Source organism: Geotrypetes seraphini, chromosome 2 (genome assembly GCF_902459505.1).
Source record: "Geotrypetes seraphini chromosome 2, aGeoSer1.1, whole genome shotgun sequence".
Lineage (NCBI taxonomy): Eukaryota > Metazoa > Chordata > Amphibia > Gymnophiona > Dermophiidae > Geotrypetes > Geotrypetes seraphini.
The window spans coordinates 228,878,697-229,985,585 of NC_047085.1; the positions used below are offsets into that span (position 1 = coordinate 228,878,697).

Genomic DNA, 1,106,889 nt, shown 5'->3' on the forward strand with positions numbered 1-1,106,889 from the left:
GCCCTAATCTTAGCTGGACAGATTCAGCTTCTGTAGCTGGATAACAAGGCCAGTGCCAGGCAGACTTCTATGGTCTATATCAGTAGTCTCAAACTCAAACCCTTTGCAGAGCCACATTTTGGTTTTGTAGGTACTTGGAGGGCCTCAGAAAAAAATAGTTAATGTCTTATTAAAGAAACGACAATTTTGCATGAGGTAAAACTCTTTATAGTTTATAAATCTTTCCTTTTGGCTAAGTTTTAATAATAATATTGTAATTTATAGCTAAAGAGACATAAGATCAAGAAACTGTTTTATTTTACTTTTGTGATTATGATAAACATACTAAGGACCTCAAAATAGTACCTGGCAGGCTGCATTTGGCCCCCAGGCCACAAGTTTGAGACCACTGGTCTATATGCTCTGATCATGGCTGGAGAGATTTGGAAGGGCTGGAGTGGGGCTTCCATGACAGTTTCAGTAGCTGGAGAACAAGGCTAGAGCCGAGCAGACTTCCTTAAGAGTAAGATGTCTAGTTATCAACCAACAAGATCACTGCATTCAGAAAGGTCTGCATTGTTGAAAACAAATGTCAACCCAAAATATGCGGAAACCAATGCAATGACCTTTTCATGTGCATGGGTGAAACTATGGAATGCCCTTGTTGGCCAAATTCAGAAATGCAGTGACAGGAGTTCATTTAGAAAACTGTTAAAAACACAATTATTTGTTGATGCATTTTTTTGTGTATTTATTGTTGTTAGAATTAATGCTGTCTGTTTCTACTTGTCCTGATTTGTTTTAACATTTTATGTATGTAACCATTTTGTAAATCGTTTTGATATAATACGGTATAGAAATTTTTAAAAATAAATAAAATAAAATAAATATGGTCTGTGCCCTAAAATGGCAAGGACAAATCAAGATCAAATATGCATATGAGTTTATCCTGTTGGGAAGACAGGATGGACTGGACAGGTTTTTATCTGCCATCATCTACCATGTTACTATGTCATCAGTATATTAAATAAGTAAATACATAGGGTTTCTAACTCCTATTCCAGGTAGGTAACTAGGCTCAGGGTTGGAGTTCCCAGGAGTATCAAGAGAGGAAAGACCAGAGATGATAAGCAATGAGATGGATATATATGGGGTAGGGGTGGAGGTGGGAGGGGCCCATACTCCTTGTTCCATATAAAAGATTGCCTTGTATGTCTTAAGAAGTGGGTTTACATGCCAAAGTTATCAGGAATCCCAGACTCTTGAAACTGTTACATAGCTGCAGCATAAGAGTAGCTCATCTGTGATGGTTCAGGAGAAGTATTCCAGTTCTATTAGAAGGAGATTTGCAAAAGATTAGCAGATATTTTTATTTTCTGAATAGATGGCATTGACTTTCAGGTCCTTCATTTGCATCAAGTATCCAAGCATACTGTTTAATTTTTTTAAATAACCCTATTTTGTGTGATTGTGTGTGTTTTTGCTACTGGGAGGTACCAAAAGACTTCTGTAAACCTTGGAGTAGAGAGCTGCACAGGACTGGGGACGACGGGAATCCCGTGGGTTCCCCCTTCGGGTTGCGGGGATCCCATGGGGAACCCCCTCGTGGTCTTGGGGATCCCATGGGGTTCGATGCAACTCGAGCCGCGAGGCTCATCTTCTTTTCCTACCTGCCCTGATGTTTTCTATTTCCTGCCTGCCCTGCGGCACGTAGCCGACCAAAAGTCTTCCCTGATGTCAGCGCTGATGTTGGAGAGAGGGCTTTGTGTCAGTTATGTGCCAGCATGTAGGTCAACGAACCCTGCACAATGCATGTGACTGACGCAAAGCCTTCCATCCGACATCAGCGCTGACCACGGGGGAAGACTTCCAGTCGGCTATGTGCTGCAGAGCAGGCAGGAAATAGAAGACATCAGGCAGGTAGGAAATAGAAGACGAGTCTCACAGCTCGAGCTACCTCTCAGAGAAAGTTGCTGAAAGGAAATTTGCTGGAAGATAAGGGCTGGACACGAATGTGGGAGGCAAACACAGGACAGAAGGGGGTCGAACATGGGAGGCAAACGCGGGACACAAAGGGGGGGAGGGAGTGCATTTTTGGACACAAGGCATGAACTTGGGAGAGAGGATGGAGGAACGGAGGAAAAGAGATGCTGAGGTGGTGGAAGGAATGCGTTTTTGGACACAGAAGACATGAACTTAGGAGAGAGGAAGGGAGGGAAAGAGATGCTGAGGTGGGGGAGGGAACGTGTTTTTGGACACAGAAGGCATGAACTTGGGAGAGAGGAAGGGAGGGAAAGAGATGGTTGTGTACATGGGGAATGGAAGAAAGGAGAATTTTTGGTCATAGGGAGGGAGTGAGGTACAGATGATAGGAAAGAGAAAGATGAGAGGGAGAAATATTGTGGTGGAAAGGGAACAGTGAGTGGAACAAATTGAAATGGATGCAAGAGGGAGGAATGTTAGACATAGTGATGAAGGGAATGGAGGGAGAGATGTGGCATGGTGCTGGAGAGGGGTGATAGAAGGAGAAATGTTGGGCATGGGGCTGGTGAGCAGGGGCAAAAGATGAGAAAGGGATAAATGCTGGACCATGGTAGAAGGAACCAATGGACAGCAACAGAAGAATTTACAGAAGATGGGAAAGTGGAAAAAAGAAACTGGGACCAACTTTATGGAAAAATAAGTCTCCAGACAACAAAGGTAAAAAACGGAATTTATAGACTAAAATATGTTAGCTTTGGGAAATGTATATAGCAGATGTCTTTGTATTGTGTTCAAAAATACTTGCTGACCCTTGCTGTGACTGGTGGGGATCCCCAAGCACCGCCAGCAGAGGACCTCCTCTAGAGACAGCCAGAACCAAGCACAGCAGTTGCTGGCAGCATCCATGAGCCTCTGAGGTGCCAGCATCTGTGACTCAAAGTCGCTACTGCTGCCTGCCAAACTTGGCAAAAGGGACCCCCGGCCAACTGCAAAGGAAGTCTTCAGCTGACAGCTTGGGGGTTCTCATCAGCTGAGTATTTATATTTTATATTTACATTAGAGGCTCTGGTAGAAACCCATTTACAAAATATGTATTCTTCCCAATTAATATTTCCAAATTAATAGTGTCTTTGCTTATTTGTAAATGGGTTTCTACCAGAGCCTTTAATTCAGTAGCATAATTAAATGAAATAACTATTTCTGAAGTTTCTAGGGACAGGCGGGGACGGAGGGGATTCCTCGCGGGGACGGGTGGGGACAGGTGAGATTTGTATCCCCGTGCAACTCTCTATCTCGGAGCTTTGAAAGACTATCTTTTCCCCTGGTAATCATGAACTGAGAAGCTTATGTAGTATTTAATGGCATATGAGCCCCCAAAAGTGCTCCTAATTCAGACCTATAAGTGGACAAGAGGGTTTCATAAAAATGATTATAATTTTTCTGCTAAAATTAGCATGTGTATAAATTTGAGGCCCCTTTTGCTTTTGATGTCAAGGCTAAATGACCCCTCATGAGCTCTCCCTCCCCTCCCCCACTCCAACTGGCTCTGAGCATTATACCCCTGACTCTTCCTCCCTACAGACCTCTAAGTACTGAAACCATAGAGCTTCCTACTTCAGCTACCCTGAAGGGCAGATGTTGAATATGGGTACTGAGTTCCCCTACCTAGAATATTTTATTTACTTTTGAGAAGAGAGAAGCCTCACAACTCAGTCTTCTATTTTCTTAAATGTCAGCCACTGCTTTCCAACCAATGACCCCTTCTTGGAGGTATCTAAGTTTCTTTCTGTCTGACCCTTTCTTGTCTGTCAGGGGGGTACACAATCAGACTACCACCGCACAATAAAGGAGAGTTCCAACTGCAGAAAGCAACCAGTTGTCCCTGTCGCATAAAGCTGTGACTTCAAGATGGAGATTCCAAGCTCCCTGTCTGCTGCCATGTTCTGACCTGGAGAAATGCAATAGAAAAGCTCAGGCTCATTGCTGCTGCAGAGGAGAGGGGAGGCAGAGGTCGTCATGGCCAGTGGAAGAAGCAGCTTAAGCAGAGAGAGCAGGCACTGCATGACACAGTGAAAGTTCTATTCCTACTGCTATATCAGTGGTCTCAAACTCAAACCCTATGCAGGGCCACATTTTGGATTTGTAGGTACTTGGATGGCCTCAGAAAAAAATAGTTAATATCTTAGTAAAGAAATGACAATTTTGCATGAGGTAAAACTCTTAATAGTTTATGAATCTTTCCTTTTGGCTAAGTCTTAATAATAATATTGTAATTTATAGCTAAAGAGACATAAGAAACTGTTTTATTTTACTTTTGTGATTATGATAAACATACTGAAGGCTCAAAATAGTACCTGGCGGATCGCATGTGGTCCCCGGGCCGCGAGTTTGAGACCACTGTGCTATATCCTCTTCCTTGTACCTCCCTATTGCATGAGCTTGCTGATTAGAAACGGCTGGGCTTAGCAACTGTGCAGACCATTTCAGTGGGGGCCCCCAGCCCAGCTCCATCCTACCCCTGCCTCATCTAGCCTTGCCCAGCCCCATTCCCTGCTGCCAAGAAACCTTTTAATTTGTTTTGTAAATTTTTTTAATTTATGAAATTTCAGATAAAGACAAACCAAGAAAAACTGATTCAAATAAGCGCAATGCTAGCATAGGAAACAATATCACCTCCCCCCCTCCATTAGCTGGCTATGCCGCCTCCAGTCCCTCCATCACTCTCCCTCCAGACTATGGCTGAGTACTTCTATGACGAGGTTCACAAAATTAACCTTGAGTTCTCAACTGAGCCTCCTCCCCCAGCCCACTCTACCAACCCCCTGGTCCTCGCCACCTTATTTTCCTTTCCTGAAATCACTGAGGAGGATATCACACATTTTCTGTCCTCCTTAAAACTCACCACCTGTTCCTCTGATTCCATCCTCACCCATCTGCTTACCACTATCTCTCCTACTGACAAACCCCTCTATCTGCCATATCCTCAACCTATTACTCTCCACCGCAACTGTGCCTTGACGCCTTCAAACATGCCATCGTTATACTGATCCTCAAAAAAACCACTTAACTTCATAAGTGCTGACTCTGCCTCAAATTAGCCATTTTCAGCTTAGAGGTTTCAGGTTTAGGTTTATTAAAAATTGGATACACCACCTATCATACTTGTAGGCCAGGGGTAGGCAACTCCGGTCCTCGAGAGCCGGAGTCAGGTCAGGTTTTTAGGATCTCCACCATGAATATGTATGAGATGGATTTGCATGTACTGCCTCCTTGAGATGTAAATCTATCTCATGCATATTTATTGTGGATATCCTGAAAACCTGACCTGGCTCCGGCCCTCGAGGACTGCAATTGACTACCCCTGTTCTAGGCAGTTTACAATATAAAACAAGTCAACAAGCATGGTATTAAAAACTAAGGGCAACAGACAGGAGACTAATGGGACTGACATAAACGAAAGGGTAAAGGGACAGAAATCCATTATCATAGTACAGTAATTCAACAAAGGAGCAAATACAAGAGGGAAGGAAAGACTCATCTGGCAAACCAGAGCTTGGCGGAATCGTTGGACAGAAACAAGTAGGATTGAAGGATTTTTGAAAGCATCCTCACCTGCATAAGAATTGCTGCTTCTGGGTCAGACCAATGGTCCATCGTGCCCAGCAGTCTGCTCATGCGGCGGCCCTTAGGTCAAAGACCAGTGTCCTTTTTTAGTATAGCCTTACCTGCGTACGTTCTGGTTCAGCAGGAACTTATCTAACCCTTTCTTGAATTCCTAGAGGGTGCTTTCCTTTATAACAGCCTCTGGAAGAGCATTCCAGATTTCTACCACTCTCTGGGTGAAGAAGAACTTCCTTCGTTTGTACGGAATCTATCCCCTTTTAACTTTAGAGACTGCTTTCTTGTTCTCTCTACCTCGGAGAGGGTGAACAACCTGTCTTTATCTACTAAGTCTATTCCCTTCATTATCTTGAATGTTTCGATCATGCTCCCCCTCAGTTTCCTCTTTTCAAGGGAGAAGAGGCCCAGTTTCTCTAGCCTCTCATTGTACGGCCACTACTCTAGTCCCTTAACCATTTTTGAATCTCTTCTCTGGACCCTTTCGAGAAGAGCTGTGTCCTTCATGTACAGCGACCAGTGTTGGAAGCAGTATTCCAGGTGGGGGCGCACCATAGCCCGGTACAGTGGCATGATAACCTTCTCAGATATGTTTGTGATCTCCTTTTTAATCATTCCTAGCATTCTGTTTACCCTTTTCGCCGCCACTTCACATTGCGCAGACGTCTTAATTGATTTGTCTACAAGCACTCCCAAGTCTCTTTCCTGGGGGGCTGTCTCCGAGTACAGCACCGGACATCCTGTATCCGTGCATATGATTTTTGTTACTGACATGCATCACCTTGCACTTATCCACGTTGAACCTCATTTGCCAATTCGCGACCCATTCCTCGAGTGTGTTTATGTCTCGTTGTAGGTCTTCGCAATCCTTCTGTGTCCTCACTACTCTGAATAACTTTGTATCGTCTGTAAATTTAATCACCTCATTCATTTTTCCTTTAAATTTGTCAAGAGAATTTTTGTTACGTAGATCGCTAGGTAATGCATTCCAAACAGTCTCTCCTGGCTGTATAAATCATTTTGAGTAACATCCCCTAAGTTTGTACCTGTAGCAATGATGTGTGAAGTGACTTACCCAAAATCACAAGGAGCAGCAGAATTTGAACAAGGCTTCCCTAGGTACAAGCATGATGCTCTAAGTCTAACCATTAAACTACTTCTCCACTTTGTCTGGTGATTGTTCCCGGCATGAGCAGCATCCCCAACCTGCTGCTTGTGCCAGCATCAACTCTTTCTTTGATGTCACTTCCTGGACTCACGCCTAGGAAGAAACGATGCTGGCAATTTTTGAGGCATTTTTGTGCAAAAATGTCCTTAATAAAATTCCCCTCTAAGTGTACCTGTGTATTTTATAAAATAATATGCATATGCATTGCAACTTTGCCTCCGCTCTGCCCACCCCTGTCCCCCATGCAAATGTGGCCACATAGTTGTATAAAAGCCCTTTTCTGAATGTAAAACAGGCTTTACACATGGAAAACCTATACAAAGTTACTCCCATATTGTTTGTCTTTTCCCTGCTTTGTCTAGATTGCAAGATCCTTGGTAAATTGGTGTTTTGCATTCCTGGTTGTCTACCTTTTGCTTTCTTTATATCCTCAGTCTTGAACAGTGTTTCTAGAATGCCAGAGAAAGAGCGGAGATTGAAAATGGATATCCTGCAAAGTGACTCCACTGTTAGGTTCATCTGTGGCTGTCAGAAAGGGTAGCAGCTACAGCAGGGAGCTCAATTTCTTGGTCCTCTGGATCCATACACAGAGGAAGCTGTGGGTTCCTGAGGCACTTTGTCAATCCTATGAGCTAATCTGCAGGATACACACAAGTACCCATTGGAGTCACATGAGTGCATCTCTTCTTTGTAACTTGAATCACAAACCAATGTGCCCTTCATACTGCACAGGGATATGACTCTTTGGCAAACTAATACCTTGAATCTAGATGTGGGCAAACTGAACTAGAGATATCGATACCATGTCCCCCTCAGATCCTCTGCAATACAGATTTCCCCAGACAAGACAAGTACAGGCTCACTTCAGAGTCATATATAGATTTCTTTCCAGCAATGTATATCACCATTTATGGGGGGTTTTCTGAACTTTGCAATAAAGAAATAATGCAGATGAAGACTGACACCAGACTACACAAAAAAGTGATGGGGTGACAGGTATCAAATGTGGACCTTACCTCCCTTACTGTATCATCTTCATCAAATCACTTAAATTAAGGCTGCCAACTGGATCCAGGTTTGCAGGATGGAGTTGATCCAGGCCTGGGCTTACTCTGTTGCATGCAGGGACTTGTAGTTCTGATTTCCCTATCACATTCTCTAAGTCCTAGCATGTACTGTGGTAAACCCAGCCCTGTCCTGTGAATCTGGATCCAGTTGGAAACCTTAAATTAAATTGTCTGGACTTGTATGTAGACTAATCACATATGCAATTACTTTATATAAAGCTGTCTACCTTCATGGTATTAAACTATCATTATAAGGAAAGGAATACAGGTACTCGTCTAACTGACAGGTCGTAAGTTGATCAGGACGTAAGTCGGCCTATGTTAGACTAAGGTAAGAATACTGTATTAGACTGGGTAATGATATTGTAATCATCTTAAAGTAATATTTTATCAACATTTTCTTTCTAAGTCAAACACAGCACAATCCCTTTGTGGTGAACATTCGTTGTGGCGCCTCCTCCTCTTTATATTATTACTGCTGTGTAGTGAGACTTGGGAATGTGGGAGACTGGGGCTGCTAACAGCTGGCGGGGGATACTGTCGTAAACGCATTGTAAAGTCGAACAGTTGTAACTTGAATAGGTCGTAAGTCGAAGAGTACCTATAGACACTTTAATTGCAGAGTTCCAAAAAGTATCAAAAGACATTAATATTCATCATTTCAAGATCTATTATCTTGTTTTCTCACTACCCTTCCCACCACAGCTCACTCTAGTACAATTTCCTAAATCAGAAGTTTTCAATCTTTCATGAGTTTAGTACCTAATTCAAGCAGTTGAAATGTTTCATGTGCCTCCTGGTTCACAAAAATGTAAGGTTATTTTTCCCTTGGACTTGGCTGCTTCTATTTTGTCTGTTTCCTAACTTTGCTTCCTAATTCTCCCTTTTCCAGGATCTTGGAGACGAAGGTTGGAGACAGGTCTGAAGTTACCAGGCACATTAGGGTCAAGCGTGTTTTTTTATCAGGATTGGTCTGATGACCGCCATCTTCCAGTTTGCGGGCACTCTGCCTGTTTGTAGATAGGTATTGATGAGAGGAAGGATAGTGTCTACAAAAGTGTCTTTCACTGCCACCAGGAGGTGAGGCAGACAGGGGTCAAGTTTGGAACAGGAAGGGCAAATAGTGTCTAGTATCTCGGCGATGTCACCATGGGAGACTGATTCGAAGGAAGTTAGGTTCCCAGTTGTAGTATTAATTATTTTTTCTGAGTCATGGAGGGATGATGTCTGTTGCATGATGGAGTCAAGGTGAGACCATATTTTGTCTACTTTATCAGTGAAGTAGTCTGCGAGTGTTTCGCTGTTGAGTTCAGTGTTAACTTGTATGAAAAGGCTGATTGCTTCCTTAGAAATCGGACCAATTAGACTAGAGTTATTTCTAAGGTGTTTAACTATGTATCTTTCAAATCCAGTGTCTAGTTCGACTGAATGTTCATAATGTTTAGAGAACACTTTTTTTTGTCTTTTCATGAGACCTCAGAACCACCACTCCTCCGTCCCACCAAGGTGTATATTCGGGGAGTACAAGCAGTGAAATCCTCACCGGTCTCTTCAAATTTAAATACCATACATTTCTTAGTATGTTATTACTTAACTTAGTAATGGTGAAATCTTGTTTTTCATACTGATTAAACAGTAAGACCCGACATGTTTCACTGAAGTTTCATCAGGGGTCTACCCACTACCGCAGCCGTGCATGGTGGTTACTTTTCACTTGAGCCTGAATAGAGTTCTCAACATGAGAGGGATTGGAGGAAACGCATATAGAAACAGGCCCGTCCAATCTAGGAGAAAGGCATCTGCTTCCAGACGGAGAGGAAATTAAAGCCTGGAGCAAAACTGGCTGTGGTAGTGGGTAGACCCCTGATGAAACGTCAGTGAAACATGTCGGGTCTTACCGTTTAGTCCGTATGAAAAACAAGATTTCACCATTACTAAGTTAAGTAATAACACACTAAGAAATGTATGGTATTTAAACTTTGAAGAGACCGGTGAGGATTTCACTGCTTGTACTCCCCGTATATACACCTTGGTGGGACGGAGGAATGGTGGTTCTGAGGTCTCATGAAAAGACAAAAAAAAAGGGTTCTCTAAACATTATGAACATTCAGTCAAACTAGACACTGGAGTTCAGTGTTAAGGCATTGGATGTCTCCTTGTGATATTGTGAGTATCTTAGTTGTTAGTTTGAAAAAGATTTTTTGATCTATTGGGGGTCCTTAATAGTTGCTCATAGAAGTATTTCTTTTTAACCTCCAGGATGGCTTTTTTATATTCTTCATGCAGTTCCTGCCGTTTGGACCTGTCACTGTTAAGCCTGGATTTGTACCATTTCCTTTCCGCTCTTCAAATGAATATTAGTACCAGGACGTGGGTATGTGTCACATAGGGAAACTTATACTGCAAAATCTTGCACAGTAACCTGTAAACTGTCTGTGTGTCAAATAGGATAAAACTTGTACACTGAAAAACCTGGACTGTAAGGATAACTATAGCAAACTGTAATGGTAAACTGTATATTAGTATTAGACTCTAGTATGTGTTAAGTTGTGCTGAAGTTATGGCAAATCCAGTGCAAATCGTAACCTGTAATCTGTTCTGAGTTCTAGGAGGACAACATGATAAAAAAATGAATTAACTAAATAAATAGTCTATGTTGTATTAACCTCAGCAGCATATCCAAACAGTTAAGATGATGATTCTGCCCGTGGTTTGTTACCAAATGGTTGTTTTTTCAGGGGTCCTTTTATAAGAAATTAAATAGTATTCTGACAAAATGTATTTGGCTGAGGAAAGCAGCAAGAATTGCTATGGTATCTCTACAAAAACCAATTGCGGAGGGTGGGGTAAATTTTCCCAACTTTTATAGGTACCATCAAGCCTATATTATGCGTCAGGATATGTACTGGATCCCTCCTGAGCTCATGGAAAATCTCCCAGACTGGTTATGGTTGGAATGGCAACTCATGTCGTCTTTGAGGTTGAATTGGATAATAGGCTTAAACAGTGAATTTTGTATAAGGAGAAATCTCAAAAGAATGTAGCTTAAGGTGATGTTTTAGGTCACCCTAATTACCTTATACCCATACTATTCTCACAATTATTCTCAGCCCTCAGAGATGCCACCAGGGGATCAAGAAATCATATCCTCTGGCTTTATGCACCTAATCGTCATAGGGTTGGTACAATGCTTTAGCTATTATATCTTTTTAAGTATTTTCATAGTTTTGTTATTTTTTTCTTTATATATATTACTCTTGTGATAATATATAACCTTTGAGGTTGAGGCATGTGTTGAGTATTAAGATGCCTAGATTATTTATTATATATTATATATATATATACTTCGCATGTGGAAAGCTAACTTAAAGCAAGACTCTGTTTGCTGGAACTGTTTGAAAGAGGAAGGAACTCTCGATCATATGTTATTTCATTGTACTCTAGTCCGCTCTTTTTGGACCTACGTCTGGAACACCATACAATCTATTACTAACTGCTCAGAAGAAATCTCTATAGACATTGTAATCCTTCGCTCTCAACACCCATGTTTCACACAATCAAATTGTCCACCCAAACTCATTGATACCATGTTGGTGACTGCCCTCATGCACATTCTAAAAAATTGGAAATCACCCTCGCTATTAGATTATACCTTTTGGTGGAACTCTCTGAGTATGTACCATAGATTTGAATCCTACGCATATGAGAAGAGAGTTACATTCCGAACCTGCATGAACTTGAAATACAACAAATCTCCATGGTCATTCTTAGACTCCTATGTACGCTCATCTTCTTAGACACTCCTGTTATCCTTTTCTTCTCCTCTCTTCTCTCTTTCCTTTTTCTTTACTGCTCTCTCTCATCTTCATCTTATATATCCCTTACATACATTTTTAATAATTGGAACCTTTGCTCCTATACAGTTAAACATAGATTTATATATTTTATATACAGGAAGCTTTATTTTGTTTCTATGTACTTTAAATGATTCTTGTATCCTTTAAAATACTTAATAAAAATTATTGAACTGAAAAAAAAAGAAAAAAAAAAAGATGCCTAGATTATATAAAGATAATAGAATCCCAGTAGATACATTGAAAACCTTAAAATATGTGAATAATTTAACACCTATTTTGGTTCATAAATCAACTCGTCAGACCCTATGGCTGAACTCCAAGATTCAAATTGGCGGATTTAAGGTCATCTGGAAGTATTGGATGAAGGAGGGTATACGTGTTTTGGATGATATTATTTCAGATGGTAAGCTGCTTGATATTTCACAATTGTAACACAAATTCGGTCTTAATAAATCACAAAACTATAGATGGTTGCAGTTGAAGCAGGCCATTCAGGCTGGGTTCCCTGAATGGAAAAATATCAGTAATCAGTATAGTTTGCCGCTCTTATGCTTTCAGGTGGACTTCCTGGGACATCAGGCTGCTCAGTGGTATAAATTAATATCTGGATTTTTAAATAAGAAACCAAAAACTGGTCTTTGGGACATTTGGAGCATTGAGATCAAGCATTAAATTACTGCATCTCAATGGCCACGTATTTGGGCTTGGAGGATGAGATGTACAGTGTCTGCATCTATGAGACAAACTTGGTTTTTTCTGTTACATAGAGCATTTTGGACCCAGATTGTTTACAGAAGTTAGATAATTCTAAATCTAATAGATGCTGGCACTGTCATCTTGAAGCTGGGACATTAGATCATTTGTTATTCTATTGTCCATTGATACTTGCTTTCTGGAAATCAATATGGGGGTCAAATAAATAATTTGTTAGATAATCCGGTGGCATTATCCTATGGCACCGTATTGTTTGGCATGGCAATGAGGGCTAAAAGTCAAATATCCTCTAATAACAATAAGCTTCTACTCATTATGATAGGGGTTGCCATACAACAGATTACAAATAACTGGAAAAATTGGGAGAGGTTGAATTACAGCTTTTGGTGGAACTCTTTGTGTCACATTTTCAAAATGGAAAGGATAATTGCCAGCAGCAGGGAAATTTTTTAAAAAATTTCAGATTATTTGGGAGCCATTAACAAGATACTGTAAAGATTGAAATTACTGCATAGAATAAATATTATTATTTTTCCCCCCTTTTGTTCATACACGTCCAGGGTGGGGTGGGGGATGGGAATATTTTATGATTTCTTTTGCTTATGAATAACTGCTGGATATAAGGGAGGGGGTTATTGATGCAAGTTAGAACTTGATGATATATTAAGTGATGTTAAAGTATAAATGATTGTATTATATGTTACATTTATTGTGAGCTTTAAAAATGAATAAAGATTAATTAAAAAAAAAAAAAAAACCCCAAAACAGCAGCATATCTAAAATCTTAAAATCAACAGGGGAGATCTATCTTTTCTTTTTCAAAGAACTGTTAAGTCATAAGAATGTAGTGACAAACAATTGGGTTTTTAACTGTTTCTTGAATTGAAACCGATCAATACATAGTCGCAACTGACCCACCAAAGCATTCCACATCTTAACACCAACTATGCAGAATGTCATTTCTCTAGTGTCCAAGATGAAGGCTTTATTAAAACATGTGGAAAAAGTTATGGTTGTTGGATGTGAAATGGTGAATGGTGCCATATACTAGAGAAATAGTGACAGTGTAAGTGAAATATGATTAGTGAAGGATAATTGTCTTTGATATCATGTTTTCACTAATCATATTTCACTTACACTGTCACTTCAAGAACGTAAGCCAAGACAAATATCTTTACTATTTGCTAGGATCAAAATCTAATGCTTATTTTGTTGCTTCTTCTGCCACTTGATGGAACATGTGTCAGTAGCAGCCAGCATAAAAGAGGCACAGGACCATTGGCACTGCATGTACCACTTCTAGCTCTGCCAGTCTTGCCCCTTCGGAGGACGCAGGATCAATAAAGCCAGGAGCGATGTGCACACAGGCAACCACATCTTGCTTCATTTCTGTTTATGACACCACTACAGGTCTCAGGAAGCAGAAGTAGCCGAGGTAGCAGTGGAATGAATGACACACAGAGAATAAATAACATACAGGACCAAGGTAGGCTTTATTACAGCAGTAGCAGAAAGATTGATACTGGAAAATTTTAATTTCTAAAGATAATTTTTCAGCAAACAGATCTTGTTGTAGTTATTAATGTCTACACCTGAGTGGAAGAAGAATGAACATGCAACCACTGTAAATCTGTGCTTTAGCAATGTTATCAGTACATATGTTTCTGAGTATGGCATGATAAAAAAATCTTGGTTAGAGGGTCTAAAATTATTTTGCCTTAGTTTGGTCTTCTCTCCTACCCATCATCTCCAATTCCCACCCAACCCAGGCACATCTCTTAAATTACATATAAACTTTGTATTCAGCTAGCAAATGCTTCATCTAATGTAAACAACAAATTGTAATTCATTGAGAAGCACACATAAAATAAAAGCATAAAATATAAAATATAACAAATAACACTATGCAAAAAATTTTTTTATTTTTTTTTTGTTCCTGGGTAATAAGTGTTCTTTCTTAATTGCCTATGCCACAAAAGTATAGAAAATGACTATCATACCCCTCAAATTTTGCTTTCCTGACCAGGACATTGATATTTTGGGGAAAAAAATGTTTTTTCAGAACATTCCAGATTGATACCAAGTGAGTAAACTTAGGGGTCCTCTCACTGAGATGCAAACATCCCGCAGATGCATTTTGCTATGTCTGCAGCCAATTTATCAAGACAAGAGGGAAAAAGTACTCCACAGAAACATCTGCACATCAAATTGGGCCTAATGAAACAATTTGTCAGAGCTCTAGGTAAGGAGTCAGAAGCCTTCAAGTACCTTCAAGACCTCTTCCCTAATCGGTCTGAGGTAAAGATCAAAGTTGGTGTTCTCATCAGACCACAGATAAAGAACATAAGAATAGCCTTACTGAGTCAGACCAATGGTCCATCAAGCCCAGTAGCCCATTCTCATAGTGGCCAATCCAGGTCACTAGTACCTGGCCAAAACCCAAGGAGTAGCAATATTTCATGCTACCGATACAGGGCAAGCAGTGGCTTCCCCATGTCTTTCTCAATAACAGATCCTGGAGTGCAAGGAATTTCCCAAGAAGCTAACTAGGAAGGAGAAAATGGCTTGGAACAGCTTTGTCATGTGGTTTGGGGCTTCCTGGGCAATCACAAGGTCGAAAACTACATGGAGTTGGATGAGAATCTGGTGAAGAATTACAGTAAAATGTGCTGTAGGATGTCTCTCAAAGTTCATGTCCTTGATGCTCAACTTGAGACATTCAAGGAGAACATGGGAACATTACATTACATTACATTAGAGATTTCTATTTCGCCATTACCTTGCGGTTCAAGGCGGATTACAAAAGAATTCTAAACGGTGGGTTACAATGGAAGATTATTTGTCATTTCTAGAGAGGTAAAGAGTAAGTCTGGTAGTTTCAGTGTGGCGGGAAGAGGGAGGGAGGAAGGACGGTATATGTGATGTTAGGACTGTTTCAGGAATTTCTTGAAGAGTATAGTTTTTATTTCTTTTCTGAACATCTTGTAGTCTGGGGTAGTTATCAGTAGATTGGAGATCTGGTTATCTAGTTTTGCTGCTTGAGTGGCTAGGAGGCCATCGTATAGTTTTTTCCGTTTTACTTCTTTGATCGGGGGGAGTGTGTGAATGGGGTGTGTGTTTTTCTATGATTGATTGTGGTGGTTTGGATGAGGCGGTTGTTCAGGTAGGTTGGGCTGTCTCCATTTAGGGTTTTAAATAACATACAGTAGAATTTAAATAGTATTCTTTCTTGGATTGGTAGCCAGTGTGAGTTGATGTATGCTTCTGTAATATGGTCGTGTTTCCTCAATGAGTAGATGAGTCTCAGGGCTGTATTTTGGATTGTTTGTAGTTGTTTGGTTATAGCAGCAGGGCAGGGGAGGTAGAGGATATTACAGTAATCTAGTACAGTGTTCTTCAATCACCGGTCCATGGACCAGTGCCGGTCCACAGAAATGACCTGCCAGTCCACAGGGCCAGCACATGCATCAGGCCCAAAACAGTGTTCTTCAACCGCTGGTCCATGGTGCGATCGATGCGGCGTTATCTTCAAGCCAGCTCCCTCTTCCTAACTGATTCAGTGCACAAAGCCACGGGCAGTGGCTCCTACGGGTATTCTGCGCCTGAACCGGAAGCCTTCTCTCTGACGTTGCAACGTCAGAGTGAAGGCTTCCAGATGAGGCACAGGACACACAAGGTGCAATTAGTACTATTATGGGGGCGGGGTCTGGGGTGGAGATTGGGTAGAGATGGGTGGGGTCTGGCCAACAACTGAGCCCCGGGTTCTTCAACCGCCGGTCCATGGACCAATGCCAGCCCACAGAATAATTCTTTTATTTCTGCCGGTCCATAGATGTAAAAAGGTTGAAAAGCACTGATCTAGTAGACCTAGGATTAGGTATTGTACTAAAGGATCAAGGTGAGCGCTTCTATCAGGATATACTGGAATTCAAACGCTGCTACTAAGAACAATATAATGAGAACATTATGAGAGACTACATCTGGAGGCTGATTTGTGAAAGTAACTTACAATATTTTTGCAAGCCTTAAAAAACTACTCACTTTTAAATCTTCTTAGTCCAATAAAAAGCTGATACTTTATCTTGAGGGAAAATTGTCAAATATAAAAGAATATTAAAAAAAAACCACAAAAAATCTTTTGGATAAGAGAGGCTTCTTGTTATTAAACAATAAAAGAATGCCATTCCTCACCTTTCCAAACACCAATTCAAGAACAGTAGGTGGTTTTTTTTTAAACCCAGAAGGCTTACAATCAAGATCTATTTACTAATCTATGTTAATGCGTTAGTAACTAGATTCCATTGACAATAATATGTCCTGTGTTAGTTAACAATAATATATGTGAATGCATTAACACTGGTTAGTAAACTTAGCCCTAAGGTAATAGATTGGCCAAGTTTACAAGAATTAATAGGATTTGAATCCTGGCTTTCCTGGTTTTTAGCACACCACTCTAACCACACCCGGCATTTGGCTGGAATATCTGAAGATTATAAACTGGCATGCGCATGAATGTTAGCATTTCATCAGAAATATGTCAGCTATGTGTTAGAAGGCATTCTTCAGCTTTTTTTTTTCCTTTGGCAATTTTTTTATAGAAATATTGTAGTATCTAGAGCAGTGTTCTTCAACCTTTTTACACCCGTGGACCGGCAGAAATAAAAGAATTATTTTGTGGACCGGCAAACTACTAAGACCGAAATAAAAAAAACACATTTCTGCCCCATCTCCGCAAGCTCGGTCCCCACAAACCATCTGATCCCATCTGCACAAGCCTCAGTTATGATTTTATATTGAACGTATTTTATTAAAGTATAAAAAGAAACAATATTCTGTACAATTGTCATTTTATAAATATAAATATTCATAGCAAGGACCAACAAAACCCCTGTCTCTCCTCCCCTTCACATATATCCCCTCTACTATCAAGAAAACTGAACAAGCCAAATTATTACAGAATGCTACACAGAAATATCATGCTAACAGAATACTGCAGTCACACATGACAGGAATAGTGTTAGGCTTTGCAGCCCCCAGTTATGTCTCTAGCAGGATATATATTTCAAATCTGATATATTGTAATGACAAAATAGAAATAATATGATTTTTTTCTACCTTTTGTGGTCTCTGATTTCATCTTCTTTCCACTCTTTTCCTTCCAGCATCTGCCCGTTCCATCCACTGTCTGGCCTCTCCCCCTTCCATATGTATCTGACTTCTTTCTATGCCCTTCTCCCCTTTCCATCCAGCCTGTGCCTCCTCTCTCCTTTTTACATCATTCATTCCAGCTTCACTGCTTTCTTCATTTTTCTCTCTCCTACACCAGATCTAGCATCTTTATCCCTCTCTCATTTCTCTGCTGACTCCCTTTCCAGCATCAATCTCTCTCTACTTTCTCATTCCTGTCTCTCCCTCCTCTAATCTCCCTGCCAGATGTTTCCTTCCTTTTTTCCTTCTCACTCCCTCCTCCCCCCTATCCAACAGTAGCTCTCTTCCCATCCCTTTCCCTCTTCCCCTCCCAGAAGCATCTCTCTTTCTACCTCCCTCCAGGTTCAGTAGCAGCTCTCCCTTTATCCAGCAGCTTCCCAGCCTCCAACAGTGGCTTCCTCTCCTTCCAGCAGCTCTCAGTACATGCCTGCAGCAGTGATTTCCTTAGGCAGCCTTGGGTCCGTTGCCGCCTCTGAGGAAACGGGAAGTTGCCAAAGGGAATCACAGCCCTGGTAAGTACAGAGCTGCTAGGAGAGGATACAGCCACTGTTGAAGGCTCCCCATGTTCTTACTCCTGCTGTGCCCTGCACATTCGCGACCCCCCCCAAGCCGGCAAAAACAGCTTTGCACCGCAGGCCCTGCCGCCCAAGATGAGCCGGAGGCCCCTACCCACCGCATCCTGCATGTGGGCAGACTCTCAGCACAGACGCTGCTGATGGCCCCAATCCACACGCTGCCCCCCACCGCGCACGCTGACCATCTCCCTTCTACTTGCAGCTTCCCCGCGGCCCTCTTCGGCGACTCGGCAGGGGCAGCGATCAAGACAGGCTGCCAACGTCGGGCATTCCCTCTCTGAGTCCCGCCTATTTTGTTTCAACTTCCTGTTTCCGCATAGGCGAGACTCACAGAGAGAATGCCCGACGTCGGCAGCCTGTCTTGATGACCTGAGGCTGGGAGGAACAGAAGATTTCCGCGAACACCACCGGGGCAGGAAATTTAAGGGTGTCCATCTCGCCGGCCCTGCGCAGACCGGCAGGAATTTTCTGCGGACCGGCACCAGTCCGCGGACCGGCGGTTGAAGAACTATGATCTAGAGCATTGCTATATCCATTTGGTAAACGCACTACTGAATATACACAGAGAGTAGCAAAGGCCCCTGGCAGTGTGGATAGCAGCAGTATTCAGTCACTCTCTGTATAGCTATACAGTTCAAAGTTAGGACAGACTTTCTGTTGTCCCACAAAAGGATTCCTAGAATAAGCAGCCCCCCCCAAAAAAAAATGAGCACTAAGTGCTATTCTATAAAGAGCACATGCGTTATATAGAATAACATTTAATACAGATCCTGCACCTGATCCTGCACCTAACTTTTGGGCACCACACATGCCTGCTGAAACGTGGTATAAATGCTAGCACCCAAGTTAAGCACAGTTAGACGTATTCTGTGATTTCACACACAATGTTTTAGAATGCCATATCACACCAATGGCCATGGCCTCTTCTGAGATACATGCCATGGGAGTTAAGCGCCATGTCTTACATCCAGAGGCACAGGTTTCAATCATTGATGGTTCAGAGCTCATTATCCAATTTATTTGCAAGTGTATATTGGAAGCATACCCAAAAGTCGGGCTTACAACTTTTGGTCCCATATATAGAATCTGGGTATCAGTGTGTAAACATCCATTTCTCCTGTATTTCAGAACGGGATGTACGTCAGCAGCTTCAGTTCTAAAATACTGGTGAAACTTGAGGAAAGCTGACCTGCACATCTCAGTTCCTACTTTCGGTATATGACCTGTTTAAATGGGCTGAAAATCTCACACCCTAAATAAACTAGAATGACATTGCCAGGCAGACTTCTATGGTAAAAATATTGAAGAAAAAAATAGACAAGTGTGTAGACTGGATGGATCACATGGGTCTTTATCTGCCGTCATTTATCATGTTACTAGGTGCTCCCTTTTCCAAATGGATGATGCCTGAGGAAATGCTATAAATTCTATTTCTCTAGCTTCACAAGGATGTTGTTTTGCACTATGGATTTTCTGTGCTCAGCAATGCAAATGGAAACCTGCTTCTGAGAAATTTCCTAGGATTGATGTAGTACCATAGATTTTTGGTGATGATTTATTTATGTCGACGAGGATGAAACAGCATCCACAAATATGCAGCTGACCTTCAGTGTCATTCACTCTGCCCTCTTCCATTTGTCCACTTATCAGTCCTTAAGTGGATGGTTGGCAAAGCAGGACCTCTTTGAGCCTTGATCACTCTCTGACGTAGGTTAGAGTTGTGTTCATCAACTTCTTAAGTGGCAAAGGAGCCAGCAGGATACCATGTGGTATCAGGGGAACTGTCCCAAATGTATCAGCTGCAAAGAAGAGACAGTCTCTCAGAGATACCTCTCCATCAAGCTGCAGTGTAATAGAATGACTATGGCAAGGTGCATGTTAAAAGCAAAAGACATCCAGGGGAGGGAGGGTGGAGGGAAAGATATTTTGTTTATTAAAATACTTAATTATAATATTATAATTACATAATTTGTCTTATTGTAGTAATTTGGTAAGAGTGGGGGGGGAGAAAATGATTGTTCTAAGTATAAATTGTATGTTTAATAATGCGTTTTATGAAATATTTATGTTCAGATAATTGTATTGCATTGTCAAAGTTTAAAAATCAATAAAGATTTATTTAAAAAAAAAAAAAAAGCAAAAGATTGTGGGTAGGATGACTCAGTGGCGTACCAAGGGGGGGGGCGGGGGGGGGCGGTGCGCCCAGGGTGCCAGCCCTAAGGGGGTGCTCCCGGCCTTGCCGTTCAGTCCCCCCCCCACCCCCGAAGGATCGCTCGCCCCACTGACCTTCCTGCACCACCTGTGAAGCAGCCCGCAGCAGGATCGCGAAGTCAGCGTCAGCGATCCCTGCGCTGCTTAGGCGCTGCTTCCTGCGCCGCAATCCCGCCCCTCCTCTGACGTCAGAGGAGGGGCGGGACCGTGGCGCATGAAGCAGCGCAGGGATCGCTGACGCTGACTTCGCGATCCTGCTGCGGCTGCTTCATAGGTGGTGTGGGGAGGCCAGGGGGGCGAGCGGTCCTTCGGGGTGGGTCGGGGCATCAGGCCTTCAGGGTGGGGCGGGCGGGCAGGCAGGCAGGCTTTCAAGGGGGAGGGGGGTGACAGGCAGCCAGGCAGGCCTTCAAGGGGGGACAGGCCTTCGGGGGGGGGGTGCAGACCTTCAAGGGGTGCAGGCAGGCCTTCAGGGGGGGTGCAGGCCTTCGGGGGGGGTGTAGGCCTTTGGGGGGTGTGCAGACCTTCAAGGGGGTGCAGGCCTTCAAGGGGGGGGACAGGCCTTCAAGGGGGGAAAGGCAGGCAGGCCTTCAAGGGGGGGACAGGCCTACAAGGGGGGACAGGCCTACAAGGGGGGTGGGACAGGCCTTCAAGGGGGGACAGGCCTTCAAGGTGGGGTGCAGACCTTCAAGGGAGTGCAGGCCTTCAAGGGGGGGTGCAGGCCTTCAAGGGGAGACAGGCCTTCAAGGGGGGGAAAGGCAGGCAGGCAGGCCTTCAAGGGGGGACAGGCCTACAAGGGGGGGTGCAGACCTTCAAGGGAGTGCAGGCCTTCAAGGGGGGGTGCAGGCCTTCAAGGGGGGGTGCAGGCCTTCAAGGGGGAGACAGGTCTTCAAGGGGGGGAAAGGCAGGCAGGCAGGCCTTCAAGGGGGGACAGGCCTACAAGGGGGGGACAGGCCTACAAGGGGGTGGGACAGGCCTTCAAGGAGGGGGCAGGCCTTCGGGGGGGTGCAGACCTTCAAGGGAGTGCAGGCCTTCGGGGGAGGGTGCAGGCCTTCAAGGGGGTGCAGGCCTTCAAGGGGGGACAGGCCTTCAAGGGGGGGAAAGGCAGGCAGGCAGGCCTTCAAGGGGGGGGAGAAGCTACAAGGGGGTGGGACAGGCCTTCAAGTGGGGGACAGGCCTTCGGGGGGGTGCAGGCCTTCGGGGGGTGCAGACCTTCAAGGGGGGGACAGGCAGGCAGGCCTTCAAGGGGGGGACAGGCCTACAAGGGGATGGGACAGGCCTTCAAGGGGGGTTCAGGCCTTCAAGGGGGGACAGGCAGACCTTTAAAGGGGGACAGGCCTTTGGGGGGGACCATGATTTAGAAGTACACGGAGGGAAGGGGGTGTTCAAAGAGATGTGCATATGCCAAACTTTGGGGGGGGGGGAAGAAATAATGGGTCTGAAAATAGAGGAGAGGGAGAGAGATGATGGACCATGGGATTTAGGGAGGGAAGGAACAGAAAGGGAGAGAAATTGGACACAAGGGATGGTGTGGAGGAGGGATAGAGATACTGGATAGGAGGGTAATTAGGAAAAGAAAGGAAGAGATGGTGGACTCTGGGGTGGTGGGGAAGGGTATTTAAGAAAAGGTAGATCTGTGGAGGGAGATGAAAAAAAGGAAAGATACCAGACTTCCTGGGAAGGGAAGGGAAATGGAAAGGGAGGACAGAGTTGGCAGATGGATGGTTAGCATGCAGAAAGAAGGAGACCCTGGCAAGCAAGTTATCAGAAGAAAACCAGAGCCTTGGGCCAACAAGATTTGAAATATAACCAGACAACAAAAGGTAGAAAAATTAATTTTATTTTCTGTTTTGTGATTATAATATGTCAGATTTGAAATGTGTATCCTGCCAGAGCTGGTGTTGGACTGCAAACGTGAGCTAGGATTTAACAGAGAGAGGAAAAGTCCTTTTTGTTTCTTTATTTTATTTACACCACAGCGCCAGTGTGGTTAGGAGAAGCCAAAGGGGGTGAAAAAGCTATAAAACCCACCAGGAGTTTTGAAAAAAATCACCCAACTGGGCAGGAAAATCGAATTGAAAAACCAATTCAATAGGGCTGAATCGAAAATTTTTTTCCTGTATCTGGCAGCATTAGTTTGTGCTACTGTCTTAGACTTTAGGACCTGGGATTGGGGAGAGATGGCATCCTCAGTACTTTATAATACAAGTGAAACGAGGATTTGGTCAGACTTTTGAAGGGTCTGCAGAAAAAAAATATTGTATAGGCCGGGGACATGAGACAGCAGGAAATGGGAACTTTTCTTCCTTCTATTTTTGTGAATGGAAAGGCTGAGGATGTCAGAGAGTTCAGTTAAAATATGTGCTTTATAAGAAAATATAATAATGTGTTTTATAAAGTTTATAGCATAGCTGGCCTACCCAGTGAGGTGTTCCTAGTGGTGATGGTGGCAGCGTGTCAATGTGTTGAGAGAAAGAGGTGGTCTGGGAAATTCTGCTGAGCAAACTCCGGGCCCATTTCCACCCCCCAGTTAGTCCACTCCACTCAACTGGTTCACACACTGAGTGGGTCTTTGGGTGTTGTTTTGGGATCTCTTCCAGTGGTTTATCTCCTTCTGGTCCAAGGAAGGAAACTTTGTTATCCTTAGCATTGACCTACAGAATATGTTTGTAACAGCGCTGCTTGTGTGGCATTAGGCTATGTAGTGATCGAAAGAAAAAAACAGACCTTTGCACATTTTTGCACTATACGGTGGGTGTATGAGGAGATTCACATTTCCTGCACAGCTAAGTCCATTTGAAGTTACCTTGTGCTGTATTTGACATCTAGCAAGGTCTCTGTTTGAAAGGAAAGATCTAAACTTAAAAATGAAGTGGCCAGAAGTTATGGTAAAAGCAGATAGTGTAGCTGGTTTTAAGAAAGATTTGGACAAATTCCTGGAGGAAAAGTCCATAATCTGTTATTAAGCCCTGGATCGGTAGCATGGAATGTTGCTACTCTTTGGGTTTTGACCAGGTATTAGTGTCCTGGATTGGCTACCATGAGAATGGGCTACTGGGCATGATGGACCATTGGTCTGACCCAGTTAGGCTATTCTTATGTTATGTTCTCATCTGTAGGGGCCTTTGTTTTCACTTCTTATTTTAATGTATTTTTTTTCTGGGAACTTATCAGTGTTTTTTATAATGGGAACAAAAATGGAAGAGAATTAATGTGTGTGGGATGAGGGGGTAACTAATTTCTTCAGCTAAATAATTCAATCCACTTCAAACAGACATAGGAGAACTCACGCACCATTCACACACCCTCCAACCAAAAACGTCAAAAGAAAAAAACTGTTCGACAACCTCCTAGCCATTCGAGCTGCAACACTCGACCCCCAACTCTACAACCAATTGACATCGACCACAGACTGCAAAACCTTCAAAAAGAAATAAAAACCCTTCTATTCAAAAAACGCATAAAACCGAACTAACACAATCAGAACTGTCCCAAGCATCACCTGCAACTACTCCATATGTACTTCTGATGTCATGACAATTCAGACATAATTTATGTTATGTTTGGAATATAAGAAAATTTTCACTGCCTGTTTCTATTCTGACCATTTATTCCGTTTCATGGTCATTACAAAAAATATTTTTTTACATGGGGGGGGGGTGTCAAAAAATGATGGGCCCCGGGTGCCACATACCCTAGGTACGCCACTGGGATGACTGCTTACTACTGCTACTATTAATTATTTCCAGAGAACTACCAGACATATGCAGCGCTGTACAGAATTACAAAGGAGACAGTCCCTGCTCGAATAAGCTTACAATGTAAACAAGACAGACAAACAGGATGCCAGGATGGGGGCGTTACAGTTAGAGGGGATGGGTAAACTGCTAGCTAGGGGAGTGAGTCAAGAGCAAAGGGGAGTGGGAAATGAGTTGAAAGCTGTCTCAGAAAGTTTAATAAAAATATTGAAACTAAAAAAAAAAGTGTTAATGCTGATTAGCAGAAAGGAAGGTAGCAACTGCCAGATACAACTGGATTTTTTTTTAATGTCTCATTTATGTTGTAGAGCATGACATGTTGGCCCAGATTCTATAAACGATACCTGAAGTTAGGTGCCTAGATCGATGTGCTTAGTCAATCTTCACTTTCTTAATTGGCCCAATCAGCACTGATAATTGAAAGTGCCATTACAAAAAAAAAAAACCCATTTAAAAATTAATTAGCTGCTAGGCAACTAACTCAGTACATAAGAACATAAGCAATGCCTCCACTGGGTCAGACCTGAGGTCCATCGTGCCCAGCAGTCCGCTCACGCGGCGGCCCAACAGGTCCAGGACCTGTGCAGTAATCCTCTATCTATACCCCTCTATCCCCTTTTCCAGCAGGAAATTGTCCAATCCTTTCTTGAACCCCAGTACCGTACTCTGCCCTATTATGCCTCTGGAAGCGCATTCCAGGTGTCCACCACACGTTGGGTAAAGAAGAACTTCCTAGCATTTGTTTTGAATCTGTCCCCTTTCAACTTTTCCGAATGCCCTCTTGTTCTTTTATTTTTCGAGAGCTTGAAGAATCTGTCCCTTTCCACTCTCTCTATGCCCTTCATGATCTTGTAAGTCTCTATCACAGGGGTGCCCAATAGGTCGATCGCGAACGACCGGTAGCTCGCCAAAGCAAAGTGAGTCGATCACCCAGGACTCACTTTGCCTTGACGATCTATCGGGCCGATCAGTCTTCCTCTCCCCAACGTCAATTCTGCCGTCAGAGAGGAAGTTCGGGCCAGCCAATCGCTGCCTGGCTGGGCGGAACTTCCTCTCCGACGGCAGAATTGACTTCGGGGAGAGGAATGCTGGTTGGCCTGAATCAGAAAGAGCTTGGGGCGGCGTCAGTGTCGGCTTTGGAGCCTGTTATCCATTGGTGGCGTTTTGGCTCCTGTTCCCCGATGGCAGTGGTAGTGGAGAAGATGTAGATTTGAAGAATGGAAAATGGGCAGAGATGAGGAAATAGGCAGAAAGGTGCTCCAAGTTTCAGAGTTGAAATGCTGAGCTATTTTTGCATTCAGTTAGATAACTTAAGGTGAAATGCTGGTGCTTTGTTGGGGATATAGCCATGTGCTGAAGATGGAGGCATAAGAGTGACAGGAGCTGGAGTCACCCAGAAAGCAGGGGAGGGAAGAGAAGAGACCAATAGGGACAGAGCTTGGCAACAAGTAACAGAGAGAGGTCTTACCTTTGCAGACCCATCAGAGCAAAGTTGTAGAGATGACCAGGAAGTACTGCAGTGAGACAAAAGGCCCAAGCTTAAATGAGAAGAAAAGAAAAGGGAGGGGGTCTTAGGAGAAAGACCACTATAACAAAGCTTATGCAGGTAAGCAGGATCGGCTGTTGTATACATGAAATTACATTACATACAATGCCTTGCTCACACACTGACTGCAGCATAAAGTCCCATGGAGTGAGGGAATACATTAAACACATCTTAAACTAGTGTAAGGTTGCTGGGGACAGAGCAAGGACAGCAAAAAAATCAGTCTTAACTTTGGTCAGTTTGCTAACAGATTGTTAATAGGCAGTGGAATGCTTTTTTGTTTGGGGGGACCCCTAATAGCTCTGCCCTAGTCCCCGCCCCAGACCTGACCAAGCTCCTCCCCAGACTTAACCCCCATAATAATAGTACTAATTGTAAACACCATTTCTTCCATTCATTTTTCATATACACACAATATAATCTTATTAATAATACACAATTTTAACCACAAAATTAAACTACTCAAAGTGCACTCTTTTTCCCCTCTCCACCACAGCACAGCATTTCTTACTCTCTCCTCCACCCCAATGTGCAACATCTTCCTCTCTCTCACTGTCCACCATCTCTCTCTCTCATTCCCTCCCTTGCTGCAAAGGGAGTGGGGAAAGAGAGAGAGAGAGGGAGAGAGAGAGGGATCCAGGGTACCTCTCTCCCACACCCTCTACTGCTGCATCCACTATTTTTCCTTCTCTTATCCGCTGGACTATGTGCAGCATCTTTCGCCCCTGCCCACCAGCACCATGTCCAACATTTCTGCTACTATCACCCCTCTCCAGCTCCATGCCACATCTCCTCCTCCCTTCCCTCCACCACCATGTCCAACATTCCTCCCTCTTGCATCCATTTCCATCTGTCCCACTGTTTCCTCTCCACCACCACATCCAACATTTCTCCCTCTTATCTCTCTCTACCTCATTCCTCTCCCATCATCATGCCAATAATTCTTTCTTACTTTCCCCATGTACACCATCTCTTTCCCTCTCGTTCACACCCATACTTAACAATTCTCCCTTTCTATTCCCTCTACCACCTCAGCATCTTTCCCCCATCCTTCCATCCTATGTCCCGTTCATGCCCCTCCCTCCCTTCTGTGTCCCAAGTTAGTGCTCCCTCCTTCCTTTCCAGCCTGTCCCAAGTTTGTGCCCCTTCTCTTGCTTCTGTGTCCCAAGTTCATGCCCCCTTCTCCCAAGAGTATGTACCTGTGTTCTGGCTGGCTCTAAAACATCCAAGTAGGTCTTTTCCTTCTTTCCAGCTGCATTTCTTTCTTCACAAAGCCACAGGTAGCAGCAGCAGCAGCAGAGTATGGCCAGAGGTCTTGGTGTGCTCCCAAGTATGACATCTCTCACCTCTCCCGGTCCCCATTCCATATCCCCTCCACCTTTCCCTAGCTATGTCTTCTCTTCCTTCTCTGCTTTCGCTGAGTTGTCCATCTTTCCCTCCCCTGAATCTCTTTCTCTTTCCCCTTCCCTATCTTGCCCATCTAGTCTGCCCATCCACAGGAACCATTATCTCTTTCTCTCTCTGAGAGATCCCACGCCTTCTTGAATTCAGACACAGTCTCTGTCTCCACACTTCTTCCGAGACACGGTTCCATGCATCTATCACCAAATCTCTCTCTCCCTCTCCCCATTTTGCCCCCTCCACATCCATTTCTCCCTTCCCCCTTCCCTCATGTCCATCTCTCCCTCTCTTACTCCCTCTGTCCTTCTCCAAATCCATCTCTTATTGTCCCTCTTCTGCCCTACTCCCTGTCCTCCTTCTACCCCCTCTGCTGTCCCCAAATCCATCTCTCCCTGTCCCTCACACATCTAACATCATTCCCTCCCTTACATCTCTCCCTCCTTCACTCATCTGAGTCCAATATCTCTCCCTTCCCCAATCCCATATGCTCCTCTCTACACCTAGCTACCGGCCAGCATGCCTGCTGGTCGGCATTCTCTAACGTGCAACTTCGCCTGCATCTACTCCTCTCCCCTCCTGCCCGCCCACTCACCCGCCTGCCTGCCTGCCTGCTCACCCACCCGCCGCATTTACCTTCTCAGAAAAGCGCTGTGCCGCCCAGCCGCTGGCCCCGGTGTCTTCTCTCCACTGCAGCCCCTCCTCTCTGACAACGTCCTATTTCCACTACGGCTGGCCGCAGTGAAGAGAAGACGCTGGGCCAGCGGCAGGGCAGCACAGTGCTTTTCTAAGAAGCTAAATGTGGCAGGCGGGTGAGCAGGCAGGCAGGCGGGCGGGAGGGGGGGGAGGAGTAGGTGCAGGTGAAGGGACGTGTTAGAGAGTGCCGACCAGCCTCGCAAAAAGTGGGCCTATGAATAGAATCATGCTAATATTTTGTGCCTGATTCTATTAACAAAGCCTGTTCCTTGAAAATCCCACCCCTACAAACACATGATCCTAGTCTTCTCGACCCCCCTCACACAACATCCATGATTATAGCCTTCCTGAGCTAAGGTCCAGGATGGGGCTCATGTTGAAGGGAGAAGTTCAGGAGGGCTTTAGTTAGTTATGTGTGCATTGGGGGAGGGGAGAGAGCAATGATCATGTGAAGGAAGTGAAGAGGGTTAGGATTCTGTGTTTGTGGGGGGAGAGTTGATGCTTGTGAAGGGGAACAGACTTTATTAGCAGAATCGGCCACAAAGATCAGTTCATACTCAGCCCTCTGTCGGGTTAGCAAACCGAGCAGCTGGCTGAATATCACGCCTGGATGCCTGGATCTTGGTCATGTCCAGAACCCACAGAAAGCCCTGATATTCAGTGCCAGTACCCAGGTCCGGCTCAAAGGGTTATGGTGGTCTGAACTAACTTGCCTCTGTCCCCAAAGCTTGCTTTCTTCTCTTCTCTCACCAGCCTCTAGTCCAGCATTGATCCCTCTCCTCTCTCCCCTCCCGTGGCCCTCTAAACATTACCTTGCTTGCCAGTAGCAACAGCCTGCACAGCAAGCTGCTTTTTGGCCAGCTCCGAGTCTTCACTCTACTGTGTCCTGCCAACAGGAAATTGCAGGCAGGATGCAACAGAGTGACAGATAAGAGAGCACATATTACAAACATGTTTGGTAACTTTCTTTTCTTTTTTTTTTATGGTTTATTGAAATATTCATGAACCATATAAACCAAAAAATTAACACACCAGAAAAAGCATTAGCTTGCCTAATGTTTGGTAACTTAACAATAAACTAAAGGCCAGTCGTTCTGAAATGTCGTTCTCAAATCTGGTAGGCGTTCGGCAACCTAACAAAAGGCAGTCATTTTATGGTCGCCAGTAACTATAGGATTTCCGTTCTTGTGCTGCCAAACATAACAGTTCATGTGATCAATAGGAAGACGCTGGTCTGGGGGGTTTGGGATGACTAGGGTGACCATATGGCTCCAGAAAAAAGGACATCCGGGTTTTACTTCCATTGAAAGCAATGGAAGTAAGGAGAACAGATTGAGACATCTTGGTTGCTTTCAATGGAAGTAAAACCCGGATGTCTCAATCCGTCCCCTTTTTTCTGGAGCCATATGGTCACACTAGGGATGACTGGGAGCCAAGTGTTAAAAGTACCTGCACATATTTCTAGAATTAAACAAAAAAACACCTTGAGGAAGGGTCATTTTCTGGCAGTCAATTAACATAGGTAAAATGCTTTCCCCCCCCCCATGTATCCTACTTTAAAAAATGACCTCTATATTTTCTTACATTATTGGCCCTTCAGGGAAGTATCTGAATAGAGAAACATAGAAACAGGATGGCAGATAAAGGTCAAATGGCCCATCTAGTCTGCCCATCCACAGGAACCATTATCTCTTTCTCTCTCTGAGAGAACCCACGCCTTCTTGAATTCAGACACAGTCTCTGTCTCCACCACTTCTTCCGAGTCACGGTTCCATGCATCTATCACCCTTTTTGTAAAAAAGTATTTCCTTAGATTACTCTGGAGCCTAACTCACAGGGATCTACTACTAAAAAAGGCATGAGTGAAATCCAAATCCCATTCCCTCCCAAATTTAATTCGGATTGTATACAGTATTTGATTACTCAATGGTTGTATTCAAACTGCAGCTTTATGTTTTCTAAGTATCTATTGATTGATAATGTCTATAGTTGTGAAACAGGATTAAAATTCCATAAGGATTTATCTCTCAGCACTGTGTATTGTATTGACTTTTATCACTTCAAGTATTTTGATAGAATTTATTTTATTTCTTTCACATTGCTAGCCCACCTATTAATTAAGGAGCCCTTTAACTAAGCAGTGCTAAAATATGGCCTGCATTAGCCCCAATGGGTCTTTTCTGTGCACTGAGGCCACTTTCTGTGCTGCTGGTAAAAGGCAGATTTTTCTATTTTTCTGATAATTGCCATGTGCTAATTTCCCCATTAGAATGTGAGCCCATAGACTAAAGTATTTCCTGACTTGGCATGAGATACACAGATAAGGCGACAAGCCTTCTTGGCCTTTCGGGCTAGGGTTCAAGCTTTATCTGCTAACTTTGTGTTAAGATTTCCTTGTAGTTGTTATATTGTTCATGAAGGCAAACAGTTTCAAATCTTTGACCCTAAGCAGCTTGAGGAATTTTTAAGTGCTAGAGAAGAAATTAATGTTATAGTGTAAATTCCATATGTTCACTATAGGCTGGCTAAAGGCAGGGTTTTGGAGCAGCTTTTCAATGCATTTGTGTTCATTATTTATAGTTACTTTTTCCTAATTTTGGATCACAATTACCTAAATGTTGTGGACGAAAGGTGTTAATTATTTCCTATTTTATTCTCAGTTTATCTTACTTTATTTCAAGGATTTCTGTTTATCTCCAAAGTATTGGTGATGTAAAAGTGAAATTAATAAGAATGTGAGCCCTTAACTACATCTATTTTTACGTAGTATGGGCTCATGCACTAATCAGTTACATCCACAAACACGCCCCAGCACTACAAAATAAATTTTATTTTTTAGCATGTGGGTAGCATATTGTGACCAGTCAGGCTTCGTGCCTGCCATGATCCCATTTAGGAACCCTAAGAAAGGCAGGGCTAGGGCTAAAAATATATTTTCTAATCCCACTTCTGACACCAACTTTGTTACCACCGGACTACGGGCTATGCAGCAGCACCCCTAGTAGTCAACAAAAAAATAAAATGGCTGCATCCCCCTGTTTCATCCTACCTTCTCCGACATTACTGCCCAGTCCCATCAAAATTCAGCTTCACATGCCAGATGCCACAAGGAGGAAGGGCCAGTATCAAGCAGTAGCATCACAGAAGGGAAGAGGGAAGCCCTGCACTTCCCTCCTCTGATGCTGACACTGACCCTCCCCCCTCACGGCAGTGGTTTATGAAGCCACACCCTGCCAGGACCAGGCAGAAGTGTCAGAAGAGGGAGGAGGAGGCAGCTTATGGCCAATGACATCATGACCTTGGGCATTTAGCGCCCTTTAATGCTGGCGTCCTAGGCCAAAGCCTCACCTGGTCCATAGCTTAAATTGGCACTGGTCCTACTGATGCATTTGTAGCCTACAGGAGATCATTGCATAGCAGTCTAGAAAGCCTTCTACTGGGATTGGCACATTATAGAGGAGAGGAAGGATGCTCCCCTGGGAATGATCTTATATCAAGTTTTATGTTTCAACAATATTTCTCTTCAACCAATCTTATATATATCAATTTAAGACATTTGTATGGACCTTCTGTTTGTAACTAGGCACCATACTGCCGGTTACTTTTTATTCTGCATCAGTCCAGATTTATTAAACAACTTTATTTTATTCTGTATTTTTTCATTTATTTAATTTTTTTTAAAAAACGATGTATCTATCATTTTTGTATATAACTCAAGCCTAATAGTTTTCATATTCCTATTGGCGCTGTGATTAAAAGGAACCCGTCACTTATCTTAACAGTAGACAGTTCCGAGGCTTGAGTTATGCAAAAATGATAGATACATCGTTTTTTAAAAAAAATTAAATAAATGAAAAAATACAGAATAAAATAAAGTTGTTTAATAAATCTGGACTGATGCAGAATAAAAAGTAACCGGCAGTATGGTGCCTAGTTACAAACAGAAGGTCCATACAAATGTCTTAAATTGATATAAATAAGATTGGTTGAAGAGAAATATTGTTGAAACATCTTTGGAAATAAAACTTGATATAAGATCAAATAATTGAGGAATCAATAGGTAATAACCCTGGGAATGAGCCATCTCTATTGCTGAATTCAAGGACTCTGCCCCTACAATGCGCAAGACAAATATAGAGCAAGTTCTAGCAAGACCAGACCTTTACCTATAACAGACACAGTCAGGCAGCGAAAGAAAGGCGGGCTGTTCTCAGCACATATAAAAGGAGCAAACGTAACCATAGTAACGAAAATGTATTCATGTGACTTATATTCACTTATATGCACTTGCAAAACACCGTCACGTTTACGTGAACATGGGCGTGATTCGTTTACGTGAACATGCACTGATTGTGTTGTTAACCTTTTGTGGCAAGCTCCGCCATTTTGTGGTGCGCTCAATTGTCTTGCACTGAATTGTGGTTGCGCTCAATTGTCTTGCACTGAATTGTGGTTGCGCTCAATTGTCTTGCACTGAATTGTGGTTGCGCTCAATTGTCTTGCACTGAATTGTCGTTGCGCTCAAGTGTCTTGCGCTCAATTGGAGTAGCGCTCAACTGTCTTGCACTCAATTGTCTGTGCGCAATTGTCTACGCGCTTTTGTCTTAAGCGCATTTGGCTTGCCACCCCGCAGTCATGTGTGGCAAGCTCCCCAGTTTCTGTGAGATGGCATTCAGAGCGGGAGTAGGGAGACACCCAGACATCCAACAGGAAGGAACATCTTTCACAGCAATGTGGCTCCTTGCTAAATCACCTGTAGATATATGCTATGGATATACGATCTAAAAGGGACAATTTTCCTGCTACCATTTAAGGTGCTGAGGGCAGTTTGTAAGTACTAAATGAGCATTTAGCTTCTCATTTACCTAAAACATTAAAAACTAGACCAGAGGTGATGGCATTTGGTCAGCAATTTCAGACTTGCCCAATGGTTAATATTTAACCATGCAAATGAAAGTATTGGAAGTCTTATAGACTGAGATAAAATTGGAAGGAAAACCTATGAAAAAACTGTAACCCAATTTTGAGCGATCCAAATAACCATTATTAACAATACAAACAGGATTAAAGCAAAGTTGGAAACTACTGTGAACTCTCAGGAATGTAAATTTGAGGTTTGTAAGCTTTCTTTGCAATTTAAAAGTTCCTCCTCGGGAAAAGGTTAAATAGTATTTTTTGGATGTACTTCAAGTATCTCTGGACCAAATGCCAACAATTTTGAAAGCATATTATCTACTATTTAAACAGTGGGGGCTGCCTTTGTCAGCTGGTGAATTAACTGATGATTATCTGGAAAACTCTTAAGAAATGGCTTCTTTTTCAGGATTTACTGGAGCAACATTGCTTCACTGGAGGATTAAGTGACTTGCCCAGGGTCTCAAGGAGCAGCACCGGGATTTGATCTCACAACCTCTGGTGCAGAAGCAGCTTACAATGGGCTCCTTTTATCAAGCTGCGGTAGGCGGTTAACGCGCAGAATACCGCGTGTTCAACCGCCTGCCGCGCTAGTTGCTAACGCCTCCATTGACGAGGCATTAGTTTTGGTGTGCCACAGGGGTTAGCGAGTGATGAAATGTCCGACGCGCTAACCCCCGTAGCGCACCTTGATAAAAGGAGCCCTATATGTTCTTTTAAGAATAGAGTGAAATTATAGGAACTAAGGTATCTATTTTTCTGATCTATCTCGAGAATCTCAGAAGTAGCGAAGGCGGTTTCTTTTGCTGCAACCTCTGGTTCATCAGATACGAGGAGCTATATTCGGTACTTAAAACTTCCTGTAAATGCCACAATAATACATTAGTCCTCTAAATGTGTCTTTTGGGATCCTACACACCTAACTGCCTTCATGGCTAAGAGTGTTAATAGGACCTCCAACCAGATCTCATTGGGGGGGGGGGTTTGATCATTTTTTATTTTTTTTTTTTAGTTTCTTGAAAATCATGTTTGTTAAGGAGTCAACAAGAGAAACAAGCGAAGTACAGGAATAAAATAGGCATCAAATGAAAAAAGGATACAAGTCCAACAATAAAAGCATTTAGCACAGCAATAGCCACGAAGATATCCTGAAGTAAGAACAGGTCGTTTCCCCCGTCAGCTCCATAAATTTTTGCAATACAACGTAACCCCCCAAAAAAATCCCCTGCTCGAGAGACAACACACACACCACACTACACAATCCAGTCACACCCCCAAACATACACCACCCACACACCCCATTCAGTCACTCCCTCCCCTTGATCATTTTAATATACTCTTCTACACTTACATGTGGTTTCTGCATGTTTCCTTTTATATTTGTGATTATTTTCATTTTTGTTTTCTCCTATTGTTTCTCCATATTGAAAAATACAGCTGGATACAAAGCTATATTTCCTTCATTCTTTTATAAATACCTAGAAATGTTTTTTGTTTTCTATCTTTTACTTCAGCCTTTCTGTACAATGCAATTTGCTCGATCTGTTAGTGATATAATTTTATAAATAAAAAAATTCAGAAAAACATAGGGCTCCTTTTATTAAGGTGCGCTACGGGGGATAGCGCATCGGACATTTCATCACGCGCTAACCCCTGCGGCACACCAAAAAACTAACGCCTCGTCAATGGAGGCGTTAGCAACTAGCGCGGCAGGCGGTTGAACGTGCAGTATTCTGCGCGTTAACCACCTACCGCAGCTTGATAAAAGGAACCCATAATCCAGATGTGAAAAAAACAACCCCCAAACATCAGCATTAACAAATAATCTGAGTCATGGTTTCCAAAAATCTACCAGCTCAAACCAAGTCAGATAAATTTATACGAGTAAGTCTCTAAGCATAGTGTGAATATGAAGAAGCCCATTCAATTCCCATGTCATTGCATGAATATATTATTGAGAACCATTACAGTAGTGGTCTTCATTAATTTTTAAGCTTGGACCGTTTTTAATTCTTATGAGCTTAAGGAGAGTAGCTAAATATCTTCCCATGTGGGGCTATGATACTGCTGACTAATGTGTGTCAGACATCCATCCCCACCAGTCCACCTTCAGACTTCATGGGGGAAGGAATTGTATCCTCAAAGCTGTGAGCATTTCCAAATGCATTCTCTTTTGTCTAGTGTCTTTCAATCATGCAGCTATTCTCCCCATCCATTTTCCTCTTTCTGTCCAAAGTCTAGGTGGAGAGGCAGAGTAGAAAGAAAATTCCAGAAAGACCATGAGGGCCACCATTGACCCCCGGGCCCTGCATTGAAGAACATTGCATTACAGGATCACAATACTAAGGGCCTAGGGAAAAAGAGCTCTTTCTACTATTATTATTATTTATAATTTCTTTAGTGCTGAAAGGCATACGCAATGCTGTACATTCAACATGTAATATAGGGGCTTACAATCTGATCTTTAAAAGATATCATCACAAAAGGGAAGACAGAGTATCTTGATAGTGAGATTGCAATATAGGCCACAATAGACCAGGTTTCCTTAAATACAGAGCAGGCTAATTTTAAAGATTGCAAATTATCCATGCCAACTGTTGAGCAAATTGTAAATAGATATGACAAATATTGTTTGAAATGTCTATATGCAAATGCCAGAAGCCTAAGAAACAAGATGAGAGAGTTGGAATATATTGCACTAAATGAAAAGATAGATCGGCATCTCTGAGTCCTGGTGGAAAGAAGATAACCAATAGGACACTGGCATACCGGGGTACAAACTATATCATAGTGATAGGGTAGATCAAATGGGTGGAGGTGTTGCGTTATATGTTAAGAAGGGCCCTGAATTGAATGGACTAAAAATTTTACAGGAGCAGAAACACACCTGGAATCCCTATAGGTAGAAATTCCAAGTGAAAGGAGGAAAAAGATAATGAAAAGAGTGTACTACTGTCTGCTTGACCAAGATGAACGGACAGATGCTGAAATGTCATCAAAAATTAGGGAAGCTAACAAACTGGGTAACATAATAATAATGGGTTATTTCAACTACCCCAATATTGACTGGGTGAATATAACATCAGGGCATGCTAGGGAGATAATCAAGGTTTCTTTATGGAGCAGCTAGTTCAGGAACCAACAGGAGGTGATGCAATTCTAGATCTAGTTCTCAGTGGAGCGCATGAATTGATGCAGGAGGTAATGGTGCTGGGGCTACTTGATAACAGTGATCACAACATGGTCAGATTTGATATAATCCCTATAATAAGTTTGCACAGGAAATCCAATACAACAGCACTTAACTTTAAAAAAGGTAACTATGATAACATGAGGAGAATGGTAAAAAAGAAACTTAGAGGTGCAGCTGCAAAGGTCAAAAATATCCTTCAGGCATAGATGTTGTTCAAAAATACCATCCTGGAAGCCCAGACTAGATATATTGCAAGCTTTAAAAAAAGAAGGAAGTGGATTTATAGCTTGGATTTGAATACTGCTAGAAACATAGCTTGATGTATTGACTCATGCAGTCTGTTCAAGGCACACAGTGCAGCATGATAGAAGGGATGGTCTGGAGTTGGCAGTGGAGGAGAGAGTACCTGAATGCAGGTGTCCAGGAGTAAATTGAGAAGAATGTGAACTAAATGAGCACTCATGGAGTTGAGAGTTCACCTCAGGTGTCTAATACCTTGGTGTGATTATTATTATTTTTTTTTTGTACACTAATTTCTTTGAGGAGTATGATGTACTATATTGCTGTAGACAAGACTGGATAATGACCAGTTGGCAAGAGTCTGCACCTTTGCGCTTGAGCATGTAAAAAAAATAGCAATTGAGTTGTCTATTCAAAATGAGTGGCATTGTGGAATTACTTGTAGTTGCAGATGAAGAAGGCCAAAGACTCTTGACTCTGTTGAAAAAGTGGTGTGATTTACTCGATGAACGGAGTTTAACATAACATAGTTTGCAGGAGGAATCATAGGGAGAGATAATTGAGGAGAGGTATTGAGGGGCTGTTGAGTGAATGTACTTGTTGGTCAGTAAAAGGAGTTTGAACTGTATTCGGAAATGGATGGGGAGCCAATGAAATGATTTGAGGAGAGGGATAATATGCAAAATATAAGTCATATTGCAGAATTTTTAACAGATTGAAGGGGAGAGAAATGGTTGAGTGGAAGACCTGAGAGAAGCATATTACAGTAATCTAGGTGAGAGATGATGATCTTTGGAACAAACTCCAGAGCTGCACAGGGGTATGTTGGCTTAGAGATATGTAGTACCCCTTTTATTAGTTTTGGGATACAAAAGGGATGGAAAGAGGTTGCACACATATTCCTTTCTAGTGTGGTAAATCGAAACAAAAACAAATAGGAAAAGCATGCACAGTATAGCCTATTAAATTCTTTCCAACTCCTCTGCATGTGTGCATGTGTATCTGACCTGGAAAGAAGAGATGTATTATCATATCAAATCATCCCCTCTCAGGTGACACCACTTTGTGGTGGAGGATTTGTGTGTTTCGATGACTCCGAGGTCTATGCTGTAGGGCTACCCATATCTAGGGTTACTAGATTTTACTCCCTGGCCGACTAAATACCCCTAAGCTAGCTAACCGCTGATATTCTGCTTGAGATAGCTGGATATCTCCCACTGAATATCCTGGTCAGCAGATTGGCTGGTGACTGGCTATGTCGTGCAACATAACTGGTCACCTTCAATATTCATTGGGTCGCTGACTAAGTCTAGCAGCCAGATAGACCCATTTAAAAAACAGGTCTATCTTTGGCTCCTAGGCCTTGGTCAGCCAGTGATGAATATTTGCTTAGCCAGCTACATCAGACACAGCTACATTGAACCTGGAAATTCAATGCCGGTGGCCAGATATGGCCCTGGCATTGAATAAATGGGTTCACCGCTGACTGTGGGAGGAAGCCATGCTGCCTCCTGTGGTCTGAATATCGGACCCATAGTCTTCACACAAATCTTGCAAAAAAGCTGAGTCCCACAGCACAAATTCATTAGCACGATTATCAATTAGGTACATGCACTAGTGCAGATAAGCATAGTGATGATACTGAGACAAGGAATAAGTATGAGACAATATGTCAGACTTTATCAAGATCTCATAAGAACATAAGCAGTGCCTCTGCTGGGTCAGACCAGAGGTCTATCGTGCCTAGCAGTCCTCTCACGCGGTGGCCTATCAGGTCCAGGACCTGTATAGTAATCCTCTATCTATACCCTTCTATCCCCTTTTCCTTCAGGAAATCATCCAATCCCTTCTTGAACCCCAATACCGTACTCTGTCCTATCACACCCTCTTTTCTGAACCCTCTCGAGTAACGCCATATTCTTAAGGTATGGCGACCAATATTGGACGCAGTACTCCAGATGTGGGCGCACCATCGCCCGATACAACAGCAGGATAACCTCTTTCGTTCTGGTTGTAATACCTTTCTTGATAATATCTAGCATTCTATTCGCCTTCTTTGAGGCCGCTGCGCACTGTGCTGACGGCTTCATTGTGTTGTCCACTATTACCCCCAAGTCCTTTTCTAGAGTACTTTCATCCATAACCAGCCCTCCCATCATATAGCTGTACTTCGGGTTTCTGTTTCCTACATGCAAGACTTTCTCTACATTAAACTTCATCTGCCATCTCAATACCCACTCTTCTAGTTTGTTCAGGTCCCTTTGTAAGTCTTCACTGTCCTCTTTTGTCCCAACTCCACTAAATAGTTTGGTGTCGTCTGCAAATTTTATTACTTCGCACTTCGTTCCTGTTTCTAGATCGTTTATAAATACATTGAACAGCAGCGGTCCGAGTACCGACCCCTGCGGAGCACCACTCGTGATCCTCCTCCAGTCAGAGTAGTGGCCCTTCACTCCTACCCTTTGCTTCCTACCCGCAAACCAATTTTTGATCCATCTATGTACATCTCCTTCCACCCCATGGTTCTTCAAAAGGTTGCCCCCAAATGCTACATTTTACAACATTTATCTAAGTATTTTAATTTTTCTGAGCACTTTGGTTCCAGCGTCTCATTTCTGTTTTTCCTGTCTTTGCAGGGTCTCCTATACATTGAAATTTCTTCTCTCTCTATGTCCACTATCTATCTTCTCTCTGCATCTCTATCCATCCTGTCCAGCATCTCCTCTCTGTGTTCCTGTCTCTATCCTTCCCCCATGTTCAGCATCTGCTCTCTCAGTATCACCTGTCTGTGTCCCCATCCTTCACCCCTGTTTCCAGTATTGGCTCCCTATGTCTCTATTTCTCCCCCATGTCCAGCATTGCTTCTTTATCCCTATCCCTCACCTTGTATGCAATATTACCTGTCTGTGTCCCTATCCCACCTCTTTTCTAGCACTTCCCCTCTATGTCCCTATCCCCCTGTATCCAGCTTCTCTCCTCTGTGTCCCCCTGTCCCTATCCACTCCAAGTCTAGAACTGACTTTTTGTGCTTCCATCCCTCCCTACCCCTCTTGTATCCCTGTCTCTTCCCATCCTTCTGCACTCCCTGGGCTAGAATCTGTTCTTCTTTCCCCCTTCCCCGATCCAGTCTCTTCCTCTCCTCTCTCTCTTCCAACCCTTCTGGGTCAGCATCTATCTCCCTCTCCTTGTTTGCTCTGTCTTCCTCTCTCATCTCCCAGTTCAGTGTCTCTCTCTCTCTCTCTCTTCCTCACCTTCCCCGCCATCTTAAGATTGCCTTCTTCAGTGGCCAACAGCTACAACACTTACAATAGGCTGCCTCTGGCTGCCCCATCCTGCCCACATGGAACCAGGAAATTGCAATACAGGAGGTAGGATACTGTAGAGAGAAGGCCCTGTGGCTGCCTAAAGGTAGCCTGACCCAGTTGCTATTGGTGAAGGAAAAAGGCAAGCTTAGAGGACCACAGGAAGGGAGAGGAAGGTGGAGGGAGAGAAACTGGACATGTGGAGTGGGGAGGAGGAAGGAGAGTGGAAAGAGAGGGAGATTGAACTCAAGACTAAATGTACTGATGAGTAACCTTGCCACCTTTATGCAGGGTCCCAGGACAGCTGCCCCTTTTGTCCACTGATTAAAGCGGCCCTAAAAAGACAGACCCATATGGCAGCACTTTGGAGGTGTCCATGGTGGAAAAAGTATGTACAGCATGCTTCCTGGAATTATTTTTAATACCTCTGTGTGTATATGTTTTTGTTTCTATGGGAGTTTCTGGTTATGTATGTGTCTACATATGAGAATGTATGTTTCATTTATGAAGGTGTATGTCTGTGTTATGTTTTGTGTCTTTGTACATGTATGTTTTCATTGTGTGGGTTTAAGAACGAGGGGCTGCTTAAAAGTTCTCAGCTCAACCAAGAAGAGAATGATTTGCCATGAAACTTATAAGTTTTCTTGACACTTTTCATTTCAATTATATGAAATGAAACAAAAAGTGTCAAGAAAAGTGTGGAATAACGTGTAAATTTCAAGGCTCCGCATCATTCTCTTCTTGATTGGGCTGAGAACTTTTCAGCAGCCCCTCGTACGTATGTATGTACGTGTGTGTGTTTTATTTGTGAGGATGTACATATGTATGAGTGTACTTGCATGTTCTGTTTGTGTGGGTGAGCGTGCATCTCTGTGTCAATGTATGTTTTGCTTGTGTGTATTAGTTTGTGTATGTGTTTTTGTCTCTATGTCTGTGAATGTATATTTATTTAATTCATTTTCTATCCCGTTTCCCCCAAAAAGCTCAGAATGGGTATATGTATGTTTTGTATCCGTGTGTGTACCTATGTGCATCTACATGGGTGTGTGTATATAACAATGTAAAAGTGGGGATTATGTTAGATATGCACAGGCCCAGGGTGGAAACAGGGGAAGGGGCCCTAAAGCCTCATTCAGGCTATGTTTCCTTTAGCTTGAAGCAGAGTTGTGGCCTCCCTGGGGCAGGAGAACCCAGGAAAATTGCTCTGGTTACTGCTACTTAATGCTGGCCCTGAATATGTACATAAGAATTGCCATTCTGAGTTGGAGCACGGGTCTTTCAAGCCTAATATTCTGTTTCCAAAAGTGGTCAATCCAGGTCACAAGTACCTATTATAAAGTAGATTGATTCCATTCAGTTTGCCCAGTGGCATAATAAGGGGGTGGGGGTGGGACGGTCCACCCTGGGCACCGTCTTGGTGAGGATGCTGGCACCTGTCCCCTTCCCTGTCCTCCCTCGCTGCCGCATGTGTGCTGCTTCCCTTCCCCTGTACCTCTGTAACATTCCTGGCGCGAGCCACAACCCCCAAGCTGTTGTGCTAACTTCAGCTGTTTCTGACGTCACTTCCTGACCCGCACCTAGGAAGTGACATCAGAGGAAGAGCAGATACTGGTGTGACAGCAGCTTGGGGGTTGCTGCTCACGCCAAGAAAGTTACAGAGGTACAGGGGAAAAGAAGCAGCACGTGTGCAGCAGGAGGGGGCGGGGAAGGAGCATATGGAGGTGAGGGGGCAGGGAAGGTGTGCCATCGCCCCAGGTGTCTCTCACCCTCACTACGGAACTGACCTTACCCCAAGGGAAAAGCAGTGAATTAACCCCAAACCATCTTAATTACAGTTTATGGACTTTGCCTACAGGGATTTGTCCAAACCTTTTTTAAAACCATAAATAAATAAGCAATACTAAAATGATTTTACCATATCTTCTAGCAACACATTCTAGAGCTTAATTATGTATTGAATGAAAACATATTTTCCTAATTTGTTCTAAATGTGCCAATTATTGTTTATTGCTGCTAATGACTGGGGGAGTCAATTCATAGTGTGCCCCCTAGTCTTTGTACTTTTTGAAAGAGTAAACAACCAATTATATTTACCTATTCTACTCCACTCATGATTTTATAGACCTCTGTCACATCTCCCCTCAGCCATCTCTTTTCCAAGTTGAAGATCCTGACTCTAACCTTTCCTCAAAGGGGAGTCATTTCATCCCCTTTATCAATTTGGTCATCCTCCTCTATACCTTTTTCCTGTAGCGCTATGATTTTTCAGATGCAGTAACCAGAACTGTATACGAGGGCAGTTCAAAAAGTATCAGACCTTTATTCATAAAAAATACTTGTATTCAGTAACAACAATCTTATACTAATCTCCTTCAAAGTAGACCCCTTGGGCTGCCACACACGTCTTCCAATGGTTCTGCTACTGTTGGAAGCAGCGCTGGAACGCCTCTTTGAGATTGCTCGCAACTGGTCCATTGCATTCTGCATGATGTCTTCTCTTGACTGAAATCTGGTCCCTTTCAGCAGCATTTTCAGCTTGGGGGAAAGCTAGAAGTCACACGGAGCCATGTCAGGAGAGTAGGGAGCCTGAGGAATCCCAGGTGTGTTGTGTTTGGTCAGGAAACTCCGTATCGAATGTGAAGAATGGGCAGGTGAATCATCGTGATGGAGCTGCCAATTGCCCGCTGCACACAGGTCCAGCCGTTTGCGTCTCAGAGCATTACGAAGACAACACAGAACTGCTTGGTAGTACCCCTTGGTGATGGTTGGCACCAAGGTAGTGCGTACTCGTGATGAACCACGCCACTGGAGTCAAAGAAGACAATCAGCATGACTGACATTGCTGCGGACCTGCCTTGCTTTTTTTTTTGGCATTGGGGATGTTAAATGCTTCTATTGTGATGACATCAACTTGTTTTCTGGGTCGTACCCATAAACCCAAGACTCATCGCCAGTGATCACTGGGCTCAGGAAGTTGGAATCATTTCAGTCTCCAGCATGTCCTGTGCGATCTCTAAACGGAGTTGCTTCTGCTCAATCATTAGCAGCTTTGGCATGAACTTCACTGAAATTCTCCTGAAGTCCAAATCCTCAGTCAAAATGGAATGAACGGATCCAATTCAGATGCTTGCCTCGTCTGCAAGTTCTCTGATGGTGATTTGATGATCCTGCATCACCAGGGTCCTCACTTAGTCAATGACGATCTCATTTCTGGATGTTGAGGGCCTACCTGAACGTGCTTCACTCTCCACTGATGTGCGGCCATCTCTGAAGTGGTTGTACCACTCCTTTATCTGTGTGGTGCCCATTGCTTCGTCCCCGAAAGCCTGATGAATCTTGCGGATCGTTTCCACTTGGGAACCGCCATGCTTTACACAAAATTTAATGCAAGAGCTTTGTTCAACTTTTTCTGTCATTTTGTCAAAAACGAAAATCCGACGGTGCTCACTTACACTTTCTCACTCATTGGCAATCTGCCGATGACTAACAACTTCTGTAGGCGGGAAAAATTTCAAGCATGCACATTAGGGTTGCCTACATATGTGCACCAAACCACGCCTCCCTAGCTTTGTTTGCATACGAAAAATTAAGGTCTGATACTTTTTGAACTGCCCTCGTACAATACTCAAGGTGCAGTCACACCATAGAGTGATACAAAGGCATTATAATACATTATATTTTATTCTCCATTTGTTTTTTTAAAATCCTAGCATTCTATGGCTTTTTGGCTGCCACTGCATAATGTGCAAAGAATTTGAACATTTTTTCCATGATGATGTCTAGATCCTTTTCCTGGAGAGTAACTCCTAATTTGGAAACCTTGCATTGTGTAGCAATAGTTTGAGCTGTTCTCACCCACATGCATTACTTTGCACTCGACCACATTAAATTTCATCTGCCATTTGGATGGCCACTCTTCCTCTTGCAAGTTCTCAAAATTTGTTTGCAATTTAACAACTTTAAATGTCTCATCTGCAAATTTGATCATCTCAGTTATTTTATATATTTATTTATTTATTAAAAATATATATACCACCTAAGCCAGGGGTGTCCAACCTGCGGCCCGAGGGCCGCATGCAGCCCAGTGAAGTATTTTGTGCGGCCCTGGTCGAGGGCGATGCAGTGTTTTACTCTGCTGCCCCTGGGTGTTTACCGTCTTGCCGGCTCCCTCCTTTGTCTTGCTGCAGCATTTTCGCATTTGTGCAGCCCCAGAAACATTTTTTTCGGCCAATGCGGCCCAGGGAAGCCAAAAGGTTGGACACCCCTGGCCTAAGCGGTTTCCAATATCAAATAGTCATAAGAAATTTCCATAAAACACATAGAACTAAAATCAGCAACAGATATGTTAAAAAGTATCAGTTCTAGTACAAATGGCTGGGGCATTCCACTATTCACATCTCACTCCTGAGAAAATTGAGCATTTAGTCCTGCTCTCTCTAACTTAGAGACCTTCACAAACATACACAAAGAATCCACCTTAACTGCCAACTCCCTTGCTGACTTCTTCAACACCAAGATTCAAAAATTAAGATCAACACTACCCACCAGACCCAATCCCCTCGAGCTGTTCCCCATTTTCCCAGACATGTATTTATCAAACCCAGACCTAGGAGCCAGAGTAGACCTTAGTTGGAAACAATTTGCAGTAATCGACTGGCAAACCTTCAATACTTACTACAACAAATATACACACTCCCACTGCAAATTGGACACATGCCCACCAAATATCATGAAAACTGCACCCCCCCCCCCCCCACTTCAAAGCAAAAATGATGACATAGGTTAATTACCTATTATCCTCAGGAAACTTCCCGTCTAAGCAAGGTCATATTTTGATCACCCCTATTATAAAAAACGCGAAAGAACCACCTAATTCCCCATCTAATTATAGACCGATCGCCAGTATCCCCTTATTCACCAAAATAGCGGAGGGGCTGGTAAAGGCGGAACTCTCTGCATACCTAGAAAAATTTAACATTCTAAGCGACTATCAATCAGGCTTTCGCATGGACCACAGCACTGAAAACATCTTAGCCTCCCTTCTCGACCACCTCCACACGCTCTTTAGTCAGGGCTCAAGTGCCTTGATCATACAACTTGACCTGAGCAGCGCTTTTGACCTGGTAGACCACACCATTCTCCTTGAATGCCTGGCTCACATTGGCATCTCAGATCAGGTCCATAACTGGTTTCAGGGGTTCCTAAGAAATAGATCCTACAAGGTATGCAAGAATAACTCTTTCTCGTATAGCTGGGACAACACCTGCGGGGTCCCGCAGGGCTCCCCCCTATCCCCCACCCTATTCAATATCTACCTGGCCTCCCTAGGGAACCTTCTTCATAACCTCAAGCTCAAATTCTTCATTTATGCAGACGACATCACAATATCCATCCCACTAACCAATCTCTCACAAGAAATACTCGACCACATTACAAACATTCTCAACCAGATTGAACTCTGGATGCTATCATTCAGACTGAAACTAAACCCCAACAAATCAAAATTCTTCCTAGCCACCCCCAATGACAAAATCAAGGAAGCCACAATTCAACTGCAAGGAATGACCTTCCCCCTCGAACCGACCTTAAAAATCCTGGGAGTCACGCTGGACAAAAATCTTTCCTTAGAAAATCACACCGACCTCATCGTCAGGAAAAGCTTCTCTGTACTTTGGAAACTTCGCACCATAAAAAAATACTTCAATGACACTTCTTTCCGCCTTCTTGTACAATCCTCCATCCTCAGCATTCTAGATTATTGCAACATCATATACCTTAACGCCACGAAGAAAACAACCAGGAGACTAAAAATAATCCAAAATACCGCCGTGAGCCTCATCTTTGGCCTAAAGAAATGGGAACACGTCACCCCTTTCTATCACCAACTTCACTGGCTGCCATTCGAGTCTAGAGTCCTTTTTAAATTCGCATGCTTCTGCTACAAGGCTATAAATGGTTCTTCATCAAGTTACATCAATCCCCACTTCAACCTCTATTGCACCAACAAGAAATCCCGTCGTATTCAGCTGTTCGCCTTCCCTTCGCTCAAACTTTGTCACCTCAAAAGATTCCTGGACAAAACTTTCGCCTTCCAAGCAGCTAAGCTAAACCCATGGCTAGCCCAAATGATACTCGAGGCCCCCACTTACCTCAGCTTTAGAAAATTACTTAAAACCTACCTATTCAGCAAACAAGACCCGAATTGTCGTCGTCCCCGACAATAACTCCCCGCCTCCCCACTTCTCCTCCTTCACGAGGCCATCCCTTTTTCCCTTCTTTCCACATCCTCTGTCTAGTTCGATTAAAGCTATAATTCTGATAAATAATTGTAAATCTGCCTGTCTATGCAGATCCTAATCTAATTGATGTAAACCGCCTAGAACTCGCTGGGTATGGCGGTATATAAGAATAAATTATTATTATTATTATTTTCTATCTTTAATCTGTTTCCAGTCCACAACAGAATGTATGTCTGTGCTTTATGGCCTCAATTCTATACGTTTCCAAAACGTCAGTGCCAACTAGAGTGGTACTAAATGCGAATCTATAAAATGTAGGCACACTGTATAGAATCGTACTTAGTGTTGTTTAAGTGGCTTTAGGGGACAGTAGGGGCTCCTTTTATGAAGGTGCGCTAGTGTTTTTAGCACACGCACCGGATTAGCATGCGCTAGCTGAAAAACTACTGCCTGCTCAAGAGAAGCGGTAGTGACTAGCGCGCGGGGCATTTTGGCGTGCGCTATTCTGTGCGTTAAAGCCCTAACGCACCTTCGTAAAAGGAGCCCTAGGTGTCATTTTAGGTTACCATTCTTGGCCTAAATGCTTGTGCCTAAGTCAAAAACAGACACCGAACTCGAAAACGTGCCTATGATCTACCTCTAATCATGCTCACATCTAACTACATGCTTTAGACTAGATGCCTACTTTTTATGGTAAAATATTTTTTATTTTAAAAAAAACTAAACAAGCCAATGAAGATAATATATATCAAGTCAATTCTAAGACCATATCAGAATAGTAGAACATCACTCCCAGTCCGAGGAATCAATCCAAATTCAAATCATTCAGGAAAGCAGAGCGCATTGTTGTTGTTAATATGTTCAAAAAAGACAACTGTTTACAAGTTTTATGACCCCTTTCCCCCACTGATAGGTGTTCATGCATCTGGTCTCGCCACTGAAGCAAAGTAGGAGGTAAAGGATAGATCCAGTGAAGCAGAATGAATCTTTTGTCAATTAATCATGCCTTTCTTAGAAATAACACGGAGATCTGCATGCCCTCCACTATATCACCCATCATATCCAGTAGAGTAGACAATAATGAGGGACAGCCTCCCACTGTCGAGAATACAGTGTGCCCAAGCAGGTTCAGATAGAGCACCAAAAGGATAAAGCAGCAAGACACTCCCAGACGCAATGTTTGTAAGATGCCATATCTACGCCTCATTTTACACAGTTTCTATCGGCAGGAAGGTGCATTTTGAAAGCTCGGGCTGGGTGAATGTACATTCTCAAAAGAAATTTATAATACAATTCCTGCAGCTATACAAGACCCATCTTTCAAACTCTAAAGATTTTGCAAGTTATAGTCCCCAAAGTCACAATTCCAAAGATCTACTATCTTCGTGAGAGGCATTCTATCCAATGGGGTTTAAAAAAAAAAAAAAAATAGACTTCGTAATAACGACCAGTTAACCCCTTAGTGACTGCCAAAAGGGGCCAACTGTCATCAAAATCAGAGTCCAGGAAATCAATAATGTGACAATTGCACATAAGAGTACCAATAACTGTGACGTAACATATATGTAGGTGCCTACTTTTTATAGAATCACGCTTTAGAAGTTGCGCACCTAACTTTCAATTATATCCAATTAATGCCAATTAAGAAATGTTACATGCCAATCAGTGCCGATTAAGCCTATCAATCAATTAAGTTAAGCACCTACATTGGCTAGGCAAGCCAATGAAGGTGCCTAACTTTAGGGGATCTTTATAGAATTTGGGATATGTTTCTATGAGAAAGAGAGATGAAGCAGGAAACTATTGAAAAGGGATGAAGCCATTTGAAAGGAGAATTCCCTTACTGCAATGTTTCAGTGTATCAAAATTTCTATGCTGCAGAAGCTATTGACTGTTTATTTCACAGAAATGCACTGGGACCTTTTTTTTTTTCTCTGAACCCCCTAGTCCAGGGGAGTCAAAGTCCCTCCTCGAGGGCCGTAATCCAGTCATGTTTTCAGGATTTCCCCAATGAATATGCATTGAAAGCAGTGCATGCACATAGATCTCATGCATATTCATTGAGGAAATCCTGAAAACCCGACTGGATTGTGGCCCTCGAGGACTAGTCCAATCTGGCCTATTTTGAAATTCAACGTGTCTTCTCAGCAATTGTTCCTCCATGCTAGGTTCGGTCCTGTTCTGTTAAATTTTCAGAGTTGTTTCACCCCTAGACAAATAGACATTTTTGAACCTTTATGTATAATTTCTTACCAACAGAATTAAGAAGCCACTATGCAATAGTGGAGTCCTTCATTATCAATGCACAAAACTAGGCCCTTCCCTCCCCCCCAACACATAAAACTGAAATCTTTTTTTGTCTATAGCTCAAACAAAATTGGAACCTCTTCCCAGCACTTCAACCACACAGAATCTGATCTCCCTTTTATAAGATGATATTAAACATTCATATAATAATAAGCTGAGCAAGGAGAGAACTAGCATTCTGGTAGTCAGGATGAAAATCTTCACTGCTCTTCAAATTTCTTTTCTTTAATATAAGTAAATGTTCTGTGTGGTATCCCCTTCCATTCCCAAGAGGATAGAACACATTCATATTGTGTGCCAGTCTACTTATACATCCCTCCTGGCCTGCCTGTTTCTTGGCTTCTGCACTGTTTACAGAGAAAAGCTCTTAAGCCACATTAACATGCTTCCAAACTGAACTGGCGAGAAGAGTCAGGTTTATTGCCAGCCCTCTGAGAAGCGTGCTACTACGTATAACTCAGGTGCATTCCAAGGAAACAAAAAGCAGCCCAGCTAAGAAAATAGGCAGGCAGAAAGATGAAAAGGAAGAGAACCTGGAGAGAAAGCAGTGAAAGAAATGAGAAGAGTGGTATACAGAAGAAATACATAAAAGACGCAGTGGACAGGAGGGTGAAAAGGAGAAGATCTTTTGTTTACCATCAGGTATTGGATGTTTATATTTATTTAAAACTTGTTATACTACCTATTCTGACCAGCAGGTCTAGGCTGTGTACAATCTATCCAGACAGTAGCTGAACTTTTGCCAAGAAAGAGGGTTTGTTTGCTTTTTTGGCTGCTTCTGATAAGTGACAACATAAAGCATATAAACTACAGGTATTTGAAAATCTAACATAAATTAGAAAGGCTAACAAATTTAGTAGCACAGTAATAATTGAATATCTCAATTGCCAACAAACAACAACCCTGCTCACCTTCACCTAATGCCCTGAATTTTTATTATGTAACTATTCACAGGGTTATGACCTTAATGCTAAAAACTCCCACATAAGAATATAAGAATTGCCACTGCTGAGTCAGACCAGTGGTCCATCATGCCTAGCAGTCCGCTCACGCAGCGGCCCTCTGGTCAAAGACCAGCATCCTAACTGAGACTAGTCCTACCAGCGTACGTCCTTGTTCATTATGAACTTGTCTAACTTTGTCTTGAATCCCTAGAGGGTGTTTTCCCCTATGACAGCCTCCGGAAGAGCGTTCCAGTTTTCTACCACTCTCTGGGTGAAGAAGAACTTCCTTACGTTTGTACGGATTCTATCCCCTTGTTCTCCCTACCTTGGAGAGGGTGAACAACCTGTCCTTATCTACTAAGTCTATTCTGTTCAGTACCTTGAATGTTTCAATCATGTCCCCTCTCAATCTCCTCTGTTCGAGGGAGAAGAGGTCCAGTTTCTCTAATCTTTCACTGTACGGCAACTCCTCCAGTCCCTTAACCATCTTAGTCGCTCTTCTCTAGACCCTTTCGAGTAGTACCGTGTCCTTCTTCATGTACGGCGACCAGTGCTGGATGCAGTACTCCAGGTGAGGGCGTACCATGGCCTTCTCCGATCTGTTCATGATCCCCTTCTTTATCATTCCTAGCATTCTGTGTGCCCTTTTCGCTGCCGCCGCATACTGCATGGACGGCTTCATTGACTTGTCAATCAGAACTCCCAAGTCTCATTCCTGGGAGGTCTCTCCAAGTACCGCCCCGGACATCCCACAGAGTATCCGACCATGCAATTTCATCACAGGTCACATTCACCTCCTCTTTTAGTTATAATACAAAAACTGTGGAGAAAGAAAAGCTGAAAAAAACTCCACTAAATAGTCCAGTTATCAAAAGAACTCAGTTACAATAGGTGAATGATATGAATCCAACCAAATTCCACAGCTCAGATTCCAAAATGGTGTATTATTCCAAAAACGGAAAAATGTTCAGTGCTAAACAGTTACTTATCTGGACTCCATTCCTTTATGTGCATCCATGCACTGAGTCAGACTCAACAAGGACTCCTTGTTTCACCTTTGCTGCATCAGGTTTCCTTCAAACTGAAACTACAGATCCAATATGGCCACAAACATGGCATCATGTATACAGTATATAGAATGCCTTCATTCAAATCCACCAATCAGAATGCATTAGCCAACAAAAATCCACAGACCCACTAGCTGAAGACGCCCACAATTTGCCAACCCGTGTTTAGAAAAGTGCTTCAGTCATAGACAGTGCTCTGAGCCACTGAAACTAGCAACCCAGGCATGCTCAGATTTGACGTTGTAGATTTGTCAAAATACATATGACATACTGCCTTCAGAGGATGACTTTGCCACTTCTTGCAAGGTTTTCAGGTGATCAGATGTCATGCAAGCAGCAGCAGAGGAGGGAGTAACATTGTGGTTGGTCACCTGTTCTGCCAGCCAGGCCTGCCATTGCTGAATGGGCCTGGGGAGAATTTGGAAGGGCCCAGGCCCATCTGTCAGGCAGCAATCTCTTCCCTACTTCGAGGTGATGTACTGCAGGTAATGGGTACATGTGTGTACTAGCACTTTCCTCCTCCCTCCTTTGATGCTGGCCCTTTTCCCTCATGTCAGAGGGAGGAAGGAAGGAACTGGCTGGGAATGGGGCATGGATGAGTATCAGGGTTGTTATCTCTTGAGATGGCTGTGGATTGGGGATTCAATGACTTCCCCAAAAGCTCCTAAGGGCATATCCCTTTTGCTGAATGCAATTTGTTTGGTTGAGCAGGCAGCATGCTGAAGCTACTGTATCTTCTGCCAACTGTCTGCTCAACCAATCAAATTCAGGGCCTTTGTTGGACTCAGCGAGTCCTCAGTCCTACAGCCATGCTTTTCTGCTTGATGCAGTTTGATTGATCAAACTGTATCAAGCAAAAATTAAACAAAAAATATCATCACTGTGGGATGGAGATTCACTGAATCCCCTGAAGGCCTTTATGGCATGCCACTAAAGATAAACACATAGGACAGTGTGCATAAGAAGGTGTTTCTAACATTGCAGAGTTTTGATGACAATGTAAAACCACAACGATGAAGAATGAACCAAATAAACTGTGAAAAGGTTGCATAAGGCCTGCATTTCCTGATGGTTTATTTGCTAATCCTAAGTAAATTATGATGTAAAATAAGATGTTTTCTCTACCCTGCACAGATAGATCTGTTATACCAGCTGCAACAGAAGCCTTACTGATAGCTAGGGAAGTACATTCTGGAGTAAAATTTCAAAGGCTTAAGTGGAATCTACCCACCTAATATAAGGAGTTATGTGAATAGATCACCTGAAACCACATTAGTGAATTCTCACTTGTCCAAAAGCATGCATATGGTAAGGAAGTAGCTAATACGCTCTCATATCGTGCTGTAATCCTGGCGTGAAGTAGTATAATACAAAGGTCAGAACTGAGGAGCATTTGGCAGGTATTTTCAGCCTGAGAATAGCAGGAGGTGCTGCCGAGACAAATTATGGCATATTGCTAGACTTGTGTGTCCTAGTACTAGAATACCAGGGTTGTTGCAGGGCAGGACAGAGTTTCAAGTTCAATGTTTTTCACATTTGAGGCTTGTTTTTCTACATTTATTTTATAAAATTGTTCTTCATGATATTGTTTATAATCTTTTGTAAACCGCGTTGAACTTACGGTTACGCGGTTAAGAAGCACGATGTTATGTCATGTTATGTAATCACTTTGGGTTGTCTTATATCTAGGGTTACCATATGGCTCCAGAAAAAGAAGTTTGTGCAAGAAGGGCAAATTTAAAGTCAACATATACTGGTATATCTACTGTGTAAACAAAGTCATAGAAAATGCAAAAGTTAAGATTTTTATGGGACTTTCCAATCTAATGGAATATAGTACACCCAATATCATGGTAATTGAAAATATTACTGCGATTTTCATTGACATTGCAGTACCAGGACACACAAGAATTAGCAAAATGTACAAAATATTTAGACCTGACAATAGAAATTGCAAGACTCTGGAACAAGTCATGTCATGTTATCCATATTGTTGTAGGAACTTTAGGCTGGATAAATGTATACAAAACCTTGAAATTTCAGATTTGATAGTTTTGCTTGGTTCAAGTTACATTTTATGAAGATATCTTGATATTTCCAAAGCTTCTGGTGAAGCTTGAAACCTCTAGAGCAAGGGTAGGCAATTCCGGTCCTCGAGAGCCGGAGCCAGGTCAGGTTTTCAGGATATCCACAATAAATATGCATGAGATAGATTTGCATCTCGAGGAAACAGTGCATGCAAATCCATCTCATCCATAATCATTGTGGATATCCTGAAAACCTGACCTGGCTCCGGCTCTCGAGGACCGGAATTGCCTACACCTGCTCTGGTGATACCACACAAATCTTTTTATTACATGCCATATATAATAATAATTATTATGATGATGATAATATTATTATTATTCCCATGTTAATTGAAATTGACAAAGAAAAATTGCTGGAAACATCAGAATTGAAAATAAAATATAGCAAGCAAGAAAGAACAAGGTTCAAAAACTAGAAAGACAAGCTACCGCATGGCCAATATATAAGATATCAATGAAAAATTTTCAAAAACCTATCACTGCAGACAATTGTACAAGATGCAGGCCATGTTTATTTAGACAATCTTTTTGTTGCGCATAGTTAAACCACCTTTTTGCAAACCAAGGGACCTGACACGGTCCGTGTTTCGATAAACACATCCTCTTCTAGGGTCCCTAAGCTGTACAGTATTTTTTGGGGACACTCACCTTGGAACTTTGAACTTTAACATACAGGCTCTTGCTTCTTTGTTGCGGCTTTTCCATGACCAACAAAGCTCAGGGACCCCTGAAGAGGATGTGTTGATCGAAACACGGACCGTGTCAGGTCCCTTGGTTTGCAAAAAAGGTGGTTTTACTATGCGCAACAAAAAGATTGTCTAAATAAACATAGCCTGCATCTTGTCCATTTATCTACAGTTTCTTTTTTGTTTTCCGTTGACTATGGGCTCCTTTTATCAAGCCACGCCAGCGGGGTTAACACGCGCGATGTTTCATCACGCGTTAACCCCCGCGCTGGCCTAAAAACTACCGCCTGCTCAAGGCTAGCACAGCCGGCGATGTAGCGCGCGGTATTACACACGTTAAACCGCTAGCGCGGCTTGATAAAAGGAGCCCTATGTTTCACGGCAGACCTGTTGGATTTTGTTTTCGTTCAAAAACCTATCACGACAATGCCTAAAAATTGGAGTTCTTATATGAACTGAAGGAATTATTTTAGCAACCCATGATCAAGCATTGCAAACAAATGTGAAAGTTATGACTAAAAAAATGTCAAATGATAAAGATGGATTATGTAAAGACAAAGATGAACTGTGGACTATCTAAGCAATGCCCATAGCAAAATAGCTCAAACTGACTATAAGCACCTATAAGTGACTTCATTAATCCATTGGAATCTCTGCAAAGAGGGGTTTTTTTTTTGCTGTGTACCAACAACTATTAGAATCACACCATTGAAAATGAGTAGGACAAGATCTTCTGAGACTTGGAACGCAACACTCCTGACATCTCAGTCTTAGAAAAGAAATATGTATGGTTTATAGTTCTGGCAATACCAGTGATAGCAGAATAGATGAAAAACAGCTGGAAAAAAAGAACAAAATACTGTGACTTACAATTTGAAGTAGAAAGACTTTAGAAGGAAAAAAAAATGACAATACCAATTGTGATTGGGGATTCTGCAGTGATACTAATAGGACTCCCAAACTACTTAGAAATTTTTAGCTTAAAAGGCATAATCCCCATCAATTTTGCAAACAAATTACCCTAGTCAGAACAGCATACACTTTATGACAATATCTCTATGTTTCCCAAGTTAAAAAGCAGCCAACATTGGCTCTGATATGCCATACAAGACATAATAAGAAAAGTAATAATAACAGCTGCTTCCGTGGTGGAGGGGCTTTGGTGCTTCTGTGACTCAGAGGGGTGTATGCTCAACTGTAGACTAGCTACTCATTTCAGGCAGGCTCCTGGTGACAATCCAAGCTAAAGGCCTTTTTTACTTAGCATGTCTTACCAGAGACAGGACTTTCCTGCAAACTAAGTCCATTTCTGTTGTAAAATAGTCACTTTTCCATTTGTTGAATTTCTGGCCATATAGTAATGTTAACATTAGCGTGTGGCCATTAAAAAAAAAAAATTAAAACAGGAATACTTACCCCCGAATTCTATAAAAAGCACTAAAAATTGTACACGTAAACTTGGGTTCATAATTAAGTTAGGTGCCTAGATCAGGTGCGGTTTATAGAATCTGGGTCTTAGTGCATACAGCGAGCAAAACTAGTGCAGAAAGCAATAGTGTTTCTGCTTTAGGCCATTTTTCCTGTAATGCAGTTTAATAAAAGGGCCCCTAAGATTGTGTCAACAAAGTGGTTGAATCTCTAAAAGCAACAATTTTAAAACAAGCCAACCAGCTCATCTACAGTGCAGCAGTGGGGATCGCAGAAGAACCGGGATACGAAGTACAATGGCCTGCTAAAAAAAAAAAAAAAAAGTCAGTGCATCAGCAAAGTGAAAAATTTTATTTGAAAATAAGATCAACAAGTTGCAATTACCAGTCGATGCAAGCAAACTGCAAGACTTGAAAGTAAAGATGTTGAAAACCAAGAAAATTAGGAAAAATCTGGTCAAAGATATCTCCTAGACATTAAGAACATAAACGAAGCCTTAGAAATTGAAAAATAGCATGAAATAAGGAGATCCAAGATGGCTCTGCGTTAGGATGTGCTGGAAGGAGCTCCTTGGACCTATTGCATTTGGCAAGACTAATCTCGTTACTGTGGAAGAGAAAGGAAGTAAATCAGAACAGTTTCTCCACCCCTTGGAGTGCACCACAACTTTACCAGATAATGCTGCTGGTGCTAAGGGGCTCCCAGATTCCTACCTCTAATCCTTCTTCCATTCACATCATGGTAGCAATGGAGAGCAGTGATAATTGGATTTGTCTTAACCTGACTGAAATAAGTACCTCCACCATGACCTGGAAGCAGTTCAGCCATGGGAGAGAAATACGGTTTGAGCCAGGTTCAGGTGAACAAACTACCTTCCATTGGAGGGGTTCCCACAGGCTATGTCAAGGTCCCTTTGAAATGATTTCTGAAACCTGTCTTGGTGCAGGGAGCCAACAGATTCACCATATTGTAAGTGACATTGCACAGTATAAAGGGAAGGATACTTCATATTTGGAGGTCTGTGAGATACCTCTCTGGGATGCCATACAGGGCTTGAATGATTCCTTGCTGAACTGGTCTGGAAAGTTTGTTACTGATTTGACAGTGGTTGTTGAAGCTGTGGTGGCTTACTTGGAGAAATAAGATCAGCAAGCAACCAAGATGAATGCTATAGAGCAGGGGTGTCCAACCTGCGGCCCCGTGAAGTATTTTGTGTGGCTCCAGTCGAGGGCGATGCAGTGTTTTCCTCTGCTGCCCCTGGGTGTTTACCGTCATGCCGGCTCCTTCCTCTGTCTTGCTGCAGCGTTTGCGCATTTGTGCGGCCCCAGAAACATTTTTTTCGGTCAATGCGGCCCAGGGAAGCCAAAAGGTTGGACACCCCTATAGAGAATGGTGTACAGCAAATGCAGTATGTAATTACCACATTGGTCAAAGAAAAGAACTATGAACACCATCGATTGGAATATTTGGAAAATCAAATTAGACACTGTAATTAAGGCTCCTTAATTTCCCAAATTCATCACTGATTGCCCCAAATGATATGTTATTACACAGAGAATTACCTTAAGATCATACGAATAGTCTTACTGGATCAGACCAATGGTCCATCTAGCCCTGCATTCCATCTTCACAGAGGCCAATTCAAGTTACATTTACCTGGCAAAAACCCAAATAGAAGCAGCATTCCATGTCACCGATCCAGGGCAAGCAGTGGCTTCTCTTATATCTGTCAACAGCAGTTTATGAGCTTTTTCTCCAGGAACTTCTCCAAACCTTTTTTAAAACCAGCTACACCATCCGCTCTTACCCCACATCCTCTGGCAATGCATTCCAGAGCTTAACTATTCTCAAAGTGAAAAAATATTTCCTCCTATTGATTTTAAAAATATTATTCTGTAACTTCATCAAGTGTCCCCTAGTCTTTGTAAATCTTGATGCAGTAAAAAAATGGATCCACTTAGACCCGTTCTACACCAGTAAGGATTTTGTAGACTTCAATCACGTCTCTTTTCCAATCTGAAGAGCCCTAACCTCTTTAGTCTTTCCTCATACGAGAGGAGTTCCATCCCCTTTATCATTTTGGTTGCTCTTCTTTGAACCTTTTCTGGTGATGCTATATCTTTTTTTAGATAAGGAGATCAGAGCCGAATGCAATACTCAAGGTGAGGTTGCACCATTGAGCAATATAGAGGCATTATAACATTCTTAGTCTTACCATCCCTTTTCTAATAATTCCTAGCATCTTGTTTGCTTTCTTGGTTGCTGTCACACATTGGATGGAAGATTTCAGCATATTGTCCATGACAACACCCAGATCTTTTTCTTGAGCGCTGACCCCCAAGGTGGACCCTAGCATCCGGTAACTATGATTTGGATTATTCTTCCCAATGTGCATCACCTTGCATTTGTCCACATTAAATTTCATCTGCCACTTGGATGCCCAGTCTTCCAATTTCCTAAGATCTTTCTGCAGTTCTTCACAGTCCACATGCGTTTTAACAACTTTGAGCAGTTTAGTGTCATCTGCAAATTTAATCACCTCACTCGTAGTTCCAATTTCCAGATCATTTATAAATAAGTTAAATAGCACAGGTCCCTGTACAGATCCCTGCGGCACACCACTATTTACCCTCCTCCATTGAGATAAATGGTCATTTAAACTACCCTTTGTTTTCTATCCAATAACCAATTCTTAATCATTAAACCATTGAACCATTGAACATTGCCTCCTATCCCATGACTCTTTAATTTTCTCAGAGCCTGGTCTCCTTTATTTTTGAACTAGACTGCAATACTATTTTGAAACTTTCTTTAAAGCATTTGGATTCCCAGTTTTTAGGGTCTAAAATAAGAGTATTGCCTGATTTGGCTAGGGATACACAGATGAGACGGATAACCTTTCTGGCTATGAAGGCTAGAGTACAGGCTTTATCTGCTACTTTTGTGTTAAGATTTCCTTGTAATTGTTTTATTATGTATGAAGGTAAACAATGTAAATTCTTTGACCCTAAACAGCTTGAAGAATTCTTAAAAGCTAGGGAAGAAATTAATGTCATAGTGTAATCCCATATGTTCACTGCTTGACTGGCATGGGAAGGGTATTGGAGTGTCATTTCATAATTTTTATGTTGTTCTGGTGGGATTTTTCCACCTATTTTTGGCTTGAAATTGCTTTAATATTGTGGGCAAAATATTATTATTGTTTCTTTGTATTCTAGTTATTTAATCTTGTTTCTGGAATTTCTCATTTATCTCCAATTTTGGTGATGTAAGTTTAGAAATCTAACAAAAAAAAGAAGAATCTGTGGGACAACAAGAGAGATTATAACAAAAAAGCTACATGGCTATGAGAAGTAGAATCTGAAGTGCTAACCCCCTGTGGAAGGGTTAGCAATAATATCTAGACTAGTTGAAAACAGAGCAAAGAAAGTCAGTAATATTCAGTATTATTTTTAATGTTTTACTTTTTATTTATGGGTGAGCAATTTAATTTAATGCAATTTATATACTGCTAAATCACCATGTAGGCTTCGAAGCAGTTTACAATTAAATTGAGGGCTCCTTTTACTAAGCGGTTTTAGCATGCGCAGAATTGCCACGCGCACTAAACGCTAACGCCAGCATTGAGCTGGCGTTAGTTCTAGCCGTGTAGCGTGGATTTAGCGTGCACTAAAATTCTGTGTGCTAAAAAACACTATCGCAGCTTAGTAAAAGGAACCCTGAGTTATGTTCAAATGCTTTTTTTTATTATTTCAAGTATAACAGGCAAGAACAAGAAAGAGCATCAATCAAAAGTAACAGTACAAACATGTCCCCCCTCCCCCCCCCCCCCCCCCCACCCCGGGAGTCCAAAGCCATGCCAAAAGTTGAGAGATAACCTTAAATGTTCAAAAGTCTGCTACGAGCTCGGGGTGTGAGGTCCTGCCAAAAGCATTCCCAAGTCTGACAAAATCTACGACCCGGGCCATGGTCCAAGTCACCCACCAGTCTCCGCTCCAGCGTGGCATGAATTATCATCAGGGATCTCCATTGTGCATAGGTCGGAGGATCAGACGAAAGCCAGTTAATAAGGATAGTTTTCTTCCCCAGTAAAAGCACTCTGGTGATAAAAGCTGACATTCCCCTGGGTTTAGGCGTGGCTATGTTATAAAAACCAAATAGCGCTCTCGGTTGTGGGAGCCAACGCCTTCCCCAAAGCGACGTAACATAGCGTCCCAGGTGACTCCAGAACTGTTGAATTTTGGGGCATGTCCAAAACATATGGCTCAAAGAAGCGTGAGCCTGGCTGCATTTCGGGCAGGAATGAGAAGCCGTAATTCCCATCCGGGCAGCACGTTCCGGTGGAATATAAAGTCTCAGAACAATCTTCAATTGCATTTCCCAGTGGGTTATGTTAGGAGACACCCTTTGAATGTTCTTCAAAACCCGCTGTAGCTGCTGGGCTGTTAATTTACACTGCAGGTCCTCGGCCCACGCCGTCGCCAAAATGTCCAGATTAGTGCCCGATTGACAGTCCCGGATCCCCACCACGTGAAACCGCAGTGGGATCCGCTGTTGGGCTGAGAGACTAAAGAGTTCGGAAAGTGCTTCTCTGCTGTCTTCTGTGAGAACAGACCCAGGTAAAGACTGGATATAATGTCGAATCTGGTAATAAGCAAACAGATCAGTAGGCGGTAAGTCAAAGGTGTGTTGTAGCTCCGCAAATGTGGCCAAGTTCCCCTCCTCCGAGAACAGATGAAAGAGATATTGAAGTCCTTTTTCCCTCCACCTAGGAAAGGCGGCAGTCTGCATTCCCGGCCGAAAAGCTCCATTGCCCTGTATAGGTAAATATAATGACACCCCAGCCGGCAGTTTAGCAGTTTTACAGACCCACTTCCAGGTTCGCCGAGCTGGCCCAAAGATCGGATAGTGCGACACCAAAGGACGGATCCCTGGATCCGCCACATGCAAAAAATAGCTCACATGAAACGGAGCCAATAGAGATAGCTCCAGAGGTGTAGCAGAAAAATCAGAGGTCCCTCTAAACCAGTCATTAATATGACGCATCTGACAGGCCATAGCATACCAACGTATGTTTAATAAACCATAACCCCCCCTATCCCTAGGCAGACACATCCGCAGAAATGTCATACGGGGTCGCTTACCGCCCCAGAGGAAATGTTGTAAGTTTTTCGTTAATCGTGTGTTATGGGCGTAAGATAGGAGCAGAGGCAGGACCTGAAAGCGGTACAACCATTTGGGAAAAAGCACCATATTAAAGAGAGCTACCCGGCCTGCCACCGATAAGGGGAATGTGGACCAATTCTGCAGATGTAGTGTGGTGTCACGAAGCAGTGGGGTGATATTGAGGAACCCTGAGTTAAACAAAGGCCAAAAATCTAATTAGGTACTTTGAACTTCCCTCTCTGTCCCAAACAGACTCACACTCTAACTATATTACCTAGGAAAAATATTTAATTACATATAAGAGATATATAATAAGAAGAAAAAGGGAGAAGAAAATACTTTAGGTGAGAGCTACAAAACTTAGAATCAAAGAACCCCCAAAATATCCAAAATTAACTACCCCCCCCAAAAAAAACCTAGTCATTCTCACTGCCCAAAATCAACTCCAGTTCCATGTCCCTGAACCGGCACCACAACTTGCAAAGAGGGCAAGGAGGAAGCACTTCAATAGCAAGGCCACAGCAAAGTAAATCCTTTGCTTCACAATTTTCTGCTCCCAAAAGGCAGGAAACACACATCACAGCTCCACTGGCCCACTGCAAGACCGTTTGTCCTCTGAAGAACTGCAGGATGAAAGCCGGATGAAAGCAGAGGCCCAAGGTCAGAAGATGAGCGCAAGCATCAAGGCAGCGCCACAGCAACTCCAATCTCTCCAGTCAGGATCCGACCCCAGGCCTCACCCTCGACAATGACTTAAAGACATCGCAAATCATGATGCAAGCAGGGCCCGATGCAAGCAGCAGTCTCTGCAGTACAGCCACCCAGCGAAAGGAGTCACCACAGCAAAATGGGGCAGAATTGGCGCCCAAACAAGATCATGAAAACAAGCCACTCCACCAACATCCACAATGCCGATCTCCAAAATGGAAGAAAAGGAGAGCTGCAATCCTCCAACAATCCCCACTTCACTTCAAACAGAGACAGATAGGAAGGCCGCAGCAGAAGATCAGTAATTTAAGGCCTCCAGGTTAATTGACCGTTCAACTGATAACCTGATTTAGGTTAGATAGCTGAAATATAGCCATATCAAGTAATTTTTTTAAGTATTTTTAGTTCTGTTTTATACATATATTTAAAAACAAATCCACTCTGGCTAAGGTTTTGTTTGTATTTAAGAACAATGTAAAATAAATTATTAGAGATTTGGCCAGGAAATGGTCGATGGATTTGCAGGTGCCTATCACAGCCGACATGATTCGAAGGGGACTTTGCTTGGGGAATGCCCTCCGCCTATCTTCCGTGGAGTGGGAACGCAATTATAAATTTCTCTTGCGAGCTTTCTATCCCCCCAAGAGAGCGCATATGATGGGGATTAGTGCGGAGCACGGCTGTGGTAAATGCGAACAACCTATGGCATCTTTTGGACATATGTTTTGGACTTGCCCAATGGTGTCTGCCTTTTGGTTGCAATTGGTATCTGCTGTGGCCCGGATATGGGGGTGCTCCTGGAGACTCCACCCGAGTTTCCTCATTACTCTGCAGATTCGTTTCCACCCGCCCAAGCCGGGCTGTTCGGCCTTTCTCAAGAGGACTATCCTACTGGGGAGGAAGTGTGTTCTGTTGCAGTGGCTTTCTTCTCAACCCCCGACTATTCAACAGTGGAGAGCATTAATGCTGCAGCAAATGTTGCTGGAGCGCAGAGACATTGTGGACATGTCAGCCAAGACAGGTAGACTCTTCCGTCAATGTTGGTATTCTTTTAGTTTGACCTTTACTTCCTATGCTCGTAGACAACTCTGGGATATTTGAGATGTTTCTTGTTTGTTTTTTTTATATTGGTTCTGGTTGCTGCTGCCTGGGTGGGGTGGGGGGGATGGGGGGGGATTGGGAACTGTGATGGTATGGAAGAAAACGTTTTGATTCATTGTATACTGTTTTTCCATTATTGTTCAATAAATATATTTACACATAAATTATTAGAGATTCGTCCTGGTAGAGAGTTGAATACCTTGGCAGCCAGATAGAGTGAGGATTTGTGGGGATTGATTCATGGGGATTGTTTTGGCTAATTTAGATTATACCTTAATTAGTGGGAAGTGCTGATCTAAGAGAGTATCAATACAGATGGTATGTAGACCATATATATCCCGATCAAAGTTGTATAAGATGGAAATACCAATCTGTGCAAAATGTAATAGGGAGGAATTACACTTTTTATCATGCAGTTTGTATATGTTCAGGTATCCAAAGCTTTTGTAGATCCATTATTAGATTTCTGGAAATAATTATTAAACATGGACCAGAGGATATATTACTGGAGTCAGATGTCCTCTGTGAGTGTCCAGGAAAGAGGGCTTTGTTTTTGGATATTGAAGGCTTGCATAGTGGGGAGGCAGTGTATCTTGCCAAATTGGACCCAAAAAGAGTTATTGTCATATTGGCATTGGCATAATAAGCTACATGAGCTTAAATTAATGAAGCTCGGGGATGTATAGTTTGCCTTTAAAAATTGTACTTCTTCTTAGTACTGGGCCCTATATTCAGTCTCTTGCTCCAAAAGCACAGAGCTATGTTCTAAATCAGTTGGGTGACTCTCCTATGCATACTGGATTAATGACTATTCTCGGATGCTCCTAGTCTAGTACTGTGTTCTGATGATACAAAGGTTGGTTAAGGGTAGGGGGATGGGGGGAGAGAAAGGGAAGCATTTGGGTTTTAGGGGGGGGGGCTGTAAGAGTCCAGGTTCCCTATAATGGTTCTATTGGTGTAATTCGGAAACGAGAAGTTAAAAAGGGAATTTGTTTATTACTTGGTGGTTTGTACTTTGTGATTTCAATAAAAACCATTAAAACGTAAGAGTAATATAATACATTTTTCCCTCCTTCACCCCTTCATTGCCTTGAAAAACCTCCACCCATACTACAGTGATATGAGAATGTAATGATTTATCATGCTTTAATTTTGGAAGGGAAACAATACAATTTTTTTACAGTTGGGCTTATGGCCAGTATTTTATAAACGTCTCCACATGTAAATAGCAACATTTGCATGTGTCAGAAAGCTGCTAATCACAACATGGAGATGTTTCTAAAGCAATGGACAGAAGGGCCCTGATTCTTTAAATGACACCTGTCATTGAATGCAACTGTCAACCATCCACAAGGCGCCATTTATAGAATCACACCTAGTGTCACCTAAGTGGTCATAGGCAACAGAAGGCATTAACAGTTTCAGTGCACTGCCATTTAGGCTAGAGTTTTCCTAGCAGTGCCTAAGTCAAATCACACCCAAAATCTGCCCTGAATCTGCCCCTAGTCATGCCTGCTTGCTAGTAGGCATATCAGTGTAGACGCTGACCTCAAATAGATAGACACCTATTGAGTTAGGCGCCTACTGGCTAATTAAATTTTTTAAATCATTTTTTAATGGCACATTCAATTATCAGTGCCGAATAAGACAATTAAGAAAATTAAGTTAGGTGCTTAGATTGCTAGGCATGCTGATCTAGGCCCTTACTTCAGGTGCCAGTTACAGAATCTAGGCCAAGGTGGAGAAATGACAAGGAGGCGTGGTTTGGTCATGGCTTGAGTGGGACTACACATATAATCATTCGTAAAATAAGGCAGCTACAAGTGGCAGCGATGCCACTTCCATGTTTAACTACTTCACGTGGAAGCTGCTGGGTCCATGCCATTCATTTATTCAACATGTAGACAAATGCACTTAAGATTCTGCATTGGAAGATCATAGAGTCATGATGGCAGATAAAGGCCAAATGGCCCATCCAATCTGCCCATCCGCAGCATCCACTATCTCCTCCTCTCCCTAAAAGATCCCATGTGCCTGCCCCATGCTTTCTTGAATTCACCCCTTAAACTGCTAGTTTTTTGTAGCCCAAATGCATGATCTTGCATTTCTTAGCATTAAATCTTAGCTGCCAAATTTGAGACCATTCTTTAATCTTCACTAGGCCCTTCCTCATCTTATTCAGACCATTAGGGGTGTCTATTGCAGATTTTGGATCATCTGCAAAGAGACAAATCTTACCTGACAGATCTTTTTTTTTTTTTTGAAGTACCACTGGAACTGAGCATGCCCTGACTTGGGTTCCTCCATTCCGATTTCTGCATTCTAGGTAAAATTGGGCTTTGCATGTGTGTATCAAAGCTTTTTTGTTATCAACTTTTCTTCTTTCCCACTACATAATCAAGAAAATGTCTTCCATGACGCCATTTTTAGTGACTTATGCCCTAGCTTCTGCAGCAGCACTGATATCTGTATGGTCTTTGAGGTCATCTTAAACTGTTTCTACAATACACTCACGTGTTTTCATTTTGCTTGCATACATGCACCATCACCATGAGTGACATTGTAGTCTAAAAAGTAAACTTATCAAATAAAAAGGTATGAGAGATAGCTCATAAGTAATGACACCGCAGAAATTTGTACATCCTTTTTTGCAAAGAGGCAGTCCTTGGGTTAAGAACAAGTTATGTGTTTAAGTTGGATTTGTATGTAACTCAGAACTTGTAGATTTTAAAATTCTTGCTGCTTATCTCTGCTCCCAGATGACAAAAGGGTCAACTGTCCTACAGTGTTCCCTCTAAAGTACAGCATGCACAACCACACACTGTTCTTAATGTGGCCATGCATAATTCCTAAATCTGCTGCAGTAGAAATGTAGGAGTCTATGCCACTGGAAATAATGCTCAGTGAAATCAAATGAAGTTGCAATTGCGTTTTTAAGTACGAGTCATCCTTAAAGTTGGTTGTCTGTAACTCAGGGACTGCCTGTACAATAGTGGAATAGGACGATATATAACTAAAGGAGAAACAAGCTACCCTGTTAGTTTATTTCAATACCAGAAGAGAAAAATGATTTGGGCCTATCTTCAAAGAAGTCAACTTTTCAAGATAATTGGGGGCACTAAACCCAATGGAAATCATCCTTTCCTGGACACAATTAAGGAATCGGCTCAATATCAGGGGTGTTCAAGCACCCACAGCACCCACAAAACTGGCACCTATGTCCTTATCCATCAATTGTTTTGCTGCTGTAAGTATAGTGTTGGGCCAGAAATCCCTCAACCAGCTTGGCACTATGCAGTTGAGGATGGTGCCAAGAAATTATCGAGATAGCAAGGAGGATTTTCATCTCCTATTAGAATAAGCCATACATTTAAGGGTAATTTATTAAGGTGCATTATGGTTATAACACACATTATTTGTCCTTTAACACATGTTAAAGGGGAATATCATGCATTATTTAAGACCTAGTGCACATTAATTTAATGTAACCAGTGGTTACAAATAATTAAAGTTAATTAAAAGTTATCAGGGAGAAAAAGAAAGAAAAATGTTTAAAGTTATCTGAGGGGAGATTAGCCTGTCTCTCTAGCTTTAAGAATTCAGAGCTGCACATGTCACCTGAGGAAATCAGAACAGCACAGCTCTCTCTCCAGGCGAGTTCCAAACTGCCAGAGTTCAGTTGGGTGGTTTTACTTGTGAAGAGAACTTGGTTTTAGAGTGTGTGTTGCAGAAAAGGATTTTTGTTAAGGGGAAAGTTATGAAAAGGTATTTAAGCAGTTAATTTTGATTGAGTTCAAGTTAACTAGACCTTTGGAAAGAAGTTTTTTGGGTTAAGTGCTTCTGTATAGACACTGTGTAAGGTTTGTGCTCTGAGATATTGAATCTATGTACCTTGATGGGTGATAGTATTTTTCTTAGAGGTATTATTTAAGAGTTGTGCCTCTGAGGCTGTATGTTTAAAAATAAAAACAAAAACTAGTACTAGTATAGGGAATTTCTAAGTACCTATCTTACTTTTAATTTTAATTGTTACCGTTACTGGTTACTTTACCTGGTTAATCCGACTCTGCATCTTCGCTGTAAATGTACAGTCTCTTCTCCTGTAAACCGCTCTGAACTGTTTTATGGTATTGCGGTATACAAAAATAAAGTTAATATTATTATTATATTATTATTACTGGGAAAATTAGTGATAAGCAGTGTGACAGCTGTTTTCTTTCAGATTTCAGTCTGTTTGGTTTGATTGGTTTTGTGACACTTTTCCAATGTTTCACTAGAAATATTTGAGAACTGCTGAAATTTAGCCTTTGACATTTGAATTTATTATCTTCATCTGAACTGTGAGTGGGTAAAAAAGCTTAAGGAAAATTCAGTTATCCATTTTTCCCCCTCTGGGGTAGCTAGTAAAGTAAAGAGACAAATACAAATTTCAGGGTGTCAGGGTCTTGCTTCCTTTGAGGTTTTTTTTTAGCTAGGGAGTAGGTCTTGATTTAAAACTTAAGAACATCATTTATCAAGGAGAAAAAAGAAACCTGGTACCCAACAGATCCCAACGCTGAAGATAAAGAAGAGAGAGGAACTGCAAATTGTTGGCACCTGCTGTGAAGAAACTTCTGCAGTCTTACCTGTTTCTACTGTGTCCAATCCAGCATTCCCTGGTTATCTGTACAATATGCATATGCAAGCAGTGTCTCACTTCCGGTTCACCACAAAATTGTTTCCCACGTACTCACTTTTATAGGACCCCAGGGATCCCTGAAGAAGACTTTTTGTCGAAACGCGGACCGTGTTGGGTCCTGTATTCCTAGCGAACTAGGTCCTTTAAGGCTCTTATGTGGATGATTTACTTTTATGTGGATGGAATTATTTTATGTGGATGATTTTAGTGTACCTTTGGAACTTTGATACTTTCAAATAAAGTCCATTTGGGAACATCGTCACTCCACAGAGTTTTTTTGGTTTTCTCTGGATTTTCTTCTTTGTGGATATTTTGGGGTCAATTCCTTTTGTTTTTTTCAATAAAAAAATAAACCACAAAGCATAAAATTCTAAAGATACTAATTTTTAACTGGTTATAGTTTAACTAGTTACAGTAAGGGGCTCATAATCAAAACCCAAATACGTCTAAAAACCAGCCTAAATCGGTACTTGGACAATCTAAAAGACAAGTCGTCCAAGTGCTGATTATCGAAACGGGTTTTAGACGTATCTAAAAACAGCTTAGGCCTTTTCAGTGCTGCTGTATACCCAGAGCTGAAATGGGCATTTCAGGAGGAGTGGCGAGGGCGGAATTTGGGCGGGATGTGGGCCGACCTAGACTTAGTCGTATTGCAAGTATAACCGAAAGTTTAACCAGACTGCCTAGACCGGGGGTCGGCAACCTGCGGCTCCAGAGCCGCATGCGGCTCTTTTCCACCTTTGCTGCGGCTCCGGTAGTGTGTCACGCAGGCATGCACCTTACAAGTCCAGCGTCGCGGCGGGAAATAGCCATGCTGAGCAGTGAGCTCAGCACATACACAGATGAAAGCCTTGCTTGCTGATTGGTCCGGCGGCGCCGTGCCGCCGGACCAATCAGCAAGCAAGGCTTTCATCTGTGTAGTGCTGAGCTCACTGCTCAGCATGGCTATTTCCCGCCGCGACGCTGGACTTGTAAGGTGCCTGAAAAAGAAATCATCCTGGCCGGGGTCGGTGTCATGCTCCGGAGATCTACAGCCTTCCTATCTCCCTCTCCCTTCTACCTGCTTCCGGCCACATCCCCTGCTCCGCGGCTCTCTTCGGCAACTCAGCAGCAGCTTCTGACGTCGGGGCCTACCCTCTGCGAGTCCCGCTTGTTTCAACTTCCTTTTTCCACAAAGGCGGGACTCGTAGAGGGAAGGCCTCAATGTCGCCAGCTTGTCTTGATCACTGCTGCTGACGAGTTGCTGAAGAGAGCCGCGGAGCAGGGGGGTGTTGCCAGGTGCAGGTAGAAGGGAGAGGGCCAGATGCAGGACTCGTGGGTGAGGGAGGAGAAGAGAAAGAGAGAGGGGAGGGAAACAAAAGGAAATCTTTCATACTGGGCTGGGCCGGAGTGGAGGGAGGGTGGAAAGATTCTAGCTACAGGGTGCAGTAACAAAGGAAAAGGGGGGAAAGCTGAAAATGGAGATAGTGACACAAAGAAGAGAAAGGGTAAGCAGGACCTACTGAATAAGGATAGAGATACAGAGGGGACATGAAGAGAAGGTGAAATAGAGACATAGAAGTAATGCTGAAAAAGTGGGGGGGGGGATAAAGACATTGAAAGGGCAAATGGTGAACATGGGGTAAAGACAAGGATAGAGACAAATGAAGATTCTGAAAAAGTGGTGAGATAGGGATATAGGTGAGATGGACACAAAGAAGGGTGATGCTGGAAAATAGGTGGAATGGTAATTCTGACAGACAGAAGGGAAATGCTGGATCAAGGAGAGATGGGGCTCAGGCTGGATGGAATGAGGAGAAATGCCTTGTTGGCCCGGAACTTCCTCTCCTACGTCAGAATTGACGTCAGGGAGCGGAATGCTGGTCAGCGCAACACTTCTGCAGGGAAAGCTTGGGACGGCGGTGGCTTGGGGGCTGTTCCCCGATTGCGGTGGCAGCAAACCGAGTGGCTTGGGGGAGGGCACGGAGACAGAAAGAAGGGGGAACAGGGAGACAGAAAGAAAAAGTTGGGGGAGAGAATGGGGTCTGGAGGAGAGGAAACATACAGGAGGCTGGAAGAAAGATTGGCTGCACAGTCAGAAGAAGAAAGTGCAACCAGAGACTCATGAAATCACCAAATAGCAAAGGTAGGAAAAATGATTTTATTTTCAATTTAGTGATCCTGTATATAGCATTAAGATAAGAAACAATATATGCAGTGTTAGATTTGTTTTATAATGGTTTTGCGGCTCCAAGTTTTTTTTTCTTTTCGAAAACGGGTCCAAGTGGCTCTTTATGTCTTAAAGGTTGCAGACCCCTGGCCTAGACGAAGCTTATACGTTGTGACTTAGGCCATCTAAAAACAGGTCTAAGTGGCAAAAAGGTATCCAAAGTGACCAGATAACCACTGCAGGAACAAAGTATAGACCCCCCCACACACTCCCCCAGTGATCACTGACTCCCCCACATTGCCATAAAAATCAGAATGAAAACATACATATCTGCCTCCAGAACATCAGCACCTGGCATAGGAAAGCCTAATAGATCTGCACAGAGGTGGCTTAAGTGATCTGGGGGGTGGGGGGTGGGCTAGTGAAGCATAGAGAGGAGGACCCAGGTCCATAAACCGCTCTAAGCACTGCATTCATGATAAAATATGTGCACCCTTCAAACCCCCCAACACTATTGTACTGCCACATAGGTGGCACCTGCAACCTTAAGGGCTATTGGGGTGGTAGACAGGTGGGTATAGTAGATCTGGGGTTTTTTTGGGGGGGGCTCACCATGACTTATAAGGGAGTTGTGGTGAGATGTCTTTTTGTGAAGTTTGCAGCAGTGCCCTGTAAGGTGCCCCACTACCCTGGTGCCATGTCTGGGTGTCCAGTCCATCACTTTGCTGATCCTGCCCATGTCCAAAAGGTCTTGTTCTAGGCGTTTTTGACTTGGATGATTTTTTGGACAAGAATGGAGTATAATGATAGACGACTTAGCATTCTGGACGATCAAACAGCTGGTCGTACAAGTAGACAGTTTTCGGGGGGAAAAAATTTGGGACATATTTTTTGAGAATGGACTTTATACACTGCCAACTTTGGGTGACTAGAACTTAGGCCCAAAATGGACTTTGATGTGTTTTTTGATTATGCCCCTCTAAATGTTTAGATAACAAAGTTGAATTTTTTTTCTTATCTGATTAACTTCTGGTTTGAAAGTGTTGGATGGGAGAAAAGTTTGAATTGTCTTGAAATCTGTGAAAAGAATGTTATTATACATTTGATCAAACAAATGTTAATTTCTCATTTATTAGATAACAAAAATTGTAATATCGTTATATTCATTTAGCTCTCCACTAAGTGGAGGATTTTATTTTAAATAAAATTGTTGAAATGCTGAAACTTAGGGCTCCTTTTATTAAGGTGCGTTAGGGCCTTAACGTGCGGAAAAGTGTGCGCTAAATTGCCATGTGCGCTAGACCTTGATGCCAGCATTGAGCTGGCATTATTCTAGAAGCGTACCGTGCAGTTTAGCGCGTGGTAATTTCGTGCGTGCGCTAAAAACGCTAGCGCACCTTAGTAAAAGGAGCCCTTAAACATTGTTCTGTTTCACCTGTATATTTTATTTAGGTGAAGGAAAATTTTTATTTGTGTGTCTGCTCTCTTGCTTTGGAGAAAACATAAGAACATAAGCAATGCCTCCACTGGGTCAGACCTGAAGTCCATCGTGCCCAGCAGTCCGCTCACGCGGTGGCCCAACAGGTCCAGGACCTGTGCAGTAGCCCTCTATCTATACCCCTCTATCCCTTTTTCCAGCAGGAAATTGTCCAATCCTTTCTTGAACCCCAGTACCGTACTCTGTCCTATTACGCCCTCTGGAAGCGCATTCCAAGCAGAGATACAAAGAAATGCATGCAAAACACTCAAAACTATGTAAACTGAGCAATGCTGCTTGTGGTGAACATATGGCTCCAGAAAAAGGAGGAAGGATTGAGACATCCAGGTTTTACTTCTATTGCTTCTTAAAGGCCACTTCTTAAAGGGACTGGACAATCTAAATCAGGGGTGTCCAACCTGCGGCCCCGTGAAGTATTTTGTGCGGCCCCGGTCGAGGGCGATGCAGTGTTTTCCTCTGCTGCCCCCGGGTGTTTACCATCTTGCCGGCTCCCTCCTCTGTCTTGCTGCAGCGTTTGCGCATGCCCTCCCAGCATATACCCCCTGCCTCAATGATCCCCCAGTCTATATACTCATCCTGATGTCTACCCCCAAAGGTCTCCCTTCCCATGCCCTCCCCATGCAATGGGGAGTATGTGGAAAGGGAGGTCTTTGGGGTGAGGGGAGCATCAGAAGAAAGTATTTGATGAGGCACTGGAGAAAAGGCAGTTGTGATGAGAAACTGAGAAGGAGCAATTCAGCCATTAAGGGCCAGCCTCTTGAAGATGCAGCCATAGCTTTGCAGCCCTGTGTTTTCAGGCAGTATAAACAACATTGCTTGCAAGGTTTATTGCAAGCAGCATTATTCATGAACTGTGAGAGAAATTAACCTGTGCTAAAGGGCTCAGTACACCAATTTGCAATACCAATTGTCTCACCTGCTTAGGGGTTAACCACACTGTAATAACTCCAGGGGTAAGGATATGGCTCAGACCCTATTATGTCACAAAAAAAATCCAAGGAAATAGTTAAGTAAGAACTATAGAAAACACTTAACTGGGAGTTTTACACAAAATTCGGAATCAAGTGCTTCAACACTCTCGTTTTCTTACCCAAATCTGATGAATCACATTTCATGTAGACTACAGGAAGCCAGAGGGATGAGCTGCTTGACAGGTTGAAGCAAGCTACGTGTATTTTGAATCTAAACCTAAGCAAAGATTATTGGCAAATCTCTCCGACATCCAACTCTAGAAAGGGAAATAGCATTTTTCACTCTCTCTCGATGTGAGTTTTGCATCCTACTCTTTAGGCTCCATAGGACCTCAACCACATTTCCACACTTAGCAAACAAGTTTTCAATGCGGGGCAGTTCTATAACCAAGTGTCTCCAGTTAGGCGCCCTCAGAGCAAGCAATAGAAACCTATCCTATAAAGGAATTTTAGCACTGCTCCTTCTAAGCTGCACAGCTGCATGGTCATAAACCTTTCTTTAAAAGTGCCACATAACAGTTTTGCACTGCTGCACAGCAAGCTAGAGGCCCATCATCTCTTCCCTCCCCACCCATGATCCAACATCCACCCCGTATAGCTAAACCCCCCTCTGATGCAACTTCCTGTTTCCAGCAGGCAGGCGCCAAGGCTGCCAGCAGGTGGGGTGTGTGTATTGCTGCCACTGCTAGTGATCTCTGCTTTGAAGGTACATTGATAAAGGGTGGAGGATGAGAAAGAGGGGGGGATGCTGGATTACAGGCAGAGGAGAGGGAGTGGAGAGATGCCAAAACATGAGGGAAGGAATGATTTGGGATCATAGGGGTTAGCAAACAGTAAAAACATCCCCTGGGAATTTTACAGAGAAGGCCAGGTTGACTTGCAACATCTTTTGTTGAAGCAAGGTTGCTATTTTTTTCCAGTTTGCCCCGATATCTTGGCTTTTATACTATTAGGGGTAAAAGTGTAAAGAAGGGTGCTACATTGGAGAAACAAGACAGATGCTAAAGACTAGATCAATCTTCACAGATATCATATTAAACATTGACGTGCCGGCCAGGATATCACCTCTGTTGGAAAACACTTCAGAACACTGCATCAATTATTTTACGGTGAGAATACGTAACAGGAAATTTTAAGATCATCCAGGAAAGAAAGTAAGGCCTTTCAAATCAAAATGATTTGACACCCTACCAGACAGGACTTAACAAAACCTTGGTTTTCTATGCATTACAAACCATAAAATTATACTGCTTTGTTGCCTTCTTATCACCCATTCATATCTCTCTGTCTCTCACTCACCCACCCCTTCCCTCTTCCTATGAGACTGCCATTGGAATGCTTTTATGCTTCACTTTAATATACTTATATTTGTCAACATTTGCTTATTTCTAAAGAAGAGTTACCGTTGAAAGCTACAAAAAAAAAAAAAAAATGCATGAAGCTAGTCCAAAAAAAGGTATATTTCCTGTGTGTTTTGTTTTATTTCTATATATTACTATTAGGAAGTAATTCAGTATATATTGCCTAAAGTTAGGTGCCAGGATGATGTGTGCTAAGTATGAAATCAATACTGGCAATTGCATGTGACAATTGTCAGTCTGCAGTTACCCATCAGACTATTGGTGCAAGCACTTACAAGTGGAGGAGTAGCCTAATGGTTAATGCAGGTGCCCGACAGCCAGGGGAACTGGGTTCAGTTCCCACTGCAGCTCCTTGGGACTCTGGGCAAGTTAATTAACTTTCCATTGCCCGGGTACATCATAAGCACCTATAGACTGTATAATTTGCACACTGCTTTGATGGTAACAACAGAAAGGTGGTATATAAAATCCCATCCCCTTCTCTCGATGGCTGGTGCAAATGCTCGTGCTTAACATCTGGCAATTAGGCATGTAGCTGCCAGTATTCTATAGCCTGTGTGCGCACAAGTGCAGGGCCCACCTTGACCCTCCCAGGCCCATACCCCCTTTGGATTTTGCACATACAGTTTATAGAGTACCAACTATAATTGCTAATTACTATCAAGTAACACAAATTATTGCCAACAATTTCTTGTTAATGCAAATTAGCAGCTCTGTAATCAATCACATTCTATACATAATTGTCAGTATTCTACAGATTATACAAAAAAAATTAAAGATGACAGTGAATTAGGGGTTAATGGGCTCAGCTGGCACCTTCTGTGCGTTTCAGTCATGCCTGCATATTCTTTACATTTTGGATCTCTGAAGAATTCAAGCATTAGACTTCTTATTAACTTTATTTGTGTTGGGTAGCACATATCTCTCTTATACAAAAATTCGAAATACTAAAACGGAGATCTCTTTTCTTTTTGAGTCAGCATTTCAAATCTCTTTAACTAAAGTTACGCAGACATCCCCAGTTTTCAGGGATTTGTAGGGATGCGAACACAGCAAACACACACACAGGATACGAGTTGGGAAGGAGGCGTTGCCAGTGGCTAGCTCCTAGACCCTTTTATTATGCTTCTAGGCTAATGACATCATAGTAACACCCTTAGGTACATCTCTAATGATTGGTTGAGACAAAGGTACATGCTTTTACATTGTGTCACCCTCAACTCTACACTAGGCATATCCTGATTAGCACTTAGACAAAACCTGATTCTCTGCATGTATGCAATGCCTGTCTGATGTCCTTTCTAACTAAGGACTAGTCAAATTAAGATAAGGGTTAATTTGTGCCAGGTAAGGGGGAGAGAGGGAAGGAGTCTACATTCTTTCACAGGGCCTCAGGAAATCAGTGTGCCGATCTCGCCCTGTTTTAGAATGGCATCCCTTCAGGGATTGGCCTCACAAAATTCACCCTGCAAAGAGAGAAGAAGTGGGGAGTGGGATAGAACACGTCAACCTTGGAACAAACAATCTTTTATTTTTATAAATTCAAAATAAATACAGAAGCACATGAATAAAAACACATGTATAAAAGTCCTATGGATGTGATGTCCTTATATTGAAAGGATCCAGCCAATGACCCATATTAGTATGCATTCTTGTTGCTTGTGTGATCATGGGTTATAGGCTATGTACTTTAGCTTTAAAATATGGATACACTGTTCCACACTTGTAATCATCTTCATCTCTCCTGAATTTTTGTTGCTTTATAGCTCGAATGTCCTGACAGAATTTGTTCAAAAGTCTGTTGACATCTGAGAGGATTACATCAAAACTGGGATCCTCTTCTTTCAATGTTGATAGCTTTTCTTCTGTTACTGGATGTAACTCCAGGCTCCTCTCCTTGGAAGTCTCTACTAGCAGAATCATTAAATCCAGGGAGAACTTATTGAGGATGGTGCACCATTTGTCTAAAAAAGTCTGATTGTCAGTACACATGTTCAGTGCTTCTTGATTCTCAAACCTCTAGGTATTCTTTTGGCTCAACAATAATTAATCATGCCAATAAAGTGTTGTTCATAGCACGTTTTGTCTTTTTTTATTGTATGATTTCAGACCAATGGCCTTCTCTTGAGGATATATGTTGATCCTGATTGTCATCATTTAGAAATAAAGATTCTTTGTATAAATCCTGTAAATGTTGCTCTGAAAATCTTATCGCCTGGATCCTTTCAATATAAGGACATCACATCCATAGTACTTTTATACATGTGTTTTTTTTCATGTGCTTCTGTATTTATTTTGAATTTATTTTATTGATGCTGGCATTGTAATCTGGATGTAGGGACTTTGGATCATCTTTTGTATTACTGTCCCCATATCTTAGCCTTTTGGAATTAAATCTGGGATCAAATAAATTGTTTATTGGAAAACCATGTAGCGTTATCTTATGATACTGTGATATTTGGAATGTCTATGAGAAAAAAGAGTCAGATATCATCGTGTAATAATAAACTTTTATTGATCATGACTGGAGTTGCATCCAACATATTACTAATAACTGGAAAGACCATAGTAGGCTTAATTTTAATTTCTGGTGGAATTCGTTATGTCACATATATAGAATGGAAAGATCATTGGCGGTACAGAATGGAAAGTATAAAAATTTTATTAAAATATGGGAGCCATTAACATCTTTTTGTCATGATTAAATGTCATTTTTCTATTAATTATACACCACTTAATGTTGGGTGGGGGGAGGGTTTCAAGTGTAGGGTTTATGATCTTTTAATGAATAATGGGCTTTGAGGGAGGGGGGAGGGTTATATTTATATTTATAGGATATAATGATAAGATGTTCAAGTGGTCTAATTAATAGTGTTTATTATGAATTTTTATACACTGGATGAAAGTTTAAAAATGAATAAAGAATTAAAAAAAAAAGAATTTATTTTATTGTACGTGGGGTTTCTGTTCTCTTTACTTTGTTCTATATTTGCTCTTACTTGGACAAGGGATATGTCTTTCCAACCTTGGGACGACATCTTGAGCTCTTCAGAGAAACATTTACAGTATTTATACAAAGAACCTTGACATGCGATGACATGCAGCAGAGGGAAGGCTGTGAAGCAGCCTGTTCAGAGCGCTGCCGCTATTGATGCCTCAGAGATATGTCAATCTCACGGTGGGAGGGTCTTATTTTCGGGGAAACATGGTGTGTTTATATATATATATATATATATACATATATACACACACACACATACACCAATCTTCAAGGACAAGTAGAGAAGAGCTTTCCAAAAGGAAGCTTTTATTTGTGAAATCATCAAATGGAGGAAAGCAGACTCGACCCAGCCATGTTTCAGCTATATAGCTTGCTTCAGCTTTTTGACAATGGTACTGATTAAAGCTTCCATCATCATGAAATCATTGAAAAATGCATAAGAGGATACCTAACTCAACCTCCATGTCACGCTCATTGGGCACCCTATACTTACTAATTCTGCTCCAGTCTCCGGCTTACTGTCACTAGTAGGATGTGAGTTAGACGAAGCCGTGCTGTAGCAGATTGCAGCAGTGTATGACAACTGGCATCTAGCCAGCTCCAGGTCCTAACTCCTGCTACTCTGGAGATAAGGGAGGGGAGGCGATGCTGCAGTTCTAGCCCAGCTTCTGAGCCTCATCATACTAGCAGTAACAAAGGCAGCTCTCTGCTTGCAGGACCAGGTGAGGCTATCCTGGTCTTGAGTAAGAACAGAGGAGAACCATACTGTAGCAGATCAAAGAAACAGGTATAATTCAAAATTATGTGAGGGAAAACTCTAAGGCAACAATGTACATATACTGCCTGAAGTAACCAAACTATCCACAGACCCAATAAAAAATCCCATAGGAGGAATCACGTGATGCTGTGAGCTGGTAGGCAGCACGTTGTGCCGGCTCCGGAGCCCTGTCCCTCCTCACGCAAAAAACGGAGTTTAAAACAGCGAATTTTCGGCCTCCTTTTGTCAGCATTGGTGCTGGCCTCATATGGACAAGTTTTTGGCTAGGTCCCCGAACGCGATGGCTTCTAAATCAACGAAAAAAGATCGGGAAAAAGCAAAACCGAGCGAGGAAAAAATGGCGGACGCCACCAGAGCACACAGCCCGACCTTTACCCCGGCTATGATAGCGGACCTGGAGAATGTAATTTTACAGGCGCTGGGACCGCGAATGGAACTGATCTCCACTCAGTTGACTAGGCTGGAATCACTACTTGAGGATAACTCTACACGTGTCACTGAGTTGGAGACCCGGGTGTCAGCGGTGGAGGACGGGGCTTCTACCCTGGAAACTGAGGTGGCTACCCTTTCCTCGCAGTTACGTTCCTGCCAGGACAAATTGGAAGACCTAGAGAATCGATCACGCCGTGGGAACTTAAGATTTATAGGATTCCCGGAAACCATAGCGGAATCAGCGCTCCTCTCGGTGGTGGAATCATGGCTGGCTAGTACACTGCTGATGCCAGCCTCCTTGGGCCCGGCCCGATTTGAACGGGTGCATCGGGTGGGCGCCCGGGCTGGGGCTGACCAGCGCCCCAGGGTTGTCATTGGAAAGATACATAATTATCGCCATAAAGTGGAGATTCTCCGGGCGTACAGAGCAAACAGAGACTCGTTGGTATATGAGACCCACCCGATCCGCATTGGACAAGATTATTCAGCTGCATTAACGGACCGGCGCAAAGTTTTCTACCCTCTTTGCTCCAAATTGGTAGAAAAGAAGCGGCGCTTTATGTTCATCTATCCAGCCATCTTAAAAATTCAACATCAAGGGAAATGGCACGTGTTCGACTCTGAAGCGCTGGCAGGAGATTTCATTAATAATTTGGAGTCCTCTTCCTCGCCAGCCTGACCTGTGATGCCTGATGGGGACTTAGCTGACACGGGCAGTGGATTTGCCTTTGGCTTATTTCATTTATCATCTTAACTCTCTGGACATGTCTTTGTAACTGTTTAAGAGGACAGGGCCCTGATGGCCTCATTCTCGTGATTTTGCTTCCCTGGATCCGGGTGGGTCCTTGGTAAGCCAGATTTCTGGTTGGGGGATTGGGAGAGGGAGGGGGGGCTTGGGGGGGTGTTGGGGTGTGTTGGGAGGGGGAGGTTTAGGGTTTAGGGAGGGTGGGTTAAAGTTCAGAGCTTTGTTCTTTTCCATTCCAGTGCAAAATGTGGCTTCCCATAAAATTACAAGTGTATTATCTGAGTGTGTACTTGAAATGTTCTTTCTCGGGCCTGGCTGGGAGCTTGGGAAAGTTTTCTGTGGTACTGGGCAGGGCTATTCTCCTACTATAAGGTATAAGTACTAAGACTTTTCGAATTCTGTCTTGGAACGTTTGTGGTATAACATCTCCTATTAAGCGAAGCAAAATTCTGCAGCGCCTTCAGTATCACAGAGCGGATTTGGCTTGTCTCCAGGAGACCCGCCTGACTGATACTGAACATGCTAAATTGCTGAAAGGTTGGGTGGGTCAGGTGTTTTCCACCTCTTCCCCGAATAAGAAGGCAGGGGTGGCACTGTTGGTCCGCAGGGGGTTCCCGGGGAGGGTAGAGCAACTTTACCAGGATTCATTGGGGAGGATTTTATTGTGTAAGGTGACCATGTCAGGACTTGCTTTTCATTTGCTGGCAGTTTATGCCCCTAACCAATACGACCATGCTTTCTTCACAACACTAGTTTCACTAGGGCTCAGGGATACGACAAACCCCTTGGTTTTACTGGGGGACCTAAACCAGGTGCTTGATCCCCTCCTGGATAGGACGGGCCCGGGTACTTCACAGACTCCCAGTCCAACACGGGGTGTTCCATTTCTTTGCGATACCCTGGATCTTATTGATCCTTGGCGCTTGCTTCATACTACCGAAAGGGACTTTACACATCAATCTCGGGCACACAACACATTTTCGAGAATAGATTACATTTTGACCTCTACTGCTTCCTTATCTCAAGTCCACTCAGCGGAGGTGGGTCCACTGTCCGTTTCGGATCATTGCCCAATCTGGATTGACTTTTTACACGGTGATGGCCCGGCCAGGGGGGGGACCTGGAAATTTCCAACCTATTTGGCTTCCAGTTCTGATTTCCAAAAATACCTTGCCCAGAAATGGGAGGACTATGTAGCTTTTAATTCACAACATCAGGAAACACCGCTTTTATTTTGGGAGGCAGCGAAATCGGTCCTTCGGGGAGATATTATTTCCTACGTAGCGGCGCAGCAAAAACGCCTTTCCAGGGGCCTGTTGCACCTAGAGAGAGAGTATAGGAGGTTGAAACGTGCATATGTTGCGAATCCAACCCCCCCTTCTCGGGAGGCTATGGTGGCTGCTCAAGTGGCATTGAATACTTTATTGCATGAGCGTGCTTTAAAATATCGCCATTATTCTCGCTTTCACTATTATAAATTTGGCAATAAAGCAGGCCGGTTACTGGCTGGTCTGACGAGACCTCGGCGACCTCCTCGTTATATTCCTACTCTTGTGTTGCCTTCGGGCAGGAAAGTGACCTCCACTGATGAAATTGCCCATAGTTTTTTGAGTTACTACAGGGATTTTTATGCCTCTAGAGACCCACAGGGGGGACCTGAGGTGGATGATTATCTCGCGGATGCTGGGGTCCCTCGCTTGACTTCACCTGACAGGCTTACACTGAACCGTCCGATTCAGGGTAAGGAACTCCAAACCGTGATTAAACAACTCAAATGCGGAACCTCCCCTGGCCCCGATGGTTTCTCTCCCGAGTTTTACCATTTGCTCTCTGCCTCTCTTTGTGGCCCCTTGGAAGCTTATTACACTGCTGCGCTAGCTGCGGGTCACTTTCCGGTGGGAGCTAATCATGCATTCATAACTTTAATTCCTAAACCGGGTAAATCTGGAACGGATCTTGAATCCTATAGACCTATCTCGTTAATTAACGTGGATATCAAAATTCTTGACAAAATTTTGGCTAACCGACTGGCCGCGTTGTTGTCTGCCCTGATTATCCCCGAACAAGTCGGATTTGTCCCGCACCGACACTCTGTATTGAATGTCCGTAGACTACTTACGGCAATACAACGATCACGGGATGCTGGTATTAGGGGAGTTCTGGTGGGCTTAGATGCAGCTAAAGCGTTTGATCAGGTGAACTGGGTCTATCTTTTTCGAGTACTTTCCTTTATGGGGATTGAGGGGTGGTTTTCAGATATGGTACACCTGCTTTACACAGATCCCACAGCTTGTGTGTTGGTTAACGGTTCCAGGTCACCTACTTTTCCTATAGCCCGGGGTACCAGACAGGGTAGTCCGTTATCCCCTCTGTTATTTCTTTTATACTTGGACCCTTTTCTCCGCACGCTTTTGAGGGATGATATATTACAAGGGCTGCCGGAGGGTGACACGCAGTTGCGGGTCCTGGCATATGCTGACGACCTCTTGTTGACTCTGGGGACCCCCACTATATCTCTCCCAAGAGCGCTGGACTTACTGGACGAATTCAGTATGTACTCGGGCCTGGCCTTAAATAAACAAAAATCTATGGTACTGCCATTGTCCCCTGAGGTTCAGGCTCAGTGGCAGGGACCGTTTCCGTTGACTTGGGCTCCAGGTGCTCTTGTATATTTGGGTGTTACAATATCCCCTGACCTTTCAGCATTGTATACACTTAACATAGAACCATTGGTTCGCTCCACTTTACACAAATTGGAGAACTGGAGGGTGTATCCACTATCTTTGTTAGGGAAAATAGCATTGTACAATATGGTTCTGGTGCCTCAATGGCTGTATATGTTTCAGATGCTACCTGTTTTGTTAACAGCTAAACACGATAAACTAATTGGAAAACATCTCCAAAAGTACTTATGGAATGGAAAGAGGGCACGCATGTCCTTGACACATTTGGCACATCCGAAAGATCTGGGGGGCCTGGGATTGCGCAGCCTTCGATTATTATCCCAGGCGTGCCAGATGAGACATATCAACGACTGGTTCCGCAGGACTAGCTATTTCTCAGCTTCTCGACAAGAAATCATGCTCTGCGCTCCCTTTCATTTCAGCTATCTGCTCCACGCACAGAGTCTACCGCCAAGGACTTCCTCCGCGAGGGACCTTTTCTTGTGACCCCTGCGTCGGGTCTGGAAACTTCTCTGCCATCAACTTCATATTCCGCCACATGTGACTCCATACTTGCCCCTGCGGGGAAATGGGGGTTTTCCCTTGGGTCTTGCTCCTGCTCCATCTAGTATATGGACTGCCGATGCTAACTTGTACATTTTTCAATTGGTCAGTTCTGATGGATCCTTGAAATCTTTTGCTGATCTCCAGAGGGACCACGGATGGAGAGCTTGCGATTGGCTCTCATACTTTCAACTATCTTCTTATATCCGCACCTTGCCCCAGAATTTTCTTACTGATCGGTGGATGGAGACCATATCTGAGGCCTTGAGTTTGTCTGCTCAGGTTTTGATCCCGATGAGATTTCATTACCGGCACCTTCAGGAGAGTATGGGCGAGATTTCCTATGAGACTTATGCTACTAAGTGGTCCATGGAGCTGGCTTGTGTGGTTACAGCCCCTATGATTAAGAGAGCGATCTCTGCAACAGCTCGGGTGACACTTAATGAAATATTGATTGAAATGAACTATAAATTTTTGCTGCATCTTTATCGCTCCCCATCATATATGTTTCGGGCAAAGATGTGTACCTCAGCCCAGTGCCTTAAGTGTTCCCACTCTCCAGCTACACTTGGACATCAATTTTGGACCTGTGTGAAAGTGCAGACATTTTGGTTACAGCTTCAGGGACATATCCGGAAAATGTGGACCTACAATTTCACTTTTAGTCCAGTCATGTTATTCACGTTGGATCGCCTCCTGCTTGCTTCCCCAAGAGGGTTTCGGAGCTTCATGGCCCGTGCAGTGTTGATGGGGAAAAAAGTGATCTTACATTGCTGGATTTCCTCAGATTCCCCAACTTTATCTCACTGGCGCACCTTGATGTTACAGCAGGCTTCCATGGACCGTTTGCGAATTGCTTCTCTGGATACATCACTTGGCCGGACTTTTAGGCTTTGTTGGGAACCCTTCTGGCTTACATTGACTTCTAGAGCTCGAAGTCATCTGCTTAATGCCTGATTTATTACCCTGACATTGTTCTTGGAATGGAAAATGTATGTTTTGTACTGCTTTGTAAGTTTTTTTTGTTTTTTTTTTTGGTTCATTGGGATGGGATGGACTGGGGGGTGGGAGGGAGGGGATTTGGGGTGATGGTGAAGTTCGGAAGATTGTTGGTATTCATGTATTACTGTGAACACCATGTTTTTCCTTCTGTTGTGTTTTTTTCTGAAACTTTAATAAAAACACTTAAAAAAAAAAAAAAAAAATCCCATAGACAAAATCTACTACCAAATGTCCAGGTCACCAAAGGTCCAATTCAATGTATAACAGGGGTGCCAAATTTGGCCCACAGGGTAATTAGATTTCATTTGAGATTTGGCCCTCTGTTCATTCCCTCCTTCCATCCCGGTCTCACCTTCAAAGCAGCCTGCAGAGGATCACCAGTCGGCTGTAATGAACCTAGCAGGCTACCGTAAATCTCCGCAGCACATTCCCTCTGCCATGGTCCCGTATGTCAGAGGAGGGGCGGGACCATGGCAGATGGAATGTGCTGCAGAGGCCGACGGCAGCCTGCTAGGTTCGCTACAGCACCGGTGACCCTCTGCAGGCTGCTTTGAAGGTGAGACCAGGAAAGCCAGAAGACCTAGAAAAAAGGTGTGCCCTTGTGTAAAGAAGGGGGAAAACATGCAGGCCTTCAGGGGGGAGGCAGTGGGGGGCCCTGGTGTAGAAGTACACAGAGGGAAGGAGGGGTCCAAACAGACATGCATATGCCAGACAGGGTGGGGGGAGGGGAAGAAATAATGGGTCTAAAAACAGAGGAGGGGAGAGAGATGGTAGACAATTGGATGGAGGGAGGGAAGGAACAGAAAGGGAGAGAAGTTGGACATAATAGATGGTGTGGAGGGGGGCATAGATATACTGGATAGGAGGGTAGTTGGGAAGAGAAAGGGAGAGATGGTGAACCCTGGGGTGGTGGGGAAGGAGGGAGAAATGCTGGATGAAAGGGTAGAGAAAAGGGGAGATGGTGGATCTGGGGATGGTGTGAGGGAAGGGAAACGGAAGGGGAGGACAGAGATAGAAGATGGATGGTTAGCACAGAGAAAGAAGAAAACAACAAATGGGCAGGAGACCCTGGCAAGCGAGTTATAAGAAGACAACCAGAGCCTGGGACCAACATGATTTGAATAATGAGCAAACAACAAAAGGTAGAAAAAATAATTTTATTTTCTGTTTTGTGATTACAATATGTCAGATTTGAAATGTGTATCCTGCCAGCGCTAGTGTTAGACAGCAAGCTGTCCAGGACCTAAAAGAGAGAGGAAAAGTCTTTTTTATTTGTTTTGTTTACATCACAGAACAGGCATGGGGTTGGAGAGGTTGTAACCCTATACTTCTACTAAGACTAAGGGGGTCCTTTTATTAAGGTGCGCATTTAAAGCGCACTAAATTGGTTAGCATACCTTAATAAAAGGACCCCTAAGTACCTTAATTAAAAAATTTGGCCCGTGACTTAGCCTATGTTTAAGATTTCAGCCCCTTATGTGATTGACAAATAAATCTTAACTAAAAACCTTTTACCAGACGGGGGACCTCGTCTGGTAAAAGGTTTTTAGTTAAGATTTATTTGTCAAAATAAAATTTGCCTGCACCGTGTACAAATCTGCAGTTTTGGTTTGTTTGCTCTGGTCTGTTTTTTCACTGCAGACGAAGTTGGACCTCTGGTTCTTTTGTTGTTTTGAACCTTAAGATCCTTCCTGAGGTTCAAAAACGAATGAAGAAATAGCTAAAGCTAAGTACATAAGTTTTAAAGTTGTATAAGAAAAGCTTATTGACTTGCACAAATCAGAGTATAGAGTACACGCACTTAAAAAAACCTAAGGTCTGATGATGAATAAAAACCAGAAAAAGAAACAAGCCTTCAAATAATTTGGCTGATGGTTGGCTGGAACTGAAGATCATAGAGACACTTAGAAACGCAGTATCAGAAAAAAAGATTGCTTAGAAAGTAAGCACTTTGAAGTTTATTATATGCCGTTGTGGAGTGAAGGTGTATATAACATAGACAATGTCATAAACAACATTGGGCTATTTTAATACATCATTCTCCACCCCTGACACCCCCATCCCAATAAATAAATACCACTCACTCAGATGGCAAAACTACTACTGCCTTAGGCGATTTAACCTGCACTAAATGAGAAGTAATGCTTTAACACAGCTTAGAACAGGGATCCTTCAAGTTTTACTTTTTTCCTAGCACTCATCATGTGGCAAAGCCTCAGAATTCAGTGGTGTACCGGGGGGGGGGGGGGGGGGCGGTCCGCCCCGAGTGTAGCCTTAGTAGGGGTGCACAGCTGGCCAGGTCAATTCTGCCGTCGGAGAGGAAGTTCGGGCCAGCCAATCGCTGCCTAGCTGGGCAGAATTTCCTCTCCGACAGCAGAATTGACGTCGGAGAGAGGAATGCTGGTCGGCCCGACGCAGGGAAGGAGAGCTTGGGGCAGCAGCGGCTTTGGGGCATGTTACCCGATGGCGGTAACTTGGGGGGCTGTTCCCCAATGGTGGTGGCAATGGCTTGGGGGAGGGCAGGGAGAAAGAAAGAAAGGGGGCAGGCAGGGAGACAGAAAGAAAGAAGGGAAACAGAGAAAAAGAAAGGGGGCATGAAGAGAGAAAAAAAGAAAGGAAGGCAGGGAGAAAGAAAGGGCAGGGAGAGAGGAACAAAAAGTTGGGGGAGGGAATGAGGTCTGGAGAAGAGGAACCATACAGGCTGAAAGAAGGGAAGAAAGATTGGATGCACAGTCAGAAGAAGAAAGTGCAACCAGAGACTCATGAAATCACCAGACAACAAGGTAAGAAAAATGATTTTATTTTAAATTTAGTGATCAAAATGTATCTGAATTTATATCTGCAGTCTATATTTTACACTATGGTCCCCTTTTACTAAACTGCAATAGCGGTTTTTAGCGCAGGGAACCTATGAGCGTCGAGAGCAGCCCTGGGCATTCAGCGCAGCTCCCTGCACTAAAAACTGCTATTGTGCTTTAGTAAAAAGGGAGGGGGGGATTTGTCTATTTTTGTATGGTTGTTACTGAGGTGACAGTGCATAGAGTCATCTGCCTTGACATCTTTGAAAAAAACCCAGAATAGGAATAATAATTAACATTTTCTCAGCGTACAGTGTGCTTTGTGGTTTTTTTTTAATTTTATTGTTGATTGATCATTTTGACTTGGTCATTTTAAAAGTAGCTCGCAAGCCCAAAAAGTGTGAGCTAGAGTGTTGAAGCTGCGTGTTTCTGCCGTAAAGGTCATCTCTGATGCAACCGGAAGTTGCATCAGAGAAGACCTTTACGGCAGCCATATGCAACTATAACGCTCCGGCTGCTGTAAGAAGGCAGTTTAGACATCGACGGCCACAGGGCAGGGAGGTTTGTCGGACCGGGCCTGTTGTCTGGGCCGGGGGAGGGGGGGGGGGGAGAAAGCACCACGAAGGTAAGGGGCAGGGAGGGAGAAAGGGAGAAAAGGTGGGGTGGAGAGGAAAACAGGGTAAAACAGAGGGGAGAGAAGGACGCTGAAAGCACATGGGGAAGACAGAGGGGGGAGAAGGACGCTGAAAGCACATGGGGAAGACAGAGTGGGAAGAAGATGCTGAATGGAAAAGGGAAACAGAGAGTGGGGAGAAGATGCTGAAGGGAAATGAGGAACAGAGAGTGGGAAGAAGATGCTGCAGGAAAATGGGGAAGAGAGAGTGGGGAGAAAACGCTGAAGGGAAGAAGACAGAGATGCCAGACTATGGGAGGAGCAGAGGGAAGAAGATGGGTGCCAGACCAATTTGGAAGGAGAAAGGGAGAGGCACAGTAACAGGGCAAATGGAAGATGCAGAGAGAAGAGAGACAGTGGATGGAAGGAAGAGAGTAACAAGAAGATGAGGAAAGCAGAAACCAGAGAAGACAAAGGTAGAACAAAAAATTTTCTATTTATTTATTGCTTTAGGAGACATGTGTCACTGTTTCTGTGGTGTTGCATTGTATGCAGAGTCCAGCTTCTTGCTGGTTCAATTTAACCTTTGTCTATGTATTTCTATTTTATCCCCCCTTTTACAAAACTGTGGAGCATTTTTTAGCGCCAGCCATGGTGATAGCAGCTCTGATGCTCAGAATTCTATGAGCGTCAGAGCTGTTACCACCGTGGCTAAAATCCACACTACAGTTTTGTAAAAGGGGGAGGGGTTAGTTTGTGATGACATATTCCATACTAGGAGAAGGTGTTTTCTGTGTGTTCGAAAGACATGGTTTTCTGTTAGGATTGACGGTGTAGGATTGATCTGTACTAGTCTGGCTTGTTTAGTTTTACAATGGGTGTATTGATGTTGTACTGCTCACTGCAGTATGTAAGATGCTGCCTTTTCCTAGGTACTCATGTGTGACGTGTGGCTTGTTACTAAAAATCATGTTTTTTGTACAGATGGGGGGGAGTGCCAAAAAATGATGGGCCCCGGGTGTCACATATGCTAGGTACGCCACTGTCAGAATTAGAACACATATTGATGTTGTTGACAAGTGCGTGAATTTTATTTGTTGCAGAGGATTGCAACGACAACAGTGTAAATGATTATTCAATCAACTCGAATCGCAGTGGGTTGATTTGCACCATTTTATTCATATAACAGAGCTATGTTGTGAGAGAGTACTGAAGCAATTCTTTCACATGTGTCAATGCAGAATGGGGAACTCAGTGATCCACTGTGGCTCATGAATCTTATGTTTCTTGTTGAGCTCACTGAACAAATTAACATCTTAAACCAGAACTGCCAAGGGCTTAAACAAGTTATGACACAAACGGACAAAGATATGACAGCATTCAAAGACAAGCTGAATTTATTACAGCCATAGACATCAAAAAGAAAATTTAGCTGCCTTTATTTCATGCCAAGGAATTCAATACATTTATAAAGATTCATAAGGAGAACAAGACTACAGTATTAAAAAAAAAAAAAAAACCCCAAAAAACAACTAGCAAATTTGACTAAAGAATATGGATGTCGCTTTCAAAACATTCAGTCTCGTCAAAACATGTTTCAGTTATTTACAATTCCATTTACCATAGATTCTACAACAACCGCGGCAGATTTTCAAATGGAGGATGTTCAATGAAAACAAGAGCTCATAGATAAAGTCAGTGAAGTGCCATAGCAGGAATACTACCAGTATGTTCCAAAGTCCTTTTACTAAGATGCGCTAACAGATTTAGCACACCAAATGCCATGCAGTCCATTGTATTCCTATGGGCTGCATGGCACTTAGGGCCGGATTCTGTAATTGGCACCTAAAAAAGATAGGCGCTTAAAGTTAGGCACCTATTGCATATCAATCACATTTAGGTGCCTATTACAGAATCGCATCTAACTGAAAACTTAGGCCCCGGTAATATAGGCCTGGGTTTTAAAGGCCTACATTTACAGTCACCCAAGTCCTTTAGAGCAGTGTTCTTCAACCATTTTACATCTATGGACCGGCAGAAGTAAAATAATTATTTTGTGGACCGGCAAACTACTAGGACTGAAATTTAAAAAAAAACGTTTCCTCCCCATCTCCGCCAGCTTGGTCCCCGCAAACCATCTGATCCCATCCGCACAAGCCTCAGTAATGATTTTATATTGAATGTATTTTGTTAAAGTATAAATAGAAACAATACAATTGTCATTTTATAAATACAAATAATGCAGAGCAAGGATCAACAAAACCCCTGTCTCCCCTCCCTTTCACATAAATCCCCTCTATCAAGAAAACTGAATAAGCCAAATCATTACAGAATGCTACACAGAAATATCATGCTAATAGAATACCGCAGTTACACATGACATGAGTAGTGTTAGGGAAGTGCAAATAGGGCAACTGCCCCCTGGTCAGAGAGAGCCCTAAGCCAGCTTTACAGTCCCCAGTTATATCTAACACCAGCTCTAGCAAGATATATATTTCAAATCTGATATATTCTAATCACAAAATAGTAATAAAATTATTTTTTTCTACCTTTTGTTGTCTCTGGTTTCTGCTTTCATCTTCTTTTCACTCTCTTCCTTCCAGCATCTTCCCTGTCTCTTCAATCCAGCATCTGCCCCTTCCATCCACTGTCTGCCCTCTCCCCCTTCCATATGATATCTGTCTTCTTTCTATGCCCCTCTCCCCTTTCCATCCAGCCTGCGTCCCCTCTCTCCTTTTTATATGATTCATTCCAACTTCACTGCTCTCATTTTTATCTCTCCTACACCAGATCTAGCATCTTTGTCCCTCTCTGCTTATTTCTCTGCTGACCCCCTTCCCAGCATAAAACTCTCTACTTTCTCATTCCTGTCTCTCCCCTTTCCCTCATCTGATCTCTCCATTCTACCCTGACCCCTCCCCCTACTCTAATCTCCCTGCCAGCTGTTTCCTTCATTTTATCCTTCTCCCTTCCCTCCTCCCCTTGTCCAGCAGTAACTCTCTTCCCTTCCCTTTCCCTCCTTCCCTCCCAGCAGCATCTCTCCTTTTCCTTCCCTCCAGGTCCACTAGCAGCTGTCCCTTTATTTTCCCTTGTCCAGCAGCTTTCCAGACTCCTTTTCCTCCTCCCCTCCCAGCAGCATCTCTCCTTCTCCTTCCCTCCAGGTTCAGTTGCCACTGTCCCTTTATTTTCCCTTGTCCAGCAGCTTCCCAGCCTCCTTTCCCTCCTCCTCCTCTCCCAACAGCATCTCTCCTTCTCCTTCCCTCCAGGTCCAGTAGCAGCTGTCCCTTTTTTTCCCTTGTCCAGCAGCTTCCCAGACTCCTTTCCCTTCTCCCCTCCCAGCAGCATCTCTCCTTCTCCCTCCCTCCAGGTCCAGTAGCAGCTGTCCCTTTATTTTCCCTTGTCCAGCAGCTTTTCAGCCACCAACAGTGGCTTTCTCGCCTCCAACAGTGGCTTTCTCCCCTCCCAACAGCTCTCCATACTTGCCAGTGCAGCGATTCACTAAGGCAGCCTTGGGTCCTTTGATGGGTTGCACCGCCTCTGAGGAAAGAGGAAGTTGTATCATCAGAGGTGGGCCACAACTCAGCAAAAGCCCCAAGGCTGCTAAAGTGAATCGCTGCGCTGGCAAGTACCGAGAGCTGCTGGCCGGGAAGAAAGCCACTGCTGGAGGCAGTAAATTGCAGACCGGCAGAAATCGCGGACCAGCAGGAAATTGCAGATCGATCTCGCCAGCCATTAGCACACTTTAGAAAAAGGACCATAGAAATGTCCCCAAATCAAAAGAACATTTTGGCAAAATACTGAGTCTATTTGGATGTACTTTCATTTGCGAGCAGCTTCTCTAGACAATCAACCTAGATAAATCAAAACATTGAGCAAGGTTTATGGATGAACATCTGGCTACTGTGTTGCAAGAGACCACATCTAAGACATAACACTTTTCAGAGAAAAAAAGTGCCAAGTTTCCAGACAGAAGTCAAAAAGATGAATTCCTTACTTTTCCACTAAAGTTTAAAAAAATGCAATTTAACAAAAAAAAAATTAAATATGGTGATACTTGCTTTACTCTGACATCTGCTTTATATCATTTGAAATGTATATTAAAAGTAAAATCAAAAGAATGATCTTAAACCTTTGGTCTGGTGAGTCCTCTTGCTCAGCTTTGTTCTTGGATCGAGGAAGGATCTACAGGGTTCTGTGTAGAGGTGGGTGAAGGGGTGGCAGTGGCGTACGTAGCCTATGTGACACCCGGGCCCCATAATTTTTTGACCCCCCCCCCCCATCTGTATGAAAAACATGATTTTTTTAGTAACAATCCATACGTCACACAAGAGTGTACCTAGGAAAAGGCAGCATCTTACATAATGCAGTGAGCAGTACATCAACCAGCTCACCTTTATCCATATGTTTATTCACACTTTTAAAGAAGTCAAGCAAATTGGTGAGGCAAGATCTCCCTCGGCTGAACCCATTAAATCATGTTTATCTACGTATTCCACAATTTTATTTTTTATAATTGTTTCCACTATTTTTCCCGGCACTGAGGTCAGGCTTACCGGTCTGTAATTCCCTGAGCTCCCCTGGAACCTTTTTTAAAATTTGGTGTAACATTGGTCACCCTCCAGTCTTCAGGTACTACGGACGATTTTAGCGACTGGTTACAGATCACTAACAGCAGATCAGCAATTTCATGTTTAAGTTCTTTTAGTACCCTTGGATGCATACATCGTTGGCCCCATTGCCACCATGAATTTTTGGGAAGGCCATGGCCCCTATGGCCCCCCCCTCCCATTCCGACACCTACGTGATGAACCAATGACAGAGTTTGATCAAGGTATACTCCCAAGATCTTTACAACAAGTGACTGTATATATGTACTCTGATCTATGATGGAAATGTGCCCAGGCACAATCTTTTTGGGGAATAAATAAATAAATGTTTTATGGTATTAGTGGAATACAATTTTCATTTGTAACAAATTGTTAAGTAAATTGCACATGCAATTTTGAGTGCTGTATAAAGAATTAGAGGGATACTGTACTGAAAAGTATTAATTGCTGAGGTACGCTTTGAACTATCAAGAAACCAGAAATCCATGCTGACCCCGAGTAGGGCCATGATATACTAATACTGTACTGAGTAAGTTTAAAGCGATGACACATCATAAACTATAGAGATCTGAGAAGTCTTGGAAGCCTTTTAGAGTCTAGGCCTTAAGGAACATTCAGGGTGAACAGAGAGTGGGAGAGTAATGATGTAGGGAAGGATGGATGAGAGGGGAAGAAATTGACAGATGGTGGGAATATCTCCTATGAGGAACGCAGCTTTTTTTATGTCCTAGTGGCGGCCCCCAGGTCAGCATCCAAAACCTCACCTACTCATTTGGTGGCAATGCTGTTAGGCTATTAAACAACAGCCATTATGTGGACCACTGCCTGGTGGGCCACCCCCTGGTAGACCCGTGCCTATAGACCTAGCCAGTGGCCCTTAGTGTGGTCCAGATGTGGTTTGGCTGTTTGTAATAGTAAATATAATTTTTTATGTAATTCTTTACATTTTAAGCATCAACAACAATTACAGTCTTACAAGTCTTACAGTCTATCAAGAGATTGTTGTGATGAAGATTCCTTTCAGCTGATTCCTTGGCTATATTTATCTTCAAATCATTTTATTATTGTCACTTCAGAATTTACATAAACAACAAATCACATCACATATCAATCATTTGAAACCCACCCTTAATCCCCAATTCCTTGCCTACATTTTAATGTGAGATTATTTGTAATTAAAATTTGATAATAAGGGAACTTATAGATGAGTCACCAGCAGGAATCATACTGTAACTATTACACAAACTTGGTTGCAGGATAGTAACGAACCATTATTACATGACTTTTGCCCCACTGGCTATATCAACACCTAGGTAAGAAGGGTGGAGGTTTGCTTTAATATACAAAAGCTTTGTTAATATCTCATTAGTAAATTCTGTTATTAATGTGGGTTTAGAAGGATTGGTATGTAGCCTGAAGGAAGCTGGATATTTTGAACAGGTAGTTTTCTTGTTAGTTGATAGGCTACCAGGCAGTTGGACTGTAATACATTAAGAAGACTCTGTGAGAGGACTTCCAGAGACAGAGAGATCTTCACTGGTAAGACTTTGCTAGGAAATCGCTTACAAGCTTAGGAAAAAGGAAACCTAAATCTAAATAAGTAAACTTGGGGATTATTTTATTTTAAGTACTCTGCTCACTTAGTACTCTGCTCACTTAGCAAGGGAGTTTAAGGGATAGTTTTTCCTTAGCATACAAAGTCTCTGTTAGAGCATTTCAAGGGGCTATTTTAAAATTACTATAGTATCAGTATAAAGCACAGCTAATAGGCACAGGCTGCTTCTGTTTAGACTTAATTCCCTCCCTCCCACTCCAACAGGGGTCTCAGCCTTGAGGGCTGAAATCCAGTCGGATTTTTAGGATTTTCCCAATGAATATGCATGAGATCTATGTGCATGCACTGATTTCAATGCATATTATTGGGGAAATCCGAAAAACCCGACTGTATTGCAGCCCTCAAGGAGGGACTTTGAGATCCCCGCACTCCAACTTCCACCCATCCCTGGCCCTTGAACCAATTAGAAGGCTAAAAAAGTAATTAGCTAATCTCTATGAACAAGTAATTAGCTCTTAAGAAATAGTCTAAGAAATCCTTGGAGGATAACCTACCAATTACAACATTACAAAATAATAACCAGAACTAAACATTACCATAACCTAACATATAACAAGCAATCTTAGGGGACCTTAGTGTACATATCCAACTCCCTTAGCAACTTAACAAATAAATCATCAATATTAAGATGGGGCTATCTGGTCTTTTGAACTGAGTGTCACATGTTTGATTATCTCCCAGCTGGTGAGAGGTCATACATGTGTGCTCACAGAGATCCTAGCACTCAGGGAACGGGTTTGATCTCTAGAGGCTAGAGTAGCAGACTTGGAGAAGCTGAGGGAGAATAGAGAGGTACACATAGAGTTGACCTACAGGGATGTTGTAAAGAAGTGCCACCTCCAATCTGGCAGCTTCTGTGCTGCCTTGGAGGAGGCAGGTCTTCTTAAAGGAGAGCATCCTGGTGAAGTAGGAAATAATCCTGTAGCCAGGACCTGCCCACCAGGGGATGCAATATCCTCTCACACTAAGGATATGTTTTCATGGGCTTTTGCCCAGGAGGAAAGGGGAGGACTGACATTGTAGTGGGAAATTCTATTATTAGGCATGTAGATAGCTGGGTGACTGGTGGAAATGAGGATTGCTCGGTCACTTGCCTGCCTGGTGGAGGACCTCACGAATCACCTAGATAAGATTTTAGAAAGTGCTGGGGAGAAGCCTGCTGCCTTGGTAAATGTTGGTATCAATGACATAGGGAAATTTGGTAGGGAGGTTCTGGAAGCCAAAGTTTGGCTTTTAGGTCAGAAGCTAAAATCCAGAACCTCCAGGATAGCATTTTCAAAAGTGTTCCCTGTTCCATGGACAGAACCCAAGAGACAGGCTGAGCTCCAGAATCTCAATATATGGATGAGACTATGGTATAGGGAGGAGGGATTTAGATTTATTTGAACTGGGCAACATTCTGGGGAAGATGGAGCATATTCCGCAAAGATGGGCTCCACCTTAATCAGGATGGAACCAGGCTGCTAGTGTCAACATTTAATAACGAGATAGAGCAGCTTTTAAACTAGAAGCTGGGGGGAAGGCAGACAGTTACTCAACAGAGCATGGTCCGGAACAAGGTATCTTTAAAAGATATCACCATAATAGGGAACTCAGGGCATTCCGATAGTGAGGTTACAATAGAGGCCACAGTAGACCAGGTTTCTTTAAATATAGAACAGATTGATTTAATAGATTGCACATTATCCATGTCAACTGCTAAGCAAATTGTAAATAGGAATCAAAACATTGTTTGAAATGTCTGTATGCAAATGCCAGAAGCCTAAGAAACAAGATGGGAGAGTTAGAATATATTGCACTAAATGAAAAAATTAAAACTATCCTTCCCCTCACTAAAAGGCATTTACCACACAGGAAAGCTAGGGACCTCCCTCCACTTCAAAATCACTGAGCTCTGGAACAACCTTACCTCCCCTCTTCGGAACTTGAACTCTCTCCAAGTTTTCCGCAAACATCTGAAAACCTGGCTTTTCTCAAAAAATGTAAGTCTCCCTCCAACTTAGGAATCAAAGAAACTCTTATATCTTGGCATCCCAAGTCCTCTAAATTTTCTTCACACTTCTACCTCTAACCCTCTGTTGTAGTTCCTTCCTATTTCTCCTACTGTAAACCGCGTCGAGCTCTACGAACGTGGAGATGATGCGGTATACAAACCTAAGGATTAGATTAGATATAATAGTCATCTCTGAGACCTGATAGAAGATAACCAATGGGACACTGTCATACGAAGGTACAAATTATATCACAGTGATAGGGTGGATCAAATTGGTGGAGACAGGTGGAGACTGGTGGTCCACAGGTGCAGCGGATTCTTGATTGGGAACCAGTCAGGAAGATGCCCAGCGCCGAGCAGCAGCGCCAAAGCACATTTCTGCTTAGTGCCACTCAGCGGCTGAAGAAAACCGATCTTATGGCAGCCAGCACCAACTGGGTTAGCAGTGGGGCAGGAGCACGGAAAGCTCACGACTGCCCACTGCACGTCTGGACCATCAGGAATCAGCAAAGGAGGTACGAGGGCGGAGAGAGGGGACAGGATGCAGAGGCTGGCGGTGGCCTGCAGTAATTCTGCGAGGGGGGTGCTGGCCCAAATATAAACCAGGACCCTCAATTTTGGGCCAATATTTTGGCCCAAAAATCCCAGTTTATATTCGAGTATATACAGTATCTGAAGAAATGCTCACAAAATTTTTGCTCAAGTCACCTCGGTCTTAATGTTTGGTTTTCTGTATGCACTGCAGAACCCAGGCCAGCATACCTCACAAGTTGTACTTTTATTGATGTTCTTTCAATCAAAACAGAAGTTAGAAAAAAACCCCAAAAACATCCACTATACTATAGGCTTAAAATATTTATTTGCAATGCCTTAGGCTCATAAAATAATATTTCGGCTTTGAGCAGAGAGATGCGAGGATAAAAATTAAGACTGCGGGAACGGTAAGGGGATGGGGATGAAAAATGCAGGAACAGTGAGGAGATGGGGTTACAAAGTGTGCTTCGCTGCAGGGACGGGGTGGGAACAGGAAAAATTGCTGGTTGCGGGGAGGAAATGGGGATGAATCTTAGTCCCTGTGTCACTCTAATTTGCAAAACTAGAATTTGGTAAGAAAACTTTAAATCCCCTTTCAAAATCGACACGGCACTCAATCAAAAAATCATTATTTAATATTTAATAAAAGGACAAATCAGACAGCAAACTCATTGGTGATCAGTACCAGGTTAATAACCTAAATAAGTCCTGCCCCGTACATCATCTAGTCCAGTGGACTCTAATTTGCAGCCATGAGCATCATCAATCTAAAATAACATGTTAGATTGTATTAAGGTGTTGAGAGATCAGTACCTTGTTATGCTTCAGTATGCACAAAGATTCTTCCTTGAAACAAAAGCAGATTTGGTACTGCATGTTGTTTCATGTCTGTGAACTTGGCATCACTTATTGGAATAGATTTTCTTTACCTGTCGTATTTCTAGACAGGCTTGGATAAAAGGTTTTGGTAGCTGTGCTAGTCCTTTTTAAAGGTAATAAATAGGACTAAAACAAAAAAAAAGTTTTATTTATTGCCTAGACAAGCTTGGAACCTTGTGAAAGATCTGGTGGAGCTATGCTTACTAGCATTTTTAGAATAAAAGGTTTTGAAATGAGACTGGTAAATAATTGTTGGGAAATTTGTAAGATATCTCTACGGTGAAGATGATGGGGTTACCGTATTTTCGCGGATATAACGCGCACCCGTGTAAAACGCGCACACGGGTATAGCGCGCAGAAATCACGATGATATGTACAAAAACTTTTGTATACCGCGCTCACGGGTATACCGCGCATGATGCCCGACGCTCCTTTCGCCCGCCCTGACTTTCCGTGCGCTGTCCCGACTCTCCGTTCACCCCCCCTGACTTCCGTGCACTGCCCTGACTTTCCGTGCGCTGTCCCGACTCTCCGTTCACCCCCCCTGACTTCCGTGCACTGCCCTGACTTTCCGTGCGCTGTCCCGACTCTCCGTTCACCCCCCCCTGACTTCCGTGCACTGCCCTGACTTTCCGTGCGCTGTCCCGACTCTCCGTTCACCCCCCCTGACTTTCCGTGCACTGTCCCCCCTTGAAGTCCTGTCCCCCCTTGAAGGTCTGTCCCCATCCTGAAAGCCTGATGCCCCCCCCGACGTCCGATACATCCCCCCCCCGGCAGGACCACTCGCACCCCCACCCCGAAGGACCGCCGACTCCCCAACAATATCGGGCCAGGAGGGAGCCCAAACCCTCCTGGCCACGGCGACCCCCTAACCCCACCCCGCACTACATTACGGGCAGGAGGGATCCCAGGCCCTCCTGCCCTCGACGCAAACCCCCTCCCCCCAACGACCGATCCCCCCCAAGAACCTCCGCCCGTCCCCCAGCCGACCCGCGACCCCCCTGGCCGACCCCCACGACACCCCCACCTGCCTTCCCCGTACCTTTGTGTAGTTGGGCCAGAAGGGAGCCCAAACCCTCCTGGCCACGGCGACCCCCTAACCCCACCCCGCACTACATTACGGGCAGGAGGGATCCCAGGCCCTCCTGCCCTCGACGCAAACCCCCCTCCCCCCCAACGACCGCCCCCCCCCAAGAACCTCCGACCGCCCCCCCAGCCGACCCGCGACCCCCCTGGCCGACCCCCCCACCCCCCTTCCCCGTACCTTTGGTAGTTGGCCGGACAGACGGGAGCCAAACCCGCCTGTCCGGCAGGCAGCCAACGAAGGAATGAGGCCGGATTGGCCCATCCGTCCTAAAGCTCCGCCTACTGGTGGGGCCTAAGGCGCGTGGGCCAATCAGAATAGGCCCTGGAGCCTTAGGTCCCACCTGGGGGCGCGGCCTGAGGCACATGGTCGGGTTGGGCCCATGTGCCTCAGGCCGCGCCCCCAGGTGGGACCTAAGGCTCCAAGGCCTATTCTGATTGGCCCACGCGCCTTAGGCCCCACCAGTAGGCGGAGCTTTAGGACGGATGGGCCAATCCGGCCTCATTCCTTCGTTGGCTGCCTGCCGGACAGGCGGGTTTGGCTCCCGTCTGTCCGGCCAACTACCAAAGGTACGGGGAAGGGGGGTGGGGGGGTCGGCCAGGGGGGTCGCGGGTCGGCTGGGGGGGCGGTCGGAGGTTCTTAGGGGGGGGCGGTTGTTGGGGGGGGAGGGGGGTTTGCGTCGAGGGCAGGAGGGCCTGGGATCCCTCCTGCCCGTAATGTAGTGCGGGGTGGGGTTAGGGGGTCGCCGTGGCCAGGAGGGTTTGGGCTCCCTTCTGGCCCGATATTGTCGGGAAGTCGGCGGTCCTTCGGGGTGGGGGTGCGAGTGGTCCTGCCGGGGGGGGGGATGTATCGGACGTCGGGGAGTCGGCCGGGCAAGAGGGCTTGGGCTCCCTCTTGCTCCGATCGTGGATGCGGGTGCGGGTGGGAGCGCGTGCGAGCGGTCGTTCGGGGTGGGGGTGCGAGCGGTCCTGCTGGGGGGGTGAATCGGGCGTCGGGCGGGGTGGGAACTATGTTTAAAAACTTTTGTATACCGCGCTCACGCATATAACGCGCGAGGGGTATGCGCGGTACGTAAAAACGCGTATAACGCGCGCGTTATATCCGCGAAAATACGGTACTCCTTTTACACCAATCTTATATGCTTTCTTACCTGTAAGGATCATTTCGCTCTAAGGATCCTCTATGCTTAGTCTTTGTGTTTATTAATAATCCATACCATATGCTTGGAAGATTAAAATTATATTATTAAAGAATAAAGCATCGGGACCAAAGAGCATACAATGCACCATATATATTCAGGAGCTCATTGCCATTAAAGCTTTTGTATCATAATTTGTGGACCAAGTTCAGCAAATTGTTCTGTAGCAGAGTTCCTATAGCAATTCTAATCTCAGCCTGTTATCCTTTCCTTTTTATAATTGCAGGGCAATGATGCAGTACAAACAGTACTTCATGCAGTAGTGTCCAGCCTGACATCTCAAGGGCAATCTACAATGTCAAACTTCCCTTGGTAGAGATGGATCTTGGGGATCAAATGTTGCAGATGAGACTGTCAGTGATAGAAGAGAGAGATGGATTCCTGTTCTAGGACACCACCTCCTGCTCATTTCCATAGTCTAACCACTAGCTCATACCTTCTTTGTAATTAAAACAAAAAAAGTGTCAATACTGTAGCCTTATTGTTATGGTTGTCTCAAGGGAGACTTTTGAAATGAGATTTGCAAATACTGTTCCAAAGAGATAGCACCAACTGTCAATCATGAATACACATTTCCAACACCACAAATGTCACCAGTACACTTGGACCTCTCCAAATGGCATGTATCGAAGTCAAATTGACCACATCTGGATAGGACAGATGGAAATCTGCAGTTTTGACTGCAAGGACTAAATCAGGAGTTGATTGTGGAAATGACCATGAGCTTTTTACATGCAAGATCAAAGTAAAGCTTCGCAAGAAGATCATTAGAGACCTCCCAAAATATGACATTGAAAATATTCCGACAGTACAGCAGGAGAGGCAAGGATGGAGTTCAATCAGCCAAGGAAAACTGTCTTTATTCAAAAATACAAGTCCCAACAAGGGTCCTAGTTTCATTGTCCAAACAACACCTTTCTCAGGGGACACACCTAAACATTAATAAAAAGTTAAACAAAAGTGAATATAAAAATAATTGTAAAATACAATCTAAAATATATAATATATATAAAAACACAAAGACATCAAATAAATAACATGCAGAAGTGAACAAACATATACATGCACATTAATGGCTTGTATTCTAAAAATATGAAGTAAAAACATATGTCAATAGATATGAAAAATATCACAGAGCAAGGAAATAAAAAACCTAAAGGAACCTGAAGCACACGTTAACAAAGCATATATACCCATATCAATGTTGTGTATAAAAAAAATAATGTCAATAGAAATGAAATTAAAAATAAATTTAAAAAAAATATCACAGAGCAAGGAAATAAACCTTAGAAAAATAGATAAACTGAAACACAAAGCAGAAATCATAACAGACAAAAATAAATAAATGGGCTGTCCCAAATAATGTGTGAGAGAACACAACGAACTTAATCTAGCATAAATGGGAATACCCAAACACATAACTCAGCTGATAAAGGGCCTCTACGAAAATCAAGAAGCAGCAGTGAGATTAGAATATGGCAACACTGATTGGTTTCCAATAAAACGTGGCATCAGGCAAAGATACATCTTGTCACCTTACCTGTTCAACATTTACAGCAAAGCTGTTTTCAGAAAAGCAAATTTGGAAGAAGAAAGCATTGGTTTCAAAGTTGATGTCCAAAACATAAACAACCTGCATTATGCAGATGATACAACGCTCATCACCAGCAGCAAAGAAGACATGCTGTATCTATTGAGAAAAGTCAAAGCCAAACTCAAAGAAACTCTTATATCTTGGCATCCCAAGTCCTCTAAATTTTCTTCACACTTCTACCTCTAACCCTCTGTTGTAGTTCCTTCCTATTTCTCCTACTGTAAACCGCGTCGAGCTCTACGAACGTGGAGATGATGCGGTATACAAACCTAAGGATTAGATTACCGTAGGTTAGATTAGATATAATAGTCATCTCTGAGACCTGATAGAAGATAACCAATGGGACACTGTCATACGAAGGTACAAATTATATCACAGTGATAGGGTGGATCAAATTGGTGGAGACGTTGCGTTATATGGTAAGGAGGGCCTTAAATCAACAAGACTAAAAATTCTACAGGAACCGAAACACACCTTGGAATCCCTGTGAGTAGAAATTCCATGTGTTAAGGGGAAAAGGATAGTGATAGGAGTTTACTACCATCCGCCTGACCAGGATACTGAAATGTTATCAGAAATTAGGAAAGCTAACAAATTGGGTAACAATAATAATGAGTGATTTCATCTACTATAGTCCATACACTACATGCTTTATATACTCACTGGAGCCCCTCTCTCAAGCCCATCCATCCAAAACAAAAACAAAGCATGGTCAAAAAAATCCAATAACAAAATGGAGAAAAAACTGTTTATCTTCATGGCTAATGTCAAACGTTCAGATCTTCCAGTGTCCATCTAGTATAGTAATGACAAATCTCACCAAAGGTTTATCAGCTTTCATGAAAAGAATCAGCTCCATATAGTATTCACACATAATACTCAGTTCACAGTTCATACACCACAGCAAGGAAAAAAAGTAAAATAAAGGGGGACACTTAGCTGCATTCCACATTCCATAGCATGTGCCAGTCCATTCACCTCACGAACTTCACTGATGCACTGCCGTGTCCCACCAACTGGCACATGCTATGGACTGAACTCTGAGGACTTACTTAAGTCCTTCCCCTCCCACCTCCACTCCTCCCTCTTTTCTCTCCCCTCCCCTTCCTCACCCTCCTACCTATCCACCTCCCCTCTCTCTCTCCTCTCCTCCCTCCCTCCCCATCCTCTCCCCTCTTTAAAGTCGCCTTGAGCCTCTATAGGTATGAGCGACGCACAAATAGAAGAATAGATTACATTAGATCAGACTCCACGTGACCCTTGAGGAGAGGGAATGCTGGCCTTGTGCCTAACTCTCAGTAAGCCTGGTTCTAAGAGAGAAGTTGTAGAGGATCAGCATTTAAGACAGTTTTCACAGCAACTTGTGAACTACATATATAATTTGCATATATTTGCTTGAGAGAGCATACAGTTAGTTTTTAAAAAAATCTAGAACCTTTACTTTTGAATGTGCCCTCTCTATACCCATCTTAATATTAAACCATATCATGCAGTGATCACTGGATGCCAGATGATCACCTACTGTAATATCAGAAATACTTTCCTCGTTTGTAAGCACTAAGTCCAGTATGACCCCATACCACATATGTTCCATTACCAACTTTTGGAAGAGTTCTCCCTACTTCTAGAAGACCCCTCAATAAGTATACCCTAATAAACATCCAACATGTTAAAATCACCTATTAGTAGGACTGTCCCCTTAACTCATGGAATTTCTACCCATAGGGATTCCAAGATGTGTTTCGGTTCCTGTAGAATTTTTAGTCTTGTTGATTTAAGGCCCTCCTTACAATATAACGCAACGTCTCCACCAATTTGATCCACCCTATCACTGTGATATAATTTGTACCTTCGTATGACAGTGTCTCATTGGTTATCTTCCATCAGGTCTCAGAGATGACTATTATATCTATCTTTTTTCATTTAGTGCAATATATTCTAACTCTCACATCTTGTTTCTTAGGCTTCTGGCATTTGCATACAGACATTTCAAACAATGTTTTGATTCCTATTTACAATTTGCTTAGCAGTTGACATGGATAATTTGCAATCTTTGAAATCAATCTGTTCTATATTTAAAGAAACCTGGTCTACTGTGGCCTCTATTGTAACCTCACTATCGGAATGTCCTGAGTTCCCTATTATGGTGATATCTTTTAAAGATACCTTGTTCCGAACCATGCTCTGTTGAGTAACTGTCTGCCTTCCCTGTCTGCTCTATCTCCTTTTTAAATGTTACATCAAGGAACGTCTGGAAGGAGTAGAAATGTGGTGGGCAAAACTGAAAGGAGTTATTGTAAGGGCGACAAACTTTTTTGTGAGGCAAGAAAAATCTTCTGCTCTGTGTTCACGGCTGAAGTGCTGGGAACAGGACCGCAGAAGATAAACACAAATAGGGATGGAGGAGTGGTAGGCCTTGATTGATTTTCAGAGGGTTGTGTTTGTGAGGAACTAGCTAAATTAAAGGCAGACAAAGCAATGGGGCAGAATGGTGTATATCCGAGAGTGCTGAAGGAACTGAGGGAAGTTCTGGTGATACCGGAGGACTGGAGGACAGATGTGGTCCCTGTCCAAAAAAGTGGAAGAAAGGAAGAAGCAGGGAACTACACACCAGTAAATCTGACTTCTACGTATCCAGTCAAATGCGCATGAGACAATCGCAAGCGGACAAACCTGCCCAGACAATCACATGCAGGACTTCAGCATGCTGGATTTCAATACTATTTGAAAGCGCTCAGAGGGAGGTATGTGTGTGGGGGAACCCCTTCCCCAATGGGAGCACCATTTCTCACTAGAGTGGGGGTGGGGGTTCCCCCCACCTCTTCACAGCGCTTTAAAATAGTGTTGAAATCCAGTGCACTGTCGTCCTGTGTGCAATTGTCTGGGCGGGTTTATCCGCGTGCGGTTTCATCTATATACTGACTTCTATGGTAAGTAAATTAATTGAAACAAGTTGTAAAACAGAGAATAGTGGCGTTTCTGGAATCCAGTGGATTACATGACCCAAGGCAACATGGATTCACTCAAGGTAGGTCTTGTCAGACAAATCTGATTAATTTCTTTGTCTGGGTGACCAGAGAATTGGATAGAGGGAGTGCGCTAGATATGGTGTATATAGATTTTAGCAAAGCCTTTGACAGTGTTCCACGCAGACTAAACTAAACCTTAGGCTTATATATTGCATCTTCTCTATAACAAGAGCTCGGCACAGTTTACAAAAATTAGAAAAGAGAACAAGTACAATATGAATTTGGAATAGTATGGAGAGGAGCGGAATTTACAACTTTGAAAATAGCCAGACATCTAATAAATAAACTGAGTGCCCTCGGGATGGGTCCCAAAGTGATGGGCTGGGTCAGGAACTGGTTGAGGGGAAGATGACAGAGGGTAGTGGATGATGGAGATCTTTCTGATGAAAGGGATATTACCAGTGGTGTGCCTCAAGGTTTTGTTCTTGGGCCTGTTCTTTTTAACATTTTTATAAATGATATTGCTGATGGGCTGTCAGGTAAGATTTGCCTCTTTGCAGATGATACCAAAATCTGCAATAGATACTCCAGATGGGGTGAAAACATGAAGAAAGACCTAGTGAAGCTTGAACAATAATCTGAAATTTGGCAGCTAAAATTTAATGCTAAGAAATGTAAGGTCACGCATTTGGGCTGAAAAAACCCGAGGGAACGGTACAGTTTAGGGGGTGAAGAATTTATGTGCACAACAGAAGAGCAGGATTTGGGTGTGATTATATGTGATGATCTTAAGGTGGTCAAACAGGTTGAAAAGGTGACAGCGAATGCTAGAAGGATGCTAGGGTGCATAGGGAGAGGTATGGCCAGTAGGAAAAAGCAGGCATTGATGCCCCTGTATAAACCCTGATGAGACCTCATTTAGAATATTGTGTACAATTCTGGAGGCCATACCTTCAAAAAGATGGAGTTGGTCTAAAGGAAGGCTGCTAAAATGGTGCATAGTCTTTGTCATAAGGCGTATGGGGACAGTCTTAAAGATCTCAATCTGTATACTTTGGAGGAAAGGAGGGAGAGGGGACATATGATAGAGACGTTTAAATACCTACGTGCGTAAATGTGCATTTGAAAGGAAGCTCTGGAATGAGAGGGCATAGGTTGAAGTTAGGTGATAGGCTCAGATGAAATCTAAGGAAATACTTTTTTTTACAGAAAGGGTGGTAGATGCGTGGAACAGTCTCCCAGAATAGGTGATGGAGACAGAGATTGTGTCTGAATTCAAGAAAGTTTGGGATAGGCACATGGGATCTCTTAGAGAAAGGAAGAGATAATGGTTACTGTGGATGGCCTTTATCTGCTATCATGTTTCTATGTTTCTAAAGCTTCATAATGCAAATCCTATGTGTATGTCATGTGCCATGACTGCTGGAACAGTTATGACTTGAACTGAAATACAGGTCAGGAGAAATGAAGGAGTAAAGGAGTGAAATTAGTGAGTTAGGTGCCATCGACTTGCACTGAGTCCTAGCAACTTGATGAATTACAGATTTAAAAAGAGATTGGTTTTGTGCATCATCCCTTGGTTGTTTTCAACATGTCCAGCCATCTGATTGTAGACCTACACCTGGTTCCTTCGATCTTCCCAAACAATGTCTTTCTCAAACGATCTTTCTCTTCTAACAATGTGACCAAAATAAGACAGTCAAAACTTTTGGGCTTCGAGTGACATCGCTAATTTGATCTCTTCCAGAATCGATTTGTTAGTTCTTCTGGTGGTCCACAGCATGCATAAAATCCTTCTCCAGCACCAAAGCTCAAAAAAGTCAATCTTCTTCCTGTATTGTCTCCGTAGTGTCTAGCTTTCGCATCCGTAATTGACCACTGAGAAAATTAGTGCATGGACAAGTCTGATCTTAGTTTGGAGTGTTATTTCCTTGCCTTTAAATACTTTGTCAAGAGCCTTCATTGATCTAGTGCTATTCTGTGGAGTATTTCTTCCCTGCTATTTGCTTCTTTGTTTACAAAAGAGCCCAGGAGATAGAATAGAAGTTGTAAAGGATTTCAATCACCTTCAAGATCTTTGTCTTATTTATGTTTTGTTTTAATCCTAAGTTAGGGATGCCCACTCACTCCTGCCATCACGACTCCCTCTGCATGAGAAAAAATTGCAGGAAGGATGCCCATTCTCTCCTGCCAATGGAGGCCCCCACACACCAGGCAGCGTACCCCAAACCATCCCCTCTTTCCCCCTTCCACAAAAATAAAAGGCAGGATGGATGCCCACTGCTTCCTGCCACTGGATTCTCCCCTGAACACCCACAGTACCTTTCTCACAAGTTGGGAGCAGCAGGGATGCAGTCCCACATGCTCCAAGGCCTGTCATGTCCAAAATGGCGGGCCTTCTCCTCCCTGGTTTACAGAGGGCGGAGCCTAAGGCCCTAATTGGTTCAGACACTTAAGGCCCCTCACCTTACAAAGGGCCTTAGGCATCTGAGCCAATCAGGGCCTTAGGCCCCTCCTTATGCAACACATGAGGAGGAGAAGGCCCAGCATTTTGGCCATGGTGGGTCTTGGAGCAGGTGGGACTGCATCCTTCCTTCTCCCAACTTGTGAGAAAGGTACTGTGGGTGTTCAGGGGAGCATCCAGTGACAGGAAGCAGTGGGTTCAGGAGGTGGGGGGTTTAGGGAAGCATCTGGTAGCGGGCATCCCTCCTGCCTTTTTGGGGGAGATGAAGAGGGGAGGTTTGGTGGGGTGGCACCTGGCGCGGGGAGCCTCCATTGGCAGGAGGGAGTGGGCATCCCTATTGCCAATTTTTTCTCATGGGGGGGTCGGCAAGGCTAGGCAGGAGGGATTGAGCTTCCCTCCTATTGATTTTTGCTGGTGGGGGGGAGGTTCGGCAAGGCAGGAGGAAGTGGGCTTTTCTCCTGTCAAATTTTGCTGGGGGAGTTGGACCCCGGTACCAGTTCGTTAGGGAAGGCTGTCATCCGGGGGGGGGGGGGTTCTTTTTTTTAATGGGGTAGATATTGTGTGCAACATACACACAGCATCTGTACCCATTAAAAAAATAAAGGTTTCCTGCCCTGAACATCTGAGTGGCAGGAAGTTGCTTCGGGGTTTCCCCTGCAGGCTCTGTGCATGTGTAAGAGTCGCTCTCACAGCGATCAATCAAATAGGGGAGATGGGGATTATGATGAACCCCTGTGCAAATCATTTGCATGCAACATTTTTAGTGCATTAATAGCTCTTATAGAATCAGCCAAAAATCAGATCGGAGCGAACCCATGCAATCTTACCGATCCTGTTTAGTGCATCTGGCCCTTAGTGCAGTTTAAAAGGAACACTGTTTCCCCCTGTATGAACTCTACTCTTAAAAAATGGGACTGTACTTGTTACTGATGGTGTTATGCATACTGTAAGAACTCCAGGAATTATGTACCAAAAACATTAAAATACTGTACAGAAAAACAACAGATTGAACAGAATAATATTTGCAGTATTCTGGAAATATATGGAGGTATTTTAATACATAGCTTGCCAGTGAAGTATCTTCCTATTGGTCATGTAAACAGTGATATCACTATGTAACAAACCTTTTTTTGTTTTGTTCCTGGGTAATAAGTGTTCTTTCTTAATTGCCTATGCCTGGTGAGTTTCCTTTACCAATTTACTCTCCTTTTTATCTTATGAGACTAGCTACTGCTATTTCACAAACCTCACTAATATTTTTTGCACCATCATATCCAGGATAATTCTCACTGTCCAATTAGGAGGCACTTATTACTCATTCCTTCCCCTCCCCGATGACCCCTGTATATCAATTCCTCTTCCTTCTACTGACATTCTCCTTCCTCCATCCCAAAACACTTAAACCCACCACCACCATGCCACTCACTTTTTGACTTCACCCCCTCACCCTCCCTCTTGTCCTCCACCCTTTTCACAGCCCTACAGCTAATACACTTTCTCCTTCTCACTCAAGCCATCCCCATTCTACCTGTATGCATCTCAACCATGACGTAGCCTCCATGCCTCTCCCACATTCACTTGTATTCTCCTACTCCTTCTCTTGCTCTCTGCTGGGGACATCAATCCTAATCCCGGTTCTCCCAATCAGCCCTCAGCTTAGTCAAGGGGATCACATCACAATGTAACCAATCTCATTTCTGTTCCTCTCCTCCTCCTTCCTCCCTGTCCTTCTATCTCCAACAAACTTCATCTCCTTCCCTCATTCTCAGCGACTTCAACATCCATTCCAATGGAGGAGTGACCCCCTCTGAGCAGATTTCTCACTCTTAACAGTTTCATACAGTCTCCAGCTGTGCTCCACCAATCCTACACACCAGAAAGGCCTTAACCTTGTCTTCTCCTCCACCTGCTCTACCACTGAATTCTGCATCTTGACTCTTCCCCTCTCTGAACATCATCTGCTAACCTTCGCAACTCATCATCCTTCCCCCACCCCTAACGCGGCTGTTGTGGTAAGAAAAAAAGAAGAAGAGCACCTCGCCTCACAATATAGACAGTCTAACAAAAGGCAAGGGAGGCATCTTTTCAACCAATGATTAAGTCTTTATTTGAACTGATCGGTTGAAAAGACTGCCAAAAAAAGAGATTTACCACGGAGCAATTCAAGCAGGAAGGCTTACCGTGGATGTGGGTAGAGATGGGCAGAGGGAGGGGTATCTTGTGGTCATGCGTACCCACAGTACACTGGCATGTTGCAGTAAAGGCATGCGGTGCTTCTTACCACTGGGTTAGCACATAAGCCTATACCACCTGCAAAAAGGCAAGCGGTAAGGGCTTCCCAGATATGCTGTTACCACAGCGTGTGTCGACAGAAACCTTCCTCTCAGCAGACATGTCTACAAGCTGCTTTTTTTAACCCATGGTAATTCCTGAATTGCCATGGGCCAAAATTGGCGGTAAGTGCCTGCTGAGTTTATTTTGGCCATGGATCTTAGTAAAAGGGCCCCTTATATTAACTTCAAGAACTTTCCATCAATATAACGTGTAGTACAGTATAACTATAGATATCTTAAGCCCATCAGCTTGGTTCAGTTCCAACTGCCTAAGTGGTAACATATCTGCATTATTTTAGATGGCATCCAGAGGCTGCCAACATCTGACAGATGCATTTTGCTATGAATGTGGCCAATTTATCAAGACAAGAGGGAAAAAGTACTCCATAGAAGTATCTGCTAAGATGTGCAATGCCTAGATGGCTGTTGGGTATCAAGACAAACCTTGGTCACTTCACTTTACATGCGAACACTGCCAAAAAAATCTGGAAGGTAAGACAATTTTGTTTCTCATTAGAATGCTGAAATTTTCTGCTATAAAATTTCATAAAATATTTAAATTTTAAAATTTTCAATGTCATTTGAAAATATATCAATTGAAATATGTTGTGAGAATCTCGTACACATTAGTCAGAGGTGAAATAAATTTATTATTTTCATTACTACAATTGCATTTTGTTCTTCTACAGGATGGTACAGAGGGGAAAAGAGAGCCATGAAGTTTGCTATCTCAAGAATTTGGTTGGAACCCACTGACCACATAATAACTCCTATTTCTGTGTGGTAGACCTCTCCAAACATTGAACTGAAAAGCATGCATCTACAATCATATATTTGGACATTTCTTCATCCATCACCCCAATGTCACATTGCCCTGAGCTCCCCGTACCCACTCCCCCAGAAGAGAACAGCAAGTCAGAGACGTTGTAGAGCCAGGGAGACGTTGTAGAGCCAGTTTACAATATCAGTGATGCAGCTGATGAGAGAAACCCATACTATCCAAACCAAAAAAACCTCAATTACTTGATTAGAGATCTTGGTCTCACCAAGGCCAATGCTGACCTTTTGACATCTAGGCTCAAGTGTGCAAATCACAGATCAGAGGAAGTGTCATCAAGCTTTTTCCACCTTCTCCACCCATCAAGATAGGCTCTGCTTCTGCCACAATGTGACCAATCTGTGAGATAACTGGAATCACCTGTAAACCAAAAGAGTGGCATCTATTCATTGTCAGCTCATCCAAGAACATAAAACCATGCTACTCCATAATGGGAACAAATACCCTCCTCCACTGGCTCAATCAGTGCACCTCAAAGAGGAATACAACAGCATCAAGAACTTACTAGGTACTTTGAAGTATGAGTACATCTGGGAGGTCATCAGAGACTTCAAAATGGTAGCATTTCTAATGGGTCTCCAGAGTGGTTTTACCAAGTTTCTCTGCTATCTCTGCCTTTGGGACAGCAGGAACACAAATGTGCACTACTAATGGCAGGACTGGCCACAGTTCTTTTGTGGGGAGAAACAACGTCAAAAGGGAACCACTGATGGATTCCCGGAAGGTGCTGATGCAACCATTGCACATCAAATTGGCCTAATGAATCAATTTGTCAGAGCTCTAGATAAGAAGCTGGCAGCCTTCAAGTACCGTCAAGACATCTTCCCTAATCTGTCTGAGGCAAAGGTCAAAGCTGGTGCTTTTGTCCAACCACAAATAATGAATATCCCTGGAGTGCAAGGAATTTCCCAAGAAGCTAACTAGGAAGGAAAAAGTGGTTTGGAACAGTTTGGGCACAAAGGTTCAGGGCTTTCTGGGCAATCACAAGGCCAAAAACTACGTGGAGTTGGTTGAGAATCTAATGAAGAATTACAATAAAATGATCTATAGCATGTCTCTTAAAGTCCATGTCCTTGATGCTCATCTTGAGACATTCAAGGAGAACATGGGAGCATAATCAGAGGAGTAAGGTGAGCATTTCCACCAGGATATACTTGACTTTGAATGCCACTACCAAGAACAATACAATGAGAACATGATGGGAGACTACATCTGGGGGCTGACTTGTGAGAGTGACTTACAATAAAATCACAAATCTCTAAACTAAACTAAACCTTAGGTTTGTATACCGCACCATCTCCACAAGCATAGAGCTCGGCACGGTTTACAGGGTTAGAAATCTCAAATCTCAAGAAACTACTAATTTCTAAATCTTCTGCATGGTCATCTTTGTATAACTTCAACATAAAACATGTTAATTGTGATTCATATGTTGCTTTTTATTACTTTATAAGAATGAAAAGATGAAAATACAGTGTTTCCACATTTTAAATAGGTAAATTGCAAAATTTGACTATCCTGGTCACAAATGAAATGTTTTATGGAAATAACAGACATTTTCTATACTTATTATGCATTAGCAATTCGAAACTTACACTTACTATCCAGGAACAAAAATTGGATGGAGTCAGTTCAGAGGAAGGTTACTAAAATGGTATGTGGTCTTCATCATAAGGCGTATGGGGACAGACTTAAAGATCTCAATCTATATACTTTGAGAAAAGGCGGGAGAGGAGAGATTTGATAGAGACATTTAAATACCTATGTAATGCAAATGCGCTTGAGTCGAGTCTCTTTAATTTGAAAGGAAACTCTGCAATGAGAGGGCATAGGGTGGTAGATGCATGGAACAGTCTCCCAGAAGAGGTGGTGGAGACAGAGACTGTGTCTGAATTCAAAAGGACCTGGGATAGGCATGTGGGATCTCTCGGAGAGAGAAAGAGATAATGGTTACTGCGGATGGGCAGACTAGATGAACCATTTGGCCTTTATCTGCCATCATGATTCTATGTGTTACGTGGAGGGGCATAATCAAAACATACATCTAAGTCTGATTTGGACATAGGGTGCTAGTCGCCCAAAGTTGGCAGGGCACAAATGATCATTCTCGAAAAATATGTCTATATTTTTTTTCTGAAACCATCCATCTGTATGTCCAGGCGTTTGATTGGCCAAACCGCCAGTATGTCTATCTTTATATCACATTCTCGTCCAAATATTCATGACAGTCTCAAACTCCCAGAACAAGACCTTTTAGACATGGGAAGGACCAGCAATGTGATGGACTTGGCACACAGACACAGCAGTGGGGCACCTTTCAGGGCACTGCTGTGAACTTTACAAAAAGGGTGCCACATCTCACCACAACTCCCATATAAGTAATGTTTAGCCCCCTAAAATCCACTATACCCACCTGTCTACAACCTCAATAGCCCTTATGGCTGCAGGTGGCACCCAAATGGCAGTCAAATAGGGATTTTTTTTTTTTGGGGGGGGGGGAGATTTGATGGGTTCACATTTTCTACCATGAATGTAGTAGTTAGAGTGGCTTATGGGCCTGGGTGTTCCTCTCTATGGTTCACTAACCCACCCCCCCAGACTACTTAAGCCACCTCTGTACAGCTCTACTAGGCTTTCCTTTAGCAGGTGCTAATGTTCCGGAGACAGGAAGCACAGTTACTTACCGTAACAGGTGTTATCCAGGGACAGCAGGCAGATATTCTTGACTGATGGGTGACGGCACCGACGGAGCCCCGGTACGGACAATTTTAGAGTGATTGCACTCTAAGAACTTGGAAAGTTCTGGTAGGCCGCACCGCGCACGCGCGAGTGCCTTCCCGCCCGACAGAGGCGCGCGGTCCCCAGTTAGGATAAGCCAGCTAAGAAGCCAACCCGGGGAGGAGGGAGGGACGCAAGAATATCTGCCTGCTGTCCCTGGATAACACCTGTTACGGTAAGTAACTGTGCTTTATCCCAGGACAAGCAGGCAGCATATTCTTGACTGATGGGTGACCTCCAAGCTAACAAAAAGAGGGATGGTGGGAAGGTTGGCCATTAGGAAAACAAATTTTGCAAAACAGATTGGCCGAAGTGTCCATCCCGTCTGGAGAAAGTGTCCAGACAATAATGAGATGTAAAAGTATGAACTGAGGACCAAGTAGCAGCCTTGCAGATTTCCTCAATAGGAGTGGAACGGAGGAAAGCTACAGATGCTGCCATGGCTCGGACTCTATGGGCCGTGACAGAACCTTCCAGTGTCAGTCCGGTCTGAGCATAACAGAATGAAATGCACGCTGCCAGCCAATTAGACAACGTACGTTTAGAAACAGGACGTCCCAATTTATTCGGATCAAAGGACAGAAAGAGTTGGGGAGATGATCTGTGGGGCTTAGTACGGTCTAAATAGTAAGCCAGAGCCCTCTTACAGTCCAAAATATGTAGAGCCTGCTCTACAGAATGAGAGTGAGGTTTCGGAAAGAAGACAGGCAGAACAATGGATTGGTTGAGATGAAAATCAGAAACAATCTTAGGGAGAAACTTTGGATGTGTACGCAGAACCACCTTGTCATGATGGAAGATTGTAAAAGGTGGATCCGCAACTAGTGCATGTAGCTCACTGACCCTCCTGGCAGAGGTAAGAGCAATAAGGAAAAGTACCTTCCAAGTGAGGAACTTGAAAGAAGCTGTAGCCAAGGGTTCAAATGGAGGCTTCATTAAAGCGGAAAGAACCACATTGAGATCCCAGATAACAGGAGGGGCTTTAAGAGGTGGTTTCACATTAAAAAGACCTCGCATGAACCTGGACACCAAGGGATGAGCTGAGAGGATTTTTCCATGGACTGGCTCATGAAAAGCCGCAATAGCACTGAGGTGGACTCTGATTGAAGTGGATTTGAGACCAGAGTCTGACAATGACAGAAGATAGTCTAACAAGGTCTCCACTGCAAGGGAAGTGGGATCATGATGATGAAGGAGACACCAGGAAGAAAAACGTGTCCACTTCTGATGGTAACATTGCAGAGTGGCCGGCTTCCTGGAGGCATTCAGAATTGAACGAACAGGCTGAGACAAAAGCGAATCACTCGAAGTCAGCCCGAGAGATACCAAGCTGTCAGGTGCAGAGACTGGAGGTTGGGATGCAGAAGGGTTTCCTGATGCTGTGTAAGCAGAGAAGGATACAGTGGAAGAAGAAAAGGTTCCCTGGAACTGAGTTGATGTAGAAGGGAGAACCAATGTTGCCTGGGCCACCTCGGAGCTATCAGAATCATGGTGGCTCGTTCCCTCTTGAGCTTGAACAAGGTCCTCAACATGAGAGGGAGAGGAGGGAAAGCATACAGGAACAGATTTGACCAATCTAGGAGAAACGCGTCCGCTGCCAGACGGTGAGGCGAGTAGAGCCTGGAGCAGAAAAGGGGCAGCTGGTGATTGTGAGGGGCTGCAAAGAGGTCTATCTGAGGAGTGCCCCATTGAGCGAAGATGGACTGAAGAGTTACAGGATCGAGTGTCCACTCGTGAGGTTGGAGAATTCTGCTGAGTTTGTCTGCTAAGGAATTCTGTTCTCCCTGAATGTAAATCGCTTTCAGGAATAGATGGTGATTTATAGCCCAAGTCCAGATCCTCTGGGCTTCCTGGCATAAGAGGCGGGAACCCGTTCCACCCTGTTTGTTGATGTAGTACATCGCAACTTGATTGTCTGTGCACAACAGGACAACTTGAGGAAAGAGAAGATGCTGGAAGGCCTTGAGGGCATAAAACATCGCTCTGAGTTCCAGGAAATTGATGTGATGTTTCTTTTCCTGGGCTGTCCAAAGGCCTTGAGTTTGGAACTCGTTCAAATGAGCTCCCCATGCATAAGGAGAGGCATCGGTGGTGATGACTAGTTGATGAGGAGGTTGATGGAACAGAAGACCTCTGGATAGATTTGAGTATACCAACCACCATTGTAGAGATTGACGAAGAGATGACGTCACAGATATGTGACGTGAGCAAGGATCCGTCGCTTGGGACCATTGAGTAGCAAGGGTCCATTGAGGAGTGCGCAGGTGAAGACGTGCGAGGGGTGTGACATGAACCGTGGACGTCATGTGACCCAAGAGAATCATCATTTGCTTTGCTGAGATGGAACGCTGTGGAAGCACTTTCTGACATAGAGATTGAAGCGTTTGAAGACGGTTGGATGGCAGGAACGCTCTCATGAGGACTGTGTCCAAGACAGCTCCTATGAATTGAAGTCTCTGAGTGGGGATGAGATGAGATTTGGGTAGATTGATCTCGAACCCCAGAAATTGAAGAAACCTGATGGTTTGGTTGGTGGCCAGGAGAACAGTCTGAGATGTATTGGCCTTGATTAACCAGTCGTCCAGGTAAGGGAAGACCTGAAGGTGATGAGATCGTAGAAAGGCAGCTACCACAATCAGACATTTGGTGAACACTCTCGGAGAGGAGGCAAGACCGAAGGGCAGCACCTTGTATTGGTAATGACAACGATTGATCATGAAGCGTAGGTACTGTCTGGAGGCCAGATTGACCGGTATATGAGTGTATGCTTCTTTGAGATCGAGGGAACATAGCCAGTCGCTTTGATTTAGAAGAGGATAAAGAGTGGCCAGAGAAAGCATTTTGAACTTTTCTTTGACCAAACATTTGTTGAGATCGCGGAGATCTAAAATGGGTCTGAGATCTCCTGTTTTTTTTGGGACTAAAAAGTAACGGGAGTAGAATCCCTGTCCCTTTTGATCTAGAGGAACCTCCTCTATGGCGTTCAGAAGGAGGAGGGATTGCACCTCCTGGAGAAGGAGGAAAGACTGAGGAGTGTGCAAAGCAGACTCTTTTGGTTGACTTGGAGGAGGTAGAGTCTGAAAGTTGAGAGAGTAGCCGTGGTGGATGATGTTCAGGACCCACTGATCTGACGTGATAAGTTCCCAACGGCTTATGAAGTAAGTAAGGCGCCCTCCTATAGGCTGTGGAAGGTGGGTAGAAGGAACAAGACTGGCTATGTTCTGGAGAACCAAGTCAAAAGGGTTGTGTAGACTTTTGTGAAGGTGTAGGTTTTACCTGCTGCTGTTGTTGAGGCTGTCTAGCAGCTGGTCGTTGTTGTCTCTGACGTCTAGGTTGTTGTGCAGCTTGAGGCAGAGGACGAGCCACAAATCTACGTTGGTAGGAAGATTGTGGACGAAAAGGCCTGGTTGGTGGAGGCTTCTTAGTTTTAAGAAGCGTGTCCCATCTGGTCTCATGAGCCGATAGTTTCTGAGTAGTGGAGTCCATGGAATCTCCAAACAGCTCATCTCCCAAGCAGGGTGCATTGGCTAGCCGATCCTGGTGATTGACGTCGAGTTCTGAAACTCGAAGCCAGGCTAGCCGTCAGCTGCTTAAGATAGAAAGAGAAATGAAAGGCGTAATTTCCTGACCGATTGGCCAACATTGCATTTTGGTATAGCCTTTTTCCAAACTTATCCATAGATTTGCCCTCTCTGCCAGGAGGGACTGAAGCATATACACTAGCTCCCTTGGACTTTTTTAAGGTGGACTCAACCAAAAGGGACTCATGAGGCAATTGGGGTTTGTCAAACCCAGGAATAGGAATGACCTTATACAAGGAATCCAATTTTCGGGGAGCCCCAGGAATAGTTAAGGGAGATTCCAGATTCTTATAAAAAGTCTCTCTCAAGATGTCATGGAGAGGTAACTTAAGGTATTCCTTTGGAGGTTGGTCAAAATCCAAAGCATCTAGAAAAGCCTTGGATTTCTTTGACTCAGCCTCCAAAGGAATGGAGAGAGAGTCACACATTTCCTTTAAAAAGGAAGAAAAAGAAGACACTTCTGGTCTAAAGGAGGGTCCTAAAGCAGACTGGTCCTCATCACCAGAAGAGCATTCTCCCTCAGAAAGAATAGGATCCTCTGAGTCACCCCATAAGTCAGGATCCCGAACCTGAAAACTCCTGTCTCGAGACTCCGGTGTGGAAGGCTCTAAATGACGGGATTTGCGAAGAGACTTCCCTGACCTGCCTGACTCGGTACCGGGAGATGTCACTGTACGTACCGGAGCCGAAGTCTGTACAGCTTGATGGTGAGCTCTTGGCTCCGGTGCAAGAATCGGCATGGACACCGATGAAACAGATTGTACCGGTACCGACAAAGTGGACGTCGATAAAATAGGACAGTCCACTATCGGTACCGGTGGCTCAGACCGAACTGGTACCGGCAAGTTCGGTGCCAGGAACGAAGGCAGGAGGTGCTGCAATTGTTCTTTGAGTTGCGCCTGCAGAACAGCAGCTATACGGTCCTCGAGGGAAGGCACCGGTACCGTTTTTTTCTTTAATGGTACCTGCGGTGCCGCTCTACGCCCCGAGGATGAAGACCCCGATGTAGAGGGGCTCACCTCTATTGGGGCGGAGCGCTTCCGTGGGCGCCTCGAGGTCGGCAGGATTGGGCTCGCTGCCATCGAGACCGGAGGACGCTCCAACGGGGAAGGCTTCTTAGCCGGCTTACCTGCAGGAGTCGACACCGACGCGGTATCGCGTGGTGTCGATGAAGTGGGAGCCGACTGCGCCGGTGCCGGTGTAGAATCAGACATTTCGGCACCAAACAGTAATTTCTGTTGAATTTCTCTATTTTTAAGAGTTCTCTTTTTTAAAGTAGCACAGCGGGTGCAGGTAGATGCTTGATGGTCGGGACCAAGACACTGGAGACACCAATTATGAGGATCAGTTAGTGAAATTGGTCGTGCACACCGCTGGCACTTTTTGAAGCCGGGTTGAGGGGGCATGAATGTAAAGACGGCTTCAGCCAAATCGAAGGCCGAGGCCTCGATGGTGGCTAAAGGCCCCGCCGGGGCAAAACCGAAAAAGAAGGAAAAAAAAAACACAATTTTTTTTTTTTTTTTTAAAAACAAAGAAATTAAAGAAAAAGGAAAGGAAATAATATTTCCTCAACAAGTTTACGCGAGCGGGAAGTTACACAAAAATTCTCTCACAACGGCCGTTGAAAGAGATGCGTCTTCTTAGCTCCGCAGAAACTAAGAAACTGGGGACCGCGCGCCTCTGTCGGGCGGGAAGGCACTCGCGCGTGCGCGGTGCGGCCTACCAGAACTTTCCAAGTTCTTAGAGTGCAATCACTCTAAAATTGTCCGTCGGTGCCGTCACCCATCAGTCAAGAATATGCTGCCTGCTTGTCCTGGGATAATATACATTTTTATTCCAATTTTTATGGCAGTCTGAGGGGGGTCAATGATCACTGGGGGAGTGTGTAGGGGTCTGTTCTTTGTCCCTGCAGTGGTTATCTGGTCACTTTGGATACCTTCGGGGCACTTAGACCTGGTTTTAGATTGCCTAAGTCACAATGTATAAGTTCCGTCCAGGCAGCCTTGTAAAACTAGGTCGGCCCATATCTGCCCAAATCCTGCCCTCACCTTTTCTCCAAAAATGCTCCTTTCAGCTCTGGGTGCACAGCGGTATTCAGAGGCCTAAAATGTCCTTGGATAAGTCAAAAATCCGTTTTGATTATTGGCACTTGGACGTCCTATCTTTAGGTCGTCCAAGTGCCGACTTGGGTGGATTTTTAGACGTATTTCTGTTTTGATTATAAGACCCATAGTGTATTCAACAACACTAACAAAAATCCTGAGGTTACTAGCAGCTATAAACCTATCAGTGTTTTTGGTAAACTGCCAAAAGGCCACCAGACTTCAGCTCTGATAGCCTTTAGTAAGGAGACAAACGGGGAGACAAAACATTTTTTAGATATATCAGTGATAGGAAGAAATACAAAAGTGGCATTGTGAGACTCAAAACTGAAGGAGAAGAATATGTAGAAGCTGATAAAGAAAAGGCTGAATTGCTTAACAAATATTTCTGTTCTGTATCCACGGGTGAAGATCTGGGAGCGGGACTGCAGAAGACATGCAAATAGGGATGGTGGAGCAGTAGATCCTGATCGATCAGAGAGTTGTGTTCGTGAGGAGCTAGCTAAATTAAAGGTAGACAAAGCGATGGGGTAGGATGGTGTATATCCGAGGGTGCTGAAGGAACTTAGGGAAGTTCTGGTGGTTCTGCTGACTGACCTTTTCAATGCTTCTCTAGAGTTGGGAGTGGTGGCGGAGGACTAGAGAAGGGCAGATATGGTTCAGCTACACAAAAGTGGAAGTAAGGAAGAAGTAGGGAATTAAAGGCAGGTAAGTCTGACTTCTGTGGTAAGCAAATTAATGGAAACACTTTTAAAACAGAGAATGGTGAAGTTTCTGGAATCCAGTGGATTACAGGACCAGAGGCAACATAGATTCATTAGAGGTAGGTCTTGTCAGACAAATCTGATCAATTTCTTAAACTGGGTGACCAGAGAATTGGATAGAGGGAATGCGCTAGATGTGGTGTATTTAGATTTTAGCAAAGCCTTTGACAGTGTACCACACAGATGGCTAATAAATAAACTGAGTGCTCTTGATATGGGCCCCAAAGTGACGGGCTGGGTCAAGAACTGGTTAAGTGGGAGATGACAGAGGATAGTGGTCAATGGAGATTGCTCTGAGGAAAGGGATGTTACCAGTAGTGTGCCTCAAGGTTCTGTTCTTGGGCCTGTTATTTTCAACATTTTTATAAGCGATATTGCTGATTAGCTGTCAGGTAATATTTGCCTCTTTGCAGATGATACCAAAAACTGCAATAGACACCCCAGATGTTGTGAATGACATGAAGACAGACCTAGTGAAGTGTGAAGAATGGTTTGAAATTTGGCAGCTACAATTTAATGCTAAGAAATGCAAGATCATGCATTTGGGCTGCAAAAACCCGAAGGAACGGTACAGTTTAGGGAGTGAAGAACTTTTATGCATGATAGATGAGTGGGACTTGGGTGTGATTGTATGTGATGATCTTAAGGTGGTCAAACAAGTTGAAAAGGTGACGGCAAAAGCTAGAAGGATGCTAGGGTGCATAGGAAGAGGTATGGCCAGTAGAAAAAAAAAAGAGGTATTAATGCCCCTGTATAAGACTCTGGTGAGACCTTATTTAGAATATTGTATACAATTTTGGAGACCGCATCTTAAAAAGAATGGAGTCGGTCCAGAGGAATGCTACTAAAATGGTGTCTGGTCTTCAGCATAAGGCGTATAGGGACAGATTTAAAGATCTCAATATGTACACTTTAGAGGAAATGCTGGAGATGGGCAATATGATAAGAAATGTTTAAATACCTATGTGGCGTAAATGCACATCAATAGAGTCTCTTTCAATTGAAAGGAAGCTCTGGAATGAGAGGGCATAGGATGAAGTTAAGAGGTGATAGGCTCTGGAGTAATCAAAGAAAATACTTTTTTACAGAAAGGCTGGTAGATGCGTGGAACAATCTGCCAGAAGAAATGGTGGAGACAGAGACTGTGTCTGAATTCAAGAAGGCGTGGGATAGGCACATGGGATGTCTGAGAGAGAGATAATGGTTACTGTGGATGGGCAGATTAGATGAGCCATTTGGCCTTTATCTGCCATCATGTTTCTAAGTTGAATTACCAAAGATTAGCTACAGCTAATATATGTGGTTTTCTGTTAGCATTAACTGTGCAAGATGGATCTGTACTAATCTGGCTTCTTTAGTCTTCCAGTAGGTTTATTGATGATCTTATACCCATTGCAGTGTTTGGTGCTATGTTTTCTTAAGTAGGTCCTTTATTACGTGACTCGTGAAAGTTACTGCTATTATTATGTATGGTAGATTTATGGTATGGTAGATTTGCTCTTCGGATCCTGGGTGACATTTGTAGTGTTCTATATTACTTCACCATATGCCTGTTTTTGGATTTGGATTTAGATCACACCTTTCTCAGTAATAGCTTATGGCAAGTTTCATTCAGATACAGTAGGTATTTTCATCATCCTGGAGGGCTTACTATTTAAGTTTTATACCTGATTCAATGATAAGTGGTTTGTCCAAGATTTCATGAAGCAGCAGTGACCTCCCTGGTTCTCAGGCTGTACCTCTATTAGGTGCAGCTGTTTCTTTCATATATGCAGAACACAGACAGACCCTCACCCAGTATAACCACAAATTAAAAATACAAATATGTAGAAAAATATAAAAATGAACCAAGAAGCTACAGTGCAACACCAGAGAAAGAGAAAAAGTGATGCATGTTCCCGTGTACTGTGCAAAATACAAAGATAGCAGAAGTAAATTAAAAAAACTGACATAATCCAATCACTACATTAAAAGTTAACAGATATAAATAAAACAAAGGTGGAAAAATATAATGATGATATTTTATTGGACTAAATACATATTTCAGTTAGCTTTCAGAGGCCAGAACTACCTTTCTCAGGTCAGGACAGTATCCTGCAGTTAGGGTATCTTGTTCTGACAGGAGTAAGGAGGGTTTGCTCTCCAAAAGTTAGTCCAATAAAAATGTATCAATTTATTTCCATTTTCTATATTTATGTTAAATAACACAGCTACTACACTACTTTATCCTATACTAAAAATAAAATCCATTGTTTTTACCTTTGTTGTCTGTCTATTTTCTCTTTCTAATTGTCTCTCCCTTTTACTAAACCACGGTATAGGTTTTTACCGTGGCTCAGAGTGCTAAATGCTTATAGCGCCTTGGGCCGCAGTAGATAAAACAAAGCTTAATAAAAGAGGGCTTGTTTTACTCCCGGTCTTTGGTTTCTGCTTTCCTTAGCTTCTCCTTAACTCTCTTGCCATGATTTCCTGTCCATTTGTCATTTTCCTCTCCTTTCAGTTTATTTTTCTGCCTCTCTCTGGATTTAATTCTTTCCTACTATAGTTTTCAATTTTCCTTTTTTTTTACTGTGTCTACCTACAGTTTGCCATTTCTTTCCCTTATTCTGGCTCTCCTATTTCACTTCCTCAATCCTCTTTCACCTCCTCCCCCGCCCACATCAGCATTTGCCTCCTCTTTTTCTCTTCCATCCAGAGTCCCTTCTCTCCCCCTTCTATTCAACACCTACCCTTCTCATGCCTTACTTCCATCAGTGCCTTTTCCTTTCTCTCTCCAGTCAGTCTTTCTCTACACAGTCAGTCTTCTCTCTCTCCCTCATACCATCTACCTCTTCTTTCCTCCATACCATTAATTGTGTCTGCCCCTTCCCCTTAAATTCAACATGCTTGTTCCCATGTTCTCCTTTTTTCCAGATTCTGCCTTCCTTCCCCTCTATTCAACCTGTCTGTGCCCCTGTCTTCCCATCTAGCAATTCTGTCCCCCTCCCCTTCTATCTACTGTGTCTGCCCCCTCTTATATCCAGACTCTGCCTCGCCTCCCCTCCCATCCAGCATATCTGTCCCTTTATCCAGATCCTTCCTCTCCCCTCCAGTGTCCCCCCCTCTCCTCCCTGTATCTAGAATCTACTTCTCCCCTCCTACATTCAACACGTCTCTCCCTGGTATCCAGACTCTGCCTTCTCTCCTATATTCAGCATGTCTGTCTCCCCTTCCATTCAGCATCTGCCCTCCTCCTCCCCTCCCCTCGTATCCAGTCTCTGCCTCCTCTCCCCTCCTACATCCTTGTCTGCCTCCCTTTCCCCCATGTATCCAGACTCTGCCTCCTCTCCTTCATTCAGTGTCTGTCTCCCCTCTTCTTCCATCCAGCGTGTCTGTTCACTTTTCCTCTTGTATTCAGATTCTGCCTTCTCTCCCCTCCTATATCCAGCATGTCTGCCCTTTTCTCTCCAGGCTCTTCCTCTTGCATCCAACTACCCCCTCCCACCTGACACCCTAGCCACTGCCACAACCATTGCTGCTTCTCCAGACTAACAGCAGAAAAGATAAAACCTTCACAGGGCTGTTCTGTTCAACCTTGCGGCTGACGGACCTACCTCTCCCTGACATTACTTCTAGTTCTGGGGTAGAGATGGCAGCTGCGAGGATGAATGGAGTGTTCCTGGAATAGCTTTATCTTTGTTTTGTCACACCGCCACTGCTGCTGCTGTTAGTCTGGAGAAACAGCAGCAGCTGCGGTGGTCAGGTGTGAGCGAGTGGGGTGATCTTCATGTGTCTGGCTCTGATTTTTGGGGGTGCCATGGCATCCGTGGCCCCTCCTTTTCTGATGCCTATGATGGCAGCGGCATACTATGGCTTACTGCAAAGATCCAGCTTCCCTATTACCACAGGAATACCATGAAAACAATTCCTGTTCGTGCAGTATTCCCATGGGATTTTCCAAAGTTTTTCACATTATCGCAGTAATGGTTCCTGTGTCACTTGCTAGTACTGATATAATATACTGTACAAGTTGGTAGATCTTCTTTCTAAAAGAGAATCTTCAGAGAGAAGATGAAGAATGTAATTACTCTGTTCAAGGAGTATTGCAAAGTGCTCATATTCATTCAAAACAACTACTGTACTTTAATTTTCCAGGAAATATGCCCCTTGAAAAACAAGCAACTAAAACCTGCTTGCCAAAAATCTTTAAATAGTAACGTGTTATGGCAGAGTTAATCTATTATAAAATTGAAATTAAAACCCATACTAAAATGTGCATAGAGGACTGAAAAGAAAACCCCCCAACTTTTTAATATCAAAGACGTAGCTCTAAAGCAACACCACTACCAAAATAAAGTTAACGTATAACAACACAACTTTTCTCCCAATCAGACTCTTCCAGATATTTTAACACTTAATAATACCCAAGGCTCTGCTATAGCTCTGTTCCCCTTTATTAAGCCATTGTACAGTATGACCTGCTCTATCAAAGACCTAAATTACATACCACTATCCCTCCCTTAACACGGGACGTTCCATTAATAACCGCAAGCCGTTGGCTAATTATACTGCCATTCAAATAATCGCTAATTGCACTGGAGAAAGTCCCTGGAAACAAAACTCCCTGCTAGGCGGGACCAAACTGGTTGAAGAGGCAACAAATGGTAACGCAGACGAACGAAGCGTAGGGGTGGGGCTATTTCAGGTGTGCGCGCGAGCCAAGGGCGTTAGCGGACACACGGTCCAAAGCTTTGCTGGAAGCGCGGAAGTGAGGAGGCGGGAAAGACGTAGAAACCCCGCCTCGTCTGTCGGAGCGCCCTCCCCTCCCTCCTTGCCGTGATTGGGTGAATGACGTTCCGGTCCCGCCGTGATCGCCTCTGGATTGGAGGAACTGGGGTTGACGTTGGAACAGGCGGGGCGCTGGGTTCGCGCGGCCGCTCCCAGAGCCGGCTTCAAACCTTCTCAGGCTGGGCTGGACTGGACTTTGACGCCAGTTGCCGGTTGGTAGCAGGACGTTGTCTAAAATTATTATTATTTTTTTTTTCTTTTCGTTCCCTCTTGTCTCCATTTACAGGCCAGGAAATAACTCTGTTTCTTCTCTCTTACTCATCTACCCGCCGAAGTGCGGCGAGGCGAAGCTGAAGAAAAGTCGGGTGAGTTTTGATATTGTTTGTTTCCCCCCCCCCTTCTGTTTGCTCTTCCCTTGCTGAGAAAAGTTGCGCATAGTTTTGTGCTCTGGAAGTGGGGAGGAGCGTTGGCTTCAGGTAATGCCACCTCAGGCTATGCCGCGCCCGCCACCTTCGGTAAGGGCCTCGCCTTCCTGACCAGCCGTCTTTCACTGCACATTTTGGAGCTTCCTTTTAAGAGTAACGTAATGTTAAGATCGTCTTTAGTTGACAAATGGTGTTTTGTTGTTGTTATTTTAAATTCTACTGCTTCTACCTTTCAGCCTCTTTTTTTTTTTCTCTCATAATGCGGTTAAAGCTAAACTGGTTTTCCGTTTGTTTTTTGTTTTTTTTAATGAACGTGTTTTTGCTATTATCGTTTAGGTAAACAATGTGTCTTTTATTTGTTTGAAATCTGTGGTGGTCCTGTTCTACTTTTGTGCCTGCTGTGGCGACTCGGAAACGTTATCGAAGGCTGCCTGTTTTATTTCAAGTATAAACTTCAGTTCGGCCTCGGCTGTTTGGAAAAGTTCGGATCACGAAACTGTGCCGCTTTCTTTTCTCCTCGTGGGAGTAGGGAGCGAGTATCGTGTAGCGTGCTCCATTAAAGGTGTGGCAGGTCAGTCTCCCAACCGCCAGAGAGTAGTCAGCTGGTTCCGTGAAGTTGCTGAGGTGTGCTTTCTTCTTGCCTAAAGCTTGACAACCATGAAAGGTTTTGGCAAGTTACAGTATTTAATCCCCCCCCCGTACCAGCGTCCATCTCCTGACGTACTCGTCTAACAATTGAAAGTAGTTTTGCAGGGAGTAAGCATCCCAGTAGCAGAACGGTAAAAGCTGCTCAAGAAATGAGTCTCACCTACTCTGTGTATTGAAGAGCACCATCATGGAGACCACTCCACTTCATGCAAAACCGCTGTTAACTCTTCTGCTTATTTTTTTTGGAAAATCTAATCTCGAGTCGACCTTTTTTTTCAGGCGTCAAGGATTTATCAGTTCACTTGGATGGGGGAAGGGCCGGGGCAGGGTGAGATCTCGATCCGTTAGCATAGGCTTAGTTTAACGGGTTCCCGCGGTTAGGCCAGTTGCAAGGCAGTGGCAGGGAAGTATTGGTGAGCTCGGGCACTTTTGGCGTTTCTAATACAGGGCTTGGCTTCCGCTCTTTTTCATCTCATTTCCTCATTCTGGCTGTGTCTCTATTCTTTCGTCTAGCTCTGCACTACTAGAAGGGAAGTGTGGTGAATTGACAAAAGTTTGCTCTAAATCTTTTTGAGCTACCCTGCTGTGTAGCACAACACTGACCATTTTTTTCCAGTTATTTCAGATCGGTTTGGGAGCTGGACGATCAGTTTTATTTTATATTCATAAGTTACATATTTTTAAGTACTTTTGTACTTAAGTTCAGTAATTGTGTTACTATATATGTATAAATACTGTATCTTTGGGATGAGAATGTTTTATATCTCAGTAGAGGCCTAGACTGGGTGACTTCATCAGGGGCTGAGAACTAGGGAAGCCAATGTTCAAATCATGATAACACTTGTGACCTTCAGCAAGTTTTTTTTTCCTCTGCTGCAGGTGTAAGCTTAGATACCAAGGGGAAGATTCTCAAAACTAAAATGTGCCTTTAACATGCTTGCTAAACTGGTTCCAGCTGGTTTGCATGTATTTTAGGTGCGGATTATCAAAAGGGCTTAAAGTGGTCTTTTTGAAGTTTCCTAACAGTGTCTACTACTGCCTTGCAAATGTAGTACAACAAGGTCATTAATATTAAAATGAGTACTCGGAGTGATTTCCTAACTTCGTTGTGTCACATATGTGGCCAAAATTTGCTGACGGGTCTGAGCTGTCGTAGTCTTACTTTCTGATCAGTGCATGAGTGCTGATTGGCTCAGGCACTGACAGGAAAGTAAAGTTTGACAACTCAGACCCCCCAACCAAAAAAAAAAGAAATAGGAAGATCGACAGAAGAGATGCCCGCCCTTCCCTACCTTATTCACGAAGTCCAGCCAGAAGGACACCTACTTTCTCTGGCTGGCAGGCCTGACTCTTACATCTCTCCCGCTGCATGGTGGGTGGGGGTGGGTAATAGTGTCAAGGGATTGTGCAACACGGTGAAAGAGTGGGCATTCTCCCACTGCGGGGTGGGTAGTAGTTTTGGGAGTTTGCTTTACGACGGGAGAGAGTGGGTGTCTCTCCTGCTGCCAGAGGTGGGTATCTGCAGGTTGTGTGGTGGGGGAGAGTGAGCATCTTTCCTGCTTATCTTCAGTTTGGTGTTTTTTTAATATGCGGATGTATTCTGCACATATGCTGATCACTACCACCAGCGACTCATCTCAAGTAAATTTTGCGAGCCTATATTAACATCTGTGAACCTATACAATAGTGACTTTGGTAGCAGCCCATCAGATTTTATCGTGAAGTTTTGAGAATCTTCCTCTCCTTCATTTAGGAAGAAGACATTTGTCTACTATTTCTGAATGTACAGTAATTGCCTTGAGCTACTACTGAAAAGAGCAAAAACTAAATCATATCCATACTAAGTCCTGTTTTTTTTTCCCTGTTATGACCTGTAAGTAAGTTTCTGGTGCTTCTGTGTTACTGCTTTAATCACAGCCCTGAAGTCTTCCTGTTTATGATCTTTGTAGTACATTGGCATTTTTTTCTGACACGCCCTGCTGTTTCATTGTGCAAGAAAGCACTACTGTCGCATATACTGTATAAACTGAGAAATCAGTAGCCACTTCTGCTGGAGAGCTTGATAGTAAGTTTTTAACTTTTACAATTGCTCAAAAGCAGCTTCTAGTTTTTAAACACAGGTGTTTTATTTTTTTTTTTAACTAAGTTATAAATTGCTATGACTTTCCACATAGTTAATTGGTAGAAGTGGGGATAACATTGTATTGAAGAACTAACCCCCTTTTCTATTAAACTGCGCTAGCAGTTTTTAGCGCAGAGGGCTGCGCTGAATGGCCCGTGCTGCTTCCGACACTTATAGGAACTCTGAGTGTTGGGAGTAGCGCGGGCCATTCAGCGTGGCTTCCCGTGCTAGAAACTGCTAGCACAGTTTAATAGAAGAGGCCCTAAGAGTTTTGAAGTACAGGTGGCTTACCAAAGGAGTTAAAAAAAAAAAAAGTGTAGCTATTCCCATAGATAATTAATTTTTTTATTTTAAAGATTCCCATTTTACTAAGCTATCACTTTGGATGCGGTAGAGGAAAGGCCCTGTCGGGGCTGGCTGCTTTGGTTAAGGAATGTGGAGGGTTGGCGGGTCAGGACTGCTGCTACTGCTTTGGGACACAGAGGGAGGAGGGGTTGGTAGGTCAGGTCCGCTGCTGCTGCCTCGGGTAAGTAATGGGGGTCCAGGAGGCCAGACCCACGCGAAGGGAGGGAGGGCAGACCTGTGGGGGCGGTGGACCAGGTATGTGTGTGGAGGGTCCATCAGGGTGAAGGGCTGGGGAGGGGCAGCCTGCCCAAAGATTCAGTGCAGTGGCCAGGGAGGAAGGAGGTAGATGGGGGAGGGGGGTGGGGTTTGAATTGGTGTAGGTGGTGGTGTTGGGGTGCGATTGGGTGAAGAGGGTTAAAGTAATGGGGAGGGATAGAGTTGCAGTACCATGGGGAGGGGCAGGGGAGAGACAAAAGAGAAATTGGTCCTGGGGTGGGGTACAAGAGAGAGGGTAAAAAAGGAAGAGAAGCTGGATAGGGGTGGAATATAGGGACAGGAAGAAGGTTCATAGACAACGGCGCGAAAGACAAAGGGTTCCCTCCCCACGCCCCCCCCGTCGGAGCCCTAAAAACAGTAATTTTGAGCGGCGTGCGCCTCCGCGCTGCGCTCAGTTGTCTGGGTGCGCCTTTGTCCCAGCGCGCTTTTGACCTGACACCCAGGAAGAATGGCCTTGGAGGCAAAGGAAGGATAGATAGAAATGGAGCTGGGACTGAAAGAGCGATAAATGCAGTGGAGGATTGATGAGGGTCATAGGATACAGAGAACTAAGGAAATGGTGATGAATAGTGCCGGAAGCCAATAAAAGAAAGAAAGACAAAGATAGACAGGGGCAGGGGAGAGAAACAGACAGAAAGAGAGAAATTCTACACATCTATTCTAGCACCCGTTAATGTAACGGGCTTAAACACTAGTTACTTTATAAGAACTCTGGAGAAGATGCTACTGAACCTGAAGAATCCACTATGATCTAAATTAATAATAATAAAATAAAATGTGAACCTGGTATTGAAAGACTTCACAGTTTGTTTTGCATGTTGGTAGAGCCAGCCTTTTCTGCTGATAAATCAGGATTGCATTTCTGCCTCTAGTTTAGAGCAGTAATTTCCAAGTTTAGTTAGGTTTTTTTTTGTTTTTTTGTGAGTTGGGATGCACCTGTTGGACAATGCTCACACTATATATGTAGGTGAGTCAGACCTTTGGTCTGATAGTGTACGGCTCTTCCACAAGCATATGCTGTTAGTGTTGATGACGATTACATTTATATATCTCAATCTAATTTGACTTTTGATGATTATTTGGTAAGGAGTGTCATCATAGTCTACACGATGGCAATGAATATGATATGTAATTGGTGACAACTTGTGTTTTGAAATTGTATATTCTTTTGTATTCTGCTTAGCATGGTAGATAATTACAGAACACAAATGTATTTCAAATACTTAATAAAAGAGTTTGAGATTGTTCTAACCTCCATGGACAGATTTGAGTGTTGAAATCCCTTGATTGCAACGTTGACATGATCTCTTCATTCCCTTGATTGCAGAGTCGACATGGTCTCTTCATACATTTTGCAATCTTCAATACAAGAAGGAGCATGAGTTCTAGTTGCTTCTGGGGCTGAGCTTATTCTAGCAGGAAGTAGAATTAAAAAAAAAAATAATTTTTTTAGTTTAAACAAATTTAAACTAAAAAAATACAGTGCCCAAAAAATAATATAAAGCAATCATTTTTAAAGGAAACCTAGGCACTTCCTCAGACCAATAAAATGAAAAGGGGGAGGACTAAAAAGAATTTGAGAGAATCATGAATACAGGAAAATAGCAAAGACGGGCATCTCGGGCTTTACTTCATTTCTCTTTACATAGTGTCTGTTATCTTCTTGAGATCTAAAAAAGACTTCAGGTGTTCAGGCTGAAAGAAGAAATATCTTAGGCCTAGATATTTGATTACATATTTTGTATGGATATGCTAATAAGTAATTAGCTTGTAATTTCCTTGTTTCCTCTCTCATTGCCAGGAATTGCTTTCTTCTGGGTAGACTTGGTTACATCTGGATATAACCATAACCTCTGTCCACAATAGTAAGAAGCTGACGTTTTAAAATACATCCTCATAATCGAATTCAAGTCTTGTTCAAAGACAAAATTTAACTAAGTGTAGCCCGTTCCTTGACTTGGGAAAAAGATTCCTCCAGGATTTTAGTAATATTGTCAAGTCTTTGTCAAGCCGTATAGCATTCATTGGGACTAAATCATTTACTTCAGTGGTCCCCAAACTTTTTGACACCAAGGACCGCTTTTACAGCGTCAAACTTTTCCAGGGACCAGTACAGGGGGAGGATTCAGGACAGGATAGTAGAGTAGTTTTATACACAATGTACACTACATTTCTATCATCCGCTATAATAATTCCCTTGGCGCGCATGCACACTTAAAAGTTGGTGGATCCGTGGCGCTGTGCCCGCGATGCGCCTCAACTGATTTCTTGATCTCCGACGCTGGCTGACTTCTGACTACGCTGTGCTTGCCGGCTTCCTGACCCTATTCCTCTGAAACCGGAGACGAGGAGAGGGAGGAGAAACAAAGCTGGCAAACACAGTGTTAGAGCCCCCGGAGCATGGCTGAAGTCGCTTCTTGGATAGGGTGCCACTGAAGGAAGATATGGCAGGGAAGGAGGCTTCAACTCGGTGCTCCTGCTTGCTTCAGGCCTTCCTCACTGCTGGGTCCTGCCTTCGCGGAAACAGGAAGTAGGTGGGACCCGACAGACGAAGGACTGAAGCAAGCAGGAGTAGCGAGTTGTGAATGCTAAGCTGCCGATGGCTGTGTGAGACTGCGGGGGGAATGCTGCAGCAGCACCCTTTTGGAGAGACTGAGGAAGACAAGGGGAGAAGAGAAATGCTGCTGTTGCACAGGGGGGGAAGTAAAAGGAAGGGAGAAGGGCTTATGCTGGACAGGGGGAGCAGGGAAGGGTTCCTATTGGACAGGGGGAGAGACAAATAAATAATACAGACAGACAGTGGGCAGGAAAGACAGACAAGGGGGCTAGGGAGAGAGACAGAAATAAATACAGACAAAAATAAAGAAAGGGGGCAAGGAGAAAGAAAGACATACAGAAAAAGAGAAAAAAAATGCCCAAGTCTACACATCTATTCTAGCATCCGTTAATGTAACGGGCTAAAAAACTAGTTAAGTTATGTCGTAATAGAAATTATACAACTTATCATACCAGTGTGAGCCCTGAACTTGTTTTCCTGCAACCAGACGATCCTATCTGGGGACAATGGAAGACAGTGACACGCTGGGCTGCAAGAGATCCCCTTGTGCAACATCTTTCCATTCCTCCTTCCCATCCTGCACAGCAGAACCCTGCCAACACTCCCACCACGAGGCAGACATACCTCTGTTCCGAACAGCGGTGGCAGCATGGCACAGGCTGCTTCGCTGCCTTCCTCGCCAGGGCCTTCCCTCTGCTACCGCATCCCTGATGTCATCAGGTATCTTTCCATCTCTTCCTCCCAACCCCGCCAACCCATCCCCCCTGCACAACACCTTTCCATCTCTCCCTCCCATCCCCCCCATGTGCAGCAGAACCCTGCCAGCCCTCCCACCGTGAGGCCGACGTACCTCTATTTCGAACAGCAGCGGCGGCAACATTGAACAGACTGCTTTGCAGCCTTCCCCGCTGGGGCTTTCCCTGTGCCGCCGCATTACTGAAGATGTTGTCAGTGATGCGGCAGCAGAGGAAAGGCCCCGGTGGGGAAGGCAGTGAAGCAGCCTGTTCAGTAATGCTGCCGACGCCGCTGTTTGGAACAGAGGTAAGTTTGCCTTGCGATGGGAGGGTCGGCGGGATTCTGCTGTGTGGGATGGGAAGGAGGGCTGGAAAGATGTTGCGCAAGGGGATCTCTTGTGGCCTGGCTGTCAGACAGCCATTGCTCATGGACCGGGAGTTGGGGACCCCTCATTTACTTGATCTCCTGTGTCCGCTGCCTTGAATTTACTATGTTTCTCCAAAAATAAGACAGTGTCTTATATTAAATTTGGGTCCAAAAAACGCACTAGGGCTTATTTTCAGGGATGTCTTATTTTTTCATGTACAACAGTCATCTCTCCCTTCCTATTCTCTACCAGCATCATTCCTCCCCTCTCACCCGTCCCCTTGTGTAGCAGAACCCCACCAACCCTCCCACCATGAGACTGACATACCTCGGCTCTGAGACCTCCTAAAGCAGCAGGGGTGGGGGTTATTGAATTGACAAGTCCTTTTTTCCCCCCTCCCAGTAAATCATGCAGCACTAGTGTCAGGGATGGAGTCAGGGAGTGTTGGGAACATTTGGGGGGGGGATGGCTTTGGGGCCTGATCTTAACTAGGGCTTATTTTGGGGGTAGGGCTTATATTAGGAGCATCTTTAAAAATCATGCTAGGGCTTATTTTCAGGATAGGTCTTATTTTGGGGGAAACAGGGTAGTAACAGGCAAATAATAAGCTTTATTTATTGGAGGAATAGCTTCCAAATGATACTTTAAATTTTCCAAAAGAGATTTTTTTAAAACTTCTACTGGTGACAAGCCCAAAATTTTGGGGAAGTGAAGAGATTTAAATGTCTTATTATAGTTCTCAAATTGCTCAATTTTCCTTAAAGTAAATTTTTGATCTTTAATAATTTCAACCAATGTATCTTTCAGTGAAGTAGTCTTGGTTTGAATTTTTTCCATGCAGTCCCTATGAACTTTATTAATATTTAGTGAAAAGGCATCAACTTTGGAAACCTCAAGGTCTTGAGCAGTCTTCCCAACCGTTGCATTCAGTCGTCTTATAGCTTCAAGAAATATCCCCAAAGTGATATCTGACTCTAATGCTGGATTTCCAGCTTTCCCAACATTCTCCTCTGTCTGATTTTCTTCAGGGAAGACACTGCCTCCAGAGCCACCTGGGGGGTCTCCTCCTCTACTCTCTTAAGGCTCGACTGTGGTGTAAGCTCCTCAGCTGGTCATCGAGGAGCGCTTAGTGTCGGGGGAGACAGATCTCCGGTTCCTCTAGGTAAGGGATCTCAAAGTCCCTCCTTGAGGGCCGCAATCCAGTCGGGTTTTCAGGATTTCCCCAATGAATATGCATTGAAAGCAATGCATGCACATAGATCTCATGCATATTCATTGGAGAAATCCTGAAAACCTGACTGGATTGTGGCCCTCAAGGAGGGACTTTGAGACCCCTGCTCTAGGTCGAGTGTTCCCACGCTTGATCCAGATGCAGAACTTGACCCCTGATTTTCAGCTTGAAGGTTGGCGGTGGCTGTTGATCTCTCCAAAAGCTGAGGTATTGTTTGTTGCAGTTGGGTTGACGAGAGAGGCGTCGTCGCAGCCCTCACAAACCCCTTCCTCTTAGTGTGCGGCATATTCACTAGAGCGAAAACAAGAAGAAAAGTCTGCAAGAAACTTGAAAGAGGTAAGCCGCGAGGAAAAATGCGGGAGAGCACAGACATGGAAGTAGAAATTTTAGATCTTTATAATTTTCTTTCCTCTTCAGTCCTACCAATCCTGATGCCCTCCTAGTACATCACCAGCTTTTAGACTGCTCTGAATTGCAGTAATCTTGCTTTCTCTGGTTGGAAAATTATTTTTCTCCTTATCTAACATGTAGCTAAATTGTGCTGCCTGAATCAAGGAAAAATTTTTCAATTTGGCCTATTGAATTGATTTTTCGATTCACTTTTCTCACCCAATCAGGTGTTTCGATTCAAATGTCTTGGTGGGTTTATTTTGTAGACTCTTTACCCACGACTTTTTTTTTTTTTTTTTTTTAATCTCTTAGATCCTAGCTCATGCTCACTGTCTTAACACCAGCTCTAGCAGGATATACATTTCAAATCTGACATATTGTAATCACAAAAAATAAAATTATTTTTCTACATTTTTGTTGTCTGGTCATTTTATTATTCAAATCATGTTGGCCCAGGCTCTGGTTTCTGTTTCTTTTGTTAACTTGCTCGCCAGGGTCTCCTGCCCAGTTGACATTTTCTCCATGCTCACCATCCATCTTCCATCTCTATACCTTCCCTTCCACTGCCATATTCAACATTTCCTTAGCAACAGCAGCAGATTAATCCAGAGTCTAGTGGGATAGCAGACATCTACCAGCATGTGGAGATAGAGAAACTGATTAACAGGTGGTCCTATTGCCTGGCACGCCTCCTGTATCTCCCAGCAGGTGATGGTTGCTATTCAACTAGTTAATTGTCCATAGGACAATTAACTTTCTCCTGTTGGCAATTTCCTTCAGTGAGACAGGGGTGTTCGGCTGAATGGTGCCGGCTTTAGAGGTTACACCTGGCCCCCGCAGGTCCTACCTAACCCTCCCCTCAGATGGTTTGAGGGGTATTAGTTATTCTCTCATTTTTTCTTCTTTCCCCATTAAAAAAAGTAAAGAAGAACAACATTGTTATAGATGGACTGGGCTTTGCTGACAGTCTACAATCTACAACTACCAGTCAGTTTTGGTAAGAGCAATTTTAATTTTTAGTTTGTTTGGTATATGTGCCGGTTTCTGTCAGTTTCTGCGGGTTAGGTATTCTGTCAGCTGTGTTTGCCGGTTTCTGTCAGTTTCGCGAGTTTGTTTATTTTCATCAGCTGTTTGTGTGGGCTTCACGCGTTCTCTTCTTCGGCATGGCTGCAGAGGCAGTGAAAAGGTGTTTGTGCTGTGGGAAGTGGCAAACGCCATCGGGCCTGTATATGGCTGGCTGCACAGACGCTGTGGGTGAGGAATTACACTTCCAGTTCGGTGATTGTTTTTTCCCCACACAGTTTAAGCACGGCCCAGTTCTTCAATCGTGGCAGTGCCTGCTTTGTTTTAGTGCGAGTCGGAGGCAGGAGAAATTTCAGTGACAGCCAGCACTTCAGCTGTCATTACAGCGCCAGTTTTATTGCATGACAATGTGCAGGCAGTGCCGATAGGGGATAATTGTGTGTCATTTACTCCTGAGTTTGTAATGTTGATGCATAAGGCCTTGACAGAACGCTGGCCTTCCAAGCAAGCCTACAGAACGACTGGCTAAGCAGCACCATGATGCACTCCTCATCCTACCTCAACTTCTGAAAACTAATAAAACCAACCTGTTCAACTGATTCTTGACCAGGAATGCCTAAAGTCTTCACTGCTTTCCCACACTGTATGACCTACCCTCCTTTGTAAATCTCCTCGACTTCCTTTTGACCAAAATCTCCCAAAGCCTTCACTACTTACCCCACACTGTACGACCTGCTCCCTATTGACTCACTCTTATTGCAAACTGTCCCTACAATGTTACCTTACTCTATACAAACAGTCATGCACTCAAAAGCCTTCTTTCTGTTTTTTCGCTGTATGTCCAGCTCTTCTTTATTGTAAACCGCCTCGAACTAACTTGGCTTTGGCGGTATATAAACAATTTATTGCAGAGCTCTCAGCTTGCACATAAAAGGGATCTAAACTTGCCTTTACTCCCTGCTAATTTCCCTCCAGTGGAGTCTCAAATGGCTAAGTGTCGCAGAGTAACTCCCACGGATGTACTTCCAGAGGAGGGGAAGTGCCAGATTAGGAGGAAGCACTAGGTAGGGAGGTGGATGATCCTACAGCGCTCCGTCTTTTTAATAGGGAAGAATTATCCTCTTATTTCTAAAGCATTGCAAGATTTAAATATGTCAGGTGGATCCACAGGTGACTGGGGAACCTAACCCTCTTATGGCGGGCACCAGAAAACCACCTAAGACTTCAGTCCGACGGGTTTCGGAGTTGCAGGCTTTGTCCTGCAGGGATCCTTTTTTGTGCATTTCAGATTCAGGGGTGTCAGTTGGAATGGTACCATCATTTCTTCTTAAGGTGGTATCTTCCTTTCATGTTAACCAGTCTCTTCCTTCCTGCTTTCCGGAAGGAGGACTGTGGGGGAACGATTCTCTAAACGTCGTTTCCTAGATGTGCGTAGAATTCTTTTCCATTATCTACAGGTTACTAACAACTTTCGTTGTTCAGACCACCTCTTTTTGTTATTCGTGGGACGCAACAAAGGTATGGCAGCGTCCAAAGCTTCAACCGCTCGTTGGGTTAAACAGACCATTGCTTCCGCTTACTTGATGGCAGGGAAGCAGTTGCTAGAAGAGCTTCATGCCCATTCAACCAGAGCGATAGCTACTTCTTGGGCCGAGTCTAGAGGTCTTTCCTTGGAGGAGATTTGTCGTGGGGCTACTTGGTCTTCTAAGAATACATTTTCTAAGCATTACTGGTTGAATGTAGCAGCGCGTGCGGAGACTGATTTGGTGCTTCGGTCATTGCGGAAGCTGCATTTTTTCCCCACCCAGATTGAGGATTGCTTTGCTATATCCCACTAGTCTCCGGATTTATCTGCTTTTGTTGCTAAGGAAGGAAAAATTATATTCTTACCTGTTAGTTTTCTTTCCTTTAGACGCAGCAGATAAATCCAGAGCCCCACCCTTCCTGAATGTTGACTGTCAGTTTATCTTTTCCAACTTTCAGAAGTTTTGTTATTATTGATAGCTGTATTCTGTATTACCTTTCAAATTTGTTATGGGAAAGAAGTTTGTTTTTTTTTGTTTATTTTTTTTACATAAGCATATTTATTCTGGATGCTTGGGCAAGGAGCAATGCTGAAGATACAGGAGGTGTGCCAGCCAATAGGATCACCTATTAATCAGTTTCTCTATCTCCACCTGCTGGTAGATGTCTACTATCCCACTAGTCTCTGGATTCATCTGCTGCGTCTAAAGGAAAGAAAATTAACAGTGAAGAACATACCAGTAATTTTTCCTTCTGTTTCTTTCCCACTATTCTCTTGTGTGTGCACTCGCTCGCCTAGGATACCTTTATATCACGCTATGGTACCTGCTGCACCTCAGATGCTGTGTTCATTTCTCATCATATTTCAAAAAAAGATATAGTGCAGTGGTCTCAAACATGCGGCCCGCCAGGTACTATTTTGAGGCCCTTGGTATATGTATCATAATCACAAAAGTAAAATAAAACAGTTTTTTGATCATATGCCTCTAACTATAAATTACAATATTATTATTAAGACTTAGCCAAAAGGAAAGATTTATAAACTACTAGCTGATGCCCCGGCGTTGCACGGGTATTTAATTATAGCAATAACACTGTAAATGGATTCAAATAAAGATACTTTATAGTGGTGAATGAATGCAAGTCTCACTGGAATTAGCAATCTCTTAAACTGAAAAGGAAGATCTGTTGGAATAAGTGGCATCCAAAAGTTTCAGTATTGATTTAAACAAATCAATATGTGGAAACTTAGGTTGAAAAGAAACTCCATGCAGTTTTTTCCCGGTTCAGAATGGAACCTGTGTGCCTAGTTCAGCATATGTGAGTACTCATGTAATGTAATAACATTATGAACTGGGGTGCATGAAGGAAACAGTTACAAACACAGTTAGAAAATACAAACTCTAGGTGTGTGGATTCTGGACTGAGGTCTTTGATCGGGTGTCCCGGATCTTAGATGTCCAGATACCGGCCGATTGGCGACATGCCTTGTTGTTTTGGCATCAATTGGAACTGGCTGGGGGTGACTCTTTGTTTTGTAAGTTGGCATTCACTGCTGCTCGATTGGCCATTGCCTCTTTGTGGAATTAGGCGCTCTCTCCCATGTGGGCCCTGGTGGAGCAACGTTTGCTTAATTGGCAGAACCTTTATCATTTAACGGCCTTGCGGCATGGTAAACTACATGGCTATGCTCATGTGTGGCGCAATTTTCGGGCTTCTGTGGGGGTCTGTGGTAGGGGTGGTCAGGGGCTTTGAGTTAGTCTTGGGGTTGGAATAGATGGGCGATGCTTGAGGGGATCTTGTAACCATATTCCTTTTCAATCTTGGGTATCTGTTTGGAATTGACTATCTCTCAACCATATTGAGAGCTGTAGGTATTGTGTTTTGTCCCTAGGGGGTGGGAGGGGGGATATTGGCTGTGCTTTGGTGGGTATTCTAGACTGTTTTTATTAGTTTGTAGGACTTGCACATGTCTATGCTGTTGATTTTAATTCTGTGTGCTATTTTGGAGTGTGGTATTCAGCTTTATGTATTTTTGTTCTTGCATTTCATGTGCAATTGTTATGTATTATTTGGAGTGTTTTTCAATAAAAGCTTTTCAATTTAAAAAAGAAAAAGAAAATACAAACTCTATATGTATGGTGTCCGTGGTAGAATAGAAAAGATGTCCCTAGTGGTTATAGTGTCATATAAAGTGTTTTATAGTTGGAATTACTGTGAGAATGGCAGCTTTTTACATCCTTTCCATTGACATGAATGGGTGAAATCTGATTTTCTGTTTGTAGCTCCGCCCACGTGTGCAGGTGGGCCGCGAGACCCCCAGAACATATCACACCAGGTAGTGAGGGATCTGCATACCAAGTATCGTTCAAATCGGTCAAGCCGTTTTTGAATTACTGTGAGAATGGCAGCTTTTTACATTTTTTCCATTGACATGAATGGGTGAAATCTGATTTTCTGTTTGTAGCTCCGCCCACGTGTGCAGGTGGGCCGCGAGACCCCCAGAACATATCACCCCAGGTAGTGAGGGATTTGCATACCAAGTTTCGTTCAAATCGGTGAAGCCGTTTTTGCGTGATCGCGGCACATACACACACACACATACATACACACATACATACCTCCGATTTTATATATATAGATATATAGATATATAGATATATAGATAAAGAGTTTTACCTCATGCAAAATTGTCATTTCTTTAATAAGACAGTAACTATTTTTTCTGAGTACCTACAAATCCAAAATGTGGCCCTGCAAAGGGTTTGAGTTTGAGACCACTGATATAGTGGAATTAGAAAAGGTACAGAGAAGGGCAACAAAAATAAGTGGGACAACTTCCTATGAGGAAAGACTAAAACAGCTAGGGCTCTTCAGCTTGAAGGGGAGTGGAAAGGGTAGATGTGAATCACTTGTTTACTCTTGACAAAAATACTAGGGACTAGGGGGCATGCAATGAAGCTACTACTGTATTTTTTGCTCTAAGACGCACCCCCTTCCAAAAAAAAAAAGTGGGTGGAAATAAGGGAGCGTCTTATGGAGTAAATATCTTCCTTACCTTAATTCTTCCAGGCAAGCGCTGTAGGGCAGGAGCTTTTAGCCAGGAAGCGAAAAGCTTATGCCTGTCTTCTGCACCACTCTGACTCTGCCACTTGGGAGTCAGCTGGAGGGAAGGGCAGGAGGCTGAAAGCTCCTGCCCTACAGTGCTGGACCGCCGGAGGAATTAAGGTATGGGGTGGGGGGCCCTGCCTGCCACTAGGCCTGCTCTGCTGGCCACTGGGACACTAGGCCGGCCTGCCTGCCCTGTCCCAGCCTACCACTAGACCACCAGAGGGGGGCAGCGTGCAGAGCCTGGTAGGGTGTATGGGGTTGGGTGCAGAGCCTGTTTTTCTTGTTTTCCTCCTTTAAATCTAGGGTGTGTCTTAAGGTCAGGTGCGTCTTATGGAGTGAAAAATACGGGTAATTAGTAGATGTAAAACAAAACTGGAGAAAATTTCTTCACTCAATGTGTAATTAAACTCTAAAATTTGTTGGAGCATTTGGTGAAATTAGTTGGCTTAACAGGACTTAAAAACGATTTGGATAACTTCCTAAAACAAAAGTCCATAAGCCAGTATTGAAATGGCTTGGGGGAGCTCCACTGCTTTATTCCTAGGATAAGCAATGTAAAATGTTTTACTCTTTGGGTTCTTGCCAGGTACTTATGACCTGAGTTGGCCACTGTTGGAAACGGGATACTGTGTTTGATGGACCTTGGTCTGTCCCAATATGGCAATTATGTTCTTGCATCCACTCTTTCTAGCCCCTCTATTCTTCTAATGCACTTTTTCATCTTATATGGTTTAGTACAGGGATGCCCAGACTTTTTGGGCTTGCGAGCTACTTTTAAAATGACCAAGTCAAAATGATCTACCAACAATAAAATTTAAAAAAACACAAAGCACACTGTACGCAGAGAAAATGTTAATTATCATTTATATTCTGAGGTTTTTTCAAAGAGGTCAAGGCAGATGACTTTATGCAATGTCACCTCAGAAAACAATTATACAAAAATAGATAAATATATCCCATACCTTTTTACTAAAGCACGATAGCGGTTTTTAGCGCAGGGAGCTGCGCTGAATGCATCGCGCTGCTCTCAACACTCATAGGCTCCCCATGCTAAAAACCGCTATCGCGCTTTAGTAAAAGGGGGCCATAGTACAAAATATAGACAGCAGATATAAACTCTCAAAATGGACACATTTGGATCACTAAATTGAAAATAAAATCATTTTTCCTACCTTTGTTGTCTGGTGATTTCATGAATCTCTGGTTCCACTTTATTCTTCTGACTGTGCATCCAATATTTCTTCCCTTCTTTCAGCCTGCTGTATGCTTCAGGACCTCATTCCCTCCACCAACTTTTTCTTCCACTCTCCCTGACCCCTCCCCTTTCTTTCTTTCTTTGTCTCCCTGCTCCTCTTTCTTTCTGTCTCCCTGCCTGCTCCCAAGCCACTGCCATCGGGGAACAGGCCTCCAAACCACCACCTCCCCTCCTCCTCCCCCTAGGAGCCACAAACACTACCTTTCACAAACTGCTGCACAGAACGGGAGTTTCCTCCATGTATTTCCAAGGACGGTCCCCCCTGGAGACATCAATGAAGCAAAGAGGCGTTTGATCAGTTCTCTCCCCGCCCCCCCCCCCGAATCCTTCCTTCCTCCCGCTTTTACCCTCCGCACCGCCGTCTCCGAGGGTGCTCACGCTCTTTGCCGCTTCCTGCTCCCCAGTCCCCCCCCCCCCACTTGACGCGACTTCCTTCTTCCGGTGGGGCGGCCTGTGGCAGAGGAGAAAGCTCCAGGGCTGGCCTGGGAATCTCTGAGAGGTAGGGGGGGAAGGAGGCTGACCGAGTGACTAGCGCCGTTCCGTGCAGGTAGTGAGTAGAGCTGCTGGGCGCGCGAGATCCGCCAGGATGTTTCGGGTCCATCTGGTTCTTGGGAAGCAAGTAGAATGCGAAGGCAACGCGATCTACCGGTCGATCGCGATCGACCTTTTGGGCACCCCTGGTTTAGTAGTTCACACATAAAACTGCCATTCCAATAAAATTATAGGATAATGTCTGAGGTTGAGTGCTACATAAAATTTCTAGAGCGTGAGTTTGTTCGTCTGGCCTTTTCTTCATTTGTTCCCTCTGGCTCATGGTTGAGTAGTGCATGTCTTTAGTGCAATGGCTGTGATTATGTGTCAACAGCTACCGGGAGTGGGCCAATGGATAGAATTGCACCTGCTGTTATTCTTGATGAACAATATTGTTACTGAATAGGCAGTATATCTAAGCCAGTGTTTCTCAACATCTTCAAGCTAAGTACCCCCTAAGTCTAACAAATATCAATCTAGTACCCCCCTCCCAAGCTCTATCCCAGACCCCACCCCCGTAATTGTAATGCAATTTTTTCCATCCATTTTTTTATATACACACAATATAATCTTATTAATACATTATGGTAACCACAAAATTAAAAACCCCATAAAGCACACTATGCAGAGAAAAAGTTAATTATCATTTATATATATCTTTTTTTTTTTTCCTCCCCAAAGAGGTCAAGACAGATGACTAAAATATGCAATGTCACCTCAGTAACAACTATAGAAAAATAGACAAATATAGTGCAAAACATAGAAAGCAGATATAAATTCTCAAAACTGATATCTTGATCACTAAATTGAAAATAAAATCATTGATAATAAAATCATTGAAAATAAAATCATTGATTTTTCCTACTTTTGTTGTCTGGTGATTTTATTACTCTTGTTGCACTTCCTTCTGACTGTGCGTCCAACATTCCTTTCTTTCTGCTCCTGCATGCTTCCTCTCCTCTGGAACTCATTCCCTTCCCTAGCCAACATCTTTATCTTTTCTCCCGTATCATGTGCATCATTTTTCACCACTGCCCACCAGTCCCATGCCCATTTCTCCTTCCCTCTCCAGCACATGCCACATCCTCCCCCTTGCATCCCTTCAGTCTGTTCCCTCTCCACCACCATATCCAACATTTCTCTCTCTCATCCTTCTATTGCCCTATGCCCAACAATTTTCCTTTCTTCCTTTCCCCATGTGCGCCATCTTTTTTTCCTTTCTCTCATGCACCCACTCATGCTCAACAATTTTCCCTTTCTATTCCCTCCCTCCTATGTCCCAAGTTAGTGCCCCCTCCCTTCCTTCTGTGGCCCGAGTTCATGACCCCCTGCCTTCCAGCCTTTGTCCCTTATCATGTCACCTCTCTTCCTTACTTGCTTGACACACTTGCTTCTTTCAGAGCCTCCAACTGGGCTTCTCCTTTTGCCTTCAGCGGCACTTGCAGGGTCGCACAGGCAGTGGTTCACACGCACAAGGCTGACCCATAAGCCTTCCCTCTGGAGAGAAGGTTTCTGGGTAGGAGGTAACTGGGACCCCCTGCTGACCTGGAATGCTTTCCTTCGATATAAGCTCTGACATTGGGGGGGGGGGGTGGAAGCCTTGTGCATCAGATTTGGTGGCGGGCTGCAAGGAGGGATCCCTGGTGGCAGGTTCAGTAAAGGGGGGTGGGCAGGAAGGAATCCCCAGTGGTTTTGGAAGGGGCAGGCAAGCCAATATCATCGTCGTTGGCCAGTGCCATGTGTTGAAAAACACTGATCTAAGTGGTTTACAAAGTTTAAAAAAAAACGTGTGTGTGTTTTAGGGGGTTGCGGAATGATGAGACACAAGGGAGAAGGAAAACTAAATTCAGCATAGCACAAATTGGGGAAAATGGGGATGAGGAAGGAATTCATGAGAGAAATCTCTAGTTGGTCACTGATAATGAAGTAGACAAATTTGACACATGTAAAAAATACAGTGGCAGGAGTGTGTTCTCCCCCCCCCACTCCAAACAGCTGATGCTCAGTACGAATAGCATGCAAATTATATGCATGCTATTCATGTGGAGCAATGTCGTTAAAAGAGGGAGGAACTGTGCCTGCTCCTCCCTATCCTTCCTGTCTAATGTTTTTGCTGCTCTTCCCTGTCCACCGATCAGTGCAAACATATTGGCAGGGTCGGCTATCCTAGTCTTACTTTCTTGTCGATGCCTGAGCCACTCGTACTCAGGCACTGACTTGAAAATAAGACTGACAGCTCAGACCCTTCCAGGGAAGTTTACATGGGAAACAATGTATTTCCTTGCTGTACATTACACAGAGTGCTCATTAGAATCCTAATGAGCTCCTTGTAATTCATTAGCATAGGATACTCGGTGGCTGCTATGATCGGTAGCAGCCAAGGAGAACTCCTTTTGTGCATTGTCGGGAGAGTTTTTTTTTTGCAAGTAAGTTAAAAACATTTTGTGCATCAGGGCCCCAGAATGGACTAGGTTGACCCCCCCTAGTCATGCTTTTTAGCATCCACTTGGTGAGGCTTGTGAATTGTTCTGGTGGGTCACCATCCACCTACACCTCCTTGCCTTCTCAACTGTTTGTGTGTGCTCCATTTTTTTTTTTTTTTTTTCTTTTTTTAAAATCAAAAACTGATTTTTTTCCAGTGTAGTAGGGATGATATGCTGAACCAAGGGTCTTCACCTGCTCTTTAAAGTCCATTGTAGGAGATACTGATCACTGTTTAAAGCACACCTCCTTCTCTCTGCTGCCCCCAGTCAGTTATTTCTTTTTTTTTTTTTAATATTTTTATTTAGTCAGTTATTTCTTATGCAAGTGAGCCTACAGGAACAACTTTGATCTGTTCGGTCTTCTTTTTTGTTTCTTGCAGTTTTTGCGCAGGACTTCATGTTCCAGTAAAGCTCCGGTGACCTGCCTAGCCACCTTGAGAGGAGCAGACTTTGGTCTGCAGCTAACAGGTGGATCCTGCAGGGACTTGCTCAGCTAGCCTGCTTGAACTATAGAGCTTTGGCTTTTCCCTTATATGATCGCTCCTTGAAATGATCAGGAGTGCTAGAACAGGCTGTATGGACACCAATTGCATTTCTTCAGAGTGCACACAGTGTCTGCTGCACGTACTTCCCCTATCCTCATGGCGTTTGGATCCTGGTCTCAGGATTGAAGCTTAGTCTGGCAGTGGTCCGACTGTCAGCTGAAGATTCAGAAGAGGCAATTTTCTTGGTGGCAGAGGTCCTCTCTGTTCTCCTGATACCCTTAGAGGAGCGGAAGCAGGCTGTAGCATTCCTTCCCAGTGTGTGGTCTTTTGAGTAGAATTATCACAGCCCACAGGGTGGTTGGGAGAGGGTGTCTGAATTTATTTTTGTGGGCATATTTTGATGTAGCCTTGTTCCCTCACCGTAAAATCCTAAAATTGCTGTTTTGGTTGCCTCTGTTGGAGTTATAGCTGTTCAACAGGAGAAATCCTGGCGGTGGCCATCTTGGATTTTCCCGATTTTGAATTCTAAGTTCTCAAATTTTCTTAAAAAGCCTCTTTTTTTTATTCTAACCACCAGGGATGGAGTCTTCAGACTCTAGCATCATGAATTTATATGAAGTTTATTTCGGTTAGGCACGAGAAGAGTGCCCTTGTGCTGCATGTTCCGCCTTGCATGAAGGGGAGGAGTGAACCTCAGGTTTTGCCTCTGTCTATTTCATTAAGGCTGCCAAGAGATTGTTGGGAGAATTGGGGGGAACAATTTTATTCTCTTGGAGTCCCTGAGTGCGGCGCCAGTGCCTAGTAAGGGCGCTGATTACCCCAAATAGAAAAGAAAGCGCTCTATACCCTCCTCTTGAAGGGAGCTCTGTCCTCTATGCCCTTCATGCTTGACTCTGTGAACTTGCTCTGGCAAGCCTATGTTGGTGGCACTAGTGCATCTTCTGGGTTAGCTGGAGAGTGACAGGCCGCGCAGGCTTCCTATGATCCCACGTCTGTTCTTCTTAAACGACCTATGTTCTATATATGTTTCTATGACCTGTTCTCCCTTGGATTCCAGCAGTTGGTTGGATGGGATCACTGAGGAGGATGGCCTAGATGTGTTTCCTCTTTCCCAGAGTGAAGCATCTGGCAAGGACGATGTGGTGCTGTATGAGGTGGATCAGGGACTTAAGTGCTGCTGCGGACCAAAGTGAGGACCCCTCTATTTGTAGACTGTTCAAGTCTGCTGCTCTGATGGACCTTATTATTGAGTCTCTGAAGGAGCTCAAAATTGATCACTCCTCATCCAGTTACCCAATGTTCTCTGCTTAGCAAAATCCACTCTCAGCCTACTGCCTTTCCATGGCATCTGGATATAAAGATCCTGATTTGTGAGCCATGGGAGAACCCTGAGGACTCCTTTTTTGTGATGGCAAAAGCAACGTCCAAGTTATATCCTATGGACCAAGAGTTCCAGCAGATGTTTGCCATACCCAAAGCAGACACTTTAGTGGCTCAGGTGACAAAGTGCATGTCCCTACCCACAGAGGGAGGCATGGTGCTCGAGGATCAACAGGATCATAGGCTGGACAGGCTGCTCAAAATGCAAATTGAGGCCATGACTCAGGTGGTTAAGGCTGCTACAGCAGCCTCCTTTTGTTGCTCAAGCATGCCATTCTAAACTGCGTGATCCAGGTGCAGCAACTTCAGAACCACCATCTCAGCTGTTGCTGGTGGGAGTTGATTATGTGGCTGATGCTCTGTAGGTTAAGGTAGTGGGCAAGGTCTCTGCTTATTCTGTGTCTGCCTGCGGGTTTTGTGGATCAAACATTGGGCTGGGGATGCCACGCCCAAAGCCAGTCTCGGCAGGCTTCCTTTCAGGCGCAATATGCTATTCGGCTAGGGGTTGGATGATCTCATGGCTAGCATCCAGGACCACAGTCCAAAATCACTTCCGGACAGCAGGCCATGGGCTGCGAAAGGGCAAACCCATGGGTCGTTTTGAGGCTCACACTGTTTGCACCTATTCTCTGGATCCTCTTCCCAGAGATCCTTTCAGAGCCCACAACGGAGGTTCATCGGGCATAGAAAGTCCCAGGATCCCCCCCCCCCACTTCTCCAGTGAGGGGGGGGAGAAAGCCCAAGAAATCCCAGTGATGCTAGGCTTCCAGTCCTTTCGTGCAAAATTGGAGGCAGGCTGTAGGATTTCCTGGAGGTATGGGAAGCTGCTATGACCGCCCAATGGGTGCTAGATGATATCAAGGATGGCTAAAATTTGGAGTTCACCCTCTCCCTCTCTGCCTGGTTCGTGGACTCCCCAGCGGGCCAACTGGAAAGAGCTGCCTATGTCCAGGTGACCCTAAACAGATTGTTCAACATTCAGGCAATTGAACGGGTTCTAGACGCAGATATTCCTTATACTTTGTCATGCCCAAGAAAGGCTCTAAGGATTGGAGGCCAATCTGGATCTCAAGTATATCAACAAGGCTCTCAAAAGTGCCTCGTCTTTGTATGATGACGCTTTGGTTGGCCATTGCCAGGGGAGTTCCTGGCAGCTTTGGAATTGACTTAGGTGTATCTACATATCTCTATTTTTATGGATCACAGCCGCTTTCCTTTTTCATGCCCTAGAACAGCATTTTCAGTTCAAGGCTCTGCCCTTCAGTCTTGCCCACAGCCCCATGAACCTTCAAGGTGCCCACCTCCACAGAATGGGTTGGCTTGTCTGCCCTTACTTGGACCACTGGCTCATCAAAGCCTCCTCGAGGGAGGAAACGGAGAGAGCTGTCCAGGCCATCATGATGACCCTTCACAGTCTAGGCTGGATTGTCAACTTGAAAAAGAGTCAATTGCAGTCGGTTTATTTGCTGGAATACCTGGGTGTCTGATTCTGGGAAGGGCTGAGTGTTTCTTCCAGAGGCACACAAATAGAAGCTTTGGGACCAAATTTAGGCTCTCCTGGCGCAACAAAGTTCGCTGGCCTGAGACTATCTTCAAGTTCTGGGTTTGACTGTCACGATAGAAGTGGTGCCTTGGGCAAGAGTGCAAATGGCATCCCCTACAACACTCCCTTCTGTCTTGCTTGTTCCCACAGGGAGATGCTGCATGTTCTAGAAACATAGAAACATAGAAATTGACGGCAGAAAAGGGCCATAGCCCATCGAGTCTGCCCATATCAATGACCCGCTCCCTGATTCTTACTCTCCTAGAGATCCCACATGAATATCCCATTTTCTCTTGAAATCTAACACGCTGTTGGCCTCAATCACCCGCTGAGGCAGCTCGTTCCAATGATCGACCACCCTTTCGGTGAAGAAGTACTTCCTAGCATCACCCCGAAATTTCCCTCCCCTGATTTTCAGCGAGTGTCCTCTGGTTACCGAGGGTCCTGTAAGACTGAAGATATCATCTTTCACCTCTATACGCCCAGTAATATACTTAAAGGTCTCAATCATGTCCCCTATGTCTCTTCGCTCCTCCAGCGAGTACATCCGCAGTTTCTTTAACCTTTCTTCATACGTGAGATCCCTGAGCCCCAAGACCATTCTGGTAGCCATTCGCTGAACCGACTCAATTCTCAACACATCTTTTCGGTAGTGTGGTCTCCAGAATTGAACACAATACTCGAGATGAGGTCTCACCATGGATCTGTACAGTGGCATTATGACCTCAGGTTTTCTGCTGACAAAACCCCTACGGATACAGCCCATCATTTGTCTTGCCTTAGACGAAGCCTTCTCTACTTGATTGGCAGCCTTCATATCATCGCTAATGATCACTCCTAAATCACGTTCCACCGTGGTCCTGGACAAGGTTTCACCATTTAGTGTGTAAGTTCTGTGTGGATTTTTTTCCCTAGGTGCATTACTTTACATTTTTTAGCATTGAAGCCTAGCTGCCAAGTGGATGACCACTGTTCAAGCTGTCTTAGGTCCTGCGTCATAAAGTCAGGCACACTGCTTTTGCCAACTATGTTGCATAGTTTGGCATCAAAACAGTGATACTTTTCCTCTAAGTCCTTGGGTCAAGTCTCCTATGAATAAATTGAATAGAATCGGCCCCAAGACGGAGCCTTGAGGTACTCCACTCATCACTGCTGACGTTTTCGAGGGGGTACCGTTTACCATCACCCTTTGAAGCCTACCATCTAGCCAATCCCTTACCCATGTAGTGAATGTATCCCCCAATCCCATCGATTTTAGTTTGTTCAACAGCCTGCGGTGTGGAACGCTATCAAAAGCTTTGCTGAAGTCCAAATATATCACGTCAAGGGACTCACCGGCATCCAGATGACTGGTCACCCAACCAAAGAAGTCAATCAGATTAGATTGGCAGGACCTTCCCCTGGTAAATCCGTGTTGATGTGGATCACGTAAATTTTCTTCGTCTAGAATTTTGTCAAGTTCCTGTTTGATCAGTGTTTCCATGAGTTTGCACACTATGGATGTAAGACTCACCGGTCTGTAATTTCCTGTCTCTGTTCTGCAGCCCTTTTTGTGGAGTGGAATTACGTTAGCTGTTTTCCAGTCTAGGGGTACTTTTCCCTTGTGCATGGAAAGGTTGAAGAGTACGGATAGTGGTTCAGCCAGAACTTCACTCAGCTCTCTGAGTACCCTGGGGTGTAGATTGTCTGGCCCCATGGCTTTGTCTACTTTGAGTCTTGAAAGTTCGTGGTAGACGCTACTAGGTGTAAACTCGTAATCACGAAACAGGTCATTTTGGCTGTCTCTTATTTGTAGTTGTGGACCATCTCCCGGTGCTTCACAGGTGAATACTGAGCAGAAGTATTCGTTTAGCAGTTCTGCCTTGGTAGTATCAGATTCTGCGTAGTTTCCATCTGATTGCCTAAGGCGTTCTATTCCATTTTTGTTTCTCTTCCTGTCGCTAATGTACCTAAAGAAGAATTTGTCCCCTTTTTTAATGTTCCGTGCTAGATCTTCCTCTGTTTGAAGTTTGGCTTCCCTGACTGCCTTTTTGACAGCCTTAGATCTGGCCAGATAGTCTTCTTTTGCCTCCCTTTTCCCAAGATGTTTGTAGTTGATAAATGTTTCTTTTTTCATTTTAATGAGGTCCGAAAGAAAAAGAAAAAGAGAAAACAAATGTGAGTCAAGGAAAGATTGTGTTTGCCTGTGTGCTTGCTTGCGTGTGATAAAGGAGAGTATCTGTTTTTTTTTTTTGTGTGGGAAGTGAGGAGTGTTTCTGGCTGAATGTGGAAATGCTCTGTTTAGAGAAGAGAGGAGTGTATCTGGATGAATGTGGAAGGGCTCTGCTTAGAGGCCCTTCTTGAGGCCCTTCGCAAAGGCGCTCTCGCTAAGGCGAGCGCCTTTGCCGCTCGCCTTCGCCGCGCGCCAAACGGCTGTGCGCCGTTGGCTCGCCCCCTTTTATGGAGCCTGGGCGCACGCTACTGATGCGGTGGGGTGGGCGGAGCTAACTCGCCGCTGCCCCGAAGTCTTCCTTGCCTGTGCGGGCGCTTCTCCCTTCTCCCAGCGCCTCGCACAGCTCTCCTGCCTCTCTGCTCCCCTTCTCCTGCCTCGTGCTGCAAAAGAAACAAAAGTAAGTCTGTAGCAGCGCCCGTTGGCTCGCCTCCTTTTATGGAGCCCGGGCGCACGCTACTGATGCGGTGGGGTGGGCGGAGCTAACTCGCCGCTGCCCCGAAGTCTTCCTTGCCTGTGCGGGCGCTTCTCCCTTCTCCCAGCGCCTCGCACAGCTCTCCTGCCTCTCTGCTCCCCTTCTCCTGCCTCGTGCTGCAAAAGAAACAAAAGTAAGTCTGTAGCAGCGCCTGTTGGCTCGCCTCCTTTTATGGAGCCCGGGCGCACGCTACTGATGCGGTGGGGTGGGCGGAGCTAACTCGCCGCTGCCCCGAAGTCTTCCTTGCCTGTGCGGGCGCTTCTCCCTTCTCCCAGCGCCTCGCACAGCTCTCCTGCCTCTGGAGTTCAGCTGCCTGCTGCAGCATGGCCTGGTGGGTACATCCCACAGTCGTTGACCTCTGGAATGCCTCTTTGCATTGACTCTTGGACCTTGCTGATAATGGATGCCAGCCTCGGGCTGGGGACCATGTCATGAAGACTGTCTAGTTCAGGGGCGGTAGCCTGCATCTCAACTCTGTTAGCCCCTCAATGGGCTGGAGCTCTGAGCCATCCAACTAGCACTGAAGTAGTTCAGCCCTGGCTTATGAACAAGGTGAGATCCTCAAAGTCAACTCAATTGCTCACATGCCTAAGTGAAGGAAAAGATCTCAGAATACCACACCATGGAACATGTATTGTTCTCCAATGGTAATGAAGTGGTGGTAGATATCTTTCATGGATCAAAAACCTTCACATTATGTATCATTTGATTTTTAATCTTTATTTTGTTCAAAGAAGTTTTTGTATATATCTGTTTTTTTTCCAATTTTTATCCCAAACACCAATATTAAGAAATAAATATGTATACCGTATATTTTTGTAATTGGCTTGTGGCCACTAGTTCTTAGATGGAAAATTTTTAAATAAGGGCAGTATCCAAAACACTGCTAGAAATGCGTGATGTAATCAGCATTTATTATGCTCCTTATTACTGTATCAGCCTTTCAGATCCTCATCGGGGGCCACCACACACTCAAATCATTCTCATAGTGTGTGGCTTTATGCTCCAAATCGTCACTGGATCAGTTGTAGTAATTTTTTTTTATTTATTTATTTGTAACTTACTTTTATCCCAGGACAAGCAGGCAGCATATTCCCACACATGGGTGACGTCACCGACGGAGCCCCGCAGCGGACAGCCTCGAAAGCATCTTGCTTGAAGATCTCGAGCTTTCGATTGCTGCATCGCGCATGCGCGCGTGCCTTCCCGCCCAAACTAGGGGGCGCATCTCCTGAGAGGATCCTCAGTTCAACGTTTTCCGCGGAGCCGAGAAGACTTGTCGACTTGGTTCCCGTAGCGTTGTGCCTTCTCTTCACCGCGGCTGAGTACTCTTTATTGTTTTCGGTCGCTGTGTTTGTAATTCTAATTCTATTTCTAATTCTATTTTATTTCTAAAAAAAAAAAAAAAAAAAAAGAGACATCTTTTTGTTTTTCTTTAGCGTCGGGTTGGAAGATTGAGGCCTAGGCCTCTCTTCTCCGTTCTCGACACGGACTTTGTCCTATCTATGTCCCGGCCTGTTACCGGGTTTAAAAGGTGTTATCAGTGCGGTAGAACTATTTCCATCACTGATCCACATAGTCGGTGTATGATCTGTCTCGGGTCGACTCATCGCCCCGAAGATTGTATTCGCTGCCTCACTCTTCAACCTCGTGCTTTTAAACGCCGCTGCGACAGATTTTTGGAGCTTTTTCCTCGTATGGAGCCTGAAAAAGCTGTGGCCTCGGTCGAGGCATCTGTAAAATCCTCGACTCCGGGTCCAACCTCGAGTACTAAAACCTCGACCTCGCCTCCTCGACAGGCCTCGGCCTCGAAGACCTCCGGGTCCTCGGCCTCGAAGGCCTCGACGATGTCCTCGAAGCCTGGATTGGGGGGTAAGTCTCCTGCTTCCTTTTCAGGTACCATCTCTAAGAAGCCGACAGAGTCTACCTCCATTCAGCCTGGGGCCCCAGGTTTGACTCCGTCTTCCAGACCTTCAAAACGTGCTTCCAAGTCCAGGGAATACTCTCGATCGAGGTCGCCCTCCTTGGAACGCACGAGACCTCCTGTGACTCCGAGTCCTTTGGTCTCCGTCCCCATGTTTGAGGATATGCTGAAGTCAATTCTGACCACGCAAATTTCCTCAATAGTGGCTCAGTTGGTACCGGCCTCGACTCTGTCTGCGCAACTCCAGCCTGAGCATAAATCGGCACCCTCTCGGCGATCTCCTCGTCGCAGGTCTCGATCCAGGGTTTCCTCGTCGGACTCCTCGTCTGAACATGGAGCTAAACAAGCATTACCTCGATCCAAGCACAGGTCTCGATCTTCGAAGCTTACCTCTACAAAGAGCTCGAAGCATTCTGATATTACTTCTAAAGCTCATACTACCATTGCCTCTTCAATATCATCGAGGCATTCGAGGTCGAGGACACCACCTTCGAGGCATTTGTCTCGAGAAAAATCTCCTCTTACTAAGCCTCGTACTCCGCGCACTTCTCCGACTCGGAGCCTTAAGCGGAAACATTCAGCCACTCCTCCTCTGACAGGCAGTGGAACATCTTCCATCACTTTACATCTTGAATCTGAGCCTCTATCTCAGTATTCACGCGAGGCTTCTCCATCTTTTTCAGTGACACATCGTTCTCGTTCTCTTTCTCCTGAGGAAGCCTCGACCTCGAAGTCTGCTTCTTTTGCTAAATTTGTCTTCGACATGGGGCAGGCTCTTAATATTGATTTACATTCCGATTCAAAATACACGCCTGAATACCTGGCGGATATGGAACTTTCTCATCCTCCTAAGGAGACTTTACGTCTACCCATGACACCGGTGCTGAAGCAGACGTTTCTACGTAACATGGAGACTCCTTATTCTGTGACAGCTATTCCATCGAAGCTGGAGTCTAGGTATCGTACTGTTCCATGTAAAGGGTTTGAGAAATCTCAACTTTCTCATCAATCCCTAGTGGTGGAATCTTCCCTGAAGAAGGCTCACCCATCTAAGGTGTCTGCAACAGTTCCACCAGGACGCGAAGGGCGAACTATGGACAAGTTTGGGCGCAGACTTTATCAAAATTCTATGATGACAAATAGAATTTTGAATTATAACTATGTCTTTACTTCATATTTTAATCATTTTTTGAAGCAGTTGTCATCATTTTGCCCAGACTGGCCCAAAGAACGCCTTTCTGAATATAAAAACATTATTCAATCTCTGTCTCAGTTACGTCTATTCATGTTGCAGGCATCTTACGATGCTTTTGAGCTATCCTCCAGAGTCTCGGCATTTGCAGTGGCTATGAGACGTCTTGCATGGCTCAGGATTGTAGATATGGATCCCAATTTACAAGATCGTTTAGCAAACCTGCCGTGTCAAGGTTCTGAGCTCTTTGATGACTCTATTGAAGCAGCTACTAAAAGGCTTTCTGAGCATGAGCGTTCCTTCGCCTCTCTGCTTCGTCCGAAACCAAAACCTTCTGTGACTAGAGCTTACAGACCTCCAGCTCGTCGTTACCCCATGAAGTCCACACCGGCTTTTTCTAGGCCTCCACCTAGGCGGCCACAACAACAACGTCCTCAAAAGCCTCAGACACCTGCTCCAACCAAAACAGCTCCGTCTTTTTGACGGTCCAGTGATGAGCATTCCAACCTCTTTGCATCCAAATTCCTCCCTACCCATCGGAGGTCGCCTTTCCCTTTTTTCATCTGTCTGGGAAACCATTACATCGGACCTTTGGGTCCTTACGATCATCCGAGAGGGATACTCTCTGCGCCTGCTTCAGGTGCCTCCAGATCACCCTCCAAGAGAGTGTCTTTCCAGTTCCTCGCAACTTCCTCTTCTTCTTCGGGAGGCTCGAGCTCTTCTTCACCTTCGAGCAGTGGAGGAAATTCCTCCTCCCGAACACAACCAGGGGTTTTATTCCAGATATTTCCTGGTTCCAAAGAAGACGGGGGATTTGCGACCCATTCTGGATCTACGAGCTCTCAACAAATTTCTAGTCAAAGAAAAATTTTGCATGCTTTCTCTCCCGATCCTGTACTCCCTCATGGATCAAGGGGATTGGATGTGCTCACTGGATCTCAAAGAGGCTTATACTCACATTCCTATTCATCCAAATTTTCGCAAATATCTCAGGTTCAAGGTGGGGAACCTTCACCTTCAATACAAGGTTCTTCCATTTGGCTTAGCAACCTCCCCTCGGGTCTTCACCAAGTGTCTGGTTGTGGTAGCCGCGGCTCTTCGAGCCCAGGGATTGCAAGTTTTTCCTTACCTCGACGATTGGCTTATAAAAGCCCCTTCTCTTTCAGGGGTTACGCAAGCGACCCTTCAGACTATTTCTTTTCTTCAAAGTCTGGGGTTTCATATCAACTTCCCAAAATCTCAGTTAGTTCCAACTCGATCGATTCAATTTATTGGGGCGGTGTTGGATTCCGTCCGCATGAGAGCTTTTCTTCCTCTCAACCGACAGAATACTCTCTTAAACCTTTGTCATCATGTAACTTCCCTATCAACTATCAGAGCGCGTCAAATGATGGTCCTTCTCGGTCACATGGCATCTACAGTACATGTGACTCCTTTAGCAAGACTACATCTTCGCATCCCTCAGTGGACTCTGGCATCCCAATGGCAACAAGCTCTAGATCCACCTTCTCGCCATATAACGGTGACGCCTTCTTTAAAGAAGTCTCTCCGCTGGTGGATGCTCTCTTCAAATCTTTCCAGAGGTTTGCTGTTTCACCATCTTCCTCATCAGAAAGTTCTCACAACAGATTCGTCCGAGTACGCATGGGGAGCCCACGTAGATGGTCTCCGTACGCAAGGATTATGGACGGCCACAGATCGTCGATGTCATATCAATCTGTTGGAACTCAGAGCGATATTTCTGGCTCTCAAAGCTTTCCTTCACATCCTTCACGACCAAGTAGTCCTTGTTCGGACGGACAATCAAGTAGCAATGTATTATGTCAACAAACAGGGGGGAACGGGTTCCCATCCTCTGTGTCAGGAAGCTCTGAAGTTGTGGCATTGGGCGATTTCACACAACATCTTTCTTCGAGCCGTTTATATTCAGGGTATTCAGAATTGCCTTGCAGACAAATTGAGTCGTCTGCTTCAACCTCACGAATGGACGATCAACTCCCCCACACTTCGTCAAGTATTCAACCGATGGGGGACTCCTCGGGTGGATCTTTTTGCGTCACCCAACAACTTCAAACTTCCTCTGTTTTGTTCCCGCATCTTCTCCCCTCTTCGTCTCGAGGCGGATGCTTTTCTACTAGACTGGAGGAATCAGTTCCTTTACGCCTTTCCTCCTTTTCCTCTGATTCTCAAAACTCTTGTCAAGTTGAAGTCGGATCATGCCACAATGATTCTCATAGCTCCTCGGTGGCCCCGACAACATTGGTTCTCTCTTCTTCTGCAACTCAGCATCAAGGAACCTCTTCTTCTGCCAGTTTTTCCTTCTCTGCTCACTCAGAGTCAGGGATCCTTACTTCATCCAAACCTGCAGTCTCTTCATTTGACAGCATGGTTCCTTTCTACCTGATGGATTCTGCTGAATTTTCTCAGTCTGTTCAGGATGTTTTTCTGGCTTCCAGAAAACCGTCCACTCGTCAATGTTATAGTCAAAAGTGGACCAGATTTTCTTCTTGGTGTTCCACTCATAATCTTCAGCCAACTTCTTCTTCTTTGGCTTCTGTTTTGGATTATTTACTTCATCTATCCCAGTCGGGTCTCCAATCCACATCTATTAGAGTTCATCTTAGTGCAATTGCTGCTTTTCATCAGCCTTTAGAGGGGAAATCACTTTCGGCACACCCTCTAGTTTCTCGTTTTATGAAAGGTCTTTTTAATCTCCATCCACCGATCAAACCTCCTCCTGTGGTATGGGATCTTAATGTGGTCTTGGCTCAACTGATGAAACCTCCTTTTGAACCTATTGACTTGGCTCATTTTCGATATCTTACTTGAAAAACTGTTTTCTTGATTGCTCTCACTTCAGCTCGTCGAGTTAGTGAGTTACAAGCTTTGGTTTCGGATCCACCTTTTACTGTTTTTCACCATGACAAGGTGGTACTCCGTACACATCCCAAATTCTTACCTAAGGTAGTGTCTGATTTTCATATCAATCAATCTATTGTTCTACCCGTATTTTTTCCTAAGCCACATTCTCACCCTGGTGAGGCGGCTTTGCATACTTTGGATTGTAAACGTACGTTGGCTTTCTATCTTCAACGTACTCAACCTCACAGAAGTTCTCCTCAACTTTTTATTTCTTTTGATCCAAATAGATTGGGTCATCCCGTTTCGAAGCGTACTATCTCCAACTGGTTGGCTGCGTGTATTTCTTTCTGTTATGCTCAGGCTGGTCTTCCTCTACAGAGTCGAGTAACGGGCCATAAAGTCAGGGCTATGGCGGCTTCTGTTGCTTTCCTCAGATCAACTCCTATTGAGGAAATTTGTAAAGCTGCCACTTGGTCCTCGGTTCACACTTTTACTTCTCATTATTGTCTGGATACTTTATCCAGGAGGGATGGCCATTTTGGCCAATCTGTTTTACAGAATCTTTTTTCTTAAATTGCCAACTTCCCTCCTCCCTTTTGATTTAGCTTGGAGGTCACCCATGTGTGGGAATATGCTGCCTGCTTGTCCTGGGATAAAGCACAGTTACTTACCGTAACAGGTGTTATCCAGGGACAGCAGGCAGATATTCCCACAACCCTCCCACCTCCCCTGGTTGGCTTCTTAGCTTGGTATCTGAACTGAGGATCCTCTCAGGAGATGCGCCCCCTAGTTTGGGCGGGAAGGCACGCGCGCATGCGCGATGCAGCAATCGAAAGCTCGAGATCTTCAAGCAAGATGCTTTCGAGGCTGTCCGCTGCGGGGCTCCGTCGGTGACGTCACCCATGTGTGGGAATATCTGCCTGCTGTCCCTGGATAACACCTGTTACGGTAAGTAACTGTGCTATCATGTAATAATTATATACTAAAGAAGTACTTAGCTGGTCTTGTCTTGTTCAGGGATAGGTACACCAACATGTTTCACCCATTGAACTTTTAACAGGTTTTTTGTTGTGTGTGTGTGTGTTTTTTTTTTTTTTTTTTTCTTTTAAGGCTACTATTCCCTATAATCAGAAAAGAGAAAATACTTAGTCCCCAATCTTCCCATAACCCAGCTAGTTATTAAATACATAAATATATCATTATTAGAACTCTTATTTAAAAACACTAACCCGCCTAGTTTCTTACCTATCATGCTTTAAGCCTTTCCAACAGACCACAGCGTCTTAACAAGAATGGTGACTGCTTCTTCCTCAATCAAATTTAAGCATGCCCTAGACCCATCAGCCGAAGCTTACATCAATACTTCAAGCGTCAATGTCGGACGTCCGGGCATCCTCTACAGTGTCTCTTTGTTGCCTTTATAATACCAGATGATACTTCAAAGGACTTGCCCCCAGAACGTCCCCACTAGACAAGAGTGGCCCATTCCAACTCATTATTTAACCCGTAAGGGGTAACTGTGTTTAGCCGGTAAATCCACCATTGTTCTAAATAGTTTAATCTTTCTTCCCAGTTTCCTCCCACCCTCTCTTCATCTAAACTGTCAATTACCCTCCACCTTAACTGTTCCACTGTGTGGTGCTTTTGAAGCCAATGTTGCACAATCGGGGCTTGTATTGACTCCGTCACAATGCGGGACTTATGTTCATTAAGGTGTACCTGAATCGGGCATTTTGTGCGCCCTACATAAACCAAATCACAGGGACAGGTTATTACATATTACATAACCCTGATTGATTTACAGTAGGTTTTTCCCCGTGCCCTAATGACATACCCTGTTTGAGGATCTTGCCATTGTTGGCCCTCTATTGTCACACCATTGACAATGATGACATTTCTCATGACCCCCCTTATGTCAGGCCCACTGCCCTTCTCTCTGGGTGCTGTAGTAGCTGCCCAATGGTTTTGCCCCTTAAGACAAACAGGAAGCTCTTCAAACCCCTTATGGAGACTTAGGATATACCACTGTTTTATTAGAGAAATAACTACTTTAGTAGTTACTGAGTATGGCAATACACATATTAGGTTACTAGCTTCAGATGTCACGGGTTTCTCTTTTAATAATAGATTTCTCTGGGCATATCTGGCCCTCAGGCTTGATGAATGGACCTTTTAGGGTAACTTCCCTCAGGGACTGTTACTCTAAATCTTGGAGCAGATTCTTCTAGCTCTTAAAAACTGAATAATTGGGAGTCTATATACTTTAGGCGGTAGGGATGAAAGCTGCCAAAATGTAAAAGTATTTTGAGCTACTGGTTTCCTAAAGAGTGTCATATTCAGCTGAGATCCCTCTTTCCCAATTAATATATCTAAGAATTCTATCTGTTTACTGTATGTTGCTGTAAACTGTAGATTCGCACTTCTCATATTAATCCACTGGATAAATTCTTCCACCTCTTGCTCAGTCCCCTCCCAAAGGAAGAATATATCTAGGAACCGCTTCCATAGGGTATATGATCAAAATAACCTGAGGGATAAATCTCTGTTTCAAATTTCCCCACATATAGTATTGCTACTGAAGGAGCCAGGGTGGCCCCCATGGCCACCTCCTGTGTCTGCTGGTAAAACGTCCCATTATATTCAAAAAATTCTTTGTGATAACCCATTCAGATAATTTCATCAGAAATGCTGTGCATATCCGTCGTTCTTCCCTTGCATCTAATATCTCTCTGATAACTAATAATGCCCCCTCTTGTGGAATCCGTGTATCTAGGGAAACCACATCAAAGGTTACCAACCAAGTCCAGTCCTGCAACTGCACATCCTCCGAAAATATCCTTAATGTTGGTGTACCTATCCCTGTACGAGGCGAGACCATTCAGCTAAGTACTTTTTTAGTACATAATTATTAAATGATAAATAAGTTACAAATAAAAAAATATTATAACTGATCCAGTGACGATTTGGAGCATAAAGCCACACACTATGAGAATGATTTCAGTATGTGATGGCCCGCTGAGGATCTGAAAGGCTGATACAGTAATATGGAGCATAATAAATGCTGATTACATCACACATTTTTAGTGGTGTTATGCCGTGTATTCTGGCATAGAACAATCTAAACTGTCTCAGATTTACTACAGTTTATTCGCAACTAAATTGCAAATCTTGTGAAACTTCCCTTTTATCTTACTGCTAAAACCCGATTAAAATCCCGATGAAGCCGACATTGTGAAGTGTAACGAGACCCATCTGAAGTTTAAGATAAGTGGCTTTTTGCATTTTTGCACAAGATTTGCAATTTAGTTGCAAGTAAAAACTGCAGTAAATTTGAGGCCAGAAGTGTTGAACGTCTGTCCAATGGTGGAGAGCTTTCACCTCCTTCTGGAGTTCATCTTCTGTTTGTTTTGATGACCATGTTGCCAGAGTACAAAATGTACGGGTGGACTTCCTCAGCAGACAGCTCTGGACTCAGGGGAGTTTTCTCTCTCTCTTTTTCTCTCTCCCCATTTCAGACTGTTGTCAACCGCTGGGGCAGTCCACTTCTTTAGCTACATATACAAGCCTGGAAGCACAGGGATTGATGCCTTGGTACTGCCTTGGCCAGCGGATGAGTTCCCTCCCTGGTCCATGATAGGCCAGGCACTTGGGACGTGGTGTCCTGGTAGCTCCAGACTGGTTCCCTCTGGTACATATTCCAGACTGTCCCATTTTGAGACTTCAGCCACTCAAGGGACTTCGCAGGGTCTGATTGTGCTGCAAGATCCAGAGCACTGGGCTTTGAGCCAGAAGGGCTATTGAGATTTGGTGGTGTGTACACTTCTGAGGGCCAAGAAGCCTGCCATGTTCGCGGCATATGCCAAGGCGTGGGATTCAAGGAGAAGCTGGACCTTGCCATGGCTTCAGTATTGTTAGTGCTGTGGCTCACTGGTTGAGCTGCTGCCTCTGCACCCAGAGATGGTGAGAACAAATCCCAGTGCTGTTCCTTGTGACCCTAGGCAAGTCACTTAATCCTCCAGTGCCCAATGCTTTGAATGTCAGCTTTTGAAATGCCAGATCAACAAATAGGTGATGTAAAAGTCTCCATTCTTTCTCATTCCCTTTCCTTTCTTCAAGAAGGCTTGGACATGGGACTGACAGATTTCTTTTCTGAAGGTTCAAGTGGCTGGAGTTTCCTGTTTCAGAGCCAAGGGTTCCAGGTTTTCCCTCTCGTCGTACCTGGATATTAGATTCTTCGAGGGGACCCTGAGGCTTAGGCCTTTGGTGGCAAGCCCTGTCCTTCCTGGAAGTTTCAAGTTTATTAGGATTTTATATACCGCCTATCAAGGTTATCTAAGCGGTTTTTTACAATCAGGTACTCAAGAATTTTCCCTCTCTGTCCCGGTGGGCTCACAATCTATCTAACGTACCTGGGGCTATGGAGGACTGAGTGACCTGCCCAGGGTCACAAGGAGCAGCGCAGGGTTTGAACCCACAACCCCTGGGTGCTGAGGCTGTAGCTCCAACCACTGCGCCACACACTCCTCCTTAACACTGTGCTGGAAGGGCTCTCATGGCCTCTGTTTAAGCCTTTACAAGAGACCAAATTCATGGACCTGTCTAGGAGATCTTTCTGGTAGCCATTGCTTCTGCTATATGTGATTTGGAGTTGTATGCCTTGTCCTGCAGGGATCCTTACCTCCTTGTCACGGATGTGGGGCGGGGGGGGTCTCCTTGCCCATCTGATTTCTCCTGTAGGGCTATCACCAGCTTTGAAACTGACTGGGGCAACAGGGAGAAAGAGGTGCTGAAAAATGATCAGTATCTCTTGCAATGGACTCGTAGGAACGAATGTAAGACTCTTGGTTCAGCATACCATCCCTATATACTGGAAATGCTATCACCCCATTTTTGGGAGGGAGAGGGGGGGGGGTTTAGATAAAATGCTTTAAAAAAAATTTTTTTTTTTTTTTTTTAGGAAAATCCTATTAAATCTAATATAAAGAGTTTTCTATTTAAGATATATTACAGTTCAAAAGTTACTCATCATAAAATAAGGATTCATTTTAATTATGAAGCATGAGGCTGTATATTCATGCAATAGTAGCTTAAAATTCCATTAATGCATTCATAATGTCACGAGCAATTTTTCTATAGAAGATACACAGATGCTTGGTTTTGCATTTTTTAAAACTGAATTTTATATCTGCAGAGTACATGTTGCTTCACAGCAAAATTGTTATAAAATGTACAGAGTTGAGTTAGTCCCATTGTTCTTTGCAAATCAAAGTACACAGAATCAACCCATTACTACTTAGGTGCTAAGTAAAAAATGACATGGGTAAAAAATTTATTCCTGCAAACAGTCTGATCCCACCAGCACAAGCCTCTAATATTTATGGTTTTATACTGAACTTATTTTATTAAAGTATAAAGAATATTCCCTAGCAACAGCAGCAGATGAATCCAGAGACCAATGGGATAGCCCACATCTACCAGCAGGCGGAGATAGAGAAACTGATTAACAGGTGGTCCTATTGGCTGGCACTCCTCCTGTTTATCCAGTATTCTCTATCTCCCAGCAGGAAAAGGTCGCTATTCAACTAGCTCCTGAATTCTGGCTGTGGCTGGAACTTTATTTTCTCCTGTTGAGGTTTCTCTTCAGTGAGACTGCCATTCTGTTTCTCCTGTTGAGGTTTTCTCTTCAGTGAGACAGGGGTGTCCGGCTGAACGGTGCCGGCTTTAGGTGTTACACCTGGGCCCCCCCAGGTCCCTGCCTCACCCTCCCTCCAGTGATAGAGGGTCTGACTGGGTCTCAATATTTTTCTTCTTTCCCTTCTCTGTAACAAAAAAAAGAGACCACAGTTCCTCCATTCTGCTCGGTTACTGCTGATCAACCAGATTTAACTGGTTTCAACCGGCCCTAACAACAAGCTTGTGAGTATGTCGGTTTGAACTTCAGGTTCTGCTTGGGAGTCTTAGTAATGTGGGTTCGGTCAACGTACGTTTAAGGCATGGATATTTTATTGAGGCTAAGTTTTATGACTAGAAATCCGTGGAGGGAGCCGGGACTTCCCGCCCTTTGCATGCACGCGCTTGGTTTCCTTGTTGGTTACAGCGCGGCAGTAGCGGTGCAATTTCATGCTTGCACTTGTTCTCATTGTTGGGTTTCAGTGCAGCAATAGTAGTCCTGTTTATTCTGAGGCTCTCTTTCATCGGTGTTTGTCACGGCCATGTGCAGCTGATTGTGCAGGTGCCGGTTTATAGCAGCATGAGATGGGACATGTTTTTTCCGGCACTGCGGGCCGTCGTTCTGGTTATTCCCTGAGTCTGATTTTATTTCTATGCAAGCTGCGGCAGGGTAAATTTTGCGGGGCTTGAATCCGACTATGTTTCTAGGAGCGTTGATGCAGCGGCCATGTGTCAGTGAGAATCAGGCGTGCGCTTGGGTCTCCGGCGATGGCGGGAGAGCTGCAGCGTTCCGGTAGTTTATTTCCAGCTGACTTTGGTCAGGGTATGCCGGGGCTTCTCTCCTTTCCGGTTCAGACAAGTTGTATATGTTTCACCAGCTTTGGGACAAGCTTGGGCAGCTTTATATGTCTATGTCTGTGTTCTTGCTGTACTCCCTTGAAGGAAGCTGCTTGTTTAATCGGACTCTGGGGTTAGCACTCAAGGGGTTTACCAGAGAGACTCTGACCTGTTCTAGGTCACCCAGTCTCGGTTTGTCTCCTGACTGGGGCGACATACGGTAATTCACGGCACGGTGAGATCAGCAGTAAGATAGTGCCCCGTATTTCACACAGGTATCTCTGTACAGGTGCCCTGTATTTCTCATTGTCTCTCTTGGGGTCCCTGCAGATTGAGCCTTTGTCTGTTGGTAACTGTCCTTATTTGGGCCTCTGTGCTGAGCTGCATGTGTCTAGTAGTGGCACAGGATATATATGCCTAAAGGTAGTACAAACAGTTTCCAAGTTCGGGCTATCTCTATGGGCATCTTCTATCTCTATGGACACTGCGCATCTTCCTGCGGCCAGGACTCTTTTTCTCTATTTCTGAGGGGGCCTGGACTTCAGATTTCCATGCTTATCACGCTGGTTTCTCCTGTCACCATTTTCTCATGGCACATGCTAGACGGGCCCCCTGACCAGACAGGAAGGGCTGTACAGCTCCTTTTAACTAGGAACCAGTTATCTATTCTATCAAACCCGTGGAGGATCACGCGCTATGTGGCTGTTAGCCTCATCCCTGAAGCTCTCATTAGCGATGTGAGCTTTGTCTGATACCTGTAAGGATGCTGTTGTTTTCCACAGGGCGGTAGATGCAACATCTTGATTGAGTCTAGTACATATTCACTTTAAAGGACATACGTATTTCGCTCATGTTGCATGGGGTTAGTACTGTTTTCATGGTTCCGGTATATTCCTCTTTACATTGTGAAACTTGAATTTTCCTAGGAGAATCTTCTTGCAGATCCTACAGTCTCATCCTGCCATTCCCTGACCTTCTGCACTTCATTCTGAGGGGATCTTGACTTCTTCCAATGATTCTTCAGGCTTTCTCATGAGGGAGAAGACGCTATAATGTCAGGTCAGGGGGCTGTGAAGATTTTTCAGGATGCTTGCATCTTTGCATCCTCCTCAGGTTTCCAGTTCGTTCTTGGAGTCTCTTTGTTTTGTGTTTCCCTTTCAGTGTTACTGGTCCTCAGGACAGTTCTTGTAGTTCTTCGGGAACTAAGGGACGTTGTTCCACTTACTGCATGGTGCCCGAGACGGAGCCATTGGGCAGGCTGGATCCCATTCTGCTGAATTAGTTTCTCGGGGTTACACATTTCTGCAGACAACCTGGGAGTATATTTACATTTTCTCTATGGACTCCGAATCGGCACTTAGTCTGCCTGCCTCTCTTGGAGTGGCGCTTTCAGTTTTGGCACATGCCATTTCGCCTACCCAAGGCTTCACGAACGTTTTAGGTGATGTGGGCGGTGGTACCGTTTTGGCGCTACCAAGCGATTCATCTAATTTCTTCTTGACTGCCTGCTTGATTCGGATTAGAGAATGACACGGTGGCGGTTTACCCGCGGCCACCGCATTTTAGCCGTGGGTCACCCGCCGAAACAGGGAACGAAAACTAGCAGTCGCTGCGGCGACGGGGACAAGGCCATTCACCGCCCATGGGGCGGTGAATGGTCTTGTCCCGCAGTGAGGCATGAAGGATCGCGCGGTCCCCGCAGCCCACACCTGCCTGCCCAATCGATCCTAGTGTTTAGCCAGCTCTCTCCCTTCTCCTCACCTTAGTTTGTAGGTTTTCTTTTTCGGCGACCCGCACTTAATCAGAGAGCCGCGCACCCGCTGCTGCTCAGTTTCGATCTTCTGCTCTGACGCAACCGGAAACAGGAAGTTGCAGCAGAGCAGAAGATTGAACACTGAGCAGCCGCGCGTGCGTGGCTCTTTGGGAAAGCGTGCATGTCGCCGAAAAACAAAACCTACAAACTAAGGTGAGGAGAAGGGAGAGAGCTGGCTAAACAGTAGGATTGATTGGGCAGGCGGGTGGTGGCTGCGGGGACCGTGCGATCGCTCGTGTTCCCGCTCAAATTGGAAGGAGGGAGTGAAAGGGAAAAGGATTCTGGGCCAAGGGGATGAAGACGGAAAGAAAAACCCACAGCAGGAAAAAAAGGGAAGGACAGGCAGGTGAGCCAGATGCTAGAAGCAGGGGGGGGGGAAGAAAGAGGGGAAAAAAGCTAGATGGGGTTGAAAAGAAGAGACACACTGGTATGGAAGAGGAAGATAGGGGAAATCTGGACACAGGAAGGTAACAGAAAGGGGAAATTATGTGCATGGGGCATAGGGACAGAGACATAAAGGGGACATGCCATGGGGATGGTATATGGACACAGGGGGGGGGCAATGACAGATACATAGGGGAGATATTAGAAATGGAGAAAATAGGAGCACAGAAGCGAGATGGTTTGTGGGGATGGGGCAGGGACCGAGCTCGCAGGCTCCAGTGGCTTGCACAAATTACATTGTAACGTGCCATGAAAATAAGAGGGAGGAAGGTAGATAGATAGGCCACGCGAGAGGAGCTGAAGGGTAGTAGAAAGGAACAGATGGTAAAGGAGGGAGGAAAGGATGGTGGTGGAAAGGAATAGGACAGACATTGAAGGAGGGTGGAGAGGAACAGACCCCGAAGGGAAATGTGGAAGACAGAGTGGGAAGAAGACAGATGCCAGACTATGGGGGAGCGGAGGGAAGAAGATGGGTGCTAGACCAATTGGGAGGGGGGGGTGAAGGGAGAGGCACAGTAACAGCAAATGGAAGACGCAGAGAGAAGACACACAGTGGATGGAAGGAATTGAATGAGAAGATGTGGAAAGCAGAAACCAGACAACAAAGGTAGAAAAAAAAATTATATTTATTTATTTATTTTTTTGCTTTAGGATAAAATAGTATATTAGTTGTGTTGATAAAAATTTATAAACAAAGCCCTGCCAGCTGAACATCTCTTTCTCTAGTTCAGCAGCAGGAACTTTGATTTATAAGAAAGGAATAAGCTAAATATTACAGTACTAAGGCTTATATGGATGCAGCGGGGATGGTGACGGGGCGGTGAATGGGATGGCAGTGGCGGTGACGGGGCGGTGAAAGGGATGGCATTGGCGGTGACGGGGCGGTGAAGGGAACGGCGGTGACGGGGCGGTGTAGAGGATGATGGGCCTGTGACGGGGACAGATTTTTTCCCCGTGTCATTCTCTAATTCGGACGACTTCCAGTCGGGCCATTTGACTGACACGAAAAGGGTGATATCTTTTCCTCAGTTCTTTTACACGTGCATCTTCGAATTTGCACGGCGCTCTTTTCTCCTGTATATTTATAGGTATATCGGGGTGATGTTTTTATTCATATAGGAGAGACATGTGTTTCTTTCCGGAGACTTGGGCGTGGGGTCTCGGTCTCAGATTGGTATTCTTCTTCGCTTACCATGACCAAGAGTATGGGATTCTGTACAGTTTCTGGGATCCATATTGCTGACTCCACTGGGGACTTCGGCTTGCTTTCCCCTTCTTACGCTACAGCAGTCGCTTTTGTTCCAGTGGTTCCCGGTATCTCAGGGCTCCAATTATTTGGTATGCTCCTCCTGCATCGCTCTGTATGATTTGGTGGCTCAGCGCGATTTCTCTTTTCAAGGCATGCCTCGGTCTTTGCTGGACTATCTCATGACCACCGACCATCCCGGGCTGTCGGGTTGGGGGGCTCGGTGGCTTCCATCCTCAGCTCCAGGAGTCTGGTCTTCAGAGGCGACTCAGTACTTGTTCATTCTTCTACTCTTGAGCAGGGTCAGGCTACCTTTCTGGAGCTTCAGATCATTCTTCCGGATTGCTGCTGAGGGTCCTTTTGGTCAGTATTAGGATGGAGGTATTTCTCTACAGCTTGGGCAGTAGGTGTTGTACTCATTGGCAGGTGAAGTTGTTCTGCTTCAATGGGTGGGCTCTCATCTTCGTCTTCTGTTGGCAGATCCTTTTATGGATCAGGATAAGAGTTTGGATAGACTTTCTCTCCGTGGAATCTGAGCATGGCCCATTTCTTGTATGTTAGTGTACAGCGCTGTGTACGCTCTGGAAAGTGTGCATGTTAGTAATAATCTTCTGCATCCTGGATATTGAGATTTGTGGCTCAGGCGTTCTAGCTCTTTTTATGGACATGAGATCTCCTTGACCTAGACCTCATGGCCTCATCTCTCAATTCTAAGCTTCCTAGCTTCTTCGGCGGGCCCAGGGAGTGGGAGTTAGAGGGGGTAGCTGCGTGGCTCCTTTCTCGCTTCTGCCTTCTCTTTTTCAGTGTTTTCCGCTGGCTGATGATGGCTTGGATTTGCCATCTCGAGCTCGCTTTCCAGGCACAGTATTTGTAGAATCTCTGGATTGGTGGCGCCATCCTTACATTGCGGATTTGATGAATCTTTCGACAGCCGGACTAAAGTTTCCTGGAATCTCTGGCTTTGCTCGCCTAGGGTCCGATTAACATGGATATTTGTACTACTTTAGTATTACGACCTAGTTTTTTGAAAAATCTTGGCTGACGTGTAAGGGTTATGCGAAGCAGGTTGTTTCTTCTCTTATCCAGGTGCTACGGATGTCTTCTCCTGTAGCTTCTGCTTCCTTTTGGAGGTTTTTCCTTTCTTGGGTGCTTCTTAACGTTTGAATCACTCCAGAGTTCCTTTTTGGCACAGGTGTATTGCCGAGGGCTTAGCGTTTAGTGCCATTCTTGGCTTGTTACAAGGGCTAGGTATATTGCTCTTCGCTTACTTCTCAGCTTCATGTAGTTCTTTTCCTAAACAGAGTGCGGTATATTCATCCGCCTCTTAGAAAGCCCGGTTTGGAGTACAATCTTCACGTACTTCTTCTCAGTTTACCGAAGGCTTCATTTCATCCTTGTCTTTTGGGACTCTAAAGGGCTGTGCTATTGAACATGGGGTTTCTTGTGGCCATGGCTTCAGCTCTGCAGTTTTCTATGTTGCAGGCCTTGTTCAATGGGGATTCCTACTTCTGATTTACGAAATATGGGGTATCAGTTCGGATGGTACCACTATTTCTTTCTAGGGGGGTGTCATCCTTCCTTTTATTTCATGCTTGCTTTTCCTTCCTTCTTCCTGGGAGGAGAAATTGGGAGCAGTGCTTTTATTCACTGCATTTTTTTGATACGTACGTAGTGTTCTCCGTGAGCTCGGTCTCTAACTACTTTTAGTTGTTTATATCTCCTTTTTGTATTCTTCAAGGGACGCCTCAAACGTATGGCGGCATCTGAAGCCCCCATCGCTCGATGGTCCAGGAGGACATTCTTTATGCTTGCTTGCTGGCAGGGAAGCGGTTGGCGAAAGAACTTCATGACTATTCCGCTGGAGCGATGGCTACTTCTTGGGCTCAGCCCAGAGGTTTTTTCCTTGGAGGAGATTTGCCTCGCGGCTAATTGGTCTTCCGAGAGTGCTTTCTCTCCGCATTTCTGCTTGGATGTGGGGGCGCATGCGGTAGGGGCGTTTTGTGCTTCGGTTGTTGCGGAGGCGGCGTTTGCTTCCCACCCAGATTGAGGATTGCTTTGCTACATCCCATTGGTCTCTGGATTCATCTGCTGCTGTTGCTAGGGAAGGAAAAATTATGTTCTTTACCTGTTAATTTTCTTTCCCTTAGACGCAGCAGATGAATCCAGAGGCCCACCCTTTCTGGATATTGTCTCTCGGTTTTTTCTTTTGCAACTTTCGCAGTTTGTTATTATGGCAGGTTGTTTTCTGTATTATTGCATTTTGAGATTTGTTATGGGAAAGAAGTTTTTTACATGCTATGCCTATTGATGGTTACGGATGCTTGGGCAAGGAGCTATACTGGATAAACTGGAGGAGTGCCAGCCAATAGGACCACCTGTTAATCAGTTTCTCTATCTCCGCCTGCTGGTAGATGTGAGCTATCCCATTGGTCTCTGGATTCATCTGCTGTGTCTAAGGTGAGCAGGTGGTGGTGGGGGTTTTGGATTGCACATATTTGAAATTTCTGTATACAGTGAGCCCTCCGAATCCGCAGTTTCAGTATCAGCGGATTTGGTTATTCGTGATTTATTTATTTTTTAAAAATAAAGCTGCATTTCAGACCTTCCCTGCCTCCCTCCCAGCATCCCAAACCTTACCTGGTAGTTTAGCAGGCTTTTAGGGCAGGAGCGATCTTCCTAAGCTCCTGCCCTGTGCAGATCACTCATAGCAAATGGCTGCTGGGAGTTCCCATCATAGTCTCGAGACTACGGGAACTCAAGGCAGCCGTTTGCTATGAGTGATTTAAATTTGACCAAGCTAGGCATTCAAACTGAATCGTTTGTACTCATTCGAAACAGTAACAATATCTAGGTAATGAGATCCACTAAATTTGTGCCATGGACTACAAAACAGATTTGCTGCGATTTCTGGCTTAAAATACACTTCCCCCTCCATATTCATAGGGGTTAGGGACAGAGCCGGCCGGTGAAATATTGAATATTCGCTCTAACCCACCCCAAAAATTATTCGCGAATATTCAATATTTCACCGGCCGGCTCTGTCCCTAACCCCTACGAATATGGAGGGGGAAGTGTATTTTAAGCCAGAAATCGCAGCAAATCTGTTTTGTAGTCCATGGCACAAATTTAGTGGATCTCATTACCTAGATATTGTTACTGTTTCGAATGAGTACAAACGATTCAGTTTGAATGCCTAGCTTGGTCAAATTTAAATTGCTGCTTTGCTATAGCAGGCTGTTCTCTTGACATAACGTTATTTGTACATATATGCAGCGTGCCTGACTCACCCATATGTTAGAGGAAATGTGCTCAGTTCAATGAATCCATTCTCTTGGAGTTTGGCAACAGCTGCACGTTAACCTCAGTCATAGCATTTCCTGCCTACCCAACTCCAAAGAATCCTAGCAACTTGCCTTTTTTGGATATATATAAAGCAGGACATATCAATGACTACAAGGACATTGCTAAATTAAGCATTTCCAGGAAATGCTTAACTATAGGCACACAAAAGCCCAATTGCTCTGCATTCTGCCAAAGTTCCTGCATTAAAAGCTAGTTTTACCACCACCTATAATAATGCAGTGATGTTTTTGCCCCATCTCTCCGCCTTTCCTATTGTATATTACATTTTGTTTTTAAAGATTAGAAATCATTCAGTATATAACACAAATGGAACTTAAATATAACAGTTTTTAAATTACTTCATTTAAGGGACAAAGGGTTTTTTTTAATGGGTGTTGGATAACTTGTGAAAAAATAATTGCCTGCTTACTCAACCAATTGACCAAATTTAGATTCAGCTGATTTCAAAATCTAAACCTTTTATTGAACCTTTCCATGTCATAATCAAAGGGTGGAAGTACTGAGTATTAGTGGGGTTCCCAGATTTCTGTAGTTTACAAAATTTTCCATATCAAAGCCAAGGTGAGAGGCCTGCAATTAAGGACAGTGTTCATGACTCCACTGTAAGACTGGACAAAAGAAGAAATGTCTTACCTGTTTTTTCTCTTAGACCAGCCTTTTTTCTACCTCTGTGCTGCGGCTTCTCTCCAGGTGTGTTGTGGAGTCTGTGGGTATCCCACAAGAATTTTCTCTAGGTCACAGGTAACAGAATCGGCATACTTCCCTTCAGGTCTGGATTCACCTCGCTATCTTCCTCCTCCCATCCCATATATCAGCTTTTAATTTTGCCATGTACAGGAAGACATGCATTTCTTTCTATTTTTCTGGTGTTGCATGACATGCAGAATCTAGTAGCTTTGTTTTCAGTTTTTCTGTATGTTTTTTGCGGTTCCCTATTTTATCAGATGAGTTATGTTCTGTATCTGCAGGCATATGTAGTAACTGTAGCTGTCTTTCTTGCCCAGTTTCCCAGTAATAGGTATATTGGTGCGCTAAAGTATTTCAGTCAAGAACCTGTAAGTAGGGAAGAAACTCAAACACTCCAAAATGTAACTCTTCTAGGACAAGAAGAGCAAAAGAGCAGAAGAATGCCAGGGAAAACCTGCTGTCCAAAAATTGATATGTGAAAGAGGAGGTATCGGTGAAAAGTGCTCACCGGGCACTAATGAGAGTCCAAGCCAACTTGGTTGTCACTAACATTTCACATCATTTTACTGATCATTATTATAAAATATGCATGCACAAACAGTGAAATCATTTAACTGAAAGGAAAGGAGAACAGTGTTTCTGGTAGACAGCTACTCAAATTTGCTGATACCCGCTAACACCAAGTACATAGTTGAAAATAGTCTTCTCATTTGAAACACTGGAGCACTTCAATGATTTCGACAAGGACCCCGTTTCAAACTGTTCTTCAGGGATCTTTCATGTCTAACCTTCACAGCATAATTTGCCACAATTTCAGCTCTCAATCAAATTATGCTTTGAAGGTTAGATGTAACTGGTCCCTGAAGAGGAGTTTGAAACCTCCTACATTCCAAGTAACCATATCAGCTCATGCCGCTGGCAAAACTCTGCCCCACAATCTCAACCTCTCAGTAGTAACAGTATGCAGCAGTCCCACCCACTGGCCACACACACATTCCCACACACTCTGCAAACACACTGCCACCAACTCTCAAGGGTATCCACTCAATGTTGGACAGAGAACCCCCCCTACCCAACCACAGCATCCTTCCAGCTACCTCCCCCCAGCCCACTATTCCTTGTTCATGGAGCCTCCATCCACCCCCCTCTCAATCCATCTCCCAGCCATAAATAGCATCTGAGGTTCCCAAGGAATTAAGTGGTCACCCCTCTGACAAGGCCTCCAACTAGCACTACATTCTAGCAACAGCTGTCCATCCCATAGCACACCCAGTACTCATCAATCCTCCCCCTCTCATCCACACACACACTCATCGAGCCCACTCGCTCTACACAGACCCACGCATAGATTCCTCCCCCCTCACACACCACAGAAAGCTAATTCAAAGTAGCAACCAAACACTGTAGGTTGTTGACATCAGGTTCTAAGCATGCTGTAAGAAGCCACTCCATAGTCATGTTGAAATAGCAACTTCTTTTTATGCTCTTGGACGTCGAGCCCTATGATCCATCTCCAACCTCTGCTATTTTTCTGCAGCTCCAACCATTGCCCCTTCTTTCTGTTGTTCCCCGGCAGCCGCTGCTGTGAAGATCAGGGTCTTCACTCAAGTGTCTTGACCAGCTTCATAGTATTGCTCATGGTCACTGCAAATGGGAGTAACTAGTGATATTTATATCCTTCTTTGTGCAGATAGCAGGTCACCTCCTGGAACTATCGCCGATGTTGCAATGTCACTGTCGATAAATCCTGGTAGATCTCTACCTGCAAATCATGCCAAGTAAAGGTGCCTGCTTTCTGGGCCGCTTGGAAGATTTCCTCTAAGCGCAAAGCTGGGCAAACATGTAATTATATCCGGGGGACTATTGTTCTAAGGGTGCCCCTGAGCTCTATGTGACATCTGAAGCTGCATATCAGGGAGTGGTGCTTCTCCACCACGTGCTAAATGCTGCATATCCATGCAATTAACCTTAGTTACCTTGCCCACATCTTTATAAGCATCATATCCAGATTTATAAAAGGTCTTTTCAATGTCAAACCACTTCCAGTGGTTTGGAATATTAATATGGCTCTTGCTAGACTAATGAAGCCTCCTTTCAAATCAATGTCTACGGCTTATCTCGGATACCTGACTTGGAAAGTGTGTTTTCTCTTCTCCCTTACTTCTGCTCAAAGAGTAAGTGAACTTAAGTGCTGGTGTTCCACCATGATAGTTGTGCTTTGTACCTATTATGTTAATAATTACTGCCCATGTTCATTAAAATATGTTCTAATACTTATTATTATTCTCCACCAATAATATATATCCCTCTCTGGCTTAGAGATATATATTAGAACGAAGTATTAATTTTTATCCCAGGACAAGCAGGCAGCATATTCTTTACGCATGGGTGACGTCACCGACGGAGCCCTTGGTACGGACCTTTTTAACTAGAAAGTTCTAGTTGGCTGCACCGCGCGTGCGCGAGTGCCTTCCCGCCCGACGGAGGAGTGCGTGGTCCCCAGTTTCTTCGTTTCCGCGGAGCGAAGAAGACGCGTGTATTTTTTCAACGGCCGTTGAACTCACTTTTTTGCCTTCCCGCTCGCGAATTTTTTCTTATTTTCTTTATTTTTACCTTCGGGTTTCTTTCTCTTGATTTACAAAAAAAAACAAAAAAAAAACTTTGATTTTTTCTACCCTTTTTTCGTTTTTGCCCCGGCGGGGCCTGTTGCCATTATCCAGGCCTCGGGGTTCGATTTTGCGGAGGCTGTTTTCCCCTTCATGCCCCCGCAGGCCGGTTTTAAGAAGTGCCAGCGGTGTGCCCGCCCGATCTCCCTCACTGACCCACACAATTGGTGTTTGCAGTGTTTGGGTCCGGAGCATCGGGCGGACTCCTGCACCCGCTGTGCTACTCTTAAAAAGCGGACGCTTATAAACCGGCAAATCCAACAAAATCTTTTATTCGGCACCGGGTCGACGATGGACTCCTCGGCATCGACAGCGGTACCATCAAAATCGGCACCGTCTACTTCGACGACGCCCGACCCCGCATCGGCGCCGCTGGCGCAAGGTAAGCCGGCTAAGAAGCCTCCCCCTTCCCTCGAGCGCCCACCAGCCACAGTGGCGACACCGACCCTGCCGGCCTTGCGCCGACCCCGAAAGCGCTCCGCCCCGATTTCGGTGAGTGCCTCGTCATCGGCCTCCTCATCGCCGGGGCGTGGAGCAGCACCTAAGGAACCGAAGCAAAAGAAAGCGGTTCCGGTGCCTCCCCTGGATGACCGAATTGCGGCCATCCTCCAGGTTCAACTGCAAGACCAGCTGAAACATCAGCTCGAGCACCTGTTGCCTACTATCCTGGCACCGCTCCTTTCGGTACCAGACCGGCCCGAGCCCCGTACCGAGCCACCGGTATCCACCCCATCGGTACCTATTAATACCTCCATGCCGATTCTTTCGGCCCAGCAACTTCAGGCCCATCCTGTGGTTCACTCCCATGCCACTGCGGATCCTCCTCGGGACCGGGCGGGGCACCATTCTTCCCGGGACCGGGACCGACGCCAGTCCTCTTCTCCCGGTACCGTTTCGGTACGCTCTGGGAAATCTTTGTCCAAGACTCACCATACCGAACCTTCCACCCCGGTGTCGCGGCATGCACACCCAGAGGTCCGGGACCCAGACTTGTGGGAAGAGTCCCCTCCCGGTACCGAGGAGGACCTCTCCTCCTCCGATGAGGATCCCTCAGCTCCTGACACCACCTCCAAACCCGAGCAATCCTCCTTCTCAAAGTTTCTCAGGGAGATGTCTGCAGCCCTATCTCTCCCTCTGGAGTCAGACTCCAAGAAATCCCAAGCCTTTCTAGAGGCTCTGGATTTTGAGCAACCTCCCAAGGAGTTTCTTAAACTACCCGTGCACGACATCCTACGGGAAACCTTCTATAAAAATTGGGAGAACCCCCTTACAGTGCCTGGGGCCCCCCGCAAGTTAGATAACCTCTATAGGGTTATCCCAATTCCAGGGTTCGATAAGTCACAACTCCCCCATGAGTCTCTCCTGGTTGAATCCACCTTAAAGAAGACTCAGGGCTCCAGTGTCTATGCCTCCACCCCTCCTGGCAGAGAGGGTAAAACCATGGACAAGTTTGGCAAGAGGCTCTATCAGAATGCCATGCTGGCCAACAGGGCGAACAACTATTCCTTCCATTTTTCATTCTACATGAAACACTTGGTTCAGCAGCTGTCCGCCCTCCAAAAGTATCTCCCAGAGAGGAAGATTCCACTCTTCAACAACAGATCTCTGGTCTCCTTCAATTGAGAAAGTTTATGGTCCGCTCGATATATGATTCCTTCGAGCTTACCTCCCGTGCCTCTGCCATGGCTGTAGCCATGCGCCGCCTGGCCTGGCTGAGAGTCTCAGACTTGGACATTAACCACCAGGATCGTCTGGCCAACGCCCCCTGTCTTGGGGATGAACTGTTTGGAGAGTCCCTGGATTTCACCACCCAGAAACTCTCTGCGCATGAAACCAGGTGGGACACCCTGATTAAACCAAAAAAGAAGGCTCCGCCTGCACGACCTTACAGGCCTCAATCCTCATACCAGCGCAGATTCTCAGCCAGGCCACTCAATCCGCCTTCCCAACATCCTCGGCGGCCACGGCAGCAACATCACCAGGCACAGGCTCGTTCTCAATCCACTCAACCCAACAAGCCTCTTCCTCCTTTTGACTCTTCTCTCCAGGGCATAGCCAGTCTTCCACCTTCGCTACCTCTTCCACAACCAATCGGGGGTCGTCTCCTCATATTCTTCAGCCGTTGGGAGGTCATCACATCGGACCAGTGGGTCCTCAACATCATCCACCACGGCTACTCTCTCAACTTCCAGACTCTTCCACCGGACAACCCTCCCGTAGAGTCTGCTTCTCACTCATCTCAAATCCCCCTCCTCCTGAGGGAGGTTCAATCCCTCCTTCTTCTCAATGCCATCGAAGAAGTACCTCCAGAACAAAGGGGTCAGGGATTCTACTCCCGCTACTTCCTGGTACCCAAAAAGACGGGAGACCTCCGTCCCATTCTCGATCTCAGGGACCTCAACAAGCATCTCGTCAAGGAGAAGTTCAGAATGCTCTCCCTTGCCACGCTCTACCCTCTTCTTTCTCAACACGACTGGCTATGTTCCCTGGACCTCAAGGAGGCCTACACTCACATCTCCATCAATCCGAATTCTCGCCGCTACCTGCGTTTCCAGGTGCACCACCGTCACTATCAGTACAAGGTGCTTCCCTTTGGCCTCGCTTCATCTCCCAGGGTATTCACCAAGTGCCTTATAGTGGTAGCGGCCTTCCTCAGGTCTCACAACCTCCAGGTGTTCCCCTACTTGGACGATTGGTTGGTGAAAGCACCTACGTCTCAACTTGTGCTACAGGCTACTCATCACACCATCTCTCTCCTCCACCTCCTGGGGTTCGAGATCAACTACCCCAAGTCGCATCTGCTTCCCACCCAGCGACTTCAATTCATCGGAGCAGTTCTGGACACCACACTAATGAGGGCTTTCCTTCCCTCCGATCGTCAGCAGACCCTGCTCCACCTCTGTCGTCAGGTCCTCATGCATCCCACCATTCCTGCCCGACAAATGATGGTCCTCCTGGGCCACATGGCATCGACAGTACATGTCCTTCCTCTGGCACGTCTCCATCTCCGAACACCTCAATGGACTCTCGCCAACCAATGGTCACAGACTACGGATCTTCTTTCTCATCCCATCTGTGACATCATCTCTTCAGCAATCTCTCCAATGGTGGTTGAACTCCTCAAATCTTTCCAGGGGTCTGCTCTTTCATCTGCCCCCTCACTCCATGATCATCACCACAGATGCCTCCCCCTATGCGTGGGGAGCCCACCTAGGAGATCTACGCACCCAGGGTCTTTGGACCCCACAGGAGCGTCAACATCACATCAATTTCCTGGAACTCAGAGCCATGTTCTACGCCCTCAAGGCTTTCCAGCATCTTCTCTGCCCTCAGGTTCTTCTCCTGTGCACAGACAATCAAGTCGCCATGTACTACATAAACAAACAAGGCGGCACCGGATCTCGCCTCCTTTGTTTGGAGGCTCTACGCATCTGGACCTGGGCCACGGCCCGCAATCTCTTCCTCAAGGCTGTCTATATCCAGGGCGAACAGAACTCCCTGGCCGACAATCTCTACCGCATCCTTCAACCTCACGAGTGGACACTGGATCCTCCAACACTCCACTCCATCTTTGCTCGCTGGGGCACTCCACAGGTGGACCTCTTTGCAGCACCTCACAATCATCAGCTACCCCAATTCTGTTCCAGACTCTTCTCTCCTCATCGTCTGGCCCCAGATGCATTCCTGCTCGATTGGAAAGATCGGTTCCTGTATGCCTTCCCTCCACTTCCTCTGATGTTGCGGACCTTGTTCAAACTCCGCAAGGACAGGGCCACCATGATTCTCATCGCCCCTCGGTGGCCTCGACAACACTGGTTCTCCCTCCTGCTCCAACTCAGCTCCAGGGAGCCCATTCCTCTTCCTGTGTTTCCTACTCTACTTACACAGCAACATCAATCTCTACTACATCCCAATCTGTCTTCGCTCCACCTGACAGCTTGGTTTCTCTCGGGCTGACCTCTCCAGAGAATCTATCTCAGCCTGTCCGTCTCATTTTGGACGCCTCCAGGAAACCGGCCACCCTCCAATGTTACCATCAGAAGTGGACCAGGTTCTCCTCGTGGTGTCTACGGCATCATCATGATCCCACCTCTTTAGCGGTGGAATCTGTACTGGACTATTTGCTCTTACTGTCCAATGCTGGCCTCAAATCTACCTCCATCAGAGTCCACCTCAGTGCCATCACTGCGTTTCACGAGCCTATCCTCGGAAAACCTCTCACGGCTCATCCACTGGTTTCCCGGTTCATGAGAGGTCTCTTCAATGTCAAACCACCTCTGCAGCCTCCTCCTGTCGTCTGGGACCTGAATGTGGTTTTATCAGCACTCATGAAACCTCCGTTTGAGCCTCTTGCCACAACTTCGCTCAAATTTCTTACCTGGAAGGTGCTTTTCCTAATTGCCATCACCTCTGCCAGGAGGGTTAGCGAACTGCATGCACTGGTCGCCGATCCACCATTCACTGTTTTTCACCATGACAAGGTGGTCCTGCGTACCCATCCAAAATTCCTTCCGAAGGTGGTCTCAGCTTTTCACCTCAACCAGTCCATTGTGTTGCCCGTCTTTTTCCCTAAACCCCATTCTCATCCTGGGGAACAGGCACTGCACACGCTGGATTGTAAGCGTGCCCTGGCCTACTACCTTGACCGTACCAGGGCTCACCGCTCATCTCCTCAGCTCTTTTTGTCTTTCGACCCTAACCGTCTAGGTCGTCCTGTCTCCAAACGGACGCTTTCCAATTGGCTGGCTGCCTGTATTGCGTTCTGTTATGCTCGGGCCGGTCTCTCACTGGAAGGTGCTGTCACGGCCCACAGAGTCCGAGCTATGGCTGCGTCTGTGGCTTTCCTCCGTTCCACGCCCATCGAGGAAATCTGCAAGGCGGCCACTTGGTCCTCAGTTCACACGTTCACTACTCACTACTGTCTGGATGCCTTCTCCAGACGGGATGGACACTTCGGCCAATCTGTGTTACAAAATTTATTTTCCTGATGGCCAACCATCCCTCCTCCCTCTTTGTTAGCTTGGAGGTCACCCATGCGTAAAGAATATGCTGCCTGCTTGTCCTGGGATAAAGCACAGTTACTTACCGTAACAGGTGTTATCCAGGGACAGCAGGCAGATATTCTTACGTCCCACCCACCTCCCCGGGTTGGCTTCTTAGCTGGCTTATCCTAACTGGGGACCACGCACTCCTCCGTCGGGCGGGAAGGCACTCGCGCACGTGCGGTGCGGCCAACTAGAACTTTCTAGTTAAAAAGGTCCGTACCAAGGGCTCCGTCGGTGATGTCACCCATGCGTAAAGAATATCTGCCTGCTGTCCCTGGATAACACCTGTTACGGTAAGTAACTGTGCTATTTGGGGAGAGGGGTGTTAGCTTGCTTGATTAAAACAGCTCTGTAATAAAAATGACTTAAGACTAAGACACAGAAATTATATAAGTAAACTTTAATCGAGCAGGTAGGCAGTTGTTACAGATGGGATCTTTAAGCAAGAATTAACAGACATACACAGACAAATGTTGCTAAAGCAGAAGGAATAATGTATCTGGATTCAAAAAGTCACTTACAATGGGAATAGTCCTTAAAATGGAGCTGAGGCCGCATGGCCTAGAGAAGCCGCATGGTGATCCAGAAGGAGAATTGTAGCTTGATCCAGGCTGGTTCCAGAGGGAGAGAGTGTGTGTCCATCTTTACCCTACTGAGCTTCATTTTTATATGGCTGAGACCTGTTTCTAAAAATAGAATCCCAGGTCTTTGGAGATGATTGAATTACAATGGCTTGAAAGGATGTCCCAATACAGGGTATTACCACTTGTATCTATGTCTGAGTGATTTAAAATGGAGTGATGAGCTTCTTTTGTGTTTGCTGCTTGGAGTAGCCCAGAGATGGATTTGGTGTGAAAAGGGCTCTTGTTTGATCCTACAGACCATAGATGACTTGGGTGGAGAGGCTTCTGTTTGATCTACATCCTGTTAAAGGGTTCTGTTTAGCTCTGGTCCATGGTCCATGTCCTTTGTCTTATTGGAATAGGTGTGCTTAATATCTTCTCAAGGCAGTTTGTCCAGTCCTTGCTTTTGTAATAGGTGCATTTAACACAAAAATTAGCTTCTATTGTTCAGACTGGGATAGTTCATCTGAAGGCAGTTGGCTTTTGTGTTCTATTGAATGGGACATGTAACACCTGTAAGAACAAACGAATTGCTGTTGCTGGGTCAGACCAATGGTCCATCATGCCCAGCAGGCCACTCACGCGGCGGCCCTCTGATCAAAGACCAGCGCCCTAATTGAGACCAGTCCTACCAGCGTACGTCCTTGTTCAGCAGGAGCTTGTCTAACGTTGTCTTGAATCCCTGGAGGGTGTTTTCCCCTATGACAGACTCTGGAAGAGCGTTCCAGTTTTCTACCACTCTGGGTGAAGAAGAACTTCCTTATGTTTGTACGGAATCTATCTCCTTTCAACTTTAGAGAGTGCCCTCTCGTTCTCCCTATCTTGGAGAGGGTGAACAACCTGTCCTTATCTACTAAGTCTATCCCCTTCCTTTTTTAAATCCAAATTAATAATTACAAAACTAGAACTTTACAATCCTAAGGTATATATAAACTGTTATTATTATTATTATTTGAACTTCAAGCAGAATTATAAAAAACATTTTAACCTTAGGTCCCTCAGAATAAATGATCTATTAGGTCAGGCGATAATTCAAAATTCTTAACCCCAGCAATATTAACTATAAGATCATTTCATGCTAAACACCCATCCAAGGTTCCTTCCTAAAGTCGTCACTGAATTTCATATCAATCAATCTATTGTACTTCCTTAAGCCTCATTCTCATCCTGGAAAGCGGGCTCTTCACACTCTAGACTAGAGAGTTGCGCGGGGACAGAATTTCACCCGTCCCCGCGAGGAATTCCCTTCAGTCCCTATAAACTTCAGAAATAGTTCTTTCATTTAATTATGCTACTGAATTAGAGGCTCTGGTAGAAACCCGTTTACAAATAAGCAAAGAGACTTTATTCATTTATTTATTAATTGGGAAGAATACATACTTTGTAAACGGGTTTCTACCAGAGCCTCTAATGTTTATAAATTTTTATCAATACAACTAATATACTACTTTATCCTGAAGCAAAAAAAAAAAAAATAGAATTTTTTTTCTACCTTTGTTGCCTGGTTTCTGCTTTCCTCATGTTCTCATTCAATTCCTTCCATCCACTATCTCTCTTTTCTCTGTGTCTTCCATTTGCTCTGTTACTGTGCTTCTCCCTTTCTCCCCCCTTCCAAATTAGTCTGACACCCATCTTCTTCCCTCCGCTCCCCCCATAGTCTGGCATCTGTCTTCTTCCCTGCCAGCGTCTTTGCCCCACTCTGTCTTCCCCATGTCCTTTCAGCGTCCTTCTCCACCCCTTTGTCTTCCCCCATGTCCTTTCAGCGTCTTTTCCTCTCCATTCCACCTTTCCTCCCTTTCTCCCTACCTGCCCCTTACCTACGTGGCGCTTCCCTGCCCGGTCCGACAAACCTCCCTGCCCTGAATCCAGCTGCTGTAAGAAGGTTATTTAGATTTGCGGCTACAGGGCAGGGAGGTTTGTTGGACCGGGCCTGTTGGTCGGTCGGTCGGGAGACAGCGCCACGAAGGTAAGGGGATCTGGCCGGCTCTGCACCCCTCCCTAAGGCTGCCCCGGGGCGGACCACCCCCCTCCTTTGGTACGCCACTGCCTCCCTTGAATTTTTCCTACCTGCCCTGACGCAGCACACAGCCGACCGGAAGTCTTCCCGATGTCAGCGCTGACGGCGGAGGGAGGGAGGGCTTTGCTTAAGCCCTCCCTCCGACGTCAGCGCTGACATCGTGGAAGACTTCCGGTCGGCCGAGCATCCAACCCAGCAGGAATCCCTTGACTCTAGGGGACGTCCCCACGGGATCCCCGTGACCCGAAGGTGGAACTCGCGGGATCCCTGCGGGTCCTGTGGGATTCCCGTCGTCCCTGTTCACGTGCAGCTCTCTACTCTAGACTGCAAAAGAGCATTGGCTTATTACTTGCAGAGAACTCGTTCACATAGAACTCCTCAATATTTCATCTCCTTTGATGTCCTGTATTCAAGAGAACTATCTTTACATGGTTGGTGGCTTGTATTGCCTTCTATCATGCTCAGGCTGAGCTTCTGCAGGAGAGTTGAGTCACAGCCCACAAAGTCGGAGCTATGGCAACTTCAATTGCTTTCCTACATATCACTCCTATTGATGAAATCTGTAAAGCTGCTACTTGGTCCTCAGTTCATATATTCACATCACGCTACTGTCTGGAATCTTTTTATTCCAGACAGTATGATCACTTCGACCAAGCAGAATTGCAAAATTTTTTCTAATGGCCACCACTCCCTCCATCCCGTTCTAGTAAGCTAAGTATGAGAATATGCTGCCTGCTTGTCCTAGGATAATGCAGTTACTTACGTAACAGGTGTTATCGAGGGACAGCAGGCAGATATTCTCCCAACCCACCCTCCTCCCCTGGCTGGCTTTTAGCTTGCTTACGGAACTGAGGAGCCGTGAATGGCGTTGAGCGGGAAAGCACTCGTGTATTTGTGGTGCGGGCTGTTTGCAAACTTTCTCAAGTTCTTAAAGTAGCATTACACTTTTAAAGCTCTCCGTATTGGGGCTCCGTGGATGACGTCGCCCACACGTGAGAATATCTGCCTGCTGTCCCTGGATAACATCTGTTATCCCAGGACAAGCAGGCAGGTATTCTCACATATGGGTGACGTCATAGACGGAGCCCGGATGCGGACACCTCACAAAGCAGACTTGCTTGAAGAAACTCAAAGTTTCGAGTTGCCCGGACCGTGCATGTGCGAGTGCCTTCCCACCCAGCACAGGGCGCATCTCCTCAGTTCTCAGTTTTCCACAGAGCCGAGAAGTCCATCTTTGACTCTCTGCGTTTAACTTTGTTCACTTTGTGCCTTCTCTCATCCACGGTTTGGTTTTTTTTTTCTTCACGAATCACTGTTATTTTCTTTTATTTTAGTTTAAAAAAAATATATATATTTTTTTTCCTTCTGTTCATTTTCTGGGACAGGCTGCTTGGCCGCAGCCCGAGGGCTTCGACTTTGCGGCGGCTATTTTTCCGTCTATGTCCCGGCCTGCTACAGGCTTTAAGAGGAGGTGTAGCAAGTGTCAGCGCGAGATCTCTCTTACGGACCCTCACGGACGCTGCCTCAAGTGCCTTGGGCTGAAACATCATCCTAGGTCATGCCTGCCTTGCCAAACACTTGAGCCTCATGCTTTCAAGCGTCGTTGCATTCTGGGGGACAAGCTTTTCGAGATGGAGTCTTCTACTGATCCCTCGACTTCGAAGGCGTCTTCGGCCTCTATTTCCATCGAGGCTCCTTCTGTGCCTATTGCCTCCACCTCGAGCCTCATTAGACCTTCGTCGTATGCAGTGGCTCTTGCTTCGACGTCATCTGCTGTATCTTCCCCTGTTTCCTCAGGTCAGATAGCTCAGCAGTTGGTTCCGCTGGTGGTGATTAAAGTGTCCAAGATTCCTAAGTCGAAACACACTCGCACTACCTCGAAGGAACCTCCAGCCAAAGCAGGTGGTCCAGTTTCAGACGCGGATCCATCCTTGCCGATATCTTTCCAGACCATGTTAGAGAAGCAATTTATTCAGTTCCTTACCAACATGGGACCTAAACTGCTTCCTCTTATCCAGCCTGGGCATTCAGCAGACTACCGTGAGGTTAAGCCGCTTCCTTTGCCCCAGTCTGAACTTCCACACTCTTTGCAGGAAGCAAAGTCTCTGCGAGTGTCTGGTCTGCCATCCAAGCATGAAAAGCAAGGAGCAGAGTCTTTGAGAGTGCATCAAAGTTCCTCCACCAAGCCTCTGGAGCTTCGATCTACAGCCTCTAGTCCTATTCATACATCGGCATCGGCTGCTTACGTCTCCGAGGCAAAATCTCCTCGATCCTCGAGATCTGGTTCCAGACACAGTTCTCATCGACATTCGAGGCCTTCATCGAGGCATCGTTCCTCTTCTCAGGACAGACCATCTTCCTCGAAGTCTCGATCTACTCCAACCTCGACCAGACCACTGACTCATCATTCGAGGTCTCCGATGCCGGACCTCGAGGATGTTCCGGTCTCGATTGCCTCGTCTAAGTCACCAGGTTCCTTTGATGCCTTTTTCCATACCGAAGCTTCTTCTTTTACACAGGCTGCCTCGACGTCCTCGAGTCCTTCTCGAAGCAAAGCTTTGGCAGATTAGCTATCTTTCTCGTCTTTCCTGCGACAGATGGCTGTAGACTTGGATGTTCAATTGGATACTGGCTCCAAGTATTCTAAGGAATATCTAGAAGTAATGCATCTTCCTCAACCTCCGGCAGAGTGTCTTAAGCTTCCACTTCACAAGCTTTTGAATCAGACTTTTGCTCGATGCATGGAAACACCTTTTTCCATACCAGCTGTTCCAGGAAAATTGGACTTTAGGTATAAAACTGCATCGTAAAGGGTTTGACAACTCACAGTTATCTCTTCAATCCCTGCTGGTTGAATCCTCCTTGAAGAGATCCCATCCTTCCAAGGTCTATGCCACAGTTCTTCCTGGAAGGGAAAACTATGGACAAATTTGGACGTCGCATCTACCAGAATGCTATGATGTCCTCTAAAGTCCTCAATTGTAATTTTTATTTCATCACTTACTTTGAATTTCTTCTTTCTCTTCTACCAAAGTTTTTGGCTTATTTGGATAATCAAATGCATTTTGAGTTTCAAGAAGTCATTGCTTCTTTTTCTCAATTACGTCTGCATCTTCTCCAATCATCTTATGATGCCTTCGAGTTGTCTGCCCGAGCGGCTGCTTGCTCTGTTGCTATGCGTCGTCTTGCCTGGCTTCGTACCATTGACATGGACTCTAATCTTCAAGACTGCTTAGCTAACATTCCTTGTGAGGGCAACGACCTCTTTGATGAATCCATCGAGGCAGCCACCAAGAAATTATCCGACCATAAAAAGTCATTTGCTTCTATAGTCAGACCTAAACCAAAGCCAGCTCCTGCCAAGCCTGCACGCCCTACTGTTATCTATCAAAAGCATTTTGCTCCAAAGCCGGCTCCTTATACTCGCCCTCCTCTGAAAAAACAGCAATCTTAGAAGCAACAGAAACCCCAACCTTCTGCTGCACCTAAGGCTTCTAAGCCTTTTTGACTGTTTACAACAGAGCATAACCTACACCGTTCTGTCTCTGTCTCCCTTTCTCCCTATAGGAGGTCATCTCCATCATTTTTACAACCGATGGACAATAATTACATCCGACCTCTGGGTGCTTACCATCATCAGGAAAGGATATTCTCTTAATTTCACTCAGATTCCACCAGAGCTTCCTCCAAGAGAGTATCTCTCCAATCCATCCCAGTCCGCCCTTCTTCAGGAAGCTCAAGCTCTGCTTCGTCTCCATGCCATCAAACCAGTTCCCTTTGAACAGCAGAACAGGGGGTTTTACTCCCATTACTTCCTTGTTCCGAAGAAGACGAGCGATCTGCGACCCATTCTGGATCTCAGAGCTCTCAACAAATTCCTAGTCAAAGAAATGTTTCGAATGTTGTCCTTGGCATCCCTTTATCCCCTTCTCGAGCAAAATGACTGGTTATGCTCTCTGAATCTCAAGGAGGCCTACACTCATATCCCCATTCATCCGGCCTCCTGTCAATACCTCAGATTTCGGGTGGGGAACCTGCATTATCAATACAGTACTACCCTTCGGCCTGGCCTCGTCTCCCAGAGTGTTCACCAAGTGCCTGATAGTGGTGGCAGCAGCTCTAAGGAATCATGGTCTTCAGGTATTTCCCTACCTAGACGACTGGCTCATCAAAGATTCCACATCTCAAGGGGTTATTGTAGCGACCCAACGAACTACCTGGTTCTTACAAAGTTTGGGATTCGAAAACAACATTCCCAAATCTCAACTTCAGCCCTCTCAGAATCTACAATTCATTGGAGCTGTTCTGGACATTGTCCAACTCGGAGCATTCCTTCCACAACAACGTCTGGAAGCTCTTCTTCAACTCTGTCACACAGTGTCTTCCCGCTCTTCCATCTCAGCGAGACACATGATGGTACTTCTGGGTCACATGGCCTTCACAGTACACGTGACTCCTTTGCCAGACTTCACCTCAGAATTCCTCAGTGGACCCTGGCATCTCAATGGACGCAAGTTTGCGACCCTCCTTATCGACACATTTCAGTCACTCCTTCCTTGAAAAAGTTTCTCCGTTGGTGGATGCTTTCTTCCAATCTTTCCAGAAGCTTGCTTTTTCAATCGCCCCCTCATCAGAAGGTCCTCATGACAGACTCTTCGACCTAAGCTTGGGGCGTTCATCTCAGTGGTCTCCGTACTCAAGGCCTCTGGACCAGTACGGATCATCAGTGTCATATCAATCAGTTGGAACTCGGAGCGATCCTCAAAGCTCTCCATGCTTTTCAACATCTGCTTCACGACACAGTAGTCCTCGTTCGGACGGACAACCAAGTCGCCATGTATTAAGTCAACAAACAAGGAGGGACAGGGTCTGCCTCCCTTTGTCAAGAAGCTCTGGAGGTTTGGGACTGGGCAATCTGCCACAACACCTTACTCAAAGCTGTCTACATTCAAGGGGCAAAGAATTGCTTGGCGGACAACTTGAGTCATCTACTGCAACCTCACGAATGGACTCTCCATTCCTCACCTCTTGCCACATTTTTTCACAGTGGGGAATGCCACAGATAGACCTCTTTGCAGCTCCCCACAACTACAAATTGCCTCAGTTCTGCTCCAGGATATACTCTCCTCACCGCCTCGAGGCAGATACTTTTCTTCTGGAATGGACGAATCTTTCACTCTACGCATTTCCTCCATTCCTTCTCATTCTCAAGACTCTGGTCAGGTTGAAGAACGATCATGCCACCATGATTCTAATCGCTCCTCGGTGGCCGAAACAACCCTGGTACTCCAGCAGCAGGGAACCATACCGTCTACCAGTTTTTCCTTCTCTGCTTACCCAGAGTCAAGGATCTCTGCTTCATCCCAACCTGCAGTCTACACCTGACCTCTCAACATAACCCCTCTTCAGTTTTCTCAATCTGTAAGAGACGTTTTAGAAGCTTCTAGAAAGCTTACAACTTGACAATGCTATCACCAAAAATGGACTAGATTTTCTACATGGTGTTTTTCTCATCATAAGGAGCCTCAGCATTCCTCCTTATCTTCTGTTTTGGACTATCTTTTGCACTTATCCAAGTCTACATCTATACGAGTCCATCTCAGTGCAATTGTGGCTTTCCATCAGCCTATTGAAGGGAAATCCCTCTCTGCTCATCCGGTGGTTTCCAGATTCATGAAAGGACTTTTCAATGTCAAACCTCCTCTCAAACCGCCTCCTGTGGTTTGGGACCTCAATGTTGTCCTTACTCATCTCATGAAGCCTCCATTTGAACCAATTGATAAGGCTCATCTAAAGTATCTCACTTGGAAAGTGGTGTTTCTCATTGCCCTTACTTCCGCTTGAAGAGTCGGTGAACTGCAAGCTTTAGTTACTGACCCACCATTTACTGTGTTCATCATGACAAGGTGGTTCTTCATACTCATCCAAAATTCCTACCTAAAGTGGTCTCAACCAATTCATCGTATTTCCAGTGTTTTTTCCAAAGCCTCATTCTCACCCTGGAAAATCGGCTCTTCATACTCTGGACTGTAAACGTGCTTTGGCCTTCTACTTGGAACGCACCAAACCACACAGAACTGCTCCTCAACTTTTTGTCTCTTTCGATCCAAATAAGTTGGGACATCCTATTTCTAAGCGTACCATCTCCAACTGGATGGCGGCTTGTATCTCATTCTGCTATGCTCAGGCTGGATTACCCCTTCACAATAAAGTCACAGCCCATAAAGTCAGAGCAATGGCAGCTTCAGTAGCTTTCCTCAGATCTACACCTATTGAGGAAATTTGTAGAGCTGCTACTTGGTCCTCGGTTCGTACCTTCACTTCTCACTATTGTCTGGATACTTTCTCCAGACGGGATGGACAGTTTGGCCAAACAGTATTACAAAATTTATTCTCCTAAATTTCCAACACTCCCACCATCCCATTCTGGTTAGCTTAGAGGTCACCCATATGTGAGAATACCTGCCTGCTTGTCCTGGGATAAAGCACAGTTACTTACCATAACAGGTGTTATCCAGGGACATCAGGCAGCTATTCTCACAACCCACCCACCTCCCCTGGTTGGTTTCTCTGCTAGCTATCTGAACTGAGGAACGTTTTATATCAGAAAGAGGTTGATAGATGCCTGTAATGTCCTCATGCTGGAGGTGATGGAGATGAAAATGATTACTGAATTCAAAAATGTGTGAGATACAATGGAATCCTATATGAAGGACATGGAACCAAACAAGCTTAGCGGTGATTAGATGGCAATACTAGTAATTGAGAAGCAAAGCCAGTGTTGGGCAGACTTCTACAGCCTGTGCCCTGATTATGGCTAAATGGATAGGCCAATAGAGGTGGTAGACTTAAGAGTAATGTTAGGAAATTCTTTATCCCGGAGAGGGTAGTGGATGCTTGAATGCCCTCCAGAGAGAGGTGGTGGTGAGAAAAACTGACGATTTTAAAAAGGATGGGATGAACACAGAGGATCTCTAATTAAAATATAAATGGGCAAACTGTATCCAGCAGAGATGGTTTGGATAGGCTGGAGTGAGCTTCAATGGCAACTCCCAATAGTTGGAACCTAAGGACAGTGCTGCCCGATTCAGGAAAAAAAATTTTGATTCGATACAGCCTATTTAATCAATTTTTCAATTTGATTTTCCTGCCCAATTGGGTGTTTTATTTTTCCAAACATCCTGGTGGGTTTATTTTATAGCCTCTTCACCCTTTTATAGCTTCGTCACCTCCTTTGCCCTCTCCTACCCACGCTGACACTGTGGTGTAAACAAAAAAAACCTTTTCCTCTCTCTGATAAATCCTAGCTCTGGCAGGATACACATTTCAAATCTGACATTGTAATCACAAAACAGAAAAAATTATTTTTTCTACCTGATGTCAGAGGAGGGGCTGGACTGCAGCAGATTGAAAGTACTCCTGAGGTCAACGGCAGCCTGTGACGGCAGCCTGCAAGGATTGCTACAGAACCGGGGATGTTCTCTGCAGGCTGCCGTAATTACTGGAGTGGCTAAGAGCAGGAGGCCGCAGCACTTCCTGACTGACCTTCCCCCCTCGCCCCCTAAAGCAGGAGCGGCAATGACAGTGGACAGCCAGCAAGAGGCTTTAGGGGGCGAGGGGGGGGAGGGTTAGTAACTGAATCAGTAAGGCTGATTTTTATTTTATTTTTTTTAACAAATCGATTTGAATCGATTCATCCGATTCGAATCGGGCAGCAGTACTGGGTGGAGTTTAAAGGTCTGTGGCCCAGAAGTAACAAAAAAAGAAAGACAATTTAATCATGAAATTGTAATGCATGTAATTACAGGGCAGGCTGGATGGACCATTAGGTCTTTATCTGCTGTCATTTGCTATGTTACTTTGCTAGGCAGACTTCTACGGTCTGTGCCCTGAAAATGGCAAGGACAAATCAAGTATGCATATATAGTTTCACATCATACCTTTATGAATTTATCTTGTTGGGCAAACTGGATGGACCCATACAGGCCTTTATCTGCTATCTGAAAGAGAAAGAAGCACCCCCCCAGGAGAGGGTGGGGGGCTTGAAGGAGAGAGAGAAAGCATGCCTCCCCACCAGGAGAGGGTGGGGGGGCTGGAAGAGAGAGAAAGAATGCCCTCCCCCTTAGGAGAGGGTGGGTGGGGCTGGAAGGATAGAGAGAAGCCCTCCCCCCAAGAGAGGGTGGGGAGGGACTGGAAGGAGAGAGAAGAAGCACTCCCCCCCCCCACTGAGAGGATGGGGGGCTGGAAGGAGAGAGAGAAGTACTTCCCCCCCAGGAGAGGGTGGGGGGCTGGAAAGATAGAGAACCACTCCCCCCCTCAGGAAAGAGAGAGGGAAGCACTCCTCCACCCCATGAGAAGGTGGGTGTGGGGGCGGCTGGAAGAAGAGAGAGAGCAAAGCACCCCCTCACCCAGGAGATAGGGTGAGGGGGGACTGGAAGGAGAGAGAAAGAAGCCCTAAAAGGGTACAAAAGATAAGGGGGACCAAGGAAATAGGTGGAATGTGGATGGGGTCATGTGGTGTTGGGTTTTTTTGTTTGTTTTTTATTCTTCACAAATTTGGTAACTCTTACTTGGGGTCATAATGACAAACAAAAAGTCACATTCAGAAAACAGAAAAAAAATCAAATACAGACCCACAAACTAAAGATATTATTGTACACAAACCCTAATATGCTAGACTCTGCACACAGTACACCACAAGAGAAATAGAAAGAAATTGCATTTCTTCCTGAACGTTACAAAATATAAAAACATAAAAACTGATTTAAATGTTCAAAATTAACATATTTCAATCACTAAATTGAAAATAACTTTTTTCCTACCTTTTATTCTGGCAACTTTTTAAATATTTTTTATCATCTTGTTCCCTGTGATCGTAACTGTTTCCAAGGCTTCCTTATGTACTGTATTTCCTCCCCCATAAGACACTTTTTTTCCACCCAAAAGTGGGTGGAAATGTTGGTGCGTCTTATGCAGTGAAGATACTTTATTTTTAAAAACCCCATCCCTTCATACCTTTTTAAAGGCCTGTACCCAATATGGCTCTCCCTAGCGTCAGTGAGGTCCTTTGTAAGCTTCCTCTCTCCCCCCCCAGGCCCTCGCGATGGGCGGGGCCTTACCTCCAAGCCGCTTTGCTGCATTCATCGAGAGATCATCTTCTGTGATGTGATCGCCGCTGAGATAATTACAGCAGCCTGCTGAGCAAACGTAGGAGGCTGCCATTGGCCTCCGAAGCACATGGACTCTGCCGCGGAGGGGGGGTGGGGGGGAGAGACAGTGGGAGCAGAACATTTGTCAGTTATGATCAACTGATGAAAGTGGACAGAATTGAGAATAATCCTCGCCGGAAGGCCAAGGAAACCAAAACTAGAGAATACTATGAAAAACATTTCCCTGAAATTTGCAAACAGGGCACAGCAGAAACGGTTTCAAAGGGTTGGTCAATGAAAGGCTGGTCTGTCTGCATATATCGCTAGAAGTGAACATGAGACCTCAGTAATCATTGAGCTTTCTGAACAAGAGAACCATGAAAAACAAATGCGGCAGCTGTCTTAGTCCTCCCATGATGTTTAATGCTGAGCAGAGATGGGTTAAGTTTATTAATATGAATGGATTGATGGAAGATCCAATGAAGGTTTATAAAGATAGGCAATTCATGAAGTTTGGACAGACCATGAGATAGAGATCAAAAAAAGTTTGTTTAGCAGCCAAAAAACTTTGGTTTGATTGCTTCCTACTTGGAAAGAAAGACAGAAAAGGACCTGGGGGAGGGGAAGGTGGGGAGAGAAGGAGAGACAGAAAATGACCGGGGGGGGGGGGAGAAAGACAGAAAAGGACCTTGAGGAGGGTCGGGAAAACAGACTTGAAGACAGGGCAGATGCTGGACTAGAGGGGGTAGAGATGGGAAACACAAAATGTTAGCAGAAGGAAAATAGAGAGAGGGAAAAACCTGAAACAAAGGGGAAGCAGAAGAGAAGGTGGCAGAAGTTGGACTTGAGGGTGTATAGAGGGAAGAGAGAGAGAGACTACAGAGAGGAGGAGGAAGGAAGGACCAGGAAGGAGAAAGAGAAGCAGAGAAGAAAGGAGGACAAATGCTGGACATGGGGATGGGATTGGGGGTTGTAAGTAAAAGAGAGAGAGAGAGGCCTGGACCAAAGAGGAAAGACAGGAGGCAGATGCTGGACTATGGGAGTTGCAGATAGAAGAGAAAGAGGGGGGAGAGACCCTGAGAAAGAACAGAGATGCAAGATCATAACAGAGGAGGGAGAGAGAGGGAGACCTGGAATAAAGGTGGTGGTAGGTACAAAAGAGAACTGACACTGGATCTGGGGAGGGTAAGTGGAGATACCTGGACCCAAAGGGGATGGGCCTGGATTGTGAAAGACATGTTGGATGCACAGTCAGAAGGAAGTCCAACCAGAAATTAATTAAATCACCAGAAAACAAAGGTAGGAAAAATTATTTTATTTTCAATTTAGTGATTGAAATGTGTCAGTTTTGAGAATTTATATCTGCTGTGTGTGTGTGTATGAAAAATGAAAGGAAAAAAAATGTTACAATTACTAGGGGAGGGGGGACGGTGTAGAGTAGAGAATGACACGGGGAAAAAATCTGTCCCCGTCGCCGCACCACTGTCCCCCATCCCTGCCATCCCCTTTCCTGCCCCGTAGCATCCACCCTTCCCTCTCACCACCACATCACCCTTCAGCGGCCCGAGAATCTCCCTCCCTCCCCCTTACCTTTGCGGCACGTTAGTAAAGAAACTTACTGAAGCCGGCGGAGACTGCCTGCCTGTGCCTGCAGTTGCGTGTGTGGGTGGAAGCTTCTCCTCTGACTAAACCGGAAGTTGTGTCAGACGAGAAGCTTCTGCCCACACACACACGTGACTGCAGGCAGGCTTTGCCGGCTTCAGTAAGTTTCTTTACTAAAGTGCCACGAGGGAGGGAGGGAGATTCTCGGGCCGCTGAAGGGCGGTGAGGTGGCGAGAGGGAAGGGTGGATGCTGCGGGGACAGTAAGGTAGGTAAGGTAAGCACCGCGAAGGTAAGAGAGAGGGAAAGAAAGAGATTTGGCTATAGGGAGGGGGTCGCGCACAATCGATGACCGTGCGCATTCTCTCCCTTAACTGCGGGGACAAGGCCATTCACCACTCCACGGGGTGGTGGATGGCCTTGTTCACGTGCCCGCAGTGAGCACCTCCCCCCCCCCCCACCGTTTTGGCGGGTTATCCACGGGTGACTGCCACTGTGTCATTCTCTAGTGTTGAGCCCGGTAGGGAGTGAGGGGGGCTGGGTGCAGAGCCTGGTATATGTTAATACACAATTTCATTCAGAATGGCTTTTTTTCTTGTTTTCCTACTCTAAATCTAGGGTGCGTCTTATGGAACAAAAAATACGGTATTTGCTGTTTCTTTTCTGTCCATTTTTTGTACTGCATCCATCTTTGTTCACAGTGTGTTTATTGAGAGTAATTAGTGTCAGTCCATGTTATATTATACCAGTTAGGGCTTAATGGCCAGCATTTAACAATCGAGTTAAGTTTTTAAATTGGACAGTTACTGGGAAACATTTGTACTTCCTTTTTATTATGAATCCATATTAACTGAATGCACAGGAGATATTGTACTGTATACAAATGTTAGTTTGCTTACATATATTAAGCAACTGTAGTTCTTTCTGTACTGGTCTGATGGGTGCATAATTTTTGCAGCTGTCGTACCTTTAAATGTTAGCTTCCCAGCAACAGGAGCATAAAGAGTTGCATTTTGTCAGTTAAGCGCTATTTTTGCTTTAACAAACTCCATAATAAAGTTCAGCTCAAAAGTATGTTGACAATATCTTGCTTATATTCAAATTTTATCTGAATTATTCAGTATGAAGCTAGCTAGTTGTAACCATTTCTGAGAAGAATGGCAATATACATGTGACCAGTTATGATAGACTGGAAAAATAATGGTAGATTTTGGCTTTTAGAATGATTGTGATGTGACATCCTGTTATCTTGGCCACCTGACGTAAAACTGCACTGGTAACCAAACTTTCACTTTTTTATCTTCAGCTGCACTAGAAAACAAAGGTTGTGTGTTTACTTTCTTTTTGTTGGTTAATAAACAATATTAAAAGGTAATAGAATCTGATGACCCTCCCCCTCCCTATATCTAAAACCACATCTATGGGTTACAACCTGTAACAAAGGCTGTGTTTTTTTGAATACAGTAGTACACAGTATATATGGATTTGCTTTAACATGAGCTTAGCAATTAGGTCTTCTAGTAAACTAATGGTTTAATATTTTCATCTTATTGTGTGGTATTTGTAACCCACAGAGAGCTATGGATCTAGTGGGATACAAGTACAATAAATTCTCAACTATTTCTGCATTCATAATTTCAGAACTGGCTCCTAATATTGTATTTCTGGGGTTTTTTTTCCTCTAGGTCTTCAGCATTAAAGCACCATGGCTCAGAGAGATGCCGAGAAGTATCTTTATGTGGACAAGAACATCCTCAACAACCCCCTAGCTCAGGCTGATTGGGCAGCAAAGAAGCTAGTATGGGTGCCCTCAGAAACACATGGCTTCCAGGCAGCCAGTTTGAAGGAGGAAGTTGGAGAAGAGGCCATTGTAGAGCTGTCAGAGAATGGAAAAAAGGTTAAAGTGAACAAAGATGATATCCAGAAAATGAATCCTCCCAAATTCTCCAAAGTTGAGGACATGGCAGAATTGACATGCCTGAATGAAGCCTCTGTTCTACATAACTTGAAAGAGAGATACTACTCAGGACTTATATATGTGAGTAAACTAATTGTACTGCTAATGAAGCAGATCCTCAACTAGGTGTTTGACAGTTAACCTTCTGATGAACGCTTTTGCCTGTTCATATTTTCTAGAACTCACAATTGCTATCCTCTAAATCGGTGGTTCCCAGCCCTGTCCTGGAGGACAATCAGCTAGTCAGATTTTCAGAATAGCCTAATGAATAAGCATGGGCCAGATTTGCATGGCTGTCACCTCCATTATATGCAAATCTCTTTCATACATATTCATTAGGGCTATCCTGACAATCTGACTGGCTGGTGGTCCTCCACAACAGGGTTGGGAACCACTGATCTAAATACTTGTTCAAAAGAATTGGTTAGGCTGAAGCAGGAGGGGGGTCACTTAACTCTTTAGCTGAAAGTTGGATCCTTTCTCTCCAAAACCATGTACGCATTATCCTGACCAGTTCTTTCATGATCAGGGAAATATGAAACTTTTCTAGCAAATTCTTGCAGAGCCCAGTTATGATTGTCAGATGAAAATCTGGTAGTACTTTTTTGTAGACTAATTTGAAAGTTTATAACTCTTCTTTCTGCCAATTTTCTTCTCGGTAGGCAGTCCAAAAGGCAGTTTCCTTCATTACTTATAGTAACATTTTCATGTTTTTGTTAAAGGAGTATTAACATGCCCTCTACAACAAAACACTTAATTTCAGGTTTTAGTTTTTGTAGTTTGAAAATGGCAAAACATAGGAATCTGTCATGAACATTGAAAATTTTAATATTCAAGGATGTCCATTACTTTATTTTATTTTTGTGTTGAGATCTCATCTTCAGGGAGTAAGCCTTATGTAGGTCACATGCTATATTCCCTCTAAGCTGAGACTATTAGCAATTGCTCCTATATTCTAGGAGCATTGCTCACAGATTTTACATGGTCACTCACAAAAATACTTGCAATTATCCTAGGACAGCAGGCAGGATATTTTCACATATGGTGATGGACAGCATGAAAAGTGTACTGTTAGTTTTAAGAAACTTTGACTGCCCGCACTGCTCATGTGCGAGTGCCTTCCTGTCCAACGCCTGCTTGTGATACCTCAGTTCTTTGTTTTTCACGGAGCGAAGTCTGATTTTGAATGAACTTTGTTCAGCCGGCATTGCCTTCTCACTTTGCATTTCTTTTTTCCTAGTTTTTAGTCTAGTTTAACTTTTGTATAGTTTAAAAAAAAAAATAAAAAATTATTTTCAACCTCAGGCTTCAGCCTTGAGGTTCTTTCCCTGGCAGGACTTCTTGCTAGAGAATGACACGGTGGCTGTTACCCATGGCTAGCTGCGGGTAACCCGCCAAAACAGGGGAGAGAAAAGAGGTGGTCGCTGTGGGTACGGGTAGAAGGCCATTCACTGCCCCGTGGAGTGGTGAATGGCCTTGTCTCCGCAGTTAAGGGAGGGAACGCACGCAGTCACTGATCATGCTCCCTCCCTCCATAGTGACAGCCGCCGACGCCACCCAAACATCTCCCTTCATATCGCTGCCGCCTGATCATCTCCTTCCCTGCTCCTTACCTTCGCGGCAGGCAATTTCTAAATGTGTTTTCTACCAGCAGCCGGAGCGCTGAAATTGCGTGCAGCTGCCTAAAGGTCATCTCTGACACAACTGGAAGTTGCATCAGAGACAACCTTTCCTGCAGCCACACGCGATTTCAACGCTCCGGCTGCTGGTAGGAAACACATTTAGAAATTGCCTGCCACGAAGGTAAGGGGCAGGGAGAGAGAAAGGGAGGAAAGGTGGTATGCAGAGGAACAGACACTGAAGAGAACTGGGGAAGGTGAGGTGCGGAAGAACCAGACGCTGAAGGAACCTGGGGAAGAAGATGGGGGCCAGATCAATTGGGGTGGGTGGGGGTAAAGGGAGAGGCACAGTAACAGAGCAAATGGAAGACTCAGAGAGAAGACAAATATGGATGGAAGGAATTGAATGAGAAGATGAGGAAAGCAGAAACCACACAACAAAGGTATAAAACAAAAAATTTCTATTTATTTCCTTTTTTCTTTTTTTGTTTTTCTTTAGGATAAAGTAGTATATTAGTTGTGTTGATAAAAATTTATAAACAAAGCCCTGCCAGTTGAACATCTCTTTCTCTAGTTCAGCAGCCAGAACTTTGATTTATAAAGCAGGAATAAGCTAAATATTGCAGTACTGAGGCTTGTATGGATGCGACGGGGGCAGGGACAGTGGTCACTGGGACGGGGCAGTGACAGGGACAAATTTTTTCTCCATGTTATTCTCTACTTCGCACCAATGATACTGGCTGTTGAGCAATTGCTACTGATGCACTATTTTCGAGAGAAGCTAGATGAATTCTTTCAGAGTGAGGTTGCCATTGTTTTTAGGTCACATTGCAAGCTAGAGAATGACATGGTGGCGGTTTACCCGCGGCCACCGAATTTAAGCCGCGGGTCACCGCCGAAAACGGGGAAGAAAACTAGCAGTCGCTGCGGTGACGGGGACAAGGCCATTCACCGACCACGGAAACGGTGACAAGGTTTGTCCCCGCGGGCCAATGTACCCCCTTCTAGGAACCGCTATTTACCTGTGTTTCACCGTGCTCCTAATCGCGGCAAAGATCTCCCTGCCGTGATTAGCATAGTGACCGCGGCTACGGCTGCAAGTCTCCCCTCCCCCCAGCGATCACGGCAGGAGGGCACCCAACCCCTCCTGTAGACCCCCCCAACGGCCCTCCCGACAATCGCAGCAGAAGGGTACCCAACCCCTCCTGCCGGTCCTCCCAATGGCCTCCCCTAAGATCGCCGGCAGGAGGGTACCCAACTCCTCCTGCTGGACCCCCCCCCCAACAACTTTCCAAGTTGGACCGGACAGCTCCTCGCTCGTCTGGCCAGCAGGCCTGCCTCCGTCCAAATGAGGCGGGCCCGCCCCTCCCCTTCCCTGCCTAACCCACAGGATCCTAGGGCCTGATTGGCCCAAGCACCTAAGGCCCCTCCTATAGCGGGAGTGGCTTTAGGTGCCCAGACCAATCAGGCCCTAGGATCCTGTGGGTTGGGCAGGGTAGGGGCGGGCCCGCCTCATTTGGACGGAGGCAAGCCTGCTGGCCATACGTGTGAGGAGCCGTCCGGTCCAACTTGGAAAGTAAGACTAAGGGGGTTCCGGGGTGGGAGGGTTCGTTGGGGGGGGGGGGGTCCAGCAGGAGGGGTTGGGTACCCTTCTGCCGGCGATCTTAGGGGAGGCCATTGGGAGGACCGGCAGGAGGGGTTGGGTACCCTTCTGCTGCGATTGTCGGGAGGGCCGTTGGGGGGGTCTACAGGAGGGGTTGGGTGCCCTCCTGCCGTGATCGCTGGGGGGAGGGGAGACTTGCAGCCGTAGCCGCGGTCACTATGCTAATCACGGCAGGGAGATCTTTGCCGCGATTAGGTACAGGATTGCAGTGGCGGTGACGGGGCGGTGAATGGGGTGGCAGTGGCGGTGACGGGGCGGTGAAGGGGATGGTGAGACGGGGACGGGGCGGTGACGGGGATGGTGAGACGGGGACGGGGCGGTGACGGGGACCAATTTTTTCACCGTGTCATTCTCTATTGCAAGCGTCTCCTACACGCAACTCCCTTGGTACCAACCCAACCTGATCATACTACTCAAGGTACCGATACCACCAATTCATTGGAACATTGAAATACTGCTCGGGGATCTTCTATGATGCGTAATGGTTCTGTGTCTTGGCGCCGATCTTTCTCCAGGCATGTTTCTTCACATCGAAGTTCTACTTCTCAACAATGCTCCCCTTTGAAACTTAGAGCTGCTACTTCGGGCCGAAAGCCCTCTTCTCATGTGAGATGCTCCAGACCAAGACATTGGAGTTCCTCTTTTACTTGACATCTTCTTTCGAAGAGGCATCAGGAACTTCATCGATCCACTTCGCCTCTTCATTGGACCTGTACCAAAAAGTCCAAGGACTTCTAGACATTTTTTCCCAGAAATGTTCTCGGATTCAAAGTCTGATTTGGAGTGTGAGTTTTCTCTCTCTGAACCTGAGTCTGTTGGAGCAGCTTTCCCCAAAAGAAGATCTTCTGAAGAATTCTCCTTTACCACTTATATTAACCAATTGTGCAAAGATTTGTCTTTTCAAATTTCAAGTTCAAGTTTCAAGTTTATTATTTCTCTTGATTGATCGCTTAATCAAAATTCTAAGCGATGAACATTTAAAAATACATTCAATGGGAGACAAACAGTACAAATTAAATAATAACATCGGGTACATAGGGTAATATAGGGTTTTGAAATACAATTAATTAAAGAAAAGTGAAACAAAGGAAAAACACAATAGGGAATTATATAACACTAAAACATAGAATAATAGAATCACTGGCCTTTAAATTATTGAATTAAATATTAAAAGCATCGTTAAAAAGAAATGTTTTTAAATTACTTTTAAATTTTCCTAAATCCTGCTCCATTCTTAAATAAATTGGAAGAGCGTTCCAAGTCTGTGGAGCGGTTACTGAAAAGATAAACTGCCTCCTGGTATTAATAATCTTCAAGGAAGGAATGGTCAATAAATTTTGCTCGTTAGATCTTAAGGTTCTGCTTGGATGATATGGTATTAATAGCTTGTATATGAATGCTGGCGTCTTGTAAAGATTTAAAGATAAGTAAACAAAGCTTGTATGTTATCCGATGGATAACTGGAAGCCAATGTGCGTTTTTTAGAAGGGGTGTAACATTATCAAATTTTCTGGATTTGGTAAAGCAATGTTACTTACCGTAACAGTTGTTATCCAGGGACAGCAGGCAGCTATTCTCACTAGTGGGTGATGTCATCCGACAGAGCCCCGATACGGACATCTTGCAAGCATGTCTTGCTTGAAGAAACTCAGAAGTTTCGAGATGCCCGCACCGCGCATGCGCCAGTGCCTTCCCGCCCGATGTACCGGGCGTGTCTCCTCAGTTCAGGTAGCTAGCCTGAGAAGCCAACCCAGGGGAGGTGGGTGGGACGTGAGAATAGCTGCCTGCTGTCCCTGGATAACAACTGTTACGGTAAGTAACATTGCTTTATCCCAGGACAAGCAGGCAGGTATTCTCACTAGTGGGTGACCTCCAAGCTAACCCCAATGGGATGGTGGGAGAGTTGGCAACTTAAGAGAACAAATTTTGTAACACTGTTTGGCCAAACTGTCCATCCCGTCTGGAGAAAGTATCCAGACAATAATGAGAGGTGAATGTGTGAACCGAGGACCAAGTGGCAGCCTTACAAATCTCCTCAATCGGTGTCGATCTGAGGAAGGCTACCGAGGCTGCCATTGCTCTGACCTTATGGGCTGTGACCTTAGAGGGAAGGGATAATCCAGCCTGGGCATAGCAGGAAGAGATACAAGCCGCCATCCAGTTAGAGATGGTGCGCTTCGATACCGGTCGTCCCAACTTGTTTGGATCAAAGGAGACGAAAAGTTGAGGAGCATTTCTGTGTGGCTTTGTGCGATCCAAGTAGAAAGCTAGAGCACGTTTACAGTCCAGAGTGTGCAAAGCAGATTCCCCAGGATGAGAATGAGGCTTTGGAAAAAACACTGGAAGCACGATGGATTGGTTGATGTGAAATTCAGAGACCACTTTAGGCAAGAATTTTGGATGAGTACGGAGAACCACCTTGTCATGATGGAATACAGTGAACGGTGGATCCGCCACTAGGGCCTGAAGCTCACTGACCCGACGAGCTGACGTGAGGGCCACCAGAAAAACCACCTTCCAGGTGAGATACTTAAGTGGAGCCGTGTTGAGAGGTTCAAACGGAGGCTTCATAAGATGAGACAGGACAACATTGAGATCCCAAACCACAGGAGGAGGTTTGATAGGAGGGTTGACATGAAAAAGCCCTTTCATAAATTTGGAAACCACAGGATGAGCAGACAAAGGTTTCCCTTGTAGAGGCTGATGAAAAGCTGCAATAGCACTCAGGTGGACTCGTATAGAGGTAGACTTGAGACCAGACTGGGACAGGTGTAGAAGATAGTCCAATACAGAAGAAAGGGAAGCTCGCTGAGGTTCCGTGGCATTGGAAATACACCAGGAAGAGAATCTAGTCCATTTTTGGGAATAGCATTGTCGAGTGGCAGGCTTCCTGGAAGCCTCCAAGACCTCCCTCACTGCTTGAGAGAACTGGTGAGGAGTTATGTTGAAAGGAACCAAGCTGTCAGGTGAAGAGACTGCAGGTTGGGATGAAGTAGTGAACCTTGATGTTGAGTAAGTAGTGAAGGAAACACTGGAAGAAGTACTGGCTCCCTGCTGCTGAGTTGAAGTAGAAGGGAGTACCAAGGTTGTCTGGGCCACCGAGGAGCAATCAGAATCATGGTGGCATGGTCTGATCTCAACTTGACCAGAGTCTTCTGAATGAGAGGAAAGGGAGGAAACGCATATAGGAAGCGATTCCCCCACTCCAGTAGAAAGGCATCTGCCTCGAGGCGGAGAGGAGTGTAGATCCTGGAGCAAAACTGAGGCAGTTTGAAGTTGTGGGGGGCTGCAAAGAGGTCTATCTGAGGCGTTCCCCACTGAGCGAAGATCTGATGAAGGGGTTTGGAATGGAGCGTCCATTCGTGAGGCTGGAGAAGACGACTCAATTTGTCTGCCAAGACGTTGTCTTTCCCCTGAATGTAGACAGCTCTGAGGAAGGTGTTGTGGCGAACCGCCCAATCCCAGACTCGAAGAGCTTCCTGACAAAGAGGGGCCGAGCCCGTGCCCCCTTGCTTGTTGACATAATACATGGCGACCTGATTGTCTGTGCGAATAAGGACCACCATGTCGTGAAGCAGATGCTGAAAAGCTTGGAGAGCATTGAAGATGGCTCTGAGCTCCAGAAGATTGATTTGATGGAGTCGTTCCGCAGGGGTCCAGAACCCCTGAGTTCGTAGACCATCCAGATGGGCCCCCCATGCATAGGTCGATGAATCGGTCGTGAGAACTTTCTGGTGGGGAAGAGAGTGAAACAGCAAACCTCTGGATAGATTCGAAGAGGTCATCCACCAGAGAAGAGACTGCCGTAGAGCAGGAGTGATGACAATGTGACGGGACAACGGGTCGGACACCTGAGTCCATTGAGATGCCAGGGTCCATTGAGGAATTCTGAGATGTAGTCTGGCAAAAGGCGTCATATGAACTGTAGAGGCCATATGGCCCAAGAGGACCATCATGTGTCTCGCCGAGATGGACGGGCGAGAAGACACCGACTGGCAGAGTAGAAGGAGAGCATCCATGCGTTGAGGAGGAAGGAATGCTCGAAGTTGAATGGTATCCAGAACAGCCCCGATAAAGGGGAGAGACTGGGTGGGCTGAAGATGTGATTTGGGGAAGTTGATCTCGAAGCCCAGACTCTGCAGAAAAGAAATTGTAGTCAAGGTCGCCGAAATGACCTCTGGAGCCGACGGTGCCTTGATGAGCCAGTCGTCGAGGTATGGAAACACCTGGAGACCCATGTTCCGGAGTGCCGCGGCCACCACCACCAGACACTTCGTGAAGACTCTGGGAGACGAGGAAAGGCCGAATGGAAGCACTCGATACTGCAGATGTAGATGTCCCACCCGAAATCTGAGAAACTTGCGGGAGGCCGGATTTATCGGGATGTGAGTGTAGGCCTCCTTGAGATCCAGAGAGCATAACCAATCGTTCTGCTCGAGTAGGGGGTAGAGAGAAGCAAGGGTCAGCATGCGGAACCGCTCCTTGACCAAAAACTTGTTGAGGACTCGAAGGTCCAAAATGGGACGCAGATCGCCCGTCTTCTTCGGAACCAAGAAGTACCGGGAGTAGAACCCCTGGTTTTGCTGATCTACTGGCACCGGCTCGACGGCTCGAAGCCGAAGCAGAGCCTGCGCCTCCTGTAGAAGAAGAGTGGTCTGCGTCGAGTTGGAAGGATACTCTCTTGGCGGGTGGTCCGGGGGGACCCGTTGGAAATGAAGAGAGTATCCCTCTCTTACGATGGTAAGGACCCAAAGGTCCGAGGTGATCGACTCCCATCGATGATAAAAATGGTGGAGTCGACCCCCTATGGGAAAAACAGGGGAAGACAGAACGTCGGTTATGCTCCCTGGAAGAGAGTCAAAAAGGCTGAGTAGCCTTGGGTGCAGCCGGCATCTGAGGCTTCTGTTGAGTCTTCTGTGGAGGCTGCCTCTTCGCAGGCTGTCTCGCTTGGGGAGCCTGTCTCGGTTGATAACGCCTCTGGTAGATTTGAGGCGGTCTAGAAGGACGAGACTGCTGAGGCTTCGGTTTAGGGCGCAGAATAGACTGAAAAGACTTCTCATGGTCCGAAAGCTTTTTAGTAACAGTCTCGATAGACTCATCGAACAGATCCGCTCCCGCACAAGGCACATTAGCCAGTCTGTCTTGGAGGTTCGGATCCATATCAATAGTGCGAAGCCAGGCCAGGCGACTCATGGCGACTGAACAGGCCGCAGCCCGTGCCGAGAGCTCGAAGGCATCGTAGGAGGATTGCATCAGCTGCAGCTGCAACTGGGACAGGGTCGCCACCACCTCCTCAAACTGGAAACGAGCCTGAGCATCGATGAAAGGGATGAACTTGCGGAGTACCGGCAAGAAGAAATCCAAATATGATGAGAAGAAAAAATTGTAATTGAGCACTCGAGTCGCCATCATCGAGTTTTGGTAAACACGTCTACCAAACTTGTCCATCGTTCTCCCCTCCCTGCCCGGAGGCACCGAAGCGTAAACCTGGGAAGGGTGAGACCGCTTGAGAGAAGACGCGACCAGAAGGGACTGATGAGAAAGTTGAGCCCCCTCAAACCCCTTGTGGTGAACGATGCGGTATCGAGCATCCAGCTTACTGGGAACCGCAGGGATAGAATACGGTGTCTCAAAACAGCGCATGAAAGTCTGGTCCAGCAATTTATGCAAAGGAAGCCGAAGAGTCTCCGCTGGAGGGTGAGGCAAATGCATAGTATCCAAATACTCTTTAGAATATTTAGACCCAGTGTCCAAAGTCACATCCAAGTCATCCGCCATCTGTCAGAGAAAAGATGAGAAAGACAATTGGTCTGCCAAGGCCGGCCGCCGAGACGGACTAGATGAAGTGGAAGCCTCCGGGTTCAGGGAGAGCTGAGACCGGCATGGAGAATAGGAGGTAGATGTATCCTCATACTCTGGTCCCTCCGGCTGGGATACATCTGACGATGAGTATCCCAAACGCTGCATCTTTTTCTGCGGAGACACCTCCGAATGACGTGAGGAGTGTCGAGATGAGTGTCGAGATCGATGCCCCTCCCGGTGACGGGATGGGGAGCGAGATCTTCTGTGCATCGCACGATCCCCCGAAGCCTCTAAGGAATGGATGGGGCTCGATGCGGTGGACCGCAGAGGTGGTAAGGATGCGGACTCACGCAGCGCCACCCAAGTCTGGTATGGAGTGCGGAAGAACTCTTCCTGCGATGCAGTATGCCCAGGACTCCGAGTATCAGGGGCTGCCCCAGCACCCTGCTGGCGTGGAGGTGTGATGGGCTCTAAAGGTGGCATATCAGGAAGGGAAGCCCTTCTGGAGGATTCCGCCGCCCTCCGCCGATCCCCCTCGTCGAGCAGCGAGATCGAACGGCGAGGAGGAGGGGGAGGGGGCGGACCGCCCCCTGAAACCGGTGCCCGGACTTCACCCTGGATGTTGGCGATAAGCCGGGGTCCCATAGTCTGCATAAGCTGGACAAACTGAGTTTCTAGCAGGGATCGAAGCGAAGCCGATATGGAGGGATCCGCACCGAAAGGGGGTCCTCCTGCACGGTCTTCGCGTTCCTTCGTGGCCAAGTGCTTCTGCTTGTTAGCTTTGGGCACTTTGATGACCACGGGAGGGACAGTGGAAGGCGGTACCTGAACCGAGGAGACGGAGGCAGGCGCCGCAGCTGAAGTTGAAGCCGTAGCCGGTGTAAACGATGCTGGCTTCACGATGCTGGATGCGGGAGTCGTCGATGCAGGTTTCGAGCGGACCGGCGAAACCTCAGCAGACGTAGAAGCAGATAGATCCTTGGCAGTCTCCATCTTGAACATCGACTCCCAAAGCAAGCAACGCCTCTTAAACGAGCGCGCAGTGAGCGTGGAACAAGGCCGGCACGATTTCGGAACGTGTTCCGGACCAAGACACTGCAGGCAGCGTCGATGCGGGTCCGTTAACGAAATCGCACGCTGGCACTTGCTGCACTTTTTAAAACCGGTGATTGGCCGGGACATAGGCCGGAAAATCGACGCTGAAAGGTCGAAAGCGGTAGGCCGCAGCCACGAGGCCGGCCCGGCCGAACCGCCGGAAGAAATAATTTTAACTTTTTTTTTTTTTTTAAAAAGAAAGTAAAAACGAAAGAAATTCAAAGAAATAAACTAAAACGCGGGTAAAGAAGGGAAAGAAAAACTGAAATTCAGTCAGCGCAGAATGAAGATAACTTCTCAGCTCCGCGGAAAGAAAAGAACTGAGGAGACACGCCCGGTACATCGGGCGGGAAGGCACTGGCGCATGCGCGGTGCGGGCATCTCGAAACTTCTGAGTTTCTTCAAGCAAGACATGCTTGCAAGATGTCCGTATCGGGGCTCTGTCGGATGACATCACCCACTAGTGAGAATACCTGCCTGCTTGTCCTGGGATAATGAGTTTTATGGAAACATTTTGAATAATTTGTAGGCGTTTGAGTTCGGTTAGTGATATACCTTTAAAGAGAGCATTACAATAATCTAATTTAGAAATCACTAAAGAGTGAATAAGAATGTTTAACGATTTTGGACATAAAAATTTTGAAATAGATCGAATCCTGCGTAATCTGTAAAAGGTGGTTTTAACAGTATTATTGATATGTTCATGGAAATTCAGTTTGTTGTCAAAAATCACCCCTAAGATTTTTACTTTATTGACTATTTGTAGGGGCACACTTTTTATGGTGAGAGGTGCAATGAGAGTAGAATTTTCTTTCCAAGGAAAGAGCATCACGTTTGTTTTTTTGATGTTAAGAGCCAGTTTATTCGTATTTAGCCATTGATAAACTTGGTCGAGTTTCTCACTGATCTCTTGGATATCAGAAATTTTATTGGTATCTATTGGATGCAGGAGCTGAATATCATCTGTATATGCAAAAACTTGAAAACCCACGGATTGACACAGGGTAATTAAAGGAGCAAGGAAGATATTAAATAATAACGGAGAGAGAATAGACCCTTGCGGAACCCCATAAGTAGTTAATTATGATTTAGATGTTGAATCTTTAAAGAGGACGGCAGAAGTGCGATCTGTTAAATAGGATATAAACCATAAAAGGACTTGATCAGTGACACCGATGGATTGAAGTCTGTCTATAAGAAGTTGATGGTCAATCGTGTCAAAGGCTGCGGAGAGATCAAGTGAGATTAGCAAGGTCGTTTGGTGATCTAGGAAGTACTGAATAGATGTGGTCATACCTATCAGTGCTAGTTCAGTACTATGATGTTCTCTAAAACCAGTTTGATTGGGATGAAGAACATTAGTTTTTTCCACAAAATCTGAAATTTGATTAAAAACTATCTTTTCTGTCAACTTTGCTAAAAATGGAATATTGGCTATTGGTCTGTAGTTAGCTGGGTCATTATAACTAGCATTTTTATCTTTAATGATAGGACGAATGATTGATTTTTTCCATGCCATTGGAACTATGCTTTGGTTCAAACTCTCTGTAATTAATGTGTAAATAAATGGTCCAAAAATATGAAAGTAATGCTTTAAAATGAAAGGAGGAATTGAATCAGCTTTTGAACCCTTAATATTAACAGATTTAAAGATGAGGACTCAATGTCCTTTAAACTTGGTAGTTTAAATTTTGAACATCTTGAAATTAAAGAATCTAAATTGGTCTGCTCGTGATCATTTGTTACTTGTTGGTCTATTATAAAAGTTTTCCTTATGTTATTAATTTTCTCAATGAAATAATCCGCAAGTTCTTGAGCAGTAAGAATGTTACCAATTTCATCCGGTTTTTCTTTACAGTTTGAGATTGTTATCCTGTTTAATATTGTATATAGTACCGATGAGTTTTTGGCTTTAAATATTTTATCAGAATAGTATTGCATTTTTGCTTGGTTTATTTTTGTTTCATAGTATATAGATCGCTCTTTAAATGATTGTAGATTAATTTGGGTTTTGTCTTTTCTCCATTTACGTTCTGAGGATCTTACCTGTTGTTTAATAAGAGAAAGTTCAGGCGAAAACAAAGGATTTTGAATTTTACGTGCGGAGATTACCTTTGTTTGTATTGGAACAATATCATCTAAGAGTGATGCTATGGCCATGTTCCATAAATTAGTTAAATCCTCTATGGAATTAGTATTGGTTTTAGTAAAATCTAAGTTAAAAGAAGAGAGGATTGAATCAGCTGAAATTTTATTGTAATTTCTGAAATTAATTGTTGTTTTTTGTGATTTGGATTATACGAGGAAATATAAGTTAGCGAAATTAGAAAATGATCGGACCAAGGAACCGGTAGGCAATAGTTTAATAATAGATTTTCCTTTGCAGTTGTTGATATTAGGGCCATATCAATTGTATGGCCTGCCTGTTGGGTTGGATGAGATATTAATGGATATAAATCTAATTGATTTATATATGAAAGTATGGTTTTTGTATAATTATTATTGGGATCGTCAAAATGAATGTTAAAATCTCCCAAGATTAGGGGGTTTAACGTAGAACTACCAAAGTCAAAAAGTAAGGATTGAAGTTGTGTAATGATGTCAGAGGATATCGGAGGTGGTGAGTATATCGGTTTTTGGTTTAGTCATTAAAAAGAATTGTAGGAATTCAATGGTAGAATTTGGTGAAGAGTAATCAGTTTGTAACAATAAAGATTTTCGAAAGATTGTTGCCAATCCCCCTCCTCTCTTATTGATTTCAGTGGAGACTAAGGCCTCATTTAATGCTTAATTTCAAAATATATTGAACTTTCATGGACCTTCCAAAGATCTCTTCAAATTGCCATTGCAGGAACTGTTTTTTTAAACAAATCCTTTTCAGAAATTGGGAGATGCCTTTAACTGTCAAGGCTGCTCTAGGGAAGATGAAGTCGCTTTATAGAATTTTCTGTACTCCAGGATTTGATAATCCACAACTTACTCATCATTCATTATTAGTGAAATCAACCCTTAAAAAATGTTTTCCTACCAGAGTTCAAGGCTGTACTATGGCTGTCACCTTTATCAAAACTATGCTGTTGAGCAGAATCCTTAATTACACTTTCTACATGTCTTTGTATCTTCAACTCACAAAAAATAATCACCTTTATCCATAAACAATATGCAACATACATATATGTGCATGTGAAATGTTCAGACCCACAACTAACCTATAGTGATAAACACAGAGCTCGTTGTTAACGAGACCATCTCAGCTGGTCACTGTCTCAAACCACCGTATTCATTAGTAGAGCTTGAACACTGCAAAATAAACTCAGTGCTATGATATATACTCCGTAGTTATCTGTTCCATCATATCATTGCACTGTTTTCATTTAAAAAAGCAGGATCAACCAGTTTTTCTCTCCCAACATGCCTTCCACTGTACCATCAATGTTTATACAGTACCTGCAAGAAGGCATCCATTTACTTCAGCTATTTTCTTTACACCTGTACTCTAAGGAACATTCTCCACAGAACTTTTTACTCTTTTCTCCTTTTAATCCTAAAAGGCCCGGAGGTTTGGGAGAGGCTGTAGGGGAGGAGGAGGCCACTACATCCTTTTTTTAATATGTTTTTTCCTTTGCTCCAGTTTCTTAGTCAGTCATTTAGCTTCTGCACTGACGGTCTCTTCTATAAAGTCTACAATTACACGCTTATGCATTCTGGAGTCAGTATGTGCATGAAACCTGTTCCTGCTAGGTTTTCTAGACAGGTCTCTTACATTTCTTTTGGTTTTGCTTTACACACACAGATAATTTCTGTGCTCGGGTGCACTTCATCTTCATGTTTGGGAGAAGAACTTTTTGGTGATTTCTATTTAGGTTATCACGCAACAGTTGACGCGGGCCAGAATTTGACATGTCTGCTTTAGATGCAGCAGAGGAATCCAGAGCCCCACTCTTTCTGGATATTGACTGTTGGTTTACTTTTAGCATGTTTCAGAAGTTTTGTTATAGTTGATAGTTGTGTTCTGTATTCATATCTTTGAAATTTGTTATGGGAAAGAAGTTTTTTGCATTGTGCAAATTTTCTGGTTCTGGATGTTTGGGCAAGGAGCAATACTGAAGCTGCAGGAGACGTTCCATCCAAGACGCACCTGTTAATCAGTTCTCCATCTCCGCCTGCTGGTCGATGTGTGCTGTCCCACTAGTCTGGATTCATCTGCTGCGTCTAAAAGAAAGAAAATTAAAAAGTAAGAACATAATTTTCCTTAGATCAAAACGATTGGCTATGCTCTCTGGATCTAAAAGAAGCTTATACCCACATTACAATTCGTCCTGTCCACAGAAGATTTCTAAGGTTTCAGGTAACCCATCAACACTTTCAGTACAAAGTTCTGCCTTGTGGCATGGCATCCTCACCCATAGTATTCACCAAGTGCCTAATAGTAGTAGCAGCGGTTTTAAGGGCTCAAGGACTACAAGTTTTTCCTTATTTCGACAATTGGCTCATAAAAGATGCCTTTCGTCAAGGAGTGATCTCTGAAACACAGTCAGTGATTGTTTCTTCAGCAGTTGGGGTTCAACGTCAACTTTCCCAAATCTTTCTTCAATTCATAGGAGTCCTGCTAGACATGATTCAACTCGGGGCATTTCTTTCTCAAAGACAAGACAATTTGATTCAGCTTTGCAATCAAGTTTAGCATCTTCCGTTCATCTCAGCCAGCCAAATGATGATCCTATTGGGTCACATGGCATCCACAGTCCATTTGCGAGGCTCCATCTCAGTGGTCTTTGGTATCTCAGTGGTCTCAAGCTCTCGACCTACCATCACAAGAAATTAATGTCACATCACTTCGTAAGTCTCTGCAGTGGTGGATAAATTCCTCCAATCTTTCCAAAGGGCTCTTGTTTCAAATCCCTCCACATCAAAAGGTTCTGACCACAGACTCGTCCAAATATGCTTGGGGAGCTCATCTGAACGGTCTTACACACAGGGTCATTGGTCTGCCCAAGAGCAACAATACCACATCAATCTCTCAGATCTCGGGGCCATTTGCAATGCTCTCAAGACTTTTCAACACATCATATCCAATCAAGTCCTAATACGCAAAGACAATCAAGTCGCAATGTATTACATCAGCAAACAAGGAGGAACAGGTTCTCTTATCCCAGGACAAGCAGGCAGGTATTCTCACAAGTGGGTGACGTCATCCGATGGAGCCCCGATGCGGATGCCTCACAAGCAGACTTGCTTGAAACTCAAAGTTTCGAGTCGCCCGCACTGCGCATGCGCGAGTGCATTCCCGTCCAGCGCAGGGCGCGTCTCCTCAGTTCTTACTTTGCCGTGGAGCTGAGAAGTCCGTCTTTGACTCTCTGCGTGAAGTATTTTCACTTGTGCCTTCTCTACGACCGCGGTTTTGTGTTCCATTTGTCACAAATCGCTGTTTTTAGTTTATTCTTTTCTTTAAAAAAAAAAAAAAATATATATATATATATTTTCTTCCGTTCGTTTGACTGGGCAGGCATAGCGGCCGCAGCCCCGCAGCTTCGATCTTGCGGTGGCTCTTTTTCGGCTTATGTCCCGGCCTGCAACCGGTTTTAAAAAGTGTTCCAAGTGCCAGCGCGCGATTTCCCTCATCGACGCTGTCTTCGGCCTCAACATCTCCCGAAATCGTGCCGGCCTTGCTCAACACTTAAATTCTCGTGCTTTTAAGCGTCGTTACATCCTGTGGGAGCAGCTCTTCAGCAAGGAGTCTTCAATGGAGCTCTCGACTTCGAAGGGTGCTTCGCCCTCGACTTCATCCGAAGCTCTTCAGCTTCCACAGCCTCATCAAACCTGCCTCGTTTGTACCGGCTCTGTCTGCGACGCCTGCTGCGATGCCTTCCTCTGTCTCTTCAGGTCAGATAGGGCAGCAGCCCATTCCCACGGTGGTGCTTAAAAGTGTCTAAGGCTTCTAAGTCAAAGCACTCTCACACTGCCTCGAGGGAACACGAGGCCCGTGCAGGTGGTCCCGTTGGAGACGCAGATCCATCCTTGCCAGCTTCGTTCCAGACCTTATTGGAGAAGCAGTTTATTCAGCTCTTTACTACCATGGGGCCGAAGCTTCTCTCACAAATCCAGCCTGGGCATTCAGCGGTCTCCCGCGAGGTCGAGTCGCCTCCTATGTCTGTCTCATACACACTCTTTGCAGTGAGCAGAGTCTCTGCGAGTGTCTGGTCTGGCATCTGGGCACGGACAGCAAGGAGCAGATTCTATGCCAGTGCCTCCATTGGAACCCTCACACTCGAAGCAAGGAGTAGAGTCTTTGGGGGTGCATCGAGGTTCCTCTTCTCAGCCTCCACTGCTTCGTTCCACAGCCTCCAGTCCTATCCATTCTCTGGGGGCTTTGACTGGGGCATGTTCTCCTCGATCCTCGAGGCCTACTTCAAGACACAGCTCGCATCACAGATCAAGGCATTCTTCGAAGCATTCATCCAGGCATGCCTCACCTCACCGCAAGCAGCCTTTTTTCAGTTTTCTCCACCACCTCCATCGAACCTTCCTCTTCCGGATCTCGAGGACCCGGTGGTTTCCATTTCTTCGTCTAGGTCTCCTTCTTCGCTGGACCAAGCTGCCTCGACGTCCTCGAGTCCTTTAAGTAGACTTAAAGGGGGTCAGTAGACTTAAAGGGGTGGATCAGTAGAGTGGGCAGACTTGATGGGCTATAGCCCTTTTCTGCCATCATCTTTCTATGTTTATATGTTTCTCGAGGCCAGGCTTTAGCGGATCAGCTGTCCTTTTCATCTTTCCTTCGTCACATGGCAGTTGACTTGGATATTCAATTAGATACTGGCTCAAAGTTCTCCAAGGAATATCTGGAGACCATGCATCTCCCTCAACCTCCGGCTGAATCTCTCAAACTTCCTCTCCATAAGCTTTTGGATCAAACCTTTGTCCGCTGTCTGGAAACTCCTTATTCCATTCCAGCTTTTCCAGGCAAATTGGACTCTAGGTATAAGACTGTACATCATAAGGGGTTTGACAATACTCAATTATCTCATCAATCCCTTCTGTTCGAATCTTCTTTGAAAAGATCTCATCCTTCTCAGGTGTATGCTACTGTCCCTCCGGGAAGGGAAGGTAAAACTATGGACAGATTTGGTCATTGCATCTACCAGAATTCAATGATGACCTCCAGAGTCCTCAACTATAATTTTAATTTCATCACCTATTTTGAGTTCTTTCTTTCCATTCTTCCAAAGTTTATGCCTTATCTGGATTCTTGTATGCACTTTGAGTTCCAAGAAGTCATTGCTTCCTTATCACAACTCCGTCTGCATCTTCTCCAGTCATCCTATGATGCTTTCGAGTTAACTGCTCAACCTACTGCTTGCTCTGTGGCCATGCGACGTCTTGCTTGGCTGCGTACTATCGACATGGATCCTAACCTGCAGGACCGGCTGGCTAATGTTCCTTGCGCAGGTAATGACCTCTTTAAACATAGAAACAGAAAATGACGGCAAAAAAGGGCTTTACCCTTCAAGTCTGCCCACTCTATTAATCCTCCCTAACTACCCTCCTAGAGATCACACTCAGGTGGCGATACCTTTACACTGCCCTCGTAGTGATCCGACGTGGGCATCCCACTTATTCTTGAAATCAGGCACGCTGTTGGCCATGATCACCTGCACTGGGAGCTTGTTCCAATGGTCAACCACTCTCTCTGTGAAGAAATACTTCCTGGTGTCGCCATGAAATTTCCCGCCTCTGAGTTTCAGCGGATGCCCTCTTGTGGCCGAGGTTCCTTTAAGAAAGAAAATTTCATCTTCCACCTCTACACGACCAGTGATATACTTAAATGTCTCGATCATGTCTTTCCTCTCCCTGCGTTCTTAGAGAGTATAGCCGCAATCTGTCTAGCCTTTCCTCATACGTGAGATCCTTGAGCCCCAAGACCATCCTGGTGGCCATTCTCTGAACCGACTCAACTCTCAGCACATCCTTACGGTAGTGTGGCCTCCAGAATTGTACACAGTACTCCAGATGAGGTCTCACTGTGGCTCTGTACAACGGCATAATGACCCCGGGCTTTCGGCTAACAAAGCTTCTACGGATACAACCCAGCATTTGTCTGGCCTTGGATGAAGCTTTCTCCACTTGATTGGCTGTTTTCATGTCTTCACTGATGATCATCCCTAAATCTCGTTCTGCCACAGTCCTAGCCAAGGTCTCCCCATTCAGTGTGTACGTTCTGCATGGGTTATTGTTGCCTAGGTGCATGACCTTGCATTTCTTTGTGTTGAAGTTCAGCTGCCAGGTCGAGGACCAGTGTTCCAATAAAAGCAGGTCCTGCTTCATGCTGTCGGACAAATCGCATGAAGCAGGACCTGCTTTTATTGGAACACTGGTCCTCGACCTGGCAGCTGAACTTCAACATAAAGAAATGCAAGGTCATGCACCTAGGCAACAATAACCCATGCAGAATGTACACACTGAATGGGGAGACCTTGGCTAGGACTGTGGCAGAACGAGATTTAGGAGTGATCATCAGTGAAGACATGAAAACTCGAGTCCATCGAGGCAGCCACCAAGAAACTATCGGACCATGAGAAGTCTTTTGCATCCATTCTCAGACTGAAACCGAAGCCGGTCCTACTCGTCCTACACGCCCTCCTCAAATCTATCAGTGGCGTTTTCCACCAAAGCAGGCTCCTTCTACTTGTCAGCCTGTCAAGAGGCAGCATCCCCAGAAGCCGCAAAAGCCTCAGTCACCTGCTGTACCTAAGGCTCCTCAGCCTTTTTGACTGCCTGGAACAGAGCATAACTTCCGTCATTCTGCCATTTCCCGTTTTTCCCCCTATCGGAGGTCGTCGCCATCATTTTTACCACCGATGGATGACAGTTACTACTGACCTCTGGGCCCTTTCCATCATCAGGGAGGGATACTCTCTTCATTTCCATCAAGTTCCTCTGTAACATCCTCCAAGAGAGTATCCTTCCAATCCCTCCCAGACCGCCCTTCTTCTTCAGGAGGCTCAAGCTCTGCTCCAGCTTTGAGCTACCGAGCCAGTTCCTCTGGCTCAACAGAACAAGGGATTTTACTCCCGGTACTTCCTTGTTCTGAAGAAGACGGGCGATCTGCGACCTATTTTGGATCTCAGGGTGCTCAACAAATTTCTAGTCAGAGAAAAATTTTGGATGTTGACCCTGGCATCTCTTTATCCCCTCATCGAGCAGAACGGCTGGTTATGCTCTTTGGATCTCAAGGAGGCCTACACACACATTCCCATCCATCCGGCCTCCTGTCAGTACCTTAGATTTCGGGTGGGAAATCTGCATTTTCAATACAGAGTACTCCGTTTCGGCCTGACATCGTCACCCAGAGTCTTCACCAAGTGCCTGGTAGTAGTAGCCGCAGCGCTCAGGAACCATGGTCTTCAAGTATTTTCATACCTTGACGACTGGCTCATCAAGGATTCCACGTCTCAAGGGGTCGTGGTAGCGACCCAGCGGGACTATCTGGTTCCTGCAAAGTCTGGGATTTGAAATCAACTTTCCAAAATCCCATCTCCAGCCTTCTCAGACTCTTCCATTCATCAGAGCTGTTCTGGACACAGTCCAACTCAGAGCGTTCCTTCCTCAACAATGTCTGGAAGCTCTTCTCCATCTTTGTCAGTCAGTCTCCTCTTGCCCTTCCATCTCTGCGAGACACATGATGGTTCTTCTGGGTCACATGGCTTCCACAGTACACGTGACTCCTTTTGCCAGACTTCACCTCAGTGGACCCTGGCATTTCAATGGACGCAGGTTTCCGGCCCTCTGACTTGACACATCCAGGTCACTCCTGCTCTGACACAGTCTCTTCGCTGGTGGATGCTCTCTTCCAATCTATCCAGAGGCTTACTTTTTCACATGCCCCCCCATCAGAAAGTTCTCACAACAGATTCTTCAACTTACGCTTGGGGGCTCATCTAGATGGTCTCCGTACTCAAGGCTTTTGGACCAGTACAGATCGTCAGTGTCATATCAATCTGCTGGAACTCAGGGCGATTTTCAACGCTCTCAATGCTTTTCAGCATCTTCTCCACGACCGTGTAGTCCTCATTCGAACGGACAATCAGGTCGCCATGTATTATGTCAACAAGCAGAGAGGCACAGGATCTGCCTCCCTCTGTCAGGAAGCTCTGAAAGTTTGGGATTGGGCAATTTGCCATAACACCTTCCTCAAAGCTGTCTACATTCAGGGGGCATACAATGCCTTAGCGGACAACTCGAGTCGTCTTCTACAGCCTCACGAATGGACTCTCCATTCCACGCCCCTTCATCACATCTTCTCTCAGTGGAGAACGCCTCAGATAGACCTTTTTGCAGCCCCCCACAGCTACAAACAGCCTCGGTTTTGCTCCAGGATGTACACTCCTCATCGCCTCGAGGCAGATGCTTTTCTTCTGGATTGGACGAATCTCTTTCTATATGCGTTTCTTCCATTTCCTCTCATTCAAAAGACGCTGATCAAGCTGAAGACCGACCATGCCACCATGATTCTGGTCGCTCCTTGGTGGCCCAGACAACCCTGGTACTCCCTTCTACTTCAACTCAGCAGCAGGGAGCCATACCTTCTACCAGTTTTTCCCTCTCTGCTTACACAGCATCAGGAATCTCTGCTTCATCCCAACCTGCAGTCTCTACACCTGACAGCTTGGTTCCTCTCAACGTAGCTCCTCTCCAGTTTTCTCAATCTGTGAGGGATGTTTTGGAAGCTTCATGGAAGCCTACTACTAGACAATGCTATCACCAAAAATGGACTAGATTTTCTACTTGGTGTTTTTCTCATTATCAGGAGCCTCAACATTTCTCCTTATCTTCAGTTTTGGACTATCTTTTGCACCTTTCTCATTCCGGCCTCAAGTCTACATCGATAAGAGTCCATCTTAGTGCAATTGCTGCTTTTAATCAGCCTCTTGAAGGGAAAACCCTCTCTGCTCATCCTGTGGTTTCCAGGTTCATGAAAGGACTTTTCAATGTCAATCCTCCTCTTAAACCGCCTCCTGTGGTTTGGGACCTCAATATTGTTCTTTCTCAGCTAATGAAACCTCCATTTGAACCAATTGACAAGGCTCATCTGAAGTATCTCACTTGGTGTTTCTCATTGGCCTCACTTCTGCTCGACGAGTCAGTGAGCTCCAAGCATTGGTTGCGGATCCACCTTTTACAGTGTTTCATCATGACAAGGTGGTTCTTCGCACTCATCCGAAATTACTTCCTAAAGTGGTCTCGGAATTTCATCTCAACCAATCCATTGTTCTTCCAGTGTTTTTTCCAAAGCCTCATTCTCATCCTGGAGAATCAGCTCTTCATACTCTGGACTGTAAATGTTCTTTGGCCATCTACTTGGAACGCACTAAACCACACAGAACTGCTCCTCCACTTTTTGTCTCCTTTGATCTGAACAAGTTTGGACATCCTATCTCTAAGCGTACCATCTCCAATTGGATGGCGGCTTGTATCTCGTTCTGCTATGCCCAGGCTGGATTACTTCTTCACAGTAAAGTCACAGCCCATAAGGTCAGAGCAATGGCAGCTTCTGTAGCTTTCCTCAGATCTACACCTATTGAGGAAATTTGTAGAGCTGCTACTTGGTCCTCAGTTCATACCTTCACTTCTCATTATTGTCTGGATACTTTCTCCAGACAGGATGGACAATTTGGCCAATCAGTATTGCAAAATTTATTCTCCTAAGTTACCAACTCTCCCACCATCCCACTTTAGTTAGCTTGAAGGTCATCCACTTGTGAGAATATCTGCCTGCTTGTCCTGGGATAAAGCACATTTACTTACCGTAACAGTTGTTATCCGGGGACAGCAGGCAGCTATTCTCACATCCCACCCATCTCCCCGGGTTGCTTCTCTGCTGGCTATCTGAACTGAGGAGACGCACCCTGCACATGCGCGGTGCGGGCGACTTGAAACTTCTAGTTTCTTCAAGCAAGTCTGCTTGTGAGGCGTCCGCATCGGGGCTCTGTCGGATGACATCACCCACTTGTGAGAATAGCTGCCTGCTGTCCCTGGATAACAACTGTTACGGTAAGTAACTGTGCTTTATTCTTTATCAAGAGGCTGAGAATATTTGGAACTGCGCTAATGCTCACAACAATTTCCTCAAAGTGGTCTGTGTCCAAGGAGAGAAGAATACTCTTGCCGACAAACTCAGCAGGTTTCTTCAACCACACGAGTGATTGCTTCACTCCTCAATAATGTGTCAAATATTCTCTTTGGGGGATGACTCAGACTTGTTTACTTCCCCTCTCAAATCACAAGCTGCTTTAATTCTGTTCCAGACAGTACTCCCCTCATTGCCTTTCTCCTGGATTTGGACGTACAAGTTCCTGTATGCGTTTCCACTGATTTCTCTTATACTTAAGACATTAGTCAAGCTCAAGCAGCAGTCTGCCACCATGATCCTCAAGCAGCAGTCCATTTCTTCTGCAGATTTTTCCATCTCACTTAGAATGTAGGGTCTCTTACATCCCAATCTTGTCGTTGCACCTCCTTTTCTAGTGAATTCACCCTCATCATATCTGGTAATTTTGCCTTCCAGGAACAGCTCTGGATATATATAATCAAGGATATCTTTGTTGGTGATCCTAGCTATCCATGGGATTCATAGAAGTCTTCTCCAGCACCACAGCTTAAAGGCATAAATTCTTCTAGCTGCTTTCGTGAGTGTCCATGTCTCGTAGTGATATGTTGTGATTGGCAGTTATCAGTCTTTGATGGTGACAGACGTCCTTGCACTTTCATATTTGGTCCCACCATGGCTGCACGACCCAGTTCTAATTGTTGCTTGATCTCTGCTGTCGAACTGCCACTGATTAATGAGGGACCCAAGGAAAATGAAGTTGTCGACCACTTCTATTTCTTCATTGTTGATCTTTATGTGGACTTACTTATTGGGGGTAGTCATGATTTTTGGCTTCTTAATGTTCGGATAAAGTCCCATCTTCTTGCTTTCTTTCAGCTTCAGGTTCAACTTCTTGAGGTCCTTCTGACTCTGCCAGCAAGGTAGTATCTGTGTATCTCGGATGAATCCAGAAAGTTGGACTTGGATGATTTAAGTATTGGAGTGAAAATAGGCAAAAGAACCATCAGTAATCTTGAGTCCAGCTTCCTCATAAGAAGTGGAAAATCAGTGGTCAAAGCTGAAAGGATCAATAAAAATGGCTACTGACCTTTGTGAAGAAAATAAATGAAAACAAGAGAAAAAGGAAACTAATATGGTTCTCTAAACTAGTGGTGGAGAAAATAAAGGCAAGAGTTGGCATTTGTGAAATATTAAAAATAAACAAAAACCTCAAGAGGTGTACAGAAAGGATCACCAGGTGAAACTGAAAGAAGCCAAGAGAGATGTCTGATGGAAGAGCAAATGGCTAAAAATGTATAAAAGGGGGAGGTTTTTCAGATATTAGTGAAAAGAAGATGAAAAATGGAATTGCCAGACTAAAAGATGCTATGAACTATGAGGAGAGTGATGAGGAAAAAGCAAACATGCTAAACAAATACTTCAGTGTTCACAGAAGAAAATCCTGGAGAAGGACCAAATTGTCTGGCAAAGTTACACCTGAGAATGATGTAGATATCCAACTGCTCACGGAAGAAAATGTTTATGGACAACTCGAAAAATTGAAAGTGGACAAAGCGATGGGACCAGATGGGATTCATCCCAGGATATTGAGGGAGCTCAGAGAGAGGCTGGCAGGTCCTATTAAAGATTTGTTCAACACACCTTTGGAGACGAAAGTGGTTCTTGGGGATTGGAGAAGAGTGGATGTGGTGTCAATTCACAAAAGTGGTCGCAGAGATGAAGCGGGAAACTACAGGTTGGTAAACCTTACTCTAGTTATTGGAAAAATAATGAAAGCATTACCGAAAGAAAGGATAATGAAATTCCTAAAATCTACTAATGGGTTACAGGATCTGAGGCAAAATGGTTTTACTAAAGGTAAATTATGCCAAACGAATCTGAATTTTTTGATTGCTGAAATCTACATCTAAAATGTGTCCTTGGTCCTATTCTTTGGTCGCCCAAAGCCTTTGACATAGTTCCTCATAGGAGGCTCTTGAACAAACTCGATGGGCTGAAGTAGGAACCAAAGTGGTGAACTGGATTAGAAACTGGTTGATGGACAGATGCTAGAGGGTGATGGTTAATGGAATTCGCTTGGAGGAAGGAAAGATGAGTAGTGGAGTCCCTCAAGGATCGATGCTGGGGCTGATCTTGTTCAATATGTTTGAGTGACATTGTTGAAGGGTTAGAAGGTTTGCCTCTCTGCCGATGATACCAAGATTACTAACAGAGTAGATACTAAGGAGGGAGTTAAACACGAAAAAGGATCTGCAAAAGTTAGAGGAATGGTCTAATATCTGACTAAAATTCAATGCAAAGAAGTAGAATAATGCATTGGGGATTAGAAATCGGAAGAAGCCGTATGTGCTGGGAGGTAAGAGGCTGATAAGCATGGATGGGAAGAGGGACCTTGGTGTAATAGTGTCCGAAGATCTAAAGGCAAAGAAACAGTGTGACAAGGCGGTAGCTCTTGCCAGAAAGATGCTAGGCTGTATAAAGAGAGGCGTGACCAGTAGAAGAAAGAAGGTTAGTGTTACATTTGCTGGATGTCAAGAGTGCTTCTCTTTAGTACCTCGAAGCTAGCTATCAATGAGTTTTGCCTTTCAGATTACCTTTTTGTTCTTTCAAGTAATGCCAAGAAAGGGAGTCTGGCATCTAAAGCCTTGATTTTCCAGATGGATTAAAATGGCTATTTCCTCATGTATGTGGGCTGTGGTAAACAACCACCAATTGCATTGAAAGCTCACTCCACTAGAGGAGTTGCTGCCTCGTGGGCTGAGACTAGGGCTGAATCACCCGAGGAGATTTGTGGAGTGGTCTCATGGTCTACCCTTCATACCTTTACCAGGTTCTATAGGGTGAACAGAGTAGCTGGGAAGGATGCTGCTTTCGGGACCTCCGTCTTTAAAAGGCAGACACAGTGGGCCCACCCTAGACTCTGGGAACTGCTTTGGTATGTCCCTAGTGTTCAGGACCATTAGACACATCGCACTAAAAAAGAAAGATTAGGTTCTTGCCTCAGTAATCTTCTTGTAGATGTGTCTAGTAGTCCTGGAACCCCACCCTGTGTATGGGCTTTGCCTGTCTTCTGTCTTAAGATCAATCTGAATTTGAAGAATTTCTGACTCTAGGATCTGAGACAAAATAAAAATTGTTGTACAACAGTAGTCTCAAACTCAAACCCTTTGCAGGGCCACATTTTGGATTTGTAAGTACTTGGAGAGATGCAGAAAATATAGTTAATGTCTTATTAAAGAAATGATGATTTTGCATGAGGTAAAACTCTTTATAGTTCATAAATCTTTCCTTTAACTGTTAAAAGAAAGATTTATAAACTATAAAGAGTTTTTTTACTTCATGCAAAATTGTCATTTCTTTAAGACATTAACTATTTTTTCTGCGGCCTTCCAAATAACCCTATTTTTCTGCGGCCCTCACAGTTAAAAGTTTAACATCTTTCCTTTTCCTTTGAATTAACAAAAGATTATAACAGGTGTCTGCAACCGCCTTCAGCTCTCACCTCCTCCAGCACCAGACACGCGCACAAGCTGCACTGCCTCCAGCCATTGCTCCAAAATGCACTGCTTCCAATCATTGCCTCCAACTATTGCTCCAATGGTTTCCTTACATTCTGGAATGTTGCCTGCCTCACTGCTGTAACCTCACGCAAGAGCTTTCCTGTGTCTGCACACAATTGGACTCCACCTCACAATCGCATACAGATGCAGGAAAGCACTTGCTTGAGGTTACCGTGATCTCTGGACGCAACCAGCGGACATTTGTGGCGTGGACAATCGCATATAGACAGAGGGCCTCAAAATAGTACCTGGTGGGTCGCTTGCGGCCCGTGGGCTGCGAGTTTGAGAGCGCTGCATAACTACTTCCTCATGACCATATACTCTGGTTTATAGCTCTTGTCTGCAGGGGATGTGAGTAGCTACAAGATATATACATAGTTGGAGTTACACTTCCCCCTCCCCATTCGCAGTTTCTCCATTTGCGGTTTCATATAATCGCGATTTTTTTTCTGGGGAGGGGGAAAATAAAAAACACAGTCTTAATTTTAAAATAACCCATATTTTTTTCCTCCCTGCCGCCTTCCCGGCCTTACCTGGTGGTCTAGAGGGCTTTCGGGGCAGGAGCAATCTTCCTACTCTCCTGCCCCGTACAGATCGGCATGAGGAAATGGCTGCTGTGAGTTCCAGTAGTCTCTCGAGTCTACGTCGGGAACTCCCTACAGCCATTTCTTCATGGCGATCTGCACGGGGCAGGAGCGTAGGAAGATCGCTCCTGCCCCGAAAGCCCTCTAGACCACCAGGGAATGCGGCAGGGAGGTGGGGGTGGGTCAGAGCCGGATAATTGCGGTTTTTCGCCATTCGCGGTCCGGCTCTGCCCGTATCCCCCGCGAATGAAGAGGGAGAAGTGTAGTTGCACAAGTTTGGATGTTATGGGGTTTTTTTCCCTATGATTGATACAGAACAAAATTGCAGTGTCTGATCTTTCCTTGTTTCCTTCCTTTCTGTTATGTCTTCTATTACAGTGTTATTTGATTGCTTTTGTACAAACTGAGGGGGCAGGAGCAGCTCCCTGGGAAGGAGGAGGGGTTTGAAAACATGATTGATAGTTGATGCAAGATCCTAGTGTTTATGACTATTAAACAAATCTACATGAAAGATTCCAAGGGAAGAGCCTAATCTTTATATAAAACCCTAACAGAGGCTTTAAGGGCTAAACAATTGTCTAAACCGACTTTACTGAAAAAGCAGAGTACTGAACTAAAAATGTCAGAGAGACGATGATATTTCATTTTTCCCAAATCTGAATGCCAACAGGCAAGATATTCCTATGGAGTTTCTTTCCCTTAGCGGATCCTCACTCAGTACCTCTTCAGAACTGTGTTTAACTTCCTGTATTTGTCTACTTTTCCAACATCTTTAGCTTGCTTTTTAGGAATATCTTGGTGTTGGCACTGTTAGCTGGAAGTGTGTGCTGTTACTGGAAAGTCAGACTTCAATTGTATGCACTATTTTCCTTTCTAAGGAGTTTTATTTTGAAACATCTTTTCTTGCAGACCTACTCTGGCTTATTTTGTGTGGTCATCAATCCCTACAAAAACTTACCTATTTACTCTGAAGAGATTGTAGATATGTACAAAGGCAAGAAGAGACATGAGATGCCACCTCACATCTATGCGATCACAGACACTGCCTACAGAAGCATGATGCAAGGTGAGTGTTAAGTGTATCAATGGGATTACAGTGAAAGCTTCTGGCTACAGATGGAGTGTGAATTAAATACTGTAGGATAATCAAGTCAGAGGGAAGATGGTCCACAGCTAAACATGCTACAGGGTGTCTTATGCAAATTAACTTAACCCCATCTTGCATGCAATTTGCTTAAATAGCTTTTGAGAAACATTAATAAACTAGCTTGAGTTTATGCAAAGAGCATGCATGCATGCAGACTCCGGCTATAGAGAAAAGCTGGTATTGTTGATCCTATAGTGCGCTAAAACAAATAAGATTCTTTTCCACATGCAGCATCCAGTAGGTTGCAACAGTGGTTTGTCTTTAGAGAATGAATCTGTAGCACTTGAACCAGGGCTGTGGAGTCGGAGTCAAGGAGTCGGAGACAATTTTGGGTATCTGGAGTTGGAGTCGTGGATACCAGAAACTGAGGAGTCGGAGTCGACTCCACAGCCATGCACATGGGTGAAAAGAATCTCCTGGCTGTACCTAATCTGTTTGCTAGGTGGACTTTGCGAATCTGGAAAAAGGATGTACAACAATTATTGGGTAATGTTAAGGGGCTACATCATCTACCTTTGAAGTTTGCCCCTGATTTTGTACCGGGTAGGGATGGGGGGAATATTTCGGAGATGGGAACAAAAAGGGTTGCAGTACTTTGGCCAATTCCTGGAGGGGGAGTCCATTTGAGCATTTCCTGTGCTTCAAGATCGGTTCCAGCTAGATTCATAGGGCTGTGGAGTCAGAGTTGGAGACAATTTTGGGTACCTGGAGTTGGAGTCGTGGGTACCAGAAACTGAGGAATCTGAGTCAAGGGAGTTCTACCGACTCCACAGCCCTGACTTGAACTTGCATCAAAACTACAGTGGTGGCATTTTATAGACCATGCTGACCTAAAAGCTTTTAGACATACAATGGTACCTTGGTTTATGAGCATGGTCCGTTCCAGGCGCATGCTCGTAAACCAAAACGCTCGTTTATCAAAGCAGAATTCCCCATAGGATATAATGGAGACTCGGACAATTCGTTGCTACTGCTACCAGCGACTGACATAAACATAACAGAACTGGGACACTGGGGCTCTTTCCACAGCCAACCAACCTCACTGGGGCCTTGCATCTTTAACTTCTTTTTCGTTCAGTGCTTACATTCATGCTGGCTTTCTCCTCCTTCTTGCCGCAGTGCTCGTTCCAAGCTGTGGGCAACAGTTCCCATGTTCCCCCCCACGGCCGACCCGGAAGCCCTCACTGTGCCGCGTTGTCTACCTTCATGCCACAGTGCTCGTTCCAAGCTGCGGGCAACAGTTCCCATGTTCCCCCCCACAGCCGACCTGGAATCTCTCTCTGTGCTGCGTTGCCTACCTTCATGCCGGCTTTCTCCTTCTTGCTGCAGTGCTCGTTCAAAGTGGCGGGCAGCAGTTCCCACGTGCCCCCCCGCGGCCGACTCGGAAGCCCTCCCTCTGACTTTGCAACGTCAGAGGGAACGTCTCAGGGCCAGCTGCAGGAGGCATGCAGGAGCTGCCGCGGCGGCCCAGAGAGAACACAGCAAGGAGGAGGGAGCCGGCAAGAAGGCAATCATCTAGGGGCGGCAGACGGACCAAATGCATTGCCCTCGAGCGGGCCTCACGGGGCAGCAGGTTGGACACCCTAAAAGGCAAAACTGAAGTGAAAGAGCATCAGAAAGCGTGCATTGCAAGGTATGGAGAGGGGGATGCGGGATGTTTTACTTTGAGACATGCTCGTATAGCGAGTCAAGATCGGTTTACGAGTCACAAATTTTACAAATGTTTTGCTCGTCTTGCAAAACACTCATAAACCGCGGTACTCGTAAACCGAGGTTTGACTGTACTGGACTTTTGTGTAGGTTCAAATGGTATATAAATAGTGGCAAAAGTTGTACATTTCCTATTTATTAGGGAATGTGTGTTTAAACATTTATTACTGACTTTGTCTTTAAAAAAAATATGAATATTATCCCAGGACAAGCAGGCTCTGGGTGACGTCATCTATGGAGCCCTGGTGCAGACAGGTTTAAAAGTACATTGCCACTTTAGGAACTTGAGAGAATTTGCGAACTGCCTGCACCGTGCATGCATGAGTACCTTCCCGCCCGACTTCACTCATGGCTCTTCAGTTCTTAGTTTTCTGCAGAGCTAAGTCGTGTTTTTGCATGCTCTTCAAAATTTTTACATTTTTGCCTTCCCGCTCATGTGTGCTCTCTTTCTTTTACTTTAAGTTTACTTAATTAAAAAAAAACCCCCAAAATGAGGAAACGGTTTCTTATTTTCTCCTCACGGGCTTTGCCTGATGAGGCCTTTTTGTGTTTTTCTCAGCTATCACGTTCAATTTGGCTGAGGCGGCCTTTCCGTCGATGTCCTGGCTGTTAACGGGTCTTAAAAAGTGCTGCAGGTGCCAAAGGCAAATTTCCATCACTGACCCCCCAGTTGGTGCTTGCAGTGCCTTGGCCCAGAACACCATGTAGAATCTTGTGCTTGGTGTTCTACCCTGCAGAAACGTACCATCAAGAGCCGGAAACTTCAACAAGAAAATTGTTTGGCACCGGCAAGGATGCAGAGAAGACGTCACAACCTTTGATGTTGAAGGCATTGACATTGCTCCATCTGGTAAGCCTTGAACTGAAGGAAAATCACTCCGTGGACCTGTTCAAAGTATTACATGGATGATATAACAGAGTTCACAGGCTTGCTCAGAATCATGGATGGGAAAACTGGGGCGAACCCCAGAGGAAAAACCACCTCACAGCCCAATCATCGCATGGACAAGTAAACCAGAGGTTATATCAATTCATATATGTTTTTACGTTGTGAAAAAACTACGGTTTACTATAGCTTATAGTCAAAGAACTTAGGCAAACTTAGCTTGCAGCTTGCGAGTTCCGACATGCATGTTTCGGTCCTGCCTCAGGGAACACACAGGAAAAATCTTAAGAGAAACACTCATGCGATGGGAGATTCTGAAAAGAAAAAGTTAAACGAATTAATGCTTTATTCAAAACAATACGTTAAAAGAATATTCTAAATAAAGTCAAAAAGCGATTTAAATATAGCTATTGGCTAACAGGGAAAAAGACTCACCCGACAGAGGACTGTTGTCTCACATAGAGAAGCGCACAACGCGCAGTTTAACAGCTTTGAAAGGTGACCAGAGCGGAGAAACCGCCGAGATTTTATAGGGCTCCAGAGATGTGATCACGTGACAGAAGCACGTGATGCTGCATACGGGGGAACAGAGGAGACAAAACACTGAAGGGACAGAATTGCAAAAATGATTTACAGAAAAAATGATTTACAAAAAACGATTTGCAGAAGAAAAAACTCAAAAAAATAAAGAAGGAAAAAAGATGAAGTAATGATGATTAAAAAAAATAAAAAAAATAAAAAATAAATGAAAAGATGCTGGTTTACAAAAAATATATATAGAAATGCTGCTGGTTTACAAAGAAAAATGCTGGTTTACAAAAAGGCGCGCCACTCGATCTCACTATTAAGACCTTGTGGATGTAAAGTATTTAATCTAAAAATCCAGTGCTGCTCCCTAACGTACAGCTTGGCTTTCAGGTTACCCCCCCGAGGTAGCACAGGGACTTCCAAAATTGAAAATTTCAAGGAAGTAAGATGGTGATTTTCAGTCACCCAATGTTGAGTAAGCGGAGCTTCCATCACTCGAGTGGAAATCCTACTGAGGTGTTCTCCAATGCGTACTTTAATACTTCTAACAGTATGTCCAACATATAGCTTGTTGCAAGGACATTGAATGACGTACACAACTCCGCTAGTTGAACAATTGGTAAGGGGTATGTTGGTACGTTTGTGCATCCATGAGGGTACATTAATGCTGGTAAGTGGCACGCTATACGAACAAACTTTGCATGATGAACAAGGAGAATGACAATTCCCAGGTAAGTTCAATACAAGGTCCTTAGATGAAAATTGAGACTTTGTCAAACATTGTTTTAAGTTTCGACTACGAGAGTAGGCAAAACGAGGGAGCTCCTGAAAAACAGCATGATGTTGTAGAATGCTCCAATGAGATTTTATAATATGTTTGATCTTAAAAGCTTGCTGTGAGTAAGGGATAACGCACACTGGAGAAGATTCAGGTTCCTTATTGGAGGAAGAAAAAACTTCTCTTTCAGCAAACAAAGCTCTTTTAAAAGCCTTCTTGACAACAGAGTGAGGATACCCACGTTCTCTGAAGCGTTGTTTCATATCTTCAGCCTTGTGCACATAATCATCTTGTGAGGAGCAAATGCGACGTAGCCTTAAAAACTGGCCCATTGGGATGTTATCACGCAAATGCTTAAGATGGTGACTATCATACCTGAGAAGGGTATTCCTATCTGTAGGTTTTCTAAAGATAGTGGTAAAAAACTTGCCATCCTGTAGAGAAATGTTAATGTCTAAGAATGGTAAGGAGTGCATACTGGAATTGATGGTGAATTGAAGATTGGGATCACCTTGGTTCAACCACAGGAAAAAAGATGTAAGCTCATCGTGGGTACCCAACCAAACAGCGAACACATCATCGATGTATCGCTTCCATGTTAACAGTTTTGAAAAAAGTTCAGAAGAGTAGATATATCTCTGTTCAAATGCTGACACGTATAGGCATGCAATAGTGGGGGCCATTTTGGCACCCATAGCAGTGCCTTTGATTTGAAGAAAAAATGACTGATCGAATTGGGAATAGTTCATGCCAAGGGCCACCTTAGCTATACTAACTAAAAATTGAACCCGTTGGGCAGATAAACCCTTCTGTTGCAAATAAGTAATAATTTGGATAGCAGCATCTTGTGGAATGTTAGTATTTAGTGAAGCAATATCTAGAGCAGTGTTTTTCAACCTTTTTTGGGCAAAGGCACACTTGTTTCATGAAAAAAATCACGAGGCACACCACCATTAGAAAATGTTAAAAAATTTAACTCTGTGCCTATATTGACTATATATAAAGTAATTCTCTTGAATAGGAATCAAATAAACACAAAGAAAGTATTTTATAATTACTTTATTATGAAATATTAAGTAAACAGAATAGTGAAAAATTATAAAATACTTTATTCAGTGCGAAACCTGGGCCTGTTTGGCTGAACACAAAGCTGATATTCTGGCTGGAATCGAAGAAAGACACACACGTAACTCTTCGTCAACAGCCGTTCCCTTCACCGCCCCGTCACCGCCATCCCTTTCACCGCCCCGTCACCGCCACTGCCATCCCTTTCACCGCCCCGTCACCGTCCCCGCTGCATCCATATAAGCCTTAGTACTGTAATATTTAGCTTATTCCTTTCTTATAAATCAAAGTTCCTGCTGCTGAACTAGAGAAAGATGTTCAGCTGGCAGGGCTTTGTTTATAAATTTTTATCAACACAACTAATATACTATTTTATCCTAAAGCAAAAAATAAATAAATAAATATAATTTTTTTTTCTACCTTTGTTGTCTGGTTTCTGCTTTCCACATCTTCTCATTCAATTCCTTCCATCCACTGTGTGTCTTCTCTCTACGTCTTCCATTTGCTGTTACTGTGCCTCTCCCTTCACCCCCCCCCATTGGTCTAGCACCCATCTTCTTCCCTCCGCTCCCCCATAGTCTGGCATCTGTCTTCTTCCCACTCTGTCTTCCACATTTCTCTTCGGGGTCTGTTCCTCTCCACCCTCCTTCAATGTCTGTCCTATTCCTTTCCACCACCACCCTTCCCTCCCTCCTTTACCATCTGTTCCTTTCTACTACCCTTCAGCTCCTCTCACGTGGCTTATCTATCTACCTTCCTCCCTCTTATTTTCATGGCACGTTACAATGTAATTTGTGCAAGCCACTGGAGCCTGCGAGCTCGGTCCCTGTCCCATCCCCACAAACCATCTCGCTTCTGTGCTCCTATTTTCTCCATTTCTAATATCTCCCCTATGTATCTGTCATTGCCCCCCCCCCCCTGTGTCCATATACCATCCCCATGGCATGTCCCCTTTATGTCTCTGTCCCTATGCCCCATGCACATAACTTTCCCCTCTTTCTGTTACCTTCCTGTGTCCAGATTTCCCCTATCTTCCTCTTCCTTACCAGTGTGTCTCTTCTTTTCAACCCCATCTAGCTTTTTTCCCTCTTTCTTCCCCCCCCCTGCTTCTAGCATCTGGCTCACCTGCCTGTCCTTCCCTTTCTTTCCTGCTGTGGGTTTTTCTTTCCGTCTTCATCCCCTTGGCCCAGAATCCTTTTCCCTTTCACTCCCTCCTTCCAATTTGAGCCGGGAACACGAGCGATCGCACGGTCCCCGCAGCCACCACTCGCCTGCCCAATCGATCCTACTGTTTAGCCAGCTCTCTCCCTTCGCCTCGCCTTAGTTTGTAGGTTTTGTTTTTCGGCGACATGCACGCTTTCCCAAAGAGCCGCGCACGCGCGGCTGCTCAGTGTTCAATCTTCTGCTCTGCTGCAACTTCCTGTTTCTGGTTGCGTCAGAGCAGAAGATCGAAACTGAACAGCAGCGGGGACCGGGGGAGTCTCATGGGAGCGCGTGCGGGACCCGGCCTGAGGCCTAATCAGTGTCTGTACCGTACGGCACACCAGGCAACATCTCGCGGCACACTAGTGTGCCGCGGAACAGCGGTTGAAAAACACTGATCTAGAGACACTAGAATAGCATGAGGGGGTACATCTTGAAAGGTCTCCAGAAGCTGGATCATGGCACCAGTATCTTTGATATATGAAGGAGATAAAGGCACTTGATCTTTAAGTTGAAGGTCCAAAAATTCCAACAGTGGCTCTAAAACAGATCCTATACCAGCCACTATGGGGCGGGCCGGCGGATTCACCATCGATTTATGGATTTTGGGGAGAAAGTATATTACTGGGATGACAGGATGTGAACATCGCAAGAACTTATATTCCCCCTCTGTAATTGTACCAGCTTCCAGAGCCTGTATTAAAAGATGAGCAATACCCTCAGTAAGTTCTATGGTAGGATCGTGATCAATAGGCTTATAGTATGTATTATCTAATAGCTGGCGATGAGCCTCCTGAACATACATAGAAGTGTCCAACACCACAATGCCACCCCCTTTATCAGCTGATTGTATTACGATACTTTTATCTGATGACAGAGACTTCAGTGCTGCTCTTTGCGGGGGAGTAAGGTTGTCTTTGGCACGAAAAGGTTGGGACTCAAGTTTAATGATATCACGTTCTACCAGATGTTCAAAAACTTGAATATGGGGATCAACTGGACCCGGTGGGCACCAGATAGATTATAATCTCCTCGAGGTTATCCTAGTGTCATCTTCACTAATGTCTATTTGTTGGTCTTGATGCGTGTATATATCTTGAAAAAAATATTTAAGCTTAAGTTTGCGAATGAATTTAAACAAGCATATACGTGTATCAAGTGAATTGTATTGTGTTGTTGGAACAAATGCAAGGCCTTTGGTAAGAACCTGCATTTCAACATCAGTAAGTATTCTCTGGGATAGATTGAATATTTGAGAACCAGCTATGGTTTGGGGTTCTTGTATCGCGAAGGTCTTTGATTGCCTGTCTTTGTGCCTGGCGCTAAAAAAGATTTCTTTTGAACAGGAGCTGCAGCTCCTGGCGCAATTACAACACTCCGAGCAGTATTAGGGTGTGAATCCTCTTCTGAGGTGTCACTGGAGGTCTGAGCATACGTGGGACGCTTGTTGACTTTACATCTAGATTTATCCATCCACGTATATACAAAACCTCGTTGGTAGTCCAACTCATCCCTATGAAGCTTTTTAATCTTAGACCCTCTTAATTCCATTTTAAAGTCATCTAATTTCTTAGTCAGCTCTTGGTATTGTGTAGTATAAACATCTTCCTGAGCATGTTCCTTCAGGTACTCAACCTGTGACTGTAAATCGGTCTTATATTCATCTAATTCCACCTTGGTGGTCTCAATGATCAAAAGCATCAGATCATAAGAGCACTTATTAAGAATGGCATTCCATTTTTGTAAAAAATTAGTGTTGTCTAGAAATAAGCGTGGCTCAGTGCGCATGCGAAGGCCTCTAGGTATACGTTTTACCCTGCAATACTCTGCTAGGGTGGCAGCATATAACTCAGCTCCAATAATACGCTTATGGGTAAACTCCAATGTGTCCCAATCAGAAAAAGAGGCACCCTGTTCAGTAGATGAAAACAGTTGAAATTCTGCCAACAAATCATTGGCTTGCTGCTCACTATATGACAGGGTGAGGTCCCAACCTGAATTAGCCATTGTTAAATATTAATCCCAACAGAGAAGTTGCAGACTCCAGTCAAATATGGGAAAGGGGACCAGTTACAAACAATGTAACAGGAGTGATAAAATGCAAGTGTTGAACTGAAGGAAAATCACTCCGTGGACCTGTTCAAAGTATTATATGGATGATATAACAGAGTTCACAGGCTTGCTCAGAATCATGGAGGGGAAAACTGGGGCGAACCCCAGAGGAAAAACCACCTCACAGCCCAATCATCGCATGGACAAGTGAAAAAACTACGGTTTACTATAGCTTATAGTCAAAGAACTTAGGCAAACTTAGCTTGCAGCTTTCGAGTTCCGACATGCATGTTTCGGTCCTGCCTCAGGGAACACACAGGAAAAATCTTAAGAGAAACACTCATGGGATGGGAGATTCTGAAAAGAAAAAGTTAAACGAATTAATACTTTATTCAAAACAACACGTTAAAAGAATATGCTAAATAAAGTCAAAAAGCGATTTTAAATATAGCTATTGGCTAACAGGGAAAAAGACTCACCCGACAGAGGACTGTTGTCTCACATAGAGAAGCGCACAACGCTGGTAAGCCAGCTAAGAAGTCACCATCTTCCCAACTGGTGTTGCAGGTCACCCTTGCATAGAGTCCCTTGATGCCAATCAAGCGACCTCTTGCACCTTGCCTCTCCTACATCGAGGTGTACATCTCTTCAAGGTCACCCTCTCTGAGGCAAGTTGCGTCACTGATGGTACCAGCAGAAAGTCCAAAGGTACTGGTGCTTTCCTTCCGTGAAAAGCTAGATACGCTTTTCCAAGTGAGTGATATGTTTAAACTCCTTACTCTGACATTGTTTTCATCGGTACCGACCCAGCCTGAGCATAAGGCCACCAGATCCTTTGGCTCTCCAGAGTGGCATCGACATTCCACGTCCAAGCGTAAACCAGTTCTCCATCGAGGCATCGTCGTTCGTTGTCCTGTTCTCGACGCTCCAAGTCCAGTAAGCATCGTTCTTCAGGAGCTTAAAAAAATCAAAACATCGCACCTCATGATCTTCGAAGCATAAAAGAGTGTCATGTCATGCATCATTGTCATCGGATTGACATCGGGCTCGACGTTGGCATTGATCTTCTCGATGCACTCTTTCACCAAAGCCCTTTTATGACACTGACTTAGTCTGATTTAGCTAAGGACTTACCTGAGTCTACAACGGAGGCTTATGACACTATATTGAAAAAGTCTCTGTAAAAGTCTCCACAAAGGGCTAAATCTCCTACTGAAATACTTTTTTCCCCAAATTTATTAGACAGTTAGACAGAGAGCTACCAGTCAAGCTAGAAGCAGAGTCTGCCTACAGTGCTGAATACTTGGAGGTCTTAGATCAGGGGTGTCAAACTCAAATACACAGTGGGCCAAAATTAAAAACTTGGACAGTTGCAGGCCAACCAAAGCAAGTGCCATGGTCGTAACCATGTTTAAGGACAAGGTTCGGGAAAAGAATCTAAGTGTATATTCAAATGATTTTTTATTTGTTATTTCAACCAGAACATACAAATAGAAGTTGCATACGAATCCAGAGAATAACAGTGCTAGTTCACCCCCTCCCCTCCCATCTCTCCCTTCCCTCCCCACCCCAAAAGTCAAATGCCACTACCATGACTGAGAGTGTAAGATAGTCCTAACAATTCAAGAGCATATGGTGTGAGGTCCTGCCAGAAGCATTCCCAGGTCTGACAGAATTTGCGGCCCGGTCCATGATCTAAATCCCCCACCAGTCGCCGCTCCAGTGTCGCATGAGCAATCATCAACGCTCTCCATTGAGCGTAGGAAGGGGGATCACGGGACAACCAGTTAGTAAGAATTGCCTTCTTGCCCATCAAAAGCACTCTAGTGATAAAAGCTGACATTCCTTTGGGTTTGGGCGCAGCTATATTATAATGTCCAAATAAAGCTTTCGGTTGTGGGAGCCTCCGCCAGAGCTGCGTAATATAGTGCCCTAAATGTCGCCAGAACTGTTGAATTTTGGGGCAATTCCAAAGCATATGCCCCAATGAAGCGTGAGCTTGTGCACATTTCGGGCAAGAGTGAATTGTAGTAATCCCCATCCGGGCTGCTCGTTCCGGTGGGATATAGAGTCTCAAAACAATTTTTAACTGCATTTCCCAGTGGACAATATTAGGAGACACCTTCAGAATGTTTTTCAGCGTCCTCTGTAGCTGTTGGGCCGTTAGCGTGCAGTGCAAGTCCTCAGCTCATGTTGCCGCTAAGATGGCCAAATTGGTGCCAGAGTGTCCATCCCGGATCCCCACTATGTGAAATCGAAGCGGAATCCGCTGTTGTGCAGAAAGGCTAAAGAGTTCTGAAAGAGCCTCCCTGTTATCTTCCTCAAGATGGTGCGCTGGAAGAGATTGAACATAATGTTGGATTTGGTAGTATGCAAAAAAATCATTGAGTGGTAAAGTAAATGTCCGACGTAAGTCAGCAAAAGTTGCCAGTCTCCCCTCCTTGGAGAATAAGTGTAATAGGTATTGAAGTCCCTGCTTACCCCACCTCTGGAAGGTGGTATTTTGCAGTCCAGGCTGAAAGGCTCCATTGCCTTGGATGGGTAAGTATAATGAAACCTCAGAAGACAATCTAGCAATTTTGCAAACCCACTTCCAGGCTCGTCGAGCTGGTGCAAATATCGGGTACCGGGCCACCAAAGGACGAAGCCGTGGGTCCGCCACATTGAAGAAATAACTCACATGAAACGGAGCCAACAAAGACAACTCCAATGATGTCGCAGTAAAGTCAGACGTCCCCCTAAACCAATCATTAATGTGTCTCATCTGACAAGCAATAGCATACCAATGTACATTTAATAAGCCATAACCCCCTCTATCCCTAGGTAAGCACATTTTAAGGAATTGCATATGGGGTCGCTTACCTCCCCAAAGAAAACATTGTAATCCTTTAATTAACCGGGCTTTATGAGAATAGGATAAGAGCAGGGGCAGGACCTGAAAACGATACAACCATTTGGGAAAGAGCACCATATTATAAAGAGCCACCCGTCCCGCTACTGTGAGCGGGAAAGTGGACCAGTTTTTTTTTTTTTATTTATAATATTTCTTTATTGAGCAAATTCAGCAACGTACAGAACAAGAAAAAGAAGCATACGGCCGCAGCTCCCAGTGAAGTGCTAAAACAAGGCAGCCAGGGAACTCAGAAACAATACAACAGGAGAGCGCCCAGGCAAAAATGCTAGAGTGCCCAATACATGGTTTTACCAGAATACCCCCCCCCCCCACACATCCTAAACCCCAACCCCCCACTCCCCCAAAGATACCCCCCCAAACCCAGACCCGTGTGATTAGATGGGAAGACAAGAAAAAACTGACCAAAAAGAAAACAGACCAAAAAGAAAGAAAGAAAGGTGGAACAAGACCAAGAGGAAAGAAAGACGAAGGCAGACTACATAGAGAAAACTGCAGCACCCAACTCCCGCCCACGTCACCACAGCTGACAGGGTTAGCAGTTCAACAACATACTCCGCTCCCTGTGCGGAAGAGACAACCAGTACCCCTCCCACACACCCTGAAATTTGGTCCACCGGCCCTCGTCCTGTCTCCCTACCATCCTGCGCTCCAGAAGCGCTAAGTCATATAGGGACAAGTGCCACTGGGAAAAAGAGGGAGCATGGGGAGCCCGCCACGAAATCAAAATGGCCTTCTTGGCTAAAAGGAGGGCCTTGAACACCAACATCCGCTGCCCAACGGAGCAACGAGAGAGAGCCGCTCCATCATAAAAAAGGACTATAGAAGGGGTGCATGCAGGCAACGGAGGAGAGATAGAAGACAAAAAGGTCCACACTCGCAGCCAGAAAGCCCGTATCCGGGGACAGTCCCAGAACAGATGTCCCAGGGTAGCAGGACTCACAGGGCACTTGGGACAACAGGCCTGAGCTGCAAAGCCCGCTCGATAAGCCCTCTGTGGGGAAATAAACGCTCTGTGGAGGAATTTATATTCCTGCTCCCTATGGAGCATATTGCAGGAGAGGGCACGCAGGAAGACAAAGCAACGAGAAATCAAGGAGGACAGGATAGTGCACCCCAGGTCAGCGCTCCACGCCCCAGCCAACATGTCCGCCCTCTCAGTTGACAACGGTGACAATAGCGCAGTAACAAAGTAACGCAGGCGCGGAGCCGGATCCTCCCACAAACCCAAACTCAAGCCAAGACCCTGCGCCACTGAGTACCGCAAGGACGGCTCTCCGAGACTACGAACATAATGACTTAGCTGTAAATAACCAAATGCATCCACATGATCCAAACCGTAGAGGGACGCCAACTCAGCAGGAGAAAGAAGAATCCCCCTCTCAGTGAGCACATCTCCCACTCTACGGATCCCATGTGCATGCCAAATCCGGAATACTCGGCTGTCACTTCCAGGACCGAACTGCGCGTTGCCCACTAAGGGCAACATTGGTGTTGCACTATAATTGACCCCCAAGCGGTTGCAAAGCTGTTTCCAGATACATCTCATATATGACCACACCACATGACCCCTCTGTAAAGAGTCTAACCGAACCGACGGAGCATGCAACAAGAACAATCCTGAGACAGGGGACAGGAAGTCCCTGTCCACAGAGAAGGTCAAAAAGGAGGAACTCTCCAGACACCAATCCCGAATCTGGCGTAAGCCACATGCCAAGTTATAAGCGCGAAGATCTAGAAGACCGAACCCCCCCTGCGCCTCTGGCAGCATCAGAACGCGAAGGGGCAGGCGAGGACGCCTTCCCCGCCACAGGAAAATCCGCAAAGCCCGGTACAGCTCCTCCAAATCCCTATGTCTCAACCAAATTGGTAAAGTCTGCAACAAGTAGAGCCACCGCGGCACAATCATCATATTATATAAAAAGACGCGGCCCGCAAGGGAAACCGGCAGAGCCCCCCATAAGCGCAGACTCTCGACAGAAGACCGAAGCATAGGTCGGACATTAATCTCATAAAGGCGCGTCAAGGTGGAGGGAATAAGAACCCCCAAGTATTTCACCTGAGCCGAAGCCTCCTTCAGAGGAAAGTCCGACCACAGGTGAGAGACACGCAGATGAAGAGGGAGCGCTTCCGATTTAGATACATTGAGTTTGAGGCCCGAGAGCTCTCCAAACTGCCGAAACAACTCCAGCAACAAAGAAAGGTGCGAGACCGGGTCAGACAAAAGAATCATGATGTCATCCGCAAAGGCCAAACTACGCAGGGAGGAAGCTCCCACCTCCACGCCCTCAAGCAACGGATGAGTGCGGATACAAAGCAACAGAGGTTCCAAAAATAAAATATAAAGCAAAGGAGACAGGGGGCAACCCTGCCGAGTACCCCGCCGCAGGGAAAAAACCGGGGAAGCTACCCCATTGACAATCACAGCAGCCTCGGGGTTAGAGTATAGAGCACGAAGAGCGTTCAGATAATAGCCAGTCACCCCATAGCGGAGTAACAACGGGAAGAGGAAAGCCCACTCAACCCTGTCAAAGGCTTTTTCAGAATCAAAACTAATGGCCAAGGTAGGCTGTTGCCGAGAGTCACAGTGGGCCAGAGCCAGTAGAAGCTTCCGAACATTATGACCTGCCTGACGGCCCTTCACAAACCCCACCTGGTCCAGTCCCACCAGTGAAGGGACAAGCGGGGCCAACTGATTAGCCAGCAGCCGGGCCAGAATTTTAAGATCTACGTTGATAAGCGAAATGGGCCTATAAGACCCCACCAAGAGAGGGTCCTTCCCCGGTTTAGGCAGCACAGTTATCAGCGCCTGATTCGAACCAGGAGGAAAGGACCCCCCCTCCACCGCTCGTTCATAATACCGCCTCAACGGATCCGCCACAAACCCCTGCAAGAGACGATAAAATTCCCCGCCAAAGCCATCCGGACCCGGGGATTTACAGAGAGGCAAGGTTTTAATAACCCCCAAGACCTCCTCCCCAGTAATAGGGGAGACCAAGCTCGCACTGTCGGTCTCCGAGAGCCGAGGCAAGGGCAGCGAGTCAAAGTACGCCTGAATCGCAGAGTCCCGGTCCACCACCTCCGCCGAGTAAAGAGAGCTGTAAAAAGAAACAAAAAGCTGTTCAAGTTGAGGCTGGGCTGTGACCAGCTGCCCCCCAGCTCCTCGAAGTGAGGTGATGGACGAGGACCCCCTCCACGCCCTAGTCAACTGCGCTAACATTCTACCCGGGCGATTACCAAACCTATGAAGGCGATATTTATAATAGAAGAGCGACTTGTGTGCCCGTTCATGTAAGAGGGCATGGAGCGCCGCCTGGGCCGCCTGAAACTCATGTTTGTGGGATAGAGTGGGAGAATGTAATACTAGAAGCCTGCCCTCCCGCACTTTACGCTCGAGAGCTAATATCTTTGCCGCCATCCGTTTCTTCCGTCGGGCACAGTAGGCTATCACAGCTCCACGGAGCACCACCTTGGCTGCCTCCCAAAAAAGAGCTCCGTCCTCTGCATGCACCCCGTTGAACTCAACATACTCCCTCCACTGCACTTCTAGATACTGTTTAAAATCAGGGTCAGAATAAAGTGCTACCGGAAAACGCCAGCGCCCACCCCCAGCAGGGGACCCATCAGCAAGACCAAGGTCCATCCAAACCATAGTATGATCAGAAATAGCCAACACCCCAATCTCAGCTTGATGGACTGCATAGAAGGAGGAGCGGGAGAGAAAAACATAGTCTATTCTAGAAGAGGAATCATGCACTTTGGAAGTATGAGTAAAATCCCTCTCTCCAGGATGAAGGGTTCTCCAGACATCTACCACATCCAAAGCCTGCAGCCAAGCACTTAGCCCGTTATCCGACCTCCCAGAGGAACGAGAAGGCCCCCTAGAAGAATCCAAGACAGGATCCAGAATAGAGTTGAAATCCCCCAGAATAATCAAATGGGTCCCAGGTAACAAGGTCACCGACAGGATCACCCCCAGAAGCTTCTTATAAAAAGACCGTTGGGCAGTATTGGGAGCATACACTGACAGTAAGAGTACCGGGCGCTGGTACAATGTACCCTGGACCAGAACATAGTGACCCTCCGAGTCAGAAAGGACCCGAGAGTGAACAAAAGGGATGGACTTATGTAGCAGGAGAGCCACCCTGGCCTTAGCCTTAGAAGAAGAAGCAGAATAACATTGTCCCACCCAGGACTGCCTCAGCTTACCATGTTCTTTCTCGGAAAGCTTAGTCTCCTGCAGGCCCACTATATCTGCCCGATGCCGGGCTAAATGCTGCAAAATCTTGGTTCTCTTTATCGGAGAGTTAATACCCGACACATTCCACGTCACACATCGCACTCCCCTCTTAGGCGTCATTCAGAAGAAAACCAACATGGTCTACAAAATAAAGGAGTAGAAAACTCCTGCCGAGAGTCCCAGCCCTCCTCCCGACAGCCACCCATCCAGCACGCACACACAGACCTCCCACCATCAACCACACCGATCCAAGTCCCCCACCCCTCCATCCACTATCCCTCTTCAACCCCAACTTCCCCCTCCCATACCCCCCACCCCACCCTAGCCCAACTCCCCCTCCCACCCTCCCATGCCCCCTCTGATTCCCCAGCCCACCACTCCAGAAGAGGGTACACCAAGGGCCCAAAGTCCCTCCCCCCTCAACCTCCCATACAGATACCAAGCAGTACAAAGCAAGAAGGAGAAAAGGCAAAAGCCAAGGGGCAAATACCATCAACAACGGCAGGACCCCATAGAGAAAGAGCATCTAAAGGAAGAACAAATCGCAAAGTCTCACCCCTGCAGGACACAACAACAATCTAGCTCAAAAAGCCAGAGAACAGTGTCCAGAACAAACCAAAGTGACCCCCAAGGAGGAGCCACTAAACAAAGATAGTCAAAATAATATGAGCCATCATGTCTCAAGGGGAACACCACCAGGATCCCACGGGCGCTCCCCCACTCATAGCAGACAGGAACCTCCAGCCACTGTCAGGGGCCCTCAAGTGCTCGGCTCCAGATCAGGATACCACAGAAGAACCTGAGCCCGGGCAGCCTCGCTGGTTTCAAAGAGAAAGGGTTGACCCCCATGAAGCACCCGGAGCTTGGCAGGATATTGCAAAGTGAAGCGCAGCTTTTTCTCGGTGAGTTGCTTGCAGACAGTCGAGTAGCCTCGGCGGAGAGATGCCACCTGTGCAGAATAATCCTGGAACATCAGGATACGCTGGTTCTGGAACTGTAAATCCTTTTTCTGGCGTTAGGTGCGAAGCAGAAGATCTTTGATAGCAAAATTGAGGATGCGGAGGATTACCACACGCGGCCTGGTCGAGCTCTCCTGCCTCCTGCCCAGCCGATGTGCCCGTTCTATACGCAAGGGACCCAGGCCCCGCGTAGCCAGCAGCTCAGTCGTCAGCCATGCTTCAAGGGTAGGCAGGAGATCTCCATCCGATATGGATTCAGGGACCCCCACCAGGCGCAGATTATTTCGTCTGGAGCGATTCTCCAGATCCTCCATCTTCTCCTCACATTGCCCCACTTTACGCTGTAGTTGCTGTATCTCTGCCTGCATAAAAGTAATGGTGTCCTCTGCAGTGCTGATCCTCTGCTCATCTTCAGAAACGCGATTGTTGAACTCAGCCACTGATGTAGAGAGGGTTGCTATGGACTCGTGTACTTTATCCAAGCGCGTCCCCAGCGCCAGCACAACTGCCTCCGTGAGGCGCGCTATCATGTCCGCCCCCGCTGAATCAGCAGCGTCTCCCGAGCCGGCCATCTTGCCTTCCGTGCCCGACCCCGATTTCAGTCTTTCGCGCTCCTTTTTACCCGCCTTCGCCGCCATGTCTCCACTCCCTTTTTGTATAAATTTGTCCATAAAGCCCCAAGGAGTCGGGAGAAAATGCTTGGTGGCGATTTTACTCGCTGAATCTGGATCCGGGAGGCCGAGGCAGGGGAAGAGCAGCGGAGCTCAAGGAAAACGCGTCTTCCCTGTTCTCGGCACGGCCACGCCCCCGGACCAGTTTTGTAAGTCCCGTAAAGTGTCATGGAGTAGTGGGGAAATATTACAGTCATAAAGAGTCTGGAGGTCTCGGTTGATCCAAACCCCCAAGTATCGAATCGAGTGCTCAGCCCATGTGAAAGGGAAAGGGCCCCTCCATGCCCGTTGCAGTGTTACCGGACTAACTAAAGCAACAGATTTTTGATAATTTAAGGTGAAGCCCGAATAAAATCTAAATTCGTTAAGGGATTGTAGAAGGTGTCGAATAGAGTGAGAAGGGTTAGTTAGCATAAACAAGATGTCATCTGCAAAGGCTAACACCTTTAATGAATGATCCCCGAAGTCCACCCCTACTATATCAGGATCCTGAGATACAGTGCGCAGAAAGGGTTCCAAGTACAATAAAAACAACAGGGGGGACAAAGGACATCCCTGCCGTATGCCTCTTTCAATTAATATTGGGTCAGTGATAGTGTCATTAACAAGCAGTCTCGCCCGCGGCGTCGAGTATAACGTGCGTAACGCTGTGGCGAACCAGCCCGAAATTCCCATAAAGTGCAGTATTTCAAATAGAAATGTCCAATTAACTTGGTCAAAGGTTTGCGCTGCATCCAAGCTGAGTAAGAGCATCGGGGTATCCTGAGATTGTGTATGGGCCAAGGACAAGAGTGCCTTTCGAACGTTATGGACCGCCTGCCTGCCCTTTACAAAGCCCACCTGTGACGACGCGATAACGTTCGGGAGAAGAGTGGCTAATCTATCAGCCAATATTTTGGATAAAATTTTTATGTCCACATTTAATAAAGATATGGGTCGATAGGACTCAGGAGCAGTGCTGTCCTTACCTGGCTTCAAAATCAAAGTAATCAAAGCCTCATTCGCCTCTGTGGGAAAATGTTCATCCCGCGTAACCTGCGAATAATAGTCCCTAAGGAAGGGACTCAGCTGCTCCGCTAAAAGTTTATAAAATTCTGCTGTAAAGCCATCCGGCCCCAGAGCCGAGAAATTTCTTTGCTGTTGCATGTGACAATTCTTTAGGAGTGATGGCTGCATTAAGAAATTCTACATCAGGGTCAGAGAGCGGCATTAGGTCGGAATCTGCCAAATAATCCCTAATGAGTGGGGCAGCTCCCGAGTCCTGGCGCCCATAGATCTTCTGGAAATGAGCCTTAAAAATCTGAGCAATGTGTGCTGTGGAGTGCTGTAAATGCCCCCTATCATCCTTCAGACCCATTACATAACGATGACCTCGAGCCTGTGTTGTTAACCAAGCTAATAATTTCCCCGCACGATTACCATAGCGATGGTAGCGGTATTTTTGATACAGAAGCATTTTAACCGTACGTTCATGGATATAGGAATTAAGGGTCGCCTCCACAGAAATCAGGCGTTCCCTAGAAGCTCGTGAAGGAAATTGTGTATAATGGAGTTTAGCAGAGGCCAATTCTTTTTCTAGCCTAAGGATGCCCCGAGATAACCGGCGATTCCGCGCTATCACATATGCTAAACAATCACCCTTGAGCACTACCTTAGCTGTGCTCCAAAACAGCGTCGGATGGGTACAGTGTTGACCATTAAAGGTCAAAAAATCTTCCCATTTAGTTGTTAAATAAGATTTAAAATGGTTATCTGAATACAAATAACTAGGGAAGCGCCAGCGTACGGGTCCCCGAATGCCAAAGCCCAGGTTTACGTCAATCCAAATCATTGCGTGATCAGAAATAACTGCAGGACCTATAACCGCCGCGTCCACATTGTGAAATGCCCTACGTGTAGTAAGAATGTAATCTATTCGAGATTGAGTGTTATGCGCCCTGGAGCGATGAGTATAATCCCGTTCTGTAGTGTGTAAGAGCCTCCAGGGGTCAACCAGATCCAAAGTGGCACAGAGGTAGGGTATGCCTCTAGTTTGGGAGGAGCCTACGCTTTGTCCCGGCCCAGAGCGGTCATATGTCGGGTCTAGAACTTGATTAAAATCTCCAGCTAAATAGACCGGATCAGTAATGCGTTCTAAAAGCAATGCCGTGATACCTTCAAAGAAGGCGTGATCGTAAGTATTAGGAGCATAAATATTCAAAAGGTAGAAAGAGTATGTTCCTACCGTCATCTGTAGCAATACATATCTACCCTGTGTGTCGGCATCAATCACTCTCGCTGTATATGGTAAAGACTTACGAATCAGTATCGCCACCCCTGCTCGCTTTTGTGGAGAAGAGGCTGCATACACTGCGTCCACCCAGGACCTCCTCAACTTCCGATGCTCTAGCTCTGTCAATCGGGTTTCTTGTAGACAGGCTATATCTACTTTATTACGTTTTAACTGTGTTAGAATTTTGGTACGTTTAACAGGTGAGGTAATGCCAGACACATTCCATGAGGTAATTCTCAGAGTATTAGCTATGCTGTGTAAGAGGGGCTAATAACAACAAATACTGTAAAGTGTGAGTAAAGAAACCGCCCCAGGTTCCCAGCCATACCCAGGAAAGCCAGAAAGCACTCGGGACCCGCCCGAGTGCCCTCAATAGAGTAAGTGTATTATCTGGCAAGAATCTCGCAGTAACTTCAAAATCTTTACTCTTTCGTCTCTATAGTATATCTATAGCAATATAATAGCAAAGGACTCCCTCCCCCCCTCCCCCTCCCTTCCCTGCCTAACCCCCTGTCGCATGGTTTGGAAATCACAACTAGGGGTCCACCCTCGGGCGGTCCCAGAGATGTGAAAGATCACAAATCAATGCCACTCCAGGCTCCGAGTCCCATCAGTGCAACAATAATTATTATACAGTGTTAGCCCAGTGCTAGGAAAACTTAGAGAAGATAACTTATCCACAACATACTATCTCATGAACAATCAGAACATAACAGATGTATAAACATCAACTCGAATCATGTTTACTAGCTAAAGTGAGCATAGAATTTAGCCCTCTCCATCAGGTCAAATCAGACTGGGTAAGCACGTGGGTATTCACTTATAGCGCAGCTTCCGCAGCCACGTCAAAAACATGCCATTGTCCCAGATGGTGAATTCGCAGGACGGCCGGGTACAAGAACAGGAAGCGTACTTTTTTCTCAGCCAAGGAGGCACATATCGGATAAAATTGCTTCCTGCGCTCTGTAAGGGCCGCTGAGTAATCCTGGAAGATGCGGACCTCCGATTCTTCAAATTGTAAGGTCTCCCGGAGTTGTTTATGTTTGCGCAAGATTTCCATTTTGTGGTTGTAATTCAATAGTTTGGCTATGACCATTCTAGGTCGGGCCTCTCGGGCCTGTTCCCTGCCCAGTCGGTGTGCCCTTTCAAGCCGGATAGGTCCCAAGCCCTCAGGTAAAGAAAAGGTGTTAGTGAGCCATACTTCCAGGGCTCTCGGAGTAACTTTGGGCCCGCTACCGTTTCTGGGATACCCAGAAAACGTAAATTGGACCTACGTGAACGATTTTCCAGGTCCTCCAAGCACTCTGCTTGCTTCCGGGTCAGGGCTTGTAGCTCCAGTAAAGTAGCTGCCTGGGTGGTCTGTGTATCTTCTAATCCAGATACTCTGGTCTCTAAAGCTGTAGTTCTGGCGGTCGTCTCTGTGAGTAGATGTTCCATTTTTAATAGTTGTGCAGAAAGTTTATCAATGCTGGGCTGCATGGCTACTGTGACAGCCTGAGTGAGTGCTGCCAGCGCCTCCGGCGCTAGTTGTTGAATCGCCGGCGCATGGGTGCCCGGCGCCATTTTGTCCCCGCTGCACTGCTGGCGTTCGCGGTCCTTGTGCAGGCGGGTCGACATCAGCGGCGCGGGAGAGGCTAAAAATTTCTCCATGCAGCGGGGGCTTTCAACGCTGCAAATCGCGGGTCTCCTGCGTTCCACGGATCGCTGGCAACAGGGCGAATTTGGACTCGGGGCCCGGGAGCTCAGGCAGCGTGCGTCTGCCGCGGCTCAGTGCATCACGTGACCCTCAAGAATCTAAGTGTAAACATAAGTGGCCAAAGAAGCATTGCGGGCACATAAACTAAAACCTAACAAAAGCAATATAATATAAATAGTGAAAAATAAATACCAAAACCTTGCATGCAGAAAGGTTAAAAATACATAAATAAAAAAATCTCCGCTGCAGAGCATGAAAAAAGTGTAGCTGTCCAGCACTAACAAAATTGCTCTGAGCTGAGCAAACCAAAAGTAAAAATCGGCTCAAAAAATGCAGCAATTTAAAAAAAGGGGGGGGGGGGGGTCACATGACAAGTGCCATAGTCACAACTGTTATCGTAAGCAAAAAGTGGCACAAAAAACACTAAAATTGGTCACATGATGAATTAAAACCGCTTTGTTCTTGTTTAGTTTAAGTGGTATAGTAAGAATTTTAATAAACATAAACATACTCCAGTCTCTTATGTAGTATGTGTTAGCCTAGCTATCGCTACCATTCAGCATTTTTAATTGGTATTACTTATGTCAGCGAAGGCCTATGGGAAATTATATCAATCTGACTCTGGCATGGGAATGCAGATAGACCCTGAGGGCAGTGAAACTGTTTTAAGTATCCCTGATATGTTTCAAGTAGCCCTGATTGAATCATGACTAGCTAAAAGGTGTTAATGTCTGTTTAAGAGGGTGCTTAGGACAATGGGTCCAGGTGCACAGATCAAGAAGATAGGCTGCTTGAATGGGACAAAGAAGCCAGAGACTAATCCCATCTCCATGCCTGCAAGTATCACACCCTCCTTTATCAATTAAATTAACCATTGTTTCAAACAGTTTACAAATTCTAAATAGAAATATACTGGGACATACAATAGTTTCTATATTCAGAATAAGATTCCAAGGTATAAAAGCCTCCTCTCTGCTCTATCTATCAATCTATCTATCTATCTCTGGAGGAGAGGGGTCTTGGCTCTCTTTCTCTCTGGCTCTCCATAGAACTTCAGTCTCTCTGTCTCTTTGTCTCTGAACTATGTAAGGCAGGGAAACTGCTTTGCTCTCTGCTTAATTGTAATGCTTAATTATTGTAATGCTTCAGAATATTGCTTTTCTGTAAGACTATTTCTATAATATATTCTATATGCAATCACCTCTGGCTGTGCCTTTTTAATTCTACTTCCTGGTGAATCTTCAGTGAGGGAACTGAACCTGGGACCGGGCATCTGTCAGGGCGCCTCTCACTTAACCCCTACCACCTAATATTGTGGGGACCACTAACAAACCTGACATTTTGGGGGCCTGTCTCGGTCCTTCCTGATGATTTCATTTGGGTAAGTAGAATTCAATTTTTTTTTTATGTATAAGAGTGAGATAGAAATCAAAAGTCCTTGGAAAACCCTTATTGATTGTACGTTAGACTGGATGACACACTGTTGAAAAGTTCCAGTAATATTGTGGGGTTTTATACTTGGTGAGATTACAGAGTCGGATAGAAATCAAAAGTCCTTCTGGAACCCTTAAATTGTTTTAGACTGGATGACACACTTGTGAAAAGTTTCACATAAGTAATGCCAATTAAAAATGCTGAATGGTAGCGATAGCTAGGCTGACACTATGGTCAGTTGACCAAGGTCAATCTGTGGATTTTCTTAACATAGAACAGAAGTATTTAGTAAGTCCCCCTTTTTCCTCATCACCCAACATATTAAGAACCACTATCTTTCAGTCTTGCTCATATAATTCAATTTCTAACGCTCTTTCTTCCACTAATATACCAAAAAGTCACCTTTACATACATCTCTAACATTTTTTTTTTCTGCCTCTGCTTTTGCAGACTGTATTGCTTAGCTGCTTTTGAGTTTTATCCAGTATTTTGTATTGTCTTGCATCCTGTATTTTCATGACCTTTTTGGTTTTATCTTTTCAGCCACTTATTTGAAAAACCATATCTGTTTCCTTTTACTTTTACACAGGCTTGTTGTCATTTGTAGAGCTCTATTCAGTTTGGACCACTCGATTTGATCTCCCACCCCATCAGCTCTTTTCTTTAGGTACTCCATTGACTAAAGTTGGCGTGTTTTGAAATCCAGGAATTTTGAGGTGATCTCTCCTAAAAATAAAAAATAAAATTCTGATATGAACTGGAGTATAACTACATTTTTTATTTGGAGCTTCATAATATGTAGACTTGCCTTATGTCATCTTTGACAATTCTTTTTTTTTTTTTTTTTTTTCAGATAGGGAAGACCAGTCTATCCTTTGCACGTAAGTATTGAGTGCCCTGTTTTTTTTTTAAGAATTATTGTAGTGGTGCATTCATGTAGCTAGTACTGTTTTCCTTAAACCTGTCCTGGGGACCCTCTAGGTAGTCGGCAAACCGTGGCTCGCGAGCTGCATGCGGCTCTTTAGCCACTTGAATGCAGCTCGCGGCTCAGCTAACTAGAGCAGAGGTGCCCAACCTGCTTCCCTTCCCCATAAAGATAAGGTGACCATATGTCCCGTTTTGAACCCCTGTCCTGTTGTCCCCATGCACAGCTTCGGGATGCCGAAATGTCCTGTTTTCAGAGACAGTGTCCCGAAACTGTGTGTGGGGGCAACAGGACAGGCAATCCATTTCCTTCCCTCCAGCGCCAAGGCGACCCAGCCCACACTGCTGCTGCCTAATGCCGCTTCAAACCCCCCCCCCCCTTTGCTGGTTCCTGCTGACCGCTGGGTCATTCCATGTCAAGTGATCAGATTCTTGGAAAGTGCCCTGCATGACCATCACGGATTTTGATGAAACTTCATATGCAGAGTCCACCATGTCTCAAACAAACTTTGGTAAAGTTTTAGTTTCGCCTGTGGAATATTTGTGGAGATATAGCCATTTGTTTGACCCCATACCACAATGAAATACAGTACGACAATGACATTCTGACAACTTTGAGACACAATATCTCCCGAGCTGTGTTTCCAAAAAAACTGAAACTTAGCTACCCGGCACAACTTTTTTTGAGCTCTGTTCATTGCTACCAATAACAATTTTTGCCGAGCACTGATTGAATGCCTGAATTACAGTAAACTTGGCCGAAAAAATTAGTGCTCCAAAAAAAGTCAAAGTTTGACATTACTTAGCTCCCACAATAATTGAGTAATAAATGCGAAATTTGGCGCATAATGTCTCAGTACAACGTTGTTTTCAAAAGTACAATTTCAACCTCCAAGCTCTTTCCATTAGTTTACAATTAAGTGTAAAGTTGCTAATTTGTGTAAAAAGGCCAAAAATAGGGTATTTTCAGCCTGCTTTTACAGAAAAATACCTTTTAGAAACTTTCAAATCAGTCTCATTAGAAAGAGCATATTTCAAACCCCCTAGAAAAGTGGACTTCATTTTTCAACGCAGGTTAACAATGGCTGAAAAAGGGGGACAAAGTTGGGAGACGTTGCCACGGCAACAACCTCTATTTCAACATAGTTCTGTCATTTTTAAAGTTACAGTTTTGTATTGACGTAGTATTACTACTACTCTATTGCGTTGGTCCATGGTGACATTGTCACTACCAGTTCAAGAGTTTGAACTGGCAACCCCATCGCCATAGGGGTCATGCCTGATAGCTGTGCAATACCAGCCACGGGTGGGCCACTTCGTCCAGGTTCCCAAGCCTCGCATTTGGTTTCTTTGTCAAGGTTCCAAAGCCTTTTGTTGGTATCTTTCTGGTTCCAAAGCCAATGATTAGGGTATCTTATCCTAGGTTCCCAAGCCTAAATTGGGTATCTTATATGGTTCCCAAACCGAAATGAAGTCCACTTTGATTTTAACTGCCAGCAATCTTTATAACATTCTGTTAAATTTTTGAGCCACTTTCTTCAATGCAGTTTCTGGAAATTGATATTGGCGGCCGGATGATGTAACTGAAGGGGCACAAAGCATGCAGATGAGGTGTTGCTCTGGAACCCAACAAACGTCTTGCCTTTCTGGCCAATAAAACGAATGAGCTGGACCGTGAGGATGCATAAATTTTATCAATGCATCATTTTGTTCAATTGAGACTTCAACAACGTTGCCTATCCACCATTGATTATCGTAAGTACAGGCAACGTAGCAACCAGGAAAGATTTCGGACACTTTCAAATTTGGAATGGCAGTATCAGAAATTTTGTCAACAAAATTTATTGTGTCATTTGAAACTTTGCTGACACGAACCGAGTTTGAGTCGACTGGTACAAATTGGTGGTGCTCTCTGGTACCGGCTACTGTGCTGCTTTCATGCCATCTTTCTTCTTGAAACTTTTTGCTTTCTTCAATTTCTTCTTTTGGAACATAAATGTATTTAACTCCGTGTATATTTTGGTCACAAAAGTTAAATAGATCCTTTGGCATCAATATTTGATCCGTTGATGGTCTTTGGAGGCTAGCCCGGGCAGCCAGTCATTTAGTTGTTCCACCAACTCCATCGCAGGGTGATTTTCCGTGGCTAGTTCCAAAAAAATTCCATTCAGCCTCAATGTTGAAATCATTTCTGTGATTGCACAAATTCACAAAGTTCTTGTAGTTTTTATATTGTGCAGCTGAGCCGTCGCTGAAGTAGTATATTTTGGTAATGTTTGTTTGAGTTACCAAAAATTCGATCAACTTTTGAATAAACACGTGTACAGATATCGTATCATGTTGCATATGATCAGAAATAATGCAACAGTTTACAACTTGCAATGTGCCCACTTCATTGAGGTAATATGCAACAAAAGGATGTACCGTAGCTTGTGAATTTTCCCAGTGAAAGCCTTGGGCGGCATCCTGTACAACAAATGAGTAATTTTCAGCGAAATCCATCAAAACGATCATTTCCGTTTCTTTTAAGCCTGTCTTCAACATCTTCAAATATTCACTTTGATGTTTTGAAATGAAATGGTGGCTTGTCAACTTCCAAATCTTCTTTGCAAGTCTTTCAATAAAGTTGTCCATGGTTAGTACGCTTGTTTCTAATGTTTCACGGTCAGCGTGAACCCATTGCTTAAATTCTATTTATTCTTCTGGATCTAAATCCTTGAATATTTCTTCCAGGTATGCTGTTAGTGCTTCTTCACCAGGGCAGTTTTGACATCGTTGTAGCATACAGTCCTTGACATTTAGGTCGCACACAGTTTTTTCCATAAGAACTTTGTAGTTCTCTTTGACATTGGCGCCTTGTAGCATGAGCTTTACATTTTGATGTATCGTGCAGACACACACGGAGTGTGCACCTGATGCACCAACGGTTACACACCACTTTGGCCTGAGCTCACATAATTTGGAAAAACCAATTTCAGTTCCGTATTTGTTACAGTACGCCATGTACAGCTCTCTTAAATTACACAACAGCAGCCGCTTTTGCTTTTGTACTTTTAAACCATTGAGGCGGACTGAAATGCAATCTTTTTTGCCAGGACATATTCTGCTGAATTCATCGTCTTCGTAAAAATCTTGAACTCTATTTGCAATTTCTTTTGGAAGGGACTTGCCAATTTTTGCATCAGGTATAGAACAAATGCCTTTCTCTTTCTTTACTTTTTGGGCTGTTCTGACCATGCGCTCTGAAACGCCAAACTTCATTGCTGTTTCCTTTATTGACCAACTTTTTGGGGCCATCGTCAATAATTGAACTTTCATTGACCTGTTGGATATTGCAATTTTCGTTTTCATTTCTTCAATGAGGTCAGTGTAATCTTCACATAACTTGCATTCTACAGACTGACGAGACGGTCCAACTTCTTCAGCTGAAACTCCAGCAGCAGATGTAATCTTCTTGGCTATCACATTCTGCACACGTTCAATTTTTCGTATCACATAACCGGCTTTATCTCTACTAGCTAACCTTCGAATTTTCAATGGAGAGGTTCCTAAGGCAGTCAAGCTTTGATCAACTGCATCGGAGATGCTGATATCAAAATCGTCTGAAGATGAAGATGCTGCAGTAGCTTCACTCATTGAAACGTATTGGGCTTTGCACCTACTGCAAAGTTTCTGACCTGGCTTGATATTTATTTTTGCCACTTTTCTAAAATCATTAGACATGGCAAGATCGACTTTTAACAATCCACTTTGAACAATGTGATTTTTTCTTTTCAAATGGATTACAACACGATGTTTGCTTTAATTCGTATTTGTCGAGATACTTTGCTTTGTGGTGGAGGCAGATTTGGTCTTTATCCATCAGTTCAACTTCAGAGCGCCGAGTGATAAGCAATTTTTCATCGGTTGACAAATTATGTATAAAAATGAGCCCACATTTTTTAGAATAAAATGTGCCGTCATGACACTTTGACAACAATTTTTGCCCAATGGCACAGTCTGGCAGAAAAGGATTATTATTAGTCGATTCGTTGGCATCCATTTTAAACTGAATTAATAATAATGTGGATCTGAAAAAGAAAACAAGTTGTAATTTGTGATCTGCATGCAACAAAATTATCACCTCAATTTCTAGTTAGGAATAATCATTAATTAAGAACACTATAATTGTACTCAAAGCTGGAGTAAAAATAAACAGGGAAAAACAGTGTGAAAAGTGACATAATTGTAAGTTGAAACGTAGGCCGTTGCCATGGTGACATCTCCTAACTTTGTCCCCCTTTTTCGGGCATTGTTAACCTGCGTTGAAAAATGAAACCCACTTTTCTAGGGGGTTTGAAATATGCTCTTTCTAATGAGACTGATTTGAAAGAGTTTCTGAAAGGTATTTTTCTGTAAAAGCAGGCTGAAAATACCCTATTTTTGGCCTTTTTACACAAATTAGCAACTTTACACTTAATTTGTAAACTAATGGAAAGAGCTTGGAGGTTGAAATTGTACTTTTGAAAACAACGTTGTACTGAGACATTATGTGCCAAATTTCGCATTTATTACTCAATTATTGTGGGAGCTAAGTAATGTCAAACTTTGACTTTTTTTGGAGCACTAATTTTTTTCGGCCAAGTTTACTGTAATTCAGCCATTCACTCAGTGCTCGAGAAAAATTATTATTGGTAGCACTGAATAGAGCTCCAAAAGTTGTGCAGGGTAGCTAAGTTTCAGGTTTTTTGGAAACATAGCTTGTGAGATATTGTGTCTCAAAGTTGTCAGAATGTCACTGTCGTACTGTATGTCACTGCAGTATGGGGTCAAACAAATGGCTATATCTCCACGAATATTCCACAGGCGAAACTAAAACTTTACCAAAGTTCGTTTGATACATGTGGGACTTTGTGCATAAAGTTTTATCAAAATCCGTGATGGTCATGCAGGGAGCCCTTGATCACTTGACATGGAATAACTCCGCTGCCTGCCGCCAACTAAAGAGAAGGAAGATCCAGGCGCCATCTCACAAACCTTCCTGACGTCAGTGTGGAAGTTCCGGGCCAGCCAATCGCTCCTCTCCGACATCAGAATTGACGTCGGGAAGAAGGTTTGTGGGCAGGCGCCTGGACCTTTCTTTGCTTTAGTTGTAGCGGTTGACAGCGGCGGCAGACCAGGGGAGGGGGGGGGTTGTTTGAAGCGGAGGTAGTCAGCAGCAGCAGGGCTGGTCCGGGGGGGGGGGGAGGGCAGGCTTCGGCACTGGAGGGGGGATAGGGAGGTAAGCTGGCTAGCTTCAGGGGAGGGGCTGGAGCAAAGGTTGGAAGGCAGCGAGCGAGACATGGGAAGGAGGCACTGGGGGCGCTAAGGACATGGGAAGGAGGCACGGAGGGAATAGAAAGGGACAATTTTGGGGCCTGAGTAAAGAAAGAAAGAATGCACAGTCAAAAGGAAACAACCAAAGACTCATGAAATCACCGGACAGCAAAGGTAGGAAAAATGATTTTATTTTCAATTTAGTGATCAAAATGTGTCCATTTTGAGAATTTATATCTGCTGTCTATAGTTTGCACTACGGCCCCCTTTTACTAAACCGCAATAGTGTTTTTTAGCGCAAGGAGCCTATGAGCATCGAGAGCAGCGCAGGGCATTCAGCGCAGCTCCCTGCGCTAAAAAACCTATCGCGGTTTAGTAAAAAGGGAGGGGTTATATTTGTCTATTTTTGTATAGTTGTTACTGAGGTGACATTGCATAAAGCCATCTGCCTTGACCGCTTTGAAAACCCGCAAAATATAATTGATTAATATTTTCTGTGTACAGTGTGCTTTGTTTTCTAAAATTTTATTGTTGGTAAATCATTTTGACTTGACCACGAAGATAAGGGGGAGGGAGGGGAGCTGCTGAAAGACATCTAGTAATTCTTGCAGGCTTGACTGTGCAGGGAATTATTTTTGTAAAATCATGTTTTGTTATGAGACTGGCATTATTTAGACTTTAATTTCTATAAATGAATAGAATGAAAATGATATAAAATTACTTAAGAACATAAGAAGTTGCCTCCGCTGAGGCAGACCAGAGGTCCATCCTGCCCAGCGGTCCGCTCTCGCGGCAGCCCATCAGGACTAATTGCCTGAACAGTGTCCCTGACTAATTTTGTAACTGCCTCTAATCCTCTAATCCTATCCCTAATACCTACCTCTACTTCTATCTGTACCCCTCTATCCCTTTGTCCTCCAGGTACCTGTCCAGATCCTCTTTGAAGCCCTGTAGCGTGCTCCTGCTTATCACATCCTCCGGTAGCATGTTCCATGTATCCACCACCCTCTGAGTGAAAAAGAACTTCCTGGCGTTAGTTCTAAACCTTTCCCCTTTCAATTTCTCTGAGTGCCCCCTTGTATTTGTGGTTCCCCGTAATTTGAAAAATCTGTCTCTGTCTACTCTTTCTATGCCCTTCATGATCTTGAAGGTTTCTATCATGTCTCCGCTTTTCCAGGGAGAAAAGCCCCAGCTTCTTCAGTCTGTCATTATATGAGAGGTCTTCCATACCCTTTATTAGCTTAGTTGCTCTTCTCTGGACTCTCTCAAGTACCGCCATGTCCTTCTTGAGATACAGCGACCAGTACTGGACACAGTACTCCAGGTGCGGGCGCACCATTGCACGATACAGTGGCAGGATGACTTCCTTCGTCCTGGTCGTGATACCCTTCTTAATGATACTCAACATTTTGTTTGCCTTCCTTGAGGCCGTGGTGCACTGCGCCGACGCCTTCAATGATGTGTCTACCATCACTCCCAGGTCTCTTTCAAGGTTACTCACCCCTAGCGGTGATCCCCCCATTTGGTAAGTGAACATCGGGTTCTTTTTCCCTACATGCATGACCTTGCATTTCCCTATGTTGAAGCTCATTTGCCACTTTTTGGCCCACTCTTCCAGCGCTGTCAGATCTTTTTGGAGATTTTTGCAGTCCTCCTTGCTTTCAACCCTGCTGTATAATTTGGTGTCATCCGCAAATTTAATAACCTCACATTTTGTTCCTGCTTCCAGGTCGTTAATAAATATATTGAACAGGAGCGGTCCCAGCACCGACCCCTGCGGAATTCCGCTCGTGACCCATTGCCAGTCTGAGTAATGGCCCTTTATTCCAACCCTCTGTTTCCTGTCCGCCAGCCAGTTTTTGATCCATCGGTGGACCTCCCCTTGCACCCCGTGGTTCCATAGCTTCCTTAGCAGTCTTTCATGTGGTACCTTGTCGAAGGCTTTTTGGAAGTCAAGGTAAATGATGTCTATAGATTCCCCTTGATCCACCTGGCTGTTTATCCCCTCAAGGAAGTATAATAAGTTAGTGAGGCATGACCTGCCCTTGCAGAAGCCATGCTGGCTCGGTTTTAGCTGCCCAGTGTTTTCGATGTGTTCCCAGATGCAGTCTTTAATCAGCGCTTCCATCATCTTTCCCGGGACCGAGGTCAAGCTCACCGGCCTGTAGTTTCCTGGGTCTCCCCTTGAGCCTTTCTTGAAGATGGGCGTGACATTTGCTATTTTCCAGTCTTCCGGAATCTCTCCAGTTTTTAAGGATAGGTTGCATATTTGTCTAAGTGGCTCAGCTATTTCGTTCCTTAGTTCCTTGAGTACCCTTGGGTGAATGCCGTCCGGACCTGGCGATTTATCGCTCTTTAGCCTGTCTATCTGCCTGAGGACATCCAGCCTGCCTATCTGCCTGAGGACATACTTGCTTGTTTTTATGTACGGGCACTGAAGGGAAGTGGAGCACGAGTGTGCTGAGGATGCTGAAGGGAAATGGGGAAGAGTGGGGAGAAGACGCTGATTTATTAATTGACAATTGTACAGAATATTTCTTTTTATACTTTAATATAATTTCATTATAAAACTATTTGAGGCTTGTGTGGATGGGATCAGATGGTCTGCGAGGATGGGGACTGAACTCGCGGGGATGGAGAATTTTTTTTTTCCTTGTGTCATTCTCTAGGCTCTGCCATGAATCTATTTTGACTATGTGCGGGCGAGCAGGGTGTCAGTCGGGTTGACGTAGCCGTCATAGCGCAAGCGGGCGAGGGGTATGGCTCTCGAAAGAAATCTTAATCATTGTACTGCTGATCTTTGGCTCTTTTGACTAATGAGTTTGCCTACCACTGCCCTAGGTAGTCAAGTATTTAAGATAGCCCTAATAAACATGCACGAGGCAAATTTGCATGCCTGTCACCTTTATTATATGTAAATCTGCCTCGTGCATGTTTATTAGGGCTATCTTGAATACCTGATTGCCTAGGAGGTCCCCAGGACAGGTTTAAAATAACCTTGAGCTAGTGCATTTGCACTTGCTCATATTTGTAACCATTATATGTGAAATGCTCCGTGGTGGTATTTTTTTCAATCCATCTCAGGGGTATTGTGGCTTTCCATCAGCCTATTGAAGGGAAACCTCTCTCTGCTCATCCAGTGGTTTCCAGATTCATGAAAGGACTTTTTAATATCAAACCTCCTCTCAAACCGCCTCCTGTGGTTTGGTATCTCAATGTTGTTCTTGCTCAATTGATAAAGCCTCCATTTGAACCAATGTCTACGGCTCATCTAAAGTATCTCACTTGGAAAGTGGTGTTTCTCATTGCCCTCACTTCTGCTCAAAGAGTCAGTGAGCTGCAAGCTTTAGTTGCTGATCCACCTTTCACTGTGTTCCATCATGACAAGGTGGTCCTCCGTACTCATCCTAAATTCCTCCCTAAAGTGGTTTCAGAATTTCATCTCAACCAATCCATTGTTCTTCCAGTGTTCTTTCCAAAGCCTCATTCTCATCCTGGAGAATCAGCTCTTCATACTCTGGACTGTAAACGTGCTTTGGCCTTCTATTTGGAATGCACCAAACCACACAGAACTGCTCCTCAACTTTTTGTCTCCTTCGATCCAAACAAGTTGTGACATCCGATCTCTAAGCGTACCATCTCCAACTGGATGGCTGCTTGTATCTCATTCTGCTATGCCCAGGCTGGATTACACCTACACAGTAGAGTCGCAGCCCATAAGGTCAGAGCTATGGCAGCGTAGCTTTCCTCAGATTATACCTATTGAGGAAATTTGCAAGGCTGCGACTTGGTCTTCGGTTCACACTTTCCCTTCTCGCTATTGTCTGGATGTTTTCTCCAGATGGGATGGCCATTTTGGCCAGAGAGTGTTACAAAATTTATTCTCCTAAATTGCCAACGCTCCCACCATCTCATTCTGGTTAGCTTGGTGGTCACCCATATGTGAGAATAGGCTGCCTGCTTGTCTTGGGATAAAGCGCAGTTACTTACCGTAACAGGTGTTTATCCAGGAACAGCAGGCAGCTATTCTCACAACCCACCCACCTCCCCTAGTTAGCTTTCTCTGGTTTCAAGATATCCACAATGAATATGCATCAACTTGTATTTGCATACACTGTTTCCATTATATGCAAATTTTTTTCCTGCATATTCCTTGTGGATATCTTGAAAACCTGACTGGCAAGGGGGTACTCCAGGACTGAGTTGAGAAACACTGCTCAAGCTGACAAGTTCCACCTGTTGGGTTCCCCCCTCCCCCCAAAAAAATAAATCACATGAGTAGGCTCTCAATTCCAAGGCCTTATAACAGATTTTCTCCCTTTGGGGAGGGGGGATTCCTCAATCCTATTTGTGTCTCCTAGCACAAGCTACCTTAATATTGCTCCAGGCAGTACACCCTTCATCAGCTGGAGACAGATGCTTTTCTTCTGGATTGCATCCTTCTACTCACAGAGATACTATTCAAACTCAAGCAAGAACCAGCCACCATGATCCTCATAGCGCTTCAGTGGCCCAGACAAGCCTAATTCTTGCTTCTACTTCAACTGAGTGTCATATTCCATTTCACTACAGATCTTTCCATCTTTACTTACCCAGAGCCAGCGTTCTCTTCATCCAAACCTACAGTCTGTACTTCTCACCATGCATATAGAGGATTCAATCTCTGCCCATGTTGTGGCTATCATAACTGCTTTCAGAAATCTTCCACTCAATGATGCTATCACTTCAAGTGGACATACTTCACCACATGGTGTACTTGCCACTTGTTGGATCCTGATACTTGCTGTCTCTCTTTGGTGTTGACTACATATTACATCTCCAAATCTAAACTTAAATCAACTTCTGTCGGAGTTCACCTCAGTGTTCTTATCGCCTTCCATGTTCCTTTCATCAATAAACTTCTAGCTACACTATTACTTTCCAGGTTCATGAACTCAAATCCTCCAATCGAACCTCCTCCAGTTGTTTGGGATCTCAATGTTGTCCTCACTAAATTGGTGAAATCTCCATTCAAACCTCTTGCGAATACGCTTCTTAAGTACCTTATGTGGAAAATATTATTCCTAACCTGTATCATTTCAGCTTGACGAGTCGGTGAACTCCAAGTACGGGTCTATGAGTCGCCTTCCACAGCTTTGTCAACATGTTAGAGTGGTTCTCCAAACTCATAAGTTTGTTCCGACAATAGTCATGGAATTTCATCTCAATCAATCTGTTATGCTACCAATTTTCTTCCCAAAACCACATTCTTACCTTGGTGAAATTACTCTTCACACATTGGACTGCAAATGTGCCTTGGCTTACTATTTAGAATGAACTAAGCCACACAGGACTTCTCAAATTTTCATCTTTTTTGACCCTAAAAAATGTAAGGTCATGCATCTCGGCAGCGGAAATCCATGCAGAACATACTCCTTGAATGGAGAAACGCTAGCTAGGACTTCAGAGGAACGGGACTTGGGGGTAATCATCAGTGCAGACATGAAAGCTGCTAAACAAGTAGAGAAGGCCTCATCTAAGGCAAGGCAAATGATGGGATGTATCAATCGAAGTTTCGTCAGCCGCAAACCTGAAGTCATAATGCCATTCTACAGAACCATGGTGAGACCTCATCTGGAATACTGTGTGCAATACTGGAGGCCACATTACCGGAAAGATGTGCTTCGAGCTGAATCGGTCCAGCGGATGGCCACTAGGATGGTCGCCGGACTCAAGGGTCTCTCATACGAAGAAAGACTGGGCAAACTGCAGCTCTATACCCTGGAGGAGCGCAGAGAACGGGGTGACATGATTGAGACATTTAAGTACGTCACTGGTCGCGTCGAGATGGAAAACGATATATTCTTTCCCAAGGGACCCTCGGTCACAAGGGGGCACCCCCTCAAACTCAGAGGGGGGAAATTTAGTGGTGACACGAGGAAGTATTTCTTCACGGAAAGGGTGGTAGATCACTGGAACAAACTTCCGGTGCAGGTGATCAAGGCCACCAGCGTGCTCGATTTTAAGAATAAATGGGACATCCACGTGGGATCCCTACGAGGGTCAAGTTAAGGAACTAGGTCACTAGCACTCAAGGGGTGGGTCAATAGAGTGGGCAGACTTGATGGGCTGTGGCCCTTTTCTGCCGTCGTCTTTCTATGTTTCTATTGAGAGCTCCTGTAATCAAATTATTTCCACATGGTTAATGGACTGCATCTCCTTCTGCTATGCTCAGGCTAGGCGACCACTAGGTGGTCATGTTACAGCATACAAAGTCACAGCAACGGCAGCCTCAGTGGCCTTTCTGTGTTCTACACCCATTCATGATATTGGTAAAGCAGCTACTTGGTCCTCAAGTCATACCTTATATCCAACTACTGTCTGCAGACTTATTCCAAATGGAATAGTTGGTTCAGCCATGCAGTTATATAAAATTTATTTCTTACTTAGAGGCCAACTGCTGTGAGAATATGCTGGGATATGCTGTGAGAATTATTCTGGGATAAAGCACAGTTTTGTTACCTGTAACAGTTGTTATCCAGGGACAGCAGGCAGATAGTCTCACAACCCTCCCATCTCCCCAAGTTGGCTTATAAGCTTATATACTGAACTACTGGACCTGTGAACCAGCATTGGGTGGGAAGGCATTAGCGCATGTGTGGTATTGGCAGTCTGAAACTTGTAGGAAGTTGGTGACAGTACGCTTTTGCACTGTCATTCATGGAGCCTAATATGGACATCACCCATCTGTAAGAATATCTACCTGTTGTCCCTGGATAACACCTGTTACAGGTGTTCCACACAGCAGAGTGGTTTGTTGGTATACCTGTTTGATTTTTTTTTTTTTTTTTTTTTTTTTCATGAGTTACAGAGCAGAACAGAAAAGTACTGTGGTGTGTTTTTTTCCCAGGAAAGTTCCCCGTGCCACTCCTGCTTTCTTCTGTTATAGTGGATATGGATTGCTTTGATACAAACTGAAGAGGGCACTATACTCCACTAGTGAAAGAGGAGAGGCCAAAAGATGTGATAAGACATGCTTCTGTAACCAGCTCGTGACCAGAGGATATTCACCTAGAGTACAGATTCCTATGTCCTATGCCTCTCAGTAGCTCTTTTCCTTTCTTTATATGGCTCCCTGAGAACTCTGTTCCTTAGATCTGCTTTTATCCATACCCTTCTCCTCCACTGCCAATTCCAGGAGAAGCCGCCAGGCAGTCTTTCAGTAGAGAGCCCCCCACCAAAATGGGCAAGCCCAGCACAGCAGCCCAATACCTCTCCCTTGAGAGGTGAAACCAGGAATAAACAAGCGCACAGCGCCATTGCCACTCGGATCATGGGGCAGAATGGTCCAGCCCGCTGAAATCCTGGCTTAAAATAAGGTGGTGAATTCCACGTGGCAATCGGGTCGCTATAGCACGGGAAAGCGAGCAATATGGTGCCTTAGCAATCCGCATGCCTCTCTTCTCAAAACAGACCCAAACTGATCCATACAACATCCGCCCCCACCCCCACACACTCAATACCCCAATCATCCAATTCACATGTACCCCCAAGCCCACACAGTCACTCCTCATCCATCCACTAGTGCTAGACACATTATCACAGGGAGGAGCACTAACACTCCCGTAACAAAAGTCCACTAGTGTAATACCCATGAATGCAGGAATAACAGTTAAACTGTGTCTTGACAGCCAGTGCATATAGGAAACTGCAATTACTGGTCCAGAGTATGTCCCACACCACAAGAAAGACCAGTTAGGGAGTCACTGAGGTTCCAGGCTCCTGTGGTAATGTATACGAGTAAGCCCGAGCAGCATCCACAGTATCATAGGTCTTCCACCCGGTGCCCGTCCAGATCTTCAGAAGTGCCGGGTAAAACAGCATAAAGCGTTTTTGTTCAAACAGCTCAGAGCACACTGGGAAAATTGTCAGTGCTGTTCCTGTAGTGAAGAGGAGTAGTCCTGGAACATACAGATTTTCCCCCCTCATAGCAGAGGGTATTTTTCTTTAGTTTATATTGTCGCATTAATTCCGTGGTTGTCCATCCGCCGACCCAGGCAGTGCGCTTGTTCCAGGCACACCAGCCCAGTGCCCGCTGGCAACGGAAGTTCAGTCTGGAGCCAAGATTCAAGGGTTGAAAGTAAATGGGAGTCCGAGATGGACTCTGGCAAGGCTACCACCCGAAGGTTATCTCTCTGGGAGCGATTTTCCATCTTGTCAAGCATATCAGCCTGGTGCTGTAGTTGCTCCTGAAGAGTGACAAGATCCGCTGCCGAGGATGTGGTCACGTCCTTGACCAATGCTACCTTGGACTCCAACGCTCCCGTGCGTCTGGTTGTCTCTGCTAACAGGTTCTCCATGGTAGACAGCTGCTCCGACAGTTGTTTGAAATGGGAATTCAGGGCGCACACCACCAACGCAGAGAGCGCCTCGATATGCTCAGCAGAACGCATGAACATGTATCCTGATTCCGCCGCCGCCATTTTGGGATCTGGTTTCTGTTGTAGTTTTTCTTTATCCTTACGGGTGGATTTGCCGCTGATTGCTGGGCTAATGTGCTGAACAAACTTGTCCATATACTGCACAATCCACCTTCATGATAATTAAGCCAAGTGAGAGACCCGATGGGGAGGGATAGGACCTGGGGCCCTGGAGCTCAGTCAAGACACGTCTTGCTCAGCTCAGCACATCACCTGACTCAAGTATTTCCATTCTTAAAATATTCTTCAGTAGTTCTAGTACTAATGTGTTTAGTAGATTTTAAAAATATAAAAATTAAACTTTAAGCTATAATGGATAAAAACTTCCTGCTGCCTTTTTAATGCTGAGATTTGTTCACAGAGGAGAATCTGGAGCTGGGAAAACAGAAAATACCAAGAAAGTCATTCAGTACTTGGCACATGTTGCATCCTCTCATAAGAGTAAGAAAGACCAGGTAAGTAGTGGGGACTGAATGAAAGCTAGATGTAAAACATTTTAGTTCACCATGTTAAAGGATGATTTATAGCTGCGCTTTTCAATGCTTTTGTAAATGGCCATAATATTGGTGCTGTCTGTACAGTCGCCCAGATAGAAATACTTAGGGATATCAAGCCTGTAACATGAAATTAAGTGAAGCCATGTTGCTCACCTTCATGGCAGGGCAGACTATTGATTTAAATCTAATCAGTTTAAATCACTAGTCAGATTTGATTTAAATCATGGTTTTCTACAGAAAGACTCATTCTCTGAGGACAAGCAGGCTTTATAGTCTCACATGTAGGTGAAGTCATCCACAGAACCTGCCACAGTTAAAAAATGTTCTGTCACTTTAAAACTTTAAGACCACCTATGTGCTGGTGCCTTCCTGCCAGACGTTGGCTCTTGGGGCCATCAGTTTTCCACAGAGCTGAGAAACTGATTTTAGAGTCTAAAAGTGTGTCAAACGAATGTATTTATTGGCTTTCCTGTTTTTTTCTGTTCATTTTATTTGAATAAGTAATACAGCCATAACACAGCCACAATCATAGTAACAGAGCTTCAATCCAAAACCAAGAGCATGATACAATGACTATAAACCAAACCAATGGCAACTCTGCAAACAACCCCCCCAAGTAATCTGAAAGCTGAAGAGAAAACAAAAGAGAAGGAAAACAGATGCACTCCATTCACCCCCACACGCACTCCCCCCCCCAATCAAATCTAGCCCATATATTGCCAGAAATAGTCTGAGTGAGACAGAGAAGAGACCAAAAGAGACAGACAGAAGTCCCTTAACCCCTGTTCTGTCTTCCTGCCATCACAGGCATAAACACTGTTGCCACATCCAAAGATAGCGTTGACTCTCCGGAGTTTGCCTTTTCCCTTTCTCCACTAAGAATTCACATCTTACTGTGCTATCAGAAAGATCCAGGTGGCGACAGGAGGGCCATCCTCCTCAAGCCAGTATTTCAGAATGACCTTAACCACCAATAAAAATGCAATAGCAAGAAATTTGTGATCGGGCAGGGGCACACGATTGTCCATCAACAGGCATTGATCCCCTAATAAAAGGGTTATAATCCCACGAAACAGAACGCTTCAGTATCCCTGCAAGGAGATCAAGTACTACAGCCCATAGGGTCAATTTTGGATACTCCAGGAAGGTGTGGACAAAGGCTCCCACAGCTTTTTTTACACCGAAGACAAAGTGGAGCTGCCCATAGAACAGCCCCAAGCCCTGGTCAGATACACCCTGTGTAGCAGCTTGAAGTGAGTTTCTCTCAATTCATTTGCTTTGAAAAAGCCCAATCCCACTTTGAAGATTTCCTGAAATTTCTCAGTGTCTAAAAGGCACCCAAACTCTTTCCCAATTTTGAGCCAATTGGGTTATGCCAGTCACACCCACCAGTTCTTTGACTATCTTATCTTATCCCAGGACAAGCAGGCAGCATATTCTTGACTGATGGGTGACGGCACCGATGGAGCCCCGGTACGGACAATTTTAGAGTGATTGCACTCTAAGAACTTGGAAAGTTCTGGCAGGCCGCACCGCGCACGCGCGAGTGCCTTCCCGCCCGACAGAGGCGCGCGGTCCCCAGTTTCTTAGTTTCCGCGGAGCTAAGAAGACGCGTTTCTCTCAACGGCCGTTGTGAGAAAATCTTTTTGATTCTTCCCGCTCGCGTAAACTCGGGAAGGAAATATTGTTTCCTTCCTTTTTTCTTTATTTTCTTTTCTTTAAAAAAAAAAACAACTTGTTTTTTTCTTCTTTTTTCGAATTCGCCCCAGCGGGGCCTTTTGCCACCATCGAGGCCTCGGCCTTCGATTTGGCTGAAGCCGTTTTTACATTCATGCCCCCTCAACCCGGGTTCAAGAAGTGCCAGCGGTGTGCACGACCAATTTCACTCACTGACCCACATAATTGGTGTCTACAGTGTCTTGGTCCCGACCATCGAGCGTCTACCTGCACCCGCTGTGCGACTTTAAAAAAAGCGAACTCTGAAAAATCGTCAAATCCAGCAGAAATTGCTTTTTGGTGCCGAAATGTCTGACTCTACGACACCGACATCGGCTCCGGCGCAGTCGGCACCCACCGCATCGACGCCACGCGATACCGCGTTGGCATCGACTCCTTCAGGTAAGCCGGCTAAGAAGCCTTCCCCGTTGGAGCGTCCTCCGGTCTCAGTGGCAGCGAGCCCAATCCTGCGGACCTCGAGGCACCCACGGAAGCGCTCCGCCCCAATAGAGGTGAGCCCTTCGACATCGGGTTCCTCCTCCTCGGGGCGTAGAGCAGCACCACAGGTACCGCAGAAGAAAAAGGCGGTACCGGTGCCCTCACTCGAAGAGCGTATAGCTGCTGTTCTGCAACTACAGCTTAAAGAACAGTTGCAACACCTTCTTCCTTCACTCTTGGCACCGAGCCTTCTGGTCCCGGTCTGGTCTGAGCCACCGGTACCGACAGTGGAACGCCCTATTTTATCCGCTTCCACTTTGTCGGTACCGGTACAATCTGCTTCCTCGGTCTCCATGCCGGTTCTTGCACCGGAGCCGAGAGCTCACCATCAGGCTGTACAGACTTCGGCTCCGGTGCATCCAGTGACATTTCCCGGTACCGAGTCGATCAGGTCAGGGAAATTGCTTCGCAAATCTCGTCACCTAGAACCCTCCACACCAGAATCTCGGGACTGGAGTTTTCAAGTTCGAGATCCTGATTTGTGGGGTGATTCAGAGGATCCTCTTCTTTCTGAAGGGGAATGCTCCTCTGGTGACGAGGACCCTTCTGCTTTGGGACCTTCCTCTAGACTGGATGTGTCCTCTTTTTCTTCCTTTTTGAAGGAAATGTGTGATTCTCTCTCCATCCCCTTGGAGGCTGAGTCAAAGAAATCCAAAGCTTTTCTAGATGCACTGGATTTTGACCAGCCTCCAAAGGAATATCTTAAGTTACCTCTCCATGACATCTTGAGAGAGACCTTTTATAAAAATTTAGAATCTCCTTTAACTGTACCTGGAGCTCCCCGCAAGTTGGACTCTTTGTATAAAGTCATTCCCATTCCTGGGTTTGACAAGCCCCAACTACCTCATGAGTCCCTTTTAGTTGAATCCACACTCAAAAAGTCTAAGGGGGCTAGTGTGTATGCTTCAGTCCCTCCTGGCAGAGAGGGTAAATCCATGGACAAATTTGGAAAAAGGCTGTACCAGAATGCGATGTTGGCCAACCGGTCAGGAAATTACGCATTCCATTTCTCATTCTATCTAAAGCAGCTTATACAAAATCTGGCTGTTTTCGAGAAATATCTCCCTGACCGGAAGAAATCTGTTTTTCACCAAACTTGTTCCTCCCTTTTGCAGCTTCGTAAGTTCATGGTCAGATCAATTTATGACACTTTTGAACTGACCTCCAGAGCCACAGCTATGTCAGTAGCCATGCGAAGGCTGGCCTGGCTTCGAGTTTCCGAACTCGATGTCAATCATCAGGACCGGCTAGCCAACGCACCTTGTTTGGGGGATGAGCTGTTTGGAGATTCCATGGATTCCACTACTCAAAAGCTCTCAGCTCATGAAACTCGGTGGGACACTCTTCTTAAAACTAAGAAAGCAACTCCACCTACCAGGCCTTTTCGTCAGCACTCGGCCTACCAACGAAGATTTGTGGCCCGTCCTCTGCCACAGACTACACAACAGCCTAGACGTCAGAGACAACAAAGACCAGCTGCTAGACAGGCTCAGCAACAGCAGCAGGTGAAACCTCCTCCTTCACAAAAACCTACTCAACCCTTTTGACTTGGTTCTCCTGGACATAGCCAATCTTCCTCCTTCTACTCATCTTCCACAGCCCATAGGAGGACGCCTTATACATTTCATAAGCCGTTGGGAGATCATCACCTCGGACCTGTGGGTCCTCAACATCATCCGCCACGGCTACTCTCTCAACTTTCAGACACCTCCTGCTCAAAGTCTGCCAAGAGAGTCTGCTTTGAACACTCCTCGGTCTTCCCTCCTTCTTCAAGAGGTTCAATCCCTCCTCCTTCTGAACGCTATAGAGGAAGTTCCTCTAGATCAGAGAGGGCAAGGATTCTACTCCCGTTATTTTCTAGTCCCCAAAAAGACAGGAGATCTAAGACCCATTCTAGATCTTCGCGATCTCAACAAATGCTTGGTAAAAGAGAAATTCAAAATGCTTTCTCTGTCCACGCTTTACCCTCTTCTCAATCAAGGCGACTGGCTATGTTCCCTCGATCTCAAAGAAGCATACACTCATATACCGGTCAATCTGGCCTCCAGACAGTACCTACGCTTCATGATCAATCGTTGTCATTACCAATACAAGGTGCTTCCCTTCGGTCTTGCCTCCTCTCCAAGAGTGTTCACCAAATGTCTGATTGTGGTGGCTGCCTTTCTACGATCTCACCACCTTCAGGTCTTTCCTTACCTGGACGACTGGTTAATCAAGGCCAATTCATCTCAGACTGTTCTCCTGGCCACCAACCAAACCATCATGTTTCTTCAACTTCTGGGGTTCGAGATCAATCTACCCAAATCTCATCTCATCCCCACTCAGAGACTTCAATTCATCGGAGCTGTCTTGGACACAGTACTCATGAGAGCGTTCCTGCCATCCAACCGTCTTCAAACGCTTCAATATCTCTGTCAGCAGGTGCTTCTACAACTTTCTATCTCTGCCAAGCAAATGATGATACTCTTGGGTCACATGGCCTCCACAGTTCATGTCACACCCTTCGCACGTCTTTACCTGCGCACTCCTCAATGGACCCTAGCTACCCAGTGGTCCCAAGCGACGGATCCTTGCTCACGTCACATATGTCACATCATCTCTTCGTCAGTCTCTACAATGGTGGTTGATATCCTCAAATCTCTCCAGAGGTCTTCTGCTCCATTTACCTCCTCATCAACTAGTCATCACCACCGACGCCTCCCCTTATGCCTGGGGAGCTCATTTGAACGAGTTCCAAACTCAAGGCCTTTGGACAGCCCAGGAAAAGAAGCATCACATCAATTTCCTGGAACTCAGAGCGATGTTTTATGCCCTCAAGGCCTTCCAACATCTTCTCTTTCCTCAAGTTCTCCTGCTGTGCACAGACAATCAAGTTGCGATGTACTACATCAACAAGCAGGGTGGGACGGGCTCTCGCCTCTTGTGCCAGGAAGCCCAGAAGATCTGGACTTGTGCCATAAATCACCATCTATTCCTGAAAGCTATCTACATTCAGGGAGAAAAGAATTCCTTAGCGGACAAGCTCAGCAGAATTCTCCAGCCTCACGAGTGGACACTCGATCCTTTCACTCTACAGTCCATCTTTGATCAATGGGGCACTCCTCAGATAGACCTCTTTGCAGCTCCTCACAATCACCAGCTGCCCCTATTCTGCTCCAGACTCTACTCTCCTCACCGTCTGGCAGCAGATGCATTTCTCCTCGACTGGTCCAATCTGTTCCTGTACGCTTTCCCTCCTCTGCCTCTCATGTTGAGAACCTTGTTCAAGCTCAAGAGGGAACGAGCCACCATGATTCTGATTGCTCCGAGGTAGCCCAGGCAACATTGGTTCTCCCTTCTACTTCAACTCAGTTCCAGGGAACCTTTTCTTCTTCCACTGTTTCCTTCTCTGCTTACACAGCTTCTACATCCCAACCTCCAGTCTCTGCACATGACAACTTGGTATCTCTCGGGCTGACTTCTCAGGATACTCTTTTGTCTCAGCCCATTCGTTCCATTCTAGATGCCTCCAGGAAACCAGCCACCCTGCAATGTTACCATCAGAAGTGGACACGATTTTCTTCCTGGTGTCTTCTTCATCATCTTGATCCCACTTCCCTGGCAGTGGAGACATTGTTGGATTATTTGCTTTCTTTGTCTGACTCTGGTCTTAAGTCTTCTTCCATCAGAGTCCACCTCAGTGCCATTGCTGCTTTTCATGAGCCGGTTCATGGAAAACTTCTCTCAGCTCATCCCCTGGTGTCCAGATTCATGCGGGGTCTTTTCAATGTGAAACCACCTCTTAAAGCCCCTCTGGTTATCTGGGATCTCAATGTGGTTCTTTCCGCCTTAATGAAGCCTCCATTTGAACCTTTGGCTACCACTTCTTTCAAGTTTCTCACTTGGAAGGTACTTTTCCTTATTGCTTTTACCTCTGCCAGGAGGGTCAGTGAGCTACATGCACTAGTTGCAGATCCACCTTTTACGGTCTTTCATCATGACAAGGTGGTTCTGCGTACACATCCAAAGTTTTTCCCTAAGGTTGTCTCTGAATTCCATCTCAACCAATCCATTGTTCTGCCTGTCTTCTTTCCGAAACCTCACTCTCATTCTGGAGAACAGGCTCTGCATACTTTGGATTGTAACAGGGCTCTAGCTTACTATCTAGAGCGTAAGAAACCCCACAGATAGTTCCCCAACTCTTTCTGTCCTTTGATCCGAATAAATTGGGACGTCCTGTTTCTAAACGTACGTTGTCCAATTGGCTGGCAGCGTGCATTTCATTCTGTTATGCTCAGACCGGACTGACACTGGAAGGTTCTGTCACGGCCCATAGAGTCCGAGCGATGGCAGCTTCTGTAGCTTTCCTCTGTTCCACTCCTATTGAGGAAATCTGCAAGGCTGCTACTTGGTCCTCAGTTCATACTTTTACATCTCATTATTGTCTGGATGTATTCTCCAGACGAGATGGACACTTCGGCCAATCTGTTTTGCAAAATTTGTTTTCCTAATGGCCAACCTTCCCTCCATCCCTCTTTTTGTTAGCTTGGAGGTCACCCATCAGTCAAGAATATGCTGCCTGCTTGTCCTGGGATAAAGCACAGTTACTTACCGTAACAGGTGTTATCCAGGGACAGCAGGCAGATATTCTTGCGTCCCTCCCACCTCCCCGGGTTGGCTTCTTAGCTGGCTTATCCTAACTGGGGACCGCGCGCCTCTGTTGGGCGGGAAGGCACTCGCGCATGCGCGGTGCGGCCTGCCAGAACTTTCCAAGTTCTTAGAGTGCAATCACTCTAAAATTGTCCATACCAGGGCTCTGTCGGTGCCGTCACCCATCAGTCAAGAATATCTGCCTGCTGTCCCTGGATAACACCTGTTACGATAAGTAACTGTGCTATCGAGAGAAGGTATTCAGGGGCGTGGGCAAAAAGAAAAAATATCTGTCTAATTTGGTACTCTCTAGCTTAGGACCCCAAGATCCTTTTAACTGAGCATAGTAGTGGTGTGCCTGACAATAAGCCCAGAAGTGTGTGGACGGTAATTCCCATGTTACCCTCATCCAATCAAAGGAAGGAAAATCTCCTCCCCACAATTCCAGCAAATGGTGTAAGGATCACCATCTTCCCAAACTGTGAAAGGCGATAACCCCATCCCAGGGACAAATTTTGGGTTGCCCACTAGCCCTAGGGGGGGCAAAACTCTGCCTGTCCCTCCCTGCTTCCCTCTCCACCAGTCCTAGGCTGCTTGGAAGGGTCATAACAAACCAAATTTGCTCCGGCATGCCAGAGTAGAAGCCACCAGAACATATATTAAGTTAATAAACTTATAAGGATGACACCATGCTTTAACCAGAGACAAGGGGAAAAACCTCTCCATCTAGAAGACATTCATGTACCCCATGTAACAATGCTGCTACGTTATAGGAGCGAAGATCTGATACATTGAGTCTCCCCAAGTCCTATTCTAAGATGAGTTTAGAGTAAGCAATTCGAGCGGTTTACCACACCACAAAAAATGTCTAACCACAGCTTTGAATTCCAGTTTCTCTGTTTAACCCAGATGGGCAGGACCTGTAAAGGGTACAAGATTTTGGGATGAGCATCGTTTTAAAGAGCACCACTCATCCCAAGAGGAAGATAGGGAGATCCATCCAAGATGCACAAATGGATTTCAGCTGTCCCAGAACCCTGATTACATTCAGTTTATACACTTCAGAATCAGAAGTATGAAGATAAATACCCAAGTATTTAAGAGATGGAGCCAAGGGCTTAATCGGAAGTTCCCCATGCCAGGGCTCAGACCCCACCCCCTTCAAGGACAGAACCTCAGATTTACTGAAGTTCACCTGGAGGCCTGAAAAGGTACCAAACATCTGCACCCAGTGCAAAAATAACGTAAGCTGGCGGACAAACAAAAGCGTATCATCCACAAAGAGGCTGAGACTGATTTCCTGAGATCCAATTCAGATGCCCTCCAGGGAAGGATCTTGCCTAATGCGTGCCGCCAGGGGTTCAAGCGCCAGAACAAACAGCAGGGGTGGGGGGAGACAAAGGGCAGCCCTGCCTAGTACCCCTACAGAGGAGGAAGGGTTCAGTCAGTTTTCCATTCACAACTTCATTAAAACCTTTGTATAGCACTTAAACAGAGTTTCTCAACCCAGCCTTCAGGGTACCCACAAGCCAGTCTTGTTTTTAAGATTTCATGTAAATTTATTATAGACTAGTGTTTAAGCCCGTTACATTAACGGGTGCTAGAATATATGTCTGTCTGTCTGTCTTTCTTTCTGTCTCTCCCCCTGCCTCTGCCTCTCTCTTCCTTTCTTTCTGTCTCTCCCCCTGCCTCTGTCTCTCTCTCTTCCTTTCTTTCTGTCTCTCCCCCTGCCTCTGTCTCTCTCTTCCTTTCTTTCTGTCTCTCCCCCTGCCTCTGTCTGTCCTTCTTTCTTTCTGGTTCTCTCTCTGGCACCCTGTCTGTCTATCTTTCTTTGTCTCCCTGCCCACTGTCTTTCTGTGTGTCTGTCTTTCGTTCTAATGCGCTGCTTGCCTGCCTGTCTTTCTGTCTCTCCATGGCCCTCTTCTGTCTCCCCTCCCCCAAAGCAAACCAAGATTGCTCCCAGGCCCCCTTTCCTTCTCCGTCCCCTCCACTTCCCTGTGCAGCAGCAGCAGCATTTCCCTCCCACCCTTCCCTGTGCAGCAGCAGCATTTCCTGCCCTTCCCTGTGCAGCAACAGCATTTCCACCCCCCCATACACACACTTCCCTGTGCAGCAACAGCATTTCCACCCCCCCCATACACACACTTCCCTGTGCAGCAACAGCATTTCCACCCCCCCCATACACACACTTCCCTGTGCAGCAACAGCATTTCCACCCCCCCATACACACACTTCCCTGTGCAGCAACAGCATTTCCCCCCCCACACACACACACACTTCCCTGTGCATCAGCAGCAGCATTTCCCACCCTTCCCTGTGCAGCAACAGCATTTCCACCCCCCCATACACACACTTCCCATTGCAGCAGCAGCATTCCCCCCCCCCACACACACACACTTCCCTGTGCAGCAGCAGCAGCATTTCCCACCCTTCCCTGTGCAGCAGCAGCATTTCACCCCCACACACACATTTCCCTGTGTAGCAGCAGCATTTCCCGGCCTTTCCTGTGTAGCAGCAGCATTTCCTGGCCTTTCCTGAGCAGCAGCAGCATTTCCCGGCCTTTCCTGTGCAGCAGCAGCATTTCCCGCCGCTCCCTTCCCAGCCGCCGCGTTTAAATTCAGAGAAAAGCCCTGCACCACGCTATGGCTGGCTTCAGCGTCTTCTATCCACTGCGGCCAACCCTAGCGGAAACAGGAAGTAGAGAGGGCAGGCCGCAGTGGACAGAAGACGGCGAGGCCAGCAGTAGCGCGGTGCAGCGCTTTTCTCTGAATTTTAAATGCGGGTGAGCCGGGGAGAAGGAGGAGGCTTTAAAGTACACTAGCTGGTTTTGGCGGTGAGTGAGGGCGGAAGGGGGGAGTCGCTGGCTGTGCTGTGTCTCTGTGTTTGAATTCGGCACGGAGGGACACAGCACTTGTCAGTGGCCACCGAGGTCGGCAATCGGGGGGGGGGGAGGGGGGGAAGGACGCAGCTCAGGAGACTGAGAAGGTGTTGGTGTGCGGCGGCGACGGGGGCCTCCTGCAGGCGCTCGTGTCTCAGGGGTCCGGCTCATCCCGGCAGGGAGAGAGCTTACCTGTGCTTCCTCCCAGTAACAGTTGGTGAGTGAGGGCGGGAGGAGAGGAGTGGCCAGAATGTTCCCTGCCGCCGGGTTCTAAAATGGAACACGGCCACGGATCACACACCACAGCGGCAGGGAACACCTTGTTTTAACAGCGCATGCGCCGGTAACCTTTTATTATGTAGGATATTTGCATAAAATGGAAGCAGTGTATACAAATATCTTGAAAACAAGACTGGCTTGGAGTTCCCTGAGACTGGGTTGAGAAACCCTGATAACATTCTAGTTGTAGAATCTTGGTCTCCCAAACTTTTTTATTTGCTAGCAATGAAATAGTATTTTGATGGCAGGGGAAATGGTTTTTAGGATTTTTGAGTAGGTATCATTTTGAGATCAGAACTAAATCCTCTCAGTTCTTAGTCTTTAGTCTCTAACCTAGTGGTCTTCCTCCAGTCCTTGGGGCACAACCAGCCAATAAGGTTTTCAGGATGTCTGTAATATGCATGGGAGATTTTCATACAATAGGAGAGCATGCATTTCTCTCTCATATATTCATTGTGGGAATCCTGAAAACATGAATGGGTGTTGAGGACTGGGCTGCACACCACTACTCTAACCATATGTTTCAAAATATTTACCTATACTAACTTAGACTAGTTCTTGTCACTAGTTTGGCATTCCCGAATAGTCAAGATTCATTTGTAGAGTATTTGGGGGGAAATTGACAGAATCGGGGCTTAATCCTTTCATCTATGCTAATGTCACAATTTTTATTTCCTTTGAGAAAGATTTGCATGATATATTTGAAGATATAAAGAAGGAGATTGAATATTATATATTCATAGGCAACAACTTTTTAAAGCTGGAAATAAGAACATAAGAATTGCCGCTGCTGGGTCAGATCAGTGGTCCATCGTGCCTAGCAGTCCGCTTCCGCGGCAGCCCTTAGGTCAAAGACCAGTGCCCTAACTGAGTTTAGCCTTACCTGCGTACGTTCTTATTTAGCAGGAACTTGTCTAACTTTGTCTTGAATACCTGGAGGGAGTTTTCCCCTATAACAGCTTCCGGAAGAGCTTTCCAGTTTTTCACCACTCTCTGGGTGAAGAACTTACTTACGTTTGTACGGAATCTATCTCCATTTAACTTTAGAGAGTGCCCTCTCGTTCTCCCTATCTGGGAAAGGGTGAACAACCTGTCTTTATCTACTAAGTCTATTCCCTTCATTATCTTGAATAAACAGGGATAAAACAATTTAGTGGTTTTTTTCTGTTTTAAATATTTTTATTGAAAATGGAATTCACAGAAACACTGTTAAATCCAAACATGAAGCATATCAAATCGCTTTCAAAGAAGTGACCTAGGTAGAGACCATGAAGGAGAACATAAACAGGACATAGACAAACAATATTGAGCGTTCTCGTAGAAAGCATACATTTATATGTACATGAGTACCCCACAAACTGTCAAGCCCAAGAAAGTGTCTACTAAGAACCCACCCCCTTACCCCATTCCAACCAGCCCCCCAACCCATCCCTCCCCCCCAGCTCTCTTCTAATACACAGCAAGATAGGTATGCCATAAAAACCAGTAGTTCTTCTTTTGACGCTGGTTCTGTTGCTCCCTTCGCAATTCTCACTCTACCATTTCCCACATATAAGCATGCCAGGCTACCAGCACCGGGGAGGTCTCCATTATCCACAGGCCCTGTTTAGTGTATTCAATCTGCTACCATATAATAGTTTTAAGATTGACAATATGTGTTGATTGAAAACCAGTTTAGAAGTAATCATTGATCAGCATTTAACATTCAAACAAGTAGTAGCAGTAATTATCAAAATTTTTATGAAAATGGAGTTAGAGCTCTTATTTCTTCAGAGATGTACTATTGCAAGTTGATTACAATGTTGTATATATTGGCTATAAGGATACTATATTAAAGAAACTAGACCTCACAACACACTGTGGCACGCTTGATTGTAGAGTATCAAGATATGAGAGTTCCCATTGCTAAAACTATTACACTGGTTACCAATTAAAGCACAGATTTTGTTTAAAATCTGTGTAATAATTCATCAGATATTGTATGGTGCTGCAAGATCTTGTGAATCTTTCAGCATGTTTAACGCAACAAAGGAGCCAATATTTCATCCTTCATTTCTCTAAATTTAATAAAATCGTGTATAAAACAGTTCATTTTGCAGGGTTTGAATATCTGGGAACCAAATGGTAGAATTAATTGCCTTTGGAAATTTGATGTCAGGAAAAAAATTTAAGGTTTCTTACTATGCTGAAAACTTTCCTATTTAAAATTGCCACTCAATACAAAACTTCAATACAACTAGCCAAAAAGAATACTGTTCAAAATACATAACTACAGCCATCAATTCTGCACTTTTTAGTATAGTATGATCTCTATCCCCATACTCAAATAAGAAATCTTCTCCATTTCTTAATCAATCATCAGCCTCAGAACTTGCTAACTTCTTCAATCAGAAAATAAAAGATATCAGATCAAACCTTGGACAATCCATACCCATACAATCTCTGGATTCCTCTGATCAAATAAATCTACTACCTTTCAGCACTCTTTCTAATTTTAAACCCCCCTCACTACCAGAGCTTCTCAAAGTCTCCCAATCAATAAACGCCCCTAATAACCCATCAGAAAGCATCCCTCCCTCAATTCTAAAATAAATTATTTCCCATTTTCGGTCCATTCATACTGGAAATAATAACAAAAAGTTTCACTTCTAATCTTGTTCTACATGCTTGGAAATCAGCTCTAGTCTTTCCAAAACTAAAAAACCAAAATCTAGACAACACTCAGCCAGCAAATTTTCATCCCATTGCTAACCTTCCTTTGATCTCTAAATTAAAGGGAAAAATCGTACTTAATCAGCTCACAGAATTCCTTGATAAAACTAACATACTACATCCATACCAAACAGGCTTCCGCTCCAACTACTCCACCAAATTATCTCTACTAGGCCTTACCTCCACTATACACTTCTACCATGATCATCAAAAATCCATCCTTATATCTCTAGACTTGTCAGCAGCCTTCGATACTGTTGACCACTACATCTCAGAAACTGTGGTATCACAGGTTCAGCTCTTTCATGGTTTACTTCTTATTTCAAAGATCGTAATTTCAAAGTCTACTCGAAAGAGAAAATCTCATCTCCCATTACTCAAAGTTTTGGCGTTCCTCAAGGCTCTATTCTCTCGTCTTTACTATTAATATTTTTCTTGCTCCTCTTCTCACTCTCTAGCTCAGTCCATTGGTTTTACTATCTTTGCTTATGCTGATGACATCCAACTTCTTCACCCTGTTGATTCCTTAAATATCAGCGAAATACGAGAAAGTAACACCAAACTAGACAAAATCAGTGACTGGCTTCACATAAACAGACTGTCCCTAAACATCAATAAATCCTGCGGTATACTCTTCCCAATCAGAAACAACAAAATAATAAATGGACCCATCTCTATTAAATCGTGTCTGATAAAAATGGAATAAAAAATAAAATTGCTTGGAATTATTCTAGACAAAGATTTAACTTTTCATGACCAGATAAGCTCTGTTGTAAAAGCCTGTTTCCACAAACTTCGGCTCATCCGTTCCCTAAACTCAATTCTTGAAACTGATGCAATTACAACCCTCTTACACTCACTGGTCATTTCTCATTTAGATTACTTTAACTCTATATAATGGAATCACTCAAAAAGAATTACATCGCCTGCAGCTCATTTAAAACACAGCAATTAAACTTATCTATAAAGTAGGGAAATATGATCACATCACTCCTCTTCTGCGAGAAGCTCACTGGCTACCCATTACGCACCGTATCACCTATAAAACATTCTAGTCTTCAAAATCAAACTCTCGCGTCCTCCATCTTTCCTTGATAAACTCATCACTTTCTGCTCTTCCAGGACTCTTAGATCGGCTATCAGAATCTACTGACCATACCTTCCATTAAAAAATTCTATTACACTAGGAAAACTAATTTCTCTGTTGTAGCTCCTACTTTATGGAACGCCATGCCACTCCAACTCCGTCTTGAAAATTCTCTTGACAAATTCAGGATTAAACTAAAAACGTTTTTATTCAAAGACGCATACCATACCATCTAAATATTTTTCTTCTCCAACAGCCAGCAAATTAAATACGAACCGCTTTTAAGAAGCGATCCCCTCCCCTGGTGTTATATTCTCCCCCATCTTCCCTCCTTTTAAATTGTTTTCTTTTTATCGATGTATTTATCAACTTTCCTTTTCCCCTTATCCTCAAGTTTGTGTTTGTACTTGTAAATTTGTCTAATTAATGTTTACACTTTTCCCCTTTTTTATAATTTATTTTTAACCTTTCATTTTAACATTGTAAATTGGCTAGGTGTCCGTCGATGGTCGGTATATTAAAACTTAATAAACTTGAAACTTGTAGCCCTTTATTTGGCATTGTTGCTCAGAAGCAACATGTGTCTTCTATGGCTCTTATGGGAGATCTGCATCTCCATATGCCTGTTACTTGGCACTGTTCTTGTTCAATATCAAGTTACGTAAAGCAGCTGTTTTACTGTTTACCAATTAAAGGGTTAATGTTTGGGTGTTTTTGTGTGATGTAACTTGTGTGAGTGATTATAAGCCACATTAAACCTTGATTGGAAAATGCAGGATACAAGTATCAAATGAAATGAATAACGCTTTTATTGTTCACCTACTAAGTAAGTGTAGGGGTTCAGTTTATTGCATTGTCAAATTGTTAGTGTAAGGTCCATCTTCAATCTGAATTCCTGGATATAAAACTCTTCCTTCTCTCTCCATTAATTGTGATATGGGGTTTTTTTCAGGGAGAACTAGAAAGACAGTTACTTCAAGCCAATCCTATTCTTGAGGCCTTTGGTAATGCAAAAACTGTGAAGAATGACAACTCTTCAAGATTTGTGAGTATTTGTGCTTAGAGGAACATTTTCAATAGGACATCTAAGTCTTATTTTGAATGTTTGGAAAAAACGTCCAGAAATGCAGTTTTGAAAATAAGCATCTACTGGAAGATGTCTTGTCAAATTATTTAAAAAAATTATATATATCTAGATGTTTTGGTCTTTAGTACGTCTTATCTTTTTTGGCTATTCTCAAATATAAAGATGTCCACATGAAGAAAAAGGCACAAAAAGCAAGCTTTTCGAACATCCAAGCAGCCAGCATTCTTAGCAAACTGTTCAAAGACAGCTAAGCACAGCAGAGGAGCACTCTTAAGAGGTGCTGTAGTGAATTTCACATAAGTCCAAGGTATACATGTTGTATAACCTGCTTATATTGTTTGGTGAGCCCTCCAAAATCCATCCAAAATGTACTGTACACCACAATAGCCCTTATGCCTACAGGTGTCATCTGTATTTATTAATTTAAAAAATGTATGTACTGTATAAGGCCTATACGGTTTACATAAGAACATACATAAAACTGGACAATACATACATGTTCAGGTTGTACGCAGATGATAAACTGTTCATTTTTTTTATTGTACTGTATTCCTAACTCTTAAAATACAATTACCAATGTGGACATGTATATATTGAAAAGTGCGGCAGAGAGGGCCAAGCCCTGAGGTTTGCCTCTTGACTTCGACGATCCTTGAAACATCTACTCCACTTCTTAACTCTGAATGATCTGCCTCCTAAATAGAAGGCAAACCATTGCAGAATCTCCTCAACAAATCCTAATTTCTTCAACTTCAATAACAAAATATCCAGATCAATTGTATCAAAAGCTCTAGATACATCAAGTGAAGCTATGAAGTACTTCAGGTTTTTATTGATCCCTTCCCTTAAAACATCCAGTATTGAAATCAATAACAGTTCCACGCTAAGCGCATGGCGAAATCCAAATTGAAACAAATCTTTCCTACTTATATAGTCATTTAATTGATTCAGTACCACTTTCTCAAACACCTTTCCTAGGAATGGAACCACAGAAATTTGCCAAAAGCTTTTCATCTCTTCTAAATTCAATCCACTCTTAAGATCGGAGTCACTGTAGATTCCTTATATCCTGATGGAAAAATTCACACAGAAAAGGATTTATTCACCACTGAAACTACAAAAGAACCCATATCCCAAGGGATCTGCCAAATTACATTAGTATTACATGGGTCTAACACTGTATGTGTTAGCGACACTTGGCTAACAATCGTAACAACTTCTTTCTCAGTTACAAAATCAAAAGAATTCCATGGAACACTCAGTGGAACACTCCAGACTAATTGCTTCATAATCCATTACATTAATACTTTTCAAAACATCCTCACACTGCTTATTTTGCAAAAAAGATGCATATTCCTCAGCATCAGGTAGATCTTCACATTTAATCCACTTCTTCCATCTAAAAAGTATTTAACAGTCTGGAATAATTCCCATGGTTTTCTTTGAGCAGTTATAATACGCTCACGAAAAAATCTAACTTGCTCATTGTCACACAATGATTTATATTCTAATAGCCTGATACAGTAACTTTCATAAGGACGATCCCTGAAATTCCCCCATTTTCTCTCCACCTTATGCACCTTAGTCTCACTTTAACTATCACATCTGACCTCCATGGGTAAGGTACAAAATCCTGTTGTACAGTAATCATTTTTTCAGGAGCCACTACATCTAAAGCATTAGACAAAGGAACACCATAACTCAGTCATCTACAGATCTTTTTATGTCCACTGTCAAATTCTGCTTTCAAATCTCAGTGCAAATTTTTACATCAAATTTTGGTCTTATTTTTTTTTTAACTTCATTTTTTAGTCGAGAAACTGAACCAAACACAAGTTAACAAACAATGATCAGACCATAGCACCTCGAGTATCAAAACCTTGCCTTCCAATTTTTCAGTCATGTTATGAGACAAGAACAATAAATCTAAGACATTTACTGCTTTATGCGTACTATCTACTATGTAGATACAGTAGGTTTAAAGCAAGTAATAGTGACATCGGTACCTGGGATTTTTTAAATGACATTCGCTGCATTAACCTTTATGAGTTCCCCTCTGCTCTGCTGTTCAGATGTATGTGATCCATGTGAATGTCATATAGGCTTTTTTCCACATCTTTGGGTGGTGGGAGGGGGTCTGTGACCACTGGGGGATTAAGGGAGGTCATATGTTAATCTCTCCAATCGTCATCTGGTCAGTTTGGGCACCTTTTTGATCCTTTTTCATTTTTAAAATGGATCAAATCAACCAGTTGGAGCAGAGAGCCATCTGCCTTGTGCTGCTGGTGCTCAGAAGCTCACTACAGGGCAAAGCTGTACAATGCAATGGTGGTAGCCTATGCCAGTCAGCAGTGAGGCACCAAGAGTGCTCCTCTATATACTTGGAGGCCCAACTGTTTCAGTGGGCAGAGATCCATCTGTTGGCTGTCTTGGTGGCATATTTAGTAGTAGTGGACAATATGCAAGCAGATTTTCTTAGCCAGCAGACTCTAGACCCCAGAGAATTGGCTCTATCCCAGGAGGTGTTCGACGGAATTGTGAATCGTTGGTGGTGCCTGATATTCGATCTGATGGCATCAGTGGCCAACAAGAAAACAGCTGTTATTCAGCCAAAAATACAAGCCAGGAAATGCCAGCTTGAATGCCCTGGTACAACTGTGGCCACAGGCAGGGCTTCTGTATGTGTTTCCTCCATGGCCCATGATAGGCAGTCCTGAGGAGAATGTTGCACAAGGGACTGGTAGTTAGTAGTTCTTGTCACACCAGACTGGCTGAGGCGCCTGTGGTGTGCAGATCTGGTCTGTCTAAAGAGGAACCAGGGTCTGTCTACCCTGTCATCTGGGGTTACTCACAGGGCTCAATTTCTCCCTCTCTTCTCCATGCATCTCCCTATCACCTCTTTCTATCTCTGTTGCATCTCTCCCTTCCTCTCCTCTATCCCATCTCCACAAATTCTTCCTCTCCCCCCCCGCCCCCAGGGGCAGCAGCTTTTCGTCCCCAATTCAGGCCTCCTAAAGTAGCAGGAGCAGTGGCGGTGACAAGCTTTTGCAAAGGCAGCTTCTCATGGCCTGCCTACTGGGTACCCTGCCACCTGTCCTGCCCAATGACTCCTTGCTGGGTGCCCGGCTGAGAGAAATGGGCAGACATCACGTCCGATCAGTGGGTTCTGGAGGTGATTCGGGATGGCTATGCCCTGGAGTTTGCCCATCCCTTGCCAGATCGTTTTCTCACTTCTCCCTCGCAGGTGGTGTGGAAGCAGCAGGCCTTTTGCCAGACTCTTCAAAGATTGTTGGATCTCCACATAGTTCCAGTTCCCCCTCAAGTGGGGCACAGGTTGGTACTCAATTTACTTTGTGTTGCCAAAGAAAGAAGGGACTTTTCGGCCCATCCTGGATTTGAAGGGGGTCAACAGGGCTCTTTACATGCCTTCCTTCCACATGGAAACTCTGGTCTGTGATTCTGGCGGTTCAGCTGGGGGAGTTTCTGACCTCTAGATCTGACTGAGGCCTACTTGCACATTCCTATTTGGGCCTTCCATCATCGCTTCCTGCGCTTTGCGTTCTTGGGGCAATACTGTCAGTTCTGTGCACTTTCCTTTGGTCTGGCCACGGCTCTGCGGATGTTCACCAATGTGATGGTGGTTGTTGTGGCGGCGTTGCGAAAAGAGGGCATTCTAGTTCATCCCTACCTGGATGACTAGTTGATTCAAGCGAAGTCGTTCCAGGAGAGCACACAGGTCACAGCTTGAGTGGTGGAGGTTCTGCAGTCGCTGGGATGGGTAGTCAACCTGTCCAAGAGCTGGTTGTCTCCATCTCAGCGCCTGGAGTATCTAGGAGTGCTGTTCGACACTTCCTTGCAATCTCAGATTCGCCTGCTTATGGCGTCCTGGTGTCCTCGGGTGCAGGATTTCCTCCAAGTCTTGGGGTCTTTGGCGGCTTCCTTCAATGTGGTGAGGTGGTCCGGGCCCTCTTCAGTATGCTCTTCTTCGGAGGTGGTCACCTCAGAGGCACAGTCTGGATCATCCTGTTCCGCTTCCGGGTTTGGCTCGGCGCAATCTTCGTTGGTGGCTCCAGACCTTCCATCTTGTACAAGGGGCGAGTCTGGACCAGCCGTAATGAACGGTGCTGCTCACGGATGACAGTCTTCTCGGTTGGAAAGCTCAGTGTCTAGGTCACTCAGCTCAGGGCACCTGGTCCATGGGGAAGCTTCTTGCTCAATCAGTGTCTTAGAGACAGAGCCACCCATCTGGCACTGTTAGCCTTCCAGTCCTTTCTGATGGGCAGGTCAGTCAGGATTCTTTCAGACAATGCCACGGCGGTGGCCTATGTCCATCATCAGTGGGCACCAGGAGCACTTTGGTGGCACAGGAGGTGGCTCTGCTCATGGTCTGGGTGGAGTCTCTTCTTCAGGACATATCAGCCTAGCTAGAGTGGAGAATGTTCAGGCGGACTGCCTAAATCGTCATGTGCTAGATCCCCGAGAGTGGTGTATAAGCCCCATGGCCTTTCAGTTGATAGTGCAGTCTTGGGGTCAACCCCTCATGGACCTGACGGCCACAAGTGTCAACACCAAAACACTCCACTTCTTCAGTCGTCATGGAGACGATCAGGCCGAGGGCCTGGTTGCTCTGGTTCAACCATGGCCAATGGAGGGGCTGTTATATGTGTTCTCTCCGTGGCCATTAGTGGGCAGAGTTCTTCTCCGCATAGTTTGACATCTGGGCCTTGTGGTTCTGGTGGCTCTGGATTGGCCCAGGCGACTGTGGTACGCGGATCTGCTGAGGCATCTCGTGGCGGATCCTCTGCCTCTCTTGGACGACCTTCTGACTTAGGGTCCCATTCCAATGTTCGAATAGGGTCCCTTCTGTCTTACAGCTTGGCTCTTGAAAGAGATTTATCCTAAATAAACTAACCCAAGTGGTATATGTGATCAAAACCAGAATATGTATAAATTTACCACTTTTCTGGAAGAGTACATCAAACATAACAATTATATGTAAGGTAATCTAGTCATTTATGTATATATATGTGTGTATGTATGTATATGTATACATATACATACAAATAGAGGAAAAGGCCTCAGAAATGGAGCCTACGCACAGTCATATAGTCATAGACTGAGTTGGTCTGCATAGTTTTAATGCTCCTTGACCAGTCATAGGCCAAAAATCTGTTTTCTAATGTCTTGTTTTACCGTAAATACTTTGATCTTATTTTCACTCTTTACAACTTCAGCTTCAATTCAAAGTTTCACCATTTTTTTAAATATTAGTCTTTTTTAAAACTTCTTTTAACTTATTTGTGCACTACATTAAACTGAACTGAAAACGGTGACTAATGCATTACTTATCTTTTAAAGCGATGCTTTAGCCTATAGAAAATGCCGACGCGGCCAGCTCTATCCACTGTGGATTGAATAGAGCAACGTAAAGCCTGTAATGCTTGAATTTTGGCCCTGAAGCAGCGGATAAAAAATAACTCCGCAAAACGCTGGCCGCGTCAGCATTTTCTATAGGCTAAATCATTGCTTTAAAGATAAGTAATGCATTAGTCACCGTTTTCAGTTCAGTTTAATGGAGTAGTGCACAAATAAGTTAAATAAGTTAAAGTTTTAAAAAAGACTAATATTTGAAAAAATGGTGAAACTTTGAATTGAAGCTGAAGTTGTAAAGAGTGAAAATAAGATTGAAGAATTTACGGTAAAACAAAACATTAGAAAACAGATTTTTGGCCTATGACTGGTCAAGGAGCATTAAAACTACGCAAACCAACTCAGTCTATGACTATGACTTTGTGTAGGCTCCATACACAGGAAAAGGCCTCAGAAATGGAGCCTACACACAGTCGGGCTTATGTGAGGGTTTGGCATATATTTGAGGAGTGGTGTGATGCATGTGGAGTGGTCTCTTTTCACCCTTCCCTGCCTAACTTTTATATTAGAGTTCTTCCAGGATGTTCTGGACAGGGGACTAGCTTGGTCTTCTCTCCGGGTTCAGCTTGCGGCCTTGTCAGCCTTTCGTGGGTTGTTGAAAGGTCAGCATTTGACTGCCATTCCTGATGTGATTCGCTTCTTGTGGGTGGCCAAATTGCTCAAGCCTCCTGTACAACCCTCTGTTCCAGAAACCCATCTCTGCACAGCTTTCAATTTGCTTTTATTCAGGACTTGCTTCTATTGAAGCCTTCTATTAAGCTGCCTGCAGTGTCATGGAACCTCAGTATCTTAATTCAGTGGATGAAAACTCATTTTAATCACTAGATTAACAAATTCGCTGTCCTATTACAATTCGATCTCTCTGCAGCTTTCGATGTTGTCCACCACGACATACTACTTTATCAACTTTCTGAGATAGGAATTGAATCCACCGTCCTAAAGTGGTTCTCAAACGTCCTACGCTCTCGCTCCTACACTGTCAACACAAATGGCACTATGTCCATTCCTTGGACACCATCTTGCGGTGTCCCTCAGGGATCTCCCCTATTCTCTTTAACTTCTATATGTCTTCCCTGAAACTCCTCCAATTATCCCCCCTTGAAACAATCTACACATACGCTGATGACATCCTTGTCCTCCTTGAGACAGACCAGAACCTCATCAACCTCCACAAGAACATTACAGCTTGCATAATGAGACTCCATTCCTGGTCCTTCTCGGTACAGATGAAATTGAATAAATCAAAAACAAAATTACTCTGGCTCGGCCCAAAATTAGAACACCTGCCCACCCTCTTCGCACTACCCTCGGGCGCTGCACTGCAACTTGAGTTCTCAAGCAAGATCCTTGGCATCATTATTGATTCTTCTCTCTCACTCAATGACCACCTCAACTCCTTGGCTAAATCATGCTTTTTCAGCCTCCACATGCTGAGGAAATTAAGATCCTATTTTCGCCAACAACATTTTGCCGTCCTTGTCCAATCCATCATCCTCTCCAAACTAGACTACTGCAATGCCATCTACTTAAGCCTATCAGAAAAAGTCTTCAAAGACTCCAGCTAATCCAGAATACTGCAGCCAAGTTGATCTTTGCAAAACGCAAGTCTGACCATGTCTCCCCACTCCTAGCCAAACTTCACTGGCTCCCAGTGATTTCCAGAATCCATTTCAAATGCTCCTGCCTGGCTTTTAAGATCATTCACGGCATCCTTCTTCCTTTAATCCCACTATTTTATAACTCCGAGTCCTGACTCTACCAGACCTGCCCAAAGGTATAAACTATCCTTCCCCTCTCTATACGGTATTCGCTATGCAGGTAAACTGGGAAAATCCCTTCTCTTCAGAATCATAGGTCTTTGGAACGACCTTACTACCCTGCTGCGGAACCTGGGCTCCCTCCAATTATTCCGCAAGCAACTGAAAACCTGGCTTTTCACTAAAATGTAATTCTATCCCCCCTTACTCTTCTCTTCTATATATAAGTTCATGTAAACCTTTTTTTTTCCTTCTCTTCCTATATTTTAAGTTCTTGTAAACCGTGCCATGGAGATGATGCGGTATATAAACTTAAGATTTAGTTTAGTTTATATACTTGTCAAATGAAGTATTTGACCAGGGTGGACTTGATCTTGATGTTGGTAAATTTAGCCTTCAAGGTCTCTGTGTAAGGTAGATCATCTAATAAAGTCTGGAACTTGGTTTCACAACTATACTTTGGTCCTGCATACTCATCCAAAGCTCCTTCCATAGGAAGTATTGGAATTCCATCGGAAGTATTGGAATTCCATCTTAACCTGTCAATTCCATCTTAACCTGTCAATTGTTCTACGAACACTTTTCCCCAATATCTCATTCCCATAAAGATTAAGGTGCATTGCACACTGGACAGCAAAAGAGCCTTGGCTTTCTATCTGGAAAGGACTAAAGCCCATGGCAAGTCCACACAGCTAATTATTTTGACTCTTCTGAATTGGCTGGCAAACTGTTTTTCTTTATGCCCAAACTGGGTTACATCTGGAGGGTCATGTCACAACTCATAATGTTATCTCTGGATGTATAAGTAACCCATTTGATATCTGCATAGTGGATATTTAAAGAGTTGCAATGTGGTCTTCAGTCCATATAATCACATCCCATTACTATTTAAAATAGGTTTCTTGACAGTCTTTCAGAATCTTTGTGGTCTACAATCTTATCTTCATCCCTTAGACCCCTTTTCTTGTTGCTGCTTTCCAGAAAATAGTTAGACTAGCTGTTCTTTGCTTATTGTCCATTAACCCTTGCATATTGGAGTCTTGTGAATATTCTGCTTTTTTTGTTTGAGGCAGTCTGTAGCTAAGGAGTCCACATGTAAGACTACTGTTTTCCTGGAGAAGTTACCTGTAGCATGTGATGGTTGAAGTCAACCAGTCTTACATGCCCTCCCTCTCCCCTTTTGGAGTTTCATTCTATGTGCTAGAAACTCAGCTGGCAAGGTCACAGCAACATTCTAAAAGGTTAAGGCAGATTAGGATCAAAGATGGCCGCAATGGTTTGACTGTGGGAAGACGTTCTCAAATAGACCTTTCCTAGTCTTATCTTTCATCTGCAAAAATGCCGAAGAGGAGAGGCAGGAGCACTGGTGGAGCCTCACGGCACCCAAAGACCTCTCCTCTGGTAACCATAGATGAGTTATTGAGGCGCCTGTAGCAGGAGAGAATAACGCCAGGGAATCGCCCGCTGGAGGTCCCGGCAGTGAGTGAAGCCGCGGTAAACCTCCCTGGGCTAGAAGTGACTCTGAGCCCCGACGTAAGAGCTCCACCTCCACAGCTGCAGGGAGCCAGCTCACCTAAGGAAGACAGTCTATCCGAGGAGGTAGACTTGTTCTCCCGGGAGGCTTCATTGAGCCAGGCTCCAGAAGACATCGAGCCTGCGGCAGGAACATCAATGGAGCAGATAGAAGGACAAGGTGGAAGAGAGAGAAATCCTGGTACTGAGGGAATCCTGCCAATACAGTCAGGTATTTTCTCTTTTTCAAAACCTAACAATGTAACCCTGGATTCCTTGTGGGACTTAGTCGTAAGTTGGGGCAGTCACTATCTCCACAAATAAAGGAATTGTAAAAAAGAGTTAGAACAAAAAGAAGAATTTAAAAACTTTAAACAAGATAATCTTACAATGAAAAAGAAGGTGGAAAATATTGAGAACGAGTTGTTAGAAGTGAAGCAAGTACAGACTACCCTTATTAGAGATAACATAAGAACATAAGCAATGCCTCTGCTGGGTCAGACCTGAGGACCATCATGCCCAGCAGTCCGCTCACGCAGCGGGCCAACAGGTCCAGGGCCTGTGCAGTAATCCTCTATCTATACCCCTCTATCCCTTTTTCCAGCAGGAAATTGTCCAATCCTTTCTTGAACCCCAGTACCGTACTCTGCTCTATTACGCTCTCTGGAAGCGCATTCCAGGTGTCCACCACAAGTTGGGTAAAGAAGAACTTCCTAGCATTCGTTTGAATCTGTCCCCTTTCAACTTTTCCGAATGCCCTCTTGTTCTTTTATTATTCGAAAGTTTGAAGAATCTGTCCCTCTCTACTCTCTCTATGCCCTTCATGATCTTGTAAGTCTCTATCATATCCCCTCTGTCTCCTCTTCTCCAGGGAAAAGAGACCCAGTTTCTCCAATCTCTCAATGTATGAGAAGGAAAATTGAAAATTTGGAAAATAATTCCCTTTCTAGTAATTTGAGATTATTAAATTTTCCAAAAACTTCAACAATTTCCACAAAAGAAATATTGAAAAAATATCTCATGGAAATATTGAATATTTCGGAAGATATGCTTCCTCCTTTTGTACAAGTATTCTACCTACCAATGAAAGAACAAGAAGATATTCCTCTTCAAAAACATGATTTACAAATGGATGTTACTGCAATCCTGGAAACATCATTGAAGGACATCGTAAAACCTGCTATGTTCATACTAACAGTGGCTTTATTGCCTGATAGAGATTGGCTATTGAAGATGTTTTTCAAAAATAGACAAAAGAATTTATGGGACTAAAGATACAGATTAGAGAATGACACGGTGGCGGATTACCCGCGGCTAGCCGCATTTAGCCGCGGGTAACCCGCCGAAACGGGGAAGAAAAAATAGTGGCCTCTGCAGGACGGGGACAAGGCCATTCACCGCCCCGTGGAGCGGTGAATGGACTTGTCCCCGCAGTGAGGCAATCAAGGATCGTGCGGTCCCCGCCATCTCCCTCCCTCCCTCCTTACCGCCGGTTGAATTTCTGCCGGTCCGCGTGAAAAAAAAAAAAGCCTCCTTCCTTTTTCCCTGCTCTTACCGCCATGCTCATGCTGCAGCTACTAAAGCCGACAGGAAGTCTTTCCGACGTCAATTCTGACGTCGGAGAGGACGTTCTGGGCCAGCCAATTGCTGCCTGGCTGGCCCAGAACGTCCTCTCTGGGAAGGACGCACTGGGAAGGAGGCACTGGGGGCACTAAAGACAGGAAGGGGCACTAAGGACATGGGAAGGAGGTCTCTAGTGCTGTTTAGCACTTTGAACATTGGGACAGGCAGTCCCGCTGCTGTCCGAGCCAGCCAGCTGAGAGGGTCCTTCGGAGGAACTTTAATTGCCGGTTAAGCTGTGGTCCGAGGTCGCGAGCTGAAGGGGCGCGAGCTGAAGGGGCGTGGCTAAAGGGGCCTGCCGCTTTTGAGCCCCTTTGGAGCCCAGAGGAGCAGGGAGCAGAGGTATCGACCCCTTCAATATGGGCAAAAGGAAGGTTAAAGCAACTCAATCTGCTGTAATGGCGGGCCCGATGGATCGTCATCTTATGCTTCCTGGTGTGGCTTGGCCGGTGATGGGCTCAGGCTTAGGCCCCTATTCACCGCACAGCCACGGCCGATTCTTGCGTGCCTCCAAGAGAAGTTGGAGGTCCTGCTGGCTTTCAATAAGAAACAAAAATAATTAGTCAGGATTAAGCAAGTTCTGTTAGCAACTTGTGTCTCACTTTATTGGCTTATGGACCACATCGTCAGAAATTAGCCATGCAGCTTAAAAGAAACAACAAAAAAAAAACCTGGGCTTTTAAAACATAGCCCATACCTTCTTGGCAGGTCCCAAACAGGTAAGTCCCAAATAATCCTTGGTAGCTCAGACCTCTCAGTTCCAGCGTCTGAGCAAGATTAATAAATTTACAAACAATAATGTCCAGCTTTATCAGCGTCCTTAGCAAGGTAGCTTCAATACCTGAGTGCAAATGTTGCTGAGGCCTGGCTTGCAACAGGCCTAACACACCAGCCGAGCACGCTGGTGGGGGAAGGGAGTAGCTGAATCCACTCTAAATCAGCTTTAAACAGCTTGCCAAAAATTGGCCCCACAAACCCAACCCGAGGATGGTTGGTGGATTCTCCCCACTACAGTTCCTTCATACAATAAGTCTCACACACTCTGCAAAAAGGCAGAACACAAAACTTGCCAACAAAATGCACTTGGCTTTAAAGTCCCAAAACAGCTCTCTCATGGCTGTGAGCTTTGCACAGCTCACTTGGCTTCACTTTGGTGCTTGTAGCAACACAAAAAATAACACCAAAGTTTTAAACCCACAAGAAGAAAAATAAAGTTAATGCACTTAACTTTTCTCCATTGATACTTCTTGTGGCTCCATGGCATACTCCAGGAATTCCATGAGTTCAGTGCTGGCTGTTGGGTTGGCTTCAGGGACAGGGGCTGCCTCTGACATTTCAATGTCCTCTCCTAGGGCTGAGTCAGGAGCCCGGTCCTGGGAGGATCTTTCCTGGTCAGAGCCAGGATAGACTGCCTTAGACTTCCTCAGTGCAGCCTCTAAAGCGTGCAACTGACCACGCCCTAACCTGCAAGGGGGTAGGGCAGCTTGTTGCTTACACTGAGTTTTCCTTGGGGCTTTAATCAGTGCTTGCAGCTGTGCACTACCTGTCCTAGGAGTTTGTCTCCTAGGCTATTCTTTTATGTGACGCCCCTCCTGCTGCTCTGGGCTGTTCTCTCCTTCTTCCTCCCCTCTCCAAGGCTTAGTGGCTTGGTGCTTAAACAGGAACTCTGATCCTAGCTGGGAACTAGAGTTTGTCTGGTCACACTGATTAGCCCTTTTTAGGGTAATGTTGGGATTAGCAGAAGACTTCCCTGGCACAAGCTTAGCTTTAGGGCTAGGGTTGTGACACTGGTTTACCACATGTTGAAGAGCAGGTAACTCTAGCTATTCAAGCTGTCTCCCTATCCTCTGGGGAACCATCACCACCTCCTCAACCATCTTATTCTTTAGGGCCAGAAGTATTCCCCTATCCCTTTCAAGGAGGGAGTAACTTCTTCCCCACAATTATCTTTATTATCTGGAATGGAGGTTTCAGGACAATCCTTGGAGCAAGCTAAAGAACTAATTCCAGTACAGATGATTACCGGGCAAGGCTCAGATGTTCTCCCTAAGGATAAAGTGATCACTCTAAATGATGTTTGGCTCAGCATTAATAGAATAGAGACATCACTGCAAAATGTTTTGAATTTATGTCAATTTTCATCTGACATAACAGTGAAAATTAAAGAGCAAGAAGGTAAAATTAGTGAAGCAGCTGTGAAGTTTGAAAAAATTGGACCAGGTAGTGAGCACTTTACAAGCTAGTGCTGTTTCCAATATTAAGGATAGTATGGTGATGCATTCTAAATTAGAAAAAATGGAAAATTCTATTAGGGTGAAAAATCTTCGTATATTAAATTTTACATTTACACATTATCCCAGGACAAGCAGGCAGGTATTCTCACTAGTGGGTGATGTCATCCGACAGAGCCCCGATACGGACATCTCACAAGCATATTTTGCTTGAAGAAACTCGGAAGTTTCGAGATGCCCGCATGCGCCAGTGCCTTCCCGCCCGATGGTCCGGGCGTGTCTCCTCAGTTCTTTTCTTTCCGCGGAGCTGAGAAGTTTTACTTCAATTCTGCGCTGACTGAATTCCCGTTCTTTTGCCTTCTATTGCCGCGGTTTTGAGTTTGTTTTACTCTTTATCGTGTGTTTTATTTCTTTGGTTTCTTTTAAAAAAAAAAAAAAAAATTCCGGCGATTCGACCGGGTCGGCCGCATGGCTCAGGCCCCACTCCTTCGATCTTGTGGCGGAGCTTTTTCGGTCTATGTCCCGGCCAATTACCGGTTTTAAAAAGTGTAGCAAGTGCCAGCGCGTGATTTCGCTAACGGACCCGCATCGACGCTGCCTGCAGTGTCTTGGTCCGGAACATTTCCCGAAATCGGCCTTGTTCCACTCTAACAGCGCGGGCGTTTAAGCGTCGCTGTTTTTTGTGGGAGTCGATGTTCAAGATGGAAGCTGCGAAGGAACCTTCAGCTTCGACTTCGGCTGGTGCTTCGCCTGCATCTACGAAGCCCTCCACCACTCCTGCTACACCGGGTCTACTGAAGCCGGCTTTGTGTGTCCCGGTTTCGACCTCGCCTTCGGCGCCGGTGCCTTCCTCCGTCTCCTCGGATCTGGTACCGCCTCCTCCCATTCCACCCGTGGTTCTCAAAGTGCTGAAGGCTTCCAAGCAAAAGCACTTGACCACGAAGGAGCGCGAAGACCGTGCAGGAGGCCCCCCTTTTGGTGCGGATCCCTCCTTGTCGGCTTCGTTGCGGTCCCTTTTGGAGGCTGTTTGTCGAGCTCATGACAACCATGGGACCCAAGTTGATTGCAACGATCCAGAGTGACCTCCCGGTTCCGATTCCAGGGGGCGGACCGCCCCCTCCTCCTCTTCCTCGCCGGTCGCTCTCGCTGCTTGGCGAGGAGGAGCGGCGATTGGCGGCCGGTCCCTCAAGGTGGGCCTCCTTTAGTGACATGCCCCCTTTAGAGCCCATAACGCCTCCGGACGAAGAGGTGTGGAATCCCTCTTCGGGTAATCGAAGCCCTGGGCATCGCAAATCACAGGAAGAGTTCATCCGCACTCCTTACCAAGCCTGGACTGCATCTTGAGAGGTGTCGAATCTCCCGCCTCTGCGCTCTACGGCCTCGAGTCCCATCTACTCGTTAGAGGCGTCTGGGGACCATTCTAAGCATCGTCACTCTAGATCCCCCCTCCAGGCACCGAGAGGGGCATCTGTCCAGACATTCCTCACGGCACTCCTCGCGGCACTCTACAGTATCACCGCAGAAGAAGTTGCCGCGAATGGGGTTTTCTTCGTCGGACATGTCTCCTCCGCAGGGGCCGGAGTTCGAGGAGCCGTGTGTCTCTTATTCACCCTGTCGATCCCAGGTCTCTGTGGATCCCGAGGCCTCGACTTCGTCCAGTCCTTCTCGTAGGCCTGTGTTGGCAGATCAATTGTCTTTTTCCTCTTTCCTCAGGCAGATGGCGGATGACCTGGACATTACCTTGGACTCCGGTTCTCGGTACTCCAAGGAATACCTCGACACCATACATTTGCCTAATCCTCCTGCGGAGTCTCTTCGCCTGCCTCTGCACAAACTTCTCGACCAAACGTTCATGAGATGTTTTGAAACGCCATACTCTATTCCTGCGGTCCCTGGCAAGTTGGATGCCCGGTACCGCACGGTTCATCACAAGGGGTTCGAGGGCTCTCAACTCTCTCATCAATCCCTGCTGGTCGAATCCTCCCTCAAGCGGTCTCATCCGTCCCATGTGTACGCCTCGGTGCCTCCGGGTTGCGAAGGCAGGACAATGGATAAGTTTGGGAGGAGAATATACCAGAACTCGATGATGGCTTCCAGAGTTTTCAATTACACTTTTCATTTTGCAACTTATTTGGAGTTCTTCCTGCCTGTGCTTCGGAAGTTCACACCTTACATTGAGTCTCAGGCTCGCTTCGAATTCGAAGAAGTAGTTGCCTCGCTGTCCCAGCTACGTCTCCAGTTGATGCAATCCTCTTACGATGCCTTCGAGCTTTCGGCACGGGCTGCCGCCTGTTCCGTGGCTATGCGTCACTTGGCATGGCTTCGGACCACTGACATGGACCCGAACCTCCAGGACCGGCTTGCCAATGTTCCTTGTGCAGGAGCAGATTTATTTGATGAGTCCATCGAGACCGTGACGAAGAAGCTATCTGACCATGAAAAATCCTTTCAGTCCATTCTTCGTCCCAAACCTAAGCCGCAACAGTCTCGTCCTTCTTTGCCGCCCTTGATTTATCAACGGCGTTATACACCAAGGTAGGCTCCGGCTGCGAGACAACCAGCGAAGAGACAGCCTCCACAAAAGGCTCAACAAAAGCCTCAGCCTTCTGCTGTCCCCAGGGCTCCTCAGCCTTTTTGACTCTCTCTTAGGGAGCATAACCAACCACGTTCTGCCATCCCCTGTTTTCCCCATTGGGGGTCGCCTCCATCACTTTTTCCATCGATGGACGGCTATCACCACCGACCTCTGGGTCCTTACCATCATCAAGGAAGGGTACTCTCTTCAATTCCATCGGGTCCCACCGGACCACCCTCCAAGAGAGTATCCTTCCAACTTGACCCAGACTGCCCTTCTTCTTCAGGAAGCTCAGGCTTTGCTCTGGCTTCTGGCCGTCGAGCCGGTCCCGGTGGACCAACACAACCAGGGATTTTACTCCCGGTACTTCCTCGTTCCGAAGAAGACGGGCGACCTGCGACCTATTCTGGACCTCGGGGTCCTCAACAAGTTCTTGGCCAAGGAGAAATTTCGCATGCTGACCCTTGCTTCTCTCTACCCCCTCCTTGAGCAGAACGACTGGTTATGCTCTCTGGATCTCAAGGAGGCCTACACTCACATTTCCATTCATCCAGCCTCTCGCAAGTTCCTCAGATTTCGGGTGGGACATCTACATCTGCAGTACCGAGTGCTTCCATTCGGCCTGTCCTCGTCTCCCAGAGTCTTCATGAAGTGTCTGGTGGTAGTGGCCGCTGCACTCCGGATCAGGGGTCTTCAGGTATTTCCCTACCTCGACGACTGGCTCATCAAGACCCCCTCGGCTCCAGAGGTCATCTCGGCGACCCTGACCACTATTTGCTTCCTACAGAGTTTGGGCTTCGAGATCAACTTTCCCAAATCTCATCTACAGCCTACCCAGCCTCTCCCCTTCATCGGGGCGGTCCTGGATACCATTCGACTCAGAGCATTCCTTCCTCCTCAGCGCATGGATTCTCTTCTTCATCTCTGCCAGTCGGTGTCTTCTCGCCAGTCCATCTCAGCGAGACACATGATGGTTCTCCTGGGCCACATGGCCTCTACAGTTCATGTGACGCCTTTTGCCAGACTTCACCTCAGAATTCCTCAGTGGACCCTGGTTTCTCAATGGACTCAGGTGTCAGACCCGTTGACTCGACACATCATAGTCACTCCTGCTCTTCGGCAGTCTCTGCTTTGGTGGATGACCTCTTCGAATCTATCCAGAGGTTTGCTCTTTCACACTCCTCCCCACCAGAAGGTGCTCACAACTGATTCATCGACCTATGCCTGGGGAGCTCATCTGGATGGTCTTCGCACTCAGGGATTCTGGAAGAGTGCAGACCGACTCCATCAAATCAATCTTCTGGAGCTCAGAGCCATCTTCAGTGCTCTTCAAGCTTTTCAACATCTGCTTCATGACATGGTGGTCCTCATTCGCACAGACAATCAGGTCGCCATGTATTATGTCAACAAGCAGGGGGGCACGGGCTCGGCCTCCCTCTGCCAGGAAGCTCTCAGAGTCTGGGATTGGGCGGTTCGCCACAACGCCTTCCTCAAAGCTGTCTACATTCAGAGGAAGGACAATGTCTTGGCAGACAACTTAAGTCGTCTCCTCCAGCCTCACGAATGGTCACTCCATTCCAGCCCCCTTCATCAGATCTTTGCACAGTGGGGGACGACTCAGATAGACCTCTTTTCTGCTCACCACAACTTCAAACTGCCTCAGTTTTGCTCCAGGATCTACACTTCTTATCGTCTCGAGGCAGATGCCTTTCTGCTGGATTGGGGAACTCGCTTTCTGTATGCGTTTCCTCCATTTCCTCTCATTCAAAAGACTCTGGTCAAGCTGAAGTCCGACCATGCCACCATGATTCTAATAGCTCCCCGGTGGCCCAGACAACCTTGGTACTCCCTTCTACTTCAACTCAGCAGCAGGGGAGCCATTCCTTCTTCCAGTGTTTCCTTCACTGCTTACTCAGCATCAAGGATCTCTACTTCATCCCAACCTGCAGTCTCTCCACCTGACAGCTTGGTTCCTCTCAACGTAACTCCTCGCCAGTTTTCCCAGGTGGTGAGGGATGTATTGGAGGCTTCCCGGAAGCCTGCTACCCGACAATGCTACTCCCAAAAATGGACTAGATTTTCTTCCTAGTGTGTGTCTAATTCTAAGGAGCCACAGCGAGCCTCCCTCTCTTCTGTATTGGACTATCTTCTACACCTGTCTCAGTCTGGCCTCAAGTCTACATCTATACGAGTCCACCTGAGTGCTATTGCGGCTTTCCATCAGCCTCTACAAGGGAAACCTCTCTCTGCTCATCCTGTGGTTTCCAGATTTATGAAAGGACTTTTCCATGTCAATCCTCCTCTAGTGGTTTGGGATCTTAATGTGGTCCTTTCTCAACTTATGAAACCTCCTTTTGAGCCTCTCAACAAGGCTCCACTAAAGTTTCTCACTTGGAAAGTGGTTTTTCTGGTTGCCCTCACGTCTGCTCGCAGGGTCAGTGAGCTTCAGGCCTTAGTGGCGGATCCACCTTTCACAGTGTTCCATCATGACAAGGTTGTCCTTCGCACTCATCTGAAATTCTGCCTAAAGTGGTCTCTGAATTTCATCTCAACCAATCCATTGTGCTTCCTGTGTTTTTTTTCAAAGCCTCATTCTCATCCTGGAGAATCAGCTCTTCACACTCTGGACTGTAAACGTGCTTTGGCTTTCTACTTGGATCGCACCAAACCACACAGAACTGTTTCTCAACTTTTCGTCTCCTTTGATCCAAACAAGTTGGGACGACCTGTATCGAAGCGCACCATCTCCAACTGGATGGTGGCTTCTATCTCTTTCTGCTATGCCCAGGCTGGATTATCCCTTCCCTATAAGGTCACAGCCCATAAGGTCAGAGCAATGGCAGCCTCTGTAGCCTTCTTCAGATCAACACCGATTGAGGAGATTTGTAAGGCTGCCACTTGGTCCTCGGTTCATACTTTCACCTCTCATTATTGTCTGGATACTTTCTCCAGAAGGGATGGACAGTTTGGCCAAACAGTGTTACAAAATTTGTTCTCCTAAGTTGCCAACTCTCCCACCATCCCATTGAGGTTAGCTTGGAGGTCACCCACTAGTGAGAATACCTGCCTGCTTGTCCTGGGATAAAGCAATGTTACTTACCGTAACAGTTGTTATCCAGGGACAGCAGGCAGCTATTCTCACGTCCCACCCACCTCCCCTGGGTTGGCTTCTCTGCTAGCTACCTGAACTGAGGAGACGCCCGGACCATCGGGCGGGAAGGCACTGGCGCATGCGCGGTGCGGGCATCTCGAAACTTCTGAGTTTCTTCAAGCAAAATATGCTTGTGAGACGTCTGTATCGGGGCTCTGTCGGATGATATCGCCCACTAGTGAGAATAGCTGCCTGCTGTCCCTGGATAACAACTGTTACGGTAAGTAACATTGCTTTAACTGTCCCCGATGGAACTCTTGAGAATGTACTAGAGGGAGATATTACATTATACTAATGTGGAGGCTTTTGAAATTGATAATCTCTATTACATCTCAAGAGATTACAAGGGAATGGCAGAAGATGGTGAAATGGATAAAATGGTGTCACCTGACAGTTTGAATGTTTCACAGTTTTTAGAATCATCTAAAGATATAATAGATAAGCGAGCAACTCTTCTTGTGACTTTTAAGACAGAGTTGGAAAAACAAGTTATTTTAAAATTATATTTTGTGAAAAAACAAGAGATGTTCTGTGGCCAATGGCTGATAATTTTCCCTGATGTCTCTAGACAAACCCAGTTTAAAAGGAAGCAGTTCCTTCAGCTAAAACCTAAGGTTTTGGCAGTTGGAGCTACTTTCTTTTTGAAATTTCCATGCAAATGCCTTATATCGTATGGAAGTGATAAATATGTGTTTTATGATCCAGTCCAGTTAGAAGACTTTGTTAAAGAGAAACCTTTGCTGAAAGTTTAATTTTTATTATTGATCTTTTTTTATTTTTGGAGGATGATGTATAATTATAAATGCCATTTGCCTGTCCTTAGATGTTAGATTGATGGATTTGATTTTTTTTTTTTTTTTTTAAGAGATACTGGCGACCGTGATAATGTGGACTAGGACATGGTTGATTAATTGCCTATGTTTTATTGCTCTCTATATTGAGTTTGCTGTGGTCATTCATGAATATTTGTTATTAATGTATTGTAACGAATAATTAAATAAAGAATTAAAATTAAAAAAAAGGACATGGGAAGGAGGCACTGGGGGCACTAAAGACATGGGAAGGAAAGAGGGAGGGAATAGAAAGGGACAATTCTTGGGCCTGAGTGTAGAAAGAAAGAAAGGATACACAGACAGAAGGAAACGCAACCAGAGACTCATGAAATCAATCATCAGACAGCAAAGGTAGGAAAAATGATTTTATTTTCAATTTAGTGATCAAAATGTGTCAGTTTTGAGAAGTTATATCTGCTATATTTTGCACTATATTTGTCTATTTTTCTATAGTTATTGAGGTGACCAAGCTTGCGGAGATGGGGCGGAAACAGGGTTTTAAAATTTTAGTCCTAGTAGTTTGCCGGTCCACAAAATAATTCTTTTATTTCTGCCGGTTCACGGGTGTAAAAAGGTTGAAAAACACTGATGTAGAGTATGCCGGCTTTCTTTTTCGCCCAGCCGCACGCGTTCAAAAAGCTGCGCTTGTGCGGCTGCTCGAGTTAATCAATCTTCTCCTCTCTTACAACTTCCTGTTTCCGGTTGCGTCGGAGGAGAATATTGAACAAATGAGCATCCGCACGTGCGGCTGGGCGAAAAAGAAAGCCGGCATACTCTACATCTAAGGTGAGATGGAGGGAGAGAGATGGCGGAACACTGCAATCGGTCGGGTGTCTGCTGTTTTTGTATCACTGCCTGCCTGCGCTCACGTTCCAGATCCTCCTGCATTTTTAGTGTGCACAATTGGCCTGATTCGAGCTCTAGGTGAACATGTTGTTGGAAAAATAATGGAAGTGTTACTGAAAGAAAGGATAGTGTACTTCCTTGAATCTAATGGGTTACAGGATCCGAGGCAACATGGCTTTACAAAAGGTAAATCGTACCAAACGAACCTGATTGAATTTTTTGATTGGGTGACCAGAGAGCTGGATCGAGGACATATGCTAGATGTAATTTACTTGGATTTCAGCAAAGCCTTTGATACAGTTCCTCATAGGAGGCTGTTGAACAAACTTGAAGGGCTGAAGTTAGGACCCAAAGTGTGGTGAACTGGGTCAGAAACTGGCTGTTGGACAGACGCCAGAGGGTGGTGGTTAATGGAAGTCGCTCGAAGGAAGGAAAGGTGACTAGTGGAGTCCCTCAGGGTTTGGTGCTGGGACCAATCCTGTTCAGTATGTTTGTGAGTGACATTGCTGAAGGGTTAGAAGGAAAAGTGTGCCTTTTTGCAGATGATAACCAAGATTTGTAACAGAGTAGACACCGAAGAGGGAGTGGAAAATATGAAAAAGGATCTGCAAAAGTTAGAGGAATGGTCTAATGCCTGGCAACTAAAATTCAATGCAAAGAAATGCAGAGTAATGCGTTTGGGGATTAATAATAGGAAGGAACCGTATATGCTGGGAGGAGAGAAGCTGATATGCATGGACGGGTAGAGGGACCTTGGGGTTATAGTGTCCGAAGATCTAAAGGCGAAAAAACTGTGTGACAAGGCAGTGGCTGCTGCCAGAAGGATGCTGGGCTGTATAAAGAGGGGTAGTCAGTAGAAGGAAGAAGGTGTTGACGCCCCTGTACAGGTCATTGGTGAGGCCCCACTTGAAGTATTGTGTTCAGTTTTGGAGACCGTATCTGGCGAAAGACTTAAGAAGACTTGAGGCGGTCCAGAGGAGGGTGACGAAAATGATAGGAGGCTTGCGCCAGAAGATGTATGAGGAGAGACTGGAAGCCCTGAATATTGTCACAAACCCGATACTGAGGTCAGGTTTGTGCCTGTGAAAATACAAAAACCCCTAATCTTTAAAAGGGCTGATCAATGTAGCAGCAGTGCTAACAGTGGAGAACAGGATTCTAGCCCTGATGAGAGTGCCCAAGAGCAGGAGCCCTGGGGGGAGGGGAAGCAGGATGAGTTTGAGAACTTCCCTGAACCTAGAACAGTCCCTGCTAAAAAGCACTCTGGTAGGCAGGCTCTTAATCAAGCTAGCACACAGCTCCTGAGACTAATTGAGCAACACCAGAAGACTCAGCAAAAGCCAACCCATTCCCCTTTCAGGATAGGGCGTGGCTTTCTCAAGTCTGGTCATAACCAGCAGTCCAAGCTGGGAAGATTCAGTCTGGATCCAACCTTGGAAGGAGACTCATGGCCAGGTGCTGCTCCCGTGGCTCAGCAAGGGAACGAGATTGAGATGAAGGACCTGAGTAATTTCCCTTTGGCAAGCCTACCTGAGGAAGCAATGGATATTACCTGCGAGCTTGGAGAAGACTGCATGGAAGAGAGTTAAGTTTGTTTTTTCTGTGTTTTTTTCTTCTCTTACAAAACTGATTGGTGTTTTGAGGCACCTGGGACTTGTGCTGGCTGGGACTGTGTGTGTGTGAGCATTTTTATTAAGTCTCACCCTAAAGAAACTCTAAGGACTGTGAACTCTGTTTTGAGGTTTTGTTTTTCCTTTTTCTTTTGGGATAAGGAGCTACTGTTTGTTTTCCAGTGGGAGTTGTGGGGTTTGAATTCACAAAGATCCAAGGTTGGGTTAGAGGGGCCATTCTCTGGCAAGTTAATTAAGTGAATTCAGCAACTCCCCACCCCCACCAGCTTGGCTGGTTTAAAAGGGGAGAAGCCTGTGATACACTCAGGCTAACACAGTGTGCTTGCTATAACAAACTGACTTTAACTTTCAATAATAAGGACTACCTGATAAAGGCTTACCCTGAGGAAAGGGCTGCTCATGTTTAGCTCTGAAATAAGCTGGACTACTGAGCTTTCTTTTGGTTTCTTTTACTTTTTGATTTGGGACATGAGCACAGTGACTGTATTAAATAAAGTGTGCTATCTTTAAAAACTCAGATATCCTGAGCATTTTTGTGTGTCCTGACATTATTATCACCAGCAGGGCCTTTCAATTCGCGAAGGCACGTCCAGGAACTGTGTTTGTGCGCAGCACCCGGTAGCCATTCTAACTAGCCAATACCGGGTGTGCGACAAGTGGTATCAGGAGTGGGATCTAGTGCCTCCTGCTGGTGACATGTGAGAATTGGGGAAAAAAAAAAAAACGTTTTTGTTTGGAATTTTTTTTTTTGGGGAAAAAAAAAAAGAAAACCCATTTTGGATTGTGTTTTTTTTTGGAGCTTGTTGGTTCCAGTTACTGTTCTTTGGACTCTTTTTGTCGGTGGTTGCAAGGAGGTGCAGCAGGACGAACAGCCAGGAGCAGTGCAGTGGAGGAACCAAGGACCGGATCCAGAGGGACCTGACCGGACCAGACCTGCTGAAAGCCGAGGACTGCAGAGGACCCAGATCCGGAAAGCGGACAGCGGGGACCGGAGGTGGTGTGTTGCAGTACAGAGCCCAAGCCGTGCGGAGAACGACTGGAGGCCAAGGAGGCCTAACAACCAAAGGCGTAGACTCATCAGTACTGCGGGTAAGAGTACCCAACCTAAGGGGCTGATGAGGATAAAAGTAACCCTAGCTTGAGTGGCTGACATTTCCTTCACCGGAAGGGGTGTCAGGTTGTTTGAAGTGCCACACTTGGGTTTCTCTTGTGTTTGTTTGCCTTCCAGATTCAGCAAAGATGGATCAACAACAGTTGATGGCATTCATCGCTGCGGAGAGGCAGAAGCAGAGTGAAGACCTGCAGGCCGTCCTCAAAGCCAATCAAGACCTTTGGTATCGGTCTCAGGAACACTCGCAGAGACAACATGATGAAATGGTCACAGCTATGGGCGAGCAGACAAAGCTATTTAATCAACTGCTACAACAATCGCCTCCAAGACCAGCCGGGAGTCCAATCCAGAAACCTGAGCCCGGGACAGCGGTAGGAGCTGATTTTTTATCTAGGTTGGACTTAAGCAGGATAACCTCTAGTGTGACGTCTGATGGAGCCTGGGAGGAGGTCGAAAGGGTAGCACCCTCAGGTGGTCATTCCTTGGAAAAGGTAGCGGGAGACTATCTGAATCTCGACTGGGTTGAGAAAGCCACCCCTGCTCAGAACCCTGAGGGAATTAAGGAGCAGTTAAGGGAAGGGAAGGCTACTCACCCCCAAACCCAGAGGGATAAAACCCAGGGTTATCCCAAACATAGTGAGGGTCGCCGTTGTTTTCATTGTGGGAAAAGGGGACACACCTGGCGGTTTTGTAGAGAAAGAAAAGACTTAGTAGTGATCCAAGAGACAAATATTAATATCCCTAACGAATACCAAGTATTAGTCTCCGTAGCAGGGAGTGAAGTTTCTGCTCTGGTTGACACAGGGGCTGAGCAGTCGGTGGCCTCGTGTCAACTATGGACCCAGTTGGGAAAAACCCAAAGCATGGGGAATAGGGTGGAGAAAGTCCCTATTACATGTATTCATGGAGAGTCCAGAGAGTATCCTCTCTGGCCCGTCACAATAGAGCATAAAGGGGAAAGAGCACACATTCAGATAGCTGTGGTGGACTCTACCCCTTACCCTTTGATACTGGGTAGGGACTGGCTAAGCCAGACTCAGGCAAAGAGTCCTGAAGGAATTAAGAACCCACCAAAAAGGGAAAAATGGGTGTTGGGAGATAAGGTAAAAGGGAAAAGTTCTGTCCCCGCAGGGAGGTGGCGTCAATTTAGGGGGCCAAGGCCAAAGGGATGGCGTCCCTCTATTCGTTGGGCCCCTCTTTCTGTTAAAGCCTTAACACCGACCCAAGCTTATGCTAGGGCAGCGGGATATGATCTCTATGCTGCCCAAGCACAAACTATCCCAGCTAGAGGAAGGGCCTTGGTATTGACAGATATCCAAGTGTCACCCCCACCAGGGTCCTATTTAAGAATAGCTCCTCGGTCAGGGTTAGCACTGAAGCACTCTGTGGATGTGGCTGCGGGTGTAATTGACCCTGATTTTAGAGGGAATTTAGCGGTCTTATTGGTCAACCAAGGGGATACTGAATATAATGTCCACCCCGGAGACCGCATTGCCCAAATGGTGTGTGAACGAATTTGGCATGCCAGGTTAGAACAAAGGGGGCAGCTTCCAGACACAAAAAGGGGACAGGAAGGATTTGGGTCATCAGGAGATAGGTCGCAGGCGACCCCGTCAACACCTAAAATATTAGGGGGGGGACAAGGGGATCCTGTGGAGGAGACCCTCGCAGCGCTGCGGGCAGAGATGTTGGCCCTTAGGGAAGAATTAGGAGCAACACAGCGGAAATGGGAATCAGAGCTGAAGTTGCAGGCGGAAGATAATGCCCTCCCCTCAAAGGACCCCCCCGAGAGTTCTGCAGAGAAGTTAGGAGCGGAAATGCTGGCACAATGTCAACAGGAGTCGGAAAAATTGAGAAAGCTGTTAGCTCAGATGAACTCACAAATAAGTCAGGTGAAAGTTCAAATGGCAGAAGACCAAGCACAACAGAAGGGAGTGAAACAGAGTGTTGGGGAGGTAAGGCTATTATGTGAGGAGTTAGCCAACAAACATGGTAAGACAGAAGGGTGGGTCAAGCAACAACAGACCCAGAAAGACCAACTGGAACAACATAGTCAACAATTTGGGCAGGTTATAGAAACCTTTAAAGAAGTAGAAAAGGGAATAAGCGAGATGAGACAGCAAGTGGCCCAAATGAAGGAAGAGGAATTGGGAGGAATAGCGAATGTAATGACTGCCCTGGTGAAGCGGGTGGAAGGGTTGGAAAATGCGGAAAATGATGCGACCATAGCCTTGGAAGCTAGGTATGGGACCCCGGTGTTACAGTGGCCTGATGATTTTGGGGACCCTGAGCCACCACCCGGACCACTAGGGAAGAAAAATAATAAAACACGTAAGCGATATTGATAAGTTGTCTAGAATACAGGAAAACCCTGAGTCCCCTTTAAAGCCTGAGGACAGTCATCAACCAAAGGTGGGGGTATGTCACAAACCCGATACTGAGGTCAGGTTTGTGCCTGTGAAAATACAAAAACCCCTAATCTTTAAAAGGGCTGATCAATGTAGCAGCAGTGCTAACAGTGGAGAACAGGATTCTAGCCCTGATGAGAGTGCCCAAGAGCAGGAGCCCTGTGGGGAGGGGAAGCAGGATGAGTTTGAGAACTTCCCTGAACCTAGAACAGTCCCTGCTAAAAAGCACTCTGGTAGGCAGGCTCTTAATCAAGCTAGCACACAGCTCCTGAGACTAATTGAGCAACACCAGAAGACTCAGCAAAAGCCAACCCATTCCCCTTTCAGGATAGGGCGTGGCTTTCTCAAGTCTGGTCATAACCAGCAGTCCAAGCTGGGAAGATTCAGTCTGGATCCAACCTTGGAAGGAGACTCATGGCCAGGTGCTGCTCCCGTGGCTCAGCAAGGGAACGAGATTGAGATGAAGGACCTGAGTAATTTCCCTTTGGCAAGCCTACCTGAGGAAGCAATGGATATTACCTGCGAGCTTGGAGAAGACTGCATGGAAGAGAGTTAAGTTGTTTTTTCTGTGTTTTTTTCTTCTCTTACAAAACTGATTGGTGTTTTGAGGCACCTGGGACTTGTGCTGGCTGGGACTGTGTGTGTGTGAGCATTTTTATTAAGTCTCACCCTAAAGAAACTCTAAGGACTGTGAACTCTGTTTTGAGGTTTTGAGTTTCCTTTTTCTTTTGGGATAAGGAGCTACTGTTTGTTTTCCAGTGGGAGTTGTGGGGTTTGAATTCACAAAGATCCAAGGTTGGGTTAGAGGGGCCATTCTCTGGCAAGTTAATTAAGTGAATTCAGCAACTCCCCACCCCCACCAGCTTGGCTGGTTTAAAAGGGGAGAAGCCTGTGATACACTCAGGCTAACACAGTGTGCTTGCTATAACAAACTGACTTTAACTTTCAATAATAAGGACTACCTGATAAAGGCTTACCCTGAGGAAAGGGCTGCTCATGTTTAGCTCTGAAATAAGCTGGACTACTGAGCTTTCTTTTGGTTTCTTTTACTTTTTGATTTGGGACATGAGCACAGTGACTGTATTAAATAAAGTGTGCTATCTTTAAAAACTCAGATATCCTGAGCATTTTTGTGTGTCCTGACATTATTATCACCAGCAGGGCCTTTCAATTCGCGAAGGCACGTCCAGGAACTGTGTTTGTGCGCAGCACCCGGTAGCCATTCTAACTAGCCAATACCGGGTGTGCGACAATATGTATACCCTAGAAGAAAGGAGAGACAGGGGAGATATGATTCAGACGTTCAAATACTTGAAGGGTATTAACGTAGAACAAAATCTTTTCCAGAGAAAGGAAAATGGTAAAACCAGAGGACATAATTTGAGGTTGAGGGGTGGTAGATTCAGGGGCAATGTTAGGAAATTCGACTTTACGGAGAGGGTAGTGGATGCCTGGAATGCGCTCCCGAGAGAGGTGGTGGAGAGTAAAACTGACTGAGTTCAAAGAAGCGTGGGATGAACACAGAAGATTTAGAATCGGAAAATATTAAATATTGAACTAGGCCAGTTACTGGGCAGACTTGCACGGTCTGTGTCTGTGTATGGCCATTTGGCGGAGGATGGGCAGGGGAGGGCTTCAATGGCTGGGAGGGTGTAGATGGGCTGGAGTAAGTCTTAACAGAGATTTCGGCAGTTGGAACCCAAGCACAGTACCGGGTAAAGCTTTGGATTCTTGCCCAGAAATAGCTAAGAAGAAGAAGAAAAAAAAAAAAATGTAAATTGAATCAGGTTGGGCAGACTGGATGGACCATTCGGGTCTTTATCTGCCGTCATCTACTATGTTACTATGGGGGACATGTCATTGCCAGGGAGGACAAGTCAATTGATTTATTTTATGTTCTGTTTTTACTACAGGGCAGAGGCACAAACAGATTCTCAGTGCAGTAGTAGTAGTGGCAGGACTCTCTTCTGTCTTCATGGTGTTTCGCAGTACTGAGGCTTATATGGATACTGCGGGGATGGTGACGGGGCGGTGAATGGGATGGCAGTGGCGGAAACGGCGGTGACAGGGCGGTGCAGAGGATGGTGGGCCGGGGACGGTGCAGTGACGGGGACAGATTTTTTCCCCTTGTCATTCTCTAATTCAGATGTTCCCAGACGTGACTAAAGATACCCAAAATCGTAGACAACAATTCCTCCTCCTTAAACCAGGGGTAACAATGATGGGAGGTGTTTTTCTATTGCGATACCCCTGTAAATGTATTGTCAAATATAGATCTAATACATATGTATTCTTTGATCCTTCTCAGTTAACAGGGTTCCTCTCTATGAAACGCCTTGAAGGGGTAAAAAACAACAGCAATTATTTGAAAGACTCCTTCTACCGCAGTTAGATATTTGCTTTTCTTGCTAATTTGATGTGATTTATTTTTATTTACACTCACTAGAAGTCTTGGATCAAACATATGAGATTAATAGTATTGATTAAGAATTGTATTTCCTATTTGATATTAGTATTTTGTTCAAAATATTATTTGTTTTTTCAATATTCCGTACAAGAGGTTTTCTTGGAAAGATTTTAAAAGCAATAAATAAATTAAAAAAAAGATTAAGGGAAATGAGATGGAGAGCATTCCCACATAGACTTGTTGAACACCTGTTACATGTAAGTTTGGCTTCTTGCTGAACTGCAAATAAAACATTCTAGTGTGAAACACTTGCCAATGAAAATATCCTGCGATGACAAATTCCATCTTGTTCTGTTGGCTTAGTTATCTCAATTGAGGGTTGCCTAGGACAGGTGGGAGTTGAGTCTTGGGAGAGACTGGTTAGGTCTTACATTAAATTACGGAAAAATTTTAATATCTAACTTAGTGTTCTGGGACTGTAACAATTCAGAACTGTTAGAATGTGCTAAAATTAGCTTGTTTAGTTAAATACTTTGATCAAGCTTAGAAATTCTCTATTTCAAGTTTTAAGTCACCAGATCTCCTATCAAAATGTTCTTACCGAAGGATAAAATGGATGATAATGATATTCTTACGGAGCTTTGGACAATTAAAGAAATTGTATTGGACAACTCAAAGAAAATACAGGAAATGAAAGAGGAAATTTCAATTCTTAATAAAAAGATGGAAATGGCTGAAAACAAAATGGAGAATCTAGAGAAAAGGATTGAAGTCACCGAAGCAGAAATACTTTAATGTAAGCTTGATCATAAAAAGATTGAAATACTTACGCGGGAATTGGATGATTGCTGTAATAGGGAGAGAAGAAGTAAGCTAAGGATCTTAGGGTTACCGGAAGGGGTGGAGAAAAATAATCAGACGTCCTTTTTGGAGAATCTCCTCCCTAAAATCCCACCAATTAGAATCAAGTTCCCCCTAGAGATCGAAAGAGCGCATAGGATACCTTCAAAAAAAATTAGACAATCAAAGAGGACCGCGTCCATTAATTTTCAGACTTTTAAGGCACCAACAGGCATTGGAGATATGTCACCTTGCAAAGGAGAACAAAAACTTAAAGTATCAAGATACACGTATTCATATAGTACCAGACTTCGCGCGAGCAACTGTGACTAAAAGAAAGAGATTTTTAGACTTAAGGCCACAATTGAGAAGCATTGGGGACAAATACGGGTTAATTTATCCTGCGAATATGAAGGTGACATACAGAAATAAAACAATAAGTTTTGAGGAGCCAGAAAAATTGCAGGAATTTTTACGACAAATTGAGGCACCAATGTCTTCATAATCCCTCCCTGTTTATCTAGAGATATCAAAATTTATTTATTAATGTTATTTATTTGAGAGGGTTTAGTCAGTGTGGTTTCGTTAAGTTTGCCTAAGGAAGTTAAATATGATAGATTAATATTTAGACTGTCACTAGATGAAGATAAAGGAAGTGGTTACTTTTAAAAAAATTTAATGTTTGTCATTGTAAGAACTGATTTCTGAGATGGAAGCAGGAGAAAATCTTATTATGGAAAAGATCACACGAAAGACAAAATTGCGGTACTAGAGTGACTGTGCATTGAAATATAGTGGTACCTCGGTTTGCGAGTAACCCGGTTTGTGAGTGTTTTGCAAGACGAGCAAAACACTCAGCAAACTTTTGATTCGCAAACCGAGCACTGCCACGATCAACGAGCACTTACAGTCCAGGAAGCACCGCTTCGGTGGATTTTTCTTCCGTCTTCCGGCCAGCCTTCTACATCGGGTGCCTGCCACAGGTTGGAGGATCTCTGTCTGGGCCTGTGCGGCCGGGTGCTGTCCCGCCTGCGCGTTGCATGTGACATGCACAGCGTCAATCATCGGCATTGTGCATGTCGTGCACGGCGTGCGGGTGGGGCGGCGCTCGGCTGCGTGGGCATCCGATGTGGAGGGCTGGTCGGCAGATGGAGGAGGCATCCCTCTGAAGCAGCACTGCGGGGTTCTCTGGCGGCTGGCATCCCCCCCTGAAGCAGCACTGTGGGGTTCTTCTTCAGATGACCGACGGGGGAGGCAAACGGAGGAGATGGCGCTGCAGCACCCGGCACCCGACAGGTATAGACCCCGGGTTCTAGAACGAATCGTTGCTGTTGCTACTATTTTCTATGGGGAACTTTGTTTTGATAAACGAGCATTTTGGATTACGAGCATGCTCCTGGAACGGATTATGCTCATAATCCAAGGTACCACTTTATATGGAAGGGCAAATAACTAATGAAAGAAAGTAGAAAGAAGGGAATAAATTGATCTATCAATGGGATATTGGAGAAGTATAATGAAAAATTCCATGACATATTTCTTCCTGATACTAGCCTTGCATTCATCTCGGCAGAACTTTATCGTCTATTTCTTCTTGTTTCCCCCACCTGCCCATCTTCCGATTCATTTAAATAACATCAACATTAAATTGTTTTCCAATCGGGCAGATTCGGCAAGCCTAGCTGGGAGGTTATTTGAGGCTCATAAGTTGAACAAATTTTAATAGTCAGCAAAACTGAGACGGAATTTTATAAATGGTTAAGAAGCTGATGGGGGAAATCTGATGGTTTATGAAGCTCCTAAAGAATGGATATACTGGAAGATTTTAGAGAATATGATAATAGACAGACTTGTTATAAAAGGCAACATTAATAAAGATAGAATTCAACTGTTTATTTTACAGATGTATGGATATAAATTTGTCGGTGTGGAAAGTATATTGAGGACTGATATAATAGTTAAAGTGAAATGGATATTGAAGTATTGAAGAGTACATACTAATTGATAAGTTAATGATTTATTTATTTAGGTATATGTTTATTGACTTAGAGATATCCGGATGATGTACTAATTTCATCATTATTTTAATATGAGAGATCACATAGATATAACAGAAGATTTAATAGTTAATATAGTGAGAATATTTATTTTAATTTTTAAATATAAATAATTTATATTATTGAATTAATATAAAATAAGGATGGGTAATTAAATTTAGGATATGAATTAAAAAGATAAAATGAAATTATTGATATTTAAGGGGGTAGGTATTTCTTCATGAATAATGCATTACAAGGTTAGAGGGGGAAAACATGACTAGATATGCAATTGAATAAAGGGTTGGGAAATATAACTTAATATGTCTATATATATTGTTTACTCTATTTTATGTTAATATAATGATTCTTGAGGATAAACTTTAAGTTATTGGTTAGTTTTGTTATTTTTGAAAATGGATAGGATATTAGATGAATTATTTTGATTGTTTAAGTGACTTATTTCAGGAAAAGGTTTTAAGGATAGTCTGCCATGGGTTTCTCATTACCTGGTCTAATATGTGTGTTTCCAAGTTTTCACTTTCAATAATAATATGGGGGGAGGTAGGGCGGGTGAGAAGGGTGGGTTTGGAGGGTTAGGAGGGGGAAATTTTATGTTCAAAGTTTTGAAATTGGAAAAATGGTATATATTCAGGAGACTCAAAATAATATTAAATTCTTGAATTGGATTAGATGTTTTGATTATAAAACTTATGATGGAGTTTAAAATTTTTTCGTTGAACGTTAATGGCCTCAACCATCAGATTAAAAAACCCTAAAACACTCAACTATTTGAAATAACAGAATGCCGATGTATACTATATACAGGAGACGCATCTATCTGCGGTATAGTAAAAAATAATTGGAAGGGGGTTGGTTGGGTGAAACAATGTTTTTTGCCCCTGCAATGGGGAAAAAAGCGGGGGTAGGTATTATAATAAATAAGAAATGTACAGCTAATTTTCAATTAATTGAATCAGATCCCCTAGGAAGATGGATGCATGTGGATATGAGTATGTGAAATAATACCCTGCCATTATTTAGTGTGTATGCCCCCAATACGAACCAAAATGAATTTTTCAAAACACTGCAGCAATTGATACTCCCACTGGCTGCTTCTAAAATAGTAGTAGCTGGAGATTTTAACGCTGTTATGGATCCATTGATGGATAAAAAACCGAGCAAATGTATGAAATCATTAGGATTAGATAATTTGGTACATTCTTGTGATTTAAAAGATATTTTAATGATCGTGAATTTTTCTTTTGTTCACATGCTCATAAATCTTTTTCAAGAACTGATTATATTTTTGTCTCAAATCAAATAGTTCAGCAGGTGACACAAGCCTCCATAGATCCAATCATTTTGTCTGATCATGGTGGTGTATGGATTGAATTTAAATTTGCTGAACAAGAAAATAGTAGATCTGTATGGAGATTCAATAATACATTGATTGTGGATACAAAGAACCTTGAATTTCAACTACAAATTAATGAATTCTTTCAAACTAATACATCGAAAGAAATCTCCATGGAAAGTTTATGGGATGCCTTTAAGGCTACCATGAGAGGTAATATTATTGCATATTCTGCATATATTAAAAAAAACTTAAAACAATTTTCTACTTTGAAAAAAGAAATTAAGAATCTAGAGTCTCTAATTGATCGATAAATGGGAGCAAAGTACTCTGTAGACGTTATTAAAAGCAAAAGGTAAATATAATGAAATATCTTCAAAATTGGTAAGGAAAGATTTGTTTTATCAGCAGATTCTGTATTATGGAAACTCAAATAAGGCGGGAAGATTATTGGCAAATTATCTTAAAGCAAAGAAAAGAAGAACAAAATTTATTGCAATTAAGGATGAGAAAGGTGATTCACACACTCAAATTGGAAATATTTTAAATCAATTTCTAAATTTTTATAAAGACATATTCTTCCAAGCCTTACGATAATAGGGAAAGAGATGGACTAGAATTTTTGAAGTTAATTAATGGGCATATTAATGAGCATATTAAAAGAAGTTTAGAAGAACCTATATCATTAAAAGAATTGGAAACAGCGTTGAAGTCTCTTAGAATTGAATCTGTTCCAGATGGTGATGGTTTTACGGAACAATTTTATAAATCATTTCAAATTACCCTATTACCTCATTTATTAAATTTATATCAGTCTCAACTAAATAAGGGTTGCATTACAGATACTATGGCAGAATCATTAACTATAGTTTTGCCAAAGCCAAATAAAGATCCCACTTTGGTTTCGAACTACAGGCCTATCTCACTAATCAATGTAGATGGAAAACTTTTGGCTAAGACATTGGCTTTATGCTTAGCCAAGACTCTCTCTTATTATTGATATGCACCAATCTGGGTTTGTTGCTAAGAGACATTCATCTAATAACACCAGATTGGCTTTTCATATGTTGAACTTAACGAAAGCCATGAATGATCCGGCTTTTTCTGTGTCCTTGGATGGAGAAAAGGCCTTTGATCGGGTGGAATAGACCTTCATGTATCAATCTATGGAATGGTTTGGAATTTGTTCAGGATTTATACAAATGATTCAAACATTGTAAAACTCCCCTGCCGCTAGATTGTATATTAATAATAATTTTTCAGAATGCTTTAGTTTGCAGAGGGGGGTTAGACAAGGCTGTCCCCTATCTCCTTTACTTTTTGATATTGTATTAGAACCCTTGTTAGCTATTCAGAAAATAAAGGAGATACATGGTATTCCTTATTCAGATCGGGAATATAAAGTCTCTGCATATGCAGATGATATGCTGCTTCATTTGAAAAATCCAGAAACAACCATTCCATGCTTACTTGAATTGATTGAGAAATTTGGAAAATTTTCAGGATATAAGATAAATTGGAGCAAATCAGAAATTCTTCCACTAAATGTACATTGTACAAAGGGTTTGTTTGATTCATTTCCATTTGTATGGAAGGTGGATGGATGAAAATATTTAGGAATTTGGTTAAAAAATACGCTGGAAGTCACAATGAAGGAGAATGAAAAATCTTTATTACAGAAGGTAACAGAAATGTGCGAGCAATGAAATCCTTTACATCTTGGTGGGGGAGAGTCTAAACGATTAAAATGATGATATTGCCTGTGTTTTCAAATGGGTAAGAACATAAGAACATAAGAACATAAGCGTTGCCTCTGCCGGGTCAGACCAGGGGTCCATCGTGCCCGGCAGTCCGCTCCCGCGGCGGCCCCCCAGGTCCATGACCTGAAAGTGTTCCCTACCTAACTTAAAATACCCATACCCTGTTCACTCAATGTCCTGTCAGGTAAATCTCTATTTGTACCCTGTTATCCCTTTCGCTTCCAGGAAGTCATCCAGTCCCTTTTTGAACCCCAGAATTGTACTCTGTCCTATCACCTCTCCGGGAAGCGCGTTCCAGGTGTCCACCACCCTCTGAGTGAAGAAGAACTTCCTTGCATTCGTTATGAATCTGTCTCCTCTCAGTTTTTCTGAATGACCTCTTGTTTTAGTTGTCCCTGCTAGTCTAAAGAATCTGTCCCTCTCCACCTTCTCTATGCCTTTCATGATTTTATAAGTTTCTATCATGTCCCCTCTCAGTCTCCGCTTCTCCAGGGTAAAGAGCCCCAGCCTGTCTAACCGTTCGGCATATGAAAGGTTCTCCATACCCTTTATCATCCTCGTTGCCCTCCTCTGAACCCTCTCGAGTATTGCCATGTCCTTCTTGAGGTATGGTGACCAGTATTGGACGCAGTATTCCAGATGTGGGCGCACCATTGCTCGATACAGTGGCAGGATAACTTCTTTTGTTCTGGTAGTGATACCTTTTTTGATAATGCCCAGCATTCTGTTCGCTTTTTTTGAGGCCGCTGCACATTGTGCCGCCTGCTTCATTGTGTTATCCACCAATACCCCCAGATCTTTTTCTTGACTTCCTTCCCCGAGTACCCTCCCTCCCATCGTATAGCTGTACATGTAGTTCCCCTTCCCTATGTGCAAGACCTTACATTTCTCCACATTGAAGCTCATCTGCCATTTTTTTGCCCACTCACTCATTTTGTTCAGGTCGCTCTGCAGTTCTTTGCATTCTTCAACAGTTCCGGCCCTGCTGGAGAGTTTTGTGTCATCCGCGAATTTGATAACTTCGCACTTTGTCCCCGTTTCTAGATCATTAATAAATATATTGAACAGCAACGGTCCCAGCACTGACCCCTGTGGAACACCACTTGTGACCCCTATCCAGTCAGAGTAGTGCCCCTTTACTCCTACCCTCTGTTTCCTGTCCGCCAGCCAATTTTTGATCCATCTGTACACGTTTCCTTCCACCCCGTGACTCCACAGCTTCTTCAGTAAGCGTTCATGGGGCACCTTGTCAAAGGCTTTTTGGAAATCCAGATATATAATGTCTACTGGGTCACCTTGGTCCAATTGCTTACTTATCCCCTCAAAGAAATGCAGTAGATTTGTCTGGCATGATCGGCCTTTACAGAAACCATGCTGACTCGATCTCATCAGATTATTTTTTTCTATATGCTCGTTGATACCTTCCCTGATCATTGATTCGACCATCTTCCCCGGAATGTTACCATTTTTTTTTATAAGGGGTCCTTTTATAAAAAGTTAAACAGTATTCTTACAAAATTTATTTGGCTAGGTAAAACTTCTAGAATCGCTTTAGCATCTTGATAAAAATCAATTACAGAGGGGGATAAATTTTCCCAATTTTTATAGGTATCATCAAGCCTTTATTCTGCGCCAGGGTATGTATTGGGTCCTCCCAGAGCTCACTGATAATACCCCAGACTGGTTATGGTTGGAATGGCGACTCGTGTTCCCTCTGCGTTTGTCATGTTCTCAGTATCAAAATGCCTAGACTACATATTAAGAAAACAGAATATTAATGGATACATGGAAAACATTACGATATGTTAGTAACAAAACCTATTCCAATACATAAATCAACAAATCAGACTATATGGCTAAACTCCAAGATTCAAATTGGCAGATTTAAGGTCATCTGGAAGCATTAGATCAGGGCTGCCCAAGTTCAGTTTCGAGATCTACTGGCAGGCCAGGTTTTCAGGATATCCACAATGAATATGCATGAGAGAGATTTGCATACCAAGAAGGCAGTACAGACAAATCTCTCTCATGCATATTCATTGTAGATATCCTGAAAATCTGGCCTGCCAGTAGATCTCAAGTACCGGACTTGGGCAGCCCTGCATTAGATGATTGCAGGGATACGTATTTTGGACAATGTTATTTCTAATGGTAAACTGCTTGATTTTTCGCAGTTGCAACATAAATATGGTCTTAATAAATCACAAAGTTTTAGATGGTTGCAACTGAAGCAGGATATTCAGGTGGAGTTCCCTGAATGGAAAAATCTTAACAATCAATATAGTTTGGAATTTTTATGTTTTCAGGTGGACTTTCTGGGACATCAGGCCGCACAGTGGTATAAAATGATAAATGGATTTTTAAATAAAAAGCCTAAAACTGGTCTTAGGGATATTTGGAGCATTGAGATTAAGCATCAAATTTCTGCGTCTTATTGTCCACGAATTTGGTCTTGGAGAATGAGATCTACAGTATCCGCATCTATGAGACAAACTTGTTTTTTTCTTTTACATAGAGCACAGTGTTCTCCCCAGAAATTTTTTCCAGCCGGGTGGCATGAAAAAGCAGCCGGGTGGGGAAATTTGGTAGTGGGGACAATTAAATGTATACTATTTTTATGAGTTAATTATTATTATTTTCCAATGCTCGATATGACTTCCTTTTTTAAGGTTTGACACTTGTGCCAGAATATTTTTACTAAATTTAAGAAGTATCCAATTCTAGAAGTGAATAATTAGATATTCACCCTCTTTCAAATAGTATAGAGGTTTAAAAAAGGGAAATGCGTTAATGAAGCCATTAGGTTCAATCTAACCATTTATTTCTGCATGAATTTAAACAACTAAAAAAAAAGATAAATATAGCTCATCCAGTCATACAAGAAATGGCTGTACAACACCTCTAATAATGTTTTCATCACTAGGTTCCTTCCTGAGGTCTCACTGAGGATATGAAATAGATGCTATCCCCACTTCCACACCTCTTCCACATAATTTATGGAGAGGTGTTACTGAGCCTTGAAAGGCACCTATGTGATTGATCTTTTATCTGCTTCTTTTTTATTTTGCTATAGTGCAAAGTAAGAGCTAGGGCAAAAAAGATGCAGGTGGTAATTAGCAATGTATTAAAAAAATTTTATTTTTATTTGCTTATAATGTCATTTGAAAGCTGCTTGATGATGATACAACTTTAATTTAATTCTTTATAATGTGTGTGTGTGTTGGGGGGGACAGCACCTACGTCAACAGTAAAGATAGAATAGGGTCATTAAATCCAATGGTGTACCTAGTATTTATGACAGCCAGTGGTAATCATTTTTTTAACAACCCCCTCTTCTATATAAAAAAATATATTTTTAGTAATAATCCATGAGTCACACAATAAGGGTGCATCTAGGAAAAGGCAGCATCTTAAACACTGCAGTGAGCACTAGAACACCAACACACGCATTGTAAAACTAAACAAACCAGATCCTACACAGTCAATTGATCCTGTAGTCGATGCTAACAGAGAGCCATGTCCTTTTCATACACACAGAACAAAGATACACCCTCACCCAATATGGAATAATCACAAACTAAAAATAGAAATATGTAGACAAAAGTTAAACTGAACCAAGAAACCAGACTCTGCATACAATGCAACACCACAGAAACTGACACATGTCCCCTAATACTGTGCAAATATAAAGACAGTAGATGTAAATTTGAAAAAAAAACTTCTACATAAGTCACCACTTTACAAATTAACAAATAGAAATAAAATAATGAGAAATATGAAAATACCATTTTATTGGACTAATCCATTTTTCAATTAGCTTTCAGAGGCCAAATCTTTCTTCAAGACAGTACAGTATACAGCTGTTATCCCAGGACAAGCAGGCAGCATATTCTTGACTGATGGGTGACGGCACCGACGGAGTCCCGGTACAGACAATTTTAGAGTGATTGCACTCTAAGAACTTGGAAAGTTCTGGTAGGCCGCACCGCGCATGCGCGAGTGCCTTCCCGCCTGACAGAGGCGCGTGGTCCCCAGTTTCTTAGTTTCCGTGGAGCTAAGAAGACGCGTTTCTCTCAACGGCCGTTGTGAGAAAATCTTTTTGATTCTTCCCGCTCGCGTAAACTCGTGAAGGAAATATTTTCTCCTTCCTTTTTTCTTTATTTTCTTTTCTTTAAAAAAAAAAAAAAAATTTGTTTTTTTCTTCTTTTTTCGAATTCGCCCCGGTGGGGCCTTTTGCCACCATCGAGGCCTCGGCCTTCGATTTGGCTGAAGCCGTTTTTACATTCATGCCCCCTCAACCCGGGTTCAAGAAGTGCCAGCGGTGTGCACGACCAATTTCACTCACCGACCCACATAATTGGTGTCTACAGTGTCTTGGTCCCGACCATCGAGCGTCTACCTGCACCCGCTGTGCGACTTTAAAAAAGCGAACTCTGAAGAATCGTCAAATGCAACAGAGATTGCTTTTTGGTGCCGAAATGTCTGACTCTACGACACCGACATCGGCTCTGGCGCAGTCAGCACCCACCTCATAGACGCCACGCGATACCGCGTCGGCTCCTTCAGGTAAGCCGGCTAAGAAGCCTTCCCCGTTGGAGCGTCCTCCGGTCTCGGTGGCAGCGAGCCCAATCCTGCCGACCTCGAGGCGCCCATGGAAGCGCTCCGCCCCATTAGAGGTGAGCCCCTCGACATCGGGTTCCTCATCCTCGGGGCGTAGAGCAGCACCGCAGGTACCGCAGAAAAAAAAGGCGGTACCAGTGCCCTCACTTGAAGAACTTATAGCTGCTGTTCTGCAAGTGCAACTTAAAGAACAGCTGCAACACCTTCTTCCTTCACTTTTGGCACCAGCCTTCCGGTCCCGGTCCGGTCTGAGCCACCGGTACCGACAGTGGAACGCCCTATTTTATCCGCTTCCAATTTGTCGGTACCGGTACAATCTGCTTCCTCGGTCTCCAAGCCGGTTCTTGCACCGGAGCTGAGAGCTCACCATCAGGCTGTACAGACTTCGGCTCCGGTGCATCCAGTGACTTCTCCCGGTACCGAGTCAATCAGGTCAGGGAAATCGCTTCGCAAATCTCGTCACCTAGAACCCTCCACACCAGAATCTCGGGACCGGAGTTTTCAAGTTCGAGATCCTGATTTGTGGGGTGATTCAGAGGATCCTCTCCTTTCTGAAGGGGAATGCTCCTCTGGTGACGAGGACCCTTCTGCTTTGGGACCTTCCTCTAGACCAGATGTGTCCTCTTTTTCTTCCTTTTTGAAGGAAATGTGTGATTCTCTCTCCATCCCCTTGGAGGCTGAGTCAAAGAAATCCAAAGCTTTTCTAGATGCATTGGATTTTGACCAGCCTCCAAAGGAATATCTCAAGTTACCTCTCCATGATATCTTGAGAGAGACCTTTTATAAAAATTTAAGAATCCCCTTTAACTGTACCTGGAGCTCCCCGCAAATTGGACTCTTTGTATAAGGTCATTCCCATTCCTGGGTTTGACAAGCCTCAACTACCTAATGAATCCCTTTTAGTTGAGTCCACACTCAAAAAGTCTAAGGGGGCTAGTGTGTACGCCTCAGTCCCTCCTGGCAGAGAGGGTAAATCCATGGACAAGTTTGGAAAACGGCTGTATCAGAATGTGATGTTGGCCAACCGGTCAGGAAATTACGCATTCCATTTCTCATTCTATCTAAAGCAGCTTATACAGAATCTGGCTCTTTTCGAGAAATATCTTCCTGACCGGAAGAAATCTGTTTTTCACCAAACTTGCAGCTTTTGCAGCTTCGTAAGTTCATGGTCAGATCAATTTATGACACTTTTGAACTGACCTCCAGAGCCACAGCTATGTCAGTAGCCATGCGAAGGCTGGCCTGGCTTCGAGTTTCCGAACTCGATGTCAATCATCAGGACCGGCTAGCCAACGCACCTTGTTTGGGGGATGAGCTGTTTGGAGATTCCATGGATTCCACTACTCAAAAGCTCTCGGCTCATGAAACTCGGTGGGACACTCTTCTTAAAACTAAGAAAGCAACTCCACCTACCAGGCCTTTTCGTCAGCACTCGGCCTACCAACGAAGATTTGTGGCTCGTCCTCTGCCACAGACTACACAACAGCCTAGACGTCAGAGACAACAAAGACCAGCTGCTAGACAGGCTCAGCAACAGCAGCAGGTGAAACCTCCTCCTTCACAAAAACCTACTCAACCCTTTTGACTTGGTTCTCCTGGACATAGCCAATCTTCCTCCTTCTACTCATCTTCCACAGCCCATAGGAGGACGCCTTATACATTTCATAAGCCGTTGGGAAATCATCACCTCGGACCTGTGGGTCCTCAACATCATCCGCCACGGCTACTCTCTCAACTTCCAGTCACCTCCTGCCCAAAGTCTGCCAAGAGAGTCTGCTTTCAACACTCCTCGGTCTTCCCTCCTTCTTCAAGAGGTTCAATCCCTCCTCCTTCTGAACGCTATAGAGGAAGTTCCTCTGGATCAGAGAGGCCAGGGATTCTACTCCCGTTATTTTCTAGTCCCCAAAAAGACAGGAGATCTAAGACCCATTCTAGATCTTCGTGATCTAAACAAATGCTTGGTCAAGGAGAAATTCAAAATGCTTTCTCTGGCCACTCTTTACCCTCTTCTCAATCAAGGAGACTGGCTATGTTCTCTCGATCTCAAAGAAGCATACACTCATATACCGGTCAATCTGGCCTCCAGACAGTACCTACGCTTCATGATCAATCGTTGTCATTACCAATACAAGGTGCTGCCCTTCGGTCTTGCCTCCTCTCCAAGAGTGTTCACCAAATGTCTGATTGTGGTGGCTGCCTTTCTACGATCTCACCACCTTCAGGTCTTTCCTTACTTGGACGACTGGTTGATAAAGGCCAATTCATCTCAGACTGTTCTCCTGGCCACCAACAAAACCATCAGGTTTCTTCAACTTTTGGGGTTCGAGATCAATCTACCCAAATCTCATCTCATCCCCACTCAGAGACTTCAATTCATCGGAGCTGTCTTCGACACAGTCCTCATGAGAGCGTTCCTGCCATCCAACCATCTTCAAACGCTTCAATATCTGTGTCAGCAGGTGCTTCTACAACTTTCCATCTCTGCCAAGCAAATGATGATACTCTTGGGTCACATGGCCTCCACAGTTCATGTCACACCCTTCGCACGTCTTCACCTGCACACTCCTCAATGGACCCTAGCTACCCAGTGGTCCCAAGCGATGGATCCTTGCTCACGTCACATATCTGTCACATCTTCTCTTCGTCTGTCTCTACAATGGTGGTTGATATCCTCAAATCTCTCCAGAGGTCTTCTGCTCCATCTACCTCCTCATTAACTAGTCATCACCACCGACGCCTACCCTTATGCCTGGGGAGCTCATTTGAATGAATTCCAAACTCAAGGCCTTTGGACAGCCCAGGAAAAGAAGCATCACATCAATTTCCTGGAACTCAGAGCGATGTTTTATGCCCTCAAGGCCTTCCAACATCTTCTCTTTCCTCAAGTTCTCCTTCTGTGCACAGACAATCAAGTTGCGATGTACTACATCAACAAGCAGGGTGGGACGGGCTCTCGCCTCTTGTGCCAGGAAGCCCAGAAGATCTGGACTTGGGCCATAAATCACCATCTATTTCTGAAAGCTATCTACATTCAGGGAGAAAAGAATTCCTTAGCGGACAAGCTCAGCAGAATTCTCCAGCCTCACGAGTGGACACTCGATCCTTTCACTCTACAGTCCATCTTCGCTCAATGGGGCACTCCTCAGATAGACCTCTTTGCAGCTCCTCACAATCACCAGCTGCCCCTATTCTGCTCCAGACTCTACTCTCCTCACCGTCTGGCAGCGGATGCATTTCTCCTCGACTGGTCCAATCTGTTCCTGTATGCTTTCCCTCCTCTGCCTCTCATGTTAAGAACCTTGTTCAAACTCAAGAGGGAACGAGCCACCATGATTCTCATTGCTCCAAGGTGGCCCAGGCAACATTGGTTCTCCCTTCTACTTCAACTCAGTTCCAGGGAACCTTTTCTTCTTCCACTGTTTCCTTCTCTGCTTACACAGCATCAGGAGACCCTTCTACATCCCAACCTCCAGTCTCTGCACCTGACAGCTTGGTATCTCTCGGGCTGACCTCTCAGGATACTCTTTTGTTTCAGCCTGTTCGTTCCATTCTAGATGCCTCCAGGAAACCAGCCACTCTGCAATGTTACCATCAGAAGTGGACACGATTTTCTTCCTGGTGTCTTCTTCATCATCTTGATCCCACTTCCCTGGCAGTGGAGACCTTGTTGGATTATTTGCTTTCTTTGTCTGAATCTGGCCTTAAGTCTTCTTCCATCAGAGTCCACCTCAGTGCCATTGCTGCTTTTCATGAGCCGGTCCATGGAAAACTTCTTTCAGCTCATCCCCTGGTGTCCAGGTTCATGCGGGGTCTTTTCAATGTGAAACCACCTCTTAAAGCCCCTCCTGTTATTTGGGATCTCAATGTGGTTCTTTCCGCCTTAATGAAGCCTCCATTTGAACCTTTGGCTACCACTCCTTTCAAGTTTCTCACTTGGAAGGTACTTTTCCTTATTGCTCTTACCTCTGCCAGGAGGGTCAGTGAGCTACATGCACTAGTTGCAGATCCACCTTTTACGGTCTTTCATCATGACAAGGTGGTTCTGTGTACACATCCAAAGTTTCTCCCTAAGGTTGTCTCTGAATTCCATCTCAACCAATCCATTGTTCTGCCTGTCTTCTTTCCGAAACCTCACTCTCATTCTGGAGAACAGGCTCTGCATACTTTGGATTGTAACAGGGCTCTAGCTTACTATCTAGAGCGTACGAAACCACACAGATCAGTTCCCCAACTCTTTCTGTCCTTTGATCCGAATAACTTGGGACATCATGTTTCTAAACGTACGTTGTCTAATTGGCTGGCAGCGTGCATTTCATTCTGTTATGCTCAGACCGGACTGACACTGGAAGGTTCTGTCACGGCCCATAGAGTCCGAGCGATGGCAGCATCTGTAGCTTTCCTCCGTTCCACTCCTATTGAGGAAATCTGCAAGGCTGCTACTTGGTCCTCAGTTCATACTTTTACATCTCATTATTGTCTGGATGCATTCTCCAGACGAAATGGACACTTCGGCCAATCTGTTTTGCAAAATTTGTTTTCCTAATGGCCAACCTTCCCTCCATCCCTCTTTTTGTTAGCTTGGAGGTCACCCATCAGTCAAGAATATGCTGCCTGCTTGTCCTGGGATAAAGCACAGTTACTTACCGTAACAGGTGTTATCCAGGGACAGCAGGCAGATATTCTTGCGTCCCTCCCACCTCCCCGGGTTGGCTTCTTAGCTGGCTTATCCTAACTGGGGACCGCGCGCCTCTGTCGGGCAGGAAGGCACTTGCGCGGTGCGGCCTACCAGAACTTTCCAAGTTCTTAGAGTGCAATCACTCTAAAATTGTCCGTACCGGGGCTCCGTCGGTGCCGTCACCCATCAGTCAAGAATATCTGCCTGCTGTCCCTGGATAACACCTGTTACGGTAAGTAACTGTGCTTTATGGTATCCTGTCCTGACCTGAGGAAAGGGGTTTATTCCCCAAAAAATTTGCCTTATTTCCATTTCCTATTGATAAATTTTAATCAATACAGTTACAATACTACTTGACTCTACGTAAAGCAACAAAAATATTTTTTTCTACTCTTTGCCGTTTCTGCTTTAGTCATCTTCTCTTCACTCTCTTCTTTCTATTCAGCATTTGTCCTCGCTCCCTTCCATGCAACATCTGCCCTCTCTCTTTGCCTTCCATCTACTGTCCACCCTATCTCTGCCCCTTGCATCCACTGTCCACCCTTTCTGCCTTTTTCATCCAGTGTCTGCCCTCTCTCTGTTCCATATGGTATCTTCCCTCTTTCTTTGTCCCTTCAATAAACTATATCCTGTGCCCTTTCTCTCCCTGTACATGATTTATTTCAGCTTCAACCCCTCTCCATTTTTTGTCTCCACCCCTCCCCTATGCTCTGGCATGTCTCTCTTCTCCTTTCCTTCCTTCCTGCCTGCTCCACCCCATGGTCTGATATCTCTATCTCCTTCCCTTCTCTCCCCCCTCTCCAGTATCTGCCTCCTGTCCCCCTTTGGTCCAAGCTTCTCCCTTTCTCTCCATCTTTCTTCTGTGAGGAGATCATGTTGATCTTGAACACTGAATAACTGATCTTGAACACAGAGGGAAGCTTACATAAGAACATAAGCATTGCCTCTGCCGGGTCAGACCAGGGGTCCATCATGCCCGGCAGTCCGCTCCCGCGGCGGCCCCCCAGGTCCATGACCTGAAAGTGTTCCCTACCTAACCTAAAATATCCATACCCTATTCGCTCATTGTCCTGTAAGGTAAACCTCTATCTGTACCCTGTAATCCCCTTCGCTTCCAGGAAGTCATCCAGTCCCTTTTTGAACCCCAGAATTGTACTTTGTCTTATCACCTCTCCGGGAAGCGCGTTCCAGGTGTCCACCACCCTCTGAGTGAAGAACTTCCTTGCATTCGTTATGAATCTGTCTCCTCTCAGTTTTTCTGAATGACCTCTTGTTTTAGTTGTCCCTGCTAGTCTAAAAAATCTGTCCCTCTCCACCTTCTCTATGCCTTTCATGATTTTATAAGTCTCTATCATGTCCCCTCTCAGTCTCCGCTTCTCCAGGGTAAAGAGCCCCAGCCTGTCTAACCGTTCGGCATATGAAAGGTTCTCCATACCCTTTATCATCCTCGTTGCCCTCCTCTGGACCCTCTCGAGTATTGCCATGTCCTTCTTGAGGTATGGCGACCAGTATTGGACGCAGTATTCCAGATGTGGGCGCACCATTGCTCGATACAGTGGTAGGATAACTTCCTTCGTTCTGGTAGTGATACCTTTCTTGATAATGCCCAACATTCTGTTCGCTTTTTTTGAGGCCGCTGCACATTGCGCCGCCGGCTTCATTGTGTTATCCACCAATACCCCCAGATCTTTTTCTTGGCTGCCTTCCCCGAGTACCCTCCCTCCCATCGCGTAGCTGTACATGGAGTTCCCCTTCCCTATGTGCAAGACCTTACATTTCTCCACATTGAAGCTCATCTGCCATTTTTTTGCCCACTCACTCAGTTTGTTCAGGTCGCTCTGCAGTTCTTTGCATTCCTCAACAGTTCTGACCCTGCTGGAGAGTTTTGTGTCATCCGCGAACTTGATAACTTCGCACTTTGTCCCCGTTTCTAGATCATTAATAAATATATTGAACAGCAGTGGTCCCAGCACTGACCCTTGCGGAACACCACTTGTGACCCCTATCCAGTCAGAGTAGTGCCCCTTTACTCCTACCCTTTGTTTCCTGTCCGCCAGCCAATTTTTGATCCATCTGTGAACGTCCCCTTCCACCCCGTGACTCCACAGTTTCTTCAGTAAGCGCTCATGGGGCACCTTGTCGAAGGCTTTTTGGAAATCTAGATATATAATGTCTACTGGGTCACCTTGGTCCAATTGCTTACTTATCCCCTCAAAGAAATGCAGTAGATTTGTCTGGCATGATCGGCCTTTACAGAAACCATGCTGGCTCGATCTCATCAGATTATTTTTTTCTATATGCTCATTGATACCTTCCCTGATCAGTGATTCGGCCATCTTCCCCGGAACAGAAGTTAAGCTCACCGGTCTGTAGTTTCCCGGGTCGCCTCTCGATCCTTTTTTGAAGATCGGTGTAACATTCGCTATCTTCCAGTCCTCTGGGATTACCCCTGTTCTCAAGGACAGGTTGCAAATATGCTGCAGTAGCTCTGCTGTTTCATCTCTGAGCTCTTTCAGTATTCTCGGGTGGATCCCGTCTGGGCCCGGAGCTTTGTCCGTTCTTTATCTATCTGCCTGAGAACGTCTTCGAGGCTTACCTCCATGCATGATAATTTCCCCTCTTGATCTCCCCTGAAGATTTTTTCCGGTTCTGGCACACTGGATGCGTCCTCTATTGTAAAGACCGACGAGAAGAACTTGTTTAGCCTACCAGCCACTTCTTTTTCCTCTTTCACCACTCCCTTCCGGTCACCCTCATCCAGGGGCCCCACCTCCTCCCTCGCTGGCTGTTTCCCTTTCACATATCGGAAAAATGGTTTGAAATTTCTTGCTTCCTTGGCCAGTCTCTCCTCATACTCTTTCTTGGCTTTCCTGACTACTCGGTGACATTCTTTTTGATGCTTCCTGTGCTCTCTCCAGTTTCCTTCAGTTTTATCTTTTTTCCACTTCCGAAATGATATTTTCTTGTCTCCTATCACCTTCTTTACTTCACTGGTTATCCATGCAGGGTCCCTCGTCTGATTCTTCTTGGAACCTTTCCTAAATCTTGGTATATATAGGTTTTGCGCCTTGTTTACTGTGTCCTTGAATAGGGACCAGGCTTGCTCCACAGTCCGAGTTTCCTTGGAGCTGTTTCTGAGCTTCTTTCTCACCATTTGTCTCATGGCATCATAGTTCCCTTTCTTGAAGTTAAATGTTGTTGCCTTGGTTCTCTTTCCCATAGGTAGTCCTACTTGCACTTTGAACTGAATCATGTTGTGGTCACTGGTTCCTAGTGGTCCCATGACCTCCACATCCTTTGCGGGTCTTTTCAGCCCATTGAGGATCAGATCCAGAATCGCTGATCCTCTCGTTGGTGCCTCAACAAGTTGTTCCATGAAGCAGTCCTGGACTGCCTCCAGGAACTCCGTTTCCCTTGCACATTTTGAAATTCCAAGACACCAGTCTATACCAGGATAGTTGAAATCTCCCATAACTATGGTGTTTGGGTTCTTGCATTCCCTTCTCAGCTCGGCTACCATTTCTGTATCCTCAGCTTCAGTTTGCCCAGGTGGATGGTAGAACAGTCCCATCTTTATCTCGGATCTGTTGCTTCCTGGTACTTTGATCCACAATGACTCCAGTTGGGCATTTGTCGCTGCTGTGTCCACATTGGTTGAGTGAATGGTATCCCTTATGTATAGTGCTATTCCTCCCCCTTTCTGGTAAGTCCTGTCTTTTCGGTAGAGTTTGTATCCTGGCAGTACTATTAATATGTTTTCCTTGTTCCACCATGTTTCCGTGATCCCTGTGATGTCTAGTCTCTCATTATTGGCCATGACTTCTAGTTCCCCAATTTTGTTCTTTAGGCTCCTTGCATTAGTATACATGCAGTTCAACTCCTGGCATTTTCCCTTCCTTTATATTTTCCCTTGCATTCCATTCTTCATTCTGTCCCCTTCCTGCCCTGCCAACTCCTGAGTATTCTCTCTTTGTGGTAGATTCCTATTGCCTTCCCCTTGTGGCGTGTTCCTATTGTCCTCCTCCTGTTCCTTCTCATCATCCAGTCCCATTTTGACTTCCCCTTTCAGCATGCTCATCCTTTCCCCCTCTCGCTTCATCTGACTCCCTTGTTTGTTCATAGTCTGTTGTTTGCCACTTGTGTCTTCCCCGTAATCTTTCCCCTCAGTACCCTCACTGGATACTGTTTCCCGAACCGTCGATACCAGGTCGACTGTCGGCTTTCCCCTTCTCCTTAGTTTAAAGCTTGCTCTATCGCTCTTCTGACGTTATTTACTAGTTGTCTAGTTCCCGCCTTGCTCAGGTGTAGACCATCCTTCTTGAAAAGCTTGTTCTTTCCCCAGAACGTTGTCCAGTTCCTCACGAAGAGAAATCCCTCTTCCTCACACCATCTTCTCATCCATGCGTTAATTGATTGTAGCTCCGTCTACCTCTTCGTTTCTGCCCTCAGTACTGGCAGGATCTCTGAGAAGGCTATCCTCTGGGTCCTCATCTTCAGTTTCCTTCCTAAGATCTTGAATTGTTCAGTCAGTGCATTCTTGCTGTAGTCCCACCTGGTGACATCGTTCGTCCCGACGTAGACTATCACTGCTGTCTCTTCCGTCTCTGCTCCTTCCAGGATTCTCTCAATCTTGTCAACGATGGCCTTTGTTCTCGCTCCTGGGAGACAGGTCACTAGCCGAAACTCTCTCCCTCCTGCTATGTGACTGTCAACGTGCCTCAGGATTGAGTCTCCCACCAGGATTGCAGATTTCCCTTCTTTCAGCCTCCGTGTTGGTCGCAGGTCTGTGTCCTTGGTGTTCTTCATTTCTTCCAGCAAGGTTCCTCCGTGGGTATCCTCTACCTTGGTGTCAGATGTTTCTTGTCCTCTGCTCTGTGTGTCTTCCTCATTTCCGTGCTCCTGTTCTTCCACTCTCCGTGTCAGTCGCAGGTCTGTGTCTTTGGTGTTCTTCGTTTCTTCCAGCAAGGTTCCTCCGTGGGTATCCTCTACCTTGGTGTCAGATGTTTCTTGTCCTCTGCTCTGTGTGTCTTCCTCATTTCCGTGCTCCTGTTCTTCCACTCTCCTGTAGGCATCCTCGATGAACCTCTCGAGCTCCCTGACCTGTTCCTCAATGTACCTCTCTCGCATGGGGTCTTCGGCTGTCTGGAAGGGGGCTTCGGAGATATAGAGTCCCTCCAGCTCCTGGATCCTGAGCTTCAGTCGACTGACTTCTCTCTTCAAGCTCTCCATTTCCTGACATCGTCCGCACACATATGACTGCTGCCCGGAGGGGAGGTAGTCATACATGTGGCAGTCCGTGCAGTACACTGGGAAGCTCATCCTTCGGGTTCCTTCCGCTTCCATATTTGTCCGCTCTCTAGGCGTCCTGTTGCTCTTTGCTAGTGTGTTCACTCCTGTGCCTGGCTCTTCCTTACCTTCTTCGTCTTTTGCTTCCTTTTACTTACGCGCTTGTGCTATTTGCCCCTTGTTTACCCTCTGTGGCTGCCTTCTCCTTTAGCTTGTGTTCTCTCTTGAGTCCGCCTTTTCTTGTCCTGCTGAGCTTGTTACTGCTGTCTTTGTGTATGTGTGTGCGCTACCTTCTTGGCCTGCTTCTACCCTGTCTTCTGCCCTTGCTATTGTTCCTTTGATGTGTGGTCCTTCTGGGCCTACTCCTTCCTTCTTTTCTGTGTTTGCTTACAACTCGCTGCTCTTGCTTGCTTTGGGCCTTCCTCGTTGCCGGGTCCTGCCTTCACGGAAACAGAAAGTAGGCAGGACCCGGCAGCGAGGAAAGCCCGAAGCAAGCAAGAGTAAGTTGTAAGCTGACCTGTCTCCTATAGCGAACCCATGCTCCGGGGCGTGTGTATGCAGACTTCCCTTCTCTTCCCCCCTCGGGACGTGACTTCCGGTTTTGGAGGGAAGCGGCATGCACTTTAGAGCCCCGGAGCATGGGTTCAAGTCGCTTGCTGGTGTTAAAAACAAACAAACAAAAAAGTCAGGCTCCTGCGATTCAGGCTGTGCCGTGTCAGCCCGGTAAATCTCCAAGGCGGTGAGAAGGTTTTTTTTAAAAAAATGTTGAGCAGAAGGCGGCAGCAGCAGCAGGATTGCGATCGAGATTACAGCCGGGCGCTCATCTAAATTAGCTGGGTGGAGCGTCCGGCTGAAAGGCCCTGGGGAGAACACTGGAGCATTTTGGACCCCAGTTCGATTACAAAAGTTAGATATCTCTAAGTCTAATAGATGTTGACACTGTAATCTTGAAGCAGGGACTCTAGATCACCTATTGTCCATTTATCTTGGCCTTTTGGAAATCAATTTGGGTTCAAATAAATTGTTTATTGGAAAATCCTGTGGCATTATCGTATGATACGGTTTTATTTGGAATGTCAATGAGAGCAAAGAGCCAAATTTCATCTAAAAACAACAGGCTTCTATTGATTATGACATGGGTCACCTTACAACAAATCACAAATAATTGGAAAAATTGGAGCAGACTTAATTACAGTTTTTGGTGGAATTCATTGTCATATTTATAAAATGGAAAGAATAATAGTAATACAAAAAGGAAATTATAATAAATTCAGAGGTTTGGGGGCCACTGACTGGTTATTGTAATGAATAGATACCATTTCTCCTTTATTAATATTGAAAATGAGGGGAAGAGGGTGGGGATGGGGGAATTCTGATTTTTTTATTTTTTATTATTTTATTAATGTTTAGGTTAATCGAAAATAATATTTTATATGATGTAATTTGATTGGATATGATATGGTAGGGGGTGGGAGGGAGGGGGGTTAAATTTTATTACTTTATGTGCATTATGATAGAAAATCAAGTGACGTTTTTAAATTCAAATGTTCCTTTGTGCTACACTTGTAAGTTGTAAAATAAATAGATTTATTTTTTTTAAAAATGTTCTTACCCCAAAAACACTTCCTCTACTTTGAGCAAATTAAAAAAAATGTTTGTATTTGCTTACTTGTACATTGCAGTTTTTGTATCTTGATTGTGCTACTTACATATATGATTATCTGCATTGCCTTCAATAAAATATATAAAAGAAAAAAAATTGTTAAAATTTATTTTATACCTACCTTTCAATGTGGTTTTAATAACTAAATTTAAACCAAGGCAAAGGAATTTGAATCAAAAGCTAATACATTTTCTTTTATCCTAAGCTTTAATATGTTTCCTAGCAATTCAATGCTCACTTAACCCAGAGAAGCTTCAATTGCTATCGGCACAATATGCATTCATTTTACTGTTTGGGCCAGACCAGTCAATTCATTTGTTAAGTGGTACTGGCCATTGAATCTTGTAATATAATGTTTTTTGTCATGTCACATGATCAGGCTGCATGCAGAAAAGGGTTCACTGTGGCAACTCGCGTAAAGGGCTTCGGCACACAGCAAATTAGAGTGCATGTTTAGGAAGCTATTAAACCATAGCAATAGACATTTTCTGAAAGAGTACATGACATTTACAGCTGTGTCTGAGGTGGCAAAGAGAACCCCTGCTCAAACATAGCTTTGTAATTCAGCCCAGAAATTCCTGGTAGTCTATTGGGCCCCTGTTCCTGATGGGGGGGAAAAATCCCTGGTATCTGGCAGTACCTTTACTTAGCTCCACCTCCCCAGACTCCTCCCCAATGCACTTTGAAAGCCATGAATGATGCACAATCGCTCCTGTCTCCATGCTACCATGTTGGAAAATGATGATCCCTTGGAGGCACACTTTGGGCAACAACAAGTGGGCATTTATCTAGAAAATGACATGGGGAAAATATTTGTTCCTATCTCTGCCCCGTCCCTTTGAGCTCGGGTGCCGTCCCTGCCCCCATCCCCCAAACCATCTGATCCCATCTACATAATCCTCAAATAGTTATGATTTTATATTGAACTTATTTTATTAAAGTATAAAAAGAAACAATATTCTGTACAATTGTCATTTTATAAACACAAATAACACAGAGCAAGGATAAAAATACCCACTTGTCTCCCCTTCCCTATTGAGAAAACTGAATAAGCCAACTTATTACAGAATGCTACACAGAAAAATCATGCTAACAGAATGACGCATTCATACATGATAGGAATAGTGCTAGGGGAGTGCAACTAGGGCAACTGCCCCCTGGTCAGAGAGCCCTAAGCCAGCTGGAAGCTAAAGAAGCACAGCCTGGGCTTTGCAGACCCCAGTTATATCTAACAGCAGTTCTAGCAGGATACGTATTTCAAATCTGATATATTCTAATCACAAAATAGAAAATAAAATTATTTTTTCTTCCTTTTGTTGTCTCGTCATTTTATTCTTCAAATCATGTTGGTCTCAGGTGCTGGTCTCTGTTTTCTTCTGTCTTTTCTCTTAACTCACTTGCCAGGGTCTCCTGACCATTTGACATTTCTTCTTCATGCTCACCTTCCATCTATCTCTGTATATGTATTCCCCATGTTCAGCATTAGAGAATGACACGGGGAAAAAATCTGTCCCCGTCACCGCCCCGTCCCCGGCCCACCATCCTCTGCACCGCCCCGTCACCGCCATTCCATTCACCGCCCCGTCACCGTCACTGCCATCCCTTTCACCGCCCCGTCACCGCCATCCCATTCACCGCCCCGTCACCGTCCCCGCAGCATCCATATAAGCCTTAGTACTCTAATATTTAGCGTATTCCATTCTTATAAATCAAAGTTCCTGCTGCTGAACTAGAGAAAGAGATGTTCAGCTGGCAGGGCTTTGTTTATAAATTTTTATTAACACAACTAATATACCACCATAATGTTTCCGACAGAGGATAAGTATGCAATAAATGCATTTTGCTGTTTCAATGCCAGTGCTCAGCAGAACAACAGACAGCAATATGGACATTCACCTTATGTAGTACTTTTTTAATATATAAAAATAGGCAAAATTAGTTGCTGTTTTATCATTATATTTTCTTGCCATTATAGTATTCTTCATTGATCATTTTTCTTTTTAAATTCAAAACAAATTCAACCTATCTTGTGTCCCAGCATGAATTCATGTTTCACTCAATTGGCTGTTTCAAAGGAATTAACCCTCCAACTTCCATTTGCAAAAATACCCAATGTTTTTCCTTCTATGAGCAATATTTAAATTATGAGGAACAACATTGGGTATTTTTGCTGAATTGGGTGACACCATTTGGGCTGAACATGAAGATTGAAAATGCCTGGTTAGCCCTGGACAGATGATTTGAACAGCCAGGAGCCTGTCCTGGCCATTTAAATCATTTTGAATATCTAGTCCAATGATAACAGAATTAGGGTGATTATAGAAACATAGAACTTTGTTGATCACTAAAAACAGTGGAGACTAAGGGACTATCAAGCTCAGCATCCTGTCTTTGACACTGGCCAGTCTTGGTCTTTGGAACTGCCCATTGTGTCAGAAGCAATAGGGATTAAGTGACTTGCCCAGGGTCACAAGGAGTGTAGTGTAGCTCTAACCACTGGATTTAGAAGTTGGCTTCTTTTGGGATCTTTAACTCATCATCGCTAGGACTCGAATCTGAGTCCGTGGCACCTAACATAGAATGGAATTAGTATGGCAAAGTAATGAAGAATGGTCCAGCAGCCCCCACTCTCCCTCCACCTCACCTTATATTCGTTCCGAGTTTGCCGGCTTCCTTTTTCCCTAGCCGCACGCGTTCAAAAAGCCGTGCATTTAGCCAGCTCCCTCCCTCCACCTCACCTTAAATTTCGAGTTTTCCGGCTTCCTTTTTTCCGAGCCGCACGTGTTCAAAAATCCGTGCACGCGCGGCTGCGCGAGTCAATCAAACTTCTCCTCTCCTGCAACTTCCTGTTTCCGGTTGCGTCAGAGGAGAAGATTGATTGACTCGCGCAGCCGCGCATTTTTGAACACGTGCGGCTCGGAAAAAAGGAAGCCGGAAAACTCGAAATTTAAGGTGAGGTGGAGGGAGGGAGCTGGCTAAATGCTACGGGCGGGCGGGCGGTGGCTGCGGGGACTGCGCGATCCTTGATACCTCACTGCGGAGACAAGACCATTCACCGGCCCGCGGGCGGTGAATGGCCTTGTCCCCGTTGCCGCAGCGACTGCTAGTTTTCTTCCCCGTTTTCGGCGGGTGACCCACGGCTAAAATGCGGTGGCTGCGGGTAAACCGCCACCGTGTCATTCTCTATTCAGCATCTTCCTTCTCTGTCTCCTATATGTCCCTTATCCCAGGACAAGCAGGCAGGCAGCATATTCTTAACTGATGGGTGACGGCACCGACGGAGCCCCGGTACGGACAATTTTAGAGTGATTGCACTCTAAAAACTTAGAAAGTTCTAGCTAGGCCGCACCGCGCATGCGCGAGTGCCTTCCCGCCCGACAGAGGGGCGCACGGTCCCCAGTTTCTTAGTTTCCATGGAGCTAAGAAGACGCGTTTTTTTCAATGGCCGTTGAAAACTCTTTTGCCTTCCCGCTCGCGTGTTTTTTTCTCTTTCGTTTGTGAAAGATTTCCTTTCTTCTTTTCTTTTCTGTTTATTAAAAAAAAAAAAAAAGTTTTCTTTTTTTATTTTTTCTTCGCCTCGCCTCGGCGGGGCCTGTTGGCACAATTGAAGCCTCAGCCTTCAATTTAGCGGAGGCCGTATTCACCCATTTCTTTGACCGACCCCCAGAACTGGTGCCTTCAGTGCCTCGGTCCGGATCACAACGCCTCATCTTGCACCCGTTGCGCTTCTCTGAAAAGCGTACCTTAAAGAACTGACAAATTCAACAGCGACTTCTTTTCGGTGCGGCACCGAAGAAGCGGTTACTTCAGACGACGAAGACCCTTCTTTCCAAGAACAACCTTCTAAGCCTGAACAGTCTTCCTTTACCAAATTTTTAAAGGAGATGTCTGATTCTCTTTCCATACCATTGGAGTCAGATTCCAAAAAATCTCAGGCTTTCCTCGAAGTCCTGGATTTCGATCAGCCTCCAAAAGAGTTCTTAAAGTTGCCTCTCCATGACATCCTGAGAGAAACTTTCTATAAAAACTTGGAGACTTCTTTGACTATACCTAGAGCTCCAAGAAAATTAGACACTCTTTATAAGGTGATCTCTATTCCGGGTTTCTACAAATCACAACTTCCCCATGAGTCCTTACTAGTGGAGTCCACACTCAAAAAGTCAGCGGGTTCTAGTGTCTACGCCTCAGTCCTTCCTGGCAGAGAAGGGAAGACAATGGACAAATTTGGTAAACGGTTATACCAAAATTCTATGCTGGCTAACCGTTCCAATAATTATGCTTTTTATTTTTCCTTCTACCTTAAGCATTTAATCCAACAGTTGTCTTCCCTCCAGAAATACCTTCCGCAGCGTAAGGTCCACTTGTTCCAGCAGTATACATCCAGTCTCCTTCAACTTAGGAAGTTCATGGTACGGTCCATCTATGATACCTTTGAACTGACCTCCAGGGCTACTGCCATGGCAGTTGCCATGCGCCGCCTAGCTTGGCTTCGGGTCTCGGAGCTTGATGTAAACCACCAAGACCGGCTTGCTAATGCTCCTTGCTTGGGGGACGAGCTGTTTGGTGAATCCTTGGACACCGCCACACAGAAATTATCTGCCCACAAGACCCGATGAGATACACTGCTGAAAAATAAAAAGAAGCCTCCACCAACTCGCCCTTTTCGTCAGCATACGGCTTACCAACGTCGTTATTCTGTCAGACCTCTTCATCCTCCTCAGAATCAACCTAGGAGGCAATGCCAGCAGCATGTGACGCCATACTTCAAACAGCTACACTGGTTGCCGATGGAAGCTCGTGTAAAGTTTAAATTCGCCTGCCTCTGTTTTAAAGTTTTCTACGGTCTAACCCCTAAATACATCACTGACCTATTCTCCTTCTCAGCCAACAAACACAAGAAAAGCTCCCACTCGCACTTCATTTCTCCCCCGGTTAGAGGATGCAAACTAAAAAAACACCATGAGCATCTTCTCTCACATCAGGCACTCCTATTGCCCACCACTTATGAGGTATTCAGGAAACGCCTCTATTGCCCACCACTTATGAGGTATTCAGGAAACGCCTCAAAACTCACCTATTCCTGAAATACCTAGACAGCTGACCCACTTCCCTCCTTCCCCTCTCTTGCCCTTTCTCCCCATTGTTCCCACATCCCTTAAGTTAACTCAACTTGTATGTCAACTCAACTTGTCTTCTACCCACTAATCTTCTGTAAACCGCATAGAACTTAACGGTATTGCGGTATATAAACTGTTATTATTATTATTATCACCAACAGGCTCGCCAACCACAACAGCAACCTGTAAAACCAGCTGCTCCGCCCAAATCCACCCAGCCTTTTTGACTTGCTTCTCAGGGATATAGCCTGTCTCCTTCCATCTTCTCCTCTTCCTCAGCCTATCGGAGGTCGTCTACACATCTTTCTCACCCGTTGGGAACTCATCACCTCAGATCAATGGGCTCTAAACATCATTTGTCACGGGTATTCTATCAACTTTCAGACTCTTCCTCCAGACAATCCTCCAAAAGAGTCTGCTTCCAACTTCTCTTAGTCCTCCCTCCTTCTTCAGGAGGTCCAATCTCTTCTTCTTCTTCTGAACGCTATAGAGGAAGTTCCTATTGATCAGAGGGGGCAGGGATTTTACTCCCGTTATTTTCTGGTTCCCAAAAAGACGGGGGATCTCAGACCTATCTTGGATCTCAGAGAACTCAACAAATGCTTAGTCAGGTAAAAGTTCAAAATGCTTTCTCTGGCCACGCTTTATCCCCTTCTCACTCAAAACGACTGGCTATGTTCCCTCGACCTCAAAGAGGCATACACTCACATACCTATCCATAAGAACTCCAGAAGGTATTTCAGATTCATCAACGTCATTATCAATACAAGGTGTTACCCTTCGGCCTTGCCTCTTCTCCAAGGGTATTCACCAAGTGTCTGATAGTAGTGGCTGCCTTTCTCAGATCTCACAGTTTTCAGGTCTTCCCCTACCTGGACGACTGGCTAATCAAGGCTCCTTCATCTCAGCAGGTGGTTCAGGACACCAACCACACCATCTCATTCCTTCAAATTCTTGGTTTCGAGATCAATTACCCGAAGTCGCATCTCCTTCCCTCTCAGCGACTACAATTCATTGGAGCGGTCTTCGACACCATCCTCATGAGGGCATTTCTTCCCTTCGATCGTCTACAGACTTTGCTCCACCTCTATCATCAGGTGCTCCTTCAAACCTCCATTCCAGCCCGCCAGTTGATGGTTTTGTTAGGCCACATGGCCTCCACGGTGCACGTCACTCCCCTTGCTCATCTTCACCTCCGGACTCCTCAATGGACCTTGGTCACTCAATGGTCCCAGGCGACAGATCCTCTTTCACGTCACATATCTGTAACATCGTCACTTCGTCAATCTCTGCAATGGTGGTCGACCTCCTCCAATCTTTCCAGAGGTCTTCTCTTCCATCTGCCTCATCACTCCATGATCATCACCACCGATGCTTCCCCGTATGCCTGGGGGGCACACATGGACCACCTTCGCACCCAAGGTCTGTGGACGATCCAGGAACGTGCTCATCACATCAATTTCCTGGAACTCAGGGCAATGTTTTATGCTCTCAAAGCGTTTCACCATCTTCTCTACCCTCAGGTTCTGCTTCTGTGCACAGACAATCAAGGAGCCATGTATTACATCAACAAGCAAGGCGGAACGGGCTCTCGCCTCTTATGTTAGGAGGCCCAAAAGATTTGGTCCTGGGCGACTGCTCGCAGTATCTTTCTGAAGGCGGTGTACATTCAGAGCGAACAGAACTCCTTAGCAGACCATCTCAGCAGGATCCTTCAGCCTCAAGAATGGACCCTCGACCCTGCCACTCTCTGGTCCGTTTTTGCTCAGTGGGGCACGCCTCAGGTGGACCTCTTTGCAGCTCCCCACAATCATCAGCTGCCCCTCTTCTGTTCCAGAATCTACTCCCCTCATCGTCTGACACCAGATGCCTTTCTCCTCAATTGGACGGACAGGTTTCTTTATGCCTTTCCTCCCCTTCCTCTCATGTTGCGGACATTGTTCAAGCTTCAGAGGGAGAAAGCCACCACGATTCTCATTGCTCCATGGTGGCCTTGGCAACATTGGTTCTCCCTTCTACTTCAGCTCAGTTCCAGGGAATCCATACTGCTGCCACTATTTCCTACTCTACTTACTCAACATCAGCAGTCTCTTCTTCATCCCAACCTGTCATCCCTCCACCTGACAGCTTGGTTTCTCTCGGCTTAACCGCTGCTTCTGCATCTCTCTCGCAGCCTGTTCGTGCCATTCTGGATGCCTCCAGGAAACCGTCCACTATTCACTGTTACCAGCAAAAGTGGACTCGCTTTTCTTCCTGGTGTCTTCTTCATCATCATAATCCCACTTCACCACCGGTGGAACAACTGTTGGATTACTTGCTTTCTTTATCAGACTCCGGCCTCAAGTCTACATTAATCAGAGTTCACCTCAGTGCCATTACTGCTTTTCATGAGCCCGTTCATGGAAAACCCCTCACGGCTCATCCTCTAGTCACCAGGTTCATGAGAGGCCTTTTCAATGTGAGACCACCTCTTAAGCCTCCTTCCATTACATTGGATCTTAATGTGGTTTTCTTCTCTCTCATGAAACCTCCTTTCGAACCGTTGGCCACAACTCATCTCAAATTTCTCACTTGGAAAGTAGTCTTCCTTATTGCCCTCACCTCTGCCAGGAGGGTTAGTGAGCTCCATGCACTAGTGGCTGATCCACCTTTCACGGTTTTTCACCATGACAAGGTGGTTCTACATACACATCCAAAGTTTCTCCCTAAGGTTGTATCTGATTTTCACCTCAACCAGTCCATTGTCTTGCCTGTATTTTTCCCGAAACCTCATTCTCATCCTGGAGAACAGGCTTTACATACTTTGGACTGTAAGCGTGCTTTGGCTTACTATTTAGACCGCATTAAGCCTCACAGATCATCTTCCCAACTTTTTCTATCTTTTGATCCCAATAAGTTGGGTCATCCTGTTTCTAAACGCATGTTATCGAATTGGCTTGCTGCTTGCGTCTCGTACTGTTATGCTAAGACCGGTCTGCCCCTGGAAGGTTCTTTCACGGCCCATAAATTTCGAGCTGTAGCTTTCCTCAGATCGACTCCTATTGAGGAAATCTGCAAGGCTGCTACTTGGTCCTCAGTTCATACTTTCACATCTCATTATTGTCTGGATGCATTCTCGGGGATGGACACTTCGGCCAATCTGTTTTACAAAATTTATTTTCCTAATGGCTAATTTTCCCTCCATCCTTTTTTTTGTTAGCTTGGAGGTCACCCATCAGTTAAGAATATGTTGCCTGCTTGTCCTGGGATAAAGCACAGTTACTTACCGTAACAGGTGTTATCCAGGGACAGCAGGCAGATATTCTTATGTCCCACCCACCTCCCCGGGTTGGCTTCTTAGCTGGCTTATCCTAACTGGGGACCGCGTGCCTCCGTCGGGCGGGAAGGCACTCGCGCATGCGCGGTGCGGCCTAGCTAGAACTTTCTAAGTTCTTAGAGTGCAATCACTCTAAAATTGTCTGTTGGTGCCGTCACCCATCAGTTAAGAATATCTGCCTGCTGTCCCTGGATAACACCTGTTACGGTAAGTAACTGTGCTTTCTAGTATTTTCACTCTGCCCATCTCCCTGCCTTAATCATCTCACCATTCTATGATACCCTTCCCCTATGTTCAGGAAGTGGGGAAAAAGAGAGATCCATGGTGCATCTCTCCCACTTCCTCTACTGCCACATCCAACATTTCTCTCTCTCTCATCCCCCGGATCGTGTGCAGCATTTTTCACCACTGCCCACCAGCCCCATGCCCAACATTTCTCCTATCACCCCTCTCCAGCACCATACTACACCTCTCCCTCCATCACTATGTACAACATCTCTCCCCCTTGCATCCCCTTCAGTCTGTCCCTCTGTTCCCTCTCCACCACCATATCCAACATTTCTCCCTCATCCTTCTCTTCCCCATGTATCTCTACATCACTCCTCTCTATGCCCAACAATTTTCCTCTTTCTTCCTTTCTCCATGTGCACCATCTTTCCCTATCATTCACACACTTCTTCCCAACAATTCTCCTATTCCTCCCCCCTCCTATGTCCCAAGTTAGTTCCCCCTTCCTCCCTCCCTTGTGTTCAAAGTTCATGCTCTTCCCCCTGTGTCCTGAGTTCGTACCCCCCTTCCCTGCCTTCCAGTCTTTGTCCCAAATTCGTGCCCCTCCATGTCCCAACATACTCCTTCCCGGGCTGCTCAGCTGGGTTGCTCCTTCTTGCCTTCAGCTGTTTGCAGGGATGCGGGCAGCGGCTTTTGCACGCTGCATGTGAATGACTTGCAAACCTTCCTTCATACATCAGCTCTGACATCAGAGAGATTGCTTCCAAAACAGCCACCTGCAATGTGCAAGTGCTGCTGCCTGTATCCCTGCAAAAAAATAAAAAATAATAAAAATGCGGTTGAAGGCAGGAAAGAGCAGCCAACCTCGAAGGAGGACTGTTGAGGTAACTGGGATCACCGGCTGACCCGGAAGGCTTCCCTTCAACATCAGAGGGAAACCTTTCAGGTTGGCTTCAGCAGAAGGGGGCATGCAGCTGGAGAGCAGGAAGGAGGCCTGTTTACAAATGTGATTTCTGGTGGTGGTGAATGGCAGTGGCTCCACATTAGTGAGGAAGGGGGCAGGAAACCCACGCAGTGCCGTGTACCCCATTAATAAGAGGTTAATGGCAGTAAGAAGCAAAAGGGGTACTTTCATCTGCAGGGACAAAGTTTTTCACTGTTCTCGGCGGTGAAAAGTTTTGTTCTTGTGTCTGCATCAAGTCAGGCCTTGGTGTCTCCGTAGCTGCTGACAAACCGCAGCCCACTGCAGCTCGCTGCTGTATTAGTTCACCATGTCATTCTCTAAATTTATCCTGCATTTTAAGGTATAGTGCAGTAGGTGCTAAACACCAGTCAATTTTTTTAATGTTGGGGGAAGGAGAGATGTAGCTAGACTACTAGGGATAATGGTTTTAATATACAGGAGAGGGGGACACCAGACTATTGGAGATTAAAGGGGTTTATACAGAAAGCTATGTTGGGGGCAGGGGCTTTGGTGAGGGGTGCAGCTTCTGCATTTTTTAAAATGCCCCCATTCCTTTCAGTGCCCAAGTTGATTGTGCTTACATACTTATGGGGGGGGGGGAGAATATTTTAGCAATTGGCTGCAGATTGCTGCTGCATTTTTAAGGTGGCATTAATTTTGTTTGCTTATTGATTACTGTATTGCTGCAGTATAACTGAACTTTTGTTGTAGAAGCCATTCGCTTTGCCATTAGAACATGACTATATCACATGGCTTTCTGCAGAGAGATGATCAGCTCTGAGCTGCTGTGCTTGACTCGTCCTCCTTATCAGTGGCAAAATATGCTCTTTTTTTGGGGGGCGGGGGTTAAACCGGTGATAGGTTTCAATAGACAACATTGATTATGCATATAATCGCTCACCTCCCTAAGTTGCATTACTTGAACGATTGAATAGAGAAGATTGCCTGGGAAAGGCCATACGTGCTCAGCAATGTTTTTACACTTTGCTCCAGTAGAGCTGTTTGACTTAGCAGTGTGCTGTATCAGCCATTTGTGTGCCTGATCCAAACCTGCTTTTTAAAGAACCCCTATAAAAGGTTATTGAGGCTTTATAGCTTTAGTGTCAATCTTATGAAACTAACAGCCTAGATTAGACTAGTGTGTAAAGTTCTTGTATTGCTTGTGAAATGTAAGGCATTCTTTGCAGCTGGGTGAATATTGCTGTATGATTTTTATATTAACATGTTTGTTCTTTTTCTCTACAGGGCAAATTTATTAGGATTAATTTTGATGTCAATGGTTACATTGTTGGAGCCAACATTGAAACTTGTATCCTTTATTACTAAGCTTGAAAGTAAATTTATTGTGATTTGTTTACCATCTTAAGTTACTTAAGGCAGTGTACTTCAAGAATAAGTTAGACACAGGAAACAGACAAAACAGTAAAAATACATAACAGTACCCATGGCATATACTATTCAATGTGTAAATACATTACATTATCTTGATAATACATAAGTAGCAATGGAACATATAGACAACTGGAATTGGAAAATCAGAGTGAGTAAGAAATTTGCAAGTGGAGTCGGAAAAGCTGTATGAAAACGATCTGAGTAACAGTGGATAAGCAAGTCCTGTAATATCGTGTTTCCCCAAAAATAAGAGTGTCATTAATTTTGGGTCAAAAAATGTATTAGGGCTTATTTTCAGGGAATGTCATTCTGGTGGCTCCAGATTGTCCTCATAGACCATAGTATGCAGATCTAATGTATCTGCAAAGAGGTCGCAGCTAGAGAATGATGTGGGGCCAAATTTTTCCCTGTCTCTGAGTTTTGTCGCTGTCCTTGTCCCTGCCCCATTCTTGTAAGCTCTGCCTTAACCACATAAACCTTGAACACTTATGATTTTAAAGTGTTTTGAGGTTTGTGCAGATGAGGACAGAGTTTGCAGGAATGGGGAAAAATGTGTCCCCGTGTCATTCTCTAGTCGCAGCCTAGACCACACATGGAGTCTGGTGTCCATGGAGGATCTGGGTCACTTTGCTCTTATGCCATGGCTCTTGAGCGCACAACCTTAGAACATACAGGATATTCTTCCCTAGTTATTGATACTCTAAGGCGTGGAAGGCCTTCCAACTTTGGTGTGCCCAGGATCAGGTGAACCCTTATTCAGCTCGGATCTCACTAGTTCTCGCCTTTCTTCAGACTAGTTTGGATAAAGGCCTCATTGTGGCTTCTCTTCAGGTCCATGTGGTCGAGCTTTGTTTTAGATCCCGGGAGCGTTGGTCCTACTTGGCGTCTCATCCTGATGTTGCTAGATTCTTGAAGGGGACTCTTTGTATCATACTGCCGGTTAAGCATCCTTTCCCTTTCTGGGATCTTAACTTGGTGTTGTCTAGCCTTACCAAGGCTCCTTGTGAGCCTCTTTGAGATGCTTTCCTCTTGGACTTGACGCTCAAGACTGTTTTTCTGGTTGCCATTACTTCGGCACATCATATGTTGGAATTCCCTTCAGACGGTTCCTTCCTGTGGAAGGTAGTTTTGGCTTTCCATGTTAATCAGGAAGTGTTTGCCTGCCTTTCAACTGACAAGCTCCAAAATATTTCTTCCTCCACAATAATACGGCTCGTGACGTATTTGAATGTTTCTATCATGTCCCCCCTTTCCCTGCGCTTTTCGAGAGAATATAAGCGCAGCTTGCTCAAACGTTCTTCATATGGGAGATTCTTTAGTCCTGCGACCATCCTAGTGGCCATTCGCTGAATCGACTCCATTCTCTTCACATCCTTTTGATAATGTGGCCTCCAAAACTGAACACAGTACTCCAAGTGAGGTCTCACCATTGATCTGTACAACGGCAGTAGCACTTCAGGCTTACGACTTGTAAAGCTCCTTCTGATGCAGCCCAGTATTTGTCTAGCTTTTGCTGTTGCTTTTTCCACCTGATTCGCAGCTTTCATATCTTCCCGGATGATTACTCCTAAGTCCTGTTCTGCTGCAGTTCTGGTTAGGTTTTCACCATTAAGGGTGTATGTTCTGCGTGGATTTCTGCTACCAAGGTGCATAACCTTACATTTTTTGGCATTAAAATTCAGTTAAGTACTGGACCATTGTTCTAGTAAAAGTAGGTCCTGCTCCATAGCGTCGGGCATGATTGCACTATCAGGTTCTGCTGCGCTGCCTACACTGTTGCATAGTTTAGCGTCATCGGCGAATAACGTAATTTTACCTCGAAGTCCCTGAGGCAGATTACTTACGAAGATATTGAATAGTATTGGGCCCAAGACCGAACCCTGTGGTACTCCACTGGTCACTTCTGATGTTTTTGAGGGAATACCGTTTACCATTACCCTTTGGAGTCTACCACTAAGCCAGTCTTCTACCCATGCAGTCAGTGTTTCCCCTAGGCCCATCGCGTTCATCTTGTTCAGTAACCTATGGTGTGGGACACTATCAAAAGCCTTACTGAAGTCTAAATACACGATGTCCAGGGACTCTCCCTTATCCAGTTTCTTTGTTACCCAGTCAAAGAAGATTATCAGATTGGATTGACAAGACCTTCCCTTCGTAAAGCCATGCTGGTGGGGATCCCTTAGTCCTTCGTCATCCAGAATCGTGTCCAATCTGTTTTTGATCAACGTTTCCATAAGTTTACATACAATTGATGTGAGACTCACTGGCCTGTAATTTTCGGCCTCTGACCTGCATCCCTTTTTGTGGAGCGGGATAACGTTTGCAGTTTTCCAGTCCAAGGGAACTTTTCCCTTTGTTAGGGAAAGATTAAAAAGCTCAGCTAACGGTTCTGCAAGAACATCTCTCAATTCCCGAAGTACTCTGGGGTGTAGATTATCCGGGCCCATGGCTTTGTTTACCTTTAGCTTTGATAGTTCGTAGTAGACATTGCCCGCGGTAATTGCAAAGTCCAGGAATGGGTCCTCCGAGCACCCTTTTGTCTATGGCTGAGGTCGGGATTCTGGCACTTCGCAGGTGAAGACTGAGCAGAAGTAGTTATTGAGTAGTTCTGCTTTGTCTGCGTCAATGAAGTTGCCGTCAGGTTTCCTTAGGCGCACAATACCGCTTGAGTTCTTCTTCCTATCGCTAACGTACTTAAAAAAGGATTTATCCCCCTTTTTAACATGTCTTGCCAGATTTTCTTCCATTCGGAGTTTGGCCTCCCTGACTGCCGTTTTAACATTTCTAGATTTCGCTAGATAGGTTTCTTTAGCTTCTGGCCGTTGCGAATGTTTGTAGGTTATGAATGCTTTTTTCTTTTGCTTTACTAGTTCTGAGATCTCTGCTGAGAACCACTTCGGTCTGTTTTTCCTGTGCCGTTTGCTCAAAGTTTTTATGTATATGTTGGTTGCTTTTTGCAGGGTTGATTTCAGAGCCGACCATAGCACCTCCACACTGTCTGTCGTGCTCAGGTTTTGCAGTGCTGTGTAGACACAGTCCCCCTTGCACTGAAAGTTAGCCCCTTTAAAATTTAGGACCTTGGTTGTATTTGACCTGGTGATTCCTTTCTTCAGATGGAACCACACCAGGTTGTGGTCACTGGATGCCAAAGCTTCTCCTACTGACACCTCTGTGACACTGTCCCCGTTGGTGAGGAGCAGGTCAAGGATCGCCTAATCCCTGGTGAGTTCTAGTACCATCTGTTTGAGATGTGCTCCTCGTATGGAGGCTAGTAGCCTCTTACTGTCACTTGTTGTAGATGTTAGATGATGTTAGATTAGCGATTCATGCAAAGACTTTGTATAGAATAAAAATAACTTTTCGCAAGATTTTGGAATTCATTACCTCAGGATATTAGAGTGGAATGTGATTTATGTAAAATTTCAACTCTTATTTGAAAACTTCGTAGAATTGAGTTCTGTATTTTGAATGTTCTCTTATGTGTTTAATTTTTGAAGAGCACTTTTTCAAAACTCAGTCCATATTTTATTCATCAAGGCAAGATTCATTTATTGTACATTACTCCTATGCCAAAACTCATAGACTGAATGGGCTTTGGCACAGGAATAAGTAATGGCAAATGATTCTTGCCTTGATGAATGAAAACAAACTGACAATATGGACAGTAAAGTTTACAAAGTACTCTTTAATTATGGTATTGGAACTTGTTTTATAATTTCTAGTTACTTATTGTATATTTAAGTTCAAACATTGTTATTAGTGACCACAGTACAAAGAATATACAATCAAACCTCGGTTTACGAGTGCATCGGTTTGCAAGTGTTTTGCAAGATGAGCAAAACATTGTCGCAAATCGTGACTCGCAAACCGAGCATTGACTCGATTTGAGAGTCCCCCAGCCTTCTAACCGGCATCGCCCTCCCCCGCAAACTGGCATCCCCCGCCTGCCAAAACTGCAAGCTTAACCCCAATGTGGCACTGGCATGCAGCACCAAGCCACAGGAAGTGCCGGTGCCTGAAGATCGTGCATGCTCAAGGCCTCTGGCTCCTGCCTTTCTCTCTGAGATTCTCAGAGAGAACGAGAGCCAGAAGGCCTTCAGCATGCGCAGATGCTCAAGGCACAGTTGGAGGAGAGGCACGATCTTCGGGCACCGGCACCTCCTGTGGCTTGGTGCTGCATGCCACATTGGGGTTAAGCTTGCAGTTTGGGCGGGCGAGGGATGCCGGTTTGTGGGGGAGGGCGATGCCAGTTAGAAGGCTGGGGGACTCTCAAATGAAGGCACTGTTGGTAATCCTATATAATAAAAGGCTAACTCGTGCATGCGCAGTCCTATTTGCGTGTTCCGTGCGCTGTAGGTCTGTGGCCGAAGGAGTGCGCATGTGCGCGAATACGTCACCACCCGATCGCCTCCACAAGCCGGACCGCAGCCAGACGACGTTCTCCGTTTCTCCTGTCGCCGCCGCCGATCTCCGTTTCTCCTTTGCCGCCCACCCCCTTCTCTTCCCGCGGGTCCGAATGGCGATTCAAGCAGCGTGTACATCAGTCTCCACACGCTGCTTCGGGCCCTTCTACTGCCCTGATTTGCTCTGCCGCGTCTCTGATGATGTCATCAGGGACGTGCCAGAGTAAATCAGGGCAGAAGGGCCCGAAGCAGCGTGTGGAGACTGATAAAAGCGCTGCTGGAATCACCACCTTTGTAGTCCGGCCCGCGGGAAGGGGAAGGGACAGGGGCGGGTAGAGGAAACGCTAATGCTGCTGCACAGGGAACTGGTGGGGGGGAGGGAAATGGAGGGGAAGGGAATGCTGCTTTGGATGGACAGACAGACAGAGAGAGGAAGGGAAACACAAAGAAAATAAGAAAGACACAGGGGCAGGTGCACAGGGAACTGGTGTGGGGGGAGGGGGATGGAATGCTGCTTTGGACAGACAGACAGAGGGAGGAAGGGAGACAGAAAGGAAAGAAGAAAGACACAGGGTCAGGGAGATACACAGAAAGACAGACAGGCAAAGGGGGACAGAGACAGACAGAAAGGACAGCGGGAGCCGCGTCAGGAGGGGTGAGGGGTGCGGGATGCGGCAGTGGGAACTTTTCCAATGGGTGCAACTGGGCAGCTGTCGGGAACCTCTGATCAGGGGCAGAGCAAGGTAAGAGTATCATAGGGATAAGAAGGAAGAGGGAGGATAAAAAAGGAAGGGATGCCTACTGCTGGACAGGGGGAGAAGGAAAGAGATGCTGATGGACAGGGGAGGTGAAGAAAAAAGAACGGAGGACTAATGTTGGACAGGGGGAGAAGGAAAGAGGTGCTGCTGGACAGGGGGGAGGTAAAACAAAGGGAGAAGGGCTGCTGCTGCATAAGGAGAGCAGTGAAGGGGTGGTGGTGGACACAGTGGAGGTAAAAGGAAGGGAAAATGGACAGGGGGAGCAGGCAAGGGGTGGTGATGGACAGCCAAGGAAAAAGAAAGGCAGAAAGAAAGAAAGCGGCTAAGGAGAGAGAGAGAAAAAAAGACAGACACACACACATATGTTCTAGCACCCGTTAATGTAACGGGCTTAAAGACTAGTAATCACTATATTGCTAGGGAGTCTTGGCTATTATAACTCCACAGACCAATAGAAACCAACCCACCTAACAAGGTATATATGTATTAGAGCAGTGGTTCCCAACCCTGTCCTGGAGGACCACTAGGCAAATCTCTCTCATGTATATTCATCAGGGCTATCCCAAAAACCCGACTGGCCTGGTGGTCCTGCAGGACAGGGTTGGGAACCATTGTACTAGAGAATGACATGGGGAAAAAAATTTATCACCGTTACCGCCCCGTCCCCGTGAGCTCACTCCCTGTCCCTGCTCTGTCCCTGCAAGCTCAGTCCCCGCCCTGCAAACTGTCAGATCCCATCTGCACAAGCCTCGAATAGTTATGATTTTATACTGAATTTATTTTATTAAGGTATAAAAACAGACAATATTCTGTACAATTGTCATTTTATAAACAAAAATAATATAGAGCAACAAGGATCAACAAAACCCCTGTCTCCCCTCCCTTTCACAAATATCCCCTCCACTATTGTGAAAACTGAACAAACCAAATTACTGCAGAATGATACATAGAAAAATCAAGCTAACAGAATACTGCAATCACACATGGCAGGAATAGTGTTAGAGGAGGGCAATTGCCCCCTGGTCAAAGAGAGAGCCCTAAGCCAGCTGGAAGCTAAAGAAGCACAGCCTGGGCTTTGCGATCCCCAGTTATATCTAATACCAGCTCTAGCAGGACACACATTTCAAATCTGAAATATTCTAGTCACAAAATATAAAATTTTTTTTTTTCCCTACTTTTTGTTGTCTGGTAATTTTATTCTACAAATCACATTGGTCTCGGGCTTTGGTTTTGGGTTCCTTCTGTCTTCATCATGGCATGGCTGGCTCTTGAAGGTAAAATAGGTGCAAGAGGAACTGGGGAGGAGATGCCAAGTTTGACACGGGTGTAATTTTTTTACCTCGGGGGCAAGACTTTTCACCGCTTCCACAGGGTGATAAAAGGTCTTGTCCCCATTCCTGCGGGGCGGTTAAAGATCTTGTTCCCATTCCTGCGGTAAACCAGTTGCAAATGTCTGCTGGATTTAATGCGGTGACCACGGTTTACCGCAGTAAACGGTCCTTGTGCCATTCTCTAATATGTACTTTAATATAGGACCAAAGTAACACCACCCCCCATTAACCCATTTCCATGCATACTTTCAATTCCAACCCAGTACCCCCTCCCCCAAGAGAACAGGTGAAACAAGTATCACTTGTCTCATGCTAAATTCCTTGTTCTAGGGCAGCGATTGCGAACCTATGGCACGCGTGCCAGCTGTGGCATGCGAAGGCCTTGCAGCTGTCACGCGGGAAGGTCCGCAATTAAGATATGCGGCGCGGCGGGAGGCGAGTGTGCCGGTGTCTGCTTTGCAGCTCACCTGGCAACAGGGCCGGACTGGCCATTGGGAGGACCGGGCATTGTCCCGGTGGGCCGCGGCCCATCCTCCTGTGCTGGCTGCAGTCCTGTGAGTGGATGTTTAGCCTGCCTGTCTTCCCCTTAGTATCCTATGAGCCAGGCAGTGGGTGAGGGGGAAGTGGGGGGAGGAAGAGAAGCTTCACACTGAGTCTGTCACAGGAACTCAGTGAGGCTATAGTGTGACTCCACATGTGACATCTGTAATCAGGAACAGTTCCTAGTGCTCCCATGCTAGAGAGGTGAGGATTTGGGGGGATGTTAATGTGTCTAATAATGTGCTCCTCTGTAAAAACCTCTGTATCTTCCATGGGGGACATGCTAAATTTGAGGAAATAAAAAAGCTGTTTATGATGATTGCATAGAGAAGTTCAGTAAGCTGAGAGGAGGGCTGGACTCTCTGTGAACAACCAACACACTAATCCTCTGCGCTGTACCTTATGGAAAACTCAATATAGCAAAAAACAGTAAAGTGTATATGTGGCCCTTCACAGTGCTTTTGTAAACATCATAATAAAATAACAAAGGCTCCAATAATGAAAAATAAAAGTCCTTTTCCCATACACTCAGGTCACCTCTTAATTAGTTGTTATTGTGATGAATCCAATGTTGTATAGTCATTAATGCGATTAATCCAGTTTGCAGGTCATTTTATTTGGGGAATCGCAGTCACTTCTTATTAGTGGCTGGCCGTGCCTCTCAAGTGTGCTTCTGCATTTTAGCCCTGCCCCTGGACTTCAATGGGCGGGGCCTGCGTGAGGTCATGTGATTGGGCTGCTCAACCTAAAATGCCCGGGCCTATTTTTTGTCCCAGTCCGGCCCTGCCTGGCAATGTATTCCTCGCGGCTGCCTGAACCGCCGCGGGGCTGTGAGACAGTATATTTTTTGACCAAAACGGATGTCTACAATTAGTAAAATTCCCCAATCACATATTTTTTTATGGGGACGGATTTGTATACAGCACTTCATTAGATTTTTTTTTTTATACAAATTTTATCTCTTTGTAGACTTGAAGTCTTGAACAAAGAAAATGAGTACAGCAAAAAAAGCAAAAACAGATAGTGGAAGACCATTCCAAGAGGCCTGGACAGAGACATATGGAGTGATTGAATGCAGTGGGAAAGCATTGTGTATTATGTGTAATGAAAGTGTTGTGTCTCGCACATCAAGTGTCAAACGTCACTTTGAGACCAACCATAACAGTGTTGCTGAACTTGGTTTAGCTCAAAGAAAAGATTTCCTTGTAGGAAAATTAAAGAAATATCATTCCCAGTCTCTTAGTTTTAGCAATTATCTTTCAAAAACTAATCATCTTATAGTTGCCAGCTTTCAAATTTCACTGTGCATGGCAAAACATGGTAAGCCCCTCTCTGATGGAGATTTTATCAAAAAGGCAATTTTGGCTGGGAGTAATTCACTCGTCCATGATTTCCAAAACAAGGATAAAATTGTGCAGCGCATCTCTGAGATGCCGCTAAGCAGAAATACTGCAAAAGATAGAGTTCTGCGAATGGCTGCTGATGTTAGTCAACAGCTTACTTGCGACTTACAAAAAGCACCCTTCTACTCCATGTGCTTGGATGAAAGTACAGATATTACTAACCATGCAAGACTAGCGCTCATTTTGCGTTATGCTACTGGTGACATCATGAGAGAAGAGCTGGTAAAACTGCTGTCTTTGCCTGGAAGAACACAAGGGATAGATATCCACAATGCTGTGATGGAGGCTTTTTCATCACTAGACATAAGTCCAGAAAAAGTGGTTTCAGTTACTAGCAATGGAGCACCTAGCATGGTGGGGACAACATCAGGATTCATTCATTTCTTTGCTAAGGAAGCAAAACATCCACTGATTCAATTTCACTGCATAATACATCAAGAGGCTCTCTGCGCCAAAGAAAGCAGCAAAAAACTTGACGATGTCCTCAAAGATGTAACAAAAATGGTGAACTTCATCATGGCGCGTGCTCTTAATTTTTGACAATTTCAAGCCCTTCTTGATGAAGTTCAGGCACAATATAACACTTTACTGATGTACAATAATGGGTGACAGGTCAAAAACGCGCAAGACAATCGCGCGCAGACAAAATAGCGCAGACAAATAAGCGCAAAGACAATTGCGCGCAAGACAATTCAGCGCAGCGACAACTCAGCGCAAGACAACTCAGCGCAAGACAATTCAGCGCAGCGACAACTCAGCGCAAGACAATTGAGCGCAAGACAACTCAGCGCAAGACAACTCAGCGCAAGACAACTGAGCGCGCCATTAGAGGCCGCTTGACCATCGGAGGACACGCGCACGTACAGCACGTGAACACGTCATCACGTCAACGTGTGTTATGTATGATTCCCTTGACTCTTTGCGTTTTCAACATAAATCACGTGAATGCATTTTCGTTACCATGGTTACGTTATCTCATGATATATATTCTCAGAACAGCAAAATTCTTATAATAATCTTTATCATTCAATGTTATTATTTGCTGTTCACATCATGTTTACTTGTGTTCAATAATACTTACTTTGCATTTAACTTTGCCCTGGGAGATCTATGTTATCCATTCTATATGTTCACTGTATTATGCTTTCTTCAATAATACAGTTACTCAGAAATAAAAACATTATAACACAACTATTGATTCCAGAATTTATTTTACACTCACAAACTCCAATGACATTATGAACTTATAATGACTAACGTCATTTAACAAATTGTTTATTATTGTCTTTTAACATATTAAAACACTTCATAAAATCAATAACTAGAAAGCTGCAAACAAATTGTGGACAGTTTTGTTTGGGTTTTATTCGGTGGGGAGGGGCAGTGAAGCTTGTCTTTAATCTTTGAAATCTGTTGGGCCTGAAGACAACTCAGCGTGAAGACGACAGAGCATGAAGACACTTGTAAGTTTGAACATGAATAACGATTTAAACAAACAAAGAAAATGACATAATGATCGTCATAAACACTTAAAACATATATTATGTCATATAACGATTATTAAGCTAATTCAGCTTTACAAATTTTTACAATTCATACAACAAACATATCATGCAAGACAAACAGAAATAATGAAACTTAGCATTTGACAGATGGATCAGATGAATAGACACTGCAGGCATCAGACTATGGGCATTTCATTATGACCCCAATGCAAACACCCACTATGCCCATTTACCTTCCATTATTACAGGTCTCACAGTCCACAATTAATGTGTCTGGTAACGGGACAAAAACACCTGGGAAAAAAATTTGGAACTATCCCAAAATCTGCAGCCTGGAACTGGGTAACCTGGCCACCCTGTTACTTTGATTTATTAAACTATTTTTTCCAATATGAGAATGACACAGGAACTAAATTCACCATCCTGTCCATATGAGTTATGTAGCTGTCCTTGTCCCTCTCCCATTCCTATCATCTCTGCTTTAACAGTGTCAGGTCAAGACCACACCAAGACAAAGGCCGCTGAGCGCAGGGCAGAGGCATGTGCCTAACAAAATTAATAATGCATTTTTAAGGTCTCCAAAATAATGAGGGAAGTTGCCTTGCCTCGTGCTGAGTTGCTCGCGCTCAGTTGTCTATGAACCGTTTTGAGCTCAGTTGCTCGCGCTCAGTTGTCTTGCGCTCAGTTGTCTTGCGCTCAGTTGTCTTGCGCTCAGTTGTTTTGCGCTCAGTTGCTCGCGCTCAGTTGTCTTGCGCTCAGTTGTCTTGCGCTCAGTTGTCTTGCGCTCAGTTGTCTTGCGCTCAGTTGTCTTGCGCTCAGTTGCTCGCGCTCAGTTGTCTTGCGCTCAGTTGTCTTGCGCTCAGTTGCTCGCGCTCAGTTGTCTTGCGCTCAGTTGTCTTGCGCTCAGTTGTTTTGAGCTCAGTTGTCTTGCGCTCAGTTGTTTTGAGCTCAGTTGTTTTGCGCTCAGTTGTCTTGCGCTCAGTTGTCTTGCGCACAGTTGTCTCGCTCGTGCACATTTGTGAAAATAATTTGCGCTCAATTGTCTTGCGCTCAATTGTCTTGCGCTCAGTTGTCTTCGCGCTCATTTGTCTTGCGCTCAGTTGTCTCGCGCTCGATTGTCTGCGCGATTTTGTCCGCGCGCGATTGTCTTGCGCGAAATTGTCTTGCGCGCAATTGTCTATGAACCACAATAATGTCCGGTGGCTGAGCAGAGGACGAGTGTTAGAGATTTGTGGCCTGCTTGGAAGAAGTTAGGCTATTTATGAACGAAAAGGGGGAAGACTATCCTCAACTCACCAACATGGCCTGGCTTACCAACCTCATGTTCTTTACAGATTTTACTAACCACTTTAATGTACTAAACAAAAAATTACAAGGCATGGGAAAAACAGCAGAAAGCATGTTTAGTGACATCAAAGCTTTTGAGAGAAAATTGCATGTTTTTGAAAAAGACCTTGAGAGTGGACAGCTAAAATATTTTCCCAACCTAAAAATACATTTGGATAATTCTACAACATTTGTGGACAGTCTTAAAAAAAACACCAGGAAATCCACAAAGCATATTCCACCATTGTAGCCGAAGCAAAGGAGAATTTTAGTAAAAGATTTTCTCAGTTCCGTAAGATGGAGACAACCCTTTCATTTATAACTTCCCCAGAAAAGTCCACATTTGAAGATCTTGATCTTTCCTGCTTACAGTGGTTGGATATTCAAAATTTGGAAATGGAGCTACTGGAATTTCAAGAAAGCTCTATCTGGAAAAGTAAATTCAATGACCTGCGTGCGGCTCTTGAACGTATTGAGTGTGAAAGGGTGACAAATGAAATCACTGCTAGCAGTTCTGAAAATGAAATCCTAAAAGCGTGGAATTCTCTGCCAGACAATTTTAAGTCCATGAAAGCACTTGGGATTGCTCTTCTTACTTTGTTTGGGTCATCCTATGCTTGTGAGCAGCTGTTTTCAGCTTTGAATCATATAAAATCTGATGCTAGAAACAGATTAACGGATGACATGAGTGCTGCATGTGTTGCTCTGAAATTAACGCACTATGAGCCAAGGATTGACAAGTTATCAGCATGCATGCAACAACAAAAATCACATTAATTTTTTTCAGAGCATGCCCAATGCATATGTTTACATGAAGCAGTGTTTTCAGTTTGCAGTTAAGACACTTTCTAAGTTATTTAAATATTATTTAAAGATGTTATTTAAAAAAGGGACTTTACATGGCCCTGTTGTATTCCAATCTGGAATTTCCAATAAAAACGGTTGGTTTAATTGAAAGCTCTTTTGTTTTCTTTACATCATATTATTAGAAATGTAATGATTTAACTATTTTCTAATTTGATTGTAAATTTTACAAAAAAACATGTATAGACTCTTTGGGAATACACACCGAGTCTTGACACAGTTAACAGTTTTAAGAAGTTTATCTTTTTTTTTACTCAGGATACATTTGACATGTTATGTGAATAATACATTTAAAATATATTGTGTAACTGAATCAAATTCTTCCTAAATTCATTAAATTGAATGAAATCATTAAAACATTATAAATTGCCAATAAATTGAAATGAAAACCAAAGGATTGTGAATCAAATTGATTCTCTGACAATACAAAGATTCCAACTTTTAAAAATGATGATACATAGTTCAGGCAACTTTATAAAGAGTTTTTAGATACTAAAATCTTGTTATTAAGGTTTAATTGACGTGCTGGCACTTTGAGGAAATTCTTTGGTTTTGTGCTGCAGTTTGGGCACTCGGGCTCAAAAAGGTTAGCCATCACTGTTCTAGGGGATAAATGATCAAGATAAGGACCCCAAATAGCAAGAATTTCTTTCAACAATGAGGTGACAAATGAGCTCCCTTAACTTTCCATAGTTAGAGTATGCAGTTTATTCCTCCATTCCCAAAAATGGTGAGGATCTGTGAACACCCAGCAATGCAAGATAAATTTATGGCCAACCAGGAGTGCCTTAAGCATAAAGTCTTTAGCCTCTACCCTGTATATGAAAGTCAAATGGCGTATCCAGCAAACAAATCTTAGGACATAGCCTAAAAGGTTGTGATATGACTGTCGATAAAAAAAGCCCCCTATTTTGATACAAAAACCCTAAACAGAAGGGCATTCCAGAAAGAGTGAAAAAAATTGACATTGAGTACCCGTACACTTTACTGTATAATGTATTAGGCAATTTCCCTGCTTTATGCATTTGGGACTGTGTAAAATGTACCCTATAGGGCAGTCTATTTTGTCATTCCTTATCTGCTCCTAAAATCAAACTATTCTGTTAAAACTACCCAATACATCCCAATTAGCCAGGGACACCCCTAATTCTTATTCCCAGCAATTCTAAGTTCCCGTCCCCGCGGATAACCGTGGGAAACATTCCCGTGTCATTCATTGTCTCTCCCAACCTCAGTCCTTCACCAGCATTCTTCATTGCAATGCTTGAGGGTCAATGGTGGTTCCCATTCATACTCTAATTCTTCCCTCTCTCCTTAAAGAATGACATACAGATGGTTTCCTGCATTTATCCGTCGGGACGAGAACTGTGATGAAGAATTTTGTCACTATCATTCTCTAGGGATAAGTAAATTCCCAGGTGTATTGTATTGTATTGCTTTTATTCTCTGTGTAGAACTATTTGGTTAAATGGACTACAAATGTTTAGATTAGCTTAAATTAAATTGTAGCTATATACCTGTAATTAGTGGTATCCATGGACAGCTATATCCTGTAGACACATCCTCCTATCCATCTTGCTGAAGCTAGCTTGACCTCTGAAGGGATGTGATTCTGGTTGAGCTCATACTAGTTCAATAAATGCTTTTTTTCTATAAGTTTTTGAGCTCTGGGAGAGCAGACCCAGCTCAGCTATGTCTGCTATTTGTGTGGCAGGATTATGATGTCAGAAAACAAACACTACAGGTATTCAACTGTTTTTTGCTACTTTTGTATTGGCAAATGCAGTAAGGGCATTTTAAAATGCTATTATGGTGGTAGACTTGAATGTGAGAACATGAACACTACTTGACTTGTTTTTCCCTTTGTTTTACGTTGGTTGGTCCTATGTGTGGTTTTCCTTGATTCCTTAAAGATCTTCTGGAGAAATCACGTGCTATTCGTCAAGCTAAAGAGGAGCGCACCTTCCATATCTTCTATTATCTTCTATCTGGTGCAGGGGAGCACTTAAAGAGTAAGTGCTTCAGTGCATGTAATGCAGTATAAATTGTTATAAACCACATCCATTATGTATTTACTGGAGATGTTTTATGCAAAAAGGTAACGTGGCTTATGTATTTAGTGCGTCAGTTGAAACAAATTATCCAAAGCTCCTGGGTATTGTACACATGGGACTCTTCACACTATTTGATTATACACTTCTCCCTCCGGATTCACGGGGGATAAGGGCAGAGCCAGACCGCAAATGGTGAAATACCGCAAATATCTTCTGGTCCGGTTCTGACACCCCCCCCCGCCTTCCCTCCCGCTTTCCCCCCGGCATCCCAGCCTTACCTGGTGGTCTAGCGGGCTTTTGGGGCAGGAGCGATCTTCCTAAGCTCCTGCCCCGTGCAGATCGCCAATAGGAAATGGCTGCTGTGAGTTCCCGTAGTCTCTCGAGACTACGACGGGAACTCTCCACAGCCATTTCCTATTGGCGATCTACATGGGGCAGGAGTGTAAGAAGATTGCTCCTGCCCCGAAAGCTCGCTAGACCACCAGGTAAGGCCAGGACGCCGGGGGAAAGGCTAAACTATGGGGTTTTTTTTTCTTTCTTTTTTCCCCCTCCCAAAAAAATTGCGAATATGTGAAATCGCTATTGCTGAAACTGCGAATGGGGACGGGGAAGTGTAGTATTGTGTTTATGGTACATAAGTCACCCAATTCTTACCATCTGAATTAGGTACAGAAACACTGAAGCAATAGTCGAGACTTTTTGAGCTTTTTTTATAATTTGGCTGTGAAATTATTTGTTTAAACTGCCCTAAAGATGCTGGTTTAGTTTTTCTCCAAGGACAAGCAGGAATAATATTCTTACGTGTGAGTGACATCCACGGAACCTAGTATGGGCACTACCAAGTGCACTGTCACTGTAAATTTTAGGCAGTGCCCATACTGTATACGTTCAAGTGCCTTCCCACCCATTGGCTCACAGGACCATCAGGTTTTTTTTTCTGCGGAGCTAAAGAGCTATGTCTTCTGTTTTCTCCAACATGTCAAACTTTTCTATTTTTGTGCCTTACCGTTCTTTTCCCCCCAGCTTTTATTTATAATATAAAAGGAATTATAAAAAAGAAAAGAGCAACCCTTGCAACAAAACGGAGGTACCAAATCAACATTTTGCAGAATACATTAATATACATAGAATAACACTGTCATCCCACAGCCACTGATATTCGGTTAGGAGACAAGAAGAAAGTAAAATTAAAAAAAACATTCCCCTTCCTTCTCAGCTCTCCCTGTAGTCAAAAGCCCATTGCTATTACACCACATAAAAAGGCAAAAAGTAATAGATTAATCTATGAGGGCTTGAGCACCAAACTAGGTATGAATCCCAAGTTTTATGGAAAGGTACAAATTGTTCATGTTTAAAAGCAGACAATTTAGATATTAAGCAAATGTCCTATTTAACATACACCACATCCATTGATGGCGGGGTAGGCTATTCTCACCATTTAGCTACTAAGAGCTTTGCTACCACAAACATATGGTCAGCAAACCAATGTGTTGGCTTGGGAGTTCCAGGAGGCCTTGGATGTAAAAGGCAATAGTTTACTTGCAGTGAATATGGTAGGCCTATAATGTTTCTCAGATAATCTAGCAATAATGTCCAAAAAACTTGTATCCTTGAGCAGTTCTACCAAATGTGGAAAAAGCACAGTTACTTACCGTAACAGGTGTTATCCAGGACAAGCAGGCATATATTCTCACATGTGGGTGACGTCATCTACGGAGCCCCGACGCGGACAGCTTTTCAAGCAAACTTGATTGAAGATTCAAGTTTGCTGTGCTGCACCACGCATGTGTGCCTTCCTGCTCCACTAGAGGGCGCATCCCCTTCTCGTGGTCTCCAGTTCATATAACCAGCAAAGAAGCCAACCTCGGGGAGACGGGTGGGTTGTGAGAATATATGCCTGCTGTCCCTGGATAACACCTGTTACGGTAAGTAACTGTGCTTTATCCCAGGACAAGTAGGCATGATATTCTCACATGTGGGTGACCTCCAAGCTAACAAAAAAGGGACGGAGGGAAGTTGGCAATTCAAGAAAATAGATTACACCAAACCGGCCGTCGCTTCTGGACAGAGTGTCCAGACAGTAGTGGGAGGTGAAAGTATGAGCCGAAGACCAAGTGGCAGCCTTGCAAATCTCCTCGATAGGCGTTGACCTTAGGAAAGCTACAGAGGCTGCCATCGCTCGGACCTTATGCCCCGTGACTCGACCATGCAGCGCGAGACCAGCCTGAGCGTAGCAAAAAGAAATACAAGCAGCTAACCAATTGGACAAGGTGTGCTTGGAAACAGGGTGTCCCAACCGATTAGGGTCAAAGGACAAAAATAACTGAGGAACCGTCCGATGAGACTGAGTGCGTTGAAGATAAAAAGCCAACGCTCTCTTACAGTCAAGAGTGTGAAGCGCCACCTCACCAGGATGAGAGTGGGGCTTGGGAAAAAACACCGGCAAAACAAAGGACTGATTGAGATGAAAATCAGACACCACCTTAGGCAAGAACTTAGGATGAGTGTGGAGAACCACCTTGTCATGATGGAACACAGTAAAAGGTGGGTCCGACACCAAGGCCTGCAGCTCACTAACACGTCGAGCAGAAGTGAGCGCAAGGAGGAAGATCACCTTCCAAGTGAGAAACTTGAGATGAGACTTATCCATGGGCTCAAATGGAGGTTTCATAAGTTGAGCCAAAACCACATTAAGATCCCAAACCACAGGAGGAGACTTGAGAGGAGGATGGACGTTCAAGAGACCCCTCATGAACCGAGAAACCAAAGGATGAAGGGATAGGGACTTTCCTTCAAGGTGCCGATGGAAAGCAGCAATCGCACTAAGATGCACCCGAATAGAAGTTGTCTTCAGACCGGAATGAGATAAATGAGGTAAATACTCCAGAATCGAAGACACAGGAACCGACACAGGATCCAGATGATGAGAGGAACACCAAGATGAGAATCTGGTCCACTTCTGAGAGTAGCAGAGTCTAGTCGAGACTTTACGAGAAGCCTCCAACACCTCCCAGACTGACTGAGATAAAGGAGGAGAAGTCAGGGGGAAAGAAACCAAGCAGTCAGATGTAGAGACTGAAGATTGGTATGCAAGAGTGAACCCTGACTCTGAGATAGCAGAGAGGGAAAAACAGGCAGAAGCAGAGGTTCCCTGATGCTGAGTTGAAGAAGCAGGGAGAACCACGGCTGGCGAGGCCAACGAGGAGCAATCAGGATCAGAGTGGCCCGCACAGACTTGAGATGGACTAGCGTCCGCAGAATCAGAGGAAAAGGCGGAAACGCGTAGAGGAACCTCCCCTCCCAATTGAGGAGGAAGGCGTCGGCCTCGAGACGATCCGGGGAGTACATCCGTGAACAAAAGTGAGGCAGTTTGTGATTGACGGGAGAGGCGAACAGATCTATCTGAGGAGTCCCCCCACCGGTCGAACACCTGTCGCAAGACCCGAGAATGAAGTGACCACTCGTGTGGCTGGAGGAGGCGGCTGAGACTCTAATAACCCTTCTGATATAACTTTAATTAATACAAAACTTGAAAAAATCCATCACTGGTTAAACAATAACCGACTTGCATTAAACATCAATAAATCCAATGTACTGCTCTTTCCTTGGAAAGATAACCCTAAACTTATCCTACCAATCTCTATTAATGGACTTCCTTTACAAGTTGTACAAAAAACCAAAATACTCGGAGTAATTCTGGATCATAAACTCTCTTTCCATGACCATATTAGTAGCGTTAAGTTTTCATTTTTTAGACTGAGACAAATACGCTCTATTTCTCAATTATTCAGTACCGACTCTTTGAAAATTCTCATTCATTCTCTAGTTATTTCAAAGCTAGATTATTGTAATGCTTTCTTCAAGGGTATAGCACAAAAAGAAATCAAACGTCTACAGATTATACAAAACACAGCCATTAGGCTTATTTCAAAAGCTAACAAATTTGACCATATAACTCCTCTTCTTAAGGAAGCCCATTGGCTCCCAGTGGCCCACAGAATAATATACAAACTCTGCTTACTTACATTTAAATCTCTTCTATTCAAAACTCCGGCTTTTATTCATAAACTATTAATCCCTTATTCCCCCAATAGAACTTTAAGATCAGACCAACAGCATCTACTAACAATCCCCTCGCTAAAAATAATAAATACGCGCCGTCAGTATATCTTTTCAGTCACAGCTCCTCAAACCTGGAATTCTCTCCCCACTTATCTACGAGAAGAAATCAATTTAGATAAATTCAAAAATAAACTGAAAACCTTCTTATTTAACGACGCTTTTATAAATTAACTCTATTGAATTCCTTTAATAATATTCAACAAGTTCTGGAACCATATGTTTCTTTTCCTCACAAAATTTATTCAATCATTCTTTTCCCATCCATATGTGTTTTCCATTTTTTGTTCCCCACTCTGCTTAAATATATTGTAATTTCTTCCCCTACCTATCCCTTCGTTTCCAGTTTGTGTAGTTATTGTCTGTGTCTTGTTAGTCTTTAACTATTTTAAAACTTCTTTTAGTTTGTAAACTTAATTCATATGTAAATCGCTTTGAATGTAGACAAAGCGATTAATCAAATAAATATTAAACTTGAAACTTGAAACTTGAACTTGTCCGCCAGACAGTTCCGCTCCCCCTGAATGTAGACCGCTCGAAGGAAGATGTTTTGGGAAATCGCCCACTCCCAGAGACGAAGAGCCTCCAGACACAGGGACCAGGACCCCGTCCCTCCTTGTTTGTTTACATAATGCATCGCGACCTGATTGTCCGTACGGATTAGAACCATCTGGTCGTGAAGCAGGTGCCGGAAGGCCACAGCGGCCAGATAAATGGCTTGAAGTTCCAACACGTTGATGTGACAGCGACGGTCCTCCGCTGACCACATCCCCTGAGTGTGCAGCCTGTCCAGATGAGCCCCCCCCAAGCGTACTCCAAAGAGTCCGTGGTCAGGACCTTGTGGTGCGGAGGGGCGAGAAAGAGCAAACCCCTGGAAAGATTGGAAGAGTTGGCCCACCAACGGAGCGATTGCCTCAAAGAAGGAGTTACCGTCACAGGACCGGATATCGGGTCCCGGTCCTGCCGCCACTGAGAAGCCAACGTCCACTGAGGGATCCGCAGATGCAGCCGAGCGAACGGTGTGACATGGACGGTAAAAGCCATATGGCCCAGCAGAGCCATCATACATTTCGCCGAGACCGAGTCCCGCCGCGAAACCTGCAGACTCAGACTGACCAGCGCCTCCAATCGAGGGGGGGGGGAGGAAGGAAGGCAGGCATAGAGTCGAACCGTGTCCAGCACGGCCCCGTTGAACTGCAAGGATTGAGAGGGGACAGCTGGGATTTTGGAAAGTTTATCTCGAACCCCAAATTCTGAAGGAAGATAATAGTCTGTCGGGTCACTGAGATAACACCCTCCCTTGACGGTGCTTTGATCAACCAGTCGTCCAGGTAGGGAAATACCTGAAGACCCTGGGACCGCAAGGCCGCTGCGACCACGACGAGACACTTCGTGAAGACTCGAGGGGACGAGGCCAGGCCAAAGGGAAGGACCCGATACTGTAGATGGAAGTCTCCCACCTGGAAGCGCAGAAACCGGCGATAAGCAGGATGCACCGGAACATGCGTGTAGGCCTCCTTCAGATCGAGGGAGCAGAGCCAATCGCCCTCGTCCAGCAAGGGATAAAGAATCGGAAGGGAAAGCATCCGAAACTTTTCCCGCACCAGGAATTTGTTGATGCGTCTCAAGTCCAGAATCGGGTGCAGGTCCCCCGTCTTTTTTGGTACCAAGAAGTAACGGGAGTAAAACCCCCGCCCCCGTTGACCAGGGGGGACCACTTCCACCGCCCGCAAGCGAAGAAGATCTCGAGCCTCCGAGAGAAGGAGGGACAACTGCGCCCGATTGGGAGGACACGCACTCGGGGGGGCTGTCGGGAGGAAGCTCCCGAAAGTTGAGCGAGTAACCTGAGGATATCACTCCCAGGACCCATGCGTCCGACGTGATGGCAGCCCAACAGGGGTAAAAGGCTCTGAGATGGCCCCCGATGGGAAGAAGGCCCGGCATCTGTGCGGAGGGGGCCCGGCCCCTTCCGCTCACCCTGTCAAAAAGACGGGGACGGCTTGGCAGCTGCAGCCGGTTGGGACTTTGGCAAGGCCCTAAGGTGTGCCTGCTGACGGCGAGGCGGAGGCCAGGAAAAAGCCAGCGTTGACTTCTATGGATAGCGGCGCGGAGGAGCCCGGAAGGGTCTCGACGTGGATGGCTTCGGCTTCGGCCTGACCAGCGCAGCAAACGACTTCTCGTGTTCTGAAAGGCGTTTCGTAGCCGCCTCAATGGTGTCATCGAACAACTCTTTGCCCATACAGGGGAGGTTCGCCAATCGATCTTGGAGATTCGGGTCCATGTCGACCAAGCGCAGCCAAGCGAGCTGCCGCATGGCCACGGCAAAAGCGGAGACCATGGACGACAGCTCAAAGCCCATATGCCGCATGGAAGAGATGGAGCCGTAGGTTGGAAAAATCCTCGAGGAGCAGGCCAAACGCCCCACGGCGGGAGGCCGGCAAGTCCGCCTGGAATGCCGCCAACAGTCCAATCAGATGTTTAAGATAAGACGTGAAGGTGAAGGCATAGTTGAGCACCCTAGAGGACATCATAGAGTTTTGGTAAAGCCTGCGGCCGAACTTATCCAGGGTCCTTCCCTCGCGACCCGGAGGGACCGCATCCGAGACCCGGGAGGGGTGAGCTTTCTTCAAGGATGATTCCACCAACAACAGTTGTGGGTGCTCAAACCCTGGGCAAGGAACATTACGGTATTTTGACTCCATCTTAGAGGGCACAGCCGTCACCATATAGGGAGTCTCCAGGTTTCTAATAAAGGTCTGCCAGAGCACAGGGTTCAACGGCAACCTGAGGGATTCTCTAGGTGGAGACGGCATATCCAGCTCCGCGAGATACTCCTTGGAGTACCGAGAGTCCGATTGGACGTCGAGGTCAAGCACCTGGCCCATGTTCTGGACGAACCTCGTAAAGGACGGCCGGGACGAACCCCAAGCCTCGAGCAGCGACCCCGAGTGAGACCGCCTCGGCGCCGAAAAGGAAGGGGAAGCCTCCCTAGAGTAACGAGGCTCCCGGTCCGTAACTCGCTCAGAGCCCCCGGAGGCACACAAGGAACGCTCCGGGGTCGAGGACCTCCGTTGCCTCGAGGAGCCCCTCGGAGACGACCCCGGGGTATGCGGCACCGACCGATGACGGGTCGGAGACCGATCCCCGAACTCCCTCGGCGAAAACCTCGGACCGGAGCCCCGGACCGAGGGGGAGTAAGTAAGATCCGAGGGTTAGTCAGAGACAACTCTGAAACCCTCAGCGGTCCTCCAGCACGCGAAGTCGGGGAGCGACCCCGCTTCGGAGGAGAACTTCGGGCCTTCTTAGACTTGCCCGAGGTATCGGCGTGCCTCGAGCGGCGCTTTGCCCCGCGGAGCCCCGTCAGGGAAGAACGCCTCGAGGCCCGGGGCGAAGAGTCCGAGGACGACGAAAGGCGCCGAGACCGGCGCACCTTGCCCCCAGGCGCCTCGATGCGAGGCTCAGGCTGGTCCGGCACACACGAGGTCGAGGTCGGTTGCAGTTGGGCCAGCATGGCGGACAGCTCCGACGAGATCATCGCCCGGAGCATGTCCTGGAAGACCGGCACGGACACCATCGACGGCATGTCCGAGGCCGCTATGCACTCCACCGAGGGCGACCTCGATGCAGAGTATTCCCTTGAGGTGGAGGCACGTCCCGAGGGCTTGGAGGACTTCGCCGTGGCCACAGGCAGGGAACTCCCTCCATGCCCGGCCGGCGTCCCCGAGGCTGGCTTTTTGGCTGGTGTAGAACCTGCTGGAGGAAGAGGGGACTTACCCGGAGCCGAGGACTTCTGCGAACCTGAGGTCTTCGGGGTCGAGTCTCGAGGCGGGGCCGAGGTAACCGAGGCCGAGGTCAAGGCCGGGGCCGAAGCCGAGGCCGACCTCGAGGCCGAGATCGAGGGCTGGTCGACGGCAAAAAGTTCCACCATTCGCGCCTTTCGTCGGCGAAAGGCCCAGTTCTGAAAGGTAGCACACCGGGGGCAAGAGTCGGTGGGATGATCGGCCCTCAAGCACCGGATGCACCAACGATGCGGGTCCGTTAGTGCACTTTTTAAACCCGGTCAGAGGCTGGGACATAAGCGAAAAAACGGCCGCGGCCAATCGAGGCAACGCGGCTGCAACAACCCGGGAGCCCCCGGGTGGTCAAAAACTCGCAAAGAAAGTTGAAGAAGAACAGGAAAGAAAAAAACACACTCGCACAGCGACTCTCTGCTTCGAAAAACAAGAAAGCCGCGGTGCTAGAAGGCACTTTGGGCAGAGCAAAAAAGTACAAGACTTCGTGGCTCCTCGGAAGAAAACAAACTGGAGACCTCGAGGAGGGGTGCGCCCTCTAGTGGAGCAGGAAGGCACACATGCGTGGTGCAGCACAGCAAACTTGAATCTTCAATCAAGTTTGCTTGAAAAGCTGTCCGCGTCGGGGCTCCGTAGATGATGTCACCCACATGTGAGAATATCATGCCTGCTTGTCCTGGGATAAAGTTCTTTATTCTCCACAATTCCTCCAGCAAAGGTCAGGAAAGTATAGAAACATCTTGGAAAGTCGAGCTGGGGTGAGATACCACTGGTAAAAAGATTTTGTAACCATTTTCCCGTTAAAGAGGCAGCAATAAATACACAAATGTATAAAAATCTGAGTCCATTGAAATACAGTTTAGGTATGATCAAGTGCCAAATAAAGTTTGCTTATACTGCTTTTCCTTGTTTCTGTGCTTTTAGCTTTTTCCAATGTTTGTTCTAATTCTTACTCCTCCTTTCCTCTGTGTCTTATAAAAACTGTTTATTGTAGTGAAAAAGATCCCTGTGGGGAATACCATATTCATTAACTAAATTCAAAAGAAAGTAGCTTATTCCCTTTCCATATTTGATGTGCGTGTAATGATTGTTTAGCCCGTTTGAGGAATGTCCTGCTGCTTAAGTGGAAAATCTAATAAAATAGTGGAGTAAGGAGGAAGTATTTCCTATCTGGGAATAATCTAGCCCACTGTGCTATCCACGTAGTCAATGATGTTCTCATAAAAACATTTACCTCAGAAATTTTCTCAATCTATCAAGGGGAAGCCATAGCAGTGCTTACAGGGAAAATGCTTTCCACCAGTTACTCATGCAAAGCCAGGGTTTAGTGGATCAATTCACCCACTCAGCCACTTTCTGTTTGAGTGGCTTGATACAGGGCAAAGTGGAGGGCACCCATACTTCCTCTTTGTTTAGACTGATAAGAGTATCTCAGAGGGTCTTTTCTTCCAATGTAAGAAAATATTTTTCTGTTCATGATGTTAAAAAAAAATGTTTGGGGATAGTTATTGGTAGTGTCATGAATAAATAGCTTGGGCAGAATCACCATCTTGACAGCATTAATTCACCCTAGCCAGGAAGTACCTAATCCCTACCAGCAATCTCGGTCTGACATCTCTTTAAGCTTAAGGGAAAAATATATTTATATAGATCCTTAGATGAACTAGTCAGTTGTAGCCCAAAATATTGTATTGATTTATGCACCCTGGGATGAAATTGGGATTTTAAACATTTAACATCTGCTATGGGTAAATTTATATTTCTGATGTACTCATGTTAATCTTAAATCCGGACACAAGGCCATAGCTTGCCAATATATTGCTCAAGAATGTGTTCTGGGTTACTCAGTGTCAACAATATGTCATCTACAAATACTGTGTTTCCCCGAAAATAAGACAGTGTCTTATATTCATTTGGGGTCCAAAAAAGGCACTAGGTCTTATTTTCGGGTAGGGCTTATTATCCCAGGACAAGCAGGCAGGTATTCTCACAAGTGGGTGACGTCATCCAATGGAGCCCCGATGCGGACGCCTCACAAGCAGACTTACTTGAAGAAACTCGAAGTTTCGACTCGCCCGCACCGCGCATGCGCGAGTGCTTTACCGCCCAGCGCAGGGCGCGTCTCCTCAGTTCTTACTTTTCCACGGAGCCGAGAAGTCCGTCTTCGACTCTCTGCATGAAGTATTTTCACTTGTGCCTTCTTTTGTCCGCAGTTTTGTGTTATTTTTACTCAGAATCACTGGTTTTCTTCTTTGTTTCTTCTTTTTAAAAAAAATAATAACGGGCAGGCCTCGTGGCTGCAGCCCCGCAGCTTCAATCTTGTGGCGGCGCTTTTTCGGCCTATGTCCCGGCCTGCAACCTGTTTTAAAAAGTGTTCCAAGTGCCAGCGCGCGATTTCCCTGACGGACCCTCATCGACGCTTCGGTGTCTCGGGCCTCACCATCTCCCGAAATCGTGCCGGCCTTGCTCAACACTTAAGTCTCATGCTTTCAAGCGTCGTGGGAGCAGCTTTTCAGCATGGAGTCTTCGATGGAGCTTTCGTCCTCGAGGGGTGCTTCATCCTCGACATCATCCGATGCTCTCCAGGCTTCCACAGTTTCTGCTCCGAGCCTCATCAAACCTACCTCGTTTGTACCGGCTATGTCTTCGATGCCTGCTGCAGTGCCTTCCTCTGTCTCTTCAGGTCAGATAGCACAGCAGCCCATTCCCCCGGTGGTGCTTAAAGTGCCCAAGGCTTCTAAGTCCAAGCACTCTCACACTGCCTCGAGGGAGCACGAAGACCGTGCAGGTGGTCTCGTTGGAGACGCGGATCCATCTTTGCCGGCTTCGTTCCAGACCTTATTAGAGAAGCAATTTATTCAGCTCTTTACCACCATGGGGCCGAAGCTTCTCTCACAAATCCAGCCTGGGCATTTGGAGGTCTCCCGCGAGGGCGAGCTGCCTCCTGTGCCTCAATCGCATGCACACACTCTGCAGGGAGCAGAGTCTCTGCGAGTGTCTGGCCTGGCAGAGTCTTTGCCCATGCCTCCATTGGAACCCTTACACTCGATGCAAGGAGCAGAGTCTTTGCAAGTGCCTCAAGGTTCTTCCACTCAGCCTCCTCTGCTTCGTTCCACATCCTCCAGCCCTATCCATTCTCTGGGGGCTTTGACTGGGACACGCTCTCCTCGATTGTCGAGGCCTGCTTCTAGGCACAGCTCACATCATAGATCGAGGCATTCTTCGAAGCATTCATCCAGGCATGCCTCGCCTCGCATCATCGGAAGCAGCCTTTTCTTCAATATTCCCCACCGACTGCTTCGACCCTTCCGCTTCCGAATCTCAAAGACCCGGTGGGTTCTTTTTCTCCATCCAGATCTCCTTCTTCACTGGAGCAAGCTGCCTCGACATCCTTGAGTCCCTCTTGAGGCCAGGCTTTGGCAGATCAGCTGTCTTTTTCATCTTTTCTGCGTCAGATGACAGTTGACTTAGATATTCAACTTGACACTGGATCTAAGTTTTCCAAGGAGTATCTCGAGACCATGCATCTCCTTCAACCTCCGGCTTAATCTCTCAAGCTTCCTCTTCACAACCTTTTGGATCAAACCTTTGTCTACTGTCTGGAAACTCCTTATTCCATTCCAGCTGTTCAGGGAAATTGGATTCCAGACACAGGACTGTACACCATAAGGGGTTTGACAACGCTCAATTGTCTCACCAGTCCCTTCTGGTTGAATCTTCTTTGAAACGTTCTCACCCTTCTCAGGTGTATGCCACTGTTCCTCTGGGAAGGGAAGGCAAAACGATGGACAGATTTGGTCGTCGCATCTACCAAAACTCTATGATGACCTCCAGAGTCCTCAACTAAAATTTTCATTTCATCACCTACTTTGAGTTCTTTCTCTCCATCCTTCCTAAGTTCATGCCTTTTCTGGATTCTCGTGCACATTTTGAATACCAAGAAGTCCTTGCATCCTTGTCCCAACTCCGGCTGCAGCTTCTTCATTCCTCCTATGATGCTTTTGAGCTGTCTGCTCGAGCTACTGCTTGCTCGGTGGCCATGCGGCGTCTGTGCCAAGTGCAGAGGGTTGTGTACCTTAATAATCTGTTGTCCCCCTTCCACATTTGCTTTGGATGAAAGGAACCAAACAAAAAAAATGCCAAAACACAAGCACTTCTAGAGCCTTTCTAAGTTCCATGTTGCAGTTGGCACCCAAGAATAAGGGCGAAGAGGAGAGGTCTACAGGGTAGAAACTCCCTTATTCCCCAGCCCCGATTTACCTTCAGCCTACCTTCTGTTCTCTTCTATCACCCAGTCTCATATATATGCATGATACCCCCAACTACTGTCCAGTTGGCAGCCTCTGCGCCCTGCTTCTCTGACCCTTGATCTGCCTGATAAATCTGCTGACCTTCCCACCCATCCTCCCCGCGCAGCATAACCCCGCTGACCCTCCCACCATGAGACAGATATACTGTACCTCTGCTCCCTTCAGCATCGGTGGCAGTACTCTGAACAGGCTGCTTTGTGGCCTTCCCCGCTGGGGCTTTCCCTGTGCCGTCGCATCACTGATGACATCAGTGATATAGCAGAGGGAAGGCCCTGGCCGGGAAGGCAGCAATGCAGCCTGTTCAGAGTGCTGCTGCCAATGCTGAAGGGAGCAGAGGTACAGTATGTTGGTCTCGTGGTTGGAGGGTCGGCGGGGTTCTGCTGCGCGGAGGGATGGAAAGGGGATGGGTGAGAAGGGAGGAAAGCTGCTGCACATGGAGGGTGGAGGGGAGCCCTGCCGCTAGCGAATCAGGCAGCAATATTGTCAGGAGGGATGGAGTTGGGGAATGTCGGGGACATTTGGGGGGGGGGGTCTGTCTTAACTAGGGCTTATTTTTGGGTTAGGGCTTATGTTAGGACCTACCTCAAATCATGCTAGGGCTTATTTTTGGGGTAGGTCTTATTTTTGGGGAAACATGGTAGTAGAGTACTTCAAAGAGTGTGACTCGGATATCTCTAACCATTCAGATTAGATACCAGAATACTCAAAAGAAGAATCCTTTGGTATACCTTTGGATCCTTTCCCTCCTCATTGCATATCTCAGCTATCTGTCTAGTTTTATAAGGCAGATGAGACAAGCTTTGCCCATCAAAATGGAAACAGAGGAACCTTGTTCTGAACTGTTTAAACACTTGATTTTGAAGCACCACCAAATGAATAAATTAAAGTACCCTTACACAAGGTCATGAAAGTTAACTTCATTTAAAAAAACAGGGAGACTCATCTATCAGTCCAAGTAGCCCTAGAAATAGACACAATATACAGAATTCAAACATGTCCAGGATTTGACAGAGCTCAACTTAAACACCCTAGTCTTTTCCAAGCCCTTATGCTAACAAACAGACCTTGCTCACTTTGTTCATGGGTCAAAATCCTTTTGATGAGGTTGGTCAATGCCTAATATACCATATAGATAGTGTTTATGTAGTACTTCAACTTGTCTCTTTGTCCATACCTTTATCTTGCACAGTCTAGGCATGTTTCAAACAATGAGGGCTAATTTTTATTTTTTTTATGTTGCTCCTATTTGGTATTGTAAACTATGTTGAATAAACTTGATTCATCAAATGGTATAAAAGCTGATTAAACCTGTAGTAGTCAGTGTGTTAACTGCTGGCCACCAAAGGTTTTTCTGTGCTCAGATATTCATCACTGGGACACACAGATACACACGCTGAATTATCTGGGTACTGCTAGTATTTAGTGCCAGTACCCAGATAGCTTTGTAGGCAAGTTAGGACAGCTATTATGCTGACCTAGCTAGATATCCAAGTACAAGTGCTAAATATTGGTGGTACCTGGATTACTTATAGCTTGCCCCCGAACTGCCCTGACACTATCTAGATCAGGGGTCTGCAACCTTTAAGACATAAAGAGCCACTTGGACCCGTTTTCGAAAAGAAAAAAAAAACTTGGAGCCGCAAAACCATTATAAAACAAATCTAACACTGCATATATTGTTTCTTATCTTAATGCTATATACAGGATCACTAAATTGAAAATAAAATCATTTTTCCTACCTTTGCTATTTGGTGATTTCATGAGTCTCTGGTTGCACTTATCTTCTTCTGACTGTGCATCCAATCTTTCTTCCTTTCTTCCAGCCTCCTGTATGTTTCCTCTCCTCCAGACCTCATTCTCTCCCCCAACTTTTTCTTTGTCTCCCTGTTCCCCCTTCTTTCTGTCTCCGTGCCGTCCCCCAAGCCACTCGGTTTGCTGCCACCGCAATCGGGGAACAGCCCCCAAGCCACCACCGTCCCAAGCTTTCCCTGCAGAAGTGTTGCGCTGACCAGCATTCCGCTCCCTGACGTCAATTCTGACGTAGGAGAGGAAGTTCCAGGCCAACAAGGCATTTCTCCTCATTCCATCCAGCCTGAGCCCCATCTCTCCTTGATCCAGCATTTCCCTTCTGTGTCTGTCAGAATTACCATTCCACCTATTTTCCAGCATCACCCTTCTTTGTGTCCATCTCACCTATATCCCTATCTCACCACTTTTTCAGAATCTTCATTTGTCTCTGTCCTTATCTTTACGCCATGTTCACCATTTGCCCTTTCAATGTCTTTATCTCCCCCCACACACTTTTTCAGCATTACTTCTATGTCTCTATTTCACCTCCTCTTCATGTCCCCTCTGTATCTCTATCCTTATTCAGTAGGTCCTGCTTACCCTTTCTCTTCTTTGTGTCACTATCTCCATTTTCAGCTTTCCCCCCTTTTCCTTTGTTACTGCACCCTGTAGCTAGAATCTTTCCACCCTCCCTCCACTCCGGCCCAGCCCAGTATGAAAGATTTCCTTTTGTTTCCCTCCCCTCTCTCTTTCTCTCTCTCTTCTCCTCCCTCACCCACGAGTCCTGCATCTGGCCCTCTCCCTTCTACCTGCACCTGGCAACACCCCCCTGCTCCGCGGCTCTCTTCAGCAACTCGTCAGCAGCAGTGATCAAGACAAGCTGCCGACATCGAGGCCTTCCCTCTACGAGTCCCGCCTTTGTGGAAAAAGGAAGTTGAAACAAGCGGGACTCGCAGAGGGTAGGCCCCGACGTCAGAAGCTTGTGTCGATCGCTGCTGCTGAGTTGCCGAAGAGAGCCGCGGAGCAGGGGATGTGGCCGGAAGCAGGTAGAAGGGAGAGGGAGATAGGAAGGCTGTAGATCTCCGGAGCATGACACCGACCCCGGCCAGGATGATTTCTTTTTCAGGCACCTTACAAGTCCGGCGTCGCGGCGGGAAATAGCCATGCTGAGCAGTGAGCTCAGCACTACACAGATGAAAGCCTTGCTTGCTGATTGGTCCGGCGGCACGGCGGGGCGGGGCCGCCGGACCAATCAGCAAGCAAGGCTTTCATCTGTGTATGTGCTGAGCTCACTGCTCAGCATGGCTATTTCCCGCCGCGACGCCGGACTTGTAACTGCATGCCTGCGTGACACACTACCGGAGCCGCAGCAAAGGTGGAAAAGAGCCGCATGCGGCTCTGGAGCCGCAGGTTGCCGACCCCCGATCTAGATGATGCTAAGGCAGTTAGTGTTGCTGAAAATCAAGTTTTCAAGTTTTGTTAAAATTTGATATTCTGCATATCAAACTTACTGACACATGGATGTACTGTTATGAAAGGGATGAAGGAAGAGAACTACATGTCAAAATAGGACAGAGAGCCGTTGAAGGGTAGTACAAAAATGTGGAGGGGGGGCCCATTTGTAGGATAAGGTATTGAAAGAGATTAGATTAGATGTCAAAGGTGTCTTTGAGTAAAAATAAATCCAGTATATCTGGGTAAGTACCACTGAAAATCTGATCCGATGAGCAGAACTTGGACATGTAGGAGATGAGTCTCTCCTACCAGAATAAGTTCTGTTGACTATCAGACCAATGTTTTAATCAAACAATTCTACAAGGTCTTTCTGTTAAGTCCATTCTATTTTTGCTCAGGTTCCTCAGAGGGGATGGCACATTCAACTAAATGAGCCACCCTCAGAAAAAAGTTCCCCAGTAGAATGGCTAGTTTTCATTCCTTGTTGAGAGAAATCATAGTTGCTTAGCTGTAACGGGTATTCTGTATAGATGGCAGAATAAATCAGATGCAAAATCTTTATTGTCAAGGAAGTTGATTTCTGACCTAGATATTAGGCATTTAAAAGGCAAGGGCAACCAAATATATGTAGGAACACCACACATACTCAAACCTTTTAGATGTGTTGTCTATTATAATTAGAGAGCACATTTTACCAAATTACAGATAAGCAACTTTGCTTTTCTGAATATTTCTAGAAAACACTGCTGCTTCAAGAGGGAAAGTACTTATAGTAATTGTTTCATATAGAATGCTAGACCTGATATTTTTCCACCCAACTTTGTGCTGTTGTACATTGCCTCAGCTACTTTCCTCTCAGTAGCTGGGAACAATGCATCACCTTTGGTTTGGGAGGGGGGTGTCACTTGACAATTAGATATTGTACAAGCAGTGCTCAGCTGCCCTCATACAGGGAAGTTGGATCTGCTTATTTAATGCTTACCATCCTAAGTAGCACATAATATCTGCTCCTGTGAGCATCTGGGCCTTTTGATTTGGGGCTATTGGCCTAAGAGCAAAAAACCTCATTTTCACTTACGTTCTACAGCGGATCTGCTTTTGGAGGCATACAGCAAGTATCGTTTCCTGTCCAATGGGAACGTCACTATTCCAGGGCAGCAGGATAAGGACATGTTCCAAGAAACTATGGAAGCCATGAAGATCATGAGTATCCCTGATGATGAGCAGATTGGTATGTTTAATGATCCACCTGTGTGTGCATCAATGCATCATGAGTTTACAATAATACAGATTAAGGGTAAAATATTGGTGAAACAACAAATACTGAATCTGGATTAAGATTCCAATGTGAACTACTTTGCAGATTGCATGGACTTAGGTTTCTCAGAATAAGGGTTATGCTGAAACCTAAACTAATCACACTAGCTTTCAGCAGAGAGATATTGTCTCACTGCCTTACCAACCTTCATTCAACAATTGGTTCAGTATTTGTTCACTGTTCCTCAGCGGGCCACCACACACTCAAGCATTCTCATTGTGTATGGCTTTATGCTCCCACTCCTCATTGGAACAAGGTTATATTTTTAAATATTATACTTATTTTGCAATTTTCTATATAAATTGAATACTAAGAATACTTAGCTTTTAGCTTTTAACAAGACGCTGTGCTGGGGAGTTAGTGTGAAAACACCGACATGTTTCGCCCGTATAAGTTAGTGGGGCTTTCTCAAGGCTCCAACTCCCTATAAGATATAAAATCAGGGTCTAAATTATACTGATCCACCTTCCCAACTTCTTACAGCATTATTTTTAAGTATAATTATATAAAGTATATTTAAATCATTCTTACCTCTCACAAACATTCAACCACCATAGCGTCGAAACGAAATGGCCGGCTGACTCTAAATCACGTGATTTATAGGTTCCGTCCCCTCCCATCTAGATGACGTCAGGGGACAGAATACATCTTAATGTAATATTTATACTTCGGTACATTGAATAACTGGACAATGTGGAGGAACCTTAATCCCTGTATGGTCTCATATAAGGGAGGCCCATTCTAGCTCGTTGTTCAGTCCATACGGAGTCACTGAGTTTAAGCGGTAAATCCACCGCTGTTCAAGCATGTTTAACCTCTGTTCCCAATCCCCTTTTAGTTCGCTTGTTTCCAAGTGGTCTATAACTCTCCATTTTAATTGGTGGACCCCGTGCTCTTTATCAATACAATGCTGGACTAGCGGGGCCTGTATAGCTAGGGTAGTAATCCGCGATTTGTGTTCGTTAAGACGAACATTAATCGCTCTCTTCGTGCGCCCTACATAAATTAAATTGCAGGGGCATACGATGATATAAACTACACGAAGGGTTTTACAACTGGTATTGGTCTTGGCTTTTATTACATACCCCGATTGTGGATCAGTCCATTGGGGGCCCTCCAAAGTCAAGCTACACCACTGGCACTGTCGGCATTTTTCATGGCCCCTGATCGTACTGGGGTCCGCTTTCGTTCTATCAGGTTTTATAAGTGCCTGGCCAATGGTCTTACCCCGGCGATGTGAAAACAGGGGGGGTTCTGCTAAACATTCATGTAGACCCAGTATGGGCCAAAATTGTTTAATCAAGGAGATTAATACTCCTGATGCAATCGAGTAAGGTAAAACACAAACAAGACGATCTTCCTCTTTGGTGTTAGATTTTTCTTGTAGTAGAAGATCTCTCTGGGCGTACCTTGCCCTAAGATACGCTTGTCTAAGGGATCTTCTAGGATAACCCCTTGCTAGGAATCGTGCCTCCAAATCTTTAGCTACCTTTTTAAATTCAACTAGGGTGGAACATACCCTGCGTATCCTCAAATACTGGCTAATGGGCAAGTTGTATCTCAGATGGTATGGATGGTAACTATTGAAGTGGAGTAATGTATTCCTTGCTGCAGCTTTCCTATATAGAGTGGTATGTATCCCTGAATCATCTTTATTAATAAGGATGTTAAGAAATTCGATCTTGGTTTTGCTATAGTGAGCCACGAACTGCAGATGTGAATTTAAGGTGTTAATCCATGTGCAAAACTTCTTAAGATCTTGCTCTGTCCCTTCCCATACTATGAAAATGTCATCCAAAAATCTTTTCCAGACCTGAATGGACTGGAAAAATGTCGAAGGGTACACTAGTTCAGACTCAAACTTCCCCATATATAAAGTGGCAATAGACGGGGCCACTGTCACCCCCATTGCAACACCCTCTATCTGCTGGTACATAACTCCATTATATTCAAAAAAACTTTCTTTGAGAACCCATTCAGCTAACCTAAGAAGGAAAGAGTTGGATATTCTCAGGTGTTCAGTCCTATTCGCTAAGGTATCTTCAATAATAGAGAGGGCGTCGTTTTGGGGGATCTTAGTGTACAGGGACACTACATCAAGTGTAACCAAGATTGATTTTTTGTGGGGAATTATATCCTGAAGGATCCTAAGAAAATGCGAGGAGTCTCTCAAGTAGGATTTTACCTTAGCTGCTTCCACCTTTAGAAATGTATCAAGGAATTTGGAGAGCGGCTCCAGTAGACTAGTCCTGGTATTAACTATAGGTCTTCCTGGGGGTCTATTGATGCTCTTATGTATCTTGGGTACAAAACGGATAGTGGGGGTTCTCGGATGTTTTTCTAGGAGAAACTGATATTCTTTAGTAGTTATATAACCTAATTCATAATATTGAGTGATGAAAGAAAAGATTTCTTTCATTAATGGGCCTGTGGGGTCCTGTGAAAGGACTTTGTAAGCTGTTGGGTCCTGTAATTGCCTATCTGCTTCTCCCTGATAGTTTTGAAGATCTTGCACAACTATTGCCCCTCCCTTATCCGCTTTGGTGATGGTAATATTATTCATTTCCCGAAGTTGATGAAGTGCTTGATGTTGTTGGTAAGTGAGATTGTATTGAATATTGGAGGGTTCCAACGATCTTTCGAACTTGGTTATCCCATCCATTACTAAGTCCTTGAATGTGCTTAATGCTGGGTCCAACACCTTAAATTCACATCTGCAGTTCGTGGCTCACTATAGCAAAACCAAGATCGAATTTCTTGACATCCTTATTAATAAAGATGATTCAGGGATACATACCACTCTATATAGGAAAGCTGCAGCAAGGAATACATTACTCCACTTCAATAGTTACCATCCATACCATCTGAGATACAACTTGCCCATTAGCCAGTATTTGAGGATACGCAGGGTATGTTCCACCCTAGTTGAATTTAAAAAGGTAGCTAAAGATTTGGAGGCACGATTCCTAGCAAGGGGTTATCCTAGAAGATCCCTTAGACAAGCGTATCTTAGGGCAAGGTACGCCCAGAGAGATCTTCTACTACAAGAAAAATCTAACACCAAAGAGGAAGATCGTCTTGTTTGTGTTTTACCTTACTCGATTGCATCAGGAGTATTAATCTCCTTGATTAAACAATTTTGGCCCATACTGGGTCTACATGAATGTTTAGCAGAACCCCCCCTGTTTTCACATCGCCGGGGTAAGACCATTGGCCAGGCACTTATAAAACCTGATAGAACGAAAGCGGACCCCAGTACGATCAGGGGCCATGAAAAATGCCGACAGTGCCAGTGGTGTAGCTTGACTTTGGAGGGCCCCCAATGGACTGATCCACAATCGGGGTATGTAATAAAAGCCAAGACCAATACCAGTTGTAAAACCCTTCGTGTAGTTTATATCATCGTATGCCCCTGCAATTTAATTTATGTAGGGCGCACGAAGAGAGCGATTAATGTTCGTCTTAACGAACACAAATCGCGGATTACTACCCTAGCTATACAGGCCCCGCTAGTCCAGCATTGTATTGATAAAGAGCACGGGGTCCACCAATTAAAATGGAGAGTTATAGACCACTTGGAAACAAGCGAACTAAAAGGGGATTGGGAACAGAGGTTAAACATGCTTGAACAGCGGTGGATTTACCGCTTAAACTCAGTGACTCCGTATGGACTGAACAACGAGCTAGAATGGGCCTCCCTTATATGAGACCATACAGGGATTAAGGTTCCTCCACATTGTCCAGTTATTCAATGTACCGAAGTATAAATATTACATTAAGATGTATTCTGTCCCCTGACGTCATCTAGATGGGAGGGGACGGAACCTATAAATCACGTGATTTAGAGTCAGCCGGCCATTTCGTTTCGACGCTATGGTGGTTGAATGTTTGTGAGAGGTAAGAATGATTTAAATATACTTTATATAATTATACTTAAAAATAATGCTGTAAGAAGTTGGGAAGGTGGATCAGTATAATTTAGACCCTGATTTTATATCTTATAGGGAGTTGGATCCTTGAGAAAGCCCCACTAACTTATACGGGCGAAACATGTCGGTGTTTTCACACTAACTCCCCAGCACAGCGTCTTGTTAAAAGCTAAAAGCTAAGTATTCTTAGTATTCAATTTATATAGAAAATTGCAAAATAAGTATAATATTTAAAAATATAACCTTGTTCCAATGAGGAGTGGGAGCATAAAGCCATACACAATGAGAATGCTTGAGTGTGTGGTGGCCCGCTGAGGAACAGTGAACAAATACTGAACCAATTGTTGAATGAAGGTTGGTAAGGCAGTGAGACAATATCTCTCTGCTGAAAGCTAGCGTGATTGGTTACTTTCTTCATTCTAAATTGATTTAAATCTAGTGCCTAGTTTACATTTTATGAAACCTAAACTAAGCCATTTTAAAAGTCAGATTTATCTATTAACTACGCAAAAGAGGGTTGTCTCTTGCACTTTATTTTAAAAATAGGCAAGAAGGTTGGGCTCTACTTGACAAATAGTTTCAAATTTGCATGTAGAACATGGTGCACTTCATCTTCCACTTTTCACTGACCATTAACATGCTGATACTTGTGAAATGCATTTTTTGGACTATGAGCTATTTAGGAAAAAGAATATCTGTATAATGCAACTATTGATAAAGACTGCCTTTTTTGCCCTAATGTGTGCCCAGTAATGTCACTTCAGTGGCATATTGATAAGCCAAGAGGAAGAGATAATAAAACTGGGGAGTTTAGAGGCTGTTGCTGAAGGACTGGTAGTCAAAACAACTTTATTTGTCAGTTGCGTACATAATAAGATTCAGAAAAGCAAGAGTATTTGAGCTGTAACATGGAAACCATATGGCTTGGAAACTTTTATTTTTTTTTTTTTTAATGTTAACATAATTCTTTGGAATTTGGAGGGGCTGTTCCTTCATGCTGTACTGAATGATTAAAGGGATTATGCTCTACAACTAGCATTCTGTTACATGACTTCTGGATTCCATATGCTAGGTATTCAATCCCAACATACAATCCAGGAGTTGTATAAATCCACAACTTTTCTGAGCACATGCTCCACCCCTTTAGCATGATAGCTAGAAAACATATCCAGTTACAATTTCTGCAAACAGTCCATGCAGAAATGTTTTGCAGTTGCTCTGCTTTCTTATTTTACGATTAAAGTTCATTTCTTGCTGGCTCCAGTGCCTTGAGACCCCTTCGCGGTAGTCCCCTGTTGAAGGAAAGGATGCAGTCTTGTGCCGAACTGCTGCTTCACAGAGAAACTCTGGTGGATCCATGGAGCTAGCCTGCTGTGTTGCACCATTTCTAGACACTGGGTCCCTTGCCCTGGGAGTCTGCTTGCCAGCGACCCTATCATGGGTTTCAAGCGTAGGCTGTATGCATCTAGAGTGAAACCCACCCAGGTTTCAAGGCGCAGGCTGCCTTTCCCGCCCCCAACTGCATGGACAAGGATGAGGACGGAGGTCAGTCGGTCTCTGGCTGGATGGCAGCCAGAAGATTTCAAATCTGGAATCATTTGGAGCTGTTTCTGCGGCAGAAAAATATTTTTCCTTCATTCAAATGCTGTTTAAAGCTACTGACAATCTGGCACTGCATGCTGTGAGTAAATCTCCATTATCTCATAAGGGAACTTCAGAGTGGCTTGTAAAATGACTTTTTTATAGTCTCTGAGGGTAGGGTTCAGCTCCCCCGCATCCCCAGACCCCAAATCACTATTTTTTAATTTTTGATGCTTTTTGCTATTTTTGGGCACAAATTTATGACAGTGTCCATCTTGGATTTTAAAATCAAACTTTTTTCTAACTTTTATTTCTGCCTCAAAACCACCTCAATTTGATACAAAATCGTTTGGGATGGACTTCCCAGCCCCTAATCAGTTGAATGTGGACATTGATTGCGCTGGATCAGCGATCGTGTACCTCATGCCATAGCATACTGGGGGAGGCGATGGGGAGCTTCGGACTTTGCCTCCTCTAATCTTGGGCTGGGGTGCCAGCCTGGTCTTTGCCTTCTGAAAAAAATCTCACCCAGAGACTGTCCTAAAGTCTGGTGCAAAACGCCTGCATTCCAAGTCTGGGGACTTTTGGTGCAATGCATGTACCTCAACAGAGCCCTGCCATGGTTGCAGAGTGGGCCTTTTCACCAGATTTTATTCGGCTCCTGTAAAAAGCATATCCTCAGACACCGCTAATTTGACCCAGCTAGTGGGTGCATTGGAGGATTTTTGGTTTGTTATGCTTGTGGCAAAGCTTCCTGTTCAGGAGCCCCTCTCGTCTGGCTGTCCCAATCCTCGATTGCAGTAGTTGCCATGCAGATTTTATGATTCTTCTGTCTTCTGCCATTGCTTTTATTTTGGATCCGGCTGATGCCTTTGAGACTGGTCTCCTTGGCCGCCCTGAGCGTTCAGATTTGGGGTACTGACCCTTCGCATTTTAAGCAGGCTTCTGTCCACCTCTTGGAGAATCTCGGCGAGAGGAAGAACTAGATGGCCTTGAGCATGCGCAGATGCATGCTCAAGGCCCAGCAGAGGCAGGAACTTCTTCAAGCGGCACCAGCCCATCCTGTGGGCTGCGTGCTGGTGCCAGACGGGGGGTAAGTTTGAAGTTGTTCACGCAGGGGGGAGCGATGCCAGTTCTCGGGGGGGGGAGCAGCGCCGCTGGCCTGGGGTGGGGAGGGTTGGGAACGTATCAAGCGAGTTTCCCTTAGTTCCTATGGGGAAACTCGCTTTGATATACAAGTATTTTTGTTTACAAGCATGCTTCTGGAACGAATTATGCTCGTAAACCAAGGTTCCACTGTACAGTCAAACCTCGATTTGCGAGTAACACAGCGAGTAACACTCCGGCAAATTGTGCCTCGCAAACCAAGCGTTGACTTGATATGCAAGCCCCCCACCCCCGAGAACTGGCATTGCCCGCCCAAACCCTTACCGCGATCAGGCACCGGCACGCAGCACCAACCCACAGGACATGCCGGTGCTGAAAGAGCCTGCCGCCTGCCCCTGTTCTCTGCTGGGCCTTGAACATGTGCAGATGGTCAAGGCCTTCTGGCTTCCGCTCTCTCTGAGATTTTCAGTTTCTTATTAGAATCTCGAAGAGAGCGGATGCCAAAAGGCCTTGAATATGCGCATATGCTTAAGGCCCAGCATAAATCAACTGCAGGCTCTTTCGGCACTGGCATGTCCTGTGGTTGGTGCCAGTGCCTGATCGCGGTAAGGGTTTGGGCAAGCATATGGGGGAGGGCGATTCTAGTTCTCGAGATGGGTTGGGGTGGGCAAAGCCGATTCCCGGGAGAGGGATGGAAGCGCCAGTGGCATGGGGTGGGGGTCTTTTGGGAATATGGAACGAATCGTCTGTTTTTCCATTAATTTCTATGGGGAATGTTGCTTTGATATACAAACTTGCTTCTGGAATGAATTAATGCTCTCAAGCCAAGGTTCCACTGTATCTTGAAAACCAAACTGGCTTGGGGTTCACCAAAGACTGGTTAAAAAGCCAGTTAAATCATATGCTGCTGCAGATTTTATAAAAAATGACTTCTGTATATATTTTTAAATCTATGTTTGGGTGGAAGAATATATATGCTTTATTTGTGCATTGTTATGTAATTGCCTTGAGTTGAGATGGGCGGGTAGAAATATAAGAGAAATAGTTTCAGAGCATAATGATGTCTGTGAAGTTAAGCATATTTGTAGTGCAATGCTTTTTATTGCTGCACAGGCTTATAGGTAATAATTATCCCAGGACAAGCAGGCAGCCTATTTTCACATATGAGCGACATCATCCACGGAGCCCAGATGCGGATAGCTTCGCAAGCAGACTTGCTTGTAGAAACGTAGAAGTTTCGAGTCAGCCGCACTGCGCATGCGCAAGTGCCTTCCCACCCAGCGCAGGGCAAGTCTCCTCAGTTTTCCGCAGAGCCGAGATGTCCGTCTTCGACTCTCTGCGTTTAACTTAGTTACTTCGTGCCTTCTCTCACCGCGGTTGTGTTTATTTTCTTCGTGAATCGCTGATTCTTTTCTTTCTTTTCAGTTAAAAAAAACAACTTATTTTATTTTCCTCCGTTTGACTGGCGGGTCAGGCTGCTGGGCCGCAGCCTGCGGGCTTCGACTTCGCTTTGGCTATTTTTCCTCCTATGTCCCGGTCAGCAACGGGCTTCAAGAAGAGTAGCCAGTGCCAGCATGCGATTTCCTTCACGGACCCACACCGATGGTGCCTCAAGTGCCTTGGGCCTGACCATCAACCGAAGTCGTGCAAGCGCTGTGCTACTCTTCAACCTCGAGCCCTTAAACGTTGTCGGATTTTAGTGAAGAAGCTTTTCGGGATGGACTATTCAGTCACACCCTCGACTTCAAAAGCGGCCTCGGTTCCATTTTCTACCGAGGGTCCTCCTGCCTCCACAACTCCGACCTCGAGCCTCATCAGACCTTCCTCGTTTGGGATGTCTCTTACCTCGAGTATACCTGCTATATCTTCCCCTGTATCCTCAGGTCAGATAGCTCAGCAGAAAGTTCCAGCGGTGGTCTTCAAGCTTTCTAAGACTTCCAAGTCGAAGCACATTTCAACTGCCACTTTGGAACCTATAGCCGTAGCAGGTGGTCTGGTTTCAGATGCGGATCCATTCTTGCCGGCTTCCTTCCAGATCATGTTAGAGCAGCAATTTGTTCAGTTCCTAACTAAAATGGGACCGGAGCTGGCTTCTCTAATCCAGCCTGGGCAACCTGCAGACTCCCGTGAGGTCGAGCCTCTTTCTATGCCTTAGGCTGATACTTCACACTCTATACAAGGAGCAGAGTCTTTGCGAGTGTCTGGTCTGGCATCTATGCACTTTAAGCAAGGAGTAGATTCTTTGCAAGTGCCTCGACAGGAATCCTCACACTCCATACAAGGAGCAGAGCCTTTGGGAGTGCCTTGAGATTCCTCCATCAAGCCTCCTGAGCTCCGATCTATAGCTTCTAGCCCTATCCATTCCCTGGTAGCAACGTTTGCTTCCATCTCCGGGGCGAAGTCTCCTTGGTCCTCGAGACCTGCTTCTAAGCACCACTCTCGTCATTGATCGAGGCCTTCCTTGAGGCATACCTCCAGGCATAGCTCTTCTTCCAAAGAGCGCCCTTCTTCAACTATGCCTCGATCTACACCTTCCATCTCTTCCAGACCACCGACTCCTCAATCGAGGTCTCTGCTTCCAGACCTTGAGGACTCAGCGTCTTCCATTGCCTCGTCCAAGTCTCCTTATTCTTTTGAAGACTATTTCCCCGCTGAGACTTCATCTTTGACCCAGGCTGCCTCGAGGTCATCGAGTCCCTCTCAAGGCAAAGCTTTGGCGGATCAGCTATCTTTCTCTTCTTTTCTTTGCCAAATGGCTGATGACCTAGAACTTCAATTGGATGCTGGTTCTAAATATTCTAAGGAGTATCTCGAGGTCATGCATCTTCCTCAACTTCCTGCAGAGTCACTTAAGCTTCCTCTTCACAAGCTTTTGTCTCAGACTTTCACACGATGCCTGGAAACTCCTTATGCAATTCCTGCTGCTCCAGGCAAATTGGACTCCAGGTATAAAACTCTCCATTGCAAAGGATTTGAGAATTCGCAGTTGTCTCATCAATCCCCGATTGTGGAGTCCTCCTTAAAAAGATCCCATCCTTCCAGAGTTTATGCTACCGTTCCTCCTGGAAGAGAAAGGAAAACTATGGACAAATTTGGGCATCGCCTTTACCAAAATGCTATGATGTCCTCCGAAGTGATCAATTATAATTTTCATTTTGTAACTTATATCAAGTTCCTCATTGATCTTCTTCCTAAATTTCTCAGCTATTTAGATACAAAGAAGCACTTCGAATTCCAAGAAGTCATCACTATTCTGTCACAACTCAGGTTACATCTTCTCCAGTCTTCTTATGATGCCTTCGAGTTGTCAGCCAGGGTGACTGCTTGTTCCTTAGCAATGAGCCACCTGCCCTGACTTCACACCATTGACATGGACCCTAATCTTCAGGATCACTTGGCTAACATTCCTTGTGCAGGCAATGACCTCTACAATGAATCTTTCGAGGCAGCCACCAAGAAATTGAGCTTGAAAAATCTTTTGCTTCCATTGTCAGACCAAAGCCTAAGCCAGCTCCTGTCAAACCTTCACGACCTCCTCCAATTTTCCAGAGGCGTTATGCTCCGAGGGCAGCTCCTTACAATCGTCCGCCTCCCAAGAAGCAGCAGAATCAGAAGCAACAAAAATCTCAACCTTCTGCTGCACCTAAGGCTACGCAGCCTTTTTGACTGTTTAAAACAGAGCATAACCTCCACCGTTCTGTCTCTGTCAACTCTTCCCCCTATAGGAGTTCGTCTCCATCATTTTTATCACCGATGGGGAGACAATTACATCCGACCTCTGGGTCCTCTCAATCATCAGGGAAGGATACTCTCTTCATTTCAAATCAGGTTCCATCAGAGCTTCCTCCAAGAGAGTATCCTTCCAGTCCATCCCAGACTGCCCTTCTTCGCCTCTGTGCCATCGAGCCAATTCCTTTGGAACAGCAGAATGGGGTTTTTACTCCTGTCACTTCCTTGTTCTGAAGAAGATGGGTGATCTGCGACCCATTCTGGATCTCAGGGTTCTCAACAAATTTTTAGTCAAAGAAAAATTTTGCATGTTATCCTTGGCGTCCCTTTATCCCTTTCTAGATCAGAACGACTGGTTATGCTCTCTGGATCTCAAGGTGGCTTATACTCATATTCCCATTCATTCGGCCTCCCATCAATATCTCAGATTTTGAGTGGGGAATCTACATTACCAATACAGAGTGCTACCCTTTGGCCTGGCTTCATCTCCCAGAGTGTTCACCAAGTGCCTGGTGGTGGTAGTAGCTCTCAGGAACCATGGTCTTCAGGTATTTCCCTACCTAGACGACTGGCTCATCAAGGATTCCACATCTCGGGGGGTTATTGTAGCGACCCAACAGACTATGTGGTTCCTACAAAGTTTGGGATTCTAAATCAGCTTTCCCAAATCCCAACTTCAGCCCTCTCAGAATCTACAGTTCATTGGAGCTGTTCTGGACACGATCCAACTCTGAGCATTCCTTCCGCAACAACGTCTGGAAGCTCTACTTCACCTCTGTCACGCAGTGTCTTCCCGCTCTTCAATCTCAGCGAGACACATGATGGTACTTCTGGGTTACATGGCCTCTACAGTCCACATGACTCCTTTTGCCAGACTTCACCTCAGAATTCCTCAGTGGACCCTGGCATCTCAGTGGACACAGGCTTGCGATCCACTCTCGACACATTGCAATCACTCCTTCCTTGAGACAGTCTCTCCGCTGATGGATGCTCTCTTCCAATCTCTCCAGAGGCTTGCTGTTTCAAACGCCTCCCCATCAGAAGGTCCTCACAACAGATTCCTTGACCTACGCTTGGGTCGCTCATCTTGATGGTCTCCGAACTCAAGGCCACTGTACTAGTACGGATCGTCAGTGTCACATCAGTCTGTTGGAACTCAGCGATTTTCAGCGCTCTCAAAGCTTTTCAACATCATCTTCTCGACTAGGTAGTGCTCATTCGGACGGACAGCCAAGTTCCATGTACTATGTCAACAAACAGAGGGGGATGGGATCTTTCTCCCTTTGTCAAGAAGCTCTAAAGGTTTGGGACTAGGCAAACCGCCACAACACCTTCCTCAAAGCTGTCTACATCCAAGGGGCAAAAAATTGTTTGGTGGACAACTTAAGTCGCCTTCTGCAACCTCACAAATAGACGCTCAATTCCTCGCCTCTTCATCACATTTTTTCTCCGTGGGGAACACCTCAGATCGATTTCTTTGCAGTTCCCCACAACCATAATCTGCCCCAATTCTGCTCTAGGATATATTCTCCTCATCGCCTCGAGGAAGATGCTTTCTTACTGGAATGGACAAATCTCTTCCTGTATGTATTCCCTCCATTCCCTCTCATTCTCAAGACTCTTGTCAAATTGAGGAACGATCATGCCACCATGATTCTGATAGCTCCTCGGTGGCCAACATAACCTTGGTACTCCCTTCTCCTTCAACTCAGCAGCAAAGAGCCACTACTTCTACTTTTCCATCTCTGCGTACACAGTGTCAGAGATCTCTGCTTCATCCCAACCTGCAATCTTTACACCTGACAGCTTGGTACCTCTCAACATAACTCCTCTTCAGTTTTCTCATCCTGTAAGAGACGTTTTTGAGGCTTCTAGAAAGCCTGCCACTAGACAATGCTACCACCAAAAATGGACTAGATTTTCTACGTGGTGCATCTCTCAAAATAAGGAGCCTCAGGATTCCTCCTTATCTGCTGTTCTAGATTATCTTTTGCACTTATCCACCTCTGGCTTCAAGTCTACATCGATCCGAGTCCATCTCAGTGCAATTGCTGCTTTCCATCAGCCTATTGAAGGGAAAATCCTCTCTGCTCATCCGGTAGTTTCCAGATTTCATGAAAGGACTTTTCAATGTCAAACCTCCTCTCAAATCGCCTCCAGTGGTTTGGAATCTCAATGTTGTCCTTGCTCACTTGATGAAGCCTCCATTTGAACCAATGTCTATGGCTCATCTGAAGTATCTCACTTGGAAAGTTGTGTTTCTCATTGCCATCTCATCATGACAAGGTGGTCCTTCATACTCATCATAAATTCCTACCTAAAGTGGTTTCAGAATTTCATCTCAACCAATCCATTGTTGTTTCCAAAGCCTCATTCTCACCCTGGAGAATCAGCTCTTCATACTGTAAATGTGCTTTGGCCTTCTATTTGGAATTCACCAAACCAGACAGAACTGCTCCTTTTTGTCTCCTTCGATCCAAACAAGTTGTGACATCCAATCTCTAAGCGTACCATCTCCAACTGGATAGCTGCTTGTATCTCTTTCTGCTATGCCCAAGCTGGATTGCCCCTTCACAGTAAAGTCACAGCCCATAAGGTCAGAGCAATGGCAGCTTCAGTAGCTTTCCTTAGATCTACACCTATTGAGGAAATTTGCGGAGCTGCTACCTGGTCCTCGGTTCATACTTTCACTTCTCACTATTGTCTGGATGTTTTCTCTAGACAGGATGGCCATTTTGGCCAGAGGGTATTACAAAATTTATTCTCCTAAATTGCCTACACTCCCACCATCCCATTCTGGTTAGCTTGGAGGTCACCCATATGTGAGAATGGGCTGCCTGCTTGTCCTGGGATAAAGCACAGTTACTTACCGTAACAGTTGTTATCCAGGGACAGCAGGCAGCTATTCTCACAACCCACCCACCTCCCCTGGTTGGCTTCTCTGCTAGCTATCTGAACTGAGGAGAAGCACCCTGTGCTGGGTGGGAAGACACTCACACATGTGCGGTGTGGCTGACTCGAAACTTCTATATTTCTACAAGCCAGTCTGCTTGCGAGGCTGTCCGCATCCGGGCTCCGTGGATGATGTCACCCATATGTGAGAATAGCTGCCTGCTGTCCCTGGATAACAACTGTTAAGGTAAGTAACTATGCTGTTTGGCTTCACAGCTTAGCTTTAATTTTTTGTCACTGTTCAAAAAAGTAAATTGGCTAGATCTAATTTGTGGCACCTCATGGGCTTAATTTCTCAGAACTTGTAGAACAATAGATTTCTAGCCTCTGGTACTTTTTCAGTGTTTTTTCCCTCTTAATCTAGGTTTGCTGAGAGTTGTTTCTGGTGTTCTCCAGCTGGGCAATATTATCTTCAAGAAAGAACGCAATACAGATCAGGCTTCAATGCCAGATAACACAGGTAATGAAAGGTCACATTGGTCAGCCACAAAACTTAGAGACTTGAAGAAAGCGACGGGTATATTTTATTCAGCATATGCAGACCCCTGATTTTCAAGTTGGCTTCAGGAGTGGCAAAAACAGGAAGTTACAGAGATATTTATTCATTTTTCTGGCTATACAACTGAATTCTAGAAAAAACTTCTCACGTGTTACTTTTCTTAACAATCATTGGTCCTAAGCTCACACTAGCAGGTCAGTTATCTAAGCCCTGCAGTCTTTCTGTTACATGTCCAGGAGGGCAGAATACAATATTGTATATGCTGAGATAACCATAAGAAGCTGAAATGCCCAAGCTACAACACCCAGTGCAGTCAGGCTAGAACATGAGATAAGTTAGGTCTGCAGCTAAACATAATTCAGCATTTTATTAAATAGAAAACTTAATTTAAAACTCAGGAAAACCAGTCCCAGACTCCTTCAGTAATACAATATCTAGGAAAGAAAGAACTTCTGTTCAGGGGCAGAAAGATGTTTGCAGTTTGAAAACACGATAGGAAAACCTTGCATTGTACACAGCTTAATATCCTTCTAGAGAGCAATATTCTAGGCAGAGTAAGGAATTGTTGTGTTCACATGCAGTGTTTCTATCATGAGTTCTCAGTCTCAAGTTTTCCTTTTTGCTGCCATCGTCCCACTTCAGCTAACTTTTGATAGCTGTGTTCAACCACCTGTGAAAAGCCAGCAGAAACAGTCTGGAGACAGTATTTTTGTGTTGAAGGAGGTTAGGAAGTTTTTTTGAAGAAATTTATCTAAATATAAGTGTTCACATTTGATTCTTTAATTTTTGCAGCTGCCCAGAAAGTATGCCACCTTTTGGGTATCAATGTAAATGATTTTACTCGTGGAATTCTCATGCCACGTATCAAGGTGGGGCGAGACTATGTACAGAAGGCCCAGACTAAAGAACAGGTGAGGCTTTAATACTGTCTCATTAGGCATTGTGCAGATTAGTCAATTGCATAACTAAATTTGTGATTTTGAAGTACTTGTCTTTCTAAATCTGAGTTACAATTCAGATGCTGTAGCTATTTCCCTGGCCAAGAGGACTTGTCTAAATTGCACCTAAGGCAATGGTAGATGAAGTCACTTGTCGAGTCACGAAGGAGAATTTGAATCCTGGCTCCCTTGATTGTCTTGACTACTAAGCTGCTTCTTTACTGCTTTGAGAATTACATTTTATCACAATTTAGGGATTGATCAGAGGCATGTATTTTATGTTGGTTTAATTTGAAGATATGCTGGAAAACACATTTATAGGCACAAATTCATGCCTATAAATGTAATTATTGCAAAGGAAATGAGTAGATATAAAAAGTGGCAGCATGAAGTTTTATGCTATTTCAAAATTTCTGCCCAAAAATTGGGTGACAAGCCTTTATATGAACTACATCTCGCGCTTCCGGAGGCTGTGATAGGCCGGAGCACGTTACAAGGCTTCAAAGAAGGTTTGGATAGGTTCCTAGAGGATAAAGGAATTGAAGGGTACAGATAAGAGTAGCGGTAGGTTATAGGGATAGTCTGGGACCATTGCTCAGGCAATGGGCCTGATGGGCCGCCGCGGGAGCGGACCGCTGGGCGAGATGGACCTCTGGTCTGCCTCAGCGGAGGCAACTTCTTATGTTCTTATGTTCTACCTTTGGAAAATGGGATTTAGTTTATAGATGTGTTAATAAAACAAAATCAATCATAAGTTCTGTATAATGTAACTTTACATAACTTTTGTACTTTGGAAATTTTCAAGTGGTAACAAATATAAACTTGGTGTATTTTTTTAGGTAAATTGCAGCTTTTTTATTTGAACCTTTTTGCTATGCCATTTGAAAAATGGAAATAAAAAAGGAATGGAAATTTATATAGTGACAGAACCAAAATATTTCTAATTTTGTATTCATTCATTGCAAAGCTGTGTTGGACATCAGATGACAACAAAATTTCAGATTAGTGTTGGCAAACCATTGTTACCATCTTTAAAAAGGAATCAAGAGGTGATCCGGGAAACTACAGACCGGTGAGTCTGACCTCGGTTCCAGGCAAAATGGCAGAAGCACTGATAAAAGAACAAATCGATGAACATTTTGAGAAAAATAAACTTCTGATAACCAGCCAACATGGATTCTGCAAGGGGAGATCATGCCTTACTAACTTATTGCACTTCTTCGAGGGAATCAACAAACAAATGGACAGAGGAGACCCCATAGACATCATATACCTAGATTTCCAGAAAGCCTTCGATAAGGTGCCTCATGAACGTTTACTACGGAAACTGAAGAACCATGGGGTGGATGGAGACGTGTATAGATGGATCAGAAACTGGTTAGAGGGTAGGAAACAGAGGGTAGGGGTGAAGGGCCACTACTCGGACTGGAGGAAGGTCACGAGTGGTGTTCCGCAGGGCTCGGTGCTCAGGCCGATGCTATTTAATATATTTATAAATGATCTAGAAACAGGGACAAAGTGTGAGATAATAAAATTTGCAGATGACACTAAACTATTTAATGGAGCTCGGACAAAGGAGGACTGCGAAGAATTGCAAAGGGACTTGGATAAACTGGGGGAATGGGCGACGAGATGGCAGATGAAGTTCAACGTTGAGAAGTGTAAAGTATTGCATGTAGGAAGTAGAAACCCGAGGTTCAATTACACGATGGGAGGGATGTTATTGAATGAGAGTACCCAAGAAAGGGACTTGGGGGTAATGGTGGACATGACAATGAAGGCGACGGCACAGTGCGCAGTGGCTGCTAAGAGGGCGAATAGAATGCTAGGTATAATCAAGAAGGGTATTACAACCAGGACGAAAGAAGTCATCCTGCCGTTGTATCGGGCGATGGTACGTCCGCATTTGGAGTACTGCGTCCAGTATTGGTCGCCGTACCTTAAGAAGGACATGGCGTTACTCGAGAGAGTTCAGAGGAGAGCGACACGTCTGATTAAAGGGATGGAAAACCTTTCATACCCTGAGAGATTGGAGAAACTGGGTCTCTTTTCCCTGGAGAAGAGGAGACTTAGAGGGGATATGATAGAGACTTACAAGATCATCAAGGGCATAGAGAGAGAGTAGAGAGGGACAGATTCTTCAAACTTTCAAATAATAAAAGTACAAGAGGGCATTCAGAAAAATTGAAAGGTGACAGATTCAAAACAAATGCTAGGAAGTTCTTCTTTACCCAACGTGTGGTGGACATCTGGAATGCGCTTCCAGAAGATGTAATAGGACAGAGTACGGTACCGGGGTTTAAGAAAGGATTAGACAATTTCCTGCTGAAAAAGGGGATAGAAGGGTATAGATAGAGGATTACTACACAGGTCCTTAAGGGGAGGGTCTATAGTGGGCAGACTTGATGGGCCTTGGCCCTTTTCTGCCGTCATCTTTCTATGTTTCTATGTTGGGCCGCCGCGTGAGCGGGCTGCTGGGCACGATGGACCCCAGGTCTGACCCAGCGGAGGCATTGCTTATGTTCTTATGTTACTGGTCCAGGTTTTTTCTTGGCATTTTTTTTTTTTCAGAGTGATTTTCAAGCAATCACAAATTAATGTATCCTCTCTAAAAAACCCTAAGCACGCATGCGCACTTAGGACGGCATACTCCCTGACAGCATGATGTGTCCCTCCGTGCTGAATTCTATTTTCAAACACAGATGCAGGGAACACGCCGGCAACTCCCCCCTCCCGCCCTCACTCACTGTAAGGTCCGCTGCTGTTGCTCTTCGTTGTCTGCTCTCCTCTTCAAAGCAGCCTGCTAAGGTTCGCCAGCCAAGTGTAGTGAACCTCGCGGGCCACTCTCCACCTCCGATAGCACGTTCCATCTGACGTGATCCCAAGGGGTGAGATTGCGTCAGAGGGAACTTGCTACCGAGGTGGAAAGTGGCCTGCGAGTTTTGCTACAGCCGGCCGGCGATCCTCAGCAGGCTGTTTTGTAGAGGAGCGGCAGCGGTTTGTGCCGGTGAGCCAGAAGAGACTAGGAAGCTGGGTTTGGGAGCAATACAGGCAGGCAGGGGGAGAGGGAAAGAGGGCTGTTTTGGGGGGAGGGGTGTGCTGGGGGCCAGACAGATTTGTATTCGCTACTGCTGGTCCAGCTTCGATTGGTTACATCTTCGGTGGAAGAGCTCACTCCAACGCTGGGACATTTTAAATCTTGCATTTATCGACACAACATACTATCATTTTGCTACCCATGAGAAGCAGCGATATAAGACTGATAAGTATTGTGTACCCAATTTTAAATTATTGTGTACTCAATTTTAAATTGTCATCTTTTTCACTTTTTTCTTCCTGGGGCGCTGAGCCATGGCACTGTTATATAATCGCTTGACCATATTGCTTCTTCTTTTTAATTTAATCTGTTTTAGAAATGGGTCAGCTGTTCTATCGTATTCTGTGCCAATTCCTGTTACTGTACCACAACTCGTGCTGTAAAGATAAGTTTACCAGCTACGCCGTATCATGCCTTATATGACTATACAGAATCTGGGTCATTTCCCATTCCAGTTTTACCAGCCTCTCGCAGACTAAATAAGCCGTATACCAAAAAACAACGAATACTAAAAAATCTGACTTGTTCTCATTTCCCAACTGATTCGCTCAGATATTAAAATCTTAATGGTTTTTATTTAAATATAAGATCTATGAGAAATAAATCCTTGCTGATTAAAGACTGTCTGAAGGATACTAACCCTGATTCAATTTTACTTACTGAAACATGGTTGCTCTCAGATAGCGACATTATCATTCAAGAATGTTTCTCCCCCCCCCCCCCCCCGGTTTTAAAATTTTATTGTTAGTGAGATCTTGGGGAAGGGGTGGAGGTTTGGCCATTATTTTTAGAGACTATTTAACTTGTACTGTTTTAAATTCCAAATCTACTTCTAACCTAGAAATTTTGTCTCTTAAACTAACTTCTAAAATTTTAGCGGATGCCTTAATCACCACTATGTATTATGTTCCTCCTAAAAAATGGAGTTTAATGAAGGAGGACTTCTTTGAATTTTTGCTAACTAATTCAATGACCGGTGCTTATAACCTATTGAGTGGGGACATCAATATTCATCTAGAGCAAGTAGATCACCCTGAAATCATAGAGTTCTGGTCTTATTTCTTCACTAGGCTTTTTCAAATCATTCCCAATAAAAACCCACCAAAAGGATCATCAATTGGATCTTATTACATTTTCTTCTAAAGAACAAATAAATCCTAAAATTCGCTGGAAACGAGCTAATTGGGCTGACTCTTTATGGTCTGATCATAGATTATATAATTTTGAATTTGACTGGCAATCAAAGACAACTCAATCTAAAAACAATGTTAATAAAACAAGAAATAAATTGCACGCTAGCAGAGGTTTGATTAACCCTGTGGAATTTTGGTCCCATTATGATATCGTTTCTAAACATAATAATGAGATTGAACAATTTATGGATTCATGGATCAATACTAGTACCTATATTTTAAATGATATAGCCCCTATTAAACTGAGAAGAAAGAGATTTAGAAATTTAGATGGGTGATTTGATTCAGATCTTTTAGATGGGTGGTTTGATTCAGACCTTTTAATGTTAAAAAGGGAACTAAGAAAATTGGTGAGACAATGGTTAAATTCTGGAAAGCCAGAGCACAGAGAAGCTTGGAGGCGTAAACTGAAAAATTACAAAAAACTGACAAAAGAGAAACGAAAAAATTTTTACGCCCAAAAATTGACAATGTATCATCCAATAGTAGTAGCCTTTTTAAATTAGTCAATGATCTTTATGATTTAGAGGCATGTACTGTTGCTGTCGAAGAATCTATTTTATCTGCTGATAGTTTGGCTGATTTTTTTTTTTTTTTTTAATACCAAAATTAAAAAACTGAGGCTTACAAGTTGATCCTATTAATCATCATTGGTGTTTTCCCAACCTCCAAGGGGCAGATGCACCCAGAGTAGATCTGAGTTGGAATAATTTTACATCTGTTGACTGGCAAACCTTTAGTAAGTTCTACAATAAGTATGTTAACTCATACTGTAGACTTGATAGCTGTCCTCCAAATGTTATGAAAGTTGCCCCGGTCAACTTTAAGGCCAAATTGTTGATGTGGACTAATTTCTTATTATTCATAGGGAAGTTTCCCGAGGAACAGGATCAAATTGTGATTACACCAATTTTAAAAAACACTAAAGAATCATCCAGCATTGCATCTAATTTTAGACCTTTTGCCAGTATTCCTCTGGCTACTAAGATACAGGAAGGTTTGGTAAACACTGAATTAGGTTCATACTTGGATAAGTTTAGCATTTTGCATGAGAATCAATCTGGTTTTCGGTCAGGATTTAGTACCAAAACAACCATGGCCTCTTGTTTGATTATTTGCATTCATTATTCAGTCAAGGTTCAAGTGCGTTAATTCTGCAGCTAGATCTGAGTCGTGCTTTTGATCTGGTAGATCATACTATTTTGTTGTATTGTTTGGAATCCATTGGGAAAACTTCCTGTGGGGTTACGCAGGGTTCACCTCTGTCCCCCACTTTGTTTAATATTTATCTTGCTTCCTTGGGAAATTTGTTGCGAAGTTTAAAGCTCAAGTTCTCCAATTATGCGGACAACATAGTCATCCTGTTAACTTGTCTGTCATTGGAGTTCATAAATTTTTTAGGGATTATTTTAAGTCAGATTGAACTTTGGATGACTACTTATAAATTGAAATTAAATACGGAAAAAAACTAATTTTTTTTTTTTTTTTTTTAGAAATATATTTTATTAAATTTTGCAATAAATGAAGAACAAAGCATTCAAAAGTACATGGTGTACAACAAGATTCGTGAATACCAAAGTACATCTCAAATTCACCATAACAGTCCCGAGCCCTTCCATGTCCCAAACAAACAATCATAACAAAAATCCATTCCAATACAGTCTCAAATATATAGTCAAACATTTAACAAATGACTTTGAGCTCTTGATGTTAAAGTATCCCAGAAAGGAGCCCAACATTGACAGAACAACCTGCCCATTGCGGAGTCTAACATAGAAAAGCAAAGTCGCTCCATAGAGGCTTGCTGAATCATCAGAGTCCGCCATCGAGAAAGCGTCGGAGAGTCAGACGAAATCCAATAAAGTAAAATAGTTTTCTTCCCCAGTAACATAGAACGGGCGAGAAAGCTCCGAAACCCCTTAGGAGCTGACAGGGGTACATAATCCAGGGTAAACAGCATCATTTGATCCAAGGAAAAGTTGTAATTCCACATGGTTTGAATATGCGTACACAGCTGTTGCCAAAAAGCTTGAATCCGAGGACACAGCCAGAACTGATGTCCCAAAGTGGACGGAGAATGAGAACATTTTAGACAGCAATCTGACAAGCACATCTTTGCTCGAAATTGGTATGAAGTAGATCTGTACAACCGGTGTAAAAATTTATAGTTCATTTCAAACAAATTCACATTGTGCGAAACACGTGCAGTTCGAAAGAACCCCCTGCGGATCATAGTGGCTGTTACCTCAAAAGAAAGGTCCTGTGACCATTTTAAAGCATAAGATTCATATGAAGGCTCGCCCAGGCATTCCTGAAGATGGCGATGATGAAATCTCAATGGAATCGGTACCTGGGCAGACAGACTCAGCGCTTCAGAAAGATGTTCCATACAACGGTCCGCTATAGAATCCCGTGGCAAGGAGCCAATGTAAGAGGAAAGTTGAAGGTAAGATAGCCAGTCCGTAGGCCTCCAGCCATGTTCCCGCTGAAGTTCTTCAAACGATTTCAAAGCGCCAGTAGAATGTACCAGTTGAAAGATATATTGGTTAGCTTGCAATGTCCACACTGGAGAAGAAACAGGGTCCATGCCCGCTGAAAAGTCACCATTACCCCGCAATGGTAAGTAAGGAGTAACCTGAGAGGTAATCTGGAGCTGGTTACACAATAATTTCCAAAGACGTCGCAAGGGTAGTAGAAATAAGTCTCGTGCCGATGAAGTTTTCCGTGGCAGGTGAGAAACATGCAGCAGATAACTAAAATGGTATGGAGCACAAAGTGACAATTCCTGTTTGGAAGCCGAAAAATGATTAGTCCCCCGGTACCAGTCATTCAGATGTCTCATCTGGCACGCCTGGGACAATAAACAAAGACTTCGGAGGCCAAATCCTCCGCGATCCCTAGGGCGCGCCAGATGAGCCAAAGACATACGAGCCCTCTTCCCATTCCACAAGAACTTTTGCAAGCATTTCCCAAGTAGTTTATCATGACGGGAGGACAATAATACAGGTATCATTTGAAACACATAGAGCCACTGGGGTACAAGTATCATATTATACAATGCAATTCTGCCCATTAAAGAAAGCGGATAAACCCTCCAATTCTCCAGTTTTTGGGTTGTGGAAAGAACTAAAGGGTCTATGTTGAGAGTATATAGGTTGGAAGGATCAGGGGAAATAACACCCAAATAAGTAAGATGTCCCGATGCCCATGTGAGAGGAAAAGGCCCCCTCCGGGGTCAAGGGCAAAACTGTAGACTTTCATTTGTTTAGTACCAAGCCCGAGTACATACCAAACTCATCCAGCAACTCTAAAGCTCTAGTAAGAGAGAGTTCGGGAGATCCCAGAGTTAATAAGAGATCTGCATAAGCTAAGACTCTCAGTTGGGAGTCTCCCTCTGGTAAGCCCTGGACAATATCATCCCGCATGATAGTACGTAGAAGAGGGTCCAAATATAGTAAGAAAAGAAGAGGGGAAAGAGGGCTACCCTGCTGCGTCCTGCGCGCTATCGGGAAAACAGGTGTACAGGTACCATTGACCAAAATGCGGGCCGTTGGATCATTATAAAGCAAGTGTAGCATATCCAGGAACCACCCATCGAAACCCATGTATGTGAGCACTTGGAATAGATATCCCCAATTAACCTGATCAAAAGCCTTTGCTGCATCTAATCCCACCAGTATGCCCGGAAGATCAGAATCCCTTGAACGTTGAAGGGCAGTGAGTAATCTATGAACATTTAGTACCAAGTGGCGGTGTTGAACAAAACCCACTTGTTCCTGTACTATCAAAGTGGGCAACAGGGTGGCCAATCTATTGGCCAATATTTTGTCTAATATTTTGATGTCCACATTAATGAGAGATATGGGTCTATAAGATTCAATATCCGTTTCAAGTTTGCCCGGTTTAGGTATTAATGTGATAAATGCCTGATTAGCCCCCAACGGAAAGGACCCGCCCTCAAGGGCCGCTGTATAATATGCTTCTAAAGGACCACAGAGGGAGAGAAAAAGAAGTTTATAGAACTCAGGAGAAAATCCATCGGGGCCTGGCGATGTGCCTCCCTTAAGCTGTTTAACCGCCCCCTGAAGTTCCTTACCCTGTATAGGACGATTCAAGTAAATACGATCAGGTGAAGTCAGTCGGGGAACCCCAGCGTTCGCTAAATAGTCCTCCGCATTTGGTCCCCCCTGCCCATCCCTGGAAGCATAAAATTCCATATAATGTTTAAGAAAACCATCTGATATTGCAGGAGTAGTTGTAAGCTCTTCACCCGAACGCAGCAAAATACGGGAAATGTGGCGATTAGGGCGGTGAGGTTTAGTCAAATTAGCCAAAAGCCGTCCCGCTCTATTCCCAAACCTGTAGAATTTAAACTTACAATGGTGAAAATAATGCTGTGTGCGTTCATGTAATAAAGTATTCAATGCAGTCTGCGCCGCTACCATGGCCTCCTGAGATTGAGGGGAGGGATGCGCAAGGTGAGCTCGCTTCAGACGTTTATATTCACCCTCTAAATGAAGAAGGCCTCGGGAAAGATGGGCTCTGTGGGCACTGACGTAAGAAATAATATCCCCCCGAAGTACTGATTTGGCGGCCTCCCAAAAGAGCAAGGGTGTATTCAGATACTGTGCATTGAACGCCACATAGTCGTCCCATTTCTGTGTAAGATGCTTCTGAAATTTCAAATTTTTAAATAAGTAGGACGGAAATTTCCATGTACCCCCAGGCATGTTGTCCGTGCCACATAAGATATCTATCCAAATAGGGCAATGATCAGACACAGAAAGAGGTCCCACTTCGGATGTTTGTATCTTAGGCAAATAAGCAGTTGACGTCAGTATGTAATCTATACGGGAAAACGTGTGGTGCGCACGGGACTGATGGGTGTAATCCCGTTCCATGTTGTGAAGTACACGCCACGGATCAATAAGGTCTAAGGTGTCGCATAAGTATGGAATACCTTTCGTGGGGCCATGTTGTTGAGAGGAGCCCGGTCCCGTTCTGTCCAAACTGGGGTCCAGGACCTGGTTAAAGTCTCCTAACACTATCAGAGGGTTAGTAGGATCACGGACGCCCACTCCCGCTATGGAAGTAAAAAATGAATGATCATATTGATTAGGGGCATACAGCATTAACAGATTAACAACAGACCCCGACGTAGTGACCTTACATAGTAAAATCCTTCCCAAGGCATCCCGGTAAAGCTGTTCCACCTTGCCCGGAAATCCCCTACATACCAACAGCACCACCCCTGCCTTCTTATTGGAGGAGGAGGAGGAACAAAAAATCTGTCCTACCCATCCTCTAAGAAGCTTGGTGTGTTCCGCATCAGAAAGTCTTGTCTCCTGTAAACAGGCTAAATCAGCCTTATGATGCTGAAGACGCTGAAGAATCTTACTTCTCTTAACAGGGGAGGTTATACCACATACATTCCAGGATAATATTCGAAAAGTTTGGGAAGTCATGGATAATGAAATGAACAAATAACCACCCAGTTCCACTCACAGAGTCTCCCAGGCTCCCAGCCAGACCAAGGAGAACGCAAAACAAGACTGTCCAGAGGTGAAACCAATGTAAGCCCATTATCTGGAATTATCAGAAACTGCACTGGAATGGAAAACACAAATAAATGTTGTATGTTCAATTTTCCAAAACTCAAACCCCACTCTCCCCTACCCCTACCCAAACCACCCCCAAACCCCCCCTCCCATTCTATCCTTACCATCCCCCCGTATGAACCAATACAAGGCTAACCTCAAACCCTCCTGGGCCTAAGATAGCAAATCACGTCTGTGAGGCTATCCGATCCCTGCCATCCTCAGAAAGTTATACATACTGTACCTACAACGTATAAACAACCAGCTGTAACTTGCTAAACCCCCAATACCAGCATTGCAATAAAGACAGAATATAATGTTCAAGTTGTTCCAGCAGTGGACTCAGCACGATTAATGAACTCCCCTGCTGAATCTGCAGAATCAAACACATGCCATTTCCCATTTTGGTGTATTTTCAGTACAGCAGGATAAAGAAACATAAATCGCCTCTTTTGTTCCACCAACTTAGCGCATAGGGGGTGAAAGACTTTGCGCCGGTCAGTCAGCGCAGCGGAGTAATCCTGACCAATGCGCACCGGTAAGGTTTCATAGGTCAGAGGCTCTCGTCGGGCACGAAAGGCTCTCAACAGCTCCACTTTATGACGAAAATTGTGTAATTTTCCATTGACAACTCTGGGTCTTTGTTCCGGTCCCACTTTAGGACCCACCCTATGTACCCTCTCAAAGCGAGCAGGGCCCAGGGAAGATGGCATGGGGAGCTCACTGGCCAGCCAGGATTCCACCACTGAAAATAGCACTGTGTCGGATATGGTTTCAGGTAGTCCAATGAAGCGCAGGTTCCCACGGCGAGAACGGTTCTCCAAATCCTCAAGCTTATCTTGACAAGAGCGTAGCTGCGTTTCCAATTCAGTCACCCTTGTGGAATTGTCTTCCAGTAAGGACTCCAGCTTTGTCAACTGTGTGGAAATAAGCTTCATCCTCGGCCCCAGTGCCTGTAAAATAACGTGTTGCAGCTCCGTGAGCATCTCGGGGGTGAACGTCGCTGCCGCCTCAGCACGAGGCGCGGCCGCCATTTTGTCCTCCCCGGGCCGCATTTTTCGCGGTCCTTTTTCGCCGATTTTGATGCCATTCGTGCCCCCGGTGAAGTTAGGTATCTGTCCATATATTTAATGGTCCATTGCAGGCAAAAGGGGGTAAATCCACTCGTGTGTAGGTGTGATTTTTAAGCCGGATGAGGGGCAGGGAGCCGGAGCCGATCGATACTCGCAGCCGACCAGCTCACAGCATCACGTGATCTGAATTTTTAATTTTTTTAGCAATTCCCAACGATAAGATTAAAGAAACAACAATACACGTGAATGGGTTGGACTATAAAATAGAACAATCCATGAGATCCAAGATGGCGTCTGGCTGGACGCGCTGAGATGCCGCTCTGAAGATTTTTCTTCAAACAATTTTCAAACAAGTTACAAGTGGTTCTTTTACTTACCCGATGCCTAAACGGAGGGGCCGTAGCACCGCTGGTGCCTCGCGGCCCATGGCCACCCCCGCGGCTGGTGACATCGGGGAACTCATCAGGCGGATGCAGGGTATTTTTTCGGCGTCGGAGGGAGGCCCGCAGAGGAGTAGCGGCGTCAGTGAGGCCGTGGAGATTCCTCCGGGATTGGAGACATCTTTGAGCCCCGACGTTAGGGCGCCGCCCCCACAACCTCAGCTAAGCAGCTCACCAAGGGGTAAGGTAACCCCGGAGGTCGGGGTCTTGTCTTCCCCTGAGGCAAGTAGTCCATCACAGAGCCTGCTGACAGGAGCTCCTATGGATAAGAGCTCCTTTGAAGAAGCTGAGGGGGAATCATCTGAGAGGCGAGTTAACCTTCAGGGACAGCGTCAAGTTATTCAACTGGACGGTGAGCACTATGACTTTTCTTTACCTGTAATTTCTCTGGAAAAACCCTCAGAAGTAACTCTGGACTCACTATGGGATCTTATGGCCGGACTAGTGAAGACCATAAGTCCCAAACTTCAGTTAATTGAGGGGAAATTATCTCAACATTCTACTGAACTTAAAGAACTGAGAAAAGATATGACTGCCTCTAATTCCTCTGTTCAAAAGTTTGAACAAGACATTAAATCATCCAAACAATTACAGGAATCTTTAATGAAAGACAATATCAATCTTAGAAGAAAAATGGAGAACTTAGAAAATAACTCTAGATACAATAACTTAAGAATTATTAATTTTCCTAAGCTTCCACTGACACCTCCTAGAGAAATGTTTAAAAGATATTTTCTTGAAGTTTTGGGGGCCTCAGAAGATTCATTACCTCCTTTATCACGAGTCTATTATTTACCTAATAAGACTAAATTACCAAAAAAGCCGTCGGATCAAGGACTATTGGATGTATCAGAGTTATTGGAAAAATCAGATAAAGAGGTTGTAGAATCGAGTACTCTGATTATAACAGTAGCTCTCTCTATTGATAAAGTATGGTTGTTAAAACTGTTCTTTAAAAATAGACAGAAAGAATTTATGGGTTGTAAAGTGCAGGTATTTCCTGATTTATCACGAGAGACGCAAAGGCGTCGCCGTGAATTTCTTTTGTTGAAGCCAGGTGTTATATCTTTGGGTGCTACTTTTTATTTGCGACACCCTTGTAAATGTATAGTGCATCACCGATCAGTTAAATATGTTTTCTTTGAGCCTAATCAGTTGACTTCTTTTTTAGCGCTCTCCCGATTGGAGGTAGAAAAATCATAAGCTCTATGACTATTGGTTAATCCCAGCAATCAGCCTTCCAGCTAACTTTATGAAAGAGTGTACATTAAGTTCAATTCTTTAATTTTGGTTTTATTTTATAAGGAATCTTGGATCTAAATTTGAGGACTTGAGCATTTTAGTTAATATAGGATTTAATGTTATTGGAATGTTTCTTGCTTTATGTAGAATTGCTAATTTGCTTTCTGTACAAGGTATTCTTGATTATATGATTTGAAAATCAATAAATAATTTAAACATAAAATAGAACAATCCATAAAAATATTGGATGTGTCTCTGGATAAACATCTCACATTGGATTTATTGTTTAAGAAATGTATCTGTGCTTTGGAAGCTTTGTACCATTAAGAAGTATTTCGACAAAACTTCCTTTTGTTTACTGGTACAGTCTTTTATCTTAAGTATTCTCGATTATTGTAACATCTAGGTGCTTACAAGAAAATTTTCAAAAAATTGAGAGTAATTCAAAATACTACTGTTCGCCTAATTTTTGGTTTTAAAAAAATGGGAGCATATCACTCCTTTTTATTTGAAACTTCATTGGTTGCCGATAGTCGAGAATTCTGTTCAAATTTTCTTGTATTTATTATAAATCAGTTTCGTGTGCAAGCGCTGTGCTATTCTTCAACCTCGAGCCCTTAAACGTCGTCAGATTTAAGTGGAGAAACTTTTTGGGATGGACTCTTCAGTCATACCCTCGACTTCGACCGCAGCCTTGGTTCCACCTTTCACCGAGGGTTCTCCTGCTTCTATGACTCCGACCTCAAGTCTCATCAGACCTTCCTCGTTTGGGACATCTATTTCCTCGAGTAAACCTGCTGTATCTTCCCCTGAATCCTCAGGTCAGATAGCTTAGCAGAAAGTTCCGGCAGTAGTCCTCAAGCTTTCCAAGACTTCTAAGTAGAAGCACATTTCCATTGCCACCTTGGAGCCTATAGCCGCAGCAAGTGGTCCGGTTTCAGACACGGATCCATCTTTGCCAGCTTCTTTCCAGACCATGTTAGAGAAGCAATTTGTTCAGTTACTGACCAAATTTGGGCTGACACTCTTCTCTAATCCAGTCTGGGCAACCTGCAGACTCCCATGAGTCTACCTTTGCCTCGAGCTGAACCTTTACACTCTATTCAGGGAGCAGAGTCTTTGAGTGTCTGGTCTGGCATCTATGCAAGGAGCACAGTCTTTGCAAGTGTCTGGTTTGGCCTCTATGTAAGGAGTAGATCCTTTGCGAGTGCCTCGACATGTGAGAATATGCTGCCTATTTGTCCTGGGATAAAGCACAGTTACTTACTGTAACATGTGTTATCCCAGGACAAGCAGGCAGCATATTCTTAACGTATGGGTGACGTCACCGACGGAGCCCCGGTACGGACCTTTTTAACTAGAAAGTTCTAGTTGGCCGCACCGCGCATGCGCGAGTGCCTTCCCGCCCGACGGAGGAGTGCGTGGTCTCCAGTTTCTTCGTTTCCGCGGAGCGAAGAAGACGCATGTGGTTTCAACGGCCGTTGAACACTCCTTTTTTGCCTTCCCGCTCGCGTTATTTCTGATTTTTTTTCTACTTTTTCCCTTCGGGTTTCTGTTTTCTTTCTAATTGATAAAAAAAAAAAAAAAAAACTTTCTTTTTTCCTTTATTTTTCAACCGGCCCCGGCGGGGCCTGTTGCCATCATACAAGCCTCCGGCTTTGATTTCGCGGAGGCCGTATTTCCCTTCATGCCCCCCCAGCCGGGTTTTAAGAAGTGCCAGCGGTGTGCACGCCCGATTTCCCTTTCGGACCCACACAACTGGTGCCTACAGTGCTTGGGTCCGGAACATCGGGCTGACACCTGCACCCGCTGCGCGACTCTCCAAAAACGCACACTTAAAAATAGACAAATCCAGCAGAATCTCCTCTTCGGCACCGGTTCTGCTATGGATCCGACCCCGACGTCGACGGCACCGCCGAAATCGGCACCGTCAACATCGACACCACCTGATCCTTCTGCGGGGTCGATAGCGCCAGGTAAGCCGGCTAAGAAGCCTTCCACTTCCCTCGAGCGCCCTCCAGCCACGGCGGTGACACCGATCCTTCCGACGTCCCGCAAGTCCTGTAAGCGCTCCGCTCCGATAACGGTGAGTGCCTCTTCATCGGCCTCCTCATCGCCGGAGCGTAGAGCAGCACCTATGGTACCGAAGAAAAGTAAAACGGTACCGGTGCCCCCATTGGAGGACCGTATCTCGGCCATCCTCCAGACCAAATTGCAGGAGCAGCTACAGCACCAGCTTCAGGAACTGCTTCCAACCCTGCTGGCACCACTCCTTCCGGTACCGGTCCGGCCCGAGCCTCGCACCACTACGCCAGTGGCCACCCCCTCGGTACCGATGAACACTTCCATGCCGGTCTTATCGGCCCAGCCTACACTCCAGACCTGCGCGGCGGAGGACCCCTCCCGGCCCCAGGATCGACATCGATCGTCTCGGGACCGGGATCGGCACCACTCCTCCCGGGACAGAGATCGGCACCGGTCTTCATCTCCCGGCACCGTATCCATGAGATCTGGCAAGTCCCTTTCTAAAACCCGCCATACTGAACCGGCCATCAGGGACCCAGACTTATGGGAGCAATCCCCACTCGGTACCGAGGAGGATGCCTCTTCCACTGATGAGGAACCATCCATGGCTGAATCCACCTCCAAACCCGAGCAGTCCTCATTTACGAAATTCCTTCGGGAGATGTCTGCGGCTCTCTCCATCCCACTTGAGTCCGACTCCAAGAAGTCCCAGGCCTTTCTAGAAGCCTTGGACTTCGATCAACCCCCCAAGGAGTTTCTCAAACTTCCCGTCCATGATATTCTACGGGAGACGTTTTATAAAAATTTGGAGAATCCCCTTACTGTTCCAGGTGCCCCTAAGAAACTGGACAGTTTATACCGGGTCATCCCTATCCCAGGATTTGATAAACCCCAGTTGCCACATGAGAGCCTCCTGGTAGAATCCACTCTCAAAAAATCTCATGGTTCCAGTGTCTATGCTTCCACCCCTCCTGGCAGAGAGGGTAAAACAATGGACAAATTTGGAAAGCGCCTGTACCAGAATGCCATGCTGGCTAGCAGAGCCAACAATTACTCATTTCATTTTTCTTTTTACATGAAATATCTGGTACAACAACTTTCTGCTCTACAAAAGTATATTCCTGAACGCAAGGCTCCATTGTTTCAGCAACAAATTTCCACCCTCCTTCAGCTTAGGAAATTCATGGTACGCTCAATCTATGACTCTTTCGAGCTCTCCTCCCGAGCCTCTGCTCTGGCAGTGGCCATGCGACGCCTTGCCTGGCTGAGGGTATCTGACCTTGATGTGAACCACCAAGACCGCCTTGCCAACGCGCCCTGTCTTGGTGATGAACTTTTTGGGGAGTCTCTGGATACCACGACACAAAAACTTTCGGCTCATGAGACGAGATGGGACACCCTCATTAAGCCTAAAAAGAAGACTCCGCCAACACGACCATACAGACCTCAGTCCTCTTACCAACGTCGTTTTTCTGCTAGGCCACTTAATCCTCCTCAACAGCAATCTCGTCGGCCTCGCCAACAACAACAACAACACTCTCAGGCTCGCTCGCAATCTCACCAGACGGCCAAGCCTCTCCCTCAAACTAAGCCTCCTCAGCCCTTTTGACTCCTTTCTCCAGGGCATAGCCAGTCTCCAACCCTCGCTGCCTCTGCCTCAACCTATCGGGGGCCGCCTCACCATCTTTCTACGACGCTGGGAGGCCATCACATCAGACCTGTGGGTTCTAAACATCATCCGTCACGGATACTCACTAAGGTTCCAGACTCTTCCTGCAGACCATCCTCCCGTAGAGTCTGCTTCTCACTCCTCCCAAACTCCACTCCTCCTCAGGGAGGTCCAATCCCTCCTCCTTCTCAATGCCATCGAAGAAGTTCCACCAGACCAAAGAGGTCAGGGATTTTACTCCCGCTACTTCTTGGTACCCAAGAAAACAGGGGATCTTCGTCCTATCCTCGACCTCAGGAACCTCAACAAGTGTTTGGTCAAGGAAAAGTTCAGGATGCTCTCCCTTGCCACACTTTATCCTCTTCTGTCTCAACACGACTGGCTATGTTCCCTGGACCTCAAGGAGGCCTACACTCACATCCCAATCCATCAGGCTTCACGTCGCTACCTCCGATTCCAGATACTGAATCACCACTATCAGTACAAAGTGCTACCCTTTGGTCTCGCATCATCACCCAGGGTGTTCACCAAGTGCCTGATTGTGGTAGCGGCCTGTCTCAGGTCCCACAACCTACAAGTGTTCCCCTACTTGGACGATTGGTTGGTGAAAGCAACAACCTCTCCACTTGTGCTGCAATCAACTCACCACACCATCTCTTTCCTCCATCTCTTGGGGTTCGAGATCAATTATCCCAAGTCGCATCTGCTTCCCACGCAGCGCCTTCAGTTCATCGGAGCACTTCTCGATACCAACGTCATGAGAGCGTTCCTTCCTGCCGACCGGCACTGGACACTGCTTCACATCTGTCGACAGGTGCTCCTCCAACCATCCATCCCTGCTCGCCAGATGATGATTCTTCTGGGTCACATGGCCTCGACAGTCCATGTGGTTCCTCTGGCGCGACTCCATCTGAGGATACCGCAATGGACCCTCGCCAACCAATGGTCACAGACCAGGGATCCTCTTTCTCATCCCATCTCTGTGACATCGTTTCTTCAGCGATCTCTTCAATGGTGGTTGAACTCCTCAAATCTTTCCAGGGGCCTCCTTTTTCATCCACCCCCTCATTCCATGATCATCACCACAGATGCCTCCCCCTATGCATGGGGAGCTCACATAGGGGATCTACGCACCCAGGGACTCTGGACCCCTCAGGAGCGTCAACATCACATCAATTTCCTGGAACTCAGAGCCATGTTTTATGCTCTCAAGGCCTTCCAGCACCTTCTCTATCCTCAGGTTCTTCTCCTGTGCACGGACAACCAAGTCGCCATGTACTACATCAACAAGCAAGGCGGCACCGGATCTCGTCTCCTTTGTCAGGAGGCCCTCCGAATTTGGACCTGGGCCACAGCCCACAATCTTTATCTCAAAGCGGTCTATATCCAGGGCAAACAGAACTCCCTGGCCGACCAGCTCAGCCGCATCCTTCAACCTCACGAGTGGACCCTGGATCCTCCCACTCTCCACTCCATCTTTGCTCGCTGGGGCACTCCGCAGGTGGACCTCTTTGCAGCTCCTCACAACCATCAGCTGCCCCAGTTCTGTTCCAGACTCTTCTCTCCACATCGTCTGGCACCGGATGCATTCCTACTCGACTGGACGGATCGGTTCCTCTATGCCTTCCCTCCACTTCCTCTGATGTTGCGGACCCTGTTCAAACTCCGCAAGGACAGGGCCACCATGATTCTCATCGCCCCTCGGTGGCCCAGACAACACTGGTTCTCCCTCCTGCTTCAACTCAGCTCCAGGGAGCCCATTCCTCTTCCTGTATTTCCTTCTCTGCTTACGCAGCAACATCAGTCTCTGCTACATCCCAATCTGTCTTCCCTCCACCTGACAGCTTGGTTTCTCTCGGGCTGACCTCTCCAGAAAGCCTGTCTCAGCCTGTCCGTCGCATTTTGGATGCCTCCAGGAAACCCTCCACACTCCAATGTTACCATCAGAAATGGACCCGGTTCTCCTCTTGGTGCCTCCTGCATCATCACAATCCCACCTCATTAGCGGTGGAAACCGTACTGGACTATTTGCTCTCTCTGTCTAACGCTGGTCTCAAGTCTACCTCGATCAGAGTCCACCTCAGTGCCATCACTGCTTTTCACGAGCCTATCCTCGGAAAACCCCTCACGGCTCATCCTCTGGTTTCCCGGTTCATGAGAGGCCTCTTCAATATCAAACCACCTCTTCAGCCTCCCCCGGTCGTCTGGGACCTCAATGTGGTTTTGTCAGCCCTCATGAAACCTCCTTTTGAGCCTCTTGCTACTACCTCGCTCAAACTTCTCACATGGAAGGTGCTTTTCCTCATTGCCATCACCTCTGCCAGGAGGGTTAGTGAGCTACATGCACTGGTCGCCGATCCACCGTTCACTGTTTTTCACCATGACAAGGTGGTTCTGCGTACCCATCCTAAATTCCTTCCTAAGGTGGTTTCAGCCTTTCACCTCAACCAGTCCATCGTGCTACCTGTCTTCTTCCCAAAACCCCATTCTCATCCTGGGGAACAGCCTCTTCACACGCTGGATTGTAAGCGTGCCCTGGCGTACTACCTTGACCGTACCAGGGCTCACCGCTCCTCTCCTCAACTCTTTCTGACCTTCGATCCTAACCGTCTAGGTCACCCTGTGTCTAAACGAACGCTGTCCAATTGGCTTGCTGCCTGTATTGCGTTCTGTTATGCTCGGGCCGGCCTGTCACTGGAAGGAGCTGTCACGGCCCATAAAGTCAGGGCTATGGCTGCTTCTGTGGCTTTCCTCCGTTCCACGCCTATTGAGGAAATCTGCAAGGCGGCCACTTGGTCTTCAGTTCACACATTCACTACTCACTACTGTCTGGATACCTTCTCCAGACGGGATGGGCACTTTGGTCAATCTGTGTTACAAAATTTATTTTCCTAATGGCCAACCATCCCTCCTCCCTCTTTGTTAGCTTGGAGGTCACCCATACGTTAAGAATATGCTGCCTGCTTGTCCTGGGATAAAGCACAGTTACTTACCGTAACAGGTGTTATCCAGGGACAGCAGGCAGATATTCTTACGACCCACCCACCTCCCCGGGTTGGCTTCTTAGCTGGCTTATCCTAACTGGAGACCACGCACTCCTCCGTCGGGCGGGAAGGCACTCGCGCATGCGCGGTGCGGCCAACTAGAACTTTCTAGTTAAAAAGGTCCGTACCGGGGCTCCGTCGGTGACGTCACCCATACGTTAAGAATATCTGCCTGCTGTCCCTGGATAACACCTGTTACGGTAAGTAACTGTGCTTTATCCAGGGACAGCAGGCAGATATTCTTACAACTCACTCACCTCCCCTGGTTGGCTTCTTAGCTAGCTATCTGAACTGAGTGCGCCCTACATCGGGCATGAAGGCACTCGCACATGCTCGGTGCAGCGGTCACAAACTTTCTTAAATTTTTACAAGCAAGTCTGCTTGTGAGGCTGTCCGCATCGGGGCTCCGTGGATGACGTCACCCACATGTAAGAATATCTGCCTGCTATCTCTGGATACCACCTGTTACGGTAAGTAATTGCTCTATGGGGGTGGGGTCTTGGGTGGAACTTGGGCGGGGGTACTCGGTTGGTATTTGTTAGGCTTAGGGTCACAATCTAGTTGAGTTTTCAGGATTTCCATAATGAATATGCATGAGATCTATTTGCATGCACTCCTTTCATTGTATGCTAATAGATCTCATGCATATTCATTTGGGAAATCTTGAAAATCTTACTGGATTATGGCCCTCGAGGAGAAACTTTGACACCCCTGGCTTAGGGGGTACTTGGCTTGAAGAAGTTGAGAAACTGCCTGTATGACATGTTTCAGGACATGAGCAGAGTACCGGCTGCCTCGATCTTTGCTCAAAGAACACTATGGATTAGACAATGGGTGGGGGATTTAGCCTCTAAGGCTACGTTGAGCAGATAGCCATTTAAGGGGTACATGCTCTTTGGTAAAGGTTTGAACAACCTTATGGTCAGTGTGGAGGCTTAATATCGTGTTGTGTGCCCTTAGCAAAGCTTCGTATGAACCCTTACAACAGGCATCACTGATGTCTCTTCCTGTCAGGATGATTTTTCTGGTGGACATCACTTCAACCAGAAGAATATTGGAGTTTCAGGCACACTCATGTAGAGAACCTTTCCTGAGAGAGATGGAGACTGGAGACTCTTTTCGCATAGTTTCATCCTTTCTACCAAAAGATATTCAGCATTTCATATTAATCAGGAAATCTGACTCCTGATCTAGGCTACCGAGAAAAACAAACATAATAAAGTTCTAGGATTGCTGAACATTCAGAGAGTTATATTCTGTTACTTACATGTGACAAACAAATTTTATCTATTAGATCTTTGTTTTGATAAATTGAGCCACCTAGGAAGGTCAGCCTCTAAAATTGCTATTTCTAGATGGCTCTGCATGGCCATTATTTTGGCATATATTGGTTGTGGTAAGCAGCTACCAATTGCATTGAAAGCACATTCCACAGAAGGAGTGGCGGCTTCATGGGCGGAATCCCAGATGGTGCTACTGGAGATCTGTAGAGCAGTTACATGGTCCCCGTTCCATTCTTTTACTAAGTTTTTTAATAGAATGGACATGGCAGCATGAAAAGATGGTGCTTTTGGTGCCTCAGTCCTGGAAGCAGGCGCATCTACCTCACCATAGATTTGGGGGGACTGCTTTATTACAACCCTACTTGCCAGACTACTATGCCTTTTGCACTAGAAGGGAAAATTAGGTTCTTACCTCGATAGTCTTCTTTCTAGTAGAAGGGCATAATAGTTTGGGCAACCTGCCCTGACAGTACTCCTGCTTTAGATCTCAGAAATGCTTGTGTCTTCAGATGCTTGTCTTTGGGCAGCCAAGTAATAAGAAATTGACTAACGGATAGATATGGTATAGCTGCATGAGATTGTAATGATGCTCCTCGAAGAAGAAGCACATGAGAGCTGTAGAAATGTTAAGGGCTGGTTGCTCTCAAGTAGGTAGGTTACCACCTTCTATCTGGTTATTTTTTGCTGTGTTCTCATTGTTAATCCCATTGCAGAGCAGAACGATTTGATTTGGTTGGGGAGTTCCCTGTACCCTTGTAGTTTCTTTTTTTTTTTTTTTTTTACGTTAACCTTTATTGAACTGAAAACCAAATTTAGGCATCAGCAATCGTAACTTCAACTTCTACACCTGGTTCAATGCTGATGGAAGTGATTTGCTTGACAATCTCAGAAGGACTGTGAAGATCAATCAAATGCTTGTGAATGCGCATTTGGAACTGATCCCAGGTCTTGGAACCTTCGCCACAAGGAGTCTTCCTGGTAGTGATACGCAGAGTCTTGGTAGGCATGCGAACAGGTCCTTTCACTTTTAGATTCTTTTCCTTGGCTCCTCGGATCAGCACAAGCCTTCTCAAAGAGACTTTTCATTGCGACTTGTCAGGGTGATTCTAATCTGATGGATGGCAACCTCTTGTTCCACAGGTGCTTTGCCAGTATCTTTAAAAGCCATGGCCGAGAAGCAGCTTCCTGACTGACTTATTCGTCAACGGGGATTGGAAAGTCCGGCGCGAGTGAACAGCGGTGAGCCAGGAGAAGAGCAGACATCCCTCCTAGGCCTTCACTTTAGAGAAAAAAGCTACCCTTGTTATTTCTATTTAGGGTTTGTAAATTGCTTTGTTACGAACTGAAGAGGGGCTTTGCTCGGGAACAAGGAGGTAAAGGAAGCGTTGGGTGCCTTCTACAGTTACTCATGAGTATGGGATATAAATTCTACTGCTAAATAATAATGCTGAATATTTTTGATGAATATTGTTTTTTATATCGTATAAAAATATTGACCTATAAATAAAACATTTTCAAAGCCTTGTGTGTTGCTTTATGTTGTGTCTTTTTATACAATGTACTCAGTGCTCCTCCATCTAGGTCATAAGCTAAACGCAAGGACCATGAAATGAAATAAAGGGAACCATCATCGTACATGTGTGTTCCCATACCTCAATGATGAATGATGGTGGTGTTGAAAAAAATATCCCAAGGTATTGACGGTATATATAAATTCTACTGTTCAGACTATTATGCCCTTCTACTAGAAAGGTTCTTACCGTGATAGTCTTCTATCTTACCTTTATTCTTCCACATTTGTTGTGTTTCCATATGTCCTTATTGCAATTGTATGTGGTAGAGAATGACATGGTGACAAAATCCATCACCATTCCCATTTCCTCAGATAACTGTGGGAAACCATATCCATGTCATTATTTAAGGAGAGAGGGTAGAATCAGAGTATGAATGGGCACAACCAATGACCCTCAAACCTTTCATTGAAGAATGCTGGTGTGATACACTAAAGAATTGCCTAAAAATAGGCTAGTGCCAGAGCAAACTAATCTCAAGAAGGCTCTTATTAGAGACAATGGATCTCAAGTGCTCACAGCCAGTAGCCACTTGAACTTGTCTAGGCTTACTGGCCTACATGCGAGCTATCATCGGTCCAAATGGTCTCTTATTAAGAGCTGTTTAATTTCTAATTTTATTACTGTTTTTTGTCATATTTCTATTTATCTTGTATTTCCCAAGCCTAAATCTATGAATAAATAGATAAATAAATGCTAGGTAGGGTTTAAGGATACACTAAAGAATGACATGGGATTGTTTCCGTGGTTATCTGCAGGTTGGGAACAGTGATGAATTTTTGTCACCATGTCATTCTCTAGTATATGGGACAAACTACTGGAAGTGTTTTGTGTTTGAGTACCACAGTTATCTGAACACAGGCTTTGATGGTTCCAATGGTGATCAATTTTATTTAGTGTGAACATACATTTACTCAAATGTCCTAGTTTATAACTGAGCATATTCATCCCACATATCAGTGAGTGGGTTGCCCACCTGACACTTAAAGAACATTGGATGTTTGAACTTCAATCTGTTGCACCACAGGGTCTGAATGATTATATTGAATGGACTAAAATTACTTGATTGAGTTGGATTGTCAGCTTACATAATTAATATTGTCACGTGGTATTCTCTGATGTCATTATGTTGACCAGTTGTTGATTCCAGGAACTAATAACGAATGTCATACAAACAGTGGAAAAATATTTTAATGTCCCTGAAGGATTCTTTGGAACAGTGCTCTTTTGGATTTAGTTTAATCTTTGCGCTGCTGCAATTATAACATTACATTACTGATTTTTATTCCGCCATTACCTTGCAGTTCAAGGCGGATTACATAAGAATTGTCAAGAAATTAAGGTAATACATGCTGGGTAATTTGAACATTTTAGATTTGATAGGAGTAGACAGTGTGGTAGGTGGAGCTTGGAAAGGAACTGGTCGTATTAAATAGGTTTTATGTATTTTTTGAAGAGCAGAGTTTTAGTTTCTTTTTTGAAGGTTTTGTAGTCTGTGGTCGAAGACAGCAGATTGGTGATTTGTCTGTCTAGTTTTGCTGCTCTGGTGGCCATTAGGTTGTCATATAGTTTTCTTCGTTTGCCATTTGTGGTTGGTGGGTGTGTGAATAGTGAGTGGGTTCTCCTGTGTCTGGTTGAGGTGGCTTGAAGTAGTCGGTTGTTCCAGTACTATCTTTAAATTTTCTGTTTTGAAGAAATATTTACCGTATTTTCACGCAAATAACACGCACCCGTATAAAACGCGCACACGTGTATAGCGCGCAGAAATCACGATGATAAGCACAAAAACTTTGGTATAACGCGCTCACGATTATACCGCGCATGCTGCCCGACTCTCCGTTCACCCCCCTGACTTCCGTGCACTGCCCCGCCTCTCCGTGCGCTGTCCCGACTCTCAGTTCACCCCCCCTGACTTCCGTGCACTGCCCCGCCTCTCCGTGCGCTGTCCCGACTCTCCGTTCACCCCCCCCCTGACTTCCGTGCACTGCCCTGACTTTCCGTGCGCTGTCCCGACTCTCAGTTCACCCCCCCTGACTTCCGTGCACTGCCCCGCCTCTCCGTGCGCTGTCCCGACTCTCCGTTCACCCCCCCCTGACTTCCGTGCACTGCCCTGACTTTCCGTGCGCTGTCCCGACTCTCCGTTCACCCCCCCTGACTTCCGTGCACTGCCCCGCCTCTCCGTGCGCTGTCCCGACTCTCCGTTCACCCCCCCCTGACTTCCGTGCACTGCCCCGCCTCTCCGTGCGCTGTCCCGACTCTCCGTTCACCCCCCCTGATTTCCATGCACTGCCCTGACTTTCCGTGCGCTGTCCCGACTCTCCCTTCACCCCCCCTGACTTCCGTGCACTGCCCTGACTTTCCGTGCGCTGTCCCGACTCTCCGTTCACCCCCCTGACTTCCGTGCACTGCCCCGCCTCTCCGTGCGCTGTCCCGACTCTCCGTTCACCCCCCCCCCCCGACGTCCGATTCATCTCCCCCCCCCCCCGGCAGGACCATTCGCACCCCCACCCCGAAGGACCGCCGACTCCCCGACAATATCGGGCCAGGAGGGAGCCCAAACCCTCCTGGCCAGGGCGACCCCCTACCCCCACCCCGCACTACATTACGGGCAGGAGGGATCCCAGGCCCTCCTGCCCTCGACGCAAACCCCCCTCCCCCCCAACGACCGCCCCCCCAAGAACCTCCGACCGCCCCCCCCAGCCGACCCGCGACCCCCCTGGCGACCCCCACGACGCCCCCACCCCCCTTCCCCGTACCTTTGGTAGTTGGGCCAGAAGGGAGCCCAAACCCTCCTGGCCACGGCGACCCCCTAACCCCACCCCGCACTACATTACGGGCAGGAGGGATCCCAGGCCCTCCTGCCCTCGACGCAAACCCCCCTCCCCCCCAACGACCGCCCCCCCAAGAACCTCCGACCGCCCCCCCCAGCCGACCCGCGACCCCCCTGGCGACCCCCACGACCCCCCCACCCCCCTTCCCCGTACCTTTGGTAGTTGGCCGGACAGACGGGAGCCAAACCCGCCTGTCCGGCAGGCAGCCAACGAAGGAATGAGGCCGGATTGGCCCATCCGTCCTAAAGCTCCGCCTACTGGTGGGGCCTAAGGCGCGTGGGCCAATCAGAATAGGCCCTGGAGCCTTAGGTCCCACCTGGGGGCGCGGCCTGAGGCACATGGGCCCAACCCGACCATGTGCCTCAGGCCGCGCCCCCAGGTGGGACCTAAGGCTCCAGGGCCTATTCTGATTGGCCCACGCGCCTTAGGCCCCACCAGTAGGCGGAGCTTTAGGACGGATGGGCCAATCCGGCCTCATTCCTTCGTTGGCTGCTTGCCGGACAGGCGGGTTTGGCTCCCGTCTGTCCGGCCAACTTCCAAAGGTACGGGGAAGGGGGGTGGGGGGGTCGTGGGGGTCGGCCAGGGGGGTCGCGGTTCGGCTGGGGGGGCGGTCGGAGGTTCTTGGGGGGGGGACGGTCGTTGGGGGGGGGGGGGGTTTGCGTCGAGGGCAGGAGGGCCTGGGATCCCTCCTGCCCGTAATGTAGTGCGGGGTGGGGTTAGGGGGTCGCCGTGGCCAGGAGGGTTTGGGCTCCCTTCTGGCCCGATATTGTCGGGAAGTCGGCGGTCCTTCGGGGTGGGGGTGCGAGTGGTCCTGCCGGGGGGGGGGGATGTATCGGACGTCGGGGAGTCGGCCGGGCAAGAGGGCTTGGGCTCCCTCTTGCTCCGATCGTGGATGCGGGTGCGGGTGGGAGCGCGTGCGAGTGGTCGTTCGGGGTGGGGGTGCGAGTGGTCCTGCTGGGGGGGTGAATCGGGCGTCGGGCGGGGTGGGAACTATGTTTTAAAACTTTCGTATACCGCGCTCACGCATATAACGCGCGAGGGGTATGCGCGGTAGGTAAAAACGCGTATAACGCGCGCGTTATATGCGTGAAAATACGGTAGTTCATCATAATAGTTTTTATGATGGCTTATTTACATTACATTAGGGATTTCTATTCCACCATTACCTTGTGGTTCAAGGCGGTTTATAAAAGATTTATAAACGGGGGTTACAATGGGAGAACAATTAATTTACTAGAGTAGTTAAGAGTAGATCTTTTGACATTTCTCGGGTTGTTAAGAGTAAGGCAGCTTACAAAAGATTTATAAAAGGGGGTTACAATGGAAGCATAATTGTCATTACTAGTGTAGTAAAGAGTAGATCCGTTGTCCATTTGAGCATTGTTAAGAGTACGTGAAGTTATGGCTGTTTCAGGAATTTCTTGAAAAGTATAGTTTTTCAAGAAATTCCTTATTTGCAGTTTGGATATGAGATTTGTTAAATTGGGAACATAAGAGATTTTGTGAATAAAACTTTATCCCAGGACAAGCAGGCAGGTATTTTCACAAGTGGGTGACGTGATCCAACAGAGCCTCGATGTGGATGCCTCACAAGCAGTCTTGCTTGAAGAATCTCTAAGTTTCGAGTCGCCTGCACCGTGCATGCGCGAGTGCCTTCCCGCCCAGCGCAGGGCGCGTCTTCTCAGTTCTTACCGTCTTTGACTCTCTGCACGAAGTTTTCTTCACTTGTGCCTTCTAAGTCCGCGGGTTTGGGTTTATTTTCTCATAATCGTTGTTTTTTGTCGTGTTTTGTTGTTTAAAAAAAAAAAAATTTCTTCCATCCATTCGACCGGGCAGGCCACGTGGCCACAGCCCCACGGCTTCGATCTTGCAGCCGAGCTCTTCGGGCCTATGTCCTGGCCTGATACCGGTTTTAAAAAGTGTTCCAAGTGCCAGCGCGCGATTTCACTGACAGACCCTCATCGACGCTGTTTTCGGTGTCTTGGGCCTCAACACCTTCCAAAATCATGCCGGCCTTTCTCAACACTTACCGCCCGTGCTTTCAAGCGCCGTTGCATCTTGTGGGAGCAGCTATACAGCATGGAGTCTTCGACGGAGCTGTCGTCATCGAAGGGTGCTTCGCCTTCGACCTCATCCAAAGTTCTCCAGCCTTCCACGGCTGCTGCTCCGAGCCTCATCAAACCTGCTTCGTTTGTACTGGCTCAGCCTTCGACGCCAGCTGCGGTGCCTTCCTCTGTCTCTTCAGGTCAGATAGCGCAGCAGCCCATTCCCCTGGTAGTGCTCAAAGTACCCAAGGCTTCTAAGTCCAAGCACTCTCACACTGCCTGGAGGGAGCACGATAAGCCCGTGCAGGTGGTCCCGTTGGTGACGCGGATCCATCCTTGCCGGCTTCGTTCCAGACCTTGCTTGAGAAGCAATTCATTCAGCTCTTTACCACAATGGGGCCGAAGCTTCTCTCTCAAATCCAGCCTGGGCATGCGGAGGTCTCCCGCGAGGTCGAGCCGCCTCCTGTGCCTCAGCCGTACGCACACTCTACAGGGAGCAGAGTCTCTGCGAGTGTCTGGTCTGGCATCGATGCATGCATCGCAAGGAGCAGAGTCTTTGCCCATGCCTCCATTGGAACCGATTCACTCAATGCAAGGAGTAGAGTCTTTGCGAGTGCCTCCATTGGAACCAATCCACTCGATGCAAGGGCTCGAGTCTTTGCGAGTGCCTCGAAGTGCTTCCAGCCATCCACCTCTGCTTCGATCCACCGCTTCAGCCCCATCCACTCTCTAGGGGCCTCAGCGAAGACACACTCGCCTCGTCTGTCGAGGCCTGCTTCCAGACATAGCTCGCATCATCGATCGAGACTTTCTTCAAGGCATTCGTCCAGGCATGCCTCGCCTTATTGGAAGCAGCCTTTTCTTCAGTATTCACCGGCTACTTCACCTCCTCCTCTGCCGGAGCTCGAGGACACGATGGGATCTTTTTCCCCATCTAGATCCCCGTCCTAATTGGACCCAGAAGCCTCGACATCCTCGAGTCCCTCTCGAGGCCAGGATTTGGCTGACCAGCTCTCTTTTTCTTCTTTTCTCCGTCAGTTGGCAGCTGATTTGGACATTCAACTGGACACTGGGTCCAAATTTTCAAAGGAGTATCTCGAGACAGTGCATCTCCCTCAACCTCCTGCTGAATCCCTCAAGCTTCCTCTTCATAAGCTGTTGGATCAGACCTTTGCCCGCTCTCTGGAGACCTCCTATTCCATCCCCACTGTTCCGGGAAAACTGAATGCCAGATACCGCACGGTTCATCATAAGGGGTTTGACGGTCCCCAGCTATCCCATCAATCCCTTTTGGTGGAATCTTCATTGAAGAGGTCTCACCCCTCCCAGGTCTATGCCACTGTTCCACCTGGCCGGGAGGGCAAGACAATGGACAGGTTCGGCAGGCGCATTTATCAGAACTCTATGATGACATCCCGAGTTCTCAATTACAATTTTCATTTTGTTACATATTTTGAATTTTTCCTGTCTGTCCTTCCCAAGATCATGCCCTACTTGGATTCTCGAGCACATTTCGAATACCAAGAAGTCCTGGCTTCTTTGTCCCAACTCCGGTTGCAATTGATGCAGTCCTCATACGATGCCTTTGAGTTGTCTGCTCGGGCTACTGCTTGCTTGGTGACCATGCGACGCCTTGCGTGGCTCCGGACCATCGATATGGACCCCAATCTCCAGGACAGGCTGGCTAATGTCCAGTGCGTGGGTGCTGACCTCTTCAATGAGTCCATTGAGGCGGCAACCAAGAAGCTTTTGGACCACGAGAAGTCCTTCCAATCTATTCTTCGTCCGAAGCCAAAGCCAGCTCCTCCTTGTCCTTCACGCCCGCCTTTGATTTACCAGCGGCGTTTTCCACCTAAACAGGCTCCTGCCATCCGTCAACCTGTTAAGAGGCAGCATCCACAGAAACAGCAGCAGAAGCCTCAACCCTCTGCTGTCTCCAAGGCTCCTCAGCCTTTTTGACTGTCTCCTCCAGAGCATAACGTCAGTCGTTCTGCCTTTCCCCGTTTTTTCCACCTATCGGAGGTCGTCTCCATCATTTTTACCATCGATGGACGACTTACCATCGACCTCTGGGTCCTTTCCATCGTAAGGGAGGGATACTCCCTTCAGTTCCATCAACTTCCTCCAAGAGAGTATCCTTCCTCCTCTGTCCAGACCGCCCTTCTTCTTCAGGAAGCTCAGGCTTTGCTCCAGCTCCGGGCTGTCGAGCCGGTTCATTTGGCTCAACAGAACAAGGGTTTTTACTCCCGATACTTCCGGTACTTCCTTGTTCTGAAGAAGACGGGCGATCTGCATCCTATTTTGGATCTCAGAGTGCTCAACAAATATCTGGTCAAAGAAAAGTTTTGCATGCTGACCTTAGCATCTCTGTATCCCCTCCTCGAAGAATGACTGGTTATGCTCTCTGGATCTCAAGGAGGCCTACACACACATTTCCATTCATCCGGCCTCCTGTCAATACCTCAGATTTCAGGTGGGACATCTTCATATTCAATACCGAGTGCTCCCTTTCGGCCTGGCATCATGGTCTTCAGGTGTTTCCCTACCTGGACGACTGGCTCATAAAGGATTCCATGTCTCAGGGAGTCGTCCTGGCGACTCAGCGCACTATCTGGTTCCTGCAGAGTCTGGGATTCGAGATCAACTTTCCAAAATCACATCTGCAACCTTCCCAGACTCTTCCCTTCATCGGAGCTGTTCTGGATACTGTCCAACTCAGAGCGTTCCTCCCTCCACAACGTCTGGAAGCTCTTCTCCGTCTTTGTCATTCAGTGTCCTCTCGCCCGTCCATCTCGGCGAGATACATGATGGTTCTTCTGGGCCACATGGCCTCTACAGTACATGTGACTCCTTTTGCCAGACTTCACCTCAGAATTCCTCAGTGGACCCTGGCATCTCAATGGACGCAGGTTTACGACCCTCTGACTCGACACATCCAGGTCGCTCCTGCACTGCCACAGTCTCTTCGCTGGTGGATGCTCTCTTCCAGTCTATCCAGAGGTTTACTGTTCCACACGCCCACCCATCAGAAGGTTCTCACGACCGACTCTTCAACTTATGCTTGGTCTCTGCACTCAAGGCTATTGGACCAGTACAGACCGCCAGTGCCACATCAATCTCCTGGAACTCAGGGCGATTTTCAATGCTCTCAATGCTTTTCAACATCTGCTTCACGACAGTGTAGTCCTCAGTCGCATGGACAACCAAGTCGCCATGTATTATGTCAACAAACAGGGAGGCACGGGTTCAGCCTCCCTCTGTCAGGAAGATCTGAAAGTCTGGGATTGGGCAATTCGCCACAACACCTTCCTCAAAGCTGTCTACATTCAGGGGGCAGACAATGCCTTAGCGGACAACTTGAGTCATCTTCTGCAACTTCACGAATGGACTCTCCATTCCACGCCCCTTCATCACATTTTTTTCTCTGTGGGGAACGCCTCAGATAGACATCTTCGCAGCCCCTCCCCCCCCAACTTCAAGCTGCCTCAGTTCTGCTCCAGGATCTACACTCATCATCGCCTCGAGGCAGATGCATTTCTTTTGGACTGGATGAATCTCTTTCTATATGCGTTTCCTCCATTTTCTCTCATTCAAAAGACTCTAGTCAAGCTGAAGTCTGCCATGCCACCATGATTCTGATTGCTCCTCGGTGGCTCAGGCAGCCTTGGAATTCCCTTCTACTTCAACTCAGCAGCAGGGAGCCCTTCCTTCTACCAGTGTTTCCGTCGCTGCTTACACAGCATCAGGGATCTCTGCTTCATCCCAACCTGCAGTCTCTCCACCTGACAGCTTGGTTCCTCTCAACGTAACTCCTCTCCAGTTTTCAAAAGCTGTGAGGGATGTTTTGGAAGCTTCCCGGAAGCCTGCTACTAGCTAATGCTATACCCAAAAGTGGACTAGATTTTCTACTTGGTGTTTTTCTCATCATTAGGAGCCTCAACATTCCTCCTTGTCTTTGGTTTTGGACTATCTGTTGCACCTTTCTCATTCTGGCCTCAAGTCTACATCGATTCGAGTCCATCTTAGTGCAATTGCGGCTTTCCATCAGCCGCTTCAATGGAAACCTCTCTCTGCTCATCCCCTGTGGTTTCCAGATTCATGAAAGGACTTTTCCATGTCAATCCTCCTCAAACCGCCTCCAGTGGTTTGGAACCTCAATATTCTTTCTCAGCTAATGAAACCTCCATTTGAACCTATTGACAAAGCTCATCTGAAGTATCTCACTTGGAAAGTTGTCTTTCTCATTGGCTTCACTTCTACTTGTCGAGTTAGTGAGCTTCAAGCATTGGTTGCGGATCCACCTTTTACAGTGTTCCAGCATGACAAGGTGGTTCTTCGCACTCATCCAAAATTCCTTCCTAAAGTTGTCTCGGAATTTCATCTCAATCAATCCATTGTTCTTCCAGTGTTTTTTCCAAAGCCTTATTTTCATCCTGGAGAATCAGCTCTACATACTCTGGACTGTAAGCGTGCTTTGGCTTTCTATTTGGAACGCACCAAATCGCACAGAACTGCTCCTCAACTTTTTGTCTCCTTTGATCTGAACAAGTTGGGACGTCCTATCTCTAAGCGTACCATCTCCAATTGGATGGCGGCTTGTATCTCTTTCTGCTATGCCCAGGCTGGATTACCCCTTCACAGTAAAGTCACAGCCCATAAGGTCAGAGCAATGGCAGCTTCTGTTGCTTTCCTCAGATCGACACCGATTGAGGAGATTTGTAAAGCTGCCACTTGGTCCTCGGTTCATACCTTCACTTCTCTTTATTGTCTGGTACTTTCTCCAGACGGGATGGACAGTTTGGCCATACAGTGTTACAAAATTTATTCTCCTAAGTTGCCTACTCGCCCACCATCCCACTTTGGTTAGCTTGGAGGTCACCCACTTGTGAGAATACCTGCCTGCTTGTCCTGGGATAAAGCAGTGTTACTTACCGTAACAGTTGTTATCCAGGGACAGCAGGCAGCTATTCTCATTTCCCACCCACCTTCCCTGGGTTGGCTTCTCTGCTAGCTATCTTAACTGAGGAGACGCGCCCTGCGCTGGGCGGGAAGGCACTCGCGCATGCGCGGTGCGGGCGACTCAAAACTTTGAGTTTCTTCAAGCAAGACTGCTTGTGAGGCGTCCGCATCGGGGCTCCATTGGATCACGTCACCCACTTGTGAGAATAGCTGCCTGCTGTCCCTGGACAACTACTGTTACGGTAAGTAACTGTGCTTTTTGGACATTAATGCTTACTAGTTTTGTTTTATCATACTGCACTTATTAAAAATGATTTATATGATGTGTGCAAGCAATTTTGAAGAGCTCTTTTTTATATGGTTCACTTCAAAAGTAAGCTCAGATTAATGCCTTTGTCATGCTGAGTATTTCCTTCTAAATTAAAGATAAACACTTTTTCTTTCATCAGCCTTTTATACATTTTCAAAAAAGATTGGTTCTTTAAATATATGAATACCTCTTGTCATTGGTAATTTTATAGTTGTTGCTACAGAATTTGCCACTTTTTGCCATCAGTCTTGAAAAATTCTGGCAAAGGAAACCAGGGACTCTTTTATGAAACTTCAGGATCCTGATCAGAAAAATAACTTTTTTAAACTATATTGTACAGTGTTTTCAAATGTTCATATCTGCCTTTTTTTCCCCTTCTCCTTAGGCTGATTTTGCTATTGAAGCGTTGGCCAAAGCTACTTATGAACGCATGTTCCGCTGGTTGGTTATGCGCATTAATAAAGCTCTGGATAAAACCAAGAGGCAGGGTGCTTCTTTCATTGGTATCCTGGATATCGCTGGCTTTGAGATTTTTGATGTAAGTGTAGCGCTTTTGTGAAACTGCTGGTTTGATAGCACAAATTTGTTTGAAAGCTCTTCATTGTACCCCTTCTTGCTTAGCAAATTTAACTGTCCCCTATATTTCCACATGCACCCTTCATTCCATAAACAATCACAATTTAGTCTTGCCTAATCCATCTGCCACTTAATTGGAATCAACTTGAAAGTGCCCTGACTTACCTAGTGCCATCAATATGGAATAGTCTCAATTACTTATTTGCTCTGAATCCTCTTATATGGAATTTATTGAAAGCCCACTGTTTCAGATTTGCCTTCTCAGAATCTGGCGATTAATGTTGCTTCTCTGATCACAGAAAGGTGCCTGTTTTGAGGTTTGTTTGTTTTTTGTTTTGTTTTTTACTATCTCCCTATAATTATAATGTGTGAATGTATTGACTTTTTCATTTTTCCTGTCATTTATATTGGCTTTCTTTCATATTTTTGTTTTCAGTCTATATGCCACCTTGACCTGTTCCCAGTAAAAAGGCAGGATAGCACTTTTCTAATAAATGGTAAACATTGCAATTTATAGGGGAATGAAGTACTCGGTTACATGGTAAATGGAGATGAAAGCCAAAATTGATATGGATTGAGAATATTGGAAAATGCTTCACTGAAAGGTTAATGGCTGTATGGAATCCTGTTAATTGAAGATCTGTGGTCAATAACAGCACAAATTATGGAAGGATGAGAGAAACATAGTGTCCCTCACTGAAAAAAGAACTGGAATTCAAGCAAAAAGCAAAATACTTTGGACTCAGTGCTGTTATTAGTTGCTCCCATGTTCTGTTTCAGTATTCAGATCTTCTATTTCATGAAAAGGCCAAAGTGTGTGTTTAATGTAATGGATCAAATAATAGAACCCTTTGGACCCTGTTGTTGCCAATAATGTCCAAACTATAATCCAAGTAAGAATTGGCTAACGCTCTTATTCTCCTGGGGGAAATGTTTGAACTAAAAAACTTTAAATATTGGACATCAGTATGAGCCCTTCAGATTACACACGAGGGATTGTTGGCTTAGGCAGTAACTCATTGGTGACCAGCGCCAGACATAAGTCTAAATAAGAACTGCCTCATACATCACGTTGTCCTATTTTATATATAATCAAAAAAGAAAGTGTATACTTTAAATCACTTGCAAACATTCACACCAGGAGAAAAGTTTATAAAACTAGAAAAAATACTAGAAAAAGTACTAAGACAAAAAGAATAAACTGACTCCCAAAACGTCATAAAGTGAAAGTGCTAGAAGTCCTTAAAGTACTAAAAATGCATTGTAAAAAAGCTTAGTCAAATGCTGATGAAAATTTCATGCTAGAATAATACAATAAACTATATCCTACTTCCAAATATTTCATAAAAATAGAAAACGGTTCATATCAAAATTGATACATAGTGAAATGGAACGTTCTAGACTCAATGAATCAATAAACGAATATAGTTCATGAAGTTCATACGAGTCAAAAATAGTTCTATTCTATTGAAAGTTCATATTCTTTGTAGCAATTCACAATGTTATATGTAAAATTTCATCCGGAACTACTTGCGCACAAATACGTAGTTCAATATTTTCTTTTTTGATTATATATAAAATAGGGCAACGTGATGCAGTTCTTATTTAGACTTATGTCTGGTGCTGGTCACCATTGAGTTACTACCTGAGCCAACAATTCCTCGTGTGTAATCTGAAGGGCTCATACTGATGTCCAATATTTAAAGTTTTTTTAGTTCAAACATTTCCCCCAGGAGAATAAGAGCGTTAACCAATTCTTATTTGGATAATGTAAAGGATGTCAAGCTTTTTTTATTTTTTTTTGTGTTTTTCAAAAACCCCTACCTCCCCCTGAATTGCTCAACTTTAAGCTAATGCAGTCCTTTCTATTTAGCCAATACAATGCAACTTCTTATATCCTGCGATTTTCAACAGAGAATCATTGCAGCTTACAGCAAGATGAGTTACATTTGTGATATAGTGCGGTTGATAAGCGAGTTTAAAATTGCTAGGTTAGTTTAAAGGTGGCAGTTTGGGATGAAGAGGGCTGGGAAGAGTTGGATCTACTGGGGCGGCAGCGAAGAAAGCAAATAGAATGCTAGGTATGATAAAGAAGGGTATCATGAGTAGATCAGAGAAAGTTATAGTGCCGCTTTACAGAGCTATGGTCAGACTGCACCTGGAATACTGCGTCCAGCATTGGTCCCCATACCTAAAGAAGGATATAAAACTGCTAGAGAGGGTGCAGAGATGAGCAACAAAGATAGTGAATGGTATGGAGAACCTGAACTACGAGGAACGACTTAGGAGACTGGGATTGTTCTCCCTCGAGAAGAGGAGACTGCGAGGGGATTTGATAGAGACTTTCAAAATACTGAAAGGATTCGACATAATAGAGCAGGGAAAGCAGCTATTTACAATGTCCAATGTGACACAGACAAGAGGACACGGACTGAAGCTGAGGGGGGACAGGTCCAGGATGAATATCAGGAAGTTCTGTTTCACACAGCGAGTGGTGGACGCCTGGAATGCTCTCCCGGAGGAAGTAATTGCAGAATCCACCGTTCTAGGATTTAAGGGTAAATTAGATGCACATCTCCTTAGGAGTGGCATAGAGTGACATGGTTAAGGGTATATTAGGTGCCCATCTCCCTTGGGAAGCATACAGCAACATGGGGACTTAATCTATGCTAGGGCACACCTGGCGGGGCCTCTGCGAGTGCGGATCACCGGACTTGATGGACCCAGGGTCTGATCCGGAGATGGCAACTCTTATGTTTTTCCTAAACGGGCAATGCGTGGGTAATTGTCACAGATAGGTAGGCAGACTGTTCTAGATAAGCGGTCCTAGGAACTTTAAGGTGGAGTTAAACATCCTCTTCTGACATACTCCTTGAGAGGATGGAAACAATACCTTAAATCACTGTGTTGTCCTTGAGTTAAGTAAGGTGTATGAGACTGGAATACTGGCCATTAGTCTGTTGGAGTTTTCTCCAAAGATGGATTTGTGAATCATAAAGGCTAACTTACAGTGAATTCTGTATAGTTCAAATAGCAATGGGCTAGCCCTCTCAAAGTGGTGGAATTGAAAGATTAATCTTCCTGCTGAATTTTGGAGTACTTCTAGGCGCTTTAGTTCCTTCTCTATGGAATTGTAGTAGAGGGAGTTGCAGTAGTCTAGGTGGGGTAGTAAGACAGCTTGCACCACTTTCCTAAAGTTGCTTTGGGACAGGGACGGTCTGATTGATCTTAGTTAAGAACATAAAATTAGTGTTATTGGGTCACACCTATGGTCCATCTAGCGCAGTATCACGTCTTCGTGGAGACCAATCTAAGTCACCAGTACCTGGCAAAAGCCCAAATAGTAGCAGCATTCTAGGCTACCGACCTATGTCTGTCTCAGCAGCAGACTATGGACTTTTCCTCCAGGAACTTGTCCAAATCTTTTTTTAAAACCTTAACAGCTCTTACCACATCCTCTGGCAATGCGTTCTAGAGCTTAACTATTCTCTGAGTGAAAAAATATTTCCTTCTATTGGTTTTAAAAGTATTACTCTAACTTTGAGTGTCCCCTAGTCTTTGTAAATCTTGATGCAGTTAAAAAAAAAAATCAATCCACTTGTACCACCCATTCTACACCACTCAATATTTTATAGATTTCAATCATACCTCCCCTCAGCTATCTCTCTTCCAAGCTGAAGATCCCTAATCTCTCTAGCCTTTCCTCATACGAGAGGAGTTCCATCCCCTTTATCATCTCGGTTGCTGCTCATTGAACTTTTTCTAGTGCTGCTGTCTCTTTTTTGAGATGAGACAGGACTGTACACAGTATTCAAGGTGAGGTCGCACCATTGAGCGATGGAGGCATTATAACATTTTTAGTCTTGTTAACCATCTCTTTTATAATTCCTAGCATTCTGTTTGCTGCCTTGGCCACTGCCACACATTGTGCAGTTCAGGCTTCAGCGTATTGTCCACGATGACACCCAGATCCATTTCTTGAGCACTGACCTCAAGGTGGTCCCTAGCATCCGATAACTATGATTTTGATTATTCTTCCCAATGTGCATCATTTTTGCATTTATCCATATTGAATTTCATCTACATTTGGACACCCAGTCATCCAATTTCCTAAGGTCTTCCTGCAGTTTTTCACAGTCCACATGCATTTTAACAACTTTGTTTTTCATTTTAAAGCTGTTTATTGGTTTTGTAAAACAACTGATACAAGTGCAAACATTTTGCATAAACAGTTAGCACTGTCAAAAAGCACTTAAATGCTGTGCATAAAAACATGAAATAGCCCCCTTCCTTCAATCCAACCCAACTCCTCCTCCCCTGCCCTGGATGTGTATGAAGAGTAAGAAAAGATCCCAAATCTGGTAGGCTTCAGAATTACAGTATGATATAAATTTAAAGGAGCATAACATAAAAATCTAATGGACCCCAGATCTCTTTAAACTTTCGAGAATCGCCAGATTTTTCTGCCAACGCTATCTCAAAACGATAGTACATACATAGTCTCCCACCAAAATGAAAAATTTAAAAGGTCCCAGTGTTTCCAATTCCTTGTAATCATTTGCAGAGCAACTCCAGTCATTATGAGTGGATTCTTAGACATAAGTGAAGTACCAAACAGAATTGTTCCGTAAAATAATTGTATAGAAGCCTCAAGAATAAGCATTATTTTGCTTCATTTTAACAACTTTGAACAGTTTAATGTCATCTGCAAATTTAATTGCCTCGCTCATAGTTCCAATTTCTAGATCATTTATAAATAAGTTAAATATCACCGGTCCAAGCACAGATCCCTGTGACACTATTTACCTTCATCTACTAAGAAAAATGGCTATTCAGCCCTACCCTCTGTTTTTGTCCAATAACCAGTTCTTAATCCACAACTGAACTTTGCCTCCTATCCCATGACTCTTTAATTTTCTCAGGAGCCTCTCATGAGTAACTTTGTCAAAAGCTTTCTAGAAATCTAGATACACTACATCAACCGGCTCGCCTTTTTCCACATGTTTGTTCACACCTTCAAAGAAGTCAAGCAAATGAGTGAAGGAAGACCTCCCTCGGCTGAACCCATGCTGACTGTCCCATTAAATCATGTTTGTCTACGTGTTCCACAATTATATTTTTTTATAATTGTTTCCACTATTTTGCCCGGCACTGAGGTTGGGCTTATCGATTTGTAATTTCCCGGATCTCCCCTGGAACACTGTCTAAAAATTGGTGCATTATCCCAGGACAAGCAGGTAGCATATTCTCACATATGGGTGACGTCATCCACGGAGCCCCAATGTGGCAGCCTCGCAAGCAGACTTGCTTGAAGAAGTTTTAGAAAGTTTGCGACTGCCGCACTGGGCATGCGCGAGTGCCTTCCTGACCAGGTACGTTAGCTAGATTGTGAGCCCACCGGGACAGAGAGGGAAAATGCTTGAGTACCTGATTGTAAAACCGCTTAGATAACCTTGATAGGCGGTATATAAAATCCTAATAAACTTGAAACTTGAAACCAACGTAGGGTGCATGTCTCCTTAGTTCTAACTTCTCAGCAGAGCCGAAAAGCCCTCATTTCAAAGCTCTGCATGAGAGTTAGTTCTAAACTTGTGCCTTCTCTCACCGCGGCTCATATTTTATTTACAGGGTTGCTGTTATTTTCATGTTAATTTAAAAAAAAAAAGTTTAGTTTTTTCTGATCGTGTCACGGCGGGGCCTACTCTACGGCCTCAGCCTGCGGGCTTCGATTTCGCTGTGGCCGTGTTTCATTCCATGTCCCGGCTGGTCACAAGGTTCAAGAAGTGTAGCCGGTGTCAACGTGCGATCTCCATCACTGACCCACACAAGTAGTGTGTAAAGTGTTTAGGACCTGATCATCGTCCAGAGTCGTGTGACCGCTGTGCTACACTTCAGAATTGAGCCCTTAAACATCGTCTAGTCTAGATTGAAAAAATATTCAGGGGAATGGATCGGCCTTTACCTAAGGCCTTGACCCCAATTCTGGCCCCAATCTTGACTCCAGCAAAGTCTTCTACGGGGCAAAAACTTTCAACCTCGACCTCGCTCAAACTTTCCTCGATGGGGAAGTCTTCATCTTCTGGGAAATCAGCTAAATCTTCTCCTGAGGCGCCGCTATCCTCACTGTCTCCCTCAGGTAAAATAGCTCCTCTGGATATGCCACCCTTAGAACAGGTGGGTCCGAGGCTTTCCAGGAAACGTGTCTCAAAATTGAGGCAACATTCTTCCTCGAGGTCGTCTTCCTCGGAGACCATAGCCACACCAAATCTACCAGATTCAGTGGTCTCGGTGCCGACTTTGCAGAATATGTTGGAAACTATTCTGCATCAGGAGTTTGGTAACAAGCTTGCCAAATTAACTCCTGCCTTGACTCTGCTTCCTGCAGTCCAGCCTGAGCACTCGGCAGTATTACAAGGAGTCGAGTCCTTGAGAGTGCCTCGAGCTCAATCTATGCACTCTGTTCAAGAAGTCGAGTCCTTGAGAGTGCCTCGAGCTCAGTCTACGCACTCTATGCAAGGAGTCGAGTCCTTGAGAGGGCCTCGAGATACTTTTACATAAGGAGCCGAGTTCTTATCAGTATCTCAACGTTGATCTCCGACTTCCACATAAGGCGTTGCCCTTTTCGAGGCACAGGATGAGGACTCCTCGACATTCATCTTCGAGGTTAGATCCGGCTCAATCACGGAACCGTGATTCGAGGCATGGTTCTCCACATCATTTGTTGAGGCATTCATCGAGGTCCAGGTCTTAAGACAGGTCTCATTTATTGAGGCATCGAGACTCTTCGAGACCACCAAGTCCTTTGTCGAGGAGATCTGTAGCAGAGCCTCACCATTCTTGTCAGTCGAGTTCTTCTCCTGTAAGGTTTTCTTCACATTCCAGAAGTGGGTCATCGTTACCTATGGATTCAGGTATCAATACTCCAGAGAGGCTTCACCTTCATTCTCTGCTGGCTTTCAAAAACAGTTGCTTTAGGTACTCTGCAGGAGTATGATTGTTCATATGGGGTGATATAGCATGCAGTTAGTGGCATGGGGACATGGGGGGGAGGGGAAGTTGAAATAAGTAATGACCGAGCTCTAAGTTGGAGAGAATACTGAAGACCAGTGCTTTGCACACAGCCGCAAAGACTGGATTTGGGCATATGGGCATATGGATGGGGTGCCCATTCACCTTCTCCTCAACGAGGTCATACTTCTTGCTTCACCAAGTTTCTATGCCAAATGAGTAAAGATCTTAATATCACTTTGGAATCTGATTCAAAATACTCTTGAGTATTTGGAAGAACTGCGTATGCTTCATCCTCCTAGTGTGTCTCTCAAATTAGTAAACACTAGACAGATATAGAAGATGAAAAAGTGAGGACCAAATGGAACATCCACAACTACCACAATCCTCACTGTTTGGATTCAACAACAGGATGGCACTAGGGCTTTCAAAGTCATCAATGTCAATACATCAAACAGATATGTTTGGCTTTGGCTCATCTCATTGCCTCCTTATGTGATGTTGCTTGTCTATTTACTTCTGTGTCATTTATCCAGAAATAAAAACTAGTTGACAGCATAAATTATTTTTATTTATCGTTTCAATGCAGTGTCTCTAGCATGCCCCGACGTGACCCGTTTTGCCCAAAAGGCTTTCTCAAGGGTTCATGGAGGAGCTTATTTACGGCTTCCTTCCTTGTTTAGGGCTAGAAGGAAGCTCAGAAGGTTTGGCATTGGGCAATTCTTCACAACACCTTTCTGAAAGCAGTCCACATTCAAGGAGAGAAAAACTGTCTGGCGGCCAAATTGAGTTGTTTTCTGCAACCTCACAAATGGACGCTCAACTCATCGCCTCTCATCACATTTTTTTCTTAGTGAGGAACTCCTCAAGTAGATCTCTTTGCGTCTCCCCACAACAACAAACTGCCTCAGTTCTGCTCCAGGATATACTCTCCTCACTGGAGGCAGATGCTTTTCTTTTGGAATGGACGAATCAGTTTTCTGTATGCATTTCCTCCATTTTCTCTCATTCTCAAGACTCTTGTCAAACTCTAACACGAACATGCCACCATGATTCTCATAGCTCCTCGGTGGCTCAGACAACCTTGGTTCTCCCTTCTACTTCAACTCAGCAGCAGGGAGCCACTACTTCTACCAGTTTTTCCGTCTCTGCTTCCGTCTCTGCTTCATTCCAACCTGCAGTCTCTGCACCTGACAGCTTGGTAACTTTCAACGTAACTGCCAATTTCCAGTTCTCTCAATCTGTCAAGGACATTTTAGAGGCTTCTAGGAAGCCTGCCACTAGACAATGTTACAACCTGAAATGGTCTAGATTTTCTGCTTGGTGCACCATTCATCTCATGGAGCCTCAATCTACCTCCTTGACTTCAGTTCTGGAGTACCTGTTGCATTTATCTCAATCAGGTCTCAAATCCACATCCATTCGAGTCCATCTCAGTGGAATTGCTGCTTTCCATTAGCCTAAAGAAGGGAAACGCCTTTCTGCTCAATCTGTAGTTTCCAGATTTATGAAAGGACTTTTCAATGTCAAACCACCTCTCAAACCGCCTCCAGTGGTTTGGGATCTCAATGTTGTCCTTGCTCAATTGATGAAGCCTTCTTTTGAACCAATGGCTTTGGTTCATCTGAAATCTCACTTGCTCTCACGTCTGCTCACAGAGTCAGTGAGCTATAAGCTTTAGTAGCGGACCCATGGTGGCAACCCTGGAAGTAGTTCCATCTGTGCACTTGTGATACCTGCATTGGCTGGGAGGTTCCTGTTATCTTACTGGTCCCCAAGGTCTCTGGATTTTAAGACTAGATTACTGTGTTTGACATGGATATGCCAGAGCTTGCACAATGGACCCCTGATTCAGTCTGAGAGGGGTGCCTTTTGGATCCTCCACAATGAATTGTGGTGACTATGGATGCTTAGGGGCTTAAGGGAGGGGCTCACTGCAATAGGTGGGTGGTGCAAGACCTCCAGTCTTCTCAGTTCACTAGGGCTGTCGGACTCAGCTCCTAGAATTCCTGCCCATTGATAGGGCATGCAAGTGACGTTGGACATTACTGCAGTGGGGTGTGTTAAGCAGAGGGTACTAGGAACCAGACAGTTACTGGGCTGAAAGGCATTTTCTGGTTCACATTGTAGGCCAGATCAATGTCCAAGTAGACTTTCTCATCTGATCCACCCTGGATCCAGGGGAGAGTGGGAGATGAATCCAGAAAATTCCCAACTCATAGTGGACAGATGGGGCAGGTTAGTGCTTTAACATGGTTTCAGGCCACAATGCCAAGATGGCTTGGTTTTTCAGTCTGAGACCAGCTCCTCAGGTACTAACACTGGTCTTCGAGTAGTCTCAGTTGGAGCCACTCTCTGCCCTGGCCCCTAATCCAGATGATATTGTGCAGAGTTTCTTGCCATCCTTCTGGCCTTAGACCCTGGTATGCTGTTCTGATTGTGTCTATTGGCAGATGTCTCCCCCTCCCTAGGCGGCAGGGTTTTTTTCTGACGGGGTCTACTGGCAAGATAAATCTACATCTTTTCTGGCTTATGGTATGATCCTAGTACTAGAGAATGACACGGTGAAAAAATTGGTCCCCGTCACCGCCCCGTCCCCGTCTCACCATCCCCGTCACCGCCCCGTCCCCGTCTCACCAACCCCGTCACCGCCCCGTCCCCGTCTCACCATCCTCTTCACCGCCCCGTCACCGCCACTGCCACCCCATTCACCGCCCCGTCACCGCCACTGCAATCCCATTCACTTTTCTTTATTTACGTATAAAGGAAACATTCTTTAAAACTTTAAAACTTAGTTAAATATTAGTTAATAACTATACAAAAACAAAACACGCAGAGAAAAAATTAATTAATAAAAATTCTCAAAACTGACACATTTTGATCACTAAATTTAAAATAGTTATTTTTCATACAGTTTTTCAATCACTAATCTTCCACCACCCCTGGGGCTAGCAATGCAAAAACAAACACGACATGTACTTTAAATTCTGCCGTGATTAGCATAGTGACCGCGGCTACGGCTGCAAGTCTCCCCTCCCCCCAGCGATCACGGCAGGAGGGCACCCAACCCCTCCTGTAGACCCCCCCAACGGCCCTCCCGACAATCGCAGCAGAAGGGTACCCAACCCCTCCTGCCGGTCCTCCCAATGGCCTCCCCTAAGATCGCCGGCAGGAGGGTACCCAACCCCTCCTGCTGGACCCCCCCCCCAACGAACCCTCCCACCCCGGAACCCCCTTAGTCTTACTTTTCAAGTTGGACCGGACAGCTCCTCGCTCGTCTGGCCAGCAGGCCTGCCTCCGTCCAAATGAGGCGGGCCCGCCCCTACCCTGCCCAACCCACAGGATCCTAGAGCCTGATTGGTCTAGGCACCTAAAGCCACTCCCGCTATAGGAGGGGCCTTAGGTGCTTGGGCCAATCAGGCCCTAGGATCCTGTGGGTTAGGCAGGGGAGGGGAGGGGCGGGCCCGCCTCATTTGGACGGAGGCAGGCCTGCTGGCCAGACGAGCGAGGAGCTGTCCGGTCCAACTTGAAAAGTAAGACTAAGGGGGTTCCGGGGTGGGAGGGTTCGTTGGGGGGGGGTCCAGCAGGAGGGGTTGGGTACCCTCCTGCCGGCGATCTTAGGGGAGGCCATTGGGAGGCAGGGGAGGGGAGGGGAGGGGCGGGCCCGCCTCATTTGGACGGAGGCAGGCCTGCTGGCCAGACGAGCGAGGAGCTGTCCGGTCCAACTTGAAAAGTAAGACTAAGGGGGTTCCGGGGTGGGAGGGTTCGTTGGGGGGGGGGGGGTCCAGCAGGAGGGGTTGGGTACCCTCCTGCCGGCGATCTTAGGGGAGGCCATTGGGAGGACCGGCAGGAGGGGTTGGGTACCCTTCTGCTGCGATTGGCAGGAAGGGTTGAAATGACAAATGAGGAGCACGGTGAAATAGCGGTTCCTAGAAGGGGGTACATTGGCCCGTGGGGACAAACCTGTTCACCGTTTCCGCGGTCGGTGAATGGCCTTGTCCCCGTCACCGCAGCGACTGCTATTTTTCTTCCCCGTTTTCGGCGGTGACCCGCGGCTTAAATGCGGTGGCCGCGGGTAAACCGTCACCGTGTCATTCTCTACCTAGTACCCCATGAAGCAAATCCTTTTCAGCAGCACTTTTCCTAATATGCCCAAATCCAGTCTTTGCGGCTGTGTGCAAAGCACTGGTCTTCAGTATTCTCTCCAACTTAGAGCTCGGTCATTACTTATTTCAACTTCCCCTCCCCCCCATGTCCCCATGCCACTAACTGCATGCTATTTCACCCCATATGAACAATCGCACTCCTGCAGAGTACCTAAAGCAACTATTTTTGAAAGCCAGCAGGATATATAGCCTTACATATTTTCCAGCTCCATTAGTTTTATTCTACAAGCCATATATATGACCTGCTATGTTTTGCATGACAGCTGCAAGCTGGAAGGTGCATGTATGCAAAGTGCAATGATTTCAAAAGTTGTAAGCATGCTGGAGAGCGTTCCTGCATGGGTTTTATTGGATTGTGTCACCCAGCTGCAATGGCGTACCTAGCATATGTGACACCCGGGGCCCATCATTTTTTGACACCCCCCCCCACAACTGTATGAAAACATGATTTTTAGTAACAATCCACACGTCGCACATGAGTGAGTAACTAGGAAAAGGCAGCATCTTACATACTGCAATGAGCAGTACAACATCAATACACCCATTGTAAAACTAAACAAGCCAGACTAGTACAGATCAATCCTGCAGTCAATCCTAACAAAAAAACATGTCTTTCAAACACACAGAACATAGAAAACACCTTCGCCTAGTATGGAATATGTCATCACAAACTAACCCCTCCCTCTTTTACAAAACTGTAGTGTGGATTTTAGCTACGGAGGTAACAGCTCTGGCGCTCATAAAATTCTGAGCATCAGAGCTGCTACCACCACGGCTGGTGCTAAAAAACGCTCCACAGTTTTGTAAAAGGGGGAATAAAATAGAAATATATAGACAAAGGTTAAATTGAAGCTGGACTCTGCATACAATGCTCTACAGAAACAGTGACACATGTCTCCTAAAGCAATAAATAAATAGAAATTTTTTTTTCTACCTTTGTCTTCTGTGGTTTCTGCTTTCCTCATCTTCTTGTAACTCTCTTCCTTCCATCCACTTTTTGCCGTCTCTCTTCCCCTATATGGCATCTTCTCTCCTTCTATGCCCCTTCCAGAAACTGTATGCCTCCTCCTTCCATCTCTCCTTTCACCCCCATTGGTCTGGCATCTCTCTCCTCGCCTTCCCTCTCCCACACCTCTCCTCTGCAATCCCTTTCCCTTTTTCCCTCATTTTCCTTTTCAATTTATTTTCTGCATCTGTCTAGATTACGTTCTTACTACCCTCTCATCAATGTCCATTTTTTACTGTCTACCTAAAGCTTGCCACCTCTTTCCCTCACCCCTCCAGTGTTTCCCTAACTCAATCCTTTTCTCCCCATCATGTGCCCTCCTTTTATTTATCCCCTCCTTCCATCATGTACCCTCTTTCTCCAACCCTTCCATCTAGTACCTTCTCCTCTCTCTGTCCACTTCCATCCAGCATCTGCTCCCCTCTTTCTCTCCTCCCATTTCCTTCCTGCATTTGCTCCCCTATCTCTCCCATCTGCACTTCCATCCAACATAGGCTCTGCGCTACCACCCAATGTCTGCCCTTTCTCTCTCCATCCACCCCTCTTCAATCAGCATTTGCCCCCTTTCTTTCCCTCCAATATCCTTCCCCCTTATGTCTCTCCCCTTTCTCTGTACATCAATTTCATCAGCACCACCCTTCCATACCACCCTGCCCCCTTTCTTTCCCTCCACCACTCTTCCATTCCAACAGTCCTGCTCCTTTCTCTCCCTTCATGCAGCAAGGTCCTGCGATGACTGTAGCTGCCGGCTGCCAGTCCACCCCACTCAGACGTACTTGCTCTGAAGCGGACTCAGCAGCCACATGCTGGAAGGTCCTGCGATGACTCATCTACTGGCTCTGCTCCAGAAAAAGTTAGTTACGTCGGAGAGGGTGGACCTGGCAGACGCAGGGAGTTGCGGCAATGTCCCACAATGACTGTGTCTGCCGGGTCCACCCCCTCCGACGTAACTTACTTCTTCTGGAGCAGAGCCAGCAGACGAGTCATCGCGGGACCTTCCTGCATCTTAGCACGGTTGCCGACTCTGCTGCAGAGAAAGTAAGTCAGAGGTAACGTGACCATTTATTTTTTTCATCAAAAGGGGACATTTATTAATTGACTGTGTATCCTTTCTTTTATTTCTTTCTTTCTGCACTCAGGCCCAACAATTGTCCCTTTCTATTCCCTCCCTCCTTCCTTCCCATGTCCTTAGTGCCCCCAGTGCCTCCGTCCCGTGTCCTTAGTGCCCCCAGTGCCTCCGTCCCGTGTCCTTAGTGCCCCCAGTGCCTCCGTCCCGTGTCCTTAGTGCCCCCAGTGCCTCCGTCCCGTGTCCTTAGTGCCCCCAGTGCCTCCGTCCCGTGTCCTTAGTGCCCCCAGTGCCTCCATCCCGTGTCCATAGTGCTCCCAGTGCCTCCGTCCTGTGTCCATAGTGCCCCCAGTGCCTTCCAGATTTTGTCCACCCCCAAAGCCAGCCAATCTGCCTGCCTGCCTACCTATCTCCCTCCCTCCCTGCTGTGCTGAAGCCAGCCAGCTTGCCTGCCTACATCCTTCCCTCCATGCTGCGGGGAAAAAAAACACCTCTCTCCTTCCTTTTCCCCAGTCCATGCCACTGCAGTCTTACTCCCCACTGCTGCTTCTGCTGCTAATCGCCAACAAGAAGTCGTCTTTCTGATTGGCTGGCCCAGAACGTCCTCTCAAAGAAGACTTCTTGTCTGCGATTAGCAGCAGCGGGGAGGTAAGACTAATGTGACCATTTATTTTTTTCATCAAAACGGGACATCTATTAATATTCAGTTCCGTCCTAGCCCCGCCCCCAATTTCTTCCATTCATTTTTATGTACACACAATATCTTAATTCATAATGGTAAACATAAAATATATTAAACCATAAAGCACACAGTACGCAGAGAAAATGTTAATTATCATTTACGACTTTCAGGGATTTTTTCAAAGATGTCAAACAGATTACTTTAAAATATGCAATGTCACCTCAGTAACTATAGAAAAATAGACACATATAGTGCAAAATATAGACAGCAGATATAAATTCTCAAAACAGACATTTTGATCACTAAATTGAAAATAAAATCATTTTTCCTACCTTTGTTGTCTGATGATTTCATGAGTCTCTTGGTTGCACTTCCTTCTTTTGACTGCATCCAATCTTTCTTCCCTTCTTTTTTTTTTGCATCCAACATTTCTTTCACAGTCCAGCCTAATCCCCTTTGGGTCCAGGTCTCTCTCTCTTTTCCCCTCCCCAGATCCAGTGTCAGTTCTCCTTTGTACCGTTGTTCCAGGTCTCCCTCTCTCTCTGTCTGAACCTCCCATAGTCCTGTATCTTCCTCCTGTCTTTCCCCTTTCGTCCAGGTCTTTCTCTCTGTAGTCTTTCTAATCTGCTTACAACATCCCCCCCCCTTTCTCTGCCTCTTTCTCTCCTTTTTTCCTTCCTCCCTCCCAGCAGATTTTAGCTTATCTCCTCCTTTTTTTCCCCTCAGATCCAGTATCTGTCTCCTTCCTCTTTTCCTCCTCCTAGGTCTGGTATTTGTCTCCTCCCCTTCCCCCCTGCTCTGGCATCTCTCTCTCCGTTCCGTTCCTCCTGGTCTTCCTTCTCAATTTATTTTCTGTCTCTGTCTAAATTATTTTTTATTATTCAGTCCTCAATTTCCTCTTTCACTGTGTCTACCTGTGCCACCTCTTTCCCTCACCCCTTCCAGTATCTAACTCTATTCTCATCCCTCAATCCAGCATATGCCCTTTTTTCTTTCTCCTTCCTTCCAGCGTCTGCTCCCCCTCTCCCCCATACTTCCATTCAGTGTCTGTCCCTCTCTCTACTCCTTCCATCTACTGTTCACCTTCTGTCTCGCCCCTTCCAGTGACTGCCCTCTCTGCCCTTTTCATCCAATGTCTGCCTTCTCTCTCTCTCTCCCATATGACATCTTCCTTCTTTCTATGCTCCTTTCATAACTATCTATCCTGTGCCCCTTCTCTCCTTTGTACATGATTGATTTCAGCTCTGCCACCTCCCCATCCCCTATGCTCTGACATCTCTCTCTTCTCCTTTCTTTACTTCACACCCCACGGTCTGGTATCTTCCCTTCCCTGATTCTCTGGCATCTCTCTCCTTTCCTTTTCTTCCATCTTTGCCTCTCCCTCTATGCTCTGACATCTCCCCCTTCCTTTTCCCCCTAGGCTGGCATACCTTCCTCCTTCCCTCCAAGCCCTGGCATCTCCTTTCATTCTCTCCCTCATCTTCCTTCTCCTGCAGCTCTGGACTTCCCCACACCTGCTCCCCCAAAGTTGCCATGCTTCGGTTCCTCTTCTTCCTTCCTCCCTCCCTCCCTCCCTCCCCCCGCGGGACACTGCGGCACCATCAGCTCTTACTCCCTCTAACGCCAGCCCTGCAGCTCCGGACTTCCCCACACCTGCTCCCCCCGACCCCCCCAGATCGCTATTATTTTAAATATTATGGCAGCTGCGGTGCTGTATCCATCAGAGGAGATTTCTAACCTCGGCCTGCCCTGGAACTCTTCCTGCAGCAGCTACCCGCCTAGGTGGGAACAGGAAGTCACTGTTGCAGGAAGAGTTCCGGTGCAGGCCGAGGTTAGAAGTCTCCTCTTGACGGATATAGTGCTGCGGCTGCCATAACATTTAAAATAATAGTGGTCCGGGGGGAGAGAGCAGGTGTGGGGAAGTCCGGAGCTGCAGGGCCGGCGTTACAGGCAGTGAGAACCGGACAGCTAAGCGTCCAACATTTCCTTCAAAACCGGGCTAGCTATGCACCCCCCCCCCCCCAAGGCGTGCACCCGGGGCGGACCACGCCCCCCCCCCTTGGTACGCCACTGCCCAGCTGATGGCTGTGTATCCTGCTGTCCTCGGAACACCTGCTTATAGGTATATAACATTTGCTTTTAGTTGTGTTCTGTAATGATTAATCCAGTGTGTTTTCATTTGGTAGCTGAACTCCTTTGAACAGCTGTGCATTAACTATACCAATGAGAAGCTTCAGCAGCTATTCAATCACACCATGTTCATTCTGGAGCAAGAAGAGTACCAACGTGAGGGCATAGAGTGGAATTTCATAGATTTTGGCCTTGACCTACAACCATGCATTGATCTTATTGAGAAGCCAGTAAGTATTGCTTTGTTTCCCATTTGTTGCTGATAAGTGCTGTATGTCTGCAGATGTTGACATAAACTTTTTTTAAAATTTGTCTGTATTTTCAAGCTTTTGAAGTTTTGTTGAAATGATAGGATGAGTTGGATTTTAATTTTAATTTTTAATTTAATTTATTTCTTATATACCGCTATACCGTGAGGTTCAAAGCTGTTTACAATAAAGATGCATTAAAGATACAATAAAATAAAAATAAATAAAGATAGGTACTTGGAAGTTCTCTAACTGTCCCGAAGGCTCACAATCTAACTGTCTTAATGGACTTTTATAAACTTATTCTCCTTTTTTTCTTTTACTTTTCAATGTTTATTTAGCCTCTCTTGGGATTAGATTAACTAATTTAGGTATCAAACTCTATAGCTATGCAGATGATATAACTATTGTAATGCCTATTTTTAATTCGCTGTCCCACGTTATACAGCTCATATCAACTTCTTTCTTAACCGATGAACAATGGATGAATGAGTTAAAATTAAAACTTAATTTTGCCAAAACAAAATTTTTCTTGGCCTCTCCATGTTTGAAAAATATATATAATGAATTTAAACATAAATGGAGTAATATATCTAGTTGACACTACTATAAAAACGTTGGGAGTACATTTGGACCAAAATCTGTTAATGAAAACTCAGATTGATTCTTTAGTGCAGAAAAGTTTGTGCTGTGGAAACTAAGGACACTTAGATCATACGGTATTTCGATACTTCTTCCTTTAGACTACTGGTAAAATCTTTAGTCTTGAGTATTTTGAATTACTGTAATATAATCCATCTAGCAGGAATTTAAAAAAAAAAACCTTTTCATATTACTCATTTCTTTAAACTACATTGGCTACCTACTGAGGTGAGAGTTTTGTTTGTCTGGTTGTATGTTATAAAGTCTTATATGTCCTTGCACCTGGTTATCTGATCATTTTATATTGACAATTCAATTCACTCCCAGCACAGAATTGTTTGATTTGCCATCTGTTAAAGGCTGCTCTTATAAAAGACATTTTAAACAACTATTGTCATTTCAGGCTGCAATTTGAGATAAATATTTCAGCCATTTCTTACAAGTATTTTAGAAAATTATTAGACATATTTATTTGTTACATTTTTAGAAGCTTTATATTTTGTACTTTGCTGAGTTTATTCAGTCTCTTATGCTTTAACAGCATAGAACTTTACGGTATTGCGATACACAAATAATTTTTATGTTCAAACTTTTTTGTGAAATATCTATCAACAGTAACGATAGAAGATATGAAAATGCAGTAGATTAGACCATACACTTGACAGGCCATGTTTTGGATTTAATTTTTGTGCCTGTTACTTTGGCTTCCTTAACTTGTGTGGCTATCCCAAAATTGGGAACCAAATATGTTAGGGAAATTAAGTTCTGTTACTGCACTAGTGCATGATGTCACTTCCTATCCACCCATAAGTTTTCAATAGATTCTGTATCTTCAGGGTCATCTTTAAGCCATCCTTGCTTAATTACAAAATGCTTAACTTGTAAATAGAAGGTCATAATCGAGCAAATCATGTAATTCTGAAAAAGTACATAATTCTCTAACATCCAATAACTATCAGAAATGGGTTAAACCCGTCATCCTATCTACCAAAAGACCTGCCCCCATGCTCTGCCACAATGAGCTCTGATCTAACCAGGGTCAATGAGAAAACCCTAGTTACTGTGCTCTAACTTTAACTCATATAGCTAGAAGGATCACGTGATGCACTGAGCCAAGGCAGAAGCAGGCTGCCTGAGCTCCCGGGCCCCGAGTCCTGAAGCGCCCTGTTACTAGCCTTTGAAGGTGAGCCGGGAGACAGCGCGATGACCTGGCTAGATGTGAATGTGGGCTTCGGTTTACGCGGACCTGTACGTTGGCGCTTCCCTAGTTATCTATTTTCAGAGCAAATATTTCAGTGCAAAGTAAGATAATTATCCTGCTCCAACATTACTCCATTTGCCTGGATGAAGTTCCTAGTCCAAGAGTTGACATAGCTGAGCAGCCCAGCAATACTAAATCAAATTTGGTACAGCTCGACCTCTTAATTCTGTATGCTGCCACAAGAGAGTGTTTCGGGTTTTTAAAAAATTATTTATAAATTTAAATATTTTGACAATCTTACAGGACAAAAAAAGAAAAAACATCTGGCTGGCAAACATTCAACAATGAAATATAACAATTTCACAACAAGAAATAAGGAAATTTTTTAAAATGGCAAGTTGTAGTTAGAGACGGAGCGGGGGATGTCACGTGACTGAACACAAGATGGCTGCTTAGTGTTTTTCTCCGCTCGAGCCCACACTCTAAATATCATTTTTCAGCCCTTCTCTACTCTGGTTCAGGTCGGAGAACTCTAGCTTCCTACTCCTAAATGTCGTCTAAACCGACTAAAGCTGATAGATCGCCGCCTACTGCCTCTACTTTGCCGCACACCGCATCCAAAAGATCGAAACATGAACCTCCGTCTCCAATCAAGGCCTCGCCCGCTCTTGGTTCAGATGTTTCCATCTCTAACGATTTACAAATATTAAGGGGCCTTATGCAGGAAAATCTGGCGGCCACTGCAGATATTAAAACAGAGATCAATACTATTCTTCTACAATTAAAGCAACATAATGTCTGCATTGATCTCACGGATGGGAGGCTTACTGCTCACGACGCACAGTTCCTTGAGCTACAGTGTGGCATGCATAAAGTTTCCCTATTACAACGTGATATTGAGGATATTTCGAATCACATGTGTCATAATAATGTCCTTATAGGTCTTCCTGAAAATTCAGAAGGAAAAGATTATTTCTTACCTCCTCAATTTCATTCCGAATCTGCTGAACATCCAATTTAGCCCTCCGCTGGAAATCAAGCGAGCGCACAGGATACCATTGTGCCCCCCTGCACCATCCAAAGCGGCAAGGCCCATAGTTGTTAAATTACTACGCTACTCGCAAACCCTCCAGATTCTGCAAACAGCGAAATCTAAACTTTCACTACTAGTGGAGGGCAAAAGAGTGCTTTTCGTTACGGACCTCTCCAAATCTTCTGCGCAAAAAAAAAAAGCTTTCCTAGCCATGCGGCCTCACCTCAAAAGCATTGGGGCTCAATATGGGTTGTTCTACCCCACCAAAATGCATATCACCTACCGCAATACTACTAAAAACTTTGAAGAACCATCAGAACTGCAAAAATTCCTTGATGATATCAGCAAGATTACCTGATTTTTTTTTTCTTCTTTTTCTTTTATGAAACACCATATGCTTTTTGATAGGGCTTAATGCTTTTTCATATTTCTCTGGTGCTGGAGAGATTTACGCTAAGCTCGTCTTGTCAGCATGCGATCTAGAGAGTTGCGCGGGGACAGAAATCCCACCCGTCCCCGTGAGGAATCCCTCCGTCCCGTGAGGAATCCCCTCCATCCCCAACCGTCCCCGCAAGGAATCCCTCCGTCCCCGCCCGTCCCTATAAACTTCAGAAATAGTTATTTCATTTAATTATGCTACTGAATTAAAGGCTCTGGTAGAAACACATTTACAAATAAGCAAAAAGACTTTATTAATTTGGAAATATTAATTGGGAAGACTACATACTTTGTAAACGGCTTTCTACCAGAGCCTCTAATGTTTATAAATTTTTATCAACACAACTAATATACTACTTTATCCTGAAGCCAAAAAAAAAAAAAAAAAAGAAGAAATAGAATTATTTTCCTACCTTTGTTGCCTGGTTTCTGCTTTCCTCATGTTCTCATTCAATTCCTTCCATCCACTGTCTCTCTTCCCTCTGCGTCTTCCATTTGCTCTGTTACTGTGCCTCTCCCTTTCTCCCCCCTTCCAAATTGGTCTGGCATCCATCTTCTTCCCTCCGCTCCCACCATAGTCTGGCATCTCTGTCTTCTTCCCTGCCAGCGTCTTCTCCCCACTCTCTCTTCCCCATTTCCTTTCAGCGTCCTTCTCCCCTCCATCTTCCCCATGTCCTTTCAGCGTCCTTCTCCCCCCCGTCTTCCCCATGTCTTTTCAGCATCCTTCTCCACCCTTTTGTCTTCCCCATGTGCTTTCAGCGTCCTTCTCCACCCCTTTGTCTTCCCCAGTGCTTTCAGCGTCCTTCTCCCCCCTCAGTTTTACCTATTTCCCTTAAGCGTATTTTCTTCTCTACTCCACCTTTCCTCCCTTTCTCTCAGCTGCTGTAAGAAGGTAATTTAGATTCACGGCTGAAGGCAGGGAGGTTTGTTGGACCGGGGCTGTTGTCGGTCGGTCGGGGAAGCGCCACAAAAGTAAGGGGACCTGGCCGGCTGTGCTGCACCCGGGGTGGACCGTCCCCCCTCCCTTGGTAGTCACTCAAGCCGCGAGGCTACTCTCCTTCTCCTTACCTGCCCTGCCTGCAGCACAGAGAGCCGAACGGAAGTCTTCCCAACATCAGCGCTGACGTCGGGAAGACTTCCATTCGGCTCTCTGTGCTGCAAGCAGAGAGCAGGTAGGGAGAAGAGGAGCCGCGCGACTGAGTACATCCAGCCCCGCAGGAACTCCGCGACCCTCGGAGGTGTCCCCACAGGATTCCCGCGACCCTCGGAGGCGTCCCCACGGGATTCCCGCAACCCTCGGAGGCGTCCCCACGGGATTCCCGCGACCCGAAGGGGGAACCCGCGGGATGCCCATCGTCCCCGTTCCCGTGCAGCTCTCTAATGCGATCCCATCTTTGGATCTTTGTTTTTTCAGAATAAATTTTTCTCTCGGCATAAATCTTCTTTTTTCACACTTTTTCCTCTTTTCTTTTTTGATCATTTTCTAGCAACCTGGAGCTTATTTCCCCTATTCTTTTTTCATCTACCAAATAGCTGGCTCCTGATTTTTTTTTTTTTTTCTCTCTCTCTTTCAGATGCCATTCAATCCCAAACATCCTACTACTCATGGCTAACATTAAACTAGTTTCCCTCAATGTCAAAGGGATAAACAATCCTATTAAGAGAAAGAAGATACTTCAATATTTCAAGCACCTTGGGGCAGATATCTATCTCATTCAAGAATCTCATCTCTCTCTTGAAACTGTCAGGTGATCGGATTCAACACTGTTTTGCTGCCCCTGCATTTGGAAAGAAAAATGGGGTTATTACACTACTGAAAAAAAATCACTCAACTTTCAACCCACTTCGCACAAATATGATCCATATGGCCGCTGATCATGCATTGAGGGCACCATTGTAGGAAAATCTATAACTATTCTCAACATCTATGCTCCCAATGCAGATGACCCGTCCTTTTTCCAAGCCCTTCCTTCTGCTTGCAGTACGTCCCTTGCCTCGAATTTCATTGTTGCAGGTGACATCAACTTTCCGATAGATCCTTTTATAGACAGATCTTCCACCTGCCGTCCCGCCAAGCTTCATGTTCGCTCTTCTGTGACCAATTTGATGAGTACCTATGGTTGGTCTGATGCTTGGAGGGTCCTAAATCCCACTGCAAAAGACTTCACCATTTTTTCTGCCCCTCACAAGACTTTATCCAGAATTGACTACATTCTCTGCTCTAAAGACTTCATAAATAACCTCACTGATGCTAAGATTCATGCCATTACTATTTCAGATCATGCAGCCATCGCATGTTCCTTCAATTGGTCTGCTCATACCAATCCACGACACTGGAGATTAAATAACTCTCTCCTTCATAATGAAGACTTCATTTCCCACATCACTGAGGAATCTAAAGCTTTTTTCTCCAACAATTTACATTCCTTTTCTAAATTCTCTATACTGTGGGAGGCTTATAAATCTTGGTTAAGAGGTGAATCAATTAGCTACTCAGCTCATTGTTTTAAAAAAAGAAAACTTGAAATTCAAAAATTGGAATCTGACATCCATAGCTTGGAAACCCATCTATACACTAAATTTGATCCTTTTGCATATAAACAATTGCAACAGCTTTAGTTTCAATATAATGAGAGTTTCAGTAATCTTGCCTCTGCCTCCTTATTTCGTCGTTCAGTCACCTATTATGCCTCCTCCAACAAAGCTGGTCATCAATTTGCCATATATCTCAAAGACAAACGAACGAAGCATCGAGTATCTCACATCAAGTCTCCTTCAGGGATCACTCACACATCTACGAAAGACATCCTAACGGAATTTCGAGCTTACTATGAATCTCCATACACTTCTGAATCTTCTTCCTCAGAAATATTATCATGGACTTTTGCTCAATTGACTTACCCTCCATCTCTACAGCTCAGCAACAAACTTTACAATAACCAATATGCTTAGATGAGATCTCCAAAGCTATCTCATCCATGCCTCATGCCAAGGCCCCTGACGGACTTCCCTTGGAATTTTATAAATCACACAGTTCTTTCCTCACTCCTCATTTATTATCCTACTATCAAGATATCATTGATTCTCCATCTTGACTGCACCGTTTCCACGAAGCGAACATCATCGTCTCGCCAAAATTATATTTGCTAAAATTTTGATTTTTAGATTAGAAAAACTTATGCCTTTCCTGATCCATAGAGACCAAGTAGGATTCCTGAAGGGGAGATATGGGGCTGATAACACTAGATTGCTATGTCATATGCTCCACTCTGCCCTGTCATCTAACCACCTTCTCCTAGTTGCCTCACTAGATGCCGAAAAGGCATTTGACAGGGTAGAGTGCAACTACCTCTTTTGTGTTTTGTCCCATTTTGGTCTCCCAGAGATGTTTATTCATATGGTTTCTCTACTATACCATGACCCGGTTGCTAAAATAATTGTTAACTACGACTCTTCTACTCCCTTTGATCTACACAGAGGTATGAGACAGGGGTGCCCAATGTCTCCCTTGCTATTCAATCTAGCTCGGGAACCACTATTATCTGCCATCAGACAATCTCCCTCTGTTAAAGGTATAACAATTGCCAACATTGAATTCAAAATATCAGCTTATGCCGATGATATTTTATTACACTTGTCAGACCCTGAAGGGGTTTTACGGCATTGGTAAAATTGATCTCTACTTTCTCTGCTATTTCTGGCTATAAGGTTAATTGGGACAAAATTGAACTCATGCCTCTTAATCCCTCTTGTGTCCCCTTTTCCATTTCTTCGTATCCTTTCACTTGAGCTACATCTGGCATAAAATACCTTGGATTGTCCTTCCATAGAGACATTAAATCAACTCAACTTTCACTCATTTCACATTTAACTTCCAAAATCACTACCTTATTAGCTTCCTGGTCCCCCTTGCACCTCTCTTGGGTGGGGAAGACTCGATACTTTGAAAATGATGGTGGGCTCTAAAATCATTTACACCCTAAACATGTTCCCTATTTTATTTCCAATCTCCCTATATAAGCAGCTTGAAAAATTGATGCTCGCCTTCCTATGGAATAACAAACCCCATAGAATCTCAACACAAAAATTGAAGTCTTCCAAAAGGTTAGGTAGAGTTAACTTTCTTGATTTGCATCTCTACCACAGAGCTTTCATATTACGCCAGGGAGCAAAATGGCTCACCTCTTCGGTCTCTACAGATATTCCCAACTGGCTTTTACTGGAGAAATCTCTCCTTCATCCCATTCCCCCTATTCATGTTAGAAACATAGAAAGATGACGGCAGAAAAGGGCCACAGCCCATCAAGTCTGCCCACTCCATTTACCCACCCTATTAAGTCTGAGTGCTAATGACTTAGTTCCTTAACTCGACCGTCGCAAGGATCCCACGTGGATGTCCCATTTATTCTTAAAGTCGAGCACACTGGTGGCCTTGATCACCTGCACCGGAAGTTTGTTCCAGTGATCTATCACCCTTTCTGTGAAGAAATACTTCCTGATGTCACCACTAAATTTCCCTCCTCTGAGTTTGAGCGGGTGCCCCCTTGTGACCGAGGGTCCCTTGGGAAAGAATATATCGTTTTCCACCTCTACACGACCTGTGACGTACTTGAATGTCTCGATCATGTCACCCCTTTCCCTGCGCTCCTCTAGGGTATAGAGCTGCAGCTTGCCCAGTCTTTCTTCGTATGAGAGACCCTTGAGTCCAGCGACCATCCTAGTGGCCATCCGCTGGACCGACTCAGCTCGAAGCACATTTTTCCGGTAATGTGGCCTCCAGAATTGCACACAGTATTCCAGATGAGGTCTCACCATGGTTCTGTAGAGTGGCATTATGACTTCAGATTTGCGGCTGACGAAGCTTCTATTGATACATCCCATCATTTGTCTTGCCTTGGATGAGGCCTTCTCTACTTGTTTGGCAGCCTTCATGTCTGCGCTGATGATCACTCCCAAGTCCCGTTCTTCTGAAGTCTTAGCTAGTATTTCTCCATTCAAGGTGTATGTTCTGCATGGATTTCTGCTACCGAGATGCATGACCTTACACTTCTTAGCGTTGAAGCCCAGCTGCCATGTTGAGGACCAGTTTTCCAATGTGATCAGATCCTGCATCATACTATCTTTGAGATTGCTTTCACTTACTATATTACAGTTTGGCATCGTCGGCAAACAGTGCTACTTTACCCTGTAGTCCTCGGGTCAAGTCCCTTATGAATATGTTGAAAAGGGATGGTCCCAGGACTGAGCCCTGCGGCACTCCGCTAGTCACTTCCGATGTCTCAGAGAGGGTGCCATTGACCACCACCCTCTGAAGTCTTCCACTCAGCCACTCCTTGACCCATGCAGTTAGTTTCTCACCTAACCCCATTGATTTCATCTTGTTTAATAGTCTACGGTGTGGGACACTGTCAAAGGCTTTACTGAAATCCAAGTACACTATGTCCAGAGACTCTCCCAAGTCCTGCTTTCCTGTCACCCAGTCAAAGAAGCTGATAAGATTGGACTGGCATGACCTGCCCCTAGTGAATCCATGTTGGCAGGGATCCCTCAGATTCCCCTCATCCAGTATTGTGTCCAGTTTGCCTTTAAGTAGGGTTTCCATGAGTTTACACACTATTGATGTGAGACTTACTGGTCTGTAATTCGCAGCCTCCGCTCTGCAACCCTTCTTGTGTAGAGGAACAACGTTGGCAGTTTTCCAGTCCAGGGGGACTCTCCCCGTTCTCAGGGAGAGATTGAAGAGCACGGCTAACGGTTCCGCCAAAATATCGCATAGCTCTCTGAGCACTCTTGGGTGCAAATTGTCCAGTCCCATGGCTTTGTTCACCTTGAGTCCTGACAGTTCTCTGTAAGCATCAGCTGGTGTGAACTCAAAATTCTGAAATGGGTCTTCCATGCTTTGCTTTGCTTCCAGCTGTGGCCCTTGTCCCGGTGCCTCACATGTAAAGACTGAACAGAAGTAATCATTCAGTATTTTGGCTTTATCGGAATCTGTTTCCGCATAATTCCCGTTTGGCGTTCTAAGGCGTACTATCCCGTTTGCGTTCTTTTTCCTGTCGCTAATGTATCTGAAGAAAGATTTGTCCCCTTTCTTAATGTTCTTCGCTAGAGTTTCTTCCGTTCGAAGTTTGGCCTCCCTGACTGCTGTTTTGACCGCTGCAGACTTTGTCCTGTATTCAATGTTAGCTTCTTTTTCCCCGGTGCGTTTGTATGAGAGAAATGCTTTTTTCTTCTCCTTGACTAGGTACGAGACCTCATCTGTGAACCATTGGGGTTTCTTTTTCCTTTGTTTGGTTACCGATTTTATGTAGCAGATAGTTGCCTCATGAAGGATCGATTTCAAGGTTGACCACATAGCTTCCACAGTATCAGTCACTTTTTGAACCTGCAGTGTCTGATAGATGAAATCTCCCATGCGTGTGAAGTCGGTACCCCGGAAATTGAGTACCCTTGTTTTTGTTTGTGATCTAGGGAAGCCTTTCTTAAGGTTAAACCATACCATGTTATGGTCACTGGTGGCTAGCGTTTCTTCCACCGAGACCTCCGAGACTCTTTCCCCGTTCGTAAGTACCAGGTCCAGGATGGCCTGGGCCCTTGTGGGCTCTAGTACCAGTTATTTGAGCCATACTCCCTTCATGGACGTTAATATCCTTCTGCTATCACAAGTTGTCGCTGAGAGTGTGTTCCAGTCTACATCAGACATGTTGAAGTCTCCTAACAGAACTACGTCCCCCCGTAAGGTGATATTCTCCATGTCTTCAATTAATTCTGTGTCTTTGTCCTCCGATTGTCTTGGGGGTCTGTATACCACACCAAGGTATAGGCATTTTTCTCCGCCTCTGGCCAGGTTTACCCAGATGGATTCCCCAGTATACTTGACATCCGTGATCCTGGTTGTCTTGATGTTCTCTTTGATGTAAAGTGCTACCCCACCTCCTAACTTACCCTCTCTGTCTTGCCGAAGCAGGTTGTATCTTGGTATAGTTATATCCCACCCATGAGAGTCTGTGAACCATGTTTCGGATATTGCTACTACGTCTAGATATGCATTAACTATTTCTGTTTCTAGTTCTAAAAATTTATTCCCTAGGCTGCGTGCGTTAACATACATAGCTCTCCACTCTTTCAGATTTTTAAGCTCCTGTAGTGAGCCACCCATTGGAGTTAAAGTGTCTCCTAGCGATTCTTTTGCATTAAGGGTACTTACCTCAGACTTGAAAGCGGAGTTTTGGTTTGCCACATCAGGATTGTTACTTACTGCTCCGGTGTAAAAATGGGTACCCTCCCCCGACTTACCTAGTTTAAAGCCCTTCGAAGTAGGCGGGCTAGTCTGTGTCCGAAGACGTTCTTACCTCTGTTGGTCAGGTGGAGTCCGTCTGGTCCCTGTAGTCCCTGTAATGCCTCTCCGTGATTCAGGAATCCGAAGTTCAATTTCCTGGCACCATCGTTGCAGCCACTCATTCGTCTTCTGGATGCGTTCGTCCCTGCCCCTTCCTCTGCCCCTAACAGGAAGAACGGAAGAGAATACTACCTGTGCTCCTGTCTGTTTCAGTCTCTTTCCCAGTGCTCCGAAGTCTGTAGTTATGTCCTCCAGGGTGTTCTTGGCAGTGTCATTTGTTCCTACGTGGATGAGCAGCATGGGGAAGTGGTCCTGGGGCCTGAAAAGTCTATCGAGACAGGTGGTCACATCTCTTATTCTGGCTCCAGGCAGACAGCAGACATCCCTCGACTGCATATCCGGTCTGCATATTGGTCCCTCGGTGCCCCTCAACATGGAGTCCCCAATGACTATTACTCTACGCTTCTTTTGGGGGTGTCGATCCATTGTGCCCGGAGATGGAGATGTGTGCTGATCCTGGTCCATATCTGCGTCGGTAGTCTCTTCCTGCAAGACCTGGAATCTGTTCTTCAGGCTCAGATGTGGAGTCAATGTGGAGCTGCCCTGGTGAGAGAAAGAGTGAGAAGGTGAAGAGATTGTGAATGGAGGGGGGGGGGGGTCTCCTACGTTTACCTGTGGAGGATGTCACTAACTGCCAGGAGTCAGTGTCTCCATTCATCTCCTGAACTGCAACAGTTGGTTTTTTTGACGTCGGTCCTGGAGTCATCATGGGAGATCCGTCATGGGCTCGTTCTGAGATTTGGGATAGTTCCTGCACTATTCCATCTATATAGGCCTCATCCTCTCTGATGCCTCTCAGACGTTTCACTTCCTCCCTGAGGCTTCTTAGTTCCTGCACGATGTCGTCATCCTGCTGGCCGATCTCCTCTGTCTGTGTAGAGGCCGTAATGTACTGCTGTGGGATGGCCTCGGTCTGCACGGAGACGTCCTTTCCCGGTGCTGTGTTCTCCTCCGTCTGTGCGTAGGCTGAGGTCATCTCCCGGATTACCTCCATGCAGGGGATGCCGACCTTGTTTGTAGGTTTCATACTCCTTGTTCGCCCTGCCATAACAACAAAAAGGGAGAGAGTAAATGTGAGAGTATAAGAGATAGTATGAGAGTAAGAGAGAGAGTAAATGTGAGAGTATGAGAGATAGTATGAGAGGTAGTATAAGAGTATGTGAGCTTAGGGCCTCTGAGGGGTAAATTTGAAAAGTTAGGTTATTAGAGAGATCTGAGCAGTAGAGTGTCTGGAATAAAGGATTTGCCCTACAGTGTCCTATTGCCCTGGATTGGGCTCTTCTTAAGGCTCTTCACAAAGGCGCTCTCGCTAAGGCAAGCGCCTTTGCCACTCGCCTTTGCCGCGCGCCGAATGGCTGCGCGCCGTTGGCTCGCCTCCTTTTATGGAGGAGCCCGGTCGCAAGCTGCTGACGCGATGGGGGTGGGCGGAGCTACTCTCGCCGCTACCCCGATGCCTCCTTCAGCTGTGCTGGCGCATCTCCGCTCCCCTAGCGCCTCGCACAGCTCACCCTTGCCTCCTTTCTGCTCTACCCTCCTCTCCGATGCCTGCCTCTGCCTCGTGCAGTGCTAGCAGCAGCAGCGCCCGTTGGCTCGCCTCCTTTTATGGAGGAGCCCGGTCGCAAGCTGCTGACGCGATGGGGTGGGCGGAGCTACTCTCGCCGCTACCCCGATGCCTCCTTCAGCTGTGCTGGCGCTTCTCCGCTCCCCTAGCGCCTCGCACAGCTCACCCTTGCCTCCTTTCTGCTCTCCCCTCCTCTCCGATGCCTGCCTCTGCCTCGTGCAGTGCTAGCAGCATCTGATAGGCTCCTCTCCTTCCAATATTCACCTCCATAATCCCCTCATTCAAACAACTCATAAAATCCTTTTTGATCTGGACAAATATTTGGAACACCCTTGGCTGCAATCAGCATTTTGTCCTATTTGGGGTAACCGTCAATTTTTAATAGATAAGCGACCCTTCTCTTGGCCCTTGTGGTTTCATAAACAAATATGGACGGTTGCTTCTTTATTTAATTCAGATAGCTCATAACTCCCCTTTAGTGAATTAATGGTGAACTACTTTCTCCCTCCCTCACAATTTTACCAGTGGCTCCAACTGAGATCCTCTATCAAGAAATCTAGCTTCAATCCTCTGTTAGTGCCTACTTCACTGACTCTCCTTTCTCTAGCTAAGCAATATTTAGCTCTAGGTCATACTGCATCCAACTTCTACAAACTCCTGAAGTCTATCTCCCCATACCCAATCTTACTACTTAAAAAATTGTGGGAATCTGATATCGGTTCTCCCATCTCTGAAAAGGCCTGGTCACACATATTATCCCAGGACAAGCAGGCATGATATTCTCACATGTGGGTGATGTCATCTACGGAGCCCCAATGCGGAAGCATTTTCAAGCAAACTTGATTGAAGATTTAAGTTTGCTCTGCTGCTCCACGCATGCGTGCCTTCCTGCTCCACTAGGGGGCGCATCCCCTCGTGGTCTCCAGTTCAAAATTTTCCGCTGAGCCTAGAAGTCGTGTTTTTTCAGGCTCTGCCCCAACTGCCTTCTAGCACCGCGATTTTCTTATTTTTCTCGATTAAGTCGCTGTGCGTGAATTTTTCTTTCTTATTCAACTTGTTCCTGCTTCCTTTTTGACCGACCCGGAGGCTTCCGGGTCCCCATGGCCGCGTGGCTACTCGAGCCGCGGCCACTTTCGATTCTATGTCCCGGCCTTTGACCGGCTTTAAAAAGTGCACCCGGTGCGAGCTGCTTCTTTCCATCACAGACCCGCATCGCTGGTGCATCCTCTGCCTGGGGGCCGCTCATCCAACCGACTCCTGCCCCCAGTGTGCTACTTTCCAGAACCGGGCCCTCCGTCGAAGAAAAGCCCGCATGGCGGATCTCTTCGCCGCCGACCAACCCTCTACCTCGGCCTCGGCCCCGGCCTTGACCTCGGCCCCGAATACCTCAGCATCGCCTCGAGACTCGAATCCGAAGTCCTCGGGACAACAGAAAGCCTCGGCTCCGGGTAAGTCCCCTCTTCTCTCTTCAGGTTCCGCAACAGCGAAGAAGCCAGCCTCGGAGACACCGGCGACGCATGGCGGAAGTCCCATGCTCACAGCCCCGGCGAAGCCCTCCAAGCCTTCGGGCCGTGCCTCCACCACACTGGAATACTCTGATACGAGGTCGCCCCCGGTGGAGCGCACCGAGGCAGTGGACATGCCCTCATGCTGTCCGTGCCCGTTTTCCAGGACCTACTCCGAGCGATGATTTCATCGGAGCTGTCCGCTGCAATGGCCCATCTACAACCGGCCTCGACCCCGCATGTGCCAGACCAGCCTGAGCCTCGCGTCGAGCCACCTCGAGGAAAAGCGCGCAAGCTTCGCCGCATCCCATCCTCCTTGGACTCCTCGCCGAGACACCACAGACCGCCGTGGGGCAAAACGTCGTGTTAAAACGACAGAAACCTCGAACCGCCGTACCTCCAAGAAGGCCCGAGGTTCCCCCACTCTACGAGGCCGTTCACCTACACCTCGTACGGGACCGCTGAGGGTGACGGAGCTATCACTCTCCAACCCGCACATCCTCCGAACTCCCCCTCGGACCGGGGCTCCGATCCGAGGTTTCAGACTCTCACCGAGGGAGTCCGGGTCGAGGTCACCGATTCGTCATTGATCGGTACCCCGAACCCCGGCATCGTCTCCGAGGGGCTCCTCGAGACATCGGAGATCCACGACCCCGGAACACTTTCAAAGTACTTCCCCGGTCTCGGAGCGTGGATCGGAGCAGGAGCCTCGATACTCGAGGGAAGCCTCCCCATCCTTCTCCACCCGACGGAGGTCTCGTTCACCGACCCCGCAAGGGGCCTCGGGAACATCCCGCCCATCCTTCTCTCGCTTTGTCCAGGACATGGGCCACGTTTTGGACTTAGACCTCCAGTCCGACTCCAGATACTCTAAAGAGTACCTAGCGGAGCTGGATATGCCATCACTGCCCAGAGAGTCCCTTCGCTTACCGCCTAACCCGGTACTCCAACAGGCTTTCTTCAGAAACCTCGAGACCCCCTATATGGTCACAGCAGTACCCTCCAAAATGGAGGCTAAGTACCGTACAGTACCCTTCCCGGGATTTGAACAACCGCAGCTCTCCCACCAGTCGCTGTTGGTAGAATCCTCCTTGAAGAAGGCTCACCCCTCCAGGGTCTCAGCGGCAGTCCCCCCAGGCCGAGAAGGGCGAACCCTAGACAAGTTCGGCAGGAGACTATATCAAAATGCGATGATGGCCTCTAGGGTGCAAAGCTACACTTTCACCTTCACATCCTATCTCAAATATCTCATTGGACTACTGAGAACCTTTGAGACTGACTTACCGGCCTCCCGCCAAGGAGCGTTTAGCCTGCTTGCAGAGTCCCTCTCCAACCTACGCCTCCATCTATTCCACGCGGCCTACGATGGCTTCGAACTCTCCTCCAGAGAGGCAGCCTTCGCTATCGCCATGCGCCGACTAGCTTGGTTGCGCCTGGTCGACATGGACCCCAACTTACAGGACCGGTTGACTAACCTCCCCTGCGTGGGTAAAGAACTGTTCGATGACATTATCGAGGCGGCTACAAAACGCCTCTCCGAACACGAACGCTCGTTTGCCTCCCTCGTGCGGCAAAAGCTTAAACCGCCTACGTCTAGGCCGTTCAGGGCCCCTCCGCGCCGCTACCCACAAAAATCCACTCCTGCCTTCTCGCGGCCTCCGCCCAGGCGCCCGCAAGCCCACCATCGGGCCCCGCCCATGTCCCAATCGCCTGCGACTACCAAACCGTCCCCGTCCTTTTGACGGGATATGCGGAAGGGGGCGGGCCCCCTCCGCCGTAGTCCCAGGCCTCCTTCCCATCGGGGGTCACCTCAAAGTCTTTTACCCTCGCTGGGAACAAGTCACGTCGGACGCATGGGTCCTTGGCGTGATCTCATCAGGATACTCTCTCAACTTTCGGGCCATTCCTCCAGACAACCCCCCAAGGAATTGCCCTCCTAACCGGACGCAGCTACCCCTACTCCTCTCCGAAGCTCGAGATCTGCTTCACCTGAGAGCAGTGGAGGAGGTTCCCCCCGGCCAACGGGGGAAGGGCTTCTACTCCCGTTACTTCCTGGTACCGAAAAAAACGGGAGACCTTCGCCCAATACTAGACTTGAGACGCCTCAACAAATTTCTGGTACGGAAAAAATTTCGGATGCTTTCCCTGCCAACCCTCTACCCCTTGATCGACGAGGGCGACTGGCTCTGCTCCCTCGATCTGAAGGAGGCGTACACACATGTTCCAGTGCACTCTGCTCACCGCAAGTTCTTGCGTTTTCAGGTGGTAGACGTGCACCTGTAATACTGAGTCCTCCCCTTCGGCCTAGCATCGTCACTTCGGGTCTTCACCAAGTGCCTCGTGGTGGTCGCAGTTACCTTACACTCCCAGGGTCTTCAGGTTTTCCCCTACCTGGACGACTGGCTGATCAAAGCCCCGTCCAGGGAAGGGGTTATCTCAGCGACCCAACAGACTATTATCTACCTACAGAGTCTGGGGTTCGAGATAAACTTCTCAAAATCCCAACTACGCCCCTCGCAGTCCCTACAATTCATCGGGGCCACGCTGGACACGGTTCACCTCCGTTCCTTCCTCCCCCCTCCGCGTCTAGAGTCGTTAGTAAGTCTGAGCCGAAGGATCTCACTGATGACCTCGGTATCAGCTCGACAGATGATGACTCTCCTGGGCCACATGGCCTCCACCGTCCATGTCACACCCTTCGCCCATCCCTCAATGGACCCTGGCCTCTCAATGGCGTCAAGACCGGGACCCGATCGATCGTCCCGTGACAGTGACTCCTTCCTTGCAACGATCGCTCCGCTGGTGGGCCGACTCTTCAAATCTTTCCAAAGGTTTGCTCTTCCTCGCCCCTCCTCACAGCAAGGCACTCACCACAGACTCGTCGGAGTACGCTTGGGGAGCCCACCTGGACGGCCTCCGCACTCAGGGGATGTGGTCAGCAGAAGACCGCCGTTGTCACATCAACGTGCTAGAGCTCCGGGCCATCTATCTCGCAGCTGTAGCTTTTCAACATCTGCTTCACGACCGGGTGATTCTCATCCAAACCGACAACCAGGTAGCAATGTACTATGTAAACAAACAAGGGGGGACAGGGTCTTGGTACCTCTGTCGGGAAGCCATGCGCCTCTGGAAATGGGCAATCTCCAACAACACCTTCCTTCGAGCGGTGTACATACAAGGAGAACAAAACTGTCTGGCGGACAGACTCAGCCGCCTCCTCCAGCCACAAGAGTGGTCACTGCACTCTCAGACCCTACGACAGGTGTTCGAAAAGTGGGGGACGCCGCAAATAGATCTGTTCGCATCCCCCCACAATCACAAACTGCCCCTCTTCTGCTCCCGGATACACTCCCCGGACCGACTCGAGGCCGACGCCTTCCTCCTCGACTGGAGGGAAGGTTTCTATACGCGTTCCCTCTGATCCTGCGGTTGCTGGTCCACCTGAAAACGGTGAAAGCCACCCTGATCCTGATTGCCCCTCGCTGGCCACGCCAGCCTTAGTTCTCCCTTCTACTTCAACTCAGTGTCAGAGATCCACTGCCTCTGCCTCGGTTTCCCTCTCTACTATCACAGAGTCAGGGTTCGCTGTTACATCCCAATCTTCAATCTCTTCATCTGAATGCTTGGTTTCTTTCCCCCTGACTTCTCTCCCCGTGTCTCAATCAGTCAAGGAGATATTGGAGGCCTCTAGAAAGACCTCGACGAGAACCTGCTATTCTCAAAAGTGGACCAGATTCTCAGCCTGGTGCTCCTCTCACAGCCAGGACCCGGTGTCGGTTCCCGTCCTTCTGGTCCTTGACTATTTACTTCAATTATCTCACTCTGGCCTAAAGACCAATTCCATTCGAGTACATCTCAGTGCGATTGCGGCCTTTCATCAGCCTCTGGAAGGAAAAGCCCTCTCGCTCCACCCCTTAGTCTCTCGCTCCATGAAGGGTCTCCTGAATATCCACCCTCCTCTCAAACCCCCTCCGGTGGTTTGGGACCTTAACGTGGTTCTGGCTCAACTAATGAAACCTCCATTTGAGCCCCTAGACAAATGCCATCCTAAATTCCTCACGTGGAAGGTGATTTTCTTGCTTGCACTCACTTCCGCCCGGCGAGTTAGTGAGCTACAGGCTCTGGTAGCGGACCCACCCTTCACTGTATTCCACCATGACAAGGTGGTACTCCGCACACATCCAAAGTTCTTGCCTAAAGTAGTGTCTGATTTTCACCTCAGTCAGTCCATCGTCTTGCCCGTGTTTTTTCCCAAGCCCCACTCTCACCCCGGAGAGGTTGCGCTTCACACTCTTGACTGTAAGAGAGCGTTGGCTTTTTACCTCCAACGCACTCAACCACACCGGAAAGTCCCACAATTGTTTTTGTCCTTCGACCCAAACCGGTTAGGCCACCCAGTTTCCAAGCGCACCTTGTCCAACTGGTTGGCCGATTGCATCACCTTTTGCTATGCTCAGGCTGGTCTCGCGCTGCATGGTCGAGTAACGGGACACAAGGTCCGAGCGATGGCAGCCTCCGTAGCGTTCCTCAGGTCCACACCTATTGAGGAAATCTGCAAGGCTGCCACGTGGTCTTCGGTTCATACTTTCACCTCCCACTACTGTCTGGACTCACTGTCCAGAAGCGATGGCCGGTTCGGCCAATCGGTATTGCGAAATCTATTTGCTTAAATTGCCAACTTCCCTCCATCCCTTTTCAGTTAGCTTAGAGGTCACCCACATGTGAGAATATCATGCCTGCTTGTCCTGGGATAAAGCACAGTTACTTACCGTAACAGGTGTTATCCAGGGACAGCAGGCATATATTCTCACAACCCGCCCACCTCCCCGAGGTTGGCTTCTTTGCTAGTTAAGTGAACTGGAGACCACGAGGGGATGCGCCCCCTAGTGGAGCAGGAAGGCACGCATGCGTGGAGCAGCAGAGCAAACTTAAATCTTCAATCAAGTTTGCTTGAAAATGCTTCCGCATCGGGGCTCCGTAGATGACGTCACCCACATGTGAGAATATATGCCTGCTGTCCCTGGATAACACCTGTTACGGTAAGTAACTGTGCTTTATCTACCTTCCACATATCTAGGTCTACTTCTCTTATGCCAATTGGATACGATCCTGAACGCTCAGAATCTACGAGATCCCCATCAACATGGTTTTACGAATGGAAGGTCCTGCCAATCAAATCTGATCAGCTTCTTTGACTGGGTAACAAGAAAGCTGGATATAGGGGAGTCCCTGGATGTTGTGTACTTGGACTTCAGCAAAGCGTTTGATAGCGTCCCACACCGTAGGTTATTGAGCAAGATGGGTTCGATGGGACTGGGTGAAACATTAACTGCATGGGTTAGGGACTGGCTTAGAGGTAGACTTCAGAGGGTAGTGGTAAACGGTACCTTCTCCGATACGATGGAGGTGATCAGCGGAGTGCCGCAGGGCTCGGTCTGATCCTATTTAACATTTTCGTAAGAGACTTGGCTGAGAGGCTTCGAGGTAAAATTACATTATTCGCCGATGATTCCAAACTATGCAACATAGTAGGCAACCGCACAACAGATGAAAGCACAATGCCCGACAAAAGCTCAATGCCCGACAGTATGACGCAGGACCTACTCCTGCTGGAGCATTGGTCAAAGACTTGGCAACTAAGTTTCAATGCCAAAAAATGCAAGGTCATGCACCTTGGCGGCAAAAATCCATGCAGGACTTGCACCCTAAATGGTGAGATCCTAGCAAGGACTGTAGCAGAACGTGACTTGGGGGTGATCATTATCAAAGACATGAAGACTGCCAATCAAGTGGAGAAAGCTCCACCTTTCTTTCCTTTCTTTTTCCCTGTTACTACCTGTTATGTGATTGGCTTGTGTGTGTGTGAAATTAAAGCCTGTTAGTATTGCAGAGGGGAGGTTTGTTGTCCATATGAGGTTCTGATTTAGAGGTAATATTATTTTGGATTGTAACCCCCCACATTATACTGAAAACTTCACTTTTTCCCTAAAAAAGAGGGAAAAAGTTACATTATCCCAGGACAAGCAGGCATGATATTCTCACACATGGGTGACGTCATCTACGGAGCCCCGGCGCGGACAGCTTTTCAAGCAAACTTGATAGAAGTTTCAAGTTTGTACACTGCACCACGCATGTGCTAGCCTTCTTGCCCACTAGAGGGCGCATCTCCACCTCGTGGTCCTCAGTTCAATTTCATCCGCGGAGCCAGAAGCCCTGTGGAAAATTGTGCTCGTGTTTTGCCTTCTGTCGCCGCGGCTGTGTGCGGAATTTCGACGCGGTCGCTGCGTTTTCTGTGTTTTCTTTCTTTGTTTTCTTCATTTCTCAAAAAAAAAAAATATATATTTTCGTCCGTTCGCTCCGGGGGCTCCCGGTAGCCGTGGCCGAGGAACCTCGTCTGTTCCCGGCCTCGTTTTGGGCCCATGTCCCGGCCCGTAATGGGATTTAAGAAGTGTGGTAGGTGTGACCGGCTTTTGTCGATCACTGACCCTCACAGGTGCTTGGGGCCCCAACACCCGACAGCATTGTGTGCTAAGTGTGCCACCTTCCAGAAACGGGCCCTTACACGCCGCAAGGCCCGTATGGCGGATCTGTTTGCCGTCGAGACCCCGACGGGGAAGGCCTCGAGTTCGGCCTCGGCTCCGGCCCCGGCCTCGACCTCGGCATCGGGTCCCTCTGCTACCTCGAAGCCGGTTGCCTCGCAGAAACAAGCCTCGGGTAAGTCTCCGCTTCCTTCCTCAGCTTCAGGATCAGCCAGGAAGCCATCCTCGGGCTATTCGTCGGCGGGGACGTCGACCTCTGCCCAGCCCAAGGCGTCTAAGGTGATAGCCCCGAGGGAATACTCGAGACCGAGGTCGCCCTCTGAGGAGCATCCCCAGGTGTTGCCGCCGGGTCTGACGATCCCGGCATTTCAGGACTTGCTCCGAGCGTTAATTTCCTCGGAGCTGTCCGGGGCCATTGAGACCCTGCAGCAGGCTTCGGCCTCGACTCCTTCGGTCTCGGCGGCCCCGCAGTTGGCGGCCTCGGCCTCGGGCACCGGGGTTTCAGCGGCCGAAGCTCCCTCGGCCTCGACCTCGACTCTCCCCTCGGACTCGACCTCGATGAGACAGCCTGAGGTTAGTGTGCGGTCCCGGGACAAGCAGCGCCGGGTACGCCGGATTTCCTCGTCCTCGTCCTCGAGGTCTTCCCGGGGCTCCTCGCCCTCGAGCAAGCCTCGGGCGAAGCACCGCCTGAAGAAGGCCAAACGGTCTCGGGCCTCGCCTCGTAGGCGTGGTCGCTTGACGCCGCCCGAGGGCGGGGCTTTGCGGGTCGAGGAACTCCGCCTCGACAACCCCGATCTCTTGCGGTCCCCGATCCGGGAGAGTTCCCGTGCCTCCTCGCCGGGGCGGAAGGGACGGGCCTCCGTACCCCGGGGGGTTCCCCCAGGGGGTCTTTCAGGCGGGAAGGTTCCCCTACCCCTTCGAGGTCACGGGACCGTGCCTCGTGGGGATCGGGATCCGGTACGGAGTTGAGGTATTCTCGACAAGCCTCTCCTTTCGGCTCCGCAGGGAAGTCTCGGACACCCTCTCCGCCCGCACGGACATCTTCTTTTTCAAAATTTGTCCATGACATGGCGAAGGCTCTGGGGGTGGACCTGTTGGCGGGGTCCCACTATACAAAAGAATTTTTGGAGGAGCAGGATCTTCCTGCCCCTCCGCGGGAATCCCCCCGCCTGCCGCTGAACAAGGTCCTCCTTCAGACCTTGCTTCGGAACCTCGAGACCCCTCTTACAGTCGCGGTAGTGCCCACCAAGATGGAATCCAAATACCGGACGATTCCCCCCAAAGGGGGGCAGCTCTCCCATCAGTCGCTCCTGGTGGAGTCGGCTCTCAAGCGATCGCAGCCTTCTAGGGTCTCTGCTGCGGTCCCCCCTTGGAGAGAGGGTCGGACCCTCGATAAATTCGGCCATCGTCTATATGCAAATTCTCAGATGGCCACGAGGGTCCTCAATTATGCTTTCGCCTATTCTTCCTACCTCAGAACAATGGTGAAGGATCTGCCAGACTTCCAGGGGGTGATCCCGGATTCGCACAGGGACAGGTTTGCCACATTTATGTCAAACCTGTCCCAACTACGTCTCTATCTGTTTCATGCGGTATACGACGCATTTGAGCTAGCCTCGAGGGTATCGGCATGTGCGGTAGCCATGCGCCGGCTGGCGTGGCTGCGGACCCTCGAGATGGACCCCAACCTGCAGGAGCGATTGGCTAATCTACCCTGCGTCGGGTCGGAGTTATTCGACGACTCCTTAGAGGCGGCTACAAAGCGGCTTTCTGACCAAGAGCGTTCTCTAGCGTCACTGGTGCGCCCAAAGCCTAAGCCGTCGCCTCAGAGGCCATTTAGACAGCCCCCTAGGCGGTATCCTCAAAAATCGACACCGGCCTTTTCGAGACCCCCACCCCGACGTCCACCCCAACAGGGTAGGGGGGGTCCCTCCAAGCCCGCTACGCAAGGGGCATCCAAGCCAGCGCCGTCCTTTTGACGGGATGGGCGGCTGGGGGCTGGCCCCCGCCGCGATGTCGCCCAACCCCCTCCCCATCGGGGGTCGGCTCACGGCCTTTGCCGGGGCTTGGTCAGGGATTACGTCAGACGCATGGGTGCTCCGGACCGTCTCAGAGGGCTACTCGCTCAACTTCTCCAGGCAACCTCCAGACATGCCTCCCGGGGCTTGCCCGCCCAATCGGAGCCAGTTGACCCTTCTCCGAGAAGAAGCCAGGGCCTTGTTGAGCCTCCGGGCGGTCGAATTGGTACCTCGCGATCAGCAGGGCCGGGGATTTTACTCCCGTTACTTTTTGGTCCCAAAGAAGACCGGGGACTTGCGCCCCATTTTGGACCTCCGGAAGCTCAACAAGTTCCTGGTCAGGGAGAAGTTCCGTATGTTATCGCTTCCAATTCTGTATCCTCTATTGGACGAGGGGGACTGGATGTGCTCCCTGGATTTGAAGGAAGCGTATACCCATGTTCCGGTGCATCCCGACTTTCGAAAGTTTTTAAGATTTCAAGTCGGGGAGTTGCACCTTCAGTACCGGGTACTACCTTTCGGTCTTGCTTCGTCCCCTCGGGTGTTCACGAAGTGTATGGTGGTGGTCGCGGCTGCTCTGCGCTCCCGGGGGTTACAGGTCTTTCCCTATCTGGACGATTGGCTGATCAAGGCCCCGACCAGGGAAGGAGTTATTTCAGCGACCCAACAGACTATCACGCTTCTTCAGGGTCTAGGGTTCGAGGTGAACTTTCCCAAGTCTCACTTGCGCCCGACTCAATCCCTCCAGTTTATAGGAGCCGTGCTGGACACTGTTCTCCTTCGTGCCTTCCTTCCCTCTCCACGGCTGGAGGCACTGCTTCAATTGGGCCGTCAGGTTTCGCAGCTGCATGTAGTGTCGGCTCGGCGCATGATGGTGCTTTTGGGGCACATGGCATCGACGGTTCAAGTGACCCCGTTCGCCCGTTTGCATCTGAGGATACCTCAGTGGACGTTGGCCTCGCAATGGCGTCAGGACCGCGAACCAGTATCTCGCCGCTTGACTGTGACTCCGTCTTTCAGACGCTCGCTCCATTGGTGGACCAACTCTACCAATCTGTCCGGGGGTTTGCTCTTTCGCGTTCCTCCGCATCGCAAGGTCCTAACGACAGACTCTTCGGAGTATGCGTGGGGGGCTCATCTCGACGGTCTTCGAACGCAGGGCCTATGGTCGACTGCGGATCGACGATGTCACATCAACGTGTTGGAGCTTCGGGCCATTTTTCTGGCTGCTCGGGCCTTCTGTCATCTCCTGCGCGATCAAGTGGTGCTCGTCCGGACAGACAATCAGGTGGCCATGTATTACGTAAACAAGCAAGGGGGGACGGGCTCTTGGCCTCTGTGCCAGGAAGCCCTGCGCCTTTGGACATGGGCCGTTTCTCAGAACATATTCTTGCGTGCGGTTTACATTCAAGGAGAGATGAATTGTCTGGCAGACAAACTCAGTCGCCTTCTACAACCGCACGAGTGGTCGCTGAACTCCCGGGTGTTGCGCGAGGTCTTCGACCGCTGGGGGACTCCTCAGGTGGATCTGTTTGCCTCGCCCGAGACTCACAAACTGCCCCTCTACTGTTCTCGGATGTACTCCCGGGACCGTCTCGAGGCCGATGCCTTTCTTCTCGACTGGGAAGGGAGGTTCCTTTATGCGTTCCCTCCTTTTCCTCTGATCTTGAGAACGTTGGTGCATCTCAAATCGACGGGAGCCACTATGATTCTCATTGCTCCTCGTTGGCCCAGACAACATTGGTTTTCCCTGCTGCTTCAACTCAGTGCCAGGGAACCTCTGCTTCTGCCGGTCTTTCCCTCTCTGCTTTCTCAGAGTCGGGGTTCGCTGTTACATCCCAATCTTCAGTCCTTACATCTGACGGCTTGGTTCCTTTCTCCTTGAATTCGGTCCCTGTCTCTCAGCCAGTGCGGGAGATCTTGGAGGCCTCTCGGAAGGTCTCGACTAGGCTGTGTTATTCCCAGAAGTGGACCAGATTTTCATCCTGGTGCTTCTCGAACCATCTGGACCCGACTTCAGTTCCCGTGTCTTCGGTGTTGGAATATCTAAGCACATAAGCACATAAGCAATGCCTCTGCCGGGTCAGACCTGAGGTCCATCGTGCCCAGCAGTCCGCTCACGCGGCGGCCCAACAGGTCCAGAACCTGCATAATAATCCTCTATCTATATCCCTCTATCCCCTTTTCCAACAGGAAATTGTCCAATCCTTTCTTAAACCCCAGTACCGTACTCTGCCCTATTACATCCTCTGGAAGCGCATTCCAGGTGTCCACCACCCGCTGAGTAAAGAAAAACTTCCTAGCATTTGTTTTGAATCTATCCCCTTCCAATTTTTCCGAGTGCCCTCTTGTTCTTTTATCTGTTGCATCTGTCGAATTCTGGTCTGAAGACGACTTCCGTTAGAGTGCATCTTAGTGCCATTGCAGCGTTTCATCGGCATCTCGAGGGGCGTTCCCTCTCTTTGCATCCTCTGGTGTCTCGTTTCATGAGGGGTCTTGTGAATGTTCATCCTCCTCTGAAACCTCCTCCTGTGGTATGGGATCTTAATGTGGTCTTGGCTCACCTGATGAAACCGCCTTTTGAGCCTATTGACAAATCTTCTCTTAAGTTTCTCACTTGGAAAGTGGTCTTCTTGATTGCACTCACGTCCGCCCGTAGGATTAGCAAGTTGCAAGCTTTGGTTGCGGATCCTCCTTTCACGGTGTTTCATCATGACAAGGTGGTTCTTCGCACCCATCCCAAATTTCTACCTAAGGTTGTGTCTGATTTCCACCTCAATCAGTCTATTGTTCTTCCAGTGTTTTTTCCGAAGCCCCACTCTCATCCTGGTGAGGCGGCGCTTCACACGCTTGACTGTAAGAGGGCGTTGGCTTTTTATCTCCAACGTACTAAGTCTCATCGGAAGGTTCCTCAATTGTTTTTGTCTTTTGATCCTAATCGGGTAGGACATCCGGTTTCCAAGCGCACCTTGTCCAACTGGTTAGCTGCTTGTATTTCTTTTTGCTACGCTCAGGCTGGTCTCCCGCTCTCGGGTCGAGTCACGGGGCATAAGGTCCGGGCGATGGCAGCTTCGGTTGCTTTCCTCCGATCCACTCCTATGGAGGACATATGTAAAGCTGCCACCTGGTCTTCGGTTCATACGTTCACCTCCCACTACTGTCTGGACACCTTGTCCAGAAGCGACGGCCGGTTTGGCCAGTCGGTGTTACGTAACCTGTTTTCCTAAATTGCCATCCTCCCACCTGCCCTTTTTTTTTTGGTTGGCTTGGAGGTCACCCATGTATGAGAATATCATGCCTGCTTGTCCTGGGATAAAGCACAGTTACTTACCGTAACAGGTGTTATCCAGGGACAGCAGGCATATATTCTCACAACCCGCCCACCTCCCCGGGGATGGCTTCTTTGCTTGATGTGGAACTGAGGACCACGAGGTGGAGATGCGCCCTCTAGTGGGCAAGAAGGCTAGCACATGCGTGGTGCAGTGTGCAAACTTGAAACTTCTATCAAGTTTGCTTGAAAAGCTGTCCGCGCCGGGGCTCCGTAGATGACGTCACCCATGTGTGAGAATATATGCCTGCTGTCCCTGGATAACACCTGTTACGGTAAGTAACTGTGCTTTTCCAGTAAATGAGTGGGGGTTACAACCCCCCAAACCCCCCCCAAACGCCGGCGCAATCTCTGTTAAGTAAAGTGGGGGGTTCCCCACCAAAACCCCCCGTCGGAGCCCCTTAAAATTCTGTTATTCTTCGGCGCGCTTCTGCCTTGCGCTCAGTTGTCTGCGCTGGGTTTCGGCGCGCTTTTGTCTATGAACCGTGAAAGACACTATTTCCTCCTGGGTTATGTGGTTGACACTTCCGAGATCTGCTGATGCTATAACTGACTGCAGTCTGACAGTCAAAAGCATATAATGTCCACCTTTAAGATGCAAACTTCGGTGTCAAAAATGAACACTTCAAGCCTAATGCCAATAGACAGGAAAAAGTAATGGACCAGTTTTGATTCACTTTTCTTCTAGGACCAGTAGGAAGAATTGTTGCCTAAGCTAGAATTTCTTTCCTAGAAATATACGTTTGCCCAGATTGTTCTTTTAGGAAGCCTTTAAAGATCTGGTTCTTTCCATCAGGCCATCTTGGGTTAAATAAACTTAATGGGTGCTGCTGGTCTTGCTTTAAATTTATAGTTTTATTTCGTTTGTTAATGAATTGTGGTTGCATATTGTGCATTGCCTGAGCAATATATTTGTGGAATTGGGTAGTAAATCAAATGCTCATAAATGTCCTCCAATACAGATTCTAGGCTTTATAGGATCCCTTATTTACCTCCAAAAGATTCATGGACACCCCCCCCCAGTTCATCCCTACCACTCTTCTGACTTATCAGCACTAAGCCTGCCCTCACTAGTTTTCTATCCCCGTTCCCTTCATGGGAGTGTAATTTTTATGGGCTCTGCCAATGTGTGCAGCCATTTGTGTACCACTTTTTGGGCACCCAAATTGGTGTCAAAAGCTCCCAGCATTTTCTCTCCCCACCCCACTTACCTCGGTGTCCAGAAGAGAGTATGGCTATGCCACCTTGCTGCTAGAGGGTCCTCAGTGCAGAAGGGAGAGCAGCCCTAAGTGGCGTCTGTCAGGATACAAGAAGGCTGGGCTCCTGCTCTCTTAGATACAGAAATGAGTGTGAAGCAGCAAGGGAAGTTGTCAAAGGGGAAATTTCGGAGACATTGATTTGGGTTCCCAAAAGTCCAGGGCCAGTGTGCATAGATGCACACATGGCAGCATCCAAAACTCTTGCCCATTCTTTGGTGTAACTCTAGCCAGTCCCTTGCTGCACAGCCACCGTTCTCCTGCTTCCACCGACATTACTTCTTTTCCTGCTAAAATGTGGATTTTTCCAGCTGTCTGCTGACTTTTCAGTGTCATCACCAATGCAAGGAGTTTCGCAGTCCTGAAACTTGCAAATGTTCTCTGCCTTCAGCAGATGGTTGCAGTTGGACTGGTGCAGCAAGGCATGTGGTTGGCCTGGACTCCAGCCTTTGGGCCTCAGTCCTAGAAGACTAAAGGCACAATGGCACTGTGGGCAATCGCTAGAAATGGTAAGTAGAGGCCCTTCTAAGATACCCCCCGGGATGGAAAATATAAGTAAGTGCTATTTTAGCTTGGCTGGTTTTCTCTGCTGGATAAAATTTAAAACACAAACTAAAAAAGTAGGTGAACGAGCACATATTCAAGCATTGGGGAAAGCAGAAGAGGTTGAAGGATCTGCACAGGAAGCTGTGGTGGAGAGCTACTACATCAGCCCAGATTAGTTTGTCAGGAGGAACTGTAACTTGATTCTGGGTGGCAGTCTGTGTGTTCCTGTAATGGTCCCCAGACCATGGGGATGCTGGAGATAGCAACTAAGTTCTACCACTGGTGGAAATGGCAGTGATATGAGCTTCCTGTACTGCAGGCCAAGACCAGTTGGGATCACAAGAGTATGGGGGGGCCCTTGAAAGACCTCTTTTGTCCATTTTCCTGGACTAGCAGCTTGTACAAGAAAGTACATCTCTGCAAAAAGCTTTGACTACCTTTCTGCTATCCCTGCAGTCATAGGTGGCTTGCTCTCAATTGGTTTCATGACATCTTAGCCCTCAGGGTCAGGGTACCTCAAATGTTTTCTAGCCTTCCTGAAGAGGACGGGGGTTTGGAGCATAAGGGTGACTTTCTGTCTTCCTCCCTCAACAGCCTACCACTTAAGGAAGGGGCGCTTAATTTTTAAAGTGATTTTTTTCAAAATTGATTTAAAAGCATTAATACTATAATTAGAAAACAGCATATGTATTTGACTATTCAAATTGTCTAGTTGATGAATTGGAAATAACTATAATTGGCTTATGTTAGTTGTAAGTCTTATTAGTAGGTTAATATTTAAATTTAAGTCCATAAACTGTTTGTTTTAAAATTTCTAGGCTGGTCCTCCTGGTATCTTGGCATTGGTGGATGAAGAGTGCTGGTTCCCTAAAGCCACTGATAAAAGCTTTGTGGAGAAGGTGATGCAGGAACTTGGCAGCCATCCTAAGTTCCAGAAACCCAAACAGTTGAAAGACAAGGCAGATTTTTGTATCTTGCACTATGCTGGCAAGGTGAGTTACCAAGTAGTGTGGCTTTAGTCTAGCAACTTTGTCTCTTCAACAATAATGTCCAGCCGCGTTCGTGTTTGTTTTTAGATTTTCTCACATCACTGCTTCTCATAATTCTAATTGAACAGCTGAGTAGTTTGCTAATACAACTAATACATGCTTGATGTAGTGTACTTGGAATATTAATACACACCTTGAGGGTTGTTTTTATCTTGCATGTTTCTCATGCTTTTCTATGTAGTGCAGCTTCTTTTTACTCAAGTGAGGTTCAGCTCAAGCTTATCTTCAGTTAATCATTGTATTTTACTTATAGTTTGAAAGCTTCCTTGAGATTTGGGATTGTGCCGTCTTTCAATGGCGCTTCATTTTATGCAACAGGATTCTGTATCCTTTGCAATACAGGACAGCACGGAGATGATTTTTGTAAATTGTTTCCCTAGGGAGACTATTTAGCAAGGGCGTCAGTCTGAGGAGAAACCTCATTCGTGGCAAGTACAAAGATATTTATACTAATAATGACCAAAACCAGAGATATAAACAATAGATACAATAAAATTATATGGCTCCCCTAAAACCCTGTCTGATGTCTTATCCAGACCTGTAGGCTTCCATGAATAAATGTTTTGACCTTTTTTTTCCCCCCCCTCCTTCTTTCTCGGGGACTGAGACTATAAATTCCACAAAGTACAGCCATAGACAGAAAAATGCTTGTGCTCATGAGGGTGCAAACTTTTCCTCTGAAGGGGATGATTACCAATAGTTTCCTTGCAGGACACACTAATGTTAATCGCTTAGAATTTTGATTAAGTGATTAATCAAATTTTAAATAAAACTTGAAATTTGAAACTTTAAATGGGAAGGGACAGTTCAATGGGAAACTCTTTAAGTTGGGATTTTATGATCATGAAGATACCTGGTAATTTAACGAGTTCTGGATCTGCAATGCCTATAAAGTGGCCTGGTGTAATCTCTTATAAACCCCATTGCAGTAACCTAGCTCTTATATTGCTTGCCTGTTTAAGCTGAATAACACATTCTCCAAAGACAAGCAGGCATCATTCTCACATGTGGGTGACGTCATCCGCAGAACTCAACATAGACAGTCAAAAAGTATAGTCACTTTAGTTGAAATCTCTTTTTATTAGAAAAAGGTCAAACTTACCGATCACCAGAAGACAAAGGTGAGAAAATGGCCAAAATGTCAATAAACATGGTATGAAAAGGTACAGAACACATCTCCCTCAGTCTGGTGGACAGGTATACTGGAAACAGTTGGTTAATGGAGCACAGCAAAGGCAAAAAAAACCCCCCTCAATGAATACAACAAAGAACACATGGGTGCACCAAAAGCCGTACAGCAAATAGATCTCGAGTCCCAGAACTCCCACACCATCCCCCAACCCACCTCCCAACCCCCCCAAAACAAACCAAAAAAAAAAACCTAAAAAAAAACAAACCCCATCCAGCATATACAGGTGGGAGGCCAGAACAAGAACTAAATAGAAATAAATCATTCAGGGCCCTGGACTCTGAGCCCCAAAGAATCCGAGAATGAACCTCCCTAAGAAGAAAGAGAGAGAGGAAAAAGAGAAAAGAACAAAAAGTAAAAAAAAAAAAAAAAAAGCAGAGAAAGGCCGGGAGGAGGCCACCCCAAGGCCGCGAACCCCCTACCACTCAGGAATCAAATAGGCAAATAATTAAGAATTGAACTGCAGGCTCGAGGAGACAAAGTAAATAAAAGGTCCCCACGCCTGTAGAAAAAACTTCAATTGACGCAAAGAATGATACACTCAACCCCTCTCTAGCAGCATCAGTGTGTGCAAGTGGTTACGCCAAGCCCAATAAGAAGGAGCCAGATCCGAAGCCCATTCTCCCAAAATAATCTTTTTAGCCACTAAGCCAGCCTTCCGCAAAAACAACCGACCCACCTCTGGGGGGAAAACGAAAAGCCTCATATTTATCCAACAAAAACCCTGCTGGAGTAAGAGGTATAGAGCAGCCCAACAGAAGCTTCAAGTGACGAATCGCCCGTCACCAAAAAGCCCAGACCACAGGACAGCTCCAAAAGGCATGAAAAAAGGACTTAGGTGCACGAGTGCATTTCTCACATTGCGGCGACTCTACTAAACCTGAGTGAAAAAGTTGGACTCGCGTAAAATAAGCATGATGTAGCACCCGAAACTGACACTCCGCCAAAATCAGCCAAAATCGAAAGGGTGGGAATACGCTTAATAAGGCAGGTCACATCCAGATCCTTGGGTCGTAAGCCTAAGTCTGGGGCACAACGAGCACATAGAGAATACCACATCTAAGGCGGGCCAACAGCACTCAATGCCTGATGTAACGCCGAAACTGACGAGCCGTCCTCCAAAAAGGGAGCAAAAAAGGCCCAAAGCTTAGCACCCAAACCCAATTACAGATCCTCCACCACCAAAGAGCGCACATAATGATCCAGTTGTAAGTAAGCAAAACAAAAAAAAATGCTGCGAATCCCATTGTGAAGCTGAAAAGCGTGCCAAGGGGAAAGCTTGCCCTCCGGGGTAAGGACGTGCTCCAACAAAGTGAAACCCAACTGAGTCCAGCATCTAAAGGATGCAGACATCCAGCCAGGTAAGAACTGAAGGTTTCCCTGCAGGGGTAGCAAATCAGACACTCCCGGGTTCCCCCCCAAGCCAAACACTAGGACCCTCCAACAGTCACGTAGAGACCCCAGCAAAAGACTCGATCTGAAGTGGGATGGGAGAGAAGATCGAGGGGCATGTAACAAAGAAAACAGATGTCAAGGATGGTAGAAGGCGAATTCATAATCAAAACAAGATCCAATCTCCCAAGTAACAAAACAAGCAAGCCTGATTGTATTTTTTCAGATTGGGAACCCCCATGCTGCCCCTTGACCAAGAGCCCAATAAGTAACAGAAAGCCATGCAGGGCTTTCTCCCCCCACCCCCAAAGAAACCGAGAGAGAAGCTGAGGCAACGCACGGATATCCTTCTGCAGAAGGCGGATGGATAACACCTGAAGAACGTAAATCCATTGAAGAAAAACAACCATATTAAAAAGGTGAATGCGACCGTGTACCCTCTAGGCAGCGACGCGTCGAGTCAAAGAGCAAATGCAAATTAGCCTGTTTAAAAGAAGATACCGAAGGAGTTAACTGGATGCCGAGATAACGAAAAGCCTGGTCAGCCTATTTCAGTGGGAAGACCCCTGGCCAGGTGTCCCGAAGTTCCGGGAGAGTAGGAAGAGCCAAGGACTTCTCGAGATTCAACTGAAAACCCCAAAAGTCCCCATATTCAGCCATCACCATCAAAAGAGCATGCAAAGCTTGGACAGGACGAGTAAGATGGACCAGCAGATCATCCACAAACACGGACAATTTAAATTCCACCGTACCAATGGGGCCCCTGGAATGTCCGAATTATGCAGAACAAACAGCAGAGGGGACAAGGGGCACCCCTGCCGAGTACCCTGCTGAATGTCAAAAAGGTCAGAAAGCAGCCCATTAACCCAAACGGCCACCAAAGGTGAAGCATAAAGAGCGGAGACAGCATCAAGGAAAAATCCCACAAACCCATAATGTCGCAACGTGGCATATAGGAACTTCCAGGAGACCCTATCGAAAGCCTTCTCCACATCGAAGCTAACCAACAGAGAAGGCAAACGAGCATGAGCCATGTATTCCAAAGAGGTTAAAATATGACGAATAGTGTGCCTCCTGACGATTACGGACGAAACCTACTTGAGAATTGGCGATAAGTTCAGGGAGAAATGGGCCATCCTATTAGCCAGGATCTTAGTGAAAAATTTTGCCTCTGTATTAAGAAGGGAGATAGGCCGATAAGAACTAGGCAAGGTAAGATCTCATCCTGCTTTCAACAGAACCACGATATGTGCTTCCCGCAGAGACTGTGATAAAGACCCACTCTGAACATACTCATTGAAGGTAGAAGTCAGCACCGGTGTAATTTCTATAGAGAGGAATTTTATAAAACTCTGCGTCATAACCATCGGGTCCCGGGGCTTTCCAAAGAGCGCTAGACTGGATCACCGAAGCCACCTCCTCCATCGAGATAGGAGCATTCAACATCCATTGATGAATGGCGGAGACACGAGGAGTCTGAACATTGTCGAGATACAGCTCACTCGGCAGCTCCGGGGTCGTAAAGTGAGCATATAACCTCTGATAGAACTGGCGAAACACTCTCACAATTGCCTCATCAGTACAAACCGGCCCCACCCCCTCCCCAGCACCCGGAGCACCCGCCATGGACCATCAGAAATAAGGACCAGGTTAACTAAGAGTCTTCCGCCCTTATTACCATGTAGATGAAATTGATGTTTAAAATATTGAAGGGAGCAGGCGGTATAGGCCTGCAATAGCTCATTTAAAGAGGCCTGCGTGGCCAGCAAAGTGCTCCTCCGGGAGGGGGTGGGATGGCAAGCATACCACATCCTGTCTGCCCAAACTTGCCTCTCCAGGCGAAGAATTCCCCTATTGCACGCCTTTTTCTTAAAGCTAGCATAAGCAATATTCTCGCCATGCAAATCTGCCTTAGCTGCTTCCCAGTATAACACCGGGTCCACCAGATGAGCCTTATTATGAATCTGATAGTCCTTCCATTTCCAGAGTAAATGATCAAGAAACTCAGGATCCCTATATAAAGCCAGAGGGAAGCCCCAGCGACGGGAGCCGCTCTCACCCGCCCCCACATTCAAGGTGCACCAAACAAAGGCATGATCTGAAACTCAATAGGGACCGATGCCCACCGCAGTCATAGAGGAAAAAAAACTAGTAGACAGAAGCCAGTAGTCTATCTGAGATTGAGTGCCATGAGCATGTGATAGGTGAGTGTAATCACGCTCCCCAGGATGGAGAGTGCGCCAAACATCCACCAGATCCAAAGTCGAGCAAAGATAAGGAATCCCCCTAGAACAGGGATCTCAAAGTCCCTCCTTGAGGGCCGCAATCCAGTCGAGTTTTCAGGATTTCCCCAATGAATATGCATTGAAAGCAGTGCATGCACATAGATTACATTACATTAGGGATTTCTATTCCGCCATTACCTTACGGTTCAAGGCGGCTTACAAAAGATTTATAAACAGGGATACAATGGGAGACAATTGATTTGCTAGAGTGGTAAAGAGTAGATCATTTGATATTTCTTTGGTAGTTAAGAACAAGGAGGCTTAACAGAAGATATATAAACTGGGGTTTCAATGGGAGCACAATTGTCCTTGCTATGATAGTAAAGAGTACGTGAGGTTAGGGCTGTTTCAGGAATTTCTTGAAAAGTATAGTTTTTAGTTCTTTTCTGAATGTCTTGTAGTCTGGGGTGGACATTAGAAGGTTGGAGATCTGGTTGTCCAGTCTTGCTGCTTGAGTGGCTAGGAGGCCGTTGTGTAGTTTAGATCTTTTTACTTCTTTGATCGGGAGGGGGGGGGTATGAATGGGGAATGCGTTTTTCTATGTCTGGTTGTGGATGCATATTTATTGGGGAAATCATAAAAACCCGACTGGATTGCGGCCCTCAAGGAGGGACTTTGAGACCCCTGCCCTAGAAGAATCAATGCGCTCCTGTGGACGGGGATCAGACTTGTCAACAGCAGGATCATGAACAAGGTTAAAATCGCCCCCAAATATCCGAGGCAAATCAGGAAAATCACTCAAAACCTTGAACAAAGAAAGATAAAAAGCTTTAGCATAGACATTCAGCGCATAAATATTACATAGAAGCAAAGGTGTCCGATCTAAAAGGCTAGAAACTAAGACAAAGCAACCAGACGGGTCCACATACACCTCCAGGGTTTTCCGAATAAGAATCAAAACTCCAGCCCCTACCACCCGTCCAACCCACCAGCGAGCAAATTTCTCATGTTCCTGAGAGGTCAAGTGTGTCTCCTGCAAAAAAGCAATATCTGCCTTGTGGCTATTCAAAAGTCTGCAATATCTTTTGTCGCTTAACAGGGGAAGTAACCCCATTAACATTCCAAGAAATTAGTTTAACCATGGCAGGCCTGAGGGGGCAAAAGCATTAATGAAAACAAGAACAATAAAAAAGGAAGGAGGGGCTGTTCCAGCCTACAGCCCACCCCCCCAAAATGGCCTGTAAAGGCTCCCGAGACCCAATAAGGGCCCAACAGACCCCAGGATGGCCCTCCCCCAGCCCAGCCTCCAACCCATAAAAAACAACAAAACAAAAGGAAACCCCAAACCCCCGGACCAAGCCCAACCTTCCCCATCCCCCCCTCAGAAACATCAGTGTTCCTTAGAACTACCCAGGGCTTTCCTGAACCCACCAGAGCACCGCCCTCCTGAACAAATTCCCAACGGAAAGCAAAAACAATAAGAAAGGTCAGCAGTCAACCCCGCACAAACCCCAGAGAAACCTGTAGTATAACTGGGGAAGCAAACCCCAGCAAGAGAAATAGCAAGAACACAAATAGAAATACCCCACTCCACCCGTCCAACCAGACATAACCCTACCAACAACCACCTCCCACAGCAGCCATAGACCCAGACCCCAGCAACCCAAAAAGACAAGGCCAATACCACCAAAAAGACCCCATCAGTCCTAGGCCGGGGCATAAAAGAAACCCACCTCCCAACCACCCAAACCAAAACCCAGCCATCCATCCCCCACACATCCAAGCATACACACAACTGGCAGAACCCCCCCCTAGACACACAGAAAAACTCTCAAGTGTCCCGATGTCCAAAAAAAACACAAAGTATCAGGCCGGCAAAGTCAAAGTCAATTGGGCAGGTAGTCTCCATATGTCAACGGCCCACTGCCAGGCAACCAGGTCTATCCAGCGATGTAGGACACCATGTTGGTAAGGCAGGCAGGAAAACATTCAAAGGAGGATCCTCGCAGCCAGGAGACAGCTAACAAATAAAAGACTGAAGCAGGCTACATCTGAAGGCCATAACGGCACGGTGGGCTCAACCGTCGGATAGCTGTTTGCGAACAGCTCCGCCAAAGCGCAACAAACTACCACCCAAAATTCAATTCAGGGCACAGTTAAGGCGCAGAACTGGTGGAAGGAGTAGCCATCTGAGCTACAAAACAAGTGGCATCTGCCAGGTGATCAAAAAAGTGAGCCTTGCCTTCGTAGAATACCTTCTGCTTGGCAGGATATAATAAGGCAAATTGCATGTGTTTGCGGTAGAGATCAGCACAGAGAGAGGAGTAAGCTCGTCATTGAGTAGAAACATGTGGAGAGTAATCCTGGAAGCATAGTACAGTGTGATTCTCAAATTTAAGAGGCCCCTTCAATCGGATCGCTCGTAGGATTTCCATCTTGTGCACGTAGTTCAAGAGTTTAAAAATTACCACTCGCAGCTTCTCCTTAGGAGCGTGCTGGGGCCTCAGCCGGTGGGCATGTTCAATGCGCACTGGACCCGCCTTGGAACGCAAATCCAAAGTATCCACGATCCAGCGTTCCAGGAACCTTCGGAGTTCAGTCGCTGAAATAGACTCCGGCAAGCCCACCAGCCTGAGGTTGCCACGGTGGGAGCGATTTTCGGCGGTGTCCAGCATAACCTCCAAGGCCTGGAGCCTGGTCTGCATCTCCGTCTGTGCAGTGGTCACCTGGGAGACAGTGTCTTCCAGCGCCGAAACGCGCTGGCAGCAGGCAGTAAATTCCCTGGTTAGAGATTCCAGGCACCTGTCCATAACCTCCAATTTATCAGTTATGGTTTGCAAGCTTTGGTCTAGGGAGGATTTTATCCCACCTTTCACTTCTGCTACCACCTCCGGCAGCCAGGCCAAACTCACGTCAGGGCTCTCCGGGCCATCCCCCTCCGCCATCTTGGGCTCCGCGGGTTTAGCCTTCTCCCGGTCTTTGCACACCGTTTTGGTTGCCATAGCCCAATGTTAGTAAGAATCCAAAGGGGCATCCACCGTGCTACCTCAGTCAAGTGAAAGGCAGCGCAAAGGAGCAAAAACAAGCAGTTGAAATGCCGATGAGGAGAGCGGGGCCTAGGAGCTCGAGATGCACGCGTCTGCTCTCTAGCTCAGCATCATGTGACCCCCTAGTCACTTTAAAACCACCCATACTGCACGTGTACTTTTGCTTTCCCACCTGATGATGACTTGAGGGACCTGCAGTTCTTAGTTGCTTGACCACCATCCAGTTTTAATGCAGTTTCTTTAGCAGAGACCATAAAGGTACAGAGACAGACAGGGCACTTAAATAAACACCCCCTCTCCCAGTTTAAATTCATGTCAACCTTTTTTTTTCCCCTTCTTTATTGGGAGAGAAAAGGATTACCCTCATCCAAGATGGCCGCAGGCTTGACGTGCTGAGAAACGCTCCTCAGAGTTTGCCTGACTTTGGAAGAAAATTTTCGTGGTAGTAGTTCTTACTTGAATCACTCAAATATATAGCATATTTTAAATTAAACTAATAAATTATTAATAAATATGGTGAAAAGTGTTCAGTGTCTAAGTGTTTTCTACAAATACGAACCGTTAGGGAAACAGATCAGGACCATCATTACACTTTTCTTCCAAGTCCCTTATAGTGATTTTTCTGCTATCTAGTTAATAGAATGATGACAAATAAGTAGTAAAAATCATTATCTTGTTTGATATTGATCATATCATATCTCGGCCCAATTGGCCTGATCCAGTAGGCAATATTTTTTGTTTTCATTGCAGTGTAGGTGATAAAGTGCTCTGTGAATTTAAAATCATGTCACTTCCCTCGCCAAAGATGGCTTCTTCAGGAGGAGTATAGGCTGGTAACTACAAATACAAAAAATTTGAATTAAAAACACGTCCAATTAATTATCCAAGAAAGATGCCGACAATAAATACCTCCCACTAGTTATTACTACTATTTTCATCTTCCTTACGATTCATTTTTCAAATGTATAGGTGAAACAGTCTGAAAGGGCCAAGGGAATTCAAACCAGTACCCCTAGGAATTAAATTTGTAGTTGTGATAAAGATTGTGATTGTAAAAACTTGCGCACTGGAGGAATCTCTACCGGCAATATTGAAGATCATCTGAGGAGGATGCGAAATGTCCCGTTGGCGTCGGCAGTTGGCCTGCTGAAGATGCCAGGAGTGGACGGGACCGCGGCAGACCTCCTTGGGCCAGACGCAAGAGCACCGCCCTCACAGCCTCGGACCACAAGCTCTCCATGGAGCGAGGAAACCCCGCAGGTTGGATTGTTCCCTCCTCTGGAGGCTAGTGTTGCAACATCGGAGAGCCTGGAAGTTGGGGCAACTCAGTAGGAGACTCACATTATGGGAGGCGGATGCGTCCAGAGAGAAAAGCGGCAAGAAGATTTTCACAACGATGAGCACTTTTTCACTAAACAGGAACAGATTCTTATAAGTAAGCCCGCTGAAGTGGCCCTGGAATCGCTATGGGATCTTGTGGCTAACTTTGGTAAAGCCATAAGTTCCCATTTTCAATATATAGAAGGGAAACTAATTGAACATTCTTTAAAAAAAAAAAAAAAAAAAATTCTTTATTCATTTTTAAATCTTACATCAAGTGTACAAACATTAAAACAATACAATTAAACACATCACTTGACAATCTTTTTATTTTATCTTAATACATAAAATTACCACCCTCCCCCATCACTCCCTGTATTATTTTCCCAATATGAATATTAATATATATAAAGCCTCCCCCTTCCTAACATTAAACGGTGTATATTTCAATAGAAAATGGTATTTATTCATTACAGTAAGAAGTTAATGGCTTCCAAATTTTATTAAAATTCTTATAATTCCTTTGTTGTATAGCTATTGTTCTTTCCATTTTATATATGTGACATAATGATTATCCCAGGACAAGCAGGCAGCATATTCTTAACGTATGGGTGACGTCACCGACGGAGCCCCGGTACGGACCTTTTTAACTAGAAAGTTCTAGTTGGCCGCACCGCGCATGCGCGAGTGCCTTCCCGCCCGACGGAGGAGTGCGTGGTCTCCAGTTTCTTCGTTTCCGCGGAGCGAAGAAGACGCATGTGGTTTCAACGGCCGTTGAACACTCCTTTTTTGCCTTCCCGCTCGCGTTATTTCTGATTTTTTTTCTACTTTTTCCCTTCGGGTTTCTGTTTTCTTTCTAATTGATAAAAAAAAAAAAAAAAAAACTTTCTTTTTTCCTTTATTTTTCAACCGGCCCCGGCGGGGCCTGTTGCCATCATACAAGCCTCCGGCTTTGATTTCGCGGAGGCCGTATTTCCCTTCATGCCCCCCCAGCCGGGTTTTAAGAAGTGCCAGCGGTGTGCACGCCCGATTTCCCTTTCGGACCCACACAACTGGTGCCTACAGTGCTTGGGTCCGGAACATCGGGCTGACACCTGCACCCGCTGCGCGACTCTCCAAAAACGCACACTTAAAAATAGACAAATCCAGCAGAATCTCCTCTTCGGCACCGGTTCTGCTATGGATCCGACCCCGACGTCGACGGCACCGCCGAAATCGGCACCGTCAACATCGACACCACCTGATCCTTCTGCGGGGTCGATAGCGCCAGGTAAGCCGGCTAAGAAGCCTTCCACTTCCCTCGAGCGCCCTCCAGCCACGGCGGTGACACCGATCCTTCCGACGTCCCGCAAGCGCTCCGCTCCGATAACGGTGAGTGCCTCTTCATCGGCCTCCTCATCGCCGGAGCGTAGAGCAGCACCTATGGTACCGAAGAAAAGTAAAACGGTACCGGTGCCCCCATTGGAGGACCGTATCTCGGCCATCCTCCAGACCAAATTGCAGGAGCAGCTACAGCACCAGCTTCAGGAACTGCTTCCAACCCTGCTGGCACCACTCCTTCCGGTACCGGTCCGGCCCGAGCCTCGCACCACTACGCCAGTGGCCACCCCCTCGGTACCGATGAACACTTCCATGCCGGTCTTATCGGCCCAGCCTACACTCCAGACCTGCGCGGCGGAGGACCCCTCCCGGCCCCAGGATCGACATCGATCGTCTCGGGACCGGGATCGGCACCACTCCTCCCGGGACAGAGATCGGCACCGGTCTTCATCTCCCGGCACCGTATCCATGAGATCTGGCAAGTCCCTTTCTAAAACCCGCCATACTGAACCGGCCATCAGGGACCCAGACTTATGGGAGCAATCCCCACTCGGTACCGAGGAGGATGCCTCTTCCACTGATGAGGAACCATCAATGGCTGAATCCACCTCCAAACCCGAGCAGTCCTCATTTACGAAATTCCTTCGGGAGATGTCTGCGGCTCTCTCCATCCCACTTGAGTCCGACTCCAAGAAGTCCCAGGCCTTTCTAGAAGCCTTGGACTTCGATCAACCCCCCAAGGAGTTTCTCAAACTTCCCGTCCATGATATTCTACGGGAGACGTTTTATAAAAATTTGGAGAATCCCCTTACTGTTCCAGGTGCCCCTAAGAAACTGGACAGTTTATACCGGGTCATCCCTATCCCAGGATTTGATAAACCCCAGTTGCCACATGAGAGCCTCCTGGTAGAATCCACTCTCAAAAAATCTCATGGTTCCAGTGTCTATGCTTCCACCCCTCCTGGCAGAGAGGGTAAAACAATGGACAAATTTGGAAAGCGCCTGTACCAGAATGCCATGCTGGCTAGCAGAGCCAACAATTACTCATTTCATTTTTCTTTTTACATGAAATATCTGGTACAACAACTTTCTGCTCTACAAAAGTATATTCCTGAACGCAAGGCTCCATTGTTTCAGCAACAAATTTCCACCCTCCTTCAGCTTAGGAAATTCATGGTACGCTCAATCTATGACTCTTTCGAGCTCTCCTCCCGAGCCTCTGCTCTGGCAGTGGCCATGCGACGCCTTGCCTGGCTGAGGGTATCTGACCTTGATGTGAACCACCAAGACCGCCTTGCCAACGCGCCCTGTCTTGGTGATGAACTTTTTGGGGAGTCTCTGGATACCACGACACAAAAACTTTCGGCTCATGAGACGAGATGGGACACCCTCATTAAGCCTAAAAAGAAGACTCCGCCAACACGACCATACAGACCTCAGTCCTCTTACCAACGTCGTTTTTCTGCTAGGCCACTTAATCCTCCTCAACAGCAATCTCGTCGGCCTCGCCAACAACAACAACAACACTCTCAGGCTCGCTCGCAATCTCACCAGACGGCCAAGCCTCTCCCTCAAACTAAGCCTCCTCAGCCCTTTTGACTCCTTTCTCCAGGGCATAGCCAGTCTCCAACCCTCGCTGCCTCTGCCTCAACCTATCGGGGGCCGCCTCACCATCTTTCTACGACGCTGGGAGGCCATCACATCAGACCTGTGGGTTCTAAACATCATCCGTCACGGATACTCACTAAGGTTCCAGACTCTTCCTGCAGACCTTCCTCCCGTAGAGTCTGCTTCTCACTCCTCCCAAACTCCACTCCTCCTCAGGGAGGTCCAATCCCTCCTCCTTCTCAATGCCATCGAAGAAGTTCCACCAGACCAAAGAGGTCAGGGATTTTACTCCCGCTACTTCTTGGTACCCAAGAAAACAGGGGATCTTCGTCCTATCCTCGACCTCAGGAACCTCAACAAGTGTTTGGTCAAGGAAAAGTTCAGGATGCTCTCCCTTGCCACACTTTATCCTCTTCTGTCTCAACACGACTGGCTATGTTCCCTGGACCTCAAGGAGGCCTACACTCACATCCCAATCCATCAGGCTTCACGTCGCTACCTCCGATTCCAGATACTGAATCACCACTATCAGTACAAAGTGCTACCCTTTGGTCTCGCATCATCACCCAGGGTGTTCACCAAGTGCCTGATTGTGGTAGCGGCCTGTCTCAGGTCCCACAACCTACAAGTGTTCCCCTACTTGGACGATTGGTTGGTGAAAGCAACAACCTCTCCACTTGTGCTGCAATCAACTCACCACACCATCTCTTTCCTCCATCTCTTGGGGTTCGAGATCAATTATCCCAAGTCGCATCTGCTTCCCACGCAGCGCCTTCAGTTCATCGGAGCACTTCTCGATACCAACGTCATGAGAGCGTTCCTTCCTGCCGACCGGCACTGGACACTGCTTCACCTCTGTCGACAGGTGCTCCTCCAACCATCCATCCCTGCTCGCCAGATGATGATTCTTCTGGGTCACATGGCCTCGACAGTCCATGTGGTTCCTCTGGCGCGACTCCATCTGAGGATACCGCAATGGACCCTCGCCAACCAATGGTCACAGACCAGGGATCCTCTTTCTCATCCCATCTCTGTGACATCGTCTCTTCAGCGATCTCTTCAATGGTGGTTGAACTCCTCAAATCTTTCCAGGGGCCTCCTTTTTCATCCACCCCCTCATTCCATGATCATCACCACAGATGCCTCCCCCTATGCATGGGGAGCTCACATAGGGGATCTACGCACCCAGGGACTCTGGACCCCTCAGGAGCGTCAACATCACATCAATTTCCTGGAACTCAGAGCCATGTTTTATGCTCTCAAGGCCTTCCAGCACCTTCTCTATCCTCAGGTTCTTCTCCTGTGCACGGACAACCAAGTCGCCATGTACTACATCAACAAGCAAGGCGGCACCGGATCTCGTCTCCTTTGTCAGGAGGCCCTCCGAATTTGGACCTGGGCCACAGCCCACAATCTTTATCTCAAAGCGGTCTATATCCAGGGCAAACAGAACTCCCTGGCCGACCAGCTCAGCCGCATCCTTCAACCTCACGAGTGGACCCTGGATCCTCCCACTCTCCACTCCATCTTTGCTCGCTGGGGCACTCCGCAGGTGGACCTCTTTGCAGCTCCTCACAACCATCAGCTGCCCCAGTTCTGTTCCAGACTCTTCTCTCCACATCGTCTGGCACCGGATGCATTCCTACTCGACTGGACGGATCGGTTCCTCTATGCCTTCCCTCCACTTCCTCTGATGTTGCGGACCCTGTTCAAACTCCGCAAGGACAGGGCCACCATGATTCTCATCGCCCCTCGGTGGCCCAGACAACACTGGTTCTCCCTCCTGCTTCAACTCAGCTCCAGGGAGCCCATTCCTCTTCCTGTATTTCCTTCTCTGCTTACGCAGCAACATCAGTCTCTGCTACATCCCAATCTGTCTTCCCTCCACCTGACAGCTTGGTTTCTCTCGGGCTGACCTCTCCAGAAAGCCTGTCTCAGCCTGTCCGTCGCATTTTGGATGCCTCCAGGAAACCCTCCACACTCCAATGTTACCATCAGAAATGGACCCGGTTCTCCTCTTGGTGCCTCCTGCATCATCACAATCCCACCTCATTAGCGGTGGAAACCGTACTGGACTATTTGCTCTCTCTGTCTAACGCTGGTCTCAAGTCTACCTCGATCAGAGTCCACCTCAGTGCCATCACTGCTTTTCACGAGCCTATCCTCGGAAAACCCCTCACGGCTCATCCTCTGGTTTCCCGGTTCATGAGAGGCCTCTTCAATATCAAACCACCTCTTCAGCCTCCCCCGGTCGTCTGGGACCTCAATGTGGTTTTGTCAGCCCTCATGAAACCTCCTTTTGAGCCTCTTGCTACTACCTCGCTCAAACTTCTCACATGGAAGGTGCTTTTCCTCATTGCCATCACCTCTGCCAGGAGGGTTAGTGAGCTACATGCACTGGTCGCCGATCCACCGTTCACTGTTTTTCACCATGACAAGGTGGTTCTGCGTACCCATCCTAAATTCCTTCCTAAGGTGGTTTCAGCCTTTCACCTCAACCAGTCCATCGTGCTACCTGTCTTCTTCCCAAAACCCCATTCTCATCCTGGGGAACAGGCTCTTCACACGCTGGATTGTAAGCGTGCCCTGGCGTACTACCTTGACCGTACCAGGGCTCACCGCTCCTCTCCTCAACTCTTTCTGACCTTCGATCCTAACCGTCTAGGTCACCCTGTGTCTAAATGAACGCTGTCCAATTGGCTTGCTGCCTGTATTGCGTTCTGTTATGCTCGGGCCGGCCTGTCACTGGAAGGAGCTGTCACGGCCCATAAAGTCAGGGCTATGGCTGCTTCTGTGGCTTTCCTCCGTTCCACGCCTATTGAGGAAATCTGCAAGGCGGCCACTTGGTCTTCAGTTCACACATTCACTACTCACTACTGTCTGGATACCTTCTCCAGACGGGATGGGCACTTTGGTCAATCTGTGTTACAAAATTTATTTTCCTAATGGCCAACCATCCCTCCTCCCTCTTTGTTAGCTTGGAGGTCACCCATACGTTAAGAATATGCTGCCTGCTTGTCCTGGGATAAAGCACAGTTACTTACCGTAACAGGTGTTATCCAGGGACAGCAGGCAGATATTCTTACGACCCACCCACCTCCCCGGGTTGGCTTCTTAGCTGGCTTATCCTAACTGGAGACCACGCACTCCTCCGTCGGGCGGGAAGGCACTCGCGCATGCGCGGTGCGGCCAACTAGAACTTTCTAGTTAAAAAGGTCCGTACCGGGGCTCCGTCGGTGACGTCACCCATATGTTAAGAATATCTGCCTGCTGTCCCTGGATAACACCTGTTACGGTAAGTAACTGTGCTGTTCCACCAGAAATTATAATTGAGTCTACTGTAGTTTTTCCAATTACTTGTGATATGCTGAATGGCATATAATGAGTTATCTTCAAAATTGGCAAGGAAAGATTTATTTTCCCAGCAAACCCTGTATTATGGAAATTCAAATAAAGCGGGAACTAATTGAACATTCAAAAGAGATAAAGGATTTAAAAATGGACATGATTCTTTCTAAATCTACTATGGAAAATTGAACAGGACTTAATATCCTTTAAACATATTTAAGAGACATTAATTAAAGATAATACAAATCTTAGGAGGAAAATTGAATCTTTAGAGAACAGTGCTCGTAGTAATAATTTAAGATTGATTAATTTCCCAGGGGTCGCTATGGTATCCCTTAGGGAAATGATAGATATTTACAGGAAATTCTGGGAATTTCGGAGGAATGTCTACCTCCATTCTCTCAGGTCTACTGTCTGCCTATTAGAAGTCAAATTCAACACCAAATGACTATTAATCAAGAAGTATTGGATGTATCAACTTTGCTTGAGACAACAGATAAAGAAATGGGAATTCCAGTTACATTAATATTATTGGTAGCTCCTCTACCAAATAAAGCATGGATTTTGAGATTATTCTTTAAGAACAGGCAGAAAGAATTTCTTGGTTTTAAAATTCAGATGTTTCCTGACTTATTCAGAAGTGCAGACGTGAGTTTCTTCTTCTTAAGCCAAGTGTCATAGCTTTAGGGGCTACATTCTATTTAAGACAGTGGTCTCAAACTCATACCCTTTGCAGGGCCACATTTTAGATTTGTAGGTACTTGGAGGGCCTCAGAAAAAAATAGTTAATGTCTTATTAAAGAAATGACAATTTTGCATGAGGTAAAACTCTTTAGAGTTTATAAATCTTTCCTTTTGGCTGTGTCTTAATAATTGTATATTGTATATATTGTAATTTATAGCTAAAGAGACATATGATCAAGAAACTGTTTTATTTCACTTTTGTGATTATGATAAACATACCGAGGGCCTCAAAATAGTACCTGGCGGGCCGCATGTGGCCATGAGTTTGAGACCACTGATTTAAGACATTCCTGTAAGTGTATTGTGTATCACCGTGTAATTAAGTGTGTTTTCTTTGAACCTTTTCAATTGACTACCTTTTTGTCACTATCTCGTTTGGAGAATAGTGACAAAAATCTTCAGCTCTTTAGATTGAATTAGGCATTAGCTCTCAGCTCTATAGCCTTTGATATACTTTGAATATTTACTTATGTTTCTCACTGCTTGTTAAATCTTGAGTAAAGTTAAACTTATGATTATGTTCTTTATTTTTTTCTTTTATTGTTAAAGTGGAAACTTTAATGGAATTTGTTCCCATGTTTAACTTCTTTCTGTACAAGTTATAATGCTTGATATTAATGTTTAATCATCATAAATAAATAAAGAAAAGGTTTACCTTGGTTTATATTTGAGTTGGTTTATATTACATTACATTAGAGATTCTATTCCACCATTGCCTTGCGGTTCAAGGCGGATTACAAAAGAATTACAAAAAAGGTTTTACATGAAGAAGATATCTGGTCATTTCTAGAGGAGATAAGGAGGAGATGAGGTTGCTTTGGGGACTCGGGAAACTATTGGGGAGTGGTATTGGGAATTGGGAAGGAGCTAGTGGTATTAAGTCGTTCGTTTGCAGGAATTTCTTGAAGAGTAGAGCCTTTATTTCTTTTCTGAATGTTTTGTAGTCTGGGGTCATAATTAGTAGATTGGAGATTTGGTTGTCGAGTTTTGCTGCTTGTGTGGCTAGGATATTCAAGTATATACTAGTGCTGTCCGATTTACAATTCAAATCGATTCACCGATTTGAATCTATTTGCTTTTAAAAAAAAAATTGGCCTCCTGATTCGGTGACCAACCCACCTCCCTAAAGCAGGAGCGGCAGTGCTGCCTCTTGCTGGCTGTCCCCTGCTGCTTTAGGGGGAGAGGGGGAAAGGATCAGTTGGGAAGGCCTGCATCCCCCTCCTCCTCCGAAGGCCTGCATGTTCGGCCAGCTTCCCCACTCTTACCTTAACATAATACGGCAGCCTGCAGGATCGCTGGTGCTATAGCAATTCTTGCAGCTACCGTCGTCCTCAGCGACATGTTCCCTCTGCCACGATCCTGCCCTTGACGTCAGAAGAGGGGTGGGACCATGGCAGAGGGAATGTGCCGCTGACGACAGCAGCTGCAAGGATCACTACAGCACCGGCGATATGGCAGGTTGCCATATTATGTTAAGGTAAGAGCGGGGAAGCTGGCCAAACATGCAGGCCTTCAGAGGAAGGAAGCATGCAGGCCTTCGGGGGGAGGGAAGCTGGGGAACATGCAGGCCTTCAGGAGTTGGGGGCAGGCCTTCTGGGGAGGGTGGCCCTAGTGTAGAAGTACATGGAGGGAGGGAAGAAGGGGTTCAAAGACGTGCATATAACGGGGGGGGGGGGGATAATGAGTCTAAAAACAATGGGTATAAAAACAGAGGAGAGAGGGTGGACAATAGAATTTAGGGAAGGAAGGAACAGAAGGGGAGAGAAGTTGGACACAAGGGATGGTGTGGAGGGGAGGTGGGGAATAGAGATACTGGATAGGAGGGTAGTTGGGAAGAGAAAGGGAGAGCTGGTGGACCCTGGGGTGGTGGGGAAGGAGGGAGAGATGCTGGATGAAGGGTAGTTGAGAAAAGGAGAGATCTGGGGATGGTGGGGTCCATCGCTGTAGCTGCGGGGATGGAGATGATAAAAAGGAAAGATGCCAGACCTCCAGGGAAGGGAAATGAAAGGGGAGGACAAGATGGATGGTTAGCAAGAAGAAAGAAGGAGACCCTGATCAGAAGACAACCTGAGCCTGGGACCAACATTATTTGAATAATGACCAGACAACAAAAGGTAGAAAAAATAATTTTATTTTCTGTTTTGAGATTACAATATATCAGATTTGAAATGTGTATCCTGCCAGAGCTGGTGTTAAGACCCCTGGAAGCGAGCTAGGATTTAACAGAGAGGAAAAGTATTTTTTTTGTTGTTGTTTATTTTGTTTACACCACAGCGTCAGTGTGGATAGGAGAGGGCAAAGGGAGTGAAGAGTCTAAAATAAACCCACCAGGAGTTTGAAAAAAACACTCAATTTGGCAGGAAAATCGAGGCAAATTTTTTTTTCCTGAATCGGGCAGCACTAGTATATACGGTAGTTTGATTTTCCTTGGTAGCACTCCTGGTGTGGGGAATAGAATGATTTGACCTGAGTCATCCACTTTAAGTATTTTAACTGGTAAAGTGCTGTTAATATCTCCATACAGGTGGACTACAAAGCAGATGAGTGGTTAATGAAGAATATGGACCCTCTGAATGATAATATTGCTACATTATTACACCAGTCCTCTGATAAATTTGTTTCTGAACTTTGGAAGGATGGTAAGGAATAATCTGTTCATGATTTTAAGAGCGTCCCTGGACTGACACTTGTCTCTAGACAAGCAGCAGCTAACTTTTTTTTTTTTTGCACTTATTTGGCTAGGGAAGGCAGGGATCCTTCTTTTTATCTGCCTCTGAAAGGTATGTGGCCAGTCAGTCCACAATTGAGTAGGAATCTTCCCTTCTTCCTCATTGATATTTGGCATAGTATGAGGTGCAAAAATTCTGTGGTAGTGTAGCAGATTTGATTGGATTTTGAAGATTTATGTAACTAAAAAAAATCTAAAACATATTTGATATTTAGCAGATTAAAAGTTTTCTCCTGTTTAGCTCTTACTAAATTAATCTCAAATGTCCAGAGAAACCAGTGCATGTTTTGGTTTTTTTTCCTATCTCCCAGGCACACCTTTACTCTAGCCCCCCCCCTTTCCTTTTATACCAGTGTCTCGCAAACTTTTCCAGCTGGCAGCACACTAAATCCAGTGCACCGGCTGGAAGGCACCCGGAAGTTGACCTGATGAAGTCACGCGCAGAGGCCCATCTGGCTGTGACCCCGCTGTTACAGGGATCCGGGAGGTGCGGGGAGAAGAGGAAATATGCCAGCCATGAGGAGAGTCATCGTGCCGGCTGACTTCTTACAGAACGTGCCTCTCACCACGAGAGGTACGTTCTGTAGGCAGGCAGCCAACATGGACAACTCTCCTCTTCGCCAGTGTGTCGCGGCACACCAGAAATCTCAGGAGGCACACTGGTGTGTCGCGGCACACAGTTTGCGATACACTGTTTTATACAGTGTGGGATTTTTTCAGTTTTGCATCTTTTCATTCTGTACTTCTTCTTAATCATAGATGTTTGGACAAAATTTTAAAAACTTACCATGCAGCTGACTCTGGGGGAAAAAAGCATAAAATGGTAACTCAGGTACAATGGCATGGTTTGGATACTCACATGATGTGGCTTGTTTAACACGTTCACATAAGCTTTGCGCACTGAACACTTAGTGCAATATGACCATTAGGGAAAATAAGTCAACCTGCTGTTTTCACCTAGTTTATTACTTAATATATTAGCCCAACTAAGGAAAGGTAACCTGCACATTATAAGGGATATATTATCTAGCACATGTAAAAAGCAGTTTTTTCTGTAGCTAGAATGGTGTTAGTGTCTGAAGTACTGAAAAAACAAACAAACCCCCAAACTGTTCTTCATGAAACATAGCAAGAATATAATCTCATAATCTTCACAAATTGACCTTACATGGATGATTATTGTTAAAACTAGAGCTGCAGGAAAATTAAAAAATTTAATTGCAATTCATTTCACAATTAAAATTTTTAATCATGATTAATCATAAAATTAAGATTCCCCACCCTTCCTATCTGCCCCTGGTCCAACATCTCTTGTTCCATTCCCTGTAAGTCACTTATACATGCAGTATGCAACAGTGTCTGCCATCTTCCTTTAAAATCATCTGCCCTATTTTTTCTGCCTTCTCCCCCCCTTCCATCTACATCTGCCCTTTCTCTTTCCCTGTAATAATTGACAGGAATGGAGCAGGCAGACAACTGCAATGGGGTTCCCCCGTGGTGAGACCTCCGTGCTGGGTGGCCTAGGAATGGATAAAAATCTGTAGGAACCAGCATCAAGGCAGCTGCAGTTCAGTGACTAGAAGCTGCATCACCAAAATCACACAACCTTGAGCATCTGTACTTGCTGGCTTCCATCTTCTCCAAAGCAGGAAATTTTATGTGTGAAGGAACATTCAGGCCTTGAACATGCACACATGCTCAAGGCCCTGCTCTAGGCCGACTGTGCAATGCTGGTGATGCAGCTCTGTGGAGCAAGGTGAAACCAAAGCTTCAAGGGAATGAGGAGGGGTAGCCTGTGGCTGGCTCTACTGGACCCAGAAACAAGCAGTTACATCAAAATTTGATGTAACTTCCTGTTGAGTCCAGAAGAGCCAGCCTTCTGCCTGCTGTGTTAAATGCAATTAAATATATTAGTGGGTGTTAAAAATGTAAAGCGTTGATCACATTAACCCACAGGTGTCAAAGTCGGTCCTCGAGGGCCAGAATCCAGTCGGGTTTTCAGGATTTCCCCAATGAATATGCATGAGATCTGTGTGCATGCACTGCTTTCAATGCATATTCATTGGGGAAATCCAGAAAACCCGACTGGATTCCGGCCCTCGAGGAGGGACTTTGACACCCCTGCATTAACCTATTAAATCCACAGCCCTAGTTAAAACAAACACATGGCTAGATTTCAGTTTGTAGCCCTGTTAATACTGCACTTGCATCCCATTTTGCATGATTTTTTTTTATTCAAGGTGAGGAGGGTGACATGCTTAGGTCTGTTCTTTTGATTTGCTTTTCAGTTTTAGTGGTTTGCACAGCCTTTTAAGTGAAAAGTGAAAGATTTATAAAACTGATGACGCTACTGGAGTGTTTAATGCATAGAACTTTATACCAGCAAATCTCTTCACTGTGAAATTAAGGAGGCCAAAATTTTCTAATTTTGTTCAGCTGTTGTGACATTTGAAAGCATATTTCACAGGGTGGCTAGCTTGAAATATTGCTCATATCGGAGCACTATTTTGGCAAAGGTAGCATTCAAGCAATTTAAAAACTCAGCTACATACAATGACATACTGAAGATGAAATCTTTCTAAAATTACATTGTTTTTTTCTACATATCCTAATGACACTTGCTAGTTTTGTACTGCATGACCATCCATGGTGCAAAGCAGAACAATTTCTAGAAGTTTCTGGCTACCAATCCAAGAAAGAATACTATTTAAATTCCTCTGCATGTTATTTAAAACTCTAAACGGAGACAGCCCATCCTACCTGAACAACCACCTCATCCAAGCATCCTCAACCAGACATAGAAAAACGCACTCCCCATTCACACACCCCCGATCAAAGAAGTAAAACGGACAGAATTATATGATGGCCTCCTAGCCACTCAAGCCGCAAAACTAGATAACCAGATCTCCAACCTTCTGATAACCACCCCAGACTACAAGATATTCAGAAAAGAAATAAAAACTATATTCTTCAAGAAATTCCTGAATCAGTCCTAACTTCACTTACTCCGTCATTCCTCCCTCCCTCCACACTGAAACTACCTGACCTTCTCTGTACAACCTGAGAAATGACAAATGATCTTCCTTTGTTACCCTCTATTCATAAATATCTACCTACTCTTCTTCACTTTTCACCACTTGAGATCTGACAAATGACCTTACTGTTTACAACTCTAGAAATGACAATTGTTCTTCCATTGTAACCCCCATTAATAAATCTTTTGTAATCCGCCATAAAAACTGCATGGTAATGGCGGAATAGAAATCTGTACATTGTCTGCATCTATGAGACAAACATGGTTTTTTCTATTGCATAGAGCATTTTGGACCCCAGTTAGATTACAGAAGTTGAATAGTTCAAAGTCTAATAGATGCTGGCATTGTAATCTTGAAATAGGGTCTTTAGATCATATTTTGTATTATCCCAGGACAAGCAGGCAGCATATTCTTGACTGATGGGTGACGGCACCGACGGAGCCCCGGTACGGACAATTTTAGAGTGATTGCACTCTAAGAACTTGGAAAGTTCTAGTAGGCCGCACCGCGCACGCGCGAGTGCCCTCCCGCCCGACAGAGGCGTGCGGTCCCCAGTTTCTTAGTTTCCGCAGAGCTAAGAAGACACGTTTCGAGTTTTTTGTAATCGCCCTTCCCGCTCGCGTAAACCCCTTTTGGAAATAAAGTTTTCTTTATTTCTCTTCTTTTCTTTCGCTTCGCCCCGGCAGGGCCTGTTGCCATCATCGAGGCCTTGGCCTTCGATTTGGCAGAAGCCGTTTTCACTTTCATGCCCCCTCAACCCGGGTTTAAAAAGTGCCAGCGGTGCGCTCGACCAATTTCACTGACAGACCCGCACAACTGGTGTCTGCAGTATCTTGGTCCTGACCATCGAGCGTCCACCTGCACCCGCTGTGCGACTTTAAAGAAGAGAACTCTAAAAAATCGCCAGATCCAACAGCGGTTGTTATTAGGCGCCGAGATGTCTGATTCCGCAGCACCGGCACCGACATCGGCACCATCTCAGTCGGTACCTACTTCGTCGACACCGCGCAATACCGCGCCGGCGTCGCACCCTACAGGTAAGCCGGCTAAGAAGCCTTCCCCGTTGGAGCGTCCTCCGGTCTCAGTAGCAGCGAGTCCAGTCCTGCCGACCTCGAGGCGTCCACGGAAGCGCTCCGCTCCTATTGAGGTGAGCCCCTCGACATCGGGGTCCTCATCCTCGGAGCGTAGAGCGGCACCACAGGTACCGCAGAAGAAAAAAGCGGTATCGATGCCTTCGCTGGACGAGCGGATTGCTGCTGTCCTGCAAGTGCAACTTAAGAAGCAGTTGCAACAACTCCTTCCCGCACTTTGACACCGAGCCTTCCAGTCCTGGTCCGGTCTGAGCCACCGGTACCGACAGTGGAGCGCCCTCTTTTATCGGCATCCACTTTGTCGGTACCGGGTCACACTACCTCCTCGACTTCGATGCCAATCTTAGCACCGGAACCGAGAGCTCAACACCAGGCGGTGCAGACCTCGGTACCAACACAGCAGGTCACGTCTCCTGGTACCGTATCTATGAGGTCGGGTAAGTCGGCGCGCAAAACCCGACACCTGGAACCCTCCACGCCGGAGTCTCGAGATCGTGGCTCTCAGATTCGGGACCCTGATTTGTGGGGTGATTCTGAAGAGCCCTTTCTGTCTGAAGGTGAATGTTCCTCTGATGAAGAGGATCAACTTGTTGTTGATCCCTCTTCTAAACATGATTCCACATCTTTTACTTCTTTCTTAAAAGAGATGTGTGAATCTTTCTATTCCCTTGGAGGCTGAGTCGAAGAAATCCAAGGCATTCCTTGATGCTCTGGACTTTGACCAGCCTCCAAGGGAATTTCTCAAACTCCCTCTCCATGACATCTTACGAGAGACTTTCTATAAAAATTTAGAGACTCCCCTGACTGTACCAGGAGCTCCTCGTAAATTGGACTCCTTATACAAGGTTATCCCTATTCCTGGTTTTGACAAACCTCAGCTCCCGCATGAGTCTCTTTTGGTAGAATCCACCCTTAAGAAATCAGCGGGAGCTAGTGTGTATGCCTCAGTCCCTCCTGGCAGAGAAGGAAAAGCCATGGACAAATTTGGCAAACGTTTATATCAGAATGCCATGTTAGCCAATAGGTCAGGGAACTACGCTTTTCATTTTATTTAAAGCACCTCATTCAAAACATGGCTGCTTTTGAAAAGTACCTCCCTGACCGCAAGAAATCTGCATTTCATGCCTGTTCTTCCTCCCATCTCCAGTTACGCAAGTTCCTAGTTCGGTCAATTTATGACACTTTTGAATTGACTTCTAGGGCCACGGCTATGTCTGTTGTCATGCGTCGGTTGGCATGGCTCAGAGTCTCAGAGCTCGATGTAAATCCTCAGGACCGCCTAGCAAATGCTCCCTGCTTGGGTGATGAGCTCTTCGGAGAGTCCATGGATTCCACTACACAAAAGCTGTCTGCCCATGAGACTCGGTGGGATACTCTCCTGAAGACTAAGAAAAAGACTCCACCTGCTCGGCCTTTTCACCAACAATCTGCATACCAACGCCGCTATGCTGCCCGTCCCTTGCCACCGGCTACTCAACAGCCTAGACGTCAGCAACAGCGACAACCACCTCGGCCAGCCCAGCAGCAACAGGTGAAGCCTCCTCCACCACAAAAGTCTACCCAACCCTTTTGACGTGGTTCTCCAAAGCATAGCCAGTATTCCACCATCTGCCAATCTCCCTCGACCCATAGGAGAACGTCTGTCTTGTTTCACCAGCCGTTGGGAGAACATCACATCGGATCAGTGGGTCCTCAACATCATCCGCCACGGCTACTCTCTCAACTTTCAGACACGTCCTGCACAAAGTCTGCCAAGAGAGTCTGCTTTGAACACCTCTCAGTCTTCTCTCCTTCTTCAGGAGGTTCAATCCCTCCTCCTCCTGAACGCCATAGAGGAAGTTCCTCTAGATCAGAAGGGGCAGGGATTCTACTCCCGTTATTTTCTGGTCCCTAAAAAAACAGGGGATCTCAGACCCATCCTAGATCTTCGCGATCTCAACAAATGCTTGGTCAAGGAGAAATTCAAGATGCTTTCTCTGGCAACTCTTTATCCTCTTCTTCATCAAAGCGACTGGCTATGCTCCCTCGATCTCAAAGAAGCATACACTCACATTCCGGTCAATCTGGCCTCCAGGCAGTACCTCCGCTTCATGATCAATCATTGTCATTACCAATACAAGGTGCTACCCTTCGGTCTTGCCTCCTCTCCAAGAGTGTTCACCAAATGTCTGATTGTGGTGGCCGCCTTTCTACGCTCTCACCACCTTCAAGTCTTTCCTTATCTGGACGATTGGTTAATCAAGGCCAATTCATCTCAAACAGTGCTCCTGGCCACCAACCAAACCATCCTGTTTCTACAGCTCCTGGGGTTCGAGATCAATCTACCCAAATCTCATCTCATTCCCACTCAGAGACTTCAATTCATTGGAGCGGTGCTGGACACAGTCCTCATGAGAGCATTCCTGCCGTCCAACCGTCTTCAAACGCTTCATTCTCTATGTCAGCAGGTGCTTCCACAACGTTCCATCTCTGCCAAGCAAATGATGATACTCTTGGGTCACATGGCCTCCACAGTTCATGTCACACCCCTCGCACGTCTTCACCTGCGCACTCCTCAATGGACCCTAGCTACCCAGTGGTCCCAAGCGACGGATCCTTGCTCACGACACATATCTGTGACATCATCTCTTCGTCAGTCTCTAAAATGGTGGTTTATATACTTAAATCTCTCCAGAGGTCTTCTGTTTCATCTACCTCCTCATCAACTTGTCATCACCACCGACGCCTCCCCTTATGCTTGGGGAGCTCATTTGAACGAATTCCAAACTCAAGGACTTTGGACAGCCCAGGAAATGAAACATCACATCAATTTCCTGGAACTCAGAGCGATGTTTTATGCCCTCAAGGCCTTCCAACATCTTCTCTTTCCTCAGGTCCTCCTGCTGTGCACAGACAATCAAGTTGCGATGTACTACATCAACAAGCATGGTGGGACAGGCTCTCGCCTCTTGTGCCAGGAAGCCCAGAAGATTTGGGCTTGGGCCACAGATCACCAACTATTCCTGAAAGCTATCTACATTCAGGGAGAACAGAATTCCTTAGCGGACAAGCTCAGCAGAATTCTCCAGCCTCACAAGTGGACACTCGATCCTTTAACTCTACAGTCCATCTTCGCTCAGTGGGGCACTCCTCAGACAGACCTCTTTGCAGCTCTTCACAATCACCAGCTGCCCCTATTCTGCTCCAGACTCTACTCCCCTCACCGTCTGGCAGCGGATGCATTTCTTCTCAATTGGTCCAATCTGTTCCTGTACGCTTTCCCTCCTCTGCCTCTCATGTTACGAACCTTGTTCAAGCTCAAGAGGGAACGAGCCACCATGATTCTGATTGCTCCACGGTGGCCCAGGCAACATTGGTTCTCCCTTCTACTTCAACTCAGTTCCAGGGAGCCTTTCCTTCTTCCACTGTTTCCTTCTCTGCTTACGCAACATCAGGAGACCCTTTTGCATCCCAACCTTCCGTCTCTGCACCTGACAGCTTGGTTTCTCTCGGGCTGACTTCTCATGATACTCTTGTCTCAGCCCATTCGTTCCATTCTGGATGCCTCCAGGAAACCGGCCACTCTGCAATGTTACCATCAGAAGTGGACACGGTTTTCTTCCTGGTGTCTTCTTCATCATCATGATCCCACTTCCCTTGCAGTGGAGACCTTATTGGATTATCTTCTTTCTTTGTCTGACTCTGGCCTCAAGTCTACTTCCATCAGAGTCCACCTCAGTGCTATTGCTGCTTTTCATGAGCCAGTTCATGGAAAACTTCTCTCGGCTCATCCCTTGGTGTCCAGATTCATGCGGGGTCTTTTCAATGTGAAACTACCTCTCAAAGCCCCTCCGGTAATCTGGGATCACAATGTGGTTCTTTCCGCCTTAATGAAGCCTCCTTTTGAACCTTTGGCTACCGCTCCTTTCAAGTTTCTCACTTGGAAGGTACTTTTCCTTATTGCTCTTACCTCTGCCAGGAGGGTCAGTGAGCTACATGCACTAGTTGCTGATCCACCTTTTACAGTCTTTCATCATGACAAGGTGGTTCTGCGTACACATCCAAAGTTTCTCCCTAAGGTTGTCTCGGAATTCCATCTCAACCAATCCATTGTTCTGCCTGTCTTCTTTCTGAAACCTCACTCTCATTCTGGAGAACAAGCTCTGCATACTTTGGACTGTAAGCGGGCTCTAGCTTACTATTTAGAGCGTACTAAGCCCCACAGATCAGCTCCCCAACTCTTTCTGTCCTTTGATCCGAATAAATTGGGACGTCCTGTTTCTAAACGTACGTTGTCTAATTGGCTGGCAGCGTGCATTTCTTTCTGTTATGCTCAGACCGGACTGACACTGGAAGGTTCTGTCACGGCCCATAGAGTTCGAGCTATGGCAGCATCTGTGGCTTTCCTCCGCTCCACGCCTATTGAGGAAATCTGCAAGGCTGCTTCTTGTTCCTCAGTTCATACTTTTACATCTCATTATTGTCTGGATGCTTTCTCCAGACGGGATGGACACTTCGGCCAATCTGTTTTGCAAAATTTGTTTTCCTAATGGCCAACCTTCCCACCATCCCTCTTTTTGTTAGCTTGGAGGTCACCCATCAGTCAAGAATATGCTGCCTGCTTGTCCTGGGATAAAGCACAGTTACTTACCGTAACAGGTGTTATCCAGGGACAGCAGGCAGATATTCTTGCGTCCCACCCACCTCCCCGGGTTGGCTTCTTAGCTGGCTTATCCTAACTGGGGACCGCGCGCCTCTGTCGGGCGGGAGGGCACTCGCGCGTGCGCGGTGCGGCCTACTAGAACTTTCCAAGTTCTTAGAGTGCAATCACTCTAAAATTGTCCGTACCGGGGCTCCGTCGGTGCCGTCACCCATCAGTCAAGAATATCTGCCTGCTGTCCCTGGATAACACCTGTTACGGTAAGTAACTGTGCTTTATTGTCCCTATATCTTAGCCTTTTGGAATTCCATCTGGGATCAAGTAAATTGTTTACTGGAAAATCATGTAGCACTATCTTATGATATGGTATTATTTGGAACAGCTATGAGGAAAAAGAGTCAGATATCATCATTTAACAATAAATTTTTATTAATCATGACTGGAGTCGCTATTCAACATATCACCAACAATTGGAAGGATTGCAGTAGACTTAATTTCAACTTTTGGTGGAACTCGTTATGTCACATGTTCAAAATGGAAAGATCATTAGCTGTACAAAATGGAAATTATAAGACCTTTATTAAAATATGGGGGCCATTGACATCTTTTTGTGATTATATTGAAATATACACCACAAATAATTGAGAGGGGGAAGGGTTCTTATTATATTGTGTATATTAATAATAATAATGGGGAGGGGGGGGGTTGTGGGTTTATATATATACAGTTGTTTTTCTTGATGGATTTACAAGTGATGTTTTCAAGACTATGTATGGTTCTATTTTGTTCACTTGTTGAAAGATTAAAAATGAATAAAGATAAAAAAAAAAAAAGTAATCTGTAATGTAATATAATGTAGACCTTTGTATACATGTAGTAGGATTTCCTTCTCTGTAGCTGTTTTGTTAGCCCAGCCCTGGTTTCAGCAAGTAGCATGGCTTTTCTTGCCAGAAGGCATGGGTATATTACCCTTTTTAGTTCCTTGGTCATTTTTACCAGCCTTGCTTGAAGATAACCTCTTTATAGATTAGATACATTCCTGTGAATTTTCAGCAGGAAAGTGTTGGACTAGCCTACAGTTTCTCATAAGCTTTTTTTTTTTTCCTTTTAAGAGATTTTTCATCTTGATTTTACATCTTTATTTCTATACTCTGGGAACCAGTGGTTTTATAGAAGATGATAGGTTAAAATGGAGAAAGAAAATCATTGAACAAAAGCAAGAACTCAATAAATCTTGGAAGATCTATTATGGAATCAAAATAAATAGCTCTAAAGAACAAAATAAAGCTCTATTTAAACTATGTCACTATTTAGAATATGTCACATGGAAATAATAGACCAAATGTGGATGATCTTGTGAAGTTTTTCAATGAAAAATTTTTGAGTATAAACCTTTTTTGGAAATGTAAAACATGATCTTTATTCTGATTTAGACAATGAAAAATTTAAAGATATCCCAGCTGATAGGACCTGTTGCAATTTTGAAACTGTAAATGATGATCAGGTTAAGAAGCTATGTGATGAGCTTGGACAAAAAAAGATGCATTTTGGATCCTTTTCCTTCCTATATTTTTTGTAATATTCTCAATCAAGCAGTAATTTGATTAAAATTTTTTATAAATTGCATCCTGGATAATGGTTATTTTTCCGGTAGCATGAGACAAATTGCTCTAATGCCATGCTGAAAAATGTGGATTTAGACCCAGCCATTCCATCTCATTACAGGCCTATCGCTACCATCCCTCTGTTAACAAAGATGATAGACCATTATTTCTAGACAACTTTTTAGTTTAGATAAGTTATCAATACTTTTACCATTTAGCATGGCTTTAGATCTAATTTTAGTACAGAAACTGTTACTGTCTCTAATTTCCAAGATCCAAGGTTTACTATCAAACAATCATTTTGCTATTCTGTTGCAGTTTGATCTTTCTGCAGCTTTTGATGATGATAATCATGAAACATTAATACAGCTACTTTCAGATATAGGTTTAGATCAAAAAGTATTGAGCTGGTTTGTTGGATTTCTAACTTTGCTTTCATAAGAAGTGAATATGGAAGGTAAAACCTCGGCAATGTGGAAGCCTGTTTGTGGCATTCCACAGGGCTCTCCTTTTTAATATCATATGATCACCTTAAAGAAATCTGTCAACTGCTTTTGAGACAATATTCACATATGCTGATGACATCTTCAACTTATTAGAAATAGACCCAATGCTGATTAACTTTGAATCAAATATTAACTTTTGTATTTCCAGATTACAAACCTGGGCTACATCTGTTCAAATGAAGCTCAACGCGGCAAAAACAAAATTGTGGTTTGGCCCGAAAATTGATTTTTTTTACCACCTTCAATAACTTTGAGTTCTGGAGATCTTTTGAAGATCTAGGGTATTGGGTATTTTGTTGAACTCTTCCCTTTTCTTTCAACGTCGGGTGAATCATTTAAAAAAAATGTTTCTTTAGTCTTCGAATGTTATGGAGGGTGTGTTAGCTTTTCTCTAAACTACATTTTGCTGTATTGGTTCAAGCCATTATTTTGGCTCAGTTAGATTATTGCAACTCTATATTTGCTTGAGTAAAGGAAATATCAACTGATTACAATTGATTTAGAATACGGCAGCCAAATTGAGTTTTGGAAAAATGAAATTTAATCGTAAGAACATAAGAATTGCCGCTGTTGGGTCAGACCCAGCAGTCCACTCATGCGGCGACCCTTAGGTCAAAGACCAATGTTCTGTTTGAGTCTAGCCTTACCTGCGTGCATTCTGGTTCAGCAGGAACTTATCTAACCTTTTCTTGAATCCCTGGAGGGTGCTTTTCCCTATAACAGCCTATGGAAGAGCTTTCCAGATTTCTACCATACTCTGGGTGAAGAAGAACTTCCTTATGTTTTATGGAATCTATCCCCCTTTAACGTTAGAGAGTGCCCTCTCGTTCTCTCCACCTTGGAGAGGATGAACAATCCCTCTTTCTCTACTAAGTCTATTCCCTTCAATATCTTGAATGTTTTGATCATGTCCCCTCTGTCTCTTCTTTTCAAGAGAGATGGCCCAGTTTCTCTAGCCTCTCATTGTACGACAACTCCTCCAGTCCCTTAACCATTTTTGTCACTCTTCTCTGGACCCTTTCGAGGAGTCCTTTCATGTACGGCGACCAGTGTTGGATGCAGTATTCCAGGTGTGGGCACACCATGGCCCATTACAGCGGCATGATAACCTTCTCTGGACTGTAAGCCTGCTTTGGCTTTCTACCTAGAACGCACCAAACCTCACAGATCTGCTCCTCAACTTTTCATCTTCTTCGATCCGAACAAGTTGGGACGCCCCGTTTCCAAGCACACCATCTCCAACTGGATGGTGGCTTGCATCTCATTCTGCTATGCCCAGGCTGGATTGCCCCTTGACAGAAAAATCACAGCCCACAAGGTCAGAGCAATGGCAGCTTCTGTAGCCTTCCTCAGATCTAACACCGATTGAGGAAATTTGTAAAGCTGCCACTTGGTCCTCGGTTCATACCTTCACCTCTCACTATTGTCTGGATACCTTCTCCAGATGGGATGGACAGTTTGGCCAAACAGTACTACAAAATTTATTCTCCTAAGTTGCCAACTCTCCCACCATCCCATTCTGGTTAGCTTTGAGGTCACCCATTAGTAAGAATACCTGCCTGCTTGTCCTGGGATAAAGCAGTGTTACTTACCGTAACAGTTGTTATCCAGGGACAGCAGGCAGCTATTCTCACGTCCCACCCACCTCCCCTGGGTTGGCTTCTCTGCTAGCTAGCTGAACTGAGGAGATACGTCCGGTGCATCGGGCAGGAAGGCACTCGCGCATGCGCGGTGCGGACGATTCAAAACTTCGAGTTTTCTTTAAAGAAGCATCCGCATCGGGGCTCCGTTGGATCACGTCACCCATTAGTGAGAATAGCTGCCTGCTGTCCCTGGATAACAACTTTTACGGTAAGTAACATTGCTTTATACATTCCATTCTAATGAAGTCTTCTTTGAACCACTTGTATCTTCATCTTACTGGGAAAGTAATTTTTCTCATATCTATCACTTCTGCCTACCGAGTTAGTGAGCTTCAAGCATTTGTTTCGGATCCACCTTATACAACATTCCACCATGGTAGTGGTTTTTCACACTTATCCCAAGTTCCTTCCAAATATTTGGCTACAAATTTCATCTCAACCAGTTTATAGTGCTTCTTGTCTTCTTTCTAAGACCACATTCTCAACCTGGTGAAGCTGCACGTCACACTTTGGACTGTAAACATGCTTTAGCTTACTATTTGGATTGGCCGAAGCCGCATAGAACTTTATTCAGCTGTTCCTGTCATTTGATTCTAACAGACTTGGAGCTCCGTTCAAGAGAACCATGTCCACTTGGCTAGTGGACTGCTTCTTTTGCTGTGCTTGGGCTGAGTTCATGCTTCAAGGACGTGTCACTGTACATAAAGATGAAGCAATGACTACTTCAGTAGCTCAACTAAATTCCACTCCCTCTGAGGACGTCTGTAAAGCAGTCATCTGTTCCTTAATTCATACATTCATATCCCACTATTGTTTGAACAGTCATTCCAGATGGGATAGTCTGGCTAAGCAGTTCTACAAAATTTATTCTCCACTTAGATGGCATCTTCCCTCCAACCCTTTTGATTTTGCCAGGCTCATGATAATTATTAATGACCCTCTTCTCAGAGGTATGATCTTGGCAGTTAGGGAGAATATCCAGGTAGAGAATAACACAGGGCCAAATTTTTCCCCATCCCCGTGAGTTCTTTTCCTGTTTCTGCCCCATTCTTGCAAGCGCCAACCTCATCTGCACAAGCCTAAAACACTTTCGGATCATAAGTGTTCAAGGCTTGTGTGGTTATCTACTGTGTTACTATGTAGAGCTTACATGAATGGAGCATGGACAGCGATGGCGACAAAACTCACAGGGACGGTATGAGGAAATTGTATCCCTGCAGGGATGGGGACAAATTTGTCCCTGTGTCATTCTCTACATTCAGGTTTAAAGCCCACTTCTTTAAAGCCATGTTTAAGTCCTAATCTTACCAACTTGCAAAGCACAAAATCTGTGTGCCATTCTTTTTGTTGTCCCTTACCTGCTACCTCATCATTCCCTCTATAATTCCATACCTAAACATACATTCACCATTTGTCCTATATTTCTATCGTAAGTAGATTGTAAGCTCTTTCAAGCAGGGACTCTCTTTTGTGTTTTTAATATACAGCACTGCATGCGTCTTGTAGTGCTATAGAAATAATAGTATTATATGCTGCCTGCATGTCCTCCGATAAAACATAGTTACTCACCTGTAGCAGGTGTTATCAAGGACAGCAGGCATATATTCTCACAACCCTCCTACCTGCCTTAGTTGGCTTCTTAGCTTTATTACTGAATTTATGGTCCCCCAAACTGACATTGGTTGGGAAGGCATTGATGTATGTACGTGTGATATGGGTGGTCTTCAAAAGACTTGATGACTACACTTTTTGACTGTAGCAGACTCTGGATGTCATCTACACATGTGAAACTATCTGCTTTCTGTCCTGCTTAGGTGAGTAACTATGCTTTGTGCTGTTTTTTTTTAATGTGGTTAGTTTTACAAGTTTTAATGTGGCAGTTTTACAAGATTTTTTTCTCCTAAATTGCCAACACTACCACCATCCCATTCTGGTTAGCTTGGAGGTAACCCACATGTGAGAATATGCTGCCTGCTTGTCCTGGGATAAAGCACAGTTACTTACCATAACAGGTGTTATCCAGGGATAACAGGCAGATATTCTCACAACCCACCCATCTCCCCTGGTTGACTTCTTAGCTAGCTATCTGAACTGAGGTGGCACACCCTATGTTGGGCGGGAAGGCACTCTCAAACTTTCTAAAGTTTTACAAGTAAGTCTGCTTGCAAGGCTGTCTGCATCTGGGCTCCGTGGATGACATCACCCACATGTGAGAATGTCTGCCTCCTGTCCCTGGATAACACCTGTTACGGTAAGTAACTGTGCTTTCTCCTCCCAAGGACCACCTTAGTACCAACAAACAAACTTAGATAGTGAATCCTTCTCTACTTTCTTCCACGACAAGATATCAAAAATACGAGACACCCTAGACGTGGAGGCTAAAGCTTTGCCAAACAGCCCAACATCTTCACAACAGGACAACCTAACAAAGAGAGAAACCCTAAACAGCTTCAAACCAGTTTCTATAGATGATCTGAAAAATTCTATAGATTCCCTTCATCCCACAACCTCTATCTTAGACCCATGCCCATCCACAACACTTCTAGCTACCAACGAAATCTTCTTATCCTCCATCCTACCCTTACTAAACGAGTCCCTAAAATCAGGCATAATACCACAATGTTGGAAATCTGCTGTAGTGAGACCAGTTCTAAAAAAATCCACCGTGGACCCAGAAAATCCAAACAGCTCAAACCTTCCTTTTATCTCAAAAATACTTGAAAAGATAGTACTCGCACAACTAAGAAACTTCATAGAAACAAATGCCAGTCTCTCCATCTTCCAGTCAGGATTTAGGAAACACCACAGCACAGAAACAGTACTACTAGACATTGTAGTCTGGATAGAAGAAGTGAGTGATCAATAGTACCAATAATGCATCTACTAGACATAGTAGATGACTGCTGGAAAATTCTAGATGAGGAGAAAGACGCATTATTGGTACTATTAGACCTAAGTGCCGCATTTGACACTATTGATCACTCACTTCTTCTATCCAGACTACAATCTATTGGGATCAACGATATCGCACTAGCTTGGCTCTCCTCCTTCCGTAATGAAAGATCGCAGAGAGTACTATTAGGACACTCTATATCGGAGCCAAAACCACTCCACTATGGAGTGCCCCAAGGTACATTGTTATCCCCACTCCTCTTCAACCTTTATGTCAAACCAGTACTCGAAATTGCAGCAAAATATCAAATCAAAATCCACTCATTCGCAGGTGATATACAGCTTTACTTTCCCTTTGGCCAACATCGAGACACACATATCATAAAACTCCATAGCTGCCTAACTGAAATAAAGAACTAGATGACTACAAATAAACTAAAAATGCCTCAAAGACCGAACTCCTCTGGATACACAAAGACACCTGCACATACCCCCACCCATTCCTGAGGAAATGACACACTTACAGCTAAAGATAATGTCCTCAGCTTAGGAGTGATCCTGGACTCAAATCTATCTCTCTCAAATCAAACTTAGTGTCTTCATCCTTTTACTACCTCCGTCAACTGAAGTGCATCCGTCCTTACTTTTCAGAAACCAATTTTGCCTAACTACTACATGCATTTATATTATCCTGCTTAGACTATTGCAACGCACTACTAGTGGGCTTACTCACAAAAACCCTTTCCCGCCTCCAAGGTGTGCAAAATGCAGCCGTTCGTCTCCTGAAAAACCTAGGCTTCCGAGACCATGTCACCCCAGCACTAACATCAATGCATTGGTTACCTATCCAAAATCGCTGCTCCTTTAAGGCCTTGGTCCTAGCCTTCAAGACCTTCCACAAATTGACACCGAACTACATGACATCAAAACTACAAATTTACATCCCAAACAGATCACTGAGATATCAAACAGAGAGACGGCTCACACTACCACCTGGTCATTCACTTAAAACTGAAACAGGCCGCAAATGCTCTTATTCACAGTTTATACCCAGATTCTGGCACATCATCCCCACATCCATTAGATTGCTGGACAATTTATGGAACTTCAGGAAGGCCATGAAAACCTTCCTCTTCACAAATCCAGCTCCTTAATGTCCAACGCAACTCATGAGCTCCATAATGACCAATGCTACTCATGGGACCTAAACTGCTGACAACCAATCATGTACTTGCTTACAACACTAAAGCTTTAGTACAATTATGTTCTGTTCTGTTAGTACAGTGAATGCTGTCCTAAATCTATACTATGCCGTGTAATATCTTCCATGAATGCAGCAACTTCTTCTAAGCTATGTCTGCCAAAAATGTCTTTCAATAATTTTGTCCATCCCCCAACATCATGCCTGTAATCTCCATTTAAAGATTATCTGCTTAATGGATGTTTTCCCTTCTTTTGTTCTTTCAAACTGTATCCGCACAGAAAAACTTCCAGTAAATTTTTCCTCCTCACTCTTCCATTCTTGTAATAATAAACAAAAATTTGCAATTATGATCAGGAAATAAACTATAATCAGTTAAGTAGACATTGGTTCAGATTTTGATGATAAATCTTTAGCTTTTCAGGATCTTGAAAATGAAAAGTCTTATTCTCACTTGTAACCCTGATTGTTGATGGATAATATAATCCATAAGAGAGCCCTTTTTCTCTCATCATAAGGAACTGCTTTATTGTATTGGCTGTTGATTTTGCAAACTCTGGCACTAACAGCAACTTTGAGCCTTTGTAATTTAAATTTCTGTCAGATTTGGCCAACTTTTGTATTTCCAAAGCTTGTTGGAAACGTAAGTTATGTATGTTACCAGTTTTTTTAAGGGGTCCTTTTATAAAAAGCTAAACAGTATTCTTACAAAATTTATTTGGCTGGGTAAAATTGCGAGAATTTTGTTATCTTTACAAAAGCCAATTGCGGAGGGGAGGGTAAATTTTCCAAATTTTTATAGGTATCATCAATCCTATATCTTGCGCCAAGGTATGTATTGGGTCCTCCCAGAGCTCATTGAAAATATACCAGATTGGTTGTGGTTGGAATGGTGACTCATGTTTCCTCTGCGATTATGTCTGGTTCTCAGTATCAAGATGCTCTGGAGTATATAAAGAAAACATAATTTTAATGGATACATGGAAACCCTTACGATATGTTAACAATTTAACACCTATCCCAATACATAAATCTACAAATCAAACTATATGGCTAAACTCCAAGATTCAAATTGGAGGTTTTAAAGTCATTGGATTTTAGCAGGAATACGTACTTTAAATGATGTCATTTCTAATGATAAACTGCTTGAATTTTCACAGTTGCAACATAAATTTGGACTTAATAAATCACAAAATTTTAGATGGTTGCAACTGAAGCAGGCCATTCAGGCAGTGTTCCCTGAATGGAAAAATTTAAATAGTCAGTAATAGTCGGGAACTCCCTACAGCCATTTTCTCATGGCGATCTGCATGGGGCAGGAGCATAGGAAGATCGCTCCTGCCCCGAAAGCCCTCTAGACCACCAGGTAAGGCCGGGAAGGCGGCAGGGAGGTGGGGGTGGGTCAGAGCTGGATAATCGCGGTTTTTTGCCATTCGCGGTCCGGCTCTGCCCATATCCCCCGCAAATGACGAGGGAGAAGTGTATACCGTAAATATTTCCATTTGCAATCTTATATCTTACCGTCAGGGTAGGTCTTTGTCTACTTTCCTCATAACTTTAATGGGTTATATTCAGAATCACTTATTCTTCATGGACTTCCTTTTATTCTCACCAAACATGTTTTACTTGCCTGGATATACTCCATATTCCAGGATCTTCTCTTTGATCTTTGATGCTTAGTGAGAGCTTGATGCTGCAGGTATGTCATCCCCCCCCCTAGAAAGTCACCACTTTTCTGTAGTTAGTGTTATAAGTAGTTGTACTGGCCTTGGAATTTCAGGTCTAACTGTAGCATAAAAAGTATAGGTTTTAAAGAGGCATCTAGAAGCAAACATTTTTTCCCATACTCTTCTCTAATGTTCCAACTATCAGCAGGCTAGCAACTACTGAATGAATGGTAAGGAAAAGGGGCAATAGTTTGTTTTATTGTGATATGAGATGACACTTACGGATTGCAAAAGATGCAGATGAAGTATAAAGGTTTCTGCAGCTGTTGTATGTTCTGTGCAATGTGTATTGATCTCATATTAGATACTGGCTCTAATACTGCTACTTTTCTTTCCAGTTGACCGTATTGTTGGTCTTGATCAGGTTGCTGGTATAGCAGAGACTGCCCTACCTGGGGCCTTTAAGACTAGGAAAGGTATGTTTAGAACAGTGGGCCAACTGTATAAGGAGCAACTTTCCAAGCTGATGGCTACCTTGAGGAACACTAACCCCAACTTTGTTCGCTGCATCATTCCAAACCATGAGAAAAAGGTAAGTGGTTTCTGTAGCCCCATGTTGTTCATGCAATCTGAGGTTACTAATTCTAATCTAAATGGTGTGGGAATTCTAAATATTGTCATAGGTTGCAAGGTTAAAGTCCAGTCTTAGTTCAGATTTCAAAATTTTTTTTTAATTTAGAAAAGGTAGCATAATGTATGTTTTTGGTCATCCAAGCCACACGAACAGCCATAACTTATTTAAACCTTGGAGATTTGGGCAATATACACTTTGATTTTAGCTATAGTATATCAATTAAAGTTTTTAATCACGAGATTAATTGCATAAACCAAATGTAAAGAGTTGAAATAACTGTATTTACATGCTAAATTACATTATTGGTTTCTAAATCAGCAAATAACTGATTCCAGTTTCCTTAAAATGTGCTCTGATGCCAAGTTATAGAATTGCCTCTTCCTCCTCCTCTCCCCTCTCCTAATGGTGTACATGTAGTTTTCTTTGTCAGCTCTCTGATTACCATGAAACACATCTCTGCTCCCCGTTCCATTTGCCAGGGTGCAGTCTCACCTTGCTCTGCCCCCACCCCTACCATGGCACAGTCATCTTGTTCTGCATTCCCCTCCCCATCCCCACTACATTCAATTTGCTTTGCCCCTTCTCAATCTCAGCCAAATGCAGTAGCTGTGCTGTTCACACTACAAAAAGAAGAGGAAATGAACATCTGCACAATAGACGGCTTCCTCTTCCTGTACCTGTACCCACCTAGAGCCAACTGCTCACATTAACTACAGGGACCTTTGTATAGCCCCGTGGTTTAAGTGAGCAGTCAGCTCTAAGTAGATGCAGGAGGAAAAGTGGCCTATTGTGCAGCTGTTAATCACCACCACCTCCTCATGCAGTGTGATTTCAGCAGGGAAAAGGGGGAGAGTGACTTCCACAGCTGTTTGTGCCTACACTGAATTCCTCCAGGGGAGCTTTGTCATCTCTTTGGCTCTGAGAAGATCAGTGATAGTACAAGGAATCACTGGGAGCAGAGGTGGATCTAAGGGGATCAGGAGCTGCTCTGGGACGTTAATGGCAGGAGATGCCCCTGGGTGTATTTGACTGCTTTTACTTCTGGTGGCATGTATCAAAATTGAAAGCAGATGAGCACAGTTTGGATGCTGCTGACTCAGAGGTGAGTGAGCGTGCTTCCTTTGCAACAGCAGCAGATGAATCCAGAGACTAGTGGGATACTACACATCTACCAGCAGGTGGAGAAAGAGAAACTGATTAACAGGTGGTCCTATTAGCTGGTACTCTCCCTGTATCTTCAGTATTCTCTATCTCCCAGCAGGTAATGGTTGCTTTTCAACTAGCTCCAGAATTCTGGCTGTGACTGGAAAATTATTTTCTCCTGTTGAGGTTTCTCTTCAGTGAGACAGGGGTGCCCAGCTGAACGGTGCCGGCTTTAGGGGTTACACCTGGGCCCCCCCCCCCCAGGTCCCTACTTCACCCTCCCTCCAGTGATAGAGGGTCTGCCTTGGTCTCTAATTTTCTTCTTTCCCTTGTTGGGTTGTTTGTTTGTTTTTTGGTTTTTTTTACACGAGACCAAATGTACTGTCTGGGTTTTTTCTGCACTGCCAGTACTAAACAACCAGCATCTGCAAGCCCTTACATCATTAAGGTATGTTTGGTTATCAATGACTGCGGATTCTTGCGTCCGGTGTGGGGTTTGTTATGCAGTCTTTACACTCCGGGTTTTTTGTTGAGTGTGTGGTTGGTTGTGGTAATTTTAGGCTGTGAGTTCCCTCCAGTGCCACGAGTGAGTTAGTAACAGGCATTTTTGACAGTGAATTCCAGCCTCGAGCGTGTGATACCTGTTTGATAAGCCCACTTTCAGTTGCGGTGCTACAAATAACATGCAGCCGTGTTTCTGGGCGTCTAAATGGCGAACACCTTTTGCCACTGCTCTGTCCGTTAGCTTGGATAGCTCCGGGAGAGAGTTGGCACAAGAAGTCGGAGTTAGCTATTTGCCACGCTGCAGGAGGCACGCGCATTTGCGACGCTGAGTTTGCAGAGAACAGTTTATTATGGCGTTGGAGGAATTGTGTGTGTTTTTTCCCACTCGCAGGAGGTGAGTGGGTATGTTAGTTTCTTTTGTCGGGCCTTCTCTGGCAGTCGCAGCCTTCCTCCCTGCACATAGGAAAAAAAAAAGAACTTGTTACTCTGTATGGCGGCTGCTGTGTGCTTGGGGGGCAACAGTGTTGGCGAGCCTGGAGGCATGCTTTACTGATCCTGCTTCAGGTGGTTTTGTGTCTCCGAGGTTTGATTTCTTGAGCGGTGCAGTTTTCTTCTGGGGGACCCATCACGTTTAGGCAAAAGGAGATCCTCCATTCTATTCTCTGCTGCCCAGTTTCAGTTTGTTCTGGAATGGGTCGGCAGGAGGTGAATCGCTGTTGAGCGTGGTCAGTGGTGGGGGATTATTCTGTTTACAGTACAGACATTTCCTACCTCCTGGGGTCCCTGTCTGGTGAGAATATAGCTCTCTGGTACCATAAGCAGGTTTGCCTGTTTTATTCTTCTTTGACCAGGTGTACTGCAATGCATGTGGCTGCTGGCGCTATAGAATTTATTACTAGTTAGTAATGCTGGATTAGACTTCTGTCCAAGCGGTCTCTGACGGCACTTCTCCTTGTTAGGAGGAGTTGGCTTTCCTTATGTTTAAGGCGCTGTTGGGTTTTCATGTTCGCAGGATGTTACTCGGCCTTCTGCGGTTTCTCACCCTCTCATTGCGAGTGATAGAGCCCTTTTCATTCTGGGGCAACAAGACACTCATTTCTGGTCTGAGCCATGTTTGAGACTAGTCTCAGTACCATAGCCTATGGGGCTGCTGTATCCTAGAGTTCTGGCTAGCTTGGAAAGGTTGGTGCTTCAGAGTTATATGCTGTTATCCCAGGACAAGCAGGCAGGTATTCTCACTAGTGGGTGATGTTATCCGACAGAGCCCCGATACGGACATCTTGCAAGCATGTCTTGCTTGAAGAAACTCAGAAGTTTCGAGATGCCCGCACCGCGCATGCGCCAGTGCCTTCCCGCCCGATGGTCCGGGCGTGTCGCCTCAGTTCTTTTTCTTCCGCGGAGCTGAGAAGTCTATCTTCAATTTCGCGCCCATTGAATTTCATTTTTGCCTTCTGTTTTGCCGCGGGTTGAGTTCTTTTGGCTCTCCTGTGCATTTGTTTCTTTCAATGATTTCTTTTTTCAAAAAAAAAAAAAAAATTTTTCTTCCGACACCGGGTCGGCCGCGTGGCTGGGGCCCCGCGCCTTCAACCTTGCGGCGGAGCTTTTCCGGCCTATGTCCCGGCCGATTACCAGTTTTAAAAAGTGTAGCAAGTGCCAGCGCGCGATTTCGCTCATGGACCCTCATCGACGCTGCTTACAGTGTCTGGGACCGGATCACTTCCCGAGATCGTGCCGGCCTTGCTCCACTTTGATGGCGAGAGCGTTTAAGCGCCGCTGTCTGCTGTGGGAGTCCATGTTCAAGATGGAAGCTTCGTTGGATCCTTCAGCTTCGATATCGACTGGTGCTTCGACTCCATCGGCAAAGCCCGCTGCCTCCACGGCTGCTTCGGGCCTCCTGAAACCGGCATCGTTCACGCCGGTTTCGGCCTCGACTTCGGCGCCGGTGCCTTCCTCCGTCTCCTCAGAGCAGGTATCGACACCTACAGTTCCACCGGTGGTGCTTAAAGTGCCGAAGGCTGGCAAGCAGAAGCACGCGGCACCGAAAGAACGCGAAGACCGTGCGGAAGGGCCCCCTTTTGGTGCGGATCCCTCCATATCGGCTTCGTTGAAGTCCCTTCTGGAGGCTCAGTTTGTGGAACTCATGCAAACCATGGGACCCCGGCTGATTGCCTCGATCCAGGGTGACCTCCCGGTTCCGGTTCCGAGGGGCGGACCGCCCCCTCCTCCTCCTCCGCGCCGCACGACCTCGTTGCTCGGCGAGGAGGAGCGGTGTCCGGGTCCTCGAGGAGGTCTTCGGTTAGTGCTATGCCTCCTTTGGAACCGATCCCCTCGAGGAAGGCCTCCCTTAGTGATATGCCCCCCTTGGAGCCTATCCCCTCGAGGAAAGCCTCGTTTAGCGATTTGCCTCCATTGGAGCCTGTTACCCCGCCCCATGACTCAGTGTGGCGTCCACCTTCGAGGCCTCCCAGCCCTGGGCATAGCAGGAAGCAGGACGAGTTCTTCCGAACCCCCTATCAAGCTTGGGCGGCGTCGGGGGAGGCATCGACTCTTCCGCCTCTGCAATCGTCGACATCGAGTCCGATCTGCTCCTTGGAGGCGTCTGACCAGGTTTCTCACAGGAGGGCTCGATCCCCTTCCAGGCATCAAGAGGGGCATCGATCCAGACACTCTTCGAGGCATTCCTCTCGACACTCGACCGTCTCGCCTCAGAAGAAATGGCCTCGGATGGGGTATGCTGCTTCGACTGGGTCTCCTCCTCCGGGCCCGGAGTTCAAGGACCCCGATGTTTTCTACTCGTCCTGTTGCTCACAGGCCTCTATGGAGCCCGAAGCCTTGTCTTCTTCTAGTCCTTCTCGTAGACCGGCGACGGCGGACCAACTGTCTTTTTCCTCATTCCTCAGACAGATGGCGGATGACATGGACATTACCCTCGATGCTGGGTCTCGATACTCCAAGGAGTACCTCGATACCATGCACTTGCCTCGTCCTCCGGCCGAGTCCTTGCGCCTTCCTCTGCACAAGCTCCTCGACCAGACCTTCATGAGGTGCTTCGAGTCTCCTTACTCTATCCCTGCGGTCCCTGGAAAATTGGATGCTCGGTACCGCACGGTGCATCATAAGGGCTTCGAGGGTCCTCAGCTTTTTCACCAGTCCCTCCTGGTCGAATCCTCGCTCAAGCGGTCTCATCCTGGCCAGGTCTATGCTTTGGTGCCTCCGGGCCGCGAGGACGCATCTATCAGAATTCTATGATGACGTCCCGAGTCCTGAATTACAATTTCCACTTTGCAGCCTACTTGGAATTTTTTCTGCCTGTGCTTCGGAAATTCACACCATACATCGAGTCCCAGGCTCGGTTTGAGTTTGAGGAAGTGGTTGCTTCGCTGTCCCAACTTCGGCTTCAGTTGATGCAATCTGCCTATGATGCGTTCGAGCTCTCTGCCCGAGCGGCGGCATGCTCGGTAGCGATGCGTCGTTTGGCCTGGTTGCGGACCATTGATATGGACCCCAATCTTCAGGTCCGCCTGGCGAACGTCCCGTGTGCTGGGGCGGATCTTTTTGATGAATCCATCGAGACTGTCACGAAGAAGTTGTCTGATCATGAAAAGTCCTTCCAATCCATTCTTAGGCCGAAGCCTAAGCCTCAGCAGTCTCGACCTTCTCGTCTGCCGTTGATCTATCAGCGGCGTTACCAGCCGAGGCAAGCTCCACCTGCGAGGCAACCGGCGAAGCGTCAGCCTCCTCAGAAAGGTCAGCCTAAGTCTCAGTCGCCTGCTGTCCCTAAGGCCACTCAGCCTTTTTGACTGTCTCGTCGAGGGCATAACCAACCTCGTTCTGCCTACCCCTGTTTTTCCCATCAGAGGGCGCCTCCATCATTTTTATCATCGCTGGGAGGCCATAACAACCGACCTCTGGGTCCTTACTATAATCAGGGAAGGATACTCTCTTCATTTCCATCGGGTCCCTCCGGACCACCCTCCAAGAGAGTATCTTTCCAACTTGACTCAGACCGCTCTTCTTCTTCAGGAAGCTCAGGCTTTGCTCCGGCTTCGTGCCGTAGAGCCGGTCCCGACAGACCAACTGAACCAGGGGTTTTACTCCCGGTACTTCCTTGTTCCGAAGAAGACGGGCGACCTGCGACCCATTTTGGACCTCAGGGTCCTCAACAAATTCCTAGTCAAAGAGAGGTTTCGCATGCTGACACTCGCGTCTCTCTACCCTCTCCTCGAGCAGAACGACTGGTTATGCTCTCTGGATCTCAAGGAGGCCTACACTCACATTCCCATTCATCTGGCCTCTCGCAAGTTCCTCAGATTTCGGGTGGGACACCTCCATCTACAGTATCGAGTGCTTCCATTCGGCCTGTCTTCGTACCCCAGAATCTTCACGAAGTGTCTGGTGGTGGTGGCCGCGGCAATCCGGAACCAAGGGCTTCAGGTATTTCCCTACCTCGACGACTGGCTGATCAAGGCTCCCTCGGCCTCGGGGGTCATATCGGCGACCCTGTCCACGATTCTGTTCCTGCAGAGTTTGGGATTCGAGATCACCTTTCCCAAATCTCATCTACAACCTACCCAGTCTCTCCACTTCATCGGGGCGGTCCTGGATACCATTCGCCTCAGAGCGTTCCTTCCTCATCAGCGCATGGATGCTCTTCTTCATCTCTGCCAGTCTGTGTCTTCTCGCTGGTCTATCTCAGCGAGACACATGATGGTCCTCCTGGGCCACATGGCCTCTACAGTTCATGTGACGCCATTTGCCAGGCTCAATCTCAGAATTCCTCAGTGGACCCTGGCATCTCAATGGACTCAGGTATCAGATCCGTTGTCTCGACACATCATCGTCACTCCTGCTCTTCGGCAGTCTCTACTTTGGTGGATGACCTCTTCGAATCTATCCAGAGGTTTGCTGTTTCACACTCCTCCCCACCAGAAGGTTCTCACAACCGATTCCTCGACCTATGCCTGGGGAGCTCATCTGGATGGTCTTCGCACTCAGGGATTCTGGACCAGTGCGGACCGACTCCATCAAATCAATCTTCTGGAGCTCAGAGCCATCTTCAATGCTCTTCAAGCTTTTCAACATCTGCTTCACGACATGGTGGTCCTCATTCGCACCGACAATCAGGTCGCCATGTATTATGTCAACAAGCAGGGGGGCACGGGCTCGGCCTCCCTCTGCCAGGAAGCTCTCAGAGTCTGGGATTGGGCGATTCACCACAACGCCTTCCTCAGAGCTGTCTACATTCAGGGGAAGGACAATGTCTTGGCGGACAACCTGAGTCGTCTTCTCCAGCCTCACGAATGGACACTCCATTCCAATACCCTTCATCAGATCTTAGCTCAGTGGGGGACGCCTCAGATAGACCTCTTTGCGGCTCCCCACAATTTCAAGCTACCTCAATTTTGCTCCAGGATCTACGATCCTCTTCGCCTCGAGGCAGATGCTTTTCTGCTGGATTGGGGGAATCGCTTTCTCTATGCGTTTCCTCCGTTTCCTCTCATTCAAAAGACTCTGGTCAAGCTGAAGTCCGACCATGCCACCATGATTCTGATTGCTCCTCGGTGGCCCAGGCAACCTTGGTTCTCCCTTCTCCTTCAACTCAGCAGCAGGGAACTGTGCCTACTTCCAGTGTTTCCTTCACTGCTTACTCAGCATCAGGGGTCTCTGATTCATCCCAATCTGCAGTCTCTCCACCTGACAGCTTGGTTCCTCTCAACGTAACTCCTCTCCAGTTTTCCCAGGCGGTGAGGGATGTCTTAGAGGCTTCCCGGAAGCCTGCTACTCGTCAATGCTACTCCCAGAAGTGGACTAGATTTTCTTCCTGGTGTGTTTCCAATTCCAAGGAGCTTCAGCGAGCCTCCCTATCCTCTGTATTAGACTATCTTCTACACCTGTCTCAGTCTGGTCTCAAGTCTACATCTATACGAGTCCACCTGAGTGCTATTGTGGCTTTCCATCAGCCTCTACAAGGGAAACCTCTCTTTTCTCATCCTGTGGTTTCCAGATTTATGAAAGGACTTTTTCATGTCAATCCTCCTCTCAAACCGCCTCCAGTGGTTTGGGATCTCAATGTTGTCCTTTCTCAGCTTATGAAACCTCCGTTTGAGCCTCTCAACAAGGCTCCGCTGAAGTTTCTCACTTGGAAAGTGGTTTTTCTAGTGGCCCTCACGTCTGCTCGCAGGGTCAGTGAGCTTCAGGCCTTAGTGGCGGACCCGCCTTTTACAGTCTTCCATCATGACAAGGTGGTCCTCCGCACTCATCCGAAATTCCTGCCTAAAGTGGTCTCTGAATTTCATCTCAACCAATCCATTGTGCTTCCAGTGTTTTTTCCAAAGCCTCATTCTCATCCTGGAGAATCAGCTCTTCACACTCTGGACTGTAAACGTGCTTTGGCTTTCTACTTGGATCGCACCAAACCACACAGAACTGCTCCTCAACTTTTCGTCTCCTTTGATCCAAACAAGTTGGGACGACCAGTATCGAAGCGCACCATCTCCAACTGGATGGCAGCTTGTATCTCTTTCTGCTTTGCCCAGGCTGGATTACCCCTTCCCTGTAAGGTCACAGCCCATAAGGTCAGAGCAATGGCAGCCTTCCTAAGATCGACACCGATTGAGGAGATTTGTAAGGCTGCCACTTGGTCCTCGGTTCATACATTCACCTCTCATTATTGTCTGGATACTTTCTCCAGAAGGGATGGATAGTTTGGCCAAACAGTGTTACAAAATTTGTTCTCCTAAGTTGCCAACTCTCCCACCATCCCATTGAGGTTAGCTTGGAGGTCACCCACTAGTGAGAATACCTGCCTGCTTGTCCTGGGATAAAGCAATGTTACTTACCGTAACAGTTGTTATCCAGGGACAGCAGGCAGCTATTCTCACGTCCCACCCACCTCCCCTGGGTTGGCTTCTCTGCTAGCTACCTGAACTGAGGAGACACGCCCGGACCATCGGGCGGGAAGGCACTGGCGCATGCGTGGTGCGGGCATCTCGAAACTTCTGAGTTTCTTCAAGCAAGACATGCTTGCAAGATGTCCGTATCGGGGCTCTGTCAGATGACATCACCCACTAGTGAGAATAGCTGCCTGCTGTCCCTGGATAACAACTGTTACGGTAAGTAACATTGCTTTATGGCAGTGGGCTTGTCAGATCTCTGCATGAAATGGTATTTATCCCTGCAGTTCTCTTTTGAGTTTGCAGGTTGCCGGATGCACCTCTTTGGCTGTTGGGTGGAGGTTGCACTTTCTACTTTGCTTCTAGTACATCGTTCCTATTGGGGCTGTTGGGGTTTGGCCTGGATTTGCAGATCTTGCTAGAGCGTTTTGGGGTTTACCAGTTTCAGCGCTTGAAGGAGATAGATAATGAAAGTTCCACCTTTTCATGAGGTCAACTGATATAGATCATGTAAATTGTCTTATAGCCCTGATTCAAATTTTTCTGCTAATGCTCGCCTGATTTTGAGTCGTGCAATTCCTTTCTTCCATCCAAGGAATCTTTGTATCATCATGACTGTGGCCAAGCCACAGGCGTTTCGCCCTGAAGGGGCCAAGTGGATGCACAGTCTGTAGGTCATGCCCATTATTAGCTATGGTTGCAACCTACTTTCTTATCTAAGGTTGCAAATTATTTCTTGAGCTCCTTGTGTCAAGTGCAACCACAATGGCATTCGAGCGTCGCCATTCCAGTGTTTCTGGACTTAGGGCTGGTAGTCCCAATTTCTCCAGCACATGGTGGCCAGGGATGCTATTTCAGATCCTCACCGTGCCCTAGAGGGAGTACTTTACAGCAGTGTTCTTCAACCTTTTTACACCCGTAGACCGGCAGAAATAAAAGAATTATTTTGTGGACCGGAAAACTATTAAGACTGAAATTTTAAAAAAACATTTCTGCCCCGTTTCGTTTTTGTTTTTTTTTTATAAGTTTTTAATCTTTTTCAAACTTACAACAAGTACACAAAAGAACAATATGAAAGACCTTCATACAACACTTGAACATCATACAATTATATTATCAGTATATAAACTAATTAAATTCCCTCCCCCTTCCCTCCTAACTATACTATCATTAAACATATCATAATTACGTTAATACACTCATTTTTACATCAAATTTTCCCCCATCACCCCCTCCCCCTGTATATACTATCAGAGAAAAATGATGCCTATTCACTACAAAAATCAATCATCGGACCCCAGATCTTTAAAAAATTTTTATAACTACCTTTCTGTAATGCAATTGCTCTTTCCATTTTGTAAATATGACACAAGGAATTCCACCAAAACGTATAATTGAGAATGTTATAATTTTTCCAGTTGTTAGTAATATGATGAATAGCAACACCCGTCATTATCGTTAAAAGCTTGTTGGTATGTGCTGATAATTGACTTTTTTTCCTCATAGACATACCAAACAACAGTATCGTATGATATTGCAACATGATTTTCTAATAAGCAATTTATTTGAGACCAAATTGAATTCCAAAAGTTCATAATGCAGGGACAGTAAAAAATTAGATGATCCAATGTCCCTGCTTCTAGTGCCAGCATCTATTAGATTTAGAGCTATCCAACTTCTGTAAACGAACTGGGGTCCAAAAAGCTCATGTAATAAAAAGAACCAAGTTTGTCTCATAGATGCCAACACTGTACATCTCATTCTCCAAGACCAAATTTGTGGCCATTGAGAAGCAGAAATATTATGCTTAATCTCAATGCTCCAAATGTCTCTAAGACCAGTTTTTGGCTTTTTATTTAGAAATCCAGATAATTTATACCACTGTGCGGCTTGATGTCCCGTGAAATCTGCCTGGAAACATAAGAACTCCAAACTATATTGAATATTAAGAGTTTTCTATTCAGGGAACCCCACCTGAATAGCCTGCTTCAGCTGCAACCATTTAAAACTTTATGATTTATTAAGACCAAATCTATTTTGCAACTGTGAAAAATCAAGCAGTTTACCATCTGAAATAACATCATTTAAAGTTCTTATGCCCGCAATAATCCAGTGCTTCCATAAAATTTGAGATCCGCCAATTCGAATCTTGGAGTTTATCCATATAGATTGATTCGTTGATTTATTTATTGGAATAGATGTTTTATCCCAGGACAAGCAGGCAGCATATTCTTGACTGATGGGTGACGGCACCGACGGAGCCCCGGTACAGACAATTTTAGAGTGATTGCACTCTAAGAATTTGGAAAGTTCTAGTAGGCCGCACCGCGCACGCGCGAGTGCCTTCCCGCCCGACAGAGGCGTGCGGTCCCCAGTTTCTTAGTTTCCGCGGAGCTAAGAAGACGCACTTTCAACGGCTGTTGAAAGCTTTTTTCTTAATTCGCCTTCCCGCTCGCGTAAACCTTTTCAGAAATTGTATTTCCCTTTTTTCTTATTAAAAAAAAAAAAAAAAGAATTTTCTTTTTTTCTTCTTTTTTCGGTTTTGCCCCGGCGGGGCCTGCTGCCACCATCGAGGCCTCGGCCTTCGATTTGGCAGAAGCCGTTTTTACGTTCATGCCCCCCCAACCCGGGTTTAAGAAGTGCCAGCGGTGCGCGAGGCCCATTTCCCTCACCGACCCGCACAACTGGTGCTTACAGTGCCTGGGTCCTGACCATCGGGCGTCCATCTGCACCCGCTGTGCCACTCTAAAAAAGAGAACCTTAAAAAACCGACAGATCCAGCAGCGGTTATTATTTGGTACTGATATGTCGGATTCGGCGGCACGGCCCCGACATCGGCCCCGACGCAGTCGGCACCTACCTCATCGACACCGCGCCGGCGTCGCAGCCCCCAGGTAAGCCGGCTAAGAAGCCTTCCCCGTTGGAGCATCCTCCGGTCTCAGTAGCAGCGAGCCCAGTCCTGCCGACCTCGAGGCGCCCGCGGAAGCGCTCCGCTCCGATTGAGGTGAGCCCCTCGACCTCGGGTTCCTCTTCGGAGTGTAGAGCGGCACCGAAGGTACCGCAGAAGAAAAAAGCGGTACCGGTGCCTTCGTTGGACGAGCGAATTGCCGTCGTCCTGCAGGTGCAGCTCAAGGAGCAATTACAGCAGCTCCTTCCTGCTCTTTTGAAACCGAGCCTTCCAGTCCCGGTCCGGTCTGAGCCACTGGTACCGGCAGTGGAGCAACCTCTTTTATCTGCATCCACTCTGTCGGTACCGGTACATTCGGCTTCGTCGGTATCCATGCCGATCTTAGCGCCGGAACCGAGGTCCCTACACCAGGCTGTACAAACTTCGACACCGGCACAACCCATAACATCTCCCGGTACCGTTTCCCAGAGGTCTGGTAAGTCGACACACAAAACTCGACACCTAGAACCCTCCACACCAGAGTCCCGAGACCGCAGCTTTCAAGTAAGGGACCCTGATCTGTGGGGGGACTCCGAATAGCCTCTTCTAACTGAGGGAGAGTGTTCATCGGCAGACGAGGATCCTTCTGTTTTAGATCCGTCCTCTAAGCCTGATGCAACCTCTTTTACCTCTTTTCTCAAAGAGATGTGTGACTTTCTCTCTATTCCCTTGGATGCTAAATCCAAGGCGTTTCTCGATGCACTGGATTTTGACCAGCCTTCAAGGGAATTTCTAAAATTGCCTCTCCATGATATATTAAGAGAGACTTTTTACAAAAACCTGGAGACGCCTTTGACTATCCCAGGAGCCCCTCGCAAACTGGACTCCTTATATAAGGTCATACTTATTCCAGGCTTTGACAAACCACAACTCCCTCATGAGTCTCTTTTGGTGGAATCCACTTTAAAGAAATCTACGGGAGCTAGTGTGTACGCCTCGGTCCCTCCTGGCAGAGAAGGTAAGACCATGGATAAGTTTGGCAAGAGGTTATATCAAAATGCGATGCTAGCTAATAGATCAGGGAATTATGCTTTCCATTTTTCATTCTATCTTAAGTATCTCATTCAGACTTTGTCAGCTTTTGAAAAGTACCTCCCTGACCGTAAAAGATCTGCCTTTCGCCAAACTTCTTCATCACTCTTACAACTTCGTAAGTTCATGGTCAGGTCGATCTATGACACCTTTGAGCTGACCTCTCGAGCCACGGCTATGTCGGTAGCCATGCGTCAACTGGCATGGCTCAGAGTTTCAGAACTTGATGTCAATCATCAAGATCGACTGGCTAATGCACCTTGCCTGGGGATGAGCTGTTTGGAGAATCTATGGACTCCACTACCCAAAAGCTCTCAGCTCATGAGACTAGGTGGGATACTCTCCTCAAAACAAAAAAGAAGATCCCACCTACCAGGCCTTTTCGGCAGCAATTGGCCTACCAACGTCGATTTGTGGCTCGTCCTTTGCCACCGGCCCCTCAACAGCCCAGGCGTCAGCGGCAACAACAGAGGCAAAACCCTAGACGAGCAAAGCAGCAACAACAGGTGAAGCCTCCTCCTCCACAAAAATCCTCACAACCCTTTTGACTTGGTTCTCAAGGATATAGCCAGTATTCCACCATCTGCCCATTTTCCGCAGCCCATAGGAGGACGCCTTACTCATTTCATAAGCCGTTGGGAAGTCATCACCTCGGATCAGTGGATCCTCGACATCATCCACCATGGCTACTCTCTCAACTTTCAGACTCTTCCTACCCAAGGTCTGCCAAAAGAGTCTGCTTTGAACAATCCTCAGTCTTCCCTCCTTCTTCAAGAGGTTCAATCCCTCCTCCTTCTGAACGCCATAGAGGAAATTCCTCTAGATCAAAAGGGGCAGGGATTCTACTCCCGTTATTTTCTAGTCCCCCAAAAAACAGGAGATCTCAGACCCATTCTAGATCTTCGCGATCTCAACAAATGCTTGGTCAAAGAGAAATTCAGGATGCTTTCTCTGGCCACTCTTTACCCTCTTCTCAATCACGGTGACTGGCTATGCTCCCTCGATCTCAAAGAAGCATATACTCACATACCGGTCAATCTGGCCTCCAGACAGTACCTCCGCTTCATGATCAATCATTGTCATTATCAATACAAGGTGCTGCCCTTAGGTCTTGCCACTTCTCCAAGAGTGTTCACCAAATGTCTGATTGTGGTGGCTGCCTTTCTACGCTCTCACCACCTTCAAGTCTTTCCTTACCTGGACGATTGGTTAATCAAGGCCAATTCATCTCAGACAGTACTCCTGGCCACCAACCAAACCATCCTGTTTCTACAACTTTTGGGGTTCGAGATCAGTCTACCCAAATCTCATCTCATCCCCACTCAGAGACTTCAATTCATTGGAGCGGTGCTGGACACAGTCCTCATGAGAGCGTTCCTTCCGTCCAACCGTCTTCACACTCTTCAATCTCTATGTCAGCAGGTGCTTCCACAATGTTCTATCTCTGCCAAGCAAATGATGATACTATTGGGTCACATGGCCTTCACAGTTCATGTTATACCCTTCGCACGTCTTCACCTGCGCACTCCTCAATGGACCCTAGCTACCCAGTGGTCCCAAGCGACGGATCCTTGCTCACGACACATATCTGTGACATCATCTCTTCGTCAGTCTCTAAAATGGTGGTTGATATCCTCAAATCTCTCCAGAGGTCTTCTGTTCCATCTACCTCCTCATCAACTTGTCATCACCACCGACGCCTCCCCTTACGCCTGGGGAGCTCATTTGAACGAATTCCAAACTCAAGGTCTTTGGACAGCCCAGGAAATGAAACATCACATCAATTTCTTGGAACTCAGAGCGATGTTTTATGCCCTCAAGGCCTTCCAACATCTTCTCTTTCCTCAAGTCCTCCTGCTGTGCACAGACAATCAAGTTGCAATGTACTACATCAGCAAGCAGGGTGGGACAGGCTCTCGCCTCTTGTGCCAAGAAGCCCAGAAGATTTGGGCTTGGGCCACAGATCACCAACTATTCCTGAAGGCTATCTACATTCAGGGAGAACAGAATTTCTTGGCGGACAAACTCAGCAGAATTCTCCAGCCTCACGAGTGGACACTCGATCCTTTAACTCTACAGTCCATCTTCGCTCAGTTGGGCACTCCTCAGATAGACCTCTTTGCAGCTCCTCACAATCACCAGCTGCCCCTCTTCTGCTCCAGACTCTATTCTCCTCACCGTCTGGCAGCGGATGCATTTCTCCTGGATTGGTCCAATCTGTTCCTGTATGCTTTTCCTCCGCTACCTCTAATGTTGCGAACCTTGTTCAAGCTCAAGAGGGAACAGGCCACCATGATTCTCATCGCTCCACGATGGCCCAGGCAACATTGGTTCTCCCTTCTACTTCAACTCAGTTCCAGGGAGCCTATTCTTCTTCCATTGTTTCCTTCTCTGCTTACACAGTATCAGGAGACCCTTCTGCATCCCAACCTCCAGTCTCTGCACCTGACAGCTTGGTATCTCTCGGGCTGACTTCGAATGATACTTTGTTGTCTCAGCCGTTCGTTCTATTCTGGATGCCTCCAGGAAACCTGCAACTCTGCAATGTTACCATCAGAAGTGGACAAGATTTTCTTCCTGGTGTCTTCTTCATCATCATAATCCTACGTCCCTTGCAGTGGAGACCTTGTTGGATTACCTTCTTTCTTTGTCTGACTCTGGTCTCAAGTCTACTTCCATCAGAGTCCACATCAGTGCTATTGCTGCTTTTCATGAGCCAGTTCATGGGAAACTCCTTTCAGCTCATCCCTTGGTTTCCAGATTCATGCGGGGTCTTTTCAACGTGAAATTACCTCTTAAAGCACCCCCTGTAGTCTGGGATCTCAATGTGGTTCTCTCCGCCTTAATGAAGCCTCCGTTTGAACCTTTGGCTACGACTCCTTTCAAGTTTCTCACTTGGAAAGTGGTCTTCCTTATTGCTCTAACCTCTGCCAAGAGGGTCAGTGAGCTACATGCACTAGTTGCTGATCCACCTTTTACAGTCTTTCATCATGACAAGGTGGTTCTGCATATACATCCAAAGTTTCTCCCTAAGGTTGTCTCTGAATTCCATCTCAACCAATCCATTGTTCTGCCTGTCTTCTTTCCGAAACCTCACTCTCATTCTGGAGAACAGGCTCTGCATACTTTGGACTGTAAGCGGGCTCTAGCTTACTATTTAGAGCGTACTAAGCCCCACAGATCAACTCCCCAACTCTTTCTGTCCTTTGATCCGAATAAATTGGGACGTCCTGTTTCTAAACGTACGTTGTCTAATTGGCTTGCAGCGTGCATTTCATTCTGTTATGCTCAGACCGGACTGACACTGGAAGGTTCTGTCACGGCCCATAGAGTTCGAGCTATGGCAGCATCTGTAGCTTTCCTCCGTTCCACTCCTATTGAGGAAATCTGCAAGGCTGCTACTTGGTCCTCAGTTCATACTTTTATATCTCACTATTGTCTGGATGCATTCTCCAGACGGGATGGACACTTCAGCCAATCTGTTTTGCAAAATTTGTTTTCCTAATGGCCAACCTTCCCTCCATCCCTCTTTTTGTTAGCTTGGAGGTCACCCATCAGTCAAGAATATGGTGCCTGCTTGTCCTGGGATAAAGCACAGTTAATTACCGTAACAGGTGTTATCCAGGGACAGCAGGCAGATATTCTTGCGTCCCACCCACCTCCCCGGGTTGGCTTCTTAGCTGGCTTATCCTAACTGGGGACCGCGCGCCTCTGTCGGGTGGGAAGGCACTCGCGCGTGTGCGGTGCAGCCTACTAGAACTTTCCAAGTTCTTAGAGTGGAATCACTCTAAAATTGTCCGTACCGGGGCTCCGTCGGTGCCGTCACCCATCAGTCAAAAATATCTACCTGCTGTCCCTGGATAACACCTGTTACGGTAAGTAACTATGCTAAATTACTAATGTATCTCAAAGTTTTCCATGTATCAATCAAAATTCTGTTCTGTTTATATCTCCTAGGCATTTTTATACTAACAACATGAACTAAATTTAAAGGAAACAATAGATGCCATTCCAAATATAACCAGACTGGAGCATTATCAAAGAGTTCTGGGAGGATCCAATACATACCCTGGCGTAAAATATAGGCTTGATGATACCTATAAAAATTTGGAAATTTGACCCCTCCCTCCTCAGTTGACTTTTTTAGAGATACTAGAGCAATTCTAGGTCTTTTACCCAGCCAAATAAATTTTGTAAGAATACCATTAAGTTTTTTATAAAAGGACCCCTGAAAAAAAAATCGGTATCATACTTATTTGGTAACAAACTACAGGCAAAATCATCATTTTAATTGTTTGGACTCTCCCCCACCATGAAAGATGCAAAGGATTCCATTGCTCACATATTTCTGTTATTTTTTTTAATAAAAGTTTTTCATTCTCTTTCAACGTGTCTTCCAGAGTATTTTTTATCATTATACCTAAATATTTTAATCCATCTTCTTTCCAAGTAAATGAGAAAGAATCAAATAAACCTTTAGTACAATGCACATTAAGAGGAAGAATTTCAGACTTACTCCAATTTATTTTATATCCTGAAAATTTTCCAAATGTATCAATCAATTCTAATAAACATGGAATGGTAGATTCAGGATTTCTCAAATATAACAATATATCATCTGCATATGCTGAAACTTTGTATTCTGTATCAGAAAAGAGAATACCTTGTATCGCCTTTGCTTGTTGAATGGCCAATAACAAGGGTTCTAATGCAATATCAAAAAGCAAAGGAGATAACGGACAACTCTGTCTAACCCCCCTCTGCAAAGTAAAATGATCAGAGAAATTGTTATTAATGTACAATCTTGCAGAAGGGGAGCTATACAAAGCTTGAATCATTTGTATAAATCCCGGATCAATACCAAACCATTCCAGTGCCTGATACATAAAAGACCATTCAACTCTATCAAACGCTTTTTCCGCATCTAAAGAAATAGAAAAAGCCGGATCAACAACTTCTTTAGATAAATTTAACATATGAAAAGCCAATCTAGTATTATTAGAGGAATGTCTTTTTGCAACGAATCCAGTTTGATGCATATCAATAATAAAAGGAAGAGCCTTAGCTAAGCATAAAGCCAATATCTTAGCCAAAAGTTTACCATCAACATTTATTAATGAAATAGGCCTGTAATTTGAAACCAAAGTAGGATCTCTATTTGGCTTTGGTAAAACAATTGTTACTGATTCAGCCATAGTGTCTGTAATAAATCCCTTAGATAACTGGGACTAAAATAAATTTAACAAATGGGGTAATAAAGAAATTTGAAATGATTTGTAAAATTCTACCGTAAAACCATCCCCACCTGGAGCTGATCCAACTCTAAGAGACTTCAACGCTGTTTCTAATTCTTTTAATGATATAGGCTCATCTAAACTCCTTTTTATATGATAAGGACCTTCGGACCAATAATTAATTTTAAAAAATCTATACCAAACTTCTCCCTACCATCATAAGATTCAGAAGAGTATAGCTCTTTATAAAAACTTAAAAATTTGCTTAAAATGTTCTGAATTTGATTATGCATCACACCTTTCTCATCTTTAATTGCAATAATTTTTGTTGTTCTTTTCTTTGCTTTAAGATAATTAACCAATAACCTACCCACCTTATTTGAATTTCCATAATACAAAGTTTGCTGAGAAAAAAGATCTTTCCTAATCAATTTTGACGCTAATTCATTATATTTACCTTTTGCTTTTAATAAATCTTGTAAAGTGTCATGTTCCCATTTATTAATCAATTTAGCTTCCAAAACTTTAATTTCTCTTTCCATTTTAGAATATTGATTTTTAATTTGTTTTCTAATATAAGCAGAATAAGAAATATTACCTCTTAAAGTAGCCTTAAAAGCATCCCAAACATTTTCCATAGAAATTTCGTCTGATAAATTATATTGGAAAAATTCATTAATTTTTATTTTTAATTCATCTAAAAATTTTGTATCAACAAGCAATGTGTTATCAAATCTCCAAATCGGTCTACTATACTCTTGCTGATTTATTTGAAGTTCAATCCATACACCTGCATGATCAGATAGAATAATTGGGTCTATAGAAGCTTTAATCACTTGTTGAACTAATTGAGTTGAGACAAAAATATAATCAATTCTAAAAAAAGACTTATGAACTTATGAACAAAAGGAAAATTCCCGATCATTAGAATACGCCAAATATCTTTTAAATCACATGAATGCACCAAATTATCTAACTCTAATGATTTTATATTTCTACAAGGTTTTTTATCCAATAATGGATCCATAACAGCGTTAAAATTCCAGCCACAACCAATTTGGAAGTAGCCAGTAGGAGTAACAATCTCTGTAATGTCTTAAAAATTTCATTTTGATTTGAATTAGGGGCATATATATTAAACAAAGTCAGGGTATTATTTCCCATACTCATCTCCACATGCACCCATCTACCCTTCGGATCTGAACCTACTATTTTAAAATTTGCTGAATACTTTTTATTGATAAGAATAGCTACACCTGCTTTTTTTCCCATCTGCAGGAGCAAAAAAAAACCAATGTTTCACCCAACCCCCTTCCAATTTTTTTGATTCTATTAGAGATAGATGAGTCTCTTGAATGTAGTAAATATCCGCATTCTGCTTTTTTAAGAATGCTAATGTTTTTTTTCCTTTTAACCTGATGATTGAGGCCATTCACATTAAGAGAAAAAATTTTAAAAGCCATCATAACATTTTATAATTAGAATAACATATCAAAAATAAATCAAATTATTGATAAATTCATGAATAAGCACCATTTTCCTAAAATTAAATTTTGAATCAGAACTCTATACCCATTACCCCATCCCACCCTATCCCCCCCTCCTCATTCGCCATTGAAAACTTGAAAACGCACATTTGATAGTAGGTACTGAAATGCTCACCACAAGCTTAAGATTGAAATTAATTATATCAATATAATAAGCCTCAAAAATTCTAAAATTAAAGGACAAAAATCATTCATTATTAACCTAACAATTAATATATATCATTAAACAAAGATTAAAATATCATTAAATGAAACTTTAAAAAGAACTTTCACAAATTCATATTGTCTAAAATAAAATTTCTTTACATTTCTTAAACTTAACTAATTGTTTTCTATGAATATTTTTATATATATATATAAATATTATACTCACAGAAAATTGATATAAGTAGAATACAACTCAAATCAATACAACTATAGACATTATAACATAAAGAACTCTCAAATCCCAAAAACCTATCATTTTAAAACACATCAACTGAAACACTGATAAAATAAAATAGGATAGCAAATAAAATCCATCCATATAGTTTGTATAAAGACCCAATTAAACTCCACCAGAACTATAATTTCATACACAAATAATGACAATTAATACTGATATATTTTTTTTAAAAACTCATGTATACTCTAATCATATCCCAATCATACTTAATTATACAAGGGGCCATATCAAGCCAGAAGAATATTGGTCACAATATGATTCACAATCGAAGATAGAAGAAGGAGCTGACTTCTATGCTCACTGGATGAAAACTAGCACGTCCATCTTAGATAAAATTGCCCCTATATGAAAGAGTAAAAGTTGCTCAAACAAATATAATAAATGGTTTGACATCGAACTACTAACAATGAAACAATCAGTAAGACGATTAGAAAGAATCTGGAAAAAACTGGAAAACTGTCAGACCGAAACAACTGGAGATCCAACATAAAACTTTACAAACAACAGATAAAAGAAAAACGTAAAACTTTTTACTCATCCAAAATCAACTTAGCTAATACTAGCTCAAAAGGAACCAACACAAAAGAACTGTTCAACATAGTTACAAACTTATTCGACACCACACGCCACACTCAACCCATGCATAATACCAAACTACCCTCAGCAAATGAACTAGCACAACATTTTGACTCAAAAATCAAAAACCTAAGAAATAACTACTAGAGAATGACACGGTGAAAAAATTGGTCCCCGTCACCGCCCCATCCCCGTCTCACCATCCCCGTCACCGCCCCGTCCCCGTCTCACCATCCCCGTCACCGCCCCGTCCCCGTCTCACCATCCTCTTCACCGCCCCGTCACCGCCACTGCCACCCCATTCACCGCCCCGTCACCGCCACTGCAATCCCATTCACTTTTCTTTATTTACGTATAAAGGAAACATTCTTTAAAACTTTAAAACTTAGTTAAATATTAGTTAATAACTATACAAAAACAAAACACGCAGAGAAAAAATTAATTAATAAAAATTCTCAAAACTGACACATTTTGATCACTAAATTTAAAATAGTTATTTTTCATACAGTTTTTCAATCACTAATCTTCCACCACCCCTGGGGCTAGCAATGCAAAAACAAACACGACATGTACTTTAAATGCTGCCGTGATTAGCATAGTGACCGCGGCTACGGCTGCAAGTCTCCCCTCCCCCCAGCGATCACGGCAGGAGGGCACCCAACCCCTCCTGTAGACCCCCCCCAACGGCCCTCCCGACAATCGCAGCAGAAGGATACCCAACCCCTCCTGCCGGTCCTCCCAATGGCCTCCCCTAAGATCGCCGGCAGGAGGGTACCCAACCCCTCCTGCTGGACCCCCCCCCCAACGAACCCTCCCACCCCGGAACCCCCTTAGTCTTACTTTCCAAGTTGGACCGGACGGCTCCTCACACGTATGGCCAGCAGGCTTGCCTCCGTCCAAATGAGGCGGGCCCGCCCCTACCCTGCCCAACCCACAGGATCCTAGGGCCTGATTGGTCTAGGCACCTAAAGCCACTCCCGCTATAGGAGGGGCCTTAGGTGCTTGGGCCAATCAGGCCCTAGGATCCTGTGGGTTAGGAAGGGGAGGGGCGGGCCCGCCTCATTTGGACGGAGGCAGGCCTGCTGGCCAGACGAGCGAGGAGCTGTCCGGTCCAACTTGGAAAGTAAGACTAAGGGGGTTCCGGGGTGGGAGGGTTCGTTGGGGGGGGGGTCCAGCAGGAGGGGTTGGGTACCCTCCTGCCGGCGATCTTAGGGGAGGCCATTGGGAGGCAGGGGAGGGGAGGGGCGGGCCCGCCTCATTTGGACGGAGGCAGGCCTGCTGGCCAGACGAGCGAGGAGCTGTCCGGTCCAACTTGGAAAGTAAGACTAAGGGGGTTCCGGGGTGGGAGGGTTCATTGGGGGGGGTCCAGCAGGAGGGGTTGGGTACCCTCCTGCCGGCGATCTTAGGGGAGGCCATTGGGAGGCAGGGGAGGGGAGGGGCGGGCCCGCCTCATTTGGACGGAGGCAGGCCTGCTGGCCAGACGAGCGAGGAGCTGTCCGGTCCAACTTGGAAAGTAAGACTAAGGGGGTTCCGGGGTGGGAGGGTTCGTTGGGGGGGGGGTCCAGCAGGAGGGGTTGGGTACCCTCCTGCTGGCGATCTTAGGGGAGGCCATTGGGAGGCAGGGGAGGGGCGGGCCCGCCTCATTTGGACGGAGGCAGGCCTGCTGGCCAGACGAGCGAGGAGCTGTCCGGTCCAACTTGGAAAGTAAGACTAAGGGGGTTCCGGGGTGGGAGGGTTCGTTGGGGGGGGTCCAGCAGGAGGGGTTGGGTACCCTCCTGCCGGCGATCTTAGGGGAGGCCATTGGGAGGACCGGCAGGAGGGGTTGGGTACCCTTCTGCTGCGATTGGCAGGAAGGGTTGATCTGACAAATGAGGAGCACGGTGAAACACAGGTAAATAGCGGTTCCTAGAAGGGGGTACATTGGCCCGCGGGGACAAACCTGTTCACCGTTTCCGCGGTCGGTGAATGGCCTTGTCCCCGTCACCGCAGCGACTGCTAGTTTTCTTCCCCGTTTTCGGCGGTGACCCGCGGCTTAAATGCGGTGGCCGCGGGTAAACCGTCACCGTGTCATTCTCTAATAACTACTCAACCATTGATACATATGAATATCAATCAATTGTTATATCAAGAAATTAAATACCAGCGGACATGATCTGGAGTTCCTTCCACAATCCAGATTGGAATAATTGCATCAAATTATTTAACAAATACTCTAAATCACACTGTGTCCTGGACTCATGTCCCCAGGAAATTATGAAAGCAGCTCCACTAGGCTTTAAATTATCCCTATTGAATTATCTAACCAATAATCTAAACAATGGAAAATTCCTCACCGATAATGGTCATATTATAATAACCCCAATCCCAAAAAACTGTAAAGAACCGGCAACATCAATAACCAACTATAGACCAGTAGCATCTATTCCATTTATAGTAAAAATCATGGAAGGATTGGTACACACCCAACTAATGGAATATCTTGACCAATTCTGTTTTCTTCACGAAACTCAATCTGGTTTTAGGCCTCTATTTAGCACTGAAACAGTAATTGCAGCCATTCTGGACAATTTGCGTTACTTATTCAGCAAATATCTCAACGCCCTAATCATGCAATTTGACATAAGTTCCGCCTTTGATCTGGTGGACCATGGAAAACTGCTACAATGCCTAGACGCAATCGGAATCAAAGGAGAAGTACTGAACTGGTTCCGAGGTTTCCTTATTTCACGCACCTACCAAGTCCGCTTTAATCACGATCTCTCAAACACATGGAGCAATCCATCTGGCGTGCAACAAGGATCACCACTATCCCCTCTGCTCTTCAATGTCTACATGTCCTCATTGGGTGCACAACTGTCCCAACTAGGGATAAAACTATTTAGCTACACTGACGACGTTACAATAATTATCCCATTCACCAACTCTGTCTCAGAAGTCACCCCCAAAACAACAGAAGTACTAAATCGGATGGAGCAACGGATGACTGAATTCAGACTAAAACTAAACCCAGAGAAAACAAAATTTTTCATAGCATCGCCATACCCACTTGACACTAAAGCACCAATGTGCATCAATAACCTTATATATCCCATTCAACCCACTATGAAGATATTGGGAATAACACTGGACCAGAACCTGACCATGAAAAACCAGGTAGACTCCTTGATCAGAAAACTCTTTCACACCCTTTGGAAGCTTCGGTCCATCAGAGCTTACTTCAATGGCTCATCATTCCATATTCTGATACAATCCCTTATACTGAGTCAACTAGATTATTGTAACATCGCCTACTTAGCACTACCCCAGAAGTAAACGCGACGATTGCAACTAGTTCAAAATGCAGCGATCAGACTACTCTGTGGACTGAAAAAGTTTGATCACGTGACACCTTCCTATCGACCTTCCTATCGACTTTTACACTGGCTGCCGATGGAGGCATGTGTAAAATTCAAGTTTGGTTGTTTCTGCTTCAAGGTACTCTACGGCCTAGCCCCTAAATACATAACAGACCTTTTCTCCTTCACAACCAACGGACACAAACGAAGCTCACATCTGAACTTTGTCTCTCCACCGGTCAGAGGTTGTAAATTTAAAAGTCATTACCAACATCTTCTCGCACATCAAGCAGCATTATGGGATAAAGACCTTGAACAATTGCTTGTGCCCACTACCTATGTGGAATTCAGGAAACGCCTAAAAACACATCTGTTCCTGAAATACTTAGGAAACCAACCTATACAGTCTCAATCCTCAACAAATGATCGCTAGAACTATCAATAATTAAGTCTGTACTTTGTTTATTCCATTTAATCTGTAACATTTCTAATCTGTAACATTTCTAAAAATTGTAAACCGCATAGAACTTCATGGTCCTGTGGTATATAAACTTATTATTATTCGTACTGGTATATTAGATTATAAAAATATAACCCCACCAAATTAAATCTCTTCCAACAAAAAAAAATTAAATTAACATCAGTTTAATATGAAAATGGAACAAATTTCTCCCTATTAATTCCCTCTCTATTCTAATACCATCATTTACATATTATATCTAAATAATATATATCATCTTCTTATAATCAAATATGAGATAACACATCCCCATCCAAAACTATACTTCTCAGTATATTATATAAATAACTATAAAATACATATCAATCCAATTAAAAGCCAAATAAGTGTGAATCTAAATTGAAATTTCCTCTGTATATACCATCCTAGAACAAATTTATTTTCATAGTTCAAAACTGAAAGAATAACAAAGTTTCCCCATTCTCATATACACTGCCTTAACCTTTTGTGTAACAGATTCAATCTTCTTTTTTAAAAATGCTCATAATCCATTAGGTTCCATAAGCATGTTAACAGAGACTCATCCAAGTCTTCATGCAATGCTGCCCAAAGAACCTGATGTTTGTACTACTTCCGTGCTATCTCTGACCCGGAAGAAAAGAGATAGGCTTTGGGCGAAATCATTAACACAGTTGAACCCAAATGAGAATGCTTTCAAAAAGAAAACAAAAGAAAGCAAAACAACATACAATAAAAGTCATCAAGTTACACTTTTCATAACATAGTATATTTCACCACATCTTTCCATCCCAATGACTGAAGTTGATCAGAACTTTGGCTGGTTATTGCTGTCCTTCCCATGGACTTCAACAACAATCACTTGGACTATTCCAATAATGTTAAAACACAGCATTGTGAAGACGGATTACCAGGAACCAGGCTCCAAGTAAGAAAAACGATGTTAAATTCCCATTTATAAATTCCTAGGTCTTCAACTGTGTGACCATAAGTAATTCCATGACATTTTATAGTGTGTGAAGATTCCGCTAAAACTTAGAAGTCCGGAGCAAAATTAGAATATGTTATGACGTATCAGATTTTATAAGCAAACGAAACTCCTTTCTGCAAGGACTGATAAAAAATATCAGCTTTATAATCATTAACTTAAACAGCTCTTAAATATAGGGCACACTCATAACTTTAAGAGCATTTTGGAAAAAGTTAGTAAAATAGAATCCTCAATGCAAGGAAAACTTCTAATTTGCATATCATCCTCAATCTTCTTTTCAAGCATTCCAAAGATAATGTTAACTAATATTACTGCATATCCAGGACAGTTAAAATAGTTGAATTCAAAAAAGATTCCACTTTTCAAAACATATAAAGAAACATACATAACTTTCTCTTTTTTGATAAAATATAGCTCAAATCCCACAAAATAAAGCATAAATTTGCAACTTCCTTTTACCATCCATCCTTATGACATCATCGGTTGCTCGCATTTATCTAAAAAAATCCTTCAACTTGTCAGGATTTTCAAAATTCAGAGTTTTATTGGCATAGGTGACCCTCATTATAGCAGGGTATAATAAGCCAAATTTAGCCCCTAACTGCCTCATTTGTGGCCGTAGATCCAGCAATTTTTTTCTATTATCAGCAGTGGTCTTAGCAAAGTCCGAAACAATATGAATTTTTGCGTCCTGACATTTTAAGTTCTTATTTTCTTTTGCAAGCTTTATGATTTCTATAACTTGCTGATGCCTCAGAAGTTTGAATATCAGGGGACGTGGTCTCAGATCCTTGCCAGATCGTCTCATAGGAATCCTATGCGCTCTCTCAAACTCCAAAGGATATTTTAACTTGAGTGGCAGAATCTTAGGAAGAAAATGTTCAAGAAAGGAGATGGCATTATTATTTTCAACACCTTCAGGGAGCCCAATAATCCTTAAATTATTCCATTTTCCCCTATTAATAGCATCCTCCATTTCTTTAGAAAGAAAATCCACTTTTTCTTTATGTGATTTGCATCTCTTTAACTCAGCTTCATTTGCTGTCAATCTTTTTTCCATCTGATCCACTTTTAATTCAAATCGTTCCATACATGCTGCAAGACATTTTACTTCTTCCTTCATCTCCTGCAAATTTTTTGCGTTGTCCGAAACTGTCAGTAATTAGTTTCAGTTGAGCGAAAATGTCTCCATTATCCTCTCTCGGCAACGGCACTTTAGCAGGATTCACATGATCTAACTTTAATCTTTTAGCACCTCCTCCACTTGTGCTAGCCACTTCATTTTTCATCTGCTTACTTGTAGCCATTATCGGACTTCAGTAATTAGTTTCAGTTGAGCGAAAATGTCTCCATTATCCTCTCTCGGCAACGGCACTTTAGCAGGATTCACATGATCTAACTTTAATCTTTTAGCACCTCCTTCACTTGTGCTAGCCACTTCATTTTTCATCTGCTTACTTGTAGCCATTATCGGACTTGAAATCTCTCAAATTCACTAAAATGAAACTAACTAGTGGCTTATTATTTCTTTCATAAAGCTTGTAATAGCAGAGCTCAATCAGCACCCAACCATCCGGCTGCGCTTCCAAGTCACGCCCCCCATTTCCGCCCCGTTTCTGCGAGCTCAGTCCCTGCAAACCATCTGATCCCATCTGCACAAGCTGCAGTTATGATTTTATATTGAATGTGTTTTATTAAAGTATAAAAAGAGGGGGTCACGTGATGACAGCGCTGTGAGCAGACGTCTTGGGCTCGGGCTCCGCTTCCCCTCCGCCTAAAACCCCGATAATCTTTGCTTGTCAGCTATCTCTCCTTTTCGGACGGTGCTATTATCCCTAGCAGAATCCTTGTTCTCTTTGAGGGGGATTCCCCGGAGCTCTTCGCGTCAGGGATAGGCAGTTATGCCTCTTAAAGCGTCGCGGCCTGGTAAAGAGAAGCCTGTCCAGACTCCCATCATGGCGGCGTCCAATGCGGGGCCATGCAGCACGCCTCAGCATGAGGACGACATGCAGGTATCTGTCCGCCAGCCATTTATCCACACTGCTCGACGAGAAGCTGTCCAAGCTCCATGCTGTCCTGGAAGAGGTGAAGGACAGTATAGCCGGCCATGCAGCGCGACTCGACCAGGCTGAGGAGCGGATTTCGGCCCAGGAAGACCGGGCTGAGACGGCGGAGCAGCGTATTGCCCTGCTGGAGACCAAGGTAAAAACTTTAGCGGATCGAGCAGAGGACGCTGAAAATCGAGGCCGCCGGAAGAATCTCCGTCTGATCGGGTTATCGGAGACGGTTAAAGACGCTGAATTGGGACAGCTGCTAGAGACCTGGTTACCGCGAACCCTGGGCTTAGAGGACACGTTGGGCCAGGTGCAGGTGGAAAGAGCCCATCGCATCGGAGCACCGCGGGCGGACGGCGCACGACCCAGGCCGGTGATAGCCCGCTTTCTTAATTATGCTACTAAGGCAAAAATCCTGGACGCCTATCGCAAGATCCGCACGTTGGATTACCAGGGCTCCAGGCTCCTGCTGTTCCAGGATTTCTCCGCCCAGCTGTCTGAACGTCGGCGAGCCCTTACTCCATACTGCACTCAATTGCATTCGAGGGGGATCAGATTTGCTCTTCAATACCCTGCCAAAGTTCGCATCCAGCATAACAACGGGACGGTTACCTTGGACACCCCTGCAGATCTTCAATCCTTTCTGGCTAAGTTACCGGTGCCTTGAATGGGGACCTTCCTACACGCCGTGGATCTTGCGCTTGAACTGGAACTGATTATCTTGGCATGAGCTTTCCTGGTGAAACCTAGTTCTGGTTTGGGCAGTTCTATTTTTCTTTTCTGTTCTCTGACTGGGGACAATCCGGCCTGCTGCCATATTCAGTCCTCGTATCTGGGGGGATCACGTTGTTAGATTTGGCTATGGGGTTTGTTTGTTTTCTACCCTGATCCCCCCAGCTATCGTTCTGGTGCTGGACCCTTTTTGTATGCTGACAAGCTTGGACATCTTGCTCCTGATTTCTGTTGATGGGGGGGAGGGGGGGCTGGGGAACTGTATGTACTATTTTGGTTACCTAGGGTGGTCAGTGGGCTGTTTTGCTGAAGTGTTTTTGGGAGGGGGTTGGGGTTAAGGTTGGGTGGGGGGAAGTGCGAAGGGGAGGGTATGCGTGGGACTGGGTGTATGTTAGTGTACATGAGGGTTGTATGTTGGCTAGCTTGGGAGAGTGGGGTTTGGTTTCCTTTCTGGAACCGCCTTGCCATTTTTTTATTTTATTTTATTTTTTTTTGGAATACCTGAAGGATATGCTTCTTTCTTGGTTTGTGGGGGAGGGACCTGGCTGGGGGGTCCATCCCTATTTTTTATGGGGTGGTTGTGCATTCTTTCTCTCCCCGTCGTGGGCTTGTAGAGGATGGTTCAATTGAAACTTTCCACCCTTAACGTGGATGGGCTTCACTCCCCTATCAAAAGAAAGAAGGTATTGACATGGATGCGCAAGGCGCGCGTAGATATAGCTTTTCTGCAGGAGACGCACCTTAATACCGTAGAACATGAGAAATTAAGACGGGAATGGGTGGGGGAGGTCTATTATTCTTCATACAGTAGCCGCCATCGAGGGGTTGCTATCTTGATCCACAGGCAGTTGCCCTTTCATTTGCATAAGGTTGTCCAGGACGGGGAGGGTAGATTTGTGCTGGTGCTGGGGGAGATATGGGGACATAAATTGGCGCTTTGTAATATCTATGCACCCAACATTTACTCTCATCGTTTTTTTTCAGGGTTGATGGCACGGCTGACACAGTACCCGGGCTACCAATTTGTGCTAGGTGGGGACTTTAATATCACTGCTGATCCCACCTTGGATAGTGCTCCCCCAAAGACTTTTCCACGGGGCCATGGTGGTAAAGGGGTGAATTTTCTCACTCATCAACTCGGGCTGGTGGATATCTGGCGGGTGTTACACCCTACAGAACACAGTTACACTTTTTTTTCTAACCCCCATAATCTTTATACTCGTTTAGACTACTTTTTGCTGTCCTCCTCCCTACTCAAGGTGGTCACCGGTGTGGACATTGTAGACGCACCCTTGTCGGATCACTCCCCGGTATTGCTCTCTCTTCAGATTACGTCGGATCCCAAGGAACGCACCTGGCGATTTCCCTGTCATCTGTACAAGGACCTTGCTTTTCGCAGGTATCTCCGCGATAAGTGGGTGGAGTACTATGATAATAATTTCCAGCCCGACATTGACCCGAGCCTCTTTTGGGAGGCCTCCAAAGCAGTTATTCGGGGCTTTATAATAGCCTATACAGCGGGCAGGAGGCGACGCCAAGAACGAGAGTTGCTGGAGTTGTCGGGCGAACTGCAACGGTTGCGCCGCAGACATCAAAGTAGCTTGTCCCTTCCAGATAAAACTAGATTGACGGAAATTCGGCGGCAAGTAGATCTTATTCTAACGGCCCGAGCGGAACGGGATATCTACTTTCATCGCTATCGCCTTCACCGCTGGGGAGGCAAGGCGGGTAGTTTACTAGCTCGTTTAATTAGACCATCCCGCAAGAAGCAGGTGATCACGTCTATTACAGATTCGCAGGGTCGGAGGCATACCACAGAACCTGCTATTCATCAACAATTTGTGAAGTATTATCAGGAGTTGTACGCCCATCGGCCGTTCGAGGATGGGGAGAGAGATTTGTTTTTCCAGGACGTCGTGCTTCCTCAACTCGCGCCCGCACAGATACACCGGCTGAACGCCCCTATCACTAGCTTGGAAGTGTCCATGGGTATCAAGGGGCTCAAACTTACCAAATCTCTGGGCCCAGATGGCTATGGGCCTGAATATTACAAGATTCTATCGGACATCATTGCGCCATCTCTTGGGGCGGCTTTTAACACTTCACATTCCCAGAGAGCCCTCGACAGCTACAATATGGCCCATGTAGTTCTATTGCCCAAACCTGGAAAGGACCCCTCCCAGGTGGGCTCCTATAGGCCCATCTCCCTTCTTAATCATGACGCGAAATTGTTGGCCGCTATATTGGCGAAGCGTTTGAACAATTTTCTGCACCTACTCATCCATGAGGATCAGGTGGGCTTTGTGCCGGGTAGATACGCTTCTATGAATTTGACCCGTGCACTTATGGCTATTCATTCCCGGCGGGGGAACGATAGTAGAGCGGCTATAGTTGGCCTCGATATGGAAAAGGCGTTCGATAGCATTTCGTGGTCGTACCTTTTTTGGGTCATGGGACGCTATGGCCTGGATGGCGCCTTTTTGGAGTGGGTTCGCAGTCTATATTTTTCTCCTCAAGCCCGACTTCTGGTAAATGGTCATCTCACCATCCCTTTCCCCCTGGAGAGAGGGACGCGTCAGGGCTGCCCGTTGTCACCGCTACTGTTTCTTCTCGCTATTGAGCCTTTGGCGGTTAAAATTCGATCAGATCCGGTTATTCAGGGCATACGGATAGGAGCGCGAGAAAGTCGCATTAATCTTTTTGCAGATGACATTCTCCTTTATTTCGAGGATGCTTCACTTTGCCTGCCCAGGGCCCTACAGGTTGTTCGGGCCTTTGGGAATATTTCAGGCCTCCGAGTCAACTGTGCCAAATCTGAACTACTTCCTTTAGCGTCCGAGCACCCGGAACGTTGGCATGATGGGATTCCCATCCCACCAGTACGAAAGCCGATGCGCTATTTGGGGGTCTATCTGAGCACACAACCCTCTCTTATATATCGCTATAATGTTCTTCACCATCTTGAGGCTATCCGTGCCATTTGCATCAGGTGGAAAGATTTGCCCCTGACCTTATGGGGGCGGGTGGCTTTATTTAAGATGGTTTTGCTCCCTAAACTGTTGTACCCGTTACAGACTATTCCTTTGTGGATCACTACCAAAGATGAACGGACTTTTAAATCTATCTTGAGCTCTTTTATATGGCGGAACAAGGCAGCCAGAATTAGCTCCAGTACTCTATCGTTGGATGTCCGGTTGGGAGGTTTGAATTTACCGGATATTCGGCTGTATAATGTAGCGTCTTTGATGCGGTTTGTGCATGAAGGTATTACGGGAGACTGCAGATTTTCCCCACCGGGCTGGATGTCCGCATGGTGCGAACCCCACTCCTTTCTTTCCTTGCTGCATGTGGAGTCGCAGAGGGTGATGGGAGCGGGTCCTCGGTTCGCTTTTTTGCGTCCCCTGCGCATGGCGTGGAGGTGGTGGCGCCGGAAACAGGGCCGTACCTCTCAGGCGTCTCCTTTTCTTCCTTTGGTTGGTAATGCTGTCTTTCTTCCGGGGATGGGTGCCTCGGGATTTAAGCTATGGGAGTTAAGGGGCTGTGTCAGTTTACGCCATATTCATGAGACGGGTGGGGGGATTTTTCCTACCTTTGAACAACTCAGGGCCCGATGGGACCTTCCCGCTACTCATTTTTGGGCCTACTTACAGGTGCGCCATTACTGCTCTTCACTGGAGCGCCAATGGGGGATGCAGTGGTCCTTGGGTAGATGGGATGCCCAATTGGTGATGGTACCAGCGCAGATGAACCGGCTAGCCACCTGGTACAAGGTCCTCAAGTTTGCCCCTACAGCACCTTATCTGGAGAGGGTAGCTGGCCTGTGGTCTCGGGATTTGGATGGTGACTATACGGGAGCCCAAGTGTTGGATCTTTTTGCCAATATTTTTCTCCTGGCGGGGCCTGCTGATCTTAAGGAAATGCAATTCAAAATTCTGCATCGTGCCTATATTTCTAGAACCCGGGGTAAGATTATGGGTCTCTGGGACGATGCTCGCTGTTCCCATTGCCAGAAGGCCCAGGGCACCCTAGTTCATATGTTTTTGGAGTGTCCACATGTGGCTCTTTGGCTCCAGGTCCTTCCCTTTTTGGACGACCTGATTGGGAGAGGGGTGCCTAGGGAATATGGCTTGTTGTTATTGGGGGATCAGAGGGATCTTCTTCTTGGGGGGTTTACACTACCGCAGCGGAAGTTTCTATACACTGCACTTTTGCTGGTGAAGAGACTGCTGTTGCACCATTGGGTGTCGCCGACTCCGGCTTCTTTTCACCAGTGGATCCAGAGACTGTTGGAGGTTGCTGCCTTTGAAATCCATGCTTACCAGGATGCCCTCTCTGGGGATCACCAATCTTATGTTTTCTTGTGGAGAGCGGCCAGACTGGCGGCGGAGGCGGCGGTTTCTGCGGCCTCTTCATGACTCAGTTTACTTTTTAATTTTCGGCACTGGGGCTTTTGGCCCCTCCCCCCCCCCCCCTTTTTCTCTCTCAGGCTGGTCTGTGTGGATGGTATGTATGGGTTGGTATGACTGGGGCTGGGTGGGGTGTAGTATGGGTTTCCTGAGTGTTGCGATTAGGATGGTACGGTCTGTTTGAGTGGTGGTTGTTATTGGTTTGGTTGTGTGGTGTGGATGTTCTGGGGTTGATAAGCTAAATGTTTATTGCGGCTATGGCTTACTTTCCCACGGGAGGTTTTTTCCTTCCTTTGCTTTCACTGTTGGGAGACTTTTGCTCCTAGTGCTCGGGCTTTGCTGATTTATTCTTACTCTTTGGGAATGTGCCTGTTTGCCCTTGACTCTTTATTCCTTATGTTTATTGGTAGTTTATGACTGCTGCCCTCGTGGGCGTGCTCTCTTGTTCTGGATCTTTTGTTCATTGATTGTTACAGGGCTATTGGCCCTGAGTCTTGTATTGCTGTTGGCTGCTTTAACAATAAAAATTATTTACAAAAAAAAAAATAAATAAAAAGAAACAATATTCTGAACAATTGTGATTTCATAAATATAAATATACAGAGCACGGGCCAACAAAACCCCTGTCTCCCCTCCCCTTCACATATATCCCCTCTACTATCAAGAAAACTGAACAAGCCAAGTTATTATAGAATGCTACACAGAAATATCATGCTAACAGAATACTGCAGTCCCCAGTTATGTCTCTAGCAGGATATATATTTCAAATCTGATATATTCGAACGACAAAATAGAAATAAAATTATTTTTTTCTACCTCTTGTTGTCTCTGGTTTCTGTTTTCATCTTCTTTTCACTCTTTTCCTTCCAGCGTCTGCCCTGTCTCTTCAATCCAGCATCTGCACGTTCCATCCACTGTCTGCCCTCTCCCCCTTCCATATGTATCTGACTTCTTTCTAAGCCCCTCTCCCCTGTTCATCCAGCCTTTGCCTCCTCTCTCCTTTTTACATCATTCATTCCAGCTTCACTGCTTTCTTCATTTTTATCTCTCCTACACCAGATCTAGCATCTTTATCCCTCTCTCATTTCTCTGCTGACCCCCTTTCCAGCATCAATCTCTCTCTACTTTCTCATTCCACTCTCTCCCCTTTCCCTCATCTGATCTCTCTATTCCACCCTGACCCCCTTCCCTCCTGTAATCTCCCTGCCAGCTGTTTCCTTCCTTTTTTCCTTCTCCCTTCCCTCCTTTCTTTTTTCCTTCTCCCTTCCCTCCTCCCCTTATCCAGCATTAACTCTCTTCCCATCCCTTTCCCTCCTCCCCTCCTAGCAGCATCATTCCTTCTACCTCCCTCCAGGTCCAGTAGCAGCTCTCCCTTTATCCAGCAGCTTCCCAGCCTCCTACAGTGGCTTCCTCCCCTTCCAGCAGCTCTCAGTATTTGCCTGCAGCAGCGATTTACTTAGGCAGCCTTGGGCCAGTTGCCGCCTCTGAGAAAAGAGGAAGTTGCCGGTGCATCACTTCCCTGGCAAGTAGGAGAGCTGCTGGGAGGGGAGACAGCCAATGTGAAGGCTTCCCAGGATCTTGCTCGCACACGCTGACCATCTCCCTTGTACCTGCAGCTCTTTCCCTTCCACTTGGCACCTTCCCCGCGGCCCTCTTCAGCAACTTGGCAGGGGCGGCGATCAAGACATGCTGCCGACGTCGGGACCTTCACTCTCTGAGTCCCACCTATTTTGTTTCAACTTCCTGTTTCCGAACAGGAGAGACTCACAGAGGGAAGGCACCGATGTTGAGGAACAGCAGTCGGCAGGAACATCAGTCGGGAGAAACCGCAGTCGGCAGGAAATTTAACTGCCGACTCAATCTCGCTGGCCCTGCAAGGACCGGCAGAAATTTTCTGCGGACCGGCAGTTGAAGAACAGTGCTTTACAGCGCTCGGTTTTGAAGAAACCTATTTACATCTTCGGATCTAACCACCGCATCAGCAGTATATTCGCTTTGTGGTCCTCCGCCGGCACTTTTGGTGTCGGTCAATTTTCCATTTGTCCTAGCCCCGACTCCATGGTAATTTCGATGTTGATGGTGGTAGTGACAGCATTTATTTGCTAGGCCATGATTCCGGTTAATCTTTTCTTAGCCGACTGGGTCTTTAGGCTTTATTCCAGACAGGACTGTGTTCCTGTGTCACCAATGAGGGATTTTTCTTCTTCATTGTTTGAGGTGGATCTTCCGTCTTCTAAAGACCTCTCTTATCCCTTTCCATTCAGTGTGATTTCTAGGGGGGTGTTGGGCACCCTGGTTGTGTTTATTCCCAGAGAAGGGGGAGACTAGATCCATTCTCAGGTTTTTCTTTGGTCATCCTATACAGCAGTATGGTATTATATACAGGTTCCAAGATCCATGGTGGTGTTTCTACCCGTGGATCCTGGAGATCGGTTTCACGAAAGCGAAGGCGGCAGGCACTTTTGTCCCGGTGGTTCCGGGTGTCTCAAGGCTGCTACCGTACTCTAGACAACGCGGACATTGCTCAACAGGTATAAGTGGCGCAGTCAGATTATTCTGTTTAAAGGCATGCCACGGTATTCACTCGAATGCCCCCTAGTCTCTGAGGATGCCAGTCTTTTGGCGTGCGGGACTTCGTGCCTTCAGTTCTCAACACAAGGAGTCGGGTTTCAGCAGGAGGCTTCGTGCTCGCTCACTCTCCTGTTCTTGTATTTGTTCAGGCTAGCGCTCAGGTGTTTTAATCCTTGTTTTGGGGCTGACAGATAAGGTTCTTTTATGACCGGTCATGGGGTTGCATTTCTCTGCAGCAAGGAAGGTACGCATTGTTCCCCATTGCCAAGAATGGATCCACTTCTTCGGTGGGCGGCAGCTCATCTTCCTATTCTGTAGATGGTTCACATTGCAAGATAGGTATCATGTTTAGGCAGAATTGTTCAACAAACGTCTTCTACATCCTTAAAAATGAGACCTGTACGCTCTGGTGTTCTAGTTCATTGTATAGAGGTGGGGTCTCCTAGACAATGCCTCATGGCCTAATCTCGATATGTAAATCTTCCTCGGTGCTTCTGCAGATGCAGGGAGTGGGAGTCAGAGGGGGTAGACATGTTGGCTCTTTTCTGGGCCTGGGTTATTTTCTCTTAGTATTTCCCCTTTAGTTTAATTTCTTTATTCATTTTTTCATATTACAACAAGTGTATCAGAAAAATACATATAATCTTATAAACACACACTTGATTTTCCTTCATGAATACTTTAAGTACAATATATCATATTTATATTCATATTTTTATAATGTTTTAGATAATATGTAAATCATTTAATATGTATGACAAATATAAATAAAATAAAAAATCCCCCCAATCCCTCCCTTCCTATTTCAGAAACTCTAACCTAATACTTCAAAATGCATTAATTAATTCATACATATGGTAAATAAAATAATACCCACCCACATCCCCACTTAACAAATCTCTTATTATGGGAAAATGTTATTAATCATTACAAAAATCTGCTAATGGTCTCCAAATCTTCAGAAATTTACTAAAATAACCTTTCTGTGTTGCTATTGTGTGCTCCATTTTATATATATGGCATACCGAATTCCACCAAAAGTTATAACTTAATCTGTCATAATTTTTCCAGTTACATGTTATTTATTGAATTGCTACTCCAGTTAATATGAATAAAAGTTTATTATTATATGACGAAATTTGACTTTTTGCTCTCATTGTTGTACCAAATAAAATAGTATCATAAGTCAAGGCTACTGGATTGTCCATCATCCTATTTATTTGAGGCCAAATTGATTTCCAAAATAATAATATATATGGACAATAGAATAAAAGATGAGCTAATGTCCCAGCCTCAAGATGACATGCCAACATTTATTAGACTTAGAGCTATCTAATTTTTGTAAACGAACAGGGGTCCAAAAAGCTCTATGCAAAAGAAAAAAACATGTTTGTCTCATAGATGCTGATACTGTACATCTTATCCTCCAAGACCAAAGTCGTGGCCATTGAGATGCATTAATTTGATGCTTAATCTCAATGCTCCAAATGTCTCTAAGACCATGTTTTGGTTTTTTATTTACAAATCCAGCTATTAATTTATACCACATTGCGGCCTGGTGACCAGTAGAAGCCACCTGAAAGCATAAGAATTCTAGGCTTTGATAATTGTTAAGATTTTTCCATTCAGGGAACCCCGCCTGAATGGCCTGCTTCAATTGCAACCATCTAAAATATTGTGATTTATTTAGACCAAATTTATGTTGCAATTGTGAAAAGTCAAGCAGTTTACCATTAGTTATTACATCCTCTAAAGTATGTATCCCTGCCAACATCCAATGCTTCCAAATGATTTTAAAACCGCCTATTTTGATCTTGGGGTTTAACCAAATTGTTTGAATTGTTGATTTATTTATTGGAATAGGAGTCAGACTACTTATATACCTTAAAGTTTTCCAGTTATCAACAAATATTTTATGATCTTTATATAACCTTGGCATTTTGATACTAACAACGTGACCAAGACGCAATGGAAACATAAGTCTCCACTCTAACCAGAACCAATCTGGAATATCGTCAATGGGCTCTGGGAGGAGCCAATACATACCTTGTCGCAAAATATAGGCCTGATGGTACCTATAAAAATTTGGAAAATTCACCCCACCCTCCACAATAGGCCTTTGCAAAGACACTAAAGCAATTCTAGGAATTTTTCCCAGCCAAATAAAATTGGTTAGGACCCTATTTATTTTTTATAAAAAGATCCCTGAAAAAAAATAGGTATCATACCCATTTGGTAACAAACTACAGGTAAAATCATCATTTTAACAGTTTGTACTCTCCCCCACCAAGATAAATGTAAAGTATTTTCCCTTTGATGGTAATTATGGGTGTGTTACATCTGTTACCTTGTTTTTACAGCACGGTGATCCTGGTAGCTCCAGCTTTTCTGCGCCATCCGTGGTATGTGGTTATACAGCTTTTGTCAGTGACCGAGCACTTGTTTTCGGTACCTCCTGATTTGATCTCTCAGGGGTCATTCAGCATGGAAATTTATCTCACTTGGCTATTATAGCCTAGCTCCTTACAAATTCATAGCTGCAGTGTAAAGGTTATTCGGAGCAGATTGTTTCTACTCTTCTCCAGGTAAATCAGACATTTACGTCTGAGCCTTACGCTAGCATCTGGAGGGTTTTAAATTCTTGGGTAGCTCTCAGAGTTTTTCGACCTTCCAGACTTCTTTGCCCTGTCTTCTTGTTTTTCTCCACAATGTGTAGCTAAGGACTTTGCTTATACTTACCTTTACCTTCCAGTGCCAAACCTTAATTGTTGTAGGAAACAAGTGTGTCATTCTTCGCTTCATTCTCGGCCTGCTGGTTCCTGAAAGGACTACAGCATGTTCATATGTCTTTTGGAAACTCCTGTCCGGACTGGAGTCTTATGATAGTTCTTGAGAGTTTCCAGAACGTTCCATTTTATCCTTCTCTCTTCAGACCCTAAAGGATGTGAGATTGGCAATGTTCTTTCTTGGGGCCATGCTTTCAGCCTGGCGCTTTTTTGAGTTATGGACTTTCTCCTGTAGGAATCCTTTTGTTGTGACTTATGGCTTCTGGGGTGTTCAGACAGTGCCATGGTTTCTTCCTCAGGTGTTATTGACCCTTCATGTCAGCTGCTCTCTCTTTTAATTCTGGTTTCTGGGATGAGAACTCTGCACCGGCAGGTTTCTTTTTCTGTCTGTCTTAGAAATGATTTACATTCTTTTCTGTGGGTTTCTCACTACTTTAACCTTTCTGTTCACCTCTTTGGATTGTTCACGGGACGCAGCAGCAGTTTGGGAGCGTCCAAGTTGTCCATCGCTTGATAGGTCAAGCAGCCCTTTGCGTACCCTTACTGGTGGACAGGAAAGTGGTTGCCGGTAGAGCTTCTTGCTCATGCATCCAGCCTAATGGCTACTTCTTGGACTCAGTTCAGCAGTTTTTCTTTAGAGATGATTGTCTTGTGTCTACTTGGTCTTCTACGAATATTTATTTGATGCCTTACTGGTTGGATGTGGTGGTGCGGGACTGTTTTAGATGCTTCTGTCTTTATGGGGGCAGCGTTCGTTTCCCACCCAGATTCAGGATTGCTTTGCTACATCCCACTAGTCTCTGGATTCATCTGCTGCTGTTGCAAAGGAAGGAAAAATTATGTCCTTACCTGTTAATTTTCTTTCCTTTAGACGCAGCAGATGAATCCAGAGCCCCACCCTTCCTGGATATTGTCTGTCAGTTTATCTTTTGTGTGTTTCAGGCTTCTGTATGGTGGCTGTTTCCGTACAATTTCCTTTTCTTTTTGTTATGGGAAAGAAGTTTTTTACATGTTCTACATAGTACTGGTTCCGAATGCTGGGGCTGAAGATACAGGGAGAGTACCAGCTAATAGGACCACCTGTTAATCAGTTTCTCTATCTCCACCTGCTGGTAGATGTGTGGTATCCCACTAGTCTCTGGATTCATCTGCTGCGTCTAAAGGAAAGAAAATTAACAGGTAAGGACATAATTTTTCCTTTTCCCACATTAATTGCATTAATTTTTAACAGAAAGTTTAATGCGTTGTTAAAAACACTAATTGTGCAGTCCTAATTTTGGTTGAGACCAATTACTTGTGTGGTTAATGTTGATGTATCCTTTTAACTTTGGCAGGCTGGTAAACTTGATGCTCACCTGGTCCTGGATCAACTGCGCTGTAATGGAGTGCTGGAGGGTATCAGAATCTGCCGACAAGGATTCCCCAATAGAGTAGTTTTTCAGGAGTTTAGACAGAGGTAGTGATCACATTTCTTGTACTAAAACCTAAGGCAATATATTTAGGACTAGAGTATGCATGAAAATGTCTTACTACTGCTTTAAATATGTTGGCATAGTTACTTTAATGGGTCCATCTTGAGTTTCATTCCAGTGATCAATTTCCCTATTTCATCCCAAAAAGTCTATTTTTTAACAGTCACCATATATGTTTGAAAATTCTACCTCCTTGCAATACCACCCAGAATTTTCATTAGCCTTCCAGCATACCTCCCCCATATCTTCTGAAGCTTCTCAGCGCTATAGTTGTACTACTTATACAACATGTAACCATTTTCAACCAAGTTGCTAGCTAGTGAGATTAATTTGTTGCTTTCCATTTTTCTCTCCATTTCCTGGGTCATGGTCACTGTTCCTCATTAATTCTTTCAATTTTCCTACTAGATGGCTCCAAGTATTCAAGGCCTCTTCATTCTGTAATTTTGTATAAATCAATTAGACCATGTTGCTATATAAAATACCTAAGTTGATGAGATTTCTTGTCATCCAAATACTTTTCCATTAGGTCCTCATACTCTAGGATAGAGAATGACATGGTGGTTGTTACCCGCGGCTAGCCGTGGGTAACCCGCCAAAACGGTGACCAAAAAAAAAGGTCACCGCGAGTTCGGGGACAAGGCCATTCACCGCCCCGTGGAGCGGTGAATGGTAGCAGGGGGCGGTGAACAAGTAGTGAATGCGCGGTGAACGAGCGTTCGATCCGGCAGCCCACTCTCTCCCGCCGGCCATCCATGCATCTCTCTCCCTCCTTTTCCCTTACCTTTTCTTCTTGAAACTGACGATTTCTATAAGGCTACGAGCCTTGAAGTCACGTCACGTTGCCTGCTGGAAAAAGTCTCCTCTGACTCAACTTCCTGTTTCTGGTTGTATCGGAGGAGACGTTTCTAGCAGGCAACCCGATGTGACTTCAAGGCTCCGGCTGTAATACAGCTCGTAGCCTTATAGAAATCGCCAGTTTCAAGAAGAAAAGGTAAGGGAAAAGGAGGGAGGGAGGGAAATGCACGGCTGGCCGGTGGGAGGGAGCTGCTGGACCACGTGAAGGGTGCTGGGGATGGAGAGGAGAAGACGCTGAAGACGGGGACGGTGACAGGGCGGTGAAAGAGACAGCAGGGACGGGGACGGGACAGTAAAGGGGATGGCAGAGATAGGGACGGGGCGGTAAAAGGACCAGCGGGGACGGGGCGGTGCAGAGGATGGTGGTCCAGGGACGGGATGATGACGGGGACAGAATTTTTCCCCATGTCATTCTCTACTCTAGGACAGTGTGCTTCAACCTCAACCTTTTTACACCTATGGACCAGTGGAAATAAAAGAATTATTTTGTGGACCGGCAAACTACTAAGACTGAAATTAAAAAATACCCGTCTCCACCCCATCCCCGCAGCTCGGTCCCCGTCCCTATCAACTGGGTCCCCATCTCCATCCAGTGTACAAGGAATGAGGAAGAGAAAGAGAGATCCATGGTGCATCTCTCCCACGCCCTCTACTGCCATATCCAACATTTTTCCCTCTCTCAACCCCCAGATCATGTGTAGCATTTTTCACCATTGCCCACTAGCCCCATGTCCAACATTTCTCCTTTTATCACCCCTCTCCAGCACCATGCCACAAATTGCTAATGATTTGGGAACTGGATTTCTAGCTTTTTATGCTTGTCATGATAGCCTCACTGTTAAGTTACTATCTGTTGCATTCATGTTCATTTTTCAGCCTGTGACTTGACATTTTCCTTTTTATTTTTTAGATATGAAATTCTTACTCCAAATTCCATTCCGAAAGGCTTCATGGATGGGAAACAAGCTTGTGTGCTTATGGTATATCTAGATCATATATTCTAACCAGATTGCCAAGTTTAGCCGTTTCCCAGAATACATCTTGTGTCCATAGGCCAGGAATGGTGGCTACTTGGGCCTTGTGAATTTTAGATGCAATTATGTACTCCATTATATAATCTCACTAACAGCTTATATAAATGCGCTGTAACACAAGTATATGCACAATTTCATAGGTATTCTAGAGAAAAACAGGGGTCTCAAGTGCTCACAGCCAGAGGCCTGAGATGTACTTCAAAACCAATGACTGATATAGTGAGCTATCATCGGTCCCGTTTATATTCTCTATGCCAATGATTCGTGGTTATTTATTTCTATTATTGTTGTATTTCCATTCTTTTTTATTTTTTATTTTTTCTCTTTTTAAATATATATTAATTAATCAGTTCTTTTGCCATTCTATGCAATTTGAAATTACTTAGCTTTTCTCTCCCTCTCAGGCCTCTGGCTGTGAGCACTTGAGACCCCTGTTTTTCTCTAGAATACCTATGAAAGTGTGCATATACTTGTGTTACAGCGCATTTATATAAGCTGTTAGTGAGATTCACAATCCTAATTAAAGTGGCTCCATTATATAATGACTGCTTTTCTACAAGGCACTTAGGCCTAGATGCACTAAAGAGGATCGGTAAGACCATGTGGGTCTGCTCCGATCTGATTTATAGCCAATTCAAAAAGAGCTATTCATGCACTAAAAGGTTTGCGTGCAAATGATTTACATGAAGGTTTGTCGTAATCCATCACTCTGCTGTCCGAATGATTGCTGTGAGAGCGGCTCTCGCATGCAGAGCCGGCAGGGGATACCCAAACAGCTGAGAGGCAAGGGAAGCCTCCTTCCACTTGGCTGTTCGGGGCAGGAAATCTTTTATTTATTTATTTATTTTTTTTTTTTTTAATGGGCACAGATGCTGTGTGTATTACACATGCACAATATCTAGCCCATTAAAAAAAAAAGTCTCCCCACCTGGCAATGATGGTCCTCCCTGATGACCCCCCCAATGAATGCAGTACTGGGAATCCCTCCTCCTTCCCCCCTTGCTAGCAAAAAAATCAGCAGGAGGGTTGCCCATTCCCTCCTGCCATGCTGCCCCCATCCTGCAAGAGAAAAAAATGGCAAGAGGAATGCCCACTCCTCCTGCTACCGGAGGTCCCCCTAACTCCTCCTCCTCATACCTTTCAAGGAAGTTGGGAGCATGAGAGATTCTCCGTCATGCCTCCGAGGCCTGCCTGTCCAAAATTGCATGCTTTCCCATGCAATTCCCATGCATCAAATGATGCACCGGGGAGCAGAAGGCCTGCCATTTTGGACAGGCAGTCTCTGGAAGAGGAGTGACAGAATATCCCTCCTGCTCCCAACTTTCTTGAAAGGTTTGGGGGAGGAGGGTTCAGAAGACCTCCAGTGGCAGGAGGGAGTGGGCATCCCTCTTACCTTTTTATTGGGGGGAGGAGGAGGCCTTTGGAGGCAGGAGGATGTGGCAGGAGGGAATAGGCATCCATTATGCTGATTTTTGCTAGTGTGTGGGGGATTCCAGTGCCACATTTGTTGGGGTGGGGGGCTTTTTTTATTGGACAGATATTTTGCATGTGTAACACATGCAAAATATCTGTGCCATTAAAGAAAACCAGGCAGACTTATAGGTTAACACAGTTAGTTACCTGTCAGTTTTTTTGGGATCGCTAAAACCCTTATTCTTTTTTTTTGTGCATAGCCAAGCGATATTGGTGCATCAATCACTTGGCTAGTTTGCATGGGGATTTAGCTAATTTGTATGACCGAATCAGAAAATGGATAATCGAGGGAAAAAACACTGTGAGCCGTTTGTATATTGGGTCAGCAAATATGATCGTCGCTAAAGCTGTCAAAACAGGTTTAGCAACAATCACTGGCTTTAGTGCATCTGGGCCTTAATGAGGTAATACAGATTCAAGGTTATTGGCAGAATGAGTTGTTTTTATGAGCAAAAAATATTCAAAATGGTTAAAGAGCTATCTATCAGCGAGTATGCTTTTTTTTCTTCACATTAATGTATTTTTCCTTAATTATATAAGAAGCTCTGCTGTACCATATATACTCGAATATAAACAGATTTTTGAGACAAAAAAATGGCCCAAAATTAGGGATCTAGGTTTATATTCAGCTCAGCGCCTACTGGACCTGTTGCAGGCTCCCACCGGGCCTGCTGTAAGACCTGGTGGGCCAAGACAGGAGGGATCCCTCCTGTCCCAGCCGACTCTTAAGAAATTTTACCAACCTCCTGCCTCCCCAGCGTACCTTTTAGATCAGAGGTAGGGAACTCTGGTCCTCGAGAGCCGTATTCCAGTCGGGTTTTCAGGATTTCCCCAATGAATATGCATGAGATCTATTTGCATGCACTGCTTTCAATGCATATTTATTGGGGAAATCCTGAAAACCCGACTGGAATACGGCTCTCGAGGACCAGAGTTCCCTACCCCTGTTTTAGATCCCTGGTGGTCCAGCGGTAAACCACGACAGGAGCAATCTTTGCTCCTGCCCTGTCCAGAGCCACTAGCTGAATAGCTACCACGAGTTCTCAAAATCGTGGAAGCCATTCAGTTAGTGGCTCTGCAAGGGCAGGCGAAATGGAAGATCGCTCCTGCTGCAGTTCACTGCTGGACCACCAGGAATCTAAAAGGTACACTGGGCAGGAGACATTTTGTACTGGGCCACCGCTAGACCACCAGGTGTTATAACAGGCCCAGTGGAGGTCTGCAAGGCATTGGGAGGGAGAGGGAGACAGGGTACCAGAGCCTGGCAGAGAGGGAGTTGGGGGGGGGGGAGCTGGGTGCAGAGCCTTGCAGGGCAGGACACTACACTTGAATATTAAACCTTCCCCCCTGTGTTTTTTGGGATGTGTGATTAGGCTTGGGACAACTCCAGGTCCCTTTTGCTTATAAAGCAATATTTAATGGGTTATTCTATTAATAAACTACTATTCTAATTGAAAACCCCAAAATATACAATTGTAATATACAATTTTTTGTTAGATTAAAGCACTTGAATTGGACCCCAACCTTTATCGGATTGGACAAAGCAAAGTGTTTTTCCGAGCTGGTGTTCTTGCTCACCTTGAGGAGGAGAGAGACCTGAAGATCACAGATGTAATCATTGGATTCCAGGCCTGGTGCAGAGGATACTTGGCAAGAAGGTAAGAAATATGAAAAATGTGGTTTTTCTAATAAGGTAGTAGTAGCTAAATTGAGGTGGTATCAAGCTGCTTGAAGTTTGGAGTATAATTGATCTACCCTGAAAAAATGCAGCATTATGCAAAAGTAAATATTTTACACAACAGTATTGGAACAATCTTACAAATATGTGCAGGTACGCACTGGAGAACAGTTTCATCTTCAATTGTTCCCTTCTGATAGCAAACTTGGTGTGTGCTGATCTCTGCATTTTTTCTTATTTTCGGGTATTTTTGCTGTCTGTTTTCGATTTCCTGTGTGGCTTCAGTGTTCGGATCCCCCAACGTTGACTCTGGTGTCACAACTCACAGTGAGTAAGCCGGCTAAGAAGCCTTCCCCATCTCCTCTGGGCCTCGGGTCAAAGCAGCAGTGAGTCAAGTCCTGCCAACCTCGAGGAAACCCCCAAAAAACGCTCTTCTCCGATTTCAGTGAGTGCCTTGACATCGGCCTCCTCATTGCTGGAGCGTAGAACCGCACCGAAGGTGCCGGCTAATAAGCAACGGTACTGGTGCATGCTTTGAAGAAACAGATTCAGGAGTTGCTTAGGGAAGAGTTGTGGGACCAGCTATAAATGCTGCCACTGACTCAAGTTTTTCCCATGTCGACATTGACTCCACCAGTGCCAGTCTAGTCCGACATCGATTGTGCTGGAGGTGCAGTCTCCATTGGTGCTGCCAGTTCTTGTTCAAGAACCGACACCTCCTAATCACCGGCACCAATCTCTCTCAACTGAAACATCACCTGACTCAACGCCGGTGAGGTCTGGCAAGGTATTGCAGAAGTTGAAACACTTTGAACCCTCCATACCGGCCACTCGACACCAAGTCTGGACAACACGAGACTCGGATCTTTTGGAAGATTCAGATCAGGAACCTGTTCTATCTGACCATGATGGTTCTTCAGAGGAGGATTCTCTTCACCAAACTTCTCAAGACTCCCTGTTTTAACTGAGAAATATTTGTTCTCTAAATTTTTGAGAGATATGTCTGAAACCATGTCTACCCCTCTTCAAGCTGACTCAAAATGGTCTAAGGAGTTTCTAGATGCTTTGGATTATGATCAACCGGCTAAGAAACTCCTTAAGCTCCCTATTCATGACATTCTATGGGATACATTTTACAAAAATTTTGAAACGCCAAATACCATTCCAGTGGCTCCTCGTAAGTTGGACTCTTTGTATTGGGTAGTCCCTATTCCAGGTTTTGATAAAGTTCAACTTCCTCATGAGTCTCTCCTAGTTGAATCTACCCTAAAGAAATCCTCGGGGACTAGTGTGTACACATCTGTCCCTCCTGGCAGAGAGGGTAAGACCATGGACTGGTTTGGCAAGAGACTTTTCCAGAATGTTATGTTAGCCAACTGGTCTGGTAACTACATATTTCATTTCTCTATATATATGAAACATCTGGTCAAGCAAGTTGCTACGGTCCAAAAATACCTCCCAGAGCGTAAGCTTCCTGATCAGGCTTCGTAAGTATATGGTTCATTCCATTTATGACACTTTTGAACTCGCTTCACGGGTGGCAGCAATGTCAATTGTCGTGAGACATCTAGTCTGGCTTTGAGTCTCTGAACTGGACGTTAATCATCAGGACAGGATGGCCAATGCTCCTTGTCTGGGGATGAACTTTTTGGAGCTTCCACTGATACCACTGAAACGAACAAGATCCGTTTCTTGGTCCCGAAATCGTCCTGCAAACACTGTCATCTTTTTAGACGTCTGGAGGCAATTCCCCTTAGAAAGAAAGATGTAGACAGTGTTCTAAAGGGATAGCCTAATCTTTTATTAGTACATCCAGCTTTTATACTTTTTTAACATGGGTCAGTGGTATTAGCAGATGACGTAAGTACAAACCATATCTGGTGACAGGATACATAGGCTTCAAAGAAGTAATCAACACTAGAAAAGGGTGGGGTGGGTGAATGAGCAGGATATGTACTTCATTGTTTAAACTAAAAGGTGTAAAAAGCTTCCTTTATCTATCTCAACCGGTACATGGCAGTGGGGGGTTGAGCCTTCATTGTCTCAGACAGCTAACTTCGTTAACATGATTAAATGACCTCTTCCCAAACATCAAGTTTTTGATTACCCCAGCATAGACAGAGACAGAAAACTTATCCTTTCAAATGTGTCCTTTCAATCCCCTCTTACGTCATGAAAATGACATCATAAATGCACGGCATGAGCGTGGAAGGGGAGATATTCTAGATATGTCTCTTGAGGAGGGGTTTTAGGGGCTGTAATATGAGTCAAACAGCGCAGGAACAGTCTAAAAATTACATAAGCAACAAGAGTGCAGATAATAATAAAGATTATAATAATAAGAAGGTCTTTCACCCACCCCTGCATCCAACTAAAATACAGATCCAAGGATTAGATAAACCAGAATTACGTTAAAGTTCAGCAGAGAGGTCTTCTAATTTTTTTAATGGCCATAGTATATACCTTACCCGTGGGACCTGTATTGTCAGGAATAAAGGTGCAACAGGATAAAGTACTGGGAAGAATTTTACAGACACCCCCCTTTCTCTGCAAGAATCATATCCAGGGCCATGCGATTTTGGAAAGCCATCTGAGAAGTGGGGCCTAACTGATCAGCAATACCTTGCAAGGCATCCCTAGAGTTTCACAAAGCGTTGCTGATTATAATAAATGTAATTAATCCAATCAACATTCTTATAAGGGGAATAAGGGACTCAAACCTAGCCTTAACCTGGTCTCGGGCCTTGAATTCATCTGGGACCCCTCTTGGGACCCCTATCTCATCTATGTATAGCTAAAGCGCAGTGGCCTATCTACTGGCTGGGTAGTTTAACACGGAGCCGAAGGTCTCCACAGAGCCAGTAAATATCACCTAAAGCAAAATCTGATGCTGCAACAGTGAAGCATACCTATAATTTCCAAAAAAGAATACCAGGCTGTAGTTAAATTTCCAGTATGCCTCGGACAATAGTTTCTGATTAATACATTAACACATTTTAGCTAATCATGATTTAATCAGGACTACTTGAAACCGTCTTCCTGCCCTCAGGGTCTATCTTCATTCCCATGCCAGAGTCAGATTGATATAATTTCCCATAGGCCTTGGCTGACACTAGCTATGCCAACCGAAAATGCTGAACGCCTGCAACAGCTATGCTGACATCTCCCATATTCTTTGAAACGAAAGCAAACTTGTGGTACCCTTAGCCAGTCTGCATTTCTTGCCTCGCTTATCTCCAACAGCACGTCCCCTGTCCTGCAGAATCTCCAAGCTATGAAGATAAACAGTTCCCATTATGAGTTCAAACCTCTGTCTTAGGTTGCCTAGGTCGTATCTATATCTTACCCGTCGTTGAGCTAATGAACGGTGCATAAAGGATGCAGGAAGGTTTCTCAGGAGGTTTGGGCATAAAAGGTAAAAAGATGTCATAAGAGAGTATGTAAGTATTGCATTACTATTACCAGGGTCAGAGGTAATATTATCCCATACTTACATACTCTCTTATGACATCTTTTTACCTTTTATGCCCAAAAATGGGTTTGGAGCTGGGGCTGAAAATAGGGCACATGTGAGGGAAGGAGGCTCTACTAGCACCCGTTAATGTAACGGGCTTAAACACTAGTGGGATAATATTACCTCTGACCCTGGTAATAGTAATGCAATAGGCCATTCCAAATTAAAACCAAATTAGAACTAAATTAGCAAGTGTCAAAGAAGATACTGGAAATACATGTATAACTGCCTTAAAAGCTAAAAGAAACTTTGTATGATATGCGTTGTAAAGAAATGTACATGTGTTTCACTTTACAGCAAAGGAAAATCATCATAATGCATAGCAAAATTTGTACAATAATTAAGATAATGATAGGGTGAATTAAAACATTAAATACGTGGTTTGCAGTGGGCGAATACTCAAAGAAAAGTTCCCAAACTTGAGACATGAGCATCTCGGAGCAAATTTTGTGCAATCTGTCCATTTTCAAAAGTGATAGTATGATTCACTTCTTCGGAGGTTTTCTTAAGTTGTTCAGTAAAGTTCAGCAGCTTATGCAATGTCTCATTCCCCATACCAAGAGGTAGTGGATACACAGCATATGAAATAAAGTCTGGAATGTCCATAGAATAGGTTAAATAGGTGGAATTGTACAGCAAAGCGTTCTTAGGAAGGTGGCTATATCCGATGAACAGGAAACATTGTGTACAGCATATGTGGAAAAGTCTTTGCAGTCAGGGTGCAGGAAGATGAATTAGTCTCTTTAAACTGGTGAGATGCACACTTGGGATGGAATGATGTCTGTGTATACAGGGATGGATACATCGGCTTGTCATTCAGCAGCTGTACTCCAGTGTGATCCAAATAAGAGATAGAAAACGGGAGAGAAACCATGTTGCCTGTACTGAATGTAGAGAGAGAGAGAGAGATACCAGGTTGCCTGTACTGAATGTGGCAACATGTGACAATATTAATGCATTTACTTGTTATAGTTATGGCAAAAGAGAGACAATATTCAAGTACTTAAGGTTCTTAATCAAACATTCCAAAAAGATATGTTTTTGTGTGCTGCATATAGCCATTATGGCAATTCAGAGAGACCATAATTCTGTACTGAATGTATTTAAAAAATTATGTCAGAAATGTGTACTGAATGGTTCATATCTAGTGAGCACCATTGAATAAACACTGTATAGATATAGAATAAAACCTTTTCTTAAAAATATAACCCCTAACTAAGCTACATTTAGCATATGCAAACTATAGGGAAAAAAGAACATTGCGCATTTGGGCTAGTAAAGAGTGGGAAAACAGCTAGCTCTAGAAATGGCCAATATTATGTGTCTTGGGGTACCCCTCAAACTAAAATAAGTAGACAAAACACAGACCACATGGCACAAACAAAACACATAGCTCTAGGCTTGAAACTATTCTTCCATCGGTCAAGTGTTCAGAGCTGAACTTATCTCTGGAAATAAACACATTGTTATAGAAAAACAAAGATGAACACATGAGTAAAGTATATGGACAAATAATGCATATCATAACCATCTCATATTTAGAAAAGCTAATGTCTCTTTGGATCATCTTTATCTCTGCAGTGACAGATATCTCTGGAAAACACCAGAAATATCCTTGTGCCAAAACTAGGATGGCTATGTATATATCCGAACTGCTACTAAGAAAAGAAAAACACATTTTAATTTTGCAACATCCTAATTTCAGCTAAAACAATAGGAAGGAATTTTTTTCAATTCACAAATGTGCCAGCTGTGGCTTTCCAGATTTTGTCCCCAATAGTCCTGTTCATGCGTTCGACAATACCGGAACTCTGTGGGTGACATGGGAGACGAAACCTCCACTCAATGCGGAGTGCGATAGCCAAATCTTTGCATACTCTGTCAGTGAAAGCAGGACCATTATCTGAGTTGATGTGTGTGGGACATCCCCACCCAGGGATGATTTCGCGAAGTAAAATGTTCACCACTGTCTGAGCTTCAGGTTATCGGAAGAACAAGTCAACCATAACAAGGGCAGCTGATATACAGGGTTTTCCCTCTTTGCACCAAAGTCCATCCGAAGGGCGGCTTTGGGCACCGGCCAGATGGGCATTGATTAAGCCAGTGACCAGGGTCTCCGCAATTAAAACATCCAGTACTTCTGGATGGATTATTACCACCTCGATCGGAGGCAGGGGCCCGCCCCCTATGAAACCCGTGACCCCCCTCTTCTGCGAGGAGCGGACAGGCGCGGTCCCCAGGTAGGGAATCTGCAAAGGAGAACGGAGGTTAGAAAGGAAAGTCTGAATAAGTAGGGAATCCATATTTGCTTGGGCACTAAGACCTGCCTCTTGGGTCCAGGTTTCATTAAACCTTTTCAACACCTATCAAGCTCTGTCTGCAATCCTGATCGAATTACATTGGATTCCTGTTACTCATCGCATTACCTTTAAAATCCTACTTTTAGTTTTTTAAAACACTGTCTTTGAACGAACCCCAATTCATTAATAACTACTTATTCCCCATAGTATATCACGTTCTTTAAGGTCCATTAATCAAAAACTCTTAACAATTCCATCACTGAAAGTTATCGGAACTCGTCATCATGATATCTTCTCTGCAATGGACCCACAATTATGGAACACCTTACCTCAGCATGTAAGAGAAGAAAATGACCTAAACCATTTTAAAGGCAATCTGAAGAGCTTCCTTTTTAAAGACGCCTTTAATTTATTTATTCCCTATTCCTATTGTTTTCACCATTCATGTCTTCTTTTGTGCTTTATTAATACAATTGTAGTTCTGCCCTTTTTTCCTTATGTATCTGTTAGTTTGTATGTCAATATGTCAGACTCATGTAATTTACTATAAATAAGCTTATGTGTACACCTTTTGTTTTTATTTGTAAATTGCTTAGCAAATTAAATTAAGCTATTCAATAAGTTAAAAATAAACTTGAAACTTGAATCTCACAAATTTCCATATTTTTTCTTGCTCTATCTGTAAAACTGATTTTGGCCCCTGTATTAATTAAAATTAATTTATCCTGACCCTCTTTGGTAGTATTAACATTGGGGCGGCCGCAAGTGTCCAAAATCAAAGGTGCCACATACCTCAAGCTGAATTCAGAGTCTGACTTCTTTCCCTTATCCTGCGTCAACAAAATTGAGTCCACAGGAAAGTGATAGGAGTCCGGCAGGGCTGTGAAGGTTTGAGTGACCTTGGTATTCGGACACAGAAAGTCAGGACATCCCTTGAGCACGGAAATTGGATGCCTGCGCACTCATAAAGCTCAAGGTGTGAAAAATAACAAAAAACATGCTAAATGACGCTAAATGCAAAGGTTTTGTTAATCATGATACCAAAAGAATAAAGCATAATTGCGTTAGCAGTTACATTAGCAGGAGAACGTTATAGTTGCCAAAATGCTGGCCTTCTGATAAAGTGCTCAGTTCAATATTTCAAAACACTCCTATCATATACTTTTGGCTCAGCGTGACATCATCAGCCTGACAGCCAATAAAACTTAACAAAGGAGATGTTTAAAAGTTAGACAAAGAAGTTCCTCTACGTTTAAAAGTTTCAGAAATCATATTCGTTCTGTCCACATTCATTTCTGAATATACATTAACATTTTATAACATTTCCAATATTCTTTTATCATTCTTAAAACTTATTTCAGACAATTTGTCTATGTATCAAACAAGCTGCTGAAAAGTTCTCAGCCTGCCTGCCAGCTGCTCCATGCTACCCACAATCAGTGCTGAAAACTAATCAGCCTGCCTGTCACTACAACAAAGGAGAAGGAGGACGAGAAGGAGGGGCTGCCCTCCCCCTCTCCCCGCCAAAGACTGCCACAGAATCAGAATCAGATCTCCAACTCCAACTCAACCACTTCACATCAAGCACCACAAATTCACCCATACTACACATCCACAACCTGGTTCACTCACATTCAAATCATATTAAGCCTTACAGGGTTCACCACTTTCACCTACCCTATTCAACATTTACATATCCTCTCTAGGACACCCACTGCAAAAACCAAACCTGATCTAGTACATATATGCAGACGATATCTCCATTCTAATCCCAGTGAACAGCATAACAAATGAAACCTCAAAATACATTACTCATATAATGACCGAAATAGAACATTGGACAAGCAACTTCAAACTGAAACTTAATACAGAAAAAAACAAAAATCTTCCTTGCAAGCCCAACAGATAAAATTACCAATTCAACGCTACATATAAAAGACCATGATTACCCAATTACCAACACAATAAAAATATTGGGAGTCACATTGGACACACACACCTCACTATGATTGAACACACGAATATAGTGGCAACAAAATGTTTCACGATGTTATGGAGATTAAAGACCATCAAAAAATACTTCGACCCACTATCGTTTAGATTACTAGTGCAATCACTAGTGCTTTTTACCCTGGACTATTGTAATATCGTTTATTTGGGTATCATTCAGAACTCAGCTGTCCGCTTGATATATGGATTAAAAAAGAATGACCATGTCATCCCCCACCACAAACCACTGCACTGGCTGTTAGTCGAGGCAAGAATATTATTCAAGTTCTCCTGCATATGTTTCAAGCTAGTTTGGGGACTAGCACCTACGTATCTACAAACCCACTTCGCACTCCACAACCCAACAAGACAAACCAGAAACAGCTATCTTTTTGCATACCCAAGCATAACCAATTGTAAATACAAAACCTTTCTGGACAGAACCTTTATGCTCCAAGCAAATAAACAACAACATTGGCTAGACAAGTCACATTAATAAAGCCGAACTGACCTACAATGCCTTTTAGAAAACTCATAAAAACTACTCTATTCGACAGATACATCACCCAAACAGAACCTCACCAAGTACTCTGTTTCTTTTCACAATGCTCTCTGAAATCCTAATTCTTGCTGTTTCTGAATCTCTAAACAAACTGTACATTGTAATTTTTTCCCTTTTTTCAGGAAAGCTGCGATTTTTCTTTACAGGTCCGCTCCGAAATTCTTAGCAAACATATTTTGTAATTTTGATTCCTAATAGTCTCTGTACTCTGTACTCCCTCCATATTTTGTAAATCGCTGAATGTCCAGCTCTCTTGAATGTAAACCGCCTAGAAGTCGCAAGATTGTGGCAGTATAGAAGAATAAAGTTATTACCATTATTATTATTATTATTATTACTGAAACGAACAAAGTCTCATCTGTCTAGGAGGGGGAGAATCCTAAGTGCCTTTATGACCCATAACAAAAACAATATCACAATGCAGGAATTTTTTCAATAACAAAAACAATTTAACAATGCAGAAATTTTCGCTTACCTTACCTTATAAGCGAGGTACATTACTAATATACAATATAATCTTATACTCTATAAAATCTTATCTAAGCGATAGAAGAGAACAGCACATGCAAAGAATGGTACAGATGACAGAATGAGCAGACGTTTCTATAAATCCACAATAGAGACTTCCCAAAAGTCTTCACTTAATTTCATTCTTCCCGAAAGAATGGCAGCTGCTTATTTTCGCGGCGGGAGCTTACCGAAAACTCCACATTAATATTTGTCCTTGCCAAAAGAACAGTAACCGCAGCGGGTTTACCAAAAACCCTACAATATAAATAAAGGGTTGGAACAGGACGCCAATACCAGTGAGTATTAAAGAACAGAATTCATAATTCAGAAATACTCACAAAATATTGGTAAATGTCAAGTCCATCCCAGACGTAGCCCCCAAATTGAAACGAACAAGATCTGTTTCTTGGTCCCGAAATCGTCCTGCAAACACTCTGTCATCTATTCAGACGTCTGGAGGCAATTCCCCTTAGAAAGAAAGATACGTAGACAGTGTTCTAAAGGGATAGCCTAATCTTTTATTAGTACATCCAGCTTTTATACTTTTTTAACATGGGTCAGTGGTATTAGCAGATGACGTAAGTACAAACCATATCTGGTGACAGGATACATAGGCTTCAAAGAAGTAATCAACAGTAGAAAAGGGTGGGGTGGGTGAATGAGCAGGATATGTACTTCATTGTTTAAACTAAAAGGTATAAAAAGCTTCCTTTATCTATCTCAACCGGTACATGGCAGTGGGGGGTTGAGCCTTCATTGTCTCAGACAGCTAACTTCGTTAACATGATTAAATGACCTCTTCCCAGACATCAAGTTTTTGATTACCCCAGCATAGACAGAGACAGAAAATTTATCCTTTCAAATGTGTCCTTTCAACCACTACCCAGAAATTGGCCACACATGAAACCTGGTGGGACATTCTGGTGAAGCCCAAAAAGAAACCTCCTCCTTCTCATCCTTTCAGACCTTAATCTACTTATCAGAGGAGGTTTGCTGCAAAATCCACAGCTCCTGTTCCACCTCAAACAAGGAGGCTGAGACAGCAACAACCGTGTCAGCAACAGTAAAAACAGGCTGCTCCTCAGAAGGCTCCTCAGCCTTTTTGACGTGTTCCTCCAGAACAAAGCCAACGTCACCATTCTACAAACTTTGCCTCAACCCATCGGAGGCTATCATCAATTTTACATAGCTCGCTGGGACTCATATCAACAGATCTTTGGGTCCTCAACATCATTCGTCAGGGTTATACTCTCAATTTCCAAACCCTTCCACCAGACCATCCTCCAAGAGAGTCTGCTTTGGACCCTGCACAGTCCTCCCTTCTTCTTTGGACCCTGCACAGTCCTCCCTTCTTCAGGAGGTTCAATCCCTTCTCCTCCTGAATGCCATCAAGGAAGTTCCCCTCTCAGCAGCAATGGGGATTCTACTCCCATTACTTCTAGTTAAAGAGAAATTCAGGATGTTATCTCTCGCCCTGCTTTAGCCTCACCTCAATCAGAGAATCTCGGTGAAAGGGAGAATTAGAAGGGCTTGAGCATGCGCAGATGCATGCTCAAAGCCGGCAGAGGCAGGAAGAAGATCTTCAAGTGGCACCAGCCCGTCCTGTGGGCTGCGTGCCGGTGCCAGACGGTGGGGTGAGTTAAAGTTGGTCGGGCAGGGGGGCCTGTTCTCGTGGGGGAGTTCCAATTCGAGCAGGGGGGGGGGCTTTGCGAGGGGGGGAGCAATGCCGGTTCTCGTGCCGGTGCCAGACGGGGGGTGAGTTAAAGTTGGTCGAGGGGGGGTGCCGATTCAAGCGGGAGGTGCCTTTGCGAGTGGGGGGGGTTAGCAGCGCCGCTGGCCTCGGGGGGAGGGGGTGGGAACGTATCAGCGAGTTTCCATTATTTCCTATGGGGAAACTCGCTTTGATATACAAGTATTTTAGTTTATGAACATGCTTCTGGAACGAATTATGCTCGTAAACCAAGGTTCCACTGTACTTCGAAATCAGATGGATCATTGATTGAGACATCAGGGCTGTGTGAATTAATGCTTAATATTAAGTTGGCACTATATTTCAATCCCAGGGGTCTTTTTGCTTTTATTTATAATATTTAGTTCCTATGGCCAGATTTGATCATTTAATGAATTAATAATTGCTATAGAGGTTAAAGATAATTAATTTATTTAGCATATAGGAAATATACATATAACTATTAATTATATATGCCAGAAGAATGTGATTGCATAATAGTCTAAAAGATAAAATTTAGGGGAGAAGTAAAGATTAATGATTTATATATTAGATTTTACACATAAATTAAATTAATATACAAATAGATATAAAATATATTTCAATATTGATAATTTGGTTATAAAATGGAGCTTTATGATAAATTAATTCTGAATGTTTTATTATCCCAATCCATTTTTACTTGTATATTATTTGATAATAAGAGTCAAGAAAATATTAATTGGGAATAGTTATTGAGGCAAAATTAATAAAAGGGTAGATGAATTAGTATGATAATTGATGTATAATTGTGGTCTGTGGGGATTTTTGTTTTACCTGATCTAATATGTGCGGTTCCAAAAGATTACATGGCACAAACAAACATAGAATTCCGGGAGGCCTTAAACTTTCTTTCATCCGTCAAGGAGCCAGGGCTGAACTTAAATCTGCAAAGAAACACAGTTATACAAACGGAAGAAGAAAAACAACAGCATAGAACCAGACATATTGGTGTGCACACATTAGTAAAATAAATTTCTATGTAACACATGGCACAGTAATCAGAAAAGGCATAATCAAATGGTCTGGAGTCTAAATGTAGACTAGAACTTCTGAAAGAAAAAACAAAAATTGTAGTCTTCAGTCTAGTCACACAGTCATAAGAGATAGTAAATCAGTTGCCAACAAGCTGCATCTCCCAGACCTGTAAAAGAGACGGGTATAGTGTACTGTAAAACAAAACAAAAAATGAAACACTACAAAAGTGGTAATGCAGATCCACTAGGCTTAACAGAGTAAATTATTAAATTACACGTTCCACTAGAACATAGGAATTAGTGTCAATTTATAGTTGCTTTATTCGGTTCCTACCCCAAAGAGCTGACCTGCAAAAATTGAAACTAGACTTTGGCTCACGACTCCACCCCTGTGTTTATCCTTGACTTCCATTTTCTGAAAAATATGGGTACTTAACCTCTATCTTTGTTAGTCTTTTATTTTAAATTTCCCAGGTTAATTTTAAAAATATTAAAAGTGATTAATCCCTTAGCATACATTCAGGCCAATACGCAATTTTAAAAATACTTTAAGCCATGCAGGGGAACAAAAATTCCTATTCAGAACTAATTAGAACACTGGGATAGAAATACAAAGGCAGGGATTTGCTTAACACAAACCCCACAGGCATGCTGAGTCTCTGTCCTTGCACTCACAAAACAACGGCTATTAATCAGGGGAAAAGGGAAGGAGGGGGGAGGTTTAAAGGGTATGAGAGAGAAATAGCTATGTGTAATGTTCAGAATGTAAAATTGGGAAAATGGTGTTTGTTCATAAGACTAATTAAATTTACCTACTTTTGTTGGCTCAGATGTTTTGAAGATAAAATTTATAATGGAGGTTAAAATCTTTTCACTTAACGTTAATGGCCTCAATCATCAAGTAAAAAGGAAAAAAATGCTTACCTTTTTGAAAAAACAAAATGCTAACATATTATATACAGGAGACACATCTATCCGCTATAGAATCAAAGAAATTGGAAGGGGATTGGGTGAAACAATGTTTTTTTGCCCCTGCAGTTGGGAAAAAAGCAGGAGTTGCTATCTTAGTAAGTAAAAAATGCACAGCTTCTTTTCAAATGATTGATTTTGATCCCTTGTGAAGGTGGTTACATGTAAAAATAAGCATGGGAAATAATACCCTGGCATTGTTTAATGTGTATGCCCCTAATTCGAACCAATCTGAATTTTTTTAGAACTTAACAACAATTGTTACTCCCACTAGCTGCTTCTAACTTAGTAGTGGCTGGAGATTTTAATGCTGTTATGGATCCACTCATAGATAAAAACCCAAGCAAAATTATGAAGTCATTAGGATTAGATAATTTAGTGCAATCTTGTGATTTGAAAGATATATGGCGGATACTTCATTTAATGATCGGGAATTTTCTTTTTGTTCACAAGTTCATAAATCCTTTTCAAGAATAGACTATATTTTTATCTCAACTTTAATAGTACAACAGGTGACATAAGCTTCCATAGATCCAATCATTTTGTCTGATCACGGAGGGGTGTGGATTGAATTTAAATTTGATAATAGTAGATCTGTATGGAGATTCGATAATACATTGATTGCGGATTCAAATTTCCTGGAAGAATTTAAGTTAAAGATGATTGAATTTTTTCAAATAAATACCTCAGAAGATATTAGCATAGAAATATGTGATGCATTTAAGGCTGCCATGAGAGATAACATTATTTCATATTCTGCATATATTAGAAAACAACTTGAAAAACAATTTTTATTCTGGAAAAAGAAATTAAAAATCTGGAATCTAAATTAATTGATAAATGGGAGCAAAATATTCTGCAGGCTTTATTAAAAGCAAAGGGTAAATATAATGAGATTTCTTCAAAATTAGTAAGAAAAGATTTGTTTTCCCAACAAAATCTGTATTATGGAAACTCAAATAAGGCAGGAAGAATATTGGCAAATTATCTCAAAGTAAAGAAAAGAAGAACAAAAATTATTGCAATTAAGGATGAGAGAGGAAATATACATACTCAAATTGGAAGTACAGTCAAACCTTGGTTTGCGAGTAACCCAGTTTGCGAGTGTTTTGCAAGACGAGCAAAACATTTTCGCAAAACTTGTCTCGCAAACCGAGTGTTGACTCGATTTGCGAGCACCCCCCAATAACTGGCATCGCTCCCCCCTGCTTGGAAAGGCCCCCCCGCTCGAACCGGCACACCCCCCCAATGTGAACTGGCACCCCCCGCCCGAACAACTTAAACTTACCCCCCCCCCCCGTCTTGCACCGGCATGCAGCCCACAGAAGATACCAGTGCTGCTAGAAGATCTTCCTGCTTCTGCCAGCCTTGAGCATGCATTTGCGCATGCTCAAGGACTTCTAATTCTCCCCCGCGCCTTCCCTTAAGTTTCTTTACGCTGAAAAGGTAAAGGGGAAGGAGGGAGATTCTCGGGCCACTGAAGGGCGATGAGGTGGCGAGAGGGAAGAGTGGATGCTGCGGGGACAGGGCGGTGAAGGGGATGGCAGGGACGGTGGTCTGGTGAAGGGGACAGATTTTTTCCAGTGTCATTCTCTACTGAGTAGTTAGAAAATGTTTTCACCATCTCCGAATGATAAGATCTCTTGCCACATTACATCTATCATCTTTAAATATTCTCATTCACTCTATATTCATTTCATGCTTGGACTATAGTAATTCACTGTATAAAAGAATTACAAAGAAAGAAATAAAACGCCTTCAAATTATTCAAAACATTGGTATAAAAATTATTTCAAAAGCACATTAATACAATCATGTTACACCCCTTCTGATCAAGGCATACTGGCTCCCCATTGAGCACCGAATTACAGTGGTACCTCGGTTTACGAGTGCACCGGTTTGCGAGTGTTTTGCAAGACGAGCAAAACTTTTGTAAAATCGGTGTCTCAGAAACCGAGCATGGCTCAATTTACAAGCTCCCCCCCCCCCCCCCCCCGCAATCCGGCACCCTCCCCCCCCCCCCCGTGATCCGGCACCCTCCCAACACGATCCGGCACCCCCCCACGTGATTGGGCACCCCTCGCCTCGATCTGGCACCCCCCAGTTGCTTCTTACCCTCATCTGGGCACCGGCATGTCCTGTGCTTGGTGCCGGTGCCCGAAGATCGGCCTCTTCTTCTGCTAGGCCTTGAGCATCTAAGCATGCTCAAGGCCTGCGAGTTCAGCAGAAGAGGAGGCCGATCTTCGGGCACAGGACATGCCGGTGCCGGATCGTGGAGGGGGGGGGTGCCCAGCCCAATCGCAGGAGGGGGGGGCGGATCTCAGGGGGGGCCTTCGGGAGGAGCAATGCCGGTTCTCGTGGGGGGGTGGAATGCATCAAAGCGAATTTCCATTATTTCCTATGGGGAAACTCGCTTTGATAAACGAGCATTTTGGATTACGAGCATGCTCCTGGAACGGATTATGCTCGTAATTCAAGGTACCACTGTACTTATAAAATAATGATACTAACCTTTAAGACAAAAATAGCCAGTCAACCAGAATTCATTAACAGGCTATTAATCCCTCACACTACTCATCGTACTTTAACTTCCTCAAATCAAAACCTATTAGCTATCCCTTCACTTAGATATATTAACACTATACGTACTAGCATTTTTTCAGTTACAGCCCCTACTATCTGGAATTCCGTACCAAACCATATAAGAGAAATTACATCCCTCGATAAATTTAAAAGTAGCTTAAAGACCTTTCTTTTTAAAGATAGTCCTTTTAAGGACGGTGATGGAAACTTGTTCTCTTCCATTTGCCTTGTATTCTAGATTACTTGCCTGCTTTCCCTTCCTCTTGTTTTTACCCTCTTCCCAGCCTTTCCTATTTAAATTTTGTATTTCTGCCCAGTCACCTTTTGTACCAGTATGTCATTGTTTGTCAATGTATCAGTCTGTTAATGTTATTTTAATGAAATTTGTTATTTAATGAAATTTGTGTTTTATATATATTTTTATAATTGCTTGTTTTTTTATGTATTCTATGTAAAACTGCTTTGAATTTTGATAAAGCGGTATATTGAATTTTAAATAAACCTGAAGCCTAAACCTGAAATTGAGTTGTCTTCTGCAACCTCACGAATAGACACTCAATTCCTCGCCTCTCCATCACTTCTTTTCTCAGTGGAGGACTCCACAGATAGATCTTTTTGCATCTCCCCACAACAGCAACCTGCCTCAATTCTGCTCCAGGATTTACTCTTCTCACCGCCTTGAGGCAGATGCTTTTCTTCTGGAGTGGACGAATCAGTTTCTGTATGCATTTCCTCTCATTCTCAAGACACTCGTCAAACTCAAACACGACCATGCCTCCATGATTCTGATAGCTCCTCGGTGGCCCAGACAACCGTGGTTATCCCTTCTTCTTCAAGTCATCAGCAGGGAGCCAGTACTTCTACCAGTTTTTCTGTCTCTGCTTACACAGAGTCAGGGGTCTCTACTTCATCTCAACCTGCAGTCTCTACACCTGACGGATTGGTACCTCTCAACCTAACTGCCACTCTACAATTTTCATAATCTGTACAGGACATTTTAGAGGCTTCCAGGATGCCTACCACTAGACAGTGTTACAACCAGAAATGGACTAGATTTTCTGCTTGGTGCACCGTTCATCACAAGGAGCCTCAGTCTACCTCCTTGTCTTCAGTTTTGGATTACCTGTTGCATTTATCTCAATCAGGCCTCAAATCAACATCCATTCGAGTCCATCTCGGTGCAAATGCTGCTTTTCATCCGCCTATCGAAGGGAAACCCCTCTCTGCTCATCCTGTGGTTTCCAGATTCATGACTTTTCAATGTCAAACCGCCTCTCAAACTGCCTCCAGTGGTTTGGGATCTCAATGTTGGCCTTGCTCGATTGATGAAGCCTCCTTTTGAACCAATGTCTTCGGCTCATCTCAAATATCTTACTTGGAAAGTAGTTTTTCTCATTGCTCTCACGCCTGATCGCAGAGTCAGTGAGATTCAAGCTTTAATAGCGGACCCACCTTTCACAGTATTCCATCATGACAAGATGGTCCTCCGTACTCAACCTAAATTCTTACCTAAAGTGGTTTCAGAATTTCATCTCAATAAATCTATTGTACTCCAGTGTTTTTTCCAAAGCCTCATTCTCATCCTGGAGAAACAGCTCTTCATACTCTTGAAGTAAAGGCTGCTTTGTTTACCTCATTGGAATAACTACAAGACGGCATTGTATCTTCCAAAACAGACAATATTTGTTTATTGTTAGTATAAAAACTTACAGTATTACAGCAGCAGAGACATATCAGAAAAATATATTGTCAGTTCAGAATATGCAATGGAGAGAAGAACTTGCACCCATATGCTTAGCAGGGGGCTAGCAGATCCCCGTAGCATAAGTAAGTGAATCTCTCTAGCTTTACCTAGAATGCACGTGTATTTTATACAGAGAAATTCTTCCTTTGTTCCAAAAAGTACATCCCCGAATTCTGATTATGTAATTTCCTATTGGTACATAAAATAATGTAAATCTAACTCCTCCTCTCAGTCCACGCCTCTCTCACCTCCACCCCCCCTCCCCCAGTAGGGGGGGGGGGCCTTGCAGAAACAGAGAACTCTTGGTGAACTTTCTTTCTCCAGTGCTGAGATATGTAGATGTTAATTAGTCTGTGCATCTTCGGGATGGTGTCCTTGTATGCTGAAAGTTGGCAAAGGTGACCTTTCAACAATCCAGCTGCTTGGTTCCCATAGCTTGGTTCAGAGACAGGGAGCAAATGTTTTGGTACCAAGTTCTCTCATCTCGCTACACCCACATCGTCCTGCAGGGATCCTTGCTCATTATAAAAGTTTTATGGCTTTCCAGGGTGCCTGGCATATGAAGTCATACAACACTGATAACAGTTCAGCAGAACTTTGGAGAAATATCCTCCAAGCAGGGAATGGAGACAAAAACGTTAGCATTGCAAAGGCTGCAGGTGTTTACAGACAGCAAGGTACAGGCTGGGCCTGGCTATGGGAAAATATAGGTCTGTAGTGTCCAGCATACACAAGTGAAAATATAGGTCTGTAGTGTCCAGCATACACAAGTGAGGCCAGTATGTCCAGTTGAATCATCTGTATGTCCAGGTTATCCATGTCACTCTGAACTGTAAACGTGCTTTGGCTTTCTACTTACAGAGGACTAAGCCACACAGATCTGCTCCTCAACTTTTTGTCTCCTTTGATCCAAACATGTTGGGACATCTGATTTCCAAGCGCACCATCTCCAACTGGTTAGCTGTTTGCATTTCTTTCTGTTATGCTCAGGCTGGACTGCATCTACAGAGTCGAGTCACAGCCCATAAAGTCAGAGCCATGGCGGCATCAGTAGCTTTCCTTAGATCTACTCCTATTGAGGAAATCTGCAAAGCTGCCACTTGGTCCTCGGTTCATACTTTCACCTCTCATTATTGTCTGGATTCTTTTTCCAGACGGGATGGCCATTTTGGCCAGGCAGTTTTACAAAATTTATTCTACTAGATTGCCAACACTCCCACTATCCCATTCTGGTTAGCTTGGAGGTCACCCACATGTAAGAATATGCTGCCTGCTTGTCCTGGGATAAAGCACAGGTGTTATCCTGGGACAGTAGGCAGATATTCTCATGACCCACCCATATCCCCTGATTGTCTTCTTAGCTAGCTATCTGAACTGAGGAGGCGCGCCCTACGTTTGCCGGGAAGGCACTCGCGCATGCACAGTGTGGCGGTCGCAAGCTTTCTAAAGTTTTACAAGCAAGTCTGCTTGCGAGGCTGTCCGCATCGGGGCTCTGTGGATGATGTCTCCCACATGTGCAAATATCTGCCTGCTGTCCCTGGATAACATCTGTTACGGTAAGTAACTGTGCTTTCCCTCCAATCCCTCTCATGTTGAGAACTCTGTTCAAACTCAAGAGAGAAGCAGCCACTATGATTCTCATTGCTCCATGGTGGCCCAGGCAACATTGGTTCTCCCTTCTTCCCCTGAAATATTTCCTACTCTAGAACACTAGCAATTTTTTTTTTTTTTTTTTGAACCCCACAGGAAAGATGAAGTTGCTGCTGTGTTGGTAGAGGATGTAGGTAGCCGGGCCAGCAGGTAGTTTTCCGGTACTCATGCAGACAAACAGCACCTCTATCTCAGCTCCAGCCTCCTCCTTATCCCATAGCATGCTAACACTGCACCTAGCAGGGCAGGATTAATTCTTCGAGGGCCCCTAGACACACAAGTACACTGGGCCCTCTAGCTCTGCCCTGCCCACATCCGTGCTCCGCCCACATCCCGCCTACATTTATTTACCTGTTTTATTATTTACTTCTTTATTTCCACTTGTATTTCTTTTTTCTTTTATTATAAAATTCAAAACAAACAACAAAAATTACAAAGCCAGTGTACAGTTTTAGTTCTATGCAAGCCCCAAACATCTCTGAACAAATCCTCTCTTCCTTCCCTTCCCACCTACTTGCCCAGGACTTTAACTCTGAACCCTTTCCATACGTATATAAAAGTGTTCAAATGCATTGTAAAGCTGTAATACTATATAAAACATAAGTCTATATTAATAACCAAGTTTGCAACTCATCTCAACTTCCTCACTCTGTTATCCAACTTTAACCCATATGTATAGACAACCAAATCTAACTTCTCTGGTACGTTCCACTCCATGTATGCTAATTTGTAACAAAACAACAAGGCAAGCGGTCCACCAAAGAATCCAACATGGAACAAAAGATGATCAGCAGCCAATAAGGAGGTTCAAATCACTTTACAGATTAACAAATAAAACAAAAAATGTAAAATAAAATATCATTTTATTGGACTAATACATTTTTTAATTAGGTTTCAGTGGTCAAACCCTCTTTCCTTAGGTCAGTAAAGTATACTGCTGTTACAGTATCCTGTCCTGACCTGAGGAAAGAGAATTTGGCCTCTAAAAGTTAGTAAAAAATGTATTAAAATTAGTCCAATAAAACGATCACCATATTTCCATTTTCTATTTATAAACATTTATCAACACAGCTACTTTATCCTATAACAAAAAATATAATTTTTTTCTACCTTTGTCTTGATTTTCAGCTGAATTATGTGTTTGGGTATTCCCATTTGCACTAGAGTTCTCCATAGTTTATTATAATCCACACAGTCAGTAGCTTTGCTGTAGTCGATGAAGCAAAGGTATAGAGGGTTTTGTGGTTCTTTGCTCTTCTCCAATATTCATCTAACATTGGGCTAGGACTCAAGCACGAGTTGATGGCACCTAACAACCTTTGTTTCTCAGTTTTTGCTTTCCTCATCTTGTCATTTTCTTCCTTCCATCCACTGTCTGCCCCTTCCATCTTTCCATTTCTCCTCCTGCTCTCCCCCTGCCCCCTTGGTCTGGCATCCATCTTCTTCCCTCTGTTCCCTCATGGTCTGGCATCTCTGTCCTTCCATTTCCCTCTCTCTTCTCATTTCTTCCATTCAGATCTGATATTTCTGTCTCCTTCCCCCTTTCCCCCCATGCTCTGGCATCTCTCTTCTCTATTTTCTTCTTCTGTCTAAATTAAATTATCTTACTATTCAGTCCTCAGTTTTCCTCTTTTCACTGTGCCTACCCACAGATTGTCACCCCTTTCCTTTACCCCTCCATTATCTCACTAACTCTCTTCACCCCCCCCCCATCCAGCATGCGCCTTTTTCTTTCTTCCATCCAGTATGTGTTTTTTCTCCACTTCCATTCAGCATCTGCTCTCCCCTCTCAACTGACATGCATCTGCCCTCTTCTCTCTCTCCCTTCTCCCCATTTTCATCATCTGCCCAACTTTCCCTCTCTCTCTCTCTCTCTCCCACTCCGAGCCTCCACCTCAGATCCATCACCCTCCCTTCTCCTCACCTTTGTATGGTTCACCACTTACATTATTCATTATTCTTTGGAGGGTTTGCGGCCTGTAACCCTCCCCACCATCACCTTCTCCTGTTCCTTCCAACCACTGCTCCTCCACTTCTTCCCCTTAGCTCCTCAGGGTGCTTGCAGCCTGCACTCCTCTTCAGCTCCTTCTTCCCCAGTGCATCCAGGCCCTGCACCCCCTCTATGGACTTCTCAGAGGAACTGCAGTGTCTAGTACCCTTCGCGCCACCAGCTACTCCTCTTCCTCCTTCCCCACTGCGCCCAACACCTGCAGCAAACACCCTCCCCTCCCCACCAGAACTCCCTCTTCACACATCCCGGAGCTGCCCCTCCCAAGGCGCTCACCTGCTGCAGAGGCTCCCGCATACATCCCATAGATGTGGTGAAGAACGCTCTACAGCCAGCGGGTAGCAAGATCAGCCACAGCACCTGCAAGTGGTGCTCAGCCCAACGCTTCCCTCTGATGCGAACTGCCCATGCGGAATCAGGAAGCTGCATTAGAGGAGAACTTTGGGCTGAGCACTGCTTGCAGGTGCTGTGACTGATCTTGCTGGTGATGCCATGGGGGGGGGGTCCGATCTTGCTGTCATTGGAGCGAGGGGTAGGCCAAATCGTGCTGTCATCGGGGGGGGGAGGCCCGATCTTGCTGTCATTGGGAGGAGAGGGGCCCAATCTTGCTGTCATCGGAGCGGTGTGGGAGAGGCCCAATCTTGCTGTCATCGGGAGGAGGGCCCGATCTTGCTGTCATGGCTGTTTAAAAAAAAAAAAAAAAATTGGAAAGGTGACAGTGAGTGGGCCCCCCTCACAATTTCGGGCCCTAGGCACATGCCTCCTGGGCCTATCCATTAATCCAGCCCTGCACCTAGCAGGCATAACCCAACCCAGAATCTCCACTGAAAAACCATACTGCCAGTTTTCCCGCAAGATTGGGGCCACCGCCACTTCTGTGGGAGCACGCTGGGAGTTATAGTTCGGCCAATCGGAGCATGCTGCATGCCACGCCCCCAGCATTGCCCTTCCTTCCTCCCGGCAGATCAGCCCAGCCACGCATCATGTCCTGCACCTTTCCTCTCAGCAGCTGGTCCTCTTATTCTCAGCGCAAGGGGCCATCGACATGGCAACCCACAGGAGCATGCTAGGCACAAGCCGCTCCGGCTCGTGACTCTGTACCCGCTGTGCCGGCCTGACAAATTCAGCGGGCCAAATTAAAAAAAACTAAATGGGCCAGATATGGCCCGCGGACCATAGTTTGCCCAAGTCTGTTCTAGCAGCTTGGGAGTCCCATGTGTGAGCATATTATGCCTGCCTTTCTTTGGAGAAAGCAAAGATACCTGTAGCAGATGTTCACTGAGGATAGTATACATATTCTCAAAACCTGCCCACCTCCCCTAGTTGGCTACTTAGCTTTGTTACTGAACTGACGGTTCTGCGAGCCAGTGTCAGCTGGGAAGGCACCAGAATGTATGCCTAAAATTTTAAAGTTGTTTCAAATACTCTGAGCTTTTCACAACTTCTAGAATATCTAATTTTAAGCTATTTCATGAGCCTCAGCCCCACCACTCACCACCTCAAAATCCTTTCATCGCGGCAAGCTTTACGTGGTCATTTCCTCATCGGCTCCTTGTAATATTTATTTTCTTTTTCAACTGTTTTTAAAAGTGCATATGTGACTTACATTATTGCACTTCTCCCTGAATTTATATGTTTATATAGTAAAGTGCTCCGTGCTTACATTTCAACTTCCTATAAATATATTCTTTTTATAAATATGTAAATAGATATAAATAAAGCAAATAACTTAGCTTAGTTTAGAGTTGTTTAGTTCATGTACAAGTTTTAAAGTGACAGTACACTTGGTAGTGTCTGTACCACTTTCTGTGGATGTCAACCACATGTGAAAATATATGCCTGCTAGAGAATATCTGCTACAGATAAGTATTTTTGCTTTTCCTTGAGAATAGCAGGGTGGGTGTTTTCGCAAAACCCTCCTACTTAGGAGTTGTGTTTTTCCTAATTTATATTTGCATGGGGACTTGAAGTGGTCTTGCATGGGATTTTGGCAGTGTTGCACGAGTATTCTGCTCTTGAAACCTTTAGGATTGAAAGCTGAGAACTAATAAGTATTCAGAGGATGGCAGAATTAATCCTTGGATGTTATCCAACAGAACCGGGGTTAATTTAACACACACACCTACACACCTCTTAAAAGTTCTGATAAGAACTCCAAGAGGGACTTTAAAGCTATTTCCCCAACTGAGAGCCACTAGTGTGGTCATAGTGTTCCCACATCTGTAGAGTTTTCTTTCAAATTACCTAGGATTTGTAATAAAATAACCTAATTGCATACAGAAGAGTTCTAAGTTAGACCACCTTACCCTCTGATTTAAACCAGAGCTATTAGCCATTTAGTTATGCTAAGAATTGTTTCTTTTCATTAGGATAAGAATGTCTTTAATGTTTTTGCAGGGCCTTTGCTAAGCGCCAGCAACAGCTAACTGCTATGAAAGTAATACAGAGGAACTGTGCAGCATATCTGAAATTGCGAAACTGGCAATGGTGGAGACTCTTTACCAAGGTATGTTTTTATTCTGAGCAGGTTCTTGCCTTAGGAAAAAACTATTGAAGAGTATACCTATTTGAGACGTTTGTAGTGGCTGAAGATTATTCAAAAAGGAGAGTAGAATAATGGGTTTTGATTATATGGGTTGAAAGGAATGTACTTTAATTTTATAGGATGTTAACTTTTGTGTGTGCTTTGTAAGTTTTAATTTGTTCTAATAGATACAATCTTAAGAGTTCATATTCATTACAGATTTAGCCCCTCTTCAATCTTGCATGTCCAGATTGGTTGTCTCGTGGTCTAGTTATAATATGAAAAAAACTGCTACCCTGTTGGATTAGTGGAATGCATTCTGCACCTACAGATCCTATAAAATTATTAGATATTGATTTGATTCCAATAAAATTTGTTATCTAGGAATCCTTTTTGACAGTAAACTCTGTCCTATGAACAGCAGATAGGTCAGGTATTAAAAAAAAGATTATTATCCCAGGACAAGCAGGCAGCATATTCTTGATTGATGGGTGACGGCACCGACGGAGCCCCGGTACGGACAATTTTAGAGTGATTGCACTCTAAGAACTTGGAAAGTTCTAGTAGGGCGCACGCGCGAGTGCCTTCCCGCCCGACAGAGGCGCGCGGTCCCCAGTTTCTTAGTTTCCGCGGAGCTAAGAAGACGCGTCCTTTTCAACGGCTGTTGAAAAGATATTTTTTTCGCCTTCCCGCTCGCGAAAACCCTTTCGGAAATATAATTTCCTTTTTTATTTTATTCTTTGTTGTTTTAAAAAAAAAAAAAAAAAACTTTATTCTTTTCGGTTCGCACCGGCGGGGCCTGTTGCCACCATCGAGGCCTCGGCCTTCGATTTGGCAGAAGCAGTTTTTACGTTCATGCCCCCCCAACCCGGGTTTAAGAAGTGCCAGCGGTGTGCACGGCCCATTTCTCTCACTGACCCGTATAACTGGTGCTTACAGTGCCTGGGTCCTGACCATCGGGTGTCCACCTGCACCCGCTGTGCCACTTTAAAAAAGAGAACCTTAAAAACCGTCAGATCCAGCAACGGTTATTGTTTGGTGCCGATATGTCTGATTCTGCGGCACCGGCACCGACATCGGCCCCTTCTCAGTCGGCACCCACCTCGTCGACACTGCACCGGTGTCGCACCCTTCAGGTAAGCCGGCTAAGAAGCCTTCCCCGCTGGAGCATCCTCCGGTCTCAGTAGCAGCGAGCCCAGTCCTGCCGACCTCGAGGCGCCCGCGGAAGCGCTCCGCACCGATTGAGGTGAGCCCCTCGACCTCGGGTTCCTCCTCTTCGGAGTGTTGAGCGGCACCGAAGGTACCACAGAAGAAAAAAGCGGTACCGGTGCCTTCGCTGGACGAGCGAATTGCTGCCGTCCTGCAGGTGCAACTCAAGGAGCAGTTGCAACAGCTCCTTTACGCACTCTTGAAACCGAGCCTTCCAGTCCCGGTCCGGTCTGAGCCACCGGTACCGACAGTGGAGCAGCCTCTCTTATCTGTATCCACTTTGTTGGTACCGGTACATTCTGCTTCATCGGTATCCATGCCGATATTAGCACCGGAACCGAGGTCCTTACACCAGGCTGTGCAAACTTCGACACCGACACAGCCCTTAACATCTCCCGGTACCGTTTCCCAGAGGTCGGGTAAGTCGACACACAAAGCCCGACACCTGGAACCCTCCACACCGGAGTCCCGGGACCGCAGTTTCCAAGTTAGGTATCCTGATCTGTGGGGTGACTCGGAAAAGCCTCTTCTTTCTGAGGGGGAATGTTCATCTGGGGACGAGGATCCTTCTGCTTTAGATCCATCCTCTAAACCAGATGCAACCTCTTTCACCTCATTTCTGAAGGAGATGTGTGATTCTCTCTCTATTCCCTTGGAGGCTGAGTCAAAAAAATCCAAAGCGTTCCTGGATGCACTGTATTTTGACCAGCCTCCAAGGGAATTTCTGAAATTGCCTCTCCACGATATCTTGAGAGAGACTTTTTACAAGAATCTGGAGACGCCTTTAACCATCCCAGGAGCCCCTCGTAAATTGGACTCCTTATACAAAGTCATCCCCATTCCTGGCTTTGACAAACCACAACTTCCACATGAGTCTCTCTTAGTGGAATCCACTTTAAAGAAATCCACGGGAGCTAGTGTGTACGCCTCAGTCCCTCCTGGCAGAGAAGGTAAGGCCATGGATAAATTTGGCAAGAGGTTGTACCAGAATGCGATGTTGGCTAACAGGTCAGGGAATTATGCTTTTCATTTCTCGTTCTATCTAAAACATCTCATACAAAATCTGACTGCTTTTGAGAAGTACCTCCCTGACCGCAAGAGATCTGCCTTTCGCCAAACTTCTTCATCTCTTCTACAGCTTTGCAAGTTCATGGTCCAGTCGATCTACGACACATTTGAGCTGACTTCTCGAGCCACGGCCATGTCGGTGGCCATGCGTCGTCTGGCATGGCTCAGAGTCTCAGAACTTGATGTCAACCAAGATTCTCTTTGGAAAATCCATGGACTCCACTACCCAAAAGCTCTCTGCCCATGAGACTAGGTGGGATACTCTCCTCAAAACAAAAAAGAAGACCCCCACCAGCTCGGCCTTTTCGGCAGCAATCGGCCTACCAACGCCGCTATGTGGCTCGTCCTTTGCCACCGGCTGCTCAACAGCCTAGGCGTCAGCGACAGCAACAAAGGCAAACCCCTAGGCCAGCACAACAACAACAGGTGAAGCCTCCTCCTCCACAAAAATCTACAAAACCCTTTTGACTTGGTTCTCCAGGGCATAGCCAGTGTTGTACCATCTGCCCATCTTCCACGACCCATAGGAGGACGCCTTGCTTTTTACATAAGCCGTTGGGAAATCATCACCTCGGATCAGTGGGTCCTCAACATCATTCGCCACGGCTACTTTATCAACTTTCAGACTCTTCCTACCCAAAGTCTGCTTTGAACACTCCTCAGTCTTCCCTCCTTCTTCAAGAGGTTCAATCCTTCCTCCTTCTGAACGCCATAGAGGAAGTTCCTCTAGATCAAAAGGGGCAGGGATTCTACTCCAGTTATTTTCTAGTCCCCAAAAAAACAGGAGATCTCAGACCCATTCTAGATCTTCGCGATCTCAACAAATACTTGGTCAAAGAGAAATTCAGGATGCTTTCTCTGGCCACTCTTTACCCTCTTCTCAATCAAGGCGACTGGCTATGCTCTCTCGATCTCAAAGAGGCATATACTCACATACCGGTCAATCTGGCCTCCAGACAGTACCTCCGCTTCATGATCAATCATTGTCATTACCAATACAAGGTGCTGCCCTTCGGTCTTGCCTCCTCTCCAAGAGTGTTCAACAAATGTCTGATTGTGGTGGCTGCCTTTCTATGCTCTCACCACCTTCAGGTCTTTCCTTACCTGGACGATTGGTTAATCAAGGCCAATTCATCTCAGACAGTATTCCTGGCCACCAACCAAACCATCCTGTTTCTACAACTTCTGGGGTTCGAGATCAATCTACCCAAATCTCATCTCATCCCCACTCAGAGACTTCAATTCATTGGAGCGGTGCTGGACACAGTCCTCATGAGAGCGTTCCTTCCGTCCAACCGTCTTCAAACTCTTCAATCTTCCGATAACGTGGAAGACATGTGGTCGACTTTGAAAGCAACCATACAAGAAGCAACAAACCGCTATGTAAAATCAGTAAGTAAACGGAGAAGGAACAATAAGCCACAGTGGTTTACTGCGGAGATCTCAGACCTGATCAAGGAGAAGAAAAAAGCATTCATCTCTTACAAACAATCAGGGAAGCAGGACTCTAGAGCAGACTACCTGGCCAAATCAAAAGCCGTCAAAACAGCAGTCAGGGAGGCTAAATTCCTCATGGAGGAGTCTCTAGCAAAGAACATCCAGAAGGGAGATAAATCCTTCTTCAGGTATATCAGTGATAGAAGAAAAAACTCAGGCGGGATTGTACGTCTTAGGAATCCAGACGGAGACTATGTGGAAAAGGATTCGGAAAAAGCCCAACTATTAAATGAATACTTCTGCTCAGTCTTCACCCGAGAAGCGCCAGGGCTCGGCCCTCAGCTACAGACAAGGGTTGGCTCAGTTGATCCGTTTAGTAACTTTGAGTTTACGCCCAGCAGTGTCTACGGTGAGCTGTCAAAGCTCAAGGTTAACAAAGCAATGGGGCCGGACAACCTGCACCCCAGGGTGCTTAGGGAGCTGAGTGATGTCTTGGCGGAGCCACTGTCATAAGAACATAAGAACATAAGAATTGCCATCTCCGGATCAGACCCATGGTCCATCGAGTCCGGCGATCCGCACACGCGGAGGCCCAGTCAGGTATACACCTGATTGTTCTAATCACCCATATCCCTCTATGCCTCTCATAAGGAGATGTGCATCTAATTTGCCTTTGAATCCTAGCACAGTGGATTCCTTAATAACCTCCTGTGGAAGAGCATTCCATGCGTCCACCACTCGCTGCGTAAAGCAGAACTTCCTGACATTTGTCCTGGACTTGTCACCCCTTAGCTTCAAACCATGTCCTCTTGTCCGTGTCACATTGGACAATGTAAATAATTTGTTTTTCTGCTCTATTTTATCGATGTCTTTCAGTATTTTGAACGTCTCTATCATGTCCCCTCGCAGCCTCCTCTTCTCAAGGGAGAACAATCCTAGTTTCTTGAGTCGTTCCTCATATTCCAATTTCTCCATACCTCTTATTAGTTTCGTTGCTCGTCTCTGCACCCTCTCCAGCAGTTTTATATCCTTCTTTAGGTTGGGAGACCAATGTTGTACACAGTATTCCAAGTGTGGTCTGACCATTGCTCTATAAAGCGGCATTATGACTTTCTCCGATCTACTCGTGATTCCTTTCTTTATCATGCCCAACATTCTGTTTGCTTTCTTTGCCGCTGCCGCACATTGTGCCGACGGCTTCAGGGTCCTATCTATCAGTACACCCAGGTCCTTTTCTTGTTCGCTCTTACCCAGAGTTGCTCCTGACATTCTATACTCGTGTTCCTTATTCTTACTACCTAAATGCATTACTTTGCATTTCTCCACGTTGAACTTCATCTGCCATTGCTCTGCCCATTTCTCTAGCTGATACAAGTCGCTCTGGAGTTCCTCGCTATCTTCCTGCGATCTGATTTCCCGGCATAGCTTTGTGTCGTCTGCAAACATAATGATCTCACTGGATATTCCGCCTTCCAGGTCATTGATATATATATTAAATAGAATCGGCCCAAGTACCGAGCCCTGGGGCACACCACTAGTCACTTTCTCCCAGTCTGAGAACTTCCCATTTATGCCCACTCTCTGCTTCCTGTTTTCCAGCCATTTGCCTATCCACCTTTGTATATCTCCCTCTATTCCATGGCTTTGTAGTTTCCTGAGAAGTCTTTCATGCGGAACTTTGTCGAATGCTTTCTGGAAGTCCAAATAAATTATGTCCACCGGCATTCCACTATCAATTTGTTTGTTCACGGTCTCAAAAAATTGAAGCAAATTCGTTAAACATGATTTCCCTTTCCTGAACCCATGTTGACTGGGTTTCAGCAAGTCGTGTGTATCTAAGTGCTGGACTATGCTATCCTTGATCAGTGCTTCAATCATCTTTCCAGGGACAGACGTAAGGCTCACTGGTCTGTAGTTGCCCGGTTCTCCTCTCGATCCTTTCTTGAAAATTGGCGTGACATTCGCTATCTTCCAGTCATCTGGTATCTGTCCAGTTCTGATTGTCAGATTGGTGAGTTTTTGCAATAACTCTCCGATTTCAATCTTCAATTCTTTTAAGACTCTCGGATGAATTCCATCCGGTCCAGGGGATTTGTCACTTTTAAGTTTGTCGATCTGGTAGTATATCTGGTCCAACTCCACTTCAACTGTGGTGAGGCTGTCTTCTATTACTCCATTAAACACTTTCATTGCCTCTGGTATTTTTGCAGTATCCTCCTCCGTAAAGACAGACGCAAAGAAGGAATTTAGTTTGTCCGCAATTTGTTTATCTTCCTTAATGTACCCTTTTCTTCCCTGGTCGTCCAGGGGTCCCACCGCCTCTTTTGCGGGTTTTTTCCCTTTCACGTATCTAAAGAAGGGCTTGAAGTTCTTGGCCTCTTGCGCTATTTTTTCTTCATAGTCCTTTTTGGCATCCCTCACCGCCTTGTGACATTTCTTCTGTTCGTCTTTATGTTTTTTCCATGCTTCGGTCGTTTTGATGTGTTTCCATTTTTTGAAAGAGTCCTTCTTTTCTTTTATGGCTTCCTTCACCTGTCTGGTAAGCCATGCCGGTTCTCCCTTACCTTTTGTTCTCCCTTCCTTGGAGATCCTCGGAATGTGTAGGTTTTGTGCTTCTGTGATAGTACTTTTCAGTAGGGACCATGCCTGGTCTACTGTTTCAATTTTATCCACCTTTTTCTTGAGTCGTTGTTTCACCATGGCTCTCATGCGATCGTATTTGCCCTTTTTAAAGTTAAAGGTTTTGGTTAAGGTTTTGGCACTTTTTCTATTCCCGATGTCAAGCTTAAAGATGATCACATTGTGATCGCTCGTCCCCAGCGGTACCGTAACTTCTACTTCTTTTGTCGGTCCCGTGAGGCCATTTAGCACCAAGTCCAGGGTGACGTTGCCTCTTGTCGGCTCTTTCACCATTTGTTCCAGGAAGCAATCCCCTAGCGCCTCCAGGAACTTGGCCTCCTTGCCGCAGTTGGAGGTTCCTAGTTTCCAGTCTATCCTCGGGAAATTGAAGTCTCCCAATATTATTACATTGCCCGTCTTGCATTCTCGTTTGATTTCCTCTATCATTTCTAAGTCAGTTTCATCCGCCTGTCCCGGGGGACGATAAAAAAGGCCAATTTTCGTGGCTGCACTGTTTTGTCCAGGAATCTTGACCCAGAGGGACTCTAGCTTCTCTTTCGTTTCCATCGTAGCCACTTCAACAGATTCTATTCCTTCCTGCACATATAGGGCAATACCTCCACCTTTCTGCCCTACTCGATCTCTTCTATATAGTTTGTATCCCTGAAGTACTGTGTCCCATTTGTTTTCTTCATTCCACCATGTTTCTGTTATGCCAATGATTTCCAACTTATCATTTCTTGCTATTGTCTCTAGTTCCCCCATTTTGTTTCCTAGACTTCTAGCATTCGTATACATACATTTGAGTTCTCTTCGAGTTACTTTTATGGACTTTCTACTCTTTGCTGTCCTTACTGTTACTTTCACGGTATCCTTAACCGCTCCAGTGTTGTTTCCCTTGTTTGTTGTGCGGTCTTCCTCTCCTATGTCTGAGTTGTCCCTTTCTGCCTTGTCTTCCTTATTTGCTGTGAGATCGTCCTCTCCTGTGTATGAGTAGTAGCCCATTGTTCCTACATCGGGGCATCTACATCTGTCCGCGCTCTTCAACCTCTCCCTTAGTACAGGCAGCGTCCCGTTGGACTGGAGGACGGCTAACGTCATTCCACTCCACAAGAAAGGCTCAAAGATGGACACAGCAAACTACAGACCAGTGAGTCTAACATCGATAGTGAGCAAACTAATGGAAACTCTAATCAAACACCAATTAGATAAGATCCTGGATGAGGAGAATCTACGTGATCCCCGACAACATGGATTTACTAAGGGGAGATCCTGCCAATCCAACCTGATCAACTTCTTTGACTGGGTAACGGGGAAGCTGGATATTGGGGAGTCCCTGGACATCGTGTACCTGGACTTTAGCAAAGCATTCGATAGCGTACCACACCGCAGGTTACTGAGCAAGATGAGTTCTATAGGATTAGGTAACACATTGACGAAATGGGTTGGGAGCTGGCTTGGAGGTAGGCTCCAAAGGGTGGTGGTGAACGGCACCCCCTCTGAAATGACGGAGGTGATTAGTGGAGTACCACAGGGCTCAGTCTTGGGCCCAATCCTATTCAACATCTTTATAAGAGACTTGGCAGAAGGGCTTCGAGGTAAAATAACATTATTCGCCGATGATGCCAAACTGAGTAATGTAGTGGGCAAATGCACAACAGACGAAGATTCAGTGCCCGACAACATGATGCACGACCTACTCCTACTGGAGCGATGGTCTAGGACATGGCAACTAAACTTCAATGCCAAAAAATGCAAAGTTATGCACCTGGGCAGCCAGAATCCATGCAAGTCTTATACCCTTAATGGCGAGATCCTAGCAAAAACGGTAGCAGAACGAGACTTGGGGGTAATCATCAGTGAGGACATGAAGTCTGCCAATCAAGTGGAGCAGGCTTCGTCTAAGGCAAGACAAATCATGGGCTGCATACGAAGGGGTTTCGTCAGTCGTAAGGCGGAAGTCATTATGCCATTGTATAGATCCATGGTGAGGCCCCACCTGGAATACTGTGTGCAATTCTGGAGGCCGCATTATCGCAAGGATGTGCTGAGACTGGAGTCGGTGCAAAGAATGGCCACCCGGATGGTCTCGGGACTCAAGGATCTACCATACGAAAAACGGCTTGACAAATTGCAGCTATACTCGCTCGAGGAGCGCAGAGAGAGGGGGGACATGATCGAGACGTTCAAGTATCTTACGGGCCGCATCGAGGCGGAGGAAGATATCTTCTTTTTCAAGGGTCCCACGACAACAAGAGGGCATCCGTTGAAAATCAGGGGCGGGAAACTACGAGGTGACACCAGGAAATTCTTTTTCACTGAAAGAGTGGTTGATCATTGGAATAGTCTTCCACTACAGGTGATTGAGGCCAGCAGCGTGCCTGATTTTAAGGCCAAATGGGATCGGCACATGGGATCTATTCACAGGGCAAAGGTAGGGGAGGGACATTAAGGTGGGCAGACTAGATGGGCCGTGGGCCCTTATCTGCCGTCTATTTCTATGTTTCTATGTTTCTAATCTCTATGTCAGCAGGTGCTTCCACAATGTTCCATCTCTGCCAAGCAAATGATGATACTCTTGGGTCACATGGCCTCCACAGTTCATGTCACACCCTTTGCACGTCTTCACCTGCGCACTCCTCAATGGACCCTAGCTACCCAGTGGTCCCAAGCGACGGATCCTTGCTCACGACACATATTTGTGACATCATCGCTTCGTCAGTCTCTACAATGGTGGTTGATGTCCTCAAATCTCTCCAGATGTCTTTTATTCCATCTACCTCCTCATCAACTTGTCATCACCACCGACGCCTCCCCTTATACCTGGGGAGCTCATTTGAACGAGTTCCAAACTCAAGGTCTTTGGACAGCCCAGGAAATGAAGCATCACATCAATTTCCTGGAACTCAGAGCGATGTTTTATGCCCTCAAGGCCTTCCAACATCTTCTCTTTCCTCAAGTCCTCCTGCTGTGCACAGACAATCAAGTTGCAATGTACTATATCAACAAGCAGGGTGGGACAGGCTCTCGCCTCTTCTGCCAGGAAGCCCAGAAGATTTGGGCTTGGGCCACAGATCACCACCTATTCTTAAAAGCGATCTACATTCAGGGAGAACAGAATTCCTTAGCGGACAAACTCAGCAGAATTCTCCAGCCTAACGAGTGGACTCTCGATCCTTTAACTCTACAGTCCATCTTCGCTCAGTGGGGCAGTCCTCGGATAGACCTCTTTGCAGCTCCTCACAATCACCAGCTGCCCCTCTTCTGCTCCAGACTCTCCTCTCCTCACCGTCTGGCAGCGGATGCATTTCTCCTGGACTGGTCCAATCTGTTCCTGTATGTTTTCCCTCCGCTACCTCTCATGTTGCGAACCTTGTTCAAGCTCAAGAGGGAACAGGCCACCATGATTCTCATCGCTCCACGATGGCCCAGGCAACATTGGTTCTCCCTTCTACTTCAACTCAGTTCCAGGGAGCCTATTCTTCTTCCATTGTTTCCTTCTCTGCTTACACAGCATCAGGAGACCCTTCTGCATCCCAACCTCCAGTCTCTGCACCTGACAGCTTGGTATCTCTCGGGCTGACTTAGAATGATACTCTTTTGTCTCAGCCTGTTCGTTCTATTCTGGATGCCTCCAGGAAACCTGCAACTCTGCAATGTTACCATCAGAAGTGGACAAGATTTTCTTCCTGGTGTCTTCTTCATCATCATAATCCTACGCCCCTTGCTGTGGAGACCTTGTTGGATTACCTTCTTTCTTTGTCTGACTCTGGTCTCAAGTCTACTTCTATCAGAGTCCACCTCAGTGCTATTGCTGCTTTTCATGAGCCAGTTCATGGAAAACTCCTTTCAGCTCATCCTTTGGTTTCCAGATTCATGCAGGGTCTTTTCAATGTGAAACCACCTCTTAAAGCACCCCCTGTAGTCTGGGACCTTAATGTGGTTCTCTCCGCCTTAATGAAGCCTCCGTTTGAACCTTTGGCCACGACTCCTTTCAAGTTCCTCACTTGGAAAGTGGTCTTCCTTATTGCTCTAACATCTGCCAGGAGGGTCAGTGAGCTACATGCACTAGTTGCGGATCCACCTTTTACAGTCTTTCATCATGACAAGGTGGTTCTGCGTACACATCCAAAGTTTCTCCCTAAGGTTGTCTCTGAATTCCATCTCAACCAATCCATTGTTCTGCCTGTCTTCTTTCCAAAACCTCACTCTCATTCTGGAGAACAGGCTCTGCATACTTTGGACTGTAAGCGGGCTCTAGCTTACTATTTAGACCGTACTAAGCCCCACAGATCATCTCCCCAACTCTTTCTGATCCGAATAAATTGGGATGTCCTATTTCTAAATGTACGTTGTCAAATTGGCTTGTAGCGTGCATTTCATTTTGTTATGCTCAGTCCGGACTGACACTGGAAGGTTCTGTCACGGCCCATAGAGTTCGAGCTATGGCAGCATCTGTAGCTTTCCTCCGTTCCACTCCTATTGAGGAAATCTGCAAAGCTGCTACTTGGTCCTCAGTTCATACTTTTACATCTCATTATTGTCTGGATGCATTCTCCAGACGGGATGGACACTTCGGCCAATCTGTTTTGCAAAATTTGTTTTCCTAATGGCCAACCTTCCCTCCATCCCTCTTTTTGTTAGCTTGGAGGTCACCCATCAGTCAAGAATATGCTGCCTGCTTGTCCTGGGATAATCGAGTAATAAACCCACAATTTAATGAGTTTATATTGGAGGTTCGCAAAGGGTATCGGACCACCCTACCAGCTGATACAGCTTGAAGGGAAACCATTCCTCATATACCTGCGATTCCTCCTCCTCCGTATTGCTACTATTTCTAACTTTTTCTTTGTTTTATTATACTTTATTTTACTTTTTATGTTATTATCTTTTTCATTTTTCTACAACACTCATAACTGCTAGAGCTATTTAATGAGTACTTAGCTTTCAGCCTTGTTACCAATCCCCTGAACGCCAACGCGTTTCGAGTTCTTTATCAAGGCGACATGGGGAAAGCTGAAACCCAAAAAAATACAGAAATCATTAGCGTATTGCTAAACGGTTATAACTACTAAAAACCTTACTCACATATCAAAATCATAACTTACCTATTAGCGTTAATCTACTCTGTATACCGCAAGACAGCTTATCAAAGACAAGCCGCCGCGTCTACACTCTGGACTTAAGAACCCCCTTACGTATGATGACCCAATTAGGGGCGGAGCTACTCACATCATTACAGCTCAAGGTTTAAAATTTAAAGGGACCGCTGATCTTAAGTATCCGACTGTGCTAACCAATCGGAAGACTCATTTAGCCCCTTAGGAGACATAGTGTCTAAAATGAACATCCACCGGAGCTCACATCAGTTTAACCTCCGAGCAGTGTTCCCACCCTCCCACCCTACATTGATATGATCTAATACCCGCCATTTCAAATCCATCAACGTGTGTTTACAACTAATCCAATGGCGGACCAGCGGAGAAGATTCATTCCGAGTATGAACTCTAGATTTGTGTTCCGTTAAGCGGACCCGTATAGGTCGGGTTGTTCTTCCAATGTACAACTTGGGGCAGGATCCCAATATAAACGACTGGGTTAGGTCAAAAAAGCTCAACTAGTTCCAAAAAGCAATATAACTAATAAACAGATAAAGGAACTAGAAACAATTCCAAAAGTTACTTTCCACTTTTAACGGTGCTCAGAATCCAAGATGGAATTGAAGAACTCAAAGTGGGGAATCAACCCCTACCAGAACTCTTATGGTATCTATCATTGCACCATGGTTACTGTGAAAAGTTGTTTGAAGCACTTAATCAGATAATTAATACTGTATGACTTTCATTCTTTCATATAGCTTGTAGAAATTTGATTATTCAAAAGTAACATAGTAGATGACGGCAGATAAAGACCCGAATGGTCCATCCAGTCTGCCCAATCTGATTCAATTTAAATTATTATTTTTATTTTTATTTTTCTTCTTAGCTATTTCTGGGCGAGAATCCAAAGCTTTACCCGGTACTGTGCTTGGGTTCCAACTGCCAAAATCTCTGTTAAGACTTACTCCAGCCCATCTACACCCTCCCAGCCATTGAAGCCCTCCCCTGCCCATCCTCCTCCAAACGGCCATGCACAGACACAGACCGTACAAGTCTGCCCAGTAACTGGCCTAGTTCAATCTTTAATATTATTTTCTGATTCTAAATCTTCTGTGTTCATCCCACGCTTCTTTGAACTCATTCACAGTTTTACTCTCCACCACCTCTCTCGGGAGCGCATTCCAGGCATCCACCACCCTCTCTGTAAAGTAGAATTTCCTAACATTGCCCCTGAATCTACCACCCCTCAACCTCAAATTATGTCCTCTGGTTTTACCATTTTCCTTTCTCTGGAAAAGATTTTGTTCTACGTTAATACCCTTTAAGTATTTGAACGTCTGAATCATATCTCCCCTGTCTCTCCTTTCCTCTAGGGTATACATATTCAGGGCTTCCAGTCTCTCCTCATACGTCTTCTGGCGCAAGCCTCCTATCATTTTCGTCGCCCTCCTCTGGACCGCCTCAAGTCTTCTTACGTCTTTCGCCAGATACGGCTAGCGTTAGTTTGGCTGGGTCCCAAACTAACCCAGCCAAACTAACGCTAGCAGCAATCTTTAGCTAAGTCATTTACCTTTGAATAATCAAATTTCTACAAGCTATATGAAAGAATGAAAGTCATACAGTATTAATTATCTGATTAAGTGCTTCAAACAACTTTTCACAGTAACCATGGTGCAATGATAGATACCATAAGAGTTCTGGTAGGGGTTGATTCCCCACTTTGAGTTCTTCAATTCCATCTTGGATTCTGAGCACCGTTAAAAGTGGAAAGTAACTTTTGGAATTGTTTCTAGTTCCTTTATCTGTTTATTAGTTAGCAACTTGGGGCAGGGACATTGGATTACATAAATTACATTCCCAGAATTACAGGTAGTGTTATATTTAGTTTTAAATATCTCCCCCGTGCTTGGATGAGTCCAAGTTTCCCCAGAAATGGTAAACCTACACCATTGGCACCAAGGCTGAAAGCTAAGTACTCATTAAATAGCTCTAGCAGTTATGAGTGTTGTAGAAAAATGAAAAAGATAATGACATAAAAAGTAAAATAAAGTATAATAAAACAAAGAAAAAGTTAGAAATAGTATCAATACGGAGGAGGAGGAATCGCGGGTATATGAGGAATGGTTTCCCTTCAAGCTGTATCAGCTGGTAGGGTGGTCTGATAACCCTTTGCGAACCTCCAATATAAACTCATTAAATTGTGGGTTTATTACTCTATGAACTCTTGGACTTTTTGTTGCAAGATTTTAACGAACAAATAGGAGTAATTGGTGTGTAGATGTCCTGGGATAAAGCACAGTTACTTACCGTAACAGGTGTTATCCAGGGACAGCAGGCAGATATTGTTGCGTCCCACCCACCTCCCCGGGTTGGCTTCTTAGCTGGCTTATCCTAACTGGGGACCGCGCGCCTATTTTGGGCGGGAAGGCACTCGCGCGTGCGCGGTGCGGCCTACTAGAACTTTCCAAGTTCTTAGAGTGCAATCACTCTAAAATTGTCCGTACCGGGGCTCCGTCGGTGCCGTCACCCATCAGTCAAGAATATCTGCCTGCTGTCCCTGGATAACACCTGTTACGGTAAGTAACTGTGCTTTACTGGCTTAGATGTATTCATTCAGTCTGTAAAACCTTAAATTTTCATTCCAGTCACACACTTATTCATGCCTTTGTAATATCAAGGTTAGATTATTGTAATTCAATATACAGTGGTACCTCGGTTTATGAGTGCACCGTTTTGCAAGACGAGCAAAACATTTGCAAAATAGGCACCTCGGAAACCGAGCGTGCCTCAATTTGCGAGCAGCACCCCCCGCGATCCAGCACCTTCCCCCCCACAGTCCGGCCCCCCCCCCCCCCCCATCGCGATCTGAAATCCCCCAGACCCACCTAAACAGGCGTCTTACTTCCATCTGGCCACCGGCATGTCCTGTGCGTTGGTGCCGGTGCACGAAGATCTGCCTTCTCTTTGCTGGGCCTTGAGCATCTGCGCATGCTCAAGGCCTGCGAGTTCACACTCTCTCCGAGACTAAAGAATCTCCAGACTACCCGAACCACACATATGCGAGTGCCCCTCTCCCACCCAAACATTGATTTGTGGGACAGTCAGTTCAGCAAGAAGTTCAGCAAGAAAGCTAAGAATCCAACTAGGAGAGGTGGAAGGATTGTGAGAATAGCTGCCTGCTGTCCTTGGATAACATCTGTTCTTTAGCAACTCTCCAGACCGGTATAGGTATCTTACAAGCAGGTACATATCTCATGACCAGCAGGTGGAGACTGAAACAAAACTGTGGAATAGTACATAAAAGGTACCTTCCCCTATTCCTATCAGTCTTTGCAGGTGTGAGGAGCTGTACCCATCTCCCTTGGTAGGGCTGTTGGAGTTTGTTTAGAGATCCTGGTCCCCGTTTTTGTGCCGGATAGAGCTTGGGTGGGGTCCTGTTTGAGGGTCCGTCTGACCTTGGGGGTGTCAAACCTGGCAGGTCTTGTGCTGGGTGGGTCCCTTTTGTCCCTCCCCCCCCCTTTTCTCCACTGAAGTTGCTTCTGGTTTGTCCTTGGAATCTCTAGGAAACCACTGACCAGTAACAGAGCTTGAAATGATCTCATGCACCAAGGGAATAACACAATGGTAACTGCCATTGACACCCAAGGCTTGCATATACTCTAGTCCCACACTTGAAGCCTCTTGAGAAAAGTGATCTGATCTGATTTTGAATATTCTCTAACTTCTGAGGAGGGAGGAATAAAATTCCTAATTTATTGAATCTGGCTCCCAGATATCCAACACTTAGGTTGGATTCAAACTTTTCTTGTTTAGATTGTGAAGTCACCAGCACTCTGTGTTCAAACACTTAGTTCTGCCACCTGGTTAAAAATTGCAATTTTAGGATTCGCCCATCCTCAGGATAGACCCAGCTGCAGGAATCCAACTCCTCACAAGCCAGCAATCGCCCTTGATAAAGAAGTCCTCTGAACCCCTCCAGGCAGTGGAGGTGGGTCTGTGAGGAGCAGTCGCAGGGCCGCACGCATGTGAACTGTGATGGCTATATACTCTCCATACCCACATACCCAGGGCAAACTGCTTCTACTGCCCCCACTCTTGATAACGCCAGAGCAAACACATTACAATTTGTAACACTTGCTTATTACATCCAGAACCTTTCGATCAGATGTGATTCAGGCCTACTTCTTAAAGAAAATGTCCCACTAATTGATCCATGAAGGAATAGTTCCATCCAAAGTCCATCATTGTGAAGAACAAGCAAACCCAGAAGTTCAAGCTCACTGTGCTGCTGCTGCTGCTTTCTCCTCTCCCTGAAAGGAAGACTGGCACAATTTTAAAATGTCTCTGTTGAAAATTATCCAGAGTGCTCTGGCCTTTACCTTTTTTTTGGCAGCCTTAAATCTTATTTTAGAAATGGATGGAGGGGAAAACAACTTTGATTTGTCTCCAGGCAATTTTTGGAGCTTGAGATTCCGCAAGTCCTTGACTAGTTTCTCCAGATCTTCCCTAGACAACAGTTTACCTCTAAAAGGAACTCTAAGGTGAGTTTTAGAAGCTATTTCCACTGACCAGTTTCTCAGCCATAACCAGTGACAAGCTGACATGGTCACTGCCTGCTCTCTAGCACGGTATTGCTCAACTCAGCCTGATAGGTTTTCAGAATATCCGCAGCAAACTTGATTGTACTACCTCCTTGGTATGCCAATCTCTTGCATGTTCATTATAGATATCATGAAAACCTGACTGACACTATGCATCATGAGGACTGAGTTGAGAACCACTGCTCTAGCAGGTATTACTAGATTATTAATGTGTATCTGCTGTATAAACTAATTAAACTTCTAAATGGTTCAAATTTTGGGACTCATCCATTTCCTCTGGTTCTGAAGAATTGCAAATCTGATTTGATGCAGGCTCTAGAAATGAGCAGAACCAATTGCTGTCTGCAACTCCAATGCTGCAACCTCAAAAACTTGCTTCAGGGAGGACTCCACTCTTCAGACTTGAACATCCTTTAAGGCACAAACTCCCACCTTCTGGTATAGCAGCCATGTTAATTAACACAGTAATCAAGGCTCCATCTTCAGCTGTTTTAACTCCTTCTCAGGAATTGAAAGTTAGAGCTTGACCATGTCTCTAAGGCCAGTTCTGAAGTGTCCCACTAAAATAGGAGCTTGTATTGCTTGGTGAACTGGGAAAGCTCTGGGAAGATTTTTATGCCAGCCAAAATTGAATTTCCTGCTGCTAATAAACCTTGGAAACTTGGATAGTTGGTTGAATGCAAGGCTCTAGAAATCGGGGACATTTTCTTTTTTAAATCTTTATTCATTTTTAACATTTTCAGATAAGTGAAAACAGAATATATTAAACATTATACATTTTAGACATCACTTAAAATTTTACAAGATTCAGACATCAATATCTTCCCCCTACCCTACCCAATCCATACCATTAAAGTAACTATAAAATTTTTCATAGTATTTAGAAATATATTATTCATGCTTTTTAACCATAAATTATACATTTATAACCTTCAGAATTATTTATCAATACTCAAAAATATCTCCCTTTCCCCCCAGTATCATCAGTTAAAATTTTTTATTTAAAATCTTATATTCCACCCATCCCCCTACCTGGATGTGCAGTTTATCTAACATCAAAAATCACAACTATAATAATTCTACAAAAGACATCAATGGGCCCCCATATTAATTTAAAATTTTTAGTATTCCCTAACAAATCAGCGTTCATTTTTTCATATTTATAAATTAGACATAAACTTGCCCACCAGAATGTAAAGTTAAGAAGATCCCAGTTTTTCCAGTTGCGTGTAATCATTTGTATAGCTGTACTTGTCATTATTAAGAAGAGTCGTCTTTTATATTTATTTAAGGGATCTTTAACATGTAAAATGGTATCACAAATCACAACTTCATAAGTTAAAGGAATCATAGATTCTAAAATATTATTAATATGCCCCCAAATTGATTTCCAATAAATCAATATCTTTGGGCAATAAAACAGTAAGTGATCCAATGTTCCTATGTCTAGATGACAGTGCCAGCATCTGTTAGATCTAGCATTATCTAATTTATTCAATCTAACTAGGGTTCAAAAAGTACGATGTAACAAAAAGAACCAAGTTTGTTTCATAGATGCTGATGCTATACACCTCATCCTTCAAGACCAAATATGTGGCCATCGAGATGCAGAAATATAGAAACATAGAACATAGAAACATAGAAAGATGACGGCAGAAAAGGGCTACAGCCCATCAAGTCTCTGTGATAGCAACAATATCTAGATCTGCCTCTAATATCAGGGCTTGCAGATCATGAACCTCGCAGTCTAAGCAACAAAGTTCATGATCTGCAAGCCCTGATATTAGAGGCAGATCTAGATATTGTTGCTATCACAGAGACATGGTTCAGTGAATCACATGGATGGGATGCAAACATACCGGGATATAATCTTTTTAGGAAGGACAGAGATGGTCATAAAGGTGGAGGAGTAGCTCTCTATGTAAAGATCAATATCCAAGCGACCGAAATGCAAGGGACCTGGGGAGAGGAAGAAGCGATATGGATTGCTCTGAAAAGAGAAGATGGAACTTCTATCTACGTGGGTGTAGTCTACAGACCTCCGACTCAATCGCAGCAAATTGATAAGGATCTGATTGTGGATATCCAAAAGTTTGGAAGGAAAGAGGAGGTTCTGCTGTTGGGAGATTTCAACCTGCCGGATGCGGACTGGAATGTTCCGTCTGCGGAATCGGAAAGAAGTAGGGAGATTGTGGATGCCTTTCAAGAGGCTCTGCTCAGACAAATGGTGACGGAACCCACAAGGGAAAAAGCGATATTGGATCTGGTCCTCACAAATGGAGAGAGTATCTCTAATGTTCGAGTGGGTGCTCACCTGGGTAGTAGCGATCATCAAACGGTTTGGTTTGATATAACGGCTAAAGTGGAGAGCGGCCGCACGATACTTAAAGTCCTAGATTTCAAACGTACGGACTTTAATGCAATGGGAAAGTACCTGAAGAAAGAGCTGTTAGGATGGGAGGACATAAGAGAAGTGGAAAGACAGTGGTCTAAGCTGAAAGGAGCGATAAAAATGGCTACGGACCTTTATGTGAAGAAAATCAATAAAAACAAGAGAAAAAGGAAGCCGATATGGTTCTCCAACCTAGTGGCTGAGAAAATAAAGACGAAAGAGTTGGCGTTCATGAAATATAAAAAAACCCAAGAAGAGGAGAGCAGAAAGGACTACAGGGTGAAACTGAAAGAAGCCAAGAGAGAGATACGTTTGGCGAAGGCACAGGCGGAAGAACAAATGGCTAAAAATGTAAAAAAGGGAGATAAAAATTTTTTCTGATATATTAGTGAAAGGAGGAAGATAAAAAATGGAATTGCTAGGCTAAAAGATGCTGGGAACAAATATGTGGAGAGTGATGAGGAGAAAGCAAATGTGCTAAACAAATACTTCTGTTCTGTGTTCACAGAAGAAAATCCTGGAGAAAGACCGAGATTGTCTGGCAAAGTTACACGAGAAAATGGAGTAGATTCTGCGCCGTTCACGGAGGAGGGTGTTTATGAGCAACTTGATAAACTGAAGGTGGACAAAGCGATGGGACCAGACGGGATCCATCCTAGGATACTAAGGGAGCTCAGAGAGGTTCTGGCGAGTCCTATTAAAGACTTGTTCAACAAATCTCTGGAGACGGGAGTGATTCCTGGGGATTGGAGGAGAGCGGATGTGGTCCCTATTCATAAAAGTGGTCACAGGGATGAAGCAGAAAACTACAGGCCAGTGAGCCTCACTTCAGTTGTTGGAAAAATAATGGAAGTGTTGCTGAAAGAAAGGATAGTGTATTTCCTTGAATCTAATGGGTTACAGGATCCGAGGCAACATGGCTTTACAAAAGGTAAATCGTGCCAAACGAACCTGATTGAATTTTTTGATTGGGTGACCAGAGAGCTGGATCGAGGACATATGCTAGATGTAATTTACTTGGATTTCAGCAAAGCCTTTGATACAGTTCCTCATAGGAGGCTGTTGAACAAACTTGAAGGGCTGAAGTTAGGACCCAAAGTGGTGAACTGGGTCAGAAACTGGCTTTCGGACAGACGCCAGAGGGTGGTGGTTAATGGAAGTCGCTCGAAGGAAGGAAAGGTGACTAGTGGAGTCCCTCAGGGTTCGGTGCTGGGGCCAATCCTGTTCAATATGTATGTAAGTGACATTGCTGAAGGGTTAGAAGGAAAAGTGTGCCTTTTTGCAGATGATACCAAGATTTGTAACAGAGTAGACACCGAAGAGGGAGTGGAAAAATATGAAAAAGGATCTGCAAAAGTTAGAGGAATGGTCTAATGCCTGGCAACTAAAATTCAATGCAAAGAAATGCAGAGTAATGCATTTGGGGATTAATAATAGGAAGGAACCGTATATGCTGGGAGGAGAGAAGCTGATATGCACGGACGGGGAGAGGGACCTTGGGGTGATAGTGTCCGAAGATCTAAAGGCGAAAAAACAGTGTGACAAGGCAGTGGCTGCTGCCAGAAGGATTCTGGGCTGTATAAAGAGAGGCGTAGTCAGTAGAAGGAAGAAGGTGTTGATGCCCCTGTACAGGTCATTGGTGAGACCCCACTTGGAGTATTGTGTTCAGTTTTGGAGACCGTATCTGGCGAAAGACGTAAGAAGACTTGAGGCGGTCCAGAGGAGGGCGACGAAAATGATAGGAGGCTTGCGCCAGAAGACGTATGAGGAGAGACTGGAAGCCCTGAATATGTATACCCTAGAGGAAAGGAGGGACAGGGGAGATATGATTCAGACGTTCAAATACTTAAAGGGTATTAACGTAGAACAAAATCTTTTCCAGAGAAAGGAAAATGGTAAAACCAGAGGACATAATTTGAGGTTGAGGGGTGGTAGATTCAGGGGCAATGTTAGGAAATTCTACTTTACGGAGAGGGTGGTGGATGCCTGGAATGCGCTCCCAAGAGAGGTGGTGGAGAGTAAAACTGTGACTGAGTTCAAAGAAGCGTGGGATGAACACAGAAGATTTAGAATCAGAAAATAATATTAAAGATTGAACTAGGCCAGTTACTGGGCAGACTTGTACGGTCTGCGTCTGTGTATGGCCGTTTGGAGGAGGATGGGCAGGGGAGGGCTTCAATGGCTGGGAGGGTGTAGATGGGCTGGAGTAAGTCTTAACAGTGATTTCGGCAGTTGGAACCCAAGCACAGTACCGGGTAAAGCTTTGGATTCTCGCCCAGAAATAGCTAAGAAAAAAAAAAAAAAAAAAAAATTTAAATTGAATCAGGTTGGGCAGACTGGATGGACCATTCGGGTCTTTATCTGCCGTTATCTACTATGTTACTAAGTCTGCCCACTCTTCTGGCCCACCCCATCAAGTCTGAGTGCTAATGACCCAGTTCCTTAGCTCGACCCCCGTAAGGATCCCACGTGGATGTCCCATTTATTTTTAAAGTCGAGCACGCTGGTGGCCTTGACCACCTGCACCGGAAGTTTGTTCCAGTGATCTACTACTCTTTCTGTGAAGAAATACTTCCTGATGTCACCATTAAATTTCCCTCCTCTGAGTTTGAGCGGGTGCCCCCTTGTGACCGAGGGTCCCCTGGGGAAGAATATATCGCTTTCTGCCTCGACACGACCTGTGATGTACTTAAATGTCTCAATCATGTCTCCCCTTTCTCTACGCTCCTCAAGAGTGTAGAGCCGCAGTTTGTCCAGTCTTTCCTCGTATGGGAGACTCTTGAGTCCGGAGACCATTCTAGTGGCCATTCGCTGGACCGATTCAGCTCGAAGCACATCTTTTTGGTAGTGCGGTCTCCAAAATTGCACACAGTATTCCAGGTGAGGTCTCACCATGGTTCTGTAGAGCGGCATTATGACTTCAGGTTTGCGGCTGATGAAGCCTTTATTGATACATCCCAACATTTGCCTTGCCTTGGATGAGGCCTGCTCCACTTGTTTGGCAGCCTTCATGTCTGCACTGACGATTACTCCCAAGTCCCGTTCTTCTGAAGTCCTAGCTAGTGTTTCTCCATTCAAGGTGTAAGTTTTGCATGGATTTCCGTAGCCGAGATGCATGACCTTACATTTCTTAGCGTTGAAGCCCAGCTGCCATGTCGAGGACCAGTTTTCCAACGTGATCAGATCCTGCATCATACTATCCTTAAGATTGCTTTCACTTACTATATTACACAGTTTGGCGTCGTCGGCGAACAGTGTTACTTTACCCTGAAGCCCTCGGGTCAAGTCTCTTATGAATATGTTGAAAAGGGATGGTCCCAGGACTGAGCCCTGTGGTACTCCGCTAGTAACCTCCGATGTCTCAGAGAGGGTGCCGTTGACCACCACCCTCTGAAGTCTTCCACTCAGCCAATCACTGACCCATGCAGTTAGCTTCTCGCCTAAACCCATCGATTTCATCTTGTTTAATAGTCTGTGGTGTGGGACACTGTCAAACGCTTTGCTGAAATCCAAGTATACTATGCTTAATCTCAATGCTGCAAATGTCTCTAAGAGCGTTTTGGGGTTTTTTATTCATAAGTTCAGATATTAATTTTATACCACTTGGCGGCTTTATGTCCTAGCATGTCTGTTTGAAAAAAGAGGAATTGCAGGCATAGTAATTTTTCAAATTACGCCATTCAGGGAACCCTTTCTGAATAGCCTGCTTAAGTTGCAACCATTTATAAATTGAAATTTTGAAATACCAAAAGTTTGTTGCAATCTTGAAAAATCAAGCAATTTTCCATTTAAAATAACATCCTCTAATGTTCTAATGCCTACTTGCATCCAATCTTTCCAGGCAATTTTAGACCCGCCTATTTGTATCTTGGAGTTTAGCCATAGGAATTGACTCAAAGACTGTTCTAAAGGAATTTCAGTTAATTTGTTTATACATCTCAGGGTCTTCCAAGTATCGAAAATAATGTTATTATCCTTAGCATAACTAGATAGTTTAATGTCTAATACATGAGACAGACGCATTGGGGACATAATTTTCCATTCCAAAATTAACCACTCTGGATAATGTTCCATGAGGTCAGGCAGGATCCAGTACATGCCCTGATGCAGAATATATGTCTGATGATACCTAAAAAAATTTGAAAAATTTACCCCCCCACACACACAATTGATTTTTGTAGAGATACTAAAGCGATTCTAGCAGTTTTGCCCATCCAAACAAATTTCATAAGAATACTATTCAATTTCTTGCAAAAAAGATCCTTGAAAATAAATTGGTAACATTCCCATTTGATAGCAAACTGTAGGCAGAATCATCATTTTAACTGTTTGGACTCTCCCCCACCAAGACAAATGTAGCGGATTCCATTGCTCACACATTTCTGTAACCTTTAGCAATAAAGATTTTTCATTTACTTTCATTGTCTCTTCCAATGTCTTATAAATCCATATTCCTAAATATTTTATACCCTCTTCTTTCCAAAGAAAAGGGAACTGATCAAACAATCCTTTTTGAGAATGTATATTTAGCGGAAGGATTTCTGATTTACTCCAATTTATTTTATATCCTGAAAATTTTCCAAATCTTTTGATCGTCCAGTAAATGTGGAATAGTAGATTCAGGATTCCTCAAATGAAGCAAAATATCATCTGCATATGCAGAAACTTTGTATTCCCTATCAGCATAAGGAATACCTTGAATCTCCTCTGCTTGCTGAATAGCTAATAGTAAGGGTTCCAATACAATATCAAACAACAGAGGAGATAAGGGACATCCCTGCCTAACTCCTCTCTCCAGACGAAAACCGTCTGAAAAAGGATTATTTATATACAATCTGGCCGAAGGAGAGCTATAGAAAGCTTTGATCATTTGTATAAATCCAGAACCCACCCCAAACCAATCCATTGCTTGGTACATAAAAGTCCATTCTACACGACCAAATGCCTTCTCCGCATCTCAAAGATATAGAGAAGGCTGGATCTTTCATGGATTTTGTTAAGGTCAACATATGAAGAGCCAATCTAGGATTATGTGAGGAATGTCTATGAGCAACAAACCCGGTTTGGTGCATAACTATAATATAAGGGAGAGCCTTAGCCAAGCGTAAAGCCAATAACTTAGCCAACAATTTTCCATCGACATTTATCAAAGATATTGGCCTGTAATTTGAAACCATTAAAGGATCTTTATTTGGCTTCGGCAAAACTATAGTCAAAGATTCTGCCATAGTACCTGAAATGCAGCCTTTATTCAGTTGAAGCTGATACAAATTTAATAAATAAGGCAGTAATGTTTTTTAAAATGATTTATAAAACTCCACAGTGTATCCATCACCTCCTGGAGCGGATCCAGCTCTTAAGAGATTTCATTGCTGTCTGAATCTCCTTCAGTGTAATAGGTGCATCAAGAGATCCTTTTATATGCTCGGGAATTTTAGGACCCTCAATTAAGTTCAAAAACTCTAAACCATCAAGTATTTTACTTGACTAAAGCTCAGAAGAATACAGAGTCTTATAATATTTCAAAAACTGTTTTAGTATATTATCAATTTGAGAATGAGTAACCCCATTTTCATCTGCAATAGCCACAATCTTTACTTTACTTTTTTTAGCTTTTAAATAATTAGCTAGTAATCTTCCCGCTTTATACGAGTTTCCATAATACAAAGCCTGTTGGTTAAATAATCCCTTCCTAGCCCATTTAGGGAAACGCCACCCTCCCTGGGAAGACAAAGCATCCCCCTGAAATACATCTAGCCATATAGGGCAATGATCAGATATAGATAATGGGCCTATCTCAGAAGCTTGAATGGAGGAAAAATAAGTTGAAGAAATCAAAATGAAATGTATTCTCGAAAAGGTTTGGTGTGCTCTAGATTGATGAGTAAAGTCCCGTTCAATAGGATGAAGAAGTCTCCAGGAGTCAATCAGCTCCAACGCCTCACACAAAGAAGTAAGGCCCCCGTGAGAACCACCCAACTGTGATGGACCTGGCCCTGTTCTATCTACTGCTCTGTCCATCACCTGATTAAAATCTCCAAGAACTATTAAAGGATGAGACGTGTCTTGAAGGCCCAGTTGAGTTAAGGAGGCAAAAAATTTAGGATCATGCTGATTAGGAGCGTATATAATCAAAAGATAAAACACCTGGCCAGACATAGTCACCCTACAATAAAGATAGCGACCAAGGACATCAGCATTTAATTGTTCCACTTTCCCCGGGAATCCCCTCCTCACCAACAGTGCAACCCCTGCCCTCTTATGTGTAGAAGAAGCAAATAACACCTGACTCACCATCCCTTCTGTAACTTAGAATGTTCCTCTCTCGTCAGTCTAGTCTCCTGCAAACAAGCCAAATCTGCCCCATGATATTTCAACCTGTTTAAGATTTTTGTTCTCTTCATAGGGGATGTGATGCCACTACATTCCATGAGAGAATTCTGAATGTCTTACCACTCATAGCTCCATAAGGTATGGTGCATCCCAACTATTAAACCAACATATCCCCCAGGCGCCCAGCCCTTGCTTGAGGGAAGAATTTCCACACAGAATATGCACCCAAGGAACCCTAAACCACAGCCTGCAAAGTTCCCCATATAAACCACGAACAAGAAAAACAGCAATCCCCTCCCCCATTCCCACAACCCCCCCCCCCCACACACACACACACACACACCAAAGCCTTTCCTTTCCCCCAAGGATCCAAAAGTCAACCAATGGCCCTCGGGAATCCGGAAAGAAGACCACTATTACGGTGCCATCGGAGCCCAGCCCCCCCACCAATTCACATCACAACATACCACCATACATTAACAGTGTTAAACATAAAAGTGCAAACATTATCTGTACAATACATAACTGAATAGGAAAAATCTCCCAGGAACCTCAAGTTGGTGCTGCAGTTGAAGGTTCCAGCTTGTTAATAAAGTCCTCCGCAAGAGCCACGGCATCAAATACTTGCCACTTCCCCTCACATTGGATCTTCAAAATGGCAGGATATAGAAACAAAAAACAGCGCTTCTGTTCCATCAACCAAGAGCACAACGGGTAAAATACCTTCCTATTTTCTGTCAAAGCAGCCGAATAATCCTGGCTGATCCGGATGGGAACAGAATCATATTGCAGGGACTCCTTATTCATACAGTAGGCCCGAAGAAGCTCAACCTTATGGCGGTAATTATGCAACTTGCCGATGACCACTCTTGGACGTCGATTTGTCCCTGTACAAGGTCCAACTCTGTGCACACGCTCAAATATAGGCATAGGGAGCACACTAGCCAGCCATGACTCTACTACTGAAAGGAGGACCGAGTCAGCAATAGTTTTGGGAAAGCCCATGAATCTTAAATTGCCTCTACGAGACCTGTTTTCCAGGTCCTCCAGTTTGTCTTGGTGACTATGCAGCTGAGTTTTAATAATCTCCACCTCAGCTTCCAAAAGCTTGCGCGCCATCCTCTACCATGGTTTCCAGCTCGGTGACCCTTGTTGAGTTATCCTCCAGAAGGGACTCCAATTTAATCAACTGGGTCAAAAGGTGCTCCATACTAGGACTTTAGAGCCTGTAAAATCAATTTCTTTAATTCCGCTAAGGTCTTGGCCGTAAACTGTGTCGGCTCACCAAAAGGCGCGTCCGTCATTTTCTCTTCGCTATCTTTCCCTTTGTCCCGATCTTTTTTCGCCGTTTTTGTTGACATCACGGGAAGATTTTTGGCCAAATATCTGTCCATAAAGGGTCCCAAAAGTAAGGATTCCCAAAAAGCAGATAGTGTATCGCAAAGTCCTACTATTAAAGAAAGGTAAAGGGACGAGGCTCCGGAGCTGGCAAGCTAGGTGTTCACCCGCTCATGGCATCACATGATCTCCTCCTAGCCCATTTAGAAGAGATCTCATTATATTTAGATTTAGATTTTAAGAGGGCCGAAATGTATCATATTCCCATTTTATTGTTAATTTTGCTTCTAATTCTTTAATCTTTTCCTCCAATTCAGAGAATTCCCTTTTAGATTGAGTATTAACATAAGCCGAATATGAAATTATTTGCCCTATCATAATAACTTTAAAAACATCCCATAAAGTTTCCAACGAGATCTCTTCTGAAGTATTAAGTTGAAAATATTCCTCCATTTTTATATAGAATTCTTCTATAAATTTTGTATCCTCAAGCAGTGCATTATTGAACCTCCAAACAGATCTCTTTCCATCTTGTTCCTCCAATTCAAATTCTATCCCTACTCCACCATAGTCTGATAAAATAATTAGATCTATGGTAGCTGTCCTGACCTGTTGTACTAGATTATCTGAAACAAAAATATAATCAATCCTAGAAAATGATTTATAAACATGTGAACAAAAAGAAAATTCCCGAGCATTAAAGTGTAAAATTCTCCAAATGTCTTTCAACCCACAAACTTCAATCAAATTATCCAATCCTAATGATTTTATCATTCTACTAGGTTTTTTATCCATTAGAGGATCCACAAAAGCATTAAAATCTCCCGCCACTACTAAATTAGCCGTAGCCAGAGGTAGAAGAATATGTTGGAGTGTTTTGAAAAATTCTGTTTGATTCGTATTAGGACCATAAATATTAAAAAAGTGATAGAGTATCCTTACCTAAGCTCATGTTCACATGTACCCATCTACCCATAGGATCAGCTGAAATCAAGTTAAATGTCACATTACATTTTTTGTTTACTAATATTAACCCCCCACCCCTTCTTCCCTACTGCAAGAGCATAAAAACATTTTTTAACCCAACCTCCTAACATTTTAGATTCTATATCAGACAAATGGGTCTCTTGAATATACTAAATATCCACATTTTGTTTTTTAAGAATATTAAATGTTTTTTTTTCCTTTTTATGGGATGATTAAGCCCATTGACGTTTAATGTAAGTAATTTCATATACATTTTAAAATTATAATTAGAAGTTCCTTATTCATGTTACAATTTATATTATAACCCATGCACATCCAGAGCCCACCCCTCCCTAAAACCATTCCCTTTCCCTCCCCCAACCCATTAAATAATACGAATACTTGAAAGCACTTTTCAAGACTAGCAATTAACAACTCCCCCCAGGCACGTATAAACAACCATACTAGAAAATTGTAGATTCTTCCCACCATATTACCATACATATTATTTATATTAAAATTAAAAAATAACTTAACAGTATTATTAAATAAATTAAAGTGAAGAAGATCTTAGTCTATTACATCTTTATATCTCAACAGATCAAAATAGAAAATAAAATCATCCTTTAAAAAAAATTATAAAAATTGTTATCCCTGAATATTAATTAATTAGTCAAACTTTCAAATTAATTATGAATAATCAATTATATTTAATAATTTAATCAATAATGTTTTAAATCATATTGATCAATTAAAGTTATTTTTCAATATAAAAATACCCCATATTACATGACTTAAAGCAACAACTTCAATTTCTAACTTTAAATGAACATCTGAGATAATCAGTTTCCCCGTTTCATAGCAAGAAGGTCTTGATTTATTTCCTCTATACCTATCATCAAACTAATTTATATAAATTTTACAGAACATCTGAGAATAAGACCATTAAATAGTAATTAATTAGTTACAAATCTAATTAATAATAATAGATTAGCTAAATTGACTCTAAATTTACCATATACATTTATTATGTAGCCTACATATCTTTACATTATAACTATTTTATATTTATAGAAATGCCCTCTTTCTCCAGGTTGAATGTCATAAATATCTTAATACCATTGAATGTTGTTTAACATTTGCTATCAATTTTTAAAATTAGGATTCTTCTAATAAATATAAACAATTAATTAATTGAGAATTGTTTGTAAATCTTAATTCATTTTCATCTCCTACAAGTGTATAATAATCAATCAAAATAATTTTTACAAATCACTTGACAATCTTACTTATAATCATTAAAGTATAAAAGAATCCCTTCCCACCCACCCCACCCAATAACACTAAATCAATTATCAAATATCATATTACCCAATCCCCACCTCACCTATATCTTATTTAATAACAAGGTGTTTAAGGTGTCTGATCATTAGAATATGTAATCAATGTTAATTTTATTAAGATAATCTTACTAGGAATTGGGGAACCTTAAACAAAGCTATCTACTTTCCCTTAACTATTTTATTATGAATGGAACTTACTTCCTTAATGTGTAAAACTCAATAAAGATGATGATAGATAGTATAACATATGGCCCTCGTTCTCTTTATTGCGGTACAGTAATTCATGTTATTGGCTGGCAGCTATACTTAAATAAGTAGTATTTTAGTATTAATGTTGAATGTGTGACCATCTTCATTCTTGCATCCCACGTCAAGAGATATTTGATTGCCAATCATCATGAACACATTTGATGAATTAAAAAATTTAGTAAGCAGCACATTTCACAATAAAAATATGGATATTTCATATATCTGTTTACTCTATGAATCTGCTCTTAATCACCATACAGAATCAAAGACCAGAGACTAAAAGGTTGCCATTATCTTATTAAGATCATAAGTGTACGAGGATACTGCAGTGCAGATTCTAATATGAATCTGATGTAAACTTCTTATAAGAACAAAAGAAACGCCTTCGCCGGATCAGACCTAGGTCCATCTAGTCCGGCGATCCGCACATGCGGAGGCCCAGTTAGGTGCTCCTTATTGGAGACCCGGATTTCCCGTATCCCCCGATGTGATTTGCAAGAAGGTGTGAATCCAACTTGCGCTTGAAACCCAGAACAGTAGTCTCTGCCACAACCTCCTCTGGGAGAGCATTCCAAGCATCTATTGCTTTGTGGCCAAAATGCTATTTTTGTAGGACATTATTCAATGCGTGGATGGCATAAAACTCAAGCCGCTGCCTTTCTTGATATTCCAGTATCTCACCATCTTCTATTTTGTATCCCTCTGGATTCTCCGATTTCATTCCTACTATGCTAAACAATTGTGCTATCCTCAGAACATTTAAAAACAGAGAAGGAAAATGCTGTGATCATATTTCCATTTTAAATATGATCATTCAAAGGATCAAAAGAACGATTCCTAGCAAATCTTTCAAGCTGAATGTTAAGATTGAGCGGTTTTCAGTATCAGAAGTAAATAACTCTCCACCCTCATCTACATTACGATGTAACGTCATTGAGGAAAGGGAGAAGAGAGATCAAACTCACTGCAGAGACCTCTTTCAAGCCTTATTTTTTTATTTTCATTCAGGAAACCTTGACCAACTTGCTAAATGATGATATCGGCCACAAATTCAGTCCAAACTTATTTTCCAATTTTCATTTAGTAGGCTTGGGAATTTTCTTTATCAAGAAATATGGGCGTGTCAAAAAAAAAAGAACTTCCTTAGCAGTGATTCTAACTCTCCTGTACACAATCACACATAAGTCAACAGTCAGTGTAAAGCCAATTGGTGCAGACTTGACTTAGTTCCGTTGAAACTATAATAATTTGTCTGACGTTTGTTTGTATCTTACTTTAACAATCCAATGTATTTCTTGTAAACAAACTTATTATAACCAATTGATGTAGATAAGGAAATGCAAATTCCATCAGAATAATATGAGGCTATAGTTTATTTGTTCTCCTTTCGCACAGTCAATATGACGACGTTACCGGAAGTATAAAATGAGACGGGACCAGAATAAAACTATCCAATCAGATGACCATACGTGAAAGATCCATATTTCATTCTAATGTTCAGCTGTTAAACTGTAAAACATTTAACCCTTTCATATCCAGATAACACTGTTTAAAAGTTATTCCATCTCCAGTTATTGATCTTAAAATAAGACCATTCCCTCAATCTTCAATATCTGGCAATCATTGAGTATTTGTAGATATTAATCCAGTATTAATAAAGCCATTTAAGTGAAACAAAGTCAAACAATCCAACAGAGCACGAAATTGTGTTTGATTTGAATAAGTATTCCTCATTCCATTGGTGTCACTTGTGAGATATATTCTTTTAACTTAATTGGGTCATCAAAATGTAAAGTTTTATTTTGATATGTTACCCGCATAACAGCTGGGAAAAAAGACCATACTGAGCCCCTAGCTGTTATAATCGGGGCCGTAGTTGGAGAAATAGTTTCCTAGTATCAGCAGTTCTCTTTGCGAAATCCGGTACCACTAAGATCGTTGCTTCTTTGTAATTTAAGTTTTTGTTTTGTTTTGCAAATTGGAGAATCTCAAATGCTTGTTGAAACCGTAAGACACAAAATATTAATGGCCTGGGACCAGTAAAACCGTTAGTTCTCTTTATAGGAATTCTGTGTGCTCTTTCCACTTCAAATGGAAATTTAGAAGACAACAGCACCAGTTTTGGAATAAGCATTTCAATAAAGGCTACAGCGTTTTTACCTTCAGAGTTTTCCAGTAGCCCTAAAAGTCGTATATTTCGCCTACGTGCTCTATTCTCCAGATTTTCAATTTGTGCTGAAAAATCCTGCTGCATTTTCTGACATGTTATAACTGCTGCTTCTGCTTTTTCCAATCTGTTTTCAACGTTATCCATCCTAATAGTAATTCCATCCATTTTATGAGATAAATTTGTTACTTCTTCAATCACTGTAGCAAGTTTTTCTGTGTTGCCCTAAAGTAGTTGTCGGATACTCTTCAATTCCTCTCTTATATCAATTTTATCTGGTGAATCTTCGGATAGAGGTATCCTGGACGGTGTGGTTGGATCTTGCTTGCTTCTTTTTGATTTTCCACCCGAAAAAGCTGTTTCAATATTAATTTGTTTAGAAGTGGCCATATTAAGTAAAGAAATTTTGTTTCCTTTTAAATCATTTTACATTTGCGCTAAAAATCAATAAAAAGTAGCCTGGGTAGACTGAGCTACTTAATTACACGTTCATTAACTAGTGCTCTCAAGCCACGCCCCCAAATCATGGAAATTTTCTTATGGAAGTCTCACTACAGTGGGATCATTTCTTGCTGCTGCAGGATGCTCTCCTTTCTCTAGGTCACTGATAAATGCTGTTGTAAGACCTAAGGAAGAACTGAAGATCTAAATTAGGTGCAGAAGACTCGGAATCCCGTTCTTAACATCCAAATGCCTTCCCTTCAAGGGAATATTAATTCCTAGACTAATTTTACAGGGGAAACAAACATTATTTTCTTCCTAAGAGACCATTCCTTCTCAGAGGGGGTTCCTCCATACTGACCAAAGCACTTGGAGTTGATGGTTGAATGAGCCATTATAAGCTTTCACAGTTCACCTAAGGTGTCCTAGGTGTGATAAACTCAAGCCCAGATATGTAGCCTATATACAGCCTGGAGCAGAACTGCTAAAACCTAGAAATGGGCATAGAAAAAAAACTGATCCAAATTATGTCCCAGTGAGCCCCTTAGGGACTAGAATAAGGCAGAAAGACTTGTGTCTCACAAATGTTAAAGAATTAACTGGCTTAGGCAATTTACAAACCTTTTAATTCAGTAGAGTATTTGGTGGAAGGGGGAAGAAGTTGACTGAGCTATTCCCTATGGTTTTGGACCAACTCCATGAGGATCTTTAAGGGACCATAAACTTGACAGGAAAAGAAAATATTCTAGCAACCAAACTCTTACCAGATGGGCTCTCATGAGTGGTTCCTAGATCTGAGTGTAGTGGACAACACTTCATTTTGGTAGGAGAATGCCTGGAGTATTTGCAACTTCTCAGGACAAAGGTACCTGTGTTCTTTCAAAAAGAAAACCAAAACAGTCTAGATGCTTATTCCTTTCATCAGGTGTGTGCTACTTCCCACTCCTTTAGTGGGAAAACTTTGGTGAAATGTTCAGTGGCTTCTCAGACAAGACAGATCTGGTATAAAACCACCTGGATATAAACATTCAGAAAACAGTCAGCTTAGACATTTTTTCCACCCTTGTTGCTGAACCAGGGAATGCTGCTTCATCCCAACTCACAACTTGAAAGTTGACAGTGATGTAATTCATTCCTAGGGTCTGAAATTCATTTGGCTTCATAAAGAGGAGTCTGAACTGTATACAAAAATGAATTGGGAGCCAGTGAAGTAGCTTGAAGAGGGGGAAATAAACACTGGCAGAAGTCATGCAGTAGATTTTTGAGCAGATTGAAGGAGGAAGAGATGAGATCTGTAAGAAACAAGTTGCAGTAATCTAAGCGTGACGTGATATATGTATGACAGAGTTTGGTAATGTGCTAAAAGGAAGAGATAAATTTTAGTGCTAGAGAAATAAAGGACAGGTTTTAGCAGTCTGACTAGGTGTAGAGAGAGGAGTCAAAATGACCCTACGGTTATAAGCTCACAAGGCAAGAGAAGGGAGGTTGAGAGAGTTAGCTACAGAAATAGAGAACGGGGTGGGGGGAAGGGATGAAGTTCAATCTTGGCCCTCCGTTCAATTTCACATATCTGAGGCATCAAAGGAAGCAATATTAAAGCAAGCTAAGACCTGGGCTTGCATTCCAACTGAAATTTCTGGTGTAGACTGGTAGGTCTGAAAACATGAGAGATTAGAGCACAAAAAATAAATGAAATGTATAGAGTGAATAAGTCCTAAGACAGCCTGAGTTCATGATATAGTAGCTGAAATAATACATAATACTGAATAGCTTTTTTTTTTTTTTTCAGACACTACTATGCTATGCTTTTTTGCTATAGGCTTCTGTGCTTAGTGATTGTATAATATAAATATGGCTGTTCTCACAAACAGATCCTTTTTCAGGAAGTTTTAGGAAATATTGCAAGCCATTTTTTATTTAAACAAGTGTACTTGTGTTTTGCTTCATCCAGGTGAAGCCATTGCTGCAGGTAAGCAGACAGGAAGAGGAGATGATGGCCAAAGAGGAGGAACTAAATAAAGTCAAAGAAAAGCACACTGTCCTGGAGGTGAAAGTAGAAGAACTGGAAAAAGAGCAGTCTTTGGTGAGGAAAATGCATATATGTCTTTGCAAACATGTTCTAAATAAGTATAAAGGTAACACTAATTAGTTCTTGGAAGGGGTTATTGCAGTCTTAAGTAAAGTAGCTAGGCATATTTAACACAATTGCGGCTTGCTCTGCAAATAAAACTAAAATCAATGATTCCAAAGAGATGGCTACAAGGAAGCTGATATGGCTTATCAAAAGAAGCTATTTTATAACATATAAAATGACAGCAAATAAAGGCCATATGGCTTATGAAGCTTCCCATTCATATGGACAGCTCAAGAGACTGATGCCCTGAACCAACTTTTACATTGGCACCCTTCACCCCTGCAATCTGGTATTTCTTCCCTTGCCCACCTGTAATCCGGTGTCTCCCCCCTCCTGATAAAGGATGCCAAAATCCTAGTCCGGCATCTATTTCTTCAGAACAGTGGTCTCCAATGTGCAGCCTCCAAAGTCCTCCATTGCAGTCATCCTGTAAATGTGTTAATTTCAATCTTGCCCATTTGATATACAATAGTAACTGCACAGTCTCAGGTGTCTCATATATGGAATTTGAGACTGTTGACAATCCAACATAAAGTGAGTTTCTTGACAGCAGCAGATGAATTCAGATGTGGGTTATGTTCATCTACGAGCAGGCAGAGATTGAGAGCATATGATGGTATGCTCACTGGTAATTCAGTATTCTCCATCTTCACAGGTGAATGGATGGTGTTTTCTCTTTCTCCTGTTTTCTTGTGCTGCTCAGTTTTGCCTGTAAGTGGTGACTTGGTTCAGCTTCAGGTGCAGCTAAGCTCCTGTTTTGTCTATACCGACTCAGTGGAGCCAAGAGGATTAAGCTTCCTGGGTGCCTATTTCTGGGTACAGCTGGTGGTGCCAGTTCCTTACCCATCCTTGGTAGCCTCATTTGGAAATATCCTGCACTCCTTACTCCCTCCTCACTTCAAAAAAATCTGTTTAAACCCAGAGGGAGTGCAGTGTACTTATGGCACAATGAATGGAGACAACCACAGGGTGTATAGATTGATTTGTACCATTTTCTGGAAGAGTGGCGAGTACTGCACATTGATGCTTCTGCCTACCTTTTGTTGATCCTTCCCATGGTGATCCCTGCTAATACTTTCAGTAATTTTTTGCTTCTGGCAGTGGCATCCTTCTGGCCCTTCCCTTGACTGAACTGCCCCTGTGAATATCAATATTATCCCAGGACAAGCAGGCAGGTATTCTCACTAATGGGTGACGTGATCCAACGGAACCCCGATGCGGACACCTCACAAGCATTTTTGCTTGAAGAAACTCGAAGTTTCGAGTCGCCCGCACCGCACATGCGTGAGTGCCTTCCCGCGTCTCCTCAGTTCTTACTTTTCCGCGGAGCCGAGAAGTCCGTCTTCGACTCTCTGCATGAAGATTTTTCACTTGTGCCTTCTAAAGTCCACGGTTTTGGGTTATTTTTCTCTCAATCGCTGATTTTCGTCGTTCTTTCTTGTTTTTTAAAAACAAAAATTCTGCCATCCGTCCGACCGGGCAGACCACGTAGCCGTATTCCGGCCTATGTCCCGGCCTATCACCGGTTTTAAAAGGTGTGCCAAGTGCCAGCGCGCAATTTTGCTCACCGACCCTCATCGACGCTGTGTTGGGTGTCTCGGGCCTGAACACCTTCCAAAATCGTGCCAGCCCTGCTCCACACTCACAGCACGTGCTTTCAAGCGCCGTTGCGTCTTGTGGGAGTTGCTGTTCAGCATGGAGTCCTCGACGGAGCAATCGTCATCGAAGGGCCCCTCACCTTCGACTTCATCCACTGCTCCTCAGCCTTCCACCTCTGCGGCGCCGAGTCTCATCAAGCCTGCATCGTTCATGCCGGCCCCGACTCCAGCGCCTGCTGCAATGCCTTCCTCAGTCTCTGCAGATCAGGTAGCACAGCAGCCTATTCCACCGGTAGTGCTAAAAGTGCCCAAGGCTTCTAGGCCCAAGCACTCACACATTACCCCCAAAGAACGCGAGGCCCGTGCAGGCGGTCCCATTGCAGATGCGGATCCGTCCTTGCCGGCCTCGTTCCAGACCTTGTTAGAGAAGCAATTCATCGAGCTCTTCACTATCATTGGGCCTAAGCTTCTCTCACAAATCCAGCCTGGGCACGGGGAGGCCTCCCGCGAGGTCAAGCCGTCTCCAGTGCCTCAGCGATACACACACTCTCTACAGGGAGCAGAGTCTCTGCGTGTGTCTGGTCTGGCTTCGGTGCATGCATCGCAAGGAGCAGAGTCTTTGCCCATACCTCCATTGGAACCGATTCACTCGATGCAAGGAGCAGAGTCTTTGCGAGTGCCTCCATTGGAACCCATCCACTCGATGCAGGGGTTCGAGTCCCTACGAGTACCCCGGGGTGATTCCAGCCATCCACCTGTGCTTCGATCAACTGCTTCTAGCCCCATCCACTACCTGTGGCCTTTAGCGAAGATCCATTCACCTCGTTCATCGAGGCCGATATCCAAACACGATGCACATCGGTCGAGGCATTCATCGAGGCACTCGTCCAGGCATGCCTCACCTCAACAGAAGCAGCCTTTCCTCGAGTATTCTCCACCGGCTACTTCACCTCCTCCGATGCCGGAGCTCGAGGACATGATGGGGTCTTTATCACCATCACGATCCCCGTCCTCATTGGATCCCGAGGCCTCGACGTCCTCGAGCCCTTCTCAAGGCCCTGCTTCGGCTGACCTGCTGTCGTTCTCCTCCTTCCTTCGACAGATGGCAGACAACCTGGACACAGATTCCAAATTCTCCAAGGAATACCTGGAGACTATGCACCTCCCTCAACCACCTGCTGAATCCCTCAAACTTCCTCTTCACAAGTTGCTGGATCAGACCTTTATGCGGTGCATTGAAACACCTTATTCCATCCCCACGGTGCCGGGCAAATTGGATATCAGGTACTGCACGGTGCACCACAAGGGGTTCGATGGTTCCCAACTCTCTCATCAATCCCTCTTGGTGGAGTCTTCACTGAAGCGCTCTCACCCCTCCCAGGTCTACGCTGCCGTCCCACCTGGTAGAGAGGGCAAGACCATGGACCGCTTTGGCAGGAGGACTTATCAGAACTCCATGATGACATCCAGGGTTCTGAACTACAGCTTCCATTTCGTCACATATTTCGAGTTCTTCCTGTCGGTACTCCAGAAGTTCTAGCCCTATGTGGACCCCAGGGCACAATCCGAGTACCAGGAGGTTCTGGCCTCGCTGTCCCAGCTCCATTTACAGCTGATGCAATCACCCTACGATGCCTTTGAGCTCTCGGCTCGGGCTACAGCGTGTGCAGTGGCTATGCACCGGCTGGCATGGCTCAGGACCATCGATATGGACCCTAATCTCCAGGACAGGCTTGCCAATGTTCCATGCGCTGGTACCGACCTCTTTGATGAATCCATCGAGGCTGCGACCAAGAAGCTCTCGGACCACGAGAAATCCTTCCAATCCATCCTGCGTCTGAAGCCTAAGCCTGCTCCTCCTCGCCCATCACACCCACTGTTAGTATACCAGCGGCGTTACCCACCTAAGCAGGCTCCCCCATCCGACAGCCTGTGAAGCGGCAGCATTCCCAAAATCAGCAGCAAAAGCCTCAGCCATCCTCCGTCCCTAAGGCTCCTCACCCCTTTTGACTGTCTCATAGAGGACATAACTTCAGTCATCCTGCCATTCTCAGCTGCTCCACCAATTGGAGGTCATCTCCATCACTTTTACCATCAATGGACGACTTACCACTGACCTCTGGGTCCTTTCCATCATCAGAGAAGGGTACTCTCTCCAGTTCGATCGAGTACCCCCGGAACATCCTCCAAGAGAGTATCCTTCCAACTTGACCCAGACCGCCCTATTACAGCTCGGAGCCGTCGAGCCGGTTCCTGTGTCTCAACAGAACAAGGGCTTTTACTCCCGGTACTTCCTTGTTCCGAAGAAGACGGGCGATCTGCGACCCATTTTGGACCTCAGGGTGCTCAACAAGTTTCTGGTCAAAGAGAAGTTTCGCATGTTGACCCTGACATCCCTGTACCCCCTCCTTGAGCAGAATGACTGGTTATGCTCTCTGGATCTCAAGGAGGCCTATACCCACATTCCCATTCATCCGGCCTCCCGACAATACCTCAGATTCAGGGTGGGACATCTTCATCTCCAATACCGAGTGCTTCCCTTCGGCCTGACCTCGTCACCCCAAGTCTTCACCAAGTGCCTGGTAGTGGTGGCCACAGCATTCAGGAACCACGCCTCCAGGTCTTCCCCTACCTGGATGACTGGCTCATCAAGGATTCTACGTCTCAGGGAGTCGTCCTCGCGATCCAGAAGACGATTTGGTTGCTACAACATCTAGGATTTGAGATTAACTTTCCGAAATCCCATCTACAACCCTCACAGACTCTTCCCTTCATCTGAGCTGTTCTGGATACTACCCAACTCAGAGCGTTCCTCCCCTCCGAACGGCGGGAAGCTCTCCTCTTTGCCACTTAGTGTCCTCTTGCCCGTCCATCTCGGCGAGACACATGATGGTTCTCCTGGGCCACATGGCCTCTACAGTTCACGTGACTCCTTTTGCCAGACTTCACATCAGGATTCCTCTGTGGACCCTGGCATCTCAGTGGACGCAGATATCCAACCCTCTGTCCCGACACATCTGAGTCACTCCTGCTCTGCAACAGTCTCTTCGCTGGTGGATGCTATCCTCCAATCTATCCAGAGGTTTGCTGTTCCAAACTCCCACCCATCGGAAAGTGCTCACGACCGACTCGTCCACTTATGCTTGGGGAGCTCATCTGGACGGCCTACGCACTTAGGGTCACTGGACCAGCACAGACCGCCAGTGCCACATCAATCTCCTGGAACTCAGGGCGATTTTCAATGCCTTCTCTACCTTTCAGCACCTGCTTCAAGACGATGTGGTCCTCATCCGCACGGACAACCAAGTCGCCATGTATTATATCAACAAACAGGGGGGCACGGGATCGGCCTCCCTCTGCCAGGAAGCTCTGAAAGTTTGGGATTGGGCGATTCGCCACAACACCTTCCTCAAAGTCGTCTACATCCAGGGGGTGGACAGTGCCTTGGCGGACAACTTGAGTCGTCTGCTGCAACCTCACGAGTGGACCCTCCACTCAACGCCCCTCCATCACATCTTTTCTCAGTGGGGAACTCCTCAGATCGACCTCTTTGCAGCCCCCCACAACTTGAAACTGCCTCAGTTCTGCTCCAGGATCTACACTCCTCACTGCCTCGAGGCAGATGCTTTTCTTCTGGATTGGACAAATCTCTTCCTATATGCGTTTCCTCCATTTCCTCTCATCCAGAAACTCTAGTCAAACTCAAGTCAGACCATACCACCATGATCCTGATCGCTCCATGGTGGCCCAGACAACCTTGGTACTCCCTTCTGCTTCAACTCAGCAGCAGGGAGCCCTTCCCTCTACCAGTGTTTCCATCACTACTTACACAGCAGCAGGGATCTCTACTTCATCCCAACCTGCAGTCTCTACACCTGAAAGCTTGGTTCCTCTCAATGTAGCCCCTCTCCAGTTTTCTCAACCTGTGAGAGAGGTCCTGGAAGCTTCAAGGAATCCTGCTACTAGACAATGCTACCACCAGAAGTGGACTAGATTCGCTGCCTGGTGCATTTCTCATCATCATGAGCCACAACACTCCTCCTTGTCTTCAGTTTTGGATTATCTTTTGCAACTTTCTCATTCTGGTCTCAAGTCTACATTGATACGAGTCCATCTTAGTGCAATTGCTGCTTTCCATCAGCCTCTCCAAGGGAAACCTCTCTCTGCTCATCCGGTGGTTTCCAGATTCATGAAAGGACTCTTCCATGTTAATCCTCCCCTCAAACCACCTCCAGTGGTTTGGGACCTCAATGTTGTTCTTTCTCAGCTTATGAAACCTCCATTTGAACCTCTCCACAAGGCTCATCTGAAGTATCTCACTTGGAAAGTGGTGTTCCTTATTGGCCTCACCTCTGCTCGTCAAGTTAGTGAGCTTCAAGCATTGGTGGCGGATCCACCTTTCACAGTATTCCACCATGACAAGGTGGTCCTTCGCACTCATCCAAAATTCCTCCCCAAAGTGGTCTCTGAATTTCATCTGAATCAATCCATTGTTCTACCTGTGTTTTTTCCAAAGCCTCATTCTCATCCTGGAGAATCAGCTCTTCCTACTCTGGACTGTAAACTTGCTTTGGCTTTCTACCTGGAACGCACCAAGCCACACAGAACTGCTCCTCAACTTTTCATCTCCTTTGATCCGAATAAATTGGGACGTCCCATCTCTAAGCGCACCATCTCCAACTGGATGGCGGCTTGTATCTCCTTCTGTTATGCCCAGGCTGGATTACCCCTTCTGAGCATGGGCATTGGACGCCAGCGCACTCATAAAACTGTAGTTACCAATTAAGCTGCTAGCTTTCACTCAAGGTGTGAAAAATAACAAAAACATGAAAAATGACGCTAACGCAAGGTTCACCAAAATATTTAATTTTATTGTTTCTATTTTTCTATCATGGCCATCAAAAGGCTAGTTGCGTTAGTGGGAGGTCATTATAGTTGCCAAAATGCTGGCCTTCCGATAACGAACTCAACTCGATACTTCAAAGCGCCCCATTATATACCTTTGGCTCAGTGTGACATCATTGGCTGTCAGCCAATCAAATACAGAGGTGGTCTTTAAAGTTAGACAAAGAACTCTACGTGTTTAAAAGTTTCAGAAATTACATTTGTTTTGTTTACATTCATTTCTGAATATACATTAACATTTTATAACATCCAATATTCTTTTTGTCATTCTTAAAACTTATTTCAGACAATTTGTCTGTGTGTCAGGCAAGATGCTGAAATATTCTCAGCCTGCTTTGAACAACTAACAGTTTCATGTTCCACCTAATAAAACTGGTCAGCCTTAGAGGAAAAGGAGGGGCTGTTTTCCCCCTTATGCTAGATACTGCTAATTATTTCCAGATGTTGTGCTCAGGCTTCCTTTAAATTTCTTTAGGTTGCAAATATATATATATTATGTTTTTTCAAAACCAATTCTTTTGTTCAAAACACATCCATACATATAATCACTCACTTTCGGGGCCCCTTCCATTCATACCTTCATAACTCGATTATTCATATTTCATACATGTTATATTTCAGTTTGGGATACGTAATCTCATATACTTTTCTAACCAGCCTAAAGCACATCTGGTATCAATTAGAACCACGAGGCTTAGAAGCGGGAAACTCTGAACAAAAGGACACAGGCTAAACACAAAATGGAGTAATCAAACAGAAGAATACAGAAAGACAGAGAACAAAATGGAGTCCATGTATATCCTGATTTCCTCCATGATGTAGCCTAATAGCAAAGTACATAAAAGAATATTATTATGCTTTTCCTTAATATTAATCTGTAGTGTGTTTTCTGGCCTTGTCTACATCCATATTCAGATTTTTATTCACCAATTTTTCTTACGCTTCTATTAGGTATGGCCTTAACTAACACATGTTTGTTTCTGACTAGAGTTATCCAGAATCATACGAAAAACCAGCACTTTTGTAGAAACATTCCTCAAAAATACTGCACTATCATGTCCTGACGTCCATTCCATTACCATCCCATAGATATTACCCCCTACTGGCCATGAGCCACTACTGCTCACTTCACAGTAAAGTCACAGCCCACAAGGTCAGAGCAATGGCAGCCTTCCTCAGATCGACACCAATTGAGGAGATTTGTAAGGCTGCCACTTGGTCCTCGGTTCACACCTTCACTTCTCACTATTGTCTGGATACTTTCTCCAGACGGGATGGACAGTTTGGCCAAACAGTACTACAAAATTTATTCTCCTAAGTTGCCAACTCTCCCACCATCCCATTGTGGTTAGCTTGGAGGTCGCCCATTAGTGAGAATACCTGCCTGCTTGTCCTGGGATAAAGCAATGTTACTTACCGTAACAGTTGTTATCCAGGGACAGCAGGCAGCTATTCTCATGTCCCACCCACATCCCCTGGGTTGGCTACTCTGCTAGCTATCTGAACTGAGGAGACGCGTCCTGGTCTGGGCGGGAAGGCATGCGCGGTGCGGGTGACTCGAAACTTCGAGTTTCTTCAAGCAAAAATGCTTGTGAGGCGTCCGCATCAGGGCTCCGTTGGATCACGTCACCCATTAGTGAGAATAGCTGCCTGCTGTCCCTGGATAAATGTTACGGTAAGTAACATTGCTTTACTGCAGTGGGGGCCCAAGGAGGCAGATTGAGTGCTCCTTGCCTGTCTTGTACTGGTCATAAGGTAGCAGGGTCCGGAATTCCCTCTTTTCAGCCACTAATGTCATGGTCTGTTGCTGGAGCTACTTCTCCAATTTTTTCTTTCTGTCAGAGGAGTTTGTGCCATGCAAGTTCCTCTTGCTTGGATGTGCTTTCCTGCATCAACGTCCTTTTACCATCACTCAAGGCTATTCGGCAGCACATTTGTATGCATTGGATTCACTGCGAGTGCTGCTAAGCAGCAGGCGGGCTCATTCTTAGCCACTGGTGGTTCCATGAATTAATTTTATTTAGGGGGGGTGCTTTTCTTTGACTGAAAAATGTATTTTTGGACTGGTGAGTATACAGCATCACAGTTCATGGGCCTGGCACATGTTGGGTCCCAGCCTCCATTTCCTTTCCAGAAGGTTTTGCTCACTAGTTTTGGGGGTAAGTTGCAACGTAGGAGACCTAGTATGGGATCTTCTCCCAGATATCCATGTTGACATGCATTAAAAAAAAAAAAAAGAGCTTGCTGCCAGTTGTGTCTCCTGTTGTTGCTTTTGCTAGAGCCTGTGCAGGAGAACTGTACTTTAGCAGGGGTTGAAACCAGCTTAAGTGGGCTTCTTGCTATTTTTCCTTTTTCCCCTTCAATTTTTCCCGCCAGAGGTTAGGTGCAGACTGCCATTGTCGCATGGTCTCCCCTTCTTCAGTAGAGTAGATCAGAGAAAGAGGTCCTTCAGCCTTCCTGGGCCTTTTTCTTTCTTGAAAACAAATTGCTTTCTCTGGAGACAAACAGAGGATTTGCAGGTACACTTGAAGGTGAAGTCCTCTAACTGAACCTGAGTGCCGGTGCTCTCCCCAAGCTAATGGTAAGCTTTTAGCTTACTGGGCAAGTGTAAGGGGACTCTACTCCTAGAGCCCCTCCCTCCGCCCTGTCAGTTTTTTCTTTGGCCGCTCCTGAAAGGTTGCAGCTTTCCCGTCTCTCCTTCAGACCCCCCCCCCCAAAAAAAAAAAAACAACAACCCTAAAAGAAGATTAACATAGAAACATAGAATATGATGGCAGGAAAGGGCCTTTGGCCCAACAAGTCTGCCCACTTAAATAACTCTCCCCCCTAAGTTCTTCTTTGAAGTGAACCCGCATGTTGATCCCATTTGTTCTTAAAGTCAGTCACGTTATTGGCCTCGACTACCTGAAGTGGAAGATCATTCCAACGGTCAACCATCCTTTCAGTGAAGTACTTCCTAGTGTCACCATGAAATCTCCCGCCCCTGATTTTTTTAGAGGATGCCCTCTTATCACCGTAGGTCTTGTAAGGAAAAAGATGTTCTCTTCCACCTCAGTACGGCCAATAACGTATTTGAACGTCTCTATCATGTCAAACCTCTCTCTGCGTTCCTCGAGAGAGTATAGCTGCAGCTTACCTGAACGTTATTCATATGGGATATCCTTGAGTCCTGAGATCATCTTGGTGGCCCTTGTGCTGCTGAAAAGATCTTAGAGCAATTATGCTCTAATGCTTCTTTCAATTGTGCACATGCTAGTTCTGACAACGATCACCAGATGTGTGATGTTGAAGCTGCAGCATTCAACTTTGAGGCAACTTGCTACTGCCTCATTTTCCTGGTGGTCCGATGCAATTGAGGAATGTCATTGGTGTTTCTGCCTTGATGTCGAACATCAGTTCTGACTCTTGATGCCAGTATGATGTGTCTGTTATTAGCTGTATTTAGCTAATGTTGAGAGCTGTTGCTATGCACGTCAATCAGCACTGGAGGTTTTAGTGTTAGACGCCTGATACACTCATTTTATGGGCAAAGGTTGTTTCGCAGTAGAAATTTGTCCAAAAGGCCTGATAATGCCTATGAGCAAAAGCAATTTCTCAGTAGATACGAGGTCTGTTAAAATAGTTCAAGGACAGTTTGAATTGTGCACCAACAGGAAGTTCTTTTGAGACACGCTAGATGGCATTGAGTAGCTTGAAACCTCATGAGCAACCTTCTTGTTCCATTTATCTGTTTTTGTCTCCAAGCTACAGCAGCACTATAGCGTGAAGTTCTGTTTTAAATTGGGTAAGACAGCTACAGAAACTTAAATTGGGTAAGACAGCTACAGAAACTTATGAAATGTTGCAAGTGGCCAGAGATTGAAGGACCAATGGCGTATACAGAGTCAATTCTGGCATCGGCATCTCTTCCCCCACACAAACAAAGTCACATCTTCCCTGAGCTCAGGGCCATTTCTGGAGGGTCTCCGAGCATGTAGTGATAATGTGTGCATGCACGAATGCATGCAATTTCATTGCATTGACATCTGCACATACTTGGAGGCCCATCCAGAAATGACACAAAGCTCAGGGAAAATAAGATGAGGTTCTCGTGGGGGTGGGTGGTGTGCCACAGAAAAATATTTGCTCCGTTAGTGTGTTAGAACAAAAAGGTTTGTGGGACACACTTCTAGATCTACCTCCCATTCTTATTTTTCAGCTTTCAGCTTTTCATCTGGTAAGAAGAATGTGATACATTCCCATTTGTTTATCATTCTACATATTTCTCTTTTCATCTCTTAATGCCACTTTTACACTTGCTCTTCTCACTAACATGTTACTGAAATGGTATGGGGAAGACTGTCTTCTATTTACACCTTCGCTTTAATGACTTTTCCTGCTTGATGTTTTTCAGATGTTGCCTCTTCTATACAGTCTCTTTTGAAAACAGTGGATCGTTTCCTCATTTACTCTAACATGACCTTTACATATCCTTTTTTTTGCCTACTGCTTTTCTATTTCCTCCTAGATGTTTCCTTCTAACTAGTGGCTCCTTGCTATACTCTCTCCATCTTCATTTTTTTTTTTCCTTCAGTCTAGCACCCTTGCTTTTGAACAAATCACTGCCTGTTAGATATAAAACCTAGAAAGGTTTTCCTTTGTAAGTAACTGTTTCATTGGGGTTTTTTTTAGCAGGGCTGGAGAATCAAACCATCTCTTAACAGCATCTTGATTCCAATGTGAAAAGTGTTTGTAAGTTATTAATAACTTCAGCTTTTTGCTAACTTGACTGTATATTCTTATACAAATATAGCTAACAGCAGAGAAGATGCAGCTGCAGGAAAGACTGCAAGCAGAGAGTGATCTCTGTGCTGAGGCAGAAGAGATGAGAGTCCGCCTTGTAGCTAAAAAGCAGGAATTGGAGGAGATACTGCATGACCTGGAATCCAGAGTTGAAGAGGAAGAAGAACGATGTCAGCAATTACAGACAGAGAAAAAGAAGATGCTACATAATATTGCAGTAAGCATGCAAAGGCTTTATTTACAAAATGAGCTTGCTAGAGTGTTGTGTGGAAATTGGGAGCCATTCTAATGATCAAAAGCTAACTCTGAATTGCCAAGCAGTAGCCCTGGATTCTTTTCATGGGTTATTTTTACCTGGACTGTATGGTGAATGAAACTAGTACTAAAAAGAGTAGTATTCATTGTGCCTAACAACTGATGCAGTCCTGAAAGGTGAAGCATTGTAAAGATGAGAGCATAGGTGAAAACAAGAAAAATATTGGTGACTAGTCAAGATAGATTTGTAATGGCCTGCATAGGAGGAAGCACAAAATCATTACTTAGTGGTTTGTTGGTTTTTTTTTCTTTAACTGGAAGTTTCTTTGGATCTCTCATAGGCCAAGTTTAAAACAGGCTTTGTTTAGGATTGTTTCTTGAAAAAAAAGTTACCTAGTTGAGCATCTTGGGACTATATAATGTGCATATATAGGGAGCAGAGGTTCTCTTGACAGGGGTCTTTAGTAATTGCTGTTAATATGTACTTCATTCTTGAAGGAGCTGGAGGAGCAGCTGGAAGAAGAAGAGGCTGCAAGGCAGAAACTACAACTGGACAAAGTCAGCACAGATGCCAAAGTAAAGAAGTTGGAGGAAGATGTGATTGTACTAGAAGATCAGAACAGTAAACTGGGAAAGGTGAGACTAAGTCCAGTAAGGAAACAATAACTATATGACATGGATTCTTTAGATCTCCTCGGAAAACTATTCACCAACATTCCAAAGTATTCTGAACTTCTCAGAGCAGGCCTTTGGGTCATCATTGTAACTTAAGCTATAATTAAAGCTTCTAATTTTTAGGTATTATCTAATCAACGCAAAATACTCTAGTGCAGCAAAAAGGGCATTTTTTAATTAATACCATAAACGGAAAGGGGGGCTTGTATACCGCCTTTTTATGGCTTTGGCATTTCAGAGCTTACATTCAAAGCGGTGGGCTCTGGAGCATAAAGTGGCTTGTCCAAGGTCACATGGAGCAGCACCAGGATTTGATCTCGCAACCTCTGGGTGCAAAGGCAGCAGCTCAACCAGTGAGCCACACCACTTACCCCATTCTTGCCTCTCCTGATTTGTTTTGTATCCTCTGCTCAACTTTCATATTTTCCCTGCACTGGTAACTCATAAGTGGCACATGTACATTTGATCCCACTTGTTAAAGGTACTCAACATGACAAAAACACTTTGAACTCTCAAGCCCTAGCTATAATACTGGTGTGCAAGAGATTTAGATTTGGATCCCTACCAACTAAACCTGAGCATGCCAGAGGGTAGTGTGAACAAATCATGAAAGGGAGAACAGATTGTGAATACAGCTGATATTGTGATAGCTTCAAACTAGCCAGCAAGCAGAGGATAAGGTGTTCCTTGGAAAAGGGTCTCTTTAGCTCATGGACTGATACATTCTTAGAGTCCACTGGACATGTCATCTGAAACTGACATACAGTAACTTTTTTAAAAATTAACCCCTATAATTAAAGGGGCTTGTGAACAAACCAGTTGTAGAAAAGAAAATGGACTAGCTGATCCTAATTTAAGGGTATTCTTAATATACAGTAGGGCTGGACGACCGAGGAATGAAGGGAGTGCTAAAGAAGGACAAAGCCATCGCCGTCAAACTGAACACATTTTTTGCATCTGTGTTTACCGAAGAGGATATACGCAACATAAAGGAAGCCGACAGACTATACGCAGGCAACAAAGACGGGAAACTGACAGGGTTGACGGTCAGTCTAGAAGAGGTATGCTGGCAGATTGATAGGATTAAAAATGATAAATCCCCAGGACCGGATGGCATCCATCCGAGGGTAATCAAGGAACTGAAAGAGACTATAGCTGAACTGCTTCAACTGATAGCCAATCTGTCGATCAAATCAAGAAGGGTTCTGGAAGACTGGAAGGTGGCGAATGTTACACCGATCTTCAAGAAAGGTTCGAGGGGTGATCCAGGAAACTACAGACTGGTGAGTCTGACCTCGGTACCGAGAAAGATGGTAGAGGCGCTGATAAAGGACTGCATCATTGAGCACCTTGACAGACACAATCTGATGAGGACCAGCCAGCATGGCTTCAGCAGAGGAAAATCTTTGCTTGATGAACTTGCTACACTTCTTCGAGGGAGTAAACAGGCAGATAAGACAAGGGTGACCCAGTCGACATTGTATATCTAGATTTTCAGAAGACTTTCGACAAGGTTCCACATGAACAACTACTTTGAAAAATTGCGAGCCATGGAATTGAAGGTGAAATAAGTGGATTAAAAATTGGCTGGCGAATAGGAAACAGAGTGGGAGTAAATGGAAAATACTCGGACTGGAAAAGTGTTACCAGTGGAGTGCCACAGGGTTCGGTGCTTGGCCCCATGCTCTTCAACATATTTATAAATGATCTGGAAATTGGTATGACGAGTGGGGTGATTAAATTTGCAGACGATACAAAGTTATTCAGAGTAGTGAAGACACGTGAGGATTGAGAACATCTGCAACATGACAAACACGCTCGCGAAATGGGCCGCAACATGGCAGATGATGTTCAACATGGATAAGTGTAAGGTGATGCATGGCGGTAACAAAAATCTTATACAGGATGTCCAGGGCGGTACTTGGAGACACCCCCCAGGCAAGAGACTTGGGAGTACTGGTCGATAAATCGATGAAGCCGTCCGTGCAATGTGCGGCGGCGATGAAAAGGGCGAACAGAATGCTAGGAATGATTAAGAAGGGGATCACAAACAGATTGGAGAAGGTTATCATGCCGCTGTACCGGACCATGGTACGCCCTCACCTGGAATACTGCATCCAGCACTGGTCGCCGTACATGAAGAAAGGCACGGTACTACTCGAAAGGGTCCAAAGAAGAGTGACTAAAATAATTAAGGGGCTGGAGGAGTTGCCGTACAGTGAGAGATTAGAGAAACTGGGCCTCTTCTCCCTTGAAAAGAGGAGACTGAGAGGGGACATGATAGAAACATTCAAGATACTGAAGGGAATAGTCTTAGTAGATAAAGACAGGTTGTTCACCCTCTCCAAGAGAGCGCACTCTAAAGTTAAAAGGGGACAGATTCCATGCAAATGTAAGGAAGTTCTTTTTCACCCAGAAAGTGGTAGAAAACTGGAATGCTCTTCCGGAGGCTGTTATAGGGGAAAACACCTTCTAGGGATTCAAGACAAAGTTAGACAAGTTCCTGCTGAACTGGAACATATGCAGGTAGGGCTAGTCTCAGACACTGGTCTTTGACCTGGGGGCCACCGCAGAAGTGGACTGCTGGGCATGATGGACCACTAGTCTGACTCAGCAGTGACTTCTTATGTTCTTCTTTCTCTCCAGATTACTCCCAGTTAGTGAATGTTTGCCCTCCTACCAGCAGATGGGAGACTGAGAACTATTGAGTAATGTCATAATATAAACACCTGTAAAGCCCAGAACTTGCAAGTATTTGTCTGATCAGATGGTAGGTGAGCACCTGTGCAACTCTAGTGAAGTTTGGAGGCTCCCTTTTGGCCCCATAGATTAAAAAAAAAAGGTGGGCCTGGCTTTCCTGACTGCACACAGTTATTCAGATCATCCTCCAACAACCTCCAAAAGCTGTCCTGAAATTGAAAAAAATAAGCTAATGGCTAAGTGATAATATGCTAGCCTTGAATATCCCCAAGACTAAAACTGCTTTTTCTATGGAAAGATGGATTAACTCTGTCCTCCTCTAACTGTCTCAAAGGCACTCCATTACAAATACAGTAAACCCTCGTTTATCTGGACTTAGGATTTAACGGACTGCGCCCCAGCGACTACAACTCCCAATTTGCGACGCTCTTCGAGTGATGCCAGCAACACTGATAGTCATAACATCTGGTGAAATCTGCCCCAGTGCAATGTTTGGGGCTGAACAGCCACTTCCCAGAGGAAAAGAAGGGCTTTTCTCAGCATAATTGGCTTTCACACCCCCACCACCCCCAGAGGGAAAGATATTTGGATTTTCTGGACAATCATATTTAACGGACACCCCTCCCCCCATGCAGTCCATTAAATCAAGGGTTTACTGTAGTTACATCTATTAAAATTCTAGGTGTCATTTTTGACTACAAGCTAACTTATCACGATCAGATCAGTTCTGTTAAAAACAGCTTTAATAGACTACGTATGATACGCTCTTGGCAAACTTCCTCAAACTAACCTCACTAAATATCTTGATACTCGCTTGTTATCTCAAAATTCAACTATTGTAATTTACTTTATAAGGGTATAACACAAGAAGAATTAAAGGTGTCTTCAAATTGTACAAAATATGGGCAATAAAGCATTATGAAAGCCAGGAAATTCGACCATGTAACACCATTTTTGATTAACTCAACAGGATTACATATAAAATAATCCTACTAACATTTAAAATACAAGCATCTAATGCCCCTCTATTCATAGATTTCTTATATCCTATGCCCTCCTCACGATCACTAAGATCAAATAAACATCTGTCTATCCCTTCCTTGATAATTATCGACACAAGGCGTTCGAATGTTTTCTCAGTAACAGCCACACTACTCTAGAATTCCCTACCAACTCACTTAAGGGAGAAAAAAATCTTTAGATCGATTTAAGGACAAATTGAAAAGTTTTCTGTTTAATTCAGGATTTCTCTGCTGATTTCTAATCTTGAGCGATCTTTCATAAATGGATTTCCCTCTCCTTGTTTTTACCTTTCATGTTCTGTCCTATAACTGATATAGTTCCTACCCTTTTCCCCATACTTCAGTACGTCCGTTTCTGTTTGTGGTTTTGATTTTTATAAGTTTGTTAATTATATTACTACGTATACTCGAATATAGGATGAGATATTTGGTCCAAAAAAATGGGGGTTTCGTCCTATATTTGGGTCATCACCTGACTCCCCCCTCCCCGACTTGATTTAGGCCTCTAATAGGCCGGGATAGGAGAGATTCCTCCCGTCCCAGCCGATACAAATAATTTCTTTTTACCTGCTCCTCCCCCCCCTCCCGCATACCTTTTCTGTTACACCCTCCCCCCACTTTTTCAGTTATCCCTGGTGGTCCTGCGGTGTATGGGCAGGACCGCGCTCATGCCCTGCGCACCTCCTTCTGGGCTCAGGATTCACGGCACACAGGAGGAAGCTTCTAGAGCGTCTGCGCAGCCCAGTGCCGATAGCAGAATGACTGCTGCTAGTTCTCGTGAGACTCGTGTGACCTGGCGGCAGCCATTCTGTTGGTGGCGCAGGGCTGCGCAGGAGCTTGAGATGCTCGCTCTTACATGCCTGTGCGCCCCAATCTGTGTGTCTCTCTCTTGCTCTCTCTGTGTGTCTCTGTCTCTCTCTGTCTCTTTCACACACATCAGAGAGTAGGCTTCCGGGTTGGCTGCAGTGTCCAGTCCATTCCTGAGCCCACACAGAATTTGGGAAGGCTTTTTTTATGGTGCTCTGTACTTGCATGTACAGTCTTCATTCTCATGTGTCATCCTAGGGAACCTAAACTCTGGAAGGCAACGCACTACTTTTTTCTATGTGGGGACAGTTGAATTTGATGGTCATTTCCTTCTTCCCCTGGGCATTTTGCTAATTTGTTATTCTCCACCATATTCCTTTGTCAGTAGAAATACTGGAAGGCTTTAGGATGCACTGGTGCTTTATTATGACATCACTTGGTAGTTCTCGGTCTCCTATCTGCTAGTAGGAGGGCACATACCCACTCATTGGGAGCAGTCTGGAGAGACTCGATGAATAAAAACTAGCATGTAATATCCAATTTCTCATTTATATTATTTATACATTGGGGGGGGAGTAGCAAACTTAGGGCTAGATTCATTAAGCAGACCGATCGTGTACCAATCGGTTTGCGACCCCGAATCTCCTCCTCTCACCGCCCTGACTCTCCTGCCCTTCCCTGCATTATGAGCCTGTAGTTTTAACCTGCGGGTTTTAAAGCGGGTTAAAATCACGGGCTTGCTAACATTTTGTGAATAACCTGGCGAAGCTTGAAGAATGGTCTGAAATTTGGCAGCTAAAATTTAATGCTGAAAAATGCAAGGATTTATTGACTGTTTTTCTTTCTCTGGATGGGTATTTTGTAGCAGCCATATGTCAGTTTTTATTTTTGTTTTAGTTATGTAATCCTTTTGGACATCTCAGTGGGGGTTGGCTGCTTGTTTCACTACTTGTATATTGGAATAACTTTAACAAAAATGTATTTCAAAAAAAAATTCTAAATGTAGTTCAACCAAATTTTTACCTTCAAGAAGTCCAGTATTTAAATGTTTTGATAAAGTTGCTTTGAAACCTACAGGAGAAGAAACAACTTGAAGAGAGAATGGCAGAATTTACTACCAATCTGACTGAAGAGGAGGAGAAGTCTAAGAGCTTGGCCAAACTGAAGAATAAACATGAGGCTATGATCACGGAAATAGAAGGTAAGAGAGTTCACATGGTTGTTTTTTTTTGGGGGGGGGTTAATTCTTTATTGATTTTCAAACTACAAATGGGCAATAAATGAATCACATATATGTACATTAATAATAAGCACAACAAAACTTACAAATATTACTGCAACAAAGAAATTTCCCCCTCCCATCTAATAAATAAATCAAAACCTTAATGAAACCATTCACAAAATCCCTGAACTAATTCTCTTCCCTTACCCCCCCCCCAAGGATGTGTATGTTTACTTGTCTATACAATAAAATTGGATTATTCCTCTTTATAGTATTTAGCCAATGTCTCCCAAACATCCATAAAATTCTTAAGTCGTCCCTGTTGCATGGCCATACAATGCTCCATTTTATATGTATAACACATGGATTCTCACCAGAATGTGTGGTTCAACCTATCCCAGCTTTTCAAATTTTTCAATCCCATCGTTAAAAGATATCGAATCTCTTTTCTCCCAAGTCAACATGAAAAGTTCTCGATCAGAAATAATCCCTCCTTTCTATCTGAAAAAATACTTTTTACACTTTGGTCCTTTTATTCTGTCCATTATTCAAAACAGCCTACTTACATCAATAGTACCACCACAATGGAAGTCTTCATCAATTACCCCAATCATTAAAAATCATAAATCCAGCATAAATGATTTATCTAATTACCGTCCGATAGCGAATATTCCATTTTTGGCCAAACTCACTGAAAAACTAATATTTAACCAGCTTTCCGATTTTTTTGAAAAAACAAACGCACTACACCCACATCAAACTGGATTTAGAAAATATCATAGTACAGAACACTCATTAATAGGTCTAACTTCCAACATTCAATACTACCTTGACCACCATAAATCCGTGATTCTTTTCTCTTTAGACATCTCAGCTGCCTTCGACACCATTGATCACGATTTGCTTTTAAATAGATTAGAAGAAAAAGGTTTAAGCGGCGCAGTTCTAGATTGGTTTAAGTCTTATCTTAACAATCGTACTTCTTCTGTAAATTTTAACAACGAAGACTCCACTACTTTTACTTCAACATTTGGAATCCCTCAAGGATCCATTTTATCTCCACTTTTATTTAATATTTTTTTATCGCCTTTATTAGAAACTTGTCAGGCCATAGGTTTTATTCCATACGCATACGCTGACGATATCCAATTAATCCATCCTCTAGATCCCGAAAATGTCTCAGACATTGCCTCCATAAACCATAAACTAGAACAAATACACAATTGGTTGAACTCAAATAAATTGTCATTAAATATTAATAAGACCAAATCCATATTATTCAACTGGAAAAAAGACATACGCCTTGCAAAATCATTTATTCTTAATAATTCTCCTATTAGTAATGAAACATCAATTAAAATTCTTGGGGTTATACTTGATGACAGTTTATCTTACCATGACCATATCTCTTCTATAGTCAAAAACTGTTTCTTCAAACTTCGTCAGATAAGAGCCATTTCCAAATTTCTAAACCCTTCATCCATAAAAATCTTAATACACTCATTTATCATTGCAAAAATCGACTATTGCAATGCCCTATTCCTTAATATCACTCAGAAGGAAAGAAGGCGACTCCAAATCATCCAGAATACGGCCATCAAACTTATCTATAACGCTAAAAAATTTGACCACGTATCCCCACTGATGATTGACGCACATTGGTTACCAATAAATCATAGGATATTGTACAAAATTATATTTCTAATTTTTAAGACTTTAACATCTAGCGAGCCACAATTCATTTCAAAATCTTTGATTCCTTACAAACCACAACGTTCTTTACGTTCATCTGAATCAAATTTACTAACTATCCCATCTCTAAAAATCATCGGTACACGGAGAGCAGACATCTTTACTGTAGCAGGTCCACAAGCGTGGAACTCCCTTCCTCAGTATATCAGAATGGAACACGATATCTCAGCTTTTAAAAAACTTTTAAAATCCTATTTGTTTAGGGATGCCTACGATCTTTAAAGCCCTAATGGATATACTTTGCTTAAATTAATTTTCTCAACGAGTGCCTTGTAACTATTTACCCAACCTTTCGTTTTTTCCCTTTTTTCCTAAGCCCTTATTGTAACTTTGCCCCCTTTTCCTCGCTTTCCTGTTAGTCATTATTGAAATTTGCTGTTTTTAAATGTTTATTAATGTTTCTATGTTTTATGATATTATGTACATCGCTTAGAATATTTAAATAGGCGATATATCAAGAGTTAAATAAACTTGAAACTTGAAACTTGAAACTTAAAATAAGCTGCATGAGAGTTCACATGATTAAAAACATCTGACAGGTGCAGTACTTTGTAGTGTTTGTTATTGCTGGTCAGCACTTTCAAGAAGTGACTTAGATGAATAAAATGACACAGCACAGGCTATGGTTAATGGAAATTGGGGGGTGGAGGGGGTGTAATATGGGCACTGTAATTTTATTTATACCAAGCAAACTCTCTTCTATATTGAAAAAAACAAGATATACAGAATAATAAGAAAAAGAAAAGATCCTCACCTACCTTGACGCCCCCCCCCCCAAAAAAAAAGGCAGAAGTGTAAAATATCCATAAAACAGAAAAGAGCAACTTTCCACTGAGACTATATAAAAGTAAATTTTATGAACAATAATTATACCTCCCCATCTCTACAGTTCAGTAAAATCAACTCTTAATTGAATATACAGGTAGTCATCGACTTACGACCACAATTGGTTCCGACTGCTAGGTCATAAGTGGATCAGGACATAAGTCGGCCTATGTTAAATTAAGGCAAGAATATTAGACTGGGTAATGATATTTTAATCATCTTAAAGCAATCTGTTAACATTTTCTGTCTTTCTAAGTCAAACAACAATACAATTGTGGAAAAACAGACAAAAATAAGAAGTACAGTAAAGTACATTATCCAGGGACAAGCAGGCAGCATATTCTTAACGTATGGGTGACGTCACCGACGGAGCCCCGGTACGGACCTTTTTAACTAGAAAGTTCTAGTTGGCCGCACCGCGCATGCGCGAGTGCCTGACCGCCCGACGGAGGAGTGCGTGGTCCCCAGTTTCTTCGTTTCTGCGGAGCGAAGAAGTCGCATGTTTTTCAACGGCCGTTGAAATCATTAGTTTGCCTTCCCGCTTGCGTATTTTTTCCGAAGTTCTTCCTTTTTTCCCTTTGGACTACTTTATTTTTCCCTAAAAAAAAAAAAAAACTCGTCGAGTTTTCTTTATTTTTTCGAGCCGGCCCCGGCGGGGCCTGTTGTCACCATACAGGCCTCCGGCTTTGATTTTGCAGAGGCCGTGTTTCCCTTCATGCCCCCTCAACCGGGTTTTAAGAAGTGCTAGCGGTGTGCACGCCCGATCTCTCTCACAGACCCGCACAATTGGTGCCTCCAGTGCCTGGGTCCAGAGCATCGGGCTGACACCTGGACCCGCTGTGCTACACTTAAAAAGCGCACTTTGAAAAAGGCAGATCCAGCAAAAGATTTTGTTTGGTACCGGATCTGCCATGGAACCTGCCGCGACGTCGACGGCGCCCCAAAAGTCGGCACCGACGACGTCGACACCACCGGACCCTTCCTCGGGGTCGTTGGGCCCAGGTAAGCCGGCTAAGAAGCCTTCCACTTCCCTCAAGCGCCTTCCTGCCACGGTTGCGACACCGGCCATTCCGGCGCCGCACCGGCCCCGCAAACGCTCCGCTCTGATCTCGGTGAGTGCCTCATCATCGGCCTCCTCATCGCCGGAGCGTAGAGCGGCACCTATGGTACCGAAGAAGAAAAAAGCGGTACCGGTGCCTCCCCTGGATGACCGCATCGCAGCCATACTCCAAACACAGTTACAGGAGCAGCTGCAACAACAACTCCAACAACTGTTGCCGGCGTTGCTGGCACCGCACCTTCCGGTACAGGACTGGTCCGAGCCTCGCACTGTCCCATCGGTGTCGACCCCCTCGGTACCGACTAATACCTCCATGCCGGTGCTCTTGGCCGAAACACCTACGGTGCATACCCGTGCTACTGCCGACCCTGTCCGGTCCCAGGAACGACATCGGTCTTCCTCACCCGGTACCGCTTCGGTGCGCTCAGGCAAATCTCTCTCAAAGACCCGCCATGCCGAGCCCTCCACGCCGATGTCCAAACGTACGCACCCCGACGTTAGGGACCCAGACTTGTGGGAAGACTCCCCTCACGGTACCGAAGAGGACGCTTCGTCAACCGACGAAGAACCCTCCATGACCGACACCGCCTCCAAACCAGAGCAATCCTCTTTCTCTAAATTCCTTAGGGAAATGTCAGCAGCTCTTTCCATCCCCTTAGAGTCCGACTCTAAGAAGTCTCAGGCTTTCCTCGATGCCCTAGACTTTGAGCAACCTCCCAAGGAATTTCTAAAGTTGCCCGTCCACAACATCTTACGGGAAACTTTCTATAAGAACTGGGAGACTCCCCTCACTGTTCCCGGAGCCCCTCGTAAATTGGATAGCTTGTACCGGGTTATCCCAATCCCAGGGTTTGACAAACCTCAATTGCCCCACGAGTCCCTCCTGGTGGAATCTACTTTGAAAAAATCTCAGGGTTCCAGTGTATATGCCTCCACCCCTCCTGGCAGAGAGGGAAAAATCATGGATAAATTTGGTAAGAGCCTTTTCCAAAATTCCATGCTAGCCAATAGAGCCAACAACTACACCTTCCACTTCTCCTTCTACATGAAGCATCTGGTGCAACAGCTCTCCTCCTTACAGAAATATCTTCCTGAACGTAAGGTCCCTTTGTTGCAGCAACAAATTTCCAGCCTCCTCCAACTCAGAAAATTTATGATTCGCTCCATCTACGACTCATTTGAGCTGACCTCTCGCGCCTCTGCCATGGCGGTGGCTATGCGCCGTTTGGCATGGCTGAGAGTCTCTGACCTAGATATTAACCACCAGGACCGCCTGGCTAACGCACCTTGTCTGGGCGATGAACTCTTCGAAGAGTCCCTGGACTCAACAACCCAGAAACTCTCAGCACATGAGACCAGGTGGGACACTCTAATCAAACCTAAAAAGAAAACTCCACCTGCTCGTCCCTACAGACAACAGTCTTCTTACCAGCGTAGGTTCTCGGCCAGACCTCAAAATCCGCCTCAACAACAGTCTCGCCGTCCTCGCCACCAACATCAGACTCAGGCTCGCCCACAGACTCAACCTGCCAAACCTCCTCCTTCATCTAAGCCGTCTCAACCCTTTTGACTCTTTTCTCCAGAACATAGCCATTCTCCCACCATCGCTGCCTCTCCTTCAACCTATCGGAGGACGTCTTCAGCTTTTCCTCAGCCGTTGGGAGGTCATCACTTCGGACCAGTAGGTCCTCAACATCATTCGCCACGGCTACTCTCTCAACTTCCAGACTCTTCCACCAGACCATCCTCCCGTAGAGTCTGCTTCTCACTCCTCCCAAACCCCCCTCCTCCTGAGGGAGGTCCAATCCCTCCTTCTCCTCAATGCCATCGAAGAGGTACCTCCGGACCAAAGGGGTCAGGGATTCTACTCCCGCTACTTCCTGGTCCCCAAAAAAACAGGAGTCCTTCGTCCCATCCTCGATCTCAGGGACCTCAACAAGTGGCTAGTCAAAGAGAAGATCAGAATGCTCTCCCTAGCCATGCTTTACCCTCTTCTCTCCCACCACGACTGGCTATGCTCCCTAGACCTTAAGGAGGCCTACACTCACATTCCAATCCATCCGACTTCACGTCGCTACCTACGGTTCCAGATACAGCACCATCACTATCAGTACAAAGTGCTACCCTTTGGCCTCGCATCATCGCCCAGAGTGTTCACCAAGTGCCTTATTGTGGTGGCGGCCTTCCTCAGGTCTCACGACCTTCAGGTGTTCCCCTACTTGGACGATTGGCTGGTGAAAGCACCTACGTCTCCGCTTGTACTTCAAGCCACTCATCACACCATCTCGTTCCTCCATCTCTTGGGTTTCGAGATCAACTACCCCAAGTCGCATCTGCTTCCCACACAGCGACTTCAGTTCATTGGAGCAGTTCTCGACACCACTCTAATGAGGGCATTTCTCCCCTCCGACCGCCATCGAACTCTGCTCCACCTCTGCCGTCAGGTGCTCCTTCATCACTCCATTCCATCTCGGCAGATGATGATCCTCCTGGGCCACATGGCCTCGACAGTCCATGTACTTCCTCTGGCGCGACTCCACCTCAGGACACCTCAGTGGACTCTAGCCAACCAATGGTCACAGACCACCGATCCTCTTTCTCATCCCATCTCTGTGACATCGTCTCTTCGGCAATCTCTTCAATGGTGGTTGAACTCCTCCAATCTTTCCAGGGGTCTACTCTTTCATCTACCCTCTCACTCCACGATCATAACCACAGATGCCTCCCCCTATGCATGGGGCGCTCACCTGGGAGATCTTCGCACCCAGGGACTCTGGACCTCTCAGGAGCGTCAACATCACATCAACTTCCTCGAACTCAGGGCCATGTTCTATGCTCTCAAGGCCTTCCAGCACCTTCTCAACCCTCAGGTTCTTCTCCTGTGCACAGACAACCAAGTCGCCATGTACTACATAAACAAGCAAGGCGGCACCGGATCTCCCCTCCTCTGTCAGGAGGCCATCCGCATCTGGACCTGGGCCACGGCCCACAGTCTCTTCCTCAAGGCTGTCTATATCCAGGGCGAGCAGAACTCCCTGGCCGACAATCTCAGCCGCATCCTTCAACCTCACGAGTGGACCCTGGATCCTCCCACACTCCACTCCATCTTTGCTCTCTGGGGCACTCCTCAGGTGGACCTCTTTGCAGCTCCTCACAACCATCAGCTGCCCCAGTTCTGTTCCAGACTCTTCTCTCCTCATCGTCTGGCCCCGGATGCATTCCTGCTCGACTGGACGGATCGGTTCCTCTATGCCTTTCCTCCCCTACCTCTGATGTTGCGGACGCTCTTCAAACTCCGCAGGGACAGAGCCACCATGATCCTCATCGCCCCTCGGTGGCCTCGCCAACACTGGTTCTCTCTCCTGCTTCAGCTCAACTCCAGGGAGCCCATTCCTCTTCCTGTATTTCCTACTCTACTTACACAGCAGCATCAGTCTCTACTACATATCAATCTGTCCTCGCTCCACCTGACAGCTTGGTTTCTCTCGGGCTGACCTCTCCAGAGAATCTGTCTCAGCCCGTCCGTCGTATTTTGGATGCTTCCAGGAAACCGGCCACCCTCCAATGTTACCATCAGAAGTGGACCCGGTTCTCCTCTTGGTGTCTCCTTCATCATCACAATCCCACCTCACTGGCAGTGGAAACTGTACTGGACTATTTGCTTTCTCTCTCTGACGCTGGCCTCAAGTCGACCTCAATCAGAGTCCACCTCAGTGCCATCACTGCGTTTCATGAGCCTATCCTCGGAAAACCTCTTACGGCTCATCCCCTGGTTTCCCGGTTCATGAGAGGCCTCTTCAATGTCAAACCACCTCTGAAGCCTCCTCCAGTCGTCTGGGACCTGAATGTGGTTCTCTCAGCCCTCATGAAACCTCCATTTGAGCCTCTTGCCACAACTTCACTCAAATTTCTTACGTGGAAGGTACTTTTCCTCATTGCCATCACCTCTGACAGGAGGGTTAGTGAGCTGCATGCACTGGTTGCCGACCCACCTTTCACTGTTTTTCACCATGACAAGGTGGTTCTGCGTACCCATCCTAAATTTCTGCCTAAGGTGGTCTCGGACTTCCACCTCAACCAGTCCATTGTATTGCCTGTTTTCTTCCCTAAGCCCCATTCCCATCCTGGGGAACAGGCGTTACACTCGCTGGATTGTAAGCGTGTCCTTGCATACTACCTGGATCGTACCAGGGCTCACCGCTCATCTCCTCAGCTCTTTCTGACCTTCGATCCTAACCGTCTAGGTCGTCCTGTCTCTAAACGGACGCTTTCCAACTGGCTTGCTGCCTGCATTGCGTTCTGTTATGCTCGGGCCGGTCTCTCACTGGAAGGTGCTGTCACGGCCCACAGAGTCAGAGCTATGGCTGCTTCTGTGGCTTTCCTCCGCTCCACACCTATCGAGGAAATCTGCAAGGCTGCCACTTGGTCCTCAGTTCACACGTTCACTACTCACTACTGTCTGGATGCCTTCTCCAGACGGGATGGACTCTTCGGCCAATCTGTGTTACAAAATTTATTTTCCTAATGGCCAACCATCCCTCCTCCCTCTCTGTTAGCTTGGAGGTCACCCATACGTTAAGAATATGCTGCCTGCTTGTCCTGGGATAAAGCACAGTTACTTACCGTAACAGGTGTTATCCAGGGACAGCAGGCAGATATTCTTACGTCCCACCCTCCTCCCCGGGTTGGCTTCTTAGCTAGCTTATCTTAACTGGGGACCACGCACTCCTCCGTCGGGCGGGAAGGCACTCACACATGCGCGGTGCGGCCAACTAGAGCTTTCTAGTTAAAAAGGTCCGTACCGGGGCTCCTTCGGTGACGTCACCCATACGTTAAGAATATCTGCCTGCTGTCCCTGGATAACACCTGTTACGGTAAGTAACTGTGCTTTTAAGTCATGGCACCACTGGTGCTTGGCTGCAGATTGTCAATATCTCTTTCATCAGGCAAGGCTGCGTACCCTGTGATGGGTGGAGTTGCTCTTTTCATAAACATATTGAGCATCGTCTGAATTGTTAGGTTTTTTTTTCTCTTCATAAATTTCACAATAAGGACAAAATGTGTCGAGTGCCATCCGTTCAATCCTCGCAAATCGTTCAATGTTTGGGTCCATGTCTTCAAAATAGGCGAGGAGTTTATTCAGTAGAGAGAAGCCTTCTGACAGTCCCTTTGTGGTGAACATTTGTTGTGGCGCCTCATCCTCTTGGTCTTTCTCTAATTCTCTTATTTTTTTTCTTTCTTCTTCTAATTCTATCAGCTCTTCATTCATAAGTTCCCCTGATTCCCAGTCTAGCAACTCCTGAACATCTTCCATTTCACATTCCAATGAAAGGTCTTTTGACAGTTTCACTATTTCTTCACAAATCTCATCAAGTTCTTGTTCTCTGTTAAATCCAGCAAAGGTATTCACATAGCGCTTAACACACTTCTTCCATACACCATTCATACACTTTTCCGTCACTGAGTCCCAAGCAGTAGCAAGATTTTTTTTTTATACACTTAAGAATGTTATACTGTTTCCAATAGTCACCTAGTGATAGTTCAGGGTCAGCATCTATAGCAGCTATGGCTTGGGTGAAAGTGGTTCTGAGATAGTTTGCCTTCAAAGTAGCAATCGCCCCTTGGTATATCAGTTGAATAAGTAGTGTATTGTTCGGGGGCAAAAATAGCACTTTCACATTGGGTTAGAGATCAGCTAAGTAATGTGGATGTCCAGGCGCATTATCAAGCAACAGTAAAATTTTGAAGGGGATTCCTTTCTCCAAACAGTACTCACACAATTACTGTACCAATCCTCAAATAAAGCCTGGTTCATCCAGGCATTACGGCTTGATCTATAATAAATTGGCAAAGTGTGCTTGTTTACATTCTTAAATGCATGTGGATTTTCAGAGTGGTAAATTAATAAGGGCTTCTGCTTGAACCCATTGATATTCCCTCCAAGCAGTAGAGTGAGTCTATCCTTGTGTGCTTTAAATCCTGATATGCTTTTGGCTTCTTTGTGGATGTGTGTCCTGGCATCTGCTTCCAATATAACCCTGTTTCATCCACATTAAAAATTTGCTGTGCCAGATAACCCTTGACCTTGATTATTTCTTCTAAACTGTCAACAAACTTTTTAGCTGCTTCCTCATCCGCACTCGGTGCTTCTTCAATCACCCAAACATTATGCAACTGGAATCTATTTTTAAACCTCTTAAACCAACCAGTACTTGTCACAAAATCTTGACTGTAGTCTACTCCAGCGCGTTCCTTTAAAGTTCCAAACAGACTTCTAGCCTTTGACTGTACTGTAAAGAGGCTTAAGGGCGTCCGCTTTTGAATCTGATCTTCCCTCCAAATGTTTAACAATTTTTCCATTTCATGGGTGGGCTCAGTATGTTGCTTCGTAATCACTGTTGACCGCAAAGGTGCAGAGCCTTTCACAGCTTCACAAATTCTATTTTTGTCCTTTATAATAGTAGACACAGTAGAGTGTGATAACTTTAGATCACATGCGATCGCATTCATTTTCTTTCCTCCTTCATGCTGTTTTATTATCATTTTGGTGTCCAGATCTATGGTCTTTCTTTCCTTTTTGGAAGGCTGAGGAGTGGACATAGACAATTTCCTCTTCGTTGTCATTTTTACTGCATGAAATCGCCAAAACAATTCACGTGGGGCAACACCCCTGCATACGTTATCACGTTGTGTTGCGAGACTTCGGAGAGCGGAAGTCGCATCGTAAGATCGAACAGTTGTAACTTGGATAGGTCGTAAGTCAATGACTATCTGTATCTGTCAACTTCTCTAGTTCTGCCAAATTATGTAGCTTAGAAAGCCAGTCTTGAAGTGGGGGACAATAAGTTTGCTTCCACTTGGTGGTAATTACACACTTAATTGCAGCCAAACACATGCGCTTTAGGTGCACCTGTCATCTGCGACCTCGACAATTATGGAGGCCCAGCATGCAGGCTTTAGGGTCCAAAGAAAAGGTAATTTTCAAGCCCAATCCCATAGAATTCATACTCTTAGACCAAAATGTACCACCAAATATGGAAAAAGTACCTTTGTCCTGTAGACCACGCTAACACAAGTGATTATATTTTTTGGAAGGTGAGTGGAATTAAGACCATAAACTGCTGTTGAGACAGACATGGGAGAAGCCACTGCTTGCCCTGGATCATTGGCATGGAATACTGCTACTATTTGGGTTTTTGCCAGGTACTTGTGACTTGGATTGGATTCCGTGAAGAAAGATACTGGACTAGATGGACCATTGGTCTGATCTAGTAATGCTATTCTTAGTTCTTAAGTTGTATTAAATAAAACTGCTGTCCTTGTGTACTCTGCAGTTTTATAGATGTTAATATGCCAAGTAGCATTCATTGTGAAAATGAGAATTTGCATTTGGAAGTGTACTATATTCTATACTATGTAATCAAAGTACAAGTGACTACTATTCTCTGTGGACAAGCAGAATATCATGTGCTCACCTGTGGGTGTCACTGTTGGTGATGCTCCCTAGTATTAGAAAATGTCATGGGGACAAATTTGTCCCCATCCCTGCGGAATCTCAATATCCCCTTCTCATCCCTGTGAGTTCTGTCCCTTTCCCATTCCTGCAAGCTCTGCCTTACCCACACAAGCCTCAAACACTTATGATTTTAAAGTGTTCGAAGCTTGTGTGGTTAAGGCAGAGCTTGCCAGGAATGGGACAGGAATAGAACTTGGGGTATGGGGAAAATTTGTCCCCTTGGTCATTTTCTACCTGGTGTTTTTACTTAAGCTTATCCCAGGACAAGCAGGCATGATATTCTCACATGTGGGTGACGTCATCTACGGAGCCCCGGCGCGGACAGCTTTTCAAGCAAACTTGATTGAAGTTTCAAGTTTGCACACTGCACCACGCATGTGCATGCCTTCTCGCCCACTAGAGGGCGCATCCCACCTCGTGGTCCTCAGTTCAAATTTTTCCGCGGAGCAAGAAAGCCCTGTGGATCTGAGCTCCAGTGTTTTTGCCTTCTAGCTGCCGCGTTTAGTTTGTTTTCCCTTCGAATTAGTTCGCGGTGCTGTTTTTCTTTTCGGTTCCTTTCAAAAAAAAAAAAAAAGTCTTTCGTTTTTCCTCGGGCTCCGGGGGCTCCCGGAATCCGTGGCCGCGGGACGTCGGTACGTTCCCGGCCTTCTTCTTTTTCTTCGTGGATGTCCCGTCCTGTTACGGGATTCAAAAAGTGCAGCCGGTGTGAAAGGTTGCTTTCCATCACTGACCCTCACCGGTGGTGCATTGTCTGTCTTGGGCCCGAACATCCGACAGACTCGTGTGATCGCTGTGCTACCTTCCAAAACAGGGCCCTCCGTCGCCGTAAGGCAAGAATGGCCGAATTGTTCGCCGTCGACGCGCCGCCTAAGGCCTCGACGTCGGCCCCGGCCTTGACCTCGGCCTCAGCGTCCTCGGGGGCCTCGGCCTCGCCTCGGCCCTCTTCCTCGAAGGCGTCGTCAGTGAAGCAAGCTTCGGGTAAGTCCTCTGTTCCATCCCCTTCAGCAAAGAAGCCATCCTCGAGTCAGGCCAAGGCGGGTGGGTCGACCCCGGCCCCGCATCGGACTTCGACTCCGCACACCCCGAGGGAATACTCGAGACCGAGGTCGCCCTCCAGGGAGTGTGCCCCGGACTCGGAACTCCCCACCTTCGTGGGGATTCCGGCCTTCCAGGATCTCCTCCGAGCTCTGATCTCATCGGAGCTGTCGGGAGCCCTGGAAGTGTTGCAGCGTGCTGCGGTTCCGGCGGCCTCGACCTCGGCCGGGGCGCCTTCGGTCTCGGAGGCCCCGGCCTCGGCTCCCTCGGGAGCCCCGGCCTCGGCGACCTCGGTCTCGGGTACGGTGGCCCCGTTCACCTCGGTCTCGGCCCCGCCCCGGACCTCGACCTCGGGGGAACCCCCTGAGCGGAGTGTAAGGCCCAAAGAAAAGTTGCGCAGAGTGCGCCGTCTTTCCTCCTCTTCCTCCGGGTCTTCCAGACACGCCTTGCCCTCGACGCGACCTCGGACGGGGCGTCGATCGAGGAAGTCTAAGCGGCCCCGAGGCTCGCCTCGGCGCGACCGTTCCTCGTCGTTCGGGGGGCGAGGCGCTGCAGGTGTCGGAGTTGCGCCTCGACAACCCGAGGCTCCTCCGCTCACCTCATGGGAAGTCTTCCCGGGCCGCCTCGCCGAGGAAACGGGAGAGTGTCCCACGAACCCCTGGGTCCTCACCCAAGGGTTCTGCGAGGAGGATAACTTCCCCTTCCCCCTCGAGGGCCCTCGAGAGGGGATCCTGGGATTCGGGATCGGTTAGGGATCCTCATTATTCCCATGAGGCCTCCCCCCTCTCCTCGGTGGGGCGGTCGAGAACCCCGTCTCCCCAGGCTAGGCCGTCCTCATTTTCATCCTTCGTTCAGGACATGGCCCAAGCCCTGGGGATTGACCTGATGGTAGGCTCTCGGTATTCCAAAGAATTTTTGGAGGAACAGGACCTCCCCACTCTTCCTAGGGAGGTGCCTAGACTCCCTCTCAACAGTGTCCTTCTGCAAACCTGGCTGAATAACTTGTCAAACCCTCTTACAGTCACGTCTGTGCCTTCAAAAATGGAATCGAAGTATAGGACGATTCCCCCTAAAGGGTTCGATAAGGCGCAGCTCTCACACCAGTCTCTTCTGGTGGAGTCTGCTCTTAAAAAATCACAGCCCTCACGGGTTTCTGCGGCGGTTCCACCAGGCAGGGAGGGGCGGACCCTGGACAAGTTTGGCCGTCGCCTCTATTCAAATTCCCTGATGGCCACCAGGGTTCTAAATTACGCCTTCACCTTTTCCTCCTATTTGCGTGGTATGGTGAAGGACCTTCCTCAATATCGAAACTCGTTACCGGACTCCCAAAGAGCAGGATTCGATAAGTTTATGTCCAACCTGTCTCAATTGCGGTTGTACCTATTCCATGCAGTGTACGACGCCTTTGAGCTGGTTTCGAGGGTGTCGGCCCTCGCGGTGGCCATGCGCCGCTTGGCCTGGCTTCGCACCCTCGACATGGACCCAAACCTGCAGGAACGCCTGGCAGACTTGCCTTGTGTGGGGTCCGAGTTATTCGACGAGTCATTGGATGCGGCGACCAAGCGCTTGTCGGAACAGGAGCGCTCTCTAGCATCCCTGGTCCGCCCCAAACCTAGGCCCCCGCCGCAGAAACCCTTTCGGCCTCCGCCGCGCCGATACCCTCAGAAGTCGACCCCGGCTTTCTCGAGACCGCCTCCGAGACGTCCGTCTCAGCGAGGCAGAGGGGGACAAACCCAAGCCCCGGCGCAGGGCCCTTCTAAGCCCGCGCCTTCCTTTTGACGGGCTGAGCGGACGGGGCGGGTTCCCCTCCGCACTTTCACAGGAACCCCTTCCTATCGGGGGCCGTCTTCGGTCCTTCCGGGAGGCATGGACCGGGATTACCTCAGACGCTTGGGTGCTCCGGATCGTCTCCGAGGGCTACTCGCTCAACTTTGTGTCCTCACTGCCGGACAGTCCCCCAAGTTTAGTCCCCTGCAACCGTTCGCAGCTACCGACCCTTATAACCGAAGCCAAAGCCCTCTTGAAGCTTCGGGCGGTCGAGCCGGTCCCCAAGGACCAGTGGGGTACGGGGTTTTACTCCCGCTACTTTTTGGTCCCAAAAAAGACCGGGGACCTGCGCCCCATACTGGACCTCAGGAAGCTCAACAAATTCCTGGCCCGGGAGAAGTTTCGAATGCTATCTCTCCCGGTTTTGTATCCCCTCTTGGAGGAAGGGGACTGGATGTGCTCCCTCGACCTGAAGGAAGCATACACCCATGTTCCGGTGCACCCCGCCTGTCGAAGATTTTTACGATTCCAGGTGGGGGACCTCCACCTCCAGTACAGGGTACTGCCCTTCGGCCTGGCCGCGTCCCCACGAGTATTCACGAAGTGCATGGTGGTGGTTGCAGCAGCCCTCAGGTCACGTGGACTCCATGTGTTCCCTTACCTGGACGATTGGCTCATCAAAGCCCCGACCAGGGAGGGGGTTATCTCAGCGACCCGACAGTCTATTGCCTTCCTGCAAACTCTCGGGTTCGAGATAAACTTTCCAAAGTCTCAGTTGAGGCCGTCGCAGTCTCTTCAATTCATAGGTGCGGTGCTGGACACGGTGCGCCTACGCTCCTACCTGCCGACCCAGCGGTTGGAAGCCTTGGTACGGATGAGCCGCCAGGTCTCTCAACTATCGAGGGTGTCGGCCAAGCGCATGATGATGCTGCTGGGCCATATGGCCTCGACGGTACATGTCACGCCGTTTGCGAGGCTACATCTGAGGATCCCTCAGTGGACCCTCGCGTCCCAGTGGCGTCAGGAGTGCGACCCGGTGTCTCGCCTCATTTCGGTGACTCCGCCCTTGCGGAAATCGCTGCGTTGGTGGACAGACTCTTCAAATCTGTCCATGGGGCTATTGTTCCGCACTCCGCCTTTTCGCAAGGTCCTGACCACGGACTCCTCGGAGTACGCGTGGGGAGCCCATCTCGACGGTCTTCGCACGCAGGGCCTGTGGTCGGCAGAAGACCGTCAGTGTCATATCAACGTGCTAGAGCTGCGGGCCATCTTCCTAGCACTTCGAGCCTTCGTTCACATATTGCAGGACCAGGTGGTCCTCGTCCGCACGGACAATCAGGTGGCAATGTATTATGTGAACAAGCAGGGAGGAACGGGGTCATGGCCCCTCTGCTCCGAAGCTCTTCGCCTCTGGGAGTGGGCGGCCTCCCGGAACATCTTCCTCCGGGCGGTCTACATCCAAGGAGAACGGAATTGCCTGGCGGACAAACTCAGTCGACTTCTGCAACCGCACGAGTGGACTCTACACTCAGCAGTTCTACGCGAGGTTTTCGCTCGCTGGGGAACGCCACAGGTGGATCTGTTTGCCTCTCCGGAGACACACAAACTACCACTATATTGTTCTCGGATGTACTCGCAGGACCGTCTGGAAGCGGATGCCTTCCTACTCGACTGGGAAGGGAGGTTCCTGTATGCATTCCCTCCGTTCCCTCTGATAATGCGAACGTTGGTACACCTAAAATCGTCCACGGCCACGATGATTCTCATAGCACCTCGGTGGCCGCGTCAGCACTGGTTCTCCCTGCTGCTCCAGCTCAGTGCCAGGGAGCCTCTTCCCCTGCCTGTCTCTCCTTCTCTGCTGTCTCAGAGTCAAGGATCCATGTTACATCCCAATCTGCAGTCATTGCACCTGACAGCCTGGTTTCTTGTTCCCTGACTCCTCCGGACCTGTCTCAATCGGTGAAGGAGGTGTTGGAAGCCTCCCGCAAGATCTCGACGAGGCTTTGCTATGCGCAGAAATGGACCAGGTTTTCCACCTGGTGCTCGTCTTTTCACCTGGATCCGGTATCAGTTCCGGTATCCTCGGTTTTAGAATATTTATTTCATTTGTCGCGCTCCGGCTTGAAAACCACTTCGGTGCGGGTTCATCTCAGTGCGATTTCTGCTTTCCACCAACCTCTGGAGGGACGCCCTCTGTCACTCCATCCCTTGGTGACACGCTTCATGAAAGGGTTACTCAGGGTTTGCCCCCCTCTTAAGCCTCCGTCTGTCGTGTGGAATTTGAATGTAGTTCTGGCTCAACTGATGAAACCCCCTTTTGAGCCACTCAACAAGTCCCTCTTGAAATTTCTGACTTGGAAGGCGGTGTTTCTGATTGCCCTCACCTCCGCCAGGCGGATTGGGGAGTTGCAAGCCTTGGTTGCGGACCCTCCTTTCACGGTCTTTCATCACGACAAGGTGGTTCTCCGCACCCATCCTAAGTTTTTACCTAAAGTTGTTTCTGACTTCCACCTCAATCAGTCCATTGTCCTTCCTGTGTTCTTCCCGAAGCCCCACTCCCATCCTGGCGAGACGGCGCTTCACACGCTTGACTGTAAGAGGGCGTTGGCATATTATCTTCAACGCACCAGGTCTCATCGGAAGGTCCCTCAATTGTTTTTGTCCTTCGATCCCAATCGATTAGGGCATCCAGTTTCCAAGCGCACTCTGTCTAACTGGTTGGCCGCTTGCATTTCCTTTTGCTACGCTCAGGCTGGCCTTCCTCCCCCGGGTCGGGTCACGGGTCACAAGGTCCGAGCAATGGCAGCTTCGATAGCTTTTCTCCGATCCACTCCGATGGAGGACATATGTAAGGCTGCCACTTGGTCTTCGGTTCATACATTCACCTCTCATTACTGTCTGGACACTCTATCCAGGAGTGATGGCCGGTTTGGCCAGTCAGTATTGCAAAATCTGTTTTCCTAAATTGCCATCCTCCCACCTGCCCTGTTTTGGTTAGCTTGGAGGTCACCCACATGTGAGAATATCATGCCTGCTTGTCCTGGGATAAAGCACAGTTACTTACCGTAACAGGTGTTATCCAGGGACAGCAGGCATATATTCTCACAACCCGCCCGCCTCCCCGGGGATGGCTTCCTTGCTAGTTATGGAACTGAGGACCACGAGGTGGGATGCGCCCTCTAGTGGGCGAGAAGGCATGCACATGCGTGGTGCAGTGTGCAAACTTGAAACTTCAATCAAGTTTGCTTGAAAAGCTGTCCGCGCCGGGGCTCCGTAGATGACGTCACCCACATGTGAGAATATATGCCTGCTGTCCCTGGATAACACCTGTTACGGTAAGTAACTGTGCTTTTTGGCAGCATCAACTGCACATGTGTGCACCTTCCTTCTCACTTTACTCATGCAGGACCAAGGTAGTTGTCTATCTTCTATGGAGCAGAGAGATGGTTTAGGTCTCCCCTCAGCTTGTGCCACCTTGAAAATCCTCAATTTCAGCAAGTTCAGCCTTTTTCAGCTTCTCTGAGCTATTTTGTTGTGCCTCTCACCAAGTACACCCTTCCCTTTAGTTTTTCCTATTTTTTTACACTTATTTTTCTGTGGTTCCTTAGATTTTGAGCACTCTGACCAGGGAAAATGCCCTTTTTTTTTTTCTTCAAAACGGTGTTTGATTTTGCTGCAACTATTTTCCCCAGCATTCCAGAAGAATCCTAGTGGTTTTAAGTATTCCAGATGCAGCAGCAACATGTTATTCATGGATAACCATTCACAATGCTTAACATATTTTGTGACTTGGCCATAATTTTGCCGACGAAATCTTTCTGCCAATGTCGAAACAAATGGGTTTTAAAAAGTACTGTCTGTGCCAGCGGTCTGTTTCCATAACTGACCCATATAGCTGGTGTCCCTGAACATTGGGTGGATTCCTGACTTGTTTGCTGCGTTCTACCTTGCAGAAGCACTCAAAGCAAGTTTCAAGTTTCTTTATTTTTGATATACCATTATCAAACATGTGTCTAAACGGTGTACAATAAAATGAGATTAAAAAGAAAAAAAAGGGGGCCAATTAAAAAATGTCTTATCAAATGTTAAAAATACTGGACAAGTTTGCACTGACATTAGAACATATGAATATTCTTACTGGGTCAGACCAATGGTCCATCAAGTCCAGTAACTGTTCTCATGGTGGCCAGTCCAGGACACTAGTTCCTGGCCAAAACCCAGGGTGTAGCAATATTCCATGCTACCAATACATGGAATGAGAGGGAAGTAGGGGAGGAAAAGCTCTTTGGTTCAACGATGGCACACAGGCAAATGTTCCGATCCACCGGTACCAGCATCGGAGGACATTCCAGTTTCAGGCAAGCCAGCTAAGAAGCCATCCTCCTCTCAACCAGTGTCACAAACCTCGACAACATCGAGTCCCTCAAAGCAGCCTAAGAAGAAACACCAATGCTCTCCATCTCTGCAGGTGTTGTCTCCTTTAGGGTTAGCATCCTCACCAAGGTCACCCACGCCTAGACACCCTGCCGCAATGATGGTATCAGCTGTTGAGCCAAGGGTACCGGTGCAGTTATTTAAGGAGCAGCTGAAGGAGTTCTTCAGGAGGGGGGAGATAAATGACATGTTTTAAATATACACTTTATATATACACTTTACAATTAATCAAATCTTTGAGTTGGACTCGTTTGTTATGAAGCAATGATTGGAAAATAAACTCTTTTTCCTAAGAGGGGGTTACCTCCTCCTCTTTAGAGTTTTATACCTCTGAGCTGTATTTTAGCATAACGGGTCCTCCTCGTGGGTTGAGTTACCATTATAGAGTCGGTTTGTTTTTGTTTACACAGTATCTTTTCTGACTCTCTTTTGTTACATTGTCCCTGTTGATAGTGGAAACAATGTTTTAAATATATGCAACATTGCTATTAACATTGACTCCCTCAGTACCAGCTCAGCCTAAGCATAGCACCTCAAAGCCATAGGGTACTGACTCCAGATCCCCATCGAGGAGTCGGTCTCCAGCGTATCAATCTGCTAGTAGACAATGACACTTGTCATCGAGACATCAATCCTTGGCCTCTCACAGTCGCTATTCATCGAGGCATCAGTGTTCTTCAAGGTATTTACGCTCATTTTCAGCAAGATGCTCTGCATAGAGATCCCATCGATCAATTTCACATCGCTGTCATACTTTGAGGGATAAGAGGCCTTCTCATCATAATTCTTCCTCTTCGGACCGGTACCGAAGCCATCATCTCACCAGTCTCCTTCACATGCCTTGTCTCACAAAGAATCTCCTGGGGTACTTAACAGTTGATTCTGACCTCTCTCGCCACCATACTGACTCTTGAGTGTGAAGCCATTCTATCTGCTCCAGAATCGTATGGTATACCCTTGGATCCATCTCCTCCTTCCCCAAGAAGGTCTCCACCTGAAGGACTGTCATTCACAAAGTATATTAGGCAGTTGGAGAAGGACCTCCCAGTCAAGTTAGAGGCGGATACTGAGCCCAGAGCAGAGCTTCTAGATGCCTTGGATTTTAGCATTAATCGTTATATGCATTTGTAAAACTGTATTTTAAATATGTTGTATTATCCCAGGACAAGCAGGCATGATATTCTCATATGTGGGTGATGTCATCTACGAAGCCCCGATGCGGAAGCATTTTCAAGCAAACTTGATTGAAGATTTAAGTTTGCTCTGCTGCTCCACGCATGCGTGCCTTCCTGCTCCACTAGGGGGCGCATCCCCTCGTGGTCTCCAGTTCAAAATTTTCCGCTGAGCCTAGAAGTCGTGTTTTTTCAGGCTCTGCCCCAACTGCCTTCTAGCACCGCGATTTTCTTATTTTTTTCTCGATTAAGTCGCTGTGCGCGAATTTTTTTCCTTATTCAACTTGTTCCTGCTTCGTTTTTGACCGACCCGGAGGCTTCCGGGTCCCCATGGCCGCGTGGCTACTCGAGCCGCGGCCACTTTCGATTCTATGTCCCGGCCTTTGACCGGCTTTAAAAAGTGCACCCGGTGCTAGCGGCTTCTCTCCATCACAGACCCGCATCGCCGGTGCATCCTCTGCCTGGGGGCCGCTCATCCAACAGACTCCTGCCCCCAGTGTGCTACTTTCCAGAACCGGGCCCTCCGTCGAAGAAAAGCCCGCATGGCAGATCTCTTCGCCGCCGACCAACCCTCTACCTCGGCCTCGAGGTCGGCCTCGGCCCCGGCCTTGACCTCGGCCCCGAATACCTCAGCATCGCCTCGAGACTCGAATCCGAAGTCCTCGGGACAACAGAAAGCCTCGGCTCCGGGTAAGTCCCCTCTTCAGGTTCCGCAACAGCGAAGAAGCCAGCCTCGGGGACACCGGCGACGCATGGCGGAAGTCCCATGCTCACAGCCCCGGCGAAGCCCTCCAAGCCTTCGGGCCGTGCCTCCACCACACGGGAATACTCTGATACGAGGTCGCCCCCGGTGGAGCGCACCGAGGCAGTGGACATGCCCTCGATGCTGTCCGTGCCCGTTTTCCAGGACCTACTCCGAGCGATGATTTCATCGGAGCTGTCCGCTGCAATGGCCCATCTACAACCGACCTCGACCCCGCATGTGCCAGACCAGCCTGAGCCTCGCGTCGAGCCACCTCGAGGAAAAGCGCGCAAGCTTTGTCGCATCCCATCCTCCTCGGACTCCTCGCCAAGACACCCGAGGCGCTCTCCCTCCACAGACCGCCGCGGGGCAAAACGTCGTGCTAAAACGACAGAAACCTCGAACCGCCGTACCTCCAAGAAGGCCCGAGGTTCCCCCACTCTACGAGGCCGTTCACCTACACCTCGTACAGGACCGCTGAGGGTGACGGAGCTATCACTCTCCAACCCACGCATCCTCCGAACTCCCCCTCGGACCGGGGCTCCGATCCGAGGTTTCAGACTCTCACCGAGGGAGTCCGGGTCGAGGTCACCGATCCGTCATCGATCGGTACCCTGAACCCCGGCATCGTCTCCGAGGGGTTCCTCGAGACGTCGGAGATCCACGACCCCGGAACACTTTCACAGTGCTTCCCCGGTCTCAGAGCGTGGATGGGAGCAGGAGCCTCGATACTCGAGGGAAGCCTCCCCATCCTTCTCCACCCGACGGAGGTCTCGTTCACCGACCCCGCAAGTGGCCTCGGGAACATCCCGCCCATCCTTCTCTCGCTTTGTCCAGGACATGGGCCACACTTTGGACTTAGACCTCCAGTCCGACTCCAGATACTCTAAAGAATACCTAGCGGAGCTGGATATGCCATCACTGCCCAGAGAGTCCCTTCGCTTACCGCCTAACCCGGTACTCCAACAGGCTTTCTTCAGAAACCTCGAGACCCCCTATATGGTCACAGCAGTACCCTCCAAAATGGAGGCTAAGTACCGTACAGTACCCTTCCCGGGATTCGAACAACCGCAGCTCTCCCACCAGTCGCTGTTGGTAGAATCCTCCTTGAAGAAGGCTCACCCCTCCAGGGTCTCAGCGGCGGTCCCCCCAGGCCGAGAAGGCCGAACCCTAGACAAGTTCGGCAGGAGACTATATCAAAATGCGATGATGGCCTCTAGGGTGCAAAGCTACACTTTCACCTTCACATCCTATCTCAAACATCTCATTGGACTACTGAGAGCCTTTGAGACTGACTTACCGGCCTCTCCAACCTACGCCTCCATCTATTTCACGCAGCCTACGATGGCTTCGAACTCTCCTCCAGAGAGGCAGCCTTTGCTATCGCCATGCGCCGACTAGCTTGGTTGCGCCTGGTCGACATGGACCCCAACTTACAGGACCGGTTGGCTAACATCCCCTGCGTGGGTAAAGAACTGTTCGATGACACTATCGAGGCGGCTACAAAACGCCTCTCCGAACACGAACGCTCGTTTGCCTACCTCGTGCGGCAAAAGCCTAAACCGCCCACGTCCAGGCCGTTCAGGGCCCCCCTCCGCGTCGCTACCCACAAAAATCCACTCCTGCCTTCTCGCGGCCTCCGCCCAGGCGCCCGCAAGCCCACCATCGGGCCCTGCCCAAATCCCTTCCGCCTGCGACTACCAAACCGTCCCCGTCCTTTTGACGGGATACGCGGAAGGGGGCGGGCCCCCTCCACCGTAGTCCCAAGCCTCCTTCCCATCGGGGGTCGCCTCAAAGCCTTTTACCCTCGCTGGGAACAAGTCACGTCGGACGCATGGGTCCTTGGCGTGATCTCATCAGGATACTCTCTCAACTTTCGGGCCATTCCCACAGACAACCCCCCAAGGAATTGCCCTCCCAACCGGACGCAGCTACCCCTACTCCTCTCCGAAGCTCGAGATCTGCTTCACCTGAGAGCAGTGGAGGAAGTTCCCCCCGACCAACGGGGGAAGGGCTTCTACTCCCGTTACTTCCTGGTACCGAAAAAAACGGGAGACCTTCGCCCAATAATAGACTTGAGACGCCTCAACAAATTTCTGGTATGGGAAAAATTTCGGATGCTTTTCCTGCCAACCCTCTACCCCCTGATCGACGAGGGCGACTGGCTCTGCTCCCTCGATCTGAAGGAGGCATACACACATGTTCCAGTGCATCCCGCTCACCACAAGTTCTTGCGTTTTCAGGTGGGAGACCTGCACCTGCAATACCGAGTCCTCCCCTTCGGCCTAGCATCGTCACCTCGGGTCTTCACCAAGTGCCTCGTGGTGGTTGCAGCTACCTTACGCTCCCAGGGTCTTCAGGTTTTCCCCTACCTGGACGACTGGCTCATCAAAGCCCCGTCCAGAGAAGGGGTTATCTCAGCGACCCAACAGACTATTATCTACCTACAGAGTCTGGGGTTCGAGATAAACTTCCCAAAATCCCAACTACGCCCCTCGCAGTCCCTACAATTCATCGGGGCCACGCTGGACACGGTTCGCCTCCGTTCCTTCCTCCCCCCTCCGCGTCTAGAGGCGTTAGTAAGTTTGAGCCGAAGGATCTCACTGATGACCTCGGTATCAGCTCGACAGATGATGACTCTCCTGGGCCACATGGCCTCCACCGTCCACGTCACACCCTTCATCCGTCTCCATCTGAGAATCCCTCAATGGACCCTGGCCTCTCAATGGCGTCAAGACTGGGACCCGATCGATCGTCCCATGACAGTGACTCCTTCCTTGCAACGATCGCTCCGCTGGTGGGCCGACTCTTCAAATCTTTCCAAAGGTTTGCTCTTCCTCGCCCCTCCTCACAGCAAGATACTCACCACAGACTCGTCGGAGTACGCTTGGGGAGCCCACCTGGACGGCCTCCGCACTCAGGGGATGTGGTCAGCAGAAGACCGCCGCTGCCACATCAACGTGCTAGAGCTCCGGGCCATCTATCTCGCAGCTGTAGCTTTTCAACATCTGCTTCACGACCGGGTGGTTCTCATCCGAACCGACAACCAGGTAGCAATGTACTACGTAAACAAACAAGGGTGGACAGGGTCTTGGTCCCTCTGTCGGGAAGCCATGCGCCTCTGGAAATGGGCAATCTCCAACAACACCTTCCTTCGAGCGGTGTACATACAAGGAGAACAAAACTGTCTGGCGGACAGACTCAGCCACCTCCTCCAGCCACACGAGTGGTCACTGCACTCTCAGACCCTACGACAGGTGTTCGAAAAGTAGGGGACGCCGCAAATAGATCTGTTCGCATCCCCCCACAATCACAAACTGCCCCTCTTCTGCTCCCGGATACACTCCCCGGACCGACTCGAGGCCGATGCCTTCCTCCTCGACTGGGAGGGAAGGTTTCTGTACGCGTTCCGCCGTTCCCTCTGATCCTGCGGACGCTGGTCCACCTGAAAACGGTGAAAGCCACCCTGATCCTGATTGCCCCTTGCTGGCCACGCCAGCCTTGGTTTTCCCTTCTACTTCAACTCAGTGTCAGAGATCCACTGCCTCTGCCTCGGTTTCCCTCTCTACTATCACAGAGTCAGGGTTCGCTGTTACATCCCAATCTTCAATCTCTTCATCTGAATGCTTGGTTTCTTTCCCCCTGACTTCTCTCCCCGTGTCTCAATCAGTCAAGGAGATATTGGAGGCCTCTAGAAAGACCTCGACGAGAACCTGCTATTTTCAAAAGTGGACCAGATTCTCAGCCTGGTGCTCCTCTCACAGCCAGGTCCCGGTGTCGGTCCCCGTCCCTCTGGTCCTTGACTATTTACTTCAATTATCTCACTCCGGCCTAAAGACCAACTCCATTCAAGTACATCTCAGTGTGATTGCGGCTTTTCATCAGCCTCTGGAAGGAAAAGCCCTCTCACTCCACCCCTTAGTCTCTCACTTCATGAAGGGTCTTCTGAATGTCCACCCTCCTCTCAAACCCCCTCCGGTGGTTTGGGACCTTAACGTGGTTCTGGCTCAACTAATGAAACCCCCATTTGAGCCCCTAAACAAATGCCATCCTAAATTCCTCACTTGGAAGGTGATTTTCCTGCTTGCACTCACTTCCGCTCGGCGAGTTAGTGAGCTACAGGCTCTGGTAGCGGACCCACCCTTCACTGTATTCCACCATGACAAGGTGGTACTCCGCACACATCCAAAGTTCTTGCCTAAAGTAGTGTCTGATTTTCACCTCAATCAGTCCATCGTCTTGCCCGTGTTTTTTCCCAAGCCCCACTCTCACCCCGGAGAGGTGGCGCTTCACACTCTTGACTGTAAGAGAGCGTTGGCTTTTTACCTCCAACGCACTCAACCACACCGGAAAGTCCCACAATTGTTTTTGTCCTTCGACCCAAACCGGTTAGGCCACCCAGTTTCCAAGCGCACCTTGTCCAACTGGTTGGCCGATTGCATCACCTTTTGCTACGCTCAGGCTGGTCTCACGCTGCATGGTCGAGTAACGGGACACAAGGTCCGAGTGATGGCAGCCTCCGTAGCGTTCCTCAGGTCCACACCTATTGAGGAAATCTGCAAGGCTGCCACGTGGTCTTCGGTTCATTCTTTCACCTCCCACTACTGTCTGGACTCACTGTCCAGAAGCGATGGCCGGTTCGGCCAATCGGTATTGCGAAATCTATTTGCTTAAATTGCCAACTTCCCTCCATCCCTTTTCAGTTAGCTTGGAGGTCACCCACATGTGAGAATATCATGCCTGCTTGTCCTGGGATAAAGCACAGTTACTTACCGTAACAGGTGTTATCCAGGGACAGCAGGCATATATTCTCACAACCCGCCCACCTCTCCGAGGTTGGCTTCTTTGCTAGTTAAGTGAACTGGAGACCACGAGGGGATGCGCCCCCTAGTGGAGCAGGAAGGCACACATGCGTGGAGCAGCAGAGCAAACTTAAATCTTCAATCAAGTTTGCTTGAAAATGCTTCCGCATTGGGGCTCCGTAGATGACGTCACCCACATGTGAGAATATATGCCTGCTGTCCCTGGATAACACCTGTTACGGTAAGTAACTGTGCTTTATTTGCTGTATTAGATGTAGAGTGTATGAGATTGTATTTTTTAACTGAAATGTCTTCAGTTTTTCTATTGTGAACCGCCTAGAACTACTGATGGGGCGGTATACAAGAAAATAAATTATTATTATTATGATGAGTCACCTAAGGAGCTTCTTAAACTGGAATTGAATAATCTGCTCAAGGAGGCCCTTTTTCACAATTGGGAGAATCCGCTCTGTCACTGCAGCCCCACAGAAAATTAACACTCTATATAGAATTATTTCCTGTCCTTGATTTGACAAACCGCAGCTTCAACACCAATCGCTGCTTGTCGAGTTGACCCTAAAGAAGTAATCTAGTACCAGGGTGTATGCCTCTGCAGCACCAGGACGAAAGGGTCATACTATGGACAAATTTGGACGTCACCTCTATCAGAATTTCATGTTTAGTAGAGTGTTGAATTACAACTTCTACATATCCTTTTATTTTAAACATCTGGTAAAAAAAAAGTTGGCAGAGTTCGAACAATATATTCCCCTAGAACAGGGGTAGGGAACTCCGGTCCTCGAGAGCTGTATTCCAGTTGGGTTTTCAGGATTTCCCCAATGAATATGCATGAGATCTATTTGCATGCACTGCTTTCAATGCATATTCATTGGGGAAATCCTGAAAACCCAACTGGAAAACGGCTCTCGAGGACCGGAGTTCCCTACCCCTGCCCTAAAACATCTCAAGGACTATCAGCAAACCTACTCGTAGTCTTTTCTAGACTAGAAAGTATATGGCTAGAATGGCTTTTGATGCTTTTGAGATGACCTCTAGAGCAGGGGTGTCCAACCTTTTGGCTTCCCTGGGCCGCATTGTCACACAAATGCTGCAGCAAGACAGAAGAGGAAGCCGGCAAGACAGTAAACACCCGGGGGCAGCAGTGGAAAACATTGCATCGCCCTCGACCGGGGCCACACAAAATACTTCACGGGGCCGCAGGTTGGACACCCCTGCTCTAGAGCATTCGCCATGAGATGTCTAGCTTGGCTACGTGTTTCGGACATGCCAATATTCCATATCTAGGGGAAGAGCTTTTTGGGGTTAGGGTAGAGGCAGCTGTCCAGAAGCTCACTCAATATGAGCAAAGTTGGATTTCTCTGAATAGGTCGAACACTAAATAGCAGCCATGTAAAGCAGCTCCAAGATCAACAGCTTACTTGTACAGGAGACAATACCCTGTGACATCCTCTTCTGTTCAAACAGCACCACAGAAGAGGCAAAAACAACATCCTCAAAAATCTGTCGTCAGCCCCTCAAAAATGAGCAGTCTTTTTGATGTGCTTTTTAGAGAACATGGCCAATATTCCACGTACTCACTCTTCTTCAACCTATTGGCGATTGACTGCAATTACTCCATCAACGTTGGGCTCTCATAACAGATGCTTCAATCATCGGAATCATCATGGAGGGTTACTCTCCATTTTGAATCAATACCTCCAAATCACCCTCCAAGAGAGTCCTCATTCAATTCACAGCGGATGTCCCATCTTCTTAGGGAAATCAAAGCATTGCTTCAAGTAAATGCAATAGTAGTCAAAGAAAAGTTTTACATGCTATCCTTGGGAACTCTTTTTCCAATTCTAGAATGAAATGAATGGCTATGCTCTCTAAACCTCTTAAGAGAGGACACGCATATCCATACATCCTGCTCACAGAAAGTTCCTATGTTGGGTTTTTTGTTTTGGTTTTTTCTTTGTAACTCATTAACACTTTTCAATACAAAGTTCTACCGTTTGGCCTGGCATCTTCTGCAAAAGTGTTTACCAAATTCCTGTTGGTAGTAGCAGCAAATCTTCGTATTCACAGATTGGCTAATATCTGGACGATTGGCTAATAAAAGCTACCTCACCTCAGGAATTATGTTTCCGCCACATAACTGACAATAACATTTCTTTAGCAACTAGGGTTCAAAGTCAATTTTCCAAAGTCTCAACTCAAATCCTCTCAAAGACTGCAATATATAGGAGCCCTTCTCAACACTGTTCAACTACAGCTTTCCTTCCTCAACAGAGACAAGACACTTTGCATCTTTGTAATCTATTTTATCCCAGGACAAGCAGGCAGGTATTCTCACTAGTGGGTGATGTCATCAGACAGAGCCCCGGTACGGACGTCTCACAAGCACGTGTTGCTTGTAGAAACTTAAAGTTTCTAGATGCCCGCACCGCGCATGCGCCGGTGCCTTCATACCCGGAGATCCGGGCGTGTCTCCTCAGTTCTTTCTTTTCCGCGGAGCTGAGAAGTTCAACTTCATCATGCGCTAGCTGAATTCAGTTAAATTTGCCTTCCTTGTCCGCGTTTTCGCTTTCTTTTAATTACAGTTAACAGTACTTTTCTTTTTCAGTAAAAAAAAAAAACGGGCCGGCCACGTGGCTCAGGCCCACTGGCTTCGACCTCGCGGCGGAGATTTTCCGGCCTATGTCCCGGCCAATCACCGGGTTTAAAAAGTGCAGCAAGTGCCAACGCGCGATTTCACTCACGGACCCTCACTGGCGCTGTTTGCAGTGTTTGGGCCCTGACCACATTCCGAAATCGTGCAGGCCTTGCTCTACCCTTACGGCACGCTCATTCAAGCGGCGTTGCCTATTGTGGGAATCGATGTTCAAGATGGACGCAGCTAAGGATCCCTCAGCCTCCACTTCATCCGATACCTCCCCGGTTCGGGCAAAACCGGCATCAACCCCTCCTGCATCGAGCGTGGTGAAACCGGCATCGCTCGCCCCGACACCATCCACGAGCTCGACGTCGGTGCCTGCCCCGGTCTCCTCGGTTCAGGTACCTCTTCCTTCCACAGTGCCACCAATGGTCATCAAAGTGCCGAAAGCTACTAAGCAGAAGCACTCGGCCTCGAAGGAGCGCGATGCCCGTGCAGGAGGACCCCCTTTCGGTGCGGATCCCTCCTTATCGGCTTCGCTACGGTCCGTGCTGGAAGCTCAATTCGTTGAGCTCATGCAGACCATCGGACCCGGGCTCATCGCTGCCATACAGGGTGACCTCCCGGTACCGACCCAAAGGGGCGGTCCGCCCCCTCCCCCACACCGTTCGACCTCGACAACCGACGAGGACGAACGGGGGAGGGCGGCGATGCCCATGCGGCAAGCCTCGCTTACCGATATGCCGCCATTAGAACCCATCACGCCTCCGCGCCAACATGGGACCAGACCTCCGATCGATACTCGAAGCCCTGGGCATAGTCAGAAAGAGTTCCTCCGCACTCCTTACCAGACTTGGGTAGCATCGCAAGAACCCGCATCGCAAACCCAGTTACGATCCACCGCTTCCAGCCCTATCCACTTGGGGGCCTCGGGAGACCATGCGATGCACATACGATCCCGATCCCCGTCCCGACACCGAGACGGGCACCGATCGAGACACTCATCCTGGCACTCCTCACGCCATTCGGAGGTGTCACCGCAGAAAAAACTGCAACGTAGGGGATACTCCTCATCAGAGGTGTCCCCTCCGAGGGACCCGGAGTACGAGGAGACACCGGTGCCCGATTCTCCTTGTCACTCCCCGATGTCCACGGACCTGGAGGCCTCATCATCCTCCAGCCCGTCCCACAGACCGACGCTGGCGGAACAATTGTCCTTCTCATCATTCCTCCGACAAATGGCGGATGATCTGGATGTGACCCTTGACACGGGCTCCAGATACTCCAAAGAGTATCTGGACACCATGCATTTACCTAACCCTCCAACGGAGTCGCTTCGGCTCCCCCTGCACAAATTACTGGACCAGACCTTCATGCAGTGCTTCGAAACGCCGTACTCCATACCGGCGATCCCCAGCAAACTCGATGCTCGATACCGCATCGTGCACCATAAAGGGTTCGAGGGCCCCCAACTCTCCCACCAATCCCTACTGGTCGAGTCCTCCCTTAAACGCTCCCATCCCTCCCAGGTCTACGCCTCTGTACCGCCGGGCCGAGAGGGGAGAACGATGGACAAATTTGGTAGAAAATTCTACCAAAACTCCATGATGGCGTCACGGGTGCTAAACTACAACTTCTTTTTCTCTTCCTATCTGGAGTTCTTCTTGCCGGTACTCCGCAAGTTCACTCCGTTCATAGACAACCAAGCTCGATTCGAGTTCGAGGAAGTGGTAGCCTCCCTCTCCCAATTACGCCTCCAGCTGATGCAATCCTCCTTCGATGCATTCGAACTCTCGGCACGCGCCGCCGCAAGCGCGGTAGCTATGCGTCGCCTGGCATGGCTCCGTACTATCGATATGGATCCCAACCTACAGGACAGACTCGCCAACGTACCATGTGCTGGAGCTGACCTGTTCGATGAGTCTATCGAAACTGTTACCAAAAAGCTGTCGGATCATGAAAAATCCTTTCAATCCATCCTACGGCCCAAACCCAAACCTCAACAGTCTCGACCTTCCAGGCCACCCCTGATTTACCAGCGGCGTTACATGCCCAGACAAACGCCTGCTGCGAGACAGCCTGCGAAGAGACAACCTCCCCAGAAGTCTCAGCAAAAACTTCAGCCACCGGCTGTACCTAAGGCTCCCCAGCCCTTTTGACGCCCCTCCCGGGAGCATAACCTCGGCCTCTCCCATAGGGGGCCGCCTCCATCTTTTTTACCACCGATGGGAGGCCATAACCACGGACCTATGGGTCCTCTCCATCATAAGAGAAGGATACTCTCTTCAATTCCACCGGGTCCCCCCGGACCATCCTCCAAGAGAGTATCCTTCAAGCTCGACGCAGACCGCCCTTCTTCTTCAGGAAGTCCAAACCTTACTTCAGCTTCGGGCAGTCGAGCCGGTCCCGTCAGACCAATTGAACCGAGGGTTTTACTCCCGGTACTTCCTCGTCCCGAAGAAAACGGGCGATCTGCGACCCATTTTAGACCTTCGGGCCCTCAACAAGTTCCTGGTCAAAGAGAAGTTTCGCATGTTGACTTTGGCTTCTCTATACCCCCTCCTCGAGCAGAACGACTGGTTATGCTCCCTGGATCTCAAGGAGGCCTACACTCACATCCCCATTCACCCGGCCTCCCGAAAGTTCCTCAGATTTCGGGTGGGAAATCTGCACCTACAGTATCGAGTGCTACCATTCGGCCTATCTTCGTCCCCCAGAGTCTTCACAAAGTGCCTGGTGGTAGTGGCCGCAGCACTCCGGGACAGGGGTCTACAGGTGTTTCCATACCTCGACGACTGGCTCATCAAGGCCCCGTCAGCCCCAGAGGTCACTTCGGCGGCCTTGGCTACAACCTACTTCCTCCAGAATTTGGGCTTCGAGATCAACTTCTCCAAGTCTCATCTACAACCCACCCAGTCCCTCCCCTTCATCGGAGCGGTCCTGGACACCACCCGACTCCGAGCATTCCTGCCCCGGCAACGCATGGAGTCTCTTCTTCATCTCTGCCAGTCGGTGGCTACTCGCCAAACCCTACCGGCGAGACAACTGATGGTGCTCCTGGGCCATATGGCCTCCACAGTACACGTGACACCCTTTGCCAGACTCCACCTCAGGATCCCCCAGTGGACCCTGGCATCACAGTGGAATCAGACATCCGATCCACTATCCAAACGCATCGTAGTTACACCTGCTCTTCGGCAGTCTCTACTTTGGTGGATGACCTCTTCGAATCTATCCAGAGGTTTGCTGATGCACTCTCCCCCCCATCAGAAAGTTCTCACAACCGACTCGTCGAATTACGCATGGGGGGCCCACCTGGAGGGTCTCCGCACCCAGGGATTCTGGACCAGTGCGGAAAGGCTACACCAAATCAATCTATTGGAACTCAGAGCCATCTTCAATGCGCTCCAAGCTTTCCAACATCTACTCCACGACATGGTAATCCTCATTCGCACAGACAATCAGGCCGCCATGTATTATATCAACAAGCAAGGAGGCACGGGCTCGGCCCTCCTTTGCCAGGAAGCTCTACGAGTCTGGGACTGGGCGGTACGCCACAACGCCCTACTCAGAGCAGTATACATCCAGGGGGAGAACAACGTCTTAGCAGACAAACTAAGCCGTCTGCTACAACCGCACGAATGGACTCTCCATTCCAACCCCCTTCACCAAATCTTCACGCAATGGGGGACGCCTCAGATAGACCTCTTCGCGGCTCCCCACAACGCCAAACTGCCTCAGTTTTGCTCCAGGATCTACACTCCTCATCGCCTCGAGGCAGATGCCTTTCTACTGAACTGGGGGAAACGATTTCTATATGCGTTCCCACCATTCCCGCTGATCCAGAAGACTCTGGTCAAGCTGAAACTCGAACGGGCCACCATGATTCTAATAGCTCCTCGGTGGCCCAGACAACCTTGGTTCTCCCTCCTACTCCAACTCAGCAGCAGGGAACCAGTACCGCTTCCAGTGTTTCCTTCACTACTTACTCAACATCAAGGATCACTACTTCATCCCAACCTGCAGTCTCTCCACCTGACAGCTTGGTTCCTCTCAACGTAACCCCTCACCAATTCTCACAAGAAGTGAGGGAGGTCTTGGAAGCTTCCAGGAAGCCGGCCACTCGGCAATGCTACTCCCAGAAATGGACCAGATTCTCCTCATGGTGCGTTTCTAAGTCAAAGGAACCTCATCGAGCTTCCTTATCCTCCGTGCTGGACTATCTCCTACACCTATCTCAATCTGGGCTCAAGTCCACATCCATACGAGTCCACCTGAGCGCTATTGCGGCGTTCCACCAGCCTCTACAAGGGAAACCCCTCGGCCCATCCGGTGGTCGCCAGATTTATGAAAGGACTCTTCCATGTTAACCCTCCTCTCAAACCACCCCCAGTAGTTTGGGACCTCAATGTAGTCCTTTCCCACCTCATGAAGCCCCCGTTTGAACCACTCAACAGGGCCCCTCTGAAGTATCTCACCTGGAAAGTGCTTTTCCTTGTAGCCCTCACGTCCGCTCGCAGAGTCAGCGAACTCCAGGCACTGATGGCGGACCCACCATTCACAGTATTCCACCATGACAAGGTGGTCCTCCGCACTCACCCGAAATTCCTGCCTAAGGTGGTCTCCGAATTTCATCTCAACCAATCCATTGTACTTCCAGTATTCTTCCCTAAGCCTCATTCTCACCACGGAGAATCGGCCCTTCACACTCTAGACTGTAAACGTGCCTTGGCTTTCTACCTGGATCGCACCAAGCCACACAGAACCACTCCTCAACTTTTTGTCTCCTTCGACCCTAACAAGTTGGGAAGACCCGTATCAAAACGCACCATCTCTAATTGGATGGCGGCTTGTATCTCTTTCTGCTATGCCCAGGCTGGATTATCACTTCCTTGTAAGGTTACAGCCCATAAGGTCAGAGCAATGGCAGCCTCAGTAGCATTCCTCAGATCAACACCAATCGAGGAAATTTGCAAGGCTGCCACCTGGTCCTCGGTTCACACATTCACCTCACATTATTGTCTGGATACCCGCTCCAGACGGGATGGACAGTTTGGCCAAACAGTATTGAAAAATTTATTCTCTTAAGTCGCCAACTCCCCCTCCATCCCACTGAGGTTAGCTTGGAGGTCACCCACTAGTGAGAATACCTGCCTGCTTGTCCTGGGATAAAGCAATGTTACTTACCGTAACAGTTGTTATCCAGGGACAGCAGGCAGCTATTCTCACGTCCCACCCACCTCCCCTGGGTTGGCTTCTCAGGCTAGCTACCTGAACTGAGGAGACACGCCCGGATCTCCGGGTATGAAGGCACCGGCGCATGCGCGGTGCGGGCATCTAGAAACTTTAAGTTTCTACAAGCAACACGTGCTTGTGAGACGTCCGTACCGGGGCTCTGTCTGATGACATCACCCACTAGTGAGAATAGCTGCCTGCTATCCCTGGATAACAACTGTTACGGTAAGTAACATTGCTTTCTCATCTAAAAGCCATTTTAACCAGGGAGATGATGCGACTTTTGGGACACGTGACATTGACAGTCCATGTTACCTCTCTAGCAAGGTTTTACCTCAGACCATTTCAATGGACCCTAGGCTCTTGACTCTTTCTCTCAGAAGATTGCAGTCACTTTACCTCTTCAGAAGATTGCAGTCAGTCTCTTCAGTGGTGGATGGAACCAACCAATCTTTCCAGAGGTTTACTATTTCACATTCCGTCACATCAAAAGGTGCTCACTACACATGTATTCTTGGTGGACTCACCTGGATGGTCTTCGCACTCAGGGTCATTAGTCTGTTCAAGAGAAAACTTTCCACATCAATCTATTTGAACTCAGAGCAAATTTGATATGCTCTTCAAACATTTCAGAGCAGCCTATGCAACCAAGTCCTCCTGGTTCGCACAAACAATCAAGTAGCAAATATATTACATCAACAAGCAAGGAGGGACGGACTCTTTCCTTTGTCAAGAAGCTGAATACATTTTGAACTGTTATAGCTCATAGCATATTTCTCAAAGCTATCTATGTGCAAGGGTCTCGGAACACTCTGGCCAACAAACTCAACAGATTTCTTCACCCACATAAGTGGACGCTCAACTCCAGAGTATTACACCACATTTTCTCACTATGGGGAACTCCTCAAATAGATCTGTTTGACTCTTCCCCACAATCACAAATTGCCTAAATACTGTTCCAGGCAGTATTCTCCTCAACATCTGGAGGCAGATGCTTTTTTTCTGAATTGGACAGAAAAGTTTCTATATGCATTTCCTCCAATCCCTATCATTCTCAAGACATTAGTCAAACTCGGGGCAGAGTCAGCCACCATGATCTTGATTGTTCCTCTGTGGCCCAGACAACCTTGGAACTCCCTTCTTCAGCAGAGTGCCAAGGATCCAATTCCCTTACAAATCTTTCCATCTCTGATCACTCAGAGTCAAGGGTCTTATTACATCCCAACCTGAAATCGTTGCATCTCACAGCTTGCCAACTCTCAGCCTAACTTCAGCAGATACTAATCTCTCTGATGCTGTACAAGCCATTATTGCTGCTTCCAGAAAACCACCTATTCAGCAATGTTATCAACAGAAGTGGACACATTTCAATACGTGGTGTGCTCTCCAGCAACAAGATGCTACATCTTCCTCTCTATCATCTGTATTGGATTATTTACTTCATCTTTCCAATTCTGGACTGAAAACTACTTTGGTCAGAGTTCACCTCAATGTTATTAGTGCTTTCAAATTCCTGTCAACAATAAATCTCTGGCCCCTCATCCTCTTGTTTCCCGTTTAATGAAGGGACTTTTCAATTCCAAACCTCTGCTTAAGCCACCTCCAGTTGTCTAGGATCTTAATGTGGTCCTGGCCACTCTCATGAAGCCACCTTTTTAGCCAATGGCTTCTACTCATCTCAAGTATCTAACTTGGAAAGTGGTGGTCTTGATTTCTCTCACTTGGCTCGTCAAGTGAGTAAGCTCCAAGCTTTAGTGATGGACCCACCATCACAGTATTTAATTATGACAAGGTGGTTCTCTGCACCCATCCTAAATTCCTCCCGAAAGTGGTCATGGAATTTCATCTCAATTAATCCATTGTGCTACCAGTTTTCTTTCCAAAGCCTCATAGTCATCCAGGAGAAACAGCTGTACATACTTGGGACTGTAAACGTGCCTTGGCAGTGGAGGCAGTCGCAAAGTTTCTTTAAACATAGTGGCAGTTCACTTTTCATACTGTCCGTACCAGACTCTGTGGATGACATCACCCCACATGTGAGAATAACACCTGTTAAGATAAGTAATTGTGCTTTCTTGCCATGCCAAGCTCTGAACAGAGGGATCCACTCAAGGTGTAGATTTGGATCTCCTTGTCCATTTGGAAACATTTTTATCCATCTTTATATATGTTTGTGTAATCTATTAGATTCCAGAAACTTCATTCTCAGAGGACAAGTAGACCGTTTTCTTGCATGTAGGTGACATCTAGTGAACTTGGGTGGTCTGAATACTGCCAGTGTAAAATCTCCTTAAGAGTTAACATCTCACCACACATGCCTGCCTGCCCCATAAGCAAGGAACCATTAGTCTGTGTTTTTCTGTGGAGCAGGGAGATCACTGTGATTTCTTCAACATGTCTGACAAATTTTACATTTTTTATGCTTTCCCATATGGAGTTTTTGGGTTAGTGGTTCCTTTACCCTTAGTTCCCACCTAGCCTTTTCAGATAGTTTCCTTTTTTCCGGCTCCAGTGACCCTCTTAGGCATGAGCTTTGGCTAGATAACATCATTGTTTTTGTGTGCAGGTGAGCTCCTTTGCTCTCACAATTGAGCCATTTGATTTTGCATTACCAGTTTTTCCCCTTCATGTCCCCCCAAAAAGTTCCCAGTGGCTTTAAACACTGTGCCCAATGCAACAGGGTCAGCACTGGGACTGATGAACATAAGAATTGCCATACTGGGACAAATCTAATATCCATCAAGCCCAGCATCCTGTTTCCAACAGTGGCCAACCCAAGTACCTAGCTAGATCCCAAGTTGTAAAACAGATTTTATGCTGCTTATCCTAGGAATAAGCAGTCGCTTTTCCCAAGTCATCTCAATAATGGCACATGGATTTCTCTTTTAGGAAATTATCCAAACCTTTTTTGAAACCTGCTAAGCTAAATGATTTCACCATATTATCTTGCAACGAATTTGAGAGTTTAATTACACGTTGTATGAAGAAATATTTTCTCCAGTTTGTTTTAAATCTACCATTAAGTAACTTCATAGCATGCTCCATGGACCTAGTATTTTTTGAAAGAGTGAACAAGCGATTAACATCTACCCTTTCCACACCACTTAGTATTTTATAGACCTCTATCATATCACCCCTGAGCCGTCTTTTCTCCAAGCTGAAGAGCCTTAGCCCCTTTAGCTTTTCCTCATAGGGAAGTCTTATAAACTTTTCTGTTCCTCCACAATTACACACCGACTCACTTCGGTTCCAGACAATCCTCTCTTCATAATCTAGAGGTAGATGCCTTTCTACTGGTTTTTCCTAATATGCAGCCTTTGTACTTGACAGCTTGGTACCTCCTGGGATAGCCTCAGCATTTGCTGATCTTCAGATCCTGTCAGAATCAGTCTACATAGCAGTGCTACACACAGAAGTGGACATGGTTTTCATCATGGTATACTCTTCATCAGTATGCATCATCCTTCTCCATATATTCAGTATTGGATTTCTTTCTCTACTTATCCAATTTAGGTCTTAAAACTACTCCAGTCATAGTTCACCTTGGTGCCATCAGTGCTTTCCACATGCTAGTCAATACAGATTCTCTTGACTGCTCATCCTTGTGTTCCCAGGGTTATGAAAGAATTTCCAATATCTAACCACCTCTCAAACTGTTTCCACTGGTTTGGTTGTCTTACTGTTCTCACCAGATTGATGAAACCTCCATTTCGTCTTCTACTTACCTTGCCTATCTCATTTTCACAGGATATTTCTTAATCTCTCTCACTCGTTCACCTAGTTCCCATTCAGTTTATCCCTGATAGATGTATGAACCCTTGCATCGGCTGCAATGAAGTCTGCAGATCTTAGATGTTAGGGGTTCATGGTCATTCTAGATGGCTTTGAAGATGACTGCTTCTGGTACAGTCACTGTAGTCGTCTTTTTATTTTTTTTTTTCCAATTTTTATTCATTTTTCATCAAGTGTACAATATTACATCAATTAGAATCATACATATCACTTGATATTCTTATCTATTGTCATCTTAAAAACATAAATTAAACCCTTCCCCCACCCTCCCTTTCCACAAGTATTATAAATCAAGCATATCATACATGTATTATAATCAAAAATATTGATTAAGACCAATAATATAACAATAAATCCCCCCTTTTTATAAATATACTTTTAGTGTAAAAAGGTGTCTAATCATTGCAATATGTTATCAATGGCCCCCAAATCTTTTTAAAATTGTTATAATTCCCATTTTGCATGGCAAATCTTTCCATTTTGAATATATGGCACAACGAATTCCACCAGAAGGTGTAATTAAGTCTAGTATAATTTTTCCAATTTCTGGTGATATGCTGAATGGCGAATCCTGTCATTAACAAAAGTTTATTATTACTTGATGAAATTTGACTTTTTATTCTCATAGACATCCCAAATAGAATTGTATCATATGATAGAGCTACATGGTTTTCTAATAAACAATTAATTTGAGACCAAATTGATTTCCAAAAGGCCATAATACAGGGACAAAAATAAATAAAATGATCTAGATTCCTGCTTCCAGATTACAGTGCCAGCATCTATTAGACCTAGAGCTATCCAACTTTTGTAATCTAACGGGTCCAAAATGTTCTATATAACACAAAGAACCAAGTTTGTCTCATAGATGCAGACACTGTACATCTCATTCTCCAAGACCAAATTTGTGCCCATTGAGATGCAGAAATTTGATGCTTAATCTCAATGCTCCAAATGTCTCTTAAGACCATTCTTTGGTTTTTTATTCATAAATCCAGATAATATATACCACTGTGCGGCCTGGTGTCCCAGAAAATCTGCCTGAAAGCATAAAAATTCCAGACTATACTTATTGCTAAGATTTTTCCATTCAGGGAACCCCTCCTGAATAGCCTGCTTCAGCTGCAACCATTTAAAACTTTGTGATTTATTTAGACCATATTTATGTTGCAACTGTGAAAAATCAAGCAGTTTACCATTTGAAATAACATCACTTAAAGTTTGTATGCCTGCAATAATCCAATGCTTCCATACGATTTTAAAACCACCAATTTGAATCTTGGAGTTTAGTCAAATAGATTGATTTGTTGATTTATGTATTGGATAACGTAATGTTTTCCATGTATCCATCAATATTCTATTCTCTTTATATTTCCTAGGCATTTTTATACTGAGAACATGAGATAGATGTAAAGGAAACGAGTCATCATTCCAAATACAACCAGTCTGGGATGTTTTCCATGAGCTCTGGGAGGACCCAATACATACCTTGATGTAAAATATAGGCTTGATGATACCTATAAAAGTTTGAAAAATTTACCCCCACTCTCCACAATTGATTTTTGTAAAGATACTAAGGCAATTCTAGGCATTTTACCCAGCCAAACAAATTTTGTAAGAATACTATTTAATTTTTTATAAAAGGACCCCTGGAAAAAAAACTGGTATCATACTTATTTGATAACAGACTACTGGCAAAATATCATCATTTTAATAGTTTGAACTCTCCCCCACCAAGAAAGATGTAGAGGATTCCATTGCTCACACATTTCTGTTACTTTTTTTAATAAAAGTTTTTCATTATCTTTCACTGTGTCTTCTATTGTGTTTTTTTATTCTAATATCTAAATATTTTAATCCATCTTCTTTCCATACAATGAAAATGAATCAAAATAATCCTTTAGTACAATGCACATTAGTGGAAGAATTTCTGACTTGCTCCAATTTATCTTATATCCTGAAAACTTTCCGAATTTTTCTATCAATTCAAGTAAGCATGGGATGGTAGTTTCTGGATTCCTCAAATAAAGCAGTATATCATCTGCATAGGCTGAGATTTTATATTCCCAATCTGCACGAGGAATACCCTGTATTCCCTTTGCCTGTTGAATGGCTAGTAACAAGGGTTTTAAAACAATATCAAAAAAGCAAAGGAGACAAGGGACAATCTTGTCTAACTCCTCTCCGCAAATTAAAACGCTCTGATAAATTGTTATTAATATATAATCTTGCACCAGGTGAGTTATACAACGTCTTGAATCATTTGTATGAATCCTGAACCTATACCAAACCATTCTAATGCATGATACATAAAAGTCCATTCAACACGATCAAAGGCTTTCTCCGCATCCAAAGAGACAGAGAAAGCCGGATCATTCATGTTTTTTGTTAAATTTAGAGTATGAAAAGCCAATCTAGTAATATTAGAAGAATGTCTCTTAGCAACAAATCCTGTTTGGTACATATCAATAATAAAAGGGAGAGCCTTAGCCACTTAAAGCTAATGTCTTAGCTAAAAGTTTTCCATCAACATTGATTAACGAAATAGGCCTGTAGTTTGAAACTAAAGTGGGATCTTTGGCTTTGGCAAAACAATTGTTAATGATTCTGCCATAGAATCTGTAATGCAGCCTTTAGTCAGTTGAAACTGATATAAATTTAATAAATAGGGTAAAATGGTACTTTGAAATGATTTATAAAATTCTACTGTAAAACCATCACCACCTGGAGCGGATCCAACTCTAAGTGACTTCAATGCTGTTTCTAATTCTTTTAGTGATATAGGCTCCTCTAAACTTCTTTTTATATGCTCAGGAACCTTCGGCCCAACAATTAGTTTCAAAAATTCTAAACCATCTTTTTCCCTATCTCAATAAGGCTCAGAAGAATATAGGTCTTTATAAAAATTTAGAAATTGTCAAAATATTTTCAATTTTAGAATGTGTTTCTCCATTTTCATCCTTTATTACAATAATTTTTATTTTTCTTTGCTTTGCTTTAAGATAATTTGCCAATAATCTTCCCGCCTTATTTGTGTTTCCATAATACTGAGTTTGTTGTGAAAACAAATCTTTCCTTACAAATTTAGAAGATATCTCATTATATTTGCCTTTTGCTTTTAATAAAGCCTGTAAGGTATTTTGCTCCCATTTATCAACTAATTTATTTTCTAAATGTTTAATTTCTTTTTCCAAATTATAAAATTGTTTTTTAAGTTGTTTTCTAATATATGCTGAATATGAAATAATATTACCTCTCAGTAGCCTTAAATGCAACCCATAATGTTTCTATGTTAATATCTTCTGAGGTATTAAGTTGGAAAAATTCAATCATTTTTAGTTCAAATTCTTCAAGGAAATTTGAATCCGCAATCAAAGTATTATCAATTCTCCAAACAGATTTACAATAATCTTGCTCATCAAACTGTAACTCAAACCATACACCACCATGATCAGAAAAAAACGATAGGATCTATGGTGGCTTTTGTCACTTTCTGAACTATCTGATTTGAGACTAAAATATAATCTATTCTTGAAAAAGAATTATGGACCTGTAAACAAAATGAAAATTCCCGATCATTAAAATGAAGTATACGACATATATCTATTAAATTACAAGATTGTGCCAAATTATCTAACCCTAGTGATTTCATAATTCTACTTGGTTTTTTATCCATTAAAGGATCCATTACAGCAGGGGTGCCCAACACGTCGATCGCGATCGACAGGTCACTCGCTCAGGCGACCCCAGTCGATCGCAGAGCGGTTTCCCTTCTTCCCTTCTCTTTTTTTCCCCTCTTGACTGGACTGCTCCTGAATTCTGCTGATGCCTCCGCTGCTCAACATTTAAAAAACAAAAAAACGGCTTGGAGAATTTATGCTCCGGGGGGCTAACGTGTGCTTGTACCGGCTTCCCTTCTCTTCCCTTTGAAACCGGAAGTTATGTCCGGGGGGGAGAGAAGGGAAGCCGGCACACACTTGTTAGAGCCCCATTTGCGGGCTAAAGCGGGAGACAGGTTAGTGAAGCTTGCGATTTGCTCTTCTTGCTGCCAGATCCTGCCTACTTTCTGTTTCATCAAAGGCAGGACCCGGCAGCATTTCTCCCAATAGGTCGATCTTGGGCCGATCAGCCTTCCTCTCCCCGATGTCAATTCTGTCGTCAGAGAGGAAGTTCTGGCCAGCGGAACTTCCTCTCCGACGGCAAAATTGACGTCGGGGAGAGGAATGCTGGTGGGCCCAAGCAAGGAGAGCTTGGCCATCGGCGGGCGGCTTTGGGGGCCTGTTATCCGATGGCAGTGGCTTGGGGGAGGGCAGGGAGGGAGAAAGAGGGCAGGCAGGGAGACAGAAGGAAAGAAGAGACACAGAAAAAAAGAAAGAGAGGGCAGGGAGAGAAGAAGAAAACGTTGGGGGGGAATGAGGTCAGGAGGAGAGGAAGCATACAGGCTAAAAGAAGGGAAGAAAGATTGGATGCACAGTCAGAAGAAGAAAGTGCAACCAGAGACTCATGAAATCACCAGACAAGGTAGGAAAAATGATTTTATTTTAAATTTAGTGATCAAAATGTGTCTGAATTTATATCTGCTCTCTATATTTTAAATTATGGTCCCCTTTTACTAAACCGCAATAGAGGTTTTAGCGCAGGGAGCCTATGAGCGTCGAGAGCAGCGCTGGGCATTCAGCGCAGCTCCCTGCGCTAAAAACTGCTATCGTGGTTTAGTAAAAAGTAAGGGGGTGGGTATTTGTCTATTTTTGTATGGTTGTTACTGAGGTGACAGTGCATAGAGTCATCTGCTTTGACCTCTTTGAAAAAACCCCGGAATAGGAATGATAATTAACAATTCTATGCGTACAGTGTGCGTTGTGTTTTTTTAAAATTTTATTGTTGGTAGATCATTTTGACTTGGTCATTTTAAAAGTAGCTTGCAAGCCCAAAAAGTGTGGGCACCCCTGCATTACAGCATTGAAATCTCCAGCCACTATTAAATTAGGAGTAGCCAGTGGGACTAGTAATTGTAGATTCTTAAAAAATTCTATTTGATTCGTATTCGGAGCATACACATTAAACAATTCCAGGGTAGTATTTCCCATACTCATTTTTACATGTACCCACCTACCCAAAGGATTTGAATCAATCAACTGAAAATTAGCTGTACATTTTCTATTAATTAATATAGCAACCCCAGCTTTTTTGCCAACTGCAAAGAAATTCTGTTTCACCCAACCCCCTTCCAGTTTTCCTGACTCCACCTTTGAAAGATGTGTCTCTTGAATGAAATATAAATCAGCATTTTGTTTTCTTTTTATTTGATTTAGACCATTGACATTCAATGAAAAAATTTTAATCACCATCTAGAACCAAAAATATAATTTGACAATAATAAAACAAATTAGATATACTAAAATGATTAGACACCACTACACTATTTATACAATTTAAAAAAATCAATTTCCCCTCATTAAACCCTTCATTCCCCATCCCTTCAATTACCAAACTCCCCAATATCTGTAAAACCACCCTTACCCATCCCCCCTAAATAATGATGAAAACTTGGAAACGCACATATGGAATCAGGTATATAAAACCCCCCACCAGGATAAGATAAAATATAATTTCATTAACCTATTTTAAGCTATCTGAATCTAATTATGAAATCTTTAATGGAATTAATAGATCCAATGGACTAATGCATTTAAAGGAATCAGGAGAATTACCTTTAGACAAATAATAAAGATAAATACATCTTATTATGATACAGAATATCTAAACTCCTATACCATATATACTGAAATTAATATAAGTATATTATAATTAAGAATATTCATAAAAATAAAAATCCCAAATTAAAATTTATATCAAATCTATATAACTTATAACTCTATAATTAAATTAAAAATATATAATAATCATTTTATTAATATAATTGAACATTATATATAAGATATAAATACTATATTCCTTCCCTAATCTTTTAGTTTATATATATTGATACACCATTTAAAACCCATTTATAACTAATCTGATTTAAAATCAAATAAATTACAGGGAAACTCCTATCTAATATTTTAATATTATCCAATCCTAAAGCTAATATTCTGAAAAAGGAAACAACACTTGCTGTTATAACCAATAGCTTGACAATGGGTCATAAAATGGGAGGCTGATACTTATCACTTGCACCACTTCCCCAAGTGACCACATCCAACTCCTGGCTCTTGTATATAATTCATATCCTTCAATTTATTCTAAAAAACCATAGCCAGAGATTCCAACCTGAGCTTTTGATTATATTTTGTTATATTACTACAAACCAGATTACAAAAGATATTGTGAAATCCTTCAAAACTTGTAATCATTTAACTCACAAATACTTGCAAATATTTCTAAGTTTATGTTGAGATCTAAAGCAATCAACTTTTCAATGTTAGCAACATATAACACTGATTCACAAGACGATAGCCAGCAACCTCTTGTCATATCCCCTAGAACAACAAGAGCAATTAATGTAGTGCAAAATGAATTGGAGGCATGGAGGATTAATCTTCCATTCAGCGTGTAATTAAGGAAGAAAGAAAGCCTGCTAACAGCAAAGTTCCCCATCTCTTGTGACTATATAGGCACATGACAAATCTACCCTACCACACAGACATCAAAGGGTTTCCTTCATGGTTACTATAATAATAGAAACAGCAGTCAGGAAATAAATGAGGCAGAAGAATAAAATTAGTCATTATTGTGCAGAATCCTCTCACTGCCCGATCACTTTGAAAATGGTGAGAAACATGCCAAAGTCAGCAACGTCCTCAATGTTATAATTGCCTGACCCCTACGTAGGAACTTCTAACATTGGCAGCATATCCAGAACACTTCTGTCTGAGCTAATGCAAGTGCTGCTCACTACTTTGCTGATTATGGCGCTGGCTTTGCCACTGAGACCAAACCTCAGAAGAACTTCATATAAACTGTCCACCACTTTGTCCACTCTCAGCAGAGCCTGCATTCTGGTTTTCTAAGTCACTGTAGTCTTCAACATTTGTCATCTTTAAACTTTAAGTGTGTATGGATGGAACCCTTGAAATATCAAGACAATCAACTACTACTCATAGGTCCTCTGAATTTTCTGCTGTTTTACACATTGATGTCTAAAATAGCCATCTTGCTCCTATCCTGCAATTGTTGCAAGCATGGAATTTTTCATACCGTTTTGATTGCATAAGAAAAAGCTAGTTTCAGTTAAACAAGGGTTTGATGGTAAGAACTTGTACTTCTCATATTTTAAGTACTGTTTAATCTTTAGACCAGAAATGGTAGTCTGAGCGTGTTTACCAGTTTATAGGAATTAAAATGAAAAGCTGAATTTAGCCTATATAGAGCTACAATGTCTTTTCCTTATGTTCTCTTCCACCTCTAAAGAACGCCTTCGGCGAGAGGAGAAGGGAAGGCAAGAGCTGGAAAAAACTAGGCGGAAGCTAGAAGGAGACTCCACAGACCTCCATGACCAGATTGCTGAGCTGCAGGCTCAGATTGCTGAGCTCAAGATGCAACTGGCCAAGAAGGAGGAAGAGCTGCAGATTGCCTTGGCACGGTAAGATTGAGCGTACATGATCTGTATACTATCCAGTGCCTTGTAAGGTTTCACAAATATTTATTTATTTATTTTACATTTATCAGATTGACAGCTCTGCATCTGGCATGTTTTGGCACGTTTTGATTAATTTTTTAGAAATATTTTTTTTCACAGTGAAAATGTAGAGCATATTCACAGTAAAGCGCCTACTTAATGTATTTTGAATTGTACATTTTTCCTATTCTGTCTAAAGAGTATAAGTACTTTTACAGCATGCTATGTGATGACCTGAGACAGGACAGCAGAACGCCTTTTTGCTTGAGGGTGCCCAAACCCCCTGGGACTTGGAGGGAGGCAATCGGAGGCGGCATGGGGGCAATTGGAGTATGGACCTTACCTGGTGGTCTAGCAGTGATGCGGGGCAGGAGCGATCTTCCTACACTCCTGCCCCATGCAGAGCCGTGCTGTGAGTTCCCGTAGTCTCATGAGACTACAACAGGGAGTTCCTGTTGTATTCTCGTGAGACCACAGCTCTGCACAGCACAGCTCTGCACAGGGCAGGAGTGTAGGAAGATTGCTCCTGCCCTGCGTCACTGCTAGACCACCAGGTAAGGTCAGGGGGTGGGTCAGAGCCAGCCAAAAGTTATTCACAATTTTTCCCTATTCGCAGGCCGGCTCTGCCCCTAACCCCCGCAAATAGGGAGGGAGAAGTGTACACAAAGCACACTTAATGCTGAGAAAATTTTAATTAAATATCATTTGTAGTCTGCTTTTTTGAGCTACTAGATGATATAGCACAGCTTAGAGGGAGCACAACACCCCCTGTACAAGTACTACTGTTAAACATAGACTCCTTCCCTGTTAACCAACTCCCTCTGTTACTGATGGTATGCACACTATACTTCGGGGAATTATATACCAAGAAAATGTAACATTGAAACAGAAACATATTTGCAGCATTCTGGAAATTATGCAGATAGTGGTACCTCGGAATCTGAATGCCCCAGAACTCGATCGTTTTGGAATCCAAACTCTTTTTTGTAGTAAATTTTGCCCCAGAATCCAAACTCTGCTTTGAATCCAAACACCCTGCACATTGTGGCCCTGATTCTACAAAGTGCTCCCGATTGTAGGTCGCTGTATGCGTTCTACAGCTGTCTAATCAGCCAATCGGGAGGCACTTTTTCTTAAAAAAAAAAAAAATGCTCCCCAGGCATAGCGAACACGGCTACAGCCACTAGTCTCCCCTCACCAACCCCCCTCTCCCCCGATGATTGCGTCAGGAGGATGCCCAACTCCACCTGCCGACAAATCCCGCGATCGCCGGCAGGAAGGTGCTCAACCCTTCTTGACGACAACCCTAAGATCGCCGGCAGGAGGGTTCCAAACCACCCAACGACACCCCCCCTCCGAAGATTATAGGCAATAGAGTGCCCAACTCTTCCTGCTGGACCCCCCAACACACCCCCTAAGATCTCTGGCAGGAGGGTACCTAACCCCTCCTTGGGCTTACCTCCAATTTGGCTGGATGGCAACTTGTACTGTCCAGCCAGCAGGCCTGCCTCTGTCCAAATGAGGTGGGCCCGCCCCTCCACTGCCCAACCCACAGGATCTAGGGCATGAATGGCCCAAGCGCTTAAGGCCCCTCCTAGAATCAGGTTTTAAATGCCCCTATACGGGCATCCTATTAAGAATCCGGGCCTGTATGTGTGTTTTTGCCCCTAAAATCCAGTGTATTTACTGTTAAAATTTGAGTTTGTGGGACCCAAGAACGGATTAATCTAGTTTTCATTTTTTTCAATGGGAAAAATTGTCTTGGAACTCAAACGGGGTTCTGGAACGAATTAAGTTCGGATTCCAAGGCATCTCACTGTACTTTAACACTTGGCTCTCAGGGCTAGACGCAACAAAGCACAGTCGTTAAGACCATGTGGGTTGCTGTTGGCCGATTTTTATATTTTTAGGCTGATTTCCAAACAGCGATCCATGTTCAAAAGGCTTCCCATGCAAATAAGTTGAGTCAGATGTCTACCCTAATCCTGCCCTACCAGTCGTTGGAAACCCTACTCAACATGTGCACAGAGAATTCCAAACAACTGAGCTGCAGGGGAAGCCCCGAAGCAGCTTCCTGCCGCTCAGCTTTAAAGGGCAGGAAGCCTTCTTTTCTTATTATTTTTTTCTAATGGGCACAGATATGCATACACATGCACAACATCTGTCCCCCCTAACCAACAATCCCCCCCAATCCCACCCATGATTTTCCCAGTACCAAAAAATCAGCAGGAGGGATGCCCACTCCCTCTTGCTGCCACAACCCCCCTGCACCAACCAAAATTGGCAGCAGGGATGCTCACTCTCTCCTGCTGCTGAACTGACCCCTCCCTTCCCCTTCCCCTTGCCCACACTCCTTACTAAAAAAAAAAAAAAATCAGCAGGAGGGATGCCTACTCCCTCCTGCCACCGGAAGCCCCCCCAACCTGGTGCCATACTAGACAGGATGCCATACTAGACAGGAGGGATGCCTAGTCCCTCCTGTTCGCAGCCCATCCCTCCAAGATGACAGGACTTCCCCTTCCTGGCGAATCCTGGGATGCATGAGGAGGGACCTAAGGCTTTGATTGGCTCAGATGCCTTATATCCTTCCCACAAGAAGGCCCATTTTAGAGTGGCAGGATTGTGAGCATAAGGGATTGAACATCCCTCCTGCTGTCTAATGCGTCATCGGGGAGGTAGGGAGGGGCATCCGATGAAGGAAGGAAATTGGCATACCTCCTGCAGATTTTGGCTGGTGAGGGGAGGGGTCCTAACACCAGCAGGAGGGATTGGGTATCCCTCCTGCTGATTTTTATTTATATTTTTTGTACTGGTGTCGGGAGGGTGGGAGGGGCAGGGTATAGCAAGGCATTTTTCTTTTTATCCCAGGACAAGCAGGCAGCATATTCTTAACGTATGGGTGACGTCACTGACGGAGCCCCGGTACGGACACTTTTTACTAGAAAGTTCTAGTTGGCCGCACCGCACATGCGCGAGTGCCTTCCCGCCCGACGGAGGAGTGCGTGGTCCCCGGTTTCTTCATTTCCGCGGAGCGAAGAAGTCGCATGTGTTTCAACGGCTGTTGAAATCATTTAGTTTGCCTTCCCGCTCGCGTATTTTTTCGATTTTCTTCTTTTTTTCCCTTTGGATTCCTTCAATTTTCTTTTCAAAAAAAAAAAAAAACTCATCGAGTTTTCTTTATTTTTTCGAGCCGGCCCCGGCGGGGCCTGTTGTCACCATCCAGGCCTCCGGCTTTGATTTTGCGGAGGCCGTGTTCCCCTTCATGCCCCCTCAACCGGGCTTCAAGAAGTGTCAGCGGTGTGCACGCCCGATCTCTCTCACCGACCCGCACAATTGGTGCCTGCAGTGCTTGGGTCCAGAGCATCGGGCTGACACCAGCACCCGCTGTGCTACGCTTAAAAAGCGCACTCTGAAAAATAGGCAGATCCAACAAAATATTTTGTTCGGTACCGGATCTGCCATGGAATCTGCTGCGATGTCGACGGCACCCCAAAAGTCGGCACCGACGACGTCGACACCACCGGACCCTTCCTCGGGGTCGTTGGGCCCAGGTAAGCCGGCTAAGAAGCCTTCCACATCCCTCGAGCGCCCTCCTGCCACGGTTGCGACACCGGCCCTCCCGGCACCGCACCGACCCCGCAAACGCTCCGCTCCGATCTCGGTGAGTGCCTCATCATCGGCCTCCTCATCGCCGGAGCGTAGAGCGGCACCTTTGGTACCGAAGAAGAAAAAAGCGGTACCGGTGCCTCCCCTGGATGACCGCATCGCGGCCATACTCCAAACACAGTTACAGGAGCAGCTGCAGCAACAACTCCAACAACTGTTGCCGGCGTTGCTAGCGCCGCACCTTCTGGTACAGGACCGGTCCGAGCCTCGCACTGTCCCATCGGTGTCGACCCACTCGGTACCGATTAATACCTCCATGCTGGTGCTCTTGGCTGAAACACCTACAGCGCATACCCGTGCTGCTGCCAACCCTGCCCGGTCCCGGGAACGACATCGGTCTTCCTCACCCGGTACTGCCTCGGTGCGCTCAGGCAAATCTCTCTCAAAGACGCGCCATGCCGAGCCCTCTACACCAATGTCCAAAAGTGCACACCCCGACGTTAGAGACCCAGACTTGTGGGAAGATTCCCCGCACGGTACCGAAGAGGACGCTTCGTCCACCGACGAAGAACCCTCCATGACCGACACCATCTCCAAACCAAATCAATCCTCTTTCTCTAAATTCCTTAAGGAGATGTCAGCAGCTCTTTCCATCCCCTTAGAGTCTGACTCTAAAAAGTCTCAGGCTTTTCTTGATGCCCTAGACTTTGAGCAACCTCCCAAGGAATTTCTAAAGTTGCCCGTCCACGACATCTTATGGGAAACTTTCTATAAAAACTGGGAGACTCCCCTCACTGATCCCGGGGCCCCTCGCAAATTGGATAGCTTGTACCGGGTTATTCCAATCCCAGGGTTTGACAAACCTCAATTGCCCCACGAATCCCTACTGGTGTAATCTACTTTGAAAAAATCTCAGGGTTCCAGTATATATGCCTCCACCCCTCCTGGCAGAGAGGGAAAAACTATGGATAAATTTGGTAAGCGCCTTTTCCAAAATGCCATGCTAGCCAATAGAGCCAACAACTACACCTTCCACTTCTCCTTCTATATGAAGCATCTGGTGCAACAGCTCTCCTCCTTACAAAAATATCTTCCTGAACGTAAGGTCCCTTTGTTCCAGCAACAAATTTCCAGCCTCCTCCAACTCAGGAAATTCATGGTTCGCTCCATCTACGACTCGTTTGAGCTGACCTCTCGCGCATCTGCCATGGCGGTGGCTATGCGCCGTTTGGCATGGCTGAGAGTCTCTGACCTAGACATTAACCACCAGGACCGCCTGGCTAACGCACCTTGTCTGGGTGATGAACTCTTCGGAGAATCCCTGGACTCGACCACCCAGAAGCTCTCAGCACACGAGACCAGGTGGGACACTCTGATCAAACCTAAAAAGAAGACTCCACCTGCTCGCCCCTAGAGGCAACAGTCTTCTTACCAACGTAGGTTCTCGGCCAGACCTCTCAACCCGCCTCCACAACAGTCTCGCCGTCCTCGCCACCAGCATCAGCCTCAGGCTCGCCCACAGACTCAACCTGCCAAGCCTCTTCCTTCATCAAAACCGTCTCAACCCTTTTGACTCCTTTCTCCAGAGCATAGCCAGTCTCCCACCTTCATTGCCTCTTCCTCAGCCGATCGGAGGACACCTTCAACTCTTCCTCAGCCGTTGGGAGGTCATCACATCAGACCAATGGGTCCTCAACATCATTCGCCACGGCTACTCTCTCAACTTCCAGACTCTTCCACCAGACCATCCTCCCGTAGAGTCTGCTTCTCACTCCTCCCAAACCCCCCTCCTCCTGAGGGAGGTCCATTCCCTCCTTCTTCTCAATGCCATCGAAGAGGTACCTCCGGAACAAAGGGGTCAGGGATTCTACTCCCGCTACTTACTGGTTCCCAAAAAAACAGGAGACCTTCGTCCCATCCTCGATCTCAGGGCCCTCAACAAGTGTCTGGTCAAAGAGCAGTTCAGAATGCTCTCCCTGGCCACGCTTTACCCTCTTCTCTCTCACCCGACTGGCTATGCTCCCTAGACCTCAAGGAGGCCTACACTCACATCCCAATCCATCCGACTTCACATCGCTATCTACGTTTCAGATACAGCACCATCACTATCAGTACAAAGTGCTACCCTTTGGCCTCGCCTCATCACCCAGAGTGTTCACCAAATGCCTTATTGTGGTGGCGGCCTTCCTCAGGTCTCACGACCTTCAGGTGTTCCCCTACTTGGATGATTGGCTGGTGAAAGCATCTACGTCTCCGCTTGTGCTACAAGCCACTCATCACACCATCTCGTTCCTCCATCTCCTGGGTTTCGAGATCAACTACCCCAAGTCGCATCTGCTTCCCACACAGCGACTTCAGTTCATTGGAGCAGTCCTCGACACCACTCTAATGAGGGCATTTCTCCCCTCTAACCGCCATCGAACTCTGCTCCACCTCTGCCGTCAGGTGCTCCTTCATCACTCCATTCCAGCTCGGCAGATGATGATCCTCCTGGGCCACATGGCCTTGACGGTCCATGTACTTCCTCTGGCGCGACTCCACCTCAGGACACCTCAGTGGACTCTAGCCAACCAATGGTCACAAACCACCGATCCTCTTTCTCATCCCATCTCTGTGACATCGTCTCTTCAGCAATCTCTTCAATGGTGGTTGAACTCCTCCAATCTTTCCAGGGGTCTACTCTTTCATCTACCCTCTCACTCCATGATCATAACCACAGATGCCTCCCCTTAGGCGTGGGGAGCTCACCTGGAAGATCTTCGCACCCAGGGACTCTGGACCCCTCAGGATCGTCAACATCACATCAATTTCCTGGAACTCAGAGCCATGTTCTATGCTCTCAAAGCCTTCCAGCACCTTCTCTACCCTCAGGTCCTTCTCCTGTGCACAGACAACCAAGTTGCCATGTACTACATAAACAAGCAAGGCGACACCGGATCTCCCCTCCTCTGTCAGGAGGCCATCCTCATCTGGACCTGGGCCACGGCCCACAGTCTCTTCCTCAAGGCTGTCTATATCCAGGGCGAACAGAACTCCCTGGCTAACAGTCTCAGCCACATCCTTCAACCTCACGAGTGGACTCTGGATCCTCCCATGCTCCGCTCCATCTTTGCTCGCTTGGGCACTCCGCAGGTGGACCTCTTTGCAGCTCCTCACAACCATCAGCTGCCCCAGTTCTGTTCCAGACTCTTCTATCCTCACCGTCTGGCCCCGGATGCATTCCTGCTCGACTGGACGGATCGGTTCCTCTATGCCTTTCCTCCACTACCTCTGATGTTGCGGACATTATCCAAACTCCGCAGGGACAGAGCCACCATGATTCTCATCGCTCCTCGGTGGCCTCGCCAACACTGGTTCTCTCTCCTGCTCCAGCTCAGCTCCAGGGAGCCCATTCCTCTTCCTGTATTTCCTACTCTACTTACACAGCAGCATCAGTCTCTACTACATCCCAATCTGTCCTCGCTCCACCTGACAGCTTGGTTTCTCTCGGGCTGACCTCTCCAGAGAATCTGTCTCAGCCTGTCCGTCATATTTTGAATGCCTCCAGGAAACCGTCCACCCTCCAATGTTACCATCAGAAGTGGACCCGGTTCTCCTCTTGGTGCCTACTTCATCATCACGATCCCACCTCATTGGCGGTGGAAACTGTACTGGACTATTTGCTTTCTCTCTCCGACGCTGGCCTCAAGTCGACCTCAATCAGAGTCCACCTCAGTGCCATCACTGCGTTTCATGAGCCTATCCTCGGAAAACCTCTTACGGCTCATCCCCTGGTTTCCCGGTTCATGAGAGGCCTCTTCAATGTCAAACCACCTCTGAAGCCTCCTCCAGTCGTCTGGGACCTGAATGTGGTTCTATCAGCCCTCATGAAACCTCCGTTTGAGCCTCTTGCCACAACTTCACTCAAATTTCTTACATGGAAGGTGCTTTTCCTCATTGCCATCACCTCTGCCAGGAGGGTTAGTGAGCTGCATGCACTGGTTGCCGACCCACCTTTCACTGTTTTTCACCATGACAAGGTGGTTCTGCGTACCCATCCTAAATTCCTTCCCAAGGTGGTCTCGGAATTTCACCTCAACCAGTCCATTGTGTTGCCTGTCTTTTTCCCAAAACCCCATTCTCATCCGGGGGAACAGGCGTTGCACACGCTGGACTGTAAGCGTGCCCTTGCATACTACCTTGACCGTACCAGGGCTCACCGCTCGTCCCTTCAGCTCTTTTTGTCCTTCGACCCTAACCGCTTAGGTCGTCCTGTCTCTAAACGGACGCTTTCCAACTGGCTTGCTGCCTGCATTGCGTTCTGTTATGCTCGGGCCGGTCTCTCACTGGAAGGTGCTGTCGCGGCCCACAGGGTCAGAGCTATGGCTGCTTCTGTGGCTTTCCTCCGTTCCACGCCCATCGAGGAAATCTGCAAGGCTGCCACTTGGTCCTCAGTTCACACATTCACTACTCACTACTGTCTGGATACCTTCTCCAGACACTTCGGCCAATCTGTGTTACACAATTTATTTTCCTAATGGCCAACCATCCCTCCTCCCTCTCTGTTAGCTTGGAGGTCACCCATACGTTAAGAATATGCTGTATGCTTGTCCTGGGATAAAGCACAGTTACTTACCGTAACAGGTGTTATCCAGAGACAGCAGGCAGATATTCTTACGTCCCACCCACCTCCCCGGGTTGGCTTCTTAGCTGGCTTATCTTAACTGGGGACCACGCACTCCTCCGTCGGGCGGGAAGGCACTCGCGCATGCGCGGTGCGGCCAACTAGAACTTTCTAGTAAAAAGTGTCCGTACCGGGGCTCCGTCGGTGACGTCACCCATACGTTAAGAATATCTGCCTGCTGTCCCTGGATAACACCTGTTACGGTAAGTAACTGTGCTTTATGGGCACATCATTGCCCATAGAAAAACAAATGAAAAAACAGACAGACATGCAAGCTTAGGGCATCGAACAGATACTTGGTTTTAATATTAATGATCTCATTTGCATGGCAGAATCAGAGCCTGTAGATACCATCCACCATCAATAGGCCTCAGGTGGATCTCTTCGCCTCTCCACTCAATGCTCCTCGAGCTCTAGCAAGGGATGATTTTTTCACTTACCTAGAACTACATTTTTCTTTATGCATTCCCACCATTTTCCTCTCATCTCCAGTGTGCTTTAGAAGGTTTTAATAGACACAGCACACCTCAGTCTCATTGCACCCAGATGGCCCAGGCAAATCTGGTTTCCACTGCTTTGAATCTTCTGGATGCACCCCCAATTCACTTGTGCACCCTTCCGTCTCTTCTGTCTCAACACAACAGCCAGCTGCTACATCCCAATCTCTGCAGACTGAGTCTCATAGCATGGACATTGAGAGCTCACTCCTAACTGACCTTCCGCTCTCACAATTTGTAATCACTGTTATCCCAGGACAAGCAGGCAGGTATTCTCACTAATGGGTGACGTGATCCAATGGAGCCACAATGCGGACGCTTCACAAGCAGTCTTGCTTGAAGAAAACTCGAAGTTTCGAGTCGCCCGCACCGCGCATGCGTGAGTGCCTTCCCGCCCAGACCAGGGCGTGTCTCCTCAGTTCTTACATTTCCGCAGAGCCGAGAAGTCCGTCTTTGACTCTCTGCGCGAAGTTTTCTTCACTTGTGCCTTCTAAGTCCGCGGTTTTGGTTTTATTTGATCTTAATCACTGATTTTCGTCATGTTTTATTGTTTTACAAAAAAATTCCTTCGTTCCGTTCAACCAGGCAGGCCACGTGGCCGCAGTCCCGCGGCTTCGATCTTGCGGTGGAGCTTTTTCGGCCTATGTCCTGGCCTATCACTGGTTTTAAAAAGTGTGCCAAGTGCCAGCGCGCGATTTTGCTAACGGACCCTCATCGACGCTGTATTCGGTGTCTCATGCCTGAACATCTCCCGAAATCGTGCCAGCCTTGCTCCACACTCACCACACGTACTTTCAAGCGCCGTTGCGTTTTGTGGGAATCGCTGTTCATGGAGTCCTCGACGGAGCCGTTGACCTCGAAGGGACCTTCGACATCATCCGCAACTCCACAGCCTACCACCTCTGCGGCGCCGAGTCTCATCAAGCCCGCCTCGTTCGTCCCGGCTCAGACTCCGGCGCCTGCTGCTATGCTTTCCTCAACCTCCTCAGGTCAGGTAGCTCAGCAGCCCATTCCCCCAATAGTGTTGAAAGTGCCCAAGACCTCGAAGTCCAAGCACTCACACACTGCTCCGAGGGAGCGCGAGGCCCGCGCAGATGGTCCCATTTCAGATGCGGATCCATCCTTGCCGGCCTCGTTCCAGACCATGCTACAGAAGCAATTCATCGAGCTCTTTACCATGATGGGGCCTCAGCTTCTTTCCCAAATCCAGCCTGGGCACGTGGAGGCCTCCCATGAGATCGAGCCCCCTCCAGTGCCTCAGCGGGGAACACACTCTCAACAGGGAGCAGAGTCTCTTCGAGTGTCTGGTCTGGCAACAATGCATGCATCGCAAGGAGCAGAGTCTTTGCCCATGCCTCCATTGGAACCAATGCACTCGATGCAAGGAGCAGAGTCTTTGCGAGTGCCTCCGTTGGAGCCAATTCACTCGATGCAAGGAGCAGAGTCTTTGCGAATGTCTCCATTGGAACCGATCACCCCGATGGGGTTCGAGCCTTTACGGCAACCACCCCTGCTACGATCAACCGCTTCCAGCCCCATCCACTACCTGGGGGCCTCAGCGAAGACCTACTCGCCTCGCCCATTGAGGCCAACCTCTCGACACAGTCCGCATCACCGATTGAGGCACTCCTCGAGGCACTCGTCCAGGCAGGCCTCGCCTCATCGGAAGCAAGCATACCTGGAGTATTCACCACCGACCACTACTCATCCACCGATGCCGGAGCTCGAGGACACAATGGGATCTCTCTCACCTTCTCGATCCCTGTCCCCAATGAATCCGGAGGCCTCAACCTCTTCGAGCCCGTCTCGAGGCCCTGCAACGGCCGACCAACTGTCCTTCTCCTCGTTCGTTCGACAGATGGCTGATGATATGGACATCCCCCTGGATACGGGGTCCAAATTCTCGAAAGAATACCTGGAGACTATGTTCCTCCCTCAACCACCGGCGGAGTCCCTAAAGCTTCCCTTACACAAGCTATTGGACCAGACCTTTGCACTGTGCCTCAAGACACCTTATTCCAGTGGTTCCCAAACCTGTCCTGGGGGACCCCCAGCCAGTCAGGTTTTCAAGATATCCCTAATGAATATGCATGAGAGAGATTTGCATATAATGGAAGTAACAGGTATGCAAATCTCTCTCATGCATATTCATTAGGGATATCTTGAAAACCTGACTGGCTGGGGGTCCCCCAGGATAGGTTTGGGAACCACTGCCTTATTCGATCCCCACGGTGCCGGATAAGTTGAACAGCAGATACCGCATAGTTCATCGTAAGGGGTTCGACGGCTCTCAGCTCTCCCACCAATCCCTGCTAGTGGAGTCCTCACCGAAGCGATCCCATCCCTCCCAGGTCTACGCTTCTGTCCCACCTGGTAGAGAGGGAAAGACCATGGACCGGTTTGGCAGGAGAGTTTACCAGAGCTCCATGATGGCCTCGAGAGTCCTGAATTACAACTTCCACTTCACAACATATTTGGAGTTCCTTTTGTCTGTACTCCAGAAGTTCATGCCCTATGTAGATCCTAGGGCACAATTCGAGTACCAGGAGGCGCTGGCTTCGTTATCCCAGCTCCGGGTGCAGTTTATGCAGTCCTCCTACAATGCCTTCGAGCTCGCGGCTCGGGCTGCAGCATGTTCGGTGGCTATGCGCCGGCTTGCGTGGCTGAGGACAATTGACATGGACCCCAACCTCCAGGACAGACTTGCCAATGTTCCATGCACGGGCACTGACTTCTTTGAGTCCATCGAGGCAGTAACCAAGAAGCTCTCGGACCATGAGAAATCATTCCAGTCCATTCTGCGTCTGAAGCCCAGGCCTGCTCCTCCTCGTCAATCACGCCCACCGCTGATCTACCATTGGCGTTACCCCCCGAAACAGGCTCCCCCCATCCGGCAGCCTGTGAAGAGGCAGCACCCGGGCTCCTCAGCTCTTTTGACTGTGTGAAAGAAAGCATAACCTCTGTCGTTCTACCTTTTTCATCAACTCCACCTATCGGAGGTCACCTCCACCATTTTTTCCATCGATGGATGACTATCACCACCGACCTCTGGGTCCTCTCCATTGTCAAGGAGGGATACTCCCTTCAATTCCACCAGGTCCCTCCAAAACATCCTCCAAGAGAGTATCCTTCCAACTTGATGCAGACCACCCTTCTTCTTCAGGAAGCCCAGGCCTTGCTGCAACTCGGAGCTGTCGAGCCGGTTCCTCGAGACCAACAGAACAAGGGGTTTTACTCCCGGTACTTCCTATTTCGAAGAAGACTGGCAATCTGCGACCCATTTTGGACCTCAGGGTGCTCAACAAGTTTCTGGTCAAAGAAAAGTTTTGCATGTTGACCTTGGCATCCCTGTACCCCCTCATCGAGCAGAACGACTGGTTATGCTCTCTGGATCTGAAGGAGGCCTACACTCACATCCCTATTCATCCGGCCTCATGCCAATTCCTCAGATTCCGGGTGGAACATCTTCATCTTCAATACCGAGTGCTTCCCTTCAGCCTGGCCTCATCCCCCAGAGTCTTCACCAAGTGCCTGGTAGTGGTAGCTGCAGCACTCAGGAATCACGGCCTCCAGGTGTTTCCTTACCTGGCTCATCAAGGATTCCACGTCTCAGGGAGTCGCCCTCGCGACCCAGAAGACAATTTGGTTATTAGAACATCTGGGATTCGAGATAAACTTCCTAAAATCCCACTTACAGCCCTCTCAGAATCTCCCCTTCATCGGGGCGATCCTGGATACTACCCAACTCCGAGCATTCCTCCCTCCTCTACACATGGAGGTTCTTCTTCACCTCTGCCATTCAGTGTCCTCTCGCCCTTCCATCTCAGCGAGACAGATGATGGTCCTGCTAGGCCACATGGCCTCTACATTACATGTGACTCCGTTTGCCAGACTTCACATCAGGACGCCTCAGTGGACCTTGGCGTCTCAGTGGTCCCAGACGTCTGACTCTCTGACTCAACACATCCAGGTCACCCCTGCTCTGCAACAGTCTCTTCACTGATGGATGCTATCCTCCAATCTCTCCAGAAGCTTGTTGTTCCAAACCCCCTGCCATCAGAAAGTCCTCACGACCGACTCGTCGACTTATGCTTGGGGGGGCTCATCTAGACGGCCTCCGCACCCAGGGTCACTGGACCAGCACGGACCGCCAGTGCCACATCAATCTCCTAGAACTTAGGGCGATCTTCAACGCTCTCCAGACCTTTCAACATCTCCTTCGCGACCTGGTTGTCCTCATTCGCACAGACAACCAGGTCGCCATGTACTATGTGAACAAGCAGGGAGGCACGGGATTGGCCTCCCTCTGCCAGGAAGCTCTGAAAGTGTGGAATTGGGCGACTTGCAACAATATCTTCCTCAGAGCGGTCTACATTCAAGGGTGCCTTAGCAGATAGCTTGAGCCATCTTCTACAACCTCACGAGGGGACCCTCAACTCCATGCCCCTTCATCACATCTTCTCCCTGTGAGGAACGCCTCAGATAGACCTCTTTGCAGCCCCCCCCAACTTCAAACTGCCTCACTTCTGCTCCAGGATCTACCCCCCTCAGCGCCTCGAGGCAGATACATTCCTCCTGGACTGGACGAATCGCTTTCTATATGCGTTTCCTCCATTTCCTCTCATTAAAAAGACTCTGGTCAAGCTGAAGTCAGACCATGCCACCATGATCCTGATTGCTCCATGGTGGCCCAGACAACCTTGGTACTCCCTTCTACTTCAACTCAGCAGCAGGGAGCCATACCCTCTACCAGTTTTTCCATCTCTGCTTACACAGCATCAGGGATCTCTACTTCACCCCAACCTGCAGTCTGTACACCTAATAGCTTGGTTCCTCTCAACGTAACCCCTCTACAGTTTTCCCAACCTGTGAGGGATGTCTTGGAAGCTTCAAAGAAGTCTGCTACTAGACAATGCTACCACCAAAAATGGAATAGATTCTCTGTTTGGTGTGTTTCTCAGCGCCAGGAGCCTCAACATTCCTCCTTGCCTTCAGTTTTGGACTACCTTTTGCACCTGTCTCAGTCTGGCCTCAAATCTTCCTCCATACGAGTTCACCTCAGTGCAATTGCTGCTTTCCATCAGCCTCTTCAAGGGAAACCTCTCTCTGCTCATCCTGTGGTTTCCAGATTCATGAAAGGACTTTTCCATGTCAATCCTCCCTCAAACCACCTCCTGTGGTTTGGGACCTCAATGTTGTTCTCTCACAGCTTATGAAACCTCCATTTGAACCTCTTCACAAGGCTCACCTGAAATATCTCACTTGGAAAGTGGTGTTTCTCATTGGCCTCACTTCCGCTCGACGAGTCAGTGAGCTCCAAGCCTTGGTCGTGGACCCACCTTTTACAGTCTTCCATCATGACAAAGTGGTTTTCCGCACCCATCCGAAATTTCTCCCGAAAGTTGTCTCGGAATTTCATCTTAACCAGTCCATCGTTCTGCCAGTGTTCTTTCCGAAGCCACACTCTCACTCTGGAGAATCTGCTCTTCATATTCTGGACTGTAAGCGTGCTTTGGCTTTCTACCTAGAACGCACCAAACCTCACAGAACTGCTCCCCAACTTTTCATCTCCTTCGATCCAAACAAGTTGGGACGCCCCGTTTCCAAGCGCACCATCTCCAACTGGATGGCTGCTTGCATCTCATTCTGCTATGCCCAGGTTGGATTGTCCCTTGACAAAAAAAATCACAGCTCATAAGGTCAGAGCTATGACATCTTCTGTAGCGTTCCTCAGATCGACACCGATTGAGGAGATTTGTAAAGCTGCCACTTGGTCCTCGGTTCATACTTTCACTTCTCACTATTGCCTGGATACTTTCTCCAGACGGGATGGACAGTTTGGCCAAACAGTATTAAAAAATTTGTTCTCCTAAGTTGCCAACTCTCCCACCATCCCACTACGGTAGATCAGGCATGGTCCCTACTGAAAAATACTATCACAGAAGCACAAGATCTCTACATTCCGAGGATTTCCAAAGATCGGAGAACAAAGAGCAAAAGAGAACCGGCATGGCTTACCATACAGGTGAAGGAAGCCATAAAAGAAAAGAAGGACTCTTTCAAAAAATGGAAATGCATAAAGACAACCGAAGCCTGGAACAAACATAAAGATGATCAGAAGAAATGTCACAAGGCGGTGAGGGATGCAAAACAGGAATATGAGGAAAAAATAGCCCAGGAGGCCAAAAACTTCAAGCCCTTCTTTAGATACGTGAAAGGGAAAAAACCTGCAAAAGAGGCAGTGGGACCCCTGGACGACCAGGGAAGAAAAGGGTACATCAAGGAAGATAAACAAATCGCAGACAAACTAAATTCCTTCTTTGCGACCGTCTTTACGAAGGAGGACACCTCAACAATACCTGAAGCGGAGAAAGTGTTTGCAGGAGAAATAGAAGACAGCCTCACCACAGTTGAAGTGGACTTAGACCAGATATACTATCAGATCGACAAACTTAAAAGTGACAAATCCCCTGGACCGGATGGAATTCACCCGAGAGTCTTAAAGGAATTGAAGGTTGAAATCGGAGAGTTATTGCAAAAACTTGCAAACCTGACAATCAGAACTGGACAGATACCGGACGACTGGAGGATAGCGAACGTCGCCCCAATTTTCAAAAAAGGATCGAGAGGGGAACCGGGCAACTATAGACCTGTGAGTCTTACGTCTGTCCCCGGCAAGATGGTTGAAGCACTGATCAAGGATAGCATAGTCCGGCACTTGGACGCACACGACTTGATGAAACCCAGTCAACATGGATTCAGGAAAGGGAAATCGTGTTTGACGAATTTACTCCAATTTTTTGAGACCGTGAACGAGCAAATTGATAGTGGGAAGCCGGTGGACATAATATACTTGGACTTCCAGAAAGCGTTCGACAAAGTTCCACACGAAAGACTTCTCAGGAAACTACAAAGCCATGGCATAGAGGGGGATATACAAAGATGGATAGGCAAATGGCTGGAAAACCGAAAGCAGAGAGTGGGCATAAATGGGAAGTTCTCCGACTGGGAGAAAGTGACTAGTGGTGTACCCCAGGGCTCGGTACTTGGGCCGATCCTTTTTAATATTTATATCAATGACCTGGAGGAAGGAACATCCAGTGAGATCATCAAGTTTGCAGATGATACAAAACTATGCCGGGCGATCAGATCGCAGGAGGATAGAGAGAAACTCCAGAGCGACTTGTGTCGGTTAGAAACATGGGCGGAGAAATGGCAGATGAAGTTCAATGTGGAGAAATGCAAGGTAATGCATTTAGGCAATAAGAATAAGGAATACGAGTATACAATGTCAGGTGCAACTCTGGGGAAGAGTGAACAAGAAAAGGACCTAGGTGTACTGATAGATAGGACCCTGAAGCCGTCGGCACAATGCGCGGCAGCGGCAAAGAAGGCAAATAGAATGTTGGGCATGATAAAGAAAGGAATCTCGAGTAGATCGGAGAAAGTTATAATGCCGCTTTATAGGGCAATGGTCAGACCACACTTGGAATACTGCGTCCAACATTGGTCTCCCTACCTAAAGAAGGATATAAAACTGCTGGAGAGGGTGCAGAGACGAGCAACAAAACTGGTGAAGGGTATGGAGAAACTGGAATACGAGGACAGACTTATAACACTAGGATTGTTCTCCCTTGAGAAAAGGAGACTGCGTGGGGATATGATCGAGACCTTCAAAATATTGAAAGGAATCGACAAAATAGAGCAGAGAAGATTATTTACATTGTCCAATTTGACACGGACTAGAGGACATGTAATGAAGTTAAGGGGGGACAGGTTCAGGACTAATGTCAGGAAGTACTGCTTCACTCAGAGAGTGGTTGACACCTGGAATGCCCTCCCAGAGGAGATTATTGCGGAATCAACCGTCCTAGGCTTCAAGAGCAAACTAGATGCATATCTCCTTAAGAGAGGCATATAAGGATATGGTGGACTATAAATTACGCCAGGTGTACACCTGGCAGGGCCTCCGCGTGTGCGGATCGCCGGACTTGATGGACCGAAGGTCTGATCCGGAGATGGCAGTTCTTATGTTCTTATGTTCTTATGTTAACTTGGAGGTCATCCATTAGTGAGAATACCTTCCTGCTTGTCCTGGGATAAAGCAATGTTACTTACCATAACAGTTGTTATCCAGTGACAGCAGGCAGCTATTTTCACGTCCCACCCACCTCCCCTGGTTTGGCTTCTCTGCTAGCTATCTGAACTGAAGAGACGCGCCCTGGTCTGGGCGGGAAGGCACTCGCGCATGCGCGGTGCGGGCGACTCGAAACTTCGAGTTTTCTTCAAGCAAGACTGCTTGTGAAGCGTCCGCATCGGGGCTCCGTTGAATCACGTCACCCATTAGTGAGAATACCTGCCTGCTATCCCTGGATAACAACTGTTACGGTAAGTAACATTGCTTTCTTCTTGCAGAAAAATGACGTGCTACACGGAAGTCCTATCAAGCATAATGGAAACGTTTCTCCTGGGCTCAGGATCATGGTTTACAACCTCTCCAGGGCCCACGGGACCATGTCTTCACACATCTCCTGCATTTGTCCGATTCATAACTCAAATCAAACTCTGTTAGACTTCATTTATCAGTAATTTCAGCATAATGCTCATTGGTCAACAATAAACCAATCTCAAAAGTTTTAAAGTTCATCACAGTTTCCTAGTTTATTTTAACAATTTTGATATATCGCCTAGATGTAGTTTCAAAGCGGTTTCCATTTAAAATTATCATGTAGCCTTACAAAGAAATAAAGTCAAATATTTATTAACAATAAATACAACAAATGACTTCCTGGAAACAATTATGTAGGCAGGGAGAACTACAATATTGATTAGAAAAGAAACACCCTCTCAGAACACGTTTTCTGAAGGGTCTCAACAATCTTTCACCTCAACTAAAAGGCCCTATTCCATCTTAGGACCTCGATATAGTACTAGATCAATTGATGACAGAGCCCTTCGGACCATTGGGTTCTGCCTTTCTTACTTTTCTTTCCTGGAGAATGGTTTTCTTTGTAGTGCTTACATCAGCTAGAAGAGTAAGTGGGCTTTAAGCCTTAGTCACCTATTGTCAGGTTCCTGCTTAAGGTGGTTTTGGATTTCCATCTAAACCAAATCACCATTTTGCCTTCCTTTTTCCCACCTCCACCCGCCTCTGAGGCAGAGGAAAAACTTCATTCCTTAGATTGCAGACGGGCACAGCTTTTTTTTTTTTTAACCTCAAAGCAACTTCTCATCTCCAGAAATCTTCTCAATTATTCATTTCCTACAATCCACCTACCTGTGGTCAACTAGCAACTAAAAGAACCATTTCATCTTGAATATCACATTGCATCCATTTTTGATACACATGAGCTCTCATACAGCCCTGGTTCAACTGGGACCTACAGGTTGCAAACTGCAGCAACCTCAATTGCACACTTGAGGTCCATTCCAATCCAGGTAATTTGCAAAGCAGCTACCTGGTTGTCGGTACATATATTTACCAAACACTACTGCTTAGACCAAAGTTTAGCTCAGGATGTTCACTTTGGACAGTCAGTTTTACGTAATCTATTTGCATTATAGACTGTTTTCCACCTCCCATATTCTTTTTCAGCTTGGGACTCACCATCAAGTGGGACTATATATCCCCTGCCTGTCTCCAGAAAAAGCAAAGTTGTTTACCTGTAACAGGCATTCTCTGTAAACAGCAGGGGAATGCAATCACACTTGCCCACCCACCATCCCCTCACCTCCTCTTTTATAGCTAGGAACGAAACTGACAGGAGGAGGGGGAGGGGGCTCATGGAGTAAGGCAATCCTTCACATGCTCAGTAAGCTCAAAAGCTTACTATAGCTAGGGGAAAGTCCAACCTGATTGGCTCAGTCAGATACTTCACCATCGTGTGACTGCATTCCCCTGCTGTCTACAGAGAACACCTGTTATCCCAGGACAAGCAGGCAGCCTATTCTCACATGTGGGTAACGTCATCCACAGAGCCCAGATGTGGACAGCCTCGCAAGCAGACTTGCTTGTAGAAAACTTAGAAGTTTCGAGTCTGTCGCACCACGCGTGCGTAAGTGCCTTCCCGCCCAGCACAGGGCGCTTCTCCTCAGTTCTTAGTTTTCCGCAGAACCGAGAAGTCTGTCTTTGACACTCTGCGCTGAACTTAGTTCGCTTCGTGCCTTCTCTTTACCGCGGTTCATGTTTTATTTTCTTTATTATCGGATTGCTGTGCTTTTCATTTCTGTTTAAAAAAAAAAAATTATTTTTTCATCGACTGACTGGCAGGGCCTGCCACACACCCGCAGCCTGCGGGCTTCAACTTTGCAGCGGCTATCTCATGGGCTTCAAGAATTGTAGCCAGTGCCAGCGTGCGATGTCGCTCACTGACCCACACCGCAGGTGTCTTCAGTGCCTGGGGCCTGACCATTGCCAGGAGTCGTGCGTTCACTGTGCTACTCTTCAGCCTCGAGCCCTCAAACATCGTCGGGTTCAAGTGGAGAAGATTTTCAGGATGGACTCTTCTGCTATACCCTCGACCTCCGACTCAATTAACCCTTCTGCGGAGTGTCCTCCTGCCTCCACAACTCCGACCTTGAGTCTCATCAGACCTTCTTCGTTTGGATCTTACTTGACCTCGAGTAAATCTACCAAGTCTTCTCCTGAGCTTCCCTCAGGTCAGATACCTAAGCAGACGGTTCAGGCGGTGGTCCTCAAGCTGTCCAAGCACTCCAAGCTGAAACATGCTTCCTCTGCCACCTTGGAGCCTTTAGCCTTAGCAAGTGGTCCAGTTTCAGACTCGGATCCACAATTGCAGACTACTATCCAGACCATTTTAGAGCGGGAATTTGTTCAGTTACTGAGCAAATACAGTCCTGCCTCGACTGTTTCCTGAAGTCCAGCCTGCGCACTCAGCAGTCTCACAAGAAGACGAGTCCTTGCCTGTGCCTCGAGCTGAATCTACACACTCTAAGCAAGGAGTCGAGTTTTTGCGAGTATCTGGTCTGGAATCTACACACTCTATGCAAGGAGTCGAGTCTTTGATAGTGTCTCGACTAGAATCCTCACACTCCTTACAAGGAGCCCAGTCTTTGGGAGTGCTTCAAGATTCCTCGATCCAAATCGCTGAGTCTATGGGGTTTCGATCTACAGCTTCCAGCCCTATTCCCTCACCAAAGGCATTGCCCATTTCGAGGCACAGGGTGAAGTCTCCTCGACCTCGCACAAGACCTACTTCCAGGCAGCACTCTCGTCACTGGTCGAGGTCCTCATCGAGGCACAGGTTCTCTTCCAGGGAGAAGCCTTCCTCATCTAGGCCTTCCAGCTCTTCGAGGCCTCCAACCCCTTGATTGAGGACACCAATAGCAGAACCTGAGGACTCGGTTTATTCCAATGCCTCGTCTATGCAGTCTGTCTATTCACTGGGATACCAATACTCTAGAGAGGCTTCGCCATCGTTTTCTACTCGAGGCGCCTTGAGGTCTTCCAGTCCCTCTCGAGGCTATGCTTTGGCGGATCAACTTTCCTTTTCCTCTTTCCTCCAGCAAATGGCTGAAGATCTGGATCTTAAATTGGACGCTGGTTCTAAGTACTCTAAGGAGTATTTAGAGGAAATGAGTATGCCTCAGCCTCCTGCAGAGTCTCTCAAGCTTCCTCTTAACAGACTTCTGTTTCAAACTTTCAAACGAAACCTCGAGACTCCTTATGCTATTTCTGATGTTCCAGGCAAGTTGGAATCGAGGTATAGAACTCTACATTGCAAGGGCTTTGAGAATTCACAACTAAAGATGGCTTTCAGGGTCCTAAATTATAATTTTATTTTCACTTCTTATTTCAAGTACTTGATTGATATTCTTCCTGGTTTTTCTAAAGACCTTGGTCAACATAGACATTTGGAGTTTCAGCAAGTCACTGCTACCATGATACAACTCAGGTTGCATCTCCTTCAGTCATCTTATGATGCCTTTGAACTTTCCTCTGTAGCGATGCACTGCCTGGCCGGGCTTCGCACCATTAATATGAATCCCAATCTTCAGGACCGTCTGGCTAATATCCCTAGGGCAATGACCTCTATGATGAATCTATAGAGGCTGTCACCAAGCAGTTGTTTGAACATGAAAAATCTTTTGCTTCTATCGTCGGACCAAAGCCTAAGCCAACTCCTGCAAAACCTTCTCGGCCTCTTCCATCCTATTAGAGGTGTTATTCTCCAAGGGCAGTTCCTTACACTCAAGAATCTCCCAAGAAACAACAGCAGCAGAAGCAACAAAAACCTCAGCCTTCTGCTGCACCATAACCTCCATTGTCCTGCCTCTGTCCTCCCCTCTCCCCATAGGAGGTCGTCTCCATAATTTTTACCATCAATGGGAGTCCATTACATCCGAACTCTGGGTGTTGTCAATAATCAGAGGATACCCACATGCGAGAATAGCTGCCTGCTGTCCCTGGATAACAGTTGTTACGGTAAGCAACTTTGCTTTCTTGCAGTCAGTGATCTACAGTGCCAAGGCAGATTCCATCCTAATAATATTCTTATTTCTTACTGTCGTTACCTTTTTGGCAACATTACAGAAATGTACTGATACAGTGCTCCTGATTGCTGCCTCGTTCTATTTTTTATGTAGCGTACGGTGTTTTCATTAATGCCATAAAGGCACGCCACTGCAGCATATCTTTTTTGTTCTCGGAGTATATCCAGCAGCTCAACTTTCTCCAGGAGTGTCTTACACTTCTGGTGCTTTGGTTCATTGCCATAGGCCTTTGAAAGGTGCAGGGCATTTTGATGCCATCTTAGGGCTTTCACCAATTCGTTAAACACTCGAAATAGCTACACTCCGACTGGCTACTTTCAAAACTCCCGCCAAACCTTTTCAATCATCCTGATCAGCCACTGTGCTTCCAAACATTTTGTATATGTAAATTTAGCTCGCAAGGGATGATTGAAGCATTGGATCCCTATACAGTATGGTTTGGACTCTCAAAGTTAATAGAAATGGCATTGATGCTGCAATTCAGACATGTACAGTAAAACCTTCCTTGCCACCATGAAGAAAGAACGACCACACAGTTCATGGGGAAGAACGAGGCAGCAATCGGGAGTACAGTATCAGTAAGTTTCTGTAACAGAAATAAGAGGAGAAACAAGAATTACTGTTCAGTATATGGTTCTAAATAAATACTTGTCAAGAAAAAAACGCGATTGAGTGAAGGAAATTTGCGGATGAAAAAACCGCGAATGACTGGGGGCGCGAACTCTGAAACACGAATAAGCCGGGGGGAAGTACTGTATTCATAATCTTGCTGTTAGTTTGAAATTTGTACTATTACCAGAATACATAAGGTTGATGCCAAAATAAGAACTGGCCTAAATTTGAATCATGTTCTCAATCTACCAGTTAGATGGTGTAAGTTGATATTCAGGGGTCTGAGGAATAAAATAACCTGATAACTTTAGATTTCAGCAGTTTAGAAATTGGTTAGTTTTCCTATTTTTGCTCTGGTAAATGTCACCCTACTCATAGCATAATTGAGCTTTTGTTAAGGGTACCTACCGGTCCTTCAGGGTATTTGTGCATTTATTACAGTGCATATTTGACCATATTAGTAACTGTAACAATAGTTACAAAATAATAGCAAATTGAAAGAAATTGGTCTATATCTGTATTTAAATTGTATGGGATGTTTTTTGTTATGGACAGAGTGGAGGAGGAAGCTGCACAGAAAAACATGGCTCTTAAAAAGATTCGTGAATTGGAGTCTCAGATCAGTGAGCTCCAGGAGGACTTGGAGTCTGAGCGTGCTGCTCGAAACAAGGCTGAAAAACAGAAACGAGATCTGGGTGAGGAACTGGAGGCTCTGAAAACAGAACTGGAGGACACTTTGGACTCTACTGCTGCCCAGCAAGAGCTTAGGTACAACCATTGTATATTACACCACTGATAGGAACTTTGATAATTGGGTCAAATCATAAAAATGTCCACATGACTCAAGTTTGTAACTTGGCCAGACAGTTAACCGGCTCATCTTCAAAGCATTTAGACACAAAGTACCATAGTAACCTTTGTGTTTCTAAGTGCTTTGAAAATTAGCCTCTAAATTAGTGTCCAGCAAACTTTCTCGAGCCGCAGCACACTAAAGGTAGTGGCCGTGGCTCGAGGTACCTGGAAGTGCACGGATATCGCTGTGAGGACATTGTGTGCATGCGCGACATCATGTCGATGTCCGCATGTATGTAAAGGCCCTCCAGGCGTGCCCTGAGATGCCAGTGTGGGGTGCCAGAACGGAAAAGGGCCAGAGAGAAGGATAATAATAATAACTTTATTTTTCTATACCGCCATAATCAAACTGACTTCTAGGCGGTTCACATAGAAAGAAGGCTGGACAATCAGCGAATTACACAATGCAAGAAGAAGGAAGTTACATGATGATTAGAGAAGCATAGGGAAGGAATACATAAGAGAAAGAAGATAGGTACTGGCACTCATTGATTGCATACAGGACGACGTCTTGTATGCAGTCAGCTGGCACCGGCGCCTCTCCTCCTCCCCAGTGTACCGCAGCACACCTGAAATCTCAGGAGGCACACAGTTTGAGATATATTGCTCTAAATGATGCTAGAAAGCCTAAACAAATTTTATTCTGTAAAAGTATCTAATTTGCTTTTTTAGGTCTGTCATCAGGTATCTCTTTTCCCACTTTAATGTATTAAGAATTACCTTGTAACATAACTCTTTGGTCATTGTCAGATGAAAGTTACCAAATTACTGAAACTTATTAATGTAATCTTTGGCTGTGCAGAAATTTGTGTTTTGTTGCACCAGTTTGGGCAAGTTATCTTAACGCATTTCTCTCTTAGAAGTATAGATTTAGATATTCAGCAGTTGGACTGGTATTGCACATTTTATTAATGGATTGCAGTATAAAAGTTGCTGATCTGGTTATGTAAAATTAGTTTTATCATCCCTAGTATTAAACAAGTGTCCACATGCAAAGTTGCCAAGTTACGCAGTTCCAAGAGGAAAATTTTAAGCCAGAGCTAACTTTCTAACAAACTTGTAATGATTCATTAATGGAATTTGCAACATGGATTTCAGTGGGTAAAATCAGATACTATGAATCCAGTATTTCTATGGGGTATAAATTTCAAAACTTGGATTGGCTCAAAGTTCTTCCTCCTGGAAATGGGTAACTTGGCAGATCTGCACATACCTATAACAAAAGTAGTTGCTAGCCTGAGATTTAGATAGTCATGAATATCGAACCAGGGTTAGTTTATTCAGAGCAGGATTTGGAGAGAGGCAGTGGAAGAGGGTAGGCCACTGGGGCCTTAGCCTGATCAATATTTTGCCTAGCACAATATGGTATCTAAAGAACTTAGGGACAGGGCTGGAGCTTAAAATTTATTAGCCCTTCCATCTAAGATGGTGGTCCACTACTCCTGTTTTAGAGATGTTTTTGGCTTTGAAGAGTTCTGGGGAATGCTGATGTGGAACTTGCAAAACCTGTAGGTAAATATGGGGGTTGGGGCGGATTGTAGTTGAAGATTGTAAAGGGAACAATTGGGAAATCCAAATTTTTTGTTATTTAGTAGTCTCGGATAAGATTATAACCCTCTAGTTTAACCAATGGGACAGTTCACCAGGTTCTGCCCACTCTCCCCCTGCTGTACCTCACAAAAATCCCCTCTCCCTACAAAGTATCTCTTACCCCACCCACCCTCCTAAACAGATGCAGCAACCCTGATCCTAGAATCCCTCAAGTTCCTCCCCACTCATCTGCTCAATAGTAGCCATGAGGGCCTCAGAGGCCTGGGACCCCTCATGGTGCAGCACTGTCAGCTTCTATAGCTGTTGAGGATTTCTTGTGTTCTCAATTCCTGACCCTAACCATATGTGAAAACTAAGCATGCCTGAGGGGCAGGGGGGAATTGTGTACAGTGGCAGACAATTACTTTGGCTGGTAAGGCTTGGAGATCCTTCCAGCCGTAGCAGCAAATGCTAGTGCTGCATCATGAGGGGACCCAGGCCTCTAAGACTCCCTGTAGCTGTGGTTGTGCAGCAGAGTGGTTGTGCAACAGAGTGGAACTTAATGGAGGGACCTTGGAGCAGGGGAGCTGAATCTGTTTGTGAGGGTAAGAGGTACCTTGGGAGGAGGAGTTTCATGAAGGGCATGGGGAAAGAGAGTGTACAGTAGTCTTGGATTATCCAACTTTTCATATAACCAACAGTCCTGTTTCCCAGATAATTGAAACTCTAGAGCTGTGTTCTTCAGTGCAAGGCCCAGAGGCTAGTAGCAGCCTTTAGAGGTTGCCCCATTCTCTCTCTCTTTTTTTTCTGCTAATCTACCTCTCTACCCCCAGGTTCAGCACAGAAAACAGAAAGTGGATGGGGGATAGAGACACATGAATGAAGGCTAAGGCATTTCTTATTAGACAAATTTGTGTAGTTTTTCAATGACGAGTGGAGAGCTCCATCTTCCCCATGGCCCAAAAAATTTTGACAAGCTCAATCAAAAATCAAACAAATTATGATTTTTGCTTATGATCATGAAGGTATCATCATTATAAAGTTCCATGTGGAAGAAGTGTCACAGCGGTGTATTATCGTGATTTTTTGCAGAAAAATGCACAGAAAAATGCAAAAAAAAACCAACCTCGGTTGCTCTTAGCTGGGCCACTCATTCTTCACGACAACGCTCGCCCACACATAGAGAATGTCGTCATTGAAAAACTACGCAAATACGGCTGGGAGGTGTTACCTCATGCTCCCTACAGTCCAGACATCAGTCCACCAGACTTTGACCTTTTTCCAAAGTTAAACGACCTATGCGTGGACATAATTTTGCATCTCTAGAAGAGGTTTTTTCCCCCGGTACCCTAGCCATTTGGCAACTGAACAAAAACAGTGTCGTGGATGGAATAATGAAGCTTCCCGGACGTTGGGACTCAGTCATTGCAAATCAGGGAGACTATATTGAAATTAAAAAAAAAAAATAGTGTGCATTATTTATGAAATGACCCTCGTAAAAAATAATCATAATTGGTATTTCCTCGCCTGTTCCCTCGAGGCGGACTTCTCCCGCCGCCTGGCCTCGTGCGAAGCACCAGTTGAGGCGTCTCTCTCCCACGAGGCAGCGGTCTGCGAAGCGGCCCCAGGATTCTTCCCCGAAGCGGGGCAGATCACCGGGCCCTCGTGCGGTCGGACCCTACTCTCCTCCGCTCTCCTGTGCCGTCTCGGTCCCCAGACCGTGGGGCCCCGAGATCGAGGACCCCCGCCTCCCTTCCCGGGGGGGGGAGGCTCCTCGGATCTCTGTTCCTCGGACCCCCGGGTCCTCACCTAACCGGGTTGCTAAACGCAAGCTGTCGTCGACCCTCCCTCATTCTTTTAGTGGCGCTTCCTTGACATCCGTGCTTGTGGACACTGATGTGCCAGCGCAGTATTCGAGAGAGGCTTCCCCCTCGTTTTCGGCTGCCCCGAAGTCTCGCTCGGCTTCCCCCCTGGGGGTCCCTTCCGCGGGCACGCCGTCCTCCTTCACCAGGCTTGTGGTAGACATGGGCAAGGCGCTACAATTGGACCTCCAATCTGATTCCAGGTACACCCGGGAATATTTGGAGGAGATGGAGCTCCCTTATCCACCGAAGGAATCCCTTCGTCTCCCTTTGAATCCAGTTTTACAGCAGACTTTCTTCCGGAATTTGGAGACTCCTTATGCTATCCTGGCCATTCCGTCCAAAATGGAATCCCTGTAAGGGGTTTGAAAAGGCTCAGCTCTACCCTGAAGAAGTCCAATCCTTCCCGTGGGCCGGAGAATGGATGTTTGGCAGGCGCCTCTATCAAAACTCGATGATGGCGAACAGGATCCTGAACTACAATTTTACGTTCACTTCCTATCTTAAGAAGTGCATTAAGTCTCTGCCATCTTTCCTGGATGATTTGCCGGTTCATCGCCAGGCGGAGTTTCGCCGGCTCCTGGATATGCTGTCGCAGATTAGGCTTTATATGTTTCAGGCAACGTATGATGCCTTTGAGCTCTCCTCCAGGGTCTCCGCCTTCGTGGTAGCCATGCGCCGTCTGGCTTGGCTCCGCGTAGTTGATATGGACCCGAATCTGCAGGATCGGCTGGCAAATCTCCCCTGCTTGGGCAACGAACTCTTTGATGACTATTGAGGCGGCCCTCTGTGCTGGATTATTTGCTCCACTTGTCTCAGTCTGGTCTCAAGTCGACTTCTATTCGAGTCCACCTTGGTGCGATTGCTGACTTTCATCAGCCAATTGATGGGAAATCGCTCTTCATCCATCCTTTTTAATGTTCATCCTCCTCTCAAACCTCCGGTGGTTTGGGATCTTAATGTGGTTCTGGCTCAATTAATGAAACCTCCCTTTGAGCCCCTGGATAAGGTTCACCTGAAATTCCTCACTTGGAAGGTAGTGTTTCTTGTTGCTCTCACATCTGCTCGCAGAGTGAGTGAGCTGCAAGCTCTGGTTGCGGACCCGCCTTTTACTGTTTTTCATCATGCCAAGGTGGTCCTTCATACTCATCCAAAGTTCTTGCTCAAGGTGGTTTCGGATTTCCACCTCAACCAGTCCATTGTTCTTCCGGTGATTTTTCCGAAGCCTCATTCTCATCCTGGTGAAGTGGCGCTTCTCATTCTTGACTGCAAGAGGGCATTGGCCTTCTTCCTCCAACGCACCTAGTCTCATCGGACTGCTCCTCAACTTTTCATCTCTTTTGATCCTAATCGGTTGGGCCGTCCTGTTTCCAAGCGCACCTTATCCAACTGGTTGGCTGCTTGTATTTCTTTCTACTACGCTCAGGCTGGTCTCCCACTGCAGGGTCGGGTCACGGGGCATAAGATCAGAGCGATGGCGGCATCTGTTGCTTTCCTCAGGTCTACGCCTATTGAGGAGATCTGCAAGGCCGCCACTTGGTCCTCGGTTCATACTTTCACCTCTCATTACTGTCTGGATGCCTTTTCCAGGCGCGATGGCCGGTTTAGTTTTGCGTAATCTGTTCTCCTAACTTGCCAACTCTCCCACCGTCCCTTCCTAGTTAGCTTGGAGGTCACCCACATGTCGATAATATGCTGTCTGCTTGTCCTGGGATAAAGCACAGTTACTTACCGTAACAGGTGTTATCCAGGGACAGCAGGCAGATATTCTCGCAACCCTCCCACATCCCCGGGTTGGCTTCTTTGCTAGTTATCTGAACTGAAGACCACGTTGAGGAGACGCGCCCTCTAGCTGAGCGGGAAGGCACTCACATGCGCGGTGCAGTACTAGCAAACTTGAGATCTTCAATCAAGTTTGCTTGAAAAGCTGTCCGCGTCAGGGCTCTGTGGATGACGTCGCCCACATGTCGAGAATATCTGCCTGCTGTCCCTGGATAACACCTGTTACGGTAAGTAACTGTGCTTTTTAGAATCATCAATATTGGCACTAAATTGAATATTGGTATCGCATCCATTTAAGTATGCAATGAACTGTTATCCCAGGACAAGCAGGCAGCATATTCTCTACATGTGGGTGACGTCACCGACGGAGCCCCCTAGTGGACGTTTTCGCAAGCAGATTTGCTTGAAGACCTTCAAGCTTGCATTTTGGCCCGCGCATGCGCGCATACCCCTCCCGCCCAGTCTAGGGCATGCGTCTCCTCAGCGTGGCCTCAGTTCTCTGTTTTCCGCAGAGCCAGAAGCACTGCTCCCTTGCTTCGTTCAATATCGTTGTCCCTCTTGCACCGTGACTTGTTTGGTTAGTTTCAGTCGAGTCGCTATGCCAGTGTCTTTGTTTTCCTTTCTTTTTCGTTTTTTTCGGTTCGTGTATTTTTGACCTGGTTCCCAGTCTTACTCTGGTCGCCTGGCCTCGCGGGGCCGCGGCCTTATTTCCTTCTTTTGTCCCAGCCTCGTTCTGGGTTTAAAAACTGTACTAAGTGCAACCGGGTTATCTCCATCACTGACCCTCATCGTTGGTGTGTGGAGTGGCTGGGTGCAGAGCACCGCGCTGAGTCGTGTCCCCGTTGTGCGACTTTGCAACCACGAGCTCTTCGTAGGAGGGTGGCCAAGATTCTCCAACTCTTTGGCCCCATGGATCCTGCGGGACAGGCCTCGAGCTCGGCCTCGGCGCCCTAGTTGGGTGCCCCGGCCTCGAAGTCCCCATCGGCCTCGGCTCCTCCTGCTACTCCGGCCTCGGGTAAGTCTCCTCTTTCCTCCTCAGGTGTGCTGACAAAGAAGCCTACCTCGGAGTCTCATGTCAGTGCCGCCTCGTCGGCGTCTTCAAGACATCACTCTAAGCATGCCTCCTCACGTAGGGAATACTCTTCCTCGAGATCGCCCCCGAAGGAGCGCACTGCTGCACCTAAGACCCAACCACCCTTGGTCTCGGTGTCTGTGTTCGAGGACATGCTTAAGGCTATACTTACCACACAGCTTTCCTCGGTGGTGAGCCAACTGGTCCCAACTTCGACGCCTCTGACCTCAGTCTTGACTCTGCCTTGGTCTGACCAGCCTAATCGTCCCCTCGTATCTCGAGGCCTTACCCGCAAGACTCGCCGGGTTCCCTCGAGTGACTCTTCCTCCCCCGAGTCACCTGTGACTTTTCGGGGGTCCAGGCCAGGGGGCCGGTTTTCCCCCGCTGCTATGTCGCAGCTTGTCCCTCCTAAAAAGCCCCGGTCTTCTCCGCCCCTTCGGGACAGATCTCCAACTGTGAAACCTTCCAGACACACGCTTGTCCTTGAGTTGGACTCTAGTGTATGTTCCCCATCGAGGCGGCTGCTAGCCTCTAAGGGATCTTCTTCGAAACCGGTAGAGGAATTTTCCTTTGCCCCGTCTTCTCCTCAGACCCCGGGGTCTTCCCCGGTCCATTTTGCTCGGGGTCGTTCCTCGACGCCCCCCAGACACTTTAGTCGGGCCTCTTCGGTCTCCCATTCACGGGTCTCCGAGGCTCCAGCTTACTATTCGAGGGAAATTTCTCCCTCTTTCTCGGCTGCCCCCAGATCTCACTCAGGGTCTCCTCAGGAGGGTCAGTCTTCTTCTCAAAACTCCTCCTTTACTCGTTTTATCTTTGACATGGGTAGGGCCTTGAACCTGGACCTCTAGTCTGAGTCCCGTTATACCCAGGAATTCCTGGTGGAAATGAAACATAGAAACATAGAAGATGACGGCAGAAAAGGGCTACAGCCCATCAAGTCTGCCCACTCTGCTTGCCCACCCCCTGTCTAAGCCCTAATGACCCAATTTCCTTATCTTGACCCTCGTAGGGATCCCACATGGGTATCCCATTTATTCTTAGTCTGGCACGCTGTCTGCCTCGATCACCTGCACTGGAAGCTTGTTCCAATGATCAACCACTCTCTCTGTGAAGAAATACTTTCTGGTGTCGCCATGAAATTTTCCGCCCCTGAGTTTGAGCGGGTGCCCTCTTGTGGCCGAGGGTCCCTTGAGAAAGAAAATATCATCTTCCACTTCGACACGTCGCGTGAGGTACTTAAATGTTTCGATCATGTCTCCCCTCTTCCTACGTTCCTCAAGAGTGTAGAGCTGCAATTTGTTCAGTCTCTCTTCGTACGAGAGACCCTTGAGCCCCGAGATCATCCTGGTGGCTCATCAGCCTGGTTGATCATCAGCCCTGTGAGGCGATGTGCTTGCCTTTGCACCAGGTACTCCGGCAAACATTTCTCCGGAACCTGGAGACCCCCTGTGCAGTCCCGGCCATTCCCTCCAAGTTGTAGTCCCGTTACCGGACAATCCCGTTAAAGGATTTGAAAGTTCTCAGCTTTCTCACCAATCCTTGATGGTTGAGTCTTCCTTGAAAAAGTCCAACCCCCTTGAAGGTTTACACTGCCATCCCTCCGGGCAGGGAGGGCTGTACGATGGACAAATTTGGTCGCTGTCTTTATCAAAACTCAATGATGGCGAATCTTGTCCTCAACTATAACTTTATCTTCACGTCCTAACTCCAGTTCTGTGTGGACGCCCTCAGCTCGTTCCGGGAGGATGTGCCGGAGTCTCAGTGTTAGGAGTTTCATCTCCTCGAGGAGACCCTCTCCCAGCTCCGCCTCTGTATGTTTCAAGCGGCCTACAACGCCTTCGGGTTGTCCTCGAGGGTCACGGCCTTTGCGATTGCCATGCGTCGCCTCGCTTGGCTCAGGATTATGGACATGGATCCGAACCTCCAAGATCGTCTCACCAATCTCACTTGCATGGAAAATGAGCTATTTGATTCCATTGAGGCAGCTACTAAGCGCCTCTCGGAACACCCCGGTGTTTCGCATCTCTGGTGAGTCTTAAGCCACAGATCCCTCTGGCTTGGAACTATAAAATTCCTCTCCGGAGGTATCCGCAGAAATCTACTCCTGCGTTCTCTCGGCCTCCTTCGAAGCAGCAGCAGCAGCAGCGCTTGGCTAAGCCCTGCAAAGCCTGGGCTGTCTTTTTGACAATTCCAGTGTGAGCCTTCGGGCTCTCTTCCTCCTGGAGCCTTCCCCCCTCCCCCCTCCCCATCGGGGGTCATCTCCATCATTTCTATACCCAGTGGGAAAGTCTTACCACCGACAGCTGGGTGCTTTCCATCATCCAGGAAAGGAACTCCCTGCACTTCAGTCACGTACCCCCGGACCTTCCTCCAAGAGAGTTTCCTTCTGCCCGGTCTCGGCTGCTTCTCCTTCTACACGAAGCTTGGGCCCTTCTTCGCCTTCGGCCAGTTGAGGAGGTTCCTCCGGACCAGTGGAATACCGGATTTTAATCCTGGTACTTTCTGGTACCCAAGAAGATGGGGGATCTGCGCCCGATCCTGGACCTCCGTGCTCTGAACAAATTTCTAGTCAATTAACGTTTCAGAATGCTCACCCTTCCTACCTTGTATCCCCTCTTGGACTAGGGGGACTGGCTGTTCTCACTGGACCTCAAGGAGGCATACACGCACATTCCGATACACCCGGCCTCTCGCCGGTATCTGAGATTCCGGGTGGGGGATCTCCACCTCCAACATCGTGTCCTGCCTGGCAGCCTCCCCGAGGGTTTTCACGAAGTTTCTGGTTGTGGTAGCTGCGGCCCTCCGTCTCCGCAGCCTGCAGGTGTTTCCCTACCTCGACGACTGTTTGAATAAAGCCACGAAGTTCTGTGAGCGACGAATCATACCATCTTGCTCCTTCAGAGTCTCGGCTTCGAGGTGAACTTCTCCAAGTCCCACCTCTGTCCGTCCCAATCTCTAGAATTCATCGGAGCAGTCCTGGACACAGTTCGTCTCCGCTCCTTCTTGCATCGGCTTCGTCAAGAGGCCCTTGTTCATTTATGCCAGAGGATGTCCCATCTTTCCTCGGCCCCAGCTCGGCTCCTGATGGTCCTCCTAGGTCACATGGCCTCTACAGTTCACGTGACTCCTTTTGCCAGACTTCACTTCCGTATTCCACAATGGACTCTTGCGTCCCAATGGAACCAGGATCAAGATCCTGTCTCTCGATTCATTGTCATGATTCCTTTGTTGAAGAAGTCTCTCCGTTGGTGGATGCTCTCTTCCAATCTTTCCAGAGGTTTGCTGTTTCATGCCCCCCCTCCGCAGAAGGTCCTCGCAACGGACTCGTCAACCTATGCTTGGGAGGCTCATCTGGACGGTCTTTGCACCCAAGGTCTTTGGTCCAGTGCCAACCGCCTTTGTCACATCAATCTGCTGGAGCTTCGAGCAATTTTCCTTGCCCAGAAGGCTTTTTGTCACCTGCTTCGCGACCGAGTGGTGCTGATCCGCACGGACAACCAGGTCATCATGTATTATATCAACAAACAGGGGGGCATGGGGTCCCTGTCCCTGTGCCAGGAGACAATGTGGCTCTGGGATTGGGCCATCTGCCGCAACATGTTCCTTCGAGCGGTCTACATTCAGGGCCAGCACAATTGTCTGGCAGACATGTTGAGTTGTCTTCTTCAGCCTCATGAGTGGTCCATCCATTCCTTGACCCTGCGTCAAGTGTTTTTTCTCATTGGGGGACTCCGGACATCGATCTGTTTGCGTCCCCCCCCCCCTCAATCACAAGTTGACCCCCTTCTGCTCCAGGGTTTACACCCCTCTCGGGCTCGAGATGGATGCTTTTCTGCTGGACTGGACGAACCTGTTTCTGTATGCGTTTTCTCCATTCCCTCTGATTCTGAAGACTCTCGTCAGGCTCAAGTCCAAGAGTGCCACCATGATAATGATAGCTCCTCGTTGGCCCCGACGAGGTTCTCCCTTCTGTTGCAACTCAGTGCCAGGGAGCCGCCTCTTCTGTCTGTTTTTCCTTCTCTGCTTACGCAGAGTCGGGGTTCTCTATTTCATCCCAACCTTCAGTCTCTGCAGTTAACGGCTTGGTTCCCATTGCCTCCGGCAGTATCATGGGTCTTTGTGTTAACTGATCTGATGAAAACTCTCTGAGCTGCTCGATAGCTGTGAATCAGTGTTCCTGGCCTTGGAAGGTTATGGTGACTTCAGTGAACAAGTGAGTAAGATCCAAGCTCCTAATAACTGATTCATCTTATAATAAACTATTTAACAAGGTAGTTCTCAATTATTTTCCCCCAGGCCTCTGACCTATAGAAGGAAAAATACATTGCACAAATTAGATTGCAAGAGAGCCTTGGGTGCTTATTTGGAGCAGACTAAAGTCCTTAAAGTATACACAACCTTTTGTTTCCTTTAACCTAATAGGGTAGGGGCTGCCATCAATATTAAACTCATACTGCACTGTTTCCAAAAAAGCTATACAAAGCTTGTTTTTGGCATAACTGTTAAAACTTGACCAATTTCAATAAATTTGGGATATTTCTTGAATAAATTTGTAATAAGTCTGTGCTCATGCCAGCTGCCTCTCCTAAATGATGTCACTTTACCTGGTGGTTCAATTGTTGCAATGTTTTCTTCAGTGTGAACTGAAAAAGGCCCTACTGCTTCCTGGTTGGCATTGAATTGAACCCCTTTCTCACAATTTTTTCAAAACATTCTACCCTCCTGCACCAAGAGTCATAACCTTTCTCTACACAATTTTTTTTAAATAAAGATCAGATCCTTTTGACTGAAAACCATAGTAACCATTTGTTTAAAGCAGTGTTTCTCAACTTGGTCCTGGAGTACCCCTTTCCAGTCAGATTTTCAGGATATCCACAATGAATATGCATGAAAGAAATTTGCATATAATGGAGGCAGTGTATGCAAATTAAGTTTATGCAAATTCATTATGGATATCCTGAAAACAGACTGGCAAGGGGGGTACTCCAGGACTGAGTTGAGAAACAGTGGTTTAAAGCAAAATGGCATCTGCATGTATCATAATCGCTAGGTAGTGGTGACATTTAGGTAAGGTGGCCAGTTTTGAATGTAGGCTTATTGCAAATTTTATTCAGGACATAACTTTATTGAACTTATTGCAGAAAACAAGCTTGATATAGTTTTTTGAAAGTGTAATTGTCTAGCAGACCAAATTAATTTCATTCGCTTATGTTCAGGCAAATTTGACTCTTGAGGTTCATGTCACAGCTCAGTGTCGGAGCCATGGCAATATTGTTAGACCACTTAAGATCAGCTTTCAAGGAAATTCATAGATCTGTGTCATGACCATCTGTTCATATATTCCTAGCCCTCTGTTTGGAAAAGGATTCCTAACAAAAATAAGTTTTGCCAGTTGGTCCTCTAGAATCACGTTGGAGCGACTAGGATGATAAGGGGCATGGAGAAGCTGGGGCTCTTTACCCTGGAAAAGCAAAGACTTAGAGGGGACATGATAGAGACTTATAAAATCATGAAAGGCATAGAGAAGATGGAGAGGGACAGATTCTTCAGACTAGCGGAGACAACAAAAACAAGAGAGTATTCAGAAAAATTGAAAGGAGACAGTTTCAAAACGAATGCTAGGAATTTCTTCTTCACTCAGAGGGCGCTCCCAGAAGAGGTAATAGGATAGAGTACAATATTGGGGTTTCAAAAAGGGATTGGATGACTTCCTGAAGGTGAAGGGGATTGAAGGATACAGATAGAGGGTATCTATACAGGACACTAAATAGGAATACACGATTTAGGTAAAGGATCACTTACAGGTCATGGACCTGGGATGCCGCTGCGAGAGCGGACTGCTGGGTCTGACCCGGCAGAGGCAATGCTAATGTGCTTAACCCCCAGACCCATTTTTTTCCTGTTCCTGACTGCCTTTCAAAAGAAAAATGGACATCAATATATTTTTGTTGGCAACTAGATTTTTGTATGCCTTTCGCAGCACATTTTTTTATTTATTTATTTTTTTTTAATTTAATTTTTTTTTTTTTTTCCTCTGTTGAAGGCAGCCTCTATTTAAGGAAACTCATTCTCTGAGAACTTGGTATCCTATTTATTCTCAGGTGGGAGGAGGAAGGAACAAGTAATAGGTGTTCTCCATGACAGCAGAATGCAAGTCCAGACATACCTGCCCACTTCCTCAAGGAGTCATATTCCTCTCAAGCTGAATAACTAGACTGTGAGGACCCCCATGATGGTAGCAGATGGGGGAATGGTGCACATGCACAATAAAGTAATTAGTACATACTAAGCTGGACATGATTTTCTATGTGAACTCTGTCAGTAAGGTCATCTGTGCTGTGAGGACTTATATCCTGTTGTCCACAGAGAATACATGCTACAGTGTCACTTTGGTTTTTGGCATGTCTGCTAGACCTAAAGGAAATTTTGTTTGAATTTAGTTGAATTAAAATTGCCTGGAGCAGCTCAGACATAGTTGTGATCTGTGACCCTTCTGCCACTGGAGGCTATTAAATTGTAATTAAACATTGTTGAACACATTTTCTTTTTTTTTTCAGGACAAAACGTGAGCAAGAAGTAACCCAGCTTAAGAGGACGTTAGAAGATGATGTAAAATTGCATGAAGTTCAGATTCAGGAAATGAGACAGAAGCATGCACAGGCTGTGGAAGAGCTGTCTGAGCAACTTGAACAAACCAAGCGGGTATTTTATATAGGATCATGGTCTATGTACTACTGGAATATTTAGATAAACAAGAATGAACTTAGGGAAATAAATTAATTAGGCATGTGTAGAAAAAGCACAGTTACTTACCGTAACAGGTGTTATCCAGGGACAGCAGGCAGATATTCTTGACTGATGGGTGACGGCACCGACGGAGTCCCGGTACGGACAATTTTAGAGTGATTGCACTCTAAGAACTTGGAAAGTTCTAGCAGGCCGCACCGCGCACGCGCGAGTGCCTTCCCGCCCGACGGAGGCACGCGGTCCCCAGTTAGGATAAGCCAGCTAAGAAGCCAACCCGGGGAGGTGGGTGGGACGCAAGAATATCTGCCTGCTTGTCCCTGGATAACACCTGTTACGGTAAGTAACTGTGTTTTATCCCAGGACAAGCAGGCAGCATATTCTTGACTGATGGGTGACCTCCAAGCTAACAAAAAGAGGGATGGAGGGAAGGTTGGCCATTAGGAAAACAAATTTTGTAAAACAGATTGGCCGAAGTGTCCATCCCGTCTGGAGAAAGTATTCAGACAATAATGAGATGTAAAAATATGAACTGAGGACCAAGTAGCAGCCTTGCAGATTTCCTCAATAGGAGTGGAACGGAGGAAAGCTACAGATGCTGCCATAGCTCGAACTCTATGGGCTGTGACAGAACCTTCCAGTGTCAGTCCTGACTGAGCATAACAGAATGAAATGCATGCTGCAAGCGAATTTGACAACGTACATTTAGAAACGGGGCGTCCCAATTTATTCGGATCAAAGGACAGAAAGAGTTGCGGAGTTGATCTGTGGGGCTTAATACGCTCTAGATAGTAAGCTAAAGCCCGTTTACAGTCCAAAGTATGTAAAGCCTGTTCTCCAGGATGAGAATGAGGTTTCGGGAAGAATGCAGGCAGGACAATCGATTGGTTGAGATGAAATTCAGAGACAACCTTAGGGAGAAACTTTGGATGGGTACGCAGAACCACCTTGTCATGATGGAAGATTGTAAAAGGTGGATCAGCAACTAGTGCATGCAGCTCACTGACCCTCCTGGCAGAGGTAAGAGCAATAAGGAAGACCACTTTCCAAGTGAGAAACTTGAAGGGAGCTGTAGCCAAAGGTTCAAACGGAGGCTTCATTAAGGCGGAAAGAACCACATTGAGATCCCAGACTACAGGAGGGGCCTTAAGAGGTGGTTTCACATTGAAAAGACCCCGCATGAATCTGGAAACCAAAGGATGAGCTGAGAGAAGTTTCCCATGAACTGGCTCATGAAAAGCAGCAATAGCACTGAGGTGGACTCTGATGGAAGTAGACTTGAGACCAGAGTCAGACAAAGAAAGAAGATAATCTAACAAGGTCTCTACCGCAAGGGAAGAGGGATTATAATGATGAAGAAGACACCAAGAAGAAAACTGTGTCCACTTCTGATTGTAACATTGAAGAGTGGCCGGTTTACTGGAAGCATCCAGAATAGAACGAACGGGCTGAGACAGAAGAGAATCAGATGAGATCAGGCCGAGAGATACCAAGCTGTCAGGTGCAGAGACTGAAGTTTGGGATGCAGAAGGGTCTCCTGATGCTGTGTAAGCAGAGAAGGAAATATTGGAAGAAGAATGGGCTCCCTGGAACTGAGTTGAAGTAGAAGGGAGAACCAATGTTGCCTGGGCCACCGTGGAGCGATGAGAATCATGGTGGCTTGTTCCCTCTTCAGCTTGAACAAGGTCCGGAGCATGAGAGGCAGAGGAGGGAAAGCATACAGGAACAGATTGGACCAATCCAGGAGAAACGCATCCGCTGCCAGACGGTGAGGAGAGTAGAGTCTGGAGCAGAAGAGGGGCAGCTGATGATTGTGAGGAGCTGCAAAAAGGTCTATCTGAGGAGTGCCCCATTGAACGAAAATGGACTGGAGAGTCAAAGGATCAAGAGTCCATTCGTGGGGTTGGAGAATTCTGCTGAGGTTGTCCGCTAAGGAATTCTGCTCTCCCTGAATGTAGATAGCTTTCAGGAATAATTGGTGATCTGTCGCCCAAGACCAAATCTTTTGGGCCTCCTGACACAAGAGGCGAGAGCCTGTCCCACCCTGTTTGTTGATTTAGTACATTGCAACTTGATTGTCTGTGCAAAGTAGCAGAACCTGAGGGAAGAGAAGATGTTGAAAAGCCTTGAGGGCATAAAACATCGCCCGGAGTTCCAGGAAATTGATGTGATGCTTCTTTTCCTGAGCCGTCCAAAGGCCTTGAGTTTGAAACTCGTTCAGGCATAAGGGGAGGCGTCTGTGGTGATGATGAGTCGATGAGGAGGTAGATGGAACAGAAGACCTCTGGAGAGATTGGAAGATATCAACCACCATTGTAGAGACTGACGAAGAGATGATGTCATAAATATGTTCTGTGAGCAAAGATCCATCGCCTGGGACCACTGGGTAGCTAGGGTCCATTGAGGAGTGCACAGGTGAAGACGTGCGAAAGGGGTGACATGAACTGTCGAGGCCATGTGACCCAAGAGTATCATCATTTGCTTGGCAGAGATGGAGCGTTGTGGAAGCACCTGCTGACATAGACATTGAAGAGTCTGAATACGGTTGGACGGCAGGAACACTCTCATGAGGACTGTGTCGAGGACCGCTCCAATGAAGTGCAGTCTCTGAGTAGGGATGAGATGTGATTTGGGTAGATTGATTTCGAACCCCAGAAGTTGAAGGAAAAGGATGGTTTGGTTGGTGGCAAGGAGCACTGCTTTAGATGAAGTGGCTTTGATTAACCAGTCGTCCAGGTAAGGGAAGACTTGCAGATGGTGAGAGCGCAGGAAAGCAGCCACCACAATCAGACATTTGGTGAACACTCTGGGAGAGGAGGCAAGACCGAAGGGTAACACCTTGTACTGGTAATGACAGTGATTGATCATGAAACGGAGGTACTGTCTGGAGGCCAGATTGACCGGTATGTGAGTGTATGCCTCTTTGAGATCGAGGGAGCATAGCCAGTCGCCTTGATTGAGAAGATGGTAAAGAATGGCCAGAGAAAGCATTCTGAATTTTTCTTTGACCAAGCATTTGTTGAGATCACGAAGATCTAAAATGGGTCTGAGATCTCCTGTTTTTTTGGGGACCAGAAAGTAACGGGAGTAAAATCCCTGCCCCCTCTGATCTAGAGGAACTTCCTCTATGGCGTTCAGAAGAAGGAGGGATTGAACTTCTTGTAGAAGAAGGGAGGACTGAGGAGTGTGCAAAGCAGACTCTTTTGGCAGACTTTGGGAAGGAAGAGTCTGAAAGTTGAGAGAGTAGCCGTGGCGGATGATGTTGAGGACCCACTGGTCCGAGGTGATGGTCTCCCAACGGCTGAGGTACAAAGAAAGACGTCCTATGGGTTGAGGAAGATGGGCGGATGGGAAAACACTGGCTATGCCCTGGAGAATGAAGTCAAAAGGGTTGCGTGGACTTCTGCTGTGGAGGAGGTTTGACCTGTTGCTGCTGTTGCGTTCTTAGGGGGTTGCCGTTGTTGCTGGCGCTGACGCCGAGGCTGTTGAGGAGCTGGTGGTAAGGGTCTAGCCACATAACGGCATTGGTAAGCTGATTGCTGCCTGAAAGGCCGGACAGGTGGAGTCTTCTTTTTGGTCTTAAGAAGAGTGTCCCAGCGAGTCTCATGTGCGGACAACTTCTGGGTGGTGGAGTCCATAGAGTCACCAAAAAGTTCATCCCCTAGGCATGGAGCATTAGCGAGGCGGTCTTGATGGTTGACATCAAGCTCCGTTACCCTGAGCCAGGCTAGACGACGCATGGCAACAGACATGGCCGTGGCTCTGGAGGTGAGTTCGAAGGTGTCATAGATGGAACGGACCATGAACTTTCAAAGCTGGAGAAGAGAGGAAGAACATTGGCAGAAAGCAGACCTCTTACGGTCAGGGAGGTACTTCTCAAAAGAAGCCAGATTCTGAATGAGATACTTTAGATAAAAGGAAAAATGGAAAGCATAATTCCCTGACCGGTTAGCCAACATAGTGTTTTGGTATAACCTCTTACCAAATTTGTCCATGGCCTTACCTTCTCTGCCAGGAGGGACTGAGGTGTACACACTAGCTCCCGCAGACTTCTTTAGAGTAGATTCCACCAAAAGAGATTCGTGGGGAAGCTGCGGTTTATCAAAGCCAGGTATGGGGATGACCTTGTATAAGGAGTCCAATTTACGAGGAGCTCCTGGGATAGTCAAAGGAGTCTCAAGGTTTTTGTAAAAGGTTTCCCTCAAAATATCATGGAGGGGTAATTTAAGAAATTCCCTTGGAGGCTGGTCAAAGTCCAGTGCATCAAGGAAAGCTTTGGATTTCTTGGACTCAGCCTCCAAGGGAATAGAAAGAGACTCGCACATCTCTTTTAAGAAAGAGGTGAAAGAGGCAGTATCTGGTTTAGAGGATGGCTCTTGAGCAGAAGGATCCTCTTCACCAGATGAACATTCACCTTCTGAGAGAAGAGGCTCTTCGGAGTCACCCCACAGATCAGGATCCCGAATTTGGAAACTGCGATCCCGAGACTCCGGTGTCGGGATTTACGTACCGACTTAACCGACCTCAAAGAAGCAGTACCGGGAGAAGTTAAAGGCTGTATCGGTGCCGAAGTTTGAACAGCCTGATGTAGCGCTCTCGGCTCCGGGGCCAGAACCGGCATGGAGACCGAGGAAGCAGAATGGACTGGTACCGATAGAGTGGAAGCGGACAATAGAGGCTTCCCCACTGTCGGTACCGGTGGCTCAGACCGGACCGGGACTGGAAGGTTCGGTGCCAATAGAGCAGGAAGGAGCTGTTGCAACTGCTCTTTAAGTTGCACCTGCTCTTTAAGTTGCACCTGAAGGATGGCTGCAATTCGCTCGTCCAGGGAGGGCACCGGTACCGTTTTCTTTTTCTGCGGTACCTGTGGTGCCGCTCGACGCCCAGAGGATGAGGAACCCGAGGACGAGGGACTCACCTCTATAGGGGCGGAGCGTTTCCGTGGGCGCCTCGTGGTGGGCAGGACTGGGCTCGCTGCCACAGAGACCGGAAGGCGCTCCAGTGGGGAAGGCTTCTTAGCCGGCTTACCTGACTGTTGCGACGCCGGCGCGGTATCGTGCGGTGTCGAAGAGGTGGGTGCCGATTGAGACGGAGCCGGTGTCGATGCCGCAGAGTCAGCCATCTCGGCACCGAAAAGTAACCTTTGTTGAATTTGACGATTTTTCAACGTGCGTTTTTTCAATGTAGCACAACGGGTGCAGGTGGAGGCCCTATGATCCGGACCCAGGCACTGTAAACACCAGTTGTGTGGGTCGATCAGAGAAATGGGCCGTGCACACCGCTGCCACTTCTTGAACCCTGGCTGAGGGGGCATGAAAGTAAAAGCGGCTTCTGCCAAATCGAAGGCCGAGGCCTCGATGATGGCAACAGGCCCCGCCGGGGCGAACCCGAGAGAAAAAAAGAAAGGGGGTTTTTTTTGGGGGGGGGGGTTTTGAGAAAAAAGAATGAAATAAAAAGAAAAAAAGGAAGATTTACTTCCTCAAAAGATTTTCGCGAGCGGGAAGGCGAGAAAAAGTATTTTTCAACGGCCGTTGAAAAAGACGCGTCTTCTTAGCTCCGCGGAAACTAAGAAACTGGGGACCGCGCACCTCCGTCGGGCGGGAAGGCACTCGCGCGTGCGCGGTGCGGCCTGCTAGAACTTTCCAAGTTCTTAGAGTGCAATAACTCTAAAATTGTCCGTACCGGGGCTCCGTCGGTGCCGTCACCCATCAGTCAAGAATATGCTGCCTGCTTGTCCTGGGATAAAGTATAGAAATCTTTTTACATTTATAACTAGTATTCATTTTAAAAAGTCCATACCCTTTGTTCCCAGTAATGGAACCAGTACCTTTTAAGAAGCCTGACTGAAGCACAACAAACATAACATAACTTTATTTTTCTATACCGCTGTAAAAGAATTCTAGGCGGTTTCCACAAAAGAGAAAAAACTGGACAATCAGTGAGATACAAAATAGTAAAAAATGAATACAACCTATTGTATTAAAAAGACATTAAAAATTTAAAATTAATGGAATAAAATTAATTAAGTTAAAAATGAAAGCACAGATTAAGAGATAAATGTATCAAATAATATTGTCTTGATTTATTTTCTAAAAGCGCCAGAGGACAGCATGGCTCCTTGGTACATGGCAATTAATTTTTGCTAATAATTGCACCATGCCTTGGTAGTAAACATAGAACAGGTTACAAAATGGACAGAGACTACACCTTGGTTAGCAGGGCACAGTTACCACCTGAAAAGATGTAGTTAATTGTAATGTAGTAACATATGATAAAAATGTTCTCTGCAGACGAGCAGGATTGATAGTTGGTCTGAGGATAGATGCAGGCTAGAATTTCTCTCCCCAAGAGCCCAGGGAAAAATTTGAAGACTTTCCTGGGCCTGCATGAGCGTACCCAGCCTGGTACGTCTGCCCTCATAAGTTATGTTCTTTCTGGAACCAACTGGGTGAGAGATGTACCTGCACCCAAAAAGTTACAAAACAAATGTCCTCTCCACAATGAATTACCCAGTGTGCCTATTCAAAGCATTTGTGATAGGCACATTATGTGCAGAAAAGGCACTAGAGCTTCTTGCACATACCTAATGCAGGCATCTTTTTGTTCCCCGTGTGAGGGTTATCCTTTGGACAATGGATGATTTATCAGCCTCATGTGGCAATGTCCTAGGTTGTTCACCCTCTCCAAGGTAGGGAGAACGAGAGGGCACTCTCTAAAGTTGAAAGGGGATAGATTCTGTACAAATGTAAGGAAGTTCTTCTTCACCCAGAGAGTGGTAGAAAACTGGAACGCTCTTGCAGAGGCTGTTATAGGAGAAAACACCCTCCAGGTATTCAAGACAAAGTTAGACAAGTTCCTGCTGAACAGGAACGGACGCTGGTAGGGCTAGTCTCGTTTAGGGTGCCACATGAGCAGATTGCTGGGCATGATGGACCACTGGTCTGACCCAGCAGCGGCAATTCTTATGTAAAACAAGCATCGAGTCTTCATCAGTTTTGCTGTTTCTGTAAAATTGGCTAACACATTTTGTGGGTGGGTTAAAAACAATTGTCTTAAAAAAAAAATTTTTCAAACGCATTCATCTATGTACAGTAGAGTCATTTTAGTACATATCACAAAACACACTTGGTTTCAGAGTTTAAAATCGCCATTTTTTTAAATCATCCCTCCACACTGGCACAGACAGATGGGTTTACGCTCCTCAATGTTGGGCATGATAAAGAAAGGAATCTCGAGTAGATCGGAGAAAGTTATAATGCCGCTTTATAGGGCAATGGTCAGACCACACTTGGAATACTGCGTCCAACATTGGTCTCCCTACCTAAAGAAGGATATAAAACTGCTGGAGAGGGTGCAGAGACGAGCAACAAAACTGGTGAAGGGTATGGAGAAACTGGAATATGAGGACAGACTTATAACACTAGGATTGTTCTCCCTTGAGAAAAGGAGACTGCGTGGGGATATGATCGAGACCTCAAAATACTGAAAGGAATCGACAAAATAGAGCAGAGAAGATTATTTACATTGTCCAATTTGACACGGACTAGAGGACATGTAATGAAGCTAAGGGGGGACAGGTTCAGGACTAATGTCAGGAAGTTCTGCTTCACTCAGAGAGTGGTTGACACCTGGAATGCCCTCCCAGAGGAGATTATTGCGGAATCGACCGTCCTAGGCTTCAAGAGCAAACTAGATGCATATCTCCTTAAGAGAGGCATATAAGGATATGGTGGACTATAAATTACGCCAGGTGTACACCTGGCAGGGCCTCCGCGTGTGCGGATCGCCGGACTTGATGGACCGAAGGTCTGATCCGGAGATGGCAGTTCTTATGTTCTTAACCAAAAAGTGGAAACTGAGAACACATTGACTTTTAGTAGTAGTACAAGTGGGCTATGCAGTCCCATCTACAATCAGTCTGTTCTGTCTCCAGCAGATAGAGATGGTAAGTCGTTCCTGTTAGCTAGGGTCTGTTGGATGTGATTAGTGGCCTTTTCTTATCCCTTTTTTCAGTCCAGATAGAGCTTGGGGGGCCCTTTCGCTCTCAGGGGTGTGTCACATTCGGACAACTGAGTCCCTCCCCTCATTTCTGCCATCTCCCTAATTTTTTTTCTTAGCGATGCCTCATCTGTATGCCTTGCCACAGTCAGGCAAAGACTACAACTTTGAGAGCCCCAAAAAAATCCCAAGGCTGTGCAAGTCTGAAGGGAAGCTTTTAATTACCCTTAATTGAATTTTATTGCTAACCAGCATTTTTCTTTTTCTCCCTAGTGGTTCACAATGAGCATTTTAAAGAAGTTAAAGACATGCTCATTGTGTTCCCACCATGCAATTGATGTATCCAGCATCTGCTCGAAGTGCTCTGGGTGTTGTGAGGGGGAATCCTCGTCGGCTTTGAATGCCAGCAAGAAGGGTTCCCCTTCACTCATTCACCACTTGTCGGTGGTGGAGAGGCCCGGACTTTTCCTACCGCCTACACAGGGGATACTCCAGCCGTTACGTCTACTGGCAGTTGGGAATTCAGGTTTCCCCTACTGCCAATAGTGCTGGGGATTCCCTTACTGTACCAGCTGATTTTGCTAGCAGTTTTTCTTTACCGTCTGGGCCCGGTAAGGCCTCTTTAGCTGTGCTGACATCGGGGGAGTATTTTTTGGTGGGCTTTTCTCCAGTTTTGGCAGGAAGCTCCGCCATTTTGCCTGTCGGCCTCAGGTGACATCCCTCCTGTTTTAGAAAGACAGGAACAGGCATGCTTTTTTGCCACCAGAGAGTTTTGCCCTTGAAGTGTTAGCTATGTACAAGACTTACTGGCCAGGCATCTGGGGATCCTGCTTATTCCCTGGGGGTCTCAAGTTCTTTGGGAGGGGTTGCTCCCTTTGGTGTATGCCCCCGTACAGCCCCTCTTCCTCTGTTCAAGCGTTCATGTGTTTTGTGGGGTGAGGCTTCTTTCCTCGCTGATGTGGTCTTTCTTGATGAGAACTTGGACATCTTGGGTGATCCCAGGATGCTCTCGAGGGGAGGATGTGGCAGATGGTTGGGCTTCAGATTCGCTGGTTGGCAAGGACGCTTCAGTCATACGCATTTTTCACCAGGAAGAGTTGCAGGAGCCGATTCTTCATGCATGTTCTGTTTTGCGCTTTGAGAAAGAAGCTAAGTACCCCCCCCCCCCTCCTTGGGTTGTGGCTCCTCTGCCTTGGGGGATATGGTCTGTCTCCTATTCTTTTTATATGCATTAGGATATTCGGAATGTGGTGCACACACAGTGGAAGACTCCAGGCACACCTTTTCACTTGGCACGGTCCATGGCTCATCTCTGTACCATTCCTGGTGTGATTAGGGATACATTCCTGTGGTGGTTGCTGTGGTTTTGGCCATTGCTCGCCAGCATACAGTGCTCATGGTAGGTGGTTTGACCACTAGAGACCCTCCAGGACATAGCTTGTTTCCAGTGGTCCGAGCGTTTTCTTGACCAGGAGTCTGCTGACTGGTCTTTAGTAAATCAAGAGGTGGCTAAGATCGAGCTTGGCGCTTCTTATCTTTCTGATGCCATGTATGATTTCTTGTGGGCAACAGCTAAGTCTGTGACCCTCGGAGTGGCCACTCAGCGTACCCTCGGCAGATTCGGCCTCTTATTCAAAGCTCAGTAAATTTCCTTTTCAGGGTTTGTTCCTCTTTGGTGAGGAGCTGGACAAGCTTATTCAGGACTTGAGTGATCCTAAGGTGCCTTGGCTTCCGGAGTACAAGCCTTGTTTGGCGTCTCGGGAAAGCTCCAGCTATGGGCATGGGCATCTGCGTGAGTTTCATAGGTATCGTCCTGGCCAGGGTTTGACCATCTTCCCTTCCAGAGGATGCTTCTTTCATTGCATGCAGTCCTTTTCTGGAGCCCACCGCAGGGGGTCGTGACACCTCCAGTGCTTCCACCCCCACCCATTTAGGCCAATGACTGTGTTCGGGTCCTTTCCCCAGTACCGGTGGGAGCCCATTTATGGGAGTTTTACCAGGATGGAACAAGGTCACAACTGATCAGTGAGTTTTGGAAGTGATTTAGGACAGTTATGAACTCGAGTTCAACTGGCCCTTGCCAGATCTTTTTCTCTCTTCCCTTATCAGTACACTTGGAAGAAACTGGTGTTTCTTCAGATTCTTTGGAGATTGGTGGAACTCCGGTCCGTGGTGCCAGTGCCTCCTCTCGGAGATTCACTCCAGATGGTACTCCATTTACTTAGTGGTTCCCAAGAAAAGAAGGCCTATTTTGGGCCTATTCTGTATCTGAAAAGTATAAACCCAGCACTCCGGGTCCTTTCCATTTCAGATGGAGACCCTCAAGTCCATTTTAGCAGTGTATCTGGGAGAATTCCTGACTTCTCTCAACCTGATGGAAGCTTACCTTCATATTCCAATTCAGGATTCTCATCAGTGATTCCTTCACTTTGTGATTTTTGGGAAAGTATTATCATTTTGTGTGCTTCCGTTTGGTCTGGCCACGGCTCCTTCACCAAGGTTGTGGTGGCAGCCTTCCTCAAGGAGGGCATCTTGGTTCATCCTTATCTGGATGACTGGTTGATTTGAGGGAAGTCCTTTTAGGAGAGCTCCTGAGTCATGGCTCGGGGCATGGGGTTACTGCAGTCACTGGACTGGGTTGTCAATCTTTCCAAGTGTTGGTTGGCTCCGTCTCAGTGCTTGGAGTATCTCAGAGTTCTTCGACACCAGTCTGAGGAGGGTCTTTCTTTCTGAGGTCTGAGAGCTGAAGTTGCAGTTGCAGATTTGCTCTCTAATGATTCTCATTACCTTCGGGCATGGGAGTTTCTTCAAGTCTTTGGGTCGATGGACCTCATAGCTACGAGTGTCAACACCAAAGTACCAAGGTTCTTCAGTCGGTGCAGGGACTTCTAGACAGAGTGGTTGAATGCTCTGGTGCAGGCTTGGCCAACAGACGGCCTGCTGTATGTCTTTCCTCTGTGGCCACTGGGCAGAATTGTTTGCATTGCGTGACACACAGGCCAAGCAATCCTGGTGGTTCCGGATTGGCCAAGGCGTCTTTGGTACATGGATCTGATTCGCCACCTTGTGGAAGATCTGCTTCCTCTGCCCCTCTCGAGCAATCTTCTCACTCAGGGTCCCATTCCCATGTTTGATCCTGGTCCCTTTCATCTTACGGCTTGGCTCTTGAAAGGGATCACCTAAGCAAGGAAGGATAGTCAGTTAAGGTGGTTTCTACTCTTGAGTTCTCTTCGGTTATGTGCGCATTTGGTGCCTTTTCAAGAATTGTTCTGATCAGGTGGTTGATCCCTGCTGGCAACCCTGTATCTACTATACTCTGAACACCAAGGGGGGCGAAGGATATGGTGTGTATCTAGGACAGGGTGGTGGGTTAAGGTCAGGGGATAAGAGTAAGATAAATGACACAAGAATTGTTTTGTATTTGACATTGTTTAATGTGGAGCAGTTCATCAATAAACATTGTTGAAACATAAAAGAGAATGTCTGCAAATGGTCCTAGCCCTTCACCCTCATTCCTTTGTCCAGATTCCTCCTAACTCTCATTACAAACAATTCTATTGAAATCAAAGGGGGCAGGGGTCACACCTGCTTTCTAACCCTATCCAGTGCAAATCCCTTAGAGTACTTCCATTAACCCTAACCTTAACTTTCAACCCCTCATAAAACCTCTAAACCCCTTTATTAAAACTATCGCCTATCATTTTCAGGACCACCCCATTAAAAAATAAAACCCCAGTTTAATATTATCAAAGGCTTTTTCTGCATCAATAGCCAATTTGCTGCCCAGATCTCCTTCAGGGTCCATTTTACTGTATATTACCTGCCACTTGTTACCTGATATAACTCCCAGTTGGTCTATATCAGGGATCTCAGTCCCTCCTTGAGGACCGCGATCCAGTCGGGTTTTCAGGATTTCCCTAATAAATATGCATGAAATCTATGTACATGCACTGTTTTCAATGCATATTCATTGGGGAAATCCTGAAAACCTGACTGGATTGCAGCCCTCAAGGAGGGACTTTGAGATCCCTGGTCTATATGAATTAAATTGGTATCTCCTGAGCCAATCTCAAGGCCAGTATGTTGGCCAATATTTTCTCATCCACATTTAATATGGACCTTTCCACAATATAAGGTCCTTTCTCCAAGGACAAGCAAGCATAATATTCTCACATGTGAGTAATGTCATCCATGGAACCCGTTATGGACAGTGCCAAGTGCACTGTGACTTTAAATCTTTAGACACTGCCTATACCTGCATGTGACTGCCTTCTCGCCTGATGTTGTAAAGATGTACTGGCCTATGCACTTCTGGGCCCAATAGGTCATGACCCCAAATGTGGGGTGTTGACCCTAGTTGAGAAGCCCTGCTGCAAAGCACGTTTCAAGCCTAGGAAACCTTTTAAGTAGATCTTTGAATAGTAGTAATTTGCACAATCAATTTTACAACTTGATGATGGAATTGAGCAGGGCTAAGTTCTCTTGCTAAAAGGAAAGTTTCTGTATGGGATGCATACATATGGTCTCGTTCCAGCAGAGCAGGCAGTCTGGTACTTAACACGTAAAATTGAGTTGGTAGAAAGCATGTATTATCCCAGGACGAGCAGGCAGCATATTCTCTACATGTGGGTGACATCATCTACGGAGCCCCCTAGCTGACGTTCTCGCAAACAGACTTGCTTGAAGATCTTCAAGCTTGCAAGTGTACCATGCATGCACGAGTGCCCCTCCCACCCGACCTAGGGCATGCGTCTCCTCAGCGTGGCCTCAGTTCTATGTTTTCCGCGGAGCCAGAAGCACTGCTCCCTTGCTTTGCGCGATCTCATTTTCCCTCTTTGCACTGCGGCTTATTTGTTTTATTTCGGGTGAGTCCCAGTGTTCATGTCTTTATTTTGCTTTCCATGTCTTTTTGACTGGGTTGACCGGTCTTGCTCTGGCCGCCTGGCCTCGCGGGGTCGCAGTCGTCTTTTTTCTTATCTCCCGGCCTCGTTCCGGGTTTCAGAACTGCACTAGGTGCAACCGGGTGATCTCCATCACTAACCCCCATCGTTGGTGTGTGGAATGCCTGGGTGCGAAGCACCACGCTGAATCGTGCCCGCGTTGTGCAACTTTACAATCGCTGGCTCTTCGTCGGAGGGTGGCCAAGATTCTCCAACTCTTTGACCCGATGGATCCAGCGGGACAGGCTTCGAGCTCGGCCTCGGCACTGTCATTGGGTGCCTCGGCTTTGAAGTCCTCAGCCTCGAAGGATTCAGCCTCGGCTCCTCCTGCTACACCGGCCTCGGGTAAGTCTCCTCTTCCCTCCTCAGGTGTGCCGGCAAAGAAGCCTACCTCGGAGTCTCGCGTGGTTGCCACCTCATCGGCCTCGTCGATCTCATACAAAGTGTGCCTCCTCATGTAGGGAATACTCTTCCTCGAGGTCGCCCCGAAGGAGCGCACTGCTGCACCTCCAACCCAATCTCTCTTGGTCTCGGTGCCTAAGTTCGAGGACATGCTTAAGGCTATCCTTACTACGCAGCTTTCCTTGGTTGTGAGCCAACTTCTCCCGACCTCGACGCCGCTGACCTCGGTCTTGACCCAGTCCCGGTCTGACCAGCCTGAGCGTCCTTCTCTTGGGTCTAGGGGCGGTGCCCATAAGACTCGCAGAGTCGCCTCGAGCGATTCTTCGTCCCCTGATTCGGGGCCTGTGATTTTTCGAGGGTCTCAGAAGGAGGCCCCTCTTTCGTCCTCTACCTTGTCAAGGCTTGCCCCTTCCAAAAAAATTGCGGTCTTCTTCCCTTCGGGGCCAGTCTCCGACAACAAAGACCTCGGCTACTGTTATTGACTTGAAATTGGAAGCTGGTTAACTTTCCCCGATGAAGCTGTGGGCGCCTCCCAGGGGTCCTCTTCAAGGCCTTTAGGGGAGTTTTCGTTTACTCCGTCTTCACCGAGGCTGCGCAAGCTAGTACCTCGGACTCTGGGGTTCTTCCCGATACACCTTTCCCGGGGTTGTTCCTCAATGCCTCCGAGACGGTCTAGTCGAGCCTCCTCGATCTCCCATTCGCGAGGCTCCGGCATACTACTCGAGGGAAATTTCTCCCTCTTTCTCTGCTGCCCCCAGATTGCGATCGGGGTCCCCTCCGGAGGATGTGTCCTCTTCTTCTAGAACCTCCTCTTTTTCTCGTTTCATTTCTGACATGGGTAAGGCCCTGAATCTGGACCTCCAGTCTAAGACCCGTTATACCCAGGAATACCTGGCGGAGATGGGTGTTTCTCTTCCGCCTCGTGAGGCGCTGCATTTGCCTCTACTTCAGGTTCTTCGACAGACATTTCTCTGGAATCTGGAGACACTTTATGCGGTTATGGCCATTCCCTCCAAATTGGAATCCCGTTACCGGATGATCCCGGTCAAGGGGTTTGAAAGTTCTCAGCTTTCTCACCAATCCTTGGTGGTTGAGTCCTCCTTGAAAAAGACAAACCCCTCAAAGGTGTACGCTGCTGTTCCCTCCGGGACGGGAGGACCGTACGATGGACAAGTTTGGTCGCCGCCTTTATCAAAATTCAATGATGGCGAACCGTGTCCTAAACTATAATTTTATCTTCACGTCCTAGCTCAGATTCTGTGTGGAAGCCCTCCACTCCTTTCAAGCGGACGTGCCAGCTTCTCGGCGTCAGGAGTTTTATCTTCTTGAGGAGACTCTCTCCCAGCTCCGCCTCTATATGTTTCAGGCCACCTACAATGCTTTTGAGTTGTCCTCGAGGGTCACGGCCTTTGCGATCTCCATGCGTCGCCATGCCTGGCTCAGGATCATCGATATGGATCCGAACCTCCAGGATCGTCTTGCTAATCTCACTTGCGTGGGTCATGAACTCTGATGATTCCATTGAGGCGGCCACCAAGTGCCTCTCGGAACACGAATGGTCCTTCGCCTCTCTGGTGAGACTTAAGCCGAAGACTCCCCCGGCCCGGCATTACAAAATTCCTCTTTGGAAGTATCCGCAGAAATCTACTCCTGCGTTCTCTCGGCCGCCTGCGAAGCGGCCTCAGCCTCCAAAGCAACGTCAAGCTAAGGCCCGGCTCCGGCAAAGCCTGGGCCGTCTTTTTGACAATTCCTGTCCGAGCCTGCTGGCTCCCTTCCTTCTGGAGCCTTCCCCCCTTCCCATCAGGGGTCATCTCCATCATTTTTATCCTCAGTGGGAAAGTCTTACAACAGACAGTTGGGTCCTTTCCGTTGTCCGGGAAGGGTACTCCCTTCACTTCAGTCACCAAGAGAGTTTCCTTCTGCGAGATCCCAACTGCCTCTTCTCCTGCAGGCAGCTCAGGCCCTCCGTTGCCTTCGGGCAGTCGAGGAGGTTCCTCCGGATCAGTGGAATACGGGGTTTTATTCCCGGTACTTTCCGGTACCCAAGAAAACAGGGGATCTGCGTCTGATCCTGGACCTCCATGCCCTGAGCAAGTTTCTGGTCAAGGAACAGTTCAGAATGCTCACCCTTCCTATGTTGTATCCCCTGATGGACAAAGGGGACTGGCTGTGCTTGTTGGACCTCAAGGAGGCGTGTACACACATTCTGATACATCCGGCCTCTCACCGGTATCTGAGATTCAGGGTGGGGGATCTCCACCTCCAGTATCGCGTTTTTCCCTTCGGCCTCTCCAAGGGTTTTCACGAAATGCATGGTAGTGGTGGCAGCAGCCCTGCGTCTCCGCAGGCTGCAGATGTTTCCCTACCTTGACAATTTTGGTTGATCAAAGCGTCCTTTCGCCAGCAGGTTCTGCGAGCGACGAATCAAGTCATTTTCTTCCTTCAGAGTCTCGGATTCGAGGTGAACTTTCCCAAATCTCACCTCTGTCCATCCCAGTCTCTCGAGTTCATCGGAGCGGTTCGCCTCCACTCTTTCTTGCCTCGGCCTCATCAGGAGACCATTGTCCACTTGTGTCAGTGGGTGGCTCTCCTGGCCTCGGTCCCGGCTCGGCTCATGATGGTCCTGCTCGGCCACATGGCCTCCATTGTTCATGTGACTCCTTTTGCCAGACTTCACCTCCGCATTCCTCAGTGGACGCTGGCCTCTCAATGGAACCAGGATCAGGTTCCTGTCTCATTGTCGTGACTCCTTTGTTGAAGCAGTCTCTCCGCTGGTGGATGCTCTCTTCCAATCTTTCCAGAGGTTTTCTGTTTCATGCTCCTCCCCCGCAGAAGGTCCTCACGACGGACTCGTCGGCCTTTGCTTGGGGGGCTCATCTGGACGGTCTTCGCACTGAGGGTCTTTGGTCCAGTGCTGACTGCCTTTGTCACATCAATCTGCTAGAGCTTCGAGCGGTTTTTCTCACTCTGAAAGCTTTTTGTCACCTGCTTCGCGACAATGTGGTGCTGGTTCGCACGGACAACCAGGTCGCCATGTATTATATCAATAAACAAGGGGGCACGTGGTCTTGGTCCCTGTGCCAGGAGGCGATGCAGCTCTGGGTTAGGGCCGTCTGCCATAACGTTTTCCTTCGGGCAGTCTACATTCAGGGCCAGCAAAATTGCCTGGCGGACAGGTTGAGTCGTCTGCTGCAACCTCACGAATGGTCTCTCCATTCCTCGACCCTGCGTCAGGTGTTTGCTCGTTGGGGGACTCCGGATGTCGATCTGTTCGCGTCCCCCCTCAATCACAAGTTGCCCCGCTTCTGCTCCAGGGTTTACGCCCCCCACAGGATCGAGGCGGATGCCTTCCTTCTAGATTGGACGAACCTGTTTCTGTATGCATTTCCTCCATTCCCTCTGATTCTGTAGACTCTCATCATGCTCAAATCCACGCACGCCACCATGATTCTGATAGCTCCTCGGTGGCCCTGACAGCCCTGGTTCTCCCTTCTGCTGCAGCTCAGTTCCAGGGAGCCTCTTCTACTGCCTGTTTTTCCTTCTCTGCTAACGCAAAGTTGGGGATCTCTGCTTCATCCCAACCTGCAGCCTTTACACTTAACAGCTTGGTTCCTCAAGACTTGATGCCTTCGTTCCAGTTCTCCCAGTCTGTGCTGGATGTCCTGGAGGCCTCTCGGAAGGAGTCCACTCGCCAGTGTTACCATCAGAAGTGGACCCGTTTTTCTTCTTGGTGTGCTCAGCTGCGCCTAGACCCGCAGTCTGCCTCCTTGTCTGTCCTGGATTACCTGTTGCACTTGTCTGGCGCTCTAATCAAGTCCTCTTTGATTAGAGTCAGCCTGTTGATGGGAAACCTCTCTCTGTTCATCCTGTTGTTTCCCGCTTCATGAAGGGCCTTTTTCACGTTCATCCGCCCCTTAAACCTCCTCCTGTGGTTTGGGATCTCAACATGGTCCTTGTTCAACTGATGAAGCCTCCTTTTGAACCGCTGGCGCGGGCTCACTTTAAGTTTCTCACTTGGAAAGTTGTGTTTCTTATTGCCTTCACTTCTGCCCGTCGGGTCAGTGAGCATCAGGCCTTAGTGGTGGACCCGCCTTTCACTGTCTTCCATCATGATAAGGTGGTTCTCCGTACCCATCCTAAGTTCTTGCCTAAGGTTGTTTCGGGTTTTCACATCAACCAATCCATTGTTCTTCCTGTGTTTTTTCCAAAGCCACATTCTCATTCTGGAGAGGTGGCTCTGCTTTCCCTTGACTGTAAGCGTGTGCTGGCTTTCTACTTCAAGCGCACTGCTCCTCATCGTACTGCTCCCCAGCTGTTCATCTCTTTTGATCCTAATCGCTTGGGGCGGACCATTTCTAATTGGTTGGCCGCTTGTATCTCTTTCTGTTACGCTCAGGCTGGTCTCTCCCTGCCGGGTCGAGTCACGGGCCACAGGGTCAGAGCGATGGCAGCGTCTGTTGCTTTCCTCCGCTCGACTCCGATTGAGGAAATCTGCAAGGCTGCCACTTGGTCCTCGATTCATACTTTCACCTCTCTCTACTGTCTGGATGCTTTCTCCAGGCGTGATAACCATTTTGGACAGTCGGTTTTGCGAAACCTGTTCTCCTACTTTGCCAACTCTCCCACCATCCCATTCGGGTTAGCTTGGAGTCTCCCACATGTAGAGAATATGCTGCCTGCTTGTCCTGGGATAAAGCACGGTTACTTACCGTAACAGGTGTTATCCAGGGACAGCAGGCAGATATTCTCGCAACCCACCCACCTCCCCAGGTTGGCTTTTTGCTTGCTTTCTGAACTGAGGCTCGCTGATGAGACGCATGCCCTAGGTCGGGTGGGAGGGGCACTCACACATGCACGGTACACTCGCAAGCTTGAAGATCTTCAAGCAAGTCTGCTTGCGAGAACGTCCACTAGGGGGCTCCGTAGATGACATCACCCACATGGGGGCTCCGTAGATGACATCACCCACATGTAGAGAATATCTGCCTGCTGTCCCTAGATAACACCTGTTACAGTAAGTAACTGTGCTTTCTGTTAGCATATCTCACGGGAAGCAGCGCGGGACCAGGTAGGCAACCCGGTGTGCCACTATGCTGCTAGAGAACAGAAAAGGAGGCAGCCGTGTCTGCCGTTCTCGGCGGAAGCAGGGACTAGGCAGCCAGCAACCCTTGTGCACCACCCTCAGCGAGTGAGGCACCAGAAGTTTTTTTAAAAAAGGTATGCGCGGGGGGAGGAGGAAGAGGGCCGGCAAGAAAGGGAGGGTGGCAACATTAAAATAAATTAACAGGGGGGGTGTGCTTTGCGTATTCACTCTATTAGATGCACCCTTATTTCCACCCACTTTTGGAGGGGAAAAAAGTGCATCTAATGGAGTGAAAAATATGGTAATTTGTTTTGTAGGCATGTTGCTCTCTATTAAAGCATTAGAAACTAAGGATGATAAGAGAATATAATTTCATCTGCTACTAATTAGGGAGATACTTAATTTACATGTTGAAAAATGTTACTGTTTCTGCTGAAATAAAATTGCAGCTAAAACAGTGATAGTAACATACATGACGGCAAATAAAGACCTGAATGGTCCAACCAGTCTGCCTGTCCTGATTCAATTTTTTTCTTCTTAGCTATTTCTGGGCAAGAATCCAAAGCTCTACCCGGTACTGTGCTTGGGTTCCAACTGCCAAAATCTCCGTCAAAATTCACTCCAGCCCATCTACACCCTCCCAGCCATTGAAGCCTTCCCCAGCGCATCCTCCCACAAAAGGCCATATACAGACAGTGCAAGTCTGCCTAGTACTGGCCTTAGTTCAATATTTAATATCATTTTCTGATTCTAGATCCTAGTGATAATGGCACACTTCCTGGCCCTTTTGGAAGAGTTGTCAGTTGAAGTGCTGCACTTCCTTATATGATGGAATACCCAACTAGGATAAATGTAAGAGAAAAAAAAATAAGAATAGCTTTTAACATTGGGAGTAATTACAGGTTCTGTCGGTTCATACTAACCATTCTACTTTTCTATGTTCTTATGTTTTAAATTCTGAAATCTTGATATATTGGGTAATAACTTGGAAAAATACTTAGTAAAAGGTTTTGTTAAACATAAACACATCTTTTACACTGACCCCCGAAGTTTGGCTAGGAAGTAAAACTAGGAAATCCTTGGTCTCCTTGTGGAAGCAGTGCACCAACATAGAATATATTAATTTGTGGTGTTCATGACAATTTGCATGAACGTTCTTCTAAAGCCCTAGACTGGGTTGTAGAAAGTAAGAAAAGCAAGAAATTGATTCTTGAGTTCAAAAAATATCTGAAGTGATTGGGGTTTTTTTCTCTACACAATTATAGTTAAAAAGTAATCTGGAAAAAGCCAAGCAAGCCCTTGAAAGTGAGCGTAATGAGCTGGCCAATGAAGTGAAAGCCCTCTTGCAGGGCAAAGGGGACTCTGAACACAAGCGGAAGAAAGTAGAAGCCAGTCTGCAAGAAATCCATGTCAAATTCACGGAGGGAGAAAGAGGCCGGTCAGAGCTGTCAGAGAGAGCCAACAGGATGCAGGTAAAAGTTGTATGAGATGAATTGGTTGAGGCATAGTTTCTAGAATCAAAATTGAACAAATGCTTAAATGTTCAAATGCTCCTCACTTATTATTTGGGGTGCCCAGATAAAGTTTGCATTAGTTAACAAAAAAATGCCCCTATTCTTTAGCACTCTCCAGACCAGTAGAGGTTAAATCTTACAAGTGGGTATGTATCTCATCATGACTAGCAGGTGGAGACTGAAACAAAACTGTGGAATAGTACATAAGAGAGACTTTCCCCTATTCCTGTCAGTCTTCTTTCAGTCTCCAGCAGGTGTTGAATGAGCTGCACCCATCTCCCTTGGTAGGGCTGTTGGACATTGTTTAGGGGTTTCTAGTCCCTGTTTTTGGCCGGATTGAGCTTGGGTGGTCCCTGTTTGAGGGTCCGTCCAACCTCAGGGGTGTCAAACCCGGTGGATCTCGTGCTGGGTCCCTCCCCCCATTTTCTCCACCTCCCCACATTTTTTTTAGAGGAGCCTCAGCAGTAAGCCTTTCCCCCTAAATCAAGCAAGGCATATTGCTTTGAGAACCTGTGGAGTCTATTCTGTAAAAATAAAAATCCTGAGGTAATGCCGGTCTGAAGGGTTGCTTTCCCTTTCACTATGCTGTAATTTACTGTATTTTTAAACTAATTGGCACTTTTATTCTAGCTAGGTCACGAATGGCGCAATTGAGTGCTTCTCAGGGGGAGAGGTGCACAATTTGGTCCAGACGCAAGGCACTCATGGCCGGCCTGAAATCAGCTGTTTGGGCCGGTGTGGTCGTGGAGCTCTGTCGGCAGTGACTGCAGGCGTCCAGGGCTCCCCGGCCTTAGTGCCTCGCGAGTCGGCAGGGAGCAGTGGAGAAGCCCGGTCTTTCCCCACCGCCCTCTCAGCTGATTTTTGTTAACAGCTGATGTCGGCTTGCCTGTTTTAGGGCTGGAACAGATTCAGCTTCCCAGCCGCTACAGGCCCTGGAGGGGTTATTTTGGCGGGAAGGCAGAACTTCGCCATTTTCACAGACAGGCCCCTCCATGTTGTCTGCAACCTCAGGTGACCTTCTCCCTGTATTGGAAAAACAGGGGCAGGTTTCAGCTGGGTCCCCTGCTGTGGCAGGGTGTTTTAAGAGGTAAAAATGAATAAAGAATTTTAAACCAAATTAAACCTCTTCCCTGTTTGTGTTTGATGACTTTCATCCAAATCTATAAGTTGGATCTGGAAGGCAATAGGAAAGCATATTTGAGTCACTATTTGACACATTTTCCCCATTTCCTGTGCAGGTTGAGCTGGATAATGTCACCGGTATGCTGTCTCAAGCAGAGAGCAAGTCAATCAAGCTAGCCAAGGATTTTTCTACAATGGAATCACAATTGCAAGATACCCAAGTTAGTATAACATCTCTGTGACTGGACTACAAGTAGCTCTTTCATGCTTCTATGCTCAAATCTTGTGGGGCTGTTGTCCATGGGCTCCCAATTCAATGACCTACAGCAATACATCTGCCATCACTTGCTGTAAAGCTTAGACTACGGTACTTGACTTTTGAGACACTGTAGTCATAGTACAACAAATATTGTGGTCTTTGTTACTCAGAATGACACTGTGCTGTTTACACACAAGTGAAATGGGAGCAAGACTTATTTTTAAACTCTGAAATTCTGACTTATTTTAACTATCTCAAATTTTTGGAAAACCGTTGTACTGGACCAGCATATTTGCAAGGCCAGTAACTTAAGTGAAATTATTTCTGGCTAACGAAGACTAGGATGACTTCAACACTTTGGGGGAGGGGGGAGAGTTAATTTTCAAATCAAAGTACACATGTTTGTCACAGATTGTGATAAAAGGTTATGTTAAAGGTCCTCTAGGTTTCTTGTCTCAAAAACAGAATAAGCTAAAACAAATTCACAGTAGATTTATTCTGGACTGTAATTCCTTGTTTTTATGTCGTCTTAAGATATTTCTGCTGTCTTTCTGCTTATATCTACTTTGTAAGCCATGCAGAGATCACAAATTAATCTGAGGTTCTTAAAATGTAAAACAATGCATTTCAAAAATAGGTTAATAAATACTAAATTTATTGAAAATAATTTATATACTGCAGTACCTGAAAGCATTCAGTGTAGTAAACAAATAAAATATACAAATCTTAAATGCATGACAGGACTATGGGTCCTCCCCGATGTGGCATTACTTTTGAAAAGTAGTGATAAACTTTAAAGCAAAGCAGTATTTCAGTTACCGTATTTTCACGCAAATAACGCGCACCCGTATAAAACGCGCACACGGGTATAGCGCGCAGAAATCACGATGATATGTACAAAAACTTTGGTATACCGCGCTCACTGGTATACCGCGCATGCTGCCCGACGCTCCTTTCGCCCGCCCTGACTTTCCGACTCTCCGTTCACCCCCCCTGACTTCCGTGCACTGTCCCCCCTTGAAGGTCTGTCCCCATCCTGAAAGCCTGATGCCCCCCCCCCCGACGTCCGATACATCCCTCCCCCCGAAGGACCGCCGACTCCCCAACAATATCGGGCCAGGAGGGAGCCCAAATCCTCCTGGCCACGGCGACCCCCTAACCCCACCCCGCACTACATTACGGGCAGGAGGGATCCCAGGCCCTCCTGCCCTCGACGCAAACCCCCCTCCCTCCAACGACTGCCCCCCCCCAAGAACCTCCGACCGCCACCCCCAGCCGACCCGCGACCCCCCCTGGCGACCCCCACGACCCCCCACCCCCCTTCCCCGTACCTTTGGTAGTTGGGCCAGAAGGGAGCCCAAACCCTCCTGGCCACGGCGACCCCCTAACCCCACCCCGCACTACATTACGGGCAGGAGGGATCCCAGGCCCTCCTGCCCTCGACGCAAACCCCCCTCCCCCCCAACGACCGCCCCCCCCAAGAACCTCCGACCGCTCCCCCAGCCGACCCGCGACCCCCCTGGCGACCCCCACGACCCCCCACCCCCCTTCCCCGTACCTTTGGTAGTTGGCCGGACAGACGGGAGCCAAACCCGCCTGTCCGGCAGGCAGCCAACAAAGGAATGAGGCCGGATTGGCCCATCCATCCTAAAGCTCCGCCTACTGGTGGGGCCTAAGGCGCGTGGGCCAATCAGAATAGGCCCTGGAGCCTTAGGTCCCACCTGGGGGCGCGGCCTGAGGCACATGGTCGGGTTGGGCCCATGTGCCTCAGGCCGCGCCCCCAGGTGGGACCTAAGGCTCCAGGGCCTATTCTGATTGGCCCACGCGCCTTAGGCCCCACCAGTAGGCGGAGCTTTAGGATGGATGGGCCAATCCGGCCTCATTCCTTCGTTGGCTGCCTGCCGGACAGGCGGGTTTGGCTCCCGTCTGTCCGGCCAACTACCAAAGGTACGGGGAAGGGGGGTGGGGGGGTCGTGGGGGTCGCCAGGGGGGTCGCGGGTCGGCTGGGGGAGCGGTCGGAGGTTCTTGGGGGGGGCGGTCGTTGGGGGGGAGGGGGGTTTGCGTCGAGGGCAGGAGGGCCTGGGATCCCTCCTGCCCGTAATGTAGTGCGGGGTGGGGTTAGGGGGTCGCCGTGGCCAGGAGGATTTGGGCTCCCTCCTGGCCCGATATTGTCGGGAAGTCGGCGGTCCTTCGGGGTGGGGGTGCGAGTGGTCCTGCCGGGGGGGGGATGTATCGGACGTCGGGGAGTCGGCCGGGCAAGAGGGCTTGGGCTCCCTCTTGCTCCGATCGTGGATGCGGGTGCGGGTGGGAGCGCGTGCGAGCGGTCGTTCGGGGTGGGGGTGCGAGTGGTCCTGCCGGGGGGGGGGGGGGTGTGTCGGACGTCGGGGAGTCGGCCAGGCAAGAGGGCTTGGGCTCCCTCTTGCTCCGATCGTGGATGCGGGTGCGGGTGGGAGCGCGTGCGAGCGGTCGTTCGGGGTGGGGGTGCGAGTGGTCCTGCCGGGGGGGGGGATGTATCGGACGTCGGGGAGTCGGCCGGGCAAGAGGGCTTGGGCTCCCTCTTGCTCCGATCGTGGGTGCGGGTGGGAGCGCGTGCGAGCGGTCGTTCGGGGTGGGGGTGCGAGCGGTCCTGCTGGGGGGGGTGAGTCGGGCGGGGTGGGAACTATGTTTTAAAACTTTTGTATACCGCGCTCACGCATATAACGCGCGAGGGGTATGCGCGGTAGGTAAAAACGCGTATAACGCGCGCGTTATATGCGTGAAAATACGGTACTTGTTGTGTAGTAGGAATGCACCATGAGTTAAAATTAAAATCTTGGCTTATGACTTTCAGTCTCTAGCAGGTATCTGATAAATTGTCTCAATTCTTCTAAAATTTTAGATCATGAGACTAATTCTATTTGGTGAAATTAGCTACAGTGGAGGCTTAAGAGGATACATTAAACTTGAAGTTCCTACTCTGCTAAACAAGCTGTGCTGTTTGTAGGAACTGCTACAGGAAGAGACACGACAAAAACTGAGTCTGAGCACCAAGCTTAAGCAGGCAGAAGATGAGAAAAACAGCTTACGAGAGCAACTAGAAGAAGAGGAAGAGGCCAAAGGGAATCTGGTGAAACAGATCTCCACACTTCAGTCACAGGTATGTAATTAGTGTCTACCTCACTCAAGCCCTTATAAGATGTCCACAGATACCTTGGAAGAGATTTAGGGCTAGATTCACTAAAGATAACGACTTGATTGCTGTTGGCCAATTATCTGGCCGATTTTCAAACAGCGATTAGTTCACTATCAAGTTTGCATGCAAATGATTTGCACGAGCACATTTAGAATAGGAACATGAAGTTCAGCAACAGTTATATTATCTCCCTAGGAAAGCTTAAACGCTCTAGATAAAGTGGAGCGTCAGGTGTTTATTGAAACACTCACTAATGTTGGTACTAGCGAACACCATTTAGATAAGTGTTGCTGTTTCTTTTTATATATACAAAAGGATTTTTTCTCTGTCAGACATTAGGTTGTTGATTTTTTGATATTAAAATTAATTTATAACTTTAGCTAGACATAAATAAAGTAAGGGTGGGACGGAGGTTTGACATAAATGATTATATGGCAGTTGACCAATTCAGTATAAGGACCTGAAATAACATAAATGTTATAAGAGGTTCTATGTACTGAGCTTTTTGCCTTAATATGATTTATCCCAGGACAAGCAGGCAGCATATTCTTGACTGATGGGTGACGGCACCGACGGAGCCCCGGTACGGACAATTTTAGAGTGATTGCACTCTAAGAACTTTAGAAAGTTCTAGCTAGGCCGCACCGCGCGTGCGCGAGTGCCTTCCCGCCCGACGGAGGCGCGCGGTCCCCAGTTTTCTTAATTCCGCAGAGCTAAGAAGATGCGTGTTTCCAACGGCTGTTGGAAAATTTTTCTTATTCACTTGCCTTCCCGCTCGCGCGTATTTTTCTCTTCATATTTTCTTTTCTTACTCTTTTATTTCGTTTGTGAAAAAAAAAAAAAAAAAGATCGTTTTCTTTTTCTTTTTTTTTTTTTTCGATCTGCCCCGGCGGGGCCTGTTGGCACCATCGAAGCCTCGGGCTTCGATTTTGCTACAGCAGTTTTTCCCTTCATGCCCCTGTCACCGGGTTTCAAAAAGTGTCAGGGGTGTGCGCGCCCTATATCCCTCTCCGACCCGCACAAGTGGTGCCTCCAGTGTCTGAGTCCGGACCATAGGGCTGAAACCTGCACCCGCTGTAGTTCTTTACAAAAGAGAACGTTAAAAAATCGACAAATTCAACAGCGGATCCTTTTTGGTACCGCTATGGAAGTTACACCGGTATCGACGTCGACGACTTCCTCCAAATCGACACCGACTGTCTCGGCACCGCAAGATACATCGCCGGTGTCGACTCCTGTAGGTAAGCCGGCTAAGAAGCCTTCCCCTACTGTTCTAGGGCCGCCAGTCGAGCATGCAGTGAGCCAAGTCCTGCAGACTGAGCGCCGGCCCCGTAAGCGCTCCGCTCCCATTGAAGTCACTGCCTCGTCATCGGCATCGACTTCACCCGAGCGTCGAGCGGCACCGAAGGTACCGAGCAAGAAAAAACCGGTACCGGTGCCATCGGGACCAACATTGGATGAGCGCATTGCCCCTCTATCCTCCAGGTCCAACTTAAGGAGCAACTCCAACACTTGCTCCCGGCTCTGTTGACTCCGAATCTTCCAGTGTCGGTACCTAGTGAGCCTTCGGTGCCGACTGTCGATCAGCCTCTTTTATTGACATCGACTTTATCGGCACCGCACAAATCTCTATCCATGCCTGTTCTGTCAGCGGAACCGAAGCGGCGTACTACTCCTACGATTTCTGACCCGGTACCGTTCTCTGAACCCCGTACCGTACTACACTCCCCAGGTACCGTCTCCACCCGTTCAGGGAAATCGGTACGCAAGACTAAGCATACTGAAACATCTACTCCACTTTCTCAGGGCCGTCTCCAATCGGTACGGGACCCTGACTTGTGGGACGACTCTGATGATCCCCTCGGTACCGAGGAAGATTATTCATCTGATGAGGATGATCCATCGGTGCAGGATCCTGCTGCTAAGCCAGAGCACTCCTCCTTCACCAAATTTTTAAAGGAGATGTCAGACACCCTTTCTATTCCTTTAGAGTCTGACTCAAAAAAATCCAAGGCATTTCTGGATGCTTTGGATTTTGACCAACCTCCTAAAGAGTTTTTGAAGTTGCCCCTCCATGACATCTTGAGGGAAACTTTTTATAAGAATTCGGAAACTCCTTTGACGATCCCAGGAGCCCCAAAAAAACTGGAATCTCTTTATAAAGTGATTCCAATTTCAGGATTTGACAAACACCAACTTCCCCATGAATCTCTGCTGGTGGAGTCAACCCTGAAGAAATCTGCAGGAGCTAGTGTATACGCCTCTGTCCCTCCTGGCAGAGAAGGAAAGGCCATGGATAAATTTGGGAAACGCCTTTACCAAAATGCGATGTTGGCCAACCGTTCAGGTAATTACGCATTCCACTTCTCTTTTTACCTGAAACATCTCATTCAACAGGTGACCTCTTTTCAAAAGTATATTCCGGACCGTAAACTTCCTGCTTTTCAGCAATGTACCTCTAGTCTTTTGCAACTCAGAAAGTTTATGGTCCGTTCAATTTATGATACTTTTGAACTGACATCACGGGCTACTGCTATGTCTGTGGCAATGAGAAGGTTGGCATGGCTACGTGTCTCAGACCTGGATGTAAACCACCAGGACCGGCTTGCCAATGCGCCCTGCCTAGGGGATGAGCTATTTGGGGAGTCTATGGATACCACCACGCAAAAGCTTTCCGCCCATGAAACTAGGTGGGACACCTTGTTGAAAAACAAGAAGAAACCTCCTCCTCCTCGTCCATTCAGGCAACAATCTTCATATCAAAGGAGGTTTTCTGCTCGACCGGCTCAGCCTCATCCTCCTCAACCTCGCAGACAGCGTCAACAACAGCAACAGGCCCGCCAGCAACAACAGCCTACCGTAAAGCCTGCTCCTCAACCTAAGCCGACACAGCCCTTTTGACTCTCTTCTCCAGGGCATTGCCAGTCTTCCTCCCTCCTGTCCTCTTCCTCAGCCCATAGGAGGTCGACTCCATGTTTTTCTTTCTCGCTGGGAAGCAATCACCTCCGACCAGTGGGTACTTGCTATCATCGCCCATGGCTACTCCCTAAACTTTCAGACTCCTCCACCATTGGGTCTGCCAAAAGAGTCTGCTTCCAACAAGGCTCAGTCCCTCCTCCTCGCTCAGGAGGTTCAATCCCTCCTTCTTCTCAATGCCATCGAACCAGTTCCTCAAGACCAGCAAGGCCTGGGATTTTATTCCCGGTACTTTCTCGTACCCAAAAAGACCGGAGATCTCAGACCAATATTAGATCTCAGGGATCTCAACAAATGTCTGGTCAAGGAGAAGTTCAAGATGTTATCTCTTGCCACCCTATACCCTCTTCTCTCTCAGGAAGATTGGCTATGTTCCCTCGATCTCAAGGAGGCGTACACTCACATCCCGATTCATCTGACGTCCAGACAATATCTTCGCTTCCTTGTCAACCAACATCATTACCAATACAAGGTGTTACCCTTCGGCCTAGCCTCCTCTCCCAGGGTATTCACCAAATGTCTGATTGTGGTCGCAGCTTATCTCCGCTCCCACAACTTTCAAGTCTTCCCTTATCTGGACGACTGGCTCATCAAGGCTCATTCTCCTCTGGCCGTTCAGATTGCCACCAATCAGACCATTCTCTTTCTTCGACTATTGGGATTCGAAATCAATCTATCCAAGTCGCACCTTATTCCAACTCAGCGACTTCAATTCATCGGAGCCATTCTAGATACTGTTCGGATGAGGGCGTTTCTTCCAGAAAATCGCCTTCACACCATTCTTCATCTCTGTCAACAGGTATGGCAGCTAACTTCCATCTCTGCAAATCACATGATGGTACTTCTGGGGCACATGGCCTCCACAGTGCATGTCACCCCCTTCGCACGTCTCCACCTGCGTACCCCTCAATGGGCCCTAGCGACTCAATGGTCTCAAGCGACAGATCCGTGTTCACAACTCATATCTGTGACCTCGTCTCTTCGGCAGTCACTTCTTTGGTGGTTGACATCTTCAAATCTATCCAGAGGTCTACTGTTCCATCTACCTCCTCATCAACTGGTCATCACCATGGATTCCTCCCCCTATGCATGGGGAGCTCACTTGAACGAGTTCCAAACTCAGGGGTTTTGGTCTGCCCAGGAAAAGAAACACCACATCAATTTCCTGGAACTCAGAGCGATGTTTTACGCCCTCAAAGCTTTTCAACATCTTCTTTTTCCTCAGGTACTACTCATTTGCACAGACAACCAAGTTGCAATGTACTACATCAACAAACAGGGAGGGATGGGATCCCGTCTCTTGTGTCAGGAAGCTCAAAGGATTTGGACCTGGGCAACTGCTCGTCACCTATTCCTGAAGGCAGTCTACATCCAAGGGGAACAGAATTGCTTAGCAGACAATCTCAGCAGAATTCTTCAACCTCACGAATGGACTCTCGACCCCTCGACTCTCCAGTCCATTTTCTCTCAATGGGGCACACCTCAAGTGGATCTTTTTGCAGCTCCTCACAACCATCAACTGCCCCTGTTTTGCTCCAGACTTTACTCTCCTCACCGTCTGGAACCCGATGCATTTCTTCTGGATTGGACCAATCTCTTCCTTTATGCATTTCCTCCTCTTCCGCTCATGCTGCGCACATTATTCAAGCTCAAGAGGGAACAAGCCACCATGATTCTCATCGCTCCACGGTGGCCCAGACAGCATTGGTTCTCCCTTCTACTTCCAACTCAGTTCCAGGGAACCCATACCTCTTCCTCTGTTTACACAGCATCAGCAAACTCTACTTCATCCCAGCTTACAGTCTCTGCACCTGACAGCTTGGTATCTCTCGGGCTGACTTCGGCTCACTCTCTCCTTTCTCAGCCTGTCCGTTCTATTATTGATGCCTCCAGAAAACCGTCTACTCTTCAATGTTACCAACAAAAGTGGTCTCGGTTTTCTTCCTGGTGCCTTTTACATCACCATAATCCCATGTCTACAGCAGTGGGACTGGTGTTGGACTATCTTTTATCCTTATCTGACTCTGGTCTTAAATCCTCTTCGATAAGAGTTCACCTTAGTGCTATTGCAGCTTTTCATGAGCCGATTCATGGAAAACCCCTCTCAGCTCATCCCTTGGTTTCTAGGTTCATGAAGGGCCTTTTCAATGTGAAGCCACCTCTTAGGGCCCCTCCTGTTGTATGGGATCTTAATGTGGTTCTTTCTGCGTTAATGAAACCTCCTTTCGAGCCTTTGGCCACAACGCATTTTAAATTTCTAACTTGGAAAGTGGTCTTTCTTATAGCTCACACTTCTGCCAGGAGGGTCAGTGAGCTCCATGCACTGGTGGCTGATCCACCTTTCACTGTTTTTCACCACACATCCAAAATTCCTTCCTAAGGTTGTGTCTGAGTTTCATCTTAACCAATCCATCGTCCTACCTGTTTTTTTCCCAAAGCCTCATTCTAATCCAGGTGAACAGGCTTTGCATACCTTGGATTGTAAACGTGCTCTGGCTTACTATCTTGAACGCACCAAACTTCACAGATCATCTCCTCAACTGTTTTTGTCCTTTGATCCTAACAGGTTGGGTCATCCTGTATCTAAACGCACCCTGTCCAATTGGCTTGCTGCTTGCGTTTCATTCTGTTATGCTCAGTCGGGCCTGACACTGGAAGGTTCTGTCACGGGCCACAAGATTAGAGCTATGGCAGTGTCTGTAGCTTTCCTCCGTTCCACTTCCATTGAGAAAATCTGCAAGGCTGCTACTTGGTCCTCAGTTCATACTTTTACATCTCACTATTGTCTGGATGCATTCTCCAGACGGGATGGACACTTCGGCCAATCTGTTTTACAAAATTTGTTTTCCTAATGGCCAACCTTCCCTCCATCCCTCTTTTTGTTAGCTTGGAGGTCACCCATCAGTCAAGAATATGCTGCCTGCTTGTCCTGGGATAAAGCACAGTTACTTACCGTAACAGGTGTTATCCAGGGACAGCAGGCAGATATTCTTGCGTCCCTCCCACCTCCCCGGGTTGGCTTCTTAGCTGGCTTATCCTAACTGGGGACCGTGCGCCTCCGTCGGGCGGGAAGGCACACGCGCGGTGCGGCCTAGCTAGAACTTTTTAAAGTTCTTAGAGTGCAATCACTCTAAAATTGTCCGTACCGGGGCTCCGTCGGTGCCGTCACCCATCAGTCAAGAATATCTGCCTGCTGTCCCTGGATAACACCTGTTACGGTAAGTAACTGTGCTATTTCAACTTCCTTGTGAATTTATTTGGGAAAGTTTTCTTCAAAATTAGGGTGTCCATATTAACAGCTTTGAGCAGGATGTCATCTATACTGCATTAACATATGTATAAGTGCTACATTTGTATGTAATGAAAATTTTTTTTCAATAATTTCTTTGAGCCAAAGAAACCCCCTCTTTTCATGATAACACAGGTCTACAGCAATTGGGTTTTAGGATCGGTAAAACAGGATGCTAAATAGCCAAGCAATGTAAATGAATCAATCGCTTGGCTATTTTGCATGAGGTTTTACTGATTTGCAGGGCTGGTTCGGAAAATGGGCGATCGAGGGGAAAAACACGGTGTGCCGTTTTGTGAATTGGGTCGATTAGGAGCAATCATTGCTAAACCTGTGAAAACAGGTTTAGCGACGATCGCTGACTTTAGTGACTCTAGGCCTTAGTACATTTGTAACTAGCAGCATATTCTCTTTTGTCCAGCTTTTCGAGCACTGTTCTAATATTTGTTGTCCCAATGCACTCAGTACTGCTCTGCAGAGTTCCCTGCTATTTGATACTGCACTGCCCAATAGAGCTCTACCATAGCCCTATTTGATGCCTTTGGTACCTAAACAGCAAACCTCAAGAACATAAGGATAGCCTTACTGGGTCAGACCAATGGTCCATCAAGCCCAGTAGCCCGTTCTCACGGTGGCCAATCCAGGTCGCTAGTACCTGGTCAAATCCCAAAGAGCAACAACATTCTATGCTATCGATCCAGGGCAAGCAGAGGCTTTCCCCATTTCTGTATAACAAACTATGGACTTTATCCCAGGACAAGTAGGCAGCATATTCTTGACTGAAGGGTGACGGCACCGACGGAGCCCCGGTACGGACAATTTTAGAGTGATTGCACTCTAAGAACTTTAGAAAGTTCTAGCTAGGCCGCACCTTCCCTCCATCCCTCTTTTTGTTAGCTTGGAGGTCACCCATCAGTCAAGAATATGCTGCCTGCTTGTCCTGGGATAAAGCACAGTTACTTACCGTAACAGGTGTTATCCAGGGACAGCAGGCAGATATTCTTGCGTCCCACCCACCTCCCCGGGTTGGCTTCTTAGCTGGCTTATCTTAACTGGGGACCGCGCGCCTCTGTCGGGCGGGAAGGCAATCACACACGCGCGGTGCGGCTTAGCTAGAACTTTCTAAAGTTCTTAGAGTGCAATCATTCTAAAATTGTCCGTACCGGGGCTCCGTTGGTGCCGTCACCCTTCAGTCAAGAATATCTGCCTGCTGTCCCTGGATAACACCTGTTACGGTAAGTAACTGTGCTTTTCCTCCAGGAATTTGTCCAAACCTTTCTTAAAACCAGCTACGCTATTCGCTTTTACCACAACCTCTGGCAACACGTCCCAGAGCTTAACTATTCTCTGAGTGAAAAATTTCCTCAGGTTTTAAAAGTATTCCCCTGCAATTTCATCATGTGTCCCCCTAGTCTTTGTAATTTTTGACAGAGTGAAAAATCAATCCACTTGTACCTATTGTACTCCACTCAGGATTTTGTAGATTTCAATCATATCTCCCCTCAGCCTTCTCTTTTCCAAGCTGAAGAGCCATAACCTTTTTAGTCTTTCCTCATATGAGAAGAGTTTCATCCCCTTTATCATCTTGGTCACTCTTCTTCGAACCTTTTCTAATGCTGCTATATCTTTCTTGAGATGAGACCAGAATTGAATGCAATATTCCAGGTGAGGTCATACCATGGTGCGATACAGAAGCATTATAATATCTTTAGTATTTGTTAACCATTCTCCTTATTTTTAATAATTCCCTGCATCTTGTTTGCTTTTTGGCCACCGCCACATATTGGTCAGAAGTTTTCATTGTATTGAATCTACGATGACACCCAGATGCCTTTCTTGGGTGCTAAACCCCCAAGGTGAACCCTAGCATCCGGTAAACTGTGATTATCCCAGGACAAGCAGGCATGAATATTCTCACATGTGGGTGACGTCATCTACGGAGCCCCGGCGCGGACAGCTTTTCAAGCAAACTTGATTAAAGTTTCAAGTTTGCACACTGCACCACGCATGTGCGTGCCTTCTCGCCCACTAGAGGGCGCATCCCACCTCGTGGTCCTCAGTTCAAATTTTTCCGCGGAGCAAGAAAGCCCTGTGGATCTGAGCTCCAGTGTTTTTGCCTTCTAGCTGCCGCGTTTAGGTTTGTTTTTTTCCCTTCGAACTAGTTCGCGGTGCTGTTTTCCTTTCGTTTCTTTTCAAAAAAAAAAAAAAAAAAAAAAGTCTTTCGTTTTTCGTCGGCCTCCGGGGGCTCCCGGAAGCCGTGGCCGCGGGACGTTGGTACGTTCCCGGCCTTCTTCTTTTCTCTTCGTGGATGTCCCGTCCTGTTACGGGATTCAAAAAGTGCAGCCGGTGTGAGAGGTTGCTTTCCATCACTGACCCTCACCGGTGGTGCATCGTCTGTCTTGGGCCCGAACATCCGACAGACTCGTGTGATCGCTGTGCTACCTTCCAAAACAGGGCCCTCCGTCGCCGTAAGGCAAGAATGGCCGAATTGTTCGCCGTCGACACGCCGTCCTAAGGCCTCGACGTCGGCCTTGGCTTCGGCCCCGGCCTTGACCTCGGCCTCGGCGTCCTCGGGGGCCTCGGCCTCGCCTCGGCCCCTTCCTCGAAGCATCGTCAGTGAAGCAAGCTTCGGGTAAGTCCTCTGTTCCATCCCCTTCAGCAAAGAAGCCATCCTCGAGTCAGGCCAAGGCGGGGTGGGTCGAACCCCGGCCCCGCATCGGACCTCGACTCCGCACACCCCGAGGGAATACTCGAGACCGAGGTCGCCCTCCAGGGAGTGTGCCCGGACTCGGAACTCCCCACCTTCGTGGGGATTCCGGCCTTCCAGGATCTCCTCCGAGCTCTGATCTCATCGGAGCTGTCGGGAGCCCTGGAAGTGTTGCAGCGTGCTGCGGTTCCGGCGACCTCGACCTCGGCCTGGGCGCCTTCGGTCTCGGAGGCCCCGGCCTCGGCTCCCCTCGGGAGCCCCGGCCTCGGCGACCTCGGTCTCGGGTACTGTGGCCCCGTTCACCTCGGCCCCGCCCCGGACCTCGACCTCGGGGGAACCCCCTGAGCGCAGTGTAAGGCCCAAAGAAAAGTTGCGCAGAGTGCGCCGCCTTTCCCTCCTCTTCCTCCGGGTCTTCCAGACACGCCTCGCCCTCGACGCGACCCTCGGACGGGGCGTCGATCGAGGAAGTCCAAGCGGCCCCGAGGCTCGCCTCGGCGCGACCGTTCCTCGTCGTTCGGGAGGCGAAGCGCTGCAGGTGTCGGAAGCTGCGCCTCGACAACCCGAGGCTTCCTCCGCTCACCCCATGGGAAGTCTTCCCGGGGCCGCCTCGCCGAGGAAACGGGAGGAGTGTCCCACGAACCCCGGGGTCCTCACCCAAGGGTTCTGCGAGGAGGATAACTTCCCCTTCCCCCTCGAGGGCCCTCGAGAGGGGATCCTGGGATTCGGGATCGGTTAGGGACCCTCATTATTCCCATGAGGCCTCCCCCCTCTCCTCGGTGGGGCGGTCGAGAACCCCCTCTCCCCAGGCTAGGCCGTCCTCATTTTCATCCTTCGTTCAGGACATGGCCCAAGCCCTGGGGATTGACCTGATGGTAGGCTCTCGGTATTCCAAAGAATTTTTGGAGGAACAGGACCTCCCCACTCTTCCTAGGGAGGTGCCTAGACTCCCTCTTAACAGTGTCCTTCTGCAAACCTGGCTGAAGAACTTGTCAAACCCTCTTACAGTCACGTCTGTGCCTTCAAAAATGGAATCGAAGTATAGGACGATTCCCCCTAAAGGGTTCGATAAGCCGCAGCTCTCACACCAGTCCCTTCTGGTGGAGTCTGCTCTTAAAAAATCACAGCCCTCACGGGTTTCTGCGGCGGTTCCACCAGGCAGGGAGGGGCGGACCCTCGACAAGTTTGGCCGTCGCCTCTATTCAAATTCCCTGATGGCCACCAGGGTTCTAAATTACGCCTTCACCTTTTCCTCCTTTTTGCGTGGTATGGTGAAGGACCTTCCTCAATACCGAAACTCGTTACCGGACTCCCAAAGAGCAGGATTCGACAAGTTTATGTCCAACCTGTCTCAATTGCGGTTGTACCTATTCCATGCAGTGTACGACGCCTTTGAGCTGGTTTCGAGGGTGTCGGCCCTCGCGGTGGCCATGCGCCGCTTGGCCTGGCTTCGCACCCTCGACATGGACCCAAAACCTGCAGGAACGCCTGGCCAGACTTGCCTTGTGTGGGGTCCGAGTTATTCGACGAGTCATTGGACGCGGCGACCAAGCGCTTGTCGGAACAGGAGCGCTCTCTAGCATCCCTGGTCCGCCCCCAAACCTAGGCCCCCGCCGCAGGAAACCCTTTCGGCCCTCCGCCGCGCCGATACCCTCAGAAGTCGACCCCGGCTTTCTCGAGACCGCCTCCGAGACGTCCGTCTCAGCGAGGCAGAGGGGGACAACCCCAAGCCCCGGCGCAGGGCCCTTCCAAGCCAGCGCCTTCCTTTTGACGGGCTGAGCGGACGGGGCGGGTTCCCCTCCGCACTTTCACAAGAACCCCTTCCTATCGGGGGCCGTCTCGGTCCTTCCGGGAGGCATGGACCGGGATTACCTCAGACGCTTGGGTGCCCCGGATCGTCTCCGAGGGCTACTCGCTCAACTTTGTGTCCTCGCCGCCGGACACTCCCCCAAGCTTAGTCCCCTGCAACCGTTCGCAGCTACCGACCCTTATAACCGAAGCCAAAGCCCTCTTGAAGCTTCGGGCGGTCGAGCCGGTCCCCAGGGACCAGTGGGGCACGGGGTTTTACTCCCGCTACTTCTTGGTCCCAAAAAAGACCGGGGACCTGCGCCCCATACTGGGACCTCAGGAAGCTCAACAAATTCCTAGCCCGGGAGAAGTTTCGAATGCTGTCTCTCCCGGTTCTGTATCCCCTCTTGGAGGAGGGGGACTGGATGTGCTCCCTCGACCTGAAGGAAGCATACACCCATGTTCCGGTGCACCCCGCCTGTCGAAGATTCTTACGATTCCAGGTGGGGGACCTCCACCTCCAGTACAGGTACTGCCCTTCGGCCTGGCCGCGTCCCACGAGTATTCACGAAGTGCATGGTGGTGGTTGCGGCAGCCCTCAGGTCGCGTGGACTTCACGTGTTTCCCCTACCTGGACGATTGGCTCATCAAAGCCCCCGACCAGGGAGGGGGTTATCTCAGCGACCCGACAGTCTATTGCCTTCCTGCAAACTCTCGGGGTTCGAGATAAACTTTCCAAAGTCTCAGTTGAGGCCGTCGCAGTCTCTTCAATTCATAGGTGCGGTGCTGGACACGGTGCGCCTACGCTCCTACCTGCCGACCCAGCGGTTGGAAGCCCTGGTACGGATGAGCCACCAGGTCTCTCAACTGTCGAAGGTGTCGGCCAAGCGCATGATGATGCTGCTGGGCCATATGGCCTCGACGGTACATGTCACACCGCTTTGCGAGGCTACATCTGAGGATCCCCTCAGTGGACCCTCGCGTCCCAGTGGCGTCAGGAGTGCGACCCGGTTGTCCTCGCCTCATTTCGGTAACTCCGCCCTTGCGGAAAATCGCTGCGTTGGTGGACAGACTCTTCAAATCTGTCCATGGGGCTATTGTTTCGCACTCCGCCCTTTCGCAAGGTCCTGACCACGGTACTCCTCGGAGTACGCGTGGGGAGCCCATCTCGACGGTCTTTCGCACGCAGGGCCTGTGGTCGGCAGAAGACCGTCAGTGTCACATTCAACGTGCTAGAGCTGCGAGCCATCTTCCTAGCACTTCGAGCCTTCGTTTCACATATTGCAGGACCAGGTGGTCCTCGTCCGCACGGACAATCAGGTGGCAATGTATTATGTGAACAAGCAGGGAGGAACGGGGTCATGGCCCCCTCTGCTCCGAAGCTCTTCGCCTCTGGGAGTGGCGGCCTCCCGGAACATCTTCCTCCGGGCGGTCTACATCCAAGGAGAACGGAATTGCCTGGCGGACAAACTGAGTCGACTTCTGCAACCGCACGAGTGGACTCTACACTCAGCTGTTCTACGCGAGGTTTTCGCTCGCTGGGGAACGCCACAGGTGGATCTGTTTGCCTCTCCGGAGACACACAAACTACCACTATATTGTTCTCGGATGTACTCGCAGGACCGTCTGGAAGCGGATTGCCTTCCTACTCGACTGGGAAGGGAGGTTCCTGTATGCATTCCCTCCGTTCCCTCTGATCATGCGAACGTTGGTACACCTAAAATCGTCCACGGCCACGATGATTCTCATAGCACCTCGGTGGCCGCGTCAGCACTGGTTCTCCCTGCTGCTCCAGCTCAGTGCCAGGGAGCCTCTTCCCCTGCCTGTCTCTCCTTCTCTGCTGTCTCAGAGTCAAGGATCCATGTTACATCCCAATCTGCAGTCATTGCACCTGACAGCCTGGTTTCTTGTTCCCTGACTCCTCCGGACCCTGTCTCAATCGGTGAAGGAGGTGTTGGAAGCCCTCCCGCAAGATCTCGACGAGGCTTTGCTATGCGCAGAAATGGACCAGGTTTTTCCACCTGGTGCTCGTCTTCTCACCTGGATCCGGTTATCAGCTCCGGTATCCTCGGTTTTAGAATATTTATTTCATTTGTCGCGCTCCCGGCTTGAAAACACCTTCGGTGCGGGTTCATCTCAGTGCGATTTCTGCTTTCCACCACCTCTGGAGGGACGCCCTCTGTCACTCCATCCCTTGGTGACACGCTTCATGAAAGGGTTACTCAGGGTTTGCCCCCCTCTTAAGCCTCCGTCTGTCGTGTGGGAATCTGAATGTAGTTCTGGCTCAACTGATGAAACCCCCTTTTGAGCCACTCAACAAGTCCCTCTTGAAATTTCTGACTTGGAAGGCGGTGTTTCTGATTGCCCTCACCTCCCGCCAGGGCGGATTGGGGAGTTGCAAGCCTTGGTTGCTGGACCCTCCTTTCACTGTCTTTCATCACGACAAGGTGGTCCTCCGCACCCATCCTAAGTTTTTACCTAAAGTTGTTTCTGACTTCCACCTCAATCAGTCCATTGTCCTTCCTGTGTTCTTCCCGAAGCCCCACTCCCATCCGGGCGAGACGGCGCTTCACACGCTTGACTGTAAGAGGGCGTTGGCATTTTATCTTCAACGCACCAGGCCTCATCGGAAGGTTCCTCAATTGTTTTTGTCCTTCGATCCCAATCGATTAGGGCACCCAGTTTCCAAGCGCACTCTGTCTAACTGGTTGGCCGCTTGCATTTCCTTTTGCTACGCTCAGGCCGGCCTTCCTCCCCCGGGTCGAGTCACGGGGCACAAGGTCCGAGCGATGGCAGCTTCGATAGCTTTCCTCCGATCCACTCCGATGGAGGACATATGCAAGGCTGCCACTTGGTCTTCGGTTCATACATTCACCTCTCATTAACTGCCTGGACACTTTATCCAGGAGTGACGGCCAGTTTGGCCAGTCAGTTTTGCAAAATCTGTTTTTCCTAAATTGCCATCCTCCCACCTGCCCTTCTTTTGGTTAGCTTGGAGGTCCCCCACATGTGAGAATATCATGCCTGCTTGTCCTGGGATAAAGCACAGTTACTTACCGTAACAGGTGTTATCCAGGGACAGCAGGCATATATTCTCACAACCCGCCCGCCTCCCCGGGGATGGCTTCCTTGCTAGTTATGGAACTGAGGACCACGAGGTGGGATGCGCCCTCTAGTGGGCGAGAAGGCACGCACTATGCGTGGTGCAGTGTGCAAACTTGAAACTTTAATCAAGTTTGCTTGAAAAGCTGTCCGCGCCGGGGCTCCGTAGATGACGTCACCCACATGTGAGAATATATGCCTGCTGTCCCTGGATAACACCTGTTACGGTAAGTAACTGTGCTTTTGGGTTATTCTTCCCAATATGCATCACTTTTCATTTGTCCACATTAAATTTTCATCTGCCACTTGGACGCCCCAGTCTTCCAATTTCCTAAGGTCTGCCTGCAATGTTTCTCAATCCGCATGTGTTTTAACAACTTTGCAAAAAACAAAGGAAAAAACTACAGACAATATGTACAAGATGCAGGCTATGTTTATCTTACCCAATGTTAAATGCGGTAACTAATACCATCTTTTTACAAACCAAAAGACCCAACACAGTCTATGTTTTGGAAAACACACCTCCTTCCGGGGTCCTAAGAAAATAAATAACAAACCTAAGAAATACATTAAATACATTTCAAAAGCATATGGTGTGCATAGGTGATCATAAAGGTTCAATGGTATAATCCTTGAGGGAGTATGAAGGCTCAAAGTCTGGTGTCATCTGCAAATTTAATCACCTCGCTCATCGTTCCAATTTCCAGATCATTTATAAATAAGTTAAATAGCACCGGTCCCAGTACAGATGCCTGCAGCACTCCACTGTTTATTCTCCTCCATTGAGAAAAATGACCATTTAACCCTCTGTTTCTATCCAATAACCAATTCCTTTTTTGTTTTTTGTTTTTTTTTTAGTTTTAAATTCTTTATTCATTTTTGCATGTTACAACAAGTGTAGCAGTTAAACTCATATGCACTTAAAGATACACACTTGATTAACTCTCATATATGCTTTAAGTATAACATTTCATAACAAATTAATATTCTGTAATATTTTAAAAATTATGTAAAATCTAATATTTAAATTATTCTTATTGAATAGAATAACCTCCCTCCCTACTCAATAATACATAAAAGTTTCATTACTGTAAAACTATTATCCCAGGACAAGCAGGCAGCATATTCTTGACTGATGGGTGACGGCACCGACGGAGCCCCGGTATGGACAATTTTAGAGTGATTGCACTCTAAGAACTTGGAAAGTTCTAGTAGGCCGCACCGCGCACACGCGAGTGCCTTCCCGCCCGACAGAGGCGCGCGGTCCCCAGTTTCTTAGTTTCCGCGGAGCTAAGAAGATGCACTTTCAACGGCTGTTGAAAATTTTTTTCCTCATTTGCCTTCCCGCTCGCGTAAACCTTTCTGAAAATTGTATTTCCTTTTTTTCTTATTTTTTTTTTTTTTTTCTTTTTTTTAAAGAATTTTCTTTTTTTTTTTCTTATTTTTTCGGTTTTGCCCCAGCAGGGCCTGCTGCCACCATCGAGGCCTCGGCCTTCGATTTGGCAGAAGTTTTTACGTTCATTCCCCCCCAACCCGGGTTTAAGAAGTGCCAGCGGTGCGCGAGGCCCATTCCTCTCACCGACCCGCACAACTGGTGCTTACAGTGCCTGGGTCCTGACCATCGGGCGTCCACTTGCACCCGCTGTGCCACTCTAAAAAAGAGAACCTTAAAAAACCGACAGATTCTGCAGTGGTTATTGTTTGGTACCGATATGTCGGATTCGGCGGCATCGGCCCCGACGCAGTCGGCACCTACCTCATCGACACCGCGCCGGCGTCGCATCCTCCAGGTAAGCCGGCTAAGAAGCCTTCCCCGCTGGAGCGTCCTCCGGTCTCAGTAGCAGCGAGCCCAGTCCTGCCGACCTCGAGGCGCCCGCGGAAGCGCTCCGCGCCGATTGAGGTGAGCCCCTCGACCTCGGGTTCCTCTTCGGAGTGTAGAGAGGCACGAAGGTACCGCAGAAGAAAAAAGCGGTGCCGGTGCCTTTGCTGGATGAGCGAATTGCCGCCGTCCTGCAGGTGCAGCTCAAGGAGCAATTACAGCAGTTCCTTCCTGCTCTTTTGAAACCGAGCCTATCAGTCCCGGTCCGGTCTGAGCCACCGGTACTGGCAGTGGAGCAACCTCTTTTATCTGCATCCACTCTGTCGGTACCGGTACATTCGGCTTCGTCGGTATCCATGCCGATCTTAGCGCCGGAACCGAGGTCCTTACACCAGGCTGTGCAAACTTCGGCACCGGCACAACCCATAACATCTCCCGGTACCGTTTCCCAGAGGTCGGGTAAGTCGACACACAAAACTCGACACCTGGAACCCTCCATACCGGAGTCCCGAGATCGCAGCTTCCAAGTAAGGGATCCTGATCTGTGGGGTGACTCCGAAGAGCCTCTTCTCTCTGAGGGGGAGTGTTCATCGGCAGACGAGGATCCTTCTGTTTTAGATCCGTCCTCTAAGCCTGATGCAACCTCTTTCACCTCTTTTCTCAAAGAGATATGCGACTCTCTCTCTATTCCCTTGGAGGCTGAATCCAAAAAATCCAAGGCGTTTCTCGATGCACTGGATTTTGAACAGCCTCCAAGGGAATTTCTAAAATATATTAAGAGAGACTTTTTACAAAAATCTGGAGACGCCTTTGACCATCCCAGGAGCCCCTCGCAAACTGGACTCCTTATATAAGGTCATCCCCATTCCTGGCTTTGACAAACCACAACTCCCTCATGAGTCTCTCTTAGTGGAATCCACTTTAAAGAAATCCACGGGAGCTAGTGTGTACGCCTTGGTCCCTCCTGGCAGAGAAGGTAAGGCCATGGATAAGTTTGGCAAGAGGTTGTATCAGAATGCGATGCTAGCTAATAGATCAGGGAATTATGCTTTCCATTTTTCATTCTATCTTAAGCATCTCATTCAGAATTTGTCAGCTTTTGAAAAGTACCTCCCTGATCGCAAAAGATCTGCCTTTCGCCAAACTTCTTCATCACTTTTACAACTTCGTAAATTCATGGTCAGGTCGATCTATGACACCTTTGAGCTGACATCTCGAGCCACGGCTATGTCGGTGGCCATGCGTCGTCTAGCATGGCTCAGGGTTTCAGAACTTGATGTCAATCATCAAGATCGACTGGCTAATGCGCCTTGCCTGGGTGATGAGCTGTTTGGAGAATCCATGGACTCCACTACCCAAAAGCTCTCAGCTCATGAGACTAGGTGGGATACTCTCCTCAAAACAAAAAAGAAGACCCCACCTACCAGGCCTTTTCGGCAGCAATCAGCCTACCAATGCCGATTTGTGGCTCGTTCTTTGCCACCGGCCTCTCAACAGCCCCGGCGTCAGCGGCAACAACAGAGGCAAAACCCTAGACCAGCACAACAGCAACAACAAGTGAAGCCTCCTCCTCCTCCACAAAAGTCCTCCCAACCCTTTTTACTTGGTTCTCCAGGACATAGCCAGTATTCTACCATCTGTCCATCTTCCGCAGCCCATAGGAGGACGCCTTGCTCATTACATAAGCCGTTGGGAAAATATCACTTCAGATCAGTGGGTCCTCAACATCATCCGCCACGGCTACTCTCTCAACTTTCAGACTCTGCCTACCCAAAGTCTGCCAAAAGAGTCTGCTTTGAACACTCCTCAGTCTTCCCTCCTTCTTCAAGAGGTTCAATCCCTCCTCCTTCTGAACGCCATAGAGGAGGTTCCTCTAGATCAGCAGGGACAGGGATTCTACTCTCGTTATTTTCTAGTCCCCAAAAAAACAGGAGATCTCAGACCCATCCTAGATCTTCGTGATCTCAACAAATGCTTGGTCAAAGAAAAATTCAGAATGCTTTCTCTGGCCACTCTTTACCCTCTTCTCAATCAGGGCGACTGGCTATGCTCCCTCGATCTCAAAGAGGCATATACTCACATACTGGTCAATCTGGCCTCCAGACAGTACCTCCGCTTCATGATCCATCATTGTCATTACCAATACAAGGTGCTGCTCTTCGGTCTTGCCTCCTCTCCAAGAGTATTCACCAAATGTTTGATTGTGGTGGCTGCCTTTCTACGTTCTCACCACCTTCAAGTCTTTCCTTACCTGGACGATTGGTTAATCAAGGCCAATTCATCTCAGACAGTACTTCTGGCCACCAACCAAACCATCCTGTTTCTACGACTTCTGGGGTTCAAGATCAATCTACCCAAATCTCATCTCATCCCCACTCAGAGACTTCAATTCATTGGAGCGGTGCTGGACACAGTCCTCATGAGAGCGTTCCTGCCGTCCAACCGTCTTCAAACTCTTCAGTCTCTATGTCAGCAGGTACTTCCACAACGTTCCATCTCTGCCAAGCAAATGATGATACTCTTGGGTCACATGGCCTCCACAGTTCATGTCACACCCTTCGCACGTCTTCACCTGCGCACTCCTCAATGGACCCTAGCTACTCAGTGGTCCCAAGCGACGGATCCCTGCTCACGACACATATCTGTGACATCGTCTCTTCGTCAGTCTCTGCAATGGTGGTTGATATCCTCAAATCTCTCCAGAGGTCTTCTTTTCCATCTATCTCCTCATCAACTTATCATCACCACCGACGCCTCCCCTTACGCCTGGGGAGCTCATTTGAACGAGTTCCAAACTCAAGGTCTTTGGACAGCCCAGGAAATGAAACATCACATCAATTTCCTGGAACTCAGAGCGATGTTTTATGCCCTCAAGGCCTTCCAACATCTTCTCTTTCCTCAAGTCCTCCTGCTGTGCACAGACAATCAAGTTGCAATGTACTACATCAACAAGCAGAGTGGGACAGGCTCTCGCCTCTTGTGCCAGGAAGCCCAGAAGATTTGGGCTTGGGCCACAGATCACCAACTCTTCCTGAAGGCGATCTACATTCAGGGAGAACAGAATTCCTTGGCGGACAAACTCAGCAGAATTCTCCAGCCTCACGAGTGGACTCTCGATCCTTTAACTCTACAGTCTATCTTCGCTCAGTGGGGCACTCCTCAGATAGACCTCTTTGCAGCTCCTCACAATCAGCAGCTGCCCCTCTTCTGCTCCTGACTCTACTCTCCTCACCGTCTGGCAGCGGATGCATTTCTCCTGGATTGGTCCAATCTGTTCCTGTATGCTTTCCTTCCTCTACCTCTCATGTTACGAACCTTGTTCAAGCTCAAAAGGGAACAGGCCACCATGATTCTCATTGCTCCACGATGGCCCAGGCAACATTGGTTCTCCCTTCTACTTCAACTCAGTTCCAGGGAGCCTATTCTTCTTCCATTGTTTCCTTCTCTGCTTACACAGCATCAGGAGACCCTTCTGCATCCCAACCTCCAGTCTCTGCACCTGACAGCTTGGTATCTCTCGGGCTGACTTCGAATGATACTTTGTTGTCTCAGCCCATTCGTTCTATTCTGGATGCCTCCAGGAAACCTGCAACTCTGCAATGTTACCATCAGAAGTGGACAAGATTTTCTTCCTGGTGTCTTCTTCATTATCATAATCCCACTTCCCTTGCAGTGGAGACCTTGTTGGATTACCTTCTTTCTTTGTCTGACTCTGGTCTCAAGTCTACTTCCATCAGAGTCCACCTCAGTGCTATTGCTGCTTTTCATGAGCCAGTTCATGGGAAACTCCTTTCAGCTCATCCCTTGGTTTCCAGATTCATGCGGGGTCTTTTCAATGTGAAACCACCTCTTAAAGCACCTCCTGTAGTCTGGGATCTCAATGTGGTTCTCTCCGCCTTAATGAAGCCTCCGTTTGAACCTTTGGCTACGACTCCTTTCAAGTTTCTCACTTGGAAAGTGGTCTTCCTTATTGCTCTAACCTCTGCCAGGAGGGTCAGTGAGCTACATGCACTAGTTGCGGATCCACCTTTTACAATCTTTCATCATGACAAGGTGGTTCTGCGTACACATCCAAAGTTTCTCCCTAAGGTTGTCTCGGAATTCCATCTCAACCAATCCATTGTTCTTGCCTGTCTTCTTTCCGAAACCTCACTCTCATTCTGGAGAACAGGCTCTGCATACTTTGGACTGAAAGCGGGCTTTAGCTTACTATTTAGAGCGTACTAAGCCCCACAGATCAACTCCCCAACTCTTTCTGTCCTTTGATCCGAATAAATTAGGACATCCTGTTTCTAAACGTACGTTGTCTAATTGGCTTGCAGCGTGCATTTCATTCTGTTATGCTCAGACCGCACTGACACTGGAAGGTTCTGTCACGGCCCATAGAGTTCGAGCTATGGCAGCATCTGTAGCTTTCCTCTGTTCCACTCCTATTGAGGAAATCTGCAAGGCTGCTACTTGGTCCTCAGTTCATACTTTTACATCTCACTATTGTCTGGATGCATTCTCCAGACGGGATGGACACTTCGGCTAATCTGTTTTGCAAAATTTGTTTTCCTAATGGCCAACCTTCCCTCCATCCCTCTTTTTGTTAGCTTGGAGGTCACCCATCAGTCAAGAATATGCTGCCTGCTTGTCCTGGGATAAAGCACAGTTACTTACCGTAACAGGTGTTATCCAGGGACAGCAGGCAGATATTCTTGCGTCCCACCCACCTCCCCGGGTTGGCTTCTTAGCTGGCTTATCCTAACTGGGGACCGCGCGCCTCTGTCGGGCGGAAAGGCACTCGCGCGTGCACGGTGCGGCCTACTAGAACTTTCCAAGTTCTTAGAGTGCATTCACTCTAAAATTGTCCGTACCGGGGCTCCGTCGGTGCCGTCACCCATCAGTCAAGAATATCTGCCTGCTGTCCCTGGATAATACCTGTTATGGTAAGTAACTGTGCTTTCAAGTAGTCCTGTATTATGAAATAACAACAAGTAAAGCCTACCCATTTCCCCCCTAATCAAATATCTTATCATGGGAAAAGTTAATCATTCATTACAAAAATCAGTTAATGGTCCCCAGATTTTCTGAAATTTACTATAATAACATTTTTGCGTTGCTATCGTGAGTTCCATTTTGTATATATGACATACAGAATTCCACCAGAAATTGTAATTTAACCTGTCATACTTTTTCCAATTGTATGTTATTTGCTGTATTGCTACTCCAGCCAAAATAAATAAAAGTTTGTTGTTATTTGATGAGATTTGACTCCTTGCTTTCATAGTTGTTCCAAATAAAATAGTATCATATGTCAAGGCTACCGGATTTTCTAACATTCTATTAATTTGAGGCCAAATTGATTTCCAAAATGATAAAATATATGGACAATAGAATAAAAGATGATCTAATGTCCCAACTTCAAGATGACAATGCCAACATCTATTAGACTTAGAGCTATCTATTTTTTGCAAACGGACAGGGGTCCAAAAAGCTCTAAGCAAATGAAAAAAACAAGTTTGTCTCATAGATGCTGACACCGTACATCTTAACCTCCAAGACCAAAGTCGTGGCCATTGAGATGAATTAATTTGATGCTTAATCTCAATGCTCCAAATGTCTCTAAGACCATTTTTTGGCTTTTTATTTACTAATCCAGATATTAATTTATACTACTGTGCGGCTCTATGATCCATAGAATCCATCTGAAAGCATAAGAATTCCAGACTATGATAATTAATAAGAATTTTCCATTCAGGGACCCCTACCTGAATGGCCTGCTTCAATTGCAACCATCTAAAATATTGCGACTTATTAAGACTAAATTTATGTTGCAACTGTGAATACTCCAGTAGCTTACCATTATTTATTAAATCCTCCAAAGTACGGATTTCTGCCAACATCCAATGCTTCCAGATGATTTTAAAACTGCAAATTTTGATCTTGGGATTTAACCAAATCATTTGAATTGTTGACTTATTTATTGGAATAGGAGTTAGATTACTTATATACCTTAAAGTTTGCCAGGTATCCATAAATATTTTACGCTCTTTATATAACCTTATAAAGTCAAAACAAGACCTGACTGTGCTGTAAACTAGTGCAGAGAGAGTGAAAATTAATTAATAAGGTATGCTCAGAGAAGTGAAACTCTGAAGAGGGGGTGAAAACCCTCTCTTAGGGTAAGAGTTTACCGTCCAGTCATTGCATAAATAGTTCAAATAATCACTCTCTGAGAACTAGTAAAAATCATTAAAAAATTTTCAACTTGATACTGTATCAATATAATGCAAATTCAAAGGCTCTAATGTATGATAAATCTCACTGGATTGTTGGTGCACTTATCTTATAGGAATAAACTTGTTTTTGGGGATCTCAACGTGGCCCCGATTTGTGGTCTGCTTCAGGAGACCCAAAAGTCAATCTTTAAAGCACACTGTAAGCTGTAATGAGCTATAATGCATTTCAATGAGAAGATCGTTTGCAGGATCAATGAGATGATCGATTGCAGGAGGTATTCAAATGTTTGCCCCAGCAGTGGGGAAAAAGGCTGGGGTTGCTATTCTAGTAAGTAGGAAATGTTTAGCGGATTTTCAATTAATTGCTTCGGACCCTTTCGGAAGGTGGGTACATGTTAAAATGGTTATGGGAAATACTGCCCTGGATTTATTCAATATGTATGCTCCGAATTTGAATCAAATGGAGTTTTTTAAAAGTATACAGCAAATATTACTACCACTGGCTACTTCTAATTTAATAGTGGCTGGAGATTTCAATGCTGTAATGCAGGGGTGCCCAACGCGTCGATCGCGATCGACAGGTCGTTCGCTCAGGCGACCCCAGTCGATCGCACAGCAGGTTCCCTTCTTCCCTTCTCTTTTTTTCCCCTCCTGACTGGCCCGCCTCTTAAAGAACGCTGGCCAATCAGAGTGCTGGAAGGGCGGGGTGAAGGTCGGTGGGGGACGGAGCTCAGCGCATCACAAGAAATAGAAGCGCCTGTAATGATTGAGGTAAGAGCGAGGCCTAATGCTGCCCGATATACAATTTTAAAAACCCCAAAATCGGCCTCCCAACCAGTGGCGCACCGAGGTGGGGCGGTCCGCCCCCGCCCCGGGTGCACGGTTTGGAGGGATGCACAGCCGTCCGGGTCCTCCTGCCCTTCCTTTCCACCGGTCTGCGCATGGGGCTCGCACCCGCCGCCCAAATGGTGCTGTTGGTTATCGCGAGACTCGCGGGAGTTGACGGCACCATTCGAGCGTCGGCGCGGGACCAGGCAGGCACAAACCCCGAGCGCGGACCGGGGGAAAAGAAAGGCAGGATGACCCAGACCTGGCCGGCTGTGCACCCCTCCAAGCCGTGCACCCGGGCGGATCGTCCCCCTTCTAAATCCATTGTACTTGTTTTTTATTCAGTTCCACTAATGAGCATTGTGACAGGCAGTTCTTATGGGGCAGTTCTTGGAAGTATTTCTTTGTTTTTCTGTGCCTAAGTATTCTATTAATTTAACTTCCTTATTCCTGTGGGGATCTCCAAAGGGGACGAATGGGAGACGGCCGGTGGCAGGTGGTACTTTAGCAATTCTTACAGGTTGCCATAGGCCTCAGGAGCTGTCTTCCCTCTGCCGTGGTCCTGCCCCTCCTCTAAGTCAGAGACAGGCTTGGGGCAGAGGGAAGACAGCTCCTGAGGCCTATGGCAACCTGCAAGGATCGCTTAAGTACCAGCGATCCTCTCTGCAGACTGCTCCCTGCTGGAATTAGGTAAATGGATGTGGGGAGGGTAGGCCTTCGGGGGGGGGGAGAGCAGTCCTTCAAGGGGTAGTGCAGGCCTTCAGGGGGGGAGTCAACCTTTGAGGGGGAATGTGCAGACCTTCAGGGGGGGTCAGGCCTTCGGGGGAGGGGGGCTTTGTGTAATAAAAAAATATTTGAACATAAATACAAAGTACACTCGGTGTGTATATGTGTGTATATATATATATATATATATTTTTAGCATTTTTATTGTTGGTAGATCATTTTGACTTGGTCATTTTAAAAGTAGCTCGCAAGCCCAAAAAGTGTGGGCACCCCTGCTGTAATGGATCCAATTATTGATAAAAGACCAAGCAAAATTATGAAATTGTTAGGGTTAGATAACTTAATACAATCTTGTGATTTAGTTGATATATGGGGTATTCTTCATTTTAATGATTGAGAATTTTCCTTTTGCTCACAGGTCCATAATTCGTTTTCAAGAATTGATTATATATTTGTTTCTAATAGCATAGTTCAGCGTGTGACGAAAGCAAGTATAGATCCTATTGTTTTATCTGATCATGGTGGTATGTGGATTGAGTTGCATTCTGATGAACAAGTTTATCCTAAACCAATATGGAGATTTGATAATGCTTTGCTTGCTGATTTAAACTTTCTTGAAGATTTTAAATCGAAGATGATTGAATTTTTCCAAATTAATATTTCTGATGATATAAATATTGAGACATTATGGGATGCTTTTAAAGTAACTATGAGGGGAAATATTATTTCTTATTAGGCATATATTAAAAAGCAACTTAAACAATTTGATGATTTAGAAAAAGAAATTAGGCTGTTTGAAAATAAATTAATTGATAAGTGGGAACAAGATACTTTACAAAAACTATTAAAAGCAAAAGCCAAATAGAATGAGATATCTTCTCAATTTGTAAGGAAAGAATTGTTTTCTCAGCAAGCTCAGTATTATGGTAATTCAAATAGGGCAGGAAGATTATTAGCAAATTTTCTTAAAGCAAAAAAGAGGAAAACTAAAATTATTGCAATTAAAGACATGCAAGGAGGTACACGCACTAAAATTGAGCATATCTTGATGCAATTTCTTCATTTTTATAAGGATTTGTACTCTTCCGAGTCTTATGAAAATAAAGAACAGGATGGTTTTGAATTTTTAAATTTATTTAATGGACCAAAGGTTCCTGATCATATAAAAAGGAGTTTAGAAGATCCTATATCTTTAAAAGAATTAGAAATAGCATTGAAATCTTTTAGAGTTGGATCCGCTCCAGGTGGTGATGGTTATACTGTTGAGTTTTATAAATCATTTCAAAGTACTCTTTTGCCATATCGGTTAAATTTATATCAGTATCAACCTAATAAAGGTTGTATATGAGGTACTATGGCTGATTCTTTAATTATTGTCTTGCCAAAACCAAACATAGATTCTACTTTGGTTTCAAACTACAGGCCTATCTCGCTAATAAATGTGGATGGAAAACTTATAGCTAAAATATTAGCTTTACGTTTGGCTAAAGCTCTTCCTTTTATTATTGATACTCACCAAACAGGATTTGTTGCTAAGAGACACTCTTCAAATAATACTAGATTAGCTTTTCATTCTCTAAATTTAACAAAAAATACGAATGATCCGATTTTTCTGGTATCTTTGGATGCAGAAAAAGCCTTTGATAGAGTGGAGTGGACTTTTATGTATCAGGCTTTAGAATGGTTTGGCATAGGTTCTTTTTTTATTCAAATGATTCAGACGTTGTATAGCTCTCCTGGCTCTATAAAACAACGATCACTAAAAAACCTAGCCTACTCCCACTACTTTCCAAACGAACACATCACCCACCAGAATCTACGAGGCTTCTACCTAAACATAAGATCAATGAGAAACAAATCCATCCTGATCAAGGATTGGCTGAATGAAATAAACCCGGACTTCTTTCTTCTCACAGAAACCTGGTTAATATCAGATAACCCACTATATATCACCTGGATCCAATGAGTTCAATTCAATATATGGGTTTTTAAGGACACCTCAGCCCCACCACTCCACCGCTGTAATGATTTGCTACTGCGGGAAGATTTTGTGGTGCCTCATCATTGGCTGTCCATATTTAAATCAGTTTTATAAACGTGTTTCAAAAGTGCTCAAAATATCTTCAAAAGAACTTTTTAGTATAAATGTTGAAATTTGTAAAAGTATAAATATTTACTTATCTCAGCCAACCTGGGAGTCAGACCCGACATGTTTCACACTATAAAAGTGCTGTTTCAAGGGACTCCCGGGGCTGCCGCTGTCATCCAACTCCATTTCATTCAATAATCTTCAAAGACCACCTAAATTGCACCGTTCTCAACTCCAAATCCTCGCCCAACTTAGAGATATTATCAATATCACTAACTTCTAAACCCCTAGCAGCCTCTCTAACAACCATTCTGTTTTATGTCCCACCAAAAAAATGGAACCTAGCCAAAGAGGACTTCATGGAATTATTAATAACCAACTCACTAGCAAGCCCATATAACTTACTATGTGGAGATATCAACATTCACCTAGAGCAAACAGACTAACCAGAAATATCTGATTTTTGGTTACTTACCTCCCAATTAGGCTACTTCATACCATCCCCAACCATAACCCATCAAAAAGGTCACCAGTTAGACCTGGTGACTTTCTCCTCCAAAGAACCAACAAACCCCAAATTCTACTGGAAAGAAGATAACTGATCAGACTCTTTATGGTCTGACCACATATGTACCGTATTTTCGCGGATATAACGCGCACCCGTGTAAAACGCGCACACGGGTATAGCGCGCGGGGAACACAAATCTATGTTAAAAAAATTTAATATAGCGCGCACACGCGTATACCGCGCATGCTAAAACCTCTCCCGCCTACTCCGAACCGACATCCTCCCCCCCGCTAGCTTACCCGCGTTTTACAACTTTTTTTTTCCAATCCGATCCGGCATCCCCCTACGAACCGGCATCCTCCCCCCCCCCCCCCCGCTCCCGTCACACACCCCTCCCCCGCGATCCTACCTCCCCCCCCCCAGCACCGCAAAACATGTCTTACCCGATTGGGCACCGGCACCAGCACCAATGCACAGGATGTGCCAGTGCCCGAAGATCCTCCCTCGTTGGTTTGGGCTGGGCTGAGCTGGGCGGTGCGGCGCAGGAGAGATCCTCCTTCTTCCTGCGCCGGGCTGGACTAGGCTTTGAGCATTTGCGCATGCTCAAAGCCTTCTGGTCTCGCTCTCTCGAAATCTCGGAGAGAGCGAGACCAGAAGGCTTTGAGCATGCGCAAATGCTCAAAGCCTAGTCCAGCCCGGCGCAGGAAGAAGGAGAATCTCTCCTGCACCGCACCGCCCAGCTCAGCCCAAACCAACCCAAACCAACGAGGGAGGATCTTCGGGCACTGGCACTGGCACATCCTGTGCATTGGTGCTGGTGCCGGTGCCCAATCGGGTAAGGCATGTTTTGCGGTGCTGGGGGAGGATGTAGGATCGCGGGGGAGGGGTGAGCGGGGGGGGAGGATACCGGTTCGTAGGAGGGATGCCGATCGGATTGAAAAAAAAAAGTTGTATACCGCGCTCACGCATATAACGCGCGAGGGGTATGCGCGGTACGTAAAAACGCGTATAACGCGCGCGTTATATCCGCGAAAATACGGTAACTTCACTATTAACTGCCAGCAAGCAATTAACAAAAAACAAGAAAACAAGAAATAATAAAACCCACACCTCCAGAGGTAGGATTGACCTGACAGATTTCTGGTCCCACTACGAGAATATCTCGAAACAGAATGCAGAAACAGTCCAATTCATGCCCGCCTGGACTAAAGAGAGCACTAACATTCTAAACAAAATTGCCCCCTTAAAAATCCGCAGAATTAGAACCACAAATCTAGAGGGATGGTTTGATTCTGAACTACTACTGCTAAAGAGGGACCTAAGAAAGTCAGAAAGATTATGGATTAAATCCGGTACCCAGGAGCACAGAGATGCGTGGAGATCAAAAGTAAAAATCTATAAAAACCTCACCAAAGATAAACAAAAAAATTTCTACGCCCAAAAAATTGGAAACGTTACAATCAACAGCAGAAAACTTTTCAATCTGGTCAACGACCTCTACAATCTTGAGACACTCACTGATACCCAGGAGGAATCCACATTATCAGCTAGCACTCTAGCAGACTTCTTCAACTCCAAGATACAGAAATTAAGATCGTCACTAACTGCCCCTGCCAATCCCCACGAACACTTCCCAATCCTACATGACACAAACATATCCAATCCAGACCTAGGGTCCAGAACTGACCTAAGCTGGAACCACTTCACAACCATAGACTGGCAATCCTTTAACAAATACTACAACAAATATAATAACTCCTACTGCAGACTAGACACTTGCCCCCCAAGTGTCATGAAAACTGCCCCAATCCACTTCAAAGCCAACATGTTGACATGGATCAACTCCTTACTTTCCACAGGAAGTTTCCCAGCAGAGCAAGGCCACATCTTGATCACTCCAATTATAAAAAACTCAAAAGAACCCTCAAACCTCCCGTCTAACTATAGACCTATCGCCAGCATCCCACTAGTCAACAAAATAACAGAAGGGGCGGTAAATGCAGAACTCACCACATATTTGGATAAATTCGACATCTTACACGGCAACCAATCGGGCTTTCGTTCTGGCCATAGCACCGAAACCATCATAGCCTCTCTACTCGATCACCTGCACTCACTCTTCAGCAAAGGTTCCAGCGCCCTGATCTTGCAACTTGATCTAAGTAGTGCCTTTGACCTAGTCGACCACACCATTCTCCTAGACAGCCTTACACACATCGGCATCTCCGGCCAGGTTCTCAACTGGTTCCACGGGTTCCTAAGAAACAGATCTTACAAGGTAATCAAGAACGACTCTTTCTCCCACAGCTGGGACAATTCCTGTGGGGTTCCCCAGGGTTCACCCCTATCCCCCACCCTGTTCAACGTCTATCTCATCTCCCTAGGTAACCTCCTGCACAGCCTCAAGCTCAAATTCTTCATTTACGCAGATGACATCACTATAGTCATTCCACTAACCAGTCTCACTCTAGAGGTGCTTAACTCTCTCACATACTCAGGCAGATAGAACACTGGATGCTATCTTATAGATTAAAACTAAACTCTGACAAAACTAAATTCTTCCTGGCCACCCCCAACGACAAAATCAAAGATACCTAAATTCAAGTGAATGGATAAGACTTCCCCCTAGAACAAACCCTAAAAATACTAGGGGTCACCTTAGATAAACACCTGTCCCTTGAGAAACACACTGACCTTACCGTCAGGAAAAGCTTCTCGAAGCTCTGGAAACTCCGCACCATAAAAAATACTTCGACGATAACTCATTCCGCCTGCTAGTACAAACCTCCATTCTCAGCATCCTGGATTATTGCAACATCATCTATCTAGGCTCCATGAAAAAAACCACCAGGAGACTAAAACTGATTCAGAACACCACCGTCCACCTTATATTTGGCTTAAACAAATGGGAACAAATCATCCCTTTCTACCTTAGACTCCACTGGCTGCCATTCGAATCCAGAGTACTCTTCAAGTTCGCATGCCTCTGCTACAAAACTGTATTTGGTCTATCCCCAAGCTACCTCACCCCTCACTTCAAGCTAAATCACAACTATAAACACTCTCGCAGAACTCATTTGTTTGCCTTCCCCTCCCTAAAATTATGCCAATTCAAAAGGTTCCTTAACAAAACCTTCTCCTTCCAAGCAGCCAAACTAAACTCATGGCTATCCCAAATTGTACTTGACGCCCCTACCTACCTTGACTTCAGAAAAAAACTCAAAACTCACCTATTCCATGGACAGAATCCCTAACTCCCTCTCACTTCTTTAACTCTCACCAACTCACGAGAACCTTCTTCTTCACCTCTTATTGTACCCACCAAACCAATTCAACTCAATGACCGCACTTTCCTGTAAATACTACTGTACTTTCTTGCATTCTCCTGTCAACCACAATAACCTGTAACTCCAATGTTTCTCTATGTCTATAATCTTAATTTAATTGCTGTGAACCGCCTAGAACTCTCTGGGTATGGCGGTATACAAAATAAAGTTATTATTATTAATAATACTATGTCAGATAGATTTAACTTGCTAAGGGGGGTTAGACAAGGTTGTCCTTTATCTCCTTTGCTCTTTGATGTTGTTCTTGAACCCTTGTTAATAGCTATCAATCAGGCTAAGGGGATAAGAGGAATACCTTATTCGAATTGGGAATTTAAACTCTCTGCTTATGCGGATGATATTCTGCTTTATTTGAGGGGAACCAGAAATTACCATTCCATGTTTACTTGAATTAATAGAGAAGTTTGGAAAATTCTCTGGATATAAGATCAATTGGAGTAAGTCTGAAGTTCTCCCGCTTACTGCTCACTGTACCAAAGGATTATTTGATTCATTCTCATTTATCTGGAAAGAAGATGGATTAAAATACTTAGGTTTCATTATTAAAAACACAATTGAAGACACAGTGAAGGAGATTTAAGAGCCCAATTTCAGCAAATAACAATAAACTTTTATTGATATTGACCGGGGTCGCCATTCAGCATATAACTGGAAAGATTATACTAAACTTAATTATACCTTTTAGTGGAATTCAGTATGTCATGTTTATAAAATGGAGAGGGTGCTTGCCATACAGCAAGGAAATTATCATAATTTTAAAAAGATTTGGGGGCCATTGATTACATATTCTAATGATCAGACACCTTAAACACCTTGGTATTATATAAGATAGTGGAGGGGTGGGGCTGGGAAATATAATTATTGCTAATTGTTTTATTATTAATAGATGGGTGGAATTGGTTCAGGATTTATACAAATGATACAAACATTGTATAGCTCCCCTGTTGCAAAACAATTGTATATTGTATATACTGGATAATGTAAAAACCATAGAAACTACTAATATGCTAATATGCTAAAAAAGAGAGGACTTAAAAACAAAGCCACATATGTACATTTGATGATATATATTATAGAAAGTGACGATATTCAATCTCAGAGTTCAAACCGGCAGGTACAATGGTATTCAGCTCGAAAATAGTTCTTTGTTCCATTTGTAATAGAGTCTTGTCAATATTGCCCCCTCTCCAACCGGTTTTAAAAACAAAAAAACGAAGATCATTGGTAGTATGAGAGAAGTCTTTCCAATGGGGAACCAAGGGTGCCGTCATAATCTCCCGCATTATGCAACTTCTATGTTCAATGATTCTTGTTTTGATTTTTCTCTTGGTTTTACCAATATATAAAAGATTACAGGGACAAATAATGAATTGAAGCAGGCTATTCTGGAGGGGTTCCCTGAATGGAAAGTTCTTAACTCTAAGTATAGTTTGAAATTCCTATGCTTTCAGGCGGATTTCTTGGGTCATCAAGCTGCACAGTGGTATAAATTGTTGTATGGGTATTTGAATAAAAAACAAAAAACTAGTCTTAGGGATATTTGGAGCATTGAGATTGGGCACCAAATTTCTGCCTCTCAATGGCCACGTTTTTGTTCTTGGAGAATAAAAACTACAAGGTCAGCATCTACGAGGCAGACCTGGTTCTTTTTGTTGCATAGAGCTTTTTGGACCCCAGTTCGTTTACAGAAGTTAGATAGCTCTAGGTCCAATAGATGCTGGCATTGTAGTTTTTATATATATATATATTTTTTTTTTGTAACTGTTTATTTATGACAAGAGAAAAACAGCACAGCAAAACATCAGGAAGATCCAACAACAATACAGGCAGGCAATCTGCAGAACAACAAACCTCCTGATGTCACCCCCCCACCCCCTCCCCCCCCACCCCCCTAGTGACAGCACCCTGCTCCCCCCAAAAACCCAAGAACACCACCAATAGGCACAATGACACCCCAACGTGAGGGAAAGTAGAAAAATCAGAAAAGAAGTGGACCAAAGGTCACAGACCCCCAATAAGAACCCCAAGAAGAAGAACCCCCACAAAACCCATCCGGCCGGAGCCAATACCTCAGCTGACAACAGAACTATTCATATCCAGACCCTCCATTGCCAGGTATCTCCCCCAAATATCGAGATATTGCTGCCATTTTCTAGTCAACAGGGCCGAGAGCCGATATTTCTCACACACCCAACCCAATTTCTCTCGCACCAGAGCCAAAGTAGGTGAAGCAGTACTGCGCCAGTGTTGAGCCACAGTCAGCCTAGCCACTGTAAAAGCCAAGTGCACCAATCTATCCTGGGTGTCATCTACCCCTCCAGAGGGAAACCCCAACAAGGCCACCTCAGCTCTTTTCGTGAGAGGCACTTGAAGGAGAGCCCCCACATACTTAAACACCTGGCTCCAGAAGTCTTGAATGGAGGGGCAACTCCACCACATATGAAAGAATGTTCCCCGCTGCCCACATCCCCTCCAACAGAAGTCTGTGCCCGTAGCGGACATCTTGCTCAGAGTCACTGGGGTGAGATACCAGCGCACCAGCATTTTAAGCGCATTCTCCACCAACATAGGGGCCACAGCTAAATGGTGTATCCTAGACGAAATAGTTTCCCACAGAGATGCCTCAAACACCTGCCCCAAGTCCCCTTCCCAAGCCAGTAAATACGGAGGCTTCCGGTCCTTATCCCGATGCACCCATTTATACAGCAGCGAAATGCAACCTCTACGCACTGGGGACCCCAAAAGCTGCTCAAAGTCGGAACAGCTATAAGCTGCAACATCTGCCCTTTTAGCCTTCTGCAAATAACTTTTCACTTGTAGATACGGGAAGAGGTCCTTAGAATCAAGCTGATAAAGCTTTTGGATCTCTGGAAAAGCACAAATGGACTCTCCCTCTATAAATTGGCCAAAGTACTGCAACCCCTTCCTTGCCCACCGCATAAATATCCCCCCATCTCTGCCCGGTACGAAATCAGAGGCATTGCACAATGGTAAATGATGCAACCCCTTACTACGACCCAAGAGTTTGCCAGCCTCACCCTTCCACACCCTCATTGTCCAATTAGTAAACGGGTTAGAAATGCTTCCCAACTCCTGTGCCCCCAAGTCCCCCCACATAAGCGACCCTAGGGTACGAGCCCCCCCCGAGCCACTCAAAACTCCCTGCTCTACCTGCACCCACAACTTCAAAGATGGCGCATGCCACTCCACTCCCGCTCGGAGTTGAGCCGCGCGGTAGTAATGCTCCAAATGGGGGAGTCCCAGACCCCCTTCTGCTTTAAACTTGAACATGGCCCATTGAGCCACCCTGGGTCGTCTACCTCCCCACACGAATCGTAAAAGGTTCCGCTGCCATCGGAGAAGATACTGTCTAGGGACCTCAATAGTCAAAACCTGAAAAAAATATAAGAACTTCGGCAGTACCAACATCCTAATAACCTCCATGCGCCCCATCCAAGACACATATAATGAGGCCCACCGATCCATATCCCTAGCTAGGGATGCTACCAAAGGAATATAGTTAAGCTGAAATAGGGATGTCCAATCCACCCCCAACTGAATACCCAGATATCGTATAGGGCCCTTAACCCACCGAAAGGGCACCACCCTCTGAATACACGGAATATCCACTACCGGGACCGATATATTAAGTATCTCCGTTTTTGTCATATTGGCTTTAAAGCCTGATAAAGCCCCATATTCTGTCATAAGATCCTGAAGGGATCTAAGGGACTCCGCCGAGCCCTCCACAATTGCTAAAATATCGTCAGCAAATAAGGACAATTTATGCTCACCCCCTTGAACCCGTACGCCCTTCACCCCAGTGGCTAGTCGGATCTTTTGCGCAAGAGGCTCAATCATCAAAGCAAAAAGCAAAGGTGAGAGCGGACAACCCTGTCTCGTTCCCCGCCTGAGCTCAAAAGGAGCAGAGTATACCCCATTAATTTTCACACACGCCAGAGGTCTGTTATACAAAGACAGAATCCAAGACACATATCTGGCCCCCAGACCTACATGGCGAAGAACTGCCTCCATAAAACGCCAATCCACGCGGTCAAAGGCCTTCTCGGCATCCACCGCCACTGCTACCCAAGGACCTCCACTACGTCGGGCCTGCCAAATCAAGTTCAAAACTTTGCGGATTCCATCTGCCGCCTGCCTTCCCCCTATGAATCCCACCTGATCTGGGTGAATAAGTGTCGGCATGTGAGGGGATAAACGATCAGCCAGCACTCGAGCCAGAATTTTGGTATCAATACCCAACAGTGAGATAGGCCTGTAGCTCCCACACTGAGTGGCATCCTTCCCAGGCTTTGGTAAAATCGTGATCCCAGCCAGCCGCATATAAAAGGGCAATTGGGCTCCCTCTCTCAGATTATTATATAAACGCACCAACAATGGAGCCACCAATGTAGACATCTTCTTATAAAACAACCCCGTGAACCCATCTAAGCCCGGTGATTTCCCCGGTCTCAATTGTCTAATCACATTATGTACCTCCTCCAACGTAATGTCCTCATCCAGCCCCTGCGCTTCACAGGCCGTAAGGGATGCCAAGCCCAAATCCTGAAGATACTTCCCAATTTCTTCCCCCGACCCCTGACTCTCTGGCGTATAAAGCTGCTGATAGAATTCACGAAATCGTGCATGAATAGCCCCCTCAGCTGTCAATGTTTGTCCCGAGCCATCCTTAATAGCCATAATATTAGACTGCGTCTGCTGCAGGCGCAGACGATAAGCCAGCAATTTCCCCGCTCTATTACCAGATTCAAAGAACCTTAAACGAAGACGTTCAAGATTGAATTGAATCTCCTCATCCTCCATCTTCCCCAATTCCGCCCGAACTTCCCTTATCCGAAGCCCAAGGGGAGCTCCCCCCTGGCCCCACTTATGTTGATCTACCAGTTGACGTAAAGTCTCTCTCAGACTCCGTTCCTTCTGCAATTGAAGCCTCTTTTTATGAGCGGCCATAGAAATAAGCTCCCCCCGCAGTACGGCCTTCAAACTTTCCCATATTGTTATCGGAGAGTAGGAATCAACATTATTATGCTCCAAAAAGTCCTCAATAACCTACTCCACCTTGCGGACCAGCTGCGGATCTTTCAATAAACTATCATTCAATCTCCAGTAGTGATCCCCTACTCTCGAAGCACCCCATCGCACATCCATCCAAATGGGAGCATGATCTGACCAGCCAATGTCCCCAATGGAGGACCCCAGTAGTCTACCCCCCCACCCCTTATCCAGATACAGCATGTCAATTCTAGTATAGACCCCATGAACAGGGGAGTAGTACGTATAATCTTTATCCATGCAATGCTGAGATCTCCACCCATCTACAATATTGAGTACGTCAACCAAGTGTTTAAGGCGTTTCCTATCGTACTTAAGCCGTTCCCCTTCAACCCCCGTAGAGTCCCACCTGGGATCCATAACTAAATTAAAATCCCCTCCCACAATCACCGACCCCTTCTTAACCTGCAGTACCTTGGCCAATACCTCATCGAAAAAAGAACCCTGTTTAGAATTCGGGGCATATAAATTCACCAGGGTGACTACCTCCCCATTTATCTGCCCCACCCAAATCACCCATCGCCCCCTCTCATCCCTCCATTCCCGTTCAGGCACGATCTTAAGACGTTTAGCAAACAAAATGCCCACCCCTGCCTTTTTCCTTTCTTTCCTATTGGAGGCCCAGACCCTTCCCGGATATTCTCTATATTGTACCAGCTTCTCCCCAGGGCGCACAAAATGAGTTTCCTGAATGAAGCTGATATCAATACGCAGCCTTTTCAACTCCTTCAACAAGAGCTGGCGTTTACGTGGCATATTGAGGCCCTTAACGTTAAAACTGCCCAATCTCAAAGAATCAGGTCCCATAACCCAAGAATCCTACCCTGCACCCCTCTTCCCCTTCCCCCCACTCCAGATCCAAAAGCCCATGCTGTCACCTACCCATCCCCCTATCCCCACCCCCCACCAACCCCACCCCCCTCCCAACCCTACCCATATCCACCTGCTCCTCAGCCCTCCCATGACTCCGGGTGACCCCACCCCAGCTCATGAACCCCTCATCCATTCCCCCTCCCCTCCCCAGCCCCCCAACAAGCAATCATCCTCAGTCACACTCCCATAGGCACCCTCTCACACTCACCCCCATGAAGAAAACCCCTCACATCCAACCCCCCACACAGTCCCAGCCACCCATCTGCCCAGTCAAGGCATTGAAAGTCCCAATTGTCCAAGTGCAGCCAAGCAGGATCCGCCATTGCTCACTCGCCAGTGCCATTGGAAGGTCCAGCTCCGCTTCTTCCATATGGTTCCTCCACCTCTCGACCACCAGCACCCGGCTTTCGTGACCTGGTCACACGCTCTCTCCAGCGAAATTTCTCTGACTGCTGGGTCCCTTGCCGGTCCGACATCAGAACCTCTCCAGTAAGGATCCCCTCCTTCCGCAACAGTTTGCCAGCCTCCGCTACAGTGGTCACTTTCTTATGGGCACCGTTAATAGTGAGAAGGAGCCCAAAGGGGAATAGCCATCTATATCTGAGGTTGTTCTGCTTCAGGATCATCACGATCGGGCGAAACTCTCTCCTGCGTTGCAAAGTAATAGCAGAAAGGTCCTGAAACACCTCCACTTTATGGGTCTTCCACTCAAACGACCCCAGATCACGGGCCTTGCGCACCATCCGCTCCTTGTCGGCAAAATTGTGGAGACATGCAATAATGTCCCTTGGATAGTCATCTCGCTTGGGTCCCAGTGTGCGATGAGCCCGATCCACTTTCAAGACCCCAATGGGTTCTCTGCCGTCGTCAGCCAAGGAGAAGAGAGATTGATATATCTCCTGCACCACCTTCACCGCATCTGCATAATTCGCCGATTCAGGTACACCGCGGATGCAGACATTATTCCGGCGGGACCGGTTTTCCAAATCCTCCACCCGGTGGTAACAGTCCTGCCAGTCCTTTTGGGCTGCCTCTAATGCCCCACTCAAATTTTGTACCACCTCCTGCTCCCCCATTCTCCTTTCAGTCTCCTCCACTCTCCCCATGAGGTCAGCTATTTCCCTCTTGATTTCTTTCACTGCGTCCCGGATTTTCCCTTTGACACCAGCAACCTCCTGCTTAATGTCGCAAACCCATTGCTGGAGGTCTGCTTTAGTCACAGCTGCTGAAGAGGAATCTATTCTCCGCAGTCTCGGAGAAGCCACCCTCTCCGACTCTTCATCGGACCCGCTCTCCCCGGACTCACGCTGGGACGCGCACGAGGCTCCGCGCGACTGGCGCAGGCCGCTCTTTTCTGGCGCCTTCTCGTGCGGTCTCCCTTCGTCGGGTTTCTTTTTAGACGGCATATTACGAATCCGCTCAGCTGCACTCGCTCTGCTCACCGGGTGCCCAGCTCGCTACCGCGGCGTGCCTGCTCCTGATCGGGGGAACGTTAGCTCGAGGATCAGAGCTCCGGCTCTAACCCGCCATTCAGGGTGATGATGTCAACGGAAGTCCGGCATTGTAGTTTTTAGAAGCTGGGACTTTAGATCATTTAATTTTTTTCTATCCCTATATAAATGCCTTTTGGAAGTTAATTTGGTCCCAAATTAATTAATTGTTAGAAAATCATGTTGCCCTTTCATATGATACTATATTATTTGGTACATCTATGAGATTTAAGAGCCCAATTTCAGCAAATAACAAACTTTTATTGATATTGACCGGGGTCGCCATTCAGCATATTACTGGAAACTGGAAAGATTATACTAAACTTAATTATACCTTTTGGTAGAATTCAGTATGTCATGTTTATAAAATGGAGAGGGTGCTTGCCATACAGCAAGGAAATTATCATAATTTTAAAAAGATTTGGGGGCCATTGATTACATATTCTAATGATCAGACACCTTAAACACCTTGGTATTATATAAGATAGTGGAGGGGTGGGGCTGGGAAATATAATTATTGCTAATTGTTTTATTATTAATAGATGGGTGCAATTGGTTCAGGATTTATACAAATGATACAAACATTGTATAGCTCCCCTGTTGCAAAATTGTATATTATTAATAATTTCTCAGTACGCTTTAATTTGCGGAGGGGGGTTAGACAATGTCCCCTGTCTCCTTTGCTTTTTGATATTGTTTTGGAACCCTTGTTATTAACTATTCAGTAAGTAAAAGAGATACAGGGTATTCCTTATTCAGATCGGGAATACAAAGTCTCTGCTTATGCAGATGATATATTGCTTCATTTGAGAAATCCAGAAACAACCATTCCATGCTTGCTTGAATTGATTGAGAAATTTGGAAAATTCTCAGGTTATAAGATAAGCTGGAGTAAATCTGAAGTTCTTCCACTAAACGTGTATTGTACAAAAGGCTTGTTTGATTCATTTTCTTTTGTATGGAAGGAAGGTAGATTAAAATACTTAGGAATTTGGATAAAAAATATGCTGGAAGACACAATAAAAGAGAATGAAAAATCTTTATTACAGAAGGTAACAGAAAAGTGCGAGCAATGGAATCCATTGCATCTATCTCGGTGGGGGAGAGCTCAAACTATTAAAATGATATTGCCTGTGGTTTGCTATCAGATGGGAATGCTACCAGTCTTTTTTAAGGGGTCCTTTTATAAAAAGTTAAACAGTATTCTTACAAAATTTGTTTGGCTGGGCAAAACTCCTAGAATCTCTTTAGTATCTTTACAAAAACCAATTGAGGAGGGTGAGGTAAATTTTCCAAATTTCTGTAGGTATCATCAAGCCTATATTTTGCATCAGGGGTATGTATTGGGTCCTCCCAGAGCTCATTGATAATACCCCAGACTGGTTGTGGTTGGAATGGCGACTCGTGTTCCCTCTACGTTTGTCTTTAAAATGCCTAGATTGTATAAAGAAAACAGAATATTTATGGATACATGGAAAACTCTGCGATATGTTAGTAATTTAACATCTATTCCAGTCTATAAATCGACAAATCAAACTATATGGTTAAACTCCAAGATTCAAATTGGTGGATTTAAGGTCATCTGGAAGCATTGGATGATAGCAGGTATACGGATTTTAGATGATGTAATTTCAAATGGTAAACTGCTTGATTTTTCAAGGCTGCAACAAAAATATGGTCTTAATAAATCACAAAGCTTTAGATGGTTGCAACTGAAGCAGGCAATTCAGGCAGGGTTCCCTGATTGGAAAAATCTTAATATGCAATATAGTTTAGAATTCTTATGCTTTCAGGTGGACTTCTTGGGACACCAGGCCGCACAGTGGTATAAATTGATAAATGGATTTGTAAATAAAAAACCTAAAACTGGACTTAGGGACATTTGGAGCATTGAGATTAAGCATCAAATTACTGCGTCTCAATGGTCATGAATTTGGTCTTGGAGAATGAGATGTACAGTGTCAGCATCTATGAGACAAACTTGGTTTTTCCTTTTACATAGAGCATTTTGGACCCCAGTTAGATTATAGAAGTTAAACAGCTCTAAGTCTAATAGATGCTGGCATTGTAATTGAGATTGGGACATTAGATCATTTATTATTCTATTGTCCCTTTATCTTGACCTTTTGGAAATCAATCTGGACCCAAATAAATCGTTTATTAGAGAATCCTGTAGCTTTGTCGTATGATACGATTCTATTTGGTATGTCAATGAAAGCAAAGAGCCAAATTTCATCAAATAATAAGCTTTTATTGATTATGACAGGAGTCGCCATATAACATATCACATATAATTGGTAAAATTGGATTAGGCTTAATTACAGTTTTTGGTAGAACTCATTGTGTCACATCTATAAGATGGAGAGAACAATAGCCATACAAAAAGGGAATTATAAGAAATTTAAAGAGATATGGGGGCCATTGACAAATTATTGTAATGAATAGATAACCATTTTTCCATTATAATACAATACAACTGAAAGGGTGGGAGGGGGGAATTCTGAATTTTATTCAATATTTTATAGGTTATATTTGATTGCATATGTTATGGCAGGGGTGGGTGGGAAGGGATTAAATTTTATGTATAAATGTTAAATATGATAGAAATTCAAGTGATGTATTTAATTTCAACTGTCATTTATTGATACACTTGTTATAAGATGTAAAATGAATAAAGAATTAAAAAAAAAAAAAAGAAGCCAAAAAACAGTGGTGTGTAGTAATCTTGAAATTTTTTGAGGCTTAATTTGATTACAGTTTCAAAAGACTATGTGAAAATTATCTTGGTTCTGTGTCTAGGTGGCTGATATGAAGAAAAAGATGGATGATGGACTGGGATCATTGGAGACAGTGGAAGAAGCAAAGAAGAAGCTTCAGAAGGACCTGGAAAGCATGAATCAGCATTATGAGGAGAAAGCAGCAGCCTATGACAAACTGGAAAAGACCAAAACACGCCTTCAGCAGGAGCTAGATGATCTCACAGTGGACCTAGATCACCAACGACAAATTGTTTCCAACCTAGAGAAAAAACAGAAGAAATTTGATCAGGTAATTTTGCTCATAATATGGTTTTCACTCTCTAAAAGTAAAGTACATTGTTAGTGTACTGATGTGCTAAAAACAACTGAAAAAGCATTTTGTTTGAAATTGCAGTAAGAATCAGTTTAAAATACAATAGAGATTCAATAGTACACCATGGTCAAGAGCCATTAGTCCCAGATTGTGCATTAAGTGAAGAATGGACTAGTGAATGATCTGTAGTCAAATAGAAATAGCTCTATTTTCAAATACTTTACTATTCTTATGTTTTCAGATAGGGTGTCTATAGAGTTTCCTGAATCTGCCAATTTCTGGTAGACACTACTGTGTTAAATACTGTGCAAACCTTCAACATGGGTTGACTGAATTCATGCATTTTCTGTTACTACTTTGCTGCTGTTCGGGCATTTAACTCTCATGAGCTCTGCCAGCGCCTCTGTCTTTCATACTGCTTTCTTCAACATATCTCCAGACCGGCACAGCTCACTGATGGAGACTGAGACATAAACTTTTGGCTGTAGTACAAGTGAGCTGTGCAGTCTCTAATACACTGTCTGCTCTGTCTCCAGCAGGTGGTGGTAAGCTGTTGCAGCCTTCCCTGGTTTAGTGTAGGGCTGTTGGAATTTGTTTAGTGGCCTTCTAGTCGCTGTCTCTGGTGCTGGACTGAGCTTGGGGGGACCCTTTAGGGGGTCTGTCTGACTTCAGTGGTGTCGCACTTGATGAGTCGTGTTCCTCCCCCCCATTTCCTCCATCTCCCTGAAATTTTTTTTCTATAGAGGTGCCTCAGCTGTAAGCTTTGTCACTGATACCAGCAAGGCATATGGCTTAGAGAGCCAATGGAGTCTGTTAAAAAAAATAAATCCTGAGGCAGTGCCGGTCTGAAGGGAAGCCTTCAATTGCTGTTAATTGTATTTTATTACTAACTGGCACCTTTTTCTTTAGCTTACTTGTGCACTGTGCAATGAGCATTTTTAGTGCTGGGGATTCTCTTGTAGCTGCTGCCAGCTTGCCTGCTTTAGCGGCTTGGGCGGTTCAAGCCTCTTTGCTGCTGCAGGCCTCAGGGGAGGTTTTGCACCGGTCTTGGCGGGGAGCTTCTTCATTTTGTCTGCAGCCTCAGGTGACCTTCCTCCTGTATTGGAGAGACAGGGGCAGGTTTCTGCTGGGTCTCTTGCTTTGGCAGTGAGTCCTAATGGGCCACCAGAGGTTTTCCCCCTGATTTTGTTTTAGCCTTGTGCAAGGTTTATCTTCATGTGGCTGGGGGTTCTGCTTCCACTCGGGGGGTTTTTGCCCTCTGCCTCTACTCTTGTTCGGCCCCCCTCAGCACCAGTTTTGACCCTGTCCCCCTCAGTTTTGTCCAATTTTGTCTCTTGGGACAATTTTTTGTTTGGGAAGATGTTTTCCCTTGAGGAGGACTTAGACCCCTTGGTGGACCTCCAGGATCCTCTCGAGGGGACGGATGCCGCTGGCAGAAGTTTTTTGGAACTGCCAGCTGGTGAGGATGCATCTTTGGTGTGCATTTTTCAGTGGAAGGAACTCCAGGAGCTTATTCAAGTTTCCTCCGTTTTGCGTTTCGAAAAGGACACAAAGAAGCCCCCGTGTATTGTGGACCCCCTGCTTCCAGGATCCGCTCGGCCTCCCGCTCTTTTCCTATGCATCAGGATATTGTGCTTGCGCAATGGAAGGCACCGGAAATGTCTTCATTTTGAGCAGTCTATGGCCCGCCTGTATCCCATCCCGTAGAAGAATAGGGGATACCTTGAAGTTGCCGGTGGTGGATGTGGTGGTTTTGGCCATTGTGCAACAGCATACAGTACCAGTGGAGGGCAGCTCGGCTTTGTGGGACTCCTGAGGAACATAGGTTAGAGTCTCTTCTTAAGCAGAGTTTTGATGTGGCTGCCCTGGCGGTCCTAGGCAGTGATATATGGCGGTTTGGTGGCCTGGACTTATTTTTAGTGTTCCTAGCGTGTTCTGGACCGGAAGTCTGATGACCAGTCCTTTGTGGATCAGGAGGTGGCTAAGATTGAGTTTGGGGCTTCTTATCTCTCGAATGCCAGGGGTTGTCTTTGACACCGACCTGGGGAAGTTCTTCCTCCCAGAGGCCCGAGTGAGCAAGTTGCAGTCGCGATTTCCCTTCTGATGGCACACAGGATTTTTTCCAGGTCTTGGGGTCGATGGCAGCCTCCCTGGATGTGGTTCAGTGGGTCCGGGCTCACATGCAGCCACATCAGTATGCTCCGCGTCAGTGGTGGTCGCCTCAGTTGCACGATGGACTCTCCTGTTCCTGTTCCGGGGTTGGTTCATCGCAGTCTCCAGTGGTGTCTAATGTCTTCCAATCTGGAGCAAGGAGTGAGTCTGGATCAGCCCCAGTGGACAAATGCTTCTCACTGACACCGGTTTCCTCAGCTGGGGAATTCAGTGTCGGTCGTTCGGCTCTGGGCAGTTGGTATACAGAGAAGGTGTCTTGATCGATAAGTGTTCTGGAGACCAGAGTCATCCGGCTGGTGTTGCTAACGTTCCAGATGTTGCTGACAGGCAAGTCGGTCCAGGTTCTCGGACAACACCACGACGGTGGCTTACATCAATCAATCATCGGGGGGAACCAGGAGTCATCTAGTGGCGCAGTAGGCAGCTCTGCTCATGACCTAGACAGAGACTAATCTTCTGGACATATCGGCTTTCCACATAGCAAGAGTTGAGAATGTCCAGGTGGACTTCCTCAGTCGCATGCTAGATACCAGAAAGTGGTGTCTCAGTTCCGCAGCCTTCGAGTTGATTGTGCAGGCTTGGGGTCAGCTGGTCATGGACCTGATGGCTACAAGTGTCAATGCTAAAGTGCCCTGATTCTTCAGTCAGCGCAGGGATATTCAGGCCGAAGGGCTGGATGCTCTGGTACAGCCTTGGCCAGAGGGAGACCTCATGTACTTGTTTTCTCCGTGGCCAATGGTGGGCGGACTCTTCCTTCACATTGCTCGGTACCCCTGAATAGCCTTACTGGGTCAAACCAATGATCCATCAAGCCCAGTAGCCCGTTCTCAAGGTGGCCAATCAAGGTCACTAGTACCTGGCCAAAACCCAAAGAGTAGCAACATTCCATGCTAGCGATCAGAGGCTTCCCCCCATATCTTAACAGCCTATAGACTATTCTTCCAGGAATTAGTCCAAACCTTTCTTAAAAAAAGAACAGGCCCAAGAACCAAACCTTGAGGCACACCACTGGTAACATCCCTTTCAGAGAGATCTCCATTGACCACTACCCTCTGGTGTCTTTCACTAAACCAGTTCCAGATCCAGTTCGCCACTTTGAGGCCCATCCCAATGGCACTCGGGGCCGGATTCTCAAAACTCACCGGTAAAATCTGTTGGGTCGATGTAGTAGGGCAACTTTTCTTTTACTGGCAATTCTCAGCATAACAGCATGCAAATTATATGCACGCTATTTGTGTGGAAAATCGCCAGTAAAGTGTGGGAGGAACTGTGCCTGGTGCTTGCTCAGAAGAGCAATCACTAGGTACAGCTCCTCCTTCCTGTCAAGGCTGCTCTCCCTGCCCCGATCAACTGAGCCACAGGTCTCCCTGAGTCCTGCTGGCTCAATTGATTGACCGAAAGAGAGAAGCAAAAGGAAAAGTTCCCCCCCTTCCGCCGACACCCCTCTCACCTGCCGCTGCCACCACCCCACCCCCTGACTTCCTGTACAAGAACGGCAGGAGCGATGCCCACTCTTTCCTACCCCCACACACACAATTCCATGCCTTGGCAGAAAGAATGCCCACTCCTTTCTGCCTCAGTCACCCTTGCCTGGACCCACCACACACATACACCCATGCCTTAGCAGGAGGGAAACCCACTCCTTTCTGCCACTGGGGTCCCCTGACAACCTCGTACCTTTAAGTTGAAGGACGGCATGATGAATACCCACTCCCTCTAGCCAGTATGCCTACCTCTTCAAAATGGCAGGCATTCCCCTTCCTGGTGCATTCTGGGATGCACTAGCAGGGGCCTAATGCCCTGATTGGCTCAGGCCCTTAAGACTCCTCCCTATCCCAAGATGCACTGGACAGGGGCCTAAGGATCTGATTGGCTTTGGCTCTGGCATCCAAGGCCCTTTCTCTGGGAGGGGCTTTACATAGTAACATAGTAGATGACAGCAGATAAAGACCCGAATGGTCCATCCAGTCTGCCCAACCTGATTCAATTTAAATTTTTTAATTTTTTTTCTTAGCTATTTCTGGACAAGAATCCTAAGCTCTACCCGGTACTGTGCTTGGATTCCAACTGCCGAAATCTCCGTTAAAACCTACTCCAGCCCTTCTACACCCTCCCAGCCACTGAAGCCCTCCCCAGCCCATCCCCCACTAAACGGCCATACACAGACCGTGTAAGTCTGCCCAGTACTGGCCTTAGTTCAATATTTAATATTATTTTCTGATTCTAGATCCTCTGTGTTCATCCCACGCTTCTTTGAACTCAGTCGTAGTTTTACTCTCCACCACCTCTCTCGGGAACGCATTCAAGGCATCCACCACCCTCTCTGTAAAGTAGAACTTCCTAACATTGCCTTTGAATCTACCACCCCTCAACCTCAAATTATGTCCTCTGGTTTTACCATTCTCCTTTCTCTGGAAAAGATTTTGTTCTACGTAAATACCCTTCAAGTATTTGAACGTCTGAATCATATCTCCCCTGTCCCTCCTTTCCTCTAGGGCAGTGTTTTTCAACCTTTTTTGGGCAAAGGCACACTTGTTTCATGAAAAAAATCACGAGGCACACCACCATTAGAAAATGTTAAAAAATTTAACTCTGTGCCTATATTGACTATATATAAAGTAATTCTCTTGAATAGGAATCAAATAAACACAAAGAAAGTATTTTATAATGCTGCCACCGCCAACAACACCGTTGGCGGCGGTGGCACTCAAGTGGCTAAAGAGCCGCAGTTTGCCGGCCTAGGGACAACACTGGAGGGTGGCCAGCTGTGCACCCCCTTGGGATGTAAACCCGGGGTGGGGCAGACTGCCCCCCCCACCCTGGTATGCCACTATCTGTACCTCACTCCCTCCCTCCCTATGACCAAAAATTCTCCTTTCTTCTATTCCCCGTGTACCCAACCATCTCTTTCCCTCCCTTCCTCTCTCCAAAGTCCATGCCTTCTGTGTCCAAACACTCATTCCCTCCCCCACCTCAGCATCTCTTTCCCTCCCTTCCTCTCTCCCAAGTCCATTTCTTCTGTGTCCAAAAACGCATTCCCTCCCCCACCTCAGCATCTCTTTCTCTCCCTTCCTCTCTCCCAAGTCCATTTCTTCTGTGTCCAAAAATGCATTCCCTCCCCCACCTCAGCATCTCTTTCCCTCCCTTCCTCTCTCCCAAGTCCATTTCTTCTGTGTCCAAAAACTGCATTCCCTCCCCCACCTCAGCATCTCTTTCCCTCCCTTCCTCTCTCCCAAGTCCATTTCTTCTGTGTCCAAAAACGCATTCCCTCCCCCACCTCAGCATCTCTTTCCCTCCCTTCCTCTCTCCCAAGTTTGTGCCTTGTGTCCAAAACGCACTCCCTCCCCCCTTTTGTGTTCCGTGTTTGCCTCCCAGCCCATCTTTGCAACTTTCTCAGCAAACCGAAGCTCAAGCCGCGAGGCTTGTCTTCTGCTTCCTGCCTGCCCTGCCGCGCACAAATAGCCGAACGGAAAGTATTCTCAGACGTCAGCACTGACGTCGGAGGGCAGGCTTTGCTTAAGCCCTCCTTCCGACGTCAGCGCTGACATCGGGGAACGCTTGCGATCGGCTATATGTTAGCTGCAGGGCAGGCAGGAACAGAAGATGAGCCTCGCGGCTCCAGATGTATTGAACTCCGCGGGTCCCCCGTCCAGCTCTCTCCTGTCCACGTGGGGCGGACCGCCCCTCTCCCTAGACTGGTGGTACTGCCCTGATGGTGGCCCTGACCGTACGGCACACCAGGCAACATCTCGCGGCACACTAGTGTGCCGCGGAATAGCGGTTGAAAAACACTGCTCTAGGGTATACATATTCAGGGCGTCCAGTCTCTCCTCATTCGTCTTCTGGTGCAAGCCTCCTATTATTTTCATCGCCCTCCTCTGGACCGCCTCAAGTCTTCTTATGTCCTTCACCAGATACGGTCTCCAAAACTGAACAGAATACTCCAAGTGGGGCCTCACCAATGACCTGTACAGGGGCATCAACACTTTCTTCCTTCTACTGTCTATGCTTCTCTTTATACAGCCCAGCATCCTTCTGGCAGCAGCCACTGCCTTGTCACACTGTTTTTTCGCCTTTAGATCTTCGGACACTATCACCCCAAGGTCCCTCTCCCCATCCGTGCATATCAGCTTCTCACTTCCCAGCATAAATGGTTCCTTCCAATTATTAATCCCCAAATGCATTACTCTGCATTTCTTTGCATTGAATTTTAGTTGCCAGGCATTAGACCATTCCTCTAACTTTTGCAGATCTTTTTTCATATTTTCTACTCCTTCTTCGGTGTCTACTCTGTTACAAATCTTGGTATCATCTGCAAAAAGGCACACTTTTCCTTCTAACCCTTCAACACTGTCACTCACAAACATATTGAACAGGATCGGCCCCAGCACCGAACCCTGAGGGACTCCACTACTCAACTTTCCTTCCTCCAAGCGACTTCCATTAACCACCACCATCTGGCGTCTATCCGACAGCCAGTTTCACCACTTTGGGTCCTAACTTCAGCCCTTAAAGTTTGTTCAACAGTCTCCTGTGAGGAACTGTATCAAAGGCTTTGCTGAAGTTTAAGTAAATTACATTAGCATATGTCCTTGATCCAGCTCTCTGCTCACCCAATCAAAAAATTCAATCAGGTTCGTTTGGCATGATTTAACTTTTGTAAAGCCATATTGCCTTGGATCCTGTAAGAAGTCCTCGGCTCCGGGTCAGTCCCCTCTTCCTTCCTCAGGTCCACACCGGCGAAGAAGCCAGCCTCGGGGACGCCGGCCGGGCATGGTGGGACTTCCTTGCCTACGGCCACGGCGAAGTCCTCGAAATCTTCAGGTCGTGCCTCCACCACACGGGAATACTCTAAATCGAGGTCGCCCTCGGTGGAGTGCACTGCGCCTTGGACATGCCATCGATGCTGTCCGTGCCTGTTTTTCAGGACATGCTCCGGGTGATGATCTCGTCGGAGCTGTCCGCCGCACTGACCCACCTTCACCCGGCCCCGACCTCGACGTCGTGTGCGCCGGATCAGCCTGAGCCTCGCATTGAGGCCCCTCAGGGCAAGGTGCGCCGATCTCGCCGCCTCTCGTCCTCAGATTCCTCGCCGAGGCGTTCTTCCCCCGCGGGGCAAAGCGTCGATCGAAGCCGGTCGAGTCCTCGGGCCGTAGGAGTTCCAAGAAGGCCCGGAGTTCTCCTCCGCTACGGGGTCGCTCCCTGATGTCTCGTTCTGGAGGACCGCTGAGGGATAACTGAGTTATCGCTTACTAACCCTCGACTTTTGTTGACTCCCCCTCGGTCCGGGGCTCCGTTCCGAGGTTCCAGGCTTTCGCCGAGGGAGTTCGGGGACAGGTCTCCGGCCCGCCGGCGCCCCGTACCCCGGTGGTGTCCCCGAAGGGCTCCTCAAGTGTCTCCCTGGTGTCGGAGCGTGTGTCGGAGCGAGAGCCTCGCTACTCTCGAGAGGCTTCCCCTTCTTTTTCTGCGCGGCGGAGGTCACGTTCGCCGGCCCCTCACGAGGCTCCGGGAGCGTTTCGCCCTTCTTTCACTCGCTTTGTCCAGGACATGGGTCGCGCGCTGGACTTGGACTTCCAGTCTGACTCCCGGTATTCTAAAGAGTATCTAGCGGAGCTGGATATGCCGTCTCCACCTAGAGAGTCCCTCAGGCTGCCGTTGAACCCTGTGCTCCGGCAGACCTTTATCAGGAACCTAGAGATTCCCTATATGGTGACGGCTGTTCCCTCTAAGATGGAGTCTAAATATCGTACGGTGCCTTGCCCGGGGTTCGAGCACTCGCAACTCTCTCACCAGTCCCTGCTGGTGGAATCCTCTTTGAAAAAGTCTCACCCCTCCCGAGTCTCAGCGGCGGTCCCTCTGGGTCGTGAGGGCCGTACCCTGGACAAGTTCGGCAGAAGGCTCTATCAGAATTCTATGATGGCCTCTAGGGTGCTGAACTACACCTTTACCTTTACGTCCTATCTGAAACATCTGATTGGACTCTTGGGGGCTTACTCAGCGGATCTGCCGGCTTCCCGTCAAGGGGCGTTTGGCCTGCTCCTGAAGGGTTTTTCCAGTTTGCGGCTCCATCTGTTTCATGCTGCGTATGATGGCATCGAGCTTTCCTCCAGGGTATCCGCTTTTGCTGTGGCCATGCGTCGGCTGGCCTGGCTGCGCCTGGTCGGCATGGACCCAAATTTACAGGATCGGTTGGCGAACCTTCCCTGTGTCGGCAAGGAGCTGTTTGATGACACCATTGAAGCGGCTACGAAGCGCCTCGGAGCATGAGAGATCGTTTGCTTCCCTGGTTTGGCAGAAGCCTAAGCCGCCCGCCTCCAGACCCTTCCGGGCCCTCCCGTGCCGCTACCCACAGAAGTCCACTCCGGCCTTTTCCCAATCTCCGCCCAGGCGTCAACAGGCTCATCCGAGGGCTTTGCCCAAGTCCCAGCCGGCTGCAGCTGCCAAGCCATCTCCGTCTTTTTGACGGGATGCGTGGATGGGGGCTGGCCCCCTCCGCACCACTGTCAGGCCTTCTTCCCATCGGGGGCCGGCTCAGAGCCTTTTACCCTCGTTGGGAGGCCATCACGTCGGACGCATGGGTCCTTGGCGTGATTTCATCCAGGTACTCTCTAAACTTTCGGGAGATTCCTCCCGACAGTCCTCCCAGTGCGTGTCCTCCCAATCGGGCGCAGTTGCCCCTCCTTCTCTCGGAGGCCCGAGATCTCCTTCGCCTTCGAGGGGTGGAGGTGTCCCTCCCAGTCAACGGGGACAGGGATTTTACTCCCGTTACTTCTTGGTACCGAAGAAGACGGGGGACCTGCACCTGATTCTGGACTTGAGACGCCTCAACAAATTCCTTGTGCGGGAGAAGTTTCGGATGCTTTCCCTTCCGATTCTTTATCCCTTGCTGGACGAGGGCGATTGGCTCTGCTCCCTCGATCTGAAGGAGGCCTACACACATGTTCCGGTGCATCTCGCTTATCGCCGGTTTCTGTGGTTCCAGGTGGGAGACCACCATCTGCAATATCGGGTCCTTCCCTTTGGTCTGGCTTCGTCCCCTCGAGTCTTCACGAAGTGCCTTGTGGTGGTCGCAGCAGCCTTGCAGTCCCAGGGTCTTCAGGTGTTCCCCTACCTAGACGACTGGTTGATCAAGGCTCCATCCAGGGAGGGGGTTATCTCAGCGACCCGACAAACTATTATCTTCCTTCAGGGTCTGGGGTTCGAGGTAAACTTTCCAAAGTCCCAACTGTGCCCCTCTCAGTCCTTGCACTTCATCGGGGACGTGCTGGACACGGTTCGCCTCCGTTCTTTCCTGCCTCCTCCTCGTCTTGAGGCGTTGGTCATTCTGAGTCGACGGATTTCACTGCAGGCCTCGGTCTCGGCGCGCCTCATGATGACTCTGCTGGGCCATATGGCCTCTACTGTCCATGTCACACTGTTCGCCCGACTGCATCTGCGTATTCCGCAATGGACCTTGGCCTCTCAGTGACGTCAGGACTGGGACTCGATCGCCCGTCCCGTGACGGTGACTCCTTCTTTGAAACGGTCGCTCCGTTGGTGGGCCAACTCTTCCAATCTTTCCAGGGGTTTGCTCTTTCTTGCCCCTCCGCACCACAAGGTCCTGACCATGGACTCTTCAGAGTACGCTTGGGGGGCTCATTTGGACGGGCTACGCACTCAGTGGATGTGGTCAGCAGAGGACCGTCGCTGTCACATCAACGTGTTGGAACTTCGAGCCATTTATCTCGCCGCTGTGGCCTTCCGGCACCTGCTTCACGACCGGGTGGTTCTCGTCCGTACGGACAATCAGGTGGCAATGTATTATGTAAACAAGCAAGGGGGGACGGGATCCTGGTCCCTGTATCAGGAAGCTCTTCGTCTCTGGGAGTGGGCGGTTTCCCAAAACATCTTCCTTCGAGCGGTTTACATCCAGGGGGAGCAGAACTGTCTGGCAGACAAATTCAGTCGACTTCTCCAGCCGCAAGAGTGGTCGCTGCATTCTCAGGTCTTACGACAGGTGTTCGACCGGTAGGGGACTCCTCAGATAGATCTGTTCGCCTCCCCCCTCAATCACAAACTGCCTCTCTTCTGTTCCCGGATGTACTCCCCGGATCGTCTCAAGGCCAACGCCTTCCTCCTCGATTGGGAAGAAAGGTTCCTCTACGCGTTTCCGCCTTTTCCTCTGATTCTGCGGACGCTGGTACATCTCAAGTCGGTGCGGGCCACTCTTCTCTTGGTTGTTCCTCGGTGGCCTCGTCAGCCTTGGTTCTCCCTGCTGCTTCAACTCAGCGTCAGGGAGCCTCTGCTTCTGCCTATGTTTCCCTCTCTGTTATCTCAGAGTCGAGGTTCACTGTTACATCCCAATCTTTAGTCTCTTCATCTGACTGCTTGGTTTCTTTCCCCCTGACTTCTTTCCCTGTGTCTCATTCGGTCAGGGAGGTGTTGGAGGCTTCTCGTAAAGTCTCGACTAGACTTTGCTACACTCAGAAGTGGACGCGATTCTCATCCTGGTGTTCCTCTCATCATCTGGAACTTGTGTCAGTCCCTGTGTCTTCGGTTCTGGAGTATTTACTTCATTTGTCTCATTCCGGTCTGAAGACAACCTCTATTCGAGTGCATCTTAGTGCGATTGCTGCATTCCATCAGCATCTTGACGGGAAGTCCCTTTCACTTCACCCCTTGGTTTCTCGTTTCATTAGGGGTCTCTTGAATGTTCATCCTCCTCTCAAACCTCCTCCTGTGGTTTGGGATTTTAATGTGGTTCTGGCTCAACTTAAGAAACCTCCGTTTGAGCCCTTGGGTGCATGCCATCTCAAGTTTCTCACTTGGAAGGTGATCTTTCTGATTGCTCTCACTTCTGCTCGAAGAGTTAGTGAGTTGCAGGCTTTGGTGGTGGACCCGCCTTTCACTGTTTTCCATCATGACAAGGTGGTTCTCCGCACGCATCCTAAGTTTTTGCCAAAAGTAGTGTCTGATTTTCATTTCAATCAGTCTATTGTTTTGCCAGTGTTTTTTCCCAAGCCTCACTCTCATCCTGGCGAAGTGACGCTTCATACGCTTGACTGTAAGAGAGCGTTGGCCTTTTATCTGCAACGCACTCAGTCTCATCGGACGGTTCCTCAATTGTTTTTGTCTTTCGACCCTAATCGGTTGGGACGCCCAGTGTCCAAGCGCACCTTGTCCAATTGGTTGGCTGCTTGTATTTCTTTTTGCTACACTCAGGCTGGTCTCGCGCTGCATGGTCGAGTAACGGGACATAGGGTCCGAGCGATGGCAGCTTCTGTAGCTTTCCTCAGGTCCACGCCTATTGAGGATATTTGCAAAGCTGCCACGTGGTCTTCAGTTCATACTTTCACCTCCCATTACTGTCTGGATACTCTGTCCAGGAGCGATGGCCGTTTTGGCCAATCGGTTTTGCGTAATCTGTTCTCTTAAATTGCCAACTTCCCTCCGTCCCATTTTTGTTAGCTTGGAGGTCACTCACATGTGAGAATATCATGCCTGCTTGTCCTGGGATAAAGCACAGTTACTTACCGTAACAGGTGTTATCCAGGGACAGCAGGCATATATTCTCACAACTCGCCCTCCTCCCTGAGGTTGGCTTCTTAGATGGTTATGTGAACTGGAGACCACGAGGAGGGGATGCGCCCTCTAGTGGAGCAGGAAGGCACACATGCGTGGTGCAGCACAGCAAACTTGAATCTTCCATCAAGTTTGCTTGAAAAGTTGTCCGCGTCGGGGCTCCGTAGATGACGTCACCCACATGTGAGAATATATGCCTGCTGTCCCTGGATAACACCTGTTACGGTAAGTAACTGTGCTTTTCCTGCTGTAGTAATATGTAGCCCATCAGTGCAATATAGCTTCTTGTCCTTCCATGTATTACCCCATCCTCCTATGTACCTGAAGCCTTCTTGATGACATCAGGCTTTAAGCCATCTATTAAAGTCCTCTGCGTTTTTCACTCTTTGCTCTCCCTTTCCATATGCAGGCAGTATTTCAGAAAAAGCTAAAGTCTTTACAAAAGGTTTCACGCTCTCACCAAGCTCCCGAAAAGCTTTCTGTGCTGCAAGTGTGGAGTTGTTGGCCAGGTCATTTGTTCCCAGATGGATATCAACATCAGTGTTAAAATCCTTAGTTTCTTCCTTAATTATAGTCAGTATTTGCCTGGAATTCCTGGTAGCTGAGGATCCTGGAAGACATTTCACTATTTTGGTCTCCTCGCCTTGTGTTCCAAGGTTAATGCCTCTGATGATGGAATCCCCCAACAGTAATAGTTTTCTGTTTTTGGCTTTTTTATTTGTGCTTAGGGTACACTTGTTCTCTTGAGTTACCTTCATTGGTTCCAATCCCATCTCCCTTCTGTTTTCTTGAGTATCGCAGTGCACTAGTGGAATGAAGGAATTCTGTAGAGGTAATATTAGTGAAAGTGGATGTTTCTGTGTTACATGTCGCAGTCTTCCTGAGCCTACTGTGACCCATTTATTTCTGGGCTCTTTTATTCTTTGAGGTGGTAAGTTAGTATGATTTTGTGGAGCAAGTGAAGCTGCTTTAATTGTATTCAATTCCTGTTTAAGTTTGCAGAGCTCCTCCTTAATACTAGCAAGTTGGAGACAGATGGGGCAAGCCTTAAGCCTCCAAATAGTGTGTCTTGGAATTAAAGCACCACAGTGATTGCATAGAATAAAGGTCATCTTGATTGGTTGTGAAGTGACCTGATTTGAGTAGTCCTGATTATTTGGGTCTCTATATATGAAAAGTGGTCCCTGGGGTGGGTGGGACTATAAGTCTTACCCTTATTCCTATGAAGGGAAAGAGGAAATAAGATTTAACAAAAGAAAGAGAAGGTTTTATTTTTTTGTGGTTTTTTTAAGTAAGAAACAGGGAGGAGGAGAAGAGAAATGAAGCAGATATAATGCTGAAAAACAGTGAAAAGAGAAGAATATGAAATGCTGAGCAACTTAGCTTTTAGATGTTCACAGGGCAGCCTTGTTCACAGCACTGTCCCAAAGATAATGCAGTTAACCTTAGTAATAAATCAGAGCCCCTCCCTTCTATACCTAATCAGCAGAAAACAGTGGCTGAAAACTAGTAAGTCAGAAATGCAGGCTCTATACCAACCTAAAACACAGTATTTTAAACAGAAATGCAGGCTCTATACCAAATCAGTGGCTACCCTAAAACACAGGATTTATAACGGGATGTTCCCTACTTTAGTCACTCTGTGCCATAGGCACCAGCATTTAATTAGAGTTAATATAATTCTTACCCTTATTCCTATGAAAGGAAGAGGAAATAAGATTTAACAGAGGAAAGAGAAGGGTTTATTTTTTTGTGTTTTTTGTTTTTTAAGTAAGAAACAGGGAGAAGGAGAAGAGAAATTAAGCAGATATAATGCTGAAAAACAGTGAAAAGAGCAGAATATGAAATGCTGAGCAACTTAGCTTTTAGAAGTTCATAGGGCAGCCTTGTTCACAGCACTTTACAACCTCCTCTAGTGCATTGAAGAGCTGGCCAGAGAGAGCAGGCATCCCTCCAGCCATCCTTCAACTTAAAGGTGTAGGGGGTTGTTGGGGAGGGGGGGCACCAGTGGGAGTGAGCAACAAGTCATTGTGACCCACTCCTAGTTCATCCTCCACATCTACTACTACTCTTAAGGTGTAGGTTTCCTTCCCCTCTTTACCTCCTCACTCCCACCCACAGCAATAGAGGGCCCAAAAGACTTAGCCCGCTTCCCAAGGCTCCAGGAGAGCATAGTCTCAAGTCCCACAGGTTCAATGGACTTTATTTTTCCAAGTAATTCAAGCCACAGGGAACCTTCAGGATGTAATCAGTCAAGATTTCTCTGAAGGAACCACAAAACGCTAAGATGCGTTTGACTTGTGTTGGGGTAGCTCATGTAGGTAAGCTTTGCACCCAAGTTCAGTAGTCTGCTCAAAGATGTAACACCAAATCAATCCCCTAAAACTAAGAGCTATCTAGAATGTTTTAAAGCAGGGGTGTCCAGCCCATGGGCCGCATGCGGCCCCGTGAAGAATTCTGTGCGGCCCCACTCACAATGCGGTGTTTTCCTCTGCCAGCTCCCTCCTTCGTCTTGCTGTCGCGTTTGCTTAAAGCTGTGAGCAGTGGATCCCATGTGCCTCTTGCGGCTGACCCGGAAGTGTTCCCTCTGACGTTGCGACATCAGAGGGAACGCTTCCAGATTAGCTGCAGGAGGTGCATGGAAGACGCTGCCCGCGGCTTTGAGCAAATGCAGGCAGAGCTTTTGCTCCAAGAGCCGCAAGTTCAGTGCCGCCTGTAACTTTAGCCTGATCCTGGGGAGCCCATAGTGACCGAACATCAACGCAGCCACTGAGGAGGAGCTGATGACCCTGCCGGGGTGAGCCGGGCTGGGGCAGCTGCAGGTGGCACATGAACCCATCGAGCCCTTCCACAGCGTGTACAAGTGCCAACCCTTGCTGCGTGTGGCCACATGGAACATACAAGCTGCTCCATGGACAAGGCCAACAACCCAGTACTCTGCATGACCCTGCTGGAGAATGGGTAAGGGATCAACAGTATTAAGCAAATGCTTCACTTGACCCTGAGGGGTAATTTGGGGGTGAATGCTGCACTGCTGATGGGTGTGTGAGGGAGGGAGAAATGCTGCTTCTGCACAGGGAAGAGAAATGCTGCTGCTGCTGCTGCACTCAATTGGGGAGAAGGAAGGATGGAGAAGGAAAAGGGAGAGGAACGAGAGATGTCAAGTCCATGGGAGGGAGAGATGCCAGGGCATGAGAGGGGAGAGAAGGAGACAGGTGCCAGGCCAGGGGAAAGGAAGGAAGGAAGGAAAGGGGATGCCAGATAATGGAGGGGAAGGGGGAGTTGGAAGGAGAGGAGAGATGCCAGGGCATGGGGGGAGGGAAGGGAAACTAAGGAGGCAAATGCCAGACCAGAGGGAGAGGAGGTACCAGGGCTTGGGGGAGGGAAAGAAAGGAGAAGAAAGAGATGTCAGAGCATAGGGGAGGGGTGGAGACAGAAAAATGGAGAGGGGGTGAAGCTGTATTGAATCATATACAAAGGAGAAAAGTGGCACAGGATAGATAGTTTATGGAAGGAGCATAGAAATAGGGAAGATATATGGAACAGGGAGAGAGCAGACAGAGAAATGAAAGGGGCAGAGAGAGAGAGGGCAGACAGTGGATGGAAGGGGCTGATGCTGCATGGAAGACATAGAGAGGACAGATTCTTTCTAGAAAAAAGAGAGTGAGGATAAGATGATTAAAGCAAGTGGGATTTGTTCAGAGATGGGGGTTTTTTGGGTGGGAGGGTATTAAAAGAAGTTTAATTGCTGTTTCCATCCCTATTGCTGTTTCCATCCTGGTTGAAGGAAAGGACTCCATTCCTTCAACCAGGATGGAAACAGCAATAGGGGCGGACAACTTGGAGTCACTATGGGTTAAACTACCAGGAGGTAATGGAGCTGACATAAAATTGGGACTGTACTATCGCCCACCAGGACAACCGGAAGCAAACGACCAGGACCTGGAGACTGAATTAAGGCAGGTATGCAAAAGCGGAAATGTGGTGGTGATGGGGGACTTCAACTACCCTGGCATAGACTGGAGTATTGGACACTCAAACTCCACAAGGGAAACAAAATTCCTGGAAGCTATAAGGGAGTGCTTCATGGAACAGCTGGTCATGGAACCAACAAGAGGAGAAGCCACTCTTGACCTAATCCTCAATGGGCTAGGGGGACCCGTAAAGGAGGTGGTAGTACTAGAGCCACTAGGAAACAGCGATCACAACATGATCCATTGCAAGCTAGAAATAGGAACACCAAAAGTAAAGAAAACCACATCGACAGCACTCAATTACAGAAAAGGGAACTACGAGGCCATGAGGAAAATGGTAGGAAAGAAACTCAGCAAGAGCTCAGGGAAGATGGAGACCATAGAAGAAGCCTGGTCCCTGCTCAAGGACACGGTACACGAAGCACAGAACCTGTACGTCCCCAGGCTTAGGAAAGGGTGCAAGAAGAATCGAACAAAGAACCCGGTGTGGATAACAAATGCAGTAAGAAAGGCGATAAGTGACAAGAAAGCATCGTTCAGAAAATGGAAAAAGGACCAAACCAAGGACAAACAAGATGAACACAAAAGGTACCAAAAGGAATGTCACCGAGTGGTAAAGAAAGCAAAAAGAGAATATGAGGAGAGACTAGCAGAGAAAGCAGGAAATTTCAAACCATTCTTCAAGTATGTGAAAGGGAGACAACCGGCCAGGGAGGAAGTGGGACCATTGGATGATGGAGACAAGAAGGGAGTGGTAAAGGAAGAAACAGAGATAGCTGAAAGGTTAAACAAGTTCTTCTCGTCAGTCTTCACGAGAGAGGACACATCCAATATTCCAGAACCCGAAGAGATCTTACATGGGGACCAGGATGGGAAACTGGTCAAACTAGAAGTAAGCCGGGAGGAAGTCCTCCGTCAGATAGACAGACTAAAAAGCGACAAATCACCAGGTCCAGACGGCATCCACCCAAGAGTACTAAAAGAGCTGAGAAACGAAATAGCAGAAACTTTTCGCAAAATATGTAACCTTTCCTTAGAAACAGGGGAGATCCCAGAGGACTGGAAAATAGCAAATGTCACGCCCATCTTCAAGAAAGGATCAAGGGGTGACCCGGGAAACTACAGGCCGGTGAGTTTGACCTCGGTTCCGGGAAAGATGATGGAAGCACTGATTAACATAGAAACATAAACATAGAAACATTAAGGACACCATCTGCGGCCACATAGAAAAAAATGGGCAGCTGAAGGCAAGCCAGCACGGCTTCTGCAAGGGAAGGTCATGCCTCACGAACTTGCTGTACTTCTTTGAGGGAATAAACAGACAGACGGATAAAGGGGAATCCATTGACATCATTTACCTTGACTTCCAAAAAGCCTTCGACAAGGTACCCCATGAACGGCTGCTTAAGAAGCTGTGGAATCATGGGGTGCAAGGGGATATCCACCGATGGATCAAACATTGGTTGGCAGGCAGGAAACAAAGGGTTGGAGTAAAGGGCCATTACTCAGAATGGCAATGGGTCACGAGTGGAGTCCCACAGGGGTCGGTGCTGGGACCGCTCCTGTTCAATATATTTATTAACGACTTGGAGACAGGGACGAACTGTGAGGTCATTAAATTTGCGGACGACACCAAACTCTACAGCAAGGTTAGAACCAAGGAAGACTGTGAAAACCTGCAAAGGGGCTTAACGAGATTGGAAGACTGGGCAAAAAAATGGCAAATGAGTTTTAACACTGAGAAATGCAAAGTCATGCATGTAGGGAAAAAGAACCCGATGTTCAACTATAAAATGGGGGGATCGTTGCTGGGGGTGAGCAAACTTGAAAGAGACCTGGGGGTGATGGTAGACACAACATTGAAAGCATCAGCACAGTGTGCGACAGCCTCAAAGAAAGCGAACAGAATGTTGGGTATCATCAAAAAGGGTATCACGACCAGGACGAAGGAAGTCATTTTGCCGCTATATCGGACGATGGTGCGCCCACATCTGGAGTACTGTGTCCAGTACTGGTCGCCATACCTCAAAAAGGACATGGCGGTACTTGAGGGAGTCCAGAGAAGAGCGATAAAGGGTATGGAAAACTTCTCATATGCGGACAGATTGGAAATGCTGGGGCTATTCTGGAAAAGCGGAGACTTAGGGGAGATATGATAGAAACCTTCAAAATCATGAAGGGTATAGAGAAGGTAGACAGGGACAAATTCTTCAGGCTGTGGGGAGCCACAAGCACAAGGGGGCACTCGGAGAAATTGAAAAAGGACAGGTTTAGAACAAATGTTAGGAGGTTCTTTTTCACTCAGAGGGTGGTGGACACATGGAACGCGCTCCCGGAGGCTGTAATAGGCCAGAGCACGCTACAGGGGTTCAAGGAAGGTCTAGATAAGTTCCTAAAAGATAAGGGGATTGAGGGGTACAGAAAGAAGTAGAGGTAGGTTATAGGATTAGACAGAAACCACTTCACAGGTCACGGACCTGATGGGCCGCCGCGGGAGCGGGCCGCTGGGCGCGATGGACCTCTGGTCTGACCCAGTGGAGGCAACTTCTTATGTTCTTATGTGCCAGATTGGGCATGGGGGGAGAGCTTATGGGACCAGAAACAGAGGACAGAAAGATGGTAGGCAATGATCTGAAGGGAGAGAAGTTAGACCTGGGGTAGTGCGGAGGAAGAGGGAAAGAGATACTTGAAGGGAGAACTGTTGGGAAGAGAAAGAAAGAAACGGTGGACCTGGAGAAGGGAGGCAGGCAGGCAGGGGGAGAGATGGGATGGGGGACAGTTGGGAAGAGAAAGGGAGAGAAGTTGGATTTGGGGATGGGAGAGAGGGAGAAATGTTAGGCCTGTGGATGGAAGGCAGAGAGATGCAACATCTCTTTTTTTTCTCCTCCATTTCATTATTCAGCATCAAGGGGGGAGGGAAGAAAAAAAAAACTGAAAAGAGAGGGAGCAAATTGATGGACCATGGAGATAGAGGAGGAGAAATGGAACCATGGGAGGGCAGGAGGGAAGAGAGCTGGGATAAGATGCTAGGGGATGGAAAGAAAGGGATGGCGTTATAGCCTGACCAGTGGAGAGAGGGAGGGGGATTCTGAAAGTGATGAGCCATGTGGATGAGGTCAAAATGGAGATGACAAGATGAGTGAGAGAGCAGTGAGTACAGTGGTAGAAATGTGGTAATGGGGAGTAGATAGACGGGAATAGGAGGCTGGGAAAGGAGTGAGTTGGAAAATGGGAGAGCTAGAGACAGAGAAAATGGAGAATTGAGAGAGATAGCTGAATATTTAAAAAGAAGAAGGGTGAGAAATAAGGCAATATTTGAGTAGACAGAGGCAGAAAAGAAAAAGTTAAGAAAGCTGAAAGGGAAAAATCAGTACGTTGGAGACAGGCATAAGAAGGAAATAGAATGAGAGAAAAGGAGAAAAAAATGGACAGCAGACACTGGAAAGAGAATTAGTTGAAGATAGAGAAACTGGGACCAAGATGATGGAAAAACAAAACATCCAGTCAACAAGGTAGAAAAAATGGTTTTATTTTGAATTTATTAATTGGAATATGTTAGCTTTGGGATATGTGCATCACAATTATTTTTGTATTCAGTGATTTGGGGGAGGGATGAGCCTAAAATTAGTGGATGGGCACCAAAGTTTCTCCCTGCCTGAGTGCAATTTATAAATACTTGAGCTAGTGGGGATTCCCAAGCCCTGCCAACTGAAGAGATCTTCCTCCAGTCTGGCAACTCAAAATCTCCAAGCTTTGCAGCCAATGGCAATATCCTCAAGCTGCCCCTGCTTTCATGCATGCATGAAAGCCGAGGAGGGAAGGCAGCAGCTCTGCAAAATTGCTGCCAGCTGCAGAACTTGGGAAGTTGGAGGAGGAGAAGGAGGAGGTGGCTGTCAGTTGGTGAGGATCCCTACTAGCTACAACAGGGGAGATGTTCATTTTGAGGGAGCCTAAGCTCCAAGTGGGAAGCCCAAAAAAGCAGTAATATTTACTCTGATTAAACGATCCTCCACATGCGCTCCTGACAGCTGATTCAGCATCCCCACTCTGATGAGGCTCACTTCTGAAGAGGCTCACCGTAGCTGTAATAGAAGTAAATGGGAGAACCAGGAGCATGCATCCCTGCTCATCAGAATGGGAATGTGGAAGCCTGAGGCTGCTCCCACTGTCAGCGGTGCACGTGGAGGATCATTCAATCAGGGTAAGTATTACTGCTTTTTAGGATTCTTCTCCACAGTGTCCCTTTAATGAAGATTTATTATTAGATACATACATCTTCTATATTAGTGACTGCAAATTTGGGTCCTGCTCAACCTTTTTTTGGCTCATTGGCTATTGTTAGTGTTTGTGCGGCCCCAGAAAAAGTTTTTTTTTCAGCCAATGTGGCCCAGGGAAGCCAAAAGGTTGGACACCCCTGTTTTAAAGGCTTTCAGAATCTGTTGACAAACCAAATTATCTTGATCCAAACAATTAGGTTTCAATGTTATGAAGCAGGGAGACACAGGGTTATTTGTCCTGTGTTGGGAAGCAGTAAGGGATGTGAATGTGGGCCATCTCAATTAGATGATGATCAGAGCCACTTACTGGCAGGGGAAAAATTATGGCAGACACATGTCATGCAATTGCATGAGTGGTTTCATGTAAACACTGGTGTTGCATGGAAGACTTTTCAAGAGGGGGGTACCCCAATGATAGACTTTCTCATCATACATCTCAACAAAACCCCTCAGTTCTGTTCCAGACTACCATTGGATACCTTTCTCTTCCACAGTTTGTTTATTGTTCACTTGATACCCAGCTAATACAACAGGTCATAGAAGCTTACAATAATAAATTAGAGAAAGGAACGCTAATAAAAGTAAAAGGTTAACAACCAATCAAGATACCCTTTCATGCAAAACACATTTAGAAAAATGTACTGTGCTAAAAATAGTATAAATAAATTACAACTATTTTGTAATTGTGTATGTATATCTCCCATAGGCATCCCAAACTGACAAACACTGAAAGTTTTCTTGAAAAAATAAGTTTTCCAAAGTAATTTGAATTTGGGAAACAATTGTTCTACCCATATTTGAGGGTGGAGACTGTTCCAAAGAGAACGAGAAATTAAAAAGTAGGCTGCCAAGAAAGCCAATTTATAATAAGCTAATCTGTGAGGGGGAAGGATAAGGGTCGTCTTTATTCACTTCTCACAGCAAAAACCCTCTTGAAACTCAAGCAGGATCCAGGGAACCATGATTCTCATTATACCATATTGGCCAGAAGCCATTTTGATGCAGGAATAAATAGGCATCATTCCTGCATTCCCCCACCCCTAGCCACAAAGGACCCATTAGGCCTGGAAGTGGGTCTTTCTGTTAAGGATGGGAAGATAAGGGAGTCAGTTCTGTTCTGGGCCAAAACTGAAAATCCTAGTTTCAGTCAGATTCTTTCAGGGGATTGAAGTGGATTTACTACTACCAGCTGCTATAACTAGTAGTATGCATGAATCAAGTGTGGTTTTGAAATGAAAATTAATCTAGCTCATAAGTGAGTTTGTTTGTACCTGGAGATTCTTCCTTTGTGCTTTCAAGCCAGGATTGGTTGGGATCTGGTACTCTAAAAAATCCAGTGTTGCAAATATTTTATCCCCTCCCAGCTCACATACCATATTCTTTGAGTTTTGTCAGCTTTGTATTCCCAGGCTGAGGAAGCAGAAGACAAAAACCCTGAGCTGGGGAATGAATCTCTGTATGACAGTGCTCAGTACTTCTATTAAGCTGCAAGCTCCTGATTGTAACTTTTAATTGAAGAAATAATTTTGTTTGTTTTCAGCATAGTATTTGTCAAGGCATCATAGGAATGAGGGGACTTTTCCCAACTGTAATACAAATCTTTACAAAAGTGACCCACCCCTTCTTTTGTGACTGTCAGATGCTGGCAGAAGAGAAGACTATCTCCTCTAAGTATGCAGAGGAACGAGATCGTGCAGAGGCAGAGGCGCGTGAGAAGGAGACCAAGGCCCTGTCCTTGGCTCGAGCTCTTGAAGAAGCCATGGAGCAGAAAGCAGAGCTGGAGAGGCTGAACAAGCAGTTGCGCACAGAAATGGAAGACCTTGTCAGCTCCAAAGATGATGTTGGAAAAAGTGTAAGTATCTGTTTAAACAGATTTGAAAATGCTATAAACTGAGGCTATGGTAGTAAATTAGTTTCAGGGACTGTTTCAATCAGTTTAACAATCTCAGCATTTTTGTTTCATGTAGAAAGCTTTTTAGTAATCAAGCTATTGAAAGCAAAAGTGCAGAAAAAACTGTAATATAGTAGACTGAAAACAATGGTGGCATATTTTAAACAATATGGATGATAGTGGAAGCAATCAAGTTAAATAAAGATCTAGGCAGGGCTCGAAACTGTAAAAAAAAATGTAAAGTAGCACTTTATTAATCACCCATATTTTTCCTCTGGTAAACAGTCTAAATGGAATGAAGTTCGTTATGGTTATATCCTGCTTTTAATTCAAAACTGAATAATCTTCAACTTGAGCAAAAATTTTGCTCTGGCTTTTTTAATAATAATAACAGTTTATATACCGCAATACCATTAAGTTCTATGCGGTTTACAATAGATTAAGCGAGGTACAAATTGATTGAATTTAAGAGGGGGGAAGAGGAGAGTTAAAAGGACCGGAAATGTGTTGTTGAGGAGAAAGAGATTGAGAGCCAGGTTGGATGAAATTCTGCTTTGAGTTACTTGTGTGTAATCTTGTGTATAATCTTAAAAAAAAAAAAAAAAAAAAAAGACTTACTGAGGTTTAAATTTAGTTACCAACTCTAGAGGTGGTAGTTTGCAAATCCAGTTTTCAAAATTTGTTTAGTATAATTAAGCTATCTTTTGTGAGGGGAGGTGACAGTATAAGGTACACTGTAAATTTATATACAAGAAATATATTTTTCTATGCCTAACCTCAATAGTTTTATTCTTGTCCTGATGAAATCATTACTGCTCTGTATGGTTTTCATAAAACTGTCCTTTGTGCTCATGAAGGAGTGGAGGCGTAGTAGATAAAAGCCTGACAAAATCTTGCTATTGAAGGTCACTTTGTTTAGTGTCTTTATGAAATATGGGTTCATTCAGCCAAAAAGCTGTAAGGAATAGGGTAGGTGTTTTTTGCTTTTTTCCCTTGTTCTGGTGTCCCATGTTACCTGCATCATTTACATCTAGCATTATGTGAGTAAACTGATTCCATGAATTGCAACATCATTTCTCAGTTTTTCTAGAATCTGTGCAGCTTGAACTTAAATAGCAAATCCTTCCAGCCTAATGCAAATGCTCTGATCTGGCCCTTCAGGACTGTTTGTTTAAAAATGCTGTGAAAGCAACTTGGTCATTGAAAGCTATTTATTGCATACTCTGAGTCTTTTTTACATAATGGTAGGTTCATGAGCTGGAAAAATCTAAACGGGCCCTTGAGCAGCAAGTTGAGGAGATGAAGACTCAACTGGAAGAGCTGGAAGATGAACTTCAGGCCACGGAAGATGCCAAGTTGCGACTGGAAGTTAACTTACAGGCACTGAAAGCTCAGTTTGAGCGGGATCTCCAAGGCCGAGATGAAATGAGTGAGGACAAGAAAAAACAGCTTATGAGACAGGTATATTAGCCTTTCTCAATATTCAGTTAGCTGACCACATAAAGCTAAATGGGTGAGTTATTCATATAACTTTGTATGTTTTTACCAGTCCTGTCCATTTGTCAGATTGTTGAAAAAATTACATGGATACTTTATTTGAAATAGAGAATGACACGGGGAAAAAATTTGTCCCCACAAGCTCAGTCCCCTTCCCATCCCCTGCAAGCTCGGTCCCCACCCCATCTCCGCAAACCATCTGATCCCATCCACACAAGCCTTGAATAGTTTTATACTGAACTTATTTTCTTAAAGTATAAAAAGAAACAATATTCTGTACAATTGTTATTTTATAAATCAAAGTTCTGGATGCTGAACTAGAGAAAGAGATGTTTCAGCTGGCAGGGCTTTGTTTATAAATGTTTATCAACACAACTAATCTACTACTTATCCTAAAGCAAAAGAAAAGAAATAGAATTTTTTTTTCTACCTTTTTTGTCTGGTTTCTGCTTTCCTCATCTTCTCATTCGATTCCTTCTATCTACTGTCTGTCTTCTCTCTGTCTCTTCCATTTGCTCTGTTATTGTGCCTCTCTCTTCCATCTCTCCCTCCCCCCAATTGGTCTGGCTCCTCCCATAGTCTGGCATCTGTCTTCTTCCCTTCCAGCATTTTCTCTCCCCACTCTGTTCTCCATTTCCCTTCCAGCATTTTCTCTCCCCACTCTCTGTTCCCCATTTCCCTTCCAGCATTGTCTTCCCACTCTCTGTTCCCCATTTCCCTTCCAGCATCGTCTCCCCACTCTCTGTTCCCCATTTCCCTTCCAGCATTTTCTCCCCACTCTCTGTTCCCCATTTCCCTTCCAGCATTTTCTCCCCACTCTCTGTTCTCCATTTCCCTTCCATCATCTTCCCCCACTCTGTTCCCCTTCAGCATCTGTTCCTTTCAACACCCTTCCCTCTTTCCGCCTCTTCAGCGTCTGTTGCTTTCCACCCCTTCCCTCTCTCCACCCCCTCTCAGCACCCCTCGCGCAGTCCGTGCATCTTCCTCCCTTCCCCTTACCTTTGTGGTGCGTTTTAATTTAATTTGTTCAAGTAGCCAGAGCCTGAAGTCGTGTGTGTCTGCAAAAGCTTCTCCTCTGACGGAACCGGAAGTTACATCAGAGGTGAAGCTTCCACAGACGCACGCAACCTCAGGCTCGGGCTGCTTGAACAAATTAAATTAAAACATGCCACGAAGGACACGGTGAGCACTTTCTTTTTTCCCACCATTTCGGCTGGTTACCCGTTGTTTAGCCGCAGGTAACAGCCACCCATGTCATTCTCTAATTTGAATAACTATTATCTCAGCTGCTGAAACAGCTGAAATAAACGGCTGTATAGTGACTGAAAGGATAACATTCAGCCCCATTCCAATTTCAACATATCTTTAGCCATAGCAAAAATTGTCCAAAGATTGTGTATATGATGGGAATTTTTAAACAAAGTACTTCAGGTCAGCAACCATCACTCTTTATTTAAGTTTGTTATTTTTTCCCCAGAAAAAAGTATGCTTTTGTTTCCTGGTCATGTTGTTCACTTGTCTGAATTTGTTGCTGTGAGAAAATAGCCAGATGGATTTTGCTGAAACTTTGGAAGCTGGTATGTGCAGAGTAGTGAGACTTCACCTGACAAATGATAATGTGGAAAGATTTTACTAGGGGCAGCTTGCTGCTGGGGTACTGGGACGCAGACTTCAGTTAGCCCATAGTGTTAGCCATTCTATTGATATAGTGAGGAGGGGTAGATGAAAATATCTAAGGAGGCACCAAACAACGGGGAAAGTCCAAGAGAATCACAGGTAAGACTCTCAGTTACTAAGATAAGTTAGAGGAGGTGAAGGGTAAGTATAGAATGCAGTGAAGGGGACTGGAAGGAGAGGTGGGCAGAAAGTTAAATTTAAAACAGCTGAACACATGAAATAGTCAAAAGCAGGACAAGAGAGGGGCAGATTTAAGGCTAGGAAAGGGTGATAATCTAAGCCAGGGGTGTCCAATGTTGGTCCTCGAGGGCCGCAGTCCAGTCGGATTTTCAGGATTTCCCCAATGAATATGCATGAGGTCTATTTGCATGCACTGCTTTCATTGTATGCTAATAGATCTCATGCATATTCATTGGGGAAATCCTGAAAACCCGACTGGATTGCGGCCCTCGAGGACCGACATTGGACACCCCTGATCTAAGCAATGGAAATAAACAGAAGAGAACATGTGCCATGGAGAGACAGGATGCAACCAATAGGGCTGTATAGAGGAATAGAACTTCAGACAAACATGCAAAGGTTTGGAAACATACACAGACTTTAATGCTGATGAGCTTGCATTTAATGTTCTAGCCAGTCACTTCCCCATGATCATCAACAGGCTTTTGACTCCTTACGAATCCTCAAGGTCACTGAAATCATCACAACATCTTCTTACTAGCCCCTCAGTTTGATAGTTGTTCTATGACACAACACGTAAAACCATTTATTCGATAGTTGCGCCAACATGGAATGCCCTCCCCATAACCCTACGATAGTAAACTAGTTTAAATAACTTTAAATCTAATCTTAAAACTTTCTTTAGCACTCTCTAGACCAGTAGAGGTTGATCTTTACGAATGGGTATATATCCAATCATGACCAGCAGGTGGAGACTGAAAACAAAACTGTGGGACAGTATATAATATACTCCCTTCTCTATTTACATCAGTCTTCTTTCAGTCTCCAGCAGGTGTTGAGTGATCTGTACCCATCTCCCTTGGTAGGGCTGTTGGAATTTGTTTAGGGGGTTTCTAGTCCCTGTTTTTGGCCGGACAGAGCTTGGGCGGGCCCTGTTTGGGGGTCCGTCCGACCTCGGGGGTGTCAAACCCGGCGGGTCTCGAGCGGGGTCCCTCCCCCCACTTCCTCCACCTCCCCACATTTTTTTAGAGGAGCCTCAGCAGTAAGCCTTGCCCCCTAAATCAAGCAAGGCATATTGCTTCGAGAGCCTGTGGAGTCTGTTCTGTAAAAAAAAAAAAAATCCTGAGGTAGTGCCGGTCTGCAGGGTTGCTTCCCTGTCAGTTTGCTGTTTTTTACAGTATTTTTTCATCTAACTGGCACTTTGTTTCTAGCTTGGTCACGTATGGAGCAATTGTGCCCTTCTCCGGGAGAGTGGGACACAATTCGGTCCAGCCGCGAGGCACTCGCGGCCGGACTGAACTCTGTAGTTTGGGCCGGTGAGGTGGTGGAGCTCCGTCGGCAGCAGCTGCAGGCGCCCAGAGCTCCCCGCCGATGGTGCCTCGCGAGTCGGCTGGGAGCAGTGGGGAAGCCCAGTCTTCCCCAACCGCCCACGTTGGGATTCCGTCTCAGCTGATTTTTTGATAGCTGATGCCAACTTGCCTGTTTTAGCGGCTGGGACTGTTCAGGCTTCTCAGCCGCTACAGGCCATGGAGGGAGCTTTTTTGGTGGGAACTTCGCCATTTTCTCTGTCTGGCCCCTCCATTTTGTCTGCAACCTCAGGTGACCTTCCCCCTGTATTGCAAACACAGGTGCAGGTTTCAGCAAGGGCAGGGAGTCCCTGGGGACCCCCAGGGGTTTTTTGCCCCCAATTTAATTTATTTCTTTGTGCAGACAATTGGGGGTCCCACGTGCACTGGGGGGTTTCGGAGGTGGTTTCCCTCCACGTCCCCTATGGCTTTGCCTCCCTCTTTTCGTTTGGCGTCCCCTCTTCCTCCTCCCTCATCTAAGCGCCCGCGGGGGGGCTTGGATTGCAAATTGGTGGTCGGAGGAGCGTGTTGGCATGATTGAGGACCTGGCCGCTTTGGCAGGCTTCCAGGATCCTCTAGAGGGGACGCCCGCTGGCAGCGGGGCGTCGGGTTTCCCGTCTTCCAGAGCAGATGCGTCCGTGGTGCGCTTTTTATTCAGAGGGATGAGTTTTTAGACCTGATGTAGCAGGTCTCCTTGGTGCTGCATTTTTGAAGTTGCGCCACCGGAGACCCCGAGTATGGGGGCCCTTCTGCTTCAGGGGGTCTGTCCTGTTTCCCGCTCTTTTCCTGTGCGTCAGGATTTTCGGGATTTTGTGCTGGCGCAGTGGCCTACGGGCGCCGTTTCGTTTGGTGTGCGCCTTGGCTCATGGGTATTCCATCACGAAGGGGGATAGGGCTACCTTAATTTCGCCAATGGGGGACGCGGTGGTCTCGGCACTTACTAAGCGGCATACCGTGCCTGTTATGGACGGTTCTGCTCTTAGGGTCTCTGAGGAGCGTACGTTAGAGACACTTCTTAAGTATAATTTTGATGTCTCTGCCTTGGGGGTCCAGGCGACTATTTGTGTGGGGCTGGTGGCTCGCACCGTGTTTCGGTGGTCTGAGCGTGTCCTGGATCGTGAGTCTGATGACTGGTCCTTAGTGGATCAAGAGGTGGTGAAGATTGAGATGACTGCCTCGTTCCTCTCGGTTGTTCTTTGTGACTTGGTGCGGTTAAGTCTGGGACTTTTGGTGTCCGCACGCTGTACCTTGTGGCTTCGCGCTTGGTCGGCGGTTGCCGCGTCCAGAACTGAACTTCCCAAAATTTCTCTTTCGGAGGTTGTTTTTGTTTGGAGAGGACTTAGATCCGGTGGTTCAGACTCTGACGGATTCTGAGGTGCCCCGTCTGCCTGAGGACCGTGCCCGCCCGGCATCTCGGGTTGGCATTGCCCGGGGGCGTCTGCGGGAATTTCGCAAGTTTCGCCTGGGGCATGGGACTGCTTCTTTCCAGGCTTCCTGTTTTTCCCCAGGGTCGTTGGCTTAGCGCATGCAGTACTTTCAGGGGGCCCGTCGGGGGGCTGGGAGTTCCCCCCGGTTCCCCTGCTGCCTGTCCTGCGCGATGGCTCTTTGCCGGCGCCCCCTTTGGTTCCCGTGGGTGCCCGGCTTCGCAACTTGTTTCCCAAGTGGGCCGAGATCACGTACGATCAGTGGGTCCTGGTGGTGGTGCGGGACGGTTATGTACTTGAATTTTGCCCGCTCTCTGCCGGATCATATCTAGCCTCTCCATGTCAGGTGGCATGGGAGAAGCTAGCCTTTCGCCAGACCCTTCAGCGCTTGCTAGATCTCAAAGCAGTTGTCCAGTGTCCCCTCAGGAGTTCGGTCTCGGCTGGTACGCCATTTCCTTTGAGGGGACTTTTCGGCCCATCCTTGGTTTAAACCGAGGTCAACAGGACTCTCAGAATTCCCTTTTATTCGCATGGACATACTGCAGTCTGTCCTTCTGGCGGTTCAGCCGGGGGAGTTCCTGACTTCTCTCGCTCTGGCAGAAGCCTACTTGCCTGTTTCCATTCGGACCTCTCCTCAGCTCTTTAACCGAGGTCAACAGGACTCTCAGAATTCCCTTTTATTCGCATGGACACACTGCAGTCTGTCCTTCTGGCGGTTCAGCTGGGGGAGTTCCTGACTTCTCTCGCTCTGGCAGAGGCCTACTTGCCTGTTTCCATTCGGACCTCTCCTCAGCTCTTTCTTTGCTTTGCGATCTTGGGTCTGCACTATCAGTTCTGTGTTCTTCCCTTGGGCCTGGCCACGACTCCCCGGATGTTCACCAAGTTGATGGTGGTCGTCACGGTGGCATTGCAGTCGGAGGGCATTCTGGTGCACCCCTACTGGGATGACTGGTTGATTCGGGCGAAGTCATTGCAGGAGAGCACCCGAGTTACGGCTCGGGTGGTTGAGTTTCTCCGGTCACTGGGCTGGTTGGTCAACCTTTCCAAGAGTCGATTGGTCCCCGCTCAGCATCTGGAGTACCTTGGGGTTCTGTTCGACACCTCCTTGGGGAAGGTCTTCCTTCCAGAGGCCCGGGTAAGCAAATTGCAATCTCAGATTCGCCTTCTTTTGGCGTCCCGGTGTCCTCGGGCGCAGGATTTCCTCCAAGTCTTGGGGTCGATGGCAGCGTTCCTGGCTGTTGTGAGGTGGGCGCGGGCCCACATGTGTCTCTTCAGTATCCTCTGCTCCGTAGTTGGTCACCCCAGAGCACAGTTTGGAGGTCCCTGTCCCTCTGTGAGGCTTGGCACGCTGCAGTCTTCGTTGGTGGCTCCAGACCTCTCATCTGGTCCAGAGGATGAGTCTGGATCTATCGCAGTGGACGGTGCTTCTCACGGATGCCAGTCTCCTCGGTTGGGGGGGCTCAGTGTCTAGGTCACTCAGCTCAGGGCACCTGGTCCATGGAGGAGGCGTCCTGGTCGATCAACGTGTTGGAGACCAGAGCCGTCCCTCTGGCGCTGTTAGCCTTCCGCTCCCTCTTGATGGGCAAGTCGGTCAGAGTCCTGTCTGACAATGCCACAGCGGTGGCTTATGTCAATCGTTGAGGCACCAAGAGCACTCAGGTGGCGGAGGAGGAGGCTCAGCTCATGCTTTGGGGCGGAGTCACGCCTTCTGGACCTCTCGTCCTCTCACATGGCCGGGGTGGAGAATGTTCAGGCGAACTTCCTCAGTCACATCTTAGATCCCAGAGAGTGGTGTCTCAGCCCCGTGGCTTTTCAGTTGATAGTGCAGGCTTGGGAGTCAGTCCCTGATGGACCTGATGGCCACGAGTGGCAATGCCGAGGTGTTCTGCTTCTTCAGTCGTCGCAGGGATGGACTGGCCGAGAGTCTGGATGCTCTGGTTCAACCATGGCCAACAGAGGGGCTGTTGTGCATGTTCCCTCCGTGGCCATTAGTGGGCAGAGTTCTTCTCCGCATTGTTCGCCATCCGGGTCTAGTGGTTCTGGTGGCTCCAGATTGGCCTCGACATCCGTGATACACAGATCTGGTGACACTCTGGTGGCGGATCCTCTTCCTCTGCCTCCCTTGGACGACCTTCTGACGCAGGGTCCCATTCCCATGTTCGATCCGTCTCCCTTCTGTCTTACGGCTTGGCTTTTGAAAGGGGTCGCCTTGGTAAGAAGGGGTATTCAGATAGGGTGATTTCTACACTCTTGGGGTCCTGGAGGCTTTCTACCTCTCAGGCTTCTGTGTGGATTTGGCACTTCTTTGAGGGGTGGTGCCAGGTGCGGGGAGTGGTCTCTCTTCGCATTTCTGTGTCTAACATCCTAGAGTTCTTGCAAGATGGCCTGGATAGAGGCCTGGCTTCGGCTTTTCTCCGGGTTCAGCTTGTGGCCTTGTCAGCCTTTCGGGGGTTTGTGACAGGTCAGCGTTTGACAGCCATTCCTGATGTGATTCGCTTTTTGCGGGCGGCCAAGTTGCTCAGGCCTCCCGTGCGGCCCTCTGTTCCCTCTTGGAATCTCAGTCTGGTTCTCTCTATTCTGATGCACCCGCCCTTCGAACCGTTGGGCGGCTGCTCTTTGAAGGACCTTACTCTGAAGACGGTCTTTTTGGTGAACATTTTTTCCGCTAGGCGTGTTTCTGAGTTACAGGTTTTCTCTTGTAGGGCTCCCTTCTTGGAGTTTTCTAGGGAGCAGGTTGTCTTGAGGCCTGTTCCTTCTTTTTCTGCCGAAAGTAGTTTTTCCTTTTCATGTCAATCAATCTGTGGTCCTCCCGGTCTTGGGTAGTTGGGAGGGCTCTTCTGAGCAAAGACAGCTGCGCAAGTTGGATGTTGGTCGGGTCCTTCGCTCTTATGTGCAGCGGACCCAGGAGATCAGGAAATAAAATCATCTCTTTGTCCTTCTGACTGGTCCTCTTAGGGGGGCTGGCGCTTCTAAGGCTACTATTGCATGCTAGATCAAGGAGACTATTGCTTCCGCTTCTCTTCTGGGGCAGCAGCCCGTTCCGGAGTTTCTCAAAGCTCATTCTACTCGGGGTCAGGCGGCTTCTTGGGCTGAGTCGTCGCTCGTGCCTCCAGTGGACATTTGTAAGGCTGCAGTTTGGTCTTCCTTGTATTCCTTTGTCAGACTCTTTCGGGTAGATGTTCTGGCGCGTCAGGACGCTGTGTTCGGTGTGTGTGTTCTAGTGTCAGCCCTTCGGGGGTCCCGCCCGTGTGAGGGACTGCTTTGGTACGTCCCATTCGTAAAGATTAACATCTACTGGTCTGGAGAGTGCTAAAGAAGGAGAAATTAGATTCTTACCTGCTAATTTACTTTCTTTTAGCTTCTCCAGACCAGTAGAGGTCCCCACCCTGTCTGTTGTTGTTGGGGCTGTTTCGCGGGCAGTTTTTGTTTTTTGCTGCGGGTTCTAGTATTTTTCTAGGGCCGGGGAGAATTAAAGAACAGCGGCTGTGGCTCGGCTAGCTTAGCTGGTGAGCTGTGGGGACATTTTCATTCTGGTATTTCTCCTCTGCATTTTCCAACAGCATTTGGGTATGTTAGTTGCTACTCCTGTTCGGAGTATTGTTTATTTCTGTTTTTCCAGTTCTTAGTTCTGCTTGGCTATTCGGCAGACTGATGTAAATAGAGAAGGGAGTATATTATATACTGTCCCACAGTTTTGTTTTCAGTCTCCACCTGCTGGTCATGATTGGATATATACCCATTCGTAAAGATTAACCTCTACTGGTCTGGAGAAGCTAAAAGAAAGTAAATTAGCAGGTAAGAACCTAATTTCTCCTTTTCTCTTTAAAGGCGCTTTTGAGATTTAGAAAACTTCCAATAATAACAAACTTTTAATGATTTTGACAGGAGTTGCCATTCAACAAATAACATATAATTGGAAAGATTATAAAAGATTGAACTATTGTTTTTGGTGGAATTCAGTGTGCCACTTGTATAAAATGGATAGGGCGTTAGCAGTTCAAAAACGATATTTTAATAAATTTAAGGATGTGTGGGGGCCATTGATGAATTATTGTAAGGATTAATTATCACCTTTCCCTACTTAATATAATTGCTGATTTGGGATGGAGGGTGGGATTTTGTTTTTGAATTCACTATTAGATATGAAAGAAATGTTATACGATATTATAGTATGTTATATATATTATTTTATATCAATTTGGTGGGAGGGATGGGGTTAAAATTTATTTTCAAGAATAGTTGTAGAAATTCAAGTGATGTATATTTAAATTCTTGATATTTTCTGTACACTTTATGGAAAATATAAAATGAATAAAGAAGAAAAATAAAAAATAAGAAGTTTATTCCAGATAACCCCACTTCCTTGCCATTTTTTTCCCATACCTTTTCTTTTTATTTTAATATTGTATTCTTACCCTTTCTCCTCTTGCTTCAATGTTTTGTTTAATAGTTGCTTTTAGTTTGTCCATTCCCCTGAGCTCCCGGCCCCGAGTCCTGAAGCGCCCTGTTACTAGCCTTTGGAGGTGAGCCGGGAGACAGCGCTTTGCAGCGCTAGCTGTGCACAATATATGGACAGATTTCTGTCCTCTCCTGCGTCGCCGATGTCCACCTGCACTCAAAAAAAGGATCGGGACCGCCCGCAGCACAGCGCTGACAAAATGGCACTGGTCACCTCCACAGCCGCGATTCAGCAAATAGCGCCAGAGGCGCTGACGGCCCTTACTCAAGCAGTAACAGTGGCAATGCAGCCCAGCATAGAAAAACTTTCTGAACAGCTCCAAAAGCTTGAAAATCTACTTATGGAGACTACTAGCCGCACCACAGCGCTGGAGACTCGGGTTTCCACCGTCGAGGATACAGCAGGCACATGACACCACGTTACAGGAACTGCAGGCTCTGACTCAAAAACAAGCAGAAAGACTGGAGAGATCCTGGAGGACTGGAAGATAGCAAATGTTACACCTATCTTTAAAAAGGGGTCAAGAGGAGACCCGGGAAACTATAGGCCGGTAAGTTTGACATCGGTTCCGGGCAAGATGGTCGAAGCACTGATAAAGAACAGCATCTGTGAGCACATCGAAAAAAATGGGCTGATGAAAGCGAGCCAACATGGCTTCTGCAAGTGAAGATCGTGCCAAACAAACTTACTGCACTACTTTGAGGGGGTAAACAGTCAGTTGGACAAAGGGGAACCCGTAGACATCATTTACCTCGACTTCAAAAAGGCCTTTGACAAGGTACCCCATGAGCGGCTACTTAGGAAGCTGTGGAACCACGGGGTGGAAGGAGACGTGCACAGATGGGTCAAACACTGGTTGGCAGGCAGAAGACAGAGGGTTGGAGTGAAGGGTCACTACTCAGGCTGGAGGAAAGTCACAAGCGGAGTTCCGCAGGGGTCTGTACTCGGACCGCTGCTGTTCAATGTATTTATAAATGACCTTGAAACGGGGACGAAGTGTGAAGTTATCAAATTTGCGGATGACACTAAACTCTGTAGAAGGGTTAGAAATGCGGAAGAGTGTGAGGACCTACAAAGGGACCTAAACAAACTGGAGGAGTGGCCGAATAAATGGCAGATGGACTTCAATGTAGGGAAATGCAAGGCCATGCATATAGGGAGAAAGAACCCGATGTTCAGCTACCAAATGGTGGGATTAGTATTAGAGGGAAGTAACCTTGAAAGAGATTTGGGTGTACTGGTGGACACAACAATGAAGTCAACAGCACAATGTGCAGCAGCCGCGAAGAAGGCAAACAGAATGTGGGGTATTATTAAGAAGGGTATTACGACCAGAACGAGAGAAGTCATTCTGCCGTTGTATCAGGCAATGGTGCGCCCGCACCTGGAGTACTGTGTTCAGTATTGGTCACCGTACCTTAAGAAGGATATGGCAATACTTGAGAGGGTCCAGAGGAGAGCGACACGAATGATTAAAGGCATGGAAAACCTTTCATACACTGAAAGATTGGAGAGATTGGGGCTCTTCTCCCTGGAAAAGTGGAGACTCAGAGGAGACATGATAGAGACCTACAAGATCATGAAGGGCATAGAGAGAGTAGAGAGGGATAGATTTTTCAAACTTTCAAAACATAAAAGAACAAGAGGGCATTCGGAAAAGTTGGAAGGAGACAGATTCAAAACGAATGCTAGGAAGTTTTTCTTTACCCAGCGTGTGGTGGACACCTGGAATGCGCTTCCAGAGGGCATAATAGGACAGAGTACGGTAATGGAGTTCAAGAAAGGATTGGACAATTTCCTGCTGGAAAAAGGGATAGAGGGGTATAGATAGAGGGCTACTGCACAGGTCCTGGACCTGTTGGGCCGCCGTGTGAGTGGACTGCTGGGCACGATGGACCTCGGGTCTGACTCAGTGGAGGCACAGCTTATGTTCTTATCTTGAAAATAGATCCAGAAGATCTAACTTACATTTTTTGGGGATTCCGGAAACAGTACCTGGTCCTAAGCTCCTGCAGGTGCTGGAGGCCTGGCTGACCAGTTCTTTCCATTGAAGGAGGGCCTGGGGCCTATTCGACTGGAGAGAGCACACCGGCTAGGCCGAGAACAAGCAAGAGAGGCGAGGCCTTGCATGGTAATAGCCAAACTTTTAAACTATAACCATAAAGTGGAATTCTTGCGCAAATATAAACAACTTCGGGAGACTTTAGCATTTGAGGAGTCTGAGGTGCGCATTTTCCAGGACTACTCCGTGGCCCTAACGGAGCGCAGGAAGCAATTCTACCCACTTTGCTCCTCTTTGGCTGACAAAAAAATACGATTTCTCTTTTTATATCCAGCCACTTTGAAAATTTACCATCAAGGACGCTGGCAGGTGTTTGAGGCCACGGCTGAGGCGGCCCTTTATGTGAACACTCAGGTGTTGCCCTGGGGCAGTCGGACCTTACATGAAAGAGCACATGGTGTGCTTCCTTGTTTGTCACATGCTCCTGTGTGCCTGTGGCATTGTGGATGCACCGGGATCTCTTGGTTTGGGGGAAGCCTGGATCTCAGATAATATGGCTGTTACTTGCTATTCTGGTTTAAGTTTGTTTACAATTTTGTGTTTTTTCCTGTTCTAGTTCAGAAATTGATATACTGTATATTTGAGCTCATCCTAACGTTCATTTGCTCTGCAGACTGCTCTTATGACTATTGTATTTACTGTATGGGAACTCGGGGCCCGGAGTGGCATTGTTTTGTGATCTTTCACACCTTTGGGACCGCCTAGGGCGAACCTGAGGCTGTGACCACAACCATGCAATTGGGGAGAAGGTTGGGAAGGGAGGGGGGTTGGGGTTCCAGGGGGGGGAGTCCTTGGCCTACATGGTTGCTGCTGGTATTCTTTCGATTATTGGGAAGGGTGGGATCAGACCCTGCTGCGAGACTCCTGCACCTGACATTTACCATGGTGCTGGTGCTGCTCGGGCAGGTCCTGAGCGTCATGTGGCTGCCCTGGGTATGGCTGGGAGCCCGGGGTGGATTTTTTCCGCACTTAGCATTTTATATGTTTGTACTAGCCCCTTTTATACCTGCTGGCTAACACTTTGAGAATAGTATCCTGGAATGTTTCGGGCATTACCTCTCCTATAAAACGAACAAAAATTTTAACACAGCTCAAACGACATAAGGTCGACATAGCCTGTCTGCAAGAAACCCCACTTACAGACTTGGAACATCAGAAATTGAGGAGGTCCTGGATAGCCGCAGTGCATGCAGCATCTTCAACTCATAAGCGGGCAGGGGTGGCGATACTGATTAGTAAGACATTGCTTTACACTGCGAAAGTAGTAGCCTCGGACCCACAGGGTCTCTACCTCTTGCTGCAGTTGTCAGCAGGCACATATTCCTTTTACTTGATGAATGTATATGCACCTAATACCTATGACCATTCCTTCTTTGAGGGTCTAACTGCCATGCTTCTTGGGCGGGTTACTGATCCGGTATACATTGCAGGGGATTTCAATCAGGTGTTTGACCCGTCTTGTGATCGTTCTCAGCCGGGACCTGGTGCGAGTATATCTCATACCAGAGGCCTGCCCTATCTTTGCGCCACTTTAGATCTGGTGGACCCGTGGAGAATTCTCCATACCACTGAACGGGATTACACACACCGCTCCAGAGCACATAACACACAATCTAGGATAGATTACATCCTTACCACGCGCAGAGCATTTCTAAATGTAGATGCAGCGGTAATAGGCCCGGCGGTGATTTCAGATCACGCGATGATCTGGCTAGATGTGAATGTGGGCTTCAGTTTACGCGGACCTGTACGTTGGCGCTTCCCTGGTTATCTATTTTCTGATGACCATTTCAAAACATACCTAACGACTAAATGGGGTGAATTCCTAGACTTTAATGATCAGCATAGCAATGATCCGACACTGTTTTGGAGCACGGTTAAGGTGGTGCTCAGAGGAGATTGTATAGCTTATGTAATAGCGCGTAATCGCCGTTTGTCCCGGGGAATACTGCGGTTGGAAAAAGAACTAGCAAGCGCTAAGCGTCAGTATATCCTGTTCTGATCCGCCACGCTAGGGATCACTTAGCTTCCGTGGAAACGACCCTCAACTCCTATATACATGAGCGCATGGTGAAAATGCTCTTGTATCAAAAATTTCGCTACCATCGCTATGGAAATCGGGCAGGGAAGTTATTAGCCCGCTTGACTTCCCAGGTGCGAGGTCACCGTTATGTTTTGGGATTGAGGGATAGTACGGGCCAATTTCAACACACTACTGAACACATTGCACAAATGTTTCAGTCCCACTTCGGGAAGATAATGGGCGCCGGGACTCGGGAGCTGAACCCCTTATTATTTCGCGGATTCCGGTTTACAGCCGCTCTCTGACTTGGATGTTAGGTTTCTTAATGCACCCATCACCCCTAAAGAACTACATAAAGCTATCCACAATCAACAAAATTTTTCGGCTCCAGGGCCGGATGGCTTTACGGCAGAATTTTATAAACTGCTCTCAGGGCAGCTTAGTCCTTTTTTAAGGGACTATTACTCCCATGTAATCCAGGATGAACATTTCCCTGGAGAAGCAAATGAGGCTTTAATCACGTTGATATTGAAGCCTGGCAAAGACAGTTCTGCTCCCGAGTCCTATCGCCCAATTTCTTTGCTGAATGTAGACATCAAAATTCTGTCCAAAATCTTAGCTGATAGATTAGCGACCCTTCTCCCCGATGTGATTGCATCCACACAAGTCGGCTTTGTACAGGGTAGACAAGCAGTACACAACGTACGTAAAACATTGATAGCCTTAGCGCACACGCAATTCCATCACACTCCTATGCTTCTACTCAGTTTGGATGCGGCACAGGCGTTCGACCAGGTCAATTGGACTTACCTCTTTGAAGTGTTAAATTGTATGGGGATATCTGGCTGGTTCGCCTCGGCATTACGTACTTTATATTCCACTCCAACAGCAAGACTATTTGTCAATGACATTATTACTGACCCAATACCTATTGAGAAGGGAACTCGACAGGGCTGTCCCCTGTCACCCCTCTTATTTTTATTGTACCTCGAACCCTTTCTTCGCACAGTGTCTCAGGACCCCGACATAGTGGGTGTGGACTTCGGGACTCATTCACTCAAAGTGTTGGCCTTTGCAGATGATCTATTATTTTTGCTAACTGACCCCGCTCACTCTGTTTGATATTTATTGCAAGCGCTTGACGAATTCAAATTTTATTCGGGATTTACGTTGAACTACCAGAAATCTATGGCCCTAGCTAGCCCCATGACACTACAACAGACATGGAGCGGTTACTTCCCATTTACGTGGGCTCAGACTTCAATTCGCTATATGGGGATACAGATCCCCCGAGACCTTACGACCCTGTACACCAGCAATATCACCCCATTGCTTCAAGACACCTCACAACATCTACAGAATTGGTCCACTTTTCCCTTATCGGTGGCGGGCCAGGTAGCCCTTTTTAATATGGTGCTCTTTCCCAAATGGTTATATCGCTTTCAGGTTTTACCTCTGCTGCTGTCCCATGCCCATAACATTCGTTTAACGAAAGAGCTACAGCGTTTTCTATGGGGTGGTAAGCGACCACGTATGCCCTTGCTACGGATGTGTCTGCCCAGGGATAGGGGGGGCTATGGTTTATTAAATGTACGTTGGTATGCTATGGCTTGTCAGATGAGACATATTAATGATTGGTTTAGAGGAACATCTGATTTTTCTGCTACACCACTGGAGTTATCTTTGCTGGCTCCGTTCCATGTGAGCTATTTTCTACATGTGGCGGATCCGAGGATGCGTCCTTTGGTGTCTCACTACCCCATTTTTACGCCGGCCTGAAGGACATGGAGATGGGTCTGTAAAACAGCCAAATTGTCTTCTAGGGTGTCTTTATATTTGCCTATACGGGGCAATGGAGCTTTCCAGCCGGGCATGCAAAATGTCACCTTTCTTAGGTGGCAAGCACAAGGTCTACAATATCTTTTTCACCCGTTTTTGGAGGAGGGGAGCCTGGTCACATTTGCCGAGCTGCAACGAACTTTTGACCTACAGGCTAATGATCTCTTCGCCTATTACCAGATCCGTCACTATGTTCAGTCCCTCCCAGTGGCTGCCCTTACTGAAGTCTGCAGGGAGGAGCTTTCGGAACTCTTCAGCCTTTCAGCCCAATAGAGGATTCCTCTACGATTTCATATTGTGGGGATCCGGGATTGCCAACCAAGTATGAATCTGGATATATTGGCGACAACGTGGGCTGAGGACTTGCATTGCCAGTTGACTGCTCAACAATTACAACGGGTCCTGAAGAACATTCAGAAGGTGTCGCCCAATATTACTCATTGGGAAATGCAATTAAAAATTGTTCTTAGACTTTACATTCCACCGGAACGTGCAGCCCAGATGGGGATTACTGCGTCGCATTCTTGCCCGAAATGCAATCAGGCTCACGCATCTTTGAGTCACATGTTTTGGACCTGCGCCGCAATCCAGCAGTTTTGGAGACATCTTGGCCTATATACCACATCGCTTTGGGGAAGGCGATGGCTTCCGCAACCGAGGTCGTTACTTGGATTTTATAATATAGCCTCGCCCAAACCCAGGGGAATGTCAGCATTTATCTCCAGAGCCCTTTTGATGGGAAAAAAAAGCCATCCTCACCAACTGGCTCTCTCTGAAGTCTACCGTTTAGCCAATCACTGACCCATGTAGTTAATGTCTCTCCCAGTCCCATTGATTTCATCTTGCTCAATAGTCTGCGGTGTGGGACGCTATCAAAAGCTTTACTAAAGTCCAAGTACACGACGTCTAGGGGACTCGCCCACATCCAGTTTCCTTGTTATCCAGTCAAAGAAACTAATTAGATTGGATTGGCAGGACCTGCCCTTGGTAAATCCATGTTGGCGTGGATCCCGTAGATTCTTCTCGTCCAGGATCGTATCCAATTTATGCTTAATTAGTGTTTCCATGAGTTTACTCACTATGGATGTGAGACTATTCCATGCATCTATCACCCTTTCTATAAAAAAGTATTTCCTTAGATTTCTCCTGAGCCTATCACCACTTAACTTCATCCTATGCCCTCTCATTCTCTTTTAAATGAAAGAGACTTTCCTCATGCACATTTATACTACTTAGGTATTTAATCGTCTCTATCATATCTCCCCTCTCCCACCTTTACTCAAAATATACTTATTGAGATCTTTAAGGCTGTCCCCATGCACCTTATGACAAAGACCACCATTTTAGTAGCCTATCTCTGGACCAAGTCCATCCTGTTTATTTTTCTAAAGGTGAATATATTCTATAAAGCAAAAATATGTAATTTTTCCTGATATATAAATTTAATAATGATATTTTAAGTTAAAATGATCAAAGTGAATTTTAGAAGTTTAAGCAGCATTGAGAAGAAACTGATAGCAGTCATTGGGTGCTGGTGCTGTGTAAGAATGGCATTCTTTTTCAACAGGTCTGTAATATACACAAAATATAATGGACAATTAAGCAGTTTATTTATTTGATGTTATACTAGAAAGAAATTCAAGTGATGTTATTAATTTTAAATGTTTTATTATTTGTACACTTGTAAGATTAAAAAATGAATAAAGAATTTAAAAAAAAAACCACCCAAATAAAATGGATAATTAAGCAGTTTGTGCATATGTGCAAAATTTATATAAAATTAAGCAACTGTTTTTTATATATATATATATATATATATATATATATATATATATAGTTATATATATTTGGTTATATATCAATAATAATAAAACGCTAGAGCGCACATGCGCTCTCAAAAATTTGTGAGTCCTGGTGCCGTGAGGTGTGCTTCTGTGGCAACATTCTAATTGACACCTCACGGCGCTTGCAGGGGCTGAAGGCGCGGACGCGCGACTGTGCTCTCTCCAAACCTCCCGGCTCCAGCGATGTAGGCAGCACCAGTGGCAGCAACCAAGTGGTGGACAGCAGCCCCACTCCGGCCGTTGACCCTCCACAAACCTCCCGGCTCCAGCGGCGTTGGCAGCACTATAAACACGCTGCTTCGCGCCCTTCTACTGCTGATTTCCTCTGCCGCGTCTCTGATGACATCATCGGAGACAGACGCAGCAGAGGAAATTGGCAGTAGAAGGCTGCGAAGCAGCGTGTTTAAAGTGCTGCCTACGCGGCTGGAACCCCGAGGTTTGTCGGCGGTGGGAGGGTCAGGAGCAAGCCAGATCAAGCAGGATAACGGCAGTAAAAGAAGGGGGAGGGAGCGAACGGAGCAGGTAAGAGAAGGGAAAGGGGGTGGGGGAAAATGCTGCTACTGCTTCTGCACTGGAAAGGGGGGGAGGATAGGAGGGAAATGCTTTTGCTGCTGCATAGGGAAGTAGGATGGAAATGCTGCTGCACAGGGAAATGGGGAAAAATGACAGAAAGACAGCGGGAGGAGGGAGACAGACAGAAAGAAAGAAAGATACAGGGGCAGGGAGAGGGACAGAAAGACAGACAGAGAAAGGGGGCCAGAGAGAGTCAGCGGGAGAGGGAAAGGGGGCTGCTTTGGGGGGAAGGGTGTGCTTGGGGCAAACAGCTTTGCTCTGGGGGGGGAAGACAGAAGGGGCCATGGAGAGACAGGGAGAGGAAAAGGGGGCTGCTTTGGGGGGAGGGGTGTGCTGGGGAGAGACAGAAGGGGCTATGGAGAGATAGGGAAAGGGGGCTGCTTTGGGGGAGGTGTGCTGAGGACAGACAGCTTTGCTCTGGGGGGGGGAGACAGAAGAGGGCCATGGAGAAACATTTGGGGGGGGAGGTGGGTGCTGGGGGCAGACAGCTTTGCTCGGGGGGGAAGGGGAAGACAGAAGGATACAGACAGTGGCCAAGGAGAGAGAGATAAAGAAACACAGACAGACAGACACATCTATTCTAGCACCCGTTAATGTAACGGGCTTAAAGACTAGTGTGTATATATATATATAACCAAAATGTACAGTTTTAAGAGTTTCTGGAGAGAATCCCTAGTTGCAGGAAAGCAAGGGAAATCCAGCATAAGCAGAATAATGTTCCATAGTAGATAGAGATTGATTGCATGACCTGATCATTTCTTTTATCATGGCTCTTTTTAAGGTTGGATGCATACAGGATGACTTTATCAACAGAACACTCAGATGACTGACATAGCATGTACATGTGTAAACTTGTGTGATTTGGTATCTCTGCTAGGTGAAAGATATGGAGGCAGAGTTAGAAGATGAGAGGAAGCAGCGTTCAATGGCTGTTGCTGCCAGAAAGAAACTGGAGATGGATTTGAAAGATCTGATGGGACAGATTGAATTGGCCAACAAGAACCGGGAGGAAGCTATAAAGCAGTTGCGCAAATTACAGGTATGTTCTGCTAAGTGGGAAATCTTAGAGTTATTCTCATCATCTTAGGTTTAGATATTATATAGACCCAAACAGATTCCTTTGAGTAATAGTCTTTGAGAATATACTGTTTAGAAATTTATTTTAATTTTGTGTACTATTTTACTCTTCAATTACGTCTGTGTCAGAACAGTCCAGAATGAATGGGTTATGTCCCATCTACCAGCGGATGGAGATGGAGAAAAAAAAAAGCCCAAGAGCCTCACCCTTTAAGGGTATCATGCATCCTAGAATGTTTAGTATTTTTCTCTGTCTCCAAGAGGATGGTGGATGAATCATGAAACTCGCTTCTTGGTACTTGTCTGGTAACTCTTAGCCTGGTTAATTTCAGATGACAGTTGAGCAGGGGGTTATGTTGGTCATCTTTGCTCAAGTTATAATCTGAACTTTCTCATTGAGCTTGGATGACACCCAAAAGTTCTGGGTCCCTCCCCTCCAGCTTCACTCTTGACCTCTGGAGATGACTTTGGAGTGTGAAATGAGGCAAAGGTTTATTGGAACTTCTCTGTGTGTGGCAGTCTTCTGAAGAGCAAGTACCGGTATATATTTACTTGTCCTGCTTCTAGTTTTACTTCACCGAGGTAAGTTCCTATTCTTTTCGTGCTGCTTGACATGAAGTTTCCATACCTGTAACTTGTGTGTGGTGGTCTCAGGAAAGCTGGTGGATGTGGCAATTCCATCTCAGCCAAATATTCAGCAGCGCACAAGGCAGGAGCAAGCTTTTTGCGCTCCAGCCTGGGCCTGCACCACTCCCTGAATGGCGCAGTTCTCGTGAAATCTGAGGCAGCCATCCAGCGAGGGAGGGGTTTAGCGTGGGGCAGGAGCATGGAAAGCTCGCTCCTGCCGATACACCGCTGGACCACCAGTATTTAAAAAGGTATGTTTCCCTGGCAGACAGCCGGGCGCCCGGCTAAAAGACACTAGGTTAGAACATTGCACATCACAGTCTGTGATGCAATATTTGCTCCATAAGATGCACAGACATTTCCACCCACCTTTTTTTGGGGGGCGGGAGAAAAAGTGCGTCTTATGGAGCAAACAATATGGTATATTTCTGTCTCATCAGTTGTGCAGCTGGCAGTTCAGTGAGATGTTTCCCTTGCATAGTTACCATGCGTTCATGCTGTTTAGCTTTGTATGTTTTTTCCCTGTCTTTTTGTTAACCAGTGGTGCTCAGCTACATTTACTAATTCTCTCCTTAATGTGATAGTTTATGCTAAGCCCATTTACTGTATATTGTGCAAATGCAGCTGGTCCTTCTCCTGGTGTCTTTGGTTCCATTTTGTGCTGTTTTGATTTAGTTCTAACATTTTTCTTAGGGCTTTTGGCTGAGCTCCTACACAGAGGTTTAGATGCTCTGAGTTGTCTCGCTGCCTTTGGCTAGTACTACAGAACTGTTGTCCTGTGTGGGCTTAAAGCTCGCATCGCAGAGATCCCTTGTGGGTGTCATCTGTATGGTCTGCCTGTAGCGTATGTCTCCTATGGCATTTACTTATAAAATCTTGATGTGATATTCCAGTTTCCTTTATGAAGAGTAGCCTAATAGCGCAATGACCTTTAAACCAACAGACTTGGGTTCAAATCCCACTTAACATAACATAAATTTGTATTTATATATCACAAAAGCCATTCAGTTCTATGCAATTTACAAAAGAGGTGAACTGACATAACATAATATAATAAACTAGTTTTATAGCCCGTTACAATAACGGGTGCTAGAATATATGTGTGTGTGTGTGTGTGTCTTTATTTCTTTCTCTCTCTCTCCTTAGCCGCTTTCTTTCTTTGTGTCTTTCTTTTTCCTTGGCTGTCCATCACCACCCCTTGCCTGCTCCCCCTGTCCATTCTCCCTTCCTTTTACCTCCCCTGTGTCCACCACCACCCCTTCACTGCTCTCCTAATGCAGCAACATCCCTTCTCCCTTTGTTTTACCTCCCCCCTGTCCAGCAGCACCTCTTTCCTTCTCCCCCTGTCCAACATTAGGCCTCCATTCCTTTTTCTTCACCCCACTGTCCAGCAGTAGGCGTCCCTTCCTTTTTCTCCCCCCTCCCCCTTCTTATCCCTATGATACACTTACCTTGCTCTGCCCCTGATCAGAGGTCCCGACAGCCGCCCAGTTGCACCCATTGGAAAAGTTCCCTCTGCCGCATCCCACACCCCTCCTGATGCAACTCCCGCTGTCTTTCTTTCTGTCTCTGTCCCTGGCCCCCTTTGTCTGTCTGTCTTTCTGTGTATCTCCCTGCCCATGTGTCTTTCTTCTTTTCTTTCTGTCTCCCTTCCTCCCTCTGTCTGTGTGTCTGTCCAAAGCAGCATTCCCTCCCCCTCCATTTTCCTCCCCCCATACCAGTTCCCTGTGCAGCAGCATTAGCGTTTCCTCTACCCTCCTTTCCCTTCCCGCGGTCCCGACTACAAACCTGGTGATTCCAGCAGCGTGTGCAGCAGTTTCCACACGCTGCTTCGGGTCTTTCTACTGCCCTGATTTACTCTGGCACGTCCCTGATGACATCATCAGAGATGCGGTAGAGTAAATCAGGGCAGTAGAAGGGCCCAAAGCAGCATGTGAAGACTGCTGCACACACTGCTGGAATCGCCAGGTTTGTAGTCGGGCCCGCAGGAAGGGAAGGGAAGAGGGCGGCAAAGGACTTGGTTCCCGGGCAGCGGGGTCAGTTTAAGAGCCGGGGCGAAAAGTTGCTGGGTTCCTCGGTGGGGGCGCTGAGCAGCCGCGATCCCTCTCCTCCGAGACACCCCCCCCCCCTTGCTGGAGGAGCAGAGATCGGCGGCTGGCTGCGGTCCCAGCTTGTGGAGGCGATCGGCGGCTGGTGACGTAGTAAGCACGCATGCGCACTCTTGTGGCCACATCCCGCCGGAACAGGGAACACGGCTTTAGAGTGCGCATGCGCGCTTACCATTTTATTATTATAGATTACTTCTATACCCCAATACCATTAAGTTCTGTGCGGTTTACAAAAGAAGGTTGAATTACACTTGAATAAGATGCTTCAGTTGCCTAAAGGTCTAGTAAACAAATATATCTTTAGATCTTTCCTAAATTGTTAAGTACTAGAAGTCGCTATTAAAGAATTCAAATTCGTATCCCAGGATGCTGACTGATAAGGACAAAAGACGTTGATGGTATTTTCTAAATGTACATCTTTTAATAGATGGAAAAGTAAAAAGTGTGAACGTTTAGAATGTTTTGAATCAACAAATATAAATTAATCTACAAGGTAGTTTGGCCTTAATCCAAAGGATATATTAAAACATAAACATCCAAACTTAAACTTCACCCGGGCCTCCACCAGCAGCCAGTACAGTTCACAAAAAAAAGGAGTAACAGGGGGCGTGGCTTAGCGCGCACACAAAATGGACGTGTGATCGCGGCGCTCCTCTTTACCTGTGCAAACGGCTGAATAAAAGTTTATCATTGCGGCTTATATTTCGGCGAAAAAGTGTGGAGGGAAGTGCGGGAGCATGGCGAGTACGAGGCACAGTAAAAATGAAACCGGAGGAGCGGCGAAGAGGCAAAAGGCGGATCAAGTTACTCCGTGTAAAGTTCCGCTTCCGGGGGATGAGTCGGAAGAGTTAAGTAAAGCCGAAGTTATGGGGGAATTAAGACAAATAAAACAAATGTTGAAAGAAAACGTTAGCAGCATGGCAGAAATGAAGGAAGAAATATTGAATATACATAGACAGATGGAAGTGACAAACAAAAGAACAACGGATCTGGAAGCCAAAATGGAGGTTTTGGAATGTGCAGAAATCAGATGTAAAAATGACAGTTTGGAAATTTCTCAACTGAAAAATCAACAGGAAGATTATGAAAACCGTGGCAGAAGGAAAAATGTAAAACTTTTTGGAATACAAGAAAATTTGGAAGGAGGAAATGCCATACAGTTTTTAGAAAATTTAATACCTAAAATACTGCAGTTGGATTTCAAACAGCCTTTAGAAATAGAACGTGCACACAGGATTCCAACAAAGCGTGTGGAGAACCAAGGGAGACCAAGGCCATTGATATTCAAGATGTTAAGATACCAGCAAGCAATAGAAATTTTAAATGCTGCCAAGAAAGATAAAAATTTAAATTATAAAGGGTCCAAAATATGGTTTTTGCCTGATTTTGCTAAAAATACAGCAAACATTAGGAAGAAATTCCTTGATCTGAGACCTCAATTAAAGGAAAAAGGATATAAATATGGGTTATATTACCCAGCAAAAATGAGGGTATCTTGTGGGGATAAATCTTTGTATTTTGTAGACCCGGAAAAGCTAAAGATCTTTCTTTCAAAATCAGAACCTATGACATTTTAGCACAATGGATGTTGAAATGAAAAGAAAAATATTAAGACTGGTTTGATGGATATGGAATAAAAAGTTTAATGTAAAGAACTATGAGACTTTGGAGTTTTGAAGAAAGAAGAATATGAAATAAAGAACAGGAAATAAAATGGACAAGGGAAAAAGACAATAAAAGAATATAAAGAAGGAAAAGCAAGAAGGATGGACTGGAAAGTCATGAGACTGAACTTTAGGAGATGGAAGGATGGATGGCTGGAGTAAAGAGTGAACAGAAAGGAATAAAGAACTTGAATAATTAACAAAAGGAGAAAAGTGAAGAATGGACAAGATAATAAATAGATGGGAAGAAGAAGAAAGCAGAATAGATAGACTAAAAGGATATTAAATAAAATGACAATTGGCAGTCAAGAGACTTAAGAGAGGATGGATATAGCTAAGAAATAAATATGAAAGTTCAATTAATTTAATGTCAGTAAATGAAAAGTAATGAATGAAAAGACAACAAAAAGAAGAATGTAGAATGGACTAATTATAGACAGAAAAGTTATGACATTTAGATGCAAGGAAAGGAAAATGAATAATATACAAGAAAGATGCATAATAAGAATTTATTGGTAATTGAAGAAGATGACTAAAAGATCAAATGTAAAGTTTGATTTTGTAATATTATAATTTTAAATGGATTAGATTTAAATTGGAAAAGAGAAAAATGTATAAAAAAAATTAATTATAAAATGAAAAATTTATTTTTCAGAATAAAATAAAAATGTTTATATATAAATAGAAGATAAAAATTATAAAATTGTAAACAATTTTTAAAGAAGTATAGGAAGATATGGATATTTGTTTTTAGGTATTAAAAGGATGATAGGGGTTGATGAATTAAAGTGTATGAGATATGGAAAAATAATACTATTTTATTAAATATATGTTTATGATAGAATTTTGTTGTATGAAGTAAAATATTGGGGAAATGAATTTAAAGAATGGTGAGAAGATAAAGATGCATTAATGGAAAGTTAGGAATTAAATATGGTTATGTGACTAAAGGTTAAATAACAGATAGAGAAAGTAATTATTTTAAAATGTTAATAAATAAATAAATAAAATTAAAATAAAATAAAATAAAAAATAAAAAAATATATATAATGATTAGAAGAGAGATATACTAAGATACATTGTGGAGGGTTAATGAGTTTGTCTTAAGAAATGATAAAGGGGTTATTAATAAATATTGGTTGCCTAGGGGGGAGGGGGAAGTTGGGGTTGCTGTTCCAATGTGTGTCCTTAAGCAGTCATTATATTGGGGAGGGAGGTGAGGGAAAAGATGGGGTTTAAAGGAATTAATAGAAGGAATAAGGAAAAGATCAATAAGGGGTTGGGTATTTTAGAGGTAAAAATGTGTGTCATTGAGAAAAGTTCTTTAGATCTTAAATATGAAAGAAGAAGGGAAGAAGATTATGATGAGAAGTTTAAAATATATTATGACTTTTAAGATATTTTCTATTAATGTTAATGGCCTGAATCATGTAATCAAAAGAAAGAAAGTTTTAGCATTTTTAAAAAAGCAAAATGCGGATGTTTATGGTTTGCAGGAGACTCATCTGAATATAAAGGAATCACAGAAACTAATGGGTGGGTGGGTGAAGGAATGTTTTTTTGCTCCAGCAGTAGGTAAAAAAGCAGGGGTAGCAGTTCTTATAAATAAAAAATGTATGGCCAATTTTAAGGTAGTAAATTCAGATCCACATGGAAGATGGTTACATATTGATATAAGTATGGGAAATAATACCCTGACGTTGTTCAATATATATGCCCCTAATTTGAATCAATTAGAATTTTTTAAAAAGTTGCAGAGTAAGTTGTTACCACTGGCTGCTTCTAATTTAGTGGTGGCTGGAGATTTTAATGCTGTAATGGATCCATTATTGGATAAAAAACCAGGTAAAAGTATAAAATCTTTAGGGTTAGATAATTTGGCTCAATCATGTGATTTGAAGGATATATGGCGTATTCTTCATTTTAATGATCAGAAATTTTCATTTTGTTCACAGGTTCATAAATCATTTTCAAGAATAGATTATATTTTTATTTCATCACATAAGGTGCAACAAGTGATTAAGGCTGCCATAGATCCTATTATTATTTCGGATCATGCGGGTGTATGGATAGAATTACAATTAGATCAATTAGAGAATAGAAGACCTCTTTGGAGATTTGATAATGCATTGCTTGTGGATGACAAATTTTTAGAAAATTTTAAAACACAAATTAGTGATTTCTTCCAAATAAATTTAATGGAGGATACATCTATTGAAAATGTATGGGACGCATTTAAAGCGACTATGAGAGGTCATATTATATCCTATTCGGCTTTTGTTAGGAAACAGATTAAAATGCAGTATATAGAGTTAGAAAAAGAAATTAAAATATTAGAAAATAAATTGGTACGTAAATGGGAACATGAGGTTTTACAAGCTCTTTTGAAAGCAAAAGGTAAATATAATGAATTAGCTTCAAAAATTATAAGAAGAGATTTGTTTTCCAAGCAGACAATGTATTATGGAAATTCTAATAAGGCGGGAAGATTATTAGCGAATTATCTTAAAGCAAAAAAGAGAAGAACTAATATTAATGGGATAAAAGATGATAATGGTATAATAACGAATCAAACGGATATAATTTTAAAACAATTTCTAAAATTTTATAAAGACCTGTATTCTTCCGAGCCTTATTTGGAGAGGCAAAAAGATGGTAAAAATTTTTAGATTTAATTAATGGACCTAAGGTTCCGGATCATATAAAACGGAGTTTAGATGAACCTATATCATTAAAAGAATTAGAAACAGCATTGAGATCTCTTAGAGTTGGATCCGCTCCAGGTGGTGATGGTTATACAGTAGAATTTTATAAAACATTTCAAAATGTCCTTTCCCCATATTTACTAAATTTATATCAGACACAACTTATAAAAGGTGATATTAAAGGTACTATGGCAGAATCAATAGTAATTGTTTTGCCTAAGCCAAATAAAGATCCTACTTTGGTTTCGAACTACAGGCCTATATCTTTAATAAATGTGGATAATAAAACTTTTGGCGAAAATTTTGGCTTTGAGATTAGCCAAAGCTCTCCCACATATTATAGACACGCATCAGACTGGTTTTGTTGCTAAAAGGCATTCCTCTAATAACTCTAGATTATTGTTTCATATGTTAAATTTATCAAAAAAAATGGATGAACCGGCTTTTACAGTTTCATTGGATACAGAAAAAGCGTTTGATAGGGTAGAATGGAATTTTATGTATCAAGCTTTATAATGGTTTGGTATAGGTTCTGGATTTATACAAATGGTAAAAACATTGTATAGCTTCCCGATTGCAAGATTAAATATTAATAATAGGTTATCTGAAGGTTTTAAATTGCAAAGGGGAGTTAGACAAGGTTGTCCTTTATCTCCTTTGTTATTTGATGTTGTATTAGAACCCTTGTTGTTAGCAATACAGCAAGCAAGGGGGATACAGGGTATTCCATATTCTGATATGGAATATAAAATTTCGGCATATGCGGATGATATTTTACTTTATTTGAGAAATCCAGAGTCTACCTTATCTTGTCTATTAGAATTAATTGATACGTTTGGTAAATTTTCAGGTTATAAAATTAATTGGAGTAAGTCGGAAAGGAAGAAGGATTTAAATATCTTGGTATTCAAGTTAAAAATACAATTGAAGATACTGCAAAAGAAAATGAAAAATTTGTATTAAAAAGAGTTACGGAGTTGTGTGAGCAATGGAACCCTTTACATATTTCTTGGTGGGGGAGAGTTCAAACTATTAAAATGATGATGTTGCCTGTAGTTTGTTACCAAATGAGTATGATACCTATTTATTTTCAGGGGTCCTTTTATAAAAAGCTTAATAGCATTTTAACGAAATTTCTTTGGCTTGGTAAAATACCGAGAATAGCTTTAGTAACTTTGCAAAAATCAATTAAGGAGGGAGGGGTAAATTTTCCAAATTTTTATAGGTACCATCAAGCCTATATTCTACGTCAGGGTATGTATTGGATCCTCCCAGAACTTATAGATAATGCACCAGATTGGTTGTATTTGGAATGAGCCTTATGTTTCCCCTAAATTTAGTTCAGCTTCCAAATATTAACATGCCTAGAAGATACAGATAAAATAAGATATTAATGGATACTTGGAAAACGTTGAGGTTTATTAGTAAATTAACACCTATCCCAATAAACAAGTCAACTAATCAGTCTCTATGGATAAACTCCAAGATCAGAATTGGCGGAGCTCAAATCCTTTGGAAGAACTGGATTATTGCAGGCATTCGATCTCTAAATGATGTTATTTCAGAAGGTAAACTGCTGGAATTTTCACAATTGCAACATAGATTTGGTCTTAGTAAAACACAAAGTTTTAAATGGTTGCAATTGAAGCAGGCCATTCAGGTTGGGTTCCCTGAATGGAAAACATTGAATAATCGATATAGTTTAGAGTTCTTATGTTTTCAAGCAGACTTCCTAGGGCATCAAGCTGCATTGTAGTATAAATTAATATCTGGATATTTGAATAAAAAACCAAAAAATGGTCTAAGAGACATTTGGAGCATTGAGATTAAGCATCAAATTACTGCATCTCAATGGCCACTAATTTGGTCTTGGAGAATGAGATGTACAGTTTCAGCATCTATGAGACAAACTTGGTTCTTTTTATTACATAGAGCTTTTTGGACCCCTACACGTTTGCAAAAATTAGATAGTTCTAAGTCCAATAAATGCTGGCACTGTAATCTGGAACCAGGGACGTTGGATCATTTACTGTATCATTGTCCCTACATTAAAAGTTTTTGGAATGCAATTTGGCCACAAATTAATAAATTGATGGAAAATCATATAGCAATATCATATGATACAGTGTTATTTGGAATGATGATGAGAAAAAAAGTCAAATTTCACCAGAAAATAATAAGCTTTTACTAGTCATGACAGGGGTTGCCATTCAGCATATAACTAATAACTGGAAGAATCATAGTAACCTTAATTATACATTTTGGTGGAATACAATTTGTCATATATTCAAAATGGAAAGAGCAATAGCAATACAAAGAGGGATATATCCTAAATTTATAAAAATATGAGGGCCATTGACAAAATATTGTAGTGAATGAATAGTAGGATTTTTCTTCTTCTTTTCAATATCTTCTTTGTGACACACATGGAGGGGGGGTAGTGAAAATAATTTTTACACAACATGTTATAATATGGTATACAATATGTATGGGGTGATTGGAAAGTACTTGAAGGGTGGGGGGAGGGAGAGGGGATAAAAATATGTTTAGAATATTATGTATTAGATATAAAAGTGATATTGTGTATTCATTAGTTGTAATTCAATATTTTGTACACTTCATGTAAAATTTGAAAATGAATAAAGAATTATAAAAAAAAAAAAAAAAAGGAGTAACATGATCAAACTTTTTCAAATTGAAAATTGATTGGACTGCTGCATTCTGGATAATACACAATCTATGAATATTTTTTTGAGCACCAACAAAGTAAACAATGTTGCAATAGTCCAATTGACTCAATACTAGAGATTGTACCAGCAGTCTAAATGATGAAGCATCAAAATATACTATAATAGTACGCAGTTTCCAAAGCATGTGGAAACTTTTCTGTATTAGGGCATCAACCTGGTTCTTCATGGTAAATTATAGTCCAAAATTACACCTAAAATTTTAATTGTAGATTGAACTGGATTCAGCGTCAACGATGTAGCGATGCAATTTTGACGGGGGGATGCTTAAAAATTCTTTTGTCTTTAACTGGTTAAGTTTTAATCTGAATTCAACTATCCACTGTTCAGTTATCAAAAATACTGTGGCAATAACATGCATAATACAAGAAATTGAAGTTGGAATAGGGATCAAGATGGTTGTCATCAGCATAGCTAAACCGTTTAATCCCTAAAAGAATAATCTAGTGTCAAGAGAAGATAAATATATATTAAAAAGTAAAGGGGTAGCGAAAAGCCCTGAGGGACCCCGCACGGATTGCTACAACTACTAGAATAGGCATTGTTAGTGTACTTGATAAGTACATGATAAGAAGCCTCGAAAACTGCCAAGAACTTTATCTTAAATGCCAATGGCATCTAGGCATTCTAATATTTATTTATTTATTTAACTAACTAATTCGATTTCTATCCCGTCCTCCCAGTAGCTCAGAATGGGTTATAAGCAAACATTCATAGTGAATACATTTGGGCAGTACAATGACTTAAGTACAAGTTAAGAATGGAGACGAGAGTGCAGAAAGGAAGGGGGAATTTAGAGGGGGGGTTGATTGCAGTTGGAATTTTAGTTGAAGAGGAAGGTCTTTACTGCTTTCCTGAAGGTCATCAATGAGTTCTGTAATCTGATTTGCGTTGAGAGTTGGTTCCAAATTTGGCGGATGAAGTGGCTGTAGGGGTGTTTGTGGGCAGTTTCTGATAGGAGAGACTTTCCTGGGGGGATTCATAGGCGTTTTTCCATTTCAGAGCGGAGGAGACAGGTGGTGGCGTAGATTCTTTTGTGTGCTATTACCAGGGCCTTGAATGCGCAGCGTTGGTTGATCGGAAGCCAGTGCTCTGCACAGAGAGCTAGGGAGAAGGGGTCTTGGTAGTTGAGGTTCTGTAGGAAGCGGATTGTTGCGTTTTGTACACGCTGGAGGCGTTTTATAATTTACAAGATCAAAAGCATTACTCAATTCAAACTGCATTATCAGAGCACTAGTGCCTTTGCTGAACAAATTGTACAAATTTTCAAAAATAGAAGCCATAACTGTCTCAGTACTGTACAAAGGCCAGAAGCCCAATTGTGAATCATGCAGAAGATTACTGCTTCAAATAATTTAGCAACTGAAAGTAGACTCATGCCTTCCATCAGTTTTACAAAAAAGGGGATGGAGGCAATTGGCCTATAAATAGTAACTATTCTGATAGATTCCTTAGGATTTTTAGGTATTGGAGTAATTATATGTCCCTTGAGTTGATAGAAAATTACCCATTGTCAGCTATAATAGATAGAACATTGGCAATGACAAGTTAACAATAGTTTTACATCAGTATGCTACTTTAGAAGGATTGTAAGAATTTTGAGAACAGGTGGATTTTTAATAGCTTTCTAAACTGAATAAATGAGGCTGATAGTCTGGCCATTTGGCCCAGTTCGGGATCTCTGGAAGCAGCTTGGTATGATAAGAGTTGGTTAATGAATCTTTTCTGAGTACAGCCTTTGACTGACAGGCAGGTAACAAAAAAATTAACATGTGGAGCAGCTTGGAGACTGTTTAGAGGCAATTATCTTTATAGACTCATAGTGTGCTACCTTATTGATTGGATGTGTTGAGTTCATCCTTATATGTGGTGTTGGCACAGCATTCTTCTAGGTGGCTTGGTGGCTAAAGTCTTATAGACTACTAGTCTTTTAGCCCATTACATTAACGGGTGCTAGAATATATGTGTATGTGTCTGTCTTTATTTCTTTCTCTCTCTCTCCTTAGCCGCTTTCTTTCTTTCTTTCTGTCTTTTTCCTTGGCTGCCCATCACCACCCCTTGCCTGCTCTCCCTGTCCATTCTCCCTTCCTTTTACCTCCCCTGTGTCCACCACTACCCCTTCACTGCTCTCCTTATGCAGCAGCAGCCCTTCTCCCATTGTTTTACCTCCCCCCTGTCCAGCAGCACCTCTTTCCCCTTCTCCCCCTGTCCAACATTAGGCCTCTGTTCCTTTTTCGTCACCCCCCCTATCCATCAGCACCTCTTTCCTTCTCCCCCTGTCCAGCAGTAGGCATCCCTTCCTTTTTCTCCCCCCTCCTCAGTCTTATTCCTATGATACACTTACCTTGCACTGCCCCTGATCAGAGGTTCCCGACAGCCGCCCAGTTGCACCCATTGGAAAAGTTCCCTCTGCCACATCCCGCACCCCCCCTGACGCAACTCCCGCCGTCTTTCTTTCTGTCTCTGTCCCTGGCCCCCTTTGTCTGTCTGTCTTTCTGTGTATCTCCCTGCCCCTGTGTCTTTCTTTTCTTTCTGTCTCCCTTCCTCCCTCTGTCTGTCTGTCTGTCCAAAGCAGCATTCCCTCCCCCCACACCAGTTCCCTGTGCAGCAGCATTAGCGTTTCCTCTACCCCACTTTCCCTTCCCACGGGCCCAACTACAAACCTGGTGATTCCAGCAGCGTGTGTAGCAGTCGCCACACGCTGCTTCGGGTCCTTCTACTGCCCTTATTTGTTCTGCCGCGTCTCTGATGACATCATCATAGACGCGGCACAGCAAATCAGGGCAGTAGAAGGGCCCGGAGCAGCATGTGAAGACTGTTGCACACGCTGCTGGAATTGCCACCGGGCGGCGGGGTCAGTTAAAGAGCCCGGGCGGAAAGTTTCTGGGCTCCTCGCTGGCTGCAGCGGTGGTAAGCCCGATGCTTGATAAGCGCACATGCGCACTCATGTCCGCGACGGATCAGGGAACACGACTTTAGAGTGCGCATGCGCGACTAACATTTTATTATTATAGATAGTTGGTGCAAGCATAATTACCGTATTTTTCGCACCATAAGACACACCCTAAATTTAGAGGAGGAAAACCAGAAAAAATCCATTCTGAACCAAATTCTCCCTGTCAGGCTCTGAACCCAACCTCACACTCCTTGCCAAGTTCACTCCTAACCAACCTTCCTCTCTCACAATCAGTAAAGTCAGTTCTGCTTGCAGCAAGGTGTCCTTCCACTAGAAAATCTTATCAAGCTAAATGGAAGCATTTTTCCTTAGGGGCACATGCTCAAAGTCAAGATCCTCTTCATTGTCCACTGGATTATATCTTCACATTTCTTCTACACTTGTCAGACTTCTGCCTAAAGAGAAGCTCTGTAAGACTTCATTTGTCAGCCATCTCAGCATACCACTCACTGGTGCGTGGTAAATCAGTTTTACATTGCCCTCTGATTTCTCACTTTAAGAGGTCTTACCAATCTTAGACCTCCACTGAGAGACCCTCCTCCATCCTGGGACCTCGTTGTAGTCTTGGAACAATGGATGAAAGACCCTTTTGAGCCACTGGGATCTGCATCTCTCACTTTCCTTTCCTGGAAAACAGCCTTTCTTACATCAGCTAGATGAGTTAGCGATCTTCAAGCTTTAGTCACATATCCTTTTTTTTTTTTTTTTTTTTTGAAGTCACATATCCTTATTTACAATTTTTTCCAAATAAAGTGCAATTGTGTCATCCTAAATTTCTTCCCAGGGTGGTTTTGGATTTCCAAGTTAACCAAACCATCCCTTTGCCGTTGTTTTTTCCACCTCTGCAGCAGACGAGCATCTCCATACATTAGATTACAGAAGAGTGTTGATTTTTTTACTTCAAGGGGACCTCTCATCTCCACAAATCCAGCTAACTATTCATTTCCTACAATGCAGCTACCCATGGCCAGCCAGTGACTAAGAGAGCTATATCATCATAGATTGCACACCGCATCCACTTACACAAGAGCTCGTATACAACCCCCTAGTTCAATTGGGGCACATAAACTGCGAGCTACAGCTGCTTCAGTAGCGAACTTGAAATCAATCCCAGTTCAGGATATCTTCAGAGCAGCAACCTGGTCTTCTGTTCATACTTCTACAAAGCACTATTGTTTAGACCAAAGCTTAACACAGGATGTTCGTTTTGGACAATCAGTCTTGTGTAACTTATTTGCATTATAAGTTATATCCACCTCCTGTCTGCTTTTTCAGCTTGGGCTCACCAACAAGTGTGTCATTTTTGTCTCTAGCAATATAACAAGTCGAGATGAGGGGATGGAGAGCGGGCAAGTGTGGTAGCATTCCCCTGCTTGTCTCCGGAGAAAGCAAAGTTGCTTACTTGTAAAAAGTGTTCTCCGTAGACAGAAGGGGAATGCAACCACACTTGCCCACCTTCCATTCCGTCATCTCAACTTGTTATATTGCTAGAGACAAAACTGACAGGATGAAGGGAGGGGCTTCAGGTGTAGGGCATCCTGCACATGTTCTGTAAGCTCAAAGCTTACTATAGCTATGGGAGAGCACTGACACAGGCTCAGTCAGAGGACTTCACCAACAAGTGTGGCTGCATTCCCCTTCTGTCTACGGAGAACATCTGTTACAGGTAAGTAACTTTGCTTTCTGTGCTGTCAGCTTGCATCAAATCTTGTTGCACTTATTTTTCATCTGGTTTACAATCTTGTCATACAAGGATCGCTACCGACCTTTTCAACATTCCTAGTTAGATTTTTATCCTTTTTGTTTTCAGGGGCCATGCATTTCTTGCCAAATAGATTTCTCTGCAGTGATTTTCCGGATATGTCCCAGAAAATAGCTCCTAGTGACTTTAAAAAGGTGTGCCAGATGTAATTGGACCGTATCTACCATGAAAACTCATAACTAGTGCCTGCAACACCTGGGGACCCAATCATGATCTCTTGTAACCTGTATTCACAGATCTCTTGGAGAGAGGAGATTGAGAGAAACAAGCATGAAAGGATTTGTGGTGCGGATGAATCTAGTCCATTGATATCATCACTGTTGGAAGCACTGTTCTCCCTGCCTTAAAAGTGCATCAATCACCCTGTGATCCTTTCCAATGGAGAGGGTTCATCTTCGTCCTCATTGGCACAGAGGGGTAAAGATGCTGGATATCAGGAGAAAACCAAGTTGCACCATCATTTGAAGTACAGAAAGAGGTTTCTGATGCCTTTGAAACACCCCTGATGTGAGGACCTCTCATCCTCCTCAACATCAGAGGGAGTGCAACAGACCAAGAAGCTGGGACCCAGCTTCCAATACACTCCAACTAGTTCAGTGGATCCAGGGGCATGTCGAATATTGCCTCCCCCAAGTTTTTATCAATGGCAGGCTTCGAGGAGCAGCTTATGAGGAAGTTTGAATATTGTAAGGCATGCTGCTTCACTTGGCGTGAAGCCATGGTTTCAAGTGTATGAAAACACACCCAAAAGGCTATTCAGAAGTCTCAACCTTTTTACAGGTGCAATCTTTGAGTCTAGAACCCAAAGTGGGTTTGAATCCCAGCACAACCAATCAGCCAAACTCAGAGAAGAGTGAGGTAAAAGCCGGTGCTAGTCAACATTTTTCCAGCAGAACGATGGAGGTATAATGTCCTTGTACAAATCATTGATATGAGCCCAAGTGGAGAATTGTGTTCAGTTTTGGGAGGCTGTATTTGACTAAGGATGTATTTCAAATCTTTTTATTTCATTAGTCAGATATGGCCTCCAAAACTGAACACAATTCTCCAAATGGGGTCTCATCAATAATTTGTACAGACATTAATTCCTCCATTCAGAGGGAGGGACAAGGGATATATGGTGGACATTTAAATACTTGAAAGATATTATTATAGAAACACCTTTTCCAGAGAAGGAAAAATTAGAGGACATGAATTGAGTTTGTGGAGTGGTAAACTTTAAGAGTAAGGGCGCAACTTTTTTCACAGAGGGTGGTTGATGCCTGGAATGCCCTCCTGAGGGAGGAAGTGGAGACAAAAATGGTGATGGAAAATCAAAAAGACATGGTATGAACACAGAGAATCTCTCTAATTAGAAAATGAATTGTATTAAAAAAACAACCTTAAATGGTTGCATCTTCATCAAGTGGTGCTCAAATAGCAACTCAGATGTGAAGAACTAAGGCTGGTATTGAGCAGGCTTGCAAGGTCTGTGTCCCGTAAATGACAGTTCAGTTTAGGATGGGCTGGAGAGGATTTAGATGACAACTCCAGTAATATGGAACATGAGGACAGTGCTGGACAGACTTTTACTGTCTGTCCTAGTAATGCCAAAGAGGCAGTTTAATCATAAACAATTGTGATTGTTGGGCAGACTGGATGAACTGTTGAGGTCTGTCTGTCATCAAGCTCTAGGCAGCACAGCATATGCAGAAAATCCATTCACTTCGTGCAGTGGATGCTTTAATTCCAAGGCCTCGATGGGCATCCGATTCGGTGTGCACTGCATTAGTGTCTCTAACCCATCAGAAGTGCTAATTTCCCTTTTGCACATATCATCTCTGGTACTTGACGTCATAAGTCCTGGCCGGACCAGGTGGTCAGTCACTTGATACAGGCAGAGACTCAATCTTCTGCTGAATATTTTTGAGTCATCAGTGCTCATAGGCATCCAAGGACCCACCAGAGGTCATCTTAGAGTGGCCTGAAAAAGATATCTGATGGTCTTCAGATGCCCATGAAAGCTTGGCCACCACATGAGGCAAATCTCCATCGGAGGAGCTCATATTCCAAGATTTTGACCTATTTCCTTTAGAGTCTAAGAATGAGCCCAGGGAAGGAGCCTTACCAAGATGGCATCCTGAAGGACTTCAGCAGAACGCCATCGTGCCTTTTTCGTAAATCAATGGTGAAAAGGAAATCTAAGATACTGAACCCGGGTCAACTGTTCAACTATCTGGCCCGATGGATGCATTCATCGAGCGTGATCCTGGGGTTGAAACCAGATGAGAAGTCCTTGGCTGAAAGAGAGAGTAAGACGGAGTACTTTCGGGCTTCACTCGAGGCAATCAGCCTCTCTCCAGAGGAGCGGAGCTTGCCGGGACAGCCTTCTCATCGGAGAAGAGCGAAGCAGCAATGCTGGATGGTAGCGAGGAGAGTGAAGACCTCGCAGTGCAGAAAGTTTTCACCGCCTCAGCATTGTTTACACCAACAACCGACGACGTGTTTTTGACCGGTGACTTACAGGAATCTGCCACAGTGATATTGCCTTCAGGTACTGTGATTAAAGAGATTGAAATTGCCTTTTCTATTTCTCTTTTGAAGAAACCCCCAGTAGTTGATTTGGATTCAATATGGGAAGCAATTTCTATGTTAGTCTTCCCTTGGGACTTCAATCCAAAAACTAGTAGAACAAACTTATGGATCATCCTTGGAAACTTCTAAATTACAACAGAAATTGGGGAAATTAGAAGCTAAAGTCCTAGACCAAGAGAAAAATCTAGAAATTATAGGAGCACAAAATCAGCTCCTAATGAGAGAAAATGGTTATATTAATAATAAGTTGGAGATATTGGAGAATGCAACATGGAGACAGAACCTCAGATTAATTAATTTTCCAAATTGCCCCACAGCTTCTGCCCTTGACTTGTTCAAGAGATATCTTTCTGAGGTCTTAAATGTGCCTGAATCTTCATAATAATAATAATAACTTTATTTTTATATACCGCCAGTAATCTTGCGACTTCTAGGCGGTTTACAATAAAGGGTAACTGTAAATACAATAAAGAGAGACTGTACATACGATGAATTAAAGAGTATAGCAGTGTACATCTGATAATACCGGCATTAATAATAGTAACAACAGTTTGTATGCTGCAAGACCAAGAAGGGCCGTGCTGCTTACAAAGAATTAGAAATGTTCCATGAATTGAATGGAGTATTCATAGTTAGTGGTATGTGATGGAGTTACGGGAGGGGCTGATGTCCTGGTTCGTTTCCTAGGTATTTCGAGAACAGGTAAGTTTTTAGGTGTTTCCTAAATTCTTCATAGTTGTTTGTGTGTGCAATTAGTTTTTCTAAGTCTTTACCCCATAAGGCTGCTTGATACGATAGCAGTTGTTGGTGGTATCTCTTATATTTGCACCCTCTAGTCGGTGGGGAGACAAATTTCAGGTGTGTTTTTCTTTCATGTCTGTTGGTTGGGAATGAGAAGAGGTCTGTAATGTATTTAGGGGCTAGACCATTTAATACCTTGAAGCAGAGACATCCTAGCTTGAATTTCGTGCGTGCCCCCATTGGCAGCCAGTGTAGGAGTTGGTAGGAAGGGGTTATGTGGTCGGACTTCTTCAGCCCGAAGATCATCCTGACTGCTGCGTTTTGTATCAGTTGTAGTCTTTGCATTTGCTTCTGGGGGATTGTCAGGTGGGTGATGTTGCAATAATCCAGGTGGCTTAGTATTAGGGATTGTACTAGAATTCTGAAAGCCGAGGTGTGGAAGTACGCCTTAATGGACCTAAGTTTCCAAAGAGTGAAAAATCCTCTTTTGATTAGGGAGTCTATATTGTTAGGCCTTGGTCTAATATTACTCCTAGGACCTTCATTGTTGATTGAATGGGGTAGTTGAGATTGTTAATGTGTAATGATTTTGTTGTGTTATTTGCGTGTGGCGAGGCTATAAAGAATTTAGTTTTATCTGAATTGAGCTTCAGTTTGAAATCTTTGGTCCATTGTTCCATCATGTTCAGCGCTTCTGATGCTGTGGGGGTGATTTCGGAGGGAGATGCAGTAAACGGGATAATGACTGTGAAGTCGTCGGCATAACTAAATACTTTTATGCCTCGCTGGGTCAGCTGCGTACCTAGTGAAGCTATATAGACGTTGAAGAGTAGTGGGGACCCCTGTGGGACGCCTGATGGGTTTCTCCATATTTTAGAGAGATTGCAATTGAAGCGAACTTGATAGGTGCGGGTCGTGAGGAATCCTCGGAACCAGTCCAGCACCTCGCCTCCAATGCCGATTGCGTCTAAGCATTGTAGTAATTTTTCGTGATCCACCAAGTCGAAGGCCGAGCTCAAGTCGAATTGCATGACTAAGGCTTTATGGCCCTTGCTGAATAAGTTACGTAGGTATTCTAAGATCGCTGCAATCACTGTCTCGGTACTAAACAGAGGTCTGAAGCCAGACTGGGTTTCATGTAGCAGCGAGAACTGATCTAGGTAGTCCGTCAATTGAGTTTGTACCAGACCTTCCATTATTTTTACGAAAAATGGGATGGATGCTACTGGTCTATAGTTGGTTGCTGATGTTAGGGGTAGTTTACGATTTTTTGGAATTGGGGTGATTATAATGTGACCATTTTTTGATAGGAATTTTCCGTTTTTGAGATTATTGGACATATGATTCCATAGTGTTATTTTAAAGTCTAATGGGGCTGTTTTCATTATGTTGGGGGGACAGGGATCTAGGATGCAGTTTGATTTAGTATATTTGTTGTAGAGTTTTATGAAGTTGTTCCATTCTAGTTCCTGAAAGGAGTTCCAAAACATGTCCACTGGTGTTTCATTTTCATGTGTGTTGGCTATTTGCTGTTCATCTGTGTTGTTTGTTGGGCAGTTGTTCCTTAGGTTCCCAATTTTTGAGTCAAAGTGTTGTGCTAGATCGTCTGCTGTTGGAAGTTTTATGTCGTGGGTGGATTGACTGTGGCGTGTGGTGTCGAATAAATTTTTAACTAGATTGAACAATTCATGAGTGTTGATTCCTTTTGAACTTGTGTTGGATATATATATTTTGGATGAGTAGAATGTTTTCCTTTTTTCTTTTATCAGTTGTTTGTATTCCTTTATATTTGATCTCCAATTGTTCCTGTCAGATGTTTCACCTGATTTGTTCCAGATCCTTTCTAGTCGTCGTATTGATTGTTTCATTTTTAGTAGTTCGGAGTCGAACCAGTTGTTATATTTATTTGAGCGGTTTGTTCTGTTTCGTTTAGGAGCTATTTTGTCTAAGATGGTTGTGCTTGTTTTTGACCACTGTTCCCAGAATTCACCCTCTTCGTTTGTCTCCTCTCGCGCTTCATATTGGGCCCAGTATTCCTCTGGGTTGATGTGGCCCCTTGTGAGATGTTCTTTTTTTATCTTTGGGTGAGTTTTTTCTTTTGGTTGGTTCCAGATTAAATTAAAGTAGTAGGTAAAATGATCGGACCAGATGTCGTGGTTCCAGATGCCGTTCGACATGGAAATAGTGGGATTTAGGATTTCTTTTGAGGACATAGCTACCAAATCTAGCTGGTGGCCTTTTTCATGGGTTTGTGTGGATGAAGGGAGGATGAAGTTGAGTGAGGATAGGAAGTTTTTGAAATCTTTTGTTTCGGGATTGTCCTTGTTCTCTAAATGTAGGTTCACGTATCCTGCTATAATATTGTAAGGCGGAGTGATTGAGTTGTGTAGGATGAATTCATAGAAGTCTTCTCTGGCCTTTGACCAGCATTTTGGCGGAACATAAAATAGTATACAGGAGAGGTACTCTTCTAGGTCCTTATTGCTAATTTTGCATGCTAGCGTTTCTAATTGGTTGGTTATCTTGGTGTCTATTAATTCAAGTTCGAGTTTTTCCTTGTGAATGACTGCTAGTCCTCCCCCTCTGCAGTCTTCACGGTTTAGCATGTGGATTTTGTAGTTTTCTGGTATTAGGTCATTTAGTATTGGATCCTCTTCTGACAGTAACCATGTTTCTGTAAGAAAGAGGCAGGCTAGCTTCTTGCAGACGATCCAGTCTTTGATTAAGAAAGCTTTGTTCCTTACTGATCTAGTGTTGAGGTAGGCGCAGGGAATGGAGATAGTTGTGATGGGTATGGTGGGTGTATTGGTTTTGATGAGTTTTATCTCCCTTGGTCTTTTTTTGAGGGTACGGTGAGGTCTATTATTACTTGTGATTGTTTTAATGTGATTTACTCTTTCTTCCTGTTGGTTAGTTAGGAGCCTAATGGGTGTATTAGGTTCGTGAACGGAGTGAAGCTTTGGGTAGAGTGATATAACATTTTTAACATTGTTGCATAGCAGATATATCCTCCTATCTCGAAGATTTATTATCTTCCTTTGGGAAATAAAAAATTGAGTGAGGATCAATTTGGTCCAGGAACTGATGCCTTAAATTTAATAGAAATCTTGGAAAAATCTGAGCCTGAACTAGTTCTACTTTGATCAATTGGCGTTAGACTCTGATAGAGAATGGTTATTAAAGATGTTCTTTAAAGTTAAAGATGAATTGTTTATGACCCATAGAATTAGAATGTATCCTGATGTGTCTAGAACAATAAAAAAAGGAAGCAATTTCTATTACTGTGACCCCCAAGTCTTAAAACTGGGTGCATCTTTTGTTTTAAGATTTCCCTGTAAGTGCTTGGTTAACTTCCAAGAAGATAGTTATGTTTTTGTTTTGTTTTTTTAATCCAGATTTATTGCAAGTAAAGAGCAGATTTTGACTAGTACACCTGTTAATATCAAAGAATGAAACTCAAAATAGATAAACCAGGTCAACCTTCAGGACTCCTCTTTTTTTTTTTTTTTTTTCTTAATTTATAAATTTAAATTGATAATTCTGTATATTTTAGGTTTTCCTCCCCATTTAATAGAGGACTATCTTATGGTGTAGGCAAAACAAAAGATGTATTTTTAATTTTTATTTGAAAATTTCCTTTAAATGTTTGTTGCCTATCCTGTTTATTTCTGTATATGATGAATTTTTGGATCATGTTAACTTGAAAATTTAATAAAGATAAAATTAAAAATAAAAAAATGAATGAGCCCAGGGCAGAAACTTTAGATACCCTGCAGTTCAGTGACCATGCCATAAGGAAGCTGTGGCAGTGCTTGTTCACAGAATTCTTAAGCAGGTCCAGATAAAGATTGGGAGTTTCCCTCACTGTACAGCAGTTGAACAAGGTCATCAGTATGTGCAGAGTGCAAAAGGCTCCTGGTCAGATCTGCTTTCAGAAGAACAAACAATGCAAAGGCTCACTTTTGGTTTCCTCCCCCAAAAAGGAGAGGGACAAGGACTTTGAAATCTTTTGGGAAAAAGTGTGTCAGAAAGCTATGCTTACAACTCACATAGCTTCACAGGTCTGTACTGTATGAGCATGCACTTGAGGAATGTTGGGCGGAGTATGCTGACTCTTCCCCAGGAGAAGGCCATTAAAGGTATTAAAAATAATCTATTAAAAGGATAATTTTTTAAAAAAAATCTTTTCTATTTTTTTAATTAAAGTAATATGATATCCATGTTAAACGTTAACTTAAAATTCTTTTTTTCTACCTTTATCTGGCTATTTAACTTTTTTTCAATTGTATTGGGCCTTGCTGATTTACTCATTCTTCTTCAGGCTCAGATGAAAGATTATCAGCGAGAGCTGGATGATACCCGTGCCTCCCGAGAGGATATCTTAGCTCAGGCCAAAGAGAATGAAAAGAAACTGAAAAGCATGGAAGCTGAGATGATCCATATGCAGGAGGTAATAAGTCCAAACACACAATGCATCCTAAGTAGCCCCTTATAAGAACCAGTACAATATTTTACCATTATGAATAACATGTTTTCCCATTGTGTAAGTTTCCTGAGGATCAAATTATGGCAGTAGTTATTCAGATTAGTGGTCCTCAAGATGGATACTCTTGGATCAAGAATACTCCTTAGCCAATCTGATTTTCAGCATATCAGTGAAAGATTTGCATGCTTTTGTGGTAGTGCATACAAATCTATCCCATTGTTGTCCCAAGTCATACTGGCAAAGGAAATATTGGAACAGTTTGAGAAACACTAACCTAGGTTATTCTATGCAAGTTCAAAATTGCTTATTACCAGATTGTGTGTGGGTTTTCCCCCCCAGGAGCTTGCTTCAGCAGAGCGTGCCAAACGCCAGGCCCAGCAGGAGAGAGACGAACTGGCTGATGAAATTGCTAATAGCAGTGGCAAAGGGTAGGTGTCTAGTAACACTGTAAATGTCAAATAAGGACCAGATGGCCCATTGAGTGTACCTAAGGTTTTGGTTTTAGGGTGTATTAATTTTTTGATGGGCCACACGTCAATAAAATAGTGTATACAAATATGCTTGTCCTATGTTACCTCCTCCCTCCATGTGGGAGCTAACCACTAATACTGGAGTGGTCACTGAAATTTAGGATTTTCCAGAGAGTCAACAATTTATCCAATTCAATAGACTTTTAGTTTAGTTCATCACTTACCCATGGTGATGAAAATTCCTAGGCATCCAAGAAGGTGAAAGGGATGTGCCCCTTAGGCCATTCACCTTTGATTGCATACAGGCATTTACTTCTTCAAAAAATAACTGCACTTTAGCTATGCTACAGTAGCTAAAGTTTGCTTCCTAGCACTACTTGCCATTTTCTCTCAGCAGGCTGGAACCACAGATCTCAGCTGTTTGCAGGCACCTCCTTGAATCTTAGGAGTAGGTGTCTCAAAAAAAAAAAAAAAAAAATGACTTGGCTGTCAGAAACCTCAATAGCCACTGTTGATTACGGGTTGAGATTCGACGCAATATTGGTCAGTTTGTTAATACTGTATCAGGGGTAGGAAATTTTGGGAGTGGGAAGTTTTATTTGTTTTTGGTTTTATAACTTGGAAGGCATTTTTTAAAATGCTTATAGTAGTGGCTACTATAAACATAAAGTGCCTTCCAAATTATAAAATTTGTAACTTTGTAAAAATTTGTATTGTTTGGTTTTTGATCCTTGCAAATAAATACATATAAATTTTAAAAAAAAATCAGTGCAAGAACTGCTAATACCTGATGGACCATCAGAATGTAACTAGTATTTCGAGTGCAATAGGTATGTCATTCTGGAGAAGTGGGTTATATCCCAGTGCTCCATTCCAGATTTTGAATTCCTCCTACTTCACAGAGGGCTCTGCTGCCCCCTACAGATTTTTCCTTTTGTACACAAACCAGAAGGAATGTTTCTGCTCTGCTTATTTCTTTATTTTTCAGGTTTTTTTCACAGTTTCTTTGTGTTTGGGTTTTTTTGCTTGATTTCAGTGCTAAGAACTATCCTAGTCAAGGGTACAGCTCTATGTGCATGGAGAAGCAGACTGAGGTCTGTAGCTGTCAGGCCAATCCCTTGTGGTACCTCTTAGCCAGTCTGGAGAGGCTTTTTGGAGCTCATGGTCTGTTCCCCTTGTAGCATTGCTCACCTACTTCATTGCCGGTACTTAAGCACAGGCTGTTAGGCACCCATAGGGGGCTCAGCAGAGTCTTACAGATTGCTGGCTGCATTTTGCCTCCCCCCACTTTTGCATTTTGTGACAAATCTAGCTCTCTGTCTAGCTTTGGCACAGGGTTAGCTAGGAAGAGCAGTAAGACCCTATGCAGGAGAGCTGACCAGGTTGGCCCTGCCGAGTGTGATAGCGCTGACTTCCCTTGTACTGACATTGTTGAGACAGACACTGACTGCCAGGGAGAGTTCAGTTACTCTCCCAAGCCTGCTATTAGAGCTCAAAGAAACCCAAGAGCCAGGGAACTACATCTCCCAGAAGGCCAGGAAACTGGCAGGAAGCTGTCAGCTAAGCAGACACAGCTGCAGAGGGAGCTTTCTCCCTCTTCAGAGCAGGGAGGGGCGAATTAGGACCTGTTAAAACAGGGCAGCTGAGACCCGGGGGGGGGGGAGCAGGGACAAGAGCTGCAGAGAGCACGGGACTTCAGAAGGAGAGGGTCTGAAAGCAGGCAGACCAAGGCACCAGCAGAAGCTGCCTACTAAAACTGAACCAGCAGCCTGGGATATGCAGGAGGTGGGTGAAATGCCTTCTAACCCAGCTACTGAATCTAACTCGATGCCAGAAGCTATGGTAATTGGAGAAGGCATATTTAAGTTCCTTGAAGCTGTAGAGGTTATGCAGATTGATTGAACCTGTAAGTTATGTTCCTCTCTTGATCTACTGACCTGCTGACTAAGAAAGGATTTGTGTTTTGAGACATAAGAAGGCACAGTGTTTTGGAAAAGCATGTACAGAGGCAAAAGTATTTGAAGTTGTTTCATGCTGGTAGCAGGATACTTTCCGTCTGTACTGATTATTGTGCTCCATTCAGCTGTGTTGCTTAGAGTGGTTGACACGGAGACCAGTAGCAGATTGAGATCTGCAGGCTGGGAGCTGAATGCCGTCCTGTTTGCTGCTAATGTTTGCCACCATTCTCTGTATGAGTCAATCTATATGGGATTTAAAGCTGCTTAAGGATATCATAACACTCTTAAGGAATATATTACCTGTTTTGTCTGCCAATTAAGAACTGTGGCTAAAAGCCTTGAGCACTCCCGATTCACTGCCTGAGTGTGGGGGAGATGACTGATAAGAAGATTTAGAAGAGGCTGCCTGTACCACTTTGTGTGCAAGCCAACTCAGCAACAAACACAAGCTAGAATTTACAGACTAGAGCATTGTGATTTTGGTGAAGCATTTACTTTATATTATTATGTTACTTTTTGGACTCTTTCCAGATCCTCCCATTGAAGCTAACTGGGACAGTCTGGTCAAGTTTGTTTGTTGCTGTTTCTTTTGGACTTTGAAATTAAGAGCCATTCTGACATATGTGAAACCAGTGAGGCCAGGTTGGCCCAGCATTTTATGTTTTGGTTTCTGAACAAAGATACTGGAAAATGTTATAACCTACTGATAACACCAGAGCAGTTTGACCTAGAGTCAGAAATAAAAGTATATCCTTATTTTGGACCTTTCAGAGTGTGTGTGATATTCCTTGCCTGTTTTCACTGAGGTCATTTGTCCTATGGGTTTTACCCTAGGCTGTTGCCTATATAATCTGAAGGATTCCCTAGTTGAAGGGAACACGCTGGGAGCAGTTACGGTCGCGGTGAACCCGGCTCGCTGCGGTGATCAGGAGCCCGCGGGTTGCGACAGTTTGCAGGTCCATGGGGGTTGGAGGCTCAATCAGACACCGGTCAGACTGGCAGAAGGAAGATTCAGTCCTGGAAGGACACTCCATTTTAAGACAGTGATTTCTTCTCCTAGATCCAGCTACCTTTGGAGCTGAGGCAGGCTCCAACACATTGCCAGCACAGGTTACAGTGAGTAAGGCTATTAAAGCCTATGAAGAAAATTTGGGTGGGGTTGTCTGTAAATCTTGTTTTTAAAGATTTCTGCCGGTTCCCTCCTCTAAAATCAGTACTTTTTATCATTTTATTTTAGCTTTTTGGCACCAAAATGCTGCTGTGGCAGCCATCTTTGATTTCCCAATTTTCTTTTTTTCAAAGTTCTCCAGAAACTCTGAATCACCTGTTTTGCCTCAAAACTGGCAGGGATGGAGTCCTCAGGCTCCTTTACTCCTAATTCACACAAGGATTACGCTGGATATGTACTCGAAGAGCACCCTTGCGCCACGTGCTGCACAGCATATCCAGTGGGGACAGGAGTAGTTGGCTTAGCCTCCCCTTTGCTCTCTGGGACCGAGAAATGGGCAGACAGCCTTTGGTTCAAGCCAAATTCCTTCAAGAGTGACAGAATGACGTTCCTGAACACAGTGGCACAGAGGCTACGGAGCCTCAGAAACTCAAACTGGAGTCCTCTAAAGGAGACTCTACGCTGCCAATGCAAGATTTTCTACAGAATTTTTAATCTGGTGTGGACAGTCTTTCAGGATGGCTGAATTCCACAGGGAGAGTCTTGCAGCACAGCAGGAGGGGGTACAAGGGAGTTGGGACTCCCAAGGCATGTCTGCCTCAAGTTCAGAGGCTGGCCAAGTTCTGGTAGGCCTTTCCAAGAGAGTCTCAAGTCTCAGAGGATGAAATGTCTTTTACTATTCCTTTATGGTCACAGAGCGAGCTCAGGTACATGTTCGCCAAATAGCCCTTAAGGTCAGCTAGCAGTTCAGACCTTCCGCTCTGTTGGATGTTATTACTGGTTCTTTGTGGGAGTTAATTTTGGTCTCCCAGCAGGTTTCCTGTGCTCCCTGCTCTATATTGAGCAGAATAAGATCCCAGTCTTGTGTTTTCCTGGTGTGATGGTATTAAGAACATAAGAATTACCAAAACTGGGACAGACTGAAGAACCATCAAGCTCAGTATTAGAGAATGACACGGTGAAAAAATTGGTCCCCGTCACCGCCCCGTCCCCGTCTCACCATCCCCGTCACCGCCCCGTCCCCGTCTCACCAACCCCGTCACCGCCCCGTCCCCGTCTCACCATCCTCTTCACCGCCCCGTCACCGCCACTGCCACCCCATTCACCGCCCCGTCACCGCCACTGCAATCCCATTCACTTTTCTTTATTTACGTATAAAGGAAACATTCTTTAAAACTTTAAAACTTAGTTAAATATTAGTTAATAACTATACAAAAACAAAACACGCAGAGAAAAAATTAATTAATAAAAATTCTCAAAACTGACACATTTTGATCACTAAATTTAAAATAGTTATTTTTCATACAGTTTTTCAATCACTAATCTTCCACCACCCCTGGGGCTAGCAATGCAAAAACAAACACGACATGTACTTTAAATGCTGCCGTGATTAGCATAGTGACCGCGGCTACGGCTGCAAGTCTCCCCTCCCCCCAGCGATCACGGCAGGAGGGCACCCAACCCCTCATGTAGACCCCCCCAACGGCCCTCCCGACAATCGCAGCAGAAGGGTACCCAACCCCTCCTGCCGGTCCTCCCAATGGCCTCCCCTAAGATCGCCGGCAGGAGGGTACCCAACCCCTCCTGCTGGACCCCCCCCCAACGAACCCTCCCACCCCGGAACCCCCTTAGTCTTACTTTTCAAGTTGGACCGGACAGCTCCTCGCTCGTCTGGCCAGCAGGCCTGCCTCCGTCCAAATGAGGCGGGCCCGCCCCTCCCCTCCCCTCCCCTGCCTCCCAATGGCCTCCCCTAAGATCGCCGGCAGGAGGGTACCCAACCCCTCCTGCTGGACCCCCCCCCCAACGAACCCTCCCACCCCGGAACCCCCTTAGTCTTACTTTTCAAGTTGGACCGGACAGCTCCTCGCTCGTCTGGCCAGCAGGCCTGCCTCCGTCCAAATGAGGCGGGCCCGCCCCTACCCTGCCCAACCCACAGGATCCTAGGGCCTGATTGGTCTAGGCACCTAAAGCCACTCCCGCTATAGGAGGGGCCTTAGGTGCTTGGGCCAATCAGGCCCTAGGATCCTGTGGGTTAGGCAGGGGAGGGGAGGGGCGGGCCCGCCTCATTTGGACGGAGGCAGGCCTGCTGGCCAGACGAGCGAGGAGCTGTCCGGTCCAACTTGAAAAGTAAGACTAAGGGGGTTCCGGGGTGGGAGGGTTCGTTGGGGGGGGGTCCAGCAGGAGGGGTTGGGTACCCTCCTGCCGGCGATCTTAGGGGAGGCCATTGGGAGGCAGGGGAGGGGAGGGGCGGGCCCGCCTCATTTGGACGGAGGCAGGCCTGCTGGCCAGACGAGCGAGGAGCTGTCCGGTCCAACTTGGAAAGTAAGACTAAGGGGGTTCCGGGGTGGGAGGGTTTGTTGGGGGGGGGTCCAGCAGGAGGGGTTGGGTACCCTCCTGCCGGCGATCTTAGGGGAGGCCATTGGGAGGACCGGCAGGAGGGGTTGGGTACCCTTCTGCTGCGATTGGCAGGAAGGGTTGATCTGACAAATGAGGAGCACGGTGAAACACAGGTAAATAGCGGTTCCTAGAAGGGGGTACATTGGCCCGCGGGGACAAACCTGTTCACCGTTTCCGCGGTCGGTGAATGGCCTTGTCCCCGTTACCGCAGCGACTGCTAGTTTTCTTCCCCGTTTTCGGCGGTGACCCGCGGCTTAAATGCGGTGGCCGCGGGTAAACCGTCACCGTGTCATTCTCTACTCAGTATCGTTTCCAACAGTGACCAGCCCAGGTCCAAAACCACTACCTGCTGCTCTGATCAGGTTTCCATTCACCTACTCAGCGCTCTCTCTCTCCTGCTGTCATCCCTTCCATAGGTCACATCCTCAACCTATCGCTCTCCACTGCAACTGTCCCTAGTGCCTTCAAATATTCTGTTGTCAGTGTCACACCCCTCCTCAAAGAAACCCTCACTAGGCCCCACGTACCCTTCCAACTATCACCCCATTTCTCTCCTCCCTTTCTTATCCAAGTTACTTGAATGTGCTTTTCACTGTCGTTGCCTGGACTTCCTCTCATCCCCAAGCTATTCTAAATCCATTTCAGTCAGACTTTCGCCTGCTGCATTCCACAGAAACCACCCTTACTAAAGTTTCCAGTGACTGTTTCTGGCCAGATCCAAAGGCCTCTACTATATCCTCATCCTTCTTGATGTATATGCTGCCTTTGATACTGTTGATCACTGTTTGCTTCTTGATACGCTGTCCTCACTGGGATTCCAGTGTTCTGCTCTCTTGGTTTTCTTCCTATCTCTCCCATCGCACCTTCAGTATATGCAATGGTGATTCTTCTTCCACAGCCATTTCACTATCAATTGGTGTATCTCCAAAGCTCTTTCCAGTGCAACAGGAAAGACATTCTAGACAAGTGGTTAGTGTCTGAATAGCTGAGCACCATATGCAGAAGAAATCCAATCCGGACTCTGCTATACTTTAGTGTGCTCTCTAACTCCACTTACAGATTTTCCCTTCTGCACGTGTGCCAGCAGGAGTGTTTGTTCTGTTCCATCCTTTTTATTTTATTTGATGGTTTTTGTCCCTTTGGGGGGATTTCTTGTGCTTGGAGCGATTTATTCAGCTCTGCCTGCGTGGAGAACACCACAGACTTCGGTCTGCAGCTGACAGGCCAATCCCAGTTGGTACCTGTCAGCCAGCCTGCATTTGCTGAGGAGTTCGGGCCATCCTCGTTTCTCCTACCACAGGATGAAGTTTGTCATAGGCGACTCAGAGGTGTCTCGCAGGGTGCCGGATGCATTCCGTGCCTCCACCCATTCCTGAGCACATCCGTCGGTCCGCAGGGGTGGAGGTGCATTCAGGCATGGAGTCTGACTGGCATCCCGAAGATCGGTATCATGGAGGCATTCTAAGCATATTGCAGTGGTTCTCAGATTCCATTACTGTAAGAGCTGTGGCAGGCTGCAGCCATTTCTAGCATTTCAGCACAGGTCATGGTGCGTAAAGGCTGTCATAGCCTGTAAGTCGGATTGTGGGAGGTCTGAATTTCGCAGTTTTGAAGGTTTCTTCATGTGTTCCCCCACCTGCAAAATCTTAAAATCGCCTTTTCTAATGTTTGCTATATATGGAAAATATTGCGATTTTGGTGCAGATTTCTTAGAGGAGACCATCTTGGATTTTTAGCTATCTTTTTTTTTTTTTTTTTTTTTAATCAAAAGCTCCCTGCTTCTCCAAAACTGCAATTTTTGCCTCCCAACTTGTTGGGGTGGAGTCCTTGTGCTCTCCTAATGTGGATTCTTGCCAGGATTGTGCAAATTGGGTACTTTTGGAGCATTTTTGTGCCATGTGTTTTGTGGTGCATCCAGGAGTGGCAATAGCGCAAGGCTTAGCCTCTTCCCTGATTCAGCAGATAACTAAATACTCGGCTAACCTGGCATGGCAGCTTATTTGTTTTCGGGGCTCAGCATGGCTTATAGTTCTGTGCATAAGCTGTGGACCCTCCCTGCCTCAGAACCACATTCTTCTGTCATTTCAGGGTGACTGCACCCCAGGAGCTAGAGACCTTCGCAAAATTTATAGCATATTTGTGGAATGTATCTCGCAACAGGCATTCTTCCCCTGCGCAGACCCACTCTGCTTCTGATCCCAAATACTTTTTTACAGAATGGGTGGTAGAAGAATGGAAAAGTCTCCTAAAAGAGATGGTGGAGACAAAGACTGTCTGAATTCAAGAAAGAGGAAGAGATAATGGTTACTGTGGATGGGCAGACTGGATGGGCCTTTTGTCCTTTATCTGCCATCATGTTTCTATGTCTCTAAGCAGCATTGCTTCTATAGGCACATCTTCCTCTCAGTCCACTGTTGTTCCAGCGCTGCCTGATCTTGATCTGGGTGATCCTTTGGATGATGACCAGCTCACTGGCCCTTTATGCTCCAGCACAGTGCTTCTGGGCACTGGAGTTCAGGACTTTGTTCTGGCTCCTCGGAGTCCTTGGGAGCGGCTTTGCCAAATCTTATGCCTGTGTCTCTGCAGGAGTTGAATTTGGTCTCTTAGCCGGCTCTGCCCACTTTTTCATCCTAGCTTTGTGGAATGTGCTCCCAGTCTTCTGCCTTTCCCTAGTACCCTGACCTTTTTATTCTCAGAGCTCTGGATGGAGCTATTAAGATAGCGTGAAAAATGTCTCGCTTTTATCTACTGGCACAGGAGTGCCAGCAGCTTCTGGGTCTGCCTAGGGTAGATTTTTGAGTTGCACATGTGACTTCCAGCAACTCTCTTCCTAGGGCAGGTGGTGTAGTGTTTGCGGGTATGCAGGACCACCGGGTGGTCCTCTGCTGCTGCAGCTGCTCTAGGCATTAAGGCTGTTCTGGTGGCATCCTTTTTCGCTCGTACCTGTTTATCTCAGCTGAGCTGCTATGAAGCCTGAGGCTATGGATCTTCCTCCTCAACTTCTTTTGGCTGCTTATGTGAGTACCGGCTAAGGTGCGGTTGTACCAGTGGAGTACCTAGGGTATGTGGCACCCGGGGCCCATCATTTTTTGACACACCCCCCCCCCCTATGTAAAAAAAATATTTTTTGTAATGACCATGAAACAGAATAAATGGTCAGAATAGAAACAGGCAGTGAAAATTTTCTTATATTCCAAACATAACATAACATAAATTATGTCTGAATTGTCATGACATCAGAAGTACATATGGAGTAGTTGCAGGTGATGCTTGGGACAGTTCTGATTGTGTTAGTTCGGTTTTATGTGTTTTTTGAATAGAAGGGTTTTTATTTCTTTTTGAAGGTTTTGCAGTCTGTGGTCGATGTCAATTGGTTGTAGAGTTGGGGGTCGAGTGTTGCAGCTCGAATGGCTAGGAGGTTGTCGAACAGTTTTTTTCTTTTGACGTTTTTGGTTGGAGGGTGTGTGAATGGTGCGTGAGTTCTCCTATGTCTGTTTGAAGTGGATTGAATTATTTAGCTGAAGAAATTAGTTACCCCCTCATCCCACACACATTAATTCTCTTCCATTTTTGTTCCCATTATAAAAAGCACTGATAAGTTCCCAGAAAAAAAATATATTAAAATAAGAAGTGAAAACAAAGGCCCCTACAGATGAGAACATAACATAAGAATAGCCTAACTGGGTCAGACCAATGGTCCATCATGCCCAGTAGCCCATTCTCATGGTAGCCAATCCAGGACACTAATACCTGGTCAAAACCCAAAGAGTAGCAACATTCCATGCTACCGATCCAGGGCAAGCAGACACTTCCCCCATGTCTTAATAACAGATTATGGACTTTTCCTCCAGGAATTTGTCCAAATCTTTCTTAAAACCAGCTACACTATCTGCTTTTACCATAACTTCTGGCCACTTCATTTTTAAGTTTAGATCTTTCCTTTCAAACAGAGACCTTGCTAGATGTCAAATACAGCACAAGGTAACTTCACATGGACTTAGCTGTGCAGGAAATGTGAATCTCCTCATACACCCACCATATAGTGCAAAAATGTGCAAAGGTCTGTTTTTTTCTTTCGATCACTACATAGCCTAATGCCACACAAGCAGCGCTGTTACAAACATATTCTGTAGGTCAATGCTAAGGATAACAAAGTTTCCTTCCTTGGACCAGAAGGAGATAAACCACTGGAAGAGATCCCAAAACAACACCCAAAGACCCACTCAGTGTGTGAACCAGTTGAGTGGAGTGGACTAACTGGGGGGTGGAAATGGGCCCGGAGTTTGCTCAGCAGAATTTCCCAGACCACCTCTTCCTCTCAACACATTGACACGCTGCCACCATCACCACTAGGAACACCTCACTGGGTAGGCCAGCTATGCTATAAACTTTATAAAACACATTATTATATTTTCTTATAAAGCACATATTTTAACTGAACTCTCTGACATCCTCAGCCTTTCCATTCACAAAAATAGAAGGAAGAAAAGTTCCCATTTCCTGCTGTCTCATGTCCCTGGCCTATACAATATTTTTTTTCTGCAGACCCTTCAAAAGTCTGACCAAATCCTTGTTTCACTTGCATTATAAAGTACTGAGGATGCCATCTCTCCCCAATCCCAGGTCCTAAAGTCTAAGACAGTAGCGCAAACTAATGCTGCCAGATACAGGAAAAAAATTTTTGATTCGATTCAGCCCTATTGAATTGGTTTTTCAATTCGATTTTCCTGCCCAGTTGGGTGATTTTTTTCAAAACTCCTGGTGGGTTTTATAGCTTTTTCACCCCCTTTGGCTTCTCCTAACCACACTGGCGCTGTGGTGTAAATAAAATAAAGAAACAAAAAGGACTTTTCCTCTCTCTGTTAAATCCTAGCTCACGTTTGCAGTCCAACACCAGCTCTGGCAGGATACACATTTCAAATCTGACATATTATAATCACAAAACAGAAAATAAAATTAATTTTTCTACCTTTTGTTGTCTGATTATATTTCAAATCTTGTTAGTCCAAGACTCTGGTTTTCTTCTGATAACTTGCTTGCCAGGGTCTCCTTCTTTCTGCATGCTAACCATCCATCTGCCAACTCTGTCCTCCCTTTCCATTTCCCTTCCCTTCCCAGGAAGTCTGGTATCTTTCCTTTTTTTCATCTCCCTCCACAGATCCACCTTTTCTTAAATACCCTTTCATCCGGCATCTCTCCCTCCTTCCCCACCACCCCAGAGTCCACCATCTCTCCCTTTCTTTTCCTAATTACCCTCCTATCCAGTATCTCTATCCCTCCTCCACACCATCCCTTGTGTCCAATTTCTCTCCCTTTCTGTTCCTTCCCTCCCTAAATCCCATGGTCCATCATCTCTCTCCCTCTCCTCTATTTTCAGACCCATTATTTCTTCCCCCCCCCCAAAGTTTGGCATATGCACGTCTCTTTGAACACCCCCTTCCCTCCGTGTACTTCTAAATCATGGTCCCCCCCAAAGGCCTGTCCCCCCTTAAAGGTCTGCCTGTTCCCCCTTGAAGGCCTGCACCCCACTTGAAGGCCTGTCCCATCCCCTTGTAGACCTGTCCCCCCCTTGAAGGCCTGCCTGCCTGTCCCCCCCTTGAAGGTCTGCACCCCCCGAAGGCCTGCACCCCCCCAAAGGCCTACACCCCCCCGAAGGCCTGCACCCCCCCTGAAGGCCTGCCTGCACCCCTTGAAGGTCTGCACCCCCCCCCGAAGGCCTGTCCCCCCTTGAAGGCCTGCCTGCCTGTCACCCCCTCCCCCTTGAAAGCCTGCCTGCCTGCCCGCCCGCCCCACCCTGAAGGCCTGATGCCCCGACCCACCCCGAAGGACCGCTCACCCCCCTGGCCTCCCCGCACCACCTATGAAGCAGCCGCAGCAGGATCGCGAAGTCAGTGTCAGCGATCCCTGCGCTGCTTCCTGCGCCACGGTCCCGCCCCTCCTCTGACGTCAGAGGAGGGGCGGGATCGCGGCGCAGGAAGCAGCGCAGGGATCGCTGACGCTGACTTCGCGATCCTGCTGCGGGCTGCTTCACAGGTGGTGCAGGAAGGTCAGTGGGGCGAGCAGTCCTTCGGGGGTGGGGGGGGGACTGAACGGCAAGGCCGGGAGCACCCCCTTAGGGCTGGCACCCGGGGCGCACCGCCCCCCCCTTGGTACGCCACTGGGTTGTACTCCATTTTTGTTTGTAGGATGCTCTGGATCTGACAGTGAATTGCTCATTCCACTTAAAAGTCTCCATCAGCTAATCTTTCCTTTAAGCAGCGGTTTTGGTTTGGCAAGGAACTGGAAGATCTCATTAATTCTGTGCTGGAACATCGCCCTATGTCCCTACCTGATAACAGCTCAGAATCTTTAGAGGTTCTGGTCGCTCTTATTTTTTGTGAATCCAGGCGATTCCACCTGTATATGACTATCATGTCTCCAGAATTTTCCCAGAGTTCCTGGCAGCAGTACTTCGACTGCAGGTGTATTCATCCATCTGCCTCCCATTTTGCGAACAAAGGCGCAATGACTCCAGGCCGGAGTATGCCTCTCTATAGATAGGTGGCAGACTCTCAGTTGCCTGCTGGCCTGGGCTTCACATTTTGCAGTCAATGGTGTAATCATGTTTGGACTATTGTAATCTTGTGCTTTTGGGTTTACCATTGTCCCTGTTGAGTGCATTACAGGTGGCTCAAAACTCAGTGGTTAGAGCTTTTTTTCATTTGGACAGGACTGAACATGTTACAGAATATTATGTGAAGTTATACTTGTTGAAATTGAAAGACTTTATATACTTTAAACTTCTGGTGATGGTCTGTGTTTGACTCCCACAAGTTTGGTGGGTATTATTCAAGCTTATGCCCCTTTATCCAAGTTGCATTCTGTCCATCATGACAATTTGTTTGTGCCATCAGTAAGAGAATTGAGATTAAGTATCTCATGTGCAACTGTGTTTTCCTGTAGGGGCCCTCAGGAATGGAACCGGCTACCTTTGCACATTAGAATGCAAAGCAATCTCAAGACTTTAAGAAATTACTGAAGAGGCATTTATTTTGCAAGATGAAATATGGGCATTAAGAAACTTGTTTTGATGAAAGTGCTGATAGCATATCTTGTTTTATATGTATCTTATGTTTTTATTATGTATGTTTATATTGTGAGCCGCCTTGGGAAAGGCGGGTTATAAATTTTTTAAAAAACCAACAAAACCCAAACATTGGACTAGCCTGGTTTCTGACGGGTTGGTTTTTGGACTCTCTGCAGGTCAACCTGCCACAGTGCTCAAGGTGCAAGCCACTTGCTAGATATTCAGGCTATAGAGCCAGGCCGCCTGATCTCTTGGGCTCAGGTGGCTATTCCATATACTTCATTGTGCCTAAGAGAGGCTCTGTCAATTGATGGCCTGTTCTGGATCTTTAGCATGTAAATGTGACTCTCATGGTTCTAAACTTTTGCATGGAGACATTGCGATCTGTCATTGCAGTGGTGGCCCTGGGAGAGTTCAACTTTCTGAATCTCAAGAAAGCTTCCAGCCACACATCACATGCTTGCAGTTTCATTATTTAAACATAAAAAATAAATATACCGTATATACTCTAATATAAACTGAGATTTTTGGGCCAAAAATGGGGTTCTCAGTTTATATTAGAGGAATTTATCTGGTTTTGCTCTGTCTGATTTGCTCCTCCTCCGGTTGTCAAACAGATTTTTCAGCAGAAACTCCCTGAGCTGGGAGTTCTGCCTCCATGCTCTCCGTGGTAATAGAAACTGCCTAAGGAGAAAGGACTGTTCCCAACTCCAGGGTTACCTCACCCCTTGGAGAGCTGACAATCTGGGGCTGCGGGGGTGGTGCACGGACATCTAGACTAAGGGTGGTATCTTGCCCAAGAGGTGCAGCTCCATCTCACCCAGCCTCGGTGTCCTCAGCGGGTCGTCCTCAGCAGGCCAACCTCAGACGTCAGGATCGTGACTCCCTGCATCCGCCGCAGCAGCTCTTCAATATTGCCAAGAGTCAGCACCACAGAGCGCAGCGAGGCGCCAGCAGCGCTCCTGCCTCTCCTCTTCTGGCATGACAAAAGAAATCAAGCCACACAAGCCTCCAAACAAGGAAAAAGAGTAGAAGAACAGAGTGACTAGGTGCGTACTTCTCACCATGGCTTAGCAGCAGCCATCTTGGATCCCCAAGATAGATTCTTGGTAGCGCAGGTTACCAAGCGCGCTTCCCTGTCAAGTGTTGGATTCATGGTATTCAAGATTATCTAATCAGGCAAAGTGGCTGTGGTGTTTTGTTTTCTTTTTTAATGTATTTCGAAGCTCTAACTTTGAATTAAAGCAGCTCCCTTTATATGTCACACACTTTTCATACCAAGTTGCAGAGTCCTGAGCTGGCAGAGGGCCTCATTTGTTCCAGCTCCTATTGGATGGCATTGATTATGTAGCCAATGCTCTACAACATCATTGAAGTCATGAGCAATGTTTCGGCAGCTTTGATCTCAGCCTGCAGTATGCTCTGAATCAGCCAGTGGGCTTGAGTTTCCTTCTCCCAAGTCTACCTTCAGCAGCCATCTTTTCAAGGGTCAAATGTTGTTCCGAACAGGACTGGACGAATGCATGACTTGTTTGGCATAGTAAATGATGGCAGATAAAGACCCGAGTGGTCCATCCAGTCTGCCCAACCATATATGCTCCATAAATTAGTTTAAATGGTCCTTTTTCTTAGATATTTCTGGGCCAGAAACCCAGAGCCCTGCCCAGTATTTGATGAGGTTCCATCTACTGGAGTCACTCAAGCCCATCTTAACCATCCCAGCCATCGAAACCCTCCCCAGCCCATCCTCAACTGAATGTCCATATAAGGGACACAGGCTGTGCAAGCCTACCCAGTACTGGCCTTAGTTCATTCACTATATACCCATTATTTTCTGATTAGAGATCCTGTGTGTTCATCCCAAGCTTGTTTGAACTCTGTCACCTTTTTCTCCTCCACTACCTCCCTTGGGAGCGCACTTCACACATCAACCACCCTCTCCGTAAAGAAGAGTTTCCTAACATTACTCTTGAATAAACCAACCCTCAACCTCAAATTATGCCCTCTGGTTTTACCATTTTCCTTTCTCTGGAATAGATTTTGTCTACGTTAATATCTTTCAAGTATTTGAACATCTGAATCATATCTCCTCTGTCCCTTCTTTCCTCTAGGGTAAACATATTCAGGATTTCCAGTCTCCTCATATGTCTTCTGGCACAAACCTACCATTTTCGTCGCCTTCCTCTTGATCGCTTCAAGTCTTTTTATGTCTTTCGCCAGATACGGTCTCCAAAATTGAACACAATATGCCAAGTAGGGCCTCACTGTACAGGGGCATCAACACCTTCTACTGATCACGCCTCTCTCTATACAGCCTAGTCTCTCTCTATAGAGCCACCTCCTTGTTACACTGTTTATTTACCTTTAGATCTTCAGACACTATCACCCCAAGGTCCCTCTCCCCATACGTGCTTATCAGCCTCTCACAAACTCCTGTGTAAACCTCTCGTGGCTCCAGCCAGTCTAATTTTAGGGGCTCCATGTGCCTTTGGCAGTCCTCAGCAGGAGCCTTCTCTCAGAGGTCCTTCTAAGGATCCATAGAAACATGACAGCAGATAACGGCCAAATGGCCTATCTAGTCTGCCTATCCACAGTAACCATTATCTCTTTCTCTCTACGAGATCCCACATGCCTATCCCAAGCCCTCTTGAATTCAGACACAGTCTCTGTTTCCACCACCTCTTCTGGGAGACTGTTCCATGCATCTACCACCCTTTCCATAAAAAAGTATTTCCTCAGATTACTCCGGAGCCTATCACCTCTTCCTATGCCCTCTCATTGCAGAGTTTCCTTTAAATGAAAGAGACTCGACTTATGCCCATTTATATTATGTATACATTTAAACGACTATCATATCTCCCCTCTCCCGCCTTTCCTCCAAAGTACATAGATTGAGATCTTTAAGTCTGTTCCCTTACGCCTTACCATGAAGACAACACACCATTCTGTATCGCTTGATAGACCGGTATAGTTCCTTACAGATGGGTTATATACCTCACTGCTACCAACAGGTGGAGACTGAGATCAAATTTGTATATCAATACAGCTTCACCTCTACTGATCCAGTCTTACTCAGTCTCCGGTAGCAGAGTGGTAGGATAATTATCCCAGGACAAGCAGGCAGCATATTCTTAACGTATGGGTGACGTCACCGACGGAGCCCCGGTACGGACCTTTTTAACTAGAAAGTTCTAGTTGGCCGCACCGCGCATGCGCGAGTGCCTTCCCGCCCGACGGAGGAGTGCGTGGTCTCCAGTTTCTTCGTTTCCGCGGAGCGAAGAAGACGCATGTGGTATTCAACGGCTGTTGAACACTCCTTTTTTTCCTTCCCGCTCGCGTTATTCTGATTTTTTCTGCTTTTTTCCTTCGGGTTTTTCTGTTTTCTTTCTTTTTTTTTTTTTTTTTTTTTTTAAACATATTTTTATTGACAGCGAGAGAGAATACACCGCCCAGCAGGGCGCCACAGTAACCATTGAAAAGACAAATAACAGTCCAACACTCTGAACAGGCATCAACAATAGCAATACGTCCCCCAGGGTACCCCCTCATGCATGTGATAGACAAAAAACAGAGCAAGACAAAAAAGAGCATTGAGGGCATAAGCTGAGAGGAACATTCGGAAAGGTAGGTCGCCCGTCTGAAGCAGTGATCTCCCGCCATTTTTCCATGAGAAGAACCCCCAAAAAACCCACGCAACACTCAGATCATCAAGCGCACTCATCATCAGCCATTCATACAAACCATTCACTCATATCCCAGGAAGCTCCCTCCCCCCCTCCCCTCCCCCCCATCCCAGGGCACTAAAGTATAGAGAGAGGGAAAGAAAAAGAAAAAAGAGAGAGAAAAAGAAGGCTATTAAGAGTCAGTTAAAGAAGGCAAACCCCCGAGGGCCGGCCAAGAAACGGAAAATCAGTCCCCTGCTAAGAAGGCCCCTGGTCCCCCTCTCGTGCGGTCGACGGCACCAGGTCCCGCAGTCTCGCCCATAAGCCAGCGTAATGTTGCTTAAGTACGCTCGTTGTTCTCGCTTGGGATCGAATTTCAAACAGAGCTACCTCTCGAAGCCGGCACCTCCAGTGCGGCAGCGGAGGGGGCTCTTCAGACATCCAGTATGTCAAGATCAGTTTCTTTACTACCAAAATAGCATTATAGAGAAACCTGCATTGGGGTGTGGTGAATCCCTGGTCCTGGAGGGATGACTGCAGACCCAGGAGTATGAACCCATAGTCCCATTCCACAGTGCGCTGCACCACCTGTTCCAACAAGGGGAGGGCTTCCTTCCACACATCCAGCCGTGGGCACTCCAAAAAGGAATGTATATATGTACCAGCACTGCTCTTGCATTTAATACAAAGACCGCTCTCCCATATTCCCAGTCGCGCTCCCCTCTGTGCCGTAAAGTATGCCCTATGAAGGATCTTATACTGTAGTTCCTGGAAGTCAGCTGATTTAGTGTAGGAATATAGTGTCGTAAAGCAGGCAGTGAACTGTGATTCAGAAATATCCTGCCCCAGGTCTCGTTCCCAGGATGTACGCACCGGTGTAAGTACCGACGTGAGAAGAGACAACTTAAGGACGCGATACCAGCGCGCCAGGGAATTTAGCGCGGGCTGGGTGGCCGAGAACAAGATATCCAGTGGGCCCCTGACCCAGGCCCCCGCCACTCCCCTACGTTCCGTCTCCCAGTAGTGACGGACCTGAAAATAAGAAAACATATAGCTCGAGGGAAGGCCCCACGCGTCCCGGACCTGCTGGAAGGAGGGAAATCCAGACGGAGACAGGTCAAGAACGTTTTCCATCAACCTACAACCCTGGGCCGACCAATGCTGAAATACAGATCTACCCCTGCCTGGGGGGAACCTGGGGTTGCCCTCCAGGCGCACAAAAGGGGATATATCCGGTGGTAGTTGCTGTCGTCGCCTCCACCAGCGCCATGCCAGTCTGAACGGGCGCAGAAAACGAGAACAAACCGTATAGCGCCTCCCAGGATCATCATGTCGATGTATGAGGTTCATAAATTGAAAGGGGGCACTCCAGCTCGCCAACCATCCCCGAGGGGAGTAGCGGGGGCACTCACTATAGCCCTCGTGAATCCAACGGAGGAGAGAGGCAACATTATAAAGCCGAATATCCGGGACATTGAGTCCCCCCAGTGATTTATCCAAGATAAGCTTGGACATCGCTATCCGAGGAGTGCGAGACCTCCAAATAAATCGAGAGATAGTAGATTTAAAGACAAATTCATCCCTCCTGGTGAGCCAAAGTGGCATGGCCTGCAAGGGATACAAGAGCTTCGGTACCAGACTCATTTTCACTAAGGCCACCCGACCCAGAATCCCCAGCGGCAGGTCCTGCCAAGCTTGGCACAGTTTTGCGATGGCCTCAAGGGGCCGGCGGATATTCGCGTTGTAAAGCGTGGGAAGATCAGTGCTGAGGTATATGCCGAGGTATCTCATTGGTTTAGTCGTGGGTGCGATAGGCAACCCCGCGTGCCAGGTCTCCGCCCGGCCCCCAGCCAGTAGCAGAAGTTCCGATTTACTACAATTAACTTGTAATCCCGACAGTGCTCCAAAGGCTCGGATCACCTCCAGAGCTCTGGGCAGATGTACGGAAACATGATCCAAGTAGAGTAAGATGTCATCAGCAAACAGGCTGATTTTGCATTCCTGTCCCCGTACCGCAACTCCCTGAATTGTCACATCCTGCCTGATTTTCGCTGCAAGGGGTTCGATAGCCAGGAGGAAGAGGAGCGGTGAGAGCGGGCACCCCTGTCTAGTTCCTCTCTGCAGACCGAAATCTTCCGTCAAACCCCCATTGATCAGTAGGCGCGCCCTGGGGTTGTGATATAGGGCAGAAGCCCAGGCCAGAAAGTCACCCTGAAATCCGCCCCGACGTAAGACCCAAAAGAGATAATCCCAAGAGATGCTATCGAATGCTTTCTCCATATCCAGTCCCGCCACCGCCTCTTGTCCACCCCTGCCTACCCTGTCATGGATCGCTCCCAAGACCCTCATTAAATTCATGGAGGCGTATCGACCCGGCACAAACCCAACCTGATCTGGGTGAATGAGATCGGGAAGAAGGCCATTCAAACGTCTCGCCAAAGTCGCAGCCAGAAGCTTAATATCCTGATCTAGTAGGGAGATTGGGCGGAACGACCCCACCAGGTCCGGGTCCTTGCCCGGCTTAGGGAGTAGAACTATATGAGCCATATTATCCGGAAAGGAGCCCCTTGATGTCGCCACTTCGTTATACATTGCACTCAGGGGTTTCGCCACCAGATCTTCTAGAATGCGGTAGTATTCGGGCCCAAACCCATCCGGGCCGGGCGCCTTTGCCAATTTAAGGGACCGAATGGTGACACGGAGTTCAGCCTCGGTAATCGGCTGGCTCAAAGATGCAGCCTGATCCTCCTCCAGGCAAGGTAGTGATAACCCCCTGAAAAAATCCTGAAGGGCCATCTCATCCAGAGGTCTCTTACCGTATAGAGTTTCATAGTACTTAACAAATTGTTCCGCAATTCGTCTCTCCCCTTCATGTCGAGTGCCCCCACTATCGCGTATTGCCGTAATAATTTGACGTTTCTTATAAGGTCTCACTAGGTTCGCCAGAAGTCTCCCCGTCTTCCCTCCCCATCTATGCAGGTTATACCGTTGAAACGCAAGGGTTTGCTCCGCTCTTTGATGAAGTAGAGTCTCAATACGATCACGTATAGTCTTGTATTCCTGTCTCTCCTTATCCGAGAGAGAGGAGATGTGGGCCCTGCGAAAACCATGCAGCTGTCTCGTGAGTGAGAGGAGCTCAGCGCCCCGGGCCCTGCGTTTAGCCGCAGTGTATGCGATCACATGCCCCCTCAGGACTGCCTTGGAAGCGTACCAGTAAGATATTGGTCCAATATCCGGGGTGTCATTTGTAGCCTGGTAGTCCGCCCATCGTGCCCGGAGAAACGTCTGGAATTCCCGGTCTTGGTACAGGTGTAATGCCATTTTCCAAGAGGAGGCCTTCCTGCCAGCTGCCAAGGTCAGTGTGAGATCCACAGTAGCATGATCCGAGATCGTGGAATCTACTATCTCCGATCTAGTAGCCCTAGAGAACAGCCGTTGGTCTAGTAGTATATAATCCAGGCGGGCATATACCTTGTGTACATGAGAGTAAAAAGTAAACTCCGAGTCATATGGGTGTAGTGTCCGCCATACATCCACCAGACCTAAATGTTGCATCAGGAAGCCCACCCCCTTATTATCATGATCCTTCAGACTGCTCCTGGGAGGTCTGCAATCCACCCCCGGGTCTGCAGTGATATTCATGTCCCCCCCCAGGACCACCTGATAATCCGGGTAAGCCGAAATTAGGGAGAGAACAGAGGAGAAAAATTTATGACAGTAAGAGTTGGGGGCGTACAAATTACAGAGTAACAGTTTTAAACCCCAAAGTTCCCCCAGCACAAGTACATATCTCCCCTCCCGATCGGTCAATTGTTTATGCAAGGTAAAAGGTAGTCTCTTGTGCAACAGTATCGCCACCCCGCGTTTCCTGCCCCCGGAGGAGGAGGAATAAACATCCCCAACCCAATTTCTCCGCAACTTAGAGTGTTCGATCTGAGTGAGGTGAGTTTCTTGCAAGAACGCTACTTCCGCTTTCAGATGTCGCAAGCTGGTAAGAATACGGGATCTCTTTACCGGGGACCTGATGCCATCGACATTAAAGGTTACAACTCTTAAATCAGCCATAACAGTGAGAGAGTAGCTCTATGCAGCACAGCAATCCAGAAGGAAACACCCCTCCCAAAGTGTGTGAACTCATCCATTCTCCACCAGCCAAATACGCATTCGTCCAATACAGAAAGAATAGGTGGGCCCAGGCGAAGCCTCCCAGCTAAGCTTCGCTGGCCCTGATATCTCTGTGCCCTCCAGTTCCACCCCCCAGACCCCCACCCTTCCCCCCTGCTCACTCATCCCATACACAACCACACGCTCCCATTCATTCCCCCCCCTAAACTCTCCCTCCACCCTCCCCCCCCCATTCTTGCCCCCCAGGCTGATCCCATCCCATCAGCATGCAAACCCATAAAGTTCCCCCAACCTGCCCGGAGCCCTCCCCCCCCACCCACTGAACAATACCCCTAACATATAGTCCCCGCAGTTAATGCAAAAACAGGAAGTGAAACACAAACAGTGAACAGTGAATAGGTGATACCAAGAAGTCCAAGAAAGTGCTCCAGAGCTGCCGCATGCCGCATCGAAAGGGATCCCCTCCAGCCAGGGCGGCCCGCACCAAGATCAAAGAGAGTCATTCAAGGGTTGGTGTAGCCGGCGGAGATACAGGAGTCCACTGGAAAGTCGTAAGCACCGCAGCCCCTCAACGCCAAGCGCGTATCACTCAGGTCACACCAGCCGCTCGGGTTCGGGAATCATATCCAAGTCGAGGAAGGGAGCCCCACCACCGCAATAGTGGTTTGGTCTCACGGTTCCGCTGAACGCGCAGAGGATAGTTTCAAAAGGACTCCAACACAGCTCCCAGGAGTACTGAGCCGCATCTGCAGGTGAGCCTCAAAGCAGCAACCTCCGGTTTAGGGTAACATTAGGCGGGTAAAGTTGCCAGAAACGCCCTGGCCTCGTCTCCGCTGTTAAAGGTGAGAGTTTTGCCCTCATGCCAGACTCGGAGCTTCGCCGGGTAAACCAGCGCGAATTTAACTCCTCTGTTGTGGAGGTCAGTGCAGGAGGGCGCCATAAGTTTGCGTTGGGCCGCCACCCGCACAGAGTAATCATTGAATATAAGCACTCGGGATCCTTTGTAATCCAAGGTGCCCGCCTTTCGGAAGGCCCGGAGTATGAGTTCTTTTTCCCTCCAGTTAGAGTAGCGGGCTATGGCGGTCCTCGCCCTGCCCCCCTCCAGAGGTCGGTTTCCAATGCGGTGCGCCCGTTCGCAGGCGAAGGCCTCCGCTCCCCCCGTCAGATTTAAGGTCTCAGGAAGCCACTTGCTGAAAATCATATAGAGGTCCTGGTCACTCACCGTCTCCGGGAGTCCGACCAGCCGCAGGTTGTTTCGACGGCTCCTGTTCTCCTGCTCCTCCAGGGCCGCCTGCAACTCCCGAGACGTTCGCGTGAGTTCTTCTACCTGGGCCGTCAGCGTCACACACGTGTCCTCCTGATCGGACACGCGCTGCTCTACCTCTGTTAGGCGCTGGCTGTGGGAATCGAACTTCTCGTGCATTTCATCCACCGCTGATTGAATTTTATTCAGTTTGTCTGCCAGCGCCGCCGTGACCGACCGCGTGATGTCTGTGATCCAGTCGCCAGCGGGGATAGTGAATGTGGCCTGCTCCGTCGCCATCTTGGAGGGGGTAAGAGAGGGTTTGTCCCGGGCGCCTTTCGCCGATTTTATGGGCATGCCCCGTGCCGCAGCAGTCGCCCCCGAGGACCAGGAAAAGAAAAGCGGGCTGTTGATCCCCGTCCCGCCTGCTCGTTTCTGCCTTGGGGATGCAGAAAGGCCTGTAGCGTCCGGCACTTTTAGCGGGGGCAAGGTAGGAGCTCTCCGGCGCTCGACCGCCCGGGCAGGCCGCACCACGCGACCCCCCCCCCGCCTCTGCAGTCTCTCCTGATAATGAATGGAAAAACTGGGAGGTAGTCCCCTTCCTCCCTGCTCGTTTCTGCCGTGGGGTCTCAAAATAGTCGATATGTGTGCCGGGTGTAGCGGGGGTGAGGCCGGAGCTATCCGCCACGCGGCCGTCTAGGCAGGCAGCACCACGTGACCCTCCCGCCGCTGCAGTCGCCCCCGAGGATCAGGAATAGAAAGGCGGGATATCAGTCCCCGGTCCGCCTGCTCGTTTCTGCCGTGGGGACTCGAGATCAGCGGTATGGGTGCCGAGGTTAGCGGGGATGAGGCCGGAGTTCACCGCCACGCGGCCGTCCAGGCAGGCAGCACCACGTGACCCCCCCGCCGCTACAGTCACTCCCGATAATCAAAGATAGAAAAAATAGAAAAGCGGGGTGTCAGTCCCTGTCCCACCTGCTCGTTTCTGCCGTGGGGACACAAAGGAGTCGGTAGTTTTGCCGGTTTTAGCAGGGGTGAGGCAGGAGCTCTCCGGCGTGCGACCGCTCAGGCAGGCAGCATCACGTGACCCCCCTCTGTTTTCTTTCTAATCTAAAAAAAAAAAAAAAAAACCCGCAAGTCCCGTAAGCGCTCCGCTCCGATAACGGTGAGTGCCTCTTCATCGGCCTCCTCATCACCGGAGCGTAGAGCGGCACCTATGGTACCGAAGAAAAGTAAAACGGTACCGGTGCCCCCATTGGAGGACCGTATCTCGGCCATCCTCCAAACTAAATTACAGGAACAACTCCAGCACCAGCTTCAGGAACTGCTTCCAACCCTGCTGGCACCACTCCTTCCGGTACCGGTCCGGCCCGAGCCTCGCACCACTACGCCAGTGGCCACCCCCTCGGTACCGATGAACACTTCGATGCCGGTCTTATCGGCACAGCCTACACTACAGACCTGCACGGCGGAGGACCCATCCCGAACCCAAGATCGACATCGATCGTCTCGGGACCGGGATCGACACCACTCCTCCCGGGACAGAGATCGGCACCGGTCTTCATCCCCCGGCACCGTATCCATGAGATCTGGCAAGTCCCTTTCTAAAACCCGCCATGCTGAGCCGGCCATCAGGGACCCTGACTTATGGGAGCAATCCCCACTCGGTACCGAGGAGGATGCCTCTTCCACTGATGAGGAACCCTCCATGGCTGAATCCACCTCCAAACCCGAGCAGTCCTCATTTACAAAATTCCTTCGGGAGATGTCTGGGGCTCTTTCCATCCCACTTGAGTCCGACTCCAAGAAGTCCCAGGCCTTTCTAGAAGCCTTGGACTTCGACCAACCCCCCAAGGAATTTCTCAAACTCCCCGTCCATGATATTCTGCGGGAGACGTTTTATAAAAACTTGGAGAACCCCCTTACTGTTCCAGGTGCCCCTAAGAAACTGGACAGTTTATACCGGGTCATCCCTATCCCGGGATTTGATAAACCCCAGTTGCCACATGAGAGCCTCCTGGTAGAATCCACTCTCAAAAAATCTCATGGTTCCAGTGTTTATGCCTCCACCCCTCCTGGCAGAGAGGGTAAAACAATGGATAAATTTGGAAAGCGCCTGTACCAGAATGCCATGCTGGCTAGCAGAGCCAACAATTACTCATTTCATTTTTCTTTTTATATGAAATATCTGGTACAACAACTTTCTGCTCTGCAAAAGTACATCCCTGAACGCAAGGTCCCATTGTTTCAGCAACAAATTTCCACCCTCCTTCAGCTTAGGAAGTTCATGGTACGCTCAATCTATGACTCCTTCGAGCTCTCCTCCCGTGCCTCTGCTCTGGCAATTGCCATGCGACGCCTTGCCTGGCTGAGATTATCTGACCTGGATGTGAACCACCAAGACCGCCTTGCCAACGCGCCCTGTCTTGGTGATGAACTTTTTGGGGAGTCTCTAGATACCACCACACAAAAACTTTCGGCTCATGAGACGAGATGGGACACCCTCATTAAGCCTAAAAAGAAGACTCCGCCGACACGTCCATACAGACCTCAGTCTTCTTACCAACGTCGCTTTTCTGCTAGGCCACTGAATCCTCCTCAACAGCAATCTCGTCGGCCTCGCCAACAACAACAACAACACTCTCAGGCTCGCTCGCAATCTCACCAGACAGCTAAGCCTCTCCCTCAAACTAAGCCTCCTCAGCCCTTTTGACTCCTTTCTCCAGGGCATAGCCAGTCTCCAACCCTCGCTGCCTCTGCCTCAACCTATCGGGGGCCGACTCACCATCTTTCTACGACGCTGGGAGGCCATCACATCAGACCTGTGGGTTCTAAACATCATCCGTCACGGATACTCACTAAGGTTTCAGACTCTTCCTCCAGACCATCCTCCCGTAGAGTCTGCTTCTCACTCCTCCCAAACTCCTCTCCTCCTCAGGGAGGTCCAATCCCTCCTCCTTCTCAATGCCATCGAAGAAGTTCCACCAGACCAAAGAGGTCAGGGATTTTACTCCCGCTACTTCTTGGTACCCAAGAAAACAGGGGATCTTCGTCCTATCCTCGATCTCAGGAACCTCAACAAGTGTTTGGTCAAGGAAAAATTCAGGATGCTCTCCCTTGCCACACTTTATCCTCTTCTGTCTCAACAAGACTGGCTATGTTCCCTGGACCTCAAGGAGGCCTACACTCACATCCCAATCCATCAGGCTTCACGTCGCTACCTCCGATTCCAGATACTGAATCACCACTATCAGTACAAAGTGCTACCCTTTGGTCTCGCATCATCACCCAGGGTGTTCACCAAGTGCCTGATTGTGGTAGCAGCCTGTCTCAGGTCCCACAACCTTCAAGTGTTCCCCTACTTGGACGATTGGTTGGTGAAAGCAACAACCTCACCACTTGTGCTGCAATCAACTCACCATACCATCTCTTTCCTCCATCTCTTGGGGTTCGAGATCAATTATCCCAAGTCGCATCTGCTTCCCACGCAGCGCCTCCAGTTCATCGGAGCACTTCTCGATACCAACCTCATGAGAGCGTTCCTTCCTGCCGACCGGCACCGGACACTACTTCACCTCTGTCGACAGGTGCTCCTACAACCATCCATCCCTGCTCGCCAGATGATGATTCTTCTGGGTCACATGGCCTCGACAGTCCATGTAGTTCCTCTGGCGCGACTCCATCTGAGGATACCGCAATGGACCCTCGCCAACCAATGGTCACAGACCAGGGATCCTCTTTCTCATCCCATCTCTGTGACATCGTCTCTTCAGCGATCTCTTCAATGGTGGTTGAACTCCTCAAATCTTTCCAGGGGCCTCCTTTTGCATCCACCCCCTCATTCCATGATCATCACCACAGATGCCTCCCCCTATGCATGGGGAGCTCACATAGGGGATTTACGCACTCAGGGACTCTGGACCCCTCAGGAGCGTCAACATCATATCAATTTCCTGGAACTCAGAGCCATGTTTTATGCTCTCAAAGCCTTCCAGCACCTTCTCTATCCTCAGGTTCTTCTCCTGTGCACGGACAACCAGGTCGCCATGTACTACATCAACAAGCAAGGCGGCACCGGATCTCGTCCCCTTTGTCAGGAGGCCCTCCGAATTTGGACCTGGGCCACAGACCACAATCTTTACCTCAAAGCGGTCTATATCCAGGGCGAACAGAACTCCCTGGCCGACCATCTCAGCCGCATCCTTCAGCCTCACGAGTGGACCCTGGATCCTCCCACTCTCCACTCCATCTTTGCTCGCTGGGGCACCCCACAGGTGGACCTCTTTGCAGCTCCTCACAACCATCAGCTGCCCCAGTTCTGCTCCAGACTCTTCTCTCCACATCGTCTGGCCCCGGATGCATTCCTACTCGACTGGACGGATCGGTTCCTCTATGCCTTCCCTCCACTTCCTCTGATGTTGCGGACCCTGTTCAAACTCCGCAAAGACAGAGCCACCATGATTCTCATCGCCCCTCGGTGGCCCAGGCAACACTGGTTCTCCCTCCTACTCCAACTCAGCTCCAGGGAGCCCATTCCTCTTCCTGTATTTCCATCTCTGCTTACGCAGCAACGTCAGTCTCTGCTACATCCCAATCTGTCTTCCCTCCACCTGACAGCTTGGTTTCTCTCGGGCTGACCTCTCCAGGAAACCTGTCTCAGCCTGTCCGTCGCATTTTGGAGGCCTCCAGGAAACCCTCCACACTCCAATGTTACCATCAGAAATGGACCCGATTCTCCTCTTGGTGCCTCCTACATCATCACAATCCCACCTCATTGGCCGTGGAGACTGTACTGGACTATTTGCTCTCTCTGTCTAACGCTGGTCTCAAGTCTACCTCGATCAGAGTCCACCTCAGCGCTATCACTGCTTTTCACGAGCCTATCCTTGGAAAACCCCTCACGGCTCATCCTCTGGTTTCCCGGTTCATGAGAGGCCTCTTCAATATCAAACCACCTCTTCAGCCTCCCCCGGTCGTCTGGGACCTCAATGTGGTTTTGTCAGCCCTCATGAAACCCCCCTTTGAGCCTCTTGCTACTACCTCGCTCAAACTTCTCACATGGAAGGTGCTTTTCCTCATTGCCATCACCTCTGCCAGGAGGGTTAGTGAGCTACATGCACTGGTCGCCGATCCACCGTTCACTGTCTTTCACCACGACAAGGTGGTTCTGCGTACCCATCCAAAATTCCTTCCTAAGGTGGTTTCAGCCTTTCACCTCAACCAGTCCATCGTGTTACCTGTCTTCTTCCCAAAACCACATTCTCATCCTGGGGAACAGGCTCTGCACACGCTGGATTGTAAGCGTGCCCTGGCGTACTACCTTGACCGTACCAGGGCTCACCGCTCCTCTCCTCAACTCTTTCTGACCTTCGATCCTAACCGTCGGGGTCACCCTGTATCTAAACGAACGCTGTCCAATTGGCTTGCTGCCTGTATTGCGTTCTGTTATGCTCGGGCCGGCCTGTCACTGGAAGGAGCTGTCACGGCCCATAAAGTCAGGGCTATGGCTGCCTCTGTGGCTTTCCTCCGTTCCACGCCCATTGAGGAAATCTGCAGGGCGGCCACTTGGTCTTCAGTTCACACATTCACTACTCACTACTGTCTGGATGCCTTCTCCAGACGGGATGGGCACTTTGGTCAATCTGTGTTACAAAATTTATTTTCCTAATGGCCAACCATCCCTCCTCCCTCTCTGTTAGCTTAGAGGTCACCCATACGTTAAGAATATGCTGCCTGCTTGTCCTGGGATAAAGCACAGTTACTTACCGTAACAGGTGTTATCCAGGGACAGCAGGCAGATATTCTTACGACCCACCCACCTCCCCGGGTTGGCTTCTTAGCTGGCTTATCCTAACTGGAGACCACGCACTCCTCCGTCGGGCGGGAAGGCACTCGCGCATGCGCGGTGCGGCCAACTAGAACTTTCTAGTTAAAAAGGTCCGTACCGGGGCTCCGTCGGTGACGTCACCCATACGTTAAGAATATCTGCCTGCTGTCCCTGGATAACACCTGTTACGGTAAGTAACTGTGCTTTTTGGCTTCCCTTTTAGCCCTGTTGGATTTTTGTGTTTGGACTCCTGGTTCCCCTTTTTGTGCCGGATAGAGCTTGGAATGGGTCCTGTTTAGGGTCCGTCCAACCTCAGGGATGTTAAAGCCGGTGGGTCTCGTGCTGGGTCCCTTCCTCCACCTCTCCATATTTTTCTAGGGGCCTCAGCAGGCGGCCTGGCCCCCTGGTTGGTCAGCCCTCCAGCTTGAGAGCTGTGGAGTCTGTTCTGATTGAAAAAAATATCCTGAGGCGTGCCAGTCTACATGGCTCATTTCCCTGTAGAACGAGAGGGCACTCTCTAAAGTTAAAAGGGGATAGATTCCGTACAAACATAAGGAAATTCTTTTTCACCCAGAGTGTGGTGGAAAACTGGAACGCTCTTCCGGAGGTTGTCGTAGGGGAAAACACCCTCCAGGGATTCAAGACAAAGTTAGACAAGTTAGACCAGAATGTACACAGGTAAGGCTAGACTCAGTTGGGGCTCAGCTGCTGGGCTCGATGGACTACTAGTCTGGCCCAGCAGCTGCAATTCTCATGTTCTTATTTTGTGGTTTTCTCACCTAACCGGCACTTTTTCTTGCAGCTAGGGCATTTTCCGACACAATGAGCATTTTTAAAGGGCAAAAGTGCTCATTGTGATCCATACGTGAGGTGCTCGCAGCCGGCCTGTGTAAGCGTTGTGCAGGCCGGAGCAGAAGGTCAGCCTCATTGGCAGCGGTTGCCGGCGGCCAGGGCACCCCGTTGATGGTGCTTCGGATTGCAGGGAAGCCTGGGCTTCCCGCGACGCCCACACGGAGGGTTCCCCAGCTGCCGACGGTCTGAGAGAAAGGATTCCCATACTGCCGGTCTGGCAGGTGATTCCCTTTTCGTGTCAATCGGTTCCTCGGCCTCAGCATCGGGAAAATTCCAGGCTTTTCAGCCGTGGGAGGCCGCAGGAACTCCGATTTTGGCAATTTCAGTCCATTTTCGGCGTGAACCTCCTCCTTCCTCTGTTACCTCAGGTGACCTTCCCCCTGTTCTGGTAAAACAGGGGCAAGGTATGTCAGAGTCCCCTGCTGGGGCAGGGAGTCCCTTAGGGCCGCTGGGTGTCTTTTCCCCCTTTTGTTAGCACTTTGAAGATCTTATGTGCTGGCGGCAGGAGGTTCCATGTCTACTGGGGGGGGGAGTTACCCTTGATGTCTTCCCCGGTGCGGCCCCACACAGCGGCAGTTTTGCCCCCCTCTACTACTCTCTCATCCCCACACCCGAGAGTCTCTTGGAATGAGGATTTTTAACTAGAGGAGCAAGATGTTATTGATGAGGACCTGGACCTTTTGGGGAGAATTCCAGGATTCTTTTGGGGGTCGGATTCTGCCCGTGAGGGGTTCGAGCACCCTCCCCATCTGGCGAAGATGCGTCTGTGGTGCACATTTTTCAGCGGGACAAGCTTCATGGGTTAATTGTGCAGGTCTCCTCGGTTTTGCACTTTGAGGACCCTGTGTCAGAGCCCCCATGTACGGTGGACCCCTTGCTTCAGGGGATCCGCTCTGCTTCCCGTTCTTTTCCTATGCTTCAGGATACTCAGGATCTTATGCTCACACAGTGGCAGGTGCTTAGGCCACTGGCTCGAGGTGGCACTGCACATGGGCGTGATTTCTGCCACATCTGCTCTGGTAGAGGGGTTGCCTCTTTTCCATCTGCTGGGCTCTCTAGAGGCAGATTCTTCCAGCGCATACAGTCCTTTCGTGGGGCCTGCCGGGATGCAGGTAGCGCCCCCACCAGGTCCCCTGCCACCCATCCTGCCCCATGACTCCTTGCCAGCACCCGTCTTTGTTCCGGTGGGCACATGGCTTCGAGAATTTTATCCAAATTGGGCAGACATCGTGTCCAGTCATTGGGTTCTGGAAGTGATTCGGGACGGCTATGCTCTGGAGTTTGCCCGGCCCTTGGGGTTCTTGCCAGACTGTTTTCTAGCTTCTCCCTCGCAGGTGGCATGGATGCAGCAGGCTTTTCGCCAGACCATTCCAAGATTGTTAGATCTCCACTTGGTGGTGTCATTTCCCCCTCGGGAGTGGAGCACAGGTTGGTACTTGTTTTACTTTGTGGTGCCAAAGAACGAAGGGACCTTTCGACCCATCCTGGATTTGCAGGGGGTCAACAGGGCTCTTCAAGTGCCTTCCTTCTGCAAGGAAACTCTGCGGTCTGTGATTCTGGCGGTTCAGCCGGGGGAGTTTCTGACCTCTCTAGATCTGATCGAGGCCTACTTGCTTTTTCCCATTCGGGCCTCCAATCATCGCTTCCTGCGCTTTGTGATCTTGGGGCAACATTATCAGTTCTGTGCACTTCCCTTTGGTCTGGCCATGTCTCCACAAACGTTCACCAAGGTGATGGTGGTCGAAGAGGGCATTCTTGTTCATCCTTATCTGGACGACTGGCTGATTCGAGCCAAGTCGTTCCAGAAGAGCACAAGGGTCATGGCTCAGGTGGTGGAATTTCTGCTGTTGCTGGGATGGGTAGTCAACTTTGCAAAGAGCCGGTTGTTTCCATCTCAGCACCTGGAATATCTTGGTGTCCTGTTCGCCTCCTTGGGGGGAAGGTCTTCCTTCCAGAGGCCTGAGTAAGCAACTTACAATCTCAGATTTGCCTGCTTATGGTGTCCCGGAGTCCTCAGCGCAGGATTTCCTCCAAGTCTTGGAGTTAATGGTGGCCTCCCTCAATGTGGTGAGGAGGTCGTGGGCCCACATGTGTCCTCTTCAGTATGCACTTCGGAGGTGGTTGCCTCAGAGGCACAGTCTGGGTCACCTTGTTCCACTTCTGGGCTTAGCTCCAGACTCCCCATCTTGTACAAGGGGTGAGTCTGGAACAGCCGCAGTGGATGGTGCTGCTCACAGATGCCAGTCTTATCGGTTGGGGAGCCCAGTGTCTAGGGCACTCAGCTCAGGGCACCTGGTCAGAGGAGGGGGCTTCTTGGTCGATCAATGTCTTGGAGACCAGAGCTATCCGTTGGGCATTGATAGCCTTCCAGTCCTTTCTTATGGGCATGTTAGTCAGGGTTCTTTCAGACAATGCCACAGCGTTGGCCTTTGTCAATCATCAGGGGGGCACCAGGAGCACTTTGGCACAGAAGGCAACTCTGCTCATGGTCTGAGCGGAGTCACATCTTCAAGAAATATCAGCACCTCACATAGATGGAGTGGAGAATGTTCAAGCGGACTTCCTTAGTCGTCACGTGCTAGGTCCCAAAGAGTGGTGTCTAAGGCAGGTGGCTTTTCATTTGATAGTGCAGTCTTGGGATCAGCCCCTCATGGATCTGGTGGCCACAAGTGTCAATGCCAAAACACCTCACTTCTTCAGTCGTCGCAGAAATGGTCAGGCCAAGGGCCTGGATGCTCTGGTTCAGCCATGGCCAACGAAGGGGCTGTTGTATGTATTCAAGTTTAATAAAATTTTGATTTGATCACAAAATCTTACTTCAATGCGATTTACAAAAACTGTTAAAAATTGGGATAACATAATAAGAATAACACATTACTCGGACAATTGATTTACACAACTATATACCAGCCAAACACAAGGAAAAAATAAAATGGATTAAATACAATTTATAAAGTAAATCAAACAGGGTAGGATATTGAAACAGAAGGATGGGTAAAGGATTACCTGCTCGATTTTACTTATAGCTCTTTTTATAAAAAAGAAAAAAAAAAAATCTTGGGGGTATATAAAATGCATGTAACTTAGTTAAAAGCTTCCTTAAAAAGCCAACTTTTTAATAGTTTTTAAATTTACCAAGCAATTTTTTCCCTCTGTGGCCATTAGTAGGCAGAGTTCTTCTCTGCATAATTCGCCATCCAGGTCTCGTGGTACTGGTGGCTCCAGATTAGCCTCGTCGGCCATGGTACACGGATCTGGTGAGGCATCTGATGGCGGATCCAATTCCTCTGCCTCTCTTGGACAACCTTCTAACTCAGGATCCCTTTCCAATGTTTGATCCGGGTTCCTTTTGTCTTACGGCTTGGTTCTTGAAAGGGGTCGCCTAGGTAAGAAGGGGTGATCTCAAATCTCTTGGAGTCACGGAGGCTCTCAACCTCTCAGGCTTATGTGAGGGTTTGGCGTCTATTTTGAGGAGTGGTGTGATGCACATGGGGTGGTCTCTTTTCATGCTTCCCTGCCTAACATCTTAGAGTTTTTGCAGGATTGCCTGGATAGGGGACTGGCTTGGTCTTCTCTCCGGGTTCAGCTTGCGGCCTTGTCAGCCTTTCGGAGGTTAGTGAAAGGTCAGCGTTTGACTGCCATTCCTGATGTGATTCACTTGTTGTTCTGGCCTCCTGTGCTGCCCTCTGTTTCATCTTGGGATCTCAATCTGATTCTGTCAGTTCTAGTGTGCCCTCCTTTTGAACCATTGGGCGACTGCTCTTTGATGGATCTTACTCTCAAAGCGGTCTTCTTGTTGGCCATTACTTCAGCTAGACGTGTGTCTGAGCTGCAGGCTTTCTCTTGTAGGGCTCCCTTCTTGGAGTTTTCTAGGGAGCGGGTTGTCTTGCGGCCTGTTCCTTCCTTTCTGCCAAAAGTTGTTTCTCCTTTTCATGTCAATCAATCTGTAGTCATCCCAGTGTTGGGTAGTCTGGAGGGCTCTTCTGAGCAAAGACAGCTGCGCAAGTTGAATGTCAGTCGGGTCCTTTGCTCTTCTTTGCAGAGGACCCAGGAAATCAGGAAATCAGATCATCTCTTTGTCCTTCTCGCGGGTCCTCCCTCGTAAGGGGGATGGCGCTTCTAGAGCTACTATTGCACGCTGGATCAAAGAAACTATTGCTTCCTCTTATCTTTTGAAGAAGAAGCCTATTCCGGAATTTCCTCAAGGCTCATTCCACTAGGGGTCAGGCAGCTTCTTGGGCTGAATCTTCTCTAGTTCCTCCAGTGGATATTTGTAAGGCTGGCATCTGGTCTTCTCTGCATTCCTTTGTCAGACACTACTGTGTAGATGTTCAAGCGCATCAGGATGTGGTATTCGGTGAATGTGTTCTGGTATCGGCCCTTTGGGGGGTCCCAACCTTAATGGGTACTGCTTTAGTGTGTTCCAGCCATAAGGAACTATACCGGTCTATCAAGCGATACAGAAGGATAAATTAGGTTCTTACCTGCTAATTTCCTTTCTGTTAGCTTGTAGACCGGTATAGTTCCCTACCCTGTCTGTCTTTGTGCGGTGATTGCGGGTTTTTACTCGCATGCAGATTTTGAATTTTTCTGCAGGTTCTAGTATTTTTCTAGGGCCAGTGAGAAGTAAGAACAGCGGCTATGGCTCAGCTGGTGAGCTGTGGGGATGTTTTCTATACCAGGTTTATGTTCTGCACATGTTCCAACAGAGGTTTATGAATATTTGTTGTTTTTCTTCACTCCTGTTCAGAGTGTGTTCTACCGTTTTCAGTTATCCTAGGTTCTGCTTGGCTATTCGGCAGACTGGATCAGTAGAGGAGAAGCTGTATTGATATACAAGTTTGATCTCAGTCTCCACCTACTGGTAGCAGTGAGGTATATAACCCATCCATTAGGAACTATACAGGTCTACAAACTAACAGAAAGGAAATTAGCAGGTAAGAACCTAATTAATCCTTTTAGTAGCCTTCCTCTGGACAGACTCCATCCTTTTTATATCTTTTTGAAGATGCAGCCTCCAAAATTGTACACAATATTCTAAATGTGGTCTTACCAGAGTCTTATACAGAGGCATCAATACCTCCTTTTTCCTACTGGCTTTACCTTTCCCTATGCAACCTAGCATCCTTCTAGCTTTTGCCGTCACCTTTTCAACCTGTTTGGCCACCTTAAGATCATTACATATAATCACATCCAAGTCCCGTTTTTCTGTCATGCACATAAGTTCTTCACCCCCTAAACTGTACTGTTCCCTCTGGTTTTTGCAGCCCAAATGTATGACCTTGCATTTCTTAGCATTAAATTTTAGTTGCCAAATTTCAGACCATTCTTCAAGCTTCGCCAGGTCTTTCTTCATGTAATTCACACCATCCAGCGTGTCTACTCTATTGCAAATTTTGGTATCATCCGCAAAGAAGCAAATCTTACCCAACAACCCTTCAGCAATATCATTTATAAAACTGTTAAAAAGAACAGGCTCAAGAACAGAACCTGGAGGGCACACCACTTGTAATATCCCTTTCCTCAGAGCGATCTCCATTGATCACTACACTCTGTTGCCTTCCAGGAGAAACATTTTAGCCCGTCACTTTGTGACCCATCCCATTGACACTCAGTTTATTTATTAGATGTCTATGTGGAACACTGTCAAAGGCTTTGCTAAAATCTAAATACACCACATTTAGCGCACATCCTCTATCCAATTCTCTGGTCACCCAGTCAGACAGAGATTCTCAGATCCCAGATGGAGCCAAGCCTCCAGTTTTGTCCCATTCGACCTTGCAATTCCTTGCTAAAGGACTCTCAGTGGTGTCCCTTAGAGGTCAAGTAGCGGGACTTCCTTGTTTAGGGCTCAAGACTGAAGAGCTAGTCTGGAGTCTTATCAAGACATAGCCAGATTCCTTTAAGAAGCACTATGTTTCAGGCCCCTGGGGAGACCTCCATTCCCTTCTTGAGGTCGTAACATAATTTTGCAGGGTGTCAGGCTCCATTTGAGCCTCTGAGAGACGTGTATTTGATGGATCTGACACTCAAAATGGTTTGTCTGGTGACTATTGCCTCAACAAGAAAGGTCTTGAGGTTGCAAGCCTTTTACTTGCATAGAGCCTTTCCTCGAATTTACTGAAGCTGGAGTTTTGTGCCCCGTTCCATTCTTTTTGCCGAAGATTTCAGCATTCCTTGTCACTCAGGAAGTTGGGATTGCCAGCTTTCCAGTCCACAGGTCCCAAGGAGAAAAGCATCAGATTCTTTAAGTTGGATGTTGAGTGCTCCAACATCTTGAGGTCGCCAGCGAGTTCAGGCTATCTGGCCATCTTTTTGTGCTGACAAATCTAGCTAAGTCCAAAAAATAAATGGGGAAACCAAAAACTTGGTACTCTATCTATTGGAGTGATTAAAGAGTGTATCAAAAATAACACAAAATCACTCCTACAATACATTCAACATTTTTCTTATACACATTTAATGATCATTTATAAAGTGCAAAAAATATGCTCAGAGACAAAAACAAGGGGCGAACCCCAAGAATATCACCTCACTACTCAGTCATTGCATATAATTCGATGATGTAAGAATAAAAAAATAACTTTCTTTGCTGCTAACAGCAGTCAAAAACGTTCCTTTCCACTATGTACTCATAAATAAGAGACTTATCTTAGTCAGAGGTTCCGACATGGCCCATTTCGATCCTGCGTCAGGGAACCGAATATATTTGCATTCAAAATCTTACAGGGTGGTATGGTCTCTGAAAACATAAATATAAAAGATTTAATTTGTTAGAACACATCACATTTTTTTTTTTTTAACTTCATGTTTATAAATAGTATAACAAAATTCTGGCTTAATAGAGGGAACTCACTAAAAAATGTGTTAGAGGACATTTCAAAAAGCTAACTCTTCCACCAGTTCTCAATGGCAGAAAGAACATCGTCATACTGATTCAAATAACCTACATAACAACGTAAAGATGCAAACATCATAAAGACAAGCATCAAGAAAGTGCAGCTGTAAAAACATGAAGTTGAAAAAAGAGACTTAATAACATCACAGCTGTCATTCAGCTGGCCAATAAGGGAGCATCAAATGCGATACTAAAAACATGATGTCAAAAAATACTAAAAAGCTCATACTGAAAACAATTGAAAAGAGAGGCTGAAAAAATTCTTGGTCCACTCTACATTCATTTTCTATCTTTAGAGTGGATGTAGCATCAAGGGAGGACTCTGGCTTTTGGGTCCTCAGTGTTACAATCTGGTGCAGTGGTCCCACGTTAGATTTTTGGGACTGCTTTTGTATGTCCCACTTGTCCAGAATAACCCTGAAGATGTAATAGGACAGACTACATTAAGGGGTTTCAAAGAGGGACTAGATAAATTCCTGAAAGATAAGGGGATTGAGGGCTACAGATAAAGGAGGACACAGGAGCAAAAAGGGCAAAGATAAGAGGGAAGAAGAGGGTTTTCAGGATATAAGGAAGTAGGAATCCAAGGGTTAGACAAAATCACTTACAGGTCATGGACCTGATGGGTGCCGCGTGAGCGGACTGCTGGGCTCAATGGACCCTTGGTCTGACCCAGCGGAGGCAAATTCTTATGTTCTTAACATACCTATTGCCACTAGAAAAAGAGATTAGGTTCTTATTTCGCTAATATCTTTTTTAGTAGATAGGAATGTCATTCTGGACACACACACACTGTCATATTTCTATGCCTGCATTCTGTTTCACTCACAGTGTTCAATTGGATGCCAGTGAGACCTTTAGGATATGAAGAATAGTAGATTTGTTAGGACAGTGTTTTTCAACCTTTTTACACCTATGGACCGGCAGAAATAAAAGAATTATTCTGTGGACCGTCATTGGTCCATGGACCAGCGGTTGAAGAACACGGGGCTAAGTCGTGGGCCAGACCCCACCCATCTCTACCCAATCTCTACCCCAGGCTCCGCCCCCATAATAGTACTAATTGCACCTTGCACGTCTGGAAGCCTTCCCTCTGATGTTGCAGTCAGAGAGAAGGCTTCCGGTTCAGGCGCAGGATGCCCGTAGGAGCCACTGCCTGTGTCTTTGTGCACTGAATCAGTTAGGAAGAGGGAGCTGGCATGAAGATAACGCCGCATCGATCGCACCGTGGACCGGCGGTTGAAAAACACTGTTTTGGGCCTGATGCACATGCTGGCCCTGTGGACCGGCAGGAAATTTCTGTGGACCGGCACCGGTCCATGGACCGGTGGTTGAAAAACACTGTGTTAGGACACTTTGGGTATTGTTTGGCTCCATGAATGTCACAGGCATGATTGTTTCACTATTTTAATTGTTCAATGGTAACATGTTTGGTATGATTTCAGATCAGAATACTCTGGTTCTTTGGAACACATTTATTGAAACTTAAAAGTAATGTTTCTGTAAATTTTTTTGTTTGTTTGTAGAACATTTTATGTACCTCCTAATGCAAGTTTCTAATTAAAATATGGCTGTGGCAGGTTTTATGAAATCATTTTAACATCTGTTTGTACTCAATTATTGTTGGGTATTCTCTTGGCTTACTGTTTCTGCATATTAGTTCTCTATTAACAGGCAAGTCATACAGAATGTTTTCCTTTATATGGCTTCTCCATTGCTGCTTAAACTTCCTCTACCTTTGAGCTCTCAGATTTTCCAATAGGGTCTCCATATAATTCAAGACCTCAGTCCTAGTTCAATGCAGACTGAAATTTAAAATTGAGCCATATACCATAGGGCTTTATTCCCTCACTGTGAAGGCTTGGATTAGCAGTCTGTCGGTAGTAAATTTGTGTGTGATTCAGCTGTTCAGCAGTTGGTGGTATTGACTAGTGCTGCCCGATTCAGGGAAAAATAAATTTGATTAAATTCAGCCTATTGAATCAATTTTTCAATTTGATTTGCCCAATTAGGCTTTTTTTTTTTTCTTCAAATGATGTGGTGGGTTTATTTTGTAGCCTCTTAACCCACCCCACCCCACCCCCCTTTGCCCTCCAACCCCACGCTGACGCTGTGGTGTAATAAAAAAAATTTTTAAGACTTTTTCTCGCTCTGTTAGGTCCTAGCTCACACTCACTGCCTAACACCAGCTCTGGCAGGATATACATTTCAGAACTGACATACTTTAATCACAAAATTAGAAAATAAAATTATTTTTTCTACCCTTTGTTGTCTGGTCATATTATTATTGAAATCATGTTGGTCCCAAGCTCTGGTTTCTGCCCATTTGACGTTTTCTTCTTTCTCCGTGCTCACCATCCATCTTTCATCTCTGTACATTCCTTTCCACTATAATAAAAAGCAAGTGGAATTGTCCAATAAGGAAAGGTGCAACAAATAAAAATGTCTTTCAACTCATCTGGACAATCAGGTAATCCTTTATTCTTCCAAAAATACTCGACCCGACATGTACATGTTTCGGCCCTACGGCCTGCGTCAGGAGTCTTGAGGATCTTTGGGTATAAATAACCACGTGTATGGACCACTCTAAAATGCTTTATATATCAAAACGCTGTCGGCTGTCGGCTGAAAGCTTGCTGTAAAAAATCGTCGTCAAAATGCTTGCTGAAAAACGATCAGCGTTTTGATATATAAAGCATTTTAGAGTGGTCCATACACGTGGTTATTTATACCCAAAGATCCTCAAGACTCCTGACGCAGGCCGTAGGGCCGAAACATGTACATGTCGGGTCGAGTATTTTTGGAAGAATAAAGGATTACCTGATTGTCCAGATGAGTTGAAAGACATTTTTATTTGTTGCACCTTTCCTTATTGGACAATTCCACTTGCTTTTTATTATTCTGTTTTCTGTGGATTTGTTTCCCCTGTGTTTTGCATTCCTTTCCACTGCCATATCCAACCTTTCTGGGGGTTTTCCCCACTGTCTCCTCTCTCTCTTTCCTCCTCCCCCTCTCTGCCTGCTTGCCTGCCTGATGCTCTGGGTCAAACCTTTCTATTCCCCTCCATGCAGCATCTCCCTCCCCTCCATTATCATGTGCAACACTTCTCTCTCCCTGCTCTCCGCCTTATGTTCAACATCTTTCTTCTCCATGCAAGTATCCCTCTCCACCACCATATGCAGGATTTCTCCCTTTCACACCTTTCTACCTCTTTGTTGCATTCCCTTCCTCTCCTCCTCCCCATGTCAAACAATTATTTCTCTTTCCTCTCCACCCCCCCATGTGCAGCAGCTTTCCATCCCTCCCTCCTATCCCCCTGTATGGCACTTGCTGATCGAACATGGAGCTTGTAAAACTTGTATATCTAGTCTGTTAACACTTTTGCTATGTCAACCATATAGTGGAACGTTTTGGGGAGTGTGTGGCACAGTAGTTAGAGCTACAGCCTCAGTACCCTAAATTTGTGGATTTAAATCCCTCACTGCTCCTTGTGACCCCCACATTGCCCCAGGTACACTAGATAGTTTGAGCCTACTAGGACAGATAGTGAAAAATGCTTGAGTACCTGACTGTAAAACCACATAGGATATATAAGTGCTATATAAATAAAAAATAAATAAATAAACATAAATGAAACCTTCTTCAGGTACAAGGTGATTTTCTGAACACATTTATGCTGTTCACATTCCCTTCAGTTTGTTAAATGTCTTCTGCTTATCCTTTTATTGTATTTAATGTGAATTTTATTTAAAGTCAGCTATGGTAAAATGAATGCATTCTCTTCTGCCACAGGGCCTTGGCCTTGGAAGAAAAGCGCCGGCTTGAGGCTAGGATAGCACAGCTGGAAGAAGAGCTGGAGGAGGAGCAGGGCAATACAGAAATGGTGAATGACAGATTCAGAAAAGCTACTTTACAGGTAAGTCATTTGTCTTGAGCTTACATTGGATTACATTGGAGTCTGGTGCTTCTCAAAGTAGAAAAAACAACTAAGGTATTAGTGGTTATTTTGGACCCCTCCTTGACATACAAGGATCAAATCACAAATTAATGGAAGAAAATCATGTATATAATGAGACAGTTGAGTAGGTGAAATTTTATTTTTTTTTTAATCATTTTGCATTGGTGGTTCAGAAGATATCACAACTTGATTACTGTAATTCTTTGTATTTAAGCTTAAATTAAAAAATGTTAAAAAAATATATATATTACAACTGATCCAAAATACTACAGTGAGATTGATATATGGTCTGAAGAGATACAATAGTGTGTCTATTTTATAAAAACCAAACTAAAACTTAGTTTTATAGACCGAGTCATCAACCAAATGGAGCTCGACTCGGTTTACAATAATGTAAAACATAATACAGGTATTCGTCGACTTATGACCTCAATTGGTTCCAACTGACAGGTCGTAAGTTGATCGGTTCGTAAGTCGGCCTATGTTAGATTATATTTAACGGATTCGAACCGACAGCTTGTGCACCCTTTAAATACTGATGGGAGTGTTCGAAACAAGCTACTTAATGCCCCTTTTAAACTTCGGAAGAAGTTCCCAGAACTGCCGAGCGACACACGGGAACACAGCGACAGAAAAAAGGCAACCAGACGTTGATGCTGGCTTACAATCATGCTGCGTAGCGAGACTTGGAAGTGCTGGAAACTGTCGTAAACGTGTCATAAAGTCAAACAGTCGTAAATCGCATAGGTTGTAAGTCAATGAGTACCTGCACATAAATTTGACAAGAAAAAGTGACAAGAAACTTCATTGGCTGCCTATGGAGAAATGTATTAATTTAAAACTGCTTTGATTCATCATAATATAGAGGCTTAAGAACATAAGAATAGCCATAGTGGGTCAGTCCAATGGTCCATCAAGTCCAGTAGCCTGTTCCTACGGTGGCCAATCCAGGTCACTAGTACCTGTCCAAAACCCAAGGAGTAGCAATATTACATGCTACCGATCTAGGGCAAGCAGTGGCTTCCCCCATGTCTTTCTCAATAACAGATTATGGACTTTTCCTCCAGAAACTTGTCCAAACCTTTCTTAAAACCAGCTACGCTATCCGCTCTTACCATGACCTCTGGAAACCTTTACACATTTGCATTATTCTTCTAACAGGAGGATTGCGAACATCTGCAACGTGACAAACACGCTCAAGAAATGGTTTGCAACATGGCAGATGAGGTTCAACGTGGATAAGTGTAAGGTGATGCATGTCAGTAACAGAAATCTTATACACGAATACAGGATGTCCGGGGCGGTCCTTGGAGAAGACCCCCCAGGAAAGAGACTTAGGAATACTGGTTGACAAGTTGATGAAGCCATCCGCGCAATGCGCGGCGGCAGCAAAAAGGGCATATTCACTATTCTGAATAACTTCGTATCATCTGCAAATTTAATCGCCTCACTCATCTTACCAATTTCCAGATCATTTATAAATATGTTGAAGAGCATGAGTCCAAGCACCGAACCCTGTGGCACTCCACTGGTGACACTTTTCCAGTCCGAGTATTGTCCATTTACTCCCACTCTCTGTTTCCTATCCGCCAGCCAATTTTTAATCCACATGAGTATTTCACACTCGGTTCCATGGCTCGCAATTTTATGAAGTAGTCGTTCATGCAGAACCTTGTCAAAAGCCTTCTGAAAATCCAGATATACAATGTCGACCGGGTCACCCTTGTCTATCTGTCTGTTTACTCCCTCGAAGAAGTGCAACAAGTTCATCAAGCAAGATCTTCCTCTGCTGAAGCCATGCTGGCTGGTCCTCATCAGATTATGTTCATCAAGGTGCTCAATGATGCAATCCTTTATCAGCGCCTCTACCATCTTTCTCGGTACCAAGGTCAGACTCAACAGTCTGTAGTTTCCCGGATCACCCCTCAAACTTTTCTTGAAGATCGGTGTAACATTCTTCTGGAACCCTTCCCGATTTAATCAGCAGATTGGCTATCAGTTGAGGCAGTTCAGCTATAGTCCCTTTCAGTTCCTTGATTACCCTCGGATGGATGCCATCTGGTCCTGGGGATTTATCATTTTTAAGCCTATCAATCTGCCAGCATACCTCTTCTAGACTGACCGTCAACCCTGTCAGTTTCCCGTCTTCGTTTCCCGTGTATAGCCTGTCGGCTTCCGGTATGTTGCGTATATCCTCTTTGGTAAACACAGACGCAAAAAATGTGTTCAGTTTATCAGCGATGGCTTTGTCCTTCTTTAGAACTCCCTTCATTCCTCGGTCATCCAACGGCCCAACCGCTTCATTCGCGGGTCGTTTCCCCTTAATATATCGAAAGAATGGCTTGAAGTTTTTTGCCTCCTTGGCTATTTTTTCCTTGTAGTCTCTTTTGGTCCCTCTTACTGCCTTATGGTACCTGCTTTGATGCTGTTTGTTCTTTTTCCAGTTTTCGTCTGTTTTTGACCTTTTCCATTCCTTAAACGAAGTCTTCTTGTCCCTGATTGCTTCTTTCACTGCTACAATGAGCTATGCCGGTTCCTTGTTCTTTTTCCTCTTGGATCCCTTGTTGATTTTTGATATATATAGATTTTGCGACTCGGTGACTGTGTCCTTAAAAAGGGACCTTCTTGCTCTAGCGTCTTTTCAGTGCTTATCCTCTTCTTGATCTTCTTCCCCATCATGAGTCTCATCCCTTCGTAATTTCCTTTTCGGAAGTTCAGCGCCGTGGCAATCATTCTGGATCGATATTTGAAAACAGTGATGGAGTTCAAAAAAACTGTGGGATAAACACAAGATCTAGAATCGGAAAATAATAGTAAATATTGAAGAACTGAGGCCAGTACTGGGTAGACTTGCACGGTCTGTGTCTGTATATGGCCGTTTGGCGGAGGATGGGCTGGGGAGGGTGTAGATGACTGGAGTGAGCATTGACGGAGACTTCAGTAATTGGAACCTAAGAACAGTACCGGCAGCGCTTTAGATTCTTGCACAGAAATAGCTAAGAAGAAAAGAAAAAAAAAATCCAACAAATTTTTAGATTGAATCAGGTTGGGCAGACTAGATGGACCATTCGGGTTTTATCTGCCATCATCTACTATGTTTCATCCCCGTGTCCAGGTCGAAGCGGATCATATTATGATCACTGGTTCCCAGCGTCCCCTCTATTTCTACACCTTGCGCCAGTACTCGTAGTTTTGAATGTTTATCTTCGGCAACTTTTTATCCCTTATTGAATCACAACGATTGGTTATGCTCTCTAGATCTTAAGGAGGCTTACACTCACATTCCAAATCATCCAGTACCTCAGTGGCGCATCACCACACTCAGTACAAGGTTCTACCTTTTGGCCTGGCATCTTCTCCCAATGTCTGGTAGTGGTGGCAGCAGTCTCAGGGTCTTCAAGTCTTTCCCTATCTAGACGACTGGCTCATCAAGGATCATTCATCTCAGGGTATCCTCTTAGCGACACAGCAGACTATTTTATTCCTTCATAATTTGGGATTTGAGATCAATTTTCCCAACTCTCAGCTTCAGCCTTCTCAGAATCTTCAGCTCATCAGAGCCCTACTAGTTAGGGTTCAACTCAGGGCGTTTCTTCCTCAACAGTGTCAGGACAACCTAATTCAGCAGGCAAATATTCTCACAACTCACCCATCTCCCCTGGTTGACTTCTTAGCTTGCTTATGGAACTGAGGAGCCAAGAGTCTGCGTTGGGTGGGAAGGCACTTGCACATGCACGGTGCAGGCAGTTCACAAATTTAAGTTCTTAAAGTGGCAGTGCTCTTTTAAAGCTGTCCATACCGGGGCTCCGTGGTTGACATCACCCACATGTGAGAGTATCTGCCTGCTGTCCCTGGATATTACTTGTTACAGTAAGTAACTGTGCTTTACTTACCGTTAGTTTTCAAGGACCAGTCACGTCCAAGAATGATGCTCTTCTGAGCGGTTGTATTCTTACACACACAGATGCTCAAAACATTAACGGACTCTTGCATACGTGACATACATGGCATCTATTCTAGTGTATACTTAAGAAGGGAATTTTTAAAAATTAAGTAAAATCCTGGAATCTCTCGTGACACACCTGGCATAAGAATAGCCTTACTGGGTCAGACCAATGGTTCATCAAGCCCAGTAGCACGTTCTCACGGTGGCCAATCCAGGTCACTAGTGCCTGGCCCACTGTGCCGTGGCACAGTTTGAGAGACACCGAGCTATACTATAAACTAGCATGAAGCTACTGGTGGCAGAACAGTGAGTTCATATGAACATCCTTGGTGGGACTGCTCAATTCAGAAATTTTGGAAGGAGATGTGGTCCTGTATTCGACAATGGACAAATGAGATGTGGGATGCAGACCCTGTGAAATGCCTGATGGGTCTTCTCCCAGAGGCATGGACAAATAGTATACTCTAGTTGCCTTTTTGGTACTGATGGCGAAGATGGTAATTATGTGGCTCTGAAATAGCGCCATTGGCCCTTCCAGATCAAATTAGATCACAATTTAAGAGTTAGATCACAATTTGGGTTACATGTGAAGTGTCTTCCTGTTGTTGTGTTTAGGTTCTTTACTTTCTAGCTCACATTACAATGTGTGATGGTTACAAGGATATATTGTCTATTCCCAGATTGTATGTGTTTTGACTTCTTGCTGTACTGGATAGAGAATGGCATGGGGACAAATTTGTCCCTGACCCCACAGGATCTATATCTGTCCCTGTTCTGTTCCTTCCCTGCCCCATCCCTGCAAGCTCTGTCTTCGAGGCTTGTGCAGATGAACACTTTAAAAAATCATAAGTGTTTGAGGCTTGTGCAGATGAGGACAAAGCTCGCAGGGATGGGGCAGGGACAGAACTCGTGTGGATGGAGGTGGAGATAGATCCCATGGGGTCGAGGACAAATTTGTCCCCTGGTCATTCTCTAGTAGAGCTGCCTTTTAAGGAGGTTATTGGGGGAGGAAAAGGGGGGAGGGAGATTCAGGGCAAAATACGCATTAACTGATAACAGTATCCTTTTTTTTTTGTACTGGTTGATTGCTGGATTTATGTTTGTGTTCCTTTTGTGGTTGATGTTGCAATAAAGACTATATAGCTAGCCTATATATATAATTGATTCCGCCAGTGCCAATATGTTGGTGGTTCACAGGATGTCCAACTCTGCAGTATACGTTTTTGCAGTTGGGCACATTTTGCAAAATATTATTTTATCCTTGACAACTTGGTTAAAACATAGCCAAAGGAGTTGAATCTTGCTTTTCTCATCTCCCTGTCCATTCTCTCTCCTTTCTCCCTCCTGTTAAACCAAAATCAGAGTTCTAAATGCTAGAACAAGAAACCGAGCTAGTACTAAGCAGAAGCTTTGTGGTGTTGCATTGCTACTTTTAATGCACAGTGCAGCAAGCTCAGAACAAGCAGAAGTTTCCACACCATTTGAAATAGCAGCATGTAGATGTGTCTCCCAGATGCCCTATCTGGAGCCTTTGATTTTCAGAGAGGCCTGGAACACATCCATTTACCCTCACTATTCTGACCTCACTGCTGTCATTGGTACTTGAATATAAGAGATTACTGATTTATTATCATCTGATATGAGCATAAATAAGAGGTTACTGATTTATTATCTTCTACAGACCTATTGAAATGCATTGTCAATCATCTGGACTTCCATTTGTGAGTTTGTCTACTGCCCATAATCCACATGTTGTTGAACTATTGTCTTTAGATACATAGCTTTGCTTACTTGCTCTTTGGATTAAGAAACTGCTTTTCTTGTCACTTAATTATCTGTACTAAATTGCTAGAAGAAAATGCAATTACTTTTTTCTTTATACAGATTGATCAGTTAAATACAGATCTGAATGCAGAGCGCAGCAATGCACAGAAGAATGAGAACGCCCGCCAGCAGTTAGAACGGCAAAATAAAGATCTAAAAGCCAAGCTGCAGGAGATGGAGAGCTCCGTCAAATCTAAGTTCAAATCTTCAATGACAGCCCTAGAGGCCAAGATTGCACAGCTAGAAGAACAGTTGGAAATGGAGACTAAGTAAATACATATCCATATTCATTTCTTCCTGGCTTACTCTTAATACTTTAAGTGTAATAGGGCAACAGGCCTGAGAAGTGTAGGATTATGAGGATACTTGATCTCCATTTTTTTGTGTTGTAAGGTGGTTTATGAAGGCCCAACTAAGCTAAAGTATCTTGGTACCCTTAACTAGTTTTTAAAATATTTTATCCCAGGACAAGCAGGCAGCGTATTCTCACATACGGGTGACGTCATCGACGGAGCCCAGATGCGGAAGCTCGCAAGCAGACTTGCATGAAGAAACTAGAAGTTTCGAGTCGACCGCACCGTGCATGCGCGAGTGCCTGCCCACCCAGTGTAGCGCGCGTTTCCTCAGTTCTCAGTTTTCCGCGGAGCCGAGAAGTCCGTCTTTGACTCTCTGCGGTTAACTTTTTACTTCGTGCCTTCTCTACACTTGTGTTATTTTTCTTCACGAATCGCTGTTCGTACGTTCTTTATTTTAATTCTAGTTTAAAAAAAAAAAATTATTCCGTTTAGCTGCTGGGGCAGGCCGCTCAGCCGCAGCCCAGGGGCTTTGTCCTTGCAGCGGCTGTTTTTCTTTCTATGTCCTGGCCAGCGATAGGCTTCAAGAAGTGTAGATAGTGTCAACGTGCAATTTCTCTCACGGACCCTCACACCAGGTGCCTCAAGTGTCTTGGGCCACAACATCATCCGAAGTCGTGCGAACGCTGTGCTACTCTTCAACCTCGAGCCCTTAAACGTCATTTACTTTCAGTGGAGAAACTCTTTCAGATGGATTCGTCCACTTCTTCGATTCCGAAGCCAACCTCAGTCTCGCCTTCGACCGAGGGCCCTCCTGCCTCCACTGCTTCGACTTGGAGCCTCATCAGACCTTCTTCGTTTGCAGCGGCTCTTTCCTCAACGACGTCTGCTATATCTTCCCCTGTATCCTCAGGTCAGATAGTTCAGCAGACAGTTCCACCGGTAGTGCTTAAGGTGTCTAAGACTTTCAAGTCAAAGCACATTTCCACTGCCTCAATGGAACCTCCAGCCAAGGCAGGTGGTCCGGTTTCAGACGCGGATCCATCTTTGCTGGCTTCCTTCCAGACCATGTTAGAGCAGCAATTTGTTCAGTTCCTCACCAAAATTGGACCGAAGCTAGCTACTCTAATCCAGCCTGGGCATTCTGAAGACTCCTGAGAGGTCAAGCCTCTTCCTATGCCTCAGTCTGAGTCTACACACTCTATACAGGGAGCAGAGTCTCTGCGAGTGTCTGGTCTGGCATCCAAGCAAGTGAAGCAATGAGCAGATTCTTTGCCAGTGCCTCGACAGGAATCCTCACACTCCATACAAGGAGTAGAGTCTTTGGGAGTCCATCAAGCCTCTGGAGCTTCGATCTACAGCCTCCAGTCCTATCCATTCATTGGTTGCATCAGCTGCTTCCCTCTCCAGGGCGAAATTTCCTCGATCTTCGAGATCTGCTTCCAAGCACCGTTCTCACCGACGATCGAGGCCTTCATTGAGGCATCCTTCCAGGCATAGTTCTTCTAAGGAGCATCCTTCCTCCACTAAGCCTCGATCTACACCTACTTCTAATAGACCGCCGACTCCTCGTTCAAGGTCTCCACTTCCACACCTTGAGGACTCAGCAGCTTCCATAGCCTCGTCCAAGTCTCCCTATTCTTTTGAGGCCTTTTTTCCACCCGAAGCTTTATCTTTGACCCAGGCTGCCTCGACCTCGAGTCCTTCTTGAGACAAAGCATTACCGGATCAGCTATCTTTCTCCTCTTTTCTTCATCAGATGGCTGTGGACTTGGACCTTCAACTGGATGCTGGTTCCAAATACTCTAAGGAGTATCTCGAAGTCATGCATCTTCCTCAACCTCCGGCAGAATCACTTAAGCTTCCTATTCACAAGCTTTTGTCTCAAACTTTTACCAGATGCCTGGAGACTCCTTATGCAATTCCAGCTGTTACAGGAAAATTGTGCTCCAGATATAAAACTGTCCATTGTAAAGGATTTCAGAATTCGCAGTTATCTCATCAATCCCTACTTGTGGAGTCTTCTTTACAAAGATCCCATCCTTCCAAGGTTTATGCTACAGTTCCTCCTGGAAGAGAAGGGAAAACTATGGACAAATTTGGACGTCACATCTATCAAAATGCCATGATGTCCTCTAAAGTCCTCAATTATAATTTCCATTTTGTCACCTATTTTGAGTTCCTCATTGCTCTTTTGCCTAAATTTCTTACCTATTTAGACACTCAGAAGCACTTTGAATTTCAGGAAGTCATCACTTCTCTATCACAACTCAGATTACATCTACTTCAGTCTTCTAACGATGCCTTTGAGTTGTCTGCCTGGGCGGTTGCTTGTTCTGTAGCAATGCGTCGCCTTGCCTGGCTTCATACTATTGACATGGATCCTAATCTTCAGGACCGCTTGGCTAATATTCCTTGTGCAGGCAATGACCTCTTCGATGAATCTATCAAGGCAGCCACCAAGAAATTGTATGAACATGAAAAATCCTTTGCTTCTATTGTCAGACCTAAGCCAAAGCCAGCTCCTGCCAAGTCTACACGTCATCCTCCCATTTACCAGAGGCGTTTTGCTCCGAGGACGGCTCCTTACACTCACCCTCCTCCTAAGAAAAAGTAGCCTCAGAAGCAACAAAAATCTCAACCTTCTGCTGCACCTAAGGCTACCCAGCCTTTTTGACTATTTAGAACAGAGCATAACCTCCTCCATTTTGTCTCTGACTTCCCTTCCCCCTATAGGAGGTCGTCTCCATCATTTTTACCACCGATGGACGACAATTTCATCTGACCTCTGGGTGCTGTCCATCATCAGGGAAGGATACTCTCTTCATTTCACTCAGATTCCACCAGAGCTTTCTCCAAGAGTATCCCGGTCCATCCCAGACCGCCTTTCTTCAGGAATCTCAAGCTCTGCTTCATCTCCATACCATCGAACCAGTTCCTTTGAAATAGCAGAACAGGGGGTTTTACTCCCATTACTTCTTTGTTCCGAAGAAGACAGGTGATCTGCGGCCCATTCTGGATCTCAGGGCTCTCAACAAATTTTTAGTGAAAGAAAAATTTTGAATGTTGTCCCTGGATCTCTTTATCCCCTTCTAGAGCAGAACGACTGGTTATGCTCTCTGGATCTCAAGGAGGCCAACACTCATATTCCCATCCTCCTGTCAATATCTCATATTTCAGGTGGGGAATCTGCATTTTCAATACAGAGTGCTACCCTTTGGCCTCGCATCCTCCCCCAGAGTGTTCACTAAGTGCCTGGTAGTGGTAGCAGCAGCTCTCAGAAACCATGGTCTTCAGGTATTTCCCTACATAGATGACTGGCTCATCAAAGATTCTGCATATCAGGGGATTATTGTAGCGGACTACGTGGTTCCTACAAAGTTTGGGATTCGAAATCAACTTTCCCAAATTACAACTTCAACCCTCTCAGAATCTACAATTCATCAGAGCTGTTCTGGACACTATCCAACTCAGAGCATTCCTTCCGCAACAACGTCTGGAAGCTCTCCTGCAGCTCTGTCATAGTTTCTTCCCGCTCCTCCATCTCAGTGAGAGACATGATGGTACTCCTAGGTCACATGGCCTCCACAGTACACGTGACTCGTTTTGCCAGACTTCACCTCAGAATTCCTCAATGGACCCTGGCTTCTCAATGGACGCAGGTTTGCGACCCACTTTCTCAACACATAACAGTCACTCCTTCTTTGAAGCACTCTCTCCATTGGTGGATGCTCTCTTCCAATCTCTCCAGAGGCTTGCTGTTTCAAACGCCCCCTCATCAGAAGGTCCTCACGACAGATTCTTCGACCTACGCTTGGGGCGCTCATCTTGATGGTCTCCGTACACAAGGACACTGGACCAGTACAGATCATCAATATCACATCAATCTGTTGGAATTCAGAGCAATTTTCAAGGCTCAACGCTTTTCAACATCTTCACGACCAGGTAGTCCTCATTTGGACGGACAACCAAGTCGCCATGTATTATGTCAACAAACAGGGGGGAACAAGATCTGCCTCCCTTTATCAAGAAGCTCTGAAGGTTTGGGACTGGGCAATCCGCCACAACATCTTCCTCAAAGCTGTCTACATCCAAGGGGCGAAAAATTGCTTAGCGGACAACTTGAATCGTCTTCTGCAACCTCACAAATGGACACTCCATTTCTCGCCTCTTCATCACATTTTTTTCACATTGGACAACGCCTCAAATAGACCTCTTTGCAGCTCCCCACAACTAAAAACTGCCTCAGTTCTGCTCCAGGATATACTCTCCTCATCGCCTCAAGGCAGATGCTTTTCTTCTGGATTGGACGAATCTCTTCCTCTATACATTCCCTCTCATTCTTAAGACTCTGGTTAAGTTGAAGAACGATCATGCCACCATGATTCTGATTGCTCCTTGGTGGCTGAGACAACCTTGGTACTCCCTTCTAATTCAACTCAGCAGCAGAGAGCTACCAGTTTTTCCTTCTCTGCTTACACAGTCAGGGATCTCTGCTTCATCCCAACCTGCAGTCTCTACACCTGACAGCTTGGTACCTCTCAACATGACTCCTCTTCAGTTTTAGAGGCTTCTAGGAAATCTACCACTAGACAATGCTATCTCCAACAATGGACTAGATTTTCTACATGGTGTTTTTCTCACTATAAGGAGCCTCAACATTCCTTCTTAATCTTCTGTTTTGGATTACCTTTTGCACTTATCCATTTCTGGCCTCAAGTCTATATCGATCCGAGTCCATCTCAGTGCAATTACGGCTTTCCATCAGCCTATTGAAGGGAAACCACTCTCTGCTCATCCGGTGGTTTCCAGATTCATGAAAGGACTTTTCAATGTCAAACCTCCTCTCAAACCGCCTCCTGTGGTTTGGGACCTCAATGTTGTCCTTGCTCAATTGATGAAGCCTCCATTTGAACCAATTGACAAGGCTCATCTGAAGTATCTCACTTGGAAAGTGGTGTTTCTCATTGCCCTCACTTCTGCTCGAAGAGTCAGTGAGCTGCAAGCTTTAGTTGCTGATCCACCTTTCACTGTGTTCCATCATGACAAGGTGGTCCTTCGTACTCATCTAAATTCCTTCCTAAGATGGTTTCAGAATTTCATCTCAACCAATCCATTGTTCTTCCAGTGTTTTTTCCAAAGCCTCATTCTCATCCTGGAGAATCAGCTCTTCATACTTTGGATTGTAAACGTGCTTTGGCCTTCTATTTGGAACACACCAAACCACACAGATCTGCTCCTCAACTTTTTGTCTCTTCGATCCAAACAAGTTGGGGCATCCCATCTCTAAGCGTACTATCTCCAACTGGATGGCTGCTTGTATCTCATTCTGCTATGCCCATGCTGGATTACCCCTACAGAGTAGAGTCACAGCCCATGAAGTCAGAGCAATGGCAGCTTCAGTAGCTTTCTTCAGATCTACACCTATTGAGGAAATTTGCAAGGCTGCTACTTGGTCCTCGGTTCATACTTTCACTTCTCACTATTGTCTGGATGTTTTCTCCAGACGGGATGGCCAGTTTGGCCAGACAGTATTACAAAATTTATTCTCCTAATTTGCCAACTCTCCCACCATCCTATTCTGGTTAGCTTGGAGGTCACCCATATGTGAGAATAGGCTGCCTGCGTGTCCTGGGATAAAGCACAGTTACTTACTGTAACAGGTGTTATCCAGGGACAGCAGGCAGCTATTCTCACAACCCACCCACCTCCCCTGGTTGGCTTCTCTGCTAGCTATCTGAACTGAGGAGACATGCCCTACGCTGGACGGGAAGGCACTCGCGCATGCACGGTGCAGTAGACTCAAAACTTCTAGTTTCTTCAAGCAAATCTGCTTGCGAGGCTTCCGCATCTGGGCTCCATCGATGACTTCACCCATATGTGAGAATAGCTGCCTGCTGTCCCTGGATAACACTTGTTACGGTAAGTAACTATGCTTTTTGTGCAATTGGTATTAATCTGAGAAATTAAAGGAAGCAGTGTTCCCTTTACTATGCACATATTTCCCTGAATATAATCAAAAGCTATAGTAACACTTTTATTCTCCGAGGACAAGAGACATAATATTCTCACTTGTTGGTGACATCTTCCACAGAATGGACACTATCAAGTGCACTGTCACATTAAATCTTTAGGCATTGCCCATACTGCTTGCATGCTGGTGCCTTCCCACCTGACAATGGCACACAGAACCACTAATTCTTAGTTTTTCCACAGAGCTGAGAAGCTGTGTCTTTGGTTTCTCCTCAACATGTCAAACTTAAATATCTTTTTGTGCCTTCCTGTTTTATTGTTGTACTTCTCTTCATAATTCTTCATTTTTCTGATTTTTTAGCCATTTTCCTTAATTCAATTAAATTTTCTTCATTTTTGATTTGGTCTTCGGGCTACTTTGAAACCTTTATCGTCCCTAAGAGCATCGATTGTTTTCAATATACTTTTTTCACTTGATCTTCCTGAGCCATTGAGTCTTTTGAATTCACATCGGCCATTTTTCTTTCCATGACAGAGGGTGCCAAGTAACTTAAAGAAATGTACTTGACATAATTGGACCATTTCGGTCTCTAAAACTCCATAATTGGTATGTTCAGTGTCTAGGTCCTGACCATTGGGACATTAGCTATGATCTCTGTCCATGTATGCAAAAGAGGACATGTAAAACCTGACAACTGAGCATGGTGGGAGATTCAGAACCTGAGGCACAGCCGCATCATTATTAGTATCGTATCGACAACTGTGTGCACAAATGCCACATAAATTGTCAAGAGTCAGACTCTTTTCAAAGACAAGACTCGGTCTTCCTCCATACCTCACCCATCAGAGGAGGTAGCATGTATTAAAGCTAAGATGTATAAACATTCTTCCTCTTATGTGAGGCACGGCATTGTCCCAGGTGCATAGTAAGCATTGATGCACCTTATATTGTTCTCCATCTTTGCAGATCATGAGAAGACTTCACAAACAAAATTCCCAGCAGATAGGTACTGTGAGGAATTCTCCCCAGTCATAGAAACAGTTAATAAGATTACTTCCCAAATACACTAAATCTCAATGCTCATTAGACATATGCCCAATTTCCCTACAAAAAAAATCCATCAAAAATATACTACAACCTATCTATTAGACTGACTGACTCACTAGAAAAATGAATATTTCCCATACACTTAGGAAAAACCATTCTAATATCCATAACAAAAGATCAAAATGGAGAAATGAACGATGTCAAGAATTACAGACCAGTAGCTTCAATCCCACGTCATGTCAATCTTTAAGAAAGCATGGTGGTAAATCAAATCAGAAAGTACCTGGAATACCATAAACTATTAGATACCATACAATTGGGTTTCAGAAAACACTATAGCACTGAAATGCTACTCTGTGCCATGACATTAAAGATTAGAACATGCATGGGCACCAGACAAGGCTTTGTACTACAATTTGACTTAGCTAGTGCAATTGATATGATATAGACCATCAACTCCTATTAGTGATCGTAAACATTCTAGGGATAAGCGGTAAAGTGTACACTTAGCGAGAAGGATTTCTAACATACAAGAACATACAGCGTAAAAATGAATGGAGAAAGATTGGAAGAATGGTCAGCATCATGTGAAGTACCCCAAGGTTCACCACTCTCCCCAATACTTTTCAATGTACTAATGTCAACATTAGGACACTTCTTAGACAAGAATGACCTCACTTCTATGCAGATATTAACAATATGCATTTCTTTTTACAAGAAAGATTATAAGATTAACAAATCAGTAGAAGTTACTCGTCTAGTTGCCGGCTGGGCTAACAATCCAATCTAATCAGGATTTCTTGATCACACTTATCCCATACAGGTTCAAGGTGATTTACAAAATAAGAGGCCCATGCAGCTTCATGGGGAAATGGTTACATCACATTGTAGAGGAAGTTTACACTATTAACAATAGGAGTAAAAGTTACAACATAATATAGAGGAAGGTTACATTTTTGCAAGAGGGGAAGTAGTTACATCACAGTAACAAATATCTCATGCACAAATACAGGATGTCCGGGGCGGTACTTGGAGAGACCTCCCAGGAAAGGGACTTGGGAGTTCTGATCGACAAGTCGATGAAGCCATCCACACAATGTGCGACGGCTGCGAAAAGGCGAACAGAATGCTAGGAATGATAAAGAAGGGGATCACAAACAGATCGGAGGTTGTCATGCCGCTGTACCGGGCCATGGTGCACCCTCACCTGGAGTACTGTGTACAGCACTGGTCACCGTACATGAAGAAGGACACGGTACTACTCGAAAGGGTCCAGAGAAGAGTGACTAAGATGGTTAAGGGGTTGGAGGAGCTGCCGTACAGCGAAAGATTAGAGAAACTGGGCCTCTTCTCCCTCAAACAGAAGAGATTGAGAGGGGACATGATTGAAACATTCAAGGTACTGAAGGGGATAGACTTAGTAGATAAGGACAGGTTGTTTACCCTCTCCAAGGTAGGGAGAACGAGAGGGCACTCTCAAAAGTTTAAAGGGGATAGATTCTGTACAAACGTAAGGAAGTTCTTCTTCACCCAGAGAGTGGTAGAAAACTGGAACGCTCTTCCGGAGTCTGTCATAGGGGAAAACACCCTCCAGGGATTCAAGACAAAGTTAGACAATTTCCTGGTGAGCAAGAGAGTACGCAGGTAGGGCTAGTCTCAGTTAGGGCGCCGGTCTTTGACCAGAGGGCCGCCACGTGAGCAGACTGCTGGCATGATGGACCACTGGTCTGACCCAGCAGCAGCAATTCTTATGTTCTTATGACTATTACATTGTCATGGAGAGAGGGCAGAGTTAATGAGCTGAAAGGAATTTATCAAATAGGTACATTGTCATTTCTATTCTTATGAATGTTGGAAGGGCATTCCAGGCTCTTGTAGTGACATACATGAAAAGGGTGTTGATTGTTTGCATGTATTTCATATGCTTGGATGAGAGGATGATCAGCTGGTGGGTGGTGTTGATCCTGGTTGAGGTGAAGAGGGATGTGGAGAACAAGTGGGTTATCTGCTCCAGTGAATTGGTGTTTAGTGCATGATGTACAACGTAGGACAGTTTAAACAAGATTTGGGCATTTACAGGCAGCCAATGAAGCATGCGGTAGTAATCAGAGACATGGTTGCATTTTTTTAAGCTGAATATGAGCCTGTTTGCAGTGTTCTGAATCAATTGGAGTTTGTACGCTTGGGAGGAGGTTATGCCCGCATAGAGAGAATTGCAATAGTCGAGTTACATTAGGACTAGCATTTGAACCAGAATTACAAAATGGTTGCTATAGAAATAAACATAGTAGATGATGGCAGATAAAGACCCAAATGGTCTATTTTGTCTGCCCAACCTGATTCAATCTAAAAATTTGTTGGATTTTTTTTATTTTTTTTTTTTTTTCTCCTTAGCTATTTCTGGGCCGGGATCTAAAGCTATGCCCGGTACTGTTCTTAGGTTCCAACTACTGAAGTCTCCGTCAAAGCTCACTCCAGTCCATCTACACCCTCCCAGGCATTGAAGCCTTCCTCAGCCCTAGGTTCCAACTACTGAAGTCTCCGTCAAAGCTCACTCCAGTCCATCTACACCCTCCCAGCCATTGAAGCCTTCCTCAGCCCATCCTCCCCCATACGGCCATATACAGACACAGACCATGCAAGTCTGCCCAGTACTGGCCTTAGTTCTTCAATATTTACTATTATTTTCTGATTCTAGATCCTCTGTGTTCATCCCATGCTTTTTTGAACTCAGTTACTGTTTTCCTCTCCACCACATCTCTCAGGAGCGTATTCCAGGCATTCACCACCCTCTCTGTAAAGAATAATTTTCTTATATTGCTCTTGAGTCTCCAACCCCTCAACCTCAAATTATGTCCTCTGGTTTTACCATTTTCCTTTCTCTGGAAAAAAATTTGTTCTATGTTAATACCTTTCAAGTATTTGAATGTCTGAATCATATCTCCCCTGTCCCTCCTTTCCTCTAAGGCAGGGGTAGGCAATTCCGGTCCTCGAGAGCTGGAGCCAGGTCAGGTTTTCAGGATATCCACAATAAATATGCATGAGATAGATTTCCATCCATCTCATACATATTCATTTTGGATATCCTGAAAACCTGACCTGGCTCTGGCTCTCGAGGACCGGAATTGTCTACCCCTACTCTAAGGTATACATATTCAGGTCTTCCAGTCTCTCCTCATATGTCTTTTGTTGCAAGCCTATCATTTTTGTCACCCTCCTGGACTGCTTCAAGCATTTGCGTCCTTCGCCAGATATGGTCTCCAAAACTGAACACAATACTCCAAGTGGGGCCTCACCAACGACCTGTACAGGGACATCAACACCTTCGTTCTTCTACTGGTTACGCCTCTCTTTATACAGCCCAGCATCCTTCTGGCAGCAGCCACCACCTTGTCGCACTGTTTTTTTTTTTGCCTTTAGATCTTCGGACACTATCACCCTAAGGTCCCTCTCCCCATCCATGCATATCAGCCTCTCCCCTCCCAGCATATACGGCTCCTTCCGATTATTAATCCCCAAATGCATTACTCTGCATTTCTTTGCATTGAATTTTAGTTGCCAGATTTTAGACCATTCCTCTATCCATCACTCAGAGGGTGGTGGACACCTGGAATGCGCTTCCAGAGGAAGTGGTAAAACAAAGTGCGATTGTGGGTTTCAAAATGGGACTGGACAAGTTCCTGAAGGAAAAGGGGATTGAGGGGTACAAATAGAGGGGTACTATGCAATACAAAATGCTTTAGAGTAATAGATAACTTACAGGTCATTGACCTAGGGGGCCGCTGCGGGAGCAGACTGCTGGGCATGATGGACCTGTGGTCTGACTCAGTAGAGGCGATGCTTATGTTCTAGATCCTTTCATGTTTTCCACTCCCTTTTCGGTGTCTACTCTGTTACAAATCTTGATATCATCCGCAAAAAGGCAAACTTTTCCTTCTAACCCTTCAGCAATGTCACTCACAAACATATTGAACAGGATCGGCCCCCAGCACTGAACCCTGAGGGACTCCACTACTCACCTTTCCTTCCTCCGAACGACTTCCATTAACCACCACCCTCTGGCGTCTGTCCATCAACCAGTTTCTAATCCAGTTCTCCACTTTGGGTCCTAACTTAAGCCCTTCAAGTTTGTTTTGAGAAACCGTGTCAAAGGCTTTGCTGAAATCTAAGTAAACTACATCTAGCATATGTCCTCAATCCAGTTCTCTGGTCACCCAATCAAAAAAATTCAATCGGGTTTGTTTAGCACGATTTACCTTTAGTAAAGCCATGTTGCCTCTGATCCTGTAACCCATTAGATTCTAGGAAGTTCACTATCCTGTCTTTCAGCAACACTTCCATTATTTTTCCAACAACCGAAGTGAGGCTTACTGAACTTGTAGTTTCACGCTTCATCCCTGTGACCACTTTTGAGAATAGGGACCACATCCCTCTTCTCCATTCCCCAGGAACCACTCCCATCTCCAGAGATTTGTTGAATAAGTCTTTAATAGGACCCGCCAGAACCTCTCTGAGCTCCCTCAGTGTCCTGGGATGGATCCCGTCTGGTCCCATCACTTTGTCCACCTTCAGTTTTTCAAGTTGTTTATAAACACTTTCCTACATGAACGGCAAAGAATCTACTCCATTTTCTAGTGTAACTTTGCCAGACAATCTTGGTCTTTCTCCAGGTTTTTCTTCCATGAACACAGAACAGAAGGATTTGTTTAGTACGTTTGCTTTTTCTTCATCACTCTCCACTTATCGGTTCCTAGCATATTTTGGTTTAGCAATTCCATTTTTTATCATCCTCCTTTCACTGATATATCCGGAAAAAAAAATTGTCTCCTTTTTACATTTTTAGCCATTTGCTCTTCCGCCTGAACTTTCGTCAGGTGCATCTCCCTCTTGGCTTCTTTCAGTTTCACCCAATAGTCCTTTCTGTACTCTTCTTGGGGTTTTTAATATTTCAGGAACGCCAACTCTTTTGCCTTTATTTTCTCTGCCACTTGTTTAGAGAACCACGTTGGTTTTCTTTTTCTCTTGTTTTTATTTATTTTCTTCACATAAAGTTCCATAGCCATTTTTATAGCTCCTTTCAGCTGTAGAATTTTTTTTTCCAGAGACTGGCGAATAATAAATAAAGGCGAAAGAGTTGGCGTTCGTGAAATATTAAAAAAACCAAGACGAGGAGAGCAGAAAGGACTACAGGGTGAAACTGAAAGAAGCCAAGAGAGAGATACGTCTGGCGAAAGCACAGGCGGAAGAACAAATGGCTAAAAATGTAAAAAAGGGAGACAAAAATTTTTTCAGATATATTAGTGAAAGGAGGAAGATGAAAAAAGGAATTGCTAGGCTAAAAGATGCTGGGAACCAATATGTGGAAAGTGATGTGGAGAAAGCAAATGTGCTAAACAAATACTTCTGTTCTGTGTTCACAGAAGAAAAGCCTGGAGAAGGACCGAGATTGTCTAGCAAAGTTACACAGGAAAATGGAGTAGATTCTGCGCCGTTCACGGAGGAGGGTGTTTATGAGCAACTTGAAAAACTGAAGGTGGACAAAGCGATGGGACCCAGACGGGATCCATCCCAAGATACTAAGGGAGCTCAGAGAGGTTCTGGCGAGTCCTATTAAAGACTTGTTCCAAATCTCTGGAGACGGGAGTGATTCCTGGGGATTGGAGGAGAGCGGATGTGGTCCCTATTCATAAAAGTGGTCACAGGGATGAAGCAGGAAACTACAGGCCGGTGAGCCTCACTTCAGTTGTTGGAAAAATAATGGAAGTTTTGCTGAAAGAAAGGATTGTGTACTTCCTTGAATCTAATGGGTTACAGGATCCGAGGCAACATGGCTTTACAAAAGGTAAATCGTGCCAAACGAACCTGATTGAATTTTTTGATTGGGTGATCAGAGAGTTGGATCGAGGACATATGCTAGATGTAATTTACTTGGATTTCAGCAAAGCCTTTGATACAGTTCCTCATAGGAGGCTGTTGAACAAACTTGAAGAGCTGAAGTTAGGACCCAAAGTGGTGAACTGGGTCAGAAACTGGCTGTCGGACAGACATCAAAGGGTGGTGGTTAATGGAAGTCGTTCGAAGGAAGGAAAGGTGAGTAGTGGAGTCCCTCTGGGATCAGTGCTGGGGCCAATCCTGTTCAATATGTTTGTGAGTGACATTGCTGAAGGGATAGAAGGAAAAGTGTGCCTTTTTGCAGATGATACCAAGATTTGTAACAGAGTAGACACCGAAGAGGGAGTGGAAAAGATGAAAGAGGATCTGCAAAAGTTAGAGGAATGGTCTAATGTCTGGCAACTAAAATTCAATGCAAAGAAATGCAGAGTAATGCATTTGGGGATTAATAATAGGAAGGAACCGTATATGCTGGGAGGAGAGAAGCTGATATGCACGGACGGGGAGAGGGACCTTGGGGTGATAGTGTCCGAAGATCTAAAGGTGAAAAAACAGTGTGACAAGGCAGTGGCTGCTGCCAGAAGGATGCTGGGCTGCATAAAGAGAGGCGTAGTCAGTAGAAGGAAGAAGGTGTTGATGCCCCTGTACAGGTCATTGGTAAGGCCCCACTTGGAATATTGTGTTCAATTTTGGAAACCGTATCTGGTGAAGGACGTAAGAAGACTTGAGGCGGTCCAGAGGAGGGCGACGAAAATGATAGGAGGCTTGCGCCAGAAGACGTATGAGGAGAGACTGGAAGCCCTGAATATGTATACCCTAGAGGAAAGGAGAGACAGGGGAGATATGATTCAGACGTTCAAATACTTGAAGGGTATTAACGTAGAACAAAATCTTTTTCAGAGAAAGGAAAATGGTAAAACCAGAGGACATAATTTGAGGTTGAGGGGTGGTAGATTCAGGGGCAATGTTAGGAAATTCTACTTTACGGAGAGGGTGGTGGATGCCTGGAATGCGCTCCCGAGAGAGGTGGTGGAGAGTAAAACTGTGACTGAGTTCAAAGAAGCGTGGGATGAACACAGAGTCTAGAATCAAAAAATAAGATTAAATATTGAACTAAGGCCAGTACTGGGCAGACTTGAACGGTTTGTGTCTGTATATGGCCGTTTGGTGGAGGATGGGCTGGGGAGGGCTTCAATGGCTGGGAGGGTATAGATGGGCTGGAGTAAGTCTTAACAGAGATTTCGGCAGTTGGAACCCAAGCACAGTACCGGGTAAAGCTTTGGATTCTTGCCCAGAAATAGCTAAGAAGAAAAAAAATTAAAAAATTTAAATTGAATCAGGTTGGGCAGACTGGATGGACCATTCGGGTCTTTATCTGCCGTCATCTACTATGTATGACTGTATACTTGAGGTTCATAGGAAAGTGTGGAGTCGAGCAGTATTCCAAGCACCTTGGAGGTCTTCTCTACATTTAGTGTTGCACCAGAGGATAGGATTAGGTCAGTGGGTGCTAACTGAAACTACATAAAGAGAATTTTTTTTTTTTTTTTAATTGATGATGCCCACCCAGAATCACCACCAATGACACTCAGATAACACTGCATAACACCCCACTGAAACTGGATTCAGAACCGAGAATCCTAGGGGGTTAGATTCGATGACAGCCTATTCTGGTAGACACAAACCACGAACATTAACCAAGAAAATATTCACAACATTGAGAAAATTGAGGCTAATTTGGCATAGTTTCGACAAAGAAAACTTTCAGATCTTGGTTCTGGCACTAGTACTATCCCAACTAGATTATTGCAATATCATTTATGTAGGATGCAAAGTAAATATATGTAAAAAAAACCTACAAATCAATCAAAATGTAGTAGCCAGTCTTATTTTCTCAGCAGCTAGAAATGACAAAGTGATACCGCAATACCTTGAACTACATTGGCTGCCCTTCAAAGCAAGATGTATTTTTAAACTATGTTCACTGATCTTTTTAATCTTCTATGAAAAAATACCAGACTATATGTTGAACTTAATAGAAATGCCACCCAATGTGACAAATTACAACCTGATCTGCAACCATTTGAGAATAAGATTCCCAAATCCTAAAGGAATCAAATACAAAACTATTCAATCTACAACCTTTCCATTCCTGGCAACAATATGGTGGATTCTTTACCATCAGAATTAAAGAACACCCCCTCCTACCTGAAAACTTATCTATTTAGAAAATATCTCTAGACTACAATGGGAACTCACGGCAGCCATTTTGATGACATCTCTGCACGGGGCAGGAGCATAGGAAGATTGATCCTGTCCCGCGTCACCACTAGACCACCAGGTAAGATCTGGGGACGCAGGAGGGAGGCGGGAGGTGGGTTAGAATCGGCCAAAAAACTTCACGGGCCGGCTCTGCACCTAACCCCCATGAATATGTAGGGAGAACTGTATCTGTACCAGGTTGTGTGGATGTCACCCACGTGTGAGAATATATTCTGCTGTCCTAGGAGAACACTTGCTAAGGTATGTATCTTTACTTTCTAATCCCAGCTTTATTTTTTTTTCTTTCCCTGTTAAGGAAAAACACTGAATTGCTGCTATAGGTTTTTGTGTTTGTCTGACGAAATATATAAATATTTTAATCAGCAACAGGACCATAAACTAGTACACAACTGCCACCCCCAATCATACCCCTAGACCAGGGGTCGGCAACCTTTTTAAAGCAGAGAGCCAATTTATCCTAAAAATCTGACATAAGATTTACAATGTGCCGCAATGAGTAGAGAAGGGAGTTTGAGATATTCCAGGTCTCTCACTCTTCCCTCCCCAAGGGCTAGCTTCTCCCCTCTTTTCTTCCCTCCAACTCCCTGAAGGTCTTTGCACCTCTCTTCCCTCCCTCCCATCCACTGCCCCTGCCAGCACCCCCCCACCAAACCCATAGCCAAGGTTCTCTTCCCTTTCCAGGCCCCAACCCTTTAATCTCCCTCCCATCCCCGTGATCCCTACCCCCCACCTGGGCCTACCAAAGTACCTGGTGGTTCAGTGGGGGTTTTTACGGCAGGAGTGTGGTCCTCTTGGTCCTCCCTCCACACAGCTGCCTTCTAAATTGGCTTCCGTGACATTTCACAGCTGCTCGCGGCATTTCCTGTGGTACCACGACTTGCCATAAGAGGTCGCGGTAGCCAGTTATGTTAAATATAACTGACCCTCAGAAATGCCACCAGCCACTCAAATGTATTTCATAGTGGTTGGATTTATACATTACATCCTCACCGGGTCACTTTGATCATATTTTCAAATTTGTGAATATATTAATTTTTCCATAAAGTGCAAAGATAAAACTTATTATAAATATAAAGCTAATACTTAGCTTAGCTTAGGTGGTCCATTCTAAGGGATACTGTCACCTACATGTTTCACCCACCACGGGTTTCATCAGGGTTATGATCCCTAGAACATTAAGAAGCATTAAGAAACTATATTAAACTCTATTGTTCTTTCAAAACACTTAAAACCATTCACCTCGAAATAACTAGAACTATTTACCTCAACTAGAATTGGTTTCCCACGACGCAACCACTCACGAATTTGAAAATATGATCAAAGTGACCCGGTGAGGATGTAATGTATAAATCCAACTACTATGAAACACATTGGCTGGTGGCATTTCTGAGGGTCAGTTATATTTAACATAACGTTGGGAAAATCACGAGGGGGTCTTACCAGTGACCAACCTTTGCATTGTTCGTTGATTTTCACTTTCCCATCTAAATAGACTTCTTCAACAACACAGTCTATACTAATTGATTACAAAAGGGAAGACCCAAATGGCACAAAACAGGAGCTAAAAAACCAAGGGAACCGGACGAAACAAGAGGAGGATAGGAGGAGTGTACTACAAGGGAAAGTCGAAATGGAGCAAGACGAAGGGAAGGAACAAAAGGAGGACAATAAGAACCGTACCATAAGGGGATGACGAGAGAGACAAAAATCAGGAATTGACAGGACAGGAAGGGGACAGAAAGAAAAAATGAAACGCAAGGGAAAATAGCAAGGAAGAAAAAATACCAAGACTTGAACTGCATGTACACTAATGCAAGGAGCCTAAAGAACAAAATGGGGGAACTAGAAGTCATGGCCAAAGATGAGAACCTAGACATCATAGCAATCACGGAAACATGGTGGAACAAGGAAAACAAATGGGACATAATACTGCCAGGGTACAAGCTCTACCGAAGAGACACAGGACACATCAGAAAGGAGGTGGAGTAGCACTTTACATAAAGGACACCATTCACTCGACCAGAGTGGAAGCAGCAGCGACAAATAACCAACTGGAATCACTATGGGTTAAAATACTGGGAAGAAAGGGAGCCGAGATAAAGATGGGACTGTACTAAAGGAAACGGAGTTCCTGGTGGCTGTATGGGACTACTTCATGAAACAGCTTGTCAAGGAACCAACGAGAAGGAGTGCTATTCTGGATTTAATCCTCAACGGGCTGAAAGGACCTGCCAAGGAAGTAGAAGTAGTGGGACCATTAGGAAACAGTGATCACAACATGATCCAGTTCAAAGTGGAAATAGGAATGCCAAAGGGGAAGAGAATCATTGCAACAACGTTTAACTTCAAGAAAGGGAACTATGATGCCATGAGACAAATGGTGAAGAAGAAACTCAGGAACAGCTCCAGGAAAGCACAAACGGTAGAGCAAGCTGGTCTTTATTCAAGGACATGATAAACGAGGCGCAAAACCTGTATATACCCAGATTTAGAAAAGGGTGCAAAAAGAATCAAGCAAAAGACCCTGCGTGAATAACCAATGAAGTTAAAAATGTGATAGGAGACAAGAAAAAATCATTCCGGAAGTGGAAAAAGGATAAAACCGAGGAAAATTGGAAAGAGCACAGGAAGCATCAAAAAGAATGTCACCGCGTGGTCAGAAAAGCAAAAAAAAAAAGAATATGAAGAGAGACTTGCCAGGGAGGCACGAAATTTTAAACCATTCTTCCGATATGTGAAAGGAAAACAGCCGGTGAGGGAGGAGGTGGGACCTCTGGATGAGGGAGACAGGAAGGGAGTGGTGAAGGAGGAAGAAGAGGTGGCAGACAGACTAAACACATTCTTCTCGTCGGTCTTTACAAGAGAGGATACATCCAACGTGCTGGAACCGGAAAAAATCTTCAAGGGGGATCAAGAGGGAAAATTATCATCCATGGAGATAAGCCTCGAAGACGTACTCAAACAGATAGATAGATTAAAAACTGACAAATCTCTGGGCCCAGACGGAATCCACCCGAGAATACTGAAAGAGCTCAGAGACGAAACAGCGGAGTTACTGCAGCAGATTTGTAACCTATCCTTGAAAACGGGGGTAATCCTGGAGGACAGCGAATGTTACACCTATCTTCAAAAAAGGATCAGGAGGCGACCCAGGGAACTACAGGCTGGTGAGCTTAACCTCAGTTCTGGGGAAGATGGCCAAATCATTGATCAAGGACAGTATCAATGAGCATATAGAAAAAAAATAATTTGATGAGAACAAGCCAGCATGGTTTCTGTAAAGGAAGATCATGCCAAACGAACAATTGGACAAAGGTGACCCCTTAGACATCATATATCTGGACTTCCAAAAAGCCTTCGACAAGGTACCCCATGAGCGCCTTCTAAGGAAACTGTGGAACCACAGGGTGGAAGGGGACGTGAATAGATGGATCAGAAATTGGCTGACAGACAGGAAACAGAGGGTAGGAGTAAAGGGACACTACTCTGACTAGAAAGAGGTCACGAGTGGTGTCCTGCAGGGGTCAGTGCTGGGATCGCTGCTGTTCAATATATTCATTAATGACCTGGAATCAGGGACGAAGTGCGAAGTTATAAAATTCGTGGACGACACAAAACTCTCCAGTAGGGTTAGAACTGTTGAGGAATGTAAAGAACTACAAAGGGACCCGAACAAACTGAGTGAGTGGGCAAATAAATGGCAAATGAGCTTCAATGTAGAGAAATGTAAAGTCTTGCACATGGGGAAAGGAAACCCGAGGTATAACTACACAATGGGGGGATGGTACTGGGGGAAGGCAACCTAGAAAAAGACTTGGGGACTTGGGGGTCTTGGTGGTTAAAACAATGAAGCTGGTGGCACAATGCGCAACGGCCTCAAAGAATGCGAACAGAATGTTGGGCATTATCAAAAAAGGTATCACTACCAGAATGAAGGAAGTTATCCTGCCACTGTATCGGGCGATGGTGCATCCGCATCTGGAGTACTGCCTTCAGTACTGGTCGCCGTACCTTAAGAAGGATATGGCGATACTCGAGAGGGTCCAGAGAAGAGCAACAAGGATGATAAAAGGCATGGAAAACCTTTCATATGCTGAAAGGTTAGAGAAGCTGGAGCTCTTTTCCCTGGAAAAGCGCAGACTTAGAGGGGACATGATAGAAACTTATAAGATCATGAAAGGCATAGAGAAGGTAGAGAGGGACACATTCTTCAGACTAGCGGGGGCAACAAAAGCAACAAAAACAAGAGGGCATTCAGAAAAATTGAAAGGAGACAGATTCAGAACAAATGCTAGGAAGTTCTTCTTCACTCAGAGGGTGGTAGACACCTGGAATGCGTTTCCAGAGGAGGTGGTAGGACAGAGTACGATTTTGGGTTTCAAAATGGGATTGGATGATTTCCTGAAGGAAAAGGGGATTGAAGGGTATAGATAGAGGGTTACTATACAGGATATTAAATGATTATGAAATAAAAAGTTTTAGGTAAAGGATCACTTACAGGTCATGGACCTGGGGGGGCCACTGCGGGAGCGGACTGCTGGGCATGATGGACCCATGGTCTGACTCGGCAGAGGCGATGCTTATGATCTTATGTTACATAGTCATCAGTCAAGTAACAAATAGGTCTTAACCAATTTTCTAAAGGTGCAATAAGATGCAGATTGTTGAATCAGGTTGTCTAACCATACTTGAACTTTACCTGCTTGATAAGCCAAAGATCGATCAAAATATTTTTTATAACGGCAATTTTTGGGATTAGGAAAAGTAAATAAACCAGTACGCCGAGTAGGCCTAGTCGAACAGTACCATTCAAAATGAGAGAGGAGATATAGCGGAGCTAATCCAAATAATATCTTATAGCAAATGCAGGCAAATTTGAAAAGTACTCTTGCTTTCATTGGCAACTAGTGCAGCTGACGGTAGTAAGGGCTGACATGTTCCTGTTTTTTTTAATCCAAAAATTAAATGGACCGCTGTATTGTGGATTAGCCTTAATCTTCCTAAGACAGTTTTATAAGCTCCCAAATAAATTATATTGCAATAATCAAGAATAGATAAAATTAATGATTGAACTAGTAGTCTGAAAGAAGTAGGGTCAAAGTATTTTTTGATGAGTGCAACATTTCTTTACAAGCATATCAGTATGCTCCCCCAGGGTTAAATGGCCCACCTACACACCGACTAGCCTGCCTACTACATAGGGCTTTAAACTAGGTAAGTTGGGGGAGGGTACTGGCACAAACAACCAACCTGGCGAGGTAAGCTGCCAATCCATGTCTGAGGTAAGTACACATTGCATTTCCAAGTCTTGGGTAAGTACTCATTGCAACTCTAGGTCTGAGGTGAGTACACACATTTCCGAGTCTAGGGTATGTACACATTGTAATTCTGGTTCTAGGGAAGGTACACACCTTGCAAACGGTACTGAAGGAGGCAAGTTAGCTCAGGCAGGAATATTTCCACAGGGACATAACAAACATAAGGTATGGAGGGCTATGTACGTCAATGCCCACAGTTTGAGCAACAAGATTCTGGAATTAGAGACGGAAATAAGGAACGCCGACCTAGATGTGGTGGCGATATCCAAGACCTGGCTCACGGACTCCCATGGAGGGGACATGGCCATACTGGGTTACAACTTACTCCGTCGTGATAGAGAGGGCAAAATGGGAGGAGGGGTAGCTCTTTGTACTAAAGAAGACATTAAAGTTACAAGAATTGCGGATGTCAGGTACACCGGGGAATCCCTCTGGGTGAATTTGACCAGGGGGAAGGACAAATGCCTGTATCTTGGCATAATATACAGACCTCCAAGACAACAGGATGACCTAGATATTGAATTAATCGAAGATATAGAGAATATCACTCTTCGTGGGGACACAGTATTATTATGAGATTTCAATAATAATAATTATGAGATTTCAATTCCGGAACCAGAGGAAATAGAAAATGGAGATCAAGATAGCAAGCTGGTCCAATTAGAGGTGAGCCAGGAGGAGGTCCTCAGGCAGATAGACAAGCTAAAGAGCGACAAGTCGCCAGGCCCGGACGGCATTCACCCAAGGGTGCTCAAGGAATTAAGGAATGAAATAGCAGAGACACTTCAGCAAATATGCAACCTATCCCTAAAAACTGGAGAGATCCCGGAGGACTGGAAAATAGCAAATGTCACGCCCATCTTCAAGAAGGGTTCAAGGGGCGACCCGGGAAACTATAGGCCGGTAAGCCTCACATCGGTCCCGGGAAAGATGATGGAGGCGCTGATCAAGGACAGCATCTGTGACCATATCGAAAAAAATGGACAGCTAAGGTCGAGCCAGCATGGGTTCTGCAAGGGTAGGTCGTGCCTCACAAACTTATTGTACTTCTTTGAGGGGGTAAATAACCAGGTGGACAAAGGTGAACCCATAGACATAATCTACCTAGACTTCCAAAAAGCCTTCGATAAGGTACCACATGAGCGGTTGCTCAAGAAGCTATGGAATCACGGGGTGCGAGGGGAGGTCCACCGATGGATCAAAAACTGGCTGGCAGACAGGAAGCAGAGGGTTGGTGTAAAGGGCCACTACTCGGACTGGCAAGGGGTCACGAGCGGGGTTCCTCAAGGGTCAGTGCTGGGACCGCTCCTGTTTAACATATTCATTGACGACCTGGAGGCGGGAACAAAATGCGAGGTCATCAAATTCGCAGATGACACCAAACTATTCAGCAAGGTTGAAACCACGGTAGACTGCGAGAATCTCCAAAGGGATCTTACGACATTGGAAGAATGGGCGAAAAAGTGGCAAATGAGCTTCAATGTAGGGAAATGCAAGGTCATGCATATAGGGAGAAGGAACCCGATGTTCACTTACAAAATGGGGGGATCAATGCTAGGTGTCAGTAACCTTGAAAGAGACCTGGGAGTGATGGTAGACACAACACTGAAGGCGTCGGCACAATGCGCCACAGCCTCGAGGAAAGCAAATCAAATGTTAGGTATCATTAAGAAGGGTATCTCGACCAGAACGAAGGAAGTCATCCTGCCACTGTACCGGGCTATGGTGCGCCCGCATCTGGAATACTGTGTACAGTACTGGTCACCGTACCTCAAAAAGGACATGGCAATGCTTGAGAGAGTCCAGAGAAGAGCAACTAAACTGATTAAGGGTATGGAAAACCTTACATACACTGACAGACTGAAGAAGCTGGGGTTGTTCTCCCTGGAAAAGCGGAGACTCAGAGGAGATATGATAGAGACCTTCAAGATCCTGAGGGGCATCGAAAAGGTTGACAAGGATAGATTTTTCAATTTGTAAGAAACCACAAGAACAAGGGGTCACTCGATGAAATTGAAGGGGGACAGGTTTAAAACAAACGCAAGGAAATTCTTCTTCACACAGAGGGTGGTGGACACATGGAACACCCTTCCGGAGGCCGTGATAAGAAATAGCACAGTACAGGGTTTCAAGGATGACCTGGATAGGTTCCTGGAGGACAAAGGGATTGAGGGGTACAGATAAGAGCAGTGGAAAGTTTAGAGATAAGTGTTGAGGTAGGCATAAAATTAGTCAAGGACCGCAGATCAGGCAATATGCCTGATGGGCCACCGCGTGAGCGGACCGCCGGGCTAGATGGACCTCTGGTCTGCCCCGGCGGAGGCGACTACTTATGTACTTATGTACAATATGCCTGATGTAAATTGGAACAATCTTACCTCTGCGACTGGCAGCAGCAGAAGGCTATTAACCTCTATAAAGAGAGCAAGACTCAGGCAAATGGTACTGGAGCCCACTAGAGATCAGGCAATACTGGACCTGATATTTACCAACGGAGAAAGCATCACAGAGGTCTTGGTAGGCGACACGTTGGCCTCTAGTGACCACAACATGGTACGGTTCAACCTCAGGAAAGGTTTCACTAAATCAACCACACTAACCAAGGTCCTCAACTTTAAGGGCACAAACTTCGAAAGCATGGGAGACTTCGTCCATCAGGCGCTGCAAAACCAAGTAGAAACAGACAATGTAGAGGTAATGTGGTCAACTCTGAAAACAACCATACACGAAGCAACCAACCGCTATATAAAATCAGTTAATAAACAGCGCAGAAACAATAAACCACAGTGGTTCTCTGCGGAGATCTCAGACCTCATAAAAAAAGAAGAAAAGAGCATTCATCTCCTACAAACAATCAGGGAAGCAGGAATCTAGGGAAGACTATCTGGCCAAGTCAAAAGCGGTCAAAACAGCAGTCAGAGAGGCCAAATTTCAAATGGAAGAGAATCTAGCGAAGAACATCAAAAAGGGCGATAAATCCTTCTTCAGGTATATTAGTGACAGAAACAGAAACACAGATGGGATAGTACGCCTTAAGAAACCTGACGGGAACTATGTAGAATCAGACTCCGATAAAGCCAAAATCTTAAATGAATACTTCTGCTCAGTCTTCACTTGCGAGGCGTTGGGATCCGGCCCTCAGCTGCAGACAAGGGAAAGCACGGAAGACCCATTTCGAAATTTTGAGTTTATGCCCAGCAGTGTCTAATATGAGCTATCAAGACTCAAGGTGAACAAAGCTCTGGGACCAGACAAACTACACCCCAGGGTGCTCAGGGAGTTGAGTGATGTCCTGGCAGAACCGTTATCCGCACTCTTCAATCTTTCCCTAAGTAATGGAAGAGTCCTGTTGGACTGGAAAATGGCTAACGTCATCCCGCTCCACAAAAAGGGATGCAAGACGGAGGCTGTAAACTACAGACCGGTGAGTCTCACATCGATAGTGAGCAAACTAATGGAAACTCTAATCAAACGTCAATTGGACACGATCCTGTCCGAGGAGTATCTACGAGATCCCCATCAACACGGATTTACAAAGGGAAGGTCCTGCCAATCCAATCTGATCAGCCTCTTTGACTGGGTAACAAGAAAGCTGGATACAGGGGAATCCCTAGACATCGTGTACTTGGACTTCAGCAAAGCATCTGATAGTGTCCCACACCACAGGTTATTGAACAAGATGAGTTTGATGGGATTAGGCGACACATTAACTGCATGGGTTAAGGACTGGCTTAGTGGTAGACTTCAAAGGGTGGTGGTAAACGGCACCCCCTCCGAAACGATGGAGGTGATCAGCGGAGTGCCGCAGGTCTCGGTCTTGGGCCCGATCCTATTCAACATCTTCATAAGTGACTTGGCTAAGGGTCTTCGAGGTAAAATTACGTTATTCACCGATGACGCCAAACTATGCAACATAGTGGGCAAGAGCACAGCAGACAAAAGCACAGTGTCTGACAAAGGCTCAATATCCGACAGTATGACACATGACCTGCTCCTACTGGAGCATTGGTCAAGGACCTGGCAACTAAGTTTCAATGCCAAAAAATGCAAGGTCATGCACCTTGGCAGCAAAAATCTATGCACGTCTTACACCCTGAATGGTGAAAGGACTGTAGCAGAACGAGACTTGGGGTTGATCATTAGTGAAGACATGAAGTCTGCCAATCAAGTGGAGAAAGCTTCATCCAAAGCTAGACAAATCATGGGTTGTATCCGTAGGAGCCTCGTCAGCCGTAAGTCCGAGATCATAATGCCTTTGTACAGATCCATGGTGAGACCCCATCTGGAATACTGTGTACAATTCTGGAGGCCACATTACCACAAAGATGTGCAGAGAGTTGAGTCGGTTCAGAGAATGGCCACCCAGATGGCCTCAGGACTCAAGGATCTCCCGTATGGGGAATGGCTGGATAAGTTGCAGCTATACTCACTCGAGGAACGCAGTGAGAGGGGGGACATGATCGAGACGTTCAAATATGTCACGGGCCGTATCGAGGTGGAGGAAGATATCTTTTTCTTAAAGATCCCATGGCAACAAAAGGGCATCCGTTGAAACTCAGGGGTGGGAAATTTCATGGTGACACCCGAAAATATTTCTTCGCCGAAAGAGTGATTGATCGCTGGAATAGTCTTCCACTAGAGGTAATTGAGGCCAGCTGCGTGTCAGATTTTAAGAAAAAATGGGATTGGCACGAGGGATCTCTTCACGGAGGGAGTTAGGGGGTGGGACATTGGTACGGGAGACTAGATGGGCCGTGGCCCTTTTCTGCCGTCAGTTTCTATGTTTCTATGAGTATGACTCCTAAAATTTTAAGAGACCAGGCTATTGGATATTCTTGTCCTCTTAAACAGAGAATTTTATCCGTAATTTTATCGTTGGGACTAGCCAAAAAGAATCTGGTTTTTTTTTTTCAGTGTTTCATTTCAATTTAAATTCAATAGTCCATTGTTCAATCTCATTTAGGATAAAAGTACAGTGGTACCTTGGTTTCCAAGCATAATTTGTTCCAGAAGCATGCTCGTAATTCAAAGTACTCAAATATCAAAGCACATGTCCCCATAGGCCACAATGTAAACTGAAACAATTCGTTCCACAACCAAGGTTTACTATGGTGGCCCAGGGGTGGGTACCTGCCTGTGGGTGCTGCAGCCCTTGTAGCGTGGTGGCTTCCTTTCCTCGGGGTCCCCGTGCGGCTCTCCTCCCTCTTCAGCCTATGCCTTTTCCGTTCACCAGCACCTCCCGGCTTCTGATTCAAGCCGGCCGCCATCCTTCTGACACATACGCAGGACCTCTGAACTCCCCCTTCAAACTGGCGCCGCTCCAACAACACGCGCAGGACTTCCTGCGTGCTTGTACGTGGTGCGTGTGTTGGAGCGGGGCCGGCTTGAAGGGGGAGTTCAGAGGTCCTGCGCATGCATCTGGAGGATGGCCGGCTTGAATCAGAAGCCAGGAGGCGCTGGTGAACGGTGGAGGCATCGGCCGAAGAGGGAGGAGAGCCACACGGGGACCCTGGGGGAAAGGAAGCCACCACGCTACAAGAACTGCAGCACCCACAGGCAGGTACCCACCCCTGGGCCACCATAGTGAGAGCTCATGTAGCAAATCAACATTCGTTTTGTAAGATGAAAGTTTGCTGAGTGTTTTGTTCGTCTTGCAAAACACTCGCAAACCGGGTTACTTGCAAACCGAGGTTCCACTGTAATCTGATTTTTTTATTTCAGTGGTAAAAGAAATTACATTTCTTTCTGTGCAGGGAGCGCCAGAATGCCAGTAAGCAGGTACGCCGGACAGAGAAGAAATTAAAGGATGTCCTCTTGCAGGTGGATGATGAGAGGCGCAATGCAGAACAATTGAAGGATCAGGTGAGTGCTGCCAACTGGGAGTGTTTTCCAGAAATACTCTTGGTCAAGATCAGATCTTCATTCTAGGAATATTAAGATTCTGCAGCTCCTTGTTAGCATTCTTTCCATTGCTTAGCATTAGTGTCCAGTTTTATTTTAGATAACTTTACGATTCTCAGCTGATAGCATTGAATTTTACCTGCTTTTGTTTCCTTGCTTTTATGTCTTGACTCTGAGCTCTAAATTTACACCACATTAAGGTCCAGATCATGCTGCATGATATCAGAACATTACTTGTATTCACAGTAATGCAGGAAATGACAGCAGGTATAGACCTGCACAGTTACCGTATTTTCACGCATATAACGCGCGCGTTATACGCGTTTTTACCTACCGCGCATACCCCTCGCGCGTTATATGCGTGAGCGCGGTATACGAAAGTTTTCAAACATAGTTCCCACCCCGCCCGACGCCCGATTCACCCCCCCAGCAGGACCACTCGCACCCCCACCCCGAACGACCACTCGCACGCGCTCCCACCCGCACCCACATCCACGATCGGAGCAAGAGGGAGCCCAAGCCCTCTTGCCCGGCCGACTCCCCGACGTCCGATACATCCCCCCCCCCCCGGCAGGACCACTCGCACCCCCACCCCGAAGGACCGCCGACTTCCCGACAATATCGGGCCAGAAGAGAGCCCAAACCCTCCTGGCCACGGCGACCCCCTAACCCCACCCCGCACTACATTACGGGCAGGAGGGATCCCAGGCCCTCCTGCCCTCGACGCAAACCCCCCCCCCCCCCAACGACCGTCCCCCCCCCCCCAAGAACCTCCGACCGCCCCCCCAGCCGACCCGCGACCCCCCTGGCCGACCCCCACGACCCCCCCACCCCCCTTCCCCGTACCTTTGGAAGTTGGCCGGACAGACGGGAGCCAAACCCGCCTGTCCGGCAGGCAGCCAACGAAGGAATGAGGCCGGATTGGCCCATCCGTCCTAAAGCTCCGCCTACTGGTGGGGCCTAAGGCGCGTGGGCCAATCAGAATAGGCCCTGGAGCCTTAGGTCCCACCTGGGGGCGCGGCCTGAGGCACATGGTCGGGTTGGGCCCATGTGCCTCAGGCCGCGCCCCCAGGTGGGACCTAAGGCTCCAGGGCCTATTCTGATTGGCCCACGCGCCTTAGGCCCCACCAGTAGGCGGAGCTTTAGGACGGATGGGCCAATCCGGCCTCATTCCTTCGTTGGCTGCCTGCCGGACAGGCGGGTTTGGCTCCCGTCTGTCCGGCCAACTACCAAAGGTACGGGGAAGGGGGGTGGGGGGGTCGTGGGGGTCGCCAGGGGGGTCGCGGGTCGGCTGGGGGAGCGGTCGGAGGTTCTTGGGGGGGGCGGTCGTTGGGGGGGAGGGGGGTTTGCGTCGAGGGCAGGAGGGCCTGGGATCCCTCCTGCCCGTAATGTAGTGCGGGGTGGGGTTAGGGGGTCGCCGTGGCCAGGAGGGTTTGGGCTCCCTTCTGGCCCAACTACCAAAGGTACGGGGAAGGGGGGTGGGGGGGTCGTGGGGGTCGCCAGGGGGGGTCGCGGGTCGGCTGGGGGGGCGGTCGGAGGTTCTTGGGGGGGGGGGCGGTCGTTGGGGGGAGGGGGGTTTGCGTCGAGGGCAGGAGGGCCTGGGATCCCTCCTGCCCGTAATGTAGTGCGGGGTGGGGTTAGGGGGTCGCCGTGGCCAGGAGGATTTGGGCTCCCTCCTGGCCCGATATTGTTGGGGAGTCGGCGGTCCTTCGGGGGGAGGGATGTATCGGACGTCGGGGGGGGGGCATCAGGCTTTCAGGATGGGGACAGACCTTCAAGGGGGGACAGTGCACGGAAGTCAGGGGGGGGTGAACGGAGAGTCGGGACAGCGCACGGAGAGGCGGGGCAGTGCACGGAAGTCAGGGGGGGTGAACGGAGAGTCGGGACAGCGCACGGAAATTCAGGGCAGTGCACGGAAGTCAGGGGGGGGGTGAACGGAGAGTCGGGACAGCGCACGGAAAGTCGGGGCAGTGCACGGAAGTCAGGGGGGGGTGAACGGAGAGTCGGGACAGCGCACGGAGAGGCGGGGCAGTGCACGGAAGTCAGGGGGGTGAACGGAGAGTCGGGCAGCATGCGCGGTATAATCGTGAGCGCGTTATACCAAAGTTTTTGTGCTTATCATCGTGATTTCTGCGCGCTATACACGTGTGCGCGTTTTATACGGGTGCGTGTTATTTGCGTGAAAATACGGTAATCAAGTCTGCCCAACAAGTCTAAGCTGCCCCTGCTATTTGGTGCAGGTTAGTCATTCATGCTTAAACACTGGCAATTTACCATCTTGCCACCCACATATAGGTAGTTAAATGTGATGCAGTCTTGGGACAATCCTTTATAATCAAAAATATTACTAACAGTAATTAACTTGTTAATCTCAACATTAAATTGTTTTCCTCTCCTCCCCTTGAGATGCACAGCACCCTTACTTGTAGCATATGATACCCAGACTTGATCTTTGTCTTTGCCATTTGTGGAGGACATACCTTAAAAGTCTGTCTGGCATTGGCCTCAATTCCCTTATCGACACTTGTCATTTGTCTTTTTTTCATTTACCAATCAGCAGCACTACGTTCAATTTTTAATAAACTGTAGATCATTTATTTTATACTGTAAAATGCATAATTAGCATGCAGGTAGTCATTCCAGCTTCTGCTTTGTTCTTTGGGAGCTGTATTTATAATCTTCCCTCTAAGCAGAATATGTGAGCAATCGCTCATACATTTTATATGGTTGCTCACAAAAATAACAGCAAGAGGGAAGGAGAATCAGTACCAACCATAAAAAATTAAACTAAATCAATTACCATATGTGTGGTATTTTGTGCTATATACAGAAATGCATTGCTAATACTAGGATCAAAACTTTTTTGTTTTTAGAATTTGTTGCTCAAATGAAGAAAACGTTTGCCCTCTTTATAGGGATCTTTGCTTATAGATTTGAATTTGCAAATGAAATTGGTCAATACATCCAGTTGATCACCAAATCAGAATTCTAGCATATGCCCCTAAATTGAAAGATTTGGTAGCTCTGACTTAGAATAATACTGTAGTTTACTTTCTTTGGGAAGAAAACTCACATGCATGGAATGATTACTGTGACAGATGAGTTGCATCAGTTTCTGGGAGTTTGCTGTACAAAAACAAGAGAGAGAGAGGCAGGTAGTCCAAGGAGGCAAGTGAACATATAGGTCTCCTCTTCTAGCTAATAAAGCAAACTTAAATTTCCCATGATGATCCCTTCCTCTCAAATAAAACATTTCAGTAAACAGTATGCTTTGGGGGGAAGGGCTATGGTGGCGCTTATAAAATTTAGTTGATTGAAACAAATAATGCAGTGATAACTCGGAACCATTGAGGGGCAGATTCTCAAAACTAAAATCTGCCTTTAAAGTGCTCACTAAACCGGTTCAAGTCAGTTTAGTGTGCATGTATTTTAGCAGCGGATTATCAAAACAACTTACTGAGGTCTTTTCTGAGTTTTCTAGCAGTCTCCAATACTGCCATGCAAATGTAGTTACGAGGTCATTAATATTAAAATGATAATTCCGAGCAGTTTTCTATAATCGCAGAATGATTCTCTAATCTTGTGCCACATTTGCAGCCAAAATTTACCAACAGATCTGAACTGTTGTTGCCTTACTTTCTGGTCAGTGTCTGAGCACTGGTTGGCTGAGACACTGACAAGAAAGTAAGGTTTGACAGCTCAGACCCCCACCCCCCACGCAAATTAAAATTAAAAAAATTGAAGATCAGCAGGAGAGATGCTCACTCTCTCCTTCCACGTTGTCTAATCACTCAACACTGCTACACCCCCCTAATGCAAATTAAAATAATTTTTTTTTTAAATCCAAATTGAAGTTCAGCAGGAGTGATGCCCAATATTTCCTGCTGTGTTGTACAATCCCCATTCCCCGCAGTTGGATTGATGCCCACTCCCTCCTGCTGCCAAGCAATGCCCTCCTGACACCCCTCCCCTAGCAGCAGGAGAGATGCCCACTCCCTCCCGTCACCAATGTCAAGTGACCCACCCCGACACCCCTTGGCAGCGGGAGAGATGCCCTTTCTCTCCTGCTGCTACTCAACCTCCATCCGACACCCCCCTCCCTCCATGCCTCCGACAACCCCCTCATCTTACCTACTATAGGTCCTATGATACCAGTGCATCTCTTCACTTTGTTCAACGTCAGAACCACTATGTGATACATTGAGTTACCCTCAACCACATTGACAGATGAGCCAACAGTAATGAGATCAATTGCAGGAGTTTTTCAGGATATCGGTGACATTTTCAAGTTGCAAATGGCAGCGATGCTAATATTGTATCCCTCGGTACCGGCCCATGCTGAACTTAGCGCTTAAAGGCCTGAAGGTACCGATTCTAGTTTCTTCATCGAAGCATTGATGACCATCGAGATTTCATGCCAGTAAGCATCATTCCTGCAAGGGGGAAGGAGAATCGGTACCAACATCGATCCAGTGCTAACCATTATTGACATTCCTTCTCAACATTCTCAATTCAGAATCTCCTGAGGTACTGGATGTTTCTTCTAATGCTGAGTGTGAACCTACATTATCTGCTCCAGAATCATATGGAATCCCTTCGAATTCATCTCCTTGTTTTTCCTAACTATATCAAGCAGATGGTACAAAGGCTCTAACTGTCAAATTGGACTAATACTGAGCCCAGAGCAGCAGTCCTTGATGCCTTGGATTATGATGGTCCTCCTACAGATCTTCTTAAGTTGCCTGTTACCTAAACAACCGCCTAAACCGCTACCTCTCATCCAGATCAAGAAGAACTCAAAACCTATTCACCTTCCCACCTAATAATGGAACCCGTCTTAAGAAACTATACGACAGCCTTCTAGCGACACAGGCAGCAAAAATTGACCCCACAATCACCAAACTAATAATCAATACAACAGACATCAAAGTATTTCAAAAAGAAATCAAAACATTTCTATTCAGAAAACACGTCATTACCAACTAATATCCTCCCTTTATGCACAAGCTCTCCCTCTATAGAATAACACATTAATCAATTCTTAGAACCTTTCCTATCATACATACTCTGATTCCTATATAAACATTTTCCACACTATCCAATAAACTTCTTATGTCATTATTAGGTAACTTCCAATCTGTAAACCGTATATACTGATATTCTCCACTATATTCTCTTATCACTTGATTCCCTGATATGTAATTTTCATAATTGAATCCTCTACCACACCATGTAATGTACATGAATCACTGTTATGTAATTTATCTAGATAATCTTTATTACGCAATTCTTTTGGTAATGTCCAAATCTCCTATAATTTGTATTCCGCCTTGAACAATATATAATGTATAATGTATTCAAAATTAATTTTCCTATGAACTGTTTTCCTACCTTCTTCTACTCTATGTTTATAACCTAACTAATTTATTTTTCTCAAGTACTTTAGCAAGAATGTGAGCCTTTGGGACAGTCAGGGAACTCTAAGTACTCTCTCTTCATCTTAATTAATCTTACTTGTTGCATTTCTTCTGTTTCAACTGTAAACCGCTTAGAACTTCACGGTACAGCGGTATATAAGAAATAAAATTATTATTATTATTATTATACTCTACATAAGGATGTGCTTTTTAAGAACTGGGATACCCCTCTTTCTGTTACTATTGCTCCAAGCATGATTCCCTTGAGTTTCTTGACTTCCAGTTGTGACTACTAATCATACCACTGCACTGGATCATCGCCTTTCCACATCATTCTCCGCTGCACATACTCGCATTAGCACCACTGAGAACTACTTGAAGGATCCACCATGGGTGTAGAGCCTGTATGGTGGAATCACCTTCATTGTCCAGTATAACAGTGCTGTAAATAGGGTTGTACTGTATGGAGAACCAGCCAGGACGGATCATCTATCTCACCCATTTTAACTACTATTACTTATATTATTAGGATTCTGGGTGTAGAGCCTACTAAGTCCAGAAGACATCCACTATTGGTTTAGAGCCTTTAAAGTGGATCTTCTCTTCTTTTTTTTTTCCTTGACTATTTCTTCCACATTTGCCGCTGAGACCTCGAAAATGGAGAATACCATATCAGATGGTATTTCACTGAATATGTTCCCTCAGCAAGATCACCAGGTTCTTCAACACACAGAATCTCTCACTGTATCATCAATGCTAATACAGTACTACAGGAGATATTTGCAATATTTTACTCTACTGCCTATTTGCTATCAAAAGAACACTGTCAACATTATCCTTCATCTCCCTCTACTTCTTTCTTCTAAAGAACTTGGAGGATTGGGAGTGGCTGTAGGGGAGGAGGAGGCAATACACATCCTATTTAGGATGGTTTTTTTCCTTCTGGCTTTCTCTGCCTTCACTTTGGGTCTACCTTTAAAATTTTTAGACATGTTATTAAACCTGGTCCAGTCCTGGGACTTCGACTCTGCAACATCCTTTTCCTGCCATGCTCCACAGGCATAATAAAACAATTGCAGACTGTACAAAACACACCCCTCAGACTGATCTCTTAACTAAGAAAATATGATCACATCACCACTGCATACCTAGACACACACTGGCTCCCAATGCAAGCACAAATATTATTCAAATTTTACTGTCTACTATTCAAAGTTCTGAATGGCACTACCCCTACCTACCTGACCAAAAACCTTATCCAAAACAACTTAACCAGGCCAAGAAGAACTCAGGACATCAATTATTCACATCCCCTCGCCCAATCAAAGGCATACAATGCAAGAAGATGTAAAATGGTCTACTAGTAACTCAGGCAGGAAACTTGACCACCTCGCTGCCTTATTGACAGCAACGACAGATTTCAAAACCTTCCAAAGGGAAATAAAATCCTACTATTCAGAAAATTTGTCAAGATAATTATCTTGACCTTAATTATCCCCAATTCTGAATGTCACAATCTTATAATTAAGACCTGATTCTGTAAATCTCCAGGAATGTCCAGCTTACCTCTTTTATAATCTGCCTAGAACTGGAAGGTTAAAGCGGAATAAAAGTAATTAATGTAATGTAACTTTTCGGGGGGGGGGGGGGTGAACGTATCAAGCGAGTTTCCCTTAGTTCCTATGGGGAAACTCGCTTTGATATATGAGTATTTTGGTTTACGAGCATGCTTTTGGAACGAATTATGCTCGTAAACCAAGGTTCCACTGTATATCCTTTCACCTAAGTAGGTGACTTGTTTTAACTTAAAGTATAACTTCAACAGCATTTCTTTGTCCTGTAGAAATACAAGAGAGACCAACAATGTCACCCATCCCTGAATTTCAATATCAGAAGATTGCTATATAGCAGAGACATCTAATTGTGTATTTTCAACTTCTGGAGTTTTTCCCTATTGCATTTGTTTTAAATAATAAATTCTCTGTAATGGGGGAAGGCTTATTTCCGGAACTTTCAAAACTATTAACATAAAGTTCTTGTGGTGACATAAACTTAGCAATCGGAAAATTAAGAATCCTCAAGTTCAATTTTTTTTTGTTGATTTTCTAAATTTTCAATTTTCCTCAAACATCATTTTATCAGTCATCACATTTGAGGTCTTAGTTGTTATCTTCTCTAATTTATTTAAATCCACCTGGTGCTGTTGAACAGAAGTCTCCAAAAGACTTATCCTAGAGATTGAATTTGAAATAATAGAAACAAGTTTGTGCATACCAAATGTAATTTCTCAATCGCCATCCAGATAGAATCCAATGTTACTGCCTGTGGTCTCACCAGCAGCTTGAGAAGGGAGGTAACTGCCAGGTTTTCTTTGGCTTCTTCCCCAGAGAGTGCTCTCCGGATTCCAACAACCTCACCACCACTTGCTCCCACTTGCTCCACACAACCAGCACGCAGCGGCTCAAACACAGGAGTCGGTGTTCTGATGATTACTTCCGGGTCTAACATGGCTGCAGAGCGTGCCTCACTTGATGTGCTCGGTGAGCCCTCCTGCATAGTCTGCCCTGCCGATGTTTCTCCGGGCATTGGAGGTGTGTGCAGTCAATGCTCTAGCATATTTACAGTGCTTATCCTCTTCCTAATCTTCTTCCTCACCATGACTCTCATCCCTTCGTAGTTCCCTTTTCAGAAGTTCAGTGCCATGGCTGTCGTTCTGAATTTATTTATTTATTTTTTTGTTCCTGTGTCTAGGTTGAAGTGGATCATGTTGTGATCACTGTTTTCCAGCGTCCCTTCTACTCCTCGTAGTCCATTTAGAATTAAGTCTAGAGTTGCATTTCCTCTCATATTTTCCATGACTAGTTGTTCCAGGAAGCAATCGCCTACAGTATCCAGGAACTTAGTCTCTCTACTGCAGCTGGAGTTGCCTAGGTTCCAATCTATCCCCGGATAATTGAAGTCATCCTTGATAACTGCGTTGCCTCCCTTGCATTCGTGTTTAATCTCGTTCACCATTTCTTCAGTCTCTTCGGACTGCCCTGGGGGTAGGAGCCATGCATTCAGTGGCATAGTGCTCTGAGCCTTCGGCACCCTGAGGTTTTGGATTTGGCTCCCAGTAAAACTCCTTCTGATCCTGAGCCAGCCTCAACTCTACAGTGTTACATTGCCTTCAGTTGATTTTTTTTTTTTTACTCCAGAATAAATTCTAATCATTTGGTAGCAAGCATCCACACTCAAGTCATTTCTAATAGATGTATTAGACACCTTATTTCACATCCAAACGGCTTTGCCTTTACTGTCTAGTTTTTTTCTATTGTCATGTTAAAAAAAAAAAAAGAGAGAGAGAGGAGATGGCCCTTCGATCATTCTGCAATTCATTTCCATTGGTGCACGTGTTTTGTTTTTTTTTCTTGCTGTACTTCTCTATTCACAACCAGATTCCTGGTAGCTCTTTCTACCATTCCTTCCTTTAATTAGGAAACAGTCCTCTTTCTCTTACTTGATACTCAAGTTTGAGCTCACTCCTCTCCACTTCTTTTCAGTAGCAGAGGAGGTCAATTTCTGCATACAAATTTGCATATCCTTCTTTGTTTTCCTTACCTATGGGGCCATCTGATATTTTCATTCCCTGTGTGCCACTTCTAAAATTACAAAACGTCTTTGCTGTTTTTCCAGCTTATCTCTTGAGAAGTACTACTTCTCTTTTACTATCCTTGCACTGGCCTTTTTCTTTCTTCAACATACCAGTGTTCTTTCACAGCCACCCAATCCTCAACTGTTACATTCTATAACCCATAGTAACGACTAGGGTGGTTTTTTCCTATAAAACTATTCTAATCAACGGGAACAATGATTTCATTTTCTTGGTACAATTTCCTTTCATTACCCATCTGTGTCTTCTGAGACATGACTGGTTTCAACTGTTCTTTTTGGATTGTCATCCATAAATGTACTTTTGCCAGTATTCCTTTTTTCTTTTCTTGGCCATCCACTGTCCTCTCCTTATCCTATGCTATGAAGGTGCTAGATTGTTCCGCTCAGTTTGATTTTTGTGTTGTAATGCTCTCTCAATAAATGTTCTAGTGCAAAAGACATACAAGTCTTGAACAAGTGGGTTATTCACCTCGAATCACGAGTCGTGTAAAAGGTATCATGTAAATTTTTTCTGGCTCTGCCTCCTCTATCTCTGGGCTCTGCTTCAACTCCTCAGTTTTATCTTCTACACACAAGTTGCAGGTGCCTGTCTCATCTGCTTTGATTACAATTTGTTTTCGGGGTTTTTTTTATCCTGGATTTGAGGCTTCAGTGCTTCGGAGGTTCCCGGTTTTATTGGGGAAGCTCTACTTGAGAGAAGACACATTCCTGTCAGAAATCTGTAGCTGTGAGGGCAACCCTTTAGACCATTCTCCTTGTAACAAGGCTCACTCCTGATTATTACCAGAGTTTGAACGCAGGCTATTTGGCCTTTTGTCAGTCTTGAGGGCTCTATTGGATTCTGGCTGCATTTTCCCCCATCCTGACAATGCGTGAGTAGCTGTGGGGGTCTGGGGTCTCAGGCTAGACCTTAGTCTGACTGGCAGCCCAAAGAAACAAGCATTTGGAGTCATTTTACATGCTTGTCTGAGGTGGTAGTCATCTTCATATTCTAGCTGCTGCTTTAACAGAAACAGGCACAGTACAAATCATTGTGGTCTTTGGAAGGGGGGTCTTCTAATTGCCTTTTTTGAGGTTTCTGAGGCTGGGATTTGGGTTCCCTACCGCCAAAAACCCTTTCCTGAATTTTTGTGCTTTTATTTAGCTTTTTCAGGCCATTTTGGGGGCCAGATTCTGCTGCAGAAGCCATCTTGGTTTTCTCAATCTGATTTAAAAAGCCTCAATCTGACTCCAGAAAACCTCAATTTTGATTAAAATCATTAGAGATGGACTCCAGGCAGTTTATCCCTGATTCATGCAAGATATGCCCTGGATGGCCAACTGAGGAGCATCCATGTTCCACATGATGCAGGGCACATGAAAGGGAGGGGGGGACAGGAGCAAAGAGCTTATCCTCCTCTAAGGCAGGAGATTCTCAGGTGGTTTGTTGGAACAAAAATCACTTCCAGAGCCCTTGGTTAGTGACACAATGAAGCGTAGATGCGCAAACACCACTGGGCCTCCGAGGAGACAAGAAGAGTTCCTACAGATACCCTTAGGGCATACTGTTCAGGACTTTACTCCTGATTATGTTGGTCTGATGTTTGAAGCCTATTTGGCTTATTGGGGTCGCTCTATAATGTCTGGGGTCCTGCCAGCTATTGGATAGGGGGGGTTTGCCTCCTCAGCATAGTGCCACCTCTGAAGGTTCCCCTGCAGGAATCAGAGATCCAGTCGGAAAGAAACTGGGAGAACTGGGGGATCACAATCAATGACTTTACTTCCTCAATATTAATCTTTGGTTTTGGAGGATTTAGGGTCTCAGGCTAAGGATCACAGGAGTCTGGCAGCCATGGGCCAAGGAGAAGACCCTGTGTCATTTTTCTAATCTGGAACGCTTTGGGCTTATGGCATGGCTCTTGAGCGCAAGGTCTTAACATGGAAGGGCTACTCGGAGGTGATCATAGCTAGCTACCTTCCTAAGATCTAAGAAACTGGTAACTGTTGCAGCCTATGCTAAGGCTTGAAAATTGTTTCAGCGTTGGTATGCTAAGCAGAATGTGGAACTCTTTAAGGCTTCAATGTATCCTGGCATTCCTTCAGGATAGTCTCGAGAAGGGTCTGGCAGTTAGTTTCCTCAAAGTATAGGTGGCAGGCCTCTCATGCATTAGGATTCAAGTGGAGAAAGGTTCTTTGGCCTCTCATCCTAACATAGCCAGATTTTTGAAAGGAACATTGACTGCATTCTCAAGTGCAACTGCCGAACCCGATGTGGAATCTTGACATTTGTTTTGCATGCCCTCAGTAAGACCCCATATAAGCCTTTATAAGAGGCATCACTGATAGCTCTTACGGTCAAGACTATATTCCTAGTAGCTATCGCCTTAGCAAGAAGGGCCTCAGTGGTGCAAGCTCTGTTGTGCAGAGAGCCTTTCCTCAGATTTACGGAGGCTGGTGTCTCACTACACACAATACCTTCTTTCTGCCAAAGGTGGTCTCTTATCTTCCATGTAAATCAAGAATTCCAACTGTCTGTAATCCATGCCACAGATATGAAGAAAAAGAATAAAATTTTGGCTTTTCTGGATGCTAGGAGAGTTATCCTCCATTACCTTGAGATGATGAATGATTTTCGTATCTCAATTCATCTTGTACTAATGAATCCTAGCCACCTGGGGAAGCCGACTTCTAAGACTTCCATTTCAAGATATTTTCGCGTGGCTATTTCTTCTGCCATGGTGCGCCCTCACCTGGAGTACTGCATCCAGCACTGGTCGCCGTACATGAAGAAGGACACGGTACTACTCGAAAGAGTCCAGAGAAGAGCGACTAATATGGTTAAAGGGTTGAAGGAGCTGCCATATAGCGAAAGATTAGAGAAACTGGGCCTCTTCTCCCTCAAACAGAGGAGATTGAGAGGGGACACGATCGAAACATTCAAGGTACTGAAGGGGATAGACTTAGTAGATAAGGACAGGTTGTTCACCCTCTCCAAGATAGGTAGAACTCTCTAAAGTTGAAAGGGGATAGATTCCGTACAATTGTGAAAGTTCTTCTTCACCCAGAGAGTGGTAGAAAACTGGAATGCTCTTCCGGAGTCTGTCATAGGGGAACACACCCTCCAGGGATTCAAGACAAAGTTAGACAAGTTCTTGCTGAACAAGGACGTACGCTCGTAGGGCTAGTGTCAGGGCGCTGGTCTTTGACCAGAGGGCAGCTGCATGAGCGGACTGCTGGGCATATTTTTGCGTGGCTATTTCTTCAGTGCACATCTGGTGTAGTAAGCATTGATTTTGTTTGAAAGTGCAGTCTACAACAGTGGTCTCAAACTTGCGGCCCGCCAGGTACTATTTTGAGGCCCTCAGTATTAAAAATAATGGGATTGAGGACTAGGCTGTGACAATGGCAGATGAGGTTCAACGTGGACAAGTGTAAAGTGATGCATGTTGGTAACAAAAACCTTATGCACAAATATAGGATGTCCGGGGCAGTACTTGGAGAGACTTCTCAGGAAAGGGACTTGGGAGTTCTGATCGACAAGTCGATGAAGCCGTCCGAGCAATGTGTATCGGCGGCGAAAAAAGCGAACAGAATGCTAGGAATAATAAAGAAGGGGATCACAAACAGATCAGAGAAGGTTATCATGCCGTTGTACTGGGCCATGGTGCGCCCTCACCTGGAGTACTGCATCCAGCACTGGTCGCCGTACATGAAGAAGGACACGGTACTACTCGAAAGAGTCCAGAGAAGAGCGACTAATATGGTTAAGGGGTTGAAGGAGCTGCCATATAGCGAAAGATTAGAGAAACTGGGCCTCTTCTCCCTCAAACAGAGGAGATTGAGAGGGGACACGATCGAAACATTCAAGGTACTGAAGGGGATAGACTTAGTAGATAAGGACAGGTTGTTCACCCTCTCCAAGATAGGTAGAACGAGAGGGCACTCTCTAAAGTTGAAAGGGGATAGATTCCATACAAATGTGAAAGTTCTTCTTCACCCAGAGTGGTAGAAAACTGGAATGCTCTTCCGGAGTCTGTCATAGGGGAACACACCCTCCAGGGATTCAAGACAAAGTTAGGCAAGTTCTTGCTGAACAAGGGCGTACGCTCGTAGGGCTAGTGTCAGTTAGGGCGCTGGTCTTTGACCAGAGGGCCGCTGCATGAGCGGACTGCTGGGCATGATAGACCACTGGTCTGAACCAGCAACGGCAATTCTTATATTCTTATGAAAACTTGTGCCTTAAGTGTTCGGCAGTTGCGTTTTGGAACGTTGCCCACCTCACTGCTGTAACCTCATGCAAGTGCTTTCCTGTGTGCTTTCCTGCGTCTGTACACAATTGTGAGGTGGAGTGGAGAGGAGAATCACATACAGATGCAGGAAAGTGCTTGTGTGAGGTTACAGCAGTGAGGCGGGCAATGTTCCAGAACATAAGGTAACCATTGGAGGTAGTGCAGCTTGTGCGTGTGTCCAATGTTGGAGGAGGTGAGAGCTGAAGGCAGTTGCGGATGTGATCGGACACTTAAGGCACAAGTTTTCCTTAAAAGAATCATTCTTTATAATACCGAGGGCCTCAAAATAGTTGGTCCAAAATCTTGTCTCTTGCAATTGATACTTTTTCACTTTCTGCATTTTGCACTGCTTTCAGCTGTGTATTGCTGAAATTATCAGAAGCAATTAAGGAAAGGTTTATAAACTATAACGGTTATACTTTATAAATCTTTCCTTTATTGCTTCTGATAATTTCAAATAATCCACAGTTTGGATTTGTAGGTACTTACCTCATGCAAAGTTAACATTTCTTTAATAAGACAACTATTTTTTCTGCGGCCCTCCAAGTACCGCTTGTCTACAAGGAATGTCCCAGGCAGTTCCATCCAAGGAGATTTGTAGGGTGGATACATGGTCCACCCTCCACACTTTAACAAAACTTTACGGGGTAGATGTAGCGGCACAACTGGATGTTGCTCTTGGGTCCTCAGTGTTAGCAGGCTCATTTGCCCCACCCTAGACTCAGGGGACTGCTTTGGTACAGCCCACTGGTTCAAGACTCGTATACCTTTTGCACTAGAAGGGAAGATTAGATTCTTACTCAATCTTGTTTCTAGTAGAAAGGCATATGAGTCTTGAAGGCCTGCTTACTGTCTCAAACAAGAGGTATTGTGTGGTGCAGTGGTTGGAGCTACAGCCTCGGCACCCTGAGGTTGTGGGTTCGAATCCCGCATTGCTCCTTGTGACTCTGGGCAAGTCACTTAATCACCATTTCCCCAGGTACAGTAGATAGAGTAGGAGCCTGCCAGGACAAATAGGGAAAAATGCTTGAGTACCTGAATAATTTGTAATCCACATAGAATTGTAGGATATGCAGAATATAAATTATAAACAAAGACAAGTATGTATTTCCAGGTGCTGGACTTTCTCCTGTCCAACAGATGTGAATGATGAGAATTCTCTATTGCAAAAGACAACATAAGAACATAAGAAACGCCTTTGCCGGATCAGACCTAGGTCCATCTAGTCCGGCGATCCACACACCCAGTTAGGTGCTCCTTATTGGAGACCCGGATTTCCCGTATCCCCCGATGTGATTTGCAAGAAGGTATGAATCCAACTTGCGCTTGAAACCCAGAAAGTAGTCTCTGCCACAACCTCCTCTGGGAGAGCATTCCAAGCACCCACCACTCGTTGTGTGAAACAGAACTTCCCGACATTTGTCCTGAACCTGCTGCCGCTCAGTTTCAGGCTATGACCTCTTGTCCGTGTCACATCTGAAAATGTCAGTAATGCTGTTTCCTGGTCAATTTTATCAAATCCTTTTAATATTTTAAAAGTCTCTAACAAATCTCCTCGCAGTCTTCTCTTTTCGAGGGTGAACAGTCCCAGTTTTCTGAGGCGTTCTTTGTAGCTCAAATTCTCCATACCTCTGGCTAGTTTCGTGGCTCGCCTCTGCACATTCTCCAGCAGAGTTATATCCTTCTTAAGGTATGGAGACCAGTGTTGGACACAGTATTCTAAGTGTGGTCTGACCATTGCTCTGTAAAGTGGCATTATGACATCTTCCGATCTACTCGTGATCCCCTTCTTAATCATGCCCAACATCCTGTTTGCTTTCCTCGCCGCCGACACACATTGAGCCGATGGTTTTAGGGTTCTGTCTATCAGTACCCCCAAATCCCTTTCTTGTTCGCATTTGGCTAATGTCACACCCAATATCCTATATTCATGTTCTTTGTTTTTCTTTCCCAGATGCATTACCTTGCATTTGTCTGCTTTAAAATTCATCTGCCACTTTATCTCCCACTTTTCCAGCTGGTTCAGATCCTTCTGAAGATCCTCGCAGTCCCTTTTGAGAGCCCACCACCCGACATAGTTTTGTATCATCTGCAAACTTGATTATATTGCATGTTGTCTCCTCTTCCAGGTCATTTATAAAAATATTGAACAAGATGGGCCCAAGAACAGAGCCCTGGGGCACGCCGCTAGTCACCTTCTCCCAGTCCGAGAATTTCCCATTTATGCTTACTCTCTGCCTTCTGTTCTCTAACCATTTGCCGATCCATCTGTGCACTTCTCCTCCTATTCCATGACTTAGTAATTTACTCATAAGCCTTGCGTGCGGGACCTTGTCAGATGCTTTCTGGAAGTCCAAGTAAATTATGTCCACTGGTTGTCCACTATCCATGTGTTTGTTCACCTTCTCAAAGAATTGAAGTAAATTTGTCTAACACGACTTCCCTTTCCTGAAGCCGTGTTGACTAGCTCTTATTAGGTTGTGATCTTCCAGATGTTGTACAATGTTATCTTTAATTATTGCTTCAATTAGCTTCCCAGGGACCGATGTGAGACTCACATGTCTGTAGTTTCCCGGTTCACCTCTTGATCCTTTCTTGAAAATTGGGATGACATTTGCTATCCTCCAGTCGTCTGGTATTTGCCCTGTTCTAATTGACATGTTAGCTAAGGATTGTAATAGTTCCCCAATTTCCACCTTAAGTTCCTTTAATACTCTCGGGTGAATTCCGTCCAGTCCAGGGGATTTGTCATTCTTTAGTTTGTCAATCTGAAAGAATGACAAATCCCCTGGACCGGACGGAATTCACCCAAATGTGAGAACTACATAAGTGTTAGTGCCGGTTGCACTCAGGTAGGTGGATAGTCCTGTTCCACCTTATTTTGTTATGTTCCTATTGACACTAGTGTCTTTGATTATAGTCGTCAAGAGTACAGCAGATTTGGCTTTGTTGGAGTGTTCCTAGTGCCCCTCCTTTTTATTTCTCCTCTTAATAGTGCTTTGGTACAAACTGAGGAGCTGCAGCACAGCTGAGATACAAAGGTGGATTTGGAAAAAAAATTTACATGCCTTCCATGCAAGTCGCAATTAGAGATGAATAACTCACTGATTCAACTCATATGCCTTAATTCTAGAAAGAAGAATATTAAGGTAAAAATCTAATCTTCCTTTCCTAAACAGCATTTGGTATTTGATATAAAGCCATGGAGGTTTTTTGTTTTATTAGACTATATAGGACAAAGTCTACAAAGTAGTTTTGCATGGTTTTGTAATCTGTTTGACCAAGGGGCAAAATTGACAAATCTTATAATTCATGTTTGAAGGACTTCTGCCAAAAAGCACTAAAGAATTTCTAAAGATGCATAGTGCCTTTTGCAGCAGAATTTTTTAATGCCCTCCAGTGGCTAAAGATTTGGGAAAATAGGGCAAGACAATGTTTTGCACTTTAATTAGCTAAATATGGCACTGTGGATGTCATCATCTAATGGTGAGAAAAGATGGCTGAGAATAAGGGAACAACAAAAATACAGACAATATGCTCCACAAAAAAGTCTACCAAAACAATGATCAAAATGTGGAACAGATATGTATCACATCAAAATATTCAAAATTTCCATTCACAAATTCTTTAAGAATATGTTGACTGATTCAATATCCTAAAATCATTTAACTCTTGTTATAGGAAGTACTCATAAGTGGAGAGTTGAAAGACCTCAGCATTCATATCCCCCAACTCATTATACAGTCCATCCATTCTGTGGAGATGTCATAATCATTGGTCAACCATCTCCACCTTAAATAAATACAATATTCAAAATTTTCAATTGTACAAAAATCTTCAATAAATATTCAAAATAATCAAAATAGAAAGCATAACAAGGAACTTAGGGTCAGATTCACTAACCTGCCCGATCTGTGGCAGGCCAATTGACCCACAACGGGTCCTTAGTCAAATGAGAGCGATCGGACCTGGAGGATACGCTGTGGCAGGGGAAAGACATTTTAAATGAAAGAACTAGGGCTCTCAAGTTGTACTATGGGCGGTACTAGTGAAGTTCACTGTTTTGTCAACTGACTAGAAATGTTTCAGTAGATATAAAATACAAATGAATGATACTGGGGGGATTTAAAAAGGTACTGAGGGTGTAAAAAACTGTTAGTCAGCTGGGACTAATCAGAGGGGGGACAGGGTGCAGAACCTGGCAAGGATTGTGGGGTTGGATGCAGAGCCTGGCAGGGAGAATTTGGTTCAGAATGTTTTTTTTCTTGTTTTCCTCCTCTAAATCTAGAGTGCGTCTTATGGTCGGGTGCATCTTATGGAATGAAAAATACGGTATTTGCTCACATAGTGGACTCATACTCTAGTGCAGTGGTTCCCAACTAGAGAGTTGTGCGGGGACAGAAATTCCACCCGTCCCTACCAAAGTCCCACCCGTCCCCGTGAGGAATCCCCTCCGTCCCCGCCCGTCCCTATAAACTTCAGAAATAGTTATTTCATTTAGTTATGCTACTGAATTAAAGGCTCTGGAAGAAACCCATTTACAAATAAGCAAAGAGACTTTATTAATTTGGAAATATTAATTGGGAAGAATACATACTTTGTAAATGGGTTTCTACCAGAGCCTCTTTTGTTTATAAATTTTTATCAACACAACTAATATACTACTTTATCCTGAAGCAAAAAAAAAAAAAAGAATTATTTTCCTACCTTTGTTGCCTGGCTTCTGCTTTCCTCATGTTCTCATTCAGTTCCTTCCATCCACTGTCTCTCTTCCTTCTGCGTCTTCCATTTGCTCTGTTACTGTGCCTTTCCCTTTCTCCCCCTTCCAAATTGGTCTGGCACCCATCTTCTTCCCTCCGCTCCCCCCATAGTCTGGCATCTCTGTCTTCTTCCCTGCCAGCGTCTTCTCCCCACTCTCTCTTCCCCATTTCCTTTCAGCGTCCTTTCCCCCCCCCCCATCTTCCCCATGTCCTGTCAGCATCCTTCTCCTCCCTCTGTCTTCCACATGTGCTTTCAGTGTCCTTCTCCCCCCTCTGTCTTCCCCATGTCCTTTTAGCGTCCTTCTAAACTAAACTAAGCCTTAAGTTTATATACCGCATCATCTCCACGGAAGCGGAGCTCGACACGGTCTTCTCCCTCTCTGTCTTCCCCATGGCCTTTCAGCCTCCTTCTCCACCCCCACCCCCCGTCTTCCCCATGTCCTTTCAGCGTCCTTCTCCACTCCTTTGTCTTCCCCATGTGCTTTCAGCATCCTTCTCCCCCCTCTGTCTTCCACAAGTGCTTTCAGAGTCCTTGCCCCCCGCCCTTCCCATGGCCTTTCAGCGTCTTTCTCCACCCCTTTGTCTTCCCCATGTGCTTTCAGTGTCCTTACCCTCCTCTGTCTTCCACAAGTGCTTTCAGAGTCCTTCCCCCCCTCCGGCCCATCTTCCCCATGGCCTTTCAGCGTCCTTCTCCACCCCTTTGTCTTCTCCAGTGCTTTCAGCGTCCTTCTCCCCCCCTCCTTCTCTCCCGCCCAGGGTGCAGCACAGCCGGCCAGGTCCCCTTACTTTTGTGGCGCTTCCCCGACCGACTGACAACAGCCCCGGTCCGACAAACCTCCCTGCCCTTAACCGCGAATCTAAATTTCCTTCTTACAGTTGCTGTAAGAAGGTAATTTAGATTTGCGGTTAAGGACAGGGAGGTTTGTCGGACCGGGGCTGTTGTCGGTCGGTCGGGGAAGCACCACAAAAGTAAGGGGACCTGGCCGGCTGTGCTGCACCAGGGCGGATCGCCCCCCCTCCCTTGGTAGCCACTCGAGCCGCGAGGCTACTCTACTCTCCTTCTCCTTACCTGCCCTGCTTGCAGCACAGAGCCGAACAGAAGTCTTCCCGACGTCAGCGCTGACGTCGGGAAGACTTCCGTTCGGCTCTGTGCTGCAAGCAGAGCAGGTAGGGAGAAAAGCCATGCGACTTAGTACATCCAGCCCCGCAGGAACCCCGCGATCTTCGGAGGCGTCCCCACGGGATCCCCGTGACCCGAAGGGGGAACCCGCGGGTCCCCGTTCCCGTGCAGCTCTCTATTCCCAACCCTGTCCTGGAGGACCACCAGGCCGATCGGGTTTTCAGGATAGCCCTACTGAATATGCGTGGAGCAGATTTGCATGCCTGTCACTTCCATTATATGCAAATCTCTCTCATGCATATTCAGTAGAACTATCCTGAAAATCCAATCGGCCTAGTGGTCCTCCAGGACAGGGTTGAGAGCCACTGTTTTAGCATTTCTCTGAGCACAAATGAACATTAGCGGAATAAGATTTAAAAGGTGTTGCATCTGGTGTGTGTTTATTTATATTAAACAATGTATCTTTAAGCACTAGATTTAGTACACAATCAATATATATATATATTGATTGTGTACTAAATCTAGTGCTTAAAGATACATTGTTAAATATAAATAAACACACACACATATATATATATATATATATATATATATATATATATATATATATATATATATATATATATATATATATATATATATATCCCATTTTCTTTTGAGTGACCTGAATATAAGATGCCTGAGATTACTGAGAGTATATACTGCAGTCAGTAGTGAGATACTGTCAGTAATCACTCTTATAAACATTCAGTATCCTAAAAAATTCTTATATTCCTTTCTTCATTTTTTTCAGGCTTCAGATATGCCAGTTTAACGTTAGCCAAGCGTTTTCTATGGCTACATACATGCTTGTGGCAATGGCTTCCTCACTAGCCCCATTATTTTCATTTATACTTAAATGTTTTTAAAGTGCTCTGTGCTCTACTTATAAAAGTTAATAAACTTCAAACGTTAAAACTTATCTTTTAATCTTAATGTTATTCTCCTGTTCACATCGGGAAGGGACCTGTCATTCTGACATGTTTCGCCCAAAGGCTGTTTCAAGATAAGTCCCCCCTTCAATACTTTCTCTGCACCATCCCAATCTATGCAATGTTTGTGAATCAAGATCACGAACATTGCTTTTATAAGTAGAGCACAGAGCACTTTAAAAACATTTAAGTATAAAATGAAAATAATGGGGCTAGTTGAGGAAGCCATTGCCACAAGCATGTGTGTAGCCATAGAAATTGCTTGGCTAACAACAGGCATATCTGAAGCCTGAAAAAAATGAAGAAAGGAATATAAGAATTTTTTAGGATACTGAATATTTATATACATGAGAATTGGTTTAGAGGAACATCTGATTTTTCTGCTACACCACTGGAGTTATCTTTGCTGGCTCCGTTCCATGTGAGCTATTTTCTACATGTGGCGGATCCGAGGATGCGTCCTTTGGTGTCTCACTACCCCATTTTTACGCCGGCCAGAAGGACATGGAGATGGGTCTGTAAAACAGCCAAATTGTCTTCTAGGGTGTCTTTATATTTGCCTATACAGGGCAACGGAGCTTTCCAGCCGGGCATGCAAAATGCCACCTTTCTTAGGTGGCAAGCACAAGGTCTACAATATCTTTTTCACCTGTTTTCGGAGGAGGGGAGCATGGTCACATTTGCCGAGCTGCAACGAACTTTTGACCTACAGGCTAATGATTTCTTCGCCTATTATCAGATCCGTCACTATGTTCAGTCCCTCCCAGTGGCTGCCCTTACTGAAGTCTGCAGGGAGGCGCTTTCGGAACTCTTCAGCCTTTCAGCCCAACAGAGGATTCCTCTATGATTTCATATTGTGGGGATCCGGGATTGCCAACCAAATACGAATCTGGATATATTAGCGACAGCGTGGGCTAAGGACTTGCATTGCCAGTTGATTGCTCAACAGTTACAACGGGTCCTGAAGAACATTCAGAAGGTGTCACCCAATATTACTCACTGGGAAATGCAATTGAAAATTGTTCTTAGACTTTACATTCCACCGGAACGTGCAGCCTGGATGGGGATTACTGCGTCGCATTCTTGCCCAAAATGCAATCAGGCTCACGCATCTTTGAGTCACATGTTTTGGGCCTGCCCCGCAATCCAACAATTTTGGAGACATCTTGGCCTATATACCACATCGCTTTGGGGAAGGCGATGGCTTCCGCAACCGAGGGCGTTATTTGGATTTTATAATATAGACTCGCCCAAACCCAGGGGAATGTCAGCATTTATCTCCAGAGCCCTTTTGATGGGGAAAAAAAGCCATCCTCACCAACTGGCTCTCCCGTGATCCCCCGTCATATGCACAATGGAGATCCCTAATGATAGTGCACGCAACACTGGAGAGACGCATCGTGGGAGACTTGACTCATGGCCCGGGTCGCAAATTTTGTCAGGTGTGGGAGCACTTCTGGCAGGACCTCACACCGCGTGCTCGCAGTAGACTTTTGAATCTTTAAGACTTTAATCCCACTCTCAGCTGTTGGACTGGCCATGGATTCTTGGGGAGGGGAGGGGGGATGGGAGGGGAACTGATTATATTGTTGAAAATGTTATTTCCTGAATGGTACTACTATTTGTATTTGCTTCTTACTGCTGGAATAATAAAAATAATTTAAATATACATGAGATTACTGAGAAGCATGACCTAAATCTGTATCTAGTGCATCTCTTTAGGTTTTTTCTTTATGCTTCTTTCCTGTTTAGAGTATTCATTTTCTCTTCACTTTCCCCTTTTTAAGGCTGAGAAGTGCAATGTGCGCATGAAACAGCTGAAACGTCAAGTGGAGGAGGCAGAGGAAGAGGCTCAACGGGCAAATGCATTACGCAGGAAATTGCAGAGAGAGCTGGAGGATGCCACTGAAACTGCTGATGCCATGAACCGGGAAGTCAGTTCCCTTAAAAGCAAACTCAGGTAATAAATTAAAATGTGGAGAGTAACACTTTTTTGTTACAGGAGGTTATTTCCATTGAAATATATTTTAAGATTACCATGGAAAACATTACTTATACACCGCTTAGATACTTAAGTGGATATCAAATTTTAAATGAACTTGCCAACTTAAACTAACTTTCTGTTAAAAATAGATCACTCTTGGTTTAGAACATTTAGGTTGAAAATATTAATAAAGCTGTAGGATTACTTTAGTAGATTAGCAAATGGCATTACATTCTGTACATTTTCATTGCTTTTGTATAGTTTCTTTCTTTATTCTAACTTTTCCATTTCTCCTGCCTCTGCGTCACTTTTTCCCTTCCTCCTTTATATAACTTTTGAATGTAGTCCACTTTTCCCATATTCAAAGTTGCTTACATCAGTGATATTGTTTCAAGGGTTCTTATCTTTGCAAACCCAATTAGTCTTGCTTTCTGGAAAGCTGCTGCACCTGTCTCCCTTTTGATGCTGTTTGATATACAAAAAAAAGTCCAGCTTGATACAAACCCCCCACGCAGGCCAAAAAGGGGGGAAAAAAAGCCCCCAGTGAGTTGGAGACAATGGACTTTCCAACAATCGAACAAAGCCAACAGGATGCTATGAAACAGTTTATTAATGTTCAAGTTGAATAAAAGCCCAACACAGTACTGTGTTTTGGCACGTAAAATACGCCTGCATCAGGGGTACTACAAATAAAATGTATCTTATAATTAAACATAAAACGATGAATAGATAAAACACATTAAATAATAGAAAGCACAATATAATATAACACAACAGGAAAAAAAATCAAGAAATCACAAAAAAAGGTAAAATCCGTCTCTAAAAAGGAAAAAAAGAAGTTCAGAGGTTCTATGAAACCGCGCTAGCGGTTTTTAGCGCAGAGAGCCACATTGAATGGCCTGCGCTGCTCCCGACGCTCGTAGGAATTCAATGAGCGTTGGGAGCAGCACTGGCCATTCAGCTCGGCTCTCTGCGTTAAACGCTAGTGCAGTTTCGTAGAAGAGGGGGATAGAATAAAACACTATGATATTGGTGACATCAATATATACCAGTGACAAAAACCATAACAATTAGAGAATGACACGGGGACAATTTTGTCCCGTCCCTGCAAGAAATCAATTTTTCCATTCCCGTACCCGTGAGTTTTCTCTTAGAGAATGACACGGTTCCTCAAAGGAGGCTGTTGAACAAACTTGAAGGGCTGAAGTTAGGACCCAAAGTGGTGAACTGAGTTAGAAACTGGCTGTTGGACAGACGCCAGAGGGTGGTGGTTAATGGAAGTCGCTTGGAGGAAGGAAAGGTAAGTAGTGGAGTCCCTCAGGATTCGGTGCTGGGGCCGATCCTGTTCAATATGTTTGTGAGTGACATTGCTGAAGGGTTAGAAGGAAAAGTGTGCCTTTTTGCAGATGATACCAAGATTTGTAACAGAGTAGACACCGAAGAGGGAGTGGAAAATATGAAAAAGGATCTGCAAAAGTTAGAGGAATGTTCTATGGCACACATTGCACTTCTCAGCCTTAAAAAGGGGAAAGTGAAGAGAAAATGAATACTCTAAACAGGAAAGAAGCATAAGAGAAGCCAAGAGAGAGATACGTCTGGCGAAAGCACAGGCGGAAGAACAAATGGCTAAAATTGTAAAAAAGGGAGACAGAAATTTTTTCAGATATATTAATGAAAGGAGGAAGATGAAAAATGGAATTGCTAGGCTAAAAGATGCTGGGAACCAATATGTGGAAAGTGATGAGGAGAAAGCGAATGTGCTAAACAAATACTTCTGTGTTCACAGAAGAAAATCCTGGAGAAGGACCGAGATTGTCTAGCAAAGTTACACGAGAAAATGGAGTAGATTCTGCGCTGTTCACGGAGGAGGGTGTTTATGAGCAATTTGAAAAACTGAAGGTGGACAAAGCGATGGGACCAGATGGGATCCATCCCAGGATACTAAGGGAGCTCAGAGAGGTTCTGGCAAGTCCTATTAAAGACTTGTTCAACAAATCTCTGGAGACGGGAGTGATTCCTAGGGATTGGAGGAGAACGGATGTGGTCCCTATTCATAAAAGTGGTCACAGGGATGAAGCAGGAAACTACAGGCCGGTGAGCCTCACTTCAGTTGTTGGAAAAATAATGGAAGTTTTGCTGAAAGAAAGGATAGTGTACTTCCTTGAATCTACTGGGTTACAGGATCCGAGGCAACATGGCTTTACAAAAGGTAAATCGTGCCAAACGAACCTGATTGAATGTTTTGATTGGGTGACCAGAGAGCTGGATCGAGGACATATGCTAGATGTAATTTACTTGGATTTCAGCAAAGCCTTTGATACAGTTCCTCATAGGAGGCTGTTGAACAAACTTGAAGGGCTGAAGTTAGGACCCAAAGTGGTGAACTGGGTCAGAAACTGGCTGTTGGACAGTCGCCAGAGGGTGGTGGTTAATGGAAGTTGCTCGAAGGAAGGAAAGGTGAGTAATGGAGTCCCTCAGGGATCAGTGCTGGGGCCAATCCTGTTCAATATGTTTGTGAGTGACATTGCTGAAGGGATAGAAGGAAAAGTGTGCCTTTTTGCGGATGATACCAAGATTTGTAACAGAGTAGACACCGAAGAGGGAGTGGAAAATATGAAAAAGGATCTGCAAAAGTTAGAGGAATGGTCTAATGCCTGGCAACTAAAATTCAATGCAAAGAAATGCAGAGTAATGCATTTGGGGATTAATAATAGGAAGGAACCGTATATGCTGGGAGGAGAGAAGCTGATATGCACGGACGGGGAGCGGGACCTTGGGGTGATAGTGTCCGAAGATCTAAAGGTGAAAAAATAGTGTGACAAGGCAGTGGCTGCTGCCAGAAGGATGCTGGGCTGTATAAAGAGAGGCGTAGTCAGAAGAAGGTGTTGATGCCCCTGTACAGGTCATTGGTAAGGCCCCACTTTGAGTATTGTGTTCAGTTTTGGAGAGCGTATCTGGCGAAGGACGTAAGAAGACTTGAGGCGGTCCAGAGGAGGGCGATGAAAATGATAAGAGGCTTGCGCCAGAAGACGTATGAGGAGAGACTGGAAGCCCTGAATATGTATACCCTAGAGGAAAGGAGAGACAGGGGAGATATGATTCAGACGTTCAAATACTTGAAGGGTATTAACGTAGAACAAAATCTTTTTCAGAGAAAGGAAAATGGTAAAACCAGAGGACATAATTTGAGGTTGAGGGGTGGTAGATTCAAAGGCAATGTTAGGAAATTCTACTTTACGGAGAGGGTGGTGGATGCCTGGAATGCGCTCCCGAGAGAGGTGGTGGAGAGTAAAACTGTGATTGAGTTCAAAGAAGCGTGGGATGAACACAAAGGATCTAGAATCAGAAAATAAGATTAAATATTGAACTAAGGCCAGTACTGGGCAGACTTGCACGGTCTGTGTCTGTATATGGCCGTTTGGTGGAGGATGGGCTGGGGAGGGCTTCAATGGCTGGGAGGGTGTAAATGGGCTAGAGTAAGTCTTAACAGAGATTTCGGCAGTTGGAACCCAAGCACAGTACAGGGTAAAGCTTTGGATTCTTGCCCAGAAATAGCTAAGAAGAAAAAATAAAAAAATTTAAATTGAATCAGGTTGGACAGACTGGATGGACCATTCGGGTCCTTATCTGCCATCATCTACTATGTTACTAATGCCTGGCAACTAAAATTCAATGCAAAGAAATGCAGAGTAATGCATTTGGGGATTAATAATCAGAAGGAACAGTATATGCTTGGAGGAGAGAAGCTGATATGCACAGACGGGGAGAGGGACCTTGGGGTGATAGTGTCCGAAGATCTAAAGGTGAAAAAAGTGTGACAAGGCAGTAGCTGCTGCCAGAAGGATGCTGGGCTGCATAAAGAGAGGCGTAGCCAGTAGAAGGAAGAAGGTGTTGATGCCCTTGTACAGGTCATTGGTGATGCCCTTGTACGGGTCATTGGTAAGGCCCCACTTGGAGTATTGTGTTCAGTTTTGGAGACCGTATCTGGCGAAGGACATAAGAAGACTTGAAGCGGTCCAGAGGAGAGCGACGAAAATGATAGGAGGCTTGCACTAGAAGACGTATGAGAAGAGACTGGAAGCCCTGAATATGTATACCCTAGAGGAAAGGAGGGACAGGGGAGATATGATTCAGACATTCAAATACTTGAAGGGTATTAACATAGAACAAAATCTTTTCCAGAGAAAGGAAAATGGTAAAATCAGAGGACATAATTTGAGGTTGAGGAGTGGTAGATTCAAGAGCAATTCTACTTTACGGAGAGGGTGGTGGATGCCTGGAATGCACTCCCAAGAGAGGTGGTGGAGAGGAAAACAGTGACTGAGTTCAAAGAAGCGTGGGATGAACACCGGATCTAGAATCAGAAAATAATATTAAATATTGAACTAAGGCCAGTACTGGGCAGAATTGCATGGTCTGTGTCTGTATATGTCCGTTTGGGAGAGGATGGGCTGGAGAGGGCTTCAGTGGCTGGGAGGGTTTAGATTAGAGAGTTGCGTGGGGACAGAAATCCCACCTGTCCCCATGAGGAATACCACCCATCCCCGCAAGGAATCCCCTCCGTCCCTACCCGTCCCCATAAGGAATCCCCTCCGTCCCCGCCCTTCCCTATAAACTTCAGAAATAGTTATTTCATTTAATTATGCTACTGAATTAAAGGCTCTAGTAGAAACCCATTTACAAATAAGCAAAAAGACTTTATTAATTTGGAAATATTAATTGGGAAGAAAACATACTTTGTAAACGGGTTTCTACCAGAGCCTCTAATGTTTATAAATTTTTATCAACACAACTAATATACTACTTTATCCTGAAGCAAAAAAAAAAAAGAAATAGAATTCTTTTCCTACCTCTGTTGCCTGGTTTCTGCTTTCCTCATGTTCTCATTCAATTCCTTCCATCCACTGTCTTTCTTCTCTCTGCGTCTTCCATTTGCTCTGCTACTGTGCCTCTCCCTTTCTCCCCCCTTCCAAATTGGTCTGGCACCCATCTTCTTCCCTCCGCTCCCCCCATAGTCTGGCATCTCTCTCTTCTTCCCTGCCAGCGTCTTCTCCCCACTCTCTCTTCCCCATTTCCTTTCAGCATCCCCCCCTCCTAACCTGCCCTCTCTGTCCTGATGTAGTAGATTGTAGCCCGGTATAGCCATATCCCACCCATGTGAGTCCGTGAACCAAGTCGAGGTACAGGAAAACCTGAAGGCCCTGCAACCGCAGGGCCACCGTGACCACCACGAGGCACTTCGTGAAAACCCTTGGGGACTAAGCAAGCTCGAATCGAGGAACCGATACTGCAAGTGGAAGTCTCCCCCTGAAAGCGGAGAATCCATCGAGAAGCCAGCAGGTAGCTGTAACCACAACCAAGCAGGATGTGAAACCCCCGGAGAAGCCTCCAAGCCAAGGGGAGAACAGAAACTGGAGATGGAGATCCCCCTCCCGGAATCTCGGAAACCGGCCTGAGGCCAGGGAATAGGAAAGTGCGTGCACGCCTCCCCGAAGTCCAGGGAGCACAGCCAAGAGGGGAGCCTGCGTCCAAGAGGGGGCACAACGCTGGAAGGGTGAGCAAACTGAACCGTGCCCGGTAGAAATAAGTGTAGGGCACGGGGGAGGGGGGCCAGGATCAGACACCGATCCCCCATCCTCCGGGGCACCAGAAAATACCGGGAGCAAAATCCCGTGATGCAACAGATCCGGAGGAACCCCATCGACCGCTCACCCAGCCACAGAAGGAGCAGCGGAGACCGGCCCGAAGAGCACCATCCAAGGGGAAAGTCTCGGCGTATGAGACCAAAGGGCAGGGAGCACCCTACCCGGAGGCTGGGAACGCCCAACCGTCAGAGACAAGGTTATCCCACCAGGTGTGAAAAGAAGGAGACGCTCCTCCGAAGGGAGAGGAGAAGTCACCAGGAGGAGAGGAGCCCGGAGGCCCATTCCGAAAAAGCCAAAAGACGGTCCAGGAAGTGCCGCAGCCGGCGGCTGGACTGGAACTCAGCGCTAAAGCAGCCACAGCGACCCCTGCGAAGGAGGCCAAGAGACACAGGAGCGGCATCCCGAGAGTACCTCTGGAGAGGAAAACTATACCGCCGGACCGGAGAGTCAGTGGCATAAGGCGCCCCAGAGACCAGTCATGGGCTGAGAGCAGCGCAGCGGCCACTTCAATGGAGACAACAAAAAGCACAGTACCCTCGCAAGGGGGAGTGGCAAGACGATCCTGGAGGTTCGGATCAACAGCCACACTCGGAGCCAAGCGAGATGACGCACGGCGAGCACAAAAGCTGGGACCCTCGAGGACAATCAAAGGCGTCAGCGGCCGCCTGAAACAAAGAAGCCGGAGCGAAGAGAGAGACTTCCAGGAGAGGAAACTCCGCACTGGTGGGGACCCCGGAATCCCGAACAGGAACCGGAGACAGCGAGGCACAAAGCCGCAGATGATACCGCACCATCCCCAGTGGACGCCGAGGCACCAAGCCCCAGTCAACAGTGAGTCGCAAAGCCCCCAGGGACGTTGAGGCACAGAGCCCTCGCCGGTGCGGCACAAGGCGGCAGTCAAGAACGGGGCACAAAGCCCCCGTCAACACAGAGGCACAAAGCCCCAGTCGACAGCGAGGCACAAAGCCCCAGTCGACAGCGAGGCACAGGGCCTCAGTCGATGTCGAGGCATAACGCCTCAGCACAAAGCCTCAGTGGACATCGAGGCACAAAGCCTCAGTCGACGTCGAAGCACAAAGCCCCAGACAACGTTGGGGTACAAGGTCGACGTCAAGGCACAAGGCCTCCTTCAAGGTCAAGGCCCAAAGCTTCAGTCAAGGGCGAGGCAGAAAGCCTCAGGCGACGGTAAGGGCATAAAGCCTTAGGCGACTCCGAAGCACAAGGCCGCAGTCAACGTCGAGGCACCAAGCCTCAGTCGACGTCGAGGCACCAAGCCTCAGTCGACGTCGAGGCACCAAGCCTCAGTCGACGTCGAGGCACCAAGCCTCAGCCGACATCGCTCAGCCCAAGCCATCAAGGCCTCGGGAGGTGGCACCATACCAATGAACTGGTAAGAGAGGTGCAGCAGTGTACTCCATAGAGGGCAACCTCGAGGATGAGTATTCCCATAAAAGGAGGCACGCTTCGAAGGTCTTGTAGAGGTTGGCACGACTGCACTCGATGCCTAGAATGCCTGAGACTCAGCCGGCGGCGTTACCGAGGTAACGCACCTAGAAAAGAAAGAAGAGACTTACCCAAAGATGAAACCCGCGAGGCACAGCCCGGGGCCGAGATCTACGAGGCCGATGTCGAGACCGGGTCGAAGCAGGAGCAGGTTCCATGGCAAAAAGCTCCGCAATCCTGGGCCTACGTCGCCGAAGGGCCGAAGGTCTAAGCACGGCACAACGAAGACAGGAGGCCATCGGGTGAGCCGCACCCAGTCAGAGAATACCAGCGGTGCAGTCAGGAATAGAGACAACTCGACCGCAGGAGAAGTACTTAGGAAACCCGGGGAGAGGCCGGGACAGAAGAGAGATGGCCGCAGCCACAGTAAACCGGGAGAATATGCTGCCTGCTTGTCCTGAGATAAATTACATTCTCCATAAGGGAATGTGGTGAGAAAAAGTATACAACACAAAATGATATATAAACAATCATGTAGGTTGGTAAAAAAAAATGTCAACAATTATAATATAAAAAAGGGGTCAGAAACTGAAAATCACAAAAGGGAATTAAGAGCACAAAAGAAATGTATCATATGTACAGATTTTGGCATACTGATATCAAGATTAAGAGGTTAAAAAAAGAGTTTTAAAGAATCATAAAAACAGTCTATAGTCTATTTCTAAATTAAGACCATTAAGTGTTAGTGTTAAACTGAAAAATGAACTCTTGTTCTTCTCTGCAAAGTATATTATCTATATCTCCACCTCTCCATCTAATCTTAATCACTTTCAACACAAAAAATTTTAAATCCTCAATGCAAAATGTCCTTTTATCCAATGTTCAACCAATGGTGCTGTTAAAACATGACTGCTAATGCAGCTTCGATGTTCTATCACAGTGTTTCTCAACCCATGGTATGCGTACCCTAGGGGGTACGCGGGCCGCCTGTTGGGGGTACGCAGCCTGGCTGTCAATTTCCGCCCGTCCATCTGCCACTGCCCAGGATCTCATGTTCCTGGCCACCCAACCCCCCCTCCCCCCGCGCCACAACCTTCTTGGAGCCGCACTCGCTCCTTCAGCCTTTGGCAGCGCTTCTTGCAGTGGGCGACACACACAGCGATTCAGGTGCTGCACGTAAGTGGCAGACCCAGAAGCCTTCTCTTCGACATCAGAGTTGAGCCACGTGCAGCGTGTTGCTGCTTGCGCCATCCATTGTGTGAGTGCTGCAGGGGGCTGAAAACTGAAGGAGGAGCAAGTGCAGTTCAGACAAGTAAAGGTGACATATTTTGCGACCATTCAGGGTTCGATAATAATTGATTTGGTACTACTAGAAACAGCTTTGTGTTACATTGCAGCTGAAGTGGTTTGCATATTGATATTACATACAGGTACTTCCTCTGTCGTTAGTGGACTTTCAATCCAAGTTTTATATCTGGGGCAATGGAGGGTTAAGTCACTTGCCCAAAGTCACAAGGAGCCACAGTGGAAATTAAAATTGGTTCTGCTGTGGTTTAAGTGCCATTTGTGTTAGGGGACATGCCATGGATGGATAATTTGACAAGAAATTCCACAGATTGTTTATTGAGTTGAATATGGTGGTGGAGAGGGAACAGAGGGACAGACTGAAGGGGATGCAAGGTGGGGGAATAATGTACATAGTGATGGAGGGAGAGATGTGTGAGAGAACTTGCCTATAGTGACCGATCAAGTTATCTTTTATTTCTCTGGGAAAATTAAAAAAGGAATCTGACTTGTCACTATGATCAATAAGAACACACCAGCTGTCAAAAGGCCAGGCAGTTTACTTTATGGGAGTGAAACATAACTGTTTTTGATATGTAGTTTAATTTTGTGGTTACCATTCTGTATTGTTAATAAGGTTTTTGTGGCTACCATTATGTATTGTTAATAAGGTTATAGTATTGTTTTGTATATTAAAAATAAATGGAAGAAGTTTATAAGAAACCAAGACCTTGACTGAGATTGGTTGTTTATAAAAATAAATAGAAACAATGGCATTACAATTAGTACTATTATGGGGGTGGAATCAGGGCAGGTCTGTTTATAAAAATAAATAGACATGTCATTACAGTTAGTACTATTATGGGGGTGGAGTTTGGACAGGTCTGGGGCGGAGCATGAACAGGGTACTCGGTATTTGTTAGGCTTAGGGGATACTTGGCTTGAAAAGGTTGAGAAACACTGTTCTATCAGACATGTTTTAACTAAACGTTTTGTCTTACCAATATAAATCAAATTGCAAGGACATAACACTGCATAGACAACTTGTGTGGTGTTACAATCTGAGTTGTGTCCAAGTATGAATCTCCTATTTATCTGAAGATGTGTGGACTCTGCAATCTCTAGTCAGTGCTTACATCTCTCACATTTACAATGTCCCAAAAATACTGATGTATCCTCATATGGATGGGGAAATATAGAAGGTTCCATATGTTCCTTTAGATTTTTTTTTGTCTAGAAAAGTGTTTTTCAACCTTTTTACACCCGTGGACCGGCAGAAATAAAAGAATTATTTTGTGGACTGGCAAACTACTAGGACTAAAATTTTAAAACCCCGTTTCTGCCCCATCTCTGCGAGCTCGGTCACCTCAGTAACTATAGAAAAATAGACAAATATAGTGCAAAATATAGACAGCAGATATAAATTCTCAAAACTGACACGTTTTGATCACTAAATTGAAAATAAAATCACTTTTCCTACCTTTGCTGTCTGGTGATTTCATGATTCTCTGGTTGCGTTTCCTTCTGTCTGTGTATCCTTTCTTTCATTTCTTTCTTTCTGCACTCGGGCCCAAGAATTGTCCCTTTCTATTCCCTCCCTCTTTCCTTCCCATGTCTTTAGTGCCCCCAGTGCCTTCTTCCCATGTCCTTAGTGCCTCCTTCCTATGTCCCTCTCACTGGCACTTTGTCCCACCCCCGAAGCCAGCCTGCCTGCCTGTCTACCTCTCTCCCTGGCTAAAGCCAGCCTGCCTACCTCCTTCCCTCCCTGTCACGTGCAAAAAAAAGCCCCTCTCCTTCCTTTCCCCAGGTCGGCTGCTATCTTACCGCCCTGCTGCTTCTGCAAAAGCAGACAGGAAGTCTTCTTTCATACGTCAATTCTGACGTCGGAAAGGACGTTCTGGGCCAGCCAGGCAGCAATTGGCTGGCCCAGAACGTCCTTTTCCGAATTGACGTCGGAAAGAAGACTTCCTGTCGGCTTTAGCAGCAGCAGCAGCAGGACGGTAAGATAGCAGCGGACCGGATGAAAGGAAGGAGGGAGGCTTGCTTTTTTTTTTTGTGCACGACAGGTAGGGACAGGGCCTGAAAATGGGACCTATGGTCACCTTAATCTTTTCGGCCCTGCGCGGACCGGCAGAAATTTCCTGCGGACCAGCGATTGAAGAACTATGCGACTATGAAGTTTTTATCTCTGAAACACTGATGCCCCTCTAATATTTGCCAATTCTTTCTTATTATTTTCTGAATGTCACTGGCTAAATGAGAAAATTTGAGGGTGCAAATAATGTCTGGTGGTACTTTTGGTTCACTATGTGTAAGTAACAGATCTCTATGTGTAGAACGCGCCCTGTTGTAAACATCTATAATACATTTGTGGGGATACCCTCTGTTCTTAAATCTGTTGTATAGACCAACTGATTTACATTCAAAATCATCATGTTCTCAGCAGATCTTCTTTAATCTCAGAAACTAGCAGTATGGTAGATTTTTCTTTAATAAATGATTATGGAAACTCAAAGTGTAGAAAAGCATTTCTATACAATGAATTAATAAAATAAGTGCCCTTTTTAATAACCAAATCGAGGAAGGAAATTGTAGAAAAATTATGCTCTTAGAAGGCTTGCTGGTAGCAGGAATATTCAAGATACCCTGTGCAAGTTTTGCTAGTTTTGGCCAGCACTTTTGCTTATGTTCTAAAATGATAAAATAGTCAAACATTTCTCCCAGTCCATCTCTCCCTGTCCCTCAGACATCTTTCCTTCCCTCCCTTTCCCCATTCCTGAGTCTCACATCTCTTCCTCCTTCCCTCATTTGAGTCCAACATCTCTCCCATCCTTCACTCCCTCCCTCAAGTCCTATATCGCTTCCTCTGTACCTTCTACTCCTCCCCCAAATCTGAAATGTCTCGGGTGGGGTCTTATTTCTAGGCGGAACTCCGATGGAAACAGCATCTTGTTACTGGCCAGCATATCTGCTGGTCGGCTTTCTCTGCTGCATCCCTTCCCTGACATCTAGTCCTCCTTCTCTCCCCCTCCCTCTCCGGCATGTATACTTTAAATTTATTGTAAAATTTCTGTGCCACCGTCTCCAGCATCTTCTCTCCACTGCAGCCCACACCCTCTGACAACTTCCTGTTTCCGCGGGGCTGGCTGCAGTGGAGAGAAGACACTGGTGTCAGCGGCAGGACGGCACTGTGCTTTTACAAAAAAATTAAGGTAGATATGCAGCAGGTGGGGGGGAGGAGTAGATGAGGAAGGGACATGACAGAGAGCCAACCAGCAGGCACGCTGGCCGATAGCAAAATGCCGCTCCCATGAGAGAGCTGCCTGTCTGAATACTTTGCTACAGCCTCGCAAGAGGTGTTTCTATTCCCCACAAAATCCCCGTTAGCCCTGTTACAGTATTACTGGCAATTTGGGGGGAGGCCCTGCCCCCCGCCCCCATGTTCTGTTGCCTGTGATCTCAGGAAATGCACATACATCAGAATACTTACAGGAAGTAGCAACAAAAGCTATAATAAAATACAGACAAAAATTCAAATGTCTGGTAACAATTTAGTCAGAGACAATGCAGCAAATGTATTCAAGATGAGATTAAATTTAGAAGAGCATGAAGAGAATACCAAGCTTAGAAACATAGAAATAGATGGCAGATAAGGGCCACGGCCCATCTAGTCTGCCCATCCCAATGACCCTCCCCTACCTTTCTCTGTGAATAGATCCCACGTGTCTATCCCATTTGGCCTTAAAATCAGGCACGCTGCTGGCCTCAATAACCTGAAGTGGAAGACTATTCCAGTGATCAATCACCCTTTCAGTGAAAAAGAATTTCCTGGTGTCCCCGTGCAGTTTCCCGCCCCTGATTTTCCACGGATGCCCCCTTGTTGCCGCGGGACCCATGAAAAAGAAGATATCTTCTTCCACCTCAATGCGGCCCGTGAGATACTTGAATGTCTCGATCATGTCACCCCTCTCTCTGTGTTCCTCGAGTGAGTACAGCTGCAACTTATCCAGCCGTTCCTCGTACGGGAGATCCTTGAGTCCCGAGACCGACTCCAGTCTCAGCACATCCTTACGGTAATGCGGCCTCCAGAATTGCACACAGTATTCCAGGTGGGGCCTCACCATGGATCTATACAATGGCATAATGACTTCAGGCTTACGACAGTGCTCACCTCCTAGCCAAAGACTTCAGTGTCCTAGAAATAAAAACTAATTAGGTGAAATTACAAAATACTTCTGTAACAATCATTTGCTGCAGCAGCTTTGAAAAGAATGGAACTCTAGTGCAGTGTTCTTCAACCACCGGTCCGTGGACTGGTGCCGGTCCACAGAAATTTCCTGCCTGTCCACAGGGCCAACAAGTGCATCAGGCCCAAAACAGTGTTCTTCAACTGCTTTGGGCATTATTTCTGCCAGTCCATGATGCGATCAATGTGGCATTATCTTCGAGCCAGCTCCTTCCTCACTGATTCAGTGCACAAAGCCATGGGCAGTGGCTCCTACGCGCGTCCTGCGGCTGAACCGGAAGCCTTCTCTCTGACGTTGCAAAATCAGAGGGAAGGCTTCCAGATGAAGCACGGGACGCACAAGGAGCCTCTGCCCGCAGCTTTATGCACTGCATCGGTGAGGAAGAGGGAGCCAGCCTGAAGATAACATCGGGGGTGGTATAAAATGGCCAGGCGGGAGCAGGCCAGAAGGTAAGGCATAGCATGGAGGGAGGGAGACAACAAAGGTAGGGGGGAATGATTTTATTTTTTAATTTAGTGATTGAATTATGTCAATTTTGAGAATTTACATCTGCTGTCAGTGTGCTTTGTGTAGTTTAATTTTGTGATTAACCATTATGTGTTGTTAATAAGATTATATTGTGTATCTGTGAAAAATGAATGGAAAAAATAGTACTATTATGGAGGCGGGGTCTGGGGGTGGAAATTGGGTAGAGATGGGTGGGGTCTGGCCCACAACTTAGCCCAGTGTTCTTTAACTGCCGGTCCATGGACGATGCCGGTCCACAAAATAATTATTTTATTTCTGCCGGTCCATAGGTGTAAAAAAGTTGAAGAACACTGCTCTAGTGGAATGTTTTGAGTATATCAAGAACTGGCCTATTCTGATGACATCTGGTTGTAAATATAAAAAGTATACCAGCAAAAATGAGTCTGTAGAAAACCCATGATTTAAATCAAGTCTTTGTGACTAGTGATTTAAATCGATTTGACTTAAATCAAATCCACCCTGGGTCTGTCCAAGGCTTATATTCTTAATGTAAGTGTGGACATTTGATTCTGTAAACTGTCTTCCTTATATGTGACAGTAATTTAACCCAAATCTGCTTCTATTTCTCTCATTCACTTCTAGACGTGGAGATGTGCCACTGTTCACTCGACGGATTGTCAGAAAGGGTGCAGATGATGGCTCAGATGAGGATGTGGATGGCAAAGCAGATGTGGGAGATGCCAAAGCTACTGAATAAGTCTTCAATTCCTCTATCTCCCACACTTAACACACGCAGTGTAACAAGTTACTAAATAGAAGCGTTTCAGAGGAGAGGATGAAGTCTCGTGGCTATTGCTTCTTTCCTGTTCAGCTAAAGAGGACATCTGGAAAACCCTGTTCTCATTGCACAGGACAAAATATGGAATTCCCATGTTCCCTTATCTGTGTTATACATAGATTGTTCCATTGGTAAAACAAAATTTATTGCTCCCAAACTTCTGTTCTAGCTGTGACATAACTTTTAAAAAAATCGAAATACGATTTGAAGTATGTATCTGCATATCTACTGTGGCTAGATGGGAGCTGTTCTGTTTGGGAAGGTATGGGGAGTATCGTAGAATTTTTCTACCTTGAATTTCATTATTTTGAATGCACAGTTTCTAACTGCTTCGGGCAATCATGAATCCTATAGTTTTTTTCTCTGCTCTTTTTGAGACTGTTAGAAAAGGTCTTATCTATTGGGGCTATGGGATCGATGGGTAATTTGCTGTGGTAATTGTCTCCTTGGAAGAGGAGCATTGGTCCTCAGGAACAGATAGCCATCATGTTTGCCAAATAAGTTTTGAGCTTGTTATAGCCATCTTCTTTGGTGTCTCTTTTAAATTAAATCAAGTGCAATGTCATTTTCACTGTATTCTGATTAAAAGGGGGTTTTTAGCACAAGGTAAAATGGCCTAGCAGTTAGAATGAAATAGGATAGGAGATGCAATGACTTATTTTTGGCTCAAATTAGTTGCTTAAAACACTTTTGGAGATGCACGCTATGAGATCACAGCATATTCAGAATACTTTTTTACGTTATGAGCCTTGTGTACTTTATTCATGTGTATCTTACCTAAAGCAAAATAAATCTAAAGCCATAGTGATATATAACTGGAGACTAGCCTTAGTGCACCACAGTATAACCTTACTATTCACAGATATTTCTTAAAGATCTTATGTAATCTTGAAATAAAAATGTTGAGAGATCTTTACCACTGCCATTCTCTTTAGAACCACAGTTATATATAGTTTTTTTTATATTGTACACTGGTTACTGGCTGTATCTCTACTCTCAAAAGTGTGTATATTCTGTTTAAACTTTCCTATGAACAAAAATAAATTAAATATATACCTAAAGCTATCGTGGCTTCTAGATCTGATCATCTGTCTTGGGGAGGGGAAGGGTAGTATATAAAGTACATTTTCAGCAGCAATAATTAATCAAGGAAGTTTGTTTTCCAGAATGTTCCACTATTCCCAAATAGTTTAACAAAGTAACGCAAGCTACTATGTTGCTGTCTGTTCTAACTTTGCACAAAAAATAAAAAAAACTTTGGCATAGGGTTCAGTGTCTGAAACTGATCTTGTATGTCCTAAATTAACCTGAACAAACAGTTTCGCTCAGAACATAATATACAATCCAAAGGGAATTCTGATTCCACTTCTTCAAAATGAGTTGGTGGTGCTAGGAATTCTTCATTATTCCCCACACTTGGATAGTATTAACTTTGTAATTTTAAGCTTTTTCTTTTCTTTTTATATAAATAACTTATGAATAATTTATAGCTTAAATATAGCTTATATGTGGATTAAGAAGTGCATCACTTATCTTAAGTCCTTATCGGTTCCCCTTCCCTTACTCCTGCCCAAGCTGGCTCCAATCTCAAAATGGCTGCCACGACCACCAATGGCAGCTTTGTGAGATTGTAAATGGAGTTCATGGCAGCCATTGGAGACAGCATGGACACAAGCATCTAGAGATTTCTCCTGCCTCAACTAGCCACTAGACCACCACACGGTACATTTTCAGTTGAAATTAAAAACCCAACATTTTCAGCTGAAACTAGAAAAAGACCAAATTCAGATTTTGGGTTGGTTTTGGAGCCAAACCAAAATTTGGTCAGCCTGTATTGTGATGAAACTGGAGTTTGAGTATTGAGTTTCCCCAGTTTGGTTTTTTTGTTCTAGAATACAAAGCCATTTACAACCTTGAAAAGTTTCAAACTAGAAAAATAATATAACAAAGTATAATATCATATTGGAATTGGTCTCTTCCTTAGACCTCTATATTAAATGGGGGGTAGGGGAGAAAATAGTCTGGTTATTATTGATGATGTAGTAGAGCACTGTATTCCATCCGATTCCAAATAGAATTATTTCCTTAGTTTTTCCTGGTTTATTCTCCAAAACAAAATGAACTGCAGCGCGTGCAGGACACTTCCTGTAGACCACAAACAGCACTGGCAGCATGGATTACAGTGGAATAAAATAGACTTTTTTCAAAAATGGTAGCCCAAGTTATTCATATTTAAATGCTTCTTTCAAAAACTTGTTGAACTGAGATTATTTTTATGATATGTGCAAGTGAAAACTATACTTCTCTGACTCTTGGATTACTAAAGATTTTCTTCAATACAGTAATAAATTCTGTTCTCCATGGACACAGACCAATGCAGACGCACTGGTATTATCAGCTGCAGGCTGGCGATCTGGAAGTGCCCTTTCAAGCTCATGTATATATGCTTCAGTCAACCATACACCGAGTCCTCCTTTCCACCTTAAGCATAATCATTATCTCCATTTTTTTTTTTCCATTTCCACTCGGCATGACAGATGTAGCCCTTTCTCTTCTAAAGGAAAAGTTGTCTGCTGGCAAAAAGGCGAGCCAAAGTGCACACACAAAACGGCGAGAACCTGGTCCACGTTGCCACTATCTAAAGGAGCTTAACAGGAAGTGAAGAGGCCAATACTTTTAGTATCCTTCAGCATGTTCCAGGTGCAGGACCCTCCACAAAGAGAGGGAACGGTGTCGGAAGCAAACTGGCACAGAGTGTAGCCAAAACTAGTCAGCCCCCCGATTCCTCATCGTTCAATGCCAACCACTCTGACTCAGGACTTTTCGGCATCCACACCACATCACAGTCTGCAGCTGCTGGCGATCTCACCAAGGCTGCCCCGAACCAAGTCCAGACAACTGCCCAAGGCAATACCACAGAGGCTGACGTCACAAGAGCCAAAGCTCAATTGAAAACAAGATTCCTGATGTCACTCGAAACCTCAGATGCATTAGGAAATGAAATTGGCTCTCAAGCATTGGCATCCGGAACGCACATATCACCCATCGCTGCACGTCAACAGACAGACTCCGATCCACAGCTGACATTACAAAAACTGCAAATATGTCCATGACCGGCAAGAAATCAATGGCAGTCAGTGGGAACCCAGGATGAACACCACACCCGGATGAACTGTGACTCTCTGATCTTGCCCAACAACAATAAAATGTTTGGTGCAGCCTCCACTCGTCCAGCTCTCAGGAGGGCAGACAGTGCAGGGACAAGCCGGACCCCGTGTACAGGTCCTTGAAATTGAGGTCCCGGTAGGCACAAAGCAGATCGCTCTTGGGCAAGTGAGGGGAGGTGCGCTGCTGAGTGCGAATCCGGCAGCCACTTGTCGCGGTAGTCCAGCCATGACGGCTGCAGGGGGCTTCTGGTGCGGTTGTTCCCCAGACTAAAATACTAAAATGGGTTCTTGTTCCGACACAGATTTGACAGAGTCCAGGTGATATTGCGCAAATACCCAAAAGATAGTGAAAATAAGTTCGGCAGAGCAAGGAAGGGCTCAAACTCCCATATTTAATAGCCATTTTTAATACTTTTCGACTCAGGACTGTATCCATCAACAAAGACCCAGTCATTACTATTATCGCAGTGGCTGATCACTCACATTCTCCTTCCTCTGATGTCTCCAGCATCTTAAAACGTGTGCTCTGAATGGAGGACACTCGAGTGGGAGGGAACAGTCCCATTCTAACATACACAGATGGATCAAAAACTGGTTGGCAAACAGGAAACAGAGGGTAGGAGTAAAGGGACACTATTCTGACTGGAAAGGGGTCACAAGTGGCGTCCCACAAGGGTCAGTGCTGGGACCGCAGCTATTCAATATATTTATTAATGACTTGGAAACAGGGACAAAGTGTGAAGTTATAAAATTTGCGGATGACACAAAACTCTCCGGTAAGGTTAGATCTGTAGAGGAATGTAAAAAACTCCAAAGGGATCTGGACAAACTGAGTGAGTGGGCAGATAAATGGCAGATGAGTTTTAATGTGGAGAAATGTAAAGTTATGCACATAGGGAAAGGGAACCTGATGTACAACTACATGATGGGGGGGATGACATTGGGAAAAGGCAACCTAGAAAAGGACTTGGGGGTTTTGGTGGATAAAACAATGAAACCGGCAGCACAATGCGCAGCGGCCTCAAAAAAGGCGAACAGAATGTTGGGCATTATCAAAAAAGGTATCACTACCAGAACCAAGGAAGTTATCCTCCCGCTGTACAGGGCAATGGTGCGACCACATCTGGAGTACTGCGTCCAGTACTGGTCGCCGTACCTAAAGAAAGATATGGCGATACTCGAGAGGGTCCAGAGAAGAGCGACAAAAATGATAAAGGGCATGGAAAACCTCTCGTATGCTGAGAGGCTGGAGAAGTTGGGGCTCTTTTCCCTGGAAAAGAGGAGACTTAGAGGGGATATGATAGAAACTTATAAGATCATGAAGGGTATAGTGAAGGTAGAGAGAGACAGATTCTTCAGACTGGCGGGGGCAACAAGAACTAGAGGACACTCAAAAATATTGAAGGGAGATAGGTTTAGAACAAATGCTAGGAAGTTCTTCTTCACCCAGAGGGTGGTGGACACCTGGAATGCGCTTCCAGAGGGGGTGGTTGAGCAGAGTACGGTTTTGGGTTTCAAAAAGGGATTGGACGAATTCCTGAGGGGAAAGGGAATCCAGGGGTACAATTAGAGGGTTACTATACAAGACAAAATGCTCTTGAGTAATAGATCACTACAGGTCATTGACCTGGGGGGCCGCCGCGGGAGCGGACTGCTGGGCATGATGGACCTATGGTCTGACTCGGCAGAGGCCATGCTTATGTGCTTATGTGCTAACCTGGCATTTGCCAAGAATGAAGCTGAGATCGATTCCTATCCAATCAATGGCTTATTCAAAGGTAATTATACTGCCCTCGATATCTTCTGTTCCATGGCAATTGTAAGCTCAGAGAATCCGTTAGTTGTTTTTATTAAAATCAAAAATAAATTGCACAAATCAAAGTTATATTTATTTATAAACTCACATTAAATAAACCTAAAAATTTTGCTCAGGTAGCCATCCTATAACTCACAGGACAGTAGAGTCAGTTCATTGGTGTTCCTTGCTTCTCCAAAAATTCTTTTAGTTTATCAGGATCATCAAATTGAAAAGATTTACCTTTGTATGTGATCCGCATTAAACCAGGGTAATAAAGTCCATACCTTGCTCCAATCTCCTGTAGTTTTGACCTCATTGATAGAAATTGTCTACATATATTTACTGTTTCCCTTGCAAAGTCCAGAACAAACAGGATTTTTGAGTCTTTATAAGTCAGGTTTCTATTTGCCATTTTTAATATTTCCAACACATGTTGAAAACGCAGTACACAAAAAATTAGTGGTCTAGGACCTGACTCTCCGTTGGCCCTTCTCCCTGGTACTCTGTGTGCCCTTTAGTCTGAGGGGGAGTATTTTTGGTATATTCTCCTCCAAAAAGGCTATCGCATTCTTTCTTTCAATTCCCTCAGCCAAACCCAAAATTCTTAAATTATTTCTACGTGATCTGTTCTCCATATCCACCATCCTTTTTTCCAGATCATGAATAGCTTTATGATCCTCTTTAAATTGTATCTGTTCCATTTCAATTTTCTCAACCCTGGTTTCTAGTTGCTTCACTCTGCTGCTTACCACATCCATCTTTTGCTCTAAGTTTGTCAACTGTTCAGTATTTGTTGCAATCATTGTTTTAATACTTTTTAGTTCCTCTAAGATCTCAATCATATCCAGGGCATCTAAAGGTAAAAAGACCTTAGAAGGCGTGGTTGATTCTGCCTTTTGCCTTTATTCCAGGGTTTGAAGTCACCTCAATCTTGGTTTGTTTGCTAGAAGTCATTGTTGAGAAGAGTTAGAGATATCAGCTTCTGAGGGAAAATTTTAAATCTCTTTTAAAAATGCTCTAAAGATGCTAGGAGTGGGAGCTCAGCAGTTACACATCCATGCAGCTGCACCTCCAAGTTCCGGAATTGCATATGGTTATTTCCGTCTTCAGTTAACAACCAGAGTGAATCTAGTTCAGTGTACATTAAAATACATAAGGTTGAAGGGAGTGACTGGATTTATGGGAAGAGGTAAGTTTTTATTGCTTTCCTGAAGCCCTTTGAAGGATATGATGTGAGGAGGCAGTTGATTTCAATAACTTGGTAGGAAGTGGGAGTAGGAACGGCATCTGGTGCTTGGGAGTTGGAGGGCACAATCAGGAGGTATTTGCAAATGTATTTTCTCCTGGGAGCAGAGTGGTCTGTTTGGTTCATATGGAGGAAGTTTGGTTAATATGTAGCTGGGTGCCATGTTGAGTAGGGACTTGTATGTTATTACTAGGCCCTTGAAGATACATTTGGTAATGGGTAGTGCTTCTGAGACAATCACGGGCATGGAGGTTTTTTGGGGAGTCTAATTGCCCTGTTTTGTACGCATTATAGGCGCTATTTTTTGCTGTCAATCTGTTGAATAATGCATTAAAGTAGTCCATGCGGGACAGGACATAGGCATAGAGAAAATGGGTGAAGTCAGTTTTGGAGAAGTAGATTCTTAGTCTTCTCCTCATTCTACTTACTATCTCCGACAGCTCTGGAAAATATCTGGGACATGTGGTAAGAGTGAAAGGTTTCCTCAAGAAGTATTCCCAGTGGTTTCCCAGTTAAGAGAGGACGGGTGTAGGTACACTGATCTTTGTGGATCCAAAGTACTGTTTTAGAGGCGTTTAGTTGCAGTTTATTAATAGATATTCAGGTTTTGATTTCCATTAGACAGTGGATGAGTTTCGCAATCTGGGAGTCACATCTCTTCCCTAAGGAAGGTATAGTTGGATATTATCAACAAAGGAGTGGATCCAAATTTGGTGTTTGTGCGCTATATCTAGGACGGATTTAAGGTAGAGGTTGAATAAGAGAGGGGACAGTGGCACTCCATATTTGATTGGTTTTGGCAGGGTTGAGCCCTTTAGTACACTTTGGGTTCTGTTACTTAAGACGGAAGTAAACCAGTGCAATGCAACAGCTTGGATGCCAATCTCGGCGAGTCGTATAATGAAGAGGTGATGGTCAATGGTGTCGAAGGTTGCACTGAGATTAAGTAGCGCTTTCTGTGCTCTTTGGCAGGTGCCGCCCCCTATGACATGTTTGGGCAAGACCAATTAGACAATGACTGGACATGTCTGCAGGGCTTGCTGCAGAAGAATGACAACAGCAAAAACAACAGGGAGGGGGGGTGTGGAAAGAGAGGAATCTGATAATAGGGTGGGGAGAGGGGTAAGAAGAGAGAGAATAAGCTGGATAGTGAAATTAGGGAAAGGGGATTGGGACTTGAGCATAGGCATTGGACGCCTGCGCACTCATAAAGCTGCAGTTGGCAATTAAGCTGCTAGCTTTCACTCAAGGTGTGAAAAATAACAAAAAACATGGAAATGACACTAACGCAAGGTTTTACCAAAACATAATTTTTTTGTAGTTATTGTTTATATTTTTTCATTATGAAACTCAAAAGAATAAAGCATAATTGCTTGCGTTAACAGTTGCGTTAGCGGGAGGTCGTTATAGTTGCCAAAATGCTGGCCTTCTGATAACGAGCTCAGCTCAATACTTTGAAGCACCCCATTATATACCTTTGGCTCAGTGTGACATCATCGGCTGTGTAGGCCAATCAAAACTAATAGAGGTGGTCTTAAAAGTTAGACAAAGAAAATTCCTCTACGTTTAAAAGTTTCAGAAATCATATTTGTTTGTTTACATTCATTTCTGAATATACATTAACATTTTATTACATATCCAATATTCCTTTTGTCATTCTTAAAACTTATTTCAGACATTTTGTCTATGTATCAGCAAGCTGCTGAAATGTTCTCAGCCTGCTTTGAACAACTAAGTTTCATGTTTCACCTAAAAAAGTGTCGAAAACTGGTCAGCCTTAGAGGAAAAAGGAGGGGCTGTTTTCCCCCTTTCTATGCTAGAGACTGCTAATTATTTCCAGATATTGTGCTCAGGCTTCCTTTAAATTTCTTTTTATAAACCATTTCATTTTTAATATAAATTCTTTCATATCCATTCATTCAGCACTTGCTTGGGGCCCCACATCTATTCAGACCATGTATTTTCATTCATATTTAATACATGTTATATCTTAGTTTAGGATACGTAATCTAATATTTTTTCTAACCAGCCTGAGGCACATCTGGTATCAATTAGAACCACGCTGCTGAAAGCGGGAATAACTCTGAACAAAGGACACAGACAGAAAGTCACTGACGCAAAATGGAGTCCAAGACACAGAAGATACAGAAAAGACAGAGAACAAAATGGAGTCCATGTATAATCCTGATTTCCTCCATGATCTAGCCCAGTGTTTTTCAACCGCTGTTCCGCGGCACACTAGTGTGCCGTGAGATGTTGCCTGGTGTGCCGTACGGTCAGGGCCGCCATCAGGGCAGTACCACCAGTCCTGCATTCAGGGGCCCGGAGCTGACAGGGGGCCCGGGCTCCCCCAGGGTCTAGGCCACAGTCTAGGGAGAGGGGCGGTCCGCCCCACGTGGACAGGAGAGAGCTGGACGGGGGACCCGCGGAGTTCAATACATCTCGAGCCGCGAGGCTCGTCTTCTGTTCCTGCCTGCCCTGCAGCTAACATATAGCCGATCGCAAGCGTTCCCCGATGTCAGCGCTGACGTCGGAGGGAGGGCTTAAGCAAAGCCTGCCCTCCGACGTCAGCGCTGACGTCGGAGAATACTTCCGTTCGGCTATTAGTGCGCGGCAGGGCAGGCAGGAAGCAGAAGACAAGCCTCGCGGCTTGAGCTTCGTTTTGCTGAGAAAGTTGCAAAGATGGGCTGGGAGGCAAACACGGAACACAAAAGGGGGGAGGGAGTGCGTTTTGGACACAAGGCATGAACTTGGGAGAGAGGAAGGGAGGGAAAGAGATGCTGAGGTGGGGGGAGGGAATGGGTTTTTGGACACAGAAGGCATGGACTTGGGAGAGAGGAAGGGAGGGAAAGAGATGCTGAGGTGGGGGAGGAAATGAATGTTTGGACACAGAAGGCATGGACTTTGGAGAGAGGAAGGGAGGGAAAGAGATGGTTGTGTACACGGGGAATAGAAGAAAGGAGAATTTTTGGTCATAGGGAGGGAGTGAGGTACAGATAGTGGCATACCAGGGTGTGGGGGGCGGTCTGCCCCACCCCGGGTTTACGTCCCAAGGGGGTGCACAGCTGGCCACCCTCCAGTGTTGTCCCTAGGCCGGCAAACTGCGGCTCTTTAGCCACTTGAGTGCCACCGCCGCCATCGGGAACAGACCGGCGCCAAGTTCTCCCTGCTTTTCCCTGTGGGGCCGGCCAACTCTCGCCACTCGCGTCAATTCTGACGTCGGAGAGGACGTTCTGGGCCAGCCAATTGCTGCCTGGCTGGCCTAGAACGTCCTCTCCGACGTTAGAATTGACGACGGGTGGCGAGAGTTGGTCGGACCCGCGGGGAAGAGAAGCAGGGAGAACTTGGCGCCGGCCTGTTCCCGATGGCGGCGGTGGCACTCAAGTGAATTACTTTATATATAGTCAATATAGGCACAGAGTTAAATTTTTTAACATTTTCTAATGGTGGTGTGCCTCGTGATTTTTTTCATGAAACAAGTGTGCCTTTGCCCAAAAAAGGTTGAAAAACACTGATCTAGCCTAATAGCAAAGTACATAAAAAGAATATTATTATGCTTTCCCTTAATATTAATCTGTAGTGTGTTTTTCTGGCCTTGGCTAATATTCAGATGTTTTATTCACCAATTTTTTGTACGCTTCTATTGGGCGTGGCCTTAACTGACACATATGCTTGTATCTAACTAGAGTTACCCAGAATCATATGAGAAACAGGCCCTTTTGTAGAAAAATTCCACAAAAATACTGCACCATCATGTCCTGACATCCATTCCATTACCGTCCCATAGACATCACCCCCTACTGGCCACGAGCCACTACTGCTCAGACTTGGTGTCATAAGGGAGGGTTCCACCCCAGGCACATCATGGTGGGTATGCCGGCACCCCTCTTCAAACTCCTCCCCTGCTGCATGCGCCCCCTTCCCCCACACCTCTAATTGCTCACCACAGCGAGAAACAATGTCAATGTGCTCCTCGTGACCGTGTCAGTTTCCACTGTCACTTCCAGGTGCCATGCATAGGAAGTGATGTCGGAGGGAGAGCTGACATCTCAAGGAGCATGTTGAAGTTGTTGACCATAGCGGTGAACAGCTAGAGGTATGGGGGAAGGGAAGAAGTAGGAGGGTGAAGTTGAGTGCGGGAAAAAGGTGCCTCTCACCCTCGCTACGCCACTGCTTAATATACCTCCTTTTTATAGTTTTATAATCACACTCAAAGCAGTTTTACATACAGGTACTTCAAGCATTTTCCTTATCTGACCCGGTGGGCTCACAATCTATCTAATGTACCTGGGGTAATGGGAGGGATTAAGTATTAACTAGTATGGAGGGGAAACAGACCTGCTTGACAACTGGGAGGGCAGGGGGATAATAATGGGCAAGGAAGGGCAGATGTTCTGTTGCATAGGGTGGGGAGTTAGAGAAGAGAGAGAAGGAATAAATTGGCTGGTGGCAACAGAGGGTTCAGAAAAGCAAGACAGAGGGAAGAAGCTGGATAGTATAATTATAAACTAGTAAAGGGACAATGCGTGGGGGTGGGTTGAGGGAGAAGAGATACTATGGATAATGGGGGGGGGGGAAAGAAGACACTTGTAAAATTAAGGGGTAGGACAGGAAGAAAAGATATGCTAAACATCAAGGGAGAAAGATGCAGGAAATTGTGGGGAATGAAGGAGAGACATAAGAACATAAGTTTGCCATACTGTGTCATACCAAAAGTTCATCAAGCCCATTTCCAACAGTGGCCAATCCAGGTCACAAGTTCCTGGCAAGATCCCAATAAGTAAAATGGACCTAATGTTGCTTATATAAGCATTAGATTTCCCCACATCTATCCTAATAATGGATAGATTAGGTTTATACCTTAAGTAATTTTTTTTGTTAGTCCCTGGAGGATTCCATACGCTAGGGGGCTCATAACAATAAAAAAATTTAAAAAATTGTGGATTTCTGCAACTCCCAGATTGCAGGCTGGGATTGAACACCTAGCGTATGGAATCCGGAAGGCATGTAATAGAACAGCTTATTTTATTTTTTTTAATTGAAAAGCTTTTATTGAAAAACACTCCAAACAATACAGAACAATTGCACATGAAATGCAAAAACAAAAATACATAAAGCTTAATACCACACTCCAAAATAGCACACAGAATTAAAATCAACAGCATAGACATGTGCAAGTCCTACAAACTAATAAAAACAGTCTAGAATACCCACCAAAGCACAGCCAATATCCCCCCTCCCACCCCCCAGGGACAAAACACAATACCTACAGCTCTCAGTATGGTTGAGAGATAGTCAATTCCAAACAGATACCCAAGATTGAAAAGGAATATGGTTACAAGATCCCCCCAAGCATCGCCCATCTATTCCAACCCCAAGACTAACTCAAAGCCCCTGACCACCCCTACCACAGACCCCCACAGAAGCCCGAAAATTGCGCCACACATGAGCATAGCCATGTAGTTTACCATGCCGCAAGGCCGTTAAATGATAAAGGTTCTGCCAATTAAGCAAACGTTGCTCCACCAGGGCCCACGTGGGAGAGAGCGCCTGATTCCACAAAGAGGCAATGGCCAATCGAGCAGCAGTGAATGCCAACTTACAAAACAAAGAGTCACCCCCAGCCAGTTCCAATTGATGCCAAAACAACAAGGCATGTCGCCAATCGGCCGGTATCTGGACATCTAAGATCCGGGACACCCGATCAAAGACCTCAGTCCAGAATCCACACACCTGCCCACACTGCCACCACATATGAAAATAGGTACCCACTTCCCCACAGCCCCTCCAACACAGAACACTCGCACCTCCCCGCCAACGAGCCACAACCTGAGGGGTATAGTACCACCGAAAGAGAACCTTGTAACCGTTCTCGATCAGCAGAGCAGAAATCCCTGCCGAGGAGATCTCCGACCATATGTCACCCCAAGTATCCCAGGGAATAGCCGAACCACAATCATCTTCCCAGGCCCTCATGTAGGGAAGGGAGGCCCCCCTACCGTTAAGGCACCTATATATTGCAGAGAGAGCTCCCCTCCGAAGCACCGGGCCAAAAAGCAGCTCAAAGGGCATCTTACCACCCCGCAAGTCACCCAGGAGACCCGAGGTCCTAATATAATGCAAAACCTGTAGGTAGGGGAACAGATCCCTTATCCCGAACCCAAACTTACCCCTGAGTTCTGTAAAGGGTCTAACACTTCCCTGAACCGGGTCCCACAACTGTCCCACACACACCAAACCCCGTGACTCCCAGTCTGCAAACACTCCCCCATCCCCTCCCGGTGGAAAGTCAGGGTTGTGTCTCAACGGAGTATACCAGGAATGTCGCCTACTTCCCAATAAACAAGCTCGGGTCTGATTCCATACCCTCAGGGAAGTCACTACTGAGGACACCCCCCCTACCAGTCGCGCCCTACCAGGTACCCACAGTCTATGTAACAAAGGCACCCCATCACTTAAATTTTGCTCAATTTCCACCCACAGTTTCGGCGTCTGCGTCTGCCATTCTAAGAGGGCGCGCAGCTGAGCAGCCTGATAATATTTCACCACATCTGGGACCCCCAGCCCTCCATCCCCTCTCCCCATACATAGTACCTTCCTACTCACCCTTGGCCGCCTACCAGCCCAAATAAAATTAAAGATTTGCCTTTGAACCCCCTCTAGCGTTTTTCTACCCACCCAAAGAGGCAATACTTGAAATAAAAACAACAAATGAGGCAAAATCATCATCTTCACGATGGCCACCCGGCCCAACCAAGAGAAATACAGATCTTTCCAATTAAGCAAATCTTGGCGAATACGACGAAAGAGTGGGGGAAAGTTAAGGTCATATAAATCCACTCCCGGCGGTCCAAAATAAACACCGAGATATCGCAAAGAGCGCTGAACCCACCGAAACGGATATCGGTCTCGAAAATAGGACACCCGGTCCGCAGGCAAGTTAATGTTGAGGAGCTCTGATTTACCAACATTGACCCGAAAGCCCGACACCCCACCATAAATATCCAACTCTCGCAATATAGCTGGCAAGGAGGTCGCAGGTTCTTCCACCGTGAACAGAATATCATCTGCAAACAAGGCCAGCTTAAAATCCCCTCCTGGTACCATAACCCCCTTAATATCCTGATTCATCCGCACTCGCTGCGCCAGGGGTTCTACCGTCAAAGCAAAAAGGAGCGGGAAAAGCGGGCACCCCTGACATGTGCCCCTTGCCAGAGAGAAAGTCTCCGAATAACCACCATTCACCTTGATGCAGCTCAAAGGTCCACTATACAGGACCCGAATCCAGTCCCGCATGCGTGGGCCCAACCCCACCGACTCTAGGACCCGAAATAAAAAGGGCCAAGCTACCCTGTCGAATGCCTTCTCAGCATCGATAGATAAAAACACCGTTTCTCGCCCCCCCCCCCTAGCCCTATCATATAAGTTATAGACCCTACGAGTATTATCACCTACCTGTCTTCCTACCACAAAGCCCGACTGATCTGGATGGATCAGCCGAGGGATCCAACTCATCAATCGGTCCGCCAAAATTCGCGTGAAGATCTTAGTATCAACCCCCAGTAAGGATATCGGCCTGTAGGAAGCACATTGGAGGGGGTCCTTCCCCTCCTTAGCTAACACCGTCACTCCCGCCAAGCGCATAAAGTAAGGGAGGGTACTATTCCCTTGTAAAGAGTTAAGAAAGCACAATAAAGGAGGCAGTAGCAGATCTTGAAAACGTTTGTAGTACCGAACAGTAAAACCGTCCAACCCAGGCGATTTACCAAGCTTCATAGAACGCAGCGCGCTACGAGCCTCAAGCAACGTAAGAGGGCGGTCCAACCGCGCCCCATCAGCCTGTGTAATCTGGGGCAACTCTGCTGAAGTTAAATAAGCGTCCTGGTCCCGCGAGGGCCCTGGATCTTCCGGGGTATAAAGCTGGGAATAATATTCCACAAAACGGGCACGGATAGCATCCTCAGTCTGTAACACTTCCCCAGAAGCCGCCCGGAGTGAAAAGATCTGGTTGCGCGTCTGTCGCACCCTAAGACGATGTGCAACCAGTCGACTAGCTTTATTAGAGAACTCAAAATATCTCTGTTGGAGGAGCTGTAAGTTATGGTGCAATCTGTCCAAGTCTAAAGCCTGGAGATCCCTACGGGCTTGAAACAAGCGCTCCCGCAATTCCACATTCCAAGGAGAATGCTTATGCAAACTCTCCAACCTGCCAATCACGGTTAACAGGCCCGCTGCATCCTCCCGCCGCTTACGCTGTCTGGCCGATGCCAGGGCTATTAATCTGCCCCTAAGGGTAGCCTTTAACCCCTCCCAAACAGCTTCCAATGAAGCTCCACACTCCACATTTACATCAAGATATTCTTGTATCCACCCTTCGATCTGTGTTCCCACCTCTGGGTCATCTAAAAGACTATCATTAAAACGCCAAAATTTCCGTCCCGAGCCTCCACCCTCCCCCTGGAATCGCAACCACACCGGAGCATGGTCCGACCACGTAAGTGACTCAATCCCCGCGGACTCCACCCTCCGGAGTAGTCCCCGCTCCACAAAAACATAATCAATTCTAGAATATGAGGAGTGTATTCCCGAAAAGTAAGTATAGTCCTTAACCGAAGGATGTAGCCACCTCCAACAGTCCACCACATTCAGATTGGCCAATGCCTCCCGCAACAGTTTACGATCCCTTCTCCCATAATGATCTGCCCTCCCTGAATTATCCAAATGGGGGGTCACTGTAAGATTGAAATCCCCACCAAAAACCAGGGCACCCCCCTTGAGCTTGAGAATCCGAGGGACCAACTCACGAAAGAAGGTCCCTTGACCCTCATTAGGGGCATAGATATTTACCAGGGAATATAAGACCCCCTCAATCAAAGCCTCCAACATAATGTATCTGCCCTGAGGATCCCGCACCACCCTACGTACCTCACACCGGATCCCCTTACGAATAAGAATCCCCACCCCACCCCTCTTAGAAATGCCCACCCGGGAAGCCCAGAAGGCCTGCGGGAACCTGTGATCTCCAGCCAAGGATTCATGGGACTGCAGTAAATGTGTTTCCTGAACAAAGCAGACATCAGCCCTCAAACGGAGCAATTCCCTATAAAAGGCCCTTCTCTTGTTGGGGGAATTGAGACCCCTAATATTATAAGAGACCAGTTTAAACGCCCCCATATTCCAAATAAAATAATGACAATGCTAACCCAACCCCAACAGATATGCCCCCCTTCCCCCCCATCCCTCCCCACCACCCCCCCTCCCCCACAGTGAGAGTCCTCAGATCTCCCACCAACATATAAAGAAGTGAACCATCTCCATGGCCCCTTACACACATCCCACACTCAAACAACAACTATCAAAAACGGTGTGTACAAGAATCCCCCACACACCAACCCACCAATCCCTCAAGTTCCCATGTCACCATTTACACTCCCCCCTCCCCCACCCCACATTACCCCCCATATAACACTAACCTGAAACCTTCAACTTCCCCCTCCCCCCTCATCCCAAACCAGGTAGTGTATAACCCCCACACAACACTCTCCCAAGGGGAAAGACTCAACTGTCCATTCCCCCGGAGGGGAGTCCAAAGACCCCCCGCCGAGACATGAAACTGGCAGTGGAAACAGGAAAAAGTCAAGTACATTCAGTCAGCTCTCAGGGAGGAGCACTTGAGGACGAAGCAGTAGCCCGAAGAGGGGGTCCACCCCCTCGGCCACCCCTCCCGCTCCGGGATCCATTTTCCACTCGTTGCCAGCGGGAGGTAGAAGGACGCCCACCCTGGCCAGGCACTACACCTCCCGCCGGTACAGCCTCCTCCGGGATCTCAATACCCGCTTGTTGTAGCAGCCCACGAGCCTCTCGAACTGTGGTAACTCTGGTGTGAACTCCGTTGATGGTAATAACTCCAAAAGGATAAGTCCAACGATAGCGCAAATTGCTGCGCTGCAAAGCCTTGGTCACTTCCCTGAACGCCCGCCGTTTCTGGAGCGTGCCAGCAGCTAGATCCTGATAGAACTCCAGCCGGTGGCCCTCCCAGGTGACCGTGCCCATCTCCCGGGCTCTGCGGAAAATCCGCTCTTTAAGGACGAAGCTCTGGAGACACAACACTATATCTTTCGGTTGATCCAGTGTCCGGGGTCCCAGCGCACGATGAGCCCGCTCCAGTCCCGGCTCCAATGTATCGTCTTGCAGGAGCCACCTGATCAGCTTGATTGTAGTAGCACGAACATCCTTAAACTCAGGCAGGTCTGGCAGGCCCCGCACCCTCAAATTGTTACGCCGGGTGCGGTTCTCCAGGTCCTCGACCTTATCCTGAAGAAGTTGGTAATCCGCAGACACCGTCTCCAGTGATCTCTGCATTCCAGTTACACTGTCCTCACAGCTATCCATGCGCATCTCCATCACCTCGACCCTCGTGCCCACCTCCACCAGGTCAGTGCGCAGCTCCTGCACTGCCTCCCGAACCTGCACCGCCACCGCAGAGATTTCAGATTTTACCTCTGCGATCCATCGCTGCATATCCGCTTTAGTAAGCGGGTCCATCAGTGAACTCTCTGGCACCGGGTCCGCCACCATGTCCGCCACAGCCGCCAGGGCCCCGCTCGATTTCGCCGCCTCCCCGCTGCACATCTCAGGGCCCATGCTGCCACGTGTAGCCCGGCTCAGTGCTTGTTCCATCGTGCGCTGGCCGGGTTTGTCGCCGGGCAACTTTTTTCGCGTTGCCATAGTGATCGCTGCGACTTCACACACCTCACCAGCCCCCGGGAACAAAAAATTGCGCCGTTTTCACACCGAAATGATAGTTATTTCGCCGGCCTGAACAGGAGCTCTCAGTTCAAGCTCCCATCCGTGGCGATGACGTCACTTCCTCCCAGAACAGCTTATTTTAAATCTTTTATAAACTCTGCTAAGCTAACTACTTAACTACTTTCACCACATTTTCTGTTAATGAATTCAAGAGTTTAATTACAGGTTGAGTAAAGAAATATTTTCTCTGGTTTGTTTTAAATCTTCATTGTGTGCCTCCTAGTATTTTTGGAAAGAGTAAACAGGTGATTTAGATCTATCTACCTGTTCCACTCCACTCTGATATATTAGAGTTTGAAAGAGATGCTGAAAATCAAGGGAGTGGAAAAGGAAGGAGAGAGATGCAGGGGTTTGAGAGGAAGAAATACTGAATATTATGGGGGGAGGACAGACATGCTGGACATTGCAGGGAAAGCTTAAGAGATGGGCAAGAGATGCTAGATAGATCAAAGTGAATCCAGACCACCTGGCAGGAATGGGTGTGGATCTATCCAGGCTCCAGAACTCATATCCTCCACAAGTGCTGGATCTACTCATAACCAACATCAAGTCTCACCAGTCATGATGAATTTGCCACAGTCCTACTAAACTACATTCTAGAACAGTGGTCTCAAACACGCGGCCCACGGGCCGCATGTGGCTCTCCAGGTGTTATTTGCGCCCTTTCCCTTCCTTTTGGAGCAGCAGTGTGTCTGTCCGGCTCATTCCGTTCAAAGCCGCGGGTTGGCGGCTCCTCGCGCTATCCACTCCTGCATTGGAAGCCTCTCTGATGTCACATCAGAGAGGCTTCAGACACAGGCACGGATCTCGAAAGGAGCCGCCACCCGTGGCTTTGAACGGAACGAGCCGGCCAGACACGCTGCTGCTCCACAAGAAAAAGGGGAGAGGAAAGAGAAATGCTTCTGCTACATAGGAAAGGGGGACCCTAGGGAAATGCTGCTGCTGCTGCTGTACAGGGAGAGGGAGGGAAAGGGGAAGAGAAATGCCTCTCCTGCACAGGAAAAGGGGGAAGGGAAATGCTGCTTCTGTTGCTGCTGCATCCAATTGGGGAAAGAGAGGGAATGAAGGAGAAGGGAGAGGAGAGGAACAAGAGAAGAAGCCAAGTTCATGGGAGGGAGGGAAGGAAAGGAGATATCAGACCATGCAGGGGGAGGGAGAGATGCCAGGGCATGGGGGAAGGGAAGGAGACAGATGCCAGACCAGGGGAAAGGAAGGAAGGTGGGAGGGAGAGAAAGGAAGGAAAGAGATGCCAGACCATGGAAATAGGATGGAAGAAGAGAGAGATAGGAAGGGAAGGGAAGACATGGAAACAGTGGCGTACTAAGGGGGGGGCGGGAGGGGCGGTCCACCCCGGGTGCCAGCCATGAGGGGGTGTTCCCGGCCTTGCCGTTCATTCCCCCCCACCCCCGAAGGACCGCTGGCCCCACTGACCTTCCTGCACCACCTGTGAAGCAGCCCGCAGCAGGATCGCGACTTCAGCAATACCTGAGCTGCTTGGGTGCTGCTTCCTGCGCCGCGGTCCCGCCCCTCCTCTGACGTCAGAGGAGGGGCGGGAATGCGGCGCAGGAAGCAGCGCCTAAGCAGCGCAGAGATCGCTGACGTCGGGATCCTGCTGCGGCTGCTTCATAGGTGGTGCAGGAAGGTCAGTGGGGCGAGCGGTCCTTCGGGGGGGGTGGGGGGGGACTGAACGGCAAGGCCGGGAGCATAGGTAGTGGTGCGGGGAGGCCAGGGGCGAGCGGTCCTTCGGGGTGTGGCGGGCGGGCAGGCAGGCAGGCTTTCAAGGAGGAGGGGGGTGACAGACAGGCAGGAAGGCCTTCAAGGGGGGACAGGCCTTCAAGGGGTGAACAGGCCTTGGGGGGTGCAGGCCTTCAAGGGGGGGACAGGCCTTCAAGGGGGGGACAGGCCTTCAAGGGGGTGGGACAGGCCTTCAAGGGGGTGGGACAGGCCTTCAAGGGGGTTCAGGCCTTTGGGGGGGTTCAGGCCTTCGGGGGGGGGGTTCAGGCCTTCGGGGGGGGGGCAGACCTTCAAGGGGGGGGACAGGCCTTCAAGGGGGGGACAGGCCTACAAGGGGGGAGGACAGGCCTTCAGGGGGGTGCAGGCCTTCGGGGGGGTGCAGACCTTCAAGGGGGGGGACAGGCCTTCAAGGGGGGGACAGGCAAGCAGGCCTTCAAGGGGGGGGACAGGCCTACAAGGGGGGGGGGACAGGCCTTCAAGGAGGTGGGACAGGCCTTCAAGGGGGGACAGGCAGACCTTTAAGGGGGGACAGGCCTTTGGGGGGACCCTGGTTTAAAGTACACGGAGGGAAGGGGGTGTTCAAAGAGACGTGCATATGCCAAACTTGGGGGGGGAAGAAGAAATAATGGGTCTGAAAATAGAGGAGAGGGAGAGAGATGATGGACCATGGGATTTAGGGAGGGAAGGAACAGAAAGGGAGAGAAATTGGACACAAGGGATGGTGTGGAGGAGGGATAGAGATACTGGATAGGAGGGTAATTGGTAAAAGAAAGGGAGAGATGGTGGACTCGGGTGGTGGGGAAGGAGGGAGAGATGCCGGATGAAAGGGTAGTTAAGAAAAGGTGGATCTGTGGAGGGAGATGAAAAAAAGGAAAGATACCAGACTTCCTGGGGAGGGAAGGGAAATGGAAAGGGAGGACAGAGTTGGCAGATGGATGGTTAGCATGCAGAAAGAAGAAAAAAGGAGACCCCAAGTTATCAGAAGAAAACCAGAGCCTTGGACCAACAAGATTTGAAATATAACCAGACAACAAAAGGTAGAAAAATTAATTTTATTTTCTGTTTTGTGATTATAATATGTCAGATTTGAAATGTGTATCCTGCCAGAGCTGGTGTTGGACTGCAAACGTGAGCTAGGATTTAACAGAGAGAGGAAAAGTCCTTTTTGTTTCTTTATTTTATTTACACCACAGCGCCAGTGTGATTAGGAGAAGCCAAAGGGGGTGAAAAAGCTATAAAACCCACCAGGAGTTTTGAAAAAAATCACCCAACTGAGCAGGAAAATCGAATTGAAAAACCAATTCAATAGGCTGAACCGAATCAAAATTTTTTTTCCTGAATCTGGCAGCATTAGTTTGCGCTACTGTCTTAGACTTTAGGACCTGGGATTGGGGAGAGATGGCATCCTCAGTACTTTATAATGCAAGTGAAACGAGGATTTGGTCAGACTTTTGAAGGGTCTGCAGAAAAAAAATATTGTATAGGCCGGGGACATGAGACAGCAGGAAATGGGAACTTTTCTTCCTTCTATTTTTGTGAATGGAAAGGCTGAGGATGTCAGAGAATTCAGTTAAAATATGTGCTTTATAAGAAAATATAATAATGTGTTTTATAAAGTTTATAGCATAGCTGGCCTACCCAGTGAGGTGTTCCTAGTGGTGGTGGTGGCAGCGTGTCAATGTGTTGAGAGGAAGAGGTGGTCTGGGAAATTCTGCTGTGCAAACTCCGGGCCCATTTCCACCCCCCAGTTAGTCCACTCCACTCAACTGGTTCACACACTGAGTGGGTCTTTGGGTGTTGTTTTGGGATCTCTTCCAGTGGTTTATCAGTATCTCCTTCTGGTCCAAGGAAGGAAACTTTGTTATCCTTAGCATTGACCTACAGAATATGTTTGTAACAGCGCTGCTTGTGTGGCATTAGGCTATGTAGTGATCGAAAGAAAAAAACAGACCTTTGCACATTTTTGCACTATATGGTGGGTGTATGAGGAGATTCACATTTCCTGCACAGCTAAGTCCATGTGAAGTTACCTTGTGCTGTATTTGACATCTAGCAAGGTCTCTGTTTGAAAGGAAAGATCTAAACTTAAAAATGAAGTGGCCAGAAGTTATGGTAAAAGCAGATAGTGTAGCTGGTTTTAAGAAAGATTTGGACAAATTCCTGGAGGAAAAGTCCATAATCTGTTATTAAGACATGGGGGAAGTGTCTGCTTGCCCTGGATCGGTAGCATGGAATGTTGCTACTCTTTGGGTTTTGACCAGGTATTAGTGTCCTGGATTGGCTACCATGAGAATGGGCTACTGGGCATGATGGACCATTGGTCTGACCCAGTTAGGCTATTCTTATGTTATGTTCTCAACTGTAGGGGCCTTTGTTTTCACTTCTTATTTTAATGTATTTTTTTTCTGGGAACTTATCAGTGTTTTTTATAATGGGAACAAAAATGGAAGAGAATTAATGTGTGTGGGATGAGGGGGTAACTAATTTCTTCAGCTAAATAATTCAATCCACCTCAACCAGACATAGGAGAACTCACGCACCATTCACACACCCTCCAACCAAAAACGTCAAAAGAAAAAAACTGTTCGACAACCTCCTAGCCAATCGAGCTGCAACACTCGACCCCCAACTCTACAACCTTTGATACAGTTCCTCATAGGAGGCTGTTGAACAAACTTGAAGGGCTAAAGTTAGGACCCAAAGTGGTGAACTGGGTCAGAAACTGGCTGTCGGACAGACGCCAGAGGGTGGTGGTTAATGGAAGTCGCTCGAAGGAAGGAAAGGTGACTAGTGGAGTCCCTCAGGGTTCGGTGCTGGGGCCAATCCTGTTCAATATGTATGTAAGTGACATTGCTGAAGGGTTAGAAGGAAAAGTGTGCCTTTTTGCAGATGATACCAAGATTTGTAACAGAGTAGACACCGAAGAGGGAGTGGAAAATATGAAAAAGGATCTGCAAAAGTTAGAGGAATGGTCTAATGCCTGGCAACTAAAATTCAATGCAAAGAAATGCAGAGTAATGCATTTGGGGATTAATAATAGGAAGGAACCGTATATGCTGGGAGGAGAGAAGCTGATATGCACGGACGGGGAGAGGGACCTCGGGGTGATAGTGTCCGAAGATCTAAAGGTGAAAAAACAGTGTGACAAGGCAGTGGCTGCTGCCAGAAGGATTCTGGGCTGTATAAAGAGAGGCGTAGTCAGTAGAAGAAAGAAGGTGTTGATGCCCCTGTACAGGTCATTGGTGAGGCCCCACTTGGAGTATTGTGTTCAGTTTTGGAGACCGTATCTGGCGAAAGACGTAAGAAGACTTGAGGCGGTCCAGAGGAGGGCGACAAAAATGATAGGAGGCTTGCACCAGAAGACATATGAGGAGAGACTGGAAGCCCTGAATATGTATACCCTAGAGGAAAGGAGAGACAGGGGAGATATGATTCAGACGTTCAAATACTTAAAGGGTATTAACGTAGAACAAAATCTTTTCCAGAGAAAGGAAAATGGTAAAACCAGAGGACATAATTTGAGGTTGAGGGGTGGTAGATTCAGGGGCAATGTTAGGAAATTCTACTTTACGGAGAGGGTGGTGGATGCCTGGAATGCGCTCCCGGGAGAGGTGGTGGAGAGTAAAACTGTGACTGAGTTCAAAGAAGCGTGGGATGAACACAGAAGATTTAGAATCAGAAAATAATATTAAAGATTGAACTAGGCCAGTTACTGGGCAGACTTGTACGGTCTGTGTCTGTGTATGGCCGTTTGGAGGAGGATGGGCAGGGGAGGGCTTCAATGGCTGGGAGGGTGTAGATGGGCTGGAGTAAGTCTTAACAGAGATTTCGGCAGTTGGAACCCAAGCACAGTACCGGGTAAAGCTTTGGATTCTCGCCCAGAAATAGCTAAGAAGGAAAAAAAAAAAAAAAAAAAATTTTTAAATTGAATCAGGTTGGGCAGACTGGATGGACCATTCGGGTCCTTATCTGCCGTCATCTACTATGTAACCTATTGACCTCGACCACAGACTACAAAACCATCAAAAAAGAAATAAAAATCCTTCTATTCAAAAAACACATAAAACCGAACTAACACAATCAGAACTGTCCCAAGCATCACCTGCAACTACTCCATATGTACTTCTGATGTCATGACAATTCAGACATAATTTATGTTATGTTATGTTTGGAATATAAGAAAATTTTCACTGCCTGTTTCTATTCTGACCATTTATTCCGTTTCATGTTCATTACAAAAAAATATTTTTTTACATGGGGGGGTGTCAAAAAATGATGGGCCCCGGGTGCCACATACCCTAGGTACGCCACTGCATGGAAACGTAGATTTTGAAAAGAAAGCAGAAAAATTGAACATTAAGTTAATGCCAAAGATGGATGCAACGTTAAAGAAAAATACAGGGACTCATATATGAAAGCCCTAGTCAGTAAAAGTGTTTATGATGAAAGATGAAAGACTGACTACATTGGTAATAAATGCCAGCGGGGAGAGAGCTGATGACAGCTTAGAAAAACGCTCAGAAAAAGTGAAACTCTGAGGGGGGTGAATACCTCCCCTTGGGCAAGAGTTTACAATCCAATCATTGCATTTGCTATTTAGAGCATCACTCTCTGACCGCTGGTAAAACTCAATTGTTTCAATAGCTTTTGATTGACAAAAAATTGTTCAAAAGTATCATACACAAAATCTCTTGCTCATTGAATGATACTATACACTTATCTGTGCAAGCTTTTAAGGATTGTGGTTGTAAGGGCTCTAGGGGTCTCAACGTGGCCCCGTTTCGATAATCTTCTTCAGGAGACCCAATACTGCACACTCTGAAACCCTTTTGCTAACGTATCTTTCAAGAGATGATCTAGAATTACAACGAACATTTTATCAGTCACAGCGCACAAATTATACTTGCAGTGCGTTGTGAATAAATTATACTAATTTATAGCAATAATGCAAGCAGGAAGCACTATAAATTAACAAATGGAACATAAAAAATGAAAAATTGAAATTGAAATCCCTATTCACATACCGTTTGCCAAATTCAGAAAGTCCAAACGACGGAGACCACTTCACTCCTCACTGGTTTTATACTACTGTGAGGAGGAGGGGTGACCTCCGACGGAACGTGATGACATCAGTAAAATGATGACGTCAAAGGTTACTGTAATGGGTGCATCACTATCACTGTAAATAAAGTTCATTTGAAAAAAACACATCAAAACTGTTCAAACTACTGGCCAAATTCACTGGGAGAACTGAAATCATAAAAAATCATAAGAAAGCCACCCACTCAATCTCATTGTTTAGTCCATTGGGGTGAAGCGTGTTCAACTCAAAGATCCACTTCTGTTCCTTCTGCCAGAGGAGTTTGGGTATATTACCCCCTCTGACAGATTGTACTGTATCCAGCACTGAGAATCTTAAACCAAAAATGTCATGACGCTGTTGCATCCAGTGCTGTACAAGGGGGGCTTCCTGTGTGCCTGAGTTTATTCTGCTTATGTGCTCACCTATTCTGATCTTAACACTACGCACTGTGCAGCCCACATAGCATAAACCACAAGGGCATTGTACTATGTACACAACTTGTTTCGTGTTACAATCTGAGACTAAAGGAGTTTGTCTTCTTTTGATGTTAAGTCTCATGTGCTGTAAAGGAACACTATACTGGCACATTTTACAGTGTCCACACGGATTGTGCCCACTCATGATGGTAGAGGTGTTCCGTTGAAAACGTAAAAACTGGGAATGAACCAGCCTTTGCATCAAGTTTTGATTTCTGGAAAACGCAAATCGAGGGGGCTCCTGAAACTCCGAGTGGTACTGCATCACATGCCAATGTTGTTTAATGGTGCGTTTGATGTGGAACGCCAAGTGAGAATAGGGTAAGACACATACTAGAGATTGATCATCACTTCTAGAATGTGGCTCTAATAGTAAGGAACGATTGGCATACAAGCCCCTCTTGTATGCTTTCTTAATTACAGTAGCAGGATACCCCTTATCCTCGAACCTAGTTTTCATAACTTCTGCCTTGGAAATGTAATCCTGTGTGGAAGTACACAATCTTCGGAGTCTCAGAAATTGTCCTGCAGGGATGTTATCCCTTAGATGTTTGGGGTGAAAACTGTCGTATTGGAGTAGATTGTTGCGATCAGTGGGTTTTCGATAGATGCTTGTTTGAAAACTGCCATCAATCAACCAAATATTAATGTCCAAAAAAGGTACTTGGTAATAGTCTTTAGTCAACGTGAAATGCAAATTGACATCACAACTATTCAACCAGACTAGAAATTGGTCCAACTCGTCTGCTGTGCCTGTCCATATTCCAAAGATGTCATCTATGTATCTTTTCCAAAAAAACAGATGTTGCCAATATGTAGATGGATACAAAAAGACTTTTTCAGATTTGGATACATAGAGACAAGCTACAGATGGAGCCACTTTAGCTCCCATGGCGGTACCTTTGATTTGTTTGTAAAACACTTCTCCAAACTGGAAATAATTCAAACCCAGTACTATGGAAGCCAGTTTTAGCAAAAATTTAATCTTACTAGCAGAGATGTCCATCATCTGCAATTCTTCCTTGATGACATCAATAGCATCACATTGTGGTATATTTGTATATAACGCAGTGATGTCTAAGGTAAACAATATGGCACCATGTGGAATATTGGTGAATATGGCCAAGAATTGTATCATGCTGGCTGAATCCAGAACATATGAAGGTGCTAGGGGGACACGGCCCTTGAGGTAAGAATCCAGCATAGATGATAGGGGTTCCAATATTGATCCTATGCCCGAGACAATTGGTCTACCTGGGGGGTTGTTGAGTGATTTATGAATCTTCGGGACAAAGTAAATAACTGGAATTCTAGGGTACTTACAGTGTAGAAATCTATATTCCCTCTCAGTTATAACTCCCATTTCTAACCCCTGTACCAAAATGTTTGAAATAACATCTTGTATGTCTTCTACTGGATCATGATGAAGGACCTCATAATATGTAGTGTCAGATAATTGGCGATGGGCTTCTGCCACATACTGTTCAGGAGAAGTGTTTTACAAACAAATCAAAGGTACCGCCATGGGAGCTAAAGTGGCTCCATCTGTAGCTTGTCTCTATGTATCCAAATTTGAAAAAGTCTTTTTGTATCCATCTACATATTGGCAACATCTGGTTTTTTGGAAAAGATACATAGATGACATCTTTGGAATATGGACAGGCACAGCAGACGAGTTGGACCAATTTCTAGTCTGGTTGAATAGTTGTGATGTCAATTTGCATTTCACGTTGACTAAAGACTATTACCAAGTACCTTTTTTGGACATTAATATTTGGTTGATTGATGGCAGTTTTCAAACAAGCATCTATCGAAAACCCATTGATCGCAACAATCTACTCCAATACGACAGTTTTCACCCCAAACATCTAAGGGATAACATCCCTGCAGGACAATTTCTGAGACTCCGAAGATTGTGTACTTCCACACAGGATTACATTTCCAAGGCAGAAGTTATGAAAACTAGGTTCGAGGATAAGGGGTATCCTGCTACTGTAATTAAGAAAGCATACAAGAGGGGCTTGTATGCCAATCGTTCCTTACTATTAGAGCCACATTCTAGAAGTGATGATCAATCTCTAGTATGTGTCTTACCCTATTCTCACTTGGCGTTCCACATCAAACGCACCATTAAACAACATTGGCATGTGATGCAGTACCACTCGGAGTTTCAGGAGCCCCCTCGATTTGCGTTTTCCAGAAATCAAAACTTGATGCAAAGGCTGGTTCATTCCCAGTTTTTACGTTTTCAACGGAACACCTCTACCATCATGAGTGGGCACAATCCGTGTGGACACTGTAAAATGTGCCAGTATAGTGTTCCTTTACAGCACATGAGACTTAACATCAAAAGAAGACAAACTCCTTTAGTCTCAGATTGTAACACGAAACAAGTTGTGTACATAGTACAATGCCCTTGTGGTTTATGCTATGTGGGCTGCACAGTGCGTAGTGTTAAGATCAGAATAGGTGAGCACATAAGCAGAATAAACTCAGGCACACAGGAAGCCCCCCTTGTACAGCACTGGATGCAACAGCGTCATGACATTTTTGGTTTAAGATTCTCAGTGCTGGATACAGTACAATCTGTCAGAGGGGGTAATATACCCAAACTCCTCTGGCAGAAGGAACAGAAGTGGATCTTTGAGTTGAACACGCTTCACCCCAATGGACTAAACAATGAGATTGAGTGGGTGGCTTTCTTATGATTTCAGTTCTCCCAGTGAATTTGGCCAGTAGTTTGAACAGTTTTGATGTGTTTTTTTCAAATGAACTTTATTTACAGTGATAGTGATGCACCCATTACAGTAACCTTTGACGTCATCATTTTACTGATGTCATCACGTTCCGTCGGAGGTCACCCCTCCTCCTCACAGTAGTATAAAACCAGTGAGGAGTGAAGCGGTCTCCGTCGTTTGGACTTTCTGAATTTGGCAAACGGTATGTGAATAAGGATTTCAATTTCAATTTTTCATTTTTTATGTTCCATTTGTTAATTTATAGTGCTTCCTGCTTGCATTATTGCTATAAATTAGTATAATTTATTCACAACGCACTGCAAGTATAATTTGTGCGCTGTGACTGATAAAATGTTCGTTGTAATTCTAGATCATCTCTTGAAAGATACGTTAGCAAAAGGGTTTCAGAGTGTGCAGTATTGGGTCTCCTGAAGAAGATTATCGAAACGGGGCCACGTTGAGACCCCTAGAGCCCTTACAACCACAATCCTTAAAAGCTTGCACAGATAAGTGTATAGTATCATTCAATGAGCAAGAGATTTTGTGTATGATACTTTTGAACAATTTTTTGTCAATCAAAAGCTATTGAAACAATTGAGTTTTACCAGCGGTCAGAGAGTGATGCTCTAAATAGCAAATGCAATGATTGGATTGTAAACTCTTGCCCAAGGGGAGGTATTCACCCCCCTCAGAGTTTCACTTTTTCTGAGCGTTTTTCTAAGCTGTCATCAGCTCTCTCCCCGCTGGCATTTATTACCAATGTAGTCAGTCTTTCATCTTTCATCAAAGATAGATGCAAGGCAGAAAGTGAAGACGGGGAGAAAAACAGTCAAAGGACAAGAAGGCCCTGGAAACATAGTTGAAAGCACAGAAAAATAAAGTCACCAGACAACAAAGGTAAGGAAAATTATTTTATTTTCAATATAGTGATTGAAATGTGCCAGTTTTGAGAAAGAAAAGATATTAAACTTTAAATGTGAGGGCTGCAGAAAAAATAGAGTACTTGGAGGGCTGCAGAAAAAATAGTTAATGTCTTATTAAAGAAATGACAATTTTGCATGAGGTAAAACTCTTTATAGTTTATATATCTTTCCTTTTAACTGTTAAAGGAAAGTTTTATAAACTATAAAGAGTTTTAGCTCATATAAAATTGTCATTTCTTTAATAAGACATTAACTATTTTTTCTGCGGCCCTCCAAGTACCTACAAATCCAAAATGTGGCCCTGCAAAGGGTTTGAGTTTGAGACCACTGCTCTAGAACAGCTAGACATATCTTGATCCAGCATACTTTTACACTAGGAGGGCAGTATCCATTTGAACCCATCACTATTTCCCTTCAGAAAGGCTATTTCTACCTGGATCAATAAATTATGACCTCCATAAGTGCTATAACTACACTGTTCCAGCGTAAATTCCCCCCCCTGAAAGTCTGGTTCCAGACCTTATTTCATCACATTGTTACTGGGTCTCCTACCACGAGGGCTGTATGTATCCGAATCAACCACCTCCCCATTAGGCCCCTTTATATCAGGCTCCAGCACAGGATGTGCCAGAATTCAGCAGTCCATATCGCAAGAAGGCCTGTCTCAACCAGGATTCAGCACCCATCACCACTACTGAAGTTAGAACAGCCCAGATCCTGCACGTCTTACCTCCCAACCACAGAATCTTACTGGATACACCCAGATCTAGTAGTCATTACCACAAGAAGAGCTGTATCCACATGGATATAAGGGGATGAAGGCTTTCTGATGCGACTGGATGCTGTATCCATGTGAATCAGCTCTTCTAGTGGTAATGACTGATGGATCTGGGTAAGTCTACAGGGCTGGATTGATCCAGCCATATGTTCCCTATCTCCTGGAAATCTATCCCTTAGACCGGATTTAAATGTTTTAAAGTGGGAATCTGTGAAATCCGGGCGATCTGTTTTCCTTGTTCGAAATTTCTGTCGTCCTCCCCCCCCAATCATGACCAATTTTTTCTTGTCTCTGCCTTCTCAGAAATGCATCTCTCTTTTTGAATCCCTTTCCATTACGGATCTTTTTTTCTCCTCTTCTATAATCTCAACCATCTCCTTTTTTTTCTCCCCTGCTATGGTAGTAGATTCAAACTTCTCTTTTCTGATTCCAAACTCCTTGCTTTTTCAACACATGATCTGCACCACGTTTCTTCTTCACTCCCCTCCCTCACACGTCGGCGTCCCAACATCTATTACAGCCCTGCTCTCTTGATATACACAATACACCATGTCTTGCCCCTTTGATCTCCAGAATGCGTCTCCTCTCTTACTCCCATTATCTTCTACTCTACCACACTCAGCTCTGTCGTCCTATTCTATTATCCCGATTGTTCTCATTCTCTCTCTCTGACCTTATCCCCTCCCATGGATGCAAAAAACCCCACCTCCCTTTCACCATCCACCCATGACATTTCCCATATAGCAGTTGCACCGATTGGGTCGTTGTGAAACATACATCCCCGCCACGGGTCACGCCCCCTGTGATGAGACTCTGACATCATATGTCGTCAGCACAGGGGCTCGCCGCCAGAGAGGATGGTTTTTAAGATGGATAGTGAGGGACCGGGATTGCAGAAGGATACAGGGGCCTCATTCCCATCTAAAGGAATAATAATAACAAAACAACAAAAAGTAGAAAACCTATCGGTAAGCCACATATTTAAGAAGGAGGCAGAAAAAAAAGTCAGATTTTAACGTTTCTACTGTATGTGAGGATCCCGCAAGTCCGTCTTTTACATTTATTTTATTTTACTATTTATATATCACTTATAGCCTAAGTGGTTTTACATGTTGCTTCGCTGCAAGGATCAGAATCGGGGTGACGTTTAAGACGTTTACAAAAAGCGAACCTTACTCGCACCCGGGTGCTCCATTGCCCCGCTCCTTTATTCGAGCAGAAGACCTTAAACAAATTCTACGCCGTAACTTGGTCTGCTCTCCCCAGCCAATCAAACGTTTGGGCGCGTCCGTTGGATACGAGTGATTGGTCGGCGATCACTCGGCGCAGGATTGGCCGACTGTGTGTGTAGGCGGGGGCTGCTGTTTATGTGAATGCGTATTGACCGGTTAAAGTAGGCCGGATATTTCCCTGGTGGGGGGGGGCTGAGATGACAGGGTTATGCCGGCAGCTTTGCGGAACCGAGCAAGCACATGGGTGTGAGGAAGCGGGACCGCGCACCATTTGTTGCGGTCTTCTAGTTTTCAGATGGTTAAACGTGCGCGGTGATGATGTCAGCAAGAACTGAGCAACGTTCGGAAGAGGTATTAGCACGAGCTTCCGACCTGTTGTATTGTGGGATTTGTGGTCTAAGGACTACTTGGGAGCGCGCATAGCCTCCTCTTCCTAATTTCTATAACGCATCGCTGTACATTAAACATTCAAGAGATAGACCCTGCTCAATAGAGCTTACAATTTAATCAAACAGGCAAAAAAGGGACGGTTAGGGAGTTTATCAGGCATAGGTGCTTTTACAACCTTGTGGGGGTTAGGAGTTAAAAGCAACCTCGAAAAAGTGAGCTTTTAGCCTGGATTTGAATACTGTCAGGGATGGAGCGTAATGTACTCGGGCAGTCTGTTCCAGGCATATGGTGCAGCAAGGGAGAAGGAAGATAGTCTAGAGTTGGCAGTAGAGAACTTTTCCCCTTCTCCCTAGGTTGGGGTCAATAATAGATGGGTCTGAATTAGGTTGCTTTTTCTTTAGCATATGGGTTTAAAAAAAAATTAATAACATTAGTTTGAAACCCAATACACTAGACATTTTATTCTAAAGCTTAGACTGTATCTGACCTGCAGAATGTCAGGAGCCCCAGTGTTCAATCCTGCCGCACCTGGCGGCCGAGGGGATAATTTTATGAAGCTTTTTACTGTGTAACATTTTAAACATAGAAAACAGCCTTTGTAAAATTGTACAGGAATATACATGCTTACCAAGGACTAGGCTCACAGAATGAGTGTACTGTACAGTCTACACATAAGCATTCCTGGGGGCCTAATTTTAGGCAGAGTTGAACTAGATACTAATGTGAACACATTTATACTTTCGGAAGTGCATGAGGATTTGAATGCTGTTGGGGCTGATTCCATATACATGTCATTTAATAAAATTGTCACCCAAGTAATAAGTTGTTCAAATCTTACTCTTCACACTGAGAGCTGTTCAGTAACACCCAGAACTAGAGGAGACTGCCAACCCATATCAGTGTATTGAGAGAAAACCTCTGTCAGAATCCTCACATCATGGATATAGCCAAACCTGGCATTTTGGGTGGGCCTTCCCACTCCCTCCCCCTTCTTTTTGTCCTGCATCTCTCTCTCTCCCTCTCCTCTGCCCCTTGATTTGATATTTGCTAACCACTCGCAGCCTAGGCATCACCTCTTCCTTCTCTGTTGTACCTCAGCACCTTCACTGGTGACAAAAGCAATGCCAACCCCCTCTGCCTGCAGAGGCCCCTAGGCTTCCCTTTGCTGCATCCTGTCAGTGAGGAAACAGGATGTGAAATCAGCAAGAATGGGATGCCTGCAAAGGTGCTGAGGTACCAGTAGAATTGGAAGGAGGGTTCGGAAAGGGGGATTTTGCCCGGCCATGGATCAGGGGAAAATGCTAAACTATTTGGGGGGACCTGACAGGGTGGGCCTGAGTCAAAAATAGATGCACCTCCAATAGCTATACCAGTGCCTTATGCCTTTTCTGACATATTGTATCTTGATAATTTAGTATGGGTAGGACCTCGGATACAGTGATCTCATAAACCTTTTCTTAAAAAAAAGCTTAAAATATGTGACCTAACGAATTCCACCAAAAACTATTATTTAGGCGATCCCAGTTTTTCATTATATGTTGTATGGCAACCCCTGTCATAATGAAATGGAAAGGGTAATTGCCATTCAAAGGGGGGCATTAAGAAATTTCAGGATATTTGGGAGCCATTAACAAAATACTGTAATGATTGAATATCAAGTTTTTCCCCTTAAATATGCACATCCAAGAAGGGGGTTGGGGATTTTTTTGGCTTTCTTTGAGAGTAACAATGTGGGGAGGGGGAGGGGGGGTTATTATATATTTGTCTTGAGTTGAATGTTATTGAAGGGGAAGGGAAGGGGAGGGATATGGAATTTGAAATTGAGTTTTGTATAATATTAAGTGATGTATGTAAGACCAAATGGATGTTATACTGTTTCACTTATTATAAGTGTTAAAATGAATAAAGAATTATTACAAAAAAAAGCTTAAAAATACAGAGCAAGAGTTTTTAATCAGCAACATGCACAAATCAATTAGTAAACCAATAGATATTAGAGATTTCTTTGCAAAGACTTTTTTTTGACAGCCATCCCATGAAATGCAACAGAAATGCTGAGTCTGTCTTCCTAATTTCATGTTCTCATTTATTCTCTGCTACTATTCATAACTCAATTCTGGCCATATTTGCAGCAGCTATTCTCTTTCCCTTCCTGGGCTTGAGTGTACTAGCTTCCCATTCAGACACCAGAATGCATGACGGCATGCTGGTCCCCACAAAAAAAAGTTTTAATGAACTATGCTGTGGTTTTATTGCACCTTTGTTAACTTGTGGGTGATGCTGTGTATTTTGACTTTCATCAGACTTTTATTTTTCTTTTATTTGAGTGCAGATTAAAAGGTTATGCATCTGAAGATAAATATACAGTACTGTATATTTATAGAGCCCTTATTCACACAGGATGTACTGGGTTCTATATCCACAGTCCCATAAGGTACCTTGAGGAAATTTAGTGTGAATTCTATGCCACATAGTAACATAGCAGATGATGGCAGATAAAGACCCGAATGGTCCATCCAGTCTGCCCAAAATGATTCAATTTAATTTTTTTTCTTCTTAGTTATTTCTGGGCAAGAATCCAAAGCTCTACCTAGTACTGTGCTTGGGCTCCAACTGCTGAAGTCTCCGTCAAAGCTCACTCCAGCCCTCCCCAGCCCATCCTCAACCAAAAAGCCATATACAGACACATACCATGCAAGTCTGCCCAGTAATGGCCTTAGTTCTTCAATATTTACTACTATTTTCTGATTGTGTTCATCCCACGCTTCTTTGAACTCCGTCACCATTATCCTCTCCACCACCTCTCTATGGAGTGCATTCCAGGCATCCACCACCCTCTCCGTAAAGTAGAATTTCCTAACATTGCTCTTGAATCTACCACCCCTCAACCTCAAATTATGTCCTCTGGTTTTACCATTTTCCTTTCTCTGGAAAAGATTTTGTTCTACGTTAATACCTTTCAAATATTGAACATCTGAATCATATCTCCCCTGTCCCTGTGGCCAACATTGGTTTCCCAACCTAAAGGATATAAAACTGCTGGAGAGGGTGCAGAGACGAGCAACAAAGCTAATAAAAGGTATGGAAAACTTGGAATACGAGGAACGACTTAAGAGACTGGGATTGTTCTCCCTTCAGAAAAGAAGACTGCGAGGGGATATGATCGAGACTTTCAAAATACTGACATGAATCGACAAAATAGAACAGGAAAAAAAATGATTTACAATGTCCAATGTGACACGGACAAGAGGACATGGACTGAAGCTAAGGGGGGACAAGTCCAGGACAAATATCAGGAAGTTCTGCTTCACGCAACAAGTGGTGGACACCTGGAATGCTCTCCCAGAGGAGGTTATTGCAGAATCCACCGTTCTAGGCTGCCTTTTGAATCCAGAGTGCTCTTCAAGTTCGCATGCTTCTGTTACAAATCGGTAAATGGCTATTCACCAAGATACATCAATCCCCACTTTAACCTCTACTGCTCCTACAAGAAATCCCGCAGAATTCAGCTGTTCGCCTTCCCTTCGCTAAAGCTGTGTCACCTCAAAAGATTCCTAGATAAAACCTTCGCCTTCCAAGCAGCCAAGCTGAACCCATGGCTAGCCCAAATGATACTGGAGGCCCCCACTTACCTCGGCTTTAGAAAACTACTCAAAACTCACCTATTCAGCAAACAAGACCCATAACCGCCCCCTTCCAGTAATCACCTGGCCTTTGCCCGGCTCAGCTCCTCCTCCTTGATCACTTCTTTCCCCCCTCTCTTCTACCCTCCTCCTTCTTCATCTGCCAAGCTCGGCTAATTATATTGTAAACCTGATAAATTGTTGTAAATCTGCATGTCAATGCGGATCCTAACCTAATTGATGTGAACCGCCTAGAACTCGTTGGGTATGGCGTTATAGAAGAATAAAATTATTATTATTATTAAATTATTATTAAAAGCAAACTAGATGCACATCTCCTTACGAGAGGCATACAGGGATATGGGTGACTAAAATTTACGCCAGGTGTACACCTGGCTGGGCCTCCGCATGTTCGGATCGCCGGACTTGATGGACCGAAGGTCTGATCCGGAGATGGCAGTTCTTATGTCCCTCCTTTCTTCTAGGGTATATATATTCAGGGCTTCCAGTCTCTCCTCATACGTCTTCTGGCGCAAACCTCCTATCATTTTTGTCGCCCTTCTCTGGACCTCTTCAAGTCTTCTTACGTACTTTGCCAGATACAGTCTCCAAAACTGAACACAATATTCTAAGTGGGGTCTCACCAACGACCTATGCAGGGGCATCAACACCTTCGTTCTTCTACTTGTTACGCCTCTCTTTATACACCCCAGCATCCTTCTGGCAGCAGCCACCGCCTTGTCGCACTATTTTTTCGCCTTCAGATCTTCGGACAATATCACCCCAAGGTCCCTCTCCCCATCTGTGCATATCAGCCTCTCACCTTATGCGGTTTCTTCCAATTATTAATCCCCAAATGCATTACTCTGCATTTCTTTGCATTGAATTTTAGTTGCCAGATATTAGACCATTACTCTAACTTTGCAGATCCTTTTTCATATTTTCCACTCTCCTCTTTGGTGTCTTCTCTGTTACAAATCTTGGTATCATCCACAAAAAGTCAAACTTTTCCTTCTAACCCTTCAGCAATGTCACTCACAAACATATTGAACAGGATCAGCCCCAGCACTGAACCCTGAGGGACTCCACTACTCACCTTTCCTTCCTCCGAGCTACTTCCATTAATCACCACCCTGGAGAGGGGTTCCAACTTCAAGGCCGTAGTTCTCATATCACAACACCCCAGACACGGATGAGATGTTCCAACATTTTGGGAAAAATAATTTGTTCAGTTCAAACCAGAGTACCCAAGTTTGTAGTATTTGAGAGTAAAAATGTATGTGGTGTAGTGGGAATAAGGGGTAGATCTGTTCCTTTCTTTCCCTCTTCTGAGTAAATGGGCTTCCTTTTCTTTCTAGGCTTTCTGGACCCTGAGGATCCTTTTTGGTACCTTAACTTAGTTTGGTTCTCTCCTCCACCCTTCTGTTTTTGGTTGTCCTCTGTCTACCAGCATTTACATGCTGATTTTATACATAACAGATTATAATTAATAACACATACGTGCACATACACAAGTAAATGTCTGTAAATATGCCGTTTGATGGAGTCTGAGCAGGACTTGCATGCATAAATTAGTAAATTGCTGTAAGTTCAGTGTGTATTGCTATATTTTAAAGCACCTAACACCAGCTCTGTGACTGGCTAAAGCCACATTTCTTCATCTGTCTGGACAAAATGAGCAGACAGATGAAGAAATGTTTTCAAAGATTAGGAAAGCTGGAGAAATGGGCAACACTATAATTGGTGATTTCAATTACGCACTCACTAAAGAGTAGGAGTGATTTCAATTATCCCAACATTGACTAGTTAAATGTTTCATCGGGGAGTGCTAGGGAGGTAAAATTCCTAGATGTCATAAATGACTGCTTCTTGGGGCAACTGGTCTGGGAACCGACAAGAGGGGGAGCTATTTTAGTGGAAAACAAGACATAGTACAGGAGTTAACTGTTGGGTCCGCTTGGAAACAGTGATCAGAACGTGATCAAATTTGAGCTGATACCGTTAGCATGGAATATTGCAACTCCTTGGATTGGCCACCATGAGAACGGACTACTGGGCTTGACGGACCATTGTTCTGGCCCAGTAAGGCTATTCTTATGTTCTTAGGAACAAATATTTAACCTGTTATGTTAGTATTCCATAAACTTAAGGAAAGTACAGTAGTTGCCACATAGGTGCAGTGTTATAGAATTACCCCCAATGGGTTACTGCTCCTGGACACCTTCATTCTGTCTGGATAGCTCTCAGTATTTTGGTACACTGTATATTGTTTCTGCTGAGGCTTGAATTCACCATGGATATGGGATCTAGGACAGGTCCTTCCCTCTTGCCCAGCTTTCCAGAACACAAGCAGACTGGGATTGCTGCACACCCACAGGCTCTGATTCCAGGAACTGAGAAACACCACTACTGGTATCCCTCAAATTCTGGAGCATCTTAACTCACTATGGCCATACTGACCACTGGGTGGACTGCACCTTTTGTGGTCGCTCTGTGGAGCTGTATCTTAAACACTGGTTTAGTCCCTCCCATTAATTATGATATATTCAGGGACAGCGATTGGGACTTTTTGTAGTATTACAATCACACTCAAAGCAGTTTTCATACAGGCACTTCAGGTATTTTCCCTATCTGTTCCGAAGGGCTCACAATCTATCTAATGTACCTAGGGCAATGGAGGATTAAGTGACTCTATATGCTTCTCAGTGGAGAAGCACAAGCTCTAGGATTAAATAAAAGGGTACCCTTACATTTATGGAAGACATAATTCAAATGGCAAGCCAAAGCAAAAATTGACCCTTTCATGTTTTGTACCTTAATGTCTCCTTCAGATGCATCCTGTGCTGAAAGCTTTTTTGAGTGGTTCCTTCAGCGGCACCTGTTCCACCCTTCTCTTTCAGCCTCTAGACCTCATCAAGACCCGTCTGCAGACCCTGAAGACTCCAATCAGTGGGTAGGTGTCCATTAAGCTGCAGGAAACCTGATTGGAAAGTGTAATTGACGGGTAAATATTTTTTCATCTCAGTACAGGGAGAATGGTCAGCGAAACAATTCTAAATTCTCAGTAACTGTTTTAGAAATAAAAGCAGATATCAGTACCGTGTACCACGTCTCTTAAAACACTGTGGGGAGGGTATCAGGCTTTGGTTGTCAGGTTTGTTTGGGTTTTTTTAAAGAGCGTGCTGCTTTCTTCTGGATGCTATTGAAATATTTTTTTCACATAAAGAATAGTTAAGCACTGGAACTCACTGCCACAGGATATGGTAACTACAGTTAGCATAGCTAGATTTAAGAAAGGTTTGGACAAATTCCTGGAGGAAAAGTCCATAGTCTGCTATTGAGACAGACATTGGAGAAACTACTGCTTGCCCTGGATCAGTAGTATTGAATGTTGGTACTATTTGGGTTTCTGCCAGGTACTTGCGACCTGGATTGGCCACTGTTGGAAACAGGAAACTGGGCTAGATGGACCATTGATCTGACCCCAACAGCGTTTGTTGGAGCCAGTAGTTACAATGCCCGCAAGCTTTTTTGTTTATTGAGCCTCTATGAAGCTTATGTTTTTTTTCAAAACAGACTCCCCCCAGAAAGGAGGAAAAATGGTTGACTCGAATATAAGTCAGGCGGCTTAATATTCAAGTGTCCTGCTCTGTCAGGCTCTGCACCCAGCCCCTCCCTGCCAAGCTTTGCACCCAGCCCCCTTCCCTCCATCCCTACCCTGTCAGGCACTGCTCCCAGCACTTTTCCTTCCTTCCCCTGTCAGACTCTGCACTCTTCCTCCCAGCCTCTGCAATCTGTCCCCCCCTTCCCTGCCCTATCTTCATACCTCTGCCGATCCATGGTGGAGGTGCAGCGGGCAGGAGGAAGCTTTTCAAACTCCTGCCCTGCTGCTAACCGGCTGCATGATCGAATTTCCTTATCTGAGCGGCACAAGCAGCAGCGCGATTTGGCGCTGCTTCGTGGTGCTCAGCAGCTTCCTTACTTGCTCCCATGAATTATCGCGAGAATTTGCGGGAGCCAGTAAGGAAGCCGCTGAGCTCCGAGAACAAGCGCCAAATCGCACTGCTGCTCGTGCCGCTCAGATGAGGAAATTCGAACGCACAGCCAGTTAGCAGCGGGACAGGAGTTTGAAAATCTTGCTCCTGCCCGCTGCACCTCCACCACGGATTGGCAGAGGTATGATAGGGCAGGGAGGAGAAGGGGGGCAGAGCCTGGCGGCGGTGGTAACCTTAAAAAAAATTCTGGGAGGGGGCATTGAGCCGAATATAATCTGGGACCCCTATTCTTGGGCCAATTTTTGGGCCCAAAAATCCCGGTTTATTTTTGAGTATGTATGGTAGTTTGCTGTACCGAAACGCTTGCAGCGTTGAGCAGTGAATTATAGAATTATATTCCTGCTCTCAATAAAAGACTGTGTTTGGAGATGCATCATTCTTCCCACTGGATTGTTTTGTGATTTATATATCCATGGGAACTGCTCGTTACTTTTTGTTCTTTCATTCTTTCGTTGATTGTATGATAGCAGATTGATGATCCTAAGGAGATTTCTGACTTGCCTTTCATATGATGTTTTCTTTTGTTTGGAGGACTTTTAATGTAGGGCTTGTTTCTGATTAGGGTTTGAGGTAGTTGATTTTGAAGAGCCATATTTTCAGACTTTTTCGGAAGAGCATATATTCCAGGATGGTCCAGATTTCTCAAGAGACTTTTTGAGGCGGTGGCTTTGGGAGTCAAAGTGGCCTCTGCATCACCCTTTGTCACTCGCGCTTGTCTGTCCAGACTGCGCGCTTTGGAGAGTGATGGTGATGATCCTCCTCCTCAATTCTTTTATCTGGTGTGGATTATGTAGCTAATGCCCTGTATGACATTATTCATGTCCTGGGTAAAGCGTCGGCTTATTCAATTTCTGCTCGTAGAATGCTCTGTATCAAGCAATGGGCTGGTGATTCCACCTCTAAATCTACTCTAGCCAGACTCTCTTTTAAGGGGCAACTATTATTTGGCAAAGGCCTGGATGACCTCTGAATTCAATGGTGGACCGTCGCCCCAAAACCCTGCCTGATTGTAGACCCAGAACCTCTAGAGGCTCAGGAAGCTCTAATTTTTGTGGCTTCAGGCGATCTCAACAGTATTCAGTTCCACATCGCAGAGATTGTCCCAGGACTACAGGTAGAGATTTTCCAGATCCAGGTGTAACAAGGTCTCTGCTATGCTGCTCCATCCACCAAGAAGTCGCAATGACTCCAGGCTGAGGGAGGCCCCTCTTTGCATAGGGGGCAAGCTCTTGGCATTTCTGCAGGCCTGGGTCGATTTCATCCGACTGCTGGGTTCTGGACATCCTTAGTACAGATTAGATGTATTCAACTTTTCAACTGATCCATAACACACACCTGTTTGAATTCTAGTATTGGCTGACATAGGGTGCAGCACTCTCAAAGAATAAGATTGGTTGCCTATGATCCCAGTTTATGGTTTTAATTATAACTCATCAAACCATCTATCAGTCAGTGCCGGCGTTCACTGCAGATCTCATCACACTAGATGAATTGATTCATGCCTTTTAAAGCTGACACAAAAATACCTTCTGTGCACTCCCCTCTCCATCAAAAGGCAGGCTAAACTCAACTAGGCAAAATGCTTTCTTCTCATTCATCCCCCCAATGAGTAAATCTGTGTGCCTGTATTTTGAACTAGAATCCTCTGATAACCAGTTTAAAGCAACCCTATAAACTGGCTTTTTGGAGGGGAGGGCTGAATGGAGTTTAGCTCAGGGGCACAAACTTTTGGTGACCGATGCTTCAGTGGCTTTTTCCTTCTCCTTGCTTTTTTTCTAGATTATTATACTACGTGATCTTTTCTATATTTTTCTGTGTTGCCTACTTTGTTGTTGCAGTTCTATTACTTGGGTATTCATGTATCTTCTCCAGTCTTTAGATAATTTTCCTATAGTGTATGAATATGATGTACTCAGTTATTTTCCAAACTGTCTTGATATGTTTTACATGTAGATGGTATATAAAATCTTAATAAACTGAACTAACTTATTGTGATACAGGTCAGGCAAGGTGGGGATGATGGCGTTGCTGTTGAAAGTTATTCGTACCGAGAGCCTGCTGGGGCTCTGGAAGGGCGTCTCCCCAGTAAGTGAGCTTTCTCTTTTCCTCTGATCATTTTGATATTAAGATTCACTAAACTCACCAATCTGGATTGTTTTTGGGCGATTCTTGGCCGAGTTTCGCCGAACGACTGATTTCACTACAGATTCTTCATGCAAATGATCTGATCGGATGCGTGCCCACAAGCGATCCCACGGATCGCTGTAGAGCGATCGAGACGCATGTACAGATGATCTTTGTTGGTTGTAGATGCGATTTGCGCTTGCTCTTCGCATAAGCGAGGTCAAAATAAAGGGAGAGGGGTGGCTGCAGTTTTCTTGCTGGCCCTACGAGTGGACATTTTAAAAGGAATCATTTCCATTTATGCAGCCAGATTATGAAACAAAATCACGCTTTGATTATGGAACAGAAAACGCTTTAAACCCGCGGGTTAAAACCACGGGCCCACACTGCGCTTTTTGCAGAATAAAAAGGGAGTTCGTATGCATATGTACAGTTTTTTTTTTTTTTTGGGGGGGGGTTATTTTGATGGTTGTTTTGTAACCTCGATACTGGGATTTCATGGCGGCAGAGAGCAGGAGAGTCGGCAAGGACAGTAAGCGACTGGTCCTCAGCAGTCGCTTAATTTTGGATCAGCAAACCCAATCGGTTGTTCTTCTGTTTAGTGAATCGATGGCTTCCTACTTATGCATGCCATTTCCCCTTATTTGCATGGGCAGATTGGATCAGGTGGGAGATTGATCGGGCAGAAGGTTAGTGAATTGGGTCGGGAAACGATCGCAAACTGGTCGGGATGCGATCAGTGAGTTTAGTGAATCTAGCTCTAAGTCACCAAATGGGAGTAGGAGCTGCCTGACTCTTTGCTCTGCTCGTAATATGTTATTTGTTTTCTTTTTGACCTGCAGTCTTTTGTGCGCTGTATTCCTGGTGTGGGGCTCTATTTTAGCACCCTATATTCAATGAAACAGCACTTCTTCTCAGATCGTATGCCTACAGCCCTAGAGTCCGTGTTCTTGGGGGCCAGCTCACGTGCCTTTGCCGGAATCTGCATTCTGCCCATCACAGTGGTGAAGACACGCTATGAGGTGAGCACAGCCCCCAAGCAATATCTAATATGCAAGTAAATATTCTGAAGTGATTTGACCTGCTAACTTTTTTTTTTTTTTTTTAACATGTCATTTTGCATTTCTATACTAGGTTTTATATGAACGGGGGGTCATGCCTTCTCTTAATTGCCAATTCATGTTACACATTGACTGCTGGATGTTCATTACATTACAACTCCATTTATATTCCACATTTACCTATATGGTTCAGTCTGGATCAGAATAAGATAATCCAGCTGAAGTTAGATACTGGGAATACATACAGCAGTATACATAACCGCTCACTTTTATGCAGACAATATATTACTTCTTTATCATGCTTCCCCAAGCAATCTTGATATTTCACCGTTAGAGGTCAGCCTGGATTCTGTTGCATCTTGGTTACATGATGACAATCGTCTTGTCTTAAACCATGATAAAACAATTACCTGTTGGCAAACTGGACGCTTCACTCTGCCACAGTCTGATTTATCACTATTTAATACTACCATTTCACCAGTACAAAATTTTCACTATTTGGGAGTCATTTTGGACTCTCATTTGACATTTGGTGCTTATATTTCCTCAATATGTAAATCAGGATTCTTTGTATTGTTCCAACTTTGCTGAGTCAGCCATTCGCAGATCTATATCTCGCAAGATTAAAGCAACATCATTGGCTCCCAGTCAAATACCGCAGTCAGTTCAGACTAGAGAATGACACGGGGAAAAATTCTGGCCCTGTCCCCTTTACCGCCCCGTCCCCGCCTTCCCCTTCACTGCCCTGTCTCTGTAGCATCCATACAAGCCTCAGTACTGCAATATTTAGCTTATGCCTTCCTTATAAATCAAAGTTCTGGCTGCCGAACTAGAGAAAGAGATGTTCAGCTGGCAGGGATTTGTTTATAAATTTTTATCAACACAACTAATATACTACTTTATCCTAAAGCAAAAAAAAAGGAAATAAATAGAAATTTTTTTTTCTAAGTTTCAAGTTTCAAGTTTATTAGCATTTAATGAATCGCCTATACAAAGTTTCTAAGCGATGTACAAATTAAAAACCATCAGATGGTGGTCACATATATAATTTTTACACATTAAATTTTAAAACAAACTATTGACATTTTAAACAATGGGAAAAAGACAAACATGAATAAGAGGGAAAAGTTACAATTCATTTTATGTTGAAATTAACAATTAAGGAAAGACACAATAGGGAATAATGGGGTTGGAATATTTGATAGTCTTAGTCAGAATGTAAGGGGTTAATATAAAATATGCTATGTATCAAAGGCATCTTGAAACAGAAAGGTTTTTAGAAGTTTCTTAAAAGTTAAAAGGTCTTTTTCAATTCTAATAAAGTTTGGTAAGGAATTCCACAATGTTGGGGCCATAACAGAAAATATGTCGTTTCTTCTTGTGCCGATGATTTTCAAGGAGGGAATTGATAAAAGATTTGAAGAGGATGAACGTAATGAACGTGATGTATTGTATGGAATAATAATTTTAGATATGAATTGTGGTTCATTATGAAGTAATGTTTTATATACTAAAAGTATGATTTTAAACGTAATCCGATGGGAAATAGGAAGCCAGTGTGATTTAATCATTAGGGGTGTGACATGGTCGTATTTTTTTGCTTTATGAATTAATTTTATTGCTGTGTTTTGAATTATCTGAAGTCTTCTTTTTTCTTTCTGAGTAATATTAATCAGGAGCGAATTGCAGTAGTCTATTTTGGAAATAATTAGTGAGTGAATTAGAATATTAACAGATTTGGTCTCTAAGAATGTAGAAATGGAACGGATGAGACGTAACCTATAAAAACATGATTTAACTATTTCACTGATATGTTTGTTAAATGATAAATCTACATCAATGGTTACACCAAGGATTTTCAGATATGGTATAGATTCTAAAGGTGTTGTCTAAATGAGAAGATGAGGAAAGCAGAAACCAATTCCTTCCATCCACTGTCTGTCTTCTTTCAACATCTTCCATTTGCTCTGTTACTGTGCCTCTCCCATCACCCCCTTCCCAATTGGTCTGGCACCCATTTTCTTCCCTCCGCTCCCCCCATAGTGTGGCATCTCTGTCTTCTCCCCACTCTGTCTTCCCTATTTCCCTTCCAGCTTCTTCTCCCCACCACCACCCTTCCCTCTTGCCACCTCACCGCCCTTCAGCACCCCCTTGTGCGGCCTGAGAATCCCCCTCCCCCTTACCTTTGAGGTGCGTTAGTAAAGTAAGTTGCTGAAGTCGGCCGAGCCTACCTGCCTGCAGTAATGTGTGTGTGAGCGGAAGCTTCTCCTCTGACGCAACCGGAAGGTGCGTCATAAGAGAAGCTTCCATCCACACATGCGACTGCAGGCTCGGCCGACTTGAGCAACTTAATTTACTAACGCGCCGCGAAGGTAAGGGGGAGGGAGGGAGGGAGGGAGATAGATTCGGTAGGTAGGAAGGAAGGAGGGGGCCGCGCGCATTCCCTCTCCTAACCGCATGGACAAGGCCATTCACCACTCCATGGGGCGGTGGATAGCCTTGTCCCCGTGCCAGCAGTGAGCACTTCCCCCCCACCATTTTGGCAGGTAACCCGCGGCTAGCCACAGATAACAGCCACCGTGTCATTCTCTAGTTCAGACTTCTTTTCTTTGCGTTTAAAGCTTTCCGTTTTGGTGCCCTCCCTTTTCCCCCACCTTATCTTTCCTCACTCACCATTCCCTATTCACAGGATGGTTTTGCCTAGTCCTTGACTTGCTCAACTAGAAAGTACTAGGGATTTATTTATTTATTTAAAAATCTCTTATTCGCAACCATCCAACATACATAATTAAAACAATGTCACTTCGAAAAGACATAAAACAAATAATTTCATAAACTATAACAAACAATAATAATCTTCATAACTCAGTCATTTACCAAAACAAACATACAAAACACAATAAAAAAATTATGCATTTTATTTTTTGGTGTCCTGTTTTTGGAACGTATTACCTGTACAGATCTGAAGAGAATTTTCTCAAGCACTTTAAGATAGACTCGAAAACTTGGTTTTTCCAACAAGCTTTTAATTTTTGAATTAGGTTGAGGGGGATTGGGTACCTAGTAGTACTTACTACCTGAATTACTGTATAGCCTGTTACTGTCTTAAATGTGTGGCTCTTTTCTATCAAAACAAAAATGTAGTTCCTTTCTATTTTATTTTTTTTATTTATTTACTTATTTTTGTGATCCACTGTGCCCTACTTTGTCAGTTAACAGAAGTATGTCAAATGCAAAAATAAATACATTGCATTTTCAATGCAATAGGAATGATATGTTGATCCTTAGGGCACTCTGTCCATTCTTATATACTGCAGAAAGGTGTCAATCGCAATTCTTGAAACCTCCTCCTTCTCTCAGGATTCTGCTGCCCCCTTCAGTTTCTCTTTCTACAGGCAAGCATGAAAGGTGTCTTCTGATCTGCTCGGTTTATTTCATTTTTTATTTTTCAATAGTTTTGCTCTAGTCACGGTCTTTTTTTGTGAAACCAGAGATCCATTTTGCTAAGGGTTTACTCTGTCTGCGTGGAGAGGAGCAGATTTTAAATCTGCAGCTGGCAGGTGTATCCTTTGGGGACCTGTTTCAGCCAGCCAGCTGAAGAATAGTGGAGCCTAGGGTCCATGACCCTGGTGTTTGCTCACCCCTTTGACTTGGTCAGGGGCTCGATTGATCCACCTCACCCCATTCATCTCAGTGTTCTCTTTCAAGTGAAGTCCAATCACAGCCCACGTTCTTTCTGTGGCACCCAGATGAAACTCCTGGTTACAGAGCCCTGGGAGATCCCAGAAGGCTCCCTCAATGGGACAAAACCCACAACTAGGTTGTATCCTATGGATTAAGAGTTCCAACAAATGTTTGCTATGCAAAAGGTAGACTCACTGGTTGCACAGGTGACTAAACACACATCCTTACCCAGTGAGGGAGGAGTCATGCTGAAGGATACACAGGACCACAGAGTGGATATGGTCCTCAGGAGGCAGTTTGAGGCCAAGGCTTGGCCCTAGGAGTTAAGGTGGCATCGGCTGATTTTGTAGCACCCGCCTGACATTCCCAGCTGTGAACCCTGGGCATGACAGTGGCTGAGCCATTATCTCAGCTCATGCTGGCATGGGTGGACTATGTGGCTGATGCACTTTATGATGTAATTAGAATCATGGCAGGAGTCTCCGCATATTTAATCTCTGCCTGACACATGCTGTGGATTAGACAATGGGCAGGTGATTCAACCTCAAAGGCTATGCTTAACAGGCTCCCCTTCAAGGTACAGATGCTTTTTGACAAAGGGCCTGGATGATCTTATGGCCAGTGTGCAAGATCGCTGTTCTAAGACCTTAGTTGACAGCAGACCTCAAGCAGTTAGAAGTCAGAAACAGAGCCCCTTTTGGGGATCCTGATGCTTTTGTCTGTACGCCTAAGAAGGCTCATCTCAGAGAACCTATCAAGGTTCCAGACAGAGATATTCTGGAAGCTGGAAAATTCAAAATACAGGTTCTTGGGCCACAAAGGCAACTAAGAAGCCACAGTGACACCAGGCCTCCAGCCACCCTTCCTAAAATTGGAAGTTTGCTCTTGGACTTTCTGGAAGCCTGGGAAAGCATAATGACAGATCTTTGGGTCTTGGATATTGTCAGAGAAGGTTACAAGATGGAGTTTGCATACCCTTTGTCTGACTGGCTCGTGGATTCACTGGTGGGCTGACCAGATCAGGCGGTCTAAGATCGGGCAATATTAAACAGATTGCTGGATATTCAAACCATAGAACCAGTTCTGGAAGAACACTCGCTTGGGCAGATACTTTATATACTTTGTCGTGTCTAAGACAGATTCCGACAACTGAAGGCCCAAACATCTCAAACATATCAATGCAGGCCCTGAGGGGTCCACGTTTCTGGATGGAGGTGGTATGGTGAGATCTGTCATTGCAGCAGTCCAGCCGAGAGAGTTTTTGGCCACTTTGAATTTGACGGAGGCTTTTCTCCACATTTCAATTTTATTTGATGTGTTTTACTATTCACTGGTAATGTTCGTTCATTTATACATTACAGTTTCATTACTGACTGTTACAACGTTATATGAGCAGATCAGAATCTTGGATTCAGGGAGTTCAGTTTTCACTCAAATCAATACCCTATATGGAAACAGATACCCACTCCGCAACACTAAAAGGCCTTGATCAAATACATCAATCATTCACACAACACAACATAAGACAGCAGGAAGAAAACAAAAAGAAAAAAGAAGTGGAGAAAAAGCCTCAGTTCTGCTTCATCTGGCAAAAAACTCCACTTCTTGAAAATAAACGCTCCTGCATATAAACAAAAAATATGGAAAAAAGCACTGTGATAGCCTGCAGAGTGATATCAAACAGCACGCCAGGGCACATAACCCCAAATCGTGATATTGTGGGTAAGTGAGCACTGCAGCACTACGGTCCAGGATATTGCATAGGATGCAGATAAAAAAGAAACAACTTAGCTGCCTTTTAGTGTTGCGGAGTGGGTACCTGTTTCCATATAGGGTATTGATTTTGAGTGAAAAATTGGATTTAACAGACCCTGGTCCCTAGGTGAAGTATTCAGGGAATTCCCCATGTCCCTCCTGCCTTTTAGTCTAGAGCTCTTGCATGCTTTGGAATGAACTGAAAGGGGCAACAAACACCTGGGAGAAGGAGGAGGATTCAAAAGCTATGATAGACATCTTTCTGCAGTATGCTTGCGAGAATGGACAGAGTACCCTAAGGCTCAGCATACCATTCCTATCTACTAGAAAAGATATCAAGGTAGGAACCTAATCTCCTTTTACATAATTCTTAAATAGAAAAGCTTTTTAAGCATTTCTTAAATATTTTACTATTTGTTTCCAACCTTATTTCTGTTGTAAAAATATTCCAAATATTTGTGGATTGGTAAGGGATCATTAGAGAACGGACATATTTATATCTAATACCAGAAGGGTAATTTAGCTTTAAAAACATAAGAGCTGTCATACTGGGCAAGATGGCAGGTCCATCAAGTCCAGTATCCTGCTTTCAACAGTGGCCAACCCAGGTCACAAGTACCTAGCAAGCTAGCAAAAAGTAAAACAGATTTTATGCTTCTTATCCTAGAAATAAGCTGTGGATTTCCCCACATCTATCTTAATAATGGCTTATGGACTTCTCTTTTAGGAAGCTATCCAAACCTTTTTTAAACCCTGCTAAGATAACTGCTTTCACCACATTCTCTGGCAACAAATTCCAGAGTTCAATTGCACGTTGAGTGAAGAAATATCTCTCCTGTTTGTTTTAAATCTACTACTTAGTAGCGTCATTACATGCCCCCTCGTCCTAGTATTTTTGGAAAGAGTAAACAAGCGATTCACATCTACCTGCTCCACTCAGTATTTTATAGACCTCTATCATATCTCCTTTGAGCCGTTTCTTGTCCAGGGTGAAGAGTCCTAACTACTTTAGCCTTTCCTCATAGGGAAGTTGTTCCATCCCTTTTATCATTTTAATTGCCTTTTTCTGTACCTTTTCTAATTCCGCTATATCTTTTTGAGATGCAGAAACCAGAATTGCATATAGTATTCGAGGTGTGGCCTCACCATAGAGTGATGCAAGGGCATTATAACATTTTCATCTTTGTTTTCCATTCCTTTCCTGATGATGCCTAACATTCTATAGTTTAAATTTATCTAGACTTGTCATGATAACCAGCACTAGCTGATAAGTTGGAAAACGCTGATGCTATCCCCAATTGGTAGGATTTGTTTATTTTGCATGACACTCTTTCCTGTTTGCTCAGCCATGACCTGCGGATATTACAGAGAGAGAGGTTTCCAGATTTTGATGAAGAGGCAAGAGGCCCAAGATGCAAATTGGAAATTGGAGAAATGGTGAATTGGAATGCAAGATATGAAGAAATACATCTGAGCATGTCTGACGTGCCATCTTACAGACTGGTTACTAGACAGCAATGTCTTTACTCCTCTTGCCTTTAAAAGGTATATTTCCTCCATTGGATTTGAATTACTTATTGCATGCTCATACCGAAACCTTACTTCCATGTGTGGCGCAGTGGTTGGATCTACAGCCTCAGTACCCTGGGGTTGTGGGTTCAAACCCTGCGCTGCTCCTTGTGATCCTGGGCAAGTCACTTAATCCTCCATAGCTCCAGGTACGTTAGATAGATTGTGAGCCCACCGGGATAGATAGAGAAAATGCTTAAGTACCTGATTGTAAAACCGCTTAGATAACCTTGATAGGCGGGATATAAAATCCTAATAAAACTTGAAAACTTGAAACTTAACACACAGTAGTTTGGTAAAACTATGTGGACGTTTTTGGTTTTTGGTTTGGTTGAAACGCTGATTTTTTATTTTTGTCAGGTTTTGACAATGTTACATTTATCCAAAAGGACTAAAACTGGTATTACATTAATTGAACATTTGTTTAGGGAGGATAACCAGCTCATGATCTTTCCAGATATATAGCAGCAAGCTCAAGTTCGATAGAGGAATCACTTTGCTTATTTTCAATTAATATAGTATCTTGACTCCCTGGATAGGGTAGGGTTTTAAGCTAGGTTTGGAGCCAAGCTATGAGACTTTTCATTGCAAATGACTAAGAATGACCATCAGTTTCACCAAGCTTTAAACATAATTGTTGTCCCACAAGATTTTAATGACATATTATATGGATGGAGTTTGGACTTGCTGTCTCCAGTAACAACTCAATTCTTGATAAGTCGTCATTAAGCTGGACTTGGGAAAATCCATTGCTTATTTCTTGGATAAGCTGCATAAAATCTGTTTTACTCTTTTGGGATCTTGCCTGGTATTTGTGGCCTGGATTAGCCACTGTTGGAAACAGGATACTGGGCTTGATGGACCTGCGGTCTGTCTTAGTATGGCAACTCATGTTCTTATGAAAGATAGGATACCATCAGTGGTACATAGTGTAGAGTTGAGGGAGTGTCAATTCCACGTTATCCATTGGGCATATTTTTCTGACGTATTCTAGACTGATCTGCTACGCAAACAAATGGAAAAGAGCAACTCCACTGTTGAGACAACTGCATTGGCTTCTTATAGAAGTATGAACGCTTCAAATTTTGCTAGTTAATATTTAATATTCATGGTTTTGCACTTTTGCCAGCAAGTCACATTGATTCTTTCATTTTCTTCTTCCGGGAAAAGTCTTCATTCCAATAGTCAGTTAAAGACTCTTGAGGAAATTTGAAAGTCATGGGATAGGAGGTAATGTCCTGTTATGGATTAAGAACTGGTTAAAAAATAGAAAACAGAGAGTAGGGATAAATAGTCAATATTCTCAATGGAGAAGGGTAAATAGTGGAGTTCCTCAGAGATCTGTGCTGGGACTGCTGCTTTTTAACATATCTATCAATTAGTGAGATAATTAAATTTGCTGATGACACAAAATTGTTAAATTGCAAGGGGATTGTGAAAAATTGAAAGACCTTGCGAGACTAGAAGACTGGCAGGAAAATGGCAGATGACATTTAAGGCTCCTTTTACGAAGCCGCGTTAGCAGCTTTATCACACGTACCTTTTTAGCACTCGCTAACCCCCGCGCTAGCCGAAAAACTACCGCCTGCTCAAGGGGAGGCGGTAGCAGCTAGCGCAGCCGGCAAATTAGCACGCACTATTACGCGCGTTAAACCACTAACGCAGCTTCGTAAAAAGAGCCCTTAATGTGAGCAAGTGCAAAGTGATGTATGTGGGAAAGAGGAACCCAAACTATAGCTACGTGATGCAGGGCTCCACGTTTGGAGTCACCACCCAGGGAAAGGATCTAGGTGTTTTCATTGAGCATACGTTGAAACTCTAATCTCAGTGTATGGTGGCGGCTAAGAAAGCAAATAGAATAGGGTAAAATATCCAACCTTATCAAAACATGCTTCCACAAGTCTGAATATATTCTATCTCATGTAGATAAGGTATGGTTAAAATTTGAAGTAATTTGGGACAAATTTAGAGGTCGCTCATGGTCCTACAATATCCTCATAATGCGGCTGGCTAGGCTATTCATAATAATGTGGTTAGAAATAATTACTGTTTGTTGGATACTAAATAGTTATTCTTTGAAGTTGTTACTGACAACAACTTTTTATTTTATTTGAACAACTTAGTACTAGTACTGCTTCAAAGCAGAAAGTTAGTTTAGGGACAAAAGTAGACAGTTGAAAACTGAGCTGATATCACCTTTTAGGATAAAAATTAAGAAGTAAGAATGTCAAAGACTAGAAGCAGTGCTGAAGTATGGCTGCCAGGGAAGGGCACCAATGAATTGTCCAGTTCACATCTTCCAGCCAATGGGGATGTTCTTCGATTGATGATATGCTTACACACTGACAAAAAGGCCACTTTGAAAGAGGCAGTTCTCTGGCCATGTTCAAGGTCTTGGAAATTTGGCAGCATGCAAGAATACCACAGCAGTAAATAGGCTCAGGGATTTGCATATTTATAAAGGTTTATAATGAATATGAGAAGCTAAAAAAGAACTGGCACAGATGCAATGAACATGATCTGGTGAATCAAGAAGTCTTCAAAGAACATCTCATCCATCTTTTTGATGTTGCTACCAGTGATGCATTAGTCACAATGAAAATCAAGACAGACAATTTCTAATCATGTAGAGGCAAGATGTTTCGTCATGCAGCATGGCTAGCATTGACACTGTACAGTCAAACCTCGGTTTGCGAGTAATGCGGTTTGCGAATGTTTTGCAAGACGAGCAAAATATTCTTTCAAATCTTGTCTTGCAAACTGAGTGTTGAGTCGATTTGCGAGCACCCCCCCTCCCCGAGAATCGGCATCGCACCCCCCACCTGAACAGCATTCAGCCTTACCCCCCATCTGGCACCGGCACGCAGCCCACAGGATGTGCAGGTACAAGAAGTTCCTGCCTCGTGCCTGGGCCTTGAGCTTCTGCACATGCTCAAGGCCTTCTGGTTCTCGTTCTCTCCGAGATTCTCGGAGATCTCTGAGAATCTCGTAAAGAGCTGTTCGGGCGGGGGGTGCCGGTTCGCGCAGGAGGGCATTTGTGAGCGGGGGGGAACCGATTCTGGTTCTCGGGGGGGTGGAGCAGCGCTGCTGGCCTTGGGGGGGGAACGTATCAAGTGAGTTTCCCTTACTTCCTATGGGGAAACTCACTTTGATATACGAGTAATTTGGTTTACGAGCATGCTTCTGGAACGAATTATGCTCATAAACCAAAGAAGGAGGATAGAAAAAGAGTGCGAGAAGAACAGTTTAGTAAGTTTTCAGCCAAAGTAGAGGCAGAAAATGTCATTGTTCACAGAAAGTCCAAAACGAGTGGGAGTAAAAGAGCACAATGGAGAGTAGCAATGTAAAAATTCCGAAAAAGCTCTTTATTGTTAAAATTCTCATGGAGAACTCAACACAAGCTGTGTTTCAGCTAACAAGCCTTCATTGGGAGTCTAAATCAGAATAGTCCCAACCAAGCATATGAAAAACATAAAGAGCTTCTACGAAAAGCAATCCAATAGTGTGATAGCAACCATGTTTGTGCACGCATTGCTGTCACACTATTGGGTTGCTTTTCATAGAAGTTCTTTGTTTTTCTTATGCTTGGTTGGGACTATTCTGATTTGGATTCCTGATGAAGGCTTGTTAGCTGAAACATAGCTTGTGTTGAGTCCTCCATGAGAATTTTAACAAGAGCTTTTTCGGAATGTTTACATCACTATTCTCCATTGTGCTCTTTTACTCCCACTCGTTTTGGACCTTTTGTTGGCTTGTTCAAGGGCAGTATATATCTTCTTTGTTTGGTTTTCAGTAGTTCCACACAGCCAACTGCTACTTTTCTCCCTCCGACTAGTCCGTCTAGTGGATTATCTGATTTCAAGAATATTACTGAAGTTGACTCTTGACAGTTCTTCAGATGCTGACTGGGAAGTCAGCAGAACCCCTTGTTCCAGTTCTTGGTCAAAATGGCCAAAAGTGAACATCCTTGCACATCCTGAAGTTGCTGGAGTGTTACATCATATTAGTTTGCCAGAGAGGGATGCCACATTTATCATTGGTGCTTTTGCCAAAGCACTTGGCCATGATATAAATAAAATAACATTGTCAAGAAACTCACTCCCACATTCAGGGTACAGGAAGTGTGAAGAAGCATCATTCCTTGATGAAACAATAGAAACTCCATTAATGCTGCATTGGGATGGAAAACTCCTCCTGGACATTACTGGAAGTAAAGATATGGTCGACAAAATTGCAGAGTCTTGTCATCGGCAATGGAGAAGAGAGGTTACTCCAGAATTCCAAAAATTGACCGTGGAACTGGTAAATAGCAACCTGAAACCTGTTTCACAGTACTGGATGAGTAGAGTCTTAGGAGATGAGTCCAGAGATTGGTGTTTGATACCACTGCGAGTAATAAAGGTCTAAAGAACAGTGCATGCACCTTCATTGAATCATCGGGACAAGAGTTAGCATAGCTCTACTGTTGAGAGTGTGGCTTAGTGGAGGGTGTGATATAATGGTTAGAGCTGCAGCCTTAGCACCCTGAGGTTGTGGGTTCCAAACCCTTGTTGCTCCTTGTGACCCTGAACAAGTCACCTAATCCTTCATTTCCCCTGGTACATTGGATAGACTGAACCGATTTGTAACCTGTTCTGAGCTCTTTAGGATAGATGGGCTAAAAAATTGAATAAATAAATATGGAACTGGTGCTTGGAAGCGTCTTCACCCAACTGTTTAGAGCTGGTGGAGGACCAGATGTTGCCGTGTTCAAATTATTTCAGCAAAATTAGCCAAGCATAGGATTCATATGAGGTTACTGCAGATGATATGTTTGATGCAGACACATCAGTCTTTTGAAAAGAAATTGCAACTTTCTGCAGAACAGCCTTGAATGCATCACATCCAAGGAGCTTCTTGAGCTCTGTTTAATTTTTCTTGGTGACTGCCCAGATGCAAATAAAGCAAAGCCATCTTTTTGAGCACCTAGGGCTTTTCACCAAGCACAGTGGATGGCAAAGGCCATCTACAGTATTAAGATATTTCTGTTCTAGCAGCAGTTCTCTTACTGCTAAAGAAAGAACTTGTTCCCTTTGATAGCAGCATCTACATCCGCTACTGGTATGAAGCACCTCTTCCTGTAAAAGCTTCACTTAATGACTTGCTTCTGCTTTCAGAATTCCAGCAATGTCCAAACAAGGCTATGTCAACAAAATTCACCAGACATCTGTGGTCAGAAACTTTGGCTGGTCTGACTTCTTTGATGACAGACTAAGCAATGAAATAAAGTCCAAGATGGTGGCAAGCCTTCAGCTTCCACAATCCACAAGTCTGGTGAAAAATCTCAACTGCCTTTCCAAGTCACTTGGTCCCATCGACCTGGCATCGTGTATAACAAAAAGAATGTTTGTGTTCTTTGGTGTTCTTGACACAAATGGACAAGAAAAGACTCGAAATTATAATAAATATTGGAGTATATTCAATAAACTTTCCTGCGCTAATGTTTTATCCCTCTATATGTCACAGGATTCACACTTTTAACATTTAACATTGAAGCTCAACATTCATGTTCAGACTGGTGTTTTTCTGATTGAGTGGACTTTTAGCCATGCAACTGTACCACCCCTCCTGAAGAAGCATTATTTACGCGAAACTCGAGTTGAGGGTTTATAGAGGGTTCACAGATGTATTGATTGTAGGAAATCATTGGATTATGTAAAGCAAAGGGGCACAAACAAGGAGTCATCTGCTACGGCAAACAGTTAAGTGAAAGTTTTTCAATATACCAATATAAGATCACTGGAAAGGGAGCGGTACTGATGACAACCTCTGCTTAAATTCAAAATTAGAGCACAAAAGTTGTGGGTCTGAGCACTTATCACATCAAGTTACTGAATTTATATTTTTTTATACAATTGGCACAACATGAATGTTGAGCTTCGGTGTTAAATGTTAAAAGTGTGAATCATATAGAGGGGCAAGAAAAGGCTCAAAAATTTCTGGTTAAAGATTCTTCAAATTGGAGAGATGATCCAAACTACCAGTATTTGAAGCAGTCAATGACAGCAGCTCTTCCTTTATCTTGTTGCTCAGCATAGAAAGACCTATCCAACTTGCTTCAAAGCTACACTGATGAATACCATCTGAATGTAGGACTACCATTCAGCATTCGCACGTAACAAACATTTTGTATTTACTGTGGAATTATTATTTTTTTTATTTCAAATTCTTTATTCATTTTTCCAACTTACATCAAGAACACAATATTACATCATTTAAACCTTGTAAACATTACTTGTATTTCTTCTAACATCATCTTAAAAACATAAAATTATACCCTCCCTACCCACCATTATCCCAGGACAAGCAGGCAGCATATTCTTTACGCATGGGTGACGTCACCGACGGAGCCCTCGGTACGGACCTTTTTACTAGAAAGTTCTAGTTGGCCGCACCGCGCGTGCGCGAGTGCCTTCCCGCCCGACGGAGGAGTGCGTGGTCCCCAGTTTCTTCGTTTCCGCGGAGCGAAGAAGACGTGCGTTTTTCAACTCCGTTGAAATCCTCTTTTTGCCTTCCCGCTCGCGTTCTTTTTCGTTTTTATTCACCTTCGGGTGCTTTTTTCTTTCACTTACAAAAAAAAAAAAAAAAATATTTTCTTTTTGCTTCGTTTTTCGTTCCTGCCCCGGCGGGGCCTGTTGTCACGATCCAGGCCTCGGGGTTTGATTTTGCGGAGGCCGTGTTTCCATTCATGCCCCCGCAGCCCGGTTTTAAGAAGTGCCAGCGGTGTGCACGCCCGATCTCCCTCACTGACCCACACAATTGGTGTTTACAGTGCTTGGGACCGGAGCATCGGGCGGACTCCTGCACCCGCTGTACCACTCTTAAAAAACGCACTTTGAAGAATCGTCAAATCCAGCAAAGTCTACTGTTCGGCACCGGCCCGACTATGGACTCGACTTCTTCAACTGCGGCACCGTCGAAATCGGCACCGACCACTTCGACACCGCCTGAAACTACATCGGCGCCACCGGCGCCAGGTAAGCCGGCTAAGAAGCCTTCCACCCTTGAGCGCCCTCCCACCTCGGTGGCGACACCAGCTCTTTCGGCTCCACGCCGTACCAAAAAGCGCTCCGCTCCGATATCGGTGAGTGCCTCGTCATCGGCCTCCTCATCGCCGGAGCATAGAGCGGCACCCATGGAACCAAAGCAGAAAAAAGTGGTTCCGGTGCCACCCCTGGATGACCGCATTGCGGCCATCCTCCAGGATAAGTTGCAGGAACAACTCCAACAGCAACTTCAGCAGCTCTTGCCCTCTATCCTGGCACCGCTGCTTTCGGTACCAGACCGGCCCGAGCCCCGCACCGTCCAACCGGTATCCACGCCATCGGTACCTATGGACTCCTCCATGCCCATTCTCTCGGCGCCACATCTCCATACCCATGCCGAGGCTGTCGCCTTGACGACGACCGATCCTCCTCGGGACCGAACGGAACACCGGTCCTCCCGCGAACCTGACCGACACCGTTCTTCCCGGGACCGAGACAGACACAGGTCTTCATCCCCCGGTACCGTCTCGGTACGCTCAGGCAAGTCTCGGTCTAAAACTCACCATACCGAGCCTTCCACTCCAGTCTCTCGACACGCACACACCGATGTCAGAGACCCGGACCTCTGGGAAGAATCCCCCCTCGGTACCGAGGAGGATGCATCGTCGTCGGACGAAGAGCCTTCGGCCCCCGATACCACATCTAAACCTGAGCAATCTTCCTTTTCTAAATTCCTCAGGGAGTTATCGGGGGCCTTATCTTTGCCTCTGGAATCTGACTCTAAGAAGTCACAAGCTTTCCTGGAGGCATTAGATTTCGATCAACCCCCTAAGGAGTTCCTGAAGTTACCCGTGCATGACATCCTACGGGAAACTTTTTATAAAAATTGGGAGAATCCGCTGACTGTCCCTGGGGCACCCCGTAAACTGGATAGCCTTTACAGGGTTATTCCAATTCCGGGATTTGATAAACCCCAGCTGCCCCATGAATCTCTCCTGGTAGAGTCCACTTTAAAAAGGACTCAGGGCTCTAGTGTTTATGCCTCCACCCCTCCTGGCAGAGAGGGCAAAACTATGGACAAGTTTGGCAAGCGGCTCTACCAGAATGCCATGCTTGCCAACAGGGCAAACAACTACTCTTTCCACTTTTCATTCTACCTGAAACATCTGGTAATGCAACTCTCCACCATGCAAAAGTACATGCCGGAGCACAAGGTTCCACTATTCCAGCAGCACATCTCCAGCCTGCTTCAACTGAGAAAATTTATGGTACGCTCTATCTATGACTCTTTTGAGCTCACCTCCCGTGCATCTGCCATCGCTGTGGCTATGCGCCGCCTGGCCTGGCTCAGGGTCTCTGATCTGGACGTCAACCATCAGGACCGACTAGCCAACGCCCCATGTTTGGGAGACGAATTATTCGGAGAGTCCCTGGATACCACCACACAGAAACTCTCCGCCCATGAGACCAGATGGGATACTCTCATTAAACCAAAGAAGAAGGCTCTTCCTGCTCGTCCTTACAGACCGCAGACTTCTTATCAGCGCAGGTTCTCCGCTAGGCCGCTCAACCCACCTTCGCAGCAACCTAGGCGAGCCCGCCAACACCAACACACCCAGGCTCGTGCCCAGTCTAATCAACCTGCCAAGCCTCTTCCTCCTGCCAAACCTTCTCAGCCCTTTTGACTCCTCTCTCCAGGGCTTAGCCAGTCTTCCACCCTCATTGCCTCTTCCTCAGCCAATCGGAGGCAGGCTCCGCATCTTCATCAGCCGTTGGGAGGTCATCACATCGGACCAGTGGGTCCTCAACATCATCCGCCACGGCTACTCTCTCAACTTCCAGACTCTTCCACCAGACAATCCTCCCGTAGAGTCTGCTTCTCTTTCAACTCAAACCCCCCTCCTCCTGAGGGAGGTCCAATCCCTCCTTCTTCTCAATGCCATCGAAGAAGTACCTCCGGAACAAAGAGGCCGGGGTTTCTACTCCCGTTACTTTCTAGTTCCAAAGAAGACAGGAGACCTACGTCCCATTCTCGATCTCAGGGACCTCAACAAGTGTCTAGTCAAGGAGAAATTCAAGATGCTCTCCCTTGCCACGCTTTACCCTCATCTCTCTCAGAACGACTGGCTATGTTCCCTGGACCTCAAAGAGGCCTACACTCACATCCCAATCAATCCAACTTCACGTCGCTACCTACGATTCCAGGTGCACCATCGCCATTATCAGTACAAAGTGCTACCTTTTGGCCTCGCTTCGTCACCCAGGGTGTTCACCAAATGCCTCATTGTGGCGGCGGCCTTCCTCAGGTCTCACAACCTCCAGGTGTTTCCCTACTTGGACGATTGGTTGGTGAAAGCACCTACGTCTCCGCTTGTGCTACAAGCCACTCATCATACCATCTCTCACTTCATCTTCTGGGGTTCGAGATCAACTACCCCAAGTCGCATCTGCTTCCCACACAGCGCCTTCAGTTCATTGGAGCAGTTCTCGACACCACACTAATGAGGGCGTTTCTCCCCTCCGACCGTCAGCGGAATCTGCTCCGCCTGTGTCGTCAGGTGCTCCTTCATCACTCCATTTCTGCCAGACAGATGATGGTCCTCCTGGGCCACATGGCCTCGACGGTGCATGTGCTTCCCCTGGCACGACTCCACCTCAGGACACCTCAATGGACTCTGGCCAACCAGTGGTCACAGACCTCGAATCTTCTTTCTCATCACATCTCTGTAACATCGTCTCTTCAGCGATCTCTACAATGGTGGTTGAACTCCTCAAATCTTTCCAGGGGCCTTCTTTTTCATCTGCCCCCGCATTCCATGATCATCACCACGGATGCCTCTCCTTATGCATGGGGAGCTCACCTGGGAGACCTACGCACCCAAGGTCTTTGGACCCCACAGGAGCGTCTCCATCACATCAATTTCCTAGAACTAAGAGCCATGTTCTACGCTCTCAAGGCCTTCCAGCACCTTCTTTGCCCTCAGGTTCTGCTCCTGTGCACGGACAACCAAGTCGCCATGTACTACATAAACAAACAGGGCGGCACCGGATCTCGCCTCCTTTGTCAGGAGGCTCTTCGCATTTGGACCTGGGCCACGGCCCGCAGTCTCTTCCTCAAGGCTGTCTATATCCAGGGCGAACAAAACTCCCTGGCCGACAATCTCAGTCGCATCCTGCAACCTCACGAGTGGACTTTGGATCCTCCCACGCTCCTCTCCATTTTTGCTCGCTGGGGCACTCCGCAAGTGGACCTATTTGCAGCCCCTCACAACCATCAGCTGCCCCAGTTCTGCTCCAGACTCTTCTCTCATCACCGTCTGGCACCGGATGCATTCCTTCTAGATTGGACGGATCGGTTCCTCTATGCCTTTCCTCCTCTACCTCTGATGTTGCGGACCTTATCCAAACTCCGCAGGGACGGAGCCACTATGATCCTCAAAGCTCCCCGGTGGCCTCGTCAACACTGGTTCTCCCTCCTGCTTCAGCTCAGCTCCAGGGAGCCCATTCCTCTACCTGTGTTTCCTACTCTACTTACACAGCAGCATCAGTCTCTACTACATCCCAATCTGTCTTCGCTCCACCTGACAGCTTGGTTTCTCTCGGGCTGACCTCTCCAGGAAATCTATCTCAGCCTGTCCGTCTCATTTTGGACGCCTCCAGGAAACCGGCCACCCTCCAATGTTACCATCAGAAGTGGACCAGGTTCTGCTCTTGGTGCCTCCGTCATCATCTCAATCCCACCTCTTTAGCGGTGGAACCTGTCCTGGACTACTTGCTCTCCCTGTCCAACGCAGGCCTCAAGACTACCTCAATCAGAGTCCATCTCAGTGCCATCACGGCATTTCATGAGCCTATCCTAGGAAAACCCCTCACGGCTCACCCTCTGGTTTCCCGTTTCATGAGGGGCCTCTTCAACATCAAACCACCTCTGAAGCCTCCTCCGGTCGTCTGGGACCTGAATGTGGTTTTGTCTGCCCTCATGAAGCCTCCTTTTGAGCCACTTGCCACAACTTCGCTCAAATTTCTGACTTGGAAGGTGCTTTTCCTCATTGCCATCACCTCTGCCAGGAGGGTTAGTGAGCTTCATGCACTGGTTGCCGACCCACCGTTCACTATTTTTCACCATGACAAGGTGGTTCTGCGCACCCATCCAAAGTTCCTCCCCAAGGTGGTCTCAGCTTTTCACCTCAACCAGTCCATTGTGTTGCCTGTTTTCTTCCCGAAACCTCATTCACATCCCGGGGAACAGGCATTGCACAGTCTTGATTGCAAGCGTGCCCTGGCTTACTATCTTGATCGTACAAGGGCTCACCACTTGTCCCCTCAGCTCTTCCTGACCTTCGACCCGAATCGTTTGGGTCGACCGGTCTCTAAACGGACGCTATCCAACTGGCTAGCAGCTTGCATCACGTTCTGTTATGCTCGGGCCGGTCTGTCACTGGACGGTGCTGTCACGGCCCACAGGGTGAGAGCTATGGCCGCTTCTGTTGCTTTCCTCCGTTCCACACCCATTGAGGAAATCTGCAAGGCGGCCACTTGGTCCTCAGTTCACACTTTCACTACTCACTACTGTCTGGATGCTTTCTCCAGACGGGATGGGCACTTCGGCCAATCTGTACTTCAGAATTTATTTTCCTAAATGGCCAACCATCCCTCCTCCCTCTTTGTTAGCTTGGAGGTCACCCATGCGTAAAGAATATGCTGCCTGCTTGTCCTGGGATAAAGCACAGTTACTTACCGTAAGAGGTGTTATCCAGGGACAGCAGGCAGATATTCTTACGTCCCACCCTCCTCCCCGGGTTGGCTTCTTAGCTGGCTTATACTAACTGGGGACCACGCACTCCTCCGTCGGGCGGGAAGGCACTCGCGCATGCGCGGTGCGGCCAACTAGAACTTTCTAGTAAAAAGGTCTGTACCGAGGGCTCCGTCGGTGACGTCACCCATGCGTAAAGAATATCTGCCTGCTGTCCCTGGATAACACCTGTTACGGTAAGTGTGCTTTCCCACAAATATTTTAATCAAAAAATATCAGAATATCATATTTCTATCTATTAATCAAACCTTTAATATAACTTTATACCCTCTCCCCTATGTACTTTCAGTGAATAATGGCGTCTAATCATTGCAATAATTTGTCAATGGTCCCCAAATCTTTTTAAAATTATTATAGTTCCCTTTTTGTATGGCAATTCTTCTTTCCATTTTATAAATATGACATAGCGAATTCCACCAAAATGTATAGTTAAGCCTTTTATAATTTTCCAATTACTGGTGATATGTTGTATGGCGACTCCTGTCATAATCAATAAAAGTTTATTATTGCTTGATGAAATTTGACTTTTTATTCTCATTGATGTACCAAATAGAATTGTATCATATGATAATGCTACATGGTTTTCTAGTAAACAATTAATTTGGGACCAGATTGATTTCCAAATGACCATAATACAGGGACAATAGAATATTAAATAGTCCAGAGTCCCTGCTTCCAGATTACAATGCCAGCATCTATTAGACTTAGAGCTATCTAACTTTTGTAATCGAACTGGGGTCCAAAATGCTCTATGTAACAAAAAAACCCAAGTTTGTCTCATAGATGCAGACATTGTATATCTCATTCTCCAAGACCAAATTCGTGGCCACTGAACATTGAGCAATGCATAATGAAGCATTAGGCTAACAAGCCTATTTTTAACTGTAAGTAACACAGTATGTATTTTAACTTCTTTCCATATGCATTTGCTCAAAATTCAGGTTTAGATGGAAAATTAATATAAATTCTGTACTTGCATTTTAAATTAAAAATCATCGTGCAATCTCTAAATGTTCATCAAAAGGCTTATAATTTGGCACAATTAACAGTGGCCAGACATAGCACGAAAATAGACTTATGGAGGTCATGTCCCATGAACTTGATTTTTTGGGACCACCCTGACTCATACATAAGGGTTGAGAGAGAGGAATGAAGAAGTTAGGGAAATATCAGGCACCCGGGTATGCTTTCTTGAAAAATCATGCCTTAATTCCACTTTCAAAAGAATTAATAGACAGTTTACCTCCAGTGGTAATTGGAAATGATTTTCATAACACAGGGGCAGTAAAGAAAAATGCACATTTACATGTTGATTTATGAGTGTGACAGGGAAAAGTGGGAAGACAGAGAAATCCCTAGGTTTCAGCAAGGGAATAAGAGAGCCTGCCCTGTCACTTGAGAGAGAGCTAAAGTCAGTAGCAATCAGCTAAAGCCAAAAGCTGCAGGAAATAAAAGTATTTCTGCACCACAGGCTTATCCAACCTTGTCTGAGGATCCTGACAGGGTGAAACAGTCCACATATTCTACATCTCCTGCTCTAGTTGGAGAGAAGAGAGGGTTGGGGTGGAGATAGTGTCCCAGGGAAAGCTACAGCAGAATGCTTTGAGACAGGCAGGCAAACAGCCTGTGCTTTAACAAATGAGAACTTCTGTTTCACCTTTGGGCTTGATTAAAAAGGTGGGGAAACAGAAGCAAGGAAGCTCTACTACAGACTGGAAATGGAAGGACATGGGCAGCAGGCAAAAGCCCTCAGCAGTAGCCACTCATGGGAGAAAAGCTGAGAGAGATATCATGGCTAGAGAACTTCTAAGATTCAATAAGGTTAAAGGTTCTACACAGGATAGGAACCATATTCCAAAGGTCCCAGATGTTGAAATGTTTTCTTAGTCTGAAGGAAGTGAGGCAATGCCAGTGATAGATGGTGTCAGGTCAAAGGCGCGCGCAGATAATTGAGCGCAGCGTGGAGGTGCGCGCCGCACAAAATTACTGTTTTTACGGCTCCGACAGGGGTGTGTGTGGGGGGAATCCCCCCACTTTACTTAATAGAGATTGCGCCGCATTGTGGGGGGTTGTAACCCCCCACATTTTACTGAAAACTTCACTTTTTCCCTGTTTTTAGGGAAAAAGTTAAGTTTACAGTAAAATGTGGAGGGTTACAACCCCCCACAACGCCGGCGCGATCTCTATTAAGTAAACTGGGGAGGCTCCCCAACAAAACCCCCCGTCGGAGCCCCTAAAAACTGTAATTTTCTTCGGCGCACACCTCCGTCTTGCGCTCAGTTGTCGGCGCGCGCCTTTGTCTTTCACCGACTTGTATATTAACCGTGATAGATGAATGCATGGATTTTGAGGAGAATGTTTCAGGAAAGAAAGTTAAAGCTAACAAGCTTCAAGAAGTATTTCTGTTATGTGCAGGAGAAACTGCAGTGTGTGGGGGGGGGGGGAGGGGAAATCAGTAACCCTTTCCTTTCTTGACTGCTATGCTATGAGAGCAATACTAAAAAAGGATAACTTGAACCTCGCCTGAGGGAGAATCAAGAGGGATTACTATCTAATCGGGAGGATAGTCCTTTCACCAGAGCTAAAGTCAGGGTTCAGTGTATAGCTGGTAAACCCAGCAAATGAGAGGAGAGAGCCAGAGTTACTGGCAATACTGCTGTTAGTAGATTTAGATGATTATAATAAAATTCCCTGAAAGGTTAGGAAGAGGCTAGGTCACTTTAGAGAATTGAAAAGGGGAGCCAAAAGCCCTGTAACCTAAGGGACTCTGACAGCCCTGAATGGGCAACTGAAGAGAGATTTATTTGACCAAAGGCTAGCAAGAAGCCACAAAGTTGGGAGCTGTATCTGAATTGCTATTTTGTTAAGCATTTTGATTTTTGGGACTGGCTAAGTTTGAACACAAGCCTGAAAAGTTTGGGACTGAGTTTGAGCAGTGCGAGTGCACAAGAATGTACTCTTGTTTGGGGATGAAATAAATATGTGACATAAAGTAAACTGGATTTTGGATCCACTTGTTTATTTTTGTCACCAATTCTAACTGGGTCACTCCAGGGATCGCTCGACCTGGTGCCGTGGAGGTCACGATGATTCAGTGGCCTTAGCCTTTCCCCCGCACATGAGAACTCATAGGGTCTTATGTGACAGTGACAGGCAGGAAGACTCTTGGATGCAGGGAAGGACACTTCCAAAGCTTCCAGGAGAGTAGACTAGGAAGCATTCCCGATGCAGGCACCATCAGAATGATAGAATAACAAGAAAATTGACCCTGATCCCTCCACGAAGAAGGCACAACTAAGAAACAAAGAACTTGTGGAGAGTTGATATCTAAGATGGAAGGCTTTTATTAGAACAAATAAATAATCCATATAAAAATGTCTAGGGCCTGAACCACTGGAAACATATGGACCCAACACGGTTTGTGTTTCAACCAACTGTCTTCTTCATGGGCCCTATTGGTCCTATAAGCAGGCTTATGGATGAAATAAAAACGAAAATCTCTGCGCTTGGGGCTTTTAGAAAATAAATCAAGACAATATTATTTGATAAATTAATCTCTTAATCTGTACTTTTATCTTTATTTTTAAACATATTTTATCTTATCCTATTAATTTTTAATGTCCTTTTAATACTACAGCCTGTATTCATTTTTTACTATTTTGTATTTCACTGATTGTCCAGTTTTTCTCTTTTATGGAAACCGCCTAGAATTCTTTTGATTAAGGCGGTATAGAAAAGTAAAGTTATGTTATGAATGTAAAGCTCTGCTAGAAACATTGTGGTGTTTACCTGCTGTTCTCCCATCCCCCTCCAGAAAAGGGAAAGACTGGGGTATCTTAGACCATGTTGACAGGATCTTATTTTGGCAAACTTCTCCACACTAATTAGGATTCATTTTGGAGCCTGGTAGATCAGACAGTTTGACTTTTAACACATTATGTGGTGTGTTTCACCGATATTTTCTGTTAATTTTGAGAATTGCCAATAAAGCACTGAAACCAGACTCTTTATGCCTATATGTCACTGGCCAAGAGAACCAAAAAACAATCGATTTACTATATTTTGTAGCATGCTGCTTTTATCATTTATTTTGAACATTTTCTTAATTGAAATAATTATAAATTTATATTTTAAAAAAGCAAAACAAAAAATGTATTGGTGCACCATAGCCACAGCGACTAAGATGTTGCACTCTCAAGTCTCACTGGATCTGTCTTGTGTTCACAGAGTGGGCGGTTCCACTATGGAAGTGTGTGGGGGGCCCTACGCAGCATCTATGGAGCCGAAGGCATCCGTGGTCTCTTTAGTGGCTTGACGGCAACACTCCTTCGTGATGCACCTTTTTCTGGCATCTATCTCATGTTCTACCTGCAGACCAAGAGAATTGTGCCACAAGGTAAGAATCCTATCTCCAAGCAGCCCCCCCAAAAAAAAAAATATCTCTACTGACCAACTAACACTAAACTACCAAAAAATAGGATTACCATAATTAGTACCACAAGAAAACTGGTCAGTACCCATAACCCTTGAGACCATGCCGGAGGAGGCAGTAATGACACGGAGGCCCAGATACACTAAAGCCAGCAATTGTCGCTAAACCTATTTTAACAGCTTTAGCAACAATCGCATTTGCTGACCCATTTTGCAGAAAACGGCTCATTGTCTGGTTTTCTGCACGATCACTCATTCCCCGATCTGACCATGCAAATAAGCTAATTAATATTAAAATGCCATGTAAACTAGTAGAGTGGCTGATGATAAACTAAACTAAAACTTAGCTTTATATACTGGGTCTTCAGCCAGAAAGGTTAACAGTAACTAAAAAAATACTTTAAAAAGTAACAATCAGAAAATATTAATATGACTAGTTTCCAAAATATTTGGCAAATACCGTATTTTTCGCTCCATAAGACGCACCTTACCATAAGACGCACCCTTGATTTAGAGTAGGAAAACAAGAAAAAAACCATTCTAACCCAAATTGTGTACTAACATATACCAGGCTCTGCACCCAATCCCACATTCCTTGCCAGGCTCTGCACCCTGTCCCCTCTCCCATACTAATTGTAATGCAAATTTTTCCTTTCATTATTCATATACACACAGCAGATATAAATTCTCAAAACCGACACATTTCAATCACTAAATTAAAAATAAAATAAGTTTTCCTACCTTTGTTGTCTGGTGATTTAATTAGTTTCTGGTTAGACTTCCTTCTGACTGTGCATCCAACATTGCTTTCACAATCCAGCCCCATTCCCTTTGGGTCCAGGTCTCTATTTCTCTCTGTCTTTCTTCTGTTTACCAAGCTTGTCCCCCCCTCCCCATGTCCAACATTTGTTCTGCTTTCTCGCTCTCCTTCCTTCCTCCCTCCCTGGTCCAGAATCTTTCCACCTCTCTGCAGTCTCTCTCTCTCTCTTCCCTCCATACACCCCCAAGTCCAACATCTGCCCCCTCTCTTCTGCCTCCCCTTTATTTCAGGTTTCTCCCTCTCTCTATCTTCCTTCTGCTAACATTTTGAGTCCTCCCCTCTCTACCCCCTCTAGTCCAGCATCTGCCCTGTCTTCAAGTCTGTTTCCTGCCCCTCCTCAAGGTCTCTTTCTGTCTCTTTCCCCCCCCACCAGTGTTCAGATCCAGGGTCCCGCCGGGGTCCTCACGATGGGTGGGGGTGGGGTGTTTAAAAAAAAAGTATCTTCGCTGCATAAGACGTACCGATATTTCCACCCACTTTTGGGTGGGAAAAAAGTGTGTCTTATGGAGCGAAAAATACGGTAAAATAGTTTTTAAAGATTTATGAAAAAGTTGAAAAAGACCAGGACCCCTTAAAATAAGAGGAAGTTTGTTCCATAGTTGAGAAAATTTTAAAACCAAGGATTGACTGAAGTGCTTGACACTTTTGATTCCTTTCACTAAAGGAAGGGAGAGTTTGAATTGTTGGGTGCCTTTTGCATAGGAGAATCTATAAGCATTCCATAATAAAGGGACAAGAAGGATGAAGACACCATATAAAATTTTAAAAGTAATACATGAACATTTAAAGTGAATCCTGAGATAGACCGGAAGCCAATGAAGGTTTAAAAGCAAAGGAAACACATGGTCAAATTTACTTTTTCCAAAAATTAATTTTGCAGCGGTATTTTGTATTAGTTGAAGTTTTTGACGGCAGGTCTTTGTTATGCCAAAATAGATAGCGTTACAATAATCTAGCCGGGATAATATGATAGATTGGACCAGGACCAGAATAGAGAAGTGTTGTTGGTGGAAAAGGTTTCTGACCTTTCTCAACATTCGAAGGCTAAAAAAGCATTTCTTGACTAGAGAGTTTATTTGATCCTTAAAGGTAAGAGAAGAGTCTATGAGAACTCCCAATATCATGGAAGAGAACTCGATCTGCAGGGAGACCCTGGAATCCAAAGTTACAGTTGGAGGAAGACAGTCCAATTTTTGGCCTAGCTATAAAAGTTTTGTTTTTGCAGCATTTAGCTTCATCTGGACAGACATAGCCCAGGCTTGGAGTTTGAAGATACAATGATTTATTTTAAAGTCTGGGTTGGTGAGATCTGAATCGATCTCAATCAATATAAAGATGTCATCCGCATAGGTGAACAATGTTTTCCAAGCTGACAACTTGTAAAGGTTCAGTGTGGTCATAAAGAGATTGAACAGGATTGGGGAGAGTGGAGAACCATGAGGGATCCCACAAGGGGGCCGCCAGGATTTTGAGATGTCACCTTTAATGTTAACTGAATAGGAACGAGACGATAAGAATTTGGAGAACCAGTCAAGAACAGCCTGATTAAGACCGATGTCTGAAAGTAAATAAGCAGAATGTCGTGATGCACTACGTCAAACGCCACAGATAGATCAAACTGAAGCAAAATAGCATATTTGTTTTGTAATCTTAATTGTTGAATTTTTGAAAGTAATCAGCAAGGTTTTAGTGCTGAAATTTGAACGAAATCCATGTTGAAATGGTTGAAATATTGAAAATTTCTCAAGATAGTTAATAAGTTGACTAGCGATGATTGATTCTATCATTTTTGTCAACAAAGGTATGTTGGCAATTGGTTGATAATGAGAGGAAATGGTAGGATCTAGATCTACGTTTTTTTAGAAGAGGGGTGAGAGTTATTTGCCCCATGGAATGCGAAAATTATCCGTTTTCCAGTGAGTAGTTCAAAAGAGTGGTCAACCAAATTATTGCTTGTGAGGGAATACTAGCAAATAGATATGACGGAAAAGGGTCCAGAGAGCATTTACACTTTCTCATCTTTTCACACTATTTAGAAACTTGAAGTTTGGACACTGGATTGAAAGAGCACCAGAAATGATCTCCTGGGTTCTCCACTGTGGGATCCTTAGGGTATATAGAAAAATATCCAATATCTACTACAGGAAAGGATTGCCTGATAAGAGAAATTTTATCTTGGAAGAAGCAAGCTAGAACATCAGCTGAGGGAGATGGAGATTGATCAGATTTAGAATTTGAACTGATAAGAGAACGCCAATGTTTGAATAGGATGTTACTCTGATTATCAGAATTGGCTATTTTACATCCTGATGCACTAAAAAAAAGTGATCGCTGTTAGCGATTCAAAAAAGTTTCTGGTCAAGACCAGTCGCTTACCTGTCAAAACCCTTTTTTTAATGGGCATATGCTGTGCATGTTATACTTGCACAATATCTGCCCCATTTGAAAGAAAAAAAACACCCCCTGCCGATGACAGCCCTCCCCAGCGAACCAATGAACATGACACTGGCCCAACAGCAGGAAGGATGGTCATTTCCTCCTGTCATTCGCACCCCCTCCCGCGCCAACAAAAACAGCAGGAGGAATGCCCACTTCCTCCTGCCATGCCAAATCCTCCCACTGCGAAAGAAAATTGGCAGGAGAAAATTGGCACACATCTACCTGCTGGTAGATGTGTGCTATCCCTTTAGTCTCTGGATTCATCTGCTGCATCTAAAAGAAAAAAAATTAACAGGTAAAAACATAATTTTTCCTTCCTCCTTCCAAGAGTTGGATTAATCTTGTCTCGTACCTGAGGAGTTGAGGAGACCATGGCACCTGGCAAGAGCCATGCATGTGCTGAGTAGAGATTTGCACGGGGACAGAAATCCCACCCGTCCCCGCCAAAATCCCACCCATCCCCACCCGTCCCCACGAGGAATCCCCTCCATCCCCACCCTTCCCTATAAACTTCAGAAATAGTTATTTTATTTAACTATGCTACTGAATTAAAGGCTCTGGTAGAGACCCATTTACAAATAAGCAAAGAGACTTTATTAATTTGGAAATATTAATTGGGAAGAATACATATTTTGTAAATGGGTTTCTACCAGAGCCTCTAATGTAAATATAAAATATAAATACTCAGCTGATGAGAATAACCCACAAGCTGTCAGCTGAGGACTTCCTTTGCAGTTGGCTGGGGGTCCCTTTTGCCAAGCTTGGCAGGCAGCAGTAGCGTCCCTGAGTCACAGATGCTGGCACCTCAGTGGCTCATGGATGCTGCCAGCGACTGCTGCGCTTGGTGGAGGGGAGTTCTGGCCATCTCTAGAGGAGGACCTCTACTGGCGGTGCTTGGGGATCCCCCACCAGTCACAGCAAGGGTCAGCAAGTACTTCAACACTGTAGAAATAAAACCAGAAATGCATTTCCTTTTCTTTTGAACACAAAAAAAGACATCTGCCATATACATTTCCCAAAGCTAACATATTTTAGTCAATAAATTACGTTTTTTACCTTTGTTGTCTGGAGACTTATTTTTCCATAAAGTTGGTCCCAGTTTCTTTTTTCTGCTTTCCCATCTTCTGTAAATTCTTCTGTTGCTGTCCATTGGTTCCCCCTACCATGGTCCAGCATTTATCTCTTTCCCATCTTTCGTGCCTGCCCACCAGCTCCATGCCCAACATTTCTCCTTCTATCACCCCTCTCCAGCACCATGCCACATCTCTCCCTCCATTCCCTTCAACACTGTCCAACATTCCTCCCTCTTGCATCCCTTTCAATCTGTCCCATTGTTCCCTTGCCACATTTCTCACTCATCTTTTTCTTCCCTATCATATTCTGTACCTCCCTCCCTATGACCAAAAATTCTCCTCTTTCTTCCATTTGCCGTGTGTACACAACCATCTCTCTTTCCCGCTCATTGACACACCCACACCCAATTCTCCCTTTCTATTCCCTCCCCCACCTCAGCATCTCTTTCCCTCCCTTCCTCTCTCCCCAGTTCATGACTTCTGTGTCCAAAATGCACTCCCTTCCACCACTTCATTGAGTCCAGATAACAGCAGGGGTTGGAGGCAGCCTGCAGCACGCCATATGTAGCCGACCCAGAAGTCTCCCCCCGAAGTCAGAGCTGACATCGGAGGGAAGGCTTTGCATCAGTCTGGCGGCGGCTGAGGTGTCAGGTGGGAGGGGGTAGATACTGGATGTAAGAGGTGAGAGGAGACAGACTGTAGATAGAAAGGGGGAGGGATCAGACACACTGGATGAAAAGGGAAAGAGAAGACAAGCTGGAATGCCTGGGGAGAGAGAAAAAGACAGATGATGGATATAAAGAAAAGGAGAGGGGAGGAAGACATTGAATGGAAAGGAGGAGAGGGGGAGGATACGGATGGAAGGGAGGAAAGAGAAAGATGGGGCAGACACTGAATAGAAGGGGGAGAAAGAGAAATCAAGCAGATGCTGGGCTGAAAGGGGGGAAAGATGGGCAGATGCTGGATGGAAGGGGGAGAAAGAAGGGAAGATGATGGATGGGATGACAGAGGGGCAGAAAGAAGGAAGAGAGGAGATAGATCAGATGCTGGGCAGAAGCAGGAGACAGAGGGGCAGATGCTGGATGGAAAGGGACCTCAGGTCAGCATCAGAATGGCCGTGCAAGTCTACATAGGTCCAAATGGTGCCACACACTGCTAGACCCCACCCCCTAGTCCATTGTGCTTTCTAGAAGCCAGTATTGTGGTGCAGCCAGGTCCCTGCTAGGTTTTCTCCCCCTAGAATGGGACAGACTGTGCTTTTGCCGGCAGAGGCAGAGTGGTGAGCCTGTACGATGACCTCTAGTTAGCGAGCGTGAGCTAGGACCTAACACCACGGCACTGGTGTGGGGTTGGAGAGGGCAAAGGGGGATGGGGTGAGTAAAGAGGCTACAAAATACCAGTCTGTTTAAAATATGCCCGATTGGGCAGGAAGTGAATCAAATTGAAAATTATTTTCCCTGAATCAGGCAGCACTACTATGGATCACTCCTACCTCTGAAGAGACCACTGATGAGGGGGTTGGGAGATAAGCAGCGATAGAGTAAGTGGAGTTTTTTGGTGTTTTTTTTTTTTTAAACAAAACAGGAAACTGTTCAAATTCTCTGCTGTTTGTACTAAATTTTCACAGGAAAAATACCAGAAAGTGTCACACACACTTTTCAGACAACAGATTCAAAAGTAAAAAACATGTTTTGCTCCATTTAAAAATCACTTTGAAAAGTTACTTATGTGGGGGATAATCTTAAAACAGGAACCTTATGTTGAAAAAGGCATCTATTAGAGGCAAATTAGGGCCTGTGTGTCCGGCGTCGTGGCAGGAAACAGCCATGCTGAGCAGTGAGCTCAGCGCGTACACAGCTGAGAGCCTTGCTTGCTGATCCCGCCCTGCCGTGCCGTCGGACCAATCAGCAAGCAAGGCTTTCAGCTGTGTACGTGCTGAGCTCACTGCTCAGCATGGCTGTTTCCACCGCGACACCGGACTTGTCTTGTATTTAAGCTGCATGCCTGCATTGCCAGAATTTAGATAGGCCTGTTTTCATCCTCGTGGGAGTCCCGTGGGCCAGGGGGCGTCCCCGTGGGAATCCCATGGGCCAGGGGGGCGTCCCTGTGGGAGTCCCATGGGCCAGGGGGCGTCCCTGTGGGAGTCCCATGGGCCAGGGGGGGAACCCGTGGGACGATCCCCGTTCCCGTGCAGACCTCTAGTACTGAGCTATACACTAAATTCTGAATGTGCCTGTCTTACCAGTGAAGAATGTTACACACACTGTATGGCATTGCCTTCTGTTGAATATTCAGCATAGCACCATCCTTAAGACCAGCAGTGTTCCTTAATATGCAAAATTATCCCATTTTTCTCAATAGCATAGGAGAGAAAAGTGGCAATCAATGATGCTCAGACTGTTTCTTGCTCCCTCTTAGATCAGCTGGACCCAGCCTTCGTCCCATTGGTGAACTTCAGCTGTGGAGTCCTGTCCGGTGTTTGCGCATCAGTTACAACACAGCCTGCTGATGTAATCAAGACACATATACAGCTGGCACCTGAGAAGCATCGTTGGACAGGCCAAGCTGTGACTTTTATCTTTAAGGTACATCCGAAGAATATAATTTCTTGTATAATCCCACTTTATTCCAGGACCAGTGGGTTTTATGCATCTCTGATTGCCAGGAACTGTAGAAAGCTTCAGATGATTGAAGTCATAACTATCTGCTTGCATATCCTGGAGTATGCCCAGTATAATCCAGTCTTGCTTTCTATATGCCAAGCCTATAGGAGCTTATTTCTTTTGCTCGTTTTTTCTTTTGATAGTTTCAGTAATGTTTTTGGTATTTCCCTCGCGAGTCTGCCTTCAGGCAGTGGAAGTTCCTGCGGGAACATCCTTGCGGCGGGAGATCGTAGACATTTGGAGAATGTCTGCTTCTGGGGGGTTCCCTGAGAGGCCATAAGCCCCCTGGACAGCCTGCAGGACAGATCGCAGCTCTGGGATCAGAAGCTAGCTTGCCCCAGGTTCATCTGCTAGTAGGCGTAGCGCAGGTTGAGTGGTTCCGTGGAGTTGCGACCAGGATCAGAGCCAGACTACGTGCCTCTGCCAGGTGGTTGTGCAACATATCCGAGGGTGGCGGAGGTCACCGGCCATAGTGGTCAGGCTGGTGGGGTGGTCAGAAGACTTAAAATCCAGCTTTACAGATTCCTAAGGCTTTGAATCTCCCTACATGCTGTTCCAACATTGTCTGCATTCTCTCCCATTCAGCCTGTTTTGACGATTTGGAGGGCGATGTCTTAAAAAGGGGGTTTTGAGTGGTTCCCTGCATGTCCTATACCTCCCCTCCCCTACCTCTAAAATCCCAAAATTGCCATTTTCTGGGAATTCCTGTTCCTTTCCCGGTCAATTTTATTGCAAAATTGGCACCCAGCGGCCATCTTGGATTTTTTTTCAATTTGAATAAATCTATATTTTTTATAGTTAGGAGCTTTGTTTTTGCTCCAAACTTTATAGATGGCCTTCCCAGATTTAGCAACGATCGCTGACTTTAGTGCATCTAGCCCTATGAGAGGTTTTTCCTGTAGCAGAAATCTCCTAACAGAAATTTTAAAGAAGAAAATCCATGGATACAGTTCTGTCCCCTCTAAGAGTATAAGGAGCTGTAATAGTTAGATTCATACAGTTGGGAGAGAGGCTTGTCAGACTGAATAATTTGCAGTGGGTCAAATGAAGGGCTCATTTTAAATAAACCCAACCTAATAATATGTTTTTGCTGAGGAAAAGACATCCTTGCACAGGAACTGTGATTACAGATGGCCTCAGTGTGTCTGTTTCATGTGTCTGTTGCCAGACATTTTTTTCTTCACTTTTTTTTACTTCTTTTTTTAACCTATAACTTATAGTGTGACATAAAGTTTGGCGACTGAAAATGTAACAAAAACTATTGGTGATGTCTATGAAAAGAAAAAATCACACACAAGTGAAAAACAGGAAAGACCTCAGCAATGAATTGCCATGAATGAAAACGTTTTAATAGCAATGTCTTATTACAGGTACATCAGAGGCGTTAACCTCCAACTATGAAGTCTGCAGCCATAAAACGTTTTTTTTTCTGATTACATAGATTATTGAAAGTTTTTATAACCACAGACTTGATAGTTGGGGGGAGTTGTTTGTTTTTTTCAAAAGGCCACTGATGTAATAAGATATCGCCATTAAAACTTTTTTGTTCATGGTGATTCATTGTGCAGGTCTTTTTTTTTTTCCTCATCTTCACTTGTGTGGTTTGTTTTTTTACTTTGACTTTCATAGGGGTCACTTAGATTAGCATTTGTGATTCTCTCTCTCTCCACTTTTTTTGTAGTTGGACAGAAAACTATAGATACAAAATACTTCAGAATATCAAAGAAAGAAATGTTAAAAACAATAGTCAACCACTTACATTTTAATTTGGAAGTGTAGCAATATGGAAGGACTAACGATGCAGAGCATTCAACAAGGAAGTCAGTTTCCTATGTGTAAACAAATCTAAAAGTCGTAACAAATTGGTTATATTATCAAAGCTGCCAAATAACTCCTCTTAATGCAAATTGCACCTGAATTCTAGGTAAAAGTAAGGATTTGTTGAATTGGGCGGATTTTATATCATAGGGAGGTGGCATCAACTTGCTTCATTTGATAAAGTGTTTTATAAATCTTACCATCCTTGTACATTTTTCACATTCTGCTAATGTAAGTCCATGTGGAATCAGACCAAGATCCATCAAGTCCAACAAACTGTCTCCAATACTGGATGGATTGGGTCACAATTACTTGAAAGATTACAAAAGTATACTTCTTGTAGTTAATTTTCAAGGATGAATGAATGGATTAAAATATATTGGCTGGATCTAAGCAGTGAAGTGAGGTAGCCCAAACTTGCCAAAAATTAAATAGGTAGGACAACGAAGTCTAATCGAGTCCTGTCCACATCTAGAACTGTAATTGGTTCTAGAATTTTTTTTAAACTGTGTAAAATAACTTGGTGATTAGTTGTTGATGGCCTTCCTTTAATGCAGTTATTCCCAAATCTGTCCTGGGAGAACCCCAGCCAGTCAGGTTTTATGCCCACTGAATATGCATGAAAGAGATTTGCATTCAATGGAAGCCATGCATGCAAATCAGTCTCACAAATATTCATTGCAGATATCCTGAAAACCTGACTGGCTAGGATTCTCCCAGGACAGGTTCGGGGACCACTGCTGTAATGAGATCCAACAAACGTGTAACACATTTTTCTAAAATATTAATGAATATGCCCCGCTGCTGAACCTAGGCTCATTCCAATTATTCTGAAAGCATCTAAAAACCTGGCTTTTTTCCAAAACGTATCTATTTAAAATGTAAAGCTAGCTATCCTCTTTATAACCTCTAATTTCTTATTATGTCCTTCCCTCATTGAATTTACCTGTAAACCATGCCGAGCTCTATCTTTATGGAGATGATGCGGTATACAAACTTAAGGTTTAGTTTAGTTTAGTTTGCAATCTGATGTGTCATTATCTCTTTTTTTATGTAGTATTGTGAGAACTGTGTTGGAAAGATTGTCACTAGAAACATTGGTTCTTTAAAATGATTCTAGCAAACTAAAAGTGATTAGACAGACTTCTCATCAAAGTTTATTTGGGGCTCATCTAAGCCGGGGCTTTTCTCAGAAGGAAGAGAGCCCATTATAATGTTTTGCTGATCCTCCAACTGCAAAATAGAAGCAGTGAACGTGTCAGTTACAAGATACTGTAATCATTACTAAAATGAGCTCCACTTCGGCTCCAGTGTTTTTGTTTCTTGACATCTGATATACTGCCCTGTCTTGAAGAAGTTTAGGACAAGGGGACAAATTTTTCCCCATCCCCGCGGGAACTCATTTTTCCATCCCGGCGAGTTCTTTACCTGCCCCATTCCCACAAGCTCTGTCCTCATCTGCACAAGCCTCGAACACTTTAAAATTATAAGTGCTCGAGGCTTGTGCAGTTAAGGCAGAGCTTACAGGAATGGGGCAGAGACGAGGACAGCGAAAAAAACTCATGGGGACGTGATGGGGAATTTGTCCCCGTGTCATTCTCTATTTAGGATGGTGTACAGCTTTTCTTCTATCAGGTACTCTTAAGGGCCAGATTCTATAAACAGTACAGTTGTCAATCAACCACAAGGCACCATTTATAGAATCCCACCTAGTGGCACCTAGGCATCGCTAGGTGTCTTGGAGGTAGGCGCCATTATATTAGGCTAGGTTTTACTTGGCCTAATTTACCAGCACCTAACTTGGATGCCTAAGTCAGCTATGCCTATTCTCCACCCCCTAACCACACCTACTTTTCAGGTAAGCATCCTAAGTTATTGGCGCTGAACTCTTAATTGCTCATTTTAATTGCTTTTGATTGGCTGAAAACTGGCGTGGTCAATTACCGCATCAATTAAGCTAATTTTAAAAAAAAAGTTGAGCATGGATTCCGAAATTAGGCGTCCTCAATTAGTGTGCCTAGGTATATTTGGAGGGTGTGACATCCTCTTCATGGAAACCAAACTGTGGAGTATCACAGGGTTCCCCCTTGTCGCCGATACTGTTTAATATTTATATGACCTTGAAAAACTTTTGTCTCACACCTGTAGAGACTATATTTACCTACGCAGACAATATCCTCATTTTACTGGAAATTGATCCCAATCTTAACAACTTAGTCTCAAGTATAGACTGTTGTATTTCTAAACTTCAAATGTGGGCACTTTCTATTCAAATGAAACTGAACGCTGCCAAAACTAAGTTCCTTTGGGTGGGGCCAAAATTGAAAAATCTCCCTGTCACTGTTACACTAAAAACAGGTATTTTATTACAGAGAGATTTTTCTTCCAGAGTATTGGATATTTATTTATAAATTTCAACATAATATCAAGCATTAAACTTGTACAGAAAAGCAATCAAGCCTGATACATTCTATAACAATCCAAAAAAAGAAATAGATTGTTATACAAATAAGTTCATAATAATACATAAAAATTTCAATGGCTTAACTTTACTCAAGTCCTCAAATTGGATCCAAGACTTACACATTTAGCGAGAAAATACAAAGTAGATTACAACTTAAAGAATCACTGCTATAAGCTGAGAGCAAAATGCATAACTTCTAATGAGCTTACAATTTTCCTTTATACAGACAGGAAAGCAATTAATTGAAAAGGTTCAAAGAAAACATATTTATTCGTTTGGTGATGAAAAATACACTTGCACGGATGTCACAAGTAAAAAGTAGCCCCTAAAGCTAACACTCCTGGCTTTAGTAAAAGAAATTTACGCCTACGCTTCTGCGTCTCACGTGACAGGTCAGGAAACATCTGTATTCTATGTCTAAGAAATTCTTTCTGTTTTTTCTTAAAAAATAAACTCAAAATCCATGCCTTGTCTGGTTGGAGAGCAACAGAAATTATTAATGTTGCTGGTCTCAAGTAACGCTGAGACGTCCATTGCCTCTTGATCTCTAGACCTTAAATGTTGTCTTTGACCACCAGCAGGCAAATAATAAACTTGAGATAATGTAGACAAAAGTTTATCTGAAATTCCTAGAATTTCCTAAAAATATCTTTTGATCATTTCCCTTGGAGTCACAAAGTGACTTTGGGAAAATTAATCAATCTTAAATTATTACTTCGTACGGTGTTCTCCAACATTTCAATTTTTCTTTGAAGATTAACATTATCTTTAATTATTATCTCTTGAATCTGTTCAGAGGAAATAAAGTCCTGTTCAACTTTCTGAATAGAGGATTTAGAGTCACTCAATTCCTTTGTATGTTCAATCAGTTTCCTTTCTATATATGAGAAATAGGGGTTAATGGCTTTACCCAAATTAGCCACTAAGTCCCAAAGTGCCTCTAGAGTAACTTCAGATGGTTTAATTTGAACAATAGGTTGCTGACAAGTGAAAAAGTTCTCACCAAATGCAGGAATCTCTCTCCTTTCCTCTGGTAGGTAATTTCCCCCATTTACAGCTGTAATCGCTTCCGGTTCCTTAACTGAGCTTCTCCGATGGAGTACCCCTCCTTCTGAGCTCTCCAGAGCTGGTAAACTTGCCTCAAGGGCCAGAAACTGCCCTATCTCCGGGGTTTCGTCGCCCCTTGGAGAGCTCGTTGTCCAGGGCTGTGGGGGGTGGAGCTCGAACATCGGGGCTAAGAGTTGTATCTGGCCCTTGGAAGGCTACAGTGGTCTCGCCCAACCGCGGCACTTCCTGCGGGCTGCCCGCCAACGCTACTGGAGTGTTTTGCATTCGCCGCAGGATGTCTTCAATTGTTCCCATCGGGACACCTCCGGAGCAACGTGAGGCAGCAGCGACGCTTCGGACGCGAGACGCGAGACTTAGGCATGTCAGGTAGGGAACAAACTTCCTCACTCCCACGAAAAGGTTCTTTGAAATTTTTAGCTGGCTCCCAGGGCGTGTTGCTCAGCTAAAGCAGGTAGCAGCCATCTTGGATCCCACAGAGTGTTGGATATTATCTTAGACTCATCACTCACATTTCATGAACAGATAAACTCTTTTTTAGTTTACGTATGTTAAGGAAAGTTAGATTGTTATTTCATCAAGATAATTTTTCAATGGTGGTACAGTCTATTGTACTTAACCAGTTGGATTATTGTAATTCTGTATATTTAGGTATCAAACAGGGTAGTTTGAAAAGACTTCAGTTAATACAGAATACGGCAGCTAAACTCATTTTTGGGAAGAGAAAGTACGATCATGTCTCCCCTCTGTTGAGAAAGCTTCATTGGCTCCCAATCCATTTTAGGATTCAGTTTAAATTTGCCTGTGTAATTTTTAAGCTTCTCTATAGAATATTTGGTCCTTTGGTCCCTTTATACTGGAATACCGTTAGATCTTGCCATTCGAGGAATACACAGAGATACAAATTACTGTTCCCTTCCTACAGAGGAATTAAATTGGCCGGGAAACTCAGTCAATCTTTTGCTTATAAATTGGTAGAAATGTGGAATGGGCTTCCTGATTCTGTCAGATTGATTGGTCAGTTACAACAATTTCGTAAAGTTCTATAAACCTTATTATTTACACAATACTTGAACAGTTTACCTAAAGATTAAACAAATTGATTGCCTTACAATACTTAGGGCTCCTTTTACGAAGGTGTGCTACGGGTTTTATCGCACGCACTGGATTAGCATGCGCTAGCCGAAAATCTACCGCCTGCTCAAAAGGAGGCAGTAGCAGCTAGCGCACGCGGCAATTCCGCGCATTAAGGCCCTAGCGCACCTTCGTAAAAGGAGCCCTTACTTTCTCCTATGCTCTTGTTTGCTTTTTGCTGGTCTTTAATTACTTATAAACCAAGTCGAGCTCCGTTGGGAGATGGCCTGGTATATAAATCGAAGACTAGATTAGATTAAATTAAGGGCACCTAATATATGCACTCTATACAGAATCTGGTCGTTTTCCCTACAGGCTCACAATCTAATTATGGTATCTGGAGGGTTAAATGATTTGTCCAGGGCAACACAGAGCAGCACCAGGATTGAACCTGCAACCTTGGGTGCTGAGGCAACAGCTTTAACCACTAGGCCACTCTTGTGGCTTATCCCTGAGCCTCTACCCTAACTGCGACTTGCACAATGCCAAGGCTTGACTGTAATGTCCCATTATCTTGAACAGATGATAGGAAATTCTGCTGTGTTAGACCTCGGGCAGGGCTGTGTCTGCTGATAAGCAAGGGCAGGGTTCATCAATGCATGCCTTGCTAACTGCACAAACCCTGCCTCGTTCCAGTTTGCCGAGATGAATGTTTATGGGCAGTTAGATAAAATACAAATTCAAGTTTCTGCACGGTAACTTAACTGCGGTAAGTCTGATTTTATAAATTGTGGCAAAGAGTGTATGGTGGCTAGAAATGAGATATTTATCTTTAAGATAGCTGCTATGATCTTTTCTTTTGGATATCGGAGAGAATGTCTTAGAGCCACCAGCCCTCACAATGCTCCCAGTCTTTTTAATAAGAACTAGAATATTGAGGTAACAGTATCACTCCATACTTAGGGGCCTTTTATTAAGGTGCACTAATGGATTTAGTGCATATGCATTAAATTCTGCAAGCCTATTGTATATCTATGGGCTGTATGGCACTTAGCACACACTAATTTGTTAGAGCATGCTAATTCTGTTAGCGTACCTTTTAGTAAAAGGACTCCCCTTAAACGGCAATTATTTTACATGTTTAAGATTTAGTTTACTTTAACACATCAGATGACCGGAAAAAATTTCAATTGCCCCCTTCAAATATAGATACAGGGAATGTCCAGGCTCCCCTTGGGAGCATGTGCAGGAAGCTAGACGTCAGTATTGGTTGAACCAGTATATCCATGCCTTGTGCTCCAGTTTCCCTTTTTTCAGTTGAAGATCTTTCCCCATCTTGGAGTTTGTTAGGCCAGTTTAAAGTCCACTCATGGAGGTGTCCCTTCCTCCTCAGCTCCTAGCAGTTACAGTCAATTCATCCAGCCCTTTTATGTTACAATCCCAAAAGGAAGTTATACAACTAGATGAATAGGGGAATTCAATCGTATATATCAAAATGTATATAAGACGTATTGAAAATAATGTTTTAGCAGCAGGGAATCATTCATACCACATTAACAGAAACTCTTGACGTCACACCATCAATATAATAAAGTATAAAACAACGGAGAAAAATAAACCTCAATTGCGAGAGGCCGGGACTACACAAGTACCCGAGCCAACTCACATCATCACTGATTTATGAAAAAACTCCGTGTACATATAAATAGATAGTTTTCATTCATGCACAGTTAGTATTTTTCAATGATTATTTTCAAAGATTTTTTAGTGTGAGCAATGTAAGCAGAGTCCAATATATTAGAGCATATTCATAGCATGAACAGGATCCCAAACTAACTACAAAATAGACGAGGGCTACAGCTCAACTTTACGGGTATAAGCAATTGTTGAGGCATGGAGTTTGGAACAAAAGTAAGAGAAAAAAACATCCACTCATCTGAAGATGCGAAGTGACTCAAAAGATTCTCAATTCTTTATCCCGACAGAAAAGTCTTTCTGTTTCGCCTAGAAGGCTACTTCAGGGGAAAAAATCCAATGTCCAAATATCTCCCGCTTCTTCCAACGCCACAATTATAAAGCTGGCTCCTCTCAAAATGGTTCTGGGACTGCGAGACGCGCCCGGCTCGAACAAAAAGACGAACGAACCGGGCGACTTGACGTCATCACAAAAACGTGATGCGTGATAGGCTAAACCTCAGCGATCTTAAGTTTCATATAATGTTGCAAAAATCAAAAGAAAGGTTGCCATTCATATACAGTTTATGAATGGCAACCTTTCTTTTGATTTTTGCAACATTATATGAAACTTAAGATCGCTAATCTTGAACTTTGTAATGTCCTATGAAATACAAGACTTGCAATCTAATTTGGTTTGTTAGTAGCTGAGGTTTAGCCTATCACGCATCACGTTTTTGTGATGACGTCAAGTCGCCCGGTTCGTTCGTCTTTTTGTTCGAGCCGGGCACGTCTCGCAGTCCCAGAACCATTTTGAGAGGAGCCAGCTTTATAATTGTGGCGTTGGAAGAAGCGGGAGATATTTGGACATTGGATTTTTTCCCCTGAAGTAGCCTTCTAGGCGAAACAGAAAGACTTTTCTGTCGGGATAAAGAATTGAGAATCTTTTGAGTCACTTCGCATCTTCAGATGAGTGGATATTTTTTTCTCTTACTTTTGTTCCAAACTCCATGCCTCAACAATTGCTTATACCCGTAAAGTGGAGCTGTAGCCCTCGTCTATTTTGTAGTTAGTTTGGGATCCTGTTCATGCTATGAATATGCTCTAATATATTGGACTCTGCTTACATTGCTCACACTAAAAAATCTTTGAAAATAATCATTGAAAAATACTAACTGTGCATGAATGAAAACTATCTATTTATATGTACACGGAGTTTTTTCATAAATCAGTGATGATGTGAGTTGGCTCGGGTACTTGTGTAGTCCCGGCCTCTCACAATTGAGGTTTATTTTTCTCCGTTGTTTTATACTTTATTATATTGATGGTGTGACGTCAAGAGTTTCTGTTAATGTGGTATGAATGATTCCCTGCTGCTAAAACATTATTTTCAATACGTCTTATATACATTTTGACAATCCCAAAAGGGTCATCTCAGAAAATTCATTTTAATGATCATGTCGGCCATGTGAGCTATTGCCAGGTCCTTCAAAAGGAACACTATGCCAGAGCAAATCTGATACATTTACCAGGGCAACTGAGAGTTACTGATTACAGAGCTTAGGCCCAGATTCTCTATACAGCACAAATATTTGCGGCTGCCGATCGCATGTCAATCATGTCACGGTGCCACATAGAGAATTGCACGAGACAAATAAGCACCGGAATGTAGGCCAGGGTTTTCCAGGCCTATGTTTCCAGTGCCTGTCCTTGTCAGGAATTAGAAACATAGAAGATGACGGCAGAAAAGGGCTACAGCCCATCAAGTCTGCCCACTCTGCTTACCCACCCCCTGTCTATGCCCTAATGACCCAATTTTCTTATCTTGACCCTCGTAGGGATCCCACATGGGTATCCCATTTATTCTTAAAGTCTGGCACGCTGTCTGCCTCGATCACCTGCACTGGAAGCTTGTTCCAATGATCAACCACTCTCTCTGTGAATAAATACTTTCTGGTGTCGCCATGAAATTTTCCGCCCCTGAGTTTGAGCGGGTGCCCTCTTGTGGCCAAGGGTCCCTTGAGAAAGAAAATATCTTCCACTTCGACACGTCCCATGAGGTACTTAAATGTTTCGATCATGTCTCCCCTCTCCCTACGTTCCTCGAGAGTGTAGAGCTGCAATTTGTTCAATCTCTCTTCATACGAGAGACCCTTGAGCCCCAAGATCATCCTGGTGGCCGTCCGCTGAACCAATTCAATTCTGCACACATCTTTACTGTAATGTGGCCTCCAGAATTGCACACAGTACTCCAGATGAGGTCTCACCATGGCCCTGTACAACGGCATTATGACTTCAGGCTTTCGGCTGACGAAACTTCTAGTGATACAACCCAATATCTGCCTTGCCTTAGATGAAGCCTTCTCCACTTGATTGGCAGTTTTCATGTCTGAACTGATGATTACTCCTAAATCTCGTTCTGCTGAACTCCTAGTTAAAGTTTCTCCATTCAAGAAGTACGTCCTGCATGGATTTCTGCTTCTGAGGTGCATGACCTTACATTTCTTAGCATTGAAGCCTAGCTGCCAGGTTGAGGACCAACTTTCCAATGTAAGCAGGTCCTGCGCCATATAATTCTGTAAACTGCATTCACTTACTATATTACATAGTTTGGCGTCATCGGCGAATAGTGTTATTTTACCTTGAAGCTCTTGAGTCAGATTCCCCTATGAATATGTTGAAAAGGAGTGGACCCAGGACCGAGCCCTGCGGCACTCCACTGGTCACCTCCAATGTTTTAGAGAGGGTACCATTAACCACCACCCTCTGAAGTCTGCCACTCAGCCAATCATTGACCCATGCAGTTAGTGTCTCTCCTAACCCCATCGATTCCATCTTGCTTAGCAGCCTGCGGTGTGGGACACTGTCAAAAGCTTTACTGAAGTCCAGGTGCACGATGTCCAAAGACTCTCCCAAGTCCAACTTTCTTGTTACCCAGTCAAAGAAGCTGATGAGATTGGATTGGCAGGACCTACCCTTGGTGAATCCATGCTGACTGGGATTGCGCTTATGTAGGCACTTTAGGCCGACTAACGCCACTTCCGGCACTAAGCATGCCTACAGTGGCATTGGGTGGCCTAAAGCACTTACGGAGATGCGATTCCCATGCTGATTTTTTAGGCACCTTGAAACTCAGTTAAAAACACCATTTAAATGGCATTTTTTACTGAGCTTGGGTGGCTACTGGCGCTGGTTAGAAAATCTGGGCCTTAGTTCCAAAACCTGTTTAGTACATTTTTTTCAGTGTGCCTCCTGAGATTTTTGGTGTGCCATGACACACTGGCAAGGAGGAGCGTCGTCCATGCTGGCTGCCTGCCTACAGGATGTGTCTCTTGCAGCGAGAGGCATGTCCTGTAGGAAATCAGCCGGCATGGACGACTCTCCTCCTGGTTGGCATCTCTCCTCTTCTCCCTGCACCTCCCAAATCCCTGTAACGGCAGGGTTGCAGCAAGACGGGCCTCCATTTTGTGAGACCTTAGGGATCTCAGCCAATCAGGCCTTAGACCCCTCCTCATGCATCACATGATGCACTGTGGAGGGGAAGGCCCGCCATTTTGGGCTAGTGAGCTTCTGAATGGGATGGACTGAGCTTCCCTCCTGCCCCAACTTCTTTGAAAGGTATGGAGGGGATTGGTAGGAGGTTTCGGGGGACCTCTGGTGAAAGGAGGGAGTGGGCATCCCTCCTGCCTTTTTTTGTCGGGGGGGGGCGGGGAATGAGGGAAGATAGGGGATGTTTGGTGGTGGGCCTTAGGTGGCAGGAGAGAATGGGCATCTCTCCTGCCGTTTTGCTTCCATGGGGGGAGGGGAGGTAGTCAGCATGGCATGAGGGAGTGGGGGCATTCTTCCTGCCATCTTTTTCTCACACTGGGATGGGGGGGGAATGGCAGAAGGGAACGGGCATCCCTGCTATTGATTTTTCTCTAGGGGGGAGGATTCCTGGGGCTGTTGGGGAGGGCTGTCTTCAGGGGGGAGGGGGGGAGGGTTCTGTTTTTTTATGGGACAACTTTTTGCATGTGTAACATGCACAGCATCTGTGCCCATTTAAAATATTAAAAAGGTTTTCTGCCCCGAACAGCTTAGTGGCTTTCTCTGCTGGCTCTGCGCATGTGTGAGAGTCACTCTCACAGCAATCAATCTGATGTCAGAGTCAGGGATTACAATGAACCTTCATATGAATCATTTGCATGCAAACATTTTAGTGCAAGAATAGCTCTTTGTGAATCAGCCAAAAATTGGATTGGAACAGACCCACATGGTCTTACCGATCCTCTATAATGCATCTAGGCCTGAGTGCTCCTAAATGGCTGTAAAGGTTGATTTCTCTGCATATTCTCCTGGGCATGTTGACTGTACAGCTTCTAATTTCATATTTTGGAGCATGTATGCGCAGATTTCCTGCAGCAAAAGTAGTCAGAATTACACTGAGTCTGTTTTTCAAATGATTTATGCCATATTAACACTGCAGAATGGGGCAATTTAAGTCTTTAGTGGCATAGTTGAGATACTCACAGGAGTGCAGCAAAGCTAAGGTATCATGTTACCAGTATGCTTGCTGTGATAATAAGCAATGCTTTATCAAAATGGATCCTCTGAGAAGCCCACAGGTCACATGTCTGCATTCCAACAGCATCTGATGTTTTAGCGGGTGGCTACCTAGTTCCACACAGGCTGTCTGCACTGGTTATAGATTAGCTACACCCATTTAATCCATTAGTCTACGCAAGGAGTTTAGAAACATAGAATTAGCACAAGTTCGCAAGGTTGACGAGTCTGCATATTCTGTCACATTGGAGGAAGAGCCAATGTTTTTGCTTTTTTGTGGATCATGTGTGGTGACTTTATTTAATAAATATATTTTTGGTTTAGCATTGCTTACAGTAAATTGTTAGAATGATATTTAGAGAGTAACTGTTACCCATGAGAAGAGAATAAATAGGCACCTATTTCAACCTTATTTTTTCAAGTAAATAAGTGCCTACTTTTCTTTAGAGAATGCTAACAGCACGAGTGGCAGCAAATGCATGTACTTTATGGTGTGATCAGTTACACCAGCCCTAGATGTTGGTCAGAATGTGCATAAGTCATAGGATTCTATAATTTACTTGCATATTTGCGCTCCATGCCAGTTCTGTCCGAACTCTGACACCACCAAATCATAGTCTGTCTGTCCTCTTCCATTAATTGGTATGCAATAAAAGTTCATTTACACCCTTTCATGCCATCTAAAGCTAGACATGAAATCACTTCTTTACTTCACTGATGATGTATGGAATAGGTAAGTTACTGGCTATCAGCAGAAGGCTACAAACCCTTCTCTTCAGATCACTTATTAACCCTGACAGGAAAAAAAAAAAAGAATGAGGGTAATCAAAGTTTATTACCATCAGACAGCTACTCTATAAATTTTTGTTCTATAAATTAAGCTGAGTATTTGCCAGACTGGTGTCTGGGTCAAATAAAATCTTCTATAGCAGTGGTCTCAAACTCGTGGTCCAGAGCCACATTCAGCCTGCCTGGTAATATTTTGAGGCCCGCGGTATTTTTATCATAATTACAAAAGTAAAATTAAACAGTTTCTTGATCATATTAGCTATAAATTATAATATTATTATTAAGATTTAGCCAAAAGGAAAGATAAACTATAAAGAGTTTTTTACCTCATGCAAAATTGTCATCTAATATAAAAAAAATGGTAAGCCGCGCATGCGCACTTCCTATGCGTGCGTCCGTTTTCCATGAGCTGCAGCTAGGAAGTGCGCATGCGCGACTTAGTCTGAAGCCGGGACCGCAGCCAGCCGCTGATCTATGTTCCTCCAGCGGGCGGGCAGCCGGGCGGGGGGGGTGTCTCGGAGGAGAGGGATCCCCGCCGCCGCTCAACGCTCCCACCGAGGAGCCCAGCAACTTTCCTCACCGGCTCTTACAATGACCCGAGTCCTTTGCCGCCCCCCCTTCCCTTCCCGCGGACCCGACTACCTACCCGGCGATTCAAGCAGCATGTGCATCAGTCTTCACACGCTGCTTCGGGGCCTTCTACTGCCCTGATTTGCTCTGCCGCATCTCTGATGATGTCATCAGGGATGTGCCAGACTAAATCAGGCCAGTAGAAGGACCCGAAGCAGCGTGTGAAGACTGATGCACATGCTGCTTGAATCGCCGGGTAGGTAGTCGGGCCCGCGGGAAGGGAAGGGGGGGTAGAGGAAACGCTAATGCTGCTGTACAGGGAACTGCTGTGGGGGGTGGGAAATGGAGGGGGAGGAAATGCTGCTTTGGACAGACAGACAGAGGGAGGAAGGGAGACAGAAAGAAAAGAAGAAAGACACAGGGGCAGGGAAATACACAGAAAGACAAAGGGGACCAGGGACAGAGACAGACAGAAAGAAAGACAGCGGGAGTCGTGTCAGGAGGGATGCGGGATGCGGCAGAGGGAACTTTTCCATTGGGTGCAACTGGGCGGCTGTTGGGAACCTCTGATCAGGGGCAGAGCAAGGTAAGTGTATCATAGGGATAAGAAGGAGGGGGGGGAGAAAAAGGAAGGGTCGCCTACTGCTGGACAGGGGGAGAAGGAAAGAGGTGCTGATGGACAGGGGGGGCTGAAGAAAAAGGAACGGAGGCCTAATGTTAGACAGGTGAAGAAGGAAAGAGATGCTGCTGGACAGGGGGGAGGTAAAACAAAGGGAGAAGGGCTGCTTCAGCATAAGAAGAGCAGTGAAGGGGTGGTGGTGGACACAGGGGAGGTAAAAGGAAGGGAGAATGGACGGGGGAGCAGGCAAGGGGTGGTGATGGACAGCCAAGGAAAAAGAAAGAAAGAAAGCGGCTTAGGAGAGAGAGAGAGAAAGAAATAAAGACAGACACACACACATATTCTAGCACCCGTTAATGTACTGCTGGACAGGGGGAGGTAATCGGAAGAAAAAAGGGCTACTGCTGGACAGGGGGAGCAGGAAAGGGGTGCTGCTGGACAGAGGTGAGGTAAAAGGGAGGGAGAAGGGCTACTGCTGGACAGGGGAAAGAGACAGAAAGAAAGGGGGGCAGGGAGAATGAAAGAAAGACACATACAGAAAGAGAGAAAGAAATGCCTAAGTCTACACATCTATTCTAGCACCCGTTAATGTAACGGGCTAAAAAACTAGTTTCTTTAATAAGACATTAACTATTTTTTCTGAGGCCCTCCAAGTACCTACAAATCCAAAATGTGGCCCTGCAAAGGGTTTGAGTTTGAGACCACTGTTCTATAGCACTTTCATGCTTCTCTTGGCATTTGTTCCAATCCTTACTGGGGATGGTGAAATCTGTACCAAAACCACCCTAGTAATGCCTCTGATCAGACTGGCTAAACTAGAAAGAGGGCTTCTTTCAGGAGAATATTTTTCACTGCAGAGGTTCATTGCTCTATTGTGTCAGAATTTTGTGTAAACAGTAAGAAGGGATAAGAACATGAAGTGATAGATAAAATAACTTCTCTCTTTTTTTCCCCCCTATGATGATAGAATTACGGCATAGTTGGCTTTTTTCGTGGAGGCCTCCCTCGTGCTCTGAGGCGCACTTTGATGGCAGCAATGGCATGGACTGTCTACGAACAGATGATGTCTAAAATGGGGCTGAAGTCATGAAGTTTGATCTGTGTCGAGAAAAGCTGGTGTCAAATGAGTGGATAATGGAGAAGGCTTCAACTCCTGCCCCTCCCCCTCCTCATTCTCCCCCCATCGTTACCAAAATGCAAGGGGCTTTGCTGCTATAAGTAGGTCCATAGTCTGCAAGAGGTGAGCTGGGGCTTTGTCAAGACCAGCAAGGATTCAGGCTGGCAGAAAACTGATGAATGAAGATGCAAGCAGAGACTGAAAGCAGTAAATGAAACAAGCTTACTGTTTTTCTTTGCATCCAGAATATTCCAGGGGAGCAAAAAGATTACTGGTGTCTGGGATAGGGCGGACCACAGCTCTGCAACTCCCATAACCAGCCAGCTCCTGTTGGAGGTCTAAATCTTTAAGATATTACTAGGACTGGGGCTATACTACTGCTTTTTCCTTTGAAGCTCCAGACACTTTAGAGAATGTAGGAAGACACTGCTGCTCTACGAGATGAGCTGTAAACTGTCTTTTAAGAGTCAGTTGGCATTGAGCTGAAATCTGATTTATCTTCTAGGATCTTTTGACTTTTTTTTTCTGTCACTTCTGGAGCTTATTTTGTGTGATTACATGCATATTCCATAATACAGGACTGATTCTCTGTTTTACGATCTTTATTGTCATTTATGTAACTGCATTTACATAGTGACTTCCATTCAGCCACCACTTAAATATATTCTTACACTGGTCCCACTGCTTTGTTTGCCTGCTTCCTGAGAGTTTGCAAAGCTGAGAAAAGAAACCACATTTCATTACTGCCCTATCAACCAAAGTTCTCCTGAGTTGACGTGAATAACAAAGCAGAGTTTGGAATTTGTTGATCTTGTGTCCTAATAACGACCCAACATTATGAGTATGGTTGCAATGAATGGTGGGAAATGTAGTATTGTCACCCAATTGCAGCATAGCTTGAACATCTGAGTCACATACAGATATATATTTTCTTCTTGCCCAGGGTCACAAGGAGCTGCAGTGAGAATCAAACCCAGTTCCCCAAGTTCTCAGCCCACTGTGCTAACCATTGGGCTATTCCACTCCATGAGATGCTACAAAAAGAGAGCTCTGGGCATGGTGCAGGCAGCCTTAGATGCATTGCTAAGACTGCCTGCTGCTGCTACAGAAGAGAAGTCCTTATTTAAATGTAGTGGGAGCTGAAATACCATAGAGGCTGGTGGGAGGCTTGAGAGAGGAGGGTTCTGTCAGATTGGGGGAGGGGTGGTGAGAGATGGGAAAGTTGTCCAACCCTGGTGGGGATGGTGTTGACAGAGATGAAGATGCTGGACCACCGGGTATGAATGGGTGAGGAGTTTTGAGAGAGCCGCTGGTTTGTAGGGGGAGGGAGAGAAGGAAGCTACTGATTGGGAAGAGGGAGCTGTTTAAGAGAGGGGGAGCTGCTGAATTGCAGAGGCTGGGGGGTTGAGAGGGAGAGCAGGTTGATTGCAGGTGCTGAGGGGGGTTGAGAGAGGGAGAGCAGGTTGATTGCAGGTGCTGAGGGGGGTTGAGAGAAAGGAGATGCTGGAAATGGGAGTGAGAGAGATGAGGATGTTGGGTCCAGAGGGGTAGGGAAAGAGGTGGGAAACAGGGAGAACAAGCAAGAGAGGGAAGAAACTAGATGGAGGAGAGTAAAGGGGAAAGATGCTGGATGTGGTGGAAGTTACTGAAAGGACACAGATGGGAAATGGTAGCTTGGATGAGGGAAAGAAAAGTTGTGGGTAGATGCAGTAAAAAGAGGGAGATTGGAAGTGGATGACAAAAGAGGAGTGAATGGCTAAAGAGAAAACTAAATGGAAGCAAGCTGAGAGATAAAGGTCACTGTCCAAGATGATTATAGGAGAGAAAGTAAGAAAAACTGAGGGTAAGAAGTATGGACTGGAGACCCTAAGGAGAGAAAAGACAAAAGAAAGCAGATATCGAGACCAACATGATTAGAAAAAAATATATATACAGACAGCAAAAGATAGATTTTTTTTTCTCATGTTAGTGATTTTAACATTGATTTCTGGAATTTATATCTGTTAGCTTTATATTTTCCACAGTGCTGGGGTAATTTCATCTCCTATTTCTCTGGTATTGTACTGAGGATGTTTTACATGTGAAACTGAGACCAGATATTCTGTTAACAATAGGATTAGATGTGGAGATATTAGTAATCAAATTAGTTTAGTTTTCCCAGTAGGTATATTGATGATCTAGAGCTGGGGTGGTCAACCTGTAGCTCTTGAGCTGAACGTGGCCTATGAGACCATGGGAAGTATACATAGAAAATGTCAACCAGAGATTTGGCAATTTTAAATTCAGTATTTCACAGATATTTTTGTATAACCACTCTAACAGTTTGTTTTTAGTTAAAGTTTTACTTTTTTAGTTATTTATTTTAATTCTAGATTGTCTATGAAGCTGTGCACATTCCAGCCTGCTAGGGATACTACTGTGATGTTATTCATGGGGTACTGTATATAAAAATTGGTAGTTCTGTCTTCAAAATGGTGCCACTGACCCCTAGTAGTAGTCTTGGAGTATTACTACTACAGGGTTCAAGCTGCCATATAAGGGCTTATTTCTTTTAGTGGCATCTAGGAAGAAGGTAGCCACCAGTGCAGGAACGAGTGGAGCTTGAATCTGACCCTTTTGGCCTGCAGTACCCCTGGAGTGATTTGGGGTTATGCATAGGGTTACCATATGGCTCCAGAAAAAAAAGAGGATGGATTAAGACATCTGGGTTTTACTTCCATTGTCTCAATCCGTCGTCCTTTTTCTCGAGCGTGTGGTCTGGCCAGCTAGAAAAGAACTGATGTGGAGGAATGCCAGAAGGATAGGTATTTGGTGGGTGGTGATAAAGCAAAAGATGGCTCAAGGCACTATAGTCCTTTGAGCCAGACCTGCTTCCTGAGGAAGTCTTTCCTCACATATACTTCTTGGGGCAGCTCACATTTCTCTTCTGCCCAAGGACCCCTTTCTTATGATTTTGGGCCAGTTTCTCACTGCCCAGGATCAGTGGTATAGTAAGGGGGGCAGTCTACCCTGGGCCTCATCTTGCTAGGGATGCTGGTACCCCCCACACTCCTCCCCCTGCCGCGCATGCCCCTTGCCTTCCCCTATACCTTTTTTACCTCTCCGGTACAAGCAACATTGCTGCCTGTATTGGCATCGGCGCTCTGACGTCACTTCTGGGTCCCATACTTAGGAAGTGACATTAAAGGGCGAGCCAACGTGGGCATGCTGCTCCCATTGGAGAAGTTAGAAAGATACGGGGAATGAGGGGAGAGGGAAAAGGGATAGGGGAGGGGGAGAGGTGCCACCATCCCGGGCGCCTCTCACTACGCCACTGCATAAGATATAAAGTTAAGCATAAGCTCAGAGCCTTTCTCTAATCACTCCCCGTCACAAAAGACATTGTTACAATCAGATAAATTTCTGATGTCAAAGATGGACTCGGGCTGAAATCTGCCCTCTCTGGTTACATTTCTCAACAGGGTGCAGGACCTTTGCAAATGGCTGCTGCAACCTCTCAAGGTAGCTTTGTGTAGTATTGCAAGCTGCTGTGAGAGGTCATGGCAGCCATTTTCTAAGGGAAGCCACAAGGTGCAGGAGTGAGGGGATTTTGCTCCTGCCCTGACCTCCATGGACCACCAGGTAGGCCCAGGGTGCCTACCTAGATCTGGGGGTAGGAGTGGGAGGCTCATGTTGAGGAGAACCTTTGATGCCTGGGGGATGGGGTAGGAGAGAGGGGGCTATTTTGGAGGTCTGGGAGGTGATTGGGGAGGGGGCTTTAAAGGTAAAAGAGAGTTATGTGGGTCCCAGCTGATTTTCAGTGTTAGGGCCCGCAAAGTTAAGTGGAATCATTTAGGACAGCCTCAAAGGTGTTTTGGTTGGTTTGTTGTTTTTTTTTACTTATCTGTGAAGGCTGTTCACTGCAGCCAGGTGTTTTGGGCAGAAAAAAGATGTGGACTGCCCAAGTGCTACCTGTGACAAGGACAGTTCTTTAAAAAGCTTATTCTGTCCTTACTCACAGGCGCTACCCAATGTAGCCCAAATTTCCCTTCCGCTCAAGGGTCCCCAGCTGCAGCAGGAGCAGGCAAAGGCCCTTCTGAGTACCAGAGGTCAGTGGGAGAGGGAGGGAACTAAAGGACCTTTGGATGCTGCCATTTTGGTGTCTCTAACATTCCAGCATCCACAATTCTTGTGGTCATAAACTATGTTCCCTCTAAACTGAGCATGTGAGCAATTTCTCATATATTCTAGGAGCATTGTAGTTTGACAAAATAATCATCATAAATGGTTAAATGTATACATCAATAATATGAAAACAAATTATTTTGGCAGCAGCTTTATGGTCTGGAGAATGTTTTCTTGATATGGTCTGGGTCCCTTAATAGCTCTAGAAGCCACTCTCAACCAATATGGGTATCTCTCCATCCTTACTGATCAAGTACATCCGTACATGTTGACAGTCTTTCCTATGGCTGATGGGATCTTTCAAGAGGACAATGCGACATTTCATACCACCAGAATTTCAGCTACTCCCCTGACCTTCGGATTCCGAAGACCTTAAACCAATTGAACACATTTGGGGCCACCTCGATTGACAAGTTCAACGACTGGATTCACCACCACGCATCCATCAGCAACTGTCAGACACACTACTGTCTGTATGGCTAGCTATCTCTAGCAACCATCCAGCATTTTGAGTCACTCCCATGGTGTCTGGCTACCATCATGTTGCCAGAGGTGGTTATTCTGGATATTAGCAGGTGGTCATAATAATAGAAACATAGAAATAGACGGCAGATAAGGGCCCACGGCCCATCTAGTCTGCCCACCTTAATGTCCCTCCCCTACCTTTGCCCTGTGAATAGATCCCATGTGCCGATCCCATTTGGCCTTAAAATCAGGCACGCTGCTGGCCTCAATCACCTGTAGTGGAAGACTATTCCAGCGATCAACCACTCTTTCAGTGAAAAAGAATTTCATGGTGTCACCTCGTAGTTTCCCGCCCCTGATTTTCAACGGATGCCCTCTTGTTGTCGTGGGACCCTTGAAAAAGAAGATATCTTCCTCCGCCTCGATGCGGCGTAAGATACTTGAACGTCTCGATCATGTTCCCCCTCTCTCTGCGCTCCTCGAGCGAGTATAGCTGTAATTTGTCAAGCCGTTTTTCGTATGGTAGATCCTTGAGTCCCGAGACCATCCGGGTGGCCATTCTTTGCACCGACTCCAGTCTCAGCACATCCTTGCGATAATGCGGCCTCCAGAATTGCACACAGTATTCCAGGTGGGGCCTCACCATGGATCTATACAATGGCATAATGACTTCCGCCTTACGACTGACGAAACCCCTTCGTATGTAGCCCATGATTTGTCTTGCCTTGGACGAAGCCTGCTCCACTTGATTGGCAGACTTCATGTCCTCACTGACGATTACCCCCAAGTCTCGTTCTGCTACCGTTTTTGCTAGGATCTCGCCATTAAGGGTATAAGACTTGCATGGATTCTGGCTGCCCAGGTGCATAACTTTGCATTTTTTGGCATTGAAGTTGAGTTGCCATGTCCTAGACCATCGCTCCAGTAGGAGTAGGTCGTGCATCATGTTGTCGGGCACTGAATCTTCGTCTGTTGTGCATTTGCCCACTACATTACTCAGTTTGGCGTCATCGGCAAATAATGTTATTTTACCTCGAAGCCCTTCTGCCAAGTCTCTTATAAATATGTTGAATAGGATTGGGCCCAAGACTGAGCCCTGTGGTACTCCACTAATCACCTCCGTCATTTCGGAGGGGGTGCCGTTCACCACCACTCTTTGGAGCCTACCTCCAAGCCAGCTCCCAACCCATTTCGTCAATGTGTCACCTAATCCTATAGAACTCATCTTGCTCAGTAACCTGCGGTGTGGTACGCTATCGAATGCTTTGCTAAAGTCCAGGTACACGATGTCCAGGGACTCCCCAATATCCAGCTTCCCCGTTACCCAGTCAAAGAAGCTGATCAGGTTGGATTGGCAGGATCTCCCCTTAGTAAATCCATGTTGTCGGGGATCCCGTAGATTCTCCTCATCCAGGATCTTATCTAATTGGTGTTTGATTAGAGTTTCCATTAGTTTGCTCACTATCGATGTTAGACTCACTGGTCTGTAGTTTGCTGTCTCCATCTTTGAGCCTTTCTTGTGGAGTAGAATGACGTTAGCCGTCCTCCAGTCCAACGGGACGCTGCCTGTACTAAGGGAGAGGTTGAAGAGCGCAGACAGTGGCTCCGCCAAGACATCACTCAGCTCCCTAAGCACCCTGGGGTGCAGGTTGTCCGGCCCCATTGCCTTGCTAACCTTGAGCCTTGACAGCTCACCGTAGACACTGCTGGGCGTAAACTCAAAGTTACTAAACGGGTCAACTGAGCCAACCCTTGTCTGTAGCTGAGGGCCGAGCCTTGGGGCTTCTCGGGTGAAGACTGAGCAGAAGTATTCATTTAATAGTTGGGCTTTTTCCGAATCCTTTTCCACATAGTCTCCGTCTGGTTTCCTAAGACGTACAATCCCGCCTGAGTTTTTTCTTCTATCACTGATATACCTGAAGAAGGATTTATCTCCCTTCTGGATGTTCTTTGCTAGAGACTCCTCCATGAGGAATTTAGCCTAACTGACTGCTGTTTTGACGGCTTTTGATTTGGCCAGGTAGTCTGCTCTAGAGTCCTGCTTCCCTGATTGTTTGTAAGAGATGAATGCTTTTTTCTTCTCCTTGATCAGGTCTGAGATCTCCGCAGTAAACCACTGTGGCTTATTGTTCCTTCGCCGTTTACTTACTGATTTTACATAGCGGTTTGTTGCTTCTTGTATGGTTGCTTTCAAAGTCGACCACATGTCTTCCACGTTATCGGTTTCTTCTTGGCTTTGTAGCGCCTGGTGAACGAAGTCTCCCATTTCTTTGAAATTTGTGTCCTTGAATTTGAGGACTTTGGTTAGTGTAGTAGATTTAGTGAAACCTTTCCTGATATTGAACCATACCATGTTGTGGTCACTGGAGGCCAATGTGTCGCCCACTGAGACCTCTGTGACACTTTCTCCATTGGTAAGTATCAGGTCCAGTATTGCCTGATCCCTTGTCGGTTCCAACACCAGTTGCCTGAGGCTTGCTCCTTTCATAGAGTTTAATAGCCTCCTGCTGCTGCCGGAAGCAGAGGTAAGTGTAACCCAATCCACATTAGGCATGTTGAAGTCACCTAGCAATACTGTGTCCCCACGCAAAGTGATATTTTCTATATCTTCGATTATTTCCATATCCAGGTCATCCTGTTGTCTTGGGGGTCTGTAAATTACCCCAAGATACAAGCATAATGTGTCTTGACCATGTAGAATTTCTATGAGCAGAGTATTTAGCGTCCCAAGCCATGGTAGAATCCTGTACCACGGCTTAGTAAAAGAGGGCCTAACCAAGGAGGGCTGAGATGTTCAGTCTGGTGGGTGGTTTTTAGAAGGGAAAGGGAAGGGGATTGGAACTTGTATACTGCCTTTTTGTAGTTTTTACAATCACACTCAAAGTGGTTTACATACAAGTACTTCAGACATTTTCCCTATCTGTCCTGGTGGACTCACAATCTAATGTACCTGGGGCAGTGGAAGATTAAGTGACTTGCCCAGGGTTGTGCCCAGGGTCACAAGGAACAGCATGAGGCCAGCCCATGTGGGTAGGGCCAGGAGATAATAAAACTTTGGCTGTCCACCCCCACTGAACCCCTAGCACCAAGGGGGAAGTCCTGGGGGCAAAACGGGAAAACTTACTGTGCATACTGTCTGAAGTCCTGCCATGTGGCTGACAGTGCCTGCAGAGTTTGGGGGGAAAGACACCCCAAATAGAAGTGGGAGCGGGTGGGCCTTATTTCTGGCAGGACTTTCATTGTGCTAGAGGAAATCCCCTGTCCCAGGATGAGACAGAAATGCTGAGAACACTGAGGACCAGAATCTGGAATGTAAGGGAACGGGATGGTAATTACCCCATGCTCGTTCCTGACATTCTAGCGAAGGGCATTGGAACTGGATTGGAGTATAATTCTCCGCTGAATTGTGATCTTAAAGGGAAGTGTTTTTGGTATAAACTGGATTTCTGGTCACTTTTGAGCTGTAAATATGAGGTTATCCATAAAGAAATGTGTTTATTTTTTTAGTCAATTTGTTTATTAAGATTTTCATTTTAAAAAATACATTAGTACAAGTAACAAAACAATCATACAGTATACAAACAACAGATGTGCAGTAAACAGATGTGCAGATGTGCTAGTAAAGCAAGCTGAAGTTAATCACTGAGACTGCTGCTTATTTGCTAAGAGTACATTTTTTAGATGAGGATTCTTTTCATACTTTAATACATGCTTTTGTGCTATCTAAACTGGATTATGGTAATTTAGTATATGCAGGGATATTGCAAACTTTGCAGAATACTGCTATTCAGCTATTAGGTCATTTACACATTAGGGGTCATGTAACTCCTTTGTAGCATACTAACATAGTAAATGACTGCAGATAAAGACCTGAATGGTCCATCCAGTCTGCCCAAACATACAGTACACTCTATAATTTAATGATTTAATTTAAATTGTTCTTTGTCGTAGATATTTCTGGGCCAGAAACCCAGAGCTCTGCCCGGTATTGTGCCTACTGGAATCTCCATCAAAGTTCACTCCAGCTCATCTAAACCATAGCAGCCCATACTAAACTAAACTAAAACTTAACCTTTTATACCGGGTCTTCAACCAAAGGAAGCTCGATGCAGTTAACAATAAATTTAAAAAGTGAACTGAAATATAAGAGAGTTAGTTTTCAAAATGTTTAGCAAATAAAAAAGTTTTTAGAAGTTTACGGAAGAGTTGGAAGGAACTGGGACACCTCAAAATTAGGGGAAGTTCATTCCATAATTGGGGAAATTTAAACACCAGAGAGCTGCTAAAATTATTAACTCCTTGAATTCCTAGAAGGAAGAGAAAGTTTAAATCGATGAATGCCTCTCGCATATGAAAATCTATAAATATTCCATAGTAGAGGAACAAAAGGAGCAAAGATACCATGAAAATCTTAAAACAATACATAAATACTTAAATTGAATTCTAAAATAAACCAGGAGCCAATGGAGAGAGAAAAGCAAAGGAGTCACGTGGTCGAATTTGCTCTTTCCATAGATCAACTTCGCGGCGGTATTCTGAATTAATTGTAGTCTTTGAAGTAGTTCTTAGTGATGCCAAGGTAAATGGCATTACAATAATCTAACTGGGATAATATAATAGATTGGACCAAAACAGAAAAATTACGTTGATGGAAAAGAGATCTGACTTTCCTCAACTGAATGGCCATATACAGGACAAAGACCATGCAAGTCTGCCCAGTACTGGCCTTAGTTCTTTAATATATATCATTGTTTTCTGATTAGAGATCCTCTGTGTTCATCCCACGCTTCTTTGAACTCCATCACCGTTTTCCTCTCCACCACCTCTCTCGGGAGCGCATTCCAGGCATCCACCACCCTCTCTGTAAAAAGTACAATTTCCTAACATTGCTCTTGAATTTACCACCCCTCAACCTCAAATTATGTCCTCTGGTTTTACCATTTTCCTTTCTCTGGAAAGATATTGTTCTATGTTAATACCTTTTAAGTATTTGAACGTCTGAATCATATCTCCCCTGTCCCTCCTTTTCTCTAGGATATACATATTCAGGGCTTCCAGTCTCTCCTCATACATCTAAGAACATAAGAATTGCCACTGCTGAGTCAGACTAGTGGTCCATCATGCCCAGCAGTCCGCTCACGCGGCGGCCCTCTGGTCTAAGACCAGCACCCTAACTGAGACTAGCCCTACCAGCGCACGTTCTTGTTCAGCAGAAACTTGTCTAACTTTGTCTTGAATCCTTGGAGGGAGTTTTCCCCTATAACAGCCTCTGGAAGAGCATTCCAGCTTTCTACCACTCTGGGTGAAGAAGAACTTCCTTACGTTTGTACAGAATCTATCCCCTTTCAACTTTGCAGTGGCGTACCTAGCATATGTGACATCCGGGGCCCATCATTTTTTGACACCCCCCATCTATATGAAAAATATGATTTTTAGTAACAATCTACATATCGCACAACAAGAGTGTACCTAGGAAAAGGCAGCATCTTAAACACTGCAGTGAGCACTAGAACACCAACACATACATTGTAAAACTAAACAAACCAGATCCTGCACAGTCAATTGATCCAGTACAGTCGATGCTATCAGAAAGCCATGTCCCTTTCGTACACACAGACAGATACACCTTTGCCCAATATGGAATAATCACAAACTAAAAATAGAAATATGTAGATAAAAGTTAAACTGAACTGCCAAGAAACCAGACTCTGCATACAATGCAACACCACAACACCACAAAAACAGTAATACATGTCCTCTAATACTGTGCAAAATATAAAGACAGTAGATGTAAATTTGAAAAACTGATACATAACAATCACCACTTTACAAATTAACAAATAAAAATAAAACAAATAATGAGAAATATGAAAATACCATTTTATTGGACTAATCCCCGTAAGCTCGGTCCTCATCCCCACAAACCACCTGATTCCATCCACACAAGCCTTGAATTGTTTTATATTGAACTTATTATATTAAAGTATAAAAAGAAACAATATTCTGTACAATTGTCAATTTATAAATCAGCGTCTTCTCCCCACTCTCTCTTCCCCATTTCCCTTCAGCGTCCTCAGCCAACTCTCTCCACTTTCCTTCAGCGCACGCACATAAAAACAAGCAAGTAATTTTATATCATTTTCATTCTATTCATTCATAGAAATTAAAGTCTAAATAATGCCAGTCACATAACAAAACATGATTTTACAAAAATAATTCCCTGCAGTCAAGCCTGCAAGGATTTCTAGATGTCTTTCAGCAGCTCCCCTCCCTCCCTCCCTCCCCGTTACCTTCGTGGCCAAGTCAAAATGATCTACCAACAATAAAATTTTAAAAACACAAAGCACATTGTACGCAGAGAAAATGTTAATTATCATTTATATTCCGCGGGTTTTCAGAGGTCAAGGCAGATGACTTTATACAATGTCACCTCAGTAACAACTATACAAAAATAGACAAATATACCCCCTCCCTTTTTATTAAACCGCGATAGCGTTTTTTAGCGCAGGGAGCTGCGCTGAATGCCCCACGCTGCTCTCGACGCTCCCTGTGCTAAAAACTGCTATTGCAGTTTAGTAAAAGGGGCCCATAGTGCAAAATATAGACAGCATATATAAATTCTCAAAACGGACACATTTTGATCACTAAATTGAAAATAAAATCATTTTTCCTAGCTTTATGTTTGGTAATTTCATCAGTCTCTGGTTGCACTTTATTCTTCTGCCTGTGTATCCAATATTTCTTTCCTTCTTTCAGCCTGTATGCTTCCTCTCCTCCAGACTTCATTCCCTCTCCCAACTTTTTCTTTGTTTCATCCTGTCCCCTTCTTTTTTTCTCTCTCCATGCCCCCTTTCTTTCTGTATGTCTGTCTTTCTCTCTCTTTCCCCATGCCCCATGTTTTTCTTTCTTTCACCCTGCCCCCTTTCTTTCTTTCTGGATCCCTGGCTCCCCCCCTTTCTTTCTCCCTTCCCTCCCCCATGCCACCGCTGCTACCACCACCATGCTGCCATCACTGCCGGGGAAAGGCTGGCACTGGCCATCGGAAACAGGCCGGCGCCAAATTTGCCCTCCTTCTTTTCCCGCGGGCCGACCAACTCTGGCTGCCCGACGTCAATTCTAACGTCAGAGAGGGCGTTCCGGGCCAGCCAGGCAGCGATTGGCTGGCCCAAAACGTCCTCTCCGACGTCAGAATTGACGTCGGAGGGCTAGAGTTGCTCGGCTCGGGGAAGAGAAGCAGCAGGGAGGGAGAATTTGGCGCCGGCTTCTTTCTTTCCCCGGCGGCAGCCTATTCCCCGGTAAGTGGCCAGCTGAACACCCCCTCGGGCCTTGCACCTGGGGTGGACCTCCCCCCCACCCCCCCTTGGTACGCCACTGCAACTTTAGAGAGTGCCCTCTTGTTCTCCCTACCTTGGAGAGGGTGAACAATCTGACCTTATCTACTAAGTCTATCTCCTTCAGTACCTTGAATGTTTTGATCATATCCCCTCTCAATCTCCTCTGTTCGAGGGACAAGAGGCCCAGTTTCTCTAATCTTTCGCTGTACGGTAGCTCCTCCAGCCCCTTAACCATCTTAGTCGCTCTTCTCTGGACCCTTTCGAGTAGTACCGTGTCCTTCTTCATGTACGGCGACCAGTGCTGGACGCAGTACTCCAGGTGAGGGTGTACCATGGCCCGGTACAGCGGCATGATAACCTTCTCTGATCTGTTCGTGATCCCCTTCTTTATCATTCCTAGAATTCTGTTTACCCTTTTAGCTGCCGCTGCATATTGTGTGGATGGCTTCATTGACTTGTCGATCAGAACTTCCAAGTCCCTTTCCTGGGAGGTCTCTCCAAGTACCGCCCTGGACATCCTGTATTCTTGCATGAGATTTTTGTTACCGACATGCATCACTTTACACTTATCCACGTTGAACCTCATCTGCCATGTCGATGCCCATTCCTCGAGCTTGATTATGTCACGTTGCAGATCTTCGCAATCCCCCTGCATCTTTACTACTCTGAATAACTTTGTATCATCTGCAAATTTAATTACCTCGCTCGTTGTATCTATGTCCAGATCATTTATAAAGATGTTAAAGAGCATGGGTCCAAGCACTGAGCCCTGTGGCACCCCACTGGTGACGCTCTTCCAGTCCAAGTATTGTCCATTTACCCCTACTCTCTGTTTCCTATGCTCCAGCCAGTTTTTAATCCACGTATTTCACCCTCAATTCCATGGCTTGCAATTTTCTGAAGTAGTCGTTCATGCGGAACCTTGTCGAACGCCTTCTGAAAATCCAGATATACAATGTCGACCGGATCGCCCTTGTCTATCTGTCTGTTTACTCCCTCAAAGAAGTGCAGCAAGTTCGTCAAACACGATCTGCCTTTGCTAAAACCATGCTGACTGGTCCTCATCAGCCCGTGTCCATCAAGGTGATCAATGATGCTGTCCTTTATCAGTGACTCTACCATCTTTCCTGGTTCCGAGGTCAGACTCACCGGTCTGTAGTTCCCCGGATCTCCCCTCGAACCTTTCTTGAATATCAGTGTAACATTCGCTACCTTCCAGTCTTCCGGAATCTTTCCCAATTTGATCGACAGATTGGCTATTAGTTGAAGCAGTTCAACTATGGCCCCTTTCAGTTCCTTGATGGCCCTCGGATGGATGCCATCCAGTCCCGGGTATTTATCGCTCTTAAGCCTATCAATCTGCCTACATAACTCCTCTAGACTGACCGTCAATCCTGTCAGCTTTCTGTCTTCATTTCCAGCATATAGCCTGATGGGTTCCGGTATGCTGTGTACATCTTCATTAAATACAGATTCAAAAAATGTGTTCAGTTTGTCAGCGATTGCTTTGTCCTCCTTTAGTGCTTCCTTATTCCATGGTCATCCAACGGTCCCACCACTTTGTTTGCGGGTCGTTTCCCCTTAATATATCGAAAGAACGGCTTGAAGTTCTTCACCTCCTTGGCTATTTTTTCCTCGTAGTCTCTTTTGGCCCCTTTTACCGCCTTATGGCACCTGCGTTGATGTTGTTTGTGCTTGTTCCAGTTTTCATCCGTTTTTGACCTTTTCCATTCCTTAAATGAAGTTTTCTTGTCTCTGATCGCTTCCTTCACCTCTACAGTGAGCCACGCCGGTTCTTTGTTCTTTTTCCTCTTGGATCCCTTGTTGATACATGGTATATATAGATTTTGCGCCTCGGTGACTGTGTCCTTAAAAAGGGACCAAGCTTGCTCTAGCGTTTTTACAGTGCTTATCCTCTTCTTAATCTTCTTCCCTACCATGAGTTTCATCCCTTCATAATTCCCTTTTCAGAAGTTCAGTGCCGTAGCTGTCGTTTTGGACCGATGTTTCTCCCCTGCATCCAGATCAAAGCGGATCATATTGTGATCGCTGCTTCCCAGCGTCCCTTCTACATCTTGTGCTGGTCCTCGCAGGTCATTTAGAATTAAGTCCAGAATTGCATTTCCTCTAGTATTTTCCTTGACAAGTTGTTCCAGGAAGCAATCGCCTACAGCATCCAAGAACTTGGTCTCTCTTCTGGTGCAAACCTCCTACCATTTTCAATGCCTTTCTCTGCACCACTTTAAGTTTTCTTATGTCCTTTGCTAGATATGGCATTTCAATGCCTCCATGAGCTAAATCCACTAAAGTCAGTGATCGTACCTAAACTGGTTTTGACTGGTTTAATGACGATTGGATTTGCTGACCCGATGCACAAAACAGCTCACCACTTGGTTTTGTGCATAATCGCTCATTCTCTGATCCAGCCATGCAAATAAGGTCATTAATATTGAAATGCCATGTAAACTAGCAGGGCAATTGATAAGAACATAAGAATTGCCACTGCTGGGTCAGACCAGTGGGCCATCGTGCCCAGCAGTCTGCTCATGCGGTGGCCCTTAGGTCAAAGACCAGTGCTCTGAGTCTAGCCTTACCTATGTACATTACATTACATTCCATTAGTGATTTCTATTCCGCCATTACCTTGCAGTTCAAGGCGGATTACATTCAAACTAAAAACAAGAATTACATTCAAAATTTGAAAGAATAGAATAAGCGATGATATAAAATTTTTAAGGTAATAAAAAAAAAAAGTTGGGTAAAGAGTTACCAACTGGAAGTAGAAGATAAGAATGGGGTGAATTATGTGGTTTTAGATAACATTAGGTAAATAGAAGAATATTAGAGAGTACTAAGGGTATAGAGAGTGTTGGATGTTGGGTTGGGATTAGTCATTTTGGTTCAGCAGGAACTTGTCTAACTCTGTCTTGAATCCCTGGAGGGTGTTTTCCCTTATAACAGCCTCTGGAAGAGTATTCCAGTTTTCTACCACTCTCTGGGTGAAGAAGAACTTCCTTACGTTTGTACGGAATCTATCCCCTCTTGTTCTCTCTACCTTGGAGAGGGTGAACAACCTGTCTTTATCTGCTAAGTCTATTCCCTTCATTATCTTGAATGTTTCGATCATGTCCCCTCTCAGTCTCTAACATGGCTTCTCAATGCATAAAAAAATTATCACTTTTAGTGATCCGAAAAAAGCGACTTGTCAACACCAGTCACTTACCTGTCCTACCAATACAAATTAATATTCAAGATTGGATTATTTTGTAAACCGATTTGATCTTATTTGATGTTATTTGTAGTTTAAGTGGTATACAGAGTTGTAATAAACAAAATAAATGGTGCCCAGCCTACCAGGATTTAGCCTGGTCCCAACTAGAAATCAGACTTTTGTTTTGTAGATCCTGGTCAGGGAACTCTAACTGAAGAGTTTAGTTGGTGTCCAGGACAATTGGAAGAGAGACCAGGGTTACATAGGATTTGGTTTGAGAAGAGAACCAGGACAGGACCCCAGCTATGCATGTTCCCCCCACTGTATCTTCACAGCCTCCCGACTAGTGCTGCCCAATTCAGGGGGGAAAAAAAATTTGATTTGATTTGGCCTATTGAAACAATTTTTCAATTTGATTTTCCTGCCCAATCGGGCATTTTTTTTGTTGTTTTCAACTGTCCTGGCGGGTTTATTTTGTAGCCTTTTCACCCATCCCACCCCCCTTTGCCCTTTCCAAATCCACGCTAGTGCTGCATTTCTCTGGGCCAGAGCACACTGGTGCCCTCTACAGGAGTCCCTCCTCTCTCGATGGTCTCCATAGCATCATCCCCATCAGACACTGCTCCATTAGACGAAACCTGTTTGCAGCAATCTGTGCTGGTGTCTTCAAGGGGAGGCTCTCCGCTAGGTCAAGCCTCTTTGGAACACAGAGTGGAATGCTCTTATGATGATGCCAGCCTGTCAGGCTGGGGTGCTCACGGCAGGGACCACTCCATTCAGCAGTGGATTACACGTGAAAGGCATTGGTCAATGAATTGTTTGGAGCTTTGGGCTATTTGGCTGTCTTTACTCGCTCTGAAAAGGAAAGCAGTGTGAATGTTCTCAACAATGCCACAGCGGTGACATATCTCAATCATCTAAGGGGCACATGAAGTGCTCCCATGGGCCAAGAAACTTGCATGCTGTTTCAATGGGCGGAGTTACATCTTCAGTCTCTTTTGATGGCACATGTGGCCGGTGCCAACACTGTTCAGACAAACTTCTTCAGTTCTGAATCACCTGCTTTCTGTCTTGGTTATTCTGTTTCAGTTATTCTAGCCCGTTGACAGATCCTGTGGGGAGTTTTCAAATTTATTTGAGTATGCACATTATCAAAGGCTGTCTTATGTGAGTGCTTGTTGCACAAAGCAGGTTAGTTCTACATTGTTCCTCAAATGTTTTTATTTCTATGTTGCCTTTGTCCCTGTTTATTACTTGTTTTCATGCTTGCAGGGCAGACCAGTTCACAAATTGTTTATGTTGCTGGGGAGCTACTCCAGTACCCACTTTCTTGTCTTGAATTTGTTCAGGTGTGTTGCTTGGCTTTGGGGAGAAACATGTGCTCAGAAACGTGTTTGGATTTCTGCAACTCCCGGATTGCGGGAGGGCATTGAACACATAGCGTACAGAATCCTCCAGGATCTAACAGAAGATTATTGAAGGTGAAAACCTAATCTTCCATTATCTCCCCATGCCCCATCTCTCCCTGCCCTTCACCCTATATACAACATTTATCCCTCTCTCTTCTCCATGCAAGTCTCCCTCCCCTCCACAATTTGCAGGATTTCTCCCTTTCTACCTCTTTGTTTCCTCTCTCCACCCCAACATTTCTTCCTCTCTCCCATGTGCAACAGCTTTCCTCCCCTCTCACCCATTCCCCTGTGCAGCAGCTTTCCATCATTCCTTCCCATCTCCCTGTGCAATAGCACCCCACTGACCCTCCCACTGTGATATCTGACATACTCCAGGCCTCCTCAAGCAGCAACAGTAGTATGACGGAAGCTGGCATTGAAAAAGCAGTGCAGTAAACAGGCTGCTCATAGCCTGTCCCACCAGGGCTTCCCTCTGCTGCATCATTAGTGACATCACTGATGATGTGTCAGAGGGAAGCCCTGGCGGGGCAGGCCATAAGCAGCCCACTCAGAGTGTTGCTGCTGCTTTAGGAGGCCTAGAGGTATGTCAGACAATGAATCACTTTACCGAAGTGAATCGGCCAACACTGCTTAGATTTTAAGCGGTTTATACATGTTTAAAATAAATAGATAAATAAATACATACTCCTGACCCTGCCCACTTTAACAAAATGCCCCACCTGGCTGCCTCATGTTGCCTTTAGTAAGAGGAAAAGCAGTGTCCCTAGTGGCAATAAATACGAGGGCTCCATGTTATTTTGACATTGACTAAAGTGAACTTCAATCCTGTATCCCTAATGTGACCATATGTCCCGTTTTGAACAGGATCGTCCCATTTTTAGATCGTTTGTTCCGTTGTCCCCACACACAGCTTTGGAATGCCAAAATGTCCCGTTTTCAGAAAGAAGCTGTGTGTGGGAACAATGGGACTGGCGATCGTGGAGCCCGGGATTCTTTTGGGTGGATGGGAGGTTAGCAAGAGAGTCCAGCTTCCCCAACGCCAATGCAGCAACAGATCAGGCGAGTGCAGCGACTGCACAAGTCTTCCCCCACCCTCCCCCAGACGTCAATTCTGACGTCAGAGAGGAAGTTCCGGGCCAGCTTTCCTCTCCAACGTCAGAATTGACGTCGTGGGGGGGGGGGGGGGGGCGGCTTATGCAGTCATTGCATGCACCTGGCCTGTTGCTGTGTCAGCGGCAGTGGCTTGGAGTCGGTGACTTGGGGGGGGGGGGGAGGGCAGGGAGAGAGAAAGAAAGATGAAAGGATGCACAGTCAGAAAGAAGTACAACCAGAGACTCATGAAATCAACAGACAACAAAGTAGAAAACATGATTTTATTTTAAATTTAGTGATCAAAATATGTTAGTTTTGAGAATTTATATCTGCTATCTATATTTTGCACTATATTTAACGGGTTCTGGGGGGGTTCCTGTCCCATTTTGAGGGAAAAATGAACAGTCACGTTATGTATCCCTGCTTGGAAGTCAGTCTTTCTTGTAAAAACAATCAGATACAACACTTCGCCCTATAATTTTTTAATCCAAAGTTGTCAATCCCGTCACCTTCAAATCACACGAGCAGGACGCAGTCACGTGTAGAGAACGGTTCCGCTGCACATTTAAAAGTGAGGGCTGACGTTTCATATACCTACCGTAGGGCGGCGTTTTTTTAATGCCCAAATCAAAGATGGCGTCGCTTTCCCCATGTTATAGCACGAGACGATGGCTGCCGCGAACTTCTCATTGGATCACGAAATTCTCTCCCCTCTTCTGGGTTAAAGTAGAAGGTTCCTGTTTGCCGGAAGCGCTCTGCGATTGGTCTACGGAAAGAGTATTTATAGACGTCACATCGGCGCGAGGCCCTCTTTTCTTTCCATACCGAGCGAGAGCTCCATACGGCGTTGGCTTTTTTTTGTGAGTGCAGGAGGAGTGGTGGTGGTTTTTAATTGGTTCTTGTTGTTTTTCTAGATCTAGTAGTCTTAGCTACGGTGCTTTGACTAATTTTGAATGTTTTTTTAAAGTGTTTTGAAAAAGACAAAGTCCTTCGCGTCCGGTTTATTTGATACGGTCTCTTTTTACAAAGCGATTCGACTGCGGCAAATGCACCGAAGCCCGTTCCTGTGGACTACGGCGCATTTGCCGCGGGAGAATCGCTGCCAAGGCTTTGTAAAAGGGACCCTTAGTGATTTATGGGAAGAAACATTATCCACAGCTTCCCTTAAACAAGCAAAAAAAAAAAAACCCCTGATGCTCGTAGGTGGCACTGATGGGCTTCTGGCTTTGTGGGGTTTTCGGATAGGCCCAGCGGTCAGCGTGGTGTGATGACGTCAGGCTGGGGGAGGAGAGTTCGGATTGTGGTTTCGGCCATTGTCTTCCAGTGTCTGTTGTGCTCCGTTCTCTCCCACACACAATGCTTCGTTGAGTGTGAAATACAACTTGCAGCTTATTATTTTTTTGCATCTAAAATCCATGCTCCGTGAATTAAAAAACAATCTTTAATAATTGCAATCACATGATCAAACATCTTGATTGTATGTAATGGTATTTTTTAATTGCCGTCACACAGTAGCGTTGCTGAATATCCCTTCCTATCTCGGATGTGAACTGAATAGAAGTGATACTCAACCCACTAGCTTAACTAATTGGGTAGCAGACTGAATATTGGGGGGGGGAGGGGTGTAATTATGTGCATCCGTGCAACCCTTCCCCTCGAGAAGCTCCTTTTGCAAGAGCATCCATCTCATCCTGAAGACCCTCTTCACAAATCTTAGATACTAGGGTGGTGTAGGTTCAGATAGACACTCCCAGAGAAATCCTCTTGATCTTTGCAATTGGTGGCTCCAAGTTAAAAACTGGCTGTAACTAGTAGTGGTAGTTTCATGGTACTATTGGGTCAGGTCACAGCTGTCATCTTGAACTCAGAACAGCATGGGCAAGAGTGACAGGACATTTTTTTTTTGTTTGTTTGGGGTTTTTTGCCTATCCTATCCTAGACTGCCAAGGCATCCTTAAGGTAGGCTGGGGAAGAGGGGTTATAGGATTGTCTTCAAGTATGAAGTGAATGTTTCTTAGGAGGGGGGGCAAGCCTCAGCAGGGAATGGATATGCTCCCATTACCTCTTATGATAAGAATTAAAATTAACATTAATGCTTACAAGGTGCTTGTAAATCACATGCATTATTGGTGATTAATTAACAGCCCTATTAACATAGCTAATGACTAGGGGAGTAGTAGTGAACATAGAGAAACAGTGTGGCAAGGAAGGCCTGGGATATACCCAGGAATCCTCTCTATTTGACATAAAAAGAAGCACCTGGCACCTATTTAGACTAACCAATTTAAAGCATCAGCTTTAGAGGAACAGACTACACTTGTCCTCATCCTAGCACTGTCATCTTTATCAAATGGGGTGATATTTTGGGTTTAGTTCATTCCCTTTCTTTTTCCAGTTGTAGTTCAAGATGAGTTAAGTTTGGGTACTTGTGTCTATTTTCCTGCTCTCGGATATCTTGGGGAGAGGCAGACTGGATGGGCCATTTGGCTTTTATTTGCTGTCATGTTTCTTATAGTCTATGTAGCTGAAATATTGGAGGGTTAAGTAATTTGCTCAAGATGAGGTGCTAGAATGTGATTTCAACTAGCTGCTGTAACAGATTACTCAAACTACGAGAATAAAACAGCAAACTAGATGGACTTATAGCTGTCTTGATGATTGACATACTTGATGAATTTATCTGGCCAGGTTCACACTTTGCCATCTTTTGAACCTGCTCCTGACTTTATACTCTGCCTTCCCCCCATCCCCTGTGTCACACACACACACACTGGATTTTGTGCTCATTATAACTATTCTTCCTGTTTTTGTTGTTTTGTTTTAGCCTTTGAAATCTTTATCACTTTTTTGAGTCCCAGAAGATTGCAGGGTTATCTTGTGGTTAGAAACAAGGATGTAGTATTAAATCTGCTCATCTGACTTGCTGCTTTGGAAGTCTCACTGCCACGTGAAACTCAAGACAGTTTCTTTCCTAGTGTGTGACCAAGGATTGTTTCTCCTGGATTTTTGCATCAGGACTAGTGTGTGACCAAGGATTGTTTCTCCTGGATTTTTGCATCAGGACAAAGGGGTATACTGTACATCTGGAGAGGAAAAATTGTGACATTGGATCTACATGAATATTAATTCAAGCTACACCTTGTATAATATAATAGGCTACTGTCTTCAGTTGGCTTTCAACTTAGATACAGGGCTTTGGCTTAAATGCATAAGGGGTGGTGAGAAGGGATTGCTAGAGCTGTGAGGAAAAGATGTCGGAACACACAGCAGTGGACGATCCAAAGCAAACTTCAGTAGCAGCATAATGTGAATTGCATAGACTTGACATTGACAGTGTTTCAGCAATTCTGCCTTTGTTGAGAGTCTCTCAACAGAATAAATGTACGATAATATTTGTAGGTGATGTTGCAATTCACATTTGTAAATCTTGTAGTTATGAAAATCCGCTGACAAGTGTCACAAGAGAAAGAGCCGTCATGTGCACCGTTGCAGTGGATTTTCATAACTGCTTTAAGGTTTACGAATGTGAATTGCAACACCACTTACAAAATATACAGTAAATTTATTCTGTTGAGAGACTTGACAAAGGTAGAATTGCCGAAACACTGTCAGTATCGAGTCTATGCAACTCACATCTTGCTGCTACTTAATAAAGGTTACTTTGGATCATCCACTGCTGTGTGTTCAACATCTTTCCTCACAACGCTTGTATCTGGACTGCTGTCCCCATCATAGAGGTCTGTCTAGTTATTCTCTTCATTGAGAAGGGATTGATGTCAGTTGTGGTGAAATCTAGTTGATGGTAGTTTCTGTAGAGATTTGAAGGCTTGAGAATGAGGTCACTGCATTATTGACTTCAGTTGAGTTCTGCACACTGTTAGAGCTTGGAGATGAGGTTGGTCCTCCAGCCAGTGAACTCTTAAGTGTAGGAAGTGTGCTATAATAACATGGCTGGATTTTTGCTAACACCACAAGGACCATGATGGTCCAGTGAGTGGTGTATGATGGTAATTCATGCTACAGTTTCAGGCTATGGAGAATATGAGAAATCTAAAACAATGTGTTTGTAATATTTCCATGTTTTACTTTTTTCAGGGTCTACTCTGCTTTGTGTTTCTGGAAAGAGCTATCAGATTATTAATTTTGCACAAATTTTGTCTGGCCTTTGAACTCTCCACCCATATTTCCCTTTGCCAGGACATCTGTGATAGAAAAGATGGGCTGAACGTTTTAAGATTGTTGGGTATGGGTGGCATGGGAGTAGTCTGGTGAAATTGGCCATGGGTACCATGTTGAGTATGCATGTCCTAATTTTGCTAGCATTGTTCCTTCACTCCTCTGTACTGCACTGGTTAGCACTTTGGTATACATCTGTAGTGCTGATATTAATGGACTTGCATAAGAGTACTGTATATAAGTAGGAAGTTGGTGGTACCCTAGAAATAGTAGTAATTTTTTTGTGAGTTTAGTAATACAGGTGTGTGACAGCACTGGAAAGTAGTCATTTATCCACATTGTAACGGCATCGTAATATTCCTTCACATGTCTTGGCTCTGGTTTAGGGGGAAACAACTGCTGTGATAGTTCAGTTTCTATGCACAATTAACCTTTGTTCTAGTTCAATAGGAACATCAGTCTTGGACCAGTGGGTTTATTATGCACCTTCATCTGTGGAGGGAGGAGTGTAGAGCCTTGTTTGCATTTTTCTGCTCCACCTCCTTTCTCACTGGGCTGTCTTATACTCTTCAGTTATTCTTTCTCAGTGTGAGGTGGTAGGAGCCTATTTGTTCTCGTGGTTCTTTCTCTTTCTTTTTATCATAATTTTATCATCTGTTCAAGAAGCTTTTTGGTGCTGTAGAGGCTCCTGGTCTCAGGACATCTCTAGCTGCGGGAGACCACAGCCTTTCAGGTTAGAAGTCTGTAGCCAAGGGGCAGACTGCTTTGCAGTGCACTCACTTGGCGGGCCTGCACTAACAATCCGGGAGCTCAGGTTCTGTTCACATTGGGCTTGAGTGCAGGCTGAACTGCTCCATGGCAGTTCTCCAGGATCGGGGCAGACTGTTTCTCCCCCTGGTATGCAAGTTTCGGTGGGTGTTAAGATCTCTGTCCTACTGAGAAGGACTGAGAGGCAGTTGGAAGAAGCAAGCAGTCTGGTTTCTAGGATTGCCTTAGGCAGCTCCTATACACCATGGCACATTGAGTACAGGGCTGATAATCCATAAACAAAATCAGGGGAGGGAGGATTTTCTTAGCCACCAGACCCTATATTCTAGAGAATGCATTCTCAGGAGGCATTCAACACCATCATAAGTCGCGGGGGGGAGGGGTGTCGGAAAATCTCATGGTATCAGCGTCCAGCAAAAAAGCAGCTCGGTTCTTTAGCTGAAGATATTAGCCACAAAGTGACAGCTTTGACGCTCTGGTGCAACCATAGCCCTGGAAGGGGCTGCTGTATGCCTTCCCTCTATAACCCATGATTAGACAGTCCTGTGAAGACTCTGCCTAACGGGGACTGGTAGCCCTGGTGACGTCAGCCTGGCTGAGAGGGCTGTGGTATTTGGATCTGGTCTATGTGGGCCAACAAAGGAATGACCCACGGAAGAGTAACAAACCAAGGAGAAGTGAGATTGGACAATGGATCTTCAATGAAGAGCCAGGAGAATGAATAAGTAAATCGGTTTATTATATGAAGTCCACGAAAGTTCAGATCTGACACAGCACTATGTTTCAGCATACAAAACGCCTGCCTCAGGGATCACAAACACGCTGGGTAAAACCTCATACACAAAACAAACCCACACCACTTGAGTGCTCAGCATTCATCCACAAAGGCTATTTGGAAGTAGTCATTGCCACTCGCCTGATTTCCAAGAAGCACACAACACTGTCAAGCCTACACAAAGGCCTGGAAGAGTTTCCAAAGCTGGTATGCACAACAGAACGAGGATCTGGTGCTTGCACTTCTTCAAGAAAGGCTTGAAAAAGGCCTAACGGTGGGCTCTCTGAGTAAAAAATTGCAGGTCTCTATACTTCTACAGAATTTTACAGGGTAGATGTAGTGGCAAAATTGGATATTGCTTTCAGAGCTTCTGTTGTCAGCAGGTTCACCTGTCTTGCCCTAGATTCCAAGGACTGCTTTGATACATCCCTCTGGTTCAAGACTTGACATTTTTATTGAACTAGAAAGGAAGATTACTATATGTATCTACCTTGTTCCTGAGATAGGAACTTCAGTCTTGAAGCCTGCCCTGTCAGATGATTCTTGACCTTTCATTCTGTCTCAGATTTCTGTGTAGCTCTGGACAGTTTGCTTCTTCTCCTTAGCCTCTAGCAAGAGCTGAGATAAAAGCTCACCTATCTGAAGAAACTGTTAGTGCAGGCTCCAATCAAGTAGGTGGCCTGTGTTCCATGTCATTATGGGTTATAAAGTATCATCATTTTGGTTTTTTTTTCCTAATTTATTTATAGGACAATGAAGTACAAATTAGTAAAGATGTACAACAGTGTAAAGAATACCCAGTAATAAAAATATCAAGATCATAGGTGAAGCCTGTTTTTGCACCTTGCACACGTCACACATAACTAACGTTAGTGAACTAAGATATCCTCTTTGTCCCTACTACCCTCATAAGTGTTCATTATTAACGTTATATGTTCTGTTAAGAGTAGAAGAGCAAACAAGTCTCCCTCCCTGCTTTGTTACGAGCTGAGAGAGGACAGGACAGCCCAGGGAGAAGGGAGGAAGAGAAGAAAAATGCAAATGAGGCTCTACACACACACACACACACCCTGCGGGTGAAGGTGCATAAACCCAAAGGCTCAAGACTGATGTTTCTATCTCTTCAAAAGAAGATTAACAAGGCAAGTACATAATCTTCCTTTCTTTCTTTAGGAATTCCTAAAATGGTGCTAGTTCTGATAGGGCCATTTGCCCACTGTGAGCTGGATTTCAGTATCACCTCCTTGTCAACACAGCAGTTTTCAGTCGATTAGTTTTGGGGTTTTTTTTCTAAGGATTATTCCAGACATTCATATTCCTAACAGAATAAGACTGTAGTTTTGACTGATCTTTGACTTTCAATCAACTTGTATGGCTTACATGTTTCAGCATAATTTGAAATGCCAATACAATAATTCCAGTGCTGTTTGACAGTTCTTACTGTTCTTGTTGGTTTTGCAGGTTACCCGTCGTTGCTTTAAAGGGAAACATTCACAATGTCCGGAGGTCTCGAGGTCCTGCAGATGAAGGAGGAGGATGTCCTCAAGTTCCTTGCTGCTGGAACCCACTTAGGAGGCACTAACCTTGATTTCCAAATGGAACAGTATATCTACAAAAGGAAAAGTGATGGTGTGTGATGGGAGGGCAAGAAGCATGACAAAAAAAAAACACACCACTAAGCCAGTTAGTTATGAAAGGATAGGGTAGAATACAGAGCAGTCAAAGGGAGGGTGAAAATTTCCACCACAAAAATTTTGTAAGATGTAATAATGCATGCACAGATGTTTATATTTTTCTTTGTTGGGGGAGGGTGGGACTGCAATAGTGGGGACTGGAAGCCTGAATGAGGTAGGGAATGTTTGAGCTTGTCTGAGGGTTATTTTGTGAGATGGATACCTTGGGGATAGAGGTTTGAGAATTGAGACTGGCAATGTGAGTCTAAAGCACATGGTCAAAGCTCACTCAGCATTTGGCCAGGGGTTTTGAGTGTCTGAAGAGTCCTGTAGCAAATGCATGACATTCTGTTAACACTTAGGTTTTGAAGTATATTTTGGCCACAAATGAAGCATTATCTTCCAAAGGACTGCAGTGTATTCTAGTCTCTTTGCAAATTGTCTATATAATTTAAAAATCCACTAAGCAGAGCCAGGAAAGTGATACTTTTTTTGGCTTGGGATTTCCTTAGACTTGTTGCAGTTGAGCTAGAAGTCCATTGTAAAGTGATACTGCTGTGATGATCATACCTAGCTATATAATTGTCCCCTATTTATATCTGTCCTACAGCAGCTCCCCCATAGAGGGAGCACAAACTTTGACTCCAGAATGCAGATAACTTATTCCCAACTGCCATTGAGTGGTTGCTTGTGTGCACGTCCTGTAAAGTATACCTAGCCAGCCTAGAAATAGTAGACCTGACCTGTAATATTGCTATTCCTTAGGTTTTGGCCAGGTACTAGTGACCTGGATGGTTCACGGTCGTAAGTGAGCGGGACAAAGCCACGCTGACATTAGAGAGCAGACAATTGAGTGCAAGACTCCAGCACACTGCCGTAAAAGTTAATTTTAAAGAGCTCTGACAGGAAGTGTGAGGGGGAACCCCCCCAGTTTACTTAATAGTGTTTGCGCTGCTGTTGGAGGAGAGGAGTTTGGGGAGTTGGAACCCCCTATTATAGTGGAAACAACTTTTCCCTATTTTTTAGGGGAAGTTAAGTTTTCTGTATAATGTGGGGAGTTGTACCCCCACACCCCCCTCACACACACCCTCATAGCTCTTTTAAATATGGCGGCGCACTGGAGTCTTGCGCTCAATTGTCTGCTCTCTAATGTCGATGCGGCTTTGTCCCGCACATTTTTGTCCTGTCAGCACCTGGATTGGCCACCGTGAGAACAGGCTACTAGGCTTGATGGACCATTAGTCTGATCCAGTAAGGCTATTCTTATGTTCTTATGACCTGGGAATTATACCCAGGTCATTGCATGGCAGTGTTCACTATCACTCCTCCAGATGAGTAAGTCTTGCAAGCTGCTTAACCAGAATCCTAGTTCTGTACTGGATCTTGAAGAGGGTTCTATGGACCATGGCACTAGGCCCAAAGCAAACCTAAGCAAACCACGACTGCATGAATGGAGAAAGGCTGAGTTTTAGGGGTTATTGATGATGAATATTTGATCCAAAGGAGAAATAAACAGAGCTAGTTGACATTGGATTTAGGATAAGGGGTGTGGGTGGGAGTGGGGAATTAAGGAGCAGAATATTAATTTTTAAGGGCTTTTTTTTTTTTTTTTTTTTTGAGGGGGGAGGGAATTCTATTGAGTTTGATAGGAGCCAGGTTTTGGTTGAGGAACCTTGATTAGATGGTATTCTGGTACATTTTTTTTCCTTAGCTGATGCTTGGTGAATAACTTCTGTTCTGAAAAGCAATGTCTCAAATAGATTCTATAATGAAAAGAATGAGCGAGTGGCAAGTAAATCTTTTTCCCTACTTCCTAAAGAATATTAACTGGCATCCGTTACCTAAATATTCCCTAAAATGAGCCCCACTTTGAAGATTAGACAGAATTGTCTTGTGTGTGCGCAAATAAGGCTGCTGCTTGAGTATTCCTGATTGGTGAGGGTGGTGACGCCTGCAGTTATGCTTCTGATCACTTCTCACTGACTCGTAGGTATTTACATCATCAACCTGAAGCGCACCTGGGAGAAGCTGCTTCTAGCTGCCCGTGCTATTGTTTCCATAGAGAACCCAGCAGATGTGTGTGTTATCTCTTCCAGGAACACTGGGCAGGTAAGGTTTGGGCTGCTATAGTAATCCCTTGCCTTCAGAGTACACAGGGTGCTTGAAAAGGATAGGAAAACCAGAAGGATATCTCCATGACGAGCAAAGTCAAACACAAAGTCATGAAGAGATGCTGTCAACCAGGGTGTATTCTGTCTAGCAGAAGTCTTTATTCATTTGGACTCCACACGGCTAGTGTTTCGGCACACGAGTACCTTTTTCAAGGATAGGAAGCATGATTCTTAATGTTGGGGCTACAGAAAGTAATTGTAGAAAAGAGTAAATGTTCTGGAGGATTTGGGTTTTCAGTCTACTTTTAAACAAGGGGAAGGGATGTGACGGACAAATTCAGGTAGTTTATTCCAGGCAGCTAGATTAAAGGAACAAAATCTGGAATTGGCGATGGAGGAGAAAGGAAAAGCAGATAATCTGAGGAATAGAGTTCTCGGGGAAGTGTATAAGGAGAGATAGAAGAGATACTGAGGGGCTGTGGCATGAACAGACTTGTAGGTTAGGAATAGGAGTTTGAATTGTTTGCAGAGATGGATAGGGAGCCAGTGATGTAATTTGAGGAGAAAGGTAAAATGAGTGTAGTGAGCTTGTTGCACGTTTCTGGGTCTCACTGCGTCTTTGTCAGAAACCTGCAACAAGCACAGTGCCAGCTGCGGAAACCCTGAGAGAACATCTAACCCAGGCAAAGCTCATTGACTGGGACCCGTGAAGAGTGAATAAAAAAAAATCACCAAATAGAGATATTAGAACGGCAAGAGACACACTGATCAGTGTCTTCGCTGTGCCATGGTGTCACATGATCCATCAAGATAAATCCTTTTTAAAAGACTTCTAAATTTCAAGTAAGTTGATTCAAGACGTACTATATTTGGAAGAGAATTCCAGAGGGATGGTGAAACACAGAAAACTAGTTAATTCATAATGAACTGCGTGAACAGAAGGAATTTGAAGATTGATAATGAAGGGAATAGACTTAGTAGATAAAGACAGGTTGTTCACCCTCTCCAAGGTAGAGAGAACAAGAGGGCGCACTCTAAAGTTAAAAGGGGATAGATTCCGTACAAACTTAAGGAAGTTCTTCACCCAGAGAGTGGTAGAAAACAGAACGCTCTTCCGGAGGCAGTACCTTGAATGTTTCGATCATGTCCCCTCTCAGTCTCCTCTGTTTGAGGGAGAAGAGGCCCAGTTTCTCTAATCTTTCGCTGTAAGGCAACTCCTCCAGCCCCTTAACCATTTTAGTTGCTCTTCTCTGGACCCTTTTGAGTAGTACCGTGTCCTTCATGTATGGCAACCAGTGCTGGATGCAGTACTCCAGGTGAGGGCGCACCATGGCCCGGTACAGTGGCATGATAACCCTCTCCAATCTGTTCGTGATCCCCAGGTGTCTTAGGTTTTGCACTTTGAGGAGGAAGCTAAGGACCCCTCCTCGAGTTATGGACCCTCTGCTTCAGGGTATCTGGCATCCCATTCCTTTCCTATGCATCAGGATATTCAGGATGTGGTGCATGCACAGTGGAAGACTCGGCGCGCATTTTCGCTTGGTGCAGTACATGGCCAGGCTTTATCCCATTCCTGATAGGGATACCTTTAAGTCTCCTGTAGTTGATTTGGTGGTATCTGTTATCGTTGTAGGCATAATGTACCAGTTGAGGACGGTTCAGCCCTGAAGGACTCTCAGGACCATAAGACAAAGAGTCTTTTCTTGTACATAGTTTTGTCGTGACTGCCTTGGCTGTCCATGCAGTGATTATGTGACAGTGATCAGATCCTTGACCAAGAGGTGGCTAAGATTGAGCTTGGCGCTTTATATTTCTCTGATGCCATGTATGTTGTGGGCATCAGACAAGTCCATGGCCCTCAAAGTAGCTACTCACCGTACCCTATGACTTCAGGGTTGGTCGGAAGATGCGGCCTCTTAAGTCTAAGCTCAGTAAATTTCCTTTTCGGGGTGCTTTCCTCTTTGGGGAGGAGTTGGATAAGCTTGTTCAGGCCTTGAGTGACTCTTTAAGGTGCATCGGCTTCTGGAGGACTGACCTCGTAAGGTAGAGCCATCTGTGGGCATTTGCGTGATTTTCATAGGTACTGCCCTGACCTAGGCTTGGCCCCCTTTCCTTCCAGAGATCACTTTTTTTTTCCCCCCAGTGCATGCAGCTCTTTCGGGGAGCCTGTCGAGGGGACTCCACCCGTTGTTCCTTCTCCACCCGTCTTGTCCAGTGACTCGCTGTGGGTCCTTCCCCCCGGTTCCGGTGGGAGCCTAGTTATGGGAGTTTTACTGGGGGTGGGCCGAGATTACAACAGATCAGTGGAGTCCTAGATGTGATTTAGGATGGCTGTGCTCTAGAATTTTACTGGCCCTTACCAGCTACCAGATCGTTTCCTTTCTTCTCGTCAAGCAACTTGGAAGAAGCAGGCGTTTTGTCAGACGCTGCAAAGGTTGCTGGACCTCAGAGCGGTTGTCCCGGTGCTTCCTCGGGAGATGCACCGGGAGGTATTCCATTTACTCTGGGTGCCCAAAAAAAGGGGTAGTTTCAGCCCATTTGGATCTGAAAGGTGTCAACGGGGCACTCCTGATTACATCTTTTTGCATGGAAACCCTGAAGTATGTAATTCTTGCAATTTTGGAAGAGCACCATTTTTGTGCTTTCTTTTGGTCTGGCTACGGCATCGTGGACTTGCACCAAAATTATGGTAGTGGTGGTGGCGGCCTTGCACAAGGAGGGCATTCTGGTTCATTATCTGAATGACTGGTTGATTTGAATGAAGTCTTTTTCAGGAGAACTCTCGGGTCATGACTTGGGTTGTGGAGTTTCTATAGTAGTTAGTCTGAGTGGTAAACCTGTCCAAGAGCCAGTTGACTCCATCTCAGCACTTGGACTATCTCTGAGTTCTCTTCGACACCAGCTTGAGGGAGACTATTCCTTCACAAGTCCTGGGTGTTGAAATTGCAGTCACAGATTTCGCTCCCTGATGGATTGTTGTTGCTCTTGGACGCAGGATTTTCTGCAGGTCTTGGGGTCGATGATGGCCTCACTGGAGGTAGTCAGGTGGGCTCAGGCTCACATGTTCCCTTTCAGTATGTGCTTCTTCATAATATTTGTGGAAAGGGAGGGTGGGAAAGGGTTTAATTTATATATTGAAGATGATACTAGAAAATAAATTCAAGTGATATGTATGAATCAATTGACGTATTATTGTACACTTGATGTAAGATGTAAAAATGAATAAAGAATTGGGAAAAAAAAGTATGTGCTTCTTCAGTGGTGGTCACCGCAGATTCACAATCTGTACTCTCCTGTCCCTCTTCGAGGGTTAGTTCGTCGCAACCTGCGCTGTTGGCTATAGTCTTCCAATATGGTTCAGGGTGTGAGTCTAGATCAGCCCCACTGGACAGTGCTTATTACAGACACCATTCTCCTTGGTTGGGGAGCTCAATGCCTCTGTTGCTCAGCTCATGTCAACTGGTCACCGGTGGAAATGTCATGGTCAATCAATGTTCTGGAGACCAGAGCCATTTGGTTGGAGTTGGTAGCTTTCCAGTCATTGCTGGAGGGCAAGTTGGTTTGGATTCTCTGACAATGCTATGGCGGTGGCTTATGACAATTGTCGGGGGAGCCAAGAGTCATCTGGTGGCGCAGGAAGCATCTTTGCTCATGGAATGGGCAGAGGCTCATCTCCTGGACATTTTGGCTTCCCACATAGCGAGAATGGACAATGTCCAGGCGGACTTCCTCAGTCGTCATTTGCTGGATCCTGGTGAGTGGTGTCTTGGGCTGGAAGCCTTCGAGGTAATTGTTCAGTCATGGGGCCAGCCGGTCAAGGACTTCATGGCCATGAGGGTCATCGCCAAAGTACAGAGGTTCTTCTGTCAGCGCAGGGATTGCCATGCCGAGGATTTGGATGCTCTGGTGTAGGCTTGGATGATGGACAGCTTGCTGTATATTTTTCCTCCGTGGCCACTAGTGGCAGAGTAGTTCTTCGCAACAGCTTGATCTCCACTCTCTTAGGTTCTCAGAGACTTTCCACCTCTTGGGCTTATGTGCACATTTATTCAGGAATGGGGCTTTACTGGGTCCTTCCTCTGGGTTCAGATTGTAGCCTTGTCTTTTGGTGGTCTGTTACATGGTCGGCGTTTGGCCTCTTCTCCGGATATGATTCGTTTCTTGAGAATGGCAAAATTGCTCCAACCTCCCATTCGTCCTTAAGTTCCTGGTTAGGATCTCAATCTGGTTCTTTCTGTGGTTAATCTGTCCTCCTTATGAGCCTCTTGATTCCTGCATGTTGAAGGACCTTACTCTTAAGGCTATGTTCCTGGTAGCCATTACTGTACTTCTGTGAAGCATGTTTCTGCACTGCAGGACTTTTCGTGTAGGCCTCCCTTCCTGGAGTTCTGTAAGGAAGCAGGTTGTGCTGCAGCCGGTTCCCCCCCCCTCTTTCTTCCAAAAGTTGTTTCGCCTTTTCATGTCAACCATTCTGTTGCCGTTCCGATCTTGGGTAGTTGGGAGGGCTCTTTGGAGCAGAGACAGTTGAACAAATTGGATGTCCTTAGGGTCCTTCATACTTCTATTCAGTGGACCCAGGAGTTCTGGCAGTTAGATCATCTTTTTGTTCTGTTGGGTCCTCGTAAAAGGGCCGGTGTTTCCAAGTCTATAATTGTGCGCTGGATCAAGTAGGCTATCGCTTCGGCATATCTTCTTCAAAAGAAACCTGTTCCAGATTTTCTCAAAGCTCATTCCACTTAGGGTCAGGCAGTTTCTTGAGTTGTCTTCTCTTGTGCCTCTGGATATCTGTAAAGCTGTGGTTTGGTTTTCTCTCCTTTTCTCTCCATTCTTTTGTTCGCCACTACCGTGTGGACATTCAGGTGTGTTGGGACGCAGTGTTCAGTGAGTGTGTTCTTGTGGCAGCCCTTCGGGGGACCCACCCATGATGAGTACTGCTTTTGTATATCCCATCTGTTCTGTGCCAGTCTAGAACGCGAAAGGAGAAATTAAGTTCTTAACTGCTAATTTTCTTTCCTTTAGTTCCTACAGACCCTGCCCTGTCATTTTAATATGTATTTTTCGCGAAGAATACGGGTTTTTTTCTGCAATATTTTGTCTAGGTTAGAGTGGCGTTTGGTTTGGCTGGTTTAGCTGACAAACTGTGGGGACGTTTTGAAGGTTCTTGTTCTAATCGGTGTCTGATCTGGACACTTACCGACTCTACTCACACATGAAGATGGTAAAGTATGTTTCAGCCTAGTTAAGTGTCTGCTTGGCTATTCATCAGACTGATTGTAGATAAGGACTGCACAGCCCATTTGTACTACTGCCAAAAGTCAATATGCGTCATACTCCACTTGCTGGCAGAGGAATCTAAACCATACATTCTGTGCTGGTTTGGAGAGACTAAAAGAGAAAATTAGCAGGTAAGAACCTAATTTCTCCTTCCATTACATGAAATGGATCTCATGTATTCATTGTTGAAATCGGAAAACCAGACTAACCTGCATTATTTAAGTTGTGCCTTAAGCTGGGACATTAGATCATTTGTTATTCTATTGTCCATTGATTCTTGCTTTTTGGAAATCAATATGGGGTCAAATAAATTGTATGTTGGATAATCCAGTGGTATTATCGTATGATACTGTACTGTTTAGCATGTCAATGAGGGCCAAGAACCAAATATCTAATAACAGGCTTCTACATATGACAGGGGTTGCCATACAACAGATTACGAATAATTGGAAAAACTGGGAGAGATTGAATTACAGTTTCTGGTGGAACTCTGTCACATTTATAAAATGGAAAGGACAATAGCCACATAACAGGGGAATTTTAGGAGATTTGGGAACCATTAACAAAATATTGTAATGATTGAATATTATTTTTCTCCTTAAACATGTATGTCCAAGGTGGGGAGAGGGGGGTATTTTGGTTTGAATATTAAAGTAAGGTATAAAAGAATGGGGTTTATGGTAGGTTTTCTTGATTTTAAAGGATGTTTTTGATTAGGGGGAGGGGGGATAAATTATGATATGGATTTTAACATATCTGAGTTGTATCTGAGTAAGTTTTTAAAAAATGAATAAAGAATTGGAAAAAAAAATTATGCCTTTCTGACCTAAATTATCCCTCTGGTCTGGTAGAGATGATTTAAAATAGTGGCCGATTATCTAAATTCTTCTGAATGATCTGAGCAATGGTCAACAAAGTAGCTATTTGAAGGTAGCTTATATGCCTTGGGTCATGCCAGTATAACCACAGAGTCTTTGGGCTACTTTGTAGACTACCCAATTCATAAGCACCATATTCACTAAATGTATCAGTCTACTAAAGAGTCCTTACCCCTATCTGTACTGTTAGAATTATCCTTTCACATCACCAATTTTTATAATCTTTTGTATGCTCTCAATAGCGTGCTGTGCTGAAGTTTGCGTCTGCCTCTGGTGCCACTCCAATTGCTGGCCGCTTCACCCCTGGCACCTTCACAAACCAGATTCAGGCTGCTTTCAGGGAACCCCGTCTGCTAGTGGTCACAGACCCTCGTGCAGACCATCAACCACTGACGGAGGCCTCGTATGTCAACATCCCCACTATCGCTCTGTGCAACACAGACTCTCCTTTGCGCTATGTGGATATTGCCATCCCCTGCAACAATAAGGTAAGGAACATAGGAAGTCTATCAACCCACCTCAAAACTCACTTGTGTGAAATGTTAACTGCTGCAGAAATGCTCTGTAATCCAAATTTTTCAAGGTGAAAATGGAGGGAGGAGAAGAGTGTCAAAAGCTGAAAGAGCTGAACCATGCAGATTTTTCTCCGTTACTTTTCAGTTTTTTAGCTTGCTGTTGAAAAGCTAATGGGATTCAGACAACTTTTTTTATCTGTGGGTCTACTCGTATCAAATTCACTGGACTCTGGTTGATTAAAATGTGCTGCCAAGAGTGTGTATTAAGTCTCAGATACCAACATTGGGTGTTTTTTATGCCTTGCTTGAAAACCTTCAGGATATGTCCCAGAAATTTGTTGGGGTTTTTTTCCAAATTATTTGAGTTAATTTTTAGATCTAGATCAGTGTTTCAGTTTTTGTATAGTGTTTAGAGATCAATTTGATACTTGTAGAGCGAGTTGATTTTGGTTTTGTTTCATGTTTTTAATATTATAAACAACTTTATTATTTTGTGGTAAGTGGTGTATTGAGTCAAAAGTCAATACCTGGGCAGTCTGTCTCTGCAGGAAAAGGCAGGCGCCAGAGACTTCCCATAAGAAATTCTAATTCAACATGAGTTTAACATGTGAGGTATAGAATCAGTTTTTCACCATATTTGAAGAATATACAACAATATGTAGTGAGCAGTTGGTACTTGTATTACTCCAGGTGCATGGAAATGGTCTTGGTCTGGATGTGGCGTTAAGATCAGCTCTCAAAACTTGAGGCAAAAAATTCCAATTAAGTCAGGGGAGAGTCACATATTGTTAGAATTTAAATTTCTGTATTAAAATGCATCCTCGGTGCATGATAATGCAGTACTGAATGCAGAATCCTCTTTACAGGCATGCATTCTTTCTTTGCTAATACTGTATCTACTTAAAGATGGTGGTAATCATCTAATCGGGCGTTCAGAGCGCACTTAATATCAATGGATGCTTGTCTTAAAAGTTTGACCCCCCCCTCATGCCACCTTGGGTCATATGTTCTGGATTTGTCCCACCATATTGACCTTTTGACGTCAGCTCCTCCAGTGGATTGGCTGCCTTTGGAAACTGTACTTAAACCCTACACCCTAGCTCTTTATTTTCTTTGACTTTTTCCAATGGTTCCGTGGTGCTCAGGTTGTACTGCATTTACACATAAAGCGATTTATGTGGGCATTAAGATGATCTTACAAAGTTAGTTGACACCGCTTGCACCCACCTTAGCTCATTGGTGGATTTTGATGATCCAGTTGGCCGGATTGGATTGTCAGGCTGTTGGACCCTTGGACTCCAGAAAGGTGAATTTATATCTACACTGTTGGCTACCTTTTTGTACTACTTTGACACACGGGGCACGTAGTCGTTTGTTGAATTGAACATATCTTTTTTGTTTTGGTTTGACAATTGCTGTTCTGGGGTGGAGGGTATGTTCTGTGTTTATTGGTTGAAAAATTTAATAAAAAATGATTGAAACAAACAAAAAAAAAAGATGGTAGTACTGTAATTAGTTTTACTTGAGTAGTCTTAGTGTGGTTGGGACAGGCACTCCATGTAGCTGTGCTTGGAAGTCAGACAGGCCGGAAACCAGGGGTGGGGGGGAGTTTTTTGTTTTTTTTTTAATTATAATTTTGAATACTTACAATCTAATATAATAAAACGCTAGGCCGCGCATGCGCACTGCCTATGTGTGCTCCGGTTTTCTGTGAGCTGTAGCAACACACAGGAAGTGCGCATGCGCGGCTTATGGTCTGTCCTGCTCCCTGTTGAAAGACATGCGCACTCGCACCGCGTGTTCGCACACCAGAAAAACTTCCCTGCTCTCCACCTCACAATACGGCTGCTTCCCTCTCTCTCCATTTGCCTTTGAGACCATCTGCGACAGGCCCCGCAGCCTCCCTCCTCTGAATGTTGTTTCCCCCGATTATCCAGCCCTCCCCCCCAAACATTTCCTGTTTCCAGCGAGGCGGCCCGCGTCAGAGGGGACGGGGTATCGAAGCGTGAGCGAGCTGCAGAAGTGGTGTTGGTGGTGGACGGCCTCGGGTATGAGTTAGGATGGTGGGGTGGGGAGGGGAGGCCTGTGAGCGAGCGTGCGCGCACAGGGAGGAGACGGGAAGAGATGCGCTGGATTGGTAATGGTTGCTCTCCGTCCCGTCCCGGCTCCAGCAGCGTGACAGTTTTCAAACAGGCGCGCGATTCTTTCTAAGCGGAACCACCAGCTTTAACGGCGCTGACTCCCGACTACAGCCTCCAACAGAAGGCTGCTTCCCTTTGCATACGGCCGCTGGCAGGTCTCGCACGCAGCATCCAATGGGTGCCAGCCACGGGTCGGGCAGCACCAGAGGGGGGAATCAGGAGAGACGAGCATCAGAAGGTGGAAGAGAGGCAAGGTAGAAGAAAATCAGAGGAGGAGAGAAGCAGAGAGAGAGAGGACAAAGAGGAGGGGATGGTGAAGGAGGAAGAGAACAGAAAAGGAAAGCATAGGAGGAGTATTAGAGAGGGAGAGGAGAGGACAGTTTGCTAGCCTGAGAAACTCCCTAACTCCTTATGCCGCTGCACAGGGAAATGGGGGAAAAATGACAGACAGACAGCGGGAGGGAGGGAGACAGAAAGAAAAAAAGACACAGGGGCAGAGAGAGGGACAGAAAGACAGACAGAGAAAGGGGGCCAGAGAGAGAGTCAGCGGGAGAAGGAAAGGGGGCTGCTTTGGGGGGGAGGGGTGTGCTTGGAGCAAACAGCTTTGCTCTTGGGGGGGGAAGACAAAAGGGGCCATGGAGACACAGGGAGAGGGATAGGGGGCTGCTTTGGGGGGGAGGGGTGTGCTGGGGGGACACAGAAGGGGCCATGGAGAGATAGGGAAAGGGGACTGCTTTGGGGGGAGGTATGCTGGGGACAGACAGCTTTGCTCTGGGGGGGAAGACAGAAGAGGGCCATGGAGAGACATTTGGGAGGGAGGTGGGTGCTGGGGGCAGACAGCTTTGCTCGGGGGGGGGGAGGGGGAGACAGAATGATACAGACAGCGGCCAAGGAGAGAGATAAAGAAACAGACAGACACATCTATTCTAGCACCCGTTAATGTAACGGGCTTAAAGACTAGTATCCAATAATTCAAAAGAAAAAAAAGGAAATCTCTCAAACAATACATAATCATTCATTCATACATATATAATTCCTTTTCAAGCCCACATTATGGGGAGTTTTTTTGCACACGATTAAAGCTTAGAGTTGAGGCTGGATTCCAGTTGGTGAACTCTTGAGTGTCGGAAGTGTGCTATAGTAACATGGCGGCAGGGTTTTCGCTAACACCACAAGGGCTAGTGTGGTCCAGTGAGTGGAGTTTGATAGTAGCCCATGCCACACTTTCCTGGAATAGTAATTTCAGCCAAGACTCCCTGCTAAGAAGGTGCATTTTGTTGGTTCTCTTACTTTGTGTTCTGATTCTGCTGCTCTTACAGGGGGCCCATTCTGTTGGCTTAATGTGGTGGATGTTGGCACGTGAAGTTCTGCGTATGCGTGGCACCATCTCCCGTGAGCATCCGTGGGAAGTTATGCCTGATCTTTACTTCTACAGGGATCCTGAAGAGGTGAGTAGGGGCTGCTACATACAGTCCTAGGTCCATATCCAGTTGTCCTCTTTCCTCCCTCTTTCACCCTTTGTCTGGTCTTCAGTCTAATGCATTCCCAATTCTAAAGTGCTATTGGGCCCCTTTGCTGCCACAATCTGCTTCATGTCTCTCATCTTGTCTAGGCCACTGTCTTTGTAAACTGTGCAGCGCAGTGGTACAGGCTCTTACCTTGCGTGACCGTCACTAGCAACTTGGCTTTCAAAGTACATCTGAGCTTTTAAGAATGGACTCGGGTCACAAGTGGCATGCAGGTCTGTAGCTTTGTCTTTTAGATTGCTGAACGTTTCCAAAACCTGGTTTGACACCCCAAGTCGTATATTCTAGGTATGCGCATCAAGTATGCATGGTAAACTTGCACTTACCAATTCCTAAATATTGCTAATCAGTGTACTGAAGTTGACTGGTTGTAAGATCACTAGGCAGTTGGGGAGCTGTTGACTAATGACTCTTCCTTATCCTGGTAATCAGCAGGCTCTGGCTTTAAGCTTGTCAAAGTTGGCTGTTGTCACTGTGCCAAGCAGTTACTCAGTAATCCAGTGCCGTATTCAGTGGTCTTTTCACTGCAGCACACAACAGTGGGTCAAACAGTTAAAAAGATATTTGGGGATCTTGTTGCAGTATGACCAACCAGTGCACTCTTCAAAATTGTGTAATCCTATGTATCTTGCACTGAAGAACAAGCCCCATCTGTAAGGAATGAGGCAGAAAGTTTACTGAAGATACAGACAGACTTTATTGAGATGGGCCATTTAAGAGGAAAAGAAGTGAAACATGGAAACATTTTTTTCACGTAATGTAGATAAAACATGTTTTTGAGCTTTTTGAAATACAGTGGTACCTTGGTTTTACAAGCATAATTCGTTCCAGAAGCATGCTCGTAAACCAAAATACTTGTATATCAAAGCGAGTTTCCCCATAGGAAATAATGGAAACTCACTTTGATACGTTCCCACCCCCCGAGGCCAGCAGCGCTGCTCTACCCCCCCCCTCCCCGAGAACCAGTATTGCTTCCCCACCCCCCCCCCCCCTGCGATCTGAAGTCCCTCAGACCCACCCGAATCCGCTTCTTACTTTCATCTCGGCACCGGCATGTCCTATGCGTTGGTGCCCGAAGATCGGCCTCCTCTTCTTGCTGGGCCTTGAGCATCTGTGCATGCTCAAGGCCTGCGAGTTCACACTCTCTCTGATATCTTCGAGAATCTCAGAGAGAGCGTGAACTCGCAGGCCTTGAGCATGCACAGATGCTCAAGGCCGAGCAAGAAGAGAAGGCCGATCTTCGGGCACCGGCACCAACGCACAGGACATGCCGGTGCCGAGACCAAGATAAAAGTAAGAAGCGGGTTCGGGTGGGAAGGGGACTTCAGATCGCGGCGGGGGGAGGGTGCCAGATCGCAGGGGGTGCTCGTAAATTGAGGCACGCTCGGTTTCCAAGGTGCCGATTTTGCGAATGTTTTGCTCATCTTGCAAAACACTCGCAAACCGGTGCACTCGTAAACCGAGGTACCACTGTACTGTCCTTTAAAGAACATTCTCCCAAGCTACTTTCCTTCGTTTCCTGGACTTCTCTACACATAGATGGTCCTGGAGGTTGGTTCAAAGCGAAACCAAAGAAACATTGTGGAGAGACGATGTTTCTGAAATGGACTTTATTAAAATTGCATAAATATGTAACAATCCTTAAGGTGTTTATGTGGATTGCTACATATTTATGCATTTTTAATAGTCCATTTCAGGAACATCATTTCTCCACAGTGTTTCTTTGGTTTCTCTTGGACTTTTCTCTGTGGAATCTTTGGGCTGATTCAAAGCTCCAATGGGATATTTTTGTTTTCTTTGGGGGGGTTGTTTCTAACTGAAAATACCATTATGTTGGCAACTATTTTCCAACAACAATTTATTTCTATAGTGCTACCAGATACACGCAGCAGTGCACATTGTACACACAAGAGAAGGTCCCTGCTCAGAAGAGCTTACAGTCTAATTATGACAGGCACAGAGGACAAAGGGGAAGTCGGAACATAGTGCTCATGTAGGGAATTCATCTTTTTTTTTTTTTTTTTATTGAATATTATAAATAATATACAAAAAGCAGTTCAAGTACATAAAGATTGAATAAAAAAAAAAATAGTGATGTATAAACAAGAGAAACCATAATTGCATTCATTTGCATATAACAGACTAGTAAGAAGAATTCAATGTATTTGAAACTGCTAAGAAAAGAAATAGAAAGGATAGATGAAGCAGAGATAATGAAATAAAAGAAAGGAGAAAAAAAAAAAAAAATTACAAAAAGAGAGATAGAGAAAGAGAGAGAGAGAGAGAGAGTGGCAGAAGTGTCTACGAGGCAGAGTGAACATATGAATCTAAGAATGACCAAGGTGATTTATTTCGCACCAAATTTGTAGAGAAACGGGATATCATATTCTTTTCATATGCATATGATTCGAATTTGTGGTACATGCTCAATGAGTTCCACCAAAAGGTGTAATCTAGTAGTGTGGATGACTTCCAATTTTTCAAAATGTGCATAAGAGCTGTCACAAACATGGTGTCAATGAGTTTAGGAGGACAGTTTGATAGTGCAAAACAAGGATGTTGAGAATGAAGGATTATAATGTCCATGGAAATATCTTCTGAACATTTGGTAATAGATTTTATAGTGTCCCATATACGAATCCAAAAGGAATGAACCATAGTGCAGTGAAGAAGCATGTGATCAAGAGTTCCAGGCTCTTTCAAACAGTTCCAGCAAGTAGGATCTTGTTTCAGTTTCGCTTTCCACATTCGAAATGGAGTCCATATAGCATTCCACATAACAAAGAACATTGATTGTGAAACTCTTGCGGATAATAGAGGACGGTTTGTAGATGACCAGAAGAGTTCCCAGTCTATTTCAGAAAGTGTGGTCGTTAGGATAGAACCCCAATGGTTCATAGATTGAGGTGTAAAGGTGAAGGTGTGGTCTCTTAAGATACTATAAAAAAAAGATATCGCCTTACCTTTCAGTAAAGCCAAAGTAGACCAGTGACGAATAGTTTGTTGAGAGGTCATAAAGTCAAGGCGGATTTGAACATTAGATAGAATTCCAGTAAGCGTAAGCCATTGAGGATATGTAGAGGATGGGAGTGAGTTTACAGAACAGAAGGTATCAAATGGGACAAATGAAGTGGAGGAGATTAATTGATGAACAAACCACACACCCGCCCGCTGCCACCTCTTCCATGAAAGAGATCTACCCTTATTTTGAATTTTAGGATTATTCCAAAGGGACATGAGTGGGCCTTCAGCAACAGAGATCTCAGCAGCTGCATCTAGTAGTTGAAAAGCATGTTGCGTTGCACTTAGCAAAGAATATTTTCTCAAGTGTCTAGGTATCGACACTGTAAGGAAGCAGGAGATGTGTAGTGGTGCACATAAAAAGCATTCCATTTCAAACCATGCTGGTTGATCCTGTGGATAAGAATCAGCAATCCAATGAGCTCCGTATTTGGCTAAGGATGCGATGTAATAATAATAAAAATCAGGTAAATTTAAACCACCTTTAATCTTAGAGGCTTTCAGCTTGGCGAGAGCAATACGAGGTTTTTTCTTGTTCCAAATAAATTCAGAAATTTTCGTATTAAGCCAATGAAAGAGTGACTTATGGCAGAGAAGGGGAAGCATAGATAGAGTATAATTAATTTGTGGGGCTAAGGTCATTTTAATGGAGACTATTCTACCCCACCAGGACAAATAAAGCGGGGACCAACGAGATGTAGTACTTAAAACTAAGTTTTTGATTTTAGATATATTGAGATTCTGAGCAAGTAAAGGGTCTTTATGTATTAAAATCCCCAAATATTTTACAGCTCCTTGTGACCATGGAAAAGGAAAATGAGCTAGATCTGAGGAGGAAATGTGATCATTTAGCGGAAAGATCTCTGATTTCTCCCAATTAACAGAATATCCAGATATTTGAGAGAATTGAGAGACGATGTGGATAAAATGCGGTATAGAGACAAGAGGATCCTTGAGAAAGAGAAGAACATCGTCAGCATAAGCTGCTAGTTTAATATCTCTACTGGACAAGGGAACACCTTTAATTAAGGAACATTGTCGGATTGCTGACAATAGAGGTTCCAATGTTAAATCAAATAGTAATGGTGAGAGGGGACAACCTTGACGGGTACCTCTATGGAGGGAAAATCTATTAGAGAGAGAATTGTTAATCAGAATACGAGCCGTGGGTTGTCTGTATAATGTTTCTATCCAGTCTGTAAAAAAAGAACCAAAGTTGTACCATTTCAGTATTCGAAATAAGAAAGGCCACTCCACTCGGTCAAATGCCTTCTCGGCATCAATGGCTAGACCAATCACAGGATCAGACATTGTTTTGGCGTGAGCATTGATATGATGAAATAAACGAAGGTTATCTCCTATGTATCTATGTTTGATGAATCCAGTTTGATCTCCATGTATGAGAGATGGGATCACTGTGGTGAGTCTTAGTGCAAGTAATTTAGCCATAATTTTGTAGTCCAAATTGAGAAGAGAGATAGGACGAAAATTTTTAACCAGAGTAGCATCTTTGTCTGGCTTGGGAATAACTACAATCGTAGCCTCAGTGAAATTAAATTGCTTGTCCGGAGTGGAGTGGAGGAAATCATAATATGTAAGGAGTTGAGGAGTCAATAGGGTTCGAAAACATTTGAAGAACTCGTTAGTAAAGCCATCTGGGCCCGGAGCTTTCCCAGTGGGTAGAGAGGTTATAGCATTTTCAATTTCAGATATAGTTATAGGAGTATCCAGTTTTACTTTAATAGATTCCGATAGAGTCGGATGAGCTATTGAGGATAGAAACGAATCTAAATCCGTTTCAGAGGCTGAAAACTCAGATTGATATAGGGTAGTGTAAAATTTTTCAAATTGGGAAGAAATCAGAGATCTGGTTCTGGCTAATTGTCCTGATGAGTCTTGAACAGCTGAGATGTGTAAGCGTTTTGTTTTAGTTTTAAGATACCTAGCCAAAGGGCGACCTATTAGATTATCTCCCATGTAGTGTCCAGAATTGGAAATGAAAATGTCACGCCGGGCTGTACATGAGACTAGAGTATTATATTCATATTTTAATTTTTGAATACGTTGGAACATGGATGGATCTTGTAAATGGGTGGACATATGTTGTAATTCTAAATTTTTAATAGAGGTTTCCAGTTCTTTTTCTTTTTGGATGGATTGTTTTTTTTTTCCAGGAGGCAAGTTTGATCAATTCACCTCTGAGTGAAGCTTTGTAAGCTTCCCAAACAATAGAAGGACAGATTTCTGGATCTTTGGTGTTGATTTCAAAAAATTCCGTAGTAAAAGATTTGATTTTTTCCACTATTACCTCATCTAAAAGCAGAGTATTGTTAAGTCGCCAAGAGGGAGATTCATTACGTGGGGCAGAGATAGATAAATGTAATGAAATAGCTGCATGGTCTGTAAGAGTTATTGAGTGTATGAAAGTATTTGTCACTTCATGAATGAGAGAGGAGGAGAGAAGAAAGAAGTCAATTCTTGAATAAGTATTATGTGGTGGTGAAAAATGTGAATATTCTCTACCTTTGGGATACAATAAACGCCATGGATCTACAAGAGAAAAGGTTTCTTTTAAAGCATGCAGAGCTGTAAAAGATTTGGATTTTGAGGGTCTACAAGAGGATGATCGATCTATATAGATATCTTGAATTTGATTAAAATCTCCACCCAATATTAGAGAACAGGAGTCATATTCAACTAACGCCAGCTGAAGATCTTTGAAAAAATCAGGATGATCCAAAACAGGAGCGTAAATATTAAGGAACATAAAATCCACAGAGTGCAACGCAGCATGTACCAAACACCACCTTCCATCGGAGTCTGTTTTAACCGAATGAATAATAGGGGATAATTTATCACTGAAAAGTATTGATGTTCCATTTTTCTTCCTCTGAGTCGCAGAGGAATACATATGAGTGGAATATCCCTTCAACTCAAATTTAGAGGCGGCAGCAGGTGGGAGATGAGTTTCCTGTAAATAGATCACATCGGGATGTTTTTTTAACAAATAGTTAGCTATCTTCTTCCTTTTAATAGGATGGTTCAAACCATTCACATTAAAAGAGATGATATGTAAATCAGTCATAATCTATTGTATACAGTGGTAAGACATAGTAAACATCACCTTTATAAGGAAATAGCCAATAGTAAAACCAGGATACCAGGTAGACACTACTGCCAGAAGGAAGTGAAAGAAAGAAAGAAAGCATAGGAATAAGAGCTAGTATACTATTAGTGACAGCATATTGTAAGGTCAGAAAGAGAAGAGACCTTACTATCATGTATAAAATAATATAGTTTAAGGGTGCTCTTGTGAGCACGGAGAAACAACTCATATGGAGCAACTTACTTATCTTGATTGAGCATATTACTGCTACAGCACACAGTTCAGTAACTTCGAGTTTACGCCCAGCAGTGTCTACAGTGAGCTATCAAGGCTCAAGGTTAACAAGGCAATGGGGCCTGACAACCTACACCCCAGGGTGCTAAGGGAGTTGTGTGATGTCCTGGCGGAGCCACTGTCCAAGCTCTTCAACCTCTCCCTTAGGAAAGGCAGTGTCCCGTCGGACTGGAGGACGGCTAACGTCATTCCACTCCACAAGAAAGGCTCTAAGATGGAGACAGCAAACTACAGACCAGTGAGTCTAACATCGATAGTGAGCAAACTAATGGAAACTCTAATAAAACACCAATTGGATAAGATCCTGGATGAGGAGAATCTACGGGATCCCCGTCAACATGAATTTACAAAAGGGAAATCGTGCCAATCCAACCTGATCAGCTTCTTTGACTGGGTGACGGGGAAGCTAGATATTGGGGAGTCCCTGGACATCGTGTACCTGGACTTTAGCAAAGCATTCGATAGCGTACCACACCGCAGGTTGCTGAGCAAGATGAGTTCTATAGGATTAGGTGACACATTGACGAAATGGGTTGGGAACTGACTTGGAGGTAGGCTTCAAAGTGTGGTGGTGAACGGCACACCCTCTGAAATGACGGAGGTGATCAGTGGAGTGCCACAGGGCTCGGTCTTGGGCCCAATCCTATTCAACATCTTTATAAGGGACTTGGCAGAAGGGCTTCGGGGTAAAATAACATTATTCGCCGATGACACCAAACTAAGTAATGTAGTGGGCAAATGCACAATAGATGATGTTTCAATGCCCGACAACATGATGCACGACCTACTCCTACTGGAGCGATGGTCTAGGTCCTGGCAACTCAGCTTCAATGCCAAAAAATGCAAAATTATGCACCTGGGCAACCAAAATCCATGCAAGACTTACACCCTAAATGGAGAGATCCTAACAAGAACTGAAGCAGAACGTGACCTAGGGGTGATCGTCAGTGAGGACATGAAGGCTGCCAATCAAGTGGAGCAAGCTTCATCCAAAGCAAGACAAGTCATAGGTTGCATATGCAGTGGTTTCGACAGCCGAAAGCCGGAAGTCATTATGCCATTGTATAGATCCATGGTGAGGCCCCATCTGGAATACTGTGTGCAATTCTGGAGGCCGCATTTTTGCAAGGATGTGCTGAGACTGGAGTCGGTTCAGAGAATGGCCACCTGGATGGTCTTAGGACTCAAGGATCTCCCATACGAGGAACGGCTAAACAAATTGCAGCTATACTCACTCGAGGAGCGCAGAGAGAGGGGGGACATGATCGAGACGTTCAAGTATCTCTCGGGCCGCATAGAGACGGAGGAAGATATCTTCCTTTTCAAGGGTCCCACGATAACAAGAGGGCATCCGTGGAAAATTAGGGGAGGGAAACTACGAGCTGACACCAGGAAATTCTTTTTCACAGAAAGGTTGGTTGATCGCTGGAATAGTCTTCCACTGCATGTGATCGAGGCCAGCAGCGTGCCTGATTTTAAGGCCAAATGGGATCGTCACATGGGATCTATTCACAGGGCGAAGGTAGGGGAGGGATCTATTCACAGGGCGAAGGTAGGGGAGGGACATTAAGGTGGGCAGACTAGATGGGCCTTGGCCCTTATCTACCGTCTATTTCTATGTTAGTACAAGGCTCCTGCCAGTGGAAGGTGGGCACTGGATAAAGCCAGTTTGGCCAGTCAGATTAGTTTGTATATTTTTCCCAATGTACCTCTCTCCCTTCTATGGGAGAAATATGGTGCTTGAATTAGAACAAACCAATGGCTGTGTTTACTGAATTGCAGTATCATTATAGCATGTATTAACATGAGGGGTGATGCACAAAGCATTAGTGCAGCTTTAACCTGGATTTACTGTGAATTTTACTAGCTGAGCAATGCTCAAATGGTATTAATGTGGGTATTTGACTTGTGTTGAAACCAGTACTACAGACGGCAATTTTTATTTTTTTTTTTTTTTTGCCAGATGTGGGACAGTGTAGAAGCATTGATTTGAGAAGAGCAGGTGTTTATAGTAGCACCTCTATCTCCCTCCACCCTGACTACCCTGCCCATATTGCTCATCCTGCATGGGCCCTGTGCTATCCAAACACCCTCCTGTACCCAGCTTAAACATTCTACCCTTCTTTTTTTGGTAGACAGTAGTGCTGCCTGATTCAGGAAAAAAATTTCGATTCGATTCAGCCTATTGAATGGATTTTTTTTTTTTATTCGATTTTCCTGCCCAATTGGATTTTTTTTTTCTAAACATCCTGGTGTGTTTATTTTATAGCCTCTTCACCCACTTTGCCCTCTCCTACCCACACTGGTCTTGTGGTGTAAATAAAATAAACAAACAAAAAATACTTTTCCTCTCTGTTAAATCCTAGCTCACGTTCGCATTCTAAAACCAGCTCCGGAAGGATACACATTTCAAATCTGACACATTGTAATCACAAAACAGAAAATGAAATTATTTTTCCTACCTTTTTTCTGGTCATTTTTCAAATCTTGCTGGTCCCATGTTGGTCTGGTTGTCTTCTAATCAGGCTCTCCTTCTTTCTTCTTTCTCCATGCTAACCATCCATCTCTGTCCTCCCCTTCTGTTTCCCTTTCCTCCCCCGGAGGTCTGGCATCTTTCATTTTGTTCATCTCCATCCCCCGCAGCTGCAGCAATGGACCCCACCATCCCCAGATCCACCATCTCTCCTTTTCTCAACTACCATTTCATCCAGCATATCTCTTCTGTGTCCCTGTCCCTATTCTCTCCAGTACTGTCCCCCTTGTGTCCCTGTTCCTATGCTCCCTCCACGCCCAGCATCTTATCTCTGTTTCATGTTTCTCCTCATATCCAGCTTCTTCTTTCTCTCTTCCTTACCTCCTCCTGTATCCCCTTCCCCAGGTACAGGCTTCCTCCTACTATCTCTCCTGCCAACCTGCACCCTGCCCACCTACTTTGGAGCAGTATCTGTCAGTCTTCTACCCTTCCCCTTGTGGTCTTGCATTTCTCTCTCCCTCTCCATTAGTCCAGCACCTCTCCTCTGCTTTCCTCCCCCTCTTTTTGGTTTTGTTTCTCTCTTCCCTTCACCCCAGGTCTGGCATCTCCCTTCCCCTCTCTTCCTCCTCCTCCCTCTGCACAGGCCTGTCTCCTGCCATGAAGGCACTCTTCTTCCTCCTCCCTCCCCGTGAAGGTCTGCTCCCCCCGCAAAGGCCTGCCCCCCGCCGTGAAGGCACTCTTCCTCCTCCCCGCTGCGAAGGCCTGCTCACCCTGCAAGCCTGCATCTTCCCCCAGCTTCCCCACTCTTACCTTAAAGCTAATATGGCATCCTGCAGGATCGCTGGCGCTATAACGATCCCTGCAGTTTCCCGTTATCCTCAGCGGCACGTTCTCTCTGCCGCGATCCTGTCCCTGATGTCAGAGCAGGGGCAGGACTATAGCAGAGAGAACGTGCCGCTGAGGACGAAGGGCAGCAGCAGGGATCGCTATAGCACCAGCGATCCTGCAGGCTGCTGTAAGAGCGGGAAAGCTGGGGGAAGATGCAAGCCTCTCTGACTGACCCTCCCCCCTCAAGCAGGAGCAGCAGTGGACGGCCAGTAAGAGGCAGCGCTGCTGCTCCAGCTTTAGGAAGGCACATGGGAAGGGTCGGTCTTCAAATTGTGAGGCCAATTCTTTTTAAAATTGAATCAATTGAAATCGATTCACCTGATTCAAATCGGTGAATCGGGCAGCACTAGTAGACAGACCCTGCTCAGGATTCACACTGGTGTTGCCATTTTACAAATAGCAGCACCCAGAGACAGGAGCAAGTGGATATTACTCCTGCTCTTAGAGGTATAGGGTTAGGGGGCCTTGGGGCTTGGTGTCGCAGTGATTTTTGAAGGGGGGAGGGGCATTAGACTGTCAGGGAGCTTTTTCTGGGGCTGGTGAGGGAGAGGACCACTAGATTACCAGGGAAGGGGGTGGGAGGAGATGGGACCATTAGACCACCTAGGAATCTTTCATATTTGGGGGGGGGGGCCATCATATGGGAGTGGATGCCACCACAGGGATATGTTTGGGGGTTAGGGCTAACGTATGTTGCAGTACATGGCTTAGGTTGAGCATGCCTTTAAAATTTTAGTGCTAATTTTTCAGTTGAGTGAGAGCTGTCAAACCTTTGAACATTGTTCCCACATTAAGGTGCATTATCCCAGGACAAGCAGGCAGCATATTCTTGACTGATGGGTGACGGCACCGACGGAGCCCTGGTACGGACAATTTTAGAGTGATTGCACTCTAAGAACTTGGAAAGTTCTAGCAGGCCGCACCGCGCACGCGCGAGTGCCTTCCCGCCCGACAGAGGCGCGCGGTCCCCAGTTTCTTAGTTTCCGCGGAGCTAAGAAGACGCACTTTCAACGGCTGTTGAAAATTTTTTCTCTAACGCCTTCCCGCTCGCGTAAACTTTTTCGGTATTTTTCCCTTCTTTACTTATTAAGAAGTGCCAGCGGTGCGCGAGGCCCATTTCTCTCACCGACCCGCACAACTGGTGCTTACAGTGCCTCGGTCCTGACCATCAGGCGTCCACCTGCACCCGCTGTGCCACTCTGAAAAAGAGAACTGTTAAAAACCGCCAAATTCAACAGCGGTTATTGTTTGGTACCGAGATGTCGGATTCGGCGGTACCGACTCCGACCCCGATGCAGTCGGCACCTACCTCATCGACACCGCGCGATACCGTGCCGGCGTCGCATTCCTCAGGTAAGCCGGCTAAGAAGCCTTCCCCGCTGGAGCGCCCTCCGGTCTCAGTGGCAGCGAGCCCAATCCTGCTGACCTCGAGGCGCCCACGGAAGCGCTCCGCTCCGATTGAGGTTAGCCCTTCGACCTCGGGTTCCTCTTCGGAGTGTAGAGCGGCACCAAAGGTACCGCAGAAGAAAAAAGCGGTACCGGTGCCTTCACTGGATGAGCGAATTGCCGCCGTCCTGCAAGTTCAGCTTAAAGAGCAATTGCAGCAGCTCCTGCCTGCTCTTCTGACACCGAGCCTTCCGGTCCCGGTCCGGTCTGAGCTACCAGTACCGGCAGTGGAACAGCCTCTTATCGGCATCCACTTTGTCGGTACCGGTACAAACAGCTCCCTCGGTATCCATGCCAGTTTTAGCTCCGGAACCGAGGTCTTTACACCAGGCGGTGCAAACTTCGGCACCGGCACGCCCGATGACATCTCCCGGTACCGTTTCACAGAGGTCTGGTAAGTCGACTCATAAAACTCGACACCTAGAACCCTCCACACCGGAGTCTCGGGACCGTAGTTTTCAGGTGAGGGACCCTGATCTGTGGGGTGATTCAGAGGAGCCGCTTCTCTCTGAGGGAGAGTGTTCGTCAGGGGATGAGGACCCTTCTGTATTAGATCCGTCCTCTAAGCCTGATGCATCTTCTTTTACCTCTTTTCTCAAAGGTCAGGGGATGAGGACCCTTCTGTATTAGATCCGTCCTCTAAGCCTGATGCATCTTCTTTTACCTCTTTTCTCAAAGAAATGTGCGACTCTCTCTCTATTCCCTTGGAGGCTGAATCCAAAAAATCCAAGGCATTTCTCGATGCACTGGACTTTGACCAGCCTCCAAGGGAATTCTTGAAATTGCCTCTCCATGATATTTTGCGAGAGACTTTCTATAAAAATCTAGAGACACCTTTGACCATTCCAGGAGCTCCTCGCAAACTGGACTTCTTGTATAGGGTCATACCTATTCCTGGCTTTGACAAACCGCAACTCCCCCATGAGTCTTTACTAGTGGAATCTACTTTAAAGAAATCCACGGGGGCTAGTGTATACGCCTCTGTCCCTCCTGGCAGAGAAGGTAAGGCCATGGATAAGTTTGGCAAGCGGTTATATCAGAATGCGATGCTAGCTAATAGATCTGGGAACTATGCTTTTCATTTTTCGTTCTACCTTAAGCATCTCATTCAGAATTTGTTATCTTTTGAAAAATACCTCCCTGACCGTAAAAGATCTGCTTTTCGCCAAACTTCTTCATCACTCTTACAACTCCATAAGTTCATGGTCAGATCGATCTATGACACCTTTGAGCTGACCTCTCGGGCCACGGCTATGTCGGTGGCCATGCGTCGCCTGGCCTGGCTCAGAGTTTCAGAACTTGATGTCAATCATCAGGATCGACTGGCTAATGCACCTTGCCTGGGGGATGAGCTGTTTGGAGAATCCATGGACTCCACTACCCAAAAGCTCTCAGCTCATGAGACCAGGTGGGATACTCTTCTCAAAACAAAAAAGAAGACCCCCACCTACCAGGCCTTTTCGCCAGCAGTCGGCCTACCAGCGTAGATTTGTGGCTCGTCCTTTACCACAGGCCCCGCAACAACCCAGGCATCAAAGGCAACAACAGAGACAAGCTGCTAGACCAGCACAGCAGCAACAACAAGTGAAGCCTCCCCCTTCACAAAAATCCACTCAACCCTTTTGACTTGGTTCTCCAGGACATAGCCAGTCTCCCTCCTGCTGCCCACCGTCCACAGCCCATAGGAGGACGCCTTACTCTTTTCATAAGCCATTGGGAAACCATCACCTCGGATCAGTGGGTCCTCAACATCATCCGCCACGGCTACTCTCTCAACTTTCAGACACTTCCTGCCCAAAGTCTACCAAGAGAGTCTGCTTCGAACACTCCTCAGGTTTCACTCCTTCTTCAGGAGGTTCAATCCCTCCTCCTTCTGAACGCCATAGAGGAAGTTCCTCTAGATCAAAAGGGGCAGGGATTCTACTCCTGTTATTTCCTAGTCCCCAAAAAAACAGGAGATCTCAGACCCATCCTAGATTTTCACGATCTCAACAAATGCTTAGTCAAAGAGAAATTCAGAATGCTCTCTTTAGCCACTTCTCAATCAAGGCGACTGGCTATGTTCCCTCGATCTCAAAGAAGCATACACTCACATACCGATCAATCTGGCCTCCAGACAGTACCTACGCTTCATGATCAATCGTTGTCATTACCAGTACAAGGTACTACCCTTCGGTCTTGCCTCCTCTCCAAGAGTGTTCACCAAATGTCTGATTGTGGTGGCTGCTTTTCTGCGTTCCCACCACATTCAGGTGTTTCCTTACCTGGACGATTGGTTGATAAAGGCCAATTCATCTCAAACAGTACTTCAGGCCACCAACCAGACCATCCTATTTCTACGTTTGCTGGGGTTCGAGATCAATCTACCCAAATCTCATCTCATCCCCACGCAGAGAGTTCAATTAATTGGAGCAGTCTTGGACACAGTCCTCATGAGAGCGTTCCTGCCGTCCAACCGTCTTCAAACGCTTCAATCTCACGTTCCATCTCTGCCAAACAGCTCAGGAAATGAAGCATCACATCAATTTCCTGGAACTCAGAGCAATGTTTTATGCCCTCAAGGCCTTCCAACATCTTCTCTTTCCTCAAGTCCTCCTGCTGTGCACAGACAATCAAGTTGCAATGTACTACATCAACAAGCAGGGTGGGACAGGCTCTCGCCTCTTGTGCCAAGAAGCCCAGAATATTTGGGCTTGGGCCACAGATCACCATCTATTCCTGAAAGCTATCTACATTCAGAGAAAACAGAATTCCTTGGCGGACAAGCTCAGCAGAATTCTCCAGCCTCACGAGTGGGCACTCGATCTTTTAACTCTGCAGTCCATCTTCGCTCAGTGGGGCACTCCTCAGATAGACCTCTTTGCAGCTCCTCACAATCACCAGCTGCCCCTATTCTGCTCCAGACTCTACTCTCCTCACCGTCTGGCAGCGGATGCATTTCTCCTCGATTGGTCCAATCTGTTCCTATACGCTTTCCCTCCTCTACCTCTCATGTTAAGAACCTTGTTCAAGCTCAAGAGGGAACGAGCCACCATGATTCTGATTGCTCCATGGTGGCCCAGGCAACATTGGTTCTCCCTTCTACTTCAACTCAGTTCCAGGGAGCCTTTTCTTCTTCCACTGTTTCCTTCGCTGCTTACGCAACATCAGGAGACCCTTCTGCATCCCAACCTTCAGTCTCTGCACCTGATAGCTTGGTTTCTCTCGGGCTGATTTCTCATGATACTCTTGTCTCAGCCCGTTCGTTCCATTCTGGATGCCTCCAGGAAACCGGCCACTCTACAATGTTACCATCAGAAGTGGACACGTTTTTCTTCCTGGTGTCTCCTTCATCATCATGATCCCACTTCCCTTGCAGTGGAGACCTTGTTGGATTATCTTCTTTCTTTGTCTGACTCTGGCCTCAAGTCTACTTCAATCAGAGTCCACCTCAGTGCTATTGCTGCTTTTCATGAGCCAGTTCATGGAAAACTCCTCTCAGCTCATCCCTTGGTGTCCAGGTTCATGCGGGGTCTTTTTAATGTGAAACCACCTCTTAAAGCCCCTCCTGTTATCTGGGATCTCAATGTAGTTCTTTCCGCCTTAATGAAGCCTCCATTTGAACCTTTGGCTACCGCTTCTTTCAAGTTTCTCACTTGGAAGATACTTTTCCTTATTGCTCTTACCTCTGCCAGGAGGGTCAGTGAGCTACATGCACTAGTTGCGGATCCACCTTTTACAGTCTTCCATCATAACAAGGTGGTTCTACGTACACATCCAAAGTTTCTCCCTAAGGTTGTCTCTGAATTCCATCTCAACCAATCCATTGTTCTGCCTGTCTTCTTTCCGAAACCTCACTCGCATTCTGGAGAACAGGCTCTGCATACTGTGGACTGTAAGCGGGCTCTAGCTTACTATTTAGAGCGTACTAAGCCCCACAGATCATCTCCCCAACTCTTTCTGTCCTTTGATCCGAATAAATTAGGACGTCCTGTTACTAAACGTACATAGTCAAATTGGCTTGCAGCGTGCATTTCATTTTGTTATGCTCAGTCCGGACTGACACTGGAAGGTTCTGTCACGGCCCATAAAGTTAGAACTATGGCAGCATCTGTGGCTTTCCTCCGTTCCACGCCTATTGAGGAAATCTGCAAGGCTGCTACATGGTCCTCAGTTCACACTTTTACATCTCACTATTGTCTGGATGCATTCTCCAGACGGGATGGACACTTCGGCCAATCTGTTTTGCAAAATTTGTTTTCCTAATGGCCAATCTTCCCTCCATCCCTCTTTTTGTTAGCTTGGAGGTCACCCATCAGTCAAGAATATGCTGCCTGCTTGTCCTGGGATAAAGCACAGTTACTTACCGTAACAGGTGTTATCCAGGGACAGCAGGCAGATATTCTTGTGTCCCACCCACCTCCCCGGGTTGGCTTCTTAGCTGGCTTATCCTAACTGGGGATCGCACGCCTCTGTCGGGCGGGAAGGCACTCGCGCGTGCGCGGTGCGGCCTGCTAGAACTTTCCAAGTTCTTAGAGTGCAATAACTCTAAAATTGTCTGTACCGGGGCTCCGTCGGTGCCATCACCCATCAGTCAAGAATATCTGCCTGCTGTCCCTGGATAACACCTGTTACAGTAAGTAACTGCTTTTTTGTACATACATCCTACTGCATAAAACTGGTCTTGTGATAAGTGTTAATTTACTTTAGCACATGCTAACAGGACACTTCAGTAAATCAAGCTTTAAATTTGTATAGCAAAATGGAGCACAAGAACTGACATCTCTTGATCTGCTTGGTTTTCTAGTTTACAAATTCTGTTGCTTGTGTTGCGTTCTTTGCTTTTGATAGCACATAAGAGGAAAGCTTGCTTTTAACTATTAAACTGAATCAGCTGCATTTAATAAAACAAGGGCCTATAGACGACCCAGGAAGATAAATGTTTTAGAGAACATATGAACAGTATTGGAATTGGGGGGAGTGGGGGGCAGGGCAGGGTTTTAGTTAAAAGGGTGGGGAGGATTTAGGAGATTCATTGATATATATGAACACAATTTTAAACTTCTTTTCCAGGATCGCTGTTTTTGTGGCAGTTGTAAATGTTCACATAAATACAGAAAGTGATAAAACAAATGCGACTTGCTAGTATGCCTGCACTGAATTTGTCCCCCTCTTTGTGTCCTCGGCAGATTGAAAAAGAGGAGCAGGCTGCTGCTGAGAAGGCAGTTACCAAGGAGGAATTCCAGGGTGAATGGACGGCTCCAGTTCCTGACTTCCCACAGCCAGAGGTTGCTGACTGGTCAGAGGGGGTGCAGGTCCCCTCAGTGCCTATTCAGCAGTTCCCAGCTGGTGAGGACTTTAACCTTTAGTGGGGATTGTTAGCCTTCTAAGAGTACTGTAGTTATCTGCATGTTTGAGAACCAGAGGGGTTCAGTTATGTGAATAGGAAGGATTTTCTCCCTGATATAAATTGGTTGCTGCTCTAGTCAGTGCTGGGTGGGAAGCACAAGGAGCAACTGCATGAAGAGGACAGGGTTCTAAACTAAACCTTAGGCGCTTATACTGCATCTTCTCGGTATAGAGCGCGGCACGGTTTACAAAAAATTAGAAGAGAGAACAAATACAATATGAATTTGGAATAGTATGGAGCTACCTAGTGGGGTAATTATAGCTCTAATACTAGTTAATTTTGTTCTAATAGACTGCAGTCAGTCACTTTAACTAAAAGCAATTCATTAATCAGATAAGCTCAGGAGAATTTACATTTTATGAAGATCTCTAAGTTGGAGGTAGAATCTGATCTACCATGGAGCTTATACATTCAATTTGAGTGCTTGCCTATGAAAACATACTTGTGGGTTTGTTTGGTTATTTTTAAATAAATCCTTTTTTAAAATATTGCATGCCAGCATGTCCTTTAAATTTGTGGGCACAGCCAGATGCATGTGGATAAAGGACCTTATTGTGGCTGAATACACAGCACAGTTTGAAGGAAGCAAAGCACCATTGCATTCTGTGGATTCACATTACTGTTTACAGGCCACAGGAAACTTAAAAATAAGAAAAAAGCAGCTTGCCAGACATTATAGAATAGCTCAGCAAGTCCTGTATGAATAAAACCTTTAACGAGTTAGGCTCTTCAGCTCAGAAGAGGATACTCACGGGTGAAGTGGAACAAGTTAGCAGGAATGATTTTGTTTTTCCAACCAATACTAGCTCTGGGACACTCCATGAAACTAGTTATTAGCAAATTTAAAACATTTGAGAATTTTATTTATTTATTTTACAGCATAGTTTGTGCTGTGTAATTCAGGAGGATGTGGTCAATATTTAGCAGCATGGGTGGGTATAAACATTTTTCTAGACAATTAGTGTGAGAAATGTAGAATAAAACTTTATCCCAGGACAAGCAGGCAGCATATTCTTGACTGATGGGTGACGGCACAGACGGAGCCCCGGTACGGACAATTTTAGAGTGATTGCACTCTAAGAACTTGGAAAGTTCTAGTAGGCCGCACCGCGCACGCGCGAGTGCCTTCCCGCCCGACGGAGGCACGCAGTCCCCAGTTTCTTAGTTTCCACGGAGCTAAGAAGTCGCACTTTTCAATGGCTGTTGAAAAGATTTTTTTCTGTCGCCTTCCTGCTCGCGAAATCTTTTTGGAAATTATATTTCCTTTTTTTCTTTTATTTTCTTTAAAAAAAAACAAAAAACAGGTTTTTTTCCTTCATTTTGTCGGTTTTGCCCCAGCGGGGCCTGCTGCCGCCATCGAGGGCTCGGCCTTCGATTTGGCAGAAGCCGTTTTTCCTTTCATGCCCCCCCAACCAGGTTTTAAAAAGTGCCAGCGGTGTGCACGGCCTATCTCTCTTACGGACCCGCACAATTGGTGCTTACAGTGCCTGGGTCCAGAGCATCAGGCTTCTACCTGCACCCGTTGTGCCACTTTGAAAAAACATACATTAAAAAACTGACAAATCCAACAACGTTTGCTTTTCGGTGCCGATATGTCTGACCCTGCAACACCGGCATTGGCACCACCTTAGTCGGCACCCACTTCGTTGACGCCGCGCGACACGGCGCCGGCGTCACAACACTCAGGTAAGCCGACCTAAGAAGCTATCTTCGTTGGAGCGTCGTCCGGTCTCAGTAGCAGCGAGTCCAATCCTGCCGACATCGAAGCGCCCACGGAAGCGCTCCGCTCCTATTGAGGTGAGCCCCTCAACATCGGGTTCCTCATCCTCTGAGCGTAGAGCGGCACCACAGGTACCGCAGAAGAAAAAGGCGGTACCGGTGCCTTCACTGGACGAGCGGATTGCTGCTGTCCTGCAAGTGCAACTTAAGGAGTAGTTGCAACAACTCCTTCCCGCACTTTTGACACCGAGCCTTCCAGTCCCGGTCCGGTCTGAGCCACCGGTACCGACAGTGGAGCGCCCTCTTTTATCGGCATCCACTTTGTCGGTACTGGTTCACACTGCTTCCTTGACTTCGATGCCAATCTTAGCACCGGAACCGAGAGCTCAACACCAGGCGGTGCAGACTTCGGTACCGACGCAGCATGTCGCATCTCCTGGTACCGTGTCTATGAGGTCGGGTAAGTCGGTGCGCAAAACCTGACACCTGGAACCCTCCATTCCGGAGTTTCGAGACCGTGGCTCTCAGATTCGGGACCCTGATTTGTGGGGTGACTCTGAAGAGCCCTTTCTGTCTGAGGGTGAGTGTTCCTCTGATGAAGAGGATCAACTTGTTGCTGATCCCTCTTCTAAGCAGGATTCCACATCTTTTACCTCTTTCTTAAAAGAGATGTGTGAATCTCTTTCTATTCCCTTGGAGGCTGAGTCGAAGAAATCCAAGGCATTCCTTGATGCTCTGGACTTTGACCAGCCTCCAAGGGAATTTCTCAAACTTCCTCTGCATGACATCTTAAGAGAGACTTTTTATAAAAATTTAGAGACTCCCCTGACTGTACCGGGAGCTCCTCGTAAATTGGACTCCTTATACAAGGTTATCCCTATTCCTGGTTTTGACAAACCTCAGCTCCCGCATGAGTCTCTTTTGGTAGAATCCACACTTAAGAAATCAGCGGGAGCTAGTGTGTATGCCTCAGTCCCTCCTGGCAGAGAAGGAAAAGCCATGGACAAATTTGGCAAACGTTTATATCAGAATGCCATGTTAGCCAATAGGTCAGGGAACTACGCTTTTCATTTTTCATTTTATTTAAAGCACCTCATTCAAAACATGGCTGCTTTTGAAAAGTACCTCCCTGACCGCAAGAAATCTGCATTTCATGCCTGCTCTTCCTCTCTTCTCCAGTTAAGCAAGTTCCTAGTTCGGTCAATTTATGACACATTTGAATTGACTTCTAGGGCCACGGCTATGTCTGTTGCCATGCGTCGGTTGGCATGGCTCAGAGTCTCAGAGCTCGATGTAAATCATCAGGACCGCCTAGCAAATGCTCCCTGCTTGGGTGATGAGCTCTTCGGAGAGTCCATGGATTCCACTACACAAAAGCTATCTGCCCATGAGACTCGATGGGATACTCTCCTGAAGACTAAGAAAAAGACTCCACCTGCTCGGCCTTTTCGCCAACAATCTGCCTACCAGCGCCGCTATGCTGCCTGTCCCTTGCCACCGGCTACTCAACAGCCTAGACGTCAGCGTCAGCAACAGCGACAACCACCTAGGCCAGCCCAGCAGCAACAGGTGAAGCCTCCTCCACCACAAAAGTCTACCCAACCCTTTTGACGTGGTTCTCCAAAGCATAGCCAATATTCCACCATCTGCCAATCTCCCTCGACCCATAGGAGGACGTCTTTCTTGTTACACCAGCCGTTGGGAGAACATCACATCGGATCAGTGGGTCCTTAACATCATCCGCCACGGCTACTCTTTCAACTTTCAGACACGTCCTGCACAAAGTCTGCCAAGAGAGTCTGCTTTGAACACCTCTCAGTCTTCTCTCCTTCTTCAGGAGGTTCAATCCCTCCTCCTCCTGAACGCCGTAGAGGAAGTTCCTCTAGATCAGAAGGGGCAGGGATTCTACTCCCGTTATTTTCTGGTCCCCCAAAAAACAGGGGATCTCAGACCCATCCTAGATCTTCGCGATCTCAACAAATGCTTGGTCAAGGAGAAATTCAAGATGCTTTCTCTGGCAACTCTTTATCCTCTTCTCCATCAAAGCGACTGGCTATGCTCCCTCGATCTCAGAGGCATACACTCACATTCCGGTCAATCTGGCCTCCAGACAGTACCTCCGCTTCATGATCAATCATTGTCATTACCAATACAAGGTGCTGCCCTTCGGTCTTGCCTCCTCTCCAAGAGTGTTCACCAAATGTCTGATTGTGGTTGCTGCCTTTCTACGCTCTCACCACCTTCAAGTCTTTCCTTATCTGGACGATTGGTTAATCAAGGCCAATTCATCTCAAACAGTGCTCCTGGCCACCAACCAAACCATTCTGTTTCTACAGCTTCTGGGGTTCGAGATCAATCTACCCAAATCTCATCTCATCCCCACTCAGAGACTTCAATTCATTGGAGCGGTGCTGGACACAGTCCTCATGAGAGCATTCCTGCCGTCCAACCGTCTTCAAACTCTTCAATCTCTATGTCAGCAGGTGCTTCCACAACGTTCCATATCTGCCAAGCAAATGATGATACTCTTGGGTCACATGGCCTCCACAGTTCATGTCACACCCCTCGCACGTCTTCACCTGCGCACTCCTCAATGGACCCTAGCTACCCAGTGGTCCCAAGCGACGGATCCTTGCTCACGACACATATCTGTGACATCATCTCTTCGTCAGTCTCTACAATGGTGGTTGATATCCTCAAATCTCTCCAGAGGTCTTCTGTTTCATCTACCTCCTCATCAACTTGTCATCACCACCGACGCCTCCCCTTATGCCTGGGGAGCTCATTTGAACGAATTCCAAACTCAAGGACTTTGGACAGCCCAGGAAATGAAACATCACATCAATTTCCTGGAACTCAGAGCGATGTTTTATGCCCTCAAGGCCTTCCAACATCTTCTCTTTCCTCAGGTCCTCCTGCTGTGCACAGACAATCAAGTTGCGATGTACTACATCAACAAGCAGGATGGGATAGGCTCTCGCCTCTTGTGCCAGGAAGCCCAGAAGATTTGAGCTTGGGCCACAGATCACCAACTATTCCTGAAAGCTATCTACATTCAGGGAGAACAGAATTCCTTAGCGGACAAGCTCAGCAGAATTCTCCAGCCTCACGAGTGGACACTCGATCTTTTAACTCTACAGTCCATCTTCGCTCAGTGGGGCACTCCTCATATAGACCTCTTTGCAGCTCCTCACAATCACCAGCTGCCCCTATTCTGCTCCAGACTCTACTCCCCTCAAGGTCTGGCAGCGGATGAATTTCTCCTCGATTGGTCCAATCTGTTCCTGTACGCTTTCCCTCCTCTGCCTCTCATGTTACGAATCTTGTTCAAGCTCAAGAGGGAACGAGCCACCATGATTCTGATTGCTCCACGGTGGCCCAGGCAACATTGGTTCTCCCTTCTACTTCAACTCAGTTCCAGGGAGCCTTTCCTTCTTCCACTGTTTCCTTCTCTGCTTACGCAACATCAGGGAGACCCTTTTGCATCCCAACCTTCCGTCTCTGCACCTGACAGCTTGGTTTCTCTCGGGCTGACTTCTCATGATACTCTTTTGTCTCAGCCCGTTCGTTCCATTCTGGATGCCTCCAGGAAACCGGCCACTCTGCAATGTTACCATCAGAAGTGGACACGGTTTTCTTCCTGGTGTCGTCTTCATCATCATGATCCCACTTCCCTTGCAGTGGAGACCTTATTGGATTATCTTCTTTGTTTGTCTGACTCTGGCCTCAAGTCTACTTCCATCAGAGTCCACCTCAGTGCTATTGCTGCTTTTCATGAGCTAGTTCATGGAAAACTTCTCTCGGCTCACCCCTTGGTGTCCAGATTCATGCGGGGTCTTTTTAATGTGAAACCACCTCTCAAAGCCCCTCCGGTAATCTGGGATCTCAGTGTGGTTCTTTCCGCCTTAATGAAGCCTCCTTTTGAACCTTTGGCTACCGCTCCTTTCAAGTTTCTCACTTGGAAGGTACTTTTCCTTATTGCTCTTACCTCTGCCAGGAGGGTCAGTGAGCTGCATGCACTAGTTGCTGATCCACCTTTTACAGTCTTTCATCATGATAAGGTGGTTCTGCGTACACATCCAAAGTTTCTCCCTAAGGTTGTCTCGGAATTCCATCTCAATCAATCCATTGTTCTGCCTGTCTTCTTTCCGAAACCTCACTCTCATTCTGGAGAACAAGCTCTGCATACTTTGGACTGTAAGCGGGCTCTAGCTTACTATTTAGAGCGTACTAAGCCCCACAGATCAGCTCCCCAACTCTTTCTGTCCTTTGATCTGAATAAATTGGGACGTCCTGTTTCTAAACGTACGTTGTCTAATTGGCTGGCAGCGTGCATTTCTTTCTGTTATGCTCAGACCGGACTGACACTGGAAGGTTCTGTCACGGCCCATAGAGTTCGAGCTATGGCAGCATCTGTGGCTTTCCTCCGCTCCACGCCTATTGAGGAAATCTGCAAGGCTGCTACTTGGTCCTCAGTTCATACTTTTACATCTCATTATTGTCTGGATGCTTTCTCCAGACGGGATGGACACTTCGGCCAATCTGTTTTGCAAAATTTGTTTTCCTAATGGCCAACCTTCCCTCCATCCCTCTTTTTGTTAGCTTGGAGGTCACCCATCAGTCAAGAATATGCTGCCTGCTTGTCCTGGGATAAAGCACAGTTACTTACCGTAACAGGTGTTATCCAGGGACAGCAGGCAGATATTCTTGCGTCCCACCCACCTCCCCGGGTTGGCTTCTTAGCTGGCTTATCCTAACTGGGGACCGCGCGCCTCTGTCGGGCGGGAAGGCACTCGCGCGTGCCTACTAGAACTTTCCAAGTTCTTAGAGTGCAATAACTCTAAAATTGTCCGTACCGGGGCTCCATCGGTGCCGTCACCCATCAGTCAAGAATATCTGCCTGCTGTCCCTGGATAACACCTGTTACGGTAAGTAACTGTGCTTTCCTCCCACCCCTATCTTCCAGGTATTTGTCTGGACTGGCCAATGTCCAGCAGAAATTTGGGTTCAATAGCACAGCATAGCACTTAAGCTAAGACATTTTTACATCAGGCTTGATATCACTATTCTCCTAGGAGGCTGTCTCAAATAGCATTAAAAGTTGTAAGGCATATCATCTCACATTCCTACTCAGTCTGATAACCAATTGTGATGCATTACTTTCATGTGGACAGAAAACCTCTCTAAATCTGATCTTTTTTACAAATTTGTTTTTCTAGAAAGAACAGATCACTTATTGGCACAGAAGCCACCTCAAGGTAAATACACAATGCTTCTTGGAAACTTCTTCCTCTGGTATTTATAGGGCCCATGTCCCTTTAGAGAGCCAAACTAGTCAACTAAAGATAAATGGGGCCTGGTTTGGAGCCCTTTGGGGCAAATGAGATGAGCAGAGAAATCAGAATATGTGGGACACGGCTGTCTCTGTGGTTATAAAACCTTGTGAACTAACATTCCTGAGGCATGCTCCAAAGACTTCACATGGACAAATCTGATCAATTTCTTTGACTGGGTGACCAGAGAATTGGATAGAGGGAGTGCGCTAAATGTGGTTTATTTAGATTTTATCAAAGCCTTTGACAATGTTCCAAACAGAATCTAATTATAAACTGAGTGCCCTTGGGATGGGACCCAAAGTGATGGGTTGAGTCAAGAACTGATTGAGTGGAAGGCGACAGAGGATAGTGATTAATGGAGATCACTCAGAAGAAAGGGATCTTACCAGTGGTGTACCTCAAGTTCTGTTCTTGGGCCTGTTCTTTTTAACGTTTTTATAAACTATATTGCTGCAGGACTGTCATAAGATGATACCAAAATCTGCAATAGAGTAGACACCCAGGAAGATGTGAATAACACGAAGAAAGACCTGAAGAAGCTTGAAAAATTGTCTGAAATTTGGCAGCTAAAATTTAATACTAAGACATGCAAGGTCATGCATTTGGGTTGCAAAAACCCAAAGGAACGGTACAGTTTAGGGGGGTGAAGAATTATGCGCATGACAGCAGTGTGAAGCAGGGCAGGAGCGATCCCTTCACTCATTTGCCTAGCAGTCTCTAGTGAAAACAAATGACTACCGCAAGAACCCGGGCAAACTTCGTAAGTCTTATAGTCTCGTGAATTTTGTTGTGGGCTCTTGCGGCAGTCATTTTTTTCACTACAGAGACTGCCGGGCAGGAGTATAAAGGGATTGCTCCTGCTCTACCTCACTGCTGGACCACCGGGGACCTAAGGTACATCTGCAGGGGGATCAGGAGAGGAGGGGTGGGCTAGTGCACAAAGTCGCCAGGAGAGAGGGATTGAAGGCAGCTACAGTTCTCCGTGCCACTGGATCACCAGGGCAGTACTAGAGGCCTGCGGTGGGTCTAGGAAAGGGGGTGGATTGGCTTGCTGTTTGGCTACAGAGCTGGCAGACAGGACACCAGGGAAGGGAGGAGGGGTCGCTTCTGCCCTGTACCGGTACTTGAATATAAACCACCGGTTTATATTCGTCAACCTTTCCCCTTCTTTTTTTTTTTTTTGGGGGGGGAGGTTACCTCAGTTTATTTTTGGATTGGTTTATATTCAAGTATAATACAATAACCTAAAATCAATACATAGTGAAGTTTCCATTTGATTAGAAATTGAAGTCAGAAACAGGCAATAAGAAAATTGGCATAGCGTGCTTACGAAAGTAACATGCAGGAGGGTGTTATGGTTTGAAAAATTTGTGCGCGCATTATTTGTATAAAGATAGGTAATTCAATAAAGATTTTTCTAAATGTATGAGATTTTTATTGGACCCTTGGGATTCAGAGCTGTTGCTGTCACTGCTGTGTTTATTGGCTGTAATTAATAGTTAAAACATTACATTTGTGATTTCTATTCCGCCTGTGCCTTGCGGTTCTAAGCGGATTACAGTTAAGAGATCAGGACATTACCGAGAGAATTACATTACAACGATTTAAGTAAATTACATGTTGTGGTATAGAAATACAAGTATAAGATATCTGGATTTATCGATAGAATAACTTGACAGGGTTCAAGTAGTTACAAGGTTCAGTGGGGAAAACAATATAGGCAACTGAAGAAAGGTACCTAACTTTGAAGGAATCAGTTAAGTGGATACCTAAGGGAGATGCTTTTTTAGGAGAAGGTTAAATGGATACCTAAGGGAGATGCTTTAGATACCTTTAGTCATTTTTACCTAAATATTAGTAAACTAGTGTTTAAGCCCGTTACATTAACGGGTGCTAGAATATATGGCTGTCTGTCTTTCTTTCTTTATGTCTCTCTCCCTGCTCCTGTTTCTTTCTTCCTTTCTTTCTGTCTTTCTCCCTCCTGCAATTTTTTTCTCTCTCTCCCTGGCACTCTTTGCCTGTCTGTCTTTATTTCTGTGTCTCTCTGGTCCCCTGTCTGTCTTTATTTCTGTCTGTCTCTCTCCCTAGCCTCCTTTGTCTGTCTGTATTTCTTTCTGTGTCTCCCCCCCCCCACTTTCCTTTGCAGAAGCAGCAGTGCTATTTCCCTTCCCCTCCAGATCCCTGTGAAGTAGTAGCAGCATTTCCCCCCACCCACCCCCCATTCCCTTCTCTCCCCCCCCCACTTTCCTTTGCAGAAGCAGCAGTGCTATTTCCCTTCCCCTCCAGATCCCTGTGAAGTAGTAGCAGCATTTCCCCCCACCCCACCCATTCCCTTCTCTCCCCCCCCCACTTTCCTTTGCAGAAGCAGCAGCGGTATTTCTCTTTCCCTCCAGGTCCTTGCTGAAGCAGTAGCAGCATTTTCCCCCATCCCCCATTCCCTTCTCTCCCCCCCCCACTTTATTTTGCAGAAGCAGCTGTGATATTTCCCTTCCCCTCCAGATCTCTGAGAAGTAGTAGCAGCATTTTCCCCCACCCACCCCCCATTCCCTTCTCTCCCCTACCACCACTTTCCTTTGCAGAAGCAGCAGCGGTTTTCCCTTCCCCTCCAGGTCCCTGCTGAGTAGTAGAAACATTTTCCCCCACCCCCCATTCCCTTCTTACCTTGAGCTGCCCTGCTCCGTTCGGCCCCTCCCCCTTCCCGTGTGCTGGCCTGCTGCGGCTGAAGGTTTTTTTCGGCGACTCCTCCTGTTAAAACTCCCCCCCCCCCCCTCCCGCAACCGCTCCTGTTCAAAGCGGCCTGCTGAGGTTCGCGGCCGCTGTAACGAACCTCGCAGGCCGCTCTCCAACTCGGTAGCATGTTCCCTCTGACGCGATTGCGTCAGAGGGAACGTGCTACCATGTGGAGAGCGGCCTGCGAGGTTCGTTACAGCGGCCGCAAACCTCAGCAGGCCGCTTTGAACAGGAGCGGTAGCGGCTGTTGCAGGAGGATTGGGGGGGGGGGATTCGTGAGCGGCGGCAGGACCATGAGGCGGGATTGAGTTTTTCGGCTTCCCCTATCTGGGGAAACTGCCGTGCCGAACTGAGCTGCGCGTGGGGCCGTAGTAAGCACGGGGCATGCTGCAGTCTTGGCGGCCACGGACATACGGATCATGGAAGCACGCCGATAAGACTGCGCATGCGCCGCCTATGGTTTTATTATATAGATGCATGCAGCAAGGTTATGAAATTGGCAAAGGGACATAAAGGCTACAATTAGTCTAATGACTATACAAAATATTTGTTACAAAAGCAGTTTGAGGCTGATTCTATAAACGACACCTAAATCAGTTGGCGCTTAACAATTGGTGCCAGCTGCATGTCAGTCAAACAGGTGCCATTTACAGAAATGTGGCTAGCGGCACCTATGTAAAAACTTAGACACTTGAAATGTAGGAGAGGGTTTTACAGGCCTACGTTTCAAGCAGGCAAATCGTACTTAGCGGCGCCTAAAGTGACGCATTGTCTATAGAAACGCCCACTTAGGTGTTGGGCGCTTTCCTGGTATCCTAAGGCATGTTGAATTGTTGCAGTGAAATATTGTATCATGCACAACAGTCTGATTTGTTGAATTGGTGAACACTAGCTTTCAGTGACTTTGCCAGGCAAAATTTGAAATCTTAATGTATGCCGAATCTTCTACTCAGGGCAGCCTCTTATGTGCACTCTGCTTACTCTTGGCTGTCCACAGTGCTCCCTAAGAACATCATAATTCATCATAAGTCTCTGCAAGCTAAGACTTGATTGAACATGTGCTACTTTGTTTTGTTCCCTGTCTTTTGTAATTTGCTGTCCATTGAATTTCTTAGTTTGCTTAGTTCAAGGAAGTCATTAAAATCTGGTTTTCACCATGCCTTTCCTCAGTAATTCTCCACCAATTGTTCCACTGTTAAGATTGGATGTCATTCTGTACAGGACCATTATGAAATTGCCACAAACTTCTGATGTAAATTCCTGTTATGTCAAATACTAGAATGAATGAAGTGAAAATAATGGTAGCTAGACCATAGTCTGCTCATCCATACCAGATACTAAATTGTACAATCCCTTTCCTTTTTATCTCAGGTCCTCTGTGCTTGTTCTGCTTTCTTTAATTCAGCTAGTAATACGTCCAAATGTAGAGTGCATGCTGGGGTCCTGAGGGAGATAGTCTGGCAGTGCCTGGGCTAGGTGATGCCCACAAAATAGGGTGGCTGCAAATGAAGGTTTCTAGTACCATGGGTAGCCCATTAGACTGCTTCTGGAGTAGAAGTTGCTCAGTACAAAATAATTTTCTGACTTTTTTTCTTGTGCCACAGAAGATTGGAGTACCCAGACAGCCAGCACTGATGACTGGTCTTCAGCCCCTACCGCTCAGGCTACAGAGTGGGTAGCAACAAACACTGAATGGCCATGAGCTACCAGGTCATGATCCATACAAGCAAGACATGAAATAAAAGTCCATTTTTGTTACAAGTTCTGTCTGGTTTCTTTATTTTGGGGAATGTGACATATCACCATGGGGGTTTGAAAGCATAAACATTCTTTTATGCAATTGCAAGCTTTATTCTCTTTATTGTTGCCAAGTTGCTTGATTTCTTTCAGTATACTCTCCATATAAGTTAATTTTCTTAGAAATTGGTTACTCAAGTAACTTTTATTATCCTAGGACAAGTAGTCGGCATATTCTTACATGTGGGTGATGTCATCCATGGAACCTGGTACAAACTGTTAATGTACTGTCACAAAAAATTTCAAACTCTTGAGATTGCTCATACTAGAGAATGACACGGTGAAAAAATTGGTCCCCGTCACCGCCCCGTCTCACCATCCCCGTCACCGCCCCGTCCCCGTCTCACCATCCCCGTCACCGCCCCGTCCCCGTCTCACCATCCCCGTCACCGCCCCGTCCCCGTCTCACCATCCTCTTCACCACCCCGTCACCGCCACTGCCATCCCATTCACCGCCCCGTCACCGCTGCATACATAAAAGCCTCAAACGGGTACGATTTTATATACTTTTCTAATATCTCCCCTATGTATCTGCCATTGCCCCCCCCTGTGTCCATATTCCATCCACATGGCATGTCCTTTTTTTGTCTCTGTCCCTATGCCCCAATGCACATAATTTCCCCTCTTTCTGTTACCTTCCTGTGTCCAGATTTCCCCTATCTTCCTCTTCCATACCAGTGTGTCTCTTCTTTTCAACCCCATCTAGCTTTTTTCCCTCTTTCTTCCCCCCCCCCCTGCTTCTAGCATCTGGCTCACCTGCCTGTCCTTCCCTTTCTTTCCTGCTGTGGGTTTTTCTTTCCGTTTTCATCACCTTGGCCCAGAATCCTTTTCCCTTTCACTCCCTCCTTACAGTCTGAGCCGGGAACACTAGCGATCGCACGGTCCTCGCAGCCCCCACCCGCCTGCCCAATCGATCCTAGTGTTTAGCCAGCTCTCTCCCTTCTCCTCACCTTAATTTGCAGGCTTTCTTTTTCAGCGACCTGCACGCTTTCCCAAAGAGCCGCACACGCGCGGCTGCTCAGTGTTCAATCTTCTGCTCTGCTGCAACTTCCTGTTTCCGGTTGCGTCAGAGCAGAAGATCGAAACTGAGCAGCAGCGGGTGCGCGGCTCTCTGATAGCGTGCGGGTCGCCGAAAAAGAAAATCTACAAACTAAGGTGAGGAGAAGGGAGAGAGCTGGCTAAACACTAGAATCGATTGGGCAGGCGGGTGTGAGCTGCGGGGACAGCGCGATCCTTCATGCCTCACTGCGGGGACAAGACCCATTCACCGCCCCGCGGGCGGTGAATGGCCTTGTCCCCGTCGCCGCAGCGACTGCTAGTTTTCTTCCCCGTTTTCGGCGGTGACCTGCGGCTAAAATGCGGTGGCCGCGGGTAAACCGCCACCGTGTCATTCTCTAGCTCAAACTGCGCATGCGCCAGTGCCTTCCCACCCAACAGCTCACGAGACCATTGTTTCTTAATAGTCCTTTTACTAAGGCGCGGTAGCTAATGTAGTGCGTGCTAAATGCTAACGCGTGCCAATATGTCCATAGGATATAATGGACGCTTTAGCGCACAATCGGCTAGCGCAACTTAGTAAAAGGACCCTTTAGTTTACCACTGAGCTAAGAAGTTGTTTCTTGAAGTCCCTCCAAGCCCATCAAACTTTGATAGATATATTTTTGTCTTCTCATTTAATTTTTCCTCAATTTTGAATTTTATTGTATTTTCTTCAGGTTAAAAAAACATTTTTCACTAACTTTTTGGTTGGGATCTTCGGGCTTCTCTCAAGCCTGTTTTCAGGCCAGGAGCATTGAACCATATTTTTTTATTAACATTCACTCAACCTCCCCGGCAATGTTTCTCTTCATGTTCAAAGCTCCAAGCAGCTTTAACTTTTTCCTATCATAATAAATTTTATGTTACGCTGGTTCCAATCGTAATTATTTTAGCAAAGTTTTGTATTATTCACTGTTATCATTTATGGCTATTGTAAACATAATGTAAATAAGTCATAAGTCTATAAATTCAAATATTTTGTGTTCCTGTCGTGTACTGTATGTCCCATGCCATGGGCCATACGATGGCAAAGACATTTTTGGAATGTCCCATCAGCCAGGACACACGATAGGAAAAGGGTAAGCAGTGCACTTGATGTAATCAGACTATTTTATCAACTGACCCACATAGTTAGTTGGTGTGTACAGTGTGTAGGTCCAGAACATGATATTTCTTGCACCTTTTTGTTCCAAACTTCAGAAGTGGTCGCTAAAAGCCAGATCGGTCCAGTACAAAAAACCTTTCAGGACACCAGGAACATAGTGTCTGCTGATTCAGATGCACATAGACACAGAGAGCAACTACTTAATCTCCTCTGCCTTCATCGGGAGAAAGCTGAAAAAAGCCTAAGTAGTACAAACATCCTTCTTCCTCCAGGCATCTACAACACGAAGCGTAGACGTATCAAGGCTATATCGCCATCCTTAACAGTTGGTTCAAGTTAAGTTTATTTAATAAACTTGCAAATATAAAACCAAAATTAAAATCCAAAGTGGTTTACAATTAATATAAATTGGGGTAAGGAAAAACAATACATGTACATAAAAACAAGCAAACATTATACTTAAAAGGAAAACAATATACCTTATGTACCAACTGTGACATCAGTACTAGTACTTTTCTTTGCATGACTAGAAAAAGGAGTTGGCTACAATGCTGAAGACACACATGGTGTAGGTACTGACATAGGGCCTGGTCTTAAACTCCAACTCACACTCGGCACCGAAGTGACCTGTCTTCTAGAGCAGTGTTCTTCAACCACCGGTCTATGGACTGGTGCTGGTCCACAGAAGTTTCCTGCTGGTCCACAGGGCCAGCAAGTGCATCAGACCCAAAACAGTGTTCTTCAACCACCAGTCCATAATGCGATCGATGCAGCGTTATCTACGAGCCAGCTCCCTCTTCCTCACTGATTCAGTGCACAAAGCCACGGGCAGTGGCTCCTACGCGTGTCCTGCGGCTGAACCGGAAGCCTTCTCTCTGATGTTGCAACATCAAAGGGAAGGCTTCCAGATGAGGCATGGGATGCGCAAGGAGCTGCTGCCCTCAGCTTCGTGCACTGCATCTGTGAGGAAGAGGGAGCCGGCTAGAAGATAATGCCGGGGTGGCATAAAATGGCCAGAAGGTAAGGCATAGCATGGAGGGAGACAACAAAGGTAGGGAGGAATGATTTTATTTTTGAATATAGAGATTTAATTATGTAAATTTTGAGAATTTACATCTGCTGTCAGTGTGCTTTGTGTATTTTAATTTTGTGGTTAACCATTATGTGTTATTAAGAAGATTATATTGTGTATCTTTGAAAAATGAATAGAAAAAAATAGTGTTACAATTAGTACTATTATGAGGGTGGGGTCTGTAGAGATCGGCGGGTCTTGCCCATGACTTAGCCAGTCCATAAGTGTAAAAAGGTTGAAAAACACTGTTTTAGAGAGCATAGTTTCTTATTCAAGACATTTATCAGCTCAATGGGGTACATCCAGAGAATGGTCACTGTTGGCACAGCCAACATTCCCTGGTACTTTCCGCTTGAAGCCTCCCTTGACTGTCTCCTTGACATCCTTCTAGACCAGACATGGGTATCTCCAGTCTGCAAGGGCCAGAATCCAATTAGGTTTTCAGGATTTCCCCAATGAACATGCATTGAAACAGTGCATGCAAATAGATCTCATACATATTCATTGGGGAAATCCTGAAAACCCAATTGGATTCTGGCCCTCGAGGACCGGAGTTGCCCATGTCTGTTCTAGATGCTCATCTCTGAGGCAGGACACAGAACAGTATGACTAACTTGTCACAATACTTAAGATTATCCAGACTGACTGTGGAGGAATCCTATGGAACACTATTGGGTCCATCTCCAACACCTCCTCACAGGTCTCCTGAAAGTTTCTCTTTTACCACTTTTATCAGGCAAATGGTTCATGTTCTCCCATTAAAATGAAATCAGAGCCAAGAGTTGAGTTGATGGATTCTTTGGAGTAGAGAATGAAACAAGGACAAATTTGTCCCTGTGAGTTTTGTTGCTGTCCCTGTCACATTCTTGTAAGCTGTGCCTTAACCGCACAAGCCTCAAACACTTATGATTTTAAAGTGTTTGAGGCTTATACAGTTGAGGATGGGGTGGGGACAGGGAAAAATGTGTCCCCATGTCATTCTTTACTTCAGAGTACAAACACTGTCTAAAGCTACTCTTTCATAATTTAAAGAGGCAATGTTTAAGAACTAGGAACCACCACTTTAATCCCAGCAGCGCCATGTAAATTGGACACATATAGAGTCCAGGCTTTGACAGGCCTCAACTAATATCAATTCCTACTGGTGGAATCTACCAGAAAAAGTTACATCTCTAGGACTTATGGTAGCAACCCATCTACATGGGATGGTAGAACTCTGGACAAGTTTGGCCACAGGATCTTCCAAAGCTCCATGCTGTGTAATAGAATTCTCAGTTATAATTTTTATGACATTCTACTTCAAATCTCTTGTTCAGTAACTCTCACTATGAGCAGTACAGAGCATCTGGAATCATTTCAAAATATCACACATGATCTCTTCAAGACATGTAAATTGATGGCATGCTCAGTCTTTCACACGTTTGATGTCACATCAAGAACATCAGCATTATCTATTGCAATGATGAGAGAGCATGGCTTGGGGTGGCGGACCTCAATGCCAATGTACAGAAATTACTAGCCAGTATTCCCTTTCTCAGAGAGGAATTGTTTGGGGATAAAATAGAGGAAGCAAAACACAAAATTAAGAGACATGAAGATTGCATGGTCATCTTATCTTTCTCATATCTTCCAAATCTCAAACATCTAAGAGGTTTTATGTTCCAAGACTGCTCTTATTACACCGAGAAGGCTTACTCAACCATCTACGTTTTCTAAGAGGATCATTACAAGATGTCTCAGATAGCAGCGGACTCCCCCTTACCTATTGTATCTATAAGTTTGTATGTCTTATCTGTGATATGTCTTGGTCTTTGTAAAGCAACCTATTTATTGTAACTGTACATTGCCTAGAAACTTTGTATAGGTGATTTGATTTACAAAAAAAAAAAAAATTTGATCAAACTTTTGGACTAAAAAAAAAACCCTCAAACAGAAGTCACAGCAGTCCTCTGGACTCCATACTAGGGAATCTAGTCAGCGTGTCTCTCCTTATCCCTCACATTCTCCCTATAGACATGGGATTGTATACCGCCTTTTTGTAGTTATACAACCACACTCAAAGCAGTTTACATAACATATCGCTCACTTTTCTTAAATTCTTTATTGATTTTCCAAATGTCATCTCACTCACTTTTACAGACAATAGACCCTTATAAAAAATGATCATTTGGTTCTACAAATAGCCCTTCGATTCCAGAAATAAACTTTGCACCATCCTCCAAAAAAGTCAACTTTCAACTCCCACCAGAAGGCCCTCCTTCAATACAAGCTTTCAGCCCTTCACCTCAAATGCAATAGACCCAGTTCCTTTGCAGGAGAAGGGCCAAGCATTCTACTCCAAATACTTCCTCATACCAAAAAAAAAAGCAGAGATCTCCATCCAATTCTAGATATCTGTGCACTCAACAAATATTTGGAGAAGGAGAAATTTTGAATGGCTTCTCGGGGAATCCTATTATAAAAAAGACTGGCTTTGTTCTCTAGACCTCAAAGAAACCTACACACATATTCCAATCATTCCAGCACCAAAGTGCTCCCATTTGGACTGGCTTCAGCACCCATTGTGTTTACGAAATGCTTGATAGTAGTCGCAGCCACCCTCCGGTCTTTTGCCTTTCATGTGCTCCCTTCTCTGGACAACTGGCTGATCAAAGAAGCCTTTACACCTCAAAACAGCTCAACTGATCATGGATTCCACTATAAATCTTCCAGAAATTCTCAAATTTGCAGTCAATTACAACAAATCCTACTTACAGCCCACTCAAACTCAAGAATTTATTTGGGTTCTGGACATGACACAAGCTCGTGTCTACCTCAACAAAGGCTTGACACTCTAATACAAATCTGTCAAAAAAGTCTCTGACCTTCAACGCATCACTGCAAGCCAAATGATGCGCCCTCTGGGCCACATGGCATCCACAGTTCCCGTGACTCCACTCGCCCATTTACATCTTGAAACTTCAATGGACTTTCTAGACCAAATGGTCTCAATACTCTGGAACACTTTCCCCAAAAAATCCAAGTAAACCCAGAGCTTTGTTGGTCTCTTCAGTGGTGGCTGTTAGACCATCTTTCCAGAAGCCTTCAATTCCACACTCCACCACATCATGCTTCCAAGCTTGCTTGGGATGCTCAACTAGATGGCCTTCACACTCAAGGCACTTGGAGTTCTCACTAACAATCTTACCACATCAATCTCCTGCCAATCTGAAACTATCTGCACATATTTCAGATCGTCTCATCAGTCAAGTAGTACTTATTCAAACAGACAACTGCAAAGCCTTGTACTATGTAAACAAACAAGGAGGCACAGGATCTCACCCACTTTGCCTGGAAGCAATCCAAATTTGGTCCTGGGTGATGCCTTGAACATATTCCTCAAAGCAATTTAACAGGGAAACAGAATACCATAGTGGACAGGTTGAGCAGACTCCTTCAACCTCATGAGTGATCAATCAATCCATAGTTCTTCCTGTCTTTTTTGTCCAAGACCACATTCTTACCCTGGTGAAGCTGTACTCCACACATTGGATTGTAAACATGCTCTAGCTCAGTGTTTCTCAACCTTTTCAAGCCCCTTATGGCAGTATTCTTCAACCTTTTTACACCTATGGATTGGCGGATATAAAATAATTATTTTGTGGACTTTCACCGATCTGCAGACTGGTGGTTGAAGAACACTGGGCTAAGTTATGGGCCAGACCCCCGCCAATCTCTGCCCCAGACCCCGTCCCATAATACTACTAATTGTAACACCATTTTTTCCATTCATTTTTCATACATACACACACAGTATAATGTTATATTAACAACACATAATAGTTAATCACAAAATTAAATTACATAAAGCACACGGTATGCTTCTCAACATTCATTCCTACCAGAACACAGATAACCCCTATGCAAATAAGGGACCAAAAACTAAAAGTACTAATATAGTATATACAAACAAAACCCTAAGATGCAAGACTCTGCATGCAGTACAACCCCAGAGAAAAAGAAACAAATGCATTTCTTCGTAAACAGTGGAAAATATAGACAGAAGATTAAAATTCTCAAAATTTACACAATTCAATCACTAATCAAATTATTCCCCCTCCCTTTGTTGTCTCACTCCGTTCATGGTTTTGATTTTTTTACTAAATTTATCTTTCTCTAATTAAAGACAAATAGTGCATGACCAGCTATACTTCTGCCTTCCTTATAACCGTTTACAGGGAAAAGGGGGCAATTTTAACAAAAGATCTATCAGACACACTGAATCAGACAATTTTGCCTAACTCAGTTAATGCTTCGTTTTGTGGATGAATATTATGTAACAATGTGATTAAAACTTGAATTAATTATTGTGATATATGATTTATCCACCATGTAAAAAATCAGCAGGTTAGAAAATAGGGCAGTGGAAAGCTAGCCTAGGATACTATTTAAGCAGTGAGGCCTCAAAGCAGTGAGGCAGGATTTTTAAAATCATATACATACTGTGCCTTACCTTCTGGCCTGCTCCCGCCTGGCCATTTTATGCCGCCCCCCAGTGTTATCTTCAGGCCAGCTCCCTCTTCCTCACCAACACAATGCACAAAGCCATGGGCAACAGCTCCTCGCACATCCCACGCCTCATCTAAAAGCCTTCCCTCACATTGTGACGTTAGAGAGAAGGCTTCCGGTTCAGGTGCAGGACGCACATAGGAGCTGCCGCCTGCATCTTTGTGCACTGTGGCAGTGAGGAAGAGGGGAGCCAGCCCAAAAATAACACCACATTGATCGCACCAGACCAGCGGTTGAAGAACACTGTCTTGGGCCTGATGCATGTGCCAGCCCTGCAGACTGGTATGAAATTTCTGCGGACCGGCGGTTGAAGAACACTGTCTTGGGCCTGATGCATGTGCCAGCCCTGCAGACTGGTATGAAATTTCTGCGGACCGGCGGTTGAAGAACACTGCCCTAGGGTACTACAGGTTGAGAAACCCTGTTCTAGATTATTTGGATCTAACTAAACCTCACTGATCTTCCAATCAGCTCTTCTAATCGATCCCAACAGACTTGGAGCACCTGTAACCAAGAGGACAATCTTAACATGGCTGGCAGACTGCATCTCCTTTTGCTATGCTTGAGCTAAGCTGTCACTGGAGAGCCATTTCACTGCACATATGTTAAATCAATGGCAACTTCAGTAGCTCATTTAGTTCACTCCCATTGAAAACATCTGTAAAGCAACCACCTGGTCCTCAATTCACACCTTCACATCCCACTACTGTTTGGATAAGCAGAAGCAAATGACACTGGGACAAATTTTTCCCCGTTGGTACTCATTTTCCTGTCCCTACCCCATTCCTGCAAGCTCTATCCTCATCTGCATATGCCTCAAACACTTTAAAATCATAAGTATTCGAGGCTTGTGTGGCTAAGAAAGAGCTTACATGAATGGGACAGTGACAGTGACAAAATTTGTGGGGATGGGTAAATTGAGTTCCTACAGGGATATATTTGTCCCTGTGTCATTCTCTACTAAGCAGTTCTACAAAATTTATTATCCATTTAAGTGCCAACTTCCCTCCATCCCTTTGCTTTGTACTAGGTTAAGAGGCATGACCCTGGCAGCTAGGGAATCCCCCATGTGAGAATATGCTGCCTGCTTGTCTTATGATAAAGCACAGATATCTCTAACAGGTGTTATCCCACCTTCCCTAGTTGGGCTTCTTAGCTGCTTTTTTTTAATGGAACTGATGGGCCTGTAAGCCAATAGGCATGTAGGCACAGCCACATGAGTGGTATGGGCAGTCTTAAGACTTTTTGAACAACTTTTTAAAGTGACAGTACACTTTAACACTATGTATACTGAGCTCCATGGATGATGTCACCCACGTGAGAATATCTGCCAGCTGTCCCCGGATAACATCTGTTACAGTTAAATAACTGTGCTATTTGGTAAAGTATCTTTTTTTACATAACAGTAAGCTAAACCTATTCCTATACAGAGCACTTAAAAGCATTGTTTGATCTCTGCAAGTGAAAAATGTAAAGGCCTCCTCTATAGAAAGGATTGCTTTTAGGTGTCCAGCTATACTTTAGCTTATGTACTAAAAAGTGTCTTCCCTCATATACTGCTGTACTTCATTCTCCAGCTTCTTAAAAAAAAAAACCAACAGTGTTGTGTAATGTTTTTTTTATTGAAACACAGCTGGTATTCTGCCTCTAAATAGGTTTAGAATTAAGCTCATGAATAATTGATGACAAGAAGCTTACAAAGCAGAAAATGAACAGCTCACAGAAGCAAAAGTGTTAACAATCAACTGTTTTCAATTCTCTCCCCTGCCCCAAGCTAATCTACTACAAGTATACAGAGAAAAACAATCCTCACTTGCAAGACATCTGAGCTCTTATGACTTTCATACAAAAAATATTTCAACAACCATCTTTCTTGATTCTCATACCCTACAGTTCCATTTTCTTTGGCAAGTAGGAAACTGGTGCTACAAGTAATAGGATAACCCTCTAAGACAATAGTGGACTATCACATTAAACATATATTTGTCACCTTGTTGGACTTGATAAGAGAATACGGTGACTGCTGGGTTCCGCTTAAATTTTGATAAATCGGAGGCGTTAGCATCCTCTGCGGCGGTTCAGGCCCAATGGGGGAATGGGTTTCCGCTGTCATGGGCGCCGGGGCAGTTTGTGTACTTGGGGACTTTGATGACCATGCTAGTTCACCGTTTGTATCGTCTTAATGTGGATAAGCTTCAGCAACAGAAGGAGCTTATGCTGGATACCTGGAGCGCATTGCCCCTTTCTCTGATGGGGCGCATTTGCATGGTTAGGATGTTCATCTTTCCCAAATGGCTGTATGTATTGCAGACTCTGCCACTATGCTTGCTGAAGAAAGATTTACGCATTCTTTATAAAGGAATTACTCACTTCTGTTGGGCGGCCAAGAAACCAAAATTGCAGGTGTCTCAGTTGCTGGGGAATTGGCAGGGGGGGGGGGGGGTTAGGCTTACCGGATGTAAGGGTCTATAATTATGCGTGTTTGCTTCGCCATTTGGGAGATTGGGTGAATATGACCGGCAGTTACACCCTTCTTTTGATGGAACGTGAGTTTTTTTCTCCATATGACGTGTTTGCGCTACTACATAGTCCTCAGAGGGCACTGCCCCCTTCTATCCGATCCAGTATAATATTTAGCGCATTACAAGCGGCCTGGCATTGGCTTGTGCAAGCCCTGGGTGGGGATCCGACGGTTACTGATCTCTTGCCCTTGTGGGGTAATCCGGCCTTCCCTCCGGGACGGGAATCCAGAGAGTACCTGTCCTTGGGAGCGAAAGGAGTTTCTTGTTTAGAACATATTTGGGGGGATGATGGGGAGCTGTTGACCCGTGCAGAGTTGCTAGCTAAGGTGGGGGAGACCTGGGGTGCGCAGTTTGCATGTTATCAAGTGGAGCACTATGTGGGATCCCTCGACAAGCACAATTGCGCTTGCATATGGGGGCCAGGCTGCGGGAACTGTTTGCTCGGAGGGAGGGGGGGTTCTCGGTGTCTAGCATTCATGCTAGTTTGCAAGAGTTACAACCAGCCTAGGATTACCAGAGCATTCAGGGTAAATGGGAGGGGAAATTGCAAAATAATTTGGCACATTGGGATGTGGCCCGTACCTTGAGGGCAATGCCTGGGGTTACCCAGTGTGCTTGGTTGAGGGAAACGCATTATAGAGTGACATTATGCGCCTATTACACTCGTACACAGTTGTATTATAGTGGGGGTCTCCCTAGACCGCTGTGTCATAAATGTGGGTTGGGGGGTCACACTTTGGGACATGTCTTCTGGACCTGCCCCATTATCCAACGCTTCTGGAGGCATATAATCTCTTACATGTCCGGGTTAATTGGGAGAGCCCTGCGCAGTACCCCGGCCCACTTTATCTTAGATTTGCCAGAGGCTTTTGGCCATTTGCCTAGGGGAAATCGGGCTCTGTGCAGGAAGATGAGTTTACTGGCCAGGAAATGTATTCTTCAGTGTTGGACGGTCCCTGACCCTCCAACGTTTTGTCATTGGCGGAACCTGTTGCATCAGTTGGCCATCTGGGAGGCACGTAATACAGGAGGGGCCAGGAAGCGAAAGATGTTGTTCTTAAATATTTGGGAACCATATCTGCAAACCTTGGATCCAAAGGGCCACAGTGCGGTCTTAAGATGGGTGTCCTAATCTGGTCGCCCGGATAGTTGGGCTGGGAGAGTGCTGGTGAGAATTGGTGGGGAATACCTTTGGGGGGAGGGGTTTGGGATGGTTCTGGAACTTAGATACGGACAGGGTAGAGGGGATTCAGTGGGGGGAGGGGGTGGTGCGGCATTTTCGGGGCTCATAAGAGTCCAGGGCCTCGGAGTGCCTTTCCGCTCTCCTTACCCTCGCTCGCCCTCAGTAGAGTGGGCTGGGGGGGGGGGAGTTTGGTTGCTGTTCCTTTTCTTTTGTCCATGTTTGTAATATTATTATATCTGATGCATATTTGTTTGTACTGAGCACCTTGGGGGTGCCTTGGCATTGTCTATGTTGTTGTTTGCATCAATAAAAATTGTTTGAACCTAAACATATATTTGTCTTCAATAGACTCATTCCTTCTAGTTTCAAGTAGACCCTTCTGCCTGCCTAGTTTGATCCCCAGCCCCCTAGTCTAGAGAACTTCATAAGACTGTAGGTGCTGGAAGGTAAAGTATCAGTAATCTCTCCTTTCCCCCCAAAAAAAAACAAAAACAACAAAAAACCCCAACCAAAAAACTAAACTATCCTTCAGGTGTGCTCTTAAAATCTTGATGTTCAAGAGTTTTGTCAATGCATGCAGCCTATTTCTCCAATGCAAATATACCCTTTCTTCCCTACTAGGAACAAGAGTGCCTTTGTCTTGTGATCCTAATGTTTTCAGTGCCTACTAAGTACCCACTATATCCTGCCCTATTGCTGTGCCCAAATAAAATGTGTGCAGTATTTGTGTCCAGTACTGTTCAATCACAGGGCAATTCCATAGCATATAACATAGTTCTTAAGCATATACACATTCTTATAGGGAGGGAGGAGTGTCATATCACCCTATTTGCAGACAATATCTTGCTCTTTTTGGATCAGGCCCCCTTTCGTCTTGTGGCTTAGTTTGGCAACCTCTTGGCTCTCAAAGTGAATTGTGAGAAGTCTGAACTACTGCCACTGGCGGGGCTGGGGTGGGAGCCTTGGCATGCTGGGTTACAGATTCATCCTGTGCGTAAACTGATGCGCTACCTTGGCATTTACCTGCATGTGGACCCCAGGGTCATGTATAAGTGCAATGTCATGGCTGCTATAGAGAAAATTCAAGCTCTCTGTGCTGCTTGGCAAGACCTCCCGCTGTCCCTGTTGGGGAGGGCAGCGCTGATTAAAATTATCTTTCTACCCAAACTATTATCTCCTTTACAAACGGTTCCTTTCTGGGTGTTACAGAGCAATATCAGGAAACTTTGTTCACTTTTCTCTGCCTTTTTATGGCGCCATCGAGCGGCACGTATTGCCTATGTAAAGTTGTCACTTTCTAAGCAGGAGGGGTGTCTGGGTCTCCCCAACGTCCGCGCGTATAATGTGGCGGCTCTTTTGCGCTTTGTTCATGAGGGTGTGACTGGGGTGGCTCATTTTTTTCCTACCGGGTGGATGGTGGGTTGGTATGCGCCCTTTACCTTTTTGAATCTCTTGCATATGACCAGAGGCAGGGGGGGGGGGGGTGCCCTACCTTCCAAATTACGATTCTTGCGCTCTTTCTGTTTGGCGTGGCGGTGGTGGCGTCAGGCACAGGCTCGATTCCCTATGGCCTCTCCATTCTTGCAACTCCGGGGTAATCCTAATTTTGAGCGGGGCCTGAGTCATTTGCCATTTGCTATTTGGGCTCCTAAGGGGGGCTTCTACTCTCTATCATTTGTTCAATGGGGACTCGGGGTTTTTTGTTTCGTTCACTCACCTTAAGGGAATCCCCAATCACCATCACCATTTTTTTGCCTATTTACAAGCTAGGCATTACTGCCAGAGCCTTCATCAACAGTATGGGGAGGCGTGGACGTGTGTGGACCTCTAGACGCGTATTTGTTTAGCGTACCAGCCTCGCAGGGCTCTATCTCAGTCTGATATCGGGTGGTTCGGTCCTCCGATTCTCGAGGACAATTGGACATCCTGCGAGATATGTGAAATAGGGACTTAGCTACACATTACAGCCCAAAAACCTTTTTGGAGCTTTTCCACACCTTAGATGCTTTTATGAAATTGGCGGCTTGGCAGGCGACCCAATTTAAGATCCTTCATAGGGCTTATATTACTAAAGTTAGGGGGGCACGCATGGGTTTGTGAGAGGAGTCTTTGTTTACCAAATGTAGGGGGCCTGCCAGAACTCTATTACATTCATTCCTTGAATGTCCTGAACTGTCCATTTGGAATTCCTCCTTTGCGCAGCTTCAATTAGTCTTACAGCACAACTTAGAGTGGGACTACAAAATACTGCTTCTCGGCGATCAGGTTCTCTTGGAGGAAAAGGGTCTCACTGTGCCTCAGTGGCGCTTCATTTACTTGACGTTGTTGACGGTCAAACAAACAATTTTACAATATTGGACACAAGAGGGGTCTATTCCTTTGGACTGTTCGATCAATCAGATGATCGAACTGGTCCGCTTTGAAATTTGCTATCACAAACGCTAAAACAACCCTGAGATCAGGGCCTACTTGGCCTTGTGGATGGTGTTCCTGCGGTTGCCCCTGGTCTCTCGACTTGGGGGGGTAGGGAAGGGTGTGTGTGATTGTGGTGGGTGACTGGAGTGTGCCTGTTTGGATTGGGTGGCAGGGTGTGCCTGTCTTCCTGTGTGTTGATGTAGGGGGTAGGCAGGCCATGTTCTTCCACATTAAAATTATGGAGCCACTGGGGGAGACAGGCTGTTTTTGTTCTTGGATGGTCCTGTAGTCTCTTGCTGTATTATGTTTCTTGGTGATGGTCAATGTATTCTTCCTTTGGTTGCCCTTGTGTGCCTGCTTGTATTATGCACCATGCCTGTTTCTCTTGTTGACTCTTTAATAAAAATGATTTACCAAAAAAAAAAAAAAGACATATACACAGGAGTCTGTACTTTAGCTGTGGATTCTCACTTCCGTGAAACTGCAGAAGGGGAAGAGTTTGAGATCTTAAAGTGATACCTTTCTGCTGTGGAGAACAGCTCCCTCTTCAGTTTTTCCTTCTGAAAGTGAACTCAGGTGTGTTTTGATCTGCTGTGCTTTTACTTTTTTTTTTTGTTGGGTGGAGTTTCAGGCTTTTTTTCCATTTGGAATTTTGAGTTTCTTTGTGGTTTCACTGATTGGAAGTCCACTTCTTAGGCTTACTCCGCTGGGGAAGGGATGCAGTCCCATATGGGTAGACTGCTGCTCCTAGGCCATCTTATCGAGTACTTGTGGAACCAGCCTGCATTGTGTCCCTTCAGGAGCTTGGGGTCTGTTTCCCTGGGAGCTGCTTGCCCGCTGATTTAATCAGAGGCTTCAATGCAGGTGTGGGCTTCTTTACCATGATGGCGCCCATAAAGTTGGATTGTAACATCAATAATTTTACCTCTATGCGGGCTGTGTATATTTTGCTAGAAATGAGGACGAATCAGAGGAGAATCAGGAATAAGACCTGCATAAAAATATAGGCGGAAGATGACGCAAACATAAGACCTGCATATATTGTAGGCGAAGACCCCTGCGAAACAACCAAATAGTTATATTTGCAAGAGAGACATTGTGCATATGAATTCAGACTTCTAAGCTGTCAGTTTCCTCTCTGTCAGCAAAACAAAGAGATTCTCATTTGCTCCAGAAACTAGCAGTCATGATATGATGTTCTTTTAAGAAGCACTAGCAAGGACAGTGTAATTCAGGAAGGTGGGGGGTCTGTTCTCTGGAGTTATTAGCCTTAGTATTGGAAATGCACTTGTCAGGAAAATATAGAAAGGTCAGTTTTGGCACCAAGTGATGTCACATTTCAGTATGGCTCCATGATAAGTGTATAGACCATCCATCCGATACATATGACATATGTGACAACCAATGAAAAGTGAGTAACTAGGAGGTACCCTAGTCTACTGATATAATGTATATAAGGGACATGCTGGATGGCATAAGAGAGGTAGGAGGAAGGAGGAGAGAAGAGAGAGGAGTCAGACCCAAAAGAACATGTTTGCTATTTCGTATGTATGCTATCCTTTGTAGTCAATATGCTGTACTGTGCAATTTCATGTGAGTTGCCTTTTGCTTATTACTAATAAACCTATCTCATTGTAACTGTCATTGTCACGAGGTCTTTTATTATGGGCTAATGATAAGATCTCACAGCAATCTTATCATTTTGTGACCCTGTCGTACCTTATCAGAACTTCCTTCTCCAAGGTCTCTGGCATACCCACAGTACAAATCTGGGGCTGACCACTTACTGCTGTTTGCTGGGGAATAGTTGCGGAGTATATCATTGCAGGTGCCTCTGCATGGCACTCTGTTGGTGGATGTACTTCCCATCCCCTAGTTTCCCCACTGGGGAGGGTATGGGATACTTTACATAGTTTATTAAGCGCTGCATGGGAGTTTTCTGGTATGAGAGGGCAGTGCTATTCCCTCCCCACTTTCAAGCCTTATAGTTTTGTGGAGGCCATTGGCTTGCCTCAGTAGCATCTATTGGCAGTGGTGGCAGCTTCACACGCTGTGTGTCCTGTCTTTAGTATCTTTCTTTAGGTGCGGAGGTGCTGTGTCAGTAATCTTGGGAGTGGGAGTCCATGGTTGTGTTCCATCTGTCTGGCAGCCTAAAGATTTCCATTGATGTTCAAGTTCCTGACAATCTCTGAGGCAGAAATCCTTTCCCTGCAGGCAGCTGACAGACACCAGAAGTCACAGTGAGTATTCCCGTAATTCCCTATGAGAAAAATTTTTTGGGGGGGGGATGAATTTCACTTTTAAGAGTTTCTGGCATTAAAATTCAGTTCCCCCCTCCTCAAACAAACAAAAGTAGCAATTTCAGGTTTTTGAACTCCAACAGTCCATTTTTTGGTGTGGATTTCCTGATGATGGCCATTTTGGATTTTTGCAACTTTTTTTGGTCTTTTTTTTCTGTCGCAAAACCACTTGTTTTGCCTAGAGTTCACTTCTCAATGCCTTTCTAACATTTTGGGTGCAGATTTACCTATTGAAGAACAGCGGTGTTTCACAGCATGTGGGAAGAAGGGGCAGGAGCTTCAGGCTTGGCCCCTAGTTGGTCTTCTAAAGCCTTGGAATCTCCAAATCCCAGAAGTTTGATCCGAGGGAAAGATCCTGCTCAGAGGATATGAGCTGTGATGGGGCAAAACACAAGTGCGTGGCAGATAAATCTCTCCCCTTCCCCAGGACCAGGAAGCATTGCACTTCCTGCTGGTGCACTGGATCCACATCAGGGGAATCCTCACAAGCAGGAGTCCCCACCTCATACTAAGCTGGCTCCTAGTGTCGGTGACCCTTCGGAGCAGATCTGGGATGATCGGAAGTTCCTTTTTCCATGCATTTATTGTTGCAGGGCTTTTCTGTGGATGATTTGGGATCCCTGAAAGGGTTTGGTAATCAGGAGGTAGGAGTGGTGGTGGAACACTGGGATGATCCCTTAGTGCATCATCTTTTGAAATCAGCTTCCATTTCTCTACATTGAAGCTTGATGCCCAGCAGCCCCCCTCCTCCCAGTGCTCTGTTATGTGTGGCTTTATTTCACAGATGAACCTTTTTCCTGTCATCTAAACATCACCACCTTAGTCACCTGACCCATGCAAGGCACCTGAAGGTTCTCTAAATGTGACTAAAGCTATGTCTAGGCTCTATCCTATGGCTCTGGATATCCAATAGCCATTTGTACAGCTGAATATGGATTCTACAGTGGTACAAGTGACCAAGCACACCTCCCTTCCTAGTGAAGGTAGAGTGATGCTGAAGGATTCATAGGACCTTAAGGCGGATGTGGTCCTTAAGTTTGAGGTGCTGGCTGGCTTTAAGGATCAAAGCTATAGCAGCTGCTTCCTTTGAGGCATGAGTCTGTCACATTAGATTGCAGATTAGTCTTTTGTTTAAGGAAGGGGTGGATTATGTGACCAATGCTCTTTGACATCCTCAGAGTCCTGAGTAAGGCTTCAGCTTACTCCATCTCTGCCCACTGGATATTGTGGATCAGACAATGGACGGGTGACTCAGTCCCCAAGGCCACTCTCAGCAGACTACACTTGAAGGGGCAGATGCTATTTGGCAAAGGGCCAGACAACCTCATAGCCAGTATGGTGGATTGCCATTCCAAATCCCTTCCAGACAGCATCAGGGGTAGCAGAGGCAGTTTTCGAACCCCTAGGAGCGCCTACATAGAAACATAGAAATAGATGGCAGATAAGGGCCACGGCCCATCAAGTCTGCCCACTCCAATGGCCCTCCCTATCTATCTTTGCGGATAGATCCCACATGTCTTTCCCATCTGGCCTTAAAATCTGGCATGCTGCTGGCCTCAATAACCTGAAGTGGAAGACTATTCCAGCGATCAACCACCCTTTCGGTGAAGAACTTCCTAGTGTCACCGTGCAGTTTCCCGCCCCTGATTTTCCACTGATGCCCCCTTGTTGCCGCGGGACCCTTGAAAAAGAAGATATCCTCTTCCACCTTGATGCGACCCGTGAGGTACTTGAATGTCTCGATCATATCTCCCCTCTCTCTACGTTCCTCGAGTGAGTAGAGCTGCAACTTCCCTAACCGCTCCTCGTAAGGGAACTCCTTGAGTCCCGAGACCATCCTGGTGGCCATTCTCTGGACCGATTCCAGTCTCAGCACATCCTTGGGGTAATGTGGCCTCCAGAATTGCACACAGTATTCTAGGTGCGGTCTCACCATGGATCTATACAGTGGCATAATGACTTCAGGTTTACGGCTGACGAAACTCCTGCGTATGCAACCTATGATTTGCCTTGCTTTGGATGAAGCAGATTTGCAGACTTCATGTCTTCCCTGACAATCACCCCTAAGTCTCTTTCTGCTTCAGTTCTTGTCAAGATCTCGCCATTTAGGGTGTAAATCTTGCATGGATTTCGGCTTCCCAGGTGCATGACTTTGCATTTTTTGGCATTGAAACTGAGTTGCCAGGACCTAGACCAGCGCTCCAGTAGAAGTAGGTCATGCATCATATCGTCTGCCACTGAATTTTTGTCTGTTGTGCTTTTGCTCACTACATTGCTTAGTTTGGCATCATCGGCGAATAATGTTATTTTACCTCGGAGCCCTTCTGTCAAGTCTCTTATATAGATGTTGAACAAGATCGGGCCCAGGACGGAGCCCTGTGGCACTCCACTTATCACCTCTGACATTTCGGAGGGGGTGCCATTCACCACTACCCTCTGAAGCCTACCTCCAAGCCAGTTCCCAACCCATTTGGTCAATGTGTCGCCCAAACCTAAATAACTCATCTTGCTCAGCAACCTGCGGTGTGGTACGCTATCAAATGCTTTGCTGAAATCCAGTTACTCCTCTGAAACCCTTTCAAAGGTCCAGTCAGATTTGGCAGTTAAACACCAGCAGCCCGCGGGCTCCTGTGGTGGCTTGACATCCAAGAAGAATCAATTACATCAGGATAACAACCGTCACTCCTCATATCGGGCAGGTGGTTGTCAGCTTTCTAGAAGGAACTGGAACAGATTTTGTCAGATCACTGGGTTATTGACATTATTCAGGTGGACAATGGGATTGAGTTTTCCTAGCCTCCTCCAGATCTGTTCCTAGACTCTCAAGCTGGAGTAGGAGACCAGAGTCTGAGTAACAGTGTAACGACTCTTAGACATTCATACCGCAGCATCAGTTCCCAAGGAAGAATCGGGCTCAGGCGGATACTCTTTATACTTCATAGTGCTCAAGAAAGCCACGGGAGATTGAAGGCCCCTTTCTGAATTTAAAGTCAGTTAACAAGGTTCTAAAGGTCCCTCTGCTTTCATATGGAGATGGTTCGATCTGTCATCACAGCAGTGGCTCTGGGAGAATCCCTTGCCTCTGGAGTTGACAGAATTGTAAATTCACAGCTCCATCTTTCCCACATCCTGCAGCAACACTTTCAGTTAGTGGCTTTCCCTGGCATTCCCTTTCGGTTTGGCCATGGCTCCCTGCTCCCTTATCAAGGTGATGGCTGTAGTGGCCCACCTGTGCAGGATAAATGTCCAGGTACATCTTTACCTAGACAATTGGCTGATCAGGACCTCTTTCTAGAGGAAGGTAAGCATATGGATATGCGGTTCAGCAGGTAGTGAGCCTTCTACAGAGCCTGGGTTGCATAATTAACTTCCAACAGTCATTCCGTCCTACTCGGTGCTTGGAATTCTTAGGAGCCCACTACAACACGGTGCAGGGCCATGTATTTCTTCCTAAGCCACGCAGAGGCTCAGAAAGGCAGATTGTAGAGATACTGGCACTACTGAGCCCCTTGACCTGACTTTCCTTCAGGTGTTGGGTTCAATGACAGCTTCTCTGGAAGTGGTTCCCTGGGAGAGAGCTTATATGTGTCAGGTCCAGATATCTCTTCTGTCCAGGTGGTTTCTGCAGCACCACTCCCTGCAGACACAGTTCCCCTGGCCTATGGGGCAAAGCACAGCTGGTGGCTCCAGAAGGAGTCCTTGTCGAGGGATATGCCTCTCATAATCCACAACTGGGTGACCCTCACAACCGAAACCAGCCTGAGCAGCTGGGAGGCTTTTTGCTGTGGTCGCCTTCTGTAGGGCAATTGGTCCACAGGAGAGAAAGGGGTCCATAAATTGTCTAGAACTCTTTCTACTGTCCATGTGGCCAGGGTGGAAAATATTCAGTGGACTTTCTAAGTTGAGAGTTCCTGGACCCAGGGGAATGGTCACTCTCACACAGGGCATTTGATCTAATTGTGCAAAGCTGGGGCAGACAAGTGGTGGATTTGATGGCTCCAGCCAAGAACGCGAAGGCCACATGCTGCTTCAGTAGAAGAGCAGAACCAGGAAGCTTGGGGTTGGATGCATTAGTCCTGTCCTGGCTGTGCATCGGTCTCCTTTTTACATCTTCCCTCCTTGGCCCAAGGTGGGCCAGAGTCAACCACTGAATCACAACTTAGCCAGGCCTTGTGTTCCTAGTGGCTCCAGATTGGCCTCGCCAGCCTTGGTATGCGAACCTGGTATGTTTTCAGCAGGACAAAGGTCTCAGGCTGACTCTTCATCATGGTCAGGAGCCAGTCCCCATGGAGAAACCACAGCGCTCTGTTCTTATGGCATGGCTCTTGAGCCGCTTGGTGCTCGTTTGCAAGGCTGTTCTGATGTGGTTATTGCCATGCTGCTTTGAGCCCTCAACTCTGGCAGCTTGTGCAAAGGCCTGGCGGGCCTTTTAGCAGTGGTGTGCTAAAGACCAGGTGGAGCCACTTAAGGCTCCCATTCCAGTCATTCTAGCTTTCCTTCAGGCCAGGTTGGAAAAAGGCTTGGCTGTGGCTTCCCTCAAGATACAGGTGGCCAGTTTTTCTTGCTTCCTGAAGCAAGATCGCAAGTCTTTGCTGATGGCTCATCCTGATATAACCAAATTCCTCCAGAGAACTCTCCAGTTGAGACCCTTCACTGTGGCATCTCTTTCTAACCTGGAACCCTGGTGTTCTGAAGGGTCTCGCTAAAGCTCCATATGAGCCCCTCATGGATATTTTCCTTTTGGACCTTACATTTAAGACTGTGTTTCTGGTGGCGATTGTTTCGGCACAGCGAATCTCAGAACTGCAGGTGCTTTTGCTCTACAGAGCCTTTCCTTAGAATCAAGGTGGTATTAGATTTCCACATCAAGCTGGAGGTTCATCTGCCTGCTTTTCATTTCACAGGGTCTGACAAACAGAATAGTGTTTGAAGAAGCTGGATGTCTGCAGGTTTTTGCTCCAGTATTGGAAAGGACAAATGGCTTTCATCTTTCTGCCCATCTGTGCGTGCTTACCAGCCACTCCTGAAAAGCCGGCATCTAAGGCCTCTGTTGCTGGATGGATTCACATGGTTTTCTCTTCAGAATATATTGCCTGTGGTAAAAAGCCACCAGTTTCTCTTTAAGGTGCACTTGACCAGGAGTGTTGCCTCTTCTGGGTAGAGTCTCAGGAGTGCCTCCTGCAGTGATTTAGGAACAACTACTTGGTCTATTTTGCATACTTTTCTTTGGATGTGGCTCAAGAGGACACCACTTTTGGGTCCTCGGTCTTGCAAGCAGGCTCTTCTGTTCCACCCTAGATGTCAGCCATTGCTTTGGTATGTCACCACACAGATGGCATACAGAGTAGATGTAACAGAATGAAAGATTAGGTTCTTACCTGGATAATATTTCTGTTAATCTACTACAAATAAACACCAAAAAGTCCAACAGGACAGAGAACCCACGGGTATAAAACAGTACCAAAGTAAGTGGGAACGGACAATGAACACTCCACTGAAGAACACTAATGTAAAACCAACTTGTTTATTTCATAAAAGGACACAAGCAGAAGCTGTGTCCTTTTATGAAATCAACAAGTTGGTTTTACATCAGTGTTCTTCAGTGGAGTGCTCAATCTACTACAGATTCCATATGGCCCGCCCTCTTGTCTATTCTGTATCACCTGCTTTTCTGCTTCTGTGCGCCAGGCCTGGAGTTCTGTCAGTCAGATGGCTAAATGCCAAAATAATCTGGTATGAGGAAGTGTATTCCTCATAGAGAATGACACAAGCAATCATCCCATGTCATTCTTTAGTGTCTCAACCTGTCCTTCTATACCAACATTCTTCAATGCAAAGCTTGAAGGTCAGTGGTTGTGCCTATTCATACTCTGATTCTTCCCTCTCTTCTTAAAGAATGATAAGGGGATGGTTTTCCACAGTTAATTGTGGGGATGGGGATGGGGATAAATTCTGTCACCTGTCATTCTTATTCAGAATCTGACTCCCTTAATGTTAGTGTCAGTTACAAACAGCAGCTTATTTTTCTATGGTTGTTTTCCAGTTATGTTGAATTGTTCTAATTCTTGTTTTGTAAGTTAATAGAGCAGAACAGAATTGTTTGTTTTATGCATCAAGATTCCTTGTTCCCACCTTCTTTGTCTTCTGTTCCAGTGGAGATCAATTGCTTTGGGACTTAACTAAAGGGTGCAATGGGCTCCGCCTCCATATGGGAGGTGCTCAAAGCTGTAAGTATTCTCACTTCTGGAAATCTAGTGCAAGGGAATGGATTGATCACCACACATACAGAATCCTTGGTAGATTAACAGAAGATTATCCACATAAGAACCTAATTTTTCATTGTAAGTGGAAATTGGGCCTACATACGTGGAAATTGGGCTTTTTGTAGACTTCCTATAAATGCCAAAAGTAAGAGGTGTCAATCATTTCCACACTCATGTAATGTACCATATCCCCATGATAGCACACACAAAAGAAGACAAGGCATTTATTCAGCAGCATGCTCGAGAAGTAAGACCAAAAATACTAATCAGACAAGGAATCCTTTTTCCTTCATTATACAATACTGTATATAACAGCAATAAAACATATTTAAGCACATAAGTCACAATAGCCAGAGACATGGACAAAGGGACAGACCCAAATACAGTTCTCTCTGTATGAGAGAGTAAATCCTGCCTTGCCTGGGTCCTGTCACTGGTTATATACCTTTCCAGCAGCAAGCCAATATTAAAATTCATACATATTAAGTTGCAGCAAGCCTTGCTTTACAATTAGTTCAAACTTGTTTGTTTCTTAGTTTTTCTGTCTTAGTTAGTTTCCTGTATGACCTTAATAACTACTACTGCTACTTATTTCTTTAGTGCTACCAGATGCAAGCAGGGCTGTACATTAAACACACAAGAGATGGTTCCTGCTTGAAAGAGCTTACAATCTAAATTGACAGACAGGATCCAGGGTGGCTCAATAGATGGTGCTCATGAAGGGACATACAAAGGGACGAAGAGGCAGAGAGGGTAGGGACTACAGAAGGAATGAGAAACATATGTGTATTATACGTTGGCAGTGTTAGGCCATAAGGACAGTAAAAAAAAAAGTGTGGGGGGCGTATCAATTCAGGCATGTTGTTCTAGAATGTAGGGGATCAGGTTCTCTGCTTCACCTTAAAAATAGTAGATGTTTCTAAGGCACTGTCTCAAATGGAAAGCAGCTCTCCTATGTGCACATCTCAGCATATGATCAGATCTGTCCCACACCTAGGCTGGGCATCCATATTTATCTGGTGCTCCATACTACCAGTAGGCTTGTACAAGTTCCTCATTCTGCAAGGCCTGTTCTACTATAACTTAGCAGAACTGTTGCTAGACAGATATTTAGCAAGCTCAACTTTTATTAAATTTTCTTTCTTTTTGATATTGTTATTAATACCATATACAGTCATGTGAAAAAATTAGGACACCCCATTAAATATTCAGTTCTTTCTTAAGACATGGTCTATGTCAAATCTTTTTTTTTCAACTCTGGATAAGAAAATTATATAATTGTAGGTAAGCAACAAAAGTTTTCCTTTTATATACTCAAGAAACAAAAGATATCCACAAATGTGTATTCGAATTGAGGAATAAATTAGGACATCCTAATAGCTAGTGTTACCTCCTTTGGCTGAAATAACTGAAGTGAGATGCTTCTTGTAGCCATCTACAAGTCTCTGATATTGGTCTGAGGAAAATTTGACCCATTCCTCAGTGCAGAATTCTTTCAGCTGTGAGATGTTTGAGGGGTTTCTTGCATGTACAGCCCATTTCAAATCACCCCACACATCTCAATAGGATTAAGATCAGGGCTTGGGCTTGGCATAATCCAGGGCTCTCCATTTTTTAGTATTCAGTCAATCCTTGGTGGATTTACTGGTATGTTTTGAGTCATTGTCGTGTTGTAGGGTTCAGTTCCGCTTCAGCTTTAATTTTCTTACAGATAGTCTCGCGTGTTCCTCAACACCCTCTGATACATTGTAGAATTCATGGTGGATTCTATGATGGTGAGCTGGCCAGGTCCTGCTGCAGCTTAGCATCCCCAAACCATGATACTTCCACCTCCATGTTTCACAGTTGCTATGATGTTCTTTTCCTGGAATACTGTATTTGGTATATGCCAAACATGTCCTCTTTTCTGCAACAATGATTACCACCTTGCTAAAGGTGCGAGGAGTTGTTGCCAGACTGAATGGGAGTGCTGAGAATTGTAAATGTCTTTCCAGTACATGGAATCTCAGGAACTTCCTGCGAGCTGGAAATATAGGAATATGTAAGTAAGCCTCTGCCAAATCTAGAAAGACCAGAAATTCCCTGGTGCCACTGAAACTAAGAACGAATGCACGTCTCCATTCAGAATCCATTCAGTACTGCATTGACAGACTTCAGATCCAAGATTGAATCTCTAGTCCTGTGGTCTTCATTGTAAGGCCTTCGAGCCAATAGTGGCCCGTGGAGACCTTTGGGGCAGCTTGTGCAGCAGTCCAAGGTTCCATTCTCCCCTTCCCTCCCTCCCTCCCTGTGGGATTAATCACTGCAGCCACTCTTTCACTCTTGGGCCACTGGCAGCATAAGTGAAGTAAACATGCTGCCTTCGGTGGCCCAGAAGCTTTCCCTCTGCTACTGCTTCCTGTCCCCACTTAGTCTAAGTCAAAACGTATAAGTTCCGTACAGGCAACCTCTTAAACTTTCGATTATCGCTGCAGGTGCCTACCTCCCGCCTTAACCACTCCTTGAAAAACACCTCTTTTCACTCTGGGTACACAGTGGTAGTCAAAAGGCCTAAGCTGTTTTTAGACATATCTAAAACCCATTTCAATTATTAGTACTTGGATGACATGTATTTTTAAACATATTTTCTTTTTGATTATGAGCCCCATAGCATTTATCTGTGTTCTGCATGTGTGACCAAGGCCAGGTGTTCTGGTAGGAATGAATGTTGAGAAGTATCATGGCCCAAAGTAGGAACATATCTGTGAGCTCGCCTTCACCCCTTTGAACCAAAACAGCCTCGCTTACAAATTAGCGAAGACCATTGCTCTAGTCATCTTAGTCTTTCTTGGGCATAATGAAATATATGGCGTAGCTGTCCAAGCCTGATATTTCAGCTGGTATGGGTTCTAAGCCCTGAATATCCAGATGTCCAGTACCCGATGGTCTGACCAAATCCACGCCCAAGCCTCCCAATAAACTGACAACCTCCCTCTAAATAAAGTTATTATTATTATTAATAATTAGAGGGGGTTCTGCTACCAACCTGGCATCATTGGGACTTTTTGAAGGTTGCTGCAGGGCATGTACTAGACCAGTGTTTTTCGACCTTTTTACACTTATGGACTGGCAGAAATAAAAGAATTATTCTGTGGATCGGCATCGGTCCGTGTACAAGTGGTTGAAGAACACGGGGCTAAGTCATGGGCCAGCCCCCGCCCATCTCTACCCAATCTTCACCCCAGACCCCGCCCCCCATAATAGTACTAATTGCACCTTGCACGTCCTGTGCCTCATCTGGAAGCCTTCCCTCTGACGTTGCAACGTCAGAGAGAAGGCTTCCAGTTCAGGCGCAGGATGCCCGTAGGAGCCACTGCCCGTGGCTTTGTGCACTGAATCAGTTAAGAAGAGGGAGCTGACTCAAAGATAACACCGCATCGATTGCACCATGGACCGGCGGTTGAAGAACACTGTTTTGTGCCTGATGCACGTGCTGGCCCTGTAGACCGGCAGGAAATTTCTTTGGACCGGCACTGGTCCATGGACCGGTGGTTGAAGAAGACTGTACTAGACAAGGTCTGAGCTCTCTTGAAGCCTCCAAACCTTTGCCAAGATCCTGAGCTAGGACACAGCTCAGAGATGCAGAAGAGGAAGGTGAGAGAGAAAAAAAGTAGATGATGCCTTCTACAAACTTGCGAGTAAAGGAGAATAACCCATTGGTTCAAGACTGATAGGGCCAGATATACTAACCTGCCTGATCCGGGCAGGTCCAATTAATTCACAAAAGACAAATATGCAGATGGGGGCGATCAGAGGAACGCCCCCATCTGCCTGCCCGGATCGTTGCTGTGCGATCCCTGCGCATGTACAGACCATCTGCTTTACCTGCAGATGGTCTGCACATGCGTTTTGTGTCTTTTTTTTTTTTACAGGTTATTTTTTGGGCCTGACTCTCCTGTTCCTATCTCCAGCGGCGGCAGCCCCGCTTTAAACCTGTGGGTTCGCACTGCAGGGAAAGCTGCTAATACTGATTTCTGCTAGATGCAGCATAATTGGAAGTCAGGGAGCCAACAGGCACTGCTGTGCCCCCTGACCCAGGGCTTCTGCAGTCCCTGGAACAGGCAGTGAGATCGGGGCAGCAGAGTGCAGGGAGTCAATGGAGCACGAGAGTCAGTAGAGAGGTGTGCGACTGGTCCCCAGCAGTCGCTTTAGGAGTTGATCGGCCAGCTCAGTCGGATCGAGAATTTGAATGTCCCTCCCCTCATTTGCATGCGCGGATTGGAAGATGGTCGGCAGAGAGGTAAGTGAATCGGGCCAGAGGGGAATTTGGTTGCTAAGGGGTCGCAAACCAATCGGTATTTATTTGATTTCTATCCCGTCCTCCCAGTAGCTCAGAATGGGTTACAAGCCAAAAGCCTACATTCACAATGGAAAACATGGGAAAGATGGGGTACATGATCGGTTTGCTTTGTGAATCTAGCCCATATACCTTTTGCACTAGAATTTTATTTAAACTTGGGCCAGTGAGGGGGGGGCAGTAGGGGAGATAACACATTGACTAAATGTGTATGTGGGTGGTGGGTGGGGGGGGCGGCGAGTGCTGATTAAAGGGAAAGGGGATAAGCAGGCAACTTTGGAGAAGTACAGAAGGGAAGATGCTGGTATGGCCAATGCAGGAATATTTGGCATCCTAAGGAAAGCTTAAGTTTTACAACTCTTTCCCCCTCAATTTTCCAATCCCTAGCCTGCCTATTTTCTCACCGAGATTTTGATAAATAATAGTCATGATCACCCTACAATTCTATAAAAACACACGACTGGAGATCATTTTTTAAAAATAATGAGTATAAAGTAGGTGCTGATGGTTTATTTTAGTATTTATACATCGCTTATAGCCCACCTGGTTTTACATTCAGGTACTCAAGTATTTCTCATTATCTGTCCCATTGGGCTAATGGATGTGTTTGTGTCAGGATTTACTGTTTTACTTCAACTGCAGCTGCTTTTTGCTGTCCCCTAAAAGTTGGTGACTTAGGTGA

General features: G+C 45.4%; 3 protein-coding genes, 1 long non-coding RNA gene, 2 other non-coding genes and 1 pseudogene across 10 annotated transcripts; 6 read left to right on the plus strand and 1 right to left on the minus strand.

The window, feature by feature from the left end:
- Positions 1 to 48,491: 48,491 nt before the first annotated feature.
- LOC117355956 lies at positions 48,492 to 107,896 on the plus strand. Its single transcript, XR_004538491.1, has 3 exons — positions 48,492 to 48,612; positions 105,980 to 106,172; positions 106,370 to 107,896. It is a non-coding gene; the product is annotated as an uncharacterized LOC117355956 (long non-coding RNA).
- Positions 107,897 to 120,535: 12,639 nt separating this feature from the next.
- Positions 120,536 to 927,536, plus strand: MYH9 (myosin heavy chain 9). 2 transcript variants are annotated; one of them, XM_033935132.1, is made up of 41 exons: positions 120,536 to 120,875; positions 188,449 to 188,801; positions 216,059 to 216,215; positions 239,555 to 239,582; positions 253,741 to 253,834; positions 268,628 to 268,720; positions 329,382 to 329,445; positions 343,572 to 343,670; positions 360,263 to 360,406; positions 374,156 to 374,251; positions 375,083 to 375,201; positions 407,993 to 408,145; positions 424,298 to 424,471; positions 452,774 to 452,947; positions 471,722 to 471,836; positions 490,602 to 490,795; positions 529,846 to 529,967; positions 531,752 to 531,821; positions 534,846 to 535,006; positions 557,998 to 558,106; positions 591,338 to 591,469; positions 602,816 to 603,022; positions 603,559 to 603,696; positions 609,342 to 609,465; positions 653,685 to 653,856; positions 676,339 to 676,551; positions 689,439 to 689,583; positions 709,314 to 709,520; positions 710,801 to 710,905; positions 713,927 to 714,079; positions 753,751 to 753,999; positions 775,647 to 775,859; positions 777,147 to 777,359; positions 795,700 to 795,861; positions 818,105 to 818,233; positions 818,609 to 818,697; positions 857,728 to 857,851; positions 863,724 to 863,932; positions 890,224 to 890,332; positions 912,349 to 912,521; positions 926,275 to 927,536. In XM_033935132.1, the coding sequence occupies exons 2-41, from the start codon at positions 188,469 to 188,471 to the stop codon at positions 926,387 to 926,389; spliced, it is 5,880 nt and encodes a 1,959-aa protein (XP_033791023.1). In that variant the 5' UTR covers positions 120,536 to 120,875; positions 188,449 to 188,468; the 3' UTR covers positions 926,390 to 927,536. The 2 variants fall into 2 exon arrangements, with proteins under 2 accessions (XP_033791023.1, XP_033791024.1); XM_033935133.1 differs by having other exon boundaries at positions 120,707 to 120,722.
- LOC117355955 lies at positions 396,673 to 397,178 on the minus strand (annotated as a pseudogene).
- A 28,537-nt stretch (positions 927,537 to 956,073) lies between the features above and the next one.
- SLC25A38 (solute carrier family 25 member 38) lies at positions 956,074 to 1,014,389 on the plus strand. Of its 3 annotated transcripts, none has more exons than XM_033929481.1 (7): positions 956,074 to 956,190; positions 963,299 to 963,471; positions 966,523 to 966,607; positions 967,489 to 967,668; positions 990,781 to 990,949; positions 997,735 to 997,901; positions 1,013,562 to 1,014,389. In XM_033929481.1, exons 3-7 carry the CDS (start codon positions 966,539 to 966,541, stop codon positions 1,013,682 to 1,013,684), a joined length of 708 nt encoding a protein of 235 aa, XP_033785372.1. In that variant the 5' UTR covers positions 956,074 to 956,190; positions 963,299 to 963,471; positions 966,523 to 966,538; the 3' UTR covers positions 1,013,685 to 1,014,389. The 3 variants fall into 3 exon arrangements, with proteins under 3 accessions (XP_033785372.1, XP_033785370.1, XP_033785371.1); XM_033929479.1 differs by having other exon boundaries at positions 956,080 to 956,190; positions 963,299 to 963,420; XM_033929480.1 differs by lacking the exon at positions 956,074 to 956,190 and adding an exon at positions 956,580 to 956,805 and having other exon boundaries at positions 963,299 to 963,420.
- Positions 1,014,390 to 1,032,098: 17,709 nt separating this feature from the next.
- On the plus strand, positions 1,032,099 to 1,079,389 carry RPSA (ribosomal protein SA). Of its 2 annotated transcripts, none has more exons than XM_033935137.1 (8): positions 1,032,099 to 1,032,249; positions 1,038,570 to 1,038,737; positions 1,040,772 to 1,040,890; positions 1,047,287 to 1,047,532; positions 1,051,020 to 1,051,148; positions 1,067,623 to 1,067,782; positions 1,074,782 to 1,074,820; positions 1,079,236 to 1,079,389. In XM_033935137.1, the coding sequence occupies exons 2-8, from the start codon at positions 1,038,605 to 1,038,607 to the stop codon at positions 1,079,328 to 1,079,330; spliced, it is 921 nt and encodes a 306-aa protein (XP_033791028.1). In that variant the 5' UTR covers positions 1,032,099 to 1,032,249; positions 1,038,570 to 1,038,604; the 3' UTR covers positions 1,079,331 to 1,079,389. The 2 variants fall into 2 exon arrangements, with proteins under 2 accessions (XP_033791028.1, XP_033791027.1); XM_033935136.1 differs by having other exon boundaries at positions 1,032,100 to 1,032,249; positions 1,079,233 to 1,079,389.
- LOC117356149 lies at positions 1,035,256 to 1,035,414 on the plus strand. The gene has a single exon (XR_004538580.1). It is a non-coding gene; the product is annotated as a small nucleolar RNA SNORA62/SNORA6 family (small nucleolar RNA).
- Positions 1,050,766 to 1,050,926, plus strand: LOC117356150. Its single transcript, XR_004538581.1, has one exon. It is a non-coding gene; the product is annotated as a small nucleolar RNA SNORA62/SNORA6 family (small nucleolar RNA).
- Positions 1,079,390 to 1,106,889: the final 27,500 nt, after the last annotated feature.

Bases quoted from the DNA above. Each gene is read 5' to 3' on its own strand.
- RPSA (XM_033935136.1), top strand. From the start codon at position 1,038,605: ATGTCCGGAGGTCTCGAGGTCCTGCAGATGAAGGAGGAGGATGTCCTC. The intron at 1,051,149-1,067,622 runs GTGAGTAGGGGC...TGTCCTCGGCAG, and splicing joins TCTACAGGGATCCTGAAGAG to ATTGAAAAAGAGGAGCAGGC. The intron at 1,074,821-1,079,232 runs GTAAATACACAA...CTTGTGCCACAG, and splicing joins GGCACAGAAGCCACCTCAAG to AAGATTGGAGTACCCAGACA.
- SLC25A38 (XM_033929479.1), top strand. From the start codon at position 956,080: ATGGTTTTTAAGATGGATAGTGAGGGACCGGGATTGCAGAAGGATACA. The intron at 967,669-990,780 runs GTGAGCACAGCC...TTGTGTTCACAG, and splicing joins TGGTGAAGACACGCTATGAG to AGTGGGCGGTTCCACTATGG. The intron at 990,950-997,734 runs GTAAGAATCCTA...GCTCCCTCTTAG, and splicing joins CAAGAGAATTGTGCCACAAG to ATCAGCTGGACCCAGCCTTC.
- MYH9 (XM_033935132.1), top strand. From the start codon at position 188,469: ATGGCTCAGAGAGATGCCGAGAAGTATCTTTATGTGGACAAGAACATC. The intron at 268,721-329,381 runs GTGAGTATTTGT...TTTTCTCTACAG, and splicing joins ATGACAACTCTTCAAGATTT to GGCAAATTTATTAGGATTAA. The intron at 329,446-343,571 runs GTATCCTTTATT...GATTCCTTAAAG, and splicing joins TGGAGCCAACATTGAAACTT to ATCTTCTGGAGAAATCACGT.